The sequence below is a fragment of the Eumetopias jubatus genome, unplaced genomic scaffold (genome assembly GCF_037043125.1).
Source record: "Eumetopias jubatus isolate StellerSeaLion01/CBP00866 unplaced genomic scaffold, mEumJub1_p1.0 scaffold_14, whole genome shotgun sequence".
Lineage (NCBI taxonomy): Eukaryota > Metazoa > Chordata > Mammalia > Carnivora > Otariidae > Eumetopias > Eumetopias jubatus.
In genome coordinates, this window is record NW_028274820.1 from 22,023,067 (window position 1) to 22,980,037 (window position 956,971).

Sequence of the window (956,971 nt, forward strand, 5' to 3'; positions counted from 1 at the left end):
TGCCCTATACTCCCCTTTAAGTCAGGTCATTTTCCCCACAAATCCTGCCATAGATGGAGCCTGCGCGGCATGGAAGTGACGGCGTCTGGGAAATGTGTAGTCTGTCTGAAAACACTGGGCACTTCAGCTAGTGGTGTATTTCTCACGCAGATACTCATTGGCACCTATTCTGTGTCCAGGCACTGTGCTGGGTGCTGCTACCATGAGGAGGATCGATCGTTTTCATTGTCCAGGTATCTCCCCCTCTCCCACAACCCAAAGCTCCAGCTAACCAGAGAGTTGGTTTCAGAGTAATTTTCCCGTGAACGAGCCACAATGTAATTCCTTACACTACACTTTCATGTAGCCTTGCTGTTTTACACCTGCACTTTGTACTATTCCCTTAGCTTAATGTTTTCCCTCTACCGTCATTCTGTTGCTCTTTTAACAGTTCCTGCCTTTCAATCTCCATTTCTTTATTTACACTGTCTACTTCTTTGGGTCTTTCTGATTCTGATATAAAGAAACATGTAACCCCCGCCCATTGCAATGAAATGAGAATGCTCAACAGCAAGGACAACAGTGGTAATAAACCATTTGGGCCCAGATGACCACTGAATTCTGTGAGCAGAAAGGAGAGAATTCTCTTAGAATTTGACCCCTAAGTCTACACTCATTTCCACACGTTATTATGATGAAAAACCTGTTTAAGCTCCTTGACATCATTTTGCCATTATGCCCAAACTGCCTGCAGTGAAAAACGGGGGGAGGGGGGTACCAGGTGGAGTATGAAACTACCAGAAATGGATAAGAATGCCTAGAATGGTTTAATGGGAGCAGAGGGTGTTGGGGAGGAAGGAAGGAAAGCTCCAAAAGGTATTCTGCTACCTGAATACCTATCATATGGTAGAAGATTCAGGTCATACCCTAAGTGATGAAGACCAGCCATGCCCATCATCTGATAACCTGAAGATTTGAGATTGCATGGGGAGAGAGAGGGAGTGGAAATAGGGAAGCGGAACACATGAGATAATGAAAGGGCTATTGGCTATTGTTGAAACTGAGAAAGAATCTAAAAGAATTAGTGCTGGGATCTTATATTCAGTTTGTCCTATAAGCATGAAATTCAGGTAATACAGTTCCAGGTCCTTTAGGCAGGTCTTTGGAAATCAAGGGGACAGAGTTAAACAGGAGTATGAGACATGTAAGTTTAGAAGACTAAGAATTTTTTATGAAGGGGGGGAAATCGGAGGGAGAGATGAACAATGAGAGACTATGGACCCTGAGACACAAACTGAGGGTTCTAGAGGGGAGGGGGGTGGGGGGATGGGTTAGCCGGGTGATGGGTATTAAGGAGGACCCGTACTGCATGGAGCACTGGGTGTTATATGCAAACAATGAATCGTGGATCACCACATCAAAAACTAATGATGTATTGTATGGTGACTAACATAATATAATAAAATTAAATTAAATTTTAAAAAAAACCCAGAAGACTAAGAATTTTTTGCAAGTATGGTTGTAGACCCTCAGAGGATCTTTAAAAAAAATCAGAGAGATTTGGGGGAGGTGGGGAAAGCGACCTAAATATGAGGCAGCCCAATATAACACTTGCAAGCCTCTAAAAATATAATTCACGATGATGCATCACCAGTGCATTGGTGGCAATGGAGGGTCAGAACTTCTGTTAGGTGTCATTTGTTTTAACTCCCCTGAAGTTGCTGGTAAATCAGAAAATCGGAAGAGTTTTAGCATGGAAGGAAGAGGAAAGGTGAGGGTAATCGGATTTATGGGGCCATCTGGCTGACCATGGTTCCCAGGGGCAGACATAGCTTTACAACATGAACTGACAATAATTTCTAACAATTCTCCCAAGCCCTCAAATCCCCCCAAACCTCTTGTATGAAGTGGTCTTTCTTTAAAATCAATGCCTAAAAGAGATCTTACTGCTCCCATGGGGTAGTTGAGAAGGAAGGTTACTGAGAGGGGAAAGGCTGAGAATCAGAAAGCCTAGTTTAGACCTCAATGCTTAAATTGCCTTTATAGGACAGAGAAAAGACTGGCGAGTGACTCAGATTCAAATGTTATGATTCAAAGAGCTTTGCTATTTGAGTCATACCCAAGGAGAGCCCTTATTCCAGGTTTAGAATTGCCTCTAGGTTCGTGCTCAGAATCACTACACCAAGGGGCACACTCAAGGTGTCCACTCCGGTCAACAGCAAGTTGGAACAGACTGGTGTTGGTGTACTGGTGAACTGAAGTGTGCCCATGGATTCCCCTGAGAACTTGAGCTGTTGCTCCTTGAGGTGAGGGGTCGGTCAGGGATGAACTGAATGCTGCCAATGGCCAATCTCCCTATCTTTAGCCTGCCCTGCACCAGAGCAGATTTCCAGGATGAGCAGGGTCTCCCAACACTCTTGGAACTAGGGATGAGCTAAAACTCCCATAAACTCTTCAGTTGCCATCAGTGAATGCAGATTGTCCTTCTACATCTTCCCAAATCCTTCCATTGCCCATCCCAACCTTGCCCTTTGCAACCAGAAACCCCAGAGGTAAGATTGTCCCTAAACTGAACGTAAAGCTTTTGTCTGACACCACACAGACTTAGGACTTCAGACAGCTCAGCACCTGGGCAGCTCATTACATTCATCAAATGTGATGTGACCAGGAAAGCTGTTTGGGGGAAGAGGAAATAATAAAATTAGCCTGATTCATGCTAAGAAGTTACTATTGATAGAAGAGTATTTTGAAACTATAATATGATTCATATGTGCTAAATAACTAGTAGAAGTCAGTGTCACTGACAACCTCAAATTAGACACACTGAACATTCAAATCTCAAACTTGACTTAAAGATTCTTTTCTCTTACTGCCACAAAGAGTCAGTAGTGAGACCCACTCTTTTCCCAAACTGTGTCTTAATGAACGTGAGGACCACAAAACAAAAAAAAAAAAAAAAGAAGAAGAATAGTTGGACTGTGTAACACAATTAAAAGATTCTGGGTAAGTTAAAGGATGAAATGTTTTGAGCCCAAACTAATCTATGATGGCCTGGGAAAGTGTGAAGACCTTGGAGGGCAAAAGACAGGATCCAGATGCAGTGCCATCTCTGCCTAACTAAAGCCTGAGGCTCTCGGGGCTCCATTTTCTCATCTCTAAAATTATGATGAAGGAAAGAGGATATCAGATGAATTCCAAGGTCCCTTTCTGCAGTAGAATTCTATTCTGTTCTACAAAGACTATTCTAGGATGACTTTGCAGAAAAAGATAAAACCCAGTCCTTGCAGGAAAATGAGGCGAGACCTAACAAGAGCTATCAGACTCATGATGCAGGCATTCTATTTGAAATTGGAAATCCCTCCTGAAATTCAATTGTTACAATTTTTCAGGCAATCAGTACTTAGTGTTTTCCGGTAAGTCATTGCGATGACCTTGGAAAATGGAGAAAGACATGATTTCTAAAATCTGTTATTTCATCAATTTCTAGAGCTATTACCAAGGTCAGTATCAGATCACACTCCAGAATATACAGATTCTAATAATGAATCTCTTTTCACTGACCTAGGGTTTCCTCTGTCCCACCCCTCCACCTTAGGTCCTCTGTTAGGGCTTTTAAGACGTCTGGAAACACCTCTTAGTTAATCAGTCGCTGGGTCAGCAACGGCAATCAAATGTGTTGAGTGTTTCAAAGCCCCCTGCAAATCAAGATCACATTGACCACAAGGCTCTGACTTCATTGCACCTTAGTCTATACCACTTGCAAAAAGATGTGAGTTCCACATATGGAAAGAAATGGGAAATAGGAATATCAATCATTCTTCTTTCCCCTTTCCTCTATTTACCCCACTCCAATTCCTCCCCCCTTTTCTTCTATTTCGAATTGGATTCTGTGTAAGAATCACTCCTTTAGTAAGTTCTTTCCACTTTTCCAGAACCCAGCTAAGACCATAAGTTGTTTTCTCATAGGCTGAACACTGCTACAGCCTGTGCCAGAAGGACCATCTCTCTGTTAACCTTTTTCAGCCCTTGATGATTTCCAAACAATTCTATCTGAGGATAAGTAGTGACCTCTATTGAATAAATAACTATAGATTTGTAAACATCATTTGAGGTATGATTTTTTTAAGTCTGTAATGAAGTGATTATTTTTTTTATTTTTTTATTGTTATGTCAATCACCATATATTACATCATTAGTTTTTGGTGCAGTGTTCCATGATTCATTGTTTGTTCATAACACCCAGTGCTCCATGCAGAACGTGCCCTCCTCAATACCCATCACCAGGCTAACCCATCCCCCTACCCCCCTCCCCTCTAGAACCCTCAGTTTGTTTTTCAGAGTCCATCATCTCTCATGGTTCGTCTCCCCCTCTGACATACTCCCCTTTTCTTCCTCTCCTGTTATCTTCTTCTTTTTCTTTTTTCTTAAAATATGTTGCGTTATTTGTTTCAGAAGTACAGAACTGTGATTCAACAGTCTTGCACAATTCACAGCGATCACCGTAGCACATACCCTCCCCAATGTCTATCATCCAGCCACCCCATCCCTCCCACCCCCAACCACTCCAGTAACACTCAGTTTCTTTCCTGAGATTAAGAATTCCTCATATCAGTGAGGTCATATGATACATGTCTTTCTCTGATTGACTTATTTTACTCAGCATAACACCCTCCAGTTCCATCCATGTCGTTGCAAATGGCGAGATCTCATTCCTTTTGATGGCTGCATAATATTCCATTGTGTATATATACCACATCTTCTTTATCCATTCATCTGTCGATGGGCATCTTGGCTCTTTCCACAGTTTGGCTATTGTGGACATTGCTGCTATAAACATTGGGGTACACATACCCCTTCGGGTCCCTACATTTGTATCTTTGTGGTAAATACCCAGTAGTGCAATTGCTGGATCGAACGGTAGCTCTAATTTCAACTGTTTGAGGAACCTCCATACTGTTTTCCAGAGGGGTTGCACCAGCTTGCATTCCCACCAACAGTGGAGGAGGGTTCCCCTTTCTCCACATCCCCGCCAACATCTGTCGTTCCCTGACTTGTTAATTTTAGCCATTCTGACGGGTGTGAGGTGGTATCTCATTGAGGTTTTGATTTGGATTTCCCTGATGCCGAGTGATGTTGAGCACTTTTTCATGTGCCTGTTGGCCATTTGGATGTCTTCTCTGGAGAAATGTCTGTTCATGTCTTCTGCCCATTTCTTGATTGGATTATTTGTTCTTTGGGTGTTGAGTTTGATAAGTTCTTTATAGATTTTGGATACTAGCCCTTTATCTGATATGTCATTTGCAAATATTTTCTCCCATTCTGTCGGTTGTCTTTTGGTTTTGTGGACTGTTTCTTTTGCTGTGCAAAAGCTTTTTATCTTGATGAAATCCCAATAGCTCATTTTTGCCCTGGCTTCCCGTGCCTTTGGGGATGTTTCTAGGAAGAAGTTGCTGCGGCTAAGGTCGAAAAGGTTGCTACCTGTGTTCTCCTTTAGGATTTGGATGGACTCCTGTCTCACGTTTAGGTCTTTCAACCATTTGGAGTCTATTTTTGTGTGTGGTGTAAGGAAATGGTCCAATTTCATTCTTCTGCATGTGGCTGTCCAATTTTGTAATGAAGTGATTATTAAAGTTTTCAGTTCAGTATGTGTGTTCCATTCTCTTTCAATCTTGCACTCATTTGGTCTTCCTGATCTTTAAAAAAATTAATTCCATCTGTGGTTAATTCTGAAACTGCTTCATGGAGTTTCCCATTCAAGGTGCACCTTGATTGACAAGCAACACCTTCATTTGAAATATCTACCCTTGTACTTTCAATTTAGGGCTTATATTTGAAACCACTGCTTGGATTCTCTGCTAGACACATCTTTATTCACAAAGCTTGGCAATCGCTTGAGTCTCTCAAGCTCAGTTTCAGCCTTTCTGAGAATATCCCCAACCCACAAAGCATATATTTAAAGTCTTATAACACCAGATACCCCTCTAAATGTAAAGGAAACCCATCCACATGCTTTCTGTTACTGCTATAGTAGTACAAAAATATTAATTTTGATAATTCAGTGCTTTTGTTGAAGAGTCACATTTTTATGCTTATTTTAGTCAGTTTTTGCTGAAGAAGTGAACCTCAAACATTTACTTCTACCCCAAACCACGTGATGGCTGCTGGTTGGCTAAGATTCTGCTCCAGGCAGTGGACCTAGCTGTAGGTCTGCTGGTATTCTCATTCCGAGGTCCAAGTTGAAGGAGCAGCTCCTGTCTGGGACATGTTGTTGGCATAAGGACAGAAGTATAAGAGTCTGAGGCAAGTTATAAAACTATATCTAAAACTTCTGCTCAAACATAGCATGTAGCATATCATCTCATATTCCTTTGGCCAAAGCACATCATATGCTGAAACCAAAAGTCCATGTGCTAGGGATATAAAATGCTCTTACAGGAAACAGATGAGTGAAAAATCAAGAACTTTTAATCAAATCTACCACATCCAGCCTCTGATAAAGCTTTAACACCAACTTACTTTTCAGATGTTTCTTGGAAAGACTGTATGTATATATAATTTTCACTTGAATGCCATAGGCTATTTCATTTTACATAAACACTCCATCCCATTCACTCTTTTTTTGAAGAATCTGCCACTACTTTTTATTTCATAGAATATTAACACACGGAAAAAAAGTCTCATGAGAAGCCAAATTCATAATGAATTTCTTCACTTTACAATATTCAGACATGATAGGTGATTCTTCCTGTTGAGGTGTGTTTGACCTGAAATGGCATTTAGCTTCAAAGTGGAGAAAATACATGTTGCCTTGTAAATTCTCACAAGTCTACAGCGTTTTCCAAACTGTATAAATCCTTTTAAAAAATAAAAACAACAAAAAACCTTAGTACATCGACAGTAATGACTTATAATTATTATTGTAATGTTACTTAAATGTACAAAGTAAATATTAAAAGCATAAAACTTGGGGTGCCTGGGCGACTCAGTTGGTTAAGCATCTGCCTTCAGCTGTGGTCATGATCCCAGGGTCCTGGGATCGAGCCCCACATCAAAGATCTCTGCTCAGCGGGGAGTCTGCTTCTCCCTCTTCCTCTCACCCCGTTCGTGCTCTCTCTCTCTCGTTCTCAAATAAATAAATAAAATCTTGAAAAAAACTAAAAGCATAAAACTTAATTGACTTTCAGTCATGGCAGCACGAAGAAGGCAGTGCATCCTCTCCCCAAAAGCAAATATAAAACCAAAAATATCAAAACAGCCATTTTAAGGCTCTGAGGGTTGACCAAGGGCAAAAGCAAACTATGAGGTGTTTATTCATGAATTTGGTAAGAAAACCGAAAGTCTGCGGTCTTTTTGCCTGAAGTAGCTTTCTTCCCACTCACCGCTTGCTCAATCGGTGCATTGGTTTAGGAGGGCAGGGCTGGCAGTGAACACCACCGGCTTCTGCCAGACGAAGAAGACCTCATTTGGAGTGGAGGACAAAAGCTCATGCCAAACAGCATTATTACTGAAATTAGCAAGCTAGTAGGAAACAAGTGTGGAAAACCCATGGCTCTACTAGCCTGAGGTCCCTCTTGGGGCAAGCAGTGGACTAGTCTCAAATTTAATGGGGACGGTCTGGAAATGAAAGATCCATAGGCAAGCTAGAGAACCTCTCCACAGATTCCTGGACAACTGAGGAATGACATGCACATGCAGGGGAGACAAAAAAGGATTTGGTGGGAAGTAAAAACTGAGGAAGACTTGGGGTGTCTCTGGTGGCTCAGTCAGTAGAGCATGTGACTCAACCTCAGGGTTGTGAGTTCCAGCCCCACATTGGGCATGGAGCGTACTTAACAAAAAAAAAAAAAAAAAAAAAAAAGCTGAGGAAGAATTGAAAAATGCCTGAGTCCATTGTCAGAGGATGGAGTTTTTATAGGTTTGTTGTATTTGAGCATAACCTCCACTGAAAGCATTGCCTGACCCTTAACTATGACGACTCAGGGGAAACCTCTAGGAAATCAAACTAAAAAATAAATATAAGAATAATAATTAAAAAAAAAAAACCTGAGCAGAGGGGCACCTGCGTGGCTCAGTCAGTTAAGCCTCTGCCCTCCGCTCACATCATGATCCCGGAGTCCCTGGATGGAGCCCCATATGGGCTCCCTGCTCAGCAGGAGTCTGCTTCTCCCTCTTCCCCCCCCCCCCATGCTCTCTCTCTCTCTCTCTCTCTCTCACTGTCTCTCAAATAAATAAATAAAATCTTAAAAACAAACAAACAAAAAAACCTGAGAAGAGATATCAGCAGCCACAGACCATGAGGGAGACAGATCCTGTAAGTTAGGTTCAGGCAAGTTACTGGAAAAAATCCATCAGGAGGGAAAAATCAGAATCTGGAGTTGCTGTAACATATTATCCAAAATGTTCATTTTCAATAACAACCAAAAATGGAGACGTGCAAAGAAATAGTAAAATCTAATCTTTACTATGGAAAAAAAAATCAGTCAGTAGAAACAAACTGTGAGTGGGCCCAAACGTTGGTTTCAGCAGACAGAAAACTTCAAAGCAGCTATTTAAAATATGTTTTAAAACAGAAAGAAAGCCATGTTTAAAGACTGAAATAAACTGTTCAACAAATAGAGAATCTCAAGAGAAACAGAAAATACAAGAAAGAACCAAATGAAGTCGAAAAGTACAATAACTGAAGTGAAAAATTCACTAGGTGGATTCAACAGTATCAGCAGATTAGAGATCATACAAGAAAGCATCAGTGAAGATGAAGATAAATCAAGAGAAATTATCTTATCTGAAGAGCACAGAGGAAAAAAAGATTAAAGAAAAATAAGCAGAACTTCAGACATCTGTGGGACAATATCACGTGTACCAAAGAATGTGTAATGAGAGCCCCATAAAGGGCCAGGAAGTTTATCTGAAGAAATAATGGCTGAAACCTTCCCACATTTGATGAAAAACATTTCGGATCCAAAGGCAACAAATCTCAGGTAGGGTAAACACAAAGAGATCTGTATCTAGGCTTGTCATAGTTAAACTGCTGAAGCTAAAGATGGGGAAATTTTTGAAAACAGCAAAAGAAAAACAATTTATAGGAATGCTGGAACAGCAATATAATTTATGGCTAACTTCACATCAGAAACAATGGAGGCCAGTGGCATTTGGAGGATATATTCAAAATGCCTAAAGAAAATAAACTATAAACCAAGAATTCTATATCCAGGAAAACTATCCTTCAAAACTGAATATCACTTAGCAATTTTTAAAAAGCAACTATTGATACATGCAGTGATCTGGGTGAATATCCAGTTAATTGAACTGAGTGGAGGAAAAAAAAAAGCCAATCCCAGAGGATTATATACTGCATGATTTTATTTATATGACATTGTTAAAATAACAAAATTATAGAAATGGAGACCACAGGTGACTGGCTGGCTTAGTTGGTGGAGCATGCAACTCTTGCTCTTGGGGTTGTGAGTTCGAGCCCCAGGTGGAGTATAGGGGTTACTTTAAAACAGAAGAAAGGAAGGAAGAAATGAAGGAAGGAAGGAAGGAAGGAAGGAAGGAAGGAAGGAAGGAAGGAAAGAAGGAAGGAAGGAAGGAAGGAAGGAAAGGAGGGGAGGGAAGGAAGGAGGAAGGGAGGAATGGAACCCAGATTAATAACCACTGCTAGGCATTAAGAAGGGAAGTTATGGGAGGTAAGTGGGTGTGGCTGTAAAAAGGCAACTGATTGGAGGGCATCCTTGTATCTAAGGAAATGTTCTGTATCTTGACTGTATCCACGTTAATATCCTAGTTGAGCTATAGTACTAGAGTTTCGCAAATGTTACCAGTTGGGGGAAACTAGATAAAGGCTACACAAGAACCTCTCTATATTATTGTATTGTATTACTGCCTGTGAATCTACAGTTATCTCAAAATAAAAAGTTTAATTTTAAAAATTGTGTGTAAAAATAAACATATACATTTTTTAAAAGATTTATTTTTAGGGGCACCTGAGTGGCTCAGTCAGTTAAGCATCTGCCTTCAGCTCAGGTCATGATCTTGGGGTCCTAGAATCGAGCCCAGTATGGGGCTCCCTGCTCAGCAGGGAGTCTGCTTCTTCCTCTCTCTCTGCCCCTCCCCCCTCTTATGCTCTCTCTCTCTCTCTCTCTCTCTCTGTGTCTCAAATAAATCAATAAAATCTTTAAAAAAAAGATTTCATTTTTAGGTAATCTCTACTCCCAATGTGGGGCTCGAACTCACAACCCTGAAATCAAGAGTCACATGCTCCACTAATAGCCCACCAGGCACCCCTAAACATATACATATTTTTTTTAAAGATTTTATCTATTTGACAGAGAGAGACACAGCGGGAGAGGGAACACAAACGGGGGAATGGGAGAGAAGCAGGCTTCCTGCAAGAGCAGGGAGCCCGATGTGGGGCTCGATCCGAGGACCCTGGGACCATGACCTGAGCTGAAGGCAGCCGCTTAACAACTGAGCCACCCAGTTGCCCCAACATATACATATTTTAAACTTAATGGGACACCTGCATGGCTCAGTTGGTTGAGCTTTAGACTCTTGATTTCAGTTCAGGTCATGATCTCAGGGTTGTGAGATCAAGCCCTGAGTCCAGCTCCATGCTCAGCAGGGAGTCTGCTTGAGATTCTCTGCCTCTGTCCCTCCCCGCCCCTCTCTTTCAAATAAATATATAAATCTTAAAAAAACAAATGGATGGACCAATCAAAAGACAGACTGGCAAGAAAACAATACAAATGTCTGGTGCGTAAACAAAATGTGTTTTATCTAAACAACATGAACTTATTCAGCCATAGACATGAAACAAACTACTGATACATGTTATGAGATGTATGAATGTCAAAAGCATTGTGCTAAATGAAAGAAGCCAGATGCAAAAGATTCCATGTACAAGAAATTTCCAGAAAAGGAAACTATCTAGAGACCAGTAGATAAGTGATTGCCTGGAGCTGGAGGTGGGAGCAGGGATTGACTTCACATGGGCAGAAAAGAACTTGTCAGGGAAATTAAAATGCTCTAAAACTGGGTTATGGTGATGGTTGCACAACTGTAGAAATTTACTAAAAAGTCATTGAACTGCACACTGGTTGACTTTTATGGCATATAAGTTATACTTCAATAAAACTGTTTACAGAATTAAATGTAAACTCCCAATGCTTATACTTGGAAAACGTACTCATGAAATTATTAACCCCAAGGTTATTTACAAATTAAGCCTAGGTCAAACTGCTAAACAAATAAACTCAACATTTCCAGAATATAACTGATTCATAGATACCATCTAATAAAATATTTTTCTTAAATATTATTTAATCATTTATACTAATGCCACCAGTTGATATGCATAAAGACAAGATCAACTCAAAAAAGTCCTCTCTCACTGTGAATGTGGCTGTTATTGATCCAGCACAGGTTTTTCGTTCGTTTGTTTTTATTTATTTAACAGAATGAGAGAGCACAAGCAGGCGGAGCAGCAAAGGGAGAGGGAGAAGCAGGCTCCCCACTGAGCAGGGAGCCCAGTGCAGGACCCTGGAATCATGACCTGAGCCGAAGGCAGACACTTAACCGACTGAGCCACCCAGGCACCTCTGGTGCAGGTTTTTTTAAGGCGACAAGGTCTGGACTACAGTATGCCCTGTGGCAATTCAATTCTCTAATCACTTTTCTCCTTCCAAACTACTGCAAAACTTTTCTTTACACAATTGGACCATAATGTGATTTGGCTTTACTTGGTGCCTAGATGTCATTCACTAGAATGTAAGCTCCACAGGGCCAGAGATTTTTGTGATTCACTGCTGTGTCCCCAAAGCTGAGAACAGTGCATGGCATATGGCAGATATCAAAAGAGTGAATGAATGAATTTACACAGAAAGACCACTTTTGGAGTGCCTGGCAGGCTCAGTCAGAAAAGCATGTGACTCTTGATCTCAGGGTCGTGAGTTCAAGCCCCATGTGAGATGCAGAGATTACTTAAATAAGTGAAACTTAAAAAAAAAGACCACTTCTATTATGTGTTGGTACTTCACAACATGACTCTGAATCACTATATCATTTTCAAATGATAGTATCATAGTCAGGAAATAAGAAATTAACATCTTATTCTATGAAAATGATTTTCAACTGCAAATTATCACTGCAGAAAAGAAGAGGTGTGTTTCATTTTGTTCTATCTTTAAATCTAGTAAGAGTTATATAATGGTAGTTGTGATGAATGTTATCATCTTGACATTAGGATGTATAGTGGAGCTGGACATGCTTACCAATACATTTAAAACTAAAGTCTTTGGTGGATCACTGAGCATCAAAAAAATATAGATGAAGTCTTCCTCTGTTCTAAAACTGTTTGTCAGTACTGTTTTTCAGACTGTTTCCCCACCAGACAGTAAATGTATCAGATAATTTGAGGTATGCTCATATTAATTTTTAAACTAGCACCTAATTAAAAACTAAAATTAAAAATTCTCCTACAGAACTCACAAATGCTAAGAACATGTCCTGTGGATCTCAGTTTAAAAGGCACTGGCCTAAATCATTATGCATTTCACCTGGTAGTGTTTCCGAGTTTCATGAGTATATTTCATTAGTGTCCCCACTAAAAGCATGAAATAGTGCTTCAGCAAATTATTCTGTTGGGAAGGGTATTTTACATATTAAGTTTTTTATTGAAAACACCTGCTTTTAAATATTTTTCAGGCCCAACTCATTCCTGCTGTCTTTTATGATGGCAAATTCTGAAATCTCAGCCGAGTATTCCTTCAAATGCTGAAGCAGGTTCTTGGCTGGGGGTGTGGGGTGGCTGCACTCTGGGGAGGGAGACAGGGAAGTAAAGACAGTTCACCAGCAACCTTCTGGCCTACTCCCTGGCAGAGGCAATGGCAACCATTTGGGAAAGAAGGCTAGTTAGGGGTACTCCTAATTTCCCCCCACAGAATGTCAGCTTTGACACCTTTGCATGTGGAGGTCTTACACACATGGAATTCACTCCCTCCATTCACTGATATAAACCAGTGCCTCCTGTAGGTTGTGCACTGTGTTAGCTGTTGGGGTTACAGATACGAACAAGACAGAGTCCCTGCATGAGGGAGCTCACGTAATCAGGTAAAGAGATAAATTAAGTATCGCAATGCAGTGTGGTAAGTTCTGACATCCGACAGAGATGCCTTCGGAAGGGCAGAGGAGAAACATCCAAGCAGCTCGAGATCCAAGAATGCTCCCTTGATGAAGGATGGGTTGACCAGGGGGTGGAGAGAAGTGAGATCAAGAAGGCAGATGTTGCAAGAAGAGAGCAATTTGAGTAAAGGCACTAAGGCAGGAGAGAACTAAGGAGGTTGGAATTGAAAGGGAGGTGTGTCTATTTTCTTATTCATTCTCTCATCCATCCATCCATCCATCCATCCTCTGACAAACCCTCATTAATTATCTCTCACATTCCAGAGGCTGGGCTAAGTAGTGTAGATTCAAACCCTATTAAGATTTGACCCCTATTGCTCTAGAGAACCAGGATCCAACCTAAGGAAACGCAGGACCTCCCATCCATTTCTCAATCTGCTCAATTCTCTCCATCTCTACCACCGGGCTAGCCTGTGTTACCCACCACCTCTTGCCCGAACCATGACGACAGTAGCCACATTGTTGTTCTCCTTGCTTTCACCCTCTCCTGTTTATCCTTCACACTGAGGGCAGCATACTTTTCGAAAGGCAAATCTGATTCTGCCATTGCCTCTGCTCATAACACTTCCATGGCCTCTCGCTGCTTTGAGACTAAAGGCAAAATGCCTTAGCATGTCCCTGCCTGGTGTTCTACCAGCTCTTGGACCAGCCTCTCCAGCCTCAACTTCTGCTTTCTCTCTCACTCGCTTCCCTAGCCACACGGACCTTCTTTGTGTCCTTGCTCTCACTAGGTCCCTCCCTTCTGCCAAATGGCCTTTCACATGCTGTTCCCTGTGCATGGAATGCCATTTGAGAAATTTACCCTTCCTCAGCCTTAAGAGCTCAGTGTAACTCACATTTCTTTTTCTGCAAAGAAGCCTTTACTGATGTCTTAGATCTCCTCACACTCCCTCATGGTCTCTCATTTGCCCCATTTATCACTGTTTAACCATAGATCTATTTATGTGACTGTTCGAATAAGGCCTATTTCCCTCACCACACAGTAAGTGTATATTTTTCCCCACTACTGAAAACAACTCCTAATTCAGTGCTCAATAAATATTTACCAGATGAATGAATGAATGAACACATATGGTGTGGCAGGTTGCACTTTCCAAAAATGGCCGCCGTATCTCCCATCCCACAGGCTTTCTTAATGTGTGGTTTCAAGGCGCCTCCTGGTGAGAGGTGGGAACTATGTTTCCTCCTCTTGAATCCGGGCAGCCTGTGATCATAGCAGAAGTGATGTCGCGTGATGCAGAAGCAGAAGTGATTCTAGCCCATGAAAGGCAACAGCCTGTGCCTGGTTCTTTTGAGATTTTTGTTCTTGGAACTCAGCCACCAAGCCATGAGGAAGTCCAAAGAGCCCATAAGATGAAGAACTGAGCCCTTCATTCCACAGCCCGGGCTGAACTCCCAGCTGACGCCAGTGCCATCTTGCAGCGATGTTTTTGAGCCATCTTGCACGTGGATCCTCCAGCCGCCGGCTGAGCCGTCCCACTAGCACAATGTGGAGCAGGGATAAACCACCTCTGCAAAGACCTCCCTGCAGATACATGCTTGCTACTGTTTGAAGCCATGAAATTGGGATGGTTTGTTACACAGCAAGAGATAACTGGAATATACAGTAAAAGAGATTCTTACGTAACTGACAAAATATCCAGATTAGGTTGTCAAGATCACTAAATCTTGAATATCTGGTCACTCACAAAAATGCTTTTCAATCAACCATTTTAATAATTGAATAGAACAGAAGCAACCGGGGCACCTGGGTGGCTCAGCTGGTTAAGCGTCTGCCTTCGGCTCAGGTCATGATCCTGGGGTCCTGGGATCGAGCCCGCCTCAGGCTCCTTGCTCAGCGGGGAGTCTACTCTCCCTCTGACTTTCCATCTGCCTGTGCTCTCTCTCCCTCAAATAAATAAATAAAATTTTTAAAACTAGAAAAAAAAAAGAGGAAAAATGCCAAATCTTGAATCTAGCTACCTGGGTTTGAATGCTGGCTTATCATTTGTTAACTGTGTCCCTGTAGCCAAATTACTCATTCTTTCCAAGGCTCAGTTTCTTTTAGCTGTACAATGGGTACAAAATGGTACCCCTTCTGGAGGTGTGCCAAGAAGATTAAGAGGGATAATCCACGTGAAGCACTGAAGAGAGGCATGGCCTTAGGTAGTGCTCAGTAAATACCAACTCTTCCATTATATCCATCATGACTCATTGCTTCCAGTTTCATCTTACTTGGCCAATCTCTGCACGACCTTTATAGAATGATAATGTTATGAAACAATCTTGAAAGAAAGGAGTCAGTTTATAATTTTTAAGACCACCTCCCACCATATCAAATCATTCCCCTTCCCCCTTCTCTTGTCTTCATGTTTGTTGCAATTTTGTTTTAAGTTTACCAGGTGAAGAACAACCCTAGCTCTCACTCTAGTAACTTAGAGAACCAGAATATCATTTACAAAATTAAGACCACAGGACAACGAGTGATACTATAGTGTGTTCAACAAATTCCCAGAAATGCCTACCTTACTTCCAGGGAATTTTTTAACAAAATTTCAAGTGAATCCAGATGAATAACTGTTTAAATGTGATCATAAGAATGTTTTCCCAGTGAGGTTAAAGGAAGAATAATGCAGTATGTTTCCTTTTTCAAAGCCCTTATCTACATAATGCTGTGGAATTCACTACATTAAAGCATAACTCATATAATAAAATATAAAAATGGATTAACACAACTGAAGACTCGGGGCACCTGGGTTGCTCTGTTGCTTAAGCGTCCGGCTCTTGATTTTGGCTCAGGTCATGATCTCAGGGTCATGAGATGGAGCTCCGCATCAGGCTCCATGCTCTGTGGGAAGTCTGCTTGAGATTCTTTCTCTCTCTCCCCCTGCCCCTTCTCAAATTCACACTCATTCGCTCACTCTCTCCCTCTCTCTCTCTCTCTAAATAAGTAAATAAATCTTTTTTTAAAAAGTCTTAAAAAAAAAAAGAAACTGAAGACTCAAAATCAACTATGCTGGCAAATCAAATAGATTCTAGACAAGGAGGAAATTCTCTTCAACTCCACTGTGTGATCCAGGCCTGCAATACAATATCAGTGTCAGAAAATTTGTTTATATATTAAAGTAAAAATTTGTTTATATTAAGGTGAAAACAAATTATGTTTACCCATGATGTGAACCTATAAAATTGTGGTTTTGCTACATGGATATTTTAACATGGGAATAAAATAGTGAGAATTACATTGATAATGAGTGGAGTATAATAAACAGTTTGCATACCTATTCTAGTACTATTCTAGATGCTTCACACAAATGGTCCTCTTCTATCTTCATGGCACTACCGTGTGGGAGACGAGATTACTGTTCCCATTTTATAGATGAGAAAACTCAAGTTTAGAGAAGTAAAGCAATTAGCAAAAGTAGGATTTTAACATATATCTCTCCAACTTCAGAGCCTTTCATTTTTTTAAAGATTTATTTGTTTTAGAGAGTGTGTGCATGTGCGAGTGAAGGGGGGATGTGTGTGTGTGTGTGTGTGTGTGTGTGTGTATATAAATTCTTAGCAATCAATAAGAAAGGACACTAAAAAAATGTGCAACTGGGTGTTGTAGGTGAGCGATGAATCACTAAATCCTACTCCAGAAACTAATATTACACTATATGTTAACTAACTGGAATTTATTTATTTTGTTATTTTTTTAAAATCAGAGTTTTTTTTAAAGATTTATTTATTTCAGAGAGAGAGTGAGAGAGAGTTGGGGGAGTGGCAGAGGGAGAGAAGAAGTGGACTCCCTGCTGAGTATGGAGCCTGAGTCGGGGCTTGATCTCTTGACCAGGATGCTTAACTGACTGAGCCCCCAGATGCCCAACTAACTGGGATTTAAATAAAAACTTGAAACAACAACAACAACAACAAAATAAATAATAAATAAATAAACAAATAAATAAAATGGAAAAACAGAAAAATGTGCAAAAGCTTTGGCCAAGGCACTTCATAAGTGGATAACCAGTCAGTAGGTACCTGAAAACTGCCTGAGTCTTATTATTCATGAAGAACATGAATATCAAAACCATAGTGAGATACATCTGTACACCCACCAGTACGGTAAGTTTAAAAAGACAGACATAACCAAGTATTAGTGAAAATGAGAAGCATCTGGAAGTCTCATACACTGCTGCTGAGAGTGCAGTTTGGCAAAACCACTTTGGCGAAGTGGCAAACCGGTGTCTACTAAAGCCAAGCATTTGCCTACTTTGTGATCCAGCTAATCAAGTGGTTGGTCCCACAGCAACCAGGCTCTATCCTCTGGTTACCTAAAGGCTTTCCCAAAGTCACCTCGTTGACATAACAAAAGACACATGTACCACTCTGATCACAGGAAATTCCAAGAGTTTTAGGAGCTCCGTGCCAGGAATGGAGTCAAAGATCAAATATATATTTCTTATCATCAGTCACAGTATCGCTTCCTCACAAAAATATTGTTGATAAATGAAAACCAAACACAGGAGTGTATGTATGATTCTTTTTTCTTTTTCAAGATTTTATTTCTTTATTTGACAGAGAGAGACACAGCGAGAGAGGGAACACAAGCAGGGGGAGTGGGAGAGGGAGAAGCAGGCTTCCCGCTGAGCAGGGAGCCCGATGTGGGGATCGATCCCAGGACCCTGGGATCATGCCCCGAGCCGAAGGCAGACGCTTAAGGACTGAGCCACCCAGGTGCCCCTGTATGATTCTATTTACAGAATTAAAAGACAGGCAGAACCAATTGACAATGACAGAAAAGTGGCTCCCATAGAAGGTGGTAATGACTGAGAAGGGGTCTAAGGAAGGCTTCTCTTGTGCTGATAATAATATTCTATTTCTTTATCTGGGCAAAGGGCCCATGAGTGTGTTCACTTTGTAAACATTCGTCGAGCTCTACACAAAATATCTGTGCTTCTGTATACATGTTATACCTCAATTAAAAAAAAAAAAGAGGGCAAGCAGCCTGACTCAAGTCTACACTCCTCATTCATAGCTATTAGCTGATGGTACATCAAAAAGATTTGCAAGTTGCCCAGTATCCCATTTTTTTGTATTCATAGACATGACATACTTACACTCTATCTCGCTTACAAAACTGTGGTCAGAATAGGAGTTAAACTGAGGCTTGTCTCTTAGAAAACTTGCCGTTCTTTTTTTTTTTTTTAATATCCCCACGTTGTACTTATTTATTTATTTTTAAGTAAGCTCCACACCGAACGTGGGCCTTGTACTCATGACCCTGAGATCAAGAATCACATGCTCTATCAACTAAGCCAGCCAGGCGTCCCCAGAGCTTGCCACTCTTAGTTGTGATTGAGAATGGGACCCAAGCAAGCATAATAAGCAGTGAGAGCAGGGGGTCTGCATAGGTGCAGGTCCTCCTGCCTCTCTGGCTTTCAGCCCAAAGCCTGTCCTCCACACTAGGGGACTCCTCCTCCAGAACGACTTCAGGGTGTGCGGCCCTGAGGGGCAGGGCTCTGCCTCGTGCTGCACGCTCGCTGGAAGTGAAGACCTTCTTACTGGGAGCATCATTCCAAGGGTGACTCCTGATTCTGAACTCTGGTGTTGACACTGCAATGACAGCACAGGAAAAAAAATCCCTGACTCCCCATACCTTCTGGAATAAGGAATTTTCCCTTGTTAATACTAAGGCCCTCCTTGTCATTGACCTTTGATAACCGTGGCAATTCATAAATAGAGGAAACATTAATGAATTAAAAGCATTCCTTATTTTTTAACTAATATTTGCACATTTTCTTAGTATCTTTCCAAATCTTTGCCTCTTTTATTCCTTTGACAGATGGTATCCCTTTCTGGATCATTCATTTCACTTGGTTTCCAACTTTAGATTTACCTCACTTGTTATTGGACTTAGCAGGTGCAGCAACAACAACCAACAAGTGTGCCCACCCCACTTGCCTCTTAACTGAAAAGCTTCAAATAAATTTCTGAAATATGTATCATAAAAAAAAAATAAGCAGTGAGAGCAATAGAGGAGTGGTGTTTGAATAGTGCTTCCAAGCATTAACTGAGGAATAAAACACCAAATCAGGAATAGAAACAAAAGTTGAATAAAGTGGTTGAGAATTACAACTCTAAGAACTCCAATTTTTCTGTGAGTTTCAAATAGTGCTTGAAATATCTATAACTATAGGTCATGGACAGTATTTTAAGTATAATAATAATAAATTAATATTTGGAGTATTTAGTATGTCAGGTGCTTGTGCTAAGTGCTTTTTTAAAAAAATTTTTATTTGAGAGAGAGAGAGCACAAGCAGCGAGGAGGGTACAGGAAGAGTGGGAGGCAGACTCCACACTGAGCAGGGAGCCCGATGCGGGGCTCGATCCCAGGACCCTGGGATCATGACCCTGAGCCTGAGGCAGACGCTCAACAGACAAAGCCACCCAGGTGCCCTGCTAAGGGCTTTTATACACATGATCTCGTTTAACCTTCACAACCGTCCTGTAAGAGGTATTATAATTATAGTCATCTCCCATTTTACAGATTAGGAATTTGAAATTTGGAAATATTAAGTAATTCACCCAAGATTACCCAGCAAAGAAGTGGTGGTGTTCGAATTTGAGCTTAGATCTCTCTGGCCCCAAATTTCACTATCTTAACCAGTATACCCTACTACCTATCCATTGTACCGTAGATAAGGTGTATGCTCATTGGAGATCAAGGTTGAGAATCTATATGTGAGTTTTGAAATAAGTGTGTCACAGTAAGTGTCATAAAGATGGAGCAAAATTCAACGCTTGAAACTACACGTGATGCTAGTCAGGTTTGCTATGCACAGACCATCAGTAAACCCAACCATACGCTGTATTGTTTTATTTTATGAGACCTAGATGCATTGTACATTCATCAAAGATGTCTCTACTCTCTTAACATTCATCAGCATGTTATTTGTTTAGAAACTCAAGGTTGTTGTATGAGTTAACTGAGACTAATTTATAAACATTATGGGTTTTACACATCATCTGGGACCATTCTTTACCATTTAGTGCCAGTACTAGGAAAGAGAGAAAGGAGACTCAGAGGCTGGAGGTTTACTTTCCCGTATTACTGTTGCCATGACAACTCTTAGGCTCTTCTCTGATGAGCTGTTGTTATCATTCAAAAAAAAATTACTAAGTTCTGCATTTTTATTTTCTATCACTTTTAGTAGGTTTTATTTCTTATTTCTTATTGCCCATGACCAGACAAACTACAAGGCATGAATAATCATCTTAGTTGCTTTGGGATCACACTTATCAATTTGCATGATTCAAAAATTCTAAAAAACATAAAAATAATTATTGTGCTTTCAATTTAAATGTAAGATCTGTTATGGTTGAAGTGGTCCTAGTGTTGCCTTGGTTGGTTCTGAAAGATTATGGCAAAAGTCAATAGACCTCTGCATAAATGACCAGGACCAGGGTTTTCAGTCTAGTGAGCTGGACTGTAGACAGGGAGGTTGCCTATGTGAGTAGCAGAGTAAACTGTTGGGTGTGTCATGTTCCTGAAGGGAGTATGGATCTGCCCAGCCTACCCCAAAACATCTTTCCTGTTACTTGTCAGACATGGTGCCCGAAATGCCACCATTGGAGCTTTCTTTCTGTGAGTCTCAAAAGGTTTCCTTAAAAAAGATTTTTTTGGGGGGGGTGTGAAATACAAGATACATATTTAGAAGTGCAGAAACCATCAATGAAATTTAACGATGACAGTAATTAAGTGAACACCTGAGTAACTACCACTCAAATCAAGATATAAAACACTGATGGAACTTCTCCAAACCCTCCCTGTATCCCATTGATGTGGGAAACAAAGGCAGAGGAAAATTTATTAAATTTCTGTACTATCTACAGCCCATTGACAAGTCCTTGAAACAGGCAGGGTGACATTCCTCTAGGGACTCAACCGCCTTGATGTTAATACTTTGCTAAGGACAAAAGGCATTCTTAGCTCAACCCCCAGGATCCTGTAAGTCTACATTAGCATATAAAAATTCTTTTGGGGGCTCTTGGGTAGCCCAGTCCATTAAGCTTCTGCCTTTGGTTCAGGTCATGATCCCAGGGTCCTAGGATGGAGCCCCGCATTGGGTTCCCTGCTCAGCAGGGAGCCTGCTTCTCCCTCTCCCTCTGCCTGCCACTCCCCATGCTTGTGCGCTCTCTCTCTGTCAAATACATAAATAATATCTTTTAAAAAAATCTTTTGGAAACTTCCTTTATCTCTACCCCCCAAGATACATGTTGGCAATCATCCCCCAAGCATATGACCCACTGATACACATCTGAAGGGTCTCATGACTCAGGTTTTATTAGACAGTCATAAATGACCCTTTCCCCACAATAGCCAGCCCCCTTAAGGTCCTGGAAACCTTGCTTCCAAAATTCCTTAGAGACTTGTGCTATCCCTAACCCCTTCCCAACTTGAAAGTATATAATGGGCCACGCCTCACGACCCCGCTGCAGCTCCTTCTGCCCACGGGTCCTGTCCCCATGCTGTAATAGAATCACCTTTTTGCACCAAAGACATCTCAAGAATTCTTTCTTGTCTGTTGGCTTTGAACCCTGACATCTTTTCCTACACCACCATAAATTCACAATTCACAACCCCTTCTTTCTTTCCCAGGTAATAGTGTTCTTATAGTTACAGTAATAAATTTATTTTCTTTATACTTTTACCTGCTATGTATGCATTCCTAAAGAATATGATTACATTTTGTCTATTTTTTAAAAAAACTATGTAAGTAGAATCATGCTGTAGGTATTCTTCAATGTCTTGCTTCTTTTGCTAAGATTATAGGTAAGACTCATTTGGGTTGTGGCATTTAGCTACAGTTAACCCACTACCATTGTTCCCTCAGCATTTGGACTCTCTGAGCAACAGAAATTGACAAGAGGCCAAATTGACAAGAGGCCAAACAGGAGTTTCGGGCAGAGTGTTTTTTGGGTTTATGCTCCAGTACAAGAGAGACAGCACAAAAGAAAGAATCCTCAGGCTGTTTCCTAGGAGAGGTCAGGGAAAGTTTCTTAAAGAAACCTGGGTGGGTAAAGGATGATGTCTAAGCATGGAGAGGCGGGGATTTTTAGCACCTGTGCACTTATAAGTCTTGTTTCTTCATGCTTTGTGTGTCTAATTAACACGTACAAATTGTATCCCTGGATATGATTGTTAGTATTAGAATGAGGGGAAAAGTTGGTGAGAGTTTGGCTCTGGGGTCCAGCTTGGTACAGACTGGCTTAGTTCGGCCCTGGCCAGTCTTTGTAGTCGAGACCCTCTTTTCAATAAGCATCCCGCCTCCATTCCTGCAAGGTATGCTACCCAAGGTCATGGAGTTTTAGCCATCGAGGAATGCTGGATATGGTGGCCGGGGTTGAGAGGACCCGAGTCCAGTCCCTGCTCTGTGTCATCACGCCTACATAGTATAGAGTTCATATAGTATTCCATTGTACTCTACTGGTGACGAACATTCAGGCTATATATTCTTCATCTTTTGAGTTGATCCTATGATCTTTCTAGTTCCATCTTTTGTTGTGATAAATTAATCGATTTTAATGTGAATCCAATCTCACATTCCTGGGTTTTGCAACTATTTTCATTTATTGAAATTAGCCTTATTTTTCCTTTTGCATACTATCCTTATTGAGTTTTGGGACCAAGGATTTGCTGTCCTCACAAAAAGGAGTTGGGAAACGTTCCCTCCTTCTATTCTCTGTAAGAGTTTGTACCAGATCAATTTCATCACCGAAATATTTCATTGTTGAATATTAGGTAGAATTTGCCGGCAAAGGACTTGATTTCTGTCCTCCTACCCCTGAGGCTGATGAATGCAAATGTAGGTTTCCTGGTATATTTTCTGACACGGGCAAATGTCCTCAGTCAGCATTAGTGCCTAGTGACTTTCCTTGCCTCTCTGGAATTAGGTTTCCTCTCAAAATTTGGCTGGCAGTTCCCCACTATTGTGTCAATTCTTCAGTGTTTAAAGTTAAATTATTAATATTCTTAATTTGTGTTTTATTTGTTTTCAAGTCTCAGGAAGGGGTATCTGAATAAATGTTTAATTCCAGAAAGAGTCCTCTTTAAATGCAAATGTGCTTGGGAGGGTAAACTCTTTGCATACCTGATCAATTCATTTGAGTTCATTGTGCTCCTGCGATGTTCCAGAGCTGAGCTAGATAGGGCTGATCAGACAAAGGTGAAGAAGGAAAGAAGGCTGTGGCCCGAGTAAAGAGGACAGACCATGGAAGTGACTCTTCGTCCTATGCTACACCAGCTCCAGCTTTTACTGGAAGAAGCACTAGGTGGTGTTGCTCTCCAGAGGCCTACTTGCATCATCATTTCAGGTCTGACTACAATGTAACTATAGTCTCTGAGGCCACCTGCTGACCCCACTTCTGGTTCCACATCTTCTCTGGTCCAAGTGCTGCCAACCAGCTCAGTTCCCATCTCTAGCACACCTTCAGTCTCTAGAGCGTCACAGTTCATCAGTCTCTGGAAACCATGAGGGCACCCAACCTTTGAACCTAAGAGAATTCCCTTCAAAAGTGAAGGGATTCAGGTGACATGACTTGGAAGAGTCATCGCCTGGTGCCGTGGGTATAGTAGACCACCCTGGCAACAACTCTGTATTTTGAAGGAGGGCACAGGCTCTCTGGGTCAGATTAATTTTCTGCATTATTGAGGAAATAATGACAAAGGATGCAGGGCTGATTGTTCCCACCATATTCTCATGTCATTCAGCAGTTCAGTCCCTACAAGATCAGATGAATGAATATAGACTACAGCGAACTCAAGCAAGGAAGAGCAACAGATCAGATGTGGTGTCTTTTCTGGGGCAGATTAATGCAGCCTAGGCACACAGTAGGCAGTCATTGATCTGGTGAGTGCATCCTTTTTCATCGCTCTCAGGAAGAAGAATCAGGAGTAGTTTATACTAATGTGGCACAGACAAGAGTATACACATTTATGTCTTGATCCAGGGCTATATTAACTTTCTTACCCTCTGTCACAGTCTGAAGGGCGTAGAACATCTGGACATTCTGCAGAACATCCCATTGGTCCACTATAGCAATGAGATCATGTTAATCAGACTGGGTTGAGCAAGAAAAGATAAGTATACTCACACTCCAGAGAGTAAGAGTTTGATGATAAAGTACAAAGTCTTGACTCCCTTCCATCAACTGGGGATGACTCTGAAGGAACATCCCAACTCCACCACTACCTGTGGCGTGAGCTGAGGCCTCTCTTGCAGCTTCATCACGGACCAGTTTCTCCTCAGTCGGGCTCTACTTCTTTCCCTGCCTCACAAATGTTGTGTCATGGTGCACTCTGCAATAAACCTCCTGCATGCTAATATCCCAGAGTCTGTTTCATGCAGAACCCGAGCCTAAGATTATGACTAAGGTAAGATCTTCAAATAATGAGAGTCAGCAGCTGATATCAACCAGAGAAGTAGAGGATGGCAGATTCTGATGACTCAAAGTTCTGCGCTGGTGTTTGTGGGAAGGAGGAAAGAGGAAGAATGGTCTGCAAGGGGCAATGAGAGGCAACAACCACCTATAAGCCCAGTTGCACAGAGCGTGGGCAAGGAAGCAGCCTTCATTGGAAAGCACCAAAGCAGAAGCAGAGTCCTGATGGGATTGCCACCTTTGGGTGAGGGAAATGTTCAGAGAAGATTGAGATTTCCCTGATGATGGAGCATGAGTTTCAGAGAACTGGCTGGAAAAGAAGGAGTGAGATAAAATCTAAAAGGAGAATATGCCAAATTGCTTGGCGAGTGTGTGGGAGCAAAGATCACCTGGCATCTAGACTTCTGTCACTAACGTAAGCAGGGGTAAAGAACAGAATGAAATTGGCCCTGGGATTGTCAGAGCAGGGCAGGCCTGAGAGGCTGTGCCTGTGGGTGGGGAGGACAGGGGAGGGCATTGGCGGGCATGTTGGGGTCCCATTTTCTTCCACCAGAGTTCATGTGAAGGCTGAGATGGAATGGCTTAGACTGAGCATTAGACACTCTGCAGCTCTTCCATTCTGCACAGGGGAGAAGCAGCGGTGACTTCACTTAAAACTGGTAGCACATTTATGAGATCAGGTGAATGATTTTATTCTTTCTCACAAACATAACAATCAGTAACTGAGACATTTACTCCTCATCACAAAGATTTTCCCTTTCTAATTGCCAATATAGCATCAAATTAAAGATGTTTGGTTATAATAAGAAGCTTCAGAAATTGAAGTTGTCAAGCAAAAATATCCATGTTAATCTCAGCTCCATTAAACATACACACACAAAGGAAAAAAACGGTTATCTGCAAGTGGAAGGAATAAAATCATCAAGAAATAAAAACATATTCATGTTCATAAGAACCTGAGATGAGGAATAGACATAGGAAGAAATAAGGAGTAAATTCAAAATATAATCCTGGTGCTTTTTTCTATAAGAGTGTTTACGTTTGTTATTTGGAAAACCATTTCTTCTGATAACTTCAATGACTATTGAACAAAATCTTTCCTTTTTGCCAAAAGAACTGATCAAATATCTATGGAGGAAAGACCTTAATTCTTTTTTTGGGGGGGGGGTGTCTGTGGGGAAGTTTATTTATTTATTTATTTTTAATTTAATGGTATTTATTTATTTACTTATTTATTCTTATTATGTTCAGTTAGCCAACCTTAATTCTTTTTTTTTAAAAGATTTTATTTGTTCCTTTGAGAGAGAGAGAGTGCACCCACGTGCACGAGCGAGTGTGGGGAGTTGCAGAAGGAGAGGGAGAAGCAGACTCCCCCCTGAGCAGGGAACCAGATGCAGGGCTCAATCCCACCAGGGATCCTGACCTGAGCCAAAGGCAGACACTTAACCAACTGAGCCACCCAGGTGCCCCAGAAAGACCTTAATTCTAAGCCCATCTTTTGCCCTGGGTAACCTGGGGGCAAAAATCATTGATGTATCAATTCATTCACAAAACAAGTATTTGTTTTGTACCTACTATATTCCAGGCACTGCACTTAGTCTTGACGATAAAGCTATGGAGGAGATGGAGATGCTCCTTCCCCTCAGAACTGGGGGTAAGTAGCTGGATAGGGACGAAGAGGCAACTACAATTCAGCGTGATGGGGGCTAATGGAGAAAGCATGGGAGTTCTCCCTAAGCACACAGTAGGAATGAGTTAGTAAGATGAGTAGAAGGGTGTGTGAGGCAGAAGCAACAGCTCCTGAAAATGTAGGGGGGAATCTCAGCAAAACAGACTTAAATATGTGATACGTGATGGGGGGCTGGGGAAGCAGCTAGAGTATTATTACCAGGGGAAATGGTTTCGTCTTTCCCTTGAGGATGGTGAGTCATTGATTGCATCTGCATTTTAGAAGGATCACTCAGACTACTGTGTGAAAAATATGGATTGGGGGGGAGGGACTTGAAGGGGAGAAGCAGTCTTTGCTTAATTTATTTTTATTTTATTTATTTTATTTATTTATTTTGACAGAAAGAGACACAGCGAGAGAGGGAACACAAGCAGGGGGAGTGGGAGAGGGAGAAGCAGGCTTCCCGCTGAGCAGGGAGCCCGATGCGGGGCTCGATCCCAGGACCCTGGGACCATGACCTGAGCCGAAGGCAGAAGCTTAATGACTGAGCCACCCAGTCGCCCCAGTCTTTGCTTAATTTAAAACCAGGTGATTTTTAAGATGTTCCTTTCTACTACAAACGTTCCATGATTTGATGAGATAAACCATACAGGCATTCTGTAAGTAATCACTGGGTCATTCAAAACAGCTCCAGATTATCAAAAGGGCTAACATTTATTACAAGCCTACTGCAGATCAGGACTTATTCTGGGTACTTTATATTAATCAACGAGTTTTAAAACCCATCATGATCTTATGACACATGTTCTATTATTGCCTCCACTTTACAGAGAAGGCAACTGAGATGTAGTGAGGGTAATCAGTAAGTGGCAAATGTGGATTTGCTGCTAAGCAGTCAGGTTCCAGCGCCCAGACTTTACACCTTGGGATGGAAATATACTGACTGCTTTCCTTCCCATTATTCAGAAATTTCACGTCCTACAGGAAGTGTTTCCCAGGGGAAATGAGAAGGGCTCTTCCTTCATGACTAGGAGTGACAACCTGTAATCTGTACCCAAAGTTGGGAGGTATCCAAGTTGGAAAGTGGGAAGATAACCGAGCTGATTTCCTTTAATGTCTGTGCTCAGAGACCAACATTGTTTTGTCATGAATAATAAAGATTTATAGCTTTCATTAAATCTCTTTCCCAATTCCACCACCACCAGATTTAAACTGATTAACCAATGCTTCCTCTTCTTGAGTAACAAAATTAGAGAAAGTGTAAGAAGCACTGTAAGCCTGTGATCATGTCCTTTATAAATCATTAGAGATGTCCTTTTTTTCTTAACTAAGTGTAATTATTCCTGATTTTCAACTGAATTGAAAGTGGACTACGTTGGGGCACCTGGGTGGCTCAGTTGGTTGGGCGTCTGCTTTCGGCTCGGGTGGTGATCTCATCAGCATCCTGGGATCGAGCCCTGCTTCGGGCTCCCTGCTCAGCGGGGAGCCTACCTCTCCCTCTCCTCCCTGCTCCTGCTCTCTCTCGCTATCTCTGTCTTTCTGTCTCCAATAAATAAATAAAATCTTTTAAAAAGAAGAAAAGAAAGTGGCCTACGTTAAGTAAATTCAATGTACAACAAACAGGAAGACACTTTGATATCCCAGGTTCGGTGGCCAAAAGTGTTGCCGGGTTTGTTAAAATTACTCTTAATGACAGTTTAAGAAAACCAATAGTTTCTAGGCATCCTGGTGCTTAAGGTGAATAAACTTTCCATCTTTGTGATTTTTCAGAAAAGAAATGGTCCCTGAAAATTGGGAGCCATTAATATACTAAGATATCAATTCAAAAAAACCACCTGTATTTTAAGCTAGCAGCAATGCTCCTGACACACTCCATAGTTTAAATTCCTAACATGTGGATCCAGCTTGAGGAAAGTTATCTAAATGGTCTACATTGAAACTGTTTCTTATTTTATTAATTACTTTGATAAAACACTATTCAGGATCCTAAGAATCTATATTTTCCCTTTCCTTCTTGACTTTTGGTGTTCTCTCTCTCTCTCTCTCTCACTCTCCATCCTGGGTTATTTTATCCCACCATAGAGAACAGTGTTAGGAGTTTACACTTACAAAAACACACACATCACACCATATAGTGTCAGGACACTTCATATTTCCCTTTTAACAGAGGAATCAGAATGTAAAAGGCAGAGAGAACGTAAGGACATTTAAGTTAGGAAACTTACTAGTAGGTTGGTAAGAATGGAGGACGGGCCGTCTGTGCCGGGATAAAGATATCTGTGCTGCAGACGAGGGTAGAAAGTTATAATAAGAGGAACACCCTGAGAGGCTTTGCATGCCATGCAAATGATGCAAGCTTTGTTCTCTAGAGGATCGGGGGAGCCAGTGAAGACTTTCCAGTAGAGAAGATGCATTAGATGGGAGCTACGGAGGAAGACGGGTGGTAGTGGGAATGACTGGAGGGAGACCAACCAGAAGACTTGCAGTAGCCCAGGTAAAGGATGAAGATACCCCCAAAGTAAGACAGGGGTCAAAGTGGGAAAAGGAGAAGATAAATGATTCTAGAGGGTTTTTTTTTTAAGATTTTATTTATTTGAGTGAGAGAGAGAGAGAGAGAGCACAAGCAGGGGGGAGAGGCAGAGGGAGAGGGAGAAGCACCGAGCTGGGAGCCTTACACGGGGCTCGATCCCAGAACCTAGAGATCATGACCTGAGCCGAAGGCAGACACTCAACCATCTGAGTCATCCAGGGGCCCCTGACTCTAGCGTTTTAAAGGCAATGGAATTCTACGTGAGTGAGGCAGAGGAAAAAGTCTAAGGTGACTTGTAAATGACTTGCAGTTTGATGTTATACCTGCACTGAGAGAGAGTAAGGTCTAAGCTAGAGAAATCAATTAAGGCATTATTAACACAGCGATAGTAGGTGAAGAATGAACATTTAATGAGCACATACCATGTGGCAGACCCAAGATCATCTCTATGTGAAATTTGTAGTTTCACATTTATTTCTTACAGGGACTTGATGACTTATGCATGATTAGCCCCATCTTACTGAGGACAAGGAGACAGTTTCAGAGAGGTCAATAATTTGCTTGAAATCTCATAGCCAGTAAGTGAAAGAATCAAGAATCAATTCCAACCAATGAATCAAGTTACTTCCACTCTCCACGGTGCTCTGGGAGATTGATAAAGTGAGAGAACTAAGAATGGAAGAGGTGAATGGAGCCAGAGGAGTCTTAATGAGTGTGGTCTGAGAGAGGGGAGGAATTAGGAGTGGGATCATAAAGGCAGTGGTAAGGGAGAGATTCAAGATGGAAAAACTGGCAGCATGATCGTCACTGCTCCGAGATGAATGATAGAAAAGTGGTTGTTAGTGACCTTAGGAGAGCAATGTTGAGTGTGGTGCCCGATTGCTGGTAGCTGAGGCGAGACTTTGATAAATAAGGAGGGGCTGTAAGTGCAGACAACTCCTTCTTTCCTGAGTCTGGCTGTGGATGGTAGGAGAAAGATGGAGAGAGATGTACAGGAGGCTCAGGCTTTAGGTAAGATTTTGCTTGCCTATATGATTAGTTTGGACATAAGAGAGTTTTTCAAATTCTGTGCCGAGAAGGACCCAGTGGTCAGAGAGAGGTGTGGCAGATCCAGGAGAGGGAAATTACTGACGGAAGAACAGTTTTCAGGTGACAGGAGAAATCTCAGTCTAGAGAGAAATGACAGACTCTACCTTGGTCTCCAAATTTAGTCTCTGCTCTGTGTGACCAGGAGTGATTCTTCCTCTGCTGTCTTGAAGGTGACCTAGTTGGTTCCATTACTCTTTATGTATGCTCTTGAAAACCATTTGATAGCTCTAAGGCCTAATTCAAAATTCTGCTTCTGAATGGCAGCCCCAGACTACAAAAAAGAAGTTCTAATACAATTTCTGGCTTTACCAGAAATGTTCTGTGTGATTCCCGTTTCTTAGTTTTTGCTCCTTATCTCCTTAGATCCCTGAAATATTGTAAGGATTTGAGAGATCACTGTGTTCATCTTTATATCTGCCCAGTGCTCAGCACAGTTTTATGCACACAGTGGGTGTGTAATAACCATGTTGATCTGCATCTGCTTTGATCCGGAGTGCATCAAGTCCCTGTGAACCTCTTAAGGAAGGCTTCCATTTTTCTTGCATGGGAGGAAAATATCTACCTCAGTATTTAATCCCTGCAATTCATAAACTAGAGGTGAGGTCATACTATAATATCCAAGCAGCCTTTGTTGTAGTTCTCATTAGGTAAAATTGTAACAACATCTAAATAGACTGTGATTCAGTAGTATACAGTGCCTCTCCCAGAAACTGCTGGCTTTTCTCTCCTTCAGGCTTTGGAGACATCCTTTCCTCAGCATGCAGGGACAGAATAATTGTTAATTCTCTATGTATCAGTAAGTTGTTTGCAAGTGGCCATTACCAAAATGAGTTAATTAAATAATAACCTTAAAATGGTGAGTTGATGTAGAATTTGACCCAGAGACAAATCCATTGACATGTTTCTGCTTGCTTCCTATTTTAGAATTCTATCAGATTAAGGCAAAACTGAGTCAAATTATCATTCAGTTCAACATAAACTGAAGACAAGAGGTTGCTCTTTCTCTACGTGGAAACCTAGCTGACATTTAAGTTAAATGCAGTGTAATAGCATATGGTTGGTACATATAGGATGATCAAGCTAGCCTGTGGATGAGGAAAGAACAGCTCGAGTCAAGAAGAAGGGGAGACATACCCAGTTCTCCATCCAGGCATTTTTCATATAGTGGTTGATTTTTTTTAACTCTTCATAAGGTTGCCTTGTTATTGTGTAGTGACTTTTCTTCAAATCATATCTCTACATGTAGAAGAAGCCTTGACCCACCTCCCACCTCAGTAGCCCTTAGTCTTCAGCCTCAGGGAATGTGGAAATCCCAGAATGAAGCTGTCAGAGTGTTTTCCACTCCAACCAGACCCAGGACCAAGTTGAATACCAGTAACGTCCCTCCTGCACCGGACAAAAAGATACACTCTCACTGTCTCCCACTGTATTCACTTGTGTCCCTCAGTAGACAGTCTGGGGGTCAGCAGTGTTTGGAGCCCAGGGGTAGAAGAATAAGGAGAAGGGACTGCTTTTCTAAAGTCCTGAACAGCATTCCTGATTCTGTAGAAATCTTATTGCTGGGAGTCCTTGGCAGCCATGTGCCTGAGGGGCTGGCCATCCGCAGAGACATAAAGCAGTGCTTTTGGCTGCGTGTGGTCAATAAATATCCCTTGGCCCCTATGTGAATAGCAAAGAGACTGACCTCAGTGTCACAGAAAATTTCTAATTTGGATAATTACATTCTGCTTCTCTCTGTTGCTCCTGTGGCTTAAATAGAAAAAGGAATTCTTCATTTTTGTTCGTCAACTGCTGCTTAAGTGTCACTGTGAGGTGTCACCGTGGGCTGTTGAACATCTGCTGCGCCCCACTTTGGAGGTGGTTGCATTTTAATTGAATTTTGCTTTAATTGACTTGAACACGCTACATAGGTAATAAATCTGTTTGCAAAATGCTTTTGAGTCTATTGAAATACGAAGACTCACATAAATAGGAGCTTTACAAAAGATATTTTGGGGATACATTTTTCTTAAAAGATTTTTGGTGAAACAAAGTCTATTACTGAGCATTTTCCATAAAGGTACAATAAAATGCATATTATTTTTCTTGATGAAGCTGAGAGTTTTCAGGTAGCAAATCAGTGAATCAGTGAGTATGTTCTCCATGCCTGCCTAGCACAGGGCTGGGCTCTGACTCTTGTAAAGAGGTGCCAAACAGATCTAAGAATAAGTTTTTTTTTTTTTTTTTCCCCTAGAGGTCCAGCTCATCCTGCTAGGGCAAGCATTGGTGGATACCAAAATAGGGTGGGTGGGGAGAGTACTGGATGGTCTGCCTGTCCTGAACCACGAACCACCTCTCCCTCCATTCTCTTGCAAATATCAAAAGTCCCACTATTAAAGTTCTGTGGAAGATCCCTTGAAATACAAATTTATGTCTTGAAAGGACCACTAGACTATTGAATAGTCTTGCAAGTTTTTCTTTCAACATTTACTGAGAGCCTTCTATGTAGGAGAAAACTTGCCTGTGGTATCATCAGTATGGGGCAGGTGAGGAAATAGTCTGTAAATTGGCCAAGGTTGCATGGTTAATAAATACTAAGAAGGGGACTCAACTCTTGGCAAGCTGTAGCTGTTTCCACCTCCCCAGCTGGCCTTCCTGCTGGTCAATTCGATGTGGCCTTTGTGCCACAGGTTGCGGGGAATGCAGACGCGACCATAACTACAATGCAATGTGACAAGAACTACCACGGAGAGGTGTAGACTGTGGCACCACTGTCTACAGAACTGGAAGGAGGGAATGACTAAGTCGGGCTTGGGGGTCAAAAAAAGTTTTACAATGGAGGTGGCATTTTAGACTGGGTCTTAAGGGACAAGGAGGGGATGAGTTTCAGAGCACAGTCTGATTTTGTAAAAAGTGCTTGAGTTTAGAATCAGGAAGACTAAAGTTTGAATCCTAGTTCTAGCCCTTAATCATTCTAGGAATTTGAGAAAGGTTTTCAAAATTTTCTAAGCATGGTTTTTCCCCTTATTTTCAAAATGGGAAAAAGAACTAATTTCTAGGAGTACTGAAGGAGAAATGAATAGCACAATGGCTTGGTACGTGGTGGACATTCAGTGATGACCGTCACCTTCTTCTTTCTTAGGCAGAGAGAGTAACATGTGCAAAGGTTGATTAATGTGAGAGACAGAAATTTGATTTGACTCCAGTGGAGGAAGGGTGGGGTATCTTGGTTGGAGACAGAGTTTGCACAGATTCTGAAAAGGGTTAGGTGTTCTGCCAGGAGCTTGTATTTTATCCCGTAGAAAGTCAAGAGCCATTAGCCATTTGTAAACAGAAAAGCACAATGATCAGCTTTCTCTCTCAACATGACTGGTGTCAGTGGGAACATCGGATATAAGGGTGACAAGGAGGTCAGTTAAGAAGCTGTTGCAATGGGACAGTTGACAAGTTTCAAGACCCAAAACCTAAAGAGTAAAAGTAGAGAGTAGGGCACAGTTGGCTCTCCACCAAGGTGGTTTCCAGGAAATCCCTGAAGGGAAATCTCCCACCTAAGCCTGTCAGGTACACAATTTACTAGAGAGGAATAAGCAAAAACCATTCCTGACGACAGTAGGATGTGCAGAGTTCTCTGGCGGTGTGCCAGGAGCCTATTTGAATTGCTGATGGTTGATGATGAACATTTTTATTTGAATTGCTGATGAAGTAGGAGCCAGTTTTGGTATATCAGGGTTCAGACGTGTAAGGAAGTACCTCCAATCTTAGGAAAAAAAGGGATCTGGCATCCAAAACACTAAATATTTGTTACTAAAATCCTTACTCATCTCCTTTCCTATCCTTACCTGTATTCTCTTAAGGAATCTTGACTTACCAGTCCTGAGGCCACTCACCAAGAGTCAATTAGAGATTTCAAGGAGAGTGGAGTGAATACAGATTGGCCTTGGAGACAGGTATTCCAGACAGTGAGGTTTTACAGGCTGAGAGGCATAACTCAGTGGTTAAGCTTCTTTGCAAGCAAGAGGGAAAAAACGTAGCTAATTTAAGCTAAAAGAAAGAAAAAAAAGGAAGGCAGAAAGAAAGAACGTAGTTGAGGTGACTTACAAGTTCAAATCAGCAAGTATGCAGTAAGGACAGGGTCCAGAGCAGCTGGGACATGGATAACAAAAACCAATGGACAATCTCTTCAAAGTGCCATCACCAGAATGGGCCAGCTCCTTGCATCCATCTCAATTCAAGAGTCAGATTCCCAGAAGAAATCCCCCTAATGTGGGATGCTAGGACATCTTGATGGTTACACCCATCAAGTCAGTATCCAGTGAACAAGGGAGGGCTAATTCTCCCAGGCAAGCCTGGGGCACAATGACAGAATAGGGGTCAGATGCCGATCAAGGGAAAATCCCAGTGTCCAGCACCCCTGTCTTCAGGGTACCCTGCTGATAAAGAAGGCAATCCCAGGAGACCTTGCTGGGCCCAGAGGGGACAGAGCAGTTGGCATGGATTCTGAGAGGTCTGGGATCCTCACATGGCTCATGTCCAAAGCAAATGCACTTGACTGCCTGCATTCCTTTCCAGGACTGAATTTGGAATTCAAATCAAACATTATTTGGATGGAAGAGATATGACTTTGCTGGGCTGTTTCAAAGAACACATCAAAGGCGCCCTTTGTAAATAAATCATACTGTTATAAGTGTTACATAAATCTTGAAGGACAGTAACTGCTCTTCAATATGCAACTGGGTTATGCTACAATTAATGGCAAATGCCAGGACATTGCTGAATATATTTTTTGCCTTTTCCTTTTATCCTTCCAAGAGGTGAAAATGTTGATTTCTGTGCATTTGGGAATCAAGGATCAACTCAGTCTATCCTTCGGCTTATCACCTTCCAGGCTATCCCATATTTTAACACTCTCCCAATGCAAATTTGGCTTTTTTTCTCATGCAAATACAGGTCTTTACTGAGAATACTAGATTATTTTTAAATCAGAGGAGAACATAGATTATTGAAAGATAAAATACTCTGGTAATGCCACTTTCTTAAATGAACAAACTTCACACACAACTGGAGATGCAGCTCTTCAGTAAATGTAAGTAACCTGCCACCAGCATACAAATCCACACATTCATACTACTGCTGATCCTTCTGCTTCTGCTGTTGCTACTTCCAGAGTGCATAAGCCCATCCAAGGCTGAAATGTCCATTTGTGATCAGCCCTTCTTTTTTCTTTTTTAAAAGATTTTATGTTAAGTAATCTCTACACCCAACATGAAGTTCCAGCTTACAACCCCGAGATCAAGAGTCACATGCTCTACCAACTGAGACAGCCGGGCAACTTTGTGATCAGCTCTTCTTTCCCCATAGGACAGAGGTACACCCTAGGAGAGACGGCTATTTGCAGACCTTGAATTATATAAAATATGTGCTCCTGGCCTCCTGATCTGTCTTTACTAAAAACTTTCAGCAGTCCTCTAATTGCCACTCAATTTGTTGTCCCTGCTGCTGTTCCCCAGTAAGCCACAGGTTTAGTGTGAAGACAGTGCCAATTCTTATGTAAGATCAGCAGTATCTGCTCTTAGTGCTACATTGAATCAAACATGAAACTACTTACCCAGATATTCTCATGAAGTTTAGGACTAAAGAACCTCCAGATTTCTGCTTCTGGACCACTTGCTTTTGCTGGTAGAGAGCTCTTTAATGTTGCGTAGGACGCTTGTGACTCCCTATTTGGCTAAGTCTATTTCCCCTTATGAGAGTAGATAAACCCATTTCTGAAGACTGATTTCTGACTGGTTTCTATGAGTCACATTAAAAAAAAAAAGAGGAAAAAGTGCAAAGGCTCATAGTAGAGCAACAGAAACAGTGTAAGGCCACCATTTTTTTGGACGTTAATCATAGTTAAGGAGGAAGAAGATGACTGAGGGCTAGTGAGGGACCTGAGAAGGCCATCTGCCTTGTGTAAGTGGAATTAGATATGTCATCAAGTCATTCATTGATTCAGATTTGGCCGGTAGACAATGTCCTACCTTATTTTTTAAAAATATTTTATTTATTTTATTTGATAGAGAGAGAGAGAAGGAGCATGGGTGGGGAGAAGGCGCAGAGGGAGAAGAAGAAGTAGACTCCCTATTGACCGGGGAACCCAATGCAGGGCTCGATCCCAGGACCTTGGGCTCATGGCCTGAGCCAAATGCGGGCACTTAACTGACTGAGCCACCCAGGTGCCCCAATGTCCTACCTTCTGATAGAATACCAATTTCACTGAAACTGGACTTGTGTATTTACATAATGGATTTCATACCTTTATCCAGTTGCAATTTCCTTGAAAATCTGCCAATATAAATGAATGAAGATAAATATATCTATGTATGCAGTTCCTCCGTACCATTCTAGGGAAGGCTTTTTCTAAAAATATTTGCTCAGAATGTTGAAGCAGAAAAATTTTGTGAGATTCACAGAAATTTCAGCAATCTAGGTTTTATTTCATTTTCCAAAAATGAATCAACCAAACAAATATAAAGTTCCAAGTTATTTCTGTATCATAAGAGTGTAGTGTATTTCAAGTTGCCAGCCTTTCTCATACATTATATGTAATAACCATGGATCCTCATTGTGCCTGTGAAAATCTATACTAATACCTTATACTTTATTAGTATAGATTTAAATATAAAGGATTTATATCTGAGCAGCCAACTAATTCTATCACCAGTGTCAGCCGTACTGATATACCACATCTTCCCAAAAATGTTGCATATTGAAATTTCAAATTTGTTTTTTCCAGAAGAAATAACTGCATCTCTCATGACTTGAGTCAACTTGAGGGGTAGACTAATTCTTTATAAAAGAAAGATTACTTTCATATTTCCTGGGTTTTCTCTTTTCTGAATGAGATTGGTCATTTATGGGGACTCACCAATGGTTTGTCCTTTTGTAGACTGCTAACATAGCACCTAATTTTTGGTTGGAAGAGTCGTCTTTGGATCTCCAACATGGCTACAGGTCAGAGGCTCTCACTAAGAGCCATGACTTAGTCATTTTTATCAGAAATTACAGTTGACCCCATGTGGGACTTGTTTTTCCATCAGGCATACCGAATCAACTTCAGTCAAGTGCTTCTCACTCTGTTATTCAATAGCTCATTATAACCCATGAGTTGGGGGAAACAAAAGTACAATTCAATACAGTTCTTGAGTTCTTAAAAGACTTAATTACAGGCCTGAAAATTATGAAGGAGGTATCAATTGTTTGATTCCCTTTTGGCTCTTCTTCTAGACGTTGAATGGCAACTTCAGTTTTCACTCGACCCGAGAGATCTTTTAGGATTCCTCGGTTGGATGTCTCTCTGTACATTGGGGTAACTATCAATCTAAGAATTACATAATTAGTCAAAGTAATGGCTACATATGACCAGATTTTGGGAGAAAGGATGGTGTGTTTCTTTTTCTTCCCCCAACTTTTGACCTATAGTTTCCTTGAAATAGTTGACTTACGGGACTGGTCCAGACTCTTCACTGCCCATTCTGACCAAGCTCCCCTTTATCTCAGGCACCCTAAATAAACGAGGGAGGGAGCTTTACTTTCAGAGCCAGCCTTAGGTATATCTGGCTCAGGAGCAAGAAGAAAATAACTCCCCCACCAAAAGCAGAACTTTCTTCTACCTGCTGTGGCCTGAAATTCTTTACATAGGAAACGAAGTGTCTCATTTCACAGCTAGAAATCAAGGGCAAACACCTGGAAGAATTAAGCCTCAGCGTAGATGAGATTGAATCTAACTGCAAATGTTCCTTATGGGGGTTGATTGTGTAGGCTTGAAAACATAAAGATGGACCAATAACTGTGAGGAGGGGAGGCTGTCAGTGATGGGCAAGAGACAGTAAAAGAGAAGTTCCAGGGAAAGAGCCTGGTAGCAGATGCCTGGAAAGCTAAGAAAGCTGCTAGTGTTATTCTGTCCTGTTCAATGACAAATAGACAAATAGATCAAGGGAAGTCTAGAAGAGGCAAAACAGAAAGGTACTGGCATTTATACTTGTATATATGCTTGGCTAAGATGTTTCTGGAAAGCTGTGAAAATTGGGAAGGATCCTAAACCATCATTTTCGAGGCAATATTTTGGAATGTGCAAGAATCTTGAGGCTAAGCATTTATACTCCAATCAGAGTGTTTGGACTGTTTGCAACAGAGTGTGAAATGAACCCATGATATGAACAATCAGTTTCCTGAATTATACTTATGTTCATGCGCCTGGGATTAAAATACTGAAGAAAAATCACACTTTGAATCTCCTAACGTACTGGAGAGACTCTGATCTGTAAGAGACAATAAAAGCATGGCTTTTATATTTGGGGGGACCCCTGTGTGACACAGTGGTAAAGCTTACTCAGGAGGAAGAATCCATACTATTCAGGTTATAGAGAGTTTCTCATCACTATCACAAACCATGCTGCAGAACTGTGTCAGCAAAATGTCCTAGAACAATGAGGCCGTTCCTAACAAAGGAGTTCACTCTGGCCAGTATGTGGACTAAATATTCAAGGCAAGTATCTTGCCTTGAGAAAGGAGAGACAAAGGCAAATTATAATTTGTCTGAAAACTGAAATAAAAATCAAGATAAGTTGGAAAGTTTGGGAAATGTGATAAAACAGACTAATTAATGGAAAGTGTAGTACTCAAATGAGAGTTCAAAATGAGTTCAGTGAGAACATCATATTAAACTACTCTTTTTTGGGGGGATAAGATTTATGGTTTCATGGAACATGGAAACATCATAGACATTTAACATATTTTGATGTTCAATAACTGTTCGATGAAGATTTCCATGACGGCCTTATGGATAGGTTGTTGACATGACAGCATCATTGGTGAGTTATGGCAGTTTACACAACCACAGTTGATGCTAATGAATGATACTGTGTGGGTCAGCCACTTCCAGAGCAAATCCTGAGGAAAGTACACAGCACCACCAGTGAAGCAGCATCTTCAAAAAAGTATTAGCAGCTCTTCCTTGATTTCATCCTATTCAAGAACATCAGTGACTTGGACAAAGACGCGGAAAGAAAGATTATCTAAATTTCTGAAAGTAAAATTAAGAAATAGATTACATAATTACAATTTATTATTTCTATGAACTAGAATACTGGATTACAAGTCTGAGGAGTGAAACTTAATAGAAATAAATATTAATTCATGTGTTTTTCAGTGGGAAAAAAAAAAAAGAAACCCAAACACGTGCTTTGGAAATGTGGTTTGGAAACAGAACATCATTAAAAAGAATAGAGTTCAGGCATGAAACGAATAATTCTTTCACTCCTGGAGTACTGTATTTGATTTTCTTAGTGGCACATTGTAAGAAAGACACTGACAAATAGTAAAGTATCCAGAGGTGATTGGAGCAGCCTAGAGACCATCCCTACTGAGGAGCAATAGAAGATAACATGCTAATTAGTGTTAATAAGAGAAAATAAAAGAAAGCCAATAATAAGCATTTTAAAATATAAACTTGAAGAGTTTTGCTACAGAAGTGAGAGGATAAATTTGTTTCATATTGCCACAAAGGAAAGAACCATAGTCACTAAGTGGCAGATTCCAATTCCATCTGAGAAAAAGGGGAGCTTCCTTTACGTCACGGACAGAGAGGTCCACAGGAGATCTACCACAGCACAGAGGCAGTAATGAAGACCAGGGAGTAAGTACAAGAAGAGGATACAGATTACAAGGAAAAGGGCACCAAGGATGGAACCCTGTCACTGGGGTTCCTGAGGAAGGCAATGCAAAGGATATTAAGGAGAAACTCCAGAGCTAGGAGGAGGCAGAAAACAATATCATTTATTGGAAGCAGGCGGAGGAAGCCACCAACAAAATGGTCAACAGCACCGGACAGCCAAGTGAGAGAGGTCAGGTAAGTCAAGAACTGAAAAGCCATCCTTGAATTTCACAAACATCAGGTCGCTGGTTATCTTAGTGATGCCAGTCACATTATCAGGATAGAAACCAAGTGTGGAGAGTCGTAGGACAATGCGAGGTGAGGTAGAGGAGCAGGGAGTGAGAGTTATCCTTTCCCAAATGTCATCTGAGAAGCTCCAGAGGAAGGAAAATGAGGATGAGAGTTAAGGATTGTATGTTGGTGTTCCTTCCTGCCGGATTCGTATGTTGAAGCCCTAACCAGTAATGTGATGGTATGCCACGTGTCCAAATATTATCTGGAGATGAGCAGATGGAGGTAATTGGGGTTAGATAAGATCACGAGAGGAAGGCTCTCATGATGGGATTAGTGGCCTCATAACAAGAGGAAGGGAGAACAATCCCTCTCTCTGCCATTTGAAGACACATCTACAAGCCAGGAAAAGAGCTCTCGCCGGAACACCATCATACCGGCACCCTGATCTTAGACTTCCAGACTCCATAACTGGGAGAAAATTAATTTCTGTTGGTTAAGCTGCTCAGGCTATGGTATTTTGTTATGGCAGCCTGAGCTGACTAAAACAGCCAATAATCAAAATAAGGTCTGGATCAAGGGAAAGGCTCTTAATTTAATTTTTTAGGATGGACAAGATTGATCACATTTCTAGGATAAAAGGAAAAAGTCAATGGCAAAGGAAAAATTGGGGAGACAGTAGACGGGATGGATAATTAGTGGAGCAAAACTACAAAGGAAGCAGTAGGAAGTGGGACCAAGAGCGTGACTTGGGGATTGATCTAAAAAATAGGAAGAACACATACTGGGTGTGTATGAAGCAGAGTTTCCAAAATCGTTACTCATCATTGGTTGTTGAAATGTTTAATAGTCTGCATTCAGGAAGTGTTGGAAGAAAATAAAGTGTCAGCGTGGAGAAGAGTGGATTCCACAAAATGCTTAATTGATCAGGAGCTCTGTTGGTTGCCTACTGGCTTTCCAGAAATTATTTTCCTCCAATTATAGGAATATCCACCTATTTCCAGGGATAATGAAAAAAAATTATTTCCATTATAGCTATATGGTGAAAAGACACAGTGAGGCCCCTCTCCACCCGCCAAAGCAAAGCTTAAAGAAATGCTTCTAGGCGAAGTTGGCAAAAGCCAGACCCATAGATCTATATTAGATCTAGATGCTGCATAATACTCAGCCGAAAGCATTTTCTAAAGATTTCCAATGCAAATCTGAGTGTCAGAATATTTTTCAATGGGGAGAATGATTTCACCTCTCCTGGGTTACTAACTGCCCATTATATAAAATGTAAACCCCTATTCCAGTAATGGTTCTTTTAAAAACACATTTAATGTTGTCTGGGCTCTATTAGTCTCTGCTGATGACCATCATTAGTACAATTTAACCCTGACTTTTCCTGCTCCCATGGCTCAGGGAAATCCATGTTCTCTCCAAGTAACACCTGGCACCTCTCAAGTACACAGATAATGTTTGTTAATTCAAATTTTATCGCTGTTTAGCATTTGTCCAGGAAGTAATAAATGTGAGGATCAAACCATAACTCTTTTGTATGGACTCATCTATAAGAAAATATAAAGAGTCTGATTAAAGATAATCATCCAATCGTCCTGATTGCAAACAGAGAAGTTTAAAAATACTGCCATCTACTGCAATAGTCACAAATTGCATAGGCGTTTTATGAACGGAGACACAAGAGAAAATATTTTACCGTGTCGTACCCAGCTCTATCATTAAACTGTTGAAGACGATTTGAAATAATAACTAAGGTATAGTTCTTCTTAAGTGTTATACTGTGAAAGGTAAATTTATTTATGCACTGCTACGACACTTTGGAGAACAGTCAGGCTTATTTAAAGGCTGTGGTGGAGAGCACCTGTGGGTTCTGACAAGGGTAAGCCTGATGTGAAACTAGCATGTTCAGTATTCCCCTTCTGTTAGTGGCCAAGAACCTCCCTCTCTGAGTCACTGGGTAATAATAATTACTTGGAACGTTGACTCCAAGCTGGGTTTAAAGGAGAAACTTACATAGCCTTCCATGAGACTAAATAGCTTTTTGTCTGGCTCTCAAAAGTCCTTGAGATTCTCGGTTCAAGGGAGGTCAAATAATTATATCGTAATGCATAAAGTTAATTCATTTCTCTTCTGCAGATTTTGTTATAAAAAAGTTGCTTTCAACAGAATAATTCACTGACTCTTTTTATATCTCATTTGAGTGTATGTATTTGGTGGGGAAATTTTTATGAGAATATTATCTGTAGGACCTCTATCACCCTAACATCATGAAAAAGTAACCTTGACTGAATTAAATAAAAAGAATATGCTTTCATTGTTAAGTCTCCATTTGTCTAGGGACAAAAATGTTCTCTAAATCTCAATTATTTTTATCTGTTTGCCTCTCCCTCGCTAGAGTGTATGATCTATCCCATGATTTTGCAGTTATTGTCTATAATACACATCAAGGAGACATATCTTAGGATTTCCATTGGCAAGACAAATACAAACAAGCAAGATCAATAGCTCGATGACCCCATGGATCAGAACTTTGGAGTGTTAATGTTTACCCATTATCTTTCACAGGTTTCTATTTGGAGATGTGCCATGAATACCAAGTTACGGGCTTGGAATCTCTAAATAAAGCATATCGACTGAGAAAAAAGAATTGAGAATAAGCATGGTAGACTGGTGCCCTCCTATTCCAGCCATTAATCATTAGAAAAAGCAATTTTAAAAAGTGGATAATATGGAATTCTTTGGCATTTAAATTCAACATTTTAAACTGGACTGAAATTACATTGTCCTAGGCGTTCACTTCCTGAGTTACTTATAAAAGCTAAATACAGTCATTCCTAGAAATAATTCTAATTTATAATGCAAATACTCAGTATTCTTCTGATAAAAAGCTTTCTTTACCTGGTATGAGAGTTAATCTTATCTGTCAGTTGGCTGGGCCATGGTGCCCGGATATACGGTTAAACCTTATTCTGGGGGCTCCAGGGTGGCTCAGTTGGTTAAGCGTCTGCCTTTGGCTCATGGAGTCCTGAGATCAAGCCCCACATCAGGCTCCCTGCTCAGTGGGAAGCCTGGTCCCTCTCCCTCTCTCTCTGCCACTCCCCCTGCTTATGCTCTCTCTCTCTCTCTCAAATAAATAAATAAAATCTTAAAAAAAAAAAACCCAACCTTATTCTTGAGGTTTCTCTGAGAATGTTTTAGATAAGATAAACATTTAAATAAGCGGACTTAGAGGAGAGCAGAGTGGCCTACATTGGATGGGACCCATCCAATCAGTTGAAAACCCAAATAGAACAAAAAACTCACCTTGCCAAGGCAAGAGGGAATTCTGTGCCAGATAGCTCCTGGATTTGGACTATAACATCGGCTTTTTTCTGGGTCTCCAGCCTCTCAGCCCACCATGCAGATTTTGGACTTGCATTCTCCATAATAGTATGAGTCAATTCCTTATAATAAATATCTTTCTATGAATATACCTAACCTAATAGTTCTGTTTTCCTGGAGAACCCTGAACCCTGTATTTCCTGGAAAATACACCTTGTATTTAATTTTTAAAATTAAAGATACCTGTTGTAGTAGAGTCTTCAGTTTCAAGTAGCCGAATCTGATTCTGGCTGAGTTAGTTATGTTTTCCATGAGCCCATTGAGAAAGCCCTGGACTGACAGAGGAAAGAGGTTATCTGACAGTCTCTACTTGTGGATCCAGGGGATCCTCAGAGGGGCATTTGGTGAGCATTCATAGTAGGCACTGTTGAGTCTAGGTTTCAGTCGACCAACTAAGCAAGCAATACTTACATAATTCTCTCAAACATTAATCCAGAAACTTTGGTAAGTGTACTCATGTTGATAAATTTGCCCAATAAAATTATTTATTCTCCTCTCTTTATTCTCTTTTAGAACATATTTCAGTGCATATGCTCTTCTTTTCTTTCATTCATAATCACAATTAGCAAAATCTTACAAGTCCGTTGGTGCGTGAGTCTTTGATTCTTGGGTTTGACATTACATTTGCCTAATTTGGACTTGCTGGGAACTGATTCCAGGTAACTGATTCTTCAGGTCTGGAGTTGGTGGAAGATGGTATAAATGGCAGGAGAATTGCCTTCCCTTTGCAAGGAAACTGTGATAATTCCAAGGTCTTCACACAGGGCGGGAGTCTGCTCAGAGAGAGGAGTAGATAGTACTTTACCTGACGAGAAGCTCAGCAGAGTTTATGGGGTTGGAGTACTCTGAATCACTCAAATCCAATCACTCCAATTCTTGGGGTCTTGTTTTCTTCCCCCCCCTTAACTTTCTTCTAAGAGAACAGGCTTGGCTGTGAATTCCACCGATATGATGAAACCATCCAGGGAATCCAATTTTGAGTTTGATTTTCTGTTGTATTTTCCTGCAACTACTTTTGGGAAGAGATTCTTATATCTTAATCACAGAGAGTGCATGGTGTTCTGTGAGGTGAGGATTTAATAGGTGGAGACTTTTATTCTTTCTTTAAGCCATCCCCCTCAAGGAGAAGCAACCACTTTATCCTGTGGCCCTTCAATCCCTCACAACCTTCCCGTTTTTTCTGTGCTATGGTAGCAGTCATGTGGTCACTCAGTCTTACCTTCAATGGGCACTTGATTCCACACAACTATAGGCGTTCATTGGCTTACCTAACTTAACTAGCTCTTTTGCCACGGTGTACGTCACGTAATGCCACCGTCTCTTAACGTTAGCTGGATTTTCGGAGCCACCCACCCCAACTAGGTCAGACAACCCATTTCAGATTTTCTCCCTTTCTTTGAGGTTCTGTTGCCTGTGGCCACTTCTGTAAATGATTTTTGTATCGTGAGTTCTTAATCGTAAGGAAGAAAAACTTACTTTGGCTGATCAAGCATAAACTTAGGAATTAAGAAGCTCATGGAATTGTAGAGATAGCCAGAGAATGAGGTCTGAGGCTAATCTTCTAGGGAAAATTGCTTCAAAACATACTTTAGAACTGCTCTGATGAGGACACATTCCCCCATAGCTATTTCTGTGCCAGGGACTCGACCTTGCAGCCACTGCCTTCCCGCAATGCCTCTCGTGTTACTATGGGTCCTTCTAGAAACAGACACCGAGAGAGTATTAGACATGCAAGGATTTTATGCAGGGAAATACCTGTGTGAGAGAAAACGGGAGGGTGCTGGACTGCGGGGGCGGGAGGGGGGGTGCTCTCAGATCCCTAACCAAGTCTGACCCTGAGTGAAGGGAGAAGGGAGAGAAGGTGAGCAGAGGCGCGCCAGACTGCTGCAGTCTATGGAAGTTTCTGGAAGGTCCTTCAGGGAGTCCTGCAACTGAAGTTAGTCATCAGAGGACAGGAATGGGCCTTCCTGAACATTTCTGCGTCACTCACTGACAAGTGGAAAGCATGGCCTCAGTATAAATGCTGCAACGGCTCCCAGAGGGCAGCCGCTGGGGCCCGTGATCAATTATGCTCCCCACAGCTGGTGGTCTGGCGTGCATCCTCATGAGTGCCACACTCCTGTCACCTGGCTTTGCCTGCATGCAGTGTCTCCGGCTCCATGTTACCTTCCTCCAAATCTCAAATCTCACGTGAGTGAATCCATAGGTGGAATCTACCTAAGTCATATGCTTGTGCTTTAGCTGCAAAGAAACCTGGGGTGGGGGGGACACTGAATTCATAAGCTGTTGTCTTCCTCAAATATAGCAGCAGTGTTAAAAAATATGTGGGGGGAAAATATGCTGGGCAGTCAGAACACATGACAGATGCCCACCGCAATAATGAAAATTAATGAAAGAGCTGAAACTGTGTATACTTGACTATTTTACACACATTTGGTGAATGGTTACAAAGAGAAAGTTTTGTGGGTATCTTTCAGAAACAGAAGGGGAAAGACATAGGAGAACAGTGACTAGGGGAAGGAAAGGAGAAAGCACAAAGGGCAGAGGTAGAAGAGAGAGAAATAGGACGGAGAGGAAAGGAGTTAAGGACATGTCGGGGAAAGAAGCTAGAGAGAGGGCAGGAGGTCTTGAGGAAGGGAGAGGAACTGCGAGAGGAAGAAATGGTAAAAATTCACATCCGGGAGCCAGCGTCCAGCGCCCACGCTTCCAATATTATAACCCAAGATTACAGAACTAATAAGTGGTGACTGGAGTTGAACCCAGATCTCTTAACTCTTTTTGAGAGTCTTGATTTCATCAAAATGCCCCTTGACAATTCAGACATACAGAAAGAACTTCTTGCAGACTTTCCTTTCATTGATTCAGTGCATAGAAAACTATAAAACCATGTACAAATGAGGGTGGGAACTCATTTCTTGAACTATGCAGTTTACTCCATTCATTGAACTCAAAAGTAGTAATTAACCAGCTCCTTTGATTCTATATTTTGCTTTGCCTTTTGCGACTTTGCTCCTACGTGTCCTCCATCTCAGACAGTATCCTATAGGTTTGTTTCCTCTTAACGAGATATTCTGGAGGGAGATAACCTTTGCATTTTCAATGATTTCCCATAGATGGCACTTTGGTTAGAACTTGCGTTTTCTACTAAGTTTGTACATTCTAATAGGACCATGTGATGTACAACTTAGATATGAGGCATTTGAGTTAAGTCAAATGCAAAAAATAAATGGATTAATTTTTTTTTCAGGTACAAACTCTCATTTTATTTAGGCCAGCATGATTACAGTTTTATAACATGATTTCAGACTATAATGACATTACTGTGGTAATCCCGAGGAAGTCAATTGGATTTTATATACCAGCTATAATAATCAGTAATATTTTATAGCTATATGATGGCTGTTATGAATATTAATTGCCACTATCAACTGTTCCTGGACTGCCACCATTTATTTTCTATTCCTTTGGCTTTACAATGAAGGCTCTATAATGAAATCTACTTATTATTATCTATGCAAAGCAATTTTTAAAAACACCTTTAAAAAAATCTTTTGGATTACTCTAATTTTATCTTCCTATTTTTAATGAATGAACATCGTAGAAGTAGAATATTTTGGAGTTGGAGGTCAGATTCTACACTTCCATTACTCATATAACTTCAGCCAGTCTTTATCTGTACACATAAAATAGATTGTTTTCTGGTTGTTCTAAAGGAGGAAAAATTTTAAGGAAAAACTTGAATGGAAAGAAGAGTTAACACGTAAAAGAAATGAATCAGAAAAGTCTGGAAGATCAGGTAAGTTTCAGAATAAAATAATTATGTTTAAAATCAATAACTACATATTATCTTCTTGAATAAGACCTAGTCAATAATATTTAAGGAAAACTCTTTACAGTACTACTGTATATAAAAACAATACATCCCAACTATGACTATACCCTTTTTGTCAAAAAATTTTGTCAAAATGCCATATGATTTCACTCATATGTGGAATTTAAGATACAAAACAAATGAGCATAGGAAAAAAGAGAGAGAGAGAGAGAGAGAGACAAACCAAGAAACGGACTCTTAACTATAGAGAACAAACTGATGGTTACCAGAGGGGAGGTAGGTGGGGGGCTGGGTTAAATAGGTGATGGGGATTAAGGCATACACTTGTTCTGCTAAGCACCAGGTGTTGTATGTAAGTGTTGAATCACTAAATTGCACACCTGAAACTGATATTACTGATAATTGTACACCTGAAACTGATTATTACACTGTGTATTAACTGGAATTTAAATAAAAACAAAAATTTTTTTTTGTCAAAAATTTTTAGGGGCACCTGGGTGGCTCAGTCGGTTAAGTCTCTGCCTTCAGCTCAGGTCATGATCGTGGGGTCCTGGGATGGAGCCCCTCGTTGGGCTCCCTGCTCAGCGGGGAGTCTACTTCTTCCTCTCCCTCTGCCACTCCCCCCTCTACCCCACTTGTACTCTCTCAAAGAAATATATAAAAATCTTTAAAAAAATTTTTTTACAATAAGAAAACCAACAACCCAAGAAAAAATTGGGCAAAATATGTGAACAGACGCTTCACCTAGGAAAATATACAGATGGCACATAAGTATATGACAAAATGCTTAATATCATTTGTTTTGTCATTAGGGAATTGCAAATTCAAACAATAATGAGATATGACTACACCTCTATTAGAATGGCTAAAATTAAAAAAAAAACTGAGAATATTAAACAACACTAACCTGGCAAAGATGTGAAGCAACAGGGATATTCCTTCATCATCTGTAGGAATGCAAAATGGTATAACAGCTCTGGAATTCAGTTTGGCAGTTTTTTACAAAGCTAAACATAGACTTAGCATATGATTCAGCAATTGTGCTCCTAGGTATTTATCCAATTAAGTTGAAAATATGTCTACGCAGAAACCTGCACAGGAATGTTTATAGCAGCTTTATTTATAATTGCCAAAGCCTAGAAGCAATTAAGATGTCTTTCAACAGGCAATGAATAAACAAACTGTGGTACATCCATACAATATAATATTATTTAGTAGTAAAAATGAATGAGCTCTCAAGCTGCAGAAAGATATGGAGGAAACTTAAATGCATATTGCCAAGCGAACACAGTCAGTCTGGAAAGGCTGTATGATTCCAATTATATGATATTCTGGAAAAGGTAAAGTACAGAGACAATAAAAGAGATTGTGGTTGCCAAAGGTTCATGGGAGAGCAGAAGGAATGAATAGGTGAAGCTTGGGTAACTTTTACAGTGGTGAAACTCTTCTGTATGGTACTGTAATGGTGGATACACAACATTATGCATTAGCCAAAACCCATAGAATTCTACAACACAGACAGTGACTTGATGTGGACATATTTTAAAAAAATCATTTAGGAGGTTTGAAGATCCCAGGAAAAAAGCAATCTGAAAAGAGAATCTAATCGTATTACAAATGTATGAAACAGCCTCCCTGAAGGTGGTGGGGAAAAGGTACTGACCCAAGTAATGTTGGAAATGAATGTAACATGAAAGGCAAAAGGAACTGCACATAAATAATGTGCTCTAGTCTAGAGTTGTTTCCCACAGGAGTATGGGTTAACAATTCAGAGATGGCTATACATGTTTACTGGAATTGGACAATTAAATAAATGGATGGTTGATGGTAGGAGTCAGATATCTTACTGCTGGAGGGGAAATTGACAGATCAGCAAGGGGAGAAAGCTAGAATGATCTTTGTGGTAATGTATTAGAGTTGGAGACATCACTAAGAGCTCATGCGTAGAAACTTCATACAGGTAAGATGGTTACATATAGAAATATTTATAGATATGTGCATATACGTAGGTCAGTATACATGTATATCTTTGTCAGCTGACAGAGCCTTTAAAAAATGATACTCTGGGTCACCTGAGTGGCTCAGTCGGGTAAGCACCTGCCCTCGGCTCAGGTCATGATCTTGGGGTCCTGGGATCAAGTCCGGCATCAGGCTCCCTGTTCAGCAAGGAGTCTGCTTCTCCCTCTGCCCCTCCTCCAGCTTGTGCGCTTTCTCTCTCTCTCTCAAATAAATAAAAATCTTTTTTAAAAAATGATACTCTAATAGCAATGAGCACATCTAGCATTTAGTACAGGTTTCTAAAACCATTTTCCAATAAAAGGAAGAGGGATCTTAGAAGAAATGGTTGATTCTAGGACTGGGAAAGGAAATATATAAGAGGTGTCTGGAGCACCATGTAGTGCCAGAAAGGAAGGAAATGTTCAAAATAAAACAAACAACCCACAACCCACATCAATGGGGTTATGTCAAAGGGACACAAGATCCAACTGAAAGAGCTTCCAATGACCAAGGCAGAAGCAATCTAAGCAACAAAATAAAGTAGTATTGGATTATAATCCAAAGTTTAAAGAAGTATCCCTGAGTCCATATTGATATAGACAAATGATTGAATAAATTAACAAATTGGTGAGAAGAGACAAATCTCCCATACAGAAGTTCAAATAAGTTATGTAGATCCTTCACCTCAAAGGAGGGGTAGTGTAATTCCTCACTCTTTAAGTGTGGGCTCACATAGTGGCATTCCTTCCCAAAAGTACAGTGTGGAAAGTGGAAGGAAAGGGCAACTTTACAATGGAGAAACCTGAGAAACACTACCTCAGTCAGGTGATCAGGGTCAACTTCAACAGTCACAAATCATGTTGATAGAATGTACCCTTCATAGGATATGAAAATGGAACTTTACCTCTGCGATCTTCCTCTCAAAACCCATAACTCTGGTTTAATCATGCGAAAAACATCAGACCAATTCCAATAGCAGGGCATCCTATAATATACTTGACCAGAACTCCTCAAAATTCCTTGTATTTTTTTAATTTTTTGTTATTATTTTTTTTTAGAGAGAGAAAAAGAGAGCGAGTGGGTGGGGAGGAGCAGAGAGAGAGAGGGAATCCTAAGCAGACTCCATGCTCCGTGCAGAGCCCGATGTGGGGCTTGATCTCACAACCCTGAGATCACGACCTGTGCCAAAATCAAGAGTCGGATGCTTAACCAACTGAGCCATCCAGTGCCCCCAAACTCCTTGTTTTTACAAAGACCGTCTTAGAAACTGTCACAGCTACTGTGAGAAGCCTAAGGAGACACAATTACTAAATATAAGTTAGTATTCCGGGTGGGACCCTGGAATAGGAAAAGGACATTAGGGAAAAACTAAGGAAGCCTGAATAAACAATGGACTTTAGTTGATAATAATGTATCGATATTGGTTCATTAATTGTTAACAAATTACCACACTAATGTAGTTAATAGTAGAGGAAACCGTATAGAGGGGCTACATAAAGACTCTTTGTACTGGCTGCTCAATTTTTCTGTAAATCTAAGACAGTTCTAAAAAGTCAATTCTATTCATTAAAAAAATAGATGCATGTTATTTGCTAGGGACTATACTTGGATTAATTCTAATGTTACTTTATCTTATCCTCAAAACCAACTGTAAGAGATACACTACTAGTAAGTAAAAGCAGGGATTTAGCATATCTCAGTTTGGTTGCAAAGCCCACCGTCTTTTCACTAAATAAGCATTTCTCAAAATATGTCCAGTGGAACACTAAGCCCATTAAAATCTCTTGGGTGAAAAAAAAAAGACTTTTAAATAAATTACTTACCTGTTAAGTATATACGGGAAATTTGTCAGAGAGCTCCCTGGGACCTTTTAGGGATTCCTAATGGACATTAGTAAATAAAGGGTTCTGAGAAATCCTATAACAAGGAAACCTGTCTAACTTTGTAACGCAGTTTTTCCCAAACTTATTTTACACAGTATCCACTTTTCATGTAACTTTTACTCCATTGGCCTTGCTCCACTAGGTTGCCACTCTGGGGCTCTAGGAGACTGTGATGCGGTCTTCAGGCACTGTGTGTTCAAGCCCAGGTGAGTTGACAATCTGTGGCAGATACTGCTGCTTGCCTCCAAATATCCATTCACACTCTCTTCCTTAGTAACAAGCTCAATTTTTAGTTTGACAGCTTGTCAGCTAGCTAAAAGACTACATTTCCCAGCCTCCCATGCCTTGAGTACTAACTTGAGACCAAGTTCTGGCCAATGACACATGAGCTGACTTATCCAGGGACCTTTTACCAAGTATCCTTAAAAGATAGCGAGATCTCTCCTTCTGTCTCCCTTCTTTCTTCTTGCTGGTTGAAGTGCATATAGAGTAGCTGGAACTCTGACAGTTTTCTTGAACCGTGAAGTGGCATGGTAAGCATTATACAGCCACAAAATAGAAAAGGCCAAAATGCCTGACAGCCATGAAGCTACCCAGCCAGCTCTGGTGTTCTTACCTCCAGACTTCCTTTGCAAGAGAAGTACAAAGATATATACTCCCATCTTGTTTAAGCCACATCTGTGGACTTTTAATAATTAAAAAATGTGATATGTTGCTGATTTGGTTTGGTTGTTATGAGCAGCTTAAGTGAACCCTAAATGATACTCTTTCTGGTTTAAAATAAAACAGTCTCTGGGGTGCCTGGGTGGCTCAGTTGGTTAAGCGTCCAACTCTTGCTTTCAGTTCCGGTCATGATCTCAGGGTCATGAGATGAGCCCCACCTTGGGCTCCATGCTGGGCATGGAGCCTGCTTAAGATTCTCTTTCGGGGCACCTGGGTGGCTCAGCTAGTTAAGCTCAGGTCATGATCCCAGGGTCCTGGGATTGAGCCCTGTGTGGGGCTCCCTGTTGAGTTTCTCCCTCTTCCTCTGCCGCTCCCCCTGCTTGTGGTCTCTCTCTCTCTCTCTGTGTCAAATAAATAAAAACATTTTTTAAAAATAAATAAAATAAAGCAGTCTGAAGAAAATAATATGTAAGCAGAAAGAAATTCATTAAAGTGTTGATTATTTGAGTTTGGGGAGAGGAGATAGTCTTTCTTCGCTAATAATTGGCGCCCAGTTTCAATAAACCAAGCCCTTGGGAAGTCAGTGCTGGCAAGCTCTTCTTTCTTCAAGGATTAGCGCAGAACATCACCCTCTGTCAAAACTTCCATCCTTTCCCAGACACACTAAGATACTGCTATTCTAACTCCTACCACACCTCGAGTTACTTCCTCTAAAACAATTGACACACTGTGGTAATTGTCAATCTTCTGGTTAAAATTTACAACATAAAGACCGTTTCCTCTTATCTCCCATACCACAGGCCAGGAAAGTCGTTGAAGCTTAAGACATACTTGTGGATGAATGAATAAATGAATGGATGAATGAATGAATAAATGAATGAATAAAGAAACTTGCTTGAACATTCCAATTAGGTAAATATTTTCCTTTCCCTAAATCTCCTCTATCAGTGAGACAACAGGTATGTTGTTCCATGTGGTCTTTCTTCTAGCTTTTGGTCCTTCCACTTGAAGTGGTTTTTCCTGTGGACATTTCCCTTTTTACACTCGACATTTTACCCAGTGTAGAGTGACTACTTCTTTGTCCCTTATAAAGCCATGGCAAGTCCCTCTCAGGTCTCATGCCCAGGCCAGTATATAGAAGGGTGAGTTTGAAGGCTATTCTGACAGGGTGGAAATTCATCATGGCCCTTGGTGATTGGGCACAGCTTACCAGGGGACATAGGCCCATGAGAAATATGCTTCAGGGTTGGCCACATGGAAGATGGATAACTTCATGCTCCCAGTCTTCTCGGCTTTCTGAGCACAGACTTTCAAAAGTTGGTTGGACTGGGGGGCTGTGGGGAGATGTGGTAGGTCCCAGGAGGTCCGAAGACTCTTCAGTCAGCTTAGGTTCTCAGGTAGAACATTTTTGTGATCTTTGCAAGAGGCAGAATTCTGAACATGTTTAAGGCAGAGTCTAAGAAAACCCCTAATTTCAGTTCATCCTTCTCCACATGTATAGGTTCTTTTACCTACCAGTATAAAATATGCTTGAATGTTGCAATTGAGATAGGGATGTTCTATTTTCTCATTTTTTACCTGAAAGGGAAAGCGACAAATGCAGAATTTTGAATTTGGCTGCCTTTAGGGAGGGCAGGCAGTACACTTGGCTATGGACTCCCTCTACAGTCACCTAGAACTTTACATTTTGTATTACCTGCCTAACACTGTAGGTATTTGCATTTGGGAATCTCTGCAAATAAAAATTGATTTCAGAACATTCCAGGTCTTTTTAAAAAATTTTTTTTGAGAGAAAGAGGAGCAGAGTGAGAGGGAGAGAGAGAATCTTAAGCAGGCTCCATGCCCAGTGTGGAGCCCAATGTGGGGCTTGATCCCACAACGCTGAGATCATGACCTGAGCCAAAATCAAGAGTGGGACACTTAACCAACTGAGCTACCCAGGGGAAGGATCATTTTAAGAGGAAGAAATGGAATGGCACTTCCTCCGCCTGCATGTTTGTTGGACTGCTAGAGATTCATTTGGGTGATCCTGTAGTTCTTTTTGAAAACACCAACAATGTTTGTTTGGTGAGCCATTAGCACTGTAGTGTAAGTTAACTCAATCACATTGCCTGGGTGTCAGAAAACACCTAAGCAAGATCAGCTGAATGAGGGAACAAGATTTTTAGTTATTCTGGAGCTTGGAGTGCTCTGGGAAATGAGGTAGACCTGGACATGGATCTAGATCACTGATCTCCACGGAACAAAGGTGCTAGAGCTGAAGGAGGCCAGCAGAAAGGAGGGGTTGCTTCAAGTTCAACTCCAACACTGCCTAAACAAGGGGAAGCTAAATTTCTTAAACATATAATATGTGCCAGGAATTGTGAAAGTCAATTCATGTATATGATCACACTTAATTCTCCCAACGAAACTTGTGTTATTTTCCCCCACTTTACAGATTAAGAACAAAATAAAATCAAGCCCCAGAAGCTTGGCAAGAGAGAATAACTTGCCCAAGTCAGCTGATTAGTGACGGAGCCAAGATTGATTGAACCCAGATTTGTTTTCTTCTAAACAAAGCCTTCCTTGACACAGTGGTGTTTTTGGACTAGAACCTAGCCTTTCCATATAAGAGCATTTCTATGTGGAAACACCTGTCAAAGTCTTGAATTATAAGTGAAATTCTGAAATGCACCCTATGTTTTATTTTTTTATTTTTTTTTTTTAAGATTTTATCCATTCATTTGACAGAGATAAACACAGCGAGAAAGGGAACACAAGCAGGGGGAGTGGGAGAGGGAGAAGCAGGCTTCCCGCAGAGCGGGGAGCCCGATGTGGGGCTCGATCCCAGGACCCCGGGATCATGACCTGAGCCGAAGGCAGATGCTTAACGACTGAGCCACCCAGGCGCCCCTCACCCTGTGTTTTAAATGGAGGTTGTCTAGGGGCACCTGAGTGGCTCAGTTGTTAAGCGTCTGCCTTCGGCTCAGGTCATGGTCCCAGGGTCCTGGGATCCAGCCCCTCATTGGGCTCCCTGCTTCGTGGGGGGCCTTCTTCTCCCTCTCCCACTCCCCCTGCTTGTGTTCCCTCTCTCGCTGTCTCTCTCTCTCTGTCAAATAGATAAAAATTAAAAAATCTTTTAAAAATAAATAAGTAAATAAATGGAGGTTGTCTATGTTCATTCCGAGAGTAATGCTGCTATTTGTTCCGGGATGGAAAGGGGGTTCTTCATAATATATAGAATTGGCCTGATGGGCTCCTTATATCAGCACTTGCTTTTCAGATGATCTCCCTGCAAATATGCTGGTGTTTTCCAAACAAACATATGCCCGGGTGTTATTTAATTAACCATGGAGTTATGCACATTGTGAAATTCAAGTTTACATATGTTTTCAAACAACATATTTTAAATCAAATTATTTGCAACTAGAAGAGGAAGCTCATTTATTCATCATTCATTTAACTAATATCCGTAGAGCATCTCCTCTGTGCCCGGCGCTGCAAGTAGGACACGGCCACAGCAGCGAACCAGAGAATCTCTTTCCTCAAAGAGATCATGTCTTCTGGAAACTTCTTCAACAAAGTTTGAGATGTTTTTATCATGGTGTCCCTGTGGAGTAAAACTTCAAAAATTCATTGTATTGAGAAGAAAAGGCATGGAAATAGCCTTTCCATCACATAAAATAGAAATCACTTCTAGATTTTCCTGCTCATCTGGTGCACTTAAAAATTTCCTTGGATGAACGCCTGTTATTCAATCAGAAATTCCACTTTTCCACTGTACGGGGTGTATTACAAATCACAAAAGGAGAAATATGGGCATGTTCTTCAGCAGGCCACAGCCTGATTGGAGGAGACCAGACAGGCTAAAATAAGGAAACTTTAGGTCAGGTATTGGCAAACATTCTGCAAGGGGCTAGATACTGATTTTCAATTTTCCTTTTCGCAGGCCATATGGTCTCTATTGCAACTACCCGGCTGAGCCATTGTAGCATGAAAGCAAGCATAAACAGTATGTAAATGAATGAGTGTGGCTGTGCTCAAATAAAGTCTCATTTACAGGAACAGGTGGCAGGCTGAATTTGACCACCAGGCCCTAGTTTGCTGACCGCGCCTGCTCAGGTGAAGGTACTTTTGCTCTACCTACCCTCCCCTACCTACCTCCTGTGGACGGTCAACATGGTGGCACATGCAGGAATCCTCTTCCTTCCTCGCCAGGGGATGTGTGTCCTTCCCAAAGAGACAAGGCCATCTCATCTACCCAGATAGATAAGCCATGCTTATGAGAGTGACTTTCTGAGTTGATGCCTTCCTATGCCAGACCATTTGAAAAACACCCATAAGCCCACATTTCAAAATTAAAATATGAAATTAAAATTAAAATGACCTATGGTTGGTGAAGAAAAGTGGGGACCCCGCTGCCAATGGGAACTAGACTAGGCCTAGCCTTAGGAGAGGCAGACGATGAGAGCAGGCGGGATGACCTGATGGGGCAAAGGGCACGCCTTGGCATGAATGAAGACAGCAGGAGGTTTCTATGGGAAGAGAAGGATGGCATTTTAATTTGACTCGAAAAACAAGTGGGTGCCATGTCAGGTGGAGAGACAAACCCAATGTAATAATAATAAGAGTGGAGTCAGAAAGGGGCTGGAGTCTGGAAGCCAAAAGGTATCTAGACCAAAAGTCCAGACCGTGGCGTGGGATGCTGGAAGTTTACGCTCAGGTCTAGGCTGTGGCTTACTGCTGGGGAAGAGCAAAGACCTTGGGGAACTGCCAATGTGAAGTCGAAGAAGGGAGAAAGATTGGAGGCTAATAAACCATAACCTGGCCATCTGTACATACAGGGCTGGGTGATGTAATCTTGATTTGGGCACTTTGCATCCAGAGCAGAAGTGAGCCGAACACCCTAATCTTTAGACTGGCATCTTATGTAAGCTGCAGAGGCAGCTAAGGTCATAATCCTAAACTGGGTACCTGCACACACGCAGCAGACCACCTCCAGCCGGCCCGGTATTGTGTCTGGCCAGCAAGCCTAGATACTGCCTGCCAGTCAGCAGCCCTCAGAAGCTGCGCTTTCCTAATACAGGACAGACACAGTTCCCAGTGTCTTGTCTTTCAGAGACCTGCTCCGTTTCCCCTGCCCTGAACCTGACCCCTGGAGTTGAAATTGTCCTGGATATGTCCCCATGTCCATTTGGTGCTCAGTATTTGTTGTAATAGCGTTCTTCTTTTCTCTACAGGTATTTCCACATTTTTCATGTTTCCATAACTTCTTCTTCTTCTTTTTTTTTTTTTTGCATTTCCATGTCGTGCTTCTCTTTAACATCTACCCTATTATAATGACCCACTTTCCCCACGATCTGGTTCAATTAGGCCCAACAAGTATTTATTGAGTGTTTGCAATGTCCAGACACGGTCTTAGCCTTTGGAGATATAATAATGAATAAGATACTGTATTTCTCTCCAGTGAGTTCACAATCAAATGGGATGAATTTACGGTTGATACAGAAAGATAGTTGTCTGGGGCCTGTGGATGGCTCAGTGGGTTAAGTGTCTGCCTTCGACTCAGGTCGTGATCTCTGTATCCTGGGATTGAGCCCCTCTGAGTCTGCTTCTCCCTCTCCCTCTGCCCCACCCCCGTGTTCTCGCAAATAAATAAATAAAGTCTTTTTTTTTTTAAGATTTTGTATTTATTTATTTGACAGAGAGAGACACAGTGAGAGAGGGAACACAAGCAGGGGGAGTGGGAGAGGGAGAAGCAGGCTTCCCGCGGAGCAGGGAGCCCGATGCGGGGCTCGATCCCAGGACCCTGAGATCATGACCTGAGGGAAGGCAGACGCCTAACCCACTGAGCCATCCAGGTGCCCCTAAATAAATAAAATCTTTAAAAAAAGAAAGAGACTTGTCTGTCATGTATTAGACATTGTTAAGGACGCACGCACCATTGTAATAGTAGGAGTTTCTTTTAAAGCATTGATAATATTAAGATCTTACATTTGCATAAGCAGAATTATAAGCTGAAAGGCCTTCAGGCCAGGCAATTATATAAATTAATGAATCCTACCAGGTGTTAAATCTGTTGGGGACTGTCACTCATCTGAAGGCACCCAAATTTCAAAACATAAAAATACTGTTCTGTCACAACCAAGCCTGTCTCTGGGCTATGTGATTGAGATCATTGGCTTAGTGCCTTAGTTTTTATGACATGAACTCATATGTTTTCATCTGACCAGCAAAATAAACTGTAAGGCAGCCTGGATAGGCATTATTATGCTTACTTTACAAACAAGGAAACTGATGTTATAGTCCCCTTCAATCTGCCTGTGTGAAGTTACACCTATTATTCTGATAAAATAATCTAAGGTAGCTTTTCCTCTGCAGGGCTGCGGCGGTAGCAGTTGCGTTGCTGGTCTCTCTGAACTATCCAATTCCATCCTTGTCGCCGCGGCGACACCCGCACTCGCCGCTGCCATGACTGAGCAGATGACACTTCGTGGCACCCTCAAGGGCCACAATGGCTGGGTGACTCAGATCGCAACCACTCCCCAGTTCCCGGACATGATACTGTCCGCCTCTCGAGATAAGACCATCATCATGTGGAAGCTGACGAGGGATGAGACTAACTATGGCATCCCGCAGCGTGCTCTTCGGGGTCATTCCCACTTTGTTAGTGACGTGGTCATCTCCTCAGATGGCCAATTTGCCCTCTCGGGCTCCTGGGATGGAACTCTTCGTCTTTGGGATCTCACAACGGGTACCACCACACGCAGATTTGTAGGACATACCAAGGATGTGCTGAGTGTGGCCTTCTCCTCCGACAACCGGCAAATTGTTTCTGGCTCCCGAGATAAAACTATCAAGTTGTGGAATACTCTGGGTGTATGCAAATATGCTGTCCAGGATGAGAGCCATTCGGAGTGGGTATCTTGTGTCCGATTTTCACCCAATAGCAGCAATCCCATTATTGTGTCCTGTGGCTGGGACAAGCTGGTCAAGGTATGGAATTTGGCAAACTGCAAGCTGAAGACCAATCACATCGGCCACACGGGCTACCTGAACACTGTAACTGTCTCTCCAGATGGATCCCTCTGCGCTTCTGGAGGGAAGGATGGCCAAGCCATGCTGTGGGATCTCAACGAAGGCAAGCACCTTTATACACTTGGTGGTGGGGACATCATCAATGCCCTCTGCTTCAGTCCTAACCGATACTGGCTCTGTGCTGCCACGGGCCCCAGCATCAAGATCTGGGACTTGGAAGGCAAGATCATTGTAGATGAACTAAAGCAAGAAGTTATCAGTACCAGCAGCAAGGCAGAGCCACCCCAGTGTACCTCTCTGGCCTGGTCTGCTGATGGCCAGACTCTGTTTGCCGGCTACACAGACAACCTGGTGCGTGTGTGGCAGGTGACCATTGGCACCCGCTAGAAATATGGCAGAGCTCTAGGAATAAAACATTGGTTTTCTGACTTTAAAAAAAATAATAATAATCTAGGGTATTTATCAGGATAGCAACTGGTCTCTGAGGGAGGCTTCCTCTAGTGCCTTTCAGCATAGCGTGTGTGTAAGAGTGTACAATGCTGAATGTGACTTTGCTTGTCCAGAGCCAGGATTCTGAGCCCTGACCTCTTTAATTGCTGTGCTTAAACATGGGTCAATGAAAATAGACTCTTAGGGCCACCCAGCCTTAGGAATTACTTGGCCTACAGAATAGGGTTCTTGGTACTTGTCTATGAGCACCCTGGATGGAATCATCATTCTCTTCTACCACCCAGGGAAGATAAGGCAGGAGACCACCAATCACGGTGTTTAGTGTGTTAATGGACTCAGGCTTGAAGCATCTCTGTGAAAGAAACTGCTGGATGTCTGATCCTGTGGTTGGCAAGACAGAAGGGCATGGCGGATGGGATGAGTTCAGTCCCTCTTTCTGAATGTTGCTTTTGAAGCTCCCAGCAATAGTTGCACTCCAAAGGAAAGGAAGCATGTAATGTGTAAAAACCTAAAACGTTCTGCTGCTCCTGGGTTAGTCTTCAAAAGAGAAAATCGCATGTCCAGCACATTTTTGTATGCTCTTTGGGAAAAAGACTTAATTTATCTCTGTAAACTCCCAGATGGGTATCTCTTCTGCAGTAGCTGTTCAATAAACATTAGTTGAATTGGATTTCCTTTTCTGTGTGATCTTCTGAATGCAATGTAACCCCTGGCCAGAATAGTAAGGTATTCCAAGGCTCCACATCCTAATAGCAGTCATGCCGGGGAAAAGGTGAATGATTGAAATTGGCTGAGAGAAGATGGCAGGCCAGATGGACTTCCACCTGGAAGAGGACCCCATGAGCAAAAGACCCTAAGAGCACTGAAACCAAGGACTTTCAGTCTCCAAGGAGGATTGATCCCAGGTCTGAAGAAAGGATGAACAGTGGTGTGAAGAGAACTCTTATCCAGGACTAATGATGTGAATTGTCATTAAGGAAGCATCCCAGGCTGGGTTCCGTGGGGAGCAGAATCTTAAATTCAGAATCTGAGCAGAAGCACGCATATGTTTGTTAAAAAGAGTCCTTAAGGATCAATACCTGTCGAAGGTAGAGGACGGAAGCAGGACTGGAAGAGGGGAGACGTGGAGCTTCAATGTAGCCCAATGACAGCCTTGGCTGACTGGAAGGAGAACTCGACCCGGAATGGATCTTCAAATTTAGCCCAAGGTGTGCCAGGATAGCCAGGCTTTTACACTTCCTCACTAACTGATTATCATATGTGGGCTTCCCTGGGAAGGGGCATGACCTTGGGCAAAGCCACTCTCTGCAGGCAATCCCTGGAAGGGTGGACAGCTGAAGGCCATCTGCAGCTAGCACTCCCAGCAACTAGTACAACCAACCCTTCATTGAAGAGGGATCTGGGCAGTGCCTCACAGCAGCTACCACAGTGCCGCTCGGATTCCCCTTGTTTATATTTATTCTGGAAGCAGCTCTTCCTGGAGGAACTTTGCAGAGAAGGTTAGGGGGTGAGTAATGCCCCTGCCACTCCAGCTGAGTTCAAGGCTACAACTGATACTTGTGCTTACAGTCAATTGCCTTTGCCAGGATGGCGACTCCCCTTCTTACTTGATGGTCCCTTGGCTCAAGGATCCATGGCAGTCATAGTTTATAATTCAATGGGACTTTTCCTTTGTCCCCTGGTGGAACTCTTCCCCCTTTTGGAATTAGAACTTCTAAGCCTGCAGAGGTCAGAGTTGCATGGATAGGAAACACCAATGCCTCACATGGAAAACAATGGGAGTTACTTGGGAGTGATGGCAAGCAGAGCCAACTCTTCTTTTCACCCCTTGGTTCCTGGACCCATTTATTTTTCCCACCGAAGATACAACACTCCATTAAGTTTTTTGACTCAGAGTGTATATTGCTTACTTCCATTCTTGTAAAGTATTATCTCCAAGCTTGCATGTTATCTACGCCTTTAATAGGATGTTCCAATGCTCTCTCGGGCCATTAGCTTCTGGGTCCCATGGTTAAAGGCCTATTTTACTCCTCTCCTGTGAATTCAATTTTTAAAAAAGATTTTATTTATTCATTTATTTGAAAAAGAGAGCGTGCAAGCACACGAGTGAGCACAAACAGGGGGGACGAGTAAAGGGAGAGGGACAAGTATACCCGGAATTGAGTGCAGAGCCTGATGTAGGGCCAGATCTCAGGACCCTGAGATCCATGACCTGAGCTGAAGGCAAGATGCTTAACTGAGTGAGCCACCTAGCCACCTCTCATATTTACATTTTAGAAAGAGAACTCTTAGGGCATTATGGAAGAAGGGTTCAGTCAACCATACATTCATTTACTTGATGAATATTCATTGAGTTCCTATTATCCACTTACAAAGGGGAGAGATTGGAAGCAGAGAGAACAGCATTCAAGCAGGTGGTGGTTGAAGCCATGAGAATGAATGGGATCGTGCAGAGTCTGTGTGCAAGGGTAAGGCAAGGTACGTAAGAATCAAACCCGAGGATTCATTGACATTTAATGGACAGGCAGAACATGCCCTACAGAACCTGGGTGAACTGCAGAAGGCTTAATATCAGCAGGTCCAAAATCCCCCTTGTATATCTTTTCCTCTTACTCTCTCTCTTTTTTTTTTAAGATTTTATTTTTAAATAATCTCTACACTCAATGTGGGGCTCGAACTCACAACCTGGAGATCAAGAGTTGCACACTCCACCAACTGAGCCAGCTAGGCACACTTCCTCTTTCTCTTATATCCTTTATAAGCATCCCATTCTCTGAGCTGGAAACCTGAAAGTCATTCATGTCACACCCTCACCCTCATCCTCGACATCCAACTGGTGGCAAAGGCCCTTTCTTAAAAAGTAAGCTCTACGTCGAACATGGAGCTTGAATCAGGACCCTGAGAACCGATCCTGAACTCAGGTGCCCCCATGGCTAAGGCCCTTTAATTCTTCCTGTGACCCATCTGTATTCCCACCCTCCACCCCCATCTCCGTTTAATCTTGTGTCACCCCTCACCTAGAAGTGACATTGGCCTCCTTACTGTCTGAAGCCAGCTAATGGAACTGGAGGAAATCTGGTGTGAGCAGTCTCAGAGGAACACACATTGACGTGGGAGGTCTTGAGGCAGTGCCAAAAGGGGGCTTGTAACCAGTTATTACTCTGTGAGATTTCCTACAAAATGACAGATCTTAGTCAGAATATAGGCTGTGTATCAAAAGGACATGAGCCAGGAGGAAAGTCAATTGGTGTGGCAGTTGAGAGGAGCTAGGTTGGAAACCAGATATACACACACACCACTTGCATCCTGATGTTCTTCTCAAGTGTGTTTTATTACCTATGGGATCGAGAGCCAGATTTTATTTTATTTTTTAATTTTTATTTTTTTATTGTTATGTTAATCACCATATTACATCATTAGTTTTTGATGAAGTGTTCCATGATTCATTGTTTGTGCATAACACCCAGTGCCCCATGCAGAACGTGCCCCCTTGAATACCCATCGCCAGGCTAACCCATCCCCCCACCCTCCTCCCCTCTAGAACCCTCAGTTTGTTTTTCAGAGTCCATCATCTCTCATGGTTCGTCTCCCCCTCTGACTTACTCCCCCTCATTCTTCCCCTCCTGCTATTTTCTTCTTTTTCTTTTTTCTTAACATATGTTGCATTATTTGTCACAGAAGTACAGATCGGCGACTCAACAGTCTTGCACAATTCACAGCGGAGAGCCAGATTTTAAAGAAACTGAGCTGAGTGAGATGTTAATGGATCTCTTTGCCCCCAGTCTGTCCTTCAAACTTGGGGCATGGGAGGTGATCCAGTAATAGTCTCCACTCTGCTATAAGATTAATTTTCCTAAACCACAAATTTTATTGTATCATTCTCTGGCTTAAAATACTTGAGTGGTCCCTACTACCTTCAGCAAGGGTTCTTAACCTGAAGATTTGGGTAGGGGGTGGGAAATGGGGAAAGGAAATCTATGAATCATCCTGGAATGTTTTTTTGCAGTGTGGTATGTGTGCGCTTCCTCAGGCTAAGAATTGCTGACCAGTTGGATAAAATGCAAACTCCACCTGACCTGCATCAACCCTTCTTGTCTCCTTATCTTTAGTTAACCTCCAAGTTTTTGATCTCTGTTCTAGCCAAATTAAACCAATTGCTCCTCTCCAGTATTCATGTATCACTCCATGCTTTTGCACAGGTGCTTTGCCCTTCTGGAGCTTTCTCGTTTGCCTGTGAGACTTCTAATTGTTCCTCACGACTCAACTAAAACATCAAATACTCTCTGGAACTTTCATTTGACTCTCCCTGGCAGAGGTAGACTCTCCTAAGCATTTAGACATGTTTCCATATCTGAACCTAACACACATGTATACAAATGTCTTTCTTCTTGGCTAAACTTTGGGCTTCTTTTTGGAGGGATGGAGGGGCAGAAGAAAGAGGGAGAGAGGGAATCCCAAGCAGGCTCCACACTCAGCATGGAGCCCGATGCAGGGATCCATCTCATGACCCTGAGATCATGACCTGAGCCAAAATCAAGAGTCAGATGCTCAACCGACTGAGCCACACAGGTGCCCCAACTTTGGGCTTCTTTTTTTTTTTTTAAGATTTTATTTATTTATTTTACAGGGAGAGACTCAGCGAGAGAGGGAACACAAGCAGGGGAGTGGGAGAGGGAGAAGCAGGCTCCCCACTGAGCAGGGAGTCCAATGCAGGGCTCGATCCCAGGACCCTGGGATCATGACCTGAGCCGAAGGCAAATGCTTAACGACTGAGCCACCCAGGCGCCCCTCAACTTTGGGCTTCTTGATGGTAGAAATCACGTCTCTTTCATCTTCATGTTCTCATTATCTCTACCTTCATGTCTTTTTTTTTTTAAGATTTTATCTATTTATTTGAGAGAGAGCACGAGCAGGGGGAGAGGCAGAGGGAGAAGGAGAAGCAGACTCCCCGCTGAGTGGGGAGCCCTACATAGGACTCGATCCCAGGACCCTGAGATCAGGAGCTGAGCTGAAGGCAGATGCTTAACCGACTAAGCCACCCAGGCACCCCGAGAGTCTGTGTCCTAATGAATATTTGAAGAATGAAAGAGTAGTTCCAACATGTTTGCATGTTGAGGAGTCTTGCAATTATATTGAGTTATCTATAAAGATAATGGCCAGGGGCACCTGGCTGGCTCAGACTGAAGAGCATGCGACTCTTGATCTTGGGATCTACACTTTGGGTATAGGGATTACTAAAAAAGATAAATAAACTTAGAAAAAAAGATAATGCTCAGCTTCTGGATGTCAATTCAACAGAAATGGAACTACTCAATGGTACTTTTTGCCATGAGCCATTACAAAAACACCATTTTTCATTTATGTTCTTTACAAGTTATTTACATTTGAATTTGAATCAGAAATGTTGTTTTCTTAATCAACTCATTAGACCATAACAGTTTAAACTCTAGCTGCTGCTTTTTAGAAACCACAACCATAACTATCATTTTACCATCAATAATGTTCAACAGGTTTCTCCAAACCTACCGGCAGGTTAACACTATTCCTGTGTAGAACTGAATACTGGTTATGACGTGATTGACTCAAGCTTGGAATGAAAACTGGACTTTGTTACACTCAATATTAAATGAGAAGGAAAAAAGTTCCATATATGGGCAAATATCTTCACTCTAGTAGAAGCATCTCAAATCTTAATACTTTAGATTTCCTTTTTAAACATGACTTTTAGGGGCACCTGGGTGATGCAATCGGTTAAGCATCAACTCTTGGTTTCAGCTCAGGTTGTGATCTCAGGGTCTTGAGATGGAGTCCCATGTTGGGCTCTGTGCTCAGCATGGAGTCTGCTGGAGATCCTCTCTCTCCCTCTGCCCCTTCCTCTGCTCATGCTCTCTCTCTCTCTCTCTAAAACAAATAAATCTTTAAAAAAAATGAGAAGAAAAAAATAAACACAACTTTTAAAATTATTCTTATATCCAACTAAGATACAGTGTAAGTATTTAAAGAGCACATCTACTTGTGACTGATGAATAAAGTGTTTCTAAACAAAATAAATAAAGCTTTCCATTTTAGCCTAATTTTCACATAGTTCTCACCTTTTGCTTAGAGAAATTTCAGATCCTAAATATAAATTGCAAAGGAAAGGAGAGAGGAGCCAAGGAAGAGGTGAAGGAGGAAGGGATACTATATCACCTGGCTTTATAGGAAACAAACTTCCTTGAACTTTACATACACGTGGAAAATCATTTTAAGCACATGATTACATAAAAAGTTAAAGATACAGTTTTTTTCTCAAGCTCCTTTTACTGGTGTGGTAAGAATCCGAGAGATATTCTGAGTTAAAAAACCAAACAAAAACCGTACGTAAGAAGATGGTTTGTACAAGCAGTTAATCCAACCGTGTGTCTTTACTAGAATTTAGGAGATCTATTCGGGTGCTACTAAATCTGGAGCCGATGGCCCAAGGTAACCGCACCCAGCTGCTTCTCCTGCTTATGAAGTAAACAATGAAAATGATTTCTCCTCAACCCTAATTCATACACATTTTCTTCTTACATACTTTCACGGGGAAAGTGCCTTGTTTTTCCAGATCATGAGATAGTTAAGATTTTGACTTCATGTTTATTAAAACACTGACTGCTTAGGTCAGGAGCTACCTCCCTGAAATCGTCTAGTTGGATGTACACACGTGCGGAAGTGGATTGCCACAGTATCATGAGTCTAAGGAAAGAGTCTTGCTCCTGCTCCCAAAGTATTTTTTACTCTATGAACTTAAGAAAGGAAATAGAATTTTAACGAGTTAAAACGCATAGACATTGAGTGGGCTTTGCATCTGCGCCCTTCCTTCCATTTTACTGCAGATTCCAGGAGCCATTTCCTCTTCCAGGAACGAAGACTGCTCCATCCAGATTTGCCTGAAAGCAAACTCGGAGGGCAGAATGTCCTCTCCTGTCAGGATATTGTTGCAGCCTTCAGCCTCTGCACCAGTGCCTGAGTGTTCTGACTTTATTAACCTTTTCTAACTGATGGCTGTCCCCAGGCCTCTATTTGAGGTGCTTCTAAATGAGACATATTTTGTGTTTCTCTAATTACAGAACTATCTTGACAATGACAGTCACTGCCTATAATTACTCACCCTGGTTTCCTCTGAATCTGGAAAAAAAAAAAATTGTCAAGGCTGACAGGCTACTCTAACATTTCAAAAATAGTTATTTCCCCCGGTGCAAAATTGTCTCCTATCTTTCCTCCTCCATTCTGCCTGCTTGGTGGTCCCCATCTCCTCCTTCATCCCAGGAGGGCTTGATTCAAGAAGAGGCTACGCTATTTCTCCCCTCTGTGACCACTACCCTGGAGTCCCCAGAATACCGAATTGAACACATGCACTTGGGGGCCTCGTGCACATCTCTGCAGCAAGCCTGTAACTCACTGCATTTTCCACTGAAGAGTGGGAATGAGAGGAACATAATGAAAATTTACCAAGACATTAGTCTCCCAGACAAAGAATTTCAAGTCTGCTGGTCTTGTTAGTGTTCCTGTGAAAAACAATGAACAGACTAATGAATTATCTCGAAGCATACTAAAGAGGAAAATAGACACAAATCTGTAGGGGTAATGAGACTTATCTCTGTGGGTTTTTTCATTAATGAAAGAAATATGCTTTTTCTATACAGAATGAAATCTTCAGACAAGAAACAATTATTCAAGAAAGATCACTGAGGTCAATGTATTATCACTTGGCTAACAACTCCAATTTACACATGTGCTCTGACACAGGAAAGAATGGAAATGTGTTGCTTCTGGCACTAGAAATATTTGTAATGACACAAAGCAAATTTAATCATCTGACTTTCTTGCACTTATTATTTTTTTATTTCCATACTCCTCCCCTGAAGCCTCTACTTTTTGGGGGGCGAAGAAAAGAGAGAGTGTATTATGATAGCAGACCATACCGTGGGTGTCTGCACTGAGAAAATGTGATTGATGCATTGGTGGGTGTTACTTCTCTATAAGGCTGATAGCACATCTTTATTAGTCATTATTAGCATTCGCATGACATCATTTACTTCAGGCTAGTCAACAAAAATAGTGTGAATCCTGAGTCTGCCTTCGTCACTGTGTCAACTGCTGGAAATTTGATTAGACTGTGCATGTCAAAAGAATTACAGAGCGCTGAGGATTAGAGTAGAAAGTACCTTAGCGACGATGTAAACTTACCCACGTCAGCTGTGCATCAGAATCATGGGAGGTCATTTTACAGTGACGAACGCCTGTCTCAGCCACACTCCTATAGATTTTGATTCAGAAAACCGAAACCTGGCTTGGAGCTCCGACATCTGCATTTTCTAAAGCTTCTCTTTTCTCGGAGGAAGAGAAAACTGAGACCTGTACAGCTTTTGATCCTCTCCAAGAGCCCTATATCTGGGGCGTGACACTATTAGGGCCTAAATCCAGCTTTCCCCCATCCTTGTCCCCTGTTTTTTCACATTAGCTGTGATTCTTATGGTTGCAAAAGGCAAACCTCCAATTTATTTTTTATTTTTCTTTTGAAACATTTTTAATTTACTTATTTGAGACAGAGAGCAGAACGTGTGAGAACACGAGTGGGGGTGGGCAGAGGGAGAGGGAGAAGCAGACTCCCTGCTGAGCAGGGAGCCCAATGCAGGGCTTGATCCTAGGACCCTGGGGTCATGACCTGAGGCGAAAGCAGACACTTAACCGACTGAGCCACCCAGGCGCCCCCAAAATTGCAATTTAAACTAAGGAAGTGCACTGGCTCATATAATGGGAAAGTCTAGAAGTGACACTGGGACCGGGGGTAGCCTCTCTCTCTCTCTCTCTCCAAGTCTCTCCAGCATGTCCACAGGTAGCCTTAAAATCATAATCTAACAATTTGACAACTCCAGTAGAAAGAAAGAGTTTTTTCTTATAGCTCTAGGGGGAAAAAAAATCTCAAGGAGCACTCTGATTGGACTGGTTTGTGCCACTTGCATCTTCCTCAGCCAGTCATGCTACTGAGGGGATGGAGTCCTCCAGGGACAGACAAAAACAACAAATGTCTAGTTCATCTAACCCACCCTGCATTTTTTAACCATGACCTACAGGGATGAAAAAGAACTGGTCCTAGGGTTCCTAACCTTTGTGAAACACAAATTTTACAGAACAATACTCTGTTTTGCAATGTACTCTGATATTTTTTCATTCTATCACATTCTACTTCATTAAAGAACAAAACAGAACACCACCAAACCCTAGCCCTGACTCACCAAAGTGTTTTCATGACCACAACTGATCGTGACTAGTTTGAGAACAAGTTTGATTGATGTTCAACAAATATTTAATGAGCAATTAATAGTGTCCAGAAATATAGATAGGTATTATGCAGAATTTAAAAGACCTATCAGGCGTCTCCGGTCTCTGAATGTGTAAATAATCAAGGAGAGGCCTGGTTAAGAGTGTGACTTAGAAGGAGGAGGCTAATCAGAGAAAAAAATAATACAGCATCTCTCAGGAAGAGGGCTGAGTGAACAGGGTACACTGAATCTAGCCAGAGATGAGGCTGGATGAGAGCCAGGCAAGCCAGCAAGATGGATTCAGCAAGATGGATGACGTTCCAAAGCCAGGAAGTAAAACACAAACCAAGGGTGAACAGAAGGTAATCTCAGGAGGTAGTCCCAAAAAAGTGAGAAAACAGAAGCTGAGAGTAAAGACAATTAGCAAGAACGCTGGAGGTAATGTCAGATGAGAAACAGCAGTTCCTGAAAGTAGGTCAGTGGCCCTTCCTAAAGCTCGTGCCAGTGGACCCCTGGTGACACAGAGGGGTAGAAGACCACCCTGCCACAAGAGATTGGGACCCTTGCTTCCATCGTACCTGACCTGTTAAGGAAATCAACCTGTGAGTATTTCACCCCCTCCTGAACCTCTTCATGAGAATGTGCATTATGGAACAAACATTACTCTAGTGTTTCTGGTTGACAAGGATCTCTACAGGAAAGATAGATTGCCAAGTCTCAAACGCCAATGAAAGATTCTAACCCAGTCAAATCCCGTGGTGAGTTTTTTAAAGCTCACAGTAATGGTACAACATAAGAGGGATGCCTGGGTGGCTCAGTTGGTTAAGCATCTGCATTTGGCTCAGGTCATGATCCCAGAGTCCTGGGATCAAGTCCTGCAACGGGCTCCTGGCTGAGCAGGAAGCTTGCTTCTCCCTCTGCCTGCCACTCCCCCTGCTTGTGGGCTCTCTCTCTCTCTGACAAATAAATAAAATCTTAAAAAAAAAAAGAAACACACTAAATATCCCCCAAATAAGTATGTTTCATGTATGTTGTGGTAGATGACCTTAAATGATACATGTTTGTTTACTTATTTACACCTCTTTTGTTCATCAAAGCATTTGAACCAGCTCGTGTTTATGCTTTCTTATACAATTAAGTCTTCACATTATGGGTGCTTCCTCAAACTGTGATAATAACCCCCAGATGTCTTTTCACACTGTGAAATAGCTCTGAGGCAATCCATGGGTCAGTACCTCTCCTTTTGATTTTCTTGGGCTCTTGTCTGCATTTTTACCTCTTAGAGAATTTCCTCTTTGTGTATTACCTCTCGTCTTCTCATGTAAAAGAAACAACCCATTTCCTATTGAAATGCCTGCCATTTCATTTCCTTTACTGCTTTCTTTTGTCCAATCTCATCTTTTTCAGAGAAAGCTGAGATCTAATAAGCTTGTGGTCTCTACCTGGCAAAACCCCTTGGTAAGTTGTAAGACCTGGATTTATGTTTTCCAAAAGATCTCTTTCTGCTAATAAGCTTCATGCTGGGTAACAGTGACTGCCCACCCCCCTCTCCGCCTACCCTTGACCTCCATCTCAAGGCCATAGAACATAGCCCCAGCTTCCTCTTTCATTCCTAATGTTTGAATAAAGCCCAACCACGGGAGGGAGTTACTGCTATCCTGGGTGTATTGCTTCTTTGGCCCATAAACTTACACACCACACAGACAGCCAGAGAGCCCTGGCCACAAGCTACCTCTCCTCATGCATTATTCTCAGTCTGCCCTCAGGAGAAACCAGGCCTTCAGGTTCATCAGTCTTAAGAAGGATTACCCAAGACATCTGTTCTGATGTTATATTTCCTTGTGGTCAGAAATGAGTGACTTGAGGAGTCTATCTGGAACAATTTTGCACATGAGCCAGTAAGATCCAAGCACACAAGTTCCACAATCATTTTTCTGAAACCCTTGTAGTTTAATCTTTTGGAATTCAGATTTTTTTCAATTTTATGAAGAAAATATGGTATGTGGGACGTATATTATTTAAAAACCCAGCAAATCTGAGATTACACCCTTTCATCAAACACATGAATCTCTCTCCAGCAAAATATAGGACTACTCACAAGAAACAAGGCAAATAAAGCCTATAAACTGTTTCAAGACAGACCAGGCCAGATATTGCTTCCAAATGATTACCAGGAAGCTTTTATCTTTCAGAGCTCTCTAGATTTGGGACATGTATTATAGACAATAGCTAATCATGGATTGGGCGCCGATTGTGGTGCTTGGTTATTTATCCAGAACTGGCCAATCACCTGCTGGGGTTGTTGCATTGCTAGCACTGTGAATCAGGGGTCTTTGATCAGACATTGTCCCTCATAACTGCTCTTTCCTGAGTCTAAGTACAAGCCCCCATTCCTGTGTGATCCATTTACTGCCTCATCAACGTGCTGAGCCTGGAGGAGATTATACAAGATTTCTTCAACTCTAATGGGAAAGGACAATTTGTTGAGATATTAATTTTTGCTTTTTTTCTTTTTCTTCAGCTTTTTGTCCAATCCCCCACGTCCAAGAAGGTAGCCAGGTCCTCTATGTTCCTTTGCCTCAGGTAGGCAACCTCCTTCTCTGGCAACTGGTCCCAAAAGACTGAAATCCTGGAGGGAATTCTATTAGGAAGAAATAGACAGAAGTAAATGATTTTGAGGAGTGGCAGAAGAGAAAGTGGATTTTTCTAGTGCTTGCATAAATTTGGAAGTCAGCAGTTTCCAGAGGGAGTGAGGACCTGAGGGTGCACCGGGAAAGGTGGGAGAATTTAGTGGGAGGTTGGCTGCATAGTCACTGTTACAGACTGAACATTTGTGTCCCCCCTGCAAATTCATATGTTGAAACCCTAACCCCCAAAGTGATGTTATTTGGAGGTAGAGACTTTGGGAGAAAATTAGGTTTAAATGACATCATGAGGGTGAAGCCCCATTGTGAGATTAGTGTCCTTAAAAGAAGAGAAACCAGAGTGCTCTCTCTCTCTCTGCAGTGTGAGGACATAGCCAGAAGGTGGCCCTCTGCAAGCAAGGAGGAGGCTCCTCATTGGATCCAAATCCTCCAAGCTTGATCTTGGACTTCCCAGCCTCCAGAACTGTGAGAAAAAAAGAAAAAAAGTTTGTTCTTAAAGCTACTCAGTCTATGATATTTTGTTATATAGCAGCCTGAGCTTAGACAGTCATCTAGCATTTGACCAAGTTTCACATGCCCAAAGAAGTAGAAGAGCTCTGCAAAGGTCTTGCAAAGACAATGGGAATATGAGTGGTAATCAGGGGGGACTGAAGATGGGAGGTGCCACCCACAATCTTTTGTAAATTCCCTGGAGTCATTCATAGGATTGGGTGGGAGCAGATGTTTCCAACATAATTGAGATGAAACTTTCTGTCAACCTGGTCATGGAAATGTGGACAAAAGTCATATTAAGTCAGACTGAAAAAAATAACATGAAAAAAATCATTATTGATTTTGCACGCCTGAGTGTATGGATTCACATTTGCCATCATTAATTTTCCAACATCTTTCCTAACCTCTTGGCTTCTTTTTTTTAAAAGGATTTTATTTTTTTAAGTAATTTTTACACCCAATGTGGGGCTCAAACCCACAACCCCAAACTCAAGAGTCACACGCTCCACCGACTGAGCCAACCAGGCACCCCTTAGCTGCTCTTTTAGATATATTGCCATCTCACTCCTGATACCTACAGTTTGATTTATATTATTTATTTTTATATTTTATGCTTTTTCATTTCTTCACATTCTTTCTTAGCCCTCTATTTTATTCTCTCTTTTCGTTGCGGAAGAATCTCTTCTCAGAACACTTTGGGATGACCCAGTAAGGGAAGAACAGAGGTCGGGCATTCCAGAGCCTAAGTGTGACTTTGCGAAGTGCAAAACAAATAGTTAAATTACATTTGTTTGTACCTGAGGCCCTTGACCCATTTGTGACCTCTCCTAGGTAGGACTCTGGCTTGGGCGAGGATGTGGGAGCAGGGACTAAGTGTGAGAATGGGAAGGCTTTAAGCACTTAGTAGATGGGTGCTCCTTGCTGCTGGGCTGACAGCAAATAGCAGTAGAAGTACGCGTCAAGTGCCCTGAACAAGTCTTCCGTAAGTGCAGCAATAGTCCACAACGGACGCCACTCAGGTAGTGTTATGTCTGTGAGAACAACAAAATGGGAAGGATGAACCTCAGTAATTGTGTATCAGGGGCTAGGAAGGGCTTCCTAGGCACGAGAAAGGGTTTCCCAAGATGTCATAGGATGTTCTTTAGGAAGAAGCCACCAGTAGACTCTTCAGGTATCATTCCACATCTTGAACAGGCCACAGGTGTCTGGCTGGGAGGTACCGCAAAAGAGGAGCAATATCTATAGAGGGCTTCCTGATTGGACAGACATCCAGCGTCATTTAAGGTCTCCTCAGCGTCCTGCTTCCCCACAGGGTAAGTGGGGGGTGAGTGACCCTGCAAGTGACCGTAAGGATTTTCCCATGTTGCACCTGTGTGAGCGCAGGTGGAATCAAGTAGCTCCAAGTTTTCATACAGGTATATAGTTTTAGAGTGCTAAGCTCATGTTTTCTTAAAAGTCTTGTTTTTTTTTTTTTTTTTTAGATTTCCTGCTAAAAGCTTATTTTATTGTGATTGTTGTTTGGCAAATAATTTCTAAATTACATTTTTATACTGTTTATTACCGGTGCAAGCGTTTTTGACTTTCATCCTTTGTGTTTTCAATGTTGTGAAATAATTCTGAGCGTTCCTTCAAGGTGAAGATTTTTGTTGGGCTCACTTCCTTTTCATTCTTTTCATTACAACCACTATCCTTATTTATGTCAATAAGTTCACCTTCACAAAGTTCCTCTGGCTGTATGTCTAGAATTTCTTGAATGGCAGCGTTGGTAACTTACCCACAGTCAGCTATAACTTCTATAATTCACATTCAAATTTCTCTTCCAACGCTATTACTTTTCATTTCTTTGCTGCACTTTTACCTTTCGTGACCAATTCCCTCTTTTGAGTATTCATTTTTGTAAAATGTCATATGAGCTTCTCATCGGGAGATAAGGAGGCAGCAAAACTATAAGCTTTGCCTTCTGTGTTTGAACTTAATCACTAATGCATGGTGACCAAACAGGGACAGAGTTTGAAAGAAGTGATGTGATTGGTCACTGATCATGATGCTCATCTGTTATTTCTGTCCTGATTTGCAGACTGCGTTCTATATGCAATTACTCATAGCCAAATACACCCTGGTAACTGAGATTTGAATCGTGTTGTTGGGGGGACTGGTGTTATATAACTAAATCATGGTAACTGAAATTTGTGCATAACTGTGCAAAGTGAGGACTGTATTGAATTGACACAAAATTACATAAACCTATAAGATCCAGAGCAACAATCAGAATGTACATTTTAATCTGGTTAGAAAACTGGTAAGAGAAATATAAGGAAAAATATTATTCACAATAACAAACCCCTAATAGTAATTCTTGTGAGTAAGGTCAAAAGGAAAGGACAAGTTTATATTTAAAAACTATAGGGGCACCTGGCTGGCTCAGTCGGAAGAGCATGCGACTATTGATCTCGGGGTTGTGAGTTCAAGCCCCACGGTGGGTATGGAGATTACCAAAATAAATAAAACTTAAAAAAATAAAAATTATAAAACCTTACTGAAAGACACAAAGAAAGATATGGAAAAATGAAGAAATATATGTTCCTGGATAATAAGAGTCAATATTTTAAGGGTATCAATTCTCTCCCAAGTTAATCTATAAATTTAATGTAATTCCAAAAAACAAGTAATAGGAAATTCTTGAGTGTTTTTATAATTTTGGAATGGGGGAGGCCTGTTAATTGTGAATCCAAACATAGACTCATATTATAAAACACAATAATCCACAATAAAATATAGACAGAACTCTAAGAACATCTTTTCATTATATATAACAAAGAATTCAGATTTAAAATACAGAAAGAGCTCTTATGAGCACCAACGTGGATGAATCTCAAACAATTATGCTGAATGAAAAAAAAAAAAAAAGCCAGGCAGAAAAGAGACTACATACTGCATGATCCCATTTATATAAAATTCTAGAGATTGCAAACTAATCTATAGTGACAGAAAGCAGATCAATGTTTGCCCGGGGCTGGAGTGGGGTGGAAGTGCAGAAGGATGGAATGATAAAGAAATACAAGGAACGCCTGTGTGACTCAGTCAGTTGGGCGTCTGCCTTTGGCTCCAGTTGTGATCTCGGGGTCCTGGGATCAAGATCCACGTCAGGATCCCCGCTCTGCAGGGAGCCTGCTTCTCCCTCTCCCTCTGCCCTTGTGCTCTCTCTCTCTCTCTCTGTCAAATAGATAAATGAAATCTTAAAAAAAAAGAAATATGAAGAAACTTTTTGGGGTGAAATATTCATTATTTAATTGTGGTGATGGTTTTGAAGTATATACTATGCCAAAATTTCTCAAATTTTACATTTAAATCACTTTAAATATGTACAATTTATTGTCTATTGACTATATCCTCCCATAAAAATTTAAAAAATCAACTTGAACAAGACTAAAAGCCAATAAAAACAAGTAAAGAAAATGCATAGCCAAATCACAAAAGTAAACAGCCAATAAAATTAGAAGATAACTTTATTAACAATCAAGGTAATACAATGTAAAACACTAAATTTCAAAATTCATTTTTGTGCATCAAATTGGAAAAATCCAAAAGATTTATAATTTCTGGTGTTGAGGAAGGTTTAGGGAAACAGACATTCTCATACCTTTTTGGGCTGTGGATTGGAGAGTAATTTGACTTTGTCAAATTTAAAGTTACATGTAGCCTTTGATCTGTTTCTAGGAACCTACCCTATAGAAATAATCACAAATTGTCAGAGATATGTCTAAGAAGATCTATTGTGACACTGAAATAATAGTGGTGACAACAAAACCACCAAACTACTATAAATCAATGGAATTTTCAAAATTATGATACCTTCAGACAATAAAATATTATGCAGCAATTAAACAGAAAGGGGTGTATGTGTATGTATGTATGTGTGTGTGTGTGTCTGTATACTGAATTATAAAAATATCCATGTTTATTTCTTTTTTATTATTATTATGTTATGTTAATCACCATACATTACATCATTTGTTCTTGATGTAGTGTTCCATGATTCATTGTTTGCGTATAACACCCAGTGCTCCATTCAGTACGTGCCCTCCTTAATACCCATCACCAGGCTAACCCATCCCCCCACCCCCCTCCCCTCTAGAACCCTCAGTTTGTTTCTCAGAGTCCATAGTCTCTCATGGTTCGTCTCCCCCTCCGATTTCCCCCCCTCTGATTTCCCCCCCTTCATTCTTCCCCTCCTGCTATCTTCTTTTTTTTTTTTAACATATAATGTATTATTTGTTTCAGAGGTACAGGTCTGTGATTCATCAGTCTTGCACAATTTACAGCGCTCACCATAGCACATACCCTCCCCAATATTTCTAAGTGAAAAAGCAAGTTGAAGAGTAATCTTTTTGTTTAAAAACTGATACTTGTATACGTGTGTACATATACACGAGTAAACAAAAAATTCCATCCGGGGAGTATAAATGACAGAATTAAGGAGAGATTTCACTTTATACACTTCCAAAGTTTTCCGATGTACATTTTATTTTTCCCTTTTGAAAGAAGTTTAGTTAAGACATGATTTATACAATTTATATATGTAAAAAAAAAGTACGTCAAAGTCTATGGATAATATCTTGAAGACCTCTGATAAAGGTCTTTGGAACACTCAGACTCCTGTCAACTCCCTGCCATCTTGCACGCCATTCTTGCCCCATGTTTTAGTTCTGTCCTTTTTCACACCCCTCAAGTTAGACATTATTACTATCATCACCATCATTATCATCATTTTTTTGCAGTGTTTTAGGTTCACCTCTGTTTACCACTCTCTTTCCTTAATATTGCTTCTTGCATCTTCTGACCTTCCTTTTGATATAATTTTCCTTCTTTTTGAAGTTCAGCTTTCATGTGTAACTTAAGTATAGATCTGTTGGTGACAAACTCTCTATTTACCAAAACAGATTTATTCGTTTATTTGGCTCCCATTCTTGATAGGAGGTTTTCTGGGCACATAATTTGAGATAGATATTTTCTCCCAGCTCTTTGTCCATGGTATTCCGTCCCTGGTCTTTGTTGTTGAGTAGGAACCTACAATCAGTCTATTTGTGGTTTCATGGTAGGTATCTAAATTTTCTCTTAGGCGGTGTTTATGATCTTCTGTTTGTTTTTGCTTTTCTGCAGTGTGGTGAGGTGGATAAAGGTGAATTCTGCAATATCACATGACATGGTAGGGAATATGCTTTACTGGGGGACACTCGCAAGCCAAAGGCATCAAGCAAGGAACTTGCTCCATCCCATAGAAATCTATGCTACGGTGGGCCACACCACCAAGTTGCAGCAAAGAGACACCCACCTCCTCCCTGCTCCCTTTTTAGTGGGCCAGCAGGAGAATAAATTTCTCAATGGGGCAACTGCTGATTACTTGGTTTCCAGGAAATGCTCATTAAGGTGTCAGCTGTTTACAGGGAGCTTTCTGAGAACCTCACTGCTAGGCACCTTGGAGATCTTGGGGCCAGTAAGACGATACAGTCCCTCTTGTTGTGGGGTATGAGGGAGCTACCAGCCCAAACTAGTTCCTTGCCCAGACAACAGAGAGATGGAATCTTTTTCAGGTAATTCCAGCCCCTAATCTCCGGTCTCCTCACATATCTGACATAGGGAAAGAGAAAGCAATTATTTGCCCCTCCTTGCACCTCGGCAGCCCTTCAGTTTTGCGGTCGGATGTGTGTAGGTTCTACCAATTAGGGTTTTCGCCGTCGTGCCTGAGGGGTAAGGTAGCTTCACAGTTCTTTTCTTGGAGTGACGTGCTCTCGGGGGAGCCACGATTTGTTATTCTGACTCTAAGGGCGACATCTAGAGGCAGAGAAGAGTAGCTGCAGAGCTGCGGAAGCCATCCCGATCTCCATCATCCTTCCAGCGGTGTGCTGAGGCCCTTTCCCCGGTGACAAGGACTCCCGCCAGGGTAGAGTGGCCGAGGGTCAAGACTGCCCCCTTAATATCCGACCCCCTCCCGCCCATTTCGGACTGCATTTCGGTTAGACTCCTCCATTCTAAAAGGTATCAGCAGGGAGACGTGATGAGCTCTCACGGTTTAGCCGAAAGCCCCCAAACTAAATCACAGGTAAGAAGGGTTCTGTCTTCTGTAAGTATCAACAACCCAGCGGTTGGGGTGGGAGGGCCTGGACGACCAAACTCCAACCTGTCCTCCTCTAGTCTCAACAGACCCAACCAGAGTAGTGACTGTCTGTCTCTGCAAAGGCCAAGTTTGCAGAGTGGCACCGGACCTGGATGGATGGGGAGAGGCCTGGTGGGTCATCTTCACCTTCAGGGATTGTGAGGCTGCGGGTTGAGAGAGCAAGGACAAAGGTCTAGATCTCTAAAGGGAATCCAATTTCCCCATCCCGAGGACCTCCTCACCCGTTATCTTTCTCATGGCTTTCTTCCCTCCTCATTGACCTTCCAAGAGGTATTCTTTTTCTAAAAACTGCTCTAGCTCTTCTCTTTCCCATATATGCAGCCCCAGTCAGTTTTGTGGATCGGGCCAGGGTTTTTCTATCAGTCCTCTGGCTTCTCTTTCTCTACCCTACAGCTGCAGGTGCCGGCAAAACCCAAAGATTTTGGCCTAGAGCCCGAAGCACATCACTCTACTTGACAATCCTGCTCAATTGAGGGATTTTCCTAATTTGGCATGCTCTCTCCAGATGGTACAGCCTCAGGCTCAGAGCATGCTCTTCTGCTTCTGCCCATACTGTTCAAGAATGTGGAGGGCATGCCTGCCTCCTCCTCTTTGGTCAACCCAGCAATTTATCCTGCAATAGCAGGTGCTAGGATTGGTAGATCTCAATCTTTGGAGACCCTGCTAATAGATGCTTTTCTCCAGAAAGCATGTCCATTCCCTCTTGCCCAGAATCAGGTAACATTACTGGCTTGTGACCACTCCTCCTCTCTTTCAGTCTCCCTGGCTTAATTCAGAAGCCCCAGGTTGAGGGAAATGAAGCAAATTACTAGAAGGCAATTTGGTAAGTATATATAAAAGATCTTCAATACCTATAGACATTTTGACTTGATGATTCCAATTCTAGGATTTTAACCTAAGGAAATATTTGAACACATGTCTCGGTCCATATACAAAGATATTCGCAGAAATTTTTATAAACGCAAAAATTAGAAATAATTTTGAGGTTCAGAGGATGATTGGTTAAATTATGATGCACCCGTACAATTGAAATCTATGTAGCAGCTACATTGTAGCTATTTAAAATTATAATGCAGATCTATAGTTATTGAAATGAAAAAATGTTTGCAATATTGTGTAAGGAAAAACACCACCTACAGGACAGCATTTTTTTAATATGATCCCAATATACATTCCATTTGTCTTCTGCATCACTTGACACTGCTGATCATTTCCTTTCTTAAAACTTTCTTAGTTTCATGACACCTCTTTCCTCACTCCTAATTTTCCTGCACTCTCTCTGGCTGTCTTCTCAATCTGTTAATCTATTCTTTTGCCACTTCTGAATGTTGATATTTTCCAGATTTCCATATTCTCCTTCTTTTATCTTCTCATTCTGTCCACTCTCCTTGAGTGATTTCTCTCTCTCTCTTTTTTTAAGATTTATTTATTTGAGAGAGAGAGCGCGCGAGCACCCACACTCGTGGAGGAGGGGCAGAGGGAAATGGAGAGAGAGAGTCTTAATCAGACTCTGAATTGAGCGTGAAGCCAAAGACGGGCTCGATCTCATGTCCCTGAGATTTTGACCATAGCCGAAACCAAGAGTCAGACACCAAACTGCCTGTGCCATCCAGGGGCCCTGAGTGACATAAATTTTTACACAAATTTAACAACCATTTAAACGTTAGGGAATCTCAAATCTGAGTGTTTAGCTCCAATGGTTTTCCTAAATTCCAGAACCATTCAGCCAACTGGGCATCACTATTTGGTTGTGTTCCAGGATCCTCAATCTCTGCCCCAAACAGAACTCACCTTCTTTGTCCTCCCAAAACTGCTCTGCCCAGTGTGCCTCATCTTAATGATGGCCACCACCTCCATTCAGGATCCTAGCAGCCATTCTTGTCTTCTCTCTTTCTTCAACCAAACAAGTCTGTTAATTCTACTATCTGAATAGCTTTCAAACTTGTTTATTTATCTTCATTCCTCTTCCTGCTGTCAGATTATCTAATAGATGGCTTCATTGCATGAATAGGGCACTGGCAGAGGATGGGGGTCCCAGGAAACCCTCAAACTCCCACCTTGTGGGCCAAGACTCTTGGCTATTTGTCATGTAAGAATTCTATACTCATCTGAGAAAAAGATGAACTTGATACATGGGCACTGGAAGACCAATATCTTCCCTGTCCTATTCCCAAGAAATAATTGATATATTATACAAGAGGAAGATACTAAAACATTAAATGTTCTTCAGAATCTTCTTATCTTATTTGGTCATGAGAATTTTTACATATTTGTTACTTTGTAATATTTTTAATAGACAATAGAGGAAGTCCACCTCTGAGTGTCCCAAATAAGAAAGGAAAAGTTGTACTTAGACATCTTGACTGTCAATCATCTCAGATACAAAAAAGAGAGGCACTCAATTTGCATCTCACCCCCACTACCCTGGGAAACAGTAACAAGATCATGCCCACAATGTTTAACTATAAATAGACATCATTTTATCAGCTATCCCTGTGATAGGAGAGGCGTTCATTATTAAAATTATGGGACAGCTCCAAGAAAGAAACCTCACCGATAGAGAACTGAGAAAACCAGTGTATAGCTAATATCTGATTATGTAATAAAAATATTAAAGAGAAATGAAAATTGCTTTAAAAAACCCTTTGACTGATTTTTGTCATTTAATGTTCTGAGTCTTTCAAACCATGTAATTAATTGACACCTTGACAAGCAGCAGGAAGTCTTCCCTGATATTTGTTAAATGATTTCTCTAAAACCTCAGGAATTATAATAAACAAAAAACCAAGACAAAAATTTAAGGAATTTAATGTTTGCTGTATCAAAAAAAGATTATATTCAACATAATTGAATTTCCTCATAAATATTTTTATGGTTTAATATAGTTTTTATTTGAAATATGCATGGGGGAGACTTGAAAATGTCATAATGTTTGCCAAGATTTGAGTCCTTAGGGGCACCTGGGTGGCTCAGTCAAGCGTCTGCCTTTGGCTCAGGTCACAATCTCAGGGCCCTGGGATCGAGCCCCAAGTCTGGCTCCCTGCTCAGTGGGGAGCCTGCTTCTTCCTTGCCCTTTGCCCTTCCCCCCTCTCGTGCTCTTTCTCTCTCAAATGAATAAAATCTTAAAAAGGAAATTTGAGTCCTTAATTTGATCCTGCTTCTGCCATTTCCTGTTTGAATTCCTTAAAAATTCCAAACCAGTTTACTAAATCAGAGATTTAAAAGATCTCTGTGTTTTCATTCCTGCCTGTTTCAATGTTCTCAATACTGCTGCCACTGTGATCTTTCCAAGGTGCAAATATCCATGCATAAAATCCCTCAGTGGCTCCCCATAATCTTCAAGATCACGTCTAAGCTCCATGTTATGGCATACATGCCCTTTAGTCGCCAGGATACTCTCACCTCTCCAAAGTTTTTGTCTGTCTCCCCTAGTCTTCGTCTTCCATTTCCTTCCCTCTACCTTGTACCCAACACTCTGGCTCTGCTGACACATCTGAAACTTTTCTGTTTTCATGCTCTTTTGCACATTGAACCTTTACACATTCTTCTTAGTGACCTGGCTAACTTCTACTGATAGTTCAGTATTCCAACAGATATCATTTTCTCTAGAAAGACTTCTATGACACATACTTTTAATTCTATGTCCTAGTATTAGCCTTTTTGTGTAAATTGCCCCAGCTCCAATTCCTAAAAAGCAACACAACAAAAACTGGATAACAATTGCACACACAGTGGGTTGTTACATGAGAGGGAACCCTGAGTTTGGGAAACCTGAATCTTTTTTTTTATTTTTTATTGTTATGTTAATCACCATACATCATTAGTTTTTGATGTAGTGTTCCATAATTCATTGTTTGTGCATAACACCCAGTGCTCCACGCAGACTGTGCCCTCTTTAATACCCATCACCAGGCTAACCCATCCCCCCACTCCCTCCCCTCTAGAACCCTCAGTTTGTTTTTCAGAGTCCATCATCTCTCATGGTTCGTCTCCCCTTCCGACTTACTCCCCTTCATTCTTCCCCTCCTGCTATCTTCTTCTTCTTTTTTTTTTTCTTAACATATATTGCATTATTTGTTTCAGAAGTACGGATCTGGAATTCAACAGTCTTGCACAATTCACAGCGCTCACCATAGCACATACCCTCCCCAATGTCTGTCACCCAGCCACCCCATCCCTCCCACCCCCCACCACTCCAGCAACACTCAGTTTGTTTCCTGAGGTTAAAAATTCCTCATATCAGCGAGGTCATATGATACATGTCTTTGTCTGATTGACTTATTTCACTCAGCATAACATCCTCCAGTTCCATCCATGTCGTTGCAAATTGCAAGATCTCATTCCTTTTTATGGCTACATAATATTCCATTGTGTATATATACCACATCTTCTTTATCCATTCATCTGTCAATGGACATCTTGGCTCTTTCCACAGTTTGGCTATTGTGGACATTGCTGCTATAAACATTGGGGTGCACGTACCCCTTCGGATCCCTACATTTGTATCTTTGGGGTAAATACCCAGTAGTGCAATTGCTGGATCGTATGGTAGCTCTATTTTCAACTGTTTGAGGAACCTCCATACTGTTTTCCAGAGTAGTTGCACCAGCTTGCATTCCCACCAACAATGTAGGAGGTGGGGAACCTGAATCTTTTATAACGGGCAGTAAACATGCCCGCTTTTTGCTCCTGAAGGAGATATTATCTTTACCATTTGGGGCCAAAAGTTCGCCTGTCCTTTTTCACTCCAAAGATTCTATTTCTATTTTCCAAAACTGTTTGCTAGACCAGCTTCTTCGAAGAGATAGTCTTGAGAAAAGGGCAGTCAGTGTCTTGCTCACAAGATATGCAGAGATGTGAGAGACCCATGCTGAATTATCTCACAATGGTAATTTGAAGGCAGAGCCAGGATTTATGATGGATTTGTGAGGTAGTAAGAAAAAGGGGAAATAAATATGACTTCCAAATTTTTGGCCTAAGCAACTGGAAAAATGTAGTGCCAATTTGCTGAGGTGGAATGACTGTGGTAGCAGCAGGGCAAGAATGAGAAGTTTGGTTTTGGTCAGGCTAATTAAATTATAATCATAATGATATTTATTGGGTATTTGTCATGTGCTGGGCCCCCTGATAAACACATCATATACATTTACTGGACACAGAGTAACTGAGCACCTTATACATGTTAGTCACTATCCCGGGATCTGGAGTTAGAGCATTGAACAAAACCAGCAAAATCCCTGTGTTCTATTGTAGTGCTTGCATTCTGACAAAGGACAGTCAGGCTGCTGAGGAAGTTCAGTGTGAGTGAGAATCATCTCTTCCCGGAGATAGAGTTGTCAACCTTATGAGGTAGGATTTTTTATTTCCCCCCACTTTATAGATGAGGAATCAAGGCTTAGAAAATTAATATGCCTAAGCATATTAATGTAGGAGTCAAGATTCTAACTCATCTGTTTAATGCTAGAGCCTATACTTTATCATTTATCTTTTTTTAAGATTTTATACATTCTTATTTGACAGAGAGAGAGAGAACATGCGCGTGAGAGAGCACAAGCAGGGGGAGCAGCAAAGGGAGAAGCAGGTTCCCGATGTGGGGCTTGATCCTAGGACCCTGGGATCATGACCTAAGCAGACCCTTAACCTCCTGAGCCACCCAGGCGCCCCATTATTTATCTTTTGAATAAGAATGTATTCATAAATGTTCACTAAAGTGAATATAATGTCATTTAAGTAGTGCTAAATTAGCTGTCCAATAAACTGTCCTTAGAAATGCAGTATTGAAAATTTAAAAAGAAGTAATGTAAAAATAATGGCTCTGGCTAGTGCAGTGGAAAAATTAACTGACTTGCTTTTTCTACTTAATATTGATTTAATCTCACTCTGATATTGGATTTTTTTATATTTCACTACATAAATTACTTTGAATATAGTTTCATTACATATTTTTATTACTTTCTTTTTCTTTTGTGGTATAATTTTAAAAATTATCGCATTGAAATAAACTTGAGTTGAGCTGAATTTCAAATTATTTGTCCGATTCAATGGAATATTTAAAAAGACTTCTAATATTAGTAGCTCTCAGAGAGTAAGAAGCACTGAAAACTGTGGTCCTGTAATGAGAACCCAACACTTGGGAAGAGCTACATTTTGATCACTTATCAAAGAAGACGTTTTGTGAAAAATATTTCCTGGGGCTATATTTAGTGAAATTCTAAAATAATGTGATAGGGACCATAAGAAACATTATATTTTAGGCTAAATGTAATATAAAGAAGAGAGGGAAAAATTGTGAAGATTATCATTCCCACATTTATTCAGTCACTCATTTACTCATTCTATAAGTATTATATTAATTTATTATTTTTTACTGAGAGTTGGCATTTGTAGGACATAAGCTTCTAATTATGTCTCCATTGTCTTCCACACTAGATTGTAAGTTTCACAAGGATGGGGTACAATGTCTCTCTTGGTCACACTACATCCCTGGCACTCCACTCAAATGCTAGATTAATGAATGAAGGAATAAATAAGTGAATCGGAGCATTTTAATCGAATTGGTACCCAAAAAAACATAAGCACAAATATCTGTAATACAAAGTTAAGAATTTCAGGTGCTATACAAGTGTAAAGTAATAAATCCTATGAGACTTGAGGGTGGAAAGGTTTTGTTGAGAAAATTGGGGGAGTTTCGTAGCGCTGGAGCTTGGACTTAAAATAGGCAATGTCTTAGGTTTGGTTTCCTAGAAAATACAGCTTGAGTCAATGATGAAAATGCTTTCAGATGGAAGGTTCAAACCAGAGGCAGAAAAAGTAAAAAGGGAAATGAGAACATATGTGAGCTTGGATTTAAAAAAACAACTAGATGACTTCCACTATAATCTAGATTGTAAAAATCTGGAAAGAGCATTACTCCCACTTTAACAAGAAAAGCTGGATAAACTGATAATTTTTCTTTAACCCACCGGGGTTAAAGAAGAGCTAAGGTCACAGGGAAACCAAGTAGCATGAAATCTAAGGAAAGATGGGCTCCTTCAAGGAGAGATGCATGTAAACATTGACTCACCTGTAGCAAAATAGGGGGAAGGGGAGAAGGTAGGTGCCATAGAAGCAGGTAAAAATGTTTAGCTAAAATTTTTTATGATTTGGTGAAGGCCAACTGTAGCTAAGATAGAGCCACAGACACAGGCTCATCTCCATAGACCTCCACTGGATGCCCACAAGAAAGATCGGGGGCAGAGCAGGGGAAAGCTTCCCTTGAGGTACAAGGTAGAGGAAATGAGAAATGTTGGAAATTGGGAAATGAACAAAACCCTGCTCCGACTCTTGGTTCTGTATAAAACAAAAGTCTTAAGCCTTCAGAAGAAAGGCAACGAATGCTCTTACCCACAGAGTACATGTGGAAAGCTAAAACCACAGCTGGGAGAAGGGTAAATGGAAAACACCTTCCACTCCTAGGAGCAGAGCAGGAAATCCCAAATAAGACCCCCAAAGACACACTGCAGAGTTTAGCCGCTATGGAGAGAAGGACAGGTTTACCGAGAAAAAACCCACTACTACGTTTCAGGGCCAGCCTGAGACTGCGGCAGGACGGGACAGCGGAGAATACCACCCCCCTCCCCCAATCAGACTGGCAGAGTAGCAGGTGAAAAAAAAGCAGCATTCTGTCTCTAGGGGAGAGGCTAGAATGGGGAGAGAGACCACCTCTGAATTGCAAGCCCACAGAGAATGCCAAGAGTTGGGGGTGGAATAAGAATATTGAAAAAAGCAATGGTTTTATGTATGACTGGTGAATCAAGGTTGTTAATTATGTTTTTCGAACCTCCTATATCCTTACTATTTTTGTCTGCTTGATCTAACAGTTTAGGGAGATTCTGTTGAAATCTGCGCTAGGAGTGGATTTGACAACTTTTCCTTGAATTTCCACCATTTTTGGCATTTTGAGTTTTGATGTAATTTTAATAGGGTTGTTTCATAATTTTGGTGCAATAAAAAAGTTGTAATACTTCAGGGTCTGTGTTATGACCCTCACTCTTGAAATCGGTGAGTAGAGGCAAATGTCCTTTTTAATCACTTTAATATCCCTAAATAACTTTCAAACATGATTATTATGAAGACTAACCAATAGGAGTACTAATGAGGGGCGTGTCTATATAGTTTAATCCAGCAGAAAGATCAGGATGAACTCTAACAGGTGGTGCATTGGTTTCCTGTTGTTGCTGTAACACTTAGCAGCTTAAAACAATACGATTTTTTTTTTTTTTTTTATAGTTCTGGAGGTGAGAGGTCTGAAATGAGTCTCACTGGGCTAAGATCAAGGCTTCAGTGGGGCTCCGTTTCTTTCTGGAACCTCTCAGGGAGAATCCATTTTCTTCCCCTTTGCAGCTTCTAGAGGCTGTCTGCATTCTTTGGCTTATGATCCCTCCCCCCCGCCCCCATTTCCAAGCCAGCAATATCGGACCAAGTCTTTCTCACACTCCCACCTCTCTGGTTCTCCTTCTTCTGCTTACCTCTTCCACTAATAATGACTCTTGTAATTAGATTGGGCCCATGTGGATAATACAGTCTAATCGCCCCCTGTCAAGGTCAGCTGATAACCTTCCTTCCACCTGTAACCTTAATTCCCCTTTGCCATGTAATCTAAAATATTCACAGGTCCTGGAATTAGGTCATGGCTATCTTTGGGAGGCTATTATTCTGCCTATCAGAAGTGGCAAATGGAAGGAGCAGAGAAGGTGGACATCATGCTTAGACTGAACTAGAGAGATGGATAGTTAAGTTTAGGGAAGGTACATAAAATATAGCAATCTGCCTAAGTATGACATTGCTTTCAAATCTACTTCATGTTTTCTCTTAATATAAACTCATGCATACAGGTAATTATTATTTAATTAGTATTTACATGTTAAAATATATTTATTTTGGGAAAAAGTCAGTATTCGGTTTATTTTCAAATAATACTCTAAGCAATGTCCTCATCTACCTGGAGGGATTTTCACAAAAGTGTAATGTGGTACTGAGGATATATTACCCAATTTCTATCTTTTTAGTAATCTGCATAACCAACCTGGGGCTCAAACTCACGACCCTGAGATCGAGAGTTGCATGTTCTTCCAACTGAGCCAGCCAGTTTATTACCCAATTTCTAAAGACCGTTGGTCCTTCACGTTCAAACCTCCTTAACAGTAAATGGCCAAAGGACCTAATGGTAGCTTCATTTCAGAGTAAGACTGGATTTTAACCCAATTTTATTTATTTATATGCTTGTTTATTTTTTGGACAACCATTTATACTTTCTTTTGAGCTCAGGGTATTCTTCAAAGTGGCTAAAACTATGATAATCAGACTACTGTGTAAAAGTGGGATGCCGTATTTCAAGGCACAGAAAGCATTTTTACAACTAAAACTAGGATATTTGGGGCTTTTTTTGGTGTTTTACTTTAGCAAGAATTTTTCCTTAATTGTTCATCTCATAAAGCAAATATGGTTAAACATCTACTCTGTATGAGAACTCATGCTAGTCATTGGGAAAAAGTCATCAATTCAATAATTATATATTTATTTTATTTTTTAAATTTATCTTAAGCGAGGTGGGGCTCATCTCATGACCCCAAGATCATGACCTGAACTGAAAGGAAGAGTTGGATGCTTAACTGACTGAGCCACCCAGGCGCCCCTCAATAATTATTTGAGTGCCTGCTTTGCACTAGAACTTTTTTAGGTTAAGTTCCTCAGAGACCTTACATTTAGTGTGAGAGACAATAAGTAATATATATATTTAATAAGTACAGTGAATAAAGAAAAAAGGGGAGTGGGGGACGGCAAAGACTTGAGCAGAGATATGAGTTGAGAAGCAAGCCACATGAATAATAATAATAAGGTTGAGCAAATTGTCTCGGAGGAACAGCTTAGACTCATAAGAAGCTGGAACATGCCTGGCATGTTCCAGCGAAAGCAAGGATGCCAGTATGACTGAAGGGGAGCGAGCTTAAAGAAGAGAAGCAGATGAGGTGAGTGAAGGTGTGAGATGGGGAGGGAGCAGGTTCTACAGGGTCTTGTACTTGGTGAGGGTCTGGTGGAATGAGAAATGAGAAGGATGAGTAGGGGGATGACAACTTTCAAAAAATTAGATTACTGCTATACCAAAATATTGAAGTTGTCCATCTACATTTGGGTTTACTTCTAGTTTATTTGATGACATGGTTAAGTTCCAGGGCCATTATTTGAGATTTTCTTTCTGCGTGATAACTTCTTAATTTATATTTTACTAGCCCCAAATGCCAGTACATCACAATGTATATTAGACTTTCAAAATGGTATTGAAAAGCAATAACCTGAAAGCGCATTTTATCACCCAGTATTTTAGGGCTTAAAACATCTCTCCTTGTTTGGTAAACAAATCATTTAGTTAAAAACTGGAGAATAAGTAACTGAAGATCCTTTAGACCATGATTCGGACCATGATGTGCACAATTAATCCTACGTACCAGGCACTAAGTATATAATCTTTTACTCCTAGCAATATCCTAGCTATTATTATCCTCATTTTATGATAAGGAAGTTGAAGTTCGAAATGAATAGTTCAACGACTTTACCGAGGTCTCTCCGTTCTTAAGTTTTAGGACCCCAAGTTCTCTTTTCCCTTTACTTCTGTATCTTTTTATTTACAGAATCTTCCAGTGTCTGGTTTCTCGAATAAATACACGTGAAGGTCTTATGCTAAGGATAGCATTACTGTTATTCCCGGCGCCCTCACCAACACCTTCACCTTAGATATTCCTCCCTTTAGGAGGGAGAGGCATTTCCAGATCCGGTTTCAGGCTTGCACGAACACTAGTAATCCAAGTTGTTTGTTCAACCCCATTACACTCTTTCTTTGCACCAGAGACCCCCTAACTGCCACACTCTCCTAGGGGAAAAAACCCCATCTTTAGACGACTGATTAGCTCAGTCCGCCTTACAGTCCCTGTAAGGAGAGGGGCCTAGCAGCTGCACACCTGCCTTCTTTTCCTCGATGGCGCTCCACGGCGAAAGCTCCTGGGAGTCAAAGTTTCTGTAGGAAAGACAATCAAAGCCACGGGCTCGCGGGTCATCAGAAACCCGAAGGGTCCCCTTAGCTCGTGCCAGCCATTTTCCTGTTCGCGCATCCCCGCTTGGTCGCCCGGCCTTTCGCCTCCCGGATTGGCGAAAAGCGGCACCCGAGATGTCCAATCACCAACAGCACCGTCAGCCGAACCCCTCCTCGAAGGGGAAAACAGAGCCCGCCTCCTCGGACCTTGGAAGATAAGGGCGGGGCGACGCTCTGCGTGCGCGCTGCCGTTACGCCGACGCACGGGCCGGCCGGGCCCGCCCACGCCCTCGCGAGTCTGGTTTCCGGCGGGAGCGCGGATCGAGGGGCGGAGGTAGCGCTGCGGCTCGGGTTGTGGAGGTGGCAGAGGCTCCGTTGCCCACTGGTACCCGCCGGAATGCCTCAGTTGGAAAACATGGTGCTTTGTCGCGAGTCCCAAGTGTCCATCTTGCAGTCCCTGTTTGGAGAGGTATTGTGGTCAAACTATCTTTTCTCTTCCAAATCCTGGAGGCAAACATTTCCGTGGTCTTGCGACGTGTCCTCGATTTTCTGTCTTCGTGTTTGGATTGAGGGGCAATACTCCATTTTTTCTGCATTGAGAAAAGGGTTGTTGTAGGTCTACCCCACTCCTCCACCCAAAGTAAGTGCTGGTTAGTCCCTTTTAAAGGAGAACGGCACAGGCGGGAGCGGCCGGCACCACAGGACGTTGGCCCAGGACGGGTTCTTTTTACACACGCCACGCTTTTGAGATGGTGTTAACCCAAAGTAGCCACTGGAAGTTGCTTAGTATCTTATCCCAGCTGAAAAAGATTTTACACGAGTGTGATCGCAGTGTTATTTTTTTCCAGTGTCAGTTCGCACGTTTTATTGAGGTAATAGGGGTAAATCAAGCGTGGATGTAGGTGGTGGTTTCAAGACTAGTGAGGGCCAGAGCAGACTTCAGGTTTAAAACTTCAGCGGCTTTTGCAGAATTGCAGAAGCCGTGAAGAGATCTTGTCTAGAATTCTTGACCAGCGGTTCAGGTGATGCCTGAGAGAAGAGGTTACGTGTCTTTGAATGAACACAGCTAGGGACTCCTTTTCATAGGCAGGAGGTAGCATTCACCAGTTCACAACTTCGTCTATTTTTGTGTTCCGGCGGCCTTTGGTGAGCCTTTTGCTTCAGCCTCATTAATTAGGCATGGAGTCAAGTCAGTCAGACTTGGGTCTTATCTGTGAGGAGAGTAAATGAGAGTTTAGGGTCAATACTCATTATCGCTCCTTCCCACCCATCTTCTGGTTTGCTTTCCTAAGTACTTTTTAAGTACTTGCATCCAACTTAAAATGTTGGATGGCAGTCTGAGTCTGTGGAGTATTAATGGAAAAGGACCACCTTCTAAAGGTGCACCGTAGCTAGGAAAGTAAGAGGTCAATGACTGCATCCTCATTATTCTAGTTATAATGCTTTCAGTTACAGTTATCCATATCATCACTGAAGTGTTTTCTCCGTTTTGCTCTTTGCATTCCTCCTTTGGAGATAATATAACACCAGATCACTCCCAACTAGAGCCGTCCTCCAGAAAAAAGAATATTGGCAAATAGAGGTGACTAGTATTGGTTTAGTGTTGATCACAGGAAGGGTTTCGACCTTTGCTCTTACTGCAGATCACGTTTAGCAATATTAATACCAATTTTCTCCAAGGTGCTGTGCATGTAGGAGATGCAAAAACTGTGGAGAAAAAAAAAACTGGTTCATATTTCTAAGCAGATTCATTTATTTGCTCAACAAATATTTACTGAGCACATTCTCTATGTTAGGCACTGTGCCAGATCCTGGCTAATTACATTTTGTTAAGGAGATTTATGAGGGTGAAAGGTTAAGTAACAGTGCAAGAGTTCAATACAATTCTAGGTAACAATAGAAAAGATGTCATAGGGTGGAATATTACTAAGCAGCTAATAGTGTATGCAGACCGATGTGGCAGGATTCCAGAAGAGGAGTGTTTCAGTGTAGCTTGGAAAAATTTCCTGAAGGATGTCTTGACCTTCTCTTTAAAGGTGAACTGTAGTATTTGAATAGCAGAGAGGCTCAGCAAGCAGGCGTTTAATTCTTGGGATAGCATTTTTGAGCCAGTTAATTTACAAGATTGTTAGGTATAAACTTAAAAAAAGGATTCACATACTAAATCATCCATCTTAAGTCTATTTTAGGGCTGCTTTGGCATATCCTATTAGAAAGTTTTCTCCTGTATAAATCTGAGTCCCTGATTTGTCTTGCAAAAGGAAATGTGTAACTTGGTGGCTATAATGTAATAAATGTTTAATAAATAATAATGATAATAAACACAAATATAGTGAATTTATAAATAAATAATAAAAATAAATAAATTACTATTATTGCAGTAGTAGATGATCATAGAGACTCTACTTTCTTGTGGAAATTGCATCATCCAATATTCTTGTAATTATTTTTTAAAACAAGTGCATTCCACTAGACTATGAACTCTTCCAGAGAAGATTTTGTCTTTAACAGCTATTTGTACTCTTTAATGCATCATCGTTTTCAGCATTTGTTAGGTGGTTAATAGATGAATGAAACATATTTGTAGTATTAATGAGTCCAATAGAGGGGTCTTCGACAGTCTTTTCACTAGGCAGCTGACTCTTAACATCTAGCAAGAGGTTCTTGGGAATATGTGTTTTGAAATATATGATATATAGATTTTATTGTTTTATTTGATGAAATGTGTACATTTAGGCCAGGGTAAATATAGTATGCATAATTTAAAAGTATTCTGTTAAGTTTTCCTAAGAACAGAGGACTCTTGAAATTCCTTCCAACTCTGTGATTACATAGGCTTTGTTTAAAATGTATAGTGAAATTGTAGTCTGTGGGATTAGATTCTTTAAAGAGTTAAGATAAAAATGGAGTATGGTCAAAGTTATCCTTGAAAAATCTCAAATCTATATATTTGAAAATACAAGAGTTCATGCATATAAACCTGCACAGTAATAAAAAGCATAAATACATATATACTATACATAGCATATATATCATATTGTATATGTAGTATATACTAAATATGCCAAATGCAGTTTTTCGGAAATTTTAATTTAACAGAGAAAGTGCTTAGAATTGAATTCAGGTAAGTTCAAAGTGTAATCATGGATCCGGTGTATGGTCACTGTTGAAATAACTTGGATTGAATTAAATTTTACTTTGCCATGTAAAACTTTCTCATGTTGGTAATTATTTTCTGTTTTGTACGTGCAGAGTAATACTTGCCTTTTCTCTCTTAGAGGCATCATTTCAGCTTTCCATCAATTTTTATTTATGGACACACTGCCAGTGGAAAGACCTACGTAACACAAACTTTGTTGAAAACTTTAGAGGTAAGAATAACTGTTAATTGATTTTTTTTTTTTTTTCTCATAGACTCCTAGAAATGGAATCTGGGGGATTATTTAGTATAGTTTACCTTTCTCTGAAGGAATATCTTCTATATGAAACATTTCTCACCAATTTTTGTTTGAGATATTGTGGACTGTGATAAAAAAGGCCAGCAAATGTTAGTGAAACTGTGACTTAAGAGATACAAGGTAGCCTTAGTTACATCGTTACTCTGAAAGAGAAAGAAAAGCTTCCGTTCCTCGGTGAGATTTGTGGAATGTCACTAAAAATAGTTATAGGTTCCATTATTTGTGCTAGATGCCAAAAGTTATCTTCCTAGAATGAGCAGTACTGCTTTTGTGATTTCTTTTGGAGAACAGACTATATTTGTAAGCACGTCTTTGTGTCCTTGTTACTTCTGGAATTAACCTCCATTTTGATCTTTATTTTACTATTTTTTTAAATCACAATAGATGTTTATTTAGAGTAACACAGTTGCAGCTCGATAGTTCTGAATTGTACATTTCAGGTTTATTCAATTTCCTAAAAATATTTGAGGGCAGCTGCAACCACAGATTTCAACTCCATCATTATTTCTTTGCCCATTCCTCTCTCTCTTTTTTTTCCGAATAACTTCTTTCAGATATGGTTCAAGGTAGAATTTATCCTCCTCATATTTTGTCCACTGCTCTTTAGGCAAGATCTGATGCCTCATGGTCAGGTCCAGTGCTCTCTTAATGCGAAACATCCTGTCGTTATAAAGGTTCTCAGGAAGACTTCTTATGGCCTCTTTCATGTCATCATTCTCATATGCTGTATCATCTCTCATTAACCCCAGTTTATTGAACCCTGCAGCATTGTAGTACCATTTTCGAATACCCTCCAGCCACTGGCTTAATGCCTGCTCGCCATTTTGACCCGAGGCTGCAGCGTTGCCTGCTGGGTCCATTTTGATCTTTAAATGAAGAGCTAGCTTAATCCTCATAGGAGGATTACTATGGTTTCAAACTCTTAAAATTCTTTTCGATCGAGGTTTGTTTATCGTTGGAATATTATCTTAAAATTATTAGTATGAAATTCCTAAGAATTTTAACATGTACTTGGGTTTCTTTATACAAATTCTTTAAAATACAGGTTTGCTCTGATTCTCTGTAGGAAACAAATGGCAGACTCAAATAATTGAAGTGAGTACCTTCATTGGTACTGTTGCACAAAGGTCGAAGAAATGTTAAGGGAACTAATAAGGGATGATAAAGCACTGAAAGCTTTTCTTCCTCCTAGAACTGAATGGACCATAGGAAGTAGCTGTTACCAGATCACTGTAAGAGCTGTAGCCTTAAATGGGAGGGCTGCCCAGCTGGAGCTGTGGCTTTTGGTAGAAGAATGTAGCCATGGTGGAACTATGGGCCACTGAGGGATAAGGGGTAAGTTAAGGGAATATTCATTTTGTTTCTTCTTACTGCTCTCCTTCAGGTTCCTGGTTCTTGTTGACTGAAACCAACCAGAGCCAGAAAATAAGAGAGTCTGGGTAATGCAGGCGGTAGTGGTCAGCCTCCTGGGGTACAGAGGAGGTTGGGGGATGGGGGAGATGTAGAGTAGAAGGTCACCTGCTGAATATCCATCAGAGCCGTTACTATATATGTGGGTTTTCTTTTCTGTTGACACGTTTTTCAAATTTTTGTTTTCAGCTCCCACATGTCTTTGTGAATTGTGTTGAATGCTTTACCTCGAGGCTGCTTTTGGAACAAATTTTAAACAAATTGAATCATCTTAGTTCTTCAGAGGGTGGATGCTCTACTCAAATAACCTGTGAAACACTTAATGACTTTGTTCGCTTGTTTAAACAAGTAACCAAAGCTGAAAGTCTCAAGGATCAGACTGTATATATTGTGAGTAATTTAATTTCATTATACCATCTATTTGAAAACTGCTTGTTGGTCAATTTCTGTAAATTTTTTCTAGTCTCATTATTTGTATTGCACCGTGCAAAGGTGCTTTTGGGATACAGAAATGTTTTAGATGTATTTCTTATCCAAAGGGAACTTCAGTTTAATGGAAGAGTTATGACACATACTACATGTGACTATGTGCAGAGTGTGATAAGTGGTAACCATGAGATGCAAAGTACAGACTTAAGCATATGTGGTACAGCTTCATGAGGTGATAACATTTGAGATAGGCTTAAAAGGATGATTAAAGGATTATAGGAAGAAACTGAAGAAGAGGAATTTCAGATGGTAGGAATTATGTAAGGAGAATCATGCAGTTGCAGTGGAGGCCAGGGAATGCCAATAGTCCAGTTTTGGTGGGTAACAGTGTATGAGGGGAGAAAAAAGCTAGGAAGGTAGGTGAGGCAGATCATGGAGTATCTTGAAAACTCTACTAAAGTGCATATAGGCAGTGAGGCGGTAGTGAAGATTTTAGAGCAACAAATCCGTTTTAGGAAGATTATTCTGCAAGGCATGTTAAATAGTTAGGGGGTGATGGTGACAGACTGAAGTCTAAAAGATGGTTTTCAGGCTCTTATCACTGTTTAAATTAGAGGAAATTTGGGCCAGGACTAGCCTTGGGGAAGATGCAGAGAGGAATAAATGGAAGAGACCTCAAAGGTCAAATTTTTCAATTGTGTGTGGAGTAGGTTTGTGGGGAAAGATGAATCATTTGATTTTGGCGTGGCTGAGTCTGAATTGTAGTTGTTAAATCAATGTGAAAGTGTTTAGCAGACAACTGAAAATGTGTAGTGTGTTTTATTTTAGTGGATTTTTTTATAATACTTTAGCCCTTTTTAAAATTATTATCTCTGGAATTAGAATTAAATTTTAATATAATGCCTTATTATAACAACTAAGTTATAAACTTAGTTATAAGGGACCAAATCTTACGCATTCTTGCATCTCCTGAAATTTATAAAACAGTTCCTTCCACATTTTAGTTTCATTCATTTATTTATTCAGCAAATAACTCTTGGGCACTTCCTGTATGCCAGGGACTATTTTAGATACTGGAGATAGAACACAGAACAAAATAGAGTCTCTGCCCTCTTGCAGTTTATAGTGTAGTTGAGGAAGATAGATAAAAAGCAAGTTAGTATGCAGGATGTCAGATATAATATGTTAATAGAGTAAGGGAGAATCACTTGGGTAGGGGGAGAGTAGTTACTTTTCTAAATAGAGAAGACAGAGAAGATCTCACTGAGATGATGACTGGGCTGAGATCTGAGGAGCAGGGAAGGAAGTGAGGAGCAAGCTTTGAAGATATGTGAAAAAAGAGTATTCCAGGTAAAGAGATTTACATAAGGCTACAAAGAAGACTGGAACATGCTTTGTGTATTCAAAGAATACCAAGGAGGCCATTGTGGCTGGAATAGTTTAAGTAGGGGGCAGAGTAGTAATGTTGTGAATCAAATGAAGGGTACAAGGATAGAAGCACGAAGACTAGGGTTATGGGTTGAATTGTTTCCTCCAAGAATTCATATGTTGAAGTACTAACCCCTAGTACCTCAGAATGTCCTTATTTGGAAATGGGGTCATTGCAGTTCTAATTAATTAAGCTGAAGTTATACTAGAGTAGTTTGGACCCCTAATTTAATATGACTGGTGTCCTTATATAAAGAGGAAATTTGGAGATAGACATGAAAAAACAGGGAGGATGCCACGTAAAGATTGGGGTTATGTTGCCACAAGCCAAGAGACTACTAGAAACCAGGAGAGACCTGGAACAGACCTTTCTCTAGAACCTTTAGAGGAAGCATGGCCCTGCCAGCACCTTGATCTTGGACTTCTGGCTTCTGGAACTGTGAGATAATAAATTTCTGTAGTTTAAGTCACCCTGTTTATGGTACTTTTTATGGCAGCGGTAGGAAACTAATACAACTGGTTATGAGGCATTTTTAATAATTTAGGCAAAACATCATGTTGGCTTAGGCCAGGGTGGTAGCAGTAGATGTGGTAAGAAGTGGTCTCAGTATATTTTGACAGAATTTCTGGTAGGTTGACTATAGGGGAGGAGAGAAAGAACAAAGTTAAGGGTGACTCAGAAGTTTTTGTGGACTTGAAAGGATGGAGTTGTCATTATCTTAGTGGAGAAGACTACAGCGCAGGGGGGCGTCTTATTGGGTAGGGAAGGAATCATCAGGAGTTTGGTTTGGGACATGTTAAATCCAATCCAAATACAGATGTTCAGTTGGCCCTTGGAGACTGGAGTCTTAGGTCAAGAGAGGCCCATTGTGGAGATACGATTTTGGAGTTGTGAGTACAGAGGTAGTAGTTCTTAAAGCTGTGAGACCATTAGGTCACCAGCAGAGTGAGTGAGTTAGAAGAGAGGGGAGTCCAAGTGCCCGAGTCTTGTGGCAATCTCTTGGTTATGGAATGAGGAGATGAGGAAGAACAAATGAGGACAGAGAAGAAATCAGGGATGTATAAAGAAAATTTGGGTAAATGCAGTGTCCTGGAAGTCTTGCTACACTGCCCCTTTCCTGGTCCTTTGACTAGGGAGAGCAGGGTTTCTTGGCGCTTTTTTGGTTTATGCTCATTAGCCTTTCTGTGTTGCTGGTTTCTTCAGCTCCACGTATGTGCTGTGTGAGGCAAAAAGACAACTCAGGCAGTACACCCTCAATACAGTGAGTTGTCATTCCTCTGCTCTTAAGGTCCCTAGCTGGTCTGTCTTCTCTCTACCTTTCAGAGCCCTGTTTGTTTTAGATGTAATATTCAAGATTCTTAGTTTTACTTAGCAGAAGGAATAGGAAAAAATACATCTACTCCCATCTTCTCGGAGTTAGAAGTCGAAGTTCTTTTAAAATGCAGGTGCATAGTGAAGAATACAGGTACTATTAGTACAGTTCTGCACCATTACCTTGATTTATGCCAAGGCAACTCTAGTTTAAACCGCTATTACTTGCACCATCAGTGTAAATATCAATATTGTGAAAAGGGCTAAATGTTTCAGTATTACGGTGAAAATAGTTTTGACTTTTCCAGCCTTTTGAAAGGATATCAGAGACACCCTTCCCACCCCCAGGGGGCCACAAACCGTACCTCAAAAACCAGTGTTCTAAGAAAGTTGGTCTTTCAGTGAGATAAGGTAGGAAATAAGATCACTGGTGGGGAGGAATTTAAGGAATTAAGAGGCCATATCAGAAGGGGGGCATTAATGTGGGTTTTGAAATATCCAAAAAATATAGGAGTTATAATAGGGAAGTGGTAGTAAGAAATGGTAATATTTAAAGAATGAAGAGGAATGACCTCAGTATATGTGGATGACAACAAGGAGAGTTTCAAAGCTGAATGTCTTTAGGTAGGACGGAAAATCAATATTCTATAAACAGCCTTGACGAGTAAGTAGGGCTCTACTCATTTTTCAGATCCATTGGATAGAAGTAGATATTCTGTAAGTACTTGTTAGTTGGCTAAACATTAAGTGTGAGAAAGTTTGCAGGTGTTTAGTGTGGAACATTTTTTAGAGTACATCTATAGACAGTTCAGCTATTTAATAAATGAATTGGTAAGCTTCAGTACTTAGGAAATACAGAAAGGTAGCTGAGAATGTTTTCTAGGCAGTAAACCAATTTGCAGATCAGGAGCCTATTAGAATGCCTTTGTGATTTATTAAGATAAATGTTTGGATCTGAATTAAAATTTTTACTTCTCTGAATCTTATCTGATCATTGCTTTTGAAGAAGCATCATTTATTAGAATATCATAAAATCATTAATTATAGTGGATTAACTAAATTAGAAGAATGAACTATTAATTTATTGCTTCAGCTTTGTGTGTTGCATTAAAATGGGCATAAAGATGGGCCAGTTATTTGAATTAATCTGTGTCCTGGATTAGTGAGTTATTTAAATGGAGATTGATGGGGAAATTGCATAATTGCTTAGTGGAGAAAATAATTTATATCTTTTTAGCAGTAAATAATTTTAACTTTATTTTGTCTAATTAGGAATGAAATACCTTAAGTTGATTACTCTCATAGATTGTTTCAAGCTGTCTACTAATTAATAAAACGTATAAAACAATTTGGACTACTTAAGGAAATAATATTCTTTGCACTTTAATTTTATTCCCAATTTAAATGATTATAGTTTCCAATAAGATTTATTAATAAAGTGTAAATGTTAAAAAGAAAAAAAAACAACCCAGCTTTTTAAATTTCAGTTCTGAGAAGAAAATGTACAAGAGGAATCTAGAACATTTTGCCATAATAGAAAGCTAGGAAACTATCAACTACAACTACGGTCATTTCAAAAAGACACAGAAGCTCATGTATTGAAAGAATTAATACTGTTAAAATGTCCATAGTACCCAAAGCCATCTATAAATTCAGTGCAATCCCTATCAAAATTCCAATGACATTTTTCACAGAAATAGAGAAAACAGTCCTAAATTTGTATGGACTCACAAAAGATGGAATAGCTAAAGCAATGCTGAGAAAGAAGAAAAAAGCCTGAGGCATTGTACTTCCTGATTTCAAACTATACTACAAAGCTATAGTAAAACAGTATGGTACTGGCATAAAAATAGATACATAGACCAATAGAACTGAATTGAGAGCACAGAAATAAATCTTCCCATATACATATGGTCCACTAATATTTGGTAAGGAAGCCAAGAATGCTCCGTGGGGAAAGGATAGTGTCTTCAGTAAATGGTAATGGGAAAACTGGATAGCCACATGCAGAAGACTAAGTTAGACCCTTATTTTACACCATTCACAAAAATTAACTTGAAGTGGATTAAAGACTTAAATATAAAAAGTGAAATCATAAAACTCCTAGAAAAAAAGCATAGGGAAAATGTTTCTTGACTTTAGTTTCGGCAACAGTTTTTTATTATTTATTTATTTTAAAGATTTATTTGAGAGAGAGTGCCCATGCATGGAAGGGGAGGGGCAGAGAGGGAGAATCTCAAGCAGACTCCCCACTTGCCTGGAGCCCAACGTGGGGCTTCAATCTCTTGACCCTGAGATCATGACCTGAGCCTAAATCAAGAGTCAGACACTTAACTGCCTGAGATACCCAGGCACCCTAGCAACAGTTCTTTAAATACAACACCAAAAGCACAAGCAACAAAAACAGAAATTAATAAGTGGGACTACATTGAACTGAAAAACTTCTGCATGGCAAAAGAAACATTCACCATAATGAAAAGGCAACCTATAGAATGGGAGAAAATGTTTGCAGTCATCTACTGAACAAGGGGTTAATATCCAAAATACATAAAGAACTCATGCAACTCAATAGCAAAAAAAAAAATCTGGTTAGGAAATGGGCAGAGGACCTGAAAAGACAGTTTTTCAAAGAACATTCAAATGGCCAGGTACATGAAAAGGTGCTCAACATCACTAATCATCAAGGAAGTGCAAACCAAAACCATGAGATACCACCTCACACCTGTTAGAATGACTATCATCCAAAAGACGAGTATTGGCAAGGTTGTGGAGAAAAGGGAACCCTTGTGCATTGTTCTTGGGATAGTAAATTGGTATAGCCACTAGGGAAAAAACAGTATGGAGGTTCCTTAAAACATTAAAAATAGAAATACCATATGATTCAGCAGTCCCACTTCTGGAATATATACAAAGGAGATGAAATTGGGATGTCAAAGAGATAGCCGCACTCCCATGTTCATTGCAGTTTTATTCATAAGAGCTGAGACTATGTGTTTATATGTACAGTGGAATATTATTCAGCCGTGAGAAGGAGATCCTGCCATTTGTGACAACATAGATGGACCTTGAGGGCATTATGCTAAGTGAAAGAAGTCAGGCAGAGACTCTTAATTATATGTGGAATATAAAAAGCCAAACTCATAGAAACAAAGGAAAATGGTTGGTTACTAGAGGCTGTGGGATAAAGGAAATAGAGAGATGTTGGTCAGAGTACAAGCTTCTAATTATAAGATGAATAAGCTCTAGGGAATCTGTTGTACAGCATGGTGATTATAGTTGCGCTATACTGTGTTACATATACTTGAATGTTGCTAAGAGTAGATCTTAAATGTTCTCACCACAAAAAAGAAATGATAATTATGTGAGGTGATGGAGGTGTTAGCCAAAGCTTTCATGGAAATAATTTTAAGTATATAGGTGTATCAAATAAACAGTTGTATGCCTTAAACTTATGCAGTGTTATATGTTACATCTCAAAGCTGGGGGTACAAAAAGGACCTAGAAGCTAGTTTGGAGGGGCTTCCACTGGCCAAACATGGTACAATTGGGCCATCAAAAAGAATAATCAGTAGATGGAAGTACATTAGATGTGTTAAAATCCATGAACTTATAATGATAGTAAACAAATAAATAAAAAACACAAAACCTCAGCTCATTGGTTACCATGGGAGTTTCATTTACTGGGGCACAGCCGTAGGCTGAATAATGGCCCCTGAGGGTATCAGATCTGAATCCCTGGAACCTGTAAATGATCCTCCATTTGGAAAGAGGGCCTCTGCAAATGTGATTAAGTTAAGGGTCTAGAAATAGGGAGATTTACCAGGTTTATCTGGGTGGTCACAAAATGCAATCACAAATGTTTGTGTAGGAGAGAGGCAAAGGGAGGATTTGACTAAACCACACAGACAGGAGGCCAAGTGATAGAAGCCGAGGCAAGCCGAGTAAGAGAAACTTGAAGGTGCTGGCCTTGAATTATGCTGTGTTGCAGCCACAAGCCAAAGAATACTGGCATCCACCAGAAGCTAAAAGAGGCAGAGAATGGATTCTACCTTAGAGCTGCTGGAGGGCATGTGGCCCTGCAGACACCTTGATTTTGGCTCTGTGAAACTGATTTCAGACTTACGATTTCCAGAACTGTGAAGGAATCAATTTTAGTCTGTTTTAAGCTACCAAGTTTGTGTGGTAACAGTTACAGCAAGCACAGAAAACTAATAGAGGCACAAACTTATTCTGAAAATTAGTAGATAAAAGGAAAGAATCAAGCATTTATCCCTTCTGTCCTGTGTGAACTTTATTTCTTAGTAACTAAATAGCAGATGAGGCGAAGTTCTTTCTAGAAAAATGTCCTGCAACAAATGCAGGAAGAATCATAGAAAATTAAGTTTTGCAATACCTAAGAAAGTTTTGGATATAGGTAATGATCGTCAGTTGATGCAGAAATCATTTGGTGAAAGGCCGCTGGGGAACTTTATAATAGATCGATCAGGCTGACAGTACCTGAACCTGTCAGTCAGTCTTAATGTCACAGAGAGGCAGCCAGGTATTGTGTTCCGGCTGATGTGATTCAATAAGAAATACAGAGCACTGTTTGTGAAGTATTCTTGGCCAAAACTTGAACCTGAATCTGATCAAGTCTCTAGATTTATTGACGGTTTTACAGGAAATATAAGGGATATAAGAACATGTTAAATGATACTAAAGAGAGACAGTCAGCCAATTCAGTATTACGAAAAATTCTACACAGTGGATTACCGGTTTTCAACAAATACATAACAGGGAAAAAAGGAAGGGTCAGGGGAAATCTTATAATTTAAAATTGACTAGAAGACAAACCAAATACAGTAAAATCAACACTTGCACCTTTTTGGATCCTGAATCAAATAAATGAACTCTAAGGAGACATTTGTCGGACAAGTGGGAAAATTTGAACGTTGGTTATTACATGATGTTAAGAAATGTTAAATTTTTTAGGCATGATAATGATACTGTGATTATGTTTTAAAAAAGTAGGTTTTCATTTCTTAGAGCTGCATACTGACATATTTACAAATGGAGTGGTATGTCTGGGTTTGCTTTAACATAATCAGCGAGATGGTGGAGGGGAAAAGTGGAGGTGGGTAGAAGAAACAAGATTGACCGTCTGTTGATGTTTGTTGAGGTTACGTGAAATATATGTGGGAGTTACTGATCTCCCTATCTTCGTGTATATTTTAAAATTTCCATAACAAGTAAAAACAAAGGTTAGATTAAATATTTTAGACAGTGTTATGAAGACTTTGATTTTATTTTTATGGACTAATGGACGACTTGAAGCAAGGTTTTTTTTTTTAACATTTTTTATCATCAAGATTTCAAACATATAAAGAGAATAGTGTAATGTACTCCAATGAACCCATCATCCCTCTTCAGTTATTAACATGGTCAAACTTGTGTCATCTTTACCCAGGAACATTGTTCCCTGCAACATATTATATTATCCATAATAACATACATACATTCTCTCTACATATTTATATACATCATATATGTTATCAATGAATATATGTGCTATATCTATATAGATGTATAGTATAGTGTATATAGTATATAGTATAGTATGTATACCATATATCTTTGAAAGAGAATTACCTTTTAAAATAACATATAGAGAAGTATCTTTTAAAATAACATTAATACCAGTGGTTTTGTAACTGAACAAAAATTTCACTTTTATCAAATGGAATAAAAAATGCATCCAGTTATTTTTCTTGTATACCTAGTAAGGTATCCTTAGAGCATTGATGGTATACCTAGAAAAGAAACCTTTTTAATGTAGCTGTGATTCATTTTATATTTAGAAATTTGGATTAAAATACATTGTAAGTAATGTTTTTTAATTTACTAATTTGACTTGTTTGAAATGCCTTCTGCAAATGTAAATGCCAGTTAAAAATTAATTCATAGGTTACAATTTTTCTTTTGAACATGGAAAATTCAAGTCTTGAATTGTGCATTATATAATGTTAATGTTTTATAAAGAGCTTTGTAAATTGATTTTGACACTGCATTTTTTTTATAAGGTTCTAGATAAAGCAGAATATCTAAGAGATATGGAAGCAAATCTTTTGCCTGGGTTTCTTAGGTTACAAGAATTGGTAAGTAATGTATAAGAGTCTTTTTGCCCTATGACCTAATCAATAGATTGTCTTGTCAGAGTTTTTATTTTGCCAATCTGACAGGTGAGAAATGAATCTTAACATAATTTAGTTTGCATTTCAGTTTGCATTTCTCTATTATGAATGTTGTTGAGCATTTTTTCCAAAGTAAAAGCAGTTTGTGACTTGATAACATTTATTCTTTATTTTAGCTTTTTATTTCTAATTGTGAAGTGACTAACCCTGCTTTCTTTTAAAGGTTTTAGGTGTTTGCTAGAGTAAATGGTGGGGGCCTAAACTTTAGACTTTCTGAAGAATTTTTTAAAATTTTCTTTTCAGTAATCTAGAAAAAGAATGGTATGTCTATTCTGGGTCTCTGGAGTTCTACCTCATGGCCAGTCAGTGTCAAAACCGGCTTTGTATTTCAATTTATAATTTGTTCGCACTGAATAGTATTAATACTACTCTAATTGTCATGGACTAATGAGAAAAGAATAGGGATGGATCTAATATGCATATGTATCAGGTCAAAGCCAAATAATGTTATGGCAAATCAGGGTTTTGCAGAAGTTTGAATAAAGACAATGTGCTCAACATCGCTCGGCATCAGGGAAATCCAAATCAAAACCTCAATGAGATACCACCTCACACCAGTCAGAATGGCTAAAATTAACAAGTCAGGAAACGACAGATGTTGGCGGGGATGCGGAGAAAGGGGAACCTTCCTACACTGTTGGTGGGAATGCAGGCTGGCACAGCCGCTCTGGAAAACAGTATGGAGGTTCCTCAAAAAGTTGAAAATAGAGCTACCATATGATCCAGCAATTGCACTACTGGGTATTTACCCCAAAGATACAAATGTAGGGATCCGAAGGGTACGTGCACCCCGATGTGTATAGCAGCAATGTCCACAATAGCCAACCTATGGAAAGAGCCAAGATGTCCATCGACAGATGAATGGATAAAGAAGATATAATGGAATATTATGCAGCCATCAAAAGGAATGAACTCTTGCCATTTGCAACGACGTGGATGGAAATGGAGGGTATTATGTTGAGCGAAATAAGTCAATCAGAGAAAGACGTGTATCATATGACCTCACTGATATGAGGAATTCTTAATCTCAGGAAACAAACCGAGGGTTGCTGGAGTGGGGGGAGGGGGAGGGATGGGGTGGATGGTTGATAGACATTGGGAAGGATATGTGCCATGGTGAGCACTGCGAATTGTGTAAGACTGATGAATCACAGACCTGTACCTCTGAAACAGATAATACATTATATGTTAAAAAAAAAAAAAAGCAGGAAGGGAAAAATGAAGGGGGGAAATCGGAGGGGGAGACAAACCATGAGAGACTATGGACTCTGAGAAACAAACAGGGGGTTCTAGAGGGGAGGGGGGTGGGGGGATGGGTTAGCCTGGTGATGGGTATTAAAGAGGGCGGGTACTGAATGGAGCACTGGGTGTTATAAGCAAACAATGAATCATGGAACACTACATCAAAAACTAATGATGTAATGTATGGTGATTAACAAAACATAGTAAGAAAAAAAAAGACAACTGGGGAGAGAATTCATTGTTCACCAATACCAATTGGTATAGGAATGCTAAACTCAAAAGAACTGTGGCTGTTTCCTATTTGTACCATAATCACAAGTGAGCAAATATTTAGTTTGATCAAAACAGTATTGTTAATCATATTCAATTACTGTTCATTTAAATTTTATTGATTTTATAATTTTGTATTTAACTTACAGGTTTATTTTTGTTTTTGTTTTATAATCCTATAAGTACTTTGAGCATAACTAGTTTGTACCTACCTAGTTTTATGTCTGCGTTAAGTATTAAGTAACATTATCATTAAAATTAATATTTGGAGAGACAGTGCTTGCAGCATTTCTGCCTTTGAAAAGTTAAATATTTACTGAACATATTACTGAAATTTGAGAAACTGTTAGAAGTTCAGAGAGGCTTTCCAAGTGCCGTTGAAATCATTGTGTGTCTAGGGTCGATTCTTAAAATCCACTTTTAGTAATAGTATTGGGCAGAGGTGAGCTGTGAGAGGACAGGAGGAGAGAGAGGTATAGCTCTTGGTAGCCGTCCTGGAAATTTCCTCACATAGTCTAGCCTTTGTAGTTAGGTTAACTCCTGGCATTTTACTACTGAGACCAGGAACCCGTCCTCTTTGAGTAGATGCCTCCTCCTTCATTTCTTTTTTTGTTTTTCTTTTTTTTAGATTTATTCATGTATTTTAGAGAGAGAGCAGGCGTGTGTGCTTGCATTAGAGTAGGGGGAGGAGCAAAGGGAGAGAATCTTGAAGCAGACTCCCTGCTGAGCATGGAGCCCAACGCCCGCCTCCATCTCACGGTGCATGAGATCATGACCTGAGCCGGAACCAAGACTCAGACACTTAACCAACTGAGCCACCAGGGCACCCCTCTTTTTATTGTTTTGTTGCATTGCATTTGTGGGGTTTTTTTTACATACCTTCTTCCACTGTCCTCATTGCTGTAGGATTCCCCGTATGGTGTCCTGAGGACGTTGTTGCTGTCCTCTTGCTCTTCCACTATAGCTTGCCTCATTTTCCCCCATGCCTAGTAGTGGTCATCATGCATCCCTTCATAGTAGTTAGGCCTTTCACTTTTTTTTAAAAAAGTGAAAGAAATGAAATAGTAATTTCAACTCTAGCAGAAAAGAGAATTGTTTTGACATTTCTGGAAACAGGCTTGATGTAAAAAAATGTATTTCATTTAGGAGAAATCTAGTAAAGGCATTTCATGTTTGTTTTTTTTTAAGATTTTATTTGTTTATTTGAGAGCAAGAGAGAGCACGCGCTCCTGTGTGCATGAGCAGGGGGAGGGTCCGAGGGGGAGATAGAAGCAGACTCCCTGCTGAGTGGGGATCCCAACACAGGCCTCAGGGCTCCATCCCAGGACCCTGAGATTATGACCTGAGCCGAAGTCAGATGCTTAACCGGGTGAGCCACCCAGGCGCCCCAGCATTTCATGTTTTTTATATTAAATATTTATCTGAGTAAAATGAAGTTTAAGTTGTGATAGATAATCATTGTACTTTGAAGGGGAGATGAGATGAGAACATTACCAACTTAAAATTCTTTCAGATAGATAAATATCTTCTATTTTTTAGACCTCTATTTTTGAACTGATTTTATCAAATGCTTTTAGATGGTCATTTTTTAAAGCAAAACCACTCAATGCTATGTAATCAAGATTGTATTTAGAGCATACTTTTTTATCCCTATAGAAATAAATTCAAGGAGACAAAAAGCATTTGAAAGTAAAAATCTTTTCCTGTTTTTCATAAAGAAGCTAGATTTTTGTGGACTTATTAATTTATTAAACTCAGCTATCTTTGCTAGCCAAAAGAATGTTTTTCTAAGTAATGAAAACTGGAACATAAGATTACATGTAAGTTAGTAATCAGTAAATAGTAAATCACCACCAAAATATAGTGTAATTTATGTGTTTGGATCCTAAGAATAGTTACTGAACAAAGCAGCTACCATGTCTGCTCTGTCACCTTGGGAGTTGTCAAAAAAAATATGGGTATGTGTTGTGAGCGCTGGTAAGACTGATGAATCACAGACCTTATCCCTGAAACAAGTAAACATTATATGTTAATAATAAAAAAGGGGGGGAAATTAAAATTGGTGTTGAAAATGCAGAGGTGTGTCTACAGATAAATTCTAACTGGCATCATAGTGTATTTATGGCCACTCTGTAGGACAGTATACATGTTGAGCTTGTTTACTTAAGTGTTCATTTTGGTATACTGATAATGCTTTCCAAATATACTTCAAAAGATGACTGTTCACTTTACACTGGTGTTTTGTGTGTGTATTTAGTGTTTTTAATGTATATTCAACGTGTTTTGCTCAATAGTTTCTGTGAAAATAGCCTTAAAAAACCCTTCACGTTTCCTAGCATTATATGGTTGTAAGTACAACATAGCTATTTTTCTTTAACTCTTATTTCCTTTCTGGGTTTCTGTAGCTATTTTAATGATGAGAGATGTTAAGTTGCACATTTTTTGTTTATTGATTGAAAGCTAATGATTTCTTTTAAAATTCCCATAAAAGGATCTTGTCTTCATTACTAAGCAAATGTGTTTCTTACTTTCTATAAAATAAACCCTGTGTGACTGTCCTAGCGTTCATGGGTAACTGAAATGTTGGTTAACCTTAAAGTTTTATGGAAATTCTAAGTAATGATGTATGAAAATTTGCAAGTGGATGAGCTCCTTCATTAGGTTTTATAAATAAGTCTTATTAATATGCAAATAACTTGTTATATGTTGTAACTTTGCTGGGTTTATTTGAAAGAAAAATTCAAATGGAATTGCTGCTCTGATTAAGATTTTAAAATGCAAAGTTACTTTTATTTCTCTTTCTTTTACAGACTGACAGAAATGTGACTGTTCTGTTTCTCAGTGAAATTGTTTGGGAAAAGTTTCGGCCAAATACTGGGTGCTTTGAGCCATTTGTCTTGTATTTCCCTGATTATAGTATAGGTAAATTTTAAAACTTCATTTTGACAAATGATATTCACTAAAATAGTTTTTGTTGTTTGAAAGATTAAGCTAGCATATTCAAGTGAAATACTTTGATGTCTTAATCTGTTCAGATTTGCTGCCAATCTCAAATAAAATGTTATGTATCTGCACTTACAGAGGTTTTATTTTGGAACTGTGAGGAGTTATTCTCAGATAGTTACTAAAATTTTTTGAATGAGTATTCTTCACATATTTGTGCTAATGGTGTATTTTCACATTTTTTAGTTAGTATAGTAAGACGTATATATTGTGATGGTAACACCCGTACAAATAAGAATCGTGGGGCGCCTGGGTAGCTCATTCGTTAAGCATCTGCCTTCGGCTCAGGTCATGATCCCGGGGTCCTGGGATCGAGCCCCGCATCAAGCTCCCTGCTCCGCGGGAGGCCTGCTTCTCCCTCTCCTACTCCCCCTGCTTGTGTTCCCTCTCTCGCTATCTCTCTCTCTCGTCAAATAAATAAAATCTTTAAAATAAAATAAAAAAATAAAAGAGCCAGTTATTTAAAAAAAAAAAACAAACAAGAATCAGACTAGGTTGGCAAAGCACATTTAAATGTATGGGAATCTTTATTTACCATCTATTTGGGTTAAGTACTATGTGGAATGTATCTTTTAAATTTGTAAATCTGATTTTATTTTTCATTAGTGTTCCTCTTATAGTACCAGCTGCTAGGCCTTGTGTTTCTTCCTGCCTTTTGGTTTGTATTTAATCTTAAATTTCATAGATCTTGATTATTTTTGTCTCTGGAAGAACACTGTAGCATTTTGTGTTGCTGAATAGTTTTGTAGATTAGTATTGTGTTGTCACTATACAAATATGCTGCTTCTGATTCAAAGTTTATAATTGTGAAGCATAAAGTGGTTAACAGGCTATGAAAAAATAGCATTCCTTGACCTTAGCCTCATTGACACTAGCCCTCTGAACTAACCAGCTGTAAACATTCATTGTTAAGATAAACACATTTTTGCCTATTTATACCCGAACAGCAATCAAATGACACCTTGCCGTAGCTAATTAACTGAAATAGAAAAAAGGAACCCAAAATAGATGAAGGGAGCCCTTATTTTCAGTAGCTTCTCTTCCATGAAAATTGCAAAACAGGAAGAAGAGAAAAGGGTAGGAAGAAAAGGAATCAATCAAAGGATTTCATTAAAAAAATTGCTTTGTACCTTGTGTCATCATTGTTCAAAGTTAATTTTTTTCATGACCCATTTAGGGTTTAAGTACTGAAAAACTACAATTTAAAGAAATTGTTTTTTTAAAAGCTGATTTTCTACATCTTAGTGAAGTTGTATTAAAGTATGGTATAATTATAGAATTTGGTTTAAAATTTTAGAAAGTAAAGATACAAAGCATCATAGATGGAGAGAATTTGGGGACATTTAAATAATAAAAATAATCTTGCCAATTTCAGCGCATAGAGTACTAGGTTTTTGAAAAGTATATAATAATGGAGCCACGTTTTATCTGATGATTTAATTCAGGGCCACCTTCATCCCAAGATCTTTTTAAAAAGCATAACACCATAATCACATAGAAGGGCATTCAAAAAGGAAACATTAATTGATAAGCCAAACTGTAGTTAGAGTAAGCATGGAACCAGAGTAAAGGGATAATCTTAGTGGCTAATGTCATCCAGTCATAACTTGATACACATACCATCTATAAGAATATGGTATTTGATGTTCAGGATGCCCTCTCTCAGTGGTGATCACTAGGAGCTCAGTTTGGAATTCTTGTTTCTGATCTCTACCACATGCAGACTACTCATCTTTTTGGTAAAGTTTCCCCCCACCCCCACCCCCCCCACCCCCGGTGGATTGTAATGCACTTCATCAGCTTTTTGGTTTGGTTTAGTTATTGTATCATTCAGGATAAGTTTTTTTCCAATAAACAATCTGAAAATCTCAGTGACTTAGAGTTTCCCATATCACAACCATTTGTGCTGTTTTTGTCCTGTGTTTTATTTCTACATTTATTATATATATATTTTTTAAGATTTTATTTATTTGTCAGAGAGACAGGGCACAAGCAGGGGGCGTGGCAGGCAGAGGGAGAAACAGGCTTCCCTCTGAGCAGGGAGCCTGATGCGGGGCTTGATCCCAGGACCCCGGGATCATGACCTGAGCTGAAGGCAGATGCTTAACAGACTGAGCCACATTTATTATAAACCGCATATTTTTAAAAAAGATTTTATTTATTTATTTGAGAGAGAGAGACATTGTGAGCAGAGGGAGGGGCAAAGGGAGCAGGAGGGAGAGAATCTCAGGCAGACTATGTGCCGAGCATGGAGCCCAACTTAGGGCTTGAACTCACAACCCTGAGATCATGACCTGAGCCGGAATGAAGAGTTGGACACTTCACTGACTGAGCCACCCAGGTGCCCCATTATAAACCCCATATTAAATTATTATTCAGACTTGAAAGAAATAAAAAAGTCTATTATTGTTTATCTTGCTTGACCTTCTTGGATGTATGAATTGTATAGTTTCGGTGACTTTGGAAAATTTTCAGCTCTTACTTCGTCAAATATTTTATCTTTGTTCCCTGTGTCCCCTGATCTTGCCTTTTCCTGGGACTGCATTATGTGTATGTTAGATCATTTGATATTCTCTCGTTGAATCTGTTTACTTAGTTAAATTTTAAATCTTTCTTCTCTGTGTTTTATCAATGATAGTGTTTTTTCTCTGTTTTTAAGTTCACTGACTTTTTTTTTTTTCCTACAAGTGTCTAATCTGCAGTTAATCTCATCCAGTGGAATTTTTCATTACAGATCTTACTATGCTTTTCATTTGTATTTTTGAGCTTATGAGTATGTTTATAATAGTTGTTTTAATGTCCTTTTCTGTTGATTCCATGACCTCTTTCATTTTGGGTTTGTTTCTGTTGACTAATTTTTATCTATTATGGGTATTCGTTATGCTGCTTTGTATATTTAGTAATTTTTGATTGAATAATAGATATTGTGTTTTTTTTGTTGTATGTTGGACATTTTTCTAGGAGCACTTAAATTTCTTGAAGATATATCTGACTCTTTAGGGCTTTTTTAAAGGTTTTTTGGAGGGATGCTCTGGAGTGGCCTTTATTCCAGGGGTAATTTTAGCTCTACTTCTAAGACATAGCCCTTCTGGGATCTCTGCTGAATGCCATATATATATATAGTTTCTTCATTGTGACTGGTGACAGTATGAATGGTTTACAGTTCTTTGTGAGCTTTGATAATTGTTTGACTGACAACTCTCCATTAATTGTTTAACCCCAGAAGTTGTTCTTGCTTGGCCTGTAGGGTTTTAGTCCGTGCATATACAGATTGGTATTCAGACAAGACTCAAGCAGAACCCCTGTGTAGATTTCTGTAGCTCTTTCTTTCCATAACTCTTTCTCTCTTGTACTCTACCCTGCACATTCTAGCGGCCTTAGATAGCTCCCTCTACTCTGATCTTTGTCTTCTCTTTGGAATTAATGGCTCCTTTTGGAACTTTCCTGTACCACAGTTCTAAAATTACCTCTTGTTAGAAAGCCTGGCTGATGGCTTATTTGTTTCCTTTTTCTCAGGTATCATACTGCTTTATTGCCTGTTGTTTGATGTCTAAAAATAGTGTTTTTTATATTTTGTCCAGATTTTAGTTTGTTGCCGGAGAGTATTTCTGGAGCCTCTTTTACTTGTTCATGACTAGAAGCTGAAGTTCCTCATCAAGTTAGAAATGGCTGTTCTTTATGTTTTAAACTATATTTTGATAGTGAAATTTTAAGACAACAGGAGACCAATCAGATGGCTTCTTCCTCCCTTTATTTACTACCTGTTAGTGTACTATTTTTTGACTTTCTATTAGAGATGGGATTTTTCCATATGTTTGAATAGTCCCAGACAGAGCTTCTCTAACGTGGAGTTATACTCAGCAGTTTTACCTGTAGTCTAACTAAGCAGCTGCTTTATTTTTATAGCAACACAGTAAGATCTCTAACTCTTAGAACACTTTCATCAGGATTGGGCCAGTGGTAACATCTAATCAGCTTTCATGTGTGGCATCGAGAGTCACCAATAAGGGATGTTTAGATAGAGATGTTCAGGAGCTTAGGAGTGCCCTCTGATCTGGAGACCTGTTTTCCAGATTTCTGCATCCATCCATTTGTTAGACCATCTTTTTCGCCTGTGTATGTTCATCTGTCTGACCATCCATCCCTTCTATATCTCCTCAGTTTTAAGGCACCTTGTAGAAACTTTCAGTGTATCCAATATTTTCCCATTCATAGTTTTAAAAAGCTTAGTAACATTAAATTTAAAATGTCCTAGGGTGCCTGGGTGGCTCAGTTGGTTAAGTGACTACCTTCGGCTCGGGTCATGATCCTGGAGTCCCGGGATCGAGTCCCGCATCAGGCTCCCTGCTGAGCAGGGAGTCTGCTGCTCCCTCTGACCCTACCCCCTCTCATGCTCTCTCTATCTCATTCTTGCTCTCAAATAAGTAAATATTTTTTTTTAAAAAGTAAAATGTCCTATTAGAATGTAAAAATACATGGACACCAAAGTCAAGTTTTGGACTTTGTGTATTTTTTTTTTTCAGTGGTTGTGATATAAAAAAATGCAGATCTAGTAACAGTCTCTCATAGAGAATCCATTCAGGATAATATTCCAAGCATGTGGCTGGGCTTTGAAATGTGCTATGTTTTGTTTTTTTCAGTCAGCAGCCCCATCTAAAAGAGCCCCTTGATACATAACTATATATAAGTTTCTCTTAATATATATCCAATGATAGGCTGTATATATTGTTCGATCTTGCACCTATATCTGATTGTGAGGAACAAGAGAGTGGTAGAGTCAAGGGCTGATGGTAAATGGCATAGTATCTATGGTAAAAATACTCACCTCTGGGGGCGCCTGGGTGGCTCAGTCGTTAAGTGTCTGCCTTCGCCTCAGATCATGATCCCAGGGTCCTGGGATCGAGCCCCGCTTCGGGCTCCCTGCTCTGTGGGAAGCCTGCTTCTCCCTCTCCCACTCCACCTGTTTGTGTTCCCTCTCTTGCCGTGTCTGTCAAATTAATAGAATCTTTAAAAAAAAATGCTCATCTCTTTTTTAGTATATGTGCTGCCGAAGCGAGCACAAAAATGCTCATCTCTTAGGGTGCCTGGGTGGCTCAGATGGTTAAGCGACTGCCTTCGGCTCAGGTCATGATCCTGGAGTCCCGGGATCGAGTCCCACATCGGGCTCCCTGCTCAGCAGGGAGTCTGCTTCTCCCTCTGACCCTCTTCCCTCTCGTGCTCTCTATCTCTCATTCTCTCTCTCTCAAATAAATAAAAATTAAAAAAATTGCTCATCTCTTAAAGGGAACCTTAGACAAAAGGAAATTGACTTGATCAGAACATCCTATGAGACTTTTTACTTAAGTATTGCAAAAATCCTGAACCTGTGGAATTAGACAAAGAACTAACTGAGGAGTCTAAAGAGACCATTGCACCAGGGAGTCAGAGGGAATTGCAATAAGGAATGAATGACTAATTAATTTCATGTACAATTGATTTCATGGGCAATTTTTGAGTAATGGGTGGTTGTTTCTCTTTTAATTTTAACTGTGCTTCTACAATATAATATTTCCAGCAGGATAAAATAAAGTTTAGGATTCTAAACGTGTGATATTATATAAAGAGTTTAAGGTAGAAGAGAAATATAGTAAAGATACCAAAGCTTTAGGAAGAAAATATGATTTATAAAAGGGGGAATGACAAAGTAAAGATGATGATTTTCATAAAAACTTATGAATTCTTTTTATTTTTCAAAAAATGAGCATTTTCCAGTTTGGTGGTCGTTTATGTAGTACTCCTGCTTGTTTTTTCTAGTTGATTTACTTATTAGGCAGACAAATAAATAGAATGTATATTATTTTTCACCCTTGATACAGATTTTGCCTGCAGAGGTTCTTGAGATTTTCTTTAGATGTCATTGTTTAATATTTGTCTTAAACATTTTTTTTTAAAGATTTTATTTATTGATTTGCTAGAGAGAGAGAGAGTACAAGCAGGGGGAGTGGCAGGCAGAGGGAGAAGCAGGTTCCCCACTGAGCAAGGAGCCCAATGTGGGACTCGATCCCAGGACCCTGGGATCATGACCTGAGCCAAAGGCAGCCACTTAACCACTGAGCCACCCAGGCGTCCCTGTCTTAAGCAATTTTTAATAATGTTTTTAGAACATTAGATTCATAATTCTTTTACCTCAGTTTCAAAAGTTGTGTTACATTTCTAATCTTGTAATAGTTTTCATATTCCTTAATAATTGCTGGGCCTATATATTTATTGTTTTATACCCTTGTTATAAAATGCTAGAAGATATAACTTCTGGGCTGCTGGCTTAATCCTTAAGTTCATGTGTGTCCTTTGAACAGGGAACCTTCAAAAGATCCTGTCACATGATCATCCTCCAGAGTATTCGGCTGATTTCTATGCTGCCTACATTAATATTCTTCTTGGAGTTTTCTACACTGTCTGCCGAGATTTGAAAGAGCTCAGACATCTGGTGAGTGAGCTTTTTACTTTAAAAAAAAAAAGAAAAAGTATATCTTTTAATATTTTTCCATGTAGAAATGGTGTGAGGTAGGCTAGAAGCTGAGAATTTATTCTAGAAATTTGGATATGGCCTTTTGAGGCTAACATAAGTAGGTGGAAGTCTGTTCCTTAGTACAAACTTCAATCTGATCAGAAAACCTTCATTCATCTTTAATTATGTCTTCTCACTCTTCCTTAGGAATGTTTTTTGTTTCTTTCTCTTTTAATTGCAGAAAATGTAAAACTTCATTAAAATAAAAATGAAGAGAAATAGAAGGTGTAAAAGCTTAATAAGTAATTTTATGTCTTAATTTTTTGTAACATAATTTTAATTTTCTTTCACATTTTATGTATGTAGCAATAGTGGTCTGACATCTAGATGAATTTAAGGGTAGTCAGAAGCCTTAATTACAGGTCTTTCATGAGCCAATGACCTTGAATCAGTTATCTTTATATAACGGATTACTTTTGATGTTTATATAAATGATTACTTAAAACATTATTTAAAAGAGTAGTAAAGCTATTTATATTTCATAGGTAATTTGTAAAGTAATCATATTGAATTTTTCTTTGATCTTTCTCCTTTTTAATTGGATGTGAAAGGGAGGAGGCAAGAATATCTGGTTTCCCTTTTAGAAACCTTCCATTCATACTAAGATTTTGTCTACATGTAAGAGAAAGTAGTAATATATATGAGGATGGAAAACAGTTACTTTTTTTTTTAAGATTTTATTCATTTATTAGAGAGAGAGAACACGAGCAGGGAGAGGGGCAGAGGGAGAAGCAGACTCCCTGCTGAGCAGGGAGCCTGATGTGGGGCATGATCCCAGGACCCCGGGATCATGACCTGAGCTGAAGGCAGATGCTTAACTGACTGAGCCACCCAGGTGCCCCTGGAAAACAGTTACTTTAAAAGGAACAGATTCTATAGATTTTAGCACATTTTCTTTGTTTTACTCTTTTTGCTCTGAGAAGTCATTTAGAGGGATTCAGTATGTGTTTGAAATGTGTGTTTCAGACAGAATGTAGAAGAGGGTGACCATTTAAAATTGGGTTCACATTTAGGATGTTTTTCTAAGTTTTAGATTTTAGGCTTCTTCTGATTTAGATGTAGATATCAGGTATCTTCAGAGTAGGGAAAAAACTAGAACTAGAACAGTAGGGAGCAGGCTGTTCTAGTTCAAGCTCATCACTAACATCTCTATAGGAATTGAATGTCTTGGATCCCTGGTGCCCAAAGGAAATGACAACAGAGGGCCTTACAGAGAGGAGAGGGGTCAGTACACGGTCCCTGCATGAGGTAGAGTCAGGGGGCAACACTCCTCTACCATCTTGCCTGGGAAGTAACCTGCAGTTACCACAACTTAGCACTGATTTCCTTGAATCCTGTGGGAAGCTGTGCCTGCAGCCATTTCAAAGTAGATCATAAAGTGTAAGAATAAATAAATGTTTAGGGAACTATTTCTAGATAAAGTGTAAAAGAAAATATATATTTAAATATGCTATTTTATATAGTCCTATATTTTTTATAGTCCTTTTTTAGTCCTTTAGGTTTTACTGAAAAATTATTTAGGGATGAGCTTATAGTTTTGTTGTTGTTATTACATCATGTTCATAAACTTGAAGCTTGAAGTGTGATTTAAGCTTTTACTAGTACTGGTAATACTAATATATATATAAGATATGATCTGTAAGCACAGGAAAAAAATACCAGTGTTCTTACTTTCCTCCATATGTGGAACATAGGATAATAAAGATATATTTTCCTTCATATGGATACTATTATTTGTTTCAAAGTTTGTAAATGGCATGGTTATTGAAAGTTTAGTAAATCACCTGCAAAGGATTCTTTTTAGGCATCTTTTCTATGTGTGCGCTTTTAAGTTTGTTTTACACATTATTTTTTTAAGTACTATTTTTTTGGAGGCTAGGTCTGTAGGTAGCACGAGATAGGAGAAAGTAAAGTACCACTTAGAATATCCATTTAGGTTTGTTTTATATGACTATGATATTCTTAAAAATAGTATTTATAATTTTTAAAAGGGTCAATTGAAGTTATTTTTATATTCATTTATGAATGCCAAACACAGAGTAGTTCATTTTCTTAAAAATGTTTGCATGGTCCTTTTGAAACAAATCTGTTACACATTAAGTTTATTGTATTTTAAACTTTTTTCTTCTTAAATATCACAATTTTCTTAGAAATTACTCAGAAAAATTAATTGCTTAGGCAAAGCTTAGTAATCTTTTAGAGTGTAATTCCAAATTTCTGATCCCAAGTTTTTGTTGTTGTTTGGCCATGTGCCTGTGGTGACCAGTGACATAGTGACTAGGAAGCGGGTGCCAGATAATTGAAGTATATATGGTAGAATGAGCAGAGGACTTAAGATTCAAATACCTTAGGTCTGCCACTTACCAGCTATGATATGTATGTAATTTTATGTACTTCAGTTTCCTCATTTCTAAAGTGGGCAGGGGGCAAGCAAGAAAACATAACTCAGATGATTTTTATGAGGATAAAATGAAATACTCTCTACTAAAGTTTTTATAAAATATGTTAGGTGATATTACTGATAACACTAAGTTATTTAAATAAATATTCTCCTTTTAAAGTACAAATAATTTCTGGGGGGATCATTTACTTTTTATGAATTATTTTAATGAAATAATACAGCTGGTTTTTATGTAGCCAGGACCCAGCACTGCCTAGGGAATAGAAGTTTTGATCTTATTTTTGAGTAGGGTACTAGGTAGATTTGTCCCATGGATGTTTGGAGCGTGGGAGGAGGTGGGTTCTAGGTTGCAGGATGGTGAAGGGAGCTGGCACAGAGAAGCTGCTCAGGGTACAGAGTCTTCTGCCTTGCACATAACTCACCTGTCTCACATGCAGCTGACCAGCCCAACGTAATTTCTACTTAAAGCAGTCATGACACTCTCATATGTCAAATTCTTTCATGTATTTTTCAAACTTTATTTTTGATGAGGAAGAGATTGTCACGTTCTGAAATGGTTGCAGATCTGTCCCCTAGTCTCAGTTGACTCAAAAGACAGTACACACCAATGTGTTTCTATACATATCAGTTATTTTTGCTTTATTTTTACGATATGATTGTATGCTAGGGAAAAATGGTCCCTGAGAACTAAAATGAATTAGATTATAAAATTTTGCAAATAAAGAATCCTGGGGTCTGGCTCCAGAGCATACGTTCATAAGCACTATACCACAACTACCTCTTAAACAATAGCCAGTTTTATTAAGTACTTTGTGTGTGCTGGCCACTGTTCTAAGCCTTTTGCCAATATTGACTCAAATCTTACAACAGCCCTGTGAAGGAAGGCATTATTATGAATTTTCATTTTATAGATGAAGAATCACAAGTTGCGTCATTTACCAGCAGTATGTTTTTGGCAAGTTACCTAACCTTTTTGAACTTGAATTTTCTCTTCTGTTAAGTGGGTATAATATCTGCGTCAGAGGAGTTTTGTGAGGTTAAAAAAAGGGGGGGGTGGGGAGCACGTGTAAAATGCCTGATAGCTGAAGGGGATCAGTTAATTTCAGTTCTCTTCCTCCCTCTGCTGACCAGATGTTCATGGACTTAAAAATACATTGTAATCTTAGTATCTCCAAGAACATAAACCATGGCTTGGGTATGGAGACTGCTAACTAAAACTGCTGTAGGTTTGCATCATATGTTGAAGTCATATATTAAAGAATACGAAGTTTGAAGAATGATCTGGCAGGACAGCTGTCATTCCGCTCATGGCCAGGTTTGGTTTGACAGATGGTTGGGTGAGTGGGTGTCCTTCACCATTCTCTTATGTCTTTATATTGATTGATGTATGAATGAGGATGTCTTTTCCATATAGAGAAGAGCTATTTTTTGGTGAGAGGTGCTTAAGGGGGAGACAGAGTGTTTAATTAGGAGAAATAACCTAGTTAGGTTTATTTTTCTTTTATTTTTTCTTGACTTTTGGAGTAAAGTGTAGCATACATACAGAAAAGCACAAGGGGTCCCTGGGTGGCTCAGTCAGTTAAGCGTCAGACTCTTGATCTCAGCTCAGGTCTTGATCTTAGAGTCATGAGTTCAGGCTCCACATTGGGCTCCATGGTGGGTGTGGAGTCTACTTAAAAAAAAGAAAGAAAAGCACAGAAACCATACATATGTACCACAGTGAATTATCACAAAATGAAAACACGTGTAAATATAATCCAGGTCAAAAAGTAGAAAATGACCAACATCTAAGGAGCCCACTTCATGCTTCCTCCTGATTTCTACCTCTTCTTCCCTCCTCAGAGATAATCACTATCTTTGCTTCTAACATTAAAGGTTAGTTTTGCCTGTTTTTGCACTTGGAAACATACAGTAGGCATTCTTTTTTATCTGTCTACATTTGCTCAACATTTTGAGATATTCATCCATGTTAAATGAAGCTGTGGCGTATTTTGAGCAGTCCCGTAGTCATCTTTAGACATGGGGTAAGCAAGAAGCAGTATTTAGCTAGCTTTCCCAGTTGGGCCTTTACAGGGTACCTTTATTTTTGGCCTTGAATAATTAAGAATTCTTTTTGTATCACAACAGCGTTCTGTTGGTACTGACATGTTAATAGTTTGCTCTCATCATTTTATTAGATATAGTATTTACAAGATAATGAAAGTATTGGATAGTTTTAAAATTTATTTAAAAATTTTTGGAAGCAGTTATGGGGCACCTGGGTGGCTTAGTTGGTTAAGTGTCTGCCTTCGACTCAGGTCATGATCTCAAGGTCCAGGGATTGAGCCCCACATCCAGCTCCCTCCTCAGCGGGGAGCCTGCTTCTCCCTCTTACTCTGCCTCTCCCTCTGCTTGTGCTCTCTCTTGCTCTCTCTCTGTCAAATAAATAAATAAAATCTTTAAAAAAAATTTTGGAATCAATTTCTAATTTACAAAAAATTGCATGTACAATAAAAAGAACTTTTTCTCTTTTTTCCCAAATCATCTGAGATTGTGACCTGATGCCCCATGACCCCAAATACTTTAGTATTTGTATCTTTAGTATTTAGTATCTTAGAATGGCATTCTCCCACATAACTACAGTACAACCATCAAAATGAGAAAATGGACTCATTGCTCCAACCTGATCCTCAGGCCCTATTCAGGATTTGCCAGTTGTCACAGTAATGGATTTGAGAGCAAAAGAATCCAGTTCAGAGTCACATACTGCATTTAGTTGCTATGTTTCTTGAACTTTCATTTAGAGTAGTCGTTCAGTCTTAGACTTTCATGATCTTGTGACCTTTGAAGATTACAGGTCAGTTGTTTTGTGGAATCACCTTTAATTTGGATTTGTCTAACGTTTGCTTATGGTCACATTCAGGTTATGCATCTGACAGGAATATCAACAGAAATGATGCTTTGTTCTCATTGCATCCCATCAGGTGTTACAGGATTTCATTTTATTTTATAACTGATAATGTTCACTTGATCATTTGATTAAGATGGTATTTCTTTTCTCCTTGTTGTGGGGAAGTACCTCGAAACCTTGTCAATACCTTGCTCCTCATCAGAATTTCAACTTAATCATTTTTCATTTCTGTCTGGCTTCAGGATATCCTATTTTAAGATAGGGCAATTACCAGGATAGGTATCACCTAATCCACATGAGCACTTTAAAAGCAGAATTTTCTGTGGCTGATCAAAGAAGGGGAAGTCAGAGATTGGAAAGATACTTTAACTTCTCTATAAGATGGGGATGATGATAATATCATGTCTACATTGTAGGCTCAGAGGATTAAACTCGTTTAAGGACAATGCATGTAATAAGGCCCCTATTGCTTGATTATATTAATGTTAATGCAAATGTTCTCAGTTCTGATTTTTATTTCTCTAATATTTCAGAGGTGAAATGTAGGCATTCTTAAAAAGGCAAAAGAGTTCAGAAATTATTTCTGCGTGGCCTTAGAATATTGGAATATGTTTTTATATTTGTACTTGAACATGTGTATTAGCTTTCTATTGCTGCATAAGAAATTACCATAAATTTAGTGGCTTTAAAAAGCACACATTTATTAGTTCACAGTTCTGTAAGTCAGAAATCGAGGCAATGTTGCTGGCTTCTGCTCAGGATATCAGGTAAATTTAAAGTTTTGGCTAAATTGTATTCTAATCTTGAGGTTCTAGGGAAAATAGCTTCTAAGCTCATTCAGACTTGACAGAATGCAGGTTTTCTTGGCTGTAAGAATGAGGTCTGAAGCTGTCTGGCTGGCTGTCAGCCAAGTCTCAGGCCTCCTAGAGAGCACCTGAGTTCTTTGCCACATACCTATCCATCCACCAGCCAGCAGGGGTTTGTTGAATCCTCATACTCTTAGTCTCTGACTTCTGTGACTGGCCAGAGAACACTTTCTGCTTTTGAAGGGCTTGTTGATTAGGTCAGACTCATCTGATTCTCTCTATTTTAATTCTCCCATAAATAGTACTATCTTTGGGACTTTAATTAGATCTACAAAATTCTTTTACAGCAGTACCTAAATTAGTGTTTGATTGAATAACTGAGAGAAGGTGTGCATGTATATCAGGGGCTGGGAGTCTTGGGGGGCTTAGAGTTTTGCTTCCTACAGTATACATGTATCATATTTTTAAAGTTTTTATTCACGTAATCTCTACACCCAGCATGGGGCTCAAACTCACGACTCTGAGATTGAGGGGCACACTCTCTGACCGAGCTGCCAGGTGCCCCTTTTAGATGATTTTCTAACAAATAATTTCAAATAGAATAATGAAGTTTTTCTGAAAATCTTGCTGAGGAAGAGTTGGAAGTTTCCTAAATTGCCTATCTCTATCTTGTGGCAACCTAGTGATTATTCATAATGGATTGTTTTGCCTCTTAAAGCAATGCAAGTTTTTCTTTGCAGTATAAGGGAAGTAGTCTCTCTGTTTCACCTGGATCAGGCTTTGATAACATTGTGCCCTTAATTGGTTTAAGAAATAAATTCCCAGGACATCTCACAAAACATGATCATGAATTCAGGCACTGGAATCTCTGTGCCTGTAGGCAATTATATTTTGCTTTCTTGGCCAACAAATGGGCATAATAAAAGTGCAGTCGTCAAAAATAAGTGAGGTAACAGGTGGCCATAATTATGCTTGTCCTGTTATAAGCATGAATATTTGCTGAGCACATGGTCATTTCTTAATAAAATTATGCCTCTGTCTTGCCCCTCCCACCCCTTTTCAGGAATGGGACCAGGTAAGAGTAAAATATATATTTAAAAGTTAAGGAATAATGGGGAGTTAAATGGGCGGAATGTTCAGTGGGAATAGAAATTTATTATATCAAAAAATTATCTAAAAATTATTTCTGCTTGGGCTTTGGAATTATTTTTGTGATTTTATTAGCATTCTTTTTATTTCCAGTCTCTGGGTCATTGGGAGGACAGTTTAAAATATCAATGGGCCTAAAGTTAGATTTTGCTATAAATAATTCTTAATATAGGGAAGTAAGATTTGTTTATATTTGAGGATTAATATAGGAGAAATGGGCATAGTATTAGAGAGCACATTTGAATGTTAATAGCCAAAGTTGTGGAAAGTATTTTGTATTTGGACAGATTATTTTGTCAAATTCCCCTTGTTAGGGCTAGGATTTATAGATTTACTTAAATACAGAGATTGTATTTGGACAGTTAAGGGTGCTCATAATCATATAGTTTTATATACTCAGCAAGTTCTTGTGGAATGGCATGGGGAAAATACTAATTTACTAAAGTAAAATGGGAAAACAGTCTCCTAAAATTATCTTCATTACCTTTTTACTGCTATTTGTAAATGATTAAACAGGGATTTTAATGTTTTGGCCGAGAGAAAAAAAGCAGTTGGCCAAGTTGTTTACCAGTTACTGCTGACATTGTGACATTACTGTTATTAAGCAGTGTTTAGATCTGAAAACCTGAAACTAAGAAAGTTGGCCTGTCTACACTTAATATAAATAGAGTTTGGAAGATTTTTCTGCCCTAAACAGTTGCTTTTTATGGAGTAAAATAGGAAGAACTGTTTCAAGAATTAGTTCTTAGCTCTCTCTTATCTTCTAGATTTGAGGTTGGATAGTTAACATTTACATCTGTCTTTCTCCAGGCTTCATTATGGAATCATTTCAGTATGAAATACTTGTGATCAAGTTAATATTAATAAATGGCAGCTACATGTTTTTATCAGTTTGCTTGAACTACCTCTCGGTAAAATTCCAATGTTGATTCATGGAAAACTATTAAGTAATTATGATTAGTTAGTGCTTCTCAGACTTTGGAATACATAGAATTCTTGGAGAGATTGTTAAAACATGGATTCCTGGATCTCATTCTTAGAGGCTCTCATTGTGTATGCCTGGCATGGTGCCAAGAACTTGAATTTATAGTAGTCTCAGGTGGTGCTGCCAATCTCATAATTTTGAATTGTACTGAATGAGATGATGTTTGATTTGTGAGAATGTTCAAAACTTGGAAAGTAACAGGTAACTCTAGTGGTACTGTGTGTTTTATGGTCCTTTGTGACAGAATTATAAACTAAAATTTCAAATTATATTTTGCTATATTACTTTATATCTAGAAGTTAATACATTAGGCAGGACTTCAGGAGTATTTTGCATGTTGTTTTACTATCATTTTTTCTATTGTTTTATTATTGTAATAAGCTATAATAATATTTTGAATAATTATATTGAAATAAAATTGCTTACATTCTAATAAAAATTGTACTTGGAAAATAATTCCTATTTGTGGTGAATAAGTGCTTTCTCTCTTTTTTTCCCTTTATTTACAGGCAGTACTTAATTTTCCTAAATATTGTGAACCTGTGGTTAAAGGAGAAGGTAACTATGTAATTTTACTTATTAATATTTGTTTTGAAACAGTTTCTGTAAGATCTGAATTTTTGAAATTTTCTCCCTTTTGGGGTAGCAAATGAACGTGATACTCGCAAACTCTGGAGAAATATTGAACCTCATTTGAAGAGAGCCATGCAGACTGTTTATCTCAGGGAAATATCAAGGTAATTTTCTGTTTAGTGTGTATAATATTTCTATCTTTAATTTGGATATTTTGTCTACTAAAGTGCAAATGTTTTCCTTTACCTTCTTCACATTAGGAAAAAACCCCACGAGTTTTGAATCATTTCTTCTTATTTTGGGAAGGACAGCCAATTTAACCAGCATGTTACACAGTTTGAAGCAAGGCATATATTTCACAATTGCTAATTTTTTTAAGTCTGGAAAGCTACAGGAAAATCAGTTTTAGCTTTGTTTTTTATATTTGTGTTAGATATTTGAATAGGTATGATGAAAATTTGATTATTAAAGCAATGTGTAAATCAAGTCATAAGTCTGCATTTGTCTGTTATTAGAATTTCATAGTAGTGAAACTGCTAAGGAGACATGGTGGCGTTTAGTGGGAAGAACAGGGTTTTGATTCCATTTCAGCCATTTTCTGCTTTGTGGTCTTAGCAAGTCACCTAAAAACCTCTAGGCCTCAGCTTCCTCCTCTCACAGTCTTTCCAAGATTTAAAGAATGTGTGTGAAAACGATTTGTGAGTAATAGAGTGCCTTACAGGTGATAGGTTAAGCCTCAGTTACAAAGCAATATAGGAAATTTAAAAACAACAACAACACTATCTGCTTTTCTCACTTTCTGGTCAGTTGTGTTATCATTTTTGTCTCATAAATACCTTAATCTGTAAGTACTTTTCTTTACTAAGTTTGCTTTTCATTTAATTAGTTGATTATAATTCAGGGAGAAATTTAATAGTTTCTAAATAAATAGAAGCATTACAAAGATACTGCTATTCCTCTTTTCAATAATGAAAGTCATTTGATGAGGATTTTTGGAAGTCACAGAATAGAAAAGCTTGTGATCTACTCTTTTAAAGGTAGAAAAATTTGGATGTTTGTTAAAATGATTTTTACATAAGTACTTAGAGTTTCTCATAGGATAGTCATGGCCATGTAAATCCAGTTTTCTCTATAAGATCAATAAGGAGAGGAGATAAAATCACTCCTATCCCCTGTCTGCAGTATAACTGGGAGGCTGTGGAGTTGACTACAAACTTCAATTTATGTGTTATTAATGAAACAACCTAAGTCAGTGGAGTCCACTCTGGAGCTCATGCTGAAGTAAAACGTTAAGCAGTCATTGCAAGGAGAGGACAGAGGAAGTAGGGGGTGGGCTCACCAGTAGTGGTGAAAGACGGATGAAATCCCCTCTGCATGAGAATCCGGCCCTGAGTGGGAAAACATGGAGGACAAGTGGCACCTGGAGGGTTAGAGCACTGGCTACTAAAGAATCAAAAGGAAGTGTTTGAAGAGTATGTATGGCAAGAATTATCATGGCAGTCTTGGGAAAGGATTGTTTTCTAGGGAAGACAGGTGATTTGGAAGGGCTGGGTATCCCCTGAAGGATGGGTAGGTAGTCAAAAAAGAAGCAAGGGGTAGAAATTAAGATGCCTGTGGCGCCCCCCACCCCCAATCAAACAAAAAAAGAATGACAAAATCAAAAGATAAGCCATCTCTCCCCCTCAAAATGGCACTATGTTTTAAAGAAACTGTACTTCATCCTTACAGGAGAAGGCATTTTATTTTTATTCATTTATTTTTTTAAAAAGAATTTATTTGACAGAGGGACAGTGAGAGAGGAAGCACAAGCCGTGGGGGGGAGGAGGAGAGGGAGAAGCAAGCTTCCTGCTGAGCAGGGAGCCCGATGTGGGGCTCCATCCCAGGACCCTGGGATCGTGACCTGAGCCGAAGGCAGACGCTTAACGACTGAGCCGTCCAGGCGCCCCAGAAGAAGGCATTTTAGAACCAAGAAATCTACTAAGCCATCCCAAACCCTCACCCCTGCATTCATAGTATCATCTATTTGCTCATCCAAGCAAACATTGGGCATTTCAAAATGAAGAGAAAATAAACAGAAAATCCATAAAAAGGTATTATAAGAAGAAACAGAAAATGTGAATAAAAAAATTTTAGCTGATGAGAATTTTTGCCTTCCCACCCAAATAAAGCAGAGGAAGATACAACACCACATACCAACCTAGTTTAAATTTTAAACAAGCATTTTCTAATATGAAAAATTACCTTCAATCAGAAATTCAGCAACTCAGAATAGACAAAAAAAAAAAAAAAAATAGGATGTGAAACAAAATTGACCAAACTCAGGAATGCAATTCAAGCAAAAGTAATTTCCTCAGATGAAAATGAAATTTTAAGATATCCAAAGGAGAGTAGATTCAACTGAGAATATAATAAAGAGTGTTGAAGAGAGGAATGAAAACAACCAAAGGACAAAACTAAATAAAGAGGTAAAAGTGATCAAATAGAATGTAACAAATGTGACAGGCAAAGAAGATTCAATGTATGTATAATTGGATTTCCCAAAGAAAGAAAACACTGGATTTGAATTAAGATCTATTTTTTTTTAAAGATTTTATTTATTTATTTGACAGAGAGAGACACAGCAAGAGAGGGAACACAAGCAGGGGGAGTGGGAGAGGGAGAAGCAGGCTTCCCGCCGAGCAGGGAGCCCGATGCGGGGCTCAGTCCCAGGACCCTGGGATCATGACCCGAGCCGTAGGCAGATGCTCAACGACTGAGCCACCCAGGCGCCCCTAAAACTGTAATCCAAGATTTTCCAGAAGGAAAAAAAGACCTGGTTCCACATTTTTTTTAGAAGATTTTGTTTATTTGAGAGAGACAAGGAGCGAGGGAGAAAGAGAGCACAAAGCAGGGGGAGTGGAATAGGGAGAAGCAGACTCCCCACTGAGCAGGGAGCCCGACATGGAGCTCGATCCCAGGACCCTGGGATCATGACCTGAGCCGAAGGCAGACGCTTAAGCAACTGAGCCACCCAGGCGTCCCTGGTTCCACATAGTATAGGGTTCATCTTTTCATTTGACCCAGAGTGGTCAATTCTGAGACTGCCCTAGTCTATTAATCTGTAACAAATTACCACAAATTAGTATCTTAAAACAATGTGTATTATCTTATACTTCTGGATGTCAGAAGTCTAATATGAGTGCAGGGCTGTGTTCGTTCTGGAGGCGTTTGGGGAGAATGTGTTCCTTTGCCTTGTCACATCATTTAGAGGCTACCTGCATTCCTTGACCTGTTGTGTTCCTTGGTCTGTCTTCAAAGCTAGTAATGTATCATTTTCTCTTCTCTCTGACCTGTGTTCCTCTTAAAAGAATCCTTGTGATTTCATTGGGCCTACCCAGATACTCCAGAATAATCTCTCGATCTCAAGATTCTTATTAACTCAGTCACATGTATGTATAGTCTGTAATATGTTTCTTTCACAGAAAGGTGCAGAGCACAGAAATAAGCACTGCTAATCTGACCTCTTGCCATATTGAAACATATGAATTGTATAGTCTTTATTAACTTTGTCATGTTAATTTGCTTAATTTCCTTATGTGGTTATTTTCTTTGTCTTTTTGAAAAACGTTTTTTGGCAGTTAGGATACTTTGCATTTTTGTTCCACTTGGTTACCTTTGTAGTCAAATCATAGAATGCCCTTAAGTCCCCTTTTTTCTTGTAATGTGGGGTAAAGGACCAGTGAGACTTTCCAATAGGGTAGTAGGAAAATAGCATTCTAAGTTTGCTGAGATCTACTGGTCCATTTGAAAGCATTCAAATTGCTTCAAGGTGTGACTTATCTATTTTTTTCCCACCATCCCTGACTCTTCACCCATGTAAAATAAGATTTGCTAAATTAAAAAAAAATCACATTTTATAGTTCCAAGTTGAGATTAAATAATTGGATAAACAGAATAAAGAAAAAGAATAAAGTCATAGAAGGCTAGATTCTGACTCAGCAAGCTGTTGTTAGGAATATATGTTGCTTGTACAGCTTTTATAAACCATTTGGATGAATTATAAAAAAGACTTCAGCTTTGTTCCCTGGTTCATCTTAAAATTCTAGCCTATTTGACCTCAATTAATACAACTGCTCTTTGAGTCACCTCTGGAAATTGATAGTTCATAAACATTTATTTAGAACATGGATAGACTTTTTAGTCAGATCTCAGTTGAAACTGGTCCTACCTCTTAGAAGCTTTGTGTTGGTTAACTTTTCTGACTTTCAGTTTTGTCATTTGTAAAAAAAAAAAAGAAAGAAAGAAAAGATATGCTATCTGTCTTATAAGTTCATGAGTATTAAATGGAATATCATAAGAGCTGGGTTCATAAGAGATATAAATCTCCTCTCATCTCATTAAAATGGTCATTTTATCTCCTGGTTGTCCTTTGCAAGTTTAAATAACATTAAATGGGTAATTGCTATATAAGAAACTTATCAATTTGAACTGTCTCAAAGTCTGGGTTTTAACAATGTAAATGATAAAAATTTATTTTTATTTGCATTTATAAGAAGTAATGAATGTGAAAATGCCTTATAATTCTGAAGCAATATTGAGCTATAAGGTGGAGGAAGTGATCTGTTTTGAAAGTCAGTTTGTTGTGCTAGGTCTGCTCTCCACATAGGTTACTAGTAGTCTGTCAAAATTTCCCATATTGCCATACAGGCATATCTTGGAGATACTGCAGGTTCTGTTCCAGACTACTGCAATTAAAAAAAAAAATTCAGTAAAGTGAGTCAAATGAATTTTTTGTCTTCCCAGTGCATATATGTTAGTTTACATTATACTCTCATCTATTAAGAGTGTAATAGATTATCTTAAAAAACCCCACAGTGTACATATACCTTAATAAAAAATATATTATTGCTAAAAAATGCTAACCATCATCTAAGCTTTCAGTGAGTTGTAATTTTTTTTTTTGCTGGTGGAGGGTCTTGCCTTGATATTGATGCCTGTTCACTGATCAGGGTGGTGGTTGCTGAGGGCTGGAGTGTCTGTGGCACTTTCTTAAGACAACAGTGAAATTTGCTGCATCTGTTGACTCTTCTTTTTTTTTTTTTAAGAGTTTATTTATTTATTTGACAGAGACACAGCGAGAGAGGGAACACAAGCAGGGGGAGTGGGAGAGGGAGAAGCAGGCTTCCCGCTGAGCAGGGAGCCCGATGTGGGGCTCTATCCCAGGACCCTGGGATCATGACCTGAGCCAAAGGCAGATGCTTAACCAACTGAGCCACCCAGGCGCCCCGACTCTTCTTTTCATGAACGATTTCTCTGTAGCTTGCAATGCTGTTTGATAGCATTTTACCCACAGTAGAACTTTCAGAATTGGAGTCAGTACTTTAAAATCCTCTTGCCACCTTATCAACTAAATTTATATAATATCCTAAATCCTTTGTTGTCATTTCAAAAATCTTCATTAGCATCTTGACCAGATTCCATTTCAGGAAACCACTTCCATTGTTCATCAGAAGCAGTTCCTTATCTATTAAAGTTCTGTCACGAGATTGCAGCAATTCAGTTACATCTTCAGGCTCCACTTCTAATTCTAGTTCTCTTGCTCTTCCACCCCTTCTGCAGTTATTTCTTCCACTGAAGTCTCGAACCCCTCAAAGTCATCCATGAGGGTTGGAATCAGCTTCTTTCAGACTCCTGTTAATGTTGATATTTTGACTTCTTCCCATGAAACATGAATTTTCTTAATGGTGTCTAGACTGGTGAATCCTTCCCAGAAGGTTTTCAGTTGACTTTGCCCTGATCCATCGGAGGAATTACTGTCTATGGCAACCATAGCCTTGAGAAATGTATTTCTTCAATAGTAAGACTATAAAGTTGAAATGACTCCTTAATCAGGAGGCTGCAGAACCGGACTCTGTGTTAGCAGGCATGAGAACAACATTAATCTCATTGTCCATCTCATCATCAGAGCTCTTGTGTGGTGACCAGGTCCATTGTCAGTAAGCAGTCATATGTTGAAAGGAATCTTTTCTGAGCAGTAGGTCTCAACAGTGGGCTTAAAATACTCAGTAAACCATGTTGTACCCATGTGCTGTCATCCAGGCTCTGTTGTTCCATTGATAGAGCAGAGGCAGAGTAGCTTTAGCATCATTTTTAAGGGCCTTAAGATTTTTGGAGTGGTCCTTGAGCATTGGCTTCAACTTAAAGTCACCAGTCAAGGGCGCCTGGGTGGCTCAGTTGGTTAAGCAACTGCCTTCAGCTCAGGTCATGATCCTGGAGTTCCGGGATGGAGTCCCGCATCGGGCTCCCTGCTCAGCAGGGAGTCTGCTTCTCCCTCTGACCCTCCTCCCTCTCATGCTCTCTGTCTCTCATTCTCTCTCTTGCAAATAAATAAATAAAATCTTAAAAAATAAATAAAGTCACCAGTCACATTAGCCCCTTACAGGAGAGTCAGCTCTGTACCTATGAAAGTCCCAGATGGCCTCTTCTTCCAATAGAACGTTGTTTCACCTACACTGAAAACCTGTTGTGTAGTGTAGCCACCTTCATTCATGATCTTGGGTAGATCTTCTGAAATAACTTGCTGCAGCTTCTCCGTCAGCACCTTCTGTTTCACCCTGCACTTTTGTTAGAGAAATGGCTTCTCCTTTAAACCCCATGAAAATGCTAGCTTCAAACCTTCAAACCTTTTTTCTATAGCTTCTTCACCCCTCTCAGCCTTCATAGAATTGAAGAGAGTTAGGGGCTTGCTCTGGATTAGGTTTTGGCCTAAGGGAGTGTTGTGGCTGGTTTGATCTTCTGTCTATATCGCTGTCCATATCCATGAAATGTTCTCTATATCAGCAGTAAGGCTGTTTTGCTTTCTTATTTTTTGTGCGTGCACTGGAGTTGCACTTTCAGTTTCCTTTAAGAACTTTTTCTTTGTACTTAAACTTGGCTAACTGGTTGGTGCAAGAGGCCTAGCTTTTGGTCTGTCTCAGCTTTTGAAAGGACTTCCTCACTAAGCTTAATAGTTTCTAGCTGGTGATTTAAAGTGAGAGACTTCCTTTCACTTGAACCCTCAGAGGCCATTGTAGGGTCATTAATTGGCCTGATTGTTGTGTTGTGCCTGAAGTAACTTGCTGCAGCTTCTACGTCAGCACGTTCTGCTTCACCCTGCACTTTTATTTTAGAGAGATGGCTTCTTTCTTTAAATCCCATGAAATGGGACTTTCATAGCTACAGAGCTGACTGTCTTGTAAGGGGCTAATGTAGCTGGTGACTTTAAGTTGAAGCCAATGCTCAATGACCATTCCAAAAATCCTAAGGCCCTTAAAAAGCAGTTATGTTGTGTTGTGCCATTAGTTGGCAATATTGTTGTGTCTCAGGGACTAGGAGGGCCCAAGGAGAGGGACACATGGGGGACTAGCCAGGCAGTGGAGCAGTTATGTTTGCCATCTTCTGTGGGTGCAGTTTGTGACCCCCAAAACAATTAGAATAGTAATATCAAAGATCACCTTTGGTGGTCACAGATCACCATAAGAAATAATAAAAATGAAAAAATTTGAAATTAATATGACAATTACCAAATGTGACAAAGAGAGATGAAGTGAGCAACTGCTGTAAAAAAAATGGCACTGATAGACTTGCTTGATCCAGGGTTGCCACAAACCTTCAATCTGTAAAAAACGCACTATCTGCAAAGCCCAGTGAAGTGAAGCATGATAAAATGAGGTGTGTCTATATTTCCATAATTTTCAGCTGTGCTTGTGGATTTGAAAAAATACATACAGTTTGATTTGGGTTATTTAGTTCTGGTCTGGCATTTATTTTTAAATTACTATTTTAAGAGCTGAGTTAAAGAGTTTGAGAGGGTTCTTACAGATCATTGCATATAACTGCCTTATTTTTTGGTGAGAAGGTTATTTATTTATTCAAGGTCATACACCTAAAACTTCTGTCTCTCAGGGTAGTCTTTTTCCTACACTATAATGTGTTTCCTAATGAATTTGATTTGTCGTATCATGACTTCATATTCTTAATAATATTTGGGGTGTTTAATAGTTTTAATTGCAAGTAAAATCAGGGGGCAGTGGAAATGCCATGAACTTTACAGGCATTCTATAAGGACTCAGGTCTTAGCTCTGCTCTGTTACTGACTAGCCGGGTGTCCTTGGGCAACATAACCTATGGGCCTCAATTTTCTGATGTAATGGCACTTATCTTAAGAAATTGTTATGCAGGGGAGCCTGGGTGGCTCAGTCGGTTGGGCGTCTGTCTTTGGCTCCGGTCACGATCCCAGGGTCCTGGGATCAAGCCCCACATCGGGTTCCCTGCTCAGGAGAAGCCTGCTTCTCCTTCTTCCTCTGCCCCTCTCCTCTGCTTGTGCTCTCTCTCAAATAAATAAAATTTAAAAAAAGAGATTGTTAAGGAGTTGGAAATGGTGTGTAACAGTTGCATCTAATATGCTGACTGGAGCATTGGGAGTTTTACTGAAGAATAGGTGATGTTATTTATTTATTGGTACTTTTTGATAGCTTTAAAATTGTCAGGAAAAGAGATATAAAAATTAACATCTGGATATTGATATGTAAGTTTATATTCTAATACTAAATGATTTCATTGAGGCACAAACATGTACATTCCATTTATATTGTCTTATTGATAAGGAAACTGGCTATTTTCTTAAACCAAAAAATTACTTTTTCTAGGACTCTTAGTATATTGATTTCATATATTTTCAAACCATTATTGCTGTTCTATTTTCTTTCAGTTCACAGTGGGAAAAGCTACAGAAAGATGACACGGATCCAGCACAACTTAAAGGTATCGAAGGAAGTATTGAAACAGTTATGAGAGACATTTCTTTGATTACTAATAATTGAGATACTGAGGTTAATACTAAAAATAGCATCAGTCAGTAAATAGTGTTATGAAAAATAATTTACAAATTACTATGATATTTTAATTAATGATTTTCTCTTAAGTGAAGCTCCAATTTATGAGGGGAAATAATTCGAATACCAGGTTTCTATTTTCTAAATGTTGGATTATGTCATGTAAAAATCAAGTGGTTTAATTTCTTTAAATGCTTTTGTTCAGTTGTATGACACAATTTTATCTCAGTATATATGTATTTCTTGAGTTTAATGTTAACTCAGTTTGGGGGATGCGTTTCTGTTGGTTATGATTAAAAAACTTTGTGCTTTTGTTTTATTTGAAGAAACTATTACTTTGGATTTATCCCAATAGAACAACTTCACTTAAAAAAATTGAGCAAGTATCTAAAATATTCTTATTTTAAAAAGTAGATCACTGGCTAGTGGTTAGAGGACATGGTGTGAAATTAAGTGGTGTTGCAATTCTCTTTTGTCTATTTTGGTTTCTAAATGCCCTAGATGCTGTACAAGTGATTTTCAGTTGTGTGTTCCAATGGCAAGAAATAGATGCTGGCGTTAGAAAATCTGCAGTAATTGGTCTGCACTATTCCCTAAGTGTATGACCCTGAGCCCAACTCAGTGGCCTCATCTAAAATGAAAAGAATGTCTAACTTTAAGTTACTGCAAAGATTTGGAGATGCCTCAGTAATAAGGCGGCACCTAGCACAGTGTCTGTGCTAGATATTCAGTAAATATCAGATTCCTTTCTTTCCTGTAAAATTAATCGATGCTATTTGACTGGCTCCTTTGTTTTATTTATCCATGCATTTAGTTATTTCCTTTGTGTGGGGGTACCATAGGGATACAAAAACAAAAACCCAAATGTGTTTCCTTCAGCAAATATTATAGCTTGGTAAGAAATATAATTTATGTACAACTGTTCTACAAGGTATAAAGTTACAGGGGCATAAGTGAAATCCACAAAGTAGGAATTCATAGTAGGGATAGATTTTCTATTTTGGTATGATAGGAGAGCAGCAGGGAAGTTTAATGGAAAGTGAGGCTTTGAAGGGCAGGAAGGGTAGGATTTACACTTCGGAATAGGAGGAGCTAAGAAAAAATAATAGAAAAAGCAAGCATATGATTAATAGTAACGTTCACTGCCGTTGCCCATTATTATAATTTAAGCTTACAGAGTAGGTCATTTTTACCACAGAACACCATATGGAAGTCAAAAGATCAGTGAGAAAAGATAAGAGATACTTAAAATCTAATGGTAGCCTATCAAATGCCTTCATAAAAGATTTTTGTTACGTAGGTCTCTCAGCATATACTCAGGTGGAGCTTCCATATTACTCTAAGTTTATTCTAATTGCTGCATACCTCGCTTCATACAATCCAGCAAGAACTGACAAGAGGTTCTTCCTTAAGGTAATAATTATTTCTTCTTACTTTGTTTTTGAAGATTTCAGGAATGTTTTGAAATTTCTCAACACCTATAAGTTTCTCAGGGCAGAGATTAGAATAAGGGATTGCTAAATGTATATTTAGGACTTATTCTTCAAAAACTTTAAATTAAGGTCACAACCTGATTGGGGAAAGTAGATAGCTTCACAGGAGAGTTCAGGTATACTTTAGGTAATAGTCCTAGATTTAAAAAATACATAAATAAGGGCGCCTGGGTGGCTCAGTTGGTTAAGCGACTGCCTTCGGCTCAGGTCATGATCCTGGAGTCCCGGGATCGAGTCCCACATCGCTTCTCCCTCTGACCCTCTTCCCTCTCGTGCTCTCTATCTCTCATTCTCTCTCTCTCAAATAAATAAATAAATAAAATCTTTAAAAAAAATACATAAATAAGGTTTTGTGTAAAGTATGAGAGATGGGAATAATTTTAAGTGTGGTAACTCCTTTATTGTTATAGAGCTCCTACAGTAGGGCCATGCACTCCATATAGCGTTATCTAGAACATTCGGAAGCCTCTTCTGCATGTACATTAGTTGGAGAAATCCCATTTTGGAATTGTTTTCTTTTGGGGAAAAAAATGCAATTTGATTCATTATTGAATATATTTGTAATAAATTTTTATTTGTTGTTTTGCTTATCTCTCCCACTAGTCTCTTTGTTTCATGAAGACAAGGACCACATCTGTTTTTTCTCCAGGATTAAATTCCAAGTGCTTAACCAAATGGTCTCAATCAGTGTTTCTTATGCGAATTGACAGCCTGCCTTAAGGGATGAATAAAAACCCATTTATCTTTGGAAGTTTTGTTTTTATAGAAACAAATAAGCTGGGGATTCCTGGGTGGCTCAGTTGGTTGAGCATCTGCCCTCGGCTCAGGTCATGATCCCAGGGTCCTGGGATCCAGCCCCGCATGAGGCTCCTTGCTCAGTGGGGAGCCTGCTTCTCCCTCTGCCTGCCACTCCCCCTGGTTGTGCGCGCTCGCTCTCTCTCTGTCTTTCTCCCTCTTTCCCTCTCTGACGGGTGAATAAACAAAATCTTTAAAAAAAAAAACAGACAAAACAAATATGCTGTACTAAGTCAATACAATAATTTCATCTCTTAGGAAGTATCACCATTTTGTTTTAACACCTTTTTCTTTACATACAGAATAATCTTGTATATGATCGAAATCTAAGTCAAAGCAGCCTAAAATATGTTGATATTTTAGGTGGTAGTAAATAAAATAAGAAAGCCTAAGATACGTAAATTAGTATTATATATGCCATTGTTTTAAATTAGGTTTTCTGTTTTTATGGAGTATTACCTTTTTTTTCCATCTTAACAATTACTTTCCTTAATTGCAGCATCATGGGAAAATCAAGAAAACTAACTTTCTAAAGAAACATGAAAAGGTATTTACCTTTTAATTTATTTCTTGGGAAAAACTCATGAATTCAAGATACTGTAGAAAGTGGATAAATGCATGCTTTTATTAGTCATTTGGATGTAAGAAGTTATTTACTGGTAAGGTACCATTATAATGTTGTATTTTGTTATGTTGAGTGCGGTGATGAAGACAAATTCACGTGAGCTGGTATTAGAGATAAAAGTGAGTTGACAAGTTCTTTTAGTGAATTCATCGATGAAAAAGATTACCCTGGAATTTTTAACTAAACACAGCTGGTTTTCCTCTTTGAAGCTCTGACAAAAATGTCCCTGAAGAAATAAGGTGAACACATAGGGACTAAGTGGATGACAGACCCGCACAACTTGGAACTGCTTTGTAGGTAGATGCACAGATTACTAAATAGGCCGAGAAGGCAGGCAGCTAAGCCCAGAAGCAAGCAGATTTGACCTGAGGAATCTGGAACAGCTTAGAAATCAGAGGCCCTGAGCACATTTGAAGGCAGGGTGTGGGGCCACGTTGAAATTGGGGGAAGGAGCGTGTGGACTGCTCAGACACGTTCTGCTTTGTACATCAAAACCACCGATGCCTCTCTTGTAAAAGATAAGAGAAGTTCTACCTGTAAACTTTGCACCACAGAAGCTGTGACTCTTGTTTCTCAGTCCTATTCTTAAAAGCAGTTTTTCTCAGTATGCCCTCCTAAAATGATAGTATTTTCTCACGACTTTGAAGACATTGTTTTGCTGTCTCTGGCTTTATTGTTGCCACTAAAAAATTTGCTGTTAGTCTGTTATTCCTTTGTTGATATCTGTGTTTTTCTCTAGCTGCTTACAAGTTCTCTTCTCGTTTTCCCTTAGTGTTTTTACTGTTTCACTATGGTGGATCTGGGATTGAATTTTTTTAATTGGGATTCATTTTGTTTCCTGAATTTGAATAATGATGCCTTTATTCAGTTCTGATGAATTAACTTTTCAAATATTAGCTTCTAACATGTCTTCCTGAGACACTGATTAGCTATGACAGACCTTCCCACTCTGTCTTCTTCGTCTCGTAAGTCGTTCTCGTTCTTTATTATCTTTGGTCTGTGTGTGCTCTGTTCTGGGTGATCTCTTCAGTTCTGTGTTCCAACTTTCTCTCTAGTTTTGTCTCTTCTGGTTAAATCATCTTTATAATTCCAGTAATGTCATTGTAATTTTTAGATGTTTCATTGGTTTATTTCAAGTCTGATTACCTTTATACTTTTCCTTGTCTCATTTTTCTTTAACATAGAAATATTTTATGTTCTCTCGTATATTCTAGTATTAGAAGTCCTTGTCGATCTACGAATTCTCCATTTTCTGTTTTTGCTGGTTCATGCGCATAATGCCTTGCTCCTGAACATTTTATTATTTTTAATTGTTGGCTGAACTTCATCTTGGAATTTTTGAGGCCTGAGGTGTGTTCCTTTAGAAAGGTTTTACATTTACGTCTGTGCAGGCACTTAAGAACACCAGTAACCTGTGATCATTTGAAATTCGGTTCTTAGCCTTGGGGTTTTCAGACCACAGAGGTACCGTGAATTCTGCCCCCACGTCAGCGTTAAGCCCCAGTTTCTAGTTGAAATTCTCAGGGAAGACTTTTGTCCTCCTTTCACACAGTCAGAGTTTGGCAGGGAAATTTCCTTATCAGATACATTTGCTTGGAATGGAAAATTTTTTTCTCGTATTGCCTCTTCACTGAGACATCTCTGATTAGGCTTTCCACCGTTGGCAGATCGTTGATTTTGAACCTTCTTTCTTATATGTGTAGTCGCTTTGGGTAATAAAGGATTGTTAGGAGGGAGTCCTTATAGCTGGGGTGGTCAGGGAAGGATCTGTGGGACGTGCATAGGAATGGGCACTCAAGAATGATGGCGACTGGGGCGCCTGGATGGCCCAGTTGGTTAAGTATCTGCCTTTGGCTCAGGTCATGATCCCAGGGTCCTAAGATCAAGCCCCATGTCAGGCTCCCTGCTCAGCAGGGAGTCTGCTTCTCCCTCTCTTCCCCCCCCCCCCCGCTTCTCTCTTGCTCACTCTGCTGTCTCTCTCAAATTAAAAAAAAAAAAAAAAAAGGAATGGTGGGAACTGTATGTGCATAGATGGGAGAGGGGCTATTCCACTTGAGGTAATGATTAGGGCCAAGAGCAGAGGTGAGAAAATGTAGGGCAAAAAAAAGAAATAATGAAATGTAATTGGCTGAAGTGTGAAGTGAGTTTCAGAGAAAAGTCATGTGAGGCCAAGTTATGGAGGAATTTTATCACTCACCAGTTCCTTAAGGGAAGGAAGCCCTTCACCTCTGTGTCTCAGCACTTCGTGGTATTTGCGGGTGTTTACAAATGAATAGGTAGAATAAAGAAAATTGAAGAATGAACATAAGGCTAAGAATTTTAGGCCTGTTCTTTAGACAGTGAAAACCATTTAAGGATTTTGAGGTGGGAGATATATGAGTGCTGTATGAATGTCAGTGAGGACTGTGATATCCTGGCACTTGAGACCACCCCTGTGGAATGAGTGGATTTGTATAAGTCCCCGAGGACAGTCTTGACAGAGGGAACCATATGAGCAAAGACCTCATGAAAATATCTCTAGTTGTAAAGGAACTGTAGTTCTCTTGAAGGGATTCTTATTGACTTGACCTTTATAGTAGCCTCTTTTGTGTTTGGTTCATGTCATTGTAAAATTTGAGCTTAACTGAAAGCTCCCTGCATCCTTAGTTTATATTTTTCTTCCCTCTCTTCCTGAAATCTTGACTGAATGCTTATTTTATGCCAGGCACTCTACTGGATGCTATGGATAGAGCAGAGAACAGAATAGCCGTTGTCTCTGCCTTCATGAGGCTCTCAATCTAATCAAGCCATTACACATTAAAAAGCAAACCACATGAATAATTATTGTAACAGTTGTTTTGAAAATACTATATATCTTCAGTTGTATAATTCTTTTTCTCTGTCCTCAGCTGACACTGATTTTTTAAGATTTTATTTTTTAATTCAACTAATGCCTGTGTGTGATACCAGATTATTTGCCCATCAGTTTATGTAGAAAAGCAACGTTTTCCCCCTATCCTCACCCATAGTCTCATTCCCCTCTTCTCTGAATTGTTTCTAGTTTTAGTTTTTCTAGTATAAATATTCATAACTCTAAGTTTCTGTCTCTGTTTTTCTTGGTGTAACTTGACACCAAATTTGATGCCATTTAACGCCTCAAAAATTTGATTTGATTTCATTTCATTTTTTGATCTATTTCTACAGGTCTTCATTCTCTGTAATGAGTTCTATAGTGGATTTAGTAGGCATTTCTCAGGCTTTGCCTTCCCCTCTAGGAGGGAAGCCAGTTTGCATGTATAGCGCACAAAACCAGTTCAGTGAAGAAGGTAAATATCATATGCCTCACGTGCCACTAGAACACTTTAATTTTAAATTGGATATGTGTTTTCTAACCAGAAAATGTAAAAAGTGAAAATTTTTCCTTTCTAAGCAAACGGATTTGGTAAGGAAATATCCCTGCCAAACTCTGACTCATTGTGAAGGGAGGACAAAAGTCTTCCCTGAGAATTTCAGCTAGGAACTAGGGCTTAACACTGATGTGGGGGCAGAATTCACAGTACTTCTGTGGGAGAGGGAGAGGGAGAGAGACAGTCTCAAGCAGACTCTGCGCTGAGCGCGGAGCCAACGTGGGACTGCATCTCATGACCCTCACATCATGACCTGAGCCAAAACCACAAGTCAGATGCTCAACTGACTGTGCCACCCAGGAGCCCTGATGTTAACCACTATTCTTAAACTCACACAACCGACAAATGATTAGTAACAAATGATTAGTATCTAGAATTTTTTTTAAGACATATATAAACCAGTAAGAAAAAGGCAAAAATCCAATCGATAAGTGGGTAAATGATATAAAAAGGAACCTGAAATGTCTAACAAACCTGACATGATTATCAGCCTCATTCACTAATGACAGAAATTAATCTTTATTTTTATTTTTTTTGAGAATTGAAACTTTAAACAACAGCTGTTATTTCATGTTCTTGGATTGGCAAAACCAAAAAAAAAAAATCTGATGATTTTATTGGTGAGAGTGTAGAAGAGTAAGAGCCTGCATATTCTGTAGGTTGGCGATAATAAAGTTAATATGTGAATGTACTTTGTAGTGGTCACGATAGGCTGGGCTATGCTGCAGCAAAAAACAAACCCCCAAACCCTTAGTGGATTAACATAACAGATTTATATGTTGCTTATGACACAGTGGAGTATGGGTTGGGTGGCCCTCTTTTGTAGTGATGCCAAGTAAAACATGGTGATTTCTAAAGTGGCCACCAAAGGGTAAGAAGATTAAAGGAATAAAAGAAGATTAAAGGTTTGAAAGGCCAGGCTTGGAAGTAGGTGACATCACATTCACCCCCCCAGTCATCTAAGGGCAGGAGATACTGAGAAATGTAGTCTTCCCTGGGCCCCAGACGGAAGTGTTGGTGATCATACAGCATTGTGTCTGCCCTCTGCTTTCTACTTTAGTTTCTCAGTCCCACTTAGAGAAACTCACACATGTGCACAAGGGGAAATGTATAGGATGGTCCATCACAGGATTATTTGTGATGAATTATAGTGATGAATTTTTAGAAGTAGATAGTGATTTGTCATAAAATGGAGTTCTGTAGGGTTGCTTAAAAATGGGACTTAGAAGTGCATGTATCCATATGGATAAACCTCAAAAAACATATTGAAGGAAAAAAGCAACTTGGTAGAGTGATATGTCCAAAATAATATTGTTTATATGAGATTAGATCTCGCAGACAGTGCTGTATATTGTTTATGAATACATCTGTAGTAGCAGTATAAAAATCGTCATGGAAGTGGTAAAAACACCAAATTCTGGAGAGTGGTTCCGTTTAGGGAGAAAATGGGATGAGAGAGAGGTGTAAGGGAGCTTCAGTTTATCTGTAATTGATCTACTGTTTTCTTTCTTTGCATATATCACATACTGTTAGGGCTTGATAAAATTGGGTGCTGGGCACATTATTATTCATTATACCAGCCTCTGTACTTTTCTAAATGTTTGAAGTATTTAATGAGAAAGGATATAAAATTTAAGACCTGGAAAATGATTTCTAAACTATTTTTTAGATATAAATAGCTGAGGTAAACATATACTTCATTTTGTAATTCTGTGTAGGTATTTAGGTGTTTTTCTTTACAGTCATTCTTTAAAGAAATAGTTTTTCTAATGCATGTAAATACAGATTTCCATTTATGTGGCATCACATAGATGTAATACAGAGTACTTACATTCTAACAGTGCTACTAAAATTATCTTAGAGTGGACCTTGAGCAGTTCAGTTTTCTGATGACAAGAAATTGTACCATATGGCTTTGTACACAAATATGTACATTTTATGATCTTTCCGTTTTTAAATTTTATGTTGTTTCAGGCTGACAGCTTATTCACAAATTATCAAGTCTTTTATTAGTTTTCTAAGCTAGTATTTACTATAACTGATCTTTTTAGAATTATTAATGTTGAACAAATGTATTTTCCTGGCGATGGCACAAAAAGGAATGAATAGTGAGAAGTAAGGAGTAGGTTCTAGTCGAGGAGTTAGGACCTGGACCCTGGTTTTGATTATGGACTATTATGACAAATGACCTGGCTTAACTCACCATCTGGTTATAACAACAAAATTGGTGTGATGTTCAGGACTAGAAGTGGATAACTTATGAGCTGTTTATTTAATACCTGTTTATGCTAAGTCAGAAAATCTTGAAAATGTTGAAAGATAAGTCATTAATCAGCTAAGGTTTTAACATAGAGACTAAAAGTTAGAATTGTTAGGATCTTTGAGGTATACGTATATTGTTACTGGGAATTTGTGGTACAGAAAGTGAGTTCTGCTATAAGAAGAAAATCCATATTCTTTTTGTTACAGACAAGCAATCATCTTCTCGGACCAAAACCATTTCCACTGGACAGATTATTAGCAATATTATATAGTATCGTGGACAGTAGAGTTGCTCCAACAGCAAACATCTTTTCCCAGGTAAGCTGAATTAATAGATTTTTATCTGTCCTCTCTGTCTTTATGGAATTCTTCAGGTAGTGTAGTTGGTATAGTTCTAGCCATTTAGAGTTTTAGTCAGCATATATCACTGTTTTAACTAAGCAATGAACAGTGTTTTTGGTAAGTACTTGAAAATTCCAAATATAGAATCTTTGAGGGTATCCCTGAATTTGCTTCTATTTACAGTTATAACTTGATGACAAAACCAACTTGATGTTTCCAGATGTTTTCTTCTTTTTCAATAAAGGAATTTTTAAATTAAATGCTTATAATTATCTTGCTGATCAAATAAGTGGCTTCATGATTAAATTGATGAATTGTTATGTAGAAATACAATCTAATGAACACAAAATTTTTAAAAATGTATTTGTAAGGGACGCCTGGGTGGCTCAGTCCCTTAAGCGTCTGCCTTCGGCTCAGGTCATGATCCCAGGGTCCTGGGATCGAGCCCCGCATCGGGCTCCCTGCTCCATGGGAAGCCTGCTTCTCCCTCTGCCTGCCACTCCTCTGCTTGTACTCTTATCTCTCTCTCTCTGTCTCAAATAAAAATAAAATCTTTAAAAAAAAAGTATTTGTAAGAAAGTAATCTATAATATCCTTATTCCTCATATATATGTCAACAGTATGATAAAAAAAAAAATTTCCAGAATGATTAAGTTCTCAAAATTTTCACTAGATGGCAGCAGTAGCAAAAAATATGAAATATGACTTATTAAAAAAATAAAGTCATTAAGGGTTTTTTAGTTGACATTTTAAGAAAAATCTGTTTATTGAAAATATAGTCACAATAGATTTCTTAAATGGTCCAGAAAAACAGTTCTTGGTATGAATGGCTAGAAGATAAAACAAATGATGTGACTAGTATTATTAAAAAGCACTTCAGATTTTGCAGTGAGCATTTTGTTCTCTATATATGCTTTTAGGTTGAGAAATATATAAATACTAACATTTATGTTTAAATTCGCTGCAAATAAATTTAGTCCCTGAATGGATGTTTGACTTGTAATCTAATGTATGGTGGTAACTTTTTTTTTTTAAGATTTTATTTATTTGAGAGAGGTAGAGAGCACGATTAGGGGAGCAGGGTGGGCGGAGAGAGGGAGAAGCAGCTCATCCTAGGGCTTGATCCCAGGATCCCCGGATCATGACCTGAGCTGGAGGCAGATGCTTAGCCGACTGAGCCAGTCAGGCGCCCCTATATGATGCTAACTTTTATTTATTCATTTAAAGAAGACTTTGAGAACCAAAAACAATTATGTTCTCAACGTTGAAGTTAGATAATTTTTATGTAAATCAGCATTTATAGAAAATTGTATCTACATTTATTGTGTTCTTGAAGAAAGGTAGTCTAGTTGGTTATTAGGCTATGTAAGTAACTAGCTTAGGTAGGTAGATTGGCAGCCCTAATGCTGGTAACTTTAAAAATCTAATGCACGGGGCGCCTGGGTGGCTCAGTCATTAAGCGTCTGCCTTCAGCTCAGGTCATGGTCCCAGGGTCCTGGGATCGAGCCCCGCATCGGGCTCCCTGCTCGGCGGGAAGCCTGCTTCTCCCTCTCCCACTCCCCCTGCTTGTGTTCCCTCTCTCACTGTGTCTCTCTCTGTCAAATAAATAAAAAATCTTTAAAATAAATAAATAAATAAATAATAAAAATCTAATGCAGTTTTAATCCGTATTATAAGGATTTTTTTTCCATATTTTTAAAAAGTCATAGTGACTTTTTTTTTTTTAAGATATTTATTTGAGAGAGTGAGAGAGCACAAAAGGGGGAAGGGTCAGAGGGAGAAGCAGGCTCCCCGCCGAGCAAGGAGCCTGATTTGGGACTCGATCCCGGGACCCTGGGCTTAAGGCAGACGCTTAAGCTGACTGAACCACCCAGGCACCCCCAAAATTAATTTTTAATCAGACTTTACATTTTGTTAATAGCTTTCTACATATAGTAGATGATTTTTGTTTTGTTTTTGCTATCGCAATAACTATGAAACAGAAAGCAGGTATTATTATTTTTGTTAAATGGAATTGAGCTTTCCAAATATGACACAATGAGTAAATCTTTGAGAATCAAAGCCTAGAGAAGTGAGGTAGACAGTTAAGGAAGGCAATTTGCATCACATGTGATTGTACTTCTCAAGTGCTCAAAAGCTACCTTTGTGCACAGGAGAGAGAGGGAAGGATAAATGTTTCTTCCTTTTGGAAAGCTTGTAATTTATTCTGGGGGAATAAAACATGTATAAAAATAATGGTGTAAGGCTGTAAATGGATGCTGGGTAGTGCTGCTGAGAATTTTAGAGCAGAGAGAGAGTGCTTCTGGATTGGGCAGGGTGAGAGAAAAACAGCTTCACAGAAAAGGTGAAAAATGGAGCTGGGCTGTGGAGAATGAGTAGGAGTTTTGTTTAAGTATTTCTAGTTTATGTAAGTGATACCTGTTTATTGTACAAAAAAATGAGAAATTGGGTAAATAAGGAAAAGTAATAGATAAACCTGACATCTTACTTCTGGTGGATAGAGTTAGAGATTTAAGAAGGGGAGGTGATACGAGCAAAGGGATGGGACTGGGAAAAAGCAAGACACATTTGTGAACTGCCGCCTCAGTTTCATTGAGAGTGGATGGGGTTGTATCGTAGTAGTGACAGCAGTCGTTGTCGCTGTGGTCCAGGACAAGTAGTCCTGCCATCACTGCACATCCTGCCTTGCTGTTGATGCCTTCCACATTGTACCTTACATTGCTAGAGCGTTTGGCATCTTAACAAAGTTTGCCGTGTCCTGGGTTAATCTTTAGAAAAGGAGAGGGAACTGAAGCTCAGTGCCTCAAAGATCTGCCCAAGGCCACACAGCAAATCACTGGCAGCATCCAGACTTGGATGCAGATTTTCCCAGCAGCACGCCTACATTTATAGGGATGGACAGTCAAAAACCAACAAGAGGTTGCTGATTTGAAGATTTACTAGCTACCCTGAGGCTTTGATGAGAGAACGGTATCATCAGTCTTTATGCTCTCAACAGTGTGTAATGTGTGTAATTAAGAAACAGCTTGGCCTAAATGTATCTTTATTTTTTAAATGAAATGAAATTCTCTTCAATCTTAACAACCTAAACGAAGTTTTTGTTGATTTCTTCTCATTAGCAGTAATCAAAATGATTAATTTTATATTTTTAAAACATGGCTTTAAATGAATTTGTGTTCATTTGATGACAGATCATTTAGGACTTGATCTCAGTGATTCCCATTTGGGATACAAAGGGTGAGAGTATACAGAGAGATAGATGCAACTAACCCTAAGGAGTTGACCTCTACTTTTGCTTGGTCAATAAAGTATCCAAGAAAATCAAGTAGCATATATACTGTGTTTAAGAACAAAATGTGGCAGAAATCACATTCAGAAAAAGGCTATTTCTTCCACAAGTTTATTTTCCTTTCCCATTGATTCCCAGTGACCTTTTCTATTTATATTGTTTCATTCAGCCATCAGACTTTACTCTTGCCCATAGGAATGACAATTTCCTTAAGTTCACTTAAATTTTAAGCAAAAGAAGGATGCCGACATTTGTATTGGCAGTGCTTATTTGATATGAACACTAGATGGCGATATTGCTGCATTCTAGCTTTAAGATGAACTAGAAACCGCGTTACTCCTTAATAGTCTTTCATGTTTAGAGAAAGCTGTTTGTTAAATGAACGCATTGGTTTATTTGAACAAAAATACAATTGCCTGAAGATGTTTAATGATACATACGTGTATGTATGCACACATGTGTACATGTTCATGAAAATTTAATTAAGATTGGCAAAGAATTGTGTTGCATGAGTATTTTCTACCTGGAAGTAAACTGTTTTCTATTGGCTGTTAATGTGCCTATATGAGATGATAATGTATTATTTTTCTAATCATTTATTTCATATGCAACTGTTCTAAATATTTATTTCATGGTAATTTGCCGTTCTTTCAGTTTGAATTACCAGTTATATAATTATTTTTTTACATAAAACAAATTGATTAAATGTGGTATGTATGTTCACAATTTTCTTGAAGTGCAATTTTATTTCCATTGCATTGTATTCAAATCTATTTAAATCTATTCTGTAAAAAAGTTAGAAAAATAGTAGCTTAAGGAATCTTTAAAGTTGTTAAAATTCCAGTTGAGAATAATAGTCAAATTCATAATAGTATTAATAACAGTATTGTATTGTAGTTGGTATTCTTCTGAATTTATTATCTATTAAATTTTAGGTAAAATTCTATTAATTTTTTAGTCTCATAAATAGGTAAAAGAATATTAGCACATTTAACGTTTTATGTTAGATTAATGCTCAGATTTATCAAATTGAAATATGGTTTTTAAATTTTTCTGAGACTTTTAAGATAAGTTTAGCCTTACCCAATTTAATACAATCTTGTAGTCAAGATCATGGATCATTTTAAAAATTGTCACTCATATAAAACAGATGTAGCTCTTATATATGTATACGAACTTTGTGAATGGCAAAGCATTAATTCTGGTGTTTTCATTCTTTTTGCCTGTTAGCGTGGCTAGAATGGGTAAACTATACCATTTACATGCAGGAAGTAGTAAAGTTTAGAGGTATTACTTTCAAATTTTAATTTGATCAGGTATGTTATTGAAGACCATTTATCATCTTTAAAAGAAGTACTGTTGACTTGTCCTTTTTTTCCAGAAGTATATAAAAACCAGGTTATGCTTTTTTTTTTTCTTGAAGAAAAATGATAATTTGTTTGGAAATTTTTGCATGATTTATTTCATCCTTTTGATATTTCTGTATCTTCTCTTACTCATCTTTGTCCACTTCCTCCATAGTCTTGTATTTAGGTGAAGATAGTAGGAACAGTTCTTTAAGACTGCAGTCATGTATATTACTTATTTTAATATATTGCCTTCTCTTTTCTCAGAGGATAAACTTGCTGAAGAGTTTATTTCTAAAATTACTGGTAGTGGTTTCTAAAGTGACTTTTAAAAGGAAGTTTATCTTTAAAAAATTGAGATTTATTTTTATTTTTATTTTTTTTAAGATTTTATTTATTTATTTGAGAGAGAGAGAGAGAATGAGAGATAGAAAGCACGAGAGGGAAGAGGGTCAGAGGGAGAAGCAGACCCCCTGCTGAGCAGGAAGCCCGATGTGGGACTCGATCCCAGGACTCCAGGATCATGACCTGAGCCGAAGGCAGTTGCTTAACCATATATTACATATTAACATTGATCCTATTTGATTAGTTAGCATTTTGAAGAATTAGTTTTGAAGATAGTTTACTGTAATTGTACACTTCAGAAGTTTTAAAATAATTGTTATATCCTGTATTATAAAAATGCACTCTAAATCAGTATCAAGAAGTAGTTGAAAGATAAGAAAAGGAGCATACATTGTTCCTTTAAAAAATAGTTCTATGTACCATAGAGACAAGTTGAATTTTTTCAGTAATTAATATCTGATTTCCGAATGGCTTTCTATTTAGGTGTGCATAATTTAATAAGGAAAAATTAAATTAAAATGTTCTTACAAATTGGTTTTCATTTTTAAGAGTATAAAGAATTTTTGAGCAAAGTATAATGTACAGATACATTTTTTCAAAAATATACATTTCCATTTCTATTTTTCTGCTTTTGAACTCACATAATACCATATACGTAATGGAATATATTTGGACTATATTTGTTACATCAGTTTAATTTTTTGGTCATGAATCAACTTGACCTTTTAATGTTGTATTAATGGTAGTAGCATTTAGATAACCTTAAGCTTTCTGCTCATTTAGTTGTTGGTTTTATAAGCTATTCAGGATATATTTAAACTAATAATTGTGATATTTTCCAAATCATCATCTGTCAGAATGCAGTTGATAATTTAGTTATTTTATCTGTGAGAGCTTTTTGAAGCAGATGCTTCATCTCTAATTTACCATAGCTGGAAGATATTGTTGCTACACTTGTTAGGGCCGCTAACCTTTTATTCAACCAAAAACAGATTTTTGGCATTTTTCCTCAAATGTAGGTAGCTGTTCAGTAAATGTATATAATTTTCTGGGGTTTTTTGTTTGCTTTTTTTTACGGTATAGAAGGGATTTTGTTAATATTATTTAACTTGAAAACATTTAAAAATAAAAATTTCAATCTAATTAATCTACTTTAATTCATACTTCAAAGTTAGTGTTTACCTTCTTTCCTTGGTTGGGATTAAGTTTTTCTTTCTCTGCTTAAGATTTCATTTAACAGATCCTTATTGAGGCCTGCTATGTTGCAGGCACTGTGTTAAATAAAGAGAATATGAATGTGAAGAGAATGCTGCTTCTGCGCTCAGGACTTCCAAGTCAGTCTGTGGCTTCCACGGCCCTTCATTTGGTCTTGGGGCATCTGCCCTCTTCTGGCTTGTACTAGGGTTAATGGCCTGTGCGTGTATTTACTGGGAGGACAGACATGCTGAATGAAGGAACTGATACTTAAATACTTAAAGGGAAAACTAATACTTAAATATTTAAGGTGACTAGAAAAAACAGAATTTTTCACTTTAGTAGTCCCTGTTATTTGATAATAGAGGTATTTGAATGTCTTCTTCCAAGTAAAATGAACAAACCTGTTTGTTGAATCTTTCCCTCTGACATGCCTTGAACTTAGTGTTGTGGAGCATGATTGTTTAATACCTGTGTCATAACTAAATTTTGCTAATACCCAATTAAATTTAGTTGTAAGTAAATTAGATTGTTAGTTGTGTCTATTGGTATCAAACAGTCTCAGTTAAGACTTGAAACTTGTTAAGTTGTGGACAAATAAGCAGTGTATTTTATTTGGCTTATAAACTAAGTGGGACTTAAAAAGTTACATGGGTGTATTTCAAATGCTTTATGATTAAAAGTTACCCTAGGGGCGCCTGGGTGGCTCAGTTGGTTAAGCGTCTACCTTTGGCTCAGGTCATGATTCCGGGGTTCTGGGATCGAGCCCCGCATCAGGCTCCCTGCTCAGCAGGGAGTCTGCTTCTCCCTGTGCCTGCCGCTCCCCCTGCTTGTGTTCTCTCTGTCAAATAAATAAAATATTTTAAAAAAATAAAAAAATAAAAGTTACCCTATTATGTCACTCCTTTATATATAATATTTGAAACTACTTTTGTAAATTTTTAACCAAGTAAGCTGATTTTATAGACTTATAAACCTCTTTACCTTAAAAAGTTAGTTTATTGTATACTACTACAGTTATTTGATTTATATTTTTACAGAAAAAGTAATAACATTTATCAAATGCTAGTCACATAACATTAGAAATCATAGTTGATGAAATATTATCCCATGCATGTTTTGATTAGGTGAGAATGTGAAACTTGTAAACGTAAAGGGTAACATCCTAAAATCTAGCTATAATATATTCATATGAAGTGACTTTAAGTATGATTATTTTCTTTATATTAAGGTTGGCAAACAACAATTTTCCTGAAGACAAATTCTCCGCGTACTAATTATTTTCTTTATATTAAGGTTGGCAAACAACAGTTTTCCTGAAAACAAATTCTCTGCGTACTAGAGTATTAGAAAATATGAAAAGCTATTCTTTTGTGATTTCTCTATGCTTCATTTGGCTTGTGCCAGCATTCCTATATTCTCTGTAATATCCAACTTAAATACTTGATGCTATTAAGGTAAATTATATAAATCACAGAAGATATATTGAATGTTAACATTTTCTAATAATTTTTTTTTTTTAACCATAACTGAGACTGTGGCACATTTCATTGCAAACATGGTAAAGGAGGCTTACTTAATGCCTACTTCACTGATGACGAGGTTGGCAGGGGTGCTGTTTGACAGAGGCAGACCCTTCTCTAGCAGTGAAGGGCCTGACTCCCGTGGTGCTCGGTCTCCACTGGTGCAGTAAATTAGATTCTCAAATCCACTCCTACCCCTGATGTGGGTGTATTTCTATTCTGCTGTCAGACACTCTGTAGTAGGTGCCTATTTCCAGAGATTTTTAAAAACTATTTGGGGATATTTCATATTTGAAAAGAGTAAAGCTACTTTGGTGGTAAGGAATACTGATATTAATTATTACCAAGGATGAGAAAAAGCACAGTATATTTTACTCTATTGCCCAGGGGTAAAGGTTGAATTTCTTGTCATTTGTAAAAGAACAATGTTTACACCTACTCTGCTCTTCTCTTGTCTTCCCTAAATGTGATATTAAATTTCATCAGTGTAGCCACTTTGTCTTTGTGAATATATTAGCCCAGCAATAGGCATTTTTACTGAACTCTAGAAAAATGGAACCATTGCTTAAGGGTGACATGTAAAATACTGCCTAAGGGCTGAAAAAAATTGCATAAATTATGCTTTCAACTTCTGAGTAAAATAATGCATTGGTACCTTATTTTTGTAGGCAATATTTTATAGCCACCTTTCTCAAAGCTTAGTAGTGCTTCTAATAAATATCGCAAATGTATACCCTTTGTTCACATTTTGGGGGGAAATGTAGTCAACACCAATAAATTTTATTTGACTTGGCAGATTTTTTTTTTTTTTTTTGCTGAAAGCACTGAAGAACATATGGAGGTATGTGCTTGCTTGCACTAGTTTGTTTCAGTGAGGAAAGGAGTTTTAATAAGAATGGTTTAGGAGATAAATGATTTGGAAAAATCTACGTTATGGAAATGTGTGCTATATTTTAAAATACTTTTATAAAAAGATTAGAAGAAATGTTGATGCTTAAGGGGACTTCCAATGAGAAATTGTCTTGATTTCTTGTCAGCTTGCAACTAATTGGAGTCCTTTGGAAGACATTGACCTCACCTGCCCATACAAAGACATATTTCAGTTTCTCATAGTAAGAAATTGGGGTTGTCAGTCCCAAGCCATCTATAGAACCTAATTGCTCCCTCACCTTGGACACCCTAAATGTGATAGAGTTGAAGTCTTAGAATCAAAAGTAATCATGTCCTGTTAGGAGTCAGAAAGGGAAATAAGTGTACCCACAACTGTCTTATCTGCTCCCTTAACTTCAGATGCTGTGTGCCTGCTCATGTCTTTTGAATCCTTTATTTCTAGCCATTATCCTCTCTAGTTCTGGACCCAAATTGCCAACTGAACAATCATACCTGAACACGCCATATCCATCACACACTGACACATCCAAACCGAAAATTATTCCCTAAACCTTTTTTCTGTTTTTCAGCCTTACCTAGATTTCAAAAGTCATCATTTATTTTTTCATCCTTTAACAAAGCACATACTTTGTGGCATGCACGATTGTTAGGTGCTAGAAAAGCAAACATAATACAGGTTTTTTTTTTATTTCAGTGGAGAAATCATCTCTGAACACTTTTGTTTCCCTGTAGTTGGTCACCAAGTCCAGTCTGTTTTTCCTCCTAAGTATAAATGTCTCTTGGACTTAACTCCTTTCTTCCCACCCATGCTGCCATTGCCTTAAATACGTAGCTTCCTTATGTCTTAGACGAGTGCACCAGCATCCTGACTGGTCTCCCTGTCACCATGTACTTCTGAATTTATCTTCCATACAAGTCGTCAGCATAAATCTTAAAAAATAAATTTGATCTTGTTTTTCTGCTTACACTTTTTTAAATGAATTACATTATCTATAAAGTCAGTTATCCATTTCATAGCATTTCCTGTAAGGTTCTTCACAGACTGGCCCCATTTTCTGCCACTTTCTTTATTCACTCTCTACACCATTCACCATAAACTGTTCCCTCTGAAAACACACCAGTTTTTCTTTTGTATTGTTACACGTGCTGTCTCCCAGCCGCTGTTGAGCTCTTTTATGCTTCATGCTCTGCACTCCCAAATGCCATTTCTCAATGACTCCACATTTTGCCTTCCTCCCTATTACTCATTCTCTTCTCTGATCAGATAGTTGAGTTTATACATATCACTAGCATCCCTCTCATATTGTGTCGTGTCATTACCATTTTATTATGTGTTTGTCTTCTCTGATGTATTGAGTTCTTTGAGGCCACAGAGACCTCTGTCTTTTCATTGTTGTGTCTCTCAGTGCCTTCAGCATGAGATTCACTCATTGAATGGTCTCCCATTCGCCTAAGCTTGCATTATGGCCTTCCTAGATATGAATGGTTTGTAGTCATTTGTGTACTAATAAGTTCCGGAGATTATAGGCACTCTCTTTAGTCCTCTGTGTAAAAACATACATGCCAGTTTTTGTTTATCTGAGCATAAGTGAAGACTAATAGTCTACTCCCCACCTTTTTTTTGGAAATAAAAATTCCAAAGGTGAATTTCCAGAGGTGATGATTTTAAGTTGAGCAGCTTTGACAGCATTTGCCTATCCCTTCCATTGCCGCACTCATCAGCTCTACCTTGTGTGTATAAAACTGTCAGTTGAACTCTCTTGATGTCCGCCACATGCTCATGAACTATCTCGTCACCTGAAATCAGATCAAATGTGGTGCCTGTTGGGTTGTATGAACTTCATGCATTAACATATCATGTGTTAAGTTCTTTTATTTAAATAATTTAATATGTTTCAGGTTGTAAAGCTCCTCCAGGACAAACAAGACAGGGTATTTCACAAATCAATTGACATAGATACCAACCTATGAAATTATAAAAATAATGAGCATGTTAAAAATTAATTACAGTTGTAAATTGATTTCCTTTTGTTGGCAGAAAGAACACAGTTTATTAGCCCAGGAGCAGGTTCACACTGTTTTAACATCAAGCACTTCCAGCTGAAGCTTGTTAGTGACTGCCTCTCAGATTAAGAAAAAAAATCCTCACTGTGGTACATGAACTCCTCTTGTTAAGACATAAATAATCAGCTCATCCCCTACGTGGAGGAGAACAAAGAACATAATAGTACACAGAGCAAAGATTAAGTAAATATTGCACAACCCCATTTAACATGTAAATTTTAAAATACCAAGTATAAGGAGGTTTTCACTTGTAATTTTTCTTTGTGAATGCCTCCCTCATGACCTAGGAACTAGTCAGAGGGGAAAAATAGATACTTTGGCATTTGACTTAGGTAGATTGATTATTTTAAGCTAAAGTAAAATAAAGTTAATTATGGTCAGTATTGCTGGTAGTACATGAAAGCTAGGAAAATACTGTTTGATAGCAAGATGCTTCAGATTTTTAGGAGTTTTGCTTATTTTTAAACCAAGGATTAATTTTATTTTGAGGAAAAACATCAATGGCAACATACGACTCAAACTTAACACTAATATTAACTAGTTCCCACAGCTCTCTCCCCGCCCCCCCCCCCCCCGCTGTTTCTCAAGTTTTGTCCATATCCTCTGCTAGATCCTGATTTCTTCTAGTACAGCTTTTTTTTTTTTTAACTTTATTCTGTAATTCCTAGCACCAAATCTAAATCCTGACTTGGAAAAAGAAAACCCATTCCCTAGACTACTTTCATACTCATTTGAATTTCATTCATTTGAATTTGAGCTTGACACAATAGACAAGAAAAGCATCTGTGGAACACAGTTAAAAATCTGAAAATTATTGACAAAAGAATATGCCTTAATAGGTAATAGAAACCAAAAGGGGGGGTTAATAATATCCCCACAACAATTTAAACTTACTTAAATAATTAAAATGATACTACTTGGAATGATTTCAGTGTTTCAGGAAAGACCTTTTCATTGCCTTTGCTTTTAAAAATTTTAATGTTTATCCTAACTTAACATTTTCAACTGTTACATATTTTGTATGATTTATTAAAATGATTTTTTGTAAATGATCTTTAATCCACAAATGTGTGAGAAATTTTGCTTTATAATACCATTTTTAGTATTACATAATTTCAGGTTTTAAGAAATCATGCTTTTCCCCACCTTAAATTGTCTTTTATTTTTATTTATTTATTTATTTTTTAAAGATTTCATTTATTTGAGAGAAAGAGAATGAGAGATAGCTCAAGAGGGAAGAGGGTCAGAGGGAGAAGCAGACTCCCCGCTGAGCAGGGAGCCCGATGGCGGAACTTGATCCCGGAACTCCAGGATCATGACCTGAGCCGAAGGCAGTCGCTTAACCAAGTGAGCCACCCAGGCGCCCTTAAATTGTCTTAAAAATTAAACCTTAAAAACAGTAATTTTATATCTAGTGTGCAGTCTGATTTATGAAAAGTTAACATTTCATTAGGTCAGTAAATTCCGCTTTAATATTTTACTTTGGTGACATCACACCCCTCACATCTGATAATTTTGTTCACAGGATTGTTGATTATTCTCAAGGCTATTATTACCTGTACCCCTGCCGCAGGACATTTGCCAATGTTGAGATTTCTTTATCCTTTTGCTGCAGTTTCATTAAGGTCTTTGTTTTGTCTGGTGTCTTTGCTGCTGGGTTTCTAACCCCCTTTCAGCGTGTAGTGCTTCCACAGTTGTCATTTTACTCACTGCTTCCGTAAAGCTTTCCTTAGTCTGTCCCAACAAAGTTCTCTCTTTCTGTATTCTGCAGCTCCCTTTTGGGGTAGTGTAAGGAATATTGGCTTTGGATTTAGATGGTACTCAAATTCAGTGCTGCTCTTACAACTGTTAGCTCAGTGACCTTAAACATTTACTAACCTGCTTGAGGTTGTTTCTTCATCTGGAAAAAAAGGTTTATGTATAGTACCTAATTCATGGTGGGGTTCTTGTGAGGACTGAAGACATTAAAATGCCTACCACAGTGTCTCTATCTATAATTTTGAGATCTAGATCTGTCAATGTCTGTATCTGATCTGTAGAGCTCGGACTCAATAACAAGTTCCAGTCCTCATACCACTGTTACCCATGGTCTCTAATATTAACCAGTCCCATAGCTCTCCCCCCCACCCCCCCCTCAGGTTTTGTCCATATCCTCTGCTAGATCCTGAAGGAAGGAAGGAATACCAGGTTACATATGTGTCATTCTCAGGAATTTTGAGGGACACTAGAAGAAAAGATAAAAACACTGACTGGGGTCTTTAGCACAGTAGTTAATAGCTTTGGCAGACCACCTTCTAATAGTCATCAACACCCAAAGTGAGACATTGTTTTGGCTAAACATTTTTAATGTGTTAAACATTCTTAAGATTAAGTGCTTAATTTAAAATTTATTATTACAACTCAAATTTTTTTTTTTTTTTGTAAACCTCTAACATGGTGTACATGTTGTATGTATTCTTTTTCACTGGGACTTTTGGATTAAATAATTTTGCAACATCTGCTAAAGTGCCTCAATGTATTTGTTTGGGGTGACTGACCAGGGACTGATAATGCCATTCATCCTTTTATGATGTCTGTTTTCTCATCTGTAAAATGAGGCATTGATCTCCAAGGTTTTCAGTCCTGATAGACTAGTTCAGAATTTTATCTTGTAGTCATTTTTATATTGAAGCATAAATAGCCCCCACACACAAAAAAAAACTTTAACAGTTTTAAGAAATAGAAATAAAAAGTAAATTTTGGGAAAATGTGGAACACTCAGGCTGGGATTTACATAATAATAGTTTTTCTATAATCATATGTTCTAGAGGAAATAAGTTGTACAAGTCACAGGTTTATAGCAACTTTGTGAGACCTTTATGGGCTCAGAGCATGAAACCAGCAGCTACAAATGCTTTGCGGCTGAACCATAAGTCATAGCTAATCCTCTGGCTTTCAGTAAGAAAATCTGTAATTTGTATGCTTTTAAAAATCTACATAGCCTCACCACAGTAACATATCAGTATTGACATAATTACCATCTCGAATTTGCCCATTTTAAGCAATATTTTATCAAGTAGTTTCTTTAAATCCCTGTAAATATGAGTTAAAAAATGTTTTTATTTATAACTTCATAGGTACTTAAACATTTTGAGAAAAAATTTATTCTGGCAGTTTATAAGGTCTTTCTCAAAGCCCTCTGTATTTTGTGTATTTTATCAGTGTGTGTATGTATGTTTTTATTGGGGTATAATTGACATATAACATTATCTTAGTCTCAGGTGTATAACACAAGGAATTGAGATTTGCATATACTGTGAAATGATCACCATAGTAAGTCTAGATAACATTTTTCACTATACATCGTTAAAAATTTTTTTCTTGTGTGTTTATTTTTTAAATAAGCTTTTTTGGGGAGGTAATTGTAGATTCACATGCAATTGTAAGAAATAACAGGGGCTCTTCCTGTATGCCCTTTATTCAGTTTCCCCCAAAGGTTACATCTTATAAAACTGCAGTGTCACAAACAGGAGTTTAACATTCATGCAATCCACTCATCTTATTCAAATTTCCCACTTTTACATATATTTATTTTTGTGTATGTCTGTGCATACTTGGTTATGTGAAATTTTATCCCATGTGTAGTTTGTATATCTACCACTATAGTCAAGATAACAGACCAGTGACCTCACCACAATGTTTTTATAACCATACACACCTCTTGCCCTCTCCCTCTGCCAATCCCTGACAACCACCAATCTCCATCTCTAAAGTTTTGTCAGTTCAAAATTTTTTTAGGGGCACCTGGGTGGCACAGTCGGTTAAGCGTCTGCCTTTGACTCAGGTCATGATCCTGGGGTCGTGGGGTTAAGCCCCATATGGGGCTCCTGTTCAGCGGGAAGCCTGCTCCTCCCTCTCCCCCCTCTGCTGCTCCCCCTGCTTGTACTCTCTCTGTAAAATAAATATATAAAATCTTAAAAAAAAGAATTTTTATAAACAGAATTATTAATATGTAATGTTTTGAGATTGGCCTTTTCCACTCAGCATAATTAACTCCTTTGAGATTCATCCAAATTGTTGCATGTGTCGTAGTTCATTCTTTTTCTTATTGCTGAGTTATATTCCATGATATGGATGTACCACAGTTTGTTTAACCATTCACCTCTTGACGGACATCTGGGCTCTCCCATTCTTTGTTTTGTTTTTGTGTGAACATGCAGTTTGCTGGGATAAATGCCCAGTGGTGCAATTGGTAGGTAATAATTGGATATTTGTTTTATAAGTGATGTCAGTGTTTTACCACTTCCTATGAAGTATGGTAATCTTACTTCCATTCAGATCCCTTTGCTTTCCCACTTTTTTTTTTTTTAAGATTCATCCGCTTATTTTTTTCTGGCCTTTTTTTTTTTTAGTTTCAGAGGTAGAATTTAGTGATTCATCAGTTGCATATAACATCCAGTGCTCATTACATCAAGTGCCCTCCTTAATGCCCATCACCCAATTACCCCATCCCCCCACCCACCTCCCCTCCAGCAACCCTCAGTTTGTTTCCTAGAGTTCTGCATCTTTTATGGTTTGCCTCCCTTTCAATTTTCATCTTATCTTATTTTGCCTTCCCTTCCCCTATGTTCATCAGTTTTGTTTCTTAAATTCCACATATGAGTGAAATCATATGGTATTTGTCTTCTCTGACTGACTCATTTCACTTAGCATAATACTTTTTTTTTTAAGATATTTATTTATTTGAGAGAGTGAGAAAGAGAGAGAGAACACATGAGAGGGGGGAGGGTCAGAGGGAGAAGCAGACTCCCTGCTTAGCAGGGAGTCCAATGTGGGACTCGATCCCGGGACTCCAGGATCATGACCTGAGCCGAAGGCAGTTGCTTAACCAACTGAGCCACCCAGGCGCCCGCATAATACTTTCTAGTTCCATCCACATTGTTGCAAATGGCAAGGTTTCATTCTTTTTGATAGCTGAGTAATATTCCAAGATATTTATTTATTTATTTATTTATTTATTTATTTGTATGTGTGTGTGTGTATACACACACACACACACACACATCTTCTTTATCCATTCATCCATCGTTGGACATCTGGGCTCTTCCTGTATTTTTGCTATTGTGGACATTGCTGCTATAAACATTAGGGTGCATGTGCCCCTTCAAATCACTATGTTTGTATCCTTTGGATAAATACCTAGTAGTGCAATTGTTGGGCCATAGGATGGCTCTATTTTTTAACTTTTTGAGGAACCTCCATACTGTTTTCTAGAGTGGCTGCACCAGTTTGCATTCCCACCAACAGTGTAGGAAGGTTCCCCTTTCTCCACATCCTCGCCAACATCTGTTGTTTCCTGACTTGTTAATTTTAGCCATTCTGACTGGTGTGAGGTGGTATCTCATTGTGGTTTTGATATTGTCTTGAGTGTCAGGTGGTTGTATAGTTTTTAATCAGATGTGGTTTAGAAAATTCATGAGGAGATAGTCTTATTTGATTTATCTGTATTTCTCCTCTTTCCACTGTTCTGTCTTATTTCTTGGAACTCAGGGTTCCTCCTTCTACCATTTCCTTTTTGTTCGAAGAAATTCCTTTAATCATGTTTTAAAGGTAGGTCTGCTAATGACAGATTCTTTAGTTTTCCCTTATTTGAGAATTTCTTTATTTCTACTTTATTCATGAAGGATAGTGTTTTGAGACATAGAACTCACAATTGCCAGTTTTGTGGGGGGCAGGATTTGTGTTCAGTCCAGGGAGGAATAAGCCTACCTGGGGAGCTTTCTTTTCTGGATTGGGAGTTAGGGGACGCGAGGCCTGGATCACTTTGTGCTGTTGCCTGGACAACCACCGGACTCCCTGCTTTTATATTGTTCTGCTAGTCCTGGGTCCCTGAGTAGTCTGCCTGCCTCTTTCCACCTTTCAGAGCCCTGCTTTGGCTTCTTTCCAAGGTGTATAGTTGTCCAGGGAAGAACAGTAAATACAAATCTCTTCCATCTTGTCTGGACCAGAAGTTCTCCTGTATTTTCATTTAATTTAATTTTTTATATTTTCTTTCTAACCCTACTTTCTAGTCTCTTTGTTAGTATTCGTTTATACAGAATATTCAAGGGTAATTCAAAGTTCAGTTGCATGAGAAACCTTCTGTAAGTTACTGCTAACATTTTTTCCAGAATATTCAAGTATATTTTACCATTATTTAGGGAATTTATCCCCAATCAAGATTAAATCCTTTTAAGACATTAGTTTTATTGACTGTAGTATATTCCAGTTTATTCTTCTTTGCTAGAAACAGAGCCTTACTCAGAATAATTTCTTGCATTTGGGGCCTTACCAATGGGAATGACTCTAACAACAGGATCGGTTGCTGCAGCAGATGAGAAAGACTGTCATCCCATCTCTACCTTATGCATGCACATGTACCCACACAGAACCGGGACACTGTATATATAATGAATCTGGTCCCAGGTACCTTCACCGTCTAGAGACTTCTGCCATATTCCCACTGATCATATCAAAATATTTAGGTATTAATGCCAGCCTGGAGATATGATTTCATTATGTTATCATGAACATTTTAAGTTGGGCAAAGAAGTATATCAGTAGATGCACAGTACTTAGAGCAGCTCAGGAGGTGCTCTAAAAAGTTTCATGAATATGCAATTAGAAATAAAAATTAGATAATTTTTATGAATTGGCTAATATTGAAGAAGGTAGATACTCTTTTTTAGGTTGTAAAATTTTTATTTTTTAAAAGTTAACGTGCATAAAACGAAACTGAAAAACACAAGAAACAGCAAAGTCATCCATACTCACGAGCAGTTTACAGTTTGACTTCTAGGTCCCATGTGTGTATCTACACAAGTAAGCATTTTAATGTAATTAAGATCATACAGTTAGGTATCATGCTTTTTCACACACCATGAATATTTACCATTTCAAAGTCCCCAAACTAAGAGTATTTTGATAACCAAGAATACAACTCACATCTGAAAAAAAAAAAATGTAATCCTGCCTTTCTTGGCAACAAAAATTTCCTAAAAGACAAAAATGGCAACAGGCCTCTAGATAAAATATTGGCAGAGTTACAATTAAAATACTGCATTCCCTTAATATTCAATTTAAAACGGAGACATAAAGTAACAGCGTACACAACATGTAATGCTTCTAAATTATCCAATTATTCAATCTGTACTATCCAGATATTAGCAAGGAGGTATGTTTGCGTTGAATCACTTAATGTATTCCTATAGTACAACCAAAGAGACGCACACACATTAACAGTTATCATTACAATGTAAATAAGAACACATCCGCGTACATCTCTCCTTCTATACTTCCTTCTGCCCCTCTACTGCCAACTTTGTAAGTCCTGACATTTCTTAGAGATAGCTTTACAATTCCATGTCCAGGATGCTTCTTTCTTATCAATAACAAAAAGAAACTTATAAATTGTTTAATTCACCAGCTGTACATTTCATCAGACATTGTCACCTCAGGACATCCAAAAAGCTTAGATTTTACAAAATATTGAACCTTGTCCACAACAAACACAGATACTTCATAAAAACGCATATACAGACCTATGGTGATAACCTAAAATGGTCTTCTAGATGTGGAGATACTAGCAAAAAGCCCTTCCCTTCACCCCTCCTCTGCTCCCTCCGCCATTTTAATGACCAAGTATATAGGACTACCTCTAGCTCTAAGAGGTGGATTAACAGACATCCCAGAACCGTCCTGAGGAGGGTAGATATTCTTGAACTTATACGTGTATAGAAATAATTTTCCAAAAGATTCATATATTTTCTTCTGCAAGTTTTCATTTAGGTATAAGTTAATATGTTTGAGATTCAAAATGTTCATGCTACAAATAATCTTTGTACATGATTTTTTTCAGTTTTATTCTAGCAATATTTTAATAAACTCGCAGAGTACTTTTAAATTGTTGGTACATTTGTGCTTTGCTTTATGTTGTATTCTCTAAAACTATTTGTATGTCTTTGTTCATATGGTAAGATCAAGGAATAAAAAAATCTCTGAAATTAGTAATTTTTAATTTGAAAATCACATCCTAATTTAATTACTTCATTTTGGTTTTAGATTTTTTTGTGTATTAGCTCTTCCTAAATCATACCCTCCTCCCCCTTCCCAAATTGAGCAGCCATCTTAGTAATAGTTTGGAAATGCCTTTTGACTGCTCTGTCTTAAAGTGATACTGTATCCTTCACACAATTTACGTGATTATCTATGGAATTCTGGTAGTGACTTTAAGGGACTATCTATCTAGTTCAACTTAAGTGCCTTTAGAATTTTGTTGAAGCTAATGTGATAAAAGTAATAAAAGTAAGCTATCCAAAAATATTCTTGAAATTCTAACTTAAGACAGATTTTTCTGTTTCTTTATGAAAAAATATGTAAGAATAACTTAGCATACAGTTTGAGTTAAAGGATTAAATATATGAGAGTATTTGAATCTCAGGAAAGTAGAAGTTATAAGAAATATAAGGAGGTGCCACTGGCAGAGTAAAAAGGTAATTAATGTTTTCTTCTGTTTTAAAAGGAAACTAAAGAAACCTGCGTTTAATAATAAGGAAGATTGGGCGCCTGGGTGGCTCAGTCGTTAAGTGTCTGCCTTCTGCTCAGGTCATGATCCCAGGGTCCTGGGATCAAGTCCTGCATCGGGCTCCCTGCTCGGCAGGAAGCCTGCTTCTCCCTCTCCCACTCCCCCTGCTTGTGTTCCTGCTCTTTCTGTCTCTCTCTCTCTGTCAAATAAATTAATAAAATATTTTAAAAAAATAAGAGTTTCAAATGACTATTACTAACGTACTTTAGCAAATGAATCCCTTACAGAAAAATAGAAAAGATTGAAGTTAATGAATGTATTTTGCTGTAGGAAACTGTGTTAATTCTTTTCTATATATCCTTCTTAAAATTCGGCCTGCTTTCTCATCATGATTCCTACCTGCTTCCAAAATAGGAAGGATGACAAGTTTGTCTTGATGTTCAGTGATGTGTACTCTTCCTCCAAAGACCCCTATTATTCCTGCTGTTGATCTTTGCTGTGTCTCATCCCTTCATAATAAAGATCTCAAGCCACCCATCTTGTAAGAGAGATGAGTACTGGGCCTGCATGTTGTCATTATTAAGTGAACCTTTTTTTGTTGTTAAGATTTTATTTATTTGAGAGAGAGAGAGAGAGCATGAGCGGGGGGGAGGGTCAGAGGAGAGGCAGACCCTCTGCCGAGCAGGGAGCCTGATGGCGGGACTTGATCCCGGGACTCCAGGATCATGACCTGAGCCGAAGGCAGTCGCTTAACCAACTGAGCCACCCAGGCGCCTAAGTGAACCTTTCTTTAAATCTCTTTTAAAATCTGTTTTATCTGTGTTGATATACCTTCATTTTTCTTTTTAGTTGGTATTTGACCTATCTCGTTCTGTCCTTTGACTTTTAACTTTCCCATATTCTTCTGTTTTCGAGGTATCTCTTCTAAACAGTATATAAGTTGGATTTATTTTTTTTCAGGCAATCTTTGTTTTTAATTTTCAGCAGTTAGTTTACTTTTAATATAATTACTAGTATAATTTTGTTTATATCTATTATTTTATACTTTCTACTTTTGTTTCTTTCTTTTGGAGTGATTATTTTTATAATTCAGTTTTTCCTCTACTAATTTAGAAGTACATACTCTTGTTTCTGTCCTCTTAGTTGTTACTCTAAAAGTTAGAACATTCATACTTACCAAAGTCAAAATTTAATAAGTACTAGTATTTTTTCAGATATCATGGGACCTTAGAACATTTTTTTTTTTAAGATTTTATTTATTTATTTGACAGAGACATAGCGAGAGCAGGAACACAAGCAGGGGGAGTGGGAGAGGGAGAAGCAGGCTTCCCACAGAGCAGGGAGCCCGATGTGGGACTCGATCCCAGGACCCTGGGATCATGACCTGAGTCGAAGGCAGACGCTTAACGACTGAGCCACCCAGGCACCCTAGAACATTTTTAACTTCATTTTCTGTACTCCCAATTTATATATTACTGGTATTGTGCACTTTACTCTTATTTTTAAACCCTTAATACATTATTGTTATCATTTCTGCAGGCACATCCATTTAGATTTACCATCATATTTTCTGCTCTCTTCATTCTTTATTCCTCCTTGCATTTCACCTTTTAGTGGGATGCCTTCCCTTTACCGGGTGGTACATTTTAGTAATTTCCTTGAGTAGGGATCTCTTGGTAGCAAACCTTTGATTGTTCTTAGTTTGGAAATGCACTTAATTCATCCTTAGTGTTAAGAGATTGTTTTTTTCTGGGTGTACAGTTCTGAGTTAACAGTGATTTTCTTCAGTACATTGAAGCTATCTTTTCACCATTTTGTGGCTTTCATTGTTCTTAAGAAATCTGTAGGTCCAACTGCCCCTTGTTGGAAAATCATGTGTTTTCTTCTCTAGCTGCTTTTAAGAACTCCTCTTGCGGGCTACACTTTCACTATGATGTGTCTAGGTGTGGATTTCTTTTGATTCCTCCTCCTCTGGATTTATTTAGCTCTTTAATTCTGTGCTTTGGTGTTTTTCCTCTCCTCAAATGAATTCCCATCTGTTATCTCGTCAGATATTGCTTGTGCCCCCTTTTGTCCATCTCTGTTTTCCTTCTAGAGCTTTGATTAGAAATATGTTAAGTCATCTCTTTCATATTTTCCCTCTTTGTATCTCTGTACTCTGCATTTTGGTTAATTTCTTCAGAACTGTTCTCACGTTCCTTAATTTTCTCTACAGCTGGGTCCAAATTGCCATATAACTTTTGTTACATTTTTAACACAGATATTTTTAGCCTGCAGATAGTTTTAGGTTTTACTTCATGTTTCTAAATAAGTCAAGCATGGTATATTATTCAGAAAGCTATAGGAAATTCAGTGTTTTCAAATAAAATAATATAGTTTTAAATAATGAGCTGTTAGAAAAACTCATTAAATTTGAAATTGAAAAATAATGCGAATAGGTAGTAATAATATAAATAATACCTCATATTACTAAATACTGTTCCAGGCACTGTGCTAAGTGTTTTACAGATGACCTCATTTGATGGGCACATCACTATTTCACACTTTTGTTTTTTTAAGATTTTATTTATTTATTTGACAGAGAGAGAGAAAGACAGTGAGAGAGGGAACACAAGCAGGGGGAGTGGGAGAGGGAGAAGCAGGCTTCCTGCTCAGCAGGGAGCCCGATGCGGGACTTGACCCTAGGACCCCGGGATCATGACCTGAGCCGAAGGCAGATGCTTAACGACTGAGCCACCCAGGTGCTCCTATTTCACACGTTTTTAACAACTAACTTAATTTTAATCATTTTTGTTTCATTGAACTTTAACTCCTACACTAGGTAAATGGAAGCCCTTATTTTTTATAAAAATGTTGAATAACTTGAAATTTTTTTTACCATTCATTAACTTTACTCATATGTGCATATGAAATGTTACTAAGAAAAGTATTTACTAGCTTTTGAAATCATTTTTGCCTTGAATCGGTTTTACTTGCATTATATCTTCATGGGATGAGGTAAAAATACTAACAACAGAAATAACTTCACTTTGAAAATAGTAATCTGTGCCAGCTGTAGGCTACTTTGGATTCTCTTTGATTTTGTATCACCTGGATTCCCATTTCTATCATTTCATTTTCCTCTTTGCATTTCCAGTGAAAATGTGAAGGAATTTTATGGGATTGAAATGAGTTAATTACCTATTTGACTCTTTTCATTTTAATCCCTATCTAATTCAAAATCAGTCAAGAAAACAAGGTCTTTTCACTTTTCACCTAATAATACGTGTTCTTAAACTTTCAAAAACTAAAGGTAATGATTAAAAAATATTCTTTTTACATCCCTATTGTAATACATACCGATTTTGAGATCTGTGAACACCATTATATTATTTGGGGGCAACCCCTAGGAAAGAAGGGGTGTACCGTTTGTAATTTTATGGACTAGAAGATACCTAGCATATATGCCAAAATGGTTGATCCATACTATGTACACAATAAATATTTGTCTAGTGAATTTTAAAATGTTATATATATAGTAGGTCATTGTAAAATAGATACTACTCATTTTTAGCTTAATTTGAGAAGAGATCCATGATTAGTTTCTAGTAAAAGTCTGGATGTTACTTTCTCGATATGAAGGCCCTGTGATGCCTGAGGTCAGTCTCTTCTGAAGTGTGGCGTAAGAAGCTGGGCAGGTACTAACAGAAGTGCTTCTAGGGGTGAGGTCAGTGAATCCAGTAAAAGTTGTAAAAATGATGGTGGTATAAAGAAGCACTTAATTCTGTGCTGCATATTGAAAGGAGCTTTCAGTTTTTCATTTCACTTCATTATCTGATGCTCCATTCTTGTAATGATTGTAGAAGATGCCTTAAACTTTGGCTCTTTTCTCATGTCCACCCTTTAACAAAGTCTCTCTAAGAGGTAAATGGAAATTTGTTGATAAACAATTTTTATCCCCACTGAAAATCTATGCCTGATTACTAAGTTTCCAGAGTTTATTAATTTTGGCCATTTTTTCAACTTTTCCTATCACTTATAATAATTTATATAATTATTTGAATAAAAGAGTTGATTTCGCTTCAGATACAGTTTATGTTTATGGACTTCAATCAAACACACTAGTGTCACATCTAGAACTCATGTTATCTGCAAGTACTAAAAAGTTTAAAAAAAATTTTTTTAAGATTTTATTTATTTATTTGACACAGAGAGAGAGCACAAGTAGGCAGAGCAGCAGACAGAAGGAGAGGGAGGAGCAAGTTCCCCACTGAGCAGGGAGCCCGATGTGGGGCTTGATCCCAGGACCCTGGGATCATGACCGGAGCCGAAGGCAGTTGCTTAACCAACTGAGCCACCCAGGCACCCCAAGTTTAAAATTTTCATGTCACAGTTTGGAAAATTAAACAAAAGTAAGAGCTCAGTGAGCCTAGGGGGCAGCAGTGGTAAGGTCTTGTGGTGTAGCCTGCCGAGTCAGGACTCTAGAGCTGTTGTTTTGGGCGGGCCCTTCAGGAACTGGCCATTAGCTTTTAGGTTTTTCATAGGTTTTTGGTTTTGTAGATTTTCCTAGAGGTGGTCAGCATCTCAGGAATATGATTGGAATTAATTATACTGGTCAAATCTCAGGAGACAAACGTGTAAGCCAGAATGCCAGTTTATTGATAAATATTGTTAAGCAGACTAGATACTGAAAAAATTATTAAGCAGATAGGATATTTAAGTTTACTGATCAGCTCAATAAACTCAGAATTAAAATACTGATTTCTTAATAGGCAATTCCTCTGTGCCAGGCATTGAAATAGTACCTTGACTTTCTGCTCATTTTTGGTTATCTCATAAATACTTAGAACATACTGCATGGTTGGTTTATTATTATGATGATTTTTAGTTTTGAAAATTGAGTCTCAATTTGTTGAAGTGACTAATCTGAATTGTAGTAAGTGGAAGAAGATAGGTCTTCCTAACTTTGAATGTTCCTTCTTTTCTGAAATGAGAAGATTAAACATGGAATCAGAGTAGGTTCAGGAGTGGGAGTGGGAAGATTATTGGATGATCTTAATACCTTGAGTAACAGCTAAACAGCTCCACCTCCACAGTGAACACCCACTCAGCTTTCCAAGTTAATGGGCAAGGCCCTTTAGTCCTCTTGCTGGAGGCACACTGCCAAGTCTGTTCTCTTGAACGCTTCCTTTTTTACAGATCATCCCCATTCGTTCAACACATACTTTTTTTCAGGCAAGAGTCTAATACAGCTCATTAGATGTTAGCTCTCTTAGCTGTAATCACAGTTTAGTTATGATTTTCAAAAGTTTTGAGTTGTAGTTAGGAAAGCTAAATCCTAGCCAATTGAGTTTCTGGCACTATCCTGTCATTATCACTTTGGGCAAGTCGGTGAGCATCTTGATTTCCACATTGGTTAAATTAATTATCTGAATCTCGCAGTTTTCTAATGGAGGGGTTGGCAAACTTCTTCAGTAAAGAGCCACATTGTAAATATCTTAAGTTTTGCAGGCAAAGAGACAAAATGGAGGGTAATATTATATCGGTACCTAAGTAAGTAAGAGAGAAGACTCTTACCTCATTCCAATCTTTTTGCCTGGTGTGAGGTCATCACATTTTGTGGGCATGTTTTATGCTCAGTTGCCATCAGCTAGAGACATTTTGGGGACAAAGAGGGAAGGGGCCTGGCAGGCAGGACAGGCAGGATGACTACCGTGGTCAGTTTCACTCTTTGTCACAGTGATATTCAGGTTTCTGTGCATTCTTCTTTTCCTCCTGGGCAACCCAGCTGTCTCAACAAATTTCAAAGGATTGCCAGTATACAGACCACATCCTGTGATTTCCAGCAATTCCCTCCCACCCCCGCCCCCCAAAATCTCCAAATTTACAAACACTAGAAAAAGTTCATGAGTTGGAAATTAAAGAATTCTAAAATAGCTTAGGGGCCAAAGAAGAAATCAAAACAGAAATTAGAACTGGAGTATATAACTACTTCCAAGATAGTAGAACAAATGATAGAGTGGACAAGTATTATAATTCAGTTCAGTAAAAGGCAAGAAAGAAGGGCGTCTGAGTGGCTCAGTTGGTTGAGCATCTGGCTCTTGATTTTGGCTCAGGTCATGATCTTGGGGTCTTGGGATAGAGCCCATCGTCAGGCTCCGTGCTCAGCAGGGAGTCTGCTTGAAGATTCTCTCTCTGCCCCTCCCTCCACTCGTGCACATGTGTGCTCTCGCTCGCTCTTTGTCTCAAATAAATAAATCTTTTCTTAAAAAGGCAAGAAAGGCACATAAAAACAAATAAGTTGACATAATGGTAGAAATAAAATTTTAGAATATCATTACAATAAAAGCAAATGGAGCGTATAGTCTAAAAGATAAAGATTGTCAGAATGGCTGTAAAAAGATAATCCCACTATGTGTTGTTTACATGAGAACATTTAAAGTAAATGTGAAAATAAGATGTTGAAAAAGGAAAAAAGATTATCACCTAAAAGAATGTTGATATAGGTATATTAATATTAGAAAAAATACATTGTAAGGCAAAGGCATTACTGAAGGAAGCGACCATTAAATAGTAATGCAAAGGTTTAATTTACCAGCAAAACACAGTGGTTTTAAGTGCATGCAAAAACTAACAATTACAAAAAGAAAAGGACAGACTCCTTCTCACAGTGGGAGAATTTTAATGCTTTTTTGTCAGTTTCGATAGATGAAATAGATAAAAACTGGAGATTGTAAGATTTCAACCCTACAAATGAGCTTGTTCTAATAGACCTGTAAAATAGTGTACGACAGCTGCAGAATGCATAACTCTTTTCAACACACACATCCGTAAAAAACGTTTCAAGGCATAATTTGTGATATTGAATTAGAAATTAAAGTCATAGCTTTTTGAGTGCAGAGCTTCATATTTGGTGTATTAACAAAATGTTTTTCTAATTAGCCAAAATGCTTCATATTTGCTAAATATAGAATTTTCTGTATATAAAATACTGTGGAATCTACCATCTGTTCATTTTTTAATTTGTTAATGAAGTAATGACAGCTGACTGAACACTGCATAACACTTTTTAAAATGGGAGAGAATGGAACTGTACTGTACTGTAGTAGGATGAGTAGGGACTCTAGGTTTGAAATCTTGCTAAGCCACCTACCAGCTTAGGATCTGGAGAGTTATTTAATACCTTTAAGGCTCATCTATAACATGAGTAATAATGTGCACCTTCTAAGGTTTTGAGGAATAAATGAGACACTGTGTATAGAGTACTTGGTACCAAGCAAGTCATTACTGCTATTACTGTTTTTAATCACTGATAGAATGTTTTACTGAGCATCTGTAAAGTATTAGTCTCAAATTAAATGAATATTTTTAATTCCTAAGACTTGTGATTAGGTATTACAGACTTAAAAACTCTTATCCCTTATATTGCCACAAAGCAAGTCTCCTTATCTTTTCTTGTTGGCATTGCTGACCTCTTCTCCTGTTATCTAGGAGATGAGAATCAGAAATTGGGGGGTGAAGGATGGGGGAAGAAATTGGGAAAAGAGAATGGGCTGCTCAAAGAATTCCAGCTCTTGGATCAACTTTCTTGCTTGGATATTAGCATACATAATACTTTTGTTGGGCTTGGGGCACCTGGGTGGCTCAGTCGTTAAGCCTCTGCCTTCGACCCGGGTCATGATCCCAAGGTCAAGGATGGAGCCCTGCATCCAGCTCCCTGCTCCACGGGGAGCCTGCTTCTCCCTCTCCCACTCCCCCTGCTTGTGTTCCCTCTCTCGCTGTGTCTCTCTCTGTCAAGTAAATAAAAAATCTTTAAAAAAATACTTTTGTTGGGCTTATGAATGTAAAGTTATCTTATATTTTGATTTGACTTGTTAAAATGCACTTTTAGTTTTGCTAGTATTAATCCTTTTGGTGTTTTCCTGACTACCCAATTGGTGATTAAGACTAAGCCCAGGTCTGAAGGATGTATTTATCTCATTTAACCAGTTACCCAACTCTGAAAAAGGCCCACATCCACATTTTAACTGCACAATTCTCAAGGGAGTGCAGATTGGATATTCTGAGTTAAGATAGAAACTCCATAAAATTCTGAGTACAGAAGGAATGTGCTTTCTTTGTAGTTTTTAAAGATTAGCAGTCGTGAGTTATTAATGAAACAAAGATGTCTCTAGTGGAGTCCTTAAAGACTGATGTGTTAGTTTAACCAGGAATTTAAGCATATGACACATTTGTGTATACCAATTTCAAAGTCATATTCTTTGCAGTTATTCTTATGAATTCAGTTATATATCTTTATCAAAGGAACTATAAAATGTTTTAGAAATGAGGGCATCATGTAATCTCATGAAAACAGCTCATAAAAATGTTTTCTTATTTTTAGATTACCTCTCTAGTGACCCTTCAGCTATTAACCCTGGTTGGCCATGATGATCAGCTTGATGGACCAAAATACAAATGCACAGTATCTCTAGATTTCATCAGAGCTATTGCTAGGTAAGCATAGAATAATCGTTAATGTAAAATGTCTTGAATTATGTAAATGATATACTAAATATAAAAATTAATGTTCTTCCTAATGTAATGTCATTAGTCATTTAAGCAAGAGAAGATCATTTAAGTGCCAAGAATGAATAAGTTTCACTCCTCAATTTACAATGACATAAAATTGGGAGAAGTAGCTAATATGTTAGACGGCAAAAAGGAAGATTCTGAAAGACCTTAAAAGACTGGGATAATGGTCCCATAGAAGCAAGGTAGGATTTAATGGACAGTTGACTACAAAAACTGAAATGTCCTAAAACAAGGTGGGAGAGACCTGGCTTAAGTCCTAAGTATTTTAGCTGATGGCAAGGTTTTAACAATCCTGGTGTCTCATTTAGGAGATGTAATAGGTCTGCTGTGTGTTCCCATAGGCAGAACAAATCTGGTGTGCTGTCCTGTGCTTGGCATTTTAAGAGGGGCATTGACAAATGGGCACGTGCCAAGGGGGGGGCAGGAGGAGAGTGATAGAATGAGGAACCATGTCACCTCCCTGACTGAGGGACAGGGTATGAGAGTAAAGTCCTAGGAAGGAGGCAGTAACTGTCTCGAGTATTTCAGGGGCTTTCACGTACAAAGTGGATGAGACTACTTCTGAGAAGTCTAGAACGTTAGAAGTTCTAGGGAAGAAAGTACATCTGTCAAAATGACAGCTGTCTAAAAATGTAGCGAGTTTCCTCACACAGAGGTCTACTTACTGTTATGAAAAATGTTCCAGCCATTTATGTGAATTAATGACCTCATCTCATGACTGCAGCTGGATAGCACTCTGTCAGGCCGTGTAGACTGGCAGGTGAAATAGGGCAATCCGTAAGACAGGGCTTTCCCAACCCTTTTGAATATGAAGATTCAATTGTAATATCCTTCAAAATCTTGAAAATATTTACATATATTTCAAAATTATATACAGGCATGAAACATTATTCAGGCTAAAAATAGTGCTTGACATGGGTATGAATTTGCAGATCTCCTCAAATAAGGTCGACAGCTTCCTAACATTCTGAAGTCCACAGGTTGGCGGCCTCTGCCCTGAAGTCTCTTCTGTGCAGAGAAAAAGTTCTGTGATACTATGATGCAGGTATTTGAGATATTTTGATGGCATGTAGACTCTAAAACATGAAGTGAAGGTTTTAAAATATGTTGTTCTGGCAAAACTGGGCAGCTTTTACCCAGAAGAAATTGAACAGAAACTGAGTGTATTCACTATGACCATAAAGCAGTACCTTTCTTTTTCTAAACAACTGTTTTAAAAACTCTGTACCTATGAGCTTCTATCAAAGACATAACTTTTGAATGAAGTGTATTTATTTCAGGGATTTTGTCATTACTCTGAATGTGTTGGGTTGTGCCCCAACATAAACATGTACAGGACAGAGGCTTATGAATGCCCAATATGATGAATATACAGTGAACTAAACAGAAACTTAATTCATAGCATCAGTGATATTAAACACATCCAGAGAAGTGCGCTCCCATTTACCACCTAAGAAGGGAGCAGGACTTGTAGACCTGGGATTCTGTCCTAGAACTTGGGATCTCTCTAACTTGCTTTGTTACTTTTGTTTTCTCTTCCTTGCCTTCCACGGGCAGTGTCCAAAGAATAACCACCTCCTTCTTCCCACATCTTCCCTCTTCCACTCCCTCATCCCCATGATATATTGTGTTCTTTTTCTGCTCATTTAACCTTCCATTCTTTCTTTGTCTCCCTCCCATATCCTGCTATCTTCTCCTAATATTCTTCCTCATTGTCTTAATGAAAACCTGATTCTTACCTGGGGATACTCCTTCCCCTGGAGTTACCTCTAATGGTAGCTGCTTATTTTCTCACGTGCTAATCTCTCAAGGTTGGATGCTCCTTAAGTGCCACCACCCTTCCTTTGTGTTGCCACTTCCAGATTGCTACTGCCCCCAACTTGTTGTAGAAACGTGAACTCCTTTGGGCCTCGTGCAATCTGGCTCTGTTTCCCCATTCTTCTTATGCTTGATGATCTTCTACCAGCCTCCCACCCATCATTCCACCTCATATATTGAAGAATAGAGCACATGGTTCACAGGCTTCTTTTTAACCTAGATTCTTGACTCTTTTCAAATTCACTCTGTTCAGCATTCACCTGTTTTACAGAATAAAATTTTAACCATCAGTTGAGAACTTCTTCAGTTACATTGGTGTTCATCTTCTCTCTTTCCTTTTTCGGTAGGTGGGGGTCTCTCTTCCACCTGTGATCTGAATTTTATCTCCTCCATCTTTCCCAGAACCTTTTTTTGAAATTTTCTCAGGCTTTTTATCTACTTAGTGGCATCTAACACTGATGACCACTCTCTTAAAACTCTTTTCTTAGAGCCCATGATTTCATTCTTCTGGTTTTCCTCTTTATTCTTTGTTTTTGTTTTTTTTCTATGACTCTTTTGCCAGTTTATCCTTTCCACCCTACCTTTAAATGTAGCTGGTCCTTAAGACTTGGCTCTTTAGGGGCGCCTGGGTGGTGTAGTCATTGAGCGTCTGCCTTCGGCTCAGGTCATGATCCCAGGGGTTCTGGGATTGAGCCCTGCGTCGGGCTCCCTGCTCGGTGGGAAGCCTGCTTCTCCCTCTCCCACTCCCCCTGCTTGTGTTCCCTCTCTCGCTGTCTCTCTCTCTGTCAAATAAATAAATAAATAAAATTAAAAAAAAAAAACTTGGCTCTTTTCTCTTTTCATATTGTACTTCTTCCCTAGGCAATTTTAGCTATACCCATGACTTAAACGACCATCTCTATATTAATAACTCCTCAGTTTTTAAAGGCCAGACCTTTATTCTAATATTCTTGACCTTTATTGGATGTTTCTCAGCTACATCAATACATTTCCAAAACTGAACTCAGGAATTCTAATCTCTACTTCTGCCTGCCAACAAAAAAAGAATGATTCAGCTTTCCTCCAGTGTTGCCTGTTTCAGTGGTTAACACTGCAGTCTGCCACATTATACAGGCCTGAGACCTGGGAGTCATTCTTGACATTTCTCTCTCCCACACTCATAGTATCCAAGCATTAGTCCTGTTGACTACCAAGTCCCTCCCATAGATCTCAAATTCATTCACTTTTACCATTTGTACTGTTCTCTTCTATAGACCAGGGCACCACCATCTCTTCTCTAGTAGCCTCCTAATTGGTCTTCTGTCTGCTCTTACCCTTTATAACTTGTTGTTCACACTATAGCCAGAATGATTTTATACAAATTTAATGGCAGCCTCCTACTTAAAAGTCTACAATATATCTTTCTGAATTAGTTTTTTTTTGGGGGGGGGATAAATACCGAATAGTGGAATTACTGGATCATATGGTATTTCTATTTTTAATTTTTTGAGGAACCGCCATACTGTCTTCCACAGGGGCTGTACCAACTTACATTCCCACCAACAGTGCGTGAGGGTTCCCTTTTCTCCACATCCTCGCCAACACTTGTTATTTCTTGTATGTTTGATACTAGCCATCCATTCTGACTGGTATGAGGTGATATCTCATTGTGGTTTTGATTTGCATTTCTCTGATGATTCATTGAGCATCTTTTCATATGGCTGTTGGCCATCTATATGTCTTCTTTGCAAAAGTGTTCAGGTCCTCTGTTCATTTTTTTAATCTCTTGTAATCCTTTTTTTTTTAATCATCTTTTAATCTTTTTTAATTGGATTTTTTTTTGGTGTTGAGTGGTGTAAGTTCTTTATATATTTTTGGATATTAACTCCTTATGAAAAAAAAAACCCACTAATTCGAAAAGATATATGTGCCTCTATGTTTATTAAAGCATTATTTTCAATAGCCAAGATATGGAAGCAACCCAAGTGTCCTTCAATAGATGAATGGATAAAGATGTGGTACATATATACAATGGACTATTAGTCATATAAAAGGGATGAGATCTTGCCATTGGCAACAACATGGGTGGCTTTAGAGGGTATAATGCTAAGTGAAATAAGTCAGGCCGAGAGAGACAAATACCATATGATTTCACTTACATGTAGACTCTAAAAAACAAACTCTTTAAATGCAGACAACAAATGGGTGGTTGCCAGAGGAGAAGTGGATGGGGATGGGTGAAATAGGTGAAGGGGATTAAGAGGTACAAACTTCCAGTTACAAGATAAATAATTCATGAAGATGAAAAATACAGAATAGGAAATATAGTCAATAAGATTGTGATAATGTTGTTTGGTGACAGATGTTGACTACACCTTACTGTGTGAGCCCTTAGTAATGTATAGAATTGTGGAATCAATATGGTATACTCCTGAAACTAATATAATATTATACATCAATTATACTTCAAAAAAAAAAGTCTTCAATAGTTTCCTATGATTTTTGGGATTTAAAAAAACAAGAATCTTTGATGTAGCTTACAAAGCCCCAGTGGTCTGGCCCCTGCCACATGGTTGTGTCGCCCAGCCACATCTGATACACACACTGCTCCCCTAGGTATTTGCACTTTAACCTCGCTGGCTGTTTTTTAGTTCTTCATATTCACCATTCTGCTTCCCATCTTTGCAAATGCAGCACTTTCCATCACCTCCTCTCCTTTATCTAGCTAACTGCTGCATAACCTTTAGATTTCAATTTAAATGAAAAGAAGCATTCTTAAACATACCATGACCACCATCGTGCCCCCACTCCAATCACAGTATACAGGTCTCATTGTTTTCCTCTAATACTCCTCATAGTTTTAATTAATTACTTAATAATTAGAGTTCATCTTTCTTCTGACAGTATGAGCCCATGAAGCTCAAAACAGAGACTGTGTTGGGCGCTTGGGTGGCTCAGTTGTTAAGCGTCTGCCTTCAGCTCAGGTCATGATCCCAGGGTCCTGGGATCGAGCCCCACATTGGGCTCCTTGCTCGGCGGGAAGCCTGCTTCTCCCTCTGCCACTCTCCCTTCTTGTGTTCCTTCTCTCACTGTGTCTCTCTCTGTCGAATAAATAAATAAAATCTTTAAAAACAAAAAAACAAAAAAACAGAGACTGTGTTTGTGCCAGTCACTGCCTTACCTCAAACTTAAACAATGCTTTAAACTTATATATGCTAAATATATAAATAGTTCATGTTTCCCTATAGTGATTAGCAGTAAAACTTCAGATGAAGGGGAACCATTGTGGGCTTGTCTTTTGGGGCAGCAATAAGAAGGGAGCTAAGGAGACAGCGTTTCATTCCAAATCAAGGTGTGCTAGAGCTAAGAGATCACAAGGATAGTTACCGAGGAAGAGGTAGGTGTGTCTAGTTCCAGACTCCTGTAGTAGAGAATGAATGATAAGATCAGAGGACACAACCTAAATGTCCAAAACAAGGGAATGGATTAGTAATTTATTGTACCTTCTTATTTTAAAAAAAACCACTATGCAGTTACTAAAAATCATACTTTGGAAGGTTAAAAATACAGAAAAATACTTGTGATACAGGCTTAAGTGAATAAAGCAGTTGTATATGGAGTTACATGCACAAGAAAAGTAGGAAAACCTCAGGGAAGGGAGTGATGATCAAAACTGGCAATTGATGCCAAGAAATCAAGCAGAGTCCATCTGATTTAATGATAAAATAACCATTTGCAACTTTATCAGGAACACTTACAGGGATACAGTGGGTTAGAAGTCAGATTATAGCATATTTCAGTAGTATTTATAAGAAAATCGATGCAGCAACTAGAATGTTTCTAATTCATTTGTTCACTTACCATTTATTGTATTGCCATTATAATCACTATGCTAGGCTTTGGGGATACGGCAGCAAGTGGAACAGATTTATATCCTACCCTCATGAGCCTGTATTCTAGGATTCTTTTTGCTGTGAAGAGGAAGAGAGGATTGTTACCTACTAAAGGGATTGTGGAGTTGTGAGAGGGTTATTATTATTTAAACGTTTGAACATATTTAAATGCTGATGGAAAAGGGGTGATAGAGGAGAATTAATGATACAGAGGACAGAGAGATTAAAGTCTGAAATGGTATATCAACGTGGGATTTTAGAAACATGAGTTGAAAGAAATAGCCCTGGATTAAAAAGGGGACTCTTTTTGCATTATAACATGAGGAAAAAGTGGATTCAGATGGAGCTGAGTTTGGAAGATTGGTGGCAAGAAGTCGAGGGAATTCTGATGTCTTCTTAATTTAGCCTCTAAACGTGGAGACAAACTGAGACTAAGGACAGAAGTAGTAGCAGTTTGAGAGGAGCGTGGGTGTTTGAAATAGCTGCTGTGGGGAATGGAAGAAGGTGCCGCCAGGAGAAGGAACTTGCTGGGAGTACCGAGGGCCCATTTAAAGTTCCTGACCTTGAATTTACAGTGGCACCCATCTGTGAAACTTAGGATCTTCTCTAATAGCATTCCGTGTGCTAAGTACTGGGACAGCAAAGGGATATTGTTGAAATCACATAGGATTGAGGTTTTGCCAGGTAAATTTTCTGGGTGCTAGTAAGTGAGTGCTAAAAGTGATGGACCGTGGAGTCTAAGCTAGGAAGGGAAGGAAGGAAGGAAAGCCAGTAGAGAGCCAGTAGCTCAGTGCCTAGCACATAATACCAGTAAGTATTTGCAGATCACGAACAAGTGAAGGGGCTTGGGAACTGGCTGTGTCAAGGTGTTCCAGATCGCCTAGAGAAAGAGCTTGGGGATCGGAGGATAGCATGCCTGAATTTATGTTTTTAGAGGTAGAGTATTTCTGAATATTGATCATGAGAGTAAAAAAGAAGACCATTGGAGGTAGGAGAGACAGGTATGCAGTGAGGTCACTGTGCAGATCTTGGGATGGAGAGAAAGACCAAACTGGGTGCTGCATGATTCAGTGACTAAGACATAGTGGCAGGGGGACACAAGGTGGTGAGTGGAATGATCTGAGTCTCAGAGGAGCAGAGCTTTTTGCACCAGGACACCGAACCCCACCCAAAGGACGGCCTGGAGTCTAACCTCATTAGAAAGAGCTAAAGAGGTGGCTAGGTCCTTCAGTGGGAGCCCGATTTCAGTTAAACCCAGAAGAGAAAAAACATTCACGGAAGAGGTGGAGGACGTAGAGAACTTTATTGACCAAGGAACAGTGGAAAGGTTTGGACCGAGAAGCAGTGGGAGACTTTAAAGGAAGCACAAAATACGGAGGTAGAATGTGGGAGAAGACAGATGATGAGAAGCTTATTAAATATTGTCCTTGGGTTGTTCTTAATGTGAATGGTAGTTTTAAGTTTCTTTCTTACACAGTCACTGGGAAGACAACATAAGATTGCTTAAAGTTGTCCAGTTGCAAGTTGTCAGTGGAACCAAACTCAAACTGCCCACAAATGTAAAAGGAAATAAAATAGTATCCCATGAGAAAAAAAGTATTTCAGTGTAGTAAAAGAATCAATAAAGTATAATAAAAGGATAAAGGGAAAATTAAATCTTTAGACATACCATCTAACTAACTTGTATTAAAGTATTCTGAATTCTGATTTAAGAATTAATTACTCCTAGGCAAATTGTGACTAATATTATTTGTGTTTATCCTATTTTTTCTATATGCTTACTTTAGAAAATAATTCATTTCAGTTCTGAGAATCTCCTGTATTATATAAAAACTATCCAAAACCTTAAAGTCATGTTTATATAAATTTAATATGCATCTGAAGCCATGAAAAGCCAGAGAAAGTACAAAGTATATCATTCTCTTTGTAGAAATTTAAAGTGTTGTTTACAGTGAATTGTTTGTCTCTGAGTCCTGTAAAGCATAAAGTTATCTTCAGAATGTGTGACATAATTTTTCATGTTTTGCTTGTGATTATTCTTTCAAATTCTGCCTTAGAATAATATATGTGGGGACCAGTTGGCAAGTCACCAGTTTACATTGGGGGATGGAGGGAAGATAAAGACATTCATACATCTTGGGCACTAAATGTTTCCTAAAGGAATGATCTTCCATATTCAATTCCTGAATCATTTACTGTCTTGAAAAAGCCCCAAAATCTTTATGGTATCATTCAGTTTGCTTGAGTATTTTCTAGTGGCAAAGCAGAGAAAGGGAACGTAGGTGAAGCTTTTATAGATGAAGACACTTAAAGAGCGTAGTGTTTTTAAGTCAGTCCGTTTGTTCTGCCAAAGAAAACTTTATTGCGGAAACTCTGCTAAAGTTACCCAACTAGACTGAGTAAAATAGAGGAGTCCCGCCACTAACACAGTATTTCATTAGTTTGTGTTCTCCTCTGGTCCTAGTTCATTATGCAGACGCTTCTCCTGTCCTGACACTACCGAGCTGTAATTCTGTTCTCCTTTTCCCTTGTTAGTATTGTAGGTGTGTCTTCGTATTGGTCATTTCGTATGACTATCTCACATTCCATCAAATAATAGCTTCTAATCTTGTAGTTTTGAAATGTAAATGTTTTAATCTTAGCTGCTTCTAAGTTTTTTCCCCACACAATGTCAGAAACCCCAAAGTTATGGTGGGTATACACCTGAGAAATATGCAAATCTCCTCCCCTTTCTGCCTGTGCTTAGAAATAGCTTTTTATGTGTTTCCTTCTAAGATCCTCTAAAAAAGATCTTTTGAACTGGTATGATTTATGTTTTTTGGCAATTTTGTCCAACTGAAGTCTGTACTTCTTAAGACTTTATAAAAAAAAATGGTTAGTGATACCTTGTTGCCAGTATATTTGGGAGGTCCTAGAATTGAACAGAAGAAAAACATAAAAATGAAACAGATTATGAGATAATAACCACACATTTTAACGTCTTTATGCCTGAGATTTTTTTTTAATTTTAGTAACTGTTTTTAGTTGTTTTATTACTGTTAATGATAACAGGATTGTCTTGGCAGTGTTTTTATACCATTTGGAAAGGTTTAGTATTCTTCAGAGGCACTGTTGTAATGAAACAAGTAAGGTATTCTTTAGTCCTACATTAGGTACCACAATAGCCAGAGCATCTCATTTGAGCTATTTTTAAATGTGTTTTCATAACCAGTATCCATAGTTCCCCATTCCAGATTTTAAACAATATTTGATATGTCAGTCATTTGCTTAGAAACTTTTTTAGAAAGTGTATTATAAAATGATAGACAAAAACATTAATTGATGATGGTTTAATAAATAAGAGTGTGCAATTAGTGAATCTTTTTTTAAAAGACTGTTCTCCCATGGATGATTATTTTTGCAGAATTGAATACTTTAAGGCTTTAATTTTATACTTATTGCTAGATCATTATAACTAATTATTTTCACCATTTATTCAAATAATAAACCTCCAAGTCTGAATATTTATAGTGAAGAATGAGTTTGGAGAAAGGAGAATAATTATATGTTTCTGTCTCTCTGCTGTTTTATTCTGCGTGCCATCAGAGTACAAAAATATACATTCACATCGTCTGTTTGTTGTATTCTTGGATCATACAGATTTAGTTACAATACACATACAGGTCACCCAGTGTTAAAAGACTGAAAAGAATGAAAGCTACAAACGAGGACGGATGAGCTATGCATTATGTAATGATAAAACAGGTGTCTGGGGAGATAAACAGTGTTCAGAAGCAGAGAAGATTTAAATACTTTTGCATCTCTAATTACTTTATTCTGGTTATTAGACAAAAAAGCAGATAGCTTTCAAATGAAATCTAAACTTTCTGTAGTATAATTGAAATACAGAATGTTGAATAGTTCTAACTTCGCTTCCTTTTTTTTCAGAAAAGCAAACTTTATGCATGGGAGAAAAAAGGAAACTTTTCAAAGAAACTTTGTTCCTAGTGACATTTTATAAAATCAATTCCATTCCTATTATGGTGCTTTTGATAGCACTATAGGATTGGTTAGCATTGGTTGTGAATTATTTTGCACGTGCTCCCCAGAATCACACATACAAAGCTGAGCAGTCTAGGGGGTGAGGATGCTAACATATTATCTATTTTTGTTTATAGGACGGTGAACTTTGACATAATAAAATACTTGTATGATTTCTTGTGAAAACAAGCTTCAAAGCCATATGGACACTGTGACAATGACTAAGCCAAGCTGTGTTCATCCAACTACTTAGCTGGCCAGGGAGAGGAGTTCTTTGGCTCTATTGGATTTGTCCAGACAGGTGCTGGCCCAGCATGGAATCTGATGAAAATACTCTGATTGGTCTGGGTGGATGTGAGCAGAAGACTATTTACCAGAGACCCTGGAGTATTTGGAAGCAACGTGTTAATTATAAACAGCAGGGTTTGAGCACAATCTGTTCTACTCTTAATGATGTTATCTTAACACTGAAATTGCCTGAAACCCATTTACTTAAGGCTACATTTTGCTCTGTGAACTATCCCCTGCGCTTTGAACGTGCCAGCAGCCTTGTATATAAGCCCAGTCTTTTCACTTCCTCTCCACGGGAGCCTCTGCAGTTGCTTGCCAAAGCAGATTTTCCTAAGGCCACCGTTTTAAAAGATCATAGTTGCAAAATATAATAAATAGAAATTGGTGTTTTTTTTTTTTTTTTAATCCAAGCTTGTATATGTTTATCCTTCACCCTGATTTTCTCAAAAGGTACAAGGTAGAGTCCGATCAGATAGAGGCCAGGTCTCCATCTCTAAGCCTGCTTAGTGTCTGCAGTATACCCGTGTGTGGTTTTTCTGGTCACTCTTGCAATTAACCACCCAACCTAGCTTTTTAATCCGCATGATGGTTTTCTTTTCTTTTTTTAATCATTGGCCTTTAAGAGTTCCACAATAAAATGTTTTCCTGTTATATCAGTTATGAACCTTGGGTCTGGTTTTCTTGTCTGTTCATATTTTTGAAGAAGATTTCCGTTAGCAGTTGAATACTAGAAAGTTGTTCTAAGCAGATTTACAGTGCTTAATTACATTTCAGGGGCATTGTATTCTTTCATTCCTTTTTTGAAGAAGAATTCTCACAACAGGCACTGCCAGGTAGGAAACCTTTTCGTGTAGTTATTGTCTGCCACATTCTGGATCAAAGAAAACAAGCAGTTGTATGCTTGCATTTGTCTAGAGGTAATGAGACGGGGAGAGGGAATGGACTTCCTTTTTGCCTCCCAAAGGATGACATCCACCCTTGCCCTACATCTCTTGCCCCACAGAAGGTGGTAAAATTTTGTGTTCCTGGAGGATGCTGGGAGAAACCAGGACCAGGGGAAAGCCATGTGCATTGCGATTTCAGGCTTCAATTTCCTGCACGTAGAAACGCAGGTATCATTAAAGTGGGTAGCTGATTCAAGGAGGAGCAGTGGCACTTGGGGAAGTTTTCAGCCCCTCTTAGTTGGCTGTAAAGTGGCAGGTCTGCTGTGCAGCCTTCTTGGATAGGCTGGGACCATTCTGCATTTTGAGGGAAGAACTCTGGAATGTCAGAGGGAGAAGAAAGTGTCAAATGGGGCACTGAGATGAAGGATGGAAAGGAGGCAGAGTACACTTACAGGAATGTAAGTGACTCTCCATGCCTCCTCCTCACTGCTGGCCACCTGTCCCCTGCCCGGCACCTTGCCTAGCCTGTCCTGCCCCGGGAGGTGCCACCAGCCCCATGTATGGCTTCCCTGCAGGAGACCTGGTAACCAGATTTTCCCTGCTCCTGACTGGACCATAAGAACTTGTCTGTTTGTAATTTCCTTTCTAATGGCTTGCTAAATGACTCACTCACTAATTTGATTAATTTATTTAAATGAAAGCTAACAGAGCTTAAGATGGATATTAGCATTTTAACAAGGGTCATCTGCAAATGAATTCTGTAGTGGGAAGGTATGAATCTCCAATTACAAGAAGGGATCTAATGATGAGAATTGCTGGCTGATGGGCCAGATATTTCCATTAAGAGAGGAGATGCCTCAGGAATGGAGATTGGTACAGCCACTATGGAAAACAGTATGGAGTTTCCTCAAAAAATTAAAAATAGAGCCACCGTATGATCCAGCAATTCTACTTCTGGCGATTTATCTGAAGAAAATGAAAAACTAATTTGAAAAGATATAGGTACCACTATGTTCACTGAAGCATTATTTACAGTAGCCAGGATATGGAAGCAACCTAAGAGTCCATCGATGGATGAATGGATGAAGATATGGTACATGTATGCAATGGAGTACTACTTAGTCGTAAAAAAGAATGAAATCTTACTATTTGCAGCTTTGTGGATGGGCCTTGAGGGTGTTAGGCGAAGTGAAATATTCAAGTCAGAGCAAGATAAATACTCTGATTTCACTTATATGTGAAATAAAAAAGACAAAATGAAACCAAACTCCTAGATACAGAGTGGACTGATGGCTGCCACAGGGGAAGGGCATTAAGGGAGGTGGGGAGGGGCCAAGTGGGTGAAGAGAGTCAAGAGGTACAAACTTCCAGCTGTAAAATAAATAAGTCATGGAGACATATTATGCAGTATGGTAACTACAGCCAATAATATTGTGTTGCATATTTAAAAGTTGCTAAGAGTAAATCTTAAAAAGGTCTCATCACAAAAAAAGAATAGAACTTTTTTCAACCCTAATTTAATATATGCTTTATAAACATCTTAGCGGTACCTGGGTGGCTTAGGTCATGATTTTAGCTCAGGTCATGATCTCAGGGTCCTGGGATTTAGCCTTGCCTTGGCCCTTCCCACTCAGTGGGGAGTCTGCTTGAAATTCTTTCCCTCTCCCTCTCCCTCTGCCACTCCTCCTCCATCCCGCCCCCAGCTCACATGCTTGTGCTCTCTCCCTCTTTCAAAATACATAAAATCTTCAAAAATAAACATCTTAATTCCTAACACCAAACATAAAATATATGAAATATACTATGTTGAAATTTATCAGGAAGTCATTTTGTTTGTTATATAATGTTCTGGTACATCATTTGGAAAAAGAGAGGAGGCACTTAAATTATGCTCCGCAAGTATTCTACCTAGATCTAAAAATGATTTATAGGTGGGGCGCCTGGGTGGCTCAGTTGGTTAAGCGACTGCCTTCGGCTAAGGTCATGATCCTGGAGTCCCGGGATTAAGTCCCGCATCGGGCTCCCTGCTCAGCAGGGAGTCTGCTTCTCCCTCTGACCCTCCCCCCCTCATGTACTCTCTCTCTCTCATTCTCGCTCTCTGAAATAAATATTTTTTAAAAAAATAAAAATGATTTATAGGTGGTAGAAGAAGAAAATTACTATGCTGTGGGGTTTTAGACTTTTTTTATATATGGTTGACCATTCGAAAAATGGTTTCTTTCAATTACTGTGACTCAGGTGTATACCTAGTTAGGTGGAGATCATATGCCCTCTTCTCTCTTACTTTCAAGTTAATTTCAATTCCTGAATCAGTCTTCATTGCTGAAGCAATTTCTTTTCAATAACTCTGGAAGGGATTCTGATCCAACAAGCCTATTATGCTCATTAAGCCCTAAAGTCAGAAAGGGGTCAGGGCTCTAGGGCAGCAGTTAAGAGGTGGGGCTCTGGAGTCAGACTACCTTGGATCAAATACCGGCTGTATCTCCTCAAGCAATATGGCCTTAGACAAGTTGAATCTGTTTGTGCATCTCTTTCCACACTTATACAGTGGAGAGTAGAACTTATCTCCTGGAGTAGTTTAGAAGATTAAATAAGTTGATATATCTGAGGCAGTATAATTCTCAGCTGGGAGCAGTTTTTCCCACCAGGGAATATTTAGCAATTTCTGGAAACATTTTGGTCGCAACTGTGGAATGTGTGGAGGGATGGGATACTGCTAAACATCTTATGTGCCTGCCCCACAACAGAATTATCTCGTTCAAAATATCGGTAGTGCTGAGGCTGAGAAACCTGATCCAAGTAAGGTACCTGGCATAGTAAGTGCTCAGTAAATGTTGGCTGTTGTTAATATGAAATAATTGTGGCCTAGAAAGCAGGTAAGTGAGGGAATGTAGCAACATTCCAACTAGAAGGGAAAGAGGTACTCTAAGCTACACCTAAGGAAGATAGCTCTTGTTTGAGATTTCGGAATTACACAAATGGACACAGTACCTTGGATTTTTATTTTTGAAATTGGAGGATTCTGGATTCTATTTTGCGCACAGATTTCATTACTTACTTTTCAAGAGTTTGTCCAGTAGTGAAAAGCATGCTCTGCGAGTGATTAAATCAGAGAACAAGTGACATACACTGTTTTCCCTCAAGGTGTGATGGTCGAGCAATGAGTGGTATACCTCCAATGGATTTAGTTAAACTGTTTAATGGAGTTAAGGTGGTCTGGAGCATGGAAAGCTCGGGCGTAAGAAGCAGCCTCTTTAGTCCCGTCAAGGTGTGCACAGCTGCTTGGACTATGCAAAGAAAGTAATGCACCAAGTCCAGGGACAGTGCATCCCTTGTCACACTAAGGACTAAGTCTCTCAAATAGTAGATGGAAGGCAGCAGCTGCCCCAGTGTGTGCAGTTAGGGCTGTCATAGTGCCCTCCGGTGCTTCCTCAAGACTCACACTACTGTGTATCATAATTGTTTGCATTTTATGCCTTTAGCCATGAGCAAAGACTTGGAAGTAATTAGACCAAAGGTTGATACTATTCAGCTTCACCCCCTACATTTTGAAAGCTTCATCTGCTACAAAGTGACTGTCTGTCATATGTAAATAGTTTAAATAATTTTGCATGTAATTTCAGTCTGCTGACACATTTTGCTTTCAAAAATGCTTAGTAGAGCTCAAAAAAATCTTTCCTATCAAGATACCAACATTTCGCTCAAATTTGCTATTAAATGCCCTGAATACACAGTTAGTGTTCATTTTCCAGCAGTGACACATTCATGAAGCACAGTATGAGAAGCAGAAATTTGGTAGAGCAGAGAAAATTATAATCAATTCATTCATTTAACTGCATGTTGATGCACAGTAATGATGGGAATTTTAGAAGGCATTCAACTGTTTGAGTAAATAGTGGTAGCTTTGGCATGAGCAGAGAGTCTGGATTTTAGAGACTGAAGATTTGCTTGGGCTTTGGATGAACCACAGTCCATTTCATTGGTCTTTGAAGGAGTTGAGAGTCTAATTATTGACATTTTCCATACAAATTTTGAATATTCATCCAAAAAATACTGAGTACCAGCTGTGTGCCAGGCATTGTGTTGGTGGGGGAGGAGATACAGCAGTGGTCAAAGGAGTCAGATGTCTGGACAACAGGTGCTCTCAGCATCGATAGAGCCATTCCATGAGCGAGGAAATCTCGGGGGAAGGACTAGATCTGTGGGATGGGGATGATTATGAGTTCAATTTTGATCATGTTGCCACTGAGGTGCTTAGTCAAGTGGAAGTGTGAAGTAGGTAGTTGCATCTAAGTTTGAGATCCGAGTTATAGCCAAGTATAAATGTAGAGGTCACCAACATAGAGGGGGCTATCTAGTGAGTAAGAGGTGTTAGTTCTTAAAGTTGTGTCCTTGACATGGCGAGGAAGAAACCATCTGGAAATGAGTTCAAGAAAATATATAGAAGGTGGCCATAGCTATTGCTGTTCTTTTTTTCCAAATAACACTTCTGCACTGTTCATACACACCCCCTTCTCTCCAGCATGTGAGGCGGCAGCTAAAGAGACATGGGCTAAGTCCCATTTAGTATCTGGTCCCAAAAGGAAAAATCAGACCCACTTAGAGTCTTCTGTGGAGAACCGTTAGTTCCAAACACGTGATTTTATCACTTTTGGCCGACTCTCCTAATAATAGAGGCATTACTGTGGCTCAGGTGTGCCCTGGAGTTTCCGAGCCCTCTTTAGGTTCACTTCCTCTGGGACAGAACGTTCTGCCATCCTTCATGGGACTCATCCAGCTGGAAATGAAGAAAGCCTCAGAGGAACTGAGATGTACCAACCCCATAAACATCCAGGAGGAAGGAAGCTGAAATAGAAACCTCTGCTACTTACTACATCAGTCTTTGTTTAATTGAACAACGTTGACTAACTGAAGCTTTGTCTTTGAGTGGATGGAGAGACCTGAGAAGGAGCCACGTGTCTCGAGGGATAAAACAGGCAGCTGCTATGAATGCCTCTGAATGTAAAAGCAATAATTAAGCTGAAGTGACCTACAGAGAAAGGAATTAAGTAGATCTAAGTAATTGCATTTTTTATTGTGATATTATAACTAAAAAATGGGAGAAATGAAACATGTACCAATAAAAAAAGAAATTTTCTTAAACTACTAGAATAGGAAGGCCATGAGAGAAACCCCCAGCTGAGGTAGGAATGAAGCTTTGGAACTGTTGAAAGGAGAGGACACTGTCCCCAGCTCCCTGCAGCATGGGCTGGTTGCCTGGATTTCTTTTACGATCAAAGGTCTGGGTTAAACCAGGAAGAAATTAAGGAGAGAATGAAAAGACCTCCACCCGCAAAGAGAAAACGCTTTAGAACGTGTTTTTCATAATGCTGCTATATATAGTTAAATAATCTGTCCTTATTTATAGAAGGAACACAAGTTTACTGCAGAAATTGGAGGCAGTCATGAAAAAGTAAAAATCACCAGTTAGCAATGTTCAGAGATAGTCTCTCAGTCAGTGTTGTGTATATTTACTTCTAGTTGCTAGAGTCTCGTAATTTAAAGAAAACCCCAAATCGTGTCTTTTATACTGGGAAAGAAGGGACGGGTCTGGTGGAGACTAGCGGTGCTCACAGCGGCCTGTGAAATACGATCGGTAGGACTTAAGTTCGGAGCATCACCAAAACTGTTTAGAGTGACAACAGTTGTTTTTTTTTTTTTTCAAATCACTTATATACAAGTAGTTGAAATGTGAAACCACATTAACAGCATGAAAAGTTAGTATCCCAAAGACACAGCGTCAAAAACCCAGTTCTCAAACATGTGTGGCCAATATGTCTCTTTAAATGGAACTGTTTCTTTAAAAATGCTTATCCTGGTACTAAAATGGAAGAAAACAAAAGAAACACTAAAGTGGGGAAAGAGAAGAGAAACTGAAGTGAAGGATGGAATGAGGAGAGTGGTGAAACAGATGCTAACTTGTACGAACATGAACCACAAATCACACGGAAATGGGATGTTCCAGTTAATCTATCGCCGGGTAACAAACCACTCCAAACTTCACGGCCTAAAAACGACAATCATTCGTTTTGGTGGTGAATCTGCAGTTTGGGCAGGGCATGGCTCCATGCGCTGTCCCACGGGGGCTGGTTCATTTATGTCTGGAAATGGATGCTGGCTGGCAGCTCTCATCCTTCTGTGTGCCCTCTCCGCTTCGGGACTGCATCACTTCTGCAGCGTCGTGATCAAGACCTGCCTATATTTAAAGGGAAGGAAATTAGATCCACCTCTCTTGATAGGAAGGGTAGCAAAGCATTTGCAAACATGCTTTAAATCACTACACGGAACATAATAGGCTGAAAATGATACTATTATGGAATGCAGATGAAGTATATTTTATGTCCTCTCCAAATTTGAATCGGTGTCGCGGGGACTGCTGATTGTCCTCCGACGCCCGCCAAGTATCTCCCCTCCGTTCTTCCAAAGCACAGGGAGATTGCTTCTACTGCAGCCTAGATCCACTATCATTCTTCTTGCTCTGCTCCCCATTCAGAAATAACAGCCCTCCATATCACTGGTAAATGAATAGAAATAGTGTATGTTGTCCCCAGAACCTGAAGAAGCACTGTATTTCTTTGTTAGCAATAGAAGATGCAAGTACGATAGCTTTAAATTTAATTAATTAATTTATTAATTTATTAATTTATTTATTTATTGAGAGGGAGAATGGGGGAGGAAGGGCAGAGGAAGAGGGAGAGAGAGAATCTTAAGCAGATTCCACACCCAGCCCAGAGCCTGACGTGGGGCTCGATCTCACGACTGAGATCATGATCTGAGCTGAAATCAAGAGTCCAATGCTTAACCGACTGAGCCACCCAGGCGCCTCACTTTACATTTACTTTGGAAGGGTGTCACATCATATCCCAGACCACCAGTTCCCTGAAACCTCACTGGTTTGGAAGCCTTCTGAATCTTCATGAGGATTTCCCATCCAGCACATGGAGGATATGTGTTGTCATACTAAGATGTCCAGCTTCCTTGCAGGTTCTTGCTCAGTTGGCCCAATTAATACCATATCACCCACACTAAACCAACATTATGTTCTAAGTGATATCCAGATGGTTCAGGGCCCTTTGGCTATATTGCAACAGACAACAGGAGAATTAGCATAACTCTGGAGTAAGACCATGAAGGTATATAGTTGTCCGTCATATGTGAATGACAAATACATGTGATGCTTCTTCCTGATAGGTATTGAAAAAAACCTATTTGCTAGACCCAAAAGCTGTGTATTGGGACTTTTAGCTTCTGTTTAGAATGTAGAAAATGAAAGCATTCCTAACTTTAAATCAGGACAAAAGTCTGCAAAATCATGACTTCTCTTGAGCCCATCAAACAGCTGAGGTACAGAGCAACCAACTAGCTTGAAATCTAGAGAAAGAGAGGTGACTTGAAATCAAAGAAAAATGGGATATGAGCATTTGCTTACCTGGGCCAGATGCTCAGTGTCATATAAGCTGGTAAGAGGAATTCAGCTGAAATGTTTAACATGTTTGGGCGCTTGGGTGGCTCAGTCGTTAAGCGTCTGCCTTCAGCTCAGGTCATGATCGCAGGGTCCTGGGATCGAGTCCCGCATCAGGCTCCCTGCTCCTTGGGAGCCTGCTTCTCCCTCTGCCTCTCTCTCTCTCTCTCTCTCTCATGAGTAAATAAATAAAAAAAAAGTTTAACATGTTAAACATGTTAAAAGCACAGGAGATACCTCTATACACAGATGAGATTAGCAAAAGATAGCAAGCAGACAGACAACAAACTGAAAATAACAAGTGCTAGCGAGGGTTCAGAGTGACAAGAAGGAACTCTTTTATGTTGTTGATGTTGGTGGGAATGCCAAACGGTAGAGCTGCTTAGGAAAACACTTGGCCGGTTTTGTAAAAAGTTAAACATATACTTACCGCACAATCCAGAAATTCTCCTGAGATTTTATCCCAGAGATATGAAAACGTTTATCCAACAAAAACAAAACAAACACAACTGTATTTGAATGTTTATAGTGGTTTTATTCATAATAGCAAAACAAATAAAAAGCAAAAATCAAGAGGGGAAAAGAAAACGCTAGGTTTACATTTCCCATTTATAAAAATTCTGCTACATTTTCAACAACCCTGCAGGTGTTCTTCTAATCAATGAAGAAACCAAAGCTTTGCAGGGGTTAAGAGGTATTTCCTCTAAAAGAGGTACAAACCTCAGTTGTAAAATAAGTAAGTCATGGAGACGAAAAGTACAGCAGAGGGAATATTGTCAGTACTGTAATAACACGGTACGGTGACAAGATGGTGACTAAGGTTATCATGGTGAGCATGGAGTAATGTACAGAATCGTTGAATCAGTATGTTGCCCATCTGAAACTAGTATAAAATTGCATTTTAATTATACTTCAATTTAAAAAAATGGTGGGGACAAACCTGCAACAGGGACACCCCCCACACCTCTCAAAAAGAAGAAAAAGGTATTCCAAGGCATAGCTAATAAAAGGCAGGGCCAAGTTTCAAACCCAAGCCATTCTGTACCCTATTATATTATGGCCATAATTTTGATGAGACTGGGTTGATCAATATATTTTCAATACCGTGTTCTCTAGAAACTGTGTATGTCACAGGTTGAGTCCTTGAGATAAACCTTGGAATTCTAGTTAATGGGAATGTAGACACCCCAGATGTCAACCTAAGGGTCTCTTAGTTCACCTTTGCCAGATACAGAGTCAGCATATCTGCATGATGTATTCCAGGCCTCAGTGTGTTCATGTTCCTCATTTGAAGGCTTGCCCTTGAGTAGCTCAGAGAGGGAGTAGTTCAAGAAGTTCCTGTGTGGGGCGCCTGGGTGGCTCAGTCGTTAAGCGTCTGTCTTCGGCTCAGGTCATGATCCCAGGGTCCTGGGATCGAGCCCCACATTGGGCTCCCTGCTCAGCGGGAAGCCTGCTTCTCCCATTCCCACCCCCCCCATTTGTGTTCCTGCTCTCGCTATGTCTCTCTCTGTCAAATAAATAAATAAAATCTTAAAAAAAAAAAAAAAAAAAAGAAGTTCCTGTGTGGGGAAGGGCGGTCTCCCTCCTGCTGGAAATGCTCTTGGGTCATGGTGAGGGGCTGCCACTGGAGCTGGTGGCCCCGCAATCAATCTCAGCTGGGTTTTCAGTCTTCTTGTAAGTCGTGAGCAGCCAGTGGGATTCAGTTGTCATGGGAATCTGATTGTTTTAAATGCTGACAGGGAGAGGAAGAAAACGCACTGCACGTAACACGTTACTTTAAAAATCCAAGACCTGTGACACTGAGACAATGTGACGGACTTTAAGAACACAGCAAGGGTTTGAAAATTATGTCTTGAACCTCCTGGCCTTGTATCTGTAAATTCACAAACTTCCTGAACGAGAAGAATCATTGTATTGAAGAATTCAAACTTACTGAACTTATTGAATGAGAAGAATCATTGCATGTCTATTTCAAAATAAAGTCATCTGGGAAAAAAAGCCTTTCCCAAACTGGTTTTTATAAATGAATACATCTCTAAGTGCATTGATGAAACTATTAAGCCCATAAAAGGACAATACAGTAGCAGTGTCCTCAAGGGTGAGGAGTGCTCAGTGAAGGCTGGGGCTTAGGTTAGGACTCGTGTGAGAACTAGGTCTGTAAATGTGCTCTATGGGATGAATGGAGGATTCATGACATTTAGTAATTATTCTGGTTGCAAATCAGTGTCAGGAGCGGTAAAATTAAATTATCAGTGGACAGGAGAGAAGACTATATATAGGTGGAAAATAACCGATACAAATGACAGCCACCATGAGCATTTAAAAAAAACAAAGACAGGTGCCCCCATCACAGAGGGTTTCCCCATCTGACACAGTCTCTTACTTTAAGGATCATCCAGCCATGCCCTCGATAAATTCAGGATGTTGCTTATAGACAGTATCTTTATAACCAAGTCTACTGAATATTTACTGCTGAGTGCAGGAATTTCCAGGAAACTATAATGCCAAAATACATGCTGGGTGATGGGAAATGGGTGGTTGACCTTCCCACCTTATGCTGTGCACAATAGCTGTCCCAAAAGGTTATGCGTGGGGCAGAGGTGGGGCTTTGTATGGAGGGCCTGTCATTAGTCCAGTTAATTCCATTCCTTCAGAATCTTCCCCTACCTGTTCTCATATCAGGTGAAGAGGAGACTACGTTTCTGGCCCATTGTTTGATGAAGGATTTTCGAAATGAGGATGCTGACTTACAGTTCATGTCCACAGAAGCCCAAATGAGATACAGAATTAAAGCAATCCATTTCAAGTGAGGACTCGGTTTGACAAATCAAGGTGATATGTCCATCTTTGTTAGGTGGCAAGGTCAGAAAACCAGTTGACTTTGACAAATGATTTAGGGCCTTGTCATCTGTTACTTTGTGTTGTTGAAGACTATTCTACCTATGTTAGGCTTGTCCCTACAATAGTCAGGTCCCTTTAAGATGCTGAGTTGGGGTAGATTTTTCATCAGTTTATGGATGGCAGCTAAAGTCCTGACCATGGATGAGATCCTGCAGAGAGGAACAGTGAAGAGAAAGGAAGGTGGCAGTAGACACCAGAGAAACTTGAGTCATGGATGCCAGTGAGAATGTCACCTGGAAGAAGTATAAACTGTCAAATCACAAAGGGTGAAAAGCAGTGAAGGGCAGATTGCAGTGACTTTGAACTTTGCACCCCAGATAAGGGACCCCACCAACGTGCCTTCCTCAGACACAGGAATGTTGCTTCTGGTAGCTCTTTCCTTCTAGGCAATACACCTGGCGGTGTCTTCCTGCCCTCCACACAGGTGTCCAGAGCATGTGGGTCAGGCACCGTGCCGGGCCCGGAGATGCAGCGGCGAAGAAGACAGACTCAGACTCGGACAAGGTACACACTCCAGCAGGAAAGGGCTACTGGACGGGCAATACTGGGAAACCGACAGGGGGTAGTCGGGGACCCCGTTGACCATGCATCAAGTCTGTGAGACGCTCCTTGACCTGCAGTCAGTGCTGACAGGGTCCCCCTCACAGCTGAAGAGCCAAAAGGATGTTTAGGATGTTGTAGTTGACCACTGCTGCTTTAACAAATAACCACCAAGTTAGCTTAAAACAGCACAGATCTAGCATCTTCCAGTTCTGGAGGTAAAAGGTCCAAAATGGGTTTCACTGGCCACAGTCTGCCTGTTGGACAGCCTGAGATCCTTCTGGATGCTCTTGGAGAGAATCTGCTTCACCTCCCTTCATCTTCAGAGCCATTGGCACGGCATCTTCTAATCCCTCTCTGACTCCGACCTCCTCTTCTGTTGCCTCCTGCCTACCCCGTCCCTCCGGAGAACCTTTGTGATGACATTGGGCCCACCCAGATCATCCAGGATAGTCTCCCCATCCCAAGATCCTTAATCGTATCAGCGAAGATGCTTTCGTCATACGAGGAGGCGTATGCACAGGTTTTGGTAAATAGGATGTGGACCTTTGGAGGGCTCTAACGCCTGTCACATGAGGGCTCTCATTTTTGTTAAGGAGAAAAGGAGCTAGATTCCAATACGCGGATGTTCATCATGCACCCACCTGGGCCTGGCACTGTGCAGGGCATCCACCGATGAGTGAGCCCCGTCCTTGCCTGCTCAGAGCTTCCTGTAGGGAGGGGGACGGGACCGGGACGACACACCATGTCACGTCATGACCAACGACAGTGGAGGGGTTCAGGAGAAGGGAAGGGCCAGCGTCCACCCGGAGGCTCGGGGGGAGGCCTCCTTTCCCCTGGCTGGGGTAAGTGCTGTGATAGAGGCACACAGGGCAGCACGGTGGGGAGGCGATCCAGCCAACCCGACGAAACAGACGCAGTGCATTGTGTGGGGACAGCGTGCGGGGAGGCAGTGGTATGGGGCCGGGGCACTGACAACTGGGAAGGTTTTAAGGGGAGGACGTGGGCAAGCAAAGCCTGGAGGCAAGGAATGCTCTCTTCTTCAAGAAGACGGGAAGGGGCGCCTGGTTGGCACAGCCGGTTAAGTGTATGACTCTCGGTTTGGCTCAGGTCCTGATCTCAGTGTCGTGATCTCAAGGTCGTGAGATCAAGCCCCGCGGCGAGCTCCGTGCCGAGCGTGGAGTCTGCTTAGAACTCTCTCTCCCTCTGCCCCTCTGTACCCACCCTGCTCGCTCTTGCATGCGCATTCTCTCTCTCTCAAATAAATAAATCTTAAAAAAAAAATAGAGTGAGGGAGGGGTCTGGTTGACAGGGAAGCCTCGCCTAACAGGGATCACAGCACTTGGTTCACAGCAACGGTGGGGACATGACTCTGTCCCCCGGTTTGACGATACTGTGCCATTTCTCAAAGGCCTCCCCCACTGCGCCCCAGGTAAGCTGCCCTCTCGTGTCGTTCTGCTTCCTCTCTTGGCCCCTTTAACTTTATCTTCCTTTTCTCTGTTATCTGAACCTCACGTCCTGGGACACGGTAGACCCTCGGGTGATTGTGCTTGCCGGCGAGATGCACTTCTGCGGTCAGACATCCTGTGTCCCAGGGAGGCCGGCTCACTGCCTGTCCGCGTCTGGCTAGAGGCAGGAGTGAGGAGTCTCACTCGCCTCCCTGAGCCCCCATTACCTATTACTTGCCTAGCCCTTGGGTAAGTGATGGTGCAAGTGCTCCAAGTCCATCTCCTCCAGGGAGCTCGTCTTTCAAGTGTAGTTAAATCAGTAGACTCAAAAAGAAGTGATCGTGAAAATAAGGGAAGAGAGGGATAACTACAAAAGAAAAAAGCTGGTCGTTGGGAATCAGTGTTTATAGTCTATAGCTGTTCTGTCCAACATGGCAGCCACTAGTCACCCGTGCCCATTTAAATTTAAATCAATTAAAATGAGATAAAATGACACATTTAGCTCCTCCGCTGCACTAGCTACATTTTGGCAGCTGGGTTCCTGGACAGGGCCAATATGGAAACTGTCATCGATGTATACAGTTCTGTGGACAGCATTGGGCTATAGTCATGCTCCAAACACCCAACGCCTTCTCCGAAGACCCAGAGTCCCCGTCGTGGCCGATCCCCGTGATCTCCAAGGCGAGGGTGCTTCCACTGGGAGGCTTCTGGGAAGGACGTGGAGGTGCTGCTAGCATTTAGTGGGTGGGTACCAGGAATGGCAGACGTGATGCCATGCTCGGAATAGTTTCGCACAACCCCATTTGTCTGGTTTGTAACAAGACTTTTGAAAGTCCTGAACTCTATTAATTATGACCTAAAGCTTAGATCCTAACTCCATTTTACACGTAAACACAAACTAATTTTTACCGTGTACCTAGTTATCCAAGAACACAAAAAGCTAGTCTTCAAAATCGAGTCACTATTTTCAGAAAATCTCTATACTGACAGCAACAGTACGCTACGGAGTTGCCAACACACTGGTCTCGGTTCACTGTCAGATTTGCGGTGATTTTATGTGTGGGTGCAAGGGTCTTACTAATTCATTGTAATTTCTGGTACCACCAGGAAACACTTATTTTATGGAAGGCCTTCTACTTCTTCCTGGAGTTAGGCTATTGTGTTAATTTTTAAAAATTATGAGTAAAGTTTGTATTATCTGCGGATTTCGTGACAAGAGAGCGAGAAAGGGCCATTTGAAAGCATTTGTTATGTAAAGGGGGCTTTGGTTTGTTAGAAGGGAGAAGCTTCAGGGATGCGCCCTCTGCTAACTCACTCACCTCCACCTGCTTTGCACCTGTTCCCTCCGCTCCCACCCATGAGCTTCTTGTTCTTTCTTCAGCCCAGCAAACAGACTACCGCTTCAGGTCTTGGCCCCATCTCTCCGCCTGGCCTGGAACTCTTTCCGTGGGTCTCCGTCTCCCCCTTCACTTAGGTGTCAGCTCAGAGGTCCCCGCGGCCTCCCTGATGCCCCTGTCTGCAGTGGCTCCCTGCTTCGCTCGCACCCCCCTGCCCCGTGTCTGATGCTCTGCTGACCCTCTGTGGCAGCAGGGGCTGTCTCCTTTGCTGCTATGCCTGCCACCATGTTGCGGCTCAGGGAATCACCCCAGAAGGAAGGAAAGACACGTACATTCCTCAAAGGACTCAGGGCACCGAGAACTTGCCTTAGCTTGGATAAGTACAAGGATTCTTTTTTTCAAAGATGGGCAACCATGCTCTAGAAATTTGAAATGCATAAAACATTATGACTCAGGCCATCACCCGCTTTCTTCTTTGTTAGACCGAACAACCCAGTTTTCCAAGTTGCTTGCCCTCCTTGGGATTTATCTCCGGCGATGCTTCAAAGGGAGCTTCAGCTTTTTGCTCTATTGGGGCCCCAAGGAGCAGCTTGACAATTTCCTTACTGCTTATAACCTGCAGTTCCCTCCAGAGGCCTCCACTCCTCTGCGAGCTCTGCCAACTGGTTGTCACGGCATTAATTAAACCGCGAGAATAAAGGCATTGCGTGTCATTTTCTATATTGGATGCCTTCATGTTATGGACATATCTCCATGGAGAAATCCCGTACATAAAGTGAAAACAAATTCCTCATAACTTCACAAAAGCTCAACTGGGGTATTGTTAAGAGGAGAAATTGCAGCCCCCTGAATGTGAACTCGTATTTGAGAAATTCCGGAGAAATATGCATGGACCGCCTTCTTTCTTTTCTAAATTACGTTTTCACTTCCTCCCCCCAAAACATATGTGGCAATTTAAAAATGGTCACACCGTTTGGGGGATACGAGCTTTCGGATTCCTGTATCCGGGCGATAGGCTAGTAACTATTGTGAAATCAGAGAAATATATTGTCCACTATTTTCACGCATGTGGATAAAACTTTAGATGTATTTTGGATGTTCCCAGATATTACATACAAACTGTATCGGGCATGCTGCATTTTAAGAAATACGGTTTTTAGTAACAGGGAGCATAATGAAACATAAAGGACAAAAACAGTGGCCTTGCTGTTCCCCAGCAGAAGAATAAAAGACTTTGGAAAGATAAGGCTTTATCCCCACGTTCCAAAGGTCAACTCACTGGGCTTCTGTTAAACTAGAATTGGCAAGAATTCCACAGAAGCCCTCTGGAAGCTTTCTCCAGAAGGAAATTGTGGACACAGTTAGCAAAACACATAGGCCACCCCTCCTTACGCTGAGGGCACAGGGCATGCTGGGAGCCTGGAGGGCAGGAGAGGAGTGGACCCTAAAGCAGGGTCTAGACTAGCGCTCCCCAAAGCCTGTTTCTCCAACTGTGGTCATGTGGCCACCGTGATCTAAGGGTAGGAATGAAGTGTTAAGAATTTTTATAGCAGCTGGACAAAGTCACTGTATTTCAATTGGACCTAATAATAATATATATATTTTTAAGGATTTTATTTGACACAGAGAGAGCAGCAGAGGGAGAGCAGACCCCCCCCCCACCCTCCACAAAGGAGGGGGCCTGACACAGGGCTCAATCCCAGGACCCTGGGATCATGACCTGAGCCGAAGGCAGACAATTAACCGACTGAGCCACCCAGGAGCCCCTTTTTTATTAACTCAACTATTATTCTTATGTGTCTATTTTTAAATTTTATTTTTTTAGTAACTGATTTTTATTGTAATGTTTAAAAGTATTGGTTCACTGCAGGTTGTAATTAAAAATCCTTCACTGTAAGAGTGCCTGGGTGGGTGCAGTCAGCTAAGTGTCCAACTCTTGGTTTCAGCTCAGGTCACGATCTCAGGGCCGTGAGATTGAGCCCTGCTTTGGGCTCTGTGCTCAGTGGGGAGTCGGCTTGAGTTTCTCTCTCCCTCTACCTCTGCCCCTCCTGCTCGTGCTTGTTCTCTAAAATAGATAAATCTTTAAAAAAAAAAATCCTTCACTGCAGATAATTTTAGAAGCCCTGGTCAAAATCAAATGGAATATAAATAAATCCATTGCCAAGGAGTGCACTCTTAGCAGAACCGAGTGCAGAGCACGGAAGTACAGGTCGTTTTCAGGTTGTGTATTAAATGCCTCCTAGAAAGTCTGAGGTATCAGGTGGGGGGTCGGATTATCTCTAAGGTATCTAACTGCCTTGGTTATGTGATTAATTCATTCAGTTAACAAATATGTATTGTTTAAATGTTCCAGATGTTTGGAATACACTACCAAATAAAATAGCAAAAAGTGGAGTTTACATTCTAGTGGAAGGAGATGACGAGTAAATGATAAACATAATGAGCAAGTAAATGACACAAATGTAGAGCCGCAAATCAGTGGCAGAAAGGCACAAGTTAGGTGTACCCGAGTGCCTGAGGGGTGTGTGTGTGTGTGTGTGTGTGTGTGTGTGTGTGTGTGTGTCATGAGGACAATTTAAAATACTGTGGTAAGGGTAAGCCTCAGTGAGAAGTGTAGTTTGAATAGAAATTTGAATATTATGAGGGGTCATTCATGTGGCTTTAGGGGAAGAAGGGTCCGGGCTGAGGGAAGAGCTAGTGCAAAGAGCTGGTTTAAGGGAGCTGAGAAAATAGGATGGGGAGAAGCAAGGAGCCTGGTGTGGTGGAGCGGAGTGGTCCAGGGGTGGGGGTAGGAGATGACGTCAGAAAGAGAGTGGGAACCCAGGCCTCTTAGGGTCACCGTAAGTTGGCTTTTACTCTGAGTGAAAGAAAGCCACAGCTGCTGTGTTTAGAATAGAGTATGGTGGGAGACCAGTTTGGAGCCTATTCCAAATGAGAGAGGATGACGGTTTGGTCTGTGGTGGTAGTGGGAGAGGTGAGAAGTAGCTCAATTTTAGTTATATTTTTATGGTAGAGCTAGCAGGATTTCCTGACGTGTGAGGATGTACCATGTAGGAGAAAAAGAAATCAATTGTTTGGGTCTCAAGTCTTCTTTTTTTTTTTCCCTGCCATTATAACTTCAGAGCTGTATTAGTTATGATTTCTGATTTTTATTGGAAGTCTCAGCTTGAAGAAGCAAAAGGAGATTCTTTTTTTACGAGCACCCTGCTGTCGTTCAGGGTCTGGATCCTGGTGATGGCTCAATGAGCCCAGAAGGTCCTCACACACATACCGTCTATTGTAGAGGTGTTGGGGTCTTTGTCATTCCAAAAGATCCATTCCTCAGTCATGCAACCAGAGAGCTACATTTTGTGAGTTTCAACGGTACCTTTCTGAAATTTAAACTTCAATTGGACCTGAAATCAGATCCCTGTAAAAACCTGCCCTGACATCAGCAAGCTTCTGCATTTAGCACCAGGGCATCCTGTGGTTTTAAAACTATCTCAGACAATGAGAAAAGGACAGTCTCTTCAATAAATGGTGCTGGGAAAACTGGAGCCACATGCAAAAGAATGAAACTGGACCACTATCTTACACCAGTGGTGTAACTCAAAATGGATTAAGTCTTGAATGTAGGACCTGAAACCATAAAAAACCCTAGAAGAAAACATAGGTGGTAAGCTCCCTGACATTGGTCTTGGTGATGATTTTTTGGATTTGACACTAAAGGCAAAAATAAACAAGTGGGACCACATCAACCTAAAAAGCTTCTGCACAGCAAAGGAAACAGTCAACAAGATGAAAAAGCAACCTACTGAATGAGAGAAAATATTTGCACGTTATATATCTGCTAAGGGATTAATATCCAAAATATATAGAGAACTTATACAACTCATAGCAAAAAACCAGTCTGATTAAAATAGGAGAGGACCAGGGCACCTGGGTGGCTCAGTTGGTTAAGTGACTGCCTTCGACCCAGGTCATGATCCCGGAGTCCTGGGATCGAGTCCCGCATCGGGCTCCCTGCTCAGTGGGGGGGTCTGCTTCTCCCTCTGACCTTCCCCCCTCTCATGTACTCTCTCTCTCTCATTCTCGTTCTCTCAAATAAATAAATAAATAAATCTTTAAAAATAAAATAAAATAAAACAGGAGAGGACCTTGGATAGATGTTTTTCCAAAGAAGACATCCAAATGGCCAACAGGTACATGAAAAGATGCTCAGTATCACCCATTATCAGGGAAGTGCAAATTAAAACCACAATGAGATATCACCTCACACCTATTAGAATGGCTGTTGTCGAAAAGACAAGAGATAAAAAATGTTGGTGAAGATAGGGAGAAAAGAGAACCCTTGTGCACTGTTGGTGGGAATGTAAATTGGTGCAGCTGTTATGAAAAACAGTATAGAGGTTCCTCCAAAAATTAAAAATAAGGCTACCATATGATCCAGCCATTCCACTTCTGGGTATTTATCTGGAAAAAAAAAAACAAAACAAAAAAACAAAAACACTAACTCAAAAAGATAAATTCACCTCCATGTTCACTGCAGGATTATTTACAATAGCCAACATATGGTAACAACCTAAGTGTCCTTTATTGGATGAATGGATAAAGAAAATGTGAGATAGATAGATAGATAGATAGATAGATAGACAGATAGACAGATATAAAATACACACATATACATAATGGAGTATTATTTGGCTATGAAAAAGAATGTTATCTTGTTATTTCCAACAACACGAATGGACCTTGAGGACATTATGCCAAGTGAAATACATCAGACAGAGAAAGACAGATAGCATATGATCTCACTTATATGTGGAATCTAAAAAACAGATCTCATAGGGCGCCTGGGTGGCTCAGATGGTTAAGCGTCTGCCTTCACCTCAGGTCATGATCCCAGAGTCCTGGGATCGAGCCCCATGTCAGGCTCTCTGCTCCTTGGGAGACTGCTTCTCCCTCTGCCTCTCTCTCTCTCTGTCTCTCATGAATAAATAAATAAAAATTAAAAAAAAACAGATCTCATAGACACAGAGAACAGACTGGCAGTATGTGCAGCATGGCAGCTATAGTTAATAACACTGCATTGCGTATTTGAAAGTTGCTGAGAATCGATCTTAAAAGTTCTCATCACAAGAAAAAGAGTTGCGTAACTATGTGTGGTGATGGATGTTAACTAGACTTATTGTGGTGATCATTTCACCAGTTATACAAATATCAAGTCATTATGTTGTACGCCTGAGACTAATATAATGTAAGCCAACTATACATCAGTTTGAAAAAATAAAAAAAAATGTGACAAATTAAAAACAGAATCCCATCCAGAAGAGATAAAGACACACCTCCCCTTGAGGAGCTGTGCCAGACACTGTACCGTCCTTCCCACACATGATCTCACTGACTCCAGCCGAAGAGGCCACATTACCATCCCAAGTGACAGACCGGTGAACAGGCTTTGGTTTAAGCAACTTGCCTACCGTCACCCAGCTAATGGACGCAGCCAAGATTTAAACTCAGATGGTTTCATCCAAAGCCCTTTGATGTTCACCATCTCACTCCTCTGCCTCTTAACATAACCTAACATTTGCCAAATGGCAGTCACATTCCGTCCTCTGGAACACCAACATCCCCCTGTGGAAAATCCCATGTACGAGAGACCAGGACTATCTCTTCCAGTTTCTATAGTTTACCAACCCTGGGCATTCATCTTGTCTGGATTGAACTTCAGCCAGTTCATTTTCAGCCAAGTCTCCAATTTAAGCAGCCAGTGGGTAAAATACAAAAACCACCCCGTTGGAATCAGATGAAAAAGAAACACAGGCTGGGAATTCTTGGCATAATGATGAAGCAGGAGGTCCGGGTCCCTTGCTGGCGTTTTAAATGGTCTCCTATTGACACTGAACGGGGAGCATCCCTCTGGCAGGAGACGCAAGCGCAGCATCCCCTCGGTGGACGAGCCATCACCCACAAACCACCTTTTGGGTTTTCGGAGAGAAGGATGTATTTGCTGGAGCCAAAACAAAACAAAGAACTCTCTCCACTCCACCTCAACACCCGAAATTGAATAGCACTTGGCGGTGGTACAAGGAGCACAATAAATATTAAATCAGCCAAACTCAATTCGATTGACCGTAGGACTTGAGTAGGAAACCATAAAGAATTGATTGAAATGGTTCTGCTTATCCCTTGTGTTTATCCCGCACTCACGCCTGTCCTTCTCTTTATCTATCCTTTCCACCTGCTCAGCCCTCAGCCACCAGGAGAGCTACAAGCCCACGAATCCTAAGGAAGCCCACCCGGGAAGGCGTGTGGACGGGGCATGTGGACAGAGAGCGCAGAGGCTTCAGTCCTTTGTCTCCTCTCCCCCTGGAAGCAGCAGGGGTCAGTCAGGAGGGAAGGATCCAGAACAGATGCTGGGGCAGAACCCGCAGGATCCTACTGGGACGAGACCAAGGAAGAGGGGAGAGTTTAGAGAAAGGGAGAGTAGAGGAGGAAGGCGGTGGAAAAACTAGAAAGGAGATGAGGATAGAATGAGCTGAAAGGGAAGGGAAGCCCCTCCAGGATTTGTCCGAACAACACCATTATGCCTCCCACTCTTTCTTCAAGACCTTAGAGAATTTTATAAGAGGTATGAAGACAGGTGTCTGGGGAGTCTTTTTAACTTACCCACTGAACCCTGGTGGGACTGAACCCTGTTTACTTGGAGTCCCACCGCCTGCCTTCACACAGAACTGCTAACAGGTACCTGCCACCATCTGTGCACAGGTGTATGCTACCCCCCTCCCACCGCCACAATGAACTGAAAAACTGTCAAGGGCAGGGCTTGTCTCTAGTAGGTCTTTATAGTCCCTGCCCTTAATATGATTCCTGCCTCCTGGCAGGTACTTAATAAATAATAAATGAAAAATCCAAGTCCAATAAAAGCCAAATCATTGGACAGACACAGAAGAATGCATCCTGTGTTACTGCATGTATAGAAAGTTCCAGGGGCTCCTGGGTGGTGCAGTTGGTTGAGCGCCTGTTTCTGTTCAGGTGATCTCGTGGTCGTGGGATGGAGCCCCACCTGAGGCTCTGCGTGCTCAGCGGGGAGTCTGCTTGAGTTTCTCTCTCCTCCCTCTGCCCCTACCCAGCCCCCTCAAATAAATAAGTCTTTAAAAAAAAAGAGAGAAAGTTCCAAAACAGGCAAAACTAATCTGAGGACAGGAGCAGGATTACCTTTGAGTAAGGGTAATAAATGGAACATTGTATGAGGGCCGCTCAAGAATGGTGATGTTCTATAGCTTGATCTGGGTGGTACTTGTTTTGTTTCCTTTGTGAAAATTATTTAGCTGTACACTTGTGATTTGCACACTTTTCCATATATCTGTTATGTATGCTTCAATAAAAAGTTTACTAAGAGTAAAAAAGGAAAATCAAATTATTAGCTGCTCCAGAGAGACCCTATCAAAAGCAATTGATGTGGATGAGAGATTCAAATTATACAATGAGCTGCTTCTCCTTTCTTTAATTATATGACAAGCCTCACCAGCACTTCCTAAACATAATTACTGAGTAGCCTATCTTACTGCACTTCTGATCAATCACTGATCCTTAACAGGTCAACAAAAAGAAATGCATCCATATGTACATGCAGATTACAATCTAATTAAGGACCTCTATAGTACCATGTTTTATATTATTGATTCCCCAAAATGTTGTTCTACTTCTCTGCATCAGTAAGCTTTCAGGATGTCAGACACTGAAAAGTGAATTGTGCCTCTGATTAATTGATTTTAATAATAATAATTTTATTTATATAGAGACCTTGCCAAGATATTCAGGGAACTGTAAAGCAACCCCAGAATCCATGATTAAAGCATTATACAAGCAATATATAACAAGCCTCCCTCCTAAAGTAAAACAAAGGGAAGAGATGGATGGGACTGAGATATGAAGTTGCAGGAGAGGGAACAGGCTGTAGATTCAGTGTGGAAGGGGTGATAAATGCTTCATTAGTGAAGGAGGGGAGTTTCCTGGGTTTGGCGCAGGAGTGTAATTTAACAGAGTTGGATTGAAACAGTGGCCTATGGGGAGTCAGTCCCAGCCCTGCAGAGATGTGCGCACTTCCTCCTCCCTGAGCCTGAGGGAGGGATGCAGACAATACTTACATCTTTCCTGCCAACTACATCTTACCTTTGAGCGGGATTTTTCATAATGACCCAGATAGCAGAAGTGAAGGAAATATGTATAAATTTATTCCTCACTTCTTGACTTTGGCAAGAGATCTAGGTAATTTTCTTTTTCTCAGAGTGTCCTAAACAAAGTCCTGGAAAATGTAAGCATATGAGAAAGTCACTGTGAAGGTGGCCAAGTGTCAAAGTTCTGAGAAAACATCAGCAGGAGCTGAGAATTAGTAATGATTATTGGGTCTTCCTGCCTCTGCAGCCTCTTCCCCTGCCCCACGTGCACTCCCTTCCCTGCCCGGGGTGCTCCCTTCCCGGCCTGCCGCCCACGGGTGCCAGCTGCCCCTGCCAGCCCCAGCCCCTGACCTCTCCCCACACCACCGTGGCTCCTCGGTTGTTAGGTGTTTTAGTTTCTGGCTTTTCTTTACTGTGACTTGTACCCATGTAGGGACATTTAAAAAGTTGTGGAAAGCAGAGAAAGATAAAAAGAAGTAGAAAAAAAATTATTCCTAGTCCAACCAGCCGAAGGCGACTGTTTTGGAGATTTTCTGAAATATTGCATTCAAGTGTGTGTGTGTGTGAGAGAGAGAGATAGAGGGAGACGTGAATATGAGGAAAATGTCTCTGTGGGTTTGTAAATTATTGTCAGTGGTTATTTCTAGGTGGTAGAACGATCATGATTTTCACTTTGATCTCCATACTTTTATATAATATTAGGAAAAAGGACATGTGGCCATCTTTTAATTAACATCAGGGAAAAAAGTAATACAGTAAAACAGGTGAAGCCGGTTATTTCTCTGTTGAGGTTTGTCACCTGATAGGAAATGATATGCAGTCCATCTTTTTTAGACGTAATGACGTAATCAAATACGACTTCCAGAAAGATGACATGGAGGAGGTTGAAACCCCCTTTTTGAACAAAAGCTGAAGGTCTAGTTCTACTCTGTTCTAGGGTACAAGTCTACTTTGTATTTAGTTTGGCCATGTGAGTAACAAGAAAAGAAGGAGTCATTGTAGGAAAAGTAAAAGTAATTAACAAAAACCGCCAAGTGATGAATTGGAAGATTAGCAGTGACGTAGCCTCACTCACAAGGTGATATGTGCAATTAAACAGAAAGATGGATGACCAAAGGGGATTTTCCTCCAGCCAGAACCAGGGCTGGGAATGCCCTGTGGCTCAATTAATTTCACCTAATCCTGGGGCAAATAAAATAAAACCTTTATCTTATGCTGGGTAGATACAGTGACTAATATGTACCCAATAGACTATGATGTTGTCTGTAATGAAATGAAAAAAAAATTTAATCTGTCTTTTGTTTCACGTTATTCTTATCTAGGTTGGCTATGCAATCGTGTGCCTTTGTGTGAGGAAAGCTGGAAAAATGTTGGGGCAGGGGAGGAAGGGGAGCCAGAGTTTACTGGGAATCCTTGGGCAATGAGTGATTGTTAGTGGGTGAGAAGTCGAGTGAGAGCTAGTGCCCTGGATTGAATAAAAGAGCTTCCATTATTCAGTGAGTGCTGGGGAAGGATGGGGAGAGACTGCATGGAAGGCTGCCATGAGTCTAAGAGAAAAGCAACTTTCTGGGAAAAAAAAGCAGACATTAGGGCAAAGAAGGCAACCGTATTCTGCCCACGGAGCAAAAAAATTGACATTACAGAGGATAAGAAATGAGTCTAGAGAGAGGGAGATTGCAGAATGTTAACACTATGCATATTTTGCTCTTGTGGATCTATTTTGCCTTCAATATTTGCCCTTCTCTGGATTGCTGATTACATAATCACCAATGTTATAAATTGTTGTGTTGAAGATGAGGGATTTTTTTTTTTTTAAGCCTGTGACTGATGCTACAGGATGGCTCAGTTTTCTCTCTTTGCGTATTTATATTTACCTGCACTACGTGGCTTGGGAGACTCTTACAGAAGAAAGAAAGCAGGAAAGAATATAAACCTTCTGTCAAAGCGGGGCAGCAGCTGAGTCAAAGCTGGGGTTATCAGCCAACAAGCTGAAGTCCGATTCTTGGATTACTCTGGGGTGATAAGACTGTCTTTCTCTGAACAGTGTTTATTAAACTGCAGGTTGGGAGCCATTAATGAGTTGTGAAATCAGTTGGGTGGATAACTCAGCATTTTTACAATATTGAAGAAATAGAATAGAAAATACCAGAATGCATTGCATGTAGTAAGTACTGTTTCGTAAAAAATTGTCATTTCACACACACATGCAATGTAAAATGTCAGAGTAAAAAAAAAAAAGAGTAAAAAAAAATGTCAGAGTAAAAAAAAAAAGGTACTGTCATAGAGTACATTTTTTGATAATACCCAATTGCACGTTTAAAATTTTGGAAGCATTAAAATCTCAATTCTTTGGAAAAGTGTACTTTATTATAATTTTCCACAAGGATTTTATTGCAAAGAGAGCCTAGGTTTGAGTTCTTTCAAACTAGGCTAAACAAGAATGTTCTCAGAAACTGCACGTAACTGGCCAGTTCAACCTTTCAGTACAACAGGTGAGGATGAATGTATCTCTTTGTGAGTGGTTATTTGACTTAACACACGTTCCCTTTCGAACATATGTTCAACTTCCAGTGACTTAGGATAATACAGGGGAGGCTGGTGAACCAGAGACTACAAGATACTAGATAAGAAAAATATCACTTGTATTTGTTTTGGAATATAGTACTTGAGTTTTCTTACTAGATTTACTTCACTATGTACCTTTCCTATAGAGCTGTAATCAAATGAGTTTCCTCCTCTGAACATAGACTCTAACAGTGGAGGGATGTAGGTGACTCAGACACAAACCGAGTGATTGAAAGCTGCCACTTTGAGGTTAAACTTTGCCTCATATAGTCCACGAAGTAGCTATTTGTAAGAGATTTTGCAGCTGGTGCAATTCACATTTATGACAGATGTTTGAGTATTATTTCTTCTATTACATAGTATTCGCCATAGAGAAAAATTGAATTTGTCTAAGCAAGCATGAGTCCTATTGAAGATGAATTTGTCTTAGAAGTACCAAAAAGAATTTTTTATTAGGAAATTTTACACCTGTCTTGCTGTGGAGTGAGTCTGTCTTGCCGTAGAGTGAGTAGAGGGTGGACAGCATCCCATCTCAGTATTCATGCACGCGCTCACCCGAATTGATCTGGGCGAACTGATCTGTGCACCCACCACCCCCTTCCTGGACCCCCCGACCCCTGACACTTTCTCAGGACATGACCCAAGAGCTTGGTGTAGAATGAGTTAACACTGACCTAGATGTAAGAAAATCAATTATTTCAGTAACAATGTATTTTAACTTTATTTTATGATACTTTAAAAAATCTGTACTGAAATTCCCTGGAAAAGAGAGAAAAAAAAAGGAAGCAGTCAGTGAGGATGAGGTGGAAGGGAGTGATGAGGAGGCACTAAGGAGGAGAAAGAGCAGTGAAAACGAAATCAGTTGCAAGGGTTTGGCACCGAACTCATAAGGAAGCATTTTTTAAATCGCTTTCTTTGACAGTATTGCTAACTGAAATCCCAGGCAATCAGACTTCTGTAAAGTAGCATTTTAAGAGCTTACACCAACAGATTGAAGTGAGGTTGTTGCATTTTGAATTTTCATTCGCTGAAAACTCATCTTTCAGTCTGTTTCTCACTTAGTTGCTGGAGCTATGTAGTACTCTCTTTAATAATTAGCAATCAGATTTCTTCAAAAGGAAAAAAAATCCCTTGCAAAATTATCTTTTTTTTTTTAAATAAAAAAGTTGCTGATTAAAGAGCACTAGTTCTTGGTAAGAGTGCTGTAGATTACTTGGCAGCACACATCTTTATTCATGAACACCCTTTGAAATTCGGTTTTGCATGTATTTAATGTATTTTTTCTTCAAAATGAATGAAGTTATTTAAAAACGAGAATAAATACCCCACATTTAGTCCTCTGAAACAATTAAAATAGTTAAAAGTGATTGTCCTCGAAAAACCTCTTTGCTTAAGAAAAGCTTATTGGCTATCATCTAAAAGTCACTCTTCGCAAGTTTTTAAAAAAATATTAGACACAGTCTCTATCAAAACCCTAGCTGTCCTTTTTGCAGAAATTGACAAGCTGATATATTTTTTAAATTTTTATTTATTTATTTATTTATTTATTTATTTATTTATTTATTTAACAGAGAGAGAGAGAGAGAGAGAGAGAGACAGCGAGAGAGGGAATACAAGCAGTGGGAGAGGGAGAAGCAGGCTTCTCGCTGAGCAGGGAGCCTGATGCAGGGCTCGATCCCAGGACCCCGGGATCATGACCTGAGCCGAAGGCAGACGCTTAACAATTGAGCCACCCAGGTGCCCCAACAAGCTGATATTAAAATTCATTTGGAAATACAGGGGACCCAGAACAGCCAGAACAATCTTGAAAAAGAAGAGCAAAGTTGGAGGACACAGGACACACACTTAACAATTTCAGAGCTTACTGCAGAGCTACAATAAATCAAGACTAGCATAAAATTAGCATCTGTTTAGACATAGAGATCAATGAATAGAACTCAGAGTCCAGAAACAAACCCACACATTTATGGTCAACTGCTTTTGACGAGGGTGCCAAGAGAATTCAATAGGGGAAAGATAGTCTTCTCAACAAATAATGCTGGGACAACTGGATATCCACTTGCAGAAAAATGAAGTCTGACCCCTACTTCACACTATACACAAAGATTGATCCAAAATTCATCCTAGGGCGCCTGGGTGGCTCAGTCGGCTAAGCGGCTGCCTTCGGCTCAGGTCATGATCCTGGAGTCCCGGGATCGAGTCCCACATCGGGCTCCCTGCTCAGCGGGGAGTCTGCTTCTGCCTCTGACCCTTCCCCCTCTCATGTGCTCTCTCTCTCTCTCTCTCATTCTCGCTCTCTCAAATAAATAAATAAATAAAATCTTTAAAAAAAACAAAATTCATCCTAGACCTAAACAGAAGAGCAAAAACTATGAAACCCTTAAAAGAAAGCATAGGGGCAAAATCTTTGTGACCATGAATTAGGCAGTCATTTCTTAAGTGTGCCAGCAAAAGGAAAAATAACAAAAGAAAATAAGTTTATTGAGTGTCATCAAAACTGAAAATTTTGGGCACCTGGGTGGCTCAGTTGGTTAGGCGATTGCCTTCAGCTCAGGTCATGATCCTGGAGTCCTGGGATTGAGTCCCGCATCAGGCTCCCGGGTCAGTGGGGAGTCTGCTTCTCCATCTGACCCTCCCCCCCCACCATGCTCTCTCTTTCTCATTCTCTCTCTCTCAAATAAATAAATAAAAGCTTAAAAAACAAACTGAAAATTTTGTGCCTCAGACAATAGAATCAAGAAAGTGAAACTACAACTCACAGAATGGGAGAAAATATTTGCAGATCATGTATCTGATAAGGGTTTGATATCCCAAATATGTAAAGAACACTCACAACTCAAGAATAAGAGAAAATAACCTAATTTTAAAAACGAGCAAAGGATTTGAATAGACCATTCTCTGAAGAAGATAAATAAATGGTCAATAAGTACAGGAAAAGATTTTCAGCAGCATCATCATTAGGTAAATGCACATCAAAACCACAATGAGATACCACCTTACATATGTTAGGATAACTATGATCTGAAGGTGGACAATCACAAGTGTTGGTGAAGATCTGGAGAACCTGGAACGCTCACATAACATTGACGGAAATGTAAATGGTTCAGCTGCTTTGGAAAACAGTTTGGAAGTTCCCCACAATATGCACACAAAGTTACCCTGTGTCCCAGTAATGACACTACTAGGTCTAGACTCAAGGGAGTTGGAAACATACATCCACAGAAAAATGTGTACATTAATGTTCAATAACGACATTATTCATAAAAGCCAGAAACTAGAATCAACCTAAATGTCCATGGATAAACACAATGTAGATCCATATGATGGAGTCGTATTCAGCTATGAAAAGAAATGGAGTGCTCATACATTCTACCACATGGATCGACCTTGAAACCATTGTACTAAGTGAGAGAAGCAAGATATAAAGGCGACCTACCTATTTATATGAAATGTCCGGAATAGGCAAGTCTGCAGAGACAGAAAGTAGATTAGTAGTTGGCAGGAGCTGGCAAAAGGAGGGGAAGAGGAATGACTGCTAATGAGTAAGGGATTCCCTTGAAGGGGTGAAAATATTCTGGAATTAGATCATCATGATGATATATACAAATACCACTAAATTATACACTATGAAAAGATGAATTTTATGGAATGTGAATTATATCTCAATAAAAAACAAAAACAAAAAAGACCTTTAAGGGGACAAATGGGGAAATTTAGACATAGTCTAAATATTGGACAATATTAGGGAATCATTTCTAATTTTCATATGGTGAGAATGATATGGCAATAAAAGAAAAGGTCATTATTTTTAATTGATGAATTCTGAAATATTTAGGGATAAAGTTTATGATGTTTGCAACTGATTTTCAAATGGCTCAGCAAAAGAGGAATATTTTTATACACATATAAATAAAGCAAAGTTAGCAAAATATTAACAATGGTACAATCTAGGTGGAGGCCATCTGAGTGTCCCCTGTACTCTTCTTTTGACTTTATTTGAAAATTTTCCAAGATAAAGTTGAGGAAAAAGAGAATAAAAGTAAATCCCCCCAAATTTCATCATTTGTCACATCGTAAATAGTCCTGCCTCCTTTATGGGATGATTGTGAGAATCGAGGTAATTTGTGAAATGCTGTAAAGATTTTCATGGTTTTATTTTAAAACTCTGCATTTTGAGAGAGATCGGAGGGGCCATCACGAATGAATTGTGACATAATTTTATGCTAAGTCAATTTTCTACTGTCATTCTTTTATTTTTGCAAGCCTAAGGCATGCTTTACTTTTCTATTCAAATTCTAGAAAAATTTTAGGGCCGCTTAGGGTTAGATGATGAATAGTTAGCACTAATTATTTTGATGGCTAACTTTATTTTCCAAGCTGCTGGGGAAAAAATTCATCAGGGCAGTCTTCAGAGAGTAAAAAAGAAACACTAGACTCAGCTCGAAACTCACATCATGGGATTCCTGAGAGGAGCAGCACACAGATGAGTATTAGGCATCTGGTAAATAGGATTGATGAGCAGACTGGATCAGGAGCTTGTGAGAATAGAGAGAACTTACCCTGCCTTTGTCTTAGCAACTGGTATGCACAGACATGTTGCTTGGAACTGCTGTTACTTGTTTGGTGTGTCCATACGATTGTTCTCACTGGATTTTCAAAGGACAGGGGCAACTAATCCTTCCATTTCTATTTCATTTCATTCTTCTTCCTTCACCACCTTCAGGTAGGACTTTGCTGAAAGCAGTGACTCCACCACCATTCATCAAGCGTGAGGGCTTATCACCTACCTGGTCGTTCCCAACAACAACGCAATGTGGTCTCCCTTCCCCTCTCTTGACTAGATGCCTGCTGTGATTTCCCCTTCTGGAAGACTTCTGTCCAATTCCTCCCGTGGGATGGCCAGGCCTCACAGATCTCCCTTTGGTTCAGTGGCTCAGCGACCCAGTTAGACACTGACCAGAGATGGCACTGCAAGGCAGGACTTGGGCCACACTGAGTTCCCTGTAAGCTCCTGTCCCTCATGTCTTCTTCCTGGAGTGTGTTCTTATTCTTTCTTTGCATTCCTAAAACACAGGATTGGATCTGAAACTCATTCAAATAAGATACAAAGAATTGATTAGACTTAAAATGTCCCCTTTCGTTAGATTAATTGCAACTCAACCTAGCAAAGTCTTAAAACTAAGGAGTGAAACTCGAACCATGGAATTTGGGATACTATCTTGTGAGAGGAGAAAGTTCTTTCTGGCCAGCTTAGTTTCCTCACCCATCTCAGCACACTTCTTACTTACCTCTAAAGCCAGTGTGCTTCCTGGGGGCCACCAGCTGGTATCTGCCGTTGGCATTAGTGGTTGCCTTCTTGGTGACAACTGGATATTTCTCTGAAACGAAGTGGTAATTTCATTTCCTGTTCCTTGTACAAAGATGCCCAGTGCACACACTTCATCTAACAGGTTTCCACCAGTAATTAGCACTTTGTAGGAAATCAGACACAGGGGACCGAATAGCCTGGAGGAAAACAGCCTCCCTCCCTTGAGCTCTTCCTTTAACACAAAGTTGACACCTTCTTAGGCAGGGAAGGCAGAGAGGAAGGAGAGAAAAAGCTTAATGTGCAACGTTCCAACCTGTGCTGGGGATAGATTGGGTATGCACTGGGATTCACCAGAATCTGATTTTCTAATCATCTTGAGAAAGCAGCTTCTAAGGTTGACATGAATTTGGAGATGCTCTTGCAAGGAGAACCAGGCAGCACAAGTGTTAGTCTTCTTGATTTGCAGCTGCAATAGCAGACCCTGCATGAATTGGAGATGATGTGACCATATTCTTTCAAACTCCACGGCTCTAGTGTGAACTCTGTGGAGATCATTTACTGACTCTCCTGATAATAAAAACATCAGAATATGAACATTTCTTTTTCAGGAACATAACAGAGACAGACACTGTATGCGGCTGTAAAAACCAAAATTCCATTACCGATCACCTGGAATAACTGGAACCAATATAAAAGGTCATTTGGATCCAGGTAATAGAAGTACTGAAAGTCAGAGAATTGAAATCATCGGTTAGAAGCACCAAATACCATGACTAGTTCTTGAGCATTTCTGGGGCTGAAAGAGACTGCTTTTTAAAAGAAACCCACATCTCAGAATAGTTGTTAAATCACAACAACAGGGAAACTTCCCCTGCTGGTGTCTTCCACGTACTAATAATGCCTCACACACCCACAGTGTTTTAACTCTATGCAAGGCAACATAGTGCAATGTGGAAGAATCCCGACATTGCTAATTACTACCTGTGTGACCTTGGGTAAGTTTCTTAGCCATTCTGTGCCTCTCTTTCTTATTTCTAAAATAGGAATAATAGTAGCACCTTCCTCCTAAGATTGTTGTATTCGGCTGAGCATGTTCAACAGTTAAAGCGCTTACAGTGGTGTCTGACAGAGAGTAAGGCCTTCGTAACTGTTAGCTCTTAGTAATGTTTTCTTTTTCTTACCCTACGTTCATTTGTCGTTCACAATAAGCTTTGCAGTGTTAAAGTATACTGGTGTGGTAGCCAGTGATAGAACCAGTTTAGGAAGAGAAACAACTTTTTGATTTATGGAACCCAAGGAGATTGGACGCCCTGAATGGTGGGAAGATCCCGGATGTATCTCACGTTCAGGACCTCTGGAATCAGGACCTGAAGGCCCCCCCAGGACATGTTCTTTGTTTTTCACTCCTCCCTCTCTGAGATAATCTTAATTTGCCTCTCACTGCACACTGGCTTTCTTCCCATGGAATATAACAGCTTCTAATTTCAGGTTAGGCTTACCTCTAACAGCTTCTAACACTGATGAATTGACGGCTTCTTTATCTGTTCCTAGGTTTGAAATCATGGAGAAAGATCCTGGTTCCTAGAGATTTATGGGGCCCAATAGATGGAGGCCAGGAGGTAGGGCTTTATAAAAACATGACTGTCCTATTAGATATTCCCATGATGACAGGGTGGGGGAATGGGAGGTGGTGAGTGAGGCAAGTTCGAAAACACCAGAGTTGGGGAGAGTGAGAAGTTGGTATGCACTATACCCACAAATATTTCTTTTTTAGGATTTGTTTATTTATTTTAGAGAGAGACAGAGAGAGAGAGAGAGAGAACAGGGGGCAAGGGCAGAAGGAGAGAGAGAGAAATCCTCAAGCAGACTGCCCTCTGAGCCCAGAGCCTGATGTGGGGCTTGATCCCAAGACCCTGAGATGACCTGTGCGGAAATCCAGAGTCCGACGCTTAGCTGACTGAGCCACCCAGGTGCCCCCTACCCAGAAAGATCTTTAAAATCTTGTTGTTATGATTCACAGATGATAAATTCACCCTTTTAAGGTGTGCAATTTGGTGCTTTTTAGTATATTCACGAAGTTATGTAACCATCACTGCTGTCTAATTCCGGAACATTTTTCTCACCTCCCAAAGAATCCCCTCACCCATGAGCAATCACTCCTCATTCTCCCCTCTCCTAACCCCTACCAATCATTAATCCACTTCTATCTCTATGGATTTGCATATTCTAGACTTTTCATTTAAATGGAATCGTACAAATTACTGAGCCTTTTGTCCTGGGCTTCTTTCACTTGGCATATGTTTTTAAGGATCATCCATGTTGTAGTATGGATCAGTACTTTATTCTTTTTAGTAGCCTAATACTAGTCCATTGAATGGATATACCACATTTGTTTATCCATTTGCCAGTTGTTGGACACTTGGGTTGACTCTACTTTCAGACTATTATAAATAATGTTGCTAGGAACATTCATGTACAAATTTTTGTGTGGAATATATGTTTTCAACCCTCTTCATTCTACACCTAGGAGTTTAACTACGGGGACTTATGGGAATTCTATATTTAATATCTTGAAGAACTGCCAAACTGTTTTCCAAAGCAACTGAATCGTTTTTTATATTCTCGCCAGCAATATATGGGGTTCCAATTTCTCCACATCTTCAACTCTTGTGATTATCCATCTTTTTTATTATAGCCATTCTAACATGTGTAAAGTAGTATCTCATTGTGGTAATGATGTTGACCATCTTTTCATGTGCTTATTGGCCATTTGTATATATTCTCTGGAGGACTATCTATTTAAATCCTTTGCTCGTTTTTGGGGTGCCTGGGTGGCTCAGTCGGTTAAGCGCCTGCCTTCGGCTGAGGTCATGATCCCAGGGTCCTGGGATCGAGCCCCACATCGGGCTCCCTGCTCAGCGGGGAGCCTGCTTCTCCCTTTCCCTCTGCCGCCCCCTCCCCCGCTTGTGCTCTCTCACTCTCTGTCAAAAATAAATAAAATCTTTAAAAAAAATCCTTTGCTCATTTTTAAATTGAGTCATTTGTCTTTGAGTTGTAAGAATTCTTTTATATACTCTGGATACTAGGCCTTTAATAGATGTATGATTTGCAAATATTTTCTCCCATTCCATGGGCTGTTTTTCACTTTCATAATAGTGCTCTTTGAAGTATAAGTTTTTAATTTTGAGGACATTCCATCATTTTTTTTTCTTTTGGTGTCATAGCTAAGAAACAATGGCCTAGTCCAGGGTGACAAAGATTTACCTCTATGTATTTTTTAAGGGTTTCATAGTTTCAACTTTTACATTTAGGTAAAATTTTGAGCTAATTTTTGTAAATGGATGAGGTAGGAGTTGAACTTCATTCTTTATATGTGAATACCTAGTTGGCTTAGCACTGTTTTTGAAAAAAACTATTCTTTCCTATGTTGAACTATCTTGGCATCCTTGTCAAAATCAATTGACTGTAAACATATGGGTTTATTTCTGGATTCTCAATTCTATTCCATTGATCTATATGTCTATCCTTATGTTTTGTAATAATGTTTAAAATGAGAAGTGTGCATCTTGTAACTTTGCTCTTCTTTTTCAAAATTGTTTTGGAAGCCAGCTTAGATTTTAATAAGGATTACATTGATTCTGTAGGAGAATTGCCATCTTGACAATATTAAGTGTTACAATCCATGAACATGGGATGACTTTCTCTTTACTTAGGTCTTCTTTAATTTCTGTCAAGAATATTTTGTAGTTTACAGTGTATAGGTCTTGGCCCTTCTTGGTTAAATTTATCCCTACAGTGTTTTATTCTGTCTCTAATTCTATCATAAGTGTAATTATTAATTTATTTTTTCAAATTGTTGATTTCTGGTGTATAGTAATACAACAGATTTTTGTATATTGATCTTGTATCCTTCAACTTTTCTGAACTCCAACAGGTTTTGTTTTGTTTTTTAATGTGTGTGGATTCCTTGTGGTTTTCTATATACAAGATTATGTCATGTGTATAATCCAAGACAGAGATAGTTTTCCTTCTTTCTTTCCAATCTGGGTGCCCTTTGTATCTTTTTCTTGCCTGATTTCCATGGTAAGATAGATTATCAACCATATTTTATAGATGGAAAAACTGAGATTCAGGGAAGTTACATAGCTTCTTAAAGTTTCTGTATACTTAGGTAGCTTGGGTTTTAATCCTGATTCTGATAATAGCTTGCTGTATGTCCTGGATCTCAGTTTACCATCTATGAACTTTAGGTATTGAGCAAAACAAGTCAATGAACATATAATTACAAATACAAGTAATAAGTGTACTATGAAGGATGTGAATAGGATGCTATGATAGGAGAATACCAGTGTGTGTATTGGGGACAGGGTCCACTTTAGAAAGAGTTGTTAGGACAGGCCTCTAACATTTCAGCTACAACCTAAAGTTTCAGAAAGATACTTTCATTTGAAGTTTCTTGTAGGCAGAAGATACCGTATTTGTGAAGGCTCAAAGACAGGAAGGAGTTTTACTATCTCTGCCCCGAGACTAAAACTTGGTGAAGACAAGACACCAATCTGTTTTGATTTATCAGTGAATCACCAGAGCCTAACACTGTACCTGGAACATTTTATGTGTTCAGAAAATAGTTGTTGAGTGAATGGGTGGATTACTGAATGGATTTATAAATCAGGTAATATGTAAGGTTCCTTTAAGCTCTGACAGTCTACCTTTTTCAGTGATTCGAGCTAAGTTTCTGATTTCAAATTTACTGTGGCTTGTGAGTTCATTCCAGTTTGTTTTGTTCCACACAACAGGGTTTTAGGGATTTAGCCTCTATGTGTTATCTCTGAGTTCTGGTTACTGCTAGGCTGTATTGTCACTCAGGGATCTCCTTTTGTAGGTTTTGGGGAACAAATTTGGCCTTCCATACTTGGGACAGAGTTGGTGAGGGCTGAGGGAGTGGGTGGTGTGGTGTTTGGCGGTAAGGAGACAAAAGGAAGCACAGAGGAGATGCCCACAACCTTGGTCCTGGGTGTCAAGGTAGAATCGCTCCAGGCCAGCCGCTTTTTTTTTTTTAACCCTTCCTTGTCTCTCATCGGCCAGAGTCCTAACCTAACAGTACAGTCTCTTACCAGTCTTGCGGACTGACCCCTGGCTCACTGACACTTACCAATGTCCCACCATGTTTGTGAATGAAGAAATCAGTGCTCCCAGAGTGTCTTTCTGGTGAATACCTTGTCTCTGACCTAAGAGCCTCTCCTCTCTCCCACCTATAGAGGACTCTTGGCTGAGGCTGTGGCTCTGGTTACCTGTATCATAAATGGAATTGATTGACAACCTGACATGCCTCCTTTATGCTTCCTTATAACTCACTCAGACTGAGTTGATTATACTCTTTGCACTCCAGAATCATCAGTCTGTACAAGGCCATCCTTTGCTTTCTTTTATTTGATCATTTTTCTGCCTCCATCCTGTCTCCTCCCTTCAAACACCCTTAATGTGTGTGTGTTTAGCAATTGTGCAATAAATGGTATTGTGCTCTGTATTGGTTTGCTAGGGCTGCCATAATAAAATATCACAGTCTGGGTGGCTTAAAGAACAGAACTGTATTTTGTCACAGTGTGGAAGCTCTAAGTACAAGATCAAGGTGTCAACAGGTTTGGTTTCTCCTGAGGCCTCTCTCCTTGGCTTGCAGATGGCTGCCTTCTTGCTGTAGTCCCCACCTGGCCTTTCCTCTGAGCATGTATATTCCTGTGTCTCTTTGTATATCCTAATCTCCTCTTATAAGGACACCAGTTGAACTGGATTAGGGCCCCATCCTAATGGCCTTGTTTTAATTTAATCACCTCTTAAAGACCTTATCTCCAAATACGGTTATATTGTGAGAAACTAGAAGTTGGGACTCCAGCATATGAATTTGAGGGGAACAGAATTCAGTCCATAACATACTGTATATCTTATTACTTCTTCTTTCTCTCTCGACATTCTGTTTCTGAGATCTGTCTGTGTTACTACATGCACTACATGGAAAATGCCATATTTTACTTACCCACTCCCCAAAAGATAGACCCCCTAATTTGCCCCAAACACTTTACTATCACAAACAATGATGCAAAAAACATGCTTGTATATAGCTCCTTGTGGGACTGTGCAAGAAATTCTCTGGATTATATAGCAGAAGTGGACTTGCTAGGATGCAGAGCTCACACATGTTAAGTATCGTTAAGTACCTCCAGATTGCTTTCCAGAATCTGGAACAGCTGTGTATGAAGATTCCTCTTTCCCAACATCATCAGCAGCATTCAATGCTACTTTTTAATAATTTCCATTCTAATGGGCAAAATAAGTATCTCGTTGTTGTTTTCAGCATAGTTCTGACCAGTACTAAAGTTGACGTTTCCATGTATTTAATAGCCATTCAGGTTTCCCCACTGGTGAATGTCTATATACTTCGCTAATTGTCCTATTTTTTCTTGATAATTCGAGAAGTTCTTTGTATATTCTAGACATTAATTCTTGTTGGTTTCTTGCAAATATCTTTTTTCCCCTCCATGGGAAAGTTGACCCATAGTGCCCTTCATTAAGGAGGAATCTTTACTTTTGCTGTAGTAGAATCCATCCATTCTCCTCTTCTGGGTTTTATTTTTTATGTTTAGTTTCTGAAATTCACCTTCTTCCCACTGCCCCAATATCACCAAGATATTCTTCTGCATTTTATCAACTTATTCTATTATTTAGTTGACTCTATATCTCTCACATTTGTATCTTTAATCAATTTGGAGCTTATTATTTTTGTAGTCAATATTGAATAGTTACTTCTCAATACTCATTCTCCCTTGTTCTTTAGACATATAGCCTCAGATTTCAGATGGGCATATTGCTACCCACAATAAAGACTACATTTTCCAGACTTCCTTCCAGTTAAGTGAGGCCACATGACTTAGTTCTCAATAATTTGATATAACCGAAAGTATGTGAGAGAGTCCTGGGAAGACTCTTTAAAATGGAGGAGACAAGTTCCTCCCTTTTTCTCCCTTTGAATCTTTCTGTCACCAGCCTGGACTGCTGAAATGTTGCTGGAGTATCAGCAGCCGTATTGAGCCATGGAGGGATCTTGAAGTTGGGTGCCATATGCTGAGGATGGCAGAGCAGAAAGCTAGAAAAGCTTTGGTGATATTATAGAGTTGCAGTATCAGCCCTGCATCCTACCTCTGGATTTCTCTTATAGGAGAGAGAAATAAGCTTACGCCTCATTTAACCGCAGCCACTTTGTTGGTGGGGGAGAGTAATATATAGACAACTAAACCTAACGCCCTAATGCTAACCAGTATAGTATAGGGAGCCAATCTTATTTTTCTCCATTTAGTGAGCCTGTTTTTCCAACCCCGTCTACTAAATGATTCATTCTTTTCCTAATAGTTGTGATATTACCTCTATCTCTGTTTAGTTCTTATATATTCATGAATATATCTGTTGCTAGGATCTCAATTATTAAATCTTGCTTATGCTTGTTTTTTCTCTGTCAGTATCTAAAGGTCATCAGAAACTATGTGTCCCTGCAAAGAAGACAGGAACTTTAGTATACCATCATTGCCTTCCCCTTTCCGCCTATCCCTTCCCCGCCTAATGGGTATCAGCTAAAATTTTAGTTCTGGATTATTATGGATATACTTTTTGTTGTTTGTTTTAGCCAAGGCTTAACTAAACAAGAATAAATCTTACTATATTCTTTATTCATCCTTTCTTTTCCTATCTTGTTGCCTCCCTATATTAATTTCTCTTTTTGCTGGAGTACAGATTCCAAGAGATCTTTCAGAGTGCTGGCGTGGTAAACCTTCTGGGACACATCTGAGAATATGTTTATTCCATTATTACATTTAAACGATAGATTAATTGATTATAAAGTTCAAAATTAAAAGTTGTTTTCCTTTGGTACTTTAGCGAGATTATATATCTATCTCCTATACAGTTTTGCTGTTGAGGAATATGGTTTTCGGGGCGCCCGGGTGGCTCAGTCGCTGAAGCGTCTGCCTTCGGCTCAGGTCATGATCCCAGGGTCCTGGGATCGAGCCCCGCCTCGGGCTCACTGTTCGGCGGGAAGCCTGCTTCTCCCCCTCCCACTCCCCCTGCTTGTGTTCCCTCTCTCGCTGTCTCTCTCTGTCAAATAAATAAATAAAATCTTAAAAAAAAAAAAAAAAGAAATACGGTTTTATTTTTCTTCAAGGTTTTAAAACTTCACTATAATGCGTTTAGAATAGGTTTTTTTCTTCTGGGCTCTAATTCAGCATTAAAAATCCTGTCATTCTGGAGTCTTAATTTTTTTTTTTAGGGGGTGGATGAGGGGCAGAGGAGGAGAGAAAATCTTAAGCAGGCTCCATGCCCAGCATGTGAGCCTGACACGGGGCTCAATCTCACAATCCTGAGATCATGACCTGAGCTGAAATCAAGAGTTGGATGCTGAACTGACTGAACCACCCAGGCACCCCTTAGATGTTTCTTTAATTCTAGGAGACTTTTGGGCATTATTTCCTAAAAAATGTTCTTGTTTTCACTTAGTCCTTATCTGCATCTGGGACTCCCACCTGATGGAAATTGACCTGTCTTTCATGTCTTATAACTTCTCTTTCATTCTCTTTATCTTTTTACCCCATCCAGATACTTTCTGGATGAGTTCCTTGACCTGATCTTCCAGCTTACTAATTTGTTCTTTGACTATAACCGCTGTTATTAAACCCATCTGATGTATTATTCTCTACCACGATATGTTCTATTGCCTATTTTTCATAATTGCTTTCCTCTGCATCGTTTCCAATATTCCTCCTTATATCTCCTTATATCTTATCTACTTATTTATTTAAAATCTTTTAGTTACATTAATTGTGCTTTTTTAGTGCAAATGTTTTATTATTTGCTTCCATTTTATAGTGTTTATGCTTACAAGGTATCTCCTTATTTGTCCCTTGAGGTTATCAGCTAACTTGGTGTTTTGCAGGTCTTCTGTTTGCCCTTCTAGATCCACTTTCCACCTTCCCCACCCTGCTCAGTATTTCTGAGCCTGACCTGTGCAAAGGACATCTACAGGATCCCTTGTCCTCTGGCTTCCTGTTGGGTTCAGCAACTGGGGAGACCCAGCAGGTGAACGGTGGGAGGGAAGAATGTGCAGTCAAGGATACTTATTCTCTCACTTCTCTCCCCATGCTGTTGGCTGTGTCCTCGACTGTAGGTCAGAACTCCTGTCAAGACAGACCTCTTTCAAAGACTTTCTCCCTGTGAGTCTGAGACCTCCTACCTCCTCTCCCTCTCCCAGGCCTGTGACTAGCACTTGAGTACTCTCTATGCTGGCCACATAACTATAAATAGTCTTCTTACTAAAGTCTTCTCAAATGATCAGTTTGAGTATGCCACCATTTCCTGCTGGGACCCTGACTAGTATATTCAACCAGGGTTATTTACCTGGAGAGAGGGACAAAAGCTGATTAGATCCTGCCTAGGGTTTCTCCAAGTGAGTTAGACAGGGAGCATTATACCAAGTGACTTAGAGGGAGTGCCCCATGGTGGAGAGGCCCTTGTGTTGAAATTCGGGATTAAACCACCCTGCATCATTCTTTCCATCCTGGGAGTTCAGTCACTCTTCCCAGGAACTGCTTTTATCCAGGGATGTTGCAATTGCTCAAACTATGGGGTGGTTTGAGAAGGAGCAGGTTTCTCAGGAGTTTGCCAACTCATCTGCACTTATGCTGTCTATTCTTTACCTCTGCAGCTTCAGAGCTTCCAGGATATTCTCTGACTGGCCCAATGGTTGTAGCAGAAAAGTCAATGCTCAGGGCAATGCTGGGGAGAGAAAAGAGTTAAACTAAAAAATTCTCTGCTGGTCTATGCCCATTTGGAGCTTTAGAGCATGCATCATCATCTACCCATCCCAGACCCAACCACCTCCTATTTCTCAAAGAGTTTCTCATTATTTTGGTTTGGTTTTGTTTTTTTAAGTTTGCAGAGTTAGCTCTGAGTTCTTCCAGTTTCTCTTGGGTTCAGTTTGGGGACAGGAATCATGCATGGACTTCCTTGGATCTGTAAATTGAATGTGGTTGCTCAAACAGATACCTATGTTTTCTTAGCATTGACATTCTGATTCACAAGGGCAGTAACTGTTTGCCCAAGGCAGCCTCTCAACTGCCATTGATTCACAGGCTGATAATAGACAAGGCCAACCTTCAGAGGTCATGCAGTCTATCCCCCTAGGAAAATCGGCACCAAACTGTACCACAAAGAGGTGGCTAGGAAATCTCTGCTCAAGTGTGGGAAGGTCTGGCTCTACCTTCTGTGGATATTATATCTCCCACTATCCTGGATAGTAAAGTAGATGTTCTGATATATCATCCAGGTCCCTCCTCAGGAATGAAGGACTTATTACCCCAGCTATTGGGAGTGCTGCCAGCAAACAGCCTTTAGCCATCAGTCCTTTTTGGGGGTTGCCTTAGCTGAAGAGATGAGAGATATGATGATGATGATGATGACAATGAGGATGATGCTAAGTGTAAGGGTGGAAACAAGGAACTATTCAGCATAGACCCTGCCTTTGAGTAGCTCAGTCTTGTTAGGAAGATGATGCATAAATAAAAAGAAGTATAATTGAGAATACAAGACAATATGTGATAAGCCACAGGGTTCAGCCAGGCAGCAGTTACAGTAATCCGGGAATTTGAAGGAATATGCATGATGCCCCTTTGGTCAAGGCTAGTCATGCTAGATTCTGTATATAGGAGGGCATTGTAAGGGGTCTTGAGGCTCAATGAAATTAGCTAGGATAGATTGCCAATGTGATTGATTTAGAGATTTCTTAACTCTATGAGATATCGTCTATCTTATTTCAGATAAGATGGATACACACTTGGGAGAGTTTATCCTGGCAAGGACCATAGGAACAAGCAAATAAAGCTGAATTTTATTAAAAAAAAAAAAAAAGCCTACTCATCCTCACAAAACCCTGTGAGATAGGCACTATTATTATTCCCACCTTCCAGATAAGGAAGTGAAGCATATGATAGCTAAGTGACTTGCCCAAATTACACAGCTCGCAGGTGGTTGTCTTGGGATCCAAATCCAAGCAGTTTGAGCCGGAGTGAATGTTTTCCTACCCTATTTCCACGGCAGGTAACTGCCTTCCTCGGAGACACCAAAAGATGAGAATTGGATTGAATCTGTTTATGAAGTGATAGTTATGGATAAGCTACTATGCCTCTGGGAAGAGGAACTTGTTTATCATTTCTCATCTTTTCTGCAAAAGCAATTTTTGCAGCAGCGCAAGTTATATCCCTAGTAAATGAAACAGGTGCTCATTAGGCCTCCGGGCTGATGTAGCTTCCACTTTGCAATTGCTGAAAGAGGTGGGGAAGATGAACAACCCTAAATGTTCACTATGGAAACCTGGACATCATTTCTATTTATGTGGGCTTCATTAACCTCAGTTTCTTCAAACTGAGTTTTATAAAACAGGCAAGTGTTTCTGGGTGTGAAAGGACAAAGGAGAGGAAGTTGGTATATCCTAAAAAGTAAGAAAAAAACCCAGAAGCAATGAAAAACATCCCCTACTTTTCCCTTTTATGGTAGTCTCTGAAGCACATATACACAGACTGCCTTAATATTTTTAGTGAAAATTTATAAGACATTTATTTTGGAGACCGGACAGTTTCTTATCTGATGGCTGAGCTATCTTGAGTTCAACGTTTGTGGCTTTAATGAGCAGAAAATGTGAGCACTGGGAGATGTCTGAACAGACCCCATCCAGCCTGCGCAGAGACAGACGACGGGCTTTTACAAACATGGGGAAAGCTACGTATTGATCCAAGGGATTCCTGAAGTCACTTATTTCATTTTAATGACTCTTCTTTGGTCAAGTGTCTGCTGCCATTCACCTGAGGGTAAACACGGGATCAAAGTTCTGATTCCTCCAGGATTAATCATTTTCTTCTTTATCTGCATCAAAGTTCTTGGATATGGCAAAACTTCCTTTCTCAGTCGAACTCACTGTATGTTTAGATTTCAATCAATAATGGTAAATATTGGCTTGAGGGGTCATGCCTTACTTGAGGGAAAGGAACTTACCATTTGCAATTGTTTTTTACACTACTTCTTTCCATAAAATAGGTTTATTTAAAAATCCCATTAATCTGAGAAAAGAGATTTTGGCCAAAATTCTTTCACTGTTTCATCTTCTTATTTCAAAACTCTGGAGGGAATTTTTCTGATTCTACGTGGGTTTGGCAGCAAAGTTATTATAAGCGCAAGTTTGGAGTCACAAACGTGAGCTGGTTTGCGGTTCTAACCTTCTCATTGCCTAACATTGGGCCTCTCTATAAAAGGACATAATGACAAGACCTACATTTTATGGTGGTTTTGAGTTTCCAAAGATATAATAATTATAAAGAATTTAGTTCAGTGCCTGGCACATAAGTGCTCAGTAAATATTAGCTATCAATGCAATTATATTATTTCAAAATTTATATGTATGCAGATTAGAGTGTGTGTGTTTGCATAATCCAAAAACTATAGATTACAGAATCTGAATGTAAGTGGGCTCAGCAATTTTCTTTAAAGATCAGTAAGTCTTAAAACCCCTTGAATAGAGATATCATCTGTATAGGGCTATCCAACATTATTTGTAAAAATTGGGCATGCATATCAAGCCAGGTTGATGTACTTTAAAATGGTGAATATATTTTCACTTTATAATTCAAAATCATAGATTCACAATGTCCAGTGTATTTAAAGTAACATGTACATAGGAAAAAATAACGTGTAGGGTACCTGGGTGCCTCAGTTGGTTAAGCGGCTGCCTTCGGCTTGGGTCATGATCCCGGGGTCCTGGGTTGGAGCCCCGCATCGGACTCCCTGTTCAGCGGGGAGACTGCTTCTCCCTCTGCCCCTCCCCCCCTGCTCTTGATTTCTCTCTCTCTCTCAAATAAACAAATAGGATCTTTAAAAAAAATAACATGTATATAAATACAAAATAATTGAAATGATTATATGCTAACTGAATATGCACACTATATGCGTGTACGTTTCGATGTAAATGGGACCGTCAGTATTTCAAATAGGGAACCATAGTGGCCTGTCAATGAATGACAATGGCCTTTTTAAAAAAATCATAGACAACTGGGGAATTGCATTGTAGAATCACTTGTACATATTTTTTCAAAAAGGCAGATCCCGGGGCCTCACTCTGGACTTAGTAGATCAGAATTTCCAGGAATGGAATCCAAATACTTGCACTTTTGATATGGTAGTACTGCCATTAACAGCTAGAAAACTAGGAAAGGTATACGAAAGTATGGTTTTTAGACACTGTAATAGGCCGTGCAAGACTGATCCATGGAAGGAGGCAAACAGATGAGCTGAGCCCTTCGATTGCTCCAGCATCCTGCCTGGAGGCTGTTTCCAGACTTCAACTCAGCAAGAGGGAACCTCAACAGAGTCTGAGGGTCTTGCTGTGGGGTTCTGGGAGGCCAAGGGGGTTAGAATTTGTGGAGCAGAGCATCAAAGAGGAAGAAGTTGCACAGAGAAAACTCTGGAGATTAGCAAAGGGTTTGCTGAGTGTCTGGCTGGATGCTGACCTATGCATGTGGAAGCTCCATGAGCCTGGGGACAGACCCACCCTCCGTGATCTCTACTCACTCGGTCCTCCCCAGAGATAACCACTCAGAATGATTTTTGCCTGTTTTCAAACTTGATGTGAATGGAATCAAAAACTGTATATTGCTGGGGTCGGGTAGCTGACCTGCTCTGCTTGACAGCATGTTTGGGAGCTTGATCCATGTTGTGTGGCAGTAACATTTGCATTGTCATTGCAATGTGCTCTTTTATTATACGATCCGAGCACATGGTATTTCTCATTTGGCAGTTAGTGCAATTTTGGTTTTTATTTTTTTATTTTTAGCTATTACATATAATGGTGCTGTGTCTTTTGGCTCATATACATACGTATTTTTCTTTGATATAAATCTAGGAGAGGACTAGTTGGGTCATAAGATAGGTGTACATGTGATGTACATTTTCCCAGAATGGTTGCACCAGTTTCCTCCCACCACCAGTGCATGAAGGTTCTAGTTGTCCCATATTCCCACCAACACATGATATTGCCAGTCTTTTTTTTTAAGATTTTATTTATTCATTTGAGACACAGAGATACAGAGAGAGAGAGAGAGCATAAGCAGTGGGAGAGGCAGAGGGAGAGGGAGCAGACCCCCCGCTGAGCCAGGAACCCGATGTGGGGCTCGACCCCAGGACCCTGGGATCATGACCTGAGCCGAAGGCAGACGCTTAACCATCTGAGCCACCCAGACGCCCCAAGCCAGTCTTTTTAACTGTAGCCATTCTGGTGGGGGTGTAGTGGTATCTCATTGTGCTTTTAGTTTGTATATTTCCCTGATTCGTAATAATGAGCATCTTTTCAGATATTTATTGGCCATTTGGATATCTTTCTGTAGGATTTCTGTATTTTTCTTATGGATTATGGAAATTATTTTTACGTATTCTGGATACAAGCCCTTAGTATATGTTTTTCAAATTTCAAATATCTAAAAAAAACTCTGTGGTTTGCCCTTCACTGTCTTATCTTGTCTTTTCCTTTAGGAACGGGAGTTCCTACATTTAACTTATTCCAATTTATTCATCATTTCCTTACTGGTTAGTGCTTTATGTGTTCCATTTAAGAAATCTTTACCAACTTCACTTTATGAAGATTTTCTCCTTTTTTTTTTCTAAAAATTTTCCCTACAGTCTCATAGTAGCTGAATCTTACTTTCAGTGTCTCTTTTTGTGGATATCCAGTTGATCCAGCAACATTTGTTGCAAGATTCTCTACTCCCTCCTTCTCTGCTTTGCCACCTTTCTCATCAATCAGGTGTCCATATGTAGGCGGGCCTTTTGCTGGATTCTGTTGCATTCCATGTCTGTCAGTCTGTCCCTGTGCCAACACTCCAGTCTCGGTTGTAGTAGCTTTCTAACAAATCTTGACATTCAGTAACTTGGCTCCTCCAATCCTGTCCTTTCTTGTCAAGATTATCTCAGCCATTATTCTATTTCCATATACATTTTTAAAATGTTGATCAATTTCTACCTTTTGCTTCAGTGGTAGTAAGTGTGTTCTGGGAATTTCTCCATTTTACCTGAATGTCCTAATCTCTCATCGTAATCCTGGTATCCTCATATTATCTTTTTTATTGTCAGAAGGACCAGCGGTAATATTTCTTTTTCATTTGTATTATTGGTTATTTGTGCCTTCTCTCTCTTTTTCATTCGTCAGTCATGCCAAGGTATTACCAGTTTTCGTAGTCTTTCCAAGGAATACTTTTTGTGGTTTTGTTAAATTTCTTCTATGTTTTTCTTCTGAAGCAATTTCTGCTCTCAGAGTTATAATTTCTCTGCTTCTACTTACTTTGGGTTTCATTTGATTTTATTTTTTAACTTCAGATGGATACTTAAATCACTGATTTGAAGCCCCTTTACTTTTCTAACACATATATTGGCATCTACTTACTTCCCTCCAAGCACTGCTTTGGTTTCATTATACAAATTTTTATGCCCGATTTTCATTATTATTCAGTTCAAGTATTTTCTAATTTCCATTATAACTTCTTCTGGATCACATGGGTTATTTAGAAGTGTGTTATTTAAGTTCCAAACATACAGAAATTTTCTAGCTTTTTTTTTTTGTGATGGTGTTATTGACATCCGAGTTATTTCCACAATGGTCAGGGAATATACTCTCTAATTTTAATCCTATGAAATTTATTAGAGAAGCTGATGAACTAGCATGTCTCCAGTTTTGATAAATGGTTCTATAGCTGTTGGGTGCACAGTTCAGCATAGGACAGGCCAACTGTATTAATCATTGAGTTCTTAATATTAGTTATTATTAACACTAGGATTTACCAGCTAGAGCATCTATTTCATTCTTCTTTTTTATTTCTCTGCTGAAATTCTCATTTTGTTCTTTTGGTTCCTTGAACCTATTATTTTAAAGTTCATGGCTGTTAACTCCATCAGACAAAAGAATATACATCTATCATATGTTTTATTATCTGGGCTTTCAACTAAGTCCCATCTTCTTAAATACCAAAGTGTTTTTGATTGGATACCAGACACTCTATATTAAAAATGGAGAGGAAACTGAAGCTCTGTGTAATATTCTCTTCCTTCAAAGAGAATTATCTTTTACTTCTGCAGGCGGACCTTGAGCTAGGGCCTCCAGATCCCCTTACAATCAGAAATTACAGTGATTTGAAGTTGGCTATTGGTATCTGGAAGCGCTGATCTATTTCCAGTTTACTCTTGGTCATTGTATATATTTGTATATAACCTTTTGGAATCCCTTTAGAAATAGATTTCCTTTTCTTTGACAAGCCTTGAACTTTAGCTTTTGTCCCATAGACCTGTGTCTGCTAAAAGTTCTGCTCAGTTTCTCATTGACTGAGCAGAACTTTACTCTCTCTCTTGAAAGGATTGTGGCACCAAATGCCAGACTCACCTCTTTGGGCTTCCTTCCTCCACCTAAGACATTTTCCCTACACATCTTAACTGTCCTGGGGTGTGTGTGGGTTTGTGTGTGTGTGTGTGTGTGTGTGTGTGTGTGTGTACGCACATGCACATGTGTATTCCAGCTTTTTTAGTTCTCCATGGGGAATTTGGTCCAAACAACTAATTTTCGATGGCAAAAAAGTAGAACTCCTAGACCAGAGAATTTTATGTGAACAGAGTAATCTCATTTTATCTTATGTGTTAATTGGTTCAGTAAACACAGACCTATGTCTGGAACTATCCTGGTGGATTCAAGAGCTAAAAAAACGATTGTTGCTGTTTTAAGTCACTCAGTTTTAGAGTGACTTTCTGTATCGCTGTGGCCAGCTGATGCAGATTTTGGTACTTGTGCCTGATTTGGGTACTGCCACGAGAAAAACCCCAAACACGTCATTGGCTTTGGCACCACATGGTTGGTGGAAGCTGGAAGGGTCACAAGGAGCACATTAGCAAAAACCTAAAAGGCCTTCAGAAGAGTGTTCGGAGAAGTCTAAAAGGCCTCGAGGAAGCTGTCAGTAAGGGCCTGAAGGAAGGAGAGGAAAATATTATTAGAAGCTAGAAAAACAGGATCCTTGTTACGTAGTAGCAGACTATGAAAAATAGAAAATGTAATATAGCAATAAACTTGATGATTTAGCTAAGGAAGTTTTCATGAAGAGAACTGATGGTTCTGCTTGGGGTTTTTAGCTACCTATAATAAAATAGGAAAAGAAAAATAAACCGAAAAAGGAACCATGGCCCCCAGAACTCTAAGATGGCCCCATGATCTCTACCTCCTTGTGTTGCACCCATGGCTAGGTTGGTCTAGCAGAAGGAACGATACAGCAGAAAGAATGGGCTTGACCTAATCAGGCGAGTCCTTTTCCATGAAGAGACCTGAAGTGTGAGGGGCCATGGAGGAGCCACATGGGAAGGACCTGAAAGCTGAGAGCAGCAAGAGATGGGACTTCAGTTACACAACCCAAGGATATCAATTCTGCCATCACCCGAGGGAGCTGGGAAGCAGGTCTTTCTCCGGTTGAGCCTCCAGATGAGGAGAGCTGGCTGGCACCTTGACTTCAGCCTTGTGAGATCATGAGCAGAGTACCCAGGTAAAATATGCCAGACTCCTGATCCACAGAAACCGTGAGATAATAAATTTATGTTGCTTTGAGCTACTAAGTATGTAATAATTTGTTATGCAGAGATAAAAAATGAATACAGCAATTGTTTGACTTCCAGCAAAATTCGGAAAATTGTAAAAGAGCCAGGACTCTTTCGATTTGAAAATAAAAAGTATGTATTTTCTCAGTCTCTGAAGATAGCAAGCTATTCTCAAATTAAGAAATGGCTTCCAGGCAAAGATCAAATCTAGGATGGACCTGTAAGATCCTTTCTTTAAACCTCAGAATATTTTAAAATGCCACCTCCTAGACTCTTTCAGATAGACAGAAGTTCTGATAAAGATGTTAGGATGTGGGCGCCTGGGTGGCTCAGTCGTTAAGCGTCTGCCTTCGGCTCAGGTCATGATCCCAGGGTCCTGGGATCGAGTCCCACATCGGGTTCCCTGCTGGGCGGGAAGTCTGCTTCTCCCTCTCCCACTCCCCCTGCTTGTGTTCCCTCTCTGGCTGTGTCTCTCTCTGTCAAATAAATAAATAAAATCTTAAAAAAAAAAGATGTTAGGATGTGCTTCACCGACTCTCTTTTGAACAATGGCGCTGCTTAGACTCCGAAGGGGTTGTCACACAGCAGCTTCATAAGGACCGCAGGTGGAAGAGAGCTTATTTTAAAGAGGTCTGAGCTTGTGTCTCTCTTGGCCCATACTTCCCATCACCAAGTACACGTGGGTGCCCACATGAAACTGATAACATGATGCATGGAGAACCCCCAGAACACAAGAGAATTTTGTTGCTGGAAGTGCTGTGAGCTTGAGCTGAGCATTAAGAGCCAAGGAGCCGCACTGGGCTGTCATCAAGAAAGGAACACTATGTTCCTGACCGTTTCCCAGAACTACCGCAGACCGGTGCCGGCTACATGCCTCCCCTTGTGCTTCCTCCCGCTCCAGCTTCAACCTTTGAATCAACTTCCTGACTTCCAGACCTCTCTCTCCTCTGTGATAGGCAGGGGCAAAACTCAGCCAAAATAGATTAGGTCCTGCACTGAAGCCCACGGTCCTTGAGGGATCTATGCTGCTCTGACGATAAGGAATTTTTTTAAAAGATTTTATTTATTTATTTGACAGAGAGAGACACAGCGAGAGAGGGAACACAAGCAGGGGGAGTGGGAGAGGGAGAAGCAGGCCTCCCGCGGAGCAGGGAGCCCGATGCGGGGCTCGATCCCAGGACCCCGGGATCACGACCTGAGTGGAAGGCAGACGCTTAACCGACTGAGCCACCCAGGCGCCCCAGGAAGGAACTTTTGACACAAGCTTTTGTACTTTAGATACGTGTTCTGACTCAGGTGCCCTTGAACTGCCACGGACCTCTCCAAATGAAAGGAGAACAAGGTTGTTGGGCGGCGGGTGGGGGGAGGAGGCGTGGACTGTCAACCTTGGCTGGCTGCTCCTTTTTTGCCTTCAGGATTCCCCATCCTTCCCATCAAGTGAGTGTGAATATGTGTGCAAGCACATGTGTATGCATGTGTATATGTTTGGGGGGAGAGGTGTTTTTCCAAGAGGATCTTCAAGCAACTCTCCCCTAACTTCTCCTCCCCAAACTGATATGTACCCTTCTCTCCAAAGAAACAACTTCCTTTGCCCCTTTATAACCAAATCCATTCCCTTACTTTAAAAGAAAACAAAAACAAAAACAAAACAGAGAACTCTTTTGTCCAACACAGGGCATACAAGAAAGAGAGGGGCTCATATCAGAAATTGCAAAGGACCTAATCTACTAATTATTCCCTCAGCATGGCGTCTCCATTGGCCAGTCACTTAGTAGCAATGCCTGGACATCCCAAACGTGGCCCTGGCCTCCCAGGATATCCTCATTAGCAAAGGGCAGCCTCTGCACAGATGCAGGGAAAAAGCAAGAAGAAAACCCCGCCACTCAGGCACATTCCTCTCAGCCCTGCTTCATCGAACAAAACGTGGGCTGATTGAATGGCGTTAAGTCCCCTCCGACCACTGCAGCTGAAAGGACATACTTTCTTAAAATCAAAGAGCCTGAGAGAAGAGAGTTGTCTACAATGAGCCGCATGTGTTTTTTCCTTTCCTGAGGGAAAACCCGTCCAACTTTGGGTTTCACCACTCATAAATTATCAAGTTCTTTCTCACTTATGGCACGAATATCAGTCTGGTTGGTATATGCATGCACACATCAGCTGAGACTCCAGAGAGCTAAATTTACAAAACATTAAATCAATAAGCACGTGTGAATGGGCAAACAGCGTGATATCCTTAACTTAATAAGGCCACAGCATTACTGTTAATCATCTGTTTTGCAACTTCTGAAGTCCCCCCCCTTCTAATTTTATAGTGTTGCTAGAAGCCTAGATGAGTGAAGGTTCTTCTGTCAGAAGAAGAGAACAATGTACCTCAAACTAGGAAATGAGAGCTATTCCCAGGGAGACGGAGCCATAATGATATCCCGAGTGTGGCAAGCTTTGCATGATGCTGTATTTATAAGGAAGAAATAATAAGTACAGTGCATTTGCTGTGTTGTTTAAACTAATGAGGAACACTAGAACAGACAGGGCGGCCAGATGTCTCTCAGGAAAATGCCAAACTTCCACATGGGGAATGGGGAGAAGATGTAGGAACAGATGAATAAAAATAGCATTCCTCTCCCGCCTCGGTTCCGGGGCTCCCCCCAAAATATATCTCCAGATCCCCAAGAACAGACTGACAATCTCTTCACATGAAAAAATATCCTTCTGTAGAGAAGCGCCCACCTTCACTATGGGCTCTCCTTTAACGTTACAATGTCCTGACAGGCTAGTCTGGGGTACTTACGCTGCATTATTTTCCAACGCCCAGAACTTTTTCCAAGCCTTGTGTACTGGAGGCAACCACCCGCAGAGGGGAGATTTCGTCTGGTAGGAGATACTAATGACTACTACAAATTGGTGGAAGCTAGGTGGAAATGCAAACAAGGACAATAGTATGGAGAGAGCTGAGCTGCTGAACAAAACCCAGAGAGATTCTGGACAGAGAGGTTGGCAGGGGTGGAATGTGGGAGTGAGGAGGGAGATGGAAAACAGGCATTAAGTAGAAGTCTGTGTAAACACATAGAATGGACTGCCTTATAGGAGGCTGCTGGGCAGATTCTGGCCCCTGCATGCACTGATCTGGCCAGCACATAGACCAGCTCTCAACCACTTCACTCTAAGATGAGTCCTTCAGCTTGACTCTACCACTGTTACCACGCATAAACATAACTCCTAGGCAGCTTTTCTCCTCAGGGGTGAGAATGATCAAGAAAATATACTAACATTTCCAACAGGAGAAAATCCTTATCTGCTATACAGAAAGAGTAATCTAGTCCATGTTTACTTGTGAATGGACAACAAATCATAGGAAGAAAACAAGAATCATGAAATTAGAGTCTAAGATAAAGAAAATATCCAATCCCCAATAAATACAAGATAATTGGGCACCTGGGTGGCTCTGTCGGTTAAGCAGCTGCCTTCGGCTCAGATCATGATCCCAGGGTCCTGAGACCGAGCCCCATGTCAGGCTCCCAGCTCCATGAGGAGTCTGCTTCCCCTTCTCCCTAACCCCACTCCCCCCATGCTCTCTCTCATTATCTCTCAAATAAATAAATAAAATCTTTTTTAAAAGATGAGATAATTTAGGAAAGAATAAAAAAGTAAAGCAAAACTGAAATTACATTTTCAGAGAGATTCAAGAATGTATTTTGAAGTGTATGTATGTTTTTAAAATTTATGAAATATCTGTGAGGGAGTCACAACAACTTAATAAAATAACAAGGTCATCTCTAGGGCCAGGAACTGGATGAGAGAGAGCTTAGTTGTCACTATACATTTTTTAAAAACTATTGAGTTTTGTCCCAGCTTCATGTATTACTATTTAACGTAATAAATTAATAAAATATAACATATCCATAAATTAAGAACAAAGTACTATAGAAAAGGAATGGAGAACAAGAAGGAGCTCTTGGAAAGTAAACGTTGGTGAAATAACAGAAGAGTTTGGCTAGCAGAGCAAAGTTACAAAGAGATAACAAATCTCACTAATATGAACTTCACGAAAAGAAAACAAGGAGAAAGGGACATGCTATTAAAGAAATAATAGGGTGCCTGAGTGGCTCAGTCAGTTTAGTGGCTGCCTTCGGCTCAGGTCATGATCCCAGGGTCCTGGGATCGAGCCCCGCGTCGGGCTTCCTGCTCAGTGGAGAGCCTGCTTCTCCCTCTCCCTCTGCCTGCCTCTCTGCCTACTTGTGCTTTCTTTCTATCTCTCTGTCAAATAAATAAATAAAATCTTTATAAAAATAAAGAATAGAAGAAAATTTGTCAGAGCAAAAGAGACATGAATCTTTGGATTGAAATTGCCTTTCTCATAATTCTCTAAAAAGATAACTGCATAAAACTATAATTAATAATAATAAGAATTTATAACTAATAAAACTATACTGATGGACGTATAACATGTAAAGATGTACTTTGTATGATAATAATAGCCCAAGAAGGGAGGAAGAAAGGGATATGTATTGGGGAAAAGTTCCTATATAATGTTGAAATTAAGTTAGTATTAATCTGAGCTGGATTATTTTAAATTAAGAGTGAATTTACTCACCAAATTTTGAGAAGGATGCATGAAAAAAGACCCACAAATAGACATAGGATTGTGAAACATTAAGACTCCAGAGGTAGAGAAAGGATCCTAAATACTTGCATGGAATAAAAAGAAGTCACCATATAAAGGAGTGAAGAGTCAGACTGGCATGAAAGCAATGCCTTCAAAATTCTGAAGAAAATAATTTTCAGGCTAGAATCCTACATCCAGTCAAATGATCAATCAACAATGGTGGTAACATGAAGACAATGTTAGATATACAGAGTCTCAGGAAATGTGCATGTAAAATTTTCCTTCTAAAGAATTTCCTGAGAAAATAAGATAAAAAGGAATATGAAAGGGGTTGTAGGATTCGAGAAATGATGACACTTACTCAGTGCCCACTATAAAGAAATTCCAGGGGGAGAATTCTGCAGCAAGCCTGGAAAGCCAAGCCATTGGCCCAAATTGGAAGAGCAAGTCAGGGGGCTCCTATAAGAGTGGGTTTAAGTGAAAACCAAAAGAGAACTGAAAGGTAGCTTTACCTATATCTGTGAAATGCCATCACTATCTTCTCTTCCTCTGATTTACTCACCTGACAAAGCAACGCAGGTTAAACTCAGCTCTCTGCCTGTGCTGTGTCTACACGTCAGGAGCTGTTCATGACTTGGGAGACAACTGCCTCTAGGGTGATGGGTCCCTAAGGACAAGGACCACAGATCTCACAGGTCCCCTCAGCACAGACTACCTATAATACTTAATTTCCAGTCTCTCTCTCCCAGCTACCTGTTTTACACTATCTTCCTCAAACCTCATAGAGCTGTTTCCCATTCCTAACACTTATTCGATAACCTACATTATTGATTTATTGATACAATAGACACATCGTTCTATATGATTTTTCTCCTTGTGGTTACAACTGACTGGATCATTGCGGACACACCCATCAAACACACACACACACACACACACACACACACACACACACACACAACCCTGTGTGGTCTGAAGAAGCAGAGAATAAAGAATGAAGCAAGTTTACAGGGACACCAAGACAAGAGGTAGAAAAGATTCCATCCATTTGGGCTCACATTTCCTGGTTCCAGTTCCTTCCTGAGGGTCCAAGAGCTTTTTTGCCCCAAGTTCTATGAAACATTACTGTATTTTCCTTCACCTGAAACTCCATTCCCTCCCTTACTCCACCCCAGCCTGAGTTGGGTTCAGTTGGCTAATACAAAGAGTCAGAATCATTTAGGGCCTGTTTGAGACTTTTCAGACTGGCTTCTGCACATATTCCTGGGTTGGCATGTCTCTTCCCCCATACCAAGTTCTGAACCAGAAGATAGAGGAGTCAGGCAAATGAAGATAGAAGGATTAGGTTTATTGCCTACTGATGTTGAATTGGAGGTGTGTGATAAGAGAGGATTTCCTGATGCTGAATCTCAGAACTTGACCAATTTCTCCACCCCTCACAGGTAGCACAGGAAAACTGGGACCCCCTCCTTCAGGGGCAGAGTCTTTACCCCTAAATTTACCTTGTGGCACATCTTCTCTGCAATCAGACAAATCCCAAAGAGATGGGGTGGGCGGGGGGGAGGAAGAGGGACTAAGTTACAGCGTCATAGTTCCTGCTTCTAAAGTCACACAGCAGATAAGAAATTCATCCTTTCCTGGGAATGAAGAAGGGGTGAGAGAGTCCAGGAGTGTTATGCAGTGGCTGTCCCTCTACAAGTACAGAAACCTATGGAGGGGGAAATATTTAGTTGAGGTAGTCCCTCTCGAGCCTGGCAAAACTGCTGATTCTCTGTTCATTGCTATGTCCTCCACACTGAGGCAGGATCCCCTTTTTTGTATACCCTAATGCTGCAGGAAGCCTGCCATTATGGAAAAAAGAAGACACAAAAATTCAATGAATAAGAGGAAAACCTTTGAGACATCTTTGAAAATAGAGATTTCTCCATCTAGAGAAGGTATAGGAAGGTGACATATATTCTTTTTTTTATTATGTTATGTTAATCACCATACATATATTCTTGATCAAGATTTCTTAATCACACCTCATGGAAGAGGATTTCCTTTGATGAGTTATAGGCAGTATTCTTACATCCACCACAGTCTTTTACAACCCTTATAATACTATAATCAGTTCTGGGTCACCAAAAGAAGCTTTTGGCCAAGGCCTTCTTGCAAAAAATTGCTTCATTGTGTTTCACCTATTGTGGCTAAGATAATGTGACAGATGCCTTCTGAAATAACAATGAGATTTTCTCCATAAAATTCATTCTTCATCGGCAGATAGTTCATGACGGCGGCTTGTTAAAATCTTGGTTCCTCTGCCCTTCTCTCCTGGCCACCCTGTCCATACTACATTTGAATCCGGGCAATTAATATGATAGGCCGAGCCCAAAAAGATGGATCAAGGAAGTATTTGACATTAAAGCTCTTGCAGGGGAGGTAGCTTATCATGGTCTGGAGGCTGCAGGTACTGGTAGCTCAGGGTACTGGAATTAGATATTGTTCTTCTGACCTGCTAATAAGACTAGAATAACAATAACAACAACCAGATCTCTGGGCAGAGATCTTTATTTTGCTTATCTCTCAACATAATTAAAGTATAAACTGATCTTTAGAAAAAAGTACCCAAAGACCCTTGCGATCAGCATAATTTTTAAAGACAATACCATAGAATAGCCACAAAACTTTAACTCCTTCCATAAGAGAAACACTTCTTTCCTGATTTATTCCCAGTTTGGTAGTGAAAATAAGATTTGTTCTTAGCGGTGAGAAATCTCAATGCCATCTGATGTCTGTGGCTGTATTATTCAGAGTAATTAATTGCAACAGATAACTTTGAATCTCAGGGGTTTAACACAATAAAAGTTTATTTCTCACTCTCATCGCAGCCCAGCATTGGCCAGGCTGGCCTCCATATTCTATAGCATCTGTGTGTGCTCTCCAAGGTTGTCTCCACTGGGAAAGGGAGTGATGGAGAAGGCATACCAGCTTCTACGTGCCTCAGCCTGGAAGGGATACAGTCAGAGCCAACTGGTCAACTTAGTCATATGGTCCTAACCTAACTACAAGGGGGATGGGAAAATACCTAATGAAGATGTAGACTGATATTTAGAAAAACATACCCAAAGAATGCTATGCCAATAATTTTTAAAGGTGCTACCATAGAAAGAGCACATGAGTATTTAGTCACTGTAGCTAAGCACAGCTCTCATGCCATCTTTTAAATCAGTAGTGGTTTATTTTAGCAAGGCAGTCTTACTGCATCAAAATCTACATTTTATATCCTTAAATCTATAACCAGAGTAGCTATTGGCACGTCTAATTTAATCTTCAGATACTGTGGAGTACACTTTCTTTTTCCCCTTTGCTAAACCTGTTAGTAAAACCTTATTGTCATGGATCGGATATTTATTTGTACTAAGTCCTTTAATTTCCAAGACTTATTGGTTAACACGCTCATATCAATTTTGCTTTAGTCAAAAGAGGTCGGAGGGCCATTGACAATGCCTCTTAAAAGATGATCCTGCAACATTATCTAAGAAATCTTTCAGATTCCTGGGTGGAGACAGATGGTGCAGCTCAGCAGTAAAATAATCAGTGTGCACCAGACTGTTGATCTTATATGTGGATCGTAAATCTCCAGACAATGACTGATGATGCTTGTGAACATTCTCCCACAGCTCCTCAGATGTGTTCGTCATAGGGCAGCTAGAGAACTGAGTGCCCTTATTACGGTAATTGTGAATTACATGGGCAGGGGAAGCACAATACACTTGACCAAAACACAGTGTTTGATTTACTTTAAGATAAAAGTGAGCCTCTCAGCATAAGGATACCACAAAGTGGCCTGACAATAGATTGTCTTCATGTTTGAGGTTGTATTCCTTTGCTTACTAGTAGTGTGTGAAGGTGGATTTGTACTGAGTGTTGTTTTCTAATATTTGGGGGAAAGCATGTCCTCTGTGTTGTTATAAAAGACTTTGAGTTTGTTATAAGCAATGAGCAACGATAGATGAGCGGGCCTTCAGCAAGACTGTTCTTAATTGTTCTAGAAATAGAAAACAAAGTTGGGGGTGGCTAGACTAAGTAACTCAAAGGGACCAAAAACACAAACCATTTTAATTTCAGAAACACATAGCTTGAGTGACTTTTACTCCATTTTACACGTATTGAGGATAATTAAGTATTTTGGATCTTTTAATTATGTGTTTTAATGGTGATTTCATGCTGCGATAGTTGAAGAGAGTTAGGGTACTATTACATTCACATAGATTATCTGTAGGTCTAGGAATTGCTAACGTATTTGGACTTTGTCCATTATTTTAAGGGTTATCCTAGTTCCATCACATGCTCTAGCATAATGTGTCTTCTCAGGAGATCTATGAAAATGCTGCCTCTGAGGATGGGTACAAGGTTAAGGATGTGTAGGTGTTTAGGAAACAGTGGCTTAGATAGAATATAGCTGTTTTGACTTATTCTGTCTTCCCCCACCCCATGAATTGTCTTAACTCACCAATTAATAGCTTTGTGGACACAAACATACTTTTTAAATAAATTACATATGCAAATTTCTTAATGAGTGTAACTTGAGGGAAGTGAGGTTAGCCACATTTAACTATCAAAGTAAGGACTTTTTACCTATATAATGTGTTACTTATAAAGGAGGCAGGAAAATACAGCAGTAAAACAAATCGGCTTATAATCAAATTTCCTGGGTTCCAAGTCCATCCCAGCCACCTACTAGCTCTGTGCCTATGTCTCAGAGCCTCAGTTTCTTCATCTGTAAATACAGAAAAATGATATTACCTACCTTACAGTGTTATTATGGATAATGAGATTGTGTTAATAAAGAATTTAGCATAATTTAGTAATTAAAGTTAGTATTTTTTCATGCGCTAACATGAACTTAGCAAGGTGCTGTCCAGGGTGCTGAGGTGAGCTCTGAATCATAGACCATTATGACACAATACGAATAGCTTGCCCAGAGCTGTACAGTATGTACATTTATCAAGTTGATGGCCTTCCATTCAGTCAGGCTATATCTATTTTATTTTGACTAAGTTGAAGTGGGACCACTGATAAACTGCTTCACATAAGCTATCTAATGGGATTAAGTGTCATCACAATAGCTAGCCAGTTAAGAAGACAGCTGTTTTGACTTGATTTGTCCTTCCTCTCAATGAGTTGTCTTAACTGACCAATTAATATCTTTGTGGACACACCTTAATTTTAAAAATAAAATACAGATGCAAATTTATTCGTTATATGAGTTTGATGTATGAAAGGAAATTCATTATGAGGATGTTTAACCTGATAGGCATCCTGCCAGCATGTTCTACTCATTCATTAACTTATGATTGGAATATAATATCCAACACGTTGATAGCTATCATCTATTAAATTGTGCTTTATAATCAAAACTCTTTTTGACATTATATTATGTATTATATAACTTATTTGTTATACTTCTTGTCCACCTCTTTTATGAGGGAATGTATGCTCCATAAGGGCAAGGTATCACTCACCCCTTAGCCCTAGAACCTGAAACTGTGCGTGGAATATAGAAGACATGCCAACAATTAGGGAACTTAAGTGAAACGGGCAAATTCCTAGAAAGACAAAAATGATTGAAATTGACTCAAGAAGGAATAGAGAATCTGAAAAGACATATAACAAGTAAAAGCTTGGATTAGTAAGTTTAAAACTTCCTACCAGGAAAATCCCAGGCCCAGATCGCTTCAGTAGTCAATTATACTAAATGTTTAAAGAAGAGTTAACACCAATCTTTCACAAACTTCCAACAATTAAAGGAGGGGCACACTTCATAACTTCTTCTATGAGGCCAGGATTGTCCTGATAGCTAAATCAGGCAAGAATCACAAGAAAACTACACACCATATCTCTTATGAATATATATATGTAAAAAACCATATAAAAAGATTATATAACATGACCAAGTGATATTTATCCCAGGAATGCAACTGGTTCAATATACAAAAATCAATTAATACAATATGCCGTATTATAAAACAAAGGACACAAAAACATGTTCATCTTAACAGATGCAGAAAAAACATTTGACAAATTCAATACTCTTTCAAAATAGACACACACACACACACATACACACGGAACAGAAGGGAATTTTCTCAACCTGATAAAGGGCATCTACAAAAACTGCACAACTAATATCATTGTTAACAGTGAAAGACTGAAAGCCTTCCACAGTCTACAGAATGGGAGAAAATGTTTGCAAATCATATGTCTGATAAGGGACTTGTATCCAGAATATATAAAGACAAATAACCCATTTAAATATGGGCAAAGGATATTATTAGACATTTCTCCTAAAAATATATACAAATGGCCAACAAACACATGAAATAATGCTCAACATCATTAGATGTTAGGGAAATGCACACCAAAACCATAACGAGATACCCCTTCAAAATGATTAGGATGTATATAGAATAAGTGATATATGGTAACAAGTTTTGGGAAAGAAGTGGTAAAATTGGGACTCTCACATATTGCTGATGATAATGTAAGACAGCGCAGCAGTTTGGCAGTTTCTCTAAATGTTAAACATAGAGTGAAAATATGACCCAGCATTTCTACTCCTAGGTATATACCGAAGAGAATTGAAATCATATGTCCTGTACATGAATGTTCATAGCAGCAGTATTCATAATAGCCCCAAAGTAGAAACAAATGCCCATTGATGAATGAATGGATAAACAAAGTGTGGTATATCCATACAATGAAATATTCAGTCATATGAAGGAATGGAGTACTGATCCATGCTACCACATGGATGAACCTTGAAATTCTTTTTTTTTAAGATTGTATTTATTTATTTATTTGAGAGAGAGAGAGAGCATGAGCAGGGGGAGGGGTAGAGGGGGAGGGAGAGGGACAAGCAGACTCCACACTGAGCATGGAGCCCCACCCAGGCTTGATCTCAGAACCCTGAGATCATGACCTGAGCCAAAATCAAGAGTTGGAGGCTTAACCGACAGTGTTACCCAGGCTCCCCAAATCTTGGAATTCTTATGCTAAGGGAGATTATTATGTTACTGAATTATCACAAAAGGCCAAATATTATAATATTCCATTACATAAAGTGTCCAGAATAGACAAATACTTAGAAAGAGAAAGTATATTATGGTTGCAAGTGCTGGGGAAGGGGTAATGGGGAATTATTGATAGTGGGTATGGCATTTCTTTTTGGATGCTAAAAATATTCTGAAATTAAATAATGGTGATGTTGCAGAACTCTGTGAATATGCTAAAAACCACTAAATTGTATGCTTCAAAATGGAGAAATGCATTAGCTCTAACTGGCATTTCAAAAAAGCTATTTTTAAAAATATGAATGAAGACACATGCTTAATAGCCAAAAATAGTTAGTATGGAATTCTATTCCTTATGATTGCCTCTTACAAAAACAAAAACAAAAAAAACCTGAAAGAAATCCAAATATATAGTTCTCTATCCATTGCCCTCTTTACATCTGGTACCCTTTTCTTTGAACATTACCAGAAATGTTTGTTCTTAGTTTCTCTTACTACTTCACTTCTCTGTAAGCCCTTCATTGTGTAAATAAACTTAGCATCTCTCATAGTGAGAAAGAACTCATCTTCACAAGACTGAAGGGGACAGGGTATCACCTGGAAGTTATAGGGTATTTTTAGTAGATGGGGGAAAGAAGGAAATCTGTACAGGCTCCCGCTCAAACACTTCTATTCTGTCCCATTTGTATTTTTATTTGTAGAAATATGATACAACATACATTTAATGTCATAATAAAGCAAATTATCTTGTAGTCAATGATTCAGGTGAAGGTCGGGATTCTCAAAGTGATATAATATTGTAGGAAGGATTCTCTCTTCCCATTCTCCATCCCCTCATCTGTCACCTCATGGAACTTGGTCTTCTCAAGCTTGCAGAGGGAATAAGAGGGGATAGAAAGGAGCTGTTTCTAACTTAACTAAAGGGCAGGAGACAGATACTGATGCATCATGCTGGATATTCTAAGGCAATTAACCTTTGCATTATGAAATGTCTGAATGATTGCTAGATGTTTCCAATCTTAGACCTGTTTATTCTCTTTGATAGCCTCTTCCTTCTTTCTATCCACTCATGGGATTGGAAGCTCCCCTTTCCCCCAGTGTGTTAGAGGAACTGGATGGTACATAGATTGACCACAGCCATCAGCAGAAGCAGGACACTAGATGAGGTCTTGGTGGAGGGTTATGGTAGGTGAAAAATGGTTATGGAGCCCGAGATGCTTTTTTTTTTTTTAAAGATTTTATGTATTTATTTGAGAGAGCACAAGCAGGGGATGGGCAGAGGCAGAGGGAGAGGGACAGACAAACTCCTAACTGAGTGGGGAGCCCAACACGGGGCTCGATCCCAGGCCCCCGAGAATCATGACCTGAGCAGAAGTCAGACACTTAACCGACTGAACCACCCAGGAGCCCCGAGCCTGAGATATTTTGGAAGGAGACACAGGGAGAGGACTCGAGGGGGATACTCTCTGATAATTGAGGTCATGGGGGCTACCTGAGAGTTTAGGAGTAAGGCCTTGTGTCTAAAAGTGGAAATCAGAGACAACCCAAGTTGATGAAGGAAGTTAGCTGAAAATCTTTGCTGCCCTAAGGGCTCTGGGTGAGTTGGAATACTATTATTACTTAACTTTGGTGTAACAATAGATAACATTTGATGGGATTTGGTGCCTGTTTTTGATTAGTTGTAGGAATGGGTAAGTGACCCTTACTATCACTCCCAGATTATCAACAAGCTCTTTTGGTTCCTCCAGTCTGAGGGTGGGGAGGTGAAGAGAGCCATGAGTGGGGTCAATGAACATTCTCTTCCCTGCTAAAGGGCCTAGTTTCTTGGTTTCAAAAATATAAATTCATGTCAGGGATGAAAGCTAAATTTTTCTCTTTCTTGATCTTGTATTATCCAGATCATGGTTACATACAGTTTCCACATGTTGGAGGATCAGCTGTACAGGTTGCTTTATGAGGTGATCCTTGATTACATTAGTAGACAAACACATTTGGGATGATGATGAGAGTGATTTCAAATTAGGGGGAAAGAAAGGAATTGAATTCAGAATTAATATCTTCACTGACAGAAAAAGAAAAAATATTCAACAATTTTATAAAAATGCCAAAATGCCAACTCTATGTGAAAAACATCCCAGGAAAACCTGCAAAAGCTAGGGGTCCATGAATTTGGTATGGTCCACTCCTCCTAATAGAATGAATTTCCAGAGATTTGTTGCAGCCATCTAGTGGGAAATGCATGCTAATAAACCCACGATGAAAAAGGTCTAAATTCCTGCCCGAGCAAGCAAGCAAGCAAGCAAGCAAGCAAACAAAACCACTGTCCTCACACCTCAGAACTTGCAACATTTTTCATTCTTGAACTAGTCAGACATCCCAAAGATTCGAGTATGTCCAAGAACCAAACACACCTATTTTTATGAGGTGAGGCAAAATGACTCTTGTGGCAAAATAATTTAGCATTGGCAGGGGCTGGGCTTCTTTCACTGTTATTGTTTTAATGTCCAGAAAAATGCTTTGTTTGAGGCATACTGCCGGACAAATACATCTTTCAAATGTCAGATTTCATATGCTTGCATCTTTTCCTAGTCCCTCACCTGTCATTATAGGAAACTTTTATGACTGCTTGCAGACAAAGGCCGAAGACACAAAGGGAAGAAAAAGAGGATAGTTTAGTAAATAACAGATCAGCAATTTAAGGTCGGCTGAGGAGTTCAGCTCCCTGGCCGAGGACTGTGGAAGCGGCTGGATTCAGGTGTGGTTAATACCGGTGATTCAGAGAGGGGAGCTTTAAGAGCTCTCATGTCCTACTGTTAGTGGTGCTAACGCCGCTCCAACTAAGCAAATCACAGAACCTCACGGCAATTGCTTAATCCGCTTGCCTGTTTCTTTACCTGCAAAATGAATCCGCTAACTCTGTACTCTCCTTTGATACACACTATTGCTACAAAATATTGCTGATGAAAAATAATTAGGAAAGCAGATGATGGCTCTAAATGGAATAAATACGAATGAAATAATTGAAATAAAGATGGCACACGGTGAGCATAAAGAAGAGAACTTCTTTGGTTTCTCTGTAACAATAACAGCCTACATTTATGGAGGATTTTACTATGTGCCAGGAATTATTCCAAACACTTTACTTATCTAACCACTTATTTAATCCTTTCAGAAGCCCCATGAGTTCAGTATTTCATCTATAACATGCAGAGAATAATAATTCTACATCACAAAATTGCTGGACCAATTCCAGGCATCGAGGAAGCACTCCTCCATAAATGTTCGCTGTTATTATTCGGTTCACAATCTACTCTTTTGCTCCTTGAAAATCCAGGCACTTGCTTCTCTTCAGTTTTCTGGTGCTTTTTACCTTCGTGACATCCCCAAAGTCACACATGCAGCTTCTTTCTGTGTTTTAGAATACAAATTTTAGAGCTTGGCAGGCTGGATGCATTGAACGCACCAAAGGGCATGCTTACTTGGTACCTCCTCTTTCCTCCTATCTTTGCATTCTCCTTTTGCTGAAGTTCATGCTGTGCTTACCTTGAACATAGTCCTGATATTTGAACTGTCCCTTCAGATTTACAAGGTAATTTTGCTCTCCATACAGCGGAGTCCTGGCTTGTGTCCTGGCTCGGCGTTTACCGGGTGTGTGGCTTGAAGAGATTCACCGACCTCAGCCCACGTTTCCTCCCATGTAACATGACATTAATAAAGTTGCATATCTTCTGGATTTATTTTCAAATGATATGATACTTACAGAGGGTTTACACAGTTCCCAGCCCAATGGAAGTATGTGTAGTAAATCTGTTAGTGGAGGTTATTTGTAGTGATAATAGTGATTATCTTTCCAATATCTATTCCACCCCAAGGGTTAGTCTGAACTAGTCGTGGTTATACGCTTACCCTTACTGTGCCTGACTGTAGCTTTACCAACAGAAATAGGAAAAAAATATTCAATAATTTTATAAAAATGCCTAAATGCCAACTCCACTTGATAAACATCCTGGGGGAACCTAGAAAGCCAGGAGGGTCCATGAGTCTGGCATGTAAATCCCCGGAGATTTGCTGTAGCCATCTACCGGGAATGGTGTCAATAAGACTGGCATGTCACCCAATTCTAGACAATAAGACAAGAGCGGGAGTCTGCTCGGGGGTTTCTGGGAAAGATGTTCTTGCTGCCAAAAAAGAGCTGCAAGAAAGGACTGGTCCCTCTCTTCTTCCTTTGGACATTGTTGGGCCTGGGTGTGATAATGGGAACAGCTGGAGCCATCTTGCAGCCAGCCTATGGATGAAGCCAATACACAAAGGAGGGCAGGGGCCACTGAGGACCTGGGCTGGGGGCTGCCCTACCTCTGTGTTCCTAGTTACCTTTCTTACTGTTCAGGTTGTTCTGGGTTGGGGTTTTCTCTCACTTGCAGCCTCTCTGATACAAAATGTTGGTAATAATAATCAGCAGCAGCAGGAGCAACATAGGAGAAAGTCTGATGAGGTTTTACATTTCTCTATGACAAACTTTCCAAGAGGTTCTGCAAGTAAATTATTTAATCCAAATATTCACAAAGGAGACAATCCAGTTCTGATAACCCATTAAAAGGTGCCATATTCTCAGTTTATATGTGGCAAATTGGCTTTCAGAATTTCTTGGGCTTTATTTTTCTGCTGGATGTGCTGGAGGATGAGGTGAGAAAATATCAATGATCCATGGGGTGTGACTTAGGTCTCCTCTCCCATCTTATTATGATAAAACTGAGATAAATCTCAGATATAGAATTCCGTGGGGTAATGATCAACTAATGGTTTCCAATCACCTCCTTGGTCTTTTTATGTTATGATTGCTTCCTAATATTTATATAAACATTGGCTTTGATGATAGATTATCAAATAACCAGCACATTTTTGGGAAAGTAATGTCTGTTCTGAGAATATTTTATCAACATGATACTGTGTTTGATTTTACATCTAGATTGATTTTTTTTGATAACCCAATGACCAACATTCCTTAAGTCAGACAATCCCTCTCTTAGTCTTTGCAACCAGTACTGAGAGTCTCTGCCTAACCAGTGTGACCATTCTTTTCAGTAACTTCAGTATTGCTTCCCAAACTTCAGGGTGGTACAAAAATCTCCTGGAGGGCTTATTAAAACAGATTTTAAAGTTTTAATAAATGCCTTTGGCTCAGGTCATGATCCCAGGGTCCTGGAATGGAGCCCCACATCTGGCTCCCTGCTCAGCGGGGCGTCTGCTTCTCCCTCTCCTTCTGCCTCTGCCGCCCACCCCCCCCCCCGCCCGCTCATGCTCGCTCGCTCTATCTCAAAATAAATAAATAAAATCTTAAAAAAAGAAAAACCAGATTGCTGGCAAACTTTAAGTCTGGAGTGAGACCCAAGAACTTGCATTTCTAAAATTTTCCAGGTGATACTCAGCTTCTTTGTCCAGGGACCACTATTATAACACACCTTCAAAACACTCTAGTTTAATTTTTAACACACTGAATATTTATAAGTGAGTAAAGCCCACCATGGGTCAGAAATATTCTCAGATTTCAGGTCTCGGTATGGAACTTACACTAATTGTGTAGTGATTGATTGGTTGTTTTTAATCTACATCTAAGAAGACACTGCTCAGGCTTTTTTTTTTTTTTAAGATTTTATTTATTTGACAGAGAGAGACACAGCAAGAGAGGGAACACAAGCAGGGGGAGTGCGAGAGGGAGAAGCAGGCTTCCCACCGAGCAGGGAGCCCGACGTGGGGCTCGATCCCAGGACCCTGGGATCCTGACCTGAGCCGAAGGCAGACACTTAACGACTGAGCCACTCAGGCGCCCCACTGCTTGGGCTTTTAATGTGGTTCTTCCTCAAGGTGCTTCTTTGGCCCTTTTCTTCTCTTACCTGGTAATCTCACCAATGTTCACTGTTTCAATTATGCCTTCTGCATAGCTGCCTCTGATATTCCTATCTCTGTTCCTGACCTCCTTCCCACCTAACCTTCACACCACCAGTAAGCAAGCACTTTAGGAACCCTCAAACTTAGGATGTCAAAATACAACTCCCTCTATACCTATTGTTCTTGCCTCTTTTATATTACAAATTCCTCTGTACCTTTATACTTTCTGGCCTTCGTTCAATATGCTCTCTCTACTCCGTGAGCCCCTTGTAAGGGACTTCCCTCATTTTGGAGGCTCAAACCAAATCTCTCCTCCAGAAAACCTTCCCAATTCTCTCTGAAGGAAGGCATTTCTCTCTTTTCCATTCCTCTCTCTTGTCATGGGCTCACTGATCTTATGATCAGGCCCGCCCAAAATAATATCCCTTTTCATTAATTCAAAGCCAACTGATGAGGGATTTTAATTACATCCGCAAAATCCCTTCACTTTGCCTTGTAACAAGAGCTTAATCACAGGGACAAAAATCCTATCATATGCTTAGTGTCACGTAATGGAAAGGGAGATTATGCAGGGTGTGCACCTAGGGAGCGGCGGGAATCTTCTGGAGCTCCACCCCAGATCTATTGAATTGGAAACTGGAAGTAGGGATTGGTGACCTGTCATTTAACAAGTCGTCCAGGTGATTCTAATGCAAGTGACCATTTGAGAACTACTGCTTTAGACTACTAAATGAAACAGAGGGCAAACACGAGATCTAATCATCCTATTGTGTGGTCATGGGAAATTCAACAACCTCTCTGGGCCTCAGTGTACCAATCTGTAAATTGTGGAGTTGGGATTCATCCTTTTGTTTTTTTGTTTTTTTGTTTGGCTTGGCTGTAACTGCAGCTGTTTGCTTATTGATTGTTTTGGAGTCCGGCCTCGCTCCCAGTTCCCATTAACACTGGGAGTCAGGGAGCTCTCAGGCTGGTGCCAGAGCCTGCTCTTACTGGCTTGGAAGAACTGAATGCTAAATAATCAGGACTTTTGAAAGTTGGTTGTAAATCTTAGCAGCTTGAAATTGGCCATGCTGGGAGTGTTTACTCCACAAAATTGGCAGATGTTACAAATCTGGGCTCTGCTCACCCCTCCTCAGTATATCACTGCCCTGATGCATTGAGTAATGCCTGCCCTCTCCCTCAGCCACGCTAATACTCTGTACTGAGAAAGAAAATGCTTGTCCTTCCTATGTTCTTCCAAAACTTTAAGGCGCACAACACACATTTTTTAGTTGTGGGCTAAGGGAGAATAAGAATGTGTTAGAAAATGCACGTGGGACTGTGAAACATGGAGAACTCAGCTTTGCAGTCTTGGGCTCCCAGTGTTAGGAATAAATACACTCACTGTACGGCGGATGAATACTGGCCAACGTTACAGGATCACTTGCTTGCTCTCCCTCTCTCTGAACCATGTGTCAGCCGACACCTTCTTCCAGTTTTTGCTTCCTTCCCTCCTGAGATCTCTAGATTTCGGGCTGAAATGCATAGGCTGTAGGTTCAGTCCCTTCTCCCCTGAGTTTAGGAGGGCACCGGGACAGTGAGGGAGAGCGTGGCCTCTGGTGTTCATAGCCCACGTTCAAGTATTGGTTGTGCCTCTTTTTAAACTGTCTAATCTTCAATAATTTACCTTTCTGCTCCTTTGAGTCCTCATACATAATATAGTCCGTTCTGCTGTCCTGCCTGTTAAGAAAACGTGATTTTATTCGAAGAAGTTGCTGTTTGGGAGCAAGAGACGCTGGAAAAAGGCAGGAAAACGCACCAGCTGAACCGAGCCCCTGAGCCGCGTGTACAACACGCAAACACTTACACCTGGCCAGGACCGCCCCTCGGAGTATTGCTGAGATGGCTTGCTCCCCACTCCGCAGCCACGGAGTCACGCAGCCACGCAGGCGGCCACTCGTGTCCACCCAGTCAGACACCGCCCCCCGTCGTTCATTTTCCTTCTTCTTCCCCAGCCAGTTTTGTACTTTTCCTCTCCATTCTCTGTTCTTTTTCTTTCTTTGTCGGTTTTCTCACACTCTTGTCTTTCTTTCTTTTTTTTTTAAAGAGAGTCAAGACTTTATTTTTTTTAAAGATTTATTTATTTATTTGAAAGAGAGAGAATGAGAGAGAGAGAGAGCATATGAGAGGGGGGAGGGTCAGAGGGAGAAGCAGACTCCCTGCTGAGCAGGGAGCCCGACGTGGGACTCGATCCCGGAACTCCAGGATCATGACCCAAGCTGAAGGCAGTCGCTTAACCAACTGAGCCACCCAGGTGCCCTCACACTCTTGTCTTTCTTTTGTTAGCTGCACATAGGGCGGCGAGTTGGGAGCAGGTGGGGCAGTGGTGGGAGTTCAGGTGCCCGCCCCCACAAGCAAGCTTCATGTCCTTTTCAAGGTAAAGTGCCAGATTTATTGTCGTGACCATGTGATTCTTAACTATTTCACATCTATAAAACTGCGATACCACTTTTATTAGGTTTTTATCTTTTTAAAAATGTGATGCTGAAAAGTTTTTGAGTATTGTACCCCCATTCCACTTTTCCATTGCATGATTTTGTCTAGAGTGGTGATTTTTAGTAACACCTACATTACGTGACAGCATAACTGTAATATCAACAACTGTCTCTTTCATAACGCTAATGATTGAGTTAATATGCACAAAACCCTTAGGGAACACTTGGCTATAGTAAGTGGTAAATTAGCAATGGCTCCAGGAACAAAAAGGGGATTGAAATAGATAATATTTTCCAGAGACTTAACAACTCCAGGCTTTTGTGCAGAGTCTAGAGTCTAGACCTCCTAATTATACCTATGAGATGGAAGACTTGAGGCCTGCTCAAGGCCATACAACTAGTTAACGAGGAAGTGAGAAAGCACTACTGTTCAGGGCTCTTACCTTCTCTCCAAACCAGTGACCCATGGACTGAAGGCGATAATCGAAAACTAATTGCAAAGTCATTAAACAATCTCTCAATTTCTAAAATACACATAATACAATAAAATAAAATAAAATAAAATAAAATAAAATATATATTAAAGTTTCCCAGTTATGGGGCACCCAGCTGGCTCAGTCAGTAGAGCACGTGACTCTTGATCTCGGGGTTGTTAAGTTTGAGCCTCACGTCAGGTGTAGAGATTACTTAAAAATAAAATCTTTAAAAAATAAAAAAAATAAACTTTCCTGGTTATGATAAGTTGGCAGGGACCCTAAGGCTCTTAGCAGTTTGGGCCGTGTAGAAAGTTCTGGAAGGCAGATGTCTAGCCTATTCAAATTTTACTCTGAATTCGAAGTACCTTACCATTTTTGTGCCTGAAGGGAGAAAGCTATACAAGGGTAACATCCAGTCATTGGCAGATGAACACTTAAGGGGCAAAGAGAAGTATATTTTTATCTCCCCATTACATTATTGTCTTTACAATAGCAATTCCCTCAACCCCCACCATTGAGAACACTTATGCCCAGGGGTGAAAGCTTTTCTCTCTGTATTGCTTAGGGTACACAGTGGTGCCTCACGAAGGGATATATTTTCCTTTGTGATGAAACAGCCTCAAGAACCACTGTGACCTAAAATTCCACCCCCCAAACTCTTTTTAATCCCTCACTTAGTATGGAGCCAAGAGTGAAACTATAGTGGGTGGACCCTCCATACATCGTAACCATCATTTGACACTTGGGTTATCATCCTTTCTATAAACGGTGATGAGTTTTTATCCCATATTGCGTAATTCCCAGCTTGTCAGCTCTACAAGAACACATGATTGTTTTAGTTGGTTTAAGAGGAATGATGGGTTAATTAATTGTACTCGTGTGTTACCTCTTTGGGGAAGATGAACCAATAAAAATGAGGACAACCTGCTAAATTTGTGTTCTTATCTAACAGGCTGGATTATATTAGAATAATGGCAGACTGTATTTTTTAGAGCAATCATTCTCAAAGTGTGATCCATAGACCCTGGGAGTCCTGGAGACTTTTCCAGAAGGACAGCGAGGTCAAAACTAATTTCATAAAAACACAAGATGTTATTTTGCCCTTTTTTTTTTGCAGTGTTGATGTTTCCCTTGAGAGTGCAAAAGCTTATATTATTGCTTATGACTTTTTATGTGTTTTAAGTTTTCCATAATTTTAAAAGTAAAATTTACCTACACCTGAAACTAATATTACATTGTATGTTAATTAACTGGAATTTAAATAAAAACTTGGGGAAAATTTAAAAAATAGATAAAAGAGAGTGCAAAAGCAAGCTATTGGCACCTTAACCCAAATCAAGGCAATGGTTTCAGATTGTACTAGTCGTCCTTCTTCACCATTATGCTCTTGCAGTTAAACAAACAAGTTCTAGTTTCAGTTAAGAATGTCCTTGATAAAGCAGTAAAAATTATTAATTTGGTGAAATCTCAATCTTTTGAGAACATGTTTTTTAAATCTGTGTGACAAAATGGGAAGTGCTCACAAGGGACCAAAATGTAGGGGAAAGCAATAGGGCGATAGTTTGACTTGTGAGCTACACTCGCCACTTTTTTAATGAAACACAGTTTAATTTGAGGAGCAACTGACATATAAAATTTGGCTTTTTAGAATTTGCCAAAAATGAACCAAGCAAGCCTTTGTTCTAACTTTAGATATTTGTTGCGACACATAACAAAATAAAATAAAATAAAAAGATATTTGTTGCCAGTGATAAATTTGAGTTTTCAGGTGAAAATTAGGGCTTTGGAAGGATCGTATCTGCCACCAGGATCTTAGCAGTGTCTCAAAACTTAACGATTTTTCTGACAATGTGGGTGGTGATATTAATGAGTGTGATTTTTAAAAAAATATTATGTAGTGAAATACGCCAGAATTTGGAAGGTCTGCATAATCCACTGAAACAATTTTTTTCAAATGACTAACATGACGATAAATCAAGGATGGATAAAAAGGATAGTCAAAATATAAGTGAGACCAGTGGATTTCCGTGTGATAGAATATGAAAAGTTCATTAATACAGTTTCAGATCCACATTGCAGATAACCTTTAAGAAACTTCCACCTGTTGAGTTCTGCTGTAGTATCAAAGAATGTTTACAAGTATATAAAAAGGTTATTAAAATAGTCCCTCTTTTTCCAACTAAGTATCTGTGTCAGGCCCAATTTTTTTTCTAAGATTTTATTTATTTATTTGACAGAGAGAGACACACAGCGAGAGAGGGAACACCAGCAGGGGGAGTGGGAGAGGGAGCAGCAGGCTTCCCGCGGAGCAGGGAGCCCGATGCGGGGGCTCGATCCCAGGACCCTGGGACCATGACCTGAGCCGAAGGCAGACGCTTAACGGTTGAGCCACCCAGGTGCCGGCGGGCCCAATTTTCTTTATGTACTTCAACCCAAAGCAACATCTTGCGACAGAATGAATACAGAAGCAGATAGGAAAATCCAGCTGTCTTCTATTCAGCCAGTCATTAAAGACATTTGCAAAAAACATAAAACTATGCCACTCTTCTCACCAATTTTTTTGTTTTAGAAAATATAGTTATTTTTCAAAACCAGTATGTTTATGTTAACATGTAACAGATTTATAATTTTTAAATGAATTTATAAGTAGATATTTGAAAAAACATCCCCATTCACACTTCTAATACACTACGTACAATAGATATGACCCTACAAAAACACAGGGTTTGGGGGATTTTCAACAATTTTAAAGGTTTATATGGTTCCTGAAACCAAACAGTTTGAGACTCGCTGTCTCAGAGCTCTGAACTGGATTTAAAGATACAGCTTCTGAAGTGTGACCCGTGGACCACCAGCCTCAGGATTAGTAAAAATAGTATGTATAAATATGTATACAAATGGATATTCCAGGGCCATTTCCCACATTCCTGAAATGGATTCTTGCAGCATGGGGATGAGAAAACCTCCATGTCTGAAAAGCTTTTCAGTCATTCTGATGCACATAAAGGAAACTGCGCTGGTCAAGGGTCCTGGACTCCATTTTGGATTGGTTACCGTTTATTAAATGATCTTGGGTAATTCTGTTAGCTTCTGTTAGCTTCTTGGAAGCTCTGTTTTCAACACAGTAAGTTGGATCTGTGGGCTCACCTCCATAAAAGCTTATTCAGAGAGGCTCTCATAAAAGGCTTTAAAAACATCCCACATGTTGCCATTTCTTAAATCATATGTGTTAAAATAAATTACTAAAGACGATGTTGCAAAGCCGTATCCTTGACTTTTAATAAAAACAGTTGTTAAAGAAGTCTTTTAAAAGACTTTAAAAAGTAGTCTGCTGATTTATTATCCGTCCATTTCAAAAACTCACCGTGGACATCCTTGGCATTAGTGCGTATTAGCTGGGTTCTAACCCAAAGTGCATTCCCAAATAACAATTCCCCAAAAGAGAGCACAAAAGGAAAGCAGAGAAAAGATAAATGTAGACTACCCCCAAAATAACAGCTATAAAACTCAGATATAAAATGAATCTGAGGTACCAAGGGGCCCCAAAAAATGAAAGCTTTTTTAAAATGAGAGATGATCCTCTCAGCCTGGGGGCTGCATGAGGAAAGACATGTACAACCTCTTTAATGTTCTAAACTCCAAAGTCCAACGCTCCATTCCCTCAAACCTCTGAAGGCCAGGGCTGGCCCTGAGTTCGTAAAGCTCACTTGCAAGCAGTCCTTCAGGAGCTTTAAAAGTGGGAAGTAAAAACTTTAAACAACGTATTGCTCACACAAATATCCATGCAAGGACGTGCAGCTGTGGGCGGACTGCATCCTCTCTGCCCTTCTTGGGAAATGGTGGGGCTGTCCCTTCCCAGGTTCCCTTCCAATAATAGACCCAAGCCATCCCGTAACTCCTTGTAGGGGCTCACTATATGTCTTTGTGCCTCACCTGCTGGTGCGCCTCTCAAGGTGAGTGTCTTTTCCTAAGCTAGCAGCCCCTTGATTTCCTACTCTGTTAACAGGGTGTATGTTTAATATTAATGGATCCCATTTACTGGATCTACATGTCAGGTACGGAGCTCAGTGACATTCCTGACAATTCCATAAGGCAGTACTGTTGTTGTATCTACTTACACGTGAGGAAACTGAGGCACGGAGCGGGCGGAGTCACTTCCTGAACACCACCCAGCCAGCAAGTAATTGCATCAGATTCAGTGCTATAATTGTGTGACTACAGATCTTGAGTTCCGAGCAGTTACACTATTGTTTTTCCTTACCCAGAGAACTGAGAGGCAGAATAACCACCCTCTCGGTAGGGATGGAGAGTGGAGGGAGCCCCTTTAGTAAAGCCTTTCGGGTCCAATAATAAGTCTTCAGAGAACCATTCTCATATTTAATGAACCTCTAGATTTTTAATAAAACTCTAGAAAAAATTTATTACAACACACACACAAAAATGTTTATTAGAAATCTCACCTGCATTAAGCTTGATTGTTTTAATGGCTGGTTTGTCTTTCCTTTGTAAATGGTAGAAAAGCTGCCAGGTTCAGGCAGAACCATTGCAGCCAAAGGTTTCTAATCCCCTTCCTCCCTTTCATATTTTTTTGCTGGGTCCACGGTTAGGATTCAGGGGAAGGTTACAGGTAGTGATTTTGTGGTCTGGCCTAGACTTATATGCAAATAGCGTTGAGCTAATTTGAGCTAATTCTATATTCATTCTTTGTTCCCCAGCACAATAGTAGCTCTTGTAGACAATGTCTGAAAAATACATTTTTTGCATGGCACCTGAAAGGAATGGTGGTTTGAAGAAGCATCTGTGTCTGAGGCGATCACACTTTTAGAATTCATTACAGGGACTGTTGCTAGCTTCTCCAGATTTATGGCCTTTCTGATTTTTACTCTTCCCTCCCAACCTCCAAGCGGAGGCTGAAACCATCGTTCTTAGCTACCCCCATCATTCTCTTTGTTTGTGTCCCCCGGTCTTCCCCCAGTGGAGTCCTTTTTTATTTCACGTACTCTTAACACTGACATTTGTTTTTAGTCCAAAACTTACTTCAGTCATTTGGGAGTTATATGATCATTGACTTGAAATGTACAGAGTAGATGTACTGCAAAAATCTAAAGAAATAGTCAGCTTCTTTGCTCAAGGGAATGTCAACAGATAAGGGAAAGTGGGGGAGAAAAAACAACTCTGATATTCTAGAAGCATGTATTCATTTCTCGGTCTTTTCTTTCCCCATTTTTTATTATTATTAAACTTCATTTCAGTAGAAAGAAGGAATCTTTTGAGGGTTGCCAGTCTGAATTTATAAGACAGTTGGAGTATAGAATATGTTAGGAGAGAAGTTCTCTTACTTACATCAAATCCTCAGAGTGCATGATCAGGGCTTGCCTTGTTGGCATGGCTGAGGTGATCAACAGCATGCTGTCTAAAATATTTGCACAGTTGTAGCTTCATTTATTTAATAAAATAAATTCTGTGGTGTTTTTGCATACATTGCTATGTTTGCACAGAATGCTGTTCCGTAGGAATCGCTGATAGGGTTCAGAATGGTAAACAACTTTTTTGAAGTCATGCAGCCAAAAACCGAGGAACCAGGAACTCTTTCCTTTCCGACAGTACTAATATAAAATGTTCAATTTGCATTTACCAAACATGCTAGCAGTCCACAGGCATTTGCCATGCACCTCTTAAACTAAATGACTAAAGACGTTTTCTGAAAAGGTGATCTCTGCCCTGAAATTTCCTGCTGAGGAAAACAGACCTGTGAACCAACCTCACTTGTAACATATGCATTCAAAAAGCAGATCGGACTTTACAATGTGAGCTGAATAAGTATTTAAAATTGACAGGGAGGGGCACCTGGGTGGCTCAGTTGGTTAAGCAACTGCCTTCAGCTCAGGTCATGATCCTGGAGTCCCAGGATCGAGTCCCGCATCGGGCTCCCTGCTCAGCAGGGAGTCTGCTTCTCCCTCTGATCCTCCTCCCTCTCATGCTGTCTCTCATTCTTTCTCTCTCAAATAAATAAATAAAATCTTTAAAAATAAAATAAAATAAAATAAAATAAAATTGACAGGGAGAACTTGCTATTTCATGGAGTACTGCCATGCATTATATTCTAATGTGACTATTCACATTACTTTGTTTTCTTTGTCAATTGACCTTAAGTAATACGCTGTTTGTTTAGACTCTAAACTTTAGAGTAAGATAATTTAGATGTTAAAATATCTTTTTTTATATCGTTAATCTGTAAAAGAAAAAAGGGAAATTTAACTCAATCCTTTTCCAAATTAGAACAAATTCCAACTGGGTTGGGTACTAAGTACATTTTAAGAAGATTTGAAATTTAGCTCTGTTCCAATTGAGAGAAATCTCTGGAATATTACCCATGCGGCTACATACAAAAATATCTTCCAAATGTCACTTGGCCCAGTCACTATCCTTGATGGCAATGACAACTCCTGACATTTTGTCCTCTCTATTTTGGTTGGAGCAGAACCATTTGACCAATGAGCCAAGCACAGAACCTGGAGTTACCTTAGAATCCTTTGCTTCACGTAATTAACTGGTAGGAGTAACCTGGACATTATCTCATCTCGATCTCCATAATCAAGCATTTCATGCAAGCTCTGTCTGCTGGCCACCCACTCCTTCTTGAGATTACTGGAATACCCCGTCTCAGATCTTCCTCCAACAGCCTGTGGTCAATTGTGAACGCTAAGATTCTCGTTATATCATTCTCTCCTCCGACAGGAGACAGTGGGGAAGAGCTCAGGATTTGGCATAAACAGATTTGGATTAAAATTCTTCTGCCAATTACTAGCTGTGATTTGGACAATTAATTTCTTTGATCCTCAGTTTTCTCATCCGTAAAAGAGGGCGATAATGATAAAACTCACTGTGCTAGGCTCTTGGGAAGATTGAATAAAAGAAATACATTAAGCATCTGATACATTTGAGACAACCAGCAAATGTTACCTTCCTTTCTATCTCCTTCAAAAGGTTTCTCATTAAAAAAATAATAAAAAAAAATAAAATTAAAAAAAAAAAAAAAAAAGGTTTCTCATTACCCAGTAATTCAGAATCCACCCTAACAGTGAACTAGTCCCATGGTCCTTTCTTCTGTTCTCCCATCCACGACTGTCTTCCCAGATTGTTACCACCCTGCTTAGACTTCTCTCTTTGTCCATTGGAGCTTGTTTATCTGGAATACCTTCCCTCTCTATCTTCCTTTTCATTTATCTCCAGCTCAGAGGCTTACTCATTTAAGAGGTCTTCCTGATTAAATCAGAACTTGGCATGTTTATTAGCTTAGTTTTTGAACACCTATAACATTTGAGTTTAATGTTAACCACGTTCCTTTGTATAGAATAAATATGTAGAAATATCTTTTGCTTCTTCACCCATTCTATAGAACATAGCAGGCAGATGGTTGGTGGGGAAAATATGTCAATCGAATGCATAAACTGTTCTTGCTAACTCAAATCATTCTGCATGTTCAGTCAAAGGTATAGAAAGGCCCTATAATGAGATACTGATAAAAAAGAACCAGTCAGTATGTCAATGATTTGACTGTAAGCAGCTGTAATTTTAAATGATGAAAATACCAGTTATTTCTGGTATGACTTAGAAACAGCGAGTGATATTTGACCCTTAAAGAAAATACCTCTCCAGGGAAGTGTCCTTCACTACGTGGCAGAAATTCACTAAGTACTGAGCCACTACTGCCCCCTATAGCCCATGCGAGATATACCAGGGCATAACACACAATATTTTCCCTTCACATTCTCAGGAAAAGGTTTTGTGGCTAGAGGATCTGTTGATTGTCTACCCAGCACCCTATCCCTACTTACCCCTTCACAGAGGAACCCTGGTTTTATACAGGCATCCACAAAATGCGGCTCAAGTGACTTAGGGAAAGGTGACCCCAACACCAACTTCTGGATAGGCTTTAACTAGTTTAGTTGAAAGCAACCATGGTGATCTCGTACCTCTTACCTGGGTTGGTTATGTAACCTGACGTAAGCAATCAGCTCATGGCCTTCTCTTGGTAATGGGACCTATGTTGGGCCTGACTGAAAGGAGGGGATCTTATTGCATAATTGGGGGAGAAATGTATTTGCTTTCTGATTATATAAATGAGGAATCCTATACCCTTATTACTACTGACAACCATGCCTTGATCACCTATTGTAGGAACAAGTCCACATGGTGGAAGGCAAAACAGTGAGATGGAGTGAAATGACTGAATGGAGCCTGGACTTCTTTAAGCTGCTAAATCAGCCAACTCAGAAGCCCTACCTCCACTGGATTTTTATTATGTGAGATACTATGTTCTCTTATTGTCTAAGTCCATTTGAAAGCATCCTGTTAAGAGTATGGAAAATGGAAACAAATGAAATAATGATGCATCTTTAAGATATTGTTGATTTCTAAGCTTAAGGACATCATACAAATATATATTCTTGGATGGCATACTTCTAAGGAATATTCTCTCAGCATGTCTGTGAATACAAATGGAATGTGTCCATTCAGCTTCAGTTTCTTTTTTTTTTTTAAAGATTTTATTTATTTATTCATGAGAGACAGAGAGAGAGAGAGAGAGGCAGAGGGAGAAGCAGGCTCCCAAGGAACAGGGAGCCCGATGTGGGACTTGATCCCAGGACCCTGGGATCATGACCTGAGCCGAAGGCAGATGCTTAACCATCTGAGCCACCCAGGCGCCCTCAGCTTCAGTTTCTTATCGGGCTCTTTTGCTTCCTGTACAAGAGCCTCTTGATATTGAAGAAGTCCATGGATCCATATTCAACCAGCAACACATAGTTGCTGAATTCAGATATTTGACGTCTCTAAGTTCATTGCCACAGACTTCTTTCCCAAAAGCTTGACTTCCCTCTACTTAAAAATATGCCTCCAAATCCAACCAGATCATTGTAATTATTTTTACTGAGTTGCCATTGATGTGATGTCATCACTCTATTTTTAAGATCCTTGTCTTTTTTGGTAGAAGTACCTACACCATTATTGATTTAATTCCACATGTGTTCTTTATATTGCCCCCCCGTTAGAAATAACTGTCTTCTACAATGAAAATTAGTAATACTTGAAGCAATTAATTTTTAAGTTAAGAACATTATCAAATATGTTTCTTCAAAAAAAAGTGTTTCCCAAGAGAGGGGACTTGAGAGTTATTCACAAGAATGCTTAAATTTGTGTTTTTATTTAAATGACATTCTAGAGAACAAATTAAATGAGCATATTTTGGATCATTTTTTATCTTATAATTGAAAACTGCTCCATAGTTTCACTGCTTGAGTTTCTGTTTGTGTTTCCAATAGAGTTGATGCCAAGTGGTATTTCTTGAATTGTTGCCAGCTAATGAGAAAAAAAAAAAAAAAAAAACACTGGTGTGCTTGATATATTGAGAATGTCTTCTCACCAAAGGAAGGCCAAACGGTATCACAACAGGCCACATGAACTAGGCTTCTCAGTAGTCTAATTAGAGAAAAATGGGGGGAAAATTGAGTCATCAGGTTAGCACTCCAAACTCAAATGAACTTTCATCATTACACTCAATCCCATATTAATGTTGCAAGCAGCATTTAGTTTCAAACAGGATCATTTGTTAGCTGGCTTGTTTTTGTATTTACTCAGATTTGTTTCATATAGGTGAATATATAAAAGCCATAAGCAACTGAAGATTAGACCTTGTTTTTCCAAGTACACATTTAGTAGCATCTCACTTTATCCCTTCCTCGGTACATGATCCTGGGTAAGATACATAACCTCTTTGTTCCTTGGTTTCCTGATCTATAAAAAAGGAATAATAGTATTATCTACTTCATTCAATTTTGTGAGGATTAAATGATTTAATATATGTAATGTATTCAGAGGATTACCTGAAATTATAGTAAGCACTCTATGAGTTAGATCTACTCCATTGCTATATTTTTAGTATTACTACAAATGAAATGATTGAAGCCAGTGCTGAAGCTTCATCAGGACTTTTTTCCCTTTGTAAGGATATACTCGAGTTTGATGTCCTCTTCTCAGCCGCTGCTAGAGAGCTTAGCCCCAAGTCTGTGGCCTATGACTAGCAAGAGTGAGGTTATTATAATGTGTCTTCTTTGGCCTTAATTTTTGCTCCATTTATGCTCCCATCCATCTGTTCCTTTCTCCTTTGCTTGTACTTTTAATTTTTGAGGTCTTGTTGCACTGTATTTGTCCTTTTAAGCTATCTTAAAAGTCTGTTTTGGAACAGAAGGTGTGGTTCATAAAAATCAATACAAATGCATATCCACTCTTAGATTGTGTGAGAGTAAGGCATTTAATAGACAATAAGGCTCACTGGGACATATTACCACATCCAGGAAGGATTTCAGAACTCATTTCCTGGACTGTGAGATATTTTCTCAGGAGTAGGAGTATAATATAATTGACCATAATTATCTTCTGTCCGTTCTGTGAATGTTGCAAGTGTTTATTCCATTTCTGTAAAAAACCCTTATGTAGTATATTTTTCCCATTTTCTTTTAACTCTCTCACAGTGAGTTCATTTAGGAGACGCTGTGTTTGTCGATATTTTATTGAGATTTCTAAATTTTTGATTATTTCTTTACTTTTTCTTGAGAAGGAAATATAGGCATTGATGGTGAAAATGGTATGATTCAGGTCCCGCAGAACAGAATATTACTTGTGATGGCAGTTATATAATTTCCCTTTCCTGATCTTTCTGTTCCATTTTCTGGGCCAGATTTCAACCTCAAACATTTTGTACTGAGATAAATGAATACCCTGTAAGAGACTTTTAGCTGCCTATTAGATTTTGTTAAGTGAGACGAGAAATAACATGATTCATTGGGTGTTGAAATTTGCTACTTATAGTCCTTGGGGAAAAAAATATACCTATCAGTGTATCTAGAACTATTTTGCTTTTAAAGCAATTATCACTTTGTGTTAGGAGCTGAGATGGGAGAAAGGAAGTGATAACTTTACTTGAAAGTGTCATCTATATCCATTATTCTGCAATTAAAATTTCCTACTCAACTTGACATTCATCACACGTTTCTTTCATTTAATTTTTTTCCTTCAACAGTATTTATTTGATGTGTGATTTATTAAGACAATAAAAAGAGAAAAACTGAACTTGAGGACTTCCAAATAATAATTTTTAAGTGTTTCTTTGTGCTTCCCCATATCCAACCAGTTCAGATATTACAGTATGACTTATGTAAGTAATTGATTTTTTTTATTGATTATTGTAATCTCTGCCTGCTGGACTTACCCAGGAATAATAGCAGAATACTTCTTTTCTTAATATCACCCTCTGTTCTTTGTGTGATCAATGTCTACCTTCTGCTGGTCGCATAAAGTTAGATAGCTACAAATGGCTTTTCCCAGTGTCCTTGTGAAATGCAGTCACCAACTTCAGGTTTCCTTGAGACATGTAAACAAAAAATAATTTTGACATGCAGAGATTTCTGGTTCTTTCTGTTGTGTGATTCACCCTGATACCAAAATGACACGCGGTGGGTGGTCTGAATAGCGTTAATAGGTGTGTATGCTGTGTTTACCAACCTCTCCCCTCCATGTCTCAAGGATTATTACCCCAATGCTAAATGCGCCCCTCCAAGCTTCCTCGAAATCCTGACAAGTTCAAAGCTTTTAAGTTCAAGAACTGAAGTTCTCTATGTGAGACAGGAAGCATTTTAAAAGAGCTGTGAGTAGGTCGACCAAATCCATCATACCCTCTGGTATGATGTGGGGAGTCTCTCGTTTATTGGCCCTGATGTTCTTTTTGAAATGGACTTATTCTTCCCAGATAAAAAGTGCTAGGTTACCCATTAAAATTTAAATATCCCCTGAAGGGTAACATTAAGCTATGTTTCAATCACTGGAATTAGTTTCTCAGATTTTTCAAAAATTTAGAAGAATTTTTTTTAAAGATTTATTTATTTATTTGAGAGAGAGAGAGCACACATGTGAGCAGGGGGAGGGGCAGAGGAAGAGGGAGAGAAGCAGGCCCCCCACTGAGAGGGGAGTTGGTCACGGGCCTCCATCTCATGACCCTGAGATCCTGACTTGAGCTGAAGTCAAGAATCAGACACTCAACACACTGAGCCACCCAGGTGCCCCTAGTTTATCAGATTTTAAAAAAGAATTACATGTTCCTTGCTCAAAAAACAAACTCAAACTCTACAAAAGGGTATAAAGAGAAAAAGTTTCTTCCCTTGCCATGCTCAAATTCCACTCCACTTTTGGGTATCTTCCAGAAATTTTCTCTGCATTTGCAGGTATTTCATTTTTGTGTGTGTTTGGTTTTAATTTCTACCTGCAAGGTGGGGCTCAAACTCATGACCTTGGGATCAAGAGTTGGATGCTCCGCTGACTGAGCCAGCCACGTATTCTGACTGAGCCCCTTCAGGTATTCCGTTTCAGAATAAATTTTTTTCAAGTAGGGCAGTTCACATGTTTATTTTTTATTATGTTATGTTAATCACCATACATTACATCATTCGTTTTTGATGTAGTGTTCCATGATTCATTGTTTGCGTATAACACCCAGTGCTCCATTCAGTATGTGCCCTCTTTAAAGACAGTTCACATATTTAAAAGATTAACAGTCTTTGCCTTTATACCTGCCTCCTTTATTTCACTCCCAGGGGAAGCTGATATTAACAGCCTTTCTCAATGCCCAGATAAAAGCAAATACCTTACAATGTCTGATTTTTAAAAACGAGAGGATCCTCTATACAGTATTTGGCAATTGTTTTCTCACCTAACAATACGTGGACATCCCTAAAGAGTAACAGATATGAAATCTTATTTTTTCTTTTTAACATCTACACAATATTGCTTAGAATGGACATATCATAACTAATTGCAACTAGAGCAATGTCGTAATAAATATCCTTATGCAGTAGTCTTACATCCTCGTGTTTTTGTTTTTATTTTTTTTAAAGATTTTATCCATTTATTTATTTGAGAGAGAAACAGCATGAGAGGGAAGAGGGTCAGAGGGAGAAGCAGGCTCCCCACTGAGCCGGGAGCCTGATACGGGACTCGATCCCAGGATTCCAGGATCAAGACCCGAGCCAAAGGCAGTTGCCCAACCAACTGAGCCACCCAGGCACCCATCGTCCTCGTGTTTTTATTTTGATAAGAGAGATTCCCAAGAGTGAAATTTGTGGGTAAAAGAATATGTGTATATTACATTTTCAGTGTTATGGCCAGATTTTAAAAGTATGGCAATTCATCCTTAAACTCCCACCAGGAACATCTGAGTATAACTGTTTTCCAACATCCTTGACAGCACTTGATTTTTATCATTCTTTGTGATTTGCCTACTGCTTTTACTTGTATTTGTCTGGCAGGTTGAACATTTTTTATGCTAATTGGCCAGTTGAATTTACTGTTTTGTGAATTAACTCTTCATATCCTCTGGCAGGGTTTCTATTGAGTTGTGTATCCATTCTTGTTACTATTATTAATTTTTAGAATTCATTGTATATTGGTGGTATAATGGTTGATAATATATGTTGTAAGTATATTTTTCTTTTTTTAAAATAAGATTTTATTTATTTATTTCTCAGGGAGAGAGAGAGAGAGAGAGTGTGCACAAGCAAGGGGAGCAGCAAGCTCCAATGCGGGACTCGATCCCAGGACCCTGGGATCATGACCTGAGCCAAAGGCGGATGCTTAACCGACTGAGCCACCCAGGCATCCCTAAATATATTTTTCTGGTCAGTGATGCAAGAAGCAATTTAATGTAGTGTCCAGTTTCTGGAGCTAGACACTCCGAGTTCAAATTCTAGGTTTCTTATTTATTGGTTGTACGATCTGGGGCTGTAGATTCATCCTATGAATTAGATAGGATCCCATCATAAGATGAGATGAGGAATAAATGAGTTAGTAAATATAAACATGTGGAAAAGCATCCTGTGTACAGTATGCTAATTTTTTATACTATTAATTTCTTAAACTAGTTTTTTTGAGTTTCTATGTCTATAATCACATACTGCCAAAAAGAATAATTTTGTCTTTTCCTTTCCAATATTTATGTGATTTTTTTTCTTATCTAATATATTAGCTCTGAAATGATGTTGATAATGCCGATGTGGATAGTCTGCATTCTTTTTTTTAAAAAATATTTTATTTATTTATTTGTCAGAGAGAGCACACAAGCAGGGGAAGCAACAGGCAGAAGGAGAGGGAGAAGCAGGCTTCCCGCTGAGCAAGGAGCCTGATGTGGGGCTCGATCCCAGGATCTAGGATCATGACCTGAGCTGAAGGCAGACACCCAACTGACTGTGCCACCCAGGTGTCCCTAGTCTGCATCCTTTCTGGTTTTAATAGGAAAATGGCTTTAGTTTTACTGCTTAGCTTGATGTTGGCTCTTGGATTGTAGCAAACAGTCTCTATCATATTATCCTCTCACATTTACTTTATTTGGAGGATTTTAAAATTAGGAATGGATGGTGAATTTTGATAAATCTTGTTTTAGTATAATATCGTCATATATAGCAGTATTCATTTTCACACTCAATTTGTTGCTATAATGAATTACCTGGAAAGATTATTTATACTGAAGTATCCTTGCATATCTAGAATAAACTCAAATTGTTTCTCTTTTTATTTATTGCTAGATTAGATTGATAATATTTGACTTAGAATTTTGCATCTATGTTCCTAAACAAAACTGATTTGTAAGTTTCTTGTTTGTACTGTCTATTGGGTTTTGTTAATAAGGTGTTGGCTAGCTGGATGAAATGGAGATTAATGCATTTTTCTATGAGCTAGAGTGCATTAAATGACATGAATCATCAGTTTTTTAAGACTATATCTGTAACCACCTGGGTCTGTAGAGTTTGTTAAAGGTACATCTTTAGTTATCTTTTATGATTATTGGTCTGTATAGATTTTCATTCTTTTCTTAGGCTAATTTTGGTCATTTATATATTGCTGAAAAATATTTTGCTTTTTTTTTCCTTTATCAGGCTTTTTTTTCTTAAAGAACCTACTTTTTTTTAAAGATTTTATTTATGTGTTTGACAGAGAGAGAACAAGCAGGGGGAGTGGGAGAGGGAGAAGCAGACTCCCCGCCGAGCAGGGATCCCGATGTGGGGCTCGATCCCAGGACCCTGGGATCATGACCTGAGGTGAAGGCAGACGCTTAACTGACTGAACCACCCAGGTGCGCCAAGAACCTACGTTTTTTAAGATTGCTTTTCAAATAAGAGTCAACGGAAATAGAAAAGGTGGGACATAGGCAGAGAGGAGAGCAAGTCCAGAGAAAGGCCCCGTGGTGGGAAGGGGACAGCTGGCTCACAGCTCCACCTCACAATTTTGCCAATAATTAGTATTTCAGAGGCTAGATAGAGCCATTACTTTCTAGCTCTCAGATTGTCAGAGGTAGCTTGGCACAGCGCTGGGACAGCAAAGAGATTTCAACTCATGTGGCAGCTCGAAGAGATTGGAAACTACTCTGCCTCTCTGTGTTGAGGAAAATACTGCAACCATGTTTCTGACAATAGGGGTCCTTAGTAGATGTTGGTCTACGTGTATTTGCTAGCTGTGCCTGGCACACTGTAGGCCCTCAACCACTAATTTTGGGAAGAATGAATCTCCACTCTTAAACTCACCGCGCCTCGCCATCTGCATCTATAGAATGGAGCGGTGATACCAACCTCATGGGTTTATTTTGAGGATAAAATAGAATACTTGTGCATGCAAGTGTTTTCTCAATTATAGAATGTTAGGAAAATGTGAAATCTGTGGCTTGGAACTTATTAAAATTAGGCAGCTAGACTGCTGAGTCATCTACTGAACACTTAATTGTATTTATTTCCCTGACCCTATTTAATAGTTTATCATTTGATAATAAGCAATTTAGAAAATAAATTTCAGCAGCAATGGACTGCTCATTGGAATTTGGGGCCATAGATGGGGTCTGCCTGGTAGATGGTAAGATGTGACCTTAGGGCTTCTTCAGTTCCTAAACTTCATCTTGTATGTATTTTTTAAATTCAATAATTAGGTCAAACAATATATTTGACCATAAAACCACATTGACCTAATTTGACATATTCTGCTCTCATTTGAGGTCTTAAAATTTCATCTGGCAGGATAATTAGGAACATTATTCTGGTTATTGAATCTTTGAAATGTGATTTTCTTCTTCCCTAAGTTCAGATTTCCTTGTTTATATCTAATTTGGCCAAAGGGAAGGAAAAAAAAAAAAAAAAACTCCATCATTTTGGCTTCAGGCTCTCTAAAGAACCCTGACTGTTGGATGCCTAAAATGACTGTCGTAAAATGAAAAAGACAACAAAATCATATCCAGTTTTATCAATAGTAAGTATTGGTGATGCAATCACTAGACCAGGGCCTTCAAAACCTCTGTATGTTAATGTATGATTTTCTCTCTTGGAGAATCACTCACACATGTTCACTTTGAACCTCAATGAACCAGTTGCTTTATATATGGATCAGGACAATAGATGTCCTAATCGAGATTAGCCATTTATACCAGATATTACCAAAACGCAAAATGCGGTGGATAAAAGAAGCTGCAAGCTCCTTCTAGATGTTGTATCTTAGTCGAGGCTCAGTTATCCACGAGCAGGGAGCACTGTTGTACTGAAGGTCATCTTGAGGTCGGCATTATTTTTCAATACAAATACTTGTCACGGGCCTCTCTTAAATTGGCAGTTATCATTTTCCTCTTTTTTCCTTTTCCTTTGACCTGGAAATCCTAGGGCAGACCATTGATGCCGGACCTTTATCAGGCTGCCCTGGAGTTAAAACCATGACTCATTCTCAAATTCAGAAAGAGAGAGTTCAATGATTAACAGAGGCAGCCAGAAGGGCTGTGGTAGAAACCCATTCCTGAGGGCCCAGAAAGTGCTGCTTGTTGCCATTCAAAGTTAGGCTTTCGCATCAGCGAGCAAAGCTGCTTGCTCACAGTAACTCCTCGGTCTCTGTCCCCCTGGCTATGGATCAGCTTTTCCACTGAGGTCAGAGAGCACGGATCCCCTACCCAGAGGAGTGTGTCGTCCTCCCTTTGGGGTGCCTGCCCCCCACCCCCACCCCCGGGCCTTCTGACAGGGAAGCATTTCTGAGCTCACCTCATGTGGAGCTTCTGAAATGCCCATTTTGGGAGAAAATCTTCTCTCGAGCACTTTAAATGACTCTTAGAAGAACCATGGCTTATCCACTGGAGAGGCTCCTGCAAAATAAAGCAGGGTGGCTAGACTTGATTTTCATGAAAGTAGAGTTAGAAAATCCTCATACTCAGTCTTTATTCTACATATAACACATCCGATGGCCAACCTCAAACATAAGGATGTTTTAACTCTGAAAGTATTTCAGTGAGGTTCCTGAGAGCTGTGCGTTATAAAAGCATATGTAGTCTTTTGTGCCAGCTTTCTCAACCTCCCATGCCCTAAAGATGTAAAATTAATCCTACTGAACAGACAGAATGTTCTAAATTGTGTAATCCCTTTGACGTGAATTCTACCTTTACTGAAAAGGCAAGCTGCTAGTGGTTTGCATTGTGTGTACCTTACATGAAGTTAGAAACTGTTATAAAATGGAAGGGGATTTTTGTGACCGTCAATATTTCAAAAATGCTTCAGATAAAGCCTACCTAGAATAATTCCAAGAATTTTAAAAGTTGTCCACCCATCTTGTAGGCAGTAGTTTGGTGAACTAGAGTAGGAATTTAGCCATAAAAGAGGAACAGTGTCATAAATAATTCTGTGAGTCTTATTAAAAAGAATTTAATAAAGTTTTAGCGAGTACAGACTCCTTTTTTACTTGGCAAGATGGCGGAGTACGACTTGACTACTCGCATTGCGCACTTTTTGGATCGGCATCTGGTCTTTCCGTTGCTTGAGTTTCTCTCCGTAGAAGAGATATATAATGAAAAAGAATTATTACAAGGGAAATTGGATCTCCTTAGTGATACCAACATGGTGGACTTTGCTATGGATGTATACAAAAACCTTTATTCTGATGATATTCCACATGCTTTGAGAGAAAAAAGAACCACAGTTGTTGCACAACTGAAACAGCTTCAGGCAGAAACAGAACCAATTGTGAAGATGTTTGAAGATCCAGAAACTACAAGGCAGATGCAGTCAACCAGAGATGGTCGGATGCTGTTTGACTACCTGGCGGACGAGCATGGTTTTAGGCAGGAATATTTAGATACACTCTACAGGTATGCAAAATGTCAGTATGAATGTGGGAATTACTCTGGAGCCGCAGAATATCTTTACTTCTTTAGAGTGTTGGTTCCAGCTACAGATAGAAATGCTTTGGGTTCGCTCTGGGGAAAATTGGCCTCTGAAATCTTAATGCAGAATTGGGATGCAGCTATGGAAGACCTTACACGGTTAAAAGAGACCATAGATAATAATTCTGTGAGTTCTCCACTTCAGTCTCTTCAGCAGCGAACATGGCTCATCCACTGGTCTCTGTTCGTTTTCTTCAACCACCCCAAAGGGCGTGATAACATTATTGATCTCTTCCTTTACCAGCCACAGTATCTTAATGCAATTCAGACAATGTATCCACATATTCTGCGCTATTTGACTACAGCCGTCATAACAAACAAAGATGTTCGGAAACGCCGACAGGTGCTAAAAGATCTTGTTAAAGTTAATTCAACAGGAGTCTTACACATACAAAGACCCAATTACAGAATTTGTTGAATGCTTATATGTTAACTTTGACTTTGATGGGGCTCAGAAAAAGCTGAGGGAATGTGAATCAGTACTTGTGAATGACTTCTTCTTGGTGGCTTGTCTTGAGGATTTCATTGAGAACGCTCGTCTCTTCATATTTGAGACTTTTTGTCGCATCCACCAGTGTATCAGCATTAACATGTTGGCAGACAAACTGAACATGACTCCAGAAGAAGCTGAAAGGTGGATTGTAAATTTGATTAGAAATGCAAGACTGGATGCCAAGATTGATTCCAAATTAGGTCATGTGGTTATGGGTAACAGTGCAGTTTCACCTTACCAGCAAGTGATTGAAAAGACCAAAAGCCTTTCGTTTAGAAGCCAGATGTTGGCCATGAATATTGAGAAGAAACTTAATCAGAATAGTAGGTCAGAGGCTCCTAACTGGGCAACTCAGGACTCTGGCTTCTACTGAAGAACTGTATAAAGACAAGATGAAAAAACTATAAAATAAAGATGAAATAATAAAACCATTATATAAAGGGTGACCTACGTTTTAGGAACAACTAACATATTGAGTATAGATTTCGGGGAATTTGAATAAAATTGGCTGTGTTTCATTTTATCTTGGGAAAAAAAAGAATTTAATAAGAAAAAAGCGATTAACAGAATCTGATAACTGAGAACTCTGAGAGTTATGAAAACTCATCACTGTGTTGCACACATTGGCTGCTCACGTTTCACCTACTAGTGCAAAATAATAATGATGGTGATAATATTAAAGGCTTCAATTTGACCTATCATCTATATAGTTCATAATGTACTAAAATAATATTTTAGAAATAATCATAACTACCATTTCTTAAAAATGAGCATATAACTTAGAGGTAGTACACTTAATTAAATTGAGTCAGAACTATATTATTGTATTCTTAGGTTTGTGGGTTCTTGTAAGACAAAACTCACAAACCTTCTAGAATAATCCAGGACCATAGAGGGTGAGGAAAAGGAACGGGGCATTCGGTTAGAGATAGTTGGTTATACCCTGAAGCTTCAATGCTCTCATCACCATTCGTAACACTCAGTTACTCAGCACAACCAGCTGGACTTGAGCGCTTTTGGTTATAGGTCCAAATTCATTTCCATATCTTAATATTGAAGCTACAGCATTGGTCTTGTTATAAATACCCTGCCTCACATTTTAATGTAAAATGTGTGTTATTTAACACTTCCTGTATGACTTATATCAATGACAGAAGGTTTTAAAATTATTACAACTTTGTGCGTGTATACCGACAGCTTCAGTAACAACTTTGTGAAACCAGGTCTTACCAGTGACAAGTTTTAAAAAGAGAGAGGGAAGCAAACCAAGAAACAGACTCTTTTTTGTTGTTGTTTTGTTTTTAAGATTTTATTTATTTATTTATTTGAGAGAGAGGGAGAGCACGGGCAGGGGAAAGGACAGAGGGAGAAGCTCAGGGAGCCCAACTCGGGGCTTGATCCCAGGACCCTGAGATCATGACCTGAGCCAAAGGCAGACAGACGCTTAACGGACCAAGCCACCCAGGCACCCACCAAGAAACAGACTCTTAACTATGGAGAACAAACTGATGGTTACCAGAAGGGGCGATGGAGGGATGGGTGAAATAGGTGATGGGGATTAAGGAGTGCACCTGTCGTGATGAGCACTGAGTGATGTATGGAAGTGTTGAATCACTATACTGCACCCCTGAAACTAATATTACACTGTATGTTAACTAACTGGAACTTAAATAAAAACTTTAAAAAACCCAGTGACCAGTTTCATAACTCTTAAGATGTGCAATTTTCAATTATAAGGCAAATTTTGTCAATGGCCTTTCTTTTATTAAATCCTCTAATATTAATGAACAATGAAATGTCCATTAAACTGTTAGGAAATAAGATATATTATACTGGATTGTGTAATGCTGACAAGTTTCTGTCTTCAACGAAATTGTTAGACCTGTCCCTGACTTCTAGCAATATCCACATTATAGTCATTAACTGAAAAATGGACAGAAATGTGTCATTGTGCCCACTATGTGAAAAATAAAATCTCGTAATATCATAGGCATGGAAGTTGCTTATCATTTCACATTTGGTGCTTTGTTTGAAACTGACCCATGACCGGTTTGAGATCAAAGTTCATGCAACTGGCAAGTAATGGTAGCATTATTGTGTGTCTGTGACATGTGACATGCACAAAAAAGGAATTCATAGAGATAAATTGTTTGGCATGCACAAGTCCCTTCTAACCCTTAAGGATTTTTCTCAAATTCAAAAGAGGATAAAGAACGAGAGAAATAAATTATTAAAGGTAGCCGGTTTCATTCTTTTTCTCCCTCCCCCAAAGGCTTGGGATTCCTACTTCTTAAATATTTTTATGCCTTTCAGAGTGAGTTTCATGGTCCAAGAGTCACACTTTTACTAAACATGACAGAACTTCTAGCAGTGGAATAGTGCTATATTTCAGCTATGTGATGTGTTTAATAGGCTTTTATGTTTAGGCTTACACGCTAACTATGATTTACTATATTTGGGGGAGGCTACGGGAGAGGAAAATAAATTCAGAATCGGAATGCAGTGTTCCCGGGAACCTGCACGGAGCCAAAATCCCTTCCAGGAGAACTTAAGTGCCATGCTTCGGCCAGGCCGATGAGGAGGGGAAGACGTCTGAAAACTTGAAAGGGATGCTTACCCTAGGACAAGAGAAGCCACTTCTCTGTATAGAATTTGTGCCTCCCACCTCCCCAGGGCAGGGGATGCATTGAGAAGAGAGGGACAGGGTTTCCCTTCTCTCTTGAGCACCATTTTCCAAACAGACCGAGATCTCCTATGGCCTCTGACAGCTGGCAGTGTAAGAGAAAAGTGAGAGGCAAGGGCTGTCTGTGCAGGCAGGTATTAAAGGTCCAAAGTTTTTTGTGGGGGTTAGCGAGGCTAGGAAGGATCACTGTTTGGGGGATCCAAGGCCCTTGGTTTAATTCACAGCTCTTTCACTTAGTAGAGACCTTAGCGAAGTTGCCCCTGTGTGTGAATCAGGTTCTACTAGGACATAGCCGCATCCATGTGCTCACGTATTTCCTATGGGCTGCTTTCCGGACACGACAGTAGAGATGAGTAGGGGCACCTGGGTGGCTCTGTCAGTTTAAGCCACCGACTCTTGGTTTTGGCTCAGGTCATGATCTCAGAGTTGTGAGACCGAGCCCCATGTTGGGCTCCACGCTGAGCATGCAGCCTGCTTGGGATTCCCTCTCATCCTCCTCTGTGTGTGTGTGTGTGTGTGTGTGTGTGTGTGTGTGTGTGTGCCCTCGCTCTCTCTGTCTCTCTAAAGAAAAAAACCCAACTGTACAGATGAGTAGTTGCAGCAGAAACTGTCTGGTTCGAAAAGCCAAAAATAGTAACCATCTGGTGCTTTACAAGTAAAGTTTGCCGACCCCTGATCTAGACCAAATGTTAGAGCAGTAAACTGATTAAATTAATTGACACTAAAATGTGGATGACTACCTCTCCCCAAACCATCCCCTAGAATGTTAACCTATTAAAATGCTGACAAAATTAATTGCAGTTACATGAATAAAATCTCAATGGGTACTTGATAGTTATATTTTAGTAGGTACCCTTCTCAGGGCTTACCAGGAAGAGCCTATGTCTTCAGTTACGTACCTCCTTTACTGAAGCCTATTTTTAGTTTGCCAGACCCACTATATTTGCTCATTTCTCTGTTGACTTTGCTTGAGTTGCTCTTCCCATTCTCACCCTACCCTTTGTACAGGGATAATTCCTATTTATCCTTAACACTTATCCCAAGTCTCTCCTAACACATTTTTATTCCCCATCGAAGCCTCCCCAGTACCTCTACCATCCCATTTCGCTCTTTTTCTTGCTGACCCTTATTCTAAGTATCACAGTGCATATTAACTCATTTCATCAAAGTATTGACCATCATTATTATAATTACTTTTCTGTAGGTTTCCTCCATTAAACTATAAGCTTCTCTCTTCACTCTTATATCCCCAGGGCTTAGCGTGAGTGCCTGGCATACAGTAGGTAAATATTTAATGAATCACTATTTATTAATCTCTCTCAGTTTGGTCCCTTATAAGCAAAATTCTGGTTACCAGGGCGCCTGGGTGTCTCAGTCGGTTAAGTGCCTGACTCTTGGTTTCATTTCAGGTCATGATTTCATGGGTTGTGAGATCAAGCCCCAAGTTGGGCTCCATGATCAGTGGAGAGTCGGCTTGAAAGATTCTCTCCCTCTGCCCCTCCCCCCACTCTCTCTCTCTCTAAAAATAAATAAATCTTAAAAAAAATTCTGTGTACCTATTTCAATAGGAAGAATGTTCATAAATAAAGAAACTTCTCAGGAAGTTGTCTTGACCATTGTGTGAAGGATGGGTAAATATCATCTGCAACTGTATCCTTTTCTGTTACAGAAAACTTTTTGAACACTGCTAATAGCTGTTGAATTCCAAGATAAATTTTTGTTGTTGTTGCCAACAAGCTCATGTGCTTAGAAAGTACGGATTATAGTTTTTTATAAGCCCAGGTATGTTGAGGCATTGACCATATGGGCAGTATTTTCTCGAGAATGAAATGTTCCTGAATAATTTTCCCATTACGTCAGTACACAGCATTGAATCCAATAGTATTAAACAGATCCTTCTTTTTTATTTAACTTTACTGGAAAGATTTACGGAATTATATAGTATTCATGTAGGACTTTATCATGGAAGTAGCAAATGGAGGATCCAAATAAGAAACACCATTAATATTATTAAATTTTACAGAACATGGGAGTCCTGGCCTCTCTTTTACAATGGTCCAGACTTTTCTTGATCAAGTTAAAATTTCTCTTGCCCTGAGTGCTAATTCTGAAAACCAGCCCTGATCAGCACTCGTCATTAAGCAGAAGAATCCATGCAGACATACCAGACATCCTGCAGTTACTAGAGAACAACATGACACCAAAATGAACCTCCACTGCTAGACAATGGGAGGACATTTCAATCCTCAGATGATGTAGTGGACATTTGTTGTTTGTCCTGTTTAGCATGTCCTTTCCGATCTTTGAATACATTTTCTTTCGGAGACCCACCCCCTCCTCCCTCAAAGTCCATGTGGTTTTGGTGGGCTTACACTCAGTCACCCTAGGCTCTAGGAAACATGCCTGTGACTGAGCCAATAAGCATTTTCATCACAGTGACTGTTCAGGGATTGGCACACAACTCTAAACCAATGCAATGAGACTCAGTCCTGTAATGATAAAGTATGCCTGGACTTGCCAAGGGCTACCATGTTGAGAGGGCCTGCCTGAGAGTGATACCACTGCAGGAGAAACCAGAACTGAGAAGTAGAGAGAGAGTGAGTGGAGCTCTGGCTGCATTATTTAGGCTGTGCCTGAAGGTAGAACTTCCCTTGAACATTTCAATTATCTTTTTTATTGTTGTTGTTGTTGTTTAAAGATTTTATGTATTTATTTGACAGAGAGATAGAGCCTGAGAGCACAAGCGGAGGGAATGGCAGAAGGAGAAGAAGCAGGCTCCCTGCTGAGCAAGTAGCCCGATGTGGGACTCGATCCTAGGACCCTGAGCTGAAGGCAGACGCTTAACGACTGAGCCACCCAGGTGCCCCTTGAATATTTCTATTGTCTTAACCAATAAATAGGTTTTTTGGATTAAACTGATTTGACTTGGGGGTCTCCGTTGCTTATAACCAAAAGATTCTGTCAACTCCAATCTACAAATAATAGCGTACTGAAATTTAAAAGTTATCTGGAAAAGATGTCTGGAGAAAGTCCAGAGAGCTCAAATAATTGAAAAGTAAAAGAAAATATGAAGGGAATGAATATTAAACATCTCTAAAATTTTCAAGCTAGTTTCAAAAATTAGACAAATTCTCAACTGGTAATGGTAGGTGAGAAAAGACATTATTATATTTTCACTTCCCCTTTTTTACTTTCACAAATTTGAGTATAAGCATTTTAAGTATTTTGGTCATATTTTGGGCATGAATATTTTAATATTATAATTGATATTTAAGTAGAGGCTATAATGTTTCTTTAATTACATGTTTTCAAAAGGGTAAATTCATCCTTTTAAAAATGTTTTATGAAATATTTCATACATATGGGAATACATTAGAAACATAAATTAAGCATATGAGGGGTGCCTGGGTGCTCAGTCCGTTAAGCAACTGACTCTTGATCTCAGCTCAGGTCTTGATCTCGGGGTTGTGAGTTTAAGCCCTGCACTGGCCTTCACATTGGGCATGGAGCCTACTTAAAAAAAAAAAAAGAAACACATATGAAATAACATATAAAATAATATAACCAACACCTGTGTACTTATTAGCCTAAGAAACGTATCATTACAAATAAAGTTGAAGCTCCCTTCCCCTCTTCTTGGACAAACCCGTCTCCCTCCCTCCTAGAGTTAATTACCATTCTGAATTTGTTGTTTATCATTACCATGCATTGCTTCATACTTTACCATATATGTATGAATGCCTGAGCAACAAATAGTATTATTTAGGAGGTAAATAAGCTTTACATAAATGGTATAATACTGTATGTTTTCTCCTGCAACTTGCTTTTTAAGTTAAACCTTATGTTTGTGAAATTCATTCATGTTGAAATGAGTAGCTTTCCTTCATGAATTTTCACTGCAGTATAATATTGTGTTTCAAGCTCTTAATAGATTGAGAACCCAGCTAGGGGGTGGGGGAAATCTATTACTAAACTTTAACTGAAATTTAACATTTCCTTTAATTATAAAATAGGCAACCAACAATAGTAATATGTGATTTTATCACCAATAGAAATCATAGATATTTCCATATCACATTACGGTTAATACAGAGACCTTGAAGTATAGATTAAGCTCATTAATTACTTTGACATTGATAGTTGTTTATCTTGCTACCCTAACGAGTTAATAGAAACACATATATAACATTTTTAGTTATATAACATTTATAAAACATATATATAATATATATTTATATATAAATTATATTTTATATAAAAATATAACATTTTTAGTATGCTGATAATAACCATATTTCAATACAATTTGTTTCTTTGTATTCCTATATATTTTATTTATTTTTAATTTTTTATTGTTATGTTAATCACCATACATTACATCATTAGTTTTTGATGTAGTGTTCCATGATTCATTGTGTATAACACCCAGTGCTCCATGCAGAATGTGCCCTCCTTAATACCCATCAGCAGGCTAACCCATCCCCCCACCCTCCTCCCCTCTAGAACCCTCAGTTTGTTTTTCAGAGTCCATTGTCTCTCATGGTTCGTCTCCCACTCCGACTTACTCCCCTTCATTCTTCCCCTCCTGCTATCTTCTTTTTCTCTCTTTTCTCTTAACATATGTTGCATTATTTCTTTCAGAGGTACAGATCTGTGATTCAATAGTCTTGCACAATTCACAGCGCTCACCATAGCACATACCCTACCCAATGTCTATCACCCAGCCACCCCATCCCTCCCACCCCCCACCACTCCAGCAACCCTCAGTTTGTTTCCTGAGATTAAGAATTCCTCATATCAGTGAGGTCATATGATACATGTCTTTCTCTGATTGACTTATTTCACTCAGCATAACACCCTCCAGTTCCATCCACGTCGTTGCAAATGGCAAGATCTCATTCCTTTAATGGCTGCATAATATTCCATTGTGTATATATACCACATCTTCTTTATCCATTCATCTGTCGATGGACATCTTGGCCCTTTCCACAGTTTGGCTATTGTGGACATCGCTGCTATAAACATTGGGGTGCGTGTACCCCTTCGGATCCCTACATTTGTATCTTTGGGGTAAATACCCAGTAGAGCAATTGCTGGATTGTATGGTAGCTCTATTTTCAACTGTTTGAGAAACCTCCATACTGTTTTCCAGAGGGGTTGCACCAGCTTGCATTCCCACCAACAGTGTAAGAGGGTTCCCCTTTCTCCACATCCCCACCAACATGTTAATTTTAGCCATTCTGATGGGTGTGAGGTGGTATCTCATTGAGGTTTTGATTTGGAGTTCCCTGATGCCGAGCAATGTTGAGCACTTTTTCATGTGTCTGTTGGCCATTTGGATGTCTTCTTTGGAAAAATGTCTGTTCATGTCTTCTGCCCATTTCTTGATTGGATTCTTTGTTCTTTGGGTGTTGAGTTTGATAAGTTCTTTGTAGATTTTGGATACTAGCCCTTTATCTGATATGTCATTTGCAAATATTTTCTCCCATTCTGTCGGTTGTCTTTTGGTTTTGTGGACTGTTTCTTTTGCTGAGCAAAAGCTTTTTATCTTGATGAAATCCCAATAGTTCTTTTTTGCCCTGGCTTCCCTTGCCTTTGGCAATGTTTCTAGGAAGAAGTTGCTGCGGCTGAGGTCGAAGAGGTTGCTACCTGTGGTCTCCTTTAGGATTTTGATGGACTCCTGTCTCACGTTTAGGTCTTTCAACCATTTGGAGTCTATTTTTGTATGTGGTGTAAGGAAATGGTCCAGTTTCATTGTTCTGCATGTGGCTGTCCAATTTTCCCAACACCATTTGTTGAAGAGACTGTCTTTTTTCCACTGGACATTCTTTCCTGCTTTGTCAAAGATGAGTTGACCATAGAGTTGAGAGTCCATTTCTGGGCTCTCGATTCTGTTCCATTGATCGATGTGTCTGTTTTTGTGCCAGTACCATACTGTCTTGATGATGACAGCTTTGTAATAGAGCTGGAAGTCCGGAATTGTGATGCTGCCAGCTTTGCTTTTCTTTTTCAAGATTCCTCTGGCTATTTGGGGTGTCTTCTGGTTCCATACCAATTTTAGGATTATTTGTTCCATTTCTTTGAAAAAAGTGGATGGTATTTTGATGGGGATTGCATTGAATGTGTAGATTGCTCTAGGTAGCATTGACATTTCACAATGTTTGTTCTTCCAATCCATGAGCATGGAACGTTTTTCCATTTCTTTGTGTCTTCTTCAATTTCTTTCATGAGTATTTTATAGTTTTCTGAGTACAGATCCTTTGCCTCTTTGGTTAAATTTATTCCTAGGTATCTTATGGTTTTGGGTGCAATTGTAAATGGGATTGACTCCTTGATTTGTCTCTCTTCTGTCTTGTTGTTGGTGTATAGGAATGCCACTGATTTCTGTGCATTGATTTTATTTATATCCTGCCACTTTACCGAATTCTTGTATGAGTTCTAGCAGTTTTGGGGTGGAGTCTTTTGGGTTTTCCACATACAGTATCATATCATCTGCAAAGAGTGAGAGTTTGACTTCCTCTTTGCCGATTTGGATGCCTTTGATTCCTTTTTGTTGTCTGATTGCTGTGGCTAGGACTTCTAATACTATGTTGAATAGCAGTGGTGAGAGTGGACCTCCCTGCCGCGTTCCTGACCTCAGGGGAAAAGCTCTCAGCTTTTCCCCATTGAGAATGATATTCGCTGTAGGTTTTTCATAGATGGCTTTTATGACATTGAGGTATGTACCCTCTATCCCTCTACTCTGAAGAGTTTTGGTCAAGAAAGGATGCTGTACTTTGTCAAATGCTTTTTCTGCATCTATTGAGAGGATCATATGATTCCTGTTCTTTCTTTTGTTAACGTATTGTATCACGTTGATTGATTTGCGGATATTGAACCAGCCTTGCAGCCCAGGGATAAATCCCACTTGGTCATGGTGAGTAATCCTTTTAACGTACTGTTGGATCCTATTGGCTAGTATTTTGGTGAGAATTTTTGCATCCATGTTCATCAAGGATATTGGTCTGTAATTCTCCTTTTTGATAGGGTCTTTCTCTGGTTTTGGGATCAAGGTAATGGTGGCCTCGTAAAATGAGTTTGGAAGTTTTCCTTCCATTTCTATTTTTTGGAACAGTTTGAGGAGAATAGGTATTAATTCTTCTTTAAATGTTTGGTAGAATTCCCCTGGGAAGCCATCTGGCCCTGGGCTTTTGTTTGTTGGGACGTTTTTGATGACTGCTTCAATTTCCTTAGTGGTTATAGGTCTGTTCAGGTTTTCTATTTCTTCCTGGTTCAATTTTGGTAGTTGATACATCTCTAGGAATGCACCCATTTCTTCCAGGTTCCCTAATTTGCTGGCATAGAGTTGCTCATAATGTGTTCTTATAATTGTTTGTATTTCTTTGGTGTTGGTTGTGATCTCTCCTCTTTCATTCATGATTTTGTTGATTTGGGTCATTTCTCTTTTCTTTTGGATCAGTCTGGCCAGGGGTTTATCAATCTTGTTAATTCTTTCAAAGAACCAGCTCCTAGTTTCGTTGATCTGTTCTACTGTTCTTTTGGTTTCTATGTCATTGATTTCTGCTCTGATCTTTATTATTTCTCTTCTCCTGCTGGGTTTAGGCTTTCTTTGCTGTTCTTTCTCCAGCTCCTTTAGGTGTAGGGTTAGGTTGTGTATTTGAGACCTTTCTTGTTTCTTGAGAAGGCTTGTATTGTTATATACTTATCTCTCAGGCCTGCCTTTGCTGTATCCCAAAGATTTTGAACAGTTGTGTTTTCATTTTCATTGGTTTCCATGATTTTTTTTTAATTCTTCTTTAATTTCCTGGTTGACCCATTCATTCTTTAGTAGGATGCTCTTTAGCCTCCATGTATTTGAGTTCTTTCCAACTTTCCTCTTGTGATTGAGTTCTAGTTTCAAAGCATTGTGGTCTGAAAATATGCAGGGAATAATCCCAATCTTTTGGTACCGGTTGAGACCTGATTTGTGACCTAGGATGTGATCAATTCTGGAGAATGTTCCATGGGCACTAGAGAAGAATGTGTATTCCGTTGCTTTGGGATGGAATGTTCTGAATATGTCCATGAAGTCCATTTGGTCCAGTGTGTCATTTAAAGTCTTTATTTCCTTGTTGATCTTTTGCTTAGATGATCTGTCCTTTTCAGTCAGGGGGGTGTTAAAGTCCCCCACTATTATTGTATTGTTGTCAATGTGTTTCTTTGCTTTTGTTATTAATTTCCTTATATAATTGGCTGCTCCCATGTTAGGGGCATAGATATTTACAATTGTTAGATCTTCTTGTTGGATAGCTCCTTTAAGTAGGATATAGTGTCCTTCTTCATCTCTTATTACAGTCTTTGTTTTAAAATCTAATTTGTCTGATAGAAGGATTGCCACCCCAGCTTTCTTTAGGTGTCCATTAGCATGGTAAATGGTTTTCCACCCCCTCACTTTCAATCTGGGAGTGTCTTTGGGTCTAAAATGAGTCTCTTGCAGACAGCATATCGATGGGTCTTGTTTTTTAATCCAATCTGCTAGCCTGTGTCTTTTGATTGGGGCATTGAGCCTATTTACGTTCAGGGTAACTATTGAAAGGTATGAATTTAGTGCCATTGTATTGCCTGTAAGGTGACTGTTACTGTATATTGTCTCTGTTCCTTTCTCGTCTATGTTGCTTTTAGGCTCTCTCTTTGCTTAGAGGACCCCTTTCAATATTTCTTGGAGGGCTGGTTTCGTGTTTGCAAATTCCTTTAGTTTTTGTTTGTCCTGGAAGCTTTTTATCTCTCCTTCAATTTTCAATGAGAGCCTAGCTGGATCTAGTATTCTTGGCTGCATATTTTTCTCATTTAGTGCTCTGAAGATAATCAGGCCAGTCCTTTCTGGCCTGCCAGGTCTCTGTGGCTAGGTCTGTTGCCAATCTAATATTTCTACCATTGTAGGTTACATATCTCTTTTCCCGAGCTGCTTTCAGGATTTTCTCTTTGTCTCTGAGACTCGTCAGTTTTACTATTAGATGTCGGGGTGTTGACCTATTTTTATTGATTTTGAGAGGGGTTCTCTGTGCCTCCTGGATTTTGATGCCTGTTTCCTTCCTCACATTAGGGAAGTTCTCTGCTATAATTTGCTCCAATATACCTTCTGCCCCAGTCTCTCTTTCTTCTTCTTCTGGGATCCCAATAATTCTAATGTTGTTTCGTCTTATCGTATCGCTTATCTCTCGAATTCTGCCCTCGTGATCCTGTAGTTGTTTCTCTTTTTCTCAGCCTCTTTATTTTCCATCATTTGGTCTTCTATATCGCTGATTCTCTCTTCTGCCTCATGCATCCTAGCAGTTAGTGCCCCCATTTTTTATTGCACCTCATTAATAGCCTTTTTGATTTCCACTTGGTTAGATTTTAGTTCTTTTATTTCTCCAGAAAGGGTTTCTCTAATAACTTCCACGCTTTTTTCAAGCCCAGCTAGTATCTTTAAAGTCATGATTCTGAACTCTAGGTCCGACATCATACTAATGTCCGTACTGAGTAGGTCCCTGGCAGACGGTACTACCTCTTGTTCTTTTGCTGAGGTGATTTTTTTCATCTTGTCATTTTGTCCAGAGGAGAATAGATGAATGAGAGAGCAAAATGCTAACAGGTTAACAACGTCCCCAGCAAATATACTCTATACAAATCAGAAAAGACCTGAAACCAGGGGAAAAGAAAGGGAAAGAAAGAAAAAAGAAAGAGAGAAAAAAAAAGAAAAAGATAAAAACAAAAACAGAACAATACAAAAAAAAACCCGAATATGATCAAATATGATCAGGCTAGTGCACAGATCACACACTAGATTTGGGTGTATTTGGTCTGTCAGAAAAAAGTGCCTCCTAAAATTTTAAAGGAAGAAAGACTTATATATATACATAATAAGGGTTGATACAATGAAGGGATGGAAGATGACTGTAAAGATGAAAATTATAAAAGATTTTATAAAAGGAATTGATAAGTTGTTTGAAAAAAGAAGAAGATTCAAAAAAAAAAAGAAAAAAAAAGGGAGAGAATGTGATCAGGCAGGAGACTAGAACAAAGCCATACACTAGTGATTTAGGGTGTATTTTGATCTGTTAGAAGAAACTGTATCTCAAAATTTTAAAGAGAGAACAACTTATATATATATATATATATATGCCAAAAATAAGGGTTACTACTATGAAGGGATAAAATATGACTCTAAAAATGAAAAAAAATATTTTTTTAAAAAAGGGATTGATAAGATGGTTGAAAAAGGGAAAAAGAAAAATTAAAAAAAACTGTTAAAAAAAATTAACTTTGAAAAACTAATGAATCATGGTAAAAAAGCCATGAATTCTATGTGCAGTATTCCCCTAGAGCTGGAGTTCTCCCGTTCTCCTTGATGGGTAAACTTGGTCTTGGCTCGCTGGCTGTTTGGGCGGATCTTCTGGGGGAGGGGCCTGTTGCTGTGGTTCCCAAATGTCTTTGCCGGAGGTGGAATTGCCCCGCCCTTGTCGGTCGGAGCTAAGCAAGCTGCTCGGGTTTGCTCTCAGGAGCTTTTGTTCCCTGCAAGCCTTCACACAGCTTTGGAGGACCAGGGTGAAAATGGTGGCCTCCCAATCTCCGCCCGGAGGAGCCGAGAACTCGGGGCCCTGCTCCTCAATGCGCCCCCAGAGAAAAGCAGTCACTCCCGTCTCCCTGGTCTCCGGCCGCACTCACCCGGCCTGTGACCGAGCGTTTCTATCTCTGGCACCCGACCCCGTGTGGAGTCTCCAAACCCAGCAGATCCCTGCGGTGCGCTCCCGTGCCGCTCCTCCCCGGGGAGGATGGGGAGTCTAGTCTCCCCGGCTCTGCCACTTGTTTGGTCCCTGCTGGAGGAGCAGTGGCCCGACTGTGCCACGGATCACAGTTTATGGCCACCCCGAGCTGAGAGCCCGTGCCTTGGCTCTGTCTCTGCAGCCGGGTTCCCTGCTCCGATACCCGGGAGCTCTGCCGCACTCAGGCTCCCCCGGTCTTTCTGTGACCCCGAGGGTCCTGAGACCACACTGTCCCGCGAGGGTTCCACCCCCCGCTTAGCCACTGGAGCGACGTCCCTCAGCGGAGCCGACTTCTAAAAGTTCCGATTTTGTGCTCCGCGGCTCTATCACTTGCCAGAAGCGGCCGACGGAGGCCCCCTCCCCTGTCCTCGATCCTCCGGAATATCGCCTCGGATTCACTTCTCCGCACGTCCTACCTTCCAGTAAGTGGTCGCTTCTCTGTTCAGAGAGTTGTTGCTACTCTCTTCTTTGATCTCCTGTTGAGTTCGTAGGTGTTCAGAATGGTTTGATCCCTATTCAGCTGAATTCCTGAGACCAGACGAAATCCAGGTCTCCTACTCCTCCGCCATCTTGCTCTGCCCCCTCCTATATATTTTATTTAAAGGCATCAAAAAAATTTTAAGCATTATCCTTGAGAAGAGGCTCATAGTTCTCATCAGACTGTTAAAGAAGTCCTGGGCACAAACAAGGTTAGAATCTTTGCTCTCGAGCAATTCCACACCTAGGCATGTACCCAACAGAAATGAAAATGCACATCCATACAAAGACTTATATGGGAATGTTTAAGGAGCATTATTAATAATAGCCAAAAAAGTGAATGGGTCTATCCATACATTACAACAATACTTTGACAATTAAAAAGAACTATTGATACATGCTACAACATGGGTGAATTTCAAAACCATTATACTAAGTGAAAGAAGCCAGATACAAGAGACTAAATTTTAAGATGTCATTTATATTAAATGACCAGAAAAGACAAGTATAAATATAGATATGTATAGATACATACTAAATTAGTGGCTGCTTGGGGCTGGGGCTGAGGAAGATAGGATTAGCTGCAAATGGGCACCAGGGATCTTTCTTAGGGTAATGGAAATGTTCTAAAATTGGATCGTGATGATGTTACACAACTCTAAATGATTTACTAAAAATCACTAATATGTGACAAAATGGATGAAATTTATGGTATTTAAATTAAACCTCAATGAAACTGTTTAAACAGCAAGAAACTTTGCTCCATTGTACGACCAGATCATTTATTTCTTTTTCTATTAAAGGTGGCTTTCATATTTGCATTTGCTATTAATAGCAATATTGCTATGAGCATTCTTGTACATACATCCTTCTGCACCCACTGGGCATGTCTCTATGGTGTATAGCTAGAAGCAAAATTACTATATTGCATCAACTTTGCCAGATATTGAAATATTGCTTTCCAGATGGTTGCAACAATTTATATTCCAGCAACAATGTGTAAGAGTTCTTGTAATTTATAGCCTCACCAATACTTGCTATTGTCAGACTTTTAGTTTTTGCAATCTAGTAAGTATGAAAGGGTATCTTGTTTTAATTTTCATTGCAATATTTTCATCTGGTATGAGACCTTGTTGTTTTCTTCTCTGTGGCCCAAGGCAAGATAGTGTAGTGGTTAGACGCTAAGGGACATTCTGTCTAGGTTTGAATTATGGTTCTACCCCTTCCTAGAGGTTGTAACTTGGGAAGACTATTTTATAATTTTAGCCATATATAATTTCACATTTTGTTTTAACTTATACCTACAGAGCCTATTTTGTTCTTGTGTTGTTGTGCTTCTCTGAGTAGTATCGTTTTATATTTTTCCCTGTTTTCCATGTAGGTAGTCAATGCAACTGTGAAATATACAAACTATTAGAATGAATAGGTGCGTTACAAAAGTGAAACTTTTATGCAGAAAAAAAGTATTATAGTTAAACTGAAGAACATCAAAGATAAAGCAAAGTCTTAAAAGACTAAGGGGAAAAAATACAGATTACCTTCAAATAAGTAGCAGTTAAGGTGATGGATAGTTAACTTCTCAATGGTAACAATGAAAGTCAAGAGACAACGTACTGTCTTCAATATGCTGAAAGAAATTAACTGCCAGCTAAGAATTCAGTTTGTTCCTTTCCAATCCTTATATATTTATTTCCTTTTTTTCTGGTCTTATTTCACTGACCAGGACCTTTAATATCATGTTAAATAAAAATGGTGGTGGAGGGCATCTGTCTCATTCTTGATCTTGAATGGAATTCTTTTAATGTTTCACCAATATGAATGATGTTTCTGTAGAATTTTTTGTAACTATCCTTCATCAGATTAAGGTAGTTCCTTTCTTTTTCCTTTTTTAAAGATCTATTTATTTGACAGAGAGAGCACAAGCAGGGGGAGCGGCAGGCAGAGGGAGAAGCAGGCTCCCCGCTGAGCAGGGAGCCCGATGTGGGGCTCGATGTGGGGCTCGATCCCAGGACTTTGGAATCGTGACCTAAGCTGAAGGCAGATGCTTAACTGACTGTGCCACCCAGGCGCCCCAAGGTAGTTCCTTTCAGTTTTCATTTTGCTTCTCGTAAACAGATGCCAAATTTCCTATATCTTTTGAAATGATTCTCTAATTTTTCTTCTTTAATTGTTAATATAATGAAGAGCTTTTCTAATGTTAAAGTGTTCTTTTAGTCATAGAGTGAACCCAACTTTGTCATCCTGTATTATCTTTTTTATATTTTGCTGAATTCTATTTACTAATAGTTTGCTTAGAATTTGTGCATCTTTGTGATTTGTGCATGAGTGGTTGAGATTGGTCCATAATGTTCCACTCTCCTATTGTCCTGTGGGGGCTTGGCAAGCGGTGCCCAGGCTGATTTCATCTGCTGCTCCTGCCCCGTCAGTGCTCGCCCTTCTGCACTGTAAGCCCCACACACCCACATGTCCTGAACATGATGTTTAAACTCTTATCAATAAAGATTGAAGTTAGTTAGTGTGCTCTTCCTGAACACTCTGCAGTCTCAAATTAAATGTTATATATGGATTCCACAACTTAACTTTTAAATTTCTGTTATGTACATGTATTCATTATTATTATTATTATTACCATTCTGCTCATTGTTTTTTAAAAACTACTTTATTAAGATGTGATTGATCTACAAAAACCTGAACATATTTAATATATATGGCTTGAGGAGTTTGGAGACACGTATATACCCATGAAATCATCACCACAATCTATGCCATAAACATATCTAGTACCTTTAAAAGTTTCTTCCTGCCCTCATATTATTTATTATTATTTTCCTATAATAAGAACACTTAGTGTAAGATCTACCTTTTTAGTAAAACTTTAAGTATGCAATACTGTCTTGTTTCTTATACTTCAGAACTTCCTTCAATATATATATAACATTTTACATTACACACAAAAAAAGAAAACCCAATGGGCAGGTTAATGGCAGCTTGGACACACAAGTGGGAAGAGATAATTAGTGTGTTGGAAGACTCATCTGGAAGATACATTTGAAATTCTCTCAAATGCAGCACGGAGACACAAATGAACAGAAAATACAACAGAGAGATTAAAAGATATGGAAAAGTGAGGGAGAAAATGTAGTTTACATCTGAACTGAGCTCCAGAGGGAAGCCCAGAGAGAATGGGGAGAGGCACATGTCAAAGAATAATGCCTCACTAACCTCACCCTACTCCCAGCCTTGTAAAAACCTTTACCTCATTTTCCTTTACCCTTTGATCTCCTTCCTGGTCTCCCATTGACCAAACTCACTCAGAAGACAGAGGCCACAGGCACTCTGTGATGCCATCGCATAGGTCAGCATCTTGAGCATAGTTAAGAGTGGAGAATAGATCTGGTGGGGAGCAAATGAAAGAAATCCAACACGGTATTTTCTTCTAAAACTTCTGAAGTTTGGCTTTACACATTTAAAACTTTATTTTAGTAGTTGATAATTTGTGGTATGAGTAGGGTTTATTTTTCAAAATATGCAAAATGAAAAGGCAACCTACCAAATGGGAGAAAATAATTGCAAACCATATATCTGATAAAGGGTTAATATCCAAAATGTATAAATAACTCATACAACTCAATAGCAAAAAAAAAATTTTTAAAAACCAATCTATTAAAGAGTAGGCAGAGGATCTGAATAGACATTTCCCCAAACAAGACAAACAGGAGGTTAACAGGCTCAGCATCACCGACCATCAGGGAAATGCAAATCAAAACTACAATGAGGGCGCCTGGGTGGCTCAGTTGGTTAAGCGACTGCCTTCGGCTCAGGTCATGATCCTGGAGTCCCAGGATGGAGTCCCGCATCGGGCTCCCTGCTCAGCGGGGAGTCTGCTTCTCCCTCGGACCCTCCCCCCTCTCATGCGCTCTCTCTCTTTCTCTCTCTCAAATAAATAATAAATAAATAAATAAATAAATAAATAAAATCTTTAAAAAAAAAAACAAGAAAAACTACAAGGAGATATCACCTCACACCTGTCAGAATGCCCAGTATCAAAAAGACAAGAAATAACAAGTGTTGGCGAGGATGTGGAGAAAAAGGAACCCTTGTGCACTATTAATGGGAATGTAAATTGGTGCAGCCGCTATGGAAAACAGCATGGAGGTTCCTTAAAAAATTAAAAATAGAACTATCAAATTTATCAAATTGAAGTTGCCTCAGACCTCCACATACGATCATATAAATAATAAATAAAAATAAAAAATAATAATAAAGAAAAAATTCTTTATTATTATTTTCGTCTTCTCATCTTCACTTCCTGTTCGGGATGGTACAAATTCCCATAGTTCTGTCTCTCTTATACTCATTTTTATCCTCTATATTTTCTTGTCTATCTTAATTCTTTTGTCTTCATGACATGGACTGTCAGAATCTTGGGTTCCCATTGGTCTAGAAAATAGTTTTTGACATTTCAAAACGTAACCCATTTTCTCTATTTAGTTTTATGTTTTTGATATTCCTTAAAATACTTTCTCCTCATCGTATTTGAATTTTGGTACCATCAACGATTATGAAAAACCTAAAATTAATCTGAATTTAAGGCATGCCCAAACCAAGTAAGTGCGATGTATCACCAAATTCACTCAGACTAATACTACATACCTAGTACTACAGATGAATATGTTGAAGAGATTTGTCGTGGGGACACTTGTTTCTTCACGTCATGTTGCTGTACCAGTGACAATTGTGTGTACTTCATGTTTGGACCCATCAGATGGCCAGAGCAAACTACATTGGACACACTAAATATGTGATTCCACAGACTGGGAATCATGAAACTCGAGATTTCACTGACAGATACGTTTGTTCTCTGTAGTGATATCACAGACTTGTGCCCTTCAAATATAGGTATTCTGGTTAAGTTAAATTATGTTTCAAGTGATCCTGTCAAAAAATAGTTATAATTGTAGATATGGCATTAATTCATGCATTTCTGATGTTTCAAAATATCTGGTGATTGGGAGAATTTTCCACACACTAACTTTTGGCTCTATACATTTCCCACCATGTTACCCTTTCACTCATCACATATATCTGGAGCCAGGGGCCGTAGGACAGTCTGTAATATGACCTCTGAACTGTACCTATGTATCCTGACTCCAATTAGGTCACCATGGTAGACAGTAGAAGTGTTTCTGGAAGTCATTCTTTACTGGGACAGTGGCTAGCAGTAAACTTAAGTGCATATAAAGAGTGACTGCAAACCACATAAAAATACCCAGCAAAACTCAAATCTCTAAATCGACTTCCCTTCAGCTGTATCCAAAACAGTGCTCACAGCCCCTACAATGACAATCTACACGAGGAGAAATGTGGAGATGTAATTAGAATAGAACGGAATGGAGACCTTAACCGTGTGGCCAAAATGTCTTTTCAAATTGTACAGTAATAAATAACTATGTGAATCCATTTCTAGTCCCGCCTCCCTCCCCATGGCCTTGAAAGACACTTATGCAAGTGAAAGGCTCTATACTTAAGGCTGTGGTTCTAGGTAGGGAAGTGTAGTTTCAATTTTATTATTTTCCATATAGATAAACAATGGTCTCTGCACATTTGTTGAAAAGTCCGTTTTTTTCCTCTTTTGATCTGCAGTGCCAACTGCTGTACATTAAGCTTCTATATGATTGGGAACCCACATTCATACGTGCTCACTGCCCGTTTCTCCTCATGGTTGGTTCCTTTTTAAAATTTCCTGGTCTCTTCGTGATTTCCTTTATTTCCTATAAGCCCAACACAAGAAAATTATGTTTAATGCTGGATCTAGCTGTTTTATAAGAAAAAGGCCTCCCAGAATGTCTAATATTCCAGACTGCCAGAAGCAGGTATGTCTGTCCTCTGAGTTCTAAATTTTAGGTATCAGGTTTTTTACTTTGAGAATGCCTGGTCATTCTTGATCATCCCTTATTCTTATATTTTTGGAACATTTTATTTTTCTACATTTATTAAATAAATACATCTTGTATTCTATAGCTGATAATTCCAATATCTGAAGTCTTTGTGGGTCTGATTCTGGTTAGCTACTGTTTCTGTTGACCCACTGGGTTCTGCCTTCTCGCGGTATAAGTGACTTATGATTGCAAACATATATTCAGTGCATCGTTATCTGTTGTAATTCTTTGAAGCCTGACTTAAAGGAGGTTTTTTTTTTCCTTCAAAGAGACCATTTGAATTTGTTTCTTCTAGGTGCCTGGGAGCACTTTTAACCCTGGACCATTTTAAAATTAATTCTTGGCTTGAGGGTTTTCAAATATAACAGAAGTATGAATTTGGGCCACATATTTTTGAGAGCCAGACTGTGGTTTCAAATTTTGGTGAGAGCATTTCCCTGCCATCATTACTCCACGCCAAGATTGAGACAAATGAGAAAATTTTTCTAGTTCACCTTTCTGTTGAGGGTCTAGCTATTTGAGGATCAGTCATAGTTTTATGCATGGGTTTCCTATCACAGTGCTTTAGAAACATCCCTGATATGTCACCAACAGATATTTTTATAAAATACGATCAAAATTAGTTACTAGAAAAACAGAATGTCACTGATGTCACTGTACTATAAAATTACTGTAAATGTTTCTAAACACTTAATTTCTGTACATCTCAACATGGACTGGCAACAGACAATTTACAGACCCACCTGCAAACCCCACCTTGAGTAAGATTACCCTATCATTCTTCCCACCTATCACAGATGAAGCTTTATCTCCTATTCCCACGTCCCACGTAGCCATCAAAATGGAAGTTTGAGGTCTGTTGAAGTGGGAGATGTCAGAGTCCTGAGTGGGTTGAGCACCTACTGGCTTATCTCTTGATTCTTGCTTTGACTTCATTTTTTACATCTATAGATTTGTCTTTATATCACACACTAGTTTGGCAGTGCATTGAAAGAGGTTCTGCCATGATCCAATTCTCTCTCTCCTCATTGAAATGTATGCATACATTCACCAAAAGACATGCACAAGAGTAATTTTTAATGACATTTTCATAGTTGCCCCAAACTGAAAATGGTCAAAATTTCCCCTAACAATAGATAAATAAATTGTGATCCCCACCATATACTATATAGTAATAAGAATGAACAAACTATTGCTACATGCAACAACATGAATGATTCTTACAATGTTGAGTCAAAGATGCCAGGTATAAGATCATATATATATTGCATGACTCTGTTTATATAACATTTAAAAGCAGGCAAAATTAACCATCTGGAAGACATATTATGTCCCTGCTTAAAATCCCTTCCATGTCTTGGGGAAGAGTGATGGCTCTAGCGGGTCACAGGCACTTCTGCCTAACGTTCTCCGGATGCTGCTCACATGGGGTCTTCCATTTGTGAAAATGCATTGAGCTCTACACTCATTATTTGTTCACTTTTTTGTGCATATTGATACTTCATTTAAAGGTTTACTTAATAAAAAATTATTTAAAAAATCGTTTATCTAAACAGCAACAGTCACTAAGCTGCAAAAAGCCTGAAAGTTGGGCACCATCTTCTCTCTCACCTTAGCATTGTGTCCAGTGATTCAGTGTATCACCGAGGGCTGTGGGTCTTTTAAATATTCTCAATTCTGCCCTTCCCCTCCTACTTCTCCCAGACCATCCTCTCTCACCTGAGCTACGTGTACCACTTCTGAGTCCTCTCCCTGCATCTACCTGCATGCTCTCCAACCCACTGTAACCAAGATGACCCTCCAAATGTATGACTATGACCTCAGGATATGCCCCTGCTTACTATCCCTTCTGTGGCTCCCCACTGCTTTCAGCAAGAAGACCACCATCCTTGCTGGGGCTGAAAAGGCCCTGTCCAGTCTGTCCACTACTGTGCACACAGCTCCTCAGGGCCAATCTCCCTTGATGCTCTTTACTCCAACAGCACTGACATTCTTCCAGGCCTGGAATCCACCACTTTGCTTTCCCCATCAGCTCCTTCTTTACACATAGGTGCTTTGGCCCGAAATATGTTTTTCTTCCTTCCCTTCAGTCCTTTTTACCAAACTAACAGCTCATTGCTCAGGTAAATCTCCACTGTTCTATTTTCCTTCTCATCCTTTATTCCCCTTTAAAGCCTCACTTTTCTAAGTCCCTCATTGACTGTGGTAATCGATGTCGATACCTATCTCTACCCCTGAAATGTAAACTTTACGGAGCAGGAATTGCATCTGCCTTGTTCACCAGTTTTCCTAGGATCTAACACAGTGCTCTGCACATAATAGTTGTTTAATTAATATTTGCCAAGTAAATGAATGAATGAAGAATGTACTTTGCGATGCTGTAACAGAAAGTGTACTAGAGACAATGATGTTAAAATATTATGCTGGACATTTATTTAAACCCTGGGGAAAATGTAGTAGATTATTTTTTTCTCAAAAAGTTTTTGGCATTTAAAAATTAATTAATTAATTCCTTCAGATCATGTCACTCCTTGACCTAAATCTTTCCCATCATATTGATGTGATCTGGCCCCTGCCTGCTTTTCTGGCCTCATCCCGTATGGCTCTTCCCTTGCCGTACTGCCCTTCTTGAGCCTTGAACATCCCAAGCATGGTCCTGCTTTAGGGACTTCATACTAGTTGTATGGTTGGACTTGTTGGACTGTTTTCCCCTACATGTTCACATGGTGGGCCCTTCCATACTCAAGAAGTTTCAGCTCCAATTTTGCTCTTCAGAGTTTTCCCTGCCTCTTCAATCTAAAGGAACCTGCCTGCCCTCGATATTCTCTTCCACATCATCCTGTTTTATTTCTTCATACCATTTACCAGTGTCAGGAATTATGTTGTTTTTTTTGTCCTTGTTTACTGTTCAATTCCCAACACTAGACTGTTAACTCCGTGAGGGCAGGCACTGTATTGGCTTTATTCACTGCTGTGTCTACTGCATCTAGCATTTTGGCACATAGAAGGTGCTTGATATATATTGATTGCATGATTGAACGAATGTGTTAGTGTTTGAACATTCATTCAACCTTTCAGTGTAGGGCAGTGCTAAACAATAGAACTCTGTGATGATGGAAACAGTCTATAGATTAGACAGTGTTCTCCAGAGAAACAGAACCATTAGGATATCTATCTATCTACCTACCTACCTACCTGGATATATATATAAGAAGAGATTTACTATAGGAATTGGCTCATGTGGTTATAAAAGCAGAGAAGTCCCACAGTCTGTCACCTGCAAGATGGAGAACTAGGAGAAAGTCCATGGTATGATTCATTCTAAGTCTGAAGGCCTAATAGTGTAAGTCCTGATATGAGTCCCAAAACTTGAGAACCAGGGGCACAGATGTTTCAAGGCAGGAAAAGATAGATGTGCCAGCTCAAGCAGGAAGAGAGAGTGACTTTTCCATTCCTCTATTTTTTTTTTTCTATTAAGGCCCTCAGTGGATTGGGTGATGCCCACCAATATTAGGGAGGGCCGTATGCTTTGCTCAGTTTACCAATTGAAATGCTAATCTCTTCTGGTAACACCCTAACAGAAATAATGTTTTACCAGGCATCCCTTGGTCCAGTCAAGTTGACACATAAATTAACCATCATAATCTAAGTCTGCTCTGTCCAATATAGTAAATACTAGCCACATGTAGTTTTTGAATACTTGAAATGTGCCTAGTGTATCTGAAAAACTTAATTTTGAGTTTTGTTTAATTTCAATTTGAATAGACACATGAAGTTTAGGGCCTACCATAATGGACAGTGCAGCTCTAGAGAACCTGATTTAGGATGGGGGGAGGGCAGGGTCAGGAAAGGTCTTCTCAGGCAAAAACCTGTAAATGGAGATGTGGAGGATGAGTTGACAGCATCCAAGTGAGGAGTGAGGTGGAGGAGGGAAGGCCGAGGGTGTGCACTTAGGGCACAAGGATTGGGAAGGACATTCCAGAGAGAGGAAACAGAATGTACAAATCCCTGGAAGTGGAGAAGCTTAAAAAAGAAGGATTTTTAGTGTTGAGGAATTGGGATCTTTTTCAGAAATTTTATGATATAATGACCTTTTATTGACCCATGGTTTATCTCATCTTCGTATTTAAATTTGGGGTGCAGTAAGTAACATGTTCTAGCAGGACATGAATATCAGAGCCAGTCCTTTCCCAGTGAAGTTTCATTCCCTGAAGACTCCCTTCTTTTGCTAAAGAGTCTCAACTTCTTCAGATCGTACCATGTCTTACAAGTAATAGGTTTGAGAAATTTACTTCTACGTAAGGAGGGGTTTCCTCTTATTTGGCCCTTTATTACTATTTTAAAGCTTAAAGAGTTGACTGATTCCAGTTTGTTCAGTTTCTCCATATATAAATATATATAAATATTATAAATAAAATATATAAATATATATATAAAATTTTATATACTTTCTGCTTGACTTTTCCTGAACAACATGGAATCAATATATATAAAAATATATATATATAAATATATATATATATATATTTATACAAATTATATACATATAAATATACATATTTATAATACATATAATACATACATATACATACATACATACATACATATAATATACATACACATATAAATATACATACATACATATAAATATACAAATATATATATAATTATACAAATATAAATATATATAAATATATAAAATATATAAATATTATAAATAAAATATATAAATATATACACAGATATAAATATATATATAAAATTTTATATACTTTCTGCTTAACTTTTCCTGAACAACCTGGAACCAATATATATATAAATAAATATATAAATATATACAAATATAAATATATAAATATATAAAATATATAAATATATATAAATATAAATAAAATATATAAATATATATACATATATATATAAAATTTTATATACTTTCTGCTTGGCTTTTCCATAGTAAATAAGAGTAGAGATTTCCTTTCTCACACATATCAAAACATTTGTTACTTGGGCTCAAAAGATCGGTAAAAGGCAGACAGTGAGTGAACTCATGCAACTTTTAAATGTAATTCAATGTCTGTTTTGTATTTTATCTGGATTCATCATCTCCCAATGATTTGAAAGTTGTGGTTCTGATTTTATATGTATATACATATATTTCCCATTGTGTTATGATTATTCACATTCAATACTGGGCAATGATTTCTACTTATCAGCAAGAAAAGTTTCATAGTCTAAGAATACCTAAGTGTAATTTTTTTGGTAGACTAATTACCACTTAAGAGCAGTTTTAATTAAAAAAGAATCTTGCCCCATTTTAAACTCCCTTTCCCACAGATTTTCTCATTTTTCACCCCTGACACCACTCTTTATTTTTTGCAGATTTTTTTGATGAAAGCCAGTTTTTCTTGAAAAGCATTTCTCTATTTTTCTATTTAGTTTGAAGGCTTGTAGATTTTCTGGACCAAATATTCTTGAAGATGTTTATTATAGTTCACTAAATAAAAGTAAGATCTAAGGCTTAACACAGGAGCTGGGAAACTGGAAATTTTGAATTGTAACTCACTTTGCCTCCTGTTGTGGGACTTCAGTAAAGTGCTCTACTAGGAAGATGCTAATTCCTGATGTTCAAGGTGATTCTATATAGATGCCATGTATTTTACTGATTTATTTTTTTTTAAGATTTTATTTATTTATTTGAGAGAGAGAGAGAATGAGATAGAAAGCACGAGAGGGAAGAGGGTCAGAGGGAGAAGCAGACCCCCTGCTGAGCAGGAAGCCCGATGTGGGACTCGATCCCGGGACTCCAGGATCATGACCTGAGGCGAAGGCAGTCGCTTAACCAACTGAGCCACCCAGGCGCCCATTTACTGATTTATTTTTAAGATTATTAAAAGATATTAATAATAGCTAGTTGAACTGGGTTTAACCATGAAAGTATCAGAGGTGTGTGAACTTGGACCTCTGTTACTGTAAGAGCACAAGTACTCATGCTTGTCCAAGGGACTGCTAAGTGGGGTGTACCAGCATCTATCCCTTTCTTAAGCAACTCAACACCACTCAGGGCATTATTTAAACAGTCTCTGTGCGTGTTAATGAACAACCATGGGGCTGAAGTCAGAGATTTGAGCCTGCGTAGTTAAGAGTATAAAAGTCACCAAAATGTACATAGCAAGGTAATGTTGTAAAAAGTTAAAGCACAAAAAAAGGGGGAAGATTGGAAAATAAACTTGGTTACATAAATCGAATGCTAAGAAAGCCATGGTAAGAGACATACAAGAGAGTACTTCTTATAGAACAGAAAGAGGGGGACCTCTGGGAATTGGTAACCTTCTGCGAATTAGGTGCCAGTTATGTCCTGGACCAATTATCAGTGCTTTTACTAAAGACAATTTTTTGAAAAACATTTTATTTATTTATTTGAGAGAGAGTGTGTGTGTGTGAGTGAGGTAAGGGGCAGAGAGAGGGGATCTCAAGGAGACTCCTTGCGGAGCCCAGAGCCTGACTTGGGTCTCCATCTCACAACCCATCAAATCATGACCTGAACCGAAACCAAGAGTTGGACGCTCAACTGACTGAGCCACCCAGGTGCCCCTAAAGATAATTGATTTAAAGCAGCAATCTTGGGAACAAGCATGGCCAGATGTGATCCCAGACTCCTTACTGAGTGCCCTTGACAAATCACTTAACTTTTTTTTTGCACATCAAACCACAGAAAATTTATTGAATAATAAACTTGTGGCAAACAATCCAGCTGTATTTTTTTTTGCACTCATTCATCAAATCACTTAACTTCTATGAATCTCAACTTTTCTAAAAAGTGAGGATAATTATATCTACTTCACAGGGTAATGTAAGGATTAAATGAGGTGATCCGATATTAGTAAAGAATAGTTCTTTTCCCATTCCTCTAACAACACCAACATGCATTCCTTAGAAGTGGTCTGTAGCGGTTAAGTGCTGGGACTCTGGAATCAGACTGTTCAAGTCATGGCTGTCTCACTTATCAGCTGTGTGACCTTGGACAAGTTACTTGACCTCTCTGTGCTCCATTCTCATAATATGTACAATGAGGCTATTAATAGTACTTTCCCCATAAAGTTGTTATAAGGATTAGAAGAGTTTAATCTATGAAGTATTTAGGACAGCCCTTTGGCACACAGTAAACATTTAGAAGTGTTAGCTAAAAATGTGCAATAGTTTTGGATTCTTTCTAGAAGTGATTCATTTTGTGTTAGGTTATATTCACATAACTGGACAGGAAGACATGGTAACAGTCATGCCAGCAGTGGGGTGAGTTTCTTGTAATTCTGTTTGGGGCAACATTGCCTGCTGTGAACAGGTGGTGGTGATGCTTTTCCTTCTAGCTAAGGTTGTAGATGGTTGCAGGGCTGTTCTGCGTGAGAGCCTTTAGAGCCAGCAGCCAGGCTGTCTTGCATCCAGCCTTTGTTACTGATATTGGGCAAATTAACATTTCTGACTGTTTCTTCCCTTGTGAAATGGGGATAATTTTTGCCTTTGGGGGTGGTGTGAGTATTTTATGTGTTAATTTACCTAGAGCCCATGTAGCCCAGCACAGAGCTGCAGTGGTAACGATTATTACATCAAATATATACAGCAGTCGGGCCCTCGGGGGTTCAAAGGAAGGAAAACCAGAAGGCAGCTAGAAGTGGGACCTTTCTGCCTGTCTGAACTCGGTCTGGGTAAGAGGAAGAAAATCTCTTCCTTTTGCAACCTAAATGACTACAGAGGTCTCCCGTGGGCCCCTGCTTTTCGTGCACCGCCCCCCCCAATAGGCAAAGACACCATTCTTTCCAGTTTTATAATCTACTCATTTCTGTACGTGCGGGTTTATCTGGGCTTGGTGGTAAGCCAAGGGTGGGTGCGGAGAAGCATTAAAACCTGGCAACCTAGCTCCCCCATCTCTGGATGCCTCAGGGCTCCTGCCAGCCGTCCCGGGTTAAAAAACGTGCTTTTTATTTCACTTCCCCGCAGTCTCATGTGCAGCTGCTCATTACCACCCGCTTCAGTCACCATTGCTAGCGTCTCCCCAGAACGTTTTCCCCTTCCCCCATTTCAGGGACATTGGTCGTAGCTGACATTTAAAGGAAATAAACACGGATTTTAAAAATTACCACCTTCTCTGCCTGAAGAACCCAGCAGCAATGAATAACAGAACAGTCCAGCGAAGGGCGCCTGTCGGGGCTCAGCTCCGCCAGCCCTTCCTGCCATTCAATTCCCCACACCCGAGCAGCACAAATCACCATTTCCAGGCACCACTCGAGGCTGCCAATTCCACTTTTGCTTAATCTCATTTAAAACCCGGCTACAGACGAGGCTCTGTCGCTGCGGCGAGGAGCCGGGCGGGGGGCAGCGGGAGGGTCGCGAGGCCTGGATGGGAAGGGAGCGCAGGGGCCCCTCGCGGTTCGGGGCCGCGGGCGGATCCCCAGAACAAGTGCAGGCCGCCCGGGCTCCGAGGCGGGAGAGCCCCGAGGGGCGCGGGGCGCGGGCGGCGCAGACAAAGAAGCCGGCGCTAGAGCCGGCCCCACCACCCCTCTCCTTCCCCCCGCGCCTCCTCTCAGGAAAAACAGGGAAATCTGAGGGCCAAAGGGGATGGTCTTCTCCTTGTGCTCTCCCAGACAGCTGGGCGGGAGGTTCTCTCTCTCCGAGGTTTCTCCGTCCCCTGCTGCAGGTTGGCGGCCCCCGTGGCCCCCGACAGCACCCCCCCCAGACCCACCCCCTCCTCCGGCTCGCGCCCCTCGGCGGCCTTCCGGGTGGGAACTACACCGCGGCGCCGGGGCCCCGGGAGGCGTGCGCCCCGCGCCGCCCGAGGTGCGGGCGAGCGAGCCCGAGAGGGCGGGGGCCGGGCGGGCGCGCGCGGGGCGGCGCGCGGGGGCGGGGGAGCGGCCGGGACACGTGTGGCGGCGGCGGGGGGGACTCGGCGCCCCGGGCTTTAAGAAGGTGTGGAGGGGGGCGGGCGCTTTCCCAGGCCTGGCCGAGGGGCGTCGCGCAGAGGCGGCGGCGGCGGCGGCGCACGGAGGCGGCGGACGACGCGCTCTCGGCGCCCGCAGTCCGGGTCCCGCTCTCCCGCGGCCCAAAGAAACTTTGCGAGCCGCGGTCTCCCCCGGAACTTGCCGGCGGGGCTTCGCTCCCGAGCCCGCTCTGCTCCCGTCCGCCGCCTTCTCGCCTTCCCTCCGCGTGGCTCCTCCGTCCCGGCGCCTCCCAAACTGAATGAGCGAGCGGCGCTCGGGGCGCGCGACGGCGGCGGCGGCGGCGGCATGGAGCGCAGTTGCTGGGCCCCGCGGACTTTCCTCCTGGCGCTGTTGCTGGGGGCGACGCTGAGGGCGCGCGCGGCGGTGGGCTATTACCCCCGCTTCTCGCCCTTCTTTTTCCTGTGCACCCACCACGGGGAGCTGGAAGGGGATGGGGAGCAGGGCGAGGTGCTCATTTCCCTGCACATTGCAGGCAACCCCTCCTACTACGTACCGGGACAAGAATACCATGGTAGGTACCGGAGCAGCTCTGCGCTCGCCGCCCGGCCCGGTGCGCCCGCGAGCGCAGCTTTTTATCCCTTTCCTTCTTCCAAGGGGCCCTTTAAACGAGAGCCGAGAGAGCCCTTCCCTCAACATTGCGCTCTGTGGAGGGACAGAGAACAAAGTTAGTGAGGATCGAGTCGCGAGTTGGGATTTATTCGCCACACAGCACACACCCCCCTCACTCCTCTCCTCGTAACGAGCCGGTTCTTGTGGGAAACGCCTGAGAATTGGGGGTTGGCGTCTTTCCCCGCTCACTCCTCGTCCTTGCCGCTGACACGTTTAGTAGATCCGCGCGTCTTGTTTCCCTAACCCTCTGCTCGGATTCCAGACCTTTGTCCTGCTCCCGGTTCCCCCCTAAAGGGTCGCCGGGTGGCGTTGGGGCTGGCGCCGGGCTCTGCGGACGGGCTGGTGACAGATTGACGCGCCCCGGTCCCCGGCCGCCCCGCGCCGTCGCCTGCCCGCTGCAAAGTTCCCGCTGCTCGCCAGCCAGGGGTCCCCCATTTCATCCAGTGTCAAACGGCCCTCCTGAAATGGAGCGGCTGCTTCCAGCGCTCTCTGTGCTTTATAAAGTGTCCCTTAAAATGTCCGTAATAGATGGGTTTTTAAAAAATTCCTCTTACTTTTAACGTGCTGCTTGTTTTTAAAGTGATCTCTGTGTTGTTTATTGATGACTATGTCTTTTATCTGCACAACTTTAATATCCAGGTAAGGGCTTGAAGCCCCTTATAATTTAAAGGTATCTTTTCTTTAAAAAGGATCATTATGGAGTCTTTCATCAAAATTAAACGTTGCTGAGGAAGTAAAATATAGCTCCGAGAAATAGAATTTTATATGGTGCACGTATTTTGACTGTTTTAAGCTAGTAAATCGAGTATGTGGGGGAAATAAGATATTATCTATTTTCTGTTATTTCCTCTGGCACTTCTGAATATTTCACTTCCATGGTGCTTCTAAGGTGTGACAGGCACTATTTGATTAGAATTTCAAGGCAAAAATACTTACACCCAACCAAATAGAAACTATTGCCTAGTCATCTCCTATTATAGTTTCCATGTCTTGTAGGCTAAGAATTATTGACATAGCAGGAGATAATCCACCCAGCAGCTGGCTTTTCAGATAAACATGCGTGTAAAAATGATCAGAGTACTTAAGTTTTCTATTTTTTGAAAAACATCTTCATGTCTGCTCTAAAATGTTTTACGTAAATAAATCTTTCCTGGGGTTTAGAAGAGTGCTTTTACAACTTTCTTGTGGCATGGTGGCAGCCTTGTCTGAAAAGCCGGAGTCTAATTCGGTGGAATTTTAGACTTTGAAAAATTAATTGTCAGTAACTAGTCCATTCTTTAATAAAGTGTTTCTGTCACTCCCTTCCCAAGAACGTTCTGGTGTTTTTTCTGAGGTCCCGAGAATCCTTAAGTCAAAAGACTTGCCAGTTTGATGGCAACCCAGACCTAACCCAAAGACTGATTGATTGAGCCTGTCACTTGATATGACCCTTAGCAAAGGTACTTGCCTGTCATTAGTTCTAAGTGAGAGTGGTCGGTAAGTGAACCAAAGCTGGGCTAAAAGGTATGATTGTCAGGTTGTGATGGAAGACCATGTGCTAATACAAAGCCTTGTTACTGTTTTTTTGTTTTTTTTTTTTCTGTTTTCCACATCCTTTGTAAGGTGCTAGCATAGGAAACTTAAAAATACTAAAATATGACATAGCCTTTGCTTTTGCTATAAAGCTAGCAAATATAAGTCAGCCAAAGACTGACCATAATCACATACCTGAGTCTGAAAAAGAATGAATGATACAGAATAAGAAAAAAGTGTAATACTTCAAGTTGTACATTGTGCGGGAAACCTCAGTTCCTACCTCTTTTCTGCCATCAGAAAAGGTAGGGAAATTTTATTATGTAACATCAAGAAGGTCAAATTATTATAAACTTTGAGAACTGTTCATAGCATATTTTAAATTCCCGTTACCTGTTTTATCAAATACTTAGATTTTGAAACTGCCTGCTTGAAACAGGCCTACAGTAAGAGTTTTTCCCTGTAAAATGTTCTACAGGTTGAAGAATTGTTTGAAAATGAAATGATGCTTATGTGTGTCTCTTTTTCTTTTAGACTTTTAAAAATTAATGTCAAAATTAATTACATAGCATCTTTAGGAATTGAACTGATAATAGAAAAACTTAATCTAATATACATTTCTGGTCGGCTCATTTTATATGAGACCAAAATAGAAGGTCATTCAGCCAAAATTTTTTAAAGCTCAGAAATCTGTAAAATATTAACTTGAGATTTTATTTCTAACCTTCTCAGTCTTTAAAGGTAGCAATTATGTCAGGACAAATCAGTCTTATCTGTGATTTACATTGAACTCATCGTTTAGAGGAATGGTGTTTGGGTACAGCTGATGGTTGTCACTTTCTTACCTAAGAGTGTGCATTGAGATCGAAGTGGTATGTTTAAGGGCCCCTAACACAGAACATTACTGTAGATCAGACTATGTCAGCTGCCCCCTGGGACTTGTGCTGTGTGACAGAGTTCAGAATGTGAAATGGAGAGGCAAATGTCAGTCTAGTATAAAAGTGGTTCAAAATTATGGGTCTCTGTATGTGTCATCTTTATTTAAAGATTTTATTGAAAATCTTTTGGGGCACCTGGGTGACTCAGTTGGTTAAGCATCTGCCTTCGGCTCAGGTTATGATCCTGGAGTCCTAGGATGGAGCCCCGGAGTCAGGGTCCCTGCTCAATGGGGAGTCTGCTTCTCCCTCTCCCTCTGCACCTCACCCCCCACCCATGCTCAAGCACTCTCTCTCTTCTCTCAAACAAATAAATAAAATCTTAAAAAGAAAATCTTTTCAAAAACAAAAATATAATACTACAGAATTTGAAGCTTGCATGTCTAAAAGAGTTGTCATATATTTCTAACATTAAGTAGTATATCTCTGTATTTGCAGTTTTGGCAACTCTATAAACAGTACATGGTTACTTCTACTAGTTTTCATCTCTTAATTAAAGGGTGTCGGTACCTCTGTTTTCATCTTCTTATTCATTCATTCATTCATTCATTCATTCATTCATTCATTCATTTATTGGTGAGGGAGAGAGTTGGGGGGAGGGAGAGAGAGAATCTTAAGCAGGCTCCATGCCCAGGACGGAGCCTGACGCAGGGCTCTATCTCAAAACCCTGAGATCATGACTTGAGCCAAAATCAAAAGTTGGATGCTTAGCCGACTGAGTGTTCCATCTTCTTACATCTTTTAAATTTTGTTGTCTAGAACTTTCTTGAGATGGCATCATTAGTCACAGTGAACTATGGTGTCCTTGCATGAGTATACCACATTGCAGAAACTCAGCAAAAAGAGGTCTTACATACATTGTGTTGAATTAGAAAGGTCTCAGGATCAGAACCTTTTTTTTTTTTTTTTTTAAGAATTTACTGTTTTTGCACAAGTCCCAAAATATGGTCAATTTCCACAACATGATTTCCAGGACCAACCCTGAATTTTTTTGTAGAAGGTTGCAAATAACGGGAAGATAGGAAATGGAAACCTAGCTGGTCTAGCCAGGTGGCCATTTCTCTTTCCCAGCCACGCCTGGCAATTCACTGCTCCTTCTCCTAGGAACCAGGGCAGTATTGTGAAACATGCAAAGGTCGAGTTGATGTCTGCACCTTTCCCTTCCCACGATAATCCCTCTTTCTCCCCTTTACCCTCAGGTACGACCTATCCTTTTTTGTTTACAGCCTCCTCCCCCCAACTGATTTGTAGAGTGTGACTCATCAATATTAAATTCTCATGGAATAAGAACCTACTTACTCACAAGATTGGCTTTACTCAGTCACCATCAGAGAGGAGAGGTCAGACATTAGAAAAAGCATCCATGAGAGCCAAGCATAGGTAAATGACTCTGTGGAAAGTGCCTGAGCTTGGATAAGACAATTTATCTAAATCCAGAAATAGACTAGACTCCCTATTTTTAAGGGGGCGTAAGGTGCGGGTAATAGTCCTTTGTAGTGAAAAATATTTGATTGAGGGGAAAAAATATTCTGTCTTAAGCAGAACTGAATTAGTAATATGGTATAATACTTTAAAAGGGGGATTGTATTGTATTTTGTAAATGCAGTAGTACTGTTGGTGGTTTTTGCATGCTATGTTTCCATCCCATTATTTATTTAATCATTTTATGGGGTGATTGGGGAAATCAATTCCCGCTGCTAAAACTGAGCATTTACCTAAAAAAAGATATAATTGGAAAAAGAGCATTTTGTCGTAACAATTGCCAATATTACTATTATAAATACGTGTGTTCTGGAATCAACATGTTGGTATTTAAAAATCACTGTTCAAAGGCAGTGCGATATAATGACTTTTCAAATATAGGAATGATATATGTCAGACATAATTTTTGGTAATATACGCCAAGTAAAATTCCTTTCAAAGGAATGATATTATCATTTGAATTAAAGTAATCTCATGTTGCTAAGGTAACTATTGTTTGATCAGATGTGTGGTTATTTGTCCTTTACCTGTCTCGGATTCCAGAATCAGCACATTTAAACTCTTAGGATCATTTGTCAAATGCAATTTATTAAGTGAACTGCAGTGGTCTCCTACTCGTATGTGACTGTGAAAATTGACCATTTTAAAGCATTTTGCTCTAACAGTTATATATTTCATCTCATTCTCTACAATTTATTTCAAACATGTTTTACTGATGTGGTTCAGATTGGTTCTTAAATCATATAATCTTGCTTTAATACGTATTACCCATGTGAGGTTCAATTCCAACCATAAATTAAAAAAAATCAGGTCTCAGGCTCATAATTGAAAACATCTCATTTAAGCAGATATTCTTACTTCATTCACTATACTACATTACTAGAAATTATTTGATTAGAGTATTTCCCTCCAATTTTTATGAATCTTTATTTTAAACTATTATTTTTATTTTCATTAAAAATGTTAAAGAATAAAATAAAGTTGCATATTGTAACCATATACTTTTGACAGAACTACCTTATTCCCGTATTTTTTTTCTTTTCACCCTTAAAAAGTAGGTGATAGGTATTGTAACAAGATTTTAAAGTCCACACTATTGACTTTGAAATTTTTTCATAAATTAGCAGTGCCTTGGTGGCTCAGTCAGTAGAGCGCCTGACTCATGATCTCAGGTCTTAAAAAAAAAGAAATTTTTTTCATAAATTAGTTCATTCAAAGGAATAGATCTGAAAGCCATCTTTGATTTATTTTCTCTCTCTCTGGAATTGATCAACTTTATAGAATGACCTGGGAGCCTTACATTATCAATTATTTAGAATGTGTTGCATATTAAGCCATAATTGTTCTTTTGATTATTTCAGATGGTACTTACTATGTCTTTAATGTTAACAGATGGTTGCTGATGCATTGAACCCTTAGTATTTCAAATAGCCTTTATATTTGAAAAGCATAAATAGAGTAACCAGCACTTTTTGAACATTGGCATTTAAAAAATTGTATATATTCTCATGTAAAATATAAAGTTCTTAAAAATTTTTTAAGTTCTTAATGTAACATAGAAATAGCAAAAATAGATGGCCCTACACTCTGTCAGGAAGAGAAGGAAGGTGGAATGCATTCTGTTAGAATAGCTGGTTCACTATGAACAAAAGAAATGATTTAGGCTTCATCTGAGTAATGACATAACACAGATAAAAAGAGAAATTCATTTATCTAAATATTTTGGTTTCAAGAAACATTTGGATGATTGATCCACCCCACCGATTTTAGAGTCATTTATTAAATAACCAAACTGTATAATTTCAGTCTTACCGAGCTTAAGCAAAACAGTATTAAAAACACATTTTCAGAAATTGGAATTGAGTTTTCCAAATATGAAGATTTCATAATGACTGTCCAGACAGGAATGGTGTATTTAAAAAAAAATGATTCTTGGCTGTCATGTAATTCCCCATGAGGTGAGCTTACTTTGGTTTCGGTTGTAAAGCTCAGAGAGTAATTTTCCCCAGGATATCTGCCATGCCCATCTCACTAAAGGCAAGAGAGCCTCTAAAGGATTGAATGCCGTGCCTATGGGTTAACCAATTATTTCTAAGATGTGCTTTGCTAAAACTATACCTATTTTTTCCTTCTTTATTCAGTCCCATGTAGGAACCAGTATAGCAACAGATGTAGGTATACGCGGAAGGATCAGTACAAATGTACAGATGTTGATGTGTGGCTTGAGGCAGCTCTAATTCACTCAAAAAACAAAGTGAAGGTAATTAGGTAGCTTTTGGATGCCACAAAGAAGTAGTCATAGGAACTCTGACGTTCCAAAGTAAAAGCTGAAACCCAGCTTATCTTTTGATACTAAATCATCTTTCCCGAGAGAAAACTTTATTTGGAAAATGGAATAAATTAAATTTTATTGATTCAAGGAGTCTTTGCAACTAGCGAAGAACTCATGAGTGAGTGCCATTGATGTATGCGGTTGCTCACATACCGAGGGACACATGGACGCATGACCATGGTTGACCAGCCGGTGCCACACTCACCTCAGCATCGACTTTCTCTGCCTTTCCTGCTCAGCCTGCTCTTCTTCCATCTGTATCTCAGGGGCTCTCACCCTTGGCCCCTTTCTTCCTCCTCCTAAATTTTCTCATTGTCTTTCCCCTTCTTCTCCCTTCCACCGTGTCACAGGTCCTTGCTTTCCCTCCCCTCTTCTTTCCCTTTTCGTGCTTTACAACTCTCTTCTCCTGTTCTTTCTATTCTTTCTCTTTTTCCTTCTTCCCTTCAGATTTTCTGTCACCATCTCTATTTTTCTCTCCCTTGACTGTAATGAAAAATATCAGTAGATGTATAACAATTATTGTACTCATTGGGTATTTGCAATCATAGAAGTAGATGAGTAGGCTGTTGTATTATTCTCTTAAAAACTTAGTGTTATGTTTCTGTGACATGCACTTGCCCTTTAAAAAGTTATGGGTTAATTACTCCTCAAAATCGGGCCCTTCTTCTCACACTGTAAAATCTCTTGGAAGAACTTTCAAGCCTGGAGCTGTTTAATTCTGAGTCGGCCACTTTCCCCATTGTCACTTAATTTGGTCAAACTACAGATTCTGAAGTTTGTACATAGAAGCGTAGATGTACACGTTGGCGGGGAGTTACAGAAATTGAAAAACTGTGTACTAAATTAGCTTGAATCTGAAAGACAGCTCAACCTGGAGACGTCTGAATGCTTGAGTGCAAAGAATCTCCTCTCGTAAACAGATGAAGGACTTTCTCTCTCAACCCCTCAGTCACCTCAAGCCGTCTTCTTTACTTGCTGGTCTGTACCAAGGCTCATAACTGCAGTTGCCCAGGTATGAAATAGTGATGCCAACTTTTCTGGTTGCTGGCACTTAACAGGTCAAAAGCGGGGAGGGGGGCCTTGGTATAAAGCAAACACTAGATGGGAGATGTGTTGCTCTGGGGTGAGTACTGTAGTCTTTCTTGAGCAAGATCTGTTTTATTGTTTTGTGCCATTGTCTATTCCAGCTCAGAACTTCAAAGATGCCTTGGCTGAGAGTTGAGAGTTATTTCACTAAAAAGGGCCGTCCTGGGAGGCATAGGCACGTATGAGTGGCAAGAGTTCAAGCTTTCACAGCAGAGAGACCGCGTATATATCCTTTCTCTGCCACTTATTAGTTGTGTGCCTTTAGCGAGTTACCTCTCATCTCTAAGTCTCAGTTTTCTGATTCTAATGTAGAAATAATAATATTCATATTTCAGGGTTGCAATTGTCAAATGAGGCCATGCTTATAAAGCACCTCGCACACAATAAGTGCTTTTTAGATAGTAGCTATTATTATCTTGTAGGATCACCCAACATTAGATAAAGATATTTGAAGCGCTGTATATACAGCTAGGAGCCATTTACCCATGCATGCCCATTTTGTGCCTTGTCAATATGTGGCATATTTCAAGAGAAATTTCAAATTTAGTTATTGAGCAGAGTCATAAAAATTAAAAAAATCAACTCCTCATCCAATATGTATGATCAGAAAGTGCTTCCCGGCCAAAATACATATATGACTTGCCTAGAATTAAGAGTTTTAGTATGGTTCTGGTCCAACCAAAACTTCTATTAACTTAGCCCATTCCCAACTCAAGCCTTCCTATTCCTAAATTGAGTATTTTTCTTTATTTGATGGTCATAATAACAACCAAACTTTGTGTATTTAAGTGTAGTCTGGGAAAGATGCCCAGATAAGTAAATATTGACATCAGTTTAATATATTTTGTCAAATCCTATAATATATATATGTCTGCAATCCATGTGAAATAATTTTAAAATACAAAACGATTTCAGCCAAACTAGAACTGAGAGTGATTGATTTTGATAATGAACCCAGAGTTCACCAGGTCCTCAGGGACTAATTGAGGAAACTTAGATCCACAAGTGGTTCGGTGGTGAAGTGGAAGGTCGGTTCATTTACAATAAAAAATGTACTTGTCAGGATAAAGGCCTCGGCTGTCCACTGCATTCTGTCCACTCAGCTGTCCACTGCATTCTGTCCACTTGCCTATGGGTAGGCAAGTGACTATTAGCAGGTGGTTTGGAAGCATGGAGTTATGATCACAATGGCAGATTCCAGCATCTAGGAAACTTCTGTAGCCAACTCAGGTCAGGCAGGCTGGTTGACCTCTTCTTCCCTAGACAGTAGTGGAGGAAGATTGTCCTGTTTCCAGACTCCAGAGTGCCTCATTATGTCACACATATTGCTTGTTGTCTACCTAGTCATTATTGAAACTCCCTTTCTTACTGCTTTTGTTGAGAATAGCTATGTGTCCAGTTAAAAATACTCAACTCCAAGGCTCCCTTGCAATATAATTTAGTAAGATGAATTTGGAAGTCTACTGATTGGGATCTTTAGAAAGGTTATTGACAAAATTGGTAAGGATGATTTTTAGAGAAACTCCAGAAATACTTGGGTTTTGCCCTACTCTTACCCATTTCTTCTAGCCACAGTGTGGTACAACCATCTTGTGACCGTGAGGATGATGGTCACATGCTAAAAGTGGACCAGGAATTTAGAAGGAGACTTGATCTTTATTTTTTTTTAAAGATTTTATTTATTTATTTAATTGACAGAGAGTGTGAGAAGGAACACAAGCAGGGGGAGTGGGAGAGGGAGAAATAGGCTTCTGGCCGAGCAGGGAGCCCGATGCGGGGCTCGATCCCAGGACCCTAGGATCATGACCTGAGCCAAAGGCAGTCGCTTAACCAAGTGAGCCACCCAGACTTGATCTTTATTTTTTATTTTTTACTTTTTATTTTTAGAGAGAGAGTGCGCACACACATGCGGTAGCGGGGAGAGGTAGAGGGAGAGGGAGAGAGAATCTTAAGCAAGCTCCACACCCAGCACCCAGTGTAGAGCCCAAGGTGGGGCTCGATCTCACAACCCTGAGATCATGACCTGAGCCAAAGTCAAGAATCGGATGCTTAACCGACTGAGCCACCCAGGCACCCCAGGAAGGAGCCTTTGTCTTTATTTGTACCTTTGACTAGCTGTACCAGCCCTGGAATGCCTATCCTACATTTCTTGTATCTTAAGAAAAATTAGTCAGGTTCCTATTATGTGCAGGTGAATATAGTCCTAATTATTCTAAATGCCCAGATGACCTAGTTTACATTCTCTTTTAGGTCTGTCACAATTCTTGTATCAAGTTCTGAATTGCTCTGGTCCTTCCACAGAATTGCTTTTGGCCACTTTGATGGAACTAGGATGTTTCCTAAGACAGTTTTGATATTTTTTTTTTTTTAATTTTTAAGATTTTATATATTTATTTGTCAGAGAGAGAGAGAGAGAGAGAGAGAGAGCACAAGCAGGGGGAATGGCAGGCAGAGGGAGAAGCAGGCTCCCTGCTGAACAAGGAGCCCGAGGTAGGACTCGATCCCAGGACCCTGGGATCATGACCTGAGCTGAAGGCAGATGCTTAACTGACTGAGCCACCCAGACCACCTTGATAATGCATTTTAAAAATATCCCTCAAGGTGTGCTACTTCTGCAGGTAGCAAAAACAGTGCATTTTATATTAACTTTTTAGTAATGCTTTGAGAAAGTAACCTGTCCCTGACCTTCAGTTTCTGAAGTTTCTTATAACTGACAGTTTATGCTAGTTTCCTTCACCAAACTATTTCCTGATAGTCCTTTCTAAAAATGCAGCATCACCATATATAAATCCTGTTGACATTTAAAATACCTAGATGTGTGACATGATTGTGAATGTGAGCTCTGCCCCAACCTTAACCTTGCTTGTTATGTCTGGCTCAGCCTCTAGGACCAAATCCAACATTGTCATTTCTCTTGCTTGCTGCATATTGACAGAGGAAACAGCCATTCCAGCCTTACCTTTAGGAACTTGTCATCTTTTCATGTAGGCCACCTTTGTTATGAATGTTGAAATATCCTATGATCATAGTTCCAGTTCTTTTCTTACTTCCTTTTCTCACATAAACACTTCCTGCATTCTCATACTGCAAAAAAAAAAAAAATGTTATATGTCTAGTGTTTGTGATGGAGGAATATACAGAAATTAGTGGGCTTTAGTCTCTTAGAAAAAGTGGGTTCACATTCCCATTGCAAGCACTGATACTATCAAAAAATAAAGAAGGCAACTCAATGGCTTAGAAATAAATTAATAGCAACAATATTAATAACAAACTCTAAAGTAGGACTTAGGGTATGCTAGGCACTGATCTAAAATCTTTACATACATTAATCGTGTAATTTTCACGTCAACTTTATGAGTTAGGTACTATTATCCTCCTTTTATGGATATAGAAACTGAGTCCCGGAGAGGTTAAGTCTTTTGCCCAAGATTTCAGAGCTATTAGGAGTTCTCAGTCTGTCTTGCTTTGAAATCCATGCTTCTAGCTGGTATGCATTTATTTGTAGAAATGACACTTCTTTCAGGATAGGGATAATAAGAAGAAATAATAAAAGACATGTTAAGAAAGAGAAAACAAAGAACAGTAAAAGCCAATTTTGTTACTTAAAATAAAGATTGCAAACTTAAACCAGAAAGGTGATATCCATGCCAAAGTCAGAATTTCAGTCCTAAATATTCATTGTCAAAGACATTATCTTCCAGATAAAGCAGAAAGCAAAGATACCATTTAGTATACTGTTGACCTGAAAGAGTTAACATGTCTTCAAAGTGTGACAACAAATAAAAATATAAAAAAGTGATTTGCAGATTTTGTTCACGTTTTTAACCTTTTTTTTTTAAAGATTTTATTATTTATTTGACATAGAGATAGCGAGAGCAGGAACACAAGCAGTGGGAATGGGAGAGGGAGAAGCAGGCTTCTTGCCGAGCAGGGAGCCCGATATGGGACTCGATCCCAGAACCCTGGGATCATGCATGACCTGAGCCGAAGGCAGACGCTTAACGACTGAGCCACCCAGGTGCCCCCGTTTTTAACCTTTTGATGAATGTAATTTCTATTAAGATTTTTAAGTAAACAGCAAGTTTGTTCTCTAATAGAAGTTTGTTCACTAATAGAATTTAAGTAGAACCAGAATAGAAGAGGAACACAAGGGGAGAATTTTCAACTGAGGCATTTCAGAAGATTTTCACTGAAGTTCATGTATTTGTGATATATTTCTTCCTTCGGGAAATTCCTTTATGTGTTCTCAGTTGGCAGGTAAAAATTGAGGGATGTGGCACACTCGTGAGTCCTGGTGGCATCCCAGAGCTCTCTGCAGCGTCCGACCTGCTCACTAGCCACAGGTCTGCTCCCACGGGGTTACTGACACCAGTGACATAATGTTTGTTTTGCACTTGGCTTCGTAGGGTTCTTTTTCATACATGGATCTGGTCTCTAAAAACCACTTTCTGTTGAGCTCATTTGAATAAGAAAAAAAGAGCAACTGCCAAAGATCCTCTTCTGCCCTTGCCCTCAAATCATTCACCTCCTGCCCCAGAGGGCATCCTTAGGCTTGTGGCAGCCGGGCGAGTGTGACACTTGAGGGATTGCAAGGGCGTCAGTGTCGAGTGCCAAGAAGCAGGGGCTGTCCTTGCCTCGTACTTCATCCGTAATGCAAATATTTCCTGATTTGTCACCACCATAGTTTATCTCAGTTTGCCTTCAGATCTAACTGAGGTCCACTGACCCCCGGTGGAAAGCAAGCCAGAGGGTGGAGGACAGATTTGCTGGAGAGCTTCCTGTTTAGAACCCACCAAGGTTCTCAGAGGGCCTGACAGGAGATAAAATTGGTGCTTTTACTAAGAGATAAAAATTGGCCTTGTTGGACTTCAACGAAAGGACAGTGGCTTTTATAAAGATATTACCCCAAAAATGTAGAGAAGGTCTACATCTAGATGTTTCCCTTTCTCAGGTGGGACAAACGAGATCATTTCTCCTTTTAGCCTTCCCTGGGGAGTTGTGTGAAGTTGCAGCTCTTCTGGGCAAGTCTGAGGGCCTCAGGTGTGGGGTAAGACGCCCTAAGACCGCTTTCCTTGGTGATCTGCCCTGATATGGGCATTAAACCTCTCACAGTATTTCTCTCAAACACAAGTGGCTTATGTCAGCCTTGTAACAGAAACTGTGAGGCCGACACTTCAGTTCCAAATTGTGAAATATTTGAGACATATAGAAAGCTACAATCAATGAAAATTCAAAATTGGTATCACTAATGAGTACCCAAGGGATACCTATCTATATTCATTGAAGTAAAATGTAAATGCTCTGGAGATCAAGCTCTTCACAATTATTAAGATAATACCCACTGGCTTGCCCTGAATTGCTGAACGATTTTTGCTTGTTTAAACAAGTTTGTCCTATCCCCACTATACCAAGCATGAAAACCAGGGAAGACCGGCAGAATAGGAAAAGAAGACATCTTGCATGAAGCATAAGCTTGGTTGCATCCTGATGAAACAGCCATTAAAAAAAAAAAAAATCCACTACTTTGATTCAAGACCAGTAAATGTTTCCAACGAGTAAAAAGAATGTTCTCCTTAGAAATGTTTGTCCGTGAAAGAGACATTTACAATCAGAATTTAAGAATACTTACTAGGATATTACCAACTAAAAAATTTCTTAAGCTTTTGCTTTGCCAATGTAAAAATGGCCTGCAAACCTTCATTTTTACTCATGTTGGAAAGTGGACCTGATTTGAAAATTGATGAGTCTTATTGACTACTACAGAGTTTGGAGACTGGTGGGTATACCGGGGTACTCTGGTCTCTAGCCACAGAAACCAGCTCTGGATAACTTGGGCTAAAGGAATTTATTAATAGAAGGTGGGTTTATGGGGCTCCTGGGTGACTCAGTCGGTTAAGTGTCTGCTTTCGGCTCAGGTCCCGATCCCAGGGTCCTGGAGTTGAGTCCTGCAAGTCCAACGTCAGGCTCAGCGGGGAGCCTGCTTCTCCCTCTCCCCTTGCTCCTCCCCCTGCTCATGTTCTCTTTCTGTCAAATAAATAAAATCTTAAAAAAAAAAAAGGTGGGTTAACTTGAAGAATGGAAGGAAAACCCAAATGTCAGAAATAATGATAGTATATCCAAGAGGAGGGACTGGTCAATTGCTAAAGGAATTGAGGTGGTAAGGACCATGATTTTCTGGTTTTTCTGATTATTTCTGGCCTTTTTTTTTTTTTTCTTCTGCTTTTGAGGCTTTTTTGGCCCCACAGTTAGGATGAATCCTCTTCAAGTGCTCTCCTTTCTTGTGTCACTGAATTCTGATCCCTGGGACCACAAGTCTTATTGGCTTACCTGGGGTCTGGCCTTTGCTCTTGGATGGCTATTGAGTAGGAGGGATAGCTTTCCAAAGAAGAGGGAGTGGGTGTGGGTCAGGCATAACAACAGATAACTGCCACCGTATTCAGTATATATCTTTAAGAATAAAAGATGTGGAATGCCCTCTGGGGTAGTAAATGTGATGTTTATAACACAGGCCATGTGGAGAAGCAGTGTTCTCTGGGGTGCTGTAGCATCCTTCATCAGATGTGAAGAATTTAGTGATTTTTGGAGGGGAGGGGGCAGATCTAGCCTAATAGTGACTTATTGTGCTTTTGTAGCTTGGTGAACATGTCTAATTCTCTTTTGAAAGCTGCACAGTGCGGTACAGACTACCTATACTTGTAGAAGAAGCCCAGCTTCTCTGGGGTGTGTGTGCTCCTCTTCAGTTCAAACCCCCGGGGTCACCCCCAGTGACCTGCAAGGGAATATCAGAGGTAAATCAGTGAGTACATGCCTCTCCTTTCGTGCATCAGTATAGACAGACCATCCCTGTATTCACTAGGAAGATGTCAGTGTGCCTCTCTCAGTCCTCAGCATGCCAGGACCAAAGCATCACTTGTCACGGTTCATTACCGCCTTCTCCTCCACACATTTATCATTTGGCCTCTGGGAGTTCACCGTCTCCTAGTTTCTACTTCCCTCCCTGGCTGCCCCTTCTCATCCTTTGTCATGTCTTCCTTTCCTCCCTGACTTCTTAGTACTGGGGTGCTCAGCTCTATCCTTTCTGCCTTTTCTCTTTTTCATCTGCCCCATCTCCCTAAGGTTGCCATCCGTCCTGATGTTTGGAGGACCGTCTACACGCTGGTGACTGCCACGAAGCTCTCTGAACTGCTGTGTCTTCCTCCCCATTCAGCATCTCCACGTGGGTGTCCGTTGGCATCTCAAACTTAACGTACCCCTCATCCTGCCACCACAAGGCAGCTCCTCCCTGAGTCTCCTCAACTTTATTATTGCCAACTGAGGACTTATAGTTATTCAGTCCCCAGACCTTCTTTCTCTGCCTCCCACCTCTGATCCATCCCTGAGTCCTGCTGGCTTTACTTTAAAACGCACCCAGAGACTGCCGTGGCCACCACCTCTCACCTGGATTATGGCAGGCTCCTAATTATGTGCCTGCTTCAGTGCTTGCTCACCTTCATTTTAGGACAGCAACCAGAGTGATCCAGCTCAAGCCAAGAGCATGTCATTCCTCTCCTCCACACCTACGGCAACTGGTCCGTTCCACCAAGTTGCCTGTACAACTGTGGTCCACCTCCGTTTTCCCAGTGACCTGTCAGCTTAACATTTTTACCAGCAAAGATGCCTAAATTTGAGTGATAAATTCTATCATAATTCTTTTTTTCTTTTTTCTTTTGTAAACTCTTTTTTTTCTTTTTTTATTATTATGTTATGTTAATCACCATACATTACATCGTTAGTTTTTGATGTAGTGTTCCATGATTCATTGTTTGCGTATAACACCCAATGCTCCATGCAGAACGTGCCGTCTTTAATACCCATCACCAGGCTAACCCATCCCCCCACCCCCCTCCCCTCTAGAACCCTCAGTTTGTTTCTCAGAGTCCATCGTGTCTGTCCATCCCTTTTATTGCTCCCTATGTCTCTCTCAGAAAAAAAAAAATGCTTGGCATGGCCTGCGAGGCCCTGGAGCACCTGGCTGTTCTGTTATGTTTCTGACTTGTTCCTGACTTCTTATCTTACTCTTCCACTGAAACCATTAAAGCCTCTTTTTTGTTCTTCAAACACATATGGGCTCACTCTCATCTCAGGACCTTTGAATTTGCTGTTTCCCTGTCTAGAAGGCTGTTCCACAGAGAGCTCCATGCTTCCTCCCTTCCTGATTCAGGTCCATATTCAAATGTCACCTTCTCAGTGAGGCCTTCCTGACCATGCTTTTTTGTACCACTGTGGACCCCCCTCCCCCCGTACTCCATCTCCTCTGAACTGCTTTGTTTTTCTTCATTGCTGCACTTAACATCTAACATTTTATTCTTTACCTTGCTTGCTTGCTGTGTAGCATCAGTATAACGCCTTTAAGCTCCACCAAGACAGGGATTTTTGTCTGTTTTGTTTGCTGCTTTATTGCCAGTGCCTAGAATAGTGCCTGGCACATAGCAGGCACTTGAAACATTTTGGTTTAATGAATCAATGAGCGAAAATAGCACTTGGGAACCCTGTCTAATCTCAGTTATAGTTAAAACTGTCTTATGAAAGTGGTAATTCTAAAATAAGGCAATGAAGTAGATTATTTATGAAAATTTGTGAGTATAATTCTAAATTTTGGCCTTTTGAATCCATGATAATAATGTTTAAAAAAATCCGGGAACCCATGTCTCTACTTTCCCAGCCTCCAAACTTACAAAATTCTCATGACTTTTGTGAGACCATGCAATGCTATTTATAGGAATCTTTTGGATTGGCTTTGCTTTAACTATATGTTAGCATATCCAAAAAAGTTCTCATAGCAATTAGTGACTGCAATTATTAATAGAAACTATAATAGACTTTAAGCTCTTATTCCCAGAAGCTCCTCTGTGCTGCACCATAAATAAATTTGAAGCAATTTTGATGAATGGGTAGCTAGTTTGTATTTAAATTTTCATCTGAATGGGAATAAATAATGGGAAGAACAGAGACCAAAATAACTGGGCTCTGTACTCAACAGATATGAAATAACCTTATGGAAAAAACACACACAAAACCCTCAAATTTCTCAAAAGACTTAATCTTTTAAGAGAAATCTATTGGGGCAATGATGAATATACGAAGGGAACAGCAACTGAGAATTCTGGATCTTCATTAAATTTCACTTACGGATACCCTGTAAGTTGAGAGATCAGAGGTTCCAAGCCTATAGATGTCAACATGAATGTTTTCAGGTGTTGATAGTGAGAATTGCTCAAGTCTTATGGATAAGATTTAAAAAGAAATTGTCTCATAGTTTTGTTACAAAACATCAATGAGCTAGTACTTATAAAGAGTAACACAATGCCTGGCACAGACAATAATGTTATTAAGTATCTGATTTTTTTTCCTCTGTGAGTAAGTAGATCTATACTTACAATTATAGGATTTATAATTTTTTTCTCTTATTCTTTTAACATTATGTGATCATTATATTAACATTTTCCAAAAACATAACTTTAATGGCTGCATAATCTGTTCTCTGCTTGTAGCATAATTTATAAATGTGTATGTTTGACATTTTTGGCAGAGTCATTTTGTTTTCGATGATGAATATCTTGCAGTTCTTCCAAATTTTGGCAAAATGTTTTCCCCCAAGTTGTGGCTTTATTTTTATTTTTTCATGAATTTTTATATGTAGATTATATTAATAAATTTATAAAAACAGATATATCTTTCTTTGGCTTTCTCATATTGCTTTTGTGCCTGGACAGTCTTTTCCTACATAGAGAGTAGGTAAATATTCACATAAACATTTTCCCTATTTTATTATATTTTAAGTAGTGGATTATAATAAGTTGCATGCATCCTTAAGTGTGTTGATCTCATTTGTTTATGTTTCTTTTCATGTGGGGCAAGTGGCTCCCCTAGATCCACAGAGGCACTGTTAATTACAGTCACTTTCTCCCACTACCTGTTTTGTCTTAGCTGCTATCAGAAATGCTCTTGAAAAAGCTGTTCCGTGCACCATATGGATTGAATTACTGCTACTGATTACAGTGGTTGAGTGCAAATGCCTGGTGCCTTTACTAAAGCCTTCGGGGGACCTTTGCTTCTTTTAACAGGGTCTGTTTCACTCTCCTGCACAGAATTTTTGGGGGAATTCTAATAGTCTCAGTTGTGAAACACCAAGGGATCAGAGAGACTGCCGACATCATGAGTGTATGCTTTTGCTGATGGTACCTGTTTTGGGGTGCCAGTCTTAAAGCATTTCTTTCTAATCTTATAGAACATATATATTATCTTATGCCCACATACATTAGCAGTGTGTGAAGCATCTGCCTCTTTATCAGAGAAAAGAGGGATAAGCCAGAAAGTGAACATAAAAAAATGCAAACTGTCCAGGGTTCTCATTCTTTCCAGTTTAGCCCTCAAACTACTCCTGTTGCTCTCAACTCTTCCTGTGTGTTGTAAGCCTCTGTCTGATGGTGATGCTGTCTCTTATCATCTTACCTTTTCTTTTCCTAAATCTAGTGATATCAAACTGCAGGAATCCTGAATGGATGACCGCCTCCTCTGTTCCAAACAGAAGTCACGTGACGGATACCAGTCATTGTGACATGGCATCTGCCCATCCCTCACCTGTGTTTCCGCCTTATCAGGGCTTCTCAGTGCTGCACCTCTTTGCCCTGTAATTCTAAGAAATACTCAGTGGGAAAATTTTAAAACTTCAGTTGTGAGATCCAATGACATCTTTGATATTGTCCTCAGGACTGAGCCCTTCAGCTCATCTCCAAATCTGATCCCTTGTAAGCAGTCTGTGTTTTTATCCACATACACGAATGGGTTCAAACTATACCTGCCACAGTCGGCGTTTTTCACTCAGCTCTTTGTTTTCAGTATCTTTACATGCCAGTAAATGCAGAGCTTGTCGTCTTCATTTAGTGGCTGCATACTGTTACATTGTATGGGTACATAGAAACATTTGGGATAATAGACAACAATGCAAGAAATTTTTTTCATTTATGTTCATTATTCACTCACTGATGCCTAAATACTTTGACAGTATAAATAACTAGAACTGAAGTTTCGGGTTCAAAATTTATTAATAACATTAAGATATTGATACCTACTGCCAAATTTTCCTCCAAAAAGATTACATTAGTTTACATTTTGTTCAGCAGCCCATCCATGCACTCACAGGAATGCTGGGTGATATAATTCTTTTTAGTCTTTGCCAAATGTACAGGTTTGAAAAATAGCATTTTATAATTATTTTTATTTCTTTGATTACTAGGGAGATCAAATACTGTTCTTATATCTCTATTAATTTGTGTGTGTGTGTATATGAGTTATCTGTCAGATCATTTGCTCATTTTCTGTTTTTTTTTTTAGGTTTTATTAATTTGAGAGTAAGTGTGAGCAAGAGAGCACAAGTGGGGGGAGCAGCAGAGGGACAGGGAGAAGCAGGCTCGCCACTGAGCAGGGAGCCCGATGCGGGGCTCGACCCCAGGACTGTGAGATCATGACCTGAGCCAAAGGCAAATACTTAACTGACTGAGCCACCCAGGTGCCCCTCATTTTTCTGTTTTAGGGTTCCTCTTTTTCATATTGAATTGAAGAAATCTTTGTTAATATTAGTAAATCCTTTGTGATATATGTTATGAGTATTTTCCCCCAGTTTGTCCTTTATCTTTTGATTTTTATGTAGTCAAACCTATCAGTTGTTTCCTTTATACAGAGCAAGGATGGCACATTGTTTGGTAGTATGGTCTCTGGAATCAGACACGCCTGGATTCTAATCCTGGCTTTGCAATTTTTTTTTTTTTTTTTACAGCTGATTCTAGTTATTTGTGGTAGTTATATTCTATAAAGTTTCCCCAAACACTGAACAAATACTAAACCATTGTTCCTGGAGGAAATACAGAGTTAGATTTCCATGAGCCTCTGGTCACATTTTCATCAACTGATTAATACACCACCTTGTTTTATGTGTGCTTCTATTTATTTATTTATTTATTTTAAAGATTTTATTTATTTATTTGACAAAGAGACACAGCAAGAGCAGGAACACAAGCAGGGGGAGTGGGAGAGGGAGAAGCAGGCTTCCCGCTGAGCAGGGAGCCCGATGTGGGACTCGATCCGAGGACCCTGGGATCATGACCTGAGCCGAAGGCAGACGCTTAACCACTGAGCCACCCAGGCGCCCATATGTGTGCTTCTATTTAAAGATACCTTGTTTAATATGTATTGTTGATTCATTAACATTGAACTAATGGCCTACACTATAACTCATGCATGAACGTACTTTCTTCATAAGGCACATCATAGTCTTTTTATACTTAGGGACACTAGGTAGCACTTCAGTACTGTGGTTGGGGGCCATTTTATACAGTGAAATCATGAACAAAAAGCAGAAAAATGCCAAAGAAAGGGGGCACTAAGTAGATCTTGAAAAGGATACTTATTTACAATATAAGAGCAGAAATGGGAAGGCAGAGTGTTGCCTTGTTTGACCTCAGCTGGGAATGTGTGTGTCAGACGACTCAATTTTTTTGCTGTTCTGTACATGTCCATGAATATGAAAGCACCTTGAGTCTTGATTTGGATTTGGGGGTTACACATACATTTTAGCAAGTAGGTGAATTAAGGGATTGTGAATCATGAGGACTGACTGTATACATTGGTAAGGCCTATTTTTTTCTGTGTAAAAGGAAAACTGACATTAAAATGATATGACGATAAATAAAATAATGTATGTTTAGCAGATAGTAAGCTAGTCAATGTTAGCTGCTATTGCTGTATGGTTTCTGCCTTCAGTATTATGCATATAAAAAGTTTTATGAACCCTCAGATTACAAAAATATTCTTATATTCTATCTCCTAGGACTTTAAAAATGTTTAGTTTTTGCATGAAACTCTTAAATTCATTCTAAGAAGAATTCATTTAGGAAGAAGGGTGCTGATCTAATTTTTTCCTGTATGTTCTGCCATTTTTCCCAGTACCATTTATTGAATAGAACATTTTTGTCCCACAAATTCTTAAGTATTCTTTATTGTAAGTGATCTTTTAAATTACATCTTCTAATTGGCCATTTTTAATACATAGGAAAGACACTGATTTTTGTGTATTTTATATGTAGGTATCTTATGGAACTCCAAATATTTTTACAAATATTTTGGAGGGGTTGATTTTCCCCTATTTTTAGGAAGCATTTTTAAGGCATTTGAAAACGAATAGGGTGGAATGGAGGAAGAGGGCAGGTTGTATACAAATGGAAAGGAGTCAAAACAACTTAATTTTACATCTTGCTGAATAAAGTTTATTTCCAACAGGACAGTAGGGCAAAAATAGTACATGGAAATTTGAGAACACTTGAATGAGAGGGGCTTCAAAACCCCAGCTGATTATTCTTATAGGCTTTTCTTTTGTGAGTGCAAATGCCTCCATTTTATGGATGGGAAAACCAGGATGGTAGGAATACTCAACAGATTAAGACAGCAAAAATGCCAGCATTAACTGAGCTCTCATTACTATGTGCAGGGCCCTTCTCTAAACCCTTTGTGGAATTAATTTATTTATTCTTAGGAGAACTTCATGGGGGTAGGTACTAGTATTCTTCCCACTTTACGGTTGGGATAATGGAGGTTGCAGAGGGGTATCGAAACCTACAAAATGTCAAACGGAATCAGTTCTCTTCTTTCCCATTATTCTGAAATTTTCATTGAATTTGGTATGACTGGCTTTTTATATTTCCATAAAAGCATGACAATTCATATAAAATTCTTTTAAATGTTAAGAGATTTCACACTTAATTCTTCCCTGGACCCTTTGGGAGCAGGTCCTGCTGTCCACACTGCGGCAGCCCCAGCCCCAGCCCCAGCCCCAGCCTCAGCACTTGGCTGCAGCAGAATGTGGGCTGTTTTGTTTTTAGGCAGAATGTAGAAATGTGACATCATTTAGCATTTTTGGTTGATCATTTCCATCTTTTTTTCCCCCCATCTTTTCTAACTGGCTCTTAGTAGTCAAGTGCCTCTTATCTCTATTTGCAAATGAATTACAGTAATAGTCTAGTGAAAAGAATTACTAGATGGTTAGATTTGAACAAGGAAGCAATAATATCCTTTGCCTTGTTGGATCTCCGAAGAGATTTAATTTTGTCTTCTTTACGTTTACTTACCTTTGTAAATTTATTCCACATCTTAATTTCCCTTTTTTTCTCTCTCCTCTCTTCTTTTCATTATACATTCTTAGAAAGATTTTCTTTATTAGCGAGAGAGAGAGAGCGCACAGGAGTGGCGGGGAGGGGCAGAGGGAGAGAGAGAAGCAGGCTCCCGCTGATGTGGGACTTGATCCCAGGACCCTGGGATCATGACCTGAGCCGAAGGCCGATGCTTAACCGACTGAGCCACCCAGGGGTCCTGAAATAAAAACGTTTGTAAGGAGTTTGGAGTTTGTAAACAACTTCAAAATATATGTACTTGAAAATAAACCAAATGGCAAGTGTAAATACCGAGCAATAAATGATATGGCAGGACAGTGGCACGAGCCACACGAGCTATCAGACTTTAGACACGAGAGAAGCCCTTCTGATCCAGAGCAGTCAGAGATGGTTCAGAACAGTCCGTGAAGCTTAGAGTTCTGATGGAAGGGAAAGAGGGGTAATGGTATGTTAGTCCTGAGGAGGGACACAAGCAAAGTAGTAGTGTTGAGACTTGTAGGAAAGGTTTAGTGAGCACTAAGCATTCCTGCTGGGGGTGAGGAGTTATTTAAATGAAAGGCTAGATGTGGGGCTGATTTTGGCAAGTTCTGCTTGATGAGCCTTGCACATCAGACCGAGGCATTCCTTTTGTCTCTGGGAGGCAGGGACCACTGAAAGTTTATTAGCTGGGTAGTTGTACCTTGAAAGCCTGTTTGGTTTTCTGGGAGTCTCCTGGACCTTGAGGGAAAAAAAGGCCTGTTTGATCTGAGGATAGCTGGTGGGTGTGCAGCTTTCGGGTTACCTGGGGAAGTGCAAACAACTGCCTAGGTAAGCTGGTGTTTGGTGGGCCAGAAGGTGACAGAAGCCTTTCACGTCCGTGGGAAGTGTTTCAGTTTCTTGTGGGGCTGTGCAAAGTGGCCTAAGGTGGTGGAAGCCTGAGGAAGGGAGACCAGATGCTAGGCTCCTGGTGTTAATAGGAGGGCAGGCATCTAGCAGAGCGGAGAAGAGTGTGACTTAGTTGTTGGTCTGGATGTGTTACGGTCCTGTGGCAACCAGTCCTAAGCTTCAGGACCCTCGTCTGCAGAATAACAGCACTCATCTCTCGGGAAGCTCATGCAGAGGGCCAACCCATTATCTGGCATAGAGTGAGCACTGAATATGTATTCGTTGTTCTTGGGGTATGGGCCATGAGGAGCTGGGAGAGGTTACAGAGAAGGGGGGATAAAGAGGCTTGATTAATTGGCCATAGGGGCAAACACAGAAGATGGAATCAGCAGGTCCCCCAACATCTGAGTTGAGGAAGAAATGGTGCAAACAGTGGCATTTGAAAGGAGAAGTTACAGAAAGAGGTGCAGATTCTTAGGGTGTAGATTCACTTTTTCTATTATTTTCCTTCAGGGGAAAGATGTGTGAGTTACTCTAGGACAGCCAAGTTTTCCAAAATGGGCAGCTTGTGGTTCATTCGGTACCTATGTTAGGAAAATAAAATAAGTTTTACAGCCTGGGTTCTGGTACATTTATCTCTAATCTGAGGCATTCATCTGTACATTGTAAAAAGAATCACAATGTATTCTTTTTTGTTTTTTAAATCCTTACTGTCATATGCTATGTACAAAATAAATAATTTTTCTTAATAAATTCTAAATCTCTTACTTTGGTGTGGTAAACATAGATATAGGTAGGAATAATTCAAATGTCAGGAATAGGAAAAGAGCAAAGAATATTGATTTAGATCAAGTAAGTTCCTACTTTCATTCATGAAATTAAATAATTGTTTAAATAATTTAAAATTTTAATTTTTGATGTAAAATAAATTTTCCTCCAAATATTGAATACTGTTCACCAAAGTGTTCTAGATTCTGTAGCTTTTTATGAAACAAAGGACCCTGTGTTGGCAGGAAAGAGAAAGGGTCTGGGAATTGGATTGATCCAGCTAGCTGAGTAGGGAAATATGTGAATAAAATGTGTTATCATTGCCATTAATGTCAAGATTAATTTTCTGTGCCCAAATGGATTATTTAGAATGGAGCCCTGGCCTCTAAGATACCAAGAGACCAAGAATCAAAATATGGGACAGAGTCCTTAAATTACATTAAAATGATGGTTTCATTATACTGTTTCTATTCAAAGACATGATTTTATGAGCATAACAGTATAATATTCAGTTTTATTTATTTACTTTGTCATTTAAAAAGATTGTAATGTATTTGCTACCAAGTATAAATGAACATGCTCAGGGCAACCATTTAATTCATATGGACCAAGGCAATTTATTGATTTTAAATTCTGGATTCTCTCAGCCCTTCTTGTGATGTATTAAGTTTTTACATTAATGCACTTTGTGTTCAGTAGCCTATGAATATATCTATAAGCACCATTTAAAAAAAATCCCTATAATTTTGATAGAAAAATAGATGTCATAAAACAGTTTGAAAATTTTGGCCCCAGAGTCCATAAAAGAAACAAGAGTTCTCTGGCCAGGAGTTTCAGAAGTATAGTGTACTTACACAAAAATGTGTTTTTAATAACATTTCTATGTATAATAATACTTTTTTATAGTGCTTTGCAGTTTTCAGTGTGGCTTCAAATAAATTATTTGTTCCTCACAATAAATCTGTGAGGTAGCATTATTATCCTTATTTTAGAGATGACAAAACCGAAGTGCAGAAGAATGGGTAACTTGTCCAGAGTGACCTATAGCTGGTGGAGCTGTTGTGCACGCCCAAGTCTCTGGCTTCAAGTCCCTGGCTATGTCCAGCTCTCATTTTGGCCTTGCTCAGCATTACTATAAAACTCCTTTTATCCCCAACCCAATGTTGCTCCAACCACGACCCATGTGACTTGCCTGGGTATAGCAGTGGGCTTGTGCCCACAAGGTTATTCTGATTTAAAAAAAAAAAAGGTAACGTCTATAACTCCTAGCCTAGAGAACCCATGAACTTCATTAAGCCTTTGTTCACCTGTTTATACACTGGGGATTAAAATATTGGTTTTACTTATCTCAGAGGGTGATGAATCACTAGGTGAAATGTTTTGTAATCTGTGAAGTGATTCAGCAATGTAGGGCATTGTTGTTATTATTTAGTTTTAAGGTCTGTCTTGTGATTGCAGTTGGTCACGGAGAAAAAGCTGGGGTGGGAAGAGAGCATAAAACAAAGACAAAGAAAAGAGAAGGAGCAGAGAGCCTGGCAATTGGAGGAAAGAGGCGGGGGAAGGGACAGGGAAATTGTCTTACTGTTCCCATCAGGGGCTCACTTCTGCCTCCTGTTCCCAGGTTTCTCTCTCTAACCCACCGAACAGAGCTGGACTTTTTTTCAGCCTTACCTCACTGTCTTCACTGGTTTAGGGTACCATGTCCGTAGAAGGTCAAAATGAAATTTTATATTACTGCCAGTTTTACCTTATTTTCATAGGCACACTCAACACTTTTTTATATCAGCTGAAGTAATCATAATAGTTTAATATAAAAATTAAGTCATAAATTTTCACTCTCATTTACTTTTTTATCTTTTCTGGCTAGGTTATCATTTCAAAAGGTATTCTGTGACTTTCAGACTGTCTTAGTTGTCCTGCTGTGTTTTGGTAAAGACAGACCCATGAGTTCATTAGTTCACCTATCTAATATATGATATATATTATTTCTGTTATAGTCACATACACATACATGCATACACACATGTACACACACACTTATAATGACTTCTGAATGGAATACCCAAAGAAACCTGCTTTAAAAAAATGTCTTTTGGGAAGTGTCCTTTTCTCTCCTTTGTGTTCCTGAGCATTCTGTATTATCCAGAGCTGAAATCTCCTGTTGGTGAGGTGCCTCTGGACAGGGATTTTGTGGCAGACCACCTCTTTGTGGCAGAGAGCCATCAGGAGAAGCACATCACCCTTGCCAGTGGTTGGAAGGGCAAGCAAGGAGCTTAAGGAACAAAGGGAGGACAGCAGGGAGAGTGGGGATGGCAACGTGGCAGGAGAAAGGGAAGAGTCTGGCAAGTTGTAAAGTGTGTGTGTGTGTGTGTGTGTGTGTGTGTGTGTGTGTGTGTGTGTGTGTGTGTTAAGAGGAATATGTGGGAGGGAACAGAGGATGAGGCTAATTATGAGGAGTGGAAGGAGCCAGTGTGTAGTTGAGGAGTTCAGGTGAAGGACGGCAGTGAGCCGGGAGGAGGGTGAGGGTATGGTAAAGGGAGTGGGGAAGTATGTTTGGTTGTAGATGTTTTGTTTGTTTGCTAAAGGATACTGCTTTCTGTAACCGGCTGTGGGTAGTTGAATGTATTAGGGATTAAATAAAATAATCCAGAAATGAAAAAGGAAAGAAAAAGACAGAAAAATAAAAGAAGGAAGGAAGATCGTTTTTCAGAAAGAAGAAAGAGAACTTGGGGAAAGTCTCCCCACTTAGACGTTTTAAAATAAGAACTAACTTTTATTCTGTGTTTGTGAGGTGAGGGACAGAAAGACCCATTCCAGTGGTGTTTGGGGCACTCAGAATTTAGATGTTAGCAATCCAAAAAATAGCTGATATTTACTTCATGCTTCTTATTTAGAGATACTTTATTTAGTACTTTATATACATTTTCTCATTTAATTTTAACAACAACTCTTCTGAAATGCTATTTATGCACATTTTATGCATGGAGAGATTGAGGCATGAAGAGAATTAAGTGACTTTCTAAAATCATAGAGTTAATAAGTGGCTGAGTAGAATTCAGGTCTAAGAGAATGATTTCTGGAGCTTGGACTCACAATCCTAAATTACTTTTGAAGCATTTGTCTCAAAGCAAAACCAACAACAAAAAAACAAAAACAACCCTCCCCCATCCACTTAAAACAACTCAGAAAGTAGTTCAGCAGCACATTATGCTTATATTTGCCTTGCTCTTGAGCTTATAAGACTACACCATTTTCCATTATGCATGAGGGAATTACCTAGCACCTGGTGAGTACATTACTCAATCAGCTAACTTCTTTTTTTGTTGTTGTTGTTTGGTCTTATCTTGCCTATTTTATTGTTTATGAGCTGCCACAAGAATATAAATGATTGCAAACAGGGTGGGCAGGGTTCTAAATTCATTAGTTTGTGATTTCTGAGCCTTAGTTTAGTTGCTCCATGAGTAAAGCAAAAATACATCAGAACACTTCTCAGATGGCTATTGCCGACCATAAATTTTAAAGATGTTTTTTTTGAATTTCTTAAAATCTGAAGTGTAGTAAAATCATACAGTTTGGGGAAAATGGATTAGTTCTTCCCCAGGACCTGGGACCATTGTAGAGTATCATCTTAATTCTGTCTTCTCTCAAAATTGTCATCCATTTACCTTAGCTAGCCAAGAACACAGGGGTCTATAACAGACATGTTTTCTCTTCTTGTATTTCTTGCACAAGCAACATTTTAAATTCCCCTGTTCATTAGCACTTTTCTGATCAAACACATAGTCCACATTTGTGTTTAAAGAAATTCATCTGCCCTAACAATTTACATATCCCTCTCGTGCACACTCACCTCCAAAACACCAGCTATCCATAAGAGTTTACCCAAGCTTGTTGGTGATTTCTGAAGAGTAAAATTCGTTTTATGTAAAGAAAGCACCTTAAAGCAGTGTTCCTTCTTAGTTACATTCACTCTGCCATTTCTAATTCTTTGGGAAATAGTTTACAGTACTTTTTTCTATATATAAAGAAGGACTTGGGGGACCAGAGCAGTGTTACTTTGCTGACTTATAGGCATTTTCATGGCAAACACACACATATACATACACAGGCATGGATATACACATGCACAAATAAAGATATGTAGGCACATTTAATACAAGCTTTTTATATTTTTTCTTAGCATTTGGTCCCTCTAATCCTGCTTTGGGAACCAGTTTTATTTAGCAAGGATCCTACTATTTTATCATTGCTATTCATTCACGCATCAGATATGCCAGAAACTTTCCACCCTTATGGAGATTATAGTCAAGATGGGGGAGTCAGAAAATAATAAGTAAATAAAAAGTATAGAATGTTAGATGAGAAAAATAAAACTAAGGGAGAGAAAAGGCCAAGGAAGAGGGATAGGGAAGGGGGGAGTGGGGAGGAAGGCTTCACCCTGAGAAGATGACTTTTGAGTAAAGACTTGAAGGAGATGAGGGAGTGAGCTCTGCAGTGATCTGGAGGAAGAGCTTTCCAGGCAGAAACAAAAATAATCATGGGGCGCCTGGGTGCCTTACTTGGTTGAGTGTATGCCTTCTGATCAGGTCATGATCCCAGGGTGCCAGGATCAAGCCCCATGTGGGGCTCCCTGCTCAGCGGGGAACCTGCTTCTCCCTCTCCCTCCCCTGCACTCTCTCTAAATAAATAAACTTAAAAAAATCGTTAAAAAAAAAAACAGCCACCCCATCCCTCCCAGCCCCCACCACTCCAACAACCCTCAGTTTGTTTCCTGAGATTAAGAATTCCTCGTATCAGTTTGGTCATATGATACATATCTTTCTCTGATTGACTTATTTCGCTTAGCATAATACCTTCCAGTTCCATCCACGCCATTGCAAATGGCAAGATTTCATTCCTTTTAATGAAATTTTTGGCTTTTTAATGGCTGCATAATATTCCATTGTATATACAAACCACATCTTCTTTATCCATTCGTCTATCGATGGACATCTTGGCTCTTTCCACAGTTTGGCTATTGTGGACATTGCTGCTATAAACATCGGGGTGCACGTACCCCTTCGGATCCCTACATTTGTATCTTTGGGGTAAATACCCAGTAGTGCAATTGCTCGATCATATGGTAGCTCTATTTTCAACTTTTTGAGGAACCTCCATACTGTTTTCCAGAGTGGCTGCACCAGCTTGCATTCCTACCAACACTATAGGAGGGTTCCCCTTTCTCCGTATCCTTGCCAACATCTGTCATTTCCTGACTTGTTAATTTTAGCCATTCTGACTGGTGAGAGGTGGTATCTCATTGAGGTTTTGATTTGGATTTCCCTGATGCCAAGAGGTGTTGAGCACTTTTTCATGTGTCTGTTGGCCATTTGGATGTCTTCTTTGGAAAAATGTCTGTTCCTGTCTTCTGTATAAGACTGTTGAATCACAGACCTGTACCTCTGAAACAAATAATACATTATATGTTAGAAAAAAAAAAAAGATAGCAGGAAGGGAAGAATGAAGGGGGGGAAATCGGAGGGGGAGACGAACCATGAGAGACTATGGACTCTGAGAAACAAACTGAGGGTCCTAGAGGGGAGGGGGGTGGGGGGATGGGTTGGCCTGGTGATGGGTATTAACGAGGGCACGTACTGCACGGAGCACTGGGTGTTATACAAAAACAATGAATCGTGGATCACTACATCAAAAACTAATGATGTATGGTAATTAACATAACATAATAAAAAAAGATTAAAAAAATAAAGCATTGACCTTCCCTCTGTATACTGTAAAAAAAAAGAAAGAAAAGAAAAGAAACAAAAATAATCACGTGGGAGCCCGCCTCTGTATTTGAGTCACAGCAAGGGTGGGTAGTGTGTCTGGGTGGGACAGCAGAGGGAGGTGAGGAAGATGAGGGAAAGACAGAGCCACTAATATAGAGTTTCATGGGCCTTTGTGTGGACTTGAGTGAAAGGGAACCTTGTGAAGGGTTTTGAGCCAAGGAGCAACTCCATTGAATTTATTCCTTTAAAAAGGATCATTCTGGGATGCTGAATTAAGAAGGAACTGTAGCAGAGGAAAAAAGGCAGCAGAGGTGAGAGAGGAGGCCACTGTAACAGTGTGGTTGGCAAAGGACAGTGAGTTGGACCAGGGTGGTATCAGATTTTAATGTTTTGAAGATGACCTGGGTAGGGAGAAGTCAGGATGGCTTCGAGAGTTCTGTCTTGAGCAACTCAGGGAATAGAGTTGTCATTTGTTGAGATGGAGAAAACAGCAGGAAGAGGAGGCAGAGTCTAAGGAGCTCAGTTTGATGTTAAATTTCAGGGAACTGTTGGGACCTGTGTAGGGATTTCTAATAGATAGTTGGAGCTAAAAGTCTGGAATTCAGGGGAGAGGTCTGGGCTGGAAATACAAATATGGGTGTTATCTGTACGTAAACGGTATCATAAGGAGTGAGTGTGGTTAGCAGTCCGTGGAATTTACTAAATAATGCAGGAAAGAAAGGAGCAGTGAGTGATTAGGGAAAAACGAATGGGCTGTGTGTTGTGCGGTTTGTGTGACTTTCAACAAATCTCCCTATTCAGCCTCAGCTTTTCTGTCTGTAGAAGGTGGAAGTAAATAGTCTTAGACATCCCTCTCTTGGACTAAATGATCTCTAGGGCTCTGATCATTTCTAAAATATAAAGTTTAATGTTTCTGATTTTTTTCAGTTTTTAGGCAGTGGAGCTCAGCTACTTTAATCTGGGTTCAGGAAGATTATTTCTGAGAGCTAATGTATAATAAGTCACTTGTGTATCGCAACTCACAGATACTGTCTCTGATGCTAGTCTCTGCGTTGTCCAAACATAAGATCAGACCAGACGTGCACACACAGGCTCATGCACACAGACACACATTCTGATAATAATCCCTTTTTATCAGTTTGATTTTTTGCACCTTCCCACTCTCTCACACATGTATACACACACACACACACACACACACACACACAGTCACTGAAATAAAAAATATGTTGAGACCCTCACAGCAGTAGAGATTTTCCTGTTTGCTGGGAGCGGGAGGGAAGCTGGTTGGGAGGTTGAGGGACCAGTGAATGGTAGAGAATGACCTGTGAGGCTGCTTCATTCATGTTGGACAGAAGCATTCTGCTGTACACGTGCATTTTCTCTACATTTGCAACAAATCAGTCACAACTCAGACTTTAACTCATATTTCAGGACTCTCAGCGCATGGATCTTACAGTATCTTTCCTTGAATTTATGGAAGCCAAACCTCCACCAGATATTTAAAGTTTCAGGAACGGGGACTGGTACTGGGTCCTGTTCATGACAGAGGACAAATGGACTTCCCAAACTGCCAGGGAAAAGTGGCTTACTTTTAGGGGAGGGGAATAATCATTGAGTACTTAATCCAGGTGGGTGCTGCTGGGTGCTTCATATGTATTGTCTCAATTTAGTTAAACCTTATATGAACATGGTGAGGTAGATACTATTTTGTTGTGTAGATGAGGACCCGAGGCACTAACACCTTAAATTCCTTGCCTTGGGTCATACCAGCAGGGCTGGTAAATTTAGAAATTAGTGCTCCAGGGCTTCTGAGCTCATGTTTATCCTGTGACAGGGATTGTAATCCCTGTGGTCAGGAGAGCCAGATTAGGAGAGGTGGGGTCTGCCTCGGGGAGTCTGAAGGGGTCCACGTCTTTGTTGGCACTTTACCAGTGTTTTCCAGTGCTCAGGGGAAAACTGGGCTGTATGTTATTATCCTTCAGACTATTACTAATGCTTTTGTAAATCACACGAATGTACCTATTTTGCCTTCATGCGGATTTTCTGCAGATTTAACATATGTCCTTTCTGTCATGCAAACATGTGAGCATTACTTGGCCAGCAATCCAGGAACCCTGTGAAATCTCAAAAGCCCCGTCTAAAAATATTCCAACATTTATAAAACTAAAATAATGCATTCAGGGGGATGGGAGGGGCTGTAGGGGAGTGCAGAGGGCCTGAGATAAAGGTGGGAGCAGGCATCACACAATGCCCTGCTGTTGACCGTGTGTGTGTGTGTGTGTGTGTGTGTGTGTGTGTGTGTGTACATGCATATAGTCAAGGTAAGTGACTTACCTTTTCTGGGCCTTGATTCACCAGAAGGCAAAAGAGATCAGGTAATGTCCAGTTTCACTATATTACAAGATTGATCTGAGGTTTAAATTAGACATGTGGCTGTGTTTTATGACAGGTTACACACATGGAAAGGTCTACTGCCGTGGTTGAATCAACACTCTTAGAATTAGGTAACTTTTTATTATAGTTAAAAACCAGCAGACTCAATTGTTCTGGTTGCAACCCCTGAGATAATTATTGTACCTCCACTTATTTTTGCTCAGCAAACTAAATAGAAAAAGAATAGTTTGTTTCCCTCCATATATTAATTTTCTTCTGGAGTGCTGAGAAAAATTTGAAAAAATACTTTTTTCACTTGAGACAGATTTCAGTGAAGCACTTTTTTTTTTTTTTTTTTTGGACTCAAGGGAACTGAATTCCAGAGATATTTCCAATGAGAATGGCTTGCCGAAGCCAAGGCAAACAACCCAGTGCCCCTCCAATTCTACCTCTGCAGCATGACTCATTTATCCTTTTCTTTCCCCTTTATGGCAGGTTCCTTAGTCTCCTGTTACCTGGGTCTATGCTTCCTGTTCCACTATGAAGTATTAATCTCTCTAAGAGAATCCCAAGGCACCAAGAACATCCTATCCCTCCTCCCCTTGCCCCCCTGCCCCTGTTTTTCTTTTCATGTTCATCTTTGTCATTTCTAAGAATAAATTGTAAAGTTGCCAGGACAGTTCTCTTTTAACACCCCAGTGATTTCATTCTTCTTTTTTTTTTTTTAAAGATTTTATTTATTTATTTGAGAGAGAATGAGAGATAGAGAGCACGAGAGGGAAGAGGGTCAGAGGGAGAAGCAGACTCCCTGCTGAGCAGGGAGCCCGATGTGGGACTCGATCCCGGGACTCCAGGATCATGACCTGAGCCGAAGGCAGTCGCTTAACCAACTGAGCCACCCAGGCGCCCGATTTCATTCTTCTTTACTCTGGTCCAGGACAACAGTCCGTGCCATCTACAACTTCATCCTTAGCGTCTCCGTCCCTTTCAAGTCTACATTGAAATTTTAGCACTTCTAAGTTTTTTTAAATCCTTGCTAATAACCCCTTTTGGGAGAAGATGTAAACATGGTCTAAACACACTTTCATATCTTTTCCTGGTTAACCAAGCTTGTATCCAAAGATTATAGTGTATCAGTATGATTCCTAATTAAAAAATTTTCAAAACCAGCCCAAAGGAGAGATTTTCTCCTCAGATTATTTTTTTTGTTATACCCAGAAATCATTCTGTAAGGAGATACTTTTATGTTGTGTGGATTAAAACTCACATTTTTGGGTCATGTTTCGTAAAATCTGTTTGGCTTTGTCCAGGCCTTTTCTTTCCTTGGTAGTAGGTTGATTTGGCAATATTGTTACTTATTTCCTAATTGAACACTTAGTTCTGATATTAAAATCAGTTTTACTGTGGTCTTCTGTCTTTCAGGGAATCTGTTCATTTCAGATAGTTGCTCTTGTAGATAAATGGGTGACTGTGATGACTAACAGTAGCATAAGTAGAAATGACATTGCATCTGAATTTTTTAATGTGCCTGAGTAACCATTAAATGTGCCTGAGAGATGTAGCACTTTATTGTCTATGTAGAATGTAGAGAGAGCAACAGGTAGAGGGTGAACCTACATGGGAAAGACTTAATGCCATTCCAGACATATTAAATGCTGGATGAAATATGAAAAAAAATTTAAAATACAGAGTTGAACTCAAAAGCAAATTAGGGGGAATCTTCAGGTGCCAGCAGCAAGAAAGGACCCAAAGACATAGTGGTTAGAAAGAATAGAAGCTACAGAGACCCACAGGACAATCTGGACCTAACCTATGCCCTAGGGAACTGAGATGTTTAAGTCTGAATCAAGGAATCAGGTCTCCAAACATAAAAGAAGGATGGACCTGAGCTTGAAGCATAAAGCCCAAAGCTGGGTTGGAATCTTCCTGTTCCTGTGTGAGTACCTAAAGATCTTTGCCCATGAGAGTTGACATGTGACATGGAAGTAGGCTTCTTGTCCTGGTTCTTGGGTGGAAAAAAAGGTCACCTTGAGAGAAACAGAAGCTGAAGGCTACAAGACATGTACATAAAGGCCTGAATCTGCTCTGAGCACAGTCAGAAACCTAAGCAAGAACATAGCAACAAATGATTCTACATCTGATAGGAGTTCAAGAAAGAGACAGTGCAGCAAATGAGGCAGGTGCAATCTTCAAAGGGACAGTGGTAGAGAATTTCCTAGAATTGGAGAAAGTTTTGAGTCCCTAGGTTGAAACTAGGCACTGAATCTAACTGAGCCATAATAGTTTGGATGCTATAGCATCACAAGGAATTATGAAGGTGTATCCATTTCTCTGTTGATGGAGAAAATAGCCTCAAGTCCTAGCAGACATTTTATTATTTTTACTCATTTTGAATTTCTAGAGAAATGAATTCAATAACTCTTCATGGTAATATATTAAAACATCTCATAAGAACACCATGGGGTCGTAAGAGATTTGGGGCTGGAAAACATTTTGGATGCCTTTGAATCTGCTTATACAGTTTATTCAGTTGAAATCTAGGAAATTTGTTTGGATTACTCAAGGTCTCATGGCTATGGAAAGATAGGACTGGAACCTGGTTAAGATTGAATTAAAGAGTATACTATTTGAAAAATATAAGTACTGGATCCCTTTCAGGGCTGAACACCAGGCCACAGTGGCTGGCTTCTATCCTTTCCAGTGTTTGATGAGCAGAATGGTCTGCCATTAGCTGAAACCTGTTTTATAAAGGATAGCTGTTGGCTTTTTCCTCAGCTAAAAAAGCTTTTTGAAAAAAATTATTTTCAATCTTGCTGTTTTCTGAGGCTCTTGAAATACTGTCCTTAAAAAAAGTCAGCATAAAATATACATGGAAGCATTTACTCCTGTGTACTTTTGAAATATTGAAGATTTAGCTTATATCCAGATTTATAACTCCTCATCATTTCTGTTTTAGTTTACCAGAACACAAAAATCGACTCTTGCCCACTTAAATTTAAGCACTTTGATAATCTAGTTATAAAGTCTGTTTGTGGTATATTAATTTTTTATGTCTAATTATTCATTTTTATATTCCATGTCAGACCTTGTTTTGTTTTCCTTTTTTTTTTAAGATTTTATTTATTTACTTATTTGACAGAGAGAGAGAGAGAGAGAGCACAGCCAGGGGGAAGGTGCAGAGGGAGAGGGAGAAGCAGGCTCCCCACTGAGCAGGGAGCCCGATGCGGGACTCGATCCCAGGACCCTGGGATCATGACCTGAGCCGAAGGCAGACACTTAATCGACTGAGCCACCCAGGTACCCCTCAGACCTTGTTTTCAAGAGTGTTGGGGACTTCTAGTATTCCATGTGTTCTGTACCAGTTCAGACTTTAATTCAGATAGTCTACAGTTGGGAAATGATGGTCAGGGGATTGCCAGAAAGGATATATGAAGAATATTCTTTTTTCCCAATAAAGGAAAATAGGAGTAAATCTCTCTCACACACACACACTTACACCGTCCTCTTCCAAAGTGTTTGGTTAGGTGCCTATCCCCATAGCCTATTTGGCAACTGCACTTAACAACAGAAAGAGATAAAATTGGGATATGAATTAAGTAAGGCTTGTAGGTTTTCATTATTTATTTTTACCAAAACAAATCCACTATAGCTTCTAGTTAAGATTACATTCTCATTTAATATTTAGATTGGCATATTTAATATTCTTCATGTAAAATTCTCTGTGTGTGTGTGTTTATGTATTTCCCTCACCAGTGCCTTTAAAAATATGAGTACTGCCAAAACATAATTTATCAAGAGCACATTCAAACTGCTTTTAGTGAAGCTGTGGAGAACATTGAACATTGTTAGTGATTGAATCACTGTCTGAGTTGCCCTGAGTCCTCTTGATGCTTTATGTCAAAGAAAGCAACAAGCTATGCGTGTGGATTCAAAACCAAACAAACACCAATAACCCTTCAAATCATTATGGTAAGCTTTAGGTAGGGCAGTATTTTAACATTTTTAAGAAACTATTTGTAGTAAATATGAATTTAGGATACTTTCAAGAGTTTGTCTTCCTTTGGAAGCTTTTTCTTGCCTGACCCACCCGTCCTCTCCCAGGGTACTGATCTTGGAGCACATCTCGCTTTGAAGTCAGCAGGAATCTTGGGGCTTGCATCAATACACAGGATGAGAAAGAGAAAGGGAGGAACCAGGCCTTGGTGATTGGTCCCCACCAGAAGGCCCACCAGGAGCTGGATATAGAGATGACTGTGACATCATTGAAGAGTGTAAGTTCATTTAATGAAGGGCTAGCAGGGGAAATACCTTATAATGAGGCCAGAGCCCATTTCTATGTTAAAATACCATTTTCTTCAGGAAGGTGGGATTTAAAGAATGATTTTTTTGAAGCAAAAAGTTTTTTTTTTTTATCAGAATATTTCTTTCATCCTTCTTGAAAGTGTCTGAGATGCTAGGGTATTGCTCCTCATCCTTACTGTTTAAACAATATAATGATTTAAGCATTTTTTTCCTGAACTTTTGAGTGTAAACAGCTGCTATGTGTGCTTTATTGGTATACATCTCCCTAACGCTTTATATGGAGAGATACTGGGTCTTCATGTCTCCGTTTGCTTAATATGGATTTATGCATTTGGAGTCATTTCTGGTGATGTATTTCAAGACATCAGAGACTTTCTTATATTGTCCAATTTATATTAGAAGAGAAAAAGACGCAGAGAGAGTGTGTTTAAAGAAAGGTTTACAGAAATATCAGGAGAGGTATTCATTTTATTGGAAATCGGAAAAGGTTGAGAGCAAGTTGTTAACTGACGATTGCTTAAGTACCAAAAGGTGAACTTTTAAATAAATTTATTTTAAAATGACTATTGTACAGTATGTTAGCAAAGTCAAGAATCATAGGGAGTTGTACATAACTAACATACTTTAGAAAATCAGTTTCTTAGATTTCCTGACTTTGCAAATAGACCATAGGATGATATGAAAAATCAAGCTTAAGGTCCTCACTAATTCTTCTACTTAACCCTTTGCTGCTTTAAACTTCATCAAATAATTAACAAACAAAATCAAGATAAATTGGGACAACAACACAACCACTGATTTTAAACAAGCCAGGGAAATCAATAAATAGCAATAGCACCAAATGTAAATTATTTTCTTTAGGATTAACTTAACAATTGTTGTAACAAAGAGATGTTTGGCTATCCAAATAGGAACTGATGTCTGCATGTGTGAATATAAGTCCATTAGACTTTTAAATATAGGGGCTCTGAAGTCAAAGAAGGCCTAGTACACAGATGCTTGTGGGAGCTAAATCACATAAGCACACACAAAGGACGTAATGAAAACAGTGTCATGATAAGGAGTGTTGGAAGATTTGATAAGCAAAGTTCAGGCTAAATATTGGAGTGAAAGGAATATCTCCTTAAAGCAGACAAAAAAAATTGAGATGAACATAACACCTACCCTCCCAAGTGTGATTTTTTTAGGACTATGATTTGGTGATATGTAAAGTATCTAAAGTAGTAATTATATCATAATAAGGCAATTAGAAGATTTAAATAAAATAATATGGTATTTTATTTCCCCTTAAAAATACATGTTTACTCTCTAGAATGTGATTATTCCCTCTCTCTTTGCATTTAATTATAACCCAAAGACAGTATATTGAAACAGATGTTATTGGCTTATAGTACTTGACTGTTAACAGGTGATAAGTTGATAAATGAGTTGGTGTCAGATTATTTTAGGATTTTCTAATAGATCTGATTGCTGGTAGACTTGGGAGAGGACTGGGGAACCTGCTGGTTAAAAAAAAAAAAAGTCCATATTTCCAAAGCAATCTACAGATTCAATGCAATCCCTATCAAAATAGTATTTTTTACAGAACTAGAATAAATAATCCTCAAATTTGTATAGAACCACAAAAGACCCCAAATAGACAAAGCAATCTTGAGAAAGAAGAACAAAGCTGGAGAAATCATGCTCCCGAGTTTCAAACTATATTACAGAGATAGGTTGATTACCTATCGTTTTGATTAAACGGTATGGTACTGGCACTAAAACAGACACATAGATCACTGGAGCAGAATGGAGAGCCCAGAAATAAATCCAACTTATACAGTCCGTTAATGTATGACAAAGGAGGCAAGCTCTGTGAATTGTGTAAGACTGATGAATCACAGACCTGTACCCCTGAAACAAATAATACATTATATGTCAATTAAAAAAATAAATAAAATGCTGGAATTTTAAAAAAAACGAGGCAAGAATATACAATGGGGAAAAGACAGTCTCTTCAACAAATGGTGTTGGGAAAACTGGACAGACATGCAGAAGAATGAAACTGGATCATTTTCTTACACCATATTAAAAACCTCAAAATGGATTAAAAAGCTCACTGTGAGACCTGAAATCATAAAAATCCTAGAAGAAAACGTATGTGTTGGCCTTAGCAGTATTTTTCTGGATCTGTTGCCTTGAGATAAGGCATAAGTTATTGGGACCGCATCAAACTAAAAAGCTTTTGCACAGCAAAGGAAACTATCAACAAAATGAAAATGCAGCCTACTGAATGGGAGAAGATATTGGCAAATGATATATCCAATAAGGGGTTAAGTCCAAAATATGTAAAGAACTCATACACCTCAACACCAAAAAAATAAACAATCTGATCAAAAAATTGGCAGATGATCTGAATAGACTTCCAAAGAGGACACAGAAATGGCCAACAGACACATGAAAAGATGCTCAACGTCACTAATCACAAGGAAAACGCGGATCAAAATCACAATGAGATATCACCTCACACCTGTCAGAACGGCTTAGGATCAAAAAGACAAGAAATAACAAGTGTTGGTGAGGATGGGGAGAAAGGGAACCTTCATTCACTGTTGGTGGGATTGTAAATTGGTGCAGCCACTCTAGAATGGAGGTTTCTCAAAAAATTAAAAATAGAAATACTATAAGACTCAGTAACTCCACTTCTGAGTATTTACCCAAAGAAATTGGAAATACTAATTCAAATATATGCCCCTCTATGTTTATTGCAACATTATTTACAATAGCCAATGTATGGAAGCAACCTAAGCATTCACTGACAGAAGATGGATACAGAAGATGTGATATATATAATCAATGGAATATTAGCCATAAAAAAAGAATGAAATCTCACCATATGCGATAGCATGGATGGACCTAGAGGGTATTATGCTAAGTGAAATAAGTCAGACAGAGAGAGACAAATAGCATGTGATTTCACTTATATGTGGAATCTAAAAATAAAAAAAAATGAAAAAACAATAAAACAGATGCATGAATACAGGTAATAAACTGGTGGTTGCCAGAGAGGAGGAAGATGGGGGGGAGTGGGTGAAATAGATGAAGGAGATTAGGAGGTACAAATTTCCATTTATAAAATAAGTAAGTCACGGGAAGGAAAAGTACAGCATAGGAAATGTAGTCAATAATAATATAATAACTTCGTTTGGTGACAGATGGTGACTACACTTAATCATGGTGAGCGTTTCTTAATGGATATAAATGTCAAATCACTATGTTGTGTGCCTGCAACTAATATAATATTCTAACCCTAACCCTATTCTAGATTTAACATTCTTTTAAAGAGCTTATTTATTTATTTATTTGAGAGAGAGAAAGCATGAGCAGGGGGAGGGACAGAGGGAGAGGAAGAAGCAGACTCCACACTGAGCAGGGAGCCTGATGTGGGTCTCCATCCCAGGACCCTGAGATCATGACTTGAGCCGAAAGCAGACACTTAACTGACTGAGCCACCTGTGTGCCCCTAGATTTAACATTTTATATACCTTCTTTTGGATAAATAAATTTATGCTATTTAATTTTTTTCATATCTTAGTTTATCATGAATTAATAGTAGTTTCACTTTTCCATACATTTCTTGAAATTTTATTTTAGCATATGGTTTATTTTATAGAATCTTAGTATACTATACTCTTAATTATTTTACATTTGGCTATGTTTTGAGAACATGATTTCCTTTAAAATGTGTGCTAAAGTGCTTGCTTCGGCAGCACATATACTAAAATGTGTGCTAAAATCTTGCCATGAGTTGCATTGTTTAGCATTTTGATACAGCAGTATAAATGCCGACCACTGAACTGGGTATTAACCATGCATCTTGTAGCTAAATGTTGTATATAGAGTATGTAAGAGGTGCAAAGTAGGAAAGAAAATGTTATTTTCAAATTTATATTCTTAAAATGTCATACTAGTTAATTTGTCCACTAAAATGAAAGGAAGGGCTGTAATCTAGAATATCATTGCCTCTCTTCCATCACATGTGAACAGCCTAGTCCCACATTAGGCCTTTGAATCATGATGTTGGGGAAATTACTTTTCACTCAGTGGAAATTTCAAATTATAAATAATATTCTTCATTCTGGATTTTCCTACATAGGCATTTTGAGAATTAAAACTTACTAAACTAACTAAAAAAATGAGTATACACTCCAGTTCATGCAAACTTGAGATGAAAGCCTAAATTATTTAAAAATTCAACTGAGGTAGGATGAAGGAAATTGAAAAATAGATACATGCACACACCCACACACACCTATATATACACACTGATTATATAAAGAAAAGTGTGTGTGTGTGTATTCACCAAATATTTCTTTACCTAGAAAACTCTGTAGAGCAACTAGAATGTAATTTCATTCACGAAAATGTAGTTCTAGCATAAAGCATCCAAACACAATACATGGAGGTATTAAGTGTTTAAAAATGTTTTACATGTCCTATTGAGTATTCTTAATGCATTAACGATTATGGTCATGGCATCAATGGTGCAAGACAATTAATATGCATATAGATATACTTTTTTATGCATTTGTGTATCTGTTCTAAATTTGCTTTACTTAATGAAAAGTCGGGTTATTCATCTGATGAAAATGACCATATTTTATATTTCATTCTTTGCTGTAGTTAGTTTTGCTAAAATAGATATAGAGAGACAGAAATAATTTAATTTGAAAAGGGTAAAAGGCAATGTCATGCCAAAAATATACATCGATGTGGAAAAGGAAATTTTGGAGGAACAAGTGTCATAGCAATTATAAGTCTCCTAAGTAACATTGACATTGTGAGAAGTCACATTTAATAAAACATAATATATAATAATTTCTCATGTTAATATATGTGCTAGAGGCAAACTGCAGCTTCACTAGGAAATTTAATTTTTACATATTTTATGAATGGACTATTTCTGTTGTAATGAACGGTATTCTGCTTCTGTCACTGTATTTGCTTTTTAGGGCAACTATAACAAAATATCACAAACTAGGTAGCTTAAAACAACAGACATGTATTGTCTCACAGTTCTGGAGGCTAGAAATCTGAAATCCCCAGGGCAGTGTTGATTCCTCCTGAGAACCATGAAGATCTGTTCCAGGCCTCTTGCCTTGGCTTGTGGATGGTTGGGTCTTCCTCTGTGTTGTTTCTTCACATTGCATGTCTGTCTCCTTGTGCAAATTTTCCCTTTTTATAAGGACACCAGTCATATGGTTTAGAGCCCACACTAATGACCTCACTTTAACTTGATTACCTCTGTAAAGACCCTATCTCCTAATAAGGTCACATTCTGAGGTCCTAGGGGTTAGGACTTCAACATATGAATTTTAGGGGTGGTACACAATTCAACCCATAACAGTCACCATTGTTTTGTATTTGATGCACAAAGGGGCTTCCCTAATAGCGTTAAAGGAATTGGGTATGTTGTGAGATATAATGAATTGCAATTAATTTCCTTGAGATTTCTGAGTGATAGAGTATATGTAAGAATGAAACATTTGGGGCTGTTACTGAATTTTTAAATGCCAGGTGCCTGAGAGGACTTGAAATAAATTAATTCATTTGGGGGGATATTCTATTTCCATAGCTAGTGTTTAGAAGATTTACTAGACTGACATGCAAGCCGGAATACTCTGTATTATCTAAAATGCCTTTAGCATACCACTTGCATTTGTCTAAGGGAGTTCACGAAAGCCAGATTTTTAGTAAGCTTCTACAAATAATTCATCATGAATGAAAGGCAATCACATCCCACAAGCACTTACTTTTGCTTATCATGAGTTGTTTTTGTTGTTGTTGTATTATCTCTTTGCATCTGAGATAAATGTGTTGAGAATTTCATCAAAAGCTTAATACACTGCAATCATGTTTTCCTATAATGTATGGATCATTGTGGAACCAGAGTTCTCAGATATTATATATCAACTTTATTGTTATTCGGTTGTAAGGTACATAGTAAAGTGTAATAATTTCAAGAGACTGTAGAAGCACTAGCATTAAATATTAAACATTTAAATGAGGAAACACTGATTAATTCATAATATTCTGAGCAGCTCATGAATGTTTAATACCCATATCTTGCCTTGATTGGATATTACTTAACTGGAACCATGGTCACTATAAGACTACTTAGTTACCATTTTTATTTGCAGTCCCAGTTTATAAAATGACTCATTCTATTTTAGGTAAATATTATTTTGAACTTCTCATCATTTTTGGTTCCATTTGTAAGCAAAAGCAGAATGATAAATTAAAGGTTAACAATATCTGTTAAACATTTTACACCATAATTATCTTTAAAAGTAACAGTTGAGGTTAGGTTTGCATAATCTTGATAAAGTAAAAGTACCTTAGTGATAACTTTTCCTTGATTTTACTTTTTAAGGTTTTTTTTATTCATCCTGTAGATACTGCTCAGCATCTGTTATGTACTCAGCACTAGGGTCATAGTCAACAATGAATAAGACACTATCGTGGTTTCATGAAGCTTATGGTCTATGAGGAATTTAGAGATTGAACAAATCATTACTCAAATAATCATTGAATTACAGTATGGTGAGTGCCAAGTAGGAGGAGTGTGCGATTTTGTGGGAATATTTAATGGAGCTTACAGCCTGGTCAGGGGGGATTAGGGAAACTTCCTTGAAGAAAAACAATTGTGATCTGACTTTCAGGCAAAGTAACCCCTGGTCAGGGGAAGAACTGGAAGGGAAGGGAGAGCGTTGTGGGCCGGGACAACCACACATAAAGGCCTTGAGGGCCATGAGTCTTTGGGAGAGGAGTAAACCGGATTAAATTTGAAGTTCAAAATAATATTACAGATGAGAATGACTTTCCTTTGTAGGTTAGGACTCGCTGTTGGAAACTGTCTAAGAAGGCTACAGAATCATTGTGTCATCTCAGTTTGTAATAATGGAGGGTGAGTACTCATGATCAAGACTGATCCTGGGTAAAGGAATAACATGACGGGCTTTCTTTGGCAGGGTTGGAGATGGGGGAAGAACTTTCTCACATCAATCAATTTGCTGTACTTTCCCCTGGTCGGTCTTTTGAGAGCTCCCCCACCACCCTGGGAATTCTTAATATTTGACAGTGTAGTTCAGAGATTTTTTTGCTATTTGCAGATTGTCTTCTCTCTCTGTGATGTTGCTTAACAGTTATCATAATTCTTGTAATTCTGTTTTGGGTGTGAACTGGAGGCAATGCCAGGTGGAGGGACAAGGGAATCCATAAGTCTTAAAAAAAGATTGGGGGGGGCTGGAGCTGGGAATTTTGACTCCTCAGGGAACAACCATGGAGGACTCTTCCTTCAGTGGCTTTAGTAGAGAAGTTATAGGGTCTCATTATCCCAAACTCAAACAAGCACAGGGCGGTTTCCAACACCCAAAGCTCAGAGAGTGTTGGGGTCTTCAGTGTTTATTCATTCATGTTGGAGCCTGCAAACCTGAGGAGTGAGGCTCCTTATGGCTCACCTTGCCACATTGGAGGCCAAGTCAGACCACTGAGAGCCTGCAACTCTGCACCTGAGAGAGTTCTGCCAGGAATTCATCTTCAAGAGATAGAGGAATAGCTGTATCACATCTGGCTTCCTAAAGTCCTCCCTTGCAAGACGGGCACTAAAGTGCCTTCCTTTTTCTTCTCAGCCCTGACTAAGTGCCACCACCAGTGAGAATTCAGAGAGCTCCTTGATGGTCACAATGTAACCCAACAACTCTATCAGTTCCTGATCTAAATTACCCTTACTTGAATTGGTCTTGGCTCTGTAGACTTCCAGGTCTTACTCTGCCACCCCTTGGCAGATGACCAACTACAGTATTTATTTTTTAGAGTGTGAGAGAGAGCTCTTGCATGTGGATGAAGGAATGGGGGGAGGGGCGGGAGAGAGAACTTTAAGCAGGCTCCATGCCCAGCACTGAGCCAGATGCAGGGCCCGATTTCATGACCCTGAGATCATAGGGTCAGACCTGAGCTGAAATCAAGGGTCCCACACTTAACTGACTGAGGCCCCCACGCGCCCCATGCAGTATTTATACCTGGGAGAGAACACAGTGTTAGAGCTCTCTCTTCCCAGCACTTCTGCGCTCCTCAAAGTGATAGGTCTGGTCCAAGAATCCCAGTCACTGTCTACCCACTGTCCACCACACTCCTGTAATTCTCAGCGGAAAGATCAGAGTTATTATTAAGGATTGTTAATTAATTTATTAATAAGAGTTTCTACTACTATCGGTACCAAAATACAGGGTCTCTGGTTTAACTTATAATGGTTTTGTCTCCAATCTCTTGCAGTAAGAGTTTCTCACATTTTTGGAGGCAGTTGGTCCATTCCAACAGTTCCAACACCTGCTTGATCACAAAGCTGCACAGCAGCCATCAAATCCCCAGGGGTCTGGTCTTGGCTAGGGTGTGGCACTGAAACCTTAAACTAGTCTGACCAGGTCCAACATTATTGTGCCATCCAGAAAAGGTTCTAAATTTGAAAGAAACCACTGTCTATAGAAATGGCAGGGAGGGGTGCCTGGATGGGTCAGTTGGTTAAGCGTCTGCCTTTGGCTCAGGTCATGATCTTGGGATTTTGGGATCCAGTCTACGGTCGGGCTCCCTGCTCAGCAGGGGGGGGGGGGTCTGTTTCTTTCAGACTCCCTCTGTGCGGGCGTGTGCTCTCTCTCTCTCAAATAAATAAATAAAATCTTAAAAAAAAGGAAGAAATGACGAAACTGGTAATTAACTACTTTATCACTTCTTTTTATTTTTTAAAAATTTTATTTATTTGTTTGACAGAGAGAGACACAGCGAGAGAGGGAACACAAGCAGGGGGAGTGGGAGAGTGAGAAGCAGGTTTCCCGCCGAGCAGGGAGCCCGATGCAGGGCTCGATTCCAGGACCCTGGGATCAAGACCTGAGCCGAAGGCAGACGCTTAACACCTGAGCCACCCAGGCGCCCCAGTTTATCACTTCTGAAAGGAACTTTTAAAGACTTAATTTTGTGAACCCATGTAATACTTGGTTCTCTGGCTGGTATAGTTAATCTTCAGGAGTGTATTCTCCCAAAATTTGCACATTTTGAGTGTAACCTCGAGAAGGTCCCATTAAACATCGTGGCTTCCCTTAAATCCCATGCACAGAGCTTTGCATGGTTATTCTAACAGGCTGGTGGTCAGGATTAAAATGTGTTTATGGATTAGGGCGGCTTTCACAATTTTAATCCAAGTTGTGCTCTGTGCCCCATTTATCTCCAACTTGGTACTTACCCCTCTAACTTCCGTCCTGACCAAGGTTAAAGCCTTCCTTCTCTCTTGCAAGAGAGAAACCTTTCTCTTTTGAAAGGGGAAAGTTAGGATTGCAATGATATGATTCTTTTTTATCTCTTTACATATTGTTGATTTTATTCAGTTTGGGAGAAAGTCATTTTCATAAATAAATCGTATTAAGTGTGCAGTTATTACTGGCCAAATCTGTACAGTGACACCAATAAATATAAATCTGGTTTTTGGAGTTTTGATTCTAAAAACAATTGCTGTTGCCGTTTCTATTAATTAAGAAATAAAGCAGTGGTTCTCTAATTTTAGGGCTCTAAGAATTACTTGGGGGCGCCTGGGTGGCTCAGTTGGTTAAGCGACTGCCTTCGGCTCAGGTCATGATCCTGGAGTCCCTGGATCGAGTCCGGCATCGGGCTCCCTGCTCAGCAGGGAGTCTGCTTCTCCCTCTGACCCTCCCCCCTCTCATGTGCTTTCTCTCTCTCATTCTCTCTCTCTCTCAAATAAATAAATAACATCTTTAAAAAAATTACTTGGAATACCTATAAACATGCAGATTCCCCAGGTCTTCCTCCCTGCCACTCCCACTTAGCCCTTAGAAATTCTTAGATCTTTGGTAAGGGTTGAACATCTGCTTTATTACCAAGTCCCTAGGTGATTCCTATATAGGTTGTATTCTGTAGGCCACATTTTGAGAATCACTGGGTTAAGAAATGCATCCCTTAATAAGTATTATGGATAAGAATCTAGTTGTTTTTTTTTAGAATAGATGTATATTTAGAACGTGTAAATTAAATATAGTAATTCAAATTGTATTTTAAGCCTTAGCTATGATACTTAAACCAGATACTATATACTATATATATTTATATTTATACATTATATATACACATTACATGTATATACATATATGTATATTTGTTTTAAATTGTGAGGTGCACATATCAGCTTTACTTAAAGAGATACTCCTGCCTGGCATACTCTCTTTGTCCCAGTGACCTAGTGTTCTATGGATCTTTGACCCAATCTGGTAGCATTACCAGTGGACTCATAGCTTCAACTGTACCTTTGTAGCTTTTTACCTTTGAGCTCTTTGATTATCAGAGAAGTAATGGACAAATGTCCTTTGGTTAAATGTTATAATTTTAAATATATGCATGGAACAAAATATTGATAGTACTGATTTCTGGATGATGGTATTTCAAGTGATTTTATTATTTTTTTAAACATTAATTTTTTTTTCAAAATTTTGGAAGGAGTGGGTATTACATTTATAATTAGAAAATTCTAATTTAGTTTTAATAAGTGAAAAATAATTTTCTTCTGGTTAGGTATAACTGGAGATAGAGACTAAAAGTTACCAAGAGGATAAAATAAAAACAAAATAGAAAGGCAATCCAGGCAAGAGAAGAAATCAGCACTAGATGGAGGTTTTACTTATGAGTTTGACTAAAAGAGGAACAAACCAGTCTCTTTTAAAAGGAAAGAAACAGCTTGAATTCTTCCATGCCTTTTGGACAATCTTGACAATGTGTATTTATCTTAATAAGTTACAATTTGTCTAAAAATGTTTGAGCCACCATTTAGAGGAAGCACAGGAGGTCTGGGATTTATGGTCTGAGTAAATGTAGTAGAAATTTCAGCACGTCTTTCTCTTTTTCAGCTTGTATGAAAACTCTCCCATGGGGACAGTTATGGAAGTCTCATCTCTTCTGAAGGGATAGTATGACCTGATGGTATGCGGGTAGAAAGGCAGGGAGAGGTGATCAAGGGAGTGATATCATCCAGAGAGGAAGATTTGGGATTTGAATGTTTATTGAGTAAAACTAACCTCCATCGTACTTGACCTTTGGAAAAAGAGGTTATTATTAATTTAGCAATGTAGTTTCTAGGCTAGGAATGAATCCAAGGTGTCCATCAAGGGTTACATAACATAAAAAAAAAAATCTTAACAAAGGAAGGAAATGTTACCCACAGCTAATATCCTGTAAGATTACTTCATTAACAAAGTCAGCTATGGAAATTTTTGGTTTTAGGTATCTCTTCTCTGAATCCAGTATCTATCATCCAGCCACTTACCACCAAAGTAAGGGAGTTCACTGCATCTTGAGACAAATTAAAACAATTTGGTTATCCTTAAGGTTTCAGATTTGGCTATCTTATCAGGGATCAGATGAGAGATGATGCCTCAAGCTAGCCCAAGAACTTTGTAAGGTTCAATGAGGAAGGAGAGGTGGGAGGGTCACATCCGGAGGTGAGTGTGGGAATGAGAGCCACTTGCTGGTAAACTGATAATTGTGGGGCAGGAGTTGATTCAGTAGCACAGTATCCTCTCCAAATCTGTTTTTAGTGATTGCTTTCAATAAAAAACCTCCTTCTCAGTAAGAATTCAAGTTCTGTTCAATGGTAGTTTTAAAGGATTTATAATGAACCTAACGGTTTTGAATATACAATATGTGTACATGGCAGTATTCTGAAAACTTCATGTAAATTATCTCATTTAATTCCTGTAGCTCCTTTTTGCTTTCTAGATATTCCTTTTTGCTTTTTAGATAGGCCTTCCTCTGACTCTTTACCAAGGCACTTACTACATATTAAAATCTTTTTTTTTATTTCCTTCCATTTTTTTTAACTGGGTATTTGTATAAAATATAATAAATCAACCGTTAACAAATCTTTTATTGATGTATATCGTGCATACAGAAAGCTACGAATAACACAGATGTATAGCTTATTGGATTTTCACAAACTAAACACACCCGGGAACCTTCACCTAGATCAACAAGCAGAGAGTCTTTATAAATACTCTTACACAGAACTGGAACCTAATGTTACCTGGAGTTTGCCATCCTGTTTTTTCCACTTAACATTTTATTGCCACATATTTCCCACGTTACTGCATATTCCTCAAGAAGCAAGCTTTTTAATGGCTGCGTGATAGATCTTCAAGTGGGTGTACAGTAATTTATGTAACTGTGTTTGAATCTTAGACATTTAGGCTGTTTCAGTCTTTCATTATTACAGTATTGTAGATTGAGTATTGAACATAAATCTCTGGCTGCATTTTTGATTAGTTTTTTAGGATACATTTTTAGATGTGTAATTACTAGATCAAAGTGCATGCATATCTTAAAGCTCTTGATACATATTGACAAATTACCCCAAAGAATGATTATACCAATCCATCGGAGTTTTTGAGTGGCCATATTCCAGTACTGGATTTTCTGTTTGTGTGTGTGTGTGTGTGTGTGTGTGTGTGTGCGCGCACACGTGTGCGTGCCTTTTTGATAGCTACAAATTGATATCTGACCACTGCTTGGATTTTCCTTATTAGTGAGATTAATATGATTTCATATGTTTATTGGGCAGTTACTTTATTTTTCTGTTTCTTGCATATAGAAATTAAAATATATAAAATTACACCTTACTCCTTTTTAAAAAAATTTCTCTGGATATAAAAGCCAATAAAACTTTAAAGAGAATTTTTTTAAGCTCATTAAAATTTTGGGAAAATGATGAAATAAATTTTCCCTTTATGATCACTTTTTCAAAACATGCTGTTTTGAAGAAAAATCTGTTTTAGAGAAAACAACTGTTTTAGAGAAAAATCTGTTTTCTGTTGCTGAAATTTAAGGAGGATTGTAAGTAAAATTGGAATTAAAATGATACATATCAAAGACTTTATAGTTGGCTGCTCAGTATATGGAGACATTATGATAGGTTGTTTTTCAGGCTTTAAAGATATATTTGATTTTTTGTTACCTTATTGAGAAGACATAAAATATAGGAATCTTTAAAAATTTTGGGAACTGGTGTTTTTTAAAGTAGCTTTTGCATGGAGGCGGTGGAATTTTAATAAAAGAAGAGAGAATTCATTCACAGAAGTGAGGGTCAATAGGGATGAGGTGGGAGGGCTGTTTCTTGTTGCCAACTTCATCTCCATTTGCCTCTGGTTCTACCCTGAGCCTGGTTGCTGAGCAGAGGCTGCTAGGACTGGCAGACTGTGCTGTGTTTTATGTAATATGGGTAAATAACCTGTGGTTCTGAGCCTATTAGGATGAGGCCATTTTAACATGTGTGTTTTAATCCCTATGTTAAAATTCTGATCTCCAGATGTTATAAGCATTAAGCTTTTCTTTTCCCTTTTGGAAATAAATTTGCCAGAATATTCTCCGCACCTCTGAGTATCTGGATGTTAACTTTGAGCTTTATCTGTTGTTTATTCTTTTTTTTTTTAAGATCTTTATTTATTCATTTTGAGAGAGAGAGAGAGAGAGAGCAGGGTGAGGGGCAGAGGGAGAGAGAGAATCCCAAGTGGAGTCCACACCAAACACGGAGCCTGACTGGGGGCTCAATCCCAGGACCCTGAGATCATGATGGGAGCAGAAACCAAGAGCCGGATACTCAACTGATTGAGCCACCCAGGTGTGCCCTACCTGTTGTTTATTCTTTGCTCTACATTTTGATATCAACCAAATCCAGTTCCCCCCTATTATTTCTAGTATCTACTTCATAACCAATCCAGGCATAGATGATTTTTACAGTTGGAAGGGACCTCAGAGATTATATAGTCTTTAGATTCTCAAACCCAAATGCCTTCCAGGGCCAACAGAACCTATGTGAAGTTATCTCTGGTGAGACAGTAGAGTAGGAAGTAACGGTGGCTGGAAACTAGAGAGTTTGGCCCCACCTAAAAGCATTGAGTTCAAGTTTATTCAAACACTGTGCTGTCCTAATGAAACATATCCACAGCATAGTTGGCTTGCAGGTACCCAGTTTATGGTCTCTCTAATCTTATTTTAAGAACACATCTTGATCTTTCCAGTAAAGTTAGTATGAGCAGGGGTTAGAGGCCAGGTTTTCTGACTTCCAATTAATTGATTAATTAAGTATCTATTCCGTGTCCACTTCTACCAAACATATATTTTTTTAATTTGTTATGTACATGTCATCTGCTTCCAAAAGCGGATTCAAAGCTAAGGACAATAACTAAAAACCCAGGAATTAGGAAAACTAGAATGACCTTTAGCATAAATACTTAGGATGCAGAGAAATTTCATTCACTTATAACCAAACATTTACCAATCCTGGAGAAATAAGCAAGTCATGCTGATGGCTTTTCTCTTCTTGTGTAGACACTGTGATTGGAGATATGTGTAGCTCTGCATTTCAGCCAATAGTTGGTATATGTTCAAGGGTTAGGTAAGTATATAGGTTAAAATGCGATTCTGTTTGGGATCTCTCCCAGTATAGTTGCTTCCTCAAAATTTGTGATTCTGTGCAGAAGCAGAGGAAGTGAACATTCTTATCATTGCCATCCTGAGATCCCTTTATGTGTGTGGATTAATGGGAGTCCCAAGTTGGTGACATATCCTCTCCTACTGTTGTCAGCCATTCTGATCCCAGAGCCAGTGCCTAGGAGCTGCCTCCACCACCAGGTGGAATAACAGGAGCGCACATGTGCTCCTGGTCAGCATGGTTGCCTAGCAACAGAGGAGATGCTGATGTCTGTTGATGTGTGGGCACAATATATTCTAGTTCCAGGTGCTTGATGGACACAGTGATTACATAGACCTTCCCTGTCTCCCTTTGGAAGTTGTGGTTCTGAGGCTGGGAAGCTGGACTGTCTTTGGAAGCTGTGTTTGGAAGAGAAAGAGGAATATAGGATATGATCATCTGGCTACATAGATAAGTATTGAAAAACAGGATTTGGGTTTCTGCCTCTGGCTTGAGCTACAAGAATAATGGGCTCTTGGCAAAGGATGAACTATATCTCATGAAGACAAGAAATAGTATGTCTAATGGGCATGTGATTCTCACTGAATATGAGAAAGTGGGAAACAAATGCCTACATAAATCTGAAAAACAAAACAAAAAGAAACCCAAAAGAGAGATTTTTATAGAGGATACCAGGTATGAAGTAGAAAGAACCACAGAGGAAAAGATATACAAAGTGAATATGAAATTTTGACACAAGACAGTAATTTATTTCCTAGCTATTACTGGGCTTTGGGGGTATCCTGCAAGGTGGGTCACCAACTGTCCTGAAAGAGTTTGGGACAAGTTCCACCATGTTGTGGTGTGGACTAATAAGTAGGCATTGTTGGGAAAATTTAAAAGACAAGCAGCTACAAATAGCTTTATGCTATCTCTCATCATGCCAAGCAGAAGTGGGCAGGGACCAGGGTGCTGCGGAACCCTTGGTGTAGGTTTGTGTTTCAGTGGAGGGGCCCTCCTTTCCCCAGTGGTTCTTCCTTTTTATAGAGTAAGTGAAAAAAAGCAGTCTTGTAAGTGGAGGAATAATCAGTCTGCTTCAGGCCAGGCAGTCAGAAATCAGACTTGTCTGGAAAGTCACCTACCCAGCTTCTGGCACCCTTGTGGCCCATGGGGTATTGTGGCCCCCAGTGGGGAAGGAAGCTCTCCCCAGCTCTTTGGGAAGCTGAGCTTGGGTACACCCTCTCCTCCTAGCTGGAGGACCCATCTCTAGCTAGTTCCCGGGCCACTTGGACTTTTAAACAATTCTGCTCATTGCCACAGGTGGAATAAAACACCTGGCTAGAACATAGCATGGAAAGGGTGTATTTTGTTCAAAAAGAACAGACATTGCAACTGATACTTTAGTGCCTCCCGTCTCCATATCCAATCAACTCACAAATGCCATTTGTTAAATTTTCAGGAATTTTGTGAGTCGGTTGTTAAACACAGTGATTATTAAAAATTAAATTATGTAAAATTACCAATAAGTAAATTATATTAAAACAAGAGTAATGCATAGTCAAAACTCATCACTTCCTAACTGTTATACTACATCTTACTATTATTTATGTTTCTTGTATCTCTGTGGGAAAAATATCCTATGGTGGAGTAATAATGCGTGCTGTGGTTCTCTTCCCAATTTAGTGTTCAGGGAGCTAGCAGCTGGTGCCTTGATATCACTGATGGTGGGAGTTTGTAATATTATAAAATACCAGGGCCTTTTGCTCTAGAGAGACAGTTACACATTTAACTGCACACCAGTGCCCATAACCTTGAGCCTTGCCATTTCATTGTGCTCCAGCATGCTTCTAACCATGGTATCTGCATCTCTGAGCCAGAGGACTGTGCACTCCAGGCAAGAGCAAACTCCCCCAGTAGCATCTTTCACCAGTACATGATGGGAATCAGTGTATAAATACCCCAGCTCCCTTCATCTTCAGGGGAGATAATTTTGAGGCAAGTGTTTTACGCGATTTCCTAAAGTTTTCCCACAGGCTTGAGTTTCAGTTGCCCAGTAGGATAGTCTATTTCATATTGTACTTTCTGTTGGCTGCCCTCCCATCCCTCTATCACTTCTTTCACTTCTGTACTGATGTTCCCTCTACCCTGCCTCAAGGTCCACTTCTGAGAGAGTGTGTGAAACAGAAGAGAGTAGTGCTGAATAGGAGGAGAACTTTTGGATCAGGAAAGAGGCAGAAGTATGCTATCCTGTGAGAATCAACAACGAACCAGCCAGCCAGATGGCAGATGTGGAAGATGATTTTCTCATAGCTGGCAGAAAAACGAGATAGAGTAGTCATGAGGGACTTTAACTGTGTTCACTTAATTCTAATTCAAAGTCTTCTAAAAGCAGAGCACATCCACTTAAAAAACACTTGGTAATAAAAAAAATTACTTGGTATTAATCTATTAGGTACTGTGCCAAGTGGTGTGGGGATATGATTAATAAGGCATTGCCACTAGTTCCAAGAAGCTTATAACCTACCAGGGGATGTCACATGGACACACACAAATACTTTAAGGTAGGAGATGGTAAGCTTCATATAGTTGAGAGTGCTTGTAGGTCTTGGGAGGGAGAATGAAGGCTTGACTGGTCAGGGAGTGTGATATAGTGTGCGTTATAAAATATATACTTGGTCTTCATCCGTCTTTCTGGCACAGAGCTCCTGAAACCTTTGGAATTTCCTAAGTTATGAGGGTGATAAAGGCATGTTTTGTTAACCTAATGAGGTGGCTTTTGGAAGACACCTAAGGATGGAGGCTGGTTGCCAGTGGAGCAACCATGAGATTAGAAGGTTGGAACTTTCAGTCCCATCCCCCCGACCTCTGGGGAGAAGTATGGGGCTGGAGATAGTGTTCATTGACCAATGGCCAATGATTCAATCAATCATGCCTATGTAATGAAGCCTCTTTAAAAACCCAAAAGGGTGGGGTTCTGAGAGTTTCCATTTGGTGAGCACATGGAGATTCAGAGAGAGTGGTATGCCTCGAAAGCCTGGGTGTTCCACACCCCTTCCCAAATAACTCACCCTGTGCATCTCTTCCATCTGACTACTGATTTGTATCCTTTAGTATCCTTTGTAATAAACCTGTACTCTAATAAGTAGAATGAGCTCTGTAAGCCGCTTTAGCAAATAAATTGAACTCAAAGAAGAGGTTGTGGGAACCTCAGATATATAGGGCCCAATTGGATATGTGCTTTGGTCAGAAGCACGGGCGATAACCTGGACTTGTGATAGGCATCTGAAGTGGGGAGCAGTCTCGTGGGACTGAGCCCTTAACTTGTGGGATCTGATCCTATCTCCAGATGGATGGTGCCAGAATTGAGTTGAATTGCAGGATAGCTGGTTTGTGTGGTGGTGTGGGAAAATACCCCCACATATTCAAATTGGTGGTCAGAATTATAGGGAGCAGCCTGAAGGAGGTAACATTTAGGGGAGGCCTAGAGGAAATGGAGGGATTTCAACAGGGAGAAATAGAGATGAAAGGAATTCTGGGTAGAGAGAATGATGAGAGCAAAGGCCTGAAGCTGGGAAAACTATCTTTGTATTCACGTTCTTGGAAATACAAAGGTAGACAGGAGCATGGAATCCTAGGTAAGCCCAGAAAGGCAGATTACAGGTGGGTTGTGGAGACCTGGATAGATTTCTGGGAAATTCTTGGTATGCCTTCTAATATAGTAAGTGCTAAAGATGCAGAGAAACTGTATAAGGGGGTCTGATCCTCTGGACACAGGCTCCAAAGGGAATTTTATAAGACCTAAGAGGGCCAGGGGTCTCAGAGCAGTCAATTCTAATTATAAATTGTAACTCATTATAAGGAGGAATAAAGCAAAGACAGCCCTGATCAGCTTGGATTTCAAAAACATTGAAAAAAGGCAGAAGAAGAGACACACACAACCAAGAAGCATGAGATGAGGAATGCATTGGGGAAGTTCAAGCCAGCAATGAACTGAAGTCGAAGAGAAGTTATGTGTGCTAGAAAGGCACTGATGGCATTATGGGCTGAACTGTGTACCCTTCCAAATCAATATGTTGAAGACCTGACTCCCAGTACCTCAGAACAAGACTGAATTTGGACAGAAGGCCTTTAAAGATTTAATTAACTTAAAATGAAAAAAAATTAACTTAAAATGAGATCTTTTGGGTGGACCCCAATCCAGTATGATGGATGTCATTATAAGAAGAGGAAATTTGGACACAGACACGTCTGTACACAGAAGAGGACACAGCGAGAAGGTAGCCATCTACCAGCCAAGGAGCGGGAGCCTCAGAAGAAACCAAACCTGCCAACAACTTGATCTTGGACTTCCAGCCTCCAGAATTATGAGTAAATCAATTTCTGTTGTTTAACCCACCCAGTCCATGGTACTTTGTATGGCAGCCCGAGAAAATTAATACCCTTGGCATGAAGCAAGCAATGAATGGGGGGGGCCTTTGGCTTGGCACAGATGATACTGTCCATCCTCATTTTTCACAGGTTCTGTCTTTGTGCCCCACCCACGTATTGAAATTTATTTGTAACCCCTCAAATCAATAATTGTGCTGCTTTTGCAGTCATTTGCAGACATTCACAGAGAGGCAAAAAGTTTGAGTGGTCATATGTGCATTTTCCCAGCTGAGGTTGAATGCTCTGTCATCTTGTTTCAGCCCTCCTGCTGTAAACAAGTGTTCTTTTCATCCTTTATTTAGTGGCACACTTTTTGCATTTCATTTTTTGGACTTTTTATCAATAAGTTTGCTATTTTATTTTATTTATTTTTATTCTTCTTATTTGAATGTCATCGACACACAGTGCTATATCAGTTCAGGTATACAGCCTAGTGATTAGACAAGTTTATACATTATGCTATGTTTGATAAATTTTCTGTTTATGATGGTCCCCGAGTGGTAGTCCTGGGGTGTTGAAAGCTGTGATGTGCATTATAGAGAAAACGCATGTGTTCCATAAGCTTTGTTCAGGCATGAGCTATAGTGTTGGTGGCTTTAATCTAAATGTTAGCAAATCAATAATACTCGTTAAAAGTAAGGTCGCCTTTAAACAGAAACACACATAAAACAAGGTGATGTAATGATGAGTTGGTGAAAATGTTGTTCCAGAGCCTGGAAGGAACCTAACCCTGTATGTCCCGCAGGAGCAGTCGTTTAGTGTTCGCTAATTCAGTGTTCGTGGTGGCTTTATAGAACATAGCTACCACATATATCGGGAATCAGCCGCATGATGTTGGAAGGGGTGGAAAAGTCTCGCCATCCAAATCTCATTTTCACCTTCTCTGCCAAGAAGATCATTCCAAATGAAGAATGTAGAACCAAGTACTTGAGAGAAGAGGTGAAGCTTGAGGTAGATGAAAGGTAGTGAGGTCCCAGACACTCCAGCCCCTGCGACGAAAAATGTACCCACATGGTTACTGAGCCACTTTTTCTGTCTCATAGATAGCAGAAGTAATACAACTACAAAGGTTGATAAAGATTCCAGCAGCCACAACCCATTTAACTTTACATTGCTTTATTAATAAATTCTAGAAATTCTTACCAGAATCTATAAAATAAGAGATTATAAATAATCCCTACTAGCAATCAGGAAAGAGAGGTGTTCTAGAGCATCCAGAAAGGGTTCTCTCCCAGATACGCTATGCTTATTTAACTCACCTCCCCTACTCCTCCCCCTCCCCTTCTCCTTCTCCCCACCCTTCTTCCTCCCTTTTTTGATATTGAATTCATAACCTATATAACTTTGGGTAAATGTTCTTTAAAGGCATAACTGCAAGTTCAGGAACTAGTTACCTTCTTTTCTTTATCATTAATTCACAGTCGGGACATATAGTGGTCTTTGTTTGCCAAGAACGTCACCACAGGCTCTGACACTGCTCTTTAGTGTATGCTCCCCAAATCCATGGCAACCTTGGCTGCTCATCCTCATTCTGGATTTGTTTCTGTCCTCATCAGTGACAGACTATTTGCTGGCAAGCATGAGGTCTCCTAAGAACAGGTGTCCCATTATATCCTCATCTTGTTAAACATCATTTGCACTAGGAGGAAACTGCAGTACTATAAAAGGCAAAGTGGCTTTTTACTGTAGTGGAATTCCTAATATAGTTTCAACTCAATTCAATTATAATTTTTAGTCCCATGGATAGCCTTCATTGGAAATTCTGTTTCCTATGAGGTATCAATCTGGAGCATTTCATGTCACTGTCATTGGTCTATCCCAGGACCACCTACACAAAATTTACCCAGGATGAACGCTGTTAAACATGCTATTCCTGATCTTTACCCCAGTCCTACAGAATCAGAATCCCCAGGGGAGTGGAAGGGGGAGGGGGAGACCTAGGGATCTGAATTTTAATAATCTTCTCAGGTGATTGAAAGTTCTAGTTGAAAAAGTAAAATAATCTGTGGGAGAAATTCGTTTGGCTCATAGTTCTACCAAATACTCATTATTCGATTTAAAGTAATAATTTTATTTATCAGGGTTAGCACTTGTAGAGTATGAGTCCATCTGTGTGCAATAAATATCGTAACTGACATTTTAAATTCTATTTGGAATTCTTTTTTTTTATTTTAAAGATTTTATTTATTTATTTGACAGAGAGAGAGCATAAGTAGTCAGAGTGGCAGGCAGAGGGAGAGGGAGAAGCAGGCTCTCCGCCGAGCAGGGAGCCAGACGTGAGGCTCGATCCCAAGACCCCAGGATCATGACCTGAGCTGAAGGCAGCCGCTTCTCTGACTGAGCCACCCAGGCACCCCTCTATTTGGAATTCTTAAATAGGCATTTCAACAGGCATATACAAATACTTGCAAACAAAATGTACAAGTTTATAAAAATGTGTCTGTATGCAAGTTTGCCTTTCATCCAACTCTAGTTTTCTATGGCAAGTCTTCAACTTAAGAATTTAGATGAATTTTCTAAAAAAAAAGTGAAAACAAATAAAAAACAAGTATGTGCTAAGGCTACATTAAAAGTTACTTAGAAATCCTATACCAGAAAATAAGGAATAGCACAGGTGCAAAACATGGTTAGTCCTTTGCAGACTCCTTTCATTTGAAAAATTTTTACCTAATCAGTTAATTTTTTCCTAGAATTCCAAGTCTCAAGACATTTCCTGATAAATATTCATACCTGCAGTTTGTCTTACAGTTGTATTGAGAATGCAAATTTATATTAAACTGTAAGATATTTTGTTATTTTAAGAAGGATTTTAAGGCTCATCATACTAAGTGCCATGTCGTAAAATATTAAGTGTGACATTTTCCATTTTACATATAGGAGAAATATATGTAATTGCAATTTGATGTTATATAAATTAGCAGTACATTTATTCCTTTTTAATAATTTATCCAATCGCTATCAGATGCTATCAATGTAAATGTCATTTAAGTTATATTCTTATTTAGTGATTATTCTTGTCTAAAGATTTTTGGAAGAGCATTTAGTTGTAGCTTATTAGAGGAGTAATTAGCTGTGCTTGTCCCTGAAAATGTCTGTTACATCATTTATTAAACATTATTTTGTGAATTTTAGTATTAGCAATTTCAGATTTTATGAATTGAATTTTGAAACATGGAACAAAGATTCTTCTGAAAAGGGCCAGGAACAATTACTCAAATGTTATTTTTTTAAACATGCAGATGGTTCACATTATGTCACCAGTACCAAGTAGTAGCACTTACTATTTGCTCAGTGGATGAATGAGTTGAGCAAGATACACACAAACACACACAAAAACATTAGATCTGACCATAAAGTAAATGAGAATTTTATGTTTGTCCTATATAAGTTAATTATAGAATTTTATAGTTTAATCATATGTATGCCATATGTCTGATTTACTCAATATGTATTTAAATGAATTCTTTGATTTTAGCACAGTTGCTTATAATTAATTAAGTGTATTTAAATGAACATATAGAGATGCCAAATGAGAATACTATGGAAAAACCCTTTTTAAAAAATTGTAATATTTTTACAGTTGTATTCAATATAACTGTTAGGATTTATATCAATTATTAATAATGCTGATTTAGTCAGTTTACAAACATAACAGAGATATAGAATATATAATATATGTAATATGTATAATACATAGCTCTGTCACATAACAGAAATCTATGACATACACATGAGTACCAGCAATGTCACCCTTGGGCATGTTCTTGAACAAGTATACAGTGTTGCAAATATGGAAATATTTTGAAAATTTGTAATGATATATCATCAAACCAAACAAAACTACAAACAAAGCATATATTTATGTCTTGAACAACTTGGGGCACACTCTTGGGAGTCATCCTGCAGTTTGTTAACATGAGTTCAAATTTTCTTTATTTACCCCCAGTCAAAACTGCATTTTATAGGAATTGGGGGGCACTTTGTGTTAAAAAGAAAAAAAATCCAAGAAAGTGTAATAAAAACAAAACTGTTACAGGCCTTTTGATTGTGTAAAGTCTTTAAACACCCGATTATATTGAAAAAAAATTATACATGTGTTTTTTCTTTAGGCAGCTGTGCATTTTATTGTAACACATTTACCTGTGTATATGCTTATGAGAACTACTAGGTGTATTTTTCTCATTCTAGAAAACCTTAATTAACATCCTTGTGTCAAAGAAAAAATTCTTCGGACTCCTTTGAGAAGGTTAGGGATAAAAAGTCTCCTAAAATGCTTTCTTTTAAGGCTGATCTTTGCTTAAATTTTAAAAAGTTGTGATGTTATTGACAAGGTAGTCTTTTCTTTAAAAAAGAAAGAACAAAAGGATAAAAATTGCTGAAAACCTGAACACCACATTCATCCACAGCACTTTAATAATTTATCAAGTGCAGGGCAACAATATGAAATTTTCATGTATGAGTATCATCCAGTTTCATGTGAAAGTAACATATGAAAAATAAGGTCAGAGATAAGACACAAATACCAGTAACTCTTATCTACAGTTCTCTAAATTACAATAGAGTGTAATTTATAGAGGAAAATAAATATTTTTGGTTCTAGGAACTAAATAATTTTATCATTATTTGTAGGAATTTTTTTAAAATTCAGAATTACATTATGAAAGTGAAAAGCGGATGATAAAAACATCATTACTATAACAGCAATTGGTACTCATACAGTGAAACATTGTAGAGTTATGTTTTTCTTTTTTATATTTAAGATGACTAGCTAAGGAATCCGTGTTTAGCATAGATTGGACAATCCTAAAGAGGTTTCAAAAACATTCAAGATCTCATCTCAGGTGCCTATTCTGACATACATCTCCAAGTCTCAGGACAGGATTTCACCTGAATAAGGTAGGTGAGATTTTACCCCAAATGTTAGTGCATTCAGAAATACTGAGTGTGTGCATGTGTGGGTGTGTGAGTGCATGTGTGCATGTGCAAGAGAGAGACAGACGGACAGCCCTAGGGAGTAAAGAACAGAAAGGCAATGTGGAGGCATGGAGAAACAGATTTACTTTACATTCACCAAATGCTGTCATTTAAACTTACTTCCAAAGGGCTTAATTTTAAAATGATAAATTCACAAACACATTTGACTGCACCCATTTTATGTCCTAGGATAAATTTAAAGAAGGGAAAGATCTCAGTGGCTCTCCTTTTATTACTGGTGCTGCTGGAAGAGAAGACTTTGAGACTATGTGTGGTTCATCTGAGTCTCTGAATCCATAATAAATATATCATAAGAGGCTTCCATGGAGATGGACTCTAGAAAATGCTTTAGTACATCATTAAATTTTGCATACAATCAGCCTCCTGTACCTATCACAATTCCCAGATCTTGCGCTGGGTTTCCTCTCCTTTCAGGGAGAGACAAAGGTGGGAGAGTGTTTGCCAGGGCGTTCTTCCCCTGCTTTCAGAGGTGGGCTGATCCAGAGCTCTTTGACCTTATTATTTTGATCATCAGCCTTGTCCTCCATCACACCACATTTAGTCCTCCCTGGAGGCCATTCTTTCTGCCTCCTTTGTCCCCCAAGGAACAGTGCAAATCCATACAAAATGAAAAAGAGGAGTAATAATACCAATAATAAAGGGCAGTGATAATGACTAGTGCAGCAAACATCAGGTTAAATGCATTCTACAGAGAAACCTGCTGGGCATGCTCCCGGGAAACTACGCCCATGTACCTGGGGCTTGGGGGGTACTGCTATGCCACTGCCTTCCAAGGTCAAGCCCCTACCATTCTCTCAGGACCTCCAGGAGATGCAGGCTGCTGTATTTAATCCAGTCCATCCAGCTTGAGGAGCACGGTTTCCATTTCTAGAGCCTCCTCTTATATGCCACCTAAGGCCCAGGGTTTTGGGTAGTTGTTGGGATACCTAGGTAGGGCAAGCATGACCTCTCTCTGCCCTTCATAAAAAGGCTCACTGGTGTCCATTTGTTTCTGGTCTGATTTTTTAAGATCTTTGTATTCAGTTTACTACTATGCATTCATGTCCTCCCTCAGAGACTCTTGACCTCCGGTCATTTCTTTTAAATATTTACTGGGATAATTTTTTTTTCTCAGCTGTTGTTGGTTTGGGGGATGTTATTATTGAAATGGCTTTCTTAATATTTGAAAGCTACATAAAATCATGTCATACTGGAATTAATACATGTAATGAGAAGTAGTTTAGGGATCATGTTTATAGAGGTTTTCAATTAAATTATAATGTATTTTTAGATGGTCTCTATTTCGTACCCAGAGCTAGGGGCACTTTAACTAAAAAGGAAGCAGTAGTTGAACACTCTATGTTGATGAAATTTTGCAGCAAATAAACTCAGTTTATTTTATTTTTAGAGTAATATGTTTGCTCCTCAGGCTATTTAATCTGTTCTGTATTCAAAAGGCAAACAAGTTTCTGTTCACAAGGCAAAATGCAGCAACATTTTTTTTAATATTGACAATATTAGTTCTGCTGGTGTTTTTCCTTTTCAAAATATATGAAAAATAAGAAATAGAAACTCTGCAATTGCTGCACTATCACTAATACTTAATTTCAACATTTTTGCAATTTGCTATCTTCCGATGTTTGTCATCTTGAAAAAGATGGTAACATCATTTCATATATATGTTTCTTTTCTGCACATATTAAAGGCCTTTCCTATAAAGTAGTAATGGAAGATGCTTGAAGTGATCAAAATTTAATGGCCCGTACTGCATTTGTAGGCCAGAAGCTTTAGCATGAAATGCAACAGCATTAAACGTTGAAATTTATTTTCTTCCAGACTTTCATCTTACAGTGATTTTCTGCAAGAATGGTATTAGGGTCTTGTTGGGAACAGTTAATAGAAGCTCTAATAGATAATAACTGACTCTGTAATTAGTCATTTCAAGACAGAGGTACTCTCTGAGCCACTGATAAGAATTGAATTGTGTCGCTACATCATGTTTTCATTCTGCTGTCACAGCCCAGCAATCCATATTCATAGACTCCTGGAGCTGAGCTCATTGCCAATTTAACACAGATGTGGGAGCGATATGCACAACCTCCTCAGCCTTTTGATCCCTTCTTATTTCTTATTTGAGGAAATGGCAGAGTAACTTCAGAGTGAGGATAAGGCATAAGGTGTTTTAGTGACAAAATTACTGGAAGATTAATTTGATACGTACCTAAAATACATGTGATTATATATTCACACACAAAGTACACATGGGCAAAAGAAACACTATCATGGTTAAATGTAAAATTCCACCAAAATTTTCTCAGACATTTCTGATTTTTGAGTACCATAATAAAATACTGCATAGATTTTCAGTTTTTGTGTCCTGCAGGAGAAACCTTCATGTTCATCTACCTCTATGAATAACACTGGTTCTTTTTTCTCTGTCGAAAGGATGCTGGATATCACAATTTTAGTTTCATCAGCTACCCTATATTCTCAGTTTTATTTTATTTTATTTTGTTTTGTTTTAATGTTATTTTATGTTGTAACAAGTGTTTCTGTAGGGTTGAATTCAATAAACATTGAGCTCTTCCACTGAGCCAAGCTCTGAGGAAGATGGAGAGTGCTCATGTGTTCCACAGTTTCTGAGAGCTTCGGGGTCACTGAGAGGGGAGAGGTGGCTTCCGCAGGAGATCAGAAGAGACTTTGTGAGAGAGATGACATTGGGATCTGTGCCTGAGGAATGGGGAGGATTTTAACCAAAGGAAACAGGGAAAGTCATTTTAGGTGAGGACTCCCTTTAAAGAAAGACAAGGAGACAGGGAAGTAATGTTCTGGTTTAACTGGGTCAAAGGGTGTTTTCAGCTGAAACAGGGAAATTTGGAGAGAGTGGTTATAGCCAAGCCTGAAGGTCTTTGAAACCACACTGAAGACAGGATTTTAATCTATGGGCAATAGGAAGCTAAAGATGTTTGCTGACCAAAGGAATGATACGATCTGGTAAAGACACATTTGCTTTCTGATTATTAGTAATCATATACATGCTTTATTTTTCCTCTAAAATGCACTGGTAGGTTCAAAATTCTACTTGCAATCTGTAATGTTGATATTGCTTTTTTTTTCCTTTACAGTTTAAGTAGCTAGTCCTCTGTACATTTTTTAATTAATTAATTAATTTATTTATTAACATATAATGTATTATTTGTTTCAGGGGTGCAGGTCTGTGATTCATCAGTCTTACACAATTCACAGCACTCACCATAGTACATAACCTCCCCAATGTCCATCACCCAGCCACCCCATCCCTCCCACCCCCCTCCCCTCCATCAACCCTCAGTTCGTTTCCTGAGATTAAGAGTCTCTTACGGTTTGTCTCCCTCTCTGGTTTCATCTTGTTTCATTTTTCCTCTCTTCCCCTATGGTCTTCTGTCTTGTTTCTCAAATTTTTCATATCGTGAGATCATATGATAATTGCCTTTCTCTGATTGACTTATTTCGCTTAGTGTAATACCTTCTAGTTCCATCCATGTCTTTGCAAAGGGCAAGATTCCATTTTTTGATGGCTGTGTAATATTCCATTGTGTGTATATATATATATATATATATATATACCACATCTTCTTTATCCATTCATCTGTCGATGGACATCTAGGCTCTTTCCATAGTTTGGCTATTGTGGACATTGCTGCTATAAACATTGGGGTGCACGTGCCCCTTTAGATCACTACATTTGTATCTTTGGGGTAAATACCCAGTAGTGCAATTGCTGGGTTGCAGGGTAGCTCTATTTTCAACTTTTTGAGGAACCTCCATACTGTTTTCCAGAGTGGCTGCACCAGCTTGCATTCCCACCAACAGTGTAGGAGGGTTCCCCTTTCTCCGCATCCTCGCCAACATCTGTCATTTCCTGACTGTTAATTTTAACCATATTTTAACCATTCTGACCGGTGTGAGGTGGTATCTCATTGAGGTTTTGATTTGTATTTCCCTGATGCTAAGTGATGTGAGCACTTTTTCATGTGTCTGTTGGCCATTTGGATGTCTTTTTTGCAGAAATATCTGTTGATGTCTTCTGATTGGATTATTTGTTCTTTGGGTGTTGAGTTTGATAAGTTCTTTATAGATTTTGGATACTAGCCCTTTATCTGATATGTCATTTACAAATATCTTCTCCCATTCTGTCGGTTGTCTTTTGGTTTTGTTGACTGGTTCCTTTGCTGTGCAAAAGCTTTTTATCTTGATGAAGTCCCAATAGCTCATTTTTGCCCTTGCTTCCCTTGCCTTCAGTGATGTTTCTAGGAAGAAGTTGCTGCAGCTGAAGTCGAAGAGGTTGCTGCCTGTGTTCTTCTCAAGGTTTTTGATGAATTCCTGTCTCACATTTAGGTCTTTCATCCTTTTTGAGTCTATTTTTGTGTGTGGTGTAAGGAAATGGTCCAGTTTCATTCTTCTGCATGTGGCTGTCCAATTTTCCCAACACCATTTGTTGAAGAGACTGTCTTTTTTCCACTGGACATTCTTTTCTGCTTCCTCTGTACAACATTTTAATGCAAAAATATAAAAGATATAAAAATTGACTCTAAGGAAATAAAGTCTCCTTGGGAAGGGTTTGATAAATTTATCATAAACATTTGTGAAACCATGAAAAGAAGTAGATAATATGGCAGATTGATGTGTTTAAGTAGATGCTTACCTATTTAAAGTCATTAAAATATCTTATGATTTGATATAAACCTTTGGTGTCTAAAATGGATCACTGGCGGCTCCTGTCATATGGTGGTGATATATTTCAATTTTTATAAAATAACCAGAATTGATAGGATGTCAGATAGAGTTTATAAGAATTTCGCTAATAGGGAACTAGTTCTAAATATCTTTTTTTGCCTTTCTAGCTAGTAAAGTCCAAATTATAGTTCTAACACAGTTCTTGGCTCATAGAAGGTTTTATGTATATCTTTATCTATATGCACACACACATATATAGCAATATACATATATTTCCATATATATTACTTTAAGTCTGAATGTATTATGTACTTTCTAGTGCATTTTATTATTTGGGTTAGTTTGCTCATCTTAAGTGCATTTGTAATACGTGTGTTTAAAATACACTTCTTCCTTTCTCTTTTAAATAGGATTTTTTGGGGGGCGCCTGGGTGGCTCAGTTGTTAAGCGTCTGCCTTCAGCTCAGGTCATGATCCCAGGGTCCTGGGATCGTTCCCTACATCGGGCTCCCTGCTCAGCGGGAAGCCTGCTTCTCCCTCTCCCACTCCCCCTGCTTGTGTTCCCTCTCTCGCTGTCTCTCTGTGTGAAATAAATAAATAAAATCTTTAAAAAAAATAGGATTTTTTTCTGAAACAAAATTTAAAAGACTAGCACAACAAAATTTTAAAGACTAGCACCTATATTCAGCAATTATTCACATTATATAATAAACTTCTTTTCAAGTGAACTGATACTTGGCTAAATATTATTTGTTTCCCATCTTCTTACTATTAGAGCACATGGCTCATAATCTTTGAAAGAGAAAGAAGGGTTTGCATATTAACTGGGCTAGTTAAATTAAGTTAGATATAGGTAGTCCTAATAGTTGTTCATCTTAAAGGTAGTTCAAATGCAAAAACTTTGTACAATTTTCCCCTATCTTAGTGTGCCCAAATTTATACCTTTTAACTAAAACTTCTACTTATGCAAAGGTAGTTTCATAAAATATTTTTAAAGGAAACATTTTTTAAATGACATTAGCTTTGCAACATTTTAAATTATGTAGTGGGACTATAACATTCTGAATCAGAAACTTACAAAAATATAAAAGTTGTAAATTTTCCTTCTAGTTCATGTACATAGTAATAATTTTACATTCAGTGATGTGAGCTTCATTTTTTTCTATCATGAGCCATATTGATACTGTGTATATAGTAAACTTTTTTTTTAAAGATTTTATTTATTTATTTGACAGAGAGAGAGAGATCACAAGTAGGCAGACAGGCAGGCAGGGGGAGAGGGAGAAGCAGGCTTCCCACCGAGCAGGGAGCCCGATGCGGGGCTCCGTCCCAGCACCCCAGGATCATGACCTGAGCCGAAGGCAGATGCTTAACCGACTGAGCCACCCAGGTGCCCCCATAGTAAACTTTCAAAACAATTTATCAGAGATCACTCTTCTGCTTTCACGAAGATTATTTCAATTGCCTGGATGGCAGCAGTGTGTGGATGTAACTGATGAGCTAAGACTGGAGAAGGCCAGCTAGTGCTTGAAGGGTGAGTCCCAGTGGAATTAGAGGAACAAAAGTCAAGTCAGGGCACATAGGAAGGGTAATAACTAGTGCACATTGGGGGTCACATGGAGCTTGAGCGAAAGGAATCAGGAAGATATCAGAGGGTAAGGTAATTATTAAGTGTGAAAACAGAAACTGGCAGTGACTGATGATGCAGAATCACCCAGGTGAGGGACAGCAAGCCAGGGCAACCTCGATGCCTGAGACAATTATTTGTAATTGTGGGGTTTTTGTTTGTTTGTTTAGGAAACCCTGACAGACTAACCAGAGGCTGTAAGTAGAGAGAAATAGAAGCATTTGATGAAAGGGAAAGCGAAGGATAGAGAGATGTATATTCCTGACGTAGTTGCAAAGTTGGAGTGTCTTGGCATAAAGTTTTCGGCATCTTGCTCAGATTGTTCCTGTGTTCGCTGCTGGTGTTCTCGTCAGTAAAAACATGCAGGCTGCAGACATTCTGAAGTTTCCTGCAAGCTATCAGGGAATCCAAACTGTGTCAGATGTTTTTTGAATGCAGAAGTTGGACCCGTTGTCTTGTTGAATAAAAGGGAACCTGGTGATCGAAAAGCTATGTCTCATATCTCGTAAGAGTTTGGGCAACATATCCTCTCTCTGAAGCAAAGAGACTGATTTTCAGTTCACATATGGATTATGCATTACATCTGTTTAAAGAAGGAGAAGGAATGCTTGTCAAGACAGCAGTTTTTCAAAGGCAAATATCATTTTTCCCCTCAAAAATAACTCTAAACTCCCAACTCTAGCAAACGGAGAAATAGATTATAATCAGTTAGTTTCTAATAGGGAACTCTTCGTTTAGATGATTTGTGTAAACACATAGCCTGTGAGAATGTAGGTGATCTGCCTTTTTTTTACAAATGTCTTCAACTGGCCTCTTGGTCCCGCATCGATCATTTTGCATTCTGGGAAACATTTTAAAATATATAAATAGCCAACTTTTCTTTCTTATTTTTTTTTCCATGTGGTTTTTCCAGGTGGGATTCATTTGATGTATAAAATCTAGGATTCACAACATACTTTTCCTCTGGAAACGAGTTGAAGATAAGCCAACCTTGTGCCATTTTTGTATGAATGAGTTATTCATTAATACATATTCCAATAAATATTTATTGAACACCCAAAAGTGTCAGGAATTGTTCCAGATGCTTGAGGTGTACTACTGAACAAAACACTTAGGATATCTGCCTTGATGGAGTTCACATTCTGAAGAATGAGAATGACAGTAAACATAATAAACAAAAACCATTGTGAGGAAATGTATGATTATAATAGGCTAGAAGGTGATAATTACCTGACAATCTGAAGGAGGAGAGTCCAAGGCAGAGGAAGGCGCCGGGTGCAAAGACTGGGCATGTCTGAGCAACAACAAGGAGGCTAGTGTGCCTGGAGTGGGATGAGCCAGGAGGAGAGTGGAAGGAGATGAGGAAAGAGGGAATGGAGGCAGGTCATGTAGGACTCTGGAGGCCACTGTAAAGACTTTGACGTTGACTTAGCAGGGAAGCTGTAAGCCGAGGAGTGACATGATCCAATGGATCTTCTAAAGAATTCCTCTGACTCTTATACTGAGAATAGACTCTAGAGAGAGGAGGGTAGAACCAGGAAGACCAGATTGAGGTCTAATGCAATAATCCATGTGAGAAATGAAGGTAGCTTAGACCAGCGTAGTCGTGGTCAGATTCTGGGGATGTTCTGAAGGCAGGACCAATAGAATTTACTGATGGACTAGATGCAGCATATGGGAGAAGGTGATTCCAAAGCTGACTCATCAGGACAGACGGTGCTACCAGCAACTGATTTGGTGACGGCTGTAGGAGAAGCAGTTTTGAGGGACGGGGTAGGCATTCAGTTTTGGTCATGTTGAGGTTGAGACATATCTTCAACATCCAAGTGGGGTTGTTGAACAGCATCTTGATATATATCTGGAGTGTATATATATATATATATATATATATAGAGAGAGAGAGAGAGAGAGAGAGAGAGAGAGAGAGAGGGGTATGTAGAGACCTGGACAGGAGACAGAAATTTGGGAATAGTCAGTTTATGGATGGCATTTTAAAGCCAAGAGACTCTAAGGGTAAGAAGTGTTTTTTGCAGTAATTCAATTCTGTTTTCTAAGACACTCAATGTTTAGAAATGATATGTCCACCTAGCCATGAGGTTACCAAACAATCGGTATTCATCTCACTACAACTAGGAATAGGACCAAGCAGGGAGAATAGCTCACCCCATCTGACATTGCACATTATTGTTGGTAATAAATTTCAATCCTCTTATTCCTGGGATGTTTTCACTAGACCTTGCTGTTTCAGCAATATCTTTTGGAAGAGAAGGCATATTAATAACAAGCTGGGGATGCCACTTATCTTGAGCCTGCTAAGGTCACAGCTGAGACTTGATGTAGACTGTTGGTGGAAATGTAGTAGTGCACGGGGAGGGTAGATGGACCATTGGAGCAGGCAGCAGGACTCAGATGTGGGCAGTCCAGTGATTGGCTGTGTCTTTAGCGGATGTGAGGAAGGCTGTGAAGGGCTCCAGGTCTCCAGAAGGGAAGAGCAAGGCAGGGCTTCAAGCTCTGAAAAAGGGCAGGGAAAGGGAGGTTTCACTGATGAGTTACTATATGCATGATTGTTTGTTAAAGAGATAGATACACTGATAGATTGTAGATATATTTCTTTTCACTCTTACAGTGAATTGGATAGTATCATTCTTTTTGTAAATGAGGAATCTGAGCCAAGGTCACACACTGATCAGAGGTAGAGAGGTGAGATTGAGATTCAGGTTTGCCTCACTCCCTAACTCATAAAACTTGTATTTTTTTGGTTTCTTGGGAATAGTAACCATAGTAGAAGCATAAAGGAACGGAGAGGAGTCCACAGGGGCTATATTTGTGCATTTAATGCAGAATTGCTGCTGTCCTACTGGACTAGAGTGGAGTGGATTGAGAGGAAGTGGGTAAAAGCAGGGTCCCATGGGTCCACAGTGAGAACTGCAGGTTGGGTCTGATTTGCTGGGAAGGACAGCCTAAGACACTTCCTTAGAGTCCAGAGGCTAGTATAGTTAATTTAATAGAAAGCAACTTAATTCTAAACCCCACTGGATGGGGACACAGAAGCTGTTTAAGCACTTCTTACCTTGGCCAAGATAACTCACTGAACCAAAGGGTGGAGGCAGCAGTAGAGCTGACTGTGGGAACCTGGAGTCGGCAAAACAGGGGGCTGATGATTAGGGTGTGATTCTATAAATGAGGAGATTGAGACTCTAAGAGATGAAGTGGTTTTGCTCAAGAACAGATAGTAGCAGATAAGTACCTGGTGCCCGGATCCCATCCCTTACCCAGGCTAGGGCTCCATCCACCATGCCGTAGGAGTCACCTCTTGGCCACCCTCAACCCTCTTCCTCTCTAATAACAGTGACACTGAGTCCTGCAGCTTTTACTTTCCTTTTCTTCAAATACTCCTCATGCATGTGAATAATCTGGAAAATAGTGTATTAAACAAGGGTTTGGTCATGTCACTTGGCTTCTGTGGCATTCGGAGTTGGGGAGGGGGTGGTGTGCAGGCAGAGAGAAAACAAGAGAGATGCTGGGTAATCAGCATCAAACATGTTAGATGATATCAGATGGTCCTGAACAAGGTTCTAAACTGCTCTGTGCCACAAATTCCTCATTTGTATCCTGGGAGTAATAATAGTACCCCTTTTATAGAAACGTTTTGATAATGAGATAATACATATTAACTACTTAGCTCAGTGCCCAGCTGAGTGGTTTACGTGCTAGCAGTCAAGATATTAGCTATTATTAAAGAATGTGGAGGTGATTTACTCCAATATCCAATGCTTTTGTGGGGGTAGCATGATGTCAGGCTGTTCTGTTGATCTACGAGTCTTGTTTTATGCTTTATAATATGGACGCTTCAGACCCTTTAGCTCTATTCACTGGATTCCCTGGAGTTTAATTTAAACATTCTCATTGAAGTTAATGTGACTCTGGCCATTCTCCTAACTGCCACCGAGCATGATGACAGTCTTGTACTGTGCACTACCAAAATAATACTACCTCTTCCTGGCTGCTTCCTACAAATGGCATCATCTTAATCTTATAAAACCAATGCAGGAGAAAATATTATGTCAAGGTGGAAATTATAATCATTATTTTAGGGTGGTGAGCAAGACAAAATTGTAAGAAGCCAAACCTGAGTGGCATACAGATACATTGTATTTGACCCTTTTTTCCCAGGAACATCCTGATTTTCTGGTTATGAAATCATTTGGACTCCTCTTGCAGACTTTGTTCTGGAACTTAAGGCATGCAGTGGTCTTCCTTCTTTGTTCTCAGAAGGAAAAAGACTAACTGTCTTCATGCAAATTAGTCTGCTTTTGTTGAAAAACTTCAGGGGATTCATCTATGAAATGTAGACGCACAATTAGAAATACAGTGCAACTTACTGTTCTTCTTCCAGCCGATGTAAGATTGTTTCCCACAGTATGGAATACTTTAAAAAAAAAAGTGTTTAATCGCAATGCCAAAACTCCAGCAATGCCTTTGACTGCCTTCAGGGGTGGTGATGGAGGTGGGGAAGCTAGCTATTCAATACTACATTATTTTCAGATGATTTTGCATATAGCTGGGGAACGTGGAAATGAATGCAGGAAGATAGATCTAATGTACTAAATTTAGGACCAGCAATTACAGCTACTGGAGTTCTGAGCTTCTTTCTGCTCCTCTGCAATTCCTAATATAAAGAAAATACTAACTACCAATAGTATAAAAATAGTTTTTTAATAATGAGTAAAACTGTTTTGACAGTGTTTAACTCTTCAGAAATGTATCTCAGTATTCTGATTGTATTGATTGAGGTTTCTTTTCTTTTTCCCTTCCTGCATTTCAGTGACAATTTCAACAAGCACCTTCTTTGACGGCTTGCTGGTGACAGGACTATACACATCTACAAGTGTTCAGGCTTCACAGAGCATTGGAGGTTCTAATGCTTTTGGATTTGGTAAGCTATCCTGACATTAGAAATCAGTAATTGTCAATGTTTAAACAATTACAGGTCTTGTTTTTTGAAACATCTGTTTTAAAAGGATCAGACATTGATGACTTCAGAGAAACTAATCTGAAGTGTTTTTTGTGTTGTTTGCTTGAAATTAGGTGAATTGAAATAAGTCATGTGAATGTACAGCCAACCACAAGCTTGGTGTGACAATCTTTCTATCCCTCTCTGTCTATTGACGCTATTATACTTGGTCTTGGGGAATCAGGTAGATTTCTATGTTCTGTCATTTAGGTTGCTGGAATTGGAATTTACTCCGATGCCCATGCAATTATTCCATAACCTGTTTTTTTAAAGTATTATTATTTTTAAATGAACTCTACCTCCAATGTGGGGCTCGAACTCATGACCCTGAGATCAAGAGTTGCATGCTGTGCTGACTGAGCCAGCCAGGTGCCCCTCAACAAGCTGTTTTTATAAACAGTTCTTACGATCCTGGATTAGGTGAAAAATGTCACGTTAGGTTTGGCAAGGAAGCCTTGCACAAAGTGGAAGGTAGTAATGATTGTTAAAATGATTGAATTCTATGAGTATTCATGAAAGAATGTGTTTTAATATTTAATGCCCTTACATGGAGTCCTTGTCCTTGAATCAGAGACTTGGCAGGTTACTTAAATGGGGAAGCAGAAGGCTACATGATTGTTACTGAGCCCAGAGGATTCTCAATTTTGAAATCCCTGGTTTACCCATTATGCGGTAAACATGCCAAGCTGGAATTAAATAGTCCCTTTTCAGCATCAAAAATGCAAATTTAATATCTCCGTTTATATAAGACATGAAATCACTGATCTTACTTTGAAATTGGAAAACTGCACAAGACTCCCTACATTGATATGAAAAAGATAGAATTGCCTTATTAGAGTCAGCCATGTGTTCAGCGTTTTATCTTTTCTGGGCTATTATTAAATAGATAATTTTTACCTACTTTTGATAAATAATAGGACACCTCCTCTGCACCAAGTCCTAGCAATAGCTGTGTCCAGGTGACTCATTGATTGATGTCAGAGCAGTCCTGCTGATGCCCCATTGTCACCCTGCTGGCCCAATACGAGACTCACAGCCTCGGGGCTTCACGGAACCTGGAAGTCATTTAATCATCACTTTAAATTATTTGACATTGAGAATTTGCCCTATTTTTAAAAGATCTCCGATAAGCTTTTACAATGTGTTAGTAACTACTTCTAAGTTCTAATCCTCAAGAAAAAAATATTCTTAGGTCTAAAAATTCTGCTTATTTAGCCCCATCCTTTTTTTGCTCTGCAGCAGTGAAAGGTCAGCTTACGTTCCTATCGACGTACATAATATATATGATGTGCTACCTATTACGTTACAACAGGACTCACAAGCAGGGTTGCCACATTTAACAAATAAAAATGTGAAGGCCATCTGGTTAAATTTGGCTTTTAGATAAACAATTTTTTTTCGTGAAAGAATACAGTATTTGGGATAAGGTGTTCTGGGTTCTCCCTTAGCAGAATTAAATCAAAACCTCAAGGAGTGGGGTGTGGGCATTGGTTGTTTTTAATGTCATTTCGGTTGCTGGATGGGGATGTTGCAATGTTCATGCAGGGCTGAGAAGTGCTGTACTGGGTTGGTCCAGGTCTGGTAGCAGCAGCCCCTGGAACCTGTCACTGCAGGGTTCCAGCCTGTCTCTAGACTCAGTGAGTCAGATATGCTGGGGGTGAGACCCAGTGACCACTTTCTAAGAAGCCGTCCTGGTGATTTGGGTACACACCAAAGTTTGAGGACCACTGGTCTACATTCATTAAATGGGAGAGATAGACATTATTTAACTGACCGCATACATAACATAATAGCAAATCTTGCTTAGAGGCAAGCTTTCAGAAGTCCTGAGTGCTTGAAAGGTTATGCCAGAGAAATGAGCTCTGGTTGGGAGTGAAATGGCATGGAGGTAGGAGAGGCTTTCCTAAGGAAGTGGCGTTGAGTGGAGATGTAAGTTTGATTTCCTCTTCTGTGAAAGGGGTTGGTAAGGCACCTGCTTTATAAGGTTCGTGAGAATTAAAGGGGGTTATTTACATGAAGCCCTTTAACACATAGGAAACACTCAGTAAAACTAGGGATCCCATAATTTTCCTGATAACTGAAGCAGCTGCTTTCCCTAGCCCAGGAGTTGTATATACCTCCTTTGAGAGGCAAAAAAACAGTTTTTAGGAGGAATTAATCTGGGGTTTGTAGATCCAGATGATTCGAGACGACTTGGCTGAATGAAATAGCTGTCACCGGCCACAATGGAGCCTTTCCCTGAGAAAAATCATTAAATCTCATTTATAAGTATGTTGTAACACATTTTGAAAGGACACATAAAATGCAGGTGTCATATTGCCTCTGATTTTTGCTAGGTAAGACAAACAAAAAACTAGGAATGCAATTGTTAGAAGTTATTTTTTTAATTAATTTTATTTCAGAGAGAGAGAGAGAGAGAGAGCAGGGGGAGGGGCAGAGGGAGAGGAAGAGAGAGAGAATCTCAAGCCGACTCCACACTCAGTGTGGAGCCTCGACTTGGGGACTTGACCGACTGAGCCACCCAGGTGGCCCAATTGTTAGGAGTTATTTGAGACACCTGGGCTTCTAGACATTTTCTCTGGTGACTTTGAAAGCTATAGAAAGGCAGTTTCACTTGAAATAGAATGTTTTTTGATTAGCTTAAATTGCAGTTAGTCTCCCCATCTCCATGAACCCTGTATCATGAGGTTGATGGTCTGAAGAGGCTTCAAAACATGAAGTCCGCCCATGGTCTTTTGACTTCCGTAACCACAGCTCAGGCCTCCCACCATCGGCCTTTTTATAGGACATAATTTTTACATGGATGGATGGATAAGTGAATCTTTTGTTAAGTTCCAGTAATAGCCACATAAGTTTACATGGATTTATATGATAGTGGTAAATTCCTTTAAAAAATTTAATTATACACTTCAATATTATTAAACAGAGTTAATCTTTGGAAGTGATGTTTTTGAATAGAGAGTAGGAGATAGTTTAGATAAATGGTCACCTTAGAAAACAAAAGCACATTAATTTTTGGTATTTGACTTAAGTTTAATATATTCTTTACAATTTAAGAAAATGAAGATCTGAGTAGGGTGCAGATAAGAAAAGAGGAAACTCTTACAGAAGGTAAATTGTAAAAAGAATTGCTGCTTTTTGGTAGTTTAGTATTACAGTAGGATCAGGCTGAAAAAATGTGGCATTCTTTGATCTAGAACAAAAGAGTTATTGAATACGTAATCTATCATTAGGCTCTGACTTAATTGATGGAATGTTAAGCAAACTTGGTTTGTTTGGCATTTTCCCAACATAGCACAGGATTAGGGTGGGATATATTTAACTAACTGTGTTAAATAAGACAAAGTAAAACATCAAGTTGAGTCTAAAAAGGACTTTTGAAAGTTTTTTCCTTTTATAGTTAATTTTAATTGTACTAATTACATGAAAGTTATAGCCTGCTCCCTTTTAAATATAAAATGTGTGTGTGACCAGCCAAAATAAGACTGTAATTATTCTTAAGATACTGTTGTATAAGTGTAATTCCACTAACATAACTACAGCCTATTATGCAAAACCAGAATTCTTTAAAATGCATGCCTCACTGACCAAAAATAGACAAATGCCTAATAGCCAGAAATACATTAAAACAATAGCAATGCAAAAGCTGACTATATGCCAACAATGCGTGATTTGAAATACCTCATTTTGCTTGTCAATATAAGAAAACATGCTGCCCTAGGGAAGAGTGATGTTTAATTATGGATATCTCTTTGTGCATCCCAGAAGAAAAAAAAAATGCTTCCTCTTGTCTTTGGCATTGAATTCCAGCTCAATCATGTAAATCTTCAAGGCTCTTTGTGGTTGCTCAATGAAAGGCTATTTGAATAGCCTTTCATACAAAATTATTCCTTTTCCAGAGGCTGAGATGCATTTTACTCAATATTATATTGAGTTATTATATTACTCAGTATTCTGGCTCTAAAAGCATTTTACTCAGTTTTTGGTATTCTAGCTCTAAAACTGGAGAACTGGGTTTGCAGGTCTGACGAGTAGCAGCCACACTTCAAATTGTTAGACCTTGCATAAATTAAATGTTTGTGCTTTGCCATTACTAGATCATTGTGCTCAGCTAATACATGAGCCATTTTAACAGTTTTTCATGTAAACTTTTGTAATTTTCTATATGTTTCCTTTCCTTTTCCTATAATAATGAGGCATTCTGGATCCAATCGTTTGTTAAATTACAAAATTCCTAAAATGGCAAGATTTGATGAAATCCAAGTTTGGGGAGAAAATACGGTGAATAGATCCAAGATTTTTTCTTTCATGTTTTTAATGAACATTAAGCAACTAACCTAAGAATTTAATATTTTCAATATTATTTTTAAAACATGGTAGAATTTTTAACTTAATAATCTGATTTGTTTTTCCACTGTAATCTGACACTCTAACTTTAGATGAATAGGGATATATTTATAAAACACATTATTTAAGTGTTTTAAGGTTTAAAATTTTAGTAAACTTTGTGTTGGTCACTAGTTAATAAAAATGCATACTTTACCAGTAGATTTTGATTGTATGTTAATGTTTCATTGCCATGATGCAAATTTTTGTCACTACTTTGTTTTATTGTCATTAAAAATAAAAATACAAGCTTTGTTTAAGCTAAATTTTGGTTATCATTCACATTGAAACTAAGTAGAACCTTTTACAACTTCTACAATTTTACTAGTTGTCACTAGGAATGTAGATTCCTGGGCATTAAATACAGTTCAATCTTAGGTGTCCTATCCTTGTGCCTTTGAGACACACACATATGTTATACATACATATATTTAGGCTTTAAAAAAATATAAAGAGGGGACAGCCACTAGGAACTTCATTAAATAGGGTTCTCTATAGTAATGCTATTTATTTACTGGCCTAAATTAGGCTAAATTACTCAGAATGATCTTGTTAAATTTATTTTGTCTGTCTTTACAAAGAAATGCTTTGTAACACGCTTGAGGAATTTTAAACATATTCAGGGATTTTGAAGGCATGACCTTTTATTGGATATGGTAAATGATCTATAGTTAACAAGAAGACTTTAGGTTAATTAAACAAATTGCTGTAGTCAATGGTACCAGGAGAATAGCTGACAAGAGTTGAAATTGCCATTAATTTTTCCTATTTACTGGGTATTAACCTAAGTTTGGTCTTAACTCATTAATTTGGTCTCAATTCCATTTGCATATGCCAGCATTACCTTCATTAAGAAATAGTATAATGTAGTTTGTATTTGATATATGACTAAGGAATTCAGGGATTATTTCCCAATTTCTAAATAACTAAAAAGAATCATTTACTAGAATAGTGGACATGATGAATATAAAGTTGTTGAATTAGTCAACAAATTGCTGAAGCAAATGTTGAGTGGCCTGAGCTTTGGGCCAAGTGGAGGAGTTAGGGGAAAAAGACAGCTCAGTGCAGGGGTTCGTCACATGACCTCCAGAGCTAGGCAGCTCAGGTTCACACTCCCCTGCCACTGCTTCTTCCTAACTTGGGCCACATTCTTTCTTTCCCTAAGCCTCTATGTCTGCATTTGTAAAATGAGAGGCGCCTCGTTCACAAAATTGTTGAGTGGATTAAATGAGTTCTCTCTTTAAGTGCCTAGTATATGTGCTTAAAATAGGTATTATTTATTTAGTTTTAAAGATTTTATTTATTTTAGAGAAAGAGAGAGAGAGAGCAAGAGCAGGGGGAGGGGCAAAGGGAGAGGGAGAGACAGAATCTCAGTAAGACTCCCCACTGAGCATGGAGCCTGATGTAGGGCTCAGTCTCACAACCCTGAGATCATGACCTGAGCTAAAACCAAGAGTTGGACATTTAACCAACTGGGTCACCCAGATGCCCCTTTTAAAATAGGTATTATTTAAAAACTCAGAAAGAAGTGAGAATTCTATCTCTGAAACAGCAAATAGAAATAGAAGATAGTTTCAGCGGCAGAATGTTTGAAAGAGGAAATTTGACTTTAATTTGGATGGCAAGCAACACATGCAGTTTCTTACCATAGAATTTAGAGCTGAAATGGACCCTTAGTAGAGCCTGGCTTAGCCCCTGCCACAAAGTATAGGTAAGGAAGCAAGGCTTAGGAAGGGCAAGTAGTGGCTATTACATCAGATGGTGTAAGGGTGATGAGTAAAACCGGTGTTCTGACATCATATCCAGTTCTCAGATACTTTTTTTTGAAATATAATTCACATACCATAAAATTTACTATTTTAAGTATACATTTCAGTGGTTTCCAATATATTCACAAGGTTGTACAACCAACACCATCTGATTTCAGAATATTTCATCACCTCCAAAAGAAACTCCATCCCCGTCTAGCAGTCACGCCCCAATCCTTGTGCCCACCTCCATGGAACTCTCTATTCCCTCCTCCATACTTCAGTCTCTGCCCTGACCTCCATGAGCCATCTCTAACAATCTGCTGACAACAACTGATCTACTTTCTGTCTCTATGCATTTGCCCATTTTAGACATTTCATGTAAATAGAATCATACAATACATGGCCTTCTGTGTCTGGCTTCTTTTACTTAGCATCATGTTTTCTTTTCTTTATTTTTAAGATTTTATTTATTTATTTGAGAGAGAGAATGAGAGAGAGAGAGAGAGAGAGCACATGAGAGGGGGGAGGGTCAGAGGGAGAAGCAGACTCCCTGCTGAGCAGGGAGCCTGATGTGGGACTCGATCCTGGGACTCCAGGATCATGACCTGAGCCGAAGGCAGTTGCTTAACCAACTGAGCCACTCAGGCACCATAGCATCATGTTTTCAAGGTTCATCCATGTTGCAGCAGATACCAGTATTTCATTCTTTTTTACAGCTAAATAATATTCCATTGTTTGGCTATACCACATTTTGTTTGGTAGATGGAAGGTTGACAGTTCCCAGATTCTTAAAAGGAGTTAGAGTTGTGCAAATTGGGAAAGAAAAAGTTTAAGGAGAATGCAAAGCAATTGGGAAAACCAACGCCCTTCAATACTTACCAGCTGCTCTAAAACCTCTGAAGATCAAATTGTGGCGTCTGTTCTGTGGCTTAGACCTGAAAATGATTTAATCTAAAAATCAAGATGAATTACTCCACTGCCCTCCTTCCTGCCATTCAAGGGAGATAGGCCACTGTGGCATGATTTTACCCTAACTCTTTGGCCCCATGTAAACCACAAGTGAGATACCCAAACCAAGCTGAGTCAATCAGATTTACCAGTACAGGAATTTGGAATCAAGACTCACCAGCCCCAGTCCAACTCTTCATGTGCTAATCAAGGCAAGTATAAACATTTGGGAGCTCTGGGCAGCCATCATCCACAAGGGCTCAGAGGAATGTTGTGCAGGGAGAAGAGAAGGGGAGACAGACAGAATGTTGCCTGAGGTGCCAAAGCTTTCCAGGCTCTTATTTTGGGCTTTCTTCCCATCAGGCTGGGATATTCTTGGGTTCTAAGAAACAATAATAAAAATAGCTAACATTTATCAAGCACTTGCTATGCGGCAGGTGTGTTGCAGGTATTAACTCTTTTGATCCTAACAAAATCCTACTAATTATCCTCATTTTTATAGATAAAGAACCTGAGGCACAGAGAGGGTAAGTAGCTTGCCGAAGATCACACATAGGGAGTTGCAAAGTCATAATTAAAACTCGGCTCTATAGTCTCTCCTTAAGTTCCCCTTACAGCCCAAGCCCTTTGAGTTGGTTTCTATTACAACCAGAAGAACCTTGACTAAAAGAAGGCCCTCTCTGCTATAGCCCAGCCTATAGGGCTCCCAACTCTTCCTTCCATACCTTTATAGGCACATACATTCCCACCACACATACACATACACCTGTGCACCAGTCATAACCAACACACAGTTCCAAAATCCCAGCTGCATTAAACTTCATGCCTTTGTCTATAGTGCTTGGGTTTTCTTCTGGTTCTCTCTGCTGGGCAGACATCCCACCACCTCTCAGGGCCTTTGCCTGACTCACCTCCTCTGTTGAGCCTTTATGACCTTCTTCCCTGCTCCTCCGTGGTTCCTACCTCCGTGGAACTCTCTATTCCCTCCTCCATACTTCAGTCTCTGCCCTGACCTCCACGAGCCATCTCTAACAATCTATTGAATTTACGTGTTTAAAACCTTTATACCTCTTTGAGGACAAGAAATGTTCTAGTCCTCTTCACTCTTATGGCACATAATAAGTGCTCAATAAATATTTATTGAATGAATAAACCAGTACAAATCTTTGAATATTTGTGGGGTACTTCACTACTAGAGCTGACATCAGTAAATGCATGTATGTGCACAAGTGTCCTGGTATGGACAAGAGAGTGAATATTACTGTCTTTAACTTTGAGGATATTTCTGAATCTATATATGTACATATAAATCTACCTATCTATACATTATATTTAAAACTATGCAAAAATATATAAATTTTATCATCAGAGATTCTGGGGAAATTTATTACCCTGCCTACCACTTTGTTCCTTTTTTTCCTGGAGGTGACAGGCACCCATGCCTTTAGATATGAGAGAGACTGATGAAGTGACTTCTTTAGAATCAAGAGATAGGAAGACGTTCAGGAGATTGTCCACTCCAGCCTCCCATCTTAGGGCAGGTCAATGTCCTAATGATACATGATAGTGAAGTTCTTATTTTATCTCTTAGATCTTTCAAAAATGATGACTCTATAATTTCTTGGGAACACATTCTAAGATTACATTGAGTGAGATGATTAAGGAAGGTTTCCTGGTATATATGTGTAACCCCCTGCATCAATTTCAGTGCCTTTCTACTGTAAGTTTTTAAGTAATTGAAAAAGGTAGATGTTTGTTAAAAGGTCAGTAAGTAACTTATTTCTTTCCTTTCAGCTAAAAAACCACATTCTACATAAGATTTGTCCATTTCATAAGTCCTTCATACTTTACCTTGTCAGTTGTCTCTGGACACTGCACAGATTCTAGATTTTGGAATTCAGCCCTGATAAGACATGTGCCCTGAAACCCTTGTAGGTCCTTTAAAAATGTCTCCCTAAGGCAAGGGAGTTCTTCTGGCTCTTTCTCTTCCTTATTCCTGCTCAAGTTCATGTGCTCAGAATCACAGGGAACTGGTTGTTCATGAATATGAATGTCAGGAAAGTCACATTCTTAGAACGAATTCTAATGGAAGTTGCCACTATGCTATATAAGTTATGATGTTTTGAGATTATTTTGTTACAATTTTGTCTGTCAGTGTGAACAGATTGTGAAGAGACTCTTCTGTCTGGCAAAAGTAACCTTATTAAAGAAGATATTTAGCCCCCAAACAGCACTGAACAAACAAGGACAGAGCAATAGGTTTTTATGTGGGGGTACTTTCTCATGTCAAAGTTTTAAAAAGTAATTCTGGAAAATAAGTTTCTGTAAATGAGGTCTTATCCTTTACTGGATAAAGACAGAGTCAGGAAATATTTTACTCTCTTTCTTAAATAATACTTTTACAAACCACTTAGGAATCGTGGCTCTTTGCTGGTAAGAGATACTGTTATCTAGAAGAGTGACACTTTCCATAGTATGCCAGACTGTCCATTTTAACAGGAGAAAGGATCAAAGTATGTGTTTAAGGGAATAAACTTTGAATTCTGACTCTGATCTGGCAGTCATTTTGCTTGTAATATGGCTTAGTCTTGACGTTTTCCAGTCCTTCTTTTGGGTATTTAGATAATGATAAATGAGTTTATGTTCCATGTTCACAGTAATTGATTTATAAATACTCTTGGTTAAAGTTGGCTGCTTCTTTCTTGGCAGTTAAATCTAAGAACAACTTAAAATAATTGTATCATGTTATTACTTTCTAGAAATAGTTCTGATAATAATCTCTGAAGTATTTTTTTTAGAATTAGTGAAAGTAAATCCTTGGCATCACCTAGAAAATAGTTCTGGAGGCAGCATATGAATTTGAAAACAGCTGTAGGAGTCCAGTAGAGGCCCTTCACCAAATGCCGGTTCTGTTTCCACTCTTGTCTTTATTGTGTGGTTTGCATTCAGCCCTCTGATGCTGAGCTTTGCATGTCGCCTAATAGACGATGCTCTCAGAGGCAAGCACACAACTAAATTACTGTTTTGGGGACTCTGAAATGCCTGAATGGAAAGATACTTGCTAGTGTGGGAGTTGCCGTTTTGGAAAACAGAATAGCAAAATTGTTAGTATTTTGGTAAAAGTTCAGACTGAGCTTCCCTCCTGCTTTTCCTTCTACATGTTTTCAGACATTGGAACCATGTTGTTGCTATTATCTAGTTAATTATGTTATTTCTGGTTCTTCTTCAGAATAGTGCCTCTCCACATGAACTCTAGTAAACAGCAAGTTAAAAGTGAAATAAATGGAGCTATCAGAGATCATGCTCTGGGAAGATGTTTTGTTTATCCTTCATGGTTTTCTTTTTTGAAATAATTAGTTATTTGCATTATGAGAGATTCTTTTGTAACCAGATTTTTAGTCTGTGTAATCCAATACCATTTCCAACGCTAATAACAAAAATGGAGAGAAATCTGTTACTAATAAACGGAGAACTCCGTTGGGGTTTGGCTCTCTGTTTCTAGAGAATGGGACAAATGAGCTGCTCCGGAATCATTATGAGGTTGACAAAGTTTATCTTTCCAGCCCCTAGACTTTCCCCTCCCTTTTCTCTCTTTCTTTCTTCTTGTCCCCTTTTTAACAAAGAGATGATATCAGACCCATCTCAGAGTGAATTTTAAAATATTGCGCTAATAGCACCTTTTCCCCACACTGCATCTTGCAGTCATTAGTGTCTTATGATGCGTTAATAGCAAAATACATGGCAGAAGTGTATTGCAGTATAGAAAAGCTTGGAGTGGGCTGGTTAAACAAAATTAAAGAGTACTTCTTGGAATCTTTAATATACTTTTCTTTTGAGATCTAGTTCACATAATATAAAACCTACCGTTTTAAAGTGCACAGCCCAGTGATTCTTAGTATGCTTAGTGTCCTGCAACCATCACCACTAATTAATCTGAAAACATTTCCATCCCTGCAGAAAGAACCCTGTGCCTATTAAGTGTGGTCGGTCCTACATCCCTCTCCTCCATCACCTGGCAACCACTAATCTACTTTCTGCCTCTGTGTATTTACCTATTCTAGACATTTTATACAAATGAAATCATATAGTAAGTGGCCTTTATGACTGGCTTCTTTTACTGGACATGTTTTCAAGTTTCATCCATATTGAAGCATAATGAAGAATGCAGTACTTCATTTTTTTTTTTTTTTTTAGATTTTATTTATTTGACAGAGAGAGAGAGAGAGCACAAGCAGGGGGAGTGACAGGCAGAGAGAGAAGCAGGCTCCCCGCCGAGCAGGGAGCCCGATGCAGGGCTCGAGCCCAGGACCCCGAGATCATGACCGGAGCCGAAGGCAGACGCTTAACCGACTGAGCCACCCAGGCGCCCCTGCAGTGCTTCGTTCTTATTTATGGCTGAATAATTGCCCATTGTTTGGATAGTCTATGTTGTATTTTTCCATTCCTCCGCTGATGTTTCCATATTGGCTATTACAAATAATGCTCCTATGAACATTAGTGTACAAGTTTCTTGTATGAACGTATATTTTAAATTCTCTTGGGTTTATATCTAGGAGTGGAATTACTGGATCCGGTGGTAATTTTGTTTAATTTTTTGAGGCACTGCCAAATTGTTTTCTCTAGCAGCTGCGCCATTTTATAGTCCCAGCAGCAATATGGGAGCTCCCAATTTATCTACATCCTTAACAACACTTGCTATTTTCTTCCATTTTTTAAGATCAGTAGTTGAAGTGATACGAAGAAGAGTCCATCCTGACTACATTGATTTTTTGAATCCCTGGACTGTAAGGATGGTTTAATCTTAGAACATGTAAATGTTTCTTCTCTGTTTTCTAATCTTCTGGCAGTGAAGAACTCCTTGTGTAATAAAAATGCTAATTTTAAAAAATTAAAATGATGAACAAACATTTTGCCCTAGTTGTGAAGGGGCTGTTAGCCTTTTTTCAACCAAAAGAAAATAACCAACATCCTAATACCCTAACAGAAAACTAGTAAAAAAATCATTTACAAAAGAAGAAAGACAAATGTCCAATAAATATGAGGAAAATATTCAACTCACTGCTAATATTATGAGGATTTTTTTAAAAAGACTTATTTATTAGAGAGAGAGAGAGAGAGAGCATGAGTGGGAGGGGCAGAGGGACAGAGAGAGAGAATCTCACGGGGCTCCATCACCGCATCCTAAGATCATGACCTGAGCCTAAACCAAGAGTCAGACACTCAACCTACTGAGCCACCCAGGGACCCCAACAATTACGAGATTTAAAATTTTTTTCAATTAAAGAATCATTTTTTAAAACTGGCAATGATGCCTAAAATCATGTGTACTTAATTCTGGCATCAGTGCTGGAAAATTGGTATTTATTGATGTGAGTATGTATTAGTTTAGTTATCTAGAAAACAATTTGGCAATATGTAAACAAAGCAGTAAAATTTTCACATATTTTGACACAGTTCTTTTACTTTTGGGACTCTATTAGAAATGTAAACAAACCCAGAAATGCAGACAAAAGTTGATGCATGTGACTGTTTACCAGGGCACTATTTATGTTAGGAAAAACTTGAACATAATCTAAATGTCAATAAAAGGTAATGATGAAATAAGCTAGAGTATTAATAGGAAGGAATAATATGCTGACATTGCATTATTTACAACAGTCAGGATATAGAAGCAACCCAAGTATCCATGAATAGATAAAAAAGATGCAACACACACACAAACACACACAGGACTATTATGCAACCTTAAGAAAGGATGAGATTTTGCCATTTGTGACAACATGGATAGACCTAGAGGGTGTTATGCTAAGTGAAATAAGTTGGACTGAGAAAGACAAATACCGTATGTTTTCACTCAGATGTGTAATCTAAAAAACAAAAAAGATAATTAAACAAAGAGCAGAATCAGACCTGTAAGTACAGAGACCAAACTTGCCAGAAGGAATGGGGATGGAGAGAAGGGCAAAATGGGTGAAAGGGAATAGGAGATACAGTCTTCCATTTAGGGAATGAATAAGTTACAGGGATAAAAGGCACAACATAGGAATATAGTCGATAATATTGTAATGGTGTGTATGGTGACAGATGGTAGCAACACCTGTGGTGAATCATAGTATAACCCATAGAGAAGATGAATCACTATGTTGTACCCTGAAACTAATGTAGTATTGTGTGTCAACTATGCTCAAATAAAGAAGTTTTTAAAAAATAAAATGCTGCCATTAAAGTGATATTTTTGAGTGATAATGGCATGAGAAACTAGTTATGGTACAATTGAAATAACTATGTGCACACACACACACATACATACACTCGCACATAGTTTGGTTACTTACTTTGCTTCTCCAAAGACACACCCACACTCACCTACTGAAGAAACTATAGAAACCTTATTTGACATGATCAGTACTGGTATTGAGTCAGTTGAAAGAAATTGGTTAGACATGTTTATTGTTTTATGTTCTATGAATGATTAAACAATATAGTGTTTGGTTTTTTTAAGATTTTATTTATTTAAATATTTATATATTTTTTAAAAGATTTTGTTTATTTGACAGAGACACAGCAAGAGAAGGAACACAAGCAGGGGGAGTGGGAGAGGGAGAAGCAGGCTTCCCGCTGAGCAGGGAGCCCTATGTGGGTCTCGATCCCAGGACCCCGGGATCACGACCTGAGCTGGAGGTAGACGCCTAATGATTGAGCCACCCAGGCGCCCTAAGATTTTATTTATTTATTTAACAGAGAGAGACATAGTGAGAGAGGGAACACAAGCAGGGGGAGTGGGAGAGGGAGAAGCAGGCTTCCCGCTGAGCAGGGAGCCCGATGTGGGGCTTGATGTGGGGCTCGATGCGGGGCTCAATGCAGTGCTCTATGTGATGCTCGATCCCAGGACCCTGGGATCATGACCTGAGCCAAAGGCAGATGCTTAACGACTGAGCCACCCAGGCGCCCCTAAACAATATAGTGTTTTAAAAGGCAGTCCATCCTATGGGTAGGGTCCAGGCTAGGGAGAGGGTACTAGGAGTACTTGTGTAGGTTTTGATATTAAATAGGATGGTCAGGCAATAAATTTACAAGTTTTCAGATATCAGTGAAGGACTATTGTTTAATATGGGTCCACTGATTGGAATTCCACTACTTTTTCCCCCCACATAAACCATATTTCCAGTTTTAGTTTCTTTAAAATGGAGCAAGAATATAAATAGACTTGTGAAGAATTCTGAGTGCAGCATTCTAGATATTCTATGGTTTTTTTTTTTTTTTTTTGCACTCTTTTACAGGTACCTTTTCAACCATAGTTTGAAAACAACGCCTCTTAGGTTCTTTTTTTTTTATTGTATTTATTTTAATTATATTTATTTATTTGAGAGAGAGAGAGACAGCATGGGTGGGGGGTGGGGCAGATGGAGAGGGAGAAGCAGGCTCCCCACTGAGCAGGGAGACCGATGCGGGTCTTGATCCTAGGGATCATGACCTGAGCCAAATGACTGAGGGTGACTGAGCCACCCTCTTTAGGTTCTTTTTATCAAGTCCGTCCAAAACATTCAAGTTAGTGTGTATATAAACAATAAATCTCTTAGAAGTGTTTATTTTTTATCAGTTTATATAGCAATTCATGAAATTATATTAGGTTAATAAGAGGTTCAAATGAAATAAACAGATTTCGGGGCACACCCTAGATAAATGCACATATAAGAACATACCAGATAGTGGTGGGGGGTGGGAGGGATGGGGTGGCTGGGTGACAGACATTTGGGAGGGTATGTGCTATGGTGAGTGCTGTGAATTGTGCAAGACTGTTGAATCACAGATCAGTACTTCTGAAACAAATAATGCAATATATGTTAAGAAAAAAAAGAAGAAGAAGAAGAAGATAGCAGGAGGGGAAGAATGAAGGGGAATAAATCGGAGGGGGAGACGAACCATGAGAGACGATGGACTCTGAAAAGCAAACTGAGGATTCTAGAGGGGAGGGGGTTGGGGGGATGGGTTAGCCTGGTGATGGGTATTAAAGAGGGCACATTCTGCGTGGAGCACTGGGTGTTATGCACAAACAGTGAATCATGGAACACTACATCAAAAACTAATGATGTATGGTGATTAACATAACAATAAAAAATTAAAAAAAAAGAACATAACAGATAAGCACACATGTGGAAGCATAAAATCAAACACAAAAGCAGTGGTACCTGCTCCCCCATGTGCAAGCCTGATGGGACCAAATGAGTTGGCGAAAGAAATGCTATCACAGTGATATTTACATGATTTTATATTATGTGTAGGTACTCATCTAATGAACTGATGTTATTTTTAAATATGATGTAGTAGGGATTTGACTGAACTATCTCCATCTATTTTTTTTAAACATTTTATTATGAAGAATTTCAAGCAGCCATCAAAGTTGAAAGAATTTTACAGTGAGCCCCCACTAGCTAGGTAGAGTTTGTATGCAATGAAATGCACAATTCTTAGGGATATATAAGGTTAGATTTGATAAATGTATAAACCTGTGTAACTCAAGCCGTAATGAAAATATAGAACATTACCTTCACCGCAGAAAGTTCCCTCATGCCTCTCCTCCATCAGCTCTCACTTCCTCCAAAAGCAGCCAATTTTTATTTTATTCCACCATAGATTAGTTTTGCCTATTCTGGAACTTTGTATAAATGCAGTCATGGAATATGTACCCTTTTGTATAAGCTTCTTTCACTCAGCATAATATTTTTCAGATTTTTGCATGTTGTGTGTATCAGTACTTCGTTCCTTTTTATTGCTGAATAGTATTCCTTTGGACACCTGGGTTGTTTCTTGGTTTTGGTTATTATGCATAGAGCTGCTATATGTACATAGTCATCTAAGTCTTTTTGTGAATATATGTTTTTGTTTTGTTTGTTTTGCCGGGCTTGAACTCATGACCCTGAGATCAAGACCTGAGCTGAGATCAAGAGTCGGGTGCTTAACAGACTGAGCCACCCAGGTGCTCCTGTTTTCATTTTTACTGGGTAAATACTTAGCAGTGAAATCGCTGGGTCTTGTTTTATAAGAAGCTGCTAGACCCTTTCCCAAAATGGTTGTACTTTTTATACTCTGAGTATAAAAGTTGTGGAACATTATAAGATTATAAGAGTTGTAGTTGTTCTGCATCTTCATCTACACTTGGTGTTGTCAGTGTTTTTAATTTTAGCCATTTTGGTGGGAATATGGTGGTATCTCACTGTGGTTTTAATTTGCATTCTCCAGCTGACTAATGATGTTGAGCACTTTTTTTTTAAAGATTTATTTATTTATTTGAAAGAGAGTGTGCATACAAGTGGGGGGAGGGGCAGAGGGAGAGAATCTTTAAGCAGACTCCCCACTGAGTGCAGAGTCCAAAGCAAGGCTCGATCCCACGACCCATGAGATTAGGATCTGAGCCGAATTCAAGAGCTGGACGCTCACCCGACTGAGCCATCCCCTGTTGAACACTTTTTCATGTGCTTATTGGCTACTTTTGTCAAATATCTGTTCAAAACTACACCCACTTTAAAAAGTTGAATTGTCTTCTTATTATTGAGTTATATAGAAGTTTTAATATATACTGGGTACTAGTCCATTATTAGATATATGTTTTGTGAATCTATTGTCCAACTTATGATATCTTATGATGTGTAGAAGTTTTAAATTTTGATGAATTTGCATTTTTTCTTTTATGGTTATTGTTTTCTGTGTCCTGGCTAAGGAAGCCATTGCCTGTCCTAATGCAAATCTAATTTTTTAATGTGTGCCAGGTGATGGAGCCTAAAAAGTAGCTATTTTTCTTGATTTTTTTAAGTAGCTATTTTCAACCTTCATAATCTTTGGCTGCGTATAGAGCAGATATTAGAGTTCATCTACAGTATTTCTAAAAGTTTCTCATTAACCATTGCCTGATTGTTTTTAAAAAGTTAGGACACTTTTCATTAATGTGGCATCATTTTTACCCTTAAAAGTTTTTCATCCCACATGTGTAAGCTTCTGATGTTAACGTACTACTTTATAAGCGACTGAAATTGCTTCAGACTCCCAGATTATGCTGTGATAAGCCAAATGGGCTTTAGGACACTCCCTTCACACCAGAGACACATGCCAGAAACCAAACAGATGGTAAACTAGGCAGAAATGACCCTTGGCATTCTCATTAGAGCAGTTGGGGAAATTTTAATGGGCCCCCATTTGCCTCGTGCTGTATCTAATACCCTTTGAACTGCCACTTTTTTTTTCTTGTTACAAGTCAACAACCACCATGTATATTTTAATAGGGATTATCAAACACAATTTGCCCAGAAGATGTACAGCCCTCTAATGCTAATTAGCCAAGTTTAAATAATCACTGAGTTCTGGGATAATTGGAAAGAAACACTGTTTTTCTTGCCAGTGCATAATTACTAATTAACAGGAAGATAAAATATCTGTGTAGCAGTCATATCTAGGAGAATCTGTTAACAGTTAATTAACTGATGAGTTGATGCCAAGTCAGTGTTGGTCAAGAAAGTTTACAGAAGAAGTTCTTGTAAAATAAATAAATAAATATACACATCATGGAAGGATCACATTGTTGAGTCAGAATAGAGCATGGGTGGAGTAAAGACTGTGTGACTCTGACCTAGCATTATAGTGCTTAAGGTGGACAGTCATTTCTTTTTTTTTTTTAATTTTATTATGTTATGTTAGTCACCATACAATACATCATTAGTTTTTGATGTGGTGATCCACGATCCATTGTTTTCGTATAACACCCAGTGCTCCGTGCAGTACATGCCCTCCTTAATACCCATCACCAGGCTAACCAGTCCCCCCTCCCTCCCCTCTAGAACCCTGTTTGTTTCTCGGAGTCCATAGTCTCTCATGGTTCATCTCCCCCTCCAATTCCCCCCCCTTCATCTTTCCCTTCCTTCTCCTAATGTCCTCCATACTATTCCTTATGTTCCACAAATAAGTGAAACCATATGATAATTGACTTTCTCTGCTTGACTTATTTCACTTAGCATAACCTCCTCCAGTCCCATCCATGTTGATGTAAAAGTTGGGTATTCATCCTTTCTGATGGCTGAGTAATATTCCATTGTATATATGGACCACATCTTTATCCATTCGTCTGTTGAAGGGCATTTCGGCTCTTTCCACAGTTTGGCTATTGCAGACATTGCTGCTATGAACGTTGGGGTGCATATGGCCCTTCTTTTCACTACATCTGTGTCTTTGGGATAAATACCCAGTAGTGCAATTGCTGGGTCATAGGGTAGCTCTAGTTTTAAATTTTTGAGGTGCCTCCACACTGTTTTCCAAAATGGCTGTACCAACTTGCATTGGTGTAAGAGGGTGTTCCCCTTTCTCCACAACCTCTCCAACATTTGTTGTTTCTTTCCCTGTCCATTTTTGCCATTCTAACTGGTGTAAGGTGGTATCTCAATGTGGTTTTGATTTGAATTTCCCTGATGGCTAATGATGATGAACATTTTTTCATGTGTCTGTTAGCCATTTGTATGTCTTCTTCAGAGAAGTGTCTTTTCATATCTTCTGCCCATTTTTTGACTTGATTATTTGTTTTTTGGGTGTTAAGTTTGAAAAGTGTTTTATAGATCTTGGATACCAGCCCTTTATCTGTAGTGTAATTTGCAAATATCTTCTCCCATTCTGTGGGTTGCCTCTTTGTTTTGTTGTCTGTTGTGGACAGTCATTTCATTAAAGAATTAGTGTCTCTTTGGTGCTAAATATTAAAAACACCAACTGCTGGTTTCTACTCTGCTGTTAACACATTGGATTTGAGGCTTCATTAATTTGCTTTTCTCTTGATCCTAATAATTGCATGGGCTTTCTCAACCTTAACATATCCTCATGAAATTGGACCACAGCCTCCTCTGTGTTTTTCTGCTTAGAAGTTACGACGTGAGTGTGTGAAATGGGTAGCTGGAGATTCACAAAGAAGAAAATAAAAGCTTGACTGCCAATTTTCTTTCTTTTTGTTAATGCAGGAGTTACCATTGTGCTCTTCTTCACAAGTATTTGGAAACACATCCATTAAACTATTTTTTAAAAGTTAACATTTTTGTTAAGGAATAGCATGCTTTTAAACCTATTTTTAATTTTTTCATTTAGACTAATGAGTGAGTGGGTAGTGCCAAGCATTTAATACACACTGCCTGATAATTTAAGTGTTTTGAAATGCCATTTGTTTGGGAAAAACTAAAAATTCAGTTATTTATGAATGCATACTTTTTTAAAACTTTTTTTTTTGCAAAATCTTCATTGCAGTGAAGAGTCTACTGTAGGTAAAAAAAAATCTTGTAGAATTTAGAAGTTCTGTGAATAATAAAATATTGAATTGTTCAAAAGATAGGAAGATGATAAAACACTCGGTAAAACTATGGTTTCGTAGATTGTGGTGGAAATGAAGAATATGTTTGCTAATTTCTTTTGGAATACATGAAAGGGTAAAGAAAGCTTTGTAGCAGGAACATTTTAATCCTTGTACACACACTTACACTTAATACACTGAGAGGTCTGGAAGTGGTTATTGTAATAGAAATTTTAATTTTACAATTTATTCCCTTATATTCAGACCTCAACCTTTAACCTTAATGAACATAAGTATCTGCACGTAAACACACACACACTTAAGCAACCACAGTGGTGGAGGGATATCCTCTTAAAGCTTTCCAAACTTCTGTAATACCACGACCTAGCAGAGATTATACTTTTTACTGTGCAAACAAGAACTCACAGAAATACACTGAATCGAAACAAAAATCATGAAATGATATGTATCTGTGTCATGATGTGTTGAAACATTAACTAAAGATATCCCAAGGCTGGATATCCCAAGGCTGAGGGTCATTAAGATTAGAAATGTGTACGAGTGAGAAGTAAATTGGTTAAGTGATTCCGCACCACCAAATTAATTAGCAGACTAGTAAAATGGAGTAAAACAACACTCATTGATTCTCCTTCTTTCACTCTTTGAAGACGAAGTTATGGTTGAGCTATCCCCCTTGGCTGAAGCAAGGGAATCTAGGGTGTTGGCAAGAGAGTGTCCAGGGTGCAGATGATGTGATGCGCAATGGGTCTGACCTGGTTGGGAAAGGAATGAAGGCCTGGAGGGCCCTAGGAATGGGGATTGATGAGAAGTAAAGGAATCAGAGGGCTCAGTGAGGTTGTAAGGGCAGTAGATATTTGTAGAATAAATGAATAACGGATACATAGGTGGGGGTAAGGTAGCAAAGAAGTAAAGGGGTACTTGGTCAGATTTGGGATATGGGGACCTAATCCTTCACAAGTGCAACAATTCCAGCAAAAGGTCTAGTGTGTCATTTGAAGTATTGCTGAAATGGAGCGGAAAAGAAGGTATTTGGTGTTGAGTTTCTCATAGAGTTGGGAGGAAAGGCTCTAAGTGTGGCCATCCATGTAGGCATTGAGCACACTAACAATTATGGCAGGGGTGGTACTGAAGGGAAGACCACCAACCTGATGCAGAGTCATTGGCCATTGAGATACGCCGCCTGCCTCATGGTGATGTTAATTACCAACGTAGCACAATGAGATGAGACTCACCATCCTAATCAGCACATTTGTGTGCTATGCTGCAATTTATAAACCAGTGTCATGCATGTAATCCCACTAATATAAACCTTGAAGTGTCTAAACTGAACACTGTTGTTTTTAAGATGTAAGAACATTTTTAATTCTAGCTTAGGCAGGGTGGCCAAGGAAGACTTTTTAGATACAAATGAAGGATGGCCCAGTTAGATCAGTTGTTAATTACTTCTCAGGCAAATAAAGACTTTGATGGAATTCTCCTTTCAATTGCTACTACCTACCTTTTGATTCAGAGAGAGAATGGAGCTCAAAGATCATACTATTTTCTGTAAGGCTTAAATATCCAGCGTGCTTGATGGCTCAAATACCAAAAGGGCCTTGGTCCCCCTTATCATAGGGTCTCACAGTGTGAATCAAAGATGGTCTTCTACAGTTTGGTAGACACATTGCCCTAGATCTGCAATGAGGTGAAATGAGAGTCTTGCTTAACTAGTAAGAAAACCCTTTAAAAAATGTCTGTGTGCTACCCCCTTTGTGCCTAGGAAGACCCAAAACAGGGGTACAGCTGCAGTACATAAAAGACATAGGGAGAGCAAACCAGAAGCACAGTGACCAGCAGCATGGGAAAACTATTGCCACATATGCCACAGGAAGGACTGGAGTGAAGTCCAGGGAACATAAGAGAATTGAGGAGTGCGTTAACAAAAAGGTGATTGAATTGCAAAAAGAATTGAATTGGTGGTAACTAGTTGGTCAGATCTTAGAGAAGTTCATGCTAAGCATGCCAGCTAAATCAGTGTTGGAAAGCTCACATTTTTAGCTGGCATAGACTCTTGTGTTGTGCTACCTATTTGGAGGAGGCTGGGATCTTATTTCAGGTCATTAGACATGGATTTTGGAGTGTGTGTCTTAATAGTGTCTTAGTGCTCTCTAACAGGGTTGTATTTGAGTCTTTGTAGATAACTGCAGAAATCTTACCATTTGACTGAGTCTTTACCAAACTTTACAATGTCATTCCCATTTAGTTTTAGTGTCTCTGCCTACCTGCTTCCCTCTGCCTGTCTGCCTCTCTCTTTCTCTCTTAGTCTGTCTCTGTCATGTGGAAATAATAATATAGCTCCTAGAAGGACATAATATCTTCTGGAGGAGTATCTGTCTCCCTATAAGCCTGGTCCTATCCATAGTGACTGCAGAGTGAGAAAAGCAAGAAGTCTCCTTCGATAGCCAGGCCTTTCCTGTCTAAACCCCTCTTGACTCTCAGAAGAAAAAAATTTTATGTGGCTTTTCACACGTTCCATGAGTTGTGCACTTTAGCTCTTAGGTTATGCATTAAATTCTTGGTAGTGTTCTCAGAAGAGAAATAAAGTTGATGACCCTCAGTCCTCTGTTTTTAGTGCTCTCAATGGGTGGAATTGGCTGCCTTCCTGCTTCCAACATTTCCATGTAGCTCAAGAGCTGCCAGCAAAGTTAATAGCCTCCTGAAGGTGTGATAATCAGAAAAGCAAGTGTTTTACTTACATGATGTGAAGTATAGACTTTTCACCTTTGAGAGAAATCTGGGATCTTAGTACTTAGATTGGTTAAAAGATGGTATAAACTGCTTCTTCTCTCCTGACATTATTCCTTGGGATAAATATAAGCCTGTATAATTGGATGTTTTGGCCTCTGCATTTTTTCTCTTGTCATAAGTCAGGGCTGGGTGACAGGGGATCAGAACAAGGAGCTGTAACTCATGAGTTCTTGGTATGTTGAGGTCATGGCTTGCGGGTCAGTGGCCAGCAGGCCAAGTGAGACTGTTAAGGCACTCCAGGATCTGGGAACCAGAAAGCCAGAGCGATAAGGGTGGGTCAGTAACAGTCATCCAAAGACATAGGACAAGTGGCTGGAAACTGGGGAACAGAGCCTCTGTGAATGACCGTGCATTTGAGCTCTACAAAAAGCCTCCTGGCAAGTGGGACTGAAATCTGATGTGCTTGCTAAGCCTTGTGCTTTGGTGCAGAACTGTGTCTTCCAAGAGAAAACACCCATGGATTACCAAGCTGTGGGGCCATAGGGCTTCATCCATCCAGAGGGAGTATCTTTCCACTTTCTACAGAGGCCAAAAATAGGCTAGCAGTGGCTCTGCCAGAGTATCTTCTTATTACATTAGATCTCTAGAACTTATTTATTTTGCCTAACTGAAACTTCGTGGCCTTTGACCAACACCTCACCATTCTCCCCTCCCCCAGCCATGGCAACTACCATTCTGCTCTCTGCTTCTATGTGTTTGGCTCTTTTAGAATCCACAGGTAGGTGACGTCATGCAGTATTTATTTTTCTGTGTCTGGCTTATTTCACTTCACGTAATGCCGTCCCAATCTATCCATGTTCTCACAAATGACAGGATTTTCTTTTTTAAGAATGAATAATATTGGGGCGCCTGGGTGGCTCAGTCGTTAGCGTCTCCCTTCAGCTCAGGTCATGATCCCAGGGTCCTGGGATTGAGCCCCACATCGGGTTCCCTGCTGAACAGAGAGCCTGCTTCTCCCTCTCCCTCTGCCTGCCACTCTGCCTACTTGTGCTCTCTCTCTCTCTCTCTCTCTGTCAAATAAAAAATAAAAAATCTTTTAAAAAAAAAGAATGAATAATATTAATGGTATGAAAAAGTGCTCATCATTACACATCGCTAGAGAAACCCAAATCAGAACCATGATGAGATATCACTTCCCACCTGTTAGGGTGGCTATTATGAAAAAAATAAAGGACAACAAGTGTTGGTGAGGATGTGGAGTCATGCACTGTTGGTGGGAGGGTAAATTGGAGCAGCCCAGAAGCGGGATTGCTGGATGAAATAGTAACTCTATTTTTAATTTTTTGAAGGACTTCCAGTTACTATTTCATCCAGCAATCCCGCTTCTGGTAGATATCCAAAGGAATTGAAATTTGAATCTCAAGGGGATATCTGCACGCCCATGTTCATTGGAGTATTATTCACAATAGCAGAGTTATGGAAACAACCTAAATTCCCATCAATGGATGAATGGATTTAGAGGCCATCTATTTAGCATGATGTTAAGTAATTGGTTGTTAGAAAAGTTGTTAAATTTAGTTGGGATTAGGCACTGCCAAATATTACCGATGTACTGACATCAAGGAACTGTAAACAGGAAAGTAGTTTCTGCTTCAGCTTTTGGGATCCTCTTTGGCTTTCAGTGGCCCATCTCAGAGGTCCTGGCCCAAGCCGCATCTGTGGGAGGAGACACTGAAGATCCCAGGTGAGGTGGGGAGAGCAACAGCAGTTACTTGTGATTCTTCCCTGGGTATCACTGTACCCTCACTCCATAAACACATTTGATTGCATGTTCCCAGGTTATATGTTTTTCTTAGATGAGCTGATACAGTAGACCTTAGATCCATATGTCAGTTTGGGAGACCTGGGGATTTTATTTGGGGGAAGGAAAATTTGTATGAGATTTTGGGATAGACCCGAAGGTGAATTTAGAACTCTTGTTATGTTTAGGATATTGGAAGCTGCAGAGAACCTTTATAGGGCAGGATAAAACAATGAAAACACTGGAGGTCCAGGCTAGTTAATGTTTTTCCACTAGCTTCTGGAGCAAAAGATGCCAAGTTAATCCATGCCACTGAGAGTTTTCTCCAGAACCCTCTGGGCTAGTTCAACCCTAGTTATTTTGCCATTTTCTGTCTGTGTGTAAGATGAGAGAGGAACATATTCTTCCTAAAACTCTTCTGAGAATGTCAAAGGCAAAGGTAAGGAAACAGAATATGTTTCCCAGTCGTGGTGCTGTTTGATTAAATCGAACCATCCATCTCTTTTTCCACCAGGGATTCCCATGTCCATACCAAAACACTTTAATTAGAGCAAAGACAGAGTACCTCCTCTCTATATGACATTCTGTGAATTTTCTTGTCTAGACTATGTTGATCTCATGTCTGACCACAGAAACCTCTTACTCATACAATATCCACCTCTTACTTCTACTTCCCGTCCTCCCATCCCAACTGCCACAGTCAGTTAGCACTTTGGCTCCCCTCTATATCATTTCCCTTTTGGTTGCCAGTATTTGAGTTAGTGTCCTCCCATGAATTCAAGTGTCCTTCTCTCCTGTAACTCACCTTTGGTTTTTCTTACAACTGTATCAGGAACAGACTCTTCCATTCTGCATTGTTTCAGGTACAGTGGTGAGGCAGCTTTCTTCTGTTCACCTACGTCCACCCATCATATGGTATTCAGCTAACTCTTACTTTTGTGTAACTGTTAATCATCCAGTACCAATATGGTGAAGTTGTCTGGGGTGTCATATATTGAAGTTCCAGCTCCAGTGTAGTTGGAAATGAATTCTTGATTCCACCAACCTCTGTTTCAGCTCTTTAACAGCTACCTTATATCATGACTGACATGCTTTGTCTTTGGCAATTAAATCATTTACTGGGACCCAGAGATGGGAATAAGCAGAGGTTTTGGGGTAACCATTCTGTGGATGAATAAAGACCCTTGATAGTAATCAGATAGAAATAACACTTGTATGAAGCAGGAAAATCATCTTGTACTGGTCTTCATATTGTCTCTTCATTGTCTTGTCTTTATTTGTATTATCTTGCTACCTATATTTATTTCTTCCTGCTCTTAATTTCTCCTTGTCCACTTTGTATCTCCACTAGATTGCTAGCAAATGAGTTCAAGGTGGCAGCTGATAGTATAAACTCTGTAACATCTATTATGAAGATAGATACATTGTGGGTATAGAATTATCATTAGTGATGAGATATGTCCTTACAATGATGTAAAAATAATGACGTTACATTAGGGAGTGATAAGTTTAAGTGACCTTAATTGTTATCACAGTTGTTAGTTCATAAACAGCTATCCTTATCGCATAGCTTTTTCCTGGATAAGATTATAATATTATAGGATTTACTTAATTAGAATTAGTTTTCTGTTGTGAATATCAAAATGACTTTTATGTTCCCACAAAACAAATAATTCACCATAGCTTAAAATCAAGATGTGCATTACTTTGTACGTGAAAGATAATCCCTTGATTGAAAAAGGCTAATTGGGGTTAGCTTCTGTTAGTACAGACTCAGGAAATAGCTTTGGTAGATTTTAACATATGGATAAATCCCTTCTCCAAACTTCCCATGTTGAAAAATATCTTTCATCTGGATATCTTTTAAAGACTTCAATGGATAAAGAAAAAAATCTTATCAGGCATAAAATGTTTGTCCATTTCCTCTTGATATGGATAATGAATTCCCTATCCTATTAACAGAGGTTGGACTCATGAATACCAAAGAGATGGCATTCCAACTTGGGTTTTTTTCTTTCCTTTTGTCTATTTATTTCATTTTGGTTTTAAGACTAACAAAAACAAGTTTAATTGCTTCCTCACTGCAGACATCATCTATCACCTATTCTTATGGCACTGCTCATGACAAAAACTCATTAAATAATAGGCTCCAATATGTATCCAATTCACAGAAATTATTTTTTAAGATCTATTTACTTTCACCCTGACAAATATAACTTCTTTTTGGAAGAGCAAAATGGTTATTAAAATAATCACCATTTTTTAAAAACAGTAACCTAATTACATGGACATTCTTTTTTTTTAAGACTTTATTTATTTATTTGACAGAGAGAAAGAGAGAGAGAAAGAGAGAGAACAAACAGGGGGAGGGCAGAGAGAGGGGGAAGCAGACTCCCTGCTAAGCAGGGAGCCCGTTGCGCGACTCAGTCCCAGGACCCTAGGATCATGACCTGAGCCAAAGGCAGGTGCTTAACTGCTGAGCCACCCAGGCACCCTTACCTGGACATTCAATGTTTAATTTATAAAAGAGCTTCAGGTTGGACACACCTGTGACTTGGAAATGCAACTGTAAGGCTCTCAGTACATATAATGGTAGGACATTTAAAAAGTATAAAATATTTAGAAATCTATTACGGTAATCCAGGGGTGGGATGATGAGAATCTGAACTAAGCTAGAGATAGAAGGATTTAAAGGAAGTGATGAATTAAAAAGAAAAAAAAATAGCCAAACTAAATTGGTAGGCACTAAAGACTGGATATATTGATGAGGAGTTGAAGGGAGGAGTCAAAGGTAACTCTGGGATTTAGAGAATGAACAATGGTTATAATATAACTATAATGATCAAATAGGGCCCTGGTTTGGAGGATTTGTAAAAGTTCAGTTTGAGGTAACAGAGGTGGACACACTTGAGCGAATATATGTAGTAGTAACTAGAGGAAGTGAGATTGTGGCCATAGAAGCAGATGGGAGCTAGAGCTTTAGATTGGAAGGTCCCTCCATGGGCATGGATTTAAGTAGCATTAGTTTTTTCATTTATCTCTCTCTTTCCCTCAGTTTGTTGCCTGCCTTGTTCTTTGGTTCAGAGAAACATTTAATTAAAACAAGGGGAAAATACTAAATTTAGGGAATTTTGATTGATTGGCTGAGGCTGATTGGTTAGCTGGTTGGGTGATTGGTTGATTGATTTATTCATTCATTCATGGGAGCTTCATGAACCAGGGAATGCTGATTGGTTAGTTTATTGATTGGTTGATTGATTGATTCATTCATTCATGGATGCTTTGGTTTGAATACAATATTCAACATGATTTTGCCTCTGAGAAGCTTATAATCTAGTAGGTTATGGGTGTTTTGTATAACTATTGCTGCCTAACAAACCACCCGAAATTTAGTCGCTTAAAATAATAACAATAATCTATTTGTTCATGATTCTGTAATTTGGGTAGGGCTTCATGGGGAAATTTGTCTCTATTCCATGAAGTATCTCCTGAGGATGGAATATCAAAGATGACTTTTTCATTCAGAAATATGGTGCCTTAGCTAGGATGACTGGAAAATGAGGTCATGCTTAAGCTGAGTTTTGAAGGACAAAAATGAACAAAGGGAAGGAGAAGGAACATTTAAAAGAAGAAGAAATGAAAGAAAAACAAGAAATGATATATGTAAGACTGAGAAACAGTATACAATATCATGAATTTAGGGAACTTCATTTAGGTCAGTGTGTGAAGGATCCAGAGAAAGGGGGCAGAAAAAAAAAGAGTATGTGGATAACTGTAGGAACTAAAGCTACAGAATTAAGCAGGGATAGATCACAAAGGGTCATATTTGTTGAACCAAAAAGAGTAAAGCAGGGAATGTTGGTGATGGCAATAACTAAGGCTCTGTTGAGGAGGAGGAGTTTATAGGTGGAAGCAGGAAACAAAGCTAAGAGACAGGGTTATCACAGAACTCAAAGGAGGAGAAGATATTAACAGGATCGCATGCTCTGGAAAGGTCAAGGAGATGAGGAATGAGAAGTGTTGGTTAGATTTAGCAATGAGAAATGCCACTTGGTGGCCTTACTAAAACTATAGCTAAATTACAATGGATTGAACACTTAGCAAGAAGTAAGGAAATGAAAGGGAGGACAAAGAACAATAGCTAGAGGGAGATGGGGATGGAGAGAATTTGTTCATTTGTTTAAGATGGGAGAGGCCTTGGCATACTGTAAAAATTAACTGGTAAATAACAAGCAAAATGCATTTATTGAGTGTTTATTATGTCCCTGGATGAAGACATGGAAGCTCAGAGAAATTAAGCCATTTGTTCTAGGTCATACAGCTAAGAAGAGAAGGAGAAAGGATTTGAACTAGATCTCACTTTCTAGAGCTCATGCTCTTAACCATTATGCTCCTAGCTACTATATGCAATGCTGTTGATGATAACAAAGATGTTGATAATGAAGATGATGGCAAGGGAGGGATTCTTCCACTGAATTTTGACTAATGAAGTGGACATTGTATGTATGCAGCCTATAATTATTGGTGCCTTAATTTTCTTACACTTGGAAGAGTAGCTTTATAATGATAATGATTCATGATCTGCATCACAACTGAGCTAAAAATAAAAGAATAGCTAAAAAGAGCTTTAAAAAATGCGAAGTATTTACATGTACAAAGTTCCAACCTGTGTTTTAAATATTTTTTCAGGTTCTAAATAAAAATTACTTAAAAATTACACCTAGGATGTGTAAGCTTTTCTACCTAGATGTGCTATGCCACCTTTCTGCTTGTGATGGTGGATGTTAAAATTGCCTGCTTCTTAAATCAGCCATCTGTTTGTAGTCTAGAAGTAACGCAGATGAAGAACAAGTGGGCTCAGCCTTGGCTACTATTGGGAAGGAATGTAGTTTTTCATCTCAGAAAAGGATGAATGTATTATTTAAATACACTATAGTATCAAACCCTGGCTTGTGGAGAATGTTTATAAGCAGTTTTTTTGTGATATTTTGATAAACATTGCCATGATACATAGGTGGGAAAAATGGCTCAAGGGAAAGGAAATTTTGATGTCTGGGAAGGAGCCAGCTCTAAGATTATATGTGTGGAAGATCAGTTTTTAGAAAAGCATTTTTATTTTTCCTATCAGTGACTTCACTTGTCAAATATTAAAAATTACATATATGTCCAAAACAGAATTGGCCCATGGAAAAGACAGCAGTCAAGGTTATCAAAACATGAGAAAACACTGAATTATCCCACCTACTCCTAGCACCTGTGAGAAACTGCAAAATGATAATAATGCGTATGTTGCCAACTGGGCCATCTGTTCTAGCTACTGTTGGCCTGGTCAGTGTTTGGAATGCAGATACCTGTCAGAGAAATTCACGTGTTGCAGGAAGCATTGATTTGGTGTTTTGGCAGGTCATTCTCTGCCCTTTGAGCCAAAATGAAACAAATGTTTTGGCATTAGAGTTTTGCATATGGTACATCATCCTTCTAATGGAATGTGGAAGTATGGTTTGGGTCCCTCACTATGGTGGGCAATCCTATGGCACTTAATGCAAATATCAGAACATGAAAAACCAAGACATATTTTCCCTTCCCTGCCCCTTTTTAACTGCAGTTATCTGTGCCTGATCTGTAAAACAGAAGAGGAAGGAACGGTAGGGATATTATTAAAGGTAGCTAATACCTATTTGTGTCAGACATTGTGTTAAGTCTTTTGCATGTATTAGCTCAATTACTCTATTTTAAATGCCTTGGCAAAGAAAGAATCTGTGTGGAAACAAAAGCTAGGAGAGTTTGACTAACTTGCCCAAAGTTGTGTAGGAAATTAGCTGAGAATAGACTCTGGGTCTAACTCCGGAGCTCAGCCATAAAGCTGCACTCCTTTCCATGTCTGAAGAGAATGTGGTTGACGGTATTTTCTAGATGGCTTGAAATTCAAGAGAGTTCAGACATATCCATTATCCTTTGCCTTACTGAGCACTAGGGTCTCAGCCTGAGGTTCACTTTGTAAAAAAAAAACAAGAGTTATGACTTGACCCCAAGTTTAGTGTTTGAAAATTGAGCAAGAGTAAAGCCAAACCCTGATCATCTGCCCATCTGTAGGGAAATAGTTAAGAATAGAAACCAACCTGTTGATTTCACTGATTAGATACAGTGTTGATCTGTAGTTGGAAGCATATATTCTGTTGGAGACAAACATTTGGATATTTTTAGAAGGGCTTTGTGAATCTACCTTACCTGAGGACAGGGAAATAAATTCAGTATTATTTCTTTACTGAATTCTAGTGTTGTAATATTCCATCCCCTCCCTAGGCACAAATGATTGTTCAATTTAGATGCATAAATTAGAGCTAAAATTTTTTGATGTAGGAAATTTCATCATGCATTGCCTTTAATATGTCAGACCTTGAAGTTGGAGGAGCCGCATTCACCCACCTCTAGCCTAGCAGACTCTAGGTTGGAGTTTCTAGTGATCTCCACCTACACTTGTTTTCGGTGTAGGCAAAAACTCCTCTGTTACATTATTGGATGGGTCATTTCTCAGGAACTCTGAGATGTGTGTACCTGAAAGTTGGGACAAGAAGAGCACAAATACCTACAATTGATAAGTATTCAATCATTTGATAACTATTTATCAAAGTAGACACTAGAGATACAATGCTGAAGAAGTCACAGTCTTAGTCTGAGGGCAAACTGGCTGTGCCATTGCTGTGAAGATCAGGGTAAGTAAAATGCTAAGGGAACATAAGAGGGACAGAGTTTCTTCTTAGCTAAAACCTGAAGATGCTTAATTGTGTGTGTGTGTGTGTGTGTGTGTGTGTGTGTGTGTGAAATTGAAGAGTCAGGAAAGAGAAGGATATTCCAGAAAGCAGGACCAGCATGTGTCAGACAGGAGAGAACATGGCATTTTTGAAGAACTGGAAGAAATTTAGCATAGCTTGAGAGGAGATGGAGAATGGGATCCTGAGAAGAATGCTGGAGCCCGAAAGAGCTTATGGGCCATACTAGGGAGTCTAGACTTAAGGATATTTCAGCAGGGAAGTCATATGACCAATTTGCATTTTAGAAAGATCTCTGGGCACAGAATATGGAGAATTGGTTAGTTAATGGTAGGAACGGAAGAAGGACACCTTTGGTAGAAATCCAGGGAAGAAGTGATGGGCGTAAGCAAATGTGATGATGGAGGACATGGAGAAAAGTGCATTTATTTAAGAGAGATTAGAGAAAGAGAATGTATAGGTTTGGAAGTTGGAGTTGAGGGAGAGTGATGGGTCAGAGATAACACTCAGATTTCTGACCTGAGTAAAAGATGATTGTCTTCATTCTGACAGGGAACACATCAAGGATGATGAGTTGAGTTAGACATGTTGAGATGTTCAAATGGAACTGTCCAGTATGTAACAATAAGGAGCTCAGGGAAGGTCTTTGGTTTGAGATATAAATTGGGAATGAGCTGTTTTCCATAGATGACAATTGAAGCCATAGGTAGATTGGATAAGATCACTGTAGGAGGGGAAAGAAAGAGGAGAGGAGTGGATTAAACTCTGAGGTATACTAATATTTATGGAAGGGGCAGGGAGGAATTTGCAAAAGACCCTGAGAAAAGACAGTTAAGAGATAGGAGATGCTTGAGTGGATGGGTATCCCGGAGGCCAAAGAAGAGAGCATTTCCAGAAGGGGTGAGGAAGTCAGCAGGTCAAAGGGGTGAAGTCAAGTACTATAAAGCCTGAAGAGTGTCTATATGTTATAGCAGTATAGAGGTATGGTTGCCTTGAGTTAGACTTTCTATGTCTAGGAATTTTTCAAGTACTAAAACAGTAAGTAAAAGTCACTAATTTTTTGTTTCTATTTTAAAGCCTGAAATATTGTTTTTTTAACCAAGGAGATTAAAATTAAAATTTTAGTTTTAGTGTGATTTGATCATTTTTTTCATATTTTGAATCAGATTTTTTTTTTCCAGATAACAGTAAGTGTTACATGGTATATTTCTTCAAACAGCACACATTGTTAAATTTTTTAGATAGAGATTAGTTCCCACAGTAAAAATAAAACCAACCATGCATCAGGCTTTATCCTGTTAATGCTGCTCAGTGTAATTATAAAGTATTACTAATGTTAATAGAAGGTATAAAAGCAATAAAAGCTTAGTAATAGTATTAACTTATATTTGATAATATTTTGTACTTCAATATCCACTTAAGCATGAATAAAAGCTTATAATCGAATAAATACTTTTGGAGGGGCAGGAGGTAACTGTGATTAAGAAAAATAGTCATTTACATTCTTTGTGTTCAGAATACAGTAAGTCCGAAAGTTAATGCTCCACATCTTTATCCTTCAAGAGGTTGCCCTTGCATACAACCTTCCACAGATACATGTATTTAGAGGATGAAACAAACATATTTGGGGGGGATAAAAAAGATATATTCTGACATTTCATCTTAATTGAATCTTTAATGAAATGCCTTTCTTTCAGTCTTTCTATACAAGTTAATCCTAAAAAAGTATCTCTAATGGCCAACTGTTAAAGAAAGTGAAAGACAGAAACTAGAATCAATAGTCCCTTAGGAGTACATAATCAAACAGCTATCCTGCAACAAAACATCTTGGTTACTGTGGGAATTCATGTAGTTATGTTGTCTTTAGAATGCTTCTGCAAGAACACTTGCTAGAAAGTGGCTTTTATGTGATGTTGCATTGACTCTTGGGGGTTGCCTCTCACATGTACTTAAAATATGAATTATGCCCTAAGTCTCTTGAATCTCTTCAGAATCTCCTTACTCCAAGGAAATTTCATTTAGAAGCTCCCAAGATGATTTCCATTCATCAATTATGAAGGAGAGAGTTAGGGTTTTGAGTTTTAACTGTTGCAATCTTTGACATATTCAGACTATGCTTGGAAAAAATTCCTAAATCTAGTATTTATTTTCTTTGCTGTGGTCATTTGAGAAGTCACAGGTTTATATCTACGTGGTAATTATAACAAGGCATCCTAAGTTTGCTTAGATTGTAATTAATATTTAACATTTTTTTGGCATAATAGCACATTAAGACTGTATTAAATATAGTACCAACCTGTATTTAATACTTAGACAGTATTTCAAAATGTGGTTTTCTAAATCATTTGAAATTTCTATTCAAAGATATGTTTATATATTACTCATATATTGTTAGAATATAAATAATAAATGATTGAATTAGCATTATTTCTCATTGATTTCATTTCTAATAGTAAAAATGGATGCATTATTTCTAATATGGACTCTAGTATTTAAAACTTCTTATCAATCCCCTAGTTTGCAACACAGAAATGTTGAAATATACAAATAAGCCAGACTGTAACACCAGGCTTGCCCACCCTTCCAAAGATGAATTGATATTATTAGAGTGATGTAGTGGTTGCTAAAATGTTGTTTTGCTCTTCTATCCTCTGCCTCTCAATTCTAATCTAGTCTTACTTCCCATTCCCATTCAGTGAACTTGAAGACATTAATAGAAATCATTCAATCTGCAGTGCAAATAGCACAATGTTTAAAGAAAAACTTTAGGCACCTGTGGGACAGTGGTCTAAAATATGAATAACAAGATTTCCAGAAGAGAGTGACAGTTGACCATAAAAATATTTGAAGAGATCATGGCCAAAATTTCCCCAAATTCAATGAAAAACATTGATTGAGAGATTTAAGATGCTCACAAAATCCTAAACAATGTTAAATACAAAGAAATTCATACCTAGAGCCACTGGTCAAACACCTAAAAACCAAAGGTCAAAAGCAAACCTTTAAAGCAGCCAGCGAGAAAAGATACCTTAAATGTAAGTAAGAGTGACTGTTTGTTTCTTGTCAAAAACAGTGGAGGCCAGGAAGCTTGAATGCCATCATTAAGATGAGGAAAGAAAGGAAAAACAAAACTGTCAGCCCAGAATTCTATATCCAGCATAGATATCCTCAGAATAAAAATTTAAAAAGGTATTTTTACATAAATGTCAACTGAAATAATTCATTATCATCAGATCGGCACTACAGTAGATTCTAAAAGACATTGTTCCAGTGAAGGGAGAATAATAGTAGATGAAAGCCTTGATCTACTTATGTAAATAAAGAAAGTGTAAAGAAGAGCACTGGAAATGGTATGAAAGTGATGAACATAAAATATAGTGGATTTTTTTTCTCCTTGTATTTCCTAAAAGAAAAAGAAAGAAAGAAAGAAACCAATAATATTAAAATATGGGATTTAAAAATGCCTATTTATTGTATCACCTCACACTTCCAACTTCTTCACACCTTTAAACTTTACATTCCACACTTCACGGAATTCGTAAGGTTATTACTTGCCCCTGAACTTTTGGGCACAGAAGGGACAAATGAAAAAGTGATAGACTTAAACCTAACCATATAAATAATTATATTAAACATAAGTAGATTAAACATTCCAATGAAAAGGTAGAGATTGTCAGACTGGACATAAAAATCAAGATCCACATATATTCTGTCACAAGAGGTGTAGTTTAAACAGAAAAATAAAAACAGATTGCAAGTAAAAGGATGGAAAAAGATACGCCATGCAAAAGTACATATAAAAAGCAGGTGTGGATATAGTAATATGAGACATAATATCAAGACAAAGATTATTGCAAATGATAAAGAGGAACATTTAATGAGAATAAAAAGTGCAATTTGGTTTTTTTTTTTAAGATTTTATTTATTTAATCATGAGAGACAGAGAAAGAGAGAGAGAGGCAGAGGGAGAAGCAGGCTCCCAAGGAGCAGGGAGCCCGATGCGGGACTTGATCCCAGGACCCTGGGATCATGACTTGAGCCAAAGGCAGATGCTTAACCATCTGAGCCACCCAGGCGCCCTAAAAAGTGCAATTTGGTAAGATATCTAATGATCTTAAATACATATACTATATATGTGCCAGTTAATAGAATCTCAAAATTCATGAAGCAAAACTGAAAGAACTAAGGGAGAAATAGACAAACTCAAAATCATAGTGGGAGATTTTAAATTTAAGTCTGAGTTCCATAGCATACCAGGCAAAAAGGGAAACATAATTGTTAGCTAGTCTTGTGTGGTTAGTGGAGGGTGATCTAAATGAACAGACTAGCAGTAAATTCTGGGAGGGATTTATGGCATAGATACTTAAACTAAGGACAATTTTTTAGTGGATTAATGTTTCAAATGATGTAGAAACAATCTTTAAATTGATTTTCTTGTTTTACGTTTTCTATAACATAAAATTTAAAAGAATACATTTCATTGATTTCTATAGGAGGTAGGTTAAGAAAACATTATTTTGCCTTTTAAATTTATTTCAATACAGAGATAGAGTTTAGGAAGACTGAAAATATTAAGCTCTTGAGGAGCTTTCTTAGGATATCAGATGGTTCAGCCAAGCATTTGGCTTGGTCAGTCTGAGGGTAAATTTTCAAATTAATTCCTGATATCCCATATTATGGATTAAAATGAGACCCATGTGTTGTAGTTTACAGAGATGCAGGTGGCATTTCATTATGAAAATTCAGGCACTCTCTCTGTATTTGTGTCCATATGGAGCACCATCCCACTTGTGCATGGAGGTGGCCTTAGGGGTGCCTTTGGGTAGGGCCAAAAATTTTTTTTAAATAGTGCTTTGAATTTTGTGGAGCACTTGGACAGAGCAGGAGGGCACTTGGCGCCAGGAGGAAAAAAGGCATTGAAAAGGGAGGTGGGAGGACACAGTGGACAAATTTGGCTGACTTCACAGCGTTGCCTGGGGTCTATTCTGGTTTAGAATATGAATTAGGCAGTTTGTGATTGGTACACATTGTTTTATCACACAAAGAAAACTGGGAAATATATTCCCCCCTTGCTCTACTGTAAAATGAAATCAAGAGTGTATCTACGTGTATAGTTACTGAACATACATTATAGTCTCCTGTGGTCAAGAGGAGATTAAATTTCAGGATGACACAGAGAAAAATATGCCAAATCAGGAGCAACAACAAAGATTTTGTTTTTTAAGTAGCATATTCAAAGGTAAGAATTCTGAGCCAAAGATTAACTTAGCTATTTCAGTTCATTTTTCTTCTAGGAAATATTTTTTGATATTCCCAGTTAAATTTTTATTTTTTTCTTACTTAAGTACAGTAGTTGCATAGAAAGCTCAGCAACTTTGATCCAGCACATTTTAAATGGCTCATGATATATATTCCCAAATAAAAAGTAGCATAGAATCTTCCATGACTTCATATTTTCATGCCCAAAGGACACATAACAAACCTGTGTGTGAGTAATTTTTTTCAATAAGGCAATATAATGAACTAATCTTTCTCTGAATGGTTGACATTTTGGGGTACTATTATCAAACTGGGAAAAATAAATGGTCTGGTTTATTGAGTTTCTCTTTTAAATGAAGGTACTGCCTCATGGTCTGAATGCACTGTGTGCAACAATAAGAATGCAACAATAAAATAGCTAAATAATATTTATTTTGTAACAAGATCCATACAGAAATGTTTAGTTAAATTGCTTTAAGTAAATATTAACTGTCATTTATTTAGCTGTTGCTGAACTTAGGTAAGATCTATTCAGTTATGGTTATGTTTCAAGCAACCTAATTTCAGTATTACCAGTTCTCATTTTTGGTTAGGTTGCTTAATTTAAGCTATACATCTGTATTTTACGATCAGCTGGTTTTGTTTAATAGGTGAAATATGTTCACTTATTAAGTCAGTAATTAAGGATAATTAATAATGTCTTTAATTAATTAATGAACGAACCATCTAGTTCTGTCTCTAAAGTGTGTGTATGTCAAGGGATGGAGGGAGGCTATGCATACATCATAGAGGGCGGATAAGCAGATACTTTGGGTGATGTGAAGAAAATACCAGAAACTCTATATTGTTTTATTGTATTATTGTCCCGTCCTTTTACAATTTCTATTTTTGGGCCTATTTTAAAATATGCATAATATAATAGTATAGTAATAAGTGTATATATTTTATAAAATAAAAACACACATACTGAGGTATGTGTTCCAAAAGTATTTTGTTGGTAGGGATGCCTGATTTTTGATCCAGTTACAACGCCTTTCTTTTTGACTTAAAATATGAAAATGAGAGAAAGATAACTACTTTGTAAATTGTCTGTTTTGGTTACCTAAATGATTTACTGGGGGTCTAAATGGTTTCAGCGGTACAATCACAAATATCTAGCTTTTTAAAAATATAATCAATTGTGCATTTAATAAACTGGGTTACCAAAGCTACATCCATCCCTAAAAAGAGGCAATCCCATATCTGCTGTCAAACATGCCCTAGAGGGGTCTTTAAAATGCACCTTGACTCTATAAATGCAAGAACTGTCAGGGCAAAGCAAATCTGTTTGATGTGTTTTTCCAACTTTAATTAGGATTATTGTTTTTTAAAAAGCTGTAGTGCTTTTAGGTATATGGTAAAATAGTAATAATTGCACCTGAAGAGTTGACCACATTTCCAGGACCAATTCCAAGGTAGCAACCGATATTTTTAAATAATAATAATTCATTTGTTATGCCTTTTCAGTTTCCAAAATATTCTAACTGCCATTATTCCATTTGATCCATATAACATACTATAAATGAAAGCTTGGTAGTAACCTCATTTTTCAGGTAAAGAAAATAAAATTGAGTGGTTAAGTAAATTGACCAAGGTCCCATGGTTTTCAGACATCAGTGTGAGTGCTCTAAATTAAGGTGTCTTAACTCCCAAGTTCAGGAATTTTCACACTCTGTCTTTCCAAATAAACACTTTCCATCAACGTTTTCATGATACCATATACATAGGGCCTGAAATGAAACTAACTAGTCTTGTGACCCTGGGCTGTAGTCACTTAGAGTGGAGTTGTGTCACACTTGTGTTCAAGTTATGGGAATTCAGCTACAGTTGACCCTTGAACAAGGTGAGGGTTGGGGTACCCACCACCACCCCAGCCCCGTGCAGTTGAAAACCCACATCTGGCCTTTGACTCCCCCCAAACTTAATTACTAATAGCCTACTGGTTAACAGGAACCCTTACCAACAATATAAAAGTTGAATGACATGTATTTTGTATGTTATATGTATTATATACTATACTCTTACAATATAGTAAACTAAAGAAAAAGAAATGTTATCAAGATATCCTAAGGAAGAGAAAATACATTTATAGTACTATACTGTATCCAAAAAAATCTGCACGTAAATGGATCTGTGCAGTTCAAAACTGTTATTCAAGGGTCAGCTATACAGGTGAAAGGGAAAGAAAGAAGAATAAAAATAAATGGGTGTGAGTGATTCTAGCTGTCTTCACATCCAAAGAGCACTTACCTTGAGTGAAGGTGAAATGTGGGATGTGAGTCTGCTGTTGCTTGGGTTTGTCTGAATTCTTCCATGGCTCCAGTAGTGTGAACATCCCCTGGGCTCAGTGTAACTTTATTGTTTAAGGATGAATATGTTTTATGTAACATGTGACATTTGTGTAAGCCAACTACCTCATTTGGTGCTCAGCCAACAAAACAGTGGTCTCTTCCAATGCTGAGCAACTTAGGGGATTTTGGAAAGGAAAATATTGATTACAAGTGATTTTTTTCTTATGAGAAATAGAAGATGTGACTCCACCATACTGTCTTGGAGTAAAACTTCCTCATCTGTTGAATGAGGCTGGTAATATCCATTTTACCAATCTCAGGGGAGATTCAGGTTAAAAAATGTACAGAAGAGCACCTTGGAAAAATCACTATACAGATAGAGGATATTTAAGTATTGAGTGTTTTATGTAGCCTGATCCCACTGGGCACAGTCTGCATTCCACAGTGCAAGTGAAGTCCTCTAGATGCCCCCACTTTAAGCCCTATTCCCTAGCTTTTTCATAAAAATCTTCCTTGAAATTCCAAGAGCTAGTGTTCCATGCATATGTGGTTGAGGAGAACAATAATGGGCGGCCATTACAAGGACTGCTCCCATCCCAGGGCTGAGGGATTTTCAGCACAACAGTCTGGGATTCTGAGACCCCAACTCTTCATTAATGACCTTTTCATTTTACCTTCTTGAGGCCCACTTTCCTCATCTGTAAAAGGAGATTAAGTCAGATGTTTCCATCTGAGCTGGGCCCCTTCCAGCTCGAATATTCTATGATCACATGGGTACATGGCGTCACAATTGTCTTTTGGGTGGAGACTCTAATGATCATAATTATTCCTTTTGCTTTTAAGAATTGTGTCTTTTCCTCTTAGATTCATAATCATGTTAACACCTTCGTTCAAAATGACCCACCACTTTTTCCATAATTGCCAAGTTGTTCTTTATCGGTGAACCTCCATTGCTTGTTCTTTCTAGTCCCTTTTGTTGGGCTTTGAAATTTGAATAGTGGATGACTGAGTTTTTAAAGCTTTTCTTCCTTTTGCTACTCTGTGTTTGGCCTGTTTCAGTTCTCCTGCTGCCTAGCCTGTTGAACATTCTCATCCCCGGTAAGTGTGGATATGAACTTGAAGAGATGTTCACTGTTAAGTATGTGGCTCTCCCTAAGTAAATCCTTGCATCTCTTGATTGGGAGAAAGAGCCATGTCTCTTCCCTGGTTTCCTGACTGTTTTGGATCAGATTAAGGGTTTGTTGTTGTTGTTGTAAAGGATGGTAAAAATCCTTTAGATCGTCTGCTTCTTACCTCCTTTCTGCTGGAAGGCCACATCCTGGATGCCTGTGGCTGCGTGAGACTTAGATTTCTGTTTCTTCTCAACTTTATGTTTCAGTACTCTTTACCTTTCTGCCTTTCAGTTATATCCCTTCTTCTTGGACCTTTAGCTAGGAATCATCACGTTTGCCTTTAGATGAAGAGTTTGTAAAATTTTAATTCTTTTTTTTTATTTCTTTTTTCTTTTTTTTTTTTTTTTTTAGAGGGAGAGTAGGAGGGAGATCAGGAGGGAGAAGGAGAGAAAGAATCTTAAGCAGGCTCCACATCCAGCATGAAGCCCAACAAGGGGCTCGATCTCACGACCCTGAGATAATGACCTGAGCTAAGATCAAGAGTCAGACGCCTAATGGACAGAGCCACCCAGGCCCTCCTAGAATAAAATTTTAATTCTTTATTTCAGTAGAAGTATGGTGAGGATCTGTCTTGTGCCATGCTCTGAAAATGGGAGCCATAAATTAGAGAATCTAAAAGATGGAAACACTAAAAGAGGAATGGGGAAAAAATAAGAGAAAGAGGCGTAGGAGTGAAAGAGACAGGGTAAGGGGGCAGGTGTGGGTGTGGACGTGGAAAGAGGTTGAGAGATGAGGCAGATAATAGATAGATGGATGAATGGGTGGGTAAATAGGTAAAGGTGTAAACAGACACCAGGACCACAGTAGGATGATAAATACTGTAATTACAAATTCATTTCCAGTTCTCACTGCCTTCTACCCTCCTCAACGCTGTGAACATGTATCAACTGCAATCCTGTACAAATACACAGACAGTGCTGCAATATTTGAAATTCACTGACAACAGTTCCATACACCAAAAAATCAACCATTCTGTACTACCCAAAAAATCTTAGCTTTCCTTCTTTAGTGAAAACATTTGTATAGTCCACTCTACTTCTTGGATTACCGACATGTTGGCCTTATCCAGGAGAGGTTAGTGTTAGGACCTGATGGGCAGCCACTGAATTAATTTATGAGTTTCCTACTGGCAACTCATTATTTTTGCATATGTTATATTATGATTTGTAATATATTTGGTCTTGGACCCAGTTCCTGTAAAAGAGCTCCTAAAACCCTTGTGATTTCCTAGATAAGAGCCATAAAGGTGTCTTGTTATGTTAATGAGGTCCCTTTTGGAAAGGCCTCAGGGAATCAACCCTGTGATTGAAGGGTTGGAATTTTCAATGACCTCTACCTCCCCGTCTCTGGGACTGATGTTAACTCAGTCACCAATGGCCAATGATTTAATCAATCATGATTGAGTGTAATGAAGGCTCCATAAAAATCCAAAAGGACAGTGTTTGTAGAGCTTCTGGGTCTCAACCTTTAATATGTGGGATGGGATGGCAGGAAGTGTCAGAATTGAGTTCAATTGTAGGACACCCAGCTGGTGTCTGGAGAATTACTTGGATGTGTGAGGAACTGGCCCCACCTCCAGTGTTAGAATTGGTACCAGAACCTATTTAGTGTCCTTTCACTTTTTATTTCCAATCTCCCTCTCCTCTGTTTTCAGCTTACAAACATGCTCAAAGACGAAAACCAAAAAATAAACCCTGTACTTGGTCTTCCCCCTCAAACTGTCATCACACCCAGCTTTTCTTCATTGCCAAACATCATGTAAAAACACTGTACCTACTAATATCATTTTCTCACCCGCTACTCACCACACAATACAATATTGTAAAGCTTTCTTTTTGCCCATGATACTGTTGATTTTACTTTCATAAAAGTCAATAATGGCATTCTATTAGCCAAATCCAGTGGCCTAATTTTAATTTCACCTTTTCTGGTCTCTTGGCAGAATTGGACACAAGTGGTTGCTCTATATCTGGAACTTCCCTTTTTGCTGTGGAAGGAAAATCAGGTTTTCCTATTGGCGAACAGGAGTTTCTTTAACTGTTTATGACCAGTCTTACTATGGCAACTAAATGTTACGTTACCCAAAATATAGTCAGGCTGAGTGCCACTTATTAAAAAACATATTCACTATTCAGTTGCAAATAAGGCGATTCATGGCCTGGTTTCTGAAACCTCCAGGCTTAATTCCAGCATCTTCTCCCTCTCTTCCTGGGCTGACAACAATGCAGTAACCTGTAATATGCTACATTCTTTCCTAAAAGTGAACCCCTAAGAGCCTGTTGGCATACCAGAGATTTGGAACATTTTTTTTAACTTGAATAATATTTGTAGTTGCTTGAGATGGAGTCCTCACAGAACTAAAAGCATGTTCTAAAACCAGCTTTAGAAACCCTGTAGCACCTTTGATCAAAACTGTGCACATCAGAAAAAAATGATGATTTTAAGCAGTCCTTCCTCCCTCTATGCAAAAGAGAATACCTCCTACTCTGACATTACTTCAGCATTTATAACTTAGCACTTAACTTCTGTCTTGTTCTTTAGTGTTTATTAGTCTCCTTGGTATAACATCTTTGCTACCAGGAGCTTTGCATTGTCTGTATTCTTGATGTTACTTTTTTTTTTTTTTTAAATGAGCTCTACGCCCAGCATGGGGCTTGAACTCATGACCCTGAGATCAAGAATCCGATGCTCTAGGGATTGAGCCAGCCAGGCGCCCCTTTGATGTTACTTTTTGCAATGCTAAATACATGGCAGAATTATCCTCAGGATGTTATGAAATTTTCACATTAATATCACGCTGTTGATTACTTTGAGGGAGTTGGTAAGGAGTCAGTAAATCATTTATCATTATGATCATCAATAATAATAATAATTAAAATAACCACTGCATTCTTAAAATAGTGTTCCTTATGTTTTTGTTTTAGAATAATGATTGGTGTATTTTCCAGGAAATATTTAGCTATCTCAAATCCCTAAATACGGTCTTCTATATTAATTAAAGAATTATCCCCAGTGGACCTTAACTCCAACCTGGAAATGTGTCCAAGGGCTGCTTTGACTAGAAAATATAGATACCAGTGTAAGAGCCAAGGCCCAGTGTTGGTGCTTTCTACATTTTCACCTTTGAAAGGAACTTGTTATAAATCAAAGGAAAACTCAGCAGGAGAGCTTTTAGGGTTGATGGATATATCCTAAAATTGGAGTTTGGTGATGGTTGCACTACTCTAAAAGTATTAAGAATGATTGAATCATGTGCTTAAAATGAGTGAATTTGATGGCATGTAAATTATATTTTAAAGCTATTAAAAGAAAAAAAGAAAGATGAAGGAAATTTTGAATTTGTATCTAGGCCTCTAATATATTGTCTCTTAGTTTTCTCTTCCTGCCACCTTAGAGAGCTGTGATATTTAATTCAGTACTTGTTCTTTAATAAGTTATCGTGGTTTTGGTCTTTTTTGATACACAATCTTTAGTACCTTGCTGAAATACAGATTTTCCTCCTTAAAAAATATTTTACTATAAAAATTTTCCAAAATATACAGAAGTATTGAGAATGCTCTAATAAACCACTACATATCCATCTCTCAGTTCTAATAATGATCAATTCTTGACTACTCTTGTTTCATCCACTTACCTGCCCCTTCCCCTTGCCCTTGATTGTCTTGAAGCAAATTCCAGACATCATAGCAACTCATCTGTAAATATTTCAGTATGTATCTAAAAGTTAGGTAATCTTGGGGCGCCTGGGTGGCTCCGTCGGTTAAGCGACTGCCTTCGGCTCAGGTCATGATCCTGGAGTCCCGGGATCGAGTCCCACATCGGGCTCCCTGCTCAGCGGGGAGTCTGCTTCTCTCTCTGACCCTCTTCCCTCTCGTGCTATCTCTCATTCTCTCTCAAATAAATAAATAAAATCTTTAAAAAAAAATAAATAAAAGTTAGGTAATCTTAAAAAAAAACATAACCAGACTAATATTATCATGCCTGTATAAGACAGTATTTCCTTAATATCATCATATATCCAGATAGTACTTAATTTTTAAACAGCTGTGTATGTTTGTGTGTTCTAGTGTGCACACGCGTGTGTTTGTGTGTGTGTGTGTGTGTGTAACATTTCTGAACCAGGATCCAATTAAAATATATACATTGCTATAAATCATTGTCTCTTAAATCTCTTTTAAATTGGAGATTCTCCCTTCATTCTTTGTTTTCTCTTGCTTTGTTGTTATTATTAAAGAAACCATATTTTTTGTCCTAGACTAATTGTATCCTAATTTTTGTCTTTGCTAAATTGTATCCTTGTGATCTTGTTTCAGGTGTTGTGTTCTTCTGACCCCTGTATTTTTTGTTAGATCTGGAAGCTTGAATGGCATTGACATTGTTTGGCAAAACCTGTTCATAGGTGGTACTGGGAGTTTTCATCAGGAAGTATATTGTGTTTGGTTCTCTTTTTTGTGATGTTACAGCCATGATGATCATTGCCTGGATCCATCAGTTCATTATGGGTTACAGAATGGTTATACCCCACTTCTTTTTTTCCTTCTTAATTTATTAATTAGTATAATTTCCTCTAAATAAATGGCTCCTCTTTAACAATTTGGTTACTCTAAGGTAGAGTTTATATATAAAAAGCAGTATTATTTTCAGTTTCCAAGAATAATGAATTCGTTTCCAATAATGTGCAATTTGTTTTTTAATTTTTTAAAGTATCATTTTAAACTCATGATTTAAATATACTTGATGCGTTTCAATCCATTGAGGTTATTATCCTAATTGGTGCTCAAATTATCTAATTTTGGGCCACTAGAAGCCTATTTAAGTTGAGCCCTGCATCCTTGGTGAGCTTGCTTGCTTTCTGGTATGACATGTTCTAGGCTCATCATGGATGTTTCATTTACTAGAACTTTTCTCTCAAAAGGTTTACTGTTTGGGGGCGTGTGGGTGGCTCAGATGGTTAAGCGTCTGCCTTCGGCTCAGGTCATGATCCCAGGGTCCTGGGATTGAGTCCCACACCGGGTTCCCTGCTCCTTGGGAGCCTGCTTCTCCCTCTGCTTCTCTCTCTCTCTCTCTCTCTCTCTCCGTCTCTCATGAATAAAATAAATAAAATCTTAAAAAAAAAAGTTTACTGTTTCCTTTTCATTGGAAATGCTATTTTGACAATACTATTTGGGTGTTGTTCCAGGGTTGGTTATTATTTTTAGGGCTTTCCAGTAAACAGAACTTAGAAGAGAGACAGAGAGAGAGAGAGTGCATGCACACATGTCTTTGCACGTCCAAGATAAAATATATCATGAGTTTTAACTATACTTCTATTTCAAATTTAGGCTTGCAAGATTTTTACTTAACATTAGTGGTGACTTTTATTCAACTGGAGTAGTAAATATTTAACAACCTGTTCTCTGAAGTGGGAATGGGTATGTATCCTGATTTGTAGTTTTTGCTAATTCTTGTGTTGTAAATAACCCAGTAATCCTGTCATTTCCAATTTAAGTTTAAACAGTTTAAATCACTAGGGACATAGAGTCAAATTACTGTATTTTAGAGTAATTTAGAAGAGTTATTTTCTGTAATTGTGCCACCAAGTAGATGTATAATTAAGTTAATTTGCTTAATTTTACTTCCAGTTATTAGGGATTGCTGTTTATTTAATTTTAAGAACTAGGTAAATAATTTACATGGTTGCAAAGTATCTATAAAATCCACAAAATAAGATTTATTCAAAGAAGTCTAGTTTCTCTATACTCTATTTCATTTTCCCCCTCTACATAACCATTTTATAAATTATGGTTTACCTTTCACTGTTTTATAATATTAGGAAATGTCTCTGCTTTTGTATGTATCTATATCTGTGTATCTTCTTCCCTCTCTTAGGTAAATAGAAACCTATACAGTATTTTAAAAAAAAATTAACAGTATTTCTAGGAAGCCAAACAAGAGTAGTATATGGGCATTTCCTTATTCCTTTTTTACAGCTGTATAATACTTGTGTATAATGTGTTTATTCATCATCACCGATTAGTGGTCATTTGTGTTGTTTCAGGTTTTTTTGCTGTGAAAAAATAGTAGTATAAGACAGTGGTTGTCAACTTTTAACATCAAAAGACATCACTGAGGCCTGCTTCTTCAACTTTTGATTCAGTGGGTTTTTATTCTATTGAATGGATTTGTTTATCCAAGTGTCAATAGTTTGTATCTGTGTGTGTTTGTGTATGTATGTGTGTTTAAACTATTTGTTATGGAAAATTTCAATAACATATAAAAGTTGACATGATAGCTCAATGAACACCCATGCATCTATTACTCATTTTCAGTGATCAACTCAGGCAATTTTGTTTTAGCTATACCCTCACCCATTTTCCCTTTCTCTACTGGATTAGTTTTTTAAATTTTTAAAAATTTTTAAAGATTTTATTTATTTGAGAGAGAGCAGAGAGAGAAAGAACAAATGAGCAGTGGGGAGGGGCAGAGGGAAAGGGAGAAACAGACTCCCCACTGAGCAGGGAGCCCAACGATGGGGCGGGGGGGCTCGATCTCAGCACCCCAACACCTTGGGATCATGACCTGAGCCAAAGGCAGACGCTTAACCGACTGAGCCACCCAGGTGCCCCTCTACTAGATTGTTTTGAGGAAGATCTCTGGCTTGAATTTAATGACCTTGATCAAATCACTTAATCTTATTAAATGTCAGTTGTCTCCTCTATAATCATACCTATTTTCAGTGGTGTGCTGATAAATGTTTAAGAACCAGCTCTCTGGGAAAATATAAGCCCTGATTGTAGCATTTGCCAGTTTGTATGATGTAAATACTCACACGTGGCTGATTTCAAGCTACCGATGTGATATTGCTGAGTTGGGAAGAGGTGGTAAGAGACATGTACAATCTGTGTTCTGTAGCTAGTATAAGCTAGCTCCACCATACCGGTGCTACTTCACAGGGTAGTGGTGAGGATTTATTGGGGGAAAAACGTGCAAGTCACATAGTAAGCATCAGTAAATGGTAACTCTCACAGTTATGATTATTTCTAGCCTAATGAGACCCCCTTCTCACTTGAGAGAGTCCTTCAACAAGTTCTTCCTCATTACATGTTTCCCTGCATCTGAACATTCAGTTCTCAGTACTATCAAAGGACCCATTAAGCAGTGTGATCCCATTCACTGACTTATTCCATATAATAATTGGCTTGCTGCACATTATAATTAAAATAAAAACTTAAATACCTTGATCCCTTAGGGAATATAGTAAAGAAGTGTTAATGTATTTGCCTCACAGATTTCATAATTTGATGAATATTAAGTGTTTTGAGGGTTGAGTATAAAGTTATTTTAGGTTTTTTTTTTAGTCTTGTCATCATTAATTACCTTCTGCTATTGATAGAAACAGCTGGGGAATATTAAAAATTTCCATTTATAGTTATGTAATGAACAACATATGCCCAATTCAGTTTATTGTGGCTTGGCGTGCATGTCTAAAGCCAATAAAACAAGTAATTGTACTAATGCCTTTGTAGATGTGGCTTAATGGTTTACTTACATTGCTTTGACATTTTGTTCATGGGGATTTGAGGAAGGTTAATTGTTGTCATTGTGCACATTTAAAAAAAAAAACACTGAAGTGGCCTCATTGTCTTCCATGGGATATCTTCTCTTCCATGTGTAATCTTTTCCCAGTGAACTGACAACAGGTCACAAAACGTGCATTGTTTTCCCATTAAAGATAATCTGATAATTTCTATCATCTTCCCTTTTTCTGTCTACCCATTCAAATGATCAGTTTTGTTTGTTTGTTTTTAACACTTCCAGTTTTAAAGCTAAAAGGATCAAATATTGCTACTGGCCCACAGTCATGAACACTTGAAATACAGAATTGAGGTCTTCTATCTCTAGTGTTCTATTTATGTGTCATGGAGGCAAGCCTGGGCTTGATCTTCAGTATGTGTAATAAAGGGTATGTGGTTTCTTTCTGTAGGGGTAGTATTCATTTCTAAGGCCAGTTGGACATGATAAGATCAATTAATTAGTAACATTGCTATAATAAAGAATAAAAGCTACTGGAGCACCATTGGAGTGTCTTTGTGTTTTATGTGTTAAAGCAATGGGTAATCAAGGTGATGCAATAAGGATGTATAGGAGGGGTTTCGCTAATGGCAGTGCTGGTGCAGGTCAGAAAGCTGTGAATAACTTAAGTATAGTCAAATACTGTATTTTTTCATGATGTTTAGGATTTGTAACTATATACTTAAAAACAGAAATTAAAAAAAACCCTCCATTACCTCCCTGAAAAAGATCTTATTTCTGAATATCTCTACTCCCAGCCCCCATTATAAGCCATCGAAGTATTTGGTTTGGTTACTCAAATTGTATAATGTTATATTTATTAGGAATGCAATTACCATGTTAAAGGTGAACAGACAGCTATTGAATTATAGTAGCTAACATTTATTGAATACCATGTGCCAGGTACTGTTCTAAGAGTGTTGCTTATATTAACTCATTTAATCCTCCCAACAATTCTAAATATCAGGTGAGGGAGTGGAGGCTGAGAGAGTTTAAGTTGGCCAAGGTCACACAGCTATTTAACGGCAGAGGCGGGATTTGAACTTAGTGTGCCTTCTGCCAGTCCTGTTGTACTTAACTATGACACCGTGTTGCATCCTATAGAGAGTATTTAAATGTAAAGTAGACATGATCTATGTATTCTAAATGCCATAGTTAACTCCTGGTAGCCTGGAAGGGGATTCAAAGATTTCCAAAGAGACTGCTCAACAGGGTAGTTGTGTAAAACATTTACGATGTTGTAAATGACGTAGAAATATCAGTGAAGTCCTAACTAGAGATAAATGTAGAGATTTAACCCAAAACCTCTGCAGAGCCTTAAAGATGTGGCTTTTCCCCCAGCTTCCTTCCCTGGTGACTTGTTTTCCTGGAGTAGAACGACTGATTAGCATATTTTATTTCTGCCGTTAATGCTAAGCTTGTTTGCCACGACTGGATTTGCCTGATTGGTGGCGTTTAGTACAGAGCTTGGCAGTTCTCAATGGAGCTCTTAGATGTCAGCTATAAATCATCTGCTCAGCCTCCCTGACTGGGAGCTCCGTCCCTCCCACCTGGTGCACTGGGCACAGGCATCTACACACTCGCCATATGCGGGCAGAATCGCGCTCAGCCTCTGGGGGCAGCGCTGCAAATTAGAAGGTGAATTCATAGCGCTCTGGGCAGGCCCTTACGTGTGCAAATCCTGTTCCTTGTAATTGGAATTGTGTTTGTAAATCCCTATACACCCAGGTGAGACTGTATTACACCCCTCTACATTGGATGGAAAGGAAAAGACAATCTGCTTTAAAGATGCCAATTTAACTTCCTCTAAAAACTGGACAGTATGGGTGGGCTTTTTGCAGTCATTGTCTCATGAAATGCAATCACAGTCTTTCATGGAGTACTCCTTATTTCTCAAAAACTTTTTTTGTAAACTCTACATTCAACGATAGTTTAATTAGTGGTATTTCCCAGCTTTGCAGTCAGTCTTTAGAGAGAGATCTTGTTGTCACCTCTTGTGACATCTTTATAAGGAGGTATATTATTATAATGTAAGCTTAACCTTTGCGTGGCTCTTATCAGTAACATATGTTGGGGTGTGGTAGTGTAGTTAATTGAGTTGGCAAATATACTAGGATAGTTTTTACTAATAACTTTGTTAAGTATGATGGCTTTATCCTTTTGAAGGTCTCTGATGACAAATTTAGTGATCATTTTACTGTAACTGTTTATTTGTTCTTTCAGGGTTTATGTTGGCCAGTGATTTTCATTGTTAAAGTATGGGTGACAATGGGTTACCTCTTTTTATTTATTTTTAAAAATTTTTTATTGTTATGTTAATCACCATACATTACATCATTAGTTTTTGATGTAGTGTTCCATGATTCATTGTTTGTGCATAACACCCAGTGTTTCACGCAGAACGTGCCCTCTTTAATACCAATCACCAGGCTAACCCATCCCCTCCCCTCCTCCCCTCTAGAACCCTCAGTTTGTTTTTCAGAGTCCATCATCTTTCATGGTTCGTCTCTCCCTCTGATTTACTCCCCTTCAATCTTCCCCTCCTGCTATCGTCGTCTTCTTTTTTTTTTTCCTTAACATATATTGCATTATTTGTTTCAGAGGTACAGATCTGTGATTCAACAGTCTTGCACAATTCATAGCGCTCACCAGAACACATACCCTCCCCAATGTCTATCACCCAGCCACCCCATCCCTCCCACACCCCCACCACTCCAGCAACCTTCAGTTTGTTTCCTGAGGCTAAAAATTCCTCATATCCGTGAGGTCATATGATACATGTCTTTCTCTGACTTATTTCACTCAGCGTAACACCCTCCAGTTCCATCCACGTCGTTGCAAGTGGCAAGATCTCATTCCTTTTGATGGCTGCATAATATTCCATTGTGTATATATACCACATCTTCTTTATCCATTCATCTGTCGATGGACATTTTGGCTCTTTCCACAGTTTGGCTATTGTGGACATTGCTGCTATAAACATCGGGGTGCATGTACCCCTTCGGATCCCTACATTTGTATCTTTGGGGTAAATACCCAGTAGTGCAATTGCTGGATTGTATGGTAGCTCTATTTTCAACTGTTTGAGAAACCTCCATACTGTTTTCCAGAGGGGTTGCACCAGCTTGCATTCCCACCAACAGTGTAGGAGGGTTCCCCTTTCTCCACATCCCCGCCAACATCTGTCGTTTCCTGACTTGTTAATTTTAGCCATTCTGATGGGTGTGAGGTGGTATCTCATGGAGGTTTTGATTTGGATTTCCCTGATGCCGAGCGATGTTGAGCACCTTTTCATGTGTCTGTTGGCCATATGGATGTCTTCTTTGGAAAAATGTCTGTTCATGTCTTCTGCCCATTTCTTGATTGGATTATTTGTTCTTTGGGTGTTGAGTTTGATAAGTTCTTTATAGATTTTGGAGACTAGCCCTTTATCTGATGTGTCATTTGCAAATATTTTCTCCCATTCTGTCGGTTGTCTTTTGGTTTTGTGGACGGTTTCTTTTGCTGTGCAAAAGCTTTTTATCTTGATGAAATCCCAATAGTTCATTTTTGCCCTTGCTTCCCTTGCCTTTGGTGATGTTTCTAGGAAGAAGTTGCTGTGGCTGAGGTCGAAGAGGTTGCTGCCTGTGGTCTCCTTTAGGATTTTGATGGACTCCTGTCTCACGTTTAGGTCTTTCAACCATTTGGAGTCTATTTTTGTGTGTGGTGTAAGGAAATGGTCCAGTTTCATTCTTCTGCATGTGGCTGTCCAATTTTCCCAATACCATTTGTTGAAGAGACTGTCTTTTTTCCATTGGACATTCTTTCCTGCTTTGTCGAAGATGAGTTGACCATAGAGTTGAGGATCCATTTCTGGGCTCTCTATTCTGTTCCATTGATCGATGTGTCTGTTTTTGTGCCAGTACCATACTGTCTTGATGATGACAGCTTTGTAATAGAGCTGGAAGTCCGGAATTGTGATGCCGCCAGCTTTGCATTTCTTTTTCAAGATTCCTCTGGCTATTCGGGGTCTCTTCTGGTTCCATACAAATTCTAGCATTATTTGTTCCATTTCTTTGAAAAAAGTGGATGGTATTTTGATGGGGATTGCATCGAATGTGTAGATTGCTCTAGGTAGCATTGACATCTTCACAATGTTTGTTTTTCCAATCCATGAGCATGGAACGTTTTTCCATTTCTTTGTGTCTTCCTCAATTTCTTTCATGAGTATTTTATAGTTTTTTGAGTACAGATCCTTTGCCTCTTTGGTTAAATTTATTCCTTAGGTATCTTATGGTTTTGGGTGCAATTGTAAGTGGGATCGACTCCTTAATTTGTCTCTCTTCTGTCTTGTTGGTGTATAGGAGTGCCAATGATTTCTGTGCATTGATTTTATATCCTGCCACTTTAGGGTTACCTCTTTTTAAAGGTACATATTACTTTCAAAAGTCTTGTGGACTCCTGCATGCAATTTCTAAATGCAAAGCTAGAATTTTTTCTAGGACTTTTTGTGAATTTATTTAGTTGTTTTTTGTGTTTTTGTTTTGTAAATTCTCTCTCCCCCTCCTGCTGCCCATTCTTCTAATGAACTCCGCCATGATTTTATGTGGTATTAGTTACCATATACTTTGTATTTTAGGCAAGTTTGAATTATAAATCAATATTTAGAAAATGAGTTACTTTTCTTTGATAGCATTTTAATAAATCATAACCTTTCTGCCTAACACTGAGTTACAGAATACCATCCATGCTTTCATAATCACTAACATGTTTTTCTGAGTGAGAACGCTGTAGCTCCTCATGATTCTCTTCATTTCCTTGAGGCACATTATGGGTTAATAAGTGGGTTAGGGCGCCTGGGTGGCTCAGTTGGTTGGGCGACTGCCTTCGGCTCAGGTCATTATCCTGGAGTCCTGGGATCGATTCCCGCATCGGGCTCCTTACTCAGCAGGGAGTCTGCTACTCCCTCTGACCCTCTTCCCTCTTGTGCTCTCTATCTCTCATTCTCTCTCTCTCAAATAAATAAATAAAATCTTAAAAAAACAGTGGGTTAAATTTCTCCCCAGAAAAGATATGTTGAAGTCCTAAACCCTCAATACCACAGAAGGTGACTTTATATGGAAATAGGTTCATTGCACGTATAATTAAGTGAAGATGAAGTCATACTGGAGTAGGGTGGGTTCCTAATCCAATATGACTGGTTCTTGTAAGTCAAGCATGGGAAGACACAGAGACACAGAGAGAATGCCATGTGAGGTAGGAAGGTTGGAATGATGTTCCTATAAGCCAAAGAATGCCTGGGACTACCAGAAGCTAGGGGAAAAGCATGGAACAGATTCTCCCTCACAGCCTTCAGAAAGAACTAGCGTGCTGACACCTTGATTTTGGACTTCTAGTCTCCAAAGTGTAAGACAGTAATATCCTGTTGTTTTCAGCCATCCAGTTTGTGATACTTTGTTATAGCAGCCCTAGCACCATAATATGAAGCATGAAACAATGAATTCAAATCAAAAACCTTTCTCCTAACACTGGAATTCCAACCCTTTTCATGACTTGCCTGGTCTCTTGTGTTAATTTTCCAGGCACTGTCCTTGATGTTCTTTGGTTTGTATCCATACATTTTATACACCACTATCATGTTTATATTTCTTTCTGTGTATAAACAGTTCTGGGAATCACTCCCCATTGTGCCTGCAGCAGTACCAATTCTTGACTGAGGTATCCAGCATCTTTCTATCCTGGCCCCCCTCAATTGCCTTTCCCCCTCCTTCCTCCCTGGGCCTGCTGTGCGTATTACTGTATCCCAGCCACTCTCACTTCCTCTTAGTTGTCTCAGTGTGACCAGTACTCTTCCACTTTGAGAATGCTGTTCCTTTTGAAAAAACAAAAAACAAAAAAACCCAAGAGGATTTTATTTCCCTTTCAAAACCAGCAATATCTCAAACATTGCTGTAATGGCTGATTCTCTGTCCTAAGGAGATGCATTTGCTATCTCTTTGGGCTCACAAAATAATGTAGGCTTCTTTTATGATACTTAGAGTAATTTGCTTTTGATTATCAGTATCTTTGCATGAGTTTTCCATTGTATTAAGCCCTCATGGCATCTTTAATGCTTGTTGGCAGAAATCTGGCATCCTCATGCTAGATCATAATTCTATAGCAGACCCAGAAACATACTGCCAATTGCGCGCTTCTGCTGGGCTCCTCCTGGCATGTTCCCCTTCATTCCCTTGAAGAATACAACAATGGACTCAGATCAAAGCCTTTTCTCTTCTTATTCTCATCACTGTTGTTATCTCCTGACTGACCACAGGAGGATAAGATAAAAATTTGACAGTTCTCTTGTCTCAGAAAGTCACCAGGGAGATGATTTTTTCACACCAAATCTCTTAATCTCTTACGTTCCTCTGTGACCTGGTGAAGTCTCTGAACCAAATGTAGAATTGTTCTATTAGTAAAATTTTTGAGCATACATGTATAATTAAATATTTGTCTATTTATTTACTTTTAATTTATAAGTTCAATACATATACTCCTGTACTTACATACTTTGTATATTATAGGACATATAAATTTGACGATAAAATATAGAAGTTCTAATATTTTCTTCCCAACTATAGAAATATGTAAATGAATTCTTTAAAAAATATTTGGGTTGTCTTTTCAATTAGAAACTGTAGGTAAAATAATTTCAAATCTAAAATTAAATTTCTTTCGGGGCACCTCGGTGACTCAATCAGTTCAGTGTCTGACTCTTGATTTCAGCTTAGGTCATGATCTCAGGGTCATGAGGTTGAGCCCTGCATGCAAGGACACCAGAGTTCACTGTGACTAATGATGCCACCTCAAGAAAGTGATAGACAACAGAATTTGAGAGATGTAAGAAGATGGGGCACTCAGTGGGTTAAGCATCCAACTCTTGATTTCAGCTCAAATCATGATCTCAGAGTTTTGAGATTGAGCCCTGCACATTGGGCTCTGCACTGGGCATGGAGGCTGCTTAAGATTTTCTCTCTCCCTCTGCCTCTGCCATCCCCACCCAGGTGCTCACACTCATAAATAAATAAATAAATGTAGTATACATCATATTTTCCTGTGATTTGTGTTTTCAAATGTATTGATATTTTATCTATTTATATCATGATATAGATAAACTGCTTGCAATAATTATATTATACATGTTTAAACTGTATTTTTTGTATTATATGTGATTTAACATTTTTAAATTTATTAATTTTATAAGAAAATGAAGAGTTATTGAATGCAGTGCCTTTACCAGAAAAAAAAAATCATTGATTTTGTAAGTCACTGGGGCCATGGATAGAAATTCAGGGATCCTAAAAAGAAGTGTTAGTGATGTTGTAATAGCCAACATTTATGTATATATTTATTTTATGCTGGGCATAGTTCTAGGCACTTTACATACATTAACTGTGTAACCCAGTGGTGCAGGTACTATTGTTTTTTGTGTTTGTTGTTGTTGTTGTTGTTTTGGGGGTTACTATTGTTTTCCATATTTCACATATGAGGAAATTTCACACTCATCACAGTTTTCCTTTGCTGTAAAATAAACAGATTGTTGTTCTTTTTGAGAGTAGGAAATGTCATGGGGAAGAGGAAAGCCGACTTTGAAGTCTGTTCATCCATTTAGCAAACAATTATTGAGCGATGCTGTGAAAATCAATAGGATCAAATCACTTCTCTTAAGAAATTTATAATCTAGTAAAGGAAATAGAAGTAAATGAACTGTGATAAGAGTTATTATATTAAAAGGATGTATTAATCAGGGAAATTCAGTTTTGCTGTGGGAAGAAATTAACCCCCAAATTGCAGCTTAATTCAACAGCTTTATATAAGACTGTTGAATTAAGAGTCTCTTTAGGGTAGTTGCACTCCAGGCAGGGACTCAGCAATCTAAGGTATTTCCATATTGTGACTATGCTATCTCAGTGTGTGGCTTCTTTTGCCATCAAGGCAAGGGAATACAGGAACCTAGAGAACTCACTCTATTCTGTCCTTCAACTAGGAAATAGTATACTTCATTTCTGCTTGTATCCCATTGGTCAAAATTATTCACACAGCCCTTTTGAACTACAGAGAGGCTACAAATGTGGGGGAGCCTATGACTATTTGGTAAATAATAAATGCCTTGGCTAAAAGGTATGTCTAGTTAACTGGAGAAGAAGAGAGTTGGGCAAGAGTTTGTATTCTACTGGAAGTAGATTGGAAAGTGGCAGGAAAAGTCATGAAGTCATTATAGAGGCTGGTGAAGGTAATTGAGAAACACAAAACATCAGGTTCTGGGAAGGAGCTGGAGGAAGTCTCTTCAGTACCACGGAGAGCTCCTGTCATTTAAATGACTATTAACACATAATGTCAATAGAAACGCCTTTATTCAGCAGTATTTCATTCCATAAACATCTGTTATGTGCCTGTCATAGATTTGGTGAATAAAAAATTCGTAACACATAATTAACAGTCTAATGAGGAAGACAGATAACTCTCTGTAAAGCAATGAGTAGGTTCAATAACAGAACTATTCTCTGGGTATTTTAAGAGCAGGAGCTGTTCCTAATGTTAACCTGGGATACAGGAATAAGCTGTACAGGAAAATTTCATGGAGGTGATGATTTATGATCGCATATGTGTATTAAGTGATGAGTAAGGGTTTAGCCAAGTGAGAGGAAGAAAGGGTACTTAGGCCAGGGGTCAGCAAACTTTTTCTGTAAGTGGCCAGATAGTAAATATTTTAGGCTTTTTAGGTCATAATAGTAAGTCTCTATTGCATATTTTTCTTTTTGTTTTACAACTTTTTAAAAATATAAACGCTCATTCTTAGCTCAGTGGTAATACATACACAGGCCATGGCCCAGATTTGACCCATGGGCCAATAGGTTGCTGACCTCCAGTCTAGGCAGAGAGAACAAGAATGAAACTAGAGGTGTGTGCATATAGCTGTATACAGTTTGGTCCTGATGGAGTGGGAAGTTTGAATAAGGGTCATGATAAATAAGTGCAGAGAAATAGGGGGGAGAGAATGTCATGTTGAGGAACTTAGGCTTACTTCAAATAAGGGTCATGATAAGTGAGTGCAGAGAAATAGGGGGGAGAGAATGTCATGTTGACGAACTTAGGCTTACTTCAAATAAGGGTCATGATAAGTGAGTGCAGAGAAATAGGGGGGAGAGAATGTCATGTTGACGAACTTAGGCTTACTTCTATAAGTGTGGATTGCCATTGAAGGATTTAAATCAGTGGAATGATAAAATCAGATTTGCATTTTAGAAAGATATATGTATTGAGAATTAGCCTGAGGGAGCAAAACTGAACTAAAAAAGACCAATTAGGGAGGTGTTGGTACTGGTCAAAAAAGAGATAATGAAAGCCTGAAATAAGGCCATAGTAGGAAGGTTAGGCAAGAGGGGGCAGAGTTGAGAAAATTTTAAGGTAACATCAGAAGGACTTCCTGATTGATTGGGGTGGGGGAGAGGTCAGTAATAACTCCAAGACTAGATAGATAGTGTTCTTTAACTGATATAATAAATATGCTAACTCATTCTTCTTTTAGCAGGAACTCTGATTGTTAAAAGGATGTCTGCCATTTGTTGCAGATTTATACCATCTGGAGTCAGAAAGCAGAGGCACATTATGTGTTCTGATGTGACTCCCTGGGAAATCTGTTAGGCTTCCAGGAAGGGCACGGGGAGCCTTTGTTCCTTTCTATCAAATAGATTCACTGGTGTAAACAATATCTTTCCTCAAGATAAGGAATAAGGAAGTCAATGTACAGGTTCGTGGACATAGTCCTAAAAATCATGGTTGTTTAAAGCTCTCAGTTATTTTAGCTATTTTGGGATCAGAAAAATCAGAACTTCATAGAGTCTGAACTTGCTCTCTGTAGTAGACATACACCATCTCTGGTTATCCAACATTTTTATAAAGCTTCCCACATTGTGAGTACCACCATTCCAAAACAGAATTACCACACTTCCTTTCTAGGGATGAAGGCATGTAACTTAGTTTCCTCCTATCATCTAGACCAGCCCTCATGGGACTTGGATACAGAAAACTACCTTATGAGCTGGGGGCTGAACATGGGTTTATCCATATTCAATCAGGTGCAGTCATGGAAAGTTCTCATATTTTTTTTTTTTTTTTTGGAATAGCCAAGGTGAATGTTCTGTTATTTTAGTCCAGATATGGTTGATGTCAAGGAGTGGGTGGTGTCAGCTATTATTTTATGTTGGACCGGTCCTGTGGACTTCACTCCTTGCTCTGCAGCATCTAGGTTTATTTCTGTATATCTCCCAGGGAAGCTGCCTCATCTCACTCAAAATTCCTTTAATTAGCTAGATTGTATTCTGTGGTTTGCAACTGAGAGTATCAGTAGTTACCCAGGGCTTCAGTGATATTGTATTTTATATAAAATAGAAACAACCTATGATCCAGCAATTCCACTTATAGGTAGATACCCAGAAGAATTGAAATCAGAATCTTGAAGAGATATCTGCATTTTCATGCAGCACTGTTCACAATAGCCAAGGTATGGAAGCAACCTCAATGTCCATCAATGGATGAATGGATAAAGAGTATGGTATATACTTACAATGGAATGTACCATATGTGAGGTACATATTTTCATATTGTGAATGCCAATATGAAAATATGGCACAATTATGCCAAGTGAAATAAACCAGTTACAGAAGGACAAATCCTGCATGATTCTATTTATATGTGATATCTAAAATAGTCAAACTCGGGTTGCCTGAGTGGCTCAGTTGGTTGGGCGGCTGCCTTCGGCTCAGGTCATGATCCCAGGGTCCTGGGATTGAGCCCCGCATTGGGCTCCCTGCTCCATGGGAAGCCTGCTTCTCCCTCTCCCCCTGCTTGTGTTCCCTCTCTCGCTGTGTCTCTGTCAAATAAATGGATAAAATCTTTAAAAATAAATAAATAAAATAGTCAAACTCATGGAAGCAGAGAATAGAATGGTGGTTGCCAGAGAATAGAATGGTGGTTGCCAATGGGGGCAAAGGGGAAGTGGAGAGTTGCTCTTCGATTGGTATCAGGTTTCAGTTATGCAGGATGTTTTGTTTTGTAAAGAAAGGCTTGCTGAGGCTCTTTCCAGCCTCCTACATTGGCTTGGGTTTATATCTCTGAAGCCTTTTCCTCTTTGGGTTTTTCTTGCCTGCAAATGTGTAAAATCTGACTTCCAGCCTGGAAATTGTAGTGTGAATCCAACGTACACCAGGGCAAGTCAAAGGAGCAGGCACCAGGTAGGGAGGCAAAAGAGTTCTGGACAGGTAACCAGTGTGGTGCAGTCAGTTTGGAAAGGCTAGCTGCAGACAGTAGTAATGATTACCTGCCAGCAAGCAGTGGTTAGTGGGGGAGGGGAGGTGGTATGCAGTGTTAGGAGGAGGGCAGCAGAGGTATACTTTGAACCAGTGGATCAGAGAGCTTCAGTTAGTGCAAACTTTTACATAGCTCTTTGCAAAAGTTGCTGCTCTGTCAAACTCAGTGACCACATAGACCTAAGGGTAACTGAATGGCTTTGCCCTTTAGGGGAGTGCTTTTGACCTTTAGGGGAGCGCTTTTGACCTAAAGATGTCTCACTCACATCCGTATCTCATTCAGAGATGTGCCTACCAAGAGGACAAAGAGTATCCAATAACTATCTGATGAGAAATTAAGGTGTTTGGATGGGGTTGATGGAGGAGCACCTAAGCTTGTGTCTAGAGAAGGGGTACTCTTCCTGCTTACTCTCAGCTGGTTTGCTCTCCATCACTGAATTTGGACAGGATTTCCTTTGGATCAGGACAGGGGTTGGTCCCAGAATTGAGGTACTTCCACGTAAGGATACAGGTAAGGAAGAAGCCAGTGCACAGTGTAAGATAGAAGATGTGATCAAGTGTCATTCACTAGCTCTGTTATCCTTGTAAGTCACTTAATTCTCCTTGGCCTCCAAAATGGGAATGATAATATTTAACACATATAGTGCTAACTATGTGCTATATACTCATTTAGTCTTCGTGACCACCCTATTACTATCATCTCCATTTTCCTGGAGAGGAAACTGAGGAACAGAGTTTTTGAGTAACTTGCCCAAGATTCCATAGCTCCTTGGTGGTGGAACAAGGATCTGAACCCAGGCAGACTGGCTCCAGGGTCTGTGCTCTCAACCCTTCCAGACTACTGTCCCTCCAGTACTAGTAAGGCAATAATAGGGCTAAAACCCCGGGCACAGAGAAGACATTTGGTAAATGGCAGAGCTGGGAGAAGACCAGAGAGGGAGGGCAACAGCAGTAATTCTCATCTTTGTAACGGCAATGAGTGAGGAAAGAATCGGGTTGACTAGGAAGAGCATCTTTTTGGGTAACTGACAAGAGGGGTGGAAATAGCATGAATCCTCATATGTTTTCTAACTTATGCCCATAGACATACAATTTCAGAATGATCTTAAAAGGTTTTAGTGCGTTTTTGCTTCTAGACTTAAACCTGAAACCAAATGCCTTTAAATCAATGTTTTAAAAATTACACATACCCAGTGTATATATGCGAGCACGTGTGCACGAACTATTCGTTTTCTAGTAGCAATACTTCAGAGCTGTTCTTTTCATATCCATTTTCATCAGGCTGGTGCTTTACAGATAAGCTGCAATAAGGATGTTTTCAGAAAGTTCTGTGATTACTTTTCAGCCTGTAAAATCGTGTTTAGCTTTGTTGAAATGTTTGAGTACATTGACCTAGCGAAGAAGGCAAATAAAAGACAAGTCAGGTTTTGTAAGTAAACATTTATTCGTATTTAAATCAAATGAAAAAATTTAAAAAATGACTAAGAGGAACTGTATAATTCATTTTCCCTGTTCACTTACAATATAACACTAACTTTCCAAACCAGATTTGCAGAAGGGTCTATTTTTTTTTTAAGATTTTTTTTTTATTTATTTATTGAGAGAGAGAGAGAATGGTAGAGAGAGAGCATGAGAGGAGAGAAGGTCAGAGGGAGAAGCAGACTCCCCGCTGAGCAGGGAGCCCGATGCGGGACTCGATCCTGGGATTCCAGGATCGTGACCTGAGCCGAAGGCAGTCGCTTAACCAACTGAGCCACCCAGGCGCCCGGGTCTATTTTTTATTAAGTGATGGAAGCCTTTAGATATCCCTTCTTTTTTTTAATTTTGTTTTATTATGTTATGCTAGTCACCATACAATACATCACCAGTTTTCGATGCAGTGATCCACAATTCATTGTTTTCGTACAACACCCAGTACTCCATGCAGTACATGCCCTCCTTAATACCTATCACTGGGCTAACCCATCCCCCCTTTTAAGGAAAGAGCAAATGATAAAAATACAAGGAATTAGAAATCACCTTAAATATTTGTCTTATCTTCTGCTTTTTATGTAGACATAAGTTAATAGATTACTAAAACTTCCTGATAAAACATTCTACTATACTTTCTGAAAGTGTTTGAAACGATAAAATAGTATTTCTTTTAACGTTTCATCATTTTTATATATGAAGGCTACATTTTTCACAAACAAAAATCTGTGATACTAAGGTATTTGCCCTTTCTTTGGCAATATCTCATCCACAGATATCTTAGTGCTTGAAATACATGAAAAATAAACTAGGGCAAGTTTCTACCCACTTTCACACTAACCATGGCAAATCACACACTAAACAGATTTGAGTAGTCCACATCTTTAATCTACAAAATATAGAATAAACCCAAGATGAATGTGTAACTTTCCCACTACATTGGTTATTTTGGGTAATAAAGTCTTCAGTGTGCTTCTTGGAAGTGAATGGCCTACATTTTTATGAGAATATGTGCATTTTGTTTTAGAGATAGGGGAAATTATAGAAATTTTAGTTACAGTTCTGAAGATCCAAGGTGCGCACATTAAAAGCATAGAAAAGTATTCCTGTGGGAAAATAGAGTTCATACAAGGTTTAGTCACAAACTTAAAATAACTGAAGACTTGTCAAGGAAAATGACATCCCAGAAGGCAAAGAAATGTGTATCACTGTCTTAAAAGGAATCATGGAAGCAACTTTAGAACAATTAAAGATACCATGAGCCTAATCTTGCAGAATTATAATGTGGATAAAGGAAACTCTGGTACAGATTTATATCCTTTAACCGCAGAGATCATTAAGAAGACAAATATTGATATTTTTAAACTAGATATCCAGTGGTTTGAATGACTTAATGAATTTAAAACACCCATACTATGTCAAAGAGTAATATTGACTCTTTCTAATATAGAAATTATAGATAGATGGTGAATATTCTATTTTTCAGGTATATACACACAATATTCAAAAGGAAAATATGTTTATAACATGGATGCTTTAAACTCTTGCTAGACAAGTTATCCATCTTGTAGCACTTCAGAGTTTGAAATTAGACTTTATTTGCCCAAAGTTAGATCAGGAGAGCCATACTTCTTGAAATGCTTATTTTCTTTCATAGTCCATAATATACTTGGAAAAGTATAGCTTTTTTCGTTGAGGAAGAAGTTCCACATGAACACTTTTGTACGAGAGTTTACACATAACCACAACAATGAAAATAAAATATTTAATTACTATGGTACACACATATACATATAATAAGTATATATTGCCTTGAGATACATGTAATTAAATTCTATTATCCGATTTTCCCCTTTCCAAGTAATATTAAAAACTAGGGGCGCCTGGGTGGCTCAGTCATTAAGCGTCTGCCTTCGGCTCAGGTCATGATCCCAGGGTCCTGGGATCGAGCCCCGCATCGGGCTCCCTGCTCCGCGGGAAGCCTGCTTCTCCCTCTCCCACTCCCCCTGCTTGTGTTCCCTCTCTCGCTGTCTCTCTCTCTCTGTCAAATAAATAAAAATTAAAAAAAATAGTAATATTAAAAACTCAATATGTATCCTATTATCAAGCATGCAGCAGGGAAAGCACCATCATAAATTTAAATTCATTATCAAATTCAAATTTCAGTTGTCCCAAGAATAGGTTCCCAAATCACCTACATTAATTAGATGGATGTTTTTCATGACACAAGCCATTAAGAAGATCATTGTGGCGGAGGCAGTAAACTGTGTTTCATAGAACACTGGAAGCTGAGCCTGACTGTTCTCATTCTCATTTTATATTTGCACCTCTGCTCATTATGTCTGCCTTTGTGAGATGTCCTTCCATCTTTCTTTTATTGATTTAGATTGTACTCAGAGAGCTTTGGAACTGAAGGGGGTCTTAGTGATCATGGACCAGCAGTTTACAGATGTCAGAGCTGAAGCTTGAGAAGGGGCACTATGACAAGGTCATTCAGCTGTGTGTGGCAGAGCGAGGGGACAGTCTGTTGATTATACTCTCCTGCCTCATGTAAATAGAAACAAATGTGGGAAATCTTGGCTTTTCTCTCAAGAGTCAGCTCCAGCCTCCCTCTTCAATAGCGCCATTTCTGACTGGATAGCAAGGGCACTGGTTTGAATCCAGGCTACACTCTCCACTTTCTCTATGACCAGGAACACGTTCTTTTATCTCCATCACCTCAGGGTCCTCACAGGTAAAGTGGAGAAACTAACAGCTCCTTCCTCACAGGGTTGTTAAGAGCCTCAAATAAGTTAATATTCATGAAATGCTTACAATAGCACCAGGCCATAGTAAGTGCTCAATTAAGTATTACTATAACCATTATTATAATTGTTTCTATTAATGACTCTTCTCCTATTTAATAATTTTTCACAAATACAACTTCATTTAACACTTAACTTATTTTCTAGGTGTTTTATTTAGAATGTCAGTTTGCTCCAGTTTTCTCTTTCCAGCTCACGTTATTTCGGGTAGGGACCATGTCCTACGTTTTTTCTGTGCACCTCCACAGGGCCGAACAGAATGTTTGAGCCAAACTAGGTATTCTGTAAATACTGTTGTTTTCTGCTTGTTGATACTAAGATGAATAGATGACTAATAGTTGCAACTCTGGCCAACTTTTAGATATTTTCAAAGAAAATGCCAATTAAAATGTGGCAACCAAGATATGGAAGCAACTCAAATGTCCATCCAAAGATGATGAATGGGTAAAGAAGCTGTATATTGTATATCGTATATATGTGATAGAATGTTAGCGGCAAAAAAAGAATGAGATCTTACAACTTGCAACAGTATGGATGGACTTAGAGGTTATAATGTTAAGTGAAATAAGTCAGACAAAGACAATTACCATATGATTCCTCTCATATATGGAATTTAGGAAAGAAAACAGACGAACAAACAAAAAAAGAGAGGGAAAAACCAGATTCTTAAATACAGAGGACAAATTGGTGGTTGCCAGAGGGCAGGTGGGTGGGGCAATGAGTGAAATAGATAAAGGGGATTGAAAGTATACTTGTGATGAGCATGGAGTAATGTATAGAATTATCGAATCATTATATTGTATACCTGAAACTAATATAACAGTGTATGTTAATTGTACTTCAATTAAAAACAAAAAAGAAACTGTGATGGCAGTATAATATGCCAGGGCTTTTTGTTAAAAAAGCAAAGACCATTGCGCACTCCTAGTATTTGAAGGTACATAATAAGGCCCTCAGAATACGTGGTTCTAGAAGTAGTGGGTAAAGGATTGAATATTTTGCAGTACTGTCAGGGCCCTGTGTAAGACACTTCTGGATACTTCCAAACTGTTCTATTGGTACCATATGGGTATTATTCTATGCCCTGAAGCCTGGACAACATCTTACTAAGACACATTTTTAATGCATGTTCTTGGCTACACATTAGCATTGCTTGGTGAGCTTCTGAAACTCCCAGTACCCAGGCTTTATCCCAAACCAGTTAACTCAGAATCTCTAGGAATCAGTATTTATCACATCTCTTCAGATGATGCCCCTGTGCAGCCTTGTTGGCAACTACCGTGGCAGATGGTTGGATTGCAAGAATGTTGTTCTGTGGCAAATTTACCCAGAGTGGGGCATGTCATAATTACAACAATATAGCTTTTTTTATATATATAAAATATTGTGAAATAATATGCAACCCAGACATTGACTCACTTTCTAGGAGGGGTTTTGAAGAATCAGGAGATACTTGAATGTGAATCCTGTTACCAAGGCTGAGAAATCCTGAAGCCTTATTTTGTTTGATTCATTTCCCTTCCCACATGATAGTGGCTGGAACTTTTGTTTTCCTTTTTGGTCAGGCTGACTCCTGCAGATGTGTCATTTTCCACATACACACACAGGATTTCTGCTTTATGCCCAACCAGAGCAGAGTGGCAAATCCTGAGTCATGGCTTGTGAGTCTCCTGCAGCACTTTGTGATTTCCTGGGTCGTCTCTTCTCCTCCCTAACCTTGTGGTTTCTCTGGCTTGATGAGTTTTGTCTCAAGACGTAGCTTAAAAAAATAAAAACTTGGATGAGAAAAAGGGCATTGTTAAGCTATGTCAAAATACAGACCTGTTTTTCTCTTTCTTTGTCCAGTATGACCTATTCTTTTATTCTAGAAGATTCTGTTTCACTGGGTAATGTAACATATGTGATACCTTTCCTATTGCTTTTAATTTTTTTAGTTAAATCATTCTTGTATTGATTCATAAAAACATTTCTTGAGTATCTGTGATGTGTCAGGCATTGTGATAGTTGCTTGGAATATAAAAATTAAAGACCTAGTCCCTCACAGGTCAAGTGCTATGATGAAGCATGTATGAACTGTTAATGATGACATGTAGAAAGGGCACCTATCCAAACGGGGGGGGGACTGTACTCATATGTATTGGATCATTTAATTCTCACAATAACTTTGGTATTTCCACTTTATAGACAAGTGGTATTTCCACTTTAAAGACAAGGGTCTCAGAGTAAGTCATTTGCCTAAGTTCACAAAGCCAGGAAGTGAATTTTTTATTTAATTGCTCATTCCTGACAATGTTTTTATTAATATTGTTATTAATAAACTTTGTTTTTAGAGCACTTTTAGGTCACAGCAAAACTGAATGGAAAGTACAGACATTTCCCATATGCCCCCACCTCCCCCCACAACTCCCCACTGTTGTCTGCCTCCTGCATTACAGTGATACATTTGTTACAACAGAGTAACCTATCCTGACACATCATTATCACTCAAAGTCCCTAGTTTACATTAGGATTCACTCTTAATGTTGTACATTCTGTGTGTTTTAACAAATATATAATGACATGTGTCCACTATTGTAGTATTAAACAGAATCGTTTCACTGCCCTAAAAAATCCTTTATGTTCTGCCTATTCATCCTTGCCTCCCTCCTAACCCCTGGCAACTGGGGATGTTTTTACTGTCTCCATAGTTTTGCCTTTTCCAGAATTTCCTATGGTTGGAATCATACAGTATGTAGCCTTTTCAGATTGACTTCTTTCATTTAGTAAAATGCATTTATTTATCCATGTCTTGTCATAATTTGGTAGCTCATGGCCTTTTGGTCCTTAATAGATACTCCATTGTTTGGATGGACCACAGTTCCATTCCATTCACTTATTGAAGGATATCTTGGTTGCTTCCAAGCTTTATGAATAAGACTGCTATATACATCCATGTGCAGGGTTTTGTGTGGACAGAAATCTTTAATTCATTTGGGTAAATAGTATGGAGCATGATTGCTGGATCATACAGTAGGAGTATGTTTATTTCTGTAAGAAAATGCCAAACTGTCTTTCAAAGTGGCTGTACCATTTTGTATTCTCACCAGCAATGAATAAGAGTGCTTATTTTTCCATATCCACACCAGCATTTGGTGTTGTCAGTGTTTTGCATTGTGGCTGTAATAGTTGCAAAGTGGCATTTCATTGTTGTTTTAATTTGCAATATTCTAATGATCTCTGAGGTTGAACATCTTTTTCATATACTTACTTGCCCTCTGTATATTTTTTGGTGAGGTGTCTTTTCAGGTCTTTTGCCTATTTGTTATTTTCTTATTGTTGAGTTATTTATTAATATTTTATATCAGAGGTCAACCTAAGAGAATCATCTTCTTAAAAAATAAAAAAAGCATCTCCGGATAGCTCAGCTGGGAGCTGACCTGGCACTTACAGCTAGGCTATGGTATTCTCATGTGGAATATAAACAGTTTTATAGAAGATCAACATCAGACAAGGCCACCTTGAAGCTGATGGCTTGAGCCAAAACCAAGGCCACTTTGTAATCATGCTTGAACACAGACAAAAGCAAGAACATGGTGCAAATCACAAAAATGACGATCCCCCTCTGCATGCTAACATGGCTTTTATCGATCACAACTTTAGCTTATGTCATTCCTCATGTCTCCCATATACAAGTTATTAAGCTACTCTCTGATAAAATTGACCCCACTTTCTGATAGCACCAAATCCAGAAGAAAAACCACCTATCCCTGTAACCTCCCCAGCAGGATTGGGGGGTCCCAGTACTTTCAGTACTAAAATCAGGAAACTCTCAGGACAGCTTGATCATCCTACTCTCTAAAATAACCTAACACAAGCCCAAATAGTTTAACAAGCCTTTGCTAACATCCTCTTACTGAGATACTTCCTAGTTCCCAATAATATTTGGTCTCATTTGCTGTAAACACTTCCAGTAAATCCAACCTCGTTATACTATAGGTATGGTCCTGGTGGTCTTTGGTGATGGACAAAGACCATCAACAAAATCAAAGGAAAGCAACTACTATAGCAATGAAATTAATAGATTAGCCCTTAACAAAAATGTTTTAAATTATTAATATCCTTCTAACAACAGGACACGGAAAATTGCATAACTTACAGGGTGGTCAAAGAACATGATGAATCTTAACATACAAGAAAAATGTCCAGAAAATATTGTTAATGCCATGATAAGAAAGACCGTGTTTTGTTGTTTTTATGACAACTTCTCTTCCTTTCTGTCTCTCAGGGATCATGTCTGACCACCAGTTTGGTAACCAGTTTATGTGCAGCGTGGTGGCCTCTCATGTGAGTCATCTGCCCACAACCAACCTCAGCTTCGTCTGGATCGCTCCACCTGTTGGCACTGGCTGCGTGAATTTCATGTAAGTACCCAAAGTGTCTGTGACCAGTAGGGAAGGCAAATATACCTCTCATGGGATGAGATGTAGGCTAAGTATTTAAATGTATTATTTTAACAGGTTTGACCTTAATTAAAGCCACTAATTTTGGTGTCAAAAAGAGGTCAAGATCATAAAAAAAGATAACTTTAGCAGTATATTTTTGCATATATCTTTATACTTCAAGATATCTGAGTTGGATTTTAGCTGACAAAAATATACAATTGGATAAAAGTATGTGAAGAAATCAAGGCAGTAAGAAAACGAATGTTTGGAAAGTAAGATGGAAACAAATATAAAAAGATGCCATGAGTCTCCATCCATGTTTTAGAAAATCACAAAATTAGCTTTCAGCTTTCTGGCCATTAGTGCCAAGAGAGAAATGTGATCAGTTAGGTGAGTGATGGTGGTGGGAAGTCAGGGAGTCCATAGAAACTTAATGACCCTCTCTTATGCTTTCATTAAGAGGAAGCTGGGAAATGGGGTGAATGATGTTCCAACAGCATCCTTAGATATTAACATTGTTCAAAGGCTGTGACTTGCTCCATCTCAGTGTAAACTCTACTCCTACCCCTGCCCCAGAATCTCCACTCCTCATACTTCTTAGTCTTCTCTCTTTTTTTTATACCATTTTTGACTTTTAACATATAATATACTTCATTTATTTGATTATGTGTATTATTTATTATCTGTCTCTTCTAACTGAAATGCAAATTCCTTGAAGGCAAGCATTTTTTTCTGTTTTGTTAACTGATTTGCCCCAACTGTCTAGAACAGTCCCTGGCACTCAGTACACACTCACTCAATATTTATTTAATGGAGGTAAGCCAGTGGAATAAGGCCAAGGGCAGTTCAGAAACAGCTGTTTTATAGGCAGTCAGGCAAAAGAGAGCTGGAAGGCATCTTGAATGGTTTTCTATTCTGAACCTTCTGCTCAGACAACAACATCCCATAAAACCTGCATACTCTAAAATTTACCACTACCTTTCCTTTCCCTTTAATAATATACAGTTCAGGGTCAAGGGTTCCCGTGGCTCCCACATCACCAATTATATATTTTCTGCCTATCCTCTGGGTTATGCAAGCTGCAAACATCAGATTAATCCTATCCAGCTGATTGACATTCAATCCTATCATTTCTCCTTCAGAAAGTTTTTCATACTTGAACATTTTTCTTCCAGAACCTTTTGCTAAGATGATTACAGTAGCTTCCTAAGTGATTTCTTCTCCTCCAGTCTATCCTGGACATTGTCGTCTAGTTAGTCTTCCTAAGGCACAACCTTGATCACAGGAAACCTGAATACTTTAGACCTCCTTTCTGAGGACCAGCCCTTTGGCTTGGGTTTGAAGAGTCTTCCCAGTCTTGCTGTGTATCATCTTCTGTTTTATCTCCCATGTGCACGTCCTGATCGGGCACAAATTGCAGGACTTCCCACAACCCCGTAAACATTCCATCCATGACTTTCTCTTTCTCCATTCTTTTCCCTTAGCCCAGAATGCTTCTTCCCCCTCAACTCCAGTTATTAAAGTCCTACCCATTCTTTAAGGACTGTTTAAAATGCCAACTCTTTAAAGCTCCAAGATATCAACAACAGAAGTGACGTGTACGATCACATTTTGCTTGTAACTCTATTGTAATGCTGATTATATTTTACTGTATACTTATTCAAGGTAATTTCTTTCCTTTGCTATTAGATTAGATTGGACAGGGATACATTTTTATTTCTTTGTGATTCTCCCCACAGTTGGTACAACATCTCATACATAGATATCACAGAAGATGACCCTTGAATTAAATGATGTTCAGTGTTGTCTTTTCCTTTAGTTTAATAGTGATCTCTGACTCTCTCTTTTGGAATGCTCTATCTTATTCATGTTGGCACTGGGAAAGGTAATTTAAATTCTTGCCCTGCATAACTTCTTCATTTAAGACAAGAATTACTTTTTTGAAAGCTAGAACACAAAAGAAATCTATATCAACAGCATACAACCGCCTGTTTCCAAGTAGATACAGTTTTGAATTGAATCTGTTTAAAAGTGATATTTGATAGCTTCTGGCCTCACTGTTCCTAGGGTCCCAAACTCTGTTTTCTTCTGAGAAATAACTTAGGTATTTTTTTTAAAGATTCATTTATTTATTTTAGAGAGAGTGCATGTGTGCCTGAGCAGGGGGAGGGGCAGAGGCAGAGGGAGAGAAGCAGACTCCCTGCTGAGCACAGAGCCCAATAACATGATTCTCAATCTCAGGACCCTGAGATCATGACCTGAGCCAAAATCAAGAGTCAGACACTTAACCCACTGATCCATCCAGGCACCCCATAACTTAGATATTTTAAGTCTTAACCCAAACAATGTTTTCTTAGAAAAATACTGTTTGGACAGAAGTAATAGTTACTGACTGCAAAGAAATTCATATGCCCTCACCCATATTTCCCAATAAAATTTTGATGATACAGTTTGTACTTTTTAACATTCTTTTTTCTTTTTTTAAGATTTTCTTTATCTGTTTTGAGAGAGAGCACGAGAAGTGGGGGGAAGGAGAAGCAGACTCCCTGCTGAGCAGGGAGCCCTAAGTGGGCTCAATCCCAGGACCCTGAGATAATGACCTGAGCAGAAGGCAGATGCTTAACTCATTGAGCCACCCAGGCGCCCCTTAGCCTTCTTAATAAGCAGTTAATTCTTCACTTATTGTAAACCATGACTGTATTGAATGTTACATTTGGGCAGGATGCTTTTGTTGATCTCCTTTCCTAATTAGTTTGTGAGAGAGTCCAGGAAGACTGAAGATTGCACATGGGCCACAGAAGCAATTTATTTGAAAATTTCTGAGCCAAGTCTTACAATTTCTTGCCTTTGTTTCTTTCTCCAGTATTTATGATGTGTTCAGTAGAGCTCCATATGAGAGTTAGTATTTGTAATTAATATGTGCCCAGCAATACTTGAAGGAGATGGTTAATGTTCAACATTAACTTTGAATATTAAACAAAAATAAAATAACACAAAGCTTATGGCATTTGAATGTAAATATACCATGATTCTTTCTTTTCTGACTAATCCCCAAAATTAAAGCTGTTATTTTTTTTCTTTTTTTCTTTTTTTTTTTTTTTAGAGATGGAGAAGGGGAAGAATAGAAAGACAGAGAGAATCCCAAGCAGGCTCCATGCCCAGCATAGAGCCCAGTGTGGGGTCCGATCTCATAACACTGAGATCATGACCTGAGCTGAAATCAAGAGTCGGTTACCCAACCAACTGAGCCACCCACGTGCCCCAAAACTATCATTTTTTAGGCGAGGAAGAATTACTTTTTAGAAATTAAACTTTAGCCATGCTGATATGCTTTTGTAATATATTTTATGTAACTTTTTCATGTTGTGAGTTAATTCATATCATTAGTTAATTTTTCACATGTATTTTCTTTTTTAACTGGACTTTATTTTTTTATTTTTTAATTTAATTAATTAATTTATTTATTGAGCGAGAGCGGCAGGAGAAGGGCAGAGGGAGAGGGAGAGAGAAAATCCTAAGCAGGCTCCAGTGTGGAGCCCAACACTGGGCTCCATCTCATGACCCTGAGATCATGACTTGCACCAAAATTGAGTCAGATACTTAACCGACTGAGCCACCCAGGTGCCCCTTACCTGGACTTTAAATCCCCCAAGGTCAGGGACTATGTATAGTCCCATTATATACCTAAGAAATCCCAATGCTCAAACTACAGACAATAGAAGGCCCTCAATAAATATTTCTTAATAACTAATAATGATATCATCTTTCATTGACCTCAAGATACAGATATTTTATATTTTGGAAACTCTGAAGTAGAGTTGCATCTTACCTTTGATGGCATCTTACAATTATAATTGCCAGTCCTAATTTTATTTTTTAATGTCTTACAACTGATGGCATCTTGGATTTGAAGAAAACTAAGCAACTAATATTTATCATTTACCATGTACCTGGTCTCTCTAAAGCTGGCAATTAAACTGACACTGCACCAATTTTTATAATCTGGTATTAGTACAGCAAATGTATGATGCACGCTCTGCGATTTTAAAGCCCAGTTTTCTATTTAAAATTCTTTATAAAAAAAAAACCCATAGTAAGAATTATGGAGCATTTGAAGTAAAATTCAAGACAATTGTATAATGCACTGTGCATGTTTTTCCTAGAGAAAAGTAAGTGGCACACTGACTAAACCAGGTTTTATTGATAAACCACTTAGCCACATAGTCATTTGGGCCAACTGTTTACAGCCTTTCTTGCTAAAGATAATGGAGTAAGAGACATTGAAGAGAGGATGTCCTGAGGATAAAGTTGCTGGCTACACTGGTACAGATGTATTAAATGGATCAGTAACTAAAATTATTTTATCAATACTTTTATGACACCTGTTGCTATCATTTACATTTTTAAAAAAGATTTATTTGAGAGACAGAGAGTGAGCAGAGGGAGAGGGAGACAAGCAGAGTCCGCACTCAGTGTGGAGCCCGACTTGGGATTCAATCCCACAACCCTGAGATCATGACCTGAGCCGGAATCAAGAGTCAGATACTTAACCGAATGAACCATCCAGCGCCCCAGATATCATTTACATTTTAAGTGATAATTTTACTCAGAGAACTGCTAAATATTCAGATCTTACATCAGTATGGTTTGTCCTTACTTTTATATTTGATTAGTCTTAAGTGACTAGCAAGCCTCAAGTTTATTTTTTTATTATTTAAAAAAAAATTTTTTTTTAAGATTTTATTTATTTATTTATTTATTTATTTATTTGTCAGAGAGAGAGGGAGAGAGAGAACAAGGAGGGGGAGTGGCAGGCAGAGGGAGAAGCAGGCTCCCCGCCAAGCAAGGAGCCTGATACAGGGCTCCATCCCAGGACCCTGGGCTCATGACCTGAGCCGAAGGCAGACGCTTAACAGACTGAACCACCCAGGTGCCCAAGTAGGTGCTGTTCTTATCTCAGTTTGCAGATGAGGAAACTGAAGTACAGAAATGTTAAATAACTTGCCTAATATCACTCACCTAATGGTCAACACAGCCTGGATTCAGAAGGCAGTCCAGTTTCAAGCATGTGGTTTTTGCTCTTCACTATAGTTGCCTCTGAAATGATCTCTTCTCTATTTTATTATGGCAAAACATCCACAGCATTGATACAATGAAAATTATATGGAGTTGGTAGTTGGTGTCAGCATCTCTCAGATTTTTTAAGTGACCAATATGGGTTTCCTATCCTCATTTTGAAATCTATCTTTAGATGAGATGTAGTAATATTATCTAACTCATTCAAACATCAAGAGGCACCTATTTATTTATTTAAAAATTTTTAGTGCCAAAATATTTACTGAAAGTTTTCAAATCTTTCAAAAACCTTACATAAAGTGAGCAAACACAGGGAAACTGATGACAAATCAGATGAAACTAATCTCTGGATAAGTCAATGAAGGCATGAAGGGGAAAAAAGAATATCTCTGAGCATTTACTATGATCAAAACACTATAGGGGCATCTGGCTGGGTCAGTCAGAAAAGTATGTGACTCTTGATCTCGGGGTCATGAGTTTGAGCCCCATGTTGGGTGTAGAGATTACTTAAATAAATAAAACTTTAAAAATAATAAAAATAATAAAACACTATATTAGGCTCTTTTACAAATACAGGAGGCACCTATTTAAATTTCTGAAATGTGGAGGGCGCCTGGGTGGCTCAGTTGGTTGGGCGACTGCCTTCGGCTCAGATCATGTTCCTGGAGTTCCGGGATCGAGTCCCACGTCGGGCTCCCTGCTCGGTGGGGAGTCGGCTTCTCCCTCTGACCCTCCTCCCTCTCATGCTGTCTCTCATTCTCTCTCTCGCAAATAAATAAAAAATCTTAAAAAAAAATTTAAATTTCTGAAATGTGGAGAACATTAGATTTATATGTCAAACATGGGTTTTATCTTGGTATAGTATGATGCATGTTCATTCTTTGGATGGTGATTATATCCTATCTCTTATCATGAAAGGATTCCATTAGGGAGGGAATGTGTCTATTAAAGACAAAACTTATCACTATTAGATTTAAGTTTAATTGCTTGGACAGAGATACTAACATAATATTAGAATTCAAAGGGAGCAGAAAAGATCAGATCTGTGCCCAAATTAGTGACCATTTAACCATAAGTCAAATCCCTCAAAACTAAGAACTGATTTGAAACAAGCGGCGTTCTATTTAAGATACTGAAGCAACAACAAAGAATGAACTCAGGCCAGCAAAGAGGTACACAAGTGGACTGTATTTGGACATTTGACATTTTAAAGGAAGATTCTCTTAGAAGACTAATTTTTTAAAAGTATACTAAACAAGAAGACAAAAACAATCATTTAAAAAATTGAAGACAGCAGCAGTTTCTGAATACCAGACAGTCTGGAAATCATACAGATGCACAGATTTGAGGTGCTGCCTTTAGTATATCTCAGAAGCCTTTAATTTTTGATGAGAGCCATTCCACTGTGTCTGGAGGATTCCTCAGGAAAGATAGTATGGTTGCCCATTTATTTCCATCCATCAGAAGGAAGCATCACAGATGTATTTGCCTTGTTATTTAAACATTTGAAATGAGATCAGGGACGCTCCCATGGGTGCATTTATTGGGAGTGCATTCATACCTACAGATAAGGATGCCAACAGTTGATACATACAAATGTTATTTTACTTTCTAGGTTTACGTAGCTTACTGCAAAAATAAATCCCTTCTCATGGAAGGCTAACATGATTATATCCACACTGGTCGATAAAACCAGATATGCTGTTTCCATAGGAGGAATTTTATCTGTCTCTTAACTCACAAATCTCTAATTTTTTTCTGATGGTCTACTTTTCTTTTTTTAAACAGACATTTCTAAACAGACATTTCCCAACCTGAGACAATTATTTCAGTGCTGCTCAAAAATGTACCTTTGAATGACAGGATAAAAAATTTTTTTTCTACCCTTAAAAGTGAATGGCTAGTACCCTGATGGTTCTCACTCCCTGTAGGCCCCTGTTTTTCATCAAAGTTAAATAGCCAATTAGGTTCGGACAAGGAGACAATCTATGTTCAGGGTCTAATGTGTGTTCTTATTTATCAACTTTTTGGCAAATGAGGTCAAGATGCTGCCTGGGGATTTAATTTTTAATTTTAGGGAGTGTGATAAAATGTTGAGATAAAATATGTCCATTTATCTCCAGGAAGATCTAAAGAAATTATTTTTATATTAATTATATAACATATGTTTAAAAATTTAACAGATTCAAAAGGCAATACTAACCCCTTTGTATTACCTGTCTTCTTCCTTCTTGTCACCTCCTTCTTCCAAGAAGCCACAGTGTAAACAACACTGGTTCTATTAGGGCAATTTACTGGAGTTTCATAGGACAGTTTTCTTTTCATCAGAATCATAAGACCATCCGAGAAGTAGAACTGCTTAATAGTGAGAAAATTTTTCTATTTCAGTAATGAAATATGTTTAGGGTCCAAAGATGGACCTGCATCTGTGAAGTCTATCCCACAGCAAATAGTTGTATTAGTGAATTTGTTCTTTTTTAAATCTCTGCTTTTTTTCCCTTTTAGGTAGAAATACCAGTTTTTCCTAATGTTAATTCTAGAAGCAAAAACAAAACAAACAAAAAAGCAAGCTTATGGCAAACCTATCCTTTTATTCTTCCCTTCCCTTTCATGTAATGGAATCATAACTTGTGAAGGGTATTTAAGTAAGTGGACTGAGGTTTGGAAACCACAAGATGCTCTTTATTACAAGGCCTTGTGGTTTAGATGGGATTACTACTCCACTTGGCACTTATTACTTGAAATCACATGGATCATTTGTGAAAGCAGAAAACACCAAAGTCAGTAAATCTAAAAGCTTTATGCATTACAATTCTTAGCACTTCTCTGTATCTAATAGAAATTTCCTAAATGAGATATGGGCAGAGATTTGGGTTATTTCTTTATTAATAGAATTGATGAAACCAGTTTTAGAGGCCTTATGTGAGAAATTATTTTTTTTTTTCAAATTGCCTATGCAGTCAAAAATAGTGATGACAAAGATGTCTGGGAACCAGGTGAATAAATTTTTCTCATGGCAGCAACAACTCCATGGTTTGCCAATACAGTGACTTGGATAGTATATACTAGCAGCAAGATTTTATTTAGCTCTGCTTTTTTCTTTTTTTTTTTTGGAAAATCTCTGAATAGTAAGGCATGATTACAAACATGAAGTAGAATTTTGATTGCTTCTTCCAGATAAGAATTTTTTAAAGAATTTAGCTTGTCCACTGTGACTTACTTGGATATACATAGAAACATACCTCGCTTTATTGCGTGTCACTTTAGTGCAATTAACAGATACTGTGATTTTCACAAATTGAAGGTTTGTGGCAACCCTGAATTGAACAAGTCTGCCAGTGTCATTTTTCCAACAGCATTTGCTCACTTCATGCCTCTGTGTCATGTTTTGGTAATTCTTGTAATATTTCAGATTTTTTCATTATTATCATATTTGTTAATGATGATCAGTGGTCAGTGATCATGACTCACTGAGAGCTCAGGTGATGGTTAGCACTTTTTGGCAATAAAGTATTTTTAAATTAAGGTATGTACTTTTTTAAAGGCACAATGCTATTGTGCACTTAAAAGACTACACTATAATGTAAACGTACCTTTCATATGCACTGGAAAACCAAAAAATTCGTTGACTCATTTTATTGTGATATTTGCTTTATTGCCATGGTCTGGAACCAAACCTGCAATACCTCCGAGATTATGTCCATATGCATGTGTATGTTTATATTTATGTATATATTTACATACAGACATAGATATGTATTCATATGTATGCATATATATACAAACACACACATATATTCTAGAATTTGTTTAGAATTATACCTTCTAATATGGTAGCTACAAGGCACATGTACCTATTTATTTATTTATTTATTTTTACCTGTGGCTATTTAATTTTAAGTTAAAGTCAAATAAAATAAATAGTTCAGTTCCTTAGTTATACTAGCCACATTTCAAGTTCTCAGGAGCCACATATGTCTAGTGACTATTATATTGAACAGCACAGATCTGGAACATTTCCATCATTACAGAAAGTTCTAATGTGCAGCCCTGCGAAAATCTAATTATCTTTTCCTCTTATGTTACCTTAACATTTACAGAATGTAACCATGTACTTCAAAGGACATACAGAAGGAGGAAAGTAAAGCTAAGATTTTGCAATGGCCCTGTGAACTTAAAACATTATAACTGCTAACCTGGCCAAGCAGGGCAATTTTTTTGTAGAAAACTGGTTACCTAACTGTTCATTTTTTTTAAAGATTTTATTTATTTGTCAGCGAGAGAGGGAGAGAGAGCACAAGCAGGGGGAGTGGCAGACAGAGGGAGAAGCAGGCTCCCTGCTGAGCAAGGAGCCCGATGCAGGACTCCATCCCAGGAACCTGGGATCATGACCCAAGGCGAAGGCAGACACTTAACCCACTGAGCCACCCAGGTGTTCCTACCTAACTGTTCATTTTAATTTTGTTTGCTAAAGCAGAAATTTCTATGGACCTTAACTTTTTGAGGACCTTAACTCTATGTAGGCCAAATGTGACAAGTGGGGATCCCCTCTGGTTACCTTCTCATATAGTGCTCAGGACTTAGTACTACTCTTTGGCTGCTCTGGGCTAAGGCACTGTTCTTCTTCTTGCCCCCACCCTTGGGTCTCACCCTGCCTGTCCCCCACATCCTCTGTCGCAGTGTTTTAAGTTCAGGGCCTTCTCAAATATTCCCTTACCCTATGACAATTTACCACCATGTACCTAAGATTTAAAATGAGCATGTCTAGAATGCTAATCATTAAGATGAAAATAAGCAATAATGAGGTTTGGAATAGCATTTGATGGTGATGCTGCTGATGATGATAGTAGTAAAAATAGCAATTTCCATTTAGTGAGCACCTGTATACAAGGCAGCCTATTCAGATCCTATACCTTCCTAGTATCACTATTACTGAAGAAAGAGCTTGAAGAGCTCACAGAAATAGGTCTGTTTTCATCCAAAACATGTGCTTCTAGCTGCTATCCTATATTACTGCTCTCTGTCACTGTTAAAATAGTAATTGTAAAGATAGTGTCGCAATTCGAGAGATGTTTGGAGTATTAAGTGACAAAAACATAAAAAAATGCATTTCTACTATTTCAAACACATTAAAATTATGTTTGTAGAGGATTTCTGGCATTGTGGAAAACTGAGCGCTCATGGCGGAAGCTCTTTCTATCAAAATCACATAGAAACTTTAGATAAATGAGTAAGCATTTAAAATACATACAAAACTGTTGGAAAGAAAGTGAAGACACAAGGTGCCAGAAGAAAGGAGAGGTATGGAGACTGGATCAGGAAGTGGGAGCAGGTATCATGCGGGTCTATGGGTATTTTAAACCTGGATTTAGGTCCTAGGCCTGGAGTTTTAACCTAAGTGGGATCTAGAGCCATCGCTGAGAGCCTCTTCGAAGATAGCAGGAGAGAGGGAAGGAGAGGGAGCAGGCACTGGGCCTGCTGCGTGAAGCCCAGAGCCTCAAGTATCATCCAGCTCTGCCTGGGAAAACAGCAAAGCTTGTCATCAGACTGAGACTTTTGTTAAAGTAAGCCACTTATGAGAAACTAAAATTCTCTATGTGTGGAGTCTGACTTGACTTTACCTTATTAACCTGGTATAGAACATCAAGTTAAGAAAGTAACATCTAGGGGCACCTGGGTGGATAAGTTCGTTAAGCATCTGCCTTCGGCTCAGGTCATGATCCTGGGGTCTTGGGATCGGGCCCTGAGTCGGGCTCCTTGCTCAGCTGGGAGTCTGCTTCTCCCTCTCCCTCTGTTGCTCCCCTGCTTGTGTGCTCTCTCTCTCTCTCTCTGTCCAACAAATAAATAAAATCTTAAAAAAAAAAATAACATCTAATGGAAATTTTAGAAGGCGAGAATAGAAAGAATGAAGACAGACCTATTTGAAGAGATAATGGTGGGAAATTTTCTAGAACTAAGGAAGACGTGAGTCTTTTCTATCTAAGCAACATAAATAAAGTTAGCATTGAATCAGATCATGGTGAACCTTCAGAGTATCAAAGAGAAAAATCTCAAAGGCAACCAAAGACAAAAGGTAGATGTCCTGTCATTTCAGTCTGGTAGTGGCTTTCTCATCAGCAAAAAGAAATGTCAGGAGACAATGGAACAGTATCTTCAAAGTCATGAAGGAAATGCATTGTCAACCTAGAATTCTGTACCTAGATAAATTATCAGTTAGGCATGAGAAACAAAATAAAGACATTAAAAAAAAGGCTTGATATTTTTATCACACAAACAGCTGATTTTTTAAAGCAAGCTTTTAAAAGATGTGCTTTAATATTGTGGTGCAAGAGTTAATAATAATTAGCAAGTGTGTTAGAGATTCCAAATAAGCTTTAGTTATGTAAATAAATTTATATACAAAATATACACCAATAGCTATTTTCAGATAGAATTTAGAGGCAAAGAATAACTGAAATACTAAGCAACATGAGTGTGTGAATTGGAGGAAGGAGAGAAGTCAGTATTAAAGTTTTCTAAAGTCCTCAAATTATTCTGAAAGAAAGTTGTAGACACAGTTAAAAACATAAATGTGTAGAACTGAAATAGAAGTATAACTTCCAAAACAGGGGAAGGATTGGGGAAAAGATGAAAGAAAACTTAATCCCTCCAAAGAAAGGAAAAAAGGTTAACTTCAAAAGCATAGAAGTATAAAATGTAAGATAAATCAACACATGATACATAAATTTTCATGCCTAACTGATAAATAAGTATATAGTTGACCCTCAAACAAAGCCCTAACACCCTCTATGATTGAAATCTGCATATAATTTTGACTCCCCCAGAACTTAACTACTAATAGCTTACTGTTGATCAGAAGCCTTACTGATAACATAAACAGTAGATTAACACATACTTTGTATATGTATTAAATCCTGCATTCTTACAATAAAGCAAGCCAGAGAAAAGAAAATGTCATTAAGAAAATCATAAGGAAAAGAAAAAACACTTACAGCACTTTATTTACCAAAAAAAAAAAAAAAAAATCCCCCTATAAGTGGACCTGCACAGTTCAAACCCGTGCTGTTCAAGGGTTAACTGCATATATATATTTACAATAAATATGAACAGATTAAATTCACCAGTTAATACACTTTGACTTTCAAAATGCAATTTTAAAAAAATCTAGCAATGTTCTGCTTCCAAGAGACAAACCTAAACATAATGGCACAAAAACATTGAAAGTAGAGAGACAGGAAAAGATATACCAGGCAAATTCTAACAAAAAGGAAGTCGGTGCCAGTATATTAATTCCAGACAAAATAAGCAAAACATAATAATATTAGAGATAAATATTAGGGGTAATTCCTAAGGACAAAATAACATTCATATAGGTAAAACTGAAGGAAAAATGCAAAGTTGAAAACTACCTTTGAGGTGACAAGATACTGAGTACGTATTTTCTAATATTTCAAATGCAATAGTATTATAAAATTATTTGGACAAAAATTCTTTAAAAATTATTTCTTACCTGTAACCCCGAAACAAGTAATACATTATATGCTAATAAAAATATATTAAACCTCAAAAAAATTATTTCTTGAATGGATGAATGAATGCATGCATACATAAATGAAAAAATAGAAGAATGCACAAATGTACCAGAAGACTGTATTAGAGAATTAGGATTTATATTCTGCTATTTAAACCTCCAGATATTGCACTGATGATGGCTGGCTTTGTATTTTGTGTACATTTTAAATGTACATTTTAGGCATTCTGGAAATAACAATTTGGTCATTTAACAAAACTTTATCAATAACTTAAAATTCTGATTTGCAATTAATTTTTCTCTAATAATTCAAGTGATATATAAATCCTTCTAAATAATAATTCTGACATCTTAAACATGTGGAATACAATATTTCTATTGTTAATTAAGCTAAATAAGATATCTCCTATTTTTGAATGTTATTTAGACTAACATAAAATACAAAGTTTAATATTATCAATAGTATTTTTTTTTTAATTGAAAGGCTCAAGTTCATGTAAAACTTGCTGTTAAAATCTTTTTAAATGCAGTTTGAGGAAATAAATTTAAACCACATATTTTCTGGAATTTTAAGATAACCTTTTAAACATTACAACACTGCATTTTCAAAAGTTGTCTTATTTAGCACTGAGAAATAAATATTAAAATTATTTCCACCTCCATTTTAGCACTTCACAATATTGAGGTCAGGTTTGGTTACCCACATGGACAAGTCCTAAGCTGGACTTGTGTTTGTCAAATGTCCTCCATTTGTTCCCACGATTAGTATTTAGAGAAGGGATTAGGAATAATATGAGCATATTAGTTATCTGGGTTGACATATATTTCAAAAGAGCAATGTCCAAAAATATTATACAAATGATAAACAATAGAAATGCTTCTAATTAAAAATGTTCGCTGTGGTTGCAAAGGAGCCAAGATGGTAGGTCCCTTAATCAACCTCTGGTTTTAACTTAAGCAAATATATTGAAAGTAAGGCTGTAAAGCTGAGCTACATAAGCCTTTCTTCTAAATCCGCCTGCAGGCATTAATGCTCAGATTTGAGATGGCATCCTTATTTGCTAAGTGCAAAGATGGTTACAAAAGAGCTTTTCTCACTTTGAGGATAAAAGCTAAAGTATTCTTTAATTTTGGTTACTGCCCAGCTCATCTTAACACCATAATAGTTATTTGGCTCGAAACCAAAAAGTAGCAATACAGTGCTTACATGTCTATGGATCAAAATTAGATGAAAAATTGCTGTTTCTCATCTCCAAAGCTATTTGCTGCACATTTTATAACCCTCAAGATGCCTTTTGTAATATGTGATAACAGAGCCAACTGCAGCATCTGCCTGGAAAGAGATTACTTTAATTATGGACTCAATGTCCTATTTTCTGCAAGTGATCCCCAGAGACAGGCTTCCTGCCGGAGGAGAGGTGCAAGGATGCACATTAAAGCCTACACATCAACCACGAAGGGGTGGATAAAGTGAGACAAGGACACCCATAAACCGCCTTCATTTTCCTAGTCTGTGATGTGATGGAAGAGTCTATAGTGATAGGTTTTTAATTATTCTAGCATCTGTTGTTATGGACTTCTGATGGTGAGGGCAAGATGAGCTTATAAAAAGAGAACAAAACCTTTGACAGGTCTGTGAAGGAAACAGGCTGTATTAAAAAGGTTTGGTAAAACATAATTTTCCTTCCAAATTGAAAAATATATGCGCTGTATCAGTTACTTGCTGTAATATTATTAGAAAGTGAAGCTAAGTGGCTTTCTTGTCAACCCCAGTTCTGGATAACACATCAAGTGCCTCATTATTAAGAATTCATTTGCTATTCAGTATAATAGAGCTGCTCATAATGAATTTCATTTAGAATCAGTGCGTGTGTCTTATGTATTTCTATGGAAGTTCTTTATAATTTAACATTGATTTAACATTATGAGTGGACACTTAAAGCAAATTGTTACCTTGTTCGTATTAATTACAGAATTAGATTCCTTGATGAATGAGCTTTTGAGAATGAGCGTGTGGGCTTACTTTTTAAAAGCATAGCACATACTCATAGGATATTTGGGATTTCATCTGATTTCTCAAAAAGTATAAGCATATTTTGCATTTTTTAAAAGATGGGGGATTATAGAAGAGCAACCATGGGAATTAATTTTAAACTTCAAAAGAGGAATTTAAGGGATTTGGCATGGAATCATTTCCTGTGGGGGAGGGAAAGATGGAATGGAAAAATGTACCTACAATTATATTAGGTGAAAACATCAAGTCTTATAAGTATTATGCCAACTATGACTTTCATTATTTTCCGTTGTTAAAATGAAATGTTAATATATTTTGATAAAGAAATCTAAGTAAGTGTATCTTCAGGCATTTTAAATGGTAACATTTAATTCTAAAATGTTACAATGAAATATTTGCTTTTTGGGAAATATTTGGTATTTTTAGGACCTTCTAATTTATAATAAATAACACATTGGGGAAATTTTTAAATGTATGTTCAAAAGGATAGCTCTACAGAGGTTTCTGTATTGTATAGATAGATGGTAGATGAAGAATTGAATCTTTATTATCTATATATCATCAGAACTTATAAATAGAAGGTGTTTAGTGTTTGTCTTAAAGACCTTGGGTATAATAAATTAAAGCAATATTTATGGACTTTAGGAAAAATAAAAGCCTATAAGAAGAAACTGAGTATAAATAACTACTGTCATCAGTTCAAGGCAAATAATTCATAACTTTTTAATTTATACTTTGCTATTAAAATGCAGGTTTCTTTATTTTATATAATGGGTCTCAAATATGTTGTGAAATCAGAATTCCCATACAAATCAACAGCAGGGGGAGATTTCTAAATGTTTCATTTGGAGCATGACAAGATGACTTCTTTATAGATCAAAGGGAATCAGAATTTTCTCTCAAGGAGTATTCTGTAACTTCAGTTCTATATAGTGCACTTTGGCAACTCCAAATCAGACATTTTTTTTTTAAACTTATTTTCTAATCCCAAGGTTTGTTTGGAATATATATATATGTGTGTGTGTGTGTGTGTGTGTGTGTATATATATATATATATATATATACTTTTTTCCTGTCAACTGTTTCTTTTAGACATTCTCTCTTCTGAGTTTGTTTTTTAGTAAAAATGTCCAGTTAAATTTTTTTGGCTTTCTGTATTTCATGTTTGGGTCAGAATGCAAAATGCCTTTATTTGGACTTAGAATTTAAAAGAATGACAATAGGGGCGCCTGGGTGGCTCAGTCGTTAAGCGTCTGCCTTCGGCTCAGGTCATGATCCCCGGGTCCTGGGATCGAGCCCCGCAACAGGCTCCCTGCTCCAAGGGGGGCCTGCTTCTCCCTCTCTCACTCCCCCTGCTTGTGTTCCCTCTCTCGCTGTCTCTCTCTGTCAAATAAATAAATAAAATCTTCAAAAAAAAAAAAAAGAATGACAGTAGACAAATGTATGCTACAAACAGACTGTTCTTCACATTTAAACTTTACAGTGAATACTATTTCCTTTTAAATGTTTAAATTCATTTTATTTTCTGGTTGTGAAAGTAATATTTATTGAAGAAAATGTTTACAACTACAGCTAAGCGAATACCTATGTATGTCCACACACACCTTCACACCAAAACTTACTCCTGTGTGCACACACCCACATGTTCCTTTTCCCAGAAATAAGAATAGTAAGTATCTTATCTTTGGGTATATCTCTTTAGATGTATGTATGTGTTCAATTTTATTTTTACTACTTGGGGCTCTACCATGCATTCCATTTTATAATCTAGCTTTGTTTTAAAACCTAACGTTATATTTTAAATGTTTTTCTAATAAACATCTGTCTACATCATCATCTGGATAGTATTCTATTATATGGCTGTACTATAATGTATTTAATAAATTCCTTATTTGTGGATATTTTGCTTTTTTCCAGTGTTCACGATTTTAGCAGCTTTATAATGAACAGTCTTGTAGCAAATGCTCTTTGCACACCCCTAATTATGAAAGCATATTATTTTCGTAGAGTTAACTATGAAGTCAACCTGATTAAAATGAGTAGCTAAGCTATGAAGTCAACCTGATTAAAATAAAACCATATTATGATTTTTGTGCTAAGGCCAGCATCACAAAGACTAATGGTCGTTGACTTTTCAACTTCAAACAGTAATAGTCCTTTATAATAATGTTTGATAATTATTCATAGCTTAAGATAAATGCCTGTTTCCTTATCATTGTTCTAATACCTAGTCGTCACTTTAATTAAGAAAACTTATTCTCTCCTATTATGCTCTCGTATTATAAAATAAGTCAGAGAAAGACAAATACCATGTGATTTCACTCATATGTGGAATTTAAGAATCAAAATAGATGAACATAGGGGAAAAAAGAGAAGCAGACCAGAAAACAGACTCTTTACTATAGAGAACACACTGAGGGTTCCTGGAGGGGTGGTGGGCAGAGGATGCACTAAATGGGTAATGGGGATTAAAGAGGGCACTTTTGATGAGACTGGGTGTTGTATATAAGTGATGAATCACTAAATTCTACACCTGAAGCTAATATTACACGGTATGTTAACTAACTGGAATTTACATTAGAACTTGAACAAAAAAAAGAAAACTCTCTCTCACTTTGCAACATTTTCTGTTCCATTGTTAAATTTCAATAAATGCCTTTTAAAGGTCTGTTTTATAAGGCAAACTAATTCAGTTGAAAAGCAACATATTGTGCCCACTTTCCAAAACTCCCTGGAACACAGGGCCTTGCAGCTACCTAGTCCGTAGTGAGTGAACCTCTCAGTCTAATGTTTATACTTTTTAAAAATCTTTGTTGTTTTAGCTCTATAATTTGAATGTAGCATTCCCATAGAGAATGTAAATTCCACTAGTAAAGAAGAGTTGGCTTTATTATATTATATAAATATTCACTCTCTAAAGTCCTAATTATTTAATGATTATAGGCCTAGAATAGAGCCTTTGAAATGGTCATGAGTGAAAACATCTACATTTTTCTGTTTATTAATGCTATTTTATCCTAGCATTGTCATTGTCTATCCTTTCTTCCGTACTCAATTTAGTCTTTCTTGGAAAAATAAATTCTTAATACAAGTATCCTTAAGCTTTTCCTAAAGAAAATCCTACAGACTGATTCTTAGAAATTATGGTTTATTATACAAACAAATGTGAGCATGCTTAATATTGACCATTTTAACAATGTGGAGGAATCCTTAAAGTCCTTTTCAGCCAGGTGGAAGTCTTTTTCACCTTCATCTCTGCTTTTGCTATATTAAAATTAATGCAGGGCATTACCTCACATATTTAGAACCTTCGCCTGCTACTTTGGATATCTGTTTGCCCTTGGTCTCAACTCGTTGATTCATAAATCACCTCGAAGTTAGAATTCACACTGAAATATTCAAGTTTATGGGTAACACTAGACTCTTCCAGAGAGTGAAATGCTAGCTTGATAGGAATAAATTGTAGGATGATATTGTAAATATGAGGGAGAAGAAGAGTGGGAAAATGTGTATCAATATGTAGACAAGTTTAAAGAAATATGAAAAAGGAACAATAATTTGAGCTGTTATTACAAAATCATGGTCTGTGAGTTGTCAGTTCTATAACAAGAGGGAGATTCAAGGAGCAATTATGGACTGTGTCTTCAACTTCAGACAGTGCTATTGTGGATTTCATGATCCTCCAAATTCTGGGAAACCTCTCAAGGGCTACTAGAAAGTGAAAAATGATGGTCTTACAGGCATACAGGCAACAGTCTCTGGAACAGTGGTTGAAATGTTAGGTAAAATTATTATTTTTTTTTTGAAGAAGGAATTTGTTTATTGAGGGTAAGAGGGTGCAAGCAATATAAAAATCAAAAGCTTATCTGACTTTTCTTTCTCTGCTTCTCAAATGGGGGATTTTATTTGTACATTTTCTGAGGGTCCCGATCTGCTCATGGAATCCTTTACACAGGGGGAAGCTGTGGGACAGATTCCTAAAGAGTGCCTTCGGGAGAACTCTCATTGGGCCGGCGGGAGTGCTGCTCATGTTGCCTACTTCTTTCCCTTCTGCTTCATGTGTATTTCAAAATAGTCATTGCATGTGATGGTGAGCCCAGCAATTAGCGAGAAGCAGCTCTGGAAGCCCACTTTGCCATCTCGGCACTGGTCCAGGTCCTTCATTATTTTGTCCACGGCCAGAGGGTCTTTTTGATTTTCCAAAAATCCAGGGAACTCCTTATCCATGAGTACTCTCAGGTCCTCCTTTGTTAAGTAGCCTTTATCCCCAGCAAACCTGTGAAACGTGAACATCGTGGTTTCCATGGCGTGTTCCATTTGAGATGGCATTTTGGTGAGGTCTGTTGAAACCTTGGCCCGAGGCGTGGCGGGGACGATTGGCTGGCTGGGACGCACGGCCAGTGAGTGGAGCGCGGCAGGCTAGAAGCCTTAGTACGGGGCAGAGGTGGGGGGGTGGGAGGGGAGGGGGAGGCAGGAGAAGCGTGGGCCGGTGTCCGCGCTGCGCTCACCCCACCAGGGAAAATTATTTTATTATTTTTTAAAGATTTTATTTATTTATTAGAGAGAAAGACAGTGCAAGTGGGGGAAGGAGCAGAGAAGGAAGAAACAGAGGGGGAAGGAGAGAATATCCAACGGACTCCATGTGGAGCCTGATGAGGGGCTTGATCTCACCATCCTGAGATCATGACCTGAGCCAAAACCAAGTCAGACACTTAACCACCCAGGCGCCCCTAGATAAAATTATTTTTGTGTCGAGTCTATATTATATCTACCGTGAAGGAAAGACCTTGGAGTGTGTGTGTGTGTGTGTGTGTGTGTGTGTGTGTTTATGTGTGTGTGTGTTGCCAGAGAAAGGCCCTGGAGTACCACTATAAATCAGTTTTTCTTTTGGAAGGTAAGTTCCTGGATATGATCTTTTTTTATTTTTATATAAGTTAAAACATGATTTACATTTTTAAACTTTTTAATGTAATGGCACCTGTCTTGAAAACATATCTATATCCCCCTTTTTGCTAATTCCACATTGAGAAAATAAAGATGAAAATCTAGAGCACACAGATGTGCCTTTTTTTTTTTCTATTTTAGAGAACTTGATGTATAACAGTTCAACTTACAGGATATTATACATGATTAGACTTAAAAAAATAAATGCTTTTTTATGAAAGACTTAACTGGGGGATTTAAATATCAAATATCTTCAAAATACATTTTTTTTCCACAAATCCATTTACACAGAGCTTTTCAGTACAGCAGTGCTGGAGATGAGCATGGCCTTGGATATTTAGTAAATAAATTTGTAAAAAAACATGCTGTTTTCTCATGGAGATGTTCAAAGTAACACCCTTGAGGGTGCCAATAAAAAAGTCTTTGGGTTTAAACATTTGACTACAAAGCTGTTATTACTGTACACTGTAGTTGCCCCTTTGCCAGTTCACAAGAATGACTTCCCACAACCCATAATGCTAACTCACAAGTAGGAGTTTTATTTTATTTTATTTTTTTTAAGGTTTTATTTATTTGACAGAGAGAGACAGCAAGAGAGGGAACACAAGCAGGGGGAGTGAGAGAGGGAGAAGCAGGCCTCCCGCGGAGCAGGGAGCCCGATGTGGGGCTCAATCCCAGGACCCTGGGATCATGACCTGAGCCGAAGGCAGACGCTCAACGACTGAGCCACCCAGGCGCCCCAGGAGTTTTATTTTTAAGTATAAAATGGTTGCAATAACAGTATTTGGACAAGAAATATGAATCATTGGCAAATCAGATGTTTAGTAAATTGTAGTAAATATAGTAATGATACTCATAAATTTAACATTTCACAGATAACTTTTCACTTGATGCATCCAGTTGAACTTATGACTTGACTTTAAATTTGCCAGTGTCTGGGTGGCTCAGTCGCTTAAGCGTCCGACGCTTGGTTTCAGCTAAGGTTGTTAGGTCGAGCCCCGCATCAGGATCTGTGGTCCGTGCAGAGTCGGTTTCAGATTCTTTCTCTCTCTCCGTCTGCCCCTCCCCCTACACACTCTGAAATAAATAAATAAATGAATAAATAATCTATTTTTAAACAAAATAAATCTGAGGAAAATTACATCTCAAAGACATCCACCCAGCTGCTTGTTTCAGACACTTCAGCACATGGGTAAACATTTATTTTGTTTGCCTGGAAGGAGTAAAACTTTTATGTGACACTGTGAAATGTGTAAAACTTTTTAAGGTCAAATATTTTTCAAAATATGATTATATGGCTGAGAGCTGAATTTCTCAAATAAAAATCTGAAAAGGGAAAAAAAATTCCATAACTGAGAAATAGTTCTATAATAGCTCTATAATATTTGTCTGTATTTTCACAAATTAAATTACTTTTCCTTTTTTTTCCTTTTTTTAACTTTTTTTTTCTTTTCAAATTTTTACTTAATTTCTAGTTAGTTAACAGATAGTGTAATATTGGTTTCAGGAGTAGAATTTCGTGATTCATTACTTACATTTAACTCCCAGTGCTCATCATAACAAGTACCCTCCTTAATACCCATCACCCATGCGTATTAGCCCATCCCCCACCCACTTCCCTCCATCAACCCTCAGTTCTCTTCATTAAGAGTCTCTTGTGGTTTGTTTCCCTCTTTCTTTTTTTTTTTCTCTTCCCATATGTTCATCTCTTTTGTTTCTTAAATTCCATATATGAGTGAAATCATAAGGTATTTGTCATTCTCTGACTTATTTTGTTTAGCATAATACACCCTAGCTCCATCCATGTTGCAAATGGTAAAATGTCATTCTTTTTGATGGCTGAGTAATATTCCATTACGTGTGTGTGTGTGTGTGTGTGTGTGTGTGTGTGTGTGTGTGTGTGTGTGTGTATTCCTACTATCTCTTCTTTATCCATTCATCAGTCAGTGGACATTTGGGCTCTTTCCATAGTTTGGCTATTGTTGATAAAGCTGCCATAAACATTGGAGTGCATGTATCCCTTTGAATCTATATTTTTTAAAGATTTTATTTATTTATCAGAGAGAGAGAGACCATGAGCAGGTGGAGGGGCAGAGGGAAAAGTAGACTCCCTGCTGAGCTGGGAGCCCAATGTGGGGCTTGATCCTGGGACTCCAGGATCATGACCTGAGCCAAAGGCAGATGCTTAAGCAACTGAGCCACCCAGGCACCCCCAAATCTGTATTTGTATCCTTTGGGTAAATGGCTAGTAGTGCAAGTGCTGGATTGTCAGTAGTTCTATTTTCAACTTTTTGAGGAACCTCTACACTGTTCTCCAGAGTGGCCGCACCAGTTTGCATTCCCACCAACAGTGAAAGAGGATTCTCCTTTCTCGAATCCTCGCCAACATCTGTTGTCTCCTGTGTTGTTAATTTTAGCCATTCTGACAGGTGTAAGGTGGTATCTCATCGTGGTTTTTGATTTGTATTTCCCTGATGATGAGTGATGCTGAGCATGTTTTCATGTGCCTGTTAGCCATCTGGATGTCTTCTTTGAAAAAATTGTCTATGTCTTCTGCCCATTTCTTAACTGGATTATTTGTTTTTTGGGTGTTGAGTTTGATAAGTTCTTTATAGATTTTGAATGCTAACCTTTTATCAGATATGTCATTTGCAAATATTTTCTCCCATTCCATAGGCTGCCTTTTAGTTTTGTATTAAATCACTTTCATGAACAGATCTTCTCATTATGTAAAGCTGCTTGAGTGATAATTAGCCAAAAGTTGACAGTAGAAAATCATATAGCCAAAATCCCAACATATCTCTATTGTCTTAAAGATTGCTTCTGTTTCTTTCTGCACTTTCTTCCATCCCTAATTGCCTTTGCAACTGGCCATTCCTCTGAATAGTCAAAAATATGTATAGATTGACTTGGCTAATGTTACTTTATAAAAAACGTTACCAAGTAGATATATGATAACTTTTCTTAGCATGGCATAACTTTGGTTCTAAGGGGTAGCTAGGAAGACCTAAACTCTCGTTTATTTTTTTTTAAATATTATTTATTTGAGAGAGCATGAGCAAGGGGAAAGACAGAGGAAGAAGTAGAGAGAGAGAATCTCAAGCAGACCACCTGCTGAGTCCAGAGCCTGATGCAGGGCTTGATCTCACAACCCTGAGATCATGACCTGAGCCAAAAATCAGGAGTTGGTCACTCAGCCAGCTGAGCCACCCAGGCACCCCCTAAACTCTCATTTTAAGATGAAGAAACTGAAACCCAGAGAGAATAGTTCAACAAGACAGAGCTAGATGATGAGAGTCCAAGGTAGACCCAGGGCTCCACTTCCCTTTTCACACACTGTGTTGAGTCCTCAGCTCACTGGCCCTCTGGGCCCTCCGAGGGCATTGCCAGCTGAGTGCCATTTTTCTGCCCTCCATCTTTCCCTCATGTATTAATAATACAGCCAAGACAGTGAAGTGTTACACTTAAACACCACAATACTGATCCTTGATTCCGGACAAAAACGGGGGTGTTTCATTTGGATTTATTAAGCTACATAGACCATGACCTTATATTCAGGGTTTTCTGGAACAGGCTCAGATGACTGTATTCTCTCCAAGAAGGTTGTTTGTTAAACATATAGAACTAACTAATAATTATGCAAAATTTAGTATTCATTAGTTTGTAAGTCAATTAGAATAAACTTCCAAATCAGAAAGAAGCTTTTGTCAGATTATCCACCTTTATATTTATTTAAGAATATATGATTCCCTAAGTGTCTCTCTGTGTGTCATCCACTATGCTTGGCTCTTTACTTCACTCTCCTTGTTTCATCCTCACAACAGTCTTATGAAATAAGCAGTATTATTATCCCCAAGATAGCAGAGTCTTGGTATTTAAATAGCTCTCTCATTATGCAGCTAGTTTTTATAGCTAGTAAGAGGCAGAACTTCAGCTCAGGTTTAGCCTGAGCCCTTAATCAATGCATTTCCAATGACCACACAAAGTTGATTGTTGGCTATGAAAAACGGCAGAACAAGAAGACAAAAAAATAGACATTTAAAAATACTATAGTCTGGAGACTAGTTATATGATTAATAAAGTGGTTAATAAGTATTGTTTTGAAGGCTTAAGAAAACCACTATTTGGGGGGAAAAGGAAAGAGATTTAAAATAAAAGAAAAAAGACATGGTCTTCTGAGTCATTTAAGGAGTCAGAGATGACATTGTTACAATAGAAAGAGAGAAAGAAGATAAGAAAAATACAGAGAAAGATCTTCAAGCATTTCTCCTTTTCTCAAAAACCTTCTTCTGGATACATTTCTTGTACTCCAAGTTTAAGATTTTCTGCTATGCCCATGGCATAAGCTTCAGTTTTCTGGACTCCTGTGGAAAATTAGCTTATGTGGAAAATCCAATTTTCCAACTATGTCCAAATGATGGAGCATTATTATATACATATTTATGTTGGCTTCAATGAATAATATGTAACCTTCCCCTAAAAATAAGTGAAGACAAAAGTAGATTGACTTGTTAACGTTCTGATGCCATGGGCTTCTCTGCCTCAGTTTCCCCTTCCAAAGATAAAGTTACTTTTACTTAGCATTTTCCTGATTTATTTGGAGAAAACCATGAAAAATTGTTTCAGTGTATGCCTCCTGGATACTCCTGGGTGTCAGTAACTGTAAAAACACAAAGCACTGTCTATTGGGTATTATCTTTTCCTAGTTCCCTTGCAGTTTTACTGAGAAACTGACTTGAAATTGACAAGGATGTGAACATTACCGCATAATTGGAAACAAAAAAAAAAAACTGATCAGAGGATCATAGAGGATAATTGGCCACATACGTAGCAAGAGTACAGGCTTCTAGTGACCTTCCAGGGAGACTAATGTCACATGTACATTAACATCCTCATTATTGACCTGAAACAACAGAAAACAGCAAGTTAATTAAATTCTCAGATAATGCTAAATTGAAGAAGTGTTTGTTGCTAAATACCAGTGAAGAACAAGACAGAATTCAAAAGGTCCCTTGAGAGTGTTAGAGATAGTCAGGAAATAAAACAACAACAACAACAAAATTGAAGCTTTAAAATGCAAGCAAATGTATCTAGAGAGGAAGAAATTTTAAACACTGATATTAGATAAGCTACAATTAGAATGCAGTAATGATTAAAGGGGCCTTCAGGTGACAGTAAGCAGAAAATTAGACATAAGCCCGAAATGCAATATAGTTAAAATGCTATTGGGTTTAGGACCCTTGTATTCAGATTCTGCATAAAGGATCAGATAAACACTATTGGCTGATGAGACCTCGTTTAGACTTCCTTGATCACAGATTACAAAGCTGTAAGAAACAGAAAAGATTAGAGTTTGTCACATGTATGCAAATGCCCTACAGTCCAGGAAAATCCAGTGCCAGCCAGCAACAAGCTACAATAAAAGGCCCCTTTTCCCTTAAAATAAGTCCCTTACCCGTCGGAAGTAGTACATGAGGCTCTCATTTTTCAGGTAGGTTGCTGTCCCAACCGTTCCCATTAAATTGCCCATTGATTTCTTGGGAAGACTTAGTCTGGAAATGAATTTGTTGGAAAGACTATGTGGCAGAGGCAGGACTCAGAGTAGAAGGGGAAACTGAGGCAGAGTAGATAGGTGTGTGACCTGGGGTCTCCAGGAGGCTCAGAAGGGACGGATAGGGTCAAATGGTGTCTCGCCCTGAGCCACTTGAGGAACTCAGTTTCCGAGGGCCAGGGGAGAAAGTGTGGTTAGGGAGCGCTCACTAGCTGGTAACGGATAGTGGTAACTGTAGGTTAGTGAAAGTCACTTGAACTTAAATGTTTTTTGATTCACATTGGAGAGCAAATGGCTGAGGCCATAGCTACCTATTTTCTGCTGGTCCTGTGGCTGCAACAAGGCAAACCGTTTGAATAAATAGCCTTATTCTCACTAGCTTATTCTTTACAGAAATGCTATAAGCTTATTAAAGGGCTTTATGGCAGAATCATTATATCACTCACTGGATAGATTCATAATTTCAGACACTAAAAAAAGTTCCATTGGATTTAATAACTGAAATGTGTTTCCCTGTGGATTAAATAAGTTTGGGGGGTTGATTTTTTTTTTTTTTAATTCTGTGTTGGTTTATGTCTGCCAAGGGAAATCCACAATGAATTAAATCTGCTCAATGAAGTTTTGCTCTTATAAAATTGTTTTAATGCTAAACATTGCCTGTTTCAAATATTGTACCAGAGGCATTTATTTACAATCTGGTACATATGTAGTTTGAACTTTTTAGCATAACTTACAGTGAATTAATGACTTGTTATTTATTGCTCAAACACTCTGCAGAAGTGATTTATAGGGCCCTGCTATGCACTGGCAGTTACTTTGCAATCTGTGTGCTGGCTGTCTCATCAATATCATTAAATGAATTCACAGTGACACAGCTCTGCTACTATAGTTTTTGATATGAGGGATAACTGAACATAAATCAGAACTTATGTTTAATTCATAAGATGTACCAATCTCTCATGTAGGCGTGAGTTAGGTTAGAGGATGTCACAAATGTGTTTTACAGTACCTCTTGTGATTAAACCCAGGCCCTTCCATATGACTTTATATTCCAGGTAAAAATAATAGGTTGCTCTGCACTATGCTATTTTTCAGATAAATGCAATTTATTTTTATTTAGGTACGATTGGTTTCTATTGTTGCCCCACAAGCGGGATATATTGAGAGTAACATTGAGAGAGGTGTAATGAAAGAACCGTTACTTCGAGTTTGAAATTCTTGTATATTCTTCAAGTAGTTAAAGATAAATTAATATCTACAATTTATTTTTTAAATCTTTTTTAGACATAAGGTTTTAAAAAACAGAATAAGTGGACATTAATGCTGAGTCAAAAATAGTTTTATTTTAAGCCTTAAAATTTCTTTTTAGTAAGAACTTAAAAAATGCCTAATTAACTTTGGGAGAATGGGCCTGGTTATCTTTGCTTATTAGTCTAGTCCAAGAAAGGGGAAATATGACAACTTAATATACAACAAGGAAAGTCAGTCTCTTGCTTGTTTAGAAACAAACAATTCCACAGAATAGAATTCAAGATATATTTATATATGGGTTTTCTAAAAAGGAAACTTTATCTGTCCTAAAGAATTTTACTGGTATTGTTACTATCGCTACCATGACTGATACTGATTCTTTGAACCAGTGTGAGTGCAGTGTAATCCATGCAGAAGATGTGAGTTTTTCTCCTGGTGAGAAGGGTAATCTGGCTGCAGCAGCGCTGGGACCAGGGCACTGGGATAATGGTGAGCTTGCCAGGTTGTCGAGCCTCATCACCGACCCACTGTGTAGCCCTGTGATCAGCTCCGCTGACTGTCACAAAGAAAAGAATGTGACATATTTCTGCCAAAGAAAATAATTCCAACATAGGCAAGAAACTGACAGAAATGTCTTCTCCTCCTTCCTCTGGTTCCAGTTGATTAGACCTAGCTTGAGGTCCTGATGATTTTAAGACCTACTTAGTTGGGCCTTGCTTGAAAAGAAGATGGATGAGCTATTGCTTTCAGGGCCTGAGTGACAAAAGGATAAGAGGAAATGACATTACTTAGTAGTGTAATAAGTAATTGATTTCATAACGCTTGGGGCAAAGGGCAGAATACATACATGCATGAGAGCAGAGGACGCCCCAGGCATGTCAGCGGAGGGGAAAGAAAGAAAGCACACAAGAAGTGTTGGGGAATAGGGTGCCTCAGAGGGGAAAAATCACTAGAGGAGGGTGGTTGGTAACAGCAGGATAATCAAAGTAGTTCCTTTACATATAAATTGTGAGATTAAGAATTTACTAAAAGTAGAGAATTTCTGTAAACACTATCAACTGGAAGATCTGGTTCCTAGAATTTGTATCATTTAGGAATAGGTTCCACCTACACACAAGAGAAAAGCTGACTATCAGTGTCTTAAAATAAATATAAGTCTGTTTTTGCTCATCCAGGAAGTCATGAATGTCACACATCGCCTACTGTGTGTGTTTGAGCTGCTCGCCGTCACAATGGGGCTCCTCTGTTAGCTGACTCCTTCAGAATGTTCCACCGGCTCTCTATATAACATGCTTATTTTGCCCGATCTTGGTTTTCCTATTTTAGACATTATCTATTGAGTTTCCTGAATGGAAGTCTAGACTGTTATTTTTGTGATTTGGGTTGGACCAATTTTAACACTCTATAATATTGATTACGTCAGTTCCATTCACAGCTGAGTCATACATGGCACTGTTACTTCTTTTCTTTTCTGGGCTTTTTGTTTTCCCAGGAATTAATAATTTCCTTGTTTTTTCATTTTTTTTTCTAAGTATGTGTTTCTCTCCTACTTGTGTAAACTTTCTCTCAACACATTCAAACCCATTAAGTTTTCCATCTGTTTAAACCTCTTGAAGGAAGTGTTCCTGGATCCCTCCAGCCTATTGGAATCTGGACTGGCTGTTCCCTAGGCCTCCTTCACAGCTGGTACCCTGGGATTTCCCTCTCCCTTGCTCCTGCTTTGGATCCCAGTTACCTTTATTTTACATATTCCTTTTGCTGGATATATTCCTTGCAACCACACCCCGCTTTCGGCGTTGTTGCTGCTGTTGTTTGAAAGTGAACGTCCTCTGGTACCTTTCTGAGTAGGAAAAAAGAGTTTTTAGATTTTGTTGGTCTAAAAATGTCTTGAATAATAGGTTGATTGTGTATAGAATTCTAAGTTGGAATTGGAAGGCCATGTTCCAGTACCTTCTAGCCTCCAGAATAGCTTGATAGGACCAAAGTCATTCTGATTCTTGACACTTCCTTAGGAAAACTTTTATTCTGTATAAATTTGTAGGATTTGTGGAATTTTGCAATGATACATATTGTTATGGTTCTGTTTTATCTGATGTCCTAGAAACTCACTGGGCTCTTCTATCTGTAAACTCATGTTCTTCAGGTCTAGAAAATTGTATTGAATTATTTCACTGAGGATGTATCCCATTCCCATCCTCAGTTTCTCTGTTCTTGTTCTGAAATTCCTCTATCATACATTAGACATTCTGAAACAGACCCTCCAGTTTTCTTTTTGCTCCTATAGTCTCTGTCTTTTTGCTCTATCTTCTGAATGATTTCCTTAGCTTTATCTTCTAAGTCTGTATCGCCTTTCAGCTCTGTTATAATATTTCAAATTTCTAAATACATTTTTTCCTTTTGGGTATTCCTTTTTTAATAGAAATATTTTGACAGCACCATTTTTTTCCTTTGTATATCTGTATTATCTCTATTTTCTTTATTTTTTTCTTGCCAATTTGTTTTGGTCTCTCTTTCTCAACAGAGAATTTTATCAAAAGTCCAATGATCTTTGTCTATAGTACCCTGCACCAGGGTATTATGGATGTGTTATAGGTGAAGTGAGGCGGTAATGAGAGAAGTTGGTGGTTATCTTCACTGTGGGTTGATCTGATTTGACTGATTCCCTGGTAGGTCAAAGATTTTAGTATCTTTAGGGTTTTTTCCCTTAGGTAAGACAGAGTCTCCAAAAAGGATTTCCCAATCTCTTGATGGAGGGTGGAAACCTAGTTTCCAGCTTTATGGGAGCCAAGAGGAGAAAGAAAGTTTGGGGCATCTCATTCAGTCTGTAAACTTTCACTTGTCCCTTGTGTGCTGCTCTCAAATGTGGCTGGTGTCTCTGGAGAAGAAACCTCCAGTCTTTGGCTGTTACGAGGAAGGCCTTACTGAGCTTCACAGAATTAAGGAGAAGAGCTCTTAAGGACAGCTTCTTAAATAGACTTCAACACAGAGTCTCTGTTTGCTGTCTCATCTCCATCCTCACTTCAAAAGGCACTCCGTGCTTCAGATTTCTGAATCTCTCTCCGTCTTCCCCACTGCTGGCCTAGGATTAAGTGTTTTGACATGTGCTGGGTTAGTTGTGACTCACCCATCTGCTTTCTAATTTCCCAGATTTTGATGTGATTGTGATTTCTCCTGTCCTCTTGGTTCTTTGGGTTCATGCCTTTTTAAAAGATCCTTTACTGTATTTTAGTGAGGTTTCAGGAAGGAGTGGAAGTTCATATTTGCATTCAATCCACCATCTTTATTTTTTTTAAGATTTTATTTATTTATTTATGAGAGAGAGAATGCGAGAGAGAGAGAGAGAGAGAGAGAGAGCCCATGAAAAGGGGGAGGGTCAGAGGGAGAAGCAGACTCCCCGCCGAGCAGGGAGCCCGATGCGGGGCTCGATCCCGAAACCCCAGGATCGTGACCTGAGCCGAAGGCAGTCGCTTAACCAACTGAGCCACCCAGGCGCCCCTCAATCCACCATCTTTAAAACCTGATGACTTCTCAGTTACCATTTAAAACTCAGCTCAGATACGGCCTCTCAGTCTCCCCATTCGAATTAGGAGTAATTTTTTGGAGGGCGGGACTGCTATTGAACATATGTCCTTCCATTATAATTGCCATTGCATGTGTTTCATGTGCCATTAGCCTGTGCAGTCATTCACTTGAAAGCTGTGTATTATTTGTCTTCTTGTCTCCAGCACTTGCATGGAGCTTGTAACACGGCAGGTGTTGAGAAATACTTGTTAAATGAATGAATGAGCGTGGTTGTTAGGATCCTAGGGAGGAGATACTTTTACTGACTCCCATCTATCCTGAAGAGACTATACTGACTCTTCAAGGATTTAGTTGCAGTGGTACTTGATTTTTAAGGCCAAGAAAAAGATGAATTGATTTTTGGGTTTTGTTTTGTTTTTTTAAATAGAGAATCTTGTTCAGATTCTCCTGATAGTTACTCAGCTCACTGTTTGTTTTTCCTCTTCTTTTAGAATGTGAGAAAGGCAACTTATATGTTATGATTGTCTATAAGAAAGTACTTACAGGGAGCTCCATTTCCCCTTAATACCATGGCTAATTGCTTTAACCAGTGACTAAGTCCCCTCTTCCCTCTCTCCAGTACTACTCATAGTTAGAGCAGTCAACTAGCACTCACCTCAGATGTTAAGAAAATGTTTGGTTTGAATCATGGAACACTACATCAAAAACTAATGATGTAATGTATGGTGATTAACATAACAATAAAATTAAAAATAAATAAAAGAAAATGTTTGGTTTTTTTCTCTATTTTTGAGTACATATTATAGTATTGTGACCTTCTCATCTGAAAAATTAAGCTTGACTTTCCTTAAATTCCTCTAAAAATACACACTATATATTCCTTATTAATAAGTAGGACAGTTTTTTTTCAAGATGGGTTAAAAACTCCCTGCAGATATAAAACCTTGGTTCCTCCTTACTTAGCAACTCAAAATCTACATTTTCTCTTCCATGTATTTTCTCTTCTTAACTAAAAAAAAAAAGTTTTTTAAACCATTGTGGGCCCGTGTTCTCTCCCATGGAATATCTAATAAGAAAGGCTGTCGGGAAAGCATTCCATTGTCCCTTTTAGACCCTCTTTGCTCTCTCTGTGACCATATGCCGCATGTCCCTTCAGTATAAACCAATCATTTTGGTTTATTCTTCATTTTAAAGGTGGCTATGTGACCAATGAAAGCATCTCTTGATAAGTTAAAAGAGTCTGTGACCCAGGAAAGTGTCAACAACCTTCACACCCCCCCGAGATCAAACCATCATCAGACCATTGGCTATTAGAAGACTAAAATCTTCTCTTAGACTAAAATCCGAATAGCTGGAAGGTGGCTGGGGTATTCAGGAGGATTTGGGACTTTTACAGTTTTACAAATCTGAGAGTTGGCAACACCAGACTTTTGTGTGCTTTCATGAGTATACGCACCCCTCATATGTACTCACGTGCCACGCACATTCAGATATCTGGAGTTGGTTTAAAAAGCATTGGCTCTTGAGATTAGATTTTAATTCTCTCTGTGCATTGAGCTTTCTACCTCTCACAAAATACTTGCACATCTGTTGACTTAAGTGATACTTGCCTAGCCTGTGAGATAGGCAGGCCAGCTGTTGTCTCCATTTTACAGATGAAGAATCTGGTGCTTAGACAGGTTATACAACCTTCCCTGGATTCATCCACCTAGACTGTTAGTGGCAAAACTGAGAGTAGAGTCTAGTTTTCTTTTTCTTGGATTTTGAATTGTTTCTTGACACCGAGGTATTGTTTTGCTTAACCTGAAGGAATGTAGGTATGAGATACCTGGGTAGCACTTTTAAATTCTTTCACAGAAGACAAGTCCCTGCTGGACCTCTTGACCAGCAGTGGTTGCTCATCATGCTCATCCATGATCGTTTGTTCACTCCCCCAAGTTAAAAATATCTTGGCTGCATGTGAGGTTTAATAAAAGAACAGGGAGAACATACATCATGAAATACACCCTGCACTGAGTAAGTTGGGCAGGCAGTTTCCTAACTAATTTTTGTAACTAATATTTAAGACTTAGGCATTTCATTTGTTAGCAAGAAATAATCCATTACTATAGTCTACATCATTTCTTAGTGATATCATGTATTAGTTCATTAGATCTGTCTAAAAGATTTGCTTCTTATTCCTTATGAATAATTTGTGGATGCCCAGACATTGCAGAATCAGGCTTGGTATTACTACGCATTATTTATGACCATATTCTTTAAACATATTCTAACCTGGAAATTGTGTGTAGATCTCACATTTACATAGCTAATATATGCATTGTCGCTGCCACACAGTAAGAAATGCTTACCTGACAGGCTGTGACCTGCATAGTGTAACAGACATTACTCCTAATTTGTCAGAGATTCAGAGCATAAATTATGGGTTTCTTTTCAGACTATCTAGTGTCATCCTATTTGAAATAGAAAAGATGTCCAGCAACTTCAGATGAAATTTGAGATTTCTCCTCATTAATATTTTGGCTTTGTTATCAATCATGATGGTATGTTAGATATAACTTAGAATAATTCTTGTATGTCCTTGAAATAACCTTTCTCTTCAAACGGAATCAACTTTTATGAAACTGTCAATAAGCAAATACAAATCTCAAAGATAAAGATATGAACACTTTAAAAATATTCCAACAGTAGGAATTTTGTCCCCCTACAAGATGGGGAAATAAATGGGTGTGATAGACTCTGTCTCCCTCAGCGGGAGTGAAGGTGAAGCTAATTATATGATGGAGGTCTCCTTTCCCATTACACATCATTTGGAGATCTTAAACACAGAACTCAAAGATTCTCGGTGGTTTTCATAGCCTTGAGATATTTTTGGGTGCAATTTCCACCCCTTATAAAAATTTCCACCTTTTAAAATAGCTAATGAACCCCAATTTCTAAAGCATTTCCTGTAACTGCATCTGTTGCTAGGAGAGGAGCAGAAGAAAAAAATGACAGAATCCTAAGATCTATAACCTTGCCAATTTCTGTTGTTCTGGAAATGTAAGAGCCAAGGTTGTCACCAAGTCTCATAATGATCTTCACCCATTATAATTTGCAGAAGTGCCTGGAAAATCCTATATTTCTCTAAGTTCCTTCTAGCCTTGGAAGCTAGATATCGAACTGCAGCCTCTAAGCAATTTGATAAAAAGATTTGGGCATCTGTCCCCCTTAGAACATAACATAAAGCCTCATACTTAGAAGATGCCAAAGAGTATTTGTTGAATCAGCCATTGGAGCACTAGGCAGTCATGGTGTTAGTCTCCAAAGTTTTCCATTATCCTTGTTCCAATCAGGTGTCTTTTATTATCTAAATACTGTGTTAATCGTCTGATTCCCAAACTCTAAGAATTTATTATATAAGGAAAGAATGCTAAGTAAATTAAAGACCCTCGCCTATGAAGAAGCATTACGTGAAGGCAATTAATTAAACAAGTAAAGAGTGACGATGTGTTTGAAAGCACTGGATGTATTAGAGTGTTTTAATCATCATTGTGAGTACATTAGTATGAAGAAAAGATAAATGCCTTTAGTGAGATGGCCAGTGAAAAGCAGCAAATGGGGATGTGTTTATAAAGTGTGAGCTCGAGAAGGAACAAAGATATGGATTATTTTAGCATTGCAATCATAAAACTAGAAAGGGTTTTAGGAAAAAGGGAGCTTATTTTTGACCCATGAGAGAGATTTAAAATTTTGTTTTTTATGTATCTTTGTGAAGATTCCATTTTCGCCAAATTTAAATGCACTTGGAAACAGGTCCTGGGAATGTTCGTCCTACGTATTATTTGGAAATATGAAAATAATGCATTATAAGATTATTATATGTTACCTAGTTAAAAATACTGTTCATTTACTTCATTTAAAAAAAATGTGTGAGAAACATGGGGTCTTAGAGGGGGAGTGGGGAGGGGGGATGGGTTAGCCTGGTGATGGTAATGTATTAAGGAGGGCACGTACTGCATGGAGCTCTGGGTGTTACACGCAAACAATGGATTGTGGATCACTGCATCAAAAACTAATGATGTATGGTGACTAACATAATACAATTAAAAATAATAAATAAATAAATAAATAAATAAATAAATAAATAAATAAATAAATAAATAAATGCTAGGGGTGCCTGGGTGGCTCAGTCGGTTAAGTGTCTGCCTTCTGCTCAGGTCGTGATCTCAGGGTCCTGGGATGGAGCCCTGAGTCCAGTCCGGCTCCCTGCTCAGCGGAAAGTCGGCTTCTCTCTCTCTCCCTCTGCCCCTCCCCCTGCTCCTTTTCTCCCTCTCCCTCTCTCTCTCAAATAAATAAATAAAAAATCTTTTAGAAAAAAAAATGCTAGCATTTTAAAAATAGTTTTCTATTGTGACCATGGTTACTTCTGAGGCTTTGTTTTTGTTTTAATAAAACAAGCATTGGAGGAGTTCTTGTATCTATACCTTATATGAAAGGTACACTTTTAAAATCCCTGTTTGGGTATTTCAGTTGTAGTTACATACCTATCCCTGAAGCCAATCCAAGTCTATAAATGGAACCAGCACTCTGATTTCGTAAGGAGTCTTATAATTATATTGGTACTTAGAAGCCTAGTTTATTTTCCTAGGGATTTAATGCACAGTGCTAATATTATCCTTTGCTACTAAACAAAATGCTTTTCAAAATTTCACATATGGGTCTCTTGAATTTATGTGACTTTTATAGCATGCCTATATTTAAATTAATTTAAACTCTCGTGAACTTTGGTCTAAGACTAAATTCAATGTATGAAAACCCAAGTTTATAGAAAAAGACCAACTAAAGGATTGGGATTTGTTTTATGATAGTAATCCTTTTTTTTTTTTAAGAGTTTGTTTTTTTTTTTAAGTAATCTCTACACCCAACCTGGGGCTCAAACTCACAACCCTGAGATCAAGAGTTGCGTGCTCCACCAACTGAGCCAGCCAGGTGCCCACAGTAGTAATCCTTTAACTAGCAATTTCCCTTTATACAGTTCATATTTGAATGCCCTCGTATACCTTTCAGAAACATATGCAAGCGTCATGCAAAGTAAATATCAATTTCTGTTTATTTGATCATATCTTAATTAGATTTTATTACTGAAAATGGTAATTTTTAGCACTTGATCATTTTTATTTATTTTTCCCCCTCTAAAAAGTTTTTCAAGAACCTGTTGCTAAATTTGGAATATAGTAAATTGTTTCCTTTATTTTTTTCCTTCTGAATTTGTGAAAGTTATTATCTCTCCTGTTGCTCTTACCTTTGTTTTCTTACTTAAATTTCAAGAACAAACAACTTTTCCTTCTATCTAAATGGTAAACTGACCAAGAGGAACCTGATTTGTATTTATTTTGTTTCTCATTTATTCAGTAATTCAGCAGGTATTTATTGATCATTCACTAGATGCCATAGATTTTCCTAAGCCTTAGAAATATGCATCAGCTGGGCATCTGCATGGCTCAGTCAGTTAAGAGTCTGCCTTCAGCTCAGGTCATAAGCCTAGGGTCCTTAGCAACAGGTTCATTTAGGATGAGACCTCAGGGTTGACTATAAGTTGGTCTGTGGAAGAAAATTCCCTTAAAGGTAAGTGTACAGCAAATGCAAACGTCCTGTGGTAGGAAATGGTTAGGTGGTCAGAGGAACTGAAAGTGGGCCTCTGACTATAAGTGTAATAAGTGATGAAGGAATACTTATGGAGCAGCATGTACTCCAGAAGCATTGGTCTCTCCCCACAGTGGTACAGCTTGTGGAACAATATAATTTTGCCATTGTTCTAAATATAATTGCTTCTGTTTTAACCAGATCTATTCATATGAAAATGCATATTATTGATAGACAATGCAGGATTTGAAACTAGGACTATCACTAGCTGTGTAATTCCCCATGAGTTTCCTACTCAATATTCAAAAGACCTGGAAGTCCAAAGTATTTGAATCTCTAAACCAGTTACTTAAGGTAGATAATTCTGACACTGTTTCAGTTTATTATTTCTAGTAAGGTTGTAACCTCGCGGATGTTCTTATTGTTCTTGTAAAGTGCGACTCTCTTACTGGGTGTGGTGGTCACGGCAACCCCCAACATATGAAAAGCAAGTAGAAAGGAGGGGATAGGTCTGACACCAATGCTCACAAACTTGACCCTACTGCAGAGAATGGCTAGAGGCTCTGGCCCAGGCAGGAGTCAGTTCAGGCCAAGGAAGACTGTTGTTGGAATTTCCCTTCATTGGAGCCCAGTGACAAATCTGGGCTGCCAACCCAGTCAACCTAGAGAAAGGGCGGTTTGTATCTAGAACTCCAGCTGTGGCTGACTCTAGTGTAAACTTCTTGAGGGCATAAGACGTCTTTTGTTCACTGCTTTATCCTTATCCTGAGTGCCTCGCATAGTGCTTGGCCTTATAACCAGGAGGTCTTGTTAGCAGGTGCCTAGGTACAAGTCTGAAGTCCAAGGAGACAATGTGGAAGGGAGAAAAGGAGTGCCGTAGGGATGTTCATGTGAAGAAAAGGATCCCAGGTCGGCCAGGCAGTAAAGGAGCTAAAGAAAGCAGTAGAGGTTCTCGAGAATCATGGCTGATCCCCGAGATCCTCCATTATTGCCCCTGTTTTACAGATGAGTAAACTGAGGCTTGGGGAGCTTATTTGATTTGATGACCAAGATCAAGACTATTAAGTGGTGGCTAAGATCTGAATCCAAATTTGAGTACAAAGTTCATGCTCTTAATCACAATACTTTGCTGCTTCTAAAAATACATCTTTGCTTTCAAGTAGCTATGAGAACAAGACTGTAGCTACTAAAGGCATCACAAGGAGGTAAAGCCACTAGCAAAGTTGGTTCAGAGTTAGTGAGTAGTGCTGTCCAGGGCTGGGCATCGGAGATGTCTGCACACAGGATTCCCAGGAGTGAGGTGCTGGAGAGGCTGAGGAAGCAAAATGGCGGCCGACCAAGGGCACAAATCCCAGAGCATGTAGAATCCACACACAAAGATTTTAATCCGTGACTTATTACCATAATTAATGATTTGTTGTTTTCTCTCAAATGAAAATTAGTTTGTCAGATGTAGTAATTGAGGAAGCTAATTACACGTAGCTGCACAGGGTCTGCCCCAGGCAAAATGGAATGTCTTTTGGCTTTGATTTGTTACCTCCTATCTTGGCAGCATTTCCTTCCCTTCACAATTCCTTTATATTCCCACACATGCCCAGGATTTTTATGCTGCCCTTATCTTTTCCTTCCAGAAGAAGATTGATGTAATAAATGAGTTCATAATAAGGTTGGTTGGTAATTTAATAAATTACACTGCCTGGAAATTTTTGTATTTTTAAAAGGAATCTTACTAAATGTAATGTAGTGCCCTGGATTGGATACTTGTGGGGAGGGGGAGGACATCATCAGAAAAACTAGTAAAATCTGAATGTTAATTCTTTAGTGTTGGCAAATGTACCATGGTTATGTGAGGAGTTTACCATTAGAGGAAGTTGAGTGAAGGGTATATGGAAACTCTCTTGTACTGTCTTGGCAACTTTTCCGTAAATCTAAAATCACCTGCGGACAAGACTGTTAAAGTAGCAAAAGGGATCTTTAAGAGATGAATTGCTATTCAAAGGAATAAATCTCTAAGAATTTTAGGCATGTAAGTCATAACCTACAGGTATGTAAGGATGACCCTATAGCTATGTACCCACTCACTTTTACAGACCCTTAGCTTTTTAACCACTGAATATTTCTCTTTTGTAAATTTTGGATGCTATGAATTATATGAAGAGTAAGAAGATTGTATCTATTCTGCTCACTGCTATTGCTAAAAAACAAAAACCAAACTGAGAGTTAAAGTTGTCAAACAAGAAGCACACAGCCATTTTCACTTCTTCAGGGAAGTGTGATGGATTCCTGAAATCTGAATTAAGCAAACATTAATTGATGTGCTGGGAGATGAGTAATTTAGAAAAACCAAGGTCACTGAAGTGCCACTGTTTTAAAAAACCAGAAGGAAAACAAATTCACTTGGGCTTTCAAATACTCACATAGGGTTTTGTTCTTTATCTAATGGCAACATGAGAATCAGTAGTCTTTATATGACCTAATTTAAAGGAGTAAGTGCTTGATTCCATACCCTCAGTTCAGGGTTCCAAAAGAATTTACTGTGTATAACTCCAGGGACATTAAAATTAGATAAAGAGTTTAAAAACATGATTTCCCTCTTGGAAAAGGTAGACCAACTACTTGGCACTGAGTCAGATGAGAGACAATGGAAGCTTGTTCTATTATTTATACAAATTGACTGGTTTGGCAGTTGCTCCAGCAATGAGCCATAATGAATTACAGAAAAATGAAAATGTGATTTCTTTAGCATTGTACAAAAATGGAATGTTCACAGGAAGGCAAAGAATGACATTATAAGCGCCAAGCTGTGTCAAAGTGGTCTTCCTTGTTGCTATTTTATTCCAAATATAATGCAAATAGTGTATATTTACTGGGGCAAAAAATTGTAATCATGGGCCATCATTTCTGTGCTATTAGTCAGGGGGCTGTGCCTTGTAATTCCAAAGGAATTTTAAAAATATTCATTTTCCATGGCTTTTGACTTTTAACTACACTGTCTCTGCCTTTGTTTGCAATAAAGGCTTTCTTTTAGCTAAGTTTCTGAGATTGGATGATTTGTTCATGTCTTCCCAGCAAAGGGAAGAAAAAAAAATCATGACACAAGTAATTCAACTCTAAAATATCTAATTTTCTGATTAATTGGCTCAATGTTCTTTGTTCTGTTAGGGAATCCCTGGTATGCTCTTGACTTTGAACTTTGAAATTTATACCTCATATTTTTATTTACTCCCATTTATCCATACTATATGGTTTTCTCTAACAAAATTGTGTTCAATTCCAGGAAAGGTCTTTTAAACAAAAATACAAGACACTTCAACTTCCCCAACCCTAAGGGCTACGTTAGTCAAAGAGTAAACTCACAGAAAATGTGAATCAGACAAAACAACTTTCCTAAAACTGAGTCTTAGCTTGATCCATCAAGGGCCATTTATACGGACATCTATTGCAGAATGTGTGTGTGTCAGATCTTATTTTTTCTCTTTTGCCTGGAGCAACGCAGGAAGCTGGTTATAACTATGCTGTAGAAATTGACTTCAATAGAAAATGCTCCTTGGCATTAAGAGATACTATATATAATTAGACTCCTAGACGTGAGCCAAATTTGAAATATTTTTCATCATATAAATGTCAAAGTGAGTGATATTCAGTGTGGTAAACAGAAGGTTTAGTGTAAATATTGTAATTTCGATATGGGGCTAAGTTCTTACAAAACTATACACCAGGCATTCTCAACCAGGGCAATTTTACCTCTGCTCCCAAGGGACATTTGACAATGTCTGGAGACATTTCTTGTTGTCATACCTGGTATCTAGAGGTTAGAGACCAGGGATGCTGCTACACATCCTATAATAGACAAGACATCCCCCGATAGCAAAGAATTATCCAGCTCAAATGTCAGTCGTGTTGAGATTGAGAAATCATGCCTATATACCAGCTTGTGAATGACTGTACCAACTGTACCAGAGACAACTCTGAAAATGCACCATTTCATATAGTGTCCCTTTAGGTTAATAGGGGAATCCTACTTCACTGAAAAATTACTCTGACTGTTGTTTTTGTTGTGAGTTAAATATACATGTGTTTCTCATCTACCAAAGATAGTGGAAAAAAGTGGAAATGAGGGGCAATCCCTTGCCAGAGTCTGTGGGATAAATTTTAATCCTTTCCAGTCTTCAGCTGGAGAAAGTAGGAAGGAAATAATGTATTGATGATGGTGGTTGTTACCGGTTTAGAAGATGTTATGAAGAGGGATGGTGAAACTTTTCTGACTCAGCAAAGAAGGTATAACTGCATATCTATCTGTTCAAACCGGTAGTTTTTAAAGTCTGGATACAAGTAGAATCATGTGTGCCCAAGCCCTGTACCAAGATTCTGAAGAAATTGATTGGGGTTAGGGCCTGGCGTTCTGTATATTTTTAAGTTTCCAATTTCTAGATGGATTGATTTCTAGTCAAGATGGTTTAGAATCAACCTTTTAACCATCTGAGCCACCCAGATGCCCCTAGAATCAACCTTTTTAAATACCCTTTAAAATAAAAATATTATCTGTCCAGCAAAATGTTCACTTGTCCTACCCATGATGACCATTTCATTCTTACCTCCCATCCCCTTTTAGTTCCCTGAAAATGCACCTGCCTGAGTGTTACACTGGCAGTGAGTTATATATGCTTCACAGATATATGTATACACACACACACACACACACACACACACACACACATATCTGTTTTTCTTAGGCTAGTAAATGGTTCTGATTACTCATATTACTATCCCAAGCTCAGACTCAATAGTGACAGAACTGGTGATATCACCAGAAATCCCACCTGGATACTCTATCTAGCACCATGGGCAGCACTGGAATTTACTTGAAACACTAAGGAGATTCAGTCCAAATATGTTCTATATTGAGCTAAAGGAGTGTAGTTCTATCTGAGGAGGCACAGAAAAAGTCAGCCATTATCCGGATGACATCCTAAGCATTCATTCTGCTTCCTTCAATACTGTAATTCATCTAAAAAAAAAAAAAAGAAAGAAAGAAGAAAGAAAGGTACACATGACTGATTTTGAACATACTTGTAAGAGTTGTAGTTTTGCCTGCACAGGGCCAAAGGACGTTGCTATAAATATGCTCGATAATTTAAGGGGACTTTCAATTAATCATTACATCAATAATTTAATGTGTTTTCTTTCATCTAAATGTGTCCTGAGGCAGGTAAGAGAAGCACTACTTATACATTGCAAAGAAAGATTATTCACTCCCTGGGCTCAGAGTTGCATATAATATGCAGAAATTAAACTTTGGTTTAATTGAAATTTGGCTGTAGTTTGAGGCTTTATAGTTTCCTTGGGCCACCTACTATATTCTTTTTAATGAAGCATTGAAGGATGGCAGCATTAAAGAAATACTAAATTAGCTCTTTCTCTGTATGTTTCAAGCAACAAAGCACTTCTTTCTGTCCATTATAGCATCATTTGAAAGAAGATAGAGATAACCCCCAAACATTCCTGACCATCCTTAATAATGACTGCATGTCTACACACTATTAGCTTATGTATAGCCTTCTAGAATATATTTTGATTTTATTTTTTAATAGCAGCTTCATTGCGATATCATTCACATGCCATAGAATTCACCCCTTTAAAGTATACAATTTAAGTGTTTTTTAGTATAATTCAGGGTTGTATAATCATCATCAAAAATTTCAGAACATTTTCATCACCCTCCCAAAGGACACCTGGCACACATGACCAATTAGTCCCTATTTCCCCATTCTCTGGCAGCCACCAGTCTACTTCCTGTCTCTATGGACTTGCCTATTCGGGATGTGTCATATAAATGGAATCATACAACATGTAGCCTTTTATGTCTGACTTTTTAAAGTTAGCATGTTTTCAAGGTTCATCCTTGAAAGGTCCATGTTAATAGCATGAACAGTACTTCATCCCTATTTATGGCTGAATGATACTCCAATGTATGGATATACCATGTTTTAATTTAGGCATCCATTGGTTGATGGACATTTGGGCTGTTTCCACTTTGGCCTATTATGAATAATGCTCCTAGGACGATTTGTATACATTTTTTTTTTTTGTATGTGAACTTTTGTTTTAAAATCAATTAGGTATACATTTAGAAATAGAATTGTTAGGCCATTCAGTAACTCGATGTTTAACATTTTGAGGAATTGCCAAATTTTCCAAAGTGGCTATAGCATTTTACATTCTCACCAGGAATATCTGAGGTTTCAATTTCTACATGTTTTCATCAATCTGTCTTTTTTATTTTAGCCATCCTGGTATTGACTAGTGATACCTCATTGTGGTTTTTATTTGTATTTCCCAAATGAAGGATGATCTTGAGCATCTTTCCATGTGTTTATCAGCTATTCGTATATCTTCTTTGGATAGATGTTTATTCAAATCCTTTGTCCATTTTTAAATTGGGTTATTTATCTTTTATTGTTTTGAGTTATATATATGAGATGTATATGTATATATATACATACATACACACACATACAAACATATATACATACTGGATACAAGTCTCTTATCAGATACATGATTTGCAAATATTTTTTTTAATTTTTTTATTGTTATGTTAATCACCATACATTACATCATTAGTTTTTGATGTAGTGTTCCATGATTCATTGTTTGTGCATAACACCCAGTGCTCCATGCAGAATGTGCCCTCTTTAATACCCATCACCAGGCTACCCCATTCCCCTCCCCTCCTCCCCTCTAGAACCCTCAGTTTGTTTTTCAGAGTCCATTGTCTCTCATGGTTCGTCTCCCCCTCTGACTTACTCCCCTTCATTTTTCCCCTCCTGCTATCTTCTTTTTCTTTTTTCTTAACATATGTTGCATTATTTGTTTCAGAAGTACAGATCTGTGATTCAACAGTCTTGCACAATTCACAGCGCTCACCATAGCACATACCCTCCCCAGTGTCTATCACCCAGCCACCCCATCCCTCCCACCCCCCACCACTCCAGCAACACTCAGTTTGTTTCCTGAGATTAAGAATTCCTCGTATCAGTGAGGTCATATGATACATGTCTTTCTCTGATTGACTTATTTCACTCAGCATAACACCCTCCAGTTCCATCCACGTCGTTGCAAATGGCAAGATCTCATTCCTTTTGATGGCTGCATAATATTCCATTGTGTATATATACATACCACTTCTTCTTTATCCATTCATCTGTCGATGGACATCTTGGCTCTTTCCACAGTTTGGCTGTTGTGGACATTGCTGCTATAAACATCGGGGTGCACGTACCCCTTCGGATCCCTACATTTGTATCTTTGGGGTAAATACCCAGTAGTGCAATTGCTGGATTGTATGGTAGCTCTATTTTCAACTGTTTGAGAAACCTCCATACTGTTTTCCAGAGGGGTTGCACCAGCTTGCATTCCCACCAACAGTGGAGGAGGGTTCCCCTTTCTCCACATCCCTGCCAACATCTGTCGTTTCCTGAATTGTTAATTTTAGCCATTCTGACTGGTGTGAGGTGGTATCTCATGGAGGTTTTGATTTGGATTTCCCTGATGCCGAGCAATGTTGAGCACTTTTTCATGTGTCTGTTGGCCATTTGGATGTCTTCTTTGAAAAAATGTCTGTTCATGTCTTCTGCCCATTTCTTGATTGGATTCTTTGTTCTTTGGGTGTTGAGTTTGATAAGTTCTTTATAGATTTTGGATACTAGCCCTTTATCTGATGTGTCATTTGCAAATATTTTCTCCCATTCTGTCGGTTGTCTTTTGGTTTTGTGGACGTTGCTGTGCAAAAGCTTTTTATCTTGATGAAATCCCAATAGATCATTTTTGCCCTTGCTTCCCTTACTTTGGCAATGTTTCTAGGAAGAAGTTGCTGCGGCTGAGGTCGAAGAGGTTGCTGCCTGTGGTCTCCTTTAGGATTTTGAGGACTCCTGTCTCACGTTTAGGTCTTTCAACCATTTAGAGTCTATTTTTGTGTGTGGTGTAAGGAAATGGTCCAGTTTCATTGTTCTGCATGTGGCTGTCCAATTTTCCCAACACCATTTGTTGAAGAGACTGTCTTTTTTCCACTGGACATTCTTTCCTTTGTCAAAGATGAGTTGACCATAGAGTTGAGGGTCCATTTCTGGGCTCTCTATTCTGTTCCATTGATCTATGTGTCTGTTTTTTGCCAGTACCATACTGTCTTGATGATGACAGCTTTGTAATAGACCTGGAAGTCCGGAATTGTGATGCCGCCAGCTTTGCGTTTCTTTTTCAAGATTCCTCTGGCTATTCGGGGTCTCTTCTGGTTCCATACAAATTTTAGCATTATTTGTTCCATTTCTTTGAAAAAAGTGGTTGGTATTTTGGTGGGGATTGCATTGAATTTGTAGATTGCTCTAGGAAGCATTGACATCTTCACAATGTTTGTTCTTCCAATCCATGAGCATGGAATGTTTTTCCATTTCTTTGTGTCTTCTTCAATTTCTTTCCTGAGTATTTTATAGTTTTCTGAGTACAGATCCTTTGCCTCTTTGGTTAAATTTATTCCTAGGTCTCTTATGATTTTGGGTGCAATTGTAAATGGGATCGACTCCTTAATTTCTCTCTCTTCTGTCTTGTTGGTGTATAGGAATGCCGCTGATTTCTGTGCATTGATTTTATATCCTGCTACTTTACTGAATTCCTGTATGAGTTCTAGCAGTTTTGGGGTGGAGTCTTTTGGGTTTTCCACATACAGTATCATATCATCTGCAAAGAGTGAGAGTTTGACTTCCTCTTTGCCGATTTGGATGCCTTTGATTTCTTTTTGTTGTCTGATTGCTGTGGCTAGGACTTCTAATACTATGTTGAATAGCAGTGGTGATAGTGGACCTCCCTGCCGCATTCCTGACCTCAGGGGAAAAGCTCTCAGCTTTTCCCCATTGAGAATGATATTGGCTGTAGGTTTTTCATAGATGGCTTTTATGACATTGAGGTATGTACCCTCTATCCCTCTACTCTGAAGAGTTTTGATCAAGAAAGGATGCTGTACTTTGTCAAATGCTTTTTCTGTATCTATTGAGAGGATCATATGATTCTTGTTCTTTCTTTTGTTAATGTATTGTATCACGTTGATTGATTTGCGGATGTTGAACCAGCCTTGCAGCCCAGGGATAAATCCCACTGGGTCATGGTGAATAATCCTTTTAATGTACTGTTGGACCCTATTGGCTAGTATTTTGGTGAGCATTTTTGCATCCATGTTCATCAAGGATATTGGTCTGTAATTCTCCTTTTTGATGGGGTCTTTGTCTGGTTTTGGGATCAAGGTAATGGTGGCCTCATAAAATGAGTTTGGACATTTTCCTTCCATTTCTATTTTTTGGAACAGTTTGAGGAGAATAGGTATTAATTCTTTAAATGTCTGATAGAATTCCCCTGGGAAGCCATCTGGCCCTGGGCTTTTGTTTTTTGGGACGTTTTTGATGACTGCTTCAATTTCCTTAGTGGTTATAGGTCTGTTCAGGTTTTCTATTTCTTCCTGGTTCAATTTTGGTAGTTGATACATCTCTAGGAATGCATCCATTTCTTCCAGGTTATCTAATTTGCTGGCATAGAGTTGCTCATAATGTGTTCTTATAATTGTTTGTATTTCTTTGGTGTTGGTTTTGATCTCTCCTCTTTCATTCATGATTTTGTTGATTTGGGTCATTTCTCTTTTCTTTTTGATAAGTCTGGCCAGGGGTTTATCAATCTTGTTAATTCTTTCAAAGAACCAGCTCCTAGTTTCGTTGATCTGTTCTACTGTTCTTTTTGTTTCTATGTCATTGATTTCTGCTCTGATCTTTATTATTTCTCTTCTGCTGCTGGGTTTAGGCTTTCTTTGCTGTTCTTTCTCCAGCTCCTGTAGGTGTAGGGTTAGGTTGTGTATTTGAGACCTTTCTTGTTTCTTGAGAAAGGCTTGTATTGCTATATACTTTCCTCTCAGGACTGCCTTTGCTGTATCCCAAAGATTTTGAACAGTTTTGTTTTCATTTTCATTGGTTTCCATGAATTTTTTTAATTCTTCTTTAATTTCCTGGTTGACCCATTCATTCTTTGGTTAGGATGCTCTTTAGCCTCCATGTATTTGAGTTCTTTCCAACTTTCCTCTTGTGATTGAGTTCTAGTTTCAAAGCATTGTGGTCTGAAAATATGCAGGGAATAATCCCAATCTTTTGGTACCGGTTGAGACCTGATTTGTGACCTAGGATGTGATCAATTCTGGAGAATGTTCCATGGGCCCTAGAGAAGAATGTGTATTCCGTTGCTTTGGGATGGAATGTTCTGAATATGTCCGTGAAGTCCATTTGGTCCAGTGTGTCATTTAAAGTCTTTATTTCCTTGTTGATCTTTTGCTTAGATGATCTGTCCCTTTCATTCAGGGGGGTGTGAAAGTCCCCCACTATTATTGTATTGCTGTCAATGTGTTTCTTTGCTTTTGTTATTATTTGCCTTATATAATTGGCTGCTCCCATGTTCGGGGCATAGATATTTACAATTGTTAGATCTTCTTGTTGGATTGACCCTTTAAGTAGGATATAGTGTCCTTCCTCATCTCTTATTACAGTCTTTGGTTTAAAATCTAGTTTGTCTGATGTAAGGATTGCCACCCCAGCTTTCTTTTGGTGTCCATTAGCATGGTAAATGGTTTTCCACCCCTTCACTTTCAATTGGGGGTGTCTTTGGGTCTAAAATGAGTCTCTTGCAGACAGCATATGGATGGGTCTTGTTTTTTAATCCAGTATGATAGCCTGTGTCTTTTCATTGGGGCACTTAGCCCATTTACGTTCAGGGTAACTATTGAAAGGTATGAATTTAGTGCCATTGTATTGCCTGTAAGGTGACTGTTACTGTATATTGTCTCTGTTCCTTTCTGATCTGTGCTGCTTTTTGTCTCTCTCTTTGCTTAGAGGACCCCTTTCAATATTTCTTGGAGGGCTGGTTTCGTGTTTGCAAATTCCTTTAGTTTTTGTTTGTCCTGGAAGCTTTTTATCTCTCCTTCAATTTTCAATGAGAGCCTAGCTGGATCTAGTATTCTTGGCTGCATATTTTTCTCGTTTAGTGCTCTGAAGCTATCATGCCAGTCCTTTCTGGCCTGCCAGGTCTCTGTGGATAGGTCTGTTGCCAATCTAATATTTCTACCATTGTAGGTTACATATCTCTTCTCCCCAGCTGCTTTCAGGATTTTCTCTTTGTCTCTGAGACTCGTCAGTTTTACTCTTAGATGTCGGGGTGTTGACCTATTTTTATTGATTTTGAGAGGGGTTCTCTGTGCCTCCTGGATTTTGATGCCTGTTTCCTTCCTCACATTAGGGAAGTTCTCTGCTATAATTTGCTCCAATATACCTTCTGCCCCAGTCTCTCTTTCTTCTTCTTCTGGGATCCCAATTATTCTAATGTTGTTTCATCTTATCGTATCGCTTATCTCTCGAATTCTGCCCTCATGATCCTGTAGTTGTTTCTCTCTCTTTTTCTCAGCCTCTTTATTTTCCATCATTTGGTCTTCTATATCGCTGATTCTCTCTTCTGCCTCATTTATCCTAGCAGTTAGTGCCCCCATTTTTGATTGCACTTCATCAATAGCCTTTTTGATTTCAACTTGGTTAATTTTAGTTCTTTTATTTCTCCAGAAAGGGTTTCTCTAATAACTTCCACGCTTTTTTCAAGCCCAGCTAGTATCTTTAAAGTCATGATTCTGAACTCTAGGTCCAACATCGTACTAATGTCCCTATTGAGTAGGTCCCTGGCAGACGGCACTATCTCTTGTTCTTTTTGCTGAGGTGATTTTTTTCGTCTTGTCATTTTGTCCAGAGGAGAATAAATGAATGAGAGAACAAAATGCTAACAGGTTAACAACGTCCCCAGCAAATGTACTCTATACAAATCAGAAAAGACCTGAAACCAGGGGGAAAGAAAAGGAAAGAAAGAAAAAAGAAAGAGAAAAGAAAGAAAAAAAAACAAAAAGAAAAAGATAAAAACAAAAACAGAACAATAAGAAAAAAACAGAATATGATCAAATATGATCAGGCTAGTGCATAGATCAGTGCCACACACTGGATTTTGGGCGTATTTTGGTCTGTTAGAAAAAAGTGCCTCCTAAAATTTTAAAGGAAGAAAGACTTATATATGTACAAAATAAGGGTTGACACAATGAAGGGATGGAAGATGACTGTAAAGATGAAAAGTATAAAAGATTTTATAAAAGGAATTGATACGATAAGAAGTTGTTTGAAAAAAGAAAGAAGATTTTTAAAAAAAAGGGAGAGAATGTGATCAGGCAGGAGACTAGAACAAAGCCATACACTAGTGATTTTGGTTATATTTTGATCTGTTAGAAGAAACTGTATCTCAAAATTTTAAAGAGAGAACAACTTATATATATATATGCCAAAAATAAGGGTAACTACTATGAAGGGATAAAATATGACTCTAAAAATGAAAAATAAAAAATGTTTTTTTAAAAAAAGGGATTGATAAGATGTTGGTTGAAAAAGGGAAAAAGAGATATTAAAAAAACAGTTAAAAAATTAACTTTGAAAAACTAATGAATCATGGTAAAAACCATGAATTCTATGTGCAGTATTCCCCTAGCGCTGGAATTCTCCCGTTCTCCTTCATCGGTAAACTTGATCTTGGCTTGCTGGCTGTTCGTGATGATCTTCTTGGGGAGGGGCCTGTTGCCATGGTTCCCAAATGTCTTTGCCGGAGGCGGAATTGCCCTGCCCTTGTCGGTCCCAGCTAAGCAAGCTGCTTGGGTTTGCTCTCAGGAGCTTTTGCTCCCTGAAAGCTTTCCCTACGGCTTTGGAGGACGACAGTGAAAATGGCGGCCTCCCAATCTCCGCCCCAGACGAGGCAGGAACTCGGGGCCCCGCTCCTCAGTGCTCCCCCACAGAAAAGCAGCCAGTCGCTCCCGTGTCCCCGGTGTCCAGCCGCACTCCGTGCTCACCCGGCCTGTGACCGAGCGTTTCTATGTCTGGCACCCGACCCCGTGTGGAGTCTCCAAACCCAGCAGATCCCCACGGTGCGCCCCCACGCCACTCCCCCCGGGGGAGGAAGGGTCCTTGCTGGAGGAGCAGTGTCCCGACTGGGCCGCAGATCACAGCTTATGGCCACCCCAAGCTGAGAGCCCGTGCCTCGGCTCCGTCTCTGCAGCCGGCTTCCTTGCTCCAATACCTGGGAGCTCTGCCGCACTCAGGCACCCCCGGTCTTTCTGTGACCCCGAGGGTCCTGAGACCACACTGTCCCGCGAGGGTTCCACCTCCCGCTTAGCCACTGGAGCGACGTCCCTCCACGGAGCCAACTTCTCAAAGTTCGATTTTGTGCTCCGCGGCTCTATCACTTGCCAGAAGCGGCCGACGGAGGCCTCCCTCCCCCGCCGTCTATCCTCCGGAATATCGCCTCGGATTCACTTCTCCGCATGTCCTACCTTCCAGTAAGTGGTCGCTTCTCTGTTCAGAGAATTGTTGCTACTCTCCTCTTCGATCTCCTGTTGAGTTCGTAGGTGTTCAGAATGGTTTGATCCCTATTCAGCTGAATTCCTGAGACCAGACAAAATCCAGGTCTCCTACTCCTCCGCCATCTTGCTCCACCCCTTGTCAAATAAATAGTCTTAAAAAAAAAAAAGAAAAAGATAGCACAGCAGAAGGGGATGCAATTCTACAAGTGCAAGCCCTCAAGCAGCAGCATATCATACTAAACCCCTTCTTTAGAAAGGTATCATTTCTACCATTATTACAACAGGCCAAATTACATAGCATGCCATCTTCAAGTAACAGGTGAGGCAAGAGAATGAATGCAGAGGCATCACAATGAATCCCACTTAATAGCTGACCCGCACTTCTGTACAAATTAAGTTCTTAGTCTGATTGCCAGTTAAATACAAGTTCTAACTTCATAGCTTGCCAATTAAGGGTCATAGGGGTGCCTGGCTGGTTTAGTCAGTGGAACGTGCAACTCTTGATCTCAGGGTCATGAATTCAAGCCCCACGCAGGGTGTAGAGCTTACTGAAATAAACAAAACAATTAAGGGTCATGTACTGAAGTCAATACATACACCTAGCATTTCAGTCTAAGCTGTTTCATGTACATAGAGCTGAAATCAGTGACAAGGTGTGGCCTAACAAATGCTAGGCGAGATTTTTTTTTTTTTTTAAGATTTTATTTATTTATTTGACAGAGAGAGAAACAGCGAGAGAGGGAACACAAGCAGGGGGAGTGGGAGAGGGCTAAGCAGGCTTCTGTGGAGCAGGGAGCCCGATGCGGGGCTCGATCCCAGGACCCTGGGATCATGACCTGAGCAAAAGGCAGACGCTTAACGACTGAGCCACCCAGGCACCCTAGGTGAGATTTTTTAAAATTAATTTCTACAATTATTAAACTTATCTTGCACACTAAAGTCATCATACATAGAGGGCAAAGTCAGAGTTTTTGTATTTGAGTTTATTCTTCATTTAACTTTTAAAACACTACTGTAGTTGAATATTAAAAACAATAGCAAGTAGTGAGCTATGATTCTAGTCCTTCCCTCATTTACTACCGCATATAAAAAGACAGCAGTGTCATTCACTGGCCCCATTAAGAGATCTGACACTGAACACCACCCCTTGGATGATGCTCATCACCCTCAGATGCTTCTTTACTGTAATGGCGCCATCTTTCCTGATTTGGATCAAAGTCCACCAATCCTACCTGGTCAATTTCATCAGTCTCTTCTACTTCCTCCCTCTGAGAGAGGAGTTTTTCCAGCAAAGAGAGTTTATCAGGAGAGAGACAGCCATTCCCAGGAAAGTTTACCTTAAGTTTGATGATTAGGCACCTCTTTTCACATGGTCTACGATAAATTGGCATGCCTTCATCAACACACACCTGATATCCCCATGTTTGACAATCTGACCTGGAGGAGAGGTGATGAGGATGGTTCGATTGTCAAGAGTAGATATTGGCTTTTAAAAGCCGCAAGGTGCTTCTACCAGCTGTATATCCATACACATGAAAAGGTCTTCTCCTCAGTGAGTAAAAATAGCATGGTCCTTCTCATCTAAAACAATGATAATATCTCTGCGAGCCAGTCCTTGTTGGTCTCCTTCACCATGGAATATTATCTTCTGGCCATCTTTCATGTCTTTGTCAATATGAACTTCTAGAATCTTCTTCTCTCCAACTATCTTCATTCCATTGCAGCTTTTACATCTATCTTTAGGACTGATCCATTCCCCATGGCCCTGCACTCCATGCACACAGACTGAATTTGCTGAACCATTCCAGGTCCTCTCTGATGAATACTTATTTGCATTCCAGTACCTCAGCAATTGGGACAGCATTCTGCCCCTCCTTCCTTACCACCTTGTCCTTCACATTTGTCACGAATCACATTTTTTGCAGAGCTCGTTTTCTTGTTGCACCATTATATAAATCTTCTGAGGTTACTGAGAGCCGATGCACAACATTTTTACCTCTTCTTTCTCTCTGCATCCTTCTGCTCCTCCAAAAAACATACCAGACATGTCCATTGCAGAGCCCAAACCACCACTTTAATTGCCTGTTCTCCTCCTTTGTCATATGATTTCCTTTATTGGCATCAGAGAGTACTTCATAAGCTTGAAAAATCTGTTTAAACTTCTTCCCTTCATTTGGATTCTTAGCAGGGTGGTACTTCAAGGCCAGTCTTCTGTAAGCCTTTTTCACTTCTTCCTGGGGGCCTTTGGGTTTGACCCCCACAACATCATAGTAAGTGGTTTCTTTCACCATTTTCTAGAGCTGGTGAGCAGCTGAGGCCAGTGTGGGGGAGCAGGAAGGAGCACGCTGTTGGGCACAGCCCACACAGCTGCTGCTCCTCTTCTCACCGAGTGTTGTGGGAAGTTCCGCCATCTTCATTCTTTTACATGTGGATTTCCCTTTGACTGAACACCCACTTGTTGAAAAGGCCTTTCTCCTCCTTGAATTGTCCTGGCTCCTTTGCCAAAAAGCAATTGACTATAATGTGAAAGTCTATTTTTGGACTCAATTCTGTTCTGCTGAGCTGTTTGTTCTTCTGTCAATATCACACTGTCTTGATTACTGTAAGTTAATAGTTACTGTAAGTTTATATCAAGACGTGCAAGTCCTCCGACTTTGTTGTTCTTTATTAAGATCATTTTGACTTTCTTAACTCCTTTCATTTCTGTTTGGATTTTATGATCAGATTGTGCGTTTCTGGGAAATACTCGGGACTTTGAGAAGTACTGTGTTGAATCTGTAGATCCATTTTGGTATTACTGCCATCTTGACAATATTAGGTTTTTTGACTTACGAACATGAGATTTCTTTCCATTTATTTAGACTTCTTTTAGTTTCTTCAACAGTGTTTTGTATTTTGTTGTACAATTCTTCCTCTTTTTTTGCTAACTTTATGCCTAAATGTCTTACTCTTTTTGATGCTATTATGAATGGAATTGTTTTCTTAATTTTATTTCCAGTTTATTCATTGATAGTGTGTAGAAAAACAACTTATTTTTGTATATTGGTCTTTTATTCTGTAACTTTGCTGTATTTATTTATTAGCTCTAATAATTTTCTTAGAGATTCTTTAATATTTTCTATATACAAGATTATGTGATTATGCCATTATTATGTCAAGTAGAGTTTTTTTTTTAAGATTTTATTTATTTATTTGACAGAGAGAGACACAGCGAGAGAGGGAACACAAGCAGGGGGAGTGGGAGAGGGAGAAGCAGGCTTCCCACTGAGCAGGGAGCCCAATGCGGGGCTCCATCCCAGGACCCTGGGATCATGACCTGAGCTGAAGGCAGATGCTTAATGACTGAGCCACCCAGGCACCCCCTACTTTTTCCTTTTCAATATGGATACCTTGTATTTCTTTTTCTTGACTGATATCCCTGACTTGAACCTCCAATACAATGTTGAATAAAAGTGGCGAGAGCAGCATTCTTGTTTTGTTCATAATATTAGAAGGAAAACATTCATTTTCTCCAATAAGTATGCTTTTAGCTATCAGTTTTTTGTAGATGGCATTTCAAGCTGTTCCTCATATTCCTAGGTTGTTGAGTGTGGTTTTTTTTTTTTTTTTTAATCGGGAAAGGATATTGGAAGTTGTCAAAAGATCATACTGCATCTAATGATATAATAGTGTTTCCCACCCACCCCCCCGTATTCTATTAACGTGATGTGTTACACTGATTGATTTCTGTATGTTGAACCTTGCATTTCTGGGTTAAATCCTGCTTGAGTCATGGTGTATAATCTTTTTAATATGTTGGTGGATTCCAGTCTGCTAATATTTTGCTGATAGTTTTTGAGTCTATATTCATTAAGTGGTATTTGTGTAGTTTTTGTTTCTTGTGATGTATTTGCCTAGCTTTGGTATGCTGGCCTCCTAGAATGTGTTGGAAAATGTTCCCTGCCTCATCTATTTTTTGGAAGCATTTGTGAAGGATTGGTGTTAATTTTTCTTTAAACATTTTATAGAATTCACCAGTGAAGCCATCTGGACCTGGGATTTTCTCTGTGGCAATTTTTTATTACTAATTCAATCTGTTTGCTTGTTATTTTCAATTTCTTTCTTTTTTTTTAAGATCTATTTATTTATTTATTTGACAGAGAGAGCATGAGAGGGGGGAGGTTCAGAGGGAGAAGCAGACTCCCTGCTGAGCAGGGAGCCCGATGCCGGACTTGATCCTGTGACTCCAGGATCATGACCTGAGCCGAAGGCAGTCGCTTAACCAACTGAGATACCCAGGCGCCTCAGATTTTCAGTTTCTTATTGAATCAGTTTTAGTACTTTATATCTTTCTAGAAATTTGTCCATTTCATCTTTGTTATCTAGTTTGTGGGTATCAACTGTTCATAGTACTTCTTTAAAATCCTTTTTATTTCTGCAAAGTTAATAGTAATGTCCCCTCTTTCATTCCTGATTTTAGTAATTTGATTTTTAGTAAATTGATTTTCTCTCTCACTCTTTCTTTGATTCTTTCTTTCTTTCTTTCTTTCTTTCTTTCTTTCTTTCTTTCTTTCTTTCTTTCTTTCTTTCACTCTAGCAAACAATTTGTCAATTTTGTTGTTCTTTTCATTGAACCAACTTTTGGCTTCATTGATTTTCTCTAGTATTTTTCTGTTCTCTTTTTTATTCATATCTTCTTTAATCTTTATTATTTCTTTCCTTCTGCTTGCTTTGATATTCATTTATTTTTAATTTAAATTCTATTTTTGACAAAGATGTTTTAAATATCATATAAGAGGCGCCTGGGTGGCTCAGTCGGTTAAGCATCTGCCTTCGGCTCAGGTTATGATCTAAGGGTCCTGGGATGGAGCCCCATGTCAGGCTCCCTGCTCAGCGGGGAGTCGGCTTCTCCTTCTGCCTCTGCCCCTCTCCTCATATCCTTCCAATATAAATATATCACATTTTCAAATAAAATCAGTCATCAGTGTTTCAGTCAATGATTATATAAATATTATTCACTGCAGAACCAAACAGTGTACTATGATTTTTTCCTTCTTGAACAACTTTTCATTTTTAATTATTTCTTCTCTTTCTTAATTTACTCTGTTATTTTTCCTAGAGCACTTTCTCAATTGCTTCCTGAGAGATTATACCTTGGGACTGCAATGTTTGATTCCTTACATTTGTTGATAGATTGGCTAGAAATAGAATTCCAGATTAAAAATAATACTCTGAAAATTTCGAAGGCTTTCTGTGAGAACATGAAAATGACACAGTTTTATTCTTATTTTGAAAGTTATTGTATTTTCTTTGCCTGGGAGCTTTTAGGATCTTCTCTTCATGCTTGTTGGTTTTCAATTTCTTGATAATGCTTATAATGCACAGGAAGTAGTTGGCTGTCCAGCCCTTCATACCAGAGGTGTTCTTCCTATATTGCCATTTTTAGCCCCCCCATATTGTACCTCATATGTATCTTAATTTCAGATTCTCTCTGATTCAGTTTATTTATTTATTTATTAAAGATTTATTTATTTATTTGAGAGAGAGAAGGAGCTAGAGCAGTGGAGGCAGGGGAGGGGCAGAGAATCCTAAGCAGACTCCACGCTGAAATCAGAGTCCAATGCAGGGCTTGATCCCATGATCCCAAGATCATGATCTGAGCCGAAACCAAGAGTTGGTGGACTGCACTACCCAGGCACCCCTGATTCAGTATTTTTAGAGAAGAAGGCTCAGAATTTTTATATTTTTCTGAAATTCATTACACTTTATCCACATAAATGCTTAGCTGACATATTTTGAAGACATATTTTGTCTTCTCAAACTGCCATAGGAATTATTGCCTAAAATTATCTGAATCAATGGATGTTTGACAACTAGAAATAAGCATACTCTACAGATTTGAAAGTTTCACTATGCATTTCCACTTCATGAGTATAATTTAATTATGGCTAATATAAGCACTGTTTATTTCTGTTAAAGTCAGAAATCATGAAAAAAAAACATTATTCCCAATTCCCTGACTACGCTATCCATATAATTGAGTTTATTGTGGAAAGTTTTTAGTGTAGAAATTTATTGAAGCCTTTCACATCAATGGAAATGTATAGATAATTCAGGAAATAACTGTGATATATAATGAAAACATAATATAGGAAAGTATCTATAATAAGGTTGATAAAAAATTGTTCAATAAAATATGTAAGGAAATTTTTTAAATAAATGAGAAAAATAAATTTGAATCTCCACTGAATGCCCATATGCCAAAATAAATTCCAGATGAATAGAAAAAATTCCCAGGAGAAAATGCATGTATGTATCTGTTCAACTGAGTTTAGAAGGGGGAAGAGCTTCTAAGCATGAAAAGCCTGGAAAAAATTAGAAGGGAATTGACTGAAAGATCTGATTACATGAAAATTTAAAATTTTTTATAAAAAAACCCACAAATATAATAAAATATAATAAAAGACTAATTATAAACTGCATAGAAAATATTGGTAAGAAATATATAGCATAGAGTTAGTAGACTTCACATTTAAAGAGTTCTTGTAAGTTGGTTAGAAAAACATTAAAACCCGTAGCAAAATGGGCAAGGACGTGAATAGTTAATTCCCCAAAACTGAAAAATGTAACCAACAAACATGCAAAGTATCCTACTAATAATCAGTGGGATGGAAATTAAAAGTAACATGACACCTTTAGAATGAAACTATAGACTGATAACGCTCAATGCCACCAGGAGTATTGTGGGGTGGGTGCTCTCTGGGGGTGGGTGCTCTCTGGGATACTGGAGGACAAATCTACCTTTCTTTATATGGTGTTTGGAATTATGGCCTTCGTGTTTATGCCCTGAATTTCATTATCCCGGTCCTGGAAATCCATCGTAAAATACAAGATGTGTGCAAAATGTCTAGCTCAGAGAAACAGAGAGTGGCATGGTAATTACCAGGGGTCATTGGGTAGAGGAAATGAGGAAATAGAGGCCAAAGGGAACAAACTTGCAGTTATAAAATTAACAAGTTCTGAGGATCTAATGTACAGCATAGTAATTACAGCTAACAATACTGTATCATATACTTGAATGTTGCCAAGAGAGTAGATCTTAAATATTCTCACCGTAAAAAAGAAATGGTAATTATAGGACAGAATGGAGGTGTTAGCTAATGCTATCATGGTAATTATTGTGCAGTGTATAAATGTTTCAAATCAACATGTTGTACACCTTAAATTTATGCAGTGTTGTGTGTCAGTTATATCAGTAAAGCTGGGGAAGAAATTAAAGATATGGTCCGATTTATATACTTCATTATTTAAAATATTTAAAAAATAGAAACAAATACAATTCCAACAATAGTACAATAGTTAAAGAAACTATGCTATAGCTATACAGTGGAACATTATGTAGCTTTTAACAATCTTGCTCTAAAAATATTTAATGGTATAGGAATAATATATAATATAAATAATATATAATATAATAATATTATATTAATATAATAAATATTAAATATTAAGGAATAGAAACTTTTTAAGCAAGCAAGCTTCTTTTTGTTAAAAGATTTTATTTATTTATTTGAGAGAGAGCATGAATGGGGGAAGAGCAAAGGGAGAGGGACAAGCAGATTCTCTGATGAGCAGGGAGTCTGATGTGGGACTTGATCCCAGGACCCTGAGATCATGACCTGAGCCAAGGGCAGACGCTTAACAGACTAAGCCACCCAGGCCCCCCAGGCAAACAATTTTCTAAAAACTTTATATTCATGAATTAATTTAAAAAGTTAGAATATAGTTTACTAAAATGTTAATAATGATTCTCTCTCCTGGATATGAATATGAGTAATTTTATTTTCACACTAATCCTTTTGTATGTTTTTAAATTCTCATAATGCAGACATTATTTCTGTAACAGAAAAAATAATTAAAAGCTTGTTTTTCTCCAAAGTAACCCTTGTATATACTTCTGCAGAATTGTTTTACAAGAATATACCAATATTGTCCTAATTTGTTATGATTAATTAGGTTAGATATCCTACTTTTTATTAGAGCTTCCATCAGCTTTGTCACAGTCATAAAACATTTTAGAGTTTATAGTCTTATTTTCTGAGGGTAAGGGGATGACTTTTCATCCTAAATACTTTGGGATTTTTTTTTAAGTGTTGTTAGTGCACAATGTTACATTAGTTTCAGGAGTACAATTTAGTGATTTTACAAGTTTATACATTATGCTATGTTCACCATTAAGTAGAGCTACCATCTGTCCCATTACATCACTATTACAATATCATTGACTATATTCTTTATGTTATGCTTTTTTTCATGTGGCTTACTCATTCCATAACCGGAGGCCTGTATTTCCCTTTCCCCCTCACCCATTTTGCCCATTTCTTCACTGGCAACCATCAGTTTGTTCTCTGTATTTATAGTTCTGATTCTGCTTTTTGTTTATTCATTTTTTTAAGATTCCATTTATGAGTGGAATCCTATGGTATTTGTCTTTCTCAGTCTGACTCATTTCACTTAACATAATACCCTCTAGGTCCAGCCATGCAGTTGCAAATGGAATAATCTCATTCTTTATGGCTGTGTAATATTCCATTGTATACATATACTGCATTTTCCTCATCCATTCGTCTATTGATGGACACTTAGGTTGCTTCCATGTCTTGGCTATTGTAAATAATGCTGCCATAAACATAAGGATGCATATATCTTTTTGAGTTCTTGTTTCCATTTTCCCTGGGTAAATACCCAATAGTGGAATTATTGGATAACATGGTATTTCTATTTTTAATTCTTTGAGGAACCTCCAAACTGTTTTCCACAGTGGCTGTACTAATTTATATTCCTACCAACAGTGCACAAGGGTTCCTTTTTCTCCACATCCTCATCAATACTTGTTGTTTCTTGTCTTCTTGATTTTAGCCATTCTAACAGGTTGAGGTGAAACCTCATTGATTTGCATTTCCCTGATGATGAGTGATGTTTAGCATCTTTTCATGTGTCTGCTGACCATCTGTCTGTCTTCTTTGGAAAAGTATTCAGGTCTTCTGCCCATTTTTTAATTAGATTGTTTGTTTGGTATTCAGTTGTATCAGTTCTTTATATGTTTTGGATAGTAACCCCTTACTGGATATATCATTTACAAGTATCTTCTCCCATTCAGTAAGTTGTCTTTTTGTTTTCTTTATGGTTTCCTTTGCTGTGCAAAAGCTTTTTATTTTGATATGTCCCAATAGTTTATTTTTGCTTTTGTTTTCCTTGCCTCCGGAGACATATCTAGAAAAATACTGCTTTGGCGACTGTTAGAGAGATTACTGTCTATGCTCTCTTCTAGGATTTTTATGGTTTCAGGGCTCATGTTTAGGTCTTTAATCTATTTTGAGTTTTTGTGTGTATGGTGTTAGAAAGTAGTCCAGTTTCATTCCTTTGTATGTAGCTACCTGTCCAGTTTTCCCAGAACCATTTGTTGAAAAGACTGTCTTTTCCTCATTGTGTATTCGTGCCTCCTTTGCCATAGATTAGTATATGTGAAGCAAGCACTCCTTGCCATAGATTAATTGACCATGTAAATGTGGGTTTATTTTGGGGTCTCTATTCTGTTCCATTGATCTATGTGTCTGTTTTTGTGCTAGTACCATACTGTTTTGATTGCTACAGCTTTGTAGTATATCTTGAAATCTGGGATTGTGATACCTTCAGTTTTGTTCTTCTTTTTCAAGATTGCTTTGGCTATTTGGGCTCTTCTCTGGTTCCATACAAATTTTATTATTTGATCCAGTTTTGTGAAAAATGCCGTTGGTATTTTTGTTGTTGTTAATTTATTTGAGAGAGAGAGCATGTATGGGGAGGAGAAGGAGAGGCAGGCTCCCTGCTGAGCAGGAGAGGAAAGGGAGAGGTGGGCTCCCTGCTGCCGACATGGGCCTCGATCCCAGGACACTGGGACCATGACCCAAGCTGAAGGCAGACACTTAACCAGCTGAGCCACCCAGGCCCCCCTGAAAAATGCTGTTGGTATTTTGATAGAGATTACATTGAATCTGCAGATTGCTTTGGACAATATGGACATTGGACAGTATTGATCTCTCTAATCCAGGAGTATGGAATATTTTTCCATTTATTTGTGTCATCTTTAATTTCTTTCTTCAGTGTTTTATTGTCTTTCACCTCTTTGATTAAGTTTATTCCAAATATTTTATTACTTTTGGTGCAATTGTAAATGGGGTGTGTGGTTTTTTTGTTTTTGTTTTTGTTTTTTTAATTTCTCTTTCTATGATTTCATTTTTAGTGTATAGAAACACTACCAATTTCTGAGTATTAATTTTGTATCCAGCCACGTCACTGAATTTATTACTTCTAGTTTTTTGGTGGTGTCTTTAGGATTTTCTATGAATAGTATCATGTCATCTGCAAATAGTGACAGTTTAACTTCTTCTTTACCGATATGAATGCCTCTTATTTCTTTTTCTTGTCTGATTGCTGTGGCTAGGACTTCTAGTACTGTGTTGAATAAAAGTGGTAAGAGTGGAGGGATTTTTTAAAAATTCCCTTTCTGGGATGCCTGGGTGGCTCAGTCAGTTAAGCATCTGCCTTCAGCTCAGGTCATGATCCCAGGGTCCTGGGATCAAGTCTTGCATTGGGCTCCTTGCTCAGCAGGAAGCCTGCTTCTCCCTCTGCCTGCCACTCCCCCTGCTTGTGCTCTCTCTCTCCCTCTCTCTCTCTGTCAAATAAATAAAATCTTTAAAAAAAATAAAAATTCCCTTTCATGTTTGTGCCAATATTTTCTGAAATGACCAGTTAGAACATCATCATTATAATTCTTCACATTTTTTTCCCCTATCTTTTTATGGAGTTGAACTCTTCCGATTTTCACCACAGCCCTGAAAAATAGAAAGTGCAACTTTTAAAGTCCTCTTTTGAAAAATAATACTTATCTAAGGTCAACATAAGCCATTGAGCTGTGGTACAAACCCAAAATGTTTGTTCTGATTCCAGATTTACTGTTAGAAGTTACCCAATGCAATCAAGTTATTTTATAAATCAAGAAAATGAGACATACAAGTGATATGGCATATGTCATGGAGAGAATGAGTGCCAGACCTAGAATGCAGCCTCCATTCTTTTTTTTTTTTGGCAACCTCCATTCTTTTGTCTGAAACTTATACTCTTTCTATCAGTCCACTGACTAGTGGCACCTAAATACTTTGCATTAGTGTTTTCACAAATATGCAGACTCTTTAATTCACTATCCAGTGAATAACATAATTTTTACTAAGGTGTTGTTTGGAATTGACAAACTATTTTACCAGTTTTGTCCTTGTCTTTCCTAAGGATGCCTCTGAGGCAAATTAACACAAGGCTTACTTAGTTAAAAGGTGTTTAAAACAGCAGAGCCACTCAAGTACATTTCTTTGATGAATGTTAGTGATTTAAAAAGGTGGTATTTACCACAAAGATACAAATGTAGGGATCCGAAGGGGTACGTGCTCCCCAATGTTTATAGCAGCAATGTCCGCAATAGCCAAACTGTGGAAACAGCCAAGATGTCTATCGACAGATGAATGGATAAAGAAGATGTGGTATATATGCACAATGGCATATTATGCAGCCATCAAAAGGAATGAGATCTTGCCATTTGCAACAACGTGGATGGAACTGGAGGGTGTTATGCTGAGTGAAATAAGTCAATCAGAGAAAGACATGTATCATATGACCTCACTGATACGAGGAATTCTTAGTCTCAGGAAACAAACTGAGGGTTGCTGGAGTGGTGGGGGTGTGGGAGGGATGGGGTGGCTGGGTGATAGACATTGGGGAGGGTATGTGCTATGGTGAGCGCTGTGAATTGTGCAAGACTATTGAATCACAGATCTGTACCTCTGAAACAAATAATCCAATATATGTTAAGAAAAAAAAAAAAGAAGATAGCAGGAGGAGAAGAATGAAGCGGAGTAAATCAGAGGGGGAGATGAACCATGAGAGACGATGGACTCTGAGAAACAAACTGAGGGTTCTAGAGGGGAGGGCGGTGGGGGGATGGGTTAGCCTGGTGATGGGTATTAAAGAGGGCATGTTCTGCGTGGAGCACTGGGTATTATGCACAAACAATGAATCATGGAACACCACATCAAAAACTAATGATGTAATGTATGGTGATTAACATAACAATAAAAAATTTTAAAAAGGTGATATGAAAACTCTTTTTATTGTGAAGTTTTGGAAGGCATTTCTGGGATACGAGTGGTTTAAGAAAACTCTGGAAGATGTTAAATGGTGAAAACATTTTGCAGTGGTCAAGCAAATGCATTAGGTTATTACTTTTATTATTCTTACTGTTACCTGATTTGATTTCTGAGCTAAATCTTGCCTATAATAATGTTTATTGTGACCATTTATTATTACCACCTAATCATCTTTTTCTTATGTGTTTCTTATGTGAGAATTTACCAATTAGTTATTAAAGCATTTAACATTATATAATAAGCATAACACAGACTAATCACATATTCCACAAACATTTACTGTAAGGCTACTGTATGTCAAGCACTGAGTACCAATATAGGAAAAAAAATAGATAAAAATCCCTATGTCTAGGGTACATATAGCCTAGTAGGAAGACACAGTTCAAATTAACTAAAAAAATATTTGCTGAGCACCCTTCCTCTGTCAACAGGGCCAGACTGTGAGCAGGCTAGAGCAGGCTAGTATCTTAGCACCTCATCAGATTCATAATCCTTAAGGGCTTGTTGAATTATTTAGGAGGCAGAGATAACATGATCATTTTAATAACAAAAATTGTACATGTTTTTTGTTGTTTATAATCAAGGATCTATTACTTGTGGTTTTCTAAACCAGGCAAGTTGCTGATAAAGCTCATATGAAGCTATTTAGAAATTAGACAATAAAAAGTCCTTTATCATGGCATATAGCACTCCTCCTTTCAGTTTTAGAAACCTCGCATGTGAGTTGGGAGCTTTTGACAGATGTTTGGCGCCTGGGTATAATCCTTCTTGATATATGAATCAGTCCAATCAGTCTTCCCTTATTCTAAAATTCTCTGATCACTCCTGAGAAATTTGGCATTTCTGCTTCTGTTAATAGTTAATGAGAGCAATCCTTTTGCGCATTGACAAAACAAAACATGTTTTTATCTGCTTAGAGGTGTCTTCTCTCCCTAGATCCACTTTGTTGTTGATCTACAAAGTGAAGAAAGATAAAAACTCTGCCAGTCATAAATGTTTGCGTTATATAGTCTACTTCTATAAGTGCTTTTTCACCAAAACGATTATTCTTTATTGCAATGCAGTATCACATAGCAATTATTGAAAACACTAAGTGAGAATCGGAGTTCCAGCTACATTTGACTGAATGCATACAGTATCACCAGTGATTCTTGGTACCCTTGGCCGCTGCATGTTCCACTTGGCAGTGGTGTCTCAGTGCATGAATGTGCAGCTCCATGGCCCCCAGGTCTGGACTCCCTTGGGCCTCATCTGGGGCTGTCTGGCTCTCCAGCTAGCCTGCCTATAGTGCCTGGTGGAGCTGCATGCAGATGATGTCAATCTTGGTCTTATTGTCCTACAGTATCTGCTGGGCCTTCAGCAGCAGCTTCCTGTCCTTGGTGCTACCATTGCTGTGTGTCTGGATCATGTTTTCTGACCCCCACTTCACCTTCAGCTTGATGGCCAGATGAGTGTAGACCATCTATGCATTGCCAAATTTCCACATATGCACGCAGTGTGATCACACATCATGACCCACATCTCTTCTGGGAAGCTGGTGAATTTCTTTTGACATGTATAGGAAGACACTCCCAGAAATTGCAAACATAAAATTGTTGTGGAAAAATTATCCATTTCAGAAAAGAGCAAATGGAGGTTTTGGGCCTGGTCTCAAGTCAAACTATCTTCAGTCAGATTCATAAGTTATTAGTTGGGTTTCCATTCCTGAAATCGCTTTTCACACACTAAAATATCAAAATTAATTATGGCAATAGAACACAAATGCATACTTTAAAAACTACTATGTATAAACACAAAGGTGTAAAATCTATATTATAAATACCCTTTTGGGAGAAATTTTTTCTGCGTGGGCTGGATCTAATAATAGTACAGAAAATGGCTTTTTTCTTGTAAACGCACACTTTTTTCATTTTTCTTTTTTTCTTTTCCTTGCTTTCCTGTCTTGTCTTTTTTTTCTCACGGACTTTCAAATTGAATTCCAAGTTGTAGTTATCCTTTGGAAAATTCCCACTACTGATTCAATATGCCAAAGACCTCTGAAAGTCTTTGAATTGGGTAAGGAAGATCATTCATGGCATCTTTTTCAGTGATGCCTTGCTCACTTTTTAATGGAGATTAAACTCCTGTTATAAACAATGAACTTTCTTTTCAATGCTTTCTGCTAAATTTTCTGGAAGAGTATTTTGTGCTTCTATATCTGTGCTTGTAATTCATCCCAGAAATCTAACTATAGGCCAACAACCTCTCTCCTTAAAGAGATAAAAGCATCCTTTTTCTTTTAAGACACTCAGACTTCTCTTTAATAACTATTTTTTGCTTTATTTTGTTCACATGGGACAGCCCCAAACCCAACACTCAGTTTTTCTCTTTTGACCTTGTTATTCTTTCACTACTTAGGTCAATAGAGACTTCTTCCCAATAATATATGCAGTTTGATTTTCATCAGGTAGGTACATGTAGGTCCTCGAAGAGCTCATGGCTTTCCAGCACCAGGACTGAGTCCTCCCCTTTGACTGCACTGTCTGTGCTGGGGCTCTGCCCAGGTCCCATCACCCCTGAGGTGTCCTCAGGCCAGAAATGCTAAGCAGGCTACATGTTATGTACTAACTCTGAATAAACACAGGGGCTGCTTAGAGCCTAGGGTTGTGGGTAGGGAGATAGGCTGTGTCTGGGTTCCATTACAAAGAATGCTGTGCTTGATTAGTGATGTCTGTCGTGGCAAACCTTCTGGACGTGTCTAGAATGGGACACTGGGGGAAGAGGCTGCATGCCAGCCACAGGCTTAGACAGGGACAAGGAGTACATTCCATCCTTGCCTTAGGCTGTTGTTCTTGCTTCCCAGGCTGCATTGTCTCACACACCAGGTAGCTGAGGAGGCATTGTGAAGGCCATGAAGGTACAAGCGGCTTCCCTAGGCTCTGGAAGGACCAGCATAAGCTCCAAGCTACAGGGAGCTTGGAAGAACAGCTCACTCAGGGCCCCATGGGGTCTGCAAGTTGCAGGCTGGGGTGACATTAGCTCCTTTTCCTCTGGAGTCAGTTTCATCCAGGGAAAGATAGCTGGCTGACTGATTCTTGGATAAATTTTAGAGAAAGAATAAAAGTTTTGTCAAGAGACTTCCATGCACAAGGGACAGAACATGAGGAATCTTGGGGCCATGAGAGAAGTCATGCATTCTGGAACCTGTGAGAACTACTCAACTACTCAGTTGCAGGGTGTGGTGAGAGATGAGGCTGGACATGTGAGTAGGGACCAGATCCTGAAGAACCTTTTAGGCCATTCTAAGAAATTTGACAGAATCCTTTAAGTGATAGAGAGCCACAGAAGGATTTCAAGCAATTTTAGCCAGAAAATTGGCACAATGTGAAAGTTGGATTGGCATGGGGGTCAATCTGGAAGGGTATTCCAATCAAGAGAGTATCGCAGTTTACCAGATGACAAATTATTAAATCTTGAATTAAAATAGTGGCTGTGGAGATGGAGAAGAAGGGTAAATTTGAGAGTTAATAGTTAATAAATTTGATAGTTAAGAGTTTGGTGGTCTTTAAGAACACATAGACCTTGTGATTACTGGATAGTAACATTAATGCTGAAACTTGTTTTAAAGGGAAGGAAATATTTATACATTTGATAGTCAGAAAAAATGGTACGGTTTAGGAATAAAAGATGTAATTATAAAAAAGAGAGCAGGGGCACACGGGTGGCTCAGTCAGTTAAGCATCTGACTCTTGGTTTCAGCTCAGGTCATGATCTGATGGGTTGTGGGATTGAGCCCTGTGTCTGGCTCTGCACTCAGCAGGGAGTCTGCTTGAAGATTCTCTCCCTCTGCCCCTTCCCCCACTCTCACACATGTGCTCTCTCTCTCTCTAAAATAAATAAAATAAATAAATAAATAAATAAATCTTAAAAATGATAAAAAATAAAAAAGAGAGCAGTAAAACTTTAAAAAGCAAAAGCATTATGAAAACATTCACAAACTTTTACCATTTTGCAATGGCCTTGCCATAGTTTGAGAGTTTAATATAAAAAAATTTCTCCCTAAAGTTATTCATTACTCCTTTTTATATGTTTTAAAGAATTTGGGACTTTTTTCTTGTTTTAATAAGGGTCAAGCTGTGGCCGCAACCTAATAAGTACAGTAATTTGCTGATGAAAGGGGGCAAGAATCTTTTCAAGTGAACTGATTCCTTTGAATGTCAAATTTACCAAATTCAGATCACCTCTCTCCTTTCCTGTGTTCCACATATTTAGTAACATTTCCTGGTGGGTGGTTAACATCAGATGCTGCTTAATGAATGACCTTCCAACTGTGAATGGACAAGGCACAGTAACATATTAGAACTCATTGGTAAAGCAGGAGAAAATGGTGGGAAAAGAAACCTGCTACTGGGTTGCCCTAGGTTTAAAATGATTCTTTAAGTAATTTGTGAGCAAAATGAAATAAAGAAACAGTACACTTCAGTAGGCATTGTAACAACTATATTAAGCCCCTGTTTTATTCCATTTTTGGAAACTGGATGGCAATATTGCACATTGGAAATGAATTGTGAACTGGAAAGTATAGTTTTGATTCCTTCAAATGTTGAAGTCATTATGACATGTGCTATATGGGGGATATTTTCGTTTTAATTAACTACTCCTACTATTCCAGAAGCTTTAAATCTGTTTAGGTAGAGAGACTGTAAGCACCTGAAGAGTGAATATTAATATATTTAAATAATAATAATTATTATTAGCCCTATCTTCATGTAGGTAATCTGAATCCTAGAGTGATCAAAGAAGTTGGGCAAACTCAGCTAGCTTGTAAGTGGCAGCGTACTGTGTTTAAACGCTGGTCTTCCTGATTCTAGACACTGAGCCTCAACATCATGCCTCCTCTGGATATACACTAATTCTTAAATGGCTGGAGCACACAGCTGCTCTAGGACTTCACTTAAAATTAGAATCTGGCGTGTTCTTTAAATTCATAACAATGGCTCTTTCGAGCTCTGAATATGGCAATCAAAATGCACTTTCTTCATTTGATAGAATATATAGAGCTTTTATTTTTTTTAATTTTTTAGTTTTTTAAGATTTTATTTATTTATTTGTGAGGGAGAGAATGAGAGGGAGAGAGAGAGAGGACATGAGTTGGGGGGAGAGTCAGAGGGAGAAGCAGACTCCCTGCTGAGCAGGGAGCCCAATGCTGGACTCGATCCTGGGACTCCAGGATCGTGACCTGAGCCGAAGGCAGTTGCTTAACCAACTGAGCCACCCAGGTGCCTCTATAGAGCTTTTAAATTATAGATTATAACAGCCCAAAGGAATTTTTAAATTACTTATTTAATAGGGATTCTTGTTGGCAAACTTGCTCTAGAAATATCTGTATCTCCCAAGAAGGTAATAAGTACTTACTAGAAACTTGTTTGAGAAATTTGGTCTCCCCCTCAGAACAGGGAACAATGAGGATTTTTCTGACCTCTTCTGAAAAATTACTGCTCCTTAGGGAAAATTAAGTGGAAGTTGTGCCAATATAGTTATTAGCACTACAAATTTGATAGGTGTGCCCCCAAAGGAAAGCTGTAAATTACACTAAAATAATTCTGAGAATGAATAAGGCCTGTCACCATCTACCATAGCTGTTTATTTTTATAAGAAAAGAAAAATATAGTGTAGATTAAAAATTGGAGGACAATTTTTGAGTCTCTAGACTCTGAGAGTTACTGTGCTTTTAGCAATTTCTGAGTATATATAATATATAAATACATTTTTATGTTTAAATGTATAAATTTATGTTTATATATGATATTTAGATATATTTATATTTATTTGTCATTATGTAAATACATATATTCTTAGATTTTAAAAATGACTGCTATAATTCTGTAGGTAGACCCATGAATTATTTCCTAGTTCTAAGTATGTTCAAAGTAGGCTTGCCATTATTGACATCAGCTGCACCCTGAGAGTGTGGAGCCAACATCTCATGGTACAAAGCAGAGGAACTTGCGTTCTTGCTGGTCACCTGGTTCTGTTCTTTCTTCTCCCCAAGATAAGATGTGAATTTGCAGGCCCTTAAAATGATTAACCATATATCTACCAGAGGGTTGGGAATCTTTATATTAAGATGTTATCTAAGGGGTTTAAGGGTCTGTAAAGAAAGTGATGCACGTGATAATTATCTTCAACATGTGTTTGTGTCCTATCCCTCCAGGGTTTGGGCAGTGGTGTGGATGAGGGGTGGTGGGGGCTGTTGGAGGAAACATGAGCTGATTAGAAGCCAAGGGACTCACAGAGTACTGTGGGAGAGGCGATCAAGAGAAATGCTAAGTTTTACACCTGAAACCAATATAACACTGTATCTTAACTATACTGGAATTAAAGTTTAAAAAAATAGAGAAATGCTGTCTTTAAAGGCAAATCCCATGGAGGTGCTGGCCAAGTGGCCAAATTTCCAGCTGGAAACAGAAAAGAAGTTTGTCCAAAAGGAGATTAAATAAAAGGGCTTAGCTATGGGCTAAAGGGTTGGAGTAGAGAGCACAAGCCATAGGCCACATGAGTTTAAAGATCAGGCCCTGAAAGCAAGAGAGAGTGAAAGCTACCTTCAAATCTTTGAACCAGATCAATGACAATTTAATGTGATGGTTAAAAGCAAGGACCCAACACTCAGACTGCCTGAGTTTAATCAGTCATGTGACATTAGGCAAATCACATAATAATTCTGTGTCCCAGAAAAATGGGAATAATAGTATCTGCCTTTGTAGAGTTGTTGTCAGGATTAATGGAGCTAATTTATTTAGAGCCCTTACAATAGTACCTAGCAAAGGGTAGATTTCATTTCTTAACAGGTGTTATAATAATAATAATAACAATGATATGTGTATATAAACATGGTATATGTGTGTGTGTTTATATATACATATATGTGTGTGTATTTAAATGTATATATAAGTATATATGTATATGTCTGTATATACACATGTATAAAAGCATACATAAATGGTTTATATATATAAATATATACCAGTCACATTATTATTATTACTACTTCAACTTTTCCCAAGCAGTGGACTTCAGATAATAACATTGGGCATATGATGTGCTTCTCAAGCCAGTTTCTAATTGCTGAGCCCTTTCTTCAAACATTAAATACTTTAGAACACATAAAGTACAGGTGGTCTGGTTTGAAGTGGGGGTGCCTGCTGACCCTCCCCTGGACTCCCACAGAGACCCCAAGGCACCACTGTGGAACACATTTTGAAAACTTGGAAAGAATCCACCGCCTGAAATCAAGACCTTGAATCAGGTCCTATCTGCCACTAACAGGCTGTGTACCCTTCAGCATGTTCTCACTGGCTTCAGTTCCCTGATCCATGCACTGTAAAGAGCTAGAATTAGTTCAGTAGTTTTCAAACTCTGCCACTTTAAGACCCTGAGAGTTCCTGAGAAGTGTGCGGGGAAGTTTTGGGGAATGGGTGGTGAGGAGCATGCTGTATGAGCAGGAGGGAACCCAAGGACTTCAAAAGCTAGGAAGAGAGGAATATACTGAGATTTCATATATTTATTTGAAGAATGAGTTACCACTGCTGAAGAAATTTTGACTAGATGATAAAAGAGCCTTCAGTTTCAATTATTCCCTAGTCCCTCATCGAACCAAAGTAGCAGAAATAAGAACATGAATGAAAGCAACAAGTACTAAATCTGAGGAAACCGAGTAATGGAGAAAGCAATGTGGACTATTCACAAGGTGCTGTGCAGTGACCAGGCTATTTCAGAATCGCTGCTCTCCGGGGAAAAGGCAAAACCTCTGTTGCCTGAGTTTTATCTAGATACTTTGGCCCCATTGTGTTCATGGGAGCATACACTGGCAAGATGATAACTAAGTTTGTGGACCAGTGAGAAATATTACAGTGGGGATGTTCTACACTCACAATCAGAAGACAACTACAGTGAACAATTAAACACTGTACGTTGTGGGACTTTTCTTGGTGGTTAGTGATTTCAGAAAATATGTTCCTTCCAAAGCACATGTCAAATTAAAATTTTCCATTTATGACTGCTGTGTTCCTGCTAGAGGTGTGTGTGAACTCAGAAGCTCTCGACTTGATTGAGATTTGACAATGAAATGTATTTAGGTAAATCACGTTCCCATGTCCCTTCTGGGCATAACACCTGTAATTGATGAGTGAGTCCATAGGCCATGGTTATGGCTTGGATTGGCCCTATGTTTAGTCCTCCTCATTTTCAGCTTGCTAAAAGCAAAGGAAAACCTATAAACATATGTGAACAAATAGTGTGGTAATGTCTGTTTATCAGTAATTTTGGTAATGATTATGCAACAACAAGGGCAGATTACCTTACAAACATCACAGGCAGTGTGAGATGAATGCTGCCCAGTGACTTTTTTCTCCAATTCTGTCTCCCTTCCACCATTTAAAGCTCTCACTATTGTGCCATTGTGTATGTGTGTGGATGTGGATGTGTTAAAGTGTCACATTTCCCATCTCACTGCTGAAATATGTTAGCTTGGAGCAGTGTCGCCCATTAACACTTAAGCGTGGCTTAGTTTGTCAGATTATGTTTAGAGAGTTGGGTCCTGGCATCTGACACTAATGATAGTGACAGTTCAACGGGGAGTAGAGATGGGAAAGGTCTGCAGCATAGAGGAGGAAGGTACATCCACATAGAGACCGAAGTGGAGAATGTTGGGAGCCACGAGGTCCTGTGGGCCCCACAAAGGATAAAATGTTGACCGAGAGATATACAAACAGAGGGGGAAATGCAGAAGCCAAACTTTGCCCTCTGGTGACCTAGCACAGTGCCTTATACATAATCCATCTTTAGTAAATGATGCCTGAATCACATTATTTTTTGTCCTCAGGTGGTTTGGGGAGAACTAAAGTTGAGATTTAATTTTAATACTTTTTAGTTATTAAAAAGATTTGCATATGGCTTATTTTCTAAAATTAATTTTCTTCAAGAGCCATGATTTTCTGTTTTAAATTTGTTCAAACAATACATTTTGTGCCAGAAAAGTTCTTTTTAAGGAAACGTACCTCAAATATGAGGCATAAATAAGTCTTCCTTTAATAAAAGCGGTTTCTATTATAGCCACTGAATAACACATCTGCTGCAAGGGTGCTATTTTTTCACCAGTGAATGTGCACAGCTCTGATTAGGGGAGGTAAACGATGCATATCTATTTCAAATGGTGACTTAGACCCTGTAGGGAGAAAAGGTGTATTTTATTATGACAGATTTTGTAATTATGAAAGCTCTGAATAGCCCTATTTTTTAAAAAAATACTTTTGAAAAAATGTAATTCTCTGTCTAAACTCTCTATGTGTTATGGTGACTGTTGATTTCAGAAAAAAAGTATATTCGGAGCATCTTTCTCCAGTGCTAATATCATTATTGCTTCACAAGACATTTTATATCAGTCTTCCAAGGAAGAAATTTTAATAAGCATCCTTTCCATACTTTTTCTTCTATGCAGGATTTGCTCACATCTACTGTTTTCAGAATAAGCCCACAAATGTTACAATATCTTTACAAAGGAAAGCCAGAAGATAATTCTCAACCCAGGGGCCTTGGTCTAAGCCCTTGTTCATTTGAATCGCTGTTCAAATGCACTCATTTTTTAAAAGATCATATCTATACAATAGCATTTAAAAATGAGGTTTTTCAAAAAGTTTTAAAAATACATTAAATTGTCACCAAACTTATTACAAGATTTAGATTAACCTTTCCTATTCATTTTCAGGGCTACGGCAACACACAGGGGCCAGATTATTTTCAAAGATGCTTTAGCCCAGCAGCTGTGTGAACAAGGAGGTAAGAATCATCTCTGACTCCTCTATGTTGGTTGTGTCAAAATTATTCATGGTAGGCCTGATGTTCTATGTACTAAGTATTTCGTTACTATTACTTGATCACGATGCTTTAAAAATGGAATTATTGATCCCTTCATATCCCTAAGAATTACGTATTTAGTAATTATTGATAAAGATCTGTAGACTTCTGAAAATACTAAGTGTGAGCAAAATAAACCAAGAGAAAATTTATCTACTTTTCCTATTTTTTTCTCTAATTACATTTAGTTGTCCTGGAAATATAAATCTTAGTAGTTTTAAAATTCTACAAAAACGTATCTGCTTAATTTACCACTTAAATTTCTTGCCAACTTCATTGAAAATGTTTCTGTTTATTGCTTTTAAACATGATCTTGTGTTCAGTATTTATGTTCTTGTTTCAACTGTGTGTACCATTAATTTCAGATTTTTGGATAGATACTGTATCATTCTAGATACATTAAGTGGACATTAAGTAGTCACATTAAATGACTTCTACTTTGTGAGTGCCTCATACACATTCTAACTTTCACGTATACCAGACTCACAGATGCCTATATGCGCATGCACACACATGTACACGCATATGCACACACACCATGAAAAGGTGGAAAACAGGATCATGCCCCAACACAAATTTGTTCACTTTACTTCTTGAGTAAAGAAGTAAACCTGACTGTTTGTGTCTTCACTGGAGCACTTACCACTTCACATAGAATTTCCCTCTGAAAAGAAATGAGTATTACCCATCAGAGACTGAGCTTCTCAGGCATAAACTATGCCTTTAGAGCTCTTTGGCTCCCCAGAACCTGACATATGACTATTCAAAAAATGCTGACAGACTGAATACAAGTTTTTCTCAGTCATGCATCTATTCATTGATTTAAGCATTTGAGAATGAATACATCTGAAGCCAGTTTTTGGTAAAGTCATGCCATTTTCACCATCATCATAGGCATAATATCAATTTTTATTTACACAGCGGTATTTTGGGGAAATTTGTTAACTTAAGATTTTTGAATTTAAAGGAAATTTCTACTAATCTTCTTTCTGCTAAAGAGAATCTAATGGGTTTAGGAAAGAAGGGAAGAAAAATTATATTGGTTTTTGAAAGGCCTAAGAAAATACCATTTATTATTTGTAGTAATACATACAGCCTCAATATGGCTTTATCTTGGTAATGCGATACTGGATGATTATTACTGGCAAACTCCTGATTGCTTACATATATAACTCTTGAATCAGAAAACCCCATTCTAATTATAGTTTCAAATATATTATCAGTGTTCTTGGGTTGAGCAGATTTTTACTGTGACTTTTGTGAATGCAAAACTGTGATAGCCTTTGTAGTAAGCTCAAGAAATCTATTACGATGTAACTTTTTTCAGACTGAGAATGTTCACAATAGTGAAAATATAGAACACTATATAGCATAGTGAACACTAATGTTCTGAAAAATGCATAGTGTCAGAAAAAGATAGGTCTAATTTTATTAACATTTAACAGTGTTTAAAAGCTGATCTCTGTTAAGCGTTGGATTTTTGAATCTTTTCCATTGTAAATGAATTGTTGGAATTGGGTTCACTTAAAATGAAAAGAAAAAGCCAAGAAAAACCAGTGGGAAAAAATTCTCAACCAGTGGGTTAAAAAAAAAAAGCCTTATATAGTCAGATTGCACACGAATATGATTTACACAATGGTAGATGTGCATGTTATTAAAAATGCTATTCAGCCCAGGACCAAAGGACAACACTGAGCTTTTCAACAGCACCTAATCAATTGAAATCATATCAATCCATCCAAGATAGGGTGGAAGGAGTACTAACAAGCGTGATGGCTTCCTGCTGTCAAGAATAATAAGGGAAATAACTGGTGCTATAAACCATAGATCTACTTTGGACCTCTCTACTTTTAATTAAAACGTTAATTATCTCCTTAAATAAAATAACGTAAATTTAACATATTATAATTTCCTATACATTGGATGGAGAATATTTAATGTATTTATGAGAGAGAAAAAAATGACAATCGGTATATACCAAAGCATAGTGCCTTTCAGTTACAACATACTTGGTAGGCTTGTTAATTTTAATTAAATTAAACAATTTAAACAAAGCAAATTTTGCTCTGTGGAGCTTGGGGACAGCTATTATTATAAGACTTTGGGTGCCTAAGCATATCGAAGAAGTAAAAGGATCAGAAAACATACTAGCCTTGGATAGTATGCCATCTCGACCCTTCTTAAACGACATTCGCTGAAGGATTTTATTCTGCAAACATGTATCTAACATCTACAAGACCCTGTCTTAGCTCACGGTGATAAATATAGCTATAAAAGTAAAGAAAGCCCCATTTCTGTTCTCAAGGGGTGGGATGTGAATGGCAGATCAGCTACATTTGCCTGGGGGCTTTAGGAAAGGCTCCCCAGGGAGCAAGTCCTGAAGGGTCACTAGCAGTTTAAGAAAAAAAAGAAGAGGAATTCCATCTATCTCCTTCGCATTTCTACTGACCCACCTTGGATCACACCCCATCATTTCCTTCAGGCTTTGCTTAATAGCCACCTCTTAGGATTCCCTGCTCCCACTTTCCGGCACCCTAATCGGGGCTACAATAATGAGCTTTCTAAAATGGAAACATGATTTTATCATGTCCCTGCTTAAAACCCTTCAATATCTCCATTGGAGGCAATAGTTCACCTTCAAGGTAAAAATCTCTACTGCTTATCACAGCATACAAAGAAAATCCCTTACAACGTGGCTTCAGTTTGCCTCCCCCACCTCATTGCTTTTTTTTTTTTTAAAGATTTTATATATTTATTTGAGAGAGTGGGTAGGAGAGGGAGAGAGAATGTGAAACAGACTCCATGCTGAGTACAGAGCCGTACACAGGGCTCAAACCCATGACCACAAAAGATCATGACCTGAGCCGAAACCAAGAATTAGACACTTAACCAACTGAACCACCCAGGCGCCCCTCCCCACCTCATTTCTCATCATCCTATCATTTCTACCTTAAAATTCTCAGAATGCACCTCACTCCATTACTTTCATATTATTTACACACTATGCCCCCTGTTCCCCCATTTTCTTGGGCTGGACTACCTTTATATGGCTTGTCTGGCTCACTCAGGCTTTCAGACCCTTCTTAGGTATTACCTCCTCCTGAAGAAAATCATCTCTGATCTCCCTCAAGCTCCTCCTCAATCTGGTCTTGGACTCTCATACATGGTTACATAATCCCTGGACATACCTCTCAAGGTACAACAATAATACGAATGAAAATACAGTCAACACTGTTATATGCCAGACTCCACTCTCCCCATTCATTCTACAAACATGACTTCATTCAATCTTTACTGCAACTCTCCGAAGAAGGAACTATTATGACCTCCACTTTAAAGATGATGAAACGAAGACACAGTGAGAATAACTTGCTTAAGGTCACACAGCTAGAAATTGGCAGAGCTGGTACGGGAGCTCAGGCACTTTGGCCAGTAGCCCATGATATTAACCATTACATTACACTGCCTTTCCAATGAAGCACTTAACTTCAGCATGAGCTCATTTACCTTGACAACCATTTATTGCATATTATAATAAGAACATTATCACAGGTGCTTTATCTGCCATTAGATACAAGCTCCTTGAGGACAGGGACTGTGCTTTTTATTACCGAATCGCTAAAGCCTCACATAATGTCTGTATGCACCCAGTAAATGTTTATTGAATGAATGAATGAACGGTTGAATCAAACTAGTCTAATAGATGTGGGAAAGAGGAAGCTACCCGGCAGGTCATTACAGCTAAGCTGGGAAGGTAAGTGGAGCAGGTTGTAAAGTTCCCTCTGTTTGCTCGGGAGTTTAAATGTTGTTCTATTGGCAAGTGGGAAACAGGAGGGTGACATGAGCCATCTGTGTTTTTGAAAGAAAACTGGGGGTGGGGGTGGAATGGGTTGTAGAAATTAGGAGTTGGAGGAAGCTAAACACAGTAGTAGGATGCTATATCACCCGGGTTAGAGCTAAATTTTAAGCTAAATGAAAATTGGGTCTTGGCATGGTACCTGGGTGGCTCAGTCGGTTAAGCATCTGCCTTTGACTCAGGTCATGATCCTGGGGTCCCGGTATCAAGCCACGCATCAGGGAGCCTGCTTCTCCCTCTCCCTCTGCTGCTCCGCCTGCTTGTGTTCTCTCTCTCTCTGTCAAATAAATAAATAAAGTCTTTTAAAAAAAATTGGATCTTGGAGACTAGAAAGGGATATGGTAGAGAGACTTCGGAGAAGTGTGATCATTATAGGGAATGAGGGCTGGAAGAGGGTCCAGGGTGATTCTGTGATTTCTGGCCTCGGTGACTCGGTGGCCAGTGATGCCAGGGACTGAGAGAAGAAATGGAGAAACATTAGAGGTATTTGGAAGAGAACATAACAGACTGGACTTCAACACGTTGTCCCTAAGGAGGTTGTTTTCCATCCTGCAGGGCTCTCCAACAGCCTGCTGGGAAGAGACGCAGATCTGAGAACCATCACCATCTTGGTTTTGAGCAGGGAACGTGCTCATCCAGCGAGATCCCCAGGGGAAGGGAGGAAAGGCCCCAGTGTAGAAGGCTGGTGATGGCACAGGAGCAGGAAGAAAAAGGAATTCTGGAGAAGGGGCCAGCTTGGGAGACTGGGAGACTCAAGGAAGACATCTCAACATGGTAGAGGTGTTCGACAGGGACAAAGGCTTCTGAGAGAACGGAGAGGATGAAGTATGAGAAAGGGCTTTAAGATTTTGCAGTTAGAAGTTCCCTGGCCATTTGACTATAAATGAGGGTGGTTTCAGGAGAGGCCAGACCACCTGAAGCTGCCTTGTAGTGTAGAAAGCTCTTGCCCAGGCTTTGGAGACAGTCAAGGGAAGAAAGATTACTGTGAGTTGAGAAGTAAATGCGAGGCAATGTTTAAAGTTGAGGCTTTGAAAAAAAAAAATCGAGGATTAAAGGGAAGGAGAGAGAGAGGGCAAGCAGAGGGGAAAGCAGACTCAAGGGAAGGTTTGGGGTTCTCTCTTTCCCTCCCACACCCCCTGATAGAACCAGAACATATTTATGAACATCCAGGGCTTTGTAACCAAAGACCACTGGGAACACCCCTGTAGCTGACAGGTTGGGTTTAGTGCTAGTTCCAGTATAGAGAAGGCAGGCCATGGAACCATGGGACATCTCAATAAGAGGATGTTACAGAGGAATTATTATGAGATTTGGGCCTGTATTTCATGATTTTGGCGAAGGTTTGTGGAAGTGGGGCTTTGCTCTGTATTGGATGCTATAACCAGTAATTCTGGTTAGGGATCTCAATAAATGCTATCTACAGGGGAGGCAGACTAGAGTGAGGGGAAGCTGTACTTGGTGAAAAGACAGTACAGTCACCACTGTCAGCCAGAAGAAGGGGGAATTGGGGTACTGTGAGTTGGACAGTGTTCTGGTTGGGTCTGTGTTCAGGTATAATTATGAAGTGGCCCCTGTGTCAGTCTTGACCCATCATGATTCCTGAGTGGCTTTGTCTGCAGTTGATGTTCTGTGAAATCATTTTTTTTTAAAAAAAAAATTATTCATTTGACAGAGAGAGCACAAGCAAGGGGAGCAGCAGGTAGAGGGAGAGGGAGAAGCAGGCTCCCCACTGAGCAGGGAGCCCAACAAGGGACTTAATTCCAGGACCCTTGGATCATGACTTGAGCCAAAGGCAGACGCTTAACCGACTAAGCCACCCAGGTGCTCCCGTGAAGTCATTTCTGTTCACTGGGAGAAGCAAGGCCCAGGTGTGAGTGCCTGGCCAGCTCCTGGATACCAGGGGCTGCTTTTCCTTTCTTGAGGTCGTGGAGAGAGTGCTAGTGGACAGTCATTTACTTTTGGATTTAGACTTTATGAAGACTTGGGAATCATAGAGAAGTAGGTTTGGACCCAAGCTCTGTGTAAGCTTACTTTCAGAGCCTGGACACAAAGTACAGGCTCAAGTTAATGATAAAGGAGGAGGGATCTTGCTGGAGCCAAGTTTTATTTAGGGTCAGACAGTGTGAAATCAAAAGCCTGATAAGTAGATCAGTGTGGTGAGATTGTGGATGTTTAATTTTTTTCTTTAAACTTATCTGTATTTTCTAAAAATTTTTTATAGTGAACTTATATCATTTGGGTTATAAAGAAATAACAAATTTTCTCCCCCTCCCCCCAAATAACAAATATGGGGTTATACTTAAGGAGGAGGGACAATTCTGTTGAGGCAGACGGACTTCTAAGAACTATAGAAAAATTCTAAATCACAACTCCCCTGCCTCTTCCTTTGTGAGGGCTTGCCTGATGCTCTTAACATGATTGCTCTCTGTGATGTCATAATTATTTATTTAGCTACTCCTGCCTTCCCACTGAAAGCTTCATGAGGGCAGGAACCATGACTTAATTTTTTTATTTTTCTGAATACCCAACAGTGCTTGGCATAAAAGCAGATGCCCTATACATGTTTGCTAAATGATCACCTTAAACATTCTGCAATTGAAAAATCACTGCCCTTCCCAAAAAATCTTCTTTAACCCTGACCTTATGCTATGGAACACCATGAGTCAGTGTGGCTCTAACAGAAAGCAGTGTCATGAAGGAATGTCCTTTGCACTGACTTCAGTTTGAAAAATGTATAAATCACCATTTTAAGAAATCAGAAAATTATTCACAGGTTTTCATCTAAACACTGAGCACCCCCAGTGCTCTCGGAACGTACACCAGGTTCAGAGACTTCAGGTTTCACCTTGAATCCTGAGCTCCTAAGTAATTACAAACACATCTCTAGCTGAGTTCTGCTGACAGGTCACAGTGCTTCTGAGGAACCAGAGATTTCTCATTTCTAGTCTGGGGTGGGGATGGGGAGGTGCTAGGTTGTATACTCCCAATTGTCTTGAAAGTGGAAGATGCTCAGGTTCATGCACCAGCAGTAGACAATAAAGAAGTGAATTCAGGGGCACCTGGGTGGCTCAGTTGGTTTAGCATCTGCCTTCTTCTCAGCTCAGGATCTCAGGGTCCTGGGATCGAGCCCTGCGTCCTGCTTTCTGCTCAGTAGGGAGCCTGCTTCTCCCTCTGCCCCTCTCCCCTGCTTGTGCTCGCCCTCTCTCCATCTGAAATAAATAAAATCTTAAAAAAAACACACACACAAATGTTGAGATGAGTGTGATTAATGTATAGGCTGGGGATGAGGACATATTTGAATTTATGCTCTGATCCTGCGCCTGTCAATTCCTCATCTGTAGATTAGCAACAAAGCCAAGAAGATTAACTTGACAAAGTATACACTACTCCTATATGGTGGGACTAGAATCCATATCTCAGGGCTCACCACCCAGTGTTGGTTCGATTATACAAAGTAGATTCTTAAAATTTTAAAAAGTAGACATTAAAAACCCTCAGGAACCCCAACTTCAATAAATAAGAATCATCGCTGTTGCCTCCATTCCCTGAACACCTAGGAGAGAATACAGACTTTCTGAAGCCCTTGTAAGACAGAGGCGGCAAGTGTGAAGCTGATGTGAGTGTTCTCAGCATGGCCGCTGCTGGCCCAGCAGCGTGCACACATCCTGGTGGGGGCTGGGCGGGGGGAATCATGGCGCGTGTGTATATTCGTTGGCCTGTGAGCTTCTTGGCTAATACCCCCTTCAAACACACACATTGATTATTTAGCAAGGCCAGATGGCAAGCTTAACGGCCGACAGCAGTCATGCCCCACAGTGCCCCCAAAGGGTGCATGCCATTTATAAACCAGGCTGGAATTCTCAGTTGTTGGGTTGATGGAAGTGGATATAACCAAAGGCAAATGTTTTATATCAGGGGAGAAGGGTCAGGCTTATAGTTGGAGCCGAAAACCTTGGCTGCTTTCTGCCGTGCTCAGCAGTTGTTTTGCTGTTCATCACTCTCTGAACAGTGTGGTAGACAGTGGGGCTCTACTTTCTAAGGGCTGCTGGACCATGGTGGTGGGCAGTGTATTTACTTCTTTCAGATACCACACTCTGGAATTTTTAAATTCTTTGTAATAAGGACTGAGGAATGTTTATTTAAGCTGTGAGATCGAGGGAGATGAAAAGTTCAGTAAGCAAGTCCATAAAGTGAAGGAGGGATTTAATCTACCTAGATATTTTTCAGCACGTTAAGAATACCTTTTAAGGTGATAGATATGGTAATTGGCTTGATAGTGGTGATTATTTCACCATGTATACATATATCAAAACATTGAGTTGTATACCTTAAATATATACAGTTTTTTCAGTTATACCTCAATAAAGCTGGAAAAAAAGAATACCTCTTATACACAAACATGGTATGAATTTTACGTCAGATCTACCAAAATCTTCCCTTGCCTATTCTTGCTTACTCAGTAGCTTATATTACTAAATATTTTTCCAGTACCCTGAAATGCAATTTTTTAAAATTAATCACACCATGCAAGTCAGAATCAACTAATAGAATTGGGTTTTACCGTATCTACTTTAATAGTTAAAGTGGAAAATAATGATGCATTCCATTTGAATTTGCCCAACGCTAAAAATTTTGCTTTTCAAAGATGTGTTTTCCCCGTGGCTATTCAAGAGTTTACATTTCCGTTCAGCAGTTATAGCTCCTTGTTCCTGACATCCCTGCCTTTGTAATTGACAAACGAAGAGAGCTGAATTAGGAGACTTTGGTAAAACCATCCAGAAACCTTTAATCTTGCTTCAAGGTCTCACAAACTACTGGCAGGGGAGAACCGAAGCCCTTCTGGGGCTGGGGAAAGCCAGAAGTGTTCCTAAGTAATCCTGAGGACAGATAAGATTTAAAGGAACACGAAGAGCTGACTCATGGGGCCATAGTAAAATTTCTTGCTACTGGCCCTAGGTGGGTCTGACTACTTTTTTAATTTCCTAAAGAATGGTGCTTTGAACTGGTGCTGTTTATCCCAAGATGATTGAACCTAGATTTAAACAGCCTTCTTTTCAGTCCTCAGGGTTATATATACATTCCCACTTGACAGCTTTATCTAGTCCAAAGTCAAAACACCAGGATTTATGCCCAAGAAGAATTTGACATTGAGTTCTTTTGGATCCAGAGAAGTGCACTTTCTATTCAAGTTGCTATATAATCTGCTGGATTCCTCCCCTATTTTGAAGGACAAAAAGCCTAGGTTTTTGGATCTTTAAAATTACTTAGGGGAGGGGAGCAAAACTGTGCTGAACACACCCTAAATTACCATTTTATTTTGGATTGCAAAATATTATTTTATGTAACCTATTAATCCAACCATATTTTTACATTCAGAGGTTCAGTTGTTTAATGTAATAATTAATACAGATTTTCATAATCAGGTTTTTCAGAGTTGGAACTCATTAATATTAATTAATACATAGTATGCTGTTTCCCATACCATTCCCAAGAGCCTGGCACAATATTCTGTGCCCAGAAGGAACATGGTCAAGTTGTGAGGATTAAATGCAAAAGTGATGTACATAGGATGGTGGCTAGCACATAAATACTCACTGAATGTTAACTATCATTATTATTACTAGGCATTTATATTGGGATGCCATTTAGGTACCTTAAACTCAAAATATTCTAAACTGAACTTGACTTTTCCTCAAATCTGGACCCCTTTCTTGCAGTTCTGATTAGTGACTTCATCAACCCAATCAAACAGAAACCCAGATAACATTACTTTCCTCATTCCTTTCTTTCATCCACGTCTAGATCCAAAGTGTCTAAGACCAATTTATTTTATATTCTTAGTATCTCCTAACCCAGTCCTTTTTTTTTGGCACACATCCATTCTTTTAGTTCAGGCCTTCTACACATGTATCAAATGTTCTTAAACACAAACCTCATTTTTTTTACTCCCAGCCTCAAACCCTGTAACTGCCCCCATTTGCCCCGCTCAGCCTAGCTTTCGAGGCTGAGACAGCCTCATCCCTGCATTCCAGCTCTCTCCCACTCCCCACCCTCCCTTACACCCAACTCTTCATCAGACATGCCGTCCTGTCCGTCTCTGGGGCTTCAACATGCCAATTTCTGTCCCTGGAACACCCTCCTCATTCCCTCCTCCATCTCATTCATGAAGCTGCTCTCATCCTAAAGATCCAGCTCAAGCCTCTCCTCTTCCATCATCTTTATTTTTATTACTATTCCACCTGCTACTTACTAATCGAATTTAGTTCACCACGTTGCATTGTCAGGTGTTAACTTCTACATGAATTTTCTACTGTACCTTGAACCCCTTGAGCCGGCAGAGACTGGACCGTTTTTATATTCTCAGAAGCTGATAGAGCTCTGGGGATTTAGTAGGCACTCTGTTATTAGTTGAGGGAATGAATGAACCACATAGAGCAGGTATACTTTTCCAAAATTGTCTAATTACTATTATTTCTTCAGTGGCCGGTCTGCCTGTTCTTCCTGCACCCCAGAATCATTTTTATAATCATGTTTAGGCATTGGACACTCCTTCAGCATTGATGGACTTTATTAGGATGAACTTTATTGTGAGTAGCCCTACAAAACTCACAGTTGGCTGGGTGTTATTTCAAATGATGTTTGTCACATTGCTCAGTGTCTTCTTTCTAAGAAACCACAGGAGAAACATCTCTCAAGTCTCTGTACCCGAAATACCTCCCCTTCTCCTCAGCAAGGTGTTTTCTTTTCATGTTATGAACTCTTCAATTTCTGTAACTTTATAGCCTCTGTAACTTTATAGTAGGACCAAACTTAAGACGTCAGAGCATGCATCTTATTCGTCTCAACTGGATGTAGTTTTACTCTGACCCTCATTTATCATCATCTTTGTTTTCCCTTCTATTAACCGGTTTGATTGTCCACCGCTTTGGGTTTTGTTTTTTTGTGGTTTTTGGTTTTTGGTTTGTTTTTTGTTTTTGTGCTTTTTGGTAAGCTGCCTTGTATCTGTTTTAGAACAAGGCGAATTGTACATTGTATCCTTAGGCATATAAAGCAAAGTCAGAAGTAAGGTAACATGAAGATGGTAACAGAGGTTCAAGTGACCAAGACAGGAGGGAACAGAGAACATTAGAGTTTTCTAACAGCAGTGTCTTGCTGGTATTATTAGTGCCCAATAATTAATGTCTTGTTGGTGTTATCACTACCCAATAAACATATTCCGAGCAACTATGTGCCAGACATTGTGCTAAGCAGGGGATGCAGAGATTCTCAAGATAGAGTCTCTAGCCATACAGACTTACAGTCTGAACAACCCTCATTTCCACTGCAGCTTTTAGGATTGTGAGTGAGATACAGAGGGATCACCTTTCCCCCCAAACGGACCCCCTCCCCAGCCCATAGGAAGTTAACTCTTTTTAATTAAAGTATAGAACTTCTATGGCAAAGTGCGTCAAACTGCGGGCTTACATGGTTAGAAGTAGATTTCTCCATCATAAATCAGTCCGGAGGCAGGTGAGCCGGGGCTGGTGGAGTGGCTCTGTGGTTCCATATTCAGGGGTCACACTGGCTGCTCCAGCACTTTCCGTGTCCCAGCAGGAAGGGTAAAGGGCCAGGGAAGCATGGCCATTCCTTTAGAGGGCATGGCCCAGCCCTGAATGTGACCCAGGTCACTTCTTCTCACTCCCTATGAGCAGAGCTGAATTCCTTTGTCACAGGAAGCTGTAGGGGACAGTGTGATAGATACTTCTAACTGGGGGCCACAGTTCAGTTAAAGCAAAGAAAAGGAGAACAGATATGGGCAGACGTTTAGCAAAGTTCTGCTCACATTAGCAACAAGACTTCTTCTTAGTAGTCATGGTATTAGTATTGTAGTAATTGTTATTAATTATATAATGATGGTGATGATCCTAACGATTTTCCTTCCTACCTCTGATTGTTAGTTAAAAGTCATATGCGCTAAGCCTAAGGTCAATTTTTAGCTATACTTCCTCTCCTCTGCCCCATCCATTGAACTTCATCTCAAGTTCTCAAAGGTCTTAAGATGTTTTAAAAAATTATTACACAGTGATTTGGGGAAAAAAAGCTATTCACCAACAATTCAGGTGGTATATCGGTTTGTATTCTGATTTTTTCACTTAAAACTTGTATTCATATAATAAGCAAAGTTTTGGAAAATGTACGGTTATCTCCCCCCAGAAAAGTTCAGGGCATGAGCATAGCAAGACAAGGACTCACAAGTGTGAGTATTTAAGATCTCATTACTGAGAGCTCGTGGTAGAATAAATCTTACCTGACAGAGTTCTATGTTTCCCCCTTTGCAGATTATAAAGATATATTTTAGTTTTTCTCCTATTCCATTTATTTTAGAATATGACAGATGATAAGTTGTTATGAGACACAAATCAAATTGAGATGGGAAATGGGGGGGAAGGGGAGAGAAAAATACCTCCTAATATTGCTGGTTCTGTGTATAATTTAGCTGTCTTTAAATATTAAGGAATCTTTTATACTGATCGTAAGTATATTCCTGAACACAGCAAGAACTATTTTCATTCTGAATTTATAACATTTTTGGAAGCTTAATTATCATACTTGAAGGTCAAATCGTTCTTTATTGCAATAAAATACAAAAGTAATAAAGAAATTATTCCTGGGGAGATGAAAGTCTAGGTTCATAGCTCATTAAATGGTAACTTCACAGACCGTGTCTAATTTGTCATATTTAGCTTTGGAAATTTCATACATTTGAATTTCAAATTAGGTGAAGAGATACCTGAGGCAAAACTACCTAGGGCCTTTGAATTCTAAAATGATCCGGGAGATATAGTTCCCATAACATAATACCTTTATTTGTAAGAAGTGCCTGTCATCATACGTATATTGCTTGCCAGACTCAAATGCTTTTTTTTAAGTAATCAATAATATTAACACAAAGCTCATTAGCCACTCCCTCAATTTGTTTTTAGACAACCCTTCCTTTTTCTGCTCAGCATATTGAAATTTCCATCCTTTGTACTGAATTATTTGTTGAAAAAATTGGCAGAAATATATTTTGAAGTAACATGATTACTTAAAAGTTTCCCTCCAAAATAAGTGAGTTGAAAGATAAACACTTTTGTTCAAAGAACAACCTTTGGGGGAGTTAAACATGACCTTGTTTTTTCTAATGTGCCTATTCTAGGCTGCTGTGATCTCGAGATGCTAGTGGGCTCAACTTTTGAAAAAGCATAAATGCGGATATGCTTTTTTAAGAAATGAAACTTCTCTTTACTTTCAGCATGTAATATGTCTCTTAGACAAATTGAATTGATGATGGGAAGAATTTCTGCTTCAACTTAATATTGAAAAACCATATAATGATCCATGTTTATGATTTTACTTAAAAATACTCAAAGATTTAAGTTATGGGAATGTGATTAAGAAAAGCATGACTATGACTGTGTGGTCCAAGATCCAAATGAAATCATAAAAGCTAATATGAAATTAGAGATGTTTACTGCCTTTTCAGTTTATCGAAGCATTCTGATCTTCCATTTCCTTTTTTTTTTTTTTTTAAGATTTTATTTATTTAACTGTCAGAGAGAGAGAGAGAGCACAAGCAGGGGGAGCGGCAGGCGGCAGGAGAAGCGGGCTCCCTGCTCCCTCTGTGGTTTCTTAGAAAGAATCCTGTGACTCCAGGATCATGACCTGAGCCCGAAGGGAGACGCTTAACCACCTGAGCCACCCAGGCGTCCCTGATCTTCCATTTCCATCAGCAAAGCTCAACTGCTGCTCTCTTGCCAGTGTCATAAGACAAATTATTACAGTCTGTGAGGTGCTCTAAATAGTTGGAGATAATAGAGAAAATGTATTTAGCAAGTGAGAGGTAATGTTCACAGAGTAACTCTTTTTGAGCCAAGCAATAGATATTTAACATCAGTTGTGTTTAAGTGTTTGGAAAGGGATTGATAAGTAGTTATTTTCATAATGTAGTGAAAGTCAGATTAACTCACTGTGAGTGGAAAATAATGAGCTGTTAAAAATCTTCCCCCCTCTCCAAATGAAGAGATTCCTTAGGAGAGGACCTGCAATTGTGACTGTAGAACCAGCACCAACACACAGATGTGTGAACATATATGAGCTAAGTGCTTTTTCCATTTACTCAACAAAGTATCAGTACACATTTTTTTTCTACTGAATTTCAAACAAATCAATGGTAACCTTGTTTGAAGAGACCAAGAAGCGTGTTTTTCTCTGAAAATTTTGCTACAGAACTTACTTGTTTTCATGTTAGGCCTATTCAGTCATTGTGATGTGAATTGCTTGTTTTGATGTGAATTGGGTCCCTTTACAAGTGTGTCACATAATAATCATTCACCTTTACTGTCCCTGTCACAATTGTCTTTATGAAATCTGCATTAGTACAGATTTCATTGTATTCATTGTATTTATTCAAGGCAGTTCCAGTCTTGTTTTTATGATAGCTCATGGAGATTAGTAAACCATTTCAAGAATAGCACAGCTGAATAAAAAGGAAGCCCCACAAGGAATATTTTTTTTCAAGCAAATTTTAAAGTAGCTTCTAAAAACAGTGATTCAGGTTTCATATACTTTCAACTATATTAGCTTATCAATTAAAAAATCCCCTCCTATCCAGTATGGACATTCCTCAAAAAATTAAAAATAAAACTACAATATGATCCAGTAATTCCACTACTGGATATTTACCCAAAGAATATGAAAACATCAATTCACAAAGATATACGCACCCCTATGTTTACTGCAGCATTATTTAGGATAGCCAAATTATGGAAGCAGCCCAAGTGTTCATCAATAGATGAATGGATAAAGAATATGATATTCTTTATTACAGTGGAATATTGAAATGGAATGAAATATCACTCAGCCATAAAAAAGAATGAAATATTGCCGTTTGAAACAACATGAATAGATCTAGAGAGTATAATGCTAAGTGAAATTAAGTCAGTCAGAAAAAGACAAATACCATATGATTTTACTCATATGTGGAATTTAAGAAACAAAACAAATGAACAAAGAAAAAAAGAGACAAACCAAAAATGAGACTCTTAACTATAGAGAACGAACTGATGGTTACCAGAGGGGAGGTTGGTGGGGGCATGGGTAAAAGAGGTGGTGGGGATTAAGAGTACACTTACCACAATCAACACTGAGTGATGTATGGAATTGTTGAATAACTATATTGTACATCTGAAACTAACATAACACTGTATGTTAACTCTACTGTAATTGAAATTAAAAAAAAAAATTTTTAGAGAATTCACTCCGGTCCTCTTTACATAGTCTATAAAATCTTAGTAAAATTATACACTTAAGCTTCAGGTCATTTAATAGTACCCTAGCCTCTAAGAAAATGTTTGGCTAAGCAAAAACTGAGACTGAAGTATTTCATTATTGATCTAAAGCTTTGTATTCTACCAACATAAATAATCTGGGTGGGTCCTGCTAGAGAATTTGTAGGACACATAATTTTTAAGTTATTTTTAAGTGGCACTTAAAAAACATCAAAAAGAATCTGGAAAAATTAAGTGCATATTTATGAATGACTTTGACAGTCTTTAGAACATTTATTACCTATTTAGTATGAAAAGATTGTATTATGCATAAAACTCTAAAAGATTCCTATTATTTTTTCTTGTTTAACTGCTCTTGGGAGATATTTGACTAATGAAATTTCATAGGTCCTCATTCGTTAATGCTTTCCTGGTAAAATTGCTACCAAATTGCATTAATAATTAAAACATTTTAAAGGTGTTTGGTGGCTTTTTTCAGTGAAAAAAAAGTCATAGTATGCCATACCTTCATTCTTAATTCTTTGCAGGAAACAGGCTTTTAAAAAACACTGGAGGCTTTAGTGAAATTCTATCATGATTCTTGCATTCTGTTGACTTGTTTTTACTTTGTTGTTTTTTTTTTAAGCAAAGTAGGGGTTCATTTTAACTAGCCTATTTAGCATTTCATGTTTTATCTGTGGCTTTGACTAAGTTGATTCATTTTGATGACATTTGGCATACTCCTGATGTTATCATGATACAACTTAAATTCAATTTTCAGTTCAGTTCAATTACCTGAACCTGATCAAGCTTTACAGAGGACATAGTTTCCGTAATTTTTTTAAAAGATTTTATTTACTGATTTATTTGAGGGAGAGAGGGTGAGCAGGAGGGAGAGGGAGAGAGAGTCCAAAGCAGACTCCATGCTGAGCACAGGGCTTGATCCCACCACCGTGAGACCCTGACCCGAGCCAAAATCAAGAGTCAGATGCCTAACCGACCGAGCCACCCAGACACCCCTTCTGTAATTTTTGTAAATCTAAATGACATTAAGTTTATGGGTAAAGATTACAGGTGATTATTTTGAATGACTTCGAGTTCACTGAAACATAAATTCATTTACACCTTTATCCTCTGATTAACACAGATAGTGTTGTCATCTTGCAAATATTCAGAATTATAAATTGGGTTTATTTATTCATTGCCAATACTCATGGATCTCTGTGGAGTGATCCATGAACTCCAACTGTAAGATATGGTATCCCAGATCATTGTACTTCGAGTTTAAAACACCATTGAAAGCTTGGCCTTTAACCATTGCATTGTTTATAAGAGTTTACAAATTACTGGTAGAAACTTCCTTACTGAGCGGAATTGCCCCAACATTTATGGGAAGATCAGCGATTTAATAAGTAATCACATGTTTGTGTAAACTAAAATGAATTTTTGGTATTTTTCTCGGAAGTGAATTTTTTCTGTAGTAGAGGATGTACAACTACTCATTTTGTGAACCTAGGAATATCCAAATTTGTTAACAGTTTTGGGTTAGGATAGTTGAGTTCTCACAGCTTACAGTTCTGTCCAGGCTTGATGTATAGTCTCATGGGGTTCACCAGTGAAGCTAAATCAGGACCATATTGATAAGGGACATCTGTGTTCTAAGGTGGCCAACCAAGCCAGCAAGGGAATCCCAGTCCCCACCCCAGGGCCGTTCTGGGTTTTCCCTCCTGCCTCCCCTGCAGCCCAAGTGAAAGTGCCCCATATATGGGCCTTAGACCTTTGGAGATCACTCTCCTTGGAGCCCAGCGGGGTAAAATAAACCTCCTATCCTCCAAGATCTCCGGGTGCTGCTTGGTTCTTCCATCGGGCGCTCCAGTCCAGGTTCTGTAACAATGTTATGAAGCGTCCCCCTCAGTGATCTCTTTGGGTACAAAATCATTCCAGCTATCTTCCTCTGTCTCTAATTCAGTCTCCTCTGAAAACTAGCAGGACCCCTACCCTCAGTGCATCCTCCCCTTATGTGCCTGGTCCGTTGTCTGACCTGGTGTTCTTATCCCAATAGAGAGACACACCTGGAAAGAACTGGGATGTCTTTTACACTTCTGTTAAAGATGTGTTCTATCCTGTTTTCTCCAAAACCAAAACCTACTTTTTAGGAACATTTTTATTCTCTCTCAGAACAAAACTTCCCAGTCTAAGCCATTTGGCAACTTTATGTGGTAGCTATAGTTGGTCATGCAATTTCAGGTCAAAGGAGCTGAGAAATTGGACCAAGGTGGGGTGGTAGGGTGGGGGCAGTTGGTCCCTTGGAGAGGCAGAGGATCAGTAATAGACCAACAATATGTTGAGATAAAACCATTCAAGCAATCGAGAAAGATGAGTGAGAACTAGCTCAATGGCAAAGGAGCAGGAAAGTATACATAGTATGTGTAGTTGAGATGTCGTACTGGGCAAGCACGTGGAATACTGACAAATTATAAAGCATGTTATGTTTAAAGGAAAGAGTAAAAGCCTAAATGACAGATTCACATAATTTCTCCATGTTAGTAGTATGAGGCAAAGCAGGTACTATCCAAGTGGGAGTAAAGTAAATAATATTAAACTATATTATACTTCTTCAAGCTACTTACTCTAATTTCTCTGTGGTACATTTACCCAATAAATGTGGAAAAAAGGTTGAATTTGCTACAGGCTCAGAAATTTTGTTATACTACATAAAACTAGATTGATATAATCACTTACTGAGAGATGATTAAAATAAGCTTCCCAGGCCCAGTACTTGACTAGGTTTTGGACTGTATTTACACCATACATGGATGAATATTTTTCAAGGAAATTTGTATTTGTCCTTCCATCAAGTTTAACGCATACTAGGTTTCTCTTTCTGATGAAATAACGTTTGGTTTTATCTCAGTGGATTTTGTTTAAAATATTGAATTGAGTTTTCCTAACTAGTGATTTAAAATATGATTTAAATTCGTTGAATTACCATAGAGTCTGTTTAAATTCAGGTGGATACTTATTGGGTGTTTAAACTACCCAGACTGTTATACTAAAGGAATTTTTCACAATGTTATGAATATATTTTGGCCTTTTTGTCAGAGGTTTGGATCTTCAATTATTCATTTTCCAAAATTTCATAAAATATATTACAATCAAGAAGTAGTGGGGTGCCGGGGTGGCTCAGCCCCTTTAAGTGTCTGACTCTTGATTTAGGCTCAGGTCATGATCTCAGGGTCATGAGACTGAGCCCTGTTGGGCTCCATGCTTAGTGGGGAGTCTGCTTGAGATTCTCTCCCTCCTTCTCCCTCTGCCCCCACTACTCTCTCTTACACACACACACACACACACACACACACACACCATATGCACGCGCACACACCACACACACACACCACGCACACACACATGCACACACACCACACACACACGTGCACACACGCACACATGCACACATGCACACACACACACACAGAAGTAGCTCTCAGTTTAATTCAGTATTTACTGAGCACCAATTAGCAGCTTAAGCTGGTGTCTTGGATGGGCATATTTTTTGCCTTTGAGGGACTAATTTCTTCTTGGGAGAAAAGATATATATTTAATAAAGAGCATAGTTCTGCATGCTGTAAAAATAAGGGCCGGATTCTATGATTAAGACCAATGGTTCTTGGGGCGCATGGGTGGCTCAGTCATTAGGCGTCTGCCTTCTGCTCAGGTCATGATCCCAGGGTCCTGGGATTGAGCCCCGCATCAGGTTCCCTGCTCGGTGGGAAGCCTGCTTCTCCCTCTCCCCCTGCTTGTGTTCCCTCTCTCACTGTGTCTCTGTCAAATAAATAAATAAAATCTTTAAAAAAAAAAAGACCAGTGGTTCTTAAATTTGGCTTTCTATCAGAATCAGCAGGAAAGGTTTTTGAAAAATACAGATTCCAGAGATAGTCTTTGAGATGTTGGTCTGCTGTCTTCCTGGTGTTGGCCTCACAGAGATAAAATCCTTTCTTGTTCCACCACACACACACAAACCAGAAACAAAAAAAACAAAAAACAAATTCTAAGCCTCCACTCCCAGAGATTCTGACTCAGTGGGTCTTTTGTAATTGGCCCTCCCCTGATCTATATTATAGGTGGTTCAGTGTAAGATGCCAAGTGCCAAAATAATGTAGAAAAGGAAACTATCAGTATGGATAGACTGCTTAGAGTAAAATATTTTATAACTTATTTTATTTATTGGGTCCAGACCTTAATCACCAGAGTCATATAAAATCAAGTGGGTCCTGATGTCTCTGCAGATACTTTGTTATACTTATCTAACCATGGTACTGACTAGTAAGTGTTTTTAATTGATAATTGCCATAAATTTTACATTTATTTCCCAGGTTTTTTTGAAGTTAAATATTTTATAGATATCAGTGTTATTCCTTCCCTCTTCGGAATTTATTCCATGAACACAGAGAACCCCTTTTGTAAAATAGCTGATATTAGGGCACCTGGGTGGCTCAGTTTGTTAAGCATCTGCCTTCGGCTCAAGTCATGATCCCGTTGTCCTGGGATCGAGTCCAGCATCCGGCTCTCTACTCCTCAGGGAGCCTGCTTCTCCCTCTGCCTCTGCCTCTCTCTCTCTCTCTCTCTGTCTGTGTCTCATGAATAAATAAAATCTTTAAAAAAATAGCTGATTATTAGGCATGGTAAACAACTGTCATATCTTAAGAAACAAAGCAAACAACAACCACAAAATTTCTTTGGTCCTCGCTCCTCATTAGGTGTTACAAAATCTCCTCTCTCACTTTGCAGTGAACTTTTTTGAAAGAACAATCTGCACAGTAGTTACAAGTGTGGCCTCTGAAGCCAAATTCCCTGGGTTCATCTCTAGACTCTGCTTAACAGTGCTTTGATAACAGGATGTTCTCAATAGATATCATCTTTATTAGGATGATTTTAATCTCATTCAACCCTCTTCTCTCTTAAAACTCTCTCTTTTCCTTATTTCCATAATGAAATGTACTCTTTCTCAGTCTCCTTTGCTAGCTCTTCTTCTTCTGCCAGTTCCTGAAGTGCATCTTTACCTCTTCATTTCACTTCTGTTTTTATGCCCTACATTCTCTCTGGGTGACATGGTCTTCTTCCATGTCTCCACACGTCCTGTGTGATAATGATTCCCTAGCTGATATCTAGCACAGCTCTCCCTCCTAGCTCTTGTTCAGCATTGTCCTGTTGAAGTATAATGCAAGCCACATGTATCATTTTCAGTATTCTAGCAGCCACATTTAAAAAACAAAAATCAATAGATGAATTTTAATAACCTATTTTATTTAAAATGGAATATATAAAATATTAAACATTTCAATATAATGTAGTCAATATAAAATTATTAATGAGATATTTTTCATTATTTTTTGTATGAAGTATTCGAAATCTGGTATTTTTTTACACTTAGAGTACATCTTAAGTATTAGAACACTTTGTATTGAGATTCTGTAAAATTTAGAGTTGAAAATTAGATTCACATACCCAGTTGTTCCATATCTACTTACAGGTTTTCCAATAACTGAATCAAATATTAAAAATTATTTTTCTTTAATACTCACATCCACCTTGACAAAATGTATACATCTTTTTTAGAAGAGACTATTTAACTTTGATACAAAGGCATATCAGTTTCAAAATTACATTTGACCAAGTAAATCCATTTACTCCTATGTCCACCTAGTATTATTAACATGAGTTTTATAGGAATATTACATAAATTGAAAGGCTACTCCAAAATTATCATATCAACAAGGCATTTTAAAGTATTTTTGGAGTCTTTTTGCAGACAATTTAAAAAATGTCCATTGCAATTAAAATCTGCTTATTGATTCATGTTAGGAAAATGTATAAAATCATTATTTATTTGTATTTTAGAGATTTTGCTTTCAATATGAGTTCTCTTATTTTTCCAACCACTTTGCAAATAAACTCTTGCCTTCCTTGAAGCTTCAAATTCAGCTCATTCATTTATGGTGTGATAGTGGTCAGACAACATACATCATTGTGTCAGGTTTTTGTCATTGATTACTGGTTAATGAGCAATTATTCCTTTTGTTTCAAGAACATATTAAATTAGAGTTAACAGTTCAGTGAATCTTTATAAAACTCTTCTATAACGTAACCAATAAGCGTTGACGCAAAACACAAGATCATTCCATTTTTCTTGTTTTTTTTTCCAAGAGTTTCATAAACCGTTGATGAGTCAGAACATTTGCATGTATGTACTAACTCTATACTAACAATTGTATCCATGACACTTACCGTGGAGTCTGTTTCAAAAAGCCAAACACAGATATTTTCAATATGTATATGTTGGTATGAAACAATAAGATAAATATCAGTCTGTAGTTTTAAAATGTTGTTAAGTCTGAATTTTCCAACTAACATAGCTGAAGCACTGACCATTGTGACAGAAACTAATTTTTTTATATCTAACTAAAATTATTCTTTAGCTGATAAAAGAGATTTAAAAATATTTATGTCATGAGTTCTAATTTTTAGATAGTGAATTGCCAACATTTCTTCATAGACTCCGTAGTTTTTTGAGAAAAAAAAAATAACCAAAGTATTAATTGGGCAGTGTCCCGTATTTGCAGAGTGCCCTATCTTAAAAAGCATATTTTGAACACCCATTCCTTTGCTTATAAATGCTCAGAAAATCTTCAAGCTTTCATGGTTAAGTCCTAATTCCCCAGCATTCACTTCTATGGTCTTGTCCCTCGATTGTCCCAATATCACCTTTTTTACTCTTTCCTCTTAAACTTTCATCCAGTCATGCTGAAATTGTTGTAGTTCTCCCAAAAGCCATTCTCTTTTGCTTCTCTCTCTCTCTCTCTCTCTCTCTTTTTTTTGAAGATTTATTTATTGAGAGAGAGAGAGAGAGAGTAGTGTGGGGGCAGTGAGGGGCAGAGGGAGGAGAGAAATTCAAGAGGACTCCCTGCTGAGCGCAGAGCCCAAGGTCCGAGAAACCATGGGATCATGACCTGAGCTGAAACCCAGAGTCAGACGCTTACCTGACTGCACCACCCAGGCGACCCTCTCTTTTGCTTCCCTATGCCATTTCACTTTTATTCCAGAAAGAAGCCCCTCTCTGCTCCCCTGCTACCACCTCTCTTCCTTCTGCTCATCTTTCAAAACTCAGCAGAGGGGCCGCCTGGGTGGCTCAATTGGTTGAGCATCTGCCTTCAGCTCAGGACACGATCCCAGGGTCCTGAGATCAAGCCCCGTGTAGGGCTCCCTGTTCAGCAGGGAGTCTGCTTCTTTCTCTCTGTCTGTCTCTGTCTCAAATAAATAAATAAAATCATTAAAAAAAAAAAAAAAACACCTCAGCAGAGAAATTATCTTCTCTGGGAAACCTCCCCTGACAGCCCTCTTACTGTCCAATCTGGAATTAGTATTCCTTCCTCATCCTCCATCTCCCCCCAGCCTCCTCCAAACACACTGCCACAGCACTTACTACACTATACTCTAGTTACCACATGGTAAGCTCTTTTGAGAGCAAAGGTCGTGCTTTTATCTATTTCCCTAACACCCAGAACAGCCCCTGACAGATACTGGGTGCTCAGAAATAGTTTTGGCATATCCATTAACTATCGCGTCACATTGATCTTATATGTTTCAAGGGATACCTGATTAAGCTTGTATAATAAACAGCTATCCTGAGTGTGAGGGATTCTACTCTACACTTTAGGAGTAATGCATTACTTTTAAATAGAATAATTAGAGAGTTGGATGCCTTTCTTTAAGACACTTATTGACATTTTTGTCTTACTCCTCTCAAAAGGTTCTAACCATTTAATTTGTTTAGTATGACCTAAGTTTTGTCATTGTATTTGATTCATACTGGATTTTGCTTTCATTGCTAATCAACCATCTTTCCCTTTTTCTCTCTCGGTCCAGCTCCAACAGAAGCCACAATGCACCCACATCTAGGTAAGTGCTTAAGACCCTGATGTCACTAATCTTAGTACTAGATGTGCTTGTTTTACTCCTCTGGCTAGGTGGGCAGATGATATAAAGGTGAGGAAACTTCCTGCCCTCTCTGATTCTCACTAAACATTCACTAGACTCGGTCTTAGGTTCAGATTATGCTTGAACACAGGACCTCACCGAGGAGGTGATCATGCTGCCCAGCTGGAGCTAATGGAGGGATTTTTGAACCTGTTAGTACATTCAGCCTTGGGATCCTGTTGAATGTGACCTTTCCATCCTATATTCTAATGCTAAATTCTCCCCAGAGCTCCATCACAAATAGTAGATCATAAGGATAGTGGGTAAGGAGCTAGGAGTATGGAGGAATGGAGGTCATTTTGGATTTGAGATACCTGTTCAGACCAGTGCTCGGTTGTAAAAAGAGAAGGAATTTGGTCATTTCCTTAAAAATTAAAATGAGGCTGTTTAAATAACTATAAGCTTTGTTTAATGACACCATGTAAAGTACCATCTCTCATTTTGCTTGTGTTCTTTCCATAATGCCATGCGAGGCAAGGTTGTGTAGTGGTTAAGGGGACAGCTTCTGGAGCCCCTACCTGGGCTCATCTCACCTTCTCACTTGCTAGCCATGTACATTGAGTAAGTTACTTAGCCTCTTTGGGCCTCAGTTTCCTCATCTGTAAAATGGATGTCATAAAAGTACCTACCTCCTAGGGTTGTTCTGAGGATGAAATGAATTCCTTTTCATAAAGTGCACAGTCAATGACATAACAGTGCTTGGAAAGAAGTAAATACATGAACAATAACCATTGAGGCTTACCCGTGCCTTTGTCAAACATTCTCTAGAAAACAAGTGATCTTTAAGAGTTCAGTTTCCCATTTGTGTTAGTGAAGATTCTTTTAAAAGCCATTTCCTACACTATACTATGTCATAAGAATGAAAAATAAATCATCCTGGCTGGCTCCAGCCTTTTCAGATGTCTCTTGCGGTGGGACTTGGAGATGGGTCAGTTATTTGTCTCTTGGGGTCTTCCTTTCAACCTACAAACCCAATTAATTTATTTTTCTCTTTGGAAAATCTGCCTCGAGAAGCTCGACTTTTATGTAATGCGACAGCTTGGGGCTCTTCTTTGGCAGATGAACGCCAGTGCTTAGAAGCATGCCTTCTGGCAGCCGAGGCAGGCTGGTAACCCGCAGTGGCCCAGCCGTGTCTCGGCCAGTTTAGGTGTTTGGGAGAGCTGTGCCCTGGAGGCATCTCAGGCCCCACATCTGATGGCTCAGAGGAATCATTAAATCACTCCCACGCACAGAACACATCACAGCGTTCTCTCCAGTGGAAATCCATATTCTCCCTGTTGTTGTGCCTAAGGCTTCCGAGTTTGAGCAGCCATTGCTCTTAATATGTGCTGATTCACTGGTTGCCCGGACTTCGTTATGTGCTCACCTGCTGGTGTACCTGGAATCAAGAGAGCGAGGGTGGCCGTGGGTGGCAGTGTCACCAAAGAGAATCTGGAAGTATGCTTCCTGAGAGTTGGAGGTGATTTTAATTACCCAGTGAATTAACATATTATTTTCAAGTGAGCCAAATATATATATATAGTAAAATATATAAAATATATTTTATAAAATATAAATAAAAAATATTAAATATATAATAAAAATTTTTGGTTATTTTTTCGTTAATCACGTCCTATGATTTTAATTTTTCCCAAAAAGCATATGTAAACTTGTTTGAACAAAATTATACAGGCTCGGGGGCACCTGGGTGGCTCAGTCGTTAAGTGTCTGCCTTCGGCTCAGGTCATGATCCCAGGGGCCTGGGATCGAGCCCCGCATCGGGCTCCCTGCTCAGCGGGAAGCCTGCTTCTCCCTCTCCCACTCCTTCTGCTTGTGTCCCTGCTCTTGCTAACTCTCTCTGTCAAATAAATAAATAAAATCTTTAAAAAAAAAAATTATACAGGCTCAGAGAATTTATACTAGCCAAAACAAACTTCCCAAGCAAACCACGGGTATCAGATGAGAGAGGGTTTTTAAGCACTAAATTCATTCTTTACAGCTTGAATAGAAATAGTGATTATTTCTCATAGAATCTTAAAAGTGAGCCATGAAACTTTTTTACTTGCCCACCTTCTACTCAGTGGAAATACCACACATTCTATAGTTTATGAAGACAGTCTTTGCTCTTGGAATGGCCAAAGTTGTTCTAAAGCTTGAAAATAGGTATTTAATACAATCTCAAGTGTAATGATGGTATACTTTAAACTGTAGATGGCTTCCTGGTATTCATCCTGACTTTTAACATGACTTTACTTGGGACTTTCATGGGACTCATGTAGATCATTTCTCCAGTGCAGCTCTGAGGGGAAAAAGTTGCTAACAATTTGCAACACATTAAATTTTTAAAAAATGAGTGAATATAGGGAATGAGAGAAAATGAGCCAGGGCAAGAGGGATAGTAGGAAAGAGAAGAGGAAATGGGTTAAACACCAGCCATGTTAGCCGACGGTAAATAGCCAGAATGTTCCATCTCCTTCTATGCTGTAAAGTGAGTTAACACTGAATCTTTTCTGGGCATATGGAGCTATGGGAAGCAAATCTTGCATGACCCCTCTTTGTAGGTTAGTACTGACCTTGGCCTTCCTGCCTCTTCTGGCTGGTGAGGATTTGGTAGGGTTTCTCTTTCGGGACTCTGGTTTTCCGACTTCTGTGTGTCTAAACAGCAGAAACTTTACCCTTTCCCTTTGTAGTTTAGGGGCAAAACAAGTACAATATAATCAACTGCTCATTTTAAATTCAGCTTTAATTTGAAATATTGTTATTCCTCATAAAGGCAGCACATTGACACTTCTGTGTAGCTAAATCTATTGTGTAGTGTAACTTTTTTCTAAGTATTTTATTTTTCTTTTAGCTGAAGTACATAGCGACAGCATTATCCTACGAGATGACTTTGACTCCTACCACCAACTAGAGTTGAATCCAAATATATGGTAAGTTACAGGAATATGCCTCACTTCGGTTTGTTTGTTTAATGCAAAAAAAAAAAATGATGCTGACCTCTCCCTTGGAGCTTACATAACATTAAATTGCTTGCTAGCACTAAGGGATCAGAGAGAGTTGTAAGTTGTTCAACTAGGAAACTGGGCTTAATGTAGACTGCATGATGTCCAGTTCATGACTTCTTTAAGAGCTTCATCTAGGGGCCATCTCAAAGCCATGTGTATGGTTAGATTTTTTTTTCAGTTGTACAAGTTCTTTATGTAGAAAAAACTATGCTTTAACGTGTCTAATAATTGCATTTATGCTGAGCAAAAGAAGGGAAATGGTTATCTGAAATGACAGGTGATTTGAGTCATACTTCCAACTAATTTCTAAGTTATTGGGTCATGTCATTATTTATACTCCAGTTTCTCCTTTGAAAGTAGCTTAGGTGCAACTCCATGGGATATTTGAGAGCAAAGAAATAATTAACCAAGCTCATTCATTAAAAACTCATTGAATACATAAATGGATGCATGGATTTGTTGCCAATTTGTTGTATTTTTGCTGACTGGAGAAATAGGTCTATCAACCTAGAGCTATAATCAATCTGTGTAATTTCAGAGAATGTCTGAATGTGGATTTTCTATGATACTGAATGTTTTTGTATGTACAATCAAAAGTTCAAGATAAATTTGAAGCTCTAATTTAAACTTTCAAGTTGCAACCAAAATCCAAACAATGCTCAAGGCTAGAAAGAAAGTGAAAAATACTGATTCAAATGATATATGCTCTGCTATGTCTATTGCAGCATTATTTACAAGAAACAAGATATGGAAGTAACCTAAATGTTGATAGGTGAATGGATAAGGAAGGCGGGGATGTGTGTGTGTGTGTGTGTGTGTGTGTGTGTGTGTGTGTGAGATACAATATTACACAGCCATAACAAAGGTTGAGATCTGGCCATTTGCAACAACCTGGATGGACCTAGAAGGTATTACGCTAAGGGAAATAAGTCAGATTGAGAAAGATAAATACCATGTGATTTCACACTTATGTGGAATCTAAAAAATGAAACAAATGAATAAACAAATCATAAACAAATAAAAATCAGAATCAGACCTATAAGTACAGAGAACAAACCGATGGATGCCAGAGGGAAGGGGGGGATGGGCAAAATGGGTGCAGGGGAGTGGGAGATACGGGCTTCCAGTTATAGAATGGGAATAAACGGTACAGCACAGGGAATATAGTCAACGATATTGTAATAGCATTGTATGGTGACAGACGGTAGCTACGCTCGTGATGAGCAGAACAGTACACATACGAAGCTGAAGCACTATGTTGTACACCTGACATTAATGTAACATTATGTGTCCACTATACTCAAATTTAAAAATTAAAAAAAGGCTAGAATTCCATCCTCAAATGTCAGCATATGATATTCATGTCTGTTTTTCTTTATTTTCACTGTTCAACAAATATTAAGCAATAATCACTTTATGTATACAGTAAGTTAAAAAGAGATAGAGTTCCTTCTCCCAAGTAGCTTATATTTAGTAGAGGATATACTAAGAACATATTTTTAAAAACCTTATAATCCAGGATAGAAATTCTTAAGTATAATAGAGGGGTACAAATAACACACATACGTACTGTCCTTCCAAAAAAAAAAGACGACTCTGGTGGGATTTTCTTGGAGAAAGTGGTCTTTGACCCTGAGTGTTGAAGATGACATATAGAGAGGGCTGGTGTTTCAGTACTAGATGGAGGAACTTCTGTCTTTTTTAGAAAGAAGTACCGATCTACATACTATCCAGTAAAAATCAGACTGCAGAGTCATAAAGTCTCATAATTTGTATGCCATTTAAGATATTATATCAATAAAATTTCACTTCCCTGTGAACATATCCTAAATACAAACTTCTTAAAATAAATTGAAAAGCTTTATTAGGAAGAGGCCAACGAAACTTTCTAAGCACTGCCTGTACCCAGGAAAGGTTCTCTCCTCCTCCTGACATTTGGGGTTTTATATTCCATTAACATGGATGTTATCAGATGATTTGTTTCTTTCAAGGCAAGTTCATTTCTGTCAAGCTAATTCATTGTCTTCACTGAGTTTTCTTGACAGATACAAAATGTGACTTTTATGCGGTTCAAATTCTCTTGTTTTTGAAATCAATAAAACGTGATTGATTTTGCTTCACCCGTTTTCATGACTGATCCGATATATGCTTCCTTGACCAAAGTTATGGATTTTGTGTCCCTTTCACTTAAGCTAAGGTTTTTCCCACTTGAAAAACAAAAACACCTTTTATTAACTTTAAAAAGCCACGTACTTCTGTTTTCTATCAAATATGCTTCAGAGTAATTTTACTTTAACCCTTATTGCCCACAGTCTCCTTCCCGTAGCCCCTTTAAGATTAAAAAGAAAAGCCCCAGCTATGAACCTCTCATCCTTTGGGAGATGACTTTGTTGAGCAAAAGGTGGCAGAGGTTCTGATGTCAGGCATGTCTCGTCTGACTCTCGAGCTCGCCACGGGCCGGCAGAGTACCTTGAGAAAAGCGAGAAGCTTCCTTTACCACGCTGAGCCCGTCTCCTGGTCAGTAGAAGTGAGACGAAGACCGTTTTTACAGCATTGTTCTAGTTTGATGAGCCTGCAAAGGTCTGGCGCCACAGCTGGCATTGTAGGTGCTCGGTAAAGGTGCTTTCTTCCCCTCTTCTCTTCTCTCTCTCTCTCCTGCCCTACCTGTTCCCCTTCCCTCCTTCTCTTCTCTCCTTCTTTCTTTCTCTGTCCCTCCCTCACCTCTCCTCTCCCTCCTTCCCTCTCTCCCTTCCTGTCTTCCTCCTGTGCTGGACTTGTGCATTGTTCTCCTCGCCTGCTCTAAGCCCACAAATGACCCCAAATCATTATTAGTTTAAAAATCATCAACCAGTTTATTTAAGCGAGTCCTCAAATCTTCCCTCTTTGCGTTTGGATGAAAAACGGACATCAGAGTAAAGTAACGAAGCTCTACTTTATTTTGGAACTCTGTAGACTTGACTCTCCTGAAATCTGTTTTCTTGGAACACATACTGGCATGTGAGTTTTGCTCTTTATTGTCTTGTCTTTGATTCTCTTCACCCCCGAAGAATTAGAAATCACTGGGCAACTCTGACAGTGTGGGAAGGAGAAAACCTTGGGGCCGACTCTGGAAATCTGGGCCCCCCACCACATACAACAGAGGGTCTGGGGCTCGGCTTCTGGCCAAATTCCCGTGACTAAATACATCATCAGAGAATTTGCCACAAGAGAAAAATGTACTGGTTTTATAAGCATGTTTCTGCCCTCGGGTTTGAAAATCATCATATGTGTTATTTAATTTGTAATTTTTAAGGACAAGCTAAAGGAGAAATGTCTGTGCGGTGAGGGAGAGGAGGAGCCGTTTAAAAATTGATCGCTCACAACTTATTTGCTTCCATTAACTTCATCTAATAAAATCAAATTTTTTTTCACTCCATTACCTGTACTTTTTGATGGCCAAGTTTATTATCTCATGTACAAATTACTGTACCTAAAAAACAAGGAACATAAAACAATATGACTGTTACTATGAATGAACATAACATCCCAGTTACTATTCCAAGTGTTTGGCAGCAGTTGGAAGAGAACCAAGAAACTTTTTTTCCATCAATTCAGCATTGAATGTCCTGTCTGTCTACTTAGTTTAAATATTAGATTTCATTGAAAAATTAATAAATGTACTTGGCAAAAAGTCCAATAATATTAAAAAACAAATGACAAAAATAAGCCTTCCTCCCACACTACACCTATATTCCCTTCCTCCAGGGGCAACAACTGTTAGTTTCTTCCAGTCCTTCCAGAAAGTGTTTATGCTTACACAAATGTAAATTCTCTCCACAAACTTGGGCATCAGAGAAATAAAACTTATTTTATTCTTTCATAACCCAACTTAATTTCTTTTTATTGTCCCCCTCGTACCAGTGGTGAAAACTTAATTTCAGTCACCTTTGGCTCACCCTCTCCCATTTTCTGATGCTGTAACAAAGTTTCAGAGGATTTATTGCTGCAAAGCCAGGGGTGGTATGAAGATGTGCCTCTGGTCTCCTAGGCATCTGTCCCTGCAGTTACCCATGGTGTCTCCCTGTCTCGTCTTTGGTGACTGATCCACACAGACAGCTTTTGTCCTTGTCATAACCATCCCTTCAGGGCATGGCTCTGTTTTGATGACGGCTTGAGGGCAAGGAAACTGTTCTGCTGCTCCTGGATCTGGGCCATGGGCATCTTGGCGATGCTTTGCTCTGGTTTACACAGCTAGGGTCCTTCTACCTCTCTGAAATGAGGAGCATAGAGTCCTTCTGCTCTTTGTTCCCCAAATACCTCTGCTAGTAAAGCGGCACTGTATCCCCCCACCCCAGGCACTTCTCATTGCTTTGTTTGAATGAGAGATGACAAGTCAAGTTACAAATGAAAAGAACAACAAAAACCCCCTTAGGGGAATATAGTGGGGGCTCAGGCTTGTTGGGAGTGAGGCTTCTCTACTTCTCCTTTCCCTGATGTTGGACCGCAGGTCTCCCTCTACACCGCAGTGGTAACTTCACCGATTTGAATGTGCCACTGCCTGCAAGGGGGCGAGACCAGTACCAATTTATCAGCACTGCAGACAACTCTCCAGTATCATATGATTGTGTTATATGATGGAAGGGATCATGAGTGTCTTTTTCATAGAGAGACAATCTTCCAACCTCCAAAAAAGAGGAGGTGACTGGGCGCCCGGGTGGCTCAGTCGGTTAAGTGTCTGCCTTTGGCTCAGGTCATGTTCCAGGGTCCTGGGATCGAGTCCTGCATCAGGCTCCCTGCTCAGCAGGGAGTCTGCTTCTCCCTCTCCCTCTACTCCTCCACCCCCTGCTCGAGCTCTCTCTCTCTTTTGCTTACTCTCTCTCTCAAGTAAATAATGTCTTAAAAAAAAAAAAAGGGAAGTGAGAAGAAACCCTCATGTAATTAAAGTTAGAAGAAATTAAGGACTTACAAATAAGTTTTATCTCATTAACATTTCACTTAAGCATCTACTACTTGTACATCAACTATACTTTCATAGTTCCTTTTTATAAATTAAACTATTTTCGTATGATATAAGCACTGCCCGTATTTCATATGAATGGAGCACAATTTTGATTTTGTTTTATTAAAAGGAAACATAACTAATTGCCCCAAACTGGGAGCATCCCAGGTACCCATCAGCAGGACAATAGATAAACAGTGATATATCCACACAATGGAATACTATTCAGCAATTAAAAGGAATGAATTGTTGATAGTTGAAACAGCACGGTTTAATCTCAAAAACTCTATGTTGAATGAAAGAAGCCAGACCCAAAATAGTTCTTTTTTTTTAAAGATTTTATTTATTTATTTAATCTTAACTATGTGGTTCCACTTCAATGAAATCTAGAATAGGCTAAAATTATCTAAAGTGCTAGAAATTAGATTAGTGATTGTTTCCGGGATAGGAGATTGACTGGGAAGGGCAGGGGGAGCTTTCTGGGGTTAACAAATATGTTATATATATCTTAGGGGCCTGGGTTACATAGATGTGTGCACTTGTCAAAGCAGGAGGTCTATATATTTCACCGTGTGCAAATTTACCTCAATTAAAAAATTTAGCAATAATAAGAAAATGAGAAAAAAATAAGAAAGAGGAGGCATTATTGATTCATAACTTGCAGTTATGAAGAGTTCAGAGAGAAAGAGGGTTAGAGGAACTAAAAAGTGAATGATTTCTGAAAAACGACTTAAGTTTTCTTAAGAAGTGTCTTTATCCTCCATGCAATTACAAAGTCAAGCAGGAGTCCTTGTTTCGCTTAACAGATTATCCCTTTAATGCTTGTTTTCTGAAGATCACAGAAGGCATTTTGAGCTGTAATATCACTAGGCTCTGATGTTCTAGTGGGAAACATGGGACTGTTAGAAAACATGATGATAAATGGCAACCTGACAACAACAGATGTTTTCCCTCCAGCACAATAATAATAGCAGAGATGTCCTTTTCAGCAGAGACCAGGGAAGAACAGGAGTCAGTCCTTAGAAGAAGCATCTTAGATGAGTAAGTTGTGTTGCCGACAGGGATATGAGATATCAAGAAGAAAGACGCAAACGAAGTTGTCTCGGATCCTCTGATACATGAAGACCTCTGCCCATGGGTTTATCATACAGAAAGCCCCTCAGGTTGTAGCTAAGGAAGCTAAAGCCATGGGTGGCATTGTGTAAGATTGCCTGAATCAAGAAAATACTAGAACACTTCCATTTGTATCTGTAAATGATCATACTACAGGACCAGCGAAAGGGAGATCACAGACTCTGCTGCATCTGATAGTCTCTTGAAAATACTAATTTATTGGAGCAATTATTCTCAAATAGAGCAAAAACATGGGTGATTTGGCTTATCACAATTTATTTTCTTTGAGAAAAAGAACTGTCTGAACAAAGACTATAAAAAAACAGAGGTTTTAGGATGAGGGGGTGAGTTTTTCTAGCTGGAGCTTTATTCAGTGATTAAAAGCTTAGCACATAAGAGAAAACAAGTCAAGCAAGCAGTAAAATAACTTCATAGTTCATTGTTATTTGTTGGACCCCCCCCGCCAAGAAAAAACAAAAACAGAGAGGACCCCACTTAGTAGCCAGGTGTGAGAAACACAATGTAAGTGGTTTCCAAGAAATCAGAAAAAAAAAAAGTTAGACCGATGAATGGTGTCACTGGGAAGGAAACTGGATAAAAGTCCATCCACTTTGCTCAAGGTCCAGCAGGCTCAGGGGCAGTAAGACAGCACTGGGTGAAGGGGGTACTAGCCACGGACACCAAGGTCTCTATGGCACTGCTGAAGGCTTTCCAGGAGACTTTGTTGGTCATGATGATCACATAGAAGACATATGACCTCATAGACTTACCCAGTGTAACACAGAGCCCAAACCTTACATTTTTTTTTCAAGAGCAGGTGACCAAGGGAGATCATGAATATGTGAGAACAGTCAGGCAAAATAAATCTTTTCTCTGATGACATACCTTTGCCAGAACCTCTAATATATCCGTATATTTGTGAGTTAGGAAATTATAATTTGATGTTTTTTTTAGAGTTTAATGGTCCAATAGTCTGATCTTATGTGCATCCTCTACTTTTTCTCTCGCTTCCACACTCTTGACTTCTTCACCTCTTCCCACTCTTTCTCGCTCTTTCTTCTCTTTTGTTAATCACTTTTTCTTTTATTACAAAATTCTCCTCTAGCCTTCCTCTCCTGCTTCCTCGCCCTCCTTCCTCTTCTTTTCCTACCATGATGTCATTGCTCTGGGGAAAAGCTTCATCTACAATAGAAAGGTTAACCAGGAGGTGTCCTACCAATAAAATAAGGTGTGAATCTTGAGGCTTATTATTTCCTTCTTTAATCTCTATTTTAGATGACAGAAGTAAGAGCTCACTCAATGGAATTAAATGTCAAGTACATTTGAAACAAGGGAGAAAATATTTCTTCAAGCAGCATGTAGTGGAATTCACCATAGTAGGAGGTCAGAATATTGCATGCAGTAGTAGGGTATTAGAAGGGTTATTTTCAACCCAAATAATATTTGTCATTGTACCTGTTAACAAAGGAGAGATCAAAATTTAAAACTCCCTAGTGAAATAAAAAGAGCTCTCTTAGCTTCCTCAGTGAGAAGTAATGAGGATGAGCCGTAAATGGGGTTTGTCATTTTCACATTGAGGGCATGTGTTAGCTTCTTAAAAAAAAAAAAAAAGGCATGACATCGTTGAAGGTGATATTATTCTCAGTCTTATGGAGTGAACTTTCCTTGCTGTTTTTCTAAAAATATTCTACATTTACAAAGAGAATAGGGTTTTTTTTTTTAAGCTTAATCTTTCACAGGAAAATAGTTATGCCCTCTTCATTATGAAACGTTGTCTCTTTAGTATAAAATGTGGTCAAAAGTTGAATCTTCTGGTTGTTGAGGTTTTAATGGAAAGTACCAGGAGCTTTGGTGTCTCCAGAGGAAGTCAGCTGACTGCCTAGCTACCAAATGGCCCTCAGGGTCCCATTTACTTTGGTGGATTCACCAGTCCCTGATCTGTCCTTGCCTTGCAGACTCACACATCAGATTTTGTCAGACATGCTGTGTGAGCGGTTCCTGAGAGAAAAGTCCTGTTATCCTTGCGGTCAAGAGATTTTTCTTTTCTTTTCCCTTTTCCATTTTAAAATACTTTTTCTATTCAGTACACATATTAAGATTATTTTAATATCTCCATTCAGAAATGCTGGTACATCCACAATTCTGGTTCATAGAATGCTGGATTTTTCTTTGAAGCTGAGTCCCAGACACTGACTTTTTCAGAGGCAATAAATTCTGGAGAGATAATCCGATGTCCTCGATCTTGGGGACAAATGACATGTATCTCAAATGAGAATTTGATGATAACTGATTGTCAGTGAGTTTCCAGGTGATTAACTTGTCTCAGCAGAATGACTGACTAAAGGCTGAGTGATTTCACTCTGCTCTAAAAAGAAGAATGAGCCATGTAATTAGACTGCTCTTGAGAAAATAATATTTCAATTATTTATTTATTGTTATGAGGATGATGTCACCAACAACCATTCATAAATCTCCTGTTGTGTGAAGGAGCCCAATTTTCTCATTAATTCTCCTCCTCTTTCCTGCATCCTAAAAGTCCTAAAAAGTGAGTTACTGCATTACATGGGGGCCGCATCCTCCAGGGACATTTCACTTCAGCTTCCTCTGTGCCTACTGAACGGGTAGTTGGCATGTTTTCCAGCCTAATAATTTTTCAATCAGGATTGAAAACTTAATTATACCTTCAGAGGTATACTCTACAGCATAAATGCACATCACATATAATTCTTTATCCCAGACAAACACAGCAACCTAAATAATAAAAAACAAAGAGAATTGACACCAAATAACAAGTTTCAAATTGCCAAGGAGCTTGTTATAGTGAAAAACAAAACCTTGGTTCAAAGCATTTCTTTTTTTCTCTTTTACTTTTATGTTTATGGTTTGACCCTAGATGTGTTGGTCAACAAGTACCCGCCTTTATGTTTACTGATTCTTTTATGTTTCTGTGAGTGAAAAAAGAAGTGTGATAGTCTATGTATAAAATTGTGATGAATTATCTGGGTGCCTGGATGGCTCAAATGGTTAAGTGTCTGCCTTCAGCTCAGGTCATGATCCCAGGGTCCTGGGATCAAGTCCCGCATCGGGCTTCCTGCCCCTTGGGGAGCCTGCTTCTCCCTCTGCTTCCCTCTCTCTTTCTCTCTCTCTCTCTCTCTCTCTCTGTCTGTCTCTCATGAATAAATAAATAAAATCTAATAAAAAATAAAATAAAATTGTGATGAATTATCTAAGGTTGTACATAAGCAAAAGAATATTGAATTTGATGATGTACTTCAGTCAAATTCATTCTTAACATTTCCTGTGATGTCTATGATATTTTTCTTATTTTTGTACATCTTCATAACAAAATCCTTTTACCAAATAAAAAAAAAACTTTTAAGAAAAGTCATCGTAGCTTTTCAAAATAAACTCTGATAGTAAAAAGAATGACAAACATTTTTCTTAAGTGCACATTGTTTCTAGAGAATTAGAGTTCTTTCCTCTTGCTGACTGTGTTAGAGTGGCCTGGGAAGAATGTTGGACAGGGAGTCAGGGAACCTGAATTCTAGTCCTGTTCTATCATTTGTAAAATGAGGATGTGACTCAGTGATATTTCAGATGCCCTCTAACTTGAACGTGCAATGATCTGTAAACCCTAGTAATAGATAAGCTTCAGGTGGAACCTAAGCAGATGATAAATGGGTTCAGAGAGGGCTTAATAGATTCAGGCTTTGCATGGTCTTTGGGGATAGCAAGCATTTACCTTAAATTGTCTTTTAATCACACTGTTCGTGGCAGAATATATTTTGAGGTATGCGGTTCATATGATGCCTCATGGTATTTGTCAGATTTTTATGTTCTGTTTTTCATAGTGGGAAAAGGGAAAAGAAGGGGGAAGTTTTCTTAGATTAGGGGAATATTCAGGGTTACTTTAACTATTAGGCAGAGAAGCAATTCATTTCTAATCCTTAGCCTGGGAGGTCACATTCCTTTTTAAATTGAAAAAAAAAAGTCTGTTTAACTGGATTATTTAAAACTTCCTTCTTCCCACCAATCTCTGAAGAATATGCTACCTGACTTTACAAAGCCGGTCATTTTCCTGAGAAAATTCAATTGTTAGGCCACAGTTTAAATGTTTGTTTACATCTGTAGGTTTTCAAAACTTACCTTCTCTTTCTGACGTGTGTCACTTTTTCTTGTCCTTTGTACTGTCTGGTCTCCATTAAGATCATTGTTTCGTGATGAAATTATGGTGTCTTTTCCTTTCTGATAATGGCATTCCTATGCATAGTATTACAATGCTTCACTTTATAGAAAAAATATAAGGAATGTCATGTTATAGATTCATTATTAGGAAAGTCACCTTGATGAGCAACACAAGATTTTTAGGAACCAAAATGAACCCACTGCCAATAATCATGGAAAAGGAAGAGGAGATAAGCTCAGACTGCTACACACTGAAAGGTCATGATGATGGTTAGAGCTCTCCAGAAACCAGACTAAAGGCAATATGATTGATTGTTCCCTTGGGATCCATTCTTGGACCTCTTCTTTTCTCACTTTGTAAGATCCTTTCCTCTCTCCTGACCCCCATGCACTCCTGTGATTTCAACCATACATCTTAAACTGTCGTTATCAGTGATGATCTCCTTTCTCTGAAGTTCAGGTACATGTAACCATTGTCAGCTGGTCGTCTCCAGTTATGGGCAGAACCAGAGAGCAGTCAGTTTCCAAGCCCTGTAATTCTCTAGGGTTGTGGTGTCCAGTAATGGCAGCCACTAGTCACATAAGCTGTTGAGCACTTGAAATGTGGCTAGTCTGGATTGAGATGTGCTATAAGTATAAAGTACACCCCACAATTTGAAGACTTAGTATGAAAAAAGAATGTAAGCTATGTCATTAATAATTTTCCATTAACTACATGTTAAAATATAATTTGAATATATTGAGTTAAATAAAATATTATTAAAACTAATTTCACCTGTTTCTTTTTACTTTTTTTTTTAAGATCTTATTTATTTTAGTGAGAGAGAGAGCGTGCATGGACTGGGGGAGGGGCAGAGCGAGAGAAGGAGAGAATCTCAAGCAGACTCCACGCTGAGTGTGGAGCCCGGTGCAGGGCTTGATCTCACGACCCTGAGATAATGACCTCAGCCAAAATCAAGAGTTGGATGCTTAACCAACTGTGCCACCCAAGCACCCCCCTTTTTACTTTTAAATGTAGCTGTTAGAAAGTTGAAAATTACATATGTGGCTTACATTATGTTTCTATTGAATAAGAATACTCTAGAAAGTGCCCACTTTTCTCCATCTCTACCTTATTTCAAGGCACTGTCACATCTTACTTGTGTTACATCAGTAGTCCTGGTTTTTTCTACTTCAAATGCATCATTTGCTAGAGTAATTTTACTGAAAGTTGGATTTGTATCATGACTTTGGAAATAGAATGAGAGTTTTAATCCCACTTCTTTAATTTATAAGGTGTATAACCTTGGACAGTCATTTCATATTTCTAAATCTCAGTTTTAACATCCTCTCAATGGGGATTAAAAATGGAGGGAGGGGGTTTTATATGAATTTATTGAGACATTGTTTGTAGAACTAGTAGCATAACACCTATCACTTTGTAAATGGCGCACGAGGCCTTCCATGAACTGGTTCCCACTTTCCAGTGCCATCCTTTGCCACCCTTCTGTATGTACCAGTGTGGTTGCAGTCATACTAGCTCACTAAAGTGGCAGTTCTACTTGTGTGTCATAATCTCTGTGTTCTTTGTGCCCTATCACACCCTCACCTTTCTTCCTTGCTTAAATAACTCCCAGTTCTCATTCAGGACCAGATCTGGGACCACCTCCTTTGAGAACTTTCCGTTCCGTCCTCCGTCTGAGTTAGGTGCCATCATAGCCAGTACATACTCCTGTTATAAGGAGTGAGGAGCTATGGAAAATGTGATGGGCATTGGAGTTAGCGGGCCCGGGGCCAAATTGCAACTCTGTCATCTTTGCAGCTGGGTGACAGGCAAATGTTTAACTTCTCTGAAGCTCAGTTTTCTTATCAGTAGAACGAGGACACTGACAACGGTCTTATAGAGAGGTTGAGAAATTTACATGGGCTTTAGAATATCTGGCACATAAAAGAAGGCCATAAACAGTTACACCATTGCATTGGCACCCTATATTGTAATTGTGTGCTTGTTTCTCTGCTTTTTCTGAAAATGATGCTGTTTTATTGGTCTTTGTACCAGTAAAGCTCACCACAGTGCCTATAGGTCCTTAATACAAGTTTGTTAATTATATGAATGAATTAATGAATGATGAATGAATAAATAACACATTGGCAGCCAAGAGTCTGTTGGATTTGGCCACCCAGAGGCATGGGCATTCAGGATAAATTATAATAATTTCTCAGACTGAGAAATTCAAGCAAAGGACATTTAAAAGACGTTGGTAGAAAGTTGATGGATTTGTTCCATCAATCCTTGTTGAAGCCATCGTTCTTCCAAGTAGCAGCAGCCCAGTGAGTGATTCTAAATACATGGTAATTCTAAATCTTTAAGTTCAACAGGGTACCAATGACTTTATAAATTTTATTTCAAGTTTCTGGATCTATATAGCACAATGAAGAAGAAAAAGGTGTGGAAGGCTTGTTGAGCCAAGTGGGGAGAAGGGCTGTTATCTGTTTGCTTTTTCTTATGTTTAACTTCTGTTATCTTACAAAATCAAAATCAAAATCAAACGCATCACACGTCTGTTATCTAATCACTGGTTCCTTAATGCCAGACTGTAGGCCATCTATGTTAAAATCACCCTGAAACAATATACAGACTTCTAGGTTGCACCTGAATCCCATTTCATAAAAGCTGTAGGGAAGGGCGTGTGTTACTTTTCTGATATACAGTTGATTTGGAAAGTGATGATCAATATTTGTAGGTAGAATGATGATTGCTGTGGGAATTCAAACCTCAAGCCTCAGACTTCGTATCATCAGTGATGCTTCTGTTATTAATTAATTAGCCTGTTTATCTTATATTTTTAAAATTGAAGTATAGTTGACATAATATTATATTAGTTTCCAGTGTACAACATACTTATTTGACATTTATAGACATTATGAAATGCATCACCATGATAAGTATAGTTACCATCTGTCACCATATAAAATTATTGCAGCAGTATTGACTATACCCCCTAGGCTGTATCTTATATGCCTGTGACTTATTTATTTTATAACTAGGAGTTTGTAACTTTCAATTCCCTTCACTTATTTATATCATTCCTCCTCCACCCCATGGCAACCACAGCTCTGTTTATTTATGAATCTCTTTCTGTTTGTTTCTATTTTTTTTTAGATTCCACATGTAAGTGAAATTATATGGTCTTTGTCTTTCTCTGTCTGACTTATTTCCGTTACAACAATACCCTCTAGGTCCATCTATGTGGTCACAAATGGCTAGATTTCATTCTTTTTTATGGCTGAGTATTATTCCTGTGTGTGTGTATGTGTGTTTGTGTGTGTGTGTGTGTATCACATCTTCTTTATCCATTTATCTATTGATAGATACTTAGATTGCTTCCGAATCTTTGGCATTGTGAATAATGCTGCCATAAACATAGTGGTGCATTTATCTTTTTCGGTTAATATTTTTTGAGTTAATATTTTTGTTTTTTGGGGAAAATATCCAGAAGTAGAATTACTAGTTTGTGTGGTATTTCTTTTTTTAATTTTTTGAGAAACCTCCGTACCATTTTCCATTGAGACTGAACCAATTTACATTCCCACCAACAGTGCACAGTGGTTCTCTTTTCTCCACAAACAATTGTTATTTCTTGTCTTTTTGATTAGCTATTCTGACAGATGTGAGGGTGATATCTCTTTTCGGTTTTGATTTGCATTTCCCTGATGATTCGTGATATTGAGCATCTTTTCATACATCTGTTGTCCCTCTCTATGTCTTCTTTGGAAAAATGTCTGTTCATATCCTCTGCCCATTTTTAATTGTATTATTTAGTTTTTTGGTGTTGAGTTGTATAAGTTTTTATATATTTTGGACATTTTCCCCTTATCAGATGTATCATTTGCAAAGATTTTCTTCTGTTCACTTGGTTGCCTTTTTGTTTTGTTGATGGTTTCCTTTGCTGTGAAAAAGCTTTTTAGTTTGATGTAGTCCCAGTAGTTTGTTTTTGCTTTTGTTGCCTTTGCCTAAGGAGACAGATCCAAAAAAATATTGCTAAGCCCATGTCCAAGAGTTTACTGCATATGTTTTTTTTTAGGACTTTTATGATTTCAGGTCTCACATTTAGGTTTTTAATCAATTTTAAGTTTATTTTTGTATATGATGTAAGAAAGTGACCTAGTTTCATTCTTTGCGTGTAGCTGTCCAGTTTTCCCAGCACCATTTGTTGAAAAGACTGTCTTTTCCCCATTGCGTATTATTGCCCCCATTGTCACAGATTAATTGACCATATAAGTATGGATTTATTTCTGGGCTTTCTATTTTGTTCTATTGATCTCTGTATCTGTTTCTGTATTAGTATCATATTGTTTTGATTAGTATATCTTGAATTTTGGAATTGTGATACCTCCAGCTTTGTTCTTCTTCCTCAACAATGCTTTGGCTTTTTGGAGTCTTTTGTGATTCCATATAAATTTTAGGATTATTTCTTCTAGTTCTGTGTAAAATGCTATTGGCATTTTGATAGGGATTGCATTGAATCTATAGATTTCTTTGGTTAGTACGTACATTTTAACGATATTTATTTTTCCAATTCATGAGCATAGCATATCTTCCCATTTATTTGTGTCATCTTCAGTTTCTTTCATAAATATTTTATAGTTTTCAGAGTTCAGGTCTTTCACCTTCTTGGTTAAACTTATTCCTAGGTATTTTATTCTTTTTGATGTAATAGTAAATGGGATTATTTTATTTTATTCTTTTTGTTGCAATTGTAAGTAGAATTATTTTCTTAATTCTCTTTCTGCTAGTTTGTTATTAGTGTATAGAAATGCAATGGATTTCTGTATATTAATTTTGTATCCTGCAATTTTACTGAATTAATTTATTGGTTCTAATAGTTTTTTGGTAGTCTTTAAGGTTTTCTGTATATAGTATCATGTTATCTGCAAAAGATGACAGTTTTACTTCTTCCTTACCAATTTGGGTGCCTTTTTTTTTTCCTTGTCTGATTACTGTGGGTAGGATTCCTAGTATTATGTTGAATAAAAGTGGCAAGAGTGGGCATCCTTGTCTTGTTTTTGATCTTAGAGGAAAATCTTCCAGCTTTTCACCAACAACGAAGATTTTAGTTTACAGTCACTGAAGGAAAATGGCAGATAGTCATTGTGAGGGTTGAACATTTTTAAAATTTTTCTCTTTCAAAGTTGATGTTTCTCTCAAGCCATTTCACAATGACCTGGAGGCCAAATAATCCTCACCTATCACTAAGTAAGAACCCCACTAAAATTTTTGTGTTACTTCTGTACTTTTATCACAATCACATTCCTGGAAAACATTAATGTACAATTTAAAGATAGAAAAAGTGTAATAAGAAATTCATGTAATAGGTTCTCTGTGGGGAAAAAACCTAGTATACCAGTTCTAGATGAAAATGGTGAAAATTTATAATAAAATATAATTTATAATTATATATAATATATTAATATTATTATTATAGCTAACACACTAACACATCATGTTAGCCTTGTGCAGGTCCTATTCTAAGATCTCAACCTTTAATAACAGTACTGTTTATGAAGTTTTCTTATATTCCTTCATTCAACAGATATTTGTGGAATACAACATGTCAGGCATAAAACCGTGATCCGTTTATCACCTTTATGAAGCTACTATTATGTCTTTTCTAATGTCAAAGATTTTTTTTAGAATTTTGCTCACAGTAATTGGGAGAAGGTTTAAATCTCCTACTAAGATTTGTGATGCTATGAGTACTGGCATTTTAAATTTCATATCAGAAATTGTTCTCTGTTTATTCTAAAAAAAAAAAATCAAAGGTTCTTGACATTATTGATCTGCTTATGGGAACACAGCTCAAAAGAATAATACCAATCACTTAATCCATGCAATTCACATGTAGGAAATACTTAACATTTATTTGCTAAGTTTTCACTTATTTACTGTGCTTCTGCTTCTTGGCTTTATGGGATATCTGGTATCTTTTTACACTTTTGTCTTCTTCCTCCTTGAATGGGAATTCCTACTCCCTCTTTCTCTGAAATTAGCAAATAGTTGAAAGGGTGAAACACGGTAATCTCCAAAACAAAGGGCATGCTGCCCTTTCCACAATGTTTGGCCCCTAGAATGTGAAACTCTGAAAACGTCCTTTCTGCATGAAATATAGCTCTCATGTGGTCTGAGGTTCAGACAGAGGAAACATGGATTATCTATCTACATGTTAGGTATGTAATGATTGTAGGTTGAGATGTCACCATGCAGAGCACTGTGTTACTGTAAATATGCAAAGTCAAATCCAGAATTTTCGTACCTTCAATTTCTACTAAAAACATGGATAAATTTATATTTGAGATTCTGTCCTAAGATTGTATTGACTACTTCATTTTAAAGTAGTAAAAAAATAGCTAATTAAATTATTTGCAAGGTTAATGTATCAACTCAGTATCCAAAATTTGCTTGATTTAGAATTTGTTTATATTTCATATTAATATGTAAATTAAATATAATCTGATTCCATTATTTTTAGCATGGTATATTTTATAGACATTCAGATTTATTTGAAGACAGTAATTTTAAACATTTATGCTTATAACAACTCAAAAGAAAATTAAAATTGGTAAAACATATTGTGTTTTCAGAGATACAAGTTTTAGTTCATTACCTAAGTGTGTATTACTTTGTTTGACGTTAATATTTGCAAACATCCTTGATTGGATATGGTATATATTATATGTAATTACTAATAAAAACAACCATCTGCCATTATTAAGTGCCTACTAGGAGATTGGTTCTGTACTCTGTGTTTCATGCACTCTCTTGTTTAATCCTCAGGTGAGATTTAGGTCAGTATTATCCTCATTGTACAGGTGAGAAGACCAAAACTTTGGGAGATTAAGTAACTTGCCCACCACTGCGAGTGACCAAAAGAGCAGGGATTTTAGTTCAAGCCTTCCTGGTTTCATGTTGCAGAAACATGTCACAATACAAAAAAATATATAACCTTCCCCAAAATGTTGATTTGAACCGATTAACAGTAACTTACATCTTTCCTTACCTGAGCAATAAACCACTTTGTGCTACTTAATTCTCAGGCTGGGGGTGCGTTCTCTGTTCTCACAGGGTTGAATGTAACAACTGTGAGACTGGAGAACAGTGTGGTGCAATTATGCATGGCAATGCTGTCACCTTCTGTGAGCCATATGGTCCGAGAGAATTGGTAAGTACATGCTATTTATGTACATTATTCCAGATACACTGTCTTTATGGAGATTTTGCCAACAAAAGATTCTTTTATGCTCTTATAAGTCATATGAAAACTCGCAGCATTGTTTATATTATGAATCCTATTACAAACATCTCAAAATGGGAAACAGTGGTTTTATAGTTTATTTTCAAAAGTAAAAATAAAAAATTCAGTAATAAAATGGGCAGCATCAATGGGTACACATGGTGCATCATTATGATTAGATGGCTTTTTAAAAATATGGGTATAAAATCACTTGCATATAAAAATATGGGTATGACATACATGTAACATAGATGACACACATATGTGTGTCTATCATATGTAAATAATTTATGGCTTTCTAAATTCTTGTATAAAGCTTTACTTTTACCTGTCTTATATTCTCTTTGCAAGCCAAAAATGTTAGACAAGCAACTTTATGACATTATTTTAAAACTTTGTGTCCCAACCACAGAGGAAGTTTACTGAATCTTTTTTAAGAAGTGAAAGTGCACTGAATAAACTAGTTTTGAACAAATTTTGGTTTATGCCAAATTGTTTAGGAGCATGTTACTTTCCTTTAATTTAGACTGATTAGACTTTGCCTGCCGAAGAGAAGTTCTTGCATCATATGTAAAATGAAACATGAGCATTCTAAATTAAAAGCAATGAAACCACTAGCCATCGGCATGCAGTTAATGAGCCTTTTGTTGTTACTTGGTTCTGGCAGAAAGATTACATTTCACATTCTTGAAAAAGGATATAAAAGCAATTGTTATATTATACTCCTGGCTCAATTTGTTTGCAGGAAGTGTTCTACTCAGAGCGCCTCTTATAACGCTTTGCTTTTCTGATTTTCAGCTGGAGCTTTAGCGCTTCTAACAGGTTGTATTTTTCACCCCTACAAAACACATTGTGTTTCAAATTCATTAACTTTAAAAGTGGCCAGAAGACGGGCTTCCACAATACAAAGGGGAGAAAAACTAGCTAGGCAATTAGAAGAAGATTTAGTTATCAAAGTGAAAGTCAATTAATTTTTATAACATGGTTCTTATTTTATGCTGCTTGAATACTCCTTTCATGGCAATGGATACATTTAATTTATTAAAGATAGGAGCTGCAGAACATTGATAAATTAAAGAATTTTTAGCTGAAATTAGAACACAAACAGAATTAATTGGATGCAAATTAAAATAATAGATGTTCATAATTCAAGTCACACAAGGTGTTATAATATTCCTGCAGACAAATGTGACTGTGGTAGTGAAGTTCTTCTTGAAAAAATAGATTTGCTAGTGCATTTTAAATAATGTACCATGACTGAATGAATTAGCTGTAAACCTTTAAACAAAATAAAATTTTACTATAGTTAATTGAGCTTAGAATAAATGCCTTTTTAAGAATGTTCTCCCATTTGGTAATATTTCTGGAGATGCTTAGCAAGTTCTTTTTTGTTTCTACCGATAAATAAGAAATAAACATCTCTAAGAATATAATGCTAGAATTCTTACTTCTACAGTTTCTAAACTAAAAACTGAAGTATCTAGTTTATTTGACCCATGTATATTTTAATCCTGATTGTTTTCACTATTCCTCAGTTTATTGAGCATTAGAGTTTATGTACCTAATGGGCTAGTTTTGAATTGTATTATATAATTAATGTGAGATTAGCCTTTCAAGTAAAAAAGAAAATACTTGAAATAATTTTCTTCATCCAAGGAAGAAAAAAAAAAGACTTGTAGATTTATATTCCCATCATAAGTACAAAGGATTGTGTTGTGGACTCCAAGGGACTAGAATGAAGATACATTAATAAAGACAGGGATGACATCCACATTTTACACACTAGCAACTTCTAATTTTCAACAATTTTTATAGTGTGTTGGTGTCCCAGGAGCAAAAATATATATTGTACCCAAGTTGTGTTTACAGAAGACAGATCAACCAAATGAAAAGGAAGGAATTCAGTTGTCAGTTAACATGCTATTATGTTCGCTAAAATTCAAATATTTGCTTGGTACTCAAGACTGAATACAGTCAAAACTGTTGTGCGTGAGAACTGATGAAAGGTATCGGCCCCCCAAATCCCTTTTTAACAAATTTGCCTTCTTTTTCATAAATTACTGAAGTTGTGGAACAAAGGATCACAGGCAAAGAACTTTAGTAAGCTAATTCAATATCTTCTATGATGCCAGCAAGAGCATCTCCATTTTGTGAATTCAGTCACATGGCATTTTATTTCAATAAAAGTCAGAGTCAGTGAGAGGCGGCACCTGCTGTCACATAAGAACACCAGGCATTTATGTCCCTACTGCTGCTGTGGTTGCAGCCCTCACACATTTTATTTAACTTAGTGAGGCCTCCATATTCAGGTGGTGACACCCCAACTTTATTCATTCTGCTGGTCCGAAGTGAAAGGCATGAGGAATTCACTTATCCACTCCTTTAAGAGAAAATGTGCTCTCTCAGAGCATGAAACAGGTGGGTTATGTGACCCCCTGTTGTTTTTTTTTTTTTAAAGAAATTACTTAATTGAATTATTTTCATATATTTGGAAATGCATTTTAGTTGCAGGGAGGAGTTTGGGCTAAAACAGCATCATACCCCCCCCCCAAAATTTGCAGGGAAGATGTGCAGAATAAACAGCCTCAGCCAGTAGCGAATTCATTTTATGGTCCTACTAATTTTCGGTGATTTAGGGTCTATTTGATAACTTAAGACCACTGAGATTTGGTAGGAGAAAAGTTCTGTCAGACATTCATAATTGCTGTATTATTTATGAAAAGCCATGTAAGAGACTCTTTTCATTTTCAGAATGTCAGATGTAAAGACCTAATAACTTTGCAAACCAAAATTACATATGTGAACCCAAGGATAAGAAATAATTTATAATCCCCAAATGTAAACATAGGTGAACAGATTTAATAGGCAATGCTCCCTGTTACTTTTTTCTCTTCATCTTTCCTATTCCTTGTAGCCGACACTTTTACAAATGAGCTAAATGGGTAAAGGTAGAGAAATGGGAGTTAGCCATTCTATCAGTCCTTAGCTTCCCTGGTGGAGGAAAAAAAAATGTAGAATCAGTGACTAATCTAGGTCCAGGGTCACTCACTCTCAGTTAGCACATGTAATTTGAAATTTGGCAGTATTCCAAGCAACTTACTGTTTGCTAGCCACGGTCACGTCTGTGGAACTTCATTATGCAGGCGACACAGTGTCATTTGTGACACCAACAGGGTATCTCAGACTCTCTGGTATAGTTCATGCACCAGCCTTAGCAATAACCATGGTGCTTTTAGCTTACCTAAGATACCATTGTTTCAAATAACTTCTATTCAGGAGTGTTTCATGATTCACCTGGGGATCTACTCAGTTATATAAAATCAGAGGTGGAAAGAGCATTCATTCAATTTATGTGAAAACTTTAAAAATTTTCATGTGCCTTTTTGGACTGTAAGATTAAATTATCCAAGTGGAAAAACTATGAGGACAAACAGTTGAACTTATTCTAAAAATTGTGTGTGTGTGAAGGGGGGAGGGAACAGATTCCTTTTAAAGGAATCTTGAAAAGGAGCTGGTATCCTAGTTATTTAAAGAAAATTCTGTTGGTGCGTTTTTCTTTAATGACTCTAGTTGAGGGGAAGAGAGCAGGAAACAGAGCTCTGGGCATGATGGGCCAGTTTTCTTTTAGCAGATAATCTGTGATAATGAGGGATTTAAATTAAACAGAGAATTTGCTCTGACACCCTGACATCAGTGATTTTTGCTACCGTTAAAATCAATTAGGAGCTGATATCTATACTGATAATCTAATAATTTATAAAATGTCTCTCTTGCCCTCCCTTCTTTTACCTTTCCTGCTTCCTCATGGACTTCAGAGTCACATATTTAAAGCATACATTCAGTCATCTTTCTGATTTGTGTTGTAGAAATGGGAAGCATACATCTGATCTTTGGATACTCACATCTCAGCGGAATTCTGGCAAAGCAAGAAGCTTGCTCACTTCTTTTCCCACTAGTTCCCACAGTGATTCATAAACTGGGTATCTCCTGACCCTTCCACAGTTGTGGACTCCATCACATGGGGGCCAACAAAGTGCAGGAATAAATCTAAGGATGATATTATGACATATAAAAAGCGGAAGTAAGCTTACTGGTTTTGCCATGGTGAAGACACAGTTGTACACTTTATAATTTATAGGTGCAGTCATAGGAGGCATCCCATTCATTAGCTTACAAAGGTCAGGAACCCCACAAGAGAGTCACTGAAAATGAGGACCCTAATTCTCATCCCATGTGAGCTGGTATGGGTCGAAGTCACTGCTCCACAGAATAAATAAGTAATTTTTTGAAAATTTAAATTGATTTCAGATTAAATAGGGTACCATTCCTCTTTCAGAAGGGGGAAAATTGTTTAAGCATGCTTCTTCATGAGATTAAAGGACAGTGATAGAAATGTATTGGAAGGATATTTCTAGGCCCATAATTTGATTACTTTTTTGGGAGAGGTAACAGTTTTATTGAGAAATAATCCACATACTCTGCAATTCATTCATTTAAATTATAGAATTCAAGGCTTTTAGTTCATTCACAAAATTTTGCAATCATTATTACAATCAATTTTAGAACATTGCATCATCCCCTAACGAAATCCTATACCGTAAGCTATTGTATTTCTATTTACTTTGCAAAATAATCTTATTCTCCTCATTTGCTCTTAATTTGCCTCCCAGTTTTTGTTTGGGAGCCTTTTTATGGCCTTCGCTTGGGCTCTAGATCTGTTGGTTTAGGATGGGGGGAGGTTGAGGGGGGAGTGGAGGGTACTGTGTTAAGTGCCCTCACAAGATTACCTGGTAGATCACACGGAAAATGGTTTTCAACAGGACCCTGAGAGTGTAAATCAGGATCTCACGGCATTATTCCCCACAGGGCACCATGAAATGTATCTATGTTGAGACATACTGATGAAAATAAGCTAACCACTGGATTGATGCAACATCTGTTTATGGCTCCTTTTTTCCTCTTTTCATCCCCCTTTCCTCTTTCTCCTCCTGTGTTTCTATGTTGTCTTATTTTGGTATATTCCTTCTTCTAGATAACCACAAGCCTTAATACAACAACAGCCTCCGTCCTCCAATTTTCCATTGGTAAGTGTTTTTAGCAATTACAGGAATTTAACTTGGAAGTGTTTGTTTTAATCATAGCGTGTCATCCGGATTATAGTGCCAAGTGCTTTTAGATTTAGAGAAGAATCCATCTTAACATTGCTGTAAATAATTTAAAACATTTCTTAAATGAAATTAAAAATCATAAATGCTGCGTTCTGTTCTCACTTCTCTCCAGCAGGGAGCGGTATTTAAGAATGGTACAGAGAACCCACAACATTTTAAAGTGATTTACACGCGAATTTCGAACGATTGGGATTGTACCGTTAGAGCAGAATTACCTGACTGGTTGTGTTTTGCTCAGATTAAGAAGACTGAAAATCTGTTAAATTTCCTGCAGCTTGACTGGCTGGTAGTGAAAGAGATCATTATTATTGCCTGAGAGAAACCAGTTAGGGCTTCGTGTTTGGCATAAATAACCCATGTTTGATTGAGGCATGGATAATTTTAAAAATGACTGTATCTGGCAATATTTCTTTTAAGTGCTTTTTATATTAGAGCTCAAAATTCCCACGCAAAGCGTTCAGTAAAATAAAATGCCTCTGGATCTAGTGTGCACGGCTTTCTTGTCTATTTTACCTTCCGTTCTCATCTCCAAAGGCATATATTGATAAATAACACGGACAGTTTCCAGTAGGAATGTTCTAGGTAAAGAAAGAAACAGCCTTCTGGATGGGGGCTCGTCTCACTGATCTGGGTCCTGTAGCAGGGAAACCGCCTCCCTGCCTCTGCCTGTGACATGAAGATGCCGGCAGCTGTGCCTCGGGAACAGGGCGCCGACAGCTTCCTTCAGGCCCCGGGGCCCGTCCCCCACCCCCCACCCCCCACCCCCCACCCCCCACCCCCCACCCCCCACCCCACCGTCTTCACCCGCTTTTCTGTGGAGAACCACCATTAGCAAAAGGACTGTTTCCCGCAGTAGCCCCCCAGTCCTAATCACAGAGCGGTGTTCTCTCCCCCCCCCACCCCCCCCGGGGAGCTCTCTGTGGCCGACTGTGCCCAAGCTCAGTTTTCAAGCCGTGCTGGTGTCACCTTCTCCTCCGTGTGCCTCATGGAAGCTTCTCTAGGCCTTTACTGTGAAACTGCCTGTTACAGTTTGGGTTGTTTTCTTCTCACATCAAAAGCGGGACTACAACAATTTACAGACTGTTCAGAAGTCCATATGTGGTCATAAGGAAAGTGTTAGCTAAAACAAAATAATGAGTCTTTTTTTTAAAGATTTTATTTATTTATTTGAGAGAGAGAGAGAGCAGGAGCGGTGGGGGTGGGAGAGGGAGAAGCACGTCCCCCACCAAGCAGAGAGCCCGATGCGGGACTCGATCCCAGGACCCCGGGGATCATGACCTGAGCCAAAAGACAGATGCTTAACCAACTGAGCCACCCAGGCGCCCCATAATGAGACTTTCTTATGAGGGTTTTCTTGGATCTGTTAGCAAGTGTATCTTAAATGTTCTATAAAGAGCATGCAAGACTTTTATAATCAGAAACAAGTGAAGTGCATTTTTTGAAAGTTGTGGTGCTACAAAAACAATTCTTTTAATTTTTTTATTCTTTAATTTTTTATTGTTATGTTAATCACCATACATTACATCATTAGTTTGTGATGTAGTGTTCCATGATTCATTGTTTGTGCATAACACCCAGTGCTCCACGCAGAACGTGCCCTCTTTAATACCCATCACCAGGCTAACCCATCCCCCCACCCACAAAAACAATTCTTTTAAAAACTCTTAACATGACAGGCAAGTAACTAGAACCAATGTGTTTAAACTTATTATGCTATTAATATTAAAAAAATATGCCGAAAAGGTTTTCCTATTTATCTGTATTCCAAGTATTAATTCTAAACTTTTTTGTTAGGGCAATGAACATTAATTTCAGATATTATTTCTAACCAATTAAAGAATACAAGAGAATCCTCTTTAAAATATATGCTTCACAATTATACTAGTATTTGAACTTTCTTAAAGGTAGGTAAGAATTTTGTTCCAGCACCAATGAAATTATCTTACCTTGAAGGGGACAAAAACCTCTATTTTTATAAATAGTAAGGAGTATACCATGAAGCTGGCAGAGATTAATTTCCTCCCCTTTTAATATCACCCTACCACGAGCAACAGAGCTGATGATACAGGGCTGGGAAGGGGACAATCAGAAGATTCAGGGTCTGGTGCCTGAGATCCCAAAGCCAGAACACGCACCATGACCAAGGGCTTGGGACTAGACCCGAACATGTGACTTAGTAAGAGCCCTTGACTCTACTGCACACCAGGGACCGCCGCCTACCAGGCCAGAGAGCTGCTTGTATTATTTAAAGCATGGATTTGAATCCTACGTTAGAAGACTAGAAGAATAACAGAATCAGGAAGTTGGAAGAGATAAGTAGATGGATAGGTGACAGATAAAAATATATCAAGTTTATAACTAAAAAAATACTTAGAAATCTTTTCTGAGTGGCAGTTTTAGAATCAAAAAAATTTTAACATGTCATTGTTTGGAAATGAAACAAAATATTTATTTTATTTTATTTTTATTTTTATTTTTATTTTTTTGAAACATTTTTTAATTTAAATTGGTTTCAGAGGTACAGGCCTGTGATTCGTCAGTCTTATATAATACCCAGTGCTCATTACAACACATACTCTCCCCAGGGTCCATCACCCAGTTACCCCATCCCCCCACCCCTCCTCCCCTCCAGCAGCCCTCAGTTTGTTTCCTGAGATTAAAAATCTCTAATGGTTTGTCTCCCTCTTTGGTTTCATCAGAAACAAAATATTTAGGGAAGAATTATAACTTATTGCTTAGGCCTTCACTGGGGAATTTGCTTACTGGATTTTGAGAATAAAAATCTTGGGAACTAAGAAGGATTAGGGTGGCCAAGAAACAATGTAGTAGCAAACCGTTAGCTATATGGTGTATGGGGGTAAATGGTCAATACGGAAGTGTGGGCACAACTTCTCAGAAATGGTTTTGTGTAACTCATTATGAGTGCTTCAGGTAGCATCATTCTGTTTATATGGGTGGTGTGGGGACTAGATGAGGGCACACACACACGGGTTCCAGAGATGTCATCATCACATGAATTCATCCTGAGCTTTACAAGTCCCATGATAACCAAATACCAAAAAAGCGAATGTAGAGTCAAGTAGCAGCCATTGCGTTTATACTCAGTTCAAAAATTATATTGCATGTGTTATAAAAAAGCACTGTATGTAGACAATCCAACATTTATATTTCTTTGTGGATTGTGGAATTATCCAACTCTATCCTAATGGTTCAATATGGTCAGTCAGATTTAGTGTCCCTCCTTGGAATTCCTTGAGGATGTCAAATGTTCACTGTGTAGTGTGATGATTCAGATGTAATAGGGACAATTTTTTAGGGAATTCTGTCATTATTCATGGCTTTCATGGTGAATTATGTTCACAATTATGGACATATAGCCACAATTGAGTAAGTTATTGCCTTGATATTTTTATAATGCTCTTGTAAACATTTTCAGTTCCATCACAAGCTTTATCCAAGTACCCCAGAGCTATGTGTACAGAAATGTCTTAAATTACTAAGCATATCAAATAAACTCTATCATGCCACTGTTTCACAGCAATGCTCTTCCAGCCCTTTCTAAATATATATACATATATGCACACAGATGTGTGCACACACACACACATATAAATATATGCATAAACACACAGGCTATCTTAACCAAAAGAATTTTTAAAGTTAAAGCATCCTGAAAACACAGCTCCGTAACCTGAAATTTATCAAGTTATCAATAGCTAAACCATCTTGAAAAATGTCCAAAATGTTAGTAGACGAACTTTTCATTTTTCCAGTCCAATGAAAGATCTCGTATCCATTTCTGTTGCTGAAGCATTGATCTGACACAATCCTCACTTGATTCATTAGAGTCACCTAGTGGAATTTATGGTTGTAGCCTTAGAGACATTTCCCCGTTTCCTTTAGATTTCCTCTGGGATAGGAAGAAAGATTTGAGATGATGTCCTTGCAAACCATTATCTTACAGATGCCTCCAAACTCTGGTTTTTCGGGCAGGATCCTGGGTCCAAGGGAAGTGCTGATAATGCTTTGTATCGTTCATTCACTTCACAAGATTTCACTGAGTATTTGCTGTGTGCCCAGCCCTTTCCTGAGCTAACTAACTATAGAAAGACCAAAAAAAAAAAAGGGAAAACAGAGGGGTATTTACCGTGCTTAGCGGTTTGGTAGAAGGCTGTGGATGCATCCAGAGCAGGAAACCTCTAGGGAACTACCAGAATGCTATAAACAGAGATGGACATGTGTACAGGTCCCCATGGTGGCAGGTCCTGCAGAGTAGAGCAGGTCAGGAAGGCTTCTTAGGAGAATTCCTGAAAGCCAACAACGTGAGTCGCTGGAAGGGACAAAGGTTTTCCAGGTGAGGAGACAGAGTGACACAAGCAAGATACAGGATGGGAACGTGAGTGTCCTCCCGGAGCAGAAGGACTGTCCAGGGGGTGGCTGTGGTCCATGTCAGAGAAAATCGTGTCCATTTGAAGAGTTAATCTGTATTGGCGAGGGTTTTAAACTTACTGAATAGTCAATAGAAGTCAGAAATGGCCTCTTCCTCTCTTGAGCAATAAAAAAATATCATGAAATTAATTCTTAAGAAAGATCATTTGGACAGTTGTGTTCAGAGTGGACTTGTCTCTTCCTTGATATAAATCTGCATTGACTCACTCAGTAAGATCTTGCCAAGTACTATGCTTGTTCAGTTTAGCCTAGCTCTTTCTTCAGATTAATAGAATTTGGAGGCTAAATGGGGATTAAAGATAAAGCATTTAAAAACATATGCCATAAAGATCAGAGTTTAGCTTGAGAGATAAATCTGTCTTATCCATCATGATATTCTCAGCCCCTAGCCCAGGGACTCAAAATAAGTAGATGATCGTAAATATTTCTTGCCTGAGTGACAAGTAACTATTACAGAGACGTCTGTAATAGTAGGTAACCAGGTGCTAAATTGGTTCGATGCAGACATTTCATGCCAAGAGAGGATTTGGGCATGGTGATCCGAATACCTCAATCAATGGAAAAGTTGACCCAGAAGGAAACATAAAATCACCAATAAACTATGCTTTTAGTGAAGCTTGTGGATAGTAATATATATCCATATATTTATCAGTTATTAATGAACTAGCTAGAATCTATTGTTCATACTTTGTAGAATTAGTACCTTTTTTCTTTGGCTTTACTTATGAATATCTTAAAGATCTGGGGTTTTCCGTGGGCATTTTTTTTACTGTCCTTTTTTTGTTTGTTTTTAACCATCTCAAGACAGGGGACAGCCATTAAATCATAAATGTTCTACTTTTACAGATTAAAATATGAAAATGTCCTTAGGCCTGATTTGCTCTCTTATGTACTACTTGTGCTACAGAGTCTCTGAGATAAATGAGAGCTTCTCAATTTGTAGGAGTGTATTTTGAAAAATAGAAACTAGAAAATAAGGAAAGTTAGAGGTACTATTAATGGTAAATTGGAAGATTGCTTTGTAAAAGAAAAGAGATCTGGCACTATTTTTTCTTAAATAAGTATAATGAATAAAATGCTACTTGTATGAGGTATTATATTGCATTTAGCATTAAGAGAAGCAGCTTTTCCCTCAAGCCTAATTCATAAACATCTTAAGAATTCATACTCAGAACCTGATCCAATAGAGAAAGTCTCTCTACTCTTAGATCAGCTAATTCAGAGGAAGGAGAAATTGAGCCCTCCATGTCTTGGTAGGAATTATTGCTCATTTCCTCTGTGAGCTTCCTGAGATATGTTTCTAAATTAGACTCTCATCTTTTTCAGGAGTCACTCTCGTTGGTGAGTGAGTAAAACCTTGGGGAATTTGTTATGAAATAGTGAAAACCTCTTCTAAAAACATAATCTCTAAGTATGAGACGAACAAAATCTCTGATGACTTGAGCTCAAAACAAATATTAATAAAATATAGAAATTTAGAAAAATTTAATAGTGAAATTAGTTTAATACATAGGAATTTAAGGTTAAATAACATGTTTATTTGAGGGTAAGATTTCTGGATATAAAAGATATTAAGATAAGATGTGTTTATGACTTGAGTTTTAGATCTTCAAAGGTCTATATTAACACAAAAACTGAAGTCTTTATGTATAGAACACTTCTGTGTTATCTAAATTTGATAAATAAAGGTTTGGAACTGATTATAATTCAGGTTATCCTGCTTCTTCATCCTGGACTTGACCTATTCCTTTCTGGGGAATGTATATTTTAAAAGACCAGTTTAAATAAGCTTTATTATATGTATATATTTCAAATCCACCTCACCCCAAATTTTTATGTCCTGTTTTAAGCTATAAAAGGGAATATTCTCAAATATTGTAAAATTCTACTAAGCATAAGGTTCTGGCAAAGATTGTTGAGATTGATTACAAGTGTTCTTGAATAATTAAAACTGATAACTAAATAATTATCATTATGTGAATTAAAATACAGTTTAAAAGATAGTATGTCCTTTTCCTTTTGAAATATTTAATTCTTTGTCACTCCGCTTGATGAGGCTTAAAAAATAAATATGATCAATTCATTCATAAATATGTTCTACTAAACTTTATTGAGGGCTGTTCTAGTAGAAGGGATATAAGCAATAAACTATGGGATGAGAAGAAACTGATCATTGGTATAGACTAACTGGTCTCTCGTATGAAAACTCAGCTCATTGCCCGAGCCTGATATCTCTAATTCCTACTTCTCCATATTATCACACCTACTTCACTCTGCTTTGATTTATACACATTTCTGCATATCCACTTGCACCCTTTAAAGCTTAAATGTTTAAAGCCCTTGAGGGCTAAGTGGTCTAACAAGTATCCCTCTTGGTTTATAGGGCAGAATTCTGCTTGCAACTAGAACTAAGTAACTGCGGACTGTATTGGATCTCATTCCTAGGTTAGGAAAGAGACTTAGTGATGTTGCACACTGGTTGCTCAAAACTATACCCACTCTTGACTACTGATGCAAGTCCATGGGCAATATGAGAACCTGATCCAAGCCAGCAACTTTCATGTTCTTAATAATCAATGACTCTTGATCAAGACCTCTTCTTTCAGAGAAATCTTTAGGACTTATGCTATACATAATGTGATGTGTCTGCATCCACTGTGGAAAAAGCCAAACCCAAGACACTGCTCAGCCTGCAAGGACTTTATTTATCAAATAGGTGGGGGGAAAGAGTCCACATGTGAGAAGAAGCCAAGGAAGGGGTACAGACTACAGAGGAGAGTGAGAGCACATTGTGTTGCAAAATCCAGACAGAGGGAGGTCCAGAGGCAGGACTTTATCATTTGGGAGGGAGACTGATAAGAGCAGGTGTAGTACTGCTCCAGAGGCAAAGCACCACCATGAAGGTTAGAGAGATGGAAGCCGGCAGGGGGACAAGGCAGAGGCCATTCTTAAGACCTGAAGATCAAGGTCAAAGCCAGAACTGCAGCAAGGGTGGTAATGCTGAGTTTCCAGATTGCTGGGGTGGGGAGGGGCAGTACTTAACACCTGCTGCCTAAGGTGGGGATCAGTGCTCCCAGAAAATGAGCCAGACCTGACCACTAGGGCTAGGTTGTATGGGCTTGGCCCTGGGAAAAGGAGGGCTGCTTGGCAGGGAATCTGGCAAAGCCTGACACATTTTGCATTTCTCTTCCTATGTTTCTCCCAGCGTAGGATCTAATGAAAGCTCTACACTGTGGGCTCGGGAGGAAACATGCAAGGGGGGGTTGGACATCGAAAGGTAGCTGGAAATAGCATGGTATTCCACAAATTGGGAGAGAATTGGTTCCTTTTTTCCTTATGACAGGAGTGGCAGTAAAGAGGAAAAAATATAAATATTTTGGAAGTGAGGGAATGGGGATAAGGACTGAAAGGGAGAAAGGTACAAAAGGGGAGGGGGACAGCTGTTCATTTTATATCCTGTGGTCATTGTCCATCTGCCATAAACTGGAAGAAGTCACCTAATGAGGTTCGGGGATTTCAGCCAAGGAAGTGACTAAGGGGCAAAATATTAAGTACAATAAATCACATACTGTCACATTTATTCAGAAAAAAAGCTTTGTAGATCCAGCAGCCTGTTTACTAATAAAGTCAGTCAAAACAGAAATTATTGCCAGTAGCCTCATTCTAATAAACAAATATAAAACAGAAGGTGAGGACGAGTTGCTTTTAAAACCTGGCTCTTTTTCTACATCATAGGAGAGGTTTTAGAGTTTAAGGAAACCTGTTTTTAGTGTAAGTACAGAATATTTTTGAGGAGTTTTACTGTTCTACTTTATTTGACCTCTCTTAGTCCTTAATATCAGTCTTTAGTAGGTGCTTAAAGTGGAAATTTCCCTTCCATACAATGGTCCTTCTTATGGTACTATCCTTGAAATATGCTTCTTCAGCTAAAAATATGCTAAATTCCCCCCCAAGGGTATTTTTTTTGTGGGCAAAACAGAGGTATAGACATAAACTCCAGATTTCCATATTCAAACAATTGATTACTTTGATTTTTTGAGACAAAGATTTTGGACATGTTGATTTCTCTAAACTGACCATTTTCATTAATAAAATAATGATTTATCTCAACTTCGGTCATCATATTTTACCAAATTGAATTCATTTGCTCTTGACATATCCAAGAGTTATTCGAGGACTTCCTCTCGTGTGGAATGGACCTGTTCTTAATTAAAGTAATATCTGTGGGCTCCTTTCAGTCACAATTCCCATCCCTGTCATTTGGGACCCAGAAACCCCAGGATGCTTCCCGGGGCTGCCACAAAGCATTATCCGATACAGTAACCATTTTTTCCTTCCCTGCCTCTTACCCACAAATCAGACTGCTGCCCCTTTGGCTACAGCCCCTGAATTTCAGAAGGCAGGAGCTGCTGTCTCTGTACAGACACAGGCCAGGCGAATCAAGCCTGCACTCTCTGAGAGCCTGAAGGATGTGTAGACACGGACATGGGACGACAGCAGCTAACAGGGCTGCCTCCAAGGAATGGGGGAAACTATGGGCTCTGCCAAGAACAGCACTCCCTGTGAGCCATTCCACATGCATTTACTCCACCCATGGTCTCAGAATTCGCGGAATAGTCCACGTGGGGCCCAAGTCTCACCTTTGAAGGTAGATTTTTCCCCCTCTTCCTTGAATTCTGCATTCCAAAGTGCTCTGTAGATAGCTGATGCACAGGAAGCTAAGAAGTAGCAAAAACAATTTGTTTCAAAGAGTATAAGGCAAGAAGCTGGCTCACTACTAAAGGATAAGCATGATTACATTTTTTTACAAAATTTACAAGCTAATGGAACAAATGTACATAGATACGCCACAGAAGAAAACGTTATGCATAATACATAAATGCTAATAAAGTTGAGGTTTTTGTGCTAGGGAAGGACTAAAACAAACATGAAAGCTAAGAAACATTATACCAGTTATCCTGGAAATGAGAGCATTTTATGTTTAAAATTGTGAGTCATCATTTACCTGTTCATCAGGTAGTACTTTTATACTTATTATCAAGATGTTGCTCTATTTATAGTAGATTATTTTGCTGCCATGGACTAGTACCCTTAGGATTTCTCTGGCAGGCTCAGTAACAAAGGAAGTAAAAACCTAAGTGTAATGTAATCATTGTTCTACATTATTGTTGTTCCTGGAAATTAATATGCACAACTGCCTCCAGCAAAATATTTGAACAGAAGTTGTAAAACCATAGAAATATTGATCACCTGCATAATAATGATCTGTGGTTCTGATGGCAGAATTATTTTGAAGCAGATGAATTGCAAAGTAGTAAATAAGCCTTTACTGTGTTTCTTGATGCTTTTGGGTACAGCGAGATTATTTTCTCCTCAGTGAGTAGTCCCATCCTCAAAAATTGCTCTTAGCAGGAAGAGGGTGGATAAGTGCCGGAACTGCCTATTTTACCAGTATCTTCACGTGCTTCCCCTCATTTTTCACGATATGGAATGAGGCAAGTCCCTTCTTGAATGCCTTCGCCTGTAGTAACGTGTCATATCCCCTGGGAGTGACAGTGTCTAGCTTTTTAAAAGCTCCTCTAAAAGTTCCCCATTCATCTCCTCTCTTTCCATCACCCCAGCCTCGAGTTAATGGGCCTGTCTTCCATTTATCTCCCTTGAAAAGATGAGAAGATGTGTTGCTCCTGTTGAGATTTGCACCGGTCATAGCAGGGAGTTCTAAGTAGCCAGATTGCATCCATTTCCTAACTTTATGATCTTTCTCTATCAAATGCCACGGTTTACATGCAGCTCCCGGAGCCCTGCTTGTCTCTGAGGTCTGCGTTTTGAGTAATAGCAGCGGCAGCACTTGGGCTGCAGGGACCCTCAGCAGGACTCCATCCCAGTACTCCTCAAGCGTTCAGTATTTATGGGCCCCCGCTCTGCTCTCTAGAGGCATGATTTCTGGCGATGCTTTTCCCCTTCCATAAATTCTGTGAGGTCAGTTCTTGCCTCCTTCCATGGCTCTGTGCGACGTTTTAAAAGGCAGCTTGTTTTTCAGGCAGAGCTTTGAGAAAAGAGGCAGCCTCCCAAGAGGACAGTGGCTCTTTCTATTGTTTCTGTTCTGATTTACTTTGAAAAGTCCGGGGCTTTCTGAAGAAGGGCATAACCAACTAAAAATAAAACGACCCAGGCATTGTTCCTGTCTACACCAACATGTTAGAATTGAGCATTACATTTATATATGTTCTATTGATGAGTATGTGTTTACATTCCGATAAACTTATGTCATTTCCATACTTCTTTCATACCCTCCTGCAAGTAGCCTCAACTGCAACCACCACCTTCCCTTTACTTAACATTCTGTTGTTTTGCTTATCTCACAAGTCATATGTAAGGACCATGGAGATTTCGACATACTGCTGCAGATAGCGTTCTAATTCCCAATAAATTATTCATCCAAATCATTAATGCAAAATAGTACTTTTTTAATGTAGATATTTTAAGCCATGTATTCTTTACATTTATAATATTATACAGCATGTTTCCTTGTCTTTAAGGCTCATTTTTATTGACAGACAACTTTGCTGTTGGTATAAACAGGGAAGGGAACAGAGCACTGGATTGGGAGTCAGGCCATATGGTCCTTCTCTGCCAGTTGACCTTGCCACATAACCTTGGGCAAGTGCTGAGGGCTGTCTGGACACAACTGGTTTGTAAAGTGAGAGTGCTCATCTTCATGACTCCTCATGGCCTGGGTCCATATAATTATACTAGGGGTAGTATACTATTTAAATCTTCATGATCTTCCCCCTGTGGTCCTAAATCCTAGGACTGGGTGACAAGAACAAACTATGGGTTAACTAGGAATACATTTTGTCTGAACCTTATGCTTGTGATAACCGTTTTAGTTAAGGCCACCCCCAGAGAAATATCAAAGTACTTATCATATCTTCATTCACCCAGTTGTGGTTAACTTAAACTTGTAGCTTGTTCTGTCACCAGGAAAAGATACTAAATAGAGGGACATCAAGTCACCCAAACAAATCTCAGTGTGAGAGATCAAATGAGCTGCCCCTCTGGCTCTTCCTGTAAGAGTAGCAGTCTCAGGGCCCCTGGATGGCTCAGTCGGTTAAGCGTCCAATGCTTGATTTCAGGTCATGATCTCAGGGTCATGAGATTGAGCCTGCATCATCGGGCTCCGAGCTCAGCACCCAGTCTGAGATTCTCTCTCTCCCTCTTCCTCTCCCCCTGCTTGTACTATCTCTCTATTTCTCTCTCTCTAAAATAAATTAAAAAAAAAAAAGAGTGTCAGTCTCTGTGTTGGTGGACTGAAGCTATAAGTCAAACCCATCTCCTTAATCTGCTGAGAAGTGTGCAAAAGAGATAATAAAACTACACTTACTTTGATGAGCACTGAGTAATGTATAGAATTGTTGAGTCATTATATTATACACCTAAAACTAGTGTAACACTGTATGTTAATTGTACTTTAATAAAATTTTTAATAAATAACAATGGAAGAGAAAGCAAGAAAAAATTAAATTATTTAAATAAGAATTTTTTAGAAGTTAATAATGGTATCCTTGTATTTCCAAAAGACTTTCTTCCTAGAGTTTCACTGACTCCTAGATTGATTTCATTCACTTTTTTCTTTTTTCTTTTTTTTAGATTGTATTTATTTATTTGAGAGAGCGCAAGAGAGAGCAGGGGTGGGGGTCAGGGGGGAACAGAGGGAGAGGGAGAGAGAAAATCTTAAACAGTCTCCATGCCCAGTGCAGAACCCGACAGGGACTTGATTTCACGACCTTGAGATCATGACCTGAGTTGAAATCAAAAGTTGGATGCTTCACCCACTGAGCCACCCAGGTGCCCTTTCACTCACTTTTTCAACAACTATTCGCTGAGGTCCTCATCCGTGTGAAGCAGCTCTCAAGGCACTGGGGAGATGGGATTTTCGAGACAAAATCTTTGCCCACGTGGAGCTGGTATTCTGAGAGGGAAGGCAACCATCAAATATGTCAGCAAGTTATAAATGCGATGAAGAAAACTCATCAGGGGTTGGCAAGTGAGGGCTAGTGTTTTATTGGCGGTGGCTAGGAGAAGGCTTCTGAGGGAATAACCATCGAGCAGAGGCCCGAATTGTGTAAGAGAGTTAGCTTGGTGGAAGGAACAGCCAAGGGTGCCTGGGTGGCTCAGATGGTTAAGCGTCTGCCTTCGGCTTAGGTCATGATCCCAGGGTCCTGGGATCGAGTCCCGCATTGGGCTCCCTGCTCCTTGGGAGCCTGCTTCTCCCTCTGCCTCTCTCTCTCTCTCTCTCTCTCTGTCTCTCATGAATAAATAAATAAAATCTTAAAAAAAAAAAAGAAGGAACAGCCAAAGTTAAGAGCCATGCGGACTGCCATTGTGTCACTGCTAGAACCTTATGTAAATTTGAGCACTAAACGCTGTGTTACTTCTTACGTGGGAAAGGTTGCTCAAAGGGTGTGCATTTTCTGCTTTTTCCTGAATGACAGCCAAAGTCAAGAGAAATGGGACTTTATCACAAGAAAGTTAACTAGGTTTTTGAGTTCACATGTATCTCTGACATGAGAAATACTTCTGGTAATTGGTTGACTCATTGATTAATTGGTTGATTGATAGATTAATCATCTTGGCCTGGCTCCATATAACAAAAGTGGAAAGTTACTTGTCTCTTTTTTCCTAAATTATACTAGGGGTAGTATACTATTTAAATATAACCAGGGGTAGAAGTTGATACCAATTTCAGTCATAATTTTAAATTGAGGAAGATGATCCATGGATCAGACTAAGATTACAATAAAGTATTTCTTAGAATTACAATGATGAGGCTCTCTAACAGTAAAAGGAAACCACCATAGAGAAATAAGCTTTGCCATTCCTTTTATTCTTTTACTTTTAAAAAATAATAGGTACTGTTTGACACTTGTAGATATTAATGGTTTCTTTATGGGAAATGATTATTTCAGAAACAGATTTACAAGTTATTATGGAATTTGTTATTTAGAATACAAATGTGGATTACCTGGTATCTTAAATTTAATCCTGATTGCAATATTATATGAGGTGAATGCTTTTCACATAATTAAAATAGTCTAAACTGGGAAATGTTAGGATATTGCTTTTTTTGGAATGCAACTTTTAAAAGAAATCTCTTTGAAATGTCTTCCTATAGATTTAAAAGCAAACAACAAAGAAACTCTTTGGAAGAAGGTTAACCTTTTGTGTTTGTTCTGAAAACCCAGTCACGAGGTTATCACATTGGTCTGGGGGTAAGAGATGATCTAAGGAGGTAGTGGTGAAGGTAAAAGAAAGGTATCGATTTAATAAATATGCAGGAGAAGGATCCAGAGGTTTGGGTGGTTGGCTGTGGGGCAAGGGTAAGAGAGGGATCTTCAGGGCACCTGCAGAGAAAGTGATGCCCAAGTGAACATGATCTTTCTTTCTATCTTTCCTTCCTTCCTTCCTTCCTTCCTTCCTTCCTTCCTTCCTTCCTTCCTTCCTTCCTTCCTTCCTTCCTTCCTTTCTTTTCTTTCTTTCTTTCTTTCTTTTCTTTCTTTCTTTCTTTCTTTTCTTTCTTTCTTTCTTTCCCTTTCTTTCTTCTTTCTTTCTTCTTTCTTTCTTTCTTCTTTCTTTCTTCCTTTCTTCTTTCTTTCTTTCAGATTTATTTATTTGAGAGAGAGAGAGCACACATATGTGGGGTAGGAACAGAGGGAGAGGGAAAGAGTTAATCTCAAGCAGACTCCACGCTGAGCATGGAGCCCAACACAGGGCTCAATCTCATGACCCTGAGATCATGAGCTGAGCTGAAATCAAGAGTTGGATGCTTAACCAACTGAGCCACCCAGGCGCCCCAACATGTCATTTCTTCTGGGTGGATTTTCACTCATCTCCTATTGTAAAACCTGAAAGCAGAGGTGGTGACTGGCACGATATTTAGGCTAACGGTGGTTCAGTTCTTTAGGTTTTCTTCTCTGTACCAAGAAGAGGCCACCGTGGTCTCAAGTCATAAGCCTAAGTAAAAGTGGCAGTACAGAAACCTCTCCCAACCTGCTGTGACCCTGTGAAAATGTAGCACTATTTTTTTTTAAGTGTGCTTTTGTTCACCAGAAGCAGTTACAGTGAAGTGATCAAAAGTGTGGTTCTGTTCTATCTAATTCTGAATCCCATTTACCTCCCAGTACATTTTCTTAACTTCTCTTTGTCTCTGTTTCCTTCCTTGTAAAGTGGCATGCACATGGTGGTACCTACCTGTTCGTAGCAACCATTATCGTTCCCTTGAGTTATTAGACCTTATTTTCTTTATTGTCAGATTTTCTGTTTTGTTTGGATGCTAGGAACTGTAAAATCAAATTTTCAACTCCACTCCAGCAATTATATGGATCTTATGAAATGGATCTGCTTCTACCGATTTGTCTTGCTATCCTTCTCCCAGAGCACTTTTTCTTATCAGGTAGACTCTTCTCTTCCCCACGAATACATTTACCAGTAATGCTAACAAACAAGTAGTTTATTCATTTTAGTCTCAGATTTTATTTCTGTGTTGAATTTATAGCGTTTCCACGAAAGAGCCTAGAAACAGCCCCAAAATATAAGAAGCCATAGGAAAAATGCACTATAAGTTCTTTGATAAACAGTAATTCAATTTGATATTTAGCCTAAGAACAAGTATGGTCAGAAATGTGTTCCTTTTCTATGATAAATGAATTTGTGAAGTGAAACAAAAAATATTGAATCATAGCTGAAATCTGTTAAATAGTGTGGGCCAAGAACTCTTTCCTAGGCACGTTTCCTGTGTTAACTCCTTGATCTTCGCATCAGTTCTATGAAGAGATTGCTGTTATGATTTACAGTTTACAAATGTGGAAACTGGGCACAGAATAGTTAAGTGACATGCCCAAGGTCACGTGGCTAAGAATGTGCCCAAGCCCAGATCGCAACCCTAACAGCCTGCCTCCCCCATCCTCTCCTATCCCCTAGGTAGACTTGCCTCTCTGAAAGATATCTTGTATCAGAGGAAATTTCACTCCAAAAAGTAAAGTGAAAAAATTACCTAGAACTATCAGTAAAATGCTAACAAACATTGAATTGATTATCTTGTAGACTTCCCTCATGTGAGACAAATTAAATAAGATATGTTTAAACCTATATGACACCAGGGCACCTGGTTGGCTCAGTCGGTTGGGAGGCAGACTCTTGGTTTCGGCTCAGGTCATGATCTCAGTGTCAGGAGATCTAGCCCTGCGTCAGGCTCCATGCTCAGTGGGATGTCTGCTTCAGGATTCTCTCTCTCCCTCTGCCCTTCCCCCCACTCACTAGCTCTCTCGCGCTCTCTCTTTCTCTAAAACAAATAAATGTTTAAAAAAAAACCTATATAACACATTAACATGCACCTACCATCAAAGATTCTCTCATTAATCCATAATATTACAATTAAGAGTAACATTTTTCAGTGTACCTGGCTGGCTCATTCAGAAGGGCATGTGACTTTTGATCTATACCATGTTGGGCACAGAGATTGCTTAAATAAATAAATAAACTTTATTTAAAAAGTAACACTTTTCTGTAAGGTTACAATTAATAAGTTCCTAAATGTAAAAGTGGGGTTTTCCCCCCTTAGAACAGTGTGTTAGGGTGGCTGTGGAATTGAGCCCCACATTGGACTCCACACTGGGCATGGAGCCTGCTTAAGATTCTTCTCTCCCTCTGTCCCTCACTCTCTCTCTCTCTCAAAAAAACAAATCAAAACAGTGTGTTAACTATTCAAACATTCCAACAGAAACAAATCAACTTAAAGAGATATGATAATGTCACAATCAAGATACTGCATTACAGAAACTTTTTCATGCAGTAGAAACCAATTCCTGATGGAGAGCTCAGAACTCGTGCCCTGGAGGTGATACTCTACGTGGCTTATGACTAGCTTGTATGACTTTGCAAATTGCTTATTTTCAATTATGCCGGGCCATTATAATAAGGCCTTACTAATAAGCAAAATAACTCATCTGGCTATCATTATTCTTCACATTACTTTATCTGGCTGACAAAAATGGACCATAATTACTCGTGTAATTTGTCTCTGATATTTTTATTCCAAAAGCAGACTGGATTATAGAACCAGTTAAGTCCTCTTGGGCATCTTCTAATTAATTTGGGGGAATTATTACCCAGGTGACCCTACTACAGTACCAGTGTTAATCTGTGGTGAGGAAATAGGCATCGGGTATCCTAAAGAATGGCTGTTAAATGACTTTCTGCTTTGACTCTTGAAGGCAAGTCAGAAGTCCTTAAGTCTCATCTACTGTTGTAGTTCCCTTTTTTAAAAAGATTTTATTCATTTATTTATTTATTATTTATTTATTTATTTAAGAGAGAGAGAGCACAAGCATTGGGAGGGGCAGGCAGAGGCAGAGGGAGAAGCGGACTCCTCGCTGAGCCGGGAGGCCGACGTGGGACTCGATCCCAGGACCCTGAGATCATGACCTGAGCCGAAGGCAGACGCTTAACCAACTGAGCCACCCAGGTGCCCCTGTAGTTCTCTCTTTTAGTGGAAACATACCTCAGTAAAAATGAAGAAATGGAGAATTTGAAGTAAATAAGTTACAGCAAACTTATTCATGATCCAACCAGAGTTAACTGAGCTCCTACTGTGTACCAAGTATCGTTGTGGGTACTAGGGACATAAGTAATGGGCAAGACAGACACAGTTCCTACTCTGGTGGAGCTTGCAGCCTAACAGGATATGGACAATGAGCAAGTAAATGATTAAATAAACACAATAAATTTAAATACTGAAAGTACTACGAATAATACAAAGCTGAGTGATAAGATGGAGGATGATTGGTGACTGGAGTGAGTGCTCAGGGAAAGCTTCTTTGAGGAGGTGACATTTGCAGAGATACCTGAGGGAGAAGAGGGACCCAGGCAGGGGAGAGTCAGTGGGGAAAGATATGAATGGAATAAGGAGAGATTAGGGTGTGAGAAAATTGACATCATAAGTGTAGCTTCAGGCAGAGAGAAGGAGCGCAGAAATCCCGGGATGATGGAGTGTTCAGGGAAGAGAAAGGAAGTCCAGAGCGCTTTATGGCTGGAACATAGTAAAAGAGAGGAAGAGTAGTACAAGGGATGGTCTAAGGTGTACAAGACAGCAGATCATGAAGCGTTTTGTATATCAGGATGGGGAGCTCACCCTTTTGTTCCTAGGGTGCTGAGAAGCCTTGAGATGGCTTTAAGCAGGGAACAGTATAATTGTTAAAACATTTTAAACCCCGCCTCCCCAACTGGTGGGAAGATGATGGATGACAGGAGGATAAAAAAGGGAGCAAGAAAACCACCCAAGACATGCTCATGATTTGCCTGAGGCGGTAGCAGTCAAGAGGGACATATGCTAAACAATATTTGGAGGCAGAGCTCCCAGCACAGTCTGATGGGCTGAAGTGGGGCGTGAGGCAAAGGGAGGAACCAACGATGACTCCTGAGTTTTTTGTTCATTTGTTTGTTTGAGCCTGTGGAGTGGTCTCATTTGAAATGAAAAGATGAGTAGCTATTGGGGAAGCGGAAAACCAGTACTTCCAATTTTGACATAGTGGGTTTGAGATGTTTGTTAAGGATGGTAAATAGCAGTTTGGATCTGCAAGTGTGGAACCTCATGGGAGGTATAATCCTGGGTGTTATCTGTTGTAGATGTTATTTAAAGCCTTGAAAGTGGGAAAGGTCATCAGAGGAGGAGGTGTAGGTAAGAGAAGAGAAAGGCACTAAAACAGTTTGAGGTCAAGAAGGAAATGGGAAATAAAGGAGATTGAGAATCAGCAGCCAGTAAAGGGGGAGGAAAATCGAGAAGGTGGTGGAAGCCAAGGGGAGAAAGGCAGAGATCGACTGTGACAAATCCTGCTGAGAAGTCAAGTAACTTGAATTTGGGATCTGTTAATTTGGCAACATGGACCCCCCAGTGAGTTTCAGGGTAGCCCTTGAGAGCAGGAGCCTGTGCGGAGGGTGGGGGCGAGGTTGCAGGGAGACAATAGGATGTGAAGTTTCAACAATCACTGAATAACCCTTTTGAGGAGTTTTGCTGTACAGGGGAACAAAAATAGAATGCGAAGGAGAAGAAAGATGGTGACATCGAGAAGGTGTTTTGTTTTGTATTTAAGATGGGAGATGCTTTGTATGTTTCTGTGATGTTTGTATGATGACAGGAATGATCCAGGAAACTCATGGGAAAAGATGGATGATTCAGGGAAAAGAAAGGGGAAGTTTTAAGGAGCAAGAGAAGGTGGGATCTAGACCATATGAGGAAGTTCACACTGATTAGAACAGAAACATTTCAACTGCTACAACAGGGGGCAAGCAGAAAACACTGGTATGATGGATGGAGAATATGATACAGGTAGATTTGTGGACAGAGAGATGAGGGTATTAATGTCTGTGTTTCTGTTTTTCTTAACTGTGTGTATTGCATTCTTAACCTAATAAGAATGAACTCAGACTTACGATTGTACGTTAAAATTCTGAAAAATTAAAAAAATAATCCAGTATTTTTATAGTAACTTGATAATAAAAAGCAAGCTATTAAAATGGCACAAATTCAGGACATCATTAGTGAAGGTTTGTTCTGTTGCAAGGTAGTTGCAGGGCATTATGTAGGTATCTGCTTGAGCAGAGGAGTAAAGATGGCTTGTATTTATATTGCAATGCATATATTTCTTAAACCATAGAACCAACTATAAGACAATAATAGACTAGAAATGTTTTTAGTAAAAATATCCATCCTTGTATACTGTGGGGTTCACTAAATAACCAATAATAATGTAAATGATGGCTACTGTAAATAACTGTAGGTTTATCTTTATCATTTATCAATTTATTTGTCAATTTAAAATCAAGAATTGACAACCAAGACCAACTGGAAACAATATTAATGAAGTTCCTTTAACACAAAATATCCTGTCCTCCCCCACACTGTAGGTATCTCAGTAACCTTTTATGTGTAGCTCTACATGAGAACCAGATTTCTTAGACTGCTAGAATAAATCCTAAAATTTCAGCAATTTCACAATTTTATTTATGAATACAAAACTTCAGGAACGTTTGTAGGTCACTTGTACCCTTGCCGTGGGCAGAAATGAAAATATATGGACTTTCCTCATTTGAACCAAAGGAAGTGTTTGGATTTTTAGACCAGTTATGTCAATGGCTCTCAGACCATACTTGTATAACCATGATCCTGAATTATCTTCCCTCCTTCAGTAGTTCTTTATATCCTTGCAAATTTGCTACTTTAGAGTGAAGGATGACATTGGAAGGGACCTAAAGGGGGAGAAAATGGATCTGCAAGAAGAGGGTACTTTGCATTTGACATCTGGGTTTATCTTTCTGGTTTTAAATTTCAGTGTTGGCAATTAAAGATCTTTGATTTAAGAGGGGAAAGAAAGAGGTACCTGTTGCAGGTGGCAGCTGGTTATTACTGCCTCCTTACTGCGTGAGAGGTGCTCTGAGGTCTGTGACAGCTCGGCACCACAGGGAAGGGGAATTGGGGGTGGCATTAGCCACCTGGGCACAGGAACACTGATTAACTCTTTCTTCTCATCCCACACAGGCTCAAGTAACCATTGTCAGTCTGGGCAAGGAAAATTTTGTTCTGCTGGTTGAAGTCTAGGTGACAGTGGGGTTGCAATCCAGAAGGGTTTATGTGAAGAAAAATTGTACCCAATATATGTGAGAATCATTTCAGAGTGGGAGTGGGGAATCATTTACTCATTGGACTGGCACCATTAGGAATGGGAGTTTGTTGGGGGTGGCCTCAGAGTGAGGCAGATAGCCAAAGCTGACTGGTTCTTTTGCGGGTGCTTCTTCCAGCTCAGGCCTTCCCTCTTCAGTTCTCTTGGCATGGGGCATGGGCGGTGGGTACTTCTCCTCGGACTGGCCCCTCGTACCCCACACCCTGGTCCTGGTATCCAGTTGTCCATCTCTGTGTCGGAGTCCCTTTCCCTTTTTGACCAGCTTTTCATGTGGAAACCCTTTACAATGACCCTGGGCTAGTTCTGTTTGCGGGGTACACATTTGGTCTCTAGGAACTGTGCACCTTTGTCCACTGCGGGTGCAAGTGCAGCTTTCTCCTGAAAGTCCTGAGGAATTGTTGAAGGATTCTAAGCAGGGAGGTAACATGAGTCAGTTTACTTGTAGCAAGAGTACTAGCAACAATGTGGCCAGAGAAGGAGGCGTGAGGCTGGAGACAAGGAGGCTAACTAATCACTCTTGCAGAGTCCTGGCCCGAGCTAATGAGGATCTGTCTATTGACAATGCTGAGGAGAAGATGGATTCATAAAGTTATTAATATTATAGGTATGCAAGAATTTCATGGCTAAGTGGCTGAGGAAAAGTGAGTCACCTGCCAGGTGCCTTTGTGTTTTACGGGTGCATAATAAACTAAATTTCCCACCATTAAGATGGTAGCATAAGGAAATAGGAGAGAGGTCATATTTGTCATCAAGGTCGTATTTGGACACATTTTTTTTCCTGATGGTTATCAGCTGTCCTCTCTTAATTTGTAAGCAATTTGCAAGGAATTGCATTCTCTAAGGAACATTTTTGGTCACCATTTGTTCTACCTGTTTCTTTTTCAGAGATTCACCTTAAACATTTGCTTTTAAGAGCTCATGGTATAGGGGCACCTGGGTGGCTCAGTTGGTTAAGCTACTGCCTTCGGCTCACGTCATGATTCCAGGGTCCTAGGATCAAGCCCCGCGTCGGGCTCCCAGCTCTGCGGGAAGCCTGCTTCTCCTTCTCCCACTCCCCCTGCTTGTGTTCCTTCTCTTGCTGTTTCTCTCTCTCTGTCAGTTAAATAAATAAATAAAATCTTTAAAAAAAAAAAAAACCTTATGGTGTATACAACATGAAGGAGGCACATACAAACCATTGAAATTCTTTAGGCTGATTTGAACTTTGTTTTGAAATAAACAGATTGTCTGCCAGTCCTTCTTGTTTGTATTGAAGTTTGTCCCCCATAATCCTGGCCCCTTCCAGTTCCAGCCTCACAGCTTGATATTTATTTTAAGCAGCTGCTTATGAAAGGTAAACTTTAGCAATGATCAAAATGGCATACGGTGGGTTTGTGTTTGAGTGTAGGGTTGCTGGGGAGCTGTCCTTCGAATACCCTTTCTTTTATACTTTTTGCACCCACATTTTGGCTGTGAGAATAAGTCTGGGAAAGCTGCCTTTTGGCTTTTGAGCACATTGCCAGCTTTAGCGATTGCAGATTAACTGGTGTTGTACTAAACACCACTGAAATAAAATAAATGAGTCTATTAAAGCTTGGAACTCCTGAGAACTACAAATGTAAAAACCATCAACAGATGCCATTTGCTGAAACCGAGGCTCCTCTAGCAGATGGGTGAAAGTTAAACATAAATTGCACTATTTCTTCTTCTGTTGGTTCATTTGTTTTTAATATAGTATGAAAAAATCCTGCTATTCACTTACTTCTGGCATATGCTTCATGGCTGTTTGGGGTATTCTGAGGAGATCTTTGAAATGATAGTCATGCTATGTTTTATTATGTGAATTCATTGAATGCGTAGAAACAAATCCTTGTCAGAGTTTTAAAACTTTCTTTGGTCATATTTCCAATATGGAAAATCAGAGAGAAATAATCACCAAATGTTCACAACGGGACATAATGTCTTTTAAGTCTTTCGTGTTGCGCTATAGTAGAATAATATCAATCATACCTAATAGTTCTCATTCATTTAGTACTTGAATTTTCTTTGCAGTATTTTAGTTTCTTACATGCCATCTAATCATTTAAATAACACACAGAAGAATGGTGCTTTTAGTCCTCATTCCATTTAATGACTTGTATACGATTTAATGCGATTGCTACTAATTAATATTAACTGGCAAGAACCATAATGACATTATTTTTTTTAAAGATTTTTATTTATTTATTGAGAGAGAGAGAGAATGGTAGAGAGAGAGCATGAGAGGGAAGAAGGTCAGAGGGAGAGGCAGACTCCCTGCTGAGCAGGGAGCCCAATGCGGGACTCGATCCTGGGACTCCAGGATCATGACCTGAGCCGAAGACAGTCGCTTAACCAACTGAGCCACCCAGGCATCCCCATAATGACATTATTAATCATTCGAGAATATTTAGATATTTCTCCGCATAGAACTAAGTGTTTCTTTTATAATTTAGTTTACTCATATATCTGTCTAAAAACCTGCAGTTTTCTTGCCTTTTTCCTGATCCCTAAAGTTATTTATCCAATAGTATTTCTCAGAACCAGGAACCAAATCAAAACCAAAGAAATTTCAGCATAGTTGGAAGAATGGGGAGGCAATTAAATAAATATGTAAAACGTTACGAAATCTTCTCACATTTAGGAGGACGGATAATATGCATTACACTGTTTTTTAACTTTGAAACTTACTGTGATTGCTCTTTACAGGCTCAGGTTCGTGTCGCTTTAGTTACTCAGACCCCAGCATCATTGTGTCGTACGCCAAGAATAATACCGGAGACTGGATTCAGTTGGAGAGAATTAGGTTTGTTATCATTTCAAGTAGTTTCATAAATCCTGACGTAAGTGGATTTCTACTTCCCCGTTTGCCTTCATTCTACCACCGATTTTATTCTGCATGGTCAAAAGTACTCTGGTTGTTAATTATACTGAATTACAAAAAAAAAAAGTATACTGAATTACATGCCTGCACACGTTACTCTCTGCCCTGTTTGAAGAAGTATTGTTAAAAGTGTCATTTTTTCCGTTCAGAACCTCCCACGGTTCATAGTAGCTGTAACAAACCATTTTTGATAAAAGCATATTTGGGAGAATAACTTTTAGGATGCAATCCTCCACAAAATAACATCACTCCACTCTCTAGGTGGCCAGGCTATGGGCTGGCTCGGAGGCCTAGGAATATACAAGATTACTGTGTAAATTCCTTCCAGTCTGGGATGGTAATGAGTTCATAGCCACTGGGGCTTTTGCATCTAATCTTTAGCTCTGTCATTTCCCATCCAACCTCCCAAAGGCAGGTTCTAAAATTCTATTATCATAATTGTGATGCAATTTGTAGTCATTTTATTATATTTTCTTTATTTAAAAAAAAATCCCTCAACAAGGAAATGAGGTAGGATGCTTAAAGAAGAAGCTCACTCAAGTTGGAAAAATGTGGTTAAATTAGCAAAACTCAAATGATATTTACTCCTTCTGCAGAGTTTAAATCATAAAACAATTCAAAATGGATGCCTAATTTTAGGTCTGGTAAGATATTTAAAAGAAAAAACTGCCTTGGACTTTATAAAGTAGTTAGTCTGATTGGTTTAGTTCTTAAATTCGTGTAACTCAAGTAGAACATTTTCCATCAGTTTTGTACAGTTTTCTTTCTTCACATGCTAATTTCCTTACCGTATTTCCCTATTGAAAGAATTGCGATTTATTTAGGGAAGAAGAGTAAATATTAGTCTTTAAATTCTTAGTCTTCAAAGCTAAATCAATCTGCCCAAAGTTTCCAGCGTATTTCACATTTAAAAAACTGTCACATGTCCAAGGTCTACTCCAACCAGAAACTGAGAAAAGTGATCCTACCTCATGGATTTTATTTTTTTTTAAAGATTTTATTTATTTATTTGACAGATAGAGATAGCGAGAGAGGGAGCACAAGCAGGGGGAGTGGGAGAGGAAGAAGCCGACTCCCCGTGGAGCAGGGAGCCTGATGTGGGGCTGGATCCTAGGACCCTGGGATCATGACCTGAGCCGAAGGCAGACACTTCATGACTGAGCCACCCAGGCACCCCTAACTCATGGATTTTAATAGACTGTCTCTCTCTGAGGCAGGATACCATATAATCTGTAAGGACTGGGTACAAGCCAAGCTCTGACATGCTGTCAATTTTATAACAGCATTTTGCTATTCTTCCTAATTTCTAGTAGTTATTATGAAAATGCATTCATATTAAATACTTATTTATATAAATGGCTATAAACAAGGCAGCATATTGAAAATTTTATCCTAACCTCCATTTTTTCTCTATCCAGTAGTTATGTATCATAGTTTAGGTAAATTGTAGTAGACATTTCTTGCTGGAAAACAGCTACACATTTTTGATATGACAAATAGTGAATGTACACATTAAATTACAACATATGAAGATCACATTCAGCTGACTCCATTTGGTTTTTCGCTAAATGACACTGTCAATTTTAGGCCGTGCTCTAAGCTATCATGCTCATTAATGCAAATTTTCCTTACCAGTAGTAGTGATCAGAGTGAACATATTTTCAGTCACTTCCTAAAACTAAAATGCACTGTTTTCATTGGTTTAAATTCTTTTTTGAAGCTAAAAACATAGTCATTGTGCAATATTTTAAAAGAAAAGGCAATTGATTACCCCCAACGGTAAGGTACACCATCTATAACCTACACTGACAATTCTTTGGATATATATGTGCTTCATTAGTGAGTGAAAAATATGTCTTTTCTGTAATCCTTTCAAAACTGATTTATAGTACGCCCAGGGTAATACTAGTTTGCATTTTAGTATCACTTTTAATCTTGGCTAAAGCAATCATTTTTACTATAGCAGGTTTCTACTTTGGTAGAATAAAATATTTAATAAAAATACTTTATCACATAGCAGAAGGGCCTAGATTCTAACAGATATACTATAAAAATCATGTTAAATTATATCAAGCTTTTAAAGATTGATCTGCATCAAGTTGTAAAGAATTATATAGAGCATTTAATTTTCATGGCAAATCTCACACTGATAGAGACAAAACAAAAATGTATCTGGTTACTAGAAATAAGATAATTATTATTAAACACAGATTTTGAAATAGCATAGATACAAAATTTCAAGGAAAGAATCAAAATTAAGACAGTTTTATAGTTTTTCTACTTTTTTCCTTTTTAGTATCAAATAAAATCAACTGTGAGATTATTTGAGTTTTTTGCGGTTGTCTACGACATGCAAAAAACTGTGCTGCAGACACTTTGATTTTTTTGCAGCACCATCAAATGTGTGCATTTTCTCTTTGATTATTCCTTTACTGGCTTACTTGAATATACTCGGTGTCTGCTTTGTGTTAAGAGAAGAGCTCTCGAAGATGTTTAATGTTTAAACTGTCATCACTTAATAGGAACATCTTAATCATCAGCATGTAGTAAAAGATTTAAGGGCTGTAGGATTATGAGTATTTAATCTGTGATACATACCATGTTAAGCTAATGGAACTACAATCTTAATTAAAAAACAAAATTGATCTACAAGAAAGAAAAAATGGATACCATTGAGCGTCATTGTTCATTTATTATGTGGCACCAATTCACATCTTACCGTATATTCCAGGGCCCCTTCCAATGTCAGCACCATCATACACATCCTCTACCTTCCTGAAGACACCAAAGGGGAGAACGTCCAGTTTCAGTGGAAGCAGGAAAGTCTCCATGTAGGCGAAGTGTATGAAGCCTGCTGGGCCTTAGATAACATCCTGATCATCAACTCAGCTCACAGACAAGTCATTTTAGAAGACAGTCTTGATCCAGTAGACACGGGCAACTGGCTTTTTTTCCCAGGAGCTACAGTTAAGGTTTGAACTCTTTTTTATTTCTTCTTCCCTCTAAAGCCTAAAGTTTAATCAACCAGATCAGACAAAGATAACCATTCTTACCAAATCCACTAGTAAAGGAATAAGTAATACTCTTATTTATGTTACCTTCTCTTTTAAGGATGGGAAGTCATTGGTACAAAAAACATTCACTTATTCATCCATTTAGTAACTATCTTTGAGGACCCACTGTGCTGTGTCCTGGACTGAGCCTGGAGAGTATAACCACAAAAAGACAGATATGTTTCTTCCCTTCACATGGCTGTCAACTTCATGGGGGTAGTTAGACATGTCAACATGCAAATACAAAACAACACAATTTGTATGATTTGCTGGGAGAGTTTAGAGCTCTGGAAGTACAATATACAATACCGAATCCAGTCTCAAGGGATTAGGAAGGTGGTCCAGATTGGGAATCTAAGCAGAGACCAAAAGGTAATTTGGAGTTGGCCAGATGGGAGGAGTAGTGTTTCTAGAATCAGAAATCATATACATAAGGCCTGGACGGCAAGAGCACAGAGCAAGGTCTTAGACAATGTTCAATGTTCAGTCTATTGTCTAACAGATTTTGAGTTGAGACTTGTGATAGTTAAATGTGGAGATACGGCCGGTGACAAAACCTTGAGGATCTTGCAAGTTGCTATGGAGTTTGAATTTTATCCTGAAGGTGATAGGGAGTCATTGAATTGCTCCAAATAAGTCTGACCATAAGATTTTATTTTTTAAATATACCTTTGAGGATGGAAAATGGGATGGAAGGGAGAAAGTGCAAGTAGGGGAGCCACATAGGAGACTGGTAACAGAGATCCAGTGGAAAACCACGTTGGCCAGACTTAGGGGAGAATGTGGATGGACTTAAGAGATTTTTAGGAGAGGGAATAGAGAAGATTCAGGACTGATTGAGATGATGAGGGAATAGCAGGTGGTGAACACAGGATTTGGGCAGCGGGGTGGATGGCAGTGCCATTTATGGAAACAAACATAGAAGGAGAAACAGGTTCACAGAAGTTGATGAATTCACTCCGGCCATGTTGATCTTTTCTTTAATTGAGGTATACTTGATGTATAATATTAATGTTAGCTTCAGGTGTGCCATGTAATGATTTAATATTTGCATATATTGCAAAATGATCATCCCAGTAAGTTTTGTTAATATCCATCACCTCACGTGTTTACAAAATTTTCTTCTTGTGATGAGGACTTTCAGGATCTATCAGCAACTTTCAAATATGCAATATAGTATTATTAACGGTTATCCACCATAATGATGGTGGACATGTTGATCTTGATAATCCTGGGGACAAGTGAGGAGAAATATTTGGTGGGAGGTTAGATAAAGCAATCAGGAACTCAGAGGAAGTTTGGCAATTATCAACCTTTTGAATGGACATTGAAGTCATAGCTTGCCTGCCCAAAGAATGTGTGGAAGAAGAAGTTGTGCTGAGGCAATATAAAGGATGTCATTAGACCCTCAACTGGACCCTCTCAAGTTTCCAATGTATGAAAATAAAGTGCAAATACAGCTTAGAGAATTTTTAAAATGTGACTCACTGGTACCATATGCTGCACAAAGGAGGTGAGATCACAAGAGCAGCAGCAAGTAAAACATAAACATCCAAGATGCTCACCTCCTTTTAATAATGTTTTCGAATTTAAAAAAATGATTCCAAATTATTTATACCCTTCAACACAGGAACTCCCCTGACACAATAACTTCTTGTTTAACAAACTGAGCGCTAGACAGTTTACTTGGGATTGATGAAATCACACCGATTGGCATTAGGAACAGGAATCATCCTTGCTCAGTGTGAGACAACACCCAGTAAACCTTATGGAAATTCATCCTGACAAAGACTCTAGAACCTTGGTCCCTTGAAAGAGAGTCCATGGCTTCCTTTCATATGGGCGTAGAGAAGAACCTTTGTGAGGATGTTCCATGTCCTCCCCACTACCACTTGATTAAGAAGGATTTCTGTTGATGTTGTTCAACATCGGCAAGAAGACATGAAAACCCAGGAAACACGTGGGGACCTCAGAGCCTGGGATTCACATCCTTTTCCCATGATGATCACTTATCATTTGGACTCAGTACCCTTTACTATATAAATGCAATTTTTATGCCTTGTTTTACAATCTGTTATACTAATCTAATTAGCCATTCAGATTCTTAATGGATTGTACTTTAGTACCACCCCTGATAAAAATGCATGAAATGTGGTATTGCTTCAGCAGTGATGTTCAATTAAATCACAACTTTGTGTGGGTTAATAATTTTGCTTTGTGGTCCATCATTTTACTTCCAAACTTACCAGTCGTACATTTGAGATTTGCCTCGTGACCTATGGGGAAAAAAAAACACTGTAGCAATGACATATATCATGCTCTTTGACAGCTATCAGGTAGAAATTTTTCTCCAATGTTTCGTTTTGAAAATTCTTTTTAAAATTTCACAATAATGGAATCTAAGAATTATCATTTGCATGACCACCCTTTTGCTTTCTGGCTCAAATATCTGAGCATTAAAAAGTTGCTTTTGCCAAGTGATTTGGAGTTCTAGCAATAAAAATTGTTTATTTAAACTGTATGCAACCTCTTCATTAAATATTTCTCCTTCAGTTTGTGGCATCTGAAACAAAAACTAAATATAACCAATTAAAAAGCATAAGCGTATCTCCATGTTCCTATTGGTCACAGGGCATGTTTTAAACATTGCTTTATTTTGGACTTTTAGTTTTGAGGATTATTGTTTATTTGCTTGCTCTACCTATGTATTACCTTTCCTCTATTCAGTAAAAGTCTCCAAGATGTTTCTATCTTAACCAAATCAGAGTGAGTCTAACAGCAATTGAGAAAGTATGCTTAATTACAAAATAGAGCTTAGTTGCGGAAAAAAATGTCCAAGCACAGACAGAATACTCTTAGTCTAAGTAGTAAGGGCTACTTTTTATTGAACACTTAATATTCCAGGTGCATGCATGCATACACACACAGATACACACACACACACACACACACATGGACACACATATGCACACACAGACACGCATATACACAGGATTATGTATAATTATATATTATAAACCTATAAAGCAGGTGCTATATTAGCCCCATTTTACAGGTGCGGAAAGCAGACATAGAGGTATTGAGTAACTTATCCAAAATATCCTTCTCACCCATGGGAGAGCCAGGACTCACATAGAGGAATTAGACTTGATCTTGATTTCATTCACCACATGGCTTTGCTCTTACAGGTCATAAATATAAACCAGTGTGATTCTGTTTGTTCCGTGTTTCTTCCCAACATCCATTTATTAAATTATCTACCTGTTTTCTTCCCTGTCAGCCTCTGACTATAGGTTAAAAGATTCTTGGTTTTTTTCTGTTTCTTGACCTTGCTCCAGCTTTATTCCATTTGTATTGCATGTTCCTTCCTCCAGATGACTGATTTTTTTTTTAATACATTAGAATTTAGTAAGTTCAGCCCAAGCACTGGCCTCTTTCTTCTCCTCCACACTCTTCCAGCTGATTTTGTTTTCATGGTCCTGGTTACTGGACCATCACAGGTGTTGAGTGCTGACCTCAGGGGAACTTAAGGGGATGGGGGTATTGACATGGTTTCCTTATGGAGGCAGGAGGCATTTGCAGTAGCCTGTGTGGGAGGTGATATAGTATAATAACGATGAGATGCTAAAGAAAGAGAAATCAAAAGTGTCACAGCAGTGGACTGCCTGTGACAAGGGTGTTAAGAGGCAAGGACCATACATAGGGATGCCACTGACAGATGCTCCAGCATCATTCCTTCACAGAAATCACATCATGCTCCCTCCGTACTCAAGACCTCCGATGGCTTCCCATGGAGGCCTAGCCTGTAACCCGAGGCCCCTTGGTCCAGGCCCCACCTAACTTTCATCCTCATCTCCTGCTCCACTGTGCTCCAGCCTCACAAACACAGCACAGAATTCCACACTGCTACACTTTACACATGCTTTTCCACCTTCTTTTTTCTCTGCCTGGTAATTCCCCAGCCTCCCTAAGGGCCCAGTTCCAAAGTCATTGTCTTTGTGAACTTTGTGTATCATTCATGTCTCCGTCCTCTCCGTGCTGGTGTAACTATTAGGTTGAACAAGCAGGAATTGGGGTTGCGGACTGGCTATGGAAAACAGGTCTCTTTGTTTCCCCCAGTGACCATTGAGGTTTAACCGGAGAGCTTCTTTATCTCTGTCCTCTTTGCAGATCCCAAGACTGCTGAGAGACCAAATAAGTCATCCAATCATTTTAGTCTCTCAGATAGTCCCAGATCAATAACAAATATGATCCGATCACTGTAATCATCTAAGCTCCAAGCTTCATCCGTAGCTTCTCCCCTCCTCTGGCTTGGGTCTGCTGCAGTGGGAATGATGGCGGTGGTCAGCTCCTTCTCGGTCCTCACCACCCCATGCATTTCAGCCTCTGAACACTCCAGGGCTCAGTGGGGAGGAAGCAGAAGAGGCAGGAGGCAGATATGGTTATAAACTGGAACTACTGATCCCTTGGCCTGGCAAGCAATCAAAGCTGACTCTCTCTTCAGTCTACCTTTGGGCTCTTTGGAAATCTCCCCACTCCTCACTAATGGGATCTCTCACCTGCTGTTCTTTGATGCATCTCCCATGTCTGTTTCCACTTCCAGCCACGGGACCTCAGGCTAATGACCACAGCCTGTTTCCACTGAGGGCTTCTTGCCCCTCCAGGGAACCATATGAGGCAGGATCTTAGACAAACTAGGCTGTTTCTTGTGTCCGTGGGCTGAAGTGTACACTCTCATAAACGTTCACCTTGGATCCATGATTGAGAGGAGAGTAGTTACTTCTAAGCACAGCCCTCTTCTTGCCTAGCCACCCTCTAGGCAGCTCTGGGCACGAGTCCGAGCGCATCCAGCATGCCATCCAAGTGGTACCCTTGAAGTCCAGTGCACCAGGCTCGAGGAGAGAAGATACCTTCCTCCTCTGATGCAGTCATGGGTGGGACGCATAGTTCACCACAAAACCTCTCAAAGGAAATCATTTCCCTGCTGCCCAGCTTCCTACTCACATCAGCTTTGAGTTTGAATCCCTGCAACGTGAGTGAGTAACTAAGCCCTTTTATCACCTCTTTCACTAGGTCCTTCTAGTTGGTCCATCCCACCCTCACCTTAAAATGTGGAGTAGTTCCATTTCGATATTCTCTTACACAGTACATACACCTCTATGAGTGCATTTACAACCTTGCTTTCCATTTATGTTTCTGTCTCCCTGGTTAGAATGTCAGCTTCTTAAGCTCAGGGACTGTTTCAACCATTTTTGAATCTCCAGTGTTTGGCACGTGATGGATTGTTGTTAGGTGTTAACGGAATGAATGAAAAGCTGAAAAAAATAACCAGATGATCTAGTTTAGGAGGAGAGAAAATGAATTTCATATTCACTGATGACTTGAAGTCAGCTGAAAATATTGTGAATGAAACTGGAGACAGTACAACTGTTAAGAAAGGGGGCTTAACTATATTGGTTAAAACCTTGGCTTTACCATTTATTAGCCGTGTGGTTTGGGGCAACTTATTTAATCTCTTTTTTCCTCAGTATCCTCATCTGTAACAGGGATAATAATAGTATATCCACCCCAAGCTGTGATCATTAAATAAGAAAATACACATAAAACCCTTAGAACAGTCCCTAGCACATAGAAAGTGTTTAATAAATATGTGTTCTCTTTATTGAAACCTTGAGAATAAGCTCCACAGGGAAGTGAACATAGAAGAAAATGTGTAGAAGGCAAAGGATTGAGCTGACTGCTCTGATTATGAGGTGGGGGAGAATAGAATAGAAAAAATATAGACCTCACAAATTATGTCATCCTTATATGTCATTGAAGTAACATCAGAATCAAATGCATTAAAATGATTAAGTTGGACACAAATGTTGCCCGTATATGTAACCTTTGGCAATCAAAGTAAGAGATAGTTTCCATTGGAATTAAATTTCAGTGCCACTTATGTAATCAGAATTATTAATAGTTTCTATTATTAACAACAAATGATTTTTTTAAATGCTACTGTTCATAAAACAAGAGAATAGAAAGTGAGGACGTAAACTGCCTAGCTGATTACCTCAAAAATAATGTTTAAGGGTGTCAGGTCAGATAAGAAAGATGAAAATGATTCATATTCACAGTGCATATTTCTCCTTGTCTTCTTTAGGTTTTTTTTTTTTTCAGTTTCTTTGGGAATATTTAATTCATTTCATCTGAGCCAATTCTTGTTTATCTCAAGTAGGACAGAATGATATAAGACCAAATAGAGTAATTAACTTAAGGAGTTTATGTGATCTGGAGAATTGCAATTATAGGTCACCAGTTTAAATCTGCCCTGGTTTGGTAGAAGGCCATTACCATCTGTTGGCTCTTGGGTAATTAACATAAAATAGATGTATAACAGTATTGGCTTTTAATATAGAATCTGGCCTCACATTTGTTGTGCTTTTTGATTTGGGGTTGGTAAGCTGCAAGAGGTTATGGAATTAATGTGTTCTTTCTCTATAGCCTTCTGTGTTTCTCCTCCATTCCTTTTACAAGTGCATGGCCTTGCCTGACTCATCTTCCAATGTTTTTCCAGAAAACTTGCCCATGTGGAAGAAAAGGCACACCACATTCTTATGCTTCTAATTACCATCATGATGTTTTATTTTCCGCAAATCCCTAAGCAGCCCTTTGTTCATGACCAAGTAGGTGTGGCTCTAAATGCCAATAAATACAGTGCTGCAAATTAAAAAGCTCCCCAGAGCACCACCCTCATTAGCAATATCCCAGAGTAAGCAGATCATGGACTCACAAGGCAAGTGGACTGAAGCCTACTCAGTATCGAATCACCTGTCTTAATTACTGGTTAAGATGATTTTGCCTTCGTTTAGAGAATACTGCATCCCTTTTCAACCTTTGTATATGATTTCTAGGAGAATTAAGAATTACTTGTGTCCATTGTTCCTATTCAGAACACACGGGGACATCTGGGTGGCTCAGTCAGTTAAGCATCTCCCTTCAGCTCATGATGGATTGACACATGATGGATTGTTGTTAGGTGTTAATGGAATGAATGAAAAGCTGATGACTTGTGTTGTTAGGTGATAACGGAATGAATGAAAAGTTTCATTCATTCACTGATGACTTGAAGTCAGCTGAAAATATTGTGAATGAAACTGGAGACAGTACAACTGTTAAGAAAGGGGGCTTAACTATATTGGTTAAAATCTTGGCTTTACCATTTATTAGCCATGTGGTTTGGGTCAACTTATTTAATCTCTTGTTTCCTCAGTATCCTCATCTGTAACAGGGATAATAATAGTATATCCACCCCAAGCTGTGATCATTAAATAAGAAAATACACATAAAACTCTTAGAACAGTCCCTAGCATATAGAAAGGGTTTAATTTTAAGCATTTAAAGGGCCTGGGATCGAGTCCCACATTGGGCTTCTTGCTTCAGCCATGAGGCTGCTTCTCCCTCTGCCTACCGCTCCCCCTGCTTGTGCTCGCTCTCTCTCTCTCTCTGTCTCTCTGACAAATAAATAAATAAAATCTTAATAAAAAAAAAAAAGACACAGTGTATTCTGCTGGTTCATTCACAGTTGCTAGAATAGCTAAATACCACCGCGGCTGCCATCTCCCATCCCACGGGAGCACGTCTCTCGGTCAGGCGGTTATGGGTGTTTGTGCCACATTCGAAAGTGGGAGGCCTATTCTTCCTGTCTGAAGTGGGGCAATGATTCATCTTAGGGCAATTTCTGGTGCTCCAACTCTATGACAGTGGTCTTGGTTTTGCCATCAAGGTTTAAAGGAAATGAACCAATTTTTTAGCCCTTTCCAGTTAAGACTTAGAGTCAAGGATCAGCATTTCACCTTGGGTACGAGTCTCATATCCAGGAATGATACTTGCACTAACATGGATGCTAAATAATAATAAATAATAATAGTAACCCTATGATGATAAATAATAGTAACCATGATAATAGGATGGCATTTCATGAATGCTTCATATGTGCCAGTGCATGAGGAAGGCCTTATCATCCAAGTTTTGTATCAATAGTCAATAAACACTGGGTGTCTGTAAATGGGTTTGGCACTTCATTTCCCTTAGTCACTCTTGAAACATCTGGACAAATCCATCAAAGTCATCTCTTTCCAGCTCCTCAAACATACATCCTGCGATCTGAGAACATCCTTAATTTCAAGATCAAAGAAAAACACTAAATGTTAAGTTTTTGGAGGGCCAGCCCAGAGCTCCTTCAGCTAGCAGCCTTCTTTCTGTAACTCACCATCAAAGAGAAGAGCCGCAAAGATCAGGGGAGCACTCACAGGAGAACCCAGGGACGGACGATGAGGAGAGCTGTGAGCAAGTGTTTGGGTTTGGGTTTTGTTTTGTTTTGTTTTCTGTTTTCCTTTAATAGTACCCCATGGAGCAGAGTTTCCAAATGGACCGATATGCCACGGAGGCGACTCTTAGTCAAACACGTGCTTCATTTTGTTTGCTTTCTCTCATCTTTGGTGGCAGCCGAAATTTGTATTTTGAAAGCATGAATCATTCGTGACTCTTTGGTATCTGTGTGTGTGTGTGTGTGAGAGAGAGAGAGAGAGAAAGAGAGAGTGTATGTTTTGCTCAGTCACCATTAATAAATGTTTATATCTGCTCAGCTAGCCTGGTTACTCTTGGCTTGCAAAGGCATAAATCACTGGCTTCTGTCAACTCTGGAATTGACCCACAGATTAAAGGCAGATCACTGTGAGATAGGTGCCGTTCCGCATATTTTTTATTTTTAAGAACTCTTCCCACTCTGATTACTGTGCCTGCACCTGCTAATCTTTCTCTCTTTATTACCCGAGTTCATTGTGTGGCTAGCAAAGAATTCCAGATTGCTCCTTCTACACACTTATGTCAAGTCGTGTTGGGAAGTAAATCAATGCTGTGAGGAAGGTTTGTCCTTTGGAATAGACTGTGATTTGATTGCATGTATTTAAAATAAATTTCTTTAAAAAGTAATTTATTAAGTTTTTCAAATTTAGGCCAGGGATTTGGAATAACTATACAGAATTTAGAAGGGTCATATGTTAGTTTTTTTCTCTATTACTGCTTCCATTTAGACAGACTGCTTCCTCTTTACTACACTTATTGTTGATAAATATGCAGTAATAATGACAATTTTCTTGTTTAACAAACACCAAAGGCCCTAATGAAGACAACAGCCATTAGGTAAATCAACAACCCATTAAGGGGAAACATTAAGTCAGAACAGGAGAGTCTATTAATTTTCTTATAGCTCTTGTACATTAAGCATTTGCCAGATTCATTGTCCCAGTGGACACTAGGCAGATCTCCAGTCCTGAATAAGAATTGGAGCTTTCTGGGATTCTGCTGTCACCTGTCTAATGCTTTGATCATAAATTGTGGAATTGTTAATGTAGAATAAAGGTCATTATGTCCAAATTACGAGAGCATGTAAATTAATTTGTCTGAAAATTTAAAGTCTTCATGCAGGTTGAGGCTAATGAAAAAAACCTAAGACAAATGGTGAAAGGGATGATCACACTCAAAGCAGAGTTCACTTTTAAACATGCATTTTGAGGGATGTAATCCCCTGGCAGATCAGTACCTGCCTACTATAATGCCCAACTTGTCTTCCAGAAATTAAGCACCCCAGAAGAAGGTTTCAACGATCCTTTCAATGATTTTTATCTTATTTTTTACAGTATAAGGACAAACAGGAGGAAATCAGATATGCTTTCCAGAAATGTGCTTTGCAAATCGCTGTACTGGAAACTATCTGGTGTGTAACTTGAGGGATTTGAATCCCAGCTTTCTAATGAGGATAAACCTGAGCTCAGTAAGACTTGTGGTTAGTCCATGTTCCCATGTCTTTTTCCATTAAGAATCGGAATGTTAACTATGATCATTCTGGCCAGATTCCAGCCTGGCTAATTGCATGCTGTCTACCTAAATTCCCTTTGCTTGGGATGTTCTTCACTTTGGATTGCATTGCTCTTATTGTCATGTTTCCCCCAAGAGGTGGGTGCATGATATTGTAGAATGAGCCAGAATATAATTTGTCAAGCTAATAACAGTACTTTGGGGATGAAGGGTTAAACACAAGTCTTGTGCTTTTCACAATTTCCCTCCAATGCTGCCTATTTGTGCAGTAATTAATGTGGAATAGCATTAGTGAAACATGGAATTGAGCCAAATCACCATGACAAGGGTGGCAATAATGTGGAATCAAATAATTTTGATAAATTCTACCGGAAGTAACTAGTTAAACAAATCCCCAGAGCCTCCCTGACTGATGCACCCTTTTTGTTTGTTTTTGATCTGAAGCTGACACATTTAATCACTAATTAACACAATGTTCCGTGAGATTTATTTTACATTTAAGTGAATGAATGAAGACGGGGGTAATGAACATTTACCGATTTCCTGAGATTCCCCAGTCTTTAGGGCTCATGTCGCCTACAGTATCTCATCTAATCCTCACGCTTACTCCCATTTCACAGAGGAAAAGACAGAGGCTCAGAGAGGCCAAATGGCTTCTTCAAGATCAAACAGTTTTGACTTTTGTAGCCAAGTGTGTTTTACTAGAAAGCCAGCCCTTTCATTCTTCAGTCTCTTGTAGCCTCCCACATGGTACCTGGCATCCTCAGCCTTAATTTGAGAAGGCAAGGCCAAAAACCTCAGACCCTGTGAAAGTCAAGTTGATCTCCATAGACAAGGTTAACAACCACCCTATGGAATTTTACATTGTTATTCTTACTCTCATTACTCCAATTGAAATCTGTCACTGTTGCCATTTTAGAGTTGTCATAACTGTTGCCAAGTAATTATACACTTGTCACAAAATATACCATAAATCGAATCTTTATGAATCTTGGTACAAAGTGGTTCAAATGTGAATGTTTAACGAATCCAGAAAATAATGAGAAAAAATACCCTTTAAGCTCCCTAAAATTCACTCACTATGGGTGAATCTATTGTGTCGACTAGAGAAAATGCACTTCAGCCCTCCTGCACCTGGACTGTGTTCATAGCCAAGTTTTCAGTCTTTTAACTGGCATTAAATTACCTAGAAATTGAATGTGTGGAAACTGACAGAAATTCATTTTGCCTCATGAGAGAAATCATTCTCTTTCCTATTTCGATTTTTTTAAATATAGCATGAAAATCTGTATCTTTAAAGACTGTTGACCCAGGTTGTAGGAAATATGTATTTCTATATGATAATAGCTCTAGCGTAGAGAAAAGCTTAGGAAACACAATGATATGTAGGCTATAAGTCAGTCAATTTCCAATCACTCAGTCACACATCCCAGTGTAATCCAGAAACTCCTCTACCAACATATTTTATTTCCAGCCAGATATTGGCTAATTTATGACTCTGCCAACAATGCCATTTTAATTAATTTTATTCATCTTATTTCTCTTTCCGCTGCTCCTCATATCTCATCTATTTGCATTGCCTAGATTTTAATTAAAAAACCTCTCCTCTCTAAGGAGCAATCTGAAGTGGCAAAAATAATCACTTAAAATATTACAGTCATTAAAACATTGGCTGTGGTAGAAGCCATGCATTTTCAATTTTCCTACAAATGATGTTTTAGCTTCCTTTTAAAGTGCACTTTGTATCTGAATTGTCTGCCACCAGCCAGCTTGGCTATCAGAAATGGTCTTCCAGCTGGGTGGGCTGAGTGACAACTCCTTAATGGAGGAAATGGATGGCTCTCTGCTCATGTGGAGGGGAAAGCATACTAGGCAGATTTCATTCCATCTGCCACCAGCTCTCTGCAAGCTGGCATTGCCCAAATGCCCAATATACTCATTCCAACAAAAAGGATATCGTCAAAAAAATAAATTGTAAGGCTACAGATGCCTGAAAGAAGCGTCAGGGCCATTAGACCCCAGGGAGATAATATTAAGAGGTGCCTCGGTGTTCATCTTTGATGAAAACCTAATTAAACTGTGGTGGGGACGATTGCAAGTACTTTTACAAGTACAGAGGTGAAGTCATTAACATTTGCAGCAGAGGATAGGGAGCAAGCTTAGAAAAATGCTATCCTGAATTGTGGCCAAGGACTTGTTATATTGAGGAATTTGCACTGATGTTTCCTGTTGATGCTTTTCTGAATGGCAAATTCTTGTCACTTAGCTACGCTGTGTTCTTCTTTTCAAGTAAAGGAAACCCGTTTCGCTGCAAAGTAGGAAAATATTTTCGATTGACAAATAGAAACAAGTAAGGACTATATTTAAGGGATTTTAAAAATTGGAGATCTTTGGTACTTAGAACTATAAAGTATGTGTCATTGATCACTGGTGAAATAGTGACACAAAGTAAAAATAGTGATAATATCATAATGCACATTAGGAGGGCTAGAAATAGAAATATTTAGAGTCATTTTCAGAATTTATACCTTTATTTTGCCCCAAATACATGCTTAGTTATCTGATATATAGCCACCATAAGTCAGTCAAAAGCTGTAACTCAGGAAATCAAATTTTATGATCCTGTTTGCTCAAAAAAAAAAAATCTTGATAGATTTTTAGTATACTCAACATACTCCTGAATTCCAAAATATTCTTGTTTTTATCATATCAAGAGCTCATGTATCTCACAAAGTTAGACATTTAACTGTCTTTTGAACTTGTTTAGATTTTAATTGTTATTACATATAGGTGACATGAGTTTGAACAGATGCTAAACAAAAACAGCTGGGTATTAAAATCACTGAGAGCAGTTTTCTGAAATTCTTTTCATACTTTCAATGCACATTTTGCTTGGATTTTTAACATAGTATACTGATATTACACAAGGCAAGTTCATTTGTAAAAAAAAAAAAAAGTGGCAATGGACATCTTGCATTATTAAGTTTTCCTGTCCTCAGAGAATTTTTGGTAATCTGCCAAAATTTGGAGGGCCTGTAAAGTTCTAATTGATGCTTCTATCTGCCCTAAATGTGAACGAATGTTTGCTGTATTTTTACCATATGGTATTGTGGGACATATTCTTACACATTTTACTAAACGTTTTAAGTTGACCTGAAGAATTTTAATGACTATTCTAATGAGAAACACAATTAAAAATGGATTTACATATGTTTCTATTTCTCTTTCACCTACTGCTAAGAGTATGGACTACAACAGCTTATTTTTGGAAAAAATATCTATCCAGAAATAAAATAATGATTATTGTATAACACTCAGACGTTTCAGAAACACACTTCCACAGGTAATATTACTTGTGCTTCTAACAGCATGTCTAGGGAACAGATATTATTGACATCATTCTATAGCCTGAGTAACTGAGGCCTACAGGGGTTAACTGACTTATGCAAAGCCATGTAGCTATTACGTAGAGCAAATGCATTGGAACAGGCCTTCTGATTCCAATCCTCAGACTCCTTGAGGATGGGTAGCAACTGAGTCTCCATTTCTTGTCATCTTGATTGGTTTTGGTTTCTAGGATTTTTGTTCTTTTCCAACCTTCATCTCCTCAATTCATGTAAGTGCTGAATTAATTAGGGTCGATTTTAGGGGCCACAGGTTCCCATCCAGAGGCAGAGATGCAGTATCAAAGAAGCCAATTCTATCCCAGTCCAAACGCATTCTGGCAGAAGTTCTGAGTTTGGAGAGTATCTGGGAAACCTGGCCCATTCTAAGATTTTGAGCCCCTTGTGACAAATCCTAAAACAGAATTCACAGGGAGCTCTAACTTGCCGTGTGATTGATTTAGGGATCCTCAGAATGAGAACCTTCAACTGTCCCCCTACCTTTCACAGGAGTCTTAAACACAGGGCCTCTAAACAGTCAACTTCTCAGTAGGCCTGTCCCTGCCCATTCCTGCTCAGATGACTCAGGAATACACCAGTTTCACACAAACTGTCTCCTGTTTTATAGTCCTGGTATGACCATGCTGGTTCATATTACCCTGACTCTAAACCTCAAAAACATTGGGTTCTACTCAGAATGGCAGAGGCAGAAGTTGTCTCTTGATCTCCTTAGCGTGGTGGGGAATCATGCAGCCATCCATTGCTGTGTGTGTTCTGTGCATCCCAAGCCCTGCTGCCCAGAAAATGACTGCCCCATCTTGCTAAGAGAGAGGGGAGGTTGAGCCACCTCCCACGGAACTGTGGCTGTTTACTTTGCGTATGTCACAGCCTTTTTTTGGTCCTGCAGTGCAGCACTAAGACTATGAAGAAGAGAACATTCAAAGAGCAATCCTTTCTGCCTCCACACCCGGAGGACTTTGGGCCTATTTGGGAAGGGAGAATGGAGCTAACTGAATCGTCCGTTAAACCTGACAGACGGGATTAGGATATTTGCTGTGGAAAGACCAGCACTGATTGTTCTAAACCACTGCCCTGTCTGTTTGAATTAAGATTTGACATTATTCTTCTTTTACAACAAGCTGTTAAAGAACAACTCCTTCCCTATAGAAATAATAATACTATGCCCAAAACCATACCATTATCTCTTTCATGGAAACTTACCAAAGACAGATCCTACTAATTTTTAGATCCTGTTATATTAGCATGAAAATTGGATAACATTCAATTAAGGTGAGTATTAATATGTTTTCAGATCACTTTATTTATCCTTGATATGGTAAGTGTTTCATATGCTGGTGCTCTGTAGTCATAGTGTCAAAAACGTGTATTTGGTAGATAATTTTCAATAATTATACAATTACAAATGATCTATTCAACTACCAGATGTATTTGGTAACAGCAAAATCACTAACAAAAAAGATCCTTTAAAATTATTTCTATTTTTCTAAAACACCAACTGATTTTAACTTTTTGAAATCAGTTTAATAATATGCAGTTAAACAATATCTAGTTTTATAATGCCTTTTTTACATAAATTCTCCATTTCAACTAAATTAAAATATATGTCAAATATCTTAATAATATAAATTTTGGAGGAGTAGCAGAACACTTATTTATAACACAATCTTAAAGTATTAACAAACAATTCTGAGGCAAATTGAACCAAAACTGAAATAATTAAATTGATATTCAGCCAGAAATGACCAAGGTTTTATGTTAAGTGAGTCACTTTTTATTACCTAAATATGTCCTTTTATTTTTTTAAAGATTTTATTTATTTATTTATTTGAGAGAGAGAGAGAAACAGCATGAGAAGGGAGAGGGTCAGAGGGAGAAGCAGGCTCCCCGCTGACCCGGGAGCCCGATGTGGGACTCGATCCCAGGATTCCGGGATCATGACCTGAGCCAAAGGCAGTCACTTAACCAACTGAGCCACCCAGGCACCCTAAATATGTCCTTTTAAATTGTAATTAAATTGTTCTGTTTTCACACATACAGATATTTCATGTATGTCTTTTCCTTAGACAATGACTAAATGGGTCATCTGCACTGATACCAGCATTCTTACATTAATCCCAGATACACATAGGCCACAATTGAACAGGATTCCAGAATGTGAAGATAACTGTGAAAAACATTACTTAGAGTTTGCTGGATTTATTAGGAAAGTAATCTCTGTTATTTTAATTAGCATTTGTAGTCTTTCCAGGATAGTAGTGGACCGTTGGGTTTGTCACCTTTTGACAGTTTCTACTTACTGTTAAGTAAACTGAACCCTAGTTTTAATCAGTTTGTGTGGGGTAAGGATCACATATAATGAGCTCAGTTTAGCATCTGTAAATAATCTGTATTCACTGTGAATAAGATTCTCAGGCAGGTGATGCATGCTACATGCTACAATAGTATCTAAGATGATGACAGGCTCTGTGGGTGTGTCTTATGTGTTAGTGCTGTGAAATGACTCTCCCAAGATCATATGCTCTGACTCTTGAACTTCTGGAAGCTTCTAGAAGCTTTATTTGCTCTTTCAAAATGGTACTCTGATTCCTTCTTCAATTGATTTTATCTGCCATAACCAGTTTAACTGTCAAAAAACATTTCTTTGATACATAACTCCCTTATTCTAGGACACCACTGCCAACAGGATATTGTAGAGATCTCTAAGACTACTAAAGATTTTTTTACTGTCAGGCTCCAGTCAAATTCTCAAAATCATGCTTACTGATCACCATTGTCGTTCATTCATTTTCGTCATTCAACTTGGATTTTTATCCATCCTTTAAAGCAGGTTAAAGACCTGTTCATCTGTGAAGCCTATGCGTTTAGACCAGCCCTGGACAGTGATTCTTACCTTTTCTCACTCATTAGCACTTACCATCTGCTGCCTAGCATTGAGACCTATCTTTGCCATCTCTCAATGAGACTGGCACTTTTTGAGAGCAAAGATTATGTATTATTATACTTTATTATAAACCCCTCCCCCCCAGGACCTTCCTAAATGCCTTCTACATAGTAAGTTCTCTGTAAAAGAAAACTTGATTACTTGAAAAGGCATAGCCATATCATTCATTCATTCATTATTGAATTATTCAACAAATGTTTTTTTAATTTCTACTATAAGCCATGCATTGTGTATACAGCAAGGAACAACATGGACATGATCGCCGCTCTATAGAATTTACAGTTGCTGGGCCTGATATTTTCTGTCCAATTATTTTTCTTCATTTCTATTTCATTTTAAGAAGATGTAAGACTTAACAGGATGTTTGATCTTTCTTTTATTAGTATTTCTGTATATTATTCTGTATACTGTATTCTATTTCTATATATTCTGTATACTAACTTACTACCAAAAGTTAGTTAAAAAAAATTTGTATTTTTACAAAGTAAATATTCAGTTTACTCAGCTCCAGAGTTTGATCTTACCTTTGACTATTCCCTCGAAGCTGAAAAAAATATAGGTCAAAAAAAAAAAGTATCACGAGAAACTCTTTTCCTTTATTCTTTGTATTTTGGGAGAATAGCAAAGATTGTGATTTCCCAGCTCTTCATTGGGGGCGTCATGCTCTACTTTGGTCTCGCCGGAAACTTTTATTCAAAAGGTAGCTGAGAATATACGATCATACCCAGGATTAATTTGACCTTTTCTATATTCCATGTTTTGATTAGCTGGCTATTCGACTCATATCCCATTTACAGACAAATTGTGAAAGGCTTGAATGGCAAGCCAGAAATATATAGAATATTGAAAAGGTCACTGTGATTTAGCCCATAAGCACAGCATTGAAAATATATGACAAGTCATTATCACACTTAATCCCCATGACAAAGACTGGGTGAAGATTGGAAATCATTCCAATTAAAATATTCTTGTTTCATACCGAAGGCTGAAGTGGCAAAGCTCAAATGGCCTCTTGACTCCTTTTTTTGGTGATAACTTAATAAGTTAGAAAGGAATTGTAATTGAATTAAACAGGACAAAAAAAGAAGTAACAAGCTCCTTCTGATAGAGGGAATAATATAATGACTTTTCTAAACACTCTAATTACACATGAGTAAGACAGGTACAGCTACAAAACCAATTCAGCAGCCACCCCATGCTCTCTTTTTATCTACAGCATAGCTGTCAGTCAGATGGGAACGCCATTTATTTCCATGGGAATGAAGGCAGTGAGTTCAATTTTGCCACCACCCGGGATGTAGACCTTTCTACAGAGGATATTCAAGAGCAGTGGTCAGAAGACTTTGAAAGCCAGCCTACAGGGTAAGTAATTGCTATCCCATGCTGTGTATAGCACTTATATTTATTCCACTGGACATATTTTAAATGCATATTATTAAGTAGCAAAAGCATAGTTAAATCAGTATTGATTATTCGTCTTTTAAAAGATTTATTTATTTATTTGAGAGAGAGAGAGCAGGAGGAGGGGCAGAGGGAGAGAGAGAGAATCTCAAGCAGACTCCATGCTAAGTGCAGAACCCGATACGGGGCTACATCTCGTGACCCTGAGATCTCAACCTGAGCCGAAATCAAGAGTCGGATGCTTAACTGACTAAGCCACCCAGGTGCCCCAAAGCCAGTTGTTCCTTAGAGACAGGACAAATGGTTAGGCTTGTCCTAAACATTCCTTATTAAATAATCAACTATTTTATGTGTATTAAAAATTTATAATTGCAAATACTTTTTAACTACAGTTGAAGCACTTATATTTCATCTTCGTTTATTCACCTTTACTGGGAAAAAGTTTTTTTTAATGTGTATGGAAGACAAAATCTTTCCACTACTATTATATTGAGACTGTCAGTCATCTTCCTGGGGCCTGAGATTTATAGACAGAAATCTGACCAGCAGCCTGAGCTGCCACTGCTGCTGTGACCCTTTGCTGCCACATCGGGGTCCTTCACTGTTGAAAGCTAGATTTCTGCTGTGGCTGACCCAGCCTTGCATCAAGGAGGTCCAGCCTGTGGGGCAGGCCAGGTATGCCTCTGATGGAGGCTGACACTTTGAGGGACCTCATTCCTTCAGAGCCTAGCAGTGATGTCACGGCCTTCAGTCCATAAAGTTCTTCTCCTTGGAAGTTCCTGATCCCCTTGCAGTTCCATGTCCAGTGTGGCTCGGGTGTCTCCTTGAGGGACCAGCAACTACTACTCCTCTGTTCCATCTCCAGGATTTCCCCAAGAGTCAGGCTGCTTGCCTTCCTAACCCTTACACTACACAGGCTCGTTCCACTCCCCATACAAACCAGTGGGCTTTGATGGGGTCCAGAATTTTGACAACGCAAGCAAGGCTTCTTTACCTACCTTTCGGAGATAGGGAACCATCACCAGTGGATCAGTTCTCCCTTTCTCATTCCTGATACAGAAGACCAATTCAAACCCCTTCCCTGGTTATGGAGCTTGACTGCCTATGAGAGAGTCCCAAATCTTGAAGCACAAGAGATTCATTGACCTCCACTCCTTCATCTCTCCAAGCTAATACCATCCATGTGGAAGTGATGAGCCATCCTCTTCAGGGAGACCTACATCCCCTGGGGACGCAGATGATTCTCAGCGATACCCAGCCCCCATCCCACTAAAGCAGAGAGAGAAACACAAATTTAATCTCCAGTGGGACAACTCTCATACCCACATTAATCCCTGTCTATCTATCTACCTCTTTTCCTCAAAGTCTTCAGTGTTACTAGTCTTATTCTTTTGGGGAGAGAGAAAATTTATTTTTAATTATGGCTTTCATACCTACCTATTCCCTGTCCCACAATGCTTTATTTTCCTTTTTTTTCAGCTTGTTGTATTATCAAAGCTTGTCTGTAAAAGAACAAAAGATTTTTAGGATGGATTAATGGTCCATCCAGCAATCTGCTAGTAACATCAATGAAGATTTAGTATGAACAAACAGAAAACCATGAGTTAAGCTTAGAAAGGAATTGATTTTATATTAGAAGAAACCCAACATATCTTAGAAAACTAGTGTACTAGTCCAGAAACATAGCTTGCAAAAAATTATTTCAATTAACAGAGTAGACATTCCATTTTCACAGAGCACTAATGATGTGAGAGAATTTGTGGCTAAACTAAATCATTCATCCCCCAAAACAAAGAGGGAACTAAAAGTATTTATTCTTGAAAAAAGAACTAAAGTTAGGACACACACAGAGGAACATCACAAATTCCATTCACTCAGTAACTCAGGTGGTTTCAATTATGCTCTTTGGCCACTTCTCAGTACTGAGGATTGTATCAGGGTTTTGGTCACAGTTAAGAGGCTAATACTTTCAGGCCATGGCATTGTCAGCAGATCTCTGGTCCGATAACATAGAATAATGTACTTGACAAAAGCACCTGTGCCGCTCTAATTGCTGTACAATTAATTCCTCTAAGTTCTAAAAGCAGTAAATTATTCTAGCAACTACATCTTAGGTTTATTTGTAGCTTTTCCCTTAAGATATCAGGCGACACCCCCCAGATTTACTCATTTATGCTTTCATCTGGTTGCCCAGTTATCCACCTTGGTGTTATATCATAAAGGTGTAAAAGGATAATGAGAGGATCTAGTGTTTTCTGTTTGCAGTGATGATAAAAATGCTGGTTTAATCCATGAGTGTGTGTGTGTGTGTGTGTGTGTGTGTGTCCTCTCTGCATCCCATTCACCCACTCCCAAATGTTGCTTTATTGGTCCACGAAAGAGTGTTGTCATGTTCATTTTTAATCATAGCTTCGGAGAAAAATAAGCCCATCACAAAATCAAATTAATGTGAAATATTTTCACCTAGGGAAAGAGCTGACAAAGAAAAACAGATTAGGAATTTGGTAGTGAAATTCTTTTTTTTTGTTTGTTTTTAAATTTAATTTAATTTTATTATGTTATGTTAGTCACCATACGATACATTATTAGTTTTTGATGCAGTGATCCACGATCCATTGTTTTCGTATAACACCCAGTGCTCCATGCAGTACATGCCCTCTTTAATACCCATCACCAGGCTAATTCTTGATGTGTTTTGTTTTACCAGCCAGATTTACTAAATATTTGTCTCATTCTTCGACTCAATCATCATTACCCACACTGATAATTTACCATTATTGGCTCACCTGCTGAAATAGAAAATGTAGATAATAAGTCCCCACTGTGCTCAAGAGCAAGCAATTGAATTGATTGAGCTCTGTAGTTTTGAGGTGACTTTTTTAAAAATAAAAAAAAAATTTTAAATAAATTAATTAAATTGTTAACCTGTATATAATATTTTCACTTCTCTTAACTATGTTTTTCTCCCATAAGAATTATGAAAGAGAAAAATGAATATGCAATCCTCTCTAATAATTTCAAAACACTTCATATGAATGTTAAGAAAGAAAAGAAATCCACTATTTTTTGAATCTGGCTTCCCAAATATTCCTGTTTTCCTACCACTTGAGTCAAACTATTTAATCTCATATCACAAGGATGCAAGAGCTGTTTGCCAATCATATCACAAAGTTGTCCTAAATCCAATGTTGATAGGTTTATTTTTTAAGTGGGATCGTAAAGGTTTTTTTCTCTTTTTCCTAAAGAAAACACATCTGTTACTTCAGCAAGAGAGAAACTTTAATGGATACACTGATAATTTATGTGAATCTTTCTCAACTTTGGCTTAACCTTACAAGCACATCATTTAATTAACAACCACCATATCTCACCTAGCTGAGACTGCCTTTAGGTGGGAGAGAGCTTTGTAGAAAAACACGCTGCTATCATATAGATTTTGTATACTTCTCTTCCATCCCAAATGCAAACATTGTATGTTTTTACTATTCAAATACCTTTACTATTCAAATACCTTTACTGCTGTCACTATTCATGTTAAAGAGGAACTCCACAAATGTAATGAATGTTAAAATATTGAATCAAGGCATCATGCTTCAGTCTTCTCCACTTGCCCCAAATCCTTGGAAATTACAGAAAATGAGCAAACATATCTATAATGACACTGTAAAACAAACAAAAAAAATGTGCCTTAGTTGGGTCAGGAATTATAAAGGACTGTACACCAAAAGAGAAGAGGAAACGATCTGATGGAAGGAGGGAACTATAGCCCCAAACACATGTTGAATAAGACATTAAAAAGATGTCTCAGCACTGCTCCAGGACACAGATGCTGGTCACATGAATGAGGATGGGGCTCTGAGCTACCGCTATAGGGATTGCCAAGGAGGTGAGTCCCTCAGTACACCTACTTCCAAGTAGAGGCTTCTATTCCCAGGAACAAGCAATGAATGTGGATACTTGGAATGGAGAAGCAGGGCAATCCAGGTGACTGGAAACCTCAAGGGGGAACAGAGACCCCCTCTCATGGTAGTCACACCTAAAGGCCCATCTGCCCCCATCAATAACCATTTTTATACCAAAATAAAAAAACAATAACAGATACAAATTTAAGCAAATTATCTAGAATCAACAAATCTGAGGAAAATCAGCTCCATTTAAAAATCATCCAACTAAAGAAATAAGGTCTGAGAAAACAGAAGTAGTAGAATAAACAAATGGAGATTTTATAAGAAGCATAATTAATATCCTCAGAGGGTTAAGAGTGCATACTGCATTTGAGAAATTAAAACACATTTTATGAGGAAGCAGAGATGTGAGAAATGAAAATATATGATTGTTGAAACAAATTTAATGGGTTTTTTTTCTCCACTGAATATCAGCATAGGCATAGCTGAAGAACAAATTAATAATGAGCTAGAAATTTGAGTCTTGAAGTCTATCCAAAACTGAGGGTCATTGGATATAAGGAAAAAAGATGTAAAGTATGGGGGGGGGGGGAATGGCTCTTCTGTTATTAGAAAAATAGGAATTCCAGAAAGAGAGGTCAGAGGGAATATATGGAATGAAATATTCAAATATATTACTGAAGAAAAGTCCCCAAGATTGAAAAAAGAAGAAAGAAAAGACATAGTTCCTGTGAATGAAATGTTTAGCAAGATGAATGGGAACATATCTAGTCCTAGAGCATCAAGAAGAAACTTTAGAACACTGATAAAAGAAGAAATCCTAAAAGCTTCTTGGTGAGATTTATATTACTTTTCTTGGTAGCACTAAGCATAAGTTTAAAAAAAAATGAAGAAGTTATTTAGTTCTGAAAAAATTTTCAGAACATAAAATTCTTCTCCAGTCAATTATCATACAAGTATTAGGAAAAAACAAAAAGCTTTTTATTTCTATACATATATAGAATAGAAACACAAAAAATAAAGAGAATGGAACCCAAACATAACACTAAAGAAAATCATGAAACCACAAAGGAATAGACCAACAGAAGAAAAAAGGAACAGAGAAGACTACAAAAACAACCAGAAAACAAATAACAAAATGACAATAAGTACATACCTATCAATAATTACTTTAAATGTAAATGGATTAAATGTTCCAATCAAAGACATACAGTGGCTGAGTGGATAAAAAAATAACACCCTTTTATATTCTGTCTACAAGAGACTCACTTCAGATATAGAGACACACACAGACTGAAAGTGAAGGGATGGGAAAAGATATTCCATGCAAATGGAAATGAAAAGAAAGCTGAAGTACCAATACTCATTTCAGATAAAATAGACTTTAAAACAGACTGTAACAAAAGACAAAGAAGATTATATAATGACAAAAGGGTCAATCAAGGATCACGTATAATATTCATAAATATTTATGCACCCAACATGGCAACACCTAAATAGACAAAGCAAATATTAACAAACATAAAGGGAGTGATTGACAGCAATACAATAATACTATGAGACTTTAATACCCCACTTACCTCAATGGATAGGTCATTCAGACAGAAAATCAATAGGGAAACATTGACCTTAAACAACACATTAGACCAGATGGGCTGAATAGATATATAGAGAACATTTCACCCAAAAACTGCAGAACACACCCTCTTTTCAGATATACATGGGACATTCACCAGGATGGATCATATGTTAGACCACAAAACAAGTCAGTAAATTCAGGAAGACTGAAATCATATCAAGCGTCTATTCTAACCATTACAGTATGAAACTAGAAATCAACAACAAGAACAAAACTGAAAAAAAAACACAAATACATGGAGACTAAACATTTACTAAACAACCAATAGGTCAATGAAGGAATCAAAGAGAAAATTAAAAAAAAATACTTTGAAACAAATGAAACTCGAAATACAACTTTTCAAAATCTATCTGACCCAGCAAAAGCAGTTCTAAGAAGGAAGTTCATAGTGGTACAGCTTACTTCAAGAAACAAGAGTCCCAGATAAGTATCTTTTTTCTTATTTTTTTATTATTATGTTGTTAGCCAGCATATAGTACATCATTAGTTTTTGATGTAGTGTTCAACAATTCATTGGTTGCATATAACACCAGTGCTCATCACAGTATGTGCCCTCCTTAATGCCCATCACCCAGTTACCCCATCCCCCCACCCACCTCCCCTCTGTAACCCTCAGTTTGGTTCCCGGAGTCCAGAGTCTCTCATGGTTTGTCTCCCTCTCTGATTTCTTCGCATTCAGTTTTCCCTCCCTTCCCCTGTGGTCCTCCCCACTATTCCATATGTTCCACATGTGAGTGAAACCATATGATAATTGTCTTTCTCTGCTTGACTTATTTCACTTAGCATAATCCCCTCCAGTTCCATCCATGTCAGTGCAAATGGTGGATGTTCATCTTTTCTGATGGCTGAGTAATATTCCACTGCATATATGAACCACATCTTCTTTATCCATTCATCTGTTGAAGGGCATTTTGGCTCCTTCCACAGTTTTGCTATCATGGACATTGCTGCTATGAACGTTGGAGTGATCTAACTTTATACCTAAAGAACTAGAAAAAGAACAAAGCCCAAATTAGTAGAAGGAAGAAAATAATAAAGATCAGAGTAGAAATAAATGAAATAGAGACCAAAAAAAAAAAAAAAAAAGCCCATAGAAAAGATCAATGAAACTAAAAGCTGGTTCTTTGAAAAGATGAACAAAATCAATAAACCTCTTGCCAGATTCATCAAGATAAAAAGAGAGGACCCAAATAAATAAAATCAGAAATGAAAGAGGAAAAGTTAACAACTGACATCACAGAAATACAAAGGATTGTAAGCAACTATGATGAATAGTTTCATGCCAACAAATTGGAAAATGTAGAAGAAATGGATAAATTCCTAGAAACACAGTCTTCCAAAACTGAATCACAAATAGAAAATCTATATAGACCAATTACAAGTAATGAAATCAAATTAATAATAAACCTTTAACCAATTATGGTCCAGAACCAGACAGCTGCACAGGTGAATTCTACCAAACATTTAAAGAATAGTACCTATTGTTCTCAAATTATTCCAAAATATTGAAGAGAAAGGAACACTTCCAAACTCATTTTACGAGGCCGACATTACCCTGATACCAAAACCAGATGAAGCCACCACAAAATAAATGAATAAAAATAAATTACAGGCGAGTATCGCTAAGGATCATAGATGCAAAAATCCTCAAAAAAAATAGCAAACTGAATTTGACAACACTAATATGATCATACACCATGATCAAGTAAGAAAGATTAATTCCAGGGGTGTAAGGATGGTTCAACATCCACACATCAGTCAACATGATACATTACATTAACAAAACCAACAATAAAAATCATATATTCATCTTAATAGATGCAGAAAAGCATTTGACAAAATTCAACATCCATTTATAGCAAAAACTCTTAACAAAGTAGATACAGAGGGAACATACCTCAATTTAATGAAGGCCATATATGACAAAACCACAGCTAACATCATACTCAAGAATGAAAAGCTAAAAGCTTTTCCTCTAAGATCAGGAACAAGACAAGTATGTTGGCTCTCACATCTTTCATGAAACATAGTATTGGAAGTCTTAGCCACAGTAATTAGACAAGAAGAAGAAATAAAATAATCCAAATTAGAAAAGAAGATGTAAAACTGTCATTGTTTGCAGATGATATGATAATTTATATAGAGTGAACCTAACGACTCCACCAAAACACAGTTAGAACTAAGAAATTAATTATGTTGCAGGATATGAAATTGACATATAGAAATCTGTTGCATTTCTGTACACTAATAACAAGCTTATAAGAAAAAGAAATTAAGAAAACAGTCCCATTTACGATTGTATCAAAAAGAATAAAATACCTGTGAATAAATTTAACCAAGAAAGTATAAGACCTACTCTGAAAACTTTAAGATATTTATGAAAGAAATTGAAGAAGACACAAATAAATGGAAAGATATACCATGGTCATAGATTGGAAGAAAAATCTTACTGAAGATGTCCATACTACCCAAAGCAATCTACAGATTTAATGCAATCCCCATCAGAATACCTATGACATTTTTCACAGAACTAGAACAAAGAATACTAAAATTTTTATTTAAAAAAATAAAAAACCTAAATAGCTAAAACAACCTTGAGAAAGAAGAACAAAGCTGGAGGTTTTTCACTCCCTAATTTCAGACTATGCTAGTGATAGTGATCAGAACAGTATAGTACTGGCACAAAAACAGATGCATAGATCAATGGAATAAAATAAACACCCTAGCAATAAACCCACAATTATATGGTCAATTAATCTATGACAAAGGAGGCAAGGCTATACAATGGGGGAAAGGACTATCTCTTCAATAAGTGATGTTCAGAAACCTGGACAGCTACATGCAAAAGGATGAAACTGGACCACTTTCTTATACCATATATAAAAATAAAGTCAAAATGGATTAAAGACTTGAACGTAAGTTTGGAATCATAAAATTCCTAAGAGAGAATATAGGCACTAAGCTCTTTGATATTGGTCTTAGCAGAATTTTTTTTGGACCAGTCTCCTTCAGCAAGGGCAACAAAAGCTAAAATAAACAGATGAAGTTACATCAAACTAAAAGTTCTTACACAGCGAAGGAAGCCGTCCACAAAGCAAAAAGACCACCTACTGAATAGTCGAAGATATTTGCAAATTACATATCCAATAAGAGGTTAATATCCAAAATATATAAAGAACTTACACAATTCAATATCAAAAGAACCCAAACAGCTCGATAATTATTGAAATTGGATATTATGTACATAGGATTTCATTGTTACTTTTCTTTCTACCTTTGAATGTAGTGTACAGTATACGGAATATAGTCGATAATATTATAATAACTTTGTATGGAGACATATGGTAACTAGACTTATCATGGGGATATTTTTATAATACATAAAAATATTAAATCACTGTGATCTACACCTGAAACTAATAGGATACTGTATGTCTATTATACTTCAATTGGGGGGGGAAACTTTTTCAGACACATAGGGTTCAAAAAATTTACTACCCCCCAAACCCTCTCTGAAAGAATTACTAGGAGATATGTTCCTGGAAATTAATCCAAGAGAAATATGATAGATTCAAGAAAGAGTAGTGATCAAAGAAAAAAGTAAAGCCTGTAGTTCAGTCTAAGTAAGTATTGATTATTAAAAAGTTTTAACAAAAATTTGTAATTAAAGTCCAAATGACCTCAACTTGAGAAGTACAGAAGGAAAGTGACAAAAAGAGAAAAGAAGAGTAAGGAAGTAAAATACTGCCAAACTTCCTAGCTTGCTTGTAGTGAGGATATAGATCTAGGATAACTTTTTCTTTTAAGATTTTTTATTTATTTATTCATCAGAGAGAGAGAGCGAGAGAGCACAAGCACCAGCTGCAGGCAGAGGCAGAACAGGCTCCCTGCTAAGCAAGGAGCCTGATGCAGGACTCCATCCCAGGACCCTGGGATCATGACCTGAGCTGAAGGCAGACACTTAACTGACTGAGCCACCTAGTGGTCCCTGGGATAATTCTTAATTAATAATAATAATAATGTTAATAGAAAACTTTAAATATGTAAATAATAGATTAGCCCGATAGAGGCTATGTAACTTCTGAAGCATCAGGGTCACATAGGACACGGAAGACTGAGTCTCGTACATGCCAGGAAAGTAACAATAAAAAGCAGGGTAAATAGAAAACAGAAAACAATTTTTCAGGAATCAATCTAAACATATCAGTAACCCAATAAATTTGACTGAGTTATATTTATTAAATGATATTTTCAAACATATCAGTAACCCAATAAATTTGAGTTATATTCATTTATTAAATGAGATTTCCAAAGTAAGTTTTTAAAAGTAAGCTATGTATTTACAATAACACAAGAAATTAAAAATCAAAGAAGAGAAACAAATATACCAGTCAACTACAACGAAAGGAGGCATATTAAAATCAGATAATTCGAATCAGATAAAATAAAATCCAAATATAAGCACTAAAAGGACTAAAAGGGGATATTTTATGCAACATTATATGTAGAACACTTGCCACAATGCATAGCACATAATAAGCAATCAAAAAACTTAAGAATTAGCTGTTATTCCAACTATAATTACTGTTGGTAATGAGATATGAGGAAAGTGATGCTCAAAGGAAAATTATACTCAGATTAATTAATGAGATACAGAAGAAACACAAACAAATAAAGTTGAATCGGCCAATGAAACCAAAATTGGATTCTCTAAATAAACCAATGAAGTGTCATTAAGAAAAAAGACTATATTAGTTAAAGTGATAATTGGATATATTTTAAAACCATGGAAGTGCTAAAACGGATCTGAGTAATCTTGTTGCAAGCTGTTAAAAGAACATATGTCTTATTTGTTCTGGTTTGCTTTGGGCCTGGGTTCTAATATCACTTTCTCTTGAAGCAAATTGTTTTTATAGTTTAAAAATACAAACAGTAAAATTTCAAATAACAAAAAAATAAGTGCTATATTGTTCTGGAACTCCTTTATAGAAATTAAATGTTAAACCTTTAATGTGCGGCACATTTATACACCATCTTTCCTTTTGGTTCTGCCATCTTGAGTTGGCTTGTAGCCTCCCCTCTCCCCCTCCAAAAACTAGCTGTTTCCATGTGAGCATCCAGAATACAGACACTGGCTTCCCTTGCAAGATAGAATCTTCACTGAGGTCACAGAGAAAAAAAGAATGAAATCTGAATCTTTCCAAAGTGATTTAATTTCTGACAGCTTGGCACAACATTAGCTGGTGATAGGATTTCTCTGTGGAAGGTATTGGAGGAGGTTGGTGGCACTGAAATGTTTAGATGCCCATGTCTTCAACCTTGTCTTTGTTCTCCATAGTCCTTCCTCAGTGGTTCACCTGATCACCATTGGCCACAAGTCAGTCCTGATGATCTGGGGATTTCTGTGAAGTAAGACCAGATCTCAAACACCTCAAGAAGCATAGCTTGGACTTATCTGTATTCTACAACACATCCAGGAGCATTAGTAAATTGATGATTTAATTCCTCAGGCCCATAAAGTATGCTAAATAGTATAACTATTTATTATTGTATTTTGAAATTGCAAAAATAGGAAAATGACTAAATACAGATTGGTATACACATAACAAAATATTGTGTGGCTCATCTACAAAGAGTTAGTAATAGCCTGCAAAATGTGTACATTACTAATGGAAGTGAAAAAAGACAGAGTATAAACCATCTATTTAATATTACCACAACTATTTGGAAATATACATACAAAAATATTAGAAATAAATATACTAAAATATTAACTGTGCTTGTCTCTGGAGAGTGTGGTTATAGGCGATATTTTTCCCAACCTTTTTATTTTCAGATTTTTCAGTAATGAGAATACTGATATCATAATAGAAAAGAAATAAAATTTCTTTTTTTAAGTTTCAAAAAATATTTCCAACTGTACTTCTCCATGTGGGTATCCTCTCCCAGGCCACAGACATCATTTTTGTGAAGCGTTTTCCTCCCACTTAAAAATTAAAAGCAACTAGTGGCAAATACGGCACAGAATGGAATGCCCAGAACTCCAATACACCAGCAAGATACAGAAAAGATGCTTGGAAGGCAAACAGGACTCATCCTGAGGTCAAATTTGCTTTCCCATATTTGGTGTTGCTGACTTTTTCAATGGATAGAGCGTTGTCTCTGAACTACTAACCTAATTCCAGTTCCTCCTACTTCCATTGCTAACAACCCTCTTCCACTACCACCCATATCCTATTAAGATCACTACATCAAAAACTAATGATGAAGCAGGAGGGGAAGAATGAAGGGGGGGAAATCGGAGGGGGAGATGAACCATGAGAGACAACGGACTCTGAAAAACAAACTGAGGGTTCTAGAGGGGAGGGGGGTGGGGGGATGGGTTAGCCTGGTGATGGGTATTAAAGAGGGCACGTTCTGCGTGGAGCACTGGGGGTTATATGCAAATAATGAATCATGGAACACTACATCAAAAACTAAAGATGTGTAATGTATGGTGATTAACATAACAATAAAAAATTTAAAGAGAAAAAAACTAATGATGTATGGTGACTAACATAACATAATAAAATTAAATTAAACTTAAAAAAGATAACTGCTTTAGGAATTTGCTCTGAAGAAGCTCTTTCACTAAATATGTTTTTTTAAAAAAAACAGCTCATCTAAGACTATAGAAAAATACTGAGTAAGAGAATGGTTTTCCAAGGTCAGCCATGGCTTTGTCTCTGACAGATGATTTACTATAGAGAGACCAAAATTCAAAGTATTATTTATATGTTTTAATGACACTGCTTGCTAGCTGGATTTCACCAACAACTGACTCAATATGTCTTTCTTAATATTGAAAGTTATCCAGTGGGGCAGGGGGACAAGTAAAAGACAATATAAACTCAATAAAACAATTTTATATTGGCTTCCTTGTCCCGGGGAAATTGTAGCAAAGAATTACACATAACCATTGAAAACCAAAATTGCATGTAAACCAACAAGAACAATCTCCATTATAGCCCCTTCAATGTAAGTTGGTGCTTTTATTAAAAATGGGCTTTAAAGTTATTTAGAATTCTTCAGAACAGTTTGAGCATCTTCTTGTATTTTCTACAAATTCTTCCCTCTGTCCTACCCAGAAGAACTGTGTTCCCTCTGACGTAGAATACTTTTCACAAAAATGCTTATAAAGCTAAAGAAGGATTTCATTTAAGCTTATAATTCAAGGTAAGTGAACTGAAGATAGGTTGGCAGTCTGAGTTAATATTGTATTAAGTGGATCTTTTTTTTTCTTTTATAAACATGTTCATTTTTATTAAAACGAAACCCACCTGACCATTCAGATAACACAAATAATAAATTGAAGAGCCCAGAAGATTATAGACAAAAATCATGAATAGTACCAAAGATCCACAGATTATAGATAAAGTGCAATTTTTCTTTCAGCTCAGTATCCCCTTGCTTAAAGATTAAGTAGTCGTACTTGCATATGGGGACTGTGCCTTTGTCCAGTCTTGCTGCTTTGCTAATTCTGGTATGAAAAAATAAAAATACTCATTATTATTTAGAAATTCATTTGAATCGCCTCTTCGACTTAAAACAAAGATAGCATTATGTTTTGCGGGGGGCGAGTAGGGGAAGCTAACACTTATTGACATGCTGTCCTATCCAGGCAGAACATTATTTTCTCTAACCATCCTCCAGTCTAGGTCATATTTCTGTCTTATTGGTGAGAAAGCTGAGTGCTTTCTCCCATTCTGAAGACAATGTTCTTTATTAATGTTATTCCGACAAGAGAGTAAATCAACATAATGCATGTAATAAAAACCTAAAACAAAATTGAATTTGAGTGAAATACAGGGGAACCAATTGAAGAAAAGAATTTTTGAAATGCAGTGCATGCAGGGAAGCTTTCAGATAGAGTTCATCCTTTACCTTCACCTAAGCTGTCATGCTGCAGGGAAAAACCTCTAAATGAAGGTAGAGAAGCCTTCAGTTGAAGTACACACCTTGCTAGACCTCACAGGGCTCATACTCAAGATAAACCTCATGAATATAAATGAATGTGGAAGGTTCTTTACCTATGGCACATCCCTTATTAAATAACAGAGAATTTATCCCAAATAGAGACCTTATGGATAGAATGAACTTATTTAACCTCAGAGAATTCATAGAGATTAAAAAAATCTTACGAATTTGGTAAGTGTGGGATCTCATAGCCAGGCTTTATCCTGTATCTTAGCTCACACCTAAAGTAGCCAACTTTAGGTGATTTAATATATTCTGGAAAATATAATAAATTTTCATAGATAATGTGAAATGCTTCATGAGCTTTAGAGTATCTTATGCCAATATTTGTAGGCAAAGAATATCTGATTAAAATATGACTTCTATTGCCTGTGTTCATATTCTTAGCATTTTCATCAACCTATAATGAGATCATTTAATTTTTCATTCTGTGTTATAATACCTATAAATTGAATGCTTTTCTTCTTTTTTTCCTGAAAATTACATTCTTACTGCAAGGCAGATAAGTAAAGGGAAAATCAAAAGTCCCCCATGCTAATCCCATTTCTGACAGTTAAATTGTACACATATTCATTCAGAAATTTTTCTGTGACTACACACACGCACACACCACCCACCAGAGTCACATTTTGTATACTGTAGTACAACTTAATTTTTGTTAAAACCAACAACATATAATGAATGTATCTTCTAGTCAGTAAATATAGATCACTATTTCAAAAAAGTGATGTACCAGTTTATCTAATTGAACCCCTATTGATAGACAAAAAATATTGTAATGAAAATTTTTGCATACTTGTTAAAGTATTTTCAAAAGGTAAATTTCTAAAAGAGAAAAGGAAAATTAGAGAATCAGATATATATGCGTACATGTACATACATGTAGGTATGTAATTTTCATTTTGATAGTTACTGCCAAATTGCCCTTCAAAGAGTAGATCTCATTCTATTTTTAAGCTAATGAAGGAAATCTTTTTTAATTTCAGCTTTCCTGAGGCATCATTGACATATAAAATTGTGAGAAAGTTAAAGTACATCATGGTGATACTATATATGTATTCATTGTGAAAGAACTCCATCTAGTTAATTAACACATCCTTCGCCTAACATATTTATCTTCTTTGTGTGAAGAGGTTTAATTTCTACTCTCTTGTATCTTCCTTAAAAGTATCAAAGTATGAGCTGATTAAAACGTAAGTAATTGTATTCTCAAAGCATTCCAAAATAGTTGATAGAGAGGACCATCAGCTTTCCAGCTAAGAAACTGTTTTAAATTATCTTTACTTACAAAAAAATTCCTCTTTTTTGGGGACACAAGAATAGAAAGTCATATCTTAAAGATCTAAATTAAACATCATTGTGACCTTGCTACGTCTAAGGAACAAAGTTGCCTTAAGGCATTTTATTGATTATTAAACTTTTTTTTTCTGTGTTCTGAATTCAACCCACTCTATTACAAATAATAGATGCCATTGTATTTATAATAAATAATATAGGGGCTCTTTTTTTAGTTAGTCATCAAAGCATAAGTATAAATTGCTATGCTGTAGAGGTGTCTCTTCTGTAGGCAGACATTCCTTCAAATGCAATTCACATACGACTACATTTACCTGGGGAAAATATAATTTAGACCGTAGAGAAGTAACACTCCTTTTCAGGAAAATTGCCATGCTATCGAAAATACTACTAAAACTATAAAGCTCTTTGGGGCACCTGGGTGGCTCAGTCGTTAAGCGCCTGCCTTTGGCTCAGGTCATGATCTCAGAGTCCTGGGATCGAGCCCCACATCGGGCTCCCTGCTCTGCGGGAAGCCTGCTTCTCCCTCTCCCACTCCTCCTGCTTGTGTTCCCTCTCTCGCTGTGTCTCTCTTGGTCAAATAAATAAAATCTTTAATAAAAATAAAAAAAATAAAACTATAAAGCTCTTCAAATATCACTTCTGGCCTCAAAGATTTGGTTATTTATAATCTCACTTCATGTAATTGATTGTCAGGGACCATGTCATTTGTATAACTAGAGAAGACCCACAACTTTGTGCCCTTACAGATCTGGACTCTGAAGTCCAGGGAGTGAAAGGCTCTCTCTGCTATCCCTCAAGGATACTTTGTCTCCAACTAAGCTTGAGCCAGTATTTATACAAATTCATGAAAGAATGAGTTTATGCTGCAACAGGCTTCTACTGAATTTTTATAAAGGCAAGATAATTTATTCAAATCATTGACACACAAAATGATTTTTTAGATCTCTGCTTTTTCTTCAAAGCAGACTAAACTTTCCATTTCATTTGATTATAAATATTTGGGTTTCTAAAGAAAATAACTTCACTTTTGTTATCTTCCAACAGTTAAAAGTGGGAGAAATAAAGACTAATATAGAGTAAAATTGAATATATTGGACTTTAAAATAAAGATTGAAAAGAAACATAGAGGGACACCTGAGTGGCTCAGTCAGTTAAGCGTCCAACTCTCGGTTTCAGCTCAGGTCATGATCTCAGGGTTGTGAGACCGAGCTCTGCATCAGGCTCCACTCTCAATGAGGAGTCTGCTTGAGATTCTCTCCCTCTCCCTCTACCCCTCCTGCTTGTGCTCTCTCACTCTCTCTCTCTCTCTCAAATAAATAAATAAATCTTAAAAAAAAAAGAAATATACAGTCTGAACATATCTCACACAGCTCTGTCTGTGGTGGATGTCTTGAAAATAATGCATTTAGATTCATCTAGAAGAGTTACTCATTCACAACTAATAATGAGGAAAAGACTACTAATCTCATTTTTCACTTGAATAGAAGGTTCTTTTAGTCCATGACAATTCCATCTTTCTCAATTCAATTTTTCACTTTAAAAATACTCTAAAGCCTAAAAGGAGTCATCATATGCATCATTTATAACCTTAACTTGCTTTGTGGATCAGTAGGCTGAGTGGTTTAATTGGGATAAATGGAGTGAGTAAAAGACCAATGAACCAGTGTGAGATTTTCTTGTATGAGTCAAGAGAGGTTCCTTGTTAATTTACAGTGGTCCAGCACTATTAAGAGCTGCTTCAAAAGGTTATTTTTTAGTTTCTTGAATGATTAATATAATCTGTTAAAATATAAAAAAAAATAAGCATTTCCTAAACATCTTGGTCCCAAATCTATTATAAACTGAAATGGTCCAACATAATCTCCCTGGCACAGTACACTCTTTAGAAGCATAACTACGAAAATAACAGCAAACTGAGATACAGAAGATCTCAGTTTTAGAGCTACACAGGCAGTTGGCCTTAGGCAAGCCACTTAACCTCTGTGTGTCCCAGTTTCCTCCATCTGTGGGCAAGCGAGTTGTGTGAATAGCAATGTCCAGATTAGATACAACCAGAAATAAATACTAAGGAGAAATAGGAGTTTTAAAATATTAGATATTTTTGTTCTCCTCTTTATATCTGAATATATATTTTTTGACATGATCCAGGTTAAATCTCATCTTTTTTTGAAAACTAGGCTCTTGCTACTCTTATGACTTTACATTCTATAACTTTTTTAATATGCAAAATACCATACAATTGTTTATGATCTTATGATACTGTCTTTTATGGTTCCCTGTTTCCTTAGTTCAAATTTGACCCCCCCAATCTTGACTGTAAGTACTTTGAAAATGAAGACTATCATGTGGTAGACATACCATACATAGTATTGATTAAATTTGTCCTTCTACAGAAAAATCATAATTGCGAATGGAATGTGTTTAAAAGTTTGTTCATTATGAAAATCTGTTGTCCCACATCTTTATTTCAGAATTATTGATTACTAAGTAAATGTTCTTCATTAAAAATAAAATGTTATACTCTATAAAGCTTTGACTTAATATTCCAACTGTTCATGATTCTCATTTTTTTTTAAGGTGGGACATCTTGGGAGCTGTCATTGGTACAGAATGCGGAACAGTAGAATCAGGTTTATCAATGGTCTTCCTCAAAGATGGAGAGAGGAAATTATGCACCCCATATATGGATACTACCGGTTATGGGAACCTGAGATTTTACTTCGTTATGGGTAGGTACATTTTGAACAAATTTTCTTGACCTAAGGCAGAACCTAGGCCAGCCCCTGTCCCTGGGGAAGTAAGATTGCTTGTTGGCCAACAACATAAAATGAAATTCACAAAATATGAGTTATACTAGATGAACAAAAGCTCCCACCTGCTTCAGACCAGCCCTACTGGAACCATCCTATAAGAGAACTAGTCCTGGCATGCCTTGATAGGCCTGAAGGTAAAATGCCATATACCTTCATCACACCTCTCCTTCAGTGGTCATAGCTGAAAAGACAATGGGAGAGAAGGTGAGGACAAAATAACTCCTTTGTCCAAAGTCCCTGGCTTCCCCCCAGAGCAGTCATCCAGGTAAGTCATTTGTTTTCGTGGACATATCATCATTGCATCAGTGTTTCTTTGTGGGATGCTAAGAAAGAGGTTTATAATACTTTAATAACACTGTCTACTTTTTAATATGTAGCAAACACACAAAGAAAGTGTTCATAAGGTGTATTTTTCTCCAGATTATTGTAGAGCAAATAAGTAGGTAAACATTTAGAAAAAAAACCCAAGGAAGAATGGGGGGGGGTTGAAATCAGGGACCTCTCAAATTTATCATGTTAGTTACGTATTCTTCCACTGGATGTCATTCCAGAAATGTGAGTAGGTGTCACATGCCTTTTTTTGTTGAGTGACTGGGAAAGCACAGGCAACACCTGGAAGTGAAACAGGAAATAAACATTTACCACCTTTGAACTTACTTGCAAAGGTGTCAGCTCATCAGGACAAACAGGGCCCCTGAGTCTGGGCTTCAGCACTGGCTGTTTATTTCCCTCACATTCCTTACTTCCTACAGGTCAGAGTGGCATGGTAAACTTCAGATTATGTCATACTCCAAAACGTTGTCTGCTTGATGCTACCTCATTTTCAATGATGATCTGTTTGATAACAGGGAAGTTATACATATAAATTATAATAATGTAATCTTCCTACATTAAGGATCTCCCCACCTTGACAGAAATGGTCTGTATACTTAGAGACCCAGAGTTCATTTCCTTTACATAATTAGAATTCAAACTGGCTCTCATTTTATTAAGAAAGCTTCCTGGGAAACCTTAACCCTCCCCTCAAAAAGTTGTCATAAACATTCAGCTTGTCAATGCTTCTAATGTTAAGCATTTTCCCTTTTTACCATTTTTTACATAATATATTTGAATTCTTGATTTTTTTCAAGGTGAATCATACTAAATCAACCCCATTCAGTGCCTTTGTAAGACACTGTCATATTTATATAAGTGTCTTTATAGAAGGAATTTAGTCATCTTTAATCTTTCTGAAACAAAGATTATTAATGAATCAATTAAAATAATATCGACTGTGAGGAAAAAACTCATTTGAATGAGCCAACAGAACATTGTCCCAAATAAAAGCATCTCCATTTAATTTTAAAAATTAATTAATTCCAATTGACTGTAGAGCACTGAACTAGGTTATGTGGCGAATACAATGGGGGGTAATAATGGTACCTAAATCTCAATGATTGAATTTATGCAAATCCCTTAAAACAGTGCCTAGTGCCAATAGGTACAACTCAATATATCTTTTTTTATATATATATAAATTTTTTAGAATTCCTGCCCACAAGTAACTGCATCTAAAAGTCAGTCAGAGAAAGACAAATGCCCTGTGATTTCACTCATATGTGGAATTTAAAATGCAAACAAGCAAAGGAAAAACAGAGAGACAAACCAAGAAACAGACTCTTAACTGTAGAGAACAAAGTGATAAAGTGATGGTCACCGGGGGGAAGAAGGTGGGGGATGGGTGAATGAAGAGTACACCTATCCTGATGAGCACTGAGTAATGTACAAAGCTGTTGAATCACTGTATTGTACACCTGAAACTAATATAACACTGTATGTTAACTGCACTGGAATTTAAATAAAAATTTTTAGGAAGAGAGAGAATGTAATGGGCTGTAATGAAATGAAGATGGTATGGAAGTGCCAAGGACACTCTGGGTCACTGCAGTGCTGAGATCAGGGCAACACTCTGTGAGGGAGATGACATTTGAACTGTTCCTTGAAGGATGGCCTTAATTTAAATCTAAAGGGATTTATAAGCTGAAACTAATATAACACTGTGTTCATTACACTTGAATAAAAATTTTAAAAACAAAAAAAATTATAACTTACCTCTAAGGAATAGAGGCAGGAGGAAGATGATAGTTCTCTCAAAGAAGAGGGAACTAAGGGACATTTTATTTTATACAAAAATCGGAACATAAATTGTATTGTAAAAACCTATCCCTACACTTCTGCCAATATACAAGTGGGATAGTTAATTTTGAATATCATATTGAAACAGAGAGAATTATCAATATTAAAAACAACTTTTTAAGGGTTTGAAGGGAGTAGTGAATGCCAAGCTAAGCGAGCATTTTGAGAAAAAGCACAAGTATAAATTCACATGACATGTTTGGGGCAGGTGATTTTCCCACTACAACTGAGTAGAAAGAAGATGGAGCAAAAAAAGGGAACTGGAACCAGAATGGTGATCTTCTTTAATATCGACTAAGGAGTTCAGGTTCTTTCTTAGGCAGCATGGAGCCACCAAATGATTCCTGTCAGTTCTGTGATGTATTCTCATCTGTGTTTTAGATAACTCTGGCATGAATGTGAAGGAAAGACTGAAACCCTCAGAAATTAGAGGACAGGAGACCAGTGAGGGTAGGGTTGCCAGAGTTAGAGGAAAAAAACCAAAGCAGCTTTTTAAATTTTTTTAAAATGCGGGGCGCCTGGGTGGCACAGTCGGTTAAGCATCAGGTTCTTGGTTTTGGCTCAGGTCGTGATCTCAGGGTCGTGAGATCGAGCCCCGTGTCAGCCTCCACACTCAGCACAGAGTCCGCTTGAAATTCTCTCTCTCTCTCCCTCTGCCCCTCCCACTCGTGCACTCTCTCTCTCTAAAATCAATAGTCTTTAAAAATTTTTTTAATTGAAACGTAACTGACATACAATAATATCCTTTTAGTTTCAGGTGTACATCATAGTGATTAGTTTCAAACATTATAAAATGATCCCTGCGATGAATCTAGTTACCATCTGTCACCACATAGTTATTCCAGTATTATTGACCACATTCCCTATGCTGTACTTTTCATCCCTGTGACTTACTTATTTTATAACTGGAAGTTTGTACTCTTAATCCCCTTTACCTGTTTAAATCTGAATTTCAGATAAACAAATAATGTTTTCATATAAATATTGTTTGTGCAATATATTTCATCTGGCAACCTGAAGTTAGGAAGCTATTGCACTAGTCCAAGCAACCAAGGAATATGGCAGTGACAGTGATAATCATACGAAGAAGGGGATAGAGAATAAACAACAGAAGAGAAGGAACCAGCGGAGGTTCACACCCAAAAGACTCTGGAGATTGTGAGACCAATATTGGAAAGGACAGAGATTTCTTTCATGGATTTCTTCCTTGGATTTCTTGGATTTCTTCCTATTTCCCGAAATAGGAAATGTCCAAAAATAAATAAATAAAAAGTAGATATGAAGTAGAAGATTTTGGCATTAGGTATGTTGAGGTTGAGGCTTCTGGAAAGCCATACGAAGGTAGAAATTTTTCTCAGGGTGTGAACCAGATTTGAAAATCATACAGCACACAAGTGACAATTGGAGCCACTGGAGTTGCTGTGTTCTCCCAAACAGAAGGCAGAGTAAACAAAGGACAGGAAAAATTCTTAGGGGGAGCCCTCATCTAGGTAAAGGTGGAAGGCATAGAGGTGGACAAAGGATACTGAGAAAGGACATAAAGACATGTGGGAGGAAGGTGTTGTTCTACACTGAAGGAGGAAGGGAAGGGGTAGGGATTAGCCCACAGAGAAGCCAACCAGGATAGGGGCTGAGAGCCCCCCAGGGACTTCTGAGCGAGTATTCCCCATGGTGTGGTACATGGGAAGCCAGAGCACATAGAGTTCAAAGAATAAAAGACATGTGTCCCTGAAGAAGGACCACTTCTTCAAGAAGTTCATCAGTAACAGAAGAAAAGAAATGAGGTCTGGATCTTGAGGAGAAAGCAGGATCTAGCAAAGGTGGTTTTTAGGATAGGAGAGGATGTAATTGGACAGGACAGTAGGAAAATATAGGGTAGGGTAAGACTGGACCTGTAGAAAGACTTCAAAACTTTGGTAGCTGGTGGAGAAAAAGGCAACATGGGAAGAGATCTAAGATATGGTAGACAGCTTATACTGACCCCTTTGGAAAATCACTATTTGATTGTTTATCTGAACAAGATCACACTGCCTTCCTTTCTGGCCCTGCCTGTTTGTTCTTCCTGGTTTCATCCCTTGGTTCAGATCAATCTGCTGTGACTATTTCTGGAAAATTTGCTCAACTTTCAAATTTAGGTTCAGGTCTGTTTCCTTCATTCATGTAGTCGTTCAACACAAATTCGTTGAGGACCAGTATCCAACACTGTTCTTAGAGCCAGAATGCAGTGAACAGGACATAAATAACCTGACATACATCATTCATTCCTTTATTATTCCTTCAACATATTCACTGAACATCTCCCATACACCCAGCTTTTTTTTTCTATTTTTTGATGTAGTGTTCCATGATTCATTGTTTGCATATAACACCCGGTGCTCCATGCAGAACGTGCCCTCTTTAATACCCATCACCAGGCTGACCCATCTCCCCACCCCCCTCCCCTCTAGAACCCTCAGTTTGTTTCTCAGAGTCCATAGTCTCATGGTTCATCTACCCCTCTGATTTCCCCCCCTTCATTTTTCCCTTCCTACTATCTTCTTTTTTTTTTTTAACATATAATGTATTATTTGTTTCAGAGGTACAGGTCTGTGATTCATCAGTCTTACACAATCCACAGCACTCACCATAGCACATACCCTCCCCAGTGTCTATCACCCAGCCACCCCATCCCTCCCACACCCCCACCACTCCAGCACCCTCAGTTTGTTTCCTGAGATTAAGAATTCCTCATACCAGTGAGATCATATGATACATGTCTTTCTCTGATTGACTTATTTCGCTCAGCATAACACCCTCCAGTTCCATCCACATCATTGCAAATGGCAAGATTTTGGGTTTTTTTTTTGATGGCTGCATAATATTCCAGTGTGTGTGTGTGTGTGTGTGTGTGTGTGTGTGTGTGTGTGTGTGTGTGTGTACATATACACCACATCTTCTTTATCCATTCATCTGCTGATGGACATCTTGGGTCTTTCCATAGTTTAGCTATTGTGGACATTGCTGCTATAAACATTGGGGTCACCTACCCCTTCGGATCACTACATTTGTATCTTTGGGGTAAATACCCAGTAGTGCAATTGCTGGATCGTAGGGCAGCTCTATTTTCAACTTTTTGAGGAACCTCCATACTGTTTTCCAGAGTGGCTGCACCAGCTTGCATTCCCACCAACAGTGTAGGAGGGTTCCCCATTCTCCTCATCCCTGCCAAAATCTGTCGTTTCCTAACTTGTTAATTTTAGCCATTCTGACTTGTGTGAGGTGGTATCTCATAAACACCCAGCTTTTAGCCCACACTTATATCTCTCTTCTCTGAATTTTGTCTGTAATTATGGCAGCACAACACAGTTTATTGCTAATTATCATTCTTTTGTGAGTATTAATCTTGTTTTCTTGGCTAAATTACAAATTTTTTAAGGTCAGATTTTCCCTTCACGCCCAATGTCCTATACATAGTAAATAATAAAACCACTCTCCTAATATAAATAAGTATCTTAAAAACTACTTAAATCAGGACTTAAACTATTTGAAAACTGACTGTCCATCCGGTTTTTATTGAGGTCTTCTGTAATTGCTGTACAAAATGCCCCTTGAGTCATACCTTCCCACAGTACATCAAAGCGAATGAAACTGAAGAAGAATCCATATCTTTCTGTACCAGCTGCTGTCACTGAAACTTCACAGAGCTGATAAATTGCCCCCAGAGGGATCTTTTAGATAAAGTCTGTCATCATTTTAAAGTTGTGTCTCCTTTTGGACTTTCTTCTGTCATTCTGGGCGGGAGGAGCGCTCACGTGTGTCTCCGTTCCCTCTGAAAGGCAGGTGAAGTTCACAAACTATTCTTAAGAGAGCAGAGATTTACAGGGAATAAATCAATGAAATTAGAGAGGACTGAGGTTCAGTTCCTATGTCTCTGGGTATGTTGCTTTAAATCCATACTGCCCGTGACCTTTCACCTTTCCTGTGTTCTTTTGGGTAAGTCTTTAATATGTCCTCAACAAAGAAGTTACAGTTTTTAGATAGGGGTTTAGTTTTCATGCAGATCTTTTTCCCCCAAAGACAGTCATTTAGAATGACTTTACTAGCTGTATTTACCACAATGTAGCAGTGTGTAACAAAATGCTAAAAAAACTCATATCAGATATCAAAATCGTAAGGCCCTTAAACAATAAACATCTGTTAGGATGAGGGTGACATTATCACCACATCTGGCCTCTCTCTTCTCAGTTCAGATTAGTTAACTCAATAAATATTTATAATATGCCAAGTTACATATTTCTAACAGATGTAACATGCTATAGTTCTATGCTTCATGGATACCAGCATCCAAGTTACTTCTATTATTATGATCTTTCTTATGTTGATTAAATTCTAGCTTTCTTACTTAAAACAGTACATATCAGTAATTTTTTCCCAAGATCAGACCCCAGTATCAAACACTCCTCCCCCGCTTCCTTCCTCCCTCCCTCCCTCCCTCCCTCCTTCCCTCCCTCCCTCCCTCCTTCCCTCCCTCCCTTCCTTCCTCCCTCCCTCCCTTCCTTCCTTCTTTTCCTCCTTCCTCCCTTCCTTCCGATAGTGAATCTCAACCATTATTTGTTGATTTTATTAGATTAATTCTCAGAGGGTAACCTTGTTCTAGAGTTTTGAGGTTAACCTACTGTCACCATAGAGTATTAGCAACAGAAATTGCCTATAGATAAAAATTAACATTAATGGTGGTTAATTTAAGAACTGGAGGGAATCTTTTGAAAGATAGTAATAAAATTAAGAGTTAATGTTACAAATTTGGTACCATAAGGATAGAATATTTGCCAGGAAATCCATGTACATTCCTACATTCCTGCTATGATGACTGGGGCTGTTGTGAATGATAGTAGTGGGTAGGGAGAGGCTTCTGGGTAGACATGCAATCCTTTAAAACCCAGATTCTGCAGACAGTTCATAGAAGCCAGCAATAGTAAGAATTATTGGCTGAATGCAGTAGTGAAAAGAATAGAGGGTCAAGGGCTGAAAGACATACCATTGACTCACGGCTTTTCCACCGGTTAGTTGAATGGTCTTCAGTTTCAGGTCCCTGCCCTGTTACTCAGTTTCGTCATCAGGATGGTCTTAATTACCTCTCGGTTCTAATGTTCAATCATTTCATTTGACTGTAAAGTAGAGAGATGGGGAATGAACTACTCTGTGTACTTTCCAATAACCAAATGAGGTACCAAAAATAAAAATGAAAAATGTAAAATGAACTGCAATTAAGATGCAAATACCTAGTATGTGCTAAAATATTAAGGATACTATGTGCAACTGTTTAAGTAATATCACTTCAGAAATAGCTAGTGGAGTGAGTCACCACATTTTTTAAAAACCATCATCAGTCAGTTCTGAATTTTGGCCATTAAGACCTCAAATATAAGGAAGTGACAGTTTCTTAAAAAGCAGAGCACATCTTTTTTAATGTGCGTTAAAATTTGGACATGCAGCCGCGGCTCATTGCAGACTATCATTTGAGCAATCTCATGGAGCACACAGTTACTTTGGCCTTCCCAAATATCAAGTTATTGATCTTTAGCATGAGATAGTTCTATCTGAACTATCTTTATAAATTATTTCCTTGGGTCTGGTTATTTTTGTTTAGGGTCATTCTAATTAATATAATATTATTATAATTATAATTCTTATAATTTTTTTATTCTGAAAGTTAACACTACACATGTTTATGGATGCAATTTGGTACCAAGAACTTACAATTTTTGTTTTATACAGGAGGGGTTTGTGACCCTGGAGATTCTCATGAAAATGATATCACCCTGTACGCAAAGATTGAAGGAAGAAAAGAGCACATTACACTGGATACTCTTTCTTATTCCTCCTATAAGGTATTGATGCCAGTCCATGTGCCAAATGGCCCCATCCCAGATCTCCGTAGATAGGCCAAGGTCAAAACCATGAAGACCCTGCTAGATGCAGAGAACACTCTCTTTTAGAAGCCCAGGAAGTTGTTAGATTTCTTTAAAAGTGACATGGACAGTTTAATATTCTCTTTTTTTTTTCCTGACACAAATGAAAAAGGCAGTTTTTATCAGGAAAAATGAATTACAGCCCATTAGAGATGGTAAGATGGAGCCCAGTACTCTGACAATTATTCTTGTTCCCTATAAAGCCCTAAAAGTGGCTCTAATTATGGAGCCTCACAGACTTGTTATCAGGCATAATGACTATTTATCAAGCATTTTAGGATTTCCTAGGCAGAAGACATTGTAGAAGTATAGATTATTGCTACTTTTTTTTTTTTTTTTTTTGCTAATTGTAGCCACTGAAATTGACTTTTTTCCTTTGCCCTTTGGATTTAGTGCATGTACTGGCTCTGGTTATTTGCAAACATCTTCCTTTAAAATTATGTGTGATGCTTGTCATTAGGAGTAGAATTATTTTTTTCTAGTAGTAGATTTCTTTGTGCTGAGACTACACTCACACAATCATTATTAGTTATGCTCTTCTCCACATTGATGGCAGCCTCAGAACTGTAAAGAGCTTGAACACAGCCAGCACCTAGCATTTCGGAAAGAAGTGGAGGAGATAAACATTGAGGCTAGAATAGGGGATGGCCAGAGAAAGTATCCAGCACGCGCATCTGCTAGCGTTACTCGAGTTAGACCATTTGGGATTTCATAATGGACTAGTTTTCCACCTGTGACTAGCTAGGGTTACATCTGCTCTGGTCGGCTGCATGCCTCAGACCAAGTCAATTATGTAAGTTATTATGTATTAACTCGTTGATGCTGGCTGTTACTGCTTAGCATCCTATTTTCAGAATACTAGTTTGGCAACCATTAGTACCATACAAATTCACTTTTTTAAAAGAGGACCGATGATAAAGTATAACTGTGAAGCTGCCTTTGTCTTGTGCCAAGGTATATAAAATGGATACATACGCTCTGATAACTTTTAAAGAACTTACACTAATTAATCTTCAGGTAGAGAGGGCCTGATCAGTCAAACACAGAGAGTTCCAGGTGCCTGCAAAGGAGGAATCCTGAGTGACTCAAACAAATACCCATGAAGACTGCATCAACTACGTGAAATAACAGTGGAACACACAGGACCTCGCCCGGTGCTCATAAATGGCAATTATACATATAGTAACTGCAAGATTGAATCTAGGAGAATTCACAGAGTCTCACATAGAGGGAGGATGGGTGATTTTGGTTTCCTTTGTTTTGAAGGTTCCATCTTTAGTTTCTGTCATCATCTATCCTGAGCTTCAGACGCCTGCTACCAGATTTTGTCTCAGGCAAAGGAACCATCAAGGTCAAAACAGGAACGTCTGGGCTGTCGATTTTTTCCATGTCTTACCTGTTCTCCCTTCTACGATGTCTCACATGATACAGTTTTCCATTAATCTGGGCTGTGGAACACATCAACCTGGTAACAGGTAGGAAGTCCTATTTTGTGAGTGTGTGAACTCACACACTAATTAGAAATGAAAACGTGGGAGCACCTGGCTGGCTCAGTTCGTGGAGCACGCAACTCTTGTGAGTTCGAGCCCCATGTTGAGCGTAGAGATTACTTAAAAAAATAACATCTTAAAAAAAAAATGAACATGTGGACTTGGCTATTAAATCAGAGCAACTTCTCAGTAGGTTTCCAGCTGAATTTCTAATGAAACATCCTTTAAAAAATACACACTTTCCCCCCAAAGAGGAGCTCTTCAATTAATACGCAGATTATGATTGGATAATTTTAAGTAGAAATGAGTTCATTCTATGAGCTTGGTTTTAGGTAGCAGAAGTGTTTGCACACGCTGTGGCAGCCATCCATGCAGACAGATTGCCGAGAGAGAAGAAAAACAAATAACTGAGAAAAAAAGCTTGACCTCATGTTGGTTAGTGACCCCCTAATAATAGGCACGGAAATCAATTAGCACTTCAAGAGCTATGACTTCTCGGTTTCACTTCGCACAAGTGTTGCTGGTCCTTTCTAAGAATTTTGTGAGTCTCACATTCACGGGATGAGGTGGCAGTGTGAGACATGGTAATTGCCTTGCCATCTATCAGATTGAAGCATGCCAACGCCCGTTCCCATTTGTTGGCTTTAAAAAGATAGTCTGTTTCTCTCGCGGTAATTTAACCGTTTGCCCTTTGAAGGCTGGTCAGAGCGCAGTGAAGGGGGAAATGGTCATTTTGGAAACAGCATCCTAAAATTCGTTACCCTAGCTCTGCAAATGTTTAAGATACTTAGCGAGGAGTGAGTCTCTTCATTTTCTAATCTTTGCGCTTTTTTGTTGTGCTTGTCCTGGTGTTACCAGCGTCAGCTTGGAGTTTTCCACCAACCATGGGCGCTCCTGGTCCCTCCTCCACACTGAGTGTTTGCCTGAGATCTGTGCTGGACCCCACCTCCCCCACAGCACAATCTACTCCTCCGAAAACTACAGTGGGTGAGTACATTCTCTCTGAAAGATCGGGAGATTTGAATCCATGTTATGACTCAAAATCCAGGAGTAAGCCTAAGACTCTACTTTTTCATAATAGGTAAGGAAGCTTTCAGGAGATATAGGAAGGATCCCATTTAAAAAAAAAAAAAGACAAAAAGACAATAACTTCAGTAAATCTGATACAAGATCAGGATGTGTAGGGTCACTCATTCTCTATGTACTTGGCTTTTATATTTTAGATACCTAAATTTAAATTTTGTATAGTTGATTGCATGGTTATTGCCAAAAGGCTTCTTGCCAAAATACTTACTTAGGGAACGATACAGCATAGAGAGGTGGAAGAAAGTGAAGCTGTGGGTTCAAATCCTAGTTGTGCCATCTACTTGAGTAATGATATTTACTCTCTAACTTTCCCCTTCTTTCCATGTCAATTAAGGACAATGGTATACCCCTTTGAGGGCTGTTTAGAGAATTAAAGATGACTGTGCCAAATACCTTCCACCTTACAGAATAAGCAGCGGATAAACTGGTAAAAATATCTCCAAGCATGGCAAAATTAAGTTAGGAATTATTTTCTTTCTTAGCCTCTCTTGAAATGTGCATAGGACTAGGGGAGAGCAAAAAATAGAAAGTAATCAATGCCAATCAGCCCCCATGTCGGCGCCGATGCATATCATAGAATAATATCATAGGTCTGAGTATTGCTGTAAAAATTCCTAAAAAGAATGTCTAAAAACAAAATAAATATCACTTGCTATTAAGAACAAACACAGTACTCTAGTGTGATATGGCTGTTTTTAGAAGTTCTTTGTCGGAAAACTATAAACAAACTCCACAGGTGAATTTAAAGAGTTTATTGCCAAACTTTAGTGCTGTCTCAAGCATTTAGAAACTAGAACGTCAAAGGCAAGTAAAAGAGGTTCAAAAGATGAGAATGTGGTGAAGCTGTTTTGTGCTAAATTTCTTGCAGGTGGAACCGAATAACGATTCCCCTTCCTAATGCAGCACTAACCAGGGACACCAGAATTCGCTGGAGACAAACGGGACCAATCCTTGGAAACATGTGGGCAATTGATAATGGTTAGTTTATGCCTGTCATAATCACATGCCATTGATGCAGAGTCTTCCTGTGCTTTTGTTCGTTGGCACAGACTTAGTCACATTTCTAAGTCATGGTCTTGCGATTCATTAAACGCCCTTTCTTCCCTTTCTCCTTTGCATTCCGTTAGAAGCCCAGGGATGCACAATCAGAAAAAAAAAAGGCAGCGGTGTCAGCAATATTAGATGCCAGAATGTTTCAACATACATAATGTAAAAATGCGTAAAGCCCTGAAACTCAAATTCACAGCTGATGACAGAGGATATCCTAACATTTTCTTTGAATGTTTTACACAAAATTAACATAAATACTTAACCATACTGCATGTATTAAAATAAGACCCATTCTTCTCTTAGTAACTACTGCAACATCTGGAATGCTTATCTTTTAGATGCAGACACCACACATAAGGGAACATCATCTCTAAAATGAAACTTCTGAAGCAAAACTTCTACTTCCTTCTCAGAAAACAGTATAAGAGGAAAATTTAGATATACATAAAATATCCTATGTTATCTTTAATTTTTAAGTGAGTTGTTGATCATTTTTGCATGACTTTAAAGCCAGTATCACTTGTAACAAGTGTACAGGAGAGAAGATATTTTAAGTTATTGGGGTGCGTGACTATAAATTTCTTATATTTGTTATTAATAGCCCACTCTAGTTTTTTAATACTTCTTATTACAGGCAGATTCATAGATTTCCTATTTTCAGAGTATATCAATTTGACTGAAGAGTTACGAGGAATTAGAAAGGGAGGGAAGGGGGGACAAATGTCAATACTTAAGCCAATTTAGCATAGCCACCGACTTTGGTCAATTTTATGATGTAGGAAAAGCCTACATCATTGTTTCATGCTGACCTCCCATGTTTTAATAATGTTTCTGCTATTTTTAAAAAAGATTTTATTTATTTATTGGAGAGAGAGAGAGAGAGCACGAGCAAGGAGTAGGGGGAGGAGCAGAGCAGGAGAGAGAGGGACAAGCAGACTCCGAGCTGAGTGTGGAGCCTGATGGGGAGCTCAATCCCACAACCCCAAGATCATGATACCAGCCGAAATCAAGAGTCAGACACCCAACCAACTGAGCCAGCCACCCAGGCACCCCAATCTTTTTGCTCTTTTTGAATAATCAAAAAATTGCTACACATTTAATGGAATACATTCTTGAAACTCAGGAATAACTTCAGGCAAGATAATTTACTGATAAGCGAATGTAAATTCTTTAAGCAGTCTGTGTTCAGAGAAGACCCGTTAAGAGGCCCAGACTTCAAAGACCACATACGTCAACATAGTACATTTAACATAGTACATAGTACATTTGCAAAACCATCTAAAGATTAATTTGGTAAAATGGACTTCCTCCATTGGTAGAACATTTTGCATAGCATTTGAGTTACAACACCTGTTAATTAGCTCTAGGGAATAAGTATGTGCCTCTGGATAGTAGGATATGAGTGACTTTTCCCCTACTGTCATACTTTTTAGGGGTCCTATAATGAACTTATATTACTTTGATAATAATAAAAGAACTCAAAAAACCAATAATAAAGCGCATGAGGAAATTAAGAGTGCTATGAAGCACATGTAAGCCTATGAAAAGAATATCTAAATTTCCTAAAGAAGGCTACTACATGATCCCAAGTCAGAAAGTGTCCCACCATCATGTTTTGAGTAGAATGAGAAAAGGTAAGAATATTTGGAATGTGCAGTGCAGGTCAAATGCAAAACTTGGGGCAGAATTTCCTCAATTCTGTTGTCATCCTACATGTGAGGTTTTCACAAAAACAAGACCTGCTCTCTGGCTTCTTCATAAGGCAAAAAAAGGACACACACTTAGTCCTTCCCAAGAGAAATATGTGCCAACTTGGCCAAGAACACTTCTGAAATCTCTCCCACTTCTCTATGGAATTCCAAATCATGTCAAGGAAAACAGAGAGAAAAAGGTCAATATCCTACTTCTGTTAGGTATGTTTTTCCTGCTACTGTGTACAGGAAGTATTTTTGGAATTATCCTGAAGTTCTTAGCAAAATGGAAAATCCTAGAGCAAAGTATGTTTGTTATCACTTTTTAGTTTTTTTTACTTGATTAAATTAATAAGAGTGATAAAAACAAATCTATCCTTTCCACACTCTTAGGAAAAAGGGCCTATAAACTTACTCATGCTGTGAATCCCAATGACCCTATCATTAGTGGGGAGGGATGACAAGATGCTTAATTGCAATATTTTCATTGACTTGGAAAATCTTGTTTTATTGTTGAAATTTTTTTTTTACAATGGAAGCTTTTTGAACTATGACATTAGGTAGCTTCTAGGGAAGCCCTCCAGAGTGATCCCGCAAAATGCAATGAACCATTTACAGAACTTAGAATAAATCTCACTGCAGCCATAAAATAAAGTGTGCTGGGAAAACAATCCATAAGCTTTACCAGGCTAAAGAAGACTGCATGAAGCCTTTTCCTGATTTCTCAGCACTGGTGCTGTCCAGTAGAGGCCAACAAGGCAGATGGAGCAAGAAGGATTCTTGACCCCAGTATCATGGTGATCATAACCATATGGTGCCAGGCAGCCTGCTAAGCATGAACATTTCATTTACTCTTTCCTCCAAGGATTATTATCCCACTTTAAAGAATAGGAGCACTGGATAAATCACTTATCCAGAGTTTTCCTGATGAAGTGGGAATTTGAATCCAGGGTTATTTGACACCTAAAACCCATAACTTTAACCGCTCAGCCTGCTATCTGATCTCTTCCTTAACCGTCAGCTTCCTTCAGCAAGAGTTGTTCCTGGCTGCTTTGCATCACACTTGAATTAATTGGCTCCAGAGAACAAGTGTTTGTAGGAGCATTATCCACAGGGAAATTTATTTTAAAATGAAATCATTTGACATCATTATGAGACAGGAAAAAAATAATGGAATGCAAATTTGTGCCTAAAATTGAATATGTGAGGTCTTAGCAACCATTGCATCTCTAATTCCTCATTGGTTTTGTCCCATTTTTCACACTTTTTGGTGTGTTATTCATTGTACTGGTCGGTTATCAAGAGGCTTAATATCTGTAAATGTATTTGAGTCTGATTATCTCAGAACCTACCATTCAACCACCAGGAACCCTTTTCTTGGCATTCCAAAGATTAGAATTGAGGTTTTTAATATTATCAGTCAGGCTCACCATTTAGGAAAAGATCTGCATTTCAGAGAAGACTTGATGCACAACAGATTTTTAACTCCCCATTTCAGGAAGGATGGGTTAATATTTAGAAAGATATGTAACAATCATCTGCAATGTGTTATAGATTTTTCCCAGATAAGAATGGAAGTTACAGTTTTTAAGTTAAGTCTCCATTTCTTGATATATCAAATTGATCCTTTGTAAATTCTTTATTTCTACCTAAAAAAAATTAAACTTTATAGAAAGTTCAAGTCAGAAGCACAATATTCTGCCTGAAATCATTTTAGCTGAAGAGACTCCATTAAGGAACCCAAATCGTATGTTCCTACCTGTTTTTGCTATGGAACATTAAAATCTTGAAAGAATTAAGTTAAAACATTTCCAGCAGATTTGTGCTAAGCACTTACCTTGTCACACAGCACTCTGTGTTACCCTGGCTTCCTGCGTACAACATGCACAGAATAGGCTAGATTTTATGGGTATTGCTTCACAAAATTGATTCACATGCTGATGTTGTTCTTAGTTTTTCCAGTTGGTTTTGCCATTTTTTTTACATGCTGTCTTTTGCCCTGCCTGCAGTTTATATTGGTCCATCGTGCCTCAAGTTCTGTTCTGGCCGAGGACAGTGTACTCGACATGGTTGCAAGTAAGCATTTTTTAAAATAATAATTATACTTCTTTTTTTATATGTATTTTATATATTGAGGCCACAAGTCATTTTAACTTGTTTTAATTTCCTTTTTAGGCTTTTGAGATCTTTTCAAGACCAAAGTAGGATTCTCCAAAGGGAATTTAAGTATAATAGACTATTAAGTGTCTTTTGTAGGTGGAAGTTGATGAATAAATAACTTTTCTATGAAGCTAGATTGTGAACAAATTTAGCATACCTCGTGTAAATTTGTGAACAAATTTGAATTCTTCATAGCTTGATGACTGCCTTTTCTTTGGTTACATTCTTTAATATGCTATTTTTCCATAAACTTGTTCTAGTGTTCTTGAGCCATGTTTTAATTCCTAGCATGCTTTGTAAATGAATTATGCAAATCGATACTGACCCAAGGCTAAAGGAAACTAGAATGAGCCAAATTTAGCAGATTTGATAAGAAAATTCATCTTTAAATACAATTTTGCAGTCTTGCTTACTTTCTTTTGTTTCTTTTTTTTTATTATGTTAATCACCATACATTACATCATTAGTTTTTTATAGTCTTGCTTACTTTCAAAAATCATTTGGGTCTTCAAAATGATATATAAAGTATTTTACATAATAATGATGTTAAATATGAAGTTTGAAATTCTATATAAATGGTTAACATCTAGTCACCACCGAAGCACTGTGTTATGTTTATAACAAGAATGGATATTCATATGTACTATGTCATTCCCACATTAATATTTAATTATAAAGTATCCTGGAAATTCCTGAAACTACAATCTTTGTTATACAGATAAGTTTTCAACAACTGATCATCTAGTCCGTCTCTTCTTGTCCACCAAACAAAAAGAGTAATAATTAATTAATGGAGACTCATAAAAGAGATTTCTCCCTGATCATTTGGAAATTATATGTATGAGACAAGACACTTGTCAGCACTGACATTAGAGTGTCATGTTAACTTTTTAACTATATTGCAATGAATTTAATTAACAAAGAAATCTCTCTGCACAATAGAAATGTTTTAGAAAGTATGAAAGAATTCAAACGTTCGCTTTTCAATAAAACTACCAGCTACCACCCCAAAACACTGACTCGTTAGATCTGTGAAGCATTATCTGGTGTTTTCCTCAAGTTGTTCTCGTCATCTGTCATCCCTAACCAGGCCATCCTCTCTTTTAGTGCATTTCAAATAAAATTAACACGAGAACGCCAGACATCTGTGTAATTCCTGAAGTTGTCCTGAAAAGTTTTGAAAACAAATTATCTAAAAGGACAGCTGCCTTTATTAATGAAAATAGAAAGTGCTATTTCTACAAGACCCCTCTGTAATTAGAATAGTTACACTTCATACTTTGTTTTTTGTGTACAGTCTCCCTGTTAGCATTCAGTGCGTTTATTAAGACAGCCATCCGTGTTACTCATGATAGATGCAAACAGAAATCTGAATGGCAGTTTTATGCCTTTGGGCATTGTTCTTTTTTGACACTGTACATTGTCTTGAATAATCATAGCCTTTTCCTCCTTCTCAGGTTTTGCAGAATATTTTCACCAGTTGGAACTTGAGTTTTTTTTTTTCCCGATTTCTGACAATGTTTTTGTAATATTCATCGGTTTTGTTCATTTGTGGCTGTGCTAAATATTTGGCTACTACATCCTTTTCCAGCAATATGTGACTTGTCAAGTATGAGCAAAGTGGCATAGTAAAGAAATTTATATTCAGTACTATTTATTTCTTTTGAATGGATCCTCCAATTTGGGGGCCTTGCAGCTTTGTTTCTCTTCCCACTTTGCTCCCCTCATCACTACTGTTACTTGCTACCAGGATTCTGCTTCTCCTGCTGTCTTAACACTTTCTTGCCTGTGTATAATCCCCAGCCTGGGTTTTTAAACGGACAGCTCTTTATCCTAATAAGCCCATCCCTATTAGAGGTACTAGTGAGAAGGACAGAAAGCATTAGAAACCTTCCTACATGGGTGTCATCCACATAGCTTAACACTGGGGCCTTTTATCCTGACATACAAGGTGACCGTAATGCCACATTTAAGGTTGGGGAGATGAACCAATAGGGAATATTTTTGGAGTCAGGAGAGCCTCATGCCATTCCTGGAATCTCCCAACTGGGTTACCCTACTGTTCCGCTGCAAAACAAAGGCTGCAAATGTATTTTTAAATATATGAATGGAATCTTGATCAGCATTTTTTCCCAATTATATAACTTCATTAAAAGTGTACTTCGAAAACCATTAAATGGGAACTGACTCCAATGTGAGTCATCTCTAAATGATCCTTAATGTCTCCCAATCACTGGTCCTAAAAGATACATTTAAGAGACACAAAAATGCATTTGCCCTGAAATGCATGCCTTGTTGGGGAACACTGATTCCGGTTTGTGGCCATGGAAAACCACATTCAGTTTTCTAATGTCAGAATGTGTCCTCCTTAGCTGAGTTTTTATCCTTTTTGGAAACTACTTGGCTATTCACTAAGTCGGTGAGATAACGTGTGAAAGAAGTATACTGTTTGAGGCTTATTTACATGCTCCATAAATACTGGTTTTCTTTCCCACTCCCATCCCTACTGCTGAACAACCTTCAGACTTCACGCTGCAGCAGTTCTCGGCATTTTAGGGTCCAACTTCCTTGATAATATGATAATGACTATAACTCTTCTCCCCCATAATATCCAATACACATACAATTTGACATTTGTTCATCCACTCCATGGACCCTCTCTGTGAGGCCAGCATAGGTCCCAGTTTCAGCACTAGTGCTAAAGAAGTATTTTTCAGAACTATGTCATAATATCACTTCATTGGTACTTCATGGCTTTCTAAAATGCTTGTTTCAGATTTTAGGAGGTTTTGAATGCTTAGATGAGAACCCCTCACCCCACCCTAAAAAGACACAATTTAATTTTGTAATAGATAGTGAAAAAGAAATAGTGCAGTAAAAAAAAAAAAAAGAAAGAAAGAAAGAAAAAAAATTTAAAACTAATTCCTGATGAGTAAATGCCTTAAAATATAAGAAGTTTCTGATGTTCACCTATGGAGTTATCTTCAGTGAGTTTTCTAATAAATACAGCAGGAGGGAAGTTGTTGTGTGGGGTTTGTTCTGTTTTGTTTTTCTTTTTCTTGAAGCAACTACTAATTTGGGATTCCACTGTGAGCAGCACAGTTCGGCTAAGGACAAGGTGTTCACATTCCCTTTATAGTGTCAGTCTAAGTTTGAAATAAAGATAGATTTATTTTCCAATCTTTTCCAAATATTTCAAATAATTTCTATCACAAACATAATGTGTATTTTTACATTTGTTCTTAGAGGAAATTTATTCCAGATGTCTCTGAAAGTATTTTATTGATGTTTCTTTTACAAATTTAATGAACATAATTGAGAATAAAAGTATATACATGGTAATACACCTTTTACAAAGATTTTAAGTTGGAAATGTGCGCAATGTTAGATGCAGATAAATTGCTGACATTGGTTAAAGATGAGTGCTGAATTATTGTTTTAATCACAAGTTTTTTATAGCAGGACTGTGCAAAGACTATATTTTCCTGGAATATTTGTAGTCAATCACCCTTATCAAGTCTTCAGATTCATTGTTTTCCAAAGACTAATGCGCCTCGCTTACCATTCAGTCAAATCCTGGCCCCTGGACTTCCTCCTCCCTGAATTAGGTTCAGGCATCTCTGAAAGGACCAACAGCTTAAGGTTTTATTTTATGGTATCTCTTTCAGGTGTGACCCTGGATTTTCTGGCCCAGCTTGTGAGATGGCATCCCAGACATTCCCGATGTTTATTTCTGAAAGCTTTGGCAGTTCCAGGCTCTCCTCTTACCATAACTTTTACTCTATCCGTGGTGCTGAAGTCAGCTTTGGTTGTGGTGTCTTGGCCAGTGGTAAGGCCCTGGTTTTCAACAAAGATGGGAGGCGTCAGCTAATTACATCTTTCCTTGACAGCTCACAATCCAGGTGAGTTAAGGCAGGGTGGAATACATATCGAAACCAGATGCTAATGACTGAAGTTAGATCTCTTTATTCTCCAGTTTTCTCCCTTTTTTGCTGATATGTACCTCTTTCCATTTTTAACCGAGAGGGAGCTTACAGTTAGTTTATACAGGGTTAATTTGCCCTAGTTTTTAATAAATTAAAAGGCCTGCTGATGACTTTAAGATACTTAATGACTGACTAGGTTTTTAAACATATGAAATGTTAGCATCAAAACTGTGTTCTTAAGCCAAGGGCTAGTTAATTATTTATGTAGTTTTATTTATTTGACAGCTTGCAGAGGCTGATTAGATTTACTCTACATCTTCTCTTTCCCCAGTGCCTAATAAATAATGCAGTAAAGGAATGATTGGCACTTTAAGTGTATGTACACAAGTACATAGTATACAAGTATGTATAAACATACACTTATATTTGTATGGATATATCTGCATATAAACATGCATTGACCTCATCTTCTACACATATTCATACATCTCACAGTGAAATTACTTACATTTTATAAAAGGGAGATGAGTGGAAACATGCAGCTTTTGAGTAGTTCGTTTAAATTTGTTTGGAATTCTTTAAAAGCCAAAATGAGCATTATGATTAAAAATTTTTATGCACACACTAATTACAGACAATTCATGTCTAGGTTTCTCCAGTTCACATTGAGGCTGGGGAGCAAGTCTGTTCTGAGCACATGCAGAGCCCCCGACCAGCCTGGTGAAGGAGTTTTATTGCATTATTCGTATGATAATGGGATAACTTGGAAACTCTTGGAGCACTATTCATATCTCAACTATCATGAGCCCAGGTACGTTGGAAAGCATTTGGAAAAATGGTTAGAGTGATATCTCCTTCCTGGGGAAATCATCATTCAACTGGTGTAAGATTCAAGATATTTTTCCACTGAGAGATGATGAAGACAAAGATTGATGTGTCTTGCAATAAAAAAAACTGGCACGTCACATTCTTCTGTTTCATTAGTCCTACTGATTTCTGATAATTTGAGGAAATTTATTCTCATATTTTGAAATGTATATCTAAGGGAAATATTTTGATGCCCAGAAAAGAAAAAAAATAGTTAACACTGTTATCCTTATTCAACTCTACTGCAGCCTATTGGATATGATTTTGATATGGTACTAAATGCTGTTAACAAGTAATTGTTATCAATATATTATAATACGTTATAATAAATTACATGGGACAATAATTCATAAAATCTGATAACGAGTATGTATTTAAAATTTGCATGTAATATGATTAAGTAAGGAGTATAGGTAAGTTTTTCTAGCAGGTATAGAGTCCCTGGCAAAAATGGAGTGTGAGGATTTACTTAAAGTCTTCAGGCCACTTCTGTTTTTCTTTAGCTTATCCATTTTATAACCTATAGTTGCAATTGTGAGATTTAAGTTTGGCTTCAAGCAGAGCCATCCTGCGATGTCATCAGAGTAGTAATCACCATTAGTGGTACAATTTCAGAGATGTCCAGCGGGCCCTCACCTCTTCTGGAACGCTATTGACCTGCTCACTGAAAGTCTTTTAAAAGTTGCAGAAGAGGAGAATGAGAAAATTAAAATACCTTTAGAAGAGGTGACACTGTGGCTACATTCACAGTTAGTAAAGAACTACCACCATTTGCCTTTTGGAAGTACATTTTGATCATGGGGACATATGAAAGAGAGTGAGGGTTTTGGGCTCTGAGGTTTGCACTGGCACCAATGCAAAAAGACAGGGACACTGATCATAGATTTAATATACTTAAAAATGTTGCTAACAGCAGTCACTACATTTAGGTGTTTGTAAGTAAATGAGAACTTTTATTTTCATAGAAAATAGAGTAGCATGTAACAGAGATAATAGTTAACAACTTATGAATTACAATTATTTATATTATAAAATTTTTAAGAACACATCAAATGTGTTGAGTATTTTCCCTATAAAGGTAAATGAAAGGCGAAGCTCAACTTTCTCACTCAGTAGACACACATGAATACCAAAGAAACATTTCATAGACTCTCCAGTAAATATTAAAAGAGAATTAAATGAAAATCAAGATGATAATAATAATGATGAGAGCATGAAGAAAATATCACTGTCCTAAGTCAACTTGGCCTAAAACACGATTTTTTTTAACAAGGATGGACAGCTCCAAAATTCAATAATCACTCTTTATCATGAAATTTAATTAATCTGTGTTGATCTGAAAAATAATTACACATTTAATGTGCTATTGCAAAGGTGCATTTAATCTTGCCTGCCATTTGACAGCAACATTTTTCTTCTAAGCAGAATCAACATGGCTTTTCAGCACTAGGTATGTGCATTGCTTAAAAGATTAAGATCAAGTGGAGATTTTTTTAAAAAGAGAACATGGTAGAGGTATTAACACTTTTATTTTTCACGCATGTACCTCTGTCCATGAGACTCTTCCTCCATCTCCCTCTTTCTTACAAATATTAATAAAAGGTGACATGGCAGAAGTAGAATTTGATATATTTTAGATTCTCAATTACATTTTATACGATAAATAACACAAACCATGTAAGTTCTTCATAGGAGAGTTAAATATATCTTGATGCCTTTAGCCATTTGCTCTATTTTCTTCAGTATAAATTCCTGCCTGTAATTGCTGTCAATTCCATATTGTCCCTCTCAGCCTTGGCTGTTCGAAAATGAGGATGATCCATAAATTAGATATGCTAGTTAGCTAATCACTATTACTCCTAGCCAATTTCTAATAATTTGTTTGCCTGTGAGTCACTTAGTAAATAAAAGAACTCTTTATAAAATGTAAAGCCTGTACATTTATCTGAGTTGATCTTTTAATTCAAACTGACTAGAATGTCAAGAATTAATTGGTATTTTTAATGTAAAACCTTATATCACTGCTGAAACTAAAATTATTCTACATTTTTCTTAATTATAGGGCTTGTTTCTTATTCTAAAATATTATAAAGCCAATTTTTATTTTAGTTTTGCTTTGATTATGTGATGACAAGAAGTGTCTGGGCTTAGTCTCTGCCCCAAAAGGAAGATTGATAACAGAAAGTTGACCCAAGTCCCTGGGATGTAGGCATGTTCAGATCAGATGGTTCCATAGCTATTCTGACCAGCTACTGCAGTATGCACGGAGTAGTGGAAGCAGACATTCCCACCCCACTCAGATATGAAGTAAATGTCAAGAGCACAGGCTCTACAACCATCCTGCCTAGATCCAGCTCTGGACATTGTCACCTGAAAGCCGCTTAACATTAGGGAGAATATTTGACCTTTCTGTGCCTCAGTATTCAAATTTCTATTGGGGTATACAGACAATATGTACTTCATTTATGCAGCAAAAATTTGTTGAGTTTTTGTTGTACGCCAGATACTATTCTAAGTACTAGGACACAATAGTGAAAAACCAAAAAATATCTCTGACTTTGCCATAAGGATATTATCCCAACTTCACTGATGAAGATGGCGAGCCACATAGAAGTTGAGTACCTTTCCTGCAGCTGCAAACTTATTACCTACTAGTTAATATTAACTACTAGCTAATAGAACTTATTAACTACTAATTAATCAATCAGAGTGGGGACTTCAACCCAAGAGTCTGATTACAGACCCACAGTCTTAATGTCTCTGCCAAGGAAAATATTGGTCATTTCAATTACTATTACCACACACACACACACACACACACGTGTGTGTGTGTGTGTGTATATGCATTAAATAAAGGAAAATAACCTTTGAAGTTGCCTGAGAAATTCTACTTTTCAGTTGTTATTTTTAAATTATCTTTATTTTCATCAGAGAGAATAGTAACTGCTTCTAAAATTATTAATATAAAGGAAAATTATAATTTTCTAGTGACATAATGGTCAAAGTAAATTATTAAATTAATGCATAATGTTTTCATTATTGAGCCAGTTTAAATATAGTTTAATTGTTTTATTTCTTTACATATTTGATGTTAATACAAATAAATATACTTATTTGATTATTTAATAAATACTTAGAAATTAAAGTGAAAATTACTAAAATACTCAATTTAACTAAATTTTACTCTTTTAATATTTCACATTGGTAAAAAAATTAACAGATTTAAAGTATTTAAAAGTAAAAACTGTAAATGTTATTTTAATTTAAGCAGTGTTTTAAAATTTATATTTCTGGGGGCACCTGGGTGGCTCAGTCATTAAGCATCTGCCTTCGGCTCAGGTCATGATCCCAGGGTCCTGGGATCGAGCCCCCGCATCGGGCTCCCTGCTCAGCAGGAAGCCTGTTTCTCCCTCTCCCATTCCCCCTGCTTGTGTTCCCTCTCTCACTTAGTCTCTCTCTGTCAAATAAATAAATAAAATCTTTTAAAAAAATTAAAAAAATAAAAAATAAATAAAATTTATATTTCTGTATTTGAATATTGATTTTTCATTATTTAAAGAGTGTGTTTTCTCACATTGCAAAAAATTCTACCAGTTTTTTACTGGTAGTTTGTATAATTAATAGCGATGAAAATCATGTTATTCTATTCCATATTTCCGTATACAAATTATTTAAAGAGAAAATAGGTATCATTTTTTAATAACTCTAAGTATATAAAAAATTACATTTCCAAAATGTGACTTGACATTTTTTATGCAGTAACTAAGAATAAACATAATACAAATATGAAAGTCAATCTGATTTCTAATTAAATCCAGCCTTAGACATTGAAGTTTTTAAATAATTTTTTTTTTAAATAATTTGTTTCTAAGTTATCCAACTAGTCACCTGTCTTAGGGAGCTTTCCTTTGCTCGCTGGGAAAAAGACTCAGTCCCTTTAGTGTGTGTTTGCCACGAACACCTCTCCTGGCATTTAATTGTGCATTGATGGAGACAAATGTTCCATTTGGCATTTGCTTCATATCTCACCTTGTGTATGGATGTGAGCAGCATGGTACTGTGATTTATGGAGCTTTCAGGCAGATGTTGCAGTGGCAATTAATGTAGGTCTCCTGCTGCTGTGTGCAGTAATTGCTCCTGGAAATTAGATATTATTCTTAATTTTCTTCCCCATTTGTCACATACAGGTTTGTTATCATAGCCACCATGACACAGCAAGTCACCTCATACACTGCTAAACTCATGGGAATTAGGAAGTGCCACAGTTCCAACAAGCCTCAAACTGTAATATGTGTAACAAAGTGCCCACAATCCTTTTTCAGATGAAGGGACAAATCCTGCCACTTTGACAACTGTGTTTTATTGAGTTAGCTTTCCTGAAAGCAGTCATATTTTTGGATGTGTTTAGAGGACTTGGAGTCAGACAAGAAATTGGAAATCTCAAAAGAATGTTTATAATAATGGGAGAACTATTTTTTTAAATGCTGTACCACAGGAAAAAATATTCTCTTGTGAATGTTTGTACTTTAAGATATCAAAGTAATCGGAACGTTTACTTTTATTTTTTTTTTTCCTTTAGAATAATCTCTGTAGAGTTACCGGATGATGCAAGACAGTTTGGAATTCAGTTCAGATGGTGGCAACCATATCATTCTTCCCAGGGAGAAGACGTATGGGCCATTGATGAGATTATCATGACATCTGTCCTTTTCAACAGCATTAGCCTTGACTTTACCAATCTTGTGGAGGTCACTCAGTCTCTGGGATTCTACCTTGGAAATGTTCAGCCATACTGTGGCCATGACTGGACACTTTGGTAAGAATCTCATCTCTGTTGTTGTTATAATTTGCATTGAGGATTGGAACACAAGAATGATCTTCTAGTCCATCCAGCACTTAGTCATTTGCTGACAAATATTTACTGAATACAAACCATTTCAAAAGTCATTATTATGTCTACAAGTAAGATATCTTGGGAAGGAGGACTGAAAGCAAAATAGTGATAGATTTAAATAAATATAACCCACTGTTACATATAAAAACCTTCTTCCAAAAGTGTTAATAACTAACGTGACTAACACATTGTCCCTTTGTGGAGGCCCACCATGGTCATGGTGAAATGTGAAATCACTCTAATGACTATTTTAATAAAATTTGTCATAACTAGTTCTCTTTTCGTGCTGTCTTACATACAGTCCAGGAAGTTCTCTCATCCCTAACTTATTTACTCAGATCTCCTTTTAAGTCCATCTTATCAAGCAATACCGGACCACCAAGCCATATAATGTTGTTGGGGTTTCAAGATTATGGAATATCCTGCTCAAGATACCTTTCCGTCTTAGATTTATGGTCAAATGCAAGCTTAGTTATACATTAAACAGTAAATAAATATAATAAACAGTAAATAAATAATTTAAGACCATGATTAGGACTTTAAGTGATGTTCAGTGATTAACTGGCATCAAGAGGTGGCTACTTTAGGTAGGAAGAAGGTGGAGGCTGTGGTCAGGGAGTTCAGATGGTGGGTAGGATATATTCCACTGATGAGAATGTAGGAGAAAAAGGAAATTCCAACCACATGAAGATCTGAAAGAAGACCATTCCAACCACAGGAAAATTTGCAGTGCAAAAACTCCAGAAGTGAGACTGACTGTGGCATAGTCAAGGACCAGGAAGCCCAGGGAGGGAGGGAGCAAATGTCAGGAATAGAAGCCACGAGGTGTGCAAAGTCCAGACCACGTAGGGCTTCTAGGCCCAGTGACTCTAGATTAAAACTCAGGTCTGCCTCATTCCAAAACCCACAGCCTTCACCAGTGTGCATACTGCCCCTCTCTCGATTCCTCTAGGGCTTTAAACATGATTGAGGAATAATTTTCTAAGAAAGTTTTACTTTCTATGGAGTCATGGTCAGACCAATTTAATTTCTCCAGACAAATGTCACCAAAAGCTATTCACCGCAGTTGTCTCCAGAGAACATATCATAAATGACCCATCAGTGACCTTATCATAATTAGAGGTAAATTTTACACACCATTGCACAGAAAATTACCTTTGATGGGAATTGCACATGGACATCACATCTCACACACAGCAGGCTAACATTCTAGCGTCAAAATGACAGCTAATGGAATGGAAGTACAGCTGGTCACTTTTGCTGCAAGCACTGTGGAACTAGATAGAATGAGATTTCTATATGGGAAAGTGTGAACGGTTATACTGTGTGTTTTTTATTTGATAGCCTCAGATGCTTGCTTCTTTCTTAGTCCTTGAGACTTCAAAAAAGACAAAGAGGTGAGGCGAAGTAAGAAGCAGCAAAGAAGCAAAATGAGATTTATTAGAATTATATGCTTCTGAAAATTTAAATTGACCTGAATTAACAGTAATTCAAATCAGTCATATACCATAAACCATATCCCCCATGATTTGTGTTGTAGGTTTTTTCCCAGCCCTTTTAATGCAACAATGAGTCATATCATGAATGCAAGTCCTGTATCATGTTTATTTTCATAAATAGTTAACATCTGCTCAAATAGACTCCAAAGTTGCTGAGCATTTTAATTTAACACTTGGGTTGAATGCATGATAACAGCAGTTTAATTTCTGTGCTTTGATCAAAACCCTAAGAACAATATCCTTTCACACGAGTCTGATGAATATTCTTAACCCACCACTGCTTTAATTGGTGGAGATACATTTACTTTGTGAAAATACAATCACAGTAATTATAGAAAACCATAAGAAAATATAAATAATTGTACAATCCCCATGGGCACCTTAAGCAGCACCGTGGGAGTTTTATTAACAACCACATGTGAGCAATCAGATTTGACTTTCTGATCTTCTCTGAAATGAAAAGGAGTTGTCTTGGTTATGAAACAACAGAGTATACTTTGGCAGTGATAATGAGACTAGAGAAATACATTAACTACTTTAATAAGGACATGAAAAATTCTCGCCGCTCATTAAAATGAAGCAACATGGAAGATCTCAAACTGTTCCCATTTTCTTAGCCAGTGAGTCAGAATAAAGCCCCTTTTAATGACACTGTTTTCTCGCTGCTGCTGTTGAGGAATATATTGTTCAAGTTCAACGAGAACTCATTTTGGCAATGTTTTTCAGAAACACTTGTTACAATATTGAAATTCAAGTGATGGTATTACCAACTATTTATCCTAACCTAGTCCAAAATGAGTTGTTATTTATTTTTTTATGTAAAACCTTTGGAGCATATTATCTTATTAAGTAAACATTCTTTGAACATGTTCAAGTATGTAGCCTCTGCCCTTCAATGACCTGTTCCTCCCAAGGGAAATTTTGAAATGTATACATGTTCTCTACAAATGGCTGGTGTTAAATTAATTATTGTTGGCTTTTCCCAGCTGTGAGTTCATTTGGTTCTTGTTTTCTAACTCATGACTTTCCATGTGCATGGATTGTTGCTGCTGAGTGTTCTCCAGGGAGAACTTGGACAACTGCTTTTTCATTAGAAGAATTAGAGTCAATATGCTATAAATCACTTCACAGTGTGTCGTCATAGAGCCCTTTTTTCCACAGAGAAATGAATTGCTGTTAATTATTTGTAGGACTTTCCTTTCTTCTATGCACAGTATCTGATATCAGAACCTCTATCTGCTTTCTGTTCTAAAAATAGTCTTTAAAACTTCCTCCATATATTTTAAGATCACTAAGGGAATAATCTTAATTGAGGTTTAAGATTATCTGACTAATACTATTAGTGATAATACCAAAGGACATTGACATTCGTCTATCTAGTAGACTAGCAAGGTATACAGGTGGTAAGGACATTGCTGTCATATATATAAGATTTTGGTTTCAAAATGTATACAGCTGTGAGGGATGGTTGTTATAGCATATTAGAATTGGCTTTTGGTTTTAGTAGCAGAGAGGAGTTTTCCAGACAAGCAAAAGCTGAAGGAGTTCAGGGTGCCCATCTGGCTCAATCAGTAGAGCATGCGATTCTTGATATCAGGGTCGTGAGTTCGAGCCCCATGTTAGATGTGGAGCCTACTTTAAAAAAGAAAAGAAAAAGCTGAAGGAGTTCAACACTGCTAGGCGGGCCTTACAAAAATGTTAAAGGAAGCTTTGACAGCTGAAACAAAAGGACACTAACTAGTAACAGAAAAACATTTGAAAGTATAAACCTCACTGGCAAAGGTAGGTATATGGTTAAATTCAGAAAGGTCCAATGTTGTAATGATGGTAACTAAATCACTTATAAACTTAGTGTGATGATTAAAAGACAAAAGTAGTAAAAATAACTATAATTAAAATAATTTGTTAATGGATACACAAGATAAAAAGATGTAAATTGTAACATCAAAAACATAAAATGTGGGTAGAGGGAGTAAAAATGTGGAGCTTTATAGTATGCATTCAAACCTATCAGCTTCAAATAAATGTTACAAATATAAGATGTTTTACATAAGCCTATGGTGCCAACAAAGCAAAAATCTATAGTAAATACACAAAAGATAAAGAGAAAGGAATCTAAGCATACCACTACAGAAAATTACCAAATCACAGAGGAAAAGAACAAGAGAAAAAAACAAACAAATGAATTAAAAACAGCCAAAAAACAATTAACAAAATGGCAATAGTTAGTCCATACCTATCAATAATCACCTTAAATGTAAATGGACTAAATCCTCCAATCAAATGACATTGACTGAATGAATGAATAAAAATGTAAGACCCAACTATATGCTGCCTACAGGAGACTCAGTTTAGCTTTAAGACCACATACAGACTGAAAATGAAAGGATGGAAAAGATATTCCATACAGATGGAAGCCAAAAGAAAGCAGGGTTAACTAAGCTTATATCAGACAAAATACACTTTAGGGAAAAAACCATAGTAAGAGACAAAGAAGGTCACTCTATAATGATAAAGGGGTCAGTCCAACAAGTGGATATAACACTGGTAGATATGCATGTGCCCAGCATAGGAGGACCTAAGTATATAAACCAAATATTAACAGACCTGAAGGAAGAAATAGACAACAATGCAATAATAATAGAGGACTTCAGTAACCCACTCTCAATAATGGATAGAGCATCCAGACAGAATATCAATAAGAAAACATTGAACTTCAAGGTCCCATTAAACTAGATGGACTTAACAGATATTTACAAAAGGACATTCCATCCCATGCAAAGAATACATATTCTTATCAAGCACACACAAAATATTCTTCAGAATAGATCATAGGCTAGGACACAAAACAGGTCTTAAAATTTTTAAGAAGGCTGAAATCATATCAAGCAACTCTTTCTACCACAATGGTTTGACATTAGAAATCAATTACAAGGAGAAAATTAGAAAATTCATAAATGTGGAGATTAAACAATCAATGGGTCAAAAAATCAAAAGAAAAAAACATGTCTTGAGACAAATGAAAATGGAATTAGAGCATACCAAAATGTATGGGATGCAGCAAAAAGAAGTTTCATAACAATAAATGCCTACATTAAGAAACAAGAAAGATCTCAAGTAAACACCCTAACTTACACTTCAAGAAGTAGATAAAAAAAAAAACTAAGTCCAAAGTTAGCAGAATGAAGGAAATAACAAAGATCAGAGCAGAAATCAATGAAATAGAGATTAAAAAGTAGAAAAGTCAACCAGTGAAAGTGAGAGTGGGTTTTTTAAAAAGATTTTATTTATTAGAGCGTGAGTGGGGGGAGGGGCAGAAGGAGAGGGACAAGCAGACTCCCTGCTGATCAGGGAGCCCAATGAGGGGCTCAATCTCAGGGTCCAGGGATCATGACCTGAGCCGAAGGCAGACATTTAACTGACTGAGCCAGAGTTAACCGACTGAGCCACCCAGGCACTGCCATAAGAGTGGTTTTTTGTAATAAACAAAATAGGCAAACCTTTAGCTAGACTCACCAAAAAAAAGGACTCAAATAAAATCAGAAATGAAAGAGGAGAAGTTACACCTGATACCACAGAAATACAAAGGGTTGTAAGAGAACTATGAACAATTATACACCAACAAATATAGATAACCCAGAAGAAATGGATAAATTCCTGGAAACATACAACCTACCAAAACTAAATCCTCAACACAATATTAGCAAACTGAATTCAACAATACATTAAAAGGATCGTACACCATGATTATGTGGGATTTATTCCAGGGATTCAAGGTTGGTTCCACATGTGCAAATCAATCAGTGTGATATACCACAAACAAAATTAAGGATAAAAATCATATGATCATCTCAGTAGACACAGAAAAAGCATTGGCAAAATTCAACAGGAATTTATGATAAAAACTCTCAACAAATTGGGTATATATGGAATATACCACAACATGATAAAGGTCATATATGAAAAGCCCACAGCTAATATCATACTTAATGGTGAGAAGCTGAAACTTTTCCCCTAATATCAGTAACCAGACAAGGATGCCCACCCCACTTTCATTGACCATAGTACTAGAAGTCCTAGTGGGAGCAATTAAGTAAGAAAAAGAAATAAAAGGCTCTAAATCAGAAAGGAAGAAGTAAAATTGTCTCTATTTACAGGTGACATGATATATACAGAAAACTTTAAAGACTTCACAAATAAACTCTAAGAACTGGTAAACAAATTCAGTAACAATGCAGGATACAAAATCAATATAGGAAAAAAACCCAAGTGTTTATACACTAAAAATGAACTACCAGAAAAAGAAGTTAAGAAAACAATCCCATTGACAATTATGTCAAAAGAATAAAATACATAGGAACAAATTTAACCAAGGAGGTGAAAGACCTATACATTGAAATCAATAAGACAATGATGAAATAAATTATAGAAGACACAAACAAAGGGGTGCCTGGGTGGCTCAGTCGGTTAAGCATCTACCTTCAGCTCAGGTCATGATCTAAAGGGTCCTGGGATCGAGCCCCATGTAGGGCTCCCTGCTCAGTGCGGAGCCTACTTCTCCCTCTCCTCCCTGCTTGTGTTCTCTCTCTCACTATCTATCTCTCAAATAAATAAATAAAACCTTTTAAAAAAAGACACAAACAAATACAAAGATACTCTATGTTCATGGATTAGAAGAATTAGTGTTTAAATGCCCATTTAGTTGCTAATCAAAGCAATCTATAGATTTAATGCAATCCCAATTGAAATTCCAAAGGCATTTTTCACAGAAATAGGACAAACAATCCTAAAATTTTTATGGAGCCACAAAAGACCCCAAAAGCAATCTGAGCAGTATGGCCAAAGCACTCATGAGAAGGAAGAACAAAGCTGGAAGCATTACATTTCCTGGTTTCAAACTACCTTACAAAGGTATAGTAATCAAAACAGTATGATATTAGCATGAAAACAGACACATAGATATACAGAGAACAGAATAGAGAGCTTAGAAATAAACCCACACAGATATGGTCAATTCATTTTTGACAAAAGAGCCAACAATGTACAATGAGGAATGGACAGTTCCTTCAGTAAATGGTATTTGGAAAACTGGACAGCCACATGCAAAGGAATGAACTGGACCACTATCTTATGCCATACAGAAAGATGTATTCAAAATATGAATCAAAAACTTGAACATAAGAGCTGAAACCATAAAACTCCTAGAAGAAAACAAAGATGGTAAACAACTTGACATAGATCTTGGCAGTGATTTTTTGGAGATATAATACCAATCAGAGGCAACAAAAGCAAAAATCAACAAGTCAGACTACATTAAACTACAAGGTTTCTTCACAGCAAAAAAAAAACAAAAACAAAAACCATTAAGAAAATGGAAAGGCAATCTATGAAATGCAGGAAAATAATTGCAAATCTTATATCCAATAGGGCCTTAACATCCAAAATGAATAAAGAACACATACCACACAATGGCAAAAACAAACGAACAAACACATAACCTGGTTAAAAATAGGCAGAGGATGTAAGTAGATACTTTCCCAAGGAATACATGCAAATGGTCAGCAGGTATGAAAAGGTGCACAACATCACTAATCATCAGAGAAATACAAATGCAAACTACAATGAGCTATTACCCCACACCTGTTAGAATGGCTGTTATCAAAAAAGACAAAAAGTAACAAGTATTGGTGAGGATGTGGAGAAAAGGGAGCCCTCGTACACTGTTGGTGGGAATGTAAATTGGCACAGCTACTATGAAAAACAGTATGGAGGTTCTTCAAAAAATTAAAAATAAAACTACCGTATGATTCCGTAATTCCAGTCCTGAGAATATATATGAAGGAAATGAAGTCATTATCTTGAAAAGATACATGTATTCTCATGTTCATGGCAGCATTATTTACAGTAGCCAAGATGTGGAAATAACTTAAGTGTCCATCCATGGATGAATGGATAAAGAAAATGTGATATATATGTACAAAAGAATGTTTTCAACCATAAAAAAGAAGGAAATCCTACCATTCACAATAACTTGGATTGACCTTGGGAAAAAAAGCAAACTCACAGATACAGAGAACAGATTGGTAGTTGCTAGAGGTGGGAGGTAGGGAGTGGGTGAAATGGGTAAAGGTGGTCAAAAGGCACAAACTTATGATACATATGATACATGTCTCTGATTGACTTATTTTGCTCAGCATAATATCTCACTGATATGAGGAATTCTTAATCTCAGGAAACAAGCTGAGGGTTGCTGGAGTGGTGGGGGGTGGGAGGGATGGGGCGGCTGGGTGATAGACATTGGGGAGGGTATGTGCTATGGCGAGCACTGTAAATTGTATAAGACTGTTGAATCACAGACCTGTACCTCTGAAACAAATAATACATTATATGTTAAAAAAAGAAGAAGAAGATAGCAGGAAGGGGAAAATGAAGGGGGAGAAATCGGAGGGGGAGACGAACTATGAGAGACTATGGACTCTGAGAAACTAACTGAGGGTTCTAGAGGGGAGGGGGTGGGGGGATGGGTTAGCCTGGTGATGGGTATTAAGGAGGGCACGTACTGAATGGAGCACTGGGTGTTATATGCAAATAATGAATCATGGAACACTACATCACAAAGTAATGATGTAATGTATGGTGATAAACATAACATAATAAAATTTTTAAAAAGGCACAGACTTTCAGTTACAAGATAAATAAGTTATGGGCATATAATTTACAGCATGAAGACCATAGTTAGACTGCACAGGCACACCTCAGATATTGTAAGTTCTGTTCCAGACTACCCCAATAAAGCAAATGTTAGAAAAAGCAAGTCACACGAATTTTTTGGTTTCCAAGTGCATAGGAAAGTTATGTTTACACTATACTATAGTATACTAAGTGTGGAATAGCATGATGTCTAAAAAAAGTACTTACCTTAATTTAAAAATATTTTATTGCTAAAAAATGCTAACCATCATCTGAGCTTTCACTGAATCATTATCACTGATCACAGATCACTACAACAAATATATTAATAATGATAATGTTTGAAATATTGCGAGAGTTACCAAAACGTGACACAGAGACACCAAATGAGCAAATGCCAATAGAACTTTGCTCAACACAGGGTTGCCACAAACCTTCAATTTGTAAAACAAACAAAAAAACCCCAGATATCTGCAAAGTACAATAAAGCAAAGCACAATAAAACGAGGTATGCTTATATTGTGTATTTGAAAGTTGCTAAGAGAGTAGATCTTAAAAGTTCTCATCACAAGAAAAAAATATTTGTAACTATGTGAAGTGAGTGGATGTTGACTAAACTTATCATGGTGATCATTTCACTATGTATACATATACCAAATCATTATGCTTTGTACCTGAAACTAATACAATAGTATATGTCAATTATATCTCAATAAAACGGGCAAAGATTAAAGTAAAAAAAGATGGAAAAAAGAAAAGATATAGTTTTTAGTGGTGCTTGAGGAAAAGCAGATTTAATTAAAAGATTTAGAGATCAATGAGATGTAGAAATGTTGAAAGGCTTCCTAGGTACTTTGATGGGTGTTAAAATAAAAGGTACTCGTTCCTTGTTATGTGTAATTTTTTTTTAATTAAAGTGCTCTCTTTTCTTTTTACAAGTAAATCAGTAGCACTTGCATTGTTAGGGTCGGTTTTTAGAAAGAGAAATTTCCTAAGGTTTGTCATGAAAGTGGAGAGAAAATAGAAAAGCAACATGCAAAAGTGAAATGAGCTGTGAATGACAACAGGCTCAATCAAGAAAACAGGGTAATATGATGCGGTATTTAGTGTTGTGATGGGAGGATTTGGGATGCCTAGTTTTTCACACCAGCCCCAGGTGGCACAGTCAGCCCAGGGGATGTAGGAAAATACAGGTGTAAAAGGGGGAGAACAGCTACAGGGTGGGTGTCCCATGAAATGAAATCCTCACATTGAAAAAGCCTAATTTATTTTGGTGTGTTGAAGAGTTTATTAGCATTCAGTTTAAAAAGATTTACACCTGTGGTATATCAAGACACAGGAGTTCTTTTTTTTTTTTAAGGATGATTTTAATATATTTAACTCACTTTTTTAAACATATAATGTATTATTTGTTTCAGAGGCACATATCTGTGATTCAACAGTCTTGCACAATTCACAGTGCTCACCATAGCACATACCCTCCCCAATGTCTATCACCCAGCCACCCCATCCCTCCCACCCCCACCACTCCAGCAACCCTCAGTTTGTTTCCTGAGATTAAGAATTCCTCATATCAGTGAGGTCATATGATACATGTTTCTCTGATTGACTTATTTCGTTCAGCATAACACCCTCCAGTTCCATCCATGTCGTTGCAAATGGCAAGATCTCATTCCTTTTGATGGCTGCATAATATTCCAGTGTGTGTGTGTGTGTGTGTGTGTGTGTGTGTGTGTGTGTGTGTGTGTGTGTGTATACACCACATCTTCTTTATCCATTCATCTGTCGATGGACATCTTGGCTCTTTCCATAGTTTAGCTATTGTGGACATTGCTCCTATACACATCGGGGTGCACGTACCCCTTCGAATCCCTACATTTGTATCTTTGGGGTAAATACCCAGTAGTGCAATTGCTGGATCGTAGGGTAGCTCTATTTTCCAACTGTTTGAGGAACCTCCATACTGTTTTCCAGAGTGGTTGCACCAGCTTGCATTCCCACCAACACTGTAGGAGGGTTCCCCATTCTCCGCATCCCCGCCAACATCTGTCATTTCCTGACTTGTTAATTTTAGCCATTCTGACTGGTGAGAGGTGGTATCTCATTGAGGTTTTGATTTGGATTTCCCTGATGCTGAGTGATGTTGAGCACTTTTTCACATGTCTGTTGGCCATTTGGATGTCTTCTTTGGAAAAATGTCTGTTCATGTCTTCTGCCCATTTCTTGATTGGATTCTTTGTTCTTTGGGTGTTGAGTTTAAGAAGTTCTTTATAGATTTTGGATACTAGCCCTTTATCTGCTATGTCATTTGCAAATATCTTCTCCCATTCTGTCGGTTGTCTTTTGGTTTTGTGGACTGTTTCTTTTGCTATGCAAAAGCTTTTTATCTTGATGAGGTCCCAATAGTTCATTTTTGCCCTTGCTCCCCTTGCCTTTGGCGATGTTTCTAGGAAGAAGTTGCTGCAGCTGAGGTCGAAGAGGTTGCTGCCTGTGTTCTCCTTTAGGATTTTGATGGACTCCTGTCTCACATTGAGGTCTTTCCGCCATTTTGAGTCTATTTTTGTGTGTGGTGTAAGGAAATGGCAAGACACAGGAGTTCTTAAAGAAGTTACCCTTTAGGGTTTGGTCCTTGGTTTAGAATTTGTGGGGCCTTGGCATTTTTGTTGGTGGTGGGTGGTGGTGTTAAGCGGTTTAAGAATTCATGATCTTGGGGTGACTGTGTGGCTCAGTGGGTTAAGCATCTACCTTTGGCTCAAGTCATGATCCCAGGGTCCTGGGATCGAGCCCCCTGTCAGGCTCTCACCTCAGTGGGGAGCCTGCTTCTCCCTCTCCCTATATCCTTTCCCCCACTTGTGCGTGCTTTCTCTCTTTCTCTCTGTGTCAAATAAATGATTTAAAAAAAAGAGAGAGAGAGAGAATTCATGATCTTGGTCTAGGGCTGGTAATATTGTATCACTTCCTTGTCCCTCACAAAAATGGTTCTCGGTAAGGTTCAGAGCTGTCAGGGCAAGCTGAGGGTTCTCGTGAAGTTGCAAAGCCCCAGTTTTGTCAATGCCACCAGCTGCTTCTATTAGAAGACACAGCCAAGTACTTTTCTTTAGGATTTTTCTTTCATTGAACATCAACCATGTCTTATGTAGAAATTTTGTCAGTTTAAATAGTTTATTAGTAAGTCTAGAGTTTTCTTGGGATTATTTTTTACAGAGACTCTGAAAAAAGAGCAGTAAATCAATTTTAAATTGTGCTGCTCACGGAAGCCAGATGGGATGAGGTGGGCTCCCAAGAGCCACTTCAACCGCCATTTCATGGTAAGTGATTGTTCTAGGAAGCTTAGCAGATAAATGAGGTAAATATATTGAGTGACAAACTGAAAAGTCACTTACTGTTGTTTTCAACAACTATGTAAAGAGTACTTTCAGTACCCAGGCGTATCAGTGTCACTCTAAAATTGGTAATATAATTGAATATTCCCCCAAGCAGGTTTACAAATGACTTTACTAAAATAGAGTCTACTTATTAGGTTTTTTCAACATGAGGATTTCATTACATGAAATTTTTCATTCATTGATAGACTAATTTATACATGTGACTGTTTATTGATTGCGCTATTGGGCACTATTTGTGCTGGAGGTGTTGCGATTGGTATCAGAGATGAAGATAGAAAAGTCTTTTGTTTGCAGAGTTTACATTCTAAAGGGGAATAACACCAGTAGCCATGTAAACAAATCCATAATATTTCAGAAAGTGGCTTAATGCTTTGAGGACAAATTAATGGAGTGTTAGGCAGCATAAGTGAAGAGTGAAATGATTTTAGGTAAGATAGTCAGGAAAGCATTAGAACAGAGGCCAGAATAATGAGAGACAATGATGCGTAAAAGTGTGCAAGGAAAGCATCGCAGGTGGAAGAGCAAGAGCAAGGCCCTGAGGCAGGCAAGGAACTAGATTCTATTAGGACCTTGTGTTTATGTATTTATTTTTAGAGAAGGGGAGAGACACAGAGGGAGAATGAAAGAGAATCTTAAGCAGGCTCCACACTCAGTGCAGAGCGCCACGCAAGGCCTGATCTCACAACCCTGAAATCATGCCCTGAGCCAAAATCAAGAGTTAGATGCTTAACCGACTGAGCCACCCAGGTGCCCCTATGACTTTATAGAGCAACATAAAGATTTTGGAATTCACTCTAAGTTATATGGGAATCCAGTAGTTTGTAGCAGAGGAGTGATATGATCATACTTATATTTTAAAAATAATTATGGCTGCTCTTTGGAGAACAGATAATAGGGGGTAATAGGAGAAGCAGTAGAAGGAGCTCAGCTCAAAGGCTAACAGTGTCATTTGCATATGCTTATAATGATGCTAGGAACAGAATGATGCTGTGGAGAAATGGACCACTTGAAGATATATATTGAAGGACAAAGCCTTGGGACCTGCCAAAGAAATGGATAAAATGGCTGTGTTCCAACACTCATGTCCTGTTGTTGTCCGCACAGTTGACTTTTAAGTCATTTATTTCTCCAAAGTGAGATCTCCCTAAAAATCTCCATTGGACTAAGTAGCTAAGTGAGAATCTGGAAGTAATAGAACACACCAGTAAACAAATTAACAAGAGAGTTCTACACTTAATGATTTAGATTCATGGTATGTGTGGCTTGTTCAAACAGAAATTCAATAGGCTGAGACAATTACTTTCTATGGACAGTGGTTCAGGAGATCTCCAGGGTAGATAGAGTGACCTGGCCCAGCTGGCCTCTCCTGCCTCTCGGCCTTTCACTCAATCCACCCCAACCATGTTGATCTCTCTATTCCAACAAGTCAAGCTCTTTCCTCTTCTAGCACCTTTGCATTAGCTCTGCCTCTTCCTGGGAAGTTGTTTGATTAGTCATTTTGGGCACATGCCAGGACCTGCAAGAGTTCCAGGGGCCTGGAAGAAGTCCAGGGGCTGGGGAAATGAATATTGTCTCAAAAATATGATAAAAAAATTGCAAAAATAGAATTAATAAATTTAAATTAACTATCTACAAAACATAATATATGTTAACTCCATTCATTGCTAAATTTGAATATTCATAAAATTTCATGATACTAGAAATAATTTTTTGGTCAGATTCCTGAGCATGCTAAAAAATTATAACCAAATGTAAATTACATGCTTTACTAGCCAAATAAAATTTAAAGGCAAAATTATAAAATCCATTTGAAGGTTTTTGCAGTGAAAAAAAATATATTTAATTGACATGGATGTACTTTAATATATTTGCCATGATGTGTAATGGAGTTTCCAACATTAAAATTATCAAGGTCCTTTAAAAGTCTTCAGATGGCTCTGCTTGGCTTCCCATTGTGGAAAGGGTAAAAAAAGAGAGAATTTCAAAGATTCCTCATGTATTTTTCTCTCTTGCCACACCCTTGATTGCCAACTCAACAAAATAAATAAGGGGTGGTCTAGCTATTTAGAAATACACAAGAACTTAAAAAAGGTTTTTTTTTTATTTGAATATGGTTGACACACGGTGTTACATTAGTTTCAGGTGTACCACATAGTGATTCAGCTTCTTTGTACATTATGCTGTGCTCATCACAAGCGTAGCTACCATCTGTCACTATATAACACTATTACTATATCCTTGACTATATTCACTATGATGTGCCTTTAATTCCTGTGACTTATTCATTCCATAACTGGAAGGCTGTATTTCCCACTGCCCTAACTCAGTACCACCTTTTTTTGAGGGCAACTTGACAGTAAATTCTCATTTTTAAAATTTGCTTTGACCAAGCAATTCTGCTTCTAGAGATTTATCCTAAGGAAATAATTGGACCAGTACACAAAGATATATAAGGATGCATATTATAGCAGCATTGTTTATAACAGTGAAAAATGGAGCAACCTCCAAAGAGTTCCATAATTGGAGATAGGCTTTATTTTCAACATTTGTTTAATATGGAGAGATGTCAATGAAATAGTTGTAAAAAGGAAAAAAAAAAAAAGAGGGTTGCCTGGGTGACTCAGTCAGTTAAGTGACCAGCTCTTGATTTCGGCTCAGGTTGTGATCTCCTGTGGATCAAGCCCCACCTCCACTCCCCACTGCACGTGGAGCCTGCCTAAGATTCTCTCTCCCTCTCCCTCTGCCCCTCCCCTACCCCCAACTCGTGCACGCACTCTCTCTCTCTCTCTCAAAAAAGGAACATGTTTATTATGATTTTATAGTAATTTTTTTAAAAGAAAGAAAAGTGAATGTTTATGTGTGTGTAAACATAAGGAAGTCTGGAGGTATTTATACCAAAATGTTAGCAGTGATCATCTTTAGGTAGTAGAACTGTGAATTTTTACTTAAAAAAAAAATACTTCTATATGGCCAGATTGTTTTTTCCAGTAAATGTAAAATTTATATAATACACTAAAATAGTATAGTTATTTCTGTTTTGAGATATAATATTATAGAAGTAACAAATGAGTTAAAATGCCACCTTTAATTCCACAATACAACAAGACAGTCAACTACATCAAATATTTCTTTGATGATCACAAAACCAAAACAAAAAGGATGACATTAGAGAGGCTTAGATTTATTTACATGTCCTTTTGGAGATGAATATAACTTCTGAGTGGTATCAAACCAAAACCAGCTTTATGTTGCTTTTCTATTTTTGTGGAATTGAGCTTTGCAGAGCTGTTATCTTCTGTGGGATTCTTGAAAATAGTGGAATATTGCTTAGGTTTCTAAGAAATGTAAATATTGGTACATTATCTTGTCTTGTGGCATATTGGCAGTGAGACTTCAGACACATTGTCTAACTTACTAAACTTTTTTTTTTTAGAGAGAGAGAGAGTGTGTGAGCGCATGCATGTTCGAGAGCGGGGGCGGGGCAAGGGAGGGCGAGAGCTCCAGGGTCAGACACAGGGCTCAATCTCAGGACCCTGAAATCAAGTCAGGTGCTTAACCAACCGAGCCACCCATGCACCCCATTACCAAATCTTTCTTAAAGAGATGGGATCAGTTGTTGAAAGTGGCTCAGTCCCTGGGTGAATTTGCCTTGAAGAAACTTTGTGGTCCGAGTATTCTCCCACTTATGTTGGTTATGTGTATCTGCCCTTCATATAAAAGAGGCTTTTTTATGGAGATGGGAAAGAGCCTCTGGGGAAATGCAGGAAGAGTGATTTCTTTAAGTGAGAATAACCTCAAAACCTTGTCTGTGTTCATTATAGCACGTAAGTAACTATGGTTTTGTAAAACTTGCCTTCTTCCCAATTGAGAAGCCTCACTCGTGCTCATTTTATTCAGCATTCTTTAAGTGTCTTTAATAGGCAAGACAGAATGGAAAGGACATTCAAGTAGAAATCAGAAGGCCTGGTTTCTAGCTTTTTAGTGACTGTGTAATCCTGGGACCAGCAGCTCAGCTATTGGGTTTTTCATCTCCATAACCCAGGGTTAAGGATCCCTCATGGCCTCCCAAATGACCTTGACTCAAAGGTCAAATAAGATAATCTAGCTGTTGGAAAACCATGATGTCCTGCGACAACACCAGGTGCTTCTGTGAGGTGCACAGGTTCTGAGTGCGTTAGGGGATGCAGGGATGAGTAAGATATGATCTCCCCCTGCAGAGGGGCTTCCAGCCTAGTCAGGAAAACAGGTCGTTGGCAATATGTGAGATTAACAAGGGATGAGGAGGCAAAGGAGCTGTGTTATGGATAAGTATAGAACTGTGGAGACCGGAGTTACATTACGGTGTCATCCATTTTACCAGAAGTAATCTTGTCCTAGTGGAAAGAATTACCCCCATTCTCTCATTAAATCTTGTAATTACATGCAGGAACTTTTTTACTGTTCCTTTATTTTTGAGGCACTCTTGAAAATCAACATGAATGAAACTAAGGGTCCTGATTCCCAATGCATTCTGTCTCCAGAATTTCCCCCCAAAAGGCTGATGTGGACTGTTCTTTTTTGTTTCTCTGATTCTAACAGATAAGTTCAGCTTCATTTTTGCCTTTATGAACCTATCTTGACTTAAACAAGCAACAAAGAGGAGCAGTTTTATCACTTAAAGGGTGGCAGTCCGTGAAATTCTCACCTCTAAAACTCCAGCTGAGTAAGAACATCAGCGTATTCAGAAGGGGAAAAGCTGACCTAATATTACTGGCTTTCAGCCAGTCTTGAATAAATCATAAACAACTGAATGAACTTGTACTATGAATGGTCAAGATTTTTAAGGCATAGATGTCTGTGCTTTTCTTGTGTTATTTTGCTTCCGATTAAGGTATCAGGATAGGTGAGGTGAAGGTGATAACCACTACACTACAAAAACAAGGTAGAAGACATGAACAGACACTTCTCCAAAGAAGACATACAAATGGACAACAGACACATGAAAACATCCTCAACATCACTTGTCATCAGGGAAATACAAATCAAAACCACAATGAGATACCACCTCACACCAGTCAGAATGATTAAAATTAACATGTCGGGAAACAACAAATGTTGGCGAGGATGCAGAGAAAGGGGAACCCTCCTACACTGTTGGTGGGAATGCAAGCTGGTGCAGCCACTCTGGAAAACAGTATGGAGGTTCCTCAAAAAGTTGAAAATAGAACTACCCTAAAACCCAGCAATTGCACTACTTAGTATTTACCCCAAAAATACAAATATAGTGATCCGAAGGGGCATCACATTCCAATGTTTGTAGCAGCAATGTCCACAATAGCCAAACGTGGAAAGTGCCGAGATGTCCATCAACGGAAGAATGGATAAAGAAGATGTGATATATATATACAATGGAATATTATGCAGCCATCAGAAACAATGAATACTTACCATTTACATTAATGTGGATGGAACTGGAGGGTATTATGCTGAACAAGATAAGTCAATCAGAGAAAGACAATTATCATATGGTTTCACTCATATGTGGAATATAAGAAACAACACAGAGGATCATAGGGGAAGGGAGAGAAAACTGAATGGGAAGTCATCAGAGAGGGAGACAAACCATGAGAGACTCTTAACTTGAAACAAACTGAGGGTTGCTGGAAGGGAGGTGGGTGGGGGGATGGGGTAATTGGTGATGGGCATTAAAGAGGGCATGTGATGGGATGAGCACTGGGTGTTCTATGCAACTGATGAATTATTGAACTCTACATCTGAAACTAATGATGTACTATATGTTGGCTAATTGAATTTAAACTAAAAAAATATATATCAGGATAGGTATCATATGGTACCATGAAGTATGGCAAGCATTTTGGTTAGAAAGCATTCAGGTGTGGCTCACAACAAAAACAAGAAAAGATGCAACTACTAGTAGAACAGATATTTGTGCTAAGTAAGAATTTTATTGTCACTGTTTAACAGATCTTTTAGACTCTTGACCTTTTTTAAAAGATTTTATTTTTATTAATCTCTACACCTACTGTGGGGCTCAAACTCACCACCCGAGATAAAGTGTCACATGCTCTATCAACTGAGCCAACCAGCCGCCTGAGACTCACTCTTGTCCTTTTATATCATTTTTATGTTTTTCTTTCTTGGTGTCTTGGCACCTTTAAAAGCTGTTATCGTGAGGGTAGCTCACAGAGCATATCCTTCTCAGGTTTGAATACTCACTATCTTTAACCAGGTTCATGGTTGATTGTAACCATGCAAAAGTTAGGTGCAGGCAGTATTTACAAAACACAGCATTTCTTTCTGTTTCTCTTAGATTTGCAAGGACACTAAACCATCTCTGAAGGGAGGAATTTACAAGAAACTGATTGTGAAAATAATCTTAAATTATTTCAGAAATGCTGGGGTGAGGAAATACTGTGCAGGACATGAGTGAGAAAGTTCTAGTGGCTCTCCGTGGACTGCAGACTGTGCTGCCCTGCACGTGTGGTTTTTCCCAGTTGCCCAGGATAGATAGCATACCTTTAGAGTAAACAATTCAATATATGTTAATTAATTGAATTTAAATTAATTTTTTTTAATTTTTTAAAAAAATTAAGTGATTCAAATGACTAATTAGTTGGCTCCCTTATTTACCTTCCTCATAAGAGGCACTAGAAAGAACATTTAACCCTTGACGTCAAAAGCAACATTTATTTCTCATGGGGAGAAGTAGTCAGGACTTTTTTTCCTTACTTAAAAGACTCTGGAATTTATATGGACAAGTTTGTGCCTATAGAGCTTACTAGTGTTTTTCTTCTATATTGATTCTTTTGTTTTGTAATATTGCTAAAAATTGCACTCTGCAGCTTTGTGTTTGCGAGAATGCATCCCATACACTCTGTCACACAGCAGCAATCCTGGGTTTATTATCTCTAACTCCAAAGTATCATTACACAGTAACTGAAAGTTAATGATTTTTAAATTAACTATATATGAAAGTTATTCAAAACTGCAGCATTTTCATCTCCATCTTTTAACAATAGAAAGATAGAGAGATCGTGTATTGGTTAAGAGGTTTTAGAGTTGGGCAGAGCTGAGTTTATACCAAATCTCTACCATTTACTATCCCCATTTCCCCATTTGTTAACTAGAGATATATTCCTACTTCACAGAGTTATTGTAAGGATGGAACTAAGGATGATAATATGGGTATTGCGCTTAGGACAGTCTGAAGATATGGCCTAGACTCAACAACGTGTGGGCATCTTTATTATTAACAATGAACAATTTGTAAGCCCTGGATGTGTAACACCAGCAGTGATAAATATGACACATCCCTTTCTTTTATTGACCATTCAGCTAAAGCAGAGTTTGGGGGCTCTTAACCATTTTATTCCTCTATTCATTGTCCAAGTGTAAAAACTGAATTTAAAATTGGTAAAGAGTAATTAGTCATTGTTAGGAAAAAGCTTCTTGCATTTTGTAACCTTGAGCCCAAACCCATGATGATCCTCTATATGGACAATGTTCCATCTTTAAATAACATCTTAATGTCTGCAAGAAGCAAGGTGGAGTAGTTACTCCTTATTTTGCTGATTCAGCAAAGGACGAATAAGAAAAAATATTAAATGCCTCAAAGAGATCACAGATTTTTGCACCATTCCCTTTATATCAGCTCAGCCCCCTGACTAATAGGAGCTACTGCTGTTCTGTGGTATTGGCCCTGCTTCACAATAGCAGTACCAAGCATTGTGGCAGACAAACCCCAGTGGGATTAACCCTGAGAATGTTTACATTGACCCATATTAACCACAGTGAAAAATGTGTCCATATTTGAATCTCCTCTGATGGATGATAAATTCGTTGAGCAGCTTGCTCTAAAAAAGTAATTGTGCCTGTCATCAAATAGTTTACAATTACATGGTACTCAACTGGGACCCAGTAAAATTTTACCAACTTGAGGCACAGTCATTAAAACTACATTATGATGTTTTCAGTATTTAATGCCTAAGCTTTATGGAACACTACATCAAAAACTAATGATGTACTGTACGGTGACTAACATAACATAATTAAAAAAAAAAAAAGAAAAAATGCCTAAGCATTGAAGACTATTTGGAAAATTAAAAAAAAAAAAAAGAAAAGCTGTAAACTAGTTTCCCACCACCAACTAGAGCCACTGCAAACATTCTGGTGAATTTCCTTTATGCATCATTTTGTGGATTTTTAAAAATTTATTTTCTCATAAGCATGTTAATGTGATTACATTACCTTCATAAATATTTGAAATATGGATGATCTGTCAAGTGTCTATCCCAGTTTATTTAAGGATTCCATTTTCCCTGTAGTTTGACATTGAAATGGTTACCAATTACTATGATAAATAGCCCTGCAATATTCATCATGTTTTATAAAACTGCCCTTGAATTTAGGATTATTTCCTTTGTATAGATTCTAAGAAGTGGGATTAATGAGTCAAAACGTTTACACTCATGAACAATGTATGAGTGAGTATCCATTTTCAAATATATCTGACAACTCTAGGTATTAACTTTAAAAAAAAAAACATTGCTTCTTTGATAGGCAGATTGTTTTAATTGCATTTATTAGATTGACTGAAATCCATTCTTGAGCTTGGCAAGATTTAAACAAGCAAAATGAAGCTATTTTGGTGTATGGTATGAAATGAAGAGCCTAATTTTCCCTAAAAACGTCGCTGTTTTTAATCTTCTGATTCCCGCCTCTTTCAGTTTCACGGGAGATTCTAAACTTGCGTCAAGTATGCGCTATGTGGAAACACAATCAATGCAGATAGGAGCATCCTATATGATTCAGTTCAGTTTGGTGATGGGCTGTGGCCAGAAATACACTCCGCACATGGACAACCAGGTGAAACTGGAGTACTCAACCAATCATGGCCTCACCTGGCACCTGGTCCAAGAGGTAAGTCTATTTTCTCTAATGCTTGTGTAGGCTTTTTCTTTTTACATAGGAAGCAGAGAGTTCCAAAAGTTTAGGTTTGGTTCAAAAGGAACAATGTTATTTGTAACTGAGCACTGACGTCAAGTCAGCAATAAGGATTCCACATTCTGCACTATCAGATACTAAATTATAATTGAAAATAAAAAAGAAATGAGAATAACTTCAGGACTGGGTACTCTAGGATGGTGTTTGGAATATTTCTCTAACCCTCTTCCTCCATAAATTTTTTCTAACCCTTCCTTCCTCCTTCCTCTCTTTCTTTTCTCCCTATAGCATGTCTTCATCTGGTCCTTTCTAACTCTCTTTACCTGTAGGTAGTCCATATTAAAAATCTGGCACATCTTGCCTTTAAAAAAGAAAAAGAAGAAAGAAATACATAGATCCAGATTCTTAGGATCATATTGTACTTCTTTACACACACGGTGATCTGACATTACAATACATGCATAAATAGCACAGTGATTAGAATAATTTTGCCAAATGCCAGTGTTATGATAAAAGGTCAAAATATGGATCTTAAGCCATGTCCATATTATTTTTTTAAAGATTTATTTATTTGAGAGAGTGAGAATGAAAGAGAGAGAGAGAGAGTACATGAGACGGGGGGAGGGTTAGAGGGAGAAGCAGGCTCCTCGCTGAGCAGGGAGCCCGATGCGGAACTCGATCCCGGGACTCCAGGATCATGACCTGAGCCGAAGGCAGTCGCTTAACCAACTGAGTCACCCAGGCGCCCCATGTCCATTTTTATATGTGAGAATTAAACGACATTTAGTTTCATGGTGACACTTGTTTCCCCGTTTTTTCCCAAATATTTCAGCTTCACAGAGGAAGAATCATGAATTGCATCCATATTGCAAATAGTTAAAATTATGACATTAGATTTCTCTAAGGCCTTTTGCATTTATGGTGAGTGAGTCAACATATTGTCCCTGGAGGAACAGAAGCCAAGTTTAATTTTTGCCTTCCTCTCTCTTAGGAATGTCTTCCAAGTATGCCGAGTTGTCAGGAATTCACGTCAGCAAGTATTTACCATGCCAGTGAGTTCACGCAGTGGAGAAGAGTCATAGTGCTTCTTCCCCAGAAAACTTGGTGAGAGATGACATCGTAGTGACTTTTTTTACCATCTCTGTTAGCACGACTTGAATATGAAGAAGAGTTAAGCACAATGGCAAGATGAATTTTCTTTGTCATCAAAAGACCCAGATCTTTCTTTTATACTGAGGATATTTGAAAAATAGAGCTAATGAAAATTTGATTTCCAAACTGTCCTCCTTTTTTTTAATTTTTTTATTATGTTATGTTAATCACCATACATTACATCATTAGTTTTTGGTGTAGTGTCCCATGATTTATTGTTTGCATATAACACCCAGTGCTCCATGCAGTACGTGCCCTCTTTAATACCCATCACCAGGCTAACCCATCCCCCCACCCCCCTCCCCTCTAGAACCAGGCTAAACCATCCCCCCACCCCCCTCCCCTCTAGAACCCTCATTTGTCCTACTTTTTTTTTTAATTTTCATATGGTTGACAGTGTTACATTAGTAACATCAGGTGTACAACTTAGTGATTTGACAACTCTGTACATTATGCTGTGCTCACCACAAGTGTAGCTACTGTATGTCACAGCACTACTACCATGCCACTGGCCATATTCCCTATGCTGCACCTTTTATTCCTGTGACTTATTCTTTCCCTAAACGGAAAACTGTATCTCCCACTCCCCTTCACCCATTTTTTCCACCCTCCCTACCCCGTGGCAATCAACAGTCTGTTCTCTGGATTCGTTGGTCTGATTCTGCTTTTTGTTTGTTTATTCAATTTTTTGCATTTTATTTTATTTTTTATGATTTTATTTATTTATTTGAGTGAGAGAGGGAGAGAGCATGAGCAAGGGGAGCGGGAGAGGGAGAAGCAGATGCCCCGCTGAACAGGGAGCCCAATGTGGGGACTCAATCCCAGGGCTCTGGGATCATGACCTCAGCAGACACATAATCAACTGAGTCACCCAGGGCCCCTGTTTTGTATTTTAGATTCCACGTATGAGTGAAATCATGTGGTATTTGTCTTTCTCCGTCTGACTTATTTCACTTGGCATAATAGCCTCTATGTCCTAGCTTTTTCTGACCTCCCTTTCTGCACCAACTCAATGAGCTGTTCCTTTAGCTTTGACGTATGTTAAAAGGGAAGGATACGGGAATCCAAAATCTCCTATGTCAAGATGATTTGCATTTCAAGGCCGTTTTCTCGCTGCAAAGCCCTACGTTTTTATTTCAAAAGCTTAATACACAGTTTTTTTACTATTCACATTCTCTCAGTAACCATAAAAATCATCCCCCAAGAAGCTAAAGCCACAGTAATTAGGGAGAAATTTAAATATTTGATAATGTTTAAGAGAAAAACACCTTTTCCCCCTAAATATTACATAATTTTGTTAGATTGATTGCTCTGGGCATCTGCTGGTGAGGAATAGATTGTAGGAGAAAGAGTGAAGACAGGGAGTCGAGTTAGAAGTTTCCAGGCATTCCATGTTTAGGTGGCTTGGAGTATGACTGTAGCAGACAAGACAAGAGCCATCCTTGTGAAATATATTTTAATCAAATAGGGCTTGCTGATGCACTCCATGGGAGCTGTGGTAGAAAAGGAAGAATCAAAAACAGTTTGTAAATCCGAGGCCTAGGGAAACTGACCGAGGTGGGGAAGCCTGGAGAAGGAGCGGATTTGGGGCAGGAAATGAAGCGTTCTGTTTCTGGGATGCGGAGTTTAAGATACTTATCTATCCAAGCAGAAATGTCAAGAAGCCAACTGGACTTATACATCTGGAACTCAGAAAAGAGGCTTGGGTTGAAGAGTTGAATACCATGAGTACTGTTTGAAGCCCTGTGACAGGATAAGCTTGCCCAAGAAAGAACCTTAGACTAGAAATTAGAAGCTCTCAGTCTATCCTTACCAGTGATTAATTAATCACATGATTTTAACGATTCACAACCTCTTCAAGCCTGATTTCTTATGAGTAGAATGAAGTTTAATTAGATGATCTTAAAAGTCCCTCTCAGTTCAGGAATTCTAAGATTCTGTGACGTGGGTAGTAGGAAAACCATGAAAGAGACAAGAATTGTATTTTTCTGTGGCATCAGCCTTCCAAGAGCCCTTTTGTAAAGAGAAAATTACTAAATAAACCCTTCTTCGATTATTTTACATGGAAGTTAGGCTCCACACAAAAACAATTGGTTAGATAACAACCCAGAATTATTATTATACATCCTTTAGTTGGAGATTGAATTACTGAATTATAGAAGAATGCCTCCTTGATTATTTTTAAGGATTCATCATTATATCAGTTGGAATAAAATGCTTGAAATTTGATTTCCACAGGTTTTTTTATATCCAACTGTGAGCCATTTCCTAGATATTCTGCTAATGCTTTGTATAACAAGTTGCTACTTTCTCTAACATCCTACTTTTTTATGTCTACTGCTGGGAATATAATCAGGATTTGTATTTAATTTCAATGGTATTCCAAGCATATCTATCATGATTATAAAAAAGCAACAGATCAAACAATTGAAATAGTAGTCATACTTGCTGTAAAGCTACTGAGGTTTTTTCTTTATGATTATTTCACCATTAAGTGTATCACCCTCATTATTTAAAAATGTTGATTTTTATTTATTGACATGTAAGGTATAATTTCAAAATTAGGATGGTAAGTTCATCTTGATAGTGTATCTTAGAGATGTCTTTTCATCCCCAGAAATGTTATAAACTATTATTCTTTTTTTTTAAGATTTTATTTATTTGAGAGAGATAGAGTGCATGCAAGAGAGCACAAGCAGGGAGAGGGGTTAGGGGAGAAAGTGAGGGAAAAGCAGACTCCCCGCTGAATGGGGAGCCCAGGACCCTGAGATCATGACCTGAGCTGAAGTCAGATGCTTAACCAACTGAGCCACCCAGGCACCGCTAAACTATTATTCTTAATTAATGTAGTTTAGACAGTATCCAAAAAATACTGTCCTTTATCAAAAAAAAGAAAAAAACACCTTTGCATGTTATTTCACATTCAGATGGTATGTTGCATTATTATTTCCTAGCTTACAAGATAGTACCACTGAGTTGAAAGTTTTAGTATAGTCAGAAAAATCAATTCTCATCAATGTTTATTAGACACTTGAGAGGAAATCTATTTGACCCTTAAACACTTCAGTTCCAACACTGCCTGCCACATGTTGGGTACTCATTAAATGTTGGGGCATTGAATAGAATTTTAATTCAGTGTGCCTCGTTGTCTATAGATTATTCCTGCAACCGTTTGCCTTTAAATCCATATAACTGAATAACTAAACTCTGCTTTTCCAAATTTTTTTCAAAGCCCTGGGTAAAGAAAGTAAAAATATTTTTTAAAAAGGAACAAACCCAGTAAGATATTTTCTTTTAACATTCCTGCTAATACTTAAACTAAACATGGTTGCTATATATAAAAAAAAATAGTGTTCATCTGGTTATTATCATTGGTTTGGGATTTATAATGTTTTTTAAAAGCTCTGCTATAAAGTGCATCTAGTATCCCTGGCATTCTTGATAACTTTATTATATTCATTTCAAACTTTTGCAAATAGCATGTGTTCTTAAGCATTCAGGAAAACAGAGTGCAGTTTAGTTTGAAGCAGTTTTCCTTTTGGCAAATCTTCGTTCTACTGCTTTGATTCACACATACACAACTCTAAATTGAATACACACAAGCAAATGCGGTCCCCACATTACCAAAGATCTGTTAACTTTGGAAAATAGGCTAGATAGGACAACTTAGAGTGGAAATATTGAATATATATACACCTGCTTAGAGAAATTATATTGTAGATGAACTGAACATTTGTTACCCAATGAAAATTAATTTTGTTTTTATGAGAGACATTTACATGAGAACAGGGCCTAATGAGACCCAAACAGCTGTCAGTTGCTACTTCATAAACAAATCTACACCTAATGACTGAATGAGTTTCAGAATAATTGGGTAAATGTAATTACAGTAACTCTGAAGGTGGAAAATACAATTTAGTCAGCCTTCATTTACCTCAGTTCCTCAGCCTTGATACCTTAATACCTAACTACCAAGAGATGACTCGATGCTATTTTAATTCAGTCTAGAAGTTTATATGGGAAAAAATCAGATAAAGACAAGACTGACAAGTTTTGTTGCTTTGAGGAATCCATAGAGTTTGGGTTTTAAATGCAAGTCAACTTCATTTCATGATCCACATAGCAGTGGTCCCACTTTCAGACCCAATCCGAAGTGCACAAAATTTTCCTTCTAAGAATGCTTAGATCTGAGAGGGGGGGTGGGTTGGCAAATTAAATATTTGTATTGAGGGCAATATTTAGCAGTGATGCAGCTGCAAATCAGTGAGATCACACCTTGTGTTCTCATGCATGACCAGCTGGAGATTGCTCACACAGCTAATTTTTTTTCTCACTAAAAAGGAAGCCAATATTCAACCTCTTCTGATTCCTTTTCTGTTAATTAACATCAGCACATTAAACTGTGGATTGTAATTTTAAATGGAAAAATCCACTTTAAGCTTTTTATCTTAAGGAAATAGTCTCTTTTTCAAGAGTTCACAAGATGCACGTAAGGACTAATTTACTTAGTAAAAGAATTTAGAATGTGTTTACATGTGACTATTCAGAAACATACATAAACTGGGAAATCTGGGACAGATGTCTGAAACCCTCCCACCCCATTTTAATGTTTGAAATATCAAAACTTCAAAACAGTGTATGCCATGGGTTTCACGTAGGCATGTGACTAGATAGGAAATAAACCATCACCTCAGTCAACAACCACCAGAACAATCACTAAATTTACGAGCTAGAAGGGATCTTAGAAATTGGCTTGCCCAATCCCTTTATTTGAGAGGTGAGGAACTAGAAAGGCTGAAGGCTTAAATGTCTCACTAAAAGGTCACACAGCTGATAAATTGCAGAGCTAGAGTCCAAGGGGCCAAGTCCCCAGACCCCTAGCACATTATTTACTCCATTACCTACAGAAGGCAGAAACAGGCTGCCCTTTCCTGGCCTGTTCATCCACTCATTGACTCATTTTTTTAGCAGTTTCTTTTGGTACACCTACTTTATTCTGTCCCTGTGCAAACTGTTGAGATAAAAGATAGCCCTGTCCCCAAAAGAGCTCACAGTCTAGACACATGTAGCCTCAGACTTGACTCAGATTATCAGTCCTGACAAGATATAGTCATCTTTCCTTTGCCTGAAACTTAATTTGCTTCTCCTCTGTAGGGCTCCATGCTCTAAAACAGTGTACCTACTTTTATAGTAGGATCTTCTACAAACCATTTCTTAATGGGGCTATGAAAATTGTGATGGCTATTAGATTTCAAATATAAACTATTACCGGAGAGGAGGTGTATCTGTGTCATTGCATGTATCATGACGTGTGCTGATATGCAGCAAATCAGTGTCTACTGGATGCATCCTGGAATTATCCTACTAGGAATGAAAATGCAACATATTAGCCACAGATCATTGGCAAAATAAACAGTCAAGGCTTAGTCTGGATTTTAACAATCTGTTACATACTTAGGGAGTATTTATTATGTGGGTAATTGATGCAGTAGCCGTTAAGGGATCATTTAGAGCAGTTAAGATCAAGTGTATGTGTAGACAGTGTGCTTAGGGAGGGTTCAATCAATGGAATGGAGCATGCACATGAATTCTGCAAATCCTTTTTGTTTTCTTTTGTTTTGCACATTGACCAAAAAGAACTAATCACAATCCCTGAAAATTTCTAGAGGCAAAAAATATGATGGCAATTGAGAAGAATTTTTTGTGACTGTCAGTGGATGGAAACTTTCTTAACATTGCTCTCAAAATACTCTCTTCTTTAGACTTTCCATCTGGTTTAGACGAATCAAGGTCCCAAGTGTTTCTGTATGTGTAATGGACTGTTTAGCTTTTTGTTTCCACTTAACATCAGCTTGTCCATGAAACCTGCCCAAATTAATGTTTCTGAAATAATTAGCAGAATTTAGCACCCAGATGTTCTTACTTCTAGAACATGTTCTTCTTAGAGCACATTGTAGCATGTCCCTCAAGCCCAAAACAATACCCCCAAACAAAAGTTTTGTTTTATATTGAGAGCTCACTGGGAGTTTTCCAATAACTGCTGTTTATTTATTGAAAGAAATTTTATTACCATGATTGAAACACCTCACATTTTCCTCTGTGGAAGAGAGGCTCTTTTGTATATACCTTTTTTTTTTTTAATATTCCTTCTTTCTTGCTTGCTTTTCCTAGCATCAAATCTCTGCATAACAACAAAAAAAATCTGATATTTTGTTTTTCTTCAAAACATCGCAAATTAAATTAAGATGGAGGTATATATCCAAACCACAGATTCCTTTTTAACTTTTCGTCATGATCGAATTGTTACATTGGCTAATAATTGAGTAGACAGACTTTCAACTACCAAAGAAAAATGATTGGCAGCTAAATGCAAGTTCCAGAAAGTTTGTCATCTGAAAGAGTCTGAACTCTGACATTTTTCATTCTACCAGATGTTAGTTAAAATATTGTTTTCGCTCCCGTCCCTTGTTTCTAGGTCCAGTGCCACCCGCTTCCGCTGGAGTCAGAGCTATTACACAGCCCAAGACGAATGGGCTTTGGACAGCATTTACATTGGACAGCAATGCCCAAACATGTGCAGTGGGCACGGCTCATGTGACCACGGCGTGTGCAGGTACACACACCGCCACGTGTGATCGATTGCCTGCTTCTCGGGGTTTGTGTTCAGAGGGATAGCACGGCAGTTGTCATCAGAGCGGTACGGACAGACTGATAAATAATGAAGGAGCCAAAAGGAAAACGGTCCTCCTTTCTGCTCTTACTTTAGGTGTAAAAGATGCTGTTACATTTTAAGTGAAGTCTGAAGCCGTATATCCTAAACTTCAAAATCTCACCTCAAGACGAGGCCTCCTGGGTTTAAATTTCAGAGTTTATTAATTAATCCCAAAGTCCTCTTTGGGGGTTAAAAGAGCCTTGCTATTGTTTGTTTCCCTTCCGTTCCCCTGACAGTCTTAAAACACAAGTCAGACAGCTGCTGTGCGCTCTCCTGCGTGGTGTGGCCAGAAGCGTAAGGTTGTAGGCAGGGGGAGACGGTGATTATCGCTAATGAGGATGAGAAAGGAACACACTTGAATACTTAAAGACTCTAAAAGAGACGGAATTTAATCAGAAAGAGGAGCCATAAAACATGGCCAGAGCTACACATCATATGAGCAGACAAACATTTCCATGTGACTCTCAAGATCTCCAGGAAGATCCCACTCTTCTCCCACGCCACCCCCCAGCCGCCGATACACACGCACGTGTGCACACACATGCACACACAGACGCGTGCGTGCACACACAGGCGCACACACGTACCCATCTCCTCCCTCATTACTCCTTGATGCCTCGGTTCTGCTGTTACAGCACCATTTCTTTTTTTTTTATTTTTATTTTTTTTAATTTTTTATTGTTATGTTAATCACCTTATATTACATCATTAGTTCTTGATGCAGTGTTCCATGATTCATTGTTTGTTCATAACACCCAGTGCTCCATGCAGAACGTGCCCTCCTCAATACCCATCACCAGGCTAACCCATCCCCCTACCCCCCTCCCCTCTAGAACCCTCAGTTTCTTTTTCAGAGTCCATCATCTCTCATGGTTCGTCTCCCCCTCTGACATACTCCCCTTTTCTTCCTCTCCTGTTATCTTCTTCTTTTTCTTTTTTCTTAAAATATGTTGTGTTATTTGTTTCAGAAGTACAGATCTGTGATTCATCAGTCTTACACAATTCACAGCGCTCACCATAGCACATACCCTCCCCAATGTCTATCACCCAGCCACCCCATCCCTACCACCCCCAACCACTCCAGTAACACTCAGTTTGTTTCCTGAGATTAAGAATTCCTCATATCAGTGAGGTCATGTGATACATGTCTTTCTCTGATTGACTTATTTCACTCAGCATAACACCCTCCAGTTCCATCCACGTCGTTGCAAATGGCAAGATCTCATTCCTTTTGATGGCTATAGCACCATTTCTTTTAAGAAAAGATTTCTTTTCAATGTCAAAAACTGAAGGTTGTTACAACCACATACACAGATTGACATTGTAGAGAAAAATCTCGTGTGAATGCTAAGGTCTGAGCAAGAGGGAGACGTGGGAAATGCAGGTGCGTGGCCGTGGCACTCCCAGAAAAGAGGCTGTGACTTGCTTACGTGGCCCTTCCTCTCTCCCAGGTGTGACCAGGGATACCAAGGCACCGAATGCCACCCGGAAGCTGCCCTTCCTTCCACGATCATGTCAGATTTTGAGAACCAGAATGGTTGGGAGTCTGACTGGCAAGAAGTCATTGGGGGAGAAATTGTAAAGCCGGAACAAGGGTGTGGGGTCATCTCATCTGGATCATCTCTGTATTTCAGCAAGGTAAGAGCTAGGGGTGAGTGATGACGAAGGTCTGACTAAGCTATGGGAATACGTGATCCACGCAATGGCTATTTCCATAAGTGAGTGATTTACGGAGCAGTCTGAATTCAGAAGGTACAAACATGGGATAGTTTTATGTTTCCTCACACTGCTTGCTTTTAAATTCCTTTGTCAAATTCCTATCCCTGAACTACATTTGGGAAACTCTGGTAGTTTGATGATGGTTTGGGGTTACTACAAATCCAGGGTAGGGCTGTTGAGAATTCCTGCCCTCCCTGTCCCTGATTTAAATCTCGTGGCTTTCCTCTCCTGCCGTGCCAGCCGGGCTTATGCCTTGAGGGTCTTTGAGTGGGGCAGGGACTCCATGTCTTCTCGCCCTGGCATTGGAGGGTGTGTGAGCGTACGGCCTGGGGGCGAGGAGCGAGCAGGGGTGATGAAGGCAAAGTCTCAAGGTTAAGAATAACAGCTGCTTGCTGCAGTCCGATTCCACCACTCCGTAGCTGTGTGACTTTGAGCAAAACCCTTAACCTCGGTGTGGCTTGGCTTCCTCATCGGTACAGTGGAAATAAGAGTATTCTATCTCATCAGGATTGTGATGCAGAGTAAATGAGTCAGTACTTGTAGGTCATGTAGAACAGTGCCGAACACATAGAAAGCGCTTCTGTGAGTGTTAAATTTGTCAATCCGTTATTCTCAAGAATATGTTTGGAAGAAGGAGGGGTGACGGTGGGGTTTGGGGATGTGCAGAGCTGTTCCCCGGGACTGACTAACTGTCCATGTTGAGCAGACATCTCGCATCCTCTTTGTTGCCTGCTGGTGGTGTCTGATGTTACAGGACTGTCTGAGTCAACTCAGGCTACTATAACAAAAATACCATAGGTTGGGTGGCTTAAATGGAAAATGGGTTTTTTTTCCTCACAGTTCTGAAAGGTGTGAAGTCCAAGATTATGGCACCAGCAGATTCAGTGTTTGGTGAGGGCCTGCTTCCTGGTTTATAGATGGCTGTCTTTTCACTGTGTCCTCACATGGTGGAGAGAACACAGAGAGAAAAGGCAGGCTGTCTTGTGTCTCTTATGAGGGCACTAATACCATCATGAGGGCTCCACCCTCATAACCTAATAACCTGTTAAAGGCCCCACCCCCTAATACCCTCCCTTTAGAGGTTAGGCTTTCAACATATGGATTTGGGGGCACACAGACATGAAGTCCGTACAGAGACAGTGTAGAAGTTTTTCTTGCAGTGTTCACCTTTACTAGAGGCAGCACCAGGTTGGACAGACAGGTCAGTAGACGCCCCCGAGGGACTAAGGTGCCACCCAGAATCTCTAAGACCGATTCTCTTGGAACACGCCCAACCCCTGTTGCTTGGTTGGTGATGGGGAGGGGCGAGCCACCTTCCTCTCCTCCTTTGCTACCATCTAGACAGGACATTATTTTCTTTCTCTCTCCTCTAATTCATCTCTTTATTTAGTCCTCAAAAGGACTAGAGCGGGAGCAGACCCAGTTCTCCAACCTGAGCTATGTGTCTAACCCTACTTATTAGAATGTCAGGTGCTTAAAACCACTTCTTTCTGGCAGGTACTATAGCCACCAATTCCAGGACAACTGGAAATGTCCCAGTCTGCATCACCTAACAAATACACAGGTGTGGGTGATATACTGTAGGGCTCATATGTTGTGGAATCTGGGCAGAAATCCAAAATAATTTATGCAAATGCAAAAATAGGTACAGGTTTTATTTTGATGCAGGTGCAGAACAAAGAATCAGCAGCAAACACACAAGATAGAGGATGATAGGAAATCAGGGATGAATTCCATTTGATGATATTTCCTATCCATTGACATTGAACATCCGCTGGTCATTATTGTTAGAGATAATCGTCCACAAGTGACCAATATGCGTTGCACAGATCTGGACACACTGTGTAATTGTTCAGAAATGGGAAGATTATGTCTCCCATAAGCATCAATTTTAAATAAGATTATGAATCCTTAACCAATATGTACCAAACACCCCAGTAAACACGTATGCATACACACAAATATTTGAAACATAGAAAGGTTACATATCAATATGTATATAACTGTAATTCAAGATGATCTCTATACTAAAGCTACCTGGATCGGTACCTAAGCTCCAAAACTCATTAGCTGATTCATCTTGCAGCCTTATTACATCTTTCTGTACCTCAGTTTTCTCTATTGTAAAGTGGGACTTGGAGAGTATCACTGGGTTAATGAAGGTAAAGAATAAAGAATAATAGTGTTGGGCACATAGAAATCGTTCAATAAGTGTTAGCTATCACAATTACATTTTATGAGAATATATTTAAAACTGGCATCACTAGATATTTCCATATGTGTGCCCTGCCACTAACTTAAAATCAGTATTTCAGGGGTGCCTGGGAGGCTCAGTCGGTTAAGTGTCTGTCTTCAGCTCAGATCATGATCTCAGGGTCCTGGAATGGAGCCCTGAGTTGGGCTCAGTAGGGAGTCTGCTTCTTCCTCTCCTCCTGCCCCTCCCCCCGCTTGTGCTCACGTGTGCGCGTGCGCTCTCTCTCTCTCTCTCTCTCTCTCTCTCTCAAATAAATAAATAAATAAATAAAATCTTTTTTAAAAAATCAGCATCAGGGCGCCTGGGTGTCTCAGTTGTTAAGCGTCTGCCTTCGGCTTAGGTCATGATCCCAGGGTCCGGGGCTTGAGCCTCACATTAGGCTCCCTGCTCAGCGGGGAGTCTGCTTCTCCCTCCCGGACTCCTGCTTGTGTTCCCTCTATCGCTGTGTCTCTCTCTGTCAAATAAATAAATAAAATCTTTTAAAAAAATAAAATAAATCAGCATTTCAAAAGTAAAATCATTCTCTTCCCCTCCCAATCCAGCTTTCTTCCTCAATTTTTGTCAAAATATCTGAAGAGCATTTTTTCCCCTTTTTTCTCTTGTATCAGGCAGATCTGTTTTGAATTCTAAGTGAGAGAAACTAGCTTAAGCAAAAAAGGAGGAAATTTGGTTCATGTAATCAAGACACAAGGTAAAACTGGCTTCAGAGATATCTGGAACCAGAAACTCAAATGCCCACAGAACTCTCTGTTTTCAGGTCAGCTGTCATTTATGAGAGTGGTACCGGGGCCACAGAGCTTTCTGAGCAGCCCTGTAGAAAAATCTGGGGAAGGTTGCGGATTGGCCAATCACAGTTTCCCGAGGAATGGCGTACTCTGAGTGGCATATCCAGAGAGGTGGGATACAGGGCTTGGCAGCCCCCACCAGCAGGGACAATGACCCAAAGGAACAGCTCTGTACATCCACCACCTTTTGCAAACCACCTAAACCTAAAATGTGCTTCTGTCCTGTCCCTCTCCTATCACAGAATTCAGGATGCTCTCCAATACTGCTGCCCTAATTGTACAACTTATTTTCTTTTTTGAAACGTCAGACCCCTGCTCCAAACAGAAATCTCTCCTCCACATCCCAGGTTTTGCCAATTTCCCTGTCTTTGCTTAATCTCCATTGCCTACCATGATGCCTTCCACCATCTCTGTTATCCCTATAAACTTTGTAGCATCTGGCTCAAATCCTGCTGCTCTATGGAGCTTTGTGGGACTATGGCAAACTACACTGATCTCTCCATTCTTTGAATTCCTCCCTCACTGGTGTTCTATACATACATAGATCATATTTTTATTTTTATTCTCATAGGACCTAGCAAAATGCTGAGTCCTACTGATTGAGCTGAACTCTAGATAAGATGTTCAGCTCAGAAAAGCATGCCCCGTGGTAGGCATTTACAAATCAGTAAGTACCTTTGAGACGGAACAGATTGGAGAATTGATAGATGATCGTATGACCAAATGGGACTCGACAAGGAGTGGAATTTGGTCTGCGGCCCTAATTGTCATATTGTCACTACACATACTTGTGAACTCTCCTTTCAAGTTTGTGGTATTGTGCCTGGTGTGATTGTCACCCAGTAATTATTACTGAAGAAAGGAATGAATGAACAAATGAAAGAAAATGGGAAAACAAGAGGTTCTAAATAAATGGTTATTTTCAAATAAATATAGTACGATTATTTTTCTAGTAGCATTTTGTTTAAAGAAGATTTTAATAGGCATAAGGGTAAAGTTTTATGAAATGTTTTAGAGGTTGTGTTATAAAGTCTCTAGATTCTGAAAGTGTTACTTTTAAATGTGTTTTATTTCATCGAAACCCTTAAAGCAGTGAGCCATTTTGACCTAGAATGTGGGGGGGAAATAGGAGAGTATTTTTCACATTCCAAGAGCGAGGAGATCTGTAACCTATGACTCCCAACACACATGCGTGTACATGTTACATGTGTAAATATGTCTGCACGCGTAAATACATTGATCAGAGTAGAATAGAGAAACTGCAAAGCCTGTGTTGCATCAAATTCTAAATTCTGACAAAAAGTTTGCCATCAGCCATTTCCTTTTTCTTTTTTATCTCCCTTTAAAACAGTGTTCAGCATTTCAGGTCACTGAACAAAAGAAAATGATTTGTGCTATTCTCTGGGAAAAAACATCTTCAGTGCCAAACTAAGCATTTGTATGATATTTTCCACCACTTACAAAAATCCCACAAAACACTTTCAAAACCTTTGTCGACCAACACCGTAGTTTCCTGGAAAAACAACACCACTCTGTGATTTTCACAATAGACCAATCATTCCAACCAGCTAATTGTGATAATTGGATTTTTATAATTCTCCTCACCCTACATCTTGATCCTTCTGGCTCATTTCCACGTGCCAAATTTTTCATAGAAATTTGCTGGATTGGAATTAACTAGCAAGGTTCTGTAGGTTTTCTTCTGAAAATCATTCTTCCTGTAATGATCCTGAGGCATGAAAATTCTAGGCCAGATTATAATAACCTCTGAGGTTCAAATCAACAAAAAGAAAAGTTAAAAGTGAATAAAGCACGTTGAAAATGCATATTACTTGTAAGCTTTTCTCAAATACTTACTTAAAATTGAGAGTTCCAAAAAATAAGTTCCTGTTTCAGAATTAACTTCAGTTCTCATTTCACTGGTACCCTTGTTTATTTTGGAATCTCTTAATTGGCTTTAGATTTATCAGTAGCAGTATACTGCTTTAATTATCCCCAAGTATTTCCCCTGTGACTTCTAATAACTGTAACCCTTTCTTAATTAACTTAGTGGATTAGAGGAGGGCTTAAATTTTAAGTGTGAGGGGTGTTTTTCTCTATACTATGTATCCTATCTCAATTTTTCTTCCTGACTTTTAATTGAACTCCTTGGGAGCTCTCCAAGACCAGTTCGGTGCAGTCTGTGGATTAGCTTTGGCAGTATCTGTTTGGGTGGAAGAATCTCATGAGCAAACCTTTTTTCCGTCCCATTAGCATGAACCCGTTTACTTACAAGAGGACTGATGACAAACCTTGTCAATTTGAACCTAGTACTTCACAACACGACTGTGACATGTAGGGAACACACGGAGCAAAGGAAGCAAGTTGCTGGATTTGAGGAAATTTTTCACATTTTTAAAACACAAAGACCATTTCATAGTCACAAAAACTTACTGAAATGATCCCTCCCGACCTCTGTGTTTCCAAGAAAGGACCGAGACAGAGAGACTAGGAGCCTCAGAGACTTGAGTACTCTTTCTTTTTGTCAGGAAGTTTCTATTTTGCCAGTTTCACTCTAATTCCCAAGGAGGAGGGGGGGTCAGGGCATATCTCTGGAGAGGATGTTTCCTCAGTAAGGCATGCCATGTGCTCGGCAAATTACGTGCAACGTGTATTTCATCTAATTGTCACAGCACCCTATAAGGAAGGTATTATTACCCATATTGTACCTTTGAGGAAAATAAAAGCTCAGAAAGGTCACACAGCTAGTGAACAGCATGAATAATGGGCTAAAATTCCAACCCAACTCTAACTGATTTCAAAGTACATGGTCTTTCTTCTCCACAATCTGCCTGGAGGAGATTTACAAAGCAAATAGAGGAAGTGTTTTAATTAAAATTAACTTTGCCTTATTTTTAAAGACTTTTGAATACTTTTTCTATGATTAGCAGTTCCCAAGGGTCTCGTAACCAAGTCTGGGAGTCAATGATGCAGAGACTAATCAAACGTAGTCAGGAACAGTTACTGTAACCTGAGCAAAGAATTAAATGGCATGACTTGCACCTCTCAACGTTAAATGGGGACAAAATCATCTCCCCGGGGTGCTAGGATGTTTGTATGATCTTGAAACTGAAACAGCAGAGTGCCAGTGAGCCCCCAGATGATTGAATCTATGATTCTTCCGTCTTTTGGAAAGGCTGGGAAAAGACAGCTGGTGAGCTGGGATCTGGATACTTCTTGGGTGGACTTTGTCCAGTTCTACATCCAGATTGGCGGAGAGAGCGCTGCGTGCAACAAGCCAGACAGCAGAGAGGAGGGCGTCCTCCTCCAGTACAGCAACAACGGGGGCATCCAGTGGCACCTGCTAGCAGAGATGTACTTCTCAGACTTCAGCAAACCCAGGTAACCGCCCCGGATGGCCTCCCGCTGGTTTCCAGGAATGGTAAAGAGTACATTTTTGTGCACTGTTTCCAAAATATCACTAACTCTTAGAAAAGTAGACACTACATCAAAAACTAATGATGTACTATATATGTTGGTTAACTGAACATAATAAAAAAATGAAAATTAAAAAATAAAAATAAAAAATAAAAGCAATAAGTAGACAAACTCATAAATATCTGATTTAAATGATAGCTCAGCATATACAAATTTCGTTTCATTTGTTTCTGGACAAAAAGTACTTGTTTTCATGGCTGAATTTTAAAAAAACTTAAGAAAAATTGTGACTAGAGGAAAAGTAAAACAATTGACCAGTTTTCCTACAGAAAACTCACTTTTCCCATTACAGGTTCTTTAAATACACACACACACCATATATTACATATATACATATATGTATATATATATGTATAAAGTTATTTGTATATAATAAAATTAGTATTAAATTAAACATGTATAAAATATAAATTTATATATGAAAATATAAATTTATAAAAATATGTATAAAATAAAATTATTTTTATATGGAGAGAGTATAAACATACATTTATATTTTAACATATAAATATATATGTTCATTGGTTAGATTTAACAGCAAGATAGATTTTATTAAAAGTTTTCATATAGCACCAGAGCGAATCCTAGACTAAGTATCTGTGGGGCTCAGATTTTTCTAAAATTTTTTACTGGCCCATCCCTGTCTTTATTTTCATGGATGAAGAATATATGTAATAAGTAAAAACCATGACAGTTTAGGAGTTTGGGAAAATAACTCATGTTTAATACTAATACCTACCTATACCAGCAATCAGTGTATTTAGTTATTTTACAATTATGTGGCATTTTGAAATTCTACATTTATACTTTATATTTTATATGTCATTAAAATCTATTCAAGGATATCACTTTTAGAGTATTCGATTTTATAATCTCAGGATTTGCACTTTAACATAAAGACAGAATCTTCCTTTATATGTTGACCATCAACCGTGTCAAGTTTTAACATCTTGTTTTGCATTTTACAACTGAACCTTGTTTTATTGAAGAAGAATATTATCGAAGACTCTATAGATCCAATTCTCACAAATTAAATATATTTGAACATACTGTATAACATATAGCTATTTTGTAGCTTGAAGGTTCCAAAGTTTGTTGTTTTAAAACATTGAGTCATTTAAAGGTGACATAACTTTCCATAATATAACATAAGTAAACACGCAGACAGACCAACCAAAAGCTTTCTTCTAAGGGACACAGAGAGAGGCAGAAACCAGAGGGGAGTAACTGGGAAAAATGAGAGACATAACCTCCAGGGAGAATGTCAGGAACAGCGTGTGGGAGACCGAACGTGGTGACATTTCCCCCAGTACAGGACAAAGGGAATTGATACTGGTGCCAAACGAGTTTAAACAGCAATTTAAAGTAATTCAAATTATTTTTCCCGAACATTATCATTGTCAATCTGGAAATTATTCAACATTCAATAAAGTGACTAGATTACTGTATAGACAAACAGAAATTCAGTAGCTTTTTTAAATTTCAGAAATATTCAGCTTTTATTTATGGGAATTTTTCTTTAGGGCCAGAATATTTCACCACATTCTCAAAGAGTTCTATGACACTAAAATGGTGGGGAAATTTTGAGTTGGGAGATATCAGAAAAAGACCCCATTCATGGTGGCAAATACATAAATATAAGGAATAACTTTAACCAACAGTACTGAGCATCTCTGTAAAGAAGAACTATGAAACTTCAAAACTTCCCTCAGAGATATAAAAGAAAACAAATAAATGGAAAATAACACAACATCTCTGGGTAGGAAAACTAAGTATTGTGATATGAAGATAATCTCTTAATTTATATCTCATGCAATTCCAATGAAAATCTTAGTGATGTGTTTTGGGGAACTTTTTTATCTAGAAATACAAACTGGCAAAAAAGCTTAAACTTTTGGGAAAAAAATAGAGGAATGCCCTACATGATTTTAAAACATACACTGTATAACCTAAATAATTTAAATGGTGCATGGATAGAACAAACAATGAAGGCAAATGGATGACCTAGAAATTGACTCACATATATGTAAAAATATGTATATTAAAACAAGGTACATGAACTATCAGTGAAAAATCAAGTGGTGTTAGAAAAAAATGGGTAGGCTCTTGGGGAAAATTATCTATTTAGATTATTACCTGACCCCATCAAAAACTGTTAAAGACTGGTTAAAGATTTATTTATTTATTTTTAAAGATTTTATTTATTTATTTGAGAGCAGAGAATGAGAGATAGAGAGCACAAGAGGGAAGAGGGTCAGAGGGAGAAGCAGACTCCCCACTGAGCAGGGAGCCTGATGTGGGACTCGATCCGGGGACTCCAGGATCATGACCTGAGCCGAAGGCAGTCGCTTAACCAACTGAGCCACCCAGGCGCCAGACTGGTTAAAGATTTAAACATTTAAGTGAGTATCTAATCTTAGAAAGAGACTTAAACTTCCTAAACACAAATACAATGGAAGAATTAACAGAGAAAAGGGCTACTCACATAGAAATATACTACTTGCAGACATAAAACTACATACACATGTAACACATCTCTGTCAAAGAAAACAGAAAACAGTGAAAGAAAAAAAACTGAGAAAATATTTTCCACCAATATGAGAAACAGAGGGCTGATGTTCCTGTGAAGAGCTTTAAAAAATGGGTAAAAGAAGTGAGTCGATGTCACAAAAGAGGTTTAATTAAGCCTAGAGGTTTAATAAAATATGAATAATAGCCAACCTCTGTTGCAATAAAAAGATACCATTTTTCAACAGTCTGGTGGTCATTTTTTAATAATAACACCAGTGCTGTCTCCACACGGGAGCAGCAAGACAGGTGCTCTCGTGTCCTTCTGCAAACTGTAGGACTGTTCCAGGAGGAAATTTGGAAAAAGCGAGAGCCTTAAACATGCCTAGTTCATTCAGCCTGATAATTCCATTGCTAGGAATTTTCCCTAAAGAAATAAACTGAGTATCAGATAAAGGGCTAGTATCCAAAATCTATAAAGAACTTATCAAACTCAACACCCAAAGAACAAAGAATCCAATCAAGAAATGGGCAGAAGACATGAACAGACATTTTTCCAAAGAAGACATCCAAATGGCCAACAGACACATGAAAAGGTGCTCAACATCGCTCGGCATCAGGGAAATCCAAATCAAAACCTCAGTGAGATACCACCTCACACCCGTCAGAATGGCTAAAATTAACAAGTCAGGAAACGACAGATGTTGGCGGGGATGTGGAGAAAGGGGAACCCTCCTCCACTGTTGGTGGGAATGCAAGCTGGTGCAACCACTCTGGAAAACAGTATGGAGGTTTCTCAAACAGTTGAAAATAGAGCTACCATACGATGCAGCAATTGCACTACTGGGTATTTACCCCAAAGATACAAATGTAGGGATCCGAAGGGGCACATGCACCCCAATGTTTGTAACAGCAATGTCCACAATAGCCAAACTGTGGAAAGAGCCTAGATATCCATCGACATGAATAGATAAAGAAGATGTGGTATACACACACACACACACACACACATACAATGGAATATTTTGCAGCCATCAAAAAATGAAATCTTTATATATATATATATATATATATGGTATATATGTGTATATATATACATATATATACACATATATACACACACACAATGGAATATTTTGCAGCCATCAAAAAAATGAAATCTTGCCATTTGCAATGACATGGATGGAACTAGAAGGTATTATGCTAAGTGAAATAAGTCAATCAGAGAAAGATAATTATAAGATCTCACTGATATGTGGAATTTGAGAAACAATAAAGAGGATCATAGGGGAAGGGAAGGAAAAATGAAACAAGACGAAATCAGAAAGGGAGACAAACCATAAGAGACTCTTAATCTGAGGAGACAAACTGAGGGTTGCTGGAGTGGAGGGGGTGGGAGGAAGGAGTGGCTGGGTGATGGACATTGGGGAAGGTATGTACTATGGTAAGCACTGTGAATTGTGTAAGACTGATGAATCACAGACCTGTACCCCTGAAACAATACATTATATGTTAATAATAAATAAATACATAAATAAATTATATTATGTAGTACACAAAAAAAGAAAGAAAGAAAGAGTGAGGGGGCACCTGGGTGGCTTTGTCGTTAAGCATCTGCCTTCCTCTCAGGTCGTGATCCCAGGGTCCTGGGATCGAGCCCGGCATCGGGCTCCCTGCTCAGCGGGGAGTCTGCTTCTCCCTCTCCCACTCCCCCTGCTTGTGTTCCCTCTCTCGCTGTCTCTCTCTGTCAAATAAATAAATAAAATCTTAAAAAAAGAAAAAGAAAAACTGAGGTGTAGCTAAAGCTTTATGCATAAGAAAAAGAAAAACTGAGGTGTAGCTAAAGCTTTATGCATAAAGATTTTCATTACAGAATTATTTATAACAGGGAAAAGTAAAACAATAGTATGTCTGTGTCATAAAAATATATAGACAGTAAAATGATTTTAAGAAATAATTAGGGATGCCTGGGTGACTCAGTTAAGCGTCTGCCTTTGGCTCAGGCCATGATCACAGGGTTCTGGGATCTAGTCCCACATTGGGCTCCCTGCTCAGCGGAGAGTCTGCTTCTCCCTCTCCCTCTACTGCTCCCCCTGCTTGTGCTCTCTCTCTCTTTCTCTCTCTTTCTGACAAATAAGTAAATAAAATCTTTAAAAAAAAGAATCATACTGACATGAGAATGTACTTATGATATAATATGAAATTTGAAACTGAAATAAAAACTGTATTTTACATATATCTCACCTATGTAAAAGATTACATGCTTTCATGATATACATCAAGGTGTTAACAGAGGTTAACCCCATGCAGAAGATTATGGGTGATTTTCTGTTTCATTTTTAATTCCTATTAACGCACAATAAGAACTGCTTTGGGAAAAAAACTAATGCTATTTTAATGTAATAACATACAAAGGTACAGTTTTTTTCGAGGTTTTTCTTAAAAAATGTGATACCATTGTTGTGGTAATCAAACGACTGTTCAGTAAATCAAACTTAGTAGAAATATTTGCTTCCAAAAAGTACAATTCCAAATGGAATAAAACATGAGCAGGACTAAAGGCACTTAAGATTTTAAACCTCTTAATCTCTCTAAACTTGGAAACTTTTGGGGGCACCTGGGTGGCTCAGTTGCTGAAGCAACTGCCTTTGGCTCAGGTCATGATGTTAGAGTCCTGGGATCGAGCCCGACCTCCCTGCTCAGCCGGGAGTCTGCTTCTCTCTCTCCCCACTTCTCGCTCTCACTCTGTCTCTCTCTCTCTCAAGTAAATAAAATCTTAAAAATAAACTTAGAAACTTTTCAAAAATATCAAGAGACCAAACAAAACTGAACTTTCTCTTATTGCTATTCTTGTTATTTTAACAGCTGCTAAGAACACAGCTTTTCCTTTACAGCCATAAATGATTTGCTTTTATGCAGATTCGTCTACCTGGAGCTGCCAGCTGCTGCTAAGACCCCTTGCACCAGGTTTCGCTGGTGGCAGCCTGTGTTCTCGGGCGAGGGCTATGACCAGTGGGCCGTCGATGACATCATCATCCTGTCAGAGAAGCAAAAGCAGGTCATCCCGATTGTGAACCCAACTTTACCTCAGGTATCTTTCTTATGTCTGAGCTCCAAGAAGACAGGATTGTAAAAGTAGATGGGATTAAAGCACTTCTCACTTCCCCCAAAGATTTAGTGCTTGACCCTTGAACCTAAGTTATAAGTAATATAAGTTTTCAGTGTTCGTACTTACTTTTCTGATTTGCACTTAATTGTTCTGTTATCTCTCTATGCTACCAGTTCACAGATTATTTAGGTAGATAGACGGATGATAAATAGATAGATAGATAGATAGATAGATAGATAGATAGATAGATAGATAGACAGATAGATAGATAGATATAAAAAGACTAGGAAGTCTGGCCAAGGCGTCAAGCACGATTATTACTGTTTATAAAATTAGATACATAGTAGCAAAATATTTTCTGTTGTTAAGTCATCAGGAAAAAAAGTTTGTGGCAGTAAAAAAATAATAATTTAGAGATTCTGCTGTATTTTCCTAGAAATACAAATGGTACATAGCCCTGCATATCATGAACTGAAAATCCCTTTCTCGTTTTCAAAGTTATCCAATTGCTTTTCTGTGTTGTCTGCATTGTTTCTCTTAGAACTTTTATGAGAAGCCGGCTTTTGATTACCCGATGAATCAAATGAGTGTGTGGTTGATGTTGGCTAATGAAGGGATGGTTAAAAATGAAACTTTCTGCTCTGCCACACCATCAGCCATGGTATTTGGAAAATCAGACGGGGATCGATTTGCAGTAACTCGAGATTTGACTTTGAAACCTGGATATGTGCTACAGTTCAAGGTATTTATGCACAGATCTCCTCCCAGGGCAGGTCAAAGAATAGAACATCTTCCAGACCCATAAGCGAAATCGAAAGGACACACATTTTTCAAACTCTCTTAAGGAAGGGACTCACCTGAAAGAGGTTCGATGATCTTAGAATGGCACAGCTGTCCAGTTAGCTCTGCCCACAAGGACAAAAACTGGTCAGTTTGAAAACTGACTTTTAGATTTTCAGTCTGATTGTGACTTAATGAATCCCATGCTTCTGAATGGTAAGAGAGAAGCTCTCTTTTTCAGTTTATGAGTGCTTTTTGGACTTCTGAGTTATTTTGTGGTTTTACTATAGTACTTTCAAACAATTGCCCTTCCTTTGATTTAGTAAAGTCGTACCTTAATTATCACTGTTCTCTTAAAAGCTTGCTGTTTTTCAGCACTGTGATAACATGTCAACGTGTATAGCAAGTATTTACTTTGACAAGCTCTTTTTTCAGAAGCCTAATCAAAATTTCATTTTGTTTATAATAAAGTCCCATTGGTGAATTCTGGGGTCGAAAGTAATGCAGTTTTAATGAGCTAGCACAACTACATGGTCCTTACATAATGGCAGGATGGAGATGGTAAATAATTTACAAATGGAATTATTAAAGAGATCAGATGTTTATAGGCAGCTCTTCAAATATCATTTCCACAGGTCTGTAAACAAGGAATGTTAGTCATAAATAAAATTAGTGAAATGTTATCCTTCTCTGTTTAGAGTTTGACGCTAAACTACCATGAAAAAACCATTAATAGCAGTATATGACTCGGTATTAATTCGTTGGTACTGCCTTAAAATGGTAACAAAATAACAGCAATAGCAAATACATTGGCTGAAATACTATGCTGTTTCTCACCTGACACCTTTTTGATTTAATTAGTCACAAAATCATGGTAGTGTAGGTGTTAAAATCTGCAAGATGATATTCTGATGTTTAAAAAATCTAAATCAAGCAAACATTATTAAATGTTCCAAGTACTTAACCAGTAAGAATGCACAATGTGTTGAGAATCTCAATTCTCAAATCACATCAGCAGAAAACTTTTGATTGTGACCATTAGTTGATAGTAGATATGTGTTATGGGTCACTTGGGAATTGATGATTAATGTATATTTGGAATCTGTGACAAGAACTTGGTGTCATTTGTACACAGTGCTGGTACATTTTTTTTGTAACTGTGTGCCATTTGTCAAACACTAGTTGCTAGGAATATAGACATGAAAAATATGGCCCTAGCCCTCAAGGAGCTCAGAAACTATCAAGTGAGCCAGAAAAGAGAACAGTCATTATCACAGGAGTGTTGTAGTAGAAATAGGCTCTGGATGCTATGAGAGTACCTGGCATAGGGCGTGGCAGGTGCTCCAAAAACAACTGTTAGTTGGATGGATGAATAGATGGATGGTTGGATGGATGGACGGAAGGAAGGATAAATTGAAATGGAAAGTTTCCAGAAATACAGATTTAGCCAGATGAACAATGGAGGGGGGAACAATTCCAGTTAGAGGGAACAGAATGTGCAAATATATGAAAATACATGAAAGTGCAAATGAGAATAGACAATTTGGAAACTTTCAGGAGCTTGGAGTATGTGCCATAGAGGTAAGAGAGAAAGTTGATCCTAACTGGTTTTATATGATACACTAAGCCACTTGGACAATAACCCAAGAGCAATGAGTCATGGAAGATTTTTAATCCATTAAGTGCAAGAATCAGACCTGTTTTAGAGAGGTCATTCTGGCAGCAGTATGGGTGTTGACTTAACAAGAGGAGAAACTGTAATCAACAAGTACATTTATTCATTTATTCAACAAATATTTATAAAGCCTTTACTCTGCACCAGGCTCTGTTGTAGGCTATGAAAATAAATAGGAATAGAGAGTGCGGTGCAGGGTAATTATTATTTTATAAAGGGTTGTCAGGTTCCCTCACTAATAAAATGACTTTTAAGCTGAGACCTATAAAAGTTAAGAGGGTGAGTCATGTAGCTATCTGGGAAAGCACATTCGAGGCACAGGGCACAAAAAGTACAAAGCCTTTGAATCCAGAGTGTGCTTGGAAAAGTTCAGAAAATCACAAGGACGCCATTGCGATTAGAGCACAAAGAGACAGAACGGAGAGACAGGTAGCAGAAAGGAGAGAAGTGCTCCGTTGTGGAATATACTCTGAGCAAAGAAGGGATGCTAGAGCAGTCATCAAAGGAAGAAATGAGGAGGCCAGATTAAGGCATTTCGTGGGATTATAAAAATAAGGAGATGGATCTGAGAGATGTTAAAGGGGCATAGTCAACAGGTTCTGGTGACCTGTTGGATGATAGAATGGAGTTGAGAATGACTCCATTCTGGCTCCAGTCACTGAAACTGGAGATACAGTCAGAGGAGGATTTGTGTGAGGGTGGCAGATGATGAGAGCAGACTTGGACCTGTGGAACGAGGGGTGCCTGGGGACTGCTGAAGGCGAAATGGCAGGAATCAGTTCTGGACATTTCCAGAGAGCTGGAGAGGGGCCTGGTCTGGGAGTTACAGATACAGAAGGGATTTGAAATGATGATTGTGAATGAGATTTGGGAGCATGTATAGACTAAAAAGATAAGAAAGCCGAGAATTGAATACTAGAAAACACTGACAGTTAAGAGGCAGGCTAAATGATCAATTAAAAAAGGCACAGACTTGAGAACTGAAGGTTCTCGAGACTTGCCTACTTTAGAAACAACAGCAGTCGTAAGAGGTCTACGATGAAAAGCTAACTGTGTGTGCCTATTGTAATTACTGTCACCATACACCAACCGAAAGCTATGCTTGCTTATGCGTAATAAGAGGAATTTGTCAGGGCGCCTGGGTGGCTCAGACGTTAAGCGTCTGCCTTCGGCTCAGGTCATGATCCCAGAGTCCTGGGATCGAGCCCAGCATTGGGCTCTCTGCTCGGTGGGAAGCCTGCTTCTCCCTCTCCCACTCCCCTTGCTTGTGTTGCCTCTCTCGCTGTCTCTCTCTCTGTCAAATAAATAAAATCTTAAAAATTAAAAAAAAATAAAAGGAATTTGTGTTAGAAGAGTTTAATCATGCATCAGAAATTGTCAAGTCTTCGCTTATTATTGTTGACTTTGAACTATAGAAACTTTGATAAATGTATCACAGTAAAATTTCTACAAGCCCAATTACAAATCCTTCTGAGAAATGCTTTCTAGCTGTGAGTATGGAATAAGGAAAATATAGAATCTTCTTTTGAAAGACTGGATCAGGCTACCAGTAGTCACAAGGATGAAGTGGTTGACCTCTTGAGCTCTGGGCCAATATTATTTGCCTACAGCCCTACCTTTCCTTCATTCTTTATTCTGTGGTCATGATCATGTTCCTTTGAGTGCTTACTTCAGTGTTTCTTTTCTATGAAATTTGACTGTTCTTATCTATAGTCTTATACAATTAAATTCTATGGTGGCTCCCACCAACAAATGAAATAAGATATGAATAGGTCATTCATATAAGATAGCATATAATTAAATAAATATCAGGAAAAGAGCTTGACATTTATAATTACTGAAAAATAGCAACTAAAACAGTAATAAAATCATTTATACATTTACCAATTTAGAAAGAAACTGTTTTAAACTTGAATAATATTCAAAGCTGTGGTAAAACTGATTCGTTTGAATTGATTAAAAATGAACACATATAAATAAAAAGTTTTAAGTGTTTCTATGTTTTGACTTAGTAATACTACTACTAGAAATTTATCTAGTGATAAGAGATCAACTGAAGAAAAAGATATACAGTCTTTGCAATGCCACATATAATAATAAAATAATAGGTTAAATGGAAAGTAGAAGGAAAGTTCTAGAAGTGTGATAACTTCAACTATATGACCAAAATATACACTTCTTTCTAAAATTTAGAGGAGAAAACAGAAAAAATAAAAACACTTGTGCTAGGCCATTGGGATTTAAGTTACTTTTCTTTTCTTTTTTTTTTTTCAAGTTTTTTTCATGTTGTTAATTCTATGATGACATTCCACTACATGGGTACCCAGGACAATAATTGTTTTATTTCTAGATTACTTTGTTTATTTGATGCAGTGGCAAAGGCTTAGCTCTTTGATCTAAGTTGGCAATGATTTCTTACTGAGTTTTGGCAAGAAAATAGAGTAAAGATGCTTATTCCATGGAAAACAGGGAGGGTAACCCTCTTTCAGGTAACCTTCTTGTTCTGAAGAGGATAGCTCTTCATCTTCTGCTTCCCTCTGTTCATATGCCTGGAATGAGAGAAGAAAGCCATTTCTTGGCTTCTTGGATTTTATCCCTGGCTCCAACATCGCAGATACCCTGCTTCCCATTTCCCTCCTATAATCCCAAGAAATCCACAAAATGGTGCCTGGCCCAGCTTTTCTTAAAAAGCACCTGTTGTTCACCTAAAGATTTCTAGAACCTGTGGAAGGGTCTTTGTTGGAATTGAGACTGAAAGTCTTATCGTTGTCAGTATAAGGCAGATTCGGTAGCAAGAACCCTGGCTGCTGTAGGACCTAATGTGTTAAGTGATAACTTGGAACCAAAACCTTGGATAATCCTGTCTTTCCTTTTGACAGCTAAACATAGGGTGTGCCAATCAGTTCAGCAGTGCTGCCCCAGTTCTTCTTCAGTACTCTCATGATGCGGGTATGTCCTGGTTTCTGGTGAAAGAAGGCTGTTACCCAGCTTCTGCAGGCAAAGGATGTGAAGGCAACTCCAGGGAACTAAGTGAGCCCACCATGTATCACACGGGGGACTTTGAGGAATGGACAAGAATCACCATTGTCATTCCAAGGTCTCTTGCATCCAGGTAAAGTGACCGTTCTTATTATGTGCCATAGGCGTTATTTCTTGGGAGCATAGATTTATCTCAATATCATCATTCCGGTAACCTACAAGAATTCATATAGTCTAGCTATATGTAGTCACAAAATGACTCTTGGGGCAAAGAGCCCTGGGGCAAAATTCCCAAAGTAGGAGTGTGTGCATAGGCGCACATGCATGTACCCCCTGCGTGCTTGGCAAACAGACTTACTCATTTATTCATTCACTCAACGAGTATTTATTGAGCACCGTTCTGGGCACTGGGAGTACAGCAGTGAACAAAAGATGTTAAAAGCTAAGAGTCGCAAGTCATTATTATGTCTGACTTTCACTTTATAGAGATTTTGGATAATTTAATGCCTCCCTGTGTGGACAATTTGAGATATCTTGTAATATAAAAGATCCCTTTAAATGACTATTAAAATAATAGAAAGATTAAAAATCATTTGACAGAGAAATGAAATAAATGGATAAAGGAAACTTAAAGTGAATTAGTTTCATTAATAGGGCAATAAATTTAACTCTCTTTTCTAGCAGCCTAGCACAAAGGGAGAAAACGCAGGGTCATTTAGTTCTCGTGTTTGGGTAAAAAGAAAAAAATGCATTCTGATTTTTAAGAAAAAGATACAATTTTTTTCCTTGCTCAGCATTCTAGAATAAATATATAGCATGCATAGATATTCTTGTGCCAGGTAAGGTAGATAACACAGAGATCAGTAGGTTTAACTCTATCATTTTATGAAAGATAAAGAAACATTCTTCAAGTGGACACTTCTTAATTGAATCCCAGAGTGTAGCATTAAATTGTGACTAAGTTAAGGCATTTCTGCAAAGCCTAGATGCTATAAATCTACTTATACTGCTTTCTGGTCGTGACTTAGTATACACTTGGAATATTCATTAGTGCCGTTTAGCAGTATTTCCAGCTTGCTTCCTTCCTAGAATATAGTAGGATTTATATTTTCCTCACACATTTTAAAGTTTGACATGGCCTAATAAAATGTGAATGGAAATGAAATGTGTGATTTTTAAGAGCCCGTGTGCATTTTGCCATGTTCTCTGCTTTTGAAAGCATGTTTGGAGACGTAGTTTACATCAGTCTGGGTCCCTGACTGTCTACAACAAGCAGACTTCCTTGCCCACCTACACTGGACATACTTGCATAAGCAAGAAATAGACTTTTGTTGAGTCAAGCCACTGGGATTGGGGATTGTTTGTCACTGAGGAGTAACTGATCTCATTCTGACAGATACAGTGGTAAAACTTTAGCAATCTAGAGGAGTGGTTTATTCATAAAGTTCTTGGAGACCATTCTGGATGTGACGTCTTTCACCAGATTGATCACTGAACTTACTGTGCATCATCTAGCTAGATAAGCTGGTTATGTTCTCTGCCTCGCTCATTACTTAGGTGTGCATCTCTCAAAAATTACACCCCACACTTTGGTATACAAACTTCCCAGATAGGGAGAGAACTTGTTTAGCCAAGGATGTATAAGTTTCTGGGTTAATCTACTAAACTTTGAAGCATAGTCTTTAAATACCAATTATTCCAAGAAAGAGTTTGTCAGTCAGTGGATCTAAGTCCACCTGTAAGTAAATTTTTGTCTTTATATGCCGGTGTTCTTTGTTACTACAAAGAACTTAAAGAGAGACTCAGATGATTTGATGTATGGTGGCAAAGTTGATGGGTTGGCCATCTTTGGTGAAATCTTAAAAAATTTAAGAATTTGACTTGCACTGTGCCTTAGGTAGAACAGGCCCAGCTGCTGTAACAGAGAAACAAATACAAATGTTTAACAAGGCTTAAACAAGATAGAAATTCTTTCTCCTATCACAGCCCAGAGGTGAGCAGTTCAGAGCTAACAGGGTGGTTCTGCCGTTCTGAGCACAGCACTTTCATCTCTGGATCCAAGGCAGCCATTCCAGATCTTATCATCTCTTAACCAGTAGAAGGAAAAAGTAATCAGGGATGCATAGATGCATTTCTTTTTAAGATTTTATTTATTTGTTTGTTTATTTGAGAGAGAGAGAGAGAGCACTCAAGCAGGGGGAGGAACAGAGGGAGAGGGAGAGAGAGAATCCCAAACAGACTCCCTGCTGAGTGCTGAGTCTGACTCAGGGCTATATGTCGCGACCCTGAGATCACAACCCTGAGATCATGACCTGAGGCGAAACCAAGATTTGGATGCTTAACCGACTGCACCACCCAGGCGCCTGGATACATGACTTTTTAAAAAATCATCCTTACTCCTTGTTTATATTACTGAATACAGCCTAGGATAATATTTGTACAGTTATCTGTTGCTGTGCAGCCTGTCTTTCCCAAACTTGTCTCTCCAGACAAAAGCAACAATGATTGACTTTCTCGTGGTTTTGTGGATTATCTGGGTAGTCCTGCTGCTGCTGTCCGAGCTCCATCATGTAACTGCATTTAATCGGTGGGTCAGTTAGTGTTTGGGCTCAGCAGGACCTTTCTCTCTGTGTCATCTTCAGCCCAGTATTTTTCACAGTTGGTGGTTCTAGAGTTCCAAGAGAACAGAAGTAAAAGCTGCAAGACTTTATCTTATTTGCCACATCCTCCTGGTCAAAGCAACTCACAAGGCCAGTCTAGATTCAAAATATGGGAAAACAGACTCCCCTTTTTGATGGGAAGTGCAGAAAAGTCAGACTACGGAGGAACATGTACACAAGGAGGTGTGATTCATTGGGGGGCTATCTGTGGTAGTTTGTCCTAGCTCCTGCAAGTCACGTCTCTCCCACAGCCGGATACATTCACTCTTCTCTCTAGACTTCCCAAGTGTCATCCCATCACAGCATCAGGCACTCAGTCACTGGTCTCATGGTCTCTATCAGGTCAGGGTATGGCCGTGGCTCCCTAGATATGGCTTCCCTCGATCTAGAGGCCTATGAACTAAACAGACAATTATCCGTACCCTATATACAGCGGCGAGACACTGACAGGATTAAGTACAATAGATACTTCCACTCAGAAAAGGGGTAGGGAATGGGCAGCACATGGCGGCCACCGGCCAAAAGGAATTCTAAAAGCCAGCAAGATACTTATTATTAGGACTCCCTCCTCCATGAGCAATGTCCAGGACAAGAAGGTTGCCTTGATTAAATTCTGCTCTTTAGGAGTGGTCCCCTAATGTACTGTTCCTCTCAGTTATTGGCTCTGCTCTGTAGGGTTCACCCTCCGAGGCATCTTCCCTTTGCCAGGAGAACTTGTCTGTGTTTGTGCCCTGATAGCCATCTTATCCTGCTTTCTGCCCATCGCAAGCTGGGCACAGCAGTGCAGCCCTCTAGTCTTCACCATGACCACTGCCTTCCTCCCCTGGTGCTTTTCTGAAACTTTGACCCAGTTACAGCCCTTCCAAATAGATAGTACAGCGTGCCACGAAGCTGGGGAGCAGCAGGTGGATTATTTCCTGCAATGACTGGAATATCGGGCAGCTGTAAGACATGACTATGAAAGGAGCAGTTAAGCCACATACGAGAACTAAAAGAAGGTTTTCCTTAATATCACAAAGTGAGCCAATACTTTGAAGCTCCCAATGTATCAGTATTGTCTTTGACCTCAGCAGAAATAGTCTTCATTAGAGTCCAGCTTCCTGGTTAATTTGAATACCATCCAGCTTGCTGGCTGATGGCATTCGTGACAAAGAGTTCTCTACTAAAGAGTAGGAACTATGTGTCCACTTTAAGAGCTGTTGTTGTTTCTTCTGCAATATGTTCAACTCCACTATCTCCAAAGGCAGTGTTGGAAAGCTGAGAATCCTAAGTGTGAAAATTGTTAAAAGTGGGAGCTCTTTTGCCATGAAGCAACATGCTTACAATCGTTACTAGAACATTGCTCTCACAAATAATTCTAAGCTGATTTTCTCAAAGGAGCATTTTGTCTTCCTATTCATTCTCTTAGTTCTTACCTACAAAGGAGAGATACCCGTGGCAATAGATATATGCTGGTGTATCCCTGACACTCAGCAGCATCCCGACCACTCAATATGTCATGTCATGCAGTCTGCTCTAGGTTTCCTATGCAGAATGCAAAATATTGATATCTCCTGGGGCGGGGGGGGGGGGACACAGGGAAGGGGGCATGTGCTAGAAACACAGTTGCTTAGTACTCTGCAAAGTGTCTCCTCCACTGCCACCATCACCCATGCACCTCTGCACAGGACAAGCAGGTGCACAGGAATCTTCTTGGTTGGAGAGGCCGGTGCAACACCTCTCTCAAATGTGGTGATGGAAGGGGAAGGTATAGAAGCCCATTCTCCTGGTCACTCAGGCATCCTGTGAACAAAAGCAAGGCAAAGAGGAAGTTTTGTTCAATGATTTAAATGGTCAAGCCACACTGTGGTTTATTTCTAGTAAAATTGCGTAAAATAAACTGTCTTTTCCTCAGTCATCATCTCTTCCAATCCTTCCCAGATCTTCCTGACTATCAGGTCAAAGTTGCTCTTCTAGCATTATGTCCTTCTCAATCGCAGTAGTAAGCAGGGTTGCACATTTACATTTCTTCGTTCAGGGTTTAACCAATGTGTTTCCTCACTTGACTGTGGGCTACACGATGGCAGGAACCATGTTGGGTTTTGCTTCCCATCATATGCCTAGCCCTAGCACTATGCCTGGCATGATGGAGGCACTTGGTAAATGCCAATTGAATGAAGGGATGTTGAATGAGGAATAAGGACCAACAGTAGGTAGATTACCTACAGTGAAGATACCTCCCTTTTTAAAGTATGTTTTCCAAAATAAATTCAGTGTTATTAGCAAAAAAAATCATTCTTCTGCATTCTGCTGTATCTCCCTGAAAAGGCACAGATAGCACATGCACACATGTGCACACACACATTGATGGCATTAATAATTTCAAGACTATATCTCTTCCACTTTAAAAAAGAAACTGTATGGAATCTAGACATGCTTATTAGCTTAACTTTGGCCTACTTCTTTTTGTTTTTGTTGTTGTTGTTGCTGTTGCTATAGCTTAAAAATTCAAAGTTATTTCATGTTTAAGAAGAGTAAATAAAAGTAAGATACACTTGAGGCCTGGTTCTGCACACGAGAATGGATAACAGGCTCATTCTGGTTCCTGCAGCTAGATTCAATTGGAGGTTCATTTTGTAAGTGGACAGCATAATATTTTGCTTGTCTTTGATTAGCCTTCTCCATCGTTCCACCATAGTATTCCTATGTGGAGTGTCAGTACCCAGAGAAGAACTAGCCCAAGGATAAAAGTTATCCAGTCTTCAGTTGACAAAGCCATTCCAGTAGTGAGCAGTGAATATCCTAATGTAGAGAGAATGATGAATTCGTGGTGCTGAATCAAGACATTCTCTGCATGCTGGGTATCTTGTAACATCGGTGTTATAAATAAAGAGCATGTGGGATCCCAGGCATAGTGGATTTTTGCTGGTATAAAAAAAGGTTTTCAAGCAAAGATTCAGAAACAGTGATGAAAAGTATCCTATTATAAAAAATAGCTCTTAGGCAAAGAATTAGAAGACATTTCAAGAAACAGGCAAGATAACTTTTAACCATCAGAAACCACTTGTTTCTGCAGGGAAGAAATAAAGCACCCACCTCACTTTGGCCTACTTCTTCTGATGGTCTTTCCATGACTGCAGTTTTGTAGTGAATTTCTTACTAGTTCTTCCTCTTATTCCAGCAACCCCAAGGTTTCTAAATTATTTGTGCTCAATTCCAAAACTGTGCAAGGGAAAGTAGGAGAGGGCAGCAGTAGGTATCAGGAACAAGACACAACTGGGAAAAATTTAAATGAAGCAAAACTTGCTTATGTCGTGATCAGTGAAAACTTTCTTGCTTTGATTTACACCTACCAACTAAAAACCACCTAGCAGAGATTAAAAGAAGGAAAAGAGGTACAATCTCTTGCCCTTTTACTTTGAAACACGGGCTCCCAGTTAGAACTCTTAGCTATGATTCATCATGTCCTGGACTCACCCTATTAATCAATAATTTGTCATTTTGTTTTGTTTTGTTTCTTTATTTAAAAATGGATTCCTTTGTGCTTAGCTCCTGAGATCTTTCACGTTCTCAAATATCTAACAGTGAACTCTGCTTCTTGGGTCTATGGGAGCCTTAGACTTGGGGGTGCCTCCTCTGTCTGGCCAGACCAGACCCTGATTCTTTCATTGTTATGAAAATTACAGTGACCCCAAGAAACAGATGGGTCAAAGGGTTTCACTTGCTCTTCTTCTACTATCAAATTACCAAAGCTTCTAGAATTCTACTTAAAGGTGAGATTCTTCAACCTTCTGAATGCTTCTGGGCCTCAACCTGAGCCTGCCTCTTTCATGAAGTAGGGCATTTGATGGAGATGCCCTCATCTGGCCCATATGGGAGAATTTTGGGTAGAGGAAAGTTGTTCCTACCTCTTTCTTTACTTTCCATGGGGCAGAAGTTGTAGATCCATGTTTCTCTGTATTATAGAAACACAAAAAGAAGAGACAAGAATGACTTCTAATCTAAGAGGACTTGTATCAGAGAATTGGCATGTTTTCCTTTTTTATCAAAGGATACTCCTATCTTTTGGGAGGGGCACAGAGGCCTTAGCATTTTCCTTAAAAGCAGCAATTGGCAAAAGCTGCTGTTCATCAATTCCATTTCCTTCCTTTGAGAGGAAAAACATCTTCACAACCTAAATAACCTTCCGACCCCAATGGGAAGAATTTTCCCAAGGTTCATGGCACAACCACTGTATTTTCTTTTTTCTCTTTCTTTCTTTTTGCTTTTATGTTTTCCTAATCTTATTTCAATTGTCTTTTGCCTTAAAAAATAAAACCAGTATATTTTGAATTAGCTTTAAAGGAAATAAAAGATGTGTTCACCTTCCTCTTAACACACTGACGAATGCGTGCTAAGACTTGCATTAATGGGTGATTAGTCTCTGAACACTTAAACCTAGTAAACAGCATTGTGGGTCACATTTCGCAAATTTGCCAGGAGTAGGCAACTTAAAATAATGAAGAAAAATAAAATCCAGGTTTATGGTTCTGTGTTGCCAAATAATCAAAGCTATTTGAAGAGCTAGAAAGAAATGCATTCTGACACTGCCATATTATTTGCACAACAATAATGGAGAGAAGAAGGAACTGACTTTTTCTATAGTTATGTCTGACAGTCTTCATTAATCTTTAAGATTCTTTACCCTTGTTTACGAAGAAACTGAATTCACTCGAAAGTCTATAAATATTGGCAGTGAAATTAATTGGACTCCAGATAACCTAATCCATCTTCCTTCCTTGATGTCGGTAGAACTGAGAAGGAAGAGGTGTTTTCCTGGTGTGACATTATAGATGGGCACAGGTTTCCATATATTTGAGAAGAAAGAGATGTGCTGAGTGGATCGCAAAGACTGGAGAGCCACTGGGATCAGTGTTAGTCTGGCAGCCTCAAGACTGTCGTTGTGGGGGAAGAAGCACCAGGCAGCAGCCCAGCGCACTGGTGTTCCAAGGTTTTGAAGCACTGGGACCAGGTCCCTCTTTTGTTCATTGGCAGTCACCAGTATTTGTTGGCAGCCCAGCTGGTTGCTAAGAGCTCAAAGAATGCACGTCTTCGGGATTTGAAGCTGAGAGGTGAAGAGGAAGGCAACAGGTGGGAGGAGCGCTGTCAGTACAAACTTAACTCTTTCCTGCCAGGATCATGTCAGTGGCAAATAGCCAGAGTCCCCTTATGTGTCCTAACAAAGAACGGTCTATGTGAAGGTCTCAAAAATTCCTAAGTAGCCTCTTCTGAAAATGCCCATAAAATCAGTGTGATGAAAGGATGAAATATTAACTACGTGAAAGGAATGCCTTTCTGGTTTTTACTACTAAAAGCTTATGAGATGGGGGGCACCTGGGTGGCTCAGTCAGTTAAGCGTCTGCCTTCGGCGCGGGTCATGATCCTGGGGTCCTGGGATCCAGCCCCACCACGGGCTCCCTGCTTGTCAGGGAGTTTGCTTCTGTCTCTCCCTCCGCCCCTCCCCATGCTCATGCTCTCTCTCTCGCTCGCTTGCTTTCTCTCTCAAATAAATAAAATAAAACATTTTTTAAAAAGAAGGTCTATACAGTTTTTAAAAAAGCATATGAGATGGAAAATATACAAGTAAAAACCTATAATACGTGTCTGACCATCAAAAATCTGTATCTGATATCCTCCTGGTATTGAAAGATTTAGGCTGAAGAGGAAATCAACAAGTTTCCAGAAAGCTCTGAGAGAGACACTTTATTATGAATATTAAGTGTCCAGTCAAGTGGCCATGACTTTCAAATAAACATGAAACCTTTCTGGAATTTTTCTGAACCCTTCTATGTTTCAGGGCTTTTGTATGCAGTATTGGTATAAGAAACACATGTGTTGTTTTTCCCCAACAGTAAAACCAGATTCCGATGGATTCAGGAGAGCAGCTCACAGAAGAACGTGCCTCCCTTTGGTTTGGATGGAGTGTACATATCTGAGCCTTGTCCCAGTTACTGCAGTGGCCACGGGGACTGTGTCTCGGGGGTGTGTTTCTGTGACCTGGGGTACACCGGTAAGGCTGCAGACATGTGTCTGATGGTTTGTTTGTAAAATACTCATCTCTAGTTACTGTCTTTCATGTTACTTCTTCCAAGGAAATAGATTCTGAGGTGATTCTTCTTTAAGTCCTAGTTATAGGAATTTGCCACCCGGGCACTTGAGGTGCTAAGAGATATTTTGTAGTTTTGAGCTGCCTAAGGAAAAAAAAAAACAAAACACAGTAACATGAATTTCACTCCCTAAAGGAGATTTATTTATTAGTAATAGTGATAGTAGTTAACATTGCTTTCGGCTCTACTCTATGCCAAGCACTATATAGTAAGTGCTTTTTATATCATCTCACCGAATTCTAACAAAAACCCTGTGCCATAGGACATAATGTTATTGTCTTGTTCATATTTGAGGAAACTGAGACACAGAGAGGCTTAGTAACTCTCCCAAGGGCACGCAGCGAGGAGTCGCTGAAGCTACGCTTCAGACTCTGGCAAGTCAGTCTCTAAAACTCAAACCTAAGCTCTTCCTTGACCACTTGGCTGCAAGGGGCTCTCTGGGCTCTTCACATTGCTTTTTATAAGAAATGTAATTTTATACGTGCAAAGTAAAAGTCAGTGTCTGAAATGATAAATCCAAGACTGCCAAAAGAGAACTTTACAAGAGAAATATTTTCTGACCACAGTTACCCTTGGCTATTGCTACAAGCAAAAATAAAAAGGGAGCTGAGATTAAAGAGTAAAATTGAAGAAAATGTTATAAGTTTCAAAATCTTTGTTTAGAGTCTTTCCTAGAGGCAACTTCAAAAGGATGCTTCCCAGAGATTCAGTGCTCTGCCCTTCATCTGGCGCGTGACCAAAGACAAACATATGTCATTGCAGGCCTTCTGTGGAGTCCTGCCACTCATGGTTTCAGGGGTGTTTTTTTTTTTAAATCTGGGATTAGCTCTCCTTATCGATCCACTGATAGAAGGACAACAAAGGAGCGAATTTTATGGTGGACAAAATCTATTTTTTAGTTTGCCCACATCCTCTTGGTAGCAAGAACCATGGACGGCGCCTGGGTGGCTCAGTTGGTTAAGCGACTGCCTTCGGCTCGGGTCATGATCCTGGAGTCCCAGGATCAAGTCCCACATCGGGCTCCCTGCTCAGCGGGGAGTCTGCTTCTCCCTCTGACCCTCCCTCCTCTCATGCTCTCTCTCTCTCTCTCAAATAAATAAATAAAATCTTTAAAAAAAAAAAAAACCATGGAAATGTGTGGTTCCCAGAGTCTCTCTACAAATGAGTAAAAAATGATAGAGGTGGAATCATGTTTTTGATGATAGTAGAAGTGGCTGCATTTCTGACAGACAATTGTGGGATGCCAATTTCCATGTGGTTTCATGCCCCTAATACCTGTGGAAATGCTTCCTTAGCCCGTGCTCTGAATGTGCCTTCTAACGTATAACGATTTCAACAAAGCCTCTCTCTCCTATGTATTTCTTTTCTCGGAAGCTGCACAAGGAACCTGTGTGTCCAATGTCCCTAATCACAGTGAGATGTTCGATAGGTTTGAGGGGAAGCTCAGCCCTCTGTGGTACAAGATAACTGGGGGCCAGGTTGGAACCGGATGTGGAACGCTGAATGATGGCAAATCTCTCTACTTCAATGGCCCCGGGAAAAGAGAAGCGAGGACCGTCCCTCTGGACACCAGGAATATCAGGTACCGAGTTTATTGGTACACTTCTCTGAGAACATATTTACCATGCCTTGTGGTCTAACCTGAAACTCTCTGTGCTGTTCTTGAAGATTTACATAAAAAGGCTTCTCTGTATAGATTCTGATATGTAAAAATGAAGGATAACTTTAAGGCCATAATAAAATAGTTTCTGCAAAATTCATACCACAATTTGTTAATCAGCCTACAGACATCACTAAAGTCCGTGTGTCTAAGGTATGTCAGCTTGGTTTTCTAAAGTTCTGTGTTACTACAGTGTTTGATGTTACGTTTATATATGCCAGGTGAAATGAAGATTTTTTTTCAACTTTAAATTCTGTGTCCGAAAATGATGTGTTCCATTGATTGACATTTATTTGTATTTGCTTATTAAAAGCTGCTCCAGAAATTTAAAATACCTACACTGACACCTACTGGTAAAATAAATAACTGCTTAAATGAAATAGCACTCCTAAAATAAAACTGTACTTTTTGTCTTATCAGTTAAATTATTTGAGAATCGGAAGAAAGGAAACTCAAGAACTATTTGGAACTTCTAGATCTTGTCCTCACTAAAATCTGGGGTTCTGTGTCACGTTTTTTTCTGCCTTCGATCTCTCCCCTTCCGAGTTCTCACAGAGGTGCACCTGTTACATAGGCCCCCTCTGTTGGTTACTGTGTACTGAGGCCTAATTTACATCACACTGAGTGTCATTTGTGAAAAATTAAACCATCTGAGTCTAAATCAGTAATATAGGTAATTATATGGCCCTAAACTAATGTAGCATTCAGCTTCTTGATGTTAGATTTTTCCTCATCCTGAATTTCCAAGAATAGTATTATCTCGATTTAAGGAATGAGCATTTCAGTGATTAGAGTAAATTACATCAGACATCACATTGAAGTAGAGTTCAACTGTTTCCTTTTGTTTAAGTCATTATTACTGTATAAAATTAATGGTTATTAAGTAACCATTTATAAAATGGTTACACAATTAGCTTGCTATATAATCTATATAGTTTCTACTTCTCATATGCCCTTTGTGTTTAAAAGTAATATTTTGGAATTACAGAAGCTTTTTTTTAATGTGTCAAAACGCAGAAGGTTAAATTTCTCCTGAACTTACCTATTTGTAAGTAAACTGAAGTTTGTGTCCCCCCCCCCCACCCCTGCCACAGACTCGTTCAGTTTTATATACAAATTGGGAGCAAAACTTCAGGGATTACCTGCATCAAACCAAGAGCAAGAAATGAAGGTAAGCTATTGTATTTCCTAGAAATTATAGTTACTGTGGGCAAATTACTCCTTTTTCTTCCCAGAGTTTGCCAGGATTTTGCAAACTGAGATGCTACCCTGAATCATTTCTTCTCTTCTCCTCTCCATCATTAAATGGTTAGCTGCAGAGAGCCATGATCTTTTAGGTTCCTCATCTAGATCCTTAAGCCTGGAAAGCTTATGGATCGTGTCAGAGTATATTTATTTTAAGGAATGCTGTCCCTTTATAACTTTCAAGAGTGAGGAAAAAACAGCAGAGCCTTTTACATTTAGTGTGGGACTAGAAGCTTGTTTGCAAGGGCATTACTGAATGCAGATCAGACTATTTCCTGCCCATAAACATTCTGGGGATACTAGCATCCTTTTGTAGAAGGAACAGTTCTTGGCAATGATAATCCTTAACTTATACTAAGCACCTATTATATGCAAGGCACTGTTCTAAGTGTTTTGTCTGTTAATTCATTTAATCTTCATCATACTTCTTTGTCATAGGTATTATTAGTCCTATTTTACAGATGTAGAAACCGAGGCACAGGTAGGTCAAGTAACTTACCCCAGATCATGCAGTCAGTAAGTAGATGAGCAGGGATTCAAGCCACTGTTGCTCATTCCAGAATGGATGCCTTAACCACCCACATCCTTCTTCTCTCTTTGCCCAGAGCTCTGCTTTCTCTAGTCTTCCATACGATCTTCTGCCTCAGTGATTCAGTTCTGAAAGAAATGCAGAAGGCTTAGAGCATATATAAGTGGCCTCTGGGAGCTCTGCAGATAGGGGATGCCCTAAGGAACCCTGAATGGGAGTTTTCCTAGCACAAAACCCATGGGCTTCTCAGATGGGTCCTCCTCCAAACCTTGATCTCATGAATGGCACATGATGAGTTGTGTAGCTTCTGAGTTTGTTATTATCTCAGGCATGACTGTGTATGTTGGCTTAAACCCTGCCTGGTAGTCAGTAGAGCTACTGATAGTTCTAATGACCGATCCTGCATGTCCTCGGCCATATTGTCACTGACTGAAAGCTTTTGGGACTTTTTCTGAGTATCTCAGTACTTTTAGTCTAGTAATCATCCAGATCGTCGATTTACTGAAGCAGTAGTGGTCTAGAAACTTTCACAGACCATTTTGCGTTCCCTAATGTCTTCAACAAATGTCTATTCAAGAGTCTGCTATAAGCCACACATGTTCTAGGCTGTGCATACCGTGTCCCCAAACGTCTGATTCATCAGCCGTGTTGAGCTAGGTTATGCTGCTATCACAAACAGCCCTCTAAATCTCAGTGGCTTAAAACAGAAGAAGTTTCTCCTTTGTGCTACATTTTCATCAAGGCTCATCCGAGGTCCTCCTTCCGGCACCCAGGAGAGTGAAGCAGCTGCTGGGTAGATTCTGGATGTTGCCAGCCATGTGGCAGAGGGAAAGAGAGAGTGTGGCGAAGGAGATGAGAAGTCCAAACCACCACAGTCCAGAAGGGGAAGAAGAACCAGAGTGGCCCTCCTACCACAGCAGACAAAATCCCTGCCCCGAAGGGTACTTACCCCCTAGTGAGAGGAAAACACACAAATAAGCAAGATGTCAGATTGACAGCTAGGTGGAAATAAAGAAGCTGGTGAGGTGGACAACTGTTGACTGAGAGATTTGATTTAGGTAAAGTGGTCTGGGAGGGGCACTCACTGAGGAAGTAATGTTTAAATTGAAATCTGAAGGATTGGGGCGCCCCGGTGGCTCAGTCGTTGAGCATCTGCCTTCGGCTCAGGTCATGATCCCAGGGTGCTGGGATCGAGTCCTGCATCGGGCCCCCTGCTCTGCAGGGAGTCTGCTTCTCCTTCTCGCTCTGCCCCTCTCCTCTGTATGTGTTTTCTCTCTCTCTCTCTCTCTGTCAAATAAATAAAATCTTTAAAAAAAAAGAAAAGAAATTTAGAAATCTAAACGATGGAGAGGAGCCAGCAACATGATGATCTCAGGGAGAGTTTTCCAGTCAGAAGCAGCAGAGGCCACGAAGTGGCAAAGAATTGTGATGTTGGAGAAAAGAATGAAGGCTAGTGTGGCTTGGGACTCATCTAGATGAGGGGCAGGAGCCCAGGCCTATGGGGCCTTGCTAGCCACGGTAGGGAAATGGGGTCTGAGTCCATGGGTCATGGACACTAACTGAAGGCTTTGAGCCCAGGGAGCGACATAATCTGACTTAAATTTTTACAAGGTCGTCCTACAGAAATAATAAGTAGTTCAAAACACTTAAGTATTTATAGAACACGTGTTCTGCCCACGCAGAGGTGTACAGGAGAAGACAGGGTCCTGTCCTGAAGATTTGATTTTTCTGATTGGAGAGGTAGAGCATTTTAACATTTCTTTTAACCGTTGTAATAAAATTACTATAAAATACTTGGTGGTTGGAACATTGTAGCAATTGTGTACTGACTCTTCTGAAAATTACAGATCTGTGGATATGAGCTTTAAAAAAAACTGACCAGAGTAGACTGGGAGGCATCCACCTGTCATAGAGATGAAATTCTGCTCGACACTTAACCTCTGACTACAAATGCTGTTGCCTGCCCTGCTGGGCAAATTCCCTGAGGACCTGTTTAGGAATAAGCAACTTTTTCTCAACTACTCTTGAACCATTTTCTTGAACTCCTTGCTAGCCATGTAATTCACATCCCATAGGCATTTCTCAGCCTTCTATTGAAAACTGGTTGTTAAAATGTAAATCTGCCTAAATCCTTGAACCAATCTCTTCCAGTCGATGAAAGTACAGATTTTTTTACTTACTCAAGCTGAAGCATTAATTTACGTATTTGGAATTAAAATCAAAATTAGGCTATTTTCAATAAGAGTGGGCAGAACACAGATGGGGTTGTAGTTTAAAAAGAGAAATGTGGTACATGCCCGAAACACTTGGGAGATGAGCTAAAATGGCTTTGTTTTTTTCAGATGCGCAGTGTGTCAGATGACACAGCTAAGGGGGCTCAGCAATTTATATAAAATAGAGATACTGCTGTTTCCCTTTCTTGCATTCCTCCATTGTTTCATACTTCTGGAAGGCCCTCCTTTATTGTCCTTCGGGATTGGGTCCTAATCTCTGCAGACCTGGTTGTGTCACTCCTAAAAAAGCTAATGAGAAGAAGGGCTGCAAGCAGAAACCAAATGGAATATGGACCGCTTGAGTCGTGTTTCTCATATACATCTGAATCCTCTACGAAGCTTAAAAGGCAGATTCTGATTCAGCAGGACTGCGGCGGTATGCTGCATAACAAATTACTCCAAAACAGAGTTGTTTAGTGCCGCAAACATCAGTTATCTTCTAGTTTCTGTGAGTCAGGAATTCAGGAGCAGCTTAGCTGGATGGTTCTGGCTCAGGATCTTACATAAGGTTGCAGACAAGACAAAAGCCAGGAGAGGGGCACTCATCTAAAGACCCATGCTGGACTGGCGGATTTATTTCCAAGAGGCCTCAGTTTCTCACTGGGTGGACCTGTCCATAGGCTGCTTGAACATCGTCCCTACTACCTGTCAGCCGGCTCTCCTCAGAGCAAGAGATCCATGAGAGAGCACAAGGAAGAAAGTGCAAAGCCTTTTGTGGCCTAGTCTCAAAAGTCACACACTGTCATTCCTACCACATTCTATATATTGCATGCAAATTACTAAGTCCAGCAGCACTCAAAAAAAAAAAAAAAAAAAGAAAGGGGGGGATTAAGCTCTACTTTTTATTGAAGGAAAGAATGTCAAAGAATTTGTGGACATGTTTTAAAACCACCACAGGTAGGACCTGTTCCCAGGTGATGCAGGTGCTGGTCCTTGGACCATACTTTGAGTAGAAAGTACTAGAAAGGACTAGCCAGTGAGATTTTATTCTCATGATGCGTCCTTTCTGGTACTGTAACCTACCTTCTGAATAGGTCACCCCCAGATAGATAACTATCTAAATTATTCTCTCTCTCTCTCTCTCATCTTATTAAATATAAACCATATCAATGCAAATTAATAGCCACAAGAAAAACTAAAATTTGAAGTGTCTGCTCTCTCAGCCACCCAAATTCACATTAAAAGCCAATAGGACATATTCTGAGCAAACGCCAAAGGTTGGAGACTGGGGTTTTGCCAAAAGTTCCTCAACTTAACTAGAATAAAGACTAGAAACAGACTACCTTCCATTTTCTTCATGAACTTTACTGTGACTCTCTTCCTCCAACACATGGGTCTATAGCCAGCCACCCACTGAAGCTTTAACTGCCAATCTCTACACTTATTTCCATCTTGCTCTCTCCCCAGAGAATTCCTGTTCTTTGAGCTATTTTTATCCTCTCATTATAAATGATGGTTTCTTCTATTTTAAATACGGTAAGATTAATTCTCCCAAGAGTTCTAATTTTTTGCGTATTAGTCATTGTTGTTCCTCACGTCTTCCCTTCTCAGATGTGGTGACAATAACTCCATGTGCTAACAATTAGCCTTAAAAGGCTGTCTTTGGGTTCTATATTTTATCCTAATAGTTCCTAAAACTTAATTTTAGTAAACTCTTTGTTGCCCAGCATGATAAAAGGATTGATTTCTTCCCATCAGTCAGTAATGGGGAAATTAAAAAGTTACCATATGTTTCATGAATGATTTAAAATTTTTCAAAAAGGTTAAGATATAACACAATTAATATAACAAATACAACTTTCCTGAACATAATTTCTGTGAATACTCAGAAAGTACTTCAGGGGGCGCCTGGGTGGCTCAGTCGTTAAGCGTCTGCCTTCGGCTCAGGTCAGGATCCCAGGGTCCTGGGATCAAGCCGCGCATCGGGCTCCCTGCTCAGTTGGGAGCCTGCTTCTCCCTCTCCCACTCCCCCTGCTTGTGTTCCCTCTCTCGCTGTGTCTCCCTGTCAAATAAATAAATAAGATCTTAAAATTTTTTTTTTAAAAAGTACTTCAGTGTACCCAGTCACAATTATGAGTATGCAGTGCCAGTCTTAGGAACAGTTACGGAATAGGCAGTTAGATAGATGCCAAGAAAGCCCTCTGCCCCTCCCATCAATAACAACAGATGGATGGATGGATGGATAGATAGATAGATAGATAGATAGATAGATAGATAGATAGATGATAGATACCCTGTCGATGCCCATCATTAGCTTTTTTTTTTTTTTTTTTTTTGCATTCAACCTTACCCTTTCCCTGTCCTCTTTTAAAATAAAAAAGTTTCGGGGCACCTGGGTGGCTCAGTCAGTTAAGCGTCCAGCTCTTGATCTCAGCTCAAGTCTTGATCTCAGGGTCGGGTGTTCAAGCCCCATGTTGGGCTTCACCCTGGGTGTGGAATCTACTTAAAAAAATTTTTTTAAATAAAAAAGTTTCCAGGAGAGGTAGCAGGGGCAGTGCATATGGTCCTGTAACTTGAATGTGCAGGTCACTAAATCATGTCACTGTGGTAGCAGGTGGAGGAGGGACATTGGGTAGATGGGGTGGGTAGAGAGGGAAAGGTTGACACAAAAAGGAGAGTAGAACTAATATTGAATGGGAGTGAATTTTCTGCTTTGCTATTTAGTAATTTGACCTCATTCCTGCTTCAGTTACCAAAGCCTGACAAAGTATGAAGGGCCAGTGAAAGGATCCTTCTGCGTAATAGAATTTTCAGATTGGGCCCTGTTTACTGACTGGTGCTTCGGCAGAAAAGAGCCCTACTAGATTTTGTGCTGGGGAAATTGAGATATTTCTTCTGAGTGTATAATAATGAGATGAGACTTGGTAATGTTCAGGACAGAATCTAAAATTCAAATACATGATCTGCAGTGGATTTTTATGTCCCCCTTACCAGCCCACTCATCATTCATACAAAGCTGAATAGTCTTTAAAAGAGCTTATGTCTTTGCTTTTGTTTTTTTCTTCTTTGTCTTCCATTTCCTGCGAGTTGGTGCACTAGAAACTGTCAAGGAATTGATGAGCCTTCAGGTCTACTAATTCATTCCCAGGAAGTTAGGTGAATGTGCCCTCGTTCTATAAGATGCAATTTGAAGTTTCTGCTGCAGTCTTTCCATTTAAAAAATACTGTTCCTTGCCCTTTTTTGCCTCTAGGAAAGCTGTCCAAGTAACTGGATTTATGTCTTTTAACTCAGGGCTTGTTGTTCAGTATTCAAATGACAACGGGATACTCTGGCATTTGCTTCGAGAGTTGGACTTCATGTCATTTCTGGAGCCACAGATCATTTCCATTGACCTGCCACGGGAGGCGAAGACCCCTGCCACAGCTTTTCGATGGTGGCAACCCCAACATGGCAAGTTACTGCTCACTCCACCCTTCCCGGTGACCTTGAGAGCATATGGTTAAAGCTGCATTGTACCGTATGCTTCTTAATTTGCTGTCAGTTTCCTAGACAATTTGATTTAAAAGCATAGTCATAAAGATATTCATATAGCTACATAACGAACTTTCTCTGCCTTTATTCATCGGATTTCAGGGAAACATTCAGCCCAGTGGGCCTTGGATGATGTCCTTATAGGAATGAATGACAGCTCTCAAACTGGGTTTCAAGACAAATTTGATGGCTCCATAGATTTGCAAGCCAGCTGGTACCGAATACAAGGAGGTCAAGTCGGTATTGACTGTCTCTCTATGGATACTGCTCTGATATTCACTGAAAACATAGGTATATATTTTCACCAGATAAAGGGAGAATATTTAATTAACTAGAGGACTAAGTTAACTAAAACCCAAGAGGAGACTCTCTAATGCAAAACTGTGTACATAACTGCCTGGGCTGAGGGAGACTCTGGAAAGAAAGGAGTTAGGTTGACTTGTAAAATAACTTGGTGCATCCAGCTTGCCTTAGAACCGTCCTTCGTGCATGATCTAACTAAGGTTTCCTAAAAGAGCAATAAAATCTCTCTTGGAAGACATTCCCGTGTCTCATAATTTGCAGAATTGCAGATAGAAGACTCTCCAAGATGGTCACGCTTTTCAAATTAGCAGCCTTCCATGGGTCCGAGCCTCTGCTAGCCAAATAAAAGCAGTTATTGTGGGATGAAAACTCACCTCAGTTAAGACAGGATCCTTGTTTGCTCCTGAGCGTGTTTATTACAAGCACAAATGCCAAATAAGCAAAGAGAGGACCATTGTATACTACCATTCAACTTCTTTTTTTTTTTTTTTTTGTAGGAAAACCGCGTTATGCCGAGACCTGGGACTTTCACGTGTCAGCATCGACCTTCTTGCAGTTTGAAATGAGCATGGGCTGCAGCAAGCCCTTCAGTGACGCCCACAGCGTCCAGCTCCAGTATTCTCTAAACAACGGCAGGGACTGGCATCTGGTCACCGAGGAGTGTGTGCCTCCCACCATTGGCTGCCTGCACTACACGGAAAGTTCCGTGTACACCTCAGAACGATTCCAGAATTGGAAGCGGATCACCGTCTACCTTCCACTCTCCACCATGTGAGAATTGTCGTGTGGCTTCATGTCAGGATGTTAGGTTCCTGTCACCTCCTTTGAAAATAATTGTGATTCCACTTGGCAATTCTGTGATTCACGATAATTATGCAGGGAGTCTGCCAGGGCCGGGGTGGGGGGGGGGCGGGGAGGGGTGGGGGAAGGGCAAGATGCTTGGGGTTGCAATTTTTTAATGTGTTGGTGAGTTCCAAAAGTTTTACGGGCCTGAACTTTTCTGTTCTTTGGCAACAGGAAGGCTGCCCACCAGACTCAGTTGTAAAAATAATCTTGTTCTGTTGTAAAAATACCCGATAACCAGAGTGATATTTGTTCACATGGAGCAATATGTGAAATCATCACATGTGGAAGAATAGTAGCCTTAGTTTCTTTTTTTTTTTCTTTATTCTCAGTACCACAGTGAGAGTAAAAAGTTGGGTCCTTTGGAACACTCATACTGTTTTTAGATCTTTCTTCCCCTCCCTGGGATTTCAGATCACATTCAAGAGTTGTATTAGGGCTTACAGCAGGCTCCCTGGTTTGTGGTTTAGGCATTGGGATAATTTGGGGATCTTTCTAGGAACTGGTGTGTCCTGGGGTGGCTGGTTAGAGATCGTGCCGTCCTGGGACTGCTCCCCTCTGGTCCCTGCCTCGCCCTGCCACTACTCTGTTCTGAATTATAGGCAAGTTGGCCTCTGCAGGCTGTGTTTACCAGGCTCCTGCATCTGCTGGCTTCCTGATAGATTTAGTGGCAGAACCTGGCAAGATAAGCAGAGTGGAAACAGAGATAAAACAGGGTACCCTCCCTTTCCCTTTCTGTCTCAAGGGCATCTTGGCCAACTTTGGCGGCTCCTGCGCCCCAGAGATGGCCCCCCCGTGGGACCCTGGCCCCTGGGCACCAGCAACACTGTCTCCTCCCTGTGTCCCTCCAGCCATGGACTTGTAGCGGCTTCCCAGCTTTGCTCAGCTCTGGTGTCCTCACCGCCCCTGTTGGCTTCTCAGCTCTGGCACTAACCGTACCTCCAGGCCCTTGTGTTAACTCTGTCTAGGTTAAATACTCACAGTGGTTTCCATTTTGCTGATTCGATTCTGACTGAGAGATGTACAACCAAATGGCAGAAGAAAAAATGCAGGAAACCAAAGCATTTTAGCATTTAACCTAAAATGGTTTCCTGTGGACCCCCAGAGCTTTAAAGAGTGCTTACTGGGAGCTCATTTATTTGCTTTATTGTTATTCAACAAACATTTATTGAATATCTACTGTGTTTTAGAACTCTAATGCAAAATGAATAAGCTGACGCCAGGATCCAAAGATCTTATTTAGGATAGTGGACATCTCAGCAGTTATTTATGATATAAAATGGTGACATTGATAATACTCAGGGAGGTTATTGAAACTCGGTGGGGGGTACTACCTCAGGAATCTGAGGGAGCTTCCTGGAGGGGCCCATCTCTGAACTGAATAAGCGAGTAGAGCCTGTCGGGGTGAAGAGGGCTTGTGGGAAGGCATGCTGCCGCGTGGCCTGGACCTTCCCTTCTTTGGGGAATCACTGGGAGGGTGTTAAGTGGAGGGAAAGCCACCACACCAGCAGCTGTGTTGCACTGAGGGAGAACTTGTGTGGGGAAACAATGGCACTTGAAATGTTACTATTGAAATTCAACTTCAAGATTCCACATTCCAAATAAGTGACTCACCGACTTCTGCTGTGCAGCCTGTTCCTAAGCGAGGGGCTGCTACTGCAGTTTGGCCCAGGCTGCATGTATTTCTGGATAAGGTGATCTTCTGACAGTAAATTCCAAATAGCAGATTGCAAATAGAATGGAAAATGTGGGCGTGCATCATATCCTCTGGCCCTCACCTCTCAGGCACCAACACGGAGGCAGAACTTCCCTGGGGTTTACATTTCCTGTCTCAGAAACCATTTAGGGACAGTAACGCAGAGACCTCACGCCCAGAACTTCATGAGATTCCAGCTTCTCCTCGTGTTTCTCATCCATGCTGCTTCTTTCCTCGTCCTAAATGGCAGGAAAAGCCTGAAAGCAAAACCCCAGATTCGGTGCGTAGTTCAAACACATAATAAATCGCTAGTCTGAGATAACTTTCCCATCCCAGGCGAGTTGGGGGACGCTTGTATGAAAGGAAGTGTGAGGTATTTACAAACCATGTTTTCTACTCTCGTTGGTGGGTTCACCAGGAAAGAGCATCCAACACTTGGTGTGAGAACTAAGTGTCTCCAAGTGGGAACTAGAACTTGGAGGAGGGCTCTTCAGAGCGAAAGGGGAGTTAAAAGAAATGTTCTGCTTTCAAGGGTGCTTGTCGAACCAAGTGTGTTTTCTTTGGTTAGATCTCCCAGGACCCGGTTCCGATGGATTCAGTCCAACTACACTGTGGGGGCTGACGCATGGGCCATTGATAATGTTGTGCTGGCCTCCGGGTGCCCCTGGCTGTGCTCAGGACGAGGGATTTGCGATGCTGGACACTGTGTGTAAGTCAGTGAACCTGGCAGTTTCTTTTTTATGATGCAAAAACAAAAACGGCTTCCAAACTCACAACAGATAATGCCTTTCCTCCACTCCCTTTTTTCTCTTAGATGTGACCGGGGCTTTGGTGGCACCTACTGTGTGCCCATCGTTCCTCTGCCCTCGATTCTTAAGGATGATTTCAACGGAAACCTACATCCCGATCTTTGGCCTGAAGTGTATGGTGCCGAGAGGGGGAATCTGAATGGTGAAACCATCAAATCTGGAACATCACTTATTTTTAAAGGGGTCAGATAAGATTCTACTTCTCTACTCTGCTACTGAGATTCCTTCCTTCCCTCACTGCTCCACACAAATGCATTTCTGAACCTGCTCAGATGGTGCATTATTTTATACATAGCTGTTATCTTCTAGCCCAGACCATGTTTTCTCCTCTGTTCAGCATAATCATTCTTTAGCATCACTTAGGCATAAAATCTTTCTTCTGCTTTGGTGATCAGACCTTCATTACTTTCTGCTGCAATTATATATGTGTGTGTGCGTATATATATGCACACACACACACGCAAATTATGCGTATGCAATTTCTAGGATCTTGAATTCTAGAATGTAGCATTTTATGTGTTACTGAATATATAACTTGCAGAACTGAAAAAGATGATTTTATAAAAGGTCTTTGCTTTTTCCTTTCTGTTTTTTCGTTTCCTTCCTGCCAATAGAACCCTTTAGTGACTTTAAGAAAACCAAACATTTGAATCAAGTGAAAAAGCATTCTCAAACATTGTTAGTCTATTTTTGTATTTCAGCCTAGATGTCTGGTGAGAGAGATGTTAAGCAATTGTGTGAAACACTGTACTGGTTGGCACATCTTTCTGTGTGAATACATGCTATGTCCCGTCTCTCCCAGCATGGGGAAGTCAGCTGATATAGGTGTGCAAATGAAATCTAACAAAAATCTGCATGGGTTCTTGTACAACCTTCATGATTAACATCTAACGCTTAGAAAATTAGACACTCTGAACTTTTTTTTAATTTTATTTATTTATTTGACAAAGAGAAACAGAGCGAGAGAAGGAACACAAGCAGGAGGAGTGGGAGAGGGAGAAGCAGGCTTCCTGTGGAGCAGGGAGCCCAATGTGGGGCTCGATCCCAAGACCCTGGGGTCATGACCTGAGCTGAAGGCAGCCGCTTAATGACTGAGCCACCCAGGCGCCCCTCTCTCTGAACTTTTTTAAATTAACATTTCATTTATTTATTTTTGTGAGAGAGCGCATGTGCATGCACAAGCTGGGGGGAGGGGCAGAGGGAGAAGCAGACCTCCCACTGAGCAGGGAACCCGATGCGGGGCTCAATCCCAGGACCCGGGATCATGACCTGAGCCAGAGGCAGATGCTTAACTGAGTGAGCCACCTAGGCATCCAATGGAACTTTTTTAATTATAGCTGATAGATGCTGCCTATCATCCTTGTTCAAATCCCAAATTCTTCTCCAGTTTGGATGAGAGAGAAAAAACACTTAGGGGTTGGAGAGATTTACAAGTCCCAAGAGGTATGAGAGGCTGAAGAAATTGAGGTAGGACATTTCAGGATGGAAACTGCTCGTTTTTGTGTGTGTGTTTTTTCAGTCTTGTCGGAGGCATTAGCTCTGATTACCACTAACTCACTTCCGATCTGCTTGTAGCATCGGCAAGACCTAAAAGCAGGAGCCCTGTGACTTTTCATGATTTAAATATCTTTACCTGATAAATTTTTAAGCAGTGGGATTAACCTGGTCCCTAGAGCCTAAGAAGAAGGAAGACACAGAGTGTTTTCTGTTTTCCCTTTAGCCATCCAAATGCAAGAGCAACCAAGCATTATATGTATTAGATGTATTGCCTGTCAGCTCTGCAAGATGTAGAGTGGGCCATTCAGTAGGGTGCAGTTTGACCTAGAAAGGCATTCTTTCATTAAAAAGGAAATGATCGTCTCTCTTGAATGTTTATAGATTCAGGAGTACTATCAGCTATTAAAATAGCTCTTAGATGCCAAAGAACGCCCACATTTAGCACAAATGGATTAATGAACCTGGAAAAGAGATGAGAAAAGAAACCTATCCGTATGAACTAGAAAATGCACAGAAGCAGGGCTTGACATTTCCACCATGTAATTAATATCAAGTGCTAAGCTACAAGCAAATACTACAAACATGAAAGATATTTTCATATACATTGTGCCCACTTTCAACATCACTGTTCCTACAAGATGCAGTGTGCAATGGTCCTTTGATGGCTGATATGTATTTGCCCGTGGGAACAATTTCATACTTAAGTTCCATAATCGAGGGGGAAGAGTCATCATAATCCTTTAACTTGATGTTAGCAAGGGATCTTTATTAGCTGGATCTTTCAGCTACCCACCTCAAAGCTTATTCCTTGCAAGTTGAAGAAGCCACCTTTCCTCATCACCTCAACCTCCACGTGGCACCAAGATGTAAAACCATTAAAGACTTTGTGCTTGTCAGGGTACAAGGGAGAGAGTGTCTCTCAACGGTGAAACATGAAGAACAGGCATTGACCAGGTGTCACGGACTGAGCAGGGCAGTGAGTTATTAGGGTAAAAATAAAAAACAACAAAGACTGGAAATATAAGGCTTTTACAGGGCAACCTTCAATCCTGGAAGTTTGAATTGATGCTTTGTGAAGTTCAGGGACAGGTATACATGCCGCTACTTTTTCATGACAGTATTAAATAATTCTCAAACTCCAAATTTAACACTATCTGGATTTCTTCTCCCAAAACCAAAAGATGATTTAATAAACGAAACACTGGTATCCTATAAAGGCTGGAAGATAAGTTACACAGTCTGACGTATCTGGGCTCAAATTCTGCCATCAACACTTTTCTCTGCAATCTTGAACAAGTTACTGTCTCTGAGTTCCAGCCTCCTTCTCTGCATCATAAAGATAATAATATCTTGCCCTTACGAGTGCGATGTGTGTTAAAGGAAAAAGGTGTCTGTTTTAGAACCTGGCATTTACAGGCATTGAATAATTCAGTAATACGGTTGCTATTAGAAAATCAGTTCTATTTAAAGTTTATCAGTTATTGAGGATTTTGTGCTGGGTAATAAGAGAAAGAGGGCGAATTTGCTTTCTGTAGCTAAAATTACATTTGGTGTTTGTTAGTTGACAATTAAGAAATCCAGGGGTGCCTGGATGGTACAGTTGGTTAAGCGTCAGACTCTTGGTTTTGGCTCAGGTCATGATCTCAGGGTCCTGGGATTGAGCCCTGCCTCAGGCTCCCTGCTCAGCAAGGAGCCTGCTTCACATTCTCTCTCCCTCTGCCCCTTCTGCTCGTTCTCTCTCTCTCTCAAATAAATAAATCTGGAAAGGAAAGGAGGGAGGGAGGGAGGAAGAAAGGAAGGAAGGAAAGAAGGGTCCACTCAGTATCACACAGTCTTATACCACCGAAGAGTCACTTCATTCAGAAGTCAGAGCTAAGATGCTAAAAGGCTTATTTGTACCTTAGGACATTTGCATAGTGAAATTCTATTTTACAGGCTGTCACTGCAGTCCTGTGTACACACAGAGAAAACAAGCTATGGGGCTGTCAGTCCCAGGCAACCAGAAATAGTTAATTAGCAGAAAAAATTACCAAAGCTAATGTGATCGCTTTCTTCCTTCTTTGGCTTCTCTGCATGAGCAGTTATAGCCGAGGCATGGGGACTCACTTAGTTATGCCTTATTTAACTTGACCAACGGGAGGGTGTTGTGTCAGCCTGGATGAAAGCCTCCCAGCATGGTCAGAGTGCACAAAGGAGTAGTAAGTCCCTACGACTCCGTGGAACACTGAAAAAGTTACTTCTTAGTTCCCAACTTCCAGCAGGAGCACTTGGCAGAGAATTTCCATCTGTTTCCTCATTACTCCTCTTATGGGGTGCTGTGGTCAAAGGAAGCTACTTTTTAAAAAGGCCTGCAGATAGGTAATGCTGTCATTTTGCACTGCTTTTTATAAAAGTCACAGCAAAGTGGGATGTCGAGTTGAGACAATGAAATTGGGTTATGCAGTCATAAGAAATGAAAGCCTTAAGAAAGGGGAAATGATCCATTTTTCCTTTTCAACTGGACCCAACGTTGCTTCTGGATCATTACATGTATGTATCTCTTACTTAGCTAATGCAAGTTAGGTGTATAAAAGTCAAAGGAAAATAATTCTGCAGATGAAATAAGGTTGTTTAACGTATATGTTTGTGTTTTCAGGAAGGACTGAGGATGCTTATTTCAAGAGATCTAGATTGTACCAATACTATGTATGTCCAGTTTTCACTTAGATTTATAGCAAAAGGTAAGTTGTTTCTATGGGTAGAATTCATTATTTCCCTTCAAGAGAACTCCCCCTTGCCTTCCACAACTCCTCCCCCACAAAGAAATGATAGATTTGAGGCCCATAAGTTCTGTTACATGGAAGAGCTGACATAAATATGAGTAAATAAATGTTCGTAGATGTGCTTCTATAATGTAAATTCATCTTAATATGAGGGTAAGATAACTACTGATTTTGCAAAAAATTTCGTATAGCTGTAGTAATCATACTAATTCTGTGGTAGCTAGATTTATCATTCTGTCCCTGAGTCTTTTTTCCACCACAACTTCCTAGGTGTAAGAATTTTAAATTTTAAAAATTTAGCCTATGGACATTTTGGATTTTCTTTTATAGGTGTGAACCCCCAAAAGACAGCTCTTTGCCATTATGACCTTTCATATTAACTACGTCATTTCCTCGACAAATAATGCCCTTTGTATATAAGAAGCTTTCAAGTAGATTTTTGTTTGTATCCTGAGATTTAAGTGTTTGACCATTTGTAAAATTGTGATGCTCGTGGAAGCAAAATTCTCTGATATACGATTTCCTGAATGAAATACAGAAAGATCTGTGTTCATATCTAAGAAAGAGAGGGAGATACTGTTGTGTGAAAATCTGAGATCTGGTGTGCTTTTTGAGATACAATCATCCAGAAAGTCCCACCTGACAGTTCTTGAAGCTGCCTCTGAAGCATTTGGACTAAAGCCTCTAGGGGAATATAAGTCATTTTATGCATCGATGCCAAAAAAATAGTCTTGGAACATACCATTTCCCTACTTTTATCACAACATGTTTTATGCCTGTGGTGTCTTCTCCCTAGGTACCCCGGAGAGGTCTCACTCTATTCTATTACAATTCTCTATCAATGGGGGAATCACTTGGCACCTGATGGACGAATTTTACTTCCCTCAGACAACCAACATACTTTTCATTAATGTTCCCTTGCCATATACTGCCCAGACCAATGCGACAAGGTTCAGACTCTGGCAACCTTATAATAATGGTAAGAATGCACATGTTCGCCTATGATCAAAACTGACAATGGCATTTTAACATGTTTGTTTCCAAGATGTGGAGGAAGTGTTTGTCAACTGAGTAGTTTCATTGTCCATAACACACATTTCACCTAGAGGAGTCTCAATGAATATTTAAATTTATGTATCTTTATTGTCTCTTTGTACTTGACTTATAAGTTCTCTTGTTGATGTAAATATAGCTAAAGCCTCTTACAGAGCTAAGGTTTTTAAAAAATAATTGGGCGTTGGGCTGCCTGGGTGGCTCAGTTGGTTAAGCATCTCCCTTTAGCTCAGGTCATGATCTTGGCGTCCTGGGATTGAGCCCTGCTTCGGACTCCCTGCTCAGCGGGGAGCCTGCTTGTCCTTCCGCTCCTCCCCCCTGCTCATGGGTGCACTCTCTCAAATGAATAAATAAAATCTTTTTAAAAAAACGTAGCATTATCGTTAGTCACTCCTCAATTGTAACTACATTCCTGCTGAATTCATTTGGGAATAAATAGTTCTTCTGAGTGTGGGCATTTCATTAGTGAGACAGAACAACATTGCAGCAAAATACCATGACAAAGTGACAGGGACTTACACCAAGCAGAAAGTGCCTTAGATAAAATATTCTTATCACATACCCCTGCTTCCGTGATAAGTTAAAGTGAATGTATAATTTAACAGCATTTTTCAGATGGCTACAGAAAATGATTCTACAAATTTGTAATGTTTTATTGCTTCCAATATTTCTATTAACTGCTGATTATAAAGGACCAGACTCTACCAAATCATGCATTTAATGGCCTGAGTAAGCATGGAGATATCCCATTAAGCATATTCTTTGCAGAGGTAACACAGAAATGAATAAGAAAAATGTACCGCTATCTCTAAAATTTAACCTGAGTATTTACTTTATGCTAGTAAGCCAGAAATAATTTTTACCTTATTATGAACAGAAAAAATAATCTTTTATAATCACCAAATAAAAGTAAAAATGAATAAATAAATAAATGCAGCCAAGTTTCACAATCCAGAGCATCATTGTCTTCATGTTATGATGGGAATTTTACTTACCTTTTACTTTATTGTTTTCACCAACTGCTTCCAAAACAAGAAAAGAGAAGAAAGCTACTAGAATTCGTACAGTGATAGCTGGGGCGCCTGGGTGGCTCAGTCATTGAGTGTCTGCCTTCAGCTCAGGTCAGGATCCCAGGGTCCTGGGGTCAAGCCCCACGTCGGGCTCCCAGCTCAGCAGGAAGCCTGCTTCTCCCTCTCCCACTCCCCCTGCTTGTGCTCTCTCTCTCTCTCTGTGTGTCTCTCTCTCTCAAATGAATAAAATCTTTTAAAAACAAAAAAAGAATGTACCAAAAAAGAAAGAACAGTGATAGGATTAGAGGGAGAGAGACACATGTGACTTCATTTAAATCACCAGGTTGTTTCTACAAGCTCCTGTTTACAAATTATATATATTTTATATATGCTTTGGCATGGTCTTGTCTCCTTGTCTCCTTGAGTCCAAACAGCGTTTTGCAAAGACAGCCTGGGTTTGCCCTCCTCCTTACTCTGTAGGTATCTTCCTTCAACACCCAGCCTGCGTTGCCGAATCAAATTCTATGACAGCCTACAGAGTGATTTTAACTAGTTTTCTGGATAGTTCCACATATCTTCAAATAAACATAAAAGTTCTGGAAAAACATTAAAAAATGTATATAACACAGAGTATCTTCTGTGTAGTTTTAAAAATTAAATTATGCATCAGGCCAGGGTTTTCATGACCACAGTCCTTCGGCCTGACCGTAGCATGATGCTACATCATGAGCTGACCCTGAAAGGTCATGAGTTGCTCCTCGAATCGACTAGTATACCTCAGTTTTAAATCCGCAGGCTTGACCACCTGTGCTCACAGATTCAGGTATCTTACAGGTCCTCCTAAACCATGAAAACATAATTCAAATCCCATTCTTGGCAGCGGAGGGTCTGTAGCACCACCCCACTGGGACTGGGAGGGGAGCACAATTTCTGAATTGATTGACAGCTTGATTCTTTCATACTTCAATCGCTATAAATACACTGTTGCATAGTTTGTGTTTCTCTGTCTCAAAGGCATATATTTAACCTGTTGTTACTGATTCCTTTCTGTCCTTTACTTTCTTCCAAAGAGCAAAAATGTCCCTCCAATTTCCACCATTGGAAAAACTTTTTTTTTTATCCAAAAATGCCTTAGGTAAGAAAGAAGAAATCTGGATCATTGATGACTTCATTATTGATGGTAATAATCTAAACAACCCTCTGATGCTTCTGGATACATTTGACTTTGGACCCAGAGAAGACAATTGGTTTTTCTATCCTGGTGGTAACATTGGCCTTTATTGTCCATATTCTTCAAAAGGAGCTCCGTAAGTCTTTAACTGAGATGTTAAAATAAAACCGTTGCTCTCTACGAATCACGATGAACTTTTGCCCAAATGGATTTCTTGTTGTTTTCTTCTCTAACAGCGAGGAAGATTCAGCTATGGTATTTGTTTCAAATGAAGTTGGTGAGCATTCTATTACCACTCGTGACCTGGATGTGAATGAGAACACCATCATACAATTTGAGGTACTTGACTTTGTTCTATCAGAAGTGCTTTAAATTTTGTCTTGAACAAAAAGCCAGGAAAGAGAAGGAAAATCTCAGATAATTTCATGCATTGTGACTTTCCATTTTTGTGCAAGGACAAAAGAGGTTTTACATCATAATTCATTTTTATTAGCAGAACCAATTGTCCTATTAAGGTTTATTTCTGAATTTTTGACCTTTATTTATGACACAATCTCCCTACCTACTACAATGGGAAGTTGTTGAAATAAATTATTTTAAACATTATAAAAATGAAAAGGGCCATATTATTCTAATATTATTGTTTTCACAATTTTTATGTGTTACCTAAGACCCAGTCAGTGTAACTACTGTTATACCATGCCGGCACATTTATATAATATTTATCATGGTGCCATGAATTTTACATATAAAACAACACTACACTATTTTTATAATTTTTGTGTATTTCATTAATATTCATGGAGTCCTTATAATTTGGAAGAGAGCAAATTAATAATGTATAAAAGAAAAGCTTTTATGTATTTCAAGACTTAGATAAAATCAGCAGAACCAAGGGTGCATTGTGCCAGCATTCAATAGTACTAATTTTCAAAAATGCTTGTTTCATAGTTGAGATCTCTAGCTGCCTTTAGGAAGGCTTACAAGAGTGCCTGACTGCATCAACGAAATTCTGAATATTTCTTTAGATTAACTCTTGGTAGCCTCTAAATTAGAGTTGTCTCTTGCATCTCAAAAGTCAGAGACCAAGTGATGCTGTCATAGAGAAATTATTCTGTATCTATTTTAAACTTTGTTATATTTTCTAGCTTTATTTTAAGTTGCTTAAATAATCTTCTGTTATATTTTTTAAATATATGCTTTAAATGTTAGTTTAAAAAAATAGCACCTGTGGCCCTGTTGTGTTATCAGAAGATCTAGGTAGAAACAAATGCCTGTAGTTGAAACGTTTATCTAATGTTGATAGTTTACTCATCAAAAGGTACAAGGAGTAAGTTCAACAACAAAAATTATAAGTATAAATATATCCGGGTGCTTCAAGAGCAAGAAAATATTAATCTCAATTGCAAGAGGGGAAATTGCATAGAAAGAATTACGTGCGTTTATTTAAGTTTTAGTTTATTTACTTGAAAGCATGGAGAAAGGAATGAAGTGATTATTTCCCTAATGATTAAGAAGGTCTTTCTGAAAACGTTCTCCCTGTGCCACGGAAATCGTGACAATAATTGTATTTTGTTGAGTACATATTGAAGTTTTTTCACATGCGGAACTTTGGGGATTATTTGGAAGGTGTCACAGGAAGGAAAATAGAAGGCCTTTCTATCTAACAGACTGAAAAAAAGTTAATGGTTAGAAATAAGGAAACAGTCTTTTCATTACGATTTGCTTGGCTTGGCTATGAAAGTAGTCCAGAGGTAAAATTTGGAATCCATGCCAGCCTTACCCACTTCCTAGCTTTTTATAAAATGAGGGAAAATAAATTTTTTATGAGGCCCTTTGAGGTTCTTTATGAAAAAATTATTATTTGAAGGTAATATATGATATTACTCAGTTAGGCAAAACAGAATTTTATAGTGTTAAATATTTCAGCAGGGCAATTCCCAGGAAAACGGACTCTCAAGAAAATAATGAAGTGGTGAATCATTTCAAGGCCTATTGCTGTGAAATAATTTGTATCACTTTTTTTGTTTTTTTCCTTCTTTCACCAGATCAATGTGGGATGCTCCACGGATAGCTCATGTACCGATCCAGTCAGACTGGAGTTTTCAAGGGACTTTGGGGCGACGTGGCACCTGCTGCTACCCCTCTGCTACCATGGCAGCAACCACATCAGCTCCCTGTGCTCCACTGAGCACCACCCGAGCAGCACCTACTACGCAGGGACCACCCAGGGCTGGAGGAGGGAGGTCGTGCACTTCGGGAAGCTGCACCTGTGCGGGTGAGGACCTGCCACTTTGCACCGCCATCTTTCTCTTTTGATGGTGTTCTCCCTGAGGTCACCGTTGACTTGCCACTTTACAGGGGGCATCTTCCCCCTAGTTCTCCTCTTCAGCAGATCAGTGGAGGCTCCAGACATGGGACTCCGAGCTGACACACTACTCACTTAAAGTTTGAAGAGAGATTTAAAAGAGTACATCATGGGCTGCACTCTGTAGGGATTCATAGCCCCCGCGGGTCTTTATTAGATCCCTGAGGAAGCAACAGAAATATGGTTTCCTCCTGATGTTGTAATCCCCCATACACACGCTTGCCCCCATCTCCCAATATAAATGCAGTGAGAATTTTATGACTTTCAGATATCTACCTGTGTCTCTCCTGTAGGGAGAGCACACAGCGGGAGGATGGAAGCCCACAGAATAATCTAGGTGCCTCATAAAAAAAAAAAAAATTGTTCCACTCTCCCCCTGCCCAGGCATTTCTGCATTTCCAACCTCTTTCAGCATTCTTGTTCCATATATTTGACTCTTCTGTTGAAAAGCTATTTGGAGATAAAGGACTTCAATTCTAATAGAAATGAAATGAATAGTTCAAAAACTAAACTTAATAATGCAAGTGAACAAAGAGGAAGTCAACAAAGCAGGCTGCCTCAGAATTTGTCTTTTCTCTCAGAAGAAAAAACTTGTTCTTTCAGGGTATGTCAAGAAAAGAAGAAAGCACTAATATACTTTCAAGATGGAAATAGATTTACATTCCCAATGTGAAACTCAGCATAATTATAAGTCTTGGGTCTTCAAGCAAAACGACTAATACCTAGTACTTTTCCAAAAGGGTGAAAGTACATTTTCACAAGTCTGCATTCTCTTTGAACATAAATCCATTTGCTTCTCATCATATCATCAGCATAATTTTTGTAATTTGATTGCTAAGGACTTTAATATTTTGAGCTGTCAAGGATGTTTATTTGTTAATTCTTGCTATTACACCAGGATATGATCCCAATGGAAAATCCAACTATTAAAAAAAAAAAAAAAAGCATTACTAAGCAGAATGTCCTCATGGTTCTCTAGAAGACAGAGCTGACAATTCAGCCGGCACAACCAGAAAGCTGTTATTGCTGGGAGTGGGGAGGATTGTCTATAGAAGAATATGGCAGGGAGAAACAGCTCAGGAAAAACTTTTTACCCAAAATCAGTTGTATTATTTAAGATCCTATGTTGCAGGAAATATAAAGGGCTTACCAAAAAAGTGGAAAAACTTACTAGAAGCATACTGGGGAATTTCATGGACCCCACTCAGAAAGAATGAGGACCTCAGCAAAAGGAGTGTGTGACCCTCATTTTTATCATGTTGACTTTAACATCACTCAGCAAACAACCACTCTCATGTGCTGGAACTCTTAACTCCACATTTCTAGAAAAGACAGTCTGAATCAATCAGCTATAGTCAGAAAGCTAAGCCATGCAACAGAAGCCTAGCTGCCCAAAATCCACGCGTATGGTCAGTGTAGGCAGAGAAAGGCCTGCAGGCCGATCACGCAGGCATCTAGGACCAAGATCGGGACCATTATGGTTATTGTTGAAAAGCTCCAAATTTTCTCTTTAATGGATCTCTCATTTCCTCCTATTGCTCGGCTAAGAATTGGATTAACGAGGAAACCACCGTAAAGACAGGGTGTAGGGCATGAATTTACATTGTTTTAACAACTGAGACTTGCTTCAGCACATTCCCACATGGAAACAGTCCTCTTTAAAGAAATATGGGATAAAGTCACAGGACAGTTGCTTCAGTGTCATGGAAACCACCTCACTTAGAATTGGTGATGTCCACGGGGCTGTGCTGATGCATAAGGAAATACAGTTTGGAAATCTGAATGAGAGAAATCATAAGGCAATATAATTTGAACATTAGAAATGTATATATTTTCACCCACTGCTATTGAGTGTCAGTTTAAAATATACCTCCTCCAATGATAAAGATGCAGAACTTAGGCCATCGTGTTATTTGTACTCCGTGTCATTTTTATTTCTATAAAAAGAAAGGAAATCCATCCAAGAGGCATGCCCACTCTCAGAATGGTATAAACCTACCTTCCACACTGCCTTCAACCATTTCTGTGAAGAGAAGTATTTGCCTTAATAGTGTTGTCTGGTCCTTGTTTCGGGAAGAGAATTAGCACTCTTCTTAAAACCCACACAGGCATGAATTGCTGGAAGGCAAAAGTTAAATTTTCTCCAACTCAGTGAACCATTGCTTGGTTTGTATTCAACATGGTCCATAGTGACAGTACAAGCTAGATGCTAAAAAATATACATAACCCATGTTTAAATTACCCTTTTCTGTGCACTTAGTTGACACCAGATACCAAGAGAGCATATGAAATGTTTTTGGGTACAAAATGACCGTGTTTGTCGATTCACATTTGAAGCATGAAGTATTGAGCTTCCATTGAGTTTTATTCACATCACCTTTTGTCCTTTTCATCTAGGAGTCTTTCTGTCTGTAAAACTTCCTAATTGCTTTTGCTTTATACAGTTTCATAATGAGTCAACCAAAACCCCTGTCTAAAGAAAGCACCATTATGTGCTTGAAATTTTAAGTTTACATTTAAAAAACAGATCCTTTTGAATACCACTGGCTTGGGAGAACAGACGCTGACATTCACCAGGGAGGGTGGCAGTGAGAAATTTTCAAAATAAGATTTCAGCAGAAGGGAAGCACAGTGAAACCAGACCCTTCAGCCCATTTATCATAGTGCTTGTAGTTTCTGTGTCAAGGCAGGTGAACAATAATAAATATCCAGCCAAGGTGGTTCATTTGTATTCAGAACATTTGAATAAATAAGGAGTTCAAAAAAATCCATGTAGGCTTTTGTTCAAAGGAAAACTCTAGCCATTTCCCTCAGCTCAGCAGTCTGAAAGTTCAAAGGGTAGAAAGTGCTTCTTGCCAAGACTAAACTCTGACAAGTATTTGAAAATAAAATGTAATTATGAACTGGCATTTTGGGAGCAGCTCAGTGTGGTTGGAGTCTTGAGATAAACAACGAAATTGGGGAACTTGACTCCATCTGCTTTACGATCTACTAAACTTTAGAAGCCTAATGAATACTTCCAAAATTGACTTCTAATTTCTGTTTCTCAAAAGATTATTCTGAATTTGGTTTCGATGATCACTGAAAATGGGACACATTCATAGGGTACAAAGATGAGTCCCCTCAAAAATAAATGTCTGCTTTGAATTTTGTGTCTAATAGAACATACTAAATTGTTTTTGGACTACTACCTAAATATGTAGATTATTTCCAAGAAGCTATCATCAACAATATGATAGGACAATTTACTTGGAAATAAAATGAATTAATGTTTGTTGGGGGCTGGAACTAGGATGGTATGGGGAGTGACTTCTTAATAGAGACAAGGTCTCCTTTTGGGGTGATGAGAATGCCTTGGAACTTGATCGAGATGGTGGTTAGCTAAACACTGGGAATATGCTGACTGCCACCCAGTTGTACTCTTTAAATGGCTAATGGTTGCTTTTATGTTATGCGAATTTTACCTCAATTTATGAAGAAAAAGATTAGTTACGCAGAGTGTAGATAGAATGGAGAAAGCATCCCCAAAGGAGTCACTGTTGAAAAAGGTGAGGGTCAGGTGGAATTTGACCTAGTGATAGGATTAGGAAGGGCTTACAGGAAACAGGAACGTAAATTGGCAAAATCCTGGAGATTGAGGGATGGAGTTTGTGTTCTCGAAATGTCAAATCGAGTTTTCTACTTCTTGAGTGTGGTGCAGAGGTAGTAACTGGCCGCTGCTCCTTAACCAGATGTCCTACTTTGAAGCTGTGTTGTTCTATTGCTTCGACTTTATTTATTTTTTTATTATGTTAATCACCATACATTACATCATTAGTTTTTGATGTAGTGTTCCATGATTCATTGTTTGTGCATAACACCCAGTGCTCCATGCAATATGTGCCCTCTTTAATACCCATCACCAGGCTAACCCATCCCCCCACCCCCCTCTCCTCTAGAACCCTCAGTTTATTTCTCAGCATCCATCATCTCTCATGGTTCGTTTCCCCCTCCGATTTCCGCCCCCTTCATTCTTCCCCTCCTGCTATCTTCTTCTTCTTTTTTTTTAACATATAATGTATTATTTGTTTCAGAGGTACAGGTCTGTGATTTAACAGTCTTACACAATTCACAGCGCTCACCATAGCACATACCCTCCCCAATGTCCATCGCCCAGCCACCCCATCCTTCCCACCCACCCCTCCAGCAACCCTCAGTTTGTTTCCTGAGATTAAGAATTCCTCCTATCAGTGAGGTCATATGACACGTGGAACTGGAGGGTATTATGCTGAGCGAAATAAGTCAATCAGAGAAAGACATGTATTGCTTTGATTTTAAAAGACTTGTACCTCTTTTCCAGATCTGTGCGTTTCAGATGGTACCAAGGATTTTACCCCGCTGGCTCTCAGCCAGTGACGTGGGCCATCGATAATGTCTATATTGGTCCCCAGTGTGAAGAGATGTGTAATGGACATGGGGGTTGTATCAATGGAACCAAGTGTATATGTGATCCCGGCTACTCAGGTCCCACCTGTAAAATAAGCACCAAAAATCCCGATTTTCTCAAGGATGATTTTGAAGGTAATCTTTTAAAATAAGTCCTATGTAGCTTTGTGAAAGAACCTACATATTAAATGTAATTTGTAATATAGAAGTAATCATGAATTCCAGTCTAACATTTCATTGTTTGTCCCTACAACTGCGACCACCCATGCCTTCATTTAGTTCTGAATTGTATAGGGTTCAGTGTTTGAAACAATGGTCAACGAGAATGAGGAAGGCCGTGATTGAGAAAACTCAAGCTGGTTTCACCACTTCTTCCATCACATAGAATTGCTGATTAGTGACCATTTCAGAAACCGTCTCTAGAGGGTTAATCTTTGGTAGAGGGAACAAGTTTCCAGAAATATAAATTCCTGTCGTCATTTATCAACATCATTGAGCAGCCTCTCATCACTTTCTGTACCTCAGTTTTATACCTAGAATCTAACATCACTTTGTCTGACGATAATGTTATAGAAAAATGTACTTGGATGTGTACTCTGATAAAACAATGGGAAAATATTCTCATAAAACAAAAGTCTTAAACAAGTGTAACAGTATTTTAGGATGGTGGGATCAAATGATTTCTTTCTTTTTCCCAAGTTGTTTATAAAATTATTATAAGATATTTATGGTTTTAAGTACAATTTAATATTAGATTTAGGTATATCAATACAATGGAGTATGATGCAGCCATACAAAGGAATGAAATACTGATTCATGCGACAACACGGATGAACCTTGAAAACATTTAGGCCAAGTGAAAGAAGTCAGACACAAAAGGCTATATATATATCATATGATTCTGTGAAACATCCAAAATAGGCAACTCCATAGAGATAGAAGGCAGATTAGAGTTTGCCAGGGGCTGGGTGGGTGGGGGATGGGGAGTGACTGCTCAATGGGTTTAAGGTTTCCCTCATGGGTGATGAAAAAGTTCTGGAACTAGGTAGTCATGACAGTTGCACAACATGAATATGAATGTACTAAATGCCACTGAGTTGTTCACTTTAAAATGTTGAAAATGAGGGCGCCTGGGTGGCTCAGTTGGTTAAGCGACTGCCTTCGGCTCAGGTCATGATCCCGGAGTCCTGGGATTGAGTCCCACATCGGGCTCCCAGCTCAGCGGGGAGACTGCTTCTCCCTCTGACCCTCTCCCCTCTCATGCTGTTTCTTTCTGTCTCTCTCTCAAATAAATAAATAAAATCTTTAAAAAAAATGTTGAAAATGATCAATTTTGTGTTGTGTGCATTTTACCACAATAAAAAAAAAAAAAAAAAAAAAAACCCTAGATCTAAGGTAAGTATCTGGAGAGATTTGTGAGCTGGTTTTGAAAAGACATTATTTAATTGAAAATATTAAATTACACTGTAACTTCTTCCATTAAAACTGTGTTTTTAAAAATATTTTGTAATACCTGCCTGACACGGTCCTCAGAGTAGCAAAGACACAGCGAAGAGGCCAGTGGAAAAACTGCATTACCCTCTCTTACTTTTGGCCTGAATCACTCTCTGCCTGCCAGTGTCATTTTTCTGTAGTGTAGGAGAGTTGAGAGGAAGGACCCATCTGGCTGGACCACAGCTACTCAGGAAAAGCCCCACCCCCCCTTCTGTCGTGTGGCCCCTTAAATTATACAGCCCAGGTTAAACAATTCAGACAAGCTAAACTGTTGAAGAGACCTCTTCTCCCAAAATATGTGACTTCAGTGTTCATGACTTTGTATTTCAAAACTGCCTAAAGCGCTTAACCATATTCCTTTAAAAAAGAGTATGACTGTCTTTGGGGTCATAGGTAAATCACCTTTACCACTTTTTACAGGTCAGCTAGAATCCGATAGATTCTTGTTGATGAGTGGTGGAAAGCCATCTCGGAAGTGTGGGATCCTTTCCAGTGGAAACAACCTCTTTTTCAATGAAGATGGCTTGCGCATGTTGATGACACGAGATCTGGATTTATCACATGCTAGGTAAACATTTTTAGATGCCGTCAAGAAACCACGTTGTAATGTACAGTAACAGAACGTAATCAAATCAGAAAGAAGCAGACATCTCAAAGGCAAGGCCTTCCATTGGAAATGTTGAGCTTTCTCTCTTATCTAAGGCTCCGTGAAGACACAATTCATGTAATTTCCATCCTAAAATGAGGGAGCTTTGTGAAATAAGCTAGATCAGAAATGAAACATAGCTAAACAGACAAAAGTTAATACAAGATTGGTGATATTTACAAGATGGTGACTAGGAAATGACAATGTTTCACTTACTTTCACTTCAAGAAAATAAGGTTGCATCTTTTTTATCCACCTTCTAGAGAATACTTTTCGGGAGCACTTGGACCATGTACAAAATTATCTACACCATGCTTAGTAGAAAGCTTAATTGAACTACAATATGTCCTCAAATTACCCACCATTAATTTTATATCCATTAGCAATTTAAGTTAAGAATATTTGAAGTGTAGCCTTATTCTTTGTAAGCATTTCTTTCCAATGATTTGCTCATGCTTTCTAGGCACTCATTTTCTGATTTGAGCACAGCCTCTCAGAAACAAATATTTTAAACTGGCTCAGAGGATTATGTCCTGTCAAGATGTGTATCCCTTGATCATTTGACAAGCCAAAAACTTAGCCAGGAAAATAAAGAAGACAACTCAACATGTGTAAAATGGAACCCCGACCTATTTTTGCAAGTGAACAGAGAAGTCGTGTTTTTGTTTTTTAAAAACATTTCCAAGTATCTTAAAATAGATCTTAACATATTTACTCTCCTCTTTCACCTAAATCTTTCATTTATTGAATTATAAATTTGATCATAAAAATACAATTCTGTGAGATAATTTTACAGTGATAGCAAAATTTTATTTCTCTTCATCCTATTTTAATGCACATGGTTTAATTTGATGCTCTTTATTTCAGATTTATCATGGGCAGTTGAGTTCTCTAATTTAGAAATTACTGGGTTTTTCTAAATAATTCTGGCATGGATTTATCCATAACTAAATTAATCTATAAACATTTCCCAATACAAGTAGACAATAGGACAAAAGGGTTTTTTTTTCTATAAATGGTTATTGTTTTCATAGATATCAACGTCCACTAGGCACTAACTATGTATTTTTTTTTCATTAATCCAATGTTAAAAGCTCCATTATTTATCTCATCTCAGTAGCATGCTGTGTAGGATTTGCATACATTGACCTCAGAATGCTCCATGTAAAATCCCAATTTTCTTGGGGTTATAAGATAAATGAATGCCTAGTTAATGGAGATGGGGGAGAGGAGAAAGCCATGAAGAACGCATGATTTTATGTATGGAACTGATAACTTTTATTATAAGTCCCAATATGCTTCCTATGTTTGACATGCATACATAATTGGGCGTATGTGTTGGGTTACACATGAAATTTATTCTGCATTACCAGCTAGCACGGCGGCCAGACCAGGCACCAGCAGCTTGCCTGCCAAAGATAACATGTGAGCTAGTTTTCGTTGGCACCCCAGCTGGTCGCTGCTGCTCCGTCCACCTCCCTGCCAGCTGGGAAGGCTGCCCCTGGCTGTCCGCCACACTTCTCGATGGCCAGTATCATCCATCCCAGACCCAGCAATAGTCAGAGGCTGGCACAGCCCACCCTCACCACCACCCCCATCCTTGCGCTTCCCTGCCCCTGGCACAAAAGATGGAAAAGGGGCCCAGGCTTGACACACCTCTTCCAAAAGAGCCCTGGCCTTTCACGAAGAGGAGCTACAACCTCTGCATTTAAATGTGTCTCCCCAGACCAGTAACAGGAGATCTGAAAAACGACTGGTAAAACCAGAGGGTGGATGATTTTGCCAATTAATGGCATAAACTACATTCATAACATTCTTCCAGTTTCAGATACTAAGGATAAACTCATCTTAAATAAGTAACAACACACACTCCCACACTTGTAGAGTCTTTGGAGCCCTCCCATCTTCTTATAGGATGGCCAGAGGGTATGGTGAGTGCTCAGCTCCCTCAGACTCACCTTTGTGGAAGGGGACAAAATATGAAGATGGGTACAGAGTTGCCTTTTTCCAGACTTCACATTTTATTAACTTCCTTACATTAAAAAGGAAAATCGGACTTCAAAATGATTGCTCTGGACATTCATTAAATCATCATATTCATTAAAGCCATGCATTTATCTCCCCCACCCATGACCCTGTGGGCTTGTCTTTTGTGAACAGTGTGAATTTCTCACTGAAGTAAAAAAAAAAAAAAAAAAAAAAGTCTACAATAAATCTTCCTCATTTCAGATTTGTGCAGTTCTTCATGAGACTGGGATGTGGTAAAGGTGTCCCTGACCCCAGGAGCCAACCTGTGCTTCTCCAGTATTCACTCAATGGCGGCCTGTCGTGGAGTCTCCTTCAAGAGTTTCTTTTCAGCAACTCCAGCAACGTGGGCAGGTACATCGCCCTGGAGATACCCTTGAAAGCCCGTTCTGCTTCTACTCGCCTCCGCTGGTGGCAGCCATCTGAAAACGGGCACTTCTACAGTCCCTGGGTTATCGACCAGGTCAGTCCATTCAAAATTAACTGTTATAATTGTTGGCAGTCGAGCTGCATGTGGCCTAGATCACATTCAGTCCAGCCCCCTCGCTCAGTCGAGGGAGCCCGGGACCCACAATTGAATGACTTGCCTATGGGCACCCAGCTAGATTAGATATGCCATTTAGCTTCCTTTCGTTCTCTTTTCTTTCAATTGCCTGAGCCTATAAAAACAAACGACACCACAGAAGGCCCCGGTCCTGTGCATAGAGAAATCTGCCATATGGGTAGAGGGACTTTATCAAGCGTGATGCAAGGTTATAATTCTCTGAAAAGGAAAATGTGCAAATTAGCATTGGTACCACATGCACTTGCTTCCAAATCCTCTTTCCTAGCCTTTGAGGAAGAAATAAATAAATCTTCCTAACGTCCTTATGGACAGTTCTAAAGGATCTTCATCCATAATAAAATGCGTGTCAAATAGAACTCAAAGAACCTGTTAACAAACGGTAGAATCCAGGCGAAGAACTGCAACTGAAATGCCTTAGGATACAACTGTCCTTAAATAGAAATTTCACTTGGAAAATAATCACATGTAAGCCAAATTTTGCTTTCCCAGCTTGGGCGCATGTAGTTTGCAAAGGCACAGTTTGGCCCATGAAGGCTGTGAATGGTTTTGTCAATACTTCGATTTGTTTTCTGCCGCTTCTTGCCAGATGGGCAAGCAGACCACACAAACAAAAGCATCCTGAAAGGCCCCTGACAGTATGCTCGCCGCGTGACGCCCGTGTTGAGTGATCTGACAGAGAAACACAAACAAACAAGAAGACCGAACTCTCTCCTATCTTGAAACCATATTGAAAATTCTTTTTCTTAAAAAAATACCTTTCAGATTCTTATTGGAGGAAATATTTCTGGCAATACGGTCTTGGAGGACGATTTCACAAACCTGGATAGTAGGAAATGGCTGCTCCACCCGGGAGGCACCAAGATGCCCGTGTGCGGCTCCACTGGTGACGCCCTGGTCTTCATCGAAAAGGCCAGCACCCGCTACGTGGTCACCACAGACATCGCCGTGAATGATGATTCATTCCTGCAGATCGATTTTGCTGCCTCCTGCTCGGTCACGGACTCCTGCTATGGTAAGTATTCCATCTCCAGGTAGAGAGACAGACATGTGCAAATGGGCATCTGTGGCACCTCTGACAAGTCTGTAAGTAAAACAGAAGTGCGCGTGAGTCAAACCATGATCGCATTCTTGAAAATGTGTGTATATATTAAGTTTTAGAAGTCTCTTTTTTAAAGCCTCGTAATGTGAGCTTATTTTTAAGTATAGGTACTTGAAGACTTCTTTACATATAAATAATAACACCTAATTTGTCTTTTTTTTTAAATCCATATTTTTCTTTTACCATCAGATCTGCAGAATTAGGGACTCTCATCACATAGAGAATGCCAGAGTCAGCAATAGGATTTACACATGAATTTGTATATATAGGGGTTTTAATTCATAGGGCTTTATATTAGTTCAGCTACTGTCTTCTTTCCATCGCTCCAGGAATCATGAAATTTTGTTGTTCCCATTTTGTCTTATAGTTTTTGCCATTCGGGGTCATAGCATGTTCTAGGCCACCCTCATTGTGACCAGTTTGCATCCTCTAGGTTGTGCACGCACACACTCAAACTTACATACCTTGCACGTGCGTGTGTGCGCACACACACAACACACAAACATAGACACACCTATCTTAGGAGATATAAAGACTGACATCACTTCGTACTTGGACCCTTCACTGTAACTTGCAAGCCTGTCGGGATTCTGGGGGTCTTCTGGTCTTTAACCACCCCATATCATTCTTCCTCTAAGAGATGCAGATGAGAATGTTCACAAGGACTTTGTCCTGTTTTAGATTCCAGGGGGCCAACATCTGACGAATTTGGTTACTTCCAAGGTCTTGCAAAATCCAGATTTTTCATATTTTCTTTACTTTGAACTTAAATGACATATCTTAGGGGGGCTCCCAGAAATGCTCTTGTTACCTCAGATTCAATCAGTCAACACTAAACTAGTCAACAGGAGTGAACAGAGTCCAATAGGTGACTAAATCAAGTGCTCTATGGATTGGTACTGATGCAGAATGTAATGAAAGCTCAGAGGAGAATGAGATGACCAATGGATGGCCAATCCAGGATCTGGGGAAGATCTCACAAAGAAGCTTAGTCTCAAGTGGGCATTGATGACTGGAATGGATTTGAAGGGTGGATGGAGAAGCAAGGACATCCCAAGCTAGGCTAGCAGCATAAGCAAAGAAGCAGAGGTGGGGGTGCTCCTAGTCCATAGGAAAAACCCATGGGCAGACCGCCTAAATAGGCAATATTTTCATCTAGTGGAGGAGAGTAGAGTGCTGATTTTGAAAATAGAAAAGGATGTTAGGGTCCTAGATACCTGTTTTCCTCAGTAGCATAGGAAGGTGATGAGAACCCAGGGAGGTAAGTTATGACCCAGTAGGCCTGCAGCAGCACCAGGACTGACACTCTGCTTTCATAAGCCCAGTCCTGTGTACTTTCTACTGCGTGCTGGTGCAACCTCTGGAGAAAGGTTGAACTGAATGATAAAATCAAAGAGCAAAGTGGATAAGCAGAGTTTGCAGCTAAGGAAGAAGAGCCTTAAAAGGCACATACAAGAATCTGTGCTTGACAAGGACATGAATAAAGGGGCACAAGAGCAGAGGAGTGACACGGTCTGTTTTAGGGCGATTAGCCCAGGAGCTGATGAAGGTGGGTATGCCAATAAAGAAGCCTCAGTGGTCCTCTCTGTAGGAGGTGATGAAGTCCTCCCTGTGTGGCCTAAAGAAAAATGGGATGGATAAAACTGATCTGAGACAATGCAAGCACAAAGGAAAGAAGCAGAAAAATCTCAAAACCAGGTGCCAGTTTGAACATCGAGAGCAAGAAAGAGAAGAGTAAAATTTCTAAAATAATTTCTAAACTTTGAACCCAGAAAGACCAGTGCAAAAGTATCACCATTGATAGAATTTGGTAGTTAAGAAGAGATGTTTATTTATGAGGGAAAATGGTGAGTTTTTCTTTAGTTTGGGTGCAAGTAGCTTTAAGTGGAGATGTCCTTGAGTGAGGAGGATTTACGAGATAGAAAGCAGGAACTTTGTCTAAACGGTGCATCACAATATGCCAACATCCGGTGCAATGCCAGGCTGAGTAAACATTTATTGAATGAAGGAAATTAATTGGAGACATAAAATTGGCAGATCTGGGCACAGGGATAATAGTTGAAGCCCAAGGAGTATACACAGAGAATAGAAAGCCAGAAATGGAATTTGGAAGAATGCCCATAGCTGAGCTCGTTAGCACAGGAGTCAGAGGGAAAGTAAGACAGGAGATTCAGAATAACGTCCTCCAAAAGAAAAGACAGTTTCAAGAATCAGGGAATAATCAATGATGTCTACCGCTGTAGGAAGGATAAAAACAATGAAGACTGAGCTGGACCACTGTATTTCACTTTCTAGTGTTGCTAGGAACCGTGCTGCAGTGAGTGGTCCCACGCTGACTGCACATGAGAATCACCTGGGAAGCGGCACAGCTCCGGACACCTTGGCTGTGCCCCAGAAGAGTGAAATCACAGTCCCTGGGGGTGGGACCCTGGCATTCGTGGTTTCTAAAGGTACCCAGGTGATTTCAGTGTGCAGCCAAGATTGAGAATCACGACCTTAGAGAAAGCAGTTTAAGTAGGGAGGTAGGGGCTCGAGCAGTTTATAGACTTGAAGCAGGAAATAAAGAAGAATATAAAACACAGGTTATAAGTTGGATTTTTCAGAAAAAAAAAAGAAAGAAAGATTTGCTTTTCCTAGACCCAAGGCCTGACTGCATGCTTTGGCACAAATTGCAAGGCCTCCAGCTACCTCCTTATACCTCGCTGATTTCCCAGTATATTCTATAACACAGCAGAGCAGGATATGTGAGCACAAGGGATTTTGCCATTTCTAAGCAGTTTTACCCAAAGCAGGAGCAAAACTGGCATTGTTGGTCAGGATCCCTGTGGAATGGTCAGATTTTGAGAAAGTTGCTCAATTTTTTTAAACTATTTAAAAAGTAATCATTAAAATATATGGTTACTATGTTTGTACTTGCATGTTAACCATGAAATAAATAGACATAGTATAGTTATTATAGTACATATATATAATTTGTATAATTTCATAATATACTGCAACCATTAAACAATAACTACGTATATGACTACCATTACTATTGCTTACCTGCATATGAACAATGGTTTTGTTATGATTGTTCTGAAAGTTTCTCAGTATAACAGAGTGATTCAGGAAAATTTACTTTATATTTCACTTGATTCTAGCCCCTTAAAAGTAAAACTATCTTAATCCGGAAAGTGAAAAATAGTAACTAGTAATGTACAGAAGGAAAAATCTAACCAAGAAAAATCTAACCAAGAATCTAACCAAAAATCTAACCATAACCTGTGGAATGGTCAGATTTTGAGAAAGTTGCTCAATTTTTTTAAACTATTTAAAAAGTAATCATTAAAATATATGGTTACTATGTTTGTACTTGCATGTTAACCATGAAATAAATAGACATAGTATAGTTATTATAGTACATATATATAATTTGTATAATTTCATAATATACTGCAACCATTAAACAATAACTACGTATATGACTACCATTACTATTGCTTACCTGCATATGAACAATGGTTTTGTTATGATTGTTCTGAAAGTTTCTCAGTATAACAGAGTGATTCAGGAAAATTTACTTTATATTTCACTTGATTCTAGCCCCTTAAAAGTAAAACTATCTTAATCTGGAAAGTGAAAAATAGTAACTAGTAATGTACAGAAGGAAAAATCTAACCAAGAAACATTTCAAAATAGGAAACATAAATACAGAGGAAAAATCAAATTGATGTTTGAATTAAAACATAAGAAAACATAAGTAATTATGGTTCCTGGGTCTGCATACATGTATTTCTATTCAGAATAACGTTTCCTGTTCCAGCTATTGAATTGGAATACTCGGTAGATCTTGGATTATCATGGCACCCATTGGTAAGGGACTGTCTACCTACCAATGTTGAATGTAGCCACTATCACCTGCAGCGGATCCTGGTGTCAGACACTTTCAACAAATGGACCAGAATCACTCTGCCCCTCCCTCCTTATACAAGGTATGGATGCTTCTGCATGTATTGAACCCCAATTTGATATTATTTGGCATGTTGGATTTTAGGACAACAAGTTTAAATAAGATACATGCAATTTTGTTACTTGTTGATGGTATGGCCAGGCTCGAATTACTAAGCAAAACAAGGGCACCCGGCCTGGCTCAGTCGGTAGAGCATGGGACTCTTGATATCAGGGTTGTGACTTTGAGCCCCACATTAGGCATAAAGTTTACTTTAAAAAAAATAAGCAAAATAGGGGGTGCCTGGCTGGCTCAGTCAGTGGAGCATGCGACTCTAGATCTCGGGATCATGAGTTCAAGCCCCACATTGGGCATAGAGCTTACTTTAAAAAAGAAAGAAAGAAAAAAAAAAAAGCAGGGCACCTAGCTGGCTTGGTTGGAAGAACATGCAACTCTTGATCTCAGGGTCATGGGTTTGAGCCCCATGTCAGGTGTAGAGATTACTTAAATAAATAAATAATTTTAAAATGCATTTTCTTAAAAAAAAAAACACTTAAAGCGAAGTAGAAACCAGTTTTTGTGGTGACATCATTCTGTGTCTTCCCAAAAGCCAGGCCTATACTGACTTCCATTTAACTAATATTTTGAAAAAATGGCATCTGTAAGAAAACAGTGGCTGAATCAGCGAGAATCGCCAACTTGATTCACTTAAATTTAGAACAGGCACGTTGGATACAGAGCAGATTTAAATGGAGTCTGCTTTCTGTTCAGTCAGACTACTGTAGATATAGCAGTGGGTGGTGTCATATCAAATAGATACAGCAAATAAATGTGTATTAAAATTATTGTCTGCTTTTGAAATTTTATTTTCAAGAGTATCTTGGAAATTATCACCTGGATCATTCTTTTTATATGAAAAACAATGATGAATGCATCATGCATTGTGCCTATAAGAAATGACAGTGGCTTCATAAATTTGCCTGGTAAATGCTTTGAGTAAAACAGAGAATTCACCTTGCCTAGTGGATAACGACCCTCTCTCTTTTCACTAAGTAGGTGCTAATCATAGGGAAGCTTCAAAATCTTGATAGGAATTCCTGTTCCCTCCAAAAAACAAAATGGCAACCAGTTGTTGCCATTAAGAGAGAAGCAAAGCAACCAGTTCAACCATGTGGAACAGGAGTTATAGTTTGGGCTCATTATTGTTCTCTTACCTCCTCATGAATGAAGAATGAATAAATCTTCCTAGCAAATGATCATAAAATTCAACTATTCATCTAGGACATAACTTTTCTTGGGTTTATCATAAATGGGCTGGTTTCAGTTGCTAACAGCCTAGGGCTTCTCTACAATTGCTGGCTCAGCGGTACAAGACTATATTAACTGTCAGTAGAGTTGCCAAGTTTAAATGAGATACGTGAGATTTTGTTGCTCGTTAAAGGTATTGCCATGCATGAATTATTAAGGCGATCTTAATAAGTGAAATAGGAAAAAAAAACTCCATTAAGGCAGTAGTCTTCTAATGCTTTATGAATTCTGTGAATTATTACCCAGCTACTTGGTAGCATTTTGCAAATAAATGACATTCTAAGATTTATTCCAGCAAGTCATTATACCCTTGAGTCTTCTACTCAAGAGAGGTAATTATTCTCCATCTTTTAATCTATCTTTTAATTGTCTTTTGCACATACCCATAAGAATTTTGACCCTTTCGAATGACATTTGAAAAATCTGATGAGCAGCCATTTCTTCTTGTTATCATATTGAAAATATACAGTTTGTTTATTGTACTACCCTCAAAGCCCATGTTATACCGTGGTCTTAAAGGTGACGGTGCCTTATAGTAAGGCCCTCTGGATAATTCAGAAAGAAATGCACATGAATGGACTCCAAGCCAGACCCACCTCTTACTGTGCTCTGCCATATGCCAGAGATCATTAGAACAATGTGCCAGGCTCAGAGCACTTTGTCTCAAACACAAGTTGGCGTATCTATATCTGCTCTTAGTTTCCGGTTACTTTTTCAATATGGCATTTCTTTGTTTTGAGCTGAACTTACAGCCTCAACATCTGCAAAGTATTGAGACATCTATGCTTACATTGTCCACTAGGACAGAATTGAGAATTTCCGTTTGTAGCTCTTCATCATAAACAAACATGATGCTGAGGACTTAAAGCCATGTGCTATGTAGGGGTGAGGGGTGACTGTGACAATGTGCCGATGGTAGATTTGTCCACTCATTCACTTATCACAGAGCCACAAGTTTCCAGTATTGTTGGCACAGTGGTAGTAAGAGTCAACTGAAGTTGGTTATCCACAAACTGACATCAAACCATTACCCAGACTAAAATGACCGGTAGTCATCAGTATAGAGTATTCCTTCATGTAGTCATCCATTAAACAAATACTTTTGAAACATTTAATTATATGCCAGGTCTGTGTGAGGGGCTGAACTTATCCCTGCCTCAGCAAACTTTGAGTGCAGTGGGAGAGAGAGAGAGATTAACCAGAAATCACCAGTAATCGCAAAAGTAAATAAAAAATTCAACTGATGGTGGACAGTTGCATGATGCTGAGAGATCATATGTCCTAGGGAGATTTGCCTTGATCAACAAAATCAAGGGACACTTTTTGGAGGAAAACATCATTGAAGTAAGAGATAAAGGATGGATAGCAGTTAACTGGGGGAGGAGGAGGGGGAGCAGTGTTCCAGACAAAGGAAACAGCCTATGATAGGAGGCAACAAGCGTATCTGAGATACTGAATGAATGGATCTGACCTAGAGAGAAAGTGGAGTGAGATGGAGTCGGACCATGAAAAGTATCGTAGGTCATACTGAAGATTTGGGGATATGCCCAGGATGCCTGTGTGGCTCAGTCGGTTAAGTGTCTGCCTTCGGCTCAGGTCATGATCTCAGGGTCCTGGGATTGAGCCCCACATCATTGCGTTCTCTGTACCCTCTGCTTTCTCTCTTCACTGGGGAGTCTGCTTCTCCCTCTCTCTCTGCTCTCTTCCTTTCCCTCTGTGCTCTCTCTCACTCTCTCTCAAATAAAATCTTTAAAAAAAAATGTTTTAAATGATTTGGGGATATGTCATATAGGTGCTTAAAAATCTGCTAAAGTGTTTGGGAATGGGGGGCACGCTCAGATTTGCACCAGAAAAGCTTATTCTAATTGGAAAACAAATAGGGGAGGATAAGAGCAGCTGGAAGGAGACTCTTGAAGAGGCAGTGAGTGTTGGTAGCTTGGACTAAGGTGCTGGAGACATGAAGGGAAGTAGAGAAAGTCAAGAGAAATGGAAGCAATAAAATGGAGTTTCATGGTGAAATGGACATGGGAAGGCGAGGGAAGGGGCAATGTTGAAGACAACTCTAGTTTCTGAGTTGAAGAACTGAATGGATGCTCATGCATTTCACTGGGCAGGGAGCACTGAGACTGAACACAAGACACATCACACTCTGCTCCGGACATTTCTACGTTAGAACCTAAATAAGCTGAGGTGGGTAGAATCATAGTCTCTATTACTCCCATATACACTGGTTCAGTTAGATCTTACTGGAAATTCAAAAATGAATGGAAAGCATTGTGGTTTAGTGGAGAGTTCTAGCTTTTCAGCCCTGTGAGCTTTTAAGCAAGTCATCCCATGTCCCAAAGCTGCAGGGTCCTCATGTGAAAAATGAAGAGACTTTTTGCCATGTAAAAAATCAAATAAATGTGCATGGAAGAGCTTGGGACATTGTGAACATTTATAAAATGTAGGTCATCTTCACATTTATGTGTTAACAACATGATCACACTCGTGATTATCAGACTTCATCTTCAGTCAGACTAAGAAGTCTTCCTAAGCTCCCATAACAAGAGCAAGCGCATGGAAATGGTCGGACATTGTCTTAAGTTCCTGCCCTGGAGGAGATTACCATCTGACTGGGGAAGAATAAACAACTTAAAAATAAAATGGGCTGCATGTAATTGAGAGCTTCAGTGAGGAATGGGCTAGGAATGCCATAGGTATTGAGAGATGGGAGACAGCGTTGAATGCCAGAGTTAGAGGGGGTTTCATGGAAAAGATGGGCCCTGACCTCAAAGGATGGCTAGGAAGTAGGTGGGTAAGGAGAAGAACATTCTAAATTAGGGAAACGATGTGAACAGGACACATGAGCCTGGCAAGAGCCCAAGAGTTGCTGATGAAGGCACAAGGCTCATATCTGGAAGCTATGGAAAGTGTTTGTTCGTGGAGTTGGCTTAACTTATCACAAGCACTGAAGCAAGGCAGAGGAATTTAGACTTGTTGGAAAGATGAACTGTGGTGGGTTTTGAACGGAGAATGTTCTTTTAAGAAAAACAATTGGGAGAACAGAGAGGCTCAAGTAAGAGAAATTGGCAAAGGCGTGAAGTAACAAGGGTCTGGGCTACAACTAACAAGAAGGGGATGAGACGGATATTACGGGACATTTCAAAGGAAGAACTGATAAAACTCACTAGCTTCTTCTCCACTGCGCACATCAAGAGATGACTCTGAAGTTTGAAGCCCAAGAGAATGGGGAGAAAGCTTCAGTTCACTCCAGGAAGGACGGTGTGACAAACTGAACCAAATGACGCTGAATTCAATGTGACGACTGGAAATACAAATGAAGACATCCATTTGACAGAGATGTGAAGGTCGGAGCCCAGGGAAAGATGATCAGCTTTGGAGGCGGGGGCATAGAGGTGATAGGCAGTGCCACGAAACTGTCAGCTCTCCGCGGGAGAGCATTTAAAAAGAAAAGAAAGGGTCCTTAAATTTAATAGCAGGATAAGTGGAAATGGTTATTAAAGAAATCGTGAGGATACAATTAAGGAGGTTGAAGAAGAATCAGAAGAGTACCAAAAGCAAGTGAGAATGGAGTATCAAGCAGGAAGAAGTCACCATCCCTGACATATGCTGCTGAGACTAATGAAGAAAAAAGTTTCACAATAAATTTCCATAAGGAGATAGTCAGTGACCTTCAAAAGAACAGTTTAAGTAAGATACTGGAAATAAATACAGCTTGTCTGGCCCCAGAGCCCGTGGGCTTAACCACTGTATTAGTCCTACATTTTTATTGCTTGCCTAAGAGATATGGTCCTAGAAGAAATAGGAAGGGAGAAGGCGGGAGATCTTGAGAGACGCTGAAAAAAAATACAAAGATGCCAAAATCCATTTCATAGCCCCTAATCTGAATCTGCCTCTTCCTAGTCACTAATCCCAGACCTAAAAATAACAGGTGGCTCAAGTAGCATGGGTTCTGAAATGTCACCTGAGAACCAGAGTGAGTCAACAGAAGGGCAGGTAACTCAAATCCACTGAGAAAGGTTGCGGGAGTGGGGGGGGGGGGCAGGCGGAGGGGGGGGGGGTCCTGCCAATGGAAGGCTCAGGTGTGACTTGGCTATTTTAAGTCACAGTTTGAAGATGATCCATTCCCTCCTACCAACCCTAATGACATGGCTGATACCACTGTCTTTAAAGATTAACTACAACACTTTGGAAGCCAGGTGGTTTTAGCCACAGCATGCACACTACTTAACATTTGCAGAAGTTTACAGAAGTGATAAGCGCAAGAAGGGGCAAAAAGATTGTGGAAGGATTGGGAGAATGGAATGGGGTTGGGTTTACCTTTTTTCAGGTAAACAGATTTAGGGAGGGAGGATATTCTTCCATGATAATCCCAACTAGAAAAGCAAAGCAAAGATCTTATGCTAAGAAAACCAAATAACTATATATAGTATTTATTGGGTTTGTCATGGAGAAATATTCAAAGGAATTACAAGTTCATTTTTTAAAGGAGAGATTCTTAAAACTTGCCTCAGTACTATTTATCTCCATTGTTACTTCCAACTTTCCAGTATCCTTTAAAAAGACTTTTTGCAAGCGTTCATATTACTGAACATCTTATTAAAAATTTTCAGTCAAGTCAAGGAAGCCTTGGACTTCTCTTCCATGTCCATTTTCTCAGGCATCATTTCGATACTTTGAAAATCATTGCTATTACTTTACCAAATTTGTGTTGTTCTTTTAGGACAACAGAACATAAAGTAATTTTGTTTGGTGTAAACCATGGTACTATGGATTTTCACATACTGAATATATTAATATTTTCACATTATGTTAAGACAAATAAAACCTATTTCCATTTCCACTACAATGGAGAATAAAACTACTTACAGAAATTCTGCATTCCATCTAAGCTTTCTCCATTGTCAACCTTGTTGCCAAAGTTTTATTAGAGAATTTGAGATTTGGCTGTACTTTGTACATATTGCTACGTATGGATTCTTAAGATTGCTTTAACAATTAAATATAAATCATTCTCCATTGAGAAGGCATTTTAAAAATTATAGGAAATTCTTTTATTTGAGGGATAGTCCAATGTATTTGATGCTCTCGGTAGGCCTGCCCAGAACACTGTAGTTTTTTATAATCATTACTAATTATAATTATCAGCAAAAATAGTAATTCCTTATTTTACCAAAACAAGGATAACCATTTTCTTTTCTTTATAATCAAATCAAAATTTTGCTCTGAGTTTGAAGGGACCACAGATTATTTTTGGCTCACATTTATCTATTTAAAATCCAAACATACAAAATTTAAGAAAATAGCAAACTATATTTCAATATAATCATCACCCAACTTCAACTATTATTGATTTATGACCAACCTCGTTTCTTCAATAGCACCACTCACTCTGGACCCCATATTCTGAAGCAATTCCCAGACACATCATTTCAGCTGTAAATATTTTAGCATGTATCTCTAAAAGAGGACTTTAAAAAACATAATTATGATACCATTATTCCACCTAAAAATTAATGACAATTTCTTATTCAATATTTTATTATTCAATATTTACTTAGTATTCAGTATTCAAATCTCCCTGTTTGTCTCATAAAACATTTTATCATTTTTTTCGAATTAGGTTACAAATCAATATAATTGGTTGAAATCTCTCTTAAGTTCTCTTTAACCTTGAGGTCTCCCTGTTAACCTTTCCAGATGAGGACAAAGACACAGAGAAGTTATATGATTTTCCCCATAGACACACAGTCGGTGGCTGAAGCAGGATTATACCAAAGCTCTCCATTTGTTCTCTATCAAGGAAGGAAGACAGGCCATGTGGGGTGGCTTGTTTAAATTCTTCTATTGCTAACCCTGTAATATGCTTTCCACCCTAGTTCCAGAGTGGTATCATGAAGGATCCAGGTCACCTTATAAGGATACCTTACCTTTATCACATTTGTTTGGAGTCATAACCTGTGATCCAAACACTTTCTCCTCTCAGTATTCAGACCCCAGTGTTTTGTAAGAAATTTAGAAGAAAAGAAAATTAGATGACCATAAATATTCTTTCATGAACAGTTTAATGTTATCTAAACATCCCAAAATGTTAAAGTCATTTAGTGTCCTACAAATCCCTAGTGTTATTTATAATCACCAAGGGAATTTTCTACCAAAAGGTCTGGGATGCCTAAATTAAGAACCCCCAGCTAGCTGCCAAATCAATGGTCTTCCAGCCTTTACCTGCCATTCAAGACAGCCAGAGTTCTCAGTAACACGTCAGCTCCAGCAGGAGATAGTTCTAGAGCCAGTTCTAAACTAAGAAGTTATAGAGGCCCCCTCCTTGAGTGGCAGTCCTTACACCTATGAAATGAGTCAGTTGTACAGAGAAGTTTCTAAGAGTCATCCTCTCATTTCCACCCCAAAATTCAACCTCCTTCTTTTGTTCATAGTTCAGTGTCTTCTTCATGAGGATCTCCCCCAGAGGAGGGATGCCCTGGCAGATGGCCCATCCCTTTAATAAGAGCCCCTCGCCATAAGGAATTCATTCACACTCCTGGTACCAAATTTCAGGCCTCCTCTCTAGAGCCTACTTTTCCTCTCGCTCTTATCTGTAGGTCATGGGCTGTGACCCATGGGTCCACTCTGTTCAGGTGAGCTGATCTGTGCTTCCTCCCAGGTGTACACCTACCAGTGGGATTGCTGGGTCATATGGTGACTCTGTGTTCAACATTTTGGGAAACGAACAACCTGTTCTCCACAGCATTCACACCAGTCTGCACACCCACCAGCAGTGTATGAAGGCTCCACATCCTTGCCAACACTTGTTATAGCTGCCTTTTTTATTACAGCCACCTAGTGGGTAGGAAGTTATATCTCATTTTGGTTTTGATTTGCATTTCTCTAATGACTAATGATGTTGAACATGCACTTATCAGCCATTTATATATCTCCCTTGGAATATCCTCTACTTTTGTCTAACACAGAAAAATAGGCTAGTAGAGGAAATTGTTTTCCAGTATAAAGGCAGGACCTTAGCTGCCAAGGGAAATATAGGACACATTTTGAAATGGGGCATTGCAGAGCCTCTAATTAAAGACAGAGGGCCAAGGGCTTCAGCTATGACATTAACTTGCCAAAGTCAGAATAGATAGACTCGGGTGTACACATAGCAACAATACATACAGCCTTCCATAGTTGAACAACTGCTCATATTTAGGGGTCATGGGAGGAATAGGATGATTTTGTACAGGTTGAGGTAGTTTTGAAGGGTCTCCTCATGGAGAATACATTGTAGTAACGAACCAAGAGATTATTGCCTTCTCTCAGTTGCGTGAGAGTGACTTACGGCACTGTGACTTAGGGCACTGAACTTCAGCTTCTTCGTTGGGAGTTAAGAGAGTTGGCTATATTTACTAGTCCTAAATATTTTATGTATTTCTGAGAGCAAAGGAAGCATTAAGAGAGAGTGAAAAGGTTTTTTAAAAATTTTGTGTGGTTCCTATCGAAGGGCTTTTTCTCATGGTGATGATGACAATGAGGACTTCTTCATAGGTAGACAGAGTATTCCTGGAATAAAGAGTAATACAAAGACTCAGAAATGTGTATAGAAACCTATTAAAAGGTGTGGAGGCAGTGTGGGGAAAGGTTCCCTGGGAGAACAGAGATGGAAGCCATACTTTGAGGGTAACATTTTTTAACTTCATAGCAATGGATGTTCAATTATTAAACAACACTTATGGAGCACTTACTATGTGCAGTTGATGAAGAGGAAATGATATAAATTCAGAAAAGAAGCAAAGGGAGACATTTCAAGGATACGGAAAAGGAGAAATATGCTCTGGGGCCATTTTCCCCCCAACTCCAAGAAGCAGCAGCTGGTGGTGGCTGTCATTATAAGGAAGTTTCAAGATAAATGATGACACCTGCCAAGGGACTTCACCAAGACACTCACGGGTCTTGGTAAACACAAGCTAATTAATTTTCACAACACCCTTGTGAGGTGGGAAGTAGCATTTTTCGTAGGTTCTACAGATGGGGAGGTGTCAGCACATAAACATAAATTATTTGGTCTCTTTATATACTGAAGTTGTGACAGGGCTGGGAATAAGAAGTCCTAGAAATTCAACTTCCAGACCTTCATTTTTCAACTTATATTCCAATTCATCCCCTTAGTGAAAGTGTCTCCTCTTCCTATAAAATAATATTGGATAGTATATTTTCCCCTGTTTTATGGGTACTTAATTACGAAGTGCCGTTATTCCCAAGAATATAAAATCACATTTGAGACAGGGCCCTAGAAGTCCTCTAAGTTAACCCCCTCGTTATTTATGTTAAATTGTTCAGGACACAGGACTGACTAGTACCAGAGTACAGATTAGCGCCCCCTAAATATCTGTACTCTTAGTGGCCAACTCTGGTTTTAGTAATTCTACACATGGTCTCCCACTGTTTCCTTTTCTGTGGAATGCCACAGAGTTGTACAGACTGAACATGTCATGGTTGGAAGTCCCCATAAAAGCTATCAACCCCAACAATGCGTCTGGCTCTTAAATCTTCTCTACAATCTCTTTGGTAAGTGGCTGCCCAGACTGTGATTCAACACAACCAGCATTCAGAAAGCCACCACCTGCTAGGCAGCTCATGCCACCTCTCAACTGCTGGGAGTTCTTCTCCCCCTTTGACAGCCATCAGATCGCTGACCCCCGGTCCCTGCCCACCCGCCCTAAAGACCTCTCTTATTTGATTCTTCCTGCCAACTTTATTGCTGTCGACTTACTATTCTTTCAGTAAATGTTTATGAAGTCCCATCTATAGGTGTCACCAACAATAAAATGATAAACAAGGAGAATCATCCAGCAGAGGAAACTGTACATAAATAAGCCCTCAATAAAAAGTGATAAAGGCTTTGATGGAGCATCATAAAACATTAAGGTTACTTGCCTACCCTTTATAAGCACTGGAGATACAAAACAATATTGCCTGAAGGAATAGAGATGTTTCCTGCCCTTCAGAAGTTTATAGTCTGAAAGAAAGAATAAGAATGTAAGTGTTGACTTGTTATTAGAATCCAAGTAACCATGTGCTCTGGAGGTACGTTATTCCACTGTGTTATTTATAAAATGTTGTTGCATGCAAACAGGCATAATTATTAATAAATTTCATCATTAAGAACTAACTGAACAGGGGCGCCTGGGTGGCTCAGTTGGTTAAGCATCTGACTCTTGATTTTGACTCAGGTCATGATCTCAGGGTCATGAGATCGAGCCCTGGGTGGTCTCCATGCTCAGCAAGCAGAGTCTGCTTCTCCCTCTCCCTTCCCCTCTGTCCCTCCCCTTCCCCCCACCCTTCATCCTGCTCAGGCCTGCGTACTCTCTCTCTAAAATAAATAAATAAATCTTTAAAAAAAAAAAAAAGGAATTAACTGAACAGCACAGCCACTGACTTGCACAACCCCAGGGGAGCATCTTCTAACTGCTTACTGTGAGAATGGTGGCCCCTGGATACCAACTCCCTGCACCTTTTTTTTTTTTTTTAAGATTTTAATTATTTGAGAGAGAGAGTGTAGGCAAGCAGGGGTAGGAGCGGGGGCAGGGGGCTGGGGAGGAAGATGGAAGGGGAAGGAATTTCAAATGGACTCTGCACTGAGCACAGAGACTGACATGGAACTGGATTTCATGACCCCAAGATCATGACCTGAACCAAAACCAAGAGTCAGATGCCCAACTGACTGAGCCATCCAGGTGCCCCTTAACTGCCTGCACCTATTGAGCACCTACTAAGTGCTAGGCACTGTGCAGTGAGAGTATAATGTTGAAAAAAGGGGATTAACGCTGTTCTTTGTAACTTAGTCTTCTGAGGGGGAGGCAGACATTTAAGAAATGCATATGCAAATAAATATATAACTACAAACGTGATAAATACTATAAATGGAAAAGAACAGTTTGCTCTGGAATAAATGTGATTTTTAAAGGGCCCCAAAAGAAAATTTCTCTGAGGACTTAAGACTTCCTCCAAGACCTGAGGGACACATAAGGGATAACCAGGCAGAGAGATGAAGAAAACGTAGGCAGAAGATGGGAAAGAATGTTGTGAGCCCTGGGAACTGGGAGAAGGAGCGGCGCTCCAGACTGAGTAGCCAGGATGCAGGGCTGGAGGGTGGGGCCCAGGAAGAGTTTAGGGTTGAAGTTAAATGCCACAGGAAGTGATAGGAGGATGTTAGGTAGTCTGCTGGGAGCTGAGGAGCAAGAAGTATTATGGAAAAATCAGTGCATAGATGCTCAGTAAGCAAATATCAAACTGAACTATGCATTTTCAGAACGGAGATTTTTAGTTCTGGTCTGTTCTTTTCTAGTTTCTAAACTTAATGCATATGTTTTCAATTAGAAAACATATACCCCTTGCTGTTGTTTGGTCTTTGTCCTCCTCAAAACAAGTATCTCTCAGTCAAGTGATTAACTGTCTCCTAACGATATCAGTATCTGAATCCATAAAACAGGGACGCCTGGCTGGCTCAGTCAGTGGAGCATGAGACTCTTGATCTTGGGGTCATGAGTTTGAGCCCCATGTTGGGTGTGGAGATAACTTAAAAAATAAAATCTTAAAGAAAGTGAATCCATAAAACAAAACTTGCTTTTTCTAATTATTTCCTCTGTGGGTTTCTAAATGTTCACCATCACTTGAGCCTTGAGAAGTGTTTGGATTTACTGCCATCTAGTGTCTCTGAAAACGTAAGTTTGTGTTTCTGAACAAGACACTTCCTAAAACTGTGCAAACAAACAAATATATTTCTGCTTCTGGAATGGGAGAATCTCTGTTTTGATTTTATTTTCATTGCATTTGAACTAATATAAAATAAGTCTGGTGGCCTTATTACCCTCTCTCTTTTCTCCATCCAATTATCTAGGGTTTCATTGATCCCTCTGATTTACACTCTTACTGTCTTCTTAAGACTTTCATTGTGAGAATTCCTCACGAATGCTGTCTGAGGTGGACCAGTATGCCCACTGTACAAAAGTGTCTAGTCTTCAGAAGCACTAAGGAGTTGGAATCGAGCTTTCCAAGTCAAATGCGGAGGGGTTGGGCGACTCAAGGACAGGCATCTTTCCCTAATTTGCAAATATAACTTAACAACAGCCGTGGTGTCACTCCACAGTGGTGCCCCCAGGAAATTCAGGGCTCGCTGTTCCCCTGAGGCTACTGGTGAGGATTAGTGTGAGTTTCTGTTTTAGTCTGTTTTTACAAGGCTGGGAAAGATAATCAGCCCAAAATATATTCTCAAGCTATTGCAGTTCAGTTTGGCCTGGTGTTATTAGTCAAAGTTTTGCATAGGTAATTAAAATAATGAACGCTTTTCTGAGAACACAAGTTAGGGATGTACCCACATTTTTGTTATAGCCATCCATGCACTTGTTCAAATATACACATTTCCTTTCCCACCACAATCTTCATTATAATTCTCTTGTTCTTCAAAGGTCCCAAGCCACTCGTTTCCGTTGGCATCAACCAGCTCCTTTTGACAAGCAGCAGACATGGGCCATAGACAATGTCTATATCGGGGACGGCTGTATAGATATGTGCGGTGGCCACGGAAGGTGCATCCAAGGAAGCTGTGTGTAAGTACATTGTGTTTTCTTCCTTCCATTGGCAGTTCCTGACTCTCATTCCAGCCGGGAGATTTTTCTGAAACTGGGTTTGTAATCCCTTCAAAGCTGCCATCGGTCGTATGGTTTTCTTGAAATCTGTTGCTGAGCTAACTGTAGAGCTTATGGATATTGTATCTTCCTTCTTGCTTAGAGATTAAGAACTGAACAATAGCTATCTTGTCAAGAGAAAAGTGAATTATCATCAACTGTATTTTATTTCCTTCTGTGTTCCTGTGGCACACGTGAGCCCAGAAAAGGACATAGAAGAGGTTTGGGAGTTCAGCATATTCTGACCGGAAATAATATGTCATAAGTATTTTTCTCACTTAGGCCTGAATATATGTAATAGATATTCATTACTTGTGGTTGAATTGGTATTCCTGTGTGGTTTGCATAAGAAAGTTTTTAAATGCCTGCTCAATTTGCCCTCAATGGAGAGGGCTAGTATTTTACTTAGCGAGCGTTAGCATCTTTGGAAGGATCTAAATAAAGTGTGTGTGTGTGTGTGTGTGTGTGTGTGTGTGTGTGTGCATGCGCGTGCGTGCATGCCTGCACGTATCTTGTGTACTACAGGTCTTTGTGCTTTATTTTCAAATATTTTGCTATTTGGTAGGATAGTATGAATGAGGGTGCTGATAGAGAATTCATACTGCCTTCTCCGCTAATCTCCGCACACCTGGGAGGCCTTTCCTGTGGTTAATGATTCTAGCCCATATCCAGAATGACCTCTGAGACCCCAGAGTCTCCAGTCCTACATTCATATTTCCTCCCGCATTGAACACGGAGGTCGGTCCTTCAGTCAGAGATCGCAGATGCTACCCAAAGTACCCACTGCGGTTTGGAACATGGAATCTTGGATTCCTAACTGACCCAAAGCCTCTTTAAAAAGACCAATTTCCTGAGTTATTAGGACCTACCAGTTCAGTTTGGCAGCCACAATTTCTTATCAGCTTTCTAGAGCTATGTCACGTAGAGACAGGGCTCTAGTAAATTCTTTGAAGTTGCTTCTTTCCCTGTAAGACCAAGTCACTACTTTAGGAATGCCTAGAGGCAGCTAATTCACAGATTATTTCTAACCTAAAGCACACTTAAGAAAAGCAGATGAATGGGGCACCTGGGTGGCTCAGTCGTTAAGCGTCTGCCTTCAGCTCAGGTCATGATCCCAGGGTCCTGGGATCAAGCCCTGCATCAGGCTCCCTGCTCCGTGGGGAGCCTGCTGTTCCCTCTCTTGCTGTGTCTCTCTCTGTCAAATAAATAAATAAAATCTTTGAAAAAAGAAAAAGAAAAGCAGATGAATTCTGGAAAGCTCTGTGAAGCTAAGTAAGCTTTCATCATCCTGGACTAGGAATAGCAGCTGTCTTCACTAACCTGAGAACACAATTGTGGAGGTTTTTTTCATGTTGACTTTTCCTTTCTTTTCTCCGTACCCAGCTGTGACGAGCAGTGGGGTGGCCTATACTGTGAAGAGCCCGAGATCTCCCTTCCAACCCAACTCAAAGACAACTTCAATAGAGCTCCATCCAACCAGAACTGGTTGACTGTGAACGGAGGGAAACTAAGTACCGTGTGTGGCGCTGTGGCTTCGGGAATGGCTCTCCACTTCAGCGGGGTGAGTATTTGGCTACTGGTTATTCATTTCTGCATCCTCTGAGGTTCCCCCAAAAGAGTTGAGTCTCCCTTATTGGCAAATCAAGATACAGAATTAGATACTCTAAATGCACAACCCTGATGCAAACTTCCAACTTTATACAAATCAGAAAATACTAATTATTTCCAACATTTTCCCCATCACAAATCAGTCGAGACCATTTAATTATGCAAGGTAGTGTCAGCACAAGGCATATGTACGTACACATTAAAAAAGGACTTAAGTGAATTTTCATCCTGGGAGAGAGGGCTTGCACAGTGTGCAGGGGTCTTCCATCTGGATGATGCTCTAATTGAAAACTCTTGAGCTTGCAACAGATTTGGGATTTAAGGAGCCAAAAATCAGGAAAATGAGCTTCAGTGTTCCCTGAATTTATTAACAACACTTACTTCTTTCTCTAAATTATCAAAGAAAGAATAATTGTCAGTAATAACTAGACATTTTTATTTATAGCAAATTATTTTGTGAATGACAACAGCAATGTTAGAAAATTTCTTTGATGGGGCACCTGGGTGGATCAGTCAGATAAGCATCTGCCTTCAGCTCAAGTCATGATCTCAGGGTCTTGGGATTGAGCCCAGCATTAGGCTCTCTGCTCAGCAGGCAGTCTGCTTCTCCCTCTCCGTCTGCTTCTCTCTCTCTCTGCTTCTCTCTCTCTCTCTTTCTCGGAAATAATAAAATCTTAAAAAAAAAAAAGAAAAAATTTCTTTGAGAAATTTTATGGTCCTTCTAATTGCTACTAAAGATGTGTTTAAACTCCTTCAATACCATAATTAAGTACCCTTCATAAGCAATTTAATTTTTAAAAATTACAAATTCATTGTCAGGTCTTTATTTCCCTACCATTCCCAATCTTAGAATTTGCATTTGTGCCAATAAAGTGTATTATTTATATTCAGTGTTTTAGCTGATAGTAACAATATAGGATTCCTATAATCCTCAACGCTAAGAATGCATGTTTACAATACCCTTTGTAGCTTAGCTAGAACTCCAAGAGGCCTAGTTTTCTGCCTATGTTCAACTAAGAATTATCTGCCTATCTACACTAATAAATTAATATAGATGACACTAAAATCAGCTATGAGCATTTAAATAAAAATCATTACAACTATTATCTCTAATTAATAATTAAATTGTATGAAATCCTTAGATGTAGTCATTTTTAAATTTCATATTAAAATAGTTATCTCAACATGCTATTTTATTAATAGCTATTACCTTTTAAAAAATCTAAAAATACCTGTGAATAACTGGAAATAGTTTAATAAAACAGAACAGTTACTTTAATTTCAGCTCTCATATTGCTCATAAGAAAACAAAAGAGAATCCCCTTAGAATACATCGTCCTTTGTTAAGTTCTAACAATGAAATTTCAAAGTTTAGCAAATATTTGGTGAGTACCTACTATGTGCTAGAAGCCATGCTGGGAGCTAGGGTAACGGGAAAGATGATAGAAACACCAGTATTACAATACCGTGGGACTTGTATTACAAAAGAAATATAAAAAGACAGAAGCCAGAGAAAACCTTTAACCTGCAATTACAATTCTTTATCACTCTTTTGCTGGATTCTGCTTTTCTCCCTTAGGGTTGCAGTCGACTGCTAGTCACCGTGGATCTGAACCTCACTAATGCCGAGTTTATCCAATTTTACTTCATGTACGGATGCCTGATTACACCGAACAACCGTAACCAAGGTGTTCTCCTGGAATATTCTGTCAATGGAGGCATTACCTGGAACCTGCTAATGGAAATTTTCTATGATCAATACAGTAAACCTGGGTTTGTATTCTATTTTATCTTCAATAATGAGTACGTTGAGCAAAGATGCTTGATGAGGTCTGTCAGCTTTAGTCACGGGGACTGCAGGGGACCTGGAACCATCCCCCCTGGTAGAGATTCTTCTGACACTGACATAAAGATAAGATTTCTGAGCTGGATAAACAAACTGGTTTGGGTTTTTATTTTAAGAACAACTACTTTTTAAATTCCAGAATAAGATAAAATATGTTATCACAATGCCAGTCATGAATAGACCCAGTGCAAAAACCCATGTGAATTAATGAATATATGGTAATTAATTTCAATGACATTTTGGGAAAATAGAAACAGGAAGACAATATATTTATTTATTCAGTCATTCATTTATTTATATAAGGTTTATATAGTGTTCCCTCCATTTTAGAGAATTGAGGACTTGGAAATACCTAGAGTCTATTTTTTAATTACTTATTTGAAAAACCCCTAGGGGCGCCTGGGTGGCTCAGTCGTTAAGTATCTGCCTTCGGCTCAGGTCATGATCCCAGGGTCCTGGGATCGAGCCCCGCATCGGCCTCCCTGCTCCACGGGAAGCCTGCCTCTCCCTCTCCCACTCCCCCTGCTTGTGTTCCCTCTCTCGCTGTGTCTCTATCAAATAAATAAATAAATAAAATCATTTTAAAATTAAAAAAAAAACCCTCACAATGGGTTTATTAAACACAATGTTTAAGTCATTTAGAATATATATTCTCGGGGCAGGCACCTGGGTGGCTCAGTCGGTTAAGCGGCTGCCTTTGGCTCAGGTCATGATCCTGGGGTCTTGGGACCGAGCTCCATGTCCAGCTCCCTGCTCAGAGGAGAGCCTGCTTCTCCCTCTCCATCTGCCTGTCACTCTACCTACTTGTGCTCTCTCCCTCTCTCTCTCTCTCTCTCTGTCAAATAAATAAATTTTTAAAAATCTTTAAAAAAAACTCTTTAAAATATATATATTCTCTGCCACTGAACTATACACTTAAAATGGGAAGTTTAGCATAACATATAGACTTGTCAAATCAATATCTTATAAACACACCTGGAAAAAAATTTAAGTGTTATGTATATTTTACTACAATTTAAAAATATTTAAAGAAAATTTTTAGAAGTGAATAAATGGGGGCGCCTAGGTGGCTCAGTCCATTAAGTGTCTACCTTTGGCTCAGGTCGTGATTGAATCCTGAATAGGACTCCCTGCTCAGCAAGAAGTCTGCTTCTCCCTCTCCCTCTGCCCTTCCCCCTGCTCCCCTGCGCTCTCTCTCTCTCTCTCTGTATCTCTCTATCTCAAATAAAGAAATAAAATCTTTAATAAATAAATAAATAAATAAAATACATACATTCTCAAAGGGCAAAAAGCAATCAATGTGACCAATGAGAAAAGTTAAAAAAGATCTAAAAAAGTAAAAGAGCATATTTATTAAAGTGGAAGGAGGAGAAGAGAGAAGAAGGTAAGAGAGAGAAAGAAGAAGTTTGGAGGAGAGGAGAGAGCAGAGGGGAGGGGAGGGGAGGGGAAGGGAGGAATGAATACAGCCTAGCCAAGAAACAGAATAATTAAAAGCACCCAAAAAGGAAGACAAAACACAGATAATCCCTCCATACATGGCAAACCAGGTACAGGCTAAAAATCAGGTAAAAGAAAAACAATGAAAGAATCTTGTAGATTGTCATTTAAATTCAAGATATCTGTTAAGAAGAGGTTCAGTTGTGAATGACAGAAAGCCCCAAGTAACTTAAACAAAAGGTTTTTTTCTCTCAGTATAAATTAGATCCAGAAGAAAGTAGCCCAGGGCTGCTACAGCAGCTCCACAAGCACCAGAGACCCAGCTCCCTTCTACCTAATACTTTCGCCACATTCAACACATGACCTCTATCTCGTGGTCCAAAAGGGCAACTCTAGCTCCTCCACATTCGCACTGGCAGAAGGGAGGATGGGCAAGAGGGACATGCTGTCTCTCTTTAAGGACACTTCCTAATGGTTGCCCCTATTTCCATTCACATTCCAGTAACCAGAACTTAGCCACAGAAACACACCCAGATGCAGGGGAGTCTGGACATACCGTCTTTATTCTGGGTGACTGTTCACCTCGCTAAAAAGATGGGCTCCTATTATGAAGGAAGAAGGGGGAAATGGCAGTTGAGGAAATGCCAGCCACAAGCAAACATTTTAAATCCTGCACTTGCATTAAAGTTGGACACCAGTAAAGGAATCCAAAGAAGCTAAGAAGAACACAGCATTAATAGTGCAAAAACCGTGCTCATCTATTAGTAGAAGATAATAGATAAGCCAAGTAAACCATTTCCTTAGTCTTTATGGAGAAAGTTATAAAGACTCTCAGGTATGAGTTCCTGAACATTTAGCATAGTATACAGAGAAAAGGAAGTTGAGTTAGGATATAAGCATAACTGTCTGATCTGCTTTAGTTCTCTCAGGGAGAAACAAATTGACCAAAGTAGGAACAGTGGTCATAATTTATTTAAACTTTCAACAGCCTTAGTTAGATAAATTTCCACTCCAAAGGTTTATAAAATGTGGTCAAGGATTTATCAGAGAAAGGAAACTAATTTAGAAATAAGAAAGAAAAGAAAAGATAAAGATCATTGCTTTGGGTAAAGAAGTCTATTGTATGCCCTTCCAGGAGCAGATAGATTTCTGATATTATTTGATATACTTTAAAATGTTAAACATGCCAAATCAATGCTGATAATCGTACAAGGTGAGCATACAAAAAGGGAGCAAGGAGAGGTGCAGATGAACTTCAAAACTGAAATGCATGGGAAAATAAACTTTGGAAAAGATTATTTGCCTAAGCATTGATGGTCTCCAGAGTGCCATTCACAGTCTACACTTTCCTTGTGTACCCTTTGGTACACAAAATGCATCTTGGTCTTAGGCTACACAAAATATGGACATAGTCCATAAAGTATTTAAAATTCAAGTACTGAAAATCTAACCAAAACATCCTCAATTTGAATGGATCTTGATTGGTCCCCATCTGGAATATGGCCTACTATTCTGGAATCTACCTCAAGAACGACATAAAAGAGAAAAGAGGAAGGAAAAATAAAATCAACAAGGAGATACTATGTAAATAAAGCTGAAATAACGAACCCTTTTCAATGTGAAAGACAAAAACTGAAGGAGCCACCATCAATGTCCTCAATGTAAGGATTCTTCACAGGATGTATTTGGGCTTACTGGCCCTGTCTTGGCACACTAACTCTAAGAGGCAGCCTTTAAAAGTAAAGGAAGGTAGATTAGCATGGATAAAAAGATGGGAATTTAGGCAAAGGAGATTAAACCACAGGAAATTATTTTCCCCAGCCAACTTCATGGTTGTGAATACAAGTTCAAAAGGGTCTGATACATTCTTGGGCTTTAAATGCATAATTGCAATCAAGGGGTATTTTAGACCTCATGTCTAACTTGTTATGATTCATATTGGAGCATGGAGTCAGGTTTGTCCATGTCTATTCTTAGTGACTGGGTTGGGGACAGCATGCTGGGCTTCTTAGCCCATGGTTCTTACTCAGCATTTCTTAGTATAATGTTTTCAATAAAACATAAAGACAAAGTCAGTGTCAAACTACGAGCAACTGATAAAGTAATCACAAAAAACCTGGTACCCTCAGGCTGAGAGCCCAAATGTCCTGCCACAATCCAGTGTCTAAATTCTAAGCAAATTGCTGATACTCATGGAAGTAGAATGAAATCGAGGTGCCAAGGGAAGGAAGAGATGAAACCAACCCATAGGAGACAGAAAAAAAAAATTTAGTCTTGGCTTATGTCCACCAAAGTGCATATCCCTGGGCCTACAAATCCAGAGATGCCCCTGGGCAAGCAGAAAATTGCAAAGTCCCTTTAAGGTCTGCCAGGGACAGTTAGAATAAATAGGTAGTTCCACAATTCTTGAATTTGTTCACATTCTGTTTCCCAATTTAGGGACTCCTGAACCTTCATAAACCCAAACCAGTTTGTCGTGGTTTTTAAAAGTTAAAATTTTTAAATTTTAAAAATTAAAATTAATCAATTTTTTAAATAAATTTAAAATTTTTTAAATGTTGGGCGCCTGGGTGGCTCAGTTGGTTCAGCGACTGCCTTCTGCTCAGGTCATGATCCTAGAGTCCCGGGATCGAGTCCCGCATCGGGCTCCCTGCTCAGCAGGGAGTCTGCTTCTCCCTCTGACCATCTTCCCTCTCATGCTCTCGTCTCTCATGCTCTCTCTCTCAAATAAATAAATAAAATCTTTAAAAAAAATAAAATAAATTAAATTAAAAAAAATAAAAATTTTTAAATGTTATCTCATGTCCTCCCTCCACCCACCACGTGACTTGTAACATCTTACCTCTTGTTGTAAATCTTTTACTCACATGACATATTTGACACGATTTCTTCCCCCACACGCCCCCATCATTTTCTCACAGATTTGTGAATATCCTTCTCCCTCCTGATGCTAAAGAGATTGCTACTCGCTTCCGCTGGTGGCAGCCAAGACATGATGGCCTGGATCAGAATGACTGGGCCATCGACAATGTCCTCATCTCGGGCTCTGCTGACCAGAGGACCGTCATGCTGGACACTTTCAGCAGTGCCCCTGTGCCCCAGCACGAGCGTTCCCCTGCAGACGCCGGCCCTGTTGGGAGAATTGCCTTCGACATGTTTATGGAGGATAAAACTGCAGGTACATTTTTCCCTAACGCTAAATAAAAATCCAGCAGAAATGTAGTGTAGATTTAGGTCTTCTCAAAGAAGTAGAATGTGGAGCCTCTTACAGATTCTCAAATGGTATAGAGACCGTGAAAATGCTTTCACCCTTTTGTTTCTCTCAAACTTCCTGATTTATGTTTTGACTACATCTTTTCTTTCATTCAAGCAGCAAGAATGTTGTAATAAATAGCATTTTGTAATGAGACCATTTTTTTTAGAAACTCTTCATTTCTGTGTTTCCTATATTTTCTCCTTTGGGTAGAAAGCCAACATTTCCTGGACGTTTGTTTGCATATCCAAAGACAAGTGTCTTGTTTTGCTACACGTCAGATGCCTTTGGGATGGCATTTCATGTTTTCGAGAGTGTCTAAAGGTCTTGCTGGTTACTCTTCATTTTCTCTAGAAGTAGAGCAGTGATTCTGGTGAACCAGAAAAGATCTCTGCATTCTGTGCTCATTTGTAATGTCTTGTTTTTGTTTCATTTCAATGAAACTATTCTTGTCTCCTTTTTTAAAGTGGTGTCTTATGTCAAGTTTGTGGCTTTATCATGCCACATCCTTGGTTATACTACATAAAACATGGTATCCTTAGGCAAAGTAGTGATGTTTAATTATACAGCTCCTACCAACACTGCAAGTGTTATCTGAAAGAGTTATCTGAAAATCGTTCTCTGATGAAGGTTATTAAGGAGATTGACTCACACAGATCTGGTTCAGATCTTGGCTAAATTATTAATTTATTTTTTCCCCGTGTAACAATTTACATAAGTGAGTTTCGGGTCAGAGAATAATTGAAGCACTGCTGCTATATGAATAAAAGCAAATATAGATTAGGGGTTGTTAAGCATCTGCCTTCGGCTCAGGTCATGATCCCAGGGTCATGGGATCGAGCCCCACATCGGGCTCCCTGCTCCACGGGAAGGCTGCTTCTCCCTCTCCTACTCCCGCTGCTTGTGTTCCTGCTCTCACTATCTCTGTCTCTTTTGAATAAATAAATAAAATCTTTAAAAAAAATAAAAAGTAAATACAGATTATTTTTTCAAGTACCTAAAATACCCGTTTTTACTTTAGGCTTGATTGGTGATATACAATTGAAGAATTGTAACACTGGTTTTCTAGACACTATAATATCTACTTACAGAAGTAGTTTCTGATATTTCAGAAGAGATTGATGAGGTAGTTGATTAAGGTAAACCTGCTTTCATCAGGATTCAGAGTTCTAGCATAAAATAAAATATGTGCCCCAGAATAAACTGGTATGGGGTATGCTTAATGGAATTCAAGTTTCTGTGCACTTTGACTTTTGAGTACTAGATGCAGGATTAAATGTAGCTCCAAATCCCATGAATTAGGATGGGATTTGGAATGAGAATTAACACATAATGGCAATGGGATTGTTAGCCATTTGAACCCAGACATAAACTGCTTGTTCTGTGACATAGGTTAATGCTCAGACGAACTCCAAAGGACACAACATAGGTGAAGGCTGAGTTTCAGTTACATTGTTTGGTCTCTCCTCTGACCCCTCTGACACCATATAGCTCTGTGACTAGCACAGTGGCCCCAAGCCTCCCATCATACCCATTCATCTCCATCGTAAATGCTAGAGCTAACCAGGAAACTTTCAGAGACAGAGACCTATAAAACCAGAGTATATTGTGAATTTGATGCAACTTATGGATGTGTTCCATTCCTAAACTTTCTGGAATAAAATCATAATGTTAAAAATACTTGTTTCAGAAAAGAAAGGACATTGTGGGCGACGTGTGTGTGTGTGTGTGTGTGTGTGTGTAGATGCATATGTGTGTGATTGAGAAACAGGAGGAGAGATGATAGGACGTACTCTGTGCTAATCAGGTCATAGTCTTGCTGCCTGTGTTTTCCTTCGACTCTTACAAGCCTGTTTTTAGTCACTTAGTTGAGTTATAATTGACATACAAAAAGCTGTTGATTTTAATGTATACAACTTGATGAGTTTGGAGATAAGTATACACCCATGAAACCATCACCACAATCAAGGTCATAAATTGATTAATCACCTCCTAAGGTTTCCTCACACAGGCCCCCCCCTCCACATTTTTTTAAGCTTCTTAGCAAATTTTTAAGTATACAATACAGTATTGGTAACTATAGGCCCTCTGTCGTACAGTACATTTCTGGAACTTATTGCCCTGTATTCCTGAAACTTCATACATACCCTTTGACTGACATTTCTCCCTCTCCCCAGCCCCAGGTAACTGCTATTCTACTCTCTGGATCTAGGAGTTTGACTATTATAATTTGTTTAATTACCCAGATGACACTACCAGAATTTCAGTACAAATAGCTAACTCACTTCCCTATCATATTACTAAAAACTCTTTGTCCTTTAAGTCCTCCCTAAAAGTTAAATGTCTATAAGAAAAGAATTGGTATAGGGGCGCCTGGGGGGCTCAGTCGTTAAGCGTCTGCCTTCAGCTCAGGTCATGATCCTCAGGTCCTGGGATCAAGCCCCACATCGGGCTCCCTGCTCAGCGGGAAGCCTGCTTCTCCCTCTCCCACTCCCCCTGCTTGTGTTCCCTCTCTCGCTGTGTCTCTCTCTGTCAAATAAAGACATAAAATATTTTTTTAAAAAAAGAAAAGAATTGGTATAGGGGCACCTGGCTGGCTCAGTCAGAAGAGCACGTGACTCTTGATCTTGGGGTCATAAGCTTGAGCCCCACACTGGGTGTAGAGATTACTAAAAAAAAAAATAACTTAAAAAAAAAGAATTGATATACAAGTCCCTTTGCTTTTCATTTATAACACATACAATGCACTTTTTTTCTAAATGTAGACTTACCAATTTTGGATAGGAGGTATATCTCAACCTCCTAGTATCCATGTTCCTAAAATGATATGCTTACGTTAGTGTTTTGCCTGTGGATTATGTGTAATGAAAGAGAGATTTCTACTGAAAATAGTACGAGATCTTGCTTAAAGTGAAAATTTGCTTCAAGTAATTTTGCTATAAATTTGTCGTAAAATTTTTGTTCATTTAAGTGAATGAGCATTGGCTATTCCATGATGATTGCACGGTAGAAAGGTTCTGTGACTCCCCTGATGGCGTCATGATTTGCGGTAGCCATGATGGAAGAGAAGTGTACGCCGTGACCCATGACCTGACTCCCACGGAAGGCTGGATCATGCAGTTCAAGGTGAAATTGTTATGGTTACATAAGTAACCATCCACTAGCAATATAAAAATGAAAAAAGAATTTGTAGAGACAAAGATCATACAACGTTTCATTGACTTAAACTATATTTTGAAAAATGTAATGTTTTGGTAATGTTCATCTCAACTATATATAACTTAATGATTAAAAGTGATTAAGATGATTTTACTTCTGAACTATGCCAAGGTAAAACTTTCATAAATGTGTTTCTACTCAAGATTAAATGCTGATAAATCAAAATAGTGACAATAAAAATGTAGGATACTGATTTCAGTTCCCAGAGTCTAAATCATCATATGACTTAGCCAGTTTCTTCCTATAAGAGAAGCTTAAAGCTATTATGGTTATAACTACTTTTTTTTTTTTACAAGAGCATTTTAATGTTTCTAGAGAAAGAAAATTCTAGAAAACAAAGGCATGATTAGCATTAATGCCAGCATCAGTTTTGGCCAAGATTTTATGTCAACCAATTTATTTTATGTCAACCAGTTTATTGTGTACCTCACTCCCAGTGTATTAACAACAAATGTTGCAGGATACCTATCTGCGTCAACAGGGTATTGTGCCTTATTAAAAGTACCTTCTGTTATCACTTCATTGCATCTTACTTGTAGTTGAAAGTGATTTATGGAGAGTCATAAATTGTACAACAAAATAGTAAACTTGGAAAAGCTGTTAGCAATCCTTCTTGGTCGAGCATTCTGCCAAATAAAAATGCCAGACCATTAGCACAACAAACAACAATTTGTAAGAGTGGGCCCAGGCCTTCCAAGGCAATCAGCCAGCCATGGCAGAAGCACAGCTTTCAGCTTCTCTCCAAAGTCCCTGCACAATATATTTGGCACTTTCTATAATTTGTCACCTTGGGCAACCACATCAACTCTCCCATCCATCAGCAGAACAGATAATGAACCTGAAAATACAGGATGGATGTGGTGCAGCGTCTATCAAGTGATCAGCAACTTTCTTGTTGCCAAGTCCTTGGAGCAGAAACATGTAATATGGTTTTAATCCTTTAACAATCTTTCTTTTCTGTGTACTAGATCTCTGTTGGATGTAAAGTATCTGAAAAAGTTGCCCAGAATCAAATTCATGTGCAGTATTCTGCCGACTTTGGTGTGAGCTGGAATTATCTGGTCCCTCAGTGCTTACCTGCAGACCCCAAATGCTCTGGAAGTGTTTCTCAGCCATCTGTATTCTTTCCAACCAAAGGGTGGAAAAGGATCACCTACCCACTCCCTGAAAGCTTAGTGGGGAAGTAAGTAAAAAATTAAAGCCTGGGTTCCAAGCATCCAGAAGTTCTTTAGGGACACCTGTTGAGCCTGAAATTCTGTGTAATTGTGGGTAGAATGCTCTCTTACCCCTCACTCTAAAGTTTCTCTAATTGGTGACCTCCATGATGAGCTACCTTATGGAGACCTCAAGTTTTAATCCTCAGACTTGGGCCTTGGCAGGGCCTTCCATTTCCCAGGTTTTAATCTCTGAACATGGGGACAGACCAATAGTGATAGTCTTAGAGCCACATGAAAAGGTGTATGCTTCCTCATGGATCTCGTAGACTGTGGTCCACCATGCATCACATGCTTTCCATATTACTGCCTATCACTCCATAGATGGAGCCAGGAGCAGACCCCAACCAGTCATGCTATTTGTACAAATCCTAATTCTTCATGCTGTCTGTGCAAATGTGCTTTGTAGATTTCATTTCTTCTCTGACCAAAGCATTACGTTCTGCACCTGCAGTGAAAAGTCATTAGCTGGGAGCAGTGGTGAGCCAAGATGATTAAACTGTTCCCTGAGAAGTCTGTGGATGAGTTAATTTAAAGCAATTCCAAAAGATTTGCCTTTAACTGTAAAATCAGGAAAAAAGATACACTGGCTAAATGCAAAACCTTCTTATGAAACAAAATTATGATATATGACCAAAACATATAGAGCCTTTAAATAAGGCACTTGCACTGGGCTTTTCCAGTGTGCCATAAATATCATTTACTACATGATCACTCACTGTTTCCTGGAACAAATCTAAAGGGCTTTATCAATTAACGTGCTAGGAAATTAGATCAGGATACTTTCCGCTGCAAGTAACAGAAAACCCAATTCAAATGGACTCAATTAAAAATGAAATGTATTATAGCTATAATGAAAAACTCCAGAGACAAGTGGACTCGAGCGTGGGTTGATTCACAAGCTCAAAAATGTCCTCAAGGACATTGTTACTTCTTTCTCTTTGACCCTGACTCATGCCACACTCTCCACACATTGGTGTCATGCTCAGCCCTCATGAACATAGACACTTGCAGAAAACTGAAGCAGAAGGCATCCTTACCTATGTCCAGTGGGAAAGAAAGAGAGTTGCTTTTCTTTCAGAGCAACTACCTCCTCGCATCCCATTGGTACAAATTAGCTCAAGAAAGCCCATCCCTGACTCAGTCAGTGGCTAGGGGAGTTATATTATCCATATGACTCACAGGGGGTGAAATGGATGCTGGGGAACCACCACGACATCATTGCTTCATTTTACCCCTCCCAATTCTCTCTCTTTTTTTTATAATGAGGTATAACTTACATTCAGTAAGATGCACACATCTTAATCGTGCAACCCATGTAACCACCCCATAAACCAAGATACAGAACATTTACATCACCCCAGAAAGTTTCCTCATGTACTTTGAACTCTTTACACCAAAACTGTACAGCATGTTTTGATATAGGGTTAATTATGAGGCTTATATTTTCCCCAGAAGACACAGCAATGATGAAATCAAAATCTCAGGGCAATTGCCCTTTAAAAAACCCTTTCAAAATTGTTTTCTAATTAGCAGACTTGTTCTGAGAATATTGATTATCTTTGGGGATTCAGAAGTTGCTGCTTCCCAATCACCTGAGGGCTATGTGCATGCTGACAAGTCTCTGTCAGAGGATGTACTCACCTTCTGTACAGTTTCAGAAATGGCAGTTAATGGGTCTAAATGGCAACACAACCACTGGACTCCAGCTCATAAATAACTTCATTTCTGATGGTTACAGATTTGTGTTTTAAAATGTTCCTATTGCTTGAAATAGAGATTCCACTGTATTTTCATTTTGTCTTACAAGTTTGCTCACAGATCATAAAATTTAAATGAAACTGGCTTTAAAGGTCCATTACTAGAAGTAGATAATGGTGGTCAGAAAACATTTTTTATTAATGCATTTCATCCTGCCAGAGTGTCTTAAGTGTTTTTTTTTCTCTTGAGCACTGAATGTGTACACATAGGAAAATGGACCTGAATAAAGTTAACTTTGGTTCTCACTCCTTTGCTTTTGTGTTGTCAATAGTCCAGTAAGATTGAGGTTCTATCAGAAGTACTCAGATACGCAGTGGGCAATCGATAATTTCTACCTGGGCCCTGGATGCTTGGACAACTGTAAAGGGCATGGAGATTGTTTAAAGGAACAGTGCATCTGTGATCCAGGATACTCTGGGCCCAATTGCTACTTGACGCACACTCTGAAGGTAATGTTAAAGCCCCCAAAAGAAGCGTTTACCCCCACTGCAGGTCATGCCTGAAGAAACACTGTGTGAGACTAATACTTTATATCATCATTCTTTGGGGGCCCCAGTAAATAAATCTTTGGATGGCAACTAAAGAATATGTCTTAGGTTTCTTAGATACAAAAATATTAGGATCAAGGCTGGTACAATTTATCAGTTTATAAAGTAAACCAGACTGTGTCAATTAAAGAACATAAATACTCTGCTTTTTTTTTAAAGCAGACTCTTAATTTGAAATCAATATTAATTCTTCACATTTTCAGTAGATGTACTGTTTGAAAGAAGATGCTAATGTTATGAAGCAAATAACCTAGAGTCATTATCACAAAGAAACAAATTTTCAAAAATGACTAAACAGTACCTGCATTTTTTAATTGAATTATAACTGACATACAATGTTATTTTAGCTTCAGGTATGCAACACAGTGATTGGAAAATTCTGTGCATTACTCAGTGCTCACCACGATAAGTGTAGTCCCCATTATGTCACCATCCAACATTATTACAATATTATCATGACCTGAATTTTTGTTCAGAAAATTCAGTGTTCTGATGAGCACTGCTGAAACGTGGCTGGTATTAAGAATAGAGAGGTTGTTCTTGGAAACTTTAGCTGTTACATCATTATTTAATGTGCAAAGTAAATACAGTTGCCCAACACAGTTGCCATATATGCATTCTGTTTCTACGAACAAATTCAGTGCATTCGTCACTGCAATAACAGAAAAACGACTAAGCCAAAAAAGCACAGGTGGCTGAAATCAAATATGTAAGTGGCAAACAATGTAAATCAAACCTATCCTGTCATTTTTTTTCCTATAAGACACCAACAACTTTGGAATTAATAAGTTAAAAAAATAACATTGGAGCAATACTTGTGTCTGAAGCTGTTGTCTATTTGTTATCAAATGAGATTATAACATGAGAAACCTAGCCATAGATAATGAATTAACTAAAAAAAAAAATCTAGTTTCATGAGCATTCAAATTTTGTTAATATTCCTCAGTTGGATAAGAAATTATACAAGTCTATATTATGAACTCAGATCAGACCTTTCTAATGAGAGTTTACATGGTTAACAGTGCATGTCTTCTGACTCTTGTGTTCTTATGTGTAAACCTTCATTTTTAAAATTGCATTTATTTGTTGGGGTGCCTAGGTGTGTCATTCGGTTAAGCATCCAACTCTTGATCTCAGTTCAGGTCTTGATCTCAGGGTTGTGAGTTCAAGCCCTGCATTGGGCTCCATGCTGGGCGTGGAGCCTACTTAAAAAAAAAAAAAATTACATTTATTTGCTCATATCAGTAAGATAAGGAAAGACTGCCACGTGACTACATGTCCTTAACTATAAAGATGATTATGTTCTGAGTTTGAAGAGAGTCCTTTTAAATCATTTTAACTACACAGTAAGATACCAACTACACAACTCATCTAAAGAAATGAAAAAGTAGTTTTTCTGTATACAGTTACTGCAATTGCATCTGTAACAAATTGTTTTCATGATACATCATTTCTATCATTTAAGAAACAAAAAACAAAAGAATCATGCCTCAACACAGTGCAAAAGTATTATAGACAAAATGAATAGAAAAATCAGGATGTTTACAATGATGTGAGGGGATGAAATAATTTTGCATAAAATGTAACCATAACAGACCCTAATATTTTATTTATCTACTCTCTTTGGAAAATAGACTATTCCTGATTGTTGGTCATTGTTAGTTAGGATAAACTGGAGACCTGGGGAACATATTCTAGATTTTGAGTATTTCTCATCATCATTCTGAATCTTGACCCTGATAAACGTGTAAAACCTGACTTCCAAGGTTGATTTTCTTTTGACTTCATACAAAAAGCTTTGGTTTCAAACGTCCCTGACTAACCATATGGACATTCTAAGTTCACACTGTCCTAGAAGCTAAAGGGTCCTGGTTGCTTAAAGCAGTCCCCAAAGTGGGGGGGGCACACACTCCTGGGGGAAAACAAAACAACCCATAGAAAAATGTTAGGGAAAAAAGTGCTAGAACATCTGTTTTATTTTATCTTATGCCTTTAAATTTTCATTTTTTATGCATGTTTCATTATATGATAATAAATTACAATTGTACTTTTATATACAATATAAATAAATATTTGGAGACTATATGCTTAAGTAACTTCACAAATAGGAGGGTTACTATAGCCAACTTGCAATTGTTTTATTTTATGATTCTTTCTAGACTTAAAATTCCAATGACTGAACATTATTTAATCACTTTACATGATCATAATATATGATGAAAAAGAACATTTGTAGAGATATCTTGGCTTTTTTTTCTTAATATCTTTGGAAAAGCATTTGAAATCAGCCCTATTTTTTCAAGTCCAAGATGAAACTACGTTGTCTAAATTATTCCATAGTTATTATCTGAAATTGTTACTTTTAACCACATCCCACTTACTTGTTTCCAGACTTTCCTGAAGGAACGCTTTGATAGTGAAGAAATCAAGCCCGATTTATGGATGTCCTTAGAAGGTGGAAGTACCTGTACCGAGTGTGGGATTCTTGCCGAGGACACCGCGCTCTATTTTGGGGGATCCACTGTGAGACAAGCTATTACTCAAGATCTGGATCTCAGAGGGGCCAAGTAGGTCGTTTTTGGTTATTTTTAGCACAGCATCGCAAGTTGGCCCTAAAGTAAGGAACACATTTATGGCAGAAGTTGTTATCCGGGACTTGAGTAGACTATTTGTTCTAATTCACTGTTCTGATGGATAATGATATGTGTTTGCATTCAGATTCCTGCAGTACTGGGGACGCATCGGTAGTGAAAACAACATGACCTCCTGCCATCGGCCCATCTGCCGGAAGGAAGGCGTGCTGTTGGACTACTCTACTGATGGAGGCACGTTTCAGGGGTGAAAGCCACACCTTGGAGCACATTCCCAGTTTACATCCAGTGCCCCTCCATAAAGTTTCTGCAAAGCTTTGCCTCCTTTGCAGTGAGAATAGTGAAAATCACAAAGAGAAAGCTGCAGATCTTAGTCACGTTTACGCTTCCATACATGAGACCTGTGTGTTCCACAGAATCTACCCACGAGGGGATAAGAGAGAAATCGCACCAAAAAATAAGCTCCAAGCTTTATGAATAAAGAAAAAAATCTGGGGCGCCTGGGTGGCTCAGTCGTTAAGCGTCTGCCTTCGGCTCAGGTCATGATCCCAGGGTCCTGGGATCGAGCCCCGCATCGGGCTCCCCGCTCCATGGGAAGCCTGCTTCTCCCTCTCCCACTCCCCCTGCTTGTGTCCCCTCTCTCGCTGTGTCTCTCTCTGTCAAATAAATAAAATCTTTTAAAAAAAAAAAGAAAAAAAATCCGTGTAACTGAAGCTTGATTATCAATGACATAATTAAGAAATAAATTTTATATGGTTTCCAAGTTAAGATCATTTTAAAAACATTTTAAAAGCTTTTGTGTGAACAATAAATAACAATGAGTCTGCAAGAAAATTTTATTGTGAAAGAAGATAGCCTGAATTCATGAGTCTTTCAAAAAACATTTTAATAAAATTCGATTGTATTATTTTGAAGTAGCTGAAACCAGACCAAAAATACCGTGAAGTCCTTAGGAGATCAGTTTTAGCAGATAGGTATCATTTGAATAACTAGCAGAGAAATAGATGAACTTAAAGTATTTTAGGGTATTCAAAAGTGTTTCCTTAAATAATTTAAACATCCCACCTACACTTTTATCAACTGATAAGGAAACTTATCAGTCCAACAAAATAAAAATTGCCTAGAATTAAAATAGCTACATTAAAATGTTAAATTACTAGGAGTTCCTGTCCAGAAACATGCAAAACATGGATGTATCTCATTATTTATGAAAAATAATGAACATAGCAATCTAGAACAAAATTTTAAGAACAGAAAATATATAATTTTTACTTCAGTGTTTTTATTTTTGGCCCAATATTTCTAACTACCCTTCCCCTCATACCATCAGCCTGATTTTTGAAACAGTGGTGAACCCTTATAGTAAAGTCAATGAAATCAACTCTCATTTCCTCATTGAAGCTTTCTTTGGGAAGCTTATTTATGGTAGCTGCAGTCTACTGTTGCTTTGTGGAGCTTTTTCCAGATATGTTACTATGTTGGTGTATTTGTTACGATAGGAATTACTTGGACTTTGCTCCATGAGATGGATTACCAGAAATACATCTCTGTTAGACACGACTACATACTCCTCCCTGAGGACGCCCTCACCAACACAACTCGACTTCGCTGGTGGCAGCCTTTTGTGATCAGCAATGGACTCGTGGTCTCTGGAGTGGAGCGTGCACAATGGGCACTAGACAACATACTGATTGGAGGAGCAGAAATCAATCCTAGTCAACTTGTCGACACTTTTGATGATGGTAAGAATTTTGTGAGCCTTTTGTCTGCTTATGTCTTTAGATGAGTTACCACATGAAAAGCATTCAGAAGAGTACCTAGCACATATTCACTGCTCAACAAATATTAGCTATTCTTTTACCCAGTGGTCTATAAATCTTCAATATTAACTGTTTGTTGAAATGTCGACTGAGAATTTAATAAATTCTGTTAAAGACAAAATGTCTAGCTCTAAATATAATTTGAAATTTCAATATCCAAAATAATTTTAGTTTCTTTAGGAATTTCTGCACCACAGAGATGCACTTTGCATTGTTTTAAAAGTGTGTCAAAATTTTTGTAATGGTGCAAGTCAACCAGACTAGCAGTTACAGTTTTTAACTTGGGTAATCATTATGTGAACATTTAGTAATATTTTCTAAATTTGATTGATCACCTTGGATTTATATATTATACCAATTACATAAAAATCATTTTTAAAGGCTAAGCAAAAAGGCAGAGCATAGACATTTAAGTAATTCAACAATAAACCAACAAGAGAGTAACATGCCATATTGCTTCCAATTTACCTTAACAGAAGGTACTTCCCATGAAGAAAACTGGAGTTTTTACCCTAATGCAGTAAGGACAGCGGGATTCTGTGGCAATCCATCCTTCCACCTCTACTGGCCGAATAAAAAGAAGGACAAGACTCACAATGCTCTCTCCTCCAGAGAACTCATTATACAGCCAGGATATATGATGCAGTTTAAAGTAAGGGGAAGTGGCTCTTTCAAACAGAATATGGCATTACATTACATTGGGGATGGTGGGTGGGAAGAATGCTTATTTGAACAACTCTAAGGAGATGATTGATTTCATTCATTAAAGGAGACTTTATCTTATGAAGAAAAGAAGTAATCTTTAGCAAAGGCTTTTATCAGAGAGGATTGTTTGAGCACAGATAAAATCAATTAGTATGTTGGGACATAGCAAGAAATGTAACTGTATTGTATTTCATATATGTAATCTTGAGTTCAGTTTCCCAAACCCTGGAAATGAAAAGCTCATATGGGTACATCTGCCTACTCTGCCTATTTTTCTTTCTCTCTCTCTTTCTCTCCCTCTCTCTCACACACACACACAGTTTTTGTACCTCTTACTCTACACGGATTTCATATATTAAGCCACTTTCTATCCTTTTCTATCATCTATTTTTTTTTTTTTTTTTTTTGGTCTCTGACTTCTAAACACAAACATGCACAGTAGCCTGGTTGGAACTCCTCCAAACCCTCAGATTTAAAAAGGACTCTCAAATCTTTTACATTCATATTTTATTCATAGAGGAGGGTAAAAGGGAAGTCATAGAAGATCATTAATAGTCAGATAATCTGAGAGAAAGATAAAGCAATATCAATTGATGTTCTTTTCATTATAAAACATTTTTTAAAAATATTTATTTATTTGAGAGAGCGAGCATGAGAGAGAGAGAGAGCACATGCGAGGGGGTAGGGTCAGAGGGTGAAGCAGACTCCCCACCGAGCAGGGAACAAAATGCGGGACTCAATCCAGGGACTCCAGGATCATGACCTGAGCCGAAGGCAGTCTCTCAACCAACTGAGCCACCCAGGCACCCTATAAAACATATTTTTTAAAAAGGGGTGTTACAGAAATACACTTTGTTACTAGATTACTTTAAAGACAAACATTGGTTGTTTACTTAAAACATTTGTTAAATGTTTTAAAAAGATGTCCTACAATGATGGTTAATAGTAAGAATCCTTTCTAGCAGGAATAAAAATGTATTCACAGCTGGTAGGAGAGAGAAATGGGGAGCTGTTATTTAATGGGTATAGAGCTTCATTTCTGCAAGATTTAAAAGTTCAGACCTTTTGCAAAAAAAGATGGGGGTAGGGGTATTCACTGTTTTCCTCAGTTTTATGTTAAACTTTCCTTCAGAGACTAAGGGGTGAGGAAATCTCCCCAAATGCTTCCATTCCCTAGGACTATCCTTAACTTAGTGGCATGAAGGATGCTCAAGGTCATATTCAGTGATACACCACCCCTAATTCCAAGCCACCTCCTATAAGAGTGAAGATTTTTCCTCTAGCGGGCCCACACTGGGCCCCTATCAAAGCCATCATATTTGATTAAGTTGATAGGAGCCTCCTGTCTTGCTGCCTCTGTTAACCCAGAACTGAAGAGATGGACATCTTCTTCTCTAACCGAACCCATTTGTTTAAAAAAAGAAAAAACTTCGTCCCCCAAAATCTAATCCTTAAAGTATCACCAACACTGCATTTTTCTAAGTCACCATAGACTTCCTAAACTTCACCTGTCTCTGACCTTTCCTTTCCGATCTGTACCCCTGGGCACTGTTGTCTTTGCCCTCCCGGGCTGGTACCATCATGTCCTTGTCCTTTGGCTCTGGGTTCTCTGCCAGTTCTCCTCCTACCTCCTTGGAATCTATTTCTGCCTCTTTATGGCTCTTCTTCTTCCTCCAGCCCTCTAGATGTCCGCATTTTGCAGTACTTCTCCGCTCTCTTCTCTCTTAGATATTCTCCCCATTGGGAATTCCATTCATCCTTTGGCTTCTGGTATATCTTTAAGACCAGCTCCCAGATCTGCCTTTCCAGCCTTGACTGGTTCCCCAACAATTAGTTCAGTACTTTTACGTTCCGTGTACATTTCTACACCTTCATCATCCTGGCATCTCAACTTGCAATGGCCAACAGTGAAATTCATCTCTTCCCTTTCCCTACCAGCTCCTCTTTCTAATTCTCCTGTTTCTATTGATGACAATCCTGTGACTTACTCATCAGCTTTAAAAGTTGAGGTAGTCTTTGATTTTTCACTCTTCACTTTTCACATCTAACCAGCTACTGCAGCCTTTTGAGTCTAATGTCCAGTGTCGCTGGAAAAAAAATTGGACCTGGTCATTTCTGTACAAAACCTTTTATGTCTTTGAGAAAAAACTTTTCTCAAAGGTTAAGAGCTTGCTCTTTTAGCTTTTTTTGTTTTTATTATTGAAGTATAATTGACATAAAATGTTATATTAGTTTCAGGTGTACAACATAGAGATTCGACAGTCTGTACATTACTCAGTACTCACCACGACGATAAGAGTAGTCACTATCTGTCCCTTTACAATGTTATTACAATATTTTCACCTATTTGATCCATTCCCCCCTACCCACCTCCCCTCTAGCAATCACCAGTTTGTTCTCTGTATTTATAAGTCTATTTCTATTTGTTTTGTTTTTTAGATTACCCAAATTAGTGAAATCATATGGTATTTGTCTCTCTCTAATTATTTCACTAAATACCCTCTAGGTGCATCTATGTTGTCAGAAATGGCAAGATCTTGGGCGCCTGGGTGGCTCAGTTGGTTAAGCGACTGCCTTCAGCTCAGGTCATGGTCCTGGAGTCCCTGGATCGAGTCCCACATCAGGCTCCCTGCTCGGCGGGGTGTCTGCTTCTCCCTCTGACCCTCTTCCCTCTCATGCCTCTCTATCTCTCATTCTCTCTCTCAAATAAATAAATAAAAATCTTAAAAAAAAAGAAATGGCAAGATCTTATTCTTTTTTATGGCTGACTAATATTCCATTTGTATATATGTACCCCATATCTTTGTCCATTCATCTATTCATGGACACTTGGATAGCTTCCATATCTTGGCTATTGTAAATAATGCTTCAGTGAACATAGGGGTGCATATATCTTTTTGAATTAGTGTGTTCGTTTTCTTTGGTACATACTTAGCTGGGGAATTACTGGATCATTTGGTATTTCTATCCTTAATTTGTTGAGGAACCTCCATACTATTTGCCATAGCGGCTGTACCCAATATAGATTCCCACCAGCTGTGCCCAAAGGTTCCCTTTCATCCACGTCCTCACCAACACTTATTATTTCTTATCTTTTTGATACTAGCCATTCTGATTTGTGTGAGGTGATATCTTGATATCTCACTGTGGTTTGATCTGCATTTCCCTGATGATTAGTGAGGTTGAGCATCTTTTCTTGCGTCTGTTGGCCATCTCTATGTCCTTTTTTGAAACATATTCAAGTCCTCTGCGCATTTTTTAATCAGATTTTTGTTTGTTTTGAGTTGCATAAGTTCTTTATACATCTTGGGTATTAACCCCTTATCAGATATATCATTTGCAAATATCTTCTTCCATTCAGTAGGCTGCCTTTTTGTTTTGTTGATGGTTTCCTTCATTGTGTAAAAGCTTTTTATTTTGGTGTAGTCTGAATAATTTATTTTTGCTTTTTCCCTCACCTAAGGAAACATATCCATAAATATGTTGTTAAGGCTGGTGTCCAAGAGATTACTACCTATGTTTTCTTTTAGGAGTTTGGTCTCACATTTAGGTCTTAAATCCATTTTGAATGTATTTTTGTATATAGTTAAGAAAGTGGTCCAGTTTCATTCTTTTGATGTTGCTCTCCAGTTTTCACAACACCATTTGTTTAAAAGAATGTGATTTTCCTAATGTGTGTTCTTGCCTCTTTTGTCATAGATTAATTGACCATATAAGTGGGGGTTTATTTCTGGGCTATCTCTCCTGTTCCATTGATCTGTGTATCTATTTTTGTGTCAAATCATACTGTTTTGATAGTATATCTTGAAATCTGGAGTTGTGATACCTCCAGCTTTGTGCTTTTTTCTCAAGAGTGCTTTTGCTATTTGGGGTGTCTTGTAGTTCCATATGAATTTTAGGATTATTTGTTCTTTTTCTGTGACAAATGCTATTAGTATTTTGATAGGAATTGCATTGAATCTGTAGATTGATTTGGGTAATATGGACATTTTAACAATATTAATTCTTCTAATCCATGAGCATGGTATATTTTTTCATTTGTTTACATTGTCTTCAGTTTCTTTCATCAATGTCTTATAGTTTTCAGAGTGTAGGTTTTTCACCTCCTTGATTAAATTTATTCCTGGGGGGTGTTTTGGTGTAATTGTAAATGAGATTATTTTATTCATTTCTCTTTATGCTACTTTGTTATTAGCATATATAAATACAACATATTTCTTTATATTAATATTGTATCCTGCAACTCTATTGAATTCATTTATCAGTTCTAACATTTTTCAGTGGAGTCTTTAGCGTTTTCTATATATAATATCATGTCAGCTACAAATTACTTTTCCTTTCCAATCTGGATGCCTTTTATTTCTTTTTCTTGTCTGATTGCTGCAGCTAGAACTTCCAATACTATGTTGAATGAAAGTGGTGAGAATGGAAATGCTTGTCTTGTTCCTGATCTTAGACAAAAAGCTCTTGGGTTTTCCACCACTGAGTATGATGTTTTTCATATATGGCCCTTGTTATGTTGAAGTATGTTCCCTCTAAAACCACTTTGTTGAGAGTTTTTAATCATGAATGGATGTTGAATTGTGTCCAGTGCTTTTTCTGCATCTATTGAGATGATCATATAGTTTTTATCCTTTCTCTTGTTAATGTTATGTATCACATTGATTTGCAAATATTGAACCATCCTTGCATTTCTGGAATAAATCCCACTTGATTATGATGAATGATTCTTTTAGTGTATTGTGGAATTCAGTTTGTTAATATTTGGTTGAGGATTTCTGCATCTCTGTTCATCTTTGCTGGCTCAGTCGGTGGAACATGCGACTTTCGATCTCAGGGTTGTGAGTATTGGCTATAGAGATTACTTAAAAATAAAACCTTTTAAAAAAAAAAAGAATATTGGTTGGGGTGCCTGGGTGGCTCAGTCAGTTAAGTTTCTGATTCTTGGTTTCAGCTCACGTCATGATCTCAAGGGTTGTAGGATTGAGCCCCACATCAGTCTTTGCACTTAGCAGGAAGTTGGCTTGAGGAGTCTCCCTCTGTCCCTCCCCACACTCATGTGCATGCTCACCCTCTCTCTCTCTCTCGCTCTCAAATAAATAAATAAATCTTTTAAAAAAAAGAATATTGGCTTATAGTTTTCTTTTTCTGTGGTGTCCTTGTCTGATTTGGGTACCAAGTTAATGCTGGCCTTATAGAATAAATTTGGAAATTTTCCTTCCTCTTTTATTTTTTAGAATAGTTTGGGAAGAATAGGTATTAACTCTTCTTTAAGTATTTAGTAGAATTCATCTATGAAGCCATCTTAGGGGACTTTTGTTTGTTGGGAATTTTTTGATTACTGATTCAATTTTGTTACTCGTAATCAATCTGTTCAAGTTTTCTCTTTCTTCCTGATTCATTTTTGGAAGATTTTATGTTTCTAGGAATTTATCCATTTCTTCCAGGTTGTCCAAATTTGTCAGCATATAATTTTGCATAGCATTCTCTTACAGTCCTTGTATTTCTGTGATGTCAGTTGTTATTTCTCCTTTTTTATTTCTGATTTTATTTATTGTAGTCCTCTCTTTTTCTTGATGAGTCTAACTAAAGGTTTAACAATTTTGTTTATCTTTTCAAACAACCAGCTCTTGATTAGAAATAGTACTTTTTTAAACCTTAATTCTCATCTTCATACAAAGTTGCATATTTTTTTATTCCCTTCCTGATTTTTCTTTTATTATGTTCCGTTAGCCAGCATATAGTATCAGAATTCAAAAAAAAATGTATTGTTGGTGTTCTGGCAGGCTGCTCTGTAAAAGCTTCTCTGAATATTTGTTGATTACTTATCAGAGTCATACTTTAGAGAGAGGGAATTTCTAATTAATGATAGGTATTTAATCTTCCCTATACATATTTGTTGTTTATGTTTGTTTTAGATTGTGGTGGGTTGTGAAGCCACTTCTTGTGGTGACCTTCATTCCGTAATGTTGGAGTATACTAAGGATGCAAGGTTTGTGAAATAATTTACATTCCTCCAAACTTGACTACAACTTCAAATGGTTGTCTGTTTTTAAAGCAACTATAGAAAAGCAACCTTTTATACTAAAAGTATAGTTTATATTTATTTCACATGTATTGATTTCATTTATATAAAATTTACACGTATGTCTTATTTTCAGATTTTTCCTTCAAACCAAGAAAAATAATTTTTCATACTAGGCTGGCTGCAAGCCAACAAACTTTTTTTCTTCTAAAATAAGTAAGATACTACGTTTGTGCTCAAAGTAGAATTCTCTTTTATTCATGTTGCTCATTTTCAACCAACCTTAATGAGAATTTAAATCAATAAAAGATCTAAATATGCTTCAGCCAGAGTCACATGTCCCTACTTTATTCGGAGCCCTGTCTCCCACCACCACTTTTGAAAATGAATTATGGGGAGTTAAGTTGGGTAAACAGAGAATTTTGACAATCAACTCCAGGTATATTTCTGGTAATAATTTCAGTGGGAGGAAGCCATTAGAATGCAGCAGCATGCATGCTATTATTTTATTCTATTATCTGTGAATATATCCTTGTGCTTGTAAAGAGTTAGATATATCTTGTGTAAAATTATTTTAAATTTTTCTTTTAATTGTCTGTATAAATATATACAGGAAATGGAAAACTTATGTAAAAATACCTCAATGTAACCCAACCCCACAGTGGTATGTTGTCATTAGTCAGGTCATCTATTTCTCTTAAAGAGTTGTCTACCATAACCTCTGTGGTTTCTGCAGGTCTGATTCCTGGCAGCTCGTTCAGACCCAGTGCCTTCCTTCCTCTTCAAACAGCATCGGCTGCTCCCCCTTCCAGTTCCATGAAGCCACCATCTACAATGCTGTCAACAGCTCAAGCTGGAAGAGGATCACCATTCAGCTGCCTGACCATGTCTCCTCCAGGTAAATTGCATACTAAGGTAAACTTGGTGGGATTATCTGGCAATCTCTACAGAGCTCATGCGGTGAGATTCCATTACAGCTGTAGTACCCTCTCCACCCATGTCCCCAAATAGCAATGGCATGTCCCAAGAAGAAATAGGAAGACATGGTATCTTTTCTATAAATGCTAGAGAGCTCAAACCTGCTTTGGATGAAATATCACAGCACATGCCAAGCTCAGTCACAGGCCCCAAATCACAGACACTCAAAGACCTGGAGTTGGCACCATATCTGCTCCAGTGTTCTGTGATTCCCAAAGGCTGCAATGCTCATCCCATATACAGATACCCTCTGGGGTGTGCAGGGCTGGTCGGGTTACACGAAGCCACAGGATAAACATAATAGAGTGCAATCTTCCTAGAGCAACATTCACTTTACTCAAAGATTTGGAAAATGATATACCTCAATAAGAAAAGTGGACACAAATTTATTATGGAATAGAATAAGAAATTCACATCAAACTCTCAGGGAAGGTACAAGCTTCCAGATTGGCACTTTGGGAGATATCCCCAGAGTGGGAGGGGTACAAGTTCATTCACCTTGACTTGGGTGCTTCAAGGAGAAGCCTGGGGAAGTCCTTTTCTCAGAAATAGTTCCCATTCCCAGGGCTGGAGGCGGGACACAGCCACGGGAAGTAACAGCCTACTGAATCCCTTCTGCTCTCTCTGGACTTTCAGTGCGACACAGTTCCGCTGGATCCAGAAGGGGGAAGAAACAGAGAAGCAAAGCTGGGCAATTGACCATGTGTACATCGGAGAGGCTTGCCCCAAGCTCTGCAGTGGGCATGGATACTGCACCACTGGCGCCGTCTGCATCTGTGATGAAAGTTTCCAAGGTCTGAATCCCAGACTGTCACTTTTAATATGGAAGACCATGAGGTTCTCCTCACTTCAACACGTATACAAAGGCCACTGGGAGGGGCACCTGCGTGGCTCAGTTGGTTAAGCATCTGCCTTCAGCTCAGGTCATGATCCCAGGGTCCTGGGGTCGAGCCCCACATCGGGCTCCCTGCTCAGTGGAGAGCTTGCTTCTCCCTCTCCCCCTCCCCCTGCTTGTGCTCTCACTGTGAAATAAATAAATAAAATCTTTAAAACAATTTTTTTAAAAGGCCACTAGGAAGGAAAGAAAAACTCCATCCCTGAGGGATTTGGAATAGATGACACACTCTTTGTACAGAGTTATTTATCTTTGGAATGAAATATCAAGGATAATTTTCTGCCATATTCCTTGAAGTATTTTTTTAAATGCAGAATTCTGGGGTGCCTGCCTGGGTGGCTCAGTCGGTGAGGCGGCCAACTCTTAATTTTGGCTCAGGTCATGATCTCAGGGTCCTGAGAACAAGCCCCACATCAGGCTCCACACTGCACGTGGAGCCTGCTTAAGATTCTCTCTCACTGCCCCTTCCCCTGCTCATGCACTAAATAAAAATATAAATAAATAAAATAATTTTAAAAATTAAATAAAATACAGAATTCTATAGCACTTCACATTCCCCATCCTCCATATAATTCCCTGCCCCAAGCACTACCCCCAACACTTTACTTTTGCTTCTGGCCCTCTCTCCTTCCGGGCTTAGCTGCCCATCCCTGGATACTTTGCCAACATTCCTTCTTTCTCAGTCTCTCCAATAGCAGCTGCCCCTGTCCTCCCAAGATGTAGCTGACGATTCAAGATATTCTGTTTTCCAGGTCTCTCTCTCTCTCTCTCTCTCTCTCTCTCACACACACACACACACACACACACACACACACACACACGACTCAAAAAAAAATACATTTTTACTGCTTGGGCTTCTAGAAGCTGAATACATGATTTGGGACCGAGTATGTACTCATCTCCTGACATCATAGGAAATTGCTCCCTTGGCCTGAGAGAAGGCCTGCAGCCTGCTTTCCTTTGATGCAGGGTTTCGAACAGGTTTCTGTTGTTACAAAGTCTGCATAATCACCATTATATCCTCAGAGCCTAATACTTGGCATATAGCAATGCCCAGTGAATCCTTTTTGAATTAATTCTTACATTGCCTTGTACTTTACTATTTACACAGTGTCCCCCAATTTATTCAGCAGGGTCATTAAGAACTTATGATACCCCATAAGTTAGCTGTGGTTAATATAATTATTCCCACTTTACAGGTAAAGAAACTGGGACTCCGGGAACTTATGTGACTTGCCTAAGATGACACAGCTAGTCAGTATCAGAGAGAAGACCATTTACCCAGTTGTTCTTTCCAGTCAACCTTGCTGTGTCTCGTAACCGAGGATTTATCCAAAGAGGAGCAGAATTATACAACTTCCCTATGGGGAAGTTTTTACAATGTAAAAATCCATAGATTTGACTTCGGGAGTAGAATATATTTAGATTTCTTGGTTGATACTATTTCCTGGCCTCCAAATGAAATGAGTATGATTAATGTAGATGGCTGCACATCTCTCATGTCAGAAATTACTTAGCCGTGATCTCTTTCTTCTTGTCTCATAACCGCTGAGACCAGCTGGTTCTATCCATGTATTAGCTGGAGAACTTGAACTTGAGGCAAATGAACAAATCAGATGTCTCACAAGGAGTCCCAGATGCCTGGAATTTGCCCTCTCCCTTGCTCCAACAGATCTATGACCTTTTGATTTGGAACTATTGTAGATATTTAGGCAAGTTGTGCTGTTTAAATCAAGGGCAAATGCAAACACATACACATATGCTAATTTTATGTCTTAAATGCCCATATTTCAGCTCAGTGGTCTCATTCTTCCAGCCTATTCACTATTCATTTATTTATATGACCTTGTTACTGCATATCTTATAGGTGCTAAGTATTGCGTAAGGTACTATAATCCAACAATGAATAAAATGCAGACTCTGCCCCCAAACTCAAGTATAGAGCTGGAAGAACCAGAACATGACTTATCCTATTTTCTTTTTCTTTTTTCTTTTTTAGATTTTATTTATTTATTTGACAGAGAGAGAGAGAGCATGAGCAGGGGGAGGGGCAGAGGGAGAAGCAGGCTCCCTGAGGAGTGGGGAGCCTGATGCGGGGCTCGATCCCAGGACCCCGGGATCATGACCTGAGCCAAAGGCAGTTGCTTAACCAACTGAGCCACCCAGGCGCCCCTATCCTATTTTCTGTTACAAAAGCATGCTGGGGAGAAAGAAATTAGGTTGGTTTCTAATGCCAGCATGAGAGCTCTCCACCAAGACCCATCATTGATGAACATATAGGCCCAGCCAGATGCTGGGTATTTACACAATCGATTCACGTGAGCACTAGGTACATTAGCACCTACATAATGTAGCACCCATAGTGGGATTTTTTTCAAGAACACAAGCCAATAATTGCTCCAGTACAAAAGAAACATTTATTTCTGGGAGTCTGTATCTGCTTGGTATGTTGTTCTTCTTACGGTAACAAGAACGGACTAAGCCTAAGATTGAATCCTTCATCTTTAATATTTCTGCTGCTTCTCGCTAACTTTTGCAATTATTCCCTTCCTTCTAGGTGACGATTGCTCTGTTTTCAGTCATGATCTTCCCAGTTATATCAAAGATAATTTCGAGTCAGCAAGAGTCACTGAAGCAAACTGGGAGACCATTCAAGGTGGGGTGATAGGAAGTGGCTGCGGGCAGCTGACGCCCTACGCCCATGGAGACTCACTCTATTTTAATGGCTGTCAGATAAGGCAGGCGGCCACCAAGCCTCTGGATCTCACTCGAGCAAGGTAACCAAACTTCCGTGTTGTAGTTCAGACACAGAACTGGCCACAAGACTGGTCACTTCCCGCTGTCTGTTAAATATAAGTGTGAACGTCACGGCATGGGTGTTGCAAAGCCGTGGAGACCTAAATGTCACTTGAATTTGGTAGGAGGAGGCAATGTATGTTTTCACAACTCAGAATTATGCTTTGCTTCAATTTATTGTAGAATTACCTTGTTTGTCTTTACGTACACTGGCTGAGTGGTGGTGACATAGGCATAAGCCAGGAGAAATGGTCAAATATAAAAAACTGATAAATAAGTCAAATCAACATGTTGTATACCTTAAACCTACACAGTGTTTTATGTCAATTATGTCTCAATAAAGTTTAAAAAAAGTAATGAAAAAAATTTAAGTTGGCTGTAGATAACATATATAGATAATTTCAGGTTGATTATTTGCAAGTATATAAATATAAATGTATATCTGAAGTAAATTTGTAGTCAGGCAAACATATATACCTATATTTAGTATATGCAGTTACAATAAACAGAAATGGAGGATCAGTGAATGGATGGGAACTTTAAAAATCACATGTTCTTGGAGCTGGTTATTAATGCAGAGTAGAGTGGACAGAGACTGCAAATCGACCAGGGAAGTGACAGAGAAAAAGAGACCCCAGGAAGGTTGGATTTCCTTCCCCACCTGCTCATTCCCAACTCTGCCACCTCTTTTGTCTGGGTAATTCAAAAAAAAGATTCCAAGGCTTTATGAAGATTGCAAAGTACTGGACTAGAGTATCCACTGACTGTTGCAAAGTGTTCTGGAGCTACAAGGATTTTGAGAATTAGATGCTTGGTTAAATAAAAATGTAGACGTTTACTTAAGGCTTTTGACTTTAGAAAATATTAGTAATGTATTTTCAGAGGCAGAAAGGCAAGTTTAGGGTCTTTTGGTATGATAAACAAATGAAAATACAATGAAGTCCTGTGTGATAACTACGGAGGTGCCAAAAGTTATGTTCACCCATCCCATGTTTTCCTGCCAGAAAGATGGACTTAATCTGGGACAGCCTGATGTTTCCCTTGACCCCATATACAGCTGCAAGTAGCTGCTGCTTAATGAACAATTGCACGCCATGTTGTGCAAGCAAGTTTGTTTTAATTTATGCATTCACAAGTGTTAAGTCTATTGCCTCATTGTCACCAGGTCCCGTAAATGGCACTACTCTACTAATCACTAGGACTCTTATGAGGGTAGATTTCCTATGTTTAAAAACTGTATCTTCTGGGGCACCTGGGTGGCTCAGTCATTAAGCGTCTGCCTTCGGCTCAGGTCATGATCCTGGGGTCCTGGGATTGAGTCCCACATCAGGCTCCCTGCTCAGCGGGAAGCCTGCTTCTCCCTCTCCCACTCCCCCTGCTTGTGTTCCTGCTCTCGCTGTCTCTCTGTCAAATAAATAAATAAAATCTAAAAAAAAAAACAACTGTATCTGCTAAGGGCAAGGATGACCATGAGGAGCAAAATGACACTTGAAACAGATTAACAGACACGGTCCAGAGCCTGCATGTCCAACTCAGTTTTCCCTCCGCTATGATCTCCAAACATACTCTCCTAAAATAGACATGATGATCTATCCTTGTGCAGATGCTGTTCAGCTTGGAGCTATGGGTGGGTGGGTGGGGGATGTAGTATAAATATCCTGGTTTTATTCCTGGTCCTCTCTATGTCCTCATGCTTATTTGGCCCACATTACCTTCCAGAGAATAGAAGGTATTTGGGGCAAAATACTCTAAGAGAAGAAGATCACAGGCCTTTTGAAAGTCAAAATTGTTTTCTTGGTGTAGAAAACCCACCTTCTGAGATGATTTCTCATTGGTAGGAGGTAAAGGTTAATATAAATACATTTTTTTATTAACACGCCTTAGTCCTAGGACTGGATGCTTCCATTTCTACTCTATGACCTCAGAAATTCGCAAAGGTTAAAAAGAAAAAAATTAGAAAGTATAACTCTTCTACTACTCCCTGACGCGCGTTTCCCTGTGTTTTCAGCAAAATCATGTTTGTTTTGCAAATTGGGAGCAGTGCGCAGACGGACAGCTGCAACAGTGACGTGAGCGGCCCGCGCGCCGCCGACAAAGCCGTGCTGCTTCAGTACAGCGTCAACGGCGGCATCAGCTGGCACGTGATCGCGCAGCACCAGCCCAAGGACTTCACGCAGGCCCAGAGGGTGTCCTACAACGTCCCCCTGTAAGTGGCCCGATCCCTGGGGATCACCGAGATTGAGCTCCTGCGCCAACACCGCCACGGTGGGTGGCGGCGGAACCGAGATGCACCCAGAGCTCCAGAGTTGGGTTGCTGTTTCCCGTGAGGCCGGGAGGAGGCGCACGAGGGAAGAGAGCGTGACCGCTGAACGCAGGGGGCGCTTTTTGCCTGTTTCCCTTTCTCTGACGGGTATTTCTAGTCCTTTAGAGAAGAACATTTTTAATTTTCGGGGTGCACTCCTTTGAAAGTTTTCTGAGGCTAGGCAACGGTGTCCCTTTGGTTCGGCACCGTACCCCCAATTCTAGCACAGCGCCTGTCACACAGAAGGCATGGCCCGAACGTGGACCGAATTCGGTGCTCTTCCTTCCTTCCAGCTGCTTCCGGAGCCCAGGGAGGTAGGAAGGGAGAGGGAAACGGCCTACAAGTCCTGGAGTCGCCCCTAAAATTTAATGCTGCTCAGAAGAGTGCCGTGACCTAAGCAAATCCGAATTCCGTAGCCTCAGTCGTGTTGATTTAGACTGGCCTGCCGTCTTTGAGGTCTGGAAATGGCATACCAGGAAGTTTTGTCTTCCAGCGCCTAACCTCTTTGTCCTTCTGTGACCCAGGGAGGCACGGATGAAAGGAGTTTTATTGCGCTGGTGGCAACCTCGCCACAACGGAACAGGTCATGATCAATGGGCTTTGGACCATGTGGAGGTCGTCCTGTGAGTATCTGATACATTGCATCCCATGTCCATTTCGGGAAGGTTTGAAATTCTTTTGCTATGGCATGCTCCTTAATTCAGTAACAACCGTTCCTGATGAGAAGCCCTCGCGAGACTTTGGCCTACGCCCTTCGGCAACTGCAATCTGTAGCTCGAGTCAGCTTGAAGTAGCAAAGTCCCCAAAGCAATTTAATATGCTTAGAAAACTTCAATAAGCAAAAGACGTATCTGCGGATTTGACCATATTAGTGAAATTGGGTAACACAAAAGTCTCGAGGTAAATGGGAAACAATGTCTTTGCCGCATCTGGGTTGCCTTATGAGATGGCATGACATGCTGAAGAGAGAAGGGGTCTATTTCTAGCTAAGGCGCCCAGTTACAAACACCTGTCTGAGCCACAGATGCCCAAGGCATTCTTCCGTGCAATGACGCAATGGCCACTGGAGCGAGGAATTTGTGGTTTCAGATCCCCCCTGACCAACCCCAGCACCGAGCACGTGGAGGGTGTTCCCCCGTGGTTTCTCCCGTATAATAAAGTTGGCACTGCTCTCACCTAGCCGGGTTGACTGTTCCGCAGAGAGATGACTTGCTTTTTCTCTAACGATCTAGTTCCTGTAGAACTGGAATGCTTATGTCTCGACGGGTTCGGACTGATGGCTCCAAGTGGTTGGCAAGGAGAGGCGAATCTTCTCGGTAGATAGGTTCAAATGTTCATTCTGTTTACCAAACCAAAAATGAAATCAGTCCTTTGGCTGATTTCAGTCATTTTGAAAGCAAATTTAAATGATTGATTTGTAGGCAAACTACCAGATTTGTTTTCTTTCAATCATAGCCATGAGCTGAATTTTTCAGTCTTGAGTTAGCCCTCGTCTTAGTTTTCACTGAGGCACCTGCTTGCATGGCATCCATATCAACCCCCAAATCCAAGAGCAACCTGGTCCCTACACAAGCCCCCACTGTGCGCTCTGCTGCTTTGGACAACTTGCTGGGCTCTGCCTCCACAAGACAAAGTTGAAGTTTAAAAACAGTCCAAACTCATTTGGATCTATACATGAGGCTGATGTTTTACTTAGATGTTGACTTCTTCAGAACACATTCTTCCAGGAGAATAGAATATAACCTGGGCTCTAAAATGAATACAGATACGTAGCAAGGCCAGAGATATGTCCAAATAGACCAAAAACCAACCCTACAACCTTTCTGCCCTAACTACTCTCCTTTCAGAGCAGCGCTTCTCAATCTGACTGAACATCAGAATCACTTAGGAGCTTTTGGAAGAAGCATCCCTACAGATGATTTGATTTTAAATTGATCTGCAGTGGGAGCTGAGCATCAGTCTTTTTTAAAAGCACCTCGGGTGATTCTAATAAGCTGGTTGAGAATCAGATTTAGAGTCAATAAACACTTTTTATCTTTCAAGTCTCTTGCCAAGTCAGTTTACGTTAATGGGGCTTCCTGTGCCTGACAAAGCCTTACCAACTCCTATGGAAACTTCAAAACCTGACAGTCCTCAAAAGAAGGCAGCTAATACTGCCCTGGGGTAGACGTATCATATGTGTGAGTAGCTATTTCTTCTCCTGCCACCCAGCCAAGCAATTTCAGTTATTGGTTTCAGATTTCAGAGGCTTATCATCACCATAATACCCGCCCTTAGACAAAATTAAAGAGCAGGTGGGCTCAGCCATGCAAATATCCTCCCCTGGTATGAAACAGCCCCTTTGCAACTTTGAAGCAGAACTCTGTTCTTCGTTCCCTATCCTGGAATGCCTGGTGTTGATACTAATTTTTAGAAGCAGCCACCAGCATCATGATATTACTGTAAGAGTCAAGTTCAGATTCTCTGGAATCTATCATATCAGTCATACCTGTTGTTTCCGGTATTTTTCTGGAGAAATAATCTGTATTTGTAAAGACTTCACTTTGATTCCATCTCCAGAATTTTAGTACTTTCAAGAATTTTTCACGTACCAGGCACCTGTCTGCTCTTACTTTGCATGGTTCTCTCGGATTTTCAGGGCACTAAAATATTTTGCGTGAGGAGTGAGCATCGCCACACATGAATAGTTTCAGTGAATAATTTAAAAATTATAGCTTCACACATATCACCGTATAATTTTATTTTTATATATTACACAGGTAATTTTAAAAGCAAATGCTATCTCTTTAATGATGTTTTAAAAATTTGTTAAAATTAAAGGAGTCGCTTGGTTTTCTTTCCTTTTCTTTCCTTTCCTTTTCTTTTAATGACCATCCCCTCATGCCAATACAGAGAAAGTATATTTTCAGAACTATCTTTTTGATATTTTGCTCTTGTCTTAGGATTTAACATTTCTATACCACTGTACCCTTTTAAAGTACTTCTTTTCAGAAGAGTCAACAGTTTTAAGGCATTTACTAATTAATATGCCCTTGATAGCTCTACAGATTAATTACTTTAAGTTATTCATTTGATAAGCTTAAAATAAAAAAGAAAGTTCCAGAGGATTCAGAAAAATAATTTTCCAGAGTATCTTTCAACCAAATGAGGCACAGAGAAGCTATCCAAGGCTAATTTCATGATTCACAAATAGTGCTAATTTTAATTTTGCTACAGTGAATGTGTATTTAGAAATAGAGAGATAGAATTCTCCCATGTATCCCTAAGAATTCAAAATATCCTCAAATTCACTATACTTTTATATGATAACATTTAGTTATATAAACTAGTATGGCTAACTCCTCAAGGGTGGACAGGAGAGGAGACTGGGATGCAAATCTAAAGAGATACAAGCCCTGCGTAACTGATTACTGCAAAGAGGGCTGCTAATATGTTTTTGCAACTAATGGTTGGAAAACCATTACATTTTTAGAATGTATTTTCTTTTCTGAGTGCAGACTGGCCTAATCTAGCTTTATTACCATAGTTTTGCTTCTGTGCATGTGCACTAAGGACACATGCTAAAAATCCCTAGAAAGAAAAATTGTGGTCATGCATGGTATCTTGAGTTTAACCTCACTACTGCCCATATTAACTAAGAAGAGAAAAGAGTTTGATGAGAACAAATTCAGCACTTTTGAAAATATTTCAAGGCTTAAGGAATGCATCCTAAATTGACACCATACATAATAAATGTGTAATCTCATGGCTTAATTCTAACGTGCTCCATGTGGAAGGATCTGCATTTCATAAATATGGATGTACGGAGTGACAGGCCCCACACCATAAAGATAAAAAGCACCATTTATCATTTAACAAGCAAAGTTACTTATGCTTTGTGCTTGTTTGAGAGTGAAATCTTTTCGTTCTCGTGATGTTTTTCAATAAAACCTGCCCATGAAAAGCACTTCAGGATGATTGGCCCCTGCTATTCTGGCATAAAACAGATGGACTGAATTGACAGATCACTTTTTTTCCAGCCTCACTAGCTTACCAAAAGGCCTTATTCTGTAAAGTCTGAACAATGTAGCATAACATAGTCACTGACAATCATGTCAGAAACCTAATTTCTCTGAATTCATTTGCTAGCATAGAACGTTTTTCAGTAAATGTTTGTGAACACGCTTGGGCAGACCCCTCACAAGATCCATGCTGGTGGGGTTCTTCTTAGGATAAAGGAAAATTATTGGCCTTAATCTTTTCTCTTGGGCACTCATCCTTCTACCCTAAGAATCTCCCGCACCCAACTATGCATTTCATTCACACATCACATTTTTTTGTGTACGTGTTTAAGTCACAACCTGTCATGTGTATAACGAAGTGGGCCAATTTTTGCATGTGTACCTTGAAAGCAAATTGCTCAGTAAAGAGCCTTTGTAAATTGATTTACTAAGAAGTGAATCTTTACCACATTTACTGGGAATGAAAACCAGTATGTTGCTAACTACGGTCTTAAACGCATCTATCAGATTTTAATAATGTGAGTACCATCATGACCATCCCCTCATGCTATTCATTATCAAAATACTGTCATTTTTGGCACAAATGATTTATGGAAACGAGCATAGTACATTTGTTGCAAAGCATATTTATCCTTTATTAATTTGACTGTGTTATCTGATGTAGTGGACGTCTGTATTTTTTAAAGCCCATTCCTTAATATATCCAGAAATAAGCATTTTTCTAAAATGTAAATAATTGAAAAAACAGATAGCAAAATTAATGTCAGTTATTAACTACTACTTTCGTATTTATACTTTATACACAACATTTATGCCAAATGTAGTACTAAGCTACATGTACCCTGACATATGGTTATGAGCAAATATTGCATGTTGCATTACATTAAAAAGTCAAATATATGTATATAGTAGGTGTAGAAGAATAAGAAATAACTTCTTTAATTTTTATTTTCAAAAGAGATGAAAAATCCTATATTGCATCTAAACCTGATCAGACTTTTATGACTAATCACAGTGCTGCATGCATTGAAAGGCATTTTTTAACTTGTGTTATATTTCATTATTTGCTGTCATTGGTTTTCCACTAGAGTAAGGTAAGTCCTCTTACTAATCCTGGGTAATTGTTGACCGATGGTTTCATCAGTGTTACCTACATTAACAGAAGTGTTGTCAAAGACCTTTGCAATTAAAAAAAAATTGTGAGAACAAAGTTGTACATGATATTGAGATACACTGGGACATTTGAAACCTATATCATGTAAACTCAGGGTTCAGCAACCTTGTGGCGATTCTGTAACGTATATGCAGTGTTAGGCACAACAGAGTGCTAATCAGCATTGCTTCACTGGGTAACAAATTTGACTCTATGCCTGGGACTGTGTTAGGTGCTTTTGAAGTGCTCATAGTTTATAAACTTGTTGTGAGGGGAAATTAAAACCAGAAATGTGTGCAAAAGACCTAGGGGCTCTGATTAAATGTAATGTCTTTCAAAAGATCTGTGCTGGAGATGCATGAGGGTAACTTGACTTTTCAGTTTTATTCTAAATTAATAAGTGAATTGGCAGAAGGTAGTGGACTTATTCATAACATTTGTGAGTTCTCGATCCTATTCTTAGGTAAGATTTGCCCTCTTTAATATATAGCTGCATTTGTCCTCTAGTGGAGATACTTTAAGACTTAGGAAAGAAGTTAAAATGATTATCATTTATTAATCATCTGCATACTATGCTAGAAGTTTCCATTTAGTCCTTACAACTCCCCTGAGGTATACATTACCAGATATTATTCTCCTTACCACTTAACAGAGAAAATAAATATGAAATCTTCAACATTTGTGAGATATATGAGTCTACACTTATTTCTGTGTGGCCTTCCTGAAAATGCATGGTCTTGAAAGTGAAATATCCAGCATCCTCTATGCAAGGGAGTTTCATTGATTAGTTTGAACGGCAGCTTCTCATCTGACCCTCACCAATATTTCTCTGGAAGATGTGACAATCCACTGAATTCTTATTCCTGCATTCATACGAGGTGTTATTTATTGTATCATATGTTTTGGTAATAAATAAATTAATTACAGATCAGTAAAAATACTTACATTTCTATGAGCTCAGATTACTTCTACCAAGTCTCTGTCTTCCCCATTTCCATAAGAACCTATTAAAAATCAATTGAAATTTTTTCATAATAATTAATGACCTAAGATACTGGCTCCAGTGAGGAGTAACAGTTCAGAAGAGCACAGTCATTCTTGAAAATTCTTGCAATATCTGGGGCGCCCGGGTGGCTCAGTCGTTAAGCATCTGCCTTCGGCTCAGGTCATGATCCCAGGGTCCTGGGATCGAGCCCCGCATCGGGCTCCCTGCTCCATAGGAAGCCTGCTTCTCCCTCTCCCACTCCCCCTGCTTGTGTTCCCTCTCCCACCGTGTCTCTCTCTGTCAAATAAATAAAATCTTTAAAAAAAAGAAAAGAAAAGAAAATTTTTGCAATATCCGTATTTCCTATGCAGAAGCAGAGGAGCATCTTATATTTCCATATCATCTAAGTCCCTAAACTCACTCAGTGATAGTGAACATTTAAGTCAGCATTGCCAAGATGCCACTGATACTCACTCTCCCTTCGCTCAATGGTTGACAGTAGGAAAATTTAAAAATGGACCAAGTTCAATGCGTAGCCAGAGCAAATCGATAGGTCAAATAGTGTAATTGATGTGCCTTGGGATGAACATTACCTGCCTTCATTGGACTGATAATAAAAAATTACTTTCCCCTGTAACTGCAGTGGAAAAACAAATCTTAATTCCATCACACCTATTATTATTTTGGTTATAAGGTTATCTATATATCTACATATATCAGAGACAAAAACAGGCTCCACAAAGAAAAAAAAAAAGTAAACATGAGATCTTTCAACTTGTTTAAGAGTGCCCAGTCCTGTAAGTTAGACATTTCAGAAGCCACAACATCTGTTTAATGACCACATCAGTTTATTAAATGGCCCAGTAGGCAGACAGCAGTTTGGTATAGCTTTCCACGGTGCTTGATTTTAAAAAAAAGCTTATGAACTGGAAAAACCTGCTTCTTTAGATTCCGACCTAACAGACTCCAGAAATATTTATATTTTACATATGAAAGTACTAGTTAGTTTCAAGAATGCTTTGAAAATCTGGCCATTTTGGGGGCGCCTGGGTGGCTCAGTTGGTTAAGCGACTGCCTTCGGCTCAGGTCATGATCCTGGAGTCCCGGGATCGAGTCCCGCATCAGGCTCCCTGCTCAGCAGGGAGTCTGCTTCTCCCTCTGACCCTCCCCCCTCATGTGCTTTCTCTCTGTCTCTCATTCTCACTCTCTCAAATAAATAAATGAATTAAATCTTTAAAAAAAAAAAAGAAAAAAAGAAAATCTGGCCATTTTGAATGTGACTAGATAAACACAAGGCATCTATAGCAAACATGCGCATCAACATTCTCAGGGATCCAAAGATATGCTGCTGATATTTAAATTTATTCAAAATTAAAGGGTATCCAATGAATCAAAATGCCTTCTAATGAGATTTAAGCTTCCATGCTGGACTGACTGTCAAGGTATTAAAGATCTGCAACCTGTTGATATTTATTTTCTTATAAATAGCAATGGAGAATAATGAGTCAATAGTTCTTTTAGAGAAGTTGCTTTAAAGCCATGAAACATGCACATGAATTTTTGTTAAAAATTGAATGTTCCTTTGTTCCCATCTATTGCGGTCACTTTCGTGTCAATCTAGGTTGCATTGGGATAACTAAATATCTTGAGTGTTCTGAGTTTTTTTTCTATGTAAAATATTTTAACTATTTTAAATTCTCTTTGAGTACCTTATATCTTTAAACATGTTTTCAACAGAATAATTTTCATTGCTTTAACCTTGCAATTATTCTTTATAGTTAAAGAGTAATGATTTACAACAGGAATCCAATCAGTAAGTCACCAAAAGTTCAACAGACATGCCTTGACCACCCACGGGTGAGGCAGGAGGCTCAGTTCTGTGGTGTGGGGGTGGGGGGAGGAATGGGGGACAGGCCACTGCCCCAACAAAATACAGTCTCCCTCCAGAGCAGAAGATGAGCGCTATGAGGGTTCAGAGTTGGGGGGCAGTCCCTTCAGTGAGCAATATATAAAATGTGATACTTGGGAAAAAAACATAGAAATTTAAGAAGTGATGTAAGGGGTTGACCAGTGAGACAGATGGAAAAGGCTCAGGGTGCGTTTGAATAGAGCAGTCTGTATGGGAATGTAGTGGAAGAAAGGACTTGACAAACAGAGTAAGATGAAACGTGTAGAGGACTTGAAGTATCTGGCTAAGTTGACTTAGATGTCATGATAGCTCCATGGACTAGAGGATCGTGAGTGGCTTGTTACCAAAGTAAAGCCAACGTTTGAGGGAAAGTTTACTGAGACCGGTGTGCCAAATGCACCCTGTGTATGTGGGAAGACACCCACCCACATACATACCATTGTGTATTCAGTGATATGTTCTCAGGATCTCATGGTTTCTGTTCAGCAGCGTTTTTTTTTTTTTTTTTTTTTCATAAGGAGAGAGAATGAGGAGGCTAGTTTAGGGGGCCACTATAATAACATATATATAATCATATAAGGGACAGGGCTACAAGGTGACCTACCGTGTTGGGAGGAAGGTGGCCTAGTGCCAGTCCCAGCATTTTGTGATGAAAGAGGTAACAGGATTCTTCTAACGCTTGATTCGTTCAAGACTAATTAGTTAAAGATAAAAGGTCATTGCTCTTCTTTTGTAACCAGGCAGCAATTAGGACTTACAGCTGATAATAAATAGGGGCTAAAGTCATTTCATCCTTCAACTATGGAATTGAAACCGATGACTTCGTTAATACATGTAACGCTGCAACATCACGGGAGGAAGGAGGGCGAGTAAAGCTACTGAAGATAAACCTGATTGTTTTGTGGTTTCCTCTACAGTGTCTTCAGAGTATATTCTAGCTTCCATTCTATAGTTTCCAGCATTTTGCTAAAATAGAAACCTAGAGTAGAAAGTTACTAGCACTTCATTTTATTTTATAAAATAGATATCACTGTGAGTCTTTTTATCAGGTTTTCAGTATAGATGCTGTTGCTTTTTGATTAAGCGTATCTGATGACATTCACTTTATATATCTTCCTTTGAGATAATTTTATTATAAATTTTCTAATGATCAAACTATAAAACCCTCATTTTAAAGGTTTTTGTATATTATAAATGTTAGTGTAATATGCTTAAATATAATACCTAGTATAACATACTATGTAAAACAGTGCCATTTTACACCTTACCTAGTATATTGATCATTAATAACCTGCAATATGCTGCTTGGTGCAAAATCACCCGTTGCCTCCTCTTTACCCTAACTCACGCTCATGTCATCTTGACCTTCATAGTGGAATCACATCACATGACATCATCCCACTCCAGATACATTTTATGTTTCCATGAAATTAAGGAGGGAAAAATTCTGTGTCCAGACAGCATTGAAGAGACTCAGTGAATTTGAAAAATACTGATAGGCTCACATTTCAAAACCACGTTTTGATGCCACAGTGAGATATGTTGTCACTCAGGTCAGTGTGTGAAAGGAGTGTGATTCTTTCCAGTGATGTTATAGATAATGATCCTTTTTAAAGTATATTTTCCATACCAAAACTTTTAACAGCTATGTCTACCAATATTGTGCAATTTCCTACAGAAATTTTCAGTACTTTTATCAGCTTCACGTATAGTATGTACGTATGCATGTACGTATGTACTTACGTATATACATACACATACACATACAGTCAATTATACAGTCGATTACACTTTCTTAGTATTTTATGATCTTTTTTCCAGTGGAATGTCTTTTTCATAAGACCATGTTTCTAGACCCCAAATGCTTACTGTTTGTGGAAGGCCATGAGAAAAACTTACTTTATTTTGCCCCTGAGTCTAAGGAAATAGGAAGGTCAAGCTGATTCAGCTAACAACTTCTTTTTTGCTTTTTAAGCTTTAAACGAGAATGTTTGCTAAAGGAATCAAGTTATGTTTCCTACTTGTTAAAGATGTGTCTAAATAAGGTAATGGGTACAGCACACACTTCCTCTCAAATGAAATCCACCCCAAGTGTTCAGAAAAAGGTCCAGAATAAAATTCAAAAAGCCAAAACAATTTCAGTCCACTTTCACCATGAGTCAAGAGAATTTACCTTTTTTATTTTTTTTCTGGTTTGGAGCTCACTAATGAAAAGAAGGGGATTTCTTCAAGGCCAAAGGCAGTGAATGCAGGTGTCAACCTTTAGTTATTCTGTCCTGGGGTAGCATTGTCAGCAGGACCAACCATGAAAATTTTCAGCCAAATAGCAGGGTAACTTAGAACACAGACTCGATTTTGCTTTCCATGATGGGACTTACATGCTCTCTCTCCTTTGCCTCCCTGCCTCTGTCCTTTCTGATTTTAACAGCACTCGCAAACAAAATTACATGATGAATTTTTCACGACAACATGGGCTCAGGCATTTCTACAACAGAAGACGGAGGTCACTTAGACGATACCCATGAAGAATCACAACTTTTATTTTTCCTTCCAACATGTGATGTGTTGCTTCCCATTCTTTTAAATCATGCACCGCATCTGATATCAGGAAAATTCTGCGAAGGACTTGGTGACTAACTGAAAGCCCTTCTTACGACCGAGTGCACACCACTTTCCCACACTGTGAACTAATGACAAGTGACTTATTTTCTCATGAGTAAATGTCTTCATGTTGCTGTGTCCGTGAAAATTGTGATCTGTTGTAATATCAGTTACAGTGGCAGTATTGAAAATAAGAAATAGTTTAATGGAAAAAAAAGTTTAAGCACAAAAATTTAAGAGATTTTATGTTTAAAAATGGCATTTAGTACAGAATTTAACATTCTTGGTCACAAAGCTATTTAAGTGGACTGTATTTCAGCTCTGTATCATGTTTTATATGATTAAATTATCATTGTTCCTTTATGTGTTCTCTTCTACAGTATAACACATTGACACTATTTACTTGTTATGTTGCAATATTTTGCTGCTGAATTTTGGGCGACTTATATTCTGCAGAGAATTCATTGAGATACCTACTCAAGAAGATAGTTGTAAAGATATTGTATCTCCTTTAATATACTCCTTAAAATGTATGTTGGTTTAGCGTTGTTTTGTGGATAAGAAAAATGCCTGACCTTGAAATATTTTCTACTTAAAAATTGTGGATGAAAACCCTATCTCCCAAAGGTTCCCAGCTCCTTGTCTAAAGGTTCTTTTAAAGTGTTCTGTGGCTGATTTACTAACAGTAACTGCCATTTCGTGTCTGTGGTAACAGAGTGATTTGTAAAACAGTGGATGTTTTCATTGTGTTCTCTTTGTGGATTGTTTTTCCTGCGGGTCATTCGCATACCTTCTGATGAAGTTGTACCAACACCAGCAACATTATAATGGCCCCGTAGCCCTGAACTCTCTATTAACCTAACTAAAAGGTTGTACTCTAGGGTGAGCCAAGCTAAAAGCCCATGCTTAAATAAAAATTATGTCCATAAGCCATTTGAGGCTCATTTGTCTTTATTCATTGTTTAATTAAATTTTGTGTAGGATTTGTAAGCTGGATCAGTTTTGGAAAGAACAGTGTTAGATCTATATACTGGTGTTTTGTTTCGTCATTGTTAATAACAATTATGAAGCCACACTTTCAATTGAGCCATGTTTCTCTTATTCAGCTTTTTCTATTAATCACCCTAATTACACCAAGAAAAATCAATAAGAGAATTCTGAAAATTATTGAATTCCTGAGAATTTTGTTAGCTGCTAACGTAATGCCTGACTCATAACAAGCACTCATGCATTCATTCAGCAAATGTTTGTTGATTGCTTGCTGTGTGACAGACACTGTGTTATGTGTTGACAAGAAAAATGGCGATTGAGGCATTTCCCCTGCTTCTAATGTCTACACAATAAAAAGTATGTCAGTCGTGTTGAATGTGTTGATTTTCAGAGGGTTAAAAAAAAATCTGGGTAATAGAGTAATAGATGGCAGTAGTATTTCTCTTTGAACAGGGAAATGATAAAGGATGATCCCTCTGAGAAGTCTAGCTAAACTGTATTTTGAGCCTGGTATCAAATCCATTGTGAATCATTGCTTTGGAGATACAAGGCCTTCTTTTCTCAGCTTAATTTAACATATGATATATTTTATAATTAAGTGCGGTGTTTGACCCAAGAATTTGTGTAACTATTTTATCTTAATTGTTGATTCTCCTTTCTTGGTTCACAAATTGTCTGCTGCTGGTTCATCATTTGATGGCATATTTGGTTCATTTTCTCATTGGAAGAAGAGGTTTAATTTTTCCCAAAGCCTTGTCTTTCCAAGTCTTTTGTGTGTGCCATAGACCTACCTGGTAACTAGGGCAAGATATTTTATAGTGCTCCCATCCACCTGTCTTCCTACCATCAGAAGAGGGTTGAACTCCCTACCAGTCCATCTCCTCAAAGTTTTAATAGTATAAGTGGGGACTTACATGTATTGGCTTATTTATTTTGAAACATAGACCGTTAGAGTAGGACTTCAAGTATTGTTGGTTGAACTGACTTACCTTTCCAAATAAATAAACGAAACAAAGTTTAGTAATAGCAGAGATTAAAAAATATTTGCATGGCCAATTTCCATGGTTTCTACACAGTTATCTCTTATTCACCATACATTTTAAGGTAAGTTGTACTCAATATCTGATCTTAAATATAGTCAATATCACATATATTTTACCCTTTATCTAAGAAAGAACATATGTATGTTACTTGGGAAATTCCCAAATTGAGATTGTCACTCTTATGTTTCAAGGTTTAAAAAAGTATAGAGGATCACTAAAATATGTACCCATTCATTTTAATGTTTGTCAATTGAAATTTTTTGACAGCAATTTGTATTGCCTTTCTGTACTTTTATCTTTTTAACTTTCCCATACATGGCAATTGCCACTTTTAACACCAAATAATATACTTTTTTCCTAGCTAATTTTTATACAAAGATGTGTAGTATTTACTTGAGATGGGTATTTAGGATGCATTTCAAGTAAAATTTGTTTTTCATACATGTTTATTGGGCATATGGCATCTAGATATTTAGTGCATTTGTGTGCATTTATTTATGAAGGGTTTTTTGCATATGCTTAAAAGACTTGCATCTCACATTATATAAATATTACTCTATATTTTGCTTTAGCTCATTTATATTCCAACAATTTATTCTGGAATTTACTTTGTTATATGTTGGGAGGAATGACCCTAATTTTTTTCCAAATAGTTAATAAATTATCCCAGTACCAAAATAAATAAAAAACACCTATAGGGAAAAATGTTAAATCTAGAGGTTTCCACAATGGTAAATTCTCACAATACTTTTGACACCACTAACGCTGAGCCTAAATATACCTACAATGAATGAATTAATAATCTGTTGAGAGGAGATACACCCCTTGGAGGACAGTACCTTTTTAAATGCTTCAATGTGACAGAAGGAACTTTTATTTTGGAAGATTCTTCATACCAGAGCCCACTTCAGTCTTTTTGTTTATGCATTCATATCAAATATATACTAAGGGATACCACATGCCAAGCACTGGGAAAGGCACCAGGGATGCACTGGTGAACAACAGGAGACACAGTCTTCCCTAAGGAAATTCACAGTTTAGTGGAAAAGGAAGATATTCACCAATCACACATATAAACATAACTGTGGAAATGCCTCATGTAGCAATAAACATTCTTTTGGTAAGCATCTATTAAATATGTACTACCATTCTAAGATATATTTTGGGGGATACTACAATGAATGAACCATGGTTCCCTTCCTCAATTTGTAGTCTAATTGGAGCTCAGAAATACCAACAAATACAGTGAAAAAGATACTGCAGTAGAAGCGTATTCTAGATCTCACGGGCACAGAAAAGAGAATAATCTGCTCTGTCTAGAAGGGATGAGAAGGGAAGGCTGAATAAAGGAAATCTTTACATAAGAAAGGCAAGGCTAGAGTAGTGCTTACCTAGTATTGGAAACTGTAGCCAATGCAATAAAACAGGAAGAAGAAATAAGAGGTATAAGATTTGGAAAAGAGATAAAGCTCTCCTTAGATGCAGTTGATAAACTTGTCTTCATAGAAAGCCCAAGGATCTCTAAAGATAAAAGCACGAAAATTAATAAGAGTTCAAGAAGCTGCTGGATACAAGATCCATATATAAAAATGGACAGCATTTCTAAACAAAATGTATAACCAAGTAGGAAAAAAATAAACAACCAGTGGAGATAAAAAAACAGGAAATAGACTAAATCCCAATACCCAAATAAAAGAATGATTAGGAAATTTTAAATGATATAAAGCCATGAAAGGACAAAGAAAATATAGGATGGAGACAAACAGATAAAAGATAACAACAAAATTTTGGAAAATGAAAAGTGAATGGACGAGTAGTAACTAATCATACTGTAAAAAGCTAAAACTCAACTGTCTACAGAGAAGGGATTTGCATCACAGAACACAGAAGATTCTGGAACTGCAGAGAAAACTGCCTCTGCAAGCAAGGAATAGGCAAGAGGATGAAAATAAGGGTATTGGTTAAAATTCCGAATAAGGAACAGACTTCTTTCATCCCACCACCAACAGGAAACTCTCCTTCCCATCTTGGCAAGGGACAGGAGGTTTATTTTTTTGGATGACCTTGAATCAAGAGTGGTTGAAGAAGACCCAGAGATTTCAGGCAGCAAAGAGCTGGGATAAGTCTAGTAATTTCTTTTTAAGGTATTAAGCAAAAGCCTACCAGTTGAAGGGTGAGACCCCCCCCTCCCTCACCACAGCACCCTTTCATCTTTCAACTCCCTGAATCCTGGAATTGAGCTTCTAGCATCCAGACAGAACACTGAAGGGTTCCTCTCTTGAAAAAAGACTTACGAACTGAAAGTTGAGGAATTCTGTCATGAACCAGCCAGATCACCTTGCTCACACAAATAACTTCCAATCAACTTTTTTTATTCATAGTAGTTTTGTTTGTCAGAAGTGGAGAAAGGAGGGACTAGCCAACGGGTGGTACTAAGACAATTCGTTTTTCAAGCGAAAAAAAAAAATAGATCCCTAGACATATCATTACACAAAAATAAGCTCCAGGGAGATTAAAGACATAAATGGCAGAGGTAAAACTTTACAACTTTTAGAAGAAAATATCATTGTGGGATCATGGGAAGAAAGGATTTCCTAAACATGACATAAAGCAGACAAACCATAAGAAAAGATTATAGGATTAGTGGTCTGTAGTTTGATTGGATTCATTTGTCAAACTCTTGCATAACAGAAGAGACCACAAAGTTTAAAAACCAGCCACTGAAGGGGAGAAGATAAAGCCACAATATACATTCAAAAAAGGACTGGACTCTAGAAAATATAAAGAACTCATGCAAATAGATAATAGAAGGTAATGACATAATTTTGGGGGGCGCCTGACTGACTCATTTGGTGGAGCATGTGACTCTTGATCTCAGGGTTGTGAGTTCGAGCCCCATGCTGGGTGTAGAGATTACTTTAAAAAATAATAAAATCTTTAAAAAAGAAGAAGAAAGTAATAACATAATTTTCTTTAAATCACAAAGAATAGGAATGAAAATTCACTGAAGGAAAAACTGAAATGACAAAAGATTAAAATGTTCAATCTCACCAATGAACATGGAAACATCATTTGAAACAACAATGATGTCATACCTAACCAGGGAGGCAAAATCAGAATCCGAACATAGTGGTGCTGAAAAGAGGATCTTGGGTAAGTTCGAGCCCCATATTGGGTGTAGAGATTATTTTAAAAAAATAAAATCTTTAAAAAAATACAGAAAAAAATATAGCTAATACAAATCTCTGTGGAGAGCAGTGTAGTATCAGTAACATTGAATATGTTACAGTATCCGTAAGTTTGAATATGTACAGACAGCATGACCCAGCTACTTCTGGGTATTTATCACAGAGAAACTCACAAGTATACACAGAGAGATGTGTGCAAGAATGTTCACAGCTGCATTGCTTGTAATTGCAAATAACCAGAAACAATCCAAGTGTCCATCAACAAGAAAATGGATAGATTGTGGTTTATTTGTATAATACTCTATGGTGTTAAAATGAACACGCCCATTAACAATAAAACAAGTTGCAAAATTATATAGCATGATGCCATTTATCGGATTTTTAAACTTTGCAAACAAATACAGTCGACCCTTGAACAACATGGGTTTGAACTTGGTGGGTCCACTTACGTATAGATTTTTTTGGATAAATACAGTACAGTACTGTACTCTTCCTTGTGATTATCTTCATAACGTGTTCTTTTCTCTGGCTTACTTTATTGTAAGAATACAGTATATAAGATATAAAACAAACTATGTGCTAATCAATTGTTTATGTGATGGGTAAGGCATCCGGTCAGCAGTAGGATATTAGTGGTTAAGTTTTGGGGGAGCCAAAAGTTATACTCAGATTTTCAACTCCACTGGGGTTGGCGGCCCTCACCCCGATGTTGTTCAAGGGTCAACTGTACAATCTGTCGCTTATGAACCCATGCATATGTAGCAAAAATCTAAGAGCACGCGTGGGAATAGTAAATACAAATTCATTACACTGGTTTCCCAAGGCCAGGGAATAAGATCAGAGAGGGGTATGTGGAAGACATCAACTCTACCTAAAATGTTTTCTTTCTTTTTTAAAAGTCAGAATAGGATACAGTAAAGTGTTCAGGTCTGAATGGGTTGAATGCATACCAAAGTATTTTTTGTGTTATTCACTATTTTCACGTGAAGATCTAAATGTCATAGCCAGAAAAGAAAAGAATAAATAGGATTTGTTAGGCAGATTCAGCGGGGAGACATATTTAGGAATAGAACAGAATACAAAAACCAGAAATGGACCCTCAACTCTATGGTCAACTAATCTTTGACAAAGCAGGAAAGAATGTCCAATGGAAAAAAGACAGTCTCTTCAACAAATGGTGTTGGGAGGGCGCCTGGGTGGCTCAGATGGTTAAGCGTCTGCCTTCGGCTCAGGTCATGATCCCAGGGTCCTGGGATCGAGTCCTGCATAGGGCTCCCTGCTCCTTGGGAGCCTGCTTCTCCCTCTGCTTCTCTCTCTCTCTCTCTCCTCCTCTGTCTCTCATGAATAAATAACTAAAATCTTAAAAAAAAAAAAATGGTGTTGGGAAAATTGGACAGCCACATGCAGAAGAATGAAACTGGACCATTTCCTTACACCACACACAAAAATAGACTCAAAATGGTTGAAAGACCTAAACATGAGACAGGAGTCCATCAACATCCTAAAGGAGAACACAGGCAGCAACCTCTTAGACCTCAGCCGCAGCAACTTCTTCCTAGACACATCGCCAAGGGCAAGGGAAGCAAGGGCAAAAATGAACTATTGGGATTTCATCAAGATAAAAAGCTTTTGCACAGCAAAAGAAACAGTCAACAAAACCAAAAGAATGAATGTTTTAATGGTGAAATTTCAGGTATTTGTTTAGGTGACTGAGGTAGATGTTTTGGCAAAAATGCTATGAAAGTCTTCTACTTTGATGGATCAGATAGCCTGTGAGACTGGACTTGCAGATCAGTCCGCTGGACCTGTTTCAAAGCCTTACTTCACAAAAATGGTCACTTTTTCATATTTTAACTACCAACAGTGGCCTATCTCCCCTCCCTTGCCTTTCACTGCCCTGGTAAGTGAGCCTTTATAATCAAGAAAATGGACTTGATTCTCAGTTGAAAGAGATACTCGGGCACTGTTTAAGGCAGAAACAATGATATTAATGTATTATGCCCAATCTTTGCATGGCACTTCCTTCTCAAGTCCTTATTATCTCCATGCTGCTTATGATCCCTGCCACAATTTGGTGCACTCCTTTTAAGAAAAAGAACTCAAAAATATAAATGCAAAATTAGGTAGCAATTGTGAATATTTATTTACAAAAGGAAAATAAATCACATGTTCCAAATGTACACACATTTTTAAAAGTTGAGAGATATCATAAACATTATCTGGAACTGCCAGACTTCATTAAGAAAAGGGTCAGAGGGGCGTTTGGGTGGCTCGGTCCGTCTGCCTTCAGCTCAGGTCATGGTGCCATGGTCATGGGATCGAGCCCTGGAGAGGCAATATCTCTGTAGTTCTTATAAAATCTGGTGATGGTCTTGCCCTTTACTCTCTAGTTTTCCTCTCCCTGTTTTGTTTGTGTTGTTCTAGTCTTTACAGGCTCTGCCTCTCTTCCACTTGAAGTATTGCAGTAACCAGCATCTGGTTCTCCTCTGCAACCATTTTGGTCTGTGGCAATCCATTCTTGGAGCAGTGACTAGACGATCCTTTTTTTTTCTTTTTTTAAGATTGTATTTATTTATTTGCCAGAGAGAGAGAGCACAAGCAGCGGGAGTGGGAGAGGGAGAAGCAAGCTTCCCGCGGAGCAGGGAGCCCGACGCGGGGATCGATCCCAGGACTGTGGGATCATGACCTGAGCTGAAGGCAGACGCTTAACCCACTGAGACACCCAGGCGCCCCCGGGGGCAAGTTTTTATGTTGAAATCATTTCTACCCCTCACCTTTGAGGATTTAGGCCCTCTGGCTGCGGTGCTCTCTTGCATCTCAGTTGTTAGAAAGAAAACAGGTTCTTTCCCTCCTTTCTTCCTTCCTCCCTTCTTTCCTTTCATTCCTCTTTCTCTCCCTTCTTTCTTTCCATTCTCCGTTTTCCCCCAGATATATTCCTTTCTCCCAAATAGGATGTTTTGTTGCTTTACTTAATTTTTCCTTTTTTCAAAAAAAAAAAGGTGTTTTGTAAATTCTGACTAGAATTCCTGAAAAAGAATCTGTCGCGCACGGTCTTGTTGCATGAGTCAGTATTTGCAAGAAAAGGTGGTCATCGAAAGCAGCTCATCAAAGCATTTTTTTTTAGAGTGTCATTCTGCATCTCCATGTTCCTTGTCAAGTCTGAGTCTCCATAATCACTGTATTTGAGAATATATGTTAGGATGTTTCCATTTTAAAAATAATAAGCAACGTTTCCTACTTGAATACTATATCGCTTGTTCATTGTGCTTTCTTCAGCCTCGACCGTCTAAACTTGTCTCATATCCCACCTCCAAGCTCCACGAATCCCTCCTGAGGAGTTTGTGAGTCGTGCGAGGGGAAAGTGGGGTGTCAGTCCCGTAACTTTTGGGGGCTGCACAAGCAGAGCATTGGTCGCCAAGCACGCTCCCGAAGTTCTAGACGTTTGAGAGGAGCCCTTGGGCTCGCGGGGTCCCGGGGCGAAGGGCGGGGCGAAGGGCGGGGCGGGGCGGGCTCGGGTTGCGGGCGGCGCGCTGGGCGCCTCCTCCGAGAGCCGCGCGCGGACGCAGCGGCGCGGCGTCGAGGCGGCAGGGGCTCCGGAGCGCGGCGGCTCGGCCCTGGGCAGCCCCGGGCAGTCCCGGGCAGTGCCGGCCGGTGAGTGCGCGCGAGCCTCGGGCCCACCCCGGCCAGGCAGTCGTCTCTGCTGTCTCTCGGGCTTACCTCTCGGGTCTCTTTGGCTCTCACTCCTTCCTAAAACTAATAGGTAACAACTTAGACTTGCCCCACCTCGGCGGTCTCTAAGCGCTGACAGGATAAAGTCTGAGAAGTGCTTTCCTCTGGAAACGTCTCCCTCCATCTCCCCCTCTGCGGCGGCCGCACGGACTTTCACGAGACGTTCGCCTCCCTTGGCTCCTCGCCGCTTCTTGCAGCGCCCTCCCGGTGCTCCGCACTCTCAGCCCTGCCCCGCCGAGGCTAGCTTCTCGCCTGTTTCTATCCCCTCCGGTTTTGGAAATCTCATTATTGCCCTTGGCCTCCTCGCTGGGGCCGCGCGCTGCCCGCGGGGTCACCGGGTCGGGTCCCCGCGCTGGGCGGCCCGGTGCCCGGCCAGGGGAGCTGTGGTTCAGAGGCCGGGCCTCCCCTCAGCAGCCGGCGAAGTCTGGCCGGTCTCCGCAGCTCCGTGAAGGGGGTGCGCCTTGCTGCTTTAAAATTTGGTAGTGGTGGCCCCCTGCCTAAAGCTCCGGCTCCCTCCTGAACGCCTCCGGTGCGGGGCGCGCTGCCCTGGTAGCCGGTCCGATACTGCGGCCCGGGCGAGCTCCTGCCTCACACTTAGGAAAGACCATTGATCAGGAAACCGGTTTTCTCGCAGTGACTGCCTCACGGAGTGGGCTCTCTGGCCCGGGCGGGCCGGGGACGCCTGCTGGGCGTTCGCGGGTGGGGGTCGAGCCCGCGAAGGTGGAAGACCTACAAGGGTCTGGCAGCTGTGAAGAAGGCAGCTGTCAGGGACGCTGTGGGGGAGGGGGCGTAGATTCTTTCCCTCCCCGTGATCAGTTTGGGGTCTAGAGTTGGTAAATCGTGAAGGGAAGCTCTAATAACAAAAATGGTAATTCGGTGTGGGGGGACACTGAGATTCGGCTTCTTCTTATCTGAGAACTGGGAACAATGTGCATTAGCCATAAGTGCACATAATCTGCATCACTGAAAGTAAGCTTGGAAATAGAGGGACAGTTGAATATGCAACTTTCTGAAGCGAAATTTGGAATAGGTTTTTGCCAGGCAGTCCTAAATACGGTAGTATTTCTTTGTTCAGAAGACTTTCAGGTAGGAGACCAGACGCAGGAGAGAGAAAGTCAGACTAATTTGCATTAGAAAAAAGCTCGGAGTGAAGAATTCGTAGGTAAGATGACTGATATCTTAAGTGCTCTGCTGGAAAGCATTCTGCTCTGTTAGGTAACACCTGAGCCCCCAGTCCTGTTACGTAGCATTTCTTTTTTTCTCTCTTTAACTACTCTGAAACTATACAGAGTTACAAGTTCCTCATTAATTTATGAGCGATACCAAAGAATTGACTCAATCCAGCAAGTATTCGAGCACCTTCTGCGTGTGAAGCACTTTGCTAAGAGCTGCAGAAGAATGGAAGATAGACGAATTTTCCAATTAAAACCACCACAACAGTGGACTGACTTGTCAGGTGTAGATGCCTCTTTAATTTAAATCAAAACCAGTTGAGTTTTACAAGGCTGATGTCAGAGACAACTGCCTGTTTTCTTTTAGGAGTTTTATGGTTTGGGGCCATTTTGAGTTCATTGTGGTGTGAGAAGGTGGTCCGGTTTCATTCTTTTGCATGTAGCTGTCCAGTGTTCCCAGCATCATTTATTGAAGAGACTGTCTTTTCCTCATTGGATATTCTTGCCTGCTTTGTTGTAGATTAATTGACCACGCAAGTGTAGGTTTATTTCTGGGCTCTCTGTTCTGTTGATCTACGTGTCTGTTTTAATGCCAGTACCATGCTGTTTTGATGTCTAGAGCTTTGTAGTGTAGCTTGAAATCTGGGGAAAAAATGAGTTGAGTTTTCATCTCATTCTAAATGTGTGTCCCTTGATATCTTAATCATTCTGAAGTTTTTCTACCAATGCAGGTAGTCTGCATTTTATTAATTCCAAATAAAACATTTTCTAGGAAATATAAGTAAGAAGGCATGTCCATTTTCCCTAGTGTTTGCACTATCATTGAATTAATAAAGTCAAAATCAACAAAAATGAGGGGATGGTGATTTTCCTTAGTTTAAAACTAGTGAAATTGTGCAGAAAAGAAGATAAGGTCGGCATGGGTAAATGTAATCCTCTGGTGCTTCCCATACTCTATTTTGTCTAAGTTCATTCCTTTTGGAAGATAGATCCAATTTCATGAAATCCTTCAATTCTTTTGGAAGACAGCTCCAGTGGCCAGTTTCAGGAAATCTTTCAGCAATTCATCATTGCTCTGGATACTAGCAATCATCAAGTACATCATCTTTTGGACTTCACCCTCTTAAACAATTGTGTTGGGGGGAAAGGGGTTCGGGGAGGGGACAGGTCTTTTTAAAAATCTGGCCTAAGCTAAGGACTTTATCCCTACAAAAAACACACAGCATTCAAAATGTTGCATATCTTTCAGAGGAATAAAACCCCCCTTTAGAACAGGGCAGTGATTTAGTCAGGGAAATGGAAGTGAAGAGAGGATATGGGTAAGTCCACAAACTGAGTGGTTAAAACTTAATTTACTTTGGAATGGAACAAATACTTGGCCTTTTGAGAAAGTGTCCTGTAAATAGGAATTAATAAATGTATTATCTGTAAAAGACTAAAGACAGTAGTCCTGTTAATTTTTTAGTTTATCAGTATCAGCTTGTGTCTTGAACATTATGAATCCCATTTTTTAATTTTTTTCTCATCCTTCTCAAGGAAAGTGCTTCTGAGATTTTTCTCCCAGTACTGATGCCCCATTCAGGGCAGTTTCTCACATACCAACTGTTATAATCATGAATTGCTCAGGATGGGAATGGTCGAATTCAAAATTTGAACTTGCTCTCTCACGCACACATACTCATGTTCACCTTTAGGAAGGAGGTGTGTGCGTATGTGTTACATCATTACCATATTCAGTACTATGTGATAGCAGTAGTTGCGTCTTGGGAGAGAGTTGATTGGTATTAGGAATGAATGGACAGCTTCAAGAAACATTTCGGATGTAACTTCTTTCAAAGAACAAACCAGCAACCACTGGATTAACTTTCCTTCCTTCTGTCCTAGGGCCGAGGAGCTAGCTGTCCCTTCTCCAGCTGTCAGCCCTACGAATCAAGGTTTCGCTGAACTGTACCAGACCTCTCGTCTGGGTCCCTGGCCCCTGCCCTCTGTGCTGTACTTTGGACTCGGGTAGGTAGGTCCCCCTGGAACTAATAAACTGGGAAAGTGGGTCATAGGTAGTGATGGATTTGATGTGTAGCACAGGATTTCTTAACATTTCCAGAGTCCTGAATCATAAACCACAATTTGGAAGAAAAGGGTAAGAGAGAGAATGCCAGAAGCAGCACAGCTTACTCTCTTTAACTTGGATCGGGACTAGCCTAACTGATCCTTAGCTATGAAGCAGCTTTGACTTACCATATTGAGTGACAGCTACATAGTTGGTCACGACCTTAGAGTGCCATTGATCGACATTAACTGGATGAGTAAACTGGTGGAGATCATGGTTTGTTTGGGTTTTTTTTTAAGATTTTATTTATTTATTTGAGAGAGCGCGTACAAACAGGGTGAGGTGCAGAGGGACAAGCAGACTCTCTGATGAGCGAAGAGTCTGACTCGGGGCTCGATCCCAGGACCCTGGGATCGTGACCTGAGCTGAAGGCAGATTCTTAGCCAGTTGAACCACCCAGGTGCCCCGAGATCATGTTTTTAATCCAAGCTCTGCCCTTAACTAAGTGTGTGATCTTGGGCAAGTAACAAGTCAAATTCTTTGGACATTCACTTTTTTTTTTTTTTCTGTCATATGGGATCAGTGATTCTCAACTACTAAAGTATAATTCTATGCATTTCAATCACAGGGAGAGTTTATTAAAAAAAAAAATACCGGGTCAGAGATTCTGATGTAATTGGACTGGGGCAGGCCCAGACATCTCTTTTTTTTTTTTTAAAGCCTCCCAACCCCTACCAGGAAACACTAATGTCCAGCCAAGATTGAGAATCACTGGGTTAAAAAATCACCAAGAGCTGATTCTAAGATTATGTCACCTGAAGATAGAAAGCAGGTCCACAAAATCCCTTCTATACATAGCCTGGCTCGGGATTACATAGACTCAGTGGTAACCAAGCCTAAACATGCCTTCCTAAGAAGCAGTCCACATCAGTGACTTCAGTTTATTTAGGGAAGGTGCTGTGCCTTCTCACTGGTTCAGTATTCCCACAATGCTTTTCGAGTCCTTAGCACCCAGTACATTTTGATGGCCTGAACTCGGTGTAACTCTGCCTATCCAAGATGATTAGCTGTTCCTAATGTCGCCAGAGACGATTATCTCTCTCCTTGGGGTATCCATGCCCAGTGTTCAATAGCCTGTTGAAATTTTTTCCTGGAGGTGATCTGGGATCTGTGTGTGAGGGGTATGGGAGAAAAGTGTCAGCAAGGGATAAAGATGATGACCTTGATCGTTGCTGAAATGTAAGCTTCTGTGTCCAAACTAAGATAAAAAAGGTGATCCTCACACCTTCTCAGGTAGTAGACTATCCAGTTACCAGAAGTGGGATAGGAAAAAAAAGAGCATATTGTTTACCTTAATCGTTTGTTTGGGACCCAGTCTTGTTGCCATTCCGTTGTTAATTCTGCAGATGTTCACACTTTGAAAATTATTCTTAGATTTAAAGATATAACTTATTAAATTGTAATCCATAGAATTTATTTCTGTTTATTCTACTCTTTTTTTCTCCTACTGCCCTTCACATCCCAAAACACTTAGAAGAAGAAAAAAAAAACAGTGTGCGTGTGTGACTGTCAGATCAGTAAAAGAGAAACGGACATGAGCTGACAAAAGAGGGAAAGGCATTAAGGAGGAAACATAGACCAAGGGTAAGAAAGCCCATGGATTGCAAGGAGCTACACTTCATTTCATTTCTTTTCTCTCTACTGTTGATCTTAGAGCTGCTACAAGTTTATTCTCAGGCTTTCCAAAACTTGGGCAAATTATTGTATTTCACCTGCTGTGTGTTGGAAAATATGGGCTTGTGGCCCATGATTCCAGCATGTTCCCTGCCGTCTTCCAAACATGGTGGATAGAGGGTGTCTCCATAGGTGAATTGGCAGCCTGGACACACTTGGTCTAATCCAGCATGGGCCAGCCCCAGGGCCTGGGCTAATTCTACATGATGTCTTGGGTTGGGGAATATATTTTTTTCTTAGCTTAGGAAAGCTACTGACACTGGAGTTCTTTACCTTTGTGTTTTAGAGGAAATGGCCTTACCTGGTATCAAAAATCGAATGCAGACCTGTAGAACCAACTCAGTCCCGACCTCTCCATGTACCTAGAGCTGGCTGCATCCCTGCCATTAAAAAACAAATCTTGTGTTGGATTCATTTTTATATGTTTATTGCTGATCATTATTCTTAAATATTTAGTAATATTGGGCACATGCTGTTATTTCATAATTTATTCTTTACCTTCTTAAATAAATTAAGATAGAGTAAATGTGGAGTGCCTGGCTGGCTCAGTTGGTGGAGCATGTGACTCTCGATCTCAGGATTATGTGTTCTAGCCCCACATTGGGTGTAGAGATTACTTAAAAATAAAATCATTAAAAGAAAGATAGGAGTAAATGTACTATGAAAAGATGGGTTTTGTCCTCGTAACTTCAAGTTAAAACTTTAAGTAAAAAACTTAATTATTAACTCAAATGCCCAGTTATGTGTTTAAGCATTTTTCCTCCCACAAACCTAATTTTTGAAGTTAATGAGTACTGTTAGGGTTGTTCTGGGCCCTAGGATTATTATTTGTTTGCCTTTTAAATCTTTACTCTCTCAAAACAATTAAATGTTGCAAGGTAACTAGCAAAGAATATCCAGTGGAAATGTTGCAAGATAATTAGAAATGATAAAATTTCCTCAACTAGTCCCTATTTGATTGAACACTTTTAACAACCAAATCCAAAGCTAGCAGGGGTTTTCATCTCTTCCTTCCTTTCCTCCTCAATTCACTCATTCATTCAACAAATGTCATGTGAATTCCTGTTCTGTGCCTGTCCTCCTTTGGCTTTCATTCTCACGAAGGGAAGACGACAGACAGAGAATGAAGTAAGTGTGGGTCAGAGGGTGATGTGTGCTATGGATAAAAATAAAGCTGGGGAGAGGGCAGTGGAGGGGTTTGGTGGGCAATTTTTTTAAAATAAGGTAACTAGGAAAAGCTTCAGCTGAGAAAACGGTGTTGAGCACAGACCTGAAGGTGGTGAAGGAGAAGGTTCTGGGGAACTCGGGGCCGGAGTCAGGTGTGTGCCTGGCACACAGCAGGGAGGTCCCAGTGGCTAGAGCAGAGTGACGAGGTAGGAAGTAGGAGGAAATGCAAGTGGCTGTGGGGCAGGAGCTTGGGAGAATGCTGAAAATCATATGGGGCCTTTTAGGGCCTTTTCAGAGGGATGCTTGTGAAGTGATAGGAAGATGAGGTTTCTTACTGTTTAGTCAAAATTCCAGCAGCCCTGGGATCTGTTTCTTCTTTGTTACACCCTCCGGGTGGTCTCCAGCTTTCCCTTCCTCACAAATCAGCCCCTACCCATTCTTTCCCTTGGGATTCCTTTCTCCCCAGGGCTGGCCATAGAGTGGGATTCAGTCTCCCATTCTCCTTGCTGGCTTGGTACCCTGCAGGTGAGGCTCTCCCTTCCTTTTTAAAGAATGCACTACTAGGGGGCACCTGGGTGGCTCAGTCATTAAGCATCTGCCTTTGGCTCAGGTCATGATCCCAGGGTCCTGGGATCGAGTCCCGCCTTGGGCTCCCTGCTCAGTGGGGAATCTGCTTCTCCCTCTCCCTCTGCCTCCCTCCCCGCCCCCCGCCCCACTTGTGTGCGCGCGCGCTCTCTCTCTCTCTCAAATAAATAAAAATCTTTAAAAATAAAAAGAATGCACTACTAGTTGCTAAAGAATAAAAACTGTCAGGTAGTACCAAAGCCAGCAATGGTGAGAGAAATTAATATATACAAAATATATCTTGGTTTCTACTGTAGCCCAGGCAGAAAGGGGCCGCATTGCTGGTTGGCTGAATTTAGCCTGTGTGTTTTCTTGGGTCTGCACATTGTTTTATAAATACTTGTGTAACATTGAAAAAATGATAGTTTTGTTAAAATGTAGTTTCAAGGTCTCTTTAAAAATTGGATGTTCTATTTATATGAAGTTGTGGAATGCGGTGCCTGGGTGGCTCAGTCAGTTGAGCATCCGACTCTTGGTTTCCGTTCAGGTGGTGATTCAGCGTCCTGAGATCAAGCCCCACGTTGGCCTCTGCGCCTAGTGCAGAGTCTGCTTAAGTTTCTCTCTCCATCTCCCTCCACCCCTCTGCCTCCCCCCTCCCCGTCTCTCTCTCTCTCTCTCAAATAAATAAATCTTTATATGAAGTTACAGAATAGGCAAAACCACGGTGATTTTAGGGATACGGCAGGGATTAACTAAGTAGGAGCACAAGGAAAATTTCTGGGTGATGAAAAGTTTCTATTCATAATAGTCTGAAATGCATGGTGGAACTCATTAAACCACACTGATCTGTGCAGTTCACTATATGTAAATTGAACCTGAATATAAAGAAAATTTTTAAAGAGAAGCCAGTATTCAGCAAGAGCTGAGTGGGAGCTAACCACTTTGGGTTGGCACATGCTCTCTAGATTGGCACAGACTCACGTGGTTCACTTCAGTCCTTGTCATTACCCACCTGGCCCCTCGTGTATGATTCCCACAGCAGACTCTCTCAGTGGTTCTGGTTTCAGCTCTCAGTGGGGGCCTGGTATGTTAACTGGCAACAGAGAAAATAGTACCTGCCTCTAGGGTTATATGTGAAGCAGGTAACAAAAACAAACCTGATAGCTTGGTCGGTCAGGCAGCCTATCCACACCCATCTCTCAGTGGTATTCTCAAACCTAGGGTTCTGAGAGGTCTCTGAACATGACTCTCACTCTTCAGCCAAGGGTCTCCTGTGTTTTTGCAGATACCTCCTCTGTGAGGATACAGAAAGTCCCTTGTACTCCTATCATCAGCACTTACAACTTGCTTTTATTACATTTGTACAAAAATGACAGTGTGTGTTATGGAAATCCTAAAAGGTACAAATAAAAACAAAATAAAATTAGCCACTATTCCACCATCCAAACGTAACCTCTATTTACAGTTTTGTGGTAAATGTTTTCAAATCCTTCTCCATACTTCTATGCATTTTATATTAAAAAAGGTTTGACTCATAAAATTCAGCACACACTTGCTCAGTTTTCAAAATGAAAAAATAGTAAGTGAAGGATGAAGCACAAGCTTTGCCTTCTCTCTAACCTGTACCTCTTTTTAAAAGGCTATAAAATTGTGCAAAGAATAGGAAGAACTCAGAAGAGAATGAGATAGACAAATGTTTGGAGGAAAGTAAATGATGAAACAGACCTAAGGATTAGTGCAAGAAGGACCGCCATGGGAATGAGAGCGATCTTCTAGAAAGAAGCTCTGGGCATGGAGTCAGCAAAGACAGAGCAGGCATGAGCAGAGGCATTAAGGCAGAAAGATTAACGGAAATTCTTATGCATTAAGTAAAATGAAGCCATGCTTCTAATGTGAGTTTGGTATTATAGATAAATCCTTTTTCTTCCTAGCACTTGGAAAGAGGGTGGGCCCTAGCCTACAAGCCAGTTCTTGCCTCTTAACCCTAAAATCAAGCAAGCACTCAGCAGAGCTGACTCTGGTACACAAAGCCTCCTGATCACCATATTGTTCCGGGAAGGGTCTTACGCTGGAAACACTTGATATGTGATAGTGGAGGAAAATGAGAAAAGTTAACGAAGTGTTTAATTTATAAATATAAATATATAACTAAGAATAACCTAACATATGAGGGAGCATTTAAAAAAAAAGATAAACAGTTACTAATGCCAGAGGGGAGATCATTCAGGGAAATCATTTAAAATAGTTTTTAAAAAATCTGGGTACCCTCAGAGTGATTAAAAAGATAGTTTCCTTACACAAAAACAGAATTCTTTTAAGAAGGAACAATCAGAAAACCAAAATAGTCTCAAATTTTTTTAAAAAAATGATTACTATAATAAAAATAACTTATTAGAAGGACTAAAAGATAAAGTTTAAGAACTCTAGTATAACACTATGTTAACTGTACTGGAATTGAAAAAAAAAGTTTAAGAAATCTGTCAAAGAGACAGAGAATATATATGCTAGAAAAGATGAAAAAACATAGAGGAGCAGTCCAGTAAGTCCAATATCAACCTATTGCAGCTCTAGAAAAAATCAAAACAAAATAAAAATGGCGGGAAAGAGATTGACAAAGAAATACTAGGAAAAAATTCCTGTAGTTGAGAAGTAGGAGATAAAAAGAATCCATCAAGTGAATGGAAAAAACATCCATACAAATATACAATCATTATAAGATTTCAGAATCAAGAATATAGCAAGGCTCCTAAAATTAGTTTCTAAAAGGGAATATGAAGTTACTTAAGATTGACATAAAGTTTCTCATCAATGAACTGGATACTGAAATGTAATAAATCAATGCCTTCAAAATTATGAGTGAAGGGGCGTCTGGGTGGCTTAGTCGGTAAGCCTTCAACTCTTGATTTCAGCTCAGGTCATGATCTCGGAGTCATGAGATCAGGCCCTCATTGGGCTCTGTGTTGAGAGCATGGAGCCTGCTTAAGATTCTCTCCCCCTCTCCCTCTGCCTCTATCCCTGGTCGCACACACTCTCTCTCTCTAAAAAATAAAAAATAAAAATTATGAGGGAAAATGATTTTGAACTTAAAATTCTATTGCCAGTGAAATTATCCAGTAGGTATGAGGATGACATGAAGACATTTTCAGACATTCAAAGATTTAGGCCCTTTGCTTCCAGGTACCCTTTCCGAATCAATTACCTAAGGATGTGTTCCAGCAAAATGAGGGTAGAAAGTGAGAAGGAGGAAAGTGTGGAAGAAGAAAGAGTGTAACTCCCCAAGTGCAATTAAAATAAATCCTAGGCTGACAGATGTGCACCAGGCTCAGAAAGAAATCAATACAAATTAGGTCAAGTAATCAGTGAGCTCCAAGAAGAATGACTTTAATTTTTTTTTTTAAGATTTTATTTATTCACTTGACAGAGGCACAGCGAGAGAGGGAACACAAGCAGCGGAGTGGGAGAGGGAGAAGCAGGCTTCCCGCCGAGCAGGAAGCCCAATGTGGGGCTCAATCCAAGGACCCTGGGATCATGACCTGAGCTGAAGGCAGATGCCTAACGACTGAGCCACCCAGGTGCCCTAGAATGACTTTAATTCTATTCAATAGATAGAACAAGTAATGAACAATTTTAATGTAGTTATAATAATGGGACTTCTGGCAACATGGACTAAGCTGACTCATATGTACAAACACACAAAAACAAAAGATAAACTTTAAATAAAGACTACCAGAAGAATGCAGAAAACTGTTTTAAAAGAACAGTAAGTGCAAGCTCATACTCAGCACACCCCATAGGAGTTTCTTTGTGGGAAAAAAACCATAAGGTGTAGGGATGGGGTCATACATGCAAACCTGGAAAGAAGACATGGCCTCAGGCCTAAAGGAACCACCCCTTCTCCCATTTAATATGAGCTCACTATTTTAAAAACCTGCCAACTGTGGCACCTGGGTGGCTCAGTTGGTTAAGCATCTGCCTTCAGCTCAGGTCACGATCCCAGAGTCTCGGGATCAAGCCCCACATCAGGCTCTCTGCTCCTTGGAGAGCCGGCTTCTCCCTCTCCCTCTGATCCTTACCCCCTCTTGGGCTCACTCTCTCTCTCTCAAATAAATAAAATCTTTAAAAAAGTAAAGTATGGTCCATTAAAAAAAGACGAACCTGCCACAACCATAAGGGAGTATCGGCAAAGAAAACAAATAGAAGAATTAGGGGCGCCTGGGTGGCTCAGTCGTTAAGCGTCTGCCTTCAGCTCAGGTCATGATCCCAGGGTCCTGGGATCGAGCCCCGCATCGGGTTCCCTGCTCAGCGGGAAGCCTGCTTCTCCCTCTCCCACTCCCCCCCTCCCCCTACTTATGCTCTCTCTCTCTCTCAATTTTTTTAAATAGTAATACAATCTAGCAAAAATAATGAGAACTAGACTTAAATATTCATTTTTAATGGTAAGCATTCACAGATGTCTAAATTCAATGATTTAAAAAATAGCTGTATCCCTGGTGATGGGTATTAAAGAGGGCACGTTCTGCATGGAGCACTGGGTGTTATGCACAAACAATGAATCATGGAACACTACATCAAAAACTAATGATGTAATGTATGGTGATTAACAATAAAAATTTTAAAAAAAGGCAAAAAAGATCCAAAAAAAAAATAGCTGTATCATTCTATTACTTAGAATACTAGTACTCAAACTTAAATATATTTTTTAGATTTTTTAATTTAAATTCAATTTAGTTAACATATAGTGTATTATTAGTTTCAGGGGTAGAATGTGGTGATTCATCAGTTGCATATAACACCCAGTGCTCATTACATCAAGTGCTGTCCTTAATGTCCATTACCCAGTTACCCCATCCCCCCACCAACCTCCCCTCCTGCAGCTCTCAGTTTGTTTCCTAGAGTTAAGAGTGTCTTATGAGTTGCCTCCCTCTCTGTTTTTATCTTATTTTTCCTTCCCTTCCCCTATGCTCATCTATTTTGGTTTTTAAATTCCACATATGGGACACCTGGGAGGCTCAGATAGTTGAGCGTCTACCTTCGGCTCAGATCATGATCCTGGGGTCCTAGGATCAAGTCCCGCATCGGGCTCCCTGCTCAGCGGGGAGCCTGTTTCTCCCTCTCCCTCTGCTTGTGCTCTCTCTGTCAAATAAATGAAAAATAATAAATAAAATCTTTAAATTCCACATATGAGTGAGATCATATGATATTTGTCTTTCTTTGACTAATTTCACTTAGCATAATACCCTCTAGTTCTATCCACGTCATTGCAGATGGCAGGATATCATTTTTTTGATGGCTGCATAATAGTCCATTGTGTGTGTGTGTGTGTATACCACAACTTCTTTCTCCATTCATCTGTCGATGGACACATGGGCTCTTTCCATAGTTTGGCTACTGTGGACATTGCCGCTGTGAACATTGGGGTGCATGTGTCCTTTCAAATCACTATTTTTGTATCCTTTGGATAAATACCTAGTAGTGCAATTGCTGGGTCATAGGGTAGTTCTGTTTTTAACTTTTCGAGGAAATAGCTCTCAATCTTAGAGATTTGGAAATGTGTCAAAGTGATTGAAGGGTGCTGCTAGCATTTAGTGTCAGGGACAAAGATGCTAAATGCCCAAGAGAGTTCCACACAAGTCCTAACCAGAATACTATTAGCACTTTTTAAGAAATGCTGATGTAGAGTTCAAAATAAATCCACCAAAGGAACTAAAAACAAAAATGATTTTAAGAAAATAGTTGCTTTGGGTGCTTGGGTGGCTCAGTCGTTAAGTGTCTGCCTTCGGCTCAGGTCATGATCCCAGGGTCCTGGGATCGAGCCCCACATCGGGCTCCCTGCACCGCGGGAAGCCTGCTTCTCCCTCTCCCACTCCCCCTGCTCATGTTCCCTCTCTCGCTGTGTCTCTCTTTGTCAAACAAATAAATAAAATCTTTTAAAAAAGAAAATAGTTGCTTCAAGGAATAAGGCTACACTTGGGGAGAAGAGGGGTGGAAAACTGTTGCTTTTCATAACTAACCTTCCCATAATATTTGCAGTTTTATTGTGTCTGTATTATTATGACCTGAAGTTACCATTTTAGAAAAAGAAATGACTGGTAAACCAGTAGATTCTTCTTCTGTTTTTACTTAAAGTTCAGAACTTTTTTTTAAAGATTTTATTTATTTGACAGAGAGAGAGCACAAGCAGTGGGAAGGGGCAGAGGGAAAGGGAAAAGCAGACTCCCTGCTGAATGGGGATCTTGACCTGAGCTGAAGGCAGGCGCTTAACCGACTGAGCCACCCACGCAACCCTCAGAACTTTTTCTTATTAAAATATCTGTCACTCAAATCTAAGCACCAATTTGAATTGCTGAGCTTTTTACCCCAAAGAAGATTCTGGAAGCATATCTTGTGAGTATTAATGATCTTTCAAGTGTTCCAGCTAAAAAAATAAATCTTAGAATTTATCAACTGAGGGAGTCACAGCAAATCAGTGTTAGAGGGGCTTCATTTTTTAATGGAATTGAGTAATTTTTCCATAGCAGGTGGTTCTATATAGAACAAAGGATGGGAGTAGAGTCAAATAACTAGAGCATATGGACTCATTTGGAGCCTAGAGCCTGCCCTTTACGGTCCTATAACACCTGGCTCTGTTCAACCTCTCCAGTTTCATTTTCTGTAACCACTTAAAACAGGATTTCTACCCGTGCTTTTGGTGTTCTATGAACATTTTTTTTTTTACTTTTCACATCTTGGTGCAGAATCACATGCCCTTCCTTCTGCCTTCTACCCGTTATTCAAGAGCGGCTTCAAATCCAGTATCCTCTCTGAAGCCTTCCAATGTGCTTAAAAACCACCATGCTTCATAGGCAGCAAATCACAAGTGAGAATACATGCCTATAATTAATATCATTTAAGTAACATCAGATAAACATTCTGGCAAGATCAATCTGACACACTGTTAATGAGGCAGCATTGCACATGTGCCTGATTTCTGAAATCAGCACACCTGAATCCCATCGTGGCTGTTCTTATCCTATCAGAGCCTCAGATACGTCATCTGAAAAACGTGGATAATTCTTACCTCACGTGGATGCTGTGAGTCTTTAATCCCACAGTCTCAGTAAATCTTAACTGCTGTAATTATGTTCATTATTGTGTATAAAGAAGCTCACATAAATGTCTACCATTCATATTATTTTAAGTCAATTTATAGTTTTTATATACTCACTTTGTAAGTTACCCAATACTTGAGTATTGACATTGTTTAAAGGTGAACTTTTTTTGATTACTATTGCATATGAACTCACACAGATCAAAACCAGAATTCCACTTGTAATGGCAAAAATTTGGGGTTGCCTGACTATCTCAGTAAAGCATGTGACTCTTGATCTCAGGGTTGTGATTTCAAGCCCCACATTGGGCGTAGAGCTTACTTAAAGTAGCCGAAGCATCTAATAATAAGGAAGGCGGTTAACTAAATCATTGTATATGTATATTAGAAAATATTAAGCAACCATTAAAAATTATGCTTTTGAAGTTGTTTATTAATGTGGCAAAATGCTTATGATATCATGGTAAGTAAAAAATTTTTAATGTAGGGGTGCCGGGTGGCTCAGTTGCGTGTTGACTCTTGATTTTGGCTCAGGTCATGATCTCAGGATCTTGAGATAGAGCCCTGCGTCTGGTTCCATGCTCAGTGTGGAGTCTGCTTCAAATTCTCTCTCCCTCTCTCAAATTAATAAAATCTTTAAAAACAAACATTTTAATGCAAAACTTTTAGGACAATATCCAGCCATGTAAATATATATGCACAAATGTATGTACTCATGATCTACATTCAGTATGTATTATTTATGCATGAGAAAAATGGAAAATTTCCAAATTTCCATGATGTTCATATATTTTATAAGGAAAAAAAATCATGATTTATATATCAAAGGCCCTTGATCTCGTTTTCTAAATGATATTTCCTTGCCGACAATCTCTCGCTCCCATCCCTGGAACTTTCTGTGTTCCCCTATATGCTCTATCATTCCATATGCTTCTACCCACCTGTAAGAAATCCTTAAAAGGAGGTAGAATGCTGCAAAGACATTAGATGACAAGGGTCCTGAGGACATGTGCCATAGCTTATTGATCTCTAAGCCTCTTGGATGTGACAGCCCCAAACATGGAGGTAGAGGGTCAGTAGAATTGTATTGAATGAATGAATGGAGACCCAAGGCATTGAGAAATGGAGCAGGTAAAAGGAAGTAAGTGTGAGATTGATTTAAAAGGTAATTGTAGGTATCTATGGAGTCCCTTATTCTAAATGCTTTATAATTCTTACATTAATCCCCAATGCAGCACTGTTGGGACCAGCTAGACAAATTATAAGCATCCATATAATGGCATGTATGCAGCTGTTTAAAAAACAAAACAGGGGATGCCTGGGTAATTTAGTCGGTTTGGTATTGACTCTTGGTTTCAGCTCGGGTCATGATTTCAAGGTCGTGAGATCGAGCCCCACATCCGGCTCCGTGCTCAGTGAGGAGTCTGCTTGAGGTTCTCTCTCTCCCTCTCCTCCTCACCCGCTTGCACTCTTGCTCCCTCTCTCAAGTGGATACATAAATCTTTAAAAAAATGAGGAATCTATTTTATAGTGATACGGAAAGATCAAGAGATATTAAGTGAATAAAGCAAGGTGCAGAACAGTATTAAGTCATTCTACCATTCATGAGAAGGAGACTATTCATATCTGCCTGTGTAAAATATTTCTGGAAAGACACACAGGAAGCTGACACCATGGTTGCCTCCCAGCTGTAGACTGGAAGTGAGACTGCACTTTAATTCTTTTTATACATGAATTTTTGAGCCATGTGAATATATTAGTTATTCAAAAAGATAATTAAAAAGGGAGGAAAATCATTTTCAAAGAAGCAACTTGAGATTGAAGGAAATGAGGCCCCCTGTCCACAGCAGTAGTAAATAACAGTCACACTTATTAAGCATTTACTGTGTGCCAGGCCCCACAAGAGGTATTTTGGAAACATTTTCTAATTTATTCCTCACAGATCTATATTGAAGTTTTATGTTTATTTCAGTGTCACCGCTGAAGAATCTGAAGGAAACATAGAATTTTTTTTCCAATCGAGGACACTTTTGGAAGTAATAATTACTCTGGGACAGCAAGCATAAGCCAGGACTTAGGGTCACTCCACTTAGAGAAGACAAATAGCATGCAGATGTCCTATCATCATGGCAGAATCAGAACATGCTCTGTGTGACTCCGCAGCCTATACGCCCAACTGCCGTTTACAGATGAGCAGATGAAGGGACAAAAGACTGATGTACCTTGCAAAAAACACACAGCTGTTAAGTGCCAGTTCCAGCCTCCAAGCATGGTCCTTCTGAACCCAAAGCTTATACCGCATGATGTTGCGTCTCTGGATAGAAATCTAATAACCCTTTGGCAGAGGAGTTTAAGAGGAGGATGATAAATCTAAAAGAAGAGGGAAAGGATGGGCAGAGCCCCAAGCTAAGTAACCTGGCACCTTTGGCCCCCACCACTCAAACACACCTGGAGAGCATCCAGTTGCAAAATGTCTGGGGGACTGCTGCACGCGGGAGTACGTGGCCAGTGTTTCGGGGACAGTGGTCCTGGCCCCACAGAGCTTACTGTCCACATTTAGGAGCAGGTTGCATAGATTTTAGGGCCTTTGGCTCTTTGTATGTATTGGCCACTGCAGTTAATCAATGATTGTTAATAAGGAAAAGCAAATAATATATGTTAAGGGTCCCAGAAGACTATAGACAAAAGGAAACAACTTTTTCAAATTGCTTTCAGGAAAAGGCTGATAAGGTCATAAGTGAAAAATTGTTTTCTGGACTACAACTCATGAAGCTTTGTCTATATGCTATGCCAATTATAGAAAAGCTTATGCCCTGGGAAGTGTAGAAATTTTTCATAATAAATAACATTTATTTTTGTTAGTTGTTCATGCTGATGCCCATAGAGAAATTATGTGAAAGATATAGTAAGTTTGGGCATGTGCTTGCATATTTGGAATGAGAAGGTCAACATAAGCATTAGGACTAATTAGATTATTATGTAATTGAGTATACAATTATAATGAGAGTTATATAAGTTGATTACTTTGAATAGACGGACAGATGCCCTGAAACTCTCTCTCTTCTGATACCTCCAGTCCACAGTGAAGAATACTCTCACCAACTGAAAAGCATTACTGAACTGCTGTGTGTTTGCATGTGTGTGTGGTGGGGTGGGGTATCTTAGTTTCAGACAACTGAATCCATTCTAGCTAAATCCACAGAGATTTAATTGGCATTTTGAACAAGCTTGCCAAATACTGTTCTCAGAATGTTGTCACTGGAAATACTATTTAAGGATGAGGAGGACACTAGGACTCAGGCAAGTTGTTTTCTCTATGTACATTCAACAAGCATTTTTGAGCCCTACGTAGCCATCACTGAAGAGAAATCCACAGCATTGAGTTTCCAGTCACAGTCTCGTTTCCCAACAGGTTGTTCCTCAATCTCCCTCCATGACTTTTAAACAGTACAGATTCCAGAATTATTAAATCAGTATGTCTAAAGGACCTGGAAACCTGTCGTTGCAGGCTCCCTAGATGATTCGGACACGCTTCCAAGCATGGAATCTCCTGGTGTAGTTGGCCCTGTTGTAACGGTATTGACTGGCTCAGGTGCTCGCGAAGCAGAGCTAAAGCTGGACCCCGACCCTGGCCTCCATGCCGGAGCATCTCCCACAAAACCAGCCTGAATCTCCGTTATCAGCAAGCAGCTGATTCTTGCCTTAATTTGAAGTTAATAATGGTGCCAGTGTTTTGTTATGGTTTTTATTTATAAATGTCTGTGCCTTTTAAATTTGATGGCTACTTTGAATAGGAAACCAGGTTTGTTTTGAAGACGTCACTTCAAATGGGTAGATGGGTCTGTTTTCTGACCTACAAAGGGAGGGGGTTACATTGGATCATCTTCAAGATGGACTTTCAGACCTAGCAATCTATGATGAAAACTGTTTTTAAATCCCTTCTTTCATGGCTGTGGAAAACAGGATTTGAACCTCTAGGTCATTTTGCTTTTCAGTTGCTAGTATTTTTGTTGGAGGACCTGTCAGAAGATTTGTCCCTTTCAACCATCTTAGAAGTGACATTTCTCATGTGAGAGTTTGTGTGGTTTTACAACTTGGTGATTTTTATTTTAATCAGCACACTGGAAGCTCATTATCTGTCAGATAAGAGTCTAGTCATTTGATCTGCTCGTGTTGGCCCCTTGGTTTCTTTGCTGCTCTTCTTCTGATAAGGGGGTTATTGATAGCCTTCATGACTTTAATTATTTAATCATTGTTGATGAGCATTAAAAGTTCCCCAAAAGGGCAGCCTTTCTCTATAACACCCTCTTCTCCTGTCCTGACCCCTCCCAGCACTCCTTTCTTTTCCCAGATAAGAAAAAACTGCCAAACAGATATCTCGAGGAGACATAGACTATAGCCAGAGTCCTAACACCTCAAAAATATTTGAGAATCCCCTCTAATATCTGTCTCCTCCTAACCTACAGAGTTACAGTTGCCACATTTAGCAAAGAAAATATAAGATGCCCAGTAAAATTTGAGATAAACCATAAAATTTTAATATAAGTATGCTCTATGCAGTATTTGGGGACATATCCTAAAAAAGTATTTGGTGTTTGCATTGAAATTTAATTGACATCCTATATTTTATTTAGCAACCCTAAAGAGAGTACATACCCTAATGATTTCCCAAATCCATCTAATGTTTTGAGATCTTTCTTTGAGACTTGCTCCTAATTTAAACCTAGAGCAAAATGTTTGTAATAACTGAGACTGTATTTGTGTGAAGTTTAATGGCTGTTGCACTGCCCAGCTACACACAACTCCCTCTTGTTTTAAGAACATAAGAATAGAAACAAGACTTTGTTTGAAAAACCTAAGTGAGAGATTTTTCTGTTTTGTAATTTTTTGTTAAATATTTCAAAGACACACATAAGCAATGACAGTGATATAATGCATTGCCCACACTTTATTTACACCCTACCCAGTTTATTTTCTTTTTTGTTTGGATGTGGGTGTTTATATTGCCATTCCCTAAGTCAGTGGTTTTGACCTTCAGCTGTGTGTTACTGTCACCTGGAGAGCTTTTTACATCCTCATCCCCCGCCTACCTCCCAGACCAATTAAGTCAGAATCCCTGGCATGAGAGTCAGACATCAGAAGCTGCCCCGGTGATTACAGTGAGCGGCCAGAGCTGAGAACCAATTCCCTAAATGAAAATGGCAAAATCAAAGTAGTAGTTTTACTGCTGAGTCGTGTCCTCATATTCTAAATTCATCTTCAAAATTATTTCAAATTATTTATGGTTTTCTTATGTCTTTTTCATATTTATTTCTCTGTCTCTCTTAGGTTTTAGACCAGTGGTTCTCTACTCATTAAAATCATCTTAGGATGCTGTTTTAAGGGGCGCCTGGGTGGCTCAGTTGGTTAAGCGACTGCCTTCGGCTCAGGTCATGATCCCGGAGTCCTGGGATCGAGTCCCACATCCGGCTCCCTGCTCAGCAGGGAGTCTGCTCCTCCCTCTGACCCTCTTCCCTCTCGTGCTCTCTATCTCTCATTCTCTCTCTCTCAAATAAATAAATAAAATCTTTAAAAAAAAAAAAAAAGGATGCTGTTTTAAGAAAATACCTTGGCTCCCCTCCTGGAAGTTGTGTTCTAATTGGTCTGGTGTGGAGCCAGGATTTCTTGGTTTTAAAAACACCTGAGGAGATTCTGAGTTTAGGCAGAGTTGAAAGCCAGGATTTTTTAATATGTCAAATACCTATCTAGCTGATCATCTGAATTTCCTGGGGAACATTTATTTATTTATTTATTTATTTATTTATTTATTTATTTTAGTGGAAGAAAACACATTTATGTATTTATTCATTTCTACCTACAAGTAAGGTCACAGACATCAAGTAGACATCGTACTGTCTGGCAATACCTTGTCAGTCTCTGGTCTAATTCTCTTTATTCAGACCTCCAACAGTCTCGCGTTCTCACTTTCCTTCCTTTTTTTTTTTTCTATTAAGATTTATTTATTTGAGAGAGAGAGAGAGCAGCGGGGAGAGGGAGAGGGAGAGAGAATCTCAAGCAGACTCCCTGCTGAATGCCCCTGAGATCATGACCTGAGCCAAAATCAAGAGTTCGATGCTTAACTGATTGAGCCACCCAGGCGCCCCTCCTTCTCACTTTCAATACAATTCACAAAAGAGAAACAACTCATCCTTCCAGCACCACATCTACCAGCCTAAGTGTATTTGTATCCACGTACTCTGCCTTCCCACTTTGGACAGGGAGGAGCTCTCCTTTTCCCCCTCAAGGTCAGGTCCTGCTTGTACATAAGAGCCAGTGTCTCCTAGGTAACTTTTAAAACACACATGTAATTGCCCTGCTTGATAAAGTAGAAGGAATTTTGACGTTCTAGGAGGAGGAGAAATGGGTGTTGGCAAATGACCTTCAGAGTAATGGGTATAAATGAGGAATCCTGTTGAGGATAGCGAAAGGACTTTTGAGAATAAGAATAAGAATGTCTAATATTTTGGAAATATTTTATTTCCACGACACCTGGGTGGCTCAATTTTTGGTTAAACATCTGACTTCTGCTCAGGTCATGATCTCGGGGTCCTGGGATCAAGCCCTACGTTGGGCTCCACACTCAGCGGGGAGTCTTCTCCCTCTCCTTCTGCCCCTCCCGCTCTCCTGCCTCTCCCTCGATCCTGCATGTTTTCTCTCTCTCAAATAAATCTAAAAAAAAAAAATATTTTGTTTCTTCTGCTATGTTTCAATGTAAGCACCTATTCTGTTGCTCTGAAACCTTTAGAGAAGGCTGTCATGCATGGGTACAGCAGCGCATGCCCACACCCACACAGAGTGAATGTCCATTGTCCAGGCCCCACCCCTGGAAATCCTATTTCAGGAGGTTCAAAGTGAGGCCCTGATAACAGTATTTTAAACCTTCCCCAGACCATTGTGGCAAGTGGCCAGGTTTGGTCCCACTGATTGTAGTAGATGTTACAACATCTTTAGACAATGTTCATCACAATCCATCCCATTGACATCTGGGTGAATTGATGTTGGGGAACATAAAATCAATGGTAAAACTGGGTTTTTGCAACAGGGAAAAAAAGAAAGTCTGATTCTTATTAGACCTCCCTCGGATCTACCTTGTCTTTTTCTCTTTGAGTGACTCTGAAGGAAGATACAACCTTTCTGAAATAGGACATTAGAAGACCAAGGAGGTATACAGAAAAATGAATAATAATAAATTTTAAAGCAGGCTTAATCTCCTGTAATACAAGATAACAGAGAGGAAGTATGACCTACATAATCAACAGTCATGAGCACCAATCCAAAGATATCGTTCATTTGTCAAATACTGAGTGCTGGCTAAAAGACAGGGACTGAGCTAGGCCCTTGGAGCTCAGGGTATGGTATGGCCTCGGGAATAACAGTCTAGAAGAGACCAATAATTATCATCAGTGGGAAGAAAAATGGGAAATTACATAAGTAGTAAATATAGACCTAGTATGCAGGGGATTAGTGGTAAGGGAAAACTTCAGAGAAGCAGAAGACAAAACCAGGCTTTTGAAAGATACAATGATCAAGGTGTAGGGAGAATGGAAGGAGAGTGAGGGGGGAAACAGCATTTCTTATCAGAGTGAATAGAACTGTAGGCATGGGCTTAAAGCAGCATGTGTGGTACATTGCCTGAATTATGGATGGTTCTATAACACTGTCATGTAATGTTCTGGAGGACTTGGGGCAGGAGGAAGGCAGAGGGGTTGCCTTGCCCTATGTCAGGCTCCACTCACATACACCAGCCCATTGTTCTTGGGTATTATGATGAGTTCCTAGAGTGTCCATAAAAAGTTAGCCAAGAGATGGCCAACAAGCCTTGCTAGCCTAAAACAAAAGACGTATGATCCCTATTTGTCAGATTCTGCAGCAAAATCCTCTTTCTCCAGACTAATCTGTTCCTATCCTCCTTATTGGTATTGCCATGCTTTTACTGTTAGACTTCCTTTTTATTCTAGACTCTGGAATTTTTAACCTCCTTGGACATAGGCATTTATTTTTGCATGATGTTTGTGGTTGATCACACGAGCCTGAGTTCAGTGTGAATGTAATTTCAGTTTGATGAGACTCTAAATTTTCATCCCACAGGAATTGTATCGGGCAATGTCAGTAATCCCCCACATCCCTAAGGTCACCACATAGACACCTGTTAGCTCAGGCTAACCCCCATCTCTTCTGCTGTTACCTTCCTTCAGGTGGGAACACTGACTTTAATTTTGTGCACTTAATTTTTATTATAAGGTATATAGTTCAAATATACAGACAAATACAAAGAATCATGTAATAAACACCCATTCACTTACTGCAGGGCTTAATCAGATCTAAACATTTTGCTCTATTTGCACCAATTATTTTTACAAACTAAAACGTTGTAGATACAGTAAGTTAAAGCTCTATCTCCCCTGAGTCTAATTCCCCTCCTCTCTTATCATTCATGGTTTTACACATTCACTACATCTATGTGTCCATAAACAACATATAGTATTGCTTTATACATTTTTAAACTTTGTATAAATTATTGCATCCTTGAAATATCTGTACCTTGCATTTTTGTTGAAAATTAAGTTTTTGGGATTTATTGATGATGACAGATTTAGTTTGCTTTTTAAGACTACTTTATAACATACATATATCGCTCTACTGAAATTTACTTTTTACTGCGTACAGGTAGACATTTGAGGTTTTTTTTCCAATTTTTCAGTATAATAAAGCTATAGTTAACATCCTTGTACACATTTTCATGTGCACAGTTATATTGGGTTTTTATTCCTTAATCACTTCTTTTACTCATATTAGTAACATTCACTATGTAGCATTTATATACATACATGTATACATATATATGATTTATAGACATATCTATATATTATATATATGTCTATAAATCAGCCATCTTAATTGTCTCAAACATGACATCATCATCACCTTTAAAACAGTATTATAAAATTGCACTTATGTTTTCAACTTGTAACCTCTCACTAGTCACCAGGAATTTCCCTCATTGGAGATATATAAACCTTAGTTCTGAACCGTGGAATAATTTAAGGAGTAATCAAATGTGAGTACAGAATTGGAGAGGAGGATAATATACCTTCAAGAAACTTGGGGTCAATTTAAGGACTGATCTTGCCCTTTTCCTGGTTCCTTGACATGTAAATGGTCAGAGTCAGCCTGAGTCACTATTCCCCTCATACGGACTGAAAGCCAGCTGACTGCAGAATTTAGCCGCTGAATTTAATACAAGCTGTTGTTAAAAGCATACACATTGCCACTTATTGCCCTGGGAGGAAATAAGTCACATGTGGTTTTTTTTTTTTTTAATTTTAACTTCACTTGATTTATTAGTGGTTGCTAGATACTGAGCTATAGGGTAGGTGCTCTGGGATGTCCAAAGATGAAGAAGTCCTCCAACAAACTCACAATCCTGCAAAGAAGAGATGCTTAGGAAGAGTCATCCGTCAGATTTAGGCATCTGAAATAGGCTCTTTATTTTCTCCTTTAGCGACACTCAGGAAATGCTTGTCTCCTGCTGTTGATGCATAATCTGAGAGTACTATGGATCATGCTGAAGAAAATGAAATCCTTGCAGCAAGCCAGAGGTACTATGTGGAAAGGCCTATCTTCAGTCACCCGGTCCTCCAGGAAAGACTGCACAAGAAGGACAAAATTTCAGATTCCATCGGGGATAAGCTGAAACGGGCATTCACGTATGTTGTGTTTTAACCTATTTCCTTTATCCTGTCATTCAGTTATGACAGAAGCGAGGTCAAATGTATCAAGAAAATCTGGTGCGGTGGGGAAAATGAAACAAATGGTGAGCACTTAGGATTTGCAAACTGTCCGCACAGTTCACTCAGGGATAGGTATCTGATTGAATCCCAGCTTCGTTATATATTTCACCCTGTTTATTAAATTTTGATTATACTTGCATCCATTTAACAGTTTATCTAAACACCCTGCTTTCCCATACTCCACCGCCTTCGAAATATCCACCTCTTCTCTTCGTCTCTCAGGAATATTCCAACCACTGTATCTTTTTTTTCCACCCCGACCTCTACACCATTTGGCAACATCCTTAATTTATGTCCCAACCCAGGCTGTGAAGGACACTCAGTGTCCTAGGACTCCTCACTTTGGAGACGCTTACACAGCCATGTTGCTGGCCTGGGAATGGTAATAGGTGTTGCCTGACATGTGTGTCTCTGGAGAGCTCCCAAGATTAGGTTTGATTGCTCCCTTCTGGACCCTTGGGAAGACACATCCATGTTCTGTGTTCATGCATACTTCACAGGGACCCTCCGCTCTAGGTGTGATCATCAGGAGAGTTTTAAAATGTATTCACTGGAGTCAGACTATCTGAGTTTTAAGCCTAGTCCCAATCACCTACCAACTGTGTGCTTGCATTTCCTGCTCTACAAAAGGGGGATAATAATAGTACTTATATCATAGAGTTCCTGGGGGTTAAAATCTGTTAATATATGCAAAGTCCAAGGCACATGGTAAGTACTACATTAGTGTAGCTATTATTAATGTCTTAATTTTCTAAACAAGGAGACTGGCATCTAGTTTGTTCCACTCAAATTCATGGCTCTTGCCACAGTTGCCCCAGATCTCCTTCCAATATCGTCCTTCACCTGACGATCAGATACTTTTGGCCACTGAAGACATGATATAAAGTACCACGCATGCTGCAAGAATGCATTGTCTTTTGAATGGAATAAACTGCTTCCTTGCTTCCTTGTTACCCGGAGAACTTGGGGCTGTCGTGGTGGTGATGAAACCCATCTGTCCATCTCTTATTTAGTGATGTCTCTGATGATTGGCATAGGACTGGCAAAAGGACTGGCCAGGGCCCAGAACATAGTCTATGTACCAAAATCAACTGAACTCTATAGGGATTAAATACAAGGCCTGGGTTTTATCAGCATGATGTTCCACCTAATCAAGACAACCAGACACAGAATCCACTACAACACATCAGTGACAAATGGTGTTTTGAGGTTACCTAATCAAAGACTCTAAAGCACTGACTACATATCCATAAAGCTCATAGTACTTGTATAAATTTCCTTCATTTATAAGGACAGGGGAAACTAAATGGGCCTATCAGTCAGTGGTTCCACATCCAAAAATTTACTCAATCAGTAAATAATTCCCCCACTTTGTTTTACACCAACACAGAAAGTACATTAGGATTTCATCTGCTAAAATAATAGCTTCCAAGGTATCTCAATTATTTTGAAGCTAAATTTTTATTTTTCATGGTAAATTGTAGAGCATTATTATGGAGCCAATTCAGATGTTTCCCTTAAAAAAAAAAGTTTACAAACAGATCTTCTTGTTTCTCATCTCTACAGAGTGGAAAGGTCATTCTTAGCACAGAATGTGAATTTTTCCTTATTGCTCCAGGATATGGGGAAGGGAAAATGCCTTGGTATGAATTCTATAGAAGTATTCCTCATTTTATCTCTGGGTTTTTTTGTTTTGTTTTGTTTTGTTTTTGTCCTCCCAGATGTACTCCTAAGAAGATACGAAATATCATTTATATGTTCCTGCCCATAACAAAGTGGTTACCGGCATACAAGTTCAAAGAGTATGTGTTGGGTGACTTGGTCTCAGGTGTAAGCACAGGGGTGCTTCAGCTTCCTCAAGGTTAGTAGGTATATTCATTTCTTTGTGTTGTTTCCCTTGCCATCATCTCTTCAAACAATTGTTGACCTTTTCTCTGTTTACTTTCATCATGATTGTGAATTCATAGTTTTTATCATATCCTAGTAACCTTTACCTCTCTAAAGGAATTCTTCAGAAATATTTAACCCTTAAAAAGCCCAGAGACAGTAGTAGTAGAATATGGTGATAGTAGTTTGCAGATCGGTATATTCCTAGGAACTGGCTGGGCATGGCCTTACTTCTTCCTAAGTTAGCCAGTCACTCAATGAATGTGTTGTTGGAGTTCTCCTTGTTAAGGTTCTTGACTTTTAAGTCCATATTCTAATTACAAGGGACCGGGATATGCTGAATTCCTCTACATTTGTGTGATTTTTATGTGTGATATAAGAATTTAAGAAAATGGTCATTAATTTATTCATCTATTCATACATGTTTATCAAGCATTTGCCCAGTTCTCCTTGTCCTTATGAATCTAACAGTCCAATCAGGCAGAAAGGCATGAAGCAAATAAAAGCACATATACATTTTTAACTACAAATGATGTTAAACACAATGAAGGAAAATTCAGGGTACCAGAAGATAATAATAGGGGAACCTAACTTAAGTAGGTAAGTCACAGAAACTTCTTTAAGAGAGATTTGAGCTGAGCCCTGAAGGATGAGCGGGAGGCAGGTAAGGAATGAGAGGAAATGCATTTGAGGCAGAAGGAATTGCTATTCCTCCTAAGTGAAGACACTTAGCAGGAAAAGAATTGAGTATTTGAAGACTTGGTTTGAAGAATTACTAGAAAAGCAGCTCGCTAGGGGTGTAGGGGAAGAGGGGCCGGTGGCCAGCGAGGTGGGCAGTGATAGATCTGCCGAGCCTTTTTGGCCAATTTTTGGATTCACTCTGAGTGCGCTGAAAGCCATCACCATGCTTTCACTTGGGGTTTCTTTCTTTCTAAGGGGTCACTAGGACTGCTGTTGGGGTGACGTGGATTTGGTTGGTGGGAGGGGTACCAGAATGAAAGTGGGGAGACCGATTGGAGGTGATAGGACTCGGTATAGGGAAAAGGTGATAATGGCTTGAACAGCCTCTAGGTCCGTTGGCCAAGAATCTCTTCCCTTCTCCAGTTTCCCAAAACTTAATTACTAAATGATCAATTTGCCAAGAAAAAAAACCACTTCCCCTAATGATCAATTAGTTGCATTTTTAATTTTCTAAGTGACCGATTTACCAAATCTGTTAAACATAAGCCTTGTACTAGGTGTAGGATGGTTTTCCACATCCATTTTGGCACCAACACCCCAAGGGCAGAGAAGGAGACAGGTTCAAAGATGGGGGTGGGGGCAGGGAGGGGAGCACACAGAGACTCAGCATCTGAAATGGGAAACAAGTGAAACTGACATTGAATCAAGTGGGACAAAAAAAGCTACAGAAGTACTATGGTGAAACCGTGTAAACTAATACTTCAGCGAAATCCTCAGGATTGTGCCTAATTGGGTTAAAAAGCCATTCCACAGGTTTATTTTTGACCTGTTAGCCATCTTCCATCTTGAACTAGGGTGGTGGTGATAAAAATGAAAAGAGTTATAAAGGTACATGCTGTATTTTATGGTGAATTCAGCCAGATTGGCTGTTGGATTGATTGAGGGGGGAATGGGGAAGCAAGGCATGTCAAGAATTACTTTAAGGTTTCTGGGCCGATAAGCTGGATGCAGGGACATTGAGGAAGAAGGGTGGTCAAGAATGACTCTCAGATTTCTGGTTCTAACATCTGAGGGTTGGAGGTGCCCACTGCAGATGTAATAAAGACTGCAGGAGGGATGAATTTGAAGGGTGAATTTGAACATGTTAAATTTGAAATGCTTGTGAGATAGACAAATGGACATTGCATGTTTATATTTAAAATAAGGGCTAAAAAGAGAGCTGTGGGCTAGAGATGTCAGTTTGGGGATCTTTGACATACAGGGGACATTTAAGCCATGGAAGGCCACCCAGGAAAAGAATGTGGAGGGAAAGAGAAGAGCGCCAGGATCAAGCTTTGTCCAACATTAAAGACCAAATAAAGAAGGAGGAACCAGCAGAAGAGACGGAAAAAGAAGCATCTGGAAAGAGGAAAGGAGAACCAGGAACCTGTGGCTTTACAGGAAGGAAGAAGGAATGATCCAGTAGGTTGAACACTAAGGGATGTAAGTCATCCCACAATCAAATTTGTATGGAAAAGGTATTTTTCTGCCCATCACTAGTCAATGAAGATAGATAAATAGGAACACCAAAATGTAGCAAAGACAGAGATCCAAGAGATTAGTAAGTTGATGTCTTGTGGTTGGTAAATTATTAGTAAAAAGACTTTGTTAAGCATTGAATTAATGCATTCATGAACTTAATTGGATACATGCTTCTTTCTCTAAATTTAAAATCCCTCTAAAATGATGGTAAAGGAGAGGGAAATGGTATAAACTAGCAAGGACAAAGAAAATGGGAGAGCAGGCACCATGGAGCAGGAGAAAAAATGGCAAGGGATAGACGAGTGACAACTGAGTCATCAGAGTGGAGAAAGCTGGTATTTGGGTGTCTGCCTTGCAGAACATTGGGAAATTGGCAGCTCCAAGGGCTGTCAAAGGTCAGAGTCAGGCAGATGGCTAGAAGCAAGAGAGATTGGTTGAAAGTCTGTATAATAAATAGCAAGTACATGGACACCTAGGTCCCCACCAACACCACTCAGTGGATGGCAGGTGAAAGCACTGAAAGATGTCAGGAGGAATGAAGTCTACACATTGACCTGTGCACTAACAAAGGCTCTTCTTTGCCCCGTGCAGCTCCAAAGAGCCTGTGAGAACTTACGGCCCAAGGCAAACGAATCCCCACCCCCAGAGAAAAAAAAGCGATAGTGACAACTGGGGGTTCCCCAACCAAGATGCTGGGGCTGGTCTCCCAGTTGCCATATAGTAAAGCTCATCAGTAAATAAAGGGGGCCAATGCACATGAAGCTTCAAGGAAGAAAACAAACCAAACAGAAAGAAGGACCTCATTGGGCATATAAATAATGGAGAGAGCAAAATAAAACATAATTGCCCTGTAACATTCTCAGCAAGTTATGAAAACATATTGAATCCATGAGATAAGAAAAGGATGTGATTTTAAAGATTTTATTTCGAGAGAGAGCTTGAGCAGGGGAAGGGGCAGACACAGAGGAGAATCTCAAGCAGTCTCCACACTGAGCACAGAGCCCCACGCCCAGCTCCATCTCATGACCCTGAGATCATGACCTGAGCCGAAATCGAGTCGGGTGCTTAATCGACTGCACCACCCAGGTGTCCCGGGTTGTGATTTTTAAAAGGAGCCTTCAGAGAACAAGAAGGAGCTCATAGAAATTAAAAATATGATAGCTGGAATTAAAACATTCAGTCAAATGTGTTGGAAGATAGAGGAAATCTGGAAGTAGAAGAAAGAGATGAAAACGTGTGCAATAAGAAGGGGCAAGATGGGAACCCCAGAGGATCAGTCCTGGTGCCCGTCCTATATCTGCTGGCATTCCAAAAAGAAGAGGTTAAACAGAACAAAAGAGACTATCAAAGAATATTTTCAGAATTGAAATACATGAGTTTTCAGACTGCGAGAAACCACCAGGTACCCAGCAGAGGAAATAAAAAATAAAACGAGGCACACCATAATAAATATCTGAATACCAGGGTTAAAGAGAAGATCTCAGAACTTCTTAGAAAGGAAAAAAAATCACATGATATAACTAAGTGGAAGCTGAAAAAACAGGAAGTCAGTAGTTCACATCTGAAACTGATGAACTGAGAATAATAATGCCAACACATTGTTTAGAGCAAGGTTTCTCAGCCCTGCACCATACCAGGAACAGCCCCCATCCTCAGTCAGTCATGATAACAAAAAATGTCTCCTGACATTGCCAGATGTCCCTGGGGGGCGGGGGGGGGGGGCGCAAAAGCCTCTTAGTTGAAGACTGTTGATTTAGAGAAATGAGATAAATGGTAGAAAAACAGCTAAACGAGTTGGAAATGAGCGCCTCTGGGGAGCAGAACCTGGAGGTAAGGCAGAAGAGAGCCCACTTTTCTTAGAGCCTTTTAGTACTGCTTGGCTTTTTAAACTGTAGACATGCGTTCCTTTGAAATAAAAATAAAAAATAGAAATTTGTTTCTTAAAAAAAAGACAACGTTAAAATGACCATATTATTATATATGGAATAGGGATGCTTCCCCAACTCTTCTTTGGCTAAAATTTTTTTCTTCACGACATGACAATGCATTAAGTGAATTTTGTAGTTGTCCCAGACATTTGGCTGAGCCCCCTGAGCTGAGAACAAGGGGTGTTTATTGCCTACACATTCTGAAGAGGACGCCAGACAGACCATCTCTGCAAAACTATGAGTGAATGACACCAAACTGTCTCTTTAGTGTATCACTTCAACAGGATATATTTGGGGACCAGGGATATGATAGTAAATTTGGAGTGAGAATTTTCTAGAGAGAGGTGAGCACTATACATTTCCGCTCCACCTAAAGTCAAGGTAGGAGTGACTGCAAGAGAACCACTCAAGAGCACTGAACACATGTCCTCTGGAGTTTTGGGGGGATTGTTGCCTAATTCTTGCAAGAGAAAAAAATCTACAGGTAAAAAGGTGTAAACTGCCCATGTAGGCAGAATGGAAAGCCCTCCAGTGGGCGTGGCCTGCACTTCCAAAGCTTCTTATAAAGGTGCCAAGCTTTCCCGTTGGATAAGTGGGTGCTCTGGAAGGTAATGAGGCTTGGCTCATTTGAAAGGTACCTGCCCAAGAAGACTGCCTAGGGAGGAACATATGCCTGCAGAGAGAACCTGGAAGAGTGTAAGAACTGGGCCCTGGAAGTTCCTTATTGAAAAGGGATCCCCAACAGACCCACAAAAACACCCTGTTACAGAAACAGCTAGCATTTGGCCATCAACACGGATTATAGCTACACCAGTAAAAGTAAGACTTTCTGCCCTTACTTAGGTTGGGAAAGAATAAAACAGAAAAATGTCCACCCCTTGGCAAAGAGGAGATGACAGGGAAAAGGGTCTCAGCCTGGGTATAGGATTGGGATGCAAGGGTGGGCAGGTTAGGACCCATCTGCTTAAGTTAATGTGGCTTTCACTGCTTCATCCTAAAGCGCCAAGAGATAAGTATATATAACCCTCTGTTTTTCTGTTTGGTTTCAATCCCACAGGGTTAGCCTTTGCAATGCTGGCTGCCGTACCTCCGGTGTTTGGCCTGTACTCTTCATTTTACCCTGTTATCATGTATTGTTTTCTTGGAACCTCCAGACACATATCCATAGGTAAAAGCTTAGAGTTGATATTTTAGTGCTGTTCTGTTTGGATTTCCAAGCTTTGCAGTGTGCCAAAGAAATAGCCTGTTTGTTATCAGAACATCCGTTTCATAGTAACTTTTGTTACTGCATACCCTCTAGGTGCTTTATAAAAATAGACTCCCCCCAGATTTCCAGAATGAATAGCTTTCTTATAATCTTGGCATACGGGGAAAAAAAAAAAACATTTTCTCATGTAAGAAAGAGCAATTGTTGAAATCTGGGAAATAAGTACTTTAGTTCATAATACAATTTGCTTGGATCTGGTTTTTCTTTTTCTTTTTTATTTTATTAGTGTTACTGCATGTTCCTAATTACTATGCATGTATCACATTTTCATCCTATTTGAGGCTCTGAACTCTACATGATTTTTCCCAGTGTATTTAGGATAAGACTTATATGGACTTCATAACAGCGTTGGTGCTGCAGGAGGCTACCACCAGCGAACACACACACAATGTTTCCGATTTCTGGTGCTGGGTAACAAATATGCCCCAAATGTAGCAGCTTAAAATATTTACTTGATTATCTTGCACAGTTCCTGTGGGTCAGGATTTGGGAAGCGCTCATCTTGGGCAGTTCTGCCTCAGGGTCTGTCATGAAGTTGAGAGTCAAAGGAGGAGCTGAAGCAGCTACTCTCTCCCCCTCCCTCTGTCCTTGCCCCTCCATCCTTCTCTCCACGGGGTCCTAATTGAGCTTGCTCACACCCAGTGCCCAGCGCAAACAAGTGTTCCATCTGAGATGGCAGTGGCATCACCTTCTGTTACCTAGCTTCAGAAGCCTCACAGCATCACTTTTGCTGCATGTCACAAGCCCACCCAGATTCAAGGAGAGAGGAATTAGACTACCACTTAATGGGCAGACATCCAGGTTCTAGAAGAGTCCATGGGATGGAAGATACCATCGTGGTCATTTTTAGGGAATACGATCTGTATGTACATAGCTTACACGGAACCCAGGGGCACAAGGCTGAAGAGCAGTGCAGTTTTAGGTCAGTGATGCTGTATCAACCTCACCTGGGTCTCCTTGAGAACCGGCAACAACCAAGGAGGTACACAGAAAATGATTGCCTCAATTAATGCTTCACTTCACTTTCAGGTCCATTTGCTGTGATTAGCCTGATGATTGGCGGTGTGGCTGTTCGATTAGTACCAGATGATATAGTCATTCCAGGAGGAGTGAATGCAACCAACGGGACAGAAGCAAGAGATGCCTTGAGGGTGAAAGTTGCCATGTCTGTGACCTTACTTTCAGGAATCATCCAGGTAATAGCCACAGGTGGAGAAATGGGCTCTCATTTGTTCATTTAATAAATACCTATTGAGCCTTCGGGGCTGGTCTACATGGTGGGCAGGGTCCAGCCAGCAGAGATCCAGAGCTCGGGGCTCAAAGCACTCAGAACACCAGTCCCACTGCACGGCTCACTTAGGTTGGTATTTATTAGGAGCTAGCAAGCTTCAGTTGGGTCCTTTAGAGATTCCAAAAGCAAGAAAAGGTTAAAGCAGGATTGATTAGTATTGGAAAGAAGCCCTCTCTTACCTGCTTGAAAGGAACAGGAGGTGACGTTGACTCAACATGCCCCCAGTTCTGAGGACCAGGGAAAGTATGAGTGTGCCGGGGAGCGGGTGGGCGGCGGGCTCCAAGCCACTCCCAACCTTCGACTGCTTTCTGTATAACTGGTGTTTCACTTGGGAGCTACTTAACTGCTGCAGAGGCAAGACTGTAGTGTTAGAAAGTGGTCCAGAAAGAACTTTTGTATGTTTTCTGTTGGTTTTCACTTCCTGGTCTATCACATGACTTCTTTGTTTCTTTGTTGTTAAAAAAAAATTAGTTTTGCCTAGGTGTCTGTAGGTTTGGATTTGTGGCCATATATCTCACAGAGCCCCTGGTCCGGGGGTTTACCACTGCGGCAGCTGTGCACGTCTTCACCTCCATGTTGAAATACCTGTTTGGAGTGAAAACAAAGCGGTACAGTGGGATATTTTCAGTGGTGTATGTAAGTAAGCTACTTCCCGACTTACTGGTTTTTCCTTCTTATTTTCCTCTCTTCTCTTCTGTATCTCTGTCACCTTCAAGGCTCACTTTTCCAAGAATTAAAATAAAATGGAAAAGATCTCATTATTCTAAGACTTTTCTGAGAACCCTACACAGAGAATTAAACCTTAAAGTCCCATTTTATTAATAGGTGATACCTCACAAGGAATTTTTTATTAGGCCTTTATTTGGTGACCGCACCTTCACCCCAATTGGCTGAAAGGAATGCTTTTCCTCAAGACCGAATTGTGTTCTCTTTGGGAGCTAACATAATTTAAAGGCATCACAGGAGAACACATCTCTCTCTAAAACTGCTTACTCAAGCAGGCAAAAAAAAAAATAAATCTATAAAAGATTTAACCAACACGATTACCCATCAAATCTAATAAAATCTATGTCGACCCTTGCACCCAACTCAGAGAAAATATAAATTATTTCCAAGCACATAGGGAACAATGGTAAGAACTGATCGTGTTGAAACTGATCACAGATTCTGAAAATTCAGTATTTTCTCACACAGTGCAGTATAATTAGCAATCGATAACTAAATATAGCTTTAAAGCCCCCCTACATTTGGAAAACAAAAAACCTTCTTAATATTCCATGGATAAAGAGGAAGTTATGAAATAACTAAAACCAAATGACAGTTAAATTCTTCGTATCCAAAGTTCTGAGATGCTGCTAAAGCTAGTCCTGGACAGAAGGACCGATGGTCTTTGCAGGTGTTTGTGTGCATTTCATCATGCTGGGCACAGCAGTGAGTGAGCAGATATGGCCCTTGCCTCTTGGAGCCCAAGTCCCGTGGGAAGGCAGATAGTAAACCATTAACTGCATAAATATATAATTAATTGCAAACTGTATTACGTGCTATGGAGGAAAGGTACAGGCGGCTATGAAAGGGAATAGGGAGACCTTTCAATTAGGGGTCTAAGAAAGTCACTATAGGGAAGTGACATTTAAATTGAGTCCTCGATGGATTAGAATGGGATCAAACTGTAGGAACATGTCCTAAATAACTAAATTCTTCATTTCCCATAGTAGCCGATGACCTGCTTCCTACACTGAGATTTCTCTCAGTGCCTTGTCACAAAGGAAACAGAACAGATAAGCACCAGAGTATGCTCTAGGCATCAACAGGCAAGGTGTGTAGCCTGGGCTCAGTGTAACCCACTCTCCCAGGGGCCAGATGAGTACTGACCATATTTGGGGTGCTGAGGCTGCATCCTGAGGATAAAAGTAGGAGACTTTCTTTTCTTTTCATTTTTTAAAAGATTTTATTTATTTATTTTTGCGAGAGGGAGAGAGAGAGAGAGATCAAGCGAGTGTGACAACAGGAGCAGGGAGGGAGGGGCAGAGGGAGAAAAGACTCCCCGCTGAGGAGGGAGCCTGATGTGGGACTTGCTTCCAGGACCCTGAGATCATTACCTGAGCCGAAGGCAGATGCTTAACCAACTGAGCCACCCAGGTGCTCTGGAGACTTTCTTTTCTAACTCTCCTGGGCTTTGTCCAAACTTCAGCACTCTCTTGCCTTTGAAGTGTACCTGGTCCCTTTTTCATCTGCTAACTATGACTTCTTTCTCCCTCTTTCGCCTCCAAAAAACTTCTCTGTGTATTTACCTTTGCATTATCTTGCTGATATCAACCCCTAATCTTTCATCATGCTCAGAACTCAGCTTAACGGGTACTTTTCTGAATATGATAATACTACACTGAGCCATTACCCAATCAAAGAACACCATAATATAAGATTGTTGGATAACAGTTACCACTACAGGGGCGCCTGTGTGGCTCAGTCTGTTAAACGTCTGACTCCTAATTTCAGGTCAGGTCATGCTCTCAGCGTCATGAGATCGAACCCAGTGCTGAGTCTGCTTGGGATTCTCTCTCTCTCCCTCTCCCCTGCTCACTCATTCATGCTCGCTCTTTAAAAAAAAAAAAAAAAAGAATTAAAACTATAAAGTTATATGACGGGGTAAAAATGCCTCCTAATTAATGGGAGAGATTTCGGTCTGAGAACTTTTAACTAGAAATGCACAGTGATGGAAAGACTGGTGTGTCTTAGCACACTAGTGTCTCTGTCTCTCCAGGGGCCGTTGCTTGATGTAACATCCAGTGTTCATTGTGTTACAGAGCACAGTTGCTGTGTTGCAGAATGTTAGAAACCTCAACGTGTGTTCTCTAGGCGTCGGGCTGATGGTTTTTGGTTTGCTGTTGGGTGGCAAGGAGTTTAATGAGAGATTTAAAGAGAAATTACCTGCACCCATTCCTTTAGAGTTCTTTGCGGTAAGTCAACTTTGGCCACAGATGCCTGACTATTTTGGTGAGGGATTTAGAAAGGGGAGGAACAGGGAGTTCTACCTTTTTTCTCCCAGTTCTGCCAATAGAAGGGTAGAATATGTCAAGGGGAACTTTCACAAATATTCTAAAAGAAAGGAAATCTATGAGAGTGTAGACAGGGATGATTTTCAAAGTCGAGGTGAAGGCCATCTGTAAAAATTGTAACATGAATCATCTCTGAGTGATGAGATTATGGAAGATTTTTCTTCCTCAAAATTTGTATTGACTAATTGTTTTATAATGAATACCTACAACTCTAATAACCTGAAAAAATTAAGCTGTTTCCATTTTGAAAAGAGCAAGAGACAAAGGTTCCCAGACTTTCTTGGTTCCTGGTGCTCCTAAGCCAAAAGAAATACCTAAGAGTATTAAGTAGTTAATACATATTTACAACTTAATACGTATTTACATCTCACAACTTAGGAACTATTGTAAAAATAATGCACATGCAATGAACTACTATATATTCTATTACGTTCTTAAATGACCACAACGGTTTATTAATAACGGTACCTTATTATTGGTTTCCTGCAGCCACCACTACAGTGAGGACTGGCTCCCTGCCCTGGCCAGCCCTCCTTCTCCCCTGGATGACCCACTCAGAAAGTTCGATAGCAATAGTTCTTCAAGATGAAGAAACTTGCTTCTCCTTCTGTTATTTTTCCTGTTGCTCGTCAGTAAGGGCTGTCTTTACACATCCGCTGAATCTGTGCCCTGACCATCCAGGGAGGCTCATGCACAGCAGGATTCAGTGACCCCGAGTGTAGCTGAGGGGGGAGACCGCTGTGGGGCCGGTGGACGCCTCTAACCACAGCTAGTGCTGCTGACGTGGACAAGGGTCAGCTGAAAGACTGTGGGTCCAAACATACATTTTCTAATGACACACTGTCAGTGCACCACCCTCACAGTGCACTCTCCAGCATCCCTTGTTCATGCCATCGTAGTAAGAAGGGCAGAGGCCACTCCTGGAAGGTCTTAGGGCTCTTCCTGTTTGCAGTCAGCTGGCCAAACACCTCAGCAGGGAACAGAACAAAATAAAGAGGAAAGAACACCAAGCCAAGAGGCAATTTTGTGGGAAAAGAGCCACCAGGAGAAGTTAGAAATGCTAGCTGCTAACTGTAATTCTGTTTCTTAAAACTGGAAGTTGAAAGTGAGACTAGATTGTGGCTTGGCTAACAAAATCGTTTGCAGCTCACGTTTGAATTTTCATCTATGAAGGCACATTTGGATTTGTGTCTGTTCTAGGTGGTGATGGGGACTGGCATTTCAGCTGGGTTTAACCTGGAAGAATCCTACAATGTGGATGTCGTTGGGACACTTCCTCTGGGGTAGGAAAACCGTTTTTATTTTAAGTAACATCAATAATCAATAGATCTATTATTGTTTGTAACTCCTGCTTTAGTATTCTTACAATCAAAATCTCTTTTTTTCCCGCCTACATATCAAATAGCTGAGGCTTTGGGGTCTTTTTGGGTTTTAGCAGTTTTTTTTTAAATTGTAAAAAAACAACAAAATTTACCATTTTAATCATTTTGAAGTATACAGTTCAGTATGTTAAGTATATTCACATTGTTGTGAAACAGATCCCCAGAACTTACTCATCTTGCAAATCTGCAACTCTGTACCCATTAAAACAAGAATTCTCTACTCTAACTACCCTCCCCCCCGCCAACCCCTGGCAACCACCACTCTTTTTCTCTGTATGAATTTAACTACTCTGGGTACCTTATAGGAGTGGAATTCTATTTGTCTTTTTGCGACTGGCTTATTTCATTCAGCATAATATCCTTAGAATTAATCTGTGTTGTAGCAAGTGACAGAATGTGCTTCCTTTTTAAAGTTGAATGAAATTTCACTATTTCACTGGAGCTACACACACACACACACACACACACACACACACACACACACACACACACACACACATCACCACATTTTGTTTATCCATTCACCCAACAATGGAACTTTGGGGTGCTTCCACCTCTTAGCTATTGTGAATATTATTGCTATGAACATGGGTGTGCAAATAAGTCCTCAGGACCCTACCTGCAGTTCTTTTGGATACATACCCAGAAGTGGGATTGCTGGATCATAGGATAGTTTGATTTTTAACTTTTTGAGGAACTTCCATACTGTATTCCATAATGAGTACACCATTTTACAATCCCATCAACGGTGGTACGTAGTGTTTTCTTTTGTTTCCCGTTGCTGGTTCTTAAAATCTCTCTTCAGGTGGCCTAGGAATTAAGAGCCAAAATAACCTAAATCTAGCCTGACACTTACTAGCTGTGTGACCTCAGGCAAGTCACTTACCCTCTTAAAGCCCCAGTCTCCTCCCCTGTCAGGTTAGCACCATCATTGACTCCTGTGTCCAGGGCAGCTGTGAAGCTACAGGAACTCGTGTGTGCACCTGGAAGAATTTAAGACACGGGAATTGGAAGTTCTACAGTTCATTATTTCAACAGATTTTCTAGTTTCAAGTCATCTCTTCTTTGCTTCATCAATCCCCTTTTACCTAATTCTACATTTAAAATTTTTTACTATTCTCTTTATGTTTGAAGGATAACTGTGAGCCTCTCTTCTCACCTCATTCTGCCTCTCCGACATGGTTGTCTCTGCATCTCTCTGTGTGTCTCTGTCTTTCTGTCTCTTGTACTGTCTCTTCCTCTTACCATCCTCTTCTCTTTCCAGATGAGCAGAATCAGATGTTTGCCCAGATGCTGGGCACTGATGAACCTGGCATACTGTATCAGGCCTTGTCTCTGGTCCCATCTAAGAATCTCCTGGGGAAGGACAGGGGCAGGAGTTGCTCTTGAAGCCAGCGTCCACCCCCCACCCCAGGGCAGGTGTTGAAGGAGGAAGCAATGGATTGCCATCATGAACATGTTACTTATGATTCCATGTTAAGGAATAACCCGGTAGTAACACTTGCTTTTCTGTTTGGACTTATAATTTATAAAATACTTTTATAGCCACCATCTCTGTTGGTGCTCACAATCACACTGTTGACATATATGCTCTCCCCATTTGACACGATAAGGAAGTTCATTTATTTAAGCATATGTTTATTGAGTGCCTGTTATGTGCCAGGGACACAGCAGTTAAAAACAAAAGCAGCTATGCAAGCAAAAAAGTGTCTGCCCTCACGAAGCTTATATTCTCCGGTGGGGGAGGGGACCAGGGGGTATGAACAGTGAGAAGTGCTGTGAAGAAGACGGAGGCCAGGTAAGTGATAGGGAGGGGCTGGGGTTGCTGTGTTAGGTAGGCTATCCGAGAAGGCGATATTTGAGAGACATGGATGAGGTTTAGTGGCTCACTGGTGAGTCCCAGCCTGGACCCAGAATACAGTATTCCGATGCTCAGTTGTTAGCCGTTTCCGTTACCTCACACCTGGGTCTCTAACATAATTAGTCATGTGCTAAGCCTTCGTCTTTGACTAGATTCAATAGACAGTTCTAGTCAATAATCACAAATAATTTGATTAAATGTGAATTCTTATGCTTAGATTTCTCCTTTTTAAAAATTCACATACAAATAACCACAGTTTCTACCCAATACCTCCCTTTCCCTATTGTATTGTACCCAAATATGTTGCTTTTCCTCCATGTGTGAGAGTCATACTTTAAAAAAAATTTTTTTTTACCTTTCTATAACTTGACTACCCTTTCTGGAACTCTGCCCCAAACCAAGCAGGAAAGAAATAATGCTTACCTAACTGCCTATCTATATATAATCATACCGTTTATCTATGAGTCTTAACTGCTGAAAGTCTTACTGCTCCAAAACAATGTCTTAAAACATAATCAACTTGTTTGCTCACAATTCACAATCTAGGTAGGGAGGTGGGTGGTCTCCTGCTGTCACTTGGGGTCTCTCGGGCAGCTGCTGATATCTGAAGGGGTGCCTGGTGGGCTTCACTCCCCGGTCCAGTCTGTCAGGTGGAGGGCTGGAAGGCGGAGGGCGGGTGAGCATCTTCTCCCGCAGGGTGACTCCAGCAGGATAGCCAGACTCTTTTATGTGGTGGCTCAGGGAAACAAGACAGAAAAGCAGAAGGTGCCGGCCCCTAAAAGCACTCATCCAGCATCACCCGCCCCGCATTCAGTTGGCTAAAGCAAATCACAAGACCAGCCCAGATTCCCCGGAGGAGACACAGATCCCCCCGCTACACAGGAGGAGCAGCCCAGACAAGAATGGGAGGAACTGTTGGCGGCCATATTTGAACGCAAACTACTGCACTTATCTATCCACACACACAGGACCGTGTGTTGACTCTTAAATGTCCCAGTCATGGCAGTATATCCTGTTTCTTGGTCTACTTTCCTTAACTCATTCCAGAATACATTCTTTTCTCCTATTCTTCTTCTGCGCTCCCAAATCTGCTGCTCTGGCTTCCCTCCTGGCTAATGCTTCTGCAGCAAAGTACAAGGGAAAGACAGTCAGTTTTGCAGGCAGACCTCCTGGGCTTGACTCCTTGCTCCATCTTGGGCAAATAACTTAACATCTGCAAGGTTCCGTTTTTTCACCTCTAAATTAAGATAATAATGGCACCTAGCTAAGAGGATTGCTGTGAGGACAGATGAGATGATGTATGGCAAGCATACGGCACGAAACGTAGGCTTAATATATGTTCGGATTTTTTTTCCTTCTCCCCCTCTCGTTCCCTTACCCCTGAACTTGAAACATCTCCTTTGTCACTGTGATATGACACAGTCAGAGAAATAGGCACAGGGAGGCAGGTTCTTCATGGTTTTTGTTGTACTGGTCGCCATTTGTACGTGAGCCATCGGACCTTGGACAAATTGCTTAGTCTCACTATCCCTCATTTTCCTCATCTGTAAACTGGGGAATATAGTGGTGCCTAGCTCCCAGGGCTGTCAGAGATAAATAAGCACAGAACCTGGCGCAGAGGAAGCACCTAATAAATGGTTGTTATTGTAAAAAAGAATAATATGGTATGTAAATTGATTGTTGTTATTATTTAGCCCAATGCCTTGAATTGGATCAGGTGCCTTTGAAAACGTCTAGTGCCCCTTACCCCATACCATTCTAGGGAATCCCTATTTTGTTTCTTTAGGACAAGGGTTCCAAACTATAAGAATGGACCACAAAAACTGGGTTCCCCATTGGTCCCTTCAGATTCCCAGGGCTACCAGGTAAGACCCAAAGGGTATAATCTTCTGTTGCTCCTTTCCCATGTTAGAAACTCACCTAAAGAGATCCTGGGAAGCAGAGACCTTACTTGAAATAACAAAGGGGAGTAGTCTGGACAGTAGTTCTCCTCTAAGACAGCCCTTGTTAACACCCTCCCTGCCCTCAGACTTTGGTTCAAATGTCTTGTGCCACCTGAGCACTTTGCTGACCCTCCCTTCTTCCTGTTCTGTGTCTTACTTACACCTGCCATACAGAGTGTCATGAGGTATGAGGTTACTCCTTTTCTAAAGAAAACGGCATCTGATATCTGCTGATAACCCATTTGGGTAGAAAGCCAGTACTCTAGGGTTGGGCCCTAAAAAGAACCTGTGTGTGTCAAAGAGGGTGTTCATTCCTTTTTGCCAAACCAGAGCAACTAACCATCCAAGCATTGATCACCTCATTTGCAGGTGAGGCTCTTCTGAAATGCTTCCGTCTAGTTGCATGTTTTTTTCCCAGTGGCCACAATACGTGGGTTAAAGTCAGCTTGACTTTTCAGGCTACTGCCTCCAGCCAACCCGGACACCAGCCTCTTCCACCTTGTGTACGTGGATGCCATCGCCATAGCCATTGTTGGATTTTCAGTGACCATCTCAATGGCCAAGACCTTGGCAAATAAACATGGCTACCAGGTTGATGGCAATCAGGTAAAAAAATCATTCATTTCCTGCAGATGTTTCATTATGGTATAATCATCCTGCTGTGCTATGGAAGGCAAATGATTTGGATTTCTCTGTCTCGTTAGAAAAACTTATACTTTGATATTGGGGGTACTGGAAACATGTATTTATTCAACACTACAGTTTTTTCATTATTCCTGTGCATTAGATCATCAGAGCACTGAGGTACAGTTCTACCTCATGTCATGGGTGGGGGTCCTGCTAGGCAGAGGTAACCTTTGATGTGAGGCTTTCAGTTTGCTATACTCCGACAGATGTTATCCTTATTTTTTAGGCTCACAGCCTGAGAAGCAAATGTTTTTCTAGAACCATTTCTGTGAAGACTTTTCTTTGCTCATCAAACTTGGACATGTGATTCATCACTCAAACTCCACATTATATTCTTTGCCACCACTTTTTAAAAATTTTTTGAGAAGGATGGGGGGAAGGGCAAAGGGAGAGGGAGAGAGAGAGAATCTTAAGCAGGCTCCACGCCCAGCACAGAGCCCAACGTGGGGCTCAATATCACAACCCTGAGATCAAGACGACCTGAGCCAAAATCAAAAGTCAGATGCATAACTGACTGAGCCCCCCAGGTGCCCCGCCACCTCCTTTTATAACCTATCTATAGATAAGGTATTTAATCTGAATATGATGAGTCATAATTTTAGCATGACACTGTCTACTTTAAAACACTGTGTATTTCTAAGAGAAGATTAAACGCTGGACATTCCCACAAGACACAGTGATCCAACTAGGAAGACCGGAAGTAGCCCTGAGAGCAGGACTCACTCACTCACTGGTCCCAGGAGGACACTGGCATGCACTCACTGAAGAGCAACAGTCCAGGCATTTAGAAGATGCCAACAGTTCTATACCCCAATAACTTATAAATATTTTGTCCCTTTTTGCTGCAGTTTTCTTTTAAAAAAAACATTATTTGTGTAAAAGAGTGGGTTTGGGAAAGTGGGGACTAGGGAGTGAGTGCAGCTTTTATCTCTGACAGAACAAAAGCTCTAAGTGTTTTTCTCCCATCTTATTCAAGAATCCCTATTTTAAACTCACGCTAAACAAACTCTTGTATCTGGAAAGAGAATGAAGAGACAGCCTATCCTGCTGAAAATGTATCTTAAATGGGCCATCATGCCTTATTTCCTGAAGAATGACTGACTTCTCTGACTGACTTCTCGTGTGCTTTGTGTCCACATGGAAAAGGAGCTCATTGCCCTGGGACTGTGCAATTCCATTGGCTCACTCTTCCAGACTTTCTCCATTTCATGCTCCTTGTCTCGAAGCCTTGTTCAGGAGGGAACTGGAGGGAAGACACAGGTGCGTATACAACTAGCCTCTGAGGACCGGTGATTTGGGGTAGTAAACTTTAATCCCCTGATTCTGTTCTGAACCCAAACAAAGCTGCTCTCTCTGAAGATTGATGCTTCAGGGAGCTGTGTAGTGAATCAGAGAAAGGCATGAATGGTTGAAGCGATTCACAGGAACTGAATCTATAGGAAAGAGGTATATTCTCCAGTTAAATCGAAAATTACACAACACTCCCTGCTACCAGTAAACCTCAGAGTTCAGACATAGGATGTTGCCATGAAAGCCTAAGGCTGGGTATGGATGGTCAGGATGCCAGCACCATCCAGTAGAACTTTCTGCAGTGTTGGAAATGTTCACTATTTTGCATCATCCAGTACGACAGTCATTAGACACACGTGGCCCTTGAGCACTTGAAACATGGGAAATGCAACCAAGACCTGAATTTTTAGTTGTATTTAATTTTAATTTTAAAAATTTAATAGCTGCACATGGCTAGTGGCTACTGCATTGGACAGCAGAGTCTCATTTGACTCTGCTGGCCCTTGTGGGTCTTGGGTCATTATCTCCTTTCCCTCACCCCTGACAAGGGCATTTCAGTCAGAGTTTTTAATCATTTCAGCCTCTATTTAAAAGCTGTAAGAGAAACCAAAACTTCAGAAAGGGGAATAGGAAGGAGTTATGGGTTTATGTAATGGTTTTGATGACTTGTTTGAATCCATATTTTCTTGATCTTCCTGCAGTAATTAACAAAAGACTAAGATCACCCTCTGCCCCGCCTCTTACTCGTGTCTTCTAAAAGCCCGTTTCATGTGTCATCTCTCATTCAGCTTGCAGGTTGTTTGGCCTCGCTAATGATTCTGCTGGTCATATTAGCCACCGGATTCCTCTTTGAATCATTACCCCAGGTGTGTAGTTTGGACTTGGTGTGAGGTGCTTCCATGTGAAGAGATTTTGCTCTTTTGTTTGTTTATATTTTTGTGGCCATCTCATGGGTTTTTACTCTAACCCTATCAGAGCAGTATAAGAAAGGGCCAAGGCTGGGACCAAGATCCCACTCCACAGTCTACAGTCCTGCCCCACAATCTGGGACCTTGGGAAAGCCATCTCAACATCTCTGGGTCTCTGTTTCTTTATCTGCAAAGTGGGGGGTTTGGACTGATTAATCTCCAAGGTCCCTTCTCTCTTTGATCTTCTATGACCTTGTACTTCCGTTAAAAATCTGAGATGGCCTTCACTCCGAAGACATTTGTTTGCCCATCTAATTAATCTAGCAGAGATCAGAGTAGAGAACATCATAGTGTAGGAAGACCATGGGTGAAATAATTCCTCGAGTACCAAGTTTAATTCTGAACCTCTTGACCACCATGCAGGTTTGTTGCTAGGATATAAGCCTGGTTTTCCAAGGCCCATTCTAGCTAACCAAGTCCTGAAAATCCAGGTGTTCATGGCTCCACACGTACCATCACGGCTGCGTGGGAAGTGAGTGGGGAGAGGACGTGGGGAGGGTAGCAGGGGGACAGTGAGGAGCCAGCAAAGGGGGCTCTCTGTCCACAAGAGGAGACACATGCGTGATGTGCTCTGTTTCAGGCTGTGCTGTCAGCCATTGTGATTGTCAACCTGAAAGGAATGTTTATGCAATTCTCAGATCTCCCCTTTTTCTGGAGAACAAGCAAAATAGAACTGGTAAGTAACAAAGATGATTGTTAGGTTAATATGTCATTGCGACACCTGGATGAGTGCTGGTAAAAATGTGAGAAAGATAAGTTAGTGCTGTCATTTGTTATATGTAGTATCTAGTCAGGCAAGGTTAGGTACTGTGTGTGTGTGTGTGTGTGTGTGTGTGTATGTGGAAATTCTAGCATGATTCTACGTAAAGCTTTCTGTCTTTCTTGTAGACCATCTGGCTTACCACTTTTGTTTCCTCCCTGTTCCTGGGATTGGACTATGGTTTGATTACAGCTGTGATCATCGCTCTGCTAACTGTGATTTACAGAACACAGAGGTGAGTGTACAAATTGGGATGGATGTGATTGTCCTGCCTGAAATTGCATTGTTGACTTTAAATATATTGTATTTGTCAACAGACACCACTAGATTGTGAGCATCTTGATTGTGAAGGTGCTATTTCCAGAGTCCAATGCCGGGCATATAGTGTGTATTCTCTGAAAGCTTGTTGAGGGAATCCACCCAGAAAAACAGCTAACGTTCATATCATATATTCTAATTCACAAAGCACTGGTGCATACCTGCTAAGCACCAGGGCATTGTAGCAAGTCCATGGAATGTCAAATCAAAGACCTTGAGCCAATATTCTTGCTTTGCCAATCCCTCTGACATTGAACAACTCACTCCACTAGGCCTCAATTTCTCATCCACACAACAGTAGAAAGAAGACTCGTGTGTAGGATATAGTAAGGTAATATGAGGTGCTCAAGCACTAATATCTGTCATTACAGGATCCAGTTTGAGCCAGATTGTCCTCTAAAAAGAGGCAGGCTCTCGAAAAATAACGTTTAAAATCTATTCAAACTGGGGCGCCTGGGTGGCTCAGTTGGTTAAGCGACTGCCTTCAGCTCAGGTTGTGATCCCCAAGTCCCGGGATCGAGTCCTGCATCGGGCTCCCTGCTCAGCAGGGGGTCTGCTTCTCCCTTTGACCCTCCCCCCCTCATGCTCTCTCTCTCTCATTCTCGCTCTCAAATAAATAAAATCTTTAAAAAAAATAAAATCTATTCAAACTGGGGCGCCTGGTGGCTCAGTCATTAAGCGTCTGCCTTCAGCTCAGGCCATGGTCCCACGGTCCTGGAATGGAGCCCCGCGTCGGGCTCCCTGCTCAGCCGAAAGCCTGCTTCTCCCTCTCCCACTCCCCCTGCTTGTGTTCCCTCTCTCGCTGTGTCTCTCTCTGTCAAATAAATAAAATCTTTAAAAATAATAATAAAATAAAATCTATTCAAACCAAACTTAAGAAAACTTCTATGCTAATAAGATTTTTGTTGTTTGTTTTCTTCCCACACCTTCAGTTGACTACCTCCCCCAGGAGTCAGAGCCTCTTACTAGAAACCAAAAGAAAATCTCCTCCCCTGCTTTTAAGTAAGAGTAGGAAGACAGTTCTATTGAGTGGATGAGAATTAGACTTACACATTCCTTGGCATGGCTTGAACTCCACAACATTCACTTTTGCCCCCATTTTTAAATGCCTGAGTCTTTTGTCCTGACTAGGTTGTGTGGTGTGCATGTGTGTGCGTGCATGTGTGTGTGCATGCATGAAGAGTATGTGGATGTGTGAGTCATGTATGTTTGGGACAGGGTGTGGGCATGTGCCAGGAATGGCCCTGGGAATGTGATCCATGTGAAGGCCTCTGCAAATGTTCCCTATAAGGATCACGTATTCCTGAATTCACTAGCAAGTCCATACGTAAACATGCAAAACTTCCCGTTTAAATCACATACTGGGCCTCAAAACAATGGTATTTTAACACCCTGTCCCTCTGTCTTTAGTCCCAGCTACAAAGTCCTTGGACAGCTTCCCGACACAGATGTGTATATCGATATAGATGCATATGAAGAGGTAGGACTTTTTTCTCATTTTAAATGATGGTAAGCCAAATAAATAAAATCTTTTAAAAAATAAAAAAATAGGGGTGCCTGTGTGGCTCAGTCATTAAGCGTCTGCCTTCGGCTCAGGTCATGGTCCCAGGGTCCTGGGATCGAGCCCCGCATGGGGCTCCCTGCTCCGCGGGAAGCCTGCTTCTCCCTCTCCCCCTGCTTGTGTTCCCTCTCTCGCTGTGTCTCTATCAAATAAATAAAATCTTTTAAAAATAAATAAATAATAAATGGTTGTAAGTATGTCATGGGATCAGCTGACTACATTTTTTACACAGGACAAAAAGTGGGGCTGAAAAGGAGGGAGGTGTTGCAGTCAGAATGAAAAGCCTGAACTGGAATTTACTGTCTGTATTCACTTTTAGAGTTTATACTTTACATTAATCACTCAACCTCCTAATATTTACTTTTCCCCTTTCTTCAATAGGGATAAATAGATATTCCTGGAATTAAAGTATATATTTACCAAATACTGAAACTGAGAGGATGGTTTGTACTTGCGTGATTTTATGCCTTCAAATTCCCTTGATTTTGAATATCCTGAGGGGGCATCTGGAAGACTTGTACAAAACCTTTTAAAATTAGCTTCGTCTTGTAAGACTGATGAATCACAGACCTGTACCCCTGAAACAAATAATACATTATATGTTAACTAAAAAAAAAAAAGGAGTCAGACACTTAACTGCCTGAGCCACCTGGGTGCCCCCCTAAATAAAGTTTTATTGGAACACACACACACACACACACACACACACACACACACACACACACACGAATTTTTCTCCAAAAAAATTAGCTTAGTCTCTTTGATTTGCCTTATGTTTGGGAAGCAATTCTCAGATTCACTCTAAGTACTGGGAAATGAGACTTGTATTAGGATTGTTCATTTTTCCTCCTTCTATAGAATTATGTGCTGGGTTTGTCACTTCCAAACTGCATTCTAAAGTTCCTTAAGGCTTCTCGGTAAAACATTCACTCTGTGGAACTTGGGTCTGTTTCAGCTCCTGCCTGCATTCCAGGAACCAACGAACATAACCTCTCTTCACTCCATCTGCCTGTTCTTCATGGTCTGAGGGGCAGCCTCCCCTCCCTATCCGTTTTCTTATCTCTGTTTGTAAGTTTTCGGTTCCTTCTTTGTTTTTTATGGTGAATATGAAACAAAGACTTTTAAAAGAAATGTGAAGATGTTGCATATTAAATGCTTTCTTCTCAGACCTCCTTCCTCCAGGGCACTAGTAGGTAGGCTAGAGTGACAGAATTTTATCTAAACACCATAGGAGGGCCTTTAGTGACTTCTGCGTTGATTTTCAGGTTTGAGGAGGGAGGCGGGTGCAGTTGGAACTCTGAAATATTTCCATGTGTTAAATTCACTAACATTTTATTTCTCAGGTGAAAGAAATTCCTGGAATAAAAATATTCCAAATAAATGCCCCAATTTATTATGCAAATAGCGACTTGTATAGCAGTGCTTTGAAAAGAAAGGTGAGTCACAAGAAATTGATGATTTTTGAGGGGACCTGTGGATTGACAGGAATGTGAGGGACACTTAATGTCTTGATATACCTTTTATACTATTTCATTTTCTCCCCCTTGGTAAAATACATAAAATTTATCATTTTCAGTAAATTTACCATTCAGATGAATGAAGTACGTCCACATTGTTGTGCAACCAGCACCACTCACACCACTAGTCATTCGCTTTTCTCATGTGCACATATTACCTTTTCAAAAGATTTTTAAGAAAGAGAGTGAAAAAATAATTTTAGGTGTCTCACTCTTCGGATCATGTGGGTTCCTTTGGTCGTGATTAAAACTGGATCCACACCGCCCAGTTTATAAGAAAACCTGCCAATCAACCCACAGAGTCTCTTAAATATAAGAATCTGAGAGTACATTTGAAAAATACTCCTTTAAATATTCTCTTTGATACTTTAGTGTATTCACTGCTGCATCCTGCTGAATGCACATAAGAATAAGAAGAGTTACTCCCGTTCCTTTAATGAGGGAGTAACTCAGCTCAGGGTGCCTGAGGGTAGAGCAAGAGGTGGGGTGATAACTTGGTATTGAAAACAGTCCAATGGGGGAGATTTGAAGATGTACTGCATTTGGGTGGGTTTCTGGGTGCCGAGAAGTGATTTTGCGTGTATTGCTCTTCTATAAAGACTGGAGTGAACCCAGCATTCATAATGGGAGCAAGAAGAAAGGCCATGAAGAAGTATGCTAAGGAAGTTGGAAATGCAAATGTGGCCAACGCAACCGTTGTCAAAGTGGTGAGTCCTCTCTTCACTGTAGCTGAAGAGCCTCCGCACCGCCCCCCACCTTCATGCATGATTGAAGTCTTAACACAGCAGGAAGCCCCTAAAATAGGAAAGCTTAGAAACAGTCGAAGTATCCTTTATATATTAAAGATACATGATAAGGTCAGTTATGAGAATGCTTCTGAAAAAATTAGGGATATGAGCCCCAGAAAACATTGTTTAAAAGAAAAAAATAAAGATCACACAGTAGTACCTTAATAAATTGTACTTGTACCATGGGTACTTTGTCATACATTCATTCAGCTGATAGTGAAAAACAAAACAAAACAAAAAAACCTCAGGCTGGATTTTGCTGTTCAAGCTTATGGTAACTTGTGGCCATGCTGAAGTTAACGGAATGGTTTTAGAAGTGAGGAGAAATTGGATATGATGACTAAGGAGAGTGGATTTTATTGGACAAAAACAAGAGGAAGAAGAAAAGAAACTGAGCTAAAACTGAATATTATGAACACATCCTTTTTCTGTCACATTACAAGGTGGGGATATGGCAGATATTTTAGAAGAGTCTGGTGGAGTCAGTAGTTTGAGAGTATGGGAACTAATTTTCCCTTATAAATCTTTCTCAGGGGCGCCTGGGTGGCTCACTTGTCAAGCATCTGCCTTCGGCTCAAGTCATGATCCCGGGGTCTTGGGATTGAGCCCTGTGTTGGGCTCCCTGCTCAGCGGGGAGCCTGCTTCTCCCTCTGACCCTCCCCGTGCTCATGCTCGCTCTCTCTCTCTCTCACTCTCTCTCAAATAAATAAATAAAATCTTTAAGAAAAAAAAATCTTTCTCAGAACCAACATGTGCGCTGTTCATAGGCTTCTGGTTTGGTTTACCCATTGACAGGATGCAGAAGTAGATGGAGAAGATGCCACGAAGCCTGAAGAAGAAGATGATGAAGTAAAATATCCCCCGATAGTCATCAAGAGCACAGTCCCTGAGGAACTGCAAAGATTTATGCCCCCGGGGGATAACATCCACACCGTCATTCTGGACTTTACGCAAGTCAACTTTATTGACTCTGTTGGCGTGAAAACCCTGGCTGGGGTAAGCATCATCTTATGAGTCGTTTCATAGCTCTGTGCCATCAGTAAAATCAAAGAGTTGAACTAGGGTCCCCTTCTCAACTCAAAATTCTCCCTTTTTTTGGTGGTTTTTTTTTTTTCAACTTTTGATTGTGGAAAACTTCAAAACCGTACCAGAGTAAGAGCACAGTGTAATGAATCCCTGTGTAAGCACCGCCCCACTGTAACAGCTCATCAGCCTGTGGGCAGTCCTGTGTCATCCACCATCTGCCTTCCCGCCATCCCCTTCTCTGACCCGAAAGCACATCCCAGCCATTGCCTCTTTGTGAATATTTCAGGGTATAGTTCTACAAGGAGAAGATTCTTTTACCAATCAGTACCATAACCCAAAATTCAACGGGAATTCTTTGATGGCCTCATTATCACTGTCCATATAAAAATTAAGAGAAATACAAATTAGTTTTCAGCAATTAGTTCAAAATGCATAATTATTGAAGCGAAGTAGCTCAGGTAAATGCACTAGCCTCTTGTGTCACTAAATATATACTGGTAGAAAGAGACTTGCCTTGGGCCCAGAGTCGAGAGAAACTAAACTTTATTTCAACATTATTACAGATTGTAAAAGAATATGGAGATGTCGGTATTTATGTGTATTTAGCAGGATGCAGCGGTGAGTACACTTCTAGAATGGGGAGAAGTTTTAACATTTTGGTTTCGTTTCTTTCTTTTTTAATAACTTTTTAAAAGTTTGGAAATACTTTCCCTTAATTTTAGTTTCTGGCAGAAATGAAAATTATTCAGGAAGGGAAGGGAAAAAATGAAAACCATTCTTCTGAAAATCACTCTGAAGCTAGCTTTGAAATTAGTCACTCACAGGCACCCCTGTCCCTGGGCTATTGTGGCAGGCCTCCTGACCTGGACTTTGAGGGAAGGAGCTTATAAACCATTGTTCTGAGCTGGTACATTTTTTAGTAATTATTTAATGGCAGCCCTAAACATAGTTCTATACAATCATTTAGGTTTTTCCATGACAACGCCTGCTATTTTTGCTTTATAACAAATTTTGGTTGAAACAGTGCCTGAAAATGGAATCTACATAAAGGCATCGCTTTTCACCTGCCAGGATGGCAAAAAGGAGAAACGTCTGACAGCATGCTCCATAGGCACACTGTGAGAGAACAGGGACTCTCCGACATTGCTGGTGGGAATGCAAAATGGAACAGCCTCAGTGGAGGGCAGAGCGGCATTATCGTTCCCAATTACAAACGCACTTTATCGTTTAACCCAGCAAGTCCAGCAACGTGCTGCATATACTCAAAATGACACGCATACGTGGTTAACCATCTATAAGCAGTTGCAGAAACTGGTTACTGTCTATAAAACAAAAGACTGGAAAAAATGTCAAAGAAAAGGGACCAGTTAAATAAATTGGGTACATCCACACAATAGAATATCATGTAGTGGTAAAAAAAAATTAAGTACAAACAAAATCCAGAGTAATGGGGTAATTGGGTGATGGGCATTAAGGAGGGCACTTGTTGGGATGAGCACTGGGTGTTATATATAAGTGATGAATCACTATATTCTACTCCTGAAACCAGTTTTACCATATATGGGATCTAGAATTTAAACAAAAACTTGAATTAAAAAGTTGAAATTAAAAAAAACAGAAAATAGTTTCCTACTACTACTAGGGTGTGACATCGTGGGGACGGGATTGAAGTGACACTTTGTCATTATAGTATTTAAGCTATATAAGAGTGCTAATTTTTTTAATGTTCAAGACTGATACCCAGAGTGTGGACTGATTTTCCTTTCTTCTTTTGTAGCACAAGTTGTAAACGACCTCACTCAAAATCGATTTTTTGAAAATCCTGCCTTGAAGGAGCTGCTGTTCCATAGCATCCACGATGCAGTGTTAGGCAGCCAGCTTCGGGAAGCGCTTGTTGGGCAAGACGCCTCGGCTCTCCCTCCCCGGGAGGACTCAGAGCCCAATGCCACTCCAGAAGCATAGATGAAGAACTCAGCTGGGATGGGGTATGCGTCTCTAGTGAACTCACTCACTGTTACACAGTTTAAGTCTAGACACTAGATTTTTTTTCCCTAAGGGTCAATACTAGTAGTCAAGGCTTGATTTGGAGAGTGAATGACACATAGCAAGATGTATCTCACTTGTGTTTTTTTTTTTATTGAATATTTCAAAGATAGACTGTCCTCTTGCCTGCATTTCTTGTGCAGTGACTTTTTTAAATTTAAATTCAATTAGCCAACATATAGTACATCATTCGTTTTTGATGTAGTGTTCAGTGATTCACTAGTTGTGCTCATCACATTACATGCCCTCCTTAATGCCCATCACCCAGTTACCCCGTCCCCCCACCCCCATCACCTTCTGCAACCCTCAGCTTGTTTCGCCAGAGTCAAGAGTCTGTCGTGGTTTGTCTCCCTCTCTGATTTCTTCCCATTTAATTTTCCCTCCCTTCCCCTGTGGTCCTCCGAGCTATTTCTTATGTTCCACATATGAGTGCAACCATATGATAATTATCTTTCTCTGCTTGACTTATTTCACTTAGCATAATACCCTCCAGTTCCATCCATGTTGATGCAAATAGTGGGTATTCATCCTCTCTGATGGCTGAGTAATATTCCACTGTATATATGAACCACATCTTCTTTATCCATTCGTCTGTTGAAGGGCATCTCAGCTCCTTCCACAGTTTAGCTATTGTGGACATTGCTGCTATGAACATTGGGATGCATGTGCCCTTTCTTTTCACTACATCTGTATCTTTGGGATAAATACCCAGTAGTGCAATTCCTGAGTCATAAGGTAGCTCTATTTTTAACATCTTGAAGAACCTCCCTACTGTTTTCCAGAGTGGCTGTACCAGCTTGCATTCCCACCAACAGTGTAAGAGGGTTCCCCTTTCTCCACATCCTCACCAACATTTGTTGTTCCCTGTCTTGTTCCTTTTAGCCATTCTGACTGGTGTGAGGTGGTATCTCATTGCGGTTTTGATTTGTATTGCCCTGATGACAAGTGATGTGGAGCATTTTTTCATGCGTCTGTTAGCCATTTGTATGTCTTCTTTGGAGAAGTGTCTGTTCATGTCTTCTGCCCATTTCTTGACTGGATTATTTGTTTTTTGGGTGTTGAGTTTGAGAAGTTCTTTATCGATCTTAAATACCAACCCTTTATCTGATATGTCATTTGCAAATATCTTCTTCCATTCTGTAGGTTGCCTTTTAGTTTTGTTGACCATTTCCTTTGCTGTGCAGAAGCTTTTTATCTTGATGAAGTCCCAATAGTTCATTTTTTGGGCAGTGACATTTCTGTTACTCTTTAGTATTACCTTTATAAGCCGAGCATTTAAGAAGTTATTTCCTTTAAGTACTTTACCTACAAATCAGAAATGCTGTCCCCAGGTGGGTAGTGGCTCCTTGTTCTTGTACTTGATTTACAGGATTTTTGTAACCAGAGTTATCTAACAGAAGGAGCAAACCCACAATTTTCTAGAAGTTCTCTTAAAGTAACCTTTTATTATTAAAGAACAATCGAAAAATTAGAAGAAACAGAAGAAAAGAAACACATTATTTTGCTACCACTCAAAGATTATCACTAACACTTTAATGTACTTCCTTCCACATCTTTTTCTGTTCATATGTATTTTCATCTTTTAATCAAAGGAAGATCATTTTCAACGTAGTGTTCTGTAATCCATTGTTTTCAGTCAATAATCCTTGCTTTCTCATTCCGGAATACTTTCACCTCAGACCTACTTCAAATTTCCCATCGTCCTCAAATTTGTAGTTGGTCTGTCCAAACTAGTATCCATTCTGTGACCTAATGCTACAACTGGTCCTGTCTCTTCAAGTCCCTTAAGTCCATCTTAATCCAGCACAGTCCCTTTTATGACACTAAGTTGTTTAAAGGGATGGGGGCAGTTGTCCTGTAGAATCCCATTTTGTTTTTTCAAGGTATTATTTCTCTTATCCCTTTATTTCCTGAACTGCCTGTAATCTAGAAGTTATATCTAAAAGTTTCATGGATTGAAATAAAACATTGTTTTTGCTAGAATATATCATAGATGAGACACATGCTTCAAATCTCATCACATCAGAAAACAAATATTTAGTTGCCCTACCATTAATGAACGATGCTAAGGTGGATCACTGGATTAACAGGACAGCCTAACCCCCCAGTTATGTTTTCTCCGTTGTGACTACTGAGTTACCTATATGGTATGCCTTTGGCATTGAATGAATGCCCAGTTTCCCATTAGCCATTCACCCAGGGGTTTTAACATCCTTGCCTAAGTCAATAATTTTATTAAGATTTGTGATTTTTTTTCCATTTCTCTCATTTCTTCAGCATTTATTAGTTGATGTTTCTTTGTAAACTACAACTATCCCTCCTCCACTTGAGCTATTTTGTCATCCTTAAATACATCTCTTACTGGAAAGGCAGGTTAAATGTTTTATTTTTTCAATTTAATTATCAACTTCAAAGTAAGGAGTTGGTTTAACAGATAACGACAAATTAGGTTCTTTTAAAGCTCTTTTTTTCGTGTAATTATAGGCTCGTGAATTTTTGTAGTTTTAATGTTCTTCAGTCCATTATAATTATTCTTTTTGGTGTTCAGATTGTCACAACTGTGACCAGAAGTTTTGTTGTTGCTAATAGTAAAGTAACCTTAAAGCCATGTATTTAAGAAAGGTAACTCCTAGGTATAATTTAATATCTTCCTTGGAAGTCCATAAGAGTTATCAGTTAATTCTTCATCAAACCCAGAGTTAAGCCTATAAGTGAGTAAAATGCCTATTTCAAGGACTTTATAGTTGTTCAAAAGGAGTGGGGGAGAACTTTAAGCCAATTTGTCATCAAAAGGTCTTACTCTTGTAGTTCCGACTACCACTTTATTCCAAATCAAAGCACAAGTATGCCTAAAGCCTCCTCTGCTGAGATTTCCTAATAATCAGGTTTTTTTAAAAAAAGATTTTATTTGAGAGAGAGAGAGTGAGAGCACAAGCTGGGGGGAAGAGCAGAGGGAAAAAGAGAAGCAGGTTCCTGCCTTAATAGGGAGCCCCATGCGGGGCTTGATCCCAGGACCCCGGGATCGTGACCTGAGCCGAAGACACTTAACCAACTGAGCCACCCAGGTGCCCCTAACTGTCAGTTTTTAAAGTATGTTTTCTTATTGACTTCTTGTTTTAGTTTTCATGAAGAAAACATTGCCAGGAGGAAAGTGGTCAGATCCTAGGAAAGAACTACGTTAGCATGGGTCTGCTCCAGCCAAACCCTACGGTTTGCTTGCTTTAACTATTGGGTTTCTCAGTGACTTTACTAATTTAATTCAAAGTAGACCCCTCCTTTCTAATCAGTACTTAATGTAGATCTAGAGTGAAATCAGAATCGCATCCAGTTACCTCATTTGCAGTCACCACATACAAGATCAGATACATCTGCATCCTGATACAGCCTGCCTTCTGAAAGAGCACTTAGCTGTAGAAGCTCAGCTTTAGTGGAAACTTGTAAAAGGGCCTGCACCATTTCAGCCACTGAAGCAGAGCTTAAGGATTTTAAACAATGTCATAAAATACTTCATTGCATCTACTTTAGCACCCCTCTTCCACAAATGCTTTACACATAGTAGATACCCATGTCCTAGTTGTTGGTAGATTTGAAAGTAGTGTACAAAAATACTATTTATCTGTATCCAACAGAGCTGTTTTTAACTTTTCTGTTAACCATGTACATAAAAAATGCTTAAGTCTCACTGAAGGGAAATCTTGTTTTTGTTTTAGCATGCCTCTGAGAAAGTAAGAGTACATTTCAAAATGTTTTATCTATATGTAAATATGTTGGAATGTTTTACTTTATTTAATATGGTGGAAAATTTCCTGACCTTTTTTACTTGAAGTATGTCTCTATGTTCTTCTTTCTGGACCTTAATAGCTATTAATATATGCTTCCTATGTTTCTCAGCACTGGTTCAAATTCATTCTTAATTCCCTGTCAAAATGGGCATAATCCACAATGATAGATACCGGGACTTGGCTAGTCTTATTTTAAGGCAATATGGGAAAGCCCTGTCTTCAGGAAGGGTCCCACATAGAGAAGTCCTTTGTCTTTCTAAAATCCTACACAACATAACAGTGGGTGATTTCTGCCTCATGGGTAGACAGAGTATGTTTGAAAATAATTGCAAACTTGGGGTGCCTGGGTGGCTCAGTCATTAAGCGTCTGCCTTCGGCTCGGGTCATGATCCCAGGGTCCTGGGATCGAGCCCCGCATCGGGCTCCCTGCTCCGGGGGAAGCCTGCTTCACCCTCTCCCACTCCCCCTGCTCGTGTTCCCTCCCTCGCTGTGTCTTTCTCTGTCAAATAAATAAATAAAATCTTAAAAAAAAAAAAAAAAAAAGGATTGCGAACTAACTCATGTCACAGACATTGACTCTATATAATTGTACGGCAGCTTATACTGGGATCCCATTTGCCAGTCTCATCTGCAGTGGGACTCAGAGAAGACAGGATAGGAATCCTCTGCAAGCCCTGGGAGTAGCTCATTTTATAGTTTTCAGGTAACATCTAAAAATATCCATTCCATGTGGTTTGATCCTTTATTCTTAACTGTTCAACAGAGAAAGGAGGTGCCTGCCTCCAAAGGGACATTTTGAGAAAATGAGTCTGCCCTCACGTGTGCATGAAGGAGAGGGTAACAGACGCACAGAACCTGCCCTGGAGTGGGTAGGTGTGTTTTTCTCTTTTGGGGGGTGTGGGTGGCATATGCCTTCATGAGAGGCTGATGGAGAGGGAAGGAGGGTATATGGTAGGGAAGGCTTTATCTATTATATCTGCCCCTTTAAAGGCAGTCAATCAATTTAAATTTTAAAATCAAATAAAACGTCTTTGGTGTGAGCCTGTGTGTGCTTTGAGTGTAAAAGTGCTGTTGGTCCGTTTTAGTGTATCATTCAGAAATGCTTTTAGGATTCAGTATGTTTAGATTTTTGATAATATGGTTTGAGTGTTGATAAGAGCTGGTTTGAGAACGGGTAAAAAGTACTGCCTTAATTCTCCATATAGCCAACCAAAATTCATAAGACGGGCTTTGAAACCCCTCAAATACCAACAATAGAATGTTCAAAAAGCTTAGCATTGTAGCAGGTAACCTGCTGGCTTACTGACTTGGATTTAATCAAGTTTGAGCATCTCAAAAATCTATCTTGCCGTTGAGAAAAAGGCATACCAAGCTTTTCATTTCACTTTATGTAACAGATAAGCCTGAGCTTTGTGGAAATTAAGTTTTTATAAATCCAATCGCATTTTTAAAAATGTTTATAGAAAGTATTTTTTAAAGATCACGACATATTTTTCTAAAGTCATCAACTCTTTGTATTCTGACTTATCAGCACCCTGATATATATAGAACATACATGTGTGTCCATACACATGCATATGGACGCACACGTGCATGTATTAGGTGGAGGGGGTTACCGGTGAATGTGTGTTCGTTTTCTTTTAAAATAGGGTACGAAGATGCTAATCTAGATAGGGTTAACACTATTGGACAGAAACACCCAAATTTTTCAAATAATTGTCAATTTGATGTGTGACATTAAGTTTTCATCATGTAACTGAGATGTTAAGATTCTCCAGAGCCTGTAACGTTAGGCCTGAGTGAGCTCAACATAGCCAGTTTGAGTAATCCCACATTGATGCATATGATACTACTATTGTAGCTCTGAAAAACTTGGTAAGACTTCAGAGTGTGACGTAAATGCTTGTTTATTAAAACATTACAAAAACATACATCTTCATTCATTTGAGTATATTTTGTTATTAGCCTAACACCTGGAAAGGGCTCACTCTGTTTCATACCTCATGAAAGACCAGGGCAGGCTTAGGAAAATTGTTCTGATCCATTTCACAAAAAAGAAAAATGAAGAAAGAAAAGCATGCTGGTTGGATTTTATGAACAAAGGGCTTTTGTTCTTCTCTTTGAAAACTTTCATATTTTAAATATTTCAATACAACATATAAAGCACTTTCTATGCTGTCAACTTTTTTTCTGTGAATTAAAACATATCCAGTTCTTGCTATTTTGCATTACTTATGAATACTGAACTGCAATAAAAACATTCTTTATTGTGCTTGGATCTCAGTATTTAGGCGGGGAGGCTAATGGTGGTGCAAGGTGGGAGGGGATTTGGTGATGGGGGCTGCACAAGAAATAATTTTAGAGAGATCTGCTGAGGATCCCAATACAACTTTATTTTTAGAAATACCTCACTTCACCAGAAGTCTAACAGGAGCTTTACCAAAATTTTAAACCATTAATTTATAAAGTGAAAATAAGTACTTCTCTGTATGAAACCAATTCTGGATTTTCTAAATTAGAATATTATGTATATATTTTTCTTTCTGCTTTGCTACTTCACTGGTCATTAAAGTCACTAATTCTTCTTGATTAACTTGAAATCAACTCAAATGACAAAGCAAAACCTAATACATCAGAGGCTTCTTCCACTTTTAAAAAAAGTTTAGCCAAAGCTTTGTTAGTCAATGTGGTAGGAAAAAAATAAAAAAACATTAAAACACGGGGTCCTGTGCCTAGATGGGCTGTTTTGAGGAGGGGCAGAAGAGCATGAACGTGAGGAACACAGGTACAGGGCTGACAAACTTGGACTTGAATCCCAGCTCTGCTACAAGTATAGTTAAGTGGGAAAGTTTTTGCATGCATTACACCAAGATGCATTAGCTCCACCTCACTGGGCAGATGGGAGGATACCATTGGCACCCAGCCAGCATATACCTAGAATGTACATGTTCTAAGCAAGCACTTTATGATATGGGACGCTTAAATGGTACTGATCAAAACAATCAACATACATCATAATAAGTTTTTCAGCCTGATGACATTAGATATCACCTTTTATTGTACTACAGAGAATAGACATCTGAAGAAAACATACAATTTTGAAATGCTTTATTTTTGTGTGTGTAATGGTTATTAACAAGTCTATTTAATAAAGTTAGGATTCCAATGAAAAGAGGTGTTTTCATGAAAGCCTTCAGGGATCAGTTGTATGTCATATAGCGGGGAGTAGCACTGAATTTGGCATAAGACTTAATGACCTTATTTACAGCCTCCAAGAAATCCTTTTCAGTAGCAATTTTTCGCCGTGCTCTGATGGCAAACATACCAGCTTCTGTGCAGACGCTTCTAATCTCAGCACCTTTCAAACAAAAAGAAAACAGGCTTATTAAAGCAGCCTGAAAAGACAGACCAGCAAATACAATAAACAAGACCTTTCAACCTACCAGTGCTATTTGGACACAGTCGTGCTAACAACTCAAATCTGATATCTCTTTCAACACTCATTGAACGAGCATGAATCTTAAAAATGTGAGTCCGACCCTAAAAATGGGGGAATTGATAAATATTAAAATAGAAAAACATCATGGGAAGAAAAAATTTCAAGCGAAGGGATTCTTGACCTCTCTAAAATGAAATGATTTTCTTACCTCTAGATCAGGTAAGCTAAATTCAATCTTTCTGTCCAATCTCCCTGGCCTCATCAGTGCTGGATCCAAAGTATCAGGTCTGTTAGTGGCCATCAGCACTTTAATGTTACCTCGAGGATCAAAACCGTCCAGCTGATTGATCAGTTCCAGCATCGTTCTCTGCACTTCATTGTCTCCTCCAGCACCATCATCAAAACGAGCCCCTGAGAAGACAAAAGGAAAAATAAGCTCTTCATGTCCACTCAGGAGCACGCAATGAGTAACTCGAAGTACCATCTCCGCTCAAGTCAGGTGCTCCAGCGCGAGCGGGCATCTCCTTGTGAAGCACACTCTCTAAAAACAGCCTCCTTTACACAAAACTGATTAGAAAGTGAATCTTTCAAAAGGACTCATCACAGATTTATTTAACAAAGGCTCCTTTAAAGTATTCTTTTTAAACCTCTTTTAGGAATTTTGTTTTTTAAATCGCTCAAGAACACCTCCATTTTTAGCACAATATACATCTGGACGAGGAAACAGTAATACATGCGGACTTGAGTGCTACAGTCGTGTCTGTATGTAAGAAACAGTCATATTCCTTGAAGTTTCTCAAAAACTTTCCTTAAAAATATGGCTAAATCCATAATACAGTAGAACTGTAACAGCTTACTATCACACTAATTTAGATGTATTAGAATATTCTAGCTTAATGTCAATCTCTCATTTCAACCAAAATAGCAAAAAAAAAAGGCCTCCAAACATCTATTTTTCACTTTTAAGTTGTATAAATACATATGATTATATTAATGTATTATGTACATTAAAAAAAATCAGAAAATTTTTTAAGTGAGATTAAAAATACAAAGAAAAATTCTAGATTGTCTTCTTGTACCCTAACACTACTTTATACACAGTGTACTTTGGAAGCCACAGCTTCAGAGCAACCTGACGTCATCATAAGGCTTATTCCAAAGATACCATACAAATAACTTTAGAGTCACAACACTACACCGATACACTGTGGTCACACATTATGTCCCTCCAAGACATTAACCACAGAATGTCCAAACCCAACAACACCCATCCAGTCTAAAAACAAGACCCTAGGTAACCTAACTGCAGTCCCCAAAGAGCATTACGGGGTGCACTATGTTTTCAAGTCATTTTTGCCACTAAGTTCATTAAATAACTATCTGAACATATGACTTCTCTTGAGCTATTAAGAATTATTACTCCCGGGGCGCCTGGGTGGCTCAGTCAGTTGAGCGTCCAACTCTTGATTTCAGCTCAGGTCATGATCTCAGGGTTATGATATTGAGCCCTGTGTCAGTCTCCCTCTCCCTCTGCCCTTCCCCTCTCCTAAAAATAAATGAATTATTACTCTCATAAACTGTTACAATAGTCCAGGCCTACAGAATAGTTGCATTTTCAAGGTCTATCTCATTTATTACTTAACTTTTTTTTTTTAGGTAGGCTCTACCCCAGTGTGGAGCCCAACGTGAGGCTTGAACTCACAACCCTGTTATCAAGACCTGAACTGAGATCAAGAATTGGATACTTAACCAACTAAGCCCCCCAAACACCCTTATGACTTACTTTAAATCTCTCAAAAACCCATGAAATAAACAAGGCAGGAATTATCATTCCCTTTATAAGGTAAGCAAACAGAGGCTCAGAGTTGGAATAACCTGTCTAGATCGCACAGCTAATACTGTATTTCATCAAATCTATGAAGCCAACAATAACATCATTTTATGTATACTTTATGAAAAACCACCACCAACTAAATTATGCCCCAATGCTTTCTTATTACATCAAGTGAAGCTATACCCCAAGTTAGGAGTTGTTAAAGTGTGAAAACATGTGTCATGTGAATGAAATTAGGAAAGTACAAAGATAAAGACTTTGAGAAATAGCAATGCTCTATAATATTTTTTTTCCTTTACAATGTATCTCTATTGTTTATTAGATCTGTAGCTCAGACATGCCAGAGCTCATAGGAAGAAGAGCTGGAATTAGAATTTTGTACAAGATTAACATATCAAGAGAACTCTACACATATTACTTTAGAAGGCTCATGAAAACCAATAATAAAAAATAAAAATAATATATAAAAAAATCACTGAACAATGGAAAAAAATTGAAGAGAAATAAAAATCAAAATCTTAAGAAAAAAAAAAACAATCCTAAAGTAGTTCTCTAAAATACCACTCATACCTCCAATAGCATCAATTTCATCAAAGAAGATAAGGCAGGCTTTTTTTGTTCTGGCCATTTCAAAGAGCTCACGAACCATTCGAGCCCCCTAATGAGAAAAATAATTCAGAGTTGGTTTAAAACATTTTTTAAACAAAATTTTCACTATTCCTAACAGTATTCTCAAGTATTAATAATACCTAAAGCTTTTTCAAAAAAACTGAAGTTTGTTACCTATTCCATCAAATTAATCTCATTAGCTTCAAAACAGTATTAATTTCACGATGCTATACCTATTAAATAGCCAATACTTCAAAACCTGAAGAGGTCAAATGAACACTTGAATAAAGGCACCATTTCAATCAGTTAAAATTGAAGAAATGAAAGAAAGCATCTGATTTATCACTTGGCATTTCTGATCACTGATTTTGCTTTGTAATTTTTTTTTTCTTAAAGATTTTATTTGTTTCTTTGAGAGAACAAGCAGGGGGGGGCGGCAGAGAGAGAAACAGGCTCCCCACTGAGCAAGGAGCCCGATGCGGGGCTCGATCCCAGGACCTTGGGATCATGACCCGAGCAGAAGGCAGATGCTTAACCGACTGAGCCACCTTAGGCACCCCTGCTTTTTAAGTTTTGATCAAGGAATAGAAGTATATTTTAACTCATGCAGCTCCTTTACTAAGTCTTATTCTAAGTATACTAATCATTGGGGCGCCTGGGTGGCTCAGTCGTTAAGCGTCTGCCTTCGGCTCGGGCCACAATCCTAGGATCCTGGGATCGAGCCCCGCATCTGCGGGAAGCCTGCTTCTCCCTCTCCCACTCCCCCTGCTTGTGTTCCCTCTCTCACTGTGTCTCTCTCTGTCAAATAAATAAAATCTTTAAATTAAAAAAAAAGTATACTAATCATTAATGTTTCAGATTGATATACACAGCCCTAGACTTAACTCTAATGAAAAAATACATCAAATGTATACGTGCGTGCATGTGTATATACCCTCGCACATATACAGATGATTATGTTCTCTTTCTCAATAGAATATGAAACGCTGCCCCTGAAATGAAAGTACACTTTTGAATGCATTCACTGTATTTCCGGGGTCTTAGAAACCAAATCTGTAGAAAAGCTCATCCTTTTGAAGAGGGAGCATAATGATTAAAAGTTGCAGGCAGTTGTTTGTTTCCAGTGACCAAGGGAAGGCTGGTGGCTTCTGAACTACTAATTACAATCCATCAGTCAAGAAATTTCAAGTCTGAATCCTTCAACATGGAACTGCTTTCACAGGGCTACATATTATTTGATTCTGATCAATGTACTTTACCTCACCGACATACTTCTGTACAAGTTCAGATCCAATAACTCGAATGAAGCAAGCGTCAGTCCTGTTGGCAACAGCCCGAGCACAGAGGGTCTTGCCTGTACCCGGTGGACCAAAGAGCAGCACACCCTTGGGAGGCTCAATGCCAAGGTTAACAAACCTCTCTGGCTGTGGTGGGAGACATGATTTTTACACTTATCACTTCTGTGCGATAAACACAGAACTATTTCTGTATCATATCTGTAAGTATCATGATATTTAAACCAAAATTATTAAGTGCACAACCTACATACTTGATCTAAGTAAGACTTTTGCTTATTCTAAGACACGTAATACTGAATGGCTTTTAAAGGTGATTCTCTTATCCAGGCTTAACAAAACATTTTCCCACTGATTTAAAAAAATCATAGTGTTTTAAAAAACGAAAGTATTATCCTAGTTTTCCATTATCCTCCCAAGCTTAATTTGACTCAATTTAAGCCGACATCCTCTTGGTATCATTAAAACATGTGGTTTCTTCTACAGTAACTTGTAACACATTTACCATATTGCTGAAGGTTATACGTCAGCCTCTGTCACTTCAGAGAGCAGATCTGGTTTTGATTAGGTCTGACCGATCAATCCTTTGCTTCCTCTTCTCTCCTGGAATGTACCAACCCACCACACCTCTATCCTCTACCCCCTCAGAAGTTTTCACTAAAGAAAATATAAAATTTGTAAAGCTATCTAATAACAGATAACTAGTGCACAGACTCAGCCACTTACATGAAGTAATGGGGTTTCTACTACTTCTCGAAGTTTCTCAATCTGTTCCTTACAGCCACCCACATCACTGTATGTGACATCAGGTTTTTCTTCCACCTAAAAGAAGGATAAAAATGTGTAACAGATAGCCACAGGCTTTTGAATACGAGTTCAAATGTTCTATCCAGTAGAGCAGACTCAATACCCTAAAAGAAAAATCAGACTCACAGCAAGTAAGAATTCCATAAAAATGGAAGACACTGTCCAGTGTCCTGGAACCACTTGCAATACTACTTGCTATGACACTAAGTGAAAGAGACAAACCAGTAAGACTGATAAAAACGTTCTCATCTGAAAAATTGTTCAGAACGTTTTTGTAATTCTTCAGTATACGCCCACATAGTGATAGTTTACAAGTCAAAGTTTCCAAATTTCTGTGAGATGGATGCAACTGTATTCAAAGTCATGCCATTCCTTTTCCCTCCCATATTTTCTTACCTGCATCATGGTAACTGTTGGGTCAATCTTGGGAGGCAGCGGAATGTGAATCTGATACTTATTTCTGTCCACCCTACGGAGATAAAAAAGATCCTCACTCAACACATTCAAAAAATGTACTAATTATCATGTGTTGTATATACCTTAACTTACTTAATCCTAACTATCCTAGAGCCAGTGCTTTCTCCACTCATACCATGTTACCTTAAATAGACCGTCAAACTCAACTCTCAAATCCTGCACTTGAGTATGACATGTAAAGCCATTCAAAAAAAGCCCTAGTGGGGTAGGAGAAAGAAGCAGATGTAGAAGAAAGGATGTTCAACTGTACTACTCTACTACAGAGTATTTCTTCGTTATTCTACGGCACCCAGTTCATTCATTCCAAAGAAAGCCAAGGATGTGAATGTGACATGGTATCTTTAATGAAAGAGAAGTATTTACTGTAAAATAGAGTCTTACCCAACTCTCATCCCTTCTTCAATGTCAGTAGGTGCTACCTGATCACTGAGGTCCACCACAAACTTGGCAAACTGCTTCACATTGATAATGTACTTCGGGTCCTCCGAATCAGCATTGATTATCTTCGTACACCTAACACAGCAAAAGGCTTGGTTAGAGTAAGGAACCTAAACCACTAATAATGAATTCAAGTAACTAGATTCTCTCCTGGGCAAGCAGTATACTAATGAGCAGGTATAAACTAGAACTGCAGAAATTAGGTCACTGCCAAAGATCCTTTACTATAGAAACCCAAGGGTCCACTCAAATTAGCTAAGCTGTAAAATTTTCAAAAGATACATTCCCCTATGGGGCGCCTGGGTGGCTCAGTCGTTAAGCGTCTGCCTTCGGCTCGGGTCATGATCCCAGGGTCCTGGGATCGAACCCCGCATCAGGCTCCCTGCTCGGCGGGGAGCCTGCTTCTCCCTCTCCCACTCCCCCTGCTTGTGTTCCCTCTCTCGCTGTGTCTCTCTCTGTCGAATAAATAAAATCTTTAAAAAAAAAAAAAAAAGATACATTCCCCTAGAAAGTTACACCCAAATATTTCATCATTAAGAAGTTCTCTAATTTCTTGATTTTTTTTTTTAAGATTTTATTTATTTATTTGAGGGACACACAGAGACAGGGAGAAAGAACATGAGCAGGGAGAGGAGAAGCTGAGCAGGGAGCCCGATGCAGGGCTCGATCCCAGCACCCCAGGATCAGGACCTGAGCCAAAGGCAGACGCTTAACTGGCTGAGCCACCCAGGCGCCCCAAACTCCTGATTTTCTTAACTACATTCATTAGTGATACTCCTCTGTATCTTAAGTTACTCTCCTTTTTATTTTCCCTTTAGGAAGATGCTCATCTTGTCTTACATCAACTTAAGTAATAAATGTATTTACATTCTTTCCTGAGTTTATACTTCAAATCCATGTTTATCATTGTTGCTATTCTTAACTCAAATGTATTCTTTTTCTGTGTGACATGGTGAAGGCAAATTTGTAATACCATGTACATCACAGTCAAAAGTAGTCCACTGCCTTTACTCTTTGATGGAAGGAAACAAAGAACAGAACCCACTTTAGAAAAAATCCATGTCATAAGCTGTAGCAATTATATGGGGAAATACAAAATAGTCTGGACTGTACATAAAGGTAGAGCCCAAAGTAAACTCAAGAATGCTTTGTCCCCAGGGTACCTGGGTGGCTCAGTTGGTTAAGCGTCTGCCTTTGGCTCAGGTCATGATCCCAGGGTCCTGGGATCGAATCCTGCATCGGGCTCCCTGCTCAGTGGGAAGCCTGCTTCTCCCTCTCCCCATTCGTGCTCTCTCCCTGTTTCTGTGTCTCTCTCAAATAAATAAAATCTTAAAAAAAAAAAAAACGAATCCTTTATCCCCACAGCATAACTGTGTGACAGGACTGTTTTCTGTTACCAGCCAAGGTCTACCAGGGAGGATTACATACAAAGTACCTATTACTACTTTCTCTGACAAACCATGTCAACACTGTCTGCACAAATAAGGATCTTGTAAATCTAAAGCTGAAAAAGTATATATACATATGTAAGGACGTCAACTTCCAGAATCAAGCAGAGTTTCTCTCAGCTCTTAAGTCTCCAACTAAAACCAAAGTACGATTTACCAGACATCTAGCATAAAAGATGGGACACCAAACAAGTGAAGGGAAAAAAAGCATCTCGGATAAAGTAGAAACCTTGCAGTTATCATTAATTTCCTTAGAGATGAGAACATAGTACAACCATGATTCGAAAATAGAGGACATTCGGGGCGCCTGGGTGGTTCAGTCCTTAAGCGTCTGCCTTCAGCTCAGGTAATGATCCCAGGGTCCTGGGATCAAGCCCCACATCAGGCTCCCTGCTCCACAGGAAGCCTGCTTCTCCCTCTCCCACTCCCCCTGCTTGTGTTCCTACTCTCGCTATCTCCCTCTCTGTCAAATAAATAAAATCTTAAAAAAAAAAAAAGGGCATTCAAAAAAAAAACAACAAAACACATATATTGAAAGAATAAAGAGCTCTTAGAAATTAAAAGCTTGAGAAGAGAAACTTTACAGACAGGAACAAAAATCAATAAAAGAACTTAACATTAAGAAAAATCTCACAAAAAGTAGAGCAAAAAGACCAAAACAAAACAAAACAAAAAACCCCACACGGGAAAGAATAGCATATTAGCAGAGATATCCAGGAGGCCCAAGATCCAAGTAATACAAACCTGGAAAAGAGGACCAAGAAAACAGAAAGAAATTATTAACAAATAATTTCAAGAAAAACTGCCACAGTGAAGGCCATGAGAGCCCAGCACCATGGGTGAAAATTCCCCAATACTGAGGCATGTCATCATGAAATCTCAGAATCGTGAGAACGAGGAGACCCTACAATCTCAGAATCGTGAGAACGAGGAGATCCTACAACTTTCAGATGAGAAACAGGTCACAGATACAGAACTGGGAATCAGAAGAGCTTCGGACCAACAACCCCAGGAGGTGGAAGACCATGGAATGCTGCCTTCAAAATTCTGAAGAAGGAACTTTATACCAAGACATTTTCAGACATACATGGTCTCAAAATATTGCCTCCCAACTCACTTCTTTCAGGAAGCTACCAGAGAGCTAATACTTACACCTAATGCGGGTATAAGTAAACCAAGAAGAGAAACTCATGGTACGCAAGCACCAGGAGAGAGGCCAAGGGAACCTGCAGGGTCAGAGGTCACAGGATGGTTGTGATTTAGCAGGTGCAAAGGGCCACGGTGCAAACTGAAGCAGGTAGGCAGTGCTGGGAAAGACTTCTTTAGGAGAATGGACCCGAGAGAACCTGTGGCACAGCGCACCTGAGGTATACGTGAGAAAAAACCTGATGAACCTAATGCATCTGAAGAGCTATTTACACAGTCAGGAAAAACTGGAGGGTTGAGTTTTTATATACAGAGAAAACCGGGCAAATGAGAAAACAAGACAATTATGACAAGGAAAACAAAAAATGGTACGAGAAAGAAAAAGTAATCACCGTTTGCTACTTGCCTCTTTGTGAACAGCACTACTTAGCCACAGTTAGGAAATCAATGACTACTAATCCAACCAAAATTTTACTGTAATTACATTAGGAGGATGTAGGGATAGGAAAGGTATGTCTTGCGGATGAAGGCAGAGGAAACGAAACAAAATCCTCAAGCCAATAGATAATACTAAAACTAAAAAAACAAGATGCAATCTACAATATACAAGAATTATGTCCATAAGAATCATGAAGGCAGAAACCAAACAACCAGTTAAAAATTTTGAAAATAGGTGTCTCTAGGGAAGAGAAATAGGGAAAGACAACTATTGTCCTAGAACTATTTATCTCTTTAAAACCATGATAAAACTGAAAAATAAACCAATAAATGGAAAGAAGGAGAGACCGAAAAGAGGGAGGGAGGGAGGAAGGAAAAGAGGAAAGGAAAAATAATCTGTAGTAAAATAAGCTGTAGTAAAGAGATTAAAACTGAAACAAAATTTTCAACTATTAGAATACAATACAGGAGAATATAATCTTGGATTGAGCTAAGCCTTCTCGAGCAACAATCAAACCCAAAAGGTATAGTGAAAGCATTTATGTATTTTATTAACCTCCTAAAAAGTTTAAACATTAGTACAACAAAAGGTACCAAGAAGTTAAGTCAAGTGACAGAGTATTTGTAGCATATTGAAGAAAAGATTAATATGCACAATATATAAAGTCCTCCTAAAAATTCACAAAAACCACCCAACAGAACAAAACATGAATGGACACAGAAATGCAAATGTTTAGTAAGTATAAGAAGCTGTCATACTAGTAATCAGCATAATGCAAATTAAAATGAGATGTTTTTCCCCCCAAATGGTAAAAGTGTAAAAATAGATGATCACGTATCTTATACTCATCAGGAAAACAGGTATTCACTTCAAAGCCTCATGCTGAGGAGTGTAAACCGGTCAAACCACCTTTTTCCAGATTTTCAAAACTGTAAATGCCTTTGACCTCCCAAATGCACTGCTAGTAAGCTATACTACAGAAGTGTACACACACAGAGAAATATAAACATCAAAATTCAGTGTAGCATCATGTACAGTAACAAAACTGTAAATAAACCAGAATCTACGGCAAGAGAAAGAAAAAGGAAGTACTAAAAAAAAAAAACAAAACCCAGGATATGTTTGTTTGCATGCAAATATATACATAAAGACACACAGGTGGACCAAGAGGACCAAACCATTTTCAGTTGCAGCTGAGGAAGGGGACAGCAAAGATGCGAAGGAAGGTTTCCCTTTCTTCACCTGATCTTTTTTGTACCATTTGGATCTTCTGATTTTTTTTATACGATTATGTCTTCACCTACTTCTTGAATAATTGTTGAAGTCATAAAATTTAATCCCAGATACTTCTGTAAAAAGCTTTGTTTACTTCGAATTACGAATAAAAAATTTTTATGAACTATTGAGTATACCCTAGATTCTAAAAAGTGCTTAAAAGTACAGATAAAAATAAATTTCCAGAGTTCTATGCATACCTCGCAACCTGTAAAGGCTGTTCACTCTGCAGTGTTTGCTTGTCTGCAGCCAAATCCCAGAGTGCTGGTGGGGCCAGGCCAGTATCAGATTCTTTAATACCTACATAAAGAAAGAGAACAAAATTCACAGAAATGTAATGTATCACCCACAAGCAGACGTTCTCAAGCTCAGCACTACTGACATTTTGGATGCCATAATTTGTTGTAGGGGGTGTCCTGTGCATTTTCGTGTAGTAGGCAGCATCCCTGGCCGTTAGCCACGAGATGCCACCAGCACCACCTCCCCCTCAAGTCATAAGCATCAAGAGTATCTCTAGTCACTGCCAAATGTCCTGGGGAATGGGGGCACTGGGGCAAAATCACCCCATTTGAAAACCGCTGCCCTAAAGTAATTACAAGCCAAAATTCAACACCATATTTCACAAATTTGTGCAGGTCAAATACTGTAAAACTTCACCACTCAAATTACTGAGAAAAGTTTCCAACTACTAGACAACAGCCCACTTACTTCAAGTAATACCATGGGAGACCATGTTTTTATTCACTAAGAAATTTTTACTTGTTTATTAGAAATGTTTATTGAACTTGGCTCTGACCAACAGAACATTTGCTTAAAGGATGATGTTGCTTAACTGCTTAAGCACTGGACTTATTTGTAAAAGGAAGTGAAAGATTATTAGATAAGGAGATCTAATTTCTTTTTTTTTAATTTAGATTTTATTTATTTATTAAAGGTTTTATTTATTCACTCGAGACACAGAGACACAGAGAGAACGAGAGCATGAGCAGGGGGAGAGGCAGAGGGAGAGGGAGAAGCAGGCTCCCCGCCGAGCCAGGAGCCAGAAGCGGACCTCAATCCCAGGACCCTGGGATCATGACCTGAGCCAAAGGCAGACACTTAACCATCTGAGCCACCCAGCGCCCCTAGATTTTATTTATTTATTTGAGAGCGAAGGAGATCTAATTTCTTAACAGATAGGATAATAATTTTTTTAATCTGTAATTCGTGAAAGAGGAAGTCTTGTAGTTAAATTCTTTTGATATAATTAACCCATGACATTTAAAGAGAGGAGACAAGAATAAAGAAATATATACCAGTGAGCTCATTAATTTTCTTGAGAAGTTGCTGAATGTCATCTTCAACCTGCTTTATCTGCCTAGAATAAGTGCTTTGACCCTAGGAGATAAAGATCACTTTAATTAGAACATTAAGACATCAACAATTCATTAAACTGCAGACAGAAACTTTAACAGTTACAATGTTAATAGCTATTATTGACCCAAAGCTTGTGAAATGGAAGTAGAAAGCATTATCTTTCAGAACTATTCCTAAACCAGTATTTTCCCCCCAAACAATACATCATTATGGAAGCTAACCAATGAAAATCATACCTGAAATTAACCAAAAGAAGCCCATTTCTATGCATTAAAACTTTCATTTCTAATTCAGTTACATACATTTTAAATATAGTACACATTTGTGTAAATTATTTCAAGTATCTTTCAATATAGTACCACACTTAATTACAAATAGTATAAAAAAAAAAAGTACCAGCTTTTTTTTTTAAAGATTTTATTTATTTATTTGAGAGAATGAGAGAGAGAGAAAGCACATGGGGGGGAGGGTCAGAGGGAGAAGCAGACTCCCTGCTGAGCAGGGAGCCCGATGCAGGACTCGATCCAGGGACTCCAGGATCATAACCTGAGCTGAAGGCAGTCGCTTAACCAACTGAGCCACCCAGGCGCCCAAAAAAGTACCAGCTTTGACATGCTGAATATTTACTCTCTGATCTAATCTAGAGAGAAACTGTGGTACGTTAACTTTTTTCAGTGAAGATTACTATAAACTGCTAGACATTCTCTTTTTTTTTTAAGATTTTATTTATTTATTTGAGAGAGAGAGAATAAGAGATAGAGAGCACGAGAGGGAAGAGGGTCAGAGGGAGAAGCAGACTCCCCGCTGAGCGGGGAGCCCGATGTGGGACTCGATCCCAGGACTCCGGGATCATGACCTGAGCCGAAGGCAGTCGCCTAACCAACTGAGCCACCCAGGCACCCTAGACATTCTCTTCTTAATTATTTTGGAAGGATAATACCAACAATAGTTCTTATTTCAACATAAAACATCTGTATTTGGTAGACACTGAAAAAACTTACATAAGTTTTCAGCAAGGCAATATCCCCCTCATCCAGAGCTAAAATAAGAAAGATAATATATTAGATTCAAAAAGAGAAAACTAGAGCTAGCAATTCTTTTCTGTTCAATTTAAATTGCATTTATTGAGTGAGAAAAATTATGCAAAGATGTAATGATATAAACAGAACCAACAAAAAGTTCCTGGACTCAAGGAACTTTTATCTAACTGGGTGTAGGCAGATGTTTACCAACTGTGTAACATAAATGCTGAAGAGTCTCAAAGTCCTGTGACACAAAAAGAACAGGGAGCCCAAAGAACAGTTTGAGAATCAGAACAACCTGGGCACTAGCAAAGTCCCAGCAAGTCATGCATTTGCTAAGTAATGTTGGAAAAACCACTTAATCTAAGCATCAGTTTTGTCATCTCAGAAACAGAGATAACTCATCTTACTCTCACAATGTTGTTATAAAGACCAAATTAGATATGGATGAAGAAGCACATAAAATTTTATACACATTAATCATATATATATGCAAGGGATAAATTTAATAATACATTTGCAGAATGATAACCCACCCAGAGAAATACACGGATGAAATGTTGAATCTCTTTAAGTTCTCCACCAGGTGCCTGAGTAGCTCTAAGCTGTATCCTAAAATACTTCCAAGGCAAAGAGTAGAGTGTGGGATCAAAGTAGAATATTTCTTTCTTTGGCAGGGAGGTGGAAATGGAAAAGAAAACAGTTGCTAGGAGAGGGTGAAGTTGTTTAGGAAGGGAAGAATAAGAGAAAAGAAAGGAAAAAAAAATGCAAAAATGTTTTTTAAATAGTCTGTAAGGAACCAAAGAAGAAAACAGCATAAAGATGAGACTAAAAGGGGAAGAAAGGTAAACTGGGTGTGCATTATCTCCTGCACTGTGGGTAGAAGTGTCAAGTGGTATAGTCTCTACAGAGAGTAATTTCACATTATCAAAATTACAACTCTGTTTCTAAAATTCATCCTACAGCTTGTGTTTGTGCCTGGGATAAGTTATAGGAACAAGGTTATTCGTTGCTCTAGAATGGCGATCAGATTGGAAGAAATCTAAATGTGCATCAGTAAGGATTAATTATATATATTACTGCTCCCCCAATAAAGTGGGATACTATGCAGATGCAGACAGGCACACAGCACGGACCCTTTATATAACGATATGAACTTATCCCTAAGACACATGAAGATGGGAAAAAAGCAAGATGTACAATATGCTCCGTTTATGTAAAAATAGATAAACGCTTGTTCATGCACAGAAAATGTCTAGAAAGATAAGGCGAAATGGCAACACGAGTTGCCTCGGTGGATAATGGATGGCTGGGGTCAAGGGTGAGACACCTTTCAATGTATCTTTTTTTATGATTTTAGTGTTTTGAACCATATGAATAAATTAACCAAAGGAGTGTGTGTGTGTGTGTGTGTGTGTGTGTGTGTGTGTGTGTGTGTGTGTGTGTGTGTGTGTGTGTGTGTGTGTGTGTGTGTGTGTGTGTGTGTGTGTGTGTGTTTTAATAAAACTACGTCTCAGGATCCCGGTTACACAGGAATGGATGGCTGGGGTCAAGGGTGAGACATCTTTCAATGTATCTTTTTTTATGATTTTAGTGTTTTGAACCATATGAATAAATTAACCAAAGGAGAGAGAGAGAGAGAGAGAGAGAGAGAGAGAGAGAGAGAGTGTGTGTGTGTGTGTGTGTGTGTGTGTGTGTGTGTGTGTGTGTGTTTTAATAAAACTACGTCTCAGGATCCCGGTTACACAGGAATAGCACCAAGCCGTCCCACTAGAAGGGGAGGAGGGACAGGAAAGAGGATCCAGGTGACCAGGCACCGCCAGGCGGGGACACTTTTCAAGGCCGGCCAGGCCAAGCAGGGTGCGTGACTTCCTCAAGAAGACCTGACAGCTGAGTATGAACAAACACCTCGATCGGCGGGAGATGAACACAGAACTTGGCGCAGCACGAGGGGCAGAGAGAAGGCAGGCAGGCTAAACCGGCTGCCGCCACCCACTAAATCATCAGGGGCACAAAAGGGACACAGCGCCGAGTGGCGAGCAGGGAATCCAGCCTCCCCTCCGGGGCCAAGCCTGGTTCTGCTCCGGCCCGGACCGCCAGCCTATGTCAACTGACCTCGGATGGGCTTGTCGTCCTTCTCATCCTCTTTGGTTTTCCGCTGATCGGCACCGAGGTAATCCGGCATTTCAGATGCTCCGAGTGCCTCAACACCTTACTGATTACACAGCACCTCTGTCGCTTCCGGTGGTGCCGCTCTTTCCTTTCCTCACCGGAAGTAAGCCGAGCTCTGCGGACCCGTTTGGTCTGCGCACGAGAACCGGAAGGGAGGGCCGGGGCCCCCGCGCTGGCGTTCTCCTCGCAGTTACGCGGAGTGCGAGGGATTCCCGGTGGGAACCGAACGTGGGTCGACCCTGGCGCCTCACCGGGGAGACTTGCCCTGAGCAACGGATTCTGAGACCCACCCTGGCTACGTCGCTGAGTTTAAATCCTTATTTAGTCATATCTTCCCTGTGCACTCTCGGGTAACTACTGTACCCTAGCTTATCCTTTATCTCATAGCATTGTCGAGACAGTAAATAACAGTTTCAAAGTATCCGGGGTATTAAATACGCAGTAAGTAGTAGCTAGATCTACAAATAGAGGGAGGTAAATAGAAGGTGTTCATTAATTTGATGTCAGCGTGAGATGAGATAAACAGTTTCAATTTTCGAACCTCCTGGCAAAGAAGAGTGGTGGGAACCATCCTCAGGTACGGCGGAGTTGGGGAAAAGAGCAGGTTTGAAAGAAATTAGTTTAGGTGATGAACAGAAATGAATAGTTAGGAAACAACTGCAAATTTAGAAATGAAAAGCCTGGCAGTGAATAGAGTGAAAACGTAACCTGCAGGGTGGGAGAAAGTATTTGCATGTCATAAATCCGATAACGGATTAATAATCTCGAATATGTGAAGAACTACGACTGGAGGAAAACGGCCCCATTTTAAAAAATGGGCATTGGGGGCGCCTGGGTGGCTAAGTTGGTTGAGCAGAGGTCTGATTCTTGATTTTGGTTCACGTCACGATCTCAGGCTCCTGAGATCGAGCTCCGCATGGAGCCCCTCTTCAGGCTCTGCCAACTCGCTCTCTCAAATAAGTAAATAAAATCTTGAAAAAAAATAACGAAAAATGGGCAATGGATTTGAATATGCAATCTCTCCAAAGAAGATATACAAATGGGCAGCAAGCGCACGCAAAAGATACTCAACAACACTAGCCATTGGGGAAATGCAAATCAAAACCGGGAGATACTGCCTTACACCCATTAGAATGGCTACTATCAAAAAAAGGGCGTGAGGAGGAAGAAAATAGGTGTTGGTGAGGATGTGAAGAAAAAGGAAACCTTCCGTACTGTTGGTGAGATGTAAAATGATATAACTATGGAAAATAGTATGGCAATGCCTCAAAAAATTAAAAATATAATTACCATATGATCCAGCAATTTCAGTTCCGGATACTCAAAAGAATCAAAAGCCAGGTCTCAAAAAAATAATTTATATCTCCATGTTCATAGCAGCACTGTTCCCAATAGCCAAAAGGTGAAAGCAACCCCATAGGCAAATGAATGGGTAAGTAAAATGTACATAACCATGAAATCTTACTCAGCCTTAAAAAGGAAGAAATTCGGATGCATACAATCGTAAAGATGTTATGTGATGTAATTAGTCACCAAAAGACAAATAGTGTATGATTCCACTTACATGAGGTATCTAGAGGAGTCAAATTCTCAGAGACAGAAATTAGAATGGTGGTTGCCAGAGACTAGGGGGAGGTAGAAATGGGGAGTTGTTATTTAATGGGCATAGAGTTTCAGTTTTGCAAGATGAAAAGTTTTGACAATTGGTTGCACAACAAAATGAATGGGGCGCCTGGGTGGCTCAGTCAGTTGAGTTGTCGGCCTTCAGGTCAGGGTCATGGTCCCAGGGTCCTGGGATGGAGTCCAGGCATCAGGCTCCCTGCTCAGCCTGGAGCCTGCTTCTCTCTCCCTCTGCCCCACCTTCCTGCTCTTTCTCTCTCTCTCAAATAAATAAAAATCTTTTTTCAAAAGTATTTAAAAAAACAAAACAAAATGAATGTATTTAACACTACTGAACTGTACACTAAAAAAATGTTTAGGATGTGAATTTCATGTTATGTGTATTTTACCACAATTTAAAAAAAAACCCATATGACCTTAGAGGTAATTGTAAGACTGGATGGGGTAGGTGTCAGAAAAGAAAGTGGACTCAGGTTACTTTGAGCCTTAAAGCCTGTTTTAACAAGTGGTTGCATTAATAAAGAAAGGGGTCAGGAAGAGGTTTAGGGAGAGATAATTAACTTTTTGAAATGTCAATTTTGAAGTGACAGTTTTGTCATGTGGTAGATAGGAGGCCCATTCAACTTATTTTACAGTGAAAATGTAATTCATAGAGACTAATTCTCCAACTTCAAGTCTTTCATTTTTCTCAGCCTATTCCAGATACTGCTGCAGGGCTGGAAGGGGTGGGAGAGAGGGGTGAATCTTTATCCACTGGTTTCCTTTTGCTAGTTTTTGCGTTTGACCTCAATCCTAGAAGGGATCATAGTAGGAGTACAATTGATTTTATTATACATTAAACAACTAAGTTCCAGAATCCTGTAATTGGTAATATCATGGGGGGGCGAAACAAACAACTTCATGCTTTTAGAACAGGGTAAAGAGATTGCTGGCCTTGGAATAAAACTTAACACTGAGGAGGTGGTCTTCTCCAAATGTCATGAGGATTAAATGAGACAACGCAGGTAAATTAAGAATATCGCAACAAATAGTAGTTGACATTATTAATTAGGTAAACGCAAATATATTACAGATCTATGTACAAAATTCTCTATAGGTACACATAGACTACAATAATTCTCAATACTAATACGTACATATATTTTCATTTTTTTATTTGTGCTAGTAGAGCTACTGGAAAAATCAGCGGTTAGGGTCGGGCTAGTAGTAATTTAAAAATAAAAACATTGTATATAATAAAATTTAAAAAATAAAAACATTGTAAGAGCTGCTTCGGAAAACTATGCTCCACGAGTAGCACCTGTTGGAGAAAAAATAATCCTTTTCGCCGGAGAACTGAGGAGTCTAGGAACCTTTCTTTTGTGAGAGTCGGTCCCCAACCGGATCTGAGTCAGCAGCGGAACTAGGCTGCCGCACACGTTGGCGCGGTGTGTGGGGGTGGAATTGGCCTCCGCACCGCGAAAGATCCATCCCGGAAGTAGTTATTGGTCGTCTCCATGCGCCGGTTCCTGGGCGTCGTAGAGCCAAGGCGCGAGGCTCGGACCGAGAGGTAGAGCTGGAGGGGACGCTAAGCGCCCTCCGCCCGGGACGCCAACCGCTTAGCCAGCGGGGCTGGTCCCGGCGCCATCATGCTGCTCTTGCCGAGCGCTGCGGACGGCCAGGGCACCGCCATCACCCACGCTCTGACCTCTGGTACGTGCCCACTCAACCCCGGCTCCGTCCCGCCTTAGCCGCCCTTGCCTCAGTCCTCCACCTGCGCGACCCCGAAATCGCTCTGCCCTTGTCCCTGGCGACTAGCCCCCGGACGTGTGGGGCCGTGACGCCAGTGCCTTTCTGCTCCGGGCTATACAGCTATCGTTGCCCAGACCGAAAGGAAGGAGGGAGGGGGCGTCTTCTTTCTGCTCCTACAGTTTCTTTTTCTCTCCCGGCTGCTGACTCATGGATCAGGCGGAGCAGTTCTGGACCGAACCCTCTAGTACCGTAAAAAGGTTCTTGTAAGCATCTTCTTGCCTAGGGCAAGAGATTGCCCCAGTGAGCTCCCACGTGCCTTGGGTCGTACAAAGCCTTGCTGCTGGTGCTCTGTTAAACACCTTTCTCCCGCTCTGCGTTTGCTTCGGCTTTGTTTTTTAAATGTCAGAACTCAGACACTGCTCCTCATACTTAGTATGAAAAGATCGTTGCCAGTACTGCTGCTAAGATTTGTGTAGACAGACTTCTTAAGGAGTCATTGAGTGAGTGTTGACCTGCTGCTGTAGTTTTTTCAATGTATAGCCCAGGACAGTCGTGGGTATTGTAAACCTAGTCTCCAGTTTCAGCGATCCACATTAATTACCAGTACCACTCATAGAGACAGTTGTCGGATGTGATTCTGAGCATATCTCGTGGCCCATGTTGCGTTCTGCTCACAGAAGTCTGTGTAATCTTAACACCTGAAGGAAAAGGCTTGAAGGGTGATCTTAAAAACTGCATCCCTGCCACACAGCTAGTCCTTCTTGAACATAGTGTTTGAATCCTCTCCTGTGTATGGTACAGATCTTAATTTCCCAAACCAACTAAAGCATGAAAAATCAGTTATTTTTAGAAAATTGTGGCCATTAGGTACAAGGGGAAACATATTTGATTTACTTGTTGCTGGACACAGTAAAACTTTTTGCATTCGTATGACTATGAAATTAAAATTAAAGTGTTCAGTTTTTTTTCCTGACTCACTACTTTTTGGGGATTGTTAATATACAGATGTACAGTGATTTATCTCTGCTTCTCAGGACTGATGATAAAGCCTTACTTTGATACAACAGTTTGTGGTTTTCAAAGTGGTTTCAAAATGTGGTTTGTCATTCCGTCTTCCAGGGAAACCATAGAAGATAGATGTTGTTCCCATTTTACAGTTGAAGACATGTCTGACTCATTTCACGTAGTCACTAATTGTCAGACCTAGACTAAATCCAGAGCTTCTGATTTCAAATCTAGAATTTGTTTCACTATAGCATAGCTGTGTCAGTAAATCCTCGTTAGCTGCTTGGAAAATTGTCTTCCAGAACAAATCATTGCTAGTGAATTCCTTTTTTTTTTTAAGATGTTTTGTTTATTTGACAGAAACACAGCGAGAGAGGGAACACAAGCAGGGGGAGTGGGAGAGGGAGAAGCAGGCTTCCCGCGGAGGAGGGATCCTGATGCGGGGCTCCATCCCAGGACTCTGGGATCAGCCGAAGGCAGACGCTTAACAACTGAGCCACCAGGCGCCCCCATTGCTAGTGAATTCTTAAAATTTTTAAAAGCTATCCAAATTCAAGGTTTTATTTAAGATTTTTTAAAAAGATTTTATTTATTTGACAGAGAGACACAGCAAGAGAGGGAACACAAGCAGGGGGAGTGGGAGAGGGAGAAGCAGGCTTCCTGCTGAGCAGGGAGCCGGATGTGGGGCTGGATCCCAGGACCCTGGGATCGTGACCTGAGCCGAAGGCAGACACTTAACAACTGAGCCACCCAGGCGCCCCCAAAAATTTTTTTCTAAAAACAAGTCAAAATAAATAAGGGGCTCCTGGCCTTCAGCTCAGGTCATGATCCCAGGGTGCTGGGATCGAGCCCCGCATCGGGCTCCCTGCTCCGCGGAAAGCCTGCTTCTCCCTCGCCCACTCCCCCTGCTTGTGTTCCCTCTCTCTCTGTGTGTGTCTCTGTCAAATAAATAAATCAAATCTTTAAAAAAAATTTTTTTATGAGGTTAGTTTTTTATGACAGTTTATCATTTATTTATTACAGTTACTGGTCTAAAAGGAAAGCAGTTGGCAACACTTCTCCCTGTTCCTCACCTTCCTCTCATATTCTCAGAAAAGTTTTTATTTATTGTTGACATTGCTGAATGTTTTGTCATCTAACTGGAAGAGGTTGATGGAATACTCTGCAAGTACTAGGAAACGATTATTGCTAACCCTCATGTTAACTGGAATGCAGGCATACCTTGTTTTATGGCACTTCACTTTATTGTGCTTTGGTGATAGTGCATTTCTTACAATTGAAGGTTTGTGGCAACCCTGTTTTGAGCAAGTCTGTCAGCAACTTTTCCAACAGTATTTGCTTACTCTGTGTCTCTGTCACATTTTGGTAATACGGTATTTCAAACTTTGTCATTCTTATGGTGATCTGTGATGTGACAATGACTCGCTGATAGCTCAAATGATGGTTACAGTTTTTTAGCAATAAAGTATTTTAAAATTAAGGTATATACATGGTTTTTTTAGACATAATACTCTTGGAATTTTAATAGCTTACAGCATACTGTAAATAGAACTTTTATGTGCACTGTGAAACCAAAAAGTATATTTGATTCACTTTTTTGCAGTGTTTGCTTTATTGTGGTGGTCTGGAGCCAAACCTGCAATATCTCCCAGGTGTCCCTATGTTTCTTTAGTTGATGGTTTTAAAATTACATTCTGATACTGTTTTGATCTTATGTTGCCTTGAAACAGATTTTTTCCATGCAATACATTGAAGCCTCTCTTAACGCTTTCAATCACAGCCTCAACACTCTGTCAAGTTGAACCTGTGGGAAGATGGTTTGAAGCTTTTGTTAAGAGGAGAAACAGAAATGCTTCTGCCTCTTTTCAGGAACTGGAGGATAAGAAAGAATTATCAGAAGAATCAGAAGATGAAGAATTGCAGTTGGAGGAGTTTCCCATGTTGAAAACACTTGATCCCAAAGACTGGAAGGTATTTAATAATCTGAATCTTTTGTTCAGTCAGATGCTTTGTGAGGCATAGGCAGTTTTCCCACGAGTTTTCCATCAGTAAGCCATGTTTTGAGATGTTTCAACAAGAGAACCATAACTGAGCACCTGTTTATTAAGCTCTGAGTGGGATAGCGCTAGTCATAGGATACCATCTCTGCTGGAGAAATCCAGGAAGTGTTCACAGAAAACATAATGTTTGAGCTGGCCTTAAAAGGGATGAGTGGCAGTTCGTGAAGCAGAGAAGGGAGAAAAGGTGTTCTGGGCAGAAGGAATAGATCTGCAAAGACACAAAGGAGTAAAGAATGTATATCACCTCTTTGGGGATTAGTGAAGAGTAGAGTAGGTAGGGTACTTGAAGGGTGGTTGTGAGAAATTAGTCCTGAAACAAGACTCTAGACCAAATTCTGTTGTACTGTCCTCTTTATGCCATGCTAAGGAAGGAATTAAGATTTTTTTTTTTTTAAAGATTTTTTATTTATTAGAGAGAGACACAGCGAGAGAGGGAACACAAGCAGGGGGAGTGGGAGAGGGAGAAGCAGGCTTCCCGCTGAGCAGGGAGCCTGATGCGGGGCTCGATTCCAGGACCCTGGGATCATGACCTGAGCCGAAGGCAGATGCTTAAAGACTGAGCCACCCAGATGCCCCAGGAATTAAGATTTTATTTTCAGGGCAGTAGGAAGTCATCAAAAGTTTTAAGCTAATTTTAGCAAAGTAATTCTCCTGGCAGTACAGAAAATTGTTTGAAAAGGGAGGGCGGGGCTGGAGGGGAAGTGAGTAGTTTGCTGTTACGGGGCTAGTGCAATAATCCAAGCCTACAGATGCATACTTGAGCTAAATATATGGCCGGGTTTTGAGGAAGAGGGAACATGTGCTTTTTTTGGAGGTAGACTTGATAGAGCTTGGTGACCTTGACTGTGTGGTACAAGAGAAGGAGATGTACTTAGAAGACCTCTGCGCATTCCAGCTTGAATGACCTGCTGGAGTGTGATGTCAGTCACCAACATTAGGATGCAGGAAAAAGGAAGTTTGTGGGGAATGTGGTGTTTGTGTTCAAGTTTGGCTATGTCAGAGTTGAGGTTCTAGTAATGTACTGATGAAGTCTTCTAGTAAATGGTTAGAAATTGGTCTGTGGCTCTAAAAGAACGATAAAGTCAAAAACATTTGCAAGTCGTTGGGAAGTTGTAGGTGGTAGTTGAGCCTGGGGGAATTAAATGACATCAGCCAAGGAGAAGAATATAGACAAATAGGTATCCTAAAGCTTAAGTAGGCATTAGTATAATACTTAAATATGTATACCGTGGAATTAGAGTGCCAGAATTCAAATCTGGTTCTGCCCGCTTTGTGTGCTGGGATCTTGGGAAAGTTACTTGACACGTCTGTTTCGTGCAGTGAGATTGCTAACAGCTCAAAGGAGTATAGCGAAGATTAGTGCAGTGTGTATATAAAGCACTTAACCTAGTGCTTGACACGTGAGAAATACCAGACAGATAGTGGATGATGAGTTCCTGTCTCCTAGCTTGTGAGGGTTAAATGAGTTAAAGTATATGTGTAAAGCACTTAGAAAAGTAAATAAGCACTCAGAATGTTAGCTGATTCACATACTGTCATCAGTTTTAAAAGAAAAGGACTGCACGTTGAGGAGCCTGAATAGTTAACGGTGGGCAGAGGCGGAGGAGCAGCAAGACACTAAGAAGGGTGAAAGAGGCCGAAAGAAAACAACGAAAGAGCCATTTGTTAGTTCAGCTAAGGTTTGTTAAACATCAGGCCCTTCTAGAAACTAAGAGAGGAGGAAGTCTCAAGAAGGACAAAACAGTCACCCGCGTCACTGCTTTGGAGAGGTCAGTCACATAACGTGAATAATGATGAAAACCACCGAGTTTGGCACACGAAGGTAGGTGAGCACACTGAAAGCAGTTCTGGTGAATGGTTCGGGAGGCAAGCAGTTACAGCTGGGTTGAGTGATTAGGAGGTGATGAAATGGAGACCACAGTGCAAAATACTCTCTTTCAAAGCTGGGCTGTAGAGAAAATACTAACTTCAGAGAAAGGCGGGGTCAGGAGAGCATAGAATTGGGGACCACTGAGGTCTACAAGAGAGAAAAGGAAGAAAGGTGGAGGTCTTTGGTATGGAAAAGAGGAGGTGATGTCAGAACAAGGTAGCGGGTTCATACATTGGCTCAGTTAGTCGTTTCTTTCAACAAACGGATCAAGCATCTGCTTCGTAGCAGATACTGTTCTGGGGGCTGAGGAGTCTGCCGAACAAGACAGTATCACTGCTCCCACATAACTTCTATTCCAGTGAGGAGACAGACAATAGGTAAACAATCAAGGACAGGGCCGTCAGGTACTGGGCCAAGAAGTCGAACAGGGTGCAGTGATGGAGTTTCCAGATAACTGCTTTAGGCTGAGTGGGCGGGGAAGGCCTGTGGAGTTGACATTTAAGATAAAACCTGAATGACACGCCAAGATCAGGGAGAATGGCGTTCCAGGCAGAGAGCTTGTGCGGGGGCAGAAAGAAGTTCACAGTGTGCCAAGAACTGATGAAGGCAAATGGGTGGAATAGGTGTGGATGAGGGAGTGGTGAGGGGGTTAAGGAGCTATAGTCACTGGAAGGCCCTTGGAGAGTTGGAAGCAATGACAGTTTGTAAGTACTTCAGGGGAAACCAGAAGGAACAGAGATGGGCAGAGAAGTGTCTATTTTTAATAAGGTGATAACATTTAAGCTGAGACTGAAGGATGAGAAGATGGCAGCCATGTGAAGAGTGGGGGAATGTGCCAGGTGGGGAGAACAGCATGTGAGGAGAAAGGGCTTGGTGTCTGCAGTGAACTGCCAACACCAGTCTTGTATTTGGAAATGAGTGACCAAGGTAGAGTGACAGGCCAGGAATAGCGAGCGAGAGATGGAGGTGCTCCGTGCATCTGGGGCTCAGAGGAGAAGTCTGTGCTCAAGTGAACTGGGGAGTCATAAGCATTTACAGGGTACTAACTATATTCTAGCCCTGGCATTCGCTCACATCAGCCAGGACCAAATTATAGAGAGAGACAAGAGAAACCCCAGAACTGAGCTTTGCAGGTCCTGGAGAAGCCAGTAAGAGTGGCTGAAAAAAGCTACTGGAAGGTGGGACGAAAAGAGTGAATGCACAGAAACATTAAAGGAAGGTAATCTTTCAAGGAAGGCGTCGGCTGTGCCACCACTGGGAGCTGAAGTCAAGTGAGAACAGATGAGTGATCTTGGGCTTGGCACCTGGAAATTCATACTGAAGAGAGCAACCTCATTGCACCTGGGGTGGGAGTGGGTGGGGCAGAACCAAAGTGGAGTGGTCTGAAAATGCATGCTAAAGGAGGTAAATGTGTGGACGGCTTTTTCAAGAAGTTGAATGTTGATGAACAGCAGAGAAATGGAGATAGAGCGGTTAACTGGAAAGGGGATCTTGGAAGTATTTTTAGGATGAGAGCTAACGGGCACCTGGGTGGCTCAGTTAAGCATCTGCCTTCAGGTCAGGTCATGATCTCAGGGTCCTGGGATTGAACCCCGCGTCGGGCTCCCTGATCATTGGGGCGTCTGCTTCTCCTTCCTGAGTGGAAGGAGAAGCAGACGCACATGTGCGTGCACTCTCTCAGATAAATCAATAAAATCTTAAAAAAGAGGGGGGTGGCGCCTGGGTGGCTCAGTCGTTAAGCGTCTGCCTTCGGCTCAGGTCATGATCCCAGGGTCCTGGGATCGAGCCCCACCATCGGGCTCTCTGCTCAGCGGGAAGCCTGCTTCTCCCTCTGCCTCTGCCTGCCGCTCCTCCTGCTTGTGCACGCTCTCTCTGTCATATAAATAAATAAAATCTTTAAAGAAAAAAAAGGTTGAGAGGTAACAAAGCATCTTTTTATAAGGATGAAGATAATCCAGTTGAAATTTAGGAAATATCTGAAATATCTGAAAGAAGCTCGTATTTTTGAGGAGACTTAGAGAACCAGGAGGAAGGATGGAGTAGTTTCTCTTGGTAGGACAGGCTTTTTCAGTTGTGAACGGAGGCAAAGGGAAAGATCTATGGATGCCAGTAGGGTGGTAGAAAGATAGGTAGGGATTTGAGTAGGATAGTTGACATTTTTTAGTTAAGCAGGAGGCAGGGCTGTTGATAAGAGGGTGGAGAAGGATCTGAGAGGTTTGAGGAGTAATAGAGACATAGTAACCTTAGGGAGTGGAAAGGTAAACCAGCTGGAACGAAGTATTATTGCCAGGCATAATGAAGAAGCCCATCCATATGAACTTTGCAGTCCTGAATTTAAAGGGAAACCAGTCAGCCCTGCTTGACTTTTTCTTCCCATGTTACATGCCTTCAACTCCCTTTCCTCCCCACTCACTTTCCGATACTAGATACACTCTTTGAATTCTGTAGGGAGACTTCAGTTGCTACTTCAACTTGTAAAATCACAAGGATGTTAACCCAAGCAGAAACAAAAGCAGGTATTTCCTCTCCGGAGAAGCCTCATCCCTCAGTTTCTCAAAATTTCCATCCAACCTACCTTCTTTGCTTAACATGACTCCTAGTCTTACCGTTGCCCTGGCCCAACCCTGTGGGCTGTGATAATACTTCCCTCTCTTCTGAAATCTTCTGGCTATATCCTGATTTAAGGATGGCCATAAGATATTAGTAGGTGATCTTGGACTTGGCACCTGGAAATTCCCATGTAAGAGAAAAATGGGCTCAACGGTCAAGTAAGTTTGGAAAATGCTGGGTTTTGCGGGTTTGCTTGCATGTTTTTTAATTGCAGGACTCCTCAGAGCCTTTATTAGGCTTCTGTGCATACAAAGCATCACAAAGGCTGTTGATCACAGTCCACATTTCCCAGACTTACTACAGAATCCATTTTATATGCAACGTCTCACTGGACTCCTCTATTATGGGAAGCACTGTTTTAGGGTACCAGCACAAGGGATAAGATATATTGCTCCATTTCACACTTGACTCCCTTTTGTGTCTTTATCAGAACCAAGATCATTATGCAGTACTTGGACTTGGCCATGTAAGATACAAAGCTACACAGAGACAGATCAAAGCAGCTCGTAAGTACTTAGTTCTTTGGAGATAATCCAATATCTGATACAGGAAATGTTATCTTTTTTAAAAAAGATATGCATGATCATAGTCTATAGCCATAAATCTAGATTCAACAGCATTTGATACATGGTCATAACAATGCATAACCACAGTCTCCTTTACCTTCAGAACCAGAAAAAAGCAATCATTCTCATGCAGGGGCTTTTTCACTGGGAATAAGAAATCAGAGGATGGGTGGGTAGGCGTGTTTGTGACCAAGATAAAGAACATTCTTCCAGTGGCAAGCTTTTAAAAAAGTAGTGTTTCATTTCCCTTTAGAAATATGGCCAGCTGTATTTAGTGGAAGCTGCCTTGTTACTTAGGTTTTTTAATGTTATTTTGTGGTTTAGGTTACATTTTTATTGATACCACCCTGAGTCTTCTGCCCAATGAAGAATTATCTGATGCTTTACTGCTTTCTTCATTAAAAAGATAAAAATTTGGGGGGAATTCTTGGGAACCTAGTCTTCACATGCTTTATAAAACACCATCCCCTTAGTGCCCTACACACCGTTCGGTTCACGTGGTTAATAAAGTTTGATGAAAGGGGTGAAGGTGATTAGTTTTCTGTGTTTTATCTTAGAATGTTCTGCCCTCCACTCTAGAGAATGGATATTGAGGTCAGAGGAGGTAAGATTGTGACCATAATGGAAAAGGAGTTAGGGAGTCAAGGCCAATCAAGAGGAGAAAGTATTGTACTTGGAGGAAGATGGCTGAATGAGACCCATCTCATGTTGAAAAATACTAGTTGAGACTAAGTATAGTAGATAAACTCAAAATTTTCTCCACTAATGCCAATATTTAGGAAAATCACAGGAAATATTTCTAATAAGGTGAAGGAATTTATGAGATTATTTTAGATCTATTCAGTTTCTTAAAAAACTGGCATGGTTTTAGACTAAGCATATGTTAATGCATATGAATAGTCATTGCAATATACATAAATGCCAGGGAAATTCATTTGCCATGGAAAAATATTTGCAAAGTCTTGCTGTATGAAAGAACAGCATACAAATACCGAATGAGTTGATACATATAAATTTGTGAAAGAATTGGAAGTGATTTAGAACTATGAAAACACTTGATGTTTTAAGGTGAAGGAGTTGGGTTTTTTTTCTTTAAAGATAAAAAATGTACAATAAGCTGTAAAAGAAACATTTCTTTTTTTTTTTTAAGATTTTATTTATTTATTTGACAGAGAGACAGCGAGACAGGAAACACAAGCAGGGGGAGTGGCAGAGGGAGAAGCAAACTCCCCTCAGAGCAGGGAGCCCGATGTGGGGGTTGATCCCAGGACTCTGGGATCATGACCTGAGCCAAAGGCAGACGCTTAATGACTGAGCTACCCAGGTGCCCCTCATTTGTTTCTAAGTCCATTCATTTTATTGGCATAATAGAAGTTAATTTTTTAATACTCTATAGCCAGAAGCTTTGCAACCCCAGTGCATCAGATTAACCTTAAGTAAAATTATAATTCATTCGCTGCCACTATGTTGATATTCTCAGTATTTATTCAAAAGGAAACTGATGTTCTCTTACCTCTGTCATTATAAAAAAAAAAAGGCAGTTGCTTGCTTTAGCAGTAAAGCTGCTTTCTGAAATTTAGTTCAAAAGTAAAAATGTGAAGTTTAACATTTACAAATCTGTAATTATTAGCACAGAGAAGCCTAATAAAAATAAAAATTTTACTGCATTTGAGGTCCTTCAAGTTCTTTTTTTTTTTTTAAGATTTTATTTATTTATTTGACAGAAATAGCGAGAGCAGGAACACAAGCAGGGGGAGTGGGAGAGGGAGAAGCAGGCTCCCCGCAGAGCCGGGAGCCCGATGCGGGGCTCGATCCCAGGACCCTGGGATTATGACCTGAGCCAAAGGCAGACGCTCAATGACTGAGCCACCCAGGCGCCCCGAGATCCTTCAAGTTCTTATATCCTGTTACACACATATAAAAAGACTTTTCTTTTTGTCTAATGTATTTTGAAGTAATGAAAATGAGGAAGTCAGTGAAAGGTGAATAAAATAAGTGGTCTTTTTTTTTTTCCTTCTCTGCATTGTCTGAAAAGAATAAGTCACTAGAAAAGTTGAATGATGCGTTAAGAAAAAGTACTTGAATACTAAAAGTGGGATTTCAGCTGCTTACATAATTTTGTTTTGAAATAAAATTGCCAGCCAGGCTGGCAAATGATGCATGTAGGATTGATTTTCTTTACATGGAAATAAAGTCTTTGGTGATTTGAATTTTCTAAATTTAATAATTTTAGTTCAAAATATTTCTGACATTTTAAACTGAAGCTGTTCCTTACGCTCCTTAAAATTAAAAATCCTGGGGCGCCTGGGTGGCTCAGTCAGTTAAGCGTCTGCCTTCGGCTCAGGTCACAATCCCAGGGTCCTGGGATCGAGCCCCACATCGGGCTCCCTGCTCCGCAGGAGGTCTGCTTCTCCCTCTACCACTCCCCCTGCTTGTGTTCCTGCTCTCGCTGTGTCTCTCTCTGTCAAATAAATAAATAAAATCTTAAAAAAAAAAATTTAAAAATCCTGGGGCGCCTGGGTAGCTCAGTTGTTAAGTGTATGCCTTCAGCCCAGGTCATGATCCCGGGTTCCTGGGATCAAGCCCCGCATCGGGCTCCCTGCTCCTCGGGAAGCCTGCTTCTCCCGCTGCTTGCCGTTCCCCTCGCTTGTGTTCCCGCTTTCGCTGTCTGTCAAATAAATAAAATCTTTAAAAAAAAAATTTAAAAATCCTGTTTAGAGACGTTTTATAAAAATAGCAATACGACTGTACAAAAAAAGCCTTTTTGCTAATGTAACCTCAAAACATCCCAGAAAGTGTCTTCGGTGGGAGGAGAAGGGCATATCTTTGAAATTTCAGTAAACAACTGCTGCTCGCAAATTACCCTTGTTTCTTTTTCAGGCAGTGTTCTTTGGCCTCCTTTATTTTTAATATTGAGAAATATCTTTTGCCCCCTTCACAAGAAACAATGTAAGGCAGCCTCAGGACTTCCTAATAACACATGGATGAATAAAGATTAGGCAGAAAACTCGAGAAAAAACCAGTGCAGCATAAGAAGAGACTATCCAACAAAAAATGGAGACATCACCTCTCTTAGACTTAGAAGATTTCAAAGAAAATTTAAGTATCTCCTCATGTGGTCAGTAAAATATGAAGACACTGCTCTGGGGGTGTGGTGTAAACATGGCGGAAAGAGACTAGGGAGAAATAAGTAGAATTGTGTGGAAACTGAAAACATGAGAGCAGAATTTAGAATTCCAAAGGTTGACATACTGATTAGAAAAACAGTAGAGCAGAGGACAGGAATGTTCCCAAGATTCAGAGAGAAAGAATAAAGAGATGCCAGATTTCTAAGAAGTCAGAATAAATGTCACAAACCGTAATTGCAAATAAAGAAGGAAACTTACCAATTTATAAGAAGATACATCTTGGAATTAAGAATGTTTGCGGACATGTGATTTAGGTTTCACTGCCCAGCACACTTCCTTCGAAATTCATAGGAGAGCAGTGTGAGTTAGGCTGTGCTGCACAGAATCCATTTTGCCAGCAGGTATGGAGGCGCACTGCAAAGCTGATATGGCTTCCCCTCTCTGCCCTGGCCCTGGAAGCAGCCTGTGCTCAGTTTCTCTAGCGCCCCACAGTGCTGGAATCATCACACCTCTGAACTATCTGGTATGATTGATAATAGTTCCTAGGTACATAGCTTCCAAGCCTTATAGTCTGACTCTTTCAAAGATTCTGTGAGCTGCCTAGTAACGTTTAATAAGTTCCTTTCTGCTTAAACCAACTAGAAGACAAAAATGCTTCTTCTGGAATGTTAGTGAAGAAGCTGATGATATACCAGACTAAAAAAAAAAATTGGAGTTCAAAAAAACAGAAATGTACTTGTCAGTTTTTGAAGCCCTGCAGTATATGTAGAAATTACTAACTTTATTATGCCTATAAAAAGAATTGTACACAAACGTTTATAGCAGCCTTATTCACCATACCCAAAAACTGGAACCACCCAGTGTTCACCAGCAGGATCATGGATAAGCAAACTGCTATATATTCATACAGTAGATTAGTGCTCGGTGGTTAAAAAAAGAACAGATAACTAAGACATGCAGAAATGGTGATGAATCTCAAAACATTGGGTTGAGCAGAAAAGATACAAACTATAATTCCATTTACATGAAGTTCAGGAGCATGCAAAAGTTGTCTATGGTGAAGAAAGTCAGGTGGTAGGGCATGGGAGTTGACTAGAAAGAGTGAAGGGAACTCGGTGATAGAAGTGGTCTGTATTTTCTTTGGTGGTAGTTATAGGGGTTTATACAATTGTCAAAATTCAATGTAAATTTTATTTTAATTCAATAAAAGATGTGATTAAGCAAAAAATCACTTGGGAAATCAGATACACTGGGGCCTAGAAAGATACAAAAATTGTATTAAGAGATTATTTTTGTAAAAGTAAAATCATTGCCTCTGAAAACTTAAGGGATGGCGATTAGAGCTGCACCATAAGTAAGTTCATTGCCTTAAACTGTTACTTTTTAAAAAGAGGGAAAAATAAAATGGGCATCCAGTTCAAATGTTTAAAAGAATAGCACCAAGAAACATAGAGGGAAAATTAGAAGAGATAAAACAGCAGTATCCCAAAGTGGATTTATAAAAAGAAAAAATAACAAAATACAGAAAGAAAACCAAGATATTTTTAATGGAGACCACTATTAAATGTAATAGATTCAAAAATTTTGATTAAATGAACTTTTTTGAGGGGCATCTGGGTGGCTCAGTCAGTTAGGCATCTGCCTTCAGCTCAGTTCATGATCAAGCCTGGAGTTGGGCTCCCTGCTCAGCAGGGAGTCAGCTTCTCTCTCTCCCTCTGCCCCCTCCCTGCTTGTGCTCTCTCTGTCTCTCTCAAATAAAATCTTTTTATTTTTTTTTTTTAAGATTTTATTTATTGGACAGAAAGAGACACAGTGAGAGAGGGAACACAAGCAGGGGAGTAGGAGAGGGAGAAGCAGGCCTCCCGCGGAGCAGGGAGCCGGATGCGGGGCCCGATCGATGCCTAACAACTGAGCCACCCAGGCGCCCCAATAAAATCTTTTTTAAAAAATGCACTTTTTTGAAATTGAGGAAGAAATTTTAAAGGCAAATGTTTTAAAGATCTTATTTGAGAAAGAGTGCACACGAGTGGTGGGGGTGCAGAAGGGGAGAGAGAGGGAATCTCCAGCGGACTCTACGATGAACATGGAACCCAACGTGGAGCTTGATCTCATGACCCTGAGATCGTGACTTGAGCCAAAACCAAGAGTCGGTTGCTTAACTGACTGAGCCACCCAGGTGTCCCTAAATAGGAAGAAATTTTAAAAGTTATGAAAGAATTACCTCTTGAAAAAAATGTTTTTAGGGGCACCTGGCTGACTCAGTTGGAAGAGCATGCAATTCTTGATCTTGGGGTTGTGAGTTTGAGCTCCACAATGGGTGTGGAGATTACTAAAATAAATAAACTTTTAAAAATAATAATAGCAAATTTAATTTAACAGCACATTAAAAGAATACCCACGAACAGATAGGACTTCTCTCAGGAATCTAACTTAGGAAGTATATTAATATAGCTAAATCTATTTATAATTTAGATAACATGTGATTTCCTAAGTAGTGAAAAATGTTTAAAACACAATTTAATAGACATTCCTTTTTGATAAATAGAACTTTGCAAAAAAATACAGTTAATTTCCTACTTTGGTAAGTATTTCACACCCACAGCCAACAAACTTAACCATGTGATGTTAGTGATATTACCATTAAAATCCATGGGAGAAACTAACCTGCTTATTATTTTTTATGCTATTTTAGGAGTATAGTTTAGTGAATTAAGATATTAAATAAGAGAACTATTGGAAGGAAGAAAAGAAATATATTATTTGTAGGTAATATTAGGCCCTACCTAGAAACCGAAAAAAGGGTTGAGTCAAGTGGCTAGATGCAGGAGAAATATGCAAAAATAATAGCTTTTGGAAGTTACCATCAAATTTATTAGGAGGGTATAATCATTTTAAAGATGATCCCAGAGCAAGAATAGTTAACCAGAAACAAACCCTGATTAAATTTACTGTAATAAAGGAGGCATCATACATCACTGGAGACGGGAAGGATTATTAGATGTTATTAGGACTTCAAATAATGAAAGGTTTAGATATTTACTTGAATTTGTTAAAATTCTAAAAAAATTTAAAGAATTTTTTAAAAATTTCATTTCTGACCATAGAAAATATTAATGAAACTACAAAATATATTAAAATTGTTGAGAATGATGAAGGCTACCTTATAAGTACTGAAAAAAATAAATGATCAGTAAATATAAATAAAAATGACTGATATATAGTATATATGTTTATACATATATATGACACATATACATATGTTATATATGTAAAACTCCTATTTTGAGGACTTTTTCCCCCATCATTTAGGGTTCCCATTAGGTTAATTGGCAGTGCAAATCTTACATCTCAAAAAGTAGAAGTTTTACATATATATATAAATACTGTGTATGTATATGTCATGAATATATATGTGTAGATAGGCATAATGGATATTTGTATGATACATATCACAAAGAAAACGACAACAGTATTCATAGAAAAAGCATTTTAGAAACAAATTCAGTAGGTAATCACTTTTTAAATTACAGCTGAGGTATTAAGAAAATTGAGCTTTGCTGAGCAGGAGTAGAACAGGAGGGAATTTGGGGGTCTCAGTTTTTTCATTGTAAAATTTAAAATGTGACTAGATAATCTCTAACATCCCTTCTAGTTCTAAAATTCTTTTTTTTTTTTTTTTTTTTTTATTTGAGAGAGTGAGTGGGAGAGCGTGAGCAGGGGGGAGCAGAGAGAGAAAGAGAACAGACCCCCTGCTGAGCAGGGAGCCTGAGCTGGGGCTCGATCCTGAGACTCCAGGATCATGACCTGAGCTGAAATCAAGCGTCAAGACATTTAACTGGCTGAGCCACCCAGGTGCCCCTGATTACACTTATGTTTTAAAAAACCATTCTCTCTCTTTCTCTCTCTCTCTCTCTCTCTTTTTTTTTTTTTTGGCAAGTTTCCTCTCTACATCCCCCACAAGCATCACAAGCTATTTATTACTTAGTGTTACATGAGAGAATGGTTTCAAGTAGTACATGATTTAAAACAAAAGAATGTTTTAAAACAGGTGATCACTTCCCTTAAACTCGTAACTTCTGTTTATAATCTTTTTGGCAAATGTAAAGTGCTCAGTTATTAATACAGAGAAGAATGCTTTAAGAGTGATCAGTAAGATTCTTTAAAAACAATTTTCTTTGCCTGAAGTGTTTGCTACAAGGACCTTAGCTCAATTTTGTCTCTGTGCCTTGTTAACTCTTACTCATTTGCTTGGAATTACCTCCTGTCATCCATTCACCTAAACCAAATTCACCTATCTTTCAAAGTCGTTTTTACTTCTGATGTACTGTTTTTCATAGTGGCTATACCAATTTACAATCCTACTGGGGCGCCTGGGTGGCTCAGTCTGTTAATTGTCTGCCTTTGGCTCAAGTCGTGATCCCAGGGTCCTGGGATCGAGCCCCACGTCGGGCTCCCTGATCAGCAGGGAGCCTGCTTCTCCCTCCCCACTGCTCACGCTTTTTCTCTCTCAAATAAATAAATAAAGTCTTAAAAAATAATTTACAATCCTCCCAACAGTGCATGAAAGTTCCCTTTTCTTTGCATTCTCACCAAAGCTTAGTTCTTGTCTTTTTGATAATAGCCGTTCTGACTGGTGTGAGCTGATATCTCATTCTGGTTTTGAATTGCATTTCTCTGATGATCAGTGATACTGAGCATCATTTCATGTGTCTGTTGGCCATCCGTATGTCCTCTTAGAAAAATGTCTATTCAGGTTCTCTGCCCATTTTTTTAATAGGATTATTTGGGGGGGGGGTTGGTGTTCATTTCTAGGAGTTCTTTATGTTTTGGATATTAACCCCTTATCAGATATATCATTTGCAAATATCTTCTCCCATTCAGTAGGTTGCCTTTTTAGGCCATTATGTTTCCATTTTTATTTGTGTCAAAGTTTTTTTTTTAAGATTTTATTTATTTATTTGACAGAGACACAGCGAGAGAAGGAACACAAGCAGGGGGAGTGGGAGAGGGAGAATCAGGCTTCCCGCCGAGCAAGGAGCCCGATGCGGGGCTCGATCCCAGGACCCTGGGATCATGACCTGAGCTGAAGGCAGACGCTTAACGACTGAGCCACCCAGGCACCCCATCAAAGTATTTTTTTAATTTCCTCTGTCATTTCCTCTTTGACCCATTAATTGTTTAGTAGCATGTTGTTTAGCCTCCACAGGTTTGTTTTTTTCCTGTGTTTTTCCTATAATTGGTTTCTAGTTTCATACCATTGTGGGTATAATAGATGCTTGGTATAATTTCTGTGTTCTTAAATTTATTGAGACTTGTTTTATGGCCTAACGTGATCTATCCTGGAGACTGTTCTATATGCACTTGAGAAGAATGCGTATTCTGCCATGGTTGGATGGAGTATTCTGTTTGTTAAGTATATCTGGTCTAATGTGTTGTCAAAGCCAGTGTTCCCTTACTAATTCTGTTTGGATAATTTGTCCATTGATGTAAGTGGGGTATTAAAGGCCCCTATGATTATTGTGTATTACTGTCAATTTCTTTTTCTAACCATCAGTTTTTTTATATATGTATTTCGGTGCTTCTCTGTTGGGTGTATAGGTATTTACAATTGTTATAGCCTCTCGTTGGATCTCTTTATCATTAAGTAATGCCTTATTTTGTCTCTACAGTTTTTGTTTTAAAGTCGATTTTGTCTGACATAGTATTGCTACCCCAATTTTTTTTTCTGCTTCTATTTGCATGGAATATTTTTTTCAGTCCCTTCACTTTCAGTCTGTATATGTCTTTAAGCTGAAGTGAGTCTCTTGTAGGCAGCATATAGATGGGTCTTGTTGTTTTTAAAGATTATTTATTTGAGAGAGAAAGAGAAAGCACAGAGGGTGAGGGAGAAACAGACTCCCCCCGCTGAGCAGAGAGCCTGATGTGGGGCTCAATCCTAGGACCCCGAGATCATGACCTGAGCCAAGGGCAGATGTTTAACCAACTGAGCCACCCAGGCACCCCAGTGGATCTTGTTGTTTTATCCATTCAGTTATCCTGTGTCTTTTTTGAAGCATTTAGACCATTTACATTTTAAGCAGTTATTAATAGATATGTACTTATTGCCATTTTGCCAGTTGCTTCCTGGGTTTGGTTTGGTTTTGGGGTTTTTGTTTTTGTTTTTTGGGGGGTTGTGTATTTTAGAGCTCTTGTCTGTTTCTTTATTCTCATGATGTCTTCCCTCCTGATATAATGACTTTCTTTAAAGTTAGGCTTAGATTCCTTTATTTTTTTTTTTGGTATCATAGGTTTTTGATTTGTGGTTATCATGAGGTTCATATTAAAACATCCCACGTGTGTAATAGCAGTCTATATTAAAGTTGATGGTTGCTTAAGTTCAAACACATTTTAAAAGCACTATTTTACTCCCTCCCATGTTTTATGTATATGGTGTCATATTTTACATCTTTTTATTTTGTGTATCTGTTGACTGATTTTTGTAGATAACAATTGATTTTACTACTTTTCACCTTTTTCCCTTCATGCTGGCTTTATATATCTGTCTTCACTGTATGTTTGCTTTTACCAATGAAGTTTCCCTTTCACCATTTTCTTCTAGTTATGGCCTATTCTTTTCACTTAAAGAATTCTCTTTAACAGTGGCGCCTGGGTGGCTCAGTTGTTAAGTGTTTGCCTTTGGCTCAGGTCATGATCCCAGGGTCCTGGGATTGAGCCCCGCATCGGGCTCGCTGCTCCGCGGGAAGCCTGCTTCTCCCTCTCCCACTCCCCCTGCTTGTGTTCCCTCTCTCACTGTGTCTCTGTCTGTCAAATAAATACACAAAATCTTAAAGAAAAAAAAAATTCTCTGAACCCTGGGATCATGATCTGAGCCAAAGGCAGATGCTTAATGACTGACCCACCCAGGCGCCCCATGCTACTCCCTTCTGACCTCATAGTTTCTGCTGAAAAATTGTCCTTATCGAGTTCCCCTTTTATGTAACTATTTCCTTTTTCTCTTGCTGTTTTTAAGATGCTCTTTTTATCTTTAATTTTTACTATTTTAATTATTACGCATTGAGGTAGACCTTCTGGGTTTCATTCTTCCTTTGCGGGGCTCCCTTTGTGTTCCAAAGCTGGATGTCTATTTCCTTACAGGTTGGGGGAGTTTTCGGCCATTATTTCTTCAAATAAGTTTTCTGCCCTTAACTCTGTCCTTCCATGACCCCTGTAATGCAGATGTTCTCTTATACTTGATGTTGTTGCAGAGGTCCCTTAACATGTCATCGTTTTTTATTTTTAAAAAAATTTAAAGATTTATATTTATTTCTCAGAATGAGAGAGAGAGAGCATAAGCAGGGGGAGCGAAAGGCAGAGGGAGAAGCAGGCTCCCCGCCGAGCAGGGAGCCCGACGTGGGGCTTGATCCCCAGACCCTGAGATCATGACCAAAGGCAGAAGCTTAACCAACTGAGACACCCAGGCGTCCTACAGGGCCTCATTTTTTTTTTTTAATTCTTTTTTTCTTTTTGCTGTTCGGCTTGGTTGCTTTTCATTACCCTGTCCTCCTCATCGCTGATCCATTCTTCTGCATCCTCTCATCTGGCCTTGATTCCCTCTAGTTTGTTTTTCAGGTTTTCTGTCTTTGTTGAAGTACTCACTGAATCATCCACTTTTCTTCTCTCCAGTCCAGTGAACATCTTTATGACCATTACTTTGGGCCTTTAATCAGGTTAAATGCTTATTTCCATTTTGTTTAGTAGCTCTTTTTTCTTGGATTTTGTTTCGATCTTTCATGTGGATCATATTCCTCTCTCCTCAGTTTGCGTGACTGTGTGTCTGTGTATTAGGTAAGTCAGCTCCCTCTCTTGTTCTTGAAAGTAGTGGCCTTATATAAAGGTGTCCTGTGGTGCTCAGTAGTGCACTCCCCCCCACCGGTCACCAGGCCCAGGCCCTCCAGAAATATTTTGTGTGGGGGCTGCAGGCACCCTCCTGGTATAGACTGGTCCAGGACTAGTATGGGTGCAGTGGTAGGCCTGGCTTGCCACCAGCACAGCTGGTTCAGAGGTCAGGCTACAAGTGTTGAAGCTGTACTGGTGGTTGGGGCTGCCCCCTCTCCTCTGTCCACAGTTGGTGTGGAGAGGCCCTGGTTCTGGCCGGGGCTCCCTACCAGGTTTGGTGGGATGGGAGCCATTTGTGATGGGCACCTTTGGGTGGGGGGGGCTCTACAGGGGACCATGGGGCAAGGCAAGTAGTGTTAGCAAGGTAGTTGGAGAGTGTCACGACTGGCTTCCACCAGCATCAGGGCAGTAGGCTGAAGGAGGGCAAGGAAAATGGTACCTGCCTGCGTATTTCTTTCTGGAGAAAGTTCCTGCAGATCCCTGCCCCTCTGGCACATGTCCTGTAATTAGTAAATCTCTCACATATAACCCACGTGCTTTTCATGTTGCTCCCTCTGTGCTGGGTCTCAGAATGAGTGCTACAGTGCACTGGCCCTTTAACATTTTAGCAGAGGGGCGCCTGGGTGGCTCAGTCATTAAGCGTCTGCCTTTGGCTCAGGTCATGATCCCAGAGTACTGGGATCGAGCCCCTCATCAGGGCTCCCTGCTCAGCGGGAAGCCTGCTTCTCCCTCTCCCACTCCTGCTTGTGTTCCCTCTCTCGCTGTGTCTCTCTCTGTCAAATAAATAAATAAAATCTTTAAAAAAAAACAAATAAAATTTTAGCAGAGTCTCAGTATAGCCTTCCAACTCCTGGAGTGAAGCCCCACTCATTTTCAAAGCTATATGTTATGGGGGCTCCTCTTCTCTGTGTGAAACTCCAGGGCAAGGGTGCTCAGTAGGGGCTTGATCCCCCACTCCTCAGGGAGGACCCCTGCATCTGTGATATCCTTCCTTCAACCCCAGTGGGTTGCCACACTGGGGATTTGGTTCCAGACTACATCTCTTCCTCTCTTCCCCTGACAATGTGGCTTTTTCTTTACATCTTTAGCTATGGAAAAGCTGTTCTATTGGTCTTCAGGTCCTTTTCTGAGTTGCATTATATGTAGTTGCAGTCTTGATGGGTTCGTGGGAGGAGGTGAGCTCAGGATCCTCCTACACCGGCCATCTTCCCAAGCTCCTCATTTTTATTTTTAGTTTTGATGCATAAAGTGACAAATTGTCTAAATCTGGCTTGTTTTGTAGATAAAGCAATGGTTTTAAAACATCACCCAGACAAACGGAAAGCAGCTGGTGAACCAATAAAAGAAGGAGATAATGACTACTTCACTTGCATAACTAAAGGTAAGAAAATTTAGTCAGGAATTTCTAAAAGTGATGATTTATTAAGTTCTGGGGTTGGATTTCTAGTGTATATTCTGTAGTTAATTTAACTATACCATGACATTTCAAAACACTTTTCAGTTATAGCTGGTTGTTTCTGATAATCTGCCCCAGAGCCTCACTACAACAAAGTGAGGTTCTCCCAACCAGCATCATCAGCAGTACCTGGCAGCTTAGCAGAAGCTTGGGCCCCACCCCAGATCTCCTGATACAATCTACATTTTAATGAGGTCATCAGGTGATTCTTAGGAGAAGTTCATCCTAGAGTTAATTCATCATAAATGTTACATCTAACAAGGATACTAAATTCTCCATTTCAGATACTTCGTGGGACTACATTGTTCCTCAGATGTTTTGCTAATTGAAATCCAAAAATTGATTATATCCTGCTATGGACCCCAAGACAGTTTATTGCTCTTTAAATAACCATGTCTTCATTAAGCAAATAAATATAGGTTGTTGCCATTTCTAAATGTGTCCTTAAGTGTGATTTTATTCCCAACACGGGGCTTGACCGCACAACCCTGAGGTTAAGACCCGAGCTGAGATCAAGAGTCGGCCGCTTAACCGAGTGAGCCACCCAGGTGCCCCTGATTGTGCATTTTGATGCTAAATTTTTAAAATCGTGTAGACACCTTTCAAACTTACTCTTTTTTTAGCCCATTCTTACACAGTGCTAAAGATGCTAAAGATTCTTTGATTTTTTTACAGCCTTGGAATCTAACGGTTAAATTTCTCTCTCTTTTTCCTCGGAGTCATGCATTCTTAAGGGTTGAATATTTAACCATTTTGTTTTGTTATGTGCCTTCCAGAAGAGATTCTGAAGGAAGTTGTGAGGTGAGATTATATCCCAGTAGTGCTGGAGGTGTCATTACCCAGATTCAATCTCTTCCTGCCCATAAGCACACAAAATTTTTAAATATGAAAACATTTTTTTTGAAGGAAGGGGATTTTTTTTTCTCACAGGAAGAAAATGTAGAGGCATGGTAATGCGACCTTATCATTTTTTCCTCAGCTTATGAAATGTTATCTGATCCAGTGAAAAGACGGGCATTCAACAGTGTAGATCCTACTTTTGATAACTCCGTTCCTTCTAAAAGTGAAGCAAAAGACTGTTTCTTCGAAGTGTTTTCCCCAGTGTTTGAAAGGAATTCTAGGTGAGTTAAAGGATCCCCTTGTGATCATAATGCTGTGTCGGCTTGCCGCATGTGCTTCCAGGCGTCTGCATCTTTCCTCTGGTAAGAGTTTGTGCTCTCCTCCTCTCCAGAATTGAGCCCCTCTGGTGAACCTACTGCTCTTAATTTATTTTGCTCTCCGAACAGAAGTTCTGCCTTTCCATGGCGAGATTCCTTATCACCTCATAGGATGTTTTTCTTTTAGATTTCCTTTGTGGGAAAGAACAATAGCTGACTTTATATAGTGTGATATTGTTACTTAGGTGATGGGAATTTCCCGTTCTTTTTCTTCCCCTTTACTAATGTGCTTGTATTCTCTTTGGCCCCTTATCATTTGATAAAGCTTTTTTTCTTTCTGAACTGTTTCTTGGAGCACTTCATTATCATAAGATTCTCTGACAAAGGATGATATAACTTTAATATTAGTGTATGTGTAATTTATTTCATTAAAGTCAGTTTTTAAATGGGTATATCAATATTCTACGTTTTTGGTTCCATCTGCGCTGGAAGGTTTCCTTAGAGCACAGCTTGGCTGCACATTGGCATCACCTGGGGAGCTTGCAGAACTGCTGATGGCTGTGTTCCACCTGGAGAGACTGTGATTTAACTGTGATTTCGATTTAATGTGTTCGGAATGTCTGTCGGGCATTTGAATACTCCCAGGTGATTCTTAATGTGCAGTCGGGTTTGAGACCCACTTTTTTGGTTTAGTGCGGCTTATAATATTTTCTCCGCCCACTCTTCTCAGTTTTGTTTTGTAACAGTGTTGAAGGTGGTAAAAACTAAATAGTGTAGTATCTTTTGTTGTGAAACAGTTTCATAGAGTAGAAAACATGGGTCAGTAACAAGCTCAGGATCCTTGCAGAGATGATGGGTGAGGTGCTGAACTGAGAAGTCTTACTCTTTGGGGGATGGTCATGGTGCTGAGGGGGTGGGAATCATCTCTCTGTATTAACATTTTAAAAAAATCTGGGCCTGCAGGTTGCTTCTGTACTGCCTGTTTAGAGGGAGGAGGAAGTGTGCCTGGGAGAGGGGGCTAGCATCTGTTCTTCCTAGCCAGTGTGGCAGCTCCTCATTTATGGAGCTGAAGACAACCTGATGATGAGAACACTGTTTGATTGTTTCCTCCCCAACCCTGTCTACCCTTGTCCTCTCTCATGGCACCTGCATTGTTCAGTACCCCACTGCTGATCTTCCAGCTCCATCTCTTAGTCATAGGGAAGGGAGATTATAGGGGATTAGTAAAAATTGTTTTTTTAATAAATTAGCTTGTCTGTTGATCTTTATACAAAATTTTGAATTGACTTTTTCTTTTAATATTTCAGATGGTCAAATAAAAAAAATGTGCCTAAACTTGGTGATATGAATTCATCATTTGAAGATGTAGATGCATTTTATTCTTTCTGGTAAGTGACTACACTGTTTCTATGATGCTGTCATTTTTTAAAAGGATATTATTGGGCGCCTGTGTGGCTCGTCATTAAGCATCTGCCTTCGGCTCAGAGTCCTGGGTTCGAGTCCCACATCACGGGCTCCCTGCTCGGCGGGGAGCCTGCTTCTCCCTCTCCCACTCCCCCTGCTTGTGTTCCCTCTCTCGCTACCTCTGTCTCTGTCAAATAAATAAAATCTTTTAAAAAAAAAGATAATTATTCAATAAATACTTGTTCATAAGTTACTCGTTCATAAATTAATTGAAGGATAGGAGAATGCCAGAACCTTTCCTGAACAAAAGCACTCTATTCAGAAATAATCATAAAGGTTTTCACATAGTGCTGTATTATCTATGTGATGTTTAGGCTTTCATGATTTTTTAATCTGTTTTCTAATCAGATCTTGAGATGTCAAGCATGCTATAGTGGTAAAAAATGAAAATTAAGGAGCCATTTGATTTCAGTAAAAATAAATACATTTTCATTTGTCTTGCTAATAAAAATACTTGAATACATGAGGAAGGCAGTGCTTTTTTGTGTAACTAATTCACTAATGTTTAACAAACACAATATTCCTGGCCAATTCGTAATTCCATGTGCTATATTTTCTCATTAAGTATCTGGTAAATGAAACCTAAGATTAATGTGAAACAAAAATGACCAAATTTAGCTCTATCAGTTGTAGTTGCCTTTTCCCTTCAGACGGTACAAATCAGAGATGCAGTAACCACTTTGTGGGATACCTTAAGACTTGACAGACTAGGACAGGTAAAGGTAGGGAGAGCTTTAACAAGTCCCAGGCAAGAGAAAAAGCCAGTGGAGATGGCAGGGAGGTGTGATTTTAATTTAGGGGTGATGGATGAACTTTTAGGTTTTCATACCAAATACAGGGTCATTTAAAAAAGAAGAAGATGGCTTGAGCATAGTGTTAGTCCCACCAGTGGGGGGTGGGGGTCTACTAAGACAAACTCATCCTCTTGCCATTAATGTTTCTTAGAATTACGTTCATCTAACTTAATTTTAAAAGGAAGATTTTTTCATTTGTTTTGGCTTAACTTTGTTTTTATCTATGTTAGGTATAATTTTGATTCTTGGAGAGAATTTTCTTATTTAGATGAAGAAGAAAAAGAAAAAGCAGAATGGTATGTATGTAAGTCACTAATAAAGGAAGATAGTTATTTGGTTCCTTGTTGTGATGTTGTATAAATGTACTGCATATATTTTCTCAAATAGTTTTGTGTATCCTTTTTTGAGTGTTTTTAGTAGTAGTTTGAGATCCCATCTCACAAGTTAAACTAGATGAGGCCAAATCAATAGTTATGGTATGCTTAAGAAACTGCCAAGAAATATAACTGTCACAAAAGCTCAATTCAGCAAATTATATTTCTTCTGTTTGCTTAACTGGTTTTAGTTTTCCCCGTTTGTTGGGAAATAACTTTTGACATGAATATTCCCCAAAAAATCAACCAAAATTAAGTAGAATCACGCTTTAACTAATGTTAATAGTGACATGGCATTTTAACCTTCTCAGACGTTATTTATATATAAACTTATATTACATTTTCCAGTGATACCATTTATAATCAATAGTTTGCAATATTTTCTATTTTATAGTCGTGATGAGAGGAGATGGATTGAAAAGCAGAACAGAGCAACAAGGGCACAAAGAAAAAAAGAAGAAATGAACAGAATAAGAACATTAGTTGGTAAGCCTTATATTTTTTTTAAAAGGTTCTTTAAATATTGGAAGTTGAAAAAGTTAACTTTTTTTTCTGGTATAGACAATGCATATAGCTGTGATCCAAGAATAAAAAAATTTAAGGAAGAAGAAAAAGCCAAGAAAGAAGCAGAAAAGAAAGCAAAAGCAGAAGCAAAACGGAAGGAGCAAGAAGCTAAAGAAAAAGTAAGATGATGAAGCTCGACTTGAAGTGTTCGTAAAATCTTTAATCCTCAGATATATTTAGAAAGCTATAATTTTGGGGGCCATCTGGTGGCTCAGTCGGTTAAACATCCCAATCTTGATCTCAGGGTCATGAGTTCAAGCCTTGTGTTGGACTCTACACCGGGCATGGAGCCTACTTTATAAAAACAAAACAAAACAACTGTAAATCTTGAAGTAGAGAATTAGGTGCTACATGAATAAATCTTGATTAATTTGGTATACCATTGATAATTACAGGCATATTCCCTGAAGGAAATTTTTATTAAGTAAAAGCATGTCATATATATTCCTTTAATACTATACTTATTTCTAATGTGCCTATTTTACATTTCTAATAAACGTAGAACTGCCAGCTGTTTTTCTCAGTTCAACCTTCAGTCTTCAATAAGTTGACATGTCACCTTTTGTCCTAATTTATTTAAAGGTTGAGTTTTTTGAATAAGATTATAGACATTTAGAAATCCTAGTTTTCTTATTAAAATGATTTTATTTTCCATTATTAAAGCAAAGACAGGCTGAATTAGAAGCTGCTCGGTTAGCTAAAGAGAAAGAAGAGGAGGAAGTTCGACAACAAGCATTATTGGCAAAGAAGGAAAAAGATATCCAGAAAAAAGCCATCAAGAAGGAAAGGCAAAAACTTCGAAACTCATGCAAGGTACGTCAGACTGTGCGATTGAACCAACGCTGGGTAACAAATCCAATTGCTGATTTAAACTTCAGAATATTTCCTTTCTTACGCTATGCAAATATAATTAAACTGTTACATACATTTTATCTCATTTAAACATCTTAAATGCTTTTAAATTCACTTTTTAAAAATTTCACATGTGCGTATTTCAGTATGCAACTGTAGTAATTGGTTTTTTTTACATAAACATCATGTAATTTTCAAACCTAAAAAAAAAGATGTTGCTCAGTATTCTGATAGTCCATATTTATCTCATTGATTATCCCCACAATGTCTTTGTATGATTGGTTTATTCAAATTAGGATCCAAATAGGATTATTCCAAAGGCTTCAGTTGTGTGTCTCCCACTTGTGTCTGTAACAGGTCCCCCCACCATCACCATCTCTTCCCCTTCTCTAATTGCCATTCATTTGTTGCAAAAACCAGATCATTTGTGGGGCGCCTGGGTGGCTCAGTCGTTAAGCGTCTGCCTTCAGCTCAGGTCATGATCCCGGGCTCCTGGGATGGAGCCCCACATCGGGCTCCCTGCTCCACGGGAAGCCTGCTTCTCCCTCTCCCACTCCCCCTGCTTGTGTTCCCTCTCTCGCTGTGTCTCTCTGTGTCAAATAAATAAATAAAAATCTTTAAAAAAAAAAATCATTTGTTCTGATAATGTCCTATAGTTTGGTTCCTTAATGGTGTAAAATCAGTATTTATCTTAGAAGAAGTTCTTTTAGAAGTTAAACTTGGGTTCTTTTTAAAGATCTGAAAGGTTTCATTTTTATCGAAATGGATATCATTTGGGGGAGTACTGGTAGTTTGCATTCAGATAGTTTTCACCGAAAAAGATTGACCAAAAAATCCCAGAAGTATTCAAATGTAGTTTTGTCCAAGAGCTGTTCTTAACGTTTGAAGCTGGTAGAGTCAGGGACCAGTATTGCTCCTCATCGGATAGCACTGAATGAATAAATTAATGAACTGCCAAGCTATAGGGAGAGATTGCTATACGGTATTGTGTACTATACCATTGAGTTAAATCCAGCAAGTATGTAAATGCTTTCTGTGTGCAGAAACATTCTCTTCCATGTCACTGTCCTTAGGCCCTGGGTATTGGATATTTATTTTAACATATGCCATCCTGAATCTTCAGTTACTGTAATATAATTGAAAATACCTTGCTCCCTCATCAGGCTTTGAAAGAGGTTTAACCAGAATATAAGCACAGGTAGTCACTTCAGGCTTTTGGTCAGTGAGAGGCAATAAAATAGGAAAAAATGAAGTATTTTCCTCAGATTTCACCCAAAAATTGTTTTGAGAAGGATGCATTGTATCATAGTGGTGAAGAGTTCGGGCTGAGAGCAAGCTGCCTGGGTTTGAAGTCATTCTCCATTAGACACTTACTGTCTATGGGCCCTGAGGAGGTTACTTCAACCTCTTTGTGCCCCAGTTTCCTCACCTACACAGTAGCTGAAATAGTACCTATTAGTAGAATTATGAAGTTTAAATGAGATCATTCACATGCAGTACTTAGCACATTTGGCATGTAATGAGAAATCCGCAAAAACTTAAAAAGGCTAATTAGAAAATAGAAAGCTTGAATAGTTCTTAAGAGATGAGACATAAATGAGGGTAAACGTTCTGGCATTAGGTAACTGTTTTATTGCTCCTTTCCAGGGTGAGTTCATTTATCAGATATCTAGTGAGCACTTACTATGTGCCAAGCAGTTATAATTGATGTAGATATAATGATGATATGGTCCTTGCCTTCCAGAAATCTGGTTAATGGTGGAGAATTAAAAGTAAACACTTTAAGATGAGTACTAAGAAGAGAAAATACCAGAAAGGTAGTCAAGGAAGGCTTTCTGGATTTGGTAGGATTTAACCAGTGAAAGCAGTGTATGCATGAGATCAGAGATGAGAGAGGTCGGGGGCACGGAAAGAAGGCCGAGATCCAGGAAGCGTGGTTTAACAAACCAGAGGCAGCTGAAGATGTAAGGAGCCGGGTCTTGAAGGGCGTCATATATCTTGCTAGCTCATATCTGCTACTGAGTTGGTTGGTTTCAGTCAGGATGCTGAGAGAAGTCCAGAGGCAGAGACAGTTGGGAGTCTTTTGCCATAATCCAGGTGAGAGAGAGTATTGTGCCTTTAACCGAGAGAGGGTGGGAATAGAAAAGGTGGAGGAAATGAACCAGTATTTAGGAGGTAGGATAGGCTGCTGCCTGTGTGGCACTGATTGTATGCTGCAGGTGGTTAGTAAAGGAGGATTTACATATGTCTGGTTTCCTGCATGGAGCAGTGCGTGGATGATGTGTATAATTCAATGAAATAGAAAACAAAGGAGGAAAAAGCTGAAAGGAAATGCTCAGCTCAGTTTACTACCATTTCCACCTGCTCCAGTTGACTGCAGTTTAGGGCTTGTTGAGCACATTGAGATGCTCAGCTGGAAATTCTGAGTGAGTGGTTGGCTGTACAAGTCTGGGGTTCAAGAGTGGGATCGCTAAAGTCTTCTCTATCTCAGTGCCACTAGGAACCGAGTGAGTAGACCACCCAGAGAGAGGAGGGTTAAGAGGGAGGAGGGTGGAGGATGCATACACCCTCGTTAAGGTACTGATAGAGGAAGAGGAGCCTGGGAAGGAGTGACCCAGACAGGCAGGAAGAAAAGCAGTAGTGCTTTTGGACAGTAAAAGCAGCACTGGGACCTTAGTGAGAGCCAGACTGCGTGGAGTAAGGAAGCATTAAGGACAATTAAGGAATGGGAGACATTGAGTACCATCTTTAATCATAATTTTTCTAATACCTCCTGTTCCTTACTTTGACATTTAAAATTTCTAGCAAATTTTACAGTTCAGCACAAAGAACAAAGAAAGAATAGACAGCCCAACAAAGAGAATTTTGAGTCATCATACAGAATTTCTTGATTCTTAAGTGGTTCTCCGAGGAATCATTCTGACTTTTATAACATCCAGAGATCTTCCACATCATCACCTTTTTTCTGTTTTACTCCTCCATCCTCTTGGTAATGGCTTTTTCTTGCTAGTGGGTCAGGGAGAGCCTTGGGAGTATGGTTGTTAATGGTCAGAAGGCCATACATTGACCTGAGGAGTCTCTTGAGAACTTAAATGTTTTGCACTTGTGTTTATGGACATACTCCTCCATGTCAGTAGGTAAGAGATGAAAATGTTTGTGCTTGTGCTTCTAGACCTGGAATCACTTCTCTGACAATGAGGCAGAGCGGGTTAAAATGATGGAAGAAGTGGAAAAACTTTGTGATCGGCTTGAACTTGCAAGGTATAACTCTAGGAGGGCTGTTGAAGTCTTGTCTTGGGCTTAGGATGAAGTTTCATCCCCTTTTCTCCTTTAGCTTACAGTGCTTGAATGAAACACTCACATCGTCTACAAAAGAAGTAGGAAAGGCTGCTCTGGAAAAACAGGTAACACCACTTCCCTTCTACCTTTATTTAGCATTTAATTCTGCTTATAGTGTTGCTTTCACCTCAGTATTTGTATACATACCCAACATGTAAGTTACGAATAAGGGCAAAGAATCTCATTTCTTTCTGTGTCCCCCAGTATGTTTTGCTTCTAGTAAGTGCTATTGTTACTTTAAATTGGATTTAGTCTGTAAAGTTGTTACCATGTATACTGTTTGTGGTATTATAGCACATTCATTGTAGTTTTTTCAAAATCAGTTAGAAAAAAATAATTGTTTTGACTATTCCTTGAGCATCTTTGTAGGATACTAACATTTACAACCAAAAGAAATCTTTGTTCTGTCTAGTGTACACCTTTTATTTTACAGATGAGGAAACAGGCCCAGCAATTCAGTTCAGTGTAATAAGTATTAGTACCTACCATATATAGCACTATGTCTAGGTAGTTTGGAGACATGCCTCATGCTATTGCTGCCCCAAAGGAGCTCAGGAACAGTTACGCTGAAGAGGAAAGGCCTGAGGACCAGAAGATGGAAGGTCTGGAGGTGGCCAGTACAGGGCAGAGTGGTCAGGGAAGGCTCAGGGAAGGGTGTGAGCCGGCCTTGGAGGATGGACAGTGCCAAAATAAAGGTCAGAGGAAAGCATGAACCGTAACATAGAGGTAGGAGCAGCAAGGGGGAGAAGTGGGAGAGGAAGATGGTGAGGAAAAGTAGAGCGAAATTAAGCAGGTTTTTAATACCATGACGACTGTTTTCCATTACTGCAGATGTTTGAGTAGCAAAGGGTTAATGTACTTTCAGTCTGGCCTTTGCTGGCAGGATGCGCCATTTAAGTGTGACCAGTTCTAAGACTCTGACTGGAAGGACTTGTGCTGTGAGGGATGATGGGAGTCACTGGAATCGCAGGCTCTGGGTGACTGGTTATGAGGGATGGCGGGGGGGGGGGGATGAGTCACAGATGACCCCTAAAGAGCTGTTGACAGAAGCAACAAGGCCAAATAAAGGTTTTCTTCCTTTTTACTCGTGCATGTTTGAAGGTAGACTGGAAGTAACAATGTGAAGGGTGGAACTTCAAGATAAAACACTGGCCACTTTCGGTGCCTTTACCTTTTGGTAGAGAATAAATGAGGTTATCTTCTGAAAGAGTGGATATGAGCTTAAAGAGAGGTTTGAAATGGCCCTTATGGGTGAATAACCCAGTGTAGACTTGACAAGTCCTGTCCAAGGTGAATAGAAGTCACAGGACATGAGTACAAGGCAGGTCAGGCTGAGAGTGGTTCTCGGTGCCTCAAGCAGAGCTCTGCAGCCTGGAGGCCGAGTGAGGCAAAGCCGGAGTGAAAACCTGATGGCCGGTTTCAGCGTTGGCGTGGGAGGCGTGTAGGGCATTGTGGGGAGAATACTGAGAGATGCGAACCACAGAGCCCAGCTGGAAAGGGGGAGTGTAGCAAGATGTTTTAAGTCCCTGACTTACCCGTGATATTTGTGTAGATAGAAGAAATAAATGAGCAAATTAGAAAAGAGAAAGAGGAAGCTGAGGCTCGAATGCGCCAAGCGTCCAAGAATGCAGAGAAATCAACTGGTGGAAGTGGAAATGGCAGTAAAAACTGGTCAGAAGATGATCTGCAATTGCTAATTAAAGCTGTGAACCTCTTCCCTGCTGGAACAAATTCAAGGTACTGGTTTTAATGAAACTTTTTTTTTTTTAAGGTTTTATTTATTCATGAGAGCACAAGCAGAGGGAGGGGCAGAGGGAAAGGGAGAAGCAGGCTCCCTGCTCAGTGGGGAGCCCGACGGACCTGGGGCTCGATCCCAGGAGCCTGGGACCATGACCTGAGCCGAAGGCAGACGCTTAACCAACTGAGCCACCCAGGCGCCCCTAATGAAACTTCTCTTGAGCACATATTAGAGCCTAGGGAAAATGCAGACAACACCCAAATAGCATTGGTTACAGTAGAAACTTCCAGAGTTATGCCTGAGTCTAGACAGACTCCTTCCACTGAATTCGGTGCCACAGTAGAAAGTGTGAAAAATAAGAGTGCATTTGGAACCTGCAGGATTTTGCAGTTTACACCAACACATATACAGGAGGATGCTTCACTAATTTCTCAGGAAAATTAAAGATTATGACACATAAATCTTGACTCTCACGCTGGCTTACTCCATCATGGCTTGTCCTGGGGACTGGGTCGGGTTCCAAAGTTTCTCTCAGTCTTAATCCTCCTTTCCTGCTTCCCACCTCAAACCAGAACTTACTGCAAAGTTTAAGTTTAGAACTCAGAAGAAGCTTTCAAGATCCAGCCTCTTTCTATAGATGAGGAAACTAAGGCTCTTTGCAGAATTTCTCTTTATGTGTGGTCTTATTACTCTTGGTTTGTACACAGAAGTCGGTAAGGGTTTTATAGACTTGAAACCAAGACTATGTGCAATTGGTTTAAACATATGAAAAGCAAAAGCTATAGTCCAGGTAATAGTAATGAGACCACACCAATTTAGAGCTAGTTCTGTAGGTGTTACAGCTAACCCCTGTGCATTACAAATGGAAGGGTCATTCCAGCTTTTATTTGGGTATTTTACCCTCTTATCCTATCCCTGTCTCTAGATGGGAAGTTATCGCTAATTACATGAACATACACTCTTCTTCTGGAGTCAAGAGAACTGCCAAAGATGTTATTGGCAAAGCAAAGAGTCTTCAAAAACTTGGTGAGCAAATCAATTTCTTTGCTACCTTGAATACATATTTTTTAAAATAATTTGTGCAATTTAATGAAAGACTAAATGAGATGATCTGTAATACATTTTTTTTCCTCAGACCCTCATCAAAAAGATGATATAAACAAAAAAGCTTTTGATAAATTTAAAAAAGAACATGGAGTCGTGCCTCAAGCAGACAATGCAACACCTTCAGAACGATTTGAAGGTAATTATAATCGTTTTTCTTTAGAAAATGCTAGCCATGTACTCACACTGTGATAGACCAGACCTAGGGTGTATGTTCAGAATAAATGGAAAATAAAGCGTTTCGCCGATTAGAAGATGGAAAGGAAGCATTTCTAGGACAGTCACAGATTGACCTCACCTGCCACCACTGAGAACTGCAGTTCTTCCATTTCAGATGCATTACGGGAGGGGCTGGGTTCGTTTTGTTGACCAGATTTTACAAATCAGTATTAAAGGCTATTTGGTCATTTGAAATTTGAATGAGGTCTACAGACTAGATAATAGTATTTTATCAAGGTTGATTTCCTGATTTTGAAAAGTACACTATAATTATGTCCTTGTTTTTAAGGAAAAATGAAGTTGAGTAAAGGGCATCATGTCTACAACTTACGTGATTCAGAATAAATTATGTCTAATTATATAGAGAAAAAAGCAAGCATGGTAAAAATGTTCAGATTTGGGCTATCTGGGGAGCACATACAGGAGTCTTCATTTCAAAATAAGACTTAGTTAAAACCTGTTGGGGTGCCGACGTTGTCTTGGGCGTTCTTCCCTGGACCAGTGTGTTTCAAACTGCAAATTGTGACCCATAGGCGCGTCACGAATAGAAAAATACCAGCGTTTTACCTCTTACATAAGTGGGTATCATCTGTCACACTTTTGTCCATGTATACATGTGCATTTGGGATGTGAACTTTTTTTCTGTGAGTGGCTGACAAAAAAGGTGGGAAAAGTTCTATTTCACTCGATGCCCTTGTGAGCCGCCAATCTGTTCTCCCCTAATCTTCGGATCTGCCTTCCAAATACAGGTTTTGGGATTAACTAACTGATAACCTAACGCGTCCTCCAAGTCCCACTTTTCTTGTATTCTTAATTTGGTTTATTATCCCAAAATTTCAGTATGAAAATATTAAAGAGGCTTATGCTTTACAAAGAACAAAAAATCATTTAACTGTGGTTTCAAAAATTGGGGGATGGGGTTTTTTGTTTTTTGGGGGTGTTTTTTGTTTTTGTTTTGTCTGGCCAAGGCTGGGCATTATTTAGACTCTTGAGGTAAGCGACAAAGGGAAGTTCCAGGACACTTGGAGGGCGTTTCTGAAGGGGTTTATTTTCCTAATCCCGTATGTCCTCCATCTTTTTTCCAAGAGAGGAAATGAATTCAGTCTGTGGTGTTAAATGTGGGCCTGAGACCAATGAAAGGAATCACTTAAGAGCTTCCTGGAATTTAAAAGCTGACTTCAGCTTTTCAACTATTTGACATTTTCGTTTTCCTACGGAAGTGTGATGTATAACATTTACATCCTTAGAAGACCTACATTTGTTTCTGGTAGCGTGTGTGAGAGAGAGATCTTGTCAAGCACAAAGCGATTAGTTTAAGAGAGGTTCTTATTAGCATTAGCACTGCAAGAATTTAGTGGATGGATGTGGTGAAAATGCCACACTGGAACACAGAATCTAATGCCCCTAGAGCACTTGGCTTAATTTTGCTAGGCTCTTTCCTCCAGGGTAAAAAGAGAATGCTTTTCAGGGTCTCATCCACCTATAAGTTTGAGGTAGCTGTCTTGTGACTTGTGATTGTGTTTTTCAACAGTCTGGTGAGTAAGTTGTAGGTTGTAAGACACCAGCAATATAAGGCGGATATTTAAAAAAAAAAACAACCCTGAGATATTTTAGGGGGAGTGAACGATTTTAAAAGTTTCTTCTCTCATTTAGTAGTTTAGAGGTTTTCATGTGTTTCATCTCTATAAGTTTGTTCAGAATTACCACAGATTTGAATGGCCACTTACCAAGATACCTGTGCGCCAAGACTCATCTGGGAGGGTCCTGCAACAGAATTTTCTATCAGGGTAAGATTTTTCAAATAATTTTTCTTAAATAGGTCCATGCACAGATTTCACCCCTTGGACAACAGAAGAACAGAAGCTTTTGGAACAAGCTTTAAAAACGTACCCAGTAAATACACCTGAAAGATGGGAAAAAATAGCCGAAGCAGTGCCTGGCCGCACAAAGAAGGACTGCATGAAGCGATACAAGGTGATCGATGTTCTAAAACTTAGACTCCATTACCATTTCGACTATATTACAAAGAAATGGCAAATCTTAGCAGCTTTCTAGCTCTGGCAGTTAGTACAACTCAGCCTTGTCAGTGGTGTCTTCATTACCGATTTCCCCACGTGTACCAAAGCCAGTCGGTACTAGGAAAGTATGCCAGTTCCAACAACGTCTTCACTAACCCCTTTCTCCCTTCCTAGGAACTTGTCGAGATGGTAAAAGCAAAGAAAGCTGCTCAAGAGCAAGTGCTGAATGCAAGTAGAGCCAAGAAATGACTTATGACAATCTTTGTTGTGTGTGCATTTTTATAATAAAACTGAAAATATTGTACAAATTTTCATTCTTAAAAGTAGAGTGATAATTTGAAAGTGTGCTGATCTACCGTTCACTGTGGTGGTCTTATCCTTTCAAAGTCGGACGCAGTGTTTCATTCAAATTTCCAAGTATACATGTTTTTATTTTTTTCTTTAGGGACCGGGAGCTTAAAACTTGCAGATCTGTTAGCCTTATAAATACACATGTTCAAAATATTTTGAGTAGGAGCATTTTAATCACGAAGCCAGCACATGTTCCTGCGAATCTGGTTAAACTCTGGCAGTTGTTCAATGGGACCTACGGATTAAAAGAAGACAGTTAAAAGTGAATGAAGGACAAGTATTAGTCACTTTGTGCGTGAGAGAAAAGGAGCCGGGCTTACCGACAGCAGCAAGAGCTGGGCTCTTATCATAAATATATTTGGTGCACACTTCTTGAACTGTCTCAGCATTTACAGCCTGAAAGAGAGAAGATCCCAGCCATTCGGAGCTTTGTGTAGGAAAGACAAAAAGACTCTACACCTAGAACTTAGCAGGGATTTATGATACATATTTTCAGCTTTTGTAACAAGGAACTTTTATACAAGTGCCTACAGTATCTAAAGACTACTTACATCAATTCTTGCTTCAAGCTCAGGGATGGGAATTCTTCTGTTATAGCATAACATCTGTCTACCAATATCTTCACAGATTGGGGTAGAACCTGTTTAAAAGAGAAGGAAAAACTTGAGTCTTGGAATACAGATCAACCCTAGGAAAATAGAATGTAGGTCTTTATTCTTACCGTCGAGTTGCAACAACATGTTTGTTTTCAGAAGATTTTTGGCTCGAGCAACTTCACTTTCAGTTACACTTGTACAGAGTCGCATCCTAAAACCATTGGGAAAAATGAAAATGTCAAGTAGTTTGAAAAGGTTACGTGCTTTTTGAGTCAATGACTTAAAGATATGATGCTATAATCTATGAACTGCACCACAACATACAAGTGATTATGACTTCAAATTAATGAAAAGTTGAAATTTTCATGATCCCAGTAGCTACACAAAAGCTAAAATGTTACTGATTCTTCATTTTCCTGGTATCATTAATCTCTCCAAAGTAGCATGATCACAGATAGAGGTTCAATCCAACATGAAAGAAGGCTGACCACATTTTGAGAAACAGTTCGCCAGTTCCCATGTTAGGATCTGATATGCTAGAGAACAGGTCTGGAGACCCCACTGGTTTCTCAAAAGAATCCAGTGGAGTCTAACTTAAGCCTACTAATTAACAATTAAACCCCCCCAGTTGACGAGATATAGAGACCTATAAGCCATTTAAGAATGGTGGAGGAGAGGAAGCAGAGCTAAGGAAGTTTTCCAAGCAGCGTGGGCCTTTCTGCCTCTGTCTCAAGGCACCAGTTCGGAGTAAAACAATACATTTTTCTTTTAGCAATGGTAACTTCAGATTCATTGGCATAATACCACCTTTCCAGGCCAGGTAACTTGTGGAGATATTTTCCAAGCAAACTTTTAGGATCTTCTTTCTGAAGTAATCCACTTTGTAAAGATTAAGAATTTCCTACAGGATAAAGTCAGCTTCACATGAGACTTAGAAGAAACCTCTTGTGATCTTTAAAAACATGGCAACAACTGCTACTCTTCAGTCTTGTTCTCTTGATTACGTCCCCCATCAAAACCAATCACCAACATGTGAGGAGGAAACTAGTTTAAAATGTGAATTCTAAGCAAGATTTACTTTCTCACCATTCTTTTTGAACAACACGTAGCATGTCTGCAATGGTGGCTGGTTCACAGACCATGTAGATCCCCCACAATCCCGTATCTGTGTAGGAAGTGTTGAAGGACTGGAAGCTATGACAGAGGTTGCCGTGACAGGTGAGCTGGGCCAGCTTGCTAGAAAGATTCTGTAAGGAAAAACATTGTCTAAGAGAACTGCAGGTGTATGTGCCCAAATTACCAGAAAGAAAAATGAATTCTGTGGCAAATAGTGAATGCCCCAACGTGTGAAGTTTCTATCTAGCAACATCTCCAGAAGTTAAAATTCAACGGGACTAAGAACCATACTTCTCACCAGCCCAGTGTATCCCCAGAAAATGCACAATGTAAAAGCAATGAAACCTTGTAATTAACACGGTAGCTACAGCACTTCTAGAGTAATTCACTGCTGTGATCAGCCCAATTTGTAGGGCTCTTGGCTGTGTATGCTTAAAGATTTGAAATATTATTGCACGTGAAGCCTAAGATATTTATATGTATTATGTTGAAATCTTTGAGTACATACTTTGTATTCTGAAGTAATTTCAGACAGCAAAGTTACAAAAATAGTACAAGCAATTCCCCTTATCCAAATTCCCTAAGAACCATTACTTTACCATGTTTATCATTTAACAAAATTTTTCAGCTGTTTGAGAGTACGCTGAAAGATCTGATGCTTTTTACCCTTAAATGCTTTGTGTACACTTCCGAAAAACCAGGAAATTAACCTCCATACAATCATGAAAAGTAGATTAACACTGATACGGTACTATTAGTGAATTCTATCCTTATTCAAATTTTGGCCACCTATCCAACTTATAAACTTTACGGCACCCACACAAAAAATTCTTTTCTGGCCCAGATGCAATCCAGGATCAGTTTATATCTTGTCAATTCACAGTACAGAGTTCCACCTTGCCATTTATTATGGAACATTATTTTTAAAATCACTTACCATTCCTCCTCCAAAAGAGCGATCCCAGTTGCCAATCAGTGTATTTGCAACCATGAGACAGATTGTATCTGGATGTGCCCAACCAACGGCCTCAACAGCTACTGCAAGATGCGCCAAAGGCATCTTGTCATCCCTCACTCTTATCTAGTTAAGACCAAGAAAACAACTCTGGTTAAGATTGCCACTGCGTAACAGGCTTAATAAGAAAGAAGGTTTAGTAATGCCACATTACATTGAACAGTCCAATCTGGAAAAATTTCTTGAGTTCTGGAAAGAACACCAAAAGATCTCCAATTGAAATACTATAGACGTAGCCACCAGCTGTTCACCTGGTCAAAAAGGATTAGATTATTTCACTGGTAGAGATCAGCTAGTATTCTAATGATGACATAACAGGCTTATTCTCGTACCACCAATGCTACACAGTTCTGCGCATCGGCCAACAGCAGACCTCTCTCTCCACGTAGTCCTTTGAAACGTCATCCCTAACTTGGCAAAGGAGGCTGCTGATGAGCCGAAGGCTACAGCTGACAAGTAGCCAATTCTCTGCGAGTTCTCTTAACAGCTACTCCCAGGAATGTACTGTGGGCACAACTTAACCTGACGTGAAAGTCAAAACTTGGGGTGCTTTAAAAATACAATTTCATACCTCAAAATACATAAATGGGCATAGTGTCAAAGAAAAAGCACAGAAAGAGCAAATTATGACATTCCCCTCAAAACCTTGCTTCCTTAAGAGAGAGGTGGTTAAATAACAGGGAATATATGTGCATAAATCCATCCTCTTGCCTTTTTCTTTCAATTTAAGCCTCTGGTTTCTTCCATTTCACTCCTGTTAGAAATAAGCACATTTTGTACACTCATTCATAAATACAACACAAGAAACCCAAAGGGCTAAACACTAGCTCCGGAGGCTTGCCCTACCTCACTTCCTGTGAATTCGCAGGGAGGCAGAGCTGGTGTTTCTCCTTCGTGTGTGGACAGAGAGTCACCAAAATGAAACTTTGCTAACTCAAGCAGTTCATCATGGGAAACTCCTAAATTGAAGGAAAACATTTCATATATCTAGTAGCAGCACGATCTAAAGCAGACAACTAGCTGCCACACTTTGTTTTACAATAAACTCCAGGTGGCATAATGTGGTAAAAGCCTTTAGAGAATAAGCTCATACAGCGCACACCTTCTCCTTGCCGTTACAAAGCTTGAAGTTGCACAGCCTCCTCAGTCTGTAGAACAATTAAGTTTTCATCAACAAATTCACAGCTAAGGATAAGACAGCTTGAAAATACCACATTCTAGGGGCGCCTGGGTGGCTCAGTTGGTTAAGCGACTGCCTTCGGCTCAGGTCATGATCCTGGAGTCCCGGGATCGAGTCCCACATCGGGCTCCCTACTCAGCGGGGAGTCTGCTTCTCCCTCTGACCCTCTTCCCTCTCGTGCTCTCTATCTCTCATTCTCTCTCAAATAAATAAATAAAATCTTAAAAAAAAAAAAAGAAAATACCACATTCTATACAGAATCATGTTCTATTACTAAAAGTCCTAGAATGCAAATTCGCAAAATCACGTTTCAGTAGAGAATTTTAAGTGGAAAAGAATGTAAATATGAATATGAGCTTTGTTCTCTGCGCTCTGCTACCAGAATTCAGGAACAAAATATCATCATCTAAATTTCTGAATAAATCCATAGCTATCCAAACATTCACTGCTGGCCGTCCAAAACCTAAGAATTCTATATACATGACTGTTCAAACTCATGACCCAAACAGATTCAGTGAAGGATAAACACAAAGACAAACTTAGAAAACAAATTTAGGCATGTGGCAAGTGCTTTAAGATACTGCCATGAAGGTTCTTATATGAAGCCTTCCTTTAAAACGTAAAAGCACAACTTACACCCGTATTTCCCTAAACCAATCTGTGATATAAAACAAGACCATGTATGAATGCATGTGTTCAGAAGCACTGTGTAGGAGAGCTGCCTTGGCTATCAATCCAGAGGGTGACAAAACAACAGGAAGAGCCCGATGTTCCATGAATGACAAGCAGAATGAAAAACCATGGACGTGCACACAGTTCTCAGCACCTGACACCACCAACTTCCATTGTTTTATTAACTTCACCTATAGTCCTCCCAATTGATTGGACATTCCAGATACTCAGTTCCTGCTCCAAAACCTCTGCATATCCTTATCCAAAAGGCAGGGAGCCAAAAAATGCTTTTTATGAAGCTAGATCTGGTCTTTTTCATTGAATTTAAGAAGCTACTGTTTATAAGGCTCATCATCACTTATGTATCAAAAAGACAAAATGCTAATATAGGATAGGCCCTTAACTGTAAGATACCCCAACTTCAGCAATGTCAAGATGAACCTATGAACTACGATTAAACCCACTGTCCATATGCCACCAACAAGGGCAGAGACATCCCAGACAGCGTGGTGGTTGAGGCCTCCTCTCACTAGGTCTTCCTGTTTCCCAGGCAGTTTCAAATGTAGACCCCCCCCCAGTCAGCACCAGCCATTTTAGAAACGATATTGCTCAACAGAATCTCAGAGTGCACTCTACAAAGGTAACATGATTTAGTTTCAGAGGCCAATGAATAACATGTTAGACTTAACCCTCATCTTCTCCATTATTCCCAAGTAATTAGCTCAGGAGTCTATCCAGGGCAACTAGAATTTTAATTTGTCATTTCTAAAGAGAGAAAAATTAAATCTACACAAAAGAACACCCATCTATCTTTGCTTTACCTAAAAAGTCAAAGAGAAAACAAACCTGGAAACCAATAAAGTGTACTGTTTGCCTAAATTCAGGAAATCCAGCAGTATCTAATGGGAATTTTCTTTCATTCACTGGCTTCAAACGTGTCTCGAGGGAAGCCTTGTCCTGATGCCACCTAGATGTTTGGATTCCCACTAAACACTCTCAATAGTTCCCTATATACTTCCCCTTCTCAGTAATTAGCTGTACTGAATGAATAAATCAAAACATGAGCAACAGAACACACCCATTTCATGCCTGACCAAGGATGAAGTTGGTTCTCAAAAAGTAATTTTAAAATCTCAAGAGATTCCCAAACTCTAGTACACTTTCCCCCAAATGTCATTACCACCCGGTTTGTTCATTTGCCCCTTTCCTTGCAAGTAAATTCCATTATTTGTAAACACTTATGTAAGTTCTTCTATTAAAAAAACTCTACGAAAGGCAGGAAAAGTCTATTTCCAGTGCTGTACATTCCCCTTAACCAGCATATGAAACAATTTGCTCAGTAAATAATAAATCCCAGGACATGTCCTAACAGGAGCAAACTAATAAGCACAACACTTTATGACTGTGTTTAAAACAGATACAGAAGTGTGAATCAACTAACCTCCAGCAGCAGCAAGTACTATTCTTGGCCCCTTATAATGTGTGGTTATATAATCCACCAAATCCTTACGATTTATAGATCTGTAAACGGAGTAAGAAAAGCAATATAAAAGGAAACTAAAAAGCACAGATCTTCATATAACATACCTGACATTAAATTGGACCTTTAAAGGCTCTAAGTTAAATGCAGTCAGAAAAAGGGATATGGGCAACAAGTATCAAAACAATTTCAACTTTTTTATATCAAGCTGATACCATTACTTGTTATGTCAGTAGTATCCATGAGTGCAGACACCTGGGAGTTAGGTGGGGCTAAAATGTAGCTAAACACAATTTCATCTGCATTATCAGGCAGGAAAAAAATTACATTTTGAAACATACTTTTTGAATGTTTCTGAATGTTAATTTTCAAAACTCAAATTTTTCTCCAAAAAAAAAAATCTTGAGAATTATACCTACTTGATATTTTCAGTTGGTCCCAAAATTGTCCGTCCAAGTGCAGTATTTTGATAAGCTGTAGCATGAAGATAATCAAAAACAACTTCCTGCAAATTGGTTTCAACTTCCTGCATCTCTCTAAGGATTACTCCACGCTCACGTTCAATCTCTGCTTCTCCCAATGTGCTGTTTTGTATTATATCAGCAAGAATTTCTACAGCTAATTGAAAATAAAAGAAGAAACACTAAGAATCTTAATTTTCAATATTAAGCTCTATTAAACTAGCATCAGAAACCATGACACTGAGCATCATTCAATTTTGACTAAATGATTAAACTAGGAAGAAACAAACTTTTCTATAGAGTCAAAATACCTAAAAGGACAATATTAAAATTAAAAATATAAAATATAAACCCCTGTGGTACAGAAGAACTTGAGGAAAATTCCTACATTTGTCAAAGGTCCCCACAACACTTGTAATGACTCTACCACTTCAGACATGCCACAGAATCTGCACACGAGTATACATTGTTCTGTATGAAAATTACAAAGTAGAAAATTATCTGCGTTAGAACATCTAAGTACCTACAGAGGATCCACAGCACCCAAGTATTTGCTACCCTGGTTCCCATAGCAATGAGGCTGCCACATAAAGAAGGCAAGAAACAGCATAATCTAAAATATGCCCCCAATGAACCACTTACAGAATCAGTGTCTTCTCAAATATCCTTCCCCAATTAACTTAATCCCAGTGCCTGTTTCCACCCATTGGATCCATGTTGGCTATAAGTCTCACCATTAGCAAAATCACTGATAAATGATGATCTAACAGAGATGGAGAGTTAACATGAAGAAAAGGATAGGTATTCCAAAAGATTAAAAGTGACCCTTGGGAAAAACTGGTGAAGCCCTCAAATCTTCAGACAAGAATGACCCTAATTTGCAAAAAGCCAAAAGTGAACTCAAAGATATCCTACTATGTGCTGTTAAGCAATTTTATCAGAAAAATTACATACTTCTCCAAAAAGGAAAAACCTTATCTATTCTTCAAGAATTAGTACATAGTTGCAATCACAATCTAAATTTTAGTAAATATGAAACATTTGTAATCTTTAGTTTCTTTTTTTTTTTTAACTCTAGTGCAAACTTGTTCCTCCTTTATGTTCACTTTAAGAGTCACTGTCTCAGAAGCAATTATGTTACATTCCAACTATAATTAGTTACCTCTAGACTGCCCAACATGAGGAAGAAGATTGCGAGACCAAAGTAAACTGGGGCAGAGATCATGACCAAAAGGAAAAAATTCTGTAAGACCAAATAAAAACCATCTGCAGACGAAAACCAGAGGCCATGATGGGTGATGAAGAGTCCAAAGACACAGGGGAGGACAAGGAATCCTGTGTGAAGACTCCGCTTATATGGGATTGGTAGTCTAGACTGGGGTTTGCTCAAGTGGGAGTTCATACTTCCTGTAATTTATGTTTTAATCAGAATCTTTCGGGGCACCTGGGTGGCTCAGTCGTTACGCGTCTGCCTTCGGCTCAGGTCATGGTCCCAGGGTCCTGGGATCGAGCCCTGCATCGGGCTCCCTGCTCCATGGGAAGCCTGCTTCTCCCTCTCCTACTCCCCCTGCTTGTGTTCCTGCTCTCGCTGTGTCTCTCTCAAATAAATAAATAAAATCTTAAAAAAAAAAAATCAGAATCTTTCTTTTTAATGTATATTTAATATTCCGTAGTAGTACATGTATTTAATTTGTAAATATACCTATACTGATGTATAATCACATCTCTTACCAATAAGGCTGGGTGATCATAAACATTTGGAGACTGCTAGTCTGGAACATCATGTTATTACCTCATACACCAGACTTCACCCAACTGAGGGGACGAAAAGCCTCAAGCAAACCCCCCAAAAGAGAGCTGCTTCAGAGAGCACTTCCACTGTGGATTCCTCAAGGAGCTCTCGGGCTTTGCCACTGCCACTGGCAAGGGCTCTGTCCTTCCCAACCAAAAGCCAGGAGGAAAAAAATGGTCTTCTACCTTGTCTTGTCCTTTCTCTAGTCCTCTTTTTTTGCTTTCCCTGCTGTTTCCTGTGTAGAAAAAGGAGAGGGAGGAGCTAGAATGAACATCTCTTTAAAGTAGCCTGGCCTACCTGTGCTTAGTCCCTAACTAGTCCTGGGGTGAAAACGTGTCAAGGAAATCATTAAGAACCTTACAAAGGTTTTTTGCAATTCAAACCAACACACCCTCCCCACTGTTGTCATTTTAATTGGTTGTAATGCAAGTTAGACTACCATGTTATAAAATTTTATTTTATTTACTTGCAGGTGGTAGTTGTTTTTGTATAGAACAGGGAATTAAAAAAAAAGTTGCTCCTAATAACCAATTACACAAGAAAACAAAACAAAAGGTATCCGATTTAGAAACAACCCAAACTGTCACTGTTTGCAGATAACACATTATACACAGAAAACCCTAAAGACTCCATCAAAAACCCTTAGAATTAGTAAATCCAGTAAAGTTGCAGGATACAAAATCAACGTACAAAAACCTGTTGCATTTCTATACACTACTAATGAACTAGAAGAAACTAAGAAAACAATCCCATTTACAACTGCATCAAAAAATTAAATATCTAGGATTAAACTTATAAGGAGGTTAAAAGACAAACTGAAAACTACAAGACATTAAGGAAAGAAACTGAAGATGACACAAGTAAATGGAAAGCTCTTCCATCATGGATTAGAAGAATATCAAAATGTCCATTACTATCCAAAGCAATCTGGAGATTCAATGCAATCCCTATCAAAATTCCAATGGCATTTTTCACAGAATTAGAACAAAGAATCCTAAAATTTGTATGAAATGACAAAAAATCCCAAATAGCCAAAGCAATCTTGAGAAAGAACAAAGCTGGAGACATCACACTCCCTCACTTCGAACTCTATTACAAAGCTACAGTAGTCAAAACAGTATGCTACTGGCATAAAAAGAGATACCTAGATGAATATAACAGAACAGAGAACCCAGAAATAAACCCACACGTACATGGTCAATTAATTTACAACAGAAGAACCAAGAATATGCAATGGGAAAGGACAGTCTCTTCAATAAATGCTGTTGGGAAATCTGGGCAGCCACATGCAAAAGAATGAAACTGCCACTATCTTGGGGCACCTGGGTGGCTCAGTTGGTTAAGGTCTGCCTTCAGCTCAGGTCATGATCCCAGGGTCCTGGGATAGAGCCCTGAGCCCCGTAGCCCCATACCATATCCCCTTGCTCAGTGGGAAGCCTGCTTCTCCCTCTCCCTCTGCCTGCCACTCCCCCTGCTTGTGTGCTCACTCGCTGTCAAATAAATTTTAAAAACCTTAAAAAAAAGAAAAGAAACTACCACTATCTTACACAATATACAAAAATTAACTAAAAATGGGTAAGGACTTGAACATAAAATCTGAAACCATGCAACTCCCAGAAGAAAACACAGGCAGTAAAAATACCTTGACATAGGTCTTAGTGATGATTTTTTTCTTTGAACTGACACCAAAAGCAACAAAATAAAAAACAAGTGGGACTACATCACACTAAAAAGCTTCTGCATAGCAAAGGAAATCATCGACAGACTGCTAAGGCATTAAAAACATTTCACTACACACACATGGCTCTGGAGAAAGTATTTTTGAATCAAGTGTTAGGGCCTGGTTTGTACAAGTCTTGCAGCTTACAACTATTTGATGCCATCTGTCATATTTACAGAAAAAAATAAAAATAGGGGCCCCCTCACCCAGAGTTTGATTCATTTTTTCACATTTCTGAGGGTTACTCTTTCACAACAGACAAAGTAAAAACAGTATTAGATGATTTTTGAACTTGTGAAAATTACCTATCTGCACCATACATAATAACAATACCTCTCGGCAAATCTTTAGAGAATGCTTTGGCATAATATACAGTCTGCTCTCTGGAGGTATAGGCATTGAGATGAGCACCCATGTTTTCAATCTCAAGTTCCAGATCTAACTGGGATCTCTTTTTGGTGCCCTGAAACAAAAAAAGAAGAAAAAGAAAATTATGGTACCTTCCTTTATCTAAACACTTCAGACAATGAATATGAGGACATAAGCAATGTCAGTTTCATGCAAGGACTAAATTTGATTTCTCAAGTGCATCCGGGGGGCGCCTGGGTGGCTTAGTCCATTAAGCATCTGCCTTCAGTTCAGGTCATGATCCCAGGATCCTGAGATCGAGCCCCGTTTTGGGCTCCCTGCTCAGTGGAGAGCCCGCTTCTCCCTCTCCCTCTGCCTGCCACTCTCCTTGCTTGTGCTTTCTCTGTCAAATAAATAAATAAAATCTTTAAAAAAGCTAAAACCTAGGGCGCCTGGGTGGCTCACTTGGTTAAGCGACTGCCTTCGGCTCAGGTCATGACCCTGGAGTCCCAGGATCAAGTCCCACATCGGGGTCCCTGCTCAGCAGGGAGTCTGCTGCTCCCTCTGACCCTCTTCCCTCTCGTGCTCTCTTTCTCTCTCTCTCAAATAAATAAAATCTTTAAATAAAATAAAATAAAATAAAAAAGGTAAAAACTAGAAGTGCATCGGGCCTCAAAAACAGTGATGTACTTACAGATGACCCTTACATCCCGAGAAAATTCTTGTTTCAACTCTACGAAGCAACTTTCAGTAATTATTTCAGATAATTATTGTGGAAAAAAAGAAAAGATTAAATAAATAAAATAGACTATACTACTGGGGGCACTTGGGTGGCTCAGTCGGTTGAGCGTCTGACTTGGTTTCAGCTCAGGTCATGATCTTAGGGTCATGAAATCGAGTCCTGAGTGGGGCTCTGCACTCAGGGGAGGGGAGTCTTCTGGAGATTCTCTCTCGCTTTCCCTCTACCCCTCCCCAACCCACATGCACACGTGCATGCTCTCAAATAAAAAAATCTTTTATATATATATATATATATATATATATATATATACACACACCTACTATTGATATAGTTCTTACCTGAGATTTTTTTTTTTAAAGATTTTATTTGACAGAGAGAGAGAGCACAAACGGGGAGTGGCAGGGAGAGGGAGAAGCAGGCTTCCCTCGGAGCAGGGAGCCTGATGTGGGGCTCGATCCCAGGACCCTGGGACCATGACCTGAGCTGAAGGCAGACGCTTAACGACTGAGCCACCCCGGTGCCCTTGAGATTGAGATTTAAAGAAGTTTAAAGAAAATGTATTTTTGTAAAGTCTTACAACTTGCCTTGAAAGCCATATGCTCCAAAAAGTGAGCTGTGCCATTATTCTTCTCATTTTCATATCGACTTCCAGCATCAATCCAGAGCCCAACCTTAATGTAAATCAAGGAAAAATTAAATGAAACCTCGTTTTCTCTTTTGGGGGAATGGAAGTGGAGAGAGGGGCAATCTTCTTCCTTTTTTTTGACAAATGCTTTCCAATCCTAACACTCAAGTTTTCTTGACTTCAGTGAATTGACAACACATTCCTGTGAACTATGAGACTTAAAAATTTTGGTCATCGAGCTATTGCTGGGTGCTAAAGTATCTACTTGCCAGTTTCACAGAGGACCCAGATTTTTAGCCCAACTTGTTAGTACAGCCAATTAACAACTACAGTTATAAAGAACACTAGAGATTGTCAGAAAATCTAGGTTCAAATCCTGGCTCTGTCATGCATTAGCTGTGTGACCTTGGACAGAACCATTTAACTTTTCTGAACTTGCCCCTCAATTGGGTGTGATGGCGCCTCCTACAAAGAATTATTTTGAAGATGAAATAAGACAATATATGTAAGAACAGCCGGCACAGAGTAGCCTAGAGAATGTACTTATTTCACCATTATCAACATCACTAACAATAACACAACAGGCGTAAGAACCAGATGTAGACCCTAAACAAGGTACACACACACTTGCTATGAAAATGAAAGAGTCGCAAGTGAGAGTCATCTGTCAAGGCAAAATAACTGTCACTATTCTTCAACCACCACCAGCCAATAAAAAGCTGAGATTTAAATCAACAATCTGCTCTCTCCTAATGAGGGGGTCACCTAAACAGTGGTTGCTGGAATCACTTACCGTGCATGTTGAGAGGCCAGAGTCTTCAGAGGCCACTCTGAGTCCGTTGTCCAAACGCGTTACTCGTGTTTCAGGAACATTCAGAACCACCTGTGTAGCAGCCTGTATACTTCTCAATCTGTTCCCTCCAAAATATGACTAGTTGGGGGTGAAGGGGTGGCAAAGAGGAAGCAAAACACATCACTATTCTGATATTAAATGTTGGTTAGAAAACCAAATCTATCCCAGAGACTATAAAGTACTCTTTCCTCCTTAATTTTTGTTCCACTGGGACCCACCCCTTTGCCTGGCTCAGGAACCTTGCTTAACCACTCCTAAATCCAACTAAGTGCCTACAAACATGCCTTTCCCCTAAGGAAAACAAGCAGTTATTATCATTATCCAGAGAGAAACTGTTTTTATTTTTTTATTGTTATGCTCATCGCCATACATTATACCATTAGTTTTTGATGTAATGTTCCATGATTCATTGTTTGCGCATAACACCCAGTGCTCCACGCAGTACGTGCCCTCTTTAATACCCATCACCAGGCTAACCCATCCCCCACCCCCCTCCCCTCTAGAACCCTCAGTTTGTTTCTCAGAGTCCATCGTCTCTCATGGTTCGTCTCCCCCTCCGATTTACCCCCTTCATTCTTCCCCTCCTGCTATCTTCTTTTTTTTCCTAACATATCTTGCATTATTTGTTTCAGAGGTACAGGTCTGTGATTCATCAGTCTTGTACAATTCACAGCACTCGCCATAGCACATACCCTCCCCACTGTCTATCACCCAGCCACCCCATCCCTCCCACCCCCCACCACTCCAGCAACCCTCAGTTTGTTTCCTGAGATTAAGAATTCCTCATATCAGGGGCGCCTGGGTGGCTCAGCCGTTAAGCGTCTACCTTCGGCTCAGGTCATGGTCCCAGGGTCCTGGGATGGAGCCCCGCATCGGGCTCCCTGCTCAGCGGGAAGCCTGCTTCTCCCTCTCCCACTCCCCCTGCTTGTGTTCCCTCTCTCGCTGTTTCTCTCTGTCAAATAAATAAATATTTTAAAATAAAAAATAAAAAAAAAAGAATTCCTCGTATCAGTGAGGTCATATGATACATGTCTCAGAGAGAAACTGCTTTTGTTTCAGTACCTCTCCTGGACATGTTTAATATTCATCAGAGAGGGAACAAGCTGGGGGGGGGGGGCAAGAAAGGGAGAGAAAAATGTAAAGATACCGATACACAACACAAGAATGAGATCTGGGTTCTCACTGCTGAAGGAAAACAAAGTTTTCGAAAAGGCAGAAAGAGAAGATAGGAAGAAGGGCAGATGCTCAAGATACTCTGATCGCTGACTGCAGTTCTTCTTTTCCTTTAGACACACGTGAAAAGTCCCACATACCTGAGGTTCTCATGAGAAAGACCTATATCCTGACAAAACTCTCTTTTAGCTACCCCGGCGTTCGCAGAAAGCACAGCTGAGGAGGAAGCTCAGTCTCAGGCTAAAAGAGAACTCTGATCTCACTTTTTCATTTCCCCCAATTTGCAACCACTGTGTCTTCAGTAATCAACACGCACTCATTATGACCCCTGGGCAACTGGGGCGAAGCGGCCGGTAACCAGTGTCATCGCACACTTTCCTAGCAGCCCAGGCGCGGTGGGTGACCAAGGTCACCTCATCCCCGGCGGGCCGTGAGCATCCCAATCCCAGGCCGCCGGCGCCGACCCGCCGTGGGGGTGCGGGGCGCCGACTCCACGGCTGGGCTGGCGCCCAGGACTCAGGTGCCCCGCGCGGGGTCCGGAGGGAAAGCCCCGGCCGGGTCTCGGGCGGCACCCAGGCAAGTGGAGAGAAGCTCACCCTCCCAGCTGCGCCTCCAACCAGAAGCCTCTCCGCGAAACCCCAAAACCGCCGTCGCGCCGCGGGTAACAACAGCCCTCGAGCCGCCGCCGCCATCTCCGCTCGGGACTGGGAGGAGGATGTGCTTCCGAGGTCGTGACCCGAGGGTCCACAGGAGAGGACGGGCTCCGCCTTGTGGCCACGATGGGAATTACACTCCTTGAAGTGGTCCTGGAAAGCATGGCGTTGGGCTTGGTGCGGAGCGATTGGCCCCAAATAATACGAATTAGGGAGTCTGTAGGAGGTCCTGTATTATCAGTTACTTAGATCGCCTGTGGCGTGTACGGCTCAAATGTGGAGGAGTTAAAGGTAACCTGGTGCGACCTGCTATCCCATTGGTGGCTGGAATTGACTGGACAAAGTAGAATACGATCCAAAAATTCACTGTCCTTCAGGAAGCATCTACTGGGAGAGACAAGCGTGGAGAGAGGAGGGAAGGATGTGTCATTGTTGACCCCTAGTCACTCTTCCACCCTTTACAGTCTGGTTCATTTCATTCCACCGAAACTGCTCTTGGTGAGGCCGCTCATTGCTTAAAGACGGAGGCTTCATGGTCGTTATCTTACGGTCCTAATGGCAGAATTCGACATTGTAGATCTCTTTGAAAATTTCTTATTGTATCTTAGAGCCCCTCCTTTTCATAGTACCTTCTTCTTTACTTTCTTGGGCAGCTCTTTATTCACAGATCTCTTAATGAAGCTAAAAATATAAGCACTGTTCTAACTGTGCTATTCTTAGGCTCATTTTACAGATGTAGAAATTGAGGAAAAATAAATTGCCTGAGGTCACCATGCTAACAAGAGGCTTTGCGGATCCAAAGCCTGTGCTTGTAAACACTGTACCATTTTGCCCTAAAAGTTGGTGTTCCCCAGTGCTGTGGACCTGAGCCTCTTCTCCTGCACTCTCCCTAACAGTTTCCATTTCCACATAAGGACTTCTCTGTCTACCCAAAGGCCTTTCTCCTGAGCTCCAGGCCCACTTACCCCTTCAACGACTAGAAAGCTGCAACTGACTATCCTTTTGGCACCTCAGTATCAACTTGTCCAAAATGCAATTCACTGTCTGGCCCTAAGTCTCTTCCTGTATATCCAATGCAAAACAGCCAAGGAGATTTCTGTCCACCCAGACATCCAAACCAAACACCTCTATCTCATTCTTAACTCTTCTCTTTTTTCCAACCTCCACATCCAACTGATACCCCCTACTCCTGCCTCTTGCATCTGTTCCAGTTGTCACAGTTTTCCACCTTGTCCAAGGGATCTTTTTAGAATGCAACTTTTAGCACAACAGTCCCGTTATGAAAAATCCTCCAGTAACTCCATGGTCAGGATAAAGTGAAGGCTCCTTAGTATGGGAGATAGGGCCCTTCATGATCTGACTCCCACGTATCTTTCTGGACTCATCTCTCTCCACCTACCCTCTCTGCAATGATTCACAGGTTTAGCCCACACTATTACATAATAAGGACAGCCAAGGTTATTCCTTCATATTTCCAAAACAAATGTGTGTTAACGTTAATAAAGAAATACAAACATGCATGTATATATATATATATGTACAAAAATATTTAGGTATAATCACAGGAAGCTCCTGGGAAATTTTAGCACATTTTAACTCAAAATTAATTTGGAATGTCAGAGAAAATGACAAAATAAAGACCTCCAAAAGTTCTTTTTCTCATAAAAGAAATGAAAAAACTGGTTTAAAGAAAATGACCAGAAGCTGGGGTGCCTGGGTGGCTCAGTCAGTTAAGGGTCTGCCTTTAGCTCAGGTCATGATCCCAGGGTCCTGCGATCGAGAGTCTTCAGATCCAGCCCTCCTCCCCGTCAGGCTCCTTGCTCAGCAGGGAGTCTGCTTCTCCCTCTCCCTCTCCCTCTGCCTCTCCCCCTGCTTGGGTGTGCTCTCTCTCCCTCGCTCTTGCTTGCTTGCTCAAATAAATAAATAAAATCTTTTAAAAAAATAAAACAAAATAAGCTATTTAAAAATGGTCATAGAACTAAAAGAAACAATATCTAAAAAAACAAAAACTAAAGGGACGTATGAGGATGAATGGCTTACCAAATATAAAATTTCAATAAAGAGAGTTGTTATTTTTCAAAAAGTCACAGTTCTGGAATTGAAAAATACAGTAACTGAAATGAAAAATTCACTAGAGGGGTCCAAGAGCAGGTGTGAACTGTGGAAGAAAGAATCAAATTGAGGCTAGGTCAACTGAGATTATCAGTCTGAAGAATTAAAGAATGAGGCAAAATGAACAAAGTTTCAGAATGCTGTGGGATAATCCTCAAGTCTACCAACACACACATACCAAGAGTCCCAGAAGGAGAAGACAGAAAGGGGCACAAAGAACCTTTGAAGAAATCATGACCAAAAACACCCAAATTTGATGAAAAACAGTAATCTACATGTCCAAACAGCTCAATAAATTCCAAATAGGCTAAACTCAAAGAGAGCCATACCTAGAAAGACAAAGAAAATCTCAAAAGCAGCAAAAGAAAAGCAATTTATCATATATACTTGATCCTCAATAAGCTTAGTAGCTGATTTCCCATCAGAAGCCACGGAGACCAGAAGGCAGTGAGATAACACGCTCAAAGTGCTGAAAGGAAAAGACTGTAGGCCAAAAATTCTATATCTCGTAAAATGATCTTTCAAAAATAAAGGAAAACAATCTGAAAATAAAATTAAGACAATTCCATTTTTAATAGCAACAAGGAATGTAATACTTAGAAAATAAGTTAGCAAAGGAGGAACACCTGGGTGGCTCAGTTGGTTGGGCGTCTGCCTTCGGCTCAGGTCATGATCCCAGGGTCCTGGGATCGAGCCCCGCATCAGGCTCCTTGCTCAGCGGGGAGCCTGCTTCTCCCTCTGCCTCTGCCTGCCACTCCCCCTGCTCGTGCTCTCTCTCTCTCTCTCTCTCTCTCTCTGACAAATAAATAAATAAAATCTTTTTAAAAAAATTAGCAAAGGAGGGGCGCCTGGGTGGCTCAGTTGGTTAAGCGACTGCCTTCGGCTCCGGTCATGATCCCTGGGTCCTGGGATCGAGCTCCGCATCAGGCTCCCTGCTCGGCGGGAAGCCTGCTTCTCCCTCTCCCACTCCCCCCGCTTGTGTTCCCTCTCTCTCTGTCTCTCTCTCTCTCTCTCTGTCAATTAAATAAATAAAATCTTTAAAAAAAATTTAGCAAAGGAGTACAAACTTATATTCTGAAAACTATAAAACGTTATTTAAAGAAATTAAAGAGGTTCTATATAAATGAAAAGACACCTTATGTTCATGTATCAGAAAACTTAATATTTTTAAGATGGCAGTATTCCCCAGATGGATCTACAGATTCAATACAATCCTTATCAGAGGGCGCCTGGGTGGCTCAGTTGGTTAAGCGACTGCCTTTGGCTCAGGTCATGATCCTGGAGTCCCGGGATCGAGTCCCACATCGGGCTCCCTGCTCAGCAGGGAGTCTGCTTCTCCCTCTGACCCTCTTCCCTCTCGTGCTTTCTATCTCTCATTCTCTCTCTCTCTCTCTCAAATAAATAAATGAAATCTTTAAAAAAAAAAAAAAACAATCCTTATCAGAATCTCAGCTAGATTCTTAGTGTAACTTTACAAGCTGACCCTTAAATTCATATGGAAACTCAAAGGACCCTGGATAGTCAAAACAATCTTGAAATAAAGGATTCATATGTTCCAGTTTCAAAATGTACTAGAAAACAACAGTAATCAAGCAGTGTGGCAAGAGTAAGAATGTAAGAATAGACAATCACAGAGTTGTGCCAAGAATAGACAATCAATGGAATAGAATTGGGAATCTAGAAATAAACCCTCATGTTTATGGGCAATTTATTTTTGACAAGGATGCCAAAATAGTTCAATGAAGAAAGAATAGTCCTTTCAACAGAGTGGGCTGAGTCAATTAGACACCCACATGCAGAAGAATAAAGTTGGACCTCCTACCTCATACCATATATAAAAACTAACTCGAAATGGATCAAAGATGTAAATCAAAGAACCCAAACTACAAAACTCTTAGAGGAAAACATAAGTATAAATCTTCACAACCTTAGATTTGACATTGGTTTTTTCAGACATGACACCTGAAACACAGGCTGCCAAGAAAAAAACATAAATTGGACTTCATCAAATTAAAAGCTTTTGTGCTTCACAGAATTAATGGAGTGACTGGAGAAGCAAGCTCTGAAAATGAGTAGGAACCAAAGAAGGCCAGGATATCAAAGACACTGCCGTCACTGGGAATTTGGTGCTTCCAATATTCTTAGACTTTCCAATGGCCACTTCTGCTGTACATCTTTTCCTCACTATCCCCAGTCTCCCTCAAAAATCAAAGTCAGAATCAAAATCCGAAGGAGATCCCATTTTACCTGCACCAGGATGGCTAAAATAAAAAAGACAATAAAAAATGTTGATGAAGATGTGGAGAAACTGGAACCCTCATGCACTGCTAATGGGAATGAAAAATGGTACAGCTAATTTGGAAAACAATTTGGTGGTTTCTCAAAAAATTAAACATAGAGTTCCCAGTTAACCCAGCAATTCTACTCCAAGGTACACATACCCAAGCGAAATGAAAGCATGTCCACTTTTATACTAATATCTACAGCAGGCGGAAAGGTGGAAACAACCCCCATGTCCATCCATTGATGAATTATTAAGTAACATTTGGTATATCTATACAACAGAATATCATTCGACAGTAAAATGAATGAAGGACTCACACACGCTACCACATGGATGAATCTTGAAAGCATTGTGTTAAGTGAAAGAAGCCAGTATATTCAATGATTTTATGAAAGACCACATATTCTATGATTGCTTTTACATGAAATGTCTAGAATAGGCAAATTATATAGAGAAACAAAGTACATTAGTAGTTATCTAGGGTTGGGTTCGTGGGAGGATCGGAGGTTGGCAGTTAATGAGTATGGGGTTTCTTTTTTGAGGTGATTAAAATATCCTGGAATTAGGGGCACGTGGGTGGCACAGTCAGTTAAGTGTCCAACTCTTGGTTTCAGCTCAGGTCATGAGATTGAGCCCCATGTCAGCTCTGGGTTTGGCATGGAGTCTGCTTGGGACTCTCTCTCTCTCTCTCTCTCTCTCTCTCTGCCACTCCCACTTGTGCTCTCTCTCTCTCTCACTCTCAAAATAAATAAATAAATCTTTTTTAAAAATCCTGGAATTAGTGGTGATGATGGCACAACTCTATGAGCTGACTTTAAAAGAATGGGATAATAGAACAAATGCTATGTTTATTAACAGTATCTGGGGCGCCTGGGTGGCTCAGATGGTTAAGCGTCTGCCTTCAGCTCAGGTCATGATCCCAGGGTCCTGGGATCGAGTCCCACATCAGGCTCCCTGCTCCTTGGGAGCCTGCTTCTCCCTCTGCTTCTCTCTCTCTCTCTCTCTCTCTCTGTCTCTCATGAATAAATAAATAAAAATCTTTAAAAAAAAAAAAAAAACAGTATCTGGATATCTGCCTCTCATCCCCACTCCCCACCCTTCCCATTCTATTCTTTAGGGAGCTGACCTGCAGATTGCTTGGTTCATCAGGTTTTTAGTTGGATTTAGCCAGTGAAAATCACAGCAGGATACAAAAGCCTGGAGAAGTGAGGTAGGTGCCTTCATCCCTCAGCTTCATCCCCAGGACTTGAGGCCAAGAACACAGCCTCTTCTCCAGCTACCCTCTGCATTCTAGCAGCCTTTCCTTCTTCTTCTACCTTTGAGGCTAAGTAGGGCAGGTCTCTGCTATTGCTAGTTCTAGAATACCGCACTTCCCCTTGTTGGTTTCTCTAAAGCCCATCCCTACCTTTGTAAAAAGGCCCCTTATTAAACTCTCTTCAAATTACCCCATTTGAATAAGCTGGAAACTGGACTGATAGAAGGTTTAAAATTTGTGTTAATCAGTATTAATATGAATGAGCCGTATAGTATGTATTATATTGTGTTAGGATGACAACTGATTTCATAGTATTATTTGTCAGTATTTAATTTTAATTTAATAGAAGAAAACAAAAACTAAAATGAAACTGAAGGAACCGTTGAACTTCAAAGATCTCTTCACCACAAGAGATATTATTCCCCAAAAGCTACTTCTTTAGAGGTCAGGAGCTATTGTTTAAATTGAAATACAGGGGTACCTGGCTGGCTCAGTCAGTGGAATGTGCGACTCTTGATCTTGGGTTTGTGAGTTCAGGCCCCATGTTGGGTGTAGAGGTTATTTAAAAAGAAAATCTTTAAAAATAAAAATAAATCAATAAACACAAAATAAATTGAGATATGTATTGTTTTAAAATCCTCTCTAAAACAGGGCACCGGAGTGGCTCAGTTGGTTAAGCCTCCAACTCTCGATCTCGACTCAGGTCTTGATCTCAGGGTTGTGAGTTCAAGCCCTGCATTGGTCTCTGTGCTCAGCGCAGTGACTGCTTTGGATTCTTTCTCTCCCTCCCCCCCACCCCTCCCCCCGCTCGCACGCATGCTCTCTCACTCTCTCTTTCTAAGATAAATAAATAAATCTTTAAAAATAAATAAATAAAATCCTCTCCAAAGATTTAAAAATACATGTTTGAATAGCAACAGTAGCTCTTGACTCCCAGCTTTGAAAGAGAAAGGCATCGGAAATCTTACATTTCCTCTCATCTCATTCCTCCACCTCCTGATTTTCGTTGTGTTATTATTACTTTTGCGTTACTCAGATGTATCCCATTCATACTCTGTTCTGTAATCAGCATTCCCATGATGGTTTCGTACGGGTCATAATATTTAAGTAGATCAATGTCATCACCAATCCCTTTATGTGGCTTTTCTATTCCCGAGTTCTTTATAGGGATCAACATTTTAGTGGACTGCATTTCATTGTCCAACAGTTGTTGCTATTTTTGTTGTTTTGAAAGTTTGTCATATTCTTTTCATTCTTTCACGTTTGAACATGTCTGCTTTTGCCTTTATACTTGAATAATAATTCTGAGAAAATGAAAATGTGACCCAAGACTATCAGGCCCAGATAAATTGTTAAAGTAGAAAGAATATTGCCTTGGAGAAGTCTGAGGCTAACCAGATTTTTTCCCACCCTTAAATATGGCTTGCCTTATCTGTTTGAATTCCTAAAAAATTACTTTATTCCCAAAGTTTAACAGCTGAACTAGTCTATGTCTTGGTGTTGAGTAATTTTTGTACTGAGAAATTTTTATCAAAATTCCAAGAAACACAATATGTTCTTACAATCTGCAGATCCACTTCTTCCCTCATTTTAGGAAAATTCTCTTTCATTATACCTGGCATTCCATTCAGGGGGTTCTTTATTCAGGGGTAGCAGTTATCTTTATGCTGAATTACTTTATCCATCTTCCATATTTGTTGGCATCTCTCTAATTTCCTGAAGCTTTGTCCTTTTTATCTTTATCTTTTTTTATTATCTCAAACCGGAAGTAGACCCACACACATCTGCCCAACTAATTTTTTGCAATGACACATAAGTAATTCAGTGGTCAAAGGATAGCCTTTTCCACAAATAGTGCTGGAACAATCACATATTCCTAGGCCCCCTTCTTTCCAAAAATGAACGTCAACCTAAGCCTCACACGCTCTATAAAAATTAATTCAAAATGACTCAGAGACTTAAATATAAAACTATAAAATTTTTAGAAAAGTACGTAAGATAAAACCTCTTTGGGATGGAAGGCTAGAGAAAGAGATTTCAAGCTTGACACCAAAAGCATAATCCATAAAAGGAAAACCTGATAAACTGAACTTCATCAAAAGTAAAAACTTTTGTTCTGCAAAAGACACTGCTAGAGGATGGAAAGACAAGCTATAGACAGAGAAAATAATTGCAAGCCATACATGCAACAAACGACTGGTGTCTACAATGTACAAATAACTCTCAAAACAGTAAAAAAAAAAAAAAATACTCCCAAACAAAAAAACAATCCAATTAAAAAATGGGCAGGAGACATGAACAGATACTTCACTGAAGAAGAAATACAGATGGCAAATAAGCACGTGAAAAGATCAACATCATTAGCCATTAGAGAAATGTGAATTAAAATAATGAGAGATCACTACACCTGTAGCAGAAAGGTTCAAGTAAAAAATAGACTTAACACTATATTGTTGGTGAGGATGCAGAGAAACAAGATTTCTCCTACAATTCTGGTGAAAATGTAAAACACCAGAGTGGTATAGTCACTGTGGAAAATAGCTCGGCAAGTTTAAAAAAAAAAAAAGGTAAATATATGCTTGGGGCGCCTGGGTGGCTCAGTCATTAAGCGTCTGCCTTCGGCTCAGGTCATGATCCTGGGGTCCTGGGATCGAGCCCCACATCGGGCTCCTTGTTCAGCAGGAAGCCTGCTTCTCCCTCTCCCACTCCCCCTGCTTGTGTTCCCTCTCTCGCTGTGTCTCTCACTGTCAAATAAATTCTAAAAATCTTTAAAAAAAAATTAAATATATGCTTACCCAATGACCTAGCAATTGCACTCTTGGGCATTCATCCCAGAGAGAGGACAACATCTACATGGTTATTAAGAAGAGCTTTATTCATGATCACCAAAAAACTGGAAAGAACCCAGATGTCCTTCAACAGGTAAATGGTTAAATAATTAAATGATTTTTAAAAAATATATCCAGACTATGGAATATTACTCGGCACTACAAAGAAATGAACTCTTGATAAATGCAACAACATGCATGGACCTGCAAAGAATTAAGCCAATCTTAAAAGTTATATACTATTTGATTCCATTTATATAACATTCTTGAACAGACAAAATTATAGAGATGGAGAAGAGATTAGTTATTGCCAGGGGCTGAGGTAGGGAGAGGAGGAGCAGAGAGACAAGAGTGAGGTGAGCATGGCTAAAAAGGGTAGCGGGAGAGATCCTTGAGGTGCTGGAATCATTCTCCATCTTGAACCCGGTGATGGTGGCACGAATCTCCGCATGCGATAAAATTTCACAGAATCCAATACATGCAAATGAATGCATGTAAACTGGCCAATGAGAAGGTCAGTGAATTACGGCAAAGTCGCTTTCCTGGTCTTGTTATAGTTAGGCAAGATGTTAGCATTGGGGCAAACTAGATGAAGGGTACCTGAGATCCCTGTATTATTTCTTACAACAGCATGTGAATCTACAATTACCTCAAAATAAAAAGTTGAATTAAAAGAAAAAATGAAGTAACATTTCCAAAAGAAATGTTTTTATTATGAGAGAGGAACAGCATGGGGAGAGTGCTGCTTTCTATTTATTAATCATCATGTATCAGTCACATGGTCATGTGCTTGCACGCGCACACACACACGCACACCAGTCACATAGTTTCTTGTACAAATTGAAACAGGAAGGCAAATTCAGAATTGTTCATCTCGGGGCGCCTGGGTGGCTCAGTCGTTAAGCGTCTGCCTTCGGCTCAGGTCATGATCCCAGGGTCGTGGGATCGAGCTCCGCATCGGGCTCCCTGCTCTGAGGGAAGCCTGCTTCTCCCTCTCCCACTCCCCCTGCTTGTGTTCCATCTCTCACTGTCTCTCTGTCACATAAATAAATAAAATCTTAAAAAAAAAAAAAAGAATTGTTCACCTGGCCATAACTAATTAAGTAATAAAAGGAACGGCAAATGAATTGGAACAACAACAAAAAAATCTTTGCATGTTTCACGAAGCTTTCCTGATCTGGCTTTTTCTACACAGCCCCCGCCCCCCCCCCCCCCCCCCCCCGTGATGAGGAAGCGAGGAGTGTGCTGTGAGATGTGTAATGGGACAGTGTGAGTAGCTCCCTTCATCTGGCTGTGGGGTGGCCGCCTTTGTGCCCAGGCTGGACTCACTGAAGTGTTTCGGCTTTATTTCTTTTTGTTTCTTGCCTTTTAATGAGGCTCTACAGAGTGGAAGTAGGCCCTGAGTTGAATATATAATCACCATGGGAACTGAGATCCCTGGGAATGTGGCTCACAGCCCCCACATGTCTATTGTCAAAGTCCTGCTTGTGCACTTTCCTGCGTTCTGAATGTTTCTGAGTGTGAGCGAGCGTGTGTCTGTGGGCCTGTGCATGTAATGCCCAAAGTGAGCTGATTTGTCCTTGAGGACAGAGGCAGAAGAAAATGTAGGCCACTTTATACAAACAGCTTTACCTCCTTCAAACTTCTGGTTAGTGCTTGTTAGCTGGGAATCAATTGTAATCAAGTATATGAAAAGAAAAATCGTTTCTGAAAAATCTGAACTCCCACTTACCCCCACGCAGGCCCCCGTATCTCTTCCACGGGAACTAAGTCCAGCAGTTATAACACTAGAAAAATCTGATTTTCTATCTTCCTCACCTTCATTTCCTCCTGGCCTAGATGACCCCAAATTGTGAGGATTTTTCCACACCCAGGGGTCTTCCTGGAATCCTTAAAATCATGAACTGCCTCCGCATTTTCTTTTTCTCTCTGTTCATCCATTTTGTGCCTCTTAATTCACACCAGATTGATGTATACTGAATGTTTCTGCCCCTGGTTTCTAATCATTCTACAAACCTTCCTGGAAACGCTGTGTTTCCTATAGTGGAGACAGACAGTGCCTTCTAGACAACTGTTTTGCTCTAGATGTCTCCAGTGGTACCCTTAGGATAGACTTAAACTCGCTAAATCTTCGGGGCACCTGGGTGGCTCAGTCAGTTAAGCACCTGCCTTCGGCTCAGGTCATGATCCCAGGGTCCTGGGATCGAGCCCCGCCTCAGGCTCCCCGCTCCACGGGGAGTCTGCTTCTCCTTCTCCCTCTGCCCCTCCCCTGTTCACGCGCACTCTCACTTGCTCTAAGTAAATAAATATTTAAAAAAAAAAGACAAACTCACTAAATCTTTGAGAGAAGACTCCAAGGGGTTCAGCAAAGAGGACAAGAGGAAGACAGAGTCTAGGTTCTAATTTAATGTGGGAAGAACTGCAATAAAGATCTCAAAACAAATTGGCAAGAATATCAAATATCAAAAGCACCCGGGTCCCAAGATGCCCTTCTTCAGATCTGGGTGTAAGACTCATGCAAAAGTAGATTGGGCCTATTTACATTTGCTCGTTTTTCTGGTATCCGAGAAAAGAATAGATTCAGAAGCTGTAGGAATGGTGATTTGCCAGTTAAGTTAGATTTCCAGGGAGACAAGGTAGCCAAGTCAGTTTGATTACCTATTTACCCGCATCTCCTCTATGCAACCCCCTCTTCTCACCCTGGCTGGTTTCGCTGAATTTGGGTAGAGATCCTGAAGTAGAAATTTAATGATAAAGGTATTTTTAAAAAATTCCTACAAATCCATGAGCTGGCATGAAACGTTCTTCTGTAATTGTTTTTTAGGTTCAGTTTGTGGTGGGCGGAATTCTAAGATGACCCCCAATGACCCGTACCCTGCTATAATCCCTTCCCCATGGAATCTCATTCCTGTGATTAGGTCTCATCGGATGGCCATGGTGAAGGAATCTTTCACGTGGATTTAAAGTACCTAATCAGTTGAGTTTAAGTGAATCAAATAGTCCTGGGTGGACTTTTCGTAGTCAGGCGAGGCCTTTAAAAGGGTCTAGACGTCAGAGATTCTCTTGCTGGCCCTGAAGCAGCTACGCCCCCAAAAGTTCTTTAGCCCCACAGAAGTGAAGTCTTCCAACAGCCATGTGAACTTGGAAGAAGATCCCAAGCGTCATGTGAGACTGCAGCGCTGACTGACACTGTGGTGATAGCCTTGTCGGACCCTGGAGTAGAGAACCCAGGTAAGCCACACTCAGGCTCCTCACCCACGACAGCTGGGATAGTACGAGCATGAAGTAAGTCACTGAGTTTGTGTCTTTGTTATGCGGAAATATTAAACGAGTATGTCATTTAATCTCCAGAGGCTGGGCTGGCTGTTCAGAGTGGCTGTGTTGTGACCTTACCTCAATTGCCCGTTTTTTTCAGAGAAAAAACAGAAAAAAAAACACCTTTTTTTAAAAAGATTTCATTTATTTATTTGAGAGAGAGAGAGAATGAGAGATAGAAAGCACGAGAGGGAAGAGGGTCAGAGGGAGAAGCAGACTCCCCGCCGAGCAGGAAGCCTGATGTGGGACTCGATCCCGGGACTCCAGGATCATGACCTGAGCCGAAGGCAGTCGCTTAACCAACTGAGCCACTCAGGCGCCCAAGAAAAAAAACACCCTTAACACCAGGCCCTAAGCCTGTGTTTTGCATATAATTGATAAAAAGAGGGGAAATCGTATAAGTAAAAATTCTTACCTCTATCCCCCCATCTAGATATAAAACTTTCCTCATCACAGGCCATTCATTACCATATTCTGTTGATTCTACCTCCAAAATCTAGTCTGAGCCATCTTTGTCTTTCCATCCCCATTGCACCCTCCCCTAAGCTGCTGTCGTTGTAGCCCAACTGCAAACCAGCCTCTTGCGTGGTCCCCAGCATCTTCCCTTCCCCTCTCATGCCACATTCTCTGCCAGTCCAAAGTGATAATAAAACACGGGGGGAGGATTGTTTTCCTTCGCTTTTTTTTTTTTAAGAGCGAGAACATGTGGGGGGCGCAGAGGGAGGGAGAATCTCAAGCAGGTTCCACCCTCAGCCAGGAGCCCAACTTGGGGCTCAATCTCATGACCCTGAGATCCTGACCTGAGCTGCAATCACGAGTCGGACGCTCAACTGACTGAGCCACCCAGGCGCCCCATCCCTTCACTTCTTCACTTCTTCCGTAGTTTCCTGTTGTCCTTAGGACAAAATCCAAAATGAGGTAGGCTCTCCTCCAAAGAATCTTGATCCATTTTTCCTCCCCTCCCAATTCTCCAGCGCTGTTGGTCTTCTGTTTTCCCCCAGTAGAAATGACCTTCTCCATGACCACCTTAATTATACTCTTTGCCTTCATTGGACTATCTAAAAATAGCAATTTTATATTTGTGGGTTTATTCATTTTGTTTCTCTATTAGCCATGAGCTCTGTGAGGGTGGGGACCATGCGTGTTTCATCCCCCTCTGTATCCCCAGCAGGGGCACCTCGCCCTGTACCACAGGGGAGCTGATAAGTTGTTGAATGGATGAATGAAGGTGTGACTTTGGTGTTTTTTCTCTCAAGATGAACCTAACTGGTGGTGGGTGTAATGCTTACATGGTGTCTCGGACCATGACTTGCAAGTTCTGTGTTTTTAAGTGGAAGCGCTTAGAAAACCAGTCTTTCTGTTAACTTAGATTCTTGCCTCATGTGAGGAATGGGGAGGGAGAAGAGAAAATAGTACAGTCAAGTGGTGGTGCTTGTTTTTTCACCAGAGAGTGCTGAGAAAATGGACATTTGGGGGCGTGAGGCCCCTTGCTCCGGACACAAAACAAGTGTAAGTCTGAATTGTGAACTGAATCCAAGGCTTTTGGATTCTAACACCTACCCTATTTCCTTTGAAGCTACTGATTAAATGATCGTGGACTACATCTAAGAAAAAGTTGTAGTAAACTTCTTTGAGTTAATGTCAAAACTAGATAGAAGACTTAGAATGCTGTTAGTCTTGTGAACTACCCTTTGATCTGTTATTTTATTGGAAATCTAGAATGTGTTGAGCCTTGATCTCACCATGACTAAATAAAAGGGAAATGAATTGGAGATTTTGTTTCTTTGTTTTTGGTTGTTAGTGAATGCCCATTGAGTCAGGGCTGATGAGCTCGACAAGTCTGTTTTGTGTCTGGGATGGTGATCAGTGGACTTCTATGAATAATAAACTCCTGGGGCGCCTGGGTGGCTCAGTTGGTTAAGCGATTGCCTTCGGCTCAGGTCATGATCTCAGGGTCTTGGGATCGAGCCCCGCATCCGGCTCCCTGCTCAGCGGGAAGCCTGCTTCTCCCTCTCCCACTCCCCCTGCTTGTGTTCTCTCTCTCGCTGTCTCTCTCTGTCAAATAAATAAATAAAATCTTTTAAAAAAATAATAAACTCCTTTCATGATTTATTTTTCTTAAAGCCCATTCACATACACTGAGCTTCTTCTTGTAATATACCTGTGTGTATCAGTAGGCTAGGCAAGGCAGGAATAAATATCCCCATTTTATTTTTTAATTTTTTTTAAAGATTTTATTTATTTGTTTGAGAGAGAGAATGAGAGGAGGGAGGGTCAGAGGGAGAAGCAGACTCCCCTCCGAGCAGGGAGCCTGATGTGGGACTCGATCCCGGGACTCCAGGATCATGACCCGAGCCGAAGGCAGTCGCTTAAACAACTGAGCCACCTAGGCGCCCCAATATCCCCATTTTTATAGATGTGGAAATCAGAGTTCTAAGTGCTTGCCCAAGCTCCTAGAACAAGTGAGGAAGAAATGTGTGACAAACTAAAGCTGTAACTGTAAATGTAGGGATCCTTGACTCCTCTGTGGACTGGGTGGAGGGTGGGAGGTTTGCGCTAGGGTCAGGTGGTCCGATTTGGTGGCACAGGCGCTGTGGGTTGGATGGGAGCTGTGGTCTCCCCCGTGCCCCTCAGAAAAGGAGTGCTGTGTGAACAACGTGCTCTGCCCCTTGTCTTCCCTGACCCTGATAATCTATTTGATAGAATGTTCTTTCTCCAGTTCTCTCCAGAAACTCCCTTCTGAAACCTGTCAAAATGCATGAACCAACAGCAAGCGAAGATGATCGTAGAGTCACAGGCTCTACCAGCTGAGCCAGCCAGGTGCCCCTTCAACTCCGTGTTTCTTAAACAATAGCACTCCATGCCCTTTCTATAGCACTATATAGAGATCTTCGTTTTAAATATACAACTGCAGAGGATTCCACCGAATCGATGTGCCATTTATGAAACTAATCCCCAATGGATACAAATTTATTTCTAATTTCTCGCTGTTATAAACAACACTACGGTAGATGATGACAAATAGGCATCTGTTTGTACAGGTCTACGCCACGTGACCTTATCTCCTTACCAGTCTGTCCTGGCTTAGGCTACAGGTTCCTCTGGGACAGGGAATGATGCATAAAGCATCTCTGAATTTACCTGCTTTTAGCGGGATCTAGCACATGTAGTTCAAGTTGATTGCGCCGAAGGTATTTTACAAGGAATAAGCTTGTCTCCGTGGGCTTTGTCACCTGTACCAGTCAGAACCACTAGGCATGCAGGCCTCTAAGGGTCTGTTGGGTTAGCCTGTTTGCTCTCTCCCTCCCCTCTTCCATTCTCTGTCCCTCTCTACTCTGACCTGTTTACCCAGGCAGGAGCTGAGCCTTCGCAACAGCATCCCTGCCTTTGGCTTCCCATGGGGGTCATCCAGGGGGAGGCACTGCCCGGTGATGGAGAGTGCAAGAAAGGGAAGCTGGAAGTCCTTTCCCTCTCCCTCCCTGCCTCAGCACTACGGTTCCAACAGTGGTTGTGTCTTCTGCTGTGTGGGACTACAGCTCCCTCCATGGCTCCAGCTCTCCTGGTGCTCGCAGCTACACTCTCCCTTCAAGGCCAGGGTAGTAAAAGCTCCCACTGTGAGCCCTGGGTGCTTCCTCATCCCTTTTTGGATCCCTTAACCCTGCCCACATCCCTATAAATCATTTTGCATTAAATGATCTCCAGGTACATCTTTGGCATGGAATGCTGTTTTTCTGCCAGTATCCTCCCTGATAGAGTCCCTTCTGAACCTGAGACTCAACCGTTCTAAGCCTTGATGGAGAATTTTCCAACTGCTTTTGAAACAAAATAAAATGTGCTGGCTACACAGGTGGTCCAACCATCACTGATCCCTTCCCTAAGCTCCATAATAATGTTGAAAAGACAGAGACACACACGGAGACACACATGGAGACACACACACAGACTGACCGACAGACACATGTCCCCCTTGTTCACCTGTGACTACTTGGCCAGCATCAGCATATGTGATTCAGTCTGGAGTGTTTAATAAAAATATGCATAGGGTTTAAAGAGTGCCTCAATGGCTTCTGCCTAGAGGTTCTTTTCACTTACTGAAGCAGCAGATAGGAACTGAAAAAAATAGAGCAAGCAAATAAGACCAGCAAGGTTTTGTGTGAATGAAGCAGTATTCAGCTTTATACATTCCTTATAATGTATACAAATAGTATTTTCAATGTGTGCATTTCTTGAATAGCTATTCATTAGTGGGCTGTGAATTGCATTTTTTATATCTATGGATTGCCTTCCAACCAATTAAGTTGAAAACTGGGTTTTTTCCCATGATTAATCACTGAGCAATAGCCTGAAGAGTCTTCAGGGCTTGGAGATTTATTCTTTGTACTTTGAGTTGTATGGATATCTGGTTTCAAGTAAAACATAATGGCTGCAGATTGCATTGTCCCTTGCTCGTTAGCAAAGATCAGGCTTTTGAGATTGGTGATTAGGATTTTTCCTTCAGGGAGGATCAGGCTGCAAAGTCTTCACACGTAGATTTTGCTGGTAGATGTCAGCTACCAAGCATTTTAAGAGACCCACAAAAAGGAGGCCTGTCATTTTGTCTCAAATCAGCTTGCTTCTAAGAGGGCTGGAACTTTCTCAGGCATAAAAAAATAGTTTGAATCATGCATGAAATCCTTTCCCCACCCTAAAGACAGAGGGATGAGGGGAATGACCAAGTGATTCATTTATTTGCAGCAAATAAATGAAAAGCCCTTTGGGGAAATAGTCTGTGTGCACTTGTGTATGCACATACGTACATAGGGGATGCAGATGCTTTATCAACTCTATGTAGAGACTTTCCTTTAAAGCCAGGATTCATATGGGATTAAATTTAATAATATGTTTGTTTTTAGACCCTTGCCTGGTGCTTATTTCACATCCAATCTTATATGTAATATTCTTAGTGTTTTCATGTAGAATAGCCTTGACCTAGCAACAATAGGACACCTTTAATTTTAATCAGATGGGAACACTGAATTCATGTATTATACTGATGTACTCCTTCCTGGTTAACTAGAGATTGGACATTTTCTTGGAAAAATAGGCCAGTAGTATGGTTTTAAACTTCATATGGTCATGTGGTCATCTTTGACGTTGGTGTTTTGGGTCCCCTCGCCCGTGTAAGTACATTGAGCTTTATCAGGCACACGTGATCAATGTGTTTTCAGTGATCGGGGTAATATGGTTGTGTTTTTTATGGAGAACTAGGCCCAGTTATTATCATTGTAAAACTGATATTTTTATATATATAAGTAAGAGTTATTCAGTTTGTATGGGAGTTGACCGTTTCCCACGAAATTCTAGTCCTTACAATAAGGTGGTGAGCAGCTAATATGATCACAGCCAGCTTACAAATGAGGCTCTGAGAAGATCCCGTATCTTCTAAGACGTCAAGGTGAGATGCTGAAAAGAACCCAGAGCTCTGACCAAATTCTATGCTTTATGGACCCCCCATCCTAAGTCTTCACTTTATGGGATGTCTACTTAAGGAATTTCCCCAAACAAGCTCAGCTTTGAATTTTTTGGTACTGAAGGCATCACTTTATTTAAAATAATGAAGAAAAACTTCTTTAGGGAGATTCTCCATAAGATATCTTTCCTGTTTTGCTTTAGAAGATCAATATAGAAATGGGAATAGTCTTCTTCCAGACTTTGTCCCCTGGTCACTGCTCAGTATAATAGATTGAATGCATTAAGGACTAAAGGAATGGACCAAGGTTAGTTAGGGCATCATTCTGCCTGTGAGAAAATGTTCAGCTTTGGAGCAAAGAACTAATACACGTTACCCATGTTGACGCTTTGGATTTAATATCACTCCTGTTCCGTAAATCACAAGATGATGTATTTTCTGGTGAATTTCAAAATCAGTTTCTTGAAATGTAACACGTTAAAATGGTTCTCCGAGTCCTAGGAACATGAGCAGCCTCTGTTTTCGCCTTTGTGCCATTATGTTGGGTAAGAACGCCTGCTCCAGGCAGTCTGCCTAGTTTGAAACCCGCTTTTGTTTACCTCACAAGCTTACCTCACAGGGCTGTTGGGAGAATTAGATAGGTTAATACATATTAAAGCACTTAGTATAGAGGCTGGTACATAATAAGTGCTCAGTCACTTCTATTACTTTGTTCCTCCAAACATTGTTTCCTAATAAACACAAGCGAAGTTCTCTTTAAGCTACAAGAATGAAAGCCTACAAATGTCAGCGGTGCTTATCTCTCCATGCTGGGATGGATGACGATTTTATCTGTTGCTTTATGCTTCACTGTATTCTGTTTCTAAAGTGAACATGCATTATTTTTACCATAAAGTGTTCTTTTTTGTGACGTAGATAACTGCCAATAGGCAGACAGAAAAGTTAGAAACACAGGTCTTCACAACAACACACAGTGCTTGAAACTTCCCCAGGAGCCTCATCAGGAAGAGGGGGTGACCAAGTCCGGTGACTTGCTGGCTCTGAGTTGGGTGTACCTCTGGGGCAGTGTTGACAAAACAGTACCAGCCATGCCTGCTGATGACCTTTCAGCTCCTAAATAGTCAACAACCAACAGCTCTGTTTTTTTTTTTACAGAATTTGTGCTATTACAACAACCCAAATCTACCATCTAAACTGAAGCTGTCTTCAGTGAACTGTTGACGTGAAGAGCAGCCAGACTCTCCAGCTTTTTGTTACATGAACAGTAGAGATTAACTTCGAGCTCCACACAAGTAGTGACTTGCCTGCATCCTAATATTTCTAGGCTTCGTTACCGTTCACAAGGACAAAAGGTCAAAGGCTAACTCGATCTTACACACCTCCCCGTGACCCTCGGTTAAAGGCTTCGGTATAGTAGTTTCACTATCATGGTAGATCTACAGTGTGAACAGGCAGGAGGAATGAACCGCATTCAGGAGTTAGGCCTGATAACTGGGTTGGGACATGTATTGGGAGAACATGTCCTGGATGCAAGGATCTGGAAGGCAGGAGAACACACTATACAAAACCAGTGAGAGGAGGTCTAGCCCCAACCAGTGGGAATATCCCAAATGGTGAGGGACAAGTCCTGGTGGTCCAGAACAGGGGATACTTGGAAATCCGGGGAGGCGTGTTAGCTGGTGGAAGGACCACAGTATGGGACTGGCCCTGTGGCCTTGTCTTTTTTTTTTTTTTTTTAAGATTTTATTTATTTGACAGAGCACAAGCAGGGGGAGTAGCAGGCAGAGGCAGAGGCAGAGGGAGAGGGAGAAGCAGACTCCCCGCTGAGCAGGGAGCCCGATGCGGGGCTTGATCCCAGGACCCTGGGATCGTAACCTGAGCCGAAGGCAGACGCTTAACGATTGAGCCATCCAGGCGCCCCATGGCCTTGTCCTTGATCCTCCCTGTGGAGGAAGGACTGCGGGGTCTGAGAAGTGTGACAGGAGGGTTTCCAAAGAGACAGACTTAGTATTGGACCGAGCACTAAGGCTCAAACCCATATGAACAGAGCACAGGTCCACATCTCCAAGGAGTGAGAGTGAGAGAGTGTGTGTGAGAGCGAGTGTGTGTGTGTGTGTGTGTGTGTTAGGGAGGGTTGGGGGCAGGAAAACTAGCAGCTGGAAAGGGTTGACCGTGAGGTCTGGATTGGCCTAAACACCAGCCCAGAGTGGGGCCATTTGGTGGGAAGCAGGGGCTGGAGGGTGTGTGAGGTGGCATCAGACTTGAGTCTTGGGAGGGATTAAATAGTTGGGGACTAGATAGAAACTGATATTAATAAAAACAGCAACTGTGTGCTGAGCACCTACTATGTGTCAGACAATGTACTAGGTCTTTGCATACATTATCGTTAACCTCAAAACACTTCTGTAAGTAGGTGTAATTATTTCTAATATATAAATGAGGAAGCTGGGGCTCAGAGGACACCTAATAGTCCAAGGTCACAGAGTTAAGAAGAGGCAAGTTGAGGTCTGCCTAAATCCAAACCGACAGTCTTTCTACTCCATGAACACATTTACTCCTTACTGCATATGAATGAGCACTATTGGCTCCAGTTTCTTTGTTCTTTGTTTGTTCACTCATTCACTCACTCACTCACACTCTGTCACACTCTCACTCTCTCACACATTCTCTTACACTCTTACTCTCACACTCATTCACTGACATTTTCATTCACTCAATTGCACACTCAGTCACACTCACTCTCACTGTCACTCGCTCTCACACACTCTCTCTCACACCCATTCACTGTCACTCAGTCTCTCACTCACACTCGCACATGCTCACTCACACTCTTTCTCTCACTTTTACTCTCTCACTCACTCTCGTTCACTGACAATCGCACACTCAGTCGTACTCACTTGCTCTCACTGTCACTCGCTCTCTGTCTCAGTCTTTCACTCTCACACACTCACAGTCATTCTCACACTCCCTCACACACTTTCATACTTCACCCACTCTCACACTCACTCTTTCTCTTACTCTTTCACTCACGTTCACTGACACTCATTCACACTCAATCACACAGTCACACTCACACTCATTATCACTCATTCTCTCGCTCTCACACTAAGTCACTCACTCTCTCTCCCTCTCACTCTCTCCCTCTCACTCACTCTCATTCACTCTCTCATTCTGTCGCTCTCGCTCTCATTTGTTCTCGCTCGTTCTCACTCTCACCTCAAGCACGCACTCTCGCACTCTCATGCACTTTCACGCACTCATGCGCTCTCGCTCACTTGCACTCGCTTACTCTCGCACTCACTCGCTTACTCTCATCCACACTTATTCACTCACACTCTCTCACACTCATCCACTCACACTATCACACCCACCCACTCACTCTCACACCTTCAATCTCACACTCACTCATACTTTTCCTCACACTCTCACAATCACTCACACTCACCTACACTCACTCGTTCTCACACTCCCTCTCATTCACTTGCACTCACTCTCACGCACTCTCACTCACTCACGCACTCTCATGCGCTCTTGCTCTCACTCACTCACTCACCCAGGTGTTCCCAAACGGTAATTTTTTTACTTGTGGAAAAGTATGTTAAAGCGTCAGGCTGGTAGTATCAAATAATATAATTCCATATTGAAATGGGAAATGTTCATTACTCTAAGAAAATATGTGCGGTGCCTGGGTGACTCAGTGGGTTAAGTGTCCGCCTTTGGCTCAGGTCATGATCCCAGGGTCCTGGGATCCAAGCTCTACCAGGGGTCCCTGCTCAGTGGGGAATCTGCTTCTCCCTCTGCCCCTCCCCCCACTTATGTGTGCATACTCTCTCTCTTTCTCAAATAAAACCTTTAAAAACAAAACAAAAAACATAAATACTCTTGGGCGCTTGGGTGGCTCAGTTGGTTAAGCGACTGCCTTCAGCTCAGGTCATGATCCTGGAGTCCCAGGATCGAGTCCCACATTGGGCTCCCTGCTCAGCAGGGAGTCTGCTTCTCCCTCTGACCCTCCCCCCTCTCATGTGCTCTCTCTCTCTCTCTCTCACTCACTCTCTCAAATAAATAAAATCTTTAAAAAAAATTTAAAAAAAACATGAATACTCTTAGATTGAGAGGACCTGAGAGTAGCTTCAACATTCTTGCTGACCATTTCTCTGATTAGTTGGAAACCCTGCAGAGTGATATCAGGTGGTACTTGATGAACACTTATACAAGATTAGAGTAGATGGAATAAAGCAGTGATAAGAGAAAAGACAGGGAAACAGACAGATTCAGGGCCTCAGAAGTATTGGTGTCACTAACATTTGGATTGCTTTGAATTGTCAAAGATGTTTTGGGCTCAGAGAGCTACTGCTGTATCCTAAATGTTAAATGCTTGTTCAGTCTGCCTTGAGGCTTTTTCCCTATATCTTTCAGTAAAAACCTATCACCTTAGTCATGTTTTTGCCACATAAAAGGATGTTTGACAGAGACCAAATCAAAATTAAGATGCCCTCAATTGGCTGGGATGATGGGCCTCATGTCCTACAGTAAGATTTCATAGACACAAACTTAAAAGCTCTCTTTATTTTCAAAGAATTAACTGTATGGATAAGAGACTAGTGGAGGATTGGACTAAACAGCAACCTAAAACCATCTTTTTGCAAACTGCAAGCTTATAGTAATAATAGTATGATGATCAAAAAAAAGAGTAAATCCATCTTAGACAACTTTTATAAAACCATACTGTTCTCCCCAGGAGAACAGCTCTTCCCACTCCATTCTGTACATCTAGCTCTTCCTGGAAGGTGGTGTTCAGTTCTGGGTACATACTTGAGGAATTTTATAGGCGCCCCTAAGGTGAATCTATCTGAAGCCACTGCTGAAATTCAGGTTGGCCCAGGTGTGTCTGGGTGGTTGATGGACAAATGAGCCTCTCTCAAGAGAGAACAGAAGCAAAAGGAAGAGTTGGGCAGCTAACCCTGGCTCACTTACGAAGCCTTAAGTGTTGAAGAATGAGTGGTCTGGGCATAAGGTTTTTTTGTTTTGTTTTGTTTGTTTGTTTTTTCAAAGAGTTTTTGTTATTGTTGATGTTTGGTTTTTAATGTAAGTCATTCTTTTTTATGTAAGTGAAGATTCCAGAGATTGTATTTGGTTTTATGCACTGTAGTATCCCTAGTTCCTTAAACTCTCTGTGCCTCACTTTCATCCTTGATAGATGGTGATGATAACAACATTGACCTCACAGGGTTGTTGAGCAGGTTAAATGAGTAAATGTTTGTGAAGTGCTTAGAAGAGTGCCTGGAACGCGGTAAACTCTACTGTATAAAGTAGTAGTTGTTGCTGTTACTGAGACTTCTGCTGGGGGAGGTCTCTCTGCTTGTATTTTTTTTTTAAGTTTTTATTTGTTTTTGAGAGAAAAAGCACGTGTGCACACTCACACAAGCAGGGGCAAGGGGCAAAGGGAGAGGGAGAAGCAGACTCCCCGCTGAAAGGGAGCCGGATGCGGGGCTCTATCCCGGGACCCTGGGATCATGACCTGACCCGAAGGCAGAGGCTTAAACGACTAAGCCACTCAGGCGCCCCCTCCGTATTTTAAAGATACTTTCCAAATGATTTTTATGCAATCATCTGGGTTTGCTCATAGACTCCTAGGAAACTGCTGGAGTCTATTATTCTTGTTCTTGGGGAATTGACTAGCTTCTTGTAGGAGCCAAGACCAAGCCAAGAATGAATCTCAGACTGTCCTTGTAAATCTGAAACAATCTGTAAACCCTAAGTTCACTGTGCTTGCATTAGAAATTCTCTCACAGTCCTTATCCCTCCGTAGAAGATCTGGGTTGCAGGTTACTACAGAGACTGTGTTTACTAAATAATCAATCTTAGGGGCACCTGGGTGGCTCAGTCGGTTAAGCATCTGCCTTGGGCTCAGGTCATGATCTCAGGGTCCTGGGATCGAGCCCCGCATCAGGCTCCCTGCTCAGTGGGGAATCAGTCTGCTTCTCCCTCTGCCTTTGCTCCTTCCCCCCACCCCAAATCCTGCACGCTCTATCTCTCAAATAAAATCTTAAAAAAAAAATGAATCCTAATTCACGGTGGATTTCATCTTAATGATGGCACGGAACATGGCAGAGTTTGTAGGCTAATGTGAATTTCTACAAAGCATGATAATTTCCACTAATGTTGCCCTCAATGTACATTAACATGTACATGATAAACCTATATTTCATTTTTGGCTTAGATCCATGTAGAGTCCTTGGGGCTCTAACTCTGCTCTCACTTTAAGAATTAAAACAGAGTAGTTTGTTTTCCAAGAGGGTTACCATCATCCCTTAATGCTGGGAAACTCTGAGCATAGGGAGTACATAGCTCTATCCACCTAGATGTTAATACTAGATGATATGCTACATGATGGCAGTGCCTTTGCTTTTCCACAATGGAAATTGTAGAAATCTTGAATTTTGGAAGCCAGGATTACATTTTTTCACACCCCTACCCCAGGCTATCGTTAATTGCTGAGTGGTATTTATTAAGCAATATAATGTCACATTAGCATTGTAAAAAGCAAGCAAGAGGAGAGTCTAATTATTGGATCCCTCTATCCAACAGAAATGGGCCTGGGGGCGCCTGGGTGGCTCAGTCATTAAGCATCCACCTTAGGCTCAGGTCATGACCCCAGGGTCCTCCCATCGAGCCCCACATCGGGCTCCCTGCTCAGCGGGAAGCCTGCTTCTCCCTCTCCCACTCCCCCCCTGCTTGTGTTCCCTCTCTCGCTGTCTCTCTCTCTCTGTCAAATAAATAAATAAAATCTTAAAAAAAAAAGAAAGAAAGAAATGGGCCTGAATCTTGCTTCCACATCTTACTGGCCTTGTGCCCTTAGGAAAGTTAGTCTCTCTAAATCTCCACTTTCTCCCCTATAGAGGAGTGTAGTAATGCCTAGCGTCTGAGTTTGTTATGAAGATTGAGAATTGGAAAGTTAATAGTGTCTGGCCTATGGAAAAGGCACAAAAGTGTACCTTAAAAAAGTTGAACCTGAAATGCAAAATCCTAAACCAGCATAGGTATGCAGTGTAAAATAGCAAAGGAATACAGAGAGGACTACGTCATGAGGAGTGCTGCATGATCAAGGACACACAGTACATTAACCATCAGTATCTATTGTGCAAAGTGTGATTTCATGGTTTTTCTAGGTGTGTGGAAATGACAACTTCCTTTCCACTTCAAAGAGGTTTTCTGAGTGAGTTTGGCCTTTGTACTCGAATCCAGAAAATGCAAGATCTATCTGGAGCACTCCAGGAGTGGAGGCAGGGTACTGGTGATGCCTAAGAAGGAAAACTGAATGTGTTAAGTCGTTATACAGAAAGGTCTATGAGGACAGTGTTGTTGGCTCGTTACCATAAAGTTCTAAAGTTGTAGCCTCTGCCTGGAAGCATGCAAGGATGCAGAGCTGACAGATCGTGTATGGCTGCCTGCTGTCTGCCCCAGGTAAGAGTTTCTAATCAGCAGATTGCTGTGCAAGGTGGCTCATACTGTTAACCCCACTTAGAAACTGACTTTGAGGCAAGGTCAAGAGAGATGCCAAATTGCATGTACAATGAGCATGTGAGGATAGCCTTGAATTAAATCCTCACACAAATCAGCCGCCTCTTTTTCTCCAGTGCTCTGGATGTCTTGCTGAAACATGAGTTTTCTGGCCTCTTTACTTCACCTCCATCTCTCCCCACTTCCCACCCCATGCCCCAACCCCAAGGAGGCCCTTCAGAATTCGGGGAATAATCCTTCATCTACTATATCTAGTCTAGAGCCGTAATAGGAGGGTGGGCTGTGTGCTAACCACAGAATTCAGTGCTAGAGGCATAAATATGCATCAGAGTATTTGTATATGAGTAGCCCACATTAGGTTAGGGAGACAGAAATGGAAACAAATAGTCATGCTACAATAACTGCTTTAATAGTTCTCTGAAAGCACCAAGGTCAGAGAGAACCATTCTGCTTTGGGAAAGTGGGAGATCTTCTCAAAGGTGGTGATTCTCGATCTGAGCATTGAGGGATGAGCCTGAGTGCTCAGAGAGTGAAGGCAAGGAAGAAAATTCCAAGCAGAAGAAGAAACGTGCGCACAAGTTTAGATATGTGGGCAGTTGGCGTGGTGGACAGGGAGGCTGGAGAGAGATTGTAATGGTAACAACGTGAATGTGAAGTTCAAAGATAAGACCTGTTTGGCTCCAGCTCCGAGTTTTAGAATCAGAAGGGGTCTTCGTGATCATGGTGGCTCAGGGCGGTCAATGACATGTTCAAACAAGGACCAGAAGCAATCTCTTCCAGTGCTAGGTCTTCTTTCTCCAACCATGACCCCTAGCCCGAACCCGGCAAGCTATTCCTATAAATCCCAGAAACTGGGCGTCTCAGAGTTCAACCTGGAAGTCACAGTATGGAGTTTAGATCTATGTGTCTACTCATTTGTCAAGTTAGCATGGCATCAATATCTTATACAAATTGTTATCAGACTTCCAAGACTGCTTGCAGGAGAGTGTGTGAGTTTTCCATTGCTGCTGTAACAAATGACCATCAACTTGGTGGTTTATACAAAATTATTTTCTTAGAGTTCTGGAGGCCAAAAGCCAAAATCCGTTTCACTGGGCTAAGGTCAAGGTATCACAGGACTGGTTCGTCCTAGAGGCTTCATGCTTTCCTTGCCTCCCTCTTACAAGGATTGTGATTACATTTAGCCCCCCCACCCCAGATCATCCAGGCTAACCTCCCTCTTTTAGATCCTTAACTTAATCGCATGTATAAAGTCTCTTTTGCCACACGAGGTAACATTCACAGACTCTGGGGATTAGGAGGTGGATATTTTAGGGAGAACAGAGAATTGTTCCATTTACTACAGATAGTAGTACTCTTTGTCCTTGAATTGGAAGTATGCAGACCACACATTCCTGTTTGTGGCCATGGACTTGGAAATTCAGGGGTAGATGGGAAGGGCTGGGACAAGTAACCCTCGTTAGTGACTTGAGTCTATGAAGAATCAGATACTTGAGGGATTGGTCTGATCTTTGTGGGGAAGAAGGCAATGGTTTTTCCTCTTTCTGCTCATAATATATGCCATCTAAGTTGGATTACCCTTGTACTGGGAATGTGTTGGACAATTTAAAAAGGGTTAGAGATGCCTTCTGAAATTTTTGTTTGCTGACTCAGTGATGGCAGAGCCACAGGACTGGCTGAGCACTGGGAATAAATTATCTTAATGTGGAAATACTGACGGTTCATAGTTTCTAATGCTGGATTGGCACATGCTTTAGTCTGAGAGCATAACTATCCTCAGACCCTAGGCCTGCATGTGAGAGCCCACGCTGGCCTCCTGTTACTGCACCCTCTCTAAGTGTGCCCCGGGGACCTGGTCTCTTAGAGCCCAAGCTCCATCCCCAACTACCCCCCCCCCCACCAGGTACCCAGGAATTGGAGTCCTGCCACAGTGGTCTCAAGTCTGCTTCCAGGGCCTGCACCAACCTCACCCCATGTCTGTCCTCTTGAGCTCAGGCAGCACGCTACTGTGTGCACCCCAAGGCCCGGGGTGGCTCTGTTGGGCATGGATAGGACATAGACACTGGGAAGGGTCCACATAGGTAAGCTCCAGTCCATCATAGCAAAGGACAAAAGCCCGAAGCCGATGTCATGGACCAGTTGCAAGGTCTCCCTGAGTGAGCTCCAGGGGCTGGCAGAGAGCTCTGAGGGGGGCAGAGAACTCTAAGAACCTGGGCCTCATCCTTATGAAGGTGTATTTTGTTAAGGTAGGAGGATTGAAGATTAATTAATCCCTCAAGTCATTAGGAAAGTATCTATCTCCAGGCCTCAACCTTCATAACACAAGGTGTTTAGCTGGGTGGCTGATGGAGATAAATAAAATTTAATGCCTTCAACATTAACAGTTGGGTTTTCGTGTTTAGATTTTGGAGTATGTTTGGTTCTTTATTCTGAATTACAGTCTTTTGTTGTAACTGTGATTCAGCTCCATGGGAACTAAAGATAATGTTAGCAAAACTCTAAGAACAAAAGAATAAGTGATTTTTTTATTATCAGTGTGCCTCCATGAAGACTTCACTCAAATCCTATTCTGGGAACCACTAAGGTGTGGAGGGTTTCCTCTCTCATTGGAGAAAACCAAATTCTCATATCAGTGGATTTCTCCTAATCGAATTAACAAGAGGATTAAAAACAAATCTATATTCAACACTCCTACCATTTTAAAAGTTAAAACTAGTGCTTCAAATGAAGAATAAATTTTGGGCGCCTGGGTGGCTCAGTTAAGCATCCAACTCTTGATTTTTGGCTCATGTCATGATCTCAGGGTTGTGGGATTGAGCCCCACGTTGGGCTTGCCCTCAGCTCAGAGTGTGCTTGAGATTCTCTCCTCCTCCCTCTGTTCCTCCCTCTCCCTCTCTACTCTGCCGGAGTGTTCTCGCTCTGTCTCTCAAATAAATAAAATCTTTAAAAAAAATAATGAATAAATTCAAATATTAAACCCCTGAAATCTAAAATTCTTACAAAATACATATTGGTTGCTTTAGTTCCTTTTTTTTTTTTTTTTTGAAAGTAATCTCTATACTCAAAGTGGGACTCAAACTCACAACCCTGAGATGGAGTCTCATGCTCTATTGACTGAGCCAGCCAGGCACTACTTATCTTTTTTTTTTTTTTTTTAATCTCAAGTTTCATGATTCAAAGTAGCATGCTGGCTTGTACTATCTCAGTGCTATTCTTGGAAGCACAGAATTTTCCAGATTGAATAGACAGTGATGGTGGCGGACTCCTCCCTCCACTTCTGGAGTTCTCCCCTGTACTTTTTGTGGTATTAATCCACAAAAAATGCTTTCTCAGAAAAATTCTGCTTTCTAAAATTGTCAAAGCAATCAGCATTACTTGGATGAGTTTACCTGGGGCTTAGATTCTACATTTTGAAGATCATAGCCTGACTCTTTTAGATTAAAAAAAAAAAAAAAAAAGTGAAATATACTGGCCAGTTACCAGCAAGAGGAATATTACTTTTCACACAGCTGAAGTACTATAATATCTGGCTAGTCTCTTTTCTAGTGGGATAAAGGTTAAGTGAAATTCAAAGTATGATTTCACAACTATAGTGTGTGAAATTAGTCTTAAGAAGCAAAGGGGCTTAATTTTTGGTTATTTCCTCAGATCAGCTGCCTTTTCCAGTTGCTAATATCATTCTCTAATTTAGAGATCCGCAGTGGTCTCCAATTTTTATTGTGAGTGCCATACAAATAACCCATATTTGTTTGTTTTTTAATTTTATAATATGCTACTGTACAGATACATATTATGAAACTCAAGATGAGAAAGCAAACAAGGTTTAAAAAACATAAACAGAAGTTTTTTGTTTCTCGAATACCCACTGGGTTGGGGCACCCCACCTTGGAAGTTGTGGCTATATGGTGACATCATTTGACTCAGAATTTCTTCTTGGCTGCTATTTTTTTTTTTTTTTTTTAGAGATTTTATTTATTTGGGAGAGAGAACAAACACAAGCAGGGGAGCTACAGAGGGAGAAGCAGGCTTCCCGTGGAGCAGGGAGCCTGATGTGGGGCTTGATCCCAGGACCCTGGGATCACGACCTGAGCTGAAGGCAGATGCTTAACGACTGAGCCACCCAGACACTCCTTGGTTGCTATTTCTACTTTTAAAAGAAGAGAAGGTTTGGAGAAATTTTACTTAACTGTCCTTTTAGGTAGAACACAGTTCTTGTCTCTGAGACCTTGACTCTATTTCTTTTCTGGCCCATCTCAGATACTGAGAATAGGGGGAGAAAAGTAGCCTAACATTAGAGGTCAGCAAACTTTTTTGGTAAAGGGTCAGATAGTAAATATTTTAGGCTTGGTGTGTCCTACATCTCTGGAGCAAGTACTCAGCTCTGCCCTTGTGTGCAAAAGCAGTTAGACAATATGTAAACGAATGAATGTTGTGTGACAATAAAACTTTATGGACACTGCAATTTGAATTTTGTGTAATTTTCAGGAGTCACAAAATATTTTTGATTCTCACTGCCCTCTTCCAACCAAGTAAAATTGTAAAAGCCATACTTAGTTCACAGGCCATACAAAAATAGGTGCAACCTCAAGCTATAAAACTGCTCAGAGAAAACGGGAAAAACTTCATGACTTTGGACTTGGCAGTGGTTTCTTAGATATGACCCAAAAGCACAGGCAACAAAAGCAAAAAGACAAATGGGACTATCTCAAACTTGTGCATCAAGGACCCAATTAGAGTGAAAAGGCAATCTATAGAGCAGAAGAAAATATTTTCAAGTCCTACATCTGATAAGGGGTTAATATCCAGACGATATAAAGAATCCTACAACTTAACAAAAGATAATATAATTCAAAATGGGCAAAAGACTTGAACAGACATTTCTCCAACTAATCATCAGAAAACTGCTAATAAACCACAATGAGATCACCTCAGACCCATTAGGGTGGCTACTACCAACCAAAATATAACAAATGTTGGTGAGGATGTAGAGATACTGGAGCCCTTGGGCACCATTGGTGGGAGTGCAAAATGAAGCAGCCACTATGGAAACCGCATGGAGGATTCTCAAAACATTAAAAATAGTAATGCCATTGGATCCAGCAATCCTACTTCTGGGCACATATTTAAAAGAATGGAGAGCAGGGTTTGAAGAGACATTTGCACATCCTTGTTGATAGCATCACTATTCACAATAGCCAAGAGGCAGAAGCCACCCAAGTGGCCATCAGGGGATGAATGGATAAATAACGTGGTAAATACAATAAAATATTATTCAGTCTTAAAAAGGAAGAAAATCCTGTCCCATACTACCACACGGAGAAATCTTGAGGACACTATGCTAAGTGAAATAGGCCAGTCATAAAAAAGACAAATACCGATGATTCTGCTTACATGGGATATTTAAATAGTCAAATCCACATAAAAAGTAGAATAGTGGTTATCAGGGCCAAGGGGTAGGGGGAAAAGGGGAATGTTGTTTAATGGGTATAGAGTTACAGATTTGCAAGTTGAAAAAGTTCTGGAGATCTGTTTCCCCAACAATATGAATATACTTAACACTATGGAACTGTGCCACCCAGGCACCCCTCAGCTGAGTAAATTTTAAAGATCTTTATTGACTTTATTCAATGATTCATGATTCGGGCAGCATCCCATCCAGCAGATAGAAAGGAGTTCTGAGTAGCTGTGCAAAATGAAAGACTTCTAGGAAGAAGGTGTTGAAAACCAATCTCTTGGGGCGCCTGGGTGGCTCCGTTGGTTAACCGTCTGCCTTCAGCTCAGGTCATGATCCCGGGGTCCTGGAATCGAGTCCCGCATCGGGCTCCCTGCAGAAGAAGCCTGCTTCTCCCTCTCCCACTCCTCCTGCTTGTGTTCCCTCTCTAGCTGTCTCTCTCTCTGTGTCAAATTAATAAATAAAATCTTAAAAAAAAAAAAAACCCAGGGCGCCTGGGTGGCTCAGATGGTTAAGCGTCTGCCTTCGGCTCAGGTCGTGATCCCGGGGTCCTGGAATCGAGTCCCACATCGGGCTCCCTGCTCCTTGGGAGCCTGCTTCTCCCTCTGCTTCTCTCTCTCTCTCTCTCTCATGAATAAATAAATAAAAAAAAATAAAAAACCAAAAAACCCTCTCTGCTCTTGAGCTGAAATATAACATGAAGGACAGAATTTGGGGATAAAAAGGCACGATCGTTTCCTTACTTTGCCAGGCAAAGGAGGCTGCAACAGGCTAATGCCTTCAAAACTGCAGACGCCCCCAGGAGAAAAGGCTGAGGGGTTTTATAGAAAAGTACAGGATTGGGGCACCTGGGTGTCTCAGTTGGTTAAGCAACTGCCTTTGGTTCAGGTCATGATCCCGGGATTGTGATCGAGTCCAGCGTCGTTGGGCTCCCCTCTCAGTGGGGAGTCTGCTTCTCCCTCTGACCCTTTCCCCTCTCATGCGTTCTCTCTCTCTCTCAAATAAAATCTTAAAGTACAGGATCTGGGTGGTTTCGATAGGAATCTGGTATAGGCTTCCAGCCACCTTCACAGTCTTCAGTGTGGTCTCAAGACTCCCTCTGGCCACTTGAGTCTTGTTATTAAGTATACGTTGAGGTCAGCAAGATGTCAACATTGATACAAGTTCCTGGAACAAAGGATTCTGAAAAGTGAAGGGGAAGGGAAAGCTTCAAGAAAGAGGAGAAAAATGTGTACAGTTTAAAGTCAAGCATTACTGTGTCCACTGTGTCCATCTGAATTTCCATCCATCTTTACGTTTCTATAGCAGTTTCCAAGGGAGCAGGGCATAGAAGTTACACTAGCAGAAAGTGGGTTGGTTGGCAAGGTCTCTTTCCTTTAGGTGATGGCAGGGGTCTATCACGCAGGTGATCTTGTTAGTGCTGACCAGGTGATTCCTGATTAGTTTAAGATTCCATTTCTGAGAGAGGCAAAAACTAATTCTCAGTTTGGTGATGTGAAGCTTAGCCTGAGTGACTCCATTTGGTGCCTGTTGTCTTGTTTTTAATAGTAACCATTTAGAAGACAAATAGTTATCATTATGCGCTAAGTGCCTGGCTTCCTAAGGGTGGCATAAGAGGGAAGGACAAATAAAACTCAGTTCAGCAAGTCAGGGTCTAAAATTAAACCATGAGTGAAATGCAGGGAGTGCAGTGTTCACTTTGCCCTGTACAGGGAAGCAGGGCGACCTAGAAATTTTGCCTGGAGTGATATAAATTGTTACACTGATCAGCTTCTTTTCATTGCCTAGAAAAAAATCCAACCATCGTAAAAGCTTTAGAAGTTGTGTTGAGCAGAGATTACAACACAATCCATAAAGTTTATGTAGTATTCCAGGAGTTAAGCAAGCATAAACATTACTCCTTAATTAATACAGCTTCAATTATAATCTCAGTGTGTGTTAAAAGACTATTCATCTCTCCTAGGCTTTCCTGATTTAGAGAGACGTCCTTATCCCAAGTACCTGCTCTCACGGAAGAACACCCTGTGAACACTTGTCTCTTCACGGTATCTGTAAGTATGTGTAGAGAAGAGTTAGCAAGTGAACACTTCAAACTGATTATTAAGCATAGTAAGCCAATGCAGCCCATGAATCTAGACAGTATCCTAGTTCAGAGGGAAAAAGTTATAAAAGACATTCTTGGGACAATCCTAGAAACTTGAATATGGACTGAATATTGAGTGACATCAGCACTAGCCCGAGGGAGTAAGGTCCACACCTGACCTAATCTTTGTATTTCTGCAGTATGACACAGGCACCTTCACTTTCAGATAGCAAAATACTTTGCTTTGTATTTTCCAACTGTCCTATCTGCATTTGGGGCCTGTGTGTTGTTTTTTCCAACATAACAGCCCACACCTCAAGTCCCAAAGTCCATGGGCACAAGCAGGAGACTCTTAAGAAGGAATCTTTTTGCCCAACCATCTGCTGATGAATTCAATTTCAACCCGATTTCCACCTGTTTGTGCTTAAATTACTGCTTAAAACAAATAATATCATCCTGCAGTTTAAAAAGAAAATCCCAGGGGTGCATGGGCGGCTCGGTCAGTTGAGCGTCCGCATGGGGTGCAGGCCCTAATCCCGGGGTCCTGGGATAGAGGCCCCTGTGGGGCTCCC

The 956,971-nt window shown here is 39.2% G+C and overlaps 6 protein-coding genes and 4 pseudogenes across 12 annotated transcripts; 6 read left to right on the forward strand and 4 right to left on the reverse strand.

The window, feature by feature from the left end:
• The first annotated feature begins 57,865 nt into the window (after nt 1-57,865).
• On the forward strand, nt 57,866-58,958 carry LOC114220703 (small ribosomal subunit protein RACK1 pseudogene; annotated as a pseudogene).
• Nucleotides 58,959-88,958: 30,000 nt separating this feature from the next.
• Nucleotides 88,959-178,944, forward strand: ORC5 (origin recognition complex subunit 5). Of its 2 annotated transcripts, XM_028119704.2 has the most exons (14): nt 88,959-89,113; nt 91,923-92,015; nt 93,702-93,902; nt 102,741-102,815; nt 107,234-107,345; nt 113,762-113,892; nt 122,714-122,762; nt 122,851-122,941; nt 131,506-131,558; nt 132,930-133,042; nt 134,417-134,464; nt 140,398-140,508; nt 168,089-168,201; nt 178,127-178,944. In XM_028119704.2, exons 1-14 carry the CDS (start codon nt 89,042-89,044, stop codon nt 178,170-178,172), a joined length of 1,308 nt encoding a protein of 435 aa, XP_027975505.1. In that variant the 5' UTR covers nt 88,959-89,041; the 3' UTR covers nt 178,173-178,944. The 2 variants fall into 2 exon arrangements, with proteins under 2 accessions (XP_027975505.1, XP_027975512.1); XM_028119711.2 differs by lacking the exon at nt 134,417-134,464.
• LOC114221641 (cytochrome b-c1 complex subunit 7 pseudogene) lies at nt 92,604-92,842 on the reverse strand (annotated as a pseudogene).
• Nucleotides 178,945-264,927: 85,983 nt separating the features above from the next.
• Nucleotides 264,928-266,366, forward strand: LOC114220657 (eukaryotic translation initiation factor 3 subunit E pseudogene; annotated as a pseudogene).
• A 28,688-nt stretch (nt 266,367-295,054) lies between these two features.
• Nucleotides 295,055-789,838, forward strand: RELN (reelin). Of its 5 annotated transcripts, XM_088018691.1 has the most exons (66): nt 295,055-295,280; nt 366,068-366,178; nt 433,151-433,286; nt 504,241-504,311; nt 527,457-527,489; nt 530,398-530,476; nt 547,930-548,026; nt 553,131-553,182; nt 576,156-576,252; nt 579,062-579,302; nt 596,806-596,951; nt 614,427-614,578; nt 622,595-622,707; nt 624,055-624,263; nt 625,137-625,265; nt 626,233-626,342; nt 630,115-630,181; nt 633,934-634,167; nt 634,841-635,002; nt 639,638-639,874; nt 660,254-660,446; nt 661,462-661,574; nt 668,098-668,235; nt 669,786-669,972; nt 676,268-676,473; nt 681,997-682,168; nt 682,728-682,928; nt 687,521-687,753; nt 688,485-688,487; nt 696,151-696,308; nt 697,780-697,987; nt 699,160-699,236; nt 705,345-705,503; nt 705,687-705,875; nt 706,385-706,658; nt 708,995-709,135; nt 709,241-709,418; nt 713,368-713,452; nt 714,291-714,473; nt 716,693-716,864; nt 716,965-717,067; nt 718,777-719,006; nt 723,436-723,656; nt 725,436-725,583; nt 727,891-728,149; nt 729,014-729,263; nt 733,156-733,324; nt 746,049-746,189; nt 747,651-747,828; nt 749,455-749,648; nt 754,080-754,336; nt 757,383-757,537; nt 758,599-758,813; nt 760,877-761,054; nt 763,545-763,720; nt 763,872-763,978; nt 765,244-765,486; nt 766,041-766,216; nt 772,188-772,261; nt 773,031-773,192; nt 773,909-774,066; nt 776,725-776,944; nt 778,972-779,169; nt 779,790-779,888; nt 780,498-780,581; nt 784,225-784,354. In XM_088018691.1, the coding sequence occupies exons 1-66, from the start codon at nt 295,055-295,057 to the stop codon at nt 784,352-784,354; spliced, it is 10,497 nt and encodes a 3,498-aa protein (XP_087874817.1). The 5 variants fall into 5 exon arrangements, with proteins under 5 accessions (XP_087874817.1, XP_027974405.2, XP_087874818.1 ...); XM_028118604.2 differs by lacking the exons at nt 688,485-688,487; nt 780,498-780,581; nt 784,225-784,354 and adding exons at nt 784,355-784,360; nt 789,742-789,838; XM_088018692.1 differs by lacking the exon at nt 688,485-688,487.
• LOC114220651 (protein S100-A10 pseudogene) lies at nt 451,964-452,302 on the reverse strand (annotated as a pseudogene).
• A 32,391-nt stretch (nt 789,839-822,229) lies between the features above and the next one.
• Nucleotides 822,230-850,159, forward strand: SLC26A5 (solute carrier family 26 member 5). Of its 2 annotated transcripts, XM_028118889.2 has the most exons (18): nt 822,230-822,381; nt 824,187-824,326; nt 829,540-829,650; nt 830,779-830,945; nt 831,512-831,676; nt 833,845-833,997; nt 835,297-835,379; nt 839,741-839,888; nt 841,116-841,229; nt 842,048-842,125; nt 842,808-842,903; nt 843,116-843,222; nt 844,716-844,785; nt 846,210-846,302; nt 846,983-847,090; nt 847,967-848,167; nt 848,761-848,815; nt 849,975-850,159. In XM_028118889.2, the coding sequence occupies exons 1-18, from the start codon at nt 822,230-822,232 to the stop codon at nt 850,157-850,159; spliced, it is 2,226 nt and encodes a 741-aa protein (XP_027974690.1). The 2 variants fall into 2 exon arrangements, with proteins under 2 accessions (XP_027974690.1, XP_027974699.1); XM_028118898.2 differs by lacking the exon at nt 842,808-842,903.
• Nucleotides 850,160-857,040: 6,881 nt separating this feature from the next.
• PSMC2 (proteasome 26S subunit, ATPase 2) lies at nt 857,041-871,867 on the reverse strand. The gene is made up of 12 exons (XM_028119734.2): nt 871,723-871,867; nt 869,587-869,624; nt 868,525-868,606; nt 867,430-867,529; nt 862,865-862,996; nt 862,403-862,475; nt 861,926-862,021; nt 861,164-861,328; nt 859,866-859,953; nt 857,670-857,872; nt 857,466-857,562; nt 857,041-857,380 (listed from the first exon to the last, which is right to left on the reverse strand). The coding sequence occupies exons 1-12, from the start codon at nt 871,790-871,792 to the stop codon at nt 857,223-857,225; spliced, it is 1,302 nt and encodes a 433-aa protein (XP_027975535.1). The 5' UTR covers nt 871,793-871,867; the 3' UTR covers nt 857,041-857,222.
• Nucleotides 871,868-874,810: 2,943 nt separating this feature from the next.
• DNAJC2 (DnaJ heat shock protein family (Hsp40) member C2) lies at nt 874,811-909,854 on the forward strand. Its single transcript, XM_028118257.2, has 17 exons — nt 874,811-875,091; nt 877,916-878,106; nt 883,106-883,181; nt 895,527-895,625; nt 896,680-896,821; nt 898,165-898,245; nt 899,346-899,411; nt 899,884-899,975; nt 900,051-900,172; nt 900,717-900,866; nt 904,078-904,166; nt 904,240-904,309; nt 905,797-905,981; nt 906,908-907,008; nt 907,118-907,225; nt 909,125-909,279; nt 909,498-909,854. Exons 1-17 carry the CDS (start codon nt 875,028-875,030, stop codon nt 909,570-909,572), a joined length of 1,866 nt encoding a protein of 621 aa, XP_027974058.1. The 5' UTR covers nt 874,811-875,027; the 3' UTR covers nt 909,573-909,854.
• Nucleotides 909,734-924,147, reverse strand: PMPCB (peptidase, mitochondrial processing subunit beta). Its single transcript, XM_028118270.2, has 13 exons — nt 924,044-924,147; nt 922,215-922,352; nt 921,381-921,467; nt 920,040-920,169; nt 916,153-916,351; nt 915,695-915,774; nt 913,248-913,360; nt 912,324-912,467; nt 911,357-911,517; nt 910,396-910,481; nt 910,226-910,314; nt 909,995-910,070; nt 909,734-909,909 (listed from the first exon to the last, which is right to left on the reverse strand). Exons 1-13 carry the CDS (start codon nt 924,137-924,139, stop codon nt 909,845-909,847), a joined length of 1,464 nt encoding a protein of 487 aa, XP_027974071.1. The 5' UTR covers nt 924,140-924,147; the 3' UTR covers nt 909,734-909,844.
• Nucleotides 924,148-956,971: the final 32,824 nt, after the last annotated feature.

What these genes read in the sequence shown, in the direction of transcription:
- DNAJC2 (XM_028118257.2), top strand. Translation starts at nt 875,028, where the DNA reads ATGCTGCTCTTGCCGAGCGCTGCGGACGGCCAGGGCACCGCCATCACC. An exon ending in TTGATCCCAAAGACTGGAAG is followed by an intron (nt 878,107 to 883,105) that starts GTATTTAATAAT and finishes TGTCTTTATCAG; the next exon opens with AACCAAGATCATTATGCAGT. An exon ending in AGCAAGAAGCTAAAGAAAAA is followed by an intron (nt 900,173 to 900,716) that starts GTAAGATGATGA and finishes CCATTATTAAAG; the next exon opens with CAAAGACAGGCTGAATTAGA.
- RELN (XM_088018691.1), top strand. Translation starts at nt 295,055, where the DNA reads ATGGAGCGCAGTTGCTGGGCCCCGCGGACTTTCCTCCTGGCGCTGTTG. An exon ending in TTTGAAAGCCAGCCTACAGG is followed by an intron (nt 596,952 to 614,426) that starts GTAAGTAATTGC and finishes TTTTTTTTTAAG; the next exon opens with GTGGGACATCTTGGGAGCTG. An exon ending in TGAACCCAACTTTACCTCAG is followed by an intron (nt 682,169 to 682,727) that starts GTATCTTTCTTA and finishes TGTTTCTCTTAG; the next exon opens with AACTTTTATGAGAAGCCGGC.
- ORC5 (XM_028119704.2), top strand. Translation starts at nt 89,042, where the DNA reads ATGCCTCAGTTGGAAAACATGGTGCTTTGTCGCGAGTCCCAAGTGTCC. An exon ending in ACCTGTGGTTAAAGGAGAAG is followed by an intron (nt 122,763 to 122,850) that starts GTAACTATGTAA and finishes CTTTTGGGGTAG; the next exon opens with CAAATGAACGTGATACTCGC. An exon ending in TTCATCAGAGCTATTGCTAG is followed by an intron (nt 168,202 to 178,126) that starts GTAAGCATAGAA and finishes TTTTGTTTATAG; the next exon opens with GACGGTGAACTTTGACATAA.
- PMPCB (XM_028118270.2), bottom strand. Translation starts at nt 924,139, where the DNA reads ATGGCGGCGGCGGCTCGAGGGCTGTTGTTACCCGCGGCGCGACGGCGG. An exon ending in CGTGTTGTTCAAAAAGAATG is followed by an intron (nt 910,482 to 911,356) that starts GTGAGAAAGTAA and finishes CAATGGTTTTAG; the next exon opens with GATGCGACTCTGTACAAGTG. An exon ending in CCCAGCTCTTGCTGCTGTCG is followed by an intron (nt 909,910 to 909,994) that starts GTAAGCCCGGCT and finishes TTTAATCCGTAG; the next exon opens with GTCCCATTGAACAACTGCCA.
- PSMC2 (XM_028119734.2), bottom strand. Translation starts at nt 871,792, where the DNA reads ATGCCGGATTACCTCGGTGCCGATCAGCGGAAAACCAAAGAGGATGAG. An exon ending in GGACGACAAGCCCATCCGAG is followed by an intron (nt 869,625 to 871,722) that starts GTCAGTTGACAT and finishes TTCTTATTTTAG; the next exon opens with CTCTGGATGAGGGGGATATT. An exon ending in TACAGAAGTATGTCGGTGAG is followed by an intron (nt 859,954 to 861,163) that starts GTAAAGTACATT and finishes TTTTCTCATTAG; the next exon opens with GGGGCTCGAATGGTTCGTGA.
- SLC26A5 (XM_028118889.2), top strand. Translation starts at nt 822,230, where the DNA reads ATGGATCATGCTGAAGAAAATGAAATCCTTGCAGCAAGCCAGAGGTAC. An exon ending in AAGCTGAAACGGGCATTCAC is followed by an intron (nt 822,382 to 824,186) that starts GTATGTTGTGTT and finishes TTGTCCTCCCAG; the next exon opens with ATGTACTCCTAAGAAGATAC. An exon ending in GTATTTAGCAGGATGCAGCG is followed by an intron (nt 848,816 to 849,974) that starts GTGAGTACACTT and finishes CTTCTTTTGTAG; the next exon opens with CACAAGTTGTAAACGACCTC.